General features: G+C 46.9%; 1 protein-coding gene across 1 annotated transcript; it reads right to left on the bottom strand.

Moving 5' to 3' along the window:
* Positions 1-384,477: 384,477 nt before the first annotated feature.
* Positions 384,478-935,412, bottom strand: FAM204A (family with sequence similarity 204 member A). The gene is made up of 7 exons (XM_069611905.1): positions 935,170-935,412; positions 851,291-851,381; positions 811,902-811,938; positions 759,544-759,643; positions 678,081-678,170; positions 437,953-438,059; positions 384,478-385,487 (listed from the first exon to the last, which is right to left on the bottom strand). The coding sequence occupies exons 1-7, from the start codon at positions 935,371-935,373 to the stop codon at positions 385,436-385,438; spliced, it is 681 nt and encodes a 226-aa protein (XP_069468006.1). The 5' UTR covers positions 935,374-935,412; the 3' UTR covers positions 384,478-385,435.
* Positions 935,413-947,328: the final 11,916 nt, after the last annotated feature.

Raw genomic sequence — 947,328 nt, 5'->3', positions numbered from 1 at the left:
GCCATGTCCACCCTGCCAGGGCCGGTCTTTGTGTCAGGCAGTGCAGACGGCTGCCTGACGTGTGAGCCTCTGGGGGGCACCGGCGCCACACCTGACAGTCCGAGAAACCACATCTCATACAGAAATTAAGTGCATACAACTTCAAGTAGACAGTGTCTGCAGTGCATTCCATTTCGGTGCTCCTGCAAAGACAGGCCGCACCACGTTGATTCTAATGTATTGCTCGTTCTCAGCTCAGGGCAGCAATAGCAACAGTGTTGCTTTCACTTCTCCCGGTCGGGTGGCGCCAGCCAGCCAGACCCCAGGCCTGGCCGCACATGCCCTCCTTCAGCATATGCGCTGACAGTCACACAGGGGTTAATTGATTGGGATCAGCCAGCCTGCCCTGCTGTGACCCTGTGTCAGTTGGTGTGAAAATTGATGGAGGAATAATCAAGGGAGGCCCATCCAGGCCAGCCAGGAGGAGCCCGAGCCCAGAGAAGCCACCCTTGTTATGCCAGCTACCGTGCCACTGCCAAGATTGAACTATGTTGTTGGTAAGTAACTGTAACTCTAGAAGAGTAAGACCAAATGTATATATAATTCAGCTATGCATTATCGACCGTTACCTTGATGAGGTGGTTGTCATGCTATTTTTCAAAGTATTGTAATTAATGTTCGAAGGCGCATGATGTGTGTTGCATGGTTTATGACTCTAAGATCAAGGGATCTGCATCTGCGAGAAGATAGCTCAATGGGTTAAGGCGCCTGCTGAAGAGAGATGTGTGCGTGCGTCATGTACGCAATCTGAAGTTCATAGGTTACAAATAATCCCTGTAGCGGCTGCTCTTTTCAGCTTTCCGTGGTGCAAGTCAAGAGGCAAATGCGCTCCCCCCTAACCCTGATAATGGTGACTTGGGCATGCTGCAAGCAGGTAGCAGTGGGGAGGCTAAGTTACTGTCGTGTTTGAGCCTGGGATTGGTGCATGGGTACTAAGGGCAGCGGACGGGGTGCTAGGGTTGGCACTATTGTGTCTGTGGGGGTTGGTAGAACGGGTCACCATCTAATCGAAACCATTGAAAAACCATTGTTTGTGATGTTCTGTCACATTTGTGCATCTCTCTGGCCTTTTGCAGGCACGTAGGTTTCCTCCCTGCAATACATCAGGCAAGATGTTAAACAACACACTATGTTCATGTTCCTGCCCATCAACCGTACACAACTTCGGGCTTCTAATTCATCCTCAGCTTTAGTTTACGCAAACCAGACAAAAAGAGAAACACAAATTTCACTTCAGAATCGTAAGACTGCAGAGCCTGATCAATGGAAAGAGTTTACTTACGAATATCGCGTAAGAACACAGCATGCTAATACAGAAACGGCAAGCGGAAATTGCAAACAGGTAAGTTTAGTAAATGGATAGCATAGCAACCAGTGAAAATGACACTCAATCCAGAACGACCTGCAGAGTGCACTGTAGTCATAGGTGAAAAGCATGCTAGGTGGAAATAGCTGAGTTGGTTAAGCTCATGCGACCCACAGCAACCTTCACATCAGTGGGTTCAATCAGACTTGTACTGATGTGCAGGGCAATGTCAGAAGTGCAGGTTCAACATGCTAGTGCAGCCATGTTTTTTTGGTCAAAGTGGGCCAGGTTGATAAATTACTTTGCTGTGCAGCTAGAGGTTTCGACCAGTGTTATGGATCAAATATACTTTAAAATACACAATGTGCAATACTACAACAGTCTCTCAAAAAAGGATCAAAATGACTTTATTGATTAAGGGAAACTTTTTCATTGTGGTCCAAACCAAGGCTCCAGTCCGATCCTGGGTTCAATCATTCTTTTAAGGAGGGCTCAGCATTTTCTCGTATTGAGATCATTACACGAGGTGCTTGGTAAGGGTTCAAATCCCAGAGAAGTCCATTCGTCCTTTCATCCCTCTGACGAGGGCAACTTGGAGTTAGAGAAAGTAAACACACGTGGGGTCAGATTACAGAACTTTTGCCCCAGTGCATGTGCAATTTTGCATGGTATTAGCACTAGGGCAAATATGGCTGTAAGCAAAACAAGTATTCATTCAATGAATCCTTGCACCAGGGCAAAGTTTGCACATGTTCTAATAAGCAATGTTATTATCTTAATGAAAACATATATTCTTTCAGTGCCTTTTTGCACCAGGACAAAGCTTGCCATAGTATTAGCACTAGGGCAAACTTTGCCCTGGTGCAAAAATGCATTGGAAGAATACTTTTTTTGCAGATGGCCAATTTTTGACTGAGTGCTAATATTGTGCAAAATTGCACTTGCATCGGTGCACCATTTCTGTAATGCGGGTCTGGGATTTACACCAAAACGAGGCTGTAATCATGTGATAGAACGTAAATAGTATATTCTCACAGTTATGCCATTTTGTTTCAGGAGCTCTTTACAGGCATTGCATTCGGACTAATGGAGGAACACAGGTACATCTGGTGCCCTTTTATTGACATTGGAAATGCTATTTACTCTTTAGTTTTTGAGCCAGAGCTGTCTATAAACTATTAAAAAATATTGGTTTTGAACCGAACATTGTTACATTCACTTACTGAACAATGCAAAATGGAACAATGCAAAACGCGTGAGTGGAAACACTGCTGACTGCTCTGGTCCGAAGAGCAGGTGTGCACTGAGCTCAGGTCTGGCCATTTGTTAGTTTTGTTAATATGGGGGTGCCAAAAGTAAGCTTCTTCAGCATGCTGTGCAGTTCTTTATCTCACTTATGAGAAAATGTGATAATTTATATGACTTTTGATAACTTCATGAAGACCTCTTTGTCATATGCTAACTGAGCACACATTGCAGTGCGTCACCACATAGCGCTCAAGCAACGCTTTTAAAGTTCAGAATGGGTGTTAACGGCTGTCCTCGTTTTCGAAGAGTAACAATGAGGAGACGAGTCCTGAGAGGGGGTCAATCACACTCGCAGGAGATATGCCCCAGGCCAGCCTAGGATAACTCGAACAAGGATTAGCAATGTCAATAGTTTGGGCTTTTGTGTGGTCATGGGAAAGGCACTTATCATTCACAGCCATAGTGGTATTAACTACCCATTTTTGGAAGCAGGTGCAAAATGGTGCAAGTACCTGGGCTTCTAATAGCAGTGCCTGGCAAATGCTTAAAACATATGCACAAGCCATAAATGTTGTCCTTTGCCAATGCTCCTTTTTAACAGGATCTCAGTGAAGGACACGCAGAGTGCTTATAAACTGAGTGGCTTTATTTCCATCTCATTCTTTATTGAGTGCCGCCATTTACAACATTTGTAATATCAAATGTTTGTTGTCATTTTTGAGGGGCGGGATGGGTGGGGGGCGCCAATGATGCTTCCTGCCTGGGGTGCAATCTGGTCTAAGACCGGCCCTGCACCCTGCACTAGCTCCCATTTTTGCGCCTTTGCTTTACTGGTCCATCAGCACTTGAAAGCTCTTCTGCCTGACATCAGGGCAGTCCAGTCACTTCAGGAATTTAAGGTGAAGCAGATGGTACACCTGCTAGCCAGAGAATGTGTGTCCTCTTCCCCTGCCCTTTCCAAATCTGATATACAAAATGTACACATGTAATCATGTAATTGTTGGCGTAATGCTTAAATGTATAAAATGTTTGAGTGAGAAACTATAAACATTTATATATCCTCACTGTGAATCAAATAGCCATTTGGTGTTGGTCTTCACTGCAGGGTGGCAATAAGATCTGCGATTGCATCTGCCTCTTAAAGAGAAGGGTTTTATCACGGCTCAGAACCTCAGGTTGTTAGGTGTAAGCCTAGGATTGTGGGGGGAGGGTGTTCCATTGCTCGGGCCCCAGATTGAGAAAGGTGCAGCCTCTTCGGGTCAAGCAGTGGGTCTTGGCAATGGTCATAGCCCAACTTGTTATGGACCTCAGCACTCTTGATGTGAGTTTCTTGAGGTGTTATTGTACACATAGATTGGGAGACATGCCCCAAAAGAAAGTTGTGAACATGGCATAGGAAATTAAATCATTACCTGAGCAATGCCTTGCCATTGCTAAGCTCTCCTGCCACATACGGCCAATAATAAACCTGGCAGATGCATTGTGGGTCCTTGGTAAATGAGATCATGGCTAGAAGGCCACTGTATGCAGAGCTGCAAAAGTCAATCAGGAACTTACCTTTGCCATTAAGACAATGACTCTGAGCTCTGCAGGGATGCAGGAACTCTCCAGCGCCTCGGTGCTCTGCATGAGCAGCACCCCCTCGCCTACCCCTACACAGGAGCAGAGGTAAGCTTGAGACTTATTACCAGCTGCCTCCAAGCCCCTCTGTGCCCCACCGCAGTTTGCACTGCTATTTCTTCATCTCTATCTACATAGCGAAATCCATCCAGATAATTATCTTACGCTCTCATATGGAGAGAGCGCCTCTTAAGCACCTTTATTTAGAAGCATCCGCTATTGGAACACACAAGATGCTCCTTACATAAAGATGGCCGCCGCAATGGAATCGTCCTGTCCTCTCTTGTGCCTGTCCTCACCAGGCTTGTAGGTGCGAGCTGATTGGTCACAGCTCCACACCTAAAGCCACTGTGATTCGCCGGCAGGCGAAAGCCGGCCCACGGAAGTAAGGCTAGGAAAGAAGGCTCTGACTGAGCTGACAGAGCGCAACCGACGCTTGGTGACGTCTTCCTGCCCAAATTGTATCACCAACATTACCTGTACTGCATTGCCTAACCACCTGTTCTACTCTGGTTTGCCGCTTCTTATGTACTACATGTTCTACTCAGACTTACTCTGATCTGGCAATCTACTTTATTAGCCTTGCCCTCCCTATGCTGCTGTCCCATATGTACCTCCATTGGATTGCCGCTCTCGTTGTACTGCATGCCCCTTCTCCGACGGGCCTCCTGTACGGCACAGCCCTGTTCTGCTCATCCTCGCGCCAGTCTCTAGACACTCTAGACACTCCCGAATTCCATTCTTTACCTCGCGCCCTTGCCCTGATGGGTCAGGTATTGCCTGCACTCCACCTGTGACCACGGCATCTACTGGCAACTACACCTTAAGCACCCGCTTCTCATCGCGCACCTACGCTCCAGGCTTAACCTGCATCTTGCATTTTGCCTACTTGAAACGTTACATTACTAGCCACGTACACCTCCTCGACCATAACTAGATGGCTTGCCCTGACTCTGTTTGAGATTGTAACTTTCAGCAAGTTCCCTCTGTCCCGCTACGCTGCACCGTGCTTGCCTCAATCCTGCCTGCTGCTCGCTGCATATTGTCATCCTCTCGCACTGCATCACACTTTGATACGCACTGCTCCGCTTTGCTCTGCTGCACATTCTGCTATGCTCTGCTCTGCACTCTTGTGCTGCCACATTGCCACTAGCACACAGTGTCCATCATTGCTCATTCCATGCTACAGGCGTCATAAATTATAAACACACCATCTGATTGCTGCATTCAGCCCCAGGTGGATCCCTTTTGATTGATAAATTTAGCCTATTTGCTGCTTTCTATTTGATTGCTGCATCTAGCCCTAGGTGGCACCCTTTGATTGATACATTTAGCCTATCTGCTGCGTACCATTTGATTGCATTTAGCCCACATGCTGTGTACTATTTGATTGCTGCATTTAGCCCTAGGTGGCTGCCTTTTGATTGATGCATTTAGCCTATCTGCTGCTTACCATTCAATTGCTGCATTTAGCCCTAGATGGCTCCCCACTAGATTGTAGCATCTACACCACATACTGCTCACCACCGTCTTACTACAAAGGCTTACCATTTGATTGCTGTATTTAGCCCTAGATGGCTCCCCATTTGATTATCGCCTTCATATTAAGTGTGGCTCGAGGCCCAAGTACTGACCTCACCTTTTAAGAGTTATCCTCTGCCTCTAACATCCATACCACTATTAGGTCACCATTCACCAATTACATATTCCATAGGAAGTCCATCTCCACTACTTACTAGCATGCTCCCCACGGTTACCAGCCAGACTGTCTACACCACAGTCCTTATACAAAGCTTTACGCTCTATTTCATGCTACTCCACACACCTACCCTTGGGTCTCCACCCACCATGACGCCCTCCACTATCTAGATTAATACTACAGCTAAATCATTCATAGAGATGAAAGATTCTAAAAATCCCATACCAAGTAATCCTGCCCAACTACGGCTAGGAATTTACGCCTTAGAACTAGGTTAGCCAAAATATACATACCTCTTGCCAGCTCTCTTCCTACCTTCATAGGAATAAGGACTCCTAAAACTCTGCCTAGCCAAACGACTACAAACATGAACCTAGTTCCCTTCTGCGGCCCCAGGTCAATAAACAGCACAGCCAAGCACAGTAAACCCAAACTTCCACAAGTCTCCCAACCGACAACAACTATCGCTATAAAACCTCATATCAAAGGAGCTCTAATAAATTACAGATCCTTAGTAGCACATGCCACGGAAATTGCCGACTTGATCCAGGAAGATGACCTAGATTTCCTTGCCATCACTGAGACTTGGTTACACCCGCTGCAGGTGCTATGCTTATGTCAGCAGTCCCTGACGGCTACTCTATCCTGAGACAAGACAGACTAAAATCTAGAGGAGGAGGTATCGCTATCATCTACAGGTGCAGCCTATCTATGAGAATAGCCACCCCGATCGACGTCCACTCATGTGAACTATTATCAGTTAAAGTACCACTTACCAATGCCCAAACTCTTAATATCCACCTGATATAGTGCCCCCAGACCCTCCTGGAACATTTGTGGATGATATTAACTCTTTCCTATCAAAGAATCTCAAAGGTGCAACACAAGTACTCCTACTTGGAGACTTTAATATGAGCTTTAATGACCCATCAGACCAGCTTGCCCTAACTACAGCCAACACCCTCTCAGAACTTGGATTCACCCAAAGAAGTAAAACTCCTACCCACAACAAAGGTAGAATACTTGACTGGGTGGCAGATCACAACTGTCAGGCTAACATCCTCTCCATCTCACCACTAGTTTGGACCGCCCACCACATTGTGTCATTTATGCTCTCTACTAACAGACCCCCACCGCCACCCGCCCTTAGGGCTCCACCCACACTAACTAGAAACAAAAAGAATATTACTGTGGACAGACTTATCCCGGCCTTACTTCCCACCCTCAACCTGCTCCCAGACAACACCAACCCAGAGAGCCTGGTCGAGGAATACAACAAAATTATGACCACCTCCCTGGACCAGATTGCTGCCATCAAACTGAGACCAAGTAAGCAGAAAACCAACTTGAATAAATACTTTACACCCTTCCTAAAAAACCTAAGGCAACAAAAAAGAAATTGTGAGGCTGCCTGGAAAAAACATCCTTCAGGAGCCAACAAACTTGAACTCACCAAAGTGTCTTCCCTCTATAAAAAAGAAATATGCCTAGCTAAACGAATATCCCTCGACACACGCATATCCCAAGCCAAGTCCAAATGAAGGAACTATTCTCTATTCTTAAAGAAATAGAGACCCCCATTCCATTACCTGACACATGCACCAAAGATAAAAAAATGGTGTTCAGATATCCAACATGCTCTAGCCAATAAAATATCCACTCTACAAAACAAAATTTCCTGTAAAAGAGCCTCCCTAAATGACCCTCCTCCATCTAAAATAATTAGGAAATACCAATGCTGATGAATCCACCCGATTCAACTTCACCAAAGTTTCTATTCCCGAAGTGGAAAGAATAATTCTGTCCCTCAAACCTTCTGTCAGGGTGATCTCTGCCCTGCGCAGCTCATTAAGGATGCAGCCCGCGGCCTATCACCCTTCATAACTAAACTTATCAATGCGTCCTTCTCAACTGGTATCATCCCTACCAACCTTAAACAATCCTGGGTACTCCCACTCTTAAAAAAAACCCACTCTCGACCCATCTATACCTACCAATTACAGGCCAATTACTACAGTGCCCTTCCTTCTAAACATTCTGGACAAGGTAGCTTATATACAAATCCAAAAGCACCTGGAACTACACCACCTACTAGGAGCCAGATAATCAGGCTTCTGCCCTCAACATGGAACAGAGACAGCCCTCATCAATCTCAAGACCCAAGTTGATGAGCTTAGAGATAATGGCAAATCAGCCCTACTCCTCCTCCTAGATCTTTCGACTGCGTTTGACTTGGTTGACCACACTATTCTATGTAACCACCTTGACACAGCAGCACACTTTTCTGATGATGCTGTTACCTGGATCAGATCCTTCTTAAATGGTAGAACAATGACGGTCTTCTCGCCTCTAGCAGCTGCCGACCCCATACCTATCACCTGTGGTATGCCTCAGGGATCTTGCGTCTCGCCCACACTCTACAACATTTTTACTAAGGCCCTTTTCGATGATCTGCATCATCTCAGTATCACCTACACTAACTATGTAGATGATACCCAGATTCTCCTCCCGCTTTCAGGGGATTATGAAAAGGATTTGGCCTTGGTGAATAGAGTGTATATCATCATCCAGGCATGGATGGCCACGCATGGTCTATGACTGAATGATGATAAAACTGAACTAATTATCCTGGGCACCCCTTCTGACCTAAAAAACTAGGACCTGACTACTCTTCATTCATAATCGATGGCAATTACATTAAGATGGAACACAAGGTAAAAACGCTAGGCTTTTATCTTGACTCAAACCTTTCATTTGCCAAACAGGTCAACTCTTTAGCGTCCTACACGGCCTACACGTGCAAACTTATTTGCACTGGCAAGCCTTTTCTCCCTGACAGTAGCTGCACCATCTTGGCCAGAGCCCTAGTCCTGTCTCGTCTGGACTATTGCAATGCCCTCTACTTAGGATCAACTAAAGCTACTATCAGAAGAATCCAAACTTTACAAAACAATGCCCTTAGAGCGGCATTAGGCAAATCCAGAAGATATCATATCTCCGAGAGCAGACGACAGAATAACTGGCTTCCAACTAATGACAAAATTCTTCTAAAAACCCTATTGCTCACCCACAAATCTCTCAACAATGCTGCCCCCATCTACCTGGTCGAGGGATTCCATAAACAGACCTCTCTGGGACCAACTAGATCAGCTAACAGTGATCGCCTCTCCATACCTAGTTTCAAACGCTCCACAATCGGAGACAACAGCTTCCCCGTGAAAGCAGCCAAATTGTGGAACTCCCTGCCTCCCACATTGAGATTAGACCAATCCTACCAAAATTTCTGATCCAACATCATTATGTGGCTGAAATCAAACGACCAGTAATGATAACTCTTGCTCAGCAAGCAGCCACTCACCCACTGATACGGTACCTTATGCCTGTATGGTGGGTATCCTTCCCGGCTCCTCTTCCTGCTACCCTGTGGTAACTACAACTGCCCCACTCACTGCCTGTATATTTGTACGTATCTCCGCCCACCCGGTTATTTTTACTAACACCTTAAACCCCGTAAATATTGCTTCTGTAAGATGTCTGCTTCATTTGCATATACCCCTCTTGTATCCTACACTGTAAATAGATTCCATCAGTATATACCATCTTGTAATTAATGACATGTATGTAGATTTTATACCTTTTCTCTGTAACTAAGCCTTGCATATTCTTGTAAATGCTGTGTCCTGTTAACCCCGGGTATGATGCGCATTATAAATAATAAAACAAACAAGCAAAATGCGTCTACGTTGTTTCAGTTGAAGGAAACAGTGCTTTTTAATGTTGTCAATACAGAGCATTAGAGTCACTGAGGAGTCCATCAATGTCCCCAAATTACGGATTGCACTCATGTTAGGGGAGATGGTGAAAAAAGAAAGTCAAGTGATAGGAGCATTATGGGATTGTTAATAGTACTTACGCCTAAACCAAGAATGTCCCTCTTGATTTAACTTGGAGACACCTTTTAGCCACCGATTTCTGGAAGTCTCCATGATTAAATCGAATACGAAATGTCAGAACGAGAAATAAACAAGTTATTTTATCGAAAATAACTTTCGGTTTTATCTCTGCCAGACATTTCTTGCAACCCACTCCCACCAACCCCCTTACTTACCTTCTGGCGGCACACAGGGAAGTGTGCCGCCGCCCCGCCATCCCTCTGCGACGCCGGCTCCGTTCACACACTTGTATGGGAACCGGCACTGCAGGTTCCTTTCCTTTTTGTTTTTATCTTGCTTGTCCCCCGCTTTCCTTTTTAAGGAAGTCGAGGACACCCCTGCACTCTTGACATCCCGGAATATCAATCCAGGGGGGCCGGGGACACCCCGTAACCCCTGCTCCCCTAGATCAACATTTTTGGTATTCGTTTTTTTGTTTCACTGCTGTATTCAGCATTTGCTTCTATTCGTTTTCTTTTTTCGACGTTTTATTCGGATTCCAATTCTGGGTGGTGTCAAGACAGAGGCCCATCTGAGGGAAATGGTACAGAGCGACAAAGAGATGTATGCTTTGAAAGTTGTACATCATCCGCATAAGAATGAAAAAAGATTTTGAATTGATGGATCAGGGAGCCCTGGGTAACACTACTAGTAATAGATAGGAATGGTGGTAGACTCATAGGGGCTGGATCCTTGGTGGGTCCTCCCTGTAAGGAACAAACACAGCCATTGCTGAGCAAGGGGGGCATATAGACTTGCTATACATTCATCGGAGTAGTCGGTTTTGATCAACCATGTCGAAAGCAGCTGAGAGGTTCATTATGGAGAATACAATAGACGTACCTGGATCTGCTGCCGCCAGGGCATCATCCCACCTGGTGAGGACAGATGATTGGGACCCTTATTTATGGTGTGGGCTAGATTGGAAGATATCAAGAATATTATGAGAGAGGATGAAGTTCTGCGATTGGGTGATTGCAATGCTTTCGGGCAATTTGGAGACCTGACGGAGGGTGGTAATAGGTATTTTATTGCCAGGTATGTATGTTGTCTAGTGATGCTTATTTTCCTGTAACAGCCATATCAGGGCCTGTTTAAGGCTAGAGGGACATATTCCTTCTGAGAAAGATGAAGGGATAATGGGACTGAGAGCAGTTCAAAAAGATCAGATCCGGAAATAATTGAATAAATGAGAAAGGGATAGCATCCATAATGGAATTAGCAGAATTAGATCTGATAGGAGAGTGAAGGGGAGAGTGTGATGGAATGATGGTTGTGGCCTTTCAACCTAGGTATGTGCTACGATGATGGATGCTCTTATATCAGTGATGTTTTTGTTGAAAGCTGCAAGTTTATTGGCAAATTCAGATCAGGGAGAAGTGGGAGCTGCTATGGCTCCAGGGTGACAAGTTATCTGTCGTTGTTGCATATGCGAAGAAAAGCAGACTTGATTAGCAAGAAAGATGAATTTGTGATGGGGAATTAGGCTGGTTTTACAAACCTACCAATTAGCAGAGAGTTAGTTTTTCCAAAGCTCTCGTGGATGATTTGAGTTTTGTAAGGGAATCATTACACCAAAGGCAGTGTTTGTCAGTCGTTAAATTATTTTATCATCCCCCACTCCAACGTATGTATGTCCTCCAACGTGAAGACACGGAATTAAATGTTAGGGGATGGAGGAGAAGGAAATCTGGTTTGTACGAATTAATTATTCCCTCCCAGCATTGAGCAGGTACCTGCCTTATTCCTTGATGACTCATACGGTCACCCGACTTCCCAAACTCCTTTCCAGCCTGTGACCAGCTCTCCCATCCCCTTTCTGTGAGTGAGTCACAAGAGGGTGACACAGTCCTTGCACAAGATGCAGCTGGTGTAACTCTTTATAGGTTGACATGACACCTTCCTAGGTCTCTAACAATGGACCCTGTTGTCTATGTAAATAGAATCACACATAAACAACTGATCTGCATGAATTTGGGGTCTTCATTTCTTCTTTGAGCTGCACAGGCCTCTTAGTCATTCCCTGTGACTGAATCCTGTTGGGCATTCTTCTGGATCCTTGCCGTTGTTTAGGTCCTTATCCTCCCGTAGTATGCCACTTGCCACGTCATGGTCTCACAGACTTTATATTTTCTGAGTAGGACACGTTTATAGTTACCACTGTTCTGGAGTTCTTAAAACTACGATTTGTCCTTTGATGTGTGATAGTCAGTGGGGACAAATCAATAATGGAATCTCATTTCCTCGTCTGCTTCAAACGAACCAGCACAGTGTCTCCTAACTTTAGCTGAGAAGATTTGCCACAACTCTGATGTTCGAAATATACCTCCATCTGGTTATTAAACCGACAATCTGTCTTTTACCATAGCATGCTGTCAGGCTTCTTTAAAGCTAGGCATGGTAGGCTCGTGCTTCTGCCTGGCAAGCTCCTGTAGGGCCATAAGGTGAGTTCCAAACTCCTCCTTATCCTGCCGCTAGCTATCCTATACCCTTTACGTGAGCCAATCACGAAACGGTGAGACCGTCCTTGCGGAAAATGCAGCTGACCTACCTCATGAAAGCACATAATGCTCATTTAGCCACACTTCTGCCCCAACAACCACTCTAGCACTACTGACATATTCATTTTAACACTGCAAATGCAACTAGTAGTGGGACTCCCCCTGCTACCTGCTTGTACAGCACTTCTGTTCAAATCACCTACCATAACATCCAAATAAATAGACTAATAGCACTTTGCAGCATTGAAATACATTTTTCAGATGATGGTCTGAAAACATTACACAAAATCTGTGAATTCCTCAATCCTGAAGGTTAAAGTAATTTTGTCTGAGTTGCTAGCTTACTTGCTGCTTGCCTCAAGTGTAATATTTAGAAGGTTTGTTTACATTCTAACTTTGTTTAGGATAAGGGATTTGGGTAATCTCCATTTGCTTCTTTATATTCTTCCAGAGGAATGGAAATGGCCACAGATCAGGCGGTATTCCAGAGTAGTTTGTGAGAGCCTTCGGCCAGGCTTGGTGTTCAATGGCATCACGGTTAGTATGCAGCTGGTCATTCAGGAAGTCCTGTACTTCTAAGCATGCCATGTCCCACTCGGTCCGTTTACTTGCCTCTCTTGGGCTCTTGTCTACGCAGATCTGGGATACATTCACCAAGACTCAATTCAACATTAGACAATTTTGCCTCAGTAAGGTCTGTTGCCTTGTCTAATTGGTCAAATCTTTCTTCATCTAATTGTCCTTTGAAAACATCAAATGCTGCAATAGCAGAGGTATAACAATTGCACACATTCCCTATGAAATCTCCTCGTTCTTGCAAATATCTAAACTCTGGATATGAGCTGGATTAATAGCAGCACCCTTTGAGTAATTAGGAAAATGAGAGGTTATGTGGATCCCTGACAAGGAGAGTGAAAACATGATCAGTCCCTGGGAAGCACCCAGTATGGTTCATCTATGCACCATTAAGTGGTCGTTGTCACATACCACAGCTGTGGTGTCGCTAATGTAACAAACCCCTGAAGGCGGGAAAGGGAACATCAGAAGAGTATGCAAGGGACATCAGAAACTTAAACCATTTCAGTGCATGGTTTGTAAGTGAACTGGAACCTATGCTTTCTGTTCAAATGCCATTGTGTATTAGGTAAGTTATCAACCAACTATAGGGTCCCTCTTCATCATCCATTTCACACAAATGTTGAAAGATGAACTTCTCTTGGCAGTGCTACATTGGTTGTTCGTTATACAGCTTTATTTCTACCTTACCATTTGTATCTCATTGGATTAACCTCAGATAATTCTTGCCCTGGTCCTCAAAACATAAAGTATTAGTACGATAATGTGTGAGGGCACTAAGCCATTTGTTCAATGTATTGCATTTCTCCTCCAGATTCCTCATATAATAGATATCCTCATCTAGCTCTGCTGCTTTGGAACTAATTCAACTGGGGGCGTAATAGACCTCGATGCAGCCTTCGATCGTCGATCTGTCTTACTCGGTGCTCAATCTTCAGGTGTGGTATATATATACCATGTCGCTATGCCTGACACCTCAGTTCCTTTTTTCTGTGCGCTCGACACGCTGCTTTAGAAACACGGTGATCGAGTCTTTTGCCTCTGCTTGACAGATTTTTGTCAGAATTCGATATTTTTCCTTGATCGTGAGATGTCCGTCGCCTGGGGTTCGGCTTTCCAGCAGTGTTCCGACTGCCACTCCAAAATGTCTGTGGCCGACCCACATGAGATATACCTCTGGTGCCTCGGAATGGGTCATGACACGGAGGGGTGTGCGTCATGCACTAACATGCACCCAAAATCGATGCACGAACGGGCAGCTAAACTCAGGTTAGTCTGACTGCCTTCAAAATCTCCAGCACGGTCGACCGTCCGGTCCTCGGATGCCGGGGGCCTACCCCCGATAAAGATAAGGAGAAAAATCGGCAGAAGAAGCTGTCCGATTCTGTGAGCCACTCTTCCTTGTCATCATCCCAAAAGAAAAAGAGGTGCCACCGACGAGATTACGATTAGTCCACGGAAAGAGGTAAGTAAGCCTTCGCCTGGGCCGACCACTCATCAAGAGTTGGAAGATTTCAAGGTCTCCATGCTTGAAATGTTTCAGAAACATGCAGGCGCAGGTGCCCCACCCCCAGCAGCAGGCCTCATAGGCGACAGAAGCGCTCGGTAATACCGACCCCTTACAAGCCCCAGTGCCAACACCATCGGCATCAGTGAAACCTTCGGGCTCGATGTACACAAGGTTTGAGTGTCTGGTTGCAACATCCTCAATGCCGACAGTCACCTTATTGGACAAGCCCTCGGCGCTGCCACTTGGCGGCACATCGTTTAACCCGCTTTCCTGGACCGATTTATTTGGCACTATATCATAATTTTCGGCGTCGATCCCATGTTCATGGGCACAGGGGCGTTCATTATTTCGATGATCAGACTCAGCTATGAGAGCTGGCACAGGGGCTTCATGATGTCAGCGGGCTGGACATGCCACCTGACCTGGAGTTTCAGCAATGCCAACCCTATACCAACACCAATGAAAAGTTTAGGGCACTGGAAGAGAGGTTGGTTGACACTTTGGGACTGCAGGCTTCATCAGTGCCAGTCCAAGGGTACAAACTTAAAGAGGTACTGGACAATGGTCTGGTTACAGAACGGAACATGCCTCTGAATCCAGTGATTGCCGACCCTATAGCCTCTCTGTGGCAACATCCCTGCTCCATTCTCCCTGTCAGTACCACCATGACCGTAAAGTATAGGCCGGCAAGAGGAGAACCCTAATTTCTGTCTCCTCACCCTTCCCCGGAAGGTCTTGTCGTACCAGCGGCCACATTCTCCACCATAGAGCATCTTCAACTTCAAATCTGCCGTCTGATAGTGAAGGCAAGAGAATTGACACACATCAGGCAGCATGGCTCTGAAAGCCACAAATGTGGCTAGTGTTTTTGCGAAGTACTCCTTCAGCCTCTGGAAGGCAGTGGAAAATGCTAAGCAGTGTATCCCTGAGGGGGAAATGCAAGACGGCTTCCAACAGCTGGTGGAGGATGGGAAAGAGGTGGCCAGGCAGTCTCTGCAAACGGGCCTGGACGTGGCAAACTGTGTGGGCCGTTCAATGGCCTCAGCTATTTGAGGTCTTCAGGCTTTTTGTCTAATGTCCAAAACAAACTGCTGAACATGCCCTTTGAGGGCGAACTTCTTTGCGCTCATAGGGCGGATGATTCCTTAGAGAAATTTAAGGAATCAAGATCCCTGTGAAAACATTGGGCCTAACTGCGCAGCTGGCCAAACCTGCCTTCGACTTCGCCTCCAGGCGCAGTGGCTAGAGGTGTTATGTGCCTTACGGTAGGAAGGTACAGCTCCCGCAGGCCAGGCAGGGGCAGAAGCATTTCTCGTGCCCAGGAGGGGATAGGGCGCTTCCAGACGCCAATAAGCAGCAATGATTTTCTCCTCCCACGACTTACCGGTTGGTGGACGGCTGGCAGAGGATTGGCCCCAGTGGCGGGAGATTACCTCTGACACCTGGGCCCTGGAGCTCGTACCATGGGGCTATTGTCTGCCCTTCTTAAGGAAACCTCTGGACAGACCCTCATCACCTCCAAGCCAAACAGGACAGGAGCGCCAGGAGGAACTGAGAGCCCTTTGTTGAAGGGTGTCGTGGAAGAGGTACCCCCTGAGCAGAGAGAATTGGACTGGTATTTCCAGTATTTCCTATTGCCCTATAAGGGAGGAGGTCTCTGTCCCATCTGGTACCTCAGGGCCTTGATCAAGTTCCTGTGGAAAGACAAGTTCAAGATGGTGACATTGAGAGAAATTCTTCATGCTCTTGAATTGCAGGACTGGCTGGTGTCTATAGATCTGCAGGACACTTATTTCCATGTGCCGATAAATTGAAAGCACAGGAAGTTCCTGAGGTTCCTCATAGGGTACAAGCACTATCAGTTCAAGGTGCTTCCCTTTGGGTTGACCTACACTCCAAGGGTCTTCACCAAGCTCATGGCAGTAGTCGCGGTACACCTCAGGAGATCTGGAGCCCACGTATTCCCGTACCTGGATGACTAGCTGATCGGCAGAGTGGGTTTTGTCTCACCTGGAGGACACCTACTCCATTGGCTGGGCTTCTCCCTGAACTTGAAGAAGTCCCACGTGATGCCAGTTCACAGGCTCCAATTCATCAGAGCAGTCCTAGACACTCGGGTGGGGGTCTGTCCCCCCAAGGTGAGAGCCAACAGCATTGCACAGATGGTGAACCAGTTCCAGAACCACACCACCTTACCAGCAGGTTCCTTCCTCTCCCTTTTAGGCCTCCTGGCCTCCTGTATCTTTCTAGTGCCAGAATCCAGGCTACGTAGGAGATCTCTTCAATGGCTCCTACGGGGGTCAGTGGTCCCAGTACCTCAGAACCCTTTCAGACTCCCTCGAGCTATCCAGGGCAGTGACCGAAGACCTTGGTTGGTGGGGCAACAGCAGCAATGTCATGGCAAGGGAGCCCTTCTGGCCTCCGTGGCCTCAGGCCTGAGTGTTCACGAATGCATCTTTGAAGGGTTGGGGTGCTCACTGCAAGGACTTGCAGGTGAATGGCCTTCGGTCAGCAATGGAAGAGAGGTGGCAAATCAGCAGGCTCGAGTTGCAAGCCATCAGGTTAGCCCTGAGAGCATTTGCTCCGTCTCTGAAGGGGATGCATTTCCTGATTCTGACAGATAATATGGTGGCCATGCACTATCTGAACAAGCAAGGTGGCGTGCGCACTCTCCCCCTCTGAAGAGAGGCGATGCAGCGATGGGTCTGGCTATTGGAGAACCCGAGCTCAGTCTCAGCAGTTCATCTGGCGGGGACAGAGAACAGTTTGGTGGATGCTCTGAGTAGGCAGAGCACGGTCTGACTCGAGTGGGAAGTGTGCCAGGAAGTCCTAGAGGAGGTCTTCTCTCGCTGTGGTACCCCATCAGTGCACCTGTTTGCCACGAAGTCCAATAGGAAGTGCAGACCGTTTTGCTCAAGGGAATTCCCAGTCAACGGTGTGCAAGGGGATTTCTTTCTGGTGAATTGGACCTCCCCTCGCCACTACGCCTTCCCTCCGATTCCCATCATTCCTTGGGTTCTCAGGAGGCTCTAGAGGTTTTTGAGCAACCATGATCTTGGTCACTCCAGACTAGGCAAGAAGGACATGGTACTTGGACTTTTTGGATCTGACCATCTGCCTACATCTCTGGTTGCTCGGTGCCTGGATCGCCTAACCCAGTTGGAAGGTTGGGTGCTTTACCTGAACCCGTAGTCCCTCAACCTACATGTGTGGCTCTTGAGAGGATGAGATATGACGACTGTGACCTCTCTGAGGAGGTGCTTGAGGTGTTGCTGGCTGCACGCAGATCTACAAGGTCTCTGTACGCATGCAGGTGGAGAAGATTTGGGGTGTGGCGCAGGCAATGCAGGATTGACCCTATCTCTTCCCTCAACACTGCAGTGATGGAGTTCCTTCGGTCACTGGCCTCAGCAGGCCTTCATGTTACCACAGTCAAAGGATATTTTCCGGCCTTTTCTGTGTTTAAAGGCCCTGGGATCAAGGTCCATATTTCACGATCCTGGTGATGGCTCAGTTGCTAAAGGGCCTTGTAAATACGTTTCCGCCAACTCCCCTTGTTGTCCCAGATTGGGATCTTCATCTGGTTCTAACCTTCCTGATGGCAGCTCCTTTTGAGCCCATGCATACCTGTTCCTTGCACCAGCTCTCTTTGAAGACAGCCTTAGTGGCAATGACATCCGCTAGGCAAATTAGTGAATTGCAGGCACTTTGTTGCAAACCGCCCTTCCTGCGGTTCTTTGTAAGAGAAGGTCTTGCTGAAAGTAAGGCCGGGATTTCTACCTAAAATGGTGTCCGAGTTTCATCTATCGCAGGCCATAGACCTGCCAGTCTTCTATCCACCTCTGCACCTTTCCAGGGAACAGGAGCGTTTCCATTGACTAGATCCCAAAAGGGCCCTGCGTTTCTATGTCGCAAGGACGCCTGAATTCTGGAAATCTGACCAACTCTTTGTGGCCTATTGTCTAGCGCATAAAGGCCTGGTAGTAACGAAACAAACACTAGCCCAGTGAATAATTTTGTGCATAGTGGAGTGTTATCAGTGTGCAGGCAGGGAGCTGCCTTCTGGCATCAGGGCACACTCGACTAGAGGGGTCTCTACTTCAACTGCCTTACAAAGGGGAGTCCCGGTTAGGGATATTTGTCATGCTTTGACATGGTACTCACTTCACACTTTCACTAGACATTACAGTCTAGATGTTGCCTGTGGGGCTGATATGCGTTTTGGCAGGGCAGTGCTGCAAAACCTATTAGTGTAACTTTCTACCAACCTCCTTTGCCTAATTGCTTGGGGAGTCTATCAGATGAGGAATCTGTGGGAGAAAGGCAATCAATTGAAGGAGAAATTACTTACCCTAATGTCCTTTCTCTAGATTTTTCTGCCACCAATTCCTCATCTCTCCATCCATCCATCCACGCTCAGAAAGTTTGGCGGCGGTTGGCGCGCATCTCTTCTTTAGTCGGTTGACACTTGGTGGTGATCCTCAGATGACCGATTTCTGTTCTTCATTATGCAGGTTTTTTCTCGCCATTAAAAAAAAAAACCTTTTCTGATGCTACAGTTTGTGGTGTCTTTCACAAAGTTTAACCTAGTTTGGGCTGGTTAGCCTGTTTTCCTATGCAGCGGTCGAGCTCGGACAAAAAGGGGGATTTTAGGTGTGGGCTGTAGTGAAGTCATATGTATACAATGCCTGACGTCACATCCTGAGCTGACGATTGAGCAATGAGCAAGACGGATCGATGATCAAAGGCCAAGTCGAGGTTCACTTTGCCCCCTGTTAAAGAAATTCCAAAGCAGCCAAGCTGGAAGAGGATACCTATCAGATAAGGAATCTGCGGTAGAAGAATCCATAGAAAGAACAATATGGTAAGTCATTTCTCCATTCCCTCTATATATACTATATCTGTTTAAGGAGTGGAAGTAAAGGGGACTGTAGGTGGGGCTGGCGCAGAGAGTTTAGGCATAGTTACAGAAAGTATTTCTCATACTCTCTATCAGAAACCTAGTGAGAAAGGGCATAGCATCCAAAAAGCACACCTAGCTGCACTGGGGGGAATCCCAAATAATACTGTGCACTGCAAGACCATGAGATAGTTCTATAGTTGTCCACTTGCCAAACAACAACTCCATGATACTTCCACCACAGCTGGTTTCTTACATCTGTTGATGTCACCCCCGTCTGTTGTTTTGACAGTATGTCAAATTCTTTTACATTGAGTCTTTGCTCTTTGTACCAATTGTCTTAAAACATTCACCTACTTATTTTACATTCAGGAACCTTGCCTGGCCCAATATTGAGCAATAGTAATGCAAACAGAACATTAGCAACCAGTATGAGGTGCAACATCCTTGGAAACCTTTGTCCTCTTGCAGTGTCATGCATGAATGAGGTGGGTAGCTTTTGGTTCTTAACCGAAGTGTCCATAGTTAGGGGACCCTTCAAGTATGGGTTTGGAGCAGTCTTTTGCTGATGTAGTTATACGTATACTCAGTGTGCAGGTTCGAGTGAGTGACACGCTTGTTCAGGTCTTTCGTTAGTGCCTTCTTGACCTGTGAATAGATAGATTTGCCTCATTCCATTAGTATCTAAAAATAGTTCAATGTCATATCATCATTTAGGTGATGTTCACTTGTGTTAACGCTAGTGGTGGGGAGCAAGGAAGCCGCATAGAACACCCCATAAGAATTGTATGTGGACTGACACCCATTTTTCAGTTAATAGCTAATTGAAGCACATCTGCCATTTCAGATATGACTCCATACATATTTCTTATTTGTTAGGTGCCCATTCTGTTGCTCCCCGACTGATTGTAAGTGATTACTGAAGTAGATCTTTTGCTGATTCTGTAACAATGTACAGAGTTCCTTAATACATGTGTCCTGTAATGTATTACTGCCATTTATGGGAACAGGCACTCAAAATCTTGGAGCAAAGACTTTAAGTATGTCCACCTCAGTCCTTGTATCTGCCTGCCTAGAAGAGTAAGCGTCCATCTATCTTGAAGAATGTATATAAGAACTAATACATACAACATTTCATCATCTGTATGAAATCAGTCTGAATACTTACAAAAGGTCTCCATATAAGGGGGTGTGCTTGTGTTACTGACAAATCATGCACAAACCACTACGGTTGAGCTACAGAAGAAAAATCAAACGCATACGAATTCCATTTAACAGCAGCAACCATCTCCCCCACCATCAGCCACATGCACGCTCTGTGGTGTTCACATGCAGAAAGAGCCAACAATATCATGGGTGCAACCAGGCAAATGCTGGGGGCATCAGAGGTGACTGGGATGTAAAAGGAAACTTGCAACATCCCTTGATCATTTTTCAATTTCCATTTTTTCCTCCTGTATTTTGGCAGGGTCCTGCAGGGATGCCAAGGGAGGCCACTGCATTCTGTCCGTTTGAAGATATACCTTATAGAAGGAAAAAGCCACATCGGTGGGCTTATGTATCAACCAAGGCATTTCCTTTTTATAACCTCATTATGAAGGGGTTGATAAGCAGCACAGTTAACAATTGCAATCACTTTGGATACCATTGCAGCATCAAGGAGCGTAGTGACATAAACAGCATTTTAATGGGTGATCCTGCCAAGGGCAGGAATATCTGCTGTTTCCATAAATGCCCGTAATCATGTGCAACTCTAAAAGCATGCTGAGTGTTTGTGTACATGGTTGACAGTATGTTTTTCCTTATGTACATGCTCCTGTTAGTGCTACGAGTTCAGCTATCTGGGCAGAGAACACATTGGAAAGTGCTTTCTATTACAGGTTGGGGGCAGCACAATCCATAGGAAGTAACCATCTTTCCTCTTGCACCACAGAGTCATGAGTCATCTACAGAGGAAAATGAGATCAGGATTTTGAAAAGGTACATTGATAAAGTCTTTCAAGAGATGTGTGGGGACAGATGTGACATAAATGCAGAATTAAGAACAGGGTAGGTAGTCAAAGTGATGTAAGAAGTTAACAGTATCAGTTCATACTGCGTAAGGCAGAAAGTGTAGACGTGCAGTGTTTTTGTATTAAACATCAAGGCTTACAGCACAAGGCAGTGCAACAGTCAATGGGGAACTGTGAGAAACCTGAGGGTATTCTCCTGATTAGAGCCCAGGAATCCCTTATACAGGTGGCGAGGACACGCACATCACTGTTGGATACAGTTCCGAGGAGTGGACCAATAGGGGAGGCTGGGGTTATGCTCAGGGAAATACCCCAGGTGAGACGCAGTACCATCACAGGGAGGATGGTGAGGGGAACAAAGTCCTTGAAGCTTTTTTTATAAGCTATTTCTGCTCATCATGCCTTCCACCCAGTGAATCTTCTTTACCCAAAGGTAAAGCCAACAACCCATTCACATCTGGTAAACTTGTTAAGAACCACAAATCCCAGAATCCCTGTTTTCCTGGTTCCTTGCCGAATACTCCCCATCACGCTTCTCCTTGCTCCTTTAATTATTTTCCGAACTCCCGGTCTGCTTTGACCAAACCCTCTTACTCATTCCACAGATCCTACCCGAATACCCCCAGTTATTCTCTTTCCCGTCCTTCTGATTATTATTTCCTGCATCCCCAACCGGCTCAGATATGATAAAAATCCTGGTCATTCCCATTTGTCTCACAAACCCCCTCCTACAAAGGTTCTAATTCCCTATAGAACCTGTCCCCTTTCCGACATAAACACTTCCTTACAATATGACAGTCAACAGATTAATGCAAGCCCCATTTACCTGACATGTCCCAACCCAAGGGTCAGGCAAAGTCCAGCAATTGACCAAAATCACACAGTTGACAGCCCTTTCCTTTTCCCACTGGGATAAAAGGCGGAGCAAGAGAGCACACGACGGGCAAGGTAGACAGCACAGTGTAAGAGCTAACACAGCACGGCAGTTCAAGAGGAGGAGAAAGATGGCACAGACATAGAGGGTGACAAGGAGAGAGTCGACCTTGCCCTTTCCGACCAAGGCCCTTGAAATCTCTGCAGAGGGAATGATAAGTCTGTGAACAATAGCCAACTTGTATTGCACCAGATGTCAACAGTACACGAGACCCTTCTCCACTGATTGTCAAGCTGAGGAGAGACGTTTGTCTCTGTGGTACCAAGCTTGACTCCGAAGCAAAAGAAAGCCAAGCAGTTCATCACAGCTGGGGAGTCGAGGGGAGTGTCGACAAGAAACCGAACTGTGCGGACTGAATGTAGCCGAAAGCTAGGTTGATCTTTGAAAAGCAACAGGATACTATTGACGGAGGGGGGGAAACCAGATACATAGTCCTGCACTACGTGGGTGCTCACGAAGGAAACTCTGCCCGATTACCCAACAGTAAAGACTACCATAACCAGAAGGCTTTGGGAAGAGGTGAAGAACAGCCAAAATGGTCATACATGGGTCTTGTTAAATCCTCTGTACTATTGAAAGTCTTTTTCGACAGAAAATTGTGAAAGCTAAGGGAAGTGAATCCCGTTCAGTGAAAATGAGCACATGAACTGTGTTTCGTGAAGATTATCAAGAGTGAACCCGGCCGGGGGATGCTAATGAAAGGGGTGAAGTCTAAAAGTCCCATGATGAATTGTTGTTAAAGGCTCACAAGAGTGAGCCCGGCAGACGGCAATCCAGAATAGTGTATGGAACGAATTGAACCCGACCAAGCGTTGTGTAGATGAATAGAGGGTCACAAAAGTCGATGAGTGGACCCGGCAGAGGGAAGCCAACAACTAAAAGTTGGCGTGAGTGAACCCGACAGAGGGAAGCCAACAACCAGGGGTAGAGGCCAAAAACCTGTTTCAAAAGGCATTAGGATTTGTGAAAGCGAGAAGTATTGCGAGACAAGGGAAAGGGATGTGTCCCCCTTGTCATTTTGGGTCTGAGCCCAGCCTAGGGAGAACCAGGGGTGGAAAGTTATCACCCAAAGTTCACTGCGAAAGGAACTGTTTTATTAATTTGCTGAATACGACAGCTGTGGGGTCTGCGCCCAGAAGAGGGGGACCCAGCAGTGAAGCCAAAGTGTTTGTAGAACAGAACTGAACTTTATGTTGTGTGTTGAGAGTGTCAGGCCTCGAAGGCAAGAGAATGTTCATTACAAAGAGACTTAACCATCGAAGAACCTGATAGCTGATACAAAGCTCATACGAAACTGTTGGCTCGTGCTGGGAAGGCTTGAGTGTGTGCTGTGCTCCAAAGTCCAACCTTGTCCTATGTTAAAAATTTGGGTACGGGATACCACAAGGTAATCACATCCTGACTTATTATTTGTGAACACTATTTCCTTTATCTGAATACCCTATCCCACACTCTTTCTGTAATTAGTTGTAAGGAATTGGCAAACTTTTTTTTGTATAGGCCTTTTCATTTTGACAGGACTGCACAAAGACTGCCTTATTTTTCACTTGATGGTCGACGCATGCTCCCATCTTAGATTTAGGTTTAGCTTAGGTGTTTTTCCACCCTGAATTTACCGTTTAATAAACACCCTTGAACTGTGATCACTTGTGTCTGGCTTTACTGTTGTCAGCATGAATTCCTTACAGAACCCAAAACTAAACATGCTCCTCCAGACAAGTTGCAGGACAGGCAGTGTTTATACCTGTGAATTTAAACTGATACAGCTAAAGCAAATCCATCCCATTCTTAAAGGAAGAGTGTAAATGTCTTTTTGTACTCATGCAGCCCTAATTTTGTTGTGCAAGAGAGGGCATGTTCGTTGACTGTAAATACCTTTTCAAAAGGATTGTGTCTTTATCTTTGATGTTATCCATTCCAGCTTGCTGGCCTCGGAAAATGTTTTCAGTAGAGGGCGCTGCACGTCGACGTCCTTCGAGTCGGTGTCCCTCGACAGCCTCCGTATCGGCGCAGATGTCATCATGAGTATAAATAGACTTGCGCAGCATCCGTTGCTCAGTTCCGTTTTTCCGCGCTTCGTGGGCCTCGGAAACGTAACGCTCGGTTCCTTTCTTCAGAAAAACCTTCTTATTCTTCGAAGATTATTACCATTACATGATGGCTTCTTATCCGAACCATCAACTCCACGGTCCGGTTTCAAGAAATGTCATGACTGTGGGAAGAAAATGTCATTAAAGGATCCTCAGAGGATCTGTTTGTGGTGCCTGGGATCGGAGCATCACTGTTCGTAATGCGAGGACTGTATGTCCATGACGGCGAAAGCCTTGAAGGAGTGTAAGGGGAAGTTAGAAAGAGGTAAGGACTTTAAAACTTCTACTCCCTCGAAAGTTTCTTCGGCTGAGCCGAGACATTCGTCTCCTCGTCGACAAAAGAAACATTCCCGTTCAAGATCTCGAAGCAGTTCTCATCAGTCTTCGAGATCAAAACACTCTAAGAAGAGGCGTTGTAGATCTCCCTTTTCTTATTCCTCTAATTCCCCAGAAAGGGTCACCTGCCCCACGAAACACAGCTCTCCGGCTAAGTGGGAGGAATTCCGTAAAAAAAATGCTTAGCATCTTTGAGAAAGCGGCCTCGACCCCCTCGGAGATGTCTAAAGGTGATACCCTGGGTAAAAGACCCGAAAAATCAAAACGCAGCGAGTCGTTGAACCCGGCGAGAGAAAGTACTCGAGAGCATCATGAACCCTCGAGTAAAAGCAATAAAACCGCGTCATAGACGCCGTCGTCGAAGATTCCTTCGACTCACAAATCTGCGTCATAGACACCTTTGTCGAAAGGCCCTTCGACGCATAAATCGGTTTACTCAACGCCGTCTTCGACGCTGCTGTCGACCCCGATAAAGGACAAACCTACAACTGTCAGTACATCACAGGCAGTAGAGGTGTCGAAAGCTCCGACCATGACGTCGAGGATGCCATCGACAATCTCGACAACGCTGAGTAGGATTCCGATCCTCTCTAGTGCATCAATGTCTTTTCAAACTTTTTCAATGCCTTTTTCAGGATTGTCGAAGCCTACGACATCCACGTCGACAACCTCGACATTTTCTCAGGCAGTGACAACAAATTTAGCTCCTTCTGCTCTAGAAATGGGTTTTAAACCATATCCTAGGTCAAACTACTTTAGAGCCTTGTCCTCTATATATGAGGAAGGGGAGGATTCTGACAATGAGAGACCCTTTGGTTTGCAAAGGACTACAATACCCAGGCCATAGGAATTAATCTCTGAGGAGAACAGGTTAAAAGACCTCAAGAGTCTCTACATGAGGCAAGTGGTTTAGATGCTTCTCCAGAAGTAGAGTTTGCTAAACCAGACCCTGGAGAGCATGCTGGGACTCCTTATAGGATTCTGATGGCCAGAATAATTTAATTCATGGGGTGGACTACACCTACACCTTCTTTTCAGCAGGATGACCTTATTGATATTTTAGATAAAGGTCCATAGGAGGATCCTGTTACTTTTCATACTGCTCTGCAAAGAAAAACACTGGCTAATTGGGAAACTCCTAAAGTTATCCCTGCAGTAAATAAAAAACTTTCTGCTAAATACAGAGTATCAGCTTCAGATCCTGAATATCTGAGCAAGCATCCAACTCCAGAGAGTTTAGTTGTACAAAGTCAGTGTAACGCTCACCTGATTCCCGTAGAGGCGCCGGTCTTGACTGGGCGTATACCGTATCTGCAAAGGTGATGTGTAACACACGGCTGGCTCTTTGGGCTGGACCTCTGTGCACTGTATGCCTGACTTGAAGGGTAAGATGTCTGCAGATAGAAAATATGGGATTAAGGAACTGGGTTATTGAATGTCTCTCTCTTCTTCCCTTTCTCTTCTCCTGTAGAACCCCATAGGTTAACGCTCTCACCTTAGGTAAGTGAACGCCGTGCTCTCCATCTGCCTCGGGGCAGGGTGCTGTAACCAGTTTCTTCACTGGATAAGGGGAGCAGGCCTCTTGACTTCAGAGGACTGCTGTCCGTCGTTTACTGCACGAACGGTAAGTTTCGAGTAATTCTAATGTCTTTAAAGTCTTTAGTAATGATGTTTCTTGTTTTGCAGGGTTCCGGCGATGGCGGATGACGGGCTGAAGTGAGTTGAAGATGGAGCCCGTGTGATGAATAGAAGCGCCTGGAAGCACGTAAGTAAGCGCTTGTTGCCTGCTTCACGATGCGCTCTAACTGTCTTTTTATTTTGCAGGTACAAGTTCGGAGCGGCTGCAGGGTGCCGGAATACCCACTGGGTTAGATGTGGAAAGGAGTAATGGCATGTGAGTATTAAAGTTCCCCAATGTCTTTAAACGCACCTTGTTTTGTCTTTCAGATGCAGGATGCAGCGCCGAAGGCCTCCGGAGCGTGCGAAGAGTTGGTAAGCTTTTGTCTTTCAGATGCCGGAATGCAGTGTGAAGACCTCCGGAGCGCACGAACAGTAGGTAAGCCTTTGTCTTTCAGATGCCGGAATGCAGCGTGAGGCGTTGGTGACAGCCGATGGACCAGGTAAGTGAAGAGCTGTCACTGAAGACCGTAATGCTAACCTGTTCTTTCTTGTCTTTATAGGTGTTGCTGAAGACTGGATTCAGGATGGTAAGCCTTTTTCCTTAGGCCCAGGATCAAATGCAGAAGACACGATGAGCGTTCTGCTGCAGAGGATGCAGAATAACGCAAAGCAAGATTCATCCATCGGGTGTGGTTTAAATAGCCTCCTGTAGTGCTTAGGTGTCTCCTTCCACAGCCACGCCTAGGTAAGAAAAGAGTTCCTGCTTTCCAGAAGAGTTCCAGTGTTCTGAATCTAGGGAGTGGCTCCTGCCCCACCCAACAGGAAAAGTAGTTCCAAACAGAAGAGGATCAGAGGCTCAACTGGCAGGCAAGTAAGCAGCATGGTCTGCTGCAGGTAAGTCCACCCAAGCATTATGAGCCCGGCGCTTCCAGCGCTGGGACTGGGCATATTTATGAGCCTGGTGCCACTGGCGCCAGGACTGGGTCCAAAAGGTCCCAATTGGGACTGGTTGGCACTCGGAACCTGGGTTATGGATCTGCTTCCAAGGGAGTTGGGAAAACCCTGACCTTTTGGAAGCAGAGATCATGACAGTACCCCCCCTCAAGGCCCCTCCCAAACCGGGCTTCTCCGGGGGTTTTGGCTTGTCAGGAAATGTTCGGTGAAATCTTTTGATTAGGCGAGGAGCGTGGACATATTCAGCAGGTTCCCAGGATCTCTCTTGGGGGCCGTAGCCTTTCCAGTCAATTAGGTAAAATAGTTTAGATTTGGAGATCTTGGAGTCCAGAATGCTTTTGACTTCAAACTCGAGTTCTCCATCAACTAGGATAGGTTTTGGAGATTTAGTTAGTCGGGTTTGCGGTTGCACGGGTTTTAATAGAGAGACGTGGAAGACCGGATGTATCTTCATGTGCGGGGGCAAGTCCAACTTGACCGCTACTGGGTTTACTATGGTAGTGATGGAATAGGGACCAAGGTATCTTGGGTTGAATGTGCGTGGCCCTTTTAGAGGTAGATATTTGGTGGATAACCAGACTTGATCCCCTACTTGATATTGAGGGGCTTCCTTCCGATGTTGATCTGCTCCTTTCTTGTATTGTTCTTTAGCCCTTTGAAGGTGAGAAACAGCTTCCTTAAAGGCTTGGGTGATTGTAGAATGCAGGTAGTCTACTGCTGGTGTTTCAAGATCTTGGAGGGGATCCAACTCCGAGGTTCGAGGGTGACTGCCGTACAAAAGAAAAAACGGGGTTTTCCCAGTTCCCGAATGGACAGAGTTATTGTAGGCATATTCGGCTATCCAAACGATGTCTTTCCAAGTTTTTTCAGTTTGTTGCAGCATGCAGCATAAATACTGTTCCAGAGTTTGATTGGTCCTCTCGGTTTGTCCGTCGGTCTGAGGGTGGTGACTGGTCGATAGTCTCACATCAATTTGAGCCGACCGACAGCAACTTCGCCAAAAATGAGAAATAAATTGACTACCTCGATCCGAAATTAGAACCGAAGGAAAACCGTGCAGTCGGACGATGTTTTCGAGAAATTCTCGGGCCAGAGTTGCTGCTGTTGGCAAGCCTTTGAGCGGAATGAAATGCGCCATCTTGGAGAATAAGTCCACGATTACTAGAATCGTATTGTATCCGGAGCATGGAGGTAGATCGGTGATGAAGTCCATAGAAAGCGTATGCCAAGGGCGAGGTGGGATGTCAATAGGGCGTAAGAGGCCTGCTGGTCTTTCCTTTTGACTCTTGTTTTGGGCGCATACTCCACAGGACATTATAAAGTCTCTGATATCTTTTTTCCAAGACGGCCACCAGAAGTAGCGCTTGATCTTTTCTGAGGTCTTGGCCATACCGGGATGTCCTTCCATTAAAGAATCGTGATAACAAGAGATTACTTTTTTCTGTAAATCTGTGCTGGGTAGGTATAATCGTTCTTGGAAATACAATAAGTTGTCCTTTACTGCAAAGTCCTTTCCCTGCAGATGCCAATTCTGTATGTCTGCTGGAGTTACAAGTTGCCTGGCCTTATCCTTAACTTCCTCTATGGATTCTGTGGCGATTACACCCAGAATTCTTTGTTCGGGAATGATTGGTACAGGTTTAGGGTTGATCAAGTGTTCTTCCACTCCCATCCGAGAAAGGGCATCAGCTTTACCGTTCTTTGTACCAGGTCGATAGGTAATTATGAAGTCAAACTCGGCAAAGAATAATGCCCAACGGAGTTGTCTAGAGGATTGGGCTTTTGCGGTTTTCAAATATTGCAGGTTTCGGTGATCCGTAATCACAGTAACGGTGTGTCGGGCCCCCAGCAGATAATGCCGCCAAGCCTTAAAGGCAGACTTGATAGCCAGAAGTTCCTTGTCAGTAATCGTGTAATTGATTTCAGGAGGCGAGAATTTGCGGGACCAAAATGCCACGGGATGCAACTGATTGGTTACCGGGTCCTTTTGTGATAGAACTGCCCCCATGGCAAGGCTTGAAGCATCAGTTTCCACGATGTAGGGGAGTTCGGGGCGAGGGTGTTTTAAGATTGGTGCAGAGATAAATTTAGTCTTCAAATCCTGGAAAGCTTGTTCCGCCTCGGTAGACCATTCAAAACGTTTGTTTTTCTTTAACAAGGCAGTGATGGGATGGACTATTCGAGAGAATTCGGGGATAAACCTGCGGTAAAAGTTAGCGAAGCCTAACATGCTTTGCACACCTTTTACGGAGAATGGTGATTGCCATTTGAGAACTGCATCGACCTTCTTTGAATTCATACTCACTCCGCCAGGTGATAATATGAATCCCAAGAATTCAACTTCAGTTACGTTGAAAACACATTTTTCCAACTTAGTGAAAAGTTTGTGTTGACGCAATCTTTCGAGGACCATTTTCACGTGTTTCCGATGTTCAGATTCCGATGAAGAATAAACGAGGATGTCGTCAATGTAAACAACAACACACACATCTATGAGCTCTCTGAGGACATCGTTCATAAAATATTGAAAGGCGGCCGGGGCATTGCAAAGTCCGAAGGGCATGACCTGATATTCAAATAGTCCATACTTGGTGCGGAAGGCCGTCTTCCATTCATCGCCCTCTTTTACTCGTACCAAGTGGTAAGCTCCTCTAAGATCCAGCTTTGTATATATGCATGCTTTTCTGACTTGGTCCAGGAGTTCAGGGATCAAAGGTAACGGATATCTATTCTTAACGGTGATCTGGTTCAGGGAGCGATAATCTATACAAGTTCTAAGGTCTCCTTCCTTTTTTGGAACGAAGAACAAAGCTGAAGAAGCAGGGGACTTGGAAGGACGAATAAACCCATTTGCCAGGTATTGATCCAGGTATTGTCGAAGGTGAAGGTTCTCAGGCTCGGTGAGGGCATAAATTCTACTACAAGGAGGAGTAGATCCAGGTATCAGGTCTATCTGGCAGTCATAAGACCTATGAGGAGGTAGAGAGTTAGCCTGATCCTTCCGGAAAACATCTTGGTATTCTAGGTATTCGGGAGGTAACTGGGGAGTCTCTGAAGAAATTGCTGCCAGTGCAACACCAGGTGGAGGGTGACAAGTAGAGACACATTCTGGAAACTGGACCGTTCTTGCTCGCCAATCGATCAGAGGATTGTGTTTCTCTAACCAAGGTATTCCTAGAATAATCTGAAACTGAGGGGCCTTGATCACATCGAACACGATCTTTGAGCTCTCCACGTAGACCTCTATAAAACAGCGTAATCCTTTTGTCCTCAGGCCATTGAGTTTCCACTATCAGTCTGTTGAAAGACGCAATATAAGCCAAAAGGTGTTGATTACCTTGTCGCAACGAAAGAAGCTCATTGTCCAAGGCCTGCCCCTGTGAATGTCTTGCGAACAGTTTTTCCATACTGAGCTGAAAAGCTTGAAAATCATGGAGGACCAGATCATCTTGATTTACTAGAGGGATCGACCACTCTGCCGCATTGCCACTAAGGTACGAAAGCACGAAAGCTACTTTAGCTTGATCAGTTGGAAAGGCTGCTGGCCGGCATAAGAAATGCAACCGGCACTGATTGATAAATACTGCAAACCTCTTTGGGTCACCAGAAAATCGTTCGGGCGGAGCCAGAGGTACATTCCCAGGTAGGTTGATCTGCACTGGATTCATAGAGGATGTAGAAGGAAGATTTCCCCCAGATGCGGGTAACGGGGTCTGTCCGGCTTGTGACTGTAGCAATTGTCTAGCGAGATCATCTGTTCGCTCCTAGGAAATAATCAGTTCCCTTCTTAGAGCGTTTGTTTCCTGACGGGCTGTATGCACTTCTGCCCTTAGTTCCCCAAGTAACTGGGCTAGCTGGTCGGTATCCGAGGTTTCCATAGCGCCTGGACGGGAGTTTTGTGGTAGGCTTTGCGTTCTGTAACGCTCACCTGATTCCCGTAGAGGCGCCGGTCTTGACTGGGCGTATACCGTATCTGCAAAGGTGATGTGTAACACACGGCTGGCTCTTTGGGCTGGACTTCTGTGCACTGTATGTCTGACTTGAAGGGTAAGATGTCTGCAGATAGAAAATATGGGATTAAGGAACTGGGTTATTGAATGTCTCTCTCTTCTTCCCTTTCTCTTCTCCTGTAGAACCCCATAGGTTAACGCTCTCACCTTAGGTAAGTGAACGCCGTGCTCTCCATCTGCCTCGGGGCAGGGTGCTGTAACCAGTTTCTTCACTGGATAAGGGGAGCAGGCCTCTTGACTTCAGAGGACTGCTGTCCGTCGTTTACTGCACGAACGGTAAGTTTCGAGTAATTCTAATGTCTTTAAAGTCTTTAGTAATGATGTTTCTTGTTTTGCAGGGTTCCGGCGATGGCGGATGACGGGCTGAAGTGAGTTGAAGATGGAGCCCGTGTGATGAATAGAAGCGCCTGGAAGCACGTAAGTAAGCGCTTGTTGCCTGCTTCACGATGCGCTCTAACTGTCTTTTTATTTTGCAGGTACAAGTTCGGAGCGGCTGCAGGGTGCCGGAATACCCACTGGGTTAGATGTGGAAAGGAGTAATGGCACGCGAGTATTAAAGTTCCCCAATGTCTTTAAACGCACCTTGTTTTGTCTTTCAGATGCGGGATGCAGCGCCGAAGGCCTCCGGAGCGTGCGAAGAGTTGGTAAGCTTTTGTCTTTCAGATGCCGGAATGCAGTGTGAAGACCTCCGGAGCGCACGAAGAGTAGGTAAGCCTTTGTCTTTCAGATGCCGGAATGCAGCGCGAGGCGTTGGTGACAGCCGATGGACCAGGTAAGTGAAGAGCTGTCACTGAAGACCGTAATGCTAACCTGTTCTTTCTTGTCTTTATAGGTGTTGCTGAAGACTGGATTCAGGATGGTAAGCCTTTTTCCTTAGGCCCAGGATCAGATGCAGAAGACACGATGAGCGTTCTGCTGCAGAGTATGCAGAATAACGCAAAGCAAGATTCATCCATCGGGTGTGGTTTAAATAGCCTCCTGTAGTGCTTAGGTGTCTCCTTCCACAGCCACGCCTAGGTAAGAAAAGAGTTCCTGCTTTCCAGAAGAGTTCCAGTGTTCTGAATCTAGGGAGTGGCTCCTGCCCCACCCAACAGGAAAAGTAGTTCCAAACAGAAGAGGATCAGAGGCTCAACTGGCAGGCAAGTAAGCAGCATGGTCTGCTGCAGGTAAGTCCACCCAAGCATTATGAGCCCGGCGCTTCCAGCGCTGGGACTGGGCATATTTATGAGCCTGGTGCCACTGGCACCAGGACTGGGTCCAAAAGGTCCCAATTGGGACTGGTTGGCACTCGGAACCTGGGTTATGGATCTGCTTCCAAGGGAGTTGGGAAAACCCTGACCTTTTGGAAGCAGAGATCATGACAGTCAGCATACCCTACTATTACACAGGACAGGGATGATAAAAGATTTGATGCCATGTCAATAAAAGTATTTTCGGCATGTAGCATGGCGCTTAAGTCTATCAATGCCACTTGCACGCTAGCAAGATTCAGCCACACACTTTGGGAGTGTGCTTCATCTGCGGCTGACTGTCTCCCAGAAGGGATGCATTCTTAAACATCTTCAGGGATGGAAAGGATGCAATGTGCGAGTCCCTCCAAACAGGCATTGATTCTGCTGACAGCATCCGCAGGGCCATGGCGGCAAGTACAACAATCTGCAGATTTGCGTGGTTGCGGAAGTCTGGTTTTGCTCCATATGTACAAGCCAGACTTCTGAACATGCCCTTTGACGGCACTTCTTTATTTGGAAAGAAGGCTGATGACAGCCTGGAGAGATTACAAACATCCAATGCAGCAGCAAAATCCCTTGGGGCTGCAATCCGGCAGACTCCGAATCGCCCCTCAGGAGCTTCCTTGAGGGGTAGGTCCTTTTGCTTTTACTCCGCATTCGGAAGAGGCAGAGGACAGCCAGCTCAAAGGGGCCAGAAACGATTCACCCATGGTGGACGGGTCAAAGGTACAAAAGCTGCAGCAGCAGGTGCCACTTTACCCTCAGCATCTGCGTCAGCCGCTTCTAAACTCCTCTGAGATCTCCCCTCACAAGACACCAGTAGGGGGCAGGTTAACTCAACATCTGGCAGAATGGCAGGCTATTACGTCAGATGCTTGGGCATTGGAGACAGTTGCCCAAGGTTAATGCCTGCCCTTCCTACACACTCCTCAGAGTCATCCACCGGGGAACAAGCTTCCAGACCCGCTCCTTATGCGGGAGATTTTGGACCTGCTAGAGAAGGGTGCCATAGAACCGGTACCTGTAATGAAGAGGAACAAGGGTTGGTATTCCCCCTACTTCCCAGTACCAAAGAAGGACGGAGGACTGAGACCCATCTTGGACTTGCGAGAATTGAACACATTCCTAAGGAAAGACAAGTTCAAGATGGTAGCCCTTTCTCAGATCCTTCAGGCCCTCCAGCTTCAGGACTGGTTGGTATCTCTAGACATTCAGGATGCTTACTTCCATGTGCCAATCCATCTCAAACACAGGAAATACCTGAAGTTCGCAATTGGCAACTCTCACTATCAATTTCGAGTTCTGCCATTTGGACTGACCTCCGCCCCGAGGGTCTTTACCAAGCTAATGTCGGTAGTGGCTGCAAGTCTAAGGGAAGGGATCCACGTCTACCTCTGCTGGACGATTGGTTGATCAGAGCAGTATCTCCGGAACAAGCTCAGATCCAGCTAGATTATGTCTGCCACTTCCTTCACAAGCTGGGCTTCTCCCTCATCTAAAAGAAGTCACAGATGATACCATCACAGAGACTCCAGTTCATTGGAGCAGTCCTGGACACTTCCCTGGGAAAAGCCTCGCCACCAAAGGTGAGGGCTCAAGATATTCTACAGATAGTCACCAAGTTTCAAAATGCCCAACGTCTACCAGCCTTCGACTTTTTGAGGTTGCTAGGCCTCATGGCATCCTGCATCTTCCTAGAGCCAGAGGCTCGCCTGAGAATAAGATCCCTCCAATGGGCACTAAGAACCCAGTGGTCGCAATTCTCAGGAAGAATGTCAGATCTCCTACAAGTCCTGGACAGAATAGCTCGAGACCTTCAGTGGTGGGCCTGTAGGGAAAACATCTTGAAAGGAGAACAGTTTTGGCAACCATGGCCAGAGAGAACAGTAGTCGCGGATGCCTCACTCACAGAGTGGGGAGCCCATGCCAATGACTTGACAATCAGCGGTCGTTGGTCTCCATCGGAATCCAGACTACACATCAACCTGTTGGAGCTGAGAGCAATCAGACTAGTGCTGAAAGCTTTTCTGCCATCAGTACAGGGAAAGAATGTCCTGATAATGATGGACAACACAGTGGCCATGCAATACCTCAACAAAAGAGGAGGCGTAGGGTCACTGCCACTGTGCAGAGAGGCAATGCATCTCTCTATCGGCAGTTCACCTAGCTGGAGAGAAGAATTTGACGGCGGATGCTCTGAGCAGGCAGAGCACAGTCTCCCACGAGTGGGAGCTAGCTCAGGAAGTCCTTCAAGAGATCTTCACCCTTTGGGAAACCCCTTAAGTGGATCTGTTCGCCACCAGCATCAACAGAAAGTGCAATCGGTTTTGTTCAAGGGAATTTCCCCCGAGAGGAGCTCTAAGGGATGCGTTCATAGTGGACTGGGAGTTTCCACTTCTGTATGCTTTTCCTCCAGTCCCTGTCATTCCTCAAATGATCAGGAGGTTGAGAAGATTCCGGAAAGCCATGATCCTAATTGCCCCAGATTGTGCCAGGAGAACGTGGTACACGGACCTTCTAGACATGTCCATCTGTCCTCCGATTCCTCTTCTGCTAAGAGAGGATCTTCTCTTGCGGAACGGAGAGAAGGTTCTCCATCCAGACATCCGAACTCTCAACCCTCATGCTTGGTTTCTGAAAGGTTGAGATACAAGGATTGGAATCTACCGGATGACGTCATGGAGGTGTTGCTTTCGGCAAGAAGGCCAGCAACAAAATCTTTATACCGCTGCCGTTGGAATAGATTTTCCAGCTGGTGTAGAGAAAAGAATATCGACCCCTTTTCATGTGGTACACCAATGGTTTTGTCCTTCCTACTTTATTTAGCGAATTCAGACCTTCAAGTTGGCACCATCAAGGGCTATCTCGCAGCGCTATCCGTCTTTAAGCGCACTGCGGAGGAACCATCCTATTTCAAGTTACCCTTGGTAATACAGTTTCTAAAGGGGTTAACTAACGTTTATCCCCCAAGACCATTCCAGGTTCCCCTATGGGATTTAAACTTAGTCCTAACTTTCCTGATGGGCACACCTTTCGAACCACTCCATTCTTGTTCGTTAAAATTTCTTACCCTTAAGACTGTTTTATTAGTAGCACTTACATCTGCTAGAAGGGTGAGCGAGTTACAAGCTCTTTCTTGTAAACCCCCTCATACAATCTTTCACAAAGACAAAGTTGTTCTGCAAGTGAAGCCTAATTTTCTCCCAAAGGTGGTTTCTGAATTCCACATCACTCAGAAAATAACTTTACCTTCATTCTATCCTCCTCCCCACCCAGGGAAAGAGGAAGAGAGGTTACACAGGTTGGATCCAAGGTGTGCCTTTAGTTTTTATATTAGCAGATTTGCTAGGATAAGGCAAGCAGACCAATTGTTTGTAGGATATGCAGGGCACACTTTGGATTGCCAATCACAAAACAGACCATTTCAAGATGGATCATTTTAACCATTCTAGAATGCTACAAATTGGCAGGAAAAGAACCCCCTCAACATTTTAGGGCTCATTCAACCAGGGGTATCACAGCTTTTTCGGCTCTCCAAAGAGGGGACCCAATTAAAGATATATGTGCGGCTGCCACATGGTCGTCCGCACATACTTTTACCAAATTTTACAGCCTGAATACGTCCTGTAGACAGGACACAAGATTTGGGAAAGCTGTGTTGCCTTCTGTACATCTTTAAAGGGACATATTTCATCTTTACTCCCACCTCCTCTTTACACTACTGCTATGGCAGTCTATCAAAGATAAGGAATACGTCGGAGGATACAATCCCTTCGAAGAACAAGTTACTTACCAAACTGGTAACGTTCTTTCGATGGGATGTTCCTCCGACGTATTCCTTATCGCCCCTCCCATCCATCCCCGCAGTAAAACTTCCCTTGTAGTTGCAGTTTACGATCCTTCAAGGTTACTAACCAATTAATGAAAAGCAAATCTGAACTTCAAAACGGAACTGAGCAACGGACGCTGCGCGAGTCTATTTATACTCATGATGACGTCGGCGCCGATACAGAGGCTGTCGAGGGACACCGACTCGAAGGACGTCGACGCGCAGCGCCCTCTACTGAAAAACGTTTCTGAGGCCAGCAAGCTGGAATGGATAGCATCAAAGATAAGGAATACGTCGGAGGAACATCCCATCGAAAGAACGTTACCAGTTTGGTAAGTAACTTGTTCTTCTAAGGGTTAATGAGTATGTAGACAAGTAAGAATCTGTAGTGGTTTGACTAAAGCCGCATAACCCAATATCCATTGTCGGCAATATCCTGCAATACCCAGGAAGGATTACATTTGAGTGATAGTGGTAGGTGTAGGTATTTGTATTATTGCAGCTACATGGATGCCTTTCAGATGACCATCTCCAGCAGCAATACTGTGACCCAAATAATGTACTTGTGCCTAAAGTAACTGTAGTGCCTGCTTGGAAGCTGTATGACTATTTGTGTTTAGGAGTGTTAAAAGCACAATAGTGTCCGGTTTACAGGCTTCATAAGAAGGCGAAATTAGAAGAAGAACATCCACATATTGCACAAGTACAGATTTTTCAAGGAACATAATGTCATCTAGGCCCTTTTTCAATATTTGGGAAAACAAGGAGTTAGACTGTTTCTATGTGGTAGCCTAGTCTACGTTTATTGCAAGCCTCAGTATGTGAATGCAAACAAATACTGGCAGACTGGGTAGATCGGAATAGAAAAACAAAGCAGAAATACAGATCTGAAACAGTAGAGTGGGAAGCTGAAGGTGGAATCCAAGATAAAATGTATGAAGGCATACAAGACCATCGAGAAATAAAGTAATGCTACAAACTTTACAGTATAGAGGTCCTGCACTAAAACATTAGGGAACTTTGCGTACAGTTCAAATGGGAGTAATACAAGAGCTGGTTGTTGGGACATTAATTCCTTGCTGCAATAGTCAGTAAATTAAAGGCACTAGTCCCTCCTATGATTTCGGATGCAGGGACTAGTGGGGAGGCTTCTGGGGGCTCTTTGAGGGATCTACTTAGATCCTAATGGCCGGTATGTTGCATAGGCTTTGTTGTTTCTGCTAGTACCAAGGTAAGGAGAAACTTGGGTCAGTAATTCAATAAGATTCTTGCTGAAATTTACATTTTCTTGGGGCGTGGGGTGGAAGTAATCCTTCTTTCAAAATTCTCAGCAAAATGGCTGTATTTTCATAGAGGACATCTAAAAACACTCCATCGGGTGTGCAATGAACTGCATGGTTTAATTTGCACAAAAGACCTCATCCTAAGAGGATAGCAAGAGAAGCAACACTCAACAGAAATGCATCTTAATCCGCTATATGAAAAAGGGAGACAGATGTAGGTTTAGTCATAGGATACAAAACAGGTTGATTAGAGACGCCTCATATTATCAATTACCCAGAGGATGTATTTATTGTTAGATTTCAAAAACATTTCACTTTCCTTAAGAAATCTGAATCAAGTACCCCAAACCTCTATTATAACCAAGGAGAGCATGCAGTGAAATGGCATATTTATTTTGCATTCGTACAAAACATATATATAAACTTTTTGGAACATCACCATTGGATCAAATTTGGTTTAACATGTAACCATGGTCTGTAGGGTATGTGCCCAAGATAAAGGGTTTCCTGCCCACTTGGACTACCAGAGAAGCAGGGTGATACAACATCTTAATGTTATTTCCAGTATCAGAAAACTCAGTTGTACAAGAGATTGGGTGATGCGGCTTCCTTATATTGTTAAAGGGGTAGTTTGGTCAGAAATGTTATTGGCCCAATGGATCTGGCATGTATTTTAGGACAAACATCGATTGTTCTTAAAAGAATTTCCAATGCAACTTACCCGAGTTTTTCTCACTTTAACACATGTGAAAACGATGGCTCGGGTACCGCCATCTTGTGCTATTCTTATCTGTTGATCTATCGCCCTAAGTTTGAAAGGCCCTTGTGGCAGTGATTAGGTTTGCTTGCCCCTAAGAACGACATCACTAGGTGCTCAGGATGAGCTCCACCTATTTCAATTAGACTGATCTGTATTTTATTTTTTATTTTATTTTTTTTCCTTTTATTTCTGCTCTTTGTATACCTACCTCTGCTTTAATTGTGAACTGCATAAACTGTATGCTTCCTGTAACTAAGTCTTCAAGTAACCTTGTACTGCTCTGCGCCCAGCTACCCGTGCGGGTTTGGTTCCGCGCTATATCAAATAAACAAACAAACAAACAACAAACAAACAAACAATGATGTTAGTGGACAGTGTAGCCAAACGTACCCTGTCATCGCCAACATCATGTCGTTATCTAACGCAGAATCAGGAATTTAAACACACACATCCACAACAAATGCAAAACTTTTGTTTCTTTTTACAAAAATGATTGAAACATTTTATTTTGAAGAAAACAGCACTAGTCAGGAGTGTAACAAGTAGTTTTTATTTTGACACAATGATGAAAATAGTATATTAAGTCCACGAAAACGCAGTAAATGTTTTCAAACACAGTTCATAGCTAGCGAACTTCACATCGTTCTCATTTTTGTGTAACTGTGAAGGGTGATCTTCCAATGCCGAATCCGCTCATCGATCGATTGATCCAAGTCTTTGCGTTCTTCACAGAAAGTTATCTTCCATGACCGACAAGTCTGTGCACATGGTGCTCCATTGCAGAAGAGAAATTGGTGCTTTAAAATTGAAATAAATGCAACACTTTCACATTTCGCACATTTCTAGAACCTATAGGCTGCCATGTTGCTCCTTGTTACTGCAACCGTGAAAGGACAGATTGTTGTCTGGTGATTGTCCCAGATGATCGTTATCACAGATGCGCTGTTGATGATTGTCCAAATACTGTTGAAGAAGCCATCGGCCGGTAGGCTGTACCCATGACAGGCGCACATTGGGATTATATAACTATGTAAAATCGAGAATGCAAAAACATATTTCATTACCCACTATATAATTAAATATACACAGTACAGTCTTATGTTGGCTATAAATGTAAGTTACAATTAACTAACACGTACAATGTCTATTCTTTGTGTCAAATTAAACATTCATCCATCACAACGTTCATCATGTAGCACACATGCACACTTTACATCCACACTTGCATAAACATTATTTAAAATCTTACTTACATTGGCCCTCATTACGACCCTGGCGGAGTTGGTTTACGCCAGCGGTATTCGCGGCGGACCCTTCCGCCCTACTACGAGTTCCCGTAGCGCCATGGAGCGGTTTCCGCCTGGTTTTTCCGGGCGGAGAAATCCATGGCGCTACGGGACCTTGTTGTTAATTACGCCACCGTATTTTACGGTGGCGTAATTAACGCCTTCCCCACTCCCATTATACCCTATGGGGCAAAAATGGGAATGGGGAAGGGTAAAATGGGGAATGGGGATTTACCGCCCCGCCAAGGTCGGAATGGGGCGGTAAATCCGCCAACCCCCATGGCGGTATCGGCAGCTTTCCGCCGTGCTCCATGGTGCATATTGCACCACGATCTCCGCCAGGGTCGTAATGAGGGCCATTGTGTTTTGAGAATCCATTCTTCCGATGTGGCGGGGGACCAACCTCATCGAAAGACAGTTTTCTGAAATAGAAACTTTACTTTCAGGCAAAAGCTTTCAATATAGTGAATCTTATCATTTCTTTGAGGATTTTTGACAAGTTTGGTCCTTCAAGTTCTTAGTGCAGTGTATTCAAGGACACATAAGAATGGGACCCTTCATCTAGCGTTCACAGAGTGCCCGAGTCAGTTTCATTTTTGGTAACACATGGAACAAAATGAACAATATTATTGGCGATCATTGTAATGAAAAACAGCAAAATATTTAAAGTAAACCACCTATGAAAATATTTAGTTCCATTTTAACGGTATCAATGTGCCTGCTCCCACTACATGTACGCTTTCTTTCAACGATTACCTGAGGCGCGGTGCACACAGACATGGATTACCCTATACGTCAATAGTGATCTGCCACCATCTCTTTGCGGAAGCGTTTGCCCAGCAGAGATTTGGAGTGAGAGGATCGAAGGTATTGTGAAGGAGAGTAGTTTGTGAGAGAGAGCTGCAGGTAGTGTGGTCCCAGGCCCCGCACAGCCTTGTGGATGATGCAAAGGATCTTGAATTTGATCCTTGAAGCAACCACAAAGGCATCAGAGTTTGTCCGGCATAATGGCTGGGGCCTCCTGGGATAGTAGTGAGGGAGAGAGGTGTACAGGGATCACAGAAGAGTGTAGAGGCATGAACAATGGACTAGAGGCTTACTAGCTTCTGTGTAGATCTATTCCCGCAATCATATCGATTGATGCAGGCACACCTGGTTGTCCTGCGCATGTGGGCCTCCACAGTAAAATGTAATTGTGCATAGTCTACAGGTGCATGTTCATAATACATATTAATTTGCAAGTTATTTCATTGTTGGCTATCACTGTGGCACATAAACCTTTGGTCTATTGCAATCTGTAGCCACTTATCATGGTTCCTACTGTCCAGCGTGTTCAGACTTCATTTACTTTCTTGATTTATTTCTTGGTTATTTGTGAAGCGTCTACACCAAACAATGGCGTTTCAAGTTGCCACAAGAGCAAAAAAGGATGGAGGGTCAGGCAAGAAAACAATTATATGATATGTCATTTATGACGAGCCTGTACACAGGTGTTTCTAGGCACAACAAGGCAAGGAAGGGGAACAGAACAAACAATCTTACTAGGCTTTATTTATTTATTTGTTTATATATATATATATATATATATATATATATATATATAGCGCTAAAGCTAAAAGGGGACAAGAATAGACACACAGAAGATCATATCATGGGGAGCTGAGAGAGGTCGCTAATCCAGTTTATTTAAAGAGTAGGGTCTTTAACTTCTTTCTGAAGAGTATGTAGTTGGTTTCTAATTTCAAGGATATGGGCAGTTCATTCCATTTATGGATGCTTCTGTTTGGAAAGGCCTTGCCCAGGCTGTTTTGCTTTTTAGCTGGGGTTGTCTGGAGAAGACCTTTGTTGGAGGATCTTAAATTTCTAGATGGTTCATGCCAATTGAAGTGTTTTTTCAAGTACGCTGGGGCTTTGCTATACAAGCATTGGTGAACCATTGCGAGGGATTTAAAAGTAATTCTCCCTTCCATGGCCAACCAGTGTAGATCTTTCCTATCGCCTGTGATGTGTTCCCTTCTTGGCCTACCTGTGATTGTCCTAACGGCATTATTCTGAATTACCTGGCATTGCTTCAGGCATTTCATATTAGCTCCCAGAAGCAAGGAGTTGCCGTAGTCCAGTCTTGACAGTATAGTTGCTCTGGCTATGGTAATGCTGTTTTTTTGGTTGAGCAAGGGTCTAATTTTTCTCAGGAGTTTTTGATGGTATTGACAGTTCCTTTTTTAAGTATGCTGTATGGGCCTCTGTAAGTGAGACTTGTAAGTAGACTCCCAGTGTCTTTACTTTCGGTTCCTATAGGAATTAGGGCATTTTTTATACTGAATGCGGAGTATGAAGGAGTTTGTTTCTTCCTGGCGTGTGTCATTCAGATGGTACAAGTGCAAGGTGAAGGTAGAGGAGAAGTGCCAGGAGGAGGGAAGATGAGAGTGCAATAAGCATGCTACAGTAAGTGCCGCCTGGGGGTGGGTGGCTCTAAGTAAGTGGAGGTAGACGTGGGAATGTAGGGTTGCAGATACAGTCCATACTGCGCGAAGGGCCAAGAGCCAGTGCATGGCGCTACTGGTCATGAGGGAGCCTGGTCCCCATAAGGTTCAGAGGGTGGCCAGGTAACCAGTTAGTGCAGCAGAACGAGAACAACAGCAGGGGAAAGGGAGAGAGAAGGCAGAAGCGTAAAGGAAGGTCTTCAGTTTCCTGCGAAACCTGAGGTGTTCCTGCTCAAGTTTGAGAGGGGCAGGGAGGCACTAGCCTCAGAGAGAGATCTACCCCCTCTCACTCTCTGCCTGGAGAAGCGTCTGAGCCTCAGAGAGTTGGAGGTGAATGTGCAGAGGACTCCAGAAGGAAAATACTTTTGAAGAGAGAGTTGGATGTAGTGTGTTCCCTGGCCCCAGAAAGCCTTGTGGACAATGCTGAGGGTCTTGGACTTGATCCTTGCAGCCACCGGGAGCAGTGGATAGATTTCAGGGCTGGAGAGATACGATCCCTTGGCTTGAGGCCAAGGAAAAGTCTTGCAGTCCTGTTCTGGAAAAGCTGCAGAGGGCGAAGAGTAGAGGCAGGAAGATTTAGAAAGAGGCTGTTGCAATAGTCTAGCCTAGAGAGAACTAGGGCTTTTGAGACAGTGAGCTTGTGGGGTAAAGTGAAAAAAGGAAGAATACCTCTGAGGATGTGCAGATAGTAGTCGGACTTCTTGGAGACATCCGTGATGTGAGGGGAGAAGGAGAGGGTGGAGTCGAAGATGACACCAAGGTTTTTTGCCTCACTGGAAGGTGCAGGTAGAGGGCCCAAGAGGGCATCCAGAGTGAAAGAGGGAAAGCGGTAGCAGCAATCCCAATGAGAAGGATCTCATTCTTACTGGCATTGAGGCAGAGATTGTTGGAGGCACACCATTCCTGAATTGTGGAAAGAGAGTCAGGAATATGTGAGAGAGGAGAGGAGGCAGCGCAAAGCTTGAAGGAGAGCTGAGGGTCACCCGCATAACACTGAAAGTTAGGAGAGAATGTAGATATGAGGCCGGCCAGAGGTGCCAAGTAAAGGTTGAAAAGCCAGGGTGAGATATGCGGACCCTGGTCTTGAGACCTAGGTTAAGTATTGCAGCACTATTTCAATTAGCTATAGGGGGCTGTGAGAGGAAGCGGGTAGATTAAGGAAGAGGCTGTTGCAGAATTACAGCCTAGAGAGTACCAGAGCTCTAGAAAAATTGAGCTTCCGGGTAAAAGTGACGAAAGGGAGGATACCTCTAAGGAGGTGAAGTTGGAAAATGGCCTTTTGGCAAGGTCCAGGATGTTATGAAGGAAAGAGAGAGAGGAGTTGAAGAGGACTACAAGGTTCTGGCTGGAGAGGAAGGGGAGGGAGGAGAGCTCAGTGAGGGTGGCCAGAGTGAGTTGAGGAAAGAACAAACAGCAGCCCTAATAGAAAGGACTCAGTCTTGGTGGCATTGAGACAGAGATGATTACAGTAAAATACTTGAAGTAATCATACCGGCATTTTTTGTTGAAAAATAAGTCATTTATTTTGATGGTTAAAAATAGAAAAAGCAACAAAAAGTAGACATTTTTATCCCTATCTAGTGACATTACTTCACAAATACTAATTTATTAAAAAGCACATGTTTTTAATCAATTACATCTCAAGTCACATACTATTTCATTTTTTTGTTACAATGAAAACAGTTTGCAGGCACTGCGCGAAACCTTGAAACTACATTTGTTAAACATTGTAAAGAGAGACACACATCATTGAAATCTCAAACTCAACCTTTCTTCAAGTTTGGAAGGGCAAACCTATTTTGCAATGTTACATGGCACAGCTTGTGCTCTAGAAACAAAATCTGGATCAATTCCATGCATTTGCATTGCCACATTCAATGTTAGATCTTTCACAAATTAAAAATACATTTGCTGGTAGATTGGCTTTGTCACCCACTGTTTGCTTCTGTTGGTAAACTCCTTGTTGTAACGAGGCATCCCAAAAAGTCCTGCAATTTTTGCTTTCCTTACAATATTCTTGTTGTGTGCAAGTACAGCAGGTCTTCTTCTGGCGACCATACCGTCTATGCGAAAATGTAACCTTTTAGACCTGTACGTTAGGCACATATTGTGGAACGCCTCCAAATCCCCGGTGTGGCAGAATTCGGTGAGTCCCCGCATGTCTCTTGAAAGCGTTTTTGTCAAAAACAATCTTCTCAAGTGCTGTGTGAGCAGGGGAGCCTTTAACCAACCACCTTTTCTTACGTTCCTGCTCCTTGCTCAATGGTCCATGTGCACATTCATGGAAATGTTTCTTTTCTTGCCAAGAATGTACGTCAAAATGCCATTTTTCAAGCATAATCTCAACAGATCCTTGACAAGTTTTTGAGCTCCACCAAAAAGGTAGTTTACAGACTGTGACCAATTTAAAATGTTTTCTGTGGTCTTTTTTTCCAGCAGCTGTATTCTTTTTCAAAATGGATTTTGCAACGTGCCATACATCATATTGATGCTTTGTCTGGGAATTGCTCTTGCATGGCCTTTGCAATTGAAACATGCCTGTCAGTGGCTATCAGGTCTACATGCATTCCTCTTGAGTGCAGAAGTTGAATGGATTTGATTAAACCATATTTTTCCATGGCAACAGAAGAGGTTCATTCAGTTACTTGCACAACCACCAAACTCACAATTTGTTTTGGTTTCCATGTCTTGGAAGTGGTATGTCCAGTATTTAGCAGAAAAGCCAGCACTGTTGCACTGTCCATCACCAGCAAGCCAAAACCTTTTGCCAGCAAGAGCATTGTCCATTTACAACTGTTAGTGTCCATGCCTGGCTAGTAGCGGGGAACAAGAAATCCTTTTGATATTTGTAATATTGGATTTTTGAAAGGAACTGGAGTCCCACAAAGTTAGAAATACTTGAAAGTGTACTGAACGTTGATCTGCTAAACAACAATGCAGATGAACAAAGTACGTTTCCAGCAGGCACTTTTCCAAGCATAGGTTGAGTAGTCCATGAAAATGAGTTATGGTGGTGTACACAGCGACCCTTGATCTCCATGTTGGTACCTTTAACTACATGAGTAAACTCCACCAATGGCTCCCCATAAATCTTCCCACGTTATTTATGATCACATTTAACCATTATCATAATCTCGATCAAGCAGCAGTCGACTACAATGTATTCTGGTTCCTTTAGTAGCCAATCGTCCAGAGCTACAGTGGATTGCGATTCCATTGAGGTGGATAAGTCCTCAAAAATAGGAAGCGTGAAGTCCTCATCACAAGCACAATCGTCAATTAGTGGTGAAAATACTTCAGTTATTTCAGATATGTCCACATGTATTGGGGAAACAGAACATTTTCAGGTTCCTAGAAATAATTTTTTTACAGGGTACTGATTGTGTGAGCGGTTCTGCAAGCAACTCGAACATCTGCTATGTCGTCTGTCTCTTCAGGGTGATGTTGTGTGGTATAACCATGATCCATGCATACTCTCCATGGGTCACTGCTGACATTTAATTCAGATTCGGGCCACCTGTCTGCTGCATCACGACACTGAATCTTTTGTGTACCATGCTCAGCCTCAACATGTATCTGCTCCCATGTCACCTCTGTTTGGCGTTGGTTAGTGTAGTTATCTCAGTCTTTTTGCTCCTCTTCATCCTAGGCCTCAAAATTAAGAGAAAAAAATGCTTAATTTTTAGCATACATACAGAATAGATCAATTACAACTTGAAGATGTAATATCAATGGAGTAAGTCATAAACAAATCATTTTTAAAAAAAACGTTATGTACCCTTGTTTTGCGGATTTCCCTTGAAACTGTCAAATTGGATTTTCCGACCACCAAACCAAGATGAAAAACAACATTTTTAAATGGTATAAAATGGATATTACTGTCAAATGGATGATAATTGATCAATCATTTACAATATGCTACGTATACCTCTTGTCCATGTGTCTCTTCAATTTTGACCACTTCATTAGCACAGTCTTGTACATAATAAATTCAAAGAACATTGAATACATTTTTAAACAATGTAATGTTAAAAGCTTTAAATGGGCCTCATCACGACTTTGGCGGTAACCCTTAAATCCGGCGGTAGCGCTATTACCGCCGGGTTTAAGGGTCCGCCAAATCAGGACTTTGGCGGATTTCGTCCCAGCTCTTAGCTGGGGGGAAATCCGCTGAAAATTTGCGCTCATACCGCCGACGGGAAATCCGCCGGCGGTATTAGTGCAAAATTTCCCCACTGAGCCCAATGGGGAATGGGGCATTCCCGAATGGGCTCAATGGGGAATGGGGATTAACATTACCGCCGAACTCGTGATCCGGCGCTATTAGCACCGGGGAGTTTGGCGGTAGGGCTAATACCGCCGGCGGTAATACCGCCAGCGTTACCGCTCAAGTCGTGATGAGGCCCAATGTTACAAAGTACATCTTGAGAAATTGGTTTTAATGATCGTCGACCTTGCAAAATGAGTAAAACTGTCTAAACAATTAAGTTTCATCCTCAGATTAACATTTTTAAATTAATAATAACAGTCGAACAATGTGTCTATGTGTAACATTTTAAAAAGACATATATGAAAACTACCTGATAACCTTCAGAGATGTCACAGGGAGTTGGTTCGAGTTCACCCTGGAAAACATATTGATTAAATTGTATCCCCTTTAATGCGTTGTAATGTTATTTTGTTTCACCTATTCAATTTTTTCGCTAAGCAGCTAAAGTTTATGAACTAAAACAAACACAATTAATATGGTGAAATGGTTTATGTTCTTCTGTGACAAAGTACATTTTTCTGAAGGTTTCCTTTCATTATTGCATGTGTTTCTGCGATAAATACATCAAGGCTGTTGATGTAATGCTTTGCAATTTGCTGAAAGTATTGCAAATCACACCAAATAAATGGCCACTTAAATGTAAAAAAATATATTGTTCATCTATAACCATTAGTGTCAATCAATACATTTTCTCTTCTCTTACCTCATCTTCTTGCCCGGTTAAAGTAGAAGAATAGTATGTTGTCGAAGTTTCAGGCTCCACCTATTTAATGGTAATTGTAATAAGAAAGATGTAAAAGAAAAAAATCAAAAAGGTCGGTATTGACAAAGAAGCCTAAAAGTTAACATTATACATAAAAATAATCAATATGTTTTAGGTGAAATTTAACAAATACATATTTTGTGTAGTTGCATCTGAAGGATTATTCTAACAGATGTACTTGAAAGGCAAGTGAGGTCGCTGTTGACTCAGGAATAGTGGTTGATGTAGCATTCTGGTCCTTTAATTGATGCAAATAGTCACAAAATTGTTAGTTCGAAAATGTACATTGGTATTATAACTTAGACCATGTCAAAAACAAAAAATAGAAGTTTGTGTGCAAGTCGCTTAGTCTCTCCATTAGGATGTTGGACGTGTCTGTGATTTCCTCCATGGTTACGGTCTGTACTTCCATCTGTGCAGTCTACGTAAAGACAATGGCCCTCATTACGACCCTGGCGGAGATCGTGGTGCAATATGCACCATGGAGCACGGCGGAAAGCTGCCGATACCGCCATGGGGGTTGGCGGATTTACCGCCCCATTCCGACCTTGGCGGGGCGGTAAATCCCCATTCCCCATTTTACCCTTCCCCATTCCCATTTTTGCCCCATAGGGTATAATGGGAGTGGGGAAGGCGTTAATTACGCCACCGTAAAATACGGTGGCGTAATTAACAACAAGGTCCCGTAGCGCCATGGATTTCTCCGCCCGGAAAAACCAGGCGGAAACCGCTCCATGGCGCTACGGGAACTCGTAGTAGGGCGGAAGGGTCCGCCACGAATACCGCTGGCGTAAACCCACTCCGCCAGGGTCGTAATGAGGGCCAATGTAATTTACCAAAAAACATGACATCATTTTTAGAAGACACGATGGGAGTGTGTTTGGTAAGGCTCCCGTTGCTCGTAGCTATTTGAGTATCTCACAAAGTAATCTAAAGTTAGAAATCTATAAACCAAAGAAGATTGTGTCAAGACGGAAAGACATGCAATGAAATATCAATGGAGTTATTACCCCAACAACTGAAAACCATTATGTATGGTACCTGCCCACATACTATTTCCATATGAGTGTTCACTTCAAAGAATTATTTATACATGCAAAGTTAGAAAATGGTAAAATATATTTAAACAACATTTAGCATCCACTACTCACCTGGGGCAGCGTGTGATGAAATTCAGTTGAACTGCATTGGGCAGTAGTATTTGAGGTACTCTAGGGAGATGCTTTTTGGTGTACTGTGAATGCTCGTACATATCTTCTGAGAGGTGCATACATCAAATGCGCAATCGATTGCCCCTCATGTCGTCGAAGACATCCTTGGCTCTGCTTTCATTTTCAGACACTGGAAATCCGCAGTTCAAGAGCCATTTTCTGATTAAATTTAAATCCTTTGCAAAAACAAGGAGGACTGTACTGTCACTTTTAGCGTAAATGGTATTACTGCAACTGAAAACGATACTAGAAGGCATTGTTTGATTGCCCTTATGATCTGTTTATCTGTTAAAGAAATATAAAAAATTATTAGTATTAAAATAGTATCACAGTAAACCAATCATCACATCCCTCTGATAATAAAAATAAATTGACTGTATTGAAAATGGATTCGAAAGCACATTGAAAACATGCACTGCTAAAAATTACATTTAGAAACAATACTCCTGTAATGTTATGTGCTAATTACAGAGATAAAAATGTGTACGCCGTTGATAATGGTGTAGACTTTTTAAATAAAATTAAACGAGAAAAGGGTGTATAAAGCAATAGAAAGTGTACTAGTGGCGCTCGATGACAATACAGAAAACTACATTAAAAGTTGAATAATCGTCACTTGGAACAACAGATGAGCCAATTCAGCGAGCAAGGTAAGAAGTGGAGGGATGACGATATTCGTTGTAAATTTGAAAGTTGTTCTGTTGGTAACTTCTAAAGTCTTTATAAAGGCTTACTGAAGTGGGTGTGTATGTGAATGGCTGACGTGTTCATTCACGCCCACCAGACCTCTATCACAATGTTTGACCTTCCCAATCCTGCCAGTGAGGCCATCTGCGGGCGAACGCCCACAGGTGCGAACTGCCATTGATACTGGAGGGGAGATGGATGAGGATGGGGTGAGCGTGATAGGCCTGGAGCAATGTTCAAGGGACACATAAATATATTGACTGCAGGGACGGGGTCGTCAAAGGGAAGTCTGGAGACACTGGGTCTGCGGTGGCCATGTGGACAATGGTCGCAGTGCGGAAGATGCCTTTGAGGTATGCGTGGTGTTTGGCACCTTGAGCCTTCCCATACACCCATCCGCCTTGCAAGTGCACGGTCACAGCTGCAAACCTTGTAAGGAACTCATGGCGACAACAGTAAAGACACACAAGAGTGATCACAGTTCAAGGGTGTTTATTAAACTGTATAAACCTACATCTAAGAGTAAGTTACAACCATCAAATAATAATAAGGCAATCCCATGGCGTCTTGTCAAAATAAAAGGGCCTATATTAAGGAAAACCTATTGCCAATCCTTACGCTAAATACAAACAGAGTGTGGGATAAGGTAAGAAAGAAAGAAGTGTTCACAAAGAATAAGTCAGGATGCGGTAGTTGGGGTCTCCCTTCCCCACTTTTTGAGCATGGGACAAGGCGAGACTCTGCAGCAAATTGACAAGGGGGGTCCTGGGAGTCTCTCTGCCAAACATTAGTCCTGGTTACGAGAGACTTACCCAGAGTCCTTAGCTCACTATGTCTCACAGAGAAGAAATATCCCAAACATATCAGTCTTTGTCCTGCCCTGGGGCAGTCCAGCACCGAAATGCTAGGCAATTCTCCTCTGAACAAGAGTACCAACAGCATCCCCAGACACGTGTTTCGGTCTGGTTGGACCTCATCAATAAGGAGCGGCTGTGCCTCTCAAAAATTAGTGAGCAAGGGGTCCACGTCTGGATTCCCCTAGTAACATAGGGTGAGACCCAAAGTTACTTGAATATGCAAATTGACAAGGGTGGTCCTGGGAGTCTCTCTGCCAGACATTAGTCCTGGTTACGAGAGACTTACCCAGAGTCTTTAGCTCACTATCTTTCACAGAGAAGAATATCCCAAACATATCAGTCTTTGTCCTGCCCTGGGGCAGTCCAGCACCGAATCCAGCAGCAAAGCACACGCTCAAGCTTTCCCAGCACGAACGAACAGTTCCGCTCTCAGCTATCGGGGCCTTTGGTGGTTAAGTCTCTTTTCTAGAAAAAGTCTCTTGCCACCGAGGACCTGATGTCTTCCAAAAATAATAAACAAAAGTTCCTTTCTGCGTGCACATTGGGTGATGCCTTTTCACCCTTGTATCTCCTCTTCCTGGCTGAGACCCTTCTCGAATCTTAATGTCTTTTTAAACAGTTCACTGTGGACATCCCTCTGTTGGGTTCCCTCTTGTCAACACACTATTCATTGGGACTTTTGGCTTCGCCCCTTCTTTATCGGCATGCCTCCATCGGTTTCACTTTAGCCAAATTTTCCTTTTCAAACAGTTTCTTGAACAGTTCTTACAATGCAGGATTTGCTTCCCTTAGCTTCACAATCATCTATCGGTCAAAGACTTTCGACTGTACAGTGGATTTTACTAGACCCCTGTATGACCACTTCAACCCCTTTCGCGCCTTTTCCCAAGGCCTTCTGGTAATGGTAGTTTTAAGAACAGGGTAGTCGCAGAGTTTCCGGAGTGAGCACCCACATGGTGCCTTACTCCTCTGTAGCCTGTTTTCCCTTTCGTATTAACAGTTCTTTAAACTTTCTTCAATTAGCAGTTTGCTACTTTTTGTTCAACACAGTTCAGTTTCATATCGGCTCTCCCCTCAACTCACCGGCTTTGATGAAAGGCTTGACATTTCTTGTCTCTGGAGTCAAGGCCGGTACCACAGTGGCAAGCGTCTCTTCCCCAGCTTGGTTTTCAGCAGAGTGGGCCCCTGTGTACCATTGACATCTGCTGCAACACATGCTGGCTATTGTTTGCAGTCTTACGATTCCTTCTGTGAAGGTTTCACAGGCCTGGCTCAGAAAGGGCAAGGTTGGTTCTCTCCTTGTCACCTTCTCGATTTGCGCCGTCTTTCCCCTCCTCTTGAACTGCCATGCTGAGTTAGCTCTCTCGTCGTGGGGTCTGCCTTTCTCGTTGTGTGCTCTCGTGCTCCACCTTTTATCCCTGTGGGGAAGGGAAAGGGCCGTCAGGTGTGTTTGATTCTGGTCAATTGCCTGACTTTGCCTGACCCTTGTCGTGGGACATGTCAAGTAAACGGCTCTGGTGTTTGTACGTCATCTTTTGTGGTGTGCGAAACTGTTTGTGTTGGAACAGGGCGATGCGGGGGTTGAGTGTTTGAGTATCCTGCAGGGTAGATTGGGAAAAGGGTGTTATAAGAAGGGGGATATTGCGTCTCACCCATAGTTGTCCCACTTCGACTCCCCGAGGACCCCCATGCAGGTGATCCTCCCCCACTGGTCCACCCACAGGAACTGGATGAATAGCGAGGGCTGTGTCCTGGCCACCTGGATGACAGATCCCCGGGGACTAGTCAGACACCTTCAGGTTTCTCACAACTGCCATTGATACTGGAAGGGGAGTGGATGACGACGGGGCGCGCACAATAGGCCAGGGCAATGCTCAAGGGACACATACATATGTTGATAAGGGTAATCTGGAGACACTGGGACTGGGGTGGCCATGTGGACAATGGTCGCCGTGCGGAAGATGCCTTTGAGGTGTGCATGGTGTTTGACACCTTGAACCTTCCCATCCACCCAGCCCTCTGGCGAGCGCATGGTCACTGGTGCGAACTGCCATTGATACCGGAGGGGGGTGAAAGATGATAGGGCGAGCGCGATAGGCCCGGAGCAATGTTCACAGGATACATACACATGTTGATTGCAGGGACAGGGTCTTCAAAGGGAAGTCTGGAGACACTGGGTCTAGGGTAGCCATGTGGACAATGGTTGCAGTGCAAAAGATGCCTTTGAGGTGTGCATGGTTTTGACACCTTAAGCCTTCCAATCTACTCAGCCCCCTTGCGAGCGGCCGGTCTCAGGTGCAAACTGCCATTGATACAGGAGGGGGGGGTGGATGAAGATGAGGGGAGCGTGATAGGCCAATACACGTGTTATTGCACACCAATATGTTACGATACTCTTATATGTTTGGACGTGTAGTGGACTTACAACAAATTTGTCACAACTGTTCAGCTTGAATTATTTTTGTATTTAGTTTGGTATGGTGGATGTCAATGACACTACAAATTATACTGCTTGCAATCGAGGTACTGGCTGCATGAATCCACGGTATTGTCCGCTGTCACTGGGGAATTCATCACGAATGGCTCGAACCACGCAGGCAGGTATTAATTACTCTTCGGACGCAAAAACCCAGTCTTCCATGAATCCACCATGTAAACGCACGATATACCACAAGCCTGTACCACCACTGTAAGAGATACAGGAATAGTTTACTGGAATTAACGCAATAATGGATTTTCTTTTTATTTGCACTATCTTGTCAAATGTACGGTATTGTTTCAATTTAAAAAGTACCTTTTCATACAATGTATTGATAGTACTTGTGATTTCAAGTATGGATCAGTTACAAATGTGAATGCACATTAAAGAAAAAAAAGTTTGGGAGATACGTTAAAGTGAAAAAAATGCAATAGTTCGGATGATAAATCTAAAGTGGAACACTTTGGCTTCATTTTACATTCTTGCGTCAGTGATCCGTTAACCTTATATTGATGTAGGGGACCAACATCTTATGTTACTCGTCTCTATTGTCAAACAAATAACATATATAGAGTGAACTTACTCGTTACTTGGATTACGAGGGCGAACTGTAGCCCAAAGCTCGTGCATAAGGACCATCATTATTCGCAGCACGGATCTTGTAAGGCAAGCGGCCCCAACGTCATGAAGCCCAGTAACACATAGCGGCGGTGTGTCTCCTTCGGAAATGTAGGCCAAGCAGCCAGAGGTTTCTCTGCAACAGCAGTTCTCCCCCAGAGTAGGCAAATGCTCACAACGATGGCAGGTACACCAGGTGGAAATGTCTTCCATGCAACTGGGTTCAGGCTCCGGCGATTGATCCTCGTGACTTTCATCTGATTCCACATCGTCTCGACTTTTTTCTCTTTCAAATCTCCTCTTCTGAGTATTCGGGCTTGAACATGTAGGGCTGAATTGTTGCCATAGTTCCTGCATATTGAAGAAGCACAAAATCAACTGAGAGGCAAATGAAAACCTTTTTGTGTGAGTAAAGCAATGAAAAGCGGTTTCCCATAACCATTGAATGTTAAAAAAAAACCAGCAAAGAAACAGCCAACGTCACAAAAGCACATCGCAAAAAGGCAAGATTAATAGTCTCAAACAGTCAAAATTCCCAGGGACACATGTTTAAATATGGTTTGTACATAACATAAGAAATGAAAAGCGACTACTGGGTGAATTCATTTTAGGCGGTATAAGTACCTGTTGTCAGTGTGTCGTACTTGGCAGAGAGCGGAACAGAACAGACACAAGTCAGGGAAGCTCAAAATGAAATACACTGACATGAAGGAAAGAGAAACTCCAATGTTGTGTGCTCAGAAAGGGTTTAGAAGAAACGAGGCAGCTTGGCATTTCCATGGAGACACGTCAATAGATTGCGCACCTAGGACATTGACATGAAAAGTGCATTGGTGTTGTGAAATGGGGCATGAGTGTCTAGTGATGTCAGCCTTATGGGCGAGTGGGCCCGGCGAACCTAATCAGTGCCACGAGATGCTTTGAATTTAGGGCGATAGATCAATGGATAAGAATAGCACAACATGGCGGTACCCAATCCATCGTTTTTCCATGTGTTAAAGTGAGAAAAACTCGGGTATATTGCATTGGAAATTTATTTAAGAAAGATCGATATTTGCTCTGAAATGCATGCCCGATCCATTGGACCAATAACATTTCAGAACCAACTACCCCTTTACGGTTTTGGCATATAAATATGAATGATGATGGAAACGTATGCTGTTGTAAGAAGGAAAGTAAAAGATATCAGCTTGCAGAGGGAAACGAATGACCGAATAAAGACACCACAGGAGAGTCTAGAGGAGGAAATATCATCTGACGGAAGAAAAACCTAGACATTTAAAAGAAAAAAGCAGATAATTGTTGTGAGGGGAAGGAGTCACAAGAGTTTGGATGTAAGTGGGTAAGGGAAAGAGGGACAACACCAAGAGAGGCAAAGGAGGGTTGAACATAGAGAGGGGTATCGACACAAACCCTCAGAGAAAGGTCAAAGAAAGAGAGGCCCATATCCTTGACAGAGAAGAAAGGGAGGTCCTAGAGGCCTTTGTTGGTCGAGGAGAAAGAGTACAGGTGGTAGAAGAACAAGATGGCACAACTATGCAGGAAGGCCAGCCCAAGAATAAACAATGTTGAACAGGGACCCCAAGTTAACCCAGAGGAAAACAAGAGGATAAAGGAAAGAAGGGACACACTTCTCTACCAACCTGCACCAGGGTGCACTAAATCCTCAGAAATGCCAGCCTGGGGGTCCTGCCTGGCGGGATATTGTGGCCGGTCTGCAAAACTGCCCTAAGGAAACCAGTTAGGATGTGACAGCCCCCACTGACGTGTACCTAGAAGGAGTGACAGCATCCTCCTTGAGAAGTAAACCTTTTTATTTGAACTGTTATCATTTGATTAAGAGCTTTGTAACTCTTTGTTTTACACTTTTCACTCATATGGAATTATTTGAGTTGTTTTAGAACTTTTTGCGGAAAACGTTTCTGGTCAAAGTGAAAATGAGTTGACTGCCACTAGTATTTATTTGTATTGTGTGGCAGTTTGTGGCAAAGGGTCGACAAAATCAGTGTCGATGGTGTCCCATAGAAAATCAAGGAGTGGTTAAGACGGTAGTTCAACCTTGAAATCTCTAAATGGTCTTGTTTTTTAGGCATGAGAAACATTGATCAGTATGAGCTCTAAGGTCGCTACCATCAATTTTCAAAAGGCCATGTTCAGTCTGCTTCATTTTACGGTATGCTTGGTGAACCAATTGCAGGAACATCTTTTCCAGCGGCAAAGAGAGAACCAATTGTGCATTTTCACTTCTTGCAGAAAACCTGTTGAGACTGGGGTGTCATTATTTATAGTGTCACTGAAACCCTTACTCATCTGAAAGCCACCAAAAGCTAGAAAGTATCTGCTGAATCTGTGTCTCCATTGGACATCCATACATTCCCATGTGGAGGAAAAGCACAAACAAGCTCTCTGCCATGTTCCAAATACAATAAGGTCATTAACCCCTAAGACCTGGAAAATGCACATGGCAGAGACACTACTGTAGTACTGCTTAAAAATAATACACGAACAGGGAAGAAGCGCATTCAACACACAAAGCGTTATGCAGAAACAAGAGAAGCGAGTAAACTCCCAGCGAGATAGAGCTCAATGGGAATGGGGAAGGAGCAAATAACGGTACCGCTGTTAGCGGGACCGTTATTTGCTCTGAAGTCCCTCAGCGGGTCCCGTCCTTAACGTGTGGTCTGACCACACGTTAAGGACGGGACCCGCTGAGGGACCTCGTAGTAGGGCGGTAAGGGATTACTGGCACCGGTGCCCTTACCGATACCGGTAATCCCTTACCGCATAACGTGTAATGAGGCCCAATGTGTGTTGGTCAAACAAAAGGGGCTAAGTCTTACAATAGTACATATAATTGAATGACAGGCACAGATATATTTGTAGTCTTTCATTTGCTTAAATCTTATCCAAATATGTGTCTAAACTGCAAGTCAGCGTCATAAATTACCCGATGTTTACATGCATATATTAGATCTGGGCCTGCAAAGGTCCAATGTGATGAATTCATGGTTTGATACATTCATACATTTCTGTATGTAAAGATTGCCATAACACTGCTGCATGTGTCCATAAATTAGAGTGAAGAGCAGCATCTTTTGACCTCCCCAGCTGTTTGCTCACTGGCTTCCCTGGATCCCATTTGACTTAGAAGGGTGAAGAGCGTGTCTTTACCCTGAATCTAGGATGTCAATTACAAAACAAAATTCAGGAATTCTGAGGTAAAACTGGTGGGTAGAGAATCCTGACCCTGGCTCAGTCTCTCAACATAATTTGCCTCATTTTAATGGAGGCGAAGAATCCAGTGGTGTGGATCCTGGCAGCAGCTCTGCCAGATTCTCCAGATTATCCATGTGGAGTGGAGCCTGCCAGCATCCTTTGCCTGTATCCACTTTGCAAGATTCTCCTAATTATTCATGTCGAATGCATCCTAGCAGCAGCTGTTGCCGATGTCGGCTCTGCTAGATTCTCCACGTTTTCCATGTTGAATGGTTCCTGGCAGCAGCCATTGCCGATGTCCATTTTGCTAGACTCTCCTAATTATTCATGTTGAATGCATCCTACCAGCAGCTGTTGCCGGTGTCCACTTTGCTAGAATCTGCAAATTATCCCCGTTGAATGGATCCTGTCAGCAGCCTTTACCGGTATCAGAGGTGCTAGATTGTCCAAGCTATCTATACCCAGTAAATCCTGTCAGCAGCCTTTGCCGGTATCAGCTCTGCTAGATTGTCCAAGCTATCTATACCCAGTAAATCCTGTCAGCAGCCTTTGCCGGTATCAGATCTGCTAGATTGTCCAAGCTATCTATACCCAGTAAATCCTGTCAGCAGCCTTTACCGGTATCAGATCTGCTAGATTGTCCATATTATGCATGTGGAGCTGGAATGCCAATGTTTGCAGATACGTGCATTTGGGTCCACTCCATGCAATTTTCCACAGATGCAATGTGTACTGTAAAAGAAAAGTGTTAAAACTGGTGAAATCGCCTTAACACCTTACTTTTCAGTTCGTTTTGCAAAAAGCATAAATGCCGTCTGAATTGTATGCATGCCAGAAAGCATTTACAATGGATTCCTATTGAATCCGACTGCTCCTACTAGGAGTAAAAACAGGTGGTTTCCATAGTAATCCATTGTTTTTATTATAGCATGAAAATGCTATGCTGGCAGAAATCCAGGTGGTTTTGCAGTCAGTGTGGACAAGGCATGGGAGAAATGGTCATCCAGCGCCCCCACTCTGCCTGTACAACTTAAGAAATCCCCAGAGTGTGACAAAAGGTGGTAGTCCTGGTGTAACTCTTTTACAGTGGGGTTTTTACACTTTTTACGCTCCGGAGAACTTGAAAATTAGCCGCAATAAGTTCATAAATGCTTGGGTTCTATATTGGACTGCCATCCCTAGAAATTCTTGCTGCGTCATTCTGCTCTTATTTTGTTTTTACAGAAAGGAACTCCCTTGGTCTTCCTTTACCCCCCCCCTTTCATCTCCATCCTTGCTCCTTAGCCCCTCTATTAGAGAGTGGACACCATGCCATGTAGTTTTGCTGCAGCATTCTAAAGCCAGCATCCTGACCTGGAGCAAGGCATCAGCATCATGAAGCTGTATCTTCTGTGTGGTATGCAGTGGTTTCACCTCCATAATATTGAACGGAGCAAGTTGGGTCATGACTTTTAGATCATTGGCATTTTATAAGCTGGCACTGTTCGATGTGTGACTTGGTTCAAATGTGTTATTTAAATTTCACATCTCAGGTGAACGTTTTTTCTCTCCAAGCCTCTTAAAACCCACCATAAGTTTGCTGGTGCCTGCTAAACATGTCCCAATGCTCCAACCACAAATCACAAGGCTGTCATGACTATACAGCACTGAGGATTCCTAATAAGGGTGAAACCAGTTGTGCAGTTGTGATAAAGCTTTACATAAAATAGCACTGCACTGTAAGAAAAAGACGCTTTTCGAGAGCAAAAGGCTTGCATTGCATACTGTGAGAAACCTGAAGGTGTCCTAACATTTTCTCCCACTGGGCCCTTTGCTCAGGTGACTAGGGAAGGGCCATTGCGCTCGGATCATGACCATGGGGGCGAACAAGCGAGGGAGGATCATTTGATTAGGGGGTTCCTTGGGGAGTGGGAAGAGGATTGCAGAGGGTAAGACCCAGTATCCCCCTTCCCAGTTATCCATACCCTATTCTCCCTCAACCTTCATGGTGAGACGCAGTATTCAAACGGGACGATACGCGAGGAGGAAGAAGTCCTGAAGCCTTCATGGGATATGCAGGTTCCACTGTCCCTGACCCAAGGGAGGATTGTCCCAGAACAAAAGACAGCCGTAAGGAAGATCCGATGGAATAAAGGTCTGGCTTCGACATCAACACCTATTTACCTTTCCCTGTTTTAGATCCTAGGGGATGCTGTCAAAAACAGTACCTTCATAACAGAATACCAGAGGCCGAGACTGACTTTAAAAAGGGAGAACTACCCCAGTTACAGAAAATCAAGGCAGGGGATTCCATTTTCTCCACAGAAAATCAAGGCAGGGGATTCCATTTTCTCCTCTTTCTACCACCCTATGTTTATTCGGACCACAGACAGTATTTTCAATCTCATCCCATCACCCCCTCCACATTTCCAACAAGTACTGGGAGGAGGAAGAGGCAACCAAGAGTAATAAAGATTACCCATAGGAATAAAACTGGGATGCAGGGAGAGGCCTGCTACATTTCACCACTCAGCTGTCTCACTAATAGTCAGGCAAGGTCAGGCACTTCACCTAAACCATGCACACCTGACTCCACATGACTGGGTATAAAAGGTGTGGCTCTGCCAAAGGAGATGAGCAAGCTGGGATTGCTGGTTGGAAAGTGGAAGCCAGGGAGCAGGAGAATGCAGTAAGAGAAGCCTGGGAGATCCGGACGAGAGTGGGATGCCAAGATGTTGACTCAGTGTGTCAGAGGGGTTGCAGCGTGGCGAGGGAGCAGTGTTACAGGGAGCCGGGGTGAGGCATGCTGCAAGCTGCTGGTCGTGTTCAGGGCAGTGCTCATTCTCCTGGGACGTGTGCCGGTGCCAGGGATGTCTGAGGGGTAGGTGGTAAGACCCTGACCTCAACCTACAGATCCGGATGACCTGCTCGCCAGCACCATGTTAACGGGTGAGTTGCGTAAAGAAAGAGAGAAACTCAGCAGCGTGCTGGTGACTGGAGCGGGAGCAAAAGTGATGAAAGAAGCAATCAGCATGTTAATCGAAAAGCAGAAAGAAAGTGAGGAAACCAGAGAGACAGTGCACTGGTAGCGCGAAGACAGAGAAAGACAAAGAGCGAATTTAAAGGGAGCGGAAAGCAAAGAGAGGGTGTAAGCGACCCGAAAGCAGGAAAGAGGGTACGGGCAACCTAAAAGTAGAAAAAGGATGTGCAAGGATGAACGGTCAAGTGAGAAGAGTGTGCCAGGGGCACAGCAAAGCAAGAAGAGGGGGTAAGAGGAACAGCAAAGTGGAAAGAAAGGTGAAAGGGAAAAAAAAGCAGAATGGAAAAAGGCACCAGAGGAAAGGGTGCCAGAAGAAAAATACCAAGTGTAAAGAGAGGGGTCAGAAGTCAGAGTGGTCGCGCAGGGGAGGAGCAAAAGCCCAGCTTCTACAAAAGTCTCTGACACTTCCCCATGAAAGAACTATGTGTTGAACGGTACATCCTGACAAGATGAACTTTTGTTTAAAACCAGAGGGGCCTAAGTTTGGGGAAGGGAACCATGAGAGGGCCACAGAAACATTTTGAACTTTGCAAGAGAGGCCTAGACTTGGGCAAGGGTACCCTGAGAGGCCTAAGCAGAAACTGTCTTTTTTTGTTTGCAACTGGAAGGATCGAAGATTGGGCAAGGGTCCCCCTAGAGACATTGGGAACTTTCTTGACTTGCTGAAAGAGCCCTACGTGGAAGGTTCCGAGGGAAATCCTTTTCAGGTGAACTATTTTTGAAACTGGCAGAACTACACTTGATGGTAAGGCTACCTCAAATCAGTCTTGGTTTGTATTTCTTTTTTTTGAGCCACCATTTTTTCTTTAAGAAGACCCCAGAACACATTTCGTCTAAGCGTGAGGGCAAGCATAGGTTGTGACACACACAGATATTGGTTTTGGACTTACAGACATTGACAGCCCTTAGAAACATCCCCCTTAGAGTTTGGGACAATTAGGCATTACACCAACCCAACAAAGTTTTCAATAAAGATTTTCAAACTGTTGCTTTTGAGTCTGTGTCTCTCTTGATACCATGCCTGTCTCACAATACCCACAATGCCTTCATCATGTGGCTCTGAACTGAAGGTGAACATCCGGAGATGTTTACTAGGTGGTGCTGTGGCATGTGTGACTTGGTTCAAATGTATCATTATATATTATAGGGTGGCATTAACCTGTAGTTAAGGTGAAACCTATCACCCATAGGAAAAGCGACGATTCCATGGTTAATACCTTTTTAGCCATAGGAGGGATCAGCACAGCATTTGATATTCCCATATTGGGGCCTGGGCCTCCCAGGACTGGAAAGTGATGTGCAAATCTGTGTTACGGTTCAAATGTTATGAAGGGTCAAAAAAAGGGTGTCTTTTTTATTTTTACATTTATTTTCCCGAAGGTAAAATGTCAAATTTTTGCTCACTCGGACAGCCCAAACCACTGGAGGGATGTGCGCCAAAAAAAGAAACCAGTTAGACACAAGCACTCGAAAGAAATCCTTTCTTGTTTTGGCACAAATCCATCCAGTATTTTTTTTTATTTGGCGCAAAGTGGTGTGCTCTTGTATCCAAAAGGTTAGCTGTATCTCCCATGATGCATTGCTGCTGCCATGTTTTTTCAGTTATGAAAGTCCACCATCACGCGGTTTGAGAATCAAGTTCCCAATTGGCATTGGGAAGTGCCCTAAAATGATATGAAGAGTGTAAATTAGTGAATTTAGAGGTATGGAGCATGTGGGCAGTGTGAGGAAGGATGATTGGTGAAGGTTTGGGGCTTGGAGCAGCATAGTATTTTTTTAAGAGTGGTTTGCTGAAATCGAGAAGCGACACGAAAGCAAAGTAAAAAAAAAAGAGTAAATGCTAAAACGCTATGAAACATTGGGATGTGGCAATCAGTGTGGTTGCTAGTTAGGGGAAGATGAGTATTTCAAGTTAATTTAGGAAGCTTGTTTTAAAAAATATATATAAAATGCTTTCTAAATCAACTTAAAGCGGGTGTGTGGTTTGTGTGTTTAGTGAGTTTTGGGTGTGTGTTGGACTTGAAAGGTATGCCGCATGGGTGGTTAATACAGTACAGTGGCAAACTTCAGAGTAAAGCTTGCTTTAAACACAGTGACAGGATTCGAAGGGCAGCCATACCATATTCAGCCAAGTGGCTATGCTCGAAATTGCACCTAGATTCTATACATTGGGTAAGCTTGAAATAGCACCTACATTCAATACATTGGCTATGCTCGAAATTGCACCTAGATTCAATACATTGTCTATTCTCAAGTTGCAGCTAAGTTACAACACTGAGGTTCTACATCGACTGCAACTAAATTCAAAACAAGAGTCACTAATAATTATGATTATATGTGGTTTTTTATAACGTGCTTAATACCAAAGAGGTTTCTAAGCGCGGACCTGGGATTCGAACCTGTGTTACTCTGCGTCATCTTGCTTCCAAGACAAGCACTTTGCCACTGTGCTATACTACTCAGCTAGGCACTAGTAGTACTGGGTAGGAAACCAGTTAGCCGTTGCCTCTTACTTGGGAGCTGCTGCAGTCAGTTTTGGAGGCCTGGCAGGGGCACTGAGGGCGAACAGACGATGGAGGTGTCAGGAGAGGTGCCCTTTTCCGTGGCCCTAAGCCGGCTGCCCGGGGCAAGGCTGACCTGGTCGAGCCTCTGAAGTTAGTGTTTCCGGACACCTGGCAATCCGGAGCACTGTGGGCGGGAGAGGGGATTGCGGAGAAGAGGGTCAGTGGAGGCTGCTGGATGCACAGTGCTAAGTATGGTGCCCCAGCACCGTGGAAACAAGAGATTCACTTGCTAGGGAACGTACCCTTCTGGCAGATGCAGGACCAGCAGAGGCGGCGAACAAAAGGACTGCGAAGGTTCTGAAGCACAGAGAAAATACCTCCCGTCCTCAAGTGTTCCGGTCAGGTGGTTGTTGCACTGGCCAATCAAGAGCACTCAGGGCGGAGGAGGGAGTGGGGAGAGGAGAGTCAGGGTAGGCTGTTGGGTGCACCGAGCTAAGGGTGGTGCCCAGCGCATGGGAAACAAGCGATTTACTTGCAAGGGAGCTTACCCTTCTGGTGGATGCAGGTCCAGCAGAGCCGCCGAACAAAAGGACTGCAGAGAGTCTGAAGCATGGAGACAACATCTCGGCTCTTTGAGTGCTCCTGTCACGTGGCTGTTGCATCGGCCAATCCAGAGCACTGTGGACGGTAGGGGGGATTGGGCAGAGGAGGTTCAGGGGAGGGTGCTGGGTACACCGAGTTAAGGATTGTGCCCCAGCAAGGGGGAAACAAGCGATTTACTTGCAAGGGAGCTTACCCTTCTGGTGGATGCAGGACCAGCAGAGGTGGCGAACAAAAGCATAAGTGTAATTACGTGGTTAGATTGCCATTTTGGTGCTACCAGTCTAGGTATGTCTCACTGTGGCATGTCATTCTTTTACTGTACATCATCAAGGCTACAGCAAACATAAGTGTTAATTCGTGTCTGGCCTACATTGTGCAGCCAGTTTTTACATGTTTTCTTATGGCGGCATTGCATTTTTAATAGCAAAGTGGTAAGATAACTCAGTCGGATGACCACTGGCTGCTGCGATCTATGTGTGATTTGCAGGTCGCAGGTTCCAATCCTGGCAGGGCCAACTTAGCCTTTCATTCTTCTGAGGTTGATTGAGTACCAACTTCGGTTGGGATTGTAATTGTAAATATGTGCTATGTACAGCGCTTTAGAGGAAACGCTTTATAAATAAATCATTATCAATTAAAGCATTAATGCTCCTATGCACCTTTGGTGACTTACATCTATTGGATTTTTGGATACTGCAATATCGCAGCAACTGGCAATGTAGGGCTCTACTTATCACATAATGACAATACCTGACATGCAGCTATAACTGGCATAAGGAAGTAACTGGCCATACAATACTGAAGTGGCATATCTATGGCTGTGCCTCTGCCTATTTTTTTGTGTGTATTAAAAACTTTTAACACATTTGTAATCACATACTTCAAAACTTTTAGTTCATTACAAATGACAATGCATTACTTAAGGCACAACATTCCAAGACAAACATTACAGACAAAAAGTCATTCAACACAATACAATACAATACAATACCATATACCCATCATGGTCTCTCTTTCTAACCCCCAAGATTACATTTTCCACCTATCCAACACAATAATCTCTTCCCTACTTCATTGTGGTAGACAAATCGAGAAAACATTTTTCCCCAACCTTTTTGTGTATCACTGTTAAAATATTCACTAAAGCAATGGTCATTGAGATAGAGTATCCTCTAATCTCCTTATGAACTTTCCCAACCACATTTTCCTCTACTCTAGTGTTGCCAATGTTTCAGCGTTTCTGTCTCCCCCGGCTTTTTACAGAACCAACAATTTATTTCTTGTCAATGGATTTGTTTTATGGGATCCCACCTTTGTTGGGGGCCTAGTAAGTTAAGACAAAAGCGCATATAAATATAACTATTTTTCAGCGCTGGGAATCTCATCATGGAGGACTGCATCTCCTTATATGTCCTCAGGTGTGTGGTTTGCTCCTTTTGAAGTTTATACAATGACATTCTCTGTATATCTTTCCCCATTTTACAATCTTAATTTTTTTGTACATCTTATCAGGGCTGTCCATCAAAGTAAGTTTGTCTTTGTCCATTTGAGGAAGAATCAGGTCAAAGCACTACCCGAAACTGGCCAATGCTTTGTCATAATTATTGCTTAAAGATATAGCGAACCTGATGGTGGAACTAATATTGCCTTGGCCTATGTTGTACTATTGGGTCTAACCCTATTATATCATTACCCCATCCAAGGCCTAGGAAGGTAGTGCCCTTGTTAAAATGTGGTTGGTATCCAACATATTCTTGTCTGCTTCAGTACGTATTTGGTATTTTTGAAATGTTTACGTTTATGTACTTTTTTGAATGCCTGCAGCCACTTCTGGTAATATCACCAGGGTTAAAGAGGAACTAATGCCATCCGGGTCAAAGGTTAAGTGACATTACTCCCTGTGATATCATCAGGTCTGTGATGTCACTTCTGTACCACTGGCATCTTGGTGAATCGACGTCCCTGTTCAATACCCCAGGGCGGGTGAAAAGGGAGGATTTTGTTTTGGGTTGGTGAGAGCCCATTGAAATGAATGTCGGGTAAGAGGCTCGGCGGGTGAATTAACCAGAGCAAGTCCCAGAAAGTCCTACTTGGCCACGGAAAATCCTGCTCCTGAATCTCCTGACTTTATTTCGCTTCACTTTTTTCTGCAAACTACCTTCCCCCTAAGGTGAACAAGGAATCTCCTTGCTAAGGACTTTATAATCATCCCATTGTGGTAAACGCTGTTATTTATAATGTGTTTTTGCTTTGTTTAGGCTGTGTGAACGCTGTAAAGGGGGAGTGCCTATATAATTGTGAACCTGCGTGCGCGCACCCGAGCAAGTCCCAGAAAGTCCTGCTTGGCCGCTTAGCCGTGGTGCTGCGTGCTGCGGGCTGGACTTATATTTGACTGCAATTACTACATTACCTTACCAACCGTGTTAACAACTTACCTCCGGCCTCTTTTGAATTCAGTTGGATCGTGTGGATTCTCTCTTTAGGCGTGTGACAACACAATCACATGTTACATCGCCTTTACACTTCAAAATCAAGCATGCCAGACTCTACAGGCGCGCTGACACATACACCATTATTGGCTGCTAAAGAAAAAACGTCCACCTCCCGAACCTCAAAAAATCCATCACCCTTACTCCAATCCTTAGAACACCACTCTCGAACAGAGACATCCGCTCCTTTTGTGCTAAACGAAAGGAATGTATGGCTGACGAACTACCTTTTGTAGAGGCACCATCGTCCGCGAGCACAAACAGTTTGCCACATCTACTTTTACCTTTGTCAACGACCGACACAGACAAAGAGATGATCTTGCCTAGTGTTTCCGACCTCACCATTTTGACAGTTGCTCCAACACCACATAAGCATGTAAGCAGAAACAAACAATTGTCACCTGTGAATGAAAGCACAGAAATTTTGCCAGATTTGTCAAATATATCTGTACATGCGAGTTTAGGTAAATTGAGCAGTACACATGGTGATCTCAGTAATAATGACGCTGTTGCGGTCTCAATGGATTCGTCCATTCATTCCATTGTTGACTCATTTCTACAACCCACACCATGGTGCCGTCTCACGATTAATAATTCTGATAATCCAACGGAAAATCTTGCACTCATAGAAATCACTCTAGCGGCTGTAAACACCACTGTAGCTAGTTTATTCAAACTGTTCGAGTGTCTTGATTCAAAAATCACTCAACAGTCCAGTCAGGTACAGCAAATACTTGACTGGATTGTTAAATTACCAGTGGAATCTTGTCCCCCCAAGAATGTTGACAATAGGGGCGCAAATGAAGGCGCACATGGATCATCATCTATAATGAGAGATTCCAGAAGTGGGAATCCAACCACTTTGGTGTTGCCCTCATTTGCGAACATTATTTGTCCTGTTGAACAACCAATAGCTGAAGTCATTAATTTAAATGACTCATGGATTAATCTTGACAGAAGTGTTAAAAACAAAAACTCGATCTAATGGTACCGCAGCCTCTGCTGAGGTTGACCCTCAAAACATGACTCTCACAATTAGTTTGAAACGAAGTGCGCCAAAGACAAAGGTAGTCCCGTGGAAGCGGCTGAGACCGTCTCGGCAAGATCAGTCGAACCCGCAATTCTTGCCCAGAATTCAATTAACTGAACAACCACGCCTATCAGTTCCGTCACAAGTACTTGTCCCGCCAACATCTATTCCATTGATACCCCAGGCATCAGCAGTAATAGTGGCGAGACCTCAAGTGGTGGAGGGAGCACCTGCTTATAAACAAACTTTGATAAACTATGCCCCCCCTTACTGAGATTGTGGATTTGATTGAGAACACAGCAGCTGAGATGCAAATATCAGTACGACCCAGTCAACATTCTGCTGCTGAACCCCAATCAACCAGACATCTGGAAGTGGCGGTGGGGCGTAATAATTTGAATGAAATTGCTGATGAGCATGCCTTACGAGATTGTATGTCCTCAATGAAAGCAGCGGTCGACACGTTTTTAATCCAACGTCCATTACAAGCCCCTATGACCAATCATCTATCTGCGAATGCGGTCGAAGATGCCACCAAAGCATTAAATGTTATCTGTCCGAAAACAAAAGTAGTAATGGAGGACTCTAAACAATCTAATGAGTTCCAACGACCTCTAAGTATATCCAGCTCTAGAGTCGAAACAAATCTATCTGCCCACCCAAATAAGCATGGAAACAAACACAATGCTGTTAGAGCAAGTCGTCAGGCGCACAGGAACACCTTTGCAAATTGTCACTCACTCATTGTTAAATGTACAGATGCGCCTATGACTTAAGCAGACCAAGTATACTAAACATATTTGGTGATGTAAACAATTTACAGGATATAGCAGCGAGTGATGTTGATCAGGTTGAATTTGTCTGTGACCAGAACTTATCCATTGTACGATTATGGATTAAGTCCGGGTTCGTTTTGAATTCAATTTTGAAATCGAAAAATTTAGTTGTTCAAGATGGGATTCCTGGTAGCTCAAGACCCTGAACTTTTAGTTGAAGAAAGAAAGTTATCTCTTGAGCACAAACAGAGTCCGATGCCAGAATCAGAATGCCATCCCGTTTGTTCATGTTCATACTGTGGTCCCATTGCCATACCTCAATATGAGAAAGTGAATGCTGTACAAGCATGGCCATTAACTGAAAATGTTCTAAATGTTTACTCGCTAGCTAGTTGGAATACCAGGGTTCATTCCCATTTGCAATGGGTTTCAAATCAGGCCATTAATCAATACGATATAGTGGCTCTTCAAGAGACCTGGTTACAGGTAATCCCCTTGTGGGATAATCATGATGTTATTTTACTACCAGCCCTGATGGCTTCAAGAGGGAGACCCACGTCAGGCCTGCTAGTGGCGGTAAAAACAAGTAAAGGGCTGCATATCAACAAGTAGTCTTCACCAAACAATGTTACTCAATTGGTTAAAATCACTCATTCTTCCCAATCCTTGGCTCTAATTACCTTACACCGAAATCTGATTGGCATTGCAGATGACACCTTCTATAAAGATCTATCAAGTGTCCTAGAACTTGTTTCCCAAGATCAGACCATTACAGCAATCAGGGTGGTGGGGGACCTGAATCTTGACTGCCTGCCCCCTAAAAAAGCATCACAAGCGCATGCCAGGGAGAGGTGGATCAGATTTGCCACAGATCATAATTTATGCATGGCAAATGGATCCTTAGCGGGAGACATCCCTCCTCACTACACGTGGGAAAGAGGATTGTCTAACTCAATTATTGATCACATATTTTTGTCCGAAACCCTCTTTTATAAGGCCTCCAGATTTGAAATAATAAAGCAGTCAGTCAGTGACCATCATATACTAACACTATTTTGCCAGTGGGATCATGAGCAGTCAACGTCTAATTTACAGTGGGCCCCTCAGACTTTATGGGTTAATAATGCAAAAACTTGTTTCAAATGGTCTGATAAATCACTTGATGCCTTGAATGAAGCTACGCAAAATTTGGGTGAGACGGAATTTGACTCCTATGTAGAGATTTTGACCTCCTTTCAGAATATGCAGCTTGTTAAAGGCTCACATCTCCTCCCACACAAGCACCGATTTGATCCATTTGTACAACAAACTAAAAGTGCCTATAGGAAAGAGCTGAGATTAATCTCTAGATTGTCACCGAGCAAACGTGATCAAGCTCGTAAAATGGCTAAATGTCGATATCGAAATTGGGTTTGTGCAAGGAAGGCTAAACTTTTCCAAATTGATAGCGAAGCCCTCATGCAAGCAATTTACAACAAAAACTCAGCTCAAGTGTGGCCCTTACTTAATAAAACCTCCAATCAAACACAAGCGAGTGTCCAACTGAGTGGAGTTTCGGAAGCCCAATGGTTTGATCATTTCTCACATCTTTATGCTGACGTGAGCTTTGACAATTACAGGTATGAGAATTCAGCCATAAAGGATTGGCAGTTGGATTGTTCCATGGAATTAATAGAAGAACTTATAAACAAATCGTCATCCTCACGTGCTGCAGGGCCAGATGGTTTGAGCAACTTCATGCTTAAGCAAAACCCAGTGAAATGGGCGACCATCCTTAACAAGGTTTTCCAACAAACACTAGGCTCCAAAAAATTCCGACCTCATGGAAATCATCCCTGATTGTTCCAATCTTCAAGAAGGGTGATCGGGGTGCCCCGTCAAGCTATCGACCAATTGCTCTGCTTGATGCCCAGGGAAAAGTCTTCTTTAGATTAGTCTTGAGAGACTTTTCCCCGTGGACACAAGCTTATAATCAACGCAATCCAAATCAAACAGGTTTTGTTGCTGGACTGGGAACTGCAGTCAATCTCCTAACTCTTAATGCTTTAAAATCTCGGGCCCAAGTGATCAAACAACCGATTTACTTCGCTTTTGTCAAATTGTCCAGGCACTTTATGCGACATCATTTATGCCTTGCACTCAGTGACCGCCATAAAGGTCAGGTTATCAATTATAGGCCTTATGTCGGCAGCAATTTCCATGTCAAGGGGGCTGAAGCAGGGATGTACCCTCGCTTCAGCCCTCTTCAATTTCTTCATACACAACGTGGTGCAAGCTTTTCTCCAGGTCTGTTTGAATTCACCGAAAATGAACGGTGTGATAATTAAATATCTATGGTATGCGGATGACTTGGTGTTAGTCTCTAAAACTCTGTCAGGTCTACAATTACTTCTGTATGCCCTAAGTGCCTATCTGGACGACAATGAATTGCTCATCAATCTAAAGAAAACACAGATAGTCATTTATGCTCCTAGACTCACAAATAGGACTTTAATGGATTGGAAGATCAAGGATGTGAGTGTGGAAGTTGTACCAACCTACCTTTACCATGGAATCTTATTTGATGGCATGCTGCAAGTTGAATCACATCTAAAGACGATAGATCACAAACTAACAACAGCCATAGCCTTTGTGCCTCCTTTAAACTTGAGGAGAACCATCTCCGGTTACGGAAGCACCTCAAATCCTTCCTCTTTGCTTCTGCTTTCTCTACCCCTCTCCCCTGCTAATTCTTGACTGAAACTGTACTGAATCTGCAACTGGGCCACTCTCACCGATCGCGGTCCTTGGCCCAGCCACTCTCCACTTGCACTGACAACCCCTGGACTGCGGGACTGTCTCTGTATCCCTACAGCCCCCTTCCCAGCACTTGTTCTGCACTTACCTTGCACTTGCCACCAGCTGGCCATATTATTTATTATTATTCTACTTACCATGTACTGCACTTTCCCCCCTCCCTTCCCCCTTGCACTTTTCCCTTCCCTCTACCCGTGCACTTGCGCGGTCTGAATGACACCTGGCCTAGTAGGATCGTTGTCTGTCTCCCCTTTTTTCCCCTCCCTGCCTCGTCGCGCCTTGAAACACTTGTGTATAGGCGCGTTACAAATGCCATATCATATCGCAGACCCGGTTAGTCCTATACAAATATGGCAAATTTACGATTAAACCAGCCATTATGTATTGGCAACTGAAAGTTTTACTAACGATTCTTTATGGTCTGGAAACCAAAAAATATAATCTTGTTCTCATTCCTAAATAAATTAGAGGTGGATGGAGGGGAGTTCTTCATCTTCCACAATGTGTGCCTGGTCCATGGCTGTGACATGAGTTGGGTCTTAGCTCTTTGGCTGCTGAATACAACTGGCGGTTATGTGCCTTGTTCCACAAATGTTTAAACTACACCAGAACTGAAAATATATTAGCAAACTTGCCAGTCTATATGCTGTCGTCATCGCGTGCCTTTGTTAGATCATGGTCAACTTGCACTCTTCAAATTTTGGCGAAGGCAGATGTAACCATGGATATTCTCATAATGAATCCAGACCGAGCAAAGGACAAAATATTTAGCCTCGACTGGATCGAAACACGAAGCATATGACTTACTTATAAAGATTTTCATGCCATTGCTTTTGAACAGAAAAAAACTCTCTAAGAACTAGAACCATATCTATGTAGAGCACCGTCTCCGCAGTTGAGATCATCAATCTTATGTTTGCGATTCAACTTGTTTCCAAAACGAGACATCTTGGCAAGGAGTTTTATTAATGCAGAAGAGAATTTTTGTAGATTCTGCGTGAATGTCCCCGTTAGAGAAACCCTTAAACACGTAATAGTAGAATGTCCAGCACTAATGGACCTGAGAGTTAAGTCCTTCTGGAGACATATGTCTTACTTTGGTCTGATGATGCCGGAAAACCGATGGCCAACCATTTTGTCATCTAAAGCTCTGAGCATCCGAATTGCAACTCACAGCTTTATTAATGCTTTAAACTTAGGTGTTGCATCTGCTCTTGCGGTACCATAGGGCCGCCTTGTTGTTATCCGACTTTGGGAAGACCTTGTGTGATAAGACATTGTATGCCATGCATTGTGGTTGATTGCGTGACCTCTCTATAATTACAGTGTCATGATAGTCTTCAGTAAGAGCACCTTGAATGTGTACACGTTATTATTGTATATCGAGTGGTTCTCATTTATGATCTTCATTTTATGTTTCACATGTTTATATGCTCAATTTGTTTTATAATAATTGTGTCGAGTCTTATGCTCATTTTACGACAGCCCATTCCAGTTCTTTTTAGATTACCTTGCTTATTTTATTTTTTTCCTTACATTTCGATGTGCTCGGTAATTACTGTGTAAACATTATTAAGTAGAGTTGTAAAAACTTAGAAATGCAATTGATCTGTTTTTGAAAAAGTTGTTTACTCAGCTAAATTCAATTAAAAAAAATGTATTCCCATGCCGGTGACAAGTGACAAAGGCCGTGAGTTGAGGTATGCCAACCTGTTCCTTGCCGCCACTTCTCCCCCTCCCAGCCTCGATATGGAAAAGACCCACGGGGTAAACAGACACTTGGCACGCTAATGGCAGCGTGGGTAAGACATGTCAGCAATTAAAGCATGAGTGCTGACATTTCTTGAAATATGGTTGGAGCTAGCAAAGCACTATCACATCTCCACAAACTCCGGCTCTAAGACGGGAAAAAATGGGCACTGTGGTATCGGATGTAAAGTTTCCTAACTGTTTTATGTTTGTTTATTTATGTGTTTGGTTTGCAAATGGCTTTCACTGCGAAGCAATACATGTGCCAGTTTTGGGGTGGGGGCAGGAGGGGATTTAGCAATACACTGTGCCAACCTCTTAAACTGGCGCCATTGTGGGAACTCGGCAGGAGCTGAAGTCATCTGGCTGGCCTGAGTCCCGGCTCTCCCGTCTCCCTTGTGTCTCGTGGTTCTCCTCTGACCCCCAGTGGATGGGCCCAGCGTTGCAAGGCAGCACCCAGGCTCCACGCCCCGCCTTCCAGCCCAGATCTAAGAGGCAGAGGGAAAATTAAGCCGCCTCTTTCTTTCCCATGCAGTTGAGCAGTACCTTGGCCCCCCGCCAGAGAACCCGGAGGTGACTGGGAAACACTAGGGCCTAATTACAGTGTGCTTTCTGCACGGTGCAACACACACTCCCACTATCTCTCCAACAAGTATTAACCAGACAGACGGTGACACGCCTTCAAAAATGAAACATCAATACCCGTCTCGAGAAAACGCCAGCGTTTGACGTTTTGAGAGGAGAGGAGAAATGAGCCATAATTTATTGCAAGTTGCACTCGGATGGGACGGTTTCAAATACGGCCCGCGGGCAGGCATGGTTCTGGCTGCACAAGCATCCAGCCAGCCATGTTCTTTCTGGAAGAGCTGCCCCATTCCTCCCCGAGGGCCTTCTTTTGATTTCTGGTGCCCGGGAATGTTATTACATCGGAAAACTGCGTTAATTGCACGAATCACAGGATGTTTTATCCAATAATCAGCCTTTAAATGAGACACATTTTATGAGTGGGCGCTGAGGCGGCCAAGAATCGCTCGCTCGGTTCTGGCGGGAAGTTGTCAGAGGCAGTGCACAGCAGCTGTCAGAAAGAACCGTGTTATCTATCTACTTCCTAGCTGCATTATCACGTGGAGGCAACCTGGAAACTAATGACGTGTTCCGTTTAGCTTGTCTTCATGTCTGCCTTACGTGGGAATTCGACCCTTCCTTGGCCCCTGGGCCTCCTTTCTTATAACAGTGGTGCTTTGTTCTTCACCAAAGCGGGTTCCCTCCTCTTTTGATGCTACCTTGTTTTAGGAGCTTTTGGCTCGGTGTAAGCCTAAGGCATGGGCCATTGAGTTGCGTAAGGATTTAGGTGATGAAGACGAGGCATTGTGACGGAGGACAACTCTCGCAACTAGCATGAGATGGCCACATGTCGTGTAATGGCCTAATGCATGGCGCACTCAGGCTGGGCGTGCCCAGCATACAACCACTCGTGGCATGCAGATTGGTTTTCCTTTGAGTGGCATAGACCCATCTGTTATGGGTTTCTGACACTGCTGCCTAACGAAACAAACCTTTTTGTGGCATATCTTTCGACAATGTTGTCTTCAAGCTGTTAGCATATTCCGGATCTGACTACACAGTGAGTCAGAAGACAAGAACTTCTCAATGTTTCCTGACAACAGAAGCAAATTGTTCAACTTATTTGGATCTCAAAAGAAGGGATCATGTATCGGAGGCAAGTAGGAGCATGCACTGGCTCCCAAGAGAAGCCAGAATTGACTTTAGTCTCCTCTGAATAACACATAAGTGCCTGACGGGACCGTCCCCAGTATACCTGTGTGAAGTGCTGGAAACAAAATCAGGTGTCTGCAATCTCAGATCCAATAACACTGATCAACTCAGAGCTCCAGCTCACAGGATGGCCCAGGTGAAGGAATGTGCGTTCTTTGTAGCAGCCACCACCGTTTGGAACGCTATTCCGTCAGACATTCAGGAAGAAAGATCAACTGCCCGGTTCAGGAACAGACTAAAGACCTTTCTGTTTAGATAGTCACCCTGCGAATGACAACTGTATTGTCCCATGACCAACTTGTCTATTGATTGGCTATTTGTATTGTCTCTAGACGTATTGTGGTGTTGGTTCCTCTCTGTATGTCCATTACGTTTTGCGCCCTTAAACCTCTGGGTCAGAGGTGCACGGTACAAATGTAATAAAGTAAAGTAAAGTTCCCATTGGATACGGTGCAAGTGCCTACAGAGGCCACACATTTTACCTGCAGGGATTTAAACACATCAATTTGCTTTTCAAGGGTCGTTCTGCAACATGCAAAGTACACGTTTCTGCCAATGGTCCAGCGATGGTAGGTCAGGATGACCAGAGACTACTAGAAATACATCTCGATCCCTGTTCGGAAGAACAAGCATCATTTACCCACAGGGTCGGATTGGCCCCTCTGCCTTTCGGCCAGTGGCCGGGCTGATATCTTCCCTAGGTAGTGGGGGCTGGTTTCTGGCCATGCCTGGGCCGGTTTGGAAGAAAAAAAAAAGTTTACATTTCTTTTTAAAATTTTGTCCTTTTTTTCTTCTTTTCTTTCAAAATGCGTTTCATCCTCCTTAGGTTAATAAAAGAGTACCAACACAGGTTGGGTGATATTGTATGCATATTTGTTCTATAAAAAAGAGCCTAAGCGTAAGTGCTATACAATAACATCGTTTGGCCTTGGACGTCTGCTTGGATTCACAGTAATTTAGTGTACTTAGGAACAATGCTATTTGATGCCACTTCCTGTTTTGTCAAGGGGTGAAAGGTCATGTTTCATCGCTTCCCGGGATGTCCCTTTGAGGTGGCCTCAAATGACATCACTTCTGGTGATGTAATCAGAGGTCAAGGGTCGTGAGGCGCAGGGTGGGCCACTTTTTTGAGGTGCAGGGTGGGTCACTTTTTTGGGTGACCGGGCCTATTTCTTGTCCCAGTCCGACCCTGTCTACCCAACATCAATATTTCTGCACAGAACTGCTCCATCGACACGCCAATATTTTTCGTAAAATGACGGGTACACTCAAGCAATACATTCGCCTGTGCGTTGACCTGCACGGCCTGAACAGCCACTTCATCGTAGAACCGACTTTCTTCAGAACATCACAGAGCTGCTCCTACTCCTAAAAGTAGAAAGAGTCTACTCTAAGTTTGACCTCAAAAGTGCATGCCACCCCGACTCAAAAGCATATACTGGCTTCATCAAGCCCGAGGGTGTACATCAACGCACCAGGATGCTTGCTCTTCAGCCTTTCAGCAGCGTCAGTTTTTCAAAGGCTAATCATGAATTTTCTATGCAGCATACTAAATGCCACCTTACAGGATGGCATCCCACTCTACCGCTGTGACAAACAATCAGACTGTCCGACCCTAGCCAAAGAACTGCATAAGATCGAAGAGCACGATGGTGCACTGCCACAAGAGAAGTGCACATTTGAATATCAGGAAGCAGAGTTGTTGGTCTTCACCTTCTCTGCAGATGATATCTGTACCATGAAACACTTTAGTAAATACAATTTCTAAAGCACCTTAGCCACAGCACAAGAAACAACTTTGTTCCTTCATGTGCCTTGCTGAGTACTACACCAATGTCACAGAAGAATTTACTCAGACGGATTCTCTCCAACCTCCTCTCAGTGAAGGAGTCACATGGCCAAACTGCAGATGACAGACTCAAAACAGACATTCTGGTTGCTGCAACCATTTAAAACTGACAAACCCTCCATCACAACAATGAATGCTCGTACATTAATGCAACAAAGCAAGGAGTGTGAATTCATTGTTGAGTTTGCCTGCAAAGCACTGTGTCACCGAATGGACATTTGGGACCAAGAAGTACACCAAGACAAGGTGCTTAAGTTGGCTCGTGCAACCGACTAGGGGTGGGCCAAATTAAATCAAAACAAGATCTTCCCCAAAGAAAGAACATAATGGAAGGGCTTCTTTCACAAATGTCCCTTATGCACTCTCTCATTCTCAGGGCGAGTGGTCTGGTTTTTGAGTGCCATCCGTCACTGTTCTAAAGTCCCAGATGAGGAACCTTGCTCCTCCATATTAATATGTACCAAGCTCCTCTTCCGCTCCTTTGTGCCTAGGTGCAGGCTCTCTGGAGTCTTGTACCCCAAGTCTAAGCCAGTCCTTGATGTTCTCTTATAGATGATATTGGGGTCAGAAAGGAGAGAGGCAGGAGGACCAATCCCTGCCAGCCTTCCTTCAGGACTCTGTTCTCCCCACCTCCTCTCTAACTTGTCACTAGGTTCCCTAACAACTGCTGGAACCTCCTACCACCTGTTAACCTGCCTAGGGCCTGACCTGACCCTCCAGAACCTCCTACCATTAGGTGACTAACCTGCTTCTGGATCTTCACCTTTCTTTTCAGTACCTTAATGAAGTCCCAATCTTTTTTCTTTATTGCTTTCTTTTTCCTCTTTCATTCCTTGACAACCCCTGACCAATCTTCTCCACTCTGCTCATGTGAAAATATCTTCAATCTCCTCACTCTTGCTTACCAACTCCTCCTCCATTTCCTTAGTCACTGTCTAGTGGCAGAGGCAGCTTTTGGTGCCATGAGGGGTGGATAATAGGGCACCAATGGGAGGTTGGGGGTTGGGGGTGCACTGGGCACCAGGGGGGCAGTGGCTCCCCCTGTCCCCTCCCTTGCTCTGCCATTGTTACTGTCGCCACCTTCAGCTCCACTCCGGGTCTTACTTCCCCCCCTCCAGCCTTCAAAGGTTTTATCCTTCCTTCAACTCCACTGCAGGTTTTAGTTCCTGCTTCCCCTCTGCTCTTGTCTCCTCCTGCCACTCCACTCCTGGTTTTACTTCCTCCCTCTTTCCCTCCTTCGTCTACCTTTAACTCTCACCAGTGTCTTGTCTTCTGCTGAGATCACCTCCTCCTCTCTCCTGTTGCTACTTCTCCATCCCCCCTTCCACACACTCTTATCTCTAGCCTTCTTCAAAGTCTCGGCAGCCCCTCTCCTCTCCAGCAGTCTTTTGTCTCCAGACTTCTCCAAACAGGCGTCACCTGCTCCTGTCAACCACCACAATGGACTGGGCTGCCTGGCTTATACAGTAACATGCCCCCTCCCCCTGATTGGAATTAGGGCTGATGATCTGCAGCTGTGAGCCTAAAGGGTGTAAGTGTTGACGACTGGCTACGCTCTCTCACTTCCTGATGGTCAGAATGAGGCTGAGAGGGCTGGGCTGACTCTATAAGAACTCTGGCGGGCATTTTGAAACTCTTGTGTGCATCAACTCGTTCAACAAGCTAATTGCGTTGAGAATATCCCGCTATGCTGCTGTTGTGAAGGCAAGTGTGTTAGGGGACAATTAGGGTTGTTTAGTTTTCCTTTAGGTTATTCCTGCCTTTGCAGAGGTTTCCTATGGTCTCCGGGTCCTTGAAGGGAATGTATTTTTTCCCTGATTCATTCTGGGTTTTCCAGTTGGGAGAGAAGGGAATTGTGGGGGATGTAGTGCATCTAAAGGTGGTTTAATTGTACAATTTCGGTGCTCGGGCCATGAGACAGGTTTCCTGATGTCTTCCCTGGCTTAACCGTCCAGACTGGGTATTTAGCCAGGTTTACCCTCTCCCTGGTTCCTAATTCTGCTTCCCGGATCAAGTCCAGGTTTTGTTTCTGTTCCTGTGGGGCATTATGGGAAATGTATTCTTTAACTGGCGTGGCTCGTGGTCAACAGACGAAGTTCCAGGCAGGGAACTTCATCACAACTGTTCGACTTTGAAAAAATGATTCACTTACAGAACACGAAAGGTTAGCACGTACCTAGACCACCAAAAATGTGCATGACTATATCTGAGGCAGAACATTTGGACTCCAGACCGATCATAAGCCTCTGGTGCATATTCTTACTCCTGGCAGCACAACAAAAATGTCCCCTCGCTTACCTTACCTGGCAGCCTAGTTATAGGAATTCTCCTTCCAGATAGAATACATGCCAGGATGGCAGCCCAATCAAGCAGATTGTCTATCAAGTCTGCCACTTCCCTCTGTGCAATATGGAATTAAACAGAAATGACAGTGTGGCAGCGACTGTCCAGAAAGCAACACAGGACACCACAAGGCACTCTGATGTTTATTTCCACACAGGAATGGAAGAACAGCACACATGAAGATGCTACTCTCTCAAAAAACAGACGCAGGAATACTTCTCTGGTGAGGATGGTTCATCACTACAAGATTGAACACAGACAAAATGAAGATACGATCCCCATGCATTTCCACAGTCTGCGCTCCCCAAAATGTTACTAACCTTTATACACTTTCAAGTTCATTTGTCTCAATGCAACGAATGGAAGATTTCATAACCACAACAGGGAGGATTTGAGTCTTTCTCAATTGACTCAACATCTGGCAGCGTAGAGCCAGACAAACGTAGACACTCAAGGTCAATTTTGAGTCTACATGAGATAATCCACACAGATGTGCACCTCAAATACAAAGACGTCTTAAAGTTTTTGTAACAACATTCATGTACAAAAACTTTATCAATGTACTCTAATGCATTTTTGGTAATGTAAGCATAATTCTAAATAATTTGCTAGTGAAGCAGATTACAAACATGAGTAAATACATTGGGCCTCATCACAATTCTGGCGGTAACCTTTAAAAGTGGCAGTTAAGGAATTAGCGCTGCCACTACCGCTCTGCTGGATCATGAGCCGGCGCAAATACCGCCGACTGTAAATCCAGCCTGCACTATTACAGCCAGCGCAATTACAGCTGGCCACATGAGGCACAAACAAAGCTGCATCACAAGTCGATGTACGGCGGTATTCGTGCCGAAAACTGGTGCTAATACTGCCAAAAATGTGTCGGAGTGCCGCAGGAGTGTTTTGTGTGTTTTTCTATCCTGTTGGAGGAGGTCTGTTGAGAGGAGGAGTTAACGACATAATGACTTGACGCCCCAGCGGAGCGTGGCAGAGTGCTGCAGGAGTATTTTCTGTGTCTTTCTATCCCGCTGGAGGAGGTCTGTCTTTGCTGCCTATTGTGAGGAGGAGGAGTGAACAACATAAAGATTTGGCCCCCGAGCAGAGTGTGGTGGAGGTCTGCAGGAGTATTTTCTGCGGTTCCGCGTGGGAAACCTTTCACCTCCCCACACATTTCTACCATTCCCATGTAGAAGCCCGTGTGAGCTAACGACTCTCACAAGTGGCATACTCAAGGAGGACAAGTCTTGACAAGTACCATTTTCCTGTTCAAAAACATTGTGTGTCCCTCATGTAGGTCGGAAAGTGCTGCAGTGTTGCTAACTGGACAGTACTGCTAGAACTACACGGCCAGCATTGATAAGTGTAATTCTGGCACATACTGTACGGAGTCAAGTCTGAAAAATAAAATGTGTTACCTGGGCAGCGGCTCTTTGCAGGATGACCTACAGACACCCGTGTTTGCGGAACCTTCTGCTTCAGGGAGTATGGATCATCATTATATAAAAACTCCACCTATTACTGGAGGTCATGTAGTTAGTGCCCAAGCACATGGAAATGGGCCAAATGCAGTTGCAGCTAAGGTAGTGAATTTAGATGGCAGTGGGATGATTTCAGTATATTTGGTCGAACATTTTTAACCTTTTCACATTTGACCGAATAGTTTTTGCTTGTATATTTGTCGAAAATGCAAGGGGAGACACCCCGTAAGCCCCTCTTATCCCCTTACCCCACCCCATATATATTTAATTAAATTTGACTGAATTTCGGCCAAGAAAACGATCCAAAAAATAAGATCAAATGTTTTTCCAACAAGTAGGCTTTTACCAGTGGAGGTTTAGGTCTGGCTGTTATCTCTTCTAAGGCATTGCACGATTTTAGGAATTTACTGTAACAGCAACATCAATGAAAAGGAACATAAATTATGTTTTCTCCAAAATAAAATGCTGGAGTATGAGCGATGTAGGCCAATTTGAGGGGATTGAGTGTGGTGACTTGTCTCGGACAAGTGAGGTGGGGCTCGGTGAGTCATGCCATTACTTTAGCTCATCAGGTAGAGAACTCTTTCCTCCCTTGTCACCAATACCTTCTTACTCAAGCCTTGTCTATTAGTCCTATTCTAGTTCCTATAAGACAGCCCCAATTGGAAATAAGCTCTTGTCAACTTCACTCAGAACACGGGTATCTTCAGAAGTCAACAATCAGAGAGATATTGAAATGAATTAAGTTACTCTGTCAGCTTTGAATTTTGCCCTAAACTCATCGGTCAATGTGTTCGAATCACTTAAGGGAGAAGTCCAGGTCCACTCAGGGATCCTGATGGAGATTACTAAAGAGGTTGGATCCTGTTATTCATCCCTGGCTGGTTTAAAAACTGTGTTCAATTGTGCGGTTATAGATGTATTATAAGAGCTTAAGGATGAAGTAAAAAGTCAAGCAGTGTGTCTAAATGACCGCCACAGACAATCCCTGGAATCCAGCCAAGAAATTGGAAAACTAAAGTGTGGCATCAGCACCATGATTGATAATATCCAGAAGAGTGCTACTGGGATGGATGTAGGCCCTGATCAGCGAACAGTGGAAAGTCTTAATTCATCGTTTGATGGCACACCACTGTCAGAATCAGTCCTGAAAGGATGTAGGCGCCTAGCCCAAGTGGCTGATATTGTAGAGTTGGTTGGAGAAGGGGAAGAGCTGAAAGAGGTGTTAGAACAAACAGAGAATGTAGAGGCTCTGAGGGAGAAGTTTCAAATCAAGGAAGAAGAAATCCAAAACCGGTTGGAGCGGAACCTAAATCGAAGAACCAAAAAGCACAGAAAATGAAGATTCAGTGGAATCAAATTTCCTTTGCGCACTATCCATGCCTGATATGGGACTACAGAGAAGTGGTGAACCACAGGCTCTGAAAGTGAATGATGTACAACAGCAAACTGGGTCTTTTTCTTCCTCTGCAGAACAGACTATTTCTAGTCTGTCTTTGAGTCAAAACAGTCTATGCATAAGATCTAATATGAATGAGAAAGTTGCTCATCCACCCCCAAATCCAATGCAGGGGTGCAAACTCCTAAGGCTCAAGCCCCGGAGAAACTGGAGCCTATTTTCTACCGGAGTAAAAAGCAAAAGACTGGGGTAGCCCTCAGTATCCAAATACCCTCAAGGTTTAACAATGAGATGCAAACTGATAATGTGCATGAATTAACAAAATGGGAGCCAATCTTCCAATGGAGAAGAATCATGGGCCGGGTTACGTCCTAAAAAATTCAAACAGTGACCGAAATTCAAGAAATAAGAGATGATCTCTCTGAAAGGGGCCCCATTCCATCAAGCCAGTCGGAAAGGGCACTATCAGATGTAGGATCTTTCAGTTTAGCCTGTCCTGTAGTTTTGGGAACTATGGTTGGTCCTGATGCAGATTCTGTGTGTATCCACAAGTTGGGCTCGGACCTGGAGGATTGACAGATCCATCCCTTTGCTATCCCAAGAGTATGTCTGAAGAGCACTGTGAAAGGACAAGAACAGAATGCCCCAAATCGCAGTGCTATTTTGGCCAACTTCAAAAGAATTCTGGAGCTATATCTTTTTTCTACCGAGGATATTGAATATATTCGGTTCCCACAGCATGACTGTGTATCTATAGTTGAAATGGGTATGAAAAGTAAACCAGGGTCTAAAGCGGTCCCTGCAGTTAGTGTTGGGCTGAGTTGTTTGGGCTATGAGATCTTCCCTGTAATTCTTATTAGAGCTGACCAGGGTGACCCCATGAGGAAGATCAGGGGTGGGGAAAGTAGCGTAATATTGCAGGATGGGGTCCCCCGACTGGCAAATCCATTAAACACCAGTATGTCTAATATTGGGTTTTGTGAACTTAAATCATTGAATGAGACAAAGACGCAGGTGTGGTCATTACTACCCAACATCTTGACCCACATTTTTGAGAAGCTGGGGTCTACTGAAGAGAACCTCTAGGAATTAGGGAACTGTGGCTATTGAGCTGGAACACGACAGGCTCCAACTCATTTCGGAATACCTCAATGAAAAAGGTCATATTTGGTGGATATGATTTAGTTCTCTTTCAGGAAACGTGGCTGATGGGCCACGTTTACCTGGGAGGTTTTTGCACTTTACATCAATCTGTAACCCATCAAAAGAATGGCTGTCCTGCTGAAGGTCTTATGGCAATTCGTAACTCACTAATTACAGGAATTGAATTGATTCCCTGCGACATGAAGGGCCCTTTGGCAGCTAAATTATCCATGAGAGTTAATATGATCCAAGAATTGCTGGTGGCAATAAATATTTATTGAAACCCTCCATGTTCGACTCTTCTGTCTTTTTGGAGTCTTTGTCAGACTTGTTACTGAGGATTAAGATCCTATATCCATCAGCTGGTCTGATTGTAGTGGGGATTTAAATTCTCAATGCATTTCTACATCTTCCCCTACATGTAAAATATCACAAAAAAGGCCAACAGCTAAGGGGAAGAAAAGGTCATCTTTCATGTCTGATTGGAATCTGATGTTGGCCAATGGGAAAGTGCAGGGGGGAAATTCCTCCTGCACTAACTTGGTAGAGAGGGTCGGCTGGCTCAACAATAGATTACTTCTTTCTTTCCCTAGAATTGCTTTCTAGGTGTAACAGTTTCCAGGTCTTAGAGGGTGGCAGTAGCAATCATAAACCATTGTTGGGGAAGTTTGCCTGTGAGCCACTTAAAGTAGTAAAGGGGCCCTGTTCTGTATTGTTGGTTAATAACTGAAAGAACAGAATTGTTAAATATAGAGGGGGCACTGATCATTTGAATGGAAGTCTGCAATGATCAGTAGAAAGTATGTCTGACATACAGTTCATAAAAGCTTGTGATCCGCTGAATTTTATGGAATGTTTGTGGGATTTGGATCCGCCACTATTTCCAGCTAGTCGAAGGCAGCCAAACCACAATAATCTTTTGATGAGGAAACCTGGCAGAGGAAAAGAGAACGGAGAAAAGCTGTCAGGATATTAAAACAGGAGTCAATTAATAAAGCGGACTATGGGCCTCATTACAAGGAATGCGGTAAGGGGTTAACGGCGCCGGTAAAGGTGCCAGAGCCATCAACTCCTTACCGCCCCATTATGAGGTCTGGGACTTTGCCACCTTTAGGTATTGTAGATTGCGGTGATCTGTGATTACCGTGATGGTGTATCTTGCTCCTAAGAGATAATGCCGGCAAGCTTTAAAAGCCGCCTTGATGGCTAAAAGGTCCTTGTCCGTCACAGCGTAATTTAATTCCGGTGCTGTGAATTTTCAGGGTCCTTTTGAGAGCGGACCGAACCCATTGCCAGGCTGGAAGCATCGGTTTCCACCACGTACGGGAGATCTGGGCGAGGGTGTTTCAGGATTGCTGCTGAGGTGAATTTCTGTTTCAAGTCCTGGAAGGCCTTTTCCGCCTCTTCCGACCATTGAAAGCGTTTATTCTTTTGCAGTAAGGATGTGATGGGATGTACTAGTTGAGAAAAGCCCGGAATGAATCGACGATAAAAGTTTGCAAACCCAAGCATACTCCTGACTCCTTTGATTGAAGTTGGAGAAGGCCAGTTGAGGATGGCATCTACCTTACGTGAATCCATACGAACACCTGGAGGGGTTAGGACAAATCCAAGAAACTTGACCTCGGTAACATGGAAGAAGCATTTTTCTAATTTAGCATATAGCATGTGTTGCCGGAGTTTTTCAAGGACAGCACAGACATGTTTCACATGATCTTGGTCAGCAGAGGTGTACATCAGAATGTCGTCGATGTATACTACGACACATACATCAATCAATTCTCGCAGGACATCGTTCATGAAATATTGAAATGCCGAAGGTCGATAAATAAGGTCGATCTGGAAGTCATATGGTCTATGGGGCGGAAGTGTATTGGCTTGATCCTTCTGGAAAACATTCTGATAGTCTTGGTATTCCTGGGGTAGCGGATTTGTTAGACTCATGATTGTTGCCACCTCTTTGGTCAAGGGTTCTTCTGCTTGATAGCATGTACAAGCACATTCAACTGAGAAGGTCAGTCTCTTAGCATGCCAGTCGATGCAAGGATTATGTGTCTCTAGCCATGGCATTCCCAACATTATTTGGAATTGTGGAGCCTTGATTAAGTCGAACACAATGGCTTCCCGATGCCCATCTTGGCACAACAGTGCCATCTCTGTCGTATAGTGTGTTACAGGACCTGAAGAAATCTCTGTTCCGTCGGCAGTGGTGACTTAATCAGTTGTTGCCTTCTCGCAAAGAGGAAGATTCATCCTTGAAGCCAATTCCTGATTCATGTAGTTACCAATGGCTCCGCTGTCGATGTAAGCTCTGACCGCGTGCATACGAGATGGTTGCTGGTGACTGATGAGAATCATTGGCAAGGCTAGGTGCGAGGTCTGGGAGTCTTCTTTTCGCTCTACAAACGGACCTCTACGCTTGTCGGGCATGGAAGTTTTCTGGCTCTGGTTCTGCCCCGACCTTGTCGGCAAACCCTACTTCCTTCCTGGGTGATTTCACCAGACACTCTCGGAGTAAGTGGCCGGCTGTTCCGCAATACAAGCACAACTGTTGTTGCCTTATTTTGTCTCTTTCAGCCTTGGATAGTGGCCCCTGCACTCCTCCAATCTGCATGGGTTCAGACGTGTCGGTGGTTTTGGAAGCATTTTCCCTTGGACGCACAAGCACCCAAGTTTCCATTCTAGCCCGGTCCGCTTTATGGTTCTGCAGTCTGTGGTCAGGCTGCACCACCAAGTCAATGTATTCCGCACAGTCTCTAGGTGTATTGACCACTTGAGCCAAAACATCCTTTAACTCGCCTCTCAACCCACAGCGTTGTTCTTTTGTCGTCTGGCCAACCAGTTTCCACTACCAGTCTGTTGAAGGTTGTGATATATGTTAACAGATCTTGTGTCCCTTGACGCAGAGACAGGAGTTTGTTATCTAACGCTTGGCCTTGGGAGTGCCGGGCAAACAACTTTTCCATGTCTTGTTGAAACCTATGAAAGTCTCGTAGGAGGGGGTCATCCCGATTGACTAGTGGTACCGACCAGTCCGCGGCACTGCCACTGAGATATGAAAACACAAAGGCCACCTTTGATTGGTCATTTGGAAAGGCTCCTGGCCTGCAAAGGAAATTAAGATGGCACTGGTTCATAAAAACCGCATACCTCTTTGGGTCTCCTGCAAAGCGTTCAGGGGGAGCCAAAGGTACGGCTCCCGGAAGGACCACCTGTACAGGGTTACTCAATGGAGCTGGGACTGATGACCCCATTCCAGGTAGCGGTGTTTGGCCGGTCTGTGATTGAAGCAATTGTCTGGCTAGGTCATCCGTGCAATCCTTGGCCACAATCAGTTCTCTCCCAAAGAATTAGTTTCTTGCCGAGTTGAATGCACTTCGGCCCTGAGTTCCCCCAAAAGTTGTGCTAACTGGTCAGTCTCTGAGGTGTTCATGACACCCAGGTAGAGAATTTTTGTAAGGCTTTGCGTTCTGTCACGCTCACCTGGTCTCCATGGGGGCGTTGCACGAAGCTGAGCGATGAATGCCTGCACGTGCGTCGCACGAAGCTGGGTGATGAATGCCTGCACGTGTCTTCTCTGTCTCACTACCTCTTCACAGGGGAGCGTTTGCCTGGAATGTTGAAACGAGATGTTAACCAGCCGTGAGGGGCGGGCTAGACTCCCAGCTCCCGTAACCTCCTAGTGCCCCTCTCTGTTTATGCCTCACCTTAGGCGTTTCAATGGCGGATTCTCCGTCCTGCAACTGAATGCAGGGCCACGGTAATGTTCCAGCCTCTCTTCTGGATCTAGTTGCGTCACTGATCCTGTGGGCTGTAGCGGAGTTCTGAGTAACTGTGACTCTGTAGTCTCTATGCCAATAGACTCTTGGTATAGTTTGCTTAAATGTTCTTAGTTGCCAAAGTTCTCAGTATTGTTCTTATTTCCTTTACAGGTGTGGTTTAGGAGGGTGCCAGATGAAGGATTGCCGTCTCCCCACGACACTGAGCAGAAATCCTGCATGTGAGTACTAACATGAGAGCGCGACGTCGAGATGTACAGTAAATGGTTATTTTCCTTTGCGCAACTAACCTGCTGTTCATTCTTTCCTGTTCTGCTGGTGCGGTGTGGCTCCGGAGCGGCGATGGCGTAACCGCTTCAATGAAATGCAGGAAGAGTGCAGCCTCCGGGTGAGTATTGGTTATCTATGCCTGTGTTTCCCTTTCAGCGGATGTAACGATCCTGAGAGCGGCAGAAGGAAAAGCCTTTCGGATGGACCGCTTCTCAGGTAAGGACTCAACCACTGGTCTAGTTCTTGTTCTCTCTTCCTTTCCTTTCTCCACAGGTGCTGATGGTTTGTGGTTCCCAAGACAGGCATGGCTGAAGACCAAGTAACTGGAGCTGAGCAGACACAGTGAGCGTTACGCTGCAGGAGTGCAAAATAACGCGATGTGTGTTCTGTCCTTAGGGTGTGCTTTATATAGCCTTGCACAAGTAGTCCCAGGTAAAGTAGTCCTTCCAGCCACACCCAAAGCTAGACTGTATGGCTCAGTTCTTTAAGGCTGGGCTGTGTGTGTGTCCATGCTCCCTGTAACATGATGAAATAACATGAGCCTGGCGCCAACAGCGCCAGGACGGACTCCAGGAAGTCCTAAGACAACCTGTTGGGGCCTTAAAGGTCCCCATGGGTGCCAGAAACTGGGGTAGGCTGATCTGCTCCTGATGTCTGGGGGCATGCACCATGACAACTGTCCCCTTTAAAAGAGATGACAGAACTCCCGGACATCATTCTTCAAGAGGAGTTCTCAGACACGGAAATGCTTGGTGAGCAACATTTCCTCATGCCTAAGGAAAACAGCCCTCCTTGGCAACCGGATTCAGAGGACATGGCTGATACTTATTACCCACTGCTCATGGCATCGATGCAAAGAATCATCGAGGAATTTGATAGGCGCCAAGAGCAAAAGAATAGGTCTTCTGTACCTAAGGAGCCAAGAACCCCCCTGAGGGATGCTTCACCTCGGCATAGCACGCCCAGCACTCCCCTTGCAGGAGTAGGCCACAGAAAAGAGCATGATCACCTGAACCTCCACGTAGATCGAGGAGCAGAACACTCAGTGCTTCACCGACAAGAGTCCCCTCTCCAGGATCACCTCATAGAGCTTGATCGCCAGTTCGGGATCCAACTACGGTACCTTCATCTGTGTCAGTATCTGATTGGCAAGAGGACCCGTTCAGGGATTTTAGGATCCTGAGGAATGGGAGATTATGCAGGAACCTAATGCCCCCAGTGAATGGGATGATTATATCGTCAAGAAATCCAGGAAGAAAGACTCCCCAGGTGATTTGTCACCCCCTGATGATTTGGTATCATTTCATACTATAATTGGTAAAGCCGCAGACTTGTTCAAAATACAAGTTTCCTTGGAAGAGAAAAAGTAGGTGCTTTACCAGCACAGAGACAAACGCAGAAGAACGGTTACCACCATTCCTCTTCTCGACACCATGTGGGAGTCTGGGTCGAAGATACTGGCTACACCTTTATCCACACCTGCGTTGGTGTCAAGACCTGAAAAGAAGTACAAGGAACCTGACTCGGCACCACTTTGTTTAAGGGGTTCATACTAAGCCAGACTTGGCCATCACAGTAGCGGTCAGAAAGAAGTTAGCCAACCCATCATCTCCACAGTCAGCACCGCCAGACAATGAAGGTCGTAAGCTGGAAGCCATGGGTAGAAAGGTGTCTTCCTCAGCATCTCTCACGAGCAGAGAGGGCAATGCCTTAGCCATGACAGCCAGGTTTGACCGCAAACTTTGGCTTTGTATGTCCAAGGTGACCAAACATCTACCAGCAGATTTACAGGAAGAAGCCAGGTCCAGCATTGCAGACGGAGAAGCTACTTCAGACCACATGATCGATGTTGCTGTCGTTGTGTCTGAGTCAGGTTTCAGACAAATGGCCCATGGCACAGTGCTAAGTAGACAGGCATGGATGAAGCCATGAATTTCAGGCCTGTGGTGCAGGCACACATTTTGGACATGCCCTTCGGTGGGCAAAAGAAAAGTAGATGACCACCTAAAAGGAATTAAAACGGACACGGATACAGCTCGAGCCATCAGTTCTTTGAAGGATAAATATAAAGACTGGAGGTCTTTCCAGCCCTTTCGAGGCGCAGCATCAAAAGACAGAGGATATACGCGTTCCTCCTATGGTCAAAAGTCACAAGGTAACACATTCCAAGCCAACAGGTGTCAATCCGCCAACAGGTATTCCAGAGAGCAAGCTACGGCTCTTCCCAAGGTAAAACCCAGAACAAACAAAATTTACCATTTGATTGTCCCCCCTGTATGCCAAACACCTGTGGGGGGAAGGGTAAGTACATTTTTTCAATGCTGGAATTCGATAACATCGGTCAAGTGGGTATTACAGGTGGTCCGCAAGGGTCACACGATAGAATTCCTAGACCATCCTCCATCCCTTGCCCCCACCCCTCGCAAAGTTCACATGCTGCGGAACGTTATGGCAGAAGTTCCAAAATTACTGCGCAAAGCAGCTATAGAGCCAGTTCCTGTGATGAACATTTCTAGCCACAATCCCATTCAGAGTAGGAATTACTACAAAAGGGGGAATCCACCTAAAATGGAGCCCTGGGTTGTACCTGTGAGCAGTCTAGTGGATCCAGCCCCGAGGAGCAAGTGGTGGACGACACCCACTTCCGGATTGGTATATCCGGACGAAGGTTCCGACACACCTTGCGTTGCTACTCTCCAAGGAGTCACGCTACGCTCCGTGAGTTCGCCTAGTGCAGGATCACGTTCCTTTTTCTGAAAACCTACTTCAATTCTACATTCATATTCTTTCTAACCCTAATCCTTTTGCTCCTTCTAAATAGAGATCACAGGTCTTTCTTACATTGAGAGACGTCCCGATCCCAGCTCTCGGGAACTGCTCTCCTTCCTGATTGCAAGCCACGCCCCCTCCTCGTGGTACGGTCCCTTTCTCTGATTCTTTCGGTGCCTGAAATAGGCACAGCGTCCCAGTCCACGTTAACAGCTCTCTCTATCCTTTTCATAGAATCACTACTCTGTCTTTGTATCCCAGTCTACGCAATTCCACAATTCAGAACGAATTGGATTGGAGCATTCGTCTTACTCCTTGGTAGGGATCTTAGGGTCTGTTTATTCTTTCTGTCTTGTACTATTAAAGCCCATTCATGGTTCCTACACTTTTTACTTCGATCAGAGTCAGCTCCTCTTCCAGACAGTGATCTCTTCATAACAGAGCCATAGCTGTTCTATAGGGGTAAGAAGGCTTAAAGGAGGTGGGGGAATCTTAGGGGACCGACGATTAGCCAGAAACAAGAAGCAGTTCTAATTACTGTACCTTTTATCTGCTATATTTAAACATCACCAGCAGAAACTACTACCGGATTTACCAGCCCGGGGCCTCGAGTCAATAGGGAACCACATCACCGATCCACAAACCCTAGCAGCTCTGCCCAGGGTTTTTTCCCTTCAGGGTTTCCCTGGGGTTCTTTCTGCATCCAAGCCTTGGGCTGGGGCGCAAAAGGAGGTTCAGGTAGATTCCACTATTCGGCTCTCTAAAGGACTTCCAGCCCTGTGAACCAGATTCTACGGGACACAGGTAGGTGATTTCCGGTGATTTATCTGACTTTGGGTATAAAATTGAATCCCAGTATAACAGAAAGGAAAACGTTTCTATTCCCGCTTCTTTCTAATTAAAAAGAAAAACGGTCAATGGAAGCTCATATTGGACTAAAGGGCACTCAGCAAATACATCAAACGCATCAAATTCAAAATGATATCCCTACAAGGCGTATTACCATGGCGGAACAGAAACGACTTCCTAGCCACTCTGGACTTAGAAGATGCATATTTCCACATTCCAATTGATCCTGCCCACGAGCAGTTCCTCAGGTTCGCTATAGGAGACCTACATTTCCAATTCAGCGTACTCCAGTTCGGGCTAAAGTCAGCACCAAGGGTATTTACCAAATGCCTGGTGCCTGTAGCAGCGAACCTCAGAAGGTTGGGAGCTGAGGTCTTTCCATATATGGATAACTGGTTGATAAGGGCAAGCTCCTACAGTCAAGCTCAATTGGCAGTATCGAAAACAATAAAACTCCTAAAAGGGTTAGGTTTTTCGATAAACAGCCTAAAATCCTTCCTGGTACCCAGCAAGACGGTTCTTTTTCTGGGGGCCGATTTTGACCTCACCATTCCAAGGGTAAGACCATCGGCGGACAGGGTAACAGCCATCCTCCACTCAACATTATTGTTCCTAGAAAAAGAGACGACTACGGTACGCTCTTTCAAATCCCTCCTGGGCATGATGTCCTCATGTATATTTCTCCTACCAAATTGTACATTTCGCATGAGACCAATCCAGGAGGCCCTGGACCACCAATGGAAACAAGTCAGGGGGTCATGGGAAGACGTAGTCCAGATATCGATGGCAGTGCACAAGGCACTTCGATGGTAGAATACTCCACGGAACCTGCTCCAAGGGATGGTATTCCAGGTACCAACATCTACTCTTCTCTTAAGGACAGATGCGTCTCTTTCGGGATGGGGAGCACACTTGGTGGACCTCCAGACAAAAGGGGCTTGGTCAGACCAGGAATCACAGCTCCACATCAATGTCCTAGAGCTCAGGGCAATACGGTGGGCTCTAAAAGCCTTTCTTCCAGTAGTGGCGGGTCAAGTCTTGACCATCCAGACAGACAATTCAACCTCCATGCACTACACAAACGAGCAAGGAGACACGAAGTCAGATATCCTATCACAGGAAGCTCAATTACTATGGTCATGGGCCTTGCACCACAAAGTCCAGATCAGGGTAGAACATCTTCCGGGAGTGGACAATGTCTTAGCGGACAAACTGAGCAGAGAGTACACGTCATCACACGAATGGGAGTTAGACAAAAAGGAAGTTCAATGGATTTAGTCTGTATGGGGTCATCCGCAGATCGACCTCTTTGCCACCAGGGTCAACAGGAAATATCAAATATTTGCCTCAAGGTACCCAGAACATCAGTCAGCAGGAGATGCATTCTCGGTGGACTGGACAGGGAAGTTACTTTACGCCTTTCCCCCCATTCCACTCATAGCCAGAGTTCTGCTCAGAATGAAGGAACAAGATTGCTCCATGATCCTAATAGCGCCGGACTGGGCGCGACAGATCTGGTACCCGACTCTGCAGCATCTATCCAGGTGGCCTCCAATTCACCTCCAGGCTCATCAATATCTCTTGACTCAGCAGAACCACAAGGTCCTCCACCATGACCCAGCGAGCCTCTCCCTCAAGGACTGGTTCCTGAGCAGCGCAAACTCATGAACTTGAACCTTCCGGCGGACTGTTGGGACATAATCAGGGCCTCTAGAGCCCCTTCGACAAGGATCACCTACGTGTGGAAATGGACCCACTTCTCTAAGTGGTGTGAAACATCTACGATTAACCCACTTACAGCTTCGGTAGAACAGATACTACCTTACTTATTACATTTGGCTAAGACAGACAGGTCTCTCCCTATTCTCCATGAAAGTTCACCGGTCAGCCATATCGGCATACACGACAACTCCGGAAGCACAGTCATTACTCTCCCTTCCAGCCATCAAGATCTTCCTGAAGTGGTTGATGCGTACTTACCCTCCTACGCCCTCATCAGTTCCTTCCTGGAGCCTAAACACTTTCAAACCCATTCACAGATGTGAAATAAAATTCTTATCTTGGAAAACGGCTTTTTTGATAGCCATGACTTCGGCCAGGAGGATCCGTGAATTACAAGCCTTGCCTTGAGAACCTCCTTTTACTTTGTTTCAGCAAGACTGCGTCATTTTGAGGACACACCCAAAGTTTCTGCCCATGGTTTTATCGGAAATGACACTTACAGAGCACATTGTTCTACCATCTTTCTTCCGGAACCATACCTCGAAGGCGGAAAGAGCTCTATATTCCCTAGATGTGACTAGGGTTTTGAAATTCTACTTGCAGAGAACTAAGGAGTTCCGCTTATCTAACAGACTGTTCATTGCCTTTGCGGGCCGCACAAAAGGACAACATATCTCCAAACAAAGTCTGGCAAGATGGGTCTCGTTATGCATTACCCATTGTCATTAATTGAAGGGCGACCCCCTCTCCAGACCGCCTACAGCACACTCCACCAGAGGGAGAGTGGCATTGGTAGCGTTTCACGCAGGGGTACCGTTGAAAAACATCTGCAGAGCCGCTACCTGGAGCACTCTGCACACGTTCGCTAAGCACTACTGCCTAGCAGAAGATGCCAGCAAAGAATCTGCAGTTGGACAGACAGTGCTCCGTAACCTTTTTGCAGAAGGCAGGACCAGCCTCCTTTCCCGCCTTTCCCCGAGTATGTAACCGTTGCGTTGCTGCATGGTAAAGATTTGTCAGAAATATTGTTTTTTCTGCATCTATGCTTATATATATATATTCAGTAAAACAATTTTGTTAAAGGGACATTATGGTTAAGTTGCGCTACTAAAAACCTATGAAATTCAGTAAAAAAACTTTGTTAAAGGGATGTTATGGTTCCAAGTAAAACCGAAAAACCCCTGAAATTCGCCAGTTATGGTAAGCTAAGCAACCATAACTCGCGCCACCACCGTGCACTGCTAAGACTAACACCCAGGACATCAAAGATGACATCACAAATGTCATTGATGACATCACATGTCTAGCTCCCTCTTTTTTTGTTGACTGACCTATGTAAGCCAGGTGGCTTTCTTCACTGTCAGTCAGGAATTAAAAAAGTTAAAAGTGCTATATTTGTAGTTCTTACCCTGCTCATATGTTCTTACAATACTTTTCTTTGGGTACAGTTACATCATATGATACATATGCACGGGAGTATAAGGAATCCTGAAACACAAGAATCTTTTCTGTGCATGAAGTTAATTAGTTCGGTTATGAAAACTTTCTGGTAGTACTGCAGTTTTTTTTCCTTACTTTACGTTCCCTGTATATGCTTCTATTTGTATGCATTGTGGTCTCTTTGTTTTGTGTGTAATACTACAATTATGCAGTAAGGGAAGCATTCGTAGATACTTATGTTTCACAGTATGCAAAATTCTGTAAAGGAAGCATTTATCAATTTAGTATCCGACATGGGAAGATTTAGAATATTGCACCTCTATAGCGCATGCTGCAGACAATGCCTACGTTTCTTCATGAGTTCGTTTATGTAATGAAAGAACTCACTAATGCAATGGAATTTTTTTGCAATGCATTGCTTAATGAACTATTTGGCATATGATAGTTCTTCAATGATCTCTGATACTTTTCTGCCAATATTATAATGACAATCCCTTGTGGAGGCTCTGCATGAAAACTAAATGCACATGTGATGTCATCATTACATTTGTGATGTCATCTTTGATGTCCTGGGTGTTAGTCTTAGCAGTGCACAGTGGTGGTGCGAGTTATGGTTGCTTAGCTTACCATAACTGGCGAATTTCCGGGTTTTTTTTGTTTTACTTGGTAGCATAACGTCCCTTTAACAACGTTTCTTTACTGAATTTCATAGGTTTTTAGTAGCGCAACATAACCATAACATCCCTTTAACAAAGTTTTTTTACTGAATTTCATAGGTTTTTAATAGCGCAAATAAACCATAACATCTCTTTAACAAAGTGTTTTTTACTGAATATACATTTTCATAGTGTAAATCTAATATATATGTACTAGGGTTCCCTTACTCTATATACAAGTAACTCAGAACATACCGAACACCCCGCTAATGATTTTGATGGGCGCGGACGGTCATGGACGACATCAACACTACCCAAGCATGCAGGGGGTATCCAAAATTGTTCTATCGTACCATATAAACAGTACGCAAGTTGAAAAAGCAGCATATATACACATTGTATATATTAATAAATAAGCAGTGGAACCTACATATTTAACACATCAACCAGCCATTGAAATACGATACGTAATAAAATGGATTATACCATAACAAAAAAGATATACCTCCAACATAATTACCTCACAGAAACTGCAGAGCTAGAAGCAAAGTAGACCTACAGTATACAACAAATACAATTTATCAGAAACTAGTAAGTAAACTTCATGTTTTGTATATATTGCTCTACTTTTTGTGTGAGGTACAGGATAACTAATATATTTTTGTTTTTCACACAGAAATGTGCAGTACTTTGGAGATTCTGGAAGAAAATGTTTCACATGAGGAAATGTCTGAAGACAGTGATAATAATGGTAGACACTTGTCTATACAAGGAAACTAATAATCATTACCTAATGTGTACTTCAAAAGACACAATGGAAAAGACTCTCAAACGCATTGAAAAGAAAGTAGACATTCTAAAGGAAAATTTCAATAGTTTGAAACAGTTAGTGGAGGACCACATCAAAGAAAAAATACCATTGTCCCACCTGTACCTGTGCCCACTCTCCATGTCCCAGTGAACTATCCCCAAACCGTGAACAACAAAATAAACATTTTGATGAGATTTCCATCCCTTCATCCCCTCCCATCCATCCTCTCCAAACGCCTAATTCCCCTATTTTTGTATCAGTTTCTGCTTCCCCCTCTCTTTCATAATGTGTATACATGTGTATAAATAAAAAAATGTTATGTTTCTTGTAATGACATTCTTTGTATCTAATTTTTAAAGCAGTTAAAATGTCGGCGGAGAGCGCGCCTGCCGGCCTGTCCGTAATTAACAAAATGTGGATGTCCTAAGGACATTACACCTCTCCGTACCATTCGCAACCAAGATAAAAATGTTCTTAGATCACACCAGCTGTCCGGGATGTCTGTAAATCAACAAAATGGAAGTGTCCTAAGGACACTATACCTCTGCTCACCGTTCGCAACCAAGATGGAACTGTCCGTAGAACAGGCGCAGTGTCCAGAATGTCCGTAGTCAAACAAAATGGAGTTGTCCTAAGGACACTATACCTGTCCGTACAGTCTGCAGAACATCTACGCCCATGCGCACCATACCCATAAGTCCTGCGAACATCGTGCCTGTCCGTAACTGTTCGTCTCATATGTGTCGCACTTTTAATTAGTTTCAGGACCAGAACACTGTCTGTAGAACACCGCATGCATGCGCACGACCGCTCCTGCGCATTTGCTGTCCTGCGGACACCCGTTCCCTTCGCGGACGTGTTCCCGACGTCATCATGTGACCGCACCCATGCTGAGTGTGTGTCCTAATTTGCGGACTCTGTCCGGATGCCCAACATTTTAAAAGAACTGATGCAGACAATCCAAATTATTTTCCAGTAAAAAATCACCATTTCACATGTCCCAGACAATGGCCCTGGCTTCCCACATATTTTTTGTAACTTTTTGAATGCTTTTGAGTGTTCGATATGTTCTCGAGGCGCACCCCTCCAACCCTATAAAAAGCCACACCGCAGAGCTGATCTTCATTGTACTTCTGGCTATTGCAGATTGACTTTTGCTGCCTTTAGTGCTCTAGCCGAGATTACCTCATCAACCCTAATGGCATCCATGGCTGCTGTTGCTACATCAGCCTCAGCACCACCCCCAAACCCTCCACCACCACCACCTCCCCAAGGGCATGCAGAGTGGAACACGCGTGAGGATGTAGAGAACGAGGATAAAGAGGATGAAGAGAATGAGGTGGAGGAACGCCCTACTACCAGCACTCACCGGGAGTCTTGGGTGTGGCGGTTGTGGCGGTTGTTTACTGTTTATGGTAACGTACCAAAAGCACGTGCAGACAAGGTCATCTGTAACCAGTGCAAATTAGTGCTGAGTCATGGGAGACGTGGTGCATACAGCTTTGGTACGACATCCATTAAGTGACACCTAACTTTGTTCCACGGTGGGGACATTCGCAAGGTTGTACCTTGTGATGAAAGTAGTAGGTTGAGTTCCTCCACAGCATCCTCCAATTGCTCTCCTCTCACCACAAGAGACACTCCTGTGTGAGAGCGCATCCCTCCAGCTGCTTCACAGGCCATTTGCAATGCTGTTGACCCTTACCTTTCGAGGGTCACAATATTGTGTATGTACTGTGATGCAGTATTCTGCAGGGGGGAGAGACTTCGAAGTGCTTTCGAGACTACGGTCACCGGAAGACCTGCTACCTACCTGCTACCTACCTAAATAAGGGCCACCCTACATCTTCCTCTCTCCACCTGCCCTTTTTTATCCCCATGGTCGGTGTCCCTTCCTTACCCTCTTTTCCCCTCCTCTACTAGTGTGTTGTGTGTAAAAAAGCCAAAAAAATATAAAACAACAAAAATCCCCCCCCAAAAAAAGGCTCTTTTCAGAGCTGCCTTCTCAGTTTAAAAATAGAACTATCAAATAAACAGTGCAGGGCCTTGCGCATTTTTTAAAAATCCGCTGACCGTCCTAGGACAGATAACATTTTGGGGTGCTGCCCTAGCAAAACCAATGCACTTTTCTCTGGGAGTAAGTGGTGGCTCTGAAAAGAGCCTTTTGGTGGTGTTTTGTGTGTTTCAAAAACCTGGATTTGTCAACATCTAATGCAAAATAGATGACTATAATTCCAAAAATGGTCGCAATGCATTTTGTACATTTCTTAGAAAAATCTGATTGCCAGTATATGTAAGATGGACTCCATCTCTGCGAAAAATGAATGTACTACGAAACATAATATTTTCATTGTGAAAAGAGGACATGCCAACATCTCTTAGAAAGGCACAAACAGCCTTATTGACATTGCGCCTCGCTTTCTCCATTTGTGGATCAAATGTAGAAGAACACAGCCACATTTTTCTTTGCGCAATACGAGAAAAAAAAATTACTTGAGAATTTGGAAACATGTCCATGACCTTCTCAAGTCCTTCTTTCATTGCAAATTGCAAAGAAATTCCAGACACATGTCTTAAACTGTTCCCTCCACAATGAATTATAATTATGTCAGGATGAAGCTCTGTCTGTAAAGTAGCACAGAGCGTTACCAAGTCCAGCCACTTCATTCCACGGTCTCCATGCCAGTACACTTCCACATGAGGGAATCCAAGATCTGCAGATACACCACAACGTTCTGCATGCACCTCCAACCAATGTATCCATGAGTCTCCCAAAATCCAGATAATCTGTTTTCGAAAACACATAGCCATAGCTATCTGTTCTTCTCTCAGGAAAAAGACGTCCTCACTAAATCTCTCCTTACACAACACACCCACTAAACTTTACTGACCAATCCCTAGCTCTGCTCATTCTCATTTGCATGCCTCTCCATTCCAGAATGCCCGTATGTAATACGCGCTGTCCGCAGACTACCGCCATGTACATTTAAATAGTGTTCCCCTTTCCCCCTTTAAGGTGGGCTCTGAAAACAGACGTTTTTTTAGTTTTTTTTGCAGATGCCTGACAGACACCTGTTATTTTGTATTTTTTGGGGCTTTTTTCTTCTTATTTTACAACTAAAATCTTCACATAACCTGTTCCAAAGCAACCCTTACATTCCAAAAGAACATGGCATTTCCCAAAAATTATAAAGAAACACCATCTGCTTCAAAATAAGCAGCATTACTCGAAACAATATTCTCGTTGTTACAGAAAAACATACCAGCTCTTAGCATGGAAGCACGCATGCCTGGATTGATTGCACAAATAGCAATGTTTTGTTGTTCACAAAAAATAGAACTGTCGTCCCATATTGCTCTAGGTATTAATCCAAAAAAAATTACTTTCGCATTTGGAAGGATGTTGATTACTGCTTGAACCAACTGTTCCAAATCTGCCAACAAAGTAGGGGAACTCACGTGGAACTCAAATGGAAAGCACCATAGTGCAAAACTACCACATGGGCACTGTTCATCCTACGCATATCTCTACAAAATTGGAGAATTGCCTCTACATTGCAGTCATTCACAGCGCTCCACACCACCTCCCCTCCTCTAACATCGAAATTGTTTGCCACATGCCTGCATTGAGAATACTGCTGTAAACCATGGACAAACATATCTTCGAGCACCAACACCCTGACTTTCTCCATCTCTGCCATCTTCACTACAGACACTCTCTTTCTACACAAATCAACAATGTGAACATCTGATTGGCTGATCCCTACAGTCCCCTTTCCATGCTGGATTTGCTGGAAAACCCCATATGTGGCACGCCCTACCCGCGGACAGCCGCGGTGTCCACGTGGCATGTAACTCTTACCCAGCACTTCTACCCTTTCCACATCGCTCTCGGTTCATTCCCTCATTGGATACAGCTAAGCAGTCACACAACCATCCACCAAACACATCCAAGACCTCTACATCTAACTCCATCATCAGAGTTCTGCACTTCAAATGTACTGTTGATCAGTCTGAATACAAGTCTCATATCATTGGAAAGCAACTACTACAAAAACTACTGTACAAGTCTCGAAGATCTCTACTTACAGCTCCATGCATATCCACATGCATGATTACAAAGTACAGGTATGCATATTTTATTCAGAGTACAACTCTTATGATTCCATATAAACAAAGTAATGCCACTAAATCTGCATAGCCAATACATACATGCCAACGCTCCCGATTTAAGCGTGAGACTCCCGATTTTTCATTGAAAAATCGCACTATTTTTTACTGTCTCCCGCATAACGTATACATACATGCCAACCCCCACCGATTTACGCGCGAGACTCGATTGTTCATTGAAAAATGTCGCAATTTTTTACTGTCTTCCGCCTAAATTAATGCTAATCCCAATGCAATTATATAATAAGAATAAATGTTCCCGATTGCTGTGGTGAAATCTCCCTCTCAGGTGCTCCCGATTGTTCGCATGTCTAGTTATAACATGAAATTATTCAAATTTTTCCCATCTACTATAATGAACTATCACTTCCAAACCTCTCTGCTATCTACAACACAGCTGTAAAAAAACAAGTGAATTTCATGAACTTAAAATTCTACTCATTTGCGAAGCATGTTGAACTAACATACTGTAAATAACATATAAAGGCTACACATATGAAATGAAATGCATGCATACACTATGTTTAGATACCAAACAATAATACTACCACAAAAACATAAAAATCAACGTGTACATTAACATCAGTGCTATAAACACACAAAATTACTAACTTCTTCCTTTTACAATTGCAGTGAAGACCACTCTCCTGAAAATCAGCAGCATCTAAACTACAAACAACATATCTGAAGAAACCTGCTCATTCCACAAAAAAAGTAAGTACAATACTACCTTTATATTCTCACTGTTCCTCAAAGACACTGTGTGGTTCATGCGTGTAATTTGCGCACCAAAACAAACATCGATTTCTGAACCATTCTGCCCACAAATCCCCATTTATGAAACGGAGATTAGTAGGCAGAATGGCACACAAACCCCCATTTTTTTTGGAACACAAATAACATACTCAACCCTTAGAACGTTAGTACTACAAAACAAAGAACTGTTTTAATTTTATACCATTACGTTTACTATTAATGCTTCTCCTCACCACTAGCTCACTTTCTACTCTCATCTGAACCACAGTGTAGTAACATACAAACAGAAGAATAGCCTTCCCAACTCATTGTAAATGCCCAATGCACATTCACACACCACCACATACATCTTTCCCATCAAACTCGTACACGCATGCACACAGCAAACATACATTGCAAAACAGACCAACCCATACCATGTTTTTTTTTCAACAGACCCCAAAGAATGCCTACCAAAAAGCAAGTCCGTAGAAAGCAACGCAGAAATAGAGCAAATGAAAATAAGTGTCCAAAATAAGCATCCATCTCTATCAGAGTTTGTAGAGAACGTTCAAACAAAACAGCTAATGCAGTCATTTAGCGAGACAAAAGAAGCTTCTAGTACAGAAACTTTGCCACCTCTATCAAAATGTAAAACAAAACAGAAAGTGATTAACAAGAATTCAGCTACCACTACTGCTAACACTGCTCCTATAAATCTTGATGTAGTGGCAAGTAACCATACCAAAAAAAGTATTTTAGCAAAAATGTTCCGCCACAGAGTCCTTCAGAATCTGATAAAAACAGGAGCGAAATCGTGTCCAAGCCTTAAAACCTACCATAGAAAAATAATCCTAGAAGCTCTCGTAGACAGTGCATTCCTTCTCAAAAGGAAGTTATTTATTTTAGTTTTAAACAGGATGAACCGTCTAACAAAACTAAGTACTACACTACAAAAAAACGTCTGAATAAATGCAATGTCAACAAAATTAACTTCTTAAATATCTGTGGAGGTGAATGGAGTCACACCACGACCACAGAACCATATTTTAATGAAGAAGCATACAAACAAAACCAAACAAACACAATTGCCATCCATAACAGTGGACGAGGTTATGAAAAAATGAATACCATCATGGAACAAGAAACACTGCTTACAAAAATATCCCCAGAAAACTCAGAATTACCTCTCCATTCAACTGAACCAGAACGTCCAGTATACAAATGGCCGTGCACGTCAATGTGTAACATTCCCAACAAATCTTTCAAATCTTTATGCCAGTTCCTCTATCAGTATGTGAAAGGTAAAGACAAAATGAAAATGAAAGTGCTGCAAAATATGGATACCTGTCCAGTGTGCAAATACACAGGACTACAAGGACATTCATTAGCCTGCATTTCAGGACCTATTTGCAAAAGCACCTTCCATGATATCAAAATGATATCAACATATCATTCAACTGTAAGAAATCTAGTCTATAAACTGTACTATGCTAAAAGTCCTGCTTTAGAACTAGCCAATTTAAATAACACTCTTCTACATGGTACACCCAAAGACCTACAAGAAGAAATCGACCGTATCCAGAGAAAATATTTTGGAAGTGAAAGCCACTTACAAAATACAATAGCTTTAGAACAGACTAGCAACAATTCTGCACATGGCAACCTTCTACTACACACATACAAAAAAGAAGTACTAAAATATAAAAGTACATCCGCTGAAGTACCAAACCATGTGTGTGTGTGTTGCCGCAGAACTTTTTACAAAAGTAACACAAAAACTATAGAGGTAACATACAAAATAGAAGACAATGAAGATTCCAAATGGTTTGAATTAGCTCTCTACCTTTTAGCAGAAAACAAATACGAAATAAGTGACCCTTTAATACTTTGCAGTTACTGCACTACAAAACTTGACAACAACCAAACTCCTTCACGTGCTAACACAAATAACTTGGAATAATTCCCACTACCAAAACCCCTGCAACAACTCAATTTACATGAGAGCATCATAATTCAAACAGTACACCCATTTCAAGCAATAATACACCTTCAACCAAAAACAGCAAAATTACCTCCCAATGAATTGGTGAAAGGCATTTGTGGCAAAGTAGTTTATTTACCATTAGATCTGTCAGAAAATGTGCACACTCTAGGAGTGCAACATCCAATAGAGCAATCTTTAATTGTCTTAGTAAATGATGTACCAACAAAAGACAAAAAAATTTGGCAACAACTCGTGGATTTACATAAAGTTAGACAAGCCTTGCAGTATCTAAAAGACAATAATGAATACTACAAAGAAATAAATATTGAAGACAACTTAAGGGAAACAACTGAAATAATTCAAGAGTCACCAGAAACTGGTCAATTTGAACTTCTGGATCCTGCTGCAGTATCCAATATTTTAGACCATTATACAATTCATCCATTGCACTCTAATGACACCATAGATGATGCACTAGAAACGTACCAAATGTGACAAACCAAAGGATCACCAATGAGCATATGGGAAAAAAGTATAGAAGCACATGCTTTTCCTCTACTATTTCCTACTGGTAAAGGAGGAAGGTACGATGATAGACCCACTCAGATAACAGCATCAGAATACCGCTCATTACGAATGTATTCTGAAGATCCCAGATTTAGACAAAATGTGAAATACATATTCCAAATACTCTTTGAAAGTGAACTAGCAACTCTATGTTACAGAGTTGCACACATATTGAAATCGGGAACCCACTTTCAAAATATATCAGCTACGCAATCAATACAAAAAGTGCAAGAAAAAGATGAGGTTTTACAATCAAGCATTACAAATCTTTTTGCAAACATGCGTGGTACGAAAGAATACTGGTTCCGACGTCGCGGAGATGTGCGTTGTATGATCAGAAACCTTGGATTTACATGATTTCCTACGCATATCAAATAAAAACAAAACAAATATAGATATACTAACACGTGGAGAACTTTGCTCTCTAGATCCTGTTACTGTTTCAAGATATTTCCACCATCGTTTTATTGCTATGCTACACTTTATTTGTAATAAAACTGTTCCTCCCCTCGGAGAAGTGCAACACTTCTTTTGGAGAAAAGAATACCAAGCCAGAGGAGCACCACATATCCAAAGGCTTTTATGAATTAAAGATGCTCCTAAATTTGGCCAGGACAGTGATGCCACTGTTTTGCAGTTCATCCAAAAATATGTCACTTGTGAAATCCCTTCACAAACGACACATAGGCCCTCATTACAACACCAGCGCTAAACCATGGCGCTATTAGCACCATGGTTGCTGCCGGTATTGTAACGAGTCCGCCATGGTGAAATGGGGAAGTACCACCCCATTCCAAGGTTGGCGGGGCGGTACTTCCCCATTTCACCATGGTCCTTCCCCATTCTCATTTTTGCCCCATAGGGCATAATGGGAATGGAGAAGGCAGTAATTACGGTACCGCAAATTGCGCTATCGTAATTGGCACCAAGGTAAAAACCAGCCGTTAAGGTGGGAACCCGCAAAGGGACCTCGTAATCAGGCGCTAAGGGATTACCGGTACCGGCACCCTTACCGGTACTGGTAATCCCTTAGCGCCAGGGTTGTAATGAGGCCCATAGTGACCTTCATGCACAAAGTGTACAATTTCAAAGACACAGATATGGCAAATATTGTTGTTGCAAATACAAAATCAAAGGGAAATACTACACCAAATGCTGCTTTGGTTTCCCTAGACCAGTTACAGAAACAGGTGAAGTCAACAACTTCATGTCTACAGTTAGACATAGTGTTAAAGGTAAATCACCTAAGAACACGTATTACATAAAAAGAACAGAAGAATCAAAATATATCAATGATTACAATGCAATCATTGCCCTCTAATGGAATGCAAATATAGATGTGCAGTACATTGCAGACAATTCCACTGCAGTTGCACGATATGTTATAGCCTACTTAACAAAAGCAGAAAAAACAGAGCTTCAAGACCTCTGGAATGACCTATCATCAGACAACACACTATCTCAGAAATTGTACAGTTTAGGCATAAAAATGCTCTCTCATAGAGAATGTGGCCCCTACGAAGCTGCAGATCGTTTAACCAGCACTGCTGTGTATGGGAAATCTGAAAATATAGTGTGGCTAAGTCTTGGTCCTGCTAAATCTAGAAAAAGAGTTCTGAAATCATATGAGGACATAGAAACAATAGCCAAACATGATCCCAACAGCCAAGACATTTTGAAAAACAATTTACTAGACACATACTACCCGAACAGGAGTACCACATTGGAAACCATGTGTCTATACCACATATCCCAACACTTTGCATACAAAAATAATATAAAACCCGATGAAAACAAAGGTAGATATAGAGTGACAGATTGTGAAGGCAGCTTAGTGAAACTTACCAAACGAAGCTTAATTAATCATATCAAATTGTCATTAAAAACGCCTCAACAGAAAGAACTATATTACATGTCCCTGCTACAACTTTTTAAACCATGGAGAAAAGAAGAAGAGATACTAGATAACTATGACTGCTATGAAGACGCTTTCAAAGCAAATGAAAGCACTATCACAGATGTGAACTTTACGCAGTACAAAACAATGTTGCACAATGAACAGCAACACGAAGAAGAACTCCAGGCCCAACTAGATAAGGACACTTCCGACAGTAGTCAACCTTCTGTAACAGGAAGCCAAGAACCACTGGGACAGCCAGTAATAGCAAATGAGGCAGAATTAGCTATGGCAGAAGTAGAAAACACCATGTGTCACAGCTGAACAACCCTCTTTTCTTTCTCCTGTGCCCTAAAACCCCTGGGTCCGGTGCGTACTATAAATTAAATAAACAAACAAACAAACAAAACATGAAGAAGATACAGAGGACTTAACTGTACTACAAGCAAAACTTAACAAAGACCAGTGCAACATTTTTGAAGAAGTAACAAAAGAAATTGCACATGGTGTACAACATGAAAATAAAGAATGTACCTGTCAAAATTACAAACCTATACTGCTATACGTCAGTGGTGAAGCTGGTTCAGGAAAAACATTCTTAATCAAAATCATCAGCAAGTTCCTTCAACAATTGACAAAGAACAAACTGTCAGCTGTTGTAACTGCCTCCACAGGTTTAGCTGCCTACAGCATAGGCGGTGTCACTTTACACCGATTACTACTCCTTCCAGTAGAACACCAAAACAAATGAGACTATTACAAACTTTCTACAGAAGCTGCAATGGAACTACGCAGAGTATTAAAACAAATGAAAATGCTACTAATAGATGAAGTGAGCATGGTCTCCAACCTAATGTTGGCTTTGATTCACCTCAGATTGCAAGAAGTACTTAAAACAAACTACGAAGAACTCTTTGGAGGAAAACACATTATTGTTTTTGGAGATCTTCTTCAATTGACACCAGTAAAAGGTGAACCTATTTTTAAAACCTTAGGACACAAACTCTGCCGTAAAACTGTTGGCAGCATAGGAAATGTCAACCTTTGGCAACATTTCCAATACAGAGAATTAACAGAAAACATGCGACAATCTGCAGACCTCACCTACGCCAACATTTTAAAAAGTATTAAAGTTGGTGTACTATTTCAAGAAGCACAAGCAATATTAAAAACCCAGCACATCCATGCACTTTATGGCGATAACTCATGTGCTACTGATGTTATGGAACAATTAGCGCACAAAAATGTCAATTGTATGGCCTTAAGCCAACTCTTGCAAGCTGTTTTAAATTCAATAAAACAATGTTGAAAAAAGAAATGCAACCAATAATTGAAATTTGCTCCAAAGACTAACTGGACGTACATGGTATGACACTACCCATGTGTCAACAAGCCACAACAAGACTAAATACCTTAGAAAATTCTATCTCCAACACAGCTGGGTTGGAGAAAATATAAAAATTATCCTAAAACTGTAGAGTAATGCTTAAACGTAACCTTGACGTTGAGCATGGACTAGTTAATGGAGCACTGGGTACAGTTGTTGGCTTTCAAACATACCCACGTGACAACAACATTCAGTTTGTCAATATTCTCTTCGAAAAACTTTCAGAAGTAAAAAGGATAGGGCGCTCAACAGCTCGATTCCTTCTCTTCAAAGACATGTATGTATGCAGAGAACAATTTTCTCTAACTCTTGCATATGTAGTCACCATTCATAAATCCCAAGGTCTTACCCTAGACAAAGCATTGATAGATATTGGTAACACAGTCTTTAAAGACGGCATGAGCTACATAGCACTATCACGCTTACGTACACTTGACGGTCTATTTCTAATCAACTTTGATGCAAGTAAAGTAAACGCTGATATTCCTCGCATAGTAGAATACAATAGACTACGTTCACTATACACCCCCACCTAAAATCATATCCTGTTCCACAAAAAGGAAAACTTTGTAAAGGAAAACTAATTCAAACTGAAATCCAACAGGATCTGACTGCAAATCCTCCAAAGAGAGTAAAAGAAGCTGATACTTCATCAATTACCACAACCAAAGAAGAACCTATTAGTCAAACTAGCTCAGGTACTTCTTCAAAGAAGCAACACACACTCCGAAAATATGACTTGGACACAAATTTAACTGGTGTAAGTTGCTACGCAAATGTAGCAATGAATATTCTATTTCAATTGCCACCAATTGTTGACAACATTTACTTACACAGTACAGACCAATTGTGTTTGCAAATGTTAGTCCTTGATAGAAATGCAACAAATAATCCTGACAACACTTATAGTGTTCACAGAATAAGACAAATAATTGGACTACTGTGCTGGAATAGTGAAATTCACTATAAACTCACAAGAAGATCCACAATAATTCTAATGTACTTACTACAAGTACTGGAAAACAAAAACATACCTATAAATGAAATCTTCCAGATTTCATACATGTGGAAACATACATGCACCCTCTGCAACAATATGACACAGGAAGAAATCCCTAATGAGCGCTTCGTGTATGTATCCATACCTAATTGTGAATCCATTCCATTTCAGCAACTGCAAACCATGGCAGATTATGTGCTACCTGCAATTCAGATAATCGCTCCACCTTACTAATACAAACACATAGTAACTACGTAATACTAATGCTTCTACGTTACAATGCAGACGGTACCAAAAACAACTGCAAGCTGACTGGATTCACACACGGTCAAGTATCACTTGGTAAGAAAACCTTCACAACAATAGGTATAATCTACCACGCAGGAGCCACAACCAATGCAGGTCACTACACTGCATACATTAAAAAGAAATGTGGATGGTTGGAATGTAATGATAGTACCATTACTCTAAAGCAGAGATTACCAGCAAATCTTACAAACACTTATTTAATCTTCTTAAAACCAAAATTTAATAACTAATTTGTACTTCAACATTAACAAAAATTCAATTAAAAAACTATAAACAGTTAGAATACGCCAACAGGTATCTAACTGGCCCAAGATTCTATAACAACCAAACAGATAAATGAATACCACTAAATTGTAACAAAAAATAGACAGTTAGAATACGCCAAAAGGTATCTAACTGCTTCAGAAATCTGCAACAAGCCAACAGATAGAACATTAACCAGAAACAACAAGTGAACACTGAAAGGAAACAAACAAATAGACTGTAGCATTACAAAAAAAGGGTTTTTTTAATCTGACAAGGATTTATTTTTCCCACAGACCCAATGATTTGAAAAACAAACACAGAAACTGAGCAAAATGCACAGTACAATGGTTTTTAAACCAAATATGAGGGTCAAAAAAAAAGCTGAAATGTCTATTATTCAATGTAATAAGTCTTTATAGAATACATACACCAACATGCTCTTTTCTTTTATCACAGAAATTGAAAAAGAATATTTCCTCCAGGTACCAAACTCATGTAAAAAATATATAGAATCTCAACAAATCAAACTAAGTATAATTTCAAACATTTGATAGATATTCAAATCTATAGGTGTGAGCTATGACTGTGATATGGTGCGGTGGTTGCGGCCACGGCCTAGAGTCTTGGGTGTATAGCCTACAGCCTACGGCCTGCACCATGCACCCAAGACTCTAAGCCCTGGCCACAACCACTGCAGCATATCACAACACAACCACGGCACCATATCGCACCCATGCTACCTTATAACTTCAGTACTTATAACTTCGGCCTTAGGTGCATGGCCTTTGGCCATGCATCCAAGACTCTACATCCTGCCCACAACCAGCACAGTATATGAAACCCATGGTGGCTTATAACTTCAGTGCTTATAACTTTGGTCTTGGGTGCATGGCCTTTGGCCATGCACCCAAGACTCTAGGTCCTGGCCACAACCACCACAGCATATCACACCCATTGTGGCTTATAACTTCAGTACTTATAACTTTGGTCTTGGGTGCATGGCCTTTGGCCATGCACCCAAGACTCTAGCCCTGCCCACAACCACCTGATAGATATTCAATTCTATGGGTGTATCTATGGCTGTGATATGCTGCAGTGGTTGTGGTCAGGGCCTAGAGTCTTGGGTATATGCCCTACGGCCTACGGCCATGCACCCAAGACTCTAGGCCCTGGCCACAACCACTGCAGCATATCACACCCATGGTGACTTATAACTCAGTATGACACCCATAGACTGAAAAATGTTAACTACTTCATATACTCAATTTTAAAGTCCGCTGACACCACGCGTGTCCTTAGAACAGTTTCAACTTGCCTGCGCACAGCACGGGCGGGAGTACTATCCTTAAGACACCCCTCATTTTCAGTAATTACGAACATCCCGGACAGCACGGGCATGGCTAATACATCAGTAGCACCTGCCACCTAAACAAATACAGTATTTCACCCATCTCTTCCTCCCTAAACCTCCCCAAGCACTCTTGCACACCAAAACACTCCCCAAAACAGCATTTCACCTCTGTTCGCCGCTGCGCTGTCGGCAGATTCTAGATGGCGGGCGCATCGGGACAATCTGACGCACATCACGCCTCACTCCAGCCAATCGACGGACACATTGCGTGTCCGCGGACATGACGCGAGCCCATTAGCCTATCGGTGTCCTGCCCGCAGAGCGAACAGGGAATGGTCTCGCGGAGCAGACATAGATATCACACATTTTTTTAGACCTACTTTTTGATCGTTTTAAACAGAACTACTGGACGGATTTTCACCAAATTTACAAAAACACGCTTTCGGGACCAAGCCCCTGCTCCTGCCGCAAATCTGTTGAAAATCCGTCCAGCGGTTTGGGCTGTAGGTATGCGCAAAGTTTTTCCCCCATTCAGTCTATGGGAAAAAAAGAAATTTTGGGACCCCCCCCTATAACTTTGTCCCCCCTGGACCAAACCTCACCAACTTTGCAAAACAATTCAGTGGGCCATATACCTAAAGTCTGGTGAGGATTCGTCCAGGGAGAGCAAAGTTATAAGCCGCCAAAAAGCGCTCTTCCTATGGAAACAGCAACTTAACTATAACTACACAACCACTAGCGTGGCTGTGTAATGATGATGGCATACTTTAACTGCTTGGTATTCTATTCAGGCATCTGAATCTATGAAAGATCCAATGCTGGAGAAGTCTTAGTTACTTATCTGCAATTGTATCTCTCCAGCATTGGTATCTTTCATAGATTCACATGCACCCTCCCGCCTCCCCCGAGAGGCTGCTCCTACGCTCAGCACCCATCATACTGTAGTTCCTACGGTTCAAAATCTGAAGATGGCTGCCTGGGGCGGAGCTTAAGCCCTGCCACCTCATTGGTTGGGGCCATAAAGGTCCAAAGTGAGCTGGAGGGACTACACAATGGAATCGATCATAAGCCACAATGGGGCATTTACATGCATGCTCTATGTATAATGTATGTATTTAAAACATTTTAATAATTATTTTTTATCACCGAGGATTCCCAGTCTGACGACGGGGAATATTCAAGCATGTGAATCTATGAAAGATACCAATGCTGGAGAAATACAGTTACAGGTAAGTAACTAAAACGTTTGCTCATCCCTCTAATAAGATTCTATACTGCAGAGGTGTTGCCTTCCTTGCTTTATGGAATGGATACAAGGCTCTTAGTCAGGAAATGTAATTGGACTAAGATCGAGGGATCGATTTGGAAGAGTGCGCTGAGGCTTCCGCAGAGTCGCCCAATGGTTGGCCTGTGATATGAGCTGGGCATCCAGTGCATGCAGATACATGTGGAATGGCGGCTCATCTCACTCTATAGGCTATTAATGGTTCCCCAGGAGAATTCCCTATACAAGGATATAGGTTTTATGTTGGAGAGGGAAAATAGTCAATTTCTGCTAAAAAGAACTATGTGCTTAAAGTCCTGATTAACTGTGGTCGATTGGAGGGTGATTTAATCATAAGCCCGTGGGTGTTAAGAAGGCACTTTGCAGAATGGACTGGATTTGCACCATAGATGGCATGTGAGGACTAGTGCTTGCAAAATCTCTCTCTCCATATGGCAAACCAAGACGTTTTCTGCTTCGGTATCTGAGGCACTTTCCAAATTCGAAATACAGACAGCAATTTTTAAGATTCCGTCTAAATTTAATCCATACGGATGATATCCAGTCCAGTCAGAATAAGAACTTAGAAAATGGCCACATTTGCTCTCTTTGTAAGGCGGTAGGAAAGCGGTCACTAATGCATGTAATGATTAGTTGTAGAGGCACATGCTATGATGAAATGAGAGTTGTTTTGTGTAATTTTATGTTTTGAATATCATTAAGATTGTTGTGTTTTATAAGTACTGTTTGTTTGTTTTGTGAAAAGTTGATTATTCAGCTAAACACAATAAATAAATACACAAATGAACACAGGTGCCTGAAATGAAGCCGCAGGTGAGCCCAATCCACCCCAGAGTGCTACATAAGGCACACCCCTACCCCAAACACTGTTCCCAAAACTATGCTGCCATTATTTGCTGCAAGCTGGGAAAAGCAGCTGCTCATGCTGCGCTGGGAAGTAGAGATGCAGGACAACCAGGCCAGGGCACAGGGAGGACGGGAGTGGGGGGGTGGAGGGGTAGAGAAGGAAGAGGAGAAGAGCCCAAGCAAGGTGTGCACCCATCCCCAGGGTAAGGCCCTCACCGTGGACCCTCACTGACACCTAGTTGGTGACCCTGTACCACCTCAACATGGAGATCAACACTGAGCACCTCAGTACAATACAGGAGGACATATGGAGCAGGATAAACATCCGCACAGCTCTGCCCCCACTGCTCAAGCTAGTGTCAGTATTGCAATTCCATGGTACTGGCACCTTCCAGCACTCTGTGGCCATGATCCATGGCATGGCACAGCCCACATTCTGTGCAGTTCTTGGCCAGTTGCTGGATGCCCTCCTGTGGCATGTGCAACAACACCACATCACACTGCCCACCACCCCAGCCCAGGTCAATGCCATGAAGGAAAAGATCTATGCCGTGGCCCAATTGCCTAATGTGATTGCATCCCTGGACTGCACCCATGTTGCATTGGTGGCCCCCCAGGACCACAAAGCAGTGTACCGAAATCACAAGCACTACCACTCCCTCAGTGTGCAGGTGACCTGCGACGCCAACCACATTATCACCCACTGCTGTGCCCGCTACCCAGGTTCCACCCACGACTCCATGGTCCTATGGAACAGCACACTGCCAGGATACTTGGAGAGGCAATGAGGACAACAGACCGGGATAGTGTGTGAGGAAAACTGGCAGCACGTATGCACCGTGAAGCACCTGACCCAATTGGAGGGATGTGAATAATGACACAAAGCATGGCATGACAAGTAAATGACAGACTACAGCCCAGGGAACATGCACATGTTGAACACACCTGGACGGACATGGAGATGAATACGTACAGCAGCAATTCATATCACACACATGACTACAGGTACCACAATGCTTCATGCATAATCCAAAGCAATAACAAAGTGCCACATTACAGCACACAACAGCAGCACTGCCAGTGCCACGCCCATATACCCATGTACACCACCTCACAATGCTGCTTCCTGAGGCCTAGGGAAGGCCGATGGGCAACCCAGCAAGCCACATGCACGAGAGCAATACACAGCCACCAGGCACATCTCACCGACAGACACATCAGAAAATATCTGCTGCAACATAACAGGGTCCATGTTATGCCGAAATAATGCATGACAATAGTGACACAGCATGGACAGACATTGTACGAGCACATGCCATGGGATGAAGTCCCATATGCATGCACAGGATGAACATTGCTATGATACCGTGTAAGTCCACCCCCACACAATTCATAGTGACTAATGTCTCTGCTTCTCCCCATGCAGGTGACTCTGGATACCCGCAGCTGGCTTGGCTAATGACCCCTGGGTGTGATCCACAAACACTGCATGACATAGCCTACATCCACGCACACAGCAGGACCCGTGTGTGCATTGAGCGCAACTTTGGACTCCTGAAGGAATATTTTCGCTGCCTAGATCGTACAGGTAGAGCCCTTATCTGTGCTCCAGAGTGAGTAGGAAAATAGTGCTTGTGTGTGCCATGCTTCACAACATCTACATAAGGAGGAATCTTCCCCTACCCCCTGACGTGGTTATGCCACCCCAGATGATGATGACGAAGTTCCTGAGGCAAGGACCCCAGCAGGCAACGTCAGAGATGACATGAGAGATGGGAGACAGCTCCCCAGGCACTGATTGACAATTTCTTTTAAGTAATTTCCCTGGCACAAGCCATGCACCACTGTGTGACTGTCACATTTGTAAATAAACTCCACAATGACACACACTGAATGTCCTCGCATTGATGTAATTCAACTGTTTTATTCTATGTGCCCTGACTATCTCCCTTGCCCCTCCCGCCACCAACTTCCCAGCACACTATTCCCGCTCCTGCCACCAACTCCCCAGCACACTAGCCTCTCCTCCCCCCACCAACTTCCAAGCATGGCCATTCGGGGCAATACGTGTCTCAATGTTGCCTACAACCGTGGCCTCTTTCCCCCCTGCCAGCCCCAGTGATCTTGGGTGCAAATGGCACTGGGACTGAAACCTTGGTGTACTCTGCTGTGATTCCTCTGTGGGAGTTGTAGAACTTGAAGGGAGGAGCCTGAAACCCAGATCTTTTGGCGTGTCAATTCGTTGTCCTGGTGGATGGCCTCCGTGAGTGCAGAGACACCTTCTGACATCTCCCTGACTCTCCACTCCGCCTGCGGACACATACTTTCCAAATGCATTTTTTCTTTAGCCACACGAGGCTGATTACTAATATTGAGGCCTAGTCTCCCTCAAATCAACATACTCTCTACAGTTGCATTGAACTCCCAATTACATTTCCCGTCAACAGTCTTTAAACATACATTTGCATTTTTCCCTGACACTTTTCTGCAACTCATTGGAGCATGCACAAAGAACGGATGGTCATCAGAAAGTCAACTCTCCTAGTTTACAACCCAACAGCAAAGTTCCATCAGCCATTAGCAAAAAAGACAAATTGCTTCTAACTGTTGAGATAGACATTGCTCACAAAATCCACTTTGGCACGCATCACCCCTCCCAAGTGCCGGCTGAGCAAAAAGTATTGGTGGCCAGGAATGGAGAGAGAGATGGAACGTTATATCACAGCATGTACTGCATGCCACTGATGCGACAAACGCCTTATAATACGCACACATCACATGACATTGGTCGAATGGACAGGTGTCACATGGGAAAAGTAGGAATCTATTTTATTGGTCCCATGGACAGTCGGCCTCTTGACCAACAATATGCATTGGTGCTAATGGACTACACCTCTAAATGGATCGAAGCCCATACATACCATCACCTCTATCATAACCAAAAACACTGTGACATTTTCTCTGCAGAGAAAGAAGTCTCAACACCATGGTCTCCGAGTTCAATGTATCTAGAGAGATGTATTTGCCAAGAGGAATGGAATACAACATTATGGGGCATCGTTGTACCATCCACAAGGAAAGGGCCAAGTGGAAAGGGGCAACAGGCTCATAAAAGACAACTTGCAGCAAGGAAGCAAGGCAGAGTAACCAATATCCATTACCTCCACGTCCACTCTTCCTCGTCCCAGTACTTAGCTCATGAGGCCCCTGCCTCCAACACAGGACCTTTTATTTCTTGTATTCCCTATAACTCCTCCCCCATAACCCTGTGACTCAATTTAATTTTTCCTGCCTCTGGCAGGTTGGGCTTTTTTCCCGGCGTGGGTCACTGGGGAGCAATGATTGCTGGCCCCCTGATGGGGCTGTGGGGTGGGGCCTTCAGCTCCCTCAGGTGCAGCGATACTCCTGGGTTCCCTGCTGGGCTCGGGACCGGGTTGAGTTGAATTGCCTCGCCTGTCCTCGGCGGGGCTATGGCCAGTGCAGGGCATTAAGGTCCAGACCCTGGAGAGTCCGGGTGCAGGTAAGGAGGTTTAGGGGCTCGGCGGATGGAGCATGAGTCTACCAACATTTTCAAATGCTTCCTCCTAATGCCTTTTCTTTCTCGAGGGGCTTTACGGAGACCCTGGTAGCTCGGGTTGAGAATTCCGCCTCTGGTGATATGAGAGAGGTTACCATAGGAATTGATTGATGTTGTTCCTATTGGTGGTTTTGTATTTTTGGCCTCTATTTAACATAACGGCTGGTTGGCGTTTTGTTTTATGTGCAAACTTGGTTCAGTATTGAGAGACTGAAGATCCTTTGGTCACCGGTGTTCTGAGAACACACCATGGGTAAACATTCCGCAAAAAGAAGGCATCTGGTCCTGTCTTCTTCTTCTTCCTCTTCCTCTTAACCTGAGGTATGCAGAAAGAGAAAGAAGAAGGCTAAGCGTGTCTCCCTGTCCAGGCAGGAGTTGAAGAGGTTGCTTAAACATCATGGAAAGGGGCGTGCACACGCTCATGGACACAAGCGCAGGCGGCAGTCTTCTTCATCCTCTTCATCCTCTGGCACTGAGTCTTCGGCCTCTTCTTATTCCTCTTTGGCTGATGCAGAAGGGAAGTACCGGGATAGAGAGGACGTGGAGGAGGTGCTGGCTCAAGTTGGGAATTGCATGGGGTTTACAGAGCCCCTGGTACCAGTGGAGGGGTCCGAACCTTCTATTCGCCAGTATAGGCATACCTCTAGGATGGGGTTGCCATTGGTTTCTGATATCCAGGACAAAATTCTTAGGGAATGGCATGACCCGGAGAAGATTGCAATGCCCCACTTCATGTCCAATCTATACCCATTGAAGGGCGAGACTTTACTGTCTGATCCAGTTGAAGTTGACGATATCCTCGCCAGGTGGGTCGCTCCTCTATGTCGGCCGAGGAGGCGGCTGTCCGGCATCCAGTGGACCAGCAAGTGAATTCCAGCCTTAAGAAAGTTCATGCAGGAGCACAGTTGGCCCTTAGGGCTAATGTCTACAGTTCCTACGTGGCTGAAATGGTGCTAAATGGTTTCAGAAAGTAGAAAAAGGCTGTCGATGGAGGTTCTGATTGTGACCCTTTGCTATCGGACATGCAGAGACAGGTGGAGTTTTTGTCCGATCTGGCTTTTGATGGAGTGTGTGGGTCGGCCATGGGGGCTGGTGTGTCTGCCCGGAGACATGTGCATCTGAGGGATTGGAAAACTGATGGTTCTCAGAAGGCTGCTGCCCTGAAACTTCCTTTCGTTGGGTCCAAACTGTTTGGGGATTCCCTTGAAAATAAGTTGCACAAAGTTTTTAGGGCGGACAAGCATGCAGACAAGCTTCAGCGCAAGCCTCCTTCAACGGCCAAGAAGTCTTCCTCTGGTGCGGGTGCAGTGTCCAGCAGGCCTTTCTCTGGCTCCTCATCACATTCCTTTAGGAGAGCTGGGGGGGTCGAAGTCCACCTCGCTCTTCACGTCCTGGGCCGGTGCCTAAGTCCTGACGGTTTGAACATGCCGGTAGGCGGGCGGCTCCGGCAGTTTTTTTCGGTGTGGGAAAGGTGGTGTTCTGACTCCTGGGTTCTGGAAGCAGTTTGGAGAGGTTATCAGGTACATTTCCTGTCTCCTCCTGTCCAGATTTGCATGGCCCGGACTGTGGTTCCCAGGTCGCAGATCAAGAGTTTGGCCATGGACGCCGCTGTCTCCGAACTGGTGTTGAAGGCGGCCATCATGCCCCTTCTTCTCCCTGTTCAGGGTCAGGGTTTCTACTCACGGGTGTTCCTGGTCCCCAAACCTTCTGGGAAGTATCGCCTAATTTTGGACCTCATAGCCCTGAACTGCTTCGTCCCAAAGGAACACTCCAAAATTGAGACTTTACAAAACATTCGTCCAATGTTGTTCAAAGTGGATTGGATGACATCTCTGGATCTCCAGGATGCTTATTACCATGTGGCTCTCTATCCCAGGCACATGCCGTTCTTCCGCTTTGCGGTGGGATCTCAGTATTTTCAGTTCAGAGTGCTCCCGTTCGAGCTGCGATCAGCCCACAGAGTGTTCACCAAACTGGTGGCTCCCCTGGTGGGTCCTTTACATCTGCAGGGCATTAAGATTTTTCCCTACCTGGACGATTGGTTGATCAAAGTGTCCTGCCGGCAGACTGTCTTGACTCATCTCTGATTGGTCTGCCAGGCATTGCAGGACTGGGGTTTCCTGGTGAACTGGCAGAAGTCTCAGCTGGAGCCTTCTCAGGATCTTGTTTTCATCGGGGCACAGATTTGCACCAGGATGGGGAGGGTGTTCCTGTCCCTAGAGCGGGTCCGTCGCTTGCTGGCTGTTCTGGGCAGGGTTCTCAGAAGGCAGTTTATCACAGCTCGCCTGTTGCTGAAGTTACAGGGGCACATGGCGTCTTGCGTGTTTCTAGTTCCTTGGGCCCGTCTTCATTTGCGCCCCCTGGTGTCTTGTCTTCTCTCCCACTGGCTCCCGACGTCTCAACCTTTTCAAAGCTTTAATTCCGGTGTCCCTGGAACTGCGGGTCTGCCTGCTGTGGTGGCTGGGGGTTCCAGATCTATGGGCTGTGGTATCCCTGCTCCGTCTTCCTGTGACCACTCTTACTACCGATGCCAGCGGAACGGTTTGGGGGGCTAAATTGGGGGTCCTCTCAGCTCAAGGGTTGTGGGATCCGCAGGAGAGCCGTCGATCATCCAATTGGCGAGAGTTGTGTGCCATTCTCTGAGCTCTGGTGTACTTCAAGAGGTTGCTGGAAGGCCGGGCGGTTTTGGTCCGGACGGACAATACAACGGCATTGGCATATGTCAACCGCCAAGGGGTGCCGGTCGCTCCTTGAATGCTCTGACAGCTCAGATAGGTGCCTGGGGGGAATTGCATCTGGTGTCCCTGGTGGCATCACATATCAAGGGGGTGGACAATGTTCGAGCAGATCTTCTCAGCTGCCGGTTTCCCTGCTCTGCGGAACTGATCCTGTCGGCCCAGGTCTTTGCGAGATCTGTGTCAGATTCGGCTCCCCAGTTCTAGACCTGTTTGCATCCCCGGCCTCAGCAAAAGTTCCCCTCTTCTGCTCTCGGTTTCAGGCCGAGGGGATTTGGGGGGTGGACGCCCTCTCTGTACAGTGGCCTCTGGGTCTCCTTCATGCTTTTCAGTCTAGTCCCCTTCTGCTCCGGGTGGTTCAGCGTATCAGAGTGTCCAGGGAGACTGTGTTGTTGTTAGCTCCGTTCTGGCCCCGCCGGAGTTGGTTCCCCTCTCTTTTGGAGCTTCAGTTCCAGGAACCTTGGCTGGTTCCGAAGTGGCTGTGTCCCCTTCAAGGGGATCTGCGGTTGGAAGTCCGTCGGATGCAATGGGCAGTGTGGCTATTGCACGGTCTAGGCTGATATCTCGGGGGTTCTCAGGTCCTGTAGTTGAGTCCATAATTAATGCTCTTAGACCCTCCACTCTGAAGGCCTACGACAGGCATTGGGGCCATTTACGAGACTGGTGTGGGCGGTCTGGGATCCCTCCCCTACTTTCTGGCATACCTGCTATCCTTCAATTCCTCCAGGAGGGGATTTACAAGGGCCTGGTGGTTTCCACGCTTCGCTCTCAGTGGGCCTCCATTAAATTCCTTTTGGGGGACTTTGATGGTCACTTGGATGGGGAGGTGTTGTTGGGGAAGTTGCTCCAGGGTTTTTCTTCTTCCCGTCCTTGTACTTATAAAGGGCTTCTCACTTGGGATATCCCTCTTGTTTTACGGCTCCTTCAAGGGCCTCCTTTTGAGCCCATTTCCAAGATTGATATCAAATATCTTACACTGAAGACTGCCTTTCTTATTGCCATCACTTCTGCCCATAGACTTGGGGAGATTGGGGCGCTGTTATGTCACCCTCCTTTCCTGAGGGTGCTGCCGGATTCGGTGGTGCTGAGGTGTGATTCGAAGTTTCTCCCTGAAGTTGTTTCTCGGTTTTACCCCTCTCAGGATCTGGTTCTCCCTGCCTTCTTCCAAGATCCACAAACGCCTGAGGAGGTGGCTTGGCATAACATTGATGTACAGAGGGCAGTGTTGAAATATTTGGCTAGGACTGCTCCTTTCCGCCAATCTGATAGTCTTCTAATTACTTTTGGCCTGGCTGGGGTTGGGCGTAAAGCATCTGTGGTTTCCATTAGCCGGTGGATCCGTGTTGTGGTCTCCATGGCCTATGTGGCTTCTGGCCTGCCTGTGCCTGTGCACCTTCAGGGGCAGTCCACCAGGGGTTTGGCGGATTCCTGGGCCGATGCAAGGGGGGTTTCTCTGCAGGAGATATGTAGGGCAGCCACCTGGGCTGATCAAAGCACTTTCATCAACCACTATAGGTTGAATGTCTCCCACTCTGGGTTGGTTCCTTCGGGGTTGGAGTTTTGTCTATGGGGATGTGAATTTTGAGTTATTAAAGGTGTGTGTTTTGCTGCACTGTTTTGGCTCTGTGTCTCATTGGGAACTTTTCCCCGTTGCTGCTTTGGTATGCCTCATGAGGTAAGTACTGGGACGAGGAAGAGTGGAGGTAATGCTCTGATTACTTACTGGTAATCTTCAAGTTTCCTAGTCCTACTCTTCCTCATCACAGTACTGACGACCCTCCTCACCCTCCCTGAGGGGAAGGTCCCATGCTCCGGCTTGGTAATATGAAACTGAGTGACAGGATTATGGGGGAGGAGGTATAGGGAATACAAGAAATAAAAGAAGGTCCTGTGTCGGAGACAGGAGCCTCATGAGGTAAGTCATGTGACGAGGAAGAATAGGACTAGGAGTAATGAAGATTACCGGTAAGTAATCAGAGCATTGCCTGTAAGCAGTTCAGCTTTTGTTGGTTGCCCACAGAGTAGTCATCAACTCCACCACAGGTGTGACCTCTTTCGAGCTTAAGGGGAGACACAAAGCGCACACGAAAACTCAACCCTGCCTAGATCAAGCAAAACAGCACCACGATGCAAGGACACTTGTCAGATATTCAACAATAGGTACAACATGCCTAAGTAAAGCAGGCCGAAGCATTCAACAAAGCCAACGCTGCCGCATCCAGATCTGTGGAAGTTGGTTCTCGGGTAAAAATCAGACTGCCTCAGAAGCAAAAATACACAACTTCCAATGTTGCAACCCCACCAAAGTAATGGAAGAGCTCGTCAATTCTACCATCACAGAAGGGGAAAAGCCAACATAGACCAACAAGCTCAATATAAAAAAGATTGGTGAGACCACAGCGGAGAGCGATAGTGCTGGAGATAAGCAGTCATCACACAAACTCTACTAAATGTCATGATACCCAAATTACCGACACAATCAGTGACACAGCCCCCCACAGTCAAATGAAATCACCATCCCAGTGCTAAGATCATTGAAGGCCATCTGGCACAGAGAAATGAACTACTCACATACAACCTTCTCTCCAACCAAAGGGAAGAAAAACATATGATGCCACCATCAGCAGAGAATCACCCTGTGAGGAAGAAGGTGGCTTGTGGAGGCAATAAGAACTTTATTAACCCAACACAGGAGGTGATATAGTATTCCACCCCTCCCCGCAACCCTCCTACTCCTTCCCAGCAGTTTATGTCACACAGTATGAGGAATTCAACCATATGCACAGTGGATGTGCGCTCACCAGGACTTTTCTGAAATTTTATATGAAATTGAATGATGGTAGATGAACCTCTGGAAAATGTGTGGAGCTAATCCTAACACATTTTCCTATGCTCACTGCACGACATACACATAGACCTGTCCTCCCTGTCATATTTAGTTGGGATCTCACAGGTGGAGTACACAATGCATCTCAGAAGGGGCAGGGCCACAACCTTCCTCCTGCCATGGCCAGCCTAACTAACTATCAAAGGCTCCATGGATCCACCTTGTCCGTTTATTTACCCACTGCAGATGGTGGCAACAATTAACATAATTGCCATACTAATAGAGTATACTTCAAACAGGCCCACATGGGGCCTAGCTGCAGATGCTAAAATAAAGGAGAAAGTAAACCCCAACAACCCTTTCATATGCGCTGTGTCAACCTGAAGCCAGCTCCCGCCCTAAAGTATCAATGACAGTGAGCTTTCATGTCTGGTACATGTGTTTACAGTAGGCAAACCCCGCAGCGGGACCCCATTCAGAAGGTAGAAGTATGTGATTTGATGGCGACAGAAAGTCTGTTCTCACCACAGCTTCAAGGGGGACCTGCCGCTTTAACCAGGAACCACAGAGAGCTCAATTAACCAGAGTAACCCTTTGATCCACAACAGACAGGAAGATGGGTGGGACTTAGTATTTTTTAGAATTTTATTTTTTGTTTATGACTCAATGAGTCTTTACAAAATTTTCATACAAATACAAAACAAATTATGTTTCTTGGATTAACACTTCTACATTAAAATATTTCACAGTTATTTTAAAACAAAGTCCGGCGTGGAGAAAAGGGCGGTGGCAAAGCCTGTTGTGAGTCTGTGGAGCTGTGTCTTACCTGCGCTTCCCTGTGCACCACTGACCTTCTTCTGGCTGTGGACTACGGAGTGTGAAAGGAGAGCGTCACTGTTGCTGCTCACTACGGAGCGTTATTGGACTCTGCCCCTTTAACAGTATCATCTGAACTTTTGGTCTTCGGCATGTCACGTGATTTATCACGTGATTTTAACCTGTGTTGAAAAGGCTTGCCGCGGCGCCCTTGTGGCGATAAGCCCGGCGTGGAGAAAAGGGTGGTGGCGAAACCTGTTTTGAGTCTGTTTGGAGCTGTGAGGAGCGGCGGACTTACTGCCAGTGAAAGCCTCATAGCAGAAGAAGTGGGCCAGAAAAAAAGCTGTGAGAGATCATCCGGCCCTTTATTGAGGAGCTCTTCCCTACGTTATCCTGGTCAATCGGCGGCCCCAGTCCGGAATTCAGCGGTGGTCAGAGGTGGTCCCTTGGGGCCCCAATCCTCTATCTGAGCTATACCAGGTAAGAAAACACGCTCCTCATCGTGCTTTACCATGTCTGCACTTTCTACTACAACCCAAAACTCCTTCCACGAACTGGGGATTAACACTATTGATAGCACAAAACTGACCTCATTCTTGGGAAGGCTGGGATCCGCTTCAATACCCCTAAACCAGCCCCATGAGTCACAACATCACCTCGAAGCGGATTTATGTACTCACAAACCTCCCAATGACCGGGTGCCTTTCGAGCCCCCGGCGGTTCCAACTACCACTGAAGTTTGTAGGGTATTGCAAGAAGAGTTAGACGATACCTGTGAAAAGCATCATATTACACCAACAGAAAGAGATGTGTTCTCTATGCAGGGTTTGCCGCCTCTTGGGGAGGAACAGAGAGTGAGTCTGATTCATGCAAATAAATTGACATTGCAGGCAGAGGTTCATGAGCCCTCACAGACAGTGTTTCTCCCTCTGTTTATGCCCAGAGACAACGCCCCTGCCTCTCTTACAGCCCCCTCTGGTGCCCTTTGTGAGTATGCACATGAAGACCCAGCACTTGCTGTGACTCTGCAAGATGCATTTACAATGGTTCGTCGCATTATAAACACAATAATTGACAAACTACCCTTGGATTCCTATGAAACCGAAACATCAGACTCATCTGACGCGGATTCCGAGCTTACAAAGCCTACGGAAAAAACCTTGTCGAAGTTACAAGAGAAGCAAGTTCATGCAACAAGAAAATCTTTTGCAAATAAGATGGGGAAATTAACAACAACCAGAAAGAGACAAGCTTTGAAAGGGACGGTCGACACCTACTCCGTAAAGAGGAAAAAATATCCTATAAATCAGTTCTCAACTACTTCAAAAAAAGAGGCCAATTACCGGGCGAAATCTCAGACGCCGAAATACTTGAAGGTTTAGGTGACCCGGTTGAAACCTCAGAGCCACAAAAAACAGCTGAAGGGTCCATAAAGGAACCTTTAGACCCCGTCGAAACACCTGAAGGTCTAGGCGAACCGGTGGTAACATTGGAGCCACTAAAAATAGCTGAAGAGCCCACAAAGGAACCTTCGGACCTCACGATATCAATATCCAAATCTACATCAAGTCAATTGTTGAGATGGCACTACAATAGTCCAAGACCGCCAACTGCGATGGGGGTAACTCAACCACATAACCAAACCAAGCCAGTATCAGTGTCTTTGAGTTTCCCGCCACTAGAAGACACATGCTTGGAGGACCGCCGTAATCCCCCAAGTTCCAACTTCAGCAATGAGATTATTCCCACAAGACCGATAGATACTGCACGAAACGACTCCTTCGATTCCATGGGAAAGTCATATTCTGAATCCATGCTGGCTCTTGGAGCCAAAGGCGGCCTACTTGATATTCTGCAAATATCACCTGGTGAGCTCCAAAGCGAAACTAGACCGCAATCACAGGAAAGGAGGGAGTATAGAAAAACTAACCACACTGAAGCAACCTCAAGAAAAGATCATATATACCTTAGCTCACCACAAAGGAGAAGATGATCAGATTTGCAAATACCTAAATTGGCAGACTCTCCAGGAAAAAAACCTGACCTATTAACAATTATGTCTGCAATCACAATCGCAATGGCCCCTTTTTGCAAACTGTATGAGGGAATAGCAGAAACTTTAAAGGATCATACAAACATAACTACTGCAATGTCCCCAAAACTCTCTGTGTTGGAAGGTTACATATTGGCTAAGAGCAGAGATGCATCATATGCAAAGAATCAGGCAATTGAAACCTGCCTTAAAGATCTTCAGCATCCACCCCCCATAATTGGCCAAAAAATCGCAAACCACTTAGGGGAGACATGTTCGTCCTCACAGGGTCCACAAATGGGGGACTGCCTTAAGGTCTCTGACACCTTAACTTCGGCCCAGAAAAATAGGCCCATTGACTTGACGGGAGGCGTGGTGATCCATGAAAAGCAAACATCAAAGAAGATCATAGTGACCAAAGAATCATCACATTGAGGGGCAGAAAACAAACCAAAAAGTGCAATAAAAGATTCACTTAAGGAAGGAACAGTCATAAATGGATGTATATCTCAAAACAACACCTTAGAGATAAGTGCAGAACCAACTACAGATAGACTTCCCCTAGCGGACGGCGAGCCAAAGGAAAAGATGGATGCGGTGGCATCCTTTGGAATATTTTCAAAAAATGCCCCAACAATCACTGATATAGTGTGGGCATCGGACACAAGGTCAAAAGCCAAGATAGACAAACATCCCCTGGAGAAACCGCCCAAAACAAACAATCGGCGAGTGGTGTTACTGAATATACAGAAATCAAGCTCTGTACATACATCCAAGGGACAGCCCATAGCCTCAACGACTCAACCAAAGAGTGCTCAGCCTTCATCAGATAGCAAAATCCTAAACGATTCCTTGGACTTATTAAATATGAGCGTACAATTAGAAGACAGCACAGAGTCGAACCACCAGCCAACAGCACTGAGGAAAAGGAAAGCAACAACGAGAATAAATGAGGAAAAGGACTTACCATCGCAAAAAACAAAGAAAACAACGAGAAATTCTCTGGCCCCAATGTTTCTCACGCTTGAAGAAAAAAGAAGATCTCAAACAAACAAAACACTGAAGGAAAGTTGCAAGAACGCAGAACCTGTGACTCCAATGTTTTATTGCACCACTGCTAGACTCAGAGAGAGGCAGGAAAATGAATACAAAAAAGTTTATTGGAAACAAGATACCATCAACGTAAAAGATTCTCAAAAAAGCCCGAAGCATAGGCATGCGGAACAAGGCGATCATAGAGCAAGAAGATCGCCTAATCAAATAAATACACCTTTATCAACAAATTATACGAAAGGCTTGGACTGACATTCAAATCAAACAAGACTGCAGGAGAAAAGGACCAGACTTGAAAAATCTTTTAAAACTCAAAGAGTAACAGTCAAAAGGGACAATCTGATATTAAACAGACGAACCTTGATGCAACTATTATCAAGAATACAAAGTATAAAACGATTAAGATCAAGTGATCTGAAAATCGTACAGCCAGGAATTGATGGGCGCAATGACTCAGCCTACTTGTTTATTGAATCTTCAGCAGTAAAAGACTGGATGCGAGAAGCAGCCGATGATATATATCATTGGGGTTACAGACTTGATGATCTGAACCAGAAGACTTGCGAACGACTTTCTGCCTACAGCCATTCTGCCAGATCACCTCATAGATCACTATCTCAAGATTCACAGTCAAGAGGCAGAAGACGCCTGCTCTCCAGTGAATCCAGCTCCTACCCGGTTACTAGGAATAATCCTGAGAAAGAAACAGCTAAGAGATTTATAAAAAGAAGTGACAATGTGCCGAAATTTCAATCTTACGAGGAAAGATCACAATACATATCCTCCAGAACGGACCAGTTCCGTGAGCTTGATCTTTCCAGTCCTAGTGACTGTGACTCAGTGATCGAACTCAAAGACCCGGACCAATTTCCGAAGGGCCCTATCCCAACGATGAAAATCACTTTTGATCAAAAATTTACATTGGACAAATCCAAAAGCTCAATCCAATCCGAACTAAATGGAGGAAAGGCCCTAGAAAAATGGTCCTGCATTGCGCCTGTACTAAATAACAAAAATGTTTAGCAATTATCAAAACTCACAAGAACACATCAATCACGCGAAATACTTAAGGAAAGCCCATTGAAAAACCTATCCATCAATTCGTGCAATACTAGGGGCTTTACCCATTTGACCAAAGAAAGCGATATCAACTTGGGACAACATGATATTATCATGTTACAGGAAACGTGGCTGCTAAACAAACCCTCCTTGGATGACTATGAACTTGATTTTTCCCCCGCACACAGAGACATCAAAGGCCATCCGATGTCTGGCCTGTTGACAGCCTTCCGCTCTAGTAGCGGTTTTCATCTGACCGCGTCGCTGCTATCAAAAACATTTTTACAAGCCTTGTTAGCCCTATGGAACTACCATGCTCCAAATTCAGAAGTGGTAAAAAGGAAGATGCTTTTTATAAATATCTACTGGAACCCAAGCGCAATTACTGATAAAGATTTGCTAAATGATTTAGAAAACATTTTGGAAACAACATCTGAGAACCATGACATTGACCATATCGTGATTGGCAGGGATTTACATAAACCTGCGAGGGGGCCGGTGAACAAAAAGCTATTTACCGAAATTACGATGATTCATCAGAAAGGACAAGATTGTGGGAGTCACTCATGAAGACAAACGACCTGCACAATCTCCATCTGATGTTTGAAACGCATATGGAAAAAATTCGCACTTGGGAGAGAGAAAATCAAGCTGGAACAATAGATCACATCAACGTTTCACGCAATTTGTTGACGGAAATAAAATCCTTCAACGTAGTAAGAACAACTCACAGTGATCATAACATGTTGCAGATGATTTGGACTCTTCCTAAACCTCGAACTGAGATGATTCGTCATGAATTAGAGGCTGATTGTAGCGCAGTAAGACTTAAGATAACAGAAGCAGGAATTGTGCAACTTACTAAACGATATTCCAACAGCGACACGGTTAGTAAAACAATAGACTACCGCCCGCTACTCATGGCCTTTAAGAAACAGGATGGAAAATCAACAATTAGTGCAAGACCCAAAACCCATACTTACGACCAAGATCTAGTCGCAAAACGCAGACTGAGGCGTAAATTAAAGAGACAAGCATTTGCGGGAGGAAAACAAGTACTTTCTGGCATTTAGTAAAATCCACCACAAGATCATCAAACGAGGTCTTACAGAATTGTGTGGGAGAAGCTAAGTGGATTAACAACTTTGAACAGCTGTATCAAGCAAGAAACATCGACCCTGAACAACCGCAAGTAGCATCCTCAGAGCCATGGATCATGCCGCATAACCCGGATATTGGCCAAAATAATCCCTCCAGAGCTCCGGGCCCAGATGGGGTGACTAATTTTGAATTGAAAAAACAAGCAAACGCCTGGTCTACATTTATCGGCAAAGTATTTGCAAAATGTCAGAAGACCAGATCAATTCCATCGTCATGGAAATGCGCAAACATCGTCCCAATATTTAAGAAGGGAGCAAGGGATAATCTGAAACATTACCGCCCATCCGAAAGATTTTCGCTTCCTTTACATTGGATCAATTTCAAACTTGGTCCAACAATAACAAAGTCAATGACCCTCTGCAGTCTGGATTCATTAAAGCTACAGGAACAACAGCAAATATCCTATTTCTGAGCATACTCAAGAATAAAGTTTTGGAAGGCAAACCAAGAGTATTAATGGGGTTTATAGACCTCGTACAGGCTTTCGATCAAGTCAATCGGTCCAAATTATGGAATAAACTTATCTCCTGGAAATGCCCAACGCAACTATTGGCCCCAAATCAGAGCACTTTATTCTGATACAACAATCCAAGTACGTCTCAGTAGAGCAGGCCAACTAACGAAACCTATTAACACGGCCCGAGGTTTTAAGCTAGGCTGTCCCCTGGCTCCGGTGTTATATAATACCTATATTGGCAATTACAAGATTAGTGAACTTGAAGTCCCAGCATTCCCCCTGACTTTCAGGGGTGAACCTTTACCGCAACTAATTTACGCAGATGACATTATCATCATCGACCAGACTCAAATAGGCCTCCAGAGAAAATTGGACAACTTGGCTTTGTACATTAAAACAAATGACCTGGAAATAAATAATTCTAAAACTAAGATAATGTCTTTTGAATCTGCAAAAAAGAAAAATGAAAACCCAAAGTGGCACATCTAGGGGAAAAAAACTAGACATAGTCACCAACTCTAAATATCTCGGAGTGACTCTCAGTTCAAACAGAAAGGACTTACCCATGCAAGAGGCCCTCCAAGAAAAATTGAAATCCTTGATCGCACAGACAAAAGCTGTAAACAGGAAATACGGGAGATTCTCATTTATACCGGTCATAAACTTCTATAAGGCCAAGATCATACCAAGCTTAACATATGGCTTGGAAGCAATGCCAAACCTTCCAGAAACTCTGTGGGACAAGCTAGAAGGAAAGTTTTGGCGAAGGGTCTTGTTAATCCCACAATCAACACCAATAGCATCGATCCAGAGGGAGCTAAGTCTACAATCTATCTCATCGAATCATGCTATATAGAAAAATAAATACCCTGGAAGTCCCCATATATTCGGCCTAATAAATAAGGAACTCCAGGAAAACAGCACTAAGATCATGTCAAGATGGGTCAAGGATATTCAGATGAGACTTGGTCAAATTAACTGCACAGAGGAGGATCTGCTAAAAAATCCGACAAAAATTTAAAAAAAGTTACTACTTCAGGACTGGACATTAACAGAAGATCAGGCTGATCAAAATAAACTGACAAAGAATATACCTCTGCTGATAAATAAAGTCAATCAACCTCCTAATTATATGCAAACATTTCCCAATAAAAACCTCAGGGAAAGTTTCATGAGAATAAGATTGAATTTATTAATAACCAAAGAGGTAGCAGCCATAAGGAGTAAACAAAGTGAAAATGCCTGCCGTTACTGTCAAGACAAGGACTCAATTGAAAAATTACAACATCTAGTATTAAACTGTCAAGCCCTCGATCAAAAACGAAAGACTTACTTTTGTCACATTCTCTTTGATCTCCACTTTTATGATGAAAATGAATGGTGGTCACGCCACTTGAGCAGAGAAAGAACAACGAGGATGATCGCTGTTACAAGATTTTTTGAGAGTTTGAAACTACAGACTATAAACTCATACTGAAAGCCGAGATGAAAAACTGCACAAGATATAGCGGGGGCCGGGGGGGAAGTCTCTTAAACTCTCTAGCAGAAACTGCATTTGGAAAAAGAAAGGAGAACCTTTTGGGGTTTTTGATCATCTGAAGTAACTAACTAGTTACTTGGATTACTGCATGTTTTTCATCATTATCTTCACTTCATCCTCCGCCCCTTCTTAGGACCTCGACTTTCTTTCTTTAAAGGTTTTTTATCAGACTACAGAAAATGACAAACTGTCAATCCATGTAAAAATTGATTTTCAATTAAAACAAGTAATAATAAAACATTTTAAAAAACCAAGTCCTGACAAAGCACCTGTGAGACCAGTCTTTTCTGGCCTACTAATTGTCCATAGTGTGAAGATAAAGACAGAATAATTCCTTTGACACTATGTTCCCAAACATTTTACATATTGATTACTCCATTTTCCAGCACCTGGACAGCTGCAGAAGTTATTGCAGCATTTGATCCTGCAGTTATTCTGTCCCAAAAAAGTACTGAGGTCAGGTTCTCCTCATAACGCACAAAATTCCAGAGTACTGAGCATTGGTTCCATGTCCCTTCACAGTCCATCAACAGGTGCCTTCATGACTGTTTTGTTGGATCGATGCAGATTGTGCATAACTGCTGTGCCTTGTCACCTTGCTTTCGTTTTTCAAGAACTTCTCCGCAATGGAACAGATTAAGTCTCATTCTAAGGAAGTTTTTTCGCAGCAATTTATTAGCAAATTTTTCGAGAAAGCTTGAAACGCAGCCGACTTATTTTCCCCTTCTTAAAAAGGGGTTTTCAGCAGAGACCATTCTTACTTTCTCAACTGTCTCTATCCAGTCAAATGTTTCCAGTTTTTTCTTTATCTTAAGCGGATTGGAAATAAGAGTCTCAACGTCGAGGTCAATCTTGGAGAGAGACTTCATTACTTTGTTCCCCAATGACGACAAGATTGCTGATTTAGAGTTCGACATATGACATCTTATGTCGCCATAGAGAGTGGTCTCTTTTCCAATAATGATCTCGCTATATAGAAAGATTCATTTCCTGTCCGCCATACATTTTAGGGATTTCAGGCCCAGTTCGGCTCTGATTAGGTGTACAGGTAGGAAGTGTTACGCTCACCTGGTATCCACAGGGATGCCACTCTAAGAGCGCTATGATGCGGTAAGTAAGCTCTATGCACAGCGCTGCAAAGTCTTGCCTTTGCTAACCTGTGTTTTCCTTCCTTGTAGGTCGCAGTGTTCTTCAGCGCGAGTGGAATGTCCGGAGTGGTGCCAGCCGAGAGGCGACCAGCGAGGTAAGCCTTTTGAGCAGTTCGTAATTTTTAAATATTTCTACAGCTTTCTTTAATGTTGCCTCTATCTTCCTCTTTCAGGTCGTTCTGTCCGGGAGGCGTGCAGATTCGAGGATGCTGTTCTCAGTAGCTGCGAGTGTTTAAAGATGAAGACTGCAGGTAAGATGCTGCTGCTAATGATGTTCCTTTTGTCTCCTTGCAGGTTCTGCTTCTCCGAGGTTCGAGGGAATAGCTGGACATGGTGAGCATCACGTTGCAAGCTGCAAAGTAACATGAAGCATGTTCTGCAGTCAGGGTGTGGTTTAAATAGCCCAGGTAAAGCAGTACCAGGGAAAGTAGTTCAAGGCCTGCCACACCCAAAACACTAGACTGCATAGCTTGGTTCTTAGGGAACCAAGCTATGTGGATGCCTCGATGTTGGCTGACTATACAATAAATTAGTTCTCAAGCACATTGTTGTTCATGGTGTATGAGCCTGGCGCCATAGGCGCCAGGACTGGCCGCATGAGGGCTTTTGAAGAGGATGCCAGGCTCTAGAGGCCCCGAGTCCTGACTCCACGTGGCCAATGGGTTTGCCAGAAGGGGCTTTGGGCTAGGGCCGTGACAGCACTCCCCCCTAAAACCCCTCCCATGGTGTTCCTTCTGTCTGGCCCAGGTTTGGTTGGGAAGTTCCAATGGAATTTCCTGATTAGACGTGGTGCATGGATATTCTCACTGGGCTCCCAGGATCTATCTTGTGGTCCAAATCCTTTCCAATCAACCAGATAATATAGCTTGGTCCTAGAGTATTTAGAGTCCAAGATAACTTTGACTTTGAATTCTGGTTCTCCGTATGGGCTTAGGTGGTGTCCCAATCCGTGTGCCGGGTTGCATTGGTTTCAGGGGACACACATGGAATACCGGGTGGATGTGTAGATTAGGTGGTAAATCCAGTTTCACGGCTGCTGGGTTGATAATTGCCTTAATTGTATAGGGTCCTAAGAATCTGGGATGAAAGGTCTGGGTTCCCTTGATGGGTACGAATTTAGCGGCTAACCAAACTTTGTCTCCTACTTGATAATCGGGGGCCTTTTTCCGGTGTTGGTCGGCAAATCTCTTTTGTTTTTCTTTGGCATTAATAAGGTGTTCCTTTGCCCTTTTGAAAGCCTGAGTAATGGTTGTGTTTAGAGTATTACTGGCTGGAAGGTCTAGTTCAGAGGTACGTGGATGTCTACCATGAAGGGTATAGAAGGGCGTTTGTCCTGTGCTTGAATGCAAAGAATTGTTATATGCATATTCGGCTATCCATAGTAGGTCTTTCCAATTCCTTTGTTCGTGGTGCAGCATGCACCGTAAATATTGCTCGAGTGTCTGATTGGTTCTCTCGGTTTGGCCATCCGTTTGGGGATGGTGACTGGTAGATAGCCGAACGTAGATCTGCGCCATTGCACAGCATTTTTTCCAGAAGTTTGAAACAAACTGGCTGCCTCGATCAGAGACCAGAACCGAAGGGAAGCCATGTAGCTTAACCACGCCCTCCAGGAACACTTTTGCTAAAGTGGCTGCGTCTGGGAGGCCTTTGAGAGGAATAAAATGGGCCATCTTCGAGAATAAGTCCACAACTACAAGGATGGTGTTGAACCCTTGGCTTGGAGGTAGATCAGTGATGAAGTTAATGGAAAGAGTGTGCCATGAAACTGGAGGAATGTCCAATGGTTGTAGGAGACCAGATGGTTCTTGTTTCTGTGATTTATTTTGTGTGCAGACACCGCAGGACTGAATATACTGAATGATGTCCTTACGCCAGGTAGGCCACCAAACGTTCTCTTTCACCTTAGCTAGGGTTTTGGCGATCCCAGGATGCCCTTCGATTAGTGAATCATGATAGTTTGAAATAATATGCTATTGTAATTCCTTTTTGGGTACATATAGGCGATCCCTAAAAAAGGGTAGGTGGTCCTTGATGGTATATTGTTCTCCTTGAGTTTGCCATGCGAGGTAGGCATCAGGATTCATTGTCCGTTGGATTTCTTTCCATAGTTCTGCTTGTGTTAAGGCTATCATGATACCCAAGAGTTTGTCTTCAGGTATAATAGGTACTGGGTCTGGAGTTGCATATACTATTTCATCTATGCCCATGCGAGACAAGGCATCCGCCTTTCCGTTTCTGACTCCTGGTCGAAATGTGATTACATAATCATATTCGGCGAAGAAAAGGGCCCACCGTAATTGGCGCGAGGACTGGGCCTTGGCTGTTTTGAGATATTGCAGGTTTTGGTGGTCTGTAATGACTGTAATGGTGTGTCTGGCCCCCAGAAGGTAGTGCCTCCAGGCTTTAAAGGCGGATTTGATAGCCAGGAGTTCCTTGTCCGTGATGGCATAATTAATCTCTGGAGGTGAGAACGTTTTTGACCAGAAGGCCACAGGATGTAGCTGGCCGGTTTCCGGGTCTCTCTGTGAAAGGACAGCCCCCATTGCGAGACTGGACGCATCAGTTTCAACGACATAAGGGAGGTATGGACGAGGATGTTGCAGGATTGGAGCAGAGGTAAACCTTGGTTTAAGTTCCTGAAAGGCTTCTTCTGCTTCTTCGGTCCAAGCAAACCTTTTATTGTTTTTTCGTAATAGTACTGTGATTGGGTGCACAACCTAAGAGAAGTCTGGGATGAACCGGCAGTAGAAGTTCGCAAAGCCCAGTATGCTTTGTACCCCTTTCAGAGACGTCGGTGAAGGCCATTTCAGAATGGCATCTACCTTGTGCACGTCCATTCTGATGCCTCTTGGAGTAAGGATAAAACCAAGAAATTCTACTTCGGTGACGTGAAAAAATCATTTTTCAAGCTTTGCAAACAAGCAATGTTGACGGAGCTTGGTGAGGACTGAACAAACGTACCTGACATGATCTTGTTCCGAGGCTGAGTATACCAAGATGTCGTCTATGTACACTAAGGCGCACACATCATTAAATCCCTTAAGACGTCATTCATGAAATATTGGAATACCACAGGAGCGTTGCATAACCCGAAGGGCATGACTTGATATTCAAACAAGCCGTACTTAGTATGGAAGGCGGTTTTCCATTCATCTCCTTTACTGACTCGGACCAGGTGGTACGCTCCTCGAAGGTCCAATTTGGTATAAATCTGGGCATCTTTAAATTGGTCTAGCATCTCAGGGATAAGTGGCAAGGGGTAGCGGTTCTTCACGGTGATCTGGTTCAATGCTCGGTAGTCAATACAGGTTCTCAAGTCTCCTACCTTTTTCGGTACGAAGAACAAAGGACTGGATGTGGGGGACTTCGAAGGACAGATAAATCCGTTTGCAAGGTACTGGTCTAAATAGGATTTCAAATGAAGGTTTTCTGGTTCTGTGAGAGCGTAGATCCTAACGCAAGGGATTTGTGCACCAGGAACAAGGTCGATCTGACAGTCATAGGGCCTCATTACACGGTATGCATTAAGGGTTTACCGGTACCGGTATTTTACCGGTACCGGTAAATCCTTACCGCCTTACTAGCAGGTCCCTTTGCGGGTTGGGGAATTTAACGCCTGCTTTTTGCAGGCGTTAAAAACCAACCCGCAAAGGGACCAGGGAGCTAATTATGGTACCGCAATTTGCGGTGCCGTAATTAGCACCTTCCCCATTCCCATTATGCCCTATGGGGCAAAAATGGGAATGGGGAAGGGCAATGGGGGAAGGGGGAATTACCGCCCCACCAACCTTGGAATAGGGCGGTAATTCCCCTTTCCACCAAGGCGGTGCCGGTATTTTACCAGCATGTACCAAGGTGCTAAGAGCACCTTGGTCCACCGCCATCCGTGCAATGAGGCCCATAGTCTCAGTCTAGAAAAATGGATACCTCTACTTTGTGACCACAAACGTATTTTGGTGGCTGTGGGCCAACCGTCTCATGCACGATATGACAGAATATAGGTTTTAAAGTTTGCCAATGAACGGCCATTTTGATGTAACAAGAATCGCCATTTTGTTTTCTAAACATTGCTTATTGCTTTCTGTTCCTATTGCTTCGCAGTATATTTTCTGCTTACACTGCTCGACTGTAAAACATTGTTGCCTGCACATAAAAAGGACAAGGCCGCAGGGCCGTGAGGATAACAAGAGTTTGTTGAAACACAACGTAGGCAGCGCGAGGAAGAATGCCCGGCTCCCTCCCGAATGTAGCCTTGAAGCAGAGCTGCAGGACATTTAATCATTTCACAGCTGCCAGCCAGTCTCATTATATGGTAGAATATGTTAGAATAATACAGTTAAAGGCTTGAATTATGCTTTTCTTATGGCCCCCCTTTGCTGAGCCCCGCTAGAGCATGTCGGCTCCCAGGACGCGAATAGCACCTGATAGATAGCAAGGTCCGGAATGCAACTCCCCCCCGGATGTAGTTCGCTTCCAAGAACAGAAGCGCTGTGTTCTATTCAATAACCGAAAGATGCCTTCGCACTCACAAATTACAAATTGTTACTAGAATAGATGTTTGAAGGTGTCATAGTGGTCGGAGATGTCCATCATCACACCAAGTTCAAAGAAACCCAATAAAAGGGGGGTGTTAAACATGTCATAGCTGATTGTTTGATATGCCTTTTGTATACATGTAACTGATGTACGTAATTCGCTCTCTTGCGTCCCTCGAGGTCTAGAGATACACGTCACGGGACGTGAGACCGAGTTGCCCAACTGAGACTTTTGCTTTGCAATAAACCCTAGCTTTGGGAATACAACCTCGTGTCTGGCGTATCTATCGTGTGTGGTGACTCGCCTTGTTTCCATAGACGTTAGGGACCCCTAGAGGCCCCTTTCAATAGGGCCTGTGCGGTGGCAATGTATTGGCTTGGTCCTTTCGGAAAACATCCTGGAAATCATGGTATTCCCTTGGCAAGGTAGTAGTTGCTCCCAGGGTTGATACTGTCGCTCCGGGAGTCAAGGGAATACAGACATCGGGTTTCTCCTCTTGGTAATAGCAGGCAGGGGAGCAGTCACCGGGGAAGGTTAATTTTCGTGCAACTGAGGTGCCTTGATGAGACCGAATGAAATAGACTCCCGGTGTCCATTCTGGCACAGCAAGGTTACCTTGGCTGTGCACTGGGTTACTGGTCTGGAAGCGATTTCTGTCCCATCCACGGTGGTTACCTTGTCCATAGTTGGCTTAGAACACAAAGGAAGCCCCATCTCTGCTGCCAGTTCTTGATCAATATAATTTCCAACTGCTCCGCTATCGATGTATGTTTCAACGGCATGCATTCTTGATGACTGTTGGTGGTTAATTAAGATCACTGGTATTGCAAAGTGCGAGGTCAGCAACTCTTTCTTCTCACTCGACAAACTGACCTACGTTTGTCGAGCTTGGTAGTTTCCCGATTCCTTAGCTTCATCCTTCTCTATGGCCTGACTGTTCTTCTTGGGGGTTTTACTGTACAGTCCTTCAGGAAATGTCCTGGTTTCCCACAATACAAACAAAGCTGTTGTTGTCTTCTTTTGTCCCACTCTTGTTTTGGTAATGGAGGCCGTATCCCCCCAATCTGCATGGGTTCTACAGCATTTTCAGGTACACAGGGTGTGTTTTCCCTTGGTCGAACAAACACGGTCCAAGGGTCCGTTTTAGACCGGTCTGCCTTTCGGTCCTGCAACCGGTGGTCTAGCTGCATGACCAGAGTTATGAATTCTGCACAATCTCTGGGTGGATCAACCACCTGGGCTAAGACGTCCTTTAATTCGCCTCGTAAGCCTCGATGGAATAACGTGGTCCTTTTGTTTTCTGGCCACCTAGCTTCGGCAACCAGTCTGTTTAAGGTAGCAATGTACGTTAACAAGTCTTGATTCCCCTGTCAGAGGGACAAAAGTTCATTGTCTACTGCTTGTTCCTGGGTATGGCGAGCAAAAATGTTTCCATTTCTCTCTGGAACCCCCCAAAGTCATGTAATAGAGGATAGTCATGGGTTACCAACGGCACCGACCAATCTGCTGCACTACCACTCAGGTATGATAAGACAAAAGCTACCCGAGCTTGGTCGTTTGGAAATGCTCCAGGCCTACAATAAAAGTGAAGGCGGCACTGATTGATGAATGCCGCATACTTCCGTGGGTCACCTGAGAACCTTTCTGGTGGTGCCAGGGGCACTGTTCCAGGTAACGTGATCTGTACCAGAGTGGGTGGTATGTCGGGGTTTTGCATCATTGGATTGCTTCAAGGTAGAGGCGTCTGTCCTGCCTGTGATTGCAAGTATTGCCTGCTAATCTCTTCAGTGCATTCTTTGGTCACTAGTAGGTCTCTCCGGAGGGCATTAGTCTCTTGTCAGGCAGAATGAACCTCAGCACGAAGCTCTCCTAGTAATTGGGCCAATTGGTCCATTTCTGATGTCTCCATGGCGCCTAGGTCGATTTGTTATGGTAGGCTTCGTGTTCTGTTACGCTCACCTGGTATCCACAGGGACGCCACCCAGCCGGGTTACTCGCTGATATATTTCCCAGCTATGCCCTGATGTGGTCCGCGGGGAAGGTTCTGCCTTGTGGGAGAATTAGGCATGCTCTCCATCCTGCCTTCTTTGCAGGGGCGCGTTGCCTTTCATTGACGAGTGCGGTCCAGTTACTTCACTGACACCGGCCCGTTTGTTATTGTTCAGGTAGGTTTTATTGCTGTTCTTTAGTTTTGTTGCTATCCTGCATACCTTTCTTTGTTTAAAATGTCTCTTTTTCCTCCATTAGGTATGCAGAGCTTCAGCGCGGCGAACTGGCTTGGTTGAGCCCCGCTGGTAAATGATAGCGCATTAAGAGTGCTATGATGCGTAAGTAAGCGCTATGCGCAGCGCTGCAAAGTCTTGCCTTTGCTAACCTGTGTTTTCCTTCCTTGTAGGTCGCGGTGTTATTCAGCGCGAGTGGAATGTCCGGAGTGGTGCCAGCTGAGAGACGGCCAGGCAGGTAAGCCTTTTGAGCAGTTCGTAATTTGTAAATGTCTCTACAGCTTTCTTTAATGTTGCCTCTATCTTCCTCTTTCAGGTCGTTCTGTCCGGGAGGCGTGCAGATTCGAGGAAGCTGTTCTCAGTAGCTGCGAGTGTTTAAAGATGAAGACTGCAGGTAAGATGCTGCTGCTAATCATGTTCCTTTTGTCTCCTTGCAGGTTCTGCTTCTCCGAGGTTCGAGGGAATAGCTGGACAATGTGAGCGTCACGTTGCAAGCTGCAAAGTAACACGAAGCATGTTCTGCAGTCAGGGTGTGGTTTATATAGCTCAGGTAAAGTAGTACCAGGGAAAGTAGTTCCAGGCCTGCCACACCCAAAACACTAGACCGCATAGCTTGGTTCTTAGGGAACCAAGCTATGTGGATGCCTCCATGTTGGCTGACAATACAATAAAGTAGTTCCCAAGCACATTGTTGTTCATGGTGTATGAACTTGGCGACATAGGCGCCAGGACTGACCCCATGAAGGCTTTTGAAGAGGATGCCAGGCTCTAGAGGCCTGAGTCCTGACTCCACCTGGACATTGGGCTTGCCAGAGGGGGTTTTGGGCGAGGGTTGTGACAGGAAGTCCTAGGACCTTTTTCCACAATCGACCTTCAAATGTCTCCCAATTTATAAACCAGAGTCAAGGTCATGCTTCCAATCCATAGAGGACAACTGGAACTATTTTGGCCAGATAATATCTGGTTAGTGGAGAGAATGAAAATTTACAAAATGTGTGATTCAGTTTAAGCATTTGTGATGCGCCCTGGTTTATCTTTACGGACACCTCGGCCTCAACTTTGGAAATAGATGGGGAAGCATAGATGTTATACCCCAAATACTTGACCATCTCTACCCTTTTGATCTTTTGACCACCTAGCTCCAAGCTTGTATATTAGATTTTTTTGAGGATGTTTAAAGACCATAATATATGATTAAGCAGGGTTAATTGAGAGTTTGTTGATTCCCGCATACTCATTCAGTTTTGTGAGAGATGTTGAAGCCCAACTGGTGTTCTATCTAGGAGCACTATATCGTCTACATAAGCCAGCCAATAGATTTATTTCCCGTTCAACATAGGTCTGGCCAATGCAGACGATTCCAGGGAGAAACCCATGTCTGCTAAGAAAAGTATAAAGAACAGGGGTCCCCCAAACACCCCTCTCTCACCCCCCTTTCTACCTCTATGAGTTCCAAGAGATGATCTGACTCGTCCAGACGAACTCTTAGTTTGATGTTTATATGTAGCTCCACCAATATTGCTAACGGTGCCTCTGGTAGGCACAATTACCTCTGTTTTTGCCAAAGTAGAACCCCATCAACTTGGTCAAGGGCCTTAGATAGATCAATCCAGGCTCCATATAAAGGGAGCAATCTGTTTTCCTCTGTCTGCTCGCTCGCTAGGTTCAAGATCAAGCCATTTAATGATGTCGACATGCCTTTTCTGAAACCTGTATGGAAGCGGGACAGGATGCTATGCTCTTCTAACCATTGTGTCATTCCGTTTAATATGAGCTTCATGAAGATCTTGCTTTCTATGTCGAGCAGAGCTATTGGTCTGTAGTTCGCCTCTGCTCGACAATCCCCGCTCTTAAAGAAAGGTATGACCAATGCGATCTTCCAGGATGCTGGAAACAGAAGTCTCTTAAGGATTTCTCTAAATAAGCAAGATAACAGGCTTGCCCACATTTCTGGTTCGTTTTTAAGCATTTGATATGTTAGGTCATTTGGCCCTGCTGCTTTTGACTTTGACGACTTGATTATGATCTCTTGGATATCTCTTTCATTAATGTTGAGCTGCCAGGGTGTGTCTGGGTTAACTGAAAATTGAGGCCCATTTGTGCTCTGGAAAGTTTCAGTTAGGTACATCACCCATCCCTTTTCAGAGACCAGATTACATAGAGAATTCCCTGCACCACCCTCAAATTGACTAATCGTTGCCCAGAAGTTTTTGCTGTTATTTTCTCTGAGCATTTTTAGTACCTGCTCTGTTTCAGATTTATATTCTTGCAGGGAGAGCCCAGCTGATCTAATTTCTCGCAAGGCCTTCCTGTGCCCTCTTTTTCCTTTGTGTCACCTCATTGTATGCGTGGACATGCTTTGTTTTAGTGTCCCTCCTGATTTACTAGGGGCTGAGGTAGTCCAGAGGAATTTAGTGAATTTTTGCGGATTGCATTCTGATTCCCAGATGTTTCTTGGGGTCTTCTTTAATTGCTTGTTTAGTTTTGCACCTTTGTATTTATATTTCACTGTTTTTATTTTCCCTTTTCTGCCATCTAATTGTTGCTTATTCATGCCTATGGAGGAGCTGAGAATATCAGGGAAGAACAGCTCCAATCTACTATGGTCACTCCCCCATCATGCTTTATTGTCAAGACTGAGGGGAGTGTATGCAGAGAGTGGGAGACGAAAATATAGTCGATGGTGGAAGCAGAGTCCCCTCTATACCATGTTGTCATGTTGTGGATACTCCCAACTCCCCTCCAGTGGTCCCATTTACCCTCCTAAGGTCCCAGTGCTCAATGAAGTCCAACTACATTCTCCCTTTCCTTGATTTGTTTGGCTGCAGAATAATTTGTTGAGTCCTCTTTTAACTGTAAGCAGTTTGTATTCAGATCCCCTGCTAAGATTATGTTGCTATAGACCGAGTCTAATTTCACTGCTTCCAGTAATAACCCTAGATTTTCAAAATAGGGTTGTAATTTTGAGCTGGCGGGGTTCCAATATACATTAATCATCACCCATGTTGTAACTTTCCCATCATAATGCATCTGGGCTCGACATGCCTGGATACCCAGGGCACTTTCCCAGATAGGAGTTACATTTTTAAATAGTGAGTTTTTTAATGCTGTAAGAAGGCGACTTTGCTTTCTGCAATGCTGTTAAACATAGCATGGTGTACCCTTGTATTGTCAACGGGTTCACCAACCATGTTTCCTGCAATAGGATAATTTCACTCTGATTGAATAGATGGTCCTGCATGCCTCTTGCCTTGATGGTACTTGAACCCTGTGAATTCTAGTTGATGACATTTAAACCCCTTTTTCTAAAGGTGCTGAGTACCTAGCCCCAATTTTTGCAGAACTTGCAAAAATATTTCCAGCAAAAGAAATTATGTATTTTCCTGTGAGTTCTGCTCTTTTATTCTTTTTTCCTCTGTATCTTCTTTGAGCTCTTGGGAAACTCTCCCTTTTATGGGATTTCTCTTAGTAGATTCTGTATTGGTGAAGCATTCACTGAGGTTGCCATCAGAGTCATTAATTGAGATTTCCAGACCATAAGATTCCAGTTCTCTTGATTCTTTCAGAATGGCACTTTGTGCACTAGCAGATGTAAAAACTATTTCCAACAAGAAAGGATCTTGGGACAAAGGAAATATTACACTTTCTATGTCTTCCGAAGAAAACCGATATACGTTTTTTACTTTTGTCACGATGCTCAAGATCACAGAGCGGCTCAATGATTTATGTTGCTTAAGTTTACTCTAGGGATGGCATAATCCTTTGGGCTTTTTATCATTGTCGGAGCAGGTGATTTAAACATGCCTGATTTACCGGACTAGCAATTTCAGGATTCTTTTCAGCACTTATCGACACAAATTTTTCATTCCCATTGTGTATGCAATCTGGTTCTGTTGGTTTCAGTTGTATTGGGTCCTGAGCTGTGCCAATTGTTATAGGTTCTTGGGTGGCCAGGCCCTCGTTGCTGCTTTTCATTCTTGTTGCTAAGAAGATAAGGGCTGGTTCCACTACATACCGGCAAAGGATCTTTAAGGAGAGCGACCTCCTTCAACGACAGGGCATTTTTTCGTACGAAGATAGGATCCCATTTTATTGTGCTCGATGTTCCATTTTTCTGAGGAGCCCCCAATGGTGAGTAGGTGGCCTGCAGATTCTGGCAATTTTAGAGTCTTTAACAGCATTTTCTTCTATGGTGCCCCTTGAGTTGCTACCCAGTCTTAGTTTCATGTCTGTTTAAATACCAATACTTATGTTCCGTGATTTTAGCAGTTTCTCCAGTTTTCTCATGTGGGGTGCTTTTAGTTTTTTTGCATTCTCCTTTGTAATTTTTTTAGGATGATTCTCTTATCTTTTGTTTCTGTAGTCTTCTCTAGTTGTTCCATCGAGTCTGGAGACTCGCCCACTGGGGTTGCCACGTCCTTTAACCTTTTGGGTGCTAATGGACTTGACTGGCCAGATAGTTTATCTGGCACATCCTTAGCTGAGGTGTTGTAGTTTTTTTATTTTCTTTCAGTTTCTCTTTGCTTTTGGCTGCACCATTTTTGATCTTTCTATGCCCGCTTGACGTTTTTTCATGTTTCTTCTGCTTTTTGACCTCTGGGAATATGCAGGTTGCCAATCAGCCACTACTTCTGTTTGATTTTCTATAACCATGTTAGATTGGATCCTTGACATCGCCTCAATGGTTTCCATCTCTCCTTCAACTGCATTTGCCAATCTCCTAAATTCCTCTAAGACTGACTCTGATAGAGGTGTATCATCAAAGAGCTGTTCTTGGGTATTAACCCCCTGGTCTTCTGATGGTTGTAGGACAGGATTTTCTTTCAGCAATTGAACAGATTCTCTCAGAAGTTTGCTGTTCTCCTCTTCTCTTTTGTTTTTATTACTCAACATTGTTTGTATAGATGAAATGTCAAGCCCTTGCTTTGCTACTTCTAAACGTATGTCTCTAAGTGGTAAGGTCATGTTGATGTTGATGGTTGAAACCATATATGATATGATATGGTATTTGTAACGCGCCTATACACAAGTGTTTCAGGGCACGAAAATAAGGTAGATTCACAAGATGCCACCTCGTTTGTCACTTCCAGAAGTGCACCCGCTTGTGTTTGCACTTCTGCTTTGAGCATTTCGAAGACTGACACTAAGGAGTTCAGAACAAAGTTTAGAACTGTTAAGGTATCTGTATTTGGCTCTGTCTTTTCTGTGCACGTGTCCTGTTGGGCAGTGTCTTTCAATACTCTTGAGTTGTAGTTTGAGCTTTCTAAAGAGCAGGTCATTGGATAAGATGGTATCACTCCATTTTCCTCTGGGTTTGGTGTGGATATTTATTTCCCCACATTTGATGACGGCAAATGGGTTTCTGTGCTTGAGGATGGAGTTTGGAAATTTCGTGCAACATCCCAATTGGCGACTGAGTCACTTTTGACATCACTGTGGCTTTTATGTTTTCTTCTGCCAAAGTGATTCTGTATTTTGTGATGTATTTTTTGGGTGGGTATAGTATACTCCAATCCCCGTTGCCATTGTTTCATTAGAGTAGTGTGGAGGTTTTGTTCTCTCCACCCATCTAATGGTGCTACAGATGTTTCTTTATGTATTTGAGCCTGAATTATTTCTGACGAGTTGGGTTTTTGGAGAGGTTAAAGGGTTAATAAAAGGACCAACCCCCGTGGTTTCCAAAAGGTATGATCCATCCCCTTCCCTTTCCCTTTCTTCATCCCTGGGCAACATACTGCGCAACTTCATTGTGCGGTCCGAGGGCCCTCTTCAATAGGCTGTAATGTGTTTACTTAATGTCAAACAAGAGCCCCCTGAATTTTCCACCCAGTACATTTCTGATGGTACACGCCTTTTTGAGTTCGGGGGGGTTAAGCTCCAGCCTGCTTCTATAATACAAATGCAGTGGGCTCCCCAGAGCACACTACCAGCTGGAATGCCCACTTTGTGAGGGATTTTGAAGGCTCAGCACCACTCCCCTGAATGTGATTAAAGTGGGGGTGATGCGAAAGCGCCACAATCTAACACGTGGCTTAAAGAGCGCAGGAGGCACACCAGATATTACCGGAGGTGAAGTGCGCCTGCATTCAGGATGGAAGGATGTGTGTCTGTTATCAATTTCACTCTATTTTTCTTCCGGCGCAGCGAGATCAAAGGACAATGATCCCGAGTCTCCCGCTGCACCACGAGTGTTGATTATAATTAAGGCACAGATTTGTGAATTGCCTACCGTCCCTTCTTTGTCTGTTTTTGCGCCTTGCCGAGGATTTGTAGGAACTGCGTCCCCGCGCCCCAGCAAAACAGCGGCACGAAACACTTCCGCCCTTGTCTCCTTCCGGGCTTCTCGCTGCAAGGGTCTGCTGATCAGGCTTTGAGCCGCACCTCCTGACGGGCGTGTCCCAAATGTAGAGTGAATTAAAGTTGCAGCGCGCCTGATACACAGCGTGCCTTATACACAGCAGTGAGCTGGACGCAGGGTTTGTTCTCCGCTGCCAATAGCTCACGGCTTCCCCGCCTCACAGCTTCACAGTCACAAAGCACCACTACAGCAAAGCAGCGGCACGAAAAACATCCGCCCTTGTCTCTTTCCGGGCTTATTTATTTTCTTGGCTTTTCATAACGTGCCTAATACCGCAACTGAGTTCAGTTTCTAAGCGCGGGATTCAATCTCTGTTGCTCTGCGTGTTCTTGCTTCTACATGTTTTCACCCCTTTACCTTTTCTGTTGCAAAGCACTCTGGTGATGACCACATGCATACAGGAGATTATTGCTGGGGATCAATGATTGGTTCATTAAGGCAGGCGTAGCCTACACTAATCACTGGGGCCCATTTGGCTTTGAAAGAGGGTCAAGCCCCTCTTTTGGGTAGGTCATATAAAGACATTGCAATGAGTAACTCATGTGGAACCTGGCTGAAGGTACAGTCTGCCTTACGGCTTCCGCCAGTGAAGGAAGGCCAGGATTTCCGAAGAGGGAAGGAAGAGCCCTCCCCTAAACATCTCCCAGGGAACAGAAGAAGATAATGAATCCAGAGGACCCTTCAACAGCACAGCATGCCGTGCTAGGCTCTTCAAGCAAGCTTCCTAGGTGGGAAGTGCCAGAGAGTCTCTGAACCAAACCAAGGACAAGGATGTTGCCTGTACCACTCTCCTCAGTTTCGGGCCGTCCGAGACAACCCCAGTGAAAAAGCTAGGAGGAGTGCATCAACAAGCATCAACCAGCGTCTGTCTTAAAGGACATTTCCAAGCCAGACAAGGCCCTCGAGCTGCAACCGACTGCACCGTTGACTGTTGTCACGCCACAGTCACAAACGTCATCCGAGCTGCCTCAACCAGTGCTTAAGACCCACCCACCAGCACTGAGATAATTCCTGACCCCAAGCCGCTGTGTAGCCCAGCCTGCAGCCGTCCGTTCAGCCTCGCTCACTGAACTGCCTGCCGCCTGATACCTGGTTGTAATATTTGAGATAAGTTTGGCTTAGTGAGCATTCAAAATGAAACGCATAATTATACAGAATTTTCAAAAAATGACAGTTAATGAGTTGTTCATCACTAAAATCTTCTGTTTATTCATGATGATGATACAGTGAGGGCCCAACGCGTTTTGAGTGTAAAATAGTCTTCATCAGGGGCATAAGTGATTCTATTGAAAAAGTACATATAGAAAATATTTTAGTTATCTTCATCTTGACAGCTGTTTTTCAATAATAATACATCATAGTCAAATTACTTGTAAATACAAAAAATAGCATCATGTTGCAGTTCAATAATCACGTTCATATCTGCATGTTCACATATCTATCTAAACCAGATAGTAAACATACCCCTTTAATGAAATAAATAGAGTTCCTTTTAGCCAACCAGTGCCTGTTCGTTTCTGAGTAATCAAAGCATTGTGTCATTTCATTCCTTTGTTGCTGATATGTAGGCAAATGTGGGGGTGCTAACCTTCTGATATGTGGAGATTATTCTTAAAGGGATTAGGGTTCTTTAGTTCTGGACATCAGACTGATGTCTCCAATCTTCAACTGATGTAAGTAACCAAATCACGACCCTCAATATCGACAAGTGCCGGTTCAGCAAAACCAAGCTGAAGTTCTTTGGACACATCTTCTCAGCAGATGGTATGACCCCGGACCCTGACAAGGCCTCTAACATTTTCAACCTCGGAGAGCCAGGCCAAGTGGCAGACGTACGGTCATTCCTAGGGATGGCAGGATATTGCACCAGGTATATCTCGCATTACGCTTCCATCACTGAACCGCTATGGAGACTGCTGCAGAAGGATGCCCTGTTTGCATGGTCAGCCGAATGTCAAGAGGCGTTGAAGACAATCAAATAGGCCCTGGCAGAGGCCCGAAGGCGTGCCTACTTTGATCCAGACTGGCACACAGATCATAGTGGACGCAAGCCCTGTGGGGTTGGGAGCTATACTAGCTCACACCAATGCAGTCGACGCGCACCTTAAACACATTGTGGCCTACGCCAGCCGAGCACTAGCCCCGCCTGAATCTGCCTACTCGCAGGCCGAAAAGGAGAGCCTGGCAGCAGTGTGGGCATGCAAACATTTCCACAACTTTGTGATAGGGAAGAAGTTCACTCTAATCATGGATCACCAGACCCTGTTGTTTTAATTTGGCAACCCCAGAACCAAGATGCCCCCTCGAATCGAACAGGGGGGCACCTGCTCCAAGAATATGACTTTGAAATCATCCACTGGCCTGGAGGAGAGAACAACCCGGCAGATTACCTGTCAAGACACCCAGCAGGCAAACCTACGCCAAGGTCGGAAAACACTGAGTACATTAACTAGGTAACGTTGAACGCCCTGCCCCCAGCTGTCTCCCTTGAAGCTGTTGCGTCAGCCTCGGCAGCCAACCGCTCGAAGGCTCTGGCGATCAGCCTGACTGAGAACAATATGTGGAAAGACTACAGGCGAGCCGTACTAAATCACCCGGGGGTGTGCTGGGATGAACTTGAGAGATTGGCCAAGGTGCACACCGAGCTGGCTGTAAAAGACAAGACGATACTGTTGAGAGGGTGCAGACTTGTCATCCCAGCGACCCTCTGGTCTGCAGTCATCAAGACGGCCACCGAGGGCCACCGAGGGGCGGACAACACGAAAAGGCAGCTCAGGTGTCACGTGTAGTTCCTGTTTTTGGATGCCATGTTTGACCGGTGGGAAAGAAACTTCCTGGCGTGTCAGTGCACAGCCCCAGTGCCGAGGCCCCCATCCCAATTCAACCAACAGAAATCCCCCTGTGGGAGAAAGTGAGCATGGATTTCTACTGTCCTCTTGAATCGGGAGAATATGTGCTACTCTTCATCGATGAACACTAGAGGTTTCCTATAGTGAAGAAGGCAACATCCACGGAGTTCGCACCGGTGGCAGCGCTCTTTGATGAAGTCATAAGCGAGTGGGGCATACCGAACATCATGAAGTCTGACAACGACCCGCCATTCAGAGGCCATGAGTTTTTGACCTTCGTGAAACACATGGGGTTTGTCCACCAGAAAATCACAACCCAGTTGCCACAAGCCAATGGAATGGCCGAGAGGTTCATGGCCTTGATCAAGAAAACTCTGCAGAGGGCCCGTCTCGGGGGTCCTGACTCTCATCAAGCGCTCTGGAGACTACTACAAGACTACCGCAACACACCCCATGAGGCGACCAACAAGACCCCCGCAGAGTTAATGGTGAAGTACCAAGTTCATACCCGCATTGTACGTCACCCGACAACTCAACCGGAACCGGACCCAGATGTTATCGTGAGAGACACGGAGCGAAACGAACGGACCAGTGAGGAAACTGACGAGAGGAGGGGAGCCAAGCTGAAAGAGTTGCAGGTCGGAGACGAGGTGTTGGTGCAGCAGCCGGTGTCCCGGAAAACAGAATCTTGGTTTGCCCCGATCCCACTCCAAGTCACCGCAGCCAAGGGAAATATGGTGACTGCTGCGAATTCTGGAAAAGAAGTTACAAGGAACAGTTTGTTGCTTAAACATTATGTTAAGAGAGAGGATGAAAGACCTCCACCTCCTGACCCCGGTCCGGAGCCCTGTGAGTCACGGGACGACCTGTGGAGCCCTGTGAGTCACGGGACGACCTGTGGAGCCCTCCGGATTCACCATATCATCGTGCAGCAGTGCCGTTACCCGGCCACATCGAACCATCAGGAGGCCGCTTCGTCCGGTGTTAAGAGGAAGCAAGGACATTTGCCTGGGGGTGTTGTTACGGTGCCCTGCCTCTTTAAGACAGAGGCAGGGCCATGTGGTCTCTGACGTGGGAGTGGGGAGGAGGAACAGAAAGGGAAGTCAGTATGCAGTTGTGCGGCGAATAAAGAAGATGTTGTTTAGATCCTCTGGCGTGTGTCCTTCTTTCCACGGGCATCCAGTCCGCTAACCTCCAACACTCATGTCCCTCTGTGTTGTTACTCCTGTTTGTCCCAATGTAGTTTGTGCCCTACCGTGCTTTTGATTCTGGGTGTCCAAGCCAGGTTCAGGCCCCCGCCGTGCTTTTCATCCTGGGGGTTACCAACGTGTTTCATTCCATACGAGCGCGCAGCAAGGTGTAGACTTGAAACACTTGTGCATAGGCGCGCTATAAATGCAATATCATATTATAGACATTGCGAGCTACATTGCGAGCTGTGGCGGGCTGTGGAGTCCTCTGCATGGCCGTGTTTCGATATATAGTTTCTTGATGTGGTGGAGTGGGGTGCGTTTGCTTCTGCTATCGAAGTGGGGTTGTCCCATGTGCCAGATGTACACATGCATGTGGGTCTCCAGGGATATTTCTGTGCAGTATGTTATGGTGGCGTGTTGGAGTTTTGGTGCAGGTGTCTCTGCCTTTCATCCACATGCACTTGGTGGAGTGGGCACCATTTGGTAGGGGTGAAAGGAACATCAAGGTTAGGTCGTAGTCCACTTTAGTTCGCGCAGGCTGATGGAGCCCAGATGTCGGCGTGGCAACGCTGACAACTGCCAACAAAAGAGGCAGAGATATAAGACCACCAACTGAAAAATAGATACCAACTTTCTTACAGAGAAGGTAGCCTTTTATTCATGGCATGAGTTTATGACATAGTTGCACATGCTACATGTTGTCAAATGCACTTTCTCGTAAGGACTTGCTGTGTCTTCTCTTGCACATCCTTATATGTAGTTGCTTATAACAAAGTCAGCATGGTCTGAACCTGGAACATACACCTAATTAATAACCTTTCACTGAGGCTGGCAATTAGGCTTATTTGATTGGACGGTGCTATTCCCACCCTGTCCTTCCTCTGTTCTTGACCACACCATACTCGACACTAGGGCTTGGCCGTCCCAGAATTAATAAACTGGAGTTTTCCGATGGCACACATTAAAGGTAGGCCAGACAAATAAGCCCCCAGAACTACCAGGATTTCCCCAGCATATCTCGAGACCCTCATGCCTTCAAGCATTATTAATTCTTTATTTTCCAGCTCATCTTTGAAAAACAGTGCACAGGATCCCTGACACTGTAAAACATGCGTCTGTGTCTTACAGCGCAAACCTATGGCGCACCTGGCAGTACTCACACACAATCTTTTCTTTACTTGCGGCCTCATTCCTTACCTTCTGCCTGCTGCTCATACTCCCCATTTCCCTTCCTCTTGCGGCCTCATTCCTTACCTTCTGCCTGCTGCTCATACTCCCTCTTTCCCTTCCTCTTGCGGCCTCATTCCTTACCTTCTGCCTGCTGCTCATACTCCCTCTTTCCCTTCCTCGCATCTTTCCTTTGCCCTTTTTTGACTGCATAGTCTAAGGTATGGATATACCTGGCAAAGGAAGCTTAAGCACTCCGGCTATAATGGTGGCGATTGGGCATATCGCAAAAGCCTCATGACACAAAATCGCTTAGAAATCTTGAATTTGTTGGTTGATAATACCTACCAATCGTACCCACTCTGCCCACTTCTGCCCACCCCTTGCGTCAATAGGGCACCTATATCTATAAACGAGACGAAGAGACTCCAAAACATTGTCCCTCTGCCTTGTCTGCTAACACCAACCATAAAAACACACAGTTGAGAAAGTATGGTAGAAGGACAGTACAGGTAAGTGACCCCATTTAGGTCTAGGAAAGGCCAAGGTTAATCTTATTAAACAAATATATACCGACTTTAGCAGTTTCAAATACACGATGTAATTCACTATTAGTTTGAAGTTTGAATTGTCTCTTACAAATAAATGGTGTGAGCTCAGTAGACAGTGCACTGCCATTAGTGGTAATTAATGCTTGTATTAGTGCCAAAAGAGTAAGGAGACAGTTGCTGATGTTTCGGTTTTGGAAAAGTAAAGGAAAAATGAATTTATATAAAAAATAATCTAAACTTGTATTCATAGTGCAAACAAGATTCGGTTGTGAAATTGACTTGACATCAAACAAAATGAAGTAGTGAACCCCAAGTATCCTCAGCAGAAGTAAGGGTACCTTCCTGTTCCAGTCACGCCTTTGGCAGCAATCGTTTCACTGAAAGAGGATGTGCTCAGGATTAATGCCAGGCAAGTCACACACTAAACTCTACTCTAGGCAGATTTCATGCGTGTTATCCTGTTAGATCCATATCTTTCAGGCCCTCCCCTGTCAGCGGGTATCTACATCTTAGGTACGATCATAGAGTCACAAAGTGAACTCTGGGAAATCAGAAGTATTGCCCCTCCCCTCAAACTGCTCTAGAGCACACTTTCATAGCTGGGAACTAACTCAATGTTCTAAGAATGGTGCGAACTATATGGTGATTCAAATGGTAACGGACCCCCAAAAAGTAATGACTTATAAGTTGGTAAATCTAGCTTTGGAATTGGATAGAGATTTCCCAGGGTGGCTAAATGAACCATAGTATCTTTATTTTATATACAGGAGGAGCAATGCTCTTTTGATCACAAAAGAATGTACAATAGATAAGAAATCAGATTTGATGGGAAGCAGTGAGCTTCTTACAATGGGGAGAGTTTGAGGGACATTCCGACCAGGCTGTGGTGGGGAGTAAATGGAACAGTCACCGGAGACAATACATAAGTGGACATGCATAGATTAAGGACAATGAGCCTTGGACATTTTTAAGTACAGGTAGGCCATACGGCCAGCTGTGCATGGGTTGTGACCATGATGGTTGAAGAGTGGAGGCAGAGGAAGTCAGGGACAGAGGCAGGTTAGAGGCAGGGAAATGTTTTTTTAGCTAGTAGGCAAATGAGAGGTAGGTTAAGAGGGTAACTTGTAGGTGAGACGGTAGGCTTTTAGTTTGCTTTTTAAACATATTTGTGTGGCCTGTTTCTCGGATGTCTGGAGGAAGAGAATTCCATGCAAGTGGAGCAAGAAGAGAGAAAGAGCAGAAGCAAAAGGAAGCACAGGGAGGACGAGGAGCCACAAGGGTAGTCGAGGAGGCAGAGTGGGGATTACGAGAAGTCTTGTTTTGTTGGATAGAGGAGGATAGATACAGTGGTGCTTTACCATGGATAGATTTGTGAAGCAGGAGAACATTTTTTAATCTGGCCCGTTTTGCATTGTCAGCCATCTAGCCTGGCAACAGTACAAAGAAGTAGGTGTGAAGTGCGGAAGTTCAAAGAGAGTCCTTGTAGCGAAGTTAATGATCTTGTCGAGAGGACAGAAAGAATAGTTGGGGAGACCAAAGAGGATGCTGGCACAGTAGTCCAGTTTAGGGAAGACCAGAGTGGTTAAGAGATGCTTGGCAGTGTTGAAAGAAAAGAAGTGCCTGATTTTCCTAATATTTAGGAGGTTGAGGTGAGCTGCTGTTCCAGTTTCAGAGATGAAAGTGTAGAATGTGTGAGTAGGGTCATAAATGACACAGTGGTTTCTATCTGAAGAAGAGTAGGGGAAAGTGTCAGGTGGGAATTGGACAGGCAGAGTAAGAGATGAGAGAGAGCTTTTGGCAGGGAAGTCGAGCACCTCTGATTTGGAAAAGATACGGCAGTCCTGGGTCTGCACAGGAGGAATGGGTGAAAACACTACATGCAGGAACACCTAGCAGAGTTGATCTCTCATTGAGGTTGCACCATCAGAAGACAGCCTACACAGCATACTCACCGTTCTCGGTACTTGGCCCAGCCTGGGCCACTCACCGTTCTCGGTACTTGGCCCAGCCACTCGCTTCTCCAAACAACGAGTTGGACGCAGATCTCTCTCATCTGCAGGGGCCTCCCTCTGGAACAGCCTTCCTGCCTCCCTGAAACTTGAGGAGAACCATCTCCGGTTCCGGAAGCACCTCAAAACCTTCCTCTTTGCCTCCACTTTCTCTCCCCCTCTCCCCTGCTAATACTACTGAAACTGCACTGAATCTGCAATCTGCAACTGGGCCACTCACCGTTCTCGGTCCTTGGCCCAGCCACTCTCCCCTGCACTGCCTCCCCGGCAACCCCTGCACTGCGGGACTGTGTCTGTATCCCTACAGCCCCCCTTCCCAGCACTTGTCTGCACTTACCTCGCACTTGCCACCAGCTGGCCCTTGTTATTTATCCTGTATGCTGTATGCTAATAACCCTGTACTGCACTTTCCCCTCTCCCTTTCCCCCATGCACTTTTCCCTTCCCCTCTACCCTTGCACTTGCGCGATCTGAATGACACCTGGCCTAGTAGGATCATTGTCTGTCTCCCCTTGCCCCCCCCCTGCCTCGTCGCGCCTTGAAACACTTGTGTATAGGCGCGTTACAAATGCCATATCATATCATACTGGACTTCAGCCTGGATACAAGCCTTAGAGCGTTTACGTTATGGTTACAAGTAAAATCGAAAACCCCCTGAAATTCGCCAGTTATATTTCTGTATGAGTAGGTTCCTGTACTAGAAAGAACACTGCAATGGAATGTTCTTTAGAACACTACATTGCGTAATGAAGTATGTAGTTTATTACACATCTCCCGATAATCCCTGATACTTTTTTGCCAACATTACATTCACAAACCCTTGTATGAAAAGTAAATGTGCATGTGATGTCATCAGTGATGTCATCAATGATATTTGTGATGTCATCTTTGATGTCCTGGGTGTTAGTCTTAGCAGCGCATGGTGGTGAATTTCAGGGGTTTTTCGATTTTACTTGTAACCATAACGTCCTTTTAACAATGTTTTTTTACTGAATTTCATAGGTTTTTAGTAGCACAACTTAACCATAATGTCCCTTTAAGAAAGTTTTTTCATTGAATTTCATAGGTTTTTATTAGTGCAACTTAACCATAACGTTTCTTTAACAAAGTTTTTTCATTGAATTTCATACGTTTTTATTAGTGCAACTTAACCATAATGTCCCCTTAAAGTTTTTTCATTGAATTTCATAGGTTTTTATGAGTGCAACTTAACCACAACGTCACTTTAACCAAGTTTTTTAATTGAATTTCTTGGGTTTTTACCAGTGCATGCTATTTTCCTACAACTTTCTAATATCATACTTACCCAATATAGAAATATTTGTGTCCAATTTACAAAGTGTCACCTTAAAACTCTGCCATTTCCCTCCTTCTAGAATCATTTTTAACACTTCTATACACTTTTTGCAACTATTTCAGCTAGTTTTGCATCCGTTGACGTCTACGAACATATGACTTCATAGCAGACCTTCCGGACAGTGCCACATGACCATACGCTGGCGTGCGGCATGATGACGTGTCCGAGAGCCCATCCGCACTTCACGATAAGATCTCTGCTTCGCGGACAGTTCAGAACTGCATTTTCTACTGATCTATGAACTTTCAACTTCAAAATTTCCCTTGCACAGCTCTAACACCTATTCCTACTCATTATCCATTAACAATCTAGTTCACAGTACATACTTTTAGAAAAACTGCTATTTATCTTAAAATGGCATCAGCTAATGCCATCCCTCCTCCCCAAGAGCCACCACCACTGCTGTAATCAAGGAGCATAAGAAACACTGCCCCCTACCTTAGAAATAACACACGTGCAACATTTTCCCTTGTCCACCTACCCCTCCATATTAGTGTTTGGTTCCTCTTCCCTCATTTCCCTCCCCACCTTTCGTTCTCAGATCTCCTGCCAAAAAAAATACATCCAAAAACAACAAAAGACATATTCCTTTAGGAACCACCTTTCACAGTTAAAAAATAGAACTGAAAAAACATGTATAGACTCCATCTACTTTATATTTCTCAGTAAAGTACATAGACTCAATAAGATTTTCCAATATTTCCATTTGCATTTTGTGTTATGCTATGTTAATGGTAATATTGTGGCGTTCATCCTACGCTCCAAGGACTGGAACGGTGGATACCGGCCCAGCAGCCCAAGTTATCAGTCCAAGCGTAGCGAGGGTGGATAACAAGGTCTCTGGACCATTATCCCCCATTCCAGCCCCTGAAATGGGGGATGAATGCCATTAGCACCCTGGGTTCCCAAAGCGGGAACCCGAGGTGCTAAAAAAGAAGATTTTTCTTCCTACACCGGGACGGCTGCTACCATGGAAAGGGAAGGCGAGGGTTCCATAGAGGGCCCCTCTTCACGAAAAAGAGAACCCTATGACCATATTACCACAAGCACATTTTTCTTCCCTTTCAGATCTATCCTAATTTCGAATAACTTTACCACAAAGCCAGTCCCAGGTAGACATGGCCACTTTAATCCTATGTTTTGTCCCTTGTGGTCATGGCCAATAGCCAGATTGTCCGGATCATGACCTTATTTCATGACCCGGGCAATCTGGCCACTGCCCATGGCCACAGGCTACCGCTGAGTCACTTAAGGTATACCGCTATTTTTTTGTAGCTACATTATGACACTTGTCAAATAATAAAACACTGGCACATTTGCAAAACCATGCTTGTAGGTCCTTGCCAATGTTCCTTAAGCAAGTTTGCTGAAAATCCACCCATGTTTTATTTTTTCAAAAGTGTCAAATGTATGCACAATCATCATATAACCTAGCCCCCACTTGACAAAATCCATTCAGACTTTACGAAAACATGTAAATCTAGATCTATAATCTTTTTGCAAACCTTTGTGTAGATTTGTTAAATGGCACCACATTTATAAGCCTTTACAATATTTTGGGACCTCCCTTCTAATTTTGCTCCTTCTTGACAGAATCCCACCAAACGTCGCAAAAACATGTATATCTTGATTTATTATCAGTTTGCCAAACGAAGTGTAGATTTGTCAAATGGCACCTCATTTATAAGCCTTTACATTATTTTGGGACCCCCCTCTAATTTTGCCCCCTCTTCACAAAATTCCACCAAACTTCGGAAAAACATTCATATCTAAATGTACTATCAGTTTCCCAAATTAAGTGTAGATTCGTCAAATGGCACCTCATTTATAAGCATTTAATTATTTTGGGAACCCCTCTCTAATTTTGCCCCCTGATGCCAGAATCCCACCAAACATTGCATACTCACTCAGAATCAGCTCAGAAATATACATGCAAAATTTCATGCAGTTCCATTAAGTGGCGCCAAAGGTATAAGCCATACAAGAACTTCATTTCACCAACCCTGTAACGCTGAGGTGTTCGCGAACTTCTCAGGACTGTTCGTGAACATCCGAACTGTTCGCGGTCTTTTGTGGCAAAAAAACACCTGTTTTTTGCATTTTGCAGCCATATCCCATCCCATCCTCATCACCCCTCAACTCCCCAGAGATTATTTGATAAGTTTGGCAAGTGCAATGTTGTGTTTTTTAACATGTTTTTACTGCGATGTTCGCGGACACTGGCAGATGTCAGCGAATCCAAGATGGCGGACGTTTCCAAAAATCTGACACACTTCATGCTCTTCACCATCCAATTAGCGAACACATTGCATGTCCACGGACATGACGTAAGCCGATTAGCCAATCTGGACACTGTCCGCAGAGCGAATAGGGAAGTGTGTCTGCGGAGCAGACCTAGATATCACTCATTTTTGGTGACCTACTTTTTGGTAATTTTTTAAAAAACTACTGGACGGATTTTCACCAGATTTACAATCTTTGATATCATGAGTGTTAGTCTTAGCAGTGCACGGTGGTGGTGCGAGTTATGGTTGCTTAGCTGACATAAAAGAAAGGGGCTAAAGATGTGATGGCGTCAGTGATGGCATCAATGACATGTGTTGTGGCATCTTTTATGTTTGGGGTGGTAGTGGTAGCCGTGGAGAGTGCTGATGGGAAAAATGGGCGATTAGCCTACCATAATTCGGAATTTCAGGGTTTTTTAGATGTTACTTGTAATCATAAGGTGTTTTTGTACAAAGTTTTTGTGCAGAATGTCATAGGTTTTTAATAGGGCAACTTAACCATAACGTCCCTTTAACAACGTTTTTTTTTGTAGTGAATTTTGGACGTTTTTAGTAGGGCAACGTAACCGTAATGTCCCTTTGAGAAATGTTTTTTAAATGATTTGCATAGATTGTCAGTACTGTAAGTGATCAATAACATTAGGTAACCAAAATTATTATTGAGTATTTACAAGGGTTCCAATGGTAACACATAAGCATACTGTAAAGCAACATTTGACTTCACTGCCCATCTTTCTACGAATTGCACAGTAGCATATGCAGTGCCTGGTGGACATGGAGACTGCAAATCAATGTTTTATCTCAACTAGTAAATGGCAGTATTTATCTCCCCGACATTGTGGTCAGTCAGCATACCTACAGCGTACCCTTCAGAGATGAAAGGCATACTGTTGATTTCTTATGTACATGACGACACTTAGGAAATATGAAAATAGTACCACATGCAAAACACAAAAGGTGTTTTTTCGTGCGCAGTGAACTGTACATAAATGTGTGGAATATACAGGGATTATGCTTGGCAAAAATACACTAATGGCAGAAATATTGCAATCAACACCATTACCACTGACCTGTGCACACATTTTTGTGTAAGTGTCACAAGGTGAAATGGGTGAAGGAACAAGTTACTTACCTGTAACTGTTGTTCTCCAACATGGGTCTGGCATGGATACACATGCTCATGAATATTCCCCGTCCTCAGGCCGGGAATCCTCAGTATAGAAAAAATCAGTATCAGTTTCGTTTCTGATCTGTCTTTCTCAGTAGTAACCAATCACTGGTCTCTGAGTCATACTGCCCCCAGCCAATGACTGCCCTCTCCCTAAGCCCCGCCCCTGGCAGCCATCCTCAGATTTGGTAGCACGTGAAGTGGCAGTATGACCAAGTGAAGAGCCGCAGAGGGGTAGGCGGGAGGGTTCGCATGTGAATCCATGCCAGACCCATGCTGGACAACAACAGTTACAGGTAAGTAACTTGTTCCTTCTCCAGCATGGGGTCTGGCATGGATTCACATGCTCATGAATATAAGAATACATAGCAGTATACACATGCACAACCACGGGAGGTGGCAAAAGGCTGAATATCAAGCAATACAACAACTCAACATTAAGCAACTCTTACCTCCTCACCAGGCTCACCTTAGGCGAACAGGTTGCGCAGCACTGCCTGGCCGACTCTGGACTCCTCCCTGGAATCCCGGTCGATGCAGTAGAATCTCATGAAGGTGTGCGTCGACCTCCACGTAGCAGCCCTGCAGATGTCGAGCAGGGGCACACCAGACAGGAACGCCGTAGTAGCAGCGATCGCTCTGGTCGAATGGGCCCTCGGATGGCCTGGCAACGGTCGGTTTGCCACCCGGTGACAGTGCATGATGCAGCCGGAGAGCCATCTGGAAATGGAAGTCTTCGAGAGAGCCTTCCCTTGATTCACAGGTCCAAAGTTCACAAACAGCTGTGATGTCTTCCGAAAACTCTTCGTGCGGTCCACGCAGAACTTCAGCGCTCTAGCTACATCCAGCGAGTGCAAAGTCCTCTCAGCCGGCGACGAAGGCGACGGGAAGAAAACTGGCAACACCAAGGGCTTGTTGAGGTGGAAGTCCGACGGCACCTTGGGCATGAAGGAGGGGTGCGTCCTCAGCACCACCCCCGTGTTGTGAAAAGTCAAGTATGGGGGCTTGCAAGACAGGGCCTGGATCTCTCCCACTCGTCGTGCAGAGGTGATGGCCACGAGGAATGCTGTTTTCCACGACAGAGACTTCAACGGCACTGAATGCATAGGCTCGAATGGGGCCCCCATGAGCCTAGTTAGCACCACGTTGAGCTCCCACGCCGGGGCAGGGACCTTCACCGGCGGGAATGATCGGAAACAGTACTTTCATAAATTCCTTCACCAGACAATGAGACCACAAGGACGCCCGTCCTGTAGTTCTGGTGTAATGTGAGACGGCAGCCAGATGTACCTTGATGGAAGCATGAGATAGGCCAGCCTTGGCCAAAGACAGTAGGTACGGCAATACTTGAGGGGCCGTAATCCGCAGAGGGTTAATCTTCTGTGCACGGCACCAGACAGAGAACCTCTTCCATTTATGTCCGTAGCACTTGAGAGTTGAGGATGCCCTGGCCTTTGCAAGAACCTCTCAGCAGTCGGCCGGGATGTCGTATCCTCCGAACTCTAGTGCTGTAGGAGCCAGGCCTGCAAGTTCAGCGACTCTGGGTCGTGATGAAGAATGGCGCCTCCTTCTCTGGAGAGAAGATCCGCGTCCGTCGGCAGCTTGACTGGTGTGGACGCTGACAAGTCCAGAAGGTCCGGGAACCAGATCTGCCTTGGCCACGCCGGTGCTGACGAGGATCATCCTGCACCGGGACCTCTTGAGCTGGTTGACGAGCCGGAGTAGCAACGGCAACGGCGGGAATGCATAAAGGAACAGGCCGTCCCAGGGGAACGAGAAAGCATCGCCCATGCTCCTCGGTTGGGGAAACCTGCTGGCGAACCTCCGGCACTTGGAGTTCGCTGCCGTCGCGAAGAGATCAATCTGGGGTTTGCCCCATCGTCGGAAGAGTCGGTCCACTTGATCCTGGCGCAGTTCCCACTCGTGGCACGAGCGCAGCTCTTTGCTGAGTGAGTCAGCGATGGTGTTTTTTATCCCTGCCAGATGAAAGGGTACCAGAAACATCCCTTGGGCGACGGCCCAATGCCACAGATCCTGGACTTCCTTGGATAGGGCAGGGGATCTGGTTCCGCCCTGCTTCCGAATGTAAAACATTGTGGTGGTGTTGTCGGTGAAGATCCTCACCACCTTGCCCTTGAGGGACGGAAGGAAGGGCCTGAGGGCCCAGAAAACTGCGCGGAGCTCCAAGATGTTGATGTGGAGAGTCTTCTCCTCCGGGAGCCAAAGGCCTCTCGCGTGGAGACCCCCGGTGTGCGCTCCCCAACATTCCAGGGAGGCATCCGTCATCACCGGGGCTAGGAAACCTGTTCCCGCTGTCAGATGAGCGCAGACACCCCACCCTCGTATCGCCTGACGGAACGCTTCGTCGAGCGGGATCCTGTCCTCGAAGCTACCCGTCGTCTGGATCCAGTGAGCGTCGAGGAATTCTTGCAAGGGCCGATCCGAAGTCTGCAGTGGGGCACCAGATAAATGCAGGAGGACATCATTCCGAGGAGGGACTTGATAGACCTCACTCTGGCCACGTCCGTGGCCAGCAGATGTTGCACCTTTCCTAGGATGGTCCTTATCCTTTCCTCCGACGGTGAGGCCCGCCGCGCCACTGTGTCGAGCTATGCTCCCAGAAACAGGGCGACTTGCGACGGGACCAGGTGGGATTTTGGAAATTTGATGGAGAACCCCAGGTCCGTGAGCAGCTGGACGGTCTTCGCAGTGTGTTCCACGGCGAGCTCCCTTGTCCTTGCCCGTATGAGCCAGTCGTCCAGGTAGGGTTAGACGTGGATCCCCTGCAGGCGCAGCCGCGCCGCCACCGGTGCTAGGCACTTGGTGAACACCCTGGGTGCCGATTTTAATCCGAACGGGAGGGCCTTGAACTGGTAGTGCCGCCCTTTGACCACGAACCTGAGGAACATTCGGTGTCTCTTTAGAATAGGGATGTAGAAGTAAGCATCCTCCAAGTCCAACGACGACAGGAAATCGCCCTCCTCCAGCTGTCCCAGCACGTGCTGGAGGGTGACCATCCGGAACTTCTGTGCCTTGATGTATTTGTTTAGTCGTCGCAGGTCCAGGATGGGACGCCATCCTCCTGTCTTCTTCTTCACAAGGAAGTATCTTGAGTAAACTCCGGAGCCCCGAAGCCTCTTCGGGACGAGCTCGATGGCCCCTTTCCTGAGCTTACTTCCAACAGCAGTTGAGGGACGTGATTTTCCTTCCTGGCCACGGGAGGAATGCGGGGGCACCTCTTCTGGAACTCGAGGGCGTGCCCCAGGGCCGGGGCGTCCAGCACCCAACGGTCGGTGGAGATGGACTCCCACACGCCGACGAACTCCGTCAGCCGGCCTCCCACCGGGCCGCTTTGCCTCCTTGACCACCTTGGCAACGACGGCGGGATCCACCTGACTTGCCGCGTCCCCTGTAGGCCTCCTGCGACGAAGACCTTGCCGCTTGACGGTACGTAGAGGAGCTGCTGCCGGCTCCCTTGGAGGCACCCTGTCTGCCTCCGGAGGTCCGAAAGGACGGCCGTCGCTGTTGGAGCACACCCAGTGCACGGGCCGTCTCCGTGTCCGTCTTGATCGCCTGAAGGGATTCATCAACCACCTTGCCAAAAAGGTTGCTCCCATCGAAAGGCATGTCCAAAACCTTGGTCTGAACGTCCTGGCGGAAATCCGTCGCCTTGAGCCATCCTCGTCGTCTCAGGCAAACGCTGTTGCCCAACTGACGGAAACCGGTGTCGGCGATGTCCGTAGCCACCGTAATGGCGTGGTCCGAGGCAATCTCACATTACTGCAAGATTTCCAGGGCCTCAGCCCTCTTGGCATCCGGAAGGAAGTCCAACAGAGGGACGATCTTGAACCACAACTCCCTGTCGTAGCGGGCTATGATGGCCAGGGCGTTGGCCGCCTTGATGGTCGTCGCTGCAGATGAGATGACCCGTCGTCCCATCGCATCCAGCTTCCTACCCCCGCCGTCCGGAGGGGAGGTTGAAGTCGAGGCCGATCCCCCCCCGCTTTCTTCTTGGCCGGAGGGGTAGAGCTGGAAGAGCTTGGATGCCCTGGAAATCATTGCATGGAAGGATCCAATCTCGTCGGGTGGGGACGCCTGGGCAGAGGGCGACGGGGGACACGTCCCGTCATCGCCTCCGTCGTCATCCGTACCCGTCGTAGTCGTGTCCATGCCTGTATCATCCCCATGGGTAGTGGACCGGGGGGGGAGGCAGAGAAGGCCGCAGAGGCGGGAGAGGAGGCCTAGGATGCGTCCTCCTCCTCTTAAGTGGTGGGCTCTCCGAAGGTCCTGGCTCCGGTTCTTCCGTCGGGTCTGGGGAAGGCACCTCCGTCTGGGGAAGGGGCAACCTAGTCCTTATCTCCGAGCATAAGGACTGGATGGCTGACAAAATGGCCGCCAAGGTGTCCTGCGGCGCCGGAAACGACGGGAGCGAGGGCTCTTGAGGAGCTTCATCTGTGTCACCGTTGCCCTCGTCGTCGCCCTCGTCGGGATCCCTCCCGATGGTCTGGGCCTCCTCCACGACTTGGATGAGCTCCTCTTCAGAGGTCGTGCCCGTATCTACGACGGCGACCAACCCCTCCCCCACCTTTTCCAACGAGGACTTTGTGGGGGTCTTCTCGATGGGCCAAAAAGACGACTCCCTCCGCGGTGGCAGGGAGACTCTGGTACCTGAGGGCGCCTCCACTGGTGTAGCCTCCACAGGCTGAGCCAGGGCCGCGGCGACATCCTCAATCGAGGTCTTAGCAGGGTAAATTAAGGCCAACGTCACCTTCTGTACGCCTGGGGCCTTCACCTTGGGGGGAGGGTCCGAGCCTCGCTCCCCCTCTGCCGGAATCTTCGAGATCGACCGGGGCCTCTCCAGAAGCTTCTCTGGGTTCTCGGACTTCCTCTTACACGAGCCAGAGCATTGGCTCATGGTCGATGGCGCCGGGGAGGATGCGCCCTGCCTGGCAGCCAAGAAGCCCGACCGTTCGGCCCTCCCGGTGCCCGCGGACTCGCAGTGCTTAGCCTTTTGTTGGGCCCCCGTCGCCGGAGCACCCTCACAGGATTTAGAAGACCACTCAGACTTCTTTTTCTTCTTCTCGCCTGGCGGGCTCTTACCTTCCAGCCAGTTGGCGAGACGGAGGTGGCGATCCTTCATGGTCCGCTCCGACATGTTCCCACAAAACACGCAGTCCTTTTCCTTGTGCGTCTTGTCCTCATGGAGACAGTAGAGGCATAACGAATGCTCGTCCTCCTTGAAGACGTTCTGAAGCTGGGATCCAGGGCAGGTCCTGAACAGCTTCCCGGGCGTCGAGCTCCCTTTCTCCTGGGCCATGTCCGGGGTAGGCCTCGGAACTTCTGGAATCATCCAAAAGCGTAACTCGACGAAATTCTCACCCTTGAGGGGCGTAGAAATTCCGAAACGGATCCCTGTTAATCGGAAGTAGAAACGGTGGAGCTTGAGGCTCTATTTAACCGAAAAAATGAGAAAATCTCCTGAAAAAAGCGCAAAAACGCAGCAAAAGCTCGAGAGCTAAGCACGAGGACTCCCAACACTTGAACGTGCGGTAAAAATCTGAGGATGGCTGCCAGGGGCGGGGCTTAGGGAGAGGGCAGTCATTGGCTGGGGGCAGTATGACCCAGAGACCAGTGATTGGTTACTACTGAGAAAGACAGATCAGAAACGAAACTGATACTGATTTTTTCTATACCGAAGATTCCCGGCCTGACGATGGGGAATATTCATGAGCATGTGAATCCATGCCAGAACCCACGCTGGAGAAGAAATGTGTACTGAGAAGTTATAAGGAAGCATTGCTTTTGAAATGTTTCTGTACAGCAAACACTTTCACTGCACCTGATCTCATTTTTCCACTTACAGAAAGATACGAAATCTGACAACATAGCGTCTTCATGCAGAACTGATGTCGGTAATTAGGGCATCTCTGTTTCAGAAAGTACCCTAACGGCACAAAAGCATTATAGATAGCCCTGAGCCTAACGTTGCCAAAGCAAGTGCTGTCCAATAGCGCTCTGGATAACGTATCTTGGCAGCGTAAAGAAATGATTCCATAAAGGCTCACATAGTGTCAAACGCCACTTATTAAAGAACATACTACAACCTGCAACGTTGCATGGCAGAATATGAAGGGGAACATGAAATGGTTAAAAAACACACTACCATGTGAGAAGTAGTAAGGGACTTTTATTTCACAATGCACAGTTTTAAATCATCACCCTGTTCTCAGTTGCAAAGAAATTGGAAGTTTGTGTCTCAGCAGCACAATTAAAATGTTACTTTTGACGGTCACGTAGATGTTTTCCCACACAGTCACCATGCGTTGGCGCCACAGTTTTTAACACACACACAGTATGCAGTGGTGACACAGTAGTCGGTTTCCTCTCACATTCATTGTCAAGACGACGTCAATTGCTGTGATGAAGTCCATCAGAAAGTATGGTATGCTACTTATAATGTTACTGCCAATGGTGATGTTGCTGTTTAACCACACTGAAATTATGCGTTGTTGACACAGAAGGCGTATTCCTGTCACACTGATTTAGAAGGCGACGTGAATGGCTACGAACTATGACACCAGAAAGGAATGTATGTTGCTTCTTAATGCTACAACCGTGTATGGACATATAGGTCCAATGCGGTCATCCCATTCAATGATGACGCACATACAATCGGTGACGAAAAGCTGCATTTGACGATTAAAAAAACTGTCAGTCGGACGCTGAAGGCCATGACATTCGCAGTACGGAAGGAAGTAGCTGCGGGTAAAATGAAAAAAAAATCTATCAATACAAATCCTTTGTGGAAATTTAAAGGGTAAGACATTACATTTCTATAAACAATTGTTTTTATATGGGGAAATGTATTGACTTCTTAAAAAAGGCGACAATGTACAATATACATAGTAGGCAAAAAAAATTGATTGTCACATAAATGTCATAGGTAATAATGGAAATTGTAGTGACATCGTACAGACAGCGCTAATGTGCAATATGAAATTTGAATGGCACACAAACTTCCAATAGCATTACTAGTAATACATTTGTTTTTTTTTCAGACTAAGTAAATAATGGCAGGTTGGTATACAGGCCTCTAAAATAAGCTTACATGATATGCACCGGCTCCATTTCGACCTCCGCAGTCACACAGTAGTTCTTTGCTAGAAGACTTCCACGGGAACTGCTATTTCATGTGCCTCACAAACCTTTTTGAAGCATAGGTTATCAAAGGGAATGTTTCTCAAACTGTGACTCCCTATATTCTTTCTGTCTCTGGTCCCTGTACGTCAAGGTCGAAAAACAATTGACCCTTATGAGGTTTGGTGCGTCCGCGGCCATACTGAGCGCCTACCGAAAAAATGAAATGAGATGAACTGACCTTCACTCCGAACGTAAATACATTCTCTTTTTGCAACTACAGATCAGCAGTCACTCATGAGAACCGTTTCTCCCGGCTACGTGCAGATGCGCTCTGTTTATGAAACTGTTCAGGTGGCTGCCTCACATTCCAAAATATAGGACGCCAGTCTAACCACAGTAATTTTGATGTTGGCTTCTTACATAGATGCAGTAAATAATTGTAGTACATCGTCTACCAAGTTGCAGTGCACGGTACGATACTAGTAACAAGATTAAAGTACTTTTCACTTTCTACTGCCACTTATAAGTAATGCTTACCGAATCGAATAATGAGCGCCTACCGAAAAAATGAAATGAGATGAACTGACCTTCACTCCGAACGTAAATACATTCTCTTTTTGCAACTACAGATCAGCAGTCACTCATGAGAACCGTTTCTCCCGGCTACGTGCAGATGCGCTCTGTTTATGAAACTGTTCAGGTGGCTGCCTCACATTCCAAAATATAGGACGCCAGTCTAGCCACAGTAATTTTGATGTTGGCTTCTTACATAGATGCAGTAAATAATTGTAGTACATCGTCTACCAAGTTGCAGTGCACGGTACGATACTAGTAACAAGATTAAAGTACTTTTCACTTTCTACTGCCACTTATAAGTAATGCTTACCTTTCAACACGAGGTTCCAAAAGGGTTTGTTTGCGGTGATTTCGGCGTACAACTCAAAAACTAAGTGACCATGGCGGTCGTATCAAAAAAATGCTACGCACTTGACGCTGCAGCAGACCCAATGGGTGAAGGCGCAACATCTTGACGTACAGCATGCCATGGATTAGCCAATAGAAATATTCTCCACTGAGCGAACAGGGAAGTGGGTTCGCGGAGCAGACATATATATCACTAATTTTTAGAGTGCTATTTTTTGATCATTTTAAAGGAAACTACAATAAGATTTATCACAAAATTTACTAAAGCACGCTTTGGGGAACAAGCCCCTGCCCCTGCCGCAAAATTGATGACAATCCGTCCAGTGGTTTGGCCTGCAGCCGTGCGCAAAGTTTTTGCCCCATTCAGTATATGAGAAAAAAGACGTTTTGGGACACCCCCATAACTTTGGCCCCCCTTTCCAAACTTTGGAAAACAATTCAGAGTGGCCCATATGCTTTTTTTGCAAACTTTGGTAAGGATTCGTCCAGGAGGAGCCGAGTTATAAGCCGCCCAAAAAGTGCTCTTCCTATGGAAACAGCAACTTAACCATAACTACATGGCCACTACTGTGGCCATGTAATATATATATATATATATATACTACAAAAAAACTTTGTTGAGGGGACGTTATGGTTAGGTTGCCCTACGAAAAACTTGTGCACTTCACTAAAAAAAAATTGTTCACCCTCCCTATTATGGTTCAAATTAAAACTGCAAAACCCCTGAAATGTGCCAGTTATGGTAGAAGACTGAGCCCACATACTTACCATCACCACTGTGCACTACTAACAGTCACACCCAGAACATGAAAGATGTATCTCAAATGTAACTGATGACATCACTGACCACATCACATGTTTAGCCCCTTTGTTTTCGTTCCCTGCTCTATGTATATATGTACATTCAGTAAAAAAACATTGTTAACGGGATGTTATACTTCACAGTGAAACCAAAAAACACTGCACATTCCCCCATTATGGTAAACTCAGCAACCATAACTCGCAGCATCTATGTGCATTGCTAAGACTAACACCCAGGACATCAAAGATGACATCACAAATATCATTGATGACATCACTGATGACATCACATGTGAAAATAATATTGGCGAAAAAGTCCCTACCTACAAGGAGTTCTTTCTATTATGTTGGTAGCAAGATGTCAGGGGTGATTGTGTAATGTTAAATATGTAATAACTAGCTAACAATTCAAGACTTAATACACACCTGTACTAATACAAACAATACATATGAAGACCCAATGCATACAAATCAAAGGAACATACAGGGAAACTCAAGTAAGGAAGAAAGAAACAGCATCATCAGAAAGTTTATCTTCCTGTATACAAATGAATTGTGAGTTTGAGGCCTGCTATTGCCCCATGCATATGCATCATGAGCTTAGACCAGACCCTAAGGAAAGTACTTTAAGAACACACGACAAGGTTACCATTTTGATATACAGCACCTTTTCAATTTTTATATTGTGATTGTCCGTGAATAAAACCACCTGGCCTAGATTTGTCAATCCACCAAAATAAGTGAGGCAGACATGTGATGTCATCAGTGATGTCATCAATGATATTTGTGATGTCATCTTTGATGTCCTGTGTGTTAGTCTTAGCAATGCACGTAGATGCTGCGAGTTAAGGTTGCTGAGCTTACCATAATGGGGGAATGTGCAGTGTGTTTTTTGGTTTCACTGTGAAGTATAACATCCCGTTAACAATGTTTTTTTACTGAATGTACATATATATATAGAGCAGGGAACGAAAACAAAGGGGCTAAAACTTTGATGTGGTCAGTGATGTCATCAGTTACATTTGAGATACATCTTTCATGTTCTGGGTGTGACTGTTAGCAGTGCACAGTGGTGATGGCAAGTATGGGGGCTCAGTCTGCCATAACTGGCGAATTTCAGGGTTTTTTCGGTTTTAATTTGAACCATAATGGGGAGGGTGAACATTTTTTTTTTAGTGAAGTGCACAGGTTTTTGGGAGGGCAACGTAACCATAACGTCCCATTAACAAAGTTTTTTTAACTGAATGCCATAGGTTTTTAGTAGTTTATTTAAATACATCATAACAGTACGTTGACAAAAATGGTGTACTACATTTATCAGGTTTCTAATAGTAACACATAAGCATGCTACTGTAAAGGAACATTTGAAGTAACTGCCCACCTTCCGAAGAATTTCACATTATCATATGCTAGCGCACTTCACTGACGCATTTCACAATGACATGTGTAACTGGGTGATAGTGCGGAAGTACATTGTATATTCTTGTACAAACTTGAAAATGGAAAATTTCCAGCACAGAACTCCACAAGGCAAGCGTGCAACACAATATAAGCAAGAGTGCATACCGACGCATCTGGATCATTAACCCCCGTTCCTCCCCAAAGAGTGGGGGATGAATGCCATAAGCAATCGAGATTTTACAGCAGTAACCAGTGGTACCAGGAAAGAGGATTTTTTGTCTTCAACCGGAACGCCTCTGGCGTTCCCGGCTGAAGAAAACAAATCCTTTTTCAAGATGGCCACCATAGAAAGGAAAGACGGGTGTTGGATAGAAACCCTTCTTCGCTTTCCATTGCAGGCTACAAAAAGCAAAAATGAAACTGTGTGACCGTAAAGGCAGCACCACATTTGTGTTCCTTGAGAAATGTATGGTTATAAGGAACACCTTTACCAGAAAGGCAGTCCCTGGTGGACATGGCAACCTCAATGCAATGTTTTGTCCCTTTCAGTAATAGCCAGTAGCCACATCCCCGACATTGTAGCCTCTAACCATACATTGAGGCTACCCCTCACAGACGGAAGCTGTACCGTTGATTTGTTATGTACATGAGTACACTTGTTAAATATCAAAACACTATCACATGCACAGCATAAACCTTTTCGGGTGTTGTCAATGACCTTTACATACATGTGCTGTACATGCAGTAATTTTTTTCTGTCAAAATGTGCTAAAAAAACGCAAAGGAGTAGTCTTTTTACGTTTACATAAAATCTGAAAAAAACTCTGTGATGGGAAGCGCAATGATGTTAGAAATATTGGAAGCAACACCATTACCACTCAACGTTCGACACATAATTTCGTAAGTGGCACAGGTCGAATGGTGTGAAGATATATGTATTGGGAGGGTGTAACCATGTATTATTTTACAAACATTTCTGTGCACAAACACTTTCAGTGCACCTTACCTCATTTTCCCGCTTTTAAGAAGATAGTAATTATTCTGAACTAATGTTGGTTAATAGGGCATCTCGGTGACATAAATTGGTCTGACGGTGACAGAAATTGACCTGACGGCACTAATGCATATGAGATGGGCCTGACCCTCCCGTAGCCAAAGTAAGTGGGGTATGCAGTACCTTTCTCCATAACGTTTCTTGGTAGCTTAAACAAATGCGTCCATATTGACGCACGTGCCGTGATGTAGCACCTACAAAAGAACACATTACAACATGCAACGTAGCATGCCACATTGTGAAAGCAGAGAGTAAATTTGTAAAAAACAACACTGACATTTAAACATTAGTACAGTAGTTTTATTTCACAATAAATTGAGCGAAATCATTGCCCTAAGCAATTAGTAAAGTAGTTGTGTTTCACAATGAACTGTGCGAAATGATTGCCCTATGCACATTTCCATAGAAGTAGTACGTTTCTGTCTTTCGTCGCCAATGAAAATGGTAATGGGCATGTTGGTTTCTTTCACACACAGAAAGTAAGCGTTGCTGCCACAGTAGTCGTTTTACTCCCACATTGATGTGCAAGACGACATCAACGGCTGTGATCTACACCACCAGAAAGGATGGAATGTTACTTCTTATTGCGACTGCTGCGTACGTACATAGAGGTCCAACACGATCATCCCACTGTATTATGACGCGCAGACAACCGGTAATGAACATTTGCATTTGACGGTTACAAAAGCCGTCACTCGGCAGCTATAATCCGTGACAATCACAATAGGGAAAGAAGTATCTGAGGGGAAAAACGTAAATAAAACATATGTCAATACGCAACCTCTGCACAAAACAAAGTTGTAACACATACTTTTATTACCAAATAATAATTTAATTTGGGAAATGTACTGGCACCTTACAAACGGCGACAATGTGCAATATGACGCACAGACAACTGGTAATGAACAGTTGCATTTGACGGGTAAAAAAAGGCATCACTCGGCAGCTGTAATCTGTGACAATCACAATAGGAAAGGAAGTATCTGAGGGGAGAAGCGTAAATAAAAGTATATCAATACGCAACCTCTGCACAAAACAAAGTTGTAACACATACTTTTATTACCAAATAATAATTTAATTTGGGAAATGTACTGGCACCTTACAAACGGCGACAATGTGCAATATGACGCACAGACAACCGGTAATGAACAGTTGCATTTGACGGGTTAAAAAAGGCATCACTCGGCAGCTGTAATCTGTGACAATCACAATAGGAAAGGAAGTATCTGAGGGGAGAAGCGTAAATAAAAGTATATCAATACGCAACCTCTGCACAAAACAAAGTTGTAACACATACTTTTATTACCAAATAATAATTTAATTTGGGTAATGTACTGGCACCCTACAAACGGCGACAATGTGCAATGTCCATAATGGGGTAAATAAATTCAACGGCACGTAAACCTTGTAATGCATTACGAAAAAATATATTTTTTCCCCCAAAGTAAAAATTTCATGTCAATTCGGTATATAGGCAGGAAAAATACACTTACATGATGTGGACCGGCTCCATTGTGTTAGCTGCAGTCAGACAGTAGTGTAACTAATATTTCATGGTTGGTGCAAACGTTTTTTAAACATAACCTTATCAAACAATATGTTTTTCTAATTGTTACTCCCTACATTCTTTCTGCTCTTTCCCTGCACCTCAAGGTTAAAAAACAACTGCCCCTTATGGCTGTCGACAAATATGCGGCCATACTGAGCTCGTATTTCAAACAGAAAATGAAGTGGCCATCACTGCGAATGCAAATACATTCTCATTTTACAACAACATGTCAGCGGCTATTCATGAGAACCGCTACTCCCGTACACGCGCGGAACTACTGTGTGTACGAAATAGAGCAGGTGGCTGCCTCAGATTCCCACCAGTCTGACCACAATAATGTTGTTTATGTATTGTACAATGGACGCAGTAAGTTCATTTTGTACAATGAGTAGCAAGTTTCACTGTACCATACGACAGTGCTAACAAGAATACTTCAATGTTTCACTTTCTACTACCAAGTCTTATTAACGCTGACCCTTCGAAACAGTGTTCCAGAAGTGTAACAAGTGCATTGGTGTCTTCTTCGTTTAGGTATATTAGCGGCGATGTCCGCGTTCAACAGAAAACGAAGTAAACATGGCGGACGTATCGAAATATTAAGACACACTTCACGCTGTGCCACAACCAATCGGTGAAAGCGCAACATGATTGCGGCCAGCACACCACGGAATAGCCAACAATTGCAATCTTCTCCACGGAGCGAACAGGGAAGTGTGACCGCGGAGCAGACAAGATATCACTAATTTGTAGAGACATACCTTTTTTTTATATAAAGTATTTTATTGTTATTAATATAATAGAATAATCACAATAAAGCAACAAACAAACAAATCAACTTAAAGACTGTCATAGTCATTCATAATCAGTGGAGATAGTACCCATAACATCAGAGGTCGAGCGGCTTCCTCAGTACGTGTAGTAATGTGTAATACAAAACACCCAGTGCACATTCCCCAGCTTGTAGGAGGGATTCTCAGGTCGCTCCTTCTTCCCATCTATCCCATATTTTCGAGGCTTTGTTGGGACAGCCTCGTGCTGAGTAAATCCTATGCTCCATCATAGCGCATATGTCCATATCTGATTTCCATTGGTCCAGTGTTGGGGAATCAGGGGCTCCCCATTTCTGCGCTATGTTGCGCTTGATCAGTCCAATCGCCGTGTGCAGGAGTAATCTCTCCCACTTGTTAGCCTCTATCTCGTCAGGCACACCCAGGAGTAAGGCCCTTGGGTCCAGTGGTATGGTGCGGGTCAGAACTCTGGAGAGTTCCCTACAGCATGCATTCCAAAAAGATTGTATCCGGGGACATGCCCACAAGATGTGAATGAAGGTTCCCTCCTCATCCCCGCATCGCAAACAGCTCAGGTTTGGGGCCCGTTTCCAGCCATATAGGCGCGTTCTAGGGTAATAAACCCGGTGCAGTATTTTCAGCTCCACAAGTCGAAGCCTAGAGGAAATAGCGATTTCTCGGGGGTGCATGAGGACTTGTATCCAGTCCTCTGGATCTATCTCCCCCACATCCGCTTCCCATTTCACCTTCAGCTCGTTCAGTTCAGGGGTAGCAAAGGAGGATATGGCATTGTAGAGGATGGAGGTGCATTTGGTGGGAATATACGCCGGGAGGATGTTACGCTCTATAGGGGTATAGTCTGGTAGCTGTGTATCTACTGTTAGGTAAGGTCTTAAGGCGTGGGTCAGGCGTATGTAGTGGTATCGTTCCGTGTTTGGGATCTGAAATTGCAGTTGCAGGTCATCAAATGAGGTCAATCTCCCCTCCGTGAGCATATCCCCAACCCTAATGACCCCCGCTTTCACCCACTTGGGCCATGGCTCAAACTTCCGGGTCTCAGCTAGGTTATTGTTTTACCAGAGGGGTTGTGCGGTAGTAACTTTGTTTTCCCACCCAATGAATCGTTGTGCTTGTCTCCATACCGTAATCATGTGTGTTGTGGTTGTGGGTGGGGGAGTTCTTGGGAGGGGTTGATAGAGGAGGCACAGCGGGTCGGTGTTCTGCATAGTGGCTATCTCAACACGTATATGGGGTAGGTCTCGGTTTCCATGAAGAAGATTATTAACCACTGCCAGTTGTGATGCCCAGTAGTACGTTTGGAGACGGGGAACTCCTATTCCTCCCTCCCAGATCGATCTTTGGAGTGTGGTTAACGCAATTCGTGGCTGGCCTCCCCCCCATATGAGATCTCTGAGAAGTGTCTCCACTTGGTGAAATTCCAGATCTGGGATTTTAAGTGGGGCATTCTGAAGAATGTAAAGGAATCTGGGAAGGGTCATCATTTTAAAGAGTGCCGCTCTTCCCATAAGTGTCAGGGGGAGGAGTTTCCAGTGTTGGACGTCAATAATGAAGCGGTCTGTGATCGGTCGGAGATTGTGTTCTATATAACTTGTTAGGTCCCCAGATATCCATATTCCCAGGTATCGAAAGCCCTGTCGTTCCACCCGGTACGGGCACTCCTGGGGAATTGCTTGTTCTCCACCCTTTACCGGAAAGAAAACTGATTTCTCCCAGTTGATTCTGAGTCCGCTGAATTCCCCAAAGCGGATGAGCAGTTGTGTTACAATGGGGGAAGACCTTGGCGGGTCACCCAGATATACAAGGAGGTCGTCTGCATACAGGGATGTACGATCCCCATGTCCCTCCGGCCATCTGAATCCTTTCCAGGCGGTGTTTTGGCGAAGCCAAAGAGCCAGTGGTTCGATTGCAAGGGCAAATAGGAAAGGGGACAGTGGGCATCCCTGTCGTGTACCCCGACCCAGGGGGAAAGACCTGGAGGACCAACCGTTTACTTTCACTTCAGCTTTGATGGTAGTATAAAGTAACTGCACCCATCCCAGAAAGGCCTCTCCGAATCCCATACGGCTCATGATCTCCCAGAGGCAGTCCCATCGAATGGAATCGAACGCCTTTTCGAAATCGATTGCCAACAGGGCCAAGGGTTTGTTTATAATCGGGGATCTCTCCAGTGCTAGATGGAGGCGGCGTAGATTCATCCGAGTCGATTTGCAAGGCATAAATCCACATTGGTCCGGATGGACCAGGGTGGGTGCAACTAATTGTAATCGGTTCGCTAGTAACTTAGCGAGGACCTTAGCCTCCCCGTTGATCAGTGATATAGGTCTATAGGAGGCACATTCATGTGTAGGTTTGCCAGGCTTGGGAATGACCACGATAGTCGCCTTGCAAAGATCTGGTGGGAGGGTCCCCTGTTCCCGGGCAGCAAGGAACATTCTATGCAGAGGAGCCGCCGTTTTATCTGCCCCTAGCTTTTGCCAGGTTTCAACAGGGAATCCATTCGGGCCTGGTGCCTTCCCTGATTGGAGTTGAGATAGCGCCTCTGAAATCTCAGCCTCCGATAAGGCAGAGTCCAGCTGGTTCCTCTGTTGCCCCGAGAGAGTCGGCAGCGTTACCGCATCTAAGAGGGAGGGGTTTAGCGATGAGGTCGGGGCTCGGTACAAGTCTGCGTAAAACTTTGCAAAGGCCCCAGCAATCCCAGCGTTTGAGTGATAGCTGTCACCCTGTGGTGTAACTATTTCCCGGACATGGCGTTGTCCTTCGTCCCTTCTCTGCAGCCAGGCGAGCAATTTACCCGCCTTGTCCCCTAGTTCGTACACCCTCGCTCTAGCCTGCCAATGGGCCTTCTTAGCGTCATCCATCGCTCTGTTCTGGAGGAACTCTTGGGCGCGTTGGAGGGATCGATGAGTCTCGGGCGTCGGGTCAGAGATATGCTTAGTCTCCCAGTTACTCACTTCCTCTTCGGCTTTTAGTATTTCCCGAAGCCGGGTGTTTCTTTTATGTGTCGTCCAGGAGAGAATCTCACCCCTGAGCACTGTTTTATATGCCTCCCATAGTATCACAGGGTTGTCCACCGACTCCTCGTTAATTTCTAAGTATTCGGCAGATACTTCCTCTAGGCGATCTATCAGTTCCGGGAACCATAGATAGTAGCTATTAAGTCTCCACGTTCTAGGGGGAAGGGGACCCTGCATACATATTTCAACTAAGAGAGGTGAGTGGTCCGAGATGCCCCGAGGGAGCAGATCTGCGGACATTGCCCTGTAAAGGTCGGTATGTGGTAGAAAGAGGTAATCCAGTCTGGACATGGAGCCGTGAGTGCCGGAGTGGAAAGAATACTCCCTAACATTCGGGTGTAACTCCCTCCATACATCTCGGAGCCCAAGAGCAGATGTAAAGTTGGCTAATCTAGTAGGAGTGTCTGGGTTGCGATTTCGGAGATGGGAACGGTCAATGTTATCATTCATGGTGTCATTGAAGTCTCCCCCCAGAACGAGTGTATCAGGGTGGTGTTTCCCTATAAGGGTAGTGAGGTCGTCCAGTAACTCCTGTCCCAGCCCAGGTGGAGAATAGATTGAGGCAATAGCCACCGTCTGACCCCAGATCATTCCCATGACGAACACGTATCGGCCCCTCGGGTCACGTTCAACAGTTTGTTGAATAAATGGGATGCGCTTGTGTATCAGAATGAGGGTGCCCCTTGAGCCCATTGTGTACCCCGCCTGAAAGGCAAGGTGGTAGTTAGTCCTCTGAAAAAAGGCACAGTTTGATCCGGCCAGGTGGGTTTCTGTCAGAAGGGCCACATCAGGGGAGTGTCTATTTAAAAATTGCCTGAGAAGACGCCGTTTAATTCCCGACCCCATCCCATTCACGTTCCAAATAAGGAATTTTAGAGATTTAGTATGTCGCATGGGTGTTTTGCTAGTCTGTGCGGAGGATACTTATTACACATGATGGGGTTTTCAAGGGTGTAGCGATCAGTGAGAGATGGCGATATGGTACCCGCCTGTATCAGAGGGGCGGGGGTGCTCTGTAAAGTGGTACAGAGCGTCATCAACCAGAGATAATGGTTCGTTTGACCTATGAGCATGTGACAGTCTTGAAATAACAAACAAGGTTTTGAACATTCCCAACTCACCCCCACCCTATACTCCACCCCAACACGAAGTGCCTGTCGCCCAAACATAGCTGAACCTTCAACTTAAGGTGTCAGCTCAAAAACCAGACCCCTGGGTAGGGTCTAGATAAGCAAGAAAGAGAGAGGGGGGGGAAGGGAAAGAAAAAGGGCTTGACTAGGGGAGGGATGAGAGCTTCCTCCAGAGTTCCCTCCCTTGCGCCCAATGTCAACATCTTCCATGGTGGACTACTTATGCGTCGGGCTCAGAGGTGCGAAAAGTGCACGCCCACATGTCAGAGCACTGCTCCTAGGCCCCCGGAGTAGGGGACAATAGTCCGTTTAGTGTTCTTCCTGTTCTGCCACTGGCTCCAGGATCTCCTGTCCTTCCCGGTCTGGGTTTCTCCTCGGGGAAGCTCGCCTAGGCCTCGGTCGGGGTCTTCCTCTCGGTCTCCTCAGTCTTGCAGTCCAATCGCCTTCTACGTGAGCCTCCGCCCATTTCCATGCCTCTTGTGGGTCATTGAAGTGAACAGTAGTTCCTTTATGGTATATCTTTAGTTGGGCCGGGAAGAGCAGGCCATATTTCACATTCAGTTGAGCCAGTTGTCTCTTGAGTGGTTCAAACGATTGTCGTGCCAGCTGCACTTCTCGGGTATAGTCCGGAAAGAAGGCGATTCGGGAGCCGTTATGGGTAATCGACCCTTGCGATCGTGACAGTTGCAGGAGGGCATCCCTGTCTCGGTAGTTGAGTAGGCGGGCAATGATAGTACGTGGCGGAGCACCCGGGAGTGGTTTGCGCGGTGGCATCCTATGAGCCCTCTCCACTGAAAAAAACTTTGAGAAGGATGTGGCCTCGAAGATGTCCACGAGCCACTGCTCCAAGAATAGTTCCATGCATTGTCCCTCCTCCCCCTCCGGCAGGCCCAGGATGCGGACGTTGTTGCGGCGGGATCTTCCCTCTCCATCATCCACTCTTGATTCAATGGTTTTAAGGCGGTTTAAGGCTTGGGACAGTTGACGATTGATCCCGCCAATGTTGTCTTCCACTTCAGAGATGCGGTGTTCCGCCTCTCCTGTTCTGGAAGTTAGTTTCTGCAGGTCGTGGCGCAGGAAGGAGACATCCGGCGCCATACTGTCTATTTTGGTCTCCATGGAGGATCGGGAGTTAGCAATGGCCGCCATTACGTCATGTAGGGAAAGAGAGCCGTCCCCCGTGGGGGAGTTCGGTCGTGTTGCTGGGCCCACCGGGGCCGGGGTAGTAGCGACGGCAAATTGGTCCATACTGCTTTGTGTGGATGTTTTTTTCTGCCTGTCCTTCCCCATAGCTCCGGAGGCCGTGGAGCGTCCGGCACAATGGGTCGAATGATATTATTTATACTCAGTTGGATCCTCTCCGGTGTGTGGTGTTGCAGCCCTGCAGCGGGTCAGATGGAGAGCCGCGGGTCCCCCAGAGCGTCCTCCAACAGGCTAATATGTACTTTGGGTGCCAGGGGCTCGGCGTCCTTTATTGGGGTTTCAGGGAGCCTCCAGAGACCGTGCAGGCCTCCGGTGTATCTAACAGTTCACCCGCTAAGTGGTGGTCCCCTTATGCCTCCTATGCGGCACCAGAGTTCGTTTTCTGTATGGAGCAGGGGGGGGGAACCCACCTACCTCTTGCGCGGTCGAGCCGAGCCGCTGCTGTCCTCCACCGCTCGGCGCTGAGTCGAGACGGCCCAAGAGCAGGAGCCGCCTGTCACCGGGATCGCAGGAGGGCTCGGGTCTGTCCGGGCGTCCTCCGGATGTCAGCAGGTTCAACTGGTGTCCGCCTCGTATACCGCACCACGTCAGGCCGCCCCAAGCCCCAGTCATGCGGAGGAGGTCTGCCCTCAGGCCCCGGCGGCCATCTTGGTTTCGCAGTTCGGACGGGGCCGCCGGCCTTCAGCAAACTGTAGATTTGGCCAGCCGTGTGGGCAGATAGGTGCCCAGATTTCAGTCGATCCCAGCCCACAGCTTCACGGGCACAATCGCGGCATTGGTGTCGCCCGAAATCCCCAGAAATCAGGATAAAAGTGCAGGATTGTATCGGCGCTTACGGGAGCTCACTCGGCTCACGTCCGCATCGTTCGTGCGCTAGCCACGCCCCCGAGACATACTTTTTGATCGTTTTTAAGGGAACTACTGGATGAATTGTCACAAAATTTACAAAAGCACGCTTTCGCGACCAAACCCCTGCCACTGCCGCAAATCTGGTTGAAATCCGTCCAGTGGTTTGGCCTGTAGCCGTGCGCAAAGTTTTCCCCCATTCAGTCTATGGGAAAAACAGAAGTTTTGGGCCCCCCCTATAACTTTGCCCCCTCGTACCAAACCTCACCAAACTTTACAAAAAAATTCAGAGTGGCGCTTATACTTTTTTTGCAAAGTTTGGTGAGGATTCGTCCAGGGGTAGCGAAATTATAAGCCACCCAAAAAGTGCTCTTCCTATGGAAACGGCAACTTAACCATAACTACACGGCCACTAGCGTGGCAAGAAGGTGGATTGGAAACCAATCCGAGTCACATCGGCACTCTGGCTGTATTCACGACGGAAGACTGAATATCTCCAAAAAATCCACAGGCAGTCTTAGTGTATCGTGCAGTTAAAGTGTCCTTTATTAGTTAAAATACATGGACAAGGAAGACAGCAGCAGTCTTTAATGCAAAGGAAGAACGACGCGTTTCACCCTACTCGGGCTTCGTCTGGTATATATATATATGTAGATGTTTTTCTTTTTCTACTTTTTAAATTCATCAGAGTTTTAGTTACTGATTGATAGCACCACAGACATCAATTTCCAAATGGTGCCATGTGCATGCTAGAGGTGTAAGGAGGTCAACTGCACTATGTAATGCATCCAAACATTCTGTGTTGCATGCATGTCCTCCTGCATTCAAAGAAGAGTGTTGCAATGCAAAAGGATAATGGCAGGGATCTATGTTCCTTTACCAAACCCCACTCACTGATTATTTCGTTCTCCAACCCCCGCCTGCCAAATCCTCATTGCTGATCCGCACTACCTTATGAGCAGTAGGTAGTTTCCCACCCACCAATTTGGCTCTTCCCTTTACTGTGCCAAACGTATTCCCTTGTAGATGGGAGACACCACACACCCCTCTTCTTCTGCCCTTTCCTCCAATCCCCCTCTTACCCCACATGGCCCATTCTTTCTTCCCTCTCACCATGTGGGGTTCATCCCCTATTCAACCCTCTATTTGTGCCGAATCCCACAGTACACCTCCCACTGCGCCAATGCCTGTTCTGCCATTCCACAATTCAGTATGTGGGTATTTGGTGGAAGGCAAGCAATCCAAATGCAGCAGGTAATACTGTGGGAGTGGGCCGTCCCCAAAGCAGAGTGAGAGCCGTGCTAGGTCAGAAGAAGCAGTCGGACAAAGGCGTGGCATTATTACCAGGTTTTATTGAAATAATATGGAAACAAAACCTATCTATCCCTAATAAAAGGGGTTACCACACTTAACACAAAACTAACTAGGATGCTCGTCGTCAATAGTGCAGTCCAAATCAACAGTCCATCCTCCATCCAAACTCTACCCTACGCTGACCCTACCACTATTCAAAACATCAAAAGAAAAGAGGTCCAAGAGCATGACGCCCTTCTCCTGGACAGGCTCTTCTAGCCACAATATTCTATCTTCAAATAGTTCTTTGTGATTACATGACCCAGTTCCTTCAGTTCCTCTAGGGGATGCTTCAACCTCCAAGGTCTCCTCTTTTCTTCCTTAGATACAGTTCTTAGGATTTTCCTGACAGGGTGTTTGCAGTGTCTCTTTAATACTTTACACACTTGGTTCAATTATCAACCTCTTCCTGGGCTGAGTGACCTGAACTTCAACCTGTCCTTTCCTATCGTTATGATGTTCACCCTCACCGGGATGAGTGTGCTGAGTGTTTCTATATTCTCCACTTTCTTTAAGGTATTCACAACCACTGGGACGAGTATGATGAATCCCTTGATACCCTTAACTCTCTTTAAGGTACTCACTACCACTGGTATAAGTATGATGAATCCCTTGGTACTCTTTACTTTCTTTAAGGTATTATTTATTTCTTATGAATTGTTCATTTGTAATGCGCCTATACCCAAGTGTTTTGAAGGGCAGCGAGGCTTGAGGGAGGAGAAGGGGGCAACAGGAAGGAGGAGACTAGTGATCCTTATAGGCCATGTGACATTCAGATTGTGCAAGTGCGGTAGCGAGAAGTGCAAGGGGGAAGGGAGGAGGGGAAGTGCAGGAACTGGGTAGAAGGGCCCATGAGAAGGAGAGTGCCAGGGAGGCCAGATGGATAGGGCCAGGGGGAAGAAGGAGGGGCGGCCCACAAATAAGTGCGAGTAGCTGGAGGGCTACAAAGGTGCACCAATCAGCTAAGAGTGGGTGGGCGGCCAGTGAGGGCAAGTGCAGGATATGAATTGGGAGTGGGGAGAGTAAGTGCAGCGGTAGACTGGTAAGGGGAGGGCCTGGCGCTCTGTGAGACTCTGAAGGAGCCAGGCCAACCAGGTAGAGGGGAACATTAGCAAGGGAAGAGGAGGGGGGAGGAAGAAGAGAAAATGAAGGTCTTGAGGAGCTTCCGGAACTTAAGGAGATCCATCTCAAGTCTGAGAGGGGCAGGGAGGCCATTCCAGAGGGAGGTACCTGCGAAGGAGTGATATCAACCCCCCACTCTCTGCTTGGAAAAACATCTGAGTTGCAGAGAGTTGGAGATAGACGAGCGGAGGACTTTAGTGGGGAGATATTTAGGGAGAGATGGATATATTGTGGTCCCAGGCCACAGAGACCCTTGTGGATTATGCACTATTATGCATTATTATGCATTATTCACAACCACTGGGACGAGTATAAGGAGTCTCTTGGTACTTTTCACTTGCATTAAGGTATTTAACACCACTAAGATGAGTATGATGAGTTCTGTAGTCTTCTTCCTAGCCTGCATCCCTCCCCGGTCACCTGCCGCACCCGTTACCTTCGTACTGCCAGGTCGATGTAACCGGGTCTTCCTGTGGGGTCAGGCTTCCTTGGATTTCCTGAATGCTTCTTGCGTTCGCTCGTTCGTGCCTCCTTCCTGCTTCAACACGTTGCTCCATGGAGCCTGTTATCTCACGGTCTCTGCGATTTTTGAGGAACTGATGGTCCACCTATTCTAGGTCACACCACCACCTGTACTTCTCTTGGGCATCCACAGATTGGGCTTCTGCTCTCTCCATGCTTCCTCTCCTTCTCGGTTGCCAGAGTCCTCTTGACTGAGGACCTCCTGGGCTCTCCTTGTTTCTCTGTCTTGACAGCTTTGAAACTCCCGGGCTCTACCAACGTGGTCCTTCTTTTCTTTTCATTGGAAAGTGCTGGGTACTCCCCAGCGTATACTTGAAGTCCTTCATCTCAGCGTTCTTTTAATACTTGCTCGATCTTCTTCTTCCCAGTATGTTTGGCTTCCAAACATTGAGCAATCTTCATGTCTTGCAAACGCTTATTCCTCCCACGTTTGTCTTCATATTGGTTGTATTCTGCGATGCTGCAATAACAAACTTTGACCTGGGTGGGATAGCTCTCAAGACGTCATGAAGATATTGTGGACTTTTTATTGAGGGGCTTAGGGAGTTCCTTGACAGAACGGGAGTCCTTGTCCCCAAGAGGAGAGTCTCTCCCTGTGAGGTCCTGCTTGCCACCACCCACAGAATGGTGCATAAAAGGCTCACCTCCCTAACCTCATAGGGAAGGCCTCCCCTGAAGGGAGAAGTGATGAGATCCTTTGAATCGTCTCAGAGCACAGTGTGCCCTTACAACGCATGGAGTGGAGACGCGTCACAGCTGTGAAGGCATTTTTTCACCTCCAACTCCATCTTTACAAAACCTGGCCAGTGATGGTAGAAAATGGGCATACAATGCCATCAGGTGGCATAGGGTGAACATCTGGCACATGGATATAAAAATCCTAAACCTAGGGCTATGCCAATGAGTTGTTTTGGAAATCAGTGTTATTTCAACAGGTTCACACTGCACTATGTCCAGGAGGGAGCCTGTGTCCACACACTATTCTAAGTGGTTGTGTGAGCAATCCGATGCCTTATGTGAGCGAGACCCATATCCAGAATAAACGACAAAGGCAGACCAGTGAAATTAATGTACTCTAAGAAATTATACAGGGTGTCGCATGTTGAAACATGTTCACGGGCAGCCCGCACCAGCCTGCTTTACTCGGTCTATTACATTGGCCCCAAAAGATGAACCCTCGTATACCTCTTTTAAAAGAGCATCAGGTAGGTGGGCAGGTGTTAGAATTAATTCCTGAATGTGAGATTAATACTACCGTTCAGCAACCTGGAAGGGTGGCACAGCCAATCAGGTGGCTCGGAAGGCCGGTATAGGCTTGGATTCTGAGCCAGCTGCTGGTCGTCCACCTCCATCCGCCATGTTGCTCGCTTCTTCCCCGCCAGACCAACACCAACCATATGCACGTACCCAGACATGCCTTACTTTTTTTTCATGTCTAATTAGCACTGACACTATATATCAATCTTAGCATGGGTAATAACAGCTATAACACCCACCAAGAGGGGCCCATCTGTGGGTAAAGGTAGAACGTTACATTGTTAAAGGGCCCCGTAGACTCGTTAAATGCCCTTACAATGCTTGTGCCCTACACTTGGGAAGGTGGGCCGTTAACAACAGGAACAGGCATTCGTGATGTGTGGTGTCATTTCAGTAAGAAATACTTCACAAGCCTTCAACAAACAGGGGATTGTATATTGGTTAAAAGTTAACTGGAACCGTTCAATGCATTCCCTTTAGTTGACTTGGAAAACGACTGGTATCCAATTTTCCTTCATGTGATGGGGCCAGAACTACGGTAGCAGGGGCAGACTCTCCTCACAGATTTGAGGTGCACAGGCATTTTAGATTTACGAAAGACGCTGCAATCAATAAACAGCCCAGTGCTTTGGTGAGATGCTTTTGAGGTCGAGTCTAAATGTTGTGGTGAACGCTTACCCCTCCTCCTGGCACACTGCTCATTGTGTCCGAGTTCGACAGTCCTCCATCAAGTTTTTGATGCTGCGCAGAACCAGAGTAAAGACAAAGTGACTGAGTGCCGCCCTTATGATCTATTACCAGTCAATTTCAAAGGAAAGTAGAGGTATAATTGAAGTAGCAGTCTTTATCGCTTGTTACCATGCAACACCTCCCCTTTACCCCTCCCCACCTTCTCTGAGGTTACTTTTTAATCCCTTTCCCTTTTTTTCTCTGCCCTCCTTCTGTGCCTTGACTTCCCACACCCAGTCACTCACATTCCCTTCCAGGCATCATTCTTTCACTTTTGTTCAATTCCTTTCTCTTGTTATTTTTTCGGTTCTTGGGGGGCAAACCCTCGTGGCCTCCCACTAACCCGCATCTTCCTCCCCACTTCTCTGCTACCCCTTCCCTATTTTGAGACTTGGTGTGCTTTTTCTGGTTTTCCTTGTCTCTTTCACTCTCTGCTTGCCATCTCCTTCCCCCCCCTCCTCCTGCGGCCCCACTAGTCTTGCTGCTGTACAGAATGTGCCCTTCTGCTTTCTTTCCTGATGCAGCTGTGTCTTTTGTCATCTTTGTTCATCCGGCCTAGAAAGTTGCTTTGAGAATTTTATTTCAATGATTTTTCTGCATGTGCGCCTTTGCTACGTGAAGCACTATTGGGATGTGGGCCTCCACTCTTGCTGCATTTAGCAACTCAGGCCGAACATCACAGATGAAGCCAAAATGGACAGCATGAGTGATCTGCAACGTGCAAATCACAAGGAACCGGCCAGAAAACTACCTGGGCGCAGGTGGGAATATATAAAATTGACAAAAAAAGAAAGGACCAGGAGAGAGCAAGAACAAATGATTGGAGATGTTTTGATGTCTTCTGAAAGGTGGACAAAGACTCCAGTTGATGCAATTCCAAAGGAAGCTGGTTCCACAATCTGGGACACATGGCCAAAAATCTTCTGCCTCCCGTAGTGACAACAGAAACTTGAGATCGGCCACAGATAAAGGATGGCTGAGCGCTATCATCATCAACGTGGTAGAGGCTAACCTTGCCATTGAGAAAGGCGGGCACCAAATCAGGCGCGTACCTAATGGTTAGGCATGAGCATGGACGCACTGGGCACTGGTGGAGGGCCAAACGAAAACTGGAGACATGAGAGCTCATAGCCTCAAGATGAGACTAATAGCCACCCTTTGAACCCCTTGGAGCCAGATTCCTGTCCGGGAGGCCAAAGTACAACGGGTTTGCATAATTTAATTGACAATTATGAGCACGCCCTCTACCGCTGCATGAGAATCTTTTGGGATAAAGCAGAGAGCCTTTCTCACAATCGGAGCCGGAAAAATGGGGATCTTACCTCTTCCTTTATAGGAGGGGTGAGTGCGATATCGGGCTCCCACAAATTCTTACTCTTGGTACAAGAGCACGAAGGTAAGCCGAAAACAATACAAGGAGGGGAACAAAGGGGATCATTAATCAAAGCTTTGGGTCCAACCAAGCTACCTCCGTTCTAGAAGGATGCCTCTCTAGCTTGATTTTTTAGATGAAGCAGCATGGCCAAGAAGTTCTGGTCAAACTGCCCTTTTGCTCTGGATCCAACCCATTTACATATGGTTCTTCAACTCTTGCAAGGACAGAGTCAAGTGGATAATACCAACTGAACAGGTTGCGGATGGCAAATCCTACAAGGATTGCCTTGTTTCTGAGGGAACACATAAGCAATATCCCAAAGGAAGTGGGTGTTATGGCCTGGGCCCAATTTACAGATGTGAATGAAGCAATGGTCTTATCCGTGGGCCAGTAACATCACCAGGTGATCTGCCCTCGCCCTCACAGGGGGGTTATGATGTGATATGATAGGTTATTTATAACACGCTTAATACCCAGTGGCATCTAAGCGTGGACCCTGGGATTGAACCTGTGTTGCTCTGGGTCATCTTGCTTCTAAGGCAAGCACGTTGTCCCTGAGCTATCCTCCCGAGACAAAAATTTGTATTTGTATTTATTTTATTTGTAAAGCGCATCCAGGCCCAGAGGCATACGGGCGCATAGGTTAGATCTGGTTACAGTTACAATTTGAAGTAGTCAATAATGGTTATGTTACAGTACAGTTACAGGTAGGTACAATCTTGGTGATGCAGATGCGTACATGCATAGTCTAGTATAAATACATTAATTACAAGAGTATGCCAGTGCCAGTCAATCATGGTGATGAGAGCAGGTGGTTAGGCTGTCAAAGAGTCCAGGTTGTGAAGCCAACACTTTGTGTTGCGTTTAAATAGGTTAAATGACGTTTCTGCTCGCAAGAGCGCAGGGATTGTGTTCCATAATTTAGAGGCTTGTACAGGGAAGCTGGTACCACCCGAGTTGTGAAGTTTGAATCTCGGTATGGACATGGTGTTAGCTTGTGCTGCTCTAAGTGGTCTTGAAGAGGTGTGAGGTGTGAGTTGGTTGGTGAGGTAGGCTGGTGCGAGGTTGGCCCGAGCTTTGTGAGTAAGGGCCAGAGATTTAAGGGAGATTCTGTGCTTGACCGGGAGCCAACGTAGTTTGCGTCTGGTCTCAGAGATGTGCAACTTTTTAGGGATGTTGAGGGCGGCCCTGATGGCATTGTTTTGTATTACTTGCAGTTTGTTTATATTTTTGTGGCTAGTGCCTAAATAAAGGGCATTACAATAGTCTACCTTGGATAGGACTAATGCTCTAGCAAGAGTAATGCAATTGGGTGAGGAGATAAATGGCCTACATGCAGTGATCAGCTTACAGGTGTAAGCGGCTGATGATGCTACTGCATTAGTTTGTTTGGTGAAGGATAAGGTGGCATCGATGTACACACCAAGGGTTTTGGTGTTATTTGACACGGGGATGAGATTGCCATCTATGGTGAAGGATTTAAATGCGGGATTGAGATTTTTGAGTTTTGCGTGAGTGCCAAGGATGATCAACTCGGTCTTTTCGTCATTGAGACAGAGTCCATGATGTGCCATCCATGCTTGGATTACTGAGTAGATTTCATTAAGAGTTTTGCTGTCTGTTTCATAGTTGCCCGAGATAGGAATGAGTATCTGGGTGTCGTCCGTGTAATTGGTATACGTGACACCAAGATAGTCAAGGATATCAAAGAGGGGCTTTGTGAATATATTATGGAGTGTCGGGGACACGCACGAGCCTTGCGGGACTCCACAGGGTACTGGTGAGGGTTCAGCAGAATCAGTGGGAGAGAAGACCCTCATGGTTCTGTTCGCCAAGAAGGAACTGATCCAAGCCGTGGCTGCGTCTGAAAAGTGTGCTGCAGTTTTCAGATGGTGACAGAGTGTTTGATGGTTGACCAAGTCAAAAGCTGCTGACAGGTCAAGCAGTAAGAGGAGTGCAAGTTTGCCATTGTCTTTCAGGATTTGGATCTGGGTAGTGAAATCAATTAATGCAGTTTCTGTGCCGTGTCTCGGTCGGAAACCTGATTGCCTAAGTCCTAGGAGATTGTTTGATTCTAAGTAGGCCTCTATTTGTAAATAGGCTGCTCTGTCCAGTATTTTTAAAAGGAAAGGAACCGTTGTTATCGGCCTATAATTAGACGGGCTGACTGGGTCAAGAGTCGGTTTTTTAAGGAGTGGGATGACCCACGCATCTTTTAGGTTATCAGGTACTGCTCCAGTTTTGAAGGAGGCATTGATGAGGTTGGTTATGAATGGCGCCAGATCGTGCGCAGCAGCTTTGATGATCGGTGCAGGGCAGGCATCACCTTGGCAATTTGAGGGTTTAAGTTTCCTGATGATGTTTTCTACTTCCCAGATTGAGAGGGCTGAAAGGTTTACAGGTTGATTTGAAAGTGGGTGATTTATTAGGCAGTTGTTTATAGTCCGGATCAGCTAGTAGTAGGGATTTTTTTGCATTGATTTTAGGTTGTAGGCGAGCTATTTTGTCAAGTAGAGCCTTCTGGATATTACTACATCATAGTGCATCTGTAACACATTTGTCTATGGGCGCAATGGGGGATTCTAGTTCTTTCAAAATCTTAAAAAGTTCCTTAGTATTGGATTCCGCTTGTGTAATCCTTTTATTGTATGTGTCTTTTTTAGCAAGAAAGATGGCTTCTTTGTAGCTAGAGGAGGCTATGGTTAGCTCAGTCTTATTGGATGTTGTAGGGTGTTTTTTCCAATGTGCCTCTGCGGTTCTCTTGGATTTGCGTAGTTCTCTTAACTACGGCGTGAACCAGGTGTTAAGGTGACGCTGTGGTTTGGGTTTCCGCAATTTTAGGGGGGCAATGGTGTTCAGTGCTTTGAGTATAGCCTGGTTGTAGATATCCACTAAGACTGTGGGGTTAGCATCTGAGTCGATATTGTTCAGGATGGGGAGTAATGTGGGTAAGAGGTGATGCCTATTAGGATCTTGAGACGGGCAGCAAGGATTGTGGTGGGCCTGGAGAACGTACACAGATCGGGGGTGGGGAGTGCCTGCAACTCACCAAAGCAGTGCCAGATTAACCATTAGGCGAAGTGGCACCGGCCTATGGGCCCCACTCCTTCTAGGGGCCCAGGGGCCCGTGCCACCGGTTCAAATTAAGCGGTCCAGAACATTAAAAACATATTACATCATTTGCGAGGGGGGATGACATTTCATCTGGCTAGGGGCCTCTGCAGGGTTTAATCGGGCACTGCACTGAAGACAGGCATTGGCTGATGGATAGCGTCCTGAGAACCACCAGGACCAGGAAGCGGTCAGGCATTGCCAGGAAAGAGGCTCAGAAGAAGAGTCATGAGTAGCAACATGGCCTGCGAGGGTAGGAAGTTGTGAAAATGTAAGGAGCAGATGGGGGCAGCCAGGACCATGGGGCAAGGATGTCATAGAAGCACAGAGAGGAATAATAATAATGTATTTCTTATATAGCGCTACACACCCATAGGTCTCAGAGCTCTCAAATAACAGATGACATTATTATCCCACAGAGTGGTACTCATTTTATCGACCTCGGAAAGATGAACGGCTGAGTTGACCCTGCCGGGATTCAAACCTGCCATAGCAGCCTGCACATAGATATCAGGGGCGAGCGCTTAGCTCGCTGTGCTATCTGACCACAAGCTGTACGTAAACCCCACCTCAGTGACAATCGTATTCTGAGTATACCAATAATGAAAACGTACTATAAAAAAAGGTCCATTTAATTGGACGAAGTTCAAGGATCCATTCTCATAGCTTTCAGTGTCCAGTTGAAGACCATCTGTGTATACAGTCCCACAATGCGGCGTTTAGCCTATTTAATACATCTCCTGCAGGTGGCAGATGTGGTAACTGTGGCACAGGAAGTTGCAAACACGTTCTCCGGACCGTACACTGGCCTCGATTCACAAAGCTGTACACAATCACTGCATTATAGAGGATTAACAGAAGCGAGTCTGCCCCTGCAAGTGGCTTTGAGTGAGCAGACCACCCACCCACACATTTTGAAGGGAGTGGCTGGTGCATAGCATTTACTGGGATTGGCCCTTGTGCTCTCGGGGCACACGTGAGAAGGAAACGTACCTGACACCCCCCATGTGGTGCAATTTCCTCACATGTTAAAGTGCCCAGCACTAAGACATCCTGGAGAGTCTGGCTGTGTGTGGCTTGCGCCTGCAGTGTTTCACACGCTGCATGCAAGTCCCTGATGTGAATAAAAGATGTGTGTGCAGAATGAGGGGGGCACTTTCACCCTCGCGTCGCGGCAGTAAGACCTTGTGAATTGCCACCATTGCGCCCGAGTTGTAAAGACAGCATTACCTCCCAGCCCGCCAAAGTCCGCAGCCAATAGCGGTCGCCGCCAGGCGCAGGCGCAGACATTCCAGTAGCAGCATGTGACTGCATTTCCAGATCTGCATGTACACATCTTGCTTTCTCCAGCCTGGGCCCTCCAAGCACCTCTCTGGGGGCAAAGTCTGTGCTCAGTGCTTCAAATTATTAATCCATCGCTGCTAGAGAGTAAATAGGTCACCCCAACACCTCACTTTGGCACCATATCTGATGGCCCATATCTAAAAATGCTATAATGTTAAAAGATAACATTGGGGTCTCCAACAATTCAAAGCAAGGAGTTAAAGGGGCATCAACACAGCGCATTTGCTTGCTTTTATAAATAATTGACAATAAAATATTTTTACGCTATAAAGTGAGTCCTCCCCAGGATTATAAAGCAGGCGTATCATCTATTCAAACCCACTGCAAAGGGGGACAAGTCAGGATCAAGTTTAGTCTCATTTGACACTAGTCTGAAAGATTAAGTGATTCACACACAAAAGTAGATCCCAAAATGTGCTCACCAAAATAATATTTGCTGATGTATGACTCAACAAGGTGCTGACTCATGAGGCCTTGTGCCACCATGAAACATTGGATGTTGGGGGGGCAAGGGTGGCATGGAAGGATAGCCTGGTCATCATAACATGGTCCCAGTCACAAGGCCGGGGCAATCACAGACCCATCACTAACCAAACCTGGGGCCCTTGATGTTCTCCGCACCACCAGCCTACTGGGCCCCCCTGACCCTAGTGAAGCAGACTCAGCCCAAGACTTGAAGGAGTCCCTGCAGGGAACACCTCCAGTACTGATAGCTTAAAGGAATAGTGCGCACAAAAATATTATTGTCCTGAGGGTTCGGGCACGTGTTTTTAAGCATACGTTGATCGATCGTACAAACATTTCCTTTGGACCTTACCGTAGTTTTCCTCATTTTTACACATGCGAAATCAGGCAGTAGGGCGCGGCCATCTTGTGCTAATCTTATCCGTTGCCGCATCGCCCTAAGGTGAACTGCCCTGGCGGCACTAAATCATATCCCCCACCCCTGAGGCTGAGATCACTAGACGCCTACCGCCATTTAACAACACCAATGAACGTCTTGTGTCAACTTTCTCTGCGCTTCAGCTAATGACGTGTCTCCATGGAAATGGCAGGACGCCTCTTTCCTCAATAAGTATAAACAGACTGCTTCTCGTCAGACAACATCAGATTTGCTTTTCCAATCGTTTCACTCTCTTTTTTTGTGTATCCTGTGCATCGGTTCTGTGCTCTGGTCAGCTACCGTTGATGCTCGTATTCCATGTGAACAGATACTAGTACTATCGTTACTCTCTATTTTTATTTTGTCGCATAATGGCAACAATACAGCCCTACCAGTACGAGCCGGAGTATCCCGAGGTGGAATTACTCGAAAGAGAAAGATGCAGAAACAATGGGGCTTTGGACGACAGTTGGGAGGACGAATCAACAGATCAAGAGCCTGAGCCTAGTCGCATGGACGACGTCTCCACCTGGTGTACCTGCAATCGGTACACTCTAATGCAAACAGAGGAGGAGAACTGCTGCTGCCAAGAAAACTCTGGATGCTTGTCCTACATATCGGAAGGCGAGACACGGCCGCAATGCGTTACCGAGCTGCATGACTTCAGGGCAACCTGCCTCACACGGTCTGTGTTGAGGATTATGATGGTGCTTATGTGCAAACTTTTTGCAACAGTTCGCCCTAGCAATCGAAGTAACAAGTAAGTGTACTCTAGTTGTGATGTCACTTATGCCACAAACATCTCATGGTTGTCTCCTATATTGTCGTAACTTTGCTCTATCACTGCCAAATGAATGTAGTCTTGCAATTCTAAACATCAATCATGATTTGGGGAAATCATAGTGGTCTTCTTATGTTTATTTCATGTACAACCATGAAGAAATATTTATTTTTGTCCCAAATGTAATGGAATGCATAGTCGTTCAATATTGTAATCTGTCTACACTTTAAAACCCAAGTGGATTGATCTGTGAAGTAACATTTATACTGGCAACAATGCCATTGGATACAAGATTGCATTTTCAACTAAGGTTTCATACACTTAACTTGTTCATTTAAATGCAGTTTGTATCTTTTCTTCCAAAGGTGGTACAGGCTGGCTTATCGTTAGTTGACATGGTGGCTTCATGGGAGGCTTGGACATTCGACGAGTAATACCCGTCTGTGTCGTTGGTGCCATTACAGACACATTCCCCAGTGACAGCTGTCAGTACAGAGGATTTTCCCACACTGTGCTACAACCCGACGTTTATAATGTGTAGTACATTTGTACCATTAAAATAAGCAACAAAATAAAATACAACTGAACTTTTATGAATGGTTGTTTCAATTTTTCAGTGAATCAAGTGTGTCTCCATTCAGCAGTGTTCCGGCCCTGTGCTGCATGCCTCATGCCCCTCCATCCCCCCTCCAGAATCAATGACTGTTAGCACCTGTGGCCGTGCCCTCCCAAGGTGGCTGGCTGGGTTGAAACGGCCAAGGTGTCACACACCATGTACACTTCAAATGTATTTTACGCGCCACTGCAATCCACATAAGTGTGTCTCCATTCAGCAGTGTTCTGCCCCTTTCCTGAATGCCTCTTGGCTGTCCACCCCCCACCCTACCAATGACTGTTAGCACATGTGGCCGTGCCCTCCCAAGGTAGCTGGCAGGGTGGGAGCGGCCAAGGTGCCACACACCATGTACACTTCAAAGGTATCTTACGGGCAGGGGCCATTGTTCACATGCCCTCCTCAGACCCAGTGCCCCAGGCCGGCTCCCCTGAAGCAGGCCGCACTCCTGCAATCCACATAAGTGTGTCTCCATTCAGCAATGTTCCGGCCCTTTCCTGCATGCCTCATGCAGCTCCATCCACCCCTCCAGAATCAATGACTGTTAGCACCTGTGGCCGTACCCTCCCAAGGGGGGCTGGCAGGGGTGGGAACGGCCAAGGTGCCAAACACCATCAAAGGTATCTTACATGCGGGGGCCATTGTACACATGGCCTAGCCAGACCCTGTGTCTCCAGACAGGCTCCCCTGAAGCAGGCCGTGCCCCTACAATCCGCATAAGTGTGTCTCTCCCTTCAGCGCTGTTGCGGGCCTTGTCTGCACGCCTCATGCCCATCCACCCCCCCTCCATTATCAACGGCAGTTCGCACCAGTGCATGTGTGCTGCCAAAGGGGGCTGGCAGGGGTGGGAACGGCCAAGGTGCCAAACACCATGTACACTTCAAAGGTATCTTACGCGCAGGGGCCATTGTTCACATGCCCTCAGCAGACCTTCCTCTTCGCCTCTTCCTTTGCCACTCTCCTCCCCTGTTGATCTGCTTTCTCTCTCGGCACTGCCTCACCTGCCTAACTGGGCCCTTTGGGTCCAGTTACCTGCCCACCCTGACACCCTCTTGCACTGCCTCCTGGCCATTCCTGCACTGGGGCCTGTACCCATACAGTTCCCTCCCACTCCTCTTCTGCACTTATCAGATTTACCCAATCTGACTTGCCCTGCACTTTACCCTCCACTGGCTGCACTAACACTGCTCTTGATCACCTTTATTTATTTATTTATCCACTAACTTATTATTTATCTTGTTTCTTCTATGCTCTGCACTTTCCAATTCCCCCTCCCTTGCACTTTCCCCCTTTCCCTTCCCCATGCACTTGCGTGTTCTCAATGTCACTGGGCCTAGTAAGATCGTTTGTTTTTGTTTTCTCCCCTGCTCCCCCTCCCCTTGACTGGTCGCGCTCTGAAACACCTGTGTATGAGCGCGATATAAATAAAATATCTCATATCATTGTTCACATGCCCTCCTCAGACCCAGTGTCTCCAGGCAAGCTCCCCTGAAGCAGGCCGTGCCCCTGCATTCCACATAATTGTGTCTCTCCCTTCTGCACTGTTCCGGGCCTTGTCTGCACGCCTCATGCCCATCCATCCCACCTCCATTAATAATGGCAGTTCGCACCAGTGGATGTGCGCTGCCAAAGGGAGCTGCAGGGGTGGGAACGGCCAGGGTGCCAAACACCATTTACGCTTCAAAGGTATCTTACGCGCAAGGGCCATTGTACACATGGCCTAGCCAGACCCAGTGTCTCCAGGCAGGTTCCTTTGAAGCAGGCTGCGCCCCTGCTATCCACATAAGACCACGCCATATACATGTCACTCATTCACATCCACTTTTCTAATTCTTTATAAACCCCTTGATATTTATCATGAGAACATTTTTGAACATTGCAAGTCAACTCGTGAACGTGCTACCTGAGAACTTCTGTGACCACTGAAAGTCAGCTCGTCATCGTGCTACCTGTGAACATCTCCCTGTTCTCCTGCTACTAACTACCCTTCTTGCGGAATCTAACTGTTTGTTGGTCAAGGTAAGGGCAGGTCACCCAATCATATCTCCTTGATCTTGAAATTTCTATCTATTTCGAACGAACGTACCCCATTGCCATTACCATTGACTTGAGTTTAATTTGTTCTGTTCTAGATATATAGCAATTGACATCAGTGTCAATTGGGATCGAATTGCATCGTTCGCAGACCGTGTCTATAAGAATGTTTCCTTTTGATGCATGATAGTACATTCATGGACCAGTAACATGTTACGATTTGTGTCACATCAATCAAATGTGTATGAAAGGTATCCTAGAATACAGTTGGCTACACTACACAGGTTTTGTTTCGGTGACCAAATCATAGATTGCATAGAAAAATGTATGATATTTTTTATTTATTTTTGCATTTTTAAAGCGCTCACACAGCCAACGGGCATCAAGGTGCAATTACAGGAAGTATTTGTTTTTTAGTTGCATAATAGTTTTTTTGTCTTAGTTGCGTAATTATAACGTGCTTAAATACCCAGAGGTTTCTAAGCATGGACCCAGGGATCAAACCTGTGTTGCTTTGTGTCGTCTTGCTTCCAAGGCGAACACGTTGCCGCTGAGCTATCCTCCCTTTCTCACGCTTTTATGCAAAATAATTTTTTTATGAAGTGGACCTTTTCTTTTACAGAATTTCTAACAATGCCAGCATGTATGGTTTACGGTTGCCGTTCTAAGACCCATAATAAACCTAAAGGCACAAAAATGCATTTATTACCGAGGAATATAGATCTAATAAGAGAATGGGTCAGATATTGTGGATTTGCGCCGGAAGAGCTTGAAAGTAGAGCCCAGGATGTCTAGGGGGACTTGAGGGGTGATCCGTTCCGCATCTGCAGCCTGCACTTTACCACAAATATGTACGACCAATCGCAGTACACAAAGAAGCCTCGACTCAGAAAATCTCATAAAATGCTTCCAAATGCAATTCCAACTCTATTCATGCACACGCTGCCTGAGGTGATTCACAGTTCATGATTTAGCTGTAGGTCTTGGGCTACTGAACGGGTAACTACATGGACGGATTGGTGTTTTAGGTGTAAATGTCCCTTATAATACTTTTCATATTTACAAGATTGTATTGCTTTATAACTAAACCCCATTTTGCTATACTTCTGTCCTTGGTTTTAGGAGCATCATAGAAAACTATTTATGAGCACAGATAACTATGCTTTAGTGCCCTTGGAAATAAGAAGAATAACTACGCGTCCCACAAAAGGAATGTGACCGAGGCTAAATAAGATACTCGGCATGCAAGAACTACTGACTGTAAGCAAAACAGCGCATCAAAGGGGGTTGTTGGTGAGAAATAGGTGCACTCTGACCTATATTACCATGGGGGCATGCATTGGGGGTCGTTGCTAATGTAAGGAAGGATTGGGTTGGTTGAGCCCCCACCCCCCATTCATTCTACATGAAAGGGACGCCTTGCTCTTGCACTCATGGGGGACACCTCCTTTGCCCTTCTGCAGCCATTGGGAAGAAGGGAGAGGTGTAATATCGTCAAAAATGATAAGGTTTACCATTCCAAAACTGGACAGAGGAACATGTAATTTCATTTTATGAAAATGTGTTGATCTGAACAGAGTCTCTGCGTTAAGCTGAGAGAATGGAAATGCCGAATATTATGTATGTTTTACTGTAGACGATTTTATAGAAGATTTCAGACCAAGCTTGATCGGTCTGATGTAATAGACAGCGAAGATACTGTTCAAGGGTCTGGTTAGTGCATTCTGTCTGGCCATCGGTTTGGGGATGATGGCTGGTTGACAATCAGATTTCAATCCTTGCCAGGGCGAAACATTTCTTCCAGAAGTAAGACACAAATTGACTTCCCCTGTCCGAAATGATCACCATGTTTTCTTACGAAGACCTGTGCTAATATTGATGCTGAAGGAATTCCCTTTAATGCTATAAAATGGGCCATTTTAGAAAAAAGGTCAACAACAACTAGTATGGTATTGTACCCAGAACTTGGAGGTAGATCCGCGGTGAAGTCCATCGAGATGGTATGCCAAGGTGCAGGTGGTATCGCCATGGGTTGCAATAGACTGGCTGGTTTTTGTCTGGATGACTTGTATTGAGAACAGACCCCACAAGAGTTCATGAATTCAACAACATCTTCTCGCCACGTCGGCCACCAGTAATGTTTCTTGATTTTCTCCAGGGTTTTGGCTATACCCGAAGGAGAGTTATGGTAACTGGCTAAAATGTCCTCTTGGAGAGCACGAGTTGGGAGATACAGATGATCTTGGTGGTAAGGTAGACCGTTGTGCATAATAAACAGTTTTCCTTTTTTACCCCAGGCCTGCTTTTCATCCTCTGATTGGTGATCTTTAACTGTTTGTTGGAGTCCATCCAGTGACATGGAAGATTTCCCACAAAGCCCCCGAATCTTGTGGGCAGGAATATCATCTACCGGGTCACGGGTCATGTAAGCGTCTTTGCCCTTACCAATGCGAGAGAGGGCGTTAGCTTTGCCATTCTTGATTCTGGGCTGGTAAGTAATCACAACGTCATATTCTGACAGGTACAGGGCCCAACTGAGTTGCCAGGATGACTGTGCTTTTGCAGAGCGTAAATACTGTAGGTTTTGGTGATCAGTTATAATGGTAATAGTGTATTTGGCACCGAGCAGGTAGTGTCTCCATTCGGTCAAGGCATCCTTAATCGCGAGCAGTTCTTTGTCAGTAAATGCATAATTGAGTTCTGCTGGAGTAATTTTCCTGGACCAAAAGGCCACGGGGTGTAAACACCCTGTCTCTGGATTTTGCTGAGATAGGACAGTCCCCATGGCAACGCTGGAGGCGTCTGTTTCCATGATTTATGGAAGATCTGGTTTTGGGTGTTGTAGCACCGGTGCAGAGATGAACTTGTCTTTCAAGACTCAAAACGCCTCTTCTGCTGCTGGTGTCCACTCAAATTTTCATTTTTTGTGTAACAAAGAAGTGATTGGATGTACTAGATGTGAAAACCCGGGTATAAAACTGTCGATAAAAATTCGCAAAACAGAGAAAGCTTCGTGCTCCCTTTACTGATGTCTGTGACAGCCACATAATGAGTGCCTCCACTTTTCTGTTGTCCCTCTTAATTCCACACGGTGATAGTACAAAACCCAAAAACTCAACTTTGGTGTTATGAAACAAGCACTTCTCAAGTTTGGCATATAGGTGGTTTTCCCTTCGTTTCTGAAGCACTGCTCGTACATGCGACATGTGTTCTTGCATATTAGCTGAATATATAAGGATGTTGTTGATGTATACGACTGCACAGACGTCCAGCAGTTCCCTGAGTACATCGTTCATGAAGTGTTGAAATGCTGCTGGCGCATTGCAGAGCCCAAAAGGCATCACCTAGTATTCAAATAGACCGAACTTGGTGCGGAAAGCGGTCTTCCATTCATCGCCCTCTTTGACGCGTACTAAATGGTAGGCATCGCGGAGATCCAATTTCGTAAAGATCTTAGCTCGTCGCACCTGGTCGAGTAGTACTGGGAACAGTGGTAACGGGTATCTGTTCTTTATCGTTACTTGGTTCAAGGCCCTGTAGTCGAAGCATGTTCGTACGCCGCCTTCTTTCTTGGGTACAAAGAAGAGCGGCGAGGCTGCGGAGAATTTAGAGGGTCTGATGAAACCATTTGCCAGATATTGGTCTAAATAAGTCTTCAAGTGAGCGTTCTCTTTTTCGGTCTAGGCGTAAATCCGACTACAGGTTATCTGCGCTCCAGGTATCAGGTCAATTTGGCAATCATAAACAGTGTGAGGAGGCAAGGTGTTGGCTTGTTCTTTGGCAAAAACAGCCTCGAATTATTGATACTCCATAGGTAATGTTCCTATCATACCCAAACCTGATGTCACCCTGTGGGATGCTGGTAATGGCTATTCTGATTCCCGGTTCTGACTGTAACAGTGGCTGCATTCCCTGGGGAAAGTTAGTGTTCATGCGCACCAATCAATAAGGGGATTGTGTAGATCCAGCCAGGGTATGCCAAGTATCACCTGGAACTGGGGGACAGTGATGAGATCAAATGAGATGTTTTCCCTATGGCCGTCTTGACAGATTAATCTGATATCGGCGGTGCATTGGGTTACTGGCCCTGAAAGCAATTTGGTTCCGTCCACTGCAGTGACAATTTCAACGTTCCTCTTCATGCAGATTGGTAACCCTATCCTGCCCACGGTCTCTATGTCCATGTAATTTCCGACAGCACCACTCTCCACAAACGCCTGAAGCGCATGCATCTTGTTTGGTTTTTGCTGGCATACTAAAACCACCGGAATTGCAAAATGGGAGGTCAAATGAATCTTTCTTGTGCTCGACAAACCAACCTCTAAGTCTGCCGGGCATCAGCGTGTCCCGTCTCATCTTCTCCTTTGGTACTGTCCATGGCTCCTACCATCTTTCGTGGAGGCTTTGCGGAACAATTTTGAAGAAAGTGACCTGATTGGCCACAATACAAACATAGTTGTTCCTGTGGTCTTCGTTTGCGTTCCGCCTTAGTAAGAGGACCCCGGAGGACCCCCAATTACATGGGTTCTGAATGTGGTTCCGCGTGCTGCCGGGTCGAGTTCTCCTTAGGTCGCACATAAATTGTCCAACCCTCCATAGGGGCCCGGTCTGCTTTGTGGTTCTGTAGGCGATGGTCTAGTTGCATAGCTAAATCTATATACTCAGCACAGTCATCCGGAGGGTTAACTACTTGGGCAAGGGCATCTTTTAATTCACCTCGTAAACCCCGGTAAAACAACATGATGCGTTTTTAATTTGGTCAGTTCAATTGTAATGCTCACCTGATTCCCGTAGAGGCGCCGGTCTTGACTGGGCATATACCGTATCTTCAAAGGTGATATGTAACACACGGCTGGCTCTTTGGGCTGGACCTCTGTGCACTCTATGGCTGACTCAAAGGGTAAGATGTCTTAGGTAAGTGAACGCCGTGCTCTCCATCTGCCTCGGGGCAGGGTGCTGTAACCAGTTTCTTCACTGGATAAGGGGAGCAGGCCTCTTGACTTCAGAGGACTGCTGTCCGTCGTTTACTGCACGAACGGTAAGTTTCGAGTAATTCTAATGTCTTTAAAGTCTTTAGTAATGATGTTTCTTGTTTTGCAGGGTTCCGGCGATGGCGGATGGCGGGCTGAAGTGAGTTGAAGATGGAGCCCGTGTGATGAATAGAAGCGCCTGGAAGCACGTAAGTAAGCGCTTGTTGCCTGCTTCACGATGCGCTCTAACTGTCTTTTTATTTTGCAGGTACAAGTTCGGAGCGGCTGCAGGGTGCCGGAATACCCACTGGGTTAGATGTGGAAAGGAGTAATGGCACGTGAGTATTAAAGTTCCCCAATGTCTTTAAACGCACCTTGTTTTGTCTTTCAGATGCGGGATGCAGCGCCGAAGGCCTCCGGAGCGTGCAAAGAGTTGGTAAGCTTTTGTCTTTCAGATGCCGGAATGCAGTGTGAAGACTTCCGGAGCGCACGAAGAGTAGGTAAGCCTTTGTCTTTCAGATGCCGGAATGCAGCGCGAGGCGTTGGTGATAGCCGATGGACCAGGTAAGTGAAGAGCTGTCACTGAAGACCGTAATGCTAACCTGTTCTTTCTTGTCTTTATAGGTGTTGCTGAAGACTGGATTCAGGATGGTAAGCCTTTTTCCTTAGGCCCAGGATCAGATGCAGAAGACACGATGAGCGTTCTGCTGCAGAGGATGCAGAATAACGCAAAGCAAGATTCATCCATCGGGTGTGGTTTAAATAGCCTCCTGTAGTGCTTAGGTGTCTCCTTCCACAGCCACGCCTAGGTAAGAAAAGAGTTCCTGCTTTCCAGAAGAGTTCAAGTGTTCTGAATCTAGGGAGTGGCTCCTGCCCCACCCAACAGGAAAAGTAGTTCAAAACAGAAGAGGATCAGAGGCTCAACTGGCAGGCAAGTAAGCAGCATGGTCTGCTGCAGGTAAGTCCACCCAAGCATTATGAGCCCGGCGCTTCCAGCGCTGGGACTGGGCATATTTATGAGCCTGTTGCCACTGGCGCCAGGACTGGGTCCAAAAGCTCCCAATTGGGACTGGTTGGCACTCAGAACCTGGGTTATGGATCTGCTTCCAAGGGAGTTGGGAAAACCCTGACCTTTTGGAAGCAGAGAGCATGACAGTACCCCCCCTCAAGGCCCCTCCCAAACCGGGCTTCTCCGGGGGTTTTGGCTTGTCAGGAAATGTTTGGTGAAATCTTTTGATTAGGCGAGGAGCGTGGACATATTCAGCAGGTTCCCAGGATCTCTCTTGGGGGCCGTAGCCTTTCCAGTCAATTAGGTAAAATAGTTTAGATTTGGAGATCTTGGAGTCCAGAATGCTTTTGACTTCAAACTCGAGTTCTCCATCAACTAGGTTTTGGAGATTTAGTTAGTCGGGTTTGAGGTTGCACAGGTTTTAATAGAGAGACGTGGAAGACCGGATGTATCTTCATGTGCGGGGGCAAGTCCAACTTGACCGCTACTGGGTTTACTATGGTAGTGATGGAATAGGGACCAAGGTATCTTGGGTTGAATGTGCATGGCCCTTTTAGAGGTAGATATTTGGTGGATAACCAGACTTGATCCCCTACTTGATATTGAGGGGCTTCCTTCCGATGTTGATCTGCTCCTTTCTTGTATTGTTCTTTAGCCCTTTGAAGGTGAGAAACAGCTTCCTTAAAGGCTTGGGTGATTGTAGAATGCAGGTAGTCTACTGCTGGTGTTTCAAGATCTTGGAGGGGATCCAACTCCGAGGTTCGAGGGTGACTGCCGTACAACAGAAAAAACGGGGTTTTCCCAGTTCCCGAATGGACAGAGTTATTGTAGGCATATTCGGCTATCCAAAGGATGTCTTTCCAAGTTTTTTCAGTTTGTTGCAGCATGCAGGTTAAATACTGTTCCAGAGTTTGATTGGTCCTCTCGGTTTGTCCGTCGGTCTGAGGGTGGTGACTGGTCGATAGTCTCACATCAATTTGAGCCGACCGACAGCAACTTCGCCAAAAATGAGAAATAAATTGACTACCTCGATCCGAAATTAGAACCGAAGGAAAACCGTGCAGTCGGACGAGGTTTTCGAGAAATTCTCGGGCCAGAGTTGCTGCTGTTGGCAAGCCTTTGAGCGGAATGAAATGCGCCATCTTGGAGAATAAGTCCACGATTACTAGAATCGTATTGTATCCGGAGCATGGAGGTAGATCGGTGATGAAGTCCATAGAAAGCGTATGCCAAGGGCGAGGTGGGATGTCAATAGGGCGTAAGAGGCCTGCTGGTCTTTCCTTTTGACTCTTGTTTTGGGCGCATACTCCACAGGACATTATAAAGTCTCTGATATCTTTTTTCCAAGACGGCCACCAGAAGTAGCGCTTGATCTTTTCTGAGGTCTTGGCCATACCGGGATGTCCTTCCATTAAAGAATTGTGATAACAAGAGATTACTTTTTTCTGTAAATCTGTGCTGGGTAGGTATAATCGTTCTTGGAAATACAATAAGTTGTCCTTTACTGCAAAGTCCTTTCCCTGCAGATGCCAATTCTGTATGTCTGCTGGAGTTACAAGTTGCCTGGCTTTATCCTTAACTTCCTCTATGGATTCTGTGGCGATTACACCCAGAATTCTTTGTTCAGGAATGATTGGTACAGGTTTAGGGTTGATCAAGTGTTCTTCCACTCCCATCCGCGAAAGGGCATCAGCTTTACCGTTCTTTGTACCAGGTCGATAGGTAATTATGAAGTCAAACTCGGCAAAGAATAATGCCCAACGGAGTTGTCTAGAGGATTGGGCTTTTGCGGTTTTCAAATATTGCAGGTTTCGGTGATCCGTAATCACAGTAACGGTGTGTCGGGCCCCCAGCAGATAATGCCGCCAAGCCTTAAAGGCAGACTTGATAGCCAGAAGTTCCTTGTCAGTAATCGTGTAATTGATTTCAGGAGGCGAGAATTTGCGGGACCAAAATGCCACGGGATGCAACTGATTGGTTACCGGGTCCTTTTGTGATAGAACTGCCCCCATGGCAAGGCTTGAAGCATCAGTTTCCACGATGTAGGGGAGTTCGGGGCGAGGGTGTTTTAAGATTGGTGCAGAGATAAATTTAGTCTTCAAATCCTGGAAAGCTTGTTCCGCCTCGGTAGACCATTCAAAACGTTTGTTTTTCTTTAACAAGGCAGTGATGGGCTGGACTATTCGAGAGAATTCGGGGATAAACCTGCGGTAAAAGTTAGCGAAGCCTAACATGCTTTGCACACCTTTTACGGAGGATGGTGATGGCCATTTGAGAACTGCATCGACCTTCTTTGAATCCATACGCACTCCGCCAGGTGATAATATGAATCCCAAGAATTCAACTTCAGTCACGTTGAAAACACATTTTTCCAATTTAGCGAAAAGTTTGTGTTGACGCAATCTTTCGAGGACCATTTTCACGTGTTTCCGATGTTCAGATTCCGATGAAGAATAAACGAGGATGTCGTCAATGTAAACAACAACACACATCTATGAGCTCTCTGAGGACATCGTTCATAAAATATTGAAAGGCGGCCGGGGCATTGCAAAGTCCGAAGGTCATGACCTGATATTCAAATAGCCCATACTTGGTGCGGAAGGCCGTCTTCCATTCATCGCCCTCTTTTACTCGTACCAAGTGGTAAGCTCCTCTAAGATCCAGCTTTGTATATATGCATGCTTTTCTGACTTGGTCCAGGAGTTCAGGGATCAAAGGTAACGGATATCTATTCTTAACGGTGATCTGGTTCAGGGAGCGATAATCTATACAAGTTCTAAGGTCTCCTTCCTTTTTTGGAACGAAGAACAAAGCTGAAGAAGCAGGGGACTTGGAAGGACGAATAAACCCATTTGCCAGGTATTGATCCAGGTATTGTCGAAGGTGAAGGTTCTCAGGCTCGTTGAGGGCATAAATTCTACTACAAGGAGGAGTAGATCCAGGTATCAGGTCTATCTGGCAGTCATAAGACCTATGAGGAGGTAGAGAGTTAGCCTGATCCTTCCGGAAAACATCTTGGTATTCTAGGTATTCGGGAGGTAACTGGGGAGTCTCTGAAGAAATTGCTGCCAGTGCAACACCAGGTGGAGGGTGACAAGTAGAGACACATTCTGGAAACTGGACCGTTCTTGCTCGCCAATCGATCAGAGGATTGTGTTTCTCTAACCAAGGTATTCCTAGAATAATCTGAAACTGAGGGGCCTTGATCACATCGAACACGATCTTCTCATGGTGTCCATCTTGACTTACTAGCGTCACCTCTTGAGTGGTATGCGTTACTGGCCCGGAGGCTATCTCCGTATCATCCACCGTAGTAATGACGTCCTTTACAGCCTTGGGACAAAGAGTTAGATTCATCCTCAAAACCATTTCATGATCCACATAATTGCCGATGGCACCGCGTCGACGTAAGCTTCAATTGCATGTAATCGATCCGGATTATCAGGGCTAATGAGGACCATAGGTATCACGAAATGCGAGGTCACGGAACTGGTTTTCACGCTCGGCAAGAGGACCTCTATTCTTGTCGGGCGAGGTCGTTTCCCTGCTCAGAGTTTGTAACTTTGGTAACTGCAGCTCCTACTGCCTTCTTGGCAGGTTTCACCGGACAGTCTCGAAGAAAGTGCCCTGAGTTTCCGCAATAGAGGCATAATTGAAACTGTTTTCTCCTTTCCCGCTCCTTTTGTGTTAGAGGACCTTTCAGACCCCCTATTTGCATGGGTTCCCTGGAGTCTACTCCTTTGGAAGGAGTTGGCGGTTTGGAAAATACTCGAGCATCAAATTTGGAACCATCGGCCTTCCTGTTCTGCAGTCTGTGATCTATTTGAACAACTAAGTCTATATAGTCCGAACAATCTTGTGGGGGATTCACTACTTGGGCTAACACATCTTTGAGCTCTCCACGTAGACCTCTATAAAACAGCGTAATCCTTTTGTCCTCAGGCCATTGAGTTTCCACTATCAGTCTGTTGAAAGACGCAATATAAGCCAAAAGGTCTTGATTACCTTGTTGCAACGAAAGAAGCTCATTGTCCAAGGCCTGCCCCTGTGAATGTCTTGCGAACAGTTTTTACATACTGAGCTGAAAAGCTTGAAAATCATGGAGGACCGGATCATCTTGATTTACTAGAGGGATCGACCAGTCTGCCGCATTGCCACTAAGGTACGAAAGCACGAAAGCTACTTTAGCTTGATCAGTTGGAAAGGCTGCTGGCCGGCATAAGAAATGCAACCAGCACTGATTGATAAATACTGCAAACCTCTTTGGGTCACCAGAAAATCGTTCGGGCGGAGCCAGAGGTACATTCCCAGGTAGGTTGATCTGCACTGGATTCATAGAGGATGTAGAAGGAAGATTTCCCCCAGATGCGGGTAACGGGGTCTGTCCAGCTTGTGACTGTAGCAATTGTCTAGCGAGATCATCTGTTCGCTCCTTGGAAATAATCAGTTCCCTTCTTAGAGCGTTCGTTTCCTGACGGGTTGCATGCACTTCTGCCCTTAGTTCCCCAAGTAACTGGGCTAGCTGGTCAGTATCCGAGGTTTCCATAGCGCCTGGACGGGAGTTTTGTGGTAGGCTTTGCGTTCTGTAACGCTCACCTGATTCCCGTAGAGGCGCCGGTCTTGACTGGGCGTATACCGTATCTTCAAAGGTGATGTGTAACACACGGCTGGCTCTTTGGGCTGGACCTCTGTGCACTGTATGGCTGACTCGAAGGGTAAGATGTCTTAGGTAAGTGAACGCCGTGCTCTCCATCTGCCTCGGGGCAGGGTGCTGTAACCAGTTTCTTCACTGGATAAGGGGAGCAGGCCTCTTGACTTCAGAGGACTGCTGTCCGTCGTTTACTGCACGAACGGTAAGTTTCGAGTAATTCTAATGTCTTTAAAGTCTTTAGTAATGATGTTTCTTGTTTTGCAGGGTTCCGGCGATGGCGGATGGCGGGCTGAAGTGAGTTGAAGATGGAGCCCGTGTGATGAATAGAAGCGCCTGGAAGCACGTAAGTAAGCGCTTGTTGCCTGCTTCACGATGCGCTCTAACTGTCTTTTTATTTTGCAGGTACAAGTTCGGAGCGGCTGCAGGGTGCCGGAATACCCACTGGATTAGATGTGTAAAGGAGTAATGGCACGTGAGTATTAAAGTTCCCCAATGTCTTTAAACGCACCTTGTTTTGTCTTTCAGATGCGGGATGCAGCGCCGAAGGCCTCCGGAGCGTGCGAAGAGTTGGTAAGCTTTTGTCTTTCAGATGCCGGAATGCAGTGTGAAGACCTCCGGAGCGCACGAAGAGTAGGTAAGCCTTTGTCTTTCAGATGCCGGAATGCAGCGCGAGGCGTTGGTGACAGCCGATGGACCAGGTAAGTGAAGAGCTGTCACTGAAGACCGTAATGCTAACCTGTTCTTTCTTGTCTTTATAGGTGTTGCTGAAGACTGGATTCAGGATGGTAAGCCTTTTTCCTTAGGCCCAGGATCAGATGCAGAAGACACGATGAGCGTTCTGCTGCAGAGGATGCAGAATAACGCAAAGCAAGATTCATCCATCGGGTGTGGTTTAAATAGCCTCCTGTAGTGCTTAGGTGTCTCCTTCCACAGCCACGCCTAGGTAAGAAAAGGGTTCCTGCTTTCCAGAAGAGTTCCAGTGTTCTGAATCTAGGGAGTGGCTCCTGCCCCACCCAACAGGAAAAGTAGTTCAAAACAGAAGAGGATCAGAGGCTCAACTGGCAGGCAAGTAAGCAGCATGGTCTGCTGCAGGTAAGTCCACCCAAGCATTATGAGCCCGGCGCTTCCAGCGCTGGGACTGGGCATATTTATGAGCCATGTGCCACTGGCACCAGGACTGGGTCCAAAAGGTCCCAATTGGGACTGGTTGGCACTCGGAACCTGGGTTATGGATCTGCTTCCAAGGGAGTTGGGAAAACCCTGACCTTTTGGAAGCAGAGATCATGACATCAATTCAGCAATCAGGCAGTTGAAAGAGGCTACATAAGCTATAAGTTCCTGGCTACCCTGCCGAAGGGACAGTAGTTCCTCATCAAGTGCTTGACCCTGTGTGCCGCGGGCAAAGAGCTTCTCCAACTTGCGTTGAAAGCCAGTATAGTTCCGTAGTAAGGGGTTGTCTCTACTGACCAACGGGACCGACCAATCCGTTGCATGACCCACCGAATACGAGAGCACAAAAGCTACCCGCGACTGGTCTGTAGGGAAGAGTCCTGAAAAAAAAGTGTAAGCTACACTGATTCAGTAAGGTTCCGAACCTTCTTGAATCTCCTCTGAACCGCTCAGGGGGTGCCAGGGGTACATTCCCTGGGATGACTACTTGTACGGGCGTCGCCGAAGAAGGTGTTGGGCTCGGCCCTCGAGGAACCCCACCCGGAAGAGGGGGCAAACCTGCCCGAGTCTGCAGTAACTGCCTTGCCAATTCCTCGGTCTTGTCTCTATTTACCACTAATTCCTGCCTCAATGAGTTGGTCTCTGGGGGGGGCCGCATGTACTTCAGCCCTCAACTCCCCTAACAACAGTGCTAACTGGTCAACCTCAGAAGTCTCCATCGCTCAGGCAGTGTTTTTCAGAATGGCTGTGTTCTGTCACACTCACCTGGGTCTTGCGTGAGAGATGAAGCCTTCTGGACCCCTTCCTCGGGACTAGTTTCATTTTGTTTAGTTTGTTTATTTATACCGCACGTCGAACCCTGAGGTAACTGGGCGCCGGAGACTTAGAGGCTGTTACAGGAGAGTAAATACATACAAGCAGAAATAAGACATACAAGATAATGACAATAAGTGCCGATGACTGGGTTACATGGTGGTCGATAGGCAGACATAGGATATGAGTACATTAGTTGGTGAGTCAGACAGAGGTGGAGTTCTTGTTGGAGAGCCAGGCCTTCGCTTTTGCTCTGAAGCTCCAAAAGGAGGGTTCTGCTCTAAGGTTCAGTGGTATGGCGGCTAGGACCGGGAAGCTGGATCCGCCTGCTTTTTTTAGTGAGAATTTGGGGATGGAAAGACAGTGAGAGTACAACATTCTGGTTGGTCTGGTTGAGGTGTGTTTGTTGAACTTGTCTGCCAGGTAGTTGGGGGTTTTGTTAAATAGGCATTTGTTGACAATGACGAGGGATCTAAGGGTGATTCTGTCTCGTACTGGGAGCCAATGGGAATCTTGTCTGAAGCTGGAGATGTGTGAATGCCGTGGGATGCTCAGAGCCGCTCTGAGGGCATTATTCTGCAGGACCTGCAATTCGTTCAAGTTACGTTCTGACGTGCCAAGAAAGAGGGTATTACAGTAGTCATTTTATGAGAGCACTAGCACTATGATGAGCTACCCCTGGTAGCGTTGGACTGTAGGTACCTGCTAAACAAAGAGGCAAGATGCTCAACCTACCAGGATTTGGACACAAAGCCCTTTTTCTCCCTCCCCTTGTAGTGGGCTGTGATGGTGGAATGCTAGGAGTTTGGCTCACCTAAGGGATTAATTAGGCAGACTCTCTATCCTGAACTAGGCAGGGGCGCTGTGTCTCTGGAACCCATGGATCGGTTGCTCCAATTGACCTTGGGTCTGGTGTTTCTGTTCTGCCACTCACTGTGGTTCTTCACCCAGCAGAGATGTTGCAGGTAAGTTCGGATCTCCAGTTGCTTCACTGGATCTGCGGCTGGTGCAGCTAAGTTCGGATCCCAATTGCTTCACTGGATTTAGTGCTGTTCTCAGCTTGTGAAGGGGTGAGTATCTGAAGGTAAGTTTTCTGTTTACTCCGAGCTGTCGCAGCGTTTTCTTTGGTCACGGCGAGGTGCGCGCATGAGGTAAATGTTGTCGATGCAATTTCTAATCCTTATTCTCTCTCCACAGGTTTCTTCTGAAGAGTTCGCTGAGAGAGGATGTTCGCGAGAACTCAGAATGCTTCTCGGGAGTTCACAAGAAGATCGGGTAAGTGGTGCTGAAGCTTGCGTGCCCGCTTGCATGAACGAGCCAGGACTCGGGTGTAAGCGCGAACACTTACAGGTATTGTTTTTATAGTATTTCCTTTTCTCTTAGATGCAGAGTTCAAGAACGTGCGTGCGGAGATTCCAGAGTTGAAGCCAATGTAGGTGAAGTTCGAGGATCGCGGTGAGCGTGTAGCTTGAAGCTACAGAGTGCAACACAAAGCATGGGCCTGCTTTGGGCATGGCTTATATAGCCAACCACACCCAGAGGCTAGAGCGTGCCTCTAGCTTCACTGAAAGACTACCAGGGGCCATCTTCGGTGAACAGGAGTGTGGCTGGACCAATCAGATTCCCCCAACGGGTCCAGGGCCAATTGTAATATGTCCCTGATGGTGGAAGAGTGTAAAAGAAGTGATGGATGTCTGCAAGGTGTGTCTAGCCTGCCAGGCTCTAACCCATCTTGCCCTGCCTGCTCTCCAGTATATATGACAATAGTCTAATGAACTCTGATCCCATGAGGTAGTACCTTAAGGGTCTCTTTAGGGAAATCTGCCCTCCGCTGCCTGCCCCAACAGTTCCTGTCACAGCGGCTGTCGCCCCGGCAGTAGCACCTCCTCTGCCTCCGGCCCTCCTCCGGCTCTTCCACCTTTGCCTCCCTTGTCACCAGTGGACAAGATTCCAGCAGATCGTGATGTCAATCTGAAGCTGGTCGCGTCGCAGCCGGGGGATCCGGATGCTCTAGACAACCCTTTGGCAGATCAGGACAGTGAGGACAAGCCCCGCTCTGTTCGAGCATTTCACGACCCGGTACTGGACATGTCACTCTTTGACATACCGGTGCCTGAGTAACCCGCTCTGCAGGAAGGGTGTTACACTCACCTGGTCTCTGCGGGGGCGTTGGGGTTGGAGCCCTCCCTCGGCTTGGCTCCTCTGGATCGCCTTCCTCTTCCGGTTGTTGCAGACCCTGCTGTTCTGGATACTGGCATTGACCCTGAGAGAAGATGAGAACTAATGAGAATGGCATGGGGGTGTCGTGACTTCCCTCGACCCTCTCGTGCCAAAATGAAGTATGCAAGCGTTTTCCCATGCAAGCTCACCTGTTGTGTTGTAACGTTGAGCTATCCGTGTAGAGCGGACCGAGTTGCTTCACTGGTCCGTGGAAGTTTTGATCCAGACTGGCTGCGACCAATCCACTTAGAAGGTAAGTCTTTTGGTTGTGATTATAGTTTGTTCATTATAATGTCTTTGTCTTGTTAAATAATAATTCTCGCAATGTCTAGTGTCATCCCTATAGGTATGAGGAAGCAGATCGGAGTCATGGAGCGAATCCGGGGAGTTCCTGGAGCCTGATGGAACTGGTAAGTTGGCCTTTCTAAAGGAACTCTAGGCATTGGTATGGCAACCAAGCGTTCGTTATTGTTATGAATTCTAACCTGTTGGTCTCTCTTTTTCTCTTGCAGGAGAAGGCGGACGGTGAAGAAAGAAGTCCGGATGCTCGAAGCAGCTCCGCGGTTGCAGGGTGAAGACGTTGCAAAGAAAAAGAACGAAGTAGAGCTCTGGTTAGCTGGACACCCAGATCAGGTGAGAAGGCGGCCCCGAATACAGTAGAGATGGGATGCAAGTAAGAGGCACACACAGAGATGGAGCGGCTGGGAGCAGGTAGGAGCGCCTTCACGATGGAGTAGCTGGTTCAGGAAAGAGGCGCTCACAGCGATGGAGTAGCTGGATTCAGGTAAGAGGCGCACACAGCGATGGAGTAGCTGGAATCAGGTAAGATGTGCGTACAGCGATGGAGCGGCTGAAAGCAGGTAAGAGCGCCAAACGCGGTGGAGATGCTGGAATCTGGTAAAATGTCTTCAGAGATGAAGCAGCTGGGATCAAGTGGATGCACAGGTAAGAACAGCGGTAAGCGTTATGCTGCAAAAGCAGAACAACGCAAAGCAGAGGCATGTGGATGGGTTGGCCTTTTATAGGCTGGCCCTGCCCCCTCCCTTTAGCCCCGACCTAGTAGCTCCACCTTGCCCCACCCAGGGACTCCTGCACATGCCTTCCAATGTTGTTCTATGGCTACGCCCGGCCCTGCTGCACGTGCCTTTTGCACAGAGTGTGCTAGGCACACTTTTACATGAGCCTGGCACCAGAGGCGCCAGGACTGGGTCCATTTGGACCCAGGGGATGAGGGAGGACTGGCCCTTAGTTCTGTGGCCATGACAAAGGAGTGCTTTCGGGGGCGTTAACTTTGTCTCCACAGGAGCGCACCGGCCTGTCCCTTCAGAGGGACGTCCTGGCCGAGGCCCGCAAGGACTGGGATAAACCCCACACCGGGCTGCACATAAATGAAAGGATTGATGTCTGTTACAGGCTTCACACCTCTGAGGAAGTGGCCTTGGCGTCATGCCCGCTCCCGTCCTCAACGGTGGTAGCGGCCACCACTCTGCAATCCAAGCCGGCCTCTGCGTCTTCCACAGCTGCAGCTCAAGTTCTGTCCAAGGAGGACAAAATGATCGATTCCTTGGGCAAGAAGATTTTTGCCAATTCTGCGCTGCAATTGCATCAGGCTAATGCAGAGCTCATTCTGGCGGCACGAATATGAAGTTGTGGAGAGATTTGGCTGACTTCCAAGAGTTCATTCCTGTTGACAGGCTAGAGGACTTGGCGCAGGATATGCTGGAGGCTGCTGCGCACCAATGTGACACCTCGGTTCGTGGCCTCACGCTGGGGGTGGACACCTCCCGTCAAGCTTGGCTTCATGCAACAAAGTTTTCGAAGGACGTCCAAGATAAAGTTCTGGACCTGCCTTTTGATGGCAAAGAGTTGTTGCATTCTTCAACGGATGATGAGCTTACCAAGACTAAGGCGAGCACGCAAACTGCCAAGTCTTTGTCACTGGCCCCAGTCAAAGGTCAGAGATCTGGGTCCCTATCTCGATCCTCTTCAGGCTTTAGAGGGTTCCAAGATTGCAGGTCACGCACGACTGATCCTTTGTTGGGTAACTCCTGCCGGAGACAGCAATGGGGATGGTTTTTCCCTCGGTCGTCAGCCTCTTCTTCAGGGACAGGTAGTATCTCTGCCGAAAAGTCTGCAAAATTATATTTTTTGGCGCTTGCCCGAGACTCCGGTGGGAGGACCAATCTCGTCTCATCTGGAGGCGTGGCAAACCATCACTGATGACCGGTGGGTTTTGTCCATCGCTCGGACGGACTTCCGCTTGCCCCTCCCCTTTGCCCCACCCCCCAATCCTCCTTTTCAGCAGTCGATGACGCCCTCCCTCAGAGCCGAGGTCCAGAAGCTTCTAGATCTCAGGGATGTAGAACCCGTTGCCCTAGTGGAACGAGGGGAGGGCTTCTACTCTCGTCTGTTTACGGTGCTAAAACCCAAACAGGCTGGCCTGCGCACCATTCTAGACCTTTCCCAGTTCAACCTTTCTCTTCCCCAAGAGAAATTCAAGATGATTACGCCCTGCCAAATAAAGTCCTCTCTTCAGAAGGGTGACTGGTTCAGCGGTGTGGACCTTCAGGATGCTTATATGCATATCCTGATTTGGAGCCCGCATCAGAAATATCTGCGATTCTCCCTGGGAGAGGAGCACTACCAGTTTCGAGTGCTCCCTTTTGGTCTCAGCTCAGCGTTGCGTGTCTTCACGAAGACGATGTCAGTCATCGCGGCTTTTTTAAGGCTACATGGTATTCATGTGTATCCATATTTGGACGACTTGCTTCTGCACAGTCCTGTTCTGGTGAAAGCCTCGAGCAATCTTCAATCTCTCTTCAGCTCCTGTTCAGTCTTGTGCTGTCGGTGAACTGGCAGAAATCCTCCATGACGATCTCTCAGGATATGATATTCCTGGGTTTCCGTTGGAACACAATCGACTGCAGAGTGTACGTGACGGTGGAAAGGATGGCAGATGTGTTAACCACGTGTCAAGTCTTCATTCAGTCGGAGAGCATGTCCGCCTGGTGGTTCCAGAGGCTTCTATGCCTCATGGCCTTGTGCGTGCTTGCTCTTCCCCACGCGCGTCTCAAGATGCGACTTAGGCAGTTGGCTCTTCGGAGCTCCTGGCTTCAGGCAGTGGACCTGGACACCAAGATAGTTCCGGATCCATCCTGCATGCTGACAGCTCTCTTATGGTGGTCTTCTTCCAGCAATCTGTTGGTGGGTGCGCCCTTTCAGGAGCCCGCCCCTCAGGTGACCATTACGATGGACTCCTCCCTTATCGGGTGGGATGCAACGATGGATCATCTTCAGGTTTTCAACCTATGGTCGCCGTAGGACAGACAATTTCACATAAATTATCTGGAGCTCCTGGCGATTTTCCTGGTGCTCAAAGCCTTCAAGCCAGGGATTGTAAACAAGATGGTCTACATCCGCACGGACAATGTGGTATCCATGTTTTACATCAACAAGCAGGGGGGGGTACCAGGTCTCCTCCCCTTGTAGATCTACCCATTCAGATTTGTAACGGCAGATTCTCTCAGCTGGTGAGCGGTGGTCAGCTACAAGTGGGAGCTGAACAGGGAAATCCTCTCTGACCTTTTTCACCATTGGGGCACTCCAGAAGTGGACCTCTTTGCAACATCATCAAACAGGAAACTTCCTCTTTACGCTTCCAGGAACAAGCTTGGAGCTTCTTCCCTAGGGGGATGCTCTTGAGATTCCATGGCACAATATGATGGCCTACTCCTTTCCGCCTCTTCCGCTGATTCACCGGGCGCTATGCAAGCTCAGGAACTTGTTGAATTGCACTCTTCTGTTCATAGCCCCGTGGTGGCCAGCCAGATTCTGGTTTTCGGAGCTTCAGCATCTGTCAGTCTGCTCACCGATCAGGCTTCCGCTGATTCCCGACCTGCTTCACCAGAGCTATCAGCAGATGTGGCACCCCTCCCTACAATCATTCAGCTTGGCGGCATGGTGCCTGAATTCTAATCGATAGAAAGCTTCAATTTGTCAGTGGATAATATGCGTATTATCCAAGCAGCTAGAAAACCTTCAACCAGGTCTCAGTATAGGAGCAAATGGCTCTGTTTCTGTCACTGCTGTATAGCAAAAAAGCTGGACCCCAGAGAAGCTGCCATCGACACAGTGCTGTCATGCATTTCTCATCTGGCAGCTTCAGGCATGCATGTTTTGTCTTGTTGGACTTATTTGTCGGCTATTGCCACTTACCTGTCCACGGACTCTTGCTCTTTTTCTTTGACAAACCCTGTCACTAAAAGGCACTTTACAGGTCTGTTGCATCTGTATCCACCTGTGTGTAACCCGCATCCTAAGTGGGATCTGAATGTGGTTCTTACTGCTTTATGTCATAAACCCTTTGACCCCATGGCTACGGTGGATTTGAAATTCTTTTCATGGAAAATGGCTTTTATAATTGCGGTGACTTCGGCAAGGCATGTGAGTGAGCTTCAGGCCATGTCGGAAGAACATCCATTCCTCACCTTTCACAAGGATAAGGTTGTCCTTCGGACCAATCCTTCCTTCCTTCCAAAGGTGGTATCCGATTTTCATCTCAACCAGTCTATTTCCTTACCAGTTTTCTTCCCAGAACCAGCCTGAGATGCAAAGAGGGTTCTGCATAATTTGGATGTAAGGCGAGCTCTTAAGTTTTATTTGGACAGAACATCTAATCTTCAGAGCTCTTCCCAGCTCTTGATGACCTTTGGTGACCCAAAAGGAAAGCCGGCCTCGAAAGCAACTATCTCCCGATGGATTGCTTCCTGTATTTCGGAGTCTTGTACAGTTCAGCCTCTGAAGGGAATTCATGCTCATCTGGTGCGGGGCAAGGCAGCTGCCATTGCCCTCCAAACATATGTTCCCTGAGAAACCATTGCCAAAGCAGCTATGTGGGCTTCCCCATCAGCTTTTGTAAAACATTACTGCTTAGACCTGAGCTTCATGGCTGATGCTCAGTTCATGCAAGCTGTTCTCAAAAACCTCTTTCAGTAAAGGAGTTCCATCCAGTGCTTGGTAATCTCCCAAAAGTATGGAGGAAAGGGCATGGGACGTAGGAGTATAACAAAGTTACTCACCGTAGTGACTACCTTACTCCTAGTCCATAGTTCCCTTTCCTCCATATGCCCGCCCGCCGTCCCCTCTAATAAGTATGCTCTATTATTGCTTAAATGGTCTAAGACATGGTGATAGAAAAGGACTGAAGGGCGATGCGCGAGGCGGAGCTAAGGAGGGCAGGGGTTACTGGCGCATGCAGTACCCCACGTAAAAAGAGAAGAACACATTTTTCAATTTGATGCTTTTTACAAAAATTGCTCTGGTCCCGTCCCACAGGACGGAATGTCCCCAAAAGTATGGAGGAAAGGGGACTATGGACTAGGAGTAAGGTAGTCACTATGGTGAGTAACTTTGCTATTAGCATATCTGCCATCCACAATTTTTCTCTGATGCACACAATTAATATGCCTATTTTAGACTTGGCTGGACACAACTATGAAAGTGCTCAACTCGTGGCAAGGACATTCTTCATGGGTCAATGTATGCACTTTATCTACTTCCTAAGGTTATGCCGAGTTTTCTGGTATACAACACCGTTGGAGAATATATGGGCCTCATTACAAGTTTGACGGTAAGCGCCACAGCGTTCCGGGATGTCAGGCGCCAGTAAATGTAAATCTCGATTCCCAATGGGAATGGGGACCACGGACGCACTGGCACCGTTCATAACGGTGCTGGTGCTTCCGTGAAACTTTGTGGGTGTGTGCCGTTCTGCCCGCCAGGTCAGACCCTGGCAGGCAGGATGGCACCTGCCCGCAAAATCGTACTGTGCCGGTCTGGAAACAACGGTGTTGGTAGGCCTACCGGCACCGTTGTTACCAGACCGGCACAGTCGTAATGATGCACTATATCCTCTTATTTTATGGTGCAAAATAATACAGCTGAGCTTTGAAACCAATTTAGATGACCCACTTTGTACCCTTCTGCACAGGAACTCAGGAACATAGATAAATGTGTCAGAAGTTTCTATTAATTGCCTAACCTTATCTCATTCTTGTCTGATTTCTATGCCAATTCCATTTTTAACCTAACACACCTCATTATCTCACTACGAGATGTTGCCAAAAACTGTCTCGAAGTGCGTAGGTCCTCTTGCTTATCTGAAAACCCTTGTTATGGTCTATAGGACTGGAAACCATTTGCACTTGAGTATCCATTTTAAAGTACACATTTTTGACACTGTCCTTTTCTTCTTATCAGGGAGTTATGTTCTGCATTTATTTAAGCATTTTCATTTTGTAAACACGTTATTCATAATATATCATTGTGCACTTATGGAGTGTGTGTAATATAAATGCACCCTACATTTCCCGTGCCAACTCAAACCAAGTGTGTGCAGTGTCTAATGTACTTTTTACTTTTAATAAAGGCAATCTAAGCCTGATTTCTACAATGATGGACAGGGGAGCAAACTATTTGACCTACCTACCATTTTATCTATATAACAGTTGAGGGGAGAGGGGTTGGCACACCCTGTACAGGAGCTAGCTAAAGGACAACACAAAGTCACCTCAAGGAGTTACCCCAAAACACAGGACCAGGGGGAGAATTCCCTTCTTGAGTGTATCTAAGTTTACTCTCCCCACACCCCCCGCACCAGGAGTATTATTAGTTTTCAGGTCTGACATGTACGGGCCCTGCTTAATGAAATACTTTGTAAAAGTCATGCCTGTCTTGGTATAATATGTGATCCTGGTCACCCTTGGGACAGTAGACAGATGTATGTATGGATAACTAAGCATAGAAGAAACATGCCAAGCAATCCTCACTTAATAATTGCAAATGACCATAGGTTGGCGCATATGGCCAATGTCTTTGGGTCTAGTTGATTCATGATAGTATGTCAGAGTGGTCTCACTTGGTTTGGGGTCTTGGTGATGATGGATAATGGGTCAGAGGGCCCTGCCATGGTTTTGGACTGAAGGGGCCTCATTATGGGTGGTATGGTGATAGTGGTAAAAATCTGTGATATTTCAGAAATACCAAATGTTTGCCATGAACTAGTGGCAGTAAATCATTTATACCAATAACATTGCATGCAGTAACGGCAATTACTGCACGCAGTATTTGTAGAAGAAATACATCAGTACTCCTAATAAGCCCATAGGTGACTGTGTATTTTAGGTCCGAGGGATTGCAGATGTTTTAGGGTTCAGGTAATGACTGACATTGCGTCAGGTATTTGGGTGAAGCTGATGATCGATATGAGGTCTGAGGGTTTTTTCATAGTTCCGCATCTAGTGGATGATTGATAATAGATCATAGTGGGGTTGCCCATAATTTTGGGGCGATATTGATGGCGGAGGTCAGTTTTTTTCTTCTAGTTTTGGGGTAATGATGTCTATTGGATTAGAGGAATCGTCTATTTTTGCGATCTAGAGGATGATTAATAACTTGTCAAAAGGCTCTTACATGGTTTTGGTGTTGGTGTGATGACTCATAAAACGAACAACAGATGGGTTGCCAATGGATTTCTGCCTTGGTTGATGACTGCTGGGAATGGTTTCCTTTTGTTTTGAAGGTCTTGTTGATGGTTAATAATTGGTAAGAGAATTCTCGTATGGTTTGTAATCAAGGTTATTATTGATATTAGGTAGGGTGTTCTCCTATAGTTTTGGCATCAAGGTGATGACTGATGACATGACAGATGGGCCTCCATTGGACTTGGGGCCTAGCTAATGATTGATAATAGGCCAGAGCGGTCTCCCTTGGTTCAGGACCACATGAGTGCACATGAGAGCTGACTCTTTGTTTTCCCAGGGAGGTGCCGGTGGACAGAGTTTTAGGCGGTCCCATTGATTGTAGAGGGACCTTTAGCACAGATGGCTTTTCCTAGGGGTGTCCGAGTCCCAGAGCACCTCCATACTGGGCGGCCCTGATGAGTGGTAATACCCTAGAAGGTTCTTCCATGGTTTTGGGGCCTATATATTTATTCATTTATTTTATTTACTTAGCGGCCACACCTGGAGGTACACAGCGCGTGTACATGGTTAATGCGGTGGTCAAACAGTCAAATAAAGAGATACAGGAGGAAAGTACCGTTTAAGCATATTTTTTGAAAAGCCAAATATTTTGAGCTTTTTTGAAGGCCAGGAGAGATTTTTCGCTTCTGATGTGGTCAGTGAGAGTGTTCCAAAGGGTGGGGGCGGTGACACAGAAGCTGGAGCCCCCTGCTCTTTTGCACTGGATTCTGGGAGTGAGAAGGGCGCAGCTGGCTGATGATTGGCGGAATCGAGTCTGTGGTTTTGCCGCAGTGGGGCGGGATGAGGTAAGATGGGGCATTAGGGTGGAGACATTGATGGCCGAGGACCAGGGGTTTTAAGTCTATTCAAGCTTTTATAGGGAACCAGTGCACTTCTCTTCTTGCTGTTGTGTGATATGGTCAGTGCGTTTCAGGCCGAGGGCTGCTCTTAGTGTCTTGTTTTGTAAGTGCTGAAGTTTTGTCGGGTTCTTGGAAGTGGTGCCGGAGCAAAGGATGTTGCAGTCGTGAAGCTTACTACCAATGATGGCTCGTGAGTTGGTGAGGCAATTGGTGGCCGAGATGAATTTCCTGCTCAATGAAATGAGCTTGTCTGTGTAAACTGAAGATTAGGCAAGCACATTGACTTGGCGGGTTATGTTGAGTTTTGCGTCGAAATAAACACCTAGGATCTTCATGTACTTGGAGACCTGGATGGTCGTCCTGTCAATGGGAAAGGAGGAATCAGAAGGGTCAATAGAGCTTAGTCGGTGGAGGGAGCCCACAATGAGAAGCTCAGACTTCTCGTCATTAAGACAGAGTTTAGTGGCTGCCATCCAGTTCTGTATGACACTATGAGCCTGAACCATTTTATAATGGTGCAATCCCATAGGAAAAGGCTCTGTGAATCAGTCCCTTAATGTCTGGTTGATCACTTTGACAATCTGGGCATAGTGCTCTCAGATTGGTAGGAGGACTTGCATGTCATCTGGAAAATTAATTTAGGGGATTTCCAGAGTGTCAAGGTGATCAAAGAGCGGTTTTGTGTAGGTGTTGTAGAGGGCTGGTGAGATGCATGATAGGGTCTGCGGAGTGGTCTCCTATGAAGATCTTGCATGTGCGCTCCTTAAGGAACGAATTGATCCGGAGGACTGCTTATAGGGAAAAGTGGAAGATGGGTAGCAGGGGCTGGCAGAGGATATCATGGTCATCGAGGTCAAATGCGGCTGACAGGTCAAGTAGGAGTAGGATGGCCAGGCTGCCTGAGTCGCGGGTGAGGTTGAGTTCAATTTTTAGGTCCTTGATGTTTCGGTGCTGTGTTTGGGTCTGAAGCCCGATTGTCTGGCACCAAGTAAGTGGTTTTGTTACAGGTAGTCTAGTTAATCACTGCTAATCAGCAAGAGCATCTTCCACGGTTTCAGGGTCTACTTTATGACTGATAATCCGTAAGGTTATTTCATGGTTTTGGTGCCTTCTTGGTGGCAGACAATATGTTAGAAGAGTCTTCCGTCGTTTCGGGGTCTGATGATTGAGAATAGGCAAGTGGTCTCAACCATAGTTTTGGAGTCTACTCATGGTTTTGGGGTAGGGTGACCAGATAAAAAAAAAAGACAGGACACTCCATAGACATAGACGTAGGACTAATGTAAACACAAATAAAACTGTAGTCCTAGTTCTATGTCGCTAGCCTGTTGCAGGGGGAGGCGAGGAAGGGGTGTGCTCACAGGCACATCCTCTCATTGGAGGAGAGTGGCCGGGAAGGGGGAGGAAATGGGGGCGTGAAAAGCATTCATGCCCCCATTAACGCGCAGGAAGAGTCTCGCCGGGCCCGATTTCGGGATTTCGAAATCGGGTCCCGGTAAAAAAACTGGACCATAGCCACCCACTCTTCTAATCCCGGGACAGGGTTTAGAAAATTAAAAAACTCCCGGGATGTAGGGCGACTTGCCGGGACACCGGGACGTCTGGTCGCCCTATTTTGGCGGTCCAAACTGACTCTGGACACTATTGCACTGATAGTAAGATGCATGAAAAACTGGTAATGTGTCTGTGCACTGGGACCAGTAAGCGGGGCTAAACTGTGGGAATCTGCCAGCAGCAACATAGTAGTGCAGCCTGCTCTCCTCAGTGCGCCTCGCTCTACTCCGGCCGCCAGTGCGCCATCAAGTCCATGAGGTGCCTGCTCTCCTCAGAACGCTTTGCTCTACTCCCTGCCAGCGCACCATCAAGTCCATGCGGTTCCTGCTCTCCTCAGAGCGCCTCGCTCTACTTCGGCCGCCAGTGCACCATCAAGTTCATGCAGTGCCTGCTCTCCTCAGAGCACCTTGCTCTACTCCCTACCAGCGCGCCATGAAGTCCATGCAGGGCCTGCGCCCCTCAGAGCACCTCGCTCTACTCCGGCTGCCAGCGCGCCCTCAAGTCTATGCGGAGCGTGCTCTCCTCAGAGCACCCTGCTCTACTATGGCCGCCAGCGCGCCCTCAAGTCCACGCGGTGCCTGCTCTCCTCAGAGCGCCTCACTACTCTATGCCAGCGTGCCATCAAGTGCATGCAGTGCCTGCTCTCATCAGAGCGCCTTGCTACTCTACGCCAGTGCACCATCAAGTCCATGCGATGGCTGCTCTCCTCAGAGCGCCCTGCTCTTTTCCCTGCCAGCGCACCATCAAATCCATGCGGTGTCTGCTCTCCTCAGTGTGCCCCGCTCTTCTCCCTGCCAGCGCGCCATCAAGACCATGCAGTGCCTTCTCCCCTCAGAGCACCTCGCTCTACTCCAACCGCCAGCGTGCCCGCAAGTCAATGCAGAGCGTGCTTTCCTCAGAGGGCCTTGCTCTACTCCGCCTGCCAGCGCATCCTCAAGTCCACGCGGTGCCTGCTCTCCTGAGAGTGCCTCGCTAATCTACGCCAGCGCGTCATCAAGTCTACGCAGTGCCTGCTCTCCTCAGAGCGCCTCGCTACTCTACGCCAGTGCGCCATCAAGTCCATGCGGTACCTGCTCTCATCAGAGCACTACGCTGCTCTACGCCAAAGCGCCTTCAAGTCCATGCGGTGCCTGCTCTCATCAGAGCCGCCATCAAGTCCACGCAGTGCCTGCTCTCCTCAGAGCGCCTCGCTACTCTACACCAGCGCGCCATCAAGTCCACGCGGTGCCTGCTCTCATCAGAGCGCCTCGCTACTCTACGCCAGCACGCCATCAAGTCCAATACGGTGCCTGCTCTCCTCAGAGCGCCTCGCTACTCTACACCAGCGTGCCATCAAGACCATGCGGTGCCTGCTCTCCTCAGAGCACCTGGCTACTCTATGCCAGCGTGCCATCGAGTCCATGCGGTGCCTGCTCTCATCAGAGCGCCTCACTACTCTACGCCAGCGCGCCATCGAGTACATGCGGTGCCTGCTCTCCTCAGAGCACCTCACTACTCTACACCAGCGCGCCATCAAGACCATGCGGTGCCCGCTCTCCTCAGAGCGCCTCGCTACTCTACGACGGCGTGCCATCAAGACCATGCGGTGCCTGCTCTCCTCAGAGCGCCTCACTACTCTACGCCAGTGCGCCATCAAGTCCATGCGGTACCTGCTCTCATCAGAGCACTACGCTGCTCTACGCCAAAGCGCCTTCAAGTCCATGCGGTGCCTGCTCTCATCAGAGCCGCCATCAAGTCCACGCAGTGCCTGCTCTCCTCAGAGCGCCTCGCTACTCTACGCCAGTGCGCCATCAAGTCCATGCGGTACCTGCTCTCATCAGAGCACTACGCTGCTCTACGCCAAAGCGCCTTCAAGTCCATGCGGTGCCTGCTCTCATCAGAGCCGCCATCAAGTCCACGCAGTGCCTGCTCTCCTCAGAGCGCCTCGCTACTCTACACCAGCGCGCCATCAAGTCCACGCGGTGCCTGCTCTCATCAGAGCGCCTCGCTACTCTACGCCAGCACGCCATCAAGTCCAATGCGGTGCCTGCTCTCCTCAGAGCGCCTCGCTACTCTACACCAGCGTGCCATCAAGACCATGCGGTGCCTGCTCTCCTCAGAGCACCTGGCTACTCTATGCCAGCGTGCCATCGAGTCCATGCGGTGCCTGCTCTCATCAGAGCGCCTCGCTACTCTACGCCAGCGCGCCATCGAGTACATGCGGTGCCTGCTCTCCTCAGAGCGCCTCGCTACTCTACGCCAGCGCGCCATCGAGTCCATGCGGTGCCTGCTCTCCTCAGAGCCGCCATCAAGTCCACGCAGTGCCTGCTCTCCTCAGAGCGCCTCGCTACTCTACACCAGCGCGCCATCAAGTCCACGCGGTGCCTGCTCTCATCAGAGCGCCTCGCTACTCTACGCCAGCACGCCATCAAGTCCAATGCGGTGCCTGCTCTCCTCAGAGCGCCTCGCTACTCTACACCAGCGTGCCATCAAGACCATGCGGTGCCTGCTCTCCTCAGAGCACCTGGCTACTCTATGCCAGCGTGCCATCGAGTCCATGCGGTGCCTGCTCTCATCAGAGTGCCTCGCTACTCTACGCCAGCGCGCCATAGAGTCCATGCGGTGCCTGCTCTCCTCAGAGCGCTTCGCTACTCTACGCCAGCGCGCCATAGAGTCCATGCGGTGCCTGTTCTCCTCAGAGCGCTTCGCTACTCTACGCCAGCGCGCCAGAGTCCATGCGGTGCCTGCTCTCCTCAGAGCGCTTCGCTACTCTACGCCAGCGCGCCATCGAGTCCATGCGGTGCCTGCTCTCCTCAGTGTGCCCCGCTCTTCTCCCTGCCAGCGCGCCATCAAGACCATGCAGTGCCTGCTCCCCTCAGAGCACCTCGCTCTACTCCAACCACCAGCGTGCCCTCAAGTCAATGCAGAGCGTGCTTTCCTCAGAGTGCCTTGCTCTACTCCGCCTGCCAGCGCATCCTCAAGTCCACGCGGTGCCTGCTCTCCTCAGAGCGCCTCGCTAATCTACGCCAGCGCGTCCTCAAGTCCACGCAGTGCCTGCTCTCCTCAGACCGCCTCGCTACTCTACGCCAGCGCGCCATCAAGTCCATGCGGTACCTGCTCTCATCAGAGCACTACGCTACTCTACGCCAACGCGCCTTCAAGTCCATGCGGTGCCTGCTCTCATCAGAGCCGCCATCAAGTCCACGCGGTGCCTGCTCTCCTCAGAGCGACTCGCTACTCTACACCAGCACGCCATCAAGTCCACGAGGTGCCTGCTCTCATCAGAGCACCTCGCTACTCTACGCCAACGCGCCATCAAGTCCATGCGGTGCCTGCTCTTATCAGAGCGCCTGGCTACTATACGCCAGCGCGCCATCAAGTCCATGCGGTGCCTGCTCTCATCAGAGCGCCTTGCTACTCTACGCCAGCGCGCCATCAAGTCCATGCGGTGCCTGCTTTCATCACAGCGCCTTGCTACTCTACGCCAGCACGCCATCAAGTCCAATGCGGTGCCTGGTCTCATCAGAGCGCCTCGCTACTCTACGCCAGCGTGCCATCAAGTCCATGCGGTGCCTGCTCTCATCACAGCGCCTTGCTACTCTACGCCAGCGCGCCATCAAGACCATGCGGTGCCTGCTCTCCTCAGAGCGCCTCGCTACTCTACACCAGCGTGCCATCAAGACCATGCCGTGCCTGCTCTCCTCAGAGTACCTGGCTACTCTATGCCAGCGTGCCATCGAGTCCATGCGGTGCCTGCTCTCCTCAGAGCGCCTCACTACTCTACACCAGCGCGCCATCAAGACCATGCGGTGCCTGCTCTCCTCAGAGCGCCTCGCTACTCTACGACAGCGTGCCATCAAGACCATGCGGTGCCTGCTCTCATCAGAGCGCCTCGCTACTCTACGCCAGCGCGCCATCAAGACCATGCGGTGCCTGCTCTCCTCAGAGCGCCTCGCTACTCTACACCAGCGCGCCATCAAGACCATGCGGTGCCTGCTCTCCTCAGAGCGCCTCGCTACTCTACGACAGCGTGCCATCAAGACCATGCGGTGCCTGCTCTCCTCAGAGCGCCTCGCTACTCTACGCCAGCACGCCATCGAGTCCATGCGGTGCCTGCTCTCATCAGAGCGCCTCGCTACTCTTCGCCAGCGCACCAGCCTCGCTACTCTACGCCAGTGCGCCATCGAGTCCATGCGGTGCCTGCTCTCCTCAGAGCGCCTCGCTACTCTACGACAGCGCGCCATCGAGTCCATGCGGTGCCTGCTCTCATCAGAGCGCCTCGCTACTCTACGCCAGCGCACCATCGAGTTCATGCGGTGCCTGCTCTCCTCAGAGCGCCTCGCTACTCTATGCCAGCGCACCAGCCTCGCTACTCTACGCCAGCGCGCCATCGAGTTCATGCGGTGCCTGCTCTCCTCAGAGTGCCTCGCTACTCTACACCAGCGTGCCATCAAGACCAGGCGGTGCCTGCTCTCCTCAGAGCGCCTCGCTACTCTACGCCAGCGCACTATCAAGTCCATGCGGTGCCTGCTCTCATCAGAGCGCCTCGCTACTCTACGCCAGCGCGCCATCGAGTCCATGCAGTGCCTGCTCTCCTCAGAGCGCCTCGCTACTCTACACCAGCGTGCCATCAAGACCATGCGGTGCCTGCTCTTCTCAGAGCGCCTCGCTACTCTATGCCAAGACCATGCGGTGCCTGCTCTCCTCAGAGCGCCTCGCTACTCTACGCCAGCACACCATCGAGTCCATGTGGTGCCTGCTCTCCTCAGAGCGCCTCGCTACTCTACACCAGCGTGCCTGCTCTCGTCAGAGCGCCTCGCTACTCTACGCCAGCGCGCCATCGAGTCCATGCGGTGCCTGCTCTCGTCAGAGCGCCTCGCTACTCTACGCCAGCGCGCCATCGAGTCCATGCGGTGCCTGCTCTCCTCAGAGCGCCTCGCTACTCTACGCCCGCGCGCCATAGAGTCCATGCGGTGCCTGTTCTCCTCAGAGCGCTTCGCTACTCTACGCCAGCGCGCCAGAGTCCATGCGGTGCCTGCTCTCCTCAGAGCGCCTCGCTACTCTACGCCAGCGCGCCATAGAGTCCATGCGGTGCCTGTTCTCCTCAGAGCGCTTCGCTACTCTACGCCAGCGCGCCAGAGTCCATGCGGTGCCTGCTCTCCTCAGAGCGCTTCGCTACTCTACGCCAGCGCGCCATAGAGTCCATGCGGTGCCTGTTCTCCTCAGAGCGCTTCGCTACTCTACGCCAGCGTGCCATCAAGACCATGCGGTGCCTGCTCTCATCAGAGCGCCTCGCTACTCTACGCCAGCACGCCATCAAGTCCAATGCGGTGCCTGCTCTCCTCAGAGCGCCTCGCTACTCTACACCAGCGTGCCATCAAGACCATGCGGTGCCTGCTCTCCTCAGAGCACCTGGCTACTCTACGCCAGCACGCCATCAAGTCCAATGCGGTGCCTGCTCTCCTCAGAGCGCCTCGCTACTCTACGCCAGCGCGCCATCAAGTCCATGCGGTGCCTGCTCTACTCAGAGTGCCTCGCTACTCTACGCCAGCGCACCAGCCTCGCTACTCTACGCCAGCGCACCAGCCTCGCTACTCTACGCCAGCGCACCTGTACTCTACGCCAGCGCGCCATCGAGTCCATGCGGTGCCTGTTCTCCTCAGAGCGCTTCGCTACTCTACGCCAGCGCGCCATCGAGTCCATGCGGTGCCTGTTCTCCTCAGAGCGCTTCGCTACTCTACGCCAGCGCGCCATCGAGTCCATGCGGTGCCTGCTCTCCTCAGAGCGCCTCGCTACTCTACGCCAGCGCGCCATCGAGTCCATGCGGTGCCTGCTCTCCTCAGAGCGCTTCGCTACTCTACGCCAGCGCGCCATCGAGTCCATGCGGTGCCTGTTCTCCTCAGAGCGCTTCGCTACTCTACGCCAGCGCGCCATCGAGTCCATGCGGTGCCTGCTCTCCTCAGAGCGCCTCGCTACTCTACGCCAGCGCGCCATCGAGTCCATGCGGTGCCTGCTCTCCTCAGAGCGCCTCGCTACTCTACGCCAGCGCGCCATCGAGTCCATGCGGTGCCTGTTCTCCTCAGAGCGCTTCGCTACTCTACGCCAGCGCGCCATCGAGTCCATGCGGTGCCTGTTCTCCTCAGAGCGCTTCGCTACTCTACGCCAGCGCGCCAGAGTCCATGCGGTGCCTGCTCTCCTCAGAGCGCTTCGCTACTCTACGCCAGCGCGCCATAGAGTCCATGCGGTGCCTGTTCTCCTCAGAGCGCTTCGCTACTCTACGCCAGCGTGCCATCAAGACCATGCGGTGCCTGCTCTCATCAGAGCGCCTCGCTACTCTACGCCAGCACGCCATCAAGTCCAATGCGGTGCCTGCTCTCCTCAGAGCGCCTCGCTACTCTACACCAGCGTGCCATCAAGACCATGCGGTGCCTGCTCTCCTCAGAGCACCTGGCTACTCTACGCCAGCACGCCATCAAGTCCAATGCGGTGCCTGCTCTCCTCAGAGCGCCTCGCTACTCTACGCCAGCGCGCCATCAAGTCCATGCGGTGCCTGCTCTACTCAGAGTGCCTCGCTACTCTACGCCAGCGCACCAGCCTCGCTACTCTACGCCAGCGCACCAGCCTCGCTACTCTACGCCAGCGCACCAGCCTCGCTACTCTACGCCAGCGCGCCATCGAGTCCATGCGGTGCCTGCTCTCCTCAGAGCGCCTCGCTACTCTACGCCAGCGCGCCATCGAGTCCATGCGGTGCCTGCTCTCCTCAGAGCGCCTCGCTACTCTACGCCAGCGCGCCATCGAGTCCATGCGGTGCCTGCTCTCCTCAGAGCGCCTCGCTACTCTACGCCAGCGCGCCATCGAGTCCATGCGGTGCCTGTTCTCCTCAGAGCGCTTCGCTACTCTACGCCAGCGCGCCATCGAGTCCATGCGGTGCCTGCTCTCCTCAGAGCGCCTCGCTACTCTACGCCAGCGCGCCATCGAGTCCATGCGGTGCCTGCTCTCCTCAGAGCGCCTCGCTACTCTACGCCAGCGCGCCATCGAGTCCATGCGGTGCCTGTTCTCCTCAGAGCGCTTCGCTACTCTACGCCAGCGCGCCATCGAGTCCATGCGGTGCCTGTTCTCCTCAGAGCGCTTCGCTACTCTACGCCAGCGCGCCATCGAGTCCATGCGGTGCCTGCTCTCCTCAGAGCGCCTCGCTACTCTACGCCAGCGCGCCATCGAGTCCATGCGGTGCCTGCTCTCCTCAGAGCGCCTCGCTACTCTACGCCAGCGCGCCATCGAGTCCATGCGGTGCCTGTTCTCCTCAGAGCGCTTCGCTACTCTACGCCAGCGCGCCATCGAGTCCATGCGGTGCCTGTTCTCCTCAGAGCGCTTCGCTACTCTACGCCAGCGCGCCAGAGTCCATGCGGTGCCTGCTCTCCTCAGAGCGCTTCGCTACTCTACGCCAGCGCGCCATCGAGTCCATGCGGTGCCTGCTCTCCTCAGAGCGCCTCGCTACTCTACGCCAGCGCGCCATCGAGTCCATGCGGTGCCTGTTCTCCTCAGAGCGCTTCGCTACTCTACGCCAGCGCGCCAGAGTCCATGCGGTGCCTGCTCTCCTCAGAGCGCTTCGCTACTCTACGCCAGCGCGCCATAGAGTCCATGCGGTGCCTGCTCTCCTCAGAGCGCCTCGCTACTCTACGCCAGCGCGCCATCGAGTCCATGCGGTGCCTGCTCTCCTCAGAGCGCCTCGCTACTCTACGCCAGCGCGCCATCGAGTCCATGCGGTGCCTGCTCTCCTCAGAGCGCCTCGCTACTCTACGCCAGCGCGCCATCGAGTCCATGCGGTGCCTGCTCTCCTCAGAGCGCTTCGCTACTCTACGCCAGCGTGCCATCGAGTCCATGCGGTGCCTGTTCTCCTCAGAGCGCTTCGCTACTCTACGCCAGCGCGCCAGAGTCCATGCGGTGCCTGCTCTCCTCAGAGCGCTTCGCTACTCTACGCCAGCGCGCCATCGAGTCCATGCGGTGCCTGCTCTCCTCAGAGCGCCTCGCTACTCTACGCCAGCGCGCCATCGAGTCCATGCGGTGCCTGTTCTCCTCAGAGCGCTTCGCTACTCTACGCCAGCGCGCCAGAGTCCATGCGGTGCCTGCTCTCCTCAGAGCGCTTCGCTACTCTACGCCAGCGCGCCATAGAGTCCATGCGGTGCCTGCTCTCCTCAGAGCGCCTCGCTACTCTACGCCAGCGCGCCATCGAGTCCATGCGGTGCCTGCTCTCCTCAGAGCGCCTCGCTACTCTACGCCAGCGCGCCATCGAGTCCATGCGGTGCCTGCTCTCCTCAGAGCGCCTCGCTACTCTACGCCAGCGCGCCATCGAGTCCATGCGGTGCCTGCTCTCCTCAGAGCGCTTCGCTACTCTACGCCAGCGCGCCATCGAGTCCATGCGGTGCCTGTTCTCCTCAGAGCGCTTCGCTACTCTACGCCAGCGCGCCAGAGTCCATGCGGTGCCTGCTCTCCTCAGAGCGCTTCGCTACTCTACGCCAGCGCGCCATCGAGTCCATGCGGTGCCTGCTCTCCTCAGAGCGCCTCGCTACTCTACGCCAGCGCGCCATCGAGTCCATGCGGTGCCTGTTCTCCTCAGAGAACTTCGCTACTCTACGCCAGCGCGCCAGAGTCCATGCGGTGCCTGCTCTCCTCAGAGCGCTTCGCTACTCTACGCCAGCGCGCCATAGAGTCCATGCGGTGCCTGCTCTCCTCAGAGCGCCTCGCTACTCTACGCCAGCGCGCCATCGAGTCCATGCGGTGCCTGCTCTCCTCAGAGCGCCTCGCTACTCTACGCCAGCGCGCCATCGAGTCCATGCGGTGCCTGCTCTCCTCAGAGCGCCTCGCTACTCTACGCCAGCGTGCCATCGAGTCCATGCGGTGCCTGCTCTCCTCAGAGCGCCTCGCTACTCTACGCCAGCGCGCCATCGAGTCCATGCGGTGCCTGCTCTCCTCAGAGCGCCTCGCGACTCTACGCCAGCGCGCCAGCCTCGCTACTCTACGCCAGCGCACCAGCCTCGCTACTCTACGCCAGCGCGCCATAGAGTCCATGCGGTGCCTGCTCTCCTCAGAGCGCCTCGCTACTCTACGCCAGCGCGCCATCGAGTCCATGCGGTGCCTGCTCTCCTCAGAGCGCCTCGCTACTCTACGCCAGCGCGCCATCGAGTCCATGCGGTGCCTGCTCTCCTCAGAGCGCCTCGCTACTCTACGCCAGCGCGCCATCGAGTCCATGCGGTGCCATCGAGTCCATGCGGTGCCATCGAGTCCATGCGGTGCCTGAGTAATTACGGAGGCATTTGTATTTCACACATCTTTTTTTTCTTCAACACATACATCCGTTTAAGAAATAAATAGAATTAATAGCACAGGAGTCTGCGATTGATGGCCTTCCGTTGTAGGAACCTGTTTGTGACGTTGATTTATCACCGAGTTGTCTTGTTTAACTCTTAGTCATCCGGGCTAATTACAGTTTAGGACCTGGTGGGTGATTATGCTCTAAGCTGTCACTCCTGCTGCGGGTTTAGGGGGCGGGGAGGAAGCATTACAGGGCTCACCCGATCATGAAGAAGTCAAATATCCCCGAGGTATTGTGCAGGTAAGGAAATGCAGCCTGGCGTGCCAGACTTGAGACGGGCGTTCTCTCATCTGGAGCTCCCAAGCCCTCAGAGTTGCCGCACTCGCCCCGCAGGGTGTGGGGTCATTAATCACAGGTGTGATCCTGACAGCTCTGAAATATGGACGAGTTTTGCTTATAATGGCGGGGTTCCGCCACTGCTGCACTACTGTTAAAAGATGCCAGCCCAAACGCTGGCGACCCACGCCCTGTACAGCGCCGCGCTGCTCTTGAGCTAGGCGCTGTAATCAAAAGAAATGCACGACCGCGGCGCAGGGGCAAAGGTGGGCCTTGGGCGCGGGGCAGTTGTGGCAGTGCGCCCTGGCCTTTTCTGCACACTGGCAAAGAGCTCAAATTGCAGGCAATGGCCCTGAATCCCCGTTCTGTCCAAGGTCTTAGAGGCGTGTCCAAGATACATGTCGCTGGCGTATTTCCTTTCGACACATTGTAAAACGCAATGTATACATTGTGTACTGGTCCCCTCTCTTGGCGTGCAATCAAAAATCGTCTTTAGGTGCCTGGCAATTGGTCAAGGATGCATGTGATGCTGAAAGTGTGCACATGCATGTATAAGCCTAATAAACGTAGCCTCCTTTTAAAGTTCCGTCCTGGCCGTCCGCTTATTTATTTTTTATTTTTCTTGCGCTTGGGCTTAGCCTGCAAAGAGAGGGGCTGTGGCCTAATGATAAGTCTTCGGTATTTTGTGAAGCTGTGCGACCTCAGCGGCCGAGCCTTGGGCATGTTCCCAGCTTGGAGCCATTGTCCTTACGTATTCACCATCTCGGAGGGTCCGCTTACAAGTCTTGCTCTGCCAAAGCGAGCCTTCCTTAGACGAGGAGATTTGAGTCGGGCTCAACAGTGCCAGGCGAAGCCCAGCTAACACTTGCAGGCAGAGCAGACTGGCTGAGTTTTTATTTAGTTTTAATATAGCACTTTCTTTCTGCGGTTTCTACACTCGCTGTTTTTTCCAGGAGGCACAGAGCAAGAAGTTGATTTGCCCAGGATCACACCATTTTACTCTTAATATAGTACGTGATAGTTATAGTGGTAATTTAATGCATTCCGAGTTTTTCCAGAAAACTGGGCGGAGGCAGAGAGAAAGATAAGGGGATTTGCATAAGATCACACAATTCTAGCGATGGGGAAAGAAGGAGAGTCTTGTGATTGCTAACGCCATGTTTCCTCCTGCAAGAGGTGCACACAAAATCATTTGTCAGAGCGCTACCTCAACACTCAGGAGCCTTCCAGCAAGATGCATTTATTATGCATCGGGAAAACAGTTGCTATGGCCAGGGGGGGGTAGTAGAATTAAACTTTGCCTGACATGTAAATATGTCTGGCAGGGTTTATTTGTTAATGTACACTTGGCTAACGTGCAAGTATGGTAGGCAGTGTGTAAAATGGATTAGTATGGGGTCAGGCTCCTTTATGCAGGTGTATAACACTGGCGGACCCCATAGGGCTCTCCAGCATCTGCACCAGCATGAAAATCCAGGCCAGCGCAAATGCTGGAGCATGTGTACTGCAGAGAGGGAGGTAGGCAACAGAAACGCAAGTTGTGTTCCGCCTCTCCTTCCTGCCATTACAGGGGAGTTGCTAAGTCTGGAAAAGACCCGGGGCTAAGCTGATGTTGGAACTGTTGGGACTGGGGGCTAGCTAGTCTTTTGGCTGTAGCTCCTGAGATTCTATCCGGGGCTACAACCAAAAGACCAGGGGCTATAGCCCCCTTAGCCCCCCCCTAGCAACGCCCCTGCGTGCCATACAAATGCTTGAAAATGAGCTGGGACGTTAATGAAAAGCCTTTCACTCCTTTCATTAACGTCACAGCTCTGATGAAAATGAGCCCCTCTATGTTTAACCTGAAAGCAGTATGCACATCTGTGTTTTTTGGGCGCAAAGTCCCCTTGGATATTGGCCCACTGTTGTAGCCTGCCATTTGTTTGACTTTTCTGTGAAAGAGCTATGGCTCACCATTGGCTCTGCTATGGATGCTGCCAAAGAACAAGGGGCCAACAGAGGACTCGTCTCCAGTGAGTGGAGCATACAAGAGGGATTATAATGCACAACACTGGGGTGCGAGCAAGGCTTAAAACAAGGGTCTCATATAACTGTCCAGAAGGTCCAAGGAAAATGAAGTCTACCGACAAGTTGTACAGAAGCTACTCACAGTGGACCTGGGTTTTCTGGGCTGCTGGAACCCCTCCTGGCGGTTGCTAGCGTGCATTGGCCCTCTTTGGCTGTGGTTGGGTGGCTTTCAAATGACAGTCGATTTCTTCTTCGTTTGCCCTGGGTGGATTTTTAGGCTGCAGCCACAGGGTATCCGTGAACCCACGGGCACTGCACAGATTAGACTTACTTTTCCTTGGCGGTCTTTGTGGCCTTACCAGAATCCAGGCTCCTGTGACTATTCCCACTTCAGCCTCGTTTTTGCTTATTTCTTTAGGCTTTGCCCCTACCGGTCTTTGGGTCCAGATCCCACAGGGCTCTCAACTCTCTTATCCCAAATTCCCTGGCTGCTCCCCAGCTTTGGTCAAACTGGCCTCATTTCTGCTCATCAGGAGTCAGACCCTTCTCAGCTGTTGGCCGTCTTGGCTTGGTTAATGCCTTTTAACTTTCACCTCCACTAACTTCCTCCATCTTCAACCCTTCTTCAAGGACTTCCTTCTGCCTCCTTCTCTTGCCCTAGTCCTCTTGCTGCGCCTTCCTTCGCTCTACTGGTCTTTCCCTCACCCTGCTCCTTCCTCAACTCTCATCTCTCGCTCGCTGCTTGCTACCTTCTCGACAAACTCCAGCAGTCTGGCTTAGCTCCAGTCCCCTCTTAGACTTCTCTCCTGCCAGTGATCAGGGGGGCAAAGGCCACAGTGGAGAACCTAGAACTGTTTATTGGCGTTGCTGAGGGATTGGGAGAAGGTCGCATGCCTCCCCCCTCTCCATATGCAGCCACTGGTGTTTGTATACCTATGGGGGCAGACGGGCATCCGCCATCTTGCCATCAGGCCACCTTTCATGGCAGACACCCGATTCTAGAAGGACTCCCTTGCTCTGTGGTGTGTGTCTCTCTTGTCTCCCAGACCTCAGCCAATGTCCATTGGCGATTCCCACATTTTCAATCTGTTCCAAAGGGCACGTGAGCATGCACCTGTGGCACGGATCACGATCCACACTCGTGTGCGTACTACGAGGCCACGGGCTGCGATCGTGACCTCCGCCTGTGGACAGATGGCACCATGGCCATTCTGAAGGAAGTACAAGACCTTGGCTGGAAATCCAGCAGTGAGGGTTGCACTCCCTTGCTCTAGCTACCCAAGCTAGGTGGCATACATACAGTGTTGGTGTGCCTGTAGCTGAATTACTTAATTCAAAAAGGTTATTCTCAACTCTTAGAAGATTGGAGAGGTCGAACATATTGTAATCAATCTGTGGTTGAGGCAATAGCCAGAATGCCATGGTAGTGTATTCTGGACTAAATCTCATTCATGACATTTGGGAGTGGTTGGACATGACGGAGGAGTCCTGTGGGGTCCCTGTATGGCACCTACAGGGTTGGCATCTCTTAGGAGGCCTCTCACTGCCCCAGGGTCCCTCTCACTCCACTTTTGGGCCTAACTAATGGTACTGTGTCACGGTGCACGAGGTGAATTAGCCCGGTATGTGCTCCGTACAGATGTTCAAGATTATTTAATATAGAGCAATAGTAGTCTATTAAACCATGCATTAGAGAAGTTTTATTGCACACTTAATCACTTCTGGATGGACCTATTTCTAGTAGCCAATGGAAAAAAGGCACAGTGAGGTATCAGAGAAGTTCTCAGTAGAGTTGGGTCCAGGGTTGATCCTCTCCCGCCTCTGCTTCTCTACGCTAAAATGGCCAGAGCGACCTTGATCTCCAGATCTGCCCAGTTTACCCATGACTTGACCATTCTGAACGCCGCCACTCACTACCCAGACACAAACGGAAACTGCGCCAAGAACTGATGTAGGTTGGCCTGTCACAGTGACTAGTTGTTGGCTCTGTGGTAAAGTGATTCAGGTTTTAATCCCAGCTTCACAACTTGTCCATGCTGTGTGATCCTCGGCAAGTCATCATACAATTCAGTTCTAGCTCAAAATAATATAAACAAACACTTAAGGGCTGATTCACGGAGTTATTTGCGCCGAAAAACTGGCATTTGTGCGCCATTCTGCCCGCAAATCCCTGTTTAACAAATGGGAATTTGCGGGCAGAAAGGTGCGCAAATCTGCATTTTCAGCGCAAATAATTCCAATCTATCAGGCAGATAATGTGTCCCTTCTGCTTCTTCAATGCATCAAGCCCTTCCTTGCCAATTTAACATCTGTACTTCACACAGGGTGTGCCATACAATATCCTATACACACAACACCGTAAAAATGTCTGTGCATGAGTGGCCACTTGCACAGTCCCAGCTAACATTCTCCAAGCCTGACACATGTCACTTTAATGTTAGGGTGAGTGATGTGGAAAATGAAATGAGCACAAACCTAAGTGTGCATTATGTACTTAGCGATTCAAGCGAACAACTCCTGTTACAGAAACATGTATTAAATATAACGATCTGTGGTCCTTCTGTTCCAGAGGTCGAAGTGGGCGGGAGCGGTGTTGTCATATTTTTTTTTTTTTTTAGTTTCACTGTTGGTATACTTTAAAAAGAAACCGTTCTGGAATGGTTTATTTTTAACATAAAAGTGTAGGAAGAAGTTGAAGCTTGCGCTTCAGTGCAGTGCACATTTCCATAAATAGCAGGTGTTTGTTTGGGGGTTTAGATTGTGTGTGGGAGGGGGCGCAGAGGTGGTGTTTGTGGGGAGCAGGGCAGACCAGAAGGGAACATAGTTCCACTACTTCTTTTCGTACACTTTGACCACTGTTCTGTCCCCAAAATATCTGATTGTATGCAAGGCAGCCAGCAACCCTCTTTAATGCTATTTGTCCCCCCATCCCGTTCTGAAAAGGGGTATTTTGAAAGCGGACACTAGTAGTGTACCAGTCTGTTCATTTTGGAACGATGAGCTACCATCAGAAAATAATTTATATGGGTATTTTAGATGTTGATGCTCAGTGAGAATGTAGTTATAGTGATTACAAAATATACTATAAGTGAGAATTACAAATGAACATTGTCAACTTTAAATCAGTTCACGTTAGCACATGTAAATAATGTTTTGTAGCAATCTTTCCCCATAATACACACTATTTTGGCCCGCAAACGGGAAGTTCAACATACATGATAAGAGTGCTCATTTTAGCTGTTTAAGGAAATGTATTTGGAACATTGCAAACGGTTTCCAAGAAAGAGTGCGAAGATTGGCCAAGAAAGTATTGTAGCAAACGTACTCCATGGTGGGGATGTGGAACCTACACATGCACAAACACTAATAATGAACCATAAACTCAACCACAGAAGACCGTGCAGCATGTTTCCCTGATCGCTTACAAGGTGGGTTAGAACCCCCTGCAGAGCTTATCGTGTCCCCCCACCCTCCCCATACAGACAACGTGCCCCAGTCTGATGAGGACAGTCCTGCAGGACACACGAAATGACAATGCATGTCTCCAAATACCTGGCCAGTCCCGTCCTCAGGGGATGCCTCTTTCACAGCTGCTCTCCTAATGATGTGCTATTTATATAGCGCCTTATATCTACATACAATATCACCCAACCGAGATTGGTACTGCCTTTGACCATAAAAAGCACACCACGTCCAGCACCCCCTCCTTCAAGGTATCCATTGATTTCTACTGGTTCCACTGGTGCAAGATACAGTTGGGTGGATCTAGAAACCACATGTATTACATCATCCCTCTCACCCACACAAAGAGAGGCAGAGACATAGTTCCTTATTCCGAGCTTGGCAGTCATGGTATTTGTAAACACTGTCCGTTTTATCGCTCTGCCTAATTAAGGTTTCTGGTGCCAAACCCCAGAAAAACCACCTGATTTTGTGAGGAAGTAATTAACTCTACAAAAATGCAGTAATGGTAGCAATATTACACATCTGGTTTTACGGCATGCTGTTCTACTGTATGTCCCCAACAGGGACCAACTATTGAGTTTCTAGGACTATATCCTGCAAACCATTGCCATTCCTGGTTTGTTCCCACACGTGGTAACCGTAATTGAGTTTGGCAGCATTACCAAATGCAATACTGCCAAATTCGAAATGACACCCATAGAGTGAGAAAAAGAGTTTGAAAAATAAAGAGCTGATTTGATCATATTACAGAGTCCTGCCCTCAGCTGCCTATGGCGAGATTTGGGGCCTGATTCATGCAATATTTGCCCGGTTCAAAGTGAATTTGTACTGCTGAAAAGTGACTTTTCACTTCCATGACTTTGCCCGCAGATTACATGTCAAAAATACACTTTGTATGGTTCCATGAATCAAGGTTTGTGTCGGCAGCGCAAAGTCACTGTTCAGCAGTGCAAAGTCACTTTGAACCGGGTAAATATTGCATGAATCTAGCCCTTAGTCTTTTACCAATCCAATTCAGATCAAAAAAAGCAGAAGGCAAGGGAATTCTTCTTGTGCCACTGCCCGCTCGTTGACTTATGTATTTCTGTCATGGAGGTCATTTACCCTGTGGGGTATACTTTCAGCTCCCAAGATACAAATGAACTGCCTCCTGCCGAGTTAAGCCGAAATCTCTTGAATATATGAGAACACATTATTGGCAGAAACAAGGCCAGCCTGTAATTCCACACTATCAAGTAACTGAATGTTGGTTTCAGAAAAAGGAAAAATAAAATTAACTGGGCCCTGAGTGTGAATGGCAAAGCCCAAACCCAGAAGGCCACTAAACCAGAGCTGCAAGGAGAAATGTGTGCATTCTGCAACTTGGAAACAATGAGCATTTTAAATAGGAAACTCCATCTACATAAATAACTCTAGGGCCCACTTTAATGAAGGTGGTGCCTTTTTAACCTATAAAAAAATACTGACGCAAGCAGCACAAGGAAAAATGAAGAGAAAGGTCTTGCATTTACACTAGCCCCCTCAAAGCCAGACACCACTCACCAGTCCCCCTCTCACCTGTTCCAATACCCCCAGGCAGCCTTCTCAAGGTCAGACACCACCCACCAGCCCCCCTCACCTCTGCCAATATCCCCCGGCAGTGCCCTCGAGCCCTGACACCACCCACCAGCCCCCCTCACCTCTGCCAATACCACTAGGCAGCCCCCTCAAGCTCAGACACCACCCACCAGCCCCCGCTCATGCCCAGACACCACCCACCAGCCCTCTCACCTCTGCCAATGCCCCCAGACAGCCCCCTCGAGCACAGACACCACCTACCAGCCTTCCTCACCTCTGCCAATACCCCCAGGCAACCCCCTCAAGCTCAAACACCACCCACCAGCCCCCACTCATGCCCAGACAACACCCACCAGCCCCTCTCACCTCTGCTAATCCCCCAGGCAGCCCCCTCAATCCCAGACCCACCCACCAGCCACCCTCTGGCCCAGACACCACCCACCAGCCCCCCTCACCTCTGCCAATACCACTAGGCAGCCCCCTCAAGCTCAGACACCACCCACCAGCCCCCGCTCATGCCCAGACACCACCCACCAGCCCTCTCACCCCTGCCAATGCCCCCAGACAGCCCCCTCGAGCACAGACACCACCTACCAGCCTTCCTCACCTCTGCCAATACCCCACAGGCAACCCCCTCAAGCTCAGACACCACCCACCAGCCCCCACTCATGCCCAGACAACACCCACCAGCCCCTCTCACCTCTGCTAATCCCCCAGGCAGCCCCCTCAAGCCCAGACCCACCCACCAGCCACCCTCTGGCCCAGACACCACCCACCAGCCCCCCTCACCTCCGCCAATACCCCCAGACAGCCACCTCGAGCCCATACACCACCCAGCAGCCCCCATCACCTCTGCCAATATCCCCAGGCAGTCCCCTCAAGCCCAGACACCAGCCTCCGCAAGCCCAGACATCAGCCCCCCTCACCTCTGCCAATCCCCCCAGGCAGGCCCCTCAAGCCCAGACACCAGCCCCCGCAAGCCCAGACACCAGCTCACCTCACCTATGCCAATACCCCCACGTAGCCCCCTTGAGCTCAGACACCACCCACCAGCCCCCTCACCTCCACCAATACCCCAGACATCCCCCTTCGAGACTTCGATCCCTGACACCACCCACCAGCCCCCCTCTCCTCTGCCAATACCACCAGACAGCCCCCTCAAGCTCAGACACCATCCACCAGCCCCCGCTCATGCCCCGACACCACCCACCAGCCCCCTCACCTCTACCAATGCCCCCAGGCAGCCCCTCGAGCACAGACACCACCCACCAGCCCCCCTCACTTCTGCCAATGCCCACAGGTAGCCCCCTCGAGCACAGGCACCACCTACCAGCCCTCCTCATCTCTGCCAATACCCCCCAGGCAACCCCCTCAAGCTCAGACACCACCCACCAGCCCCCGCTCATGCCCAGACAACACCCACCAGCCCCTCTCACCTCTGCTAATCCCCCAGGCAGCCCCCTCAAGCCAAAACCCACCCACCAGCCACCCTCTGGCCCAGACACCACCCACCAGCCCCCCTCACCTCCGACAATACCCCCAGACAGCCACCTCGAGCCCATACACCACCCAGCAGCCCCCCTCACATCTGCCAATATCCCCAGGCAGTGCCCCGAGCCAAGACACCACCCACCAGCCCCCTTCACCTCTGCCAGTACCCCCAGACAGCCACCTCGAGCCCATACACCACCCAGCAGCCCCCATCACCTCTGTCAATATCCCCAGACAGTCCCCTCAAGCCCAGACACCAGCCCCCGCAAGCCCAGACATCAGCCCCTCTCACCTCTGCCAATCCCCCCAGGCAGTCCCCTCAAGCCCAGACACCAGCCCCCGCAAGCCCAGACACCAGCTCACCTCACCTATGCCAATACCCACACGTAGCCCCCTTGAGCTCAGACACCACCCACCAGCCCCCTTCACCTCTGCCAGTACCCCCAGACAGCCACCTCGAGCCCATACACCACCCAGCAGCCCCCCTCACATCTGCCAATATCCCCAGGCAGTGCCCCGAGCCAAGACACCACCCACCAGCCCCCTTCACCTCTGCCAGTACCCCCAGACAGCCACCTCGAGCCCATACACCACCCAGCAGCCCCCCTCACATCTGCCAATATCCCCAGGCAGTGCCCCGAGCCAAGACACCACCCACCAGCCCCCTTCACCTCTGCCAGTACCACCAGACAGCCCCCTCAACCTCAGACACCACCCACCAGCCTCCGCTCATGCCGTGACACCACCCACCAGCCCCCTTCACCTCTGCCAATACCACCAGGCAGCCCCTTCAAGCTCAGTCACCCTCCACCAGCCCCCCTCAAGCCCAGACACCAGCCCCCCTCACCTCTGCCAATCCCCCCCCAGGTAGTCCCCTCAAGCCCAAACACCAGTCCCCGCAAGCCCAGACACCAGCTCACCTAACCTATGCCAATACCCCCACGTAGCCCCCTTGAGCTCAGACACCACCCACCAGCCCACTCACCTCCACCAATACCCCAGACATCCCCTTTTGAGACTTCACCCCAGACACCACCCACCAGCCCCTCTCACCTCTGTCAATACCCCCAGGAACAGGAAGCCCCCTTGAGCCCAGACACCACCCATCAGCCCTCCTCACCTCTACCAATACCCCCAGACAGCCCCTTCGAGCCCAGACACCACCCACCAGCCCCCTCACCTCTGCCAATACCCCCAGGCAGCCCCCTCAAGCCCAGACACCACCCACCACCCCCCCTCACCTCTGCCAATACCGCCAGGCAGCCCCCTCAAGCCCAGACACCACCCACCTGCCCCCTCACCTCTGCTAATCCCCCAGGCAGCCCCCTCAATCCCAGACCCACCCACCAGCCACCCTCTGGCCCAGACACCACCCACCAGCCCCCCTCACCTCTGCCAATACCACTAGGCAGCCCCCTCAAGCTCAGACACCACCCACCAGCCCCCGCTCATGCCCAGACACCACCCACCAGCCCTCTCACCTCTGCCAATGCCCCCAGACAGTCCCCTCGAGCACAGACACCACCTACCAGCCTTCCTCACCTCTGCCAATACCCCCCAGGCAACCCCCTCAAGCTCAGACACCACCCACCAGCCCCCACTCATGCCCAGACAACACCCACCAGCCCCAGGCAGCCCCCTCAAGCCCAGACCCACCCACCAGCCACCCTCTGGCCCAGACACCACCCACCAGCCCCCCTCACCTCCGCCAATACCCCCAGACAGCCACCTCGAGCCCATACACCACCCAGCAGCCCCCATCACCTCTGCCAATATCCCCAGGCAGTCCCCTCAAGCCCAGACACCAGCCTCCGCAAGCCTAGACATCAGCCCCCCTCACCTCTGCCAATCCCCCCAGGCAGGCCCCTCAAGCCCAGACACCAGCCCCCGCAAGCCCAGACACCAGCTCACCTCACCTATGCCAATACCCCCACGTAGCCCCCTTGAGCTCAGACACCACCCACTAGCCCCCTCACCTCCACCAATACCCCAGACATCCCCTTCGAGACTTCGATCCCTGACACCACCCACCAGCCCCCCTCTCCTCTGCCAATACCACCAGACAGCCCCCTCAAGCTCAGACACCATCCACCAGCCCCCGCTCATGCCCCGACACCACCCACCAGCCCCCTCACCTCTACCAATGCCCCCAGGCAGCCCCTCGAGCACAGACACCACCCACCAGCCCCCCTCACCTCTGCCAATGCCCACAGGTAGCCCCCTCGAGCACAGGCACCACCTACCAGCCCTCCTCATCTCTGCCAATACCCCCCAGGCAACCCCCTCAAGCTCAGACACCACCCACCAGCCCCCCGCTCAAGCCCAGACAACACCCACCAGCCCCTCTCACCTCTGCTAATCCCCAGGCAGCCCCCTCAAGCCCAAACCCACCCACCAGCCACCCTCTGGGCCAGACACCACCCACCAGCCCCCCTCACCTCCGCCAATACCCCCAGACAGCCACCTCGAGCCCATACACCACCCAGCAGCCCCCCTCACATCTGCCAATATCCCCAGGCAGTGCCCCGAGCCAAGACACCACCCACCAGCCCCCTTCACCTCTGCCAGTACCCCCAGGCAGCCACCTCGAGCCCATACACCACCCAGCAGCCCCCATCACCTCTGCCAATATCCCCAGGCAGTCCCCTCAAGCCCAGACACCAGCCCCCGCAAGCCCAGACATCAGCCCCCCTCACCTCTGCCAATCCCCCCAGGCAGTCCCCTCAAGCCCAGACACCAGCCCCCGCAAGCCCAGACACCAGCTCACCTCACCTATGCCAATACCCCCACGTAGCCCCCTTGAGCTCAGACACCACCCACCAGCCCCCTTCACCTCTGCCAGTACCCCCAGACAGCCACCTCGAGCCCATACACCACCCAGCAGCCCCCCTCACATCTGCCAACATCCCCAGGCAGTGCCCCGACCCAAGACACCACCCACCAGCCCCCTTCACCTCTGCCAGTACCACCAGACAGCCCCCTCAACCTCAGACACCACCCACCAGCCTCCGCTCATGCCGTGACACCACCCACCAGCCCCCTTCACCTCTGCCAATACCACCAGGCAGCCCCTTCAAGCTCAGTCACCCTCCACCAGCCCCCCTCAAGCCCAGACACCAGCCCCCCTCACCTCTGCCAATCCCCCCCCAGTCAGTCCCCTCAAGCCCAAACACCAGTCCCCGCAAGCCCAGACACCAGCTCACCTCACCTATGCCAATACCCCCACGTAGCCCCCTTGAGCTCAGACACCACCCACCAGCCCACTCACCTCCGCCAATACCCCAGACATCCCCTTTTGAGACTTCACCCCAGACACCACCCACCAGCCCCTCTCACCTCTGTCAATACCCCCAGGAACAGGAAGCTCCCTTGAGCCCAGACAACACCCATCAGTCCTCCTCACCTCTACCAATACCCCCAGACAGCCCCTTCGAGCCCAGACACCACCCACCAGCCCCCTCACCTCTGCCAATACCCCCAGGCAGCCCCCTCAAGCCCAGACACCACCCACCACCCCCCTCACCTCTGCCAATACCCCCAGGCAGCCCCCTCAAGCCCAGACACCACCCACCACCCCCCCTCACCTCTGCCAATACCGCCAGGCAGCCCCCTCAAGCCCAGACACCACCCACCTGCCCCCTCACCTCTGCTAATCCCCCAGGCAGCCCCCTCAATCCCAGACCCACCCACCAGCCACCCTCTGGCCCAGACACCACCCACCAGCCCCCCTCACCTCTGCCAATACCACTAGGCAGCCCCCTCAAGCTCAGACACCACCCACCAGCCCCCGCTCATGCCCAGACACCACCCACCAGCCCTCTCACCTCTGCCAATGCCCCCAGACAGTCCCCTCGAGCACAGACACCACCTACCAGCCTTCCTCACCTCTGCCAATACCCCACAGGCAACCCCCTCAAGCTCAGACACCACCCACCAGCCCCCACTCATGCCCAGACAACACCCACCAGCCCCTCTCACCTCTGCTAATCCCCCAGGCAGCCCCCTCAAGCCCAGACCCACCCACCAGCCACCCTCTGGCCCAGACACCACCCACCAGCCCCCCTCACCTCCGCCAATACCCCCAGACAGCCACCTCGAGCCCATACACCACCCAGCAGCCCCCATCACCTCTGCCAATATCCCCAGGCAGTCCCCTCAAGCCCAGACACCAGCCTCCGCAAGCCTAGACATCAGCCCCCCTCACCTCTGCCAATCCCCCCAGGCAGGCCCCTCAAGCCCAGACACCAGCCCCCGCAAGCCCAGACACCAGCTCACCTCACCTATGCCAATACCCCCACGTAGCCCCCTTGAGCTCAGACACCACCCACTAGCCCCCTCACCTCCACCAATACCCCAGACATCCCCCTTCGAGACTTCGATCCCTGACACCACCCACCAGCCCCCCTCTCCTCTGCCAATACCACCAGACAGCCCCCTCAAGCTCAGACACCATCCACCAGCCCCCGCTCATGCCCCGACACCACCCACCAGCCCCCTCACCTCTACCAATGCCCCCAGGCAGCCCCTCGAGCACAGACACCACCCACCAGCCCCCCTCACCTCTGCCAATGCCCACAGGTAGCCCCCTCGAGCACAGGCACCACCTACCAGCCCTCCTCATCTCTGCCAATACCCCCCAGGCAACCCCCTCAAGCTCAGACACCACCCACCAGCCCCCCGCTCATGCCCAGACAACACCCACCAGCCCCTCTCACCTCTGCTAATCCCCAGGCAGCCCCCTCAAGCCCAAACCCACCCACCAGCCACCCTCTGGCCCAGACACCACCCACCAGCCCCCTTCACCTCTGCCAGTACCCCCAGGCAGCCACCTCGAGCCCATACACCACCCAGCAGCCCCCATCACCTCTGCCAATATCCCCAGGCAGTCCCCTCAAGCCCAGACACCAGCCCCCGCAAGCCCAGACATCAGCCCCCCTCACCTCTGCCAATCCCCCCAGGCAGTCCCCTCAAGCCCAGACACCAGCCCCCGCAAGCCCAGACACCAGCTCACCTCACCTATGCCAATACCCCCACGTAGCCCCCTTGAGCTCAGACACCACCCACCAGCCCCCTTCACCTCTGCCAGTACCCCCAGACAGCCACCTCGAGCCCATACACCACCCAGCAGCCCCCCTCACATCTGCCAACATCCCCAGGCAGTGCCCCGAGCCAAGACACCACCCACCAGCCCCCTTCACCTCTGCCAGTACCACCAGACAGCCCCCTCAACCTCAGACACCACCCACCAGCCTCCGCTCATGCCGTGACACCACCCACCAGCCCCCTTCACCTCTGCCAATACCACCAGGCAGCCCCTTCAAGCTCAGTCACCCTCCACCAGCCCCCCTCAAGCCCAGACACCAGCCCCCCTCACCTCTGCCAATCCCCCCCAGGCAGTCCCCTCAAGCCCAAACACCAGTCCCCGCAAGCCCAGACACCAGCTCACCTCACCTATGCCAATACCCCCACGTAGCCCCCTTGAGCTCAGACACCACCCACCAGCCCACTCACCTCCGCCAATACCCCAGACATCCCCTTTTGAGACTTCACCCCAGACACCACCCACCAGCCCCTCTCACCTCTGTCAATACCCCCAGGAACAGGAAGCTCCCTTGAGCCCAGACACCACCCATCAGTCCTCCTCACCTCTACCAATACCCCCAGACAGCCCCTTCGAGCCCAGACACCACCCACCAGCCCCCTCACCTCTGCCAATACCCCCAGGCAGCCCCCTCAAGCCCAGACACCACCCACCACCCCCCTCACCTCTGCCAATACCGCCAGGCAGCCCCCTCAAGCCCAGACACCACCCACCTGCCCCCTCACCTCTGCCAATACCCCCAGGCAGCCCCCTCGAGCCCAGACACACACCACCCACCAGGCCCCCTTACCCCAAAACCATACCATCTTGGCCCTGCCACGTAACACCCCTACCAGTCCAATGTAGACCAACAGCTTACCTCAACTACAGTGGCCTGCCACCAACATGAAGCTGAATAACTGGGGGCATTGATGGAGAATCCATGTCCATAGGTCATCACAGTACTCCCTGGTACATCACAACCAGCAACACTGTGAACGCACCATGTACATGCAACATAGTAAAGCAATGGTCTCAAAGTGCTGATGGTGAATGACCTAAGAGGACACAAGTCCAAGACATCACGGATAGGACAGAGTCGTATGAAATGTCTGTGCATAGTAGCATGCAAAAATCAATGAATGAAGTGAGTCAGGTAGGAAAGCATAGGCCCTGCAACTAACACACATTAAACAGGCATGTGTTCAGGTGATGTGAAGGATGTCAGAGTGTGTGAGCCAAGGAGATGGATGATGTGCACAGCCAGACTAAAAAAACACACATGTGAAGATGAAGCATTTCAGTGGCGGATGTGCAGCATGACATGAGAGCATCCACTGGGTGATAGCTGAAGTGGGTGGGTGGCCATGCAACTGGAGGGACACACCTACTGAATTACGACTGCCAAGTGATGAGCATATCCCACACATCCACAGTGAGGCCCGCAACCCATGTGACAGCCACAGAAAAAACGCATACCAAAACCAAAGTAAACCAACTGCAGAACATGAACAAAGAGATGCCAACAAATATGTATTTGAAATATTTACACTATCAAAAAATGCTACATGGAAGGGGGACATGTCCAAGGGCACAAATTAACAAAAGTCCAAAAAGAAAATCTACATAATCAATTATATACATAGGCAGCAGGCTCAATAGTCTCTCATTGCCACCTCTAGGGCAGAGCCACATTCATTGTCCTCTACTTAGAGGCGGCCATCATCTTCGCGGGGTTGGCTTGCAGTCCCTTCAACAGCCTCCTCTCCACTTCCTCCTTCTCCTTGCAAGCCTCCTCCAGGAGGTCAACCCACCTCCATGTCCTCCTCTCCACCACCTCTGTCCTGGCCCTAGCAACCCGTGCCATCCTGGCCCGCTGCCTCTCTGTCATCAGCTGCATTTGAAAGTCCATTCGGACACACACCATCTGCCTGATTCTCCTATGTTCCTCCTGCCAGGTGACTGAACGGTGCTGCCTGTCTTGCCTCCTAGATGTTGATGGGCCCTGGGAGGATTGCCTCTGGACACTCCTAATCTGTTGCTGCCTGGCTGAGAGCACACTGCGCAGGTACCCCCACCACCTGGATGTTGCAAATCGGGGGCAATGGGGGCACAGTACCAGCACTGTCCTGAGGTGCCAGCTGTCCCACTGATGCCTGTTCCTGTGTTGTTGCCTGGGCAGGCACAGTGACCACCCCTTCTGTACTTGCCGGGACATTCACTGGAGGCAGGAACGTGCTTGCCACCAGACTGGTCGGTGTGGGTGGGATAGGAGTGGAGGGGGCCCTTATGGGAACTGGCAAGGAATACTCCTTTCAGGACGACTGGGCACAGAGGTGACAGTGGATGAGGGGGCAGATGAATTTTCCAGCGAACAGAGAACACCAGAGAGCAGCGCACATGCCAGCTGGCCCAGGTAGAGGCACATCGATTTGTGATGCTGAAAGAGCTCGATATGAATAGCTCCAACATCATCACAAACCATGGCCATTCGCCTTGCAATACCAGCCAGCAGAGCGTGCAGCATCTCATGGGTGATCTCCCTGGGCCCAAGGCGGGACTCGGTCTGGGTGGAGGCATCCACGAAGCTGGTCAGTGCTGTAGCAGATGGAGCAGGAACAGGAGGTTGGGAAGCTCGCTCCAAGCCGCACTGCACATCCGCCTGTCCCTGGCCCAGGGGTGTAGCCTGAACACCCTCCTGGATACCCCCACCAGACACTGTGTGCTGGCCTTCATTTGCTTCCTCTTCCACCACCACCTCCCTCTACCTGGATGACTCCAGATAGCCTTCCTCCCTGGATGGCCCCTCCATTTCCACACCCTTCCCCACAGCCACTGAGGAATCCCTCACCACAACAACCTCCTGGTATGTACCCACAGCAGCTATGCTCGATGTTCCTTGCACTCCCCCAGCCAACTCTCCCTCAGATGAGGTGGTCTCACCTGTGACTGGCCGGGGTATGTACTTTGGTCTGGTGGTTCGGTCCCTGCCCTTGTGCTCCACAGCGATGCCTCTACCCTCTTCATGAGCTGCAGCAACTGTGGAAAATGATACATAACACATTGACATTAGTAATCGTCATCAATGCATGTGTGTCATACACAGCATTAGCACCACCAAATATGCATCATGTTTCATACAGAAACTGACACACACACACATGTACGTGCCCATGCAAACTGCATGTCAACTGCTGCATGAGTATAGTGTTAAGGCTGAATCACAGTCATGCCACATGCACATGTCAACCAGAGTTGCGTGGCCACCAACACATCACCAAAAACCTGCAACGCCACCATATCAATGACCAACTGAAACAAGTATGACATTCACAGTCACCAACATGCATGCGACAGCATGATCTGCAAGTAAGCAACATGTACCGCAACACATATCAGGGAGCAAATTGCAAATATAATGTTGCCCAGCATACGTATATTGCATGTACACACATAGACCTGTGCTCCAAATGCATTTCAATGAGATGTCACATCCTTGTACCGATGATGTCAATGCATCAATGTGACATACACAGACATCCATGCACGTGTCACATTCAGCAGATGGGTATCCACGGATGCACTGTCAGGTGTGCCACAAATGGAGTAATCCATCATGCACGTAAATCACATTACCACAACATAGCATGTCTGCATCCGTACTGTCCCTGCACCTGTACCATGATTTCACACAGCAAGTGCCCAAGTACAAGTCAATGTTGAAAAATGTGCCCATACCATTGCAAATGGCAGTATACAATGTCTGGCGCCACATATGCTCAGCAATGGCATGAGGCAGAAAGCTGCTGCCACTCACACCACACACAAGCTGCAAACATGCATGCTACATATACGCTGTAGAGCATAGCTCCACATGGGTACTCACCAGCAGCCTCCAGGCGACTTCTCCAGACCAAGAACTGGGAGTGAAGGTCCGGATGGAATCTGGCAAGGACCGGCAGCTCAACCTGGGACAACCAGTGGCAGCCTGCATGTGACACCTCCACGGTGGGTTCTCTGGCGAGGGCTGCCGCCACCTTGGAATGGCTATGGGCCTTGAGGTCGTCCTAACGCTTCTGGACTGTGGTCTTCGTGCAGTCTGCCACCCCCTCCGCATTGATTGCAGCCGTGATGTCATCCCAGATCTTCAGTTTTGTGTCGTTGTCCAGCTGTTTTGCTGGATTGAACAGGGCATCATAGACGCCAATGACTCAATCCACCATGATGTCAACTTTGGTGGTGGTGAAGTTGGAAGCTTTCTGCCTCGAGGTGGGGGTGCTGCACTCCTCAGAGGATGTAGATGGGGCAGACTTGGCACCCCCAAGGCAGGTATGGCTTTCCTGGGTAGGTGCTGTGGGGCTGTGGTGGTGGTGGGAGGTGGAAGTCACAAGTACAGAAGGGGTGGTCACAGGTCTAACACAGGAGTACAGGCAAACGTGGGACAGCTGGCATTCCAAGACAGTGCTGGACACAAGCAGGCACTAGCATTCGATCAGGCCGCATCAGATTAGGAGTGAGTGAGGAAAAGCAGAGCGGTAGGAGGTAAGACGAGCAGTTTGCAGGCAGGAGAAACTGTGACTGGAGTCTCACATTTGCAGCAGCTGATAACAGAGGAGAGGCCCTCAATGCGTAACTTACATCCTACACGGGTGACATGGCATGCCTACATGTTCACGTCGACGACGGTGTAATATAAGGCACGGAACACACATCAGTGATTGTGCATGTTAAGGTTCGATTGGGACAAGTATCGCATTCGTATTTGGGGGTGCAATGCAAGCCTTTGCCTTCAGGTACTGTGTACTGCATTTTATTTTTGCGGGATTCCTCTGAGCATATGTGCATGGATATTTTTACTTTTTGAGGCCTACTGTGTGTTGCATACTTTTATTTGAGTTTGGGGGTGCCTCTGCGTATCACATCCATCATTTCATGCATTTTGGAAGCTTTCCGCTATTGTGTATGCATTTTTTGAGTTTAGGGGTGCTTCTTAGTATCACGTACTGTATTTTCTGACTTTGTGGTACTTTGGAGCCTTGCTGGAACACACATCTACGTTGCACATAACATAGACTGTTCCCTTCCTCATTTTGCCCAGAACAATATCTTGGTATGCCTTCCATTTATCCCTTACACCTGAAACATGAGTGGAAAGGCCTCAAGAGGGAAAGGGAGCAGACGGGGCCGGGGACATGGTGAGGCACATCTGCCCCAGCCCAGAGGGTTGGGGACATGGTGTGGACACATCTGCCCCAGCCCCAGGAGGATATTGCGACCACAGTCCACAGGTGACCCGGCACCTGGACGCCAATGTGATCACAGCCAGACAGGTGCAGTACCACCACCTCAGGCCCCAAGCTCAGTGTCAACCTGGCCTCTGCACTGACCACTGGAGGGGGGTCATTAGAGGAGGAGCATCTGACACCTCATGAAGAGGCCATGAGCCAATTCATCACCCTTGAGGAGGTGCAAGGCGTGGGAGGCCTGGAGAAATATGAGGACACATCTGGGGATTGGCATTTATTGTGCATCATATTATTTGCCAATCATGCATGACCCATCATATATGTGTAGTGGTACATCTGGCTGCAGTTGTAGAACATCCTTTGGAATTGCATGTTTGCTGACTTTTAGAGTCATGCCGCATGGCCTTCATTCTGGGAGTATCCTGTGTGGTGGACATGTGTCACACATGTACGTGTGACAGTATACATCACCCACAGGGTACTCCTCTGTTTCATGAGCAAATAATGACACACCTACAAGTACTGTTTGCTACATTCTTGCAGCGTGTGACTTTGCACTGCTCAACAGGTACATGCAATGGATGTTGACCACTCACTTCATTTCATGCTCAGTTGGTTATTCAATGTGTCACCTGTGCCTATGGGATGCCTTCTCATGATGCATATCAGAGCGGTCTCCGACCACACCCTATGATGGTGCATCAGTGCCCACAGACCACTGCCCCGAGTTGCAGGCATGAGGTTGGTGCAATAACACTTGCATGTTGTAAGGGGTTATGCCATTCACTACATGGTGAACAATAGCTGATGCTGGGTCTTCATGCAGAGGTTGCCAGCCTTGCAATCTGAAAAGGACATGCCCGTAGACGGCCCATGTGAAAGGTTACAGGCATCATGAATGGCAATGAGTGTGCCTCTCTGCATAGCATTCAATGTATGTGCATGGTAATTGTTCAAACATATCAACCAACTTCAAATTAGAAACACCTGTACGACGTTAAAGGCCTGTTTATATCCGTCAGTTGATACTTGACAGGCACATTCCTTGTCACTACCATCAGTGTGCTGTACAGTTTCATGGACATTGGCCTCTCTGTGTACTTGATACATGCATACTTGTCCATACTCATTTCATCTGTCTGATAAGGTAACACATGCCAGCTACATCACCCACTCAGATGTGGCATGATGGCACTGTTGCTCCTTGTCTAATGTGATTAGAATTGCAGCCATGCTGGTTCGCAGTCCGAGCATGTACAGTCATGAACAATGACCCATCATCGTGGGATGATTTTCATAGAGGGACTCCTTCGCAAACGAGAACACCTTTACCAGAGGAATCACTGTAGGGATTGAAAACTGCACCTACATGCTGCTGCTGGACCTCGTATGACCTTCATCACTATGTCCGACAAAGGTGTCTCAGGATGTGTTGAATTGGCTCCACATTTACACATACACAGCCTCCTCACAAGCATGGGCGGAGCATGAGCAAAAGGGCAGGGTCATGCTACTGTCATATGGATGACACGCAGCTCTCATTCAAGCCTCACTCCTCTGCCTTCCCCTCTTCCTCTCTTTCATTACTGCCCATCTGCTATACGGGTAGCTATACAGGCATGGTATACTGCTAATGATCTCTGCCTCAATGCCTGTAAGAAGAGAGAACCTTCTCATTGGAACCGCTCTTCCCTCTTTCCCTGCCACACTCCATGGGCCCACGCCCCTCACCATCTTGGGAATCAATAAACCTTGGTGTAATCTTTGAATCCCCTCTCCTTCTCTCTTCAGAAACATCACAAACCTCGCCTAGAAGGCCCACTTTCCGCTGCACCTCCTCGAGGCATTTCCCTTTTCTCACCTTCCCCTAGATGTCTCCAGTGCTCTGGTCCTCTCTAGGCTACACTACTGCAACAGCCTCTGCCTCAATATGCCGAATTCCCCCTTGGCCCCATTCAACTAATCCAGAACAGAACTGCAAGACTTTCCCTTGGCCTCAAGAGCAGGGACTGCATCTCTCCAGCCCTAACATCTCTCCACTGGATCCAGGTTGCTGCGAGGATCCAGATCAAGACCATCTGCATAATCTACAGAGGCTTCCTGGGGCCTGGGACCCCACTGCATCCAACTCTCTCTGCCTAAATACCTCCCTGCTAGAGCCCTTTAGTCATCTAGCTTTGACTCTCTGCAGTTCAGACTCTGCCTGGTTCTTTCAGAGTTTTACAGGGCACCAGCCCCACCCTACCCCAGTCTAGCCTTGCAATTGACCTCCCCTGACCACCCTCCCTTACCCTGCACTTGCGCTTCTGGGCCCCTTCCCCAACACTAGCTGGGTATGCACACTTGTGGCCCTTACATCCCCCTACCTTGCACTTGGCTCGTGTACCTTTCCTCCCCTGCACTCTCTGCTTTTCCTGGCTCTGTCTACCTGGCCTCCCCTGCCACTCCCTTTTTCTCTCTTTTGAGGAGGAATCCGTGATTGATGCATGCAAGTGTGTCCAGTATGCCACATTTCTGGTAGGTGCATATGTCAAAGTTCCCAGTCCACTATTTGTATCACTATTGGTGTGGTGCTGGTGCAAGGGGATACCAACTTGCTGGGCCACACAGGGCATGAACAAATATGGTGCTCAACATACAGCCATGATGTGCAGTAAGTAGCAGGTGGCATTGTTTGAGATGGCAGTGGCCGTAGCATGACCGTGTCATACATAACGACAGTCAATTACTGTTGGGCACTCAGTCATGGCCAGTCACCAACTGACACATCATATGACTATGTCATGTACATGACACTGTCATTACACACATTGTAAATGTATAATGCATATTCCTGACTTCCGCTAGGCATACAGTAGGGGACACACACCCACATGGAGACCCACACGCGGTGCAGGGAGGCTTTGTGTCATCACTGATGTGACACAGCAGACGGTAACAGTCATATGTGTGGTCAATTGTCTGCCAGACACAGGGAAACCACACAGAGGGTGTGATTCAGACAGTGCACACATCTATGCCGCACACATATCACATTGTTCATTGTACACAGAGTATGCTCTGCACAATTACTCGATGGACTGTGCTGTCCTGGTCAGGGAGCATGAGTGGAGTAAGGTGACATGTGGCAGTGTTTGTCATGTTGGGTGGATGGCGTGGATTTCAATGGTGATGGAATGCATGTATGCCGTGTCCCAATACATCCACGTTAGCACTTATGCAACAATGTCAGTGTTTGCCATCTCTGGCATGCAGATTTTTTTAATTTTTATTTATTTATTTATTTATTTGTATACTGCGCCGAAAGTCCGCAGGCATCAGGGCGTAACACTTAAACACTGAGAACAAATGTAAAGAGACAAGACCAAATGTGCCCCGTATGGTAGGGCCCGAAACTAATACATTTTAAGGAAAATGATTCCAAGCCGAGAACAATAAAAATGAATTGAAGAGACGAGTTTTTAAGGATTTCCAAAAATATTTCCAGTCAGCCTCTAATCTTAGGGCGAGGGACAGTGAATTCCAGAGTTTAGCCGCTCTTGCTGGGAAAGATCTTCCCAGGCCTCCTGATAATTTGAAGCTGGGCCAGAGCACCTGCTGTTGGTTCGAAGAGGGTCCAAAGTTTTAGGTATGATGGCGCCTCTCCAAAAATGCACCAGTGGATCAGGGTACAGGCTTTGAAATGTATGCGCTCCTGTATCGGGTGCCAGTAGAGGTCCCTCCGATGGTTAGAGACATTGGCCCTTCTTGTGATCTTTTTAACCACACGTACGGCGTCATTTTGAAGTACTTGGCATTTCTTCAGGTTAGAGGATGAGGCACCAATCAGTAGCGAGTTGCAATAGTCAAGCCTAGACAGAATGGTTGCTCGGGCGACGGTTGCACAGTTATTTTACGTGATGAAAGGATGGATGTTTCTAAGTAGCCATAGATAGCAGCTACAATTTCAGCTTAACTGATTGACATAGGCATCTGCATTCATAGATGCCTCCAACTGAAAACCCAGGTTTTTAACCTTGTTTTGCACTTCAGTGGCACTATTCCAAATTTGAGATTTTTTGTAATCCACACTCAGTTCAACCAGGAAGTTTAGTTTTGCTGCCATTTAAACAGAGCCAGTTGTTTGACATCGATGCCTCGATTTGATCGTAGACCCTCGCTAAAGTAGCCGAATCGTAAGTGTAGTCACTGCTGATTTCCAGGACTAATTGGGTGTTGTCAGCATAATTTGCGAACAGTAGACTCAGATCATCGAGGAGTGAGCAAAATTGCCGGATATATAGGTTGAACAAAATCAGTGAAAAGCATCAGTAGTGATGGTAAAAATGATAGTACAGTCTACATATGTGTATTGGCTGGACATGGTTCTCCATTTCCCTGTTCACATCATGAATTGTGTGTCATGTGTTGACCGTGGTAATATCTGTGGATTTGGGTGGCTGACTGATGCCATGTGATCTCCTTCTGCATTATAATGACCCATGTGCAGTACTTGTCCCTAGTATGTGTGCTGACATGACAGTTGCATGGCCCATCAGTAAATGTGTATGCCACTTTTGTACATTCATGTGTCTACTGACGGCATGGACAGGACCGGGGGGGAGGGGCCTTGTCAGTAAAAGCCATACATCAGTGGCATACAGCTCATAGTGTGGGAATTCATAATGTCAGATGCTTGTGTGTCCTGCCATTTTGTGTATGTGTGCACTTTGATGCACATGTGCATTTGTGTCTCGAGGCACATGACTCTAAATGTCGTTCTCTGTCCATGTGCAGGTGAGGATGCAACAGATGCGGAGGAGGAGGAAAAAGAGTTGGTGGTACATCAGACCACCAGTGGAGGGCGCGGTGTCGTACGCCATGAGAACCCACTGGTTCTAGACCATCATCAGTCGTGTTGCAGATACTTTGGATTCAGCTGGCTTTGCTGCTGAACCACATGTGTATGCCTCAAAGAGGGCGAAGGGGAGTTCCCCATCAGGCAGATCAGATGGGGCCATTGAGTCTGCGGCGGTGCAGCTGGCTTCACAAGGCCAGTCAGTAGTGGGCCCCCTGTCTGCGGTGGTGATGGCTGCAAGGCCACCCGCCCATGATTTGGCCTCAGGTTCTGGGACTGATGTCCAAGAGAGGGTTGCAGACCTGCAGCCAACGACAGGGGCACCACAGCAATGGGCATGGTCCCTTGCATCAGGCAGCTGTGGGCTCCGCACACGTGGTGTATGTGTGCAGGCTGGAGATACAGTGTGGGAGCAGCAGATGCTGCGTGCCACCATCCGACATGGCAACGTGTTGGAAAACATTTCAGAGGGCATGGATAAGATGGCCAAGACCATGACCCCACCAGTGGCCTCGGTAAAGCAACGGCTGCAGTTCATGCACATACTAAAGCCACTCCCAGCGACTGCGCATGGAGGCCAACATCAAGGGGCGATGGGCTGAGGTGGCTGCAGTACTCCCTGCATGCAGATGCTCAGGCACACAGAGAGGCACTGAGGCGTGAGATGGAGGCATCTCGTAGTTCGCATCACCATGAGATGGAGCGCTTGAGGACTGCCCTGCATGATCAACTCTCAGCCACAAGGACACTGCTCCACTAGGAGATGGATGTCTTGAGGCAGACACTGTTCCAGCAACTTGATGCATCACAAGTGAGTGCACATGCAGATTCTGTGGCCATTTGTGAGGAAGTGCATGGTGACCTCACCATCCTTGCTGTGCTGGTGCATGCAACCGTGCCACGGCTGACCCTGGCCAATGAAGACTAGGCCTTGGCACTGCGTGGTATGGATCCACCACCACCACACCCACCTGCAAATCAACCGCAGGATGGGGGTCCAGCACAGCAAAGTCTCTTGAACCACCATTGCTGTGATGTCCATGAGCCCATGGAGGGGATTTGTGCCCTGCCCCTCCCCCTCTGGGATGGACTGCTAAGTACCCCCTCCAAGTCCAGGATGTTTTTTTTTTCCGTGACCAGTGTTATTTTATTGATCTCTGGATCAGCATGGACCCTTTGTTCTTATTTTTCAATACCTATGTCCAGGATGGCGGCATGCGTTGTTTTTTAGCCCATTCCGAGATGGACTCATTGGGCCTCATTCCGACCTTGGCACAAAGGGATACCGGGCACTGGTAAGGTCACCGGTGCCGGTAATCCTTTTGCGCCCTATTCTGAGGTCCCCCAACGGGACCCGTAACCTACATTTGGTTGGACCAAGCATACCTTACAGTTCCCGTTAGGGGACCAGGGCACAAATAACGGCCTTGGCATGCTCCCGGCCGTTATTTGCGCCCACCCCATTCCCATTGAGCCCTATGGGGGCTCAAATGGGAATGAGGATTGCCATTTTCAATGGGGAATTACCGGTCCCGCAAAGGTCAAAATAGACCGGTAAATCCCCATTGAACCAGGGTAGACTCGGTACCGTTATTGGAGGCAGTCAAGGCGCTAATAGCGCCATGACTGCCTCTAATCTCAGAATGAGGCCCATTATCTTTTATTTATTTTCCTTGAGATGTGCGGTTGACCGCTCAAAGGCATGATGAGTGCAGTGGTGGACATGCAGCCATGAACAGTGGTGTCAACTGCAATTGTTGCCTTGAGGTCGTCAGGATGGCATGTGCAGGTAAAAATAGGTTGACAGAATATTTACACATATGTGCTGTATGCATGATTAGCGACTATGGCTAGTGAAATGCAATGTCCCATGTTTTTACAGTGATCCTGATTCATCCAGTGATTGCACACCATGGGAGGTGCACCCTGCACCCTTTGACGTCCCTCGTCCCTATAGTTCCGGGTGGAGGTGATGAGGGAACCACATCATGCCAGATCCATCAGCAGGTGAGCATGCACACTGTCCCTCGTGTTATGTCTGTACTATTGGTCACCATCTACTTTGCATGCATGCCACATATTTGCTTGCTGGGGGTGTAATCCATGAGTCGCAGTAAATGTCAGTGCAGATGTGTGTCTGTCCATATGCATGTGTGTGTATGTAGAGTTACACTTTGACCGAAACAAGAAGAAGTCCCAAAAGGCTACCCTTAGTTGTTGCATCAACTAGGGACTTACAGTGAACAAACAGAGTGAGATACTATCTTTCTAAACAAATATCAAAGATGGAAAAGGTCGGGTATATAGAAAAATATATGAGATTTATTCAAAAATACATGTTATAAAACTCTGACAACCTGGTCAAGAGAACAGACAATAATAAAACTGAAAAATCAAGGATACATTTCATGTGAAAACATCAATTTGGCCTGACATAGTAATTTGAGAGAAGATCAACTAATAACGTCTCTAAATCCACGTAGCTGTGACGCAAAAAAATGAGGCAATGTTAGTAACCTATGGGTGACTTATTTTAATGCATTTGTTTTAACTTCATATACACAAGGTGCCTCGTTAGACGAAAAGAAGTTGTATCTTGATTCAAATTTGCTGAATACACAATTCTAAAAATAAACATAAAAAAATATATCAACATGCTATTGTAACCGACCGTTTTTATACATACATAAGACAGATGACTATATAGACACACTCTATTGGTTCGTAAGTTCACCCAGCGTCATTATTATGTATGCAGCAAATTTGAATCAAGATACAACCTCTTTTTCCTCTAACGAGGCACTTTGTGTCCTGAAGAAAGCCATTTATCATTGCCTATATTTGTACTATTGACAAAAAGGCCCTTCCCTTTTGTGTTCAATTACAAGGCTGGAAACAGATCTAAACGGTCAACACCTTTTGTCTGTGGTAGTTGATGCATATATGAAGGTGAAACAAATGCATTAAAATAAGTCACCCATAGGTTGCTAACATCACCTCCTTTTTTTGTGTCACAGCTAAGTGAATTTAGAGAAGTTATTAAAGGGTATCCTTTTGGGACTTCTTCTTGTTTCGATTACTGACACTTATGTCCTCTCCCAAATTGGCCCTCAGAAAAAGAGGACTTGGCTTATATGCTTGCTGAGTATATAACCGAGTTACACTTTGATGCATGTGCATTGCTTTGGGGGGATGCACTTTAACAATTGATGCGATACATGGAAGTGATTGTGCAGCACTTGTCGCACTTAAGGCATTGGCAGTATTTCCATAATTCTGAATGTACATACTAATTGACAGTATGCATTCTCTGTGCATCTGCACTCTGTGTATTTTGATTCTCCAACACTTGCCTCACTGACCGTGATGATGTCTCCTTACTGCCACCATTCTACTCCCCCTGTCCCATGTTTCCTATGGGGCCCTGCAGGTGTACTCCCTGTCCACACTACTCTTTGACCTGTGCCTCTGACCACTCCACTCCCTTTTCTGCTGACATGACCTGCCCTGTCCGTCCACTGTCAGGTCTACTCATCCTCAACTGCTCCGTTTCATGGCGCAGCCTCTGGTGACACAGTTTTAGGCATTTGTGTACGTTGACTCCACAGGCCAGGTTTGTCACACTTGCTGCATGTAGAGTTGTACTGATATGTGCATGCGTACCCCTAATGGAATGCTCCTATGTTACCCAATCAGGTCACTTGTTGTACATTGTTTGTTTCTGTATGTTCTCTACGCAAAACAAAAGAGGTGATGGCTGGAAGGTTTGAAATTAAAGGATAGTTCCGGGACTTTTTTTTTATTGTCCCTACGGGTCGGCCATGTGTTTGTAAGCATAAATCGGTAGATCGTAGGAAACTTTCCTATGGACCTTACCCGACTTTTCGCCCATTATCGCACTCGAAATCAGCCTCCATTTTGTGATAATCCTATCATTCCGCCGCATCGACCTGGCTCACCTGCCTTTGCGGCACTAAATCAAATCCCCCGCCCCTGAAACAGACTTTATCAAAACATTCATATTCCCCGCCTCTATCCGTGACGTGACTGAGCTGCGTAGGCAAACGCGCCCAGACGTCTTCTACGCGACTCCACACAGACCCCGGAAATCAACACAGATCAGCTCACAATACAGCGCACCACAATTCGGAATATGAAACTGTACTTTGAAATCAAACCGCAAGATTGTAAATGTGGTAAAGTACATTTATTTGACATCAAATGTTTAGAGAATATTCAGCGATTTGCATTTTTATTTGCTCATGTTCCAAAAAGTTCGTATTGAGGAACGCGATGGTCCTTTGCTGTACACAGGGTCTTAGAGCATCTCACAATACAGCACCACAATTCGGAATGTGAAACCGTGGTTTAAAAGCAAATGGCAAGATTGTACATTTGGCAAAGTACGTTTATTGGACATCAAATGTTTAGAGAATATTCAGCGATTTGCATTTTTCTTTGCTCTCGATCCAAATTAGTTCGTCTTGAGGGAAGCGATGTTCGTGTGCAGTACACAGGGTGTTGGTTTACGATAAAAATAAGCTCTTCTGTCGCACTGATAATCGCATGGCTGTTCCAACAACGAGGCACTAGGCCACCACAACGGTAGGTATGTTGCATCTAACCGTTAGTACCGCGTAAGGGCATACTTGTACTTGGCGATCGTCCCATAAAATGGTCAGGGTGGTAACGTTGTTCACGCGGAGAAGCAACTGGCGGCTGTAGAAGCCGTCCGCCGGTGTCTGGTACTCGTGACACAGACAGTAGTGAATGATGTACCTAAAAACATAAAAAATGAAATTAGTCTCACCATCAGATCCTTATTAAAATTATTCATTTCATAGCGAGGACAGCGCTACTGGGTGTACACAAGTGTTTAAAGGCGTGGCTAGGCATGGAGGGGGGGGGGAGTGGAGTACAAGGTAAGTAGCATAAAATAATAAATAAATAGGGCCAGCTGGTGGCAAGTGCAAGGTAAGTGCAGAACAAGTGCTGGGAAGGGGGGGCTGTAGGATACTGAGACAGTCCCCCAGTGCAGGGGTTGACAGGGAGGCAGTGCAGGTGGAGAGTGGAAGGGCCCAGGACCGAGGTCGCAGACAGTGGACCAGTTGTAGCAGGGGAGAGGGAGAGAGAAAGCAGAAGCAAAGAGGAAGGTTTTGAGGTGCTTCAGTAAAAGCAGATGTTTCTCCTCCAGATAGTGCGCGGTAGAAAACACTATGCCACATAGAACGAACAAGTACAACTGAACCCGTCTTTAAAGCCACTGTATAGTAATGAAATTGCGGTATAAACTCATCAAAAGTTACTTACATTATATTTGCATTTTCCATTGTGTCTCTGTGTAGGGCAGACCCGAAACACCACTCCTTCTTTGCCGACGTTACTTCTTCTAATGAACGTGGCTCATCGTTTCGTTTCTGAAATTTTATTCATTATCTTTTCTTAGTCTTTCAGGATGGTCCCGGCCTGTCAAGGTCAAATCACAATAGAACCTTATATTGGGTCGTGGGCCGTTCCGCCACCCGAGCAAAACATCAAAGCAGCTGACCTTCACTTTGAGCGAGCACACATTTCTAGTTAGCTCCAGTTAGTGTAAGGGCATCTTGTCTGCGTGCCTTTTTTTTTTATTGTCCCTATGGGTCGGCCATGTGTTTGTAATACGGAAACATTCTATAATTTTTGTAAAAATGATTTATATTACTGTTTGGTTTAATTGCAATGGGCCTGCAACATGAGGAGACTCGAGAGAACAGACAATCGAATTACAATCATTTAAACCGTGATGTGTATTTCTCAATGAGCTCTGCTTTAGGTGGACATGGAACAGAGGCAATGTTGGGTGGCAATGCAGTTGTCCCCTGCATAGGTTCGTTCACCACTCCATGTATGTGCCTATCGAGGACATCTACGATAAGTCTCTCAATAAACTCATATTGCATATCCTCAAACACTGGTTTGATCACCCATTGTTTACTTCTTTTAGTGAAGGCCTTATTGTAGCGAAGCGTCCCTAAAGTTCCGGTCGTCCTACTTTGTTGACGGCCAACATTATGGTTATGTGCCAAGACCGCTAGAAGAGTCCGATTTATCATGCCTTCCATGCCAAAATGCAATCTTTTGGGCCTGTACTTTAGGCACATATTGTGGAACACCTCCAAATCTCCTGTGTGGCAGAATTCCGTGAGTCCCCTCAAATCTCTTGTTATAGTTTTATCAAATACAATCTTTTCAATGGCCTTGTGAGTGGGTGATGAAGGAATCAACCACTTCTTCTTCCGTGCCTCCTCTGTGGACAAATGGCCATGTTCACATTTGTGGAAATGCTCATTTGTCGACCATCGATGTACGTTGCTACAGTGCAACATTACTGACCGCCATTTTTCCAGTAGAATTTCCAACGACCCTTCACATGTTTTTGAGCTCCACCAAAGATGGTTGCTGATTGACTTGGACCACTGTGAAATACCTTGCATATCTTTTTTTTTTCCTGCAGCCGACAATTTTTTATTGATTGATTTTGCAAGATGCCAAACGTCAAATTGGTGATTTATATTTTTGTACTGTTCTCTCATTGTCTTGGCAATTGAAACGTGTCTGTCCGTGGCTATCAGGTCGATCACCATTCCCCGCGATTGTAGTTCTTGCAATGATGCTACAAAGCCAACTTTCTCCATGGCCACTGAGGATGTACTTTGTGACACCTGCACGACCAACGAACTCACAATTTTCTTACTTTCCATGTCCTGAAAGTGGTAGGTGCAGTACTTGGCTGAAAATCCTGGACTGTCGCATTGTCCATCACCGGCTAGCCTGAAGCGTTTGCCCGCGAATGTACTTTCCATTGACATTTTTTCCATTCTCCAAGCTTCGCTGATGGCTGGAAATAGATAATCGGTTTGGTATTTGTAGAACTGACTTTTCGCAATGAAATGGATTCCCACAAACTGAAAGAAATACTGTAACTTTTTAAAACTTGAACCACTAAAAAGTGCGGCCGCTGCACAAAGTAGATTGCCTGCTGGCAGTTGCCCCAGCATGGGTTGTGCAGACCATGCGAACGGATGATATTGTGTACAGGTGGCATGTATTTTAAGGTTAGTGCCTCGAATTGCACGAGTCACATTAATCAATGGCTCCCCACATACTTCCCCACCAACCCAATGCCCACATTTCATCATCATAATAATATCCATCAAACAGCTATCGAATACAATGAATTTGGCCTCTTTCCTTATACTGTCACTCTGCATCCCAGCTGGTTCGGCCTGTAACGTTGAGGACATGTCACTCGCATGAAAGGTACAATCTCTGATATCGTCTTCCGCTATGCTGAGTGATATTGATGGTGTTTCATTGTCGTCCACTTCATTCTCTTCCATTGCAACATCTGTTCCTTGTCCGGAGATGGGAGAAAAAAACAATGTCTTCAACTTTCGCGTGCTCTTATTTTTTGCGGGTGTGGATTCTGTGAATTGATCTACGACTGCATCCAAACTACCAGGAGGACATTCACTATCAATGGCTGGTGGTGGTATAGCTCCGTTGTCAATCACTTCATATTCTTCCCATTGGCACGATGCATCTCCAGTCTCAAGTCCCTGCCAAAAGGTTTGACAAGCAACATCTCTCGTTCGCTTCACTGTCTGTGTAGATCTAGTTCTTACACCCACTCGCAACTAGAGGACAGATTAGAAAAGGGATGTTCAGTTTAAACACAACTTACAGTATTGAACTATTGACAGTGAAAGACAACATAATATAGTGAACAGGACACTAACCTTCTTTTGCTTTCTTTTCTTTGAAACTTTCTTTCCTCGAACTTCAACATCTGGACGCTGTTGCTCCGACTCGTGTGTGCATGTCTCCACTTCCTCTCGCGCTGCAACGACTATACTTTCATGATAAGCACATCCATCACTCACTGAGGCTCCATCGACTCGCTGAAACATAGAACTTTCATTAGTATGTATAATAATATTGAAAACACAAAATGTACTTGGGGACCAATACCCATACGTACATCTCAATAGCAAAACACGAATGAACGCATTGTGTAGAACATTCAAACGACAATAGTTCACGCATTGTTGATCTAGTTAGATTGAACTGTCAAGATCCATACCTCGGGCTCCGCATAGACTTCCATTGATGATATTATTGAAGATGAGGCTTCAGCAACTCCCTGAAACACAGTAATTGCATTAGTATGGTTTTGTATTTTGTTTAAAAGAACATAAACTTTCTGCAGGCGTCAACGGCTCATCTAAATAGACCTGCACAAATGATCAGTTGTCTAAAATAAATAATGGATATCTAAATATGATTCGATTTGCTCCATCGTTGGAAGTGTCACCACCCAGAGATCTGCATCAACTACTAGGGGTGATGTTCTTGTTGAAGAAGCTCCGTCAGCTCCCTGAAACATAGTACTTGCGTTAATAAAGAAGGAAGTATAGCGGATGTAATCACGTCATTTGATCTCGCATGATTGATCTGTCAGTATCCATACCTCGAAATGCATAAGAACATCAAGGGACGCTGTAACTGCGGTGCACACTTCTGCAAGCTGTTGCGCCGACCCGTAACTGCATGCTCCCCCTTCCTCTTGGACTAATGCTCCATCGACTCCCTGAAATATAGGACTTTCATTAGTAATGAACACAATATTGAAAAAAGAAGACACATAGGAGGGCGACGACAGAAGGACATACCAATGGCTAAAAACGAAAGAAACATTGTGTGTAACAATCACGCTACAAGAATGCAAGATCTGATGATCTCCATCGATGGAACTGTCCGGAAACGTACCTCGAGCATCTGAGTGACATCTACGGTTGTCGTCAATGCGTTGGACTCCTCAGCATCTCCCTGAAAGACAGTACTTGCATTATTTTGGATAACAATAATTATAACTGAAAACAAAGACTAGAGGACGAGTACTGTGGTGTACCATTAGGTAAAATAATTACACGATCAATTAAAACTATTGATTTACATGCCTAAAACAAGTCAGTGTCAGAATAGCTAAGTAAGATTACCCGATAGGCGCTTGAAGTGGCTGATGACTGCAATAACGACACGGATGGAGAATCTTCAGCCTTCATATTGAGTGGATACATAAATGGGGAAATTATTGTTAGCTAATGCTACACACTACCGCAATGCCGAGAGATAAATACGTAAACTTGACTCACCAGTGGAGGGATGTGGACGAATAGAGTGGGAATAGCGGTTGAGAGCAATTTTCGCCTCGCTCGCGGTGTTTTCGTCCTTATTAGCAATGATGTGGAGTACATGTCTGGGCTAAAGTGCCTGCTGCAGATGCGGTATCGATCACCCCTCTTGTCCGCAAAGACTTCTAGGACTCTACTTTCTATCTCAGAGGCTGGATATCCGCAATATCGGACCCATTCTCTTATCTGATCTATTGTCTTAGGGAAAACATGCATTATAGTACCTTCAGATTTGTTATGGGTCTTCGAAGGGCAACCGCCAATGGAACAGGCAGGCATTATGGAAAGTTCTGAAAAGTAAAGATCAACAATTCTCTATGAATACCAATGTGTTAAAACATTAAATGACACATAAAAGGTTCAATGCAAGGTCCGTTTTGGTTCTTGGAACTATACACGTTATTCACATGCGGATAAGTATTTCAATAACTTTCAAAAAATAGAAAAAGTAATTTGACTAAACTCAGAACATGTGACTAGTTCCTTGCATGTACTGTCGTGAACGAAAAGAAAACATGGATGCAATTTGATGACTACTAGCAAATAGATATAAATTAAAAAATTGGACGCAAAATGATTATGGTACATGGACTTACCTTGACGAACAAACAGTTAGATGCAGGGATCAGAGTAGTTTCTTGTCGTAGAACAGGGAGCAGTTCACAGGTTGCAAACTGACGAGTTTGCTCAAAGTGGTCACGGAAGTTCACAGAGACGAAGAGCAGATAACCAGCACCTTCACGGGTTGACTAGCAAAGCGCAAAGAAGTTCTCATTAGAAATATGAAGTGGGTTATAAAGAATTCGAAACAGGGGTGTGTTTGTGAATGAATGACGTGTATATGTCGTGGCATTATGCGGTCTGCAGGGGGCCGTCCAGCGTGAGGGGGGATGCTTGGCAGGAGACACGGGGTCTGTAGGTAGACATGGGAACAACAACCCATGCTCTATAGACCACTTTGAAGTGTACATGGTCTTTGGCACCTCTTGGCCTTTATCGCTCCCTGACAGCTCCACTTGCCAGCACAAGTACCCCGGTGCGAACTGCCTTTGATAGGGCGGGGGGTGGATCGGGGCGGTGGTCGTGCAGACAAGACACAGGAAGACTCGTGAATGGAGACACACTTATGTGGATTGCAGGGGGCCGTCCAGCGTGAGGGGGGATGCTTGGCAGGAGACACGGGGTCTGTAGGTAGACATGGGAACAACAACCCATGCTCTATAGACCACTTTGAAGTGTACATGGTCTTTGGCACCTCTTGGCCTTTATCGCTCCCTGACAGCTCCACTTGCCAGCACAAGTACCCCGGTGCGAACTGCCTTTGATAGGGCGGGGGGTGGATCGGGGCGGTGGTCGTGCAGACAAGACACAGGAAGACTCGTGAATGGAGACACACTTATGTGGATTGCAGGGGGCCGTCCAGCGTGAGGGGGGATGCTTGGCAGGAGACACGGGGTCTGTAGGTAGACATGGGAACAACAACCCATGCTCTATAGACCACTTTGAAGTGTACATGGTCTTTGGCACCTCTTGGCCTTTATCGCTCCCTGACAGCTCCACTTGCCAGCACAAGTACCCCGGTGCGAACTGCCTTTGATAGGGCGGGGGGTGGATCGGGGCGGTGGTCGTGCAGACAAGACACAGGAAGACTCGTGAATGGAGACACACTTATGTGGATTGCAGGGGGCCGTCCAGCGTGAGGGGGGATGCTTGGCAGGAGACACGGGGTCTGTAGGTAGACATGGGAACAACAACCCATGCTCTATAGACCACTTTGAAGTGTACATGGTCTTTGGCACCTCTTGGCCTTTATCGCTCCCTGACAGCTCCACTTGCCAGCACAAGTACCCCGGTGCGAACTGCCTTTGATAGGGCGGGGGGTGGATCGGGGCGGTGGTCGTGCAGACAAGACCAGTTTGCCGCAGGGCCTCACCAAGGAGAGGCCATCTAACTGAATGTAAGAGGATGGCTGCAGGATCTATCTACTACATGGAATGCAGGGGGGTGAGTTTATAAATACCTCACCCTCCCAGGAGAATATACACTAGATTCATTTAAAAAATCAAAACAACCATTGTTAAAATATATGTTGGGCTTTATTTTAGATTTTAATTAAACATAAATAATAAACATTACACATTGTAAAGTTGAGGTTGCAGCACATCGAGGGAAAATCCGCGGTATTGTCCACTGTCACTGGGGAAATGTTGTCTAATGGCAAGTACCGCACAGGCAGGTATTACTCTCCGAACGCGGTGTCCGAGCCTCCCGTGAAGCCACCAAGTGAAGCAACGATAGGCCACCAGCCTGTACCACCTGTGAAAAAAAAAGATGCAAACTGTATTAAACTGACCAAACTTTCTTATCAATGTCGATTCAGGTAACACATGTCATTTTTCTTAGAAAAAAATTATATCTAGAAAATGCACTATATGGAACAAATTTACATGCGTTCGAATGATATGTAAATGTAATTTTATATGTGGGAGACGACCATGAAATAGTGGTGGCATCACTGACATCACAAACAGAGTATACTTACTCGTTACTCGGATTACGCGGACGAACAGTGCCGCGAAGTTCGTGCATAAGCACCATCATCATCCTCAACACGGTCCGTGAGAGGCAGGCTTCCCTGAACTCTGGCAGCTCGGTGATGCATTGCGGACTTTGCTCGCCTTCCTGCAGACTTTGCTCGCTTTCCGAAATGTAGGCCAAGCACCCGGAATTTTCACGGCAGCAGCAGTTCTCCTCCTCAGTTGGCATTAGCTCGCACCGATTGCACGTGCACCAGGTGGAGACGCCGTCCATGCGACATGGTCCAGGCTCTTCATCCGTTGACTGGTCCTCCCAACTGCCGTCCGAATCCCCATCGTTTTCGCGTGCTTGACTTTCCAGTAGTTCTTCCTCGGTGTACTCGGGCTCGTACATATACGGCATTATTGTGGCCATTGTGCGGTAAAGATAGTAAAATAATTTACAGAGATGGTACAGGTGTTCACACGGGCTACAAGCGGCGAAGGTAGCTGACCAGAGCACTGAAACGAGTCACAGAATACTCAAAGTAACACAGAGAGAGGAATGGAATCGAAAATCTGCTGCTGTGTGTTGTGAAACGGTCTGTTTATACTTATTGGGGAAAGAGGCGTCCTGCCATTTCCATGGCAACACGTCAATAGCTGAGGCGCAGCGATTGTTGACACGAGACGTGCTTGAAATGGGCAGTACGCGTCTGCTGATGTCAGGCTCAGGGGCGGGGGATTTGATTTAGTGCCGCAAAGGCAGGTGAGCCAGGTCGATGCGGCGGAATGATAGGATTATCACAAAATGGAGGCTGATTTCGAGTGCGATAATGGGCGAAAAGTCGGGTAAGGTCCATAGGAAAGTTTCCTACGATCTACCGATTTATGCTTACAAACACATGGCCGACCCGTAGGGACAATAAAAAAAAAGTCCCGGAACTATCCTTTAATCCTCACCTCTGGCATTGCTTTGGGTAACCCTCCAGACCATAATTCCTCAGCCTGCCAAGCCATTACAGGAGGGGGAAGACCATATGCAAGTGTGGCTTGATCCCACTCCAAAAGAGGCCGTCCAGCCCAAATTGTTAGGTCACATCCCCTCGCATGAGACCACAAGCTTACCCAGACATGTTTTGGCCTCATCGGGCATCATCAGTGAGGAGTGGCTTGGGTCTCTAGGGCCAGCAGGCTCGGGAGCCACGCCTGGGCATACACGTCCCACTCTGGGTGATTTATGCAAAATAAAAGAGGTGATGGCTGGAGGGTTTGGAATTAATCTGTACCTCTGGGCAACCCTCCAGATCATATGCAAATCAGACGTAGGTGCCTTGCCGCTGCAGCATAGGGAACCAAGCTGCACCTTACTGAGGAGACCCAACAAGGCCAAAATATGTCTGTGGTTACTTGTGTTTCCATGCAGAGGGGACCTGTCCTAGCAGTTTGGGCAGGGCTGCTCCCATTGGTGACAGTACCTGACTGATTAGCATATGGCTCGACCCCTTTTGCAATGGTGCAGACGGGCTGATCAGCAGTGGTGAAGAAGGTTGCCCAGAGCAATACCAGTTGTTCATATTAATTTGAAACCTTTCACCCATAACTTTTTTGGTTTTAGTGTGCATTATCTACACCAGGATGTATTGCATGATTCTTTGTTTAAATTACTTGGTCATCTCATCTGGCATGTATGTGCACACTGTGGGCCCGTGCATGTGTTACATTGTCTACTCCCCACAGCTTGTCTTCATCTGTTGTACCTGTGGGAGTTGCCAGTTCACCCTGGGATCCATGCACACTTACTGGGAGGGTCTCACACAGGGTGTGTGGTCTGTTGGAGGGTAAGTGAATAGCTGCATGTTGTCCTGAGGTCCATTTACAGTGGTGTCCAACGGGGTGTGGAGGGGGGGAGTGTAGGTTGGTGCAGGGTATGGGTATGTGGTTTTAGGCACTTCTTTGCGGTGATGTTGGGTACATGAGTCTCTTTCTGCTTTGATTTGCATTCCATGGTGGGTTGTGTATGTTGTTTCTTTAATGTACAGCTGCTGATTGAACATTCATAGTTAGCCATTCTTTGCCAGTCTGCCCTTCTCCTCCATCCACTTGTATCCATCATTGTCCACCACGTGTTACTTTTCCATCTATGTACCTTCCATGCTCTCTGACCAGGCTGCTTCTTGCACAAGTGTTCATGTCTCTGTCTTCCTCTCTTGGTGAACTCCTCTCTGCCCTCACTCACTGTGATGTCAGACATATCCATCCACATCTCCCCATCAGCCAGTCTCCTCCTTGCACTGCTGCGCTTTTTTTTTTCTTCTTCTCTCTCTCTCTCTCTCTCTCTCTCTCTCTCTCTCTCTCTCTCTCTCTCTCTCTCATCACTCTGTGTCCTGTCTCCCTCCTGCACTTTGTCATCCTTCAACACTGGGTGGTCAATGGCTATTTCTGTGTTCCATACAGGAGGGTGGGACCCTCGGCCTGTTAGCATAGTCGTGGTGTGTTCTAGAATTGTTGTGGTTGCTAGAAGCCAGGTTGTTCGGTCTCCTCTGATCAGTCTTGGCCACCATATTTCTTCATCCCACCCTCGACCGTCCACGATTAGATGTTTGAGATAGGCCAATCTCAAGTCTGAAGTTTTCGGGCATGACAAAAGCAGATGTCTGATTGATTCGGTCTCGGACTCGCACAAGCGACAAGTACTTCAGTCTGAAAGGCCTCTGATGTTACGGATTTCGTTGGTCTCAAGCAGGTTGCGCCTGATCCTTAGGAGAGCATTTCGCAGCCCCCTGCTCAGAAATTTTTGGAGGTACTTCATCGGCTCATTGAGTTTGCAGAACGATGGGGGCAGGTGAAGGAGGAGTTTGTTGTTAGTTGCTGACTCTTGTGTTTGGATCCAGTCTAAATCTTTCAGTTTCTTGTAAACTCTAGTCGGATTTGCGCTGAGGTGATCTTCCGAGCACGTAACTGACTCAAGAAAAGCCCTGTTTGTGTCTTTCCAAGCTGTTAACATTTTCACCTTGCCAGAATGGAGTTCTTTGTTAAGCAGTCCATAAATTTGTTCGCTGTCGTCCATGATGCATTTTCTGTATAACCTGAGGGCATTGATGTTTACAGTTGCCTTTAATGACACTAGACTCAGCTCACGACGAATTGCAGCAAAGGATGTAGGTTTTGGGAGAGAAAGAACCGCCTTCCAAAACATGCTGTCTAGTTTCTGCCAGATTTTGGTTGGGATCGACGGCATGGCTTCAGCGCCGTAGGTGATAGAGGGGACACATTTTTTCCTGTAGAATTCTATCACAGGGAAGCATGAGAATTTTCCAAATTTTGTATCCATTGCCTTTCCTTGGGATGCCAGTTTCTTGATTTTGTTTTGGAGGGTTGCCTGCATGAAAGTCTCGTGTTTCGAGCTGTCTATCGAAACGCCCAAGTATTTGTATTCGGTGACCCTCTCGATCACATTTTTCTCTAGGCACCATTTAAATTTGTCTGAACTTTTTTTCGGTCCGGCTTCCAATATCATGATTTTCTCTTTGTTTATTTTTAAGTTGTTTTCCGCAGTATAGGTGAGTAGATTAGATAACTGTCTCTGGAGGCCGATCTGAGTCTGATCCAGTAAGATGAGATCATCTACATACAGCAGGTGGCTTATTTTGAAGGTCGCGACTGACGGTGGAAAGGTGCGTGCCAGATCTTCTGAGGCCCCGTAATCGCCGATATAGGCAAGGAACAGTGCTGGTGCTAGGGGGCATCCTTGTTTTACCCCCCGCCCAGTCTGAATTTCGCCTGATAAGTTGCCTCTGTGTGACAGATGGACCCTGAGGGTGGTGTCCGAATGTAAGGCTTTGATTGGCTGCAGAATCTCCTGAGGGCAGCTCCACCCCTCTAGTTTTTGCCACAGGCGGTGCCTATCGACTAGGTCAAAAGGCTGGGAGAGGTCGATGAAAGCAACGAAAATCTGTGATTTTCCCTCCCACACCTTGCTTTTCAGGGTGCTGATGGTTAAAATGTTTGCCGCCGTGCCCCTATTTTTTTTAAGCCCGTTTGAAACTTGTCGTTACACGGAGCCGACTCTGCCCAGGATTGGAATAGTTTCAGAAGCAGACTCCCGCCGAAGACTTTACCAATGCAGTCCAAGAGGGCTATTGGACGATAGTTTAGTGGATCTGTGATATCGCCCTTTTTATAAATCGGGACAATGGTGGATTTTGTCCATGAGGGTGGCAGGGATTTCTGGTCCAAACATTTCTTGAAGATAGACGCGATCAGCAAGGCCCATTCTACTTGGTTTGCTTTCAAGTCTATGTTGGAGATTCCATCCGGGCCCGCTGCTCTAGAAGACTTCAGTGTTTTGATGTGATCTCTGATTTCTACTTGATCGTCCAGTTTTAGCCAATCTGCCTCAGCGGTTTCTTTCCGAATGGGGCGTTTGGTTCGGGGGCTTGAAAGACAGAAGTAAAGTGGATTATCCATTTTTGCTCAGCCATGGCGTTGATAGTCGAGTTGTTGTGTGAGGTCACCGAGGATTTTAACAAGGACCAAAACTCTTTTGCTTTGTTTCCACATATGGCTTTAAGCATGTTTTCCGCGTCCTGCTGATAAAAACTTGATCGTCCAGTTTTAGCCAATCTGCCTCCGGCGGTTTCTTTCCGAATGGGGCGTTTGGTTCGGGGGCTTGAAAGACAGAAGTAAAGTGGATTATCCATTTTTGCTCAGCCATGGCGTTGATAGTCGAGTTGTTGTGTGAGGTCACCGAGGATTTTAACAAAGACCAAAACTCTTTTGCTTTGTTTCCACATATGGCTTTAAGCATGTTTTCCGCGTCCTGCTGATAAAGTTGGTGTCGATGGTGTTTCACCCAGTTTTTGTAAGTTAATATTGCCAGCTTTAGTTGTACTTTGTTTTGCGGAAGGTTTCCCAGCTGCCTCTTCAGTCTGCAGAGTTTGCGTCTTTTTGCTACCAGTGTAGCATCAAAGGTGTGTCTGGGTGGAATAAATGTGGAAGCTGACTGTTTTGGTTTCACCCTGTGTTGGACCAATAGAGGAATGTAATCCAAGGTTTCAGTTCCCTCGTCGCTCCCATCACATGCATATTTTGCCAACAGAGTTGTGACTGCTTGCGCTGTCAAGTTCAAACGGTTTCCACGAGAATTTGATTCCACCCCCATGACTTACTGTGCAGGCTGTTTGAAGTGGTTGTCCAAGGACATTGTGAGCTGGTTGTGGTCGCTGGCTGTTGTCTTGCGGACTTCAAAGTCTTTCACCTTTCCCAGAAGGTGTCGGGATGCGTAGATGTAATTGATGGTAGCGTGGAGCGATCCTTGTTCCCAAGTTGGAAGGCGATGGTCATTAGGGAAGACTGAGTTCAAGTTCTCCAATTTTCTTGAAGACATTATAGGGGACCAAAGGCACCCACTTTTCGCAGCTGGTGTCGTATTTAAGGTTGGGTCCGGCTTTGCAGATCCGTCGAGGCATTGGGCGTTCAAGTCCCCACAAATTATAATAGAGGACCTGGTGTGAAGCTTGAATTTCACCTACCAGGTTTTCCATCATAGATAGGCAGGTCTGTTGATTTATGGCTGCTGGGTTCCAGTAGGTGTTGACAATCGCTATTTGCTAAGTTCTGGAATGAGGTTTTTCGACCCAGTCGAGTAACACTGCCAGGATTGAGAGGCCTGCTATCATGTAGCGGATGGATCTCAGGGTTTGCGTGTGCCTTTTGCCGATGCAAGGTTGTACGTTGTAATCCATGAATACATTTGGGTTTGCGTGGAAATGGACGTGCAATTGCTTACCCATGGACCATCCCTCAAAATGCCCACATTTTGCCTTGTTCTTCCTCATGCTGCATGTTCTGCTCCCTATGTGGGTCTCAGCGTAGGCTCGGCCCTCTGCGAGGAGTCTCACGCAAGGCGCTCAACCTCTCCCAGAGACGTGCCGAGCCTGCATGAACTCCCAACAAGTCCCAGAAAAGTCCTGCTTGGTTGATTTGATAATCGCCGAACAGGGTTTTCCATGCAGAATGGCGCACAAAATCCAATTTTTCTCGCTGCAATAAATTCCATGAATCAAGGCCTAAGGGTATTTTGTGAGTGACCCAATTATATGAAGTATTCTATAGACCTTTGTTTCTCTTCGTTGCTAACCTGGGTGGAAAAGAAACCAAAAAGGAAAAGTGTACATGTTGTTGGGTTAGAGAGTCTGTGATCTGTTGTTCCTAAACAAAGTTGTGTTTTCAATTGTGTAAAAAGTGAATCGTCAGGAAAGAAACGCATTTGGGCCACAGAGTGTGGTGGCATGTCTAGTGATCATTCTTGTGCAATACTGATTTTGTCTACTAAATATATATCCTTTCTGCACACCGGCGCAATTATTGGCTTGCCTACTGCAATGGAGTGAGGGATAAGATTAGTGTTAAATGAGTCAAAAACAGTGTTAGTGAAGAACCCAGAAATATTTTTCTTTTAGTGTGGCGCTTTTGATTTGGCAGGGGACGGGGGCGAACTGCCTGCATTAAAGGAATGGTTCGGTCAAAAATGTTTATTGTCCCTACGGGTCGGCCATGTGTTTTTAAGCCTAAGTCGCTCGATTTTAGAACAATTTCCTATGGACCTTACCCGGGTTTTCGTCCATTAAACGCACACGAAAGCAGGCACCAGGGCGCTGCCATTTTGTGATAATCCTATCACTTGCCGCATCGCCCTGGCTGACCTGCTTTTGCGGCACTAAATCATATCCCCCACCCCTGAGCCTGACATTACCAAAACATTCTTATTCCCCGTCTATCGCCGTGACGTTACTGTGCTGCGTAGGCAAACGCGCCCAGTCGTCTTCTACGCGACTTCACACAGAACCCGGAAACCAACACAGATCAACTCACAACACAGCGCGCCACAATTCGGAATATGAAACTGTACTTAAAAATCAAACAGCAATACGGTACATTTGGTAAAGTACATTTATTTGACATTAAATGTTTAGACAATATTCAGCAATTGGCATATTAAATCGGAATGGAATTTTTATTCTTTTCTCTTGATCCGCAAATCCGTAAAAGTTTATCGTGAGTCACTCGCTGTTCCTTTATGGTACACAGGGTGTTGGTTTTCGTTAAGAGAAGCACTTTGGACGCACAGTGAACCGCAAGGCTGTTCCATCAACTAGGCACTAGGCCACCGTAAAGGTCGATATGTTGCTTCTAGCCGCTAGTACCGCGTAAGGGCATATGGCTCCTTGGCGATCGTCCCATAAGATGGTCAATGTAGTGCAGTTGTTTACAAGAAGCTGCAGCTGGCGGTTGAAGAAGCCGTCTGCCGGGGTCTGGAATAGGTGGCATTGGCAATATGGTAGGATGTACCTGTTTAGAAAACATAAAAATTGAAATTAGTCTCACCAGCCGATCTTTATTACTATTATTCATTTTATTTATTACGGGTGAAACTATTTGCTTGCGAGGATAGTGCAATGGAGTATGTTCGGCTCTAAAAGCAATGCGAAAACTAACGAAATAAATTGAGGGAAACACAAACGAATGTTTTTTTTTTACCGTTGAACCACCACTGAGAAACAACCGTTTGTCTACATGCGTGGCGAATGGGCACATGCATGCCCATGTGCCCGGTAGAAAGACGACCCCACAAATGTTGTGCTTGCTTTTCATTCATTCATTCATTCATTCATTCATTCATTCATTCATTCATTCATTCATTCATTCCGGTATAAAAGCCCGCGAACATAAAATCAAAGCCGCTGACCTTCACACATGAGCGGACATTCTTACTTTGCAACATCCCGTGTAAAGCCATCTGTGAGAACTTGAATTTTCGATCCATGTTTGTACTAGGCCTCAACGTGCAAATGCAAACTGGCTTCTCTCCCATCTGCAACGCCTCGCTTGGCGCGTTCTAAGGCCCCCAATTTTGTCCTCGTTCTCTGCGAGCTTTGCAGCAGTAGCGAACCATATCTATGGAGACATTGACTTTTTGGGGGAAGGTCAGGGAAAGTATAAAGTACATGAGGAGTTGAGTTGAAAGTGAGATTTATTGTTCATTTCTTTTATTATTTGCAATACGCAAGCCTCCCCTCGGTTAACAGTGCGCAGCATTTACATGAGATTGCGGAATTTAGTTACAGCAACAAAAATATATACATACACATATTCACAAGGTCAGCGATATGAGGTGAATAGAGAGAGAAGTCAAAGATGACACCCATGTTGTTCGCCACCCAGGATGGTGAATGGAGGGTTTAGGTTTGTATGCACACTGTACAATAACATTATTTTCAAAAATACAATCAGATTACAATGATTTATTTAAACCGGGATTTGAACTTCTCAACGAGCTCTGCTTTGGGTGGACATGGCAATGTTTGGTGGCAATGCATCAGTGCTCTGCACAGAAACGCTCTAAATTCCATATCTGTGCTTCTCTAGTACACTAACAATAAGGCCTTTAACAAAGTCGAACTTCATTTCCTCATATACTGGTATCACCACCCATTTCTTACTTCTTTTTCCAAAGGTCGTAGTGTAGCGAGGCATCCCTACATTTCCCGTAGTCCTAGACTGTTTACGGCCCACATTCTCGTTATGGGCCAAGTCCGCTAGTAGAGTCCTATCTTTCATGCCCTGTATGCCGAAATGCAATCGCTTTGGCCTGTACTTTAGGCGCATATTGTGGAACACCTCCAATTCTCCTGTGTGACAGAATTCTGCCAGTCCCCTCAAATCACTTGCTATAGTTTTATCGAAAACAATCTTCTCAATGGCTTTGTGTGTAGGTGAAGATGCAATCAACCACTTTTTCCGTGCCTCCTCTGTGGACAAAGGGCCATGTTCACATTGGTGGAAATGTTGGTTTTCTGTCCAGCGGTAAACATTGGTACAGTGGTGCATCAGTGACCGCCATTTTTCAAGTAGGATTTCCACGGACTCTTCACAAGTTTTGGAGCTCCACCAAAGATGGTTGCTGTTGGACTGGGACCACTGTGAAATACTTTCAAAACCTTTTTTTCCCCTGCAGCCGAGATTTTCTTATTGATTGATTTAGCAAGATGCCATACGTCAAATTGATGTTTAATATGTGGGAACTGCTCTCGCATTGTCTTGGCAATTGAAACGTGTCTGTCCGTGGCTATGAGGTCGATGTGCATTCTCCTCGATTGTAGATATTCCACTGATTTTATAAATCATAGTTTCTCCATGGCCACTGAGGATTTACATTGGGACCCCTGCACGACCACCAAACTCACAATTTTCTTACTATCCATGTCCTGAAAGTGGTAGGTGCAGTACTTGGCAGAAAATCCAGGGCTGTCGCACTGTCCATCGCCGGCTAGCCTGAATCGTTTCCCTTCAAATGTACTTGCTAGAGACAATTGTTAAATTTTCCAAGCATCACTAATGGCCGTAAACAGATAATCATGTTGGTATTTGTAGTACTGCATTTTAGAAATGAAATGGAGTCCCACAAACTGAAAGAAAGACTAACTTTCTAAAACCGGACCCACTAAAAAGCGAGGCAGCTGCACACGGTAGATTGCTTGCTGGCAGTTTCCCCAGCATCGGTTGTGTAGACCATGAGAACGTATGATTTAATCTACAGACGGCATGTATTTTGAAGTTACTGCCTTGTTTTTGGCGAGTCACATGAATCAATGGCTCCCCACATACTTCCCCCCCCCAACTGAATGCCCACATTTCAGCATACTTATAATATCCATCAAACAACTGTCGAATACTATGTATTTGCCCTCTTTCATTAGACTGTCATCCGGCGTGAAAGTTGTTTCAGACTGTGCCATTGAGGACATATCAAGAAATTCGAAATATCACTGATATCAAGTTCTGATGCGTCATTGGGTGCTGCTGCTGTTTCATTCTCTGTCATTTCAACATCTGTTACTTCAGCATTGATGGGAGAACACAACATTGTTGACAGCTTTTTGGGTGGCATTTCTTTGGCGGGTGTAGATTGTGTGAATTGATCTGCGACTACTTCAGAGCTATCTTCAATACATTCAGTATCATCTTCTTTTGGTGGTGCAGTCGAACTGTAGCAATGGTCCAATACAACTTTACCGGATTCTCCGGAAACATTCAATTCATGTTCTGGCCATTGGACATGAGCATCCCGTGTCTCAACATGCCGCATCTGAATTAATAGTTCCTCCATAGTCTAAATGGTCTGGCAAGCAACATCTTGCATTTGCTTCACTGTCTGCGTATGTATAGTTCGTACACCCACGGGTAACTAGAGGACAGATTGGAAAAGGGATGTTCATTTTAAACACAATATAAAGTATAGTACAATTGACAGGAAAAAAACATAATATAGTCCCCAACACAAAACAATTCCTAAAATTATGAACTGTTTGTAACTAACCTTATTTTTGTTTCTTTTCTTTGCAACTTTCTTGACTCGAACTTCAACATCTGCCCGCTGTTGCTCCGATTCGCAACGACTATATTCTCTGGATCCGCATAGACAGCACAGAATGACGTTCCATCGACTCCCTGAAACATAGTACTTTCATAACTATGTATCACAATATTGAAAACATAAAACACACGTGTGGACGAACACACAGGTACATCTCAATAGCTAAACACAAATTAAATATTAATATTCTGTAGAACAATCAAACCACAAGTATTCGAGCTCTGATGATCTAGTTCGATGGAACTGTCAGTATCCATACCTCTGGCTTCGCATGGACTGCCATGAATGGTTGTATTGGAGAGGAGGCATCAGCACTCCCTGAAACACAGTATTTGCATTAGTATGGTTTTCAATATTGTAAACATAACACAAACTTGGGGTCGATGGCACAGGTACATATAAAGAGATAACCACAAAGGATGCATTGTCTAAAATAATCAAGGAATATCTAAATATGATCAGATTTCATCGACTTATTTCTCTGATTTATTTACATCTGCATCATCTAAATGGGATGTTGTTATTGTAGTGGAAGCTTCGTCGTCTCCCTGAAACACAGTACTTGCGTTAATAGGGAAGAAAGTATAGCAAATGGAATCACGTTATATGATGACGCTCGATGGAGCTGTCAGTCTCCATACCTCGTGCTGCCGAAGAATATGTAGGGATGTTGTAAATGTAGTGCACACTTCCGAAAGCTGTTGCGCATTCCGTATACGCAAGGTCCCGCTTCCACTTCCCCTGGAATTACTTGAATATCAGGCTCCGCAACAAGTGCAGGGGTTGACGCTCCATCAACTGCCTGAAAGATAGTACTTGCATTAGTAAGGATTACAATATTGAAAACATAAGACACACTTGGGGTCGACCGCACAGGTACATATCAATGGCTAACCACGAATGAAACATTGTGTAGAACAATCAAACGACAAGTATTACAGCTCTGATGATCTAGTTTGATGGAGCTGTCAGTATCCATACCTCGTGCTGCTGAAGAACATCTAGGGATGTGGTGGACACTTCAGCATCTCACTGAAAGACAGTACTTGCATTACTATGGATAACACTAACAAACACCAGTGGACGATAACTAAGGTGTATATCAATTGGAAAGCACTAACCAAACATTCGGTAAAATAATTACACAATACAATAAAAATATTACTTGACATGCATAAAACAAGTCTGTAGCGGAATAGCCAAGTAAGATTACCTGATACGCGCTAGAAGTGGTTGATGACTGCGAGCACATCACGGATGTAGAAGGTTCTTTCTTCAGATTCAAGGGATAGTCAAGCAGTTGTAAAGGTAAATTATTGATTGATAATGAAATGCCAATATTAAAAATTGCCATGTAAGGAGACAGAATACTTCAGAGTAATGCTATTGAAAATGCGCAATATAGCACAGTTCCCTGTGCCCATATATCGATTTCGTTTGTGATTTATGAAATCGAAAAAGAATATATTGATAAATGGCATTATTCAAAAAGCTATACACTCATATCAATGTCGAAAGTATTACAAGGGACACAACACATAAAATATCAATGAATCCATTCGGCTACCTACACACTACCGCAAGGCCTAAAGCTAAATCCGGACACTTGACTCACCAGTGGCGGAATGTGGACAAAGAGAGTCGGAATAGCATTCGCGAGCAATTTTCGTGTCGTTCGCCGTTTATTCTTCTTTGTTACCCAAGATGTTGTGTACATGTCCGAGGAAAAGTACCGGCTGCAGATGCGGTATCGATCACTCCTCTTGTCCTCTAAGACTTGTTGGACTCTATTTTCCAGCTCATCCAGTGGATATCCGCAATGTCTGACCCATTCTCTTATTCGATCAACAGTTTTCGGAATACATGCATTGTAGTGCCATCAGATTTAGCATGGGTCTTCGAAGGGCAACGGCTAATCAAACAGGCAGGCATTGTTGAAAATTCTGAAAAGTAAATATCGACATTATTATACAATCTTGATGAATAAAAATGTGATACAAAAGTAAATGAACCATACAGTGTTCAATGCAAGGTTTGTTTTGGTCGCAGGAACCATAACAGTTCATCATGTGCGGCTTAGCATTTGCATGAATTGCAGAAATGTATAAATGATGTGACCAAACTCTGAACATGTGACTCGTCCCTTGGATGTTCTGTCTTGCAGAGAAGGAAACATGCTTACATTATAGACTGGACCCCCGAAGGATGCAATTCGATGACAATTGACACAGATGAAAATAAATAGATCTATTGATAGCATAACAATGAAACTCAAGTCAATATCAATGAGACCAATGAACATAGCACTATTGAGTACTCTACTCGCAAATAAATAGAAATTTAAAAATCAGCGAAATATGACTAGGATACATGGCCTTACCTTGGCCAACAAACAGTTGGATTCAGCAAGCAGAGCAGTATGTTGCAGGAGAACAGGTAGATGGCCACAGGTAGCACACTGACGAGTTTGCTCGAAGCGTTCACTGAAGTTCACGGATAGCACATCGACGAGTAGATTAGCATAGATCTCAGTGGATCTCAGGTAGCACGTTCAGGAGTTGACTTGCAAAGCACAAAGATGTTCTCATGAGACATATCAAGTGGTTTATAAAGTATTACAAACAGGGGTGTGTTTGTGAATGAATGACGTGTGTATGTGGTGGTATTATGTGGTTTGCCGGGGGCCGGCCAGCGTGAGGGGGGGGTCCTGGCCGGACACACGGAGTCTGAGGAGGCCATGTGAGCAATGGGCCCTTGGCGTGGAATAACTTTTGAAGTGTACATGCTGTTTGGCACCTTGGCCGTTCGCGCCCCTGACAGCCCCCCATGGCAGCACGCACCCACTGGCCGAACCGCCTTTGATAGACGGGGGTGGGATGGAAGCGCCTGGGGCGTGCAGATAAGGCACAGGAAGACTGCTGAATGGAGACACACTTATGTGGATTGCAGGGGGGCGGCCTGCTTCAAGGGGGAGCCCTGCCTGGAGACACGGAGTCTGAGGAGGCCACGTGAGCGATGGGCCCTTGGCGTGGGATACCTTTTGAAGTGTGCATGCTGTTTGGCACCTTGGCCGTTTGCGCCCTTGACAGCCCCCATGGCAGCGCGCATCCACTGGCGTGAACCGCCTTTGATAGAGGGGGGGTGGGATGGATGGGCCTGGGGCGTGCAGATAAGGCACAGGAAGACTGCTGAATGGAGACACACTTATGTGGATTGCAGGGGGGCAGCCTGCTTCAAGGGGGAGCCCTGCCTGGAGACACAGAGTCTGAGGAGGCCATGTGAGCGATGGGCCCCTGGCGTGGGATACCTTTTGAAGTGTACATGCTGTTTGGCACCTTGGCCGTTCGCGCCCCGGACAGCCCCCCATGGCAGCGCGCATCCACTGGCCGAACCGCCTTTGATAGACGGGGGTGGGATGGAAGCGCCTGGGGCGTGCAGATAAGGCACAGGAAGACTGCTGAATGGAGACACACTTGATTCATTTAAAAAATCGAAACAACCTTTGTTAAAATATATGTGGTGTTTTATTTTGTTTCTTTTTTTGATGGCACAAAAATACAAAACTTTACACATTGTACAGGTCAGGTTGCAGCACAGCGAGGGAAAATCCCCTGTACTGACCACTGTCACTCGGGAAAGTTTCTCTTATGGCACGAACGGCACAGGCGGGTATTACTCTTCGAACGCGGTGTCCAAGCCTCCCGTGAAGCCACCATGTAAAGGAACGAGAGGCCACCAGCCGGTACCACCTGTGAAAAATAATGATACAAACTGTTTTTAAATGGCAAAGATAAGTTGATTAAACGTTTGTTGTCAATGACAATTCTTGTAACTAATGGCATTCTGCTCGGACAAATGCTATCTAGACACTGCACACTATTGAACGACTTTCATGCGTTACAATGATATGTAGATGTAATTTTGGATATAGGAGACGACCATGAAATAGTAGTGGCATCACAAGCAGATTATACTTACTCGTTACTCGGATTATGAGGACGAACAGTTGCGCGAAGTTCGTGCATAAGCACCATCATTATCCTCAACACGGACCGTGTGAGGCAGGCTGCCCTGAAGTCTGGCAGCTCGGTGATGCATTGCGGACGTGGCTCGCCTTCCGAAATGTAGGCCACGCATCCTGAGTTGTCACAGCAGCAGCAGTTCTCCTCCTCGGTTGGCATTAGCTCGCACAGATTGCATGTGCACCAGGTGGAAACACCGTCCATGCGACTAGGTCCAGTGTCTTCATCCGTTGATTCGTCCTGCCAACTGCCGTCCGAAGCCCCATCGTTTTCGATTGTTTCCCTTTCCAGTAGTTCCTCCTTGGTATACTAGGGCTCGTATATGTAGGGCTTTATTGTAGCCATTGTGTGGTAAACAAACTAAAATAATTTATAGCGATGGTACAGGTGTTCACACGGGCTACAAGTGGCAAAGGTAGCTGACCAGAGCACAGAAACGAGTCACAGAATACTCAAAGTAACACAGAGAGAGGAATTGAATCGAAAATCTGCTGCTGTGTGTTGTGAAACTGTCTGTTTATACTTATTGAGGAAAGAGGCGTCTTGCCATTTCCATGGCGACATGTCATTAGCTGAAGCGCAGCGATTGTTGACACGAGACGTGCTTTGGCGTTGTGAAATGGGCGGTACGCGTCTGCTGATGATAGGCTCAGGGGCGGGGGATATGATTTTGTGCCGCAAAAGCAGGTCAGCCAGGGCGATGCGGCAAGTGATAGGATTATTACAAAATGGCAGCGCCCTGGTGCCTGTTTTCACGTGCGTTTAATGGACGAAAACTCAGGTAAGGTCCATAGGAAATTTTTCTAAAATCGAGCGACTAAGGCTTAAAAACACATGGCTGACCCGTAGGGACAATAACATTTTTTGACCAAACCATTCCTTTAATTATTCCCCCATAAATATTTATTTATTTATTTATTATATTGTTTGGTAGCACCCATACCCGGAGGTATCACAGCGCTAAATAGGTGGTACATACTGCGTTACAGGATAGTAAGATTAAATTACATTTCCACACAGATAGTGGTCTTGTTTAGCATAGACAAAATACTGTAATAGTTACACATATTTGTTGAACAGTGAAGTCTTTACTTTCTTTCGGAAGAATGTGTAAGCAGGTTCGTCTTGGATGAGCTGAGAGAGGGCATTCCAAAGGGTGGGAGCGATGGTGGTAAAGCAGGAGCCCCCGGCTTTCTTTCTGGCAAATCTAAGTATGCACAAGGCTGATGTGGTAGAGGAGCAGAGATTGCGCGTATTGTGTTTCTTTGTGATACGGTTCGTGAGGTATGGTGGCGGTGTTGTGTAGGCAGCGGTAGGTGATAGTAACGAGTTTGAATTCTTTGATGGGGAGCCAGTGAGCCTCCCATCTGATTTATGAGATGTGATCGGAGCATTTCATGCACACCTTACACACCCCAGTTAATCACTGCATAGTTAATCACACTTGGGATCTCCAGTTGAGATTACTGGATGGTGACCAGACAATATTATTTAAGCCTTGAGCCCATCCAAGTAGGGCACTGAGACAGGGAGCTTTGGAACCATCTCAGGGTTGGGAGATGTTAACTGGGAAATACCTTGCATGCATTCTGATGAACAATATTGCATTTGTGCACAAGGCCATGAGATCCAGGAGCCTGTCAAGTGACCCTTTGGTCTCACTAAGAAGAGGGACTGAATGACATGTAGAGTTGCCCTGAGGAGTTGCATTTTCTGAAAGGGAAGCGGCAAGCCCTTGAGGTGGTTAACTAGGCCTTCTAAATTAAACCGAGTCTGAAACCAGAGTGAGGGTTGTCTGACTCTTGACATGTCAAGATTTGCAGCTCAGCCACTCATTCAGATAAAGGAAGCCATGGACCCTTAGTGACCAAGTCACCGCTGTATCTGTGAAACTGGTGAAAACCCTTGCCACTAGTTTCAAGTCGAACAATAGCTCTACAATCGCTCTACAAATATTATACACTGCACGTGGGAAGGGAATAGTTTCTTACCTGTAACTCCATTTCTCCAGCATGGGTATCTTTCATGGATTCACATGCTTAGAATATTCCCCGTCGACAGACTGGGAACCCTCGGTATGCTTATAAAGCAGTTTCCCATAGGAAAACTTTTGACACTTTTGTGTCCTATCTATGTCGTTTCGGGGCCGCGCACGCCTGCCCCGCTATGACGTAGCGGTATAAATGTCCCGCCCCTGCGGCTCCCTTTTTGACCCCTCCAAAGCAGAATGGGGTGACACCTAAATATACAAGACGATTGCATTCCGGGGAGTGCATTCCGGGGAGGCTGGCGGGCGCATGTGAATCCATGAAAGATACTAATGCTGGAGAAATGGAGTTACAGGTAAGAAACTATTCCCTTCTCCAGCATTGGATCTTTCATGGATTCACATGCTTAGAATAGAATACGCAGCAGTGATCCTGAAAAAGAGGAGGTGTGAATGCAATCCCGCACCCTCCTAAGCATATTGTCATGATCACTGCTTCCAAGGAGTCAGGAACAGCCCAACATCCTTGGAAGCAGGCCCCTAACCGTCATCTTAGGCACCAGCCGGTCCCCACTGGGACCTTTTGGACCTTGTCCTGGCGCCGGTGGCACCAGGCTCATCAAAGTCATCGGTCCCGGCACTGGAAGCGCCAGGCTCATATTATGTATGAAGATGCTTGGGTGGACTTACCTGCAGCAGACCATGCTGCTTACTTACCAGCCTCTTAGAAGTCCTCTGTGAACAGGAACTACTTTCTTACCTGGGTGGGGCAAGCTCCACTCCCTGGATACAGCACTGGAACTCTTCTGGAATATGGAACTCTTTTCTTACCAGGCGGGGCCGTGGAGGAAGACGCCTCATCACTCCAAGGCTATTTAAACCACACCCGATAGATGAAACGTGCTTTGCGTTATTCTGCATCTGCAGCAGAACGCTCACCGAGTCTGTTCCAGCCTTTCTTCTTTCGATCCTGAACCTGCAAGAATTATACTTACCATTCCTGTATCCAGTCAACAACAGCACCTGCAAAGACAAGAAACAACAGGTTAGCAAGGCAACCTTTACACGCAGTGCTTACTCACCTGATCCATCGGCTGCGGCCATTTCTTCACGCTGCACCTCCGCCTGGGAAGACAAAGCATTGTTATTACTTACCGACACTCTGCGAATTCCGGATTTCTTCACGCTGCACCTCCGCCTGTGAAGACGAAAGCATTGTTATTACTTACCGGCACTCCGCGAATTCCGGATTTCTTCACGCTGCATCGCCGCCTGTGAAAACAAACGAAGAGACATTAGACAGGTATTTACTTACGCCCATCGCGCTCGTCACAATAGAACGCCTGCAAGTACTCCGGCGTCTCTTCAGCACGAACTAAGCAGCAAGGGAAAAAGGCATTTTGGGCGCTTGCATTTACTTACTCATTTCCAGGCGCTTCACTCCATCTTCCATCTCCAGAGTCCTGCAAGACAAAAAGGGAAAAGCATTATACAGAGTCCTGTTCAATATTAACGTGCCACGCACCTAAAGACTATAAAGACTAAAAAGGTGTCCGGAAACTCACCGCTCGTGCAGTTAACGACGGTAACGATCCTCTGAGTTCAAGAGGCCTATGTTTCACCAGTGAAGGAACTGGCAACGGCACCCTGCACCAGACGCAGATGGAGAGTCCAGCATTCACCTATCTAAGGTGAGCACGTTGACCTGGGGGCTCTACGGAGAAGCTAGGAAGAGAGGGAGACAGAGAGGGACATTCAACAACCCAGACCCTTAACCCCCATATTCTTTCACCTGCAGAAACCTCACCCTTCGAGGTCGACACACAGTGAGAAGAGGTTCGACCCCAGAAGCCAATCGAGTCCTGCACATCACTTTTCGAGTCGCAGACACCTTCCTGCCAAGACCAGCGCTCCGTGGGAATCAGGTGAGCGTTACAGAACGCGAAGCCCACCACAAACCTCCTACCCAGGCGCAATGGACACCTCAGACACTGATCAATTAGCCCAGTTGCTCGAGGAATTAAGAGCAGAAGTACATGCAGCTCGTCAGGAAACAAACTCTCTAAGAAGAGAGCTGATAATTTCCAAGGAGCGAACAGAGGACCTCGCTAGGCAATTGCTACAAACGCAGGCAGGACAGACACCTTTGCCCGCTCCAGGAGGAAGTTATCCTTCTGCATCATCTTTAAATCCAGTGCAAATCAATCTACCCGGTAATGTGCCATTGGCTCCGCCCGAGCGCTTTTCTGGTGACCCAAAGAAATTTGCAGTGTTAATCAACCAGTGCCGCCTACACTTCTTATGTCGACCAGCTGCATTCCCAACAGATCAGACCAAGGTGGCTTTCGTGCTTTCTTATCTCAGTGGCAGCGCAGCAGATTGGTCGATCCCTTTAGTCACCCAGGATGATCCGGTTTTACATGATTTCCAGGCCTTCCAGTCCAGCATGGAGAAACTGTTCGCAAGACATGCACAAGGGCAGGCCTTGGACAATGAACCTCTTGACTTATATAGCCTCATTCAACAGACTTATAGTGGAAACTCAATGGCCCGAGGATAAGAGAATAACGCTTTTCTACCGAGGCTTGCGTGGAGAGCTCAAGGATGTGTTAGCTCAAGTTGTGAATCCTCCACAAGAATGCTCAGACTATATTGACTTAGTTGTCCAATTGGACCACAGATTACAGAACAGGAAGGCTGATCGTTCCAAATTTGATACCCGAGTGTTTTCTAAACCACAGACCTCTACTAGGGGAGCTGACACTGTGGAACCCATGCAAATAGGGGGCATGAAAGGACCTTTAACCCAAAAGGAGCGGGAAAGAAGAAGACAGCTGCAATTATGCCTCTATTGCGGAAACTCAGGGCACTTTCTTCGAGACTGTCCAGTGAAACCAGCTAAGAAGGCTGTAGGAGCCGCAGATACCTGTACCACAAATTCTGAGCAGGCAAACGACCTAGCCCGACAAGTGTAGAGGTCCTCTTGCCGAGCGTTAAGATCTGTCCCGTGACCATTTCGTGGTGCCCATGGTCCTCATTAGTCCTGATCGTCCGGATCGTTTGCATGCAATTGAAGCTTACATCGACAGCGGAGCAATCGGTAATTATGTGGACCGTGAAATGGTATCAAGGATGAACCTACCCCTTGTCCCTAAGGCAGTAAAAGACGTCATTACTACAGTGGATGGCACGGAGATAGCCTCCGGACCAGTAATGCACGCCACCCAAGAAGTGACGCTAGTGAGCCAAGATGGACACCGGGAGAAAATTGTGTTCGATGTGATCAAGGCCCCTCAGTTCCAGATCATTCTGGGAATCCCTTGGTTAGAGAAGCACAATCCTCAGATCGATTGGCGAGCAAAGACGGTTCAGTTTCCAGAATGTTTTACCACTTGTTATCCTCGGCCTGATGTTTCACTGGCGGGAATCTCTTCTGAGGTTCCCAAATTACCTCCCGAATACCAGGAATTCCAAGATGTCTTTCGGAAGGATCAAGCTAACACCCTGCCTCCTCATAGGTCTTACGACTGTCAAATAGATCTGATACCCGGAACAACTCCTCCTTGCAGTAGGATTTATGCCCTCACCGAGCCAGAGAATCTTCACCTCAGACAATATCTGGACCAATACCTAGCCAACGGGTTATCCGTCCTTCAAAATCTCCAGCTTCCTCGGCTTAATTCTTCGTTCCGAAAAAGGAAGGAGACCTTAGGACTTGTATAGATTACCGCACCCTGAATCAAATCACCGTTAAAAACAGATACCCGTTACCTTTGATCCCTGAACTCCTGGACCAAGTCAAAGACGCATGTATATATACAAAGTTGGATCTCAGGGGAGCCTACCACTTGGTACGAATAAAAGAGGGCGATGAATGGAAGACGGCCTTCCGCACCAAGTATGGGCTGTTTGAATATCAAGTGATGCCCTTTGGACTTTGCAACGCGCCTGCCGCCTTCCAGTATTTTATGAATGATGTCCTTAGAGAACTCATAGATGTGTGTGTTGTTGTCTACATTGATGACATCCTCGTCTATTCATCATCTAAAGAAGAACATCGGAAACATGTTAGAGAAGTCCTCAAGAGACTACGTCAACATAACCTTTTTGCTAAACTCGAAAAATGCGTTTTTAATGTAACTGAAGTTGAGTACTGGGATTCATATTGTCACCCAACGGAGTGCATATGGATTCAAAGAAAGTAGATGCAATTATCAAGTGGCCTTCACCAACCTCTATAAAGGGAGTCCAAAGCATGTTAGGCTTCGCTAATTTTTACCGCAGATTCATTCCTGAATTCTCTCGAATAGTCCAGCCCATCACTGCTCTGTTAAAGAAAAACAAACGTTTTGAGTGGTCTACTGAGGCGGAACAAGTCTTTCAGGACTTAAAAACTAAATTAATTTCTGCACCTGTTCTAAAACATCCTCGTCCAGAACTCCCCTACATCGTAGAAACAGATGCTTCAAGTCTTGCTATGGGCGCAGTTTTATCACAAAGAGATCCGGTCACACATCAATTACATCCTGTAGCCTTTTGGTCCCGCAAATTCTCGGCTCCCGAGATCAACTATTCAATTACAGACAAGGAACTCTTAGCTATCAGATCGGCCTTTAAAGCCTGGCGGCATTATCTTTTGGGAGCCAGACACACAGTCACCGTAATGACTGATCACCGCAACTTACAGTATCTGAAGACGGCCAAAGCTCAGTCTTTCAGGCAGCTTCGCTGGGCTCTGTTTTTGGCGGAATTTGATTTTATAATTACTTATCGACCTGGCAGTAAAAATGGAAAAGCAGATGCCCTTTCCCGGATGGGAATAGATGAACATTTGACCAACCCAGAACCAATACCCATAATCCCTGAACAAAGGATTTTGGGTTTGGTCAGCGCACTTCTAACTCCGGCCGACTTACAGGACTGGCAATTAAGGGGAAAAGAATTTTCAGTGGATCAAGACCTACCTTTTTTCCGAGGACGATTGTACTTGCCCAGTGAGAAGATACAAAGACAGGTAATCTCCTGTTATCACGATTCACTAATGGAGGGTCACCCTGGCATAACCAAAACCATGGAAAAGGTCAAAAGTGTCATGAACACTGCCTCCAAGGAGTCAGACCCAACCCAACATCCTTGGAAGCAGGGTCACAACTTCCATTCCAGGCACCAGCCGGTCCCCACAGGGGCCTTTTGGACCTTGTCCTGGCGCCAGTGGCGCCAGGCTCATAAGGGAACCCAGTCCCGGCACAGGAAGCGCCGGGCTCATATTGAGAGGAGTGGTGCTTGGGTGGACCTACCTGCTGCAGACCATGCTGCTCACTTACCTGTAGGATGATATCCTCATCCATTCCTGGCTGGAACTACTTTACCTTCTGGGTGTGGCCAGCACCACTCCCTGGGACTGGATACTGGACCTGTTCTGGAAGCTGGAACTTCTTTCTTGTCTGGGCGAGGCTGTGGAAGGAGACACCTAAGCACTCCAGTGGCCTATTTAAACCACACCCGATCAGTGCAACGTGCTTCGTGTTATTCTGCACTAGCAGCAGGACGCTCACCGTGTCAGCTCCAGAGAATCTTCAGCTTCTGCATCTGTGAATAAGAAATCTTCAGTCTTACCTCCCGGAAGATCAGTCTTCAGTCTTCAGCAGCGTCTGAAAGAGAACAAGGACACCAGGTTAGGACAAGACAAAACCAGCGCAGCACTTACCTCGTCCATCGGAGCATCCCGAGGCCGCGTGCCGCACTCTTCACACTTCCGGCAATCCTGCGGAAACAAAGGACATTGGTTAGTGAACCTCCGTGATTATTCTGCTTACCTGTGCCACGTACGCCTCGATCTTCGTCAGGCGCTGTTTGTCCGCACCTGCTAAAACAAGAAGGACATCATTAGGGGCACAGTACGCCATCACTGCTCACGTGCCTTCTAGCTGTCATCGGCTTGCCCATTCTCCGGCACGTACCTCGGCGTCCATTTCCACGCCGACTGCTACGGCTACCTGAAAAAGGGAAAAGAGACATTAAGAAGTGCATTTAACTTCGAAAGGGAAAAGAGACATTAAGAAGTGCATTTAACTTCGAAAGGGAAAAGAGACATTAAGAAGTGCATTTAACTTCGAATAACATTCTTTTACTTACGTGCCTTCACGAGCTCCGGCATTCTTCTCGCTTACCTTATCTACATACCGGACCTGCAATGGCGAGAGACATTTAAGGGGTCATATAAATAAAACTCCATATTCAAGCAATCACCGTTCGTGCAGCTTACGACGGCCTTGCTCCCTGACTTCATCCTCTGCAATCAAGAGGCTGGGCAATTAACCAGTGAAGCAACTGGCATCAGCACCCCTGCACAGACGCAGGATGGAGAGCTCCGCTTTCACCTATATAAGGTGAGCACATTCAGCCTACGAGTAACGTGGGGAGTCCAGAAAAGGGGAAGGTCAGATTGGCCAACCAGACATACATTAACCCCTTGTTCTCCTGCTTGCATACACCTCACCCTCCAGGTCAAAATTACGGTGAGGAGAGGGTCTATCCAGGGTGTTACCAGAGGCCTGCGCGTGACCCTAGAAGACACTGAAATCTCCAAGCCCGGACCTGCGCCTCCGAGGGATTCAGGTGAGCGTTACAGAACGCGAAGCCTACCGCAAAATTCCCACCCAGGCGCAATGGAAACCTCGGACACAGATCAGTCGGCCCAATTGCTTGGGGCACTGAGAGCTGAAGTACAGGCATCCCGCCAAGAGACAAATGCTTTACGAAGGGAGTTGATCGTTTCAAAAGAACGAACGGATGATCTGGCCAGACAGTTGTTACACACACAAGCGGGACAGACGCCTCTGCCTGCCTCGGGAGGGAGCTACACTCCTACAACCTCAAATAATCCGGTGCAAATTAATCTGCCAGGGAATGTGCCTTTGGCCCCGCCCGAACGTTTTTCAGGTGATCCAAAACGGTTTGCAGTATTCATCAATCAATGCCGCTTGCACTTTCTGTGTAGACCTGCCGCATACCCAACTGACCAAACCAAAGTAGCGTTCATACTTTCCTATCTTAGCGGTAGTGCTGCAGATTGGTCCGTTCGTCTTGTGACACAAGATGATCCGATCCTCCATAACTTTCAAGATTTCCAGACCAGTATGGAAAAGTTGTTCGCAAGACACTCACAGGGGCAGGCCTTGGACAATGAACTCCTATCACTAAGACAAGGGAATCAGGATCTCCTAGCATACATAGAATCTTTTTACAGACTGGTGGTTGAGACTAGGTGGCCTGAGGATAAGAGAATCACGCTTTTCTACAGAGGGCTGCGTGGAGAACTTAAAGATGTCTTAGCACAGGTGGTGAATCCCCCGCAAGATTGTTCCGATTATATCGACCTAGTAGTCCAATTAGATCACCGGCTACAGAACAGGAAGACCGATCGTTCCAGATTTGAAACCCAAAAATTTTCAATACCTCAGAGCTCCGCTAAAGGAACTGATTCCGTGGAGCCCATGCAGATAGGGGTTGTTAAAGGACCATTAACCCAAAAGGAACGGGAAAGGAGAAGACAATTACAGCTGTGCCTCTACTGTGAGAATTCCGGACATTTCCTTCGTGATTGTTCAGTGAAACCGGTCAAGAAGGCTGTAGGAGCTTCCGATAAGAATGCTGAAAAACTAGAATCGGGAAACGACCTTGCCCGACAAGTGTAGAGGTCTGCTTGCCGAGCGTTAAAACCAGTTCCTCGACCTCGCATTTGGTAATGCCTATGGTCCTCATAAGTCCAGATCGACCAGATCGCATGCATGCAATTAAAGCATACATTGATAGCGGAGCGATCGGTAACTATGTAGATCAAGATATGGCAACCAGGATGAATCTTCCTCTATGTTCTAAGATGGTTAAAGACATAATCACTACAGTGGATGGTACAGAAATAGCTTCCGGACCGGTTTCTCACACCACCATGGAAGTGATGTTGCTATGCCAAGATGGACATCGGGAAAAGATCGTGTTTGATGTAATCAAGGCCCCGCAGTTTCAAGTAATCCTGGGTATTCCTTGGTTGGAAAAGCACAATCCTCAGATAGACTGGCGAGCCAAGGTAATCCGGTTTCCAGAATGCGCCCCAACTTGCTACCCTCGACCCGATATCAGGCTAGCAGCCATCGCTTCCGAGAGCCCCCAATTGCCTCCAGAATACCAAGAGTTCCGCGACGTCTTCCAGAAACATCAGGCCAATACCTTGCCCCTGCATCGGTCATACGACTGCCAGATAGACCTAATACCTGGATCTACTCCTCTGTGCAGTAGAATATATGCTCTCACTGAGCCAGAAAATCTCCATCTCAGGCAATACCTGGACCAGTACCTGGCTAACGGATTCATTCGTCCCTCGAAATCTCCAGTTTCTTCAGCTTTGTTCTTCGTTCCGAAAAAAGAAGGTGACCTGAGAACATGTATCGATTATCGCGCCCTGAACCAGATTACAGTCAAAAATAGATATCCTTTGCCTCTGATTCCCGAATTATTGGACCAAGTTAAGGAGCCTGCATATACACAAAGCTAGATCTCAGAGGAGCTTACCACTTGGTACGCATTAAGGAGGGTGACGAATGGAAGACGGCCTTTCGCACTAAATACGGATTGTTTGAGTATCAAGTAATGCCCTTTGGACTATGTAACGCACCGGCCGCCTTTCAGTTCTTTATGAATGACGTTTTCCGAGAACTTATTGATGTATGCGTAATTGTTTATATCGATGATATCCTGGTATACTCATCCTCAGAAGCTGAGCACCGAAGACATGTCACAGCGGTTCTACAGAGACTTCGCCAACACCGTTTGTTTGCTAAATTGGAGAAGTGTACTTTTCATGTAAAGGAAGTCGAATTCTTGGGGTTCATCTTGTCACCCAATGGAGTTCACATGGACTCAAGAAAGGTGGACGCTATCACCAAATGGCCGTCCCCAACTTCCGTGAAAGGAGTACAGAGCATGTTGGGCTTCGCTAATTTTTACCGGAGATTCATTACAGAATTTTCTCGAGTAGTTCAACCCATCACGGCCCTTCTGAAAAAGAATAAAAAATTCGAGTGGACTCCAGAGGCCGAACAAGCCTTCCAAGAATTGAAAGCTAAATTTGTCTCCGCTCCAGTCTTAAAGCATCCTCGTCCAGAACTTCCGTATATCGTCGAGACAGACGCATCCAGCCTCGCAATGGGGGCTGTGCTATCACAAAGAGATCCCGAAACACACCAATTACACCCTGTGGCATTTTGGTCCCACAAATTTTCGGCCCCCGAAATCAACTATACAATTACGGACAAAGAACTTCTGGCAATTAAGTCCGACTTTAAGGCCTGGCGGCATTATCTCCTGGGAGCCCGGCACACTGTCACTGTAATCACTGATCATCGCAACCTCCAGTATCTGAAGTCAGCCAAGGCCCAATCTTCGAGACAACTCCGCTGGGCATTATTCTTCGCGGAATTTGATTTTGTGATCACGTATCGGCCAGGCAATAAGAACGGAAAAGCAGATGCCCTTTCCCGAATAGGGGTAGACGAACACACAGCTAATTCAGAGCCGGTACCAATAATCCCCGAACAAAAGATACTGGGAGTGATCAACACGCTATCCCTTGAAGATATCGAAGCAAAAGTCAGTCAACTAATAACTCCTGAAGATTCATTGAATTGGCAACTGAAAGGGAAAGATTTTACAATAGATCAGAATCTATTGTATTTCCAAGGAAGACTATATTTGCCATGTGTTGACTTACAGAAGCAGGTCATACCCTGCTACCATGATTCTCTAATAGAAGGACATCCTGGGGTGGGCAAAACCCTAGAGAAAATCAAAAGACATTTTTGGTGGCCGACTTGGAGAAAAGACATTAAAGATTTTGTGGCTTCTTGCGGCATCTGCACACAAAACAAGAGTCAAAAGGAAAGACCAGCAGGTCTGCTACATCCAATAGACATTCCACCATGCCCTTGGCATACTCTCTCAATGGATTTTATCACGGATTTACCCTCCTGCTCCGGATACAACACAATTCTAGTAATCGTGGACCTTTTTTCAAAAATGGCTCATTTTATTCCACTGAAAGGTTTACCCACAGCTCCCGTTTTGGCCCGAGAATTCCTTGAAAACATCGTCCGGTTGCACAGTTTCCCTTCAGTGTTAATCTCTGATCGAGGGAGCCAATTTATTTCCCATTTTTGGCGAAGTTGTTGTCGTTTAGCGCAAATTGATGTACGACTTTCCACCAGCCATCACCCCCAAAATGACGGGCAGACTGAGAGGACTAACCAAACTCTGAAACAATATCTACGCTGTATGTTGCAACAATCGGAGGGCACTTGGAAGGATGTCCTTTGGATTGCTGAATACGCCTACAACAATTCAATCCATTCAGGAACTGGAAAAACCCCTTTCTTTCTGCTGTATGGAAGTCATCCTCGAACCTCTAATTTGGATCCACCTCAAGCTCTCGGAACGCCCGCTGTAGACCATCTGCATGCGACAATAACTCAAGCATTTAAGGAAGCCACAGCTCACCTTCAACGAGCCAAGGAAATGTATAAGAAAGGAGCGGATCAACATCGAAAAGAGGCCCCTCAATACCAAGTAGGAGATCAAGTCTGGCTGTCCGCGAAGCATTTATCCCTAAAAGGACCACGCACCTTCAACCCAAGATATTTAGGACCCTACACGATCACGGCTGTGATAAATCCGGTGGCTGTGAAATTGTAGCTACCTACTCGGATGAAGATACATCCCGTTTTCCATGTTTCTCTCCTTAAACCTATGCAACCCGGAACCCGTTTGACTAATCCTCCAGAGCCAATCCAGGTGGATGGAGAACTCGAATTTGAAATTCGAAACATCTTGGATTCCAAAATTTCCAAATCGAAACTGTACTACCTGATTGATTGGAAGGGATTTGGCCCCCAGGAGAGATCTTGGGAGCCTTCAGAATATGTCCATGCACCTCGTCTAGTCAGGAAGTTTCATGGGACTTTTCCCAACAAGCCAAGGCCTCCGGAGAAGACAAGCTTGGGAGGGGCCTTGAAGGGGGGTGCTGTCATGACCGCTGCCTCCAAGGAGTCAGACCCAGCCCAACATCCTTGGAAGCAGGGTCACAACTTCCATTCCAGGCACCAGCCGGTCCCCACAGGGGCCTTTTGGACCTTGTCCACCCAGTCCCGGCACAGGAAGCGCCGGGCTCATATTGAGAGGAGTGGTGCTTGGGTGGACCTACCTGCTGCAGACCATGCTGCTCACTTACCTGTAGGATGATATCCTCATCCATTCCTGGCTGGAACTACTTTACCTTCTGGGTGTGGCCAGCACCACTCCCTGGGACTGGATACTGGAACTGTTCTGGAAGCTGGAACTTCTTTCTTGTCTGGGCGAGGCTGTGGAAGGAGACACCTAAGCACTCCAGTGGCCTATTTAAACCACACCCGATCAGTGCAACGTGCTTCGCGTTATTCTGCACTAGCAGCAGGACGCTCACCGTGTCAGCTCCAGAGAATCTTCAGCTTCTGCATCTGTGAATAAGAAATCTTCAGTCTTACCTCCCGGAAGATCAGTCTTCAGTAGCGTCTGAAAGAGAACAAGGACACCAGGTTAGGACAAGACAAAACCAGCGCAGCACTTACCTCGTCAAATCGGAGCTTCCCGAGGCCGCGTGCCGCACTCTTCATACTCCGGCAATCCTGCGGAAACAAAGGACATTGGTTAGTGAACCTCTGTGATGATTCTGCTTACCTGTGCCACGTACGCCTCGATCTTCGTCAGGCGCTGTTTGTCCGCACCTGCTAAAACAAGAAGGACATCATTAGGGGCACAGTACGCCATCACTGCTCACGTGCCTTCTAGCTGTCATCGGCTTGCCCATTCTCCGGCACGTACCTCAGCGTCCATCTCCACGCCGACTGCTACGGCTACCTGAAAAAGGGAAAAGAGACATTAAGAAGTGCATTTAACTTCGAAAGGGAAAAGAGACATTAAGAAGTGCATTTAACTTCGAATAACATTCTTTTACCTACGTGCCTTCACGAGCTCCGGCATTCTTCTCGCTTACCTTATCTACATACCGGACCTGCAATGGCGAGAGACATTTAAGGGGTCATATAAATAAAACTCCATATTCAAGCAATCACCGTTCGTGCAGCTAATGACGGCCTTGCTCCCTGACTTCATCCTCTGCAATCAAGAGGCTGGGCAATTAACCAGTGAAGCAACTGGCATCAGCACCCCTGCACAGACGCAGGATGGAGAGCTCCGCTTTCACCTATATAAGGTGAGCACATTCAGCCTACGAGTAACGTGGGGAGTCCAGAAAAGGGGAAGGTCAGATTGGCCAACCAGACATACATTAACCCCTTGTTCTCCTGCTTGCAGACACCTCACCCTCCAGGTCAAAATTACGGTGAGTAGAGGGTCTATCCAGGGTGTTACCAGAGGCCTGCGCGTGACCCTAGAAGACACTGAAATCTCCAAGCCCGGACCTGCGCCTCCGAGGGATTCAGGTGAGCGTTACAAAAAGACATTTCTGGTGGCCATCATGGAAAAAGGATATTAGAGACTTTGTAATCTCTTGCGGTGTATGCGCCCAAAATAAAAGTCTGAAGGAGAAACCAGCCGGCCTCTTACACCCACTAGACATCCCTCCCTGTCCATGGATTTCATCACGGACTTACCTCCATGCTCAGGGTATAATACCATTTTAGTAGTCGTGGATCTATTCTCCAAGATGGCTCACTTCATTCCCCTGAAGGGCCTACCTTCAGCTTCAGTATTGGCCCGAGAATTCTTAGAAAACATCGTTCGGTTACACGGTTTTCCCTCGGTTTTGGTTTCCGATAGGGGAAGTCAATTCATCTCCCACTTTTGGCGAAGTTGCTGTCGTTTAGCCCAAATAGATGTGAGACTTTCTACCAGTCACCATCCCCAGACTGACGGACAAACCGAGAGGACAAATCAAACTCTAGAGCAATATCTACGTTGCATGCTCCAACAAACTGAAAACCCTTGGAAGGACATTCTTTGGATTGCTGAATACGCTTATAACAATTCGACTCATTCTGGAACCGGAAAGACTCCCTTCTTCTTATTATACGGACACCATCCTAGAACCTCTAACCTGGATCCTACCCAAGAATTCGAGGCACCTGCTGTGGATCACTTGCACTCGGAGATCACTCGTGCTTTTAAGGAAGCCACTGACCATCTGCAAAGAGCTAAAGCTCAATTCAAGAAAGGAGCAGATCAGCACTGTAAAGAGGCCCCTCACTACGCAGTGGGAGATCAGGTCTGGTTATCCACTAAGCACCTACCTCTAAAAGGACCCCACACTTTTATCCCGAAATACCTTGGACCCTATCTTATCTCTGCCATAATTAATCCAGTGGCTGTTAAATTGGAATTGCCTTCGCATATGAAAATACATCCAGTATTCCATGTCTCCTTACTAAAACCAGTACAACCAGGAACCCGATTGACCGAACTCCCAGAACCTGTTTTAGTAGATGGAGAAATTGAGTTCGAAGTTAAGAACATCCTAGACTCCAAAATCTCCAAATCTAAATTATATTACCTGGTTGATTGGAAAGGATACGGCCCCCAGGAAAGGTCTTGGGAACCCTCAGAATATGTCCAAGCACCTCGTCTGGTCAAGAAATTCCATTTGAATCACCCCGACAAGCCAAAACCCCCGGAGAAGACACGCTTGGGAGGGGCCTTGAGGGGGGGTGCTGTCATGATCACTGCTTCCAAGGAGTCAGGAACAGCCCAACATCCTTGGAAGCAGGCCTCTAACCGTCATCTTAGGCACCAGCCGGTCCCCACTGGGACCTTTTGGACCTTGTCCTGGCGCCGGTGGCACCAGGCTCATCAAAGTCATCGGTCCCGGCACTGGAAGCGCCAGGCTCATATTATGTATGAAGATGCTTAGGTGGACTTACCTGCAGCAGACCATGCTGCTTACTTACCAGCCACTTAGAAGTCCTCTGTGAACAGGAACTACTTTCTTACCTGGGTGGGGCAAGCTCCACTCCCTGGATACAGCACTGGAACTCTTCTGGAACTCTTTTCTTACCAGGCGGGGCCGTGGAGGAAGATGCCTCATCACTCCAAGGCTATTTAAACCACACCCGATAGATGAAACGTGCTTTGCGTTATTCTGCATCTGCAGCAGAACGCTCACCGAGTCTGTTCCAGCCTTTCTTCTTTCGATCCTGAACCTGCAAGAATTATACTTACCATTCCTGTATCCAGTCAACAACAGCACCTGCAAAGACAAGAAACAACAGGTTAGCAAGGCAACCTTTACACGCAGTGCTTACTCACCTGATCCATCGGCTGCGGCCATTTCTTCACGCTGCACCTCCGCCTGTGAAGACAAAAGCATTGTTATTACTTACCGATACTCTGCGAATTCCGGATTTCTTCACGCTGCACCTCCGCCTGTGAAGACGAAAGCATTGTTATTACTTACCGGCACTCCGCGAATTCCGGATTTCTTCACGCTGCATCGCCGCCTGTGAAAACAAACGAAGAGACATTAGACAGGTATTTACTTACGCCCATTGCGCTCGTCACAATAGAACGCCTGCAAGTACTCCGGCATCTCTTCAGCACGAACTAAGCAGCAAGGGAAAAAGACAGTTTGAGCGCTTGCATTTACTTACTCATTTCCAGGCGCTTCACTCCATCTTCCATCTCCAGAGTCCTGCAAGACAAAAAGGGAAAAGCATTATACAGAGTCCTGTTCAATATTAACGTGCCACGCACCTAAAGACTATAAAGACTAAAAAGGTGTCCGGAAACTCACCGCTCGTGCAGTTAACGACGGTAACGATCCTCTGAGTTCAAGAGGCCTATGTTTCACCAGTGAAGGAACTGGCAACGGCACCCTGCACCAGACGCAGATGGAGAGTCCAGCATTCACCTATCTAAGGTGAGCACGTTGACCTGGGGGCTCTACGGAGAAGCTAGGAAGAGAGGGAGAGAGAGAGGGACATTCAACAACCCAGACCCTTAACCCCCATATTCTTTCACCTGCAGAAACCTCACCCTTCGAGTTCGACACACAGTGAGAAGAGGTTCGACCCCAGAAGCCAATCGAGTCCTGCACATCACTTTTCGAGTCGCAGACACCTTCCTGCCAAGACCAGCGCCTCCGTGGGAATCAGGTGAGCGTTACACATATGTATAGTGAACCACGCTTACGTAGGATGCCAATTTAAAATACGCAACAGTACATGCACAGATCAATACCTATATACACATAAATAAATATATATATATACACCCTTATATACATCCATATATAAATATGTCAAAATAAGCACAGACCCTTCTTGAAAAGGGCTTACCTTATTGAAACAGATGGCGCAAGACTGCTCTTCCCATTTGTATTTCGTCCGCATGCTGCCGTTCGAGGCAGTAATGGCGGGTAAACGTGTGAGGCACTGACCATGCCGCCGCCTGGCAAATGTCTATTAGCGGGATTCCTGCCCACAACACCGTCGATGACAAAGTTGCCCTTGTTGAATGAGCTCTCGGACGCCCTTGTAGCGGTTTTCCCACTTTGGAATGACAGAAGGCAATCGACGACGAGACCCATCGGGCCAGTCCCTGCTTTGAAATTGCTTTTCCTTTCGCCGAAGGACCATATGCAACGAAGAGTTGTTGCGTAGATCTAAGTTGCTGAGTCCGATGAAGGTAAAATTTTAGAGCTCTCTTTACGTCCAAGGTATGTAGGACTTTTTCCGCAGCCGATGAGGGGGTCGCGAAAAAGGTGGGCAGGACAATGGATGAGTGCTTATGATAAGCCGTAGGAACTTTTGGAATAAAACGAGGATTCGTTGACAGAACCACTTTGTCCTTAAAAAACCTTATGTACGGAGGGTCTATGATCAACGCTTGCAACTCCGAGATCCGCCTGGCTGATGTTATAGCTATTAGAAAGGCCACTTTCCATGACAAGAACTTCATCGACAATGTGGCCATTGGTTCAAAGGGTGGTTTCATTAACCCTGCTAGCACCATATTAAGGCTCCACGTTGGTGGAAAACGTTTAACCGGAGGGAACATCTGGAACAAATCCCTCATGAAGTGTTTCACCAACCTGTCACTAAACAAGGGAGATGACTTCCTTCTCCTCGTGAATCTAGAGATGGCCGCCAGGTGTACCTTTATTGATGAAAAAGATAATCCACTCTTCGCTAGGTGTAGCAGATACAGCAGAAGCTGTTCCGGAGTGACCCTTAGAGGTTGCACTCCCATCTGTCCTTGACACCACGTACAGAACCTTCTCCACTTACACTTGTACGACTTGTTGGTGGCAGGGGCTCGCGCTGCTTGCAGGATCCTCCGACAGTCTGACGAAATGCTCAAGGCACCAAATTCTGAAAAGTCAGGAGCCAAGCTGTGAGATTGAGACTGTCTGGATTGTGATGCCACACTGTTCCCTCGTCCCGGGACAGGAGATTGGGAACCTTCAGGAAGGTTATTGGTTGATCCACTGACAGGTGAAGCAGGTCGGAAAACCACGGCTGCCTCGGCCAACACGGTGCCACTAGGATGACCCGGCACCTGTACCTGCGTATCCACTGCAGAGTTCTCCGTATTAGAGGGAACGGAGGGAAGGCGTAAAGGAACTTGTCCGTCCACGGGAAGGAGAACGCTTCCCCCAGAGAGCCTTCCTGTGGCCACCTGCTGACATACATTTCGCACTTCTTGTTCCTCTTCGTAGCGAAGAGATCCAGCGGAGGCCATCCCCATTTATCGAAGACCTTCGACAACTGAACGATGTCTATCTCCCATTCGTGAATTTGGTCCATATTTCTGCTGAGTGAGTCCGCTTGCTCGTTCTGTACACCCGGAAGATGATGAGCTACGATGGATATATCGTGTTTCAGAGCCCAATGCCACACCTTCTGAGCCTCAGTGGAAAGGGTTCTGGATCGCGTGCCCCCTTGCTTCCTCAAGTAAAACATCGCCGTCGTGTTGTCTGTCAATATTCTCTCTATGGACCCTCTGATGTGTGGCAGGAACGACTTCAGGGCCCAGCGCACGGCTCTTAGTTCCAGAACGTTGATGTGCAGGAGAGATTCCCTCCGAGACCAATGACCTTGCGTTTGTAGAGTGCCCATGTGTGTTCCCCAGCCTGTCAGGGACGTGTCCGTCACTATGGTTAGCCGAAACTCCAGCTCCTGTAGGGGTACTCCTCTGGATAGATTCTGGAAGCTTTGCCACCACTGAAGAGCTAGTAGGAGCCCGTCGTCATCGACGGTCAGTTTGTCTGACCATAGCCCTTGGGCCTGCGTCCACCGGTCCGCCAGAAACTCTTGAACTGGCCTCATGAAAAGGCGGCAGTTGCCCACCAGAGGAATGCAGGGCGCCATAGCGCCCAGAATTGACATATATTTTCTCACTGACAGTCTGGTATTGATTTTCAGCTAACCTGCCAATCGATTGGGTTTGGTGATTCTGTCGAAGGATGGCTTCACTAACCCTGACTGGGTCTCGAACTGTGCACCCAGGAACACCAAGCTTCTCGACGGCGTTAACGAGGATTTCTCGAAGTTTACCGCAAACCCCAGCCTTTGTAAGAGGTGCATAGTGGCTTGCAAACTTGTGTGAGTCGACATAGGAGAGGACTCCCTCACCAACCAGTCGTCGAGATACGGGTATACATGATGACCTTGCCTTCTCAGCCAGGCCGCCACCGGGGCCAAACATTTCGTGAACGTTCTGGGAGAAGATTTCAGCCCAAAAAGGAAGTACTGTGAACTGGTAGTGAGCCCGCCCTACCACAAACCTTAGGAACTTTTTGTGTCGCCGAAACATCCGTATGTGGAAGTACACGTCCTGCAGGTCCAGAGACGGCAGAAAGTCCCCTTCTTAAACTGACCGGATCACTTCTTGAAGCGTGAGCATCTTAAATTTTAGGCTTTTCGACGTTTTGTTTAGATCGCGCAGGTCTAGAATGGGACGCCACTTTCCGTTTGGTTTTTTCACCACAAAGTATCGGGAATAAACCCCTTGACCCCTCTGTGACGAAGGAACCAATTCTAAAGCACCTTTTTGCAGCATAAGTGCTACTTCCTGCTGCCACACGCTCAGATGGGGTTTTGCTACAAACGCTGGTGGAATGTGCGGAGGGTTGCTTTTGAATTGCAGGGAATGTCTGTATCTTACAGTGTCCAACACCCATTGATCCGTTGTTATTTGCTCCCATTCGTTGACGTAGCACGATACCCTGCCTCCCAGAACGTTCCGATGCCCGTCATTGCTGGTCCTTGGTCTGCTTATCCCTCGTCGACGACGAGTAACCTGTTCTCTCCTTGGGGGCCTGGTAGTCCCGATGTCGTTTTGCCGCTTGAGAAGCCCGTCTGTATCCCTGGGAGGGGTATGCTGGCCCACTGAAGGATCTGTCTCTCGATGCCGAGAATCTGGAATTTCCCGATGCTCCCCTGAAGGGACAAAAAGACTGGAAACTTCGGCTACTTTGGAGGGCCCTCAAAGAACGCGCTGTGTCCGAGTCCTCTTTTATGCCCTTCAGGGCCTCGTCCACCTTCTCGCCGAACAGAAGATCTCCCTCAAAAGGCATATCCAGCACCTTGTATTGCACCTCTGGTCGGAAGTTGGTGCATTTCAGCCATGCTTGCCGTCGGAGAACCACACCGTTATTCACCTGCTTAAACCCAGATTCCGCGAGGTCCAACGCCGCCTTACGATGTTCTTCCGGAAGATGCTCCAGCATAGTAGACAGTCAGTGCCACATCTCCCCGTCGTATCTGGCTACTATGGCCAGAGAATTGAACGCTTTCACTGTGGTAGCACCTACCGACCGCACTTTTTTGCCGAAAGCATCATGTCTTCTGGCATCACTTTCCGGGGGGGGTTGTGCACTTGTGCTGGGCCCTCGCCTTTCTCGCCGCCGACACCACTGAGTCAGGAGTTGGTTGGGAGGAGAGACACTTGGGGGTAGCCTCTGGGCCCTTACATTTTTTCTCCAGACGACCTTTTAATCGCCGGTTAAAGAAAGGGTGGCGCATGCTCTGTAACCCCTCCTGCCACACATGATCCAGGATGGGTACTGAAAACACCGACCTTCTCCTCTTTCCCATGTGGTCGAAAAGAAAACAGTCCTTTTCCTCCTCTTCCTGGGCCAGCCCGAATTCTGTACAAGCCTTGGCCATCATGGTGTGAAATGACCCAATGTCATCCGGGGGAGACGGCTGAGCCGGGCTTCTCGGGGTTTCTAATTCTGCTTCAGACTCCCAGGTTGGATCCCTGGAGGGGGAAAGCGAGACATCCGATAAGGCTCTACTGTCCGAGTTCGAATCTATCAGCTCTCCTTCCTCATGGCGTGGAGCTGAGAGGTCTCCACCTGCTGGCACTGCCGTGGGGGTTGACGGAGGTGGCCGACGAGACAGGCCTGGGTCGTCGATGGCTGACCTAGCCGGAGTTGCTTGAGGTAGTCTCTTGTCCAGTGTCTTCAGCAACGTTTGCAACGTGGATAAGACCTCCAGCGACAAGAGTGACTGCGGATTGAGAAGAGGGGTAGACCCCGGAACGCTCCTGGAGAGAGGCCTGGCAATCCCTCGTAACCCGAGGTCTGCAGGGCCAGCTACTCTCACATCCTCATCTCCCGAGGACACCGACAAGGCCTCTTGCTGCAGTAGTGTCTCCGGCAAAACTGGGTCGTATACCTCTGGTCGCCAGGCCTCTTGCGGGATCTCCGTCGATGAAGCTAAAGCTGGGCCCGTCATCGACGTCGTCGTTACTGTCTGCGGTCCAAGAACGGTTGAGACCAATTGTGTCAGTGGCAGAGAAGTGGTCGACGACTGCCATGCCGTCGACGACGGTGGTGGTCGTGCAGGTCCTTGAGGCGTTCCCGCCTTTTCCGAACTCGACCTACGCTTCTCTGTATCTCGCCTCGAGGTCGATCTATGATGATCGCCCGAGGAGGATTTTGATTTTTCTTTTCTGTCTTTCTTCGTCGAAGATGAGGATGACGAGGCTTTCTTCGACGAAGACTCCTTAGAATGGCTTCTCGATGATTCCTTCTCCACCGGTCGTAATTTCTTCAACAGGGGTTCCGACGATGTCAAGCGGCGCGGGGCCCCTGAAGATTTTGACACTGAGGCCACGCTGCACGTGGAGCCCACCTCCGAAGGCGGGTATGCCCCCGCTCCATCGTTTAACCATGCCACAAGTCTTCGACTTAGATCTTTAAGAGTTTTCTGGGAGAAGCCCTTACATATGTCGCACTTGTCTGCCGAATGATGAGGGTGTAGACAATATATGCAATCCATATGTCTGTCCCCCTCGTACACCTTCTTCAACCCGCACGTAGCGCACAGGCGGAACAGCACTTTCCCTGACATCAGGAGAAACTCCAACAGCACAACCTAGACAAAATAGTAGACTACACGAGGTGCTCCCACTACTTTGGAGACAGTTGAAATCTGAAGGGAGCCGCAGGGGCGGGGCATTTATACCGCTACGTCCTAGTGGGGCAGGTGTGCGCGGCCCCAAAACGACATAGATAGGACACAAAAGTGTTGAAAGTTTTCCTATGGGAAACGGCTTTATAAACGTACCGAAGTTTCCCAATCTGTCGACTGGGAATATTCTAAGCATGTGAATCCATGAAAGATCCAATGCTGGAGAATCCAAAATTCAAAGAGCGCCCAAATCTCCATAATTCATGCTATTTTAAAAGTTACAGGTGGAGGATGTGACAGAGCTTTCCTGCCCTTTTGTCTCTGGTGTATTCCTCGCTGCGGAAAGTCTCTGGGACAGGTTCCAGAGCTCCCAGGGGAAGTAACTACTGCACAGCCAGGAGCTGCTCTGCAAATCTTCTCTGGTGTTCTGGCATCCATGAAAGCGGACACTGGTTTGAGTGAAGGGGGTTTCAGCTTTTTACAACATGAGGGAGTCAGATGTCTTTGGCAAGGAGTGCCTGTAGCAAAACAACCAACGGATGCCGCTCTGTTCCCGTGCGGATCCTCACCGCCCCCGGGGATCACGGTACATGAAATAAGCCAAGTTGACTTCTACTCGCAGTAGAGACAGCGGAAGCTTGACATGCATTCGAAGAAGAGGCGTTATCTCAGAACTTGTATCAGCCAAGTGACTTTGTCTTAGACATGCTGGAAGCTCGAATGGAATTGAAAGAGCATTTGAGCTTTCCAAGATGTGCCTGTGCCACCCCTGTTCTACACTGATGCAAAACCTCCTCCTTTGAAATGCAGAAGAGAGATGTTTCCAGTAAACTTCAGATGTATAACCCTGTACATCTGGCTTAAAGGAAAAGGGGCACCTGGCGAATGCAGGGAATATGGCCATAGGTCACATCCTTGAGAAGCTTCTGATCCACCAATACTTTGCCTTTGCCCAAGTTTTACTTGTAGGCTGGACTGCCTGCTCATGGCACGCGTTCCCCCCTGCCCCGCCCCCACGAGGTGGATACTTGGATATCTTTCCAGGTTTTCCAATAGGAAGAGTATACACTACATAATTGAAGCTCCATGAAAGGAAGGTCAGCGCTTCAACCTGACAAAGCTTTTTAACCTTGTGCCAACCACTTCTTGGCATCTTTTTAAAGGCACGGGAGGAAACCGGACCTTTTGATTGGCTGAGGCCTACTATCGTATTTGGAGTCTGAACTCATTATCCAAGACACATTTTCTAGTGATTAGGTCAAGCCTTCTTACAAGTCTCCAGGTCATGTTCCGGCACCAGGAAGCCCAAGTGCAAGGACCCTTAGCCGACACCATCCCACCAGTAGTTCTCATGAGAGTGTTGAGAACGTGCAAATGGATGCCCACCCTACCCTATGAGAGAATGACGGGGCCAGTGCCCTCTGGCAAGGTGCCTCTCTTTTTCCTTCTGCGTTCCGGGGTTCTGCTTCACGGGTTCACCTTCACGTGTATGCTTCAGGTTCTCATAGCTGAGGCATTAACAGAGGGTGGAGGCGCAGGATCGAGGCACACATAGGTCCAAGCTTTCGAAGGCCTGTTAGGATGAGGGTGGACATCAACAGTGCTGCCCCTGAGATTTCAGACTTGGGCATCTCCCGAAACCTGACAAAGGAGGAATTTAACACTGTCTGTATAACTGGTAAGAGACTGGCTACTGCTGAAAAGGGGTCAAACACATGACCGGAGCGAGGCTTGCAGTGCCGCAGTCCAAGGGGCTGCCAGTGGTCACGTGGTAAACCAATGCTCACCGCCCCAAAGAGGGAGGGAAGACCAAAAAACCTTCCGCTGTGGGCCAATGGCAGGAAGAATACAGAAGGGGGATCTTAACACATCACGTGTTGCAGGGTTTGTTTGTTCGATTCTTTCATCTTTGTGTGCACATACACAAGCGAGGACACGAGGCACGTTTTTGTCTGGGTTTTAAACTGCTGGAAAGTACGATCTTTGAACCCATGTTGTTAGCACACATTAATTCCTTTATGCATTGTGCAAGCGGATCCGTACACAATTTTTTTTGTTTTAAAGAGTGCTTTATGGGTCCAGACCAGGGCCACGAACGCAACTCTGCCTTTGATGGGAATCCCCACTGGACTGTAAGCGCTTTTTTAAATGCGCCTTGATAGACAAGCCGCACAGCATTATGGGTAGATCGAGCCAAGGCTAACCTCGCCCACCTGAAGACTCCATGCACCAACTACTTTCGCCCAGGAAGCTCACTGGACGACTCTGGTTCGGAGAAACTAGAGATCCGTCTTATTAATGAAATCATGAATTAATCAATTTAACCTCCCAACCCCTCAAAAATAAAATATAAAAGGTTTGCGGCCGAAGAAAGCACAGGAAAAAAGGTCAGAGTCTGCTATGCCGGAGCCATAACGTGACAGCGGAGAAAGCACATTTATGATAAGAAAGACAGGGGAATTGTGCTTTTCCTGTTAATGCTCCTGTCGTGTCTATACGGGCACACACAGGTGGCACTGTTTTGGCATTCTGCCAGCAGGCAGGCAGGTGAGCGACATCACTATTTCAAAGCTGGTCAATAGGACAGCCTGACTATAATGCAAAGCGAAATTAGCAATCTAATATTTCAGCTCTGCCCTTGCGTTTATTACACGGATTTACATATAACAAGCCTTAACGGAGAGTTCGCCGTGACACAAGTTAACACCCTCTGCCCGGGCAATGTTCTAATTTATCAGCTCATATGGCATTCTCATTACCTCAAGATGGTGTTCTCACATATCCCGGATGCACGATAATTACCAACAACGTCCGCTGGTGTTCAGCGCTTAATTTCCTCCTTTCTGTCTCACCAGCCAGTCTGACCCGGGCCTTCCCCAAAGAAATCTGCCCTTTACATCTCTGCAAAATGTGCACCTTTCATCAGACGCCCCAAGAAGAGATTGAAACAACCTTCTTGCATCTCAGACCAGAGAGCGATGCACCTTAAACACATCTGTCATGTGACTATATGTACACATGTGAATTCTCTATAGGAACAGATGCATCAAGCAGAACCAGACTGGCCAAGACTGTTCCCTCTCCCGGATACATAATAAGAAATGAAGGGCATCCACCCTAAAAACATCTGTCAGGTGACTATATATACACCTGTGATTTCTCTATAAGGAACAGATGCTTCGAGCTGAACTAGAGTGGCCAAGACTGTGCCCTCTCCTGGATACATAATAAGAAATGAAGGGATACCAGAGAGCGATCCACCCTAAAAACATCTGTCAGGTGACTATATACACACCTGTGATTTCTCTATAAGGAACAGATGCTTCGAGCTGAACTAGAGTGGCCAAGACTGTTCCCTCTCCCGGATACATAATAAGAAATGAAGGGATACCAGAGAGCGATCCACCCTAAAAACATCTGTCAGGTGACTATATACACACCTGTGATTTCTCTATAAGGAACAGATGATTCGAGCTGAACTAGAGTGGCCAAGACTGTTCCCTCTCCCGGATACATAATAAGAAATGAAGGGATACCAGAGAGCGATCCACCCTAAAAACATCTGTCAGGTGACTATATACAACCTGTGATTTCTCTATAAGGAACAGATGCTTCGAGCTGAACTAGAGTGGCCAAGACTGTTCCCTCTCCCGGATACATAATAAGAAATGAAGGGATACCAGAGAGCGATCCACCCTAAAAACATCTGTCAGGTGACTATATACACACCTGTGATTTCTCTATACGAACAGATGCTTCGAGCAAAACCAGACTGGCCAATACTGTTCCCTCTCCCCGATACATAATAAGAAATGAAGGGGTACCAGAGAGCGATCCACCTTAAAAATATCTGTCATCTGACTATAAATATACCTGCAATTTCTCTATATGAACAGATGCTTCAGGCAGAACCAGACTGGACAAGACTGTTCCCTCTTCTGGATCCATAATAAGAAATTAAGAGACACCAGGTCGCAGTGGTTGTTTCCAGGCATTCTTTCATGGAAAGATTAACGCTCTCTGCTGACATTGCATCCGAAAGCCTTACGCACTATAATGTGTTTGTGTTAACCTTTACTGCCCAAGGAGATGATTGGATAACAAACATACCTGGGTTGTCCAGGTACTCTGCACTGTGTAAAGAGTATTGGCATAGTATAAAGCAGGGATGTGCAACCTTAGGCTCTGCATGAGTTTTGGACTAAAGTTCCCATCATCCTTCAGGAACATTGAATGATGATTGTCAACCTCGTCTGTCTCCTCCCCACTCCCCTTATTGTTTTTTCCTCCCCACACCCCATCCTGCACTATCTGAAATGTCGTCAGGCCTAGTATGATAGTCGCTTGTTTTTTTCCTACCTTTCTGCACCCCTCTCCATAACCTCTCATTTTACTCCGGCTCTACCAGAAATGTCGTCAGGCCTAGTACTGTAGTCGCCTGTCTGTTTCCATTTCCTTCCCACTGCCCCCCCCCCCTTCCTTATCTATGTCTTAGCTCTTGCACTATCTGAAATGTCGTCAGGCCTAGTACTGTAGTCGCCTGTCTGTTTCCATTTCCTTCCCACTGCCCCCCCCTTCCTTATCTATGTCTTAGCTCTTGCACTATCTGAAATGTCATCAGGCCGAGTACGATAGTTAATTTCACATCCTTACTGTTCATGGCCTGTAAGAATGTCATTGTATTTTACCTTGTTCCCTCCCTTGCTGTGAAGCGCTTTGAAACACATTGTGTATAGGTGCTATATAAATAAACAATCATATCATATCATTCTCCGTGGGACGCTGAAAGGGGTGCTCACAGCCAGTTCAGACAAGGGCAGCAAAGAAAAGGCTGTTCCATTGTCCATTGGATGCTGAAAGGGGTGCTCACAGCCAGCTCAGAAAAGGCAGCAAAAAAAGGCTGTTCCATTGTCCGTGGGATGCTGAAAGGGGTCCTCACATCCAGCTCAGACAAGGCCAGCAAAGAAAAGGCTGTTCCATTCTGTGTCGGACGCTGAAAGGCGTGCTCACAGCCAGCTCATAGAAGGCAGCAAAGAAAAGGCTGTTCCATTTTCCATGGGATACCGAAAGGGGTGCTCACAGGATTCCCATCTTTCTTATTTTATGAATGAAAACACCCTTACCACAACTATGTGGGATCAGCATGCATTACAAACGACTGTGGATTGAAATAGGGTGCAGCCACTTAAGGTAGAAACACACGAGAACTTGAATCGGTAGCCATCTCAGGATGAGGTGCCGTGAGTACCATCCTTCTAGCACTACGCCTTATAAAGAGTACCTCCTACTGTTGAGAAACATACCTCTGTTATGGTTAAGCATGCATCCTATGAGGCTTGCAAGTACTGGGCCTTTGGCACTGCAAATGTAACTATTTCATGAAAATTACAGGGGAAACAATGCATTTTTGGCACACTATTAAATATTGATTTAGTGAGCGGAGGATCAGTGTCCTTAACAATGGTTCAGAGGATGTGGATATAAGATCAGATGATGCAGGGGAGGTAGAAACATGAACCAGGGACAAGGACAGTGGCGCATGATATAGGAATGGGAGAGTGAAGGAAGTGCTATATTTTAGGATGAAGGGGTGGGGAATGCATGCAGTGGGGTGTTCGTGGAGACTTGGGGGAGAGGAGAACAGGGAGATGTGGTGGCATATAATGCTATGCAAGTCGTTCTTAAGAAAGGAGGAGAGCTAAGAGGTTGGATTTATATACAGGTAGAGTGGAAGTAGTGCAGCGAGGGAGAGGAAGAGCGTTCCAGAGTAAGGGAGCGAAGAGAGTACGAGAGCAGAAACGAGAGGCAGTGAAAGGGGCACAAGGAGGTGAGTCACGGATGATCGTAGGGAGCGAAGGGGAGAGTAGGGAGTGAGATGTGCCAATAGGTAGGGTGGGGCAAGTCTGTGTATAGTTCTGAAGATGATGAGAATGGGTTTATACTTTGGCCTATGTCTCAAAGATAGCCAGCCTAACTGACGACAGGCTGAGGAGGTGGAGGTGAGGCATGGAAGGTTGAAGAGCGTACAGAGGCAAAGTGGAGGACTTTGTTGAGAGGTGGAAAAGCATAGTTGGGGAGGTCAGAGTAGACTGGCACAGTAATCAGAGCGAGAGAGTACTAAAAAGGAGATTACGTGATTAGCAGTGTTAAAGGGAAAAATATGTCTTATTTTTCTGAAGTTGAGATTGCCTGACTGCAGGGGCAGCTGTGGAGATGAAGAGCGAAAAGTTGTGATTTGGGTCAAAGATGACACCAATTTTGCGAGCACAGTAGGGAAGGTAGGCAGGAGAGAAGAACAGAAGCGGGGGAGAGGAAGCGATAGCCTGTTTGGATGGGAAGTAGAGAACTTTAGTCTTAGTGGAGTTGAGCATGAGCAAGTGAGACGCATTCCAGTATTTGATGGCAGAGAGACAGTTAGATATTTTTGACCATAGCTTGTCAGATGAGGGAAATGAGAAGATCTGAGCATCATCAGCAAAGAGTTGATTGGAGAAGCCATAGGAGGAGATCAAGGTGTGAAGAGCAGAAGTATAGAGAATGAAAAGAAGTGGACCAAGGACTGACCATTGGTCAACACCAACACGTACGGGGAGTCAGTGGGGAGGTAAGGCTTTTCCAGGACACCTTGAAGTGTCTTTGGCAGGTTATGAAGCAAACCAAGTGAAGGCCCTGTCCATGATGGGTAGGGGAGGTAGTGTTGAAGAAGGTCAGAATGGTTGATGGTATCAAAGGCAGCAGAGAGGCCAAGAAGAATAAGAATAGATGAAGGTTTTTTTTTTATTGTTTTAGCTGATCAAACTACTTTACAATTACTTTACTTTAACTTAAAAAAGAGAGAAAAATAGAAAATTCAATTCACTGTAAAATTACACAAAACAAAACAAGATTTTCTTATTAAAACTAACATGTTCAACCCTGTTTAAAAAAAATACTCCATTTACATTTCACTTTTGGATCTAGACTATATCTACACACTGCTTTATACAAAATCATAAAACAAATCAACTTGTTTGGGACATGAAAATCCAAGTAATTCTTTAAAAAAATTCACCACCGCAATACAGATAGACATTCCGTGTGCCTGAAGGAAAAAATCCCACATTTCATTGTCATTCAATGTGGTGAAATTCTTGGAATATTTACATAAAGGTAGTTTTCGACTGCTTGCCACCGCTGGGTATTCTAATATTAAATGCCATAAAGTCTCTTTCTGATTGGCATTCTCACAAAATCTACAGGCATTACATATTTCACTGATAAGTTTTCGTTTTGCTAACACTTCTTTAGTTGGCCATAAGTCTAGTCTAAAAAGTAAGAAATCCAATCTTACAGAGACTGACGGAGACAAAAGCAAATATGGCTCACATATTCCAAGTTTTTTAAAATATGCATTGATTATTCCCATAGCATTTGTATGCCCGACACTGCTCCAAAGTATGGATCCACTCCCCCAAATACACTTTTTTCTTAGCTCTCTCTGGATCATCCAAAAGAGTGGTCAACAAGAGGTCAGCCAAGGTCATGATATCAAATACCTGATCACTCCATTGCGCGGCTAACGATGAAGGTGAAGGGTTAACATGACAAATAGAAGAAATGTAGTTGCTGACATTGAGGAGAGCTGACTCAGTAGAGGGCAGAAGTCAGAAGTCAGACTGAAGAGGATCCCGGAGGTTGTGTGTGTCAAGGAACTCAGTGAGTCGGTTGAAAACTACACCCTCTAGGATTTTGGAATAGTGAGATAGAAGAGGGGCAGGATGACAGTTGGCAGGATAGTTAGGATCTAGGCTGGGTTTCTTAAGGATAGGGAGAACAGAAGCCGACTTGTAAGATGATGTTAAAGTGGCACTGTCAAGAGAAGAATTGAAGGAAGTAAGATGTGGAGCAACGCTGGGAAGTATGAGTTTCACCATGTGTGAGGATTAAGGGTCGATGGGGACCATAAACGTTAGCCATGAGCAGAAGGTCAAGAATCTAATCAGCGTTAGTGGGGTAAAGGAAAATATTGCCACAGGAGAGGAGGGCAGAGGTGGCAGAGAAAAGTGAGCAAGTGGAGGATAGAAGATACATTGTAAGGGTATTTTGAATGTTGGAAATGTTTGAAGTTGAGAGCTAGACCATTAGCAGAAAGAGTAGAGAAGGAGGGTTTAGGAGAAGAGAGAATTGAGTTGAGAGATTTTTTGGAGGTTTCTAGGTTAACAGGATTGAGACAAAATGAAAGAGATAGAAATCATGTTTGGCAGAGTAGAGGGAAGAGGAGCAGTTTTGAAGAGCAGTTGGGTAGAGTTGGAGATCCGAGGAGTGTTTTTACCAAGTGTGAAGGTTTCCCTTGTTGTTTACAGGGTGTTGATAGTAGGTGTAATCCAAGGCTGTCGAGGGGAGAGTGTAGGAGTGAATGTAGTAAGAGGAAAGCATGAGGAGAAGGGAGCGTTAAAGTTATGGAATGCTTTATCAGAGGATAGAACAGTGAATTTTGCACTGGAGGAGAGAGTGGTGTAGGCCAAAAAGGTAGATAGGGAATTTGAAGCAGGGAAACTTGTGCTTTGTAATGGAAATGATAGATGGAGAGAGTGGAGTAGAAACAGGAGTGGAGATTGAGGCAAAGACGATGGACTGATCAGAGGGAGATAAAGCAGTGTAGATTCTCGAGGCAGAGAGTTGAGAGGAGAGGAGAATAAAGTCAAGACAGTTATTATTTGAATGGGTGGGCAGAGAGCGGACGGAAGAGAGTAAGTGGGTAAGGAGAAGAGAGCTAAAGTCAGTGAATAGAGTGGAGAGAGGGGAGGTTAAAATCACCAGTGACAATGAGGTAACGTGGAGTAAGTGAGTCCATTAGTTGGGAGAGGTGGTCATTAAATTGACCAGCGGGACTAGGTGGCCGATAGAGAGCTACAATATGAATGTCATAGGGAGCTGTTATTGTTTAGATAGTGTATTCAAAAGAGGAATAACTAGAGGGAGATAGGGAAGTAGGATAGATATGGAGAGAAAGGAAGTTTGTAGGATGCAAATAGTCCTAAAACGGTCCCGAGTTAGGTGGGGAGAGTGGGTGAAGGTGTAGGCAGGGTTGTGAAGGGCAGCAAGGGTAGCAGAGTCTAAGGGAGAAATCCAGGTTTCCAAATGGGTAATGAGGTGAAGAGAGGGAGAATGCAAAAGAAGGATGTCAGAGGTGAAGGAAGTCTTGTTCCAAAGAGCAATAAAAAGAGTGTGATATAAAGAAGCATACTGATGTTGAGTCTGCAAGGTGGAGAGGCACTGGGGGTAGATGTGAGAAGAGGAAGTGTGATGAAAGTTAGGATTGGAGATTTTGTGAATAGAGAGAGTAGGTGAACGAGAAGAGGGTTGGCATCGTGGAAAAAGATGATAGGGATGGTAAGGGAGTTGAAATGGCTTTGAGCAGAAGAGAGAAGTCGAAGATAAAGAAATAGATAGTAAGAGCAGTGCATGGTGAGGGCGGGTCTGAGCCAAGATGTAATTGGTTTGAGCAAAGCAACCACGACCCCTGGCAGGGATCTCACACTGGCGACGAGGAGGGATCCCCAGCTGCCACTCAGGCACCTCACAAGAGCGTTCCCTGGTGCATCAGCATATCCCTGAGGAGGCGGTGTCCCTCCAAAAAAGTGGCGGGACTCAGCGAGAGACCGTTCGGCCCACCCGCTCTGCTCCACACTGAAACAAACAGGAGATTACAAGCTTTAAGCGACCCCCCCACCACGACAGCAGACGAGAAATAACATTTCTAGCTGCAGCATGTGGGAGCCACAGAGAACATATTGCCAGAGAGAATCAGGCCCAGTTGACCAAGAGAAGCACATACACATGCAGGAAGGTACAGTGAGAGCCCTGAAAGTGACGAGCATGCATAAACTCATAAAGGCCCAGACACTGCATCCATACAACAAGCCCAATATAAGAAATGAAACAGTAGGGGAAAAGAGCATTCTGGCCAGGCACCAGCCTTTACGACACAAAGGGGAACCCCGTCAAGGAAAAGAAGAGCCCTCAAAATCACCTCAGGTGGCTAATATGGGGTAGGTTGCCCCAATTTTCCCTTCCGGCAGCATATCCAATAGGGCACAAGCTCAAAATCCTGCGCCAGCACCCGAACCATGAAACAAGGGAGCAATGCATTCCCACTGCCATCCCCACTTCCGTTTGACACCAGTGAAACTACCAGTCTTGGGCCAAGATGGACCAGATGGATGAAGGAATTTGGTCTGCAAGATGACAAACACATCATTGGACTACTCACTGTCACTGCAGGCCCTGAGGTACAGGATTTTATTTTTTAATTACCAGAGGATGTTGAATACAAATATCAGGACCTCAAACAAATAATGAACATTTTGCAATTCATAGGAACAGACTACGAGGGACATGTGTTCCACACCACGATGCAACTCCCAGGTAAGAGCATGGACAAATTAGTCACACGCCTGAAGTCCAAGGTAAAGCACTGGGAATTTCATCTATATAACAATGATTAGGCCATCAAGTTGCAAATAATAGCAGGGTGTGAATCGGTGCCTTTGAGTCGAAATGTACTGAGCAAGCTAAATGCAAACATTTAATTTACAGAAAAGGGTATGGGGTGCTCAACTCCGGGCGTGTATTCCGCCAGGGTGGCAGCCATCATGCAGGCCATAAATGCTCACAGCACATTGAGAGGACGACCGATGTACCCAGAGTTATTCCGCTATGGGGTCCAGATCCTACTAGGGTGGGTACTGGGAAAAAAAAGGGAAACAATTTCGACTCGCTACAGAATTCCAGTTCATGCCCCAGTGCAGTAAGGAGATTGCCCCAGACAGACAAATATTGTTGCACCTAGAAGAAGTGATTACCCGAAAAGACATGGTGGTAATATGCGGAACAGATGAGGACAACTTAGAATGGTGTACAGTACTCTGTATAGACCCCACACGGACAATAACAGAAGTGACTGAAGTGCAGCATTTTGCAGATGGGGAAGAAGAGGAAGAGGAAATAGTCTCTCAACTGCACATCCTAAGCCCCATACGAGTGATAGAAAGACTAGTACCACAGCTGACACAGAAAGTTAAAAATGAGGCTAGCTACACGTAGGCAGATTTGTAAAAAGAATTTCCTGAGAAACTGTGGAAACCAGGGCCCCATGTTGTGGGAGTGCTAAAAGGAGTTGGGGCAGTCAGAATAAAATTGAAAGAGAGAGCATTGCTGCCCAGAACAAAGAAATATCCCCTGTACTGCGAAGCAGATGAGGGCATATATGGCAACCAGGCATAATGCAGACTTCCATGTCCCCAAGCAACATAGCCATATACCCCATCAAGAAAGCAAAGGAAGGATCATGGCGATTCATACAGGAGCTCTGCCCCCTAAACGTGTTAGAGGCCGAATTCCTGTGTGTGCTGAATCCGACCACAATACTGTGCAACATCCTGTTGAAGGCAAAATATTTCACAGTAGTTGACCTCAAGAATGCCTTCTTCGCCATACCACTACACTCTGACTCCAGGCATCTCACAATGTTCACCTATAGGCGGGTCCGATTTGAGCACACAAGATTACCATAAGGGTACTGCGAATCACAGAGTATATTCAACCAGGTGATACAAATGTATTTGAGCAATTGTTCAGCACAGTGATACAGCATGTGGACAATGTATTGGTCTGCAGTAAAACAGAATAGCAGTGCAGGGTAGACTTCCTCCTTCTTTTAACATTGCTAGCAGACAAAGGGTACAAGGTGGACAATGGAAAGTTATAGTATTGCCAGGAAGAAGTGGAATACCTGGGAAAGTTAATATCCACGGAAGGGTGGAAAATAACAACACAAAGAGTTGCGGTAAAACACAGGACCCCACCGCCCTGCACAGCAAAAGAGATGCAGTAATTCCTGGGGTCGTGCAACTACTGCAGAGCATGGGTGTTCCACTACTCCACCTTTACCAAGCCTCTCCTTCAAGCACTCAAAGAAGCTCAGAAAGTAAAGCATCACATAAAATGGACCTCAGAGATGAATGACAATTTTGCCAAACTCAAAGAGGCACTGACCCACGTGCCATTTTTGGCAATCCCCAATTACAAGAAGAAGTTTTATCTGGTCTCCCGTTCAGACGGCTTGGTGATGACGGCTGTACTCGCACTGAAGAAGCCACAGGAGCACAAACCTCTGGCCTACTACAGCAGTCGCTTAGACCCAGTGATGCAGCGTCACTTCCCCTGTGAGTAAGCGGATGCAGCTGCAGTGTTTGCCATATAAAATGCAGCAACGATCACAATGGGGTGTCCAATTGTTTTGTACGTAGAGCACTCAATTTTTGCAATATTGGAGAAGTCGAAATCGACTCTGACAACACAGAGGGCCTCAGGTTATGAGATTTTACTGACAAATCCAGCTACTGAGGTTGTCCGGTATTGTGTGGTAAACCCAGCCACCTTCATAGCAGAACCTGCTGCGCTAGGAGAGTATGTCCATGACTGTGCATCTTATATAGACAGAATGGAGGGGAACATAAAGGTTAAGGAAGAGGAAATAGGGGGAGGAGATATGGTCTTTGCTGACGGTTCTTCAAAAATAGATTCCAACACGGGAAATAGGCACACTGGTGCCACAGTGGTATGCCACATGCATGGGGAATTCCATATTACCTCCCAAATGCGGTTGCCATCACACTATTCAGCACAAATATTTTTGGCAGGACACACATTAAAAACAATGAAAGGAACCCTACCGTTACCGGAGCGGCCTTCCTGCACATGCATATTCACTATGTCGATATGTAAGATAGATGTGCTTCTTACAGGTATATGATTGTCATCTGTCCTTTCTCACGTCGTCTTGAAGCGGGAGCCTGTGCTCATAATGATTCAAAGTCGGCTACAACATTCTTGGCGCGGGAGGTGTACTCAAATGGGGAATATATGACAAACTGAGGTCAACACTTTGACAATTATCTGTTGAAGGAGGTTACAAACCTCCCAGGGATAAAGGACCACCTATGTGTCGGGGGGGAAATTCTGCCGGGGTCGGCCGGGCCGTCCGCAGACCTCCGGGCAGGGAGGCCCCAACTCCTCCCGTATATCCCAGAAGAGATAGAGTATGAGACACACGCAAGAAGCAAGGTGACTCTGCTGTTTATTAGACAAAAACGGCAGGGATGGGTCAAGGATCGTACGCGTCCGTCCTGACACACACACAATCGTGGGGCTCGCAGGCCCTTTTTACCTTAGTATGACGCGCTACTTGCGTCACCTTGGAAAGTTAGCAAAAAACCTATCGCCACTCTTAATTGGTTGCTCGAGTGGTAGGGTTAGTATAGCATACGTATAGAGAACAATATTAGTGGACAAGGGTTAGTCAGGTGATATATCTGGGTTGTCCCTACAATTAGATACATGAGAATTGTTACATGAAGACCCCTGATGATTGGTTAATGTTAATGGCGTCAGTGATAAGAGCCCCATGTTCTGATTGGTGCGCCCGCGAGCTTCCCAGCTTGGGACCATCGCTGTTCCCAGCTCTCGGTGTACCTGTCATTTGCAACAATGTTTCACTATGAGTACGTGCAGACAATGTGAGGACTTATTCATGAGCTGGAAGGCCGACTACTCCCACTGTCGCAGATGTCCATTGAGCCTTTTAATTGTATCTGCCTGTGTCTTGTAACGAGGGATCCAGACGCCTTCTTCCTCCTGGGTTTGGCATCCTGTCAGGTTCGGCTTGGTCACGTGAGGTGGGACCGTGTTTGAGGCAGAATTCTGCACAATTAATATTGTTTTTCCACTGTGTGCCTGGTTTAATTTGCAGGTGTGGTTTTATCGTTGGTGTGCGGCGTGCGAGGTTGCAACATCGTGCCCTTGATGGTCTGCTTTCGGAATGTGGGTTTGCAACATTGCGACCTTGGCTGTTTGCTTTCGCCGGGCTCATTCTGCAGGATCAGCAACCTGACTCTTGTTCTTTTAACGTCCATGGAAGCTCTTGTTTGCGGCCTACTTAGGCCTGGTGTATAGATAGAACCGTTTGGTGCACAGGCGCTTTAGGTTATAGTATCATATTGTCTTATGACCAGTATCGTGTCTTCGTTATATTTATCATTATGGCACCTGGGTTTAGGAGAAGCGTAAGCAAGCTCTTTAGATGAGTTCATGATGCGTCTTGCGTTTCTGCATTTTGAGAGCCTATGTGGAAAATAATAAAGATGCACGTCCGTGAGTATGTCTGTCGCCTACGTCATAGCACTGAGTATATTCTTCGTGTAGATTGGTGCGGGAGTGTCCAGTGTGTATATTTGCACAGGTGTGCTGACCGTTGGCTAGGTCGTCATGGCATCTCTAACGACGTGTAGGTTTTAGTCTAGTTGATCCGTGCCGCAAGTGTCGGCATGGGCAGGGCGGGCTGCTGGGCAGGCAGATGGACACATCCGTATGTTCCTGTACCAAGGTATTTGGTCGTCTGGTAGATGGGCAAACTCTTCTCGTGGCGGGTGCCTGGGCCGTGATCCTTTAGGCCAGGCGCGAGAGGGGAAGGACGGGAGCCTGTTTTTCCATTCTCCCACTTCAGTCCCCCCTCTGGTCGACTTGTCGACCACAAACATATCCTTTTCGTTATCTCCTCTTACTCTCCATATCTTAGTTATTCCTCCTAAATGTCCATAGTGGTTAACATGATCCTCAAATGACCAATACATATATTCACAGGTTCCTCCAGGAGTACAGTATACCCATTTCCCTATGTAACTCCTGGGGTTTCTTGGGTTCTCGATCTTCACCGATGGTGGGTCCAGGTGATTGGTGATGATCTGGTTGCGCAATTTCTCTCTTTCTTGTATTATTATGCCTGTGTGTTGGCCGTCATCTGCTGGCATCAAGGGGTGCATACCGACCATTTCAAGCAACTCGTCAGTGGTGCGTGCCTTCCGGGCCTTCCAAAATCTCATTATGATCAGTGTAGCTCCAGCCAAAATAGTACAACCAACTATAATTTTCAGTCCATCTGACAGCCAAGATGGCATCCATGACCATAATAGCGAAAACCAGCTCTCATCCTTTTTCACACCTTTACTTTCATCCATCATTTTGGAGTGCATCTGGGCCAATTGTGAAACTGCTTCTGTCAGTGTACCGTTGTCAGCATCGTTGGCAGGAATGAACGTTCAGCATGATTGTCCTATCTTTGCGCAGACTTCTCCTTCCATGGCTGTGAGGAGGTCCAATACATATCTGTTCTGAAGTGCTACCATCCTTATAGCTCGCAGCTCCTCTTTTATTGCGTTGAATCCATTTACTGTAGAATTGATGGTCATCATTAGTTCCCATCTAGTTATCTGGAGCCATTTTGCGTTTGCGTAAGCCTGCAGTCCCGGATGGATTATTGAGGAGAAGAACATTGCTGCTCTGCTGAATAGTCTGTGTTCTGGCGGAATTGAAGTGAGTGCCGTTTCCGACCTTCCCCATAGGTAATTTCCTGTCAGAGGTTCTCCTTGTCTTTTCCTTCTATTTAGGACAGTATTATTGCCGTTGGTCCTGTTCCCTGGCTCCTCCTGAGGTGGTGCAGATCTCTTCTTTCTCTTGTCCCCTTCATCCATTTTGGGAAAGTTCGCCACATTCACATGCTTCTGGGGTACCACTAGTGATGGTACATTGACGTGCACCATCGTGCATACACCATTCCACAGAGGGGGCAGTGTGTGGTATGCCTTTTCTCCACAGGCCCAGTAATGGTCCATTATCACTGCTGTTCCTGCTCCCCCCTCAGGTAACTCCATCACGCTTGCACAGTTGGTGTTGTATCCTACGTCCACCTCTCCTTTATGTTGGTAGCATACCTTAGGCGCAGTCAGCAGCAGTATTGTTATTGGGTCTTCATCCGTCTCTATCCACGTGAGCATGGGTACGTACTTGATCCAAGTCGTCCAACATCTGTGGTTGTGTGCATCGATAGTTGAAATAGTCTCTTTTGTTACCATGTTGCTGCCAATCACTCCTATCTCCCATTTGTTGTCCAGGTACACCTTCCCTGTTATCGTCACCAATGGCCTCTCCCAACATCCTGGTTTACCAGGAACTTCAGTGGCGTACCAATCACATGGTAAATACTGCAGTGTTACTTTCTTTGTTTCCCCTTTTGCAGGACCACTTGTTATGTATCTGAATGCTTCAGCATGTAAACTGCTCTTGTGGTAACTCAAATAAGTCTTGAGGAAGTTGTTTTCGTATGGGTATGAGTCTCGTGTTTTCCACACCATATGCACCACTGTCCCTTGAAATCTTCCTTTCGTTTGGAACAGTGCCAAGTATATTATGCATCGTGCTGTCTTTTCATCTATTTCTGTGGCAACAAATGTTCGGGAAGCGCTCATGGCGTATGGTATTAATGAGCAAACGTAGCAGCTGTCTTCTGTTGTCTGCTTACCAATGCGGGTCATGTGTTGGTACCATATGTTGTTTGAGACGTGTGCTGAATCTTGTATATAATTGTCAATACCTTTATTATCTGAGTATGTGCTGCGTTGAACTCTATTTAGCTTGTGCGCAATTTTACTAGTATCACCTGACGTAACACCTGTTGCAGCTGGGGATGGGGGTGGATTAGGTTTGGGTACAGCAATAATATTGATAGCACAGCTGTACTGCCATACAGAGGCAGCCAAGAACCCGGTGATCATCAAAATCCCTATTATTTTTATTACACATGCTAATTTCACCGGCATTTTGCTCTTACCTTGCTGCAGTCCGGCAGCGTATTCTTGCGACGTTAGAGTTGCCCGCCTGAAAATTCTCAATATGCTGGTTATTAAATGTTAGTCGTTGTTTTTTAAGCTCTCCCTATCAAATAGTCATTCAGTGCCCAGGCGAAGAGCTGTTCCCACGCTAATCTAAGCGATCTATCTCTTAGAACAGGCAAGTATGGGTGGAGGTGGGGCATTGAGTATTCTATGGCCAAGAGGAATGCTGTGTAGTAGACACGTACCCTTCTCCTTTTCAGGTACGTTGGCCTTTTTATTTCATATACAAATTGGTGTGACAATTCTTCTGGGTAGTTATCGTCTGAGGGTACCATCTACTCCTGGGCAGTGAATTTGTTAGTTATCTATTTTCTTAGCAGTACAATAAAATACGCAGTTCCTGCATGTGCGAGAGAAAAGAAAAGAGAGCATTCACGTGTTTACATGTGTACGTGTGCAAGATAATGTCCTTCAGTTCAGTTATTACTGCAGTGGGGGTAGGGGTCAATGGGCAGGGGGTTTGGGGCTCAACTGGCAGAAGTATCTTTACTCTTTGAGCGTGTGACCATGGGGTGGGCAGTATGGGGATCACCCCTTTCTTCTTCAGTTATTGTCTCTGGGGAGTCTGGGGAGTGACAGGGTATGGGAACACTTGGGCCGTTGGCTGTGGTAGAACTTTCTTCCTCCGTTGGTGATGTTGTTGCTGTTCTCCCAATGGACCTGTCGGTGGCGCTGGGGCGGGTCTGGAGTTTGTAGATCTTTACATCGTGGAGGTGGTTCCAGGCACGCTTGTCCTGTAGCTTTACTGCTCTTGTTGATACCTCCTCTACCAGATGGGGGCCAGTGAATCGTGGACTATTCCATTTCCTGTTGAAATTGCGAAGTAGTACGTGGTCACCTTTAGCAATTTTACACAGTCTTTCCTTTTCCAATTCTTTATCCGCGTCTTCTTGTTGATTGCTGTTAGACCCGCCCCGTGTGCGCTCGAGCTGTTGAGACACAAACACTACACTAGTAATCAAAGAAGACACATATTGGTACATTTCATCACCAAGAACACTCGCTGTACTTTCGTGGTCGGTAAATGCTCTTGATGTTGGCGTTAGGGGAAGGCGCATTTGACGTCCGGTAACCACCTCGTGAGGGGTGAGGTGGTGGTCAGACCCTGGTCTATTCCTTAGCTCAAATAGGGCTAATGGAAGGCAATATAACCAACTCTTCTTTGTTGTTTGCTGTATCTTTGCAATTGCCTCCTTTAATAGGCCATTCAGGCTTTCACATAAACCGTTGGCCTGTGGGTGGTATGCACATGCAAATTTATGCTTGATGTTCAGCAAGGATGTGATGTGCTGGAACATTTCGTTTGCGAAATGTGGGCCATTGTCTGACCTTAACACCTCGCACACTCCCCACCTGGGGAAGACCTCCCTCACTAGGAATTTAGCTGCTCTAAATGCATCTGGGTGTGAACAGGGCCCTGCCTCAATCCACCTAGAGAATGGGCATACTACTACAATCATATACCTATTTCCTTGACATATGTTGATCATATCAACATAGTCAATATGGAGATGCCGGAAAGGTCCCTCTGGCCGGGGTATAGTACCTCTTATCACCTTTAGAGTATGGCCGGCCGTAAACTGTTGACATGTGAGACAATTACTGATAAAGTTTGACACATGAGAATTTAACTCGGGGCAGAACCAGTCTTCCCTAATTCGTGCTGCAATTACTTCCTTGCCTGTGTGGGCTGGATAATGTAGTTGGCTCAGGGCGGTGTTCAAAAGTGCCAATGGTATTACAACCTTTCCAGTGCCACCCTGGCGCCATAGTGCGTCGGTTGGTGACATTGTGCATCCTCTTTTTACCCTTTTTTTCTTTTTCGGCCATTGGTGCAGCCGCTTGTAGCTCCATAATCTGTGTGGCTAGGGGATGGGTGTACCCTTCTCTTATCAACATCTCCTTAGCCATTCCCCTCCCTCTCCCTCTCTGTGACTCTGGGGGGTTCCATATCTCACCAAAGTATGCAGCATACTTCGCATGTGCGTCTGCTGCTGCATTCCCCTTCGAGACGTGGTCTTCACCATTGGTGTGTGCGGTGCATTTTACTAAAGCTAATTCTTGGGGGTCATTTATTACTTCAATTAGTTCAGCCAATAAGAGAGCATGTTGCACTGGAGTGCCATCAGCTCTCCTAAACCCTCTTCTTCTCCATTTCGACAGCCCTGAGTGGACAGTGGATGTAACATATGCGCTGTCGGAGTATATGGTCACCCGTTTGTCAAAGCTTTCCTTTAACGCCAAGATCAGTGCAACTAATTCCGCTGCTTGAGCGGAGTAATGCTGTGGTAATTGTACACATTTCATTGCCACACACCGGTACCTCCATCATTTTTACCACTGCTGCCCCAGTCCTCCTTATCCCATCCCTTTGATCGATAGTTGATGACCCATCAATAAACAAGAGCTCACCTCCCTCTAGTGCGTTTTCTTCAACCTTTCTAGTACATGAGTACATTTCAGTTATTCGCGTACAGTCAAGGGCATAATCTCCCTCCTCAATTACTTCTGCTAGGAACCTTGCAGGGTTGACCGTGCTACATCTAACAATTGATAGTTCAGCTCTGGATAAAATGATCTCATAACCTGATGCTCTTTGCGTGGTTAGGGTGGATTTAGGTTTATTCAATATCGCAAATAGTGCATGTTCCACAAACTGTGTAGTTGGGCACCCCATGGTGATTGCTGATGCTTTTTCCACCGCAAAAGCAGCTGCGGCGAGGCCTTGTTCGCAAGGGAAGTGACCTAACATCACAGGATCTAAGTGGCCGCTGTAAAATGCTACTGGTTTGTAGCCCATGCTTGTTTTTTGAGCCAACACTGCTTTCATTACTGCTGAGTCGCAATGTGAAAATATAAAAAATTGTCGCTCATAGTCTGGGGATGCCAGTACCGGAGCAGTTGATATCGCATCTTTCAATTCATCAAAAGCCTCTTTCATTTCCATCGTCCACCCCAGCTTTTTCTCCCCTTTATTAGCTTCCCTTAACGCCTCAAGCAGGGTTCCTATGTACGAACTGTAATCAAATACCCATGCTCTACAGTAGTTGCACAGCCCCAGGAACTGCTGCAGTTCCCTCACAGTTTGTGGCATTGGAGTGTTTGAAATGGCCTGTGCTCTTTGTGGTGCAATCTTTCTCCCATGTTGGGATATAAGTTGACCAATGTAAAGTACCTGTTCTTGACAGTACTGTATCTTTTCCATGTCTACCTTGTAACCTTTTTCAGCCAATATTGTCAACATCTTTAAGGAGTCCTCTCTGCATGTTCTTTCGTTTGTACTGCAAATTATTATGTCATCCACATACTGCAACACTGTGCTTTCCACTTCAATGTTACCCAAATCCATCTGTATTACTCTATTGAAAATTGAGGGTGATTCGCAATACCCTTGTGGCAATCTGGTGTACTTCCACTTTGTGTTTCTGTAAGTGAAGCTCGTCAGATCTTGTGAGTCTGGGTGTAATGGTATTGAGAAAAAAGCATTTTTAAGGTCGATCACTGTAAATCGTGATGCTTCTGCTGGAATGCCACACAATATTGTGGCCGGGTTTGCTGCTACGGGATATTCTGCTTCTACTATGTTGTTCAAGGGCCTGAGATCCTGTATGAAGCGCCAAGACCCCCCTTTAGCCTTGCGCACTGGGTACACAGCCGTGTTACATGGTGATTCTGAGGGGACCAATATGCCATTATTTATAAGGGCCGTTATGGTTTCATATATGCCCTCATCTGCCTCTTTTGATAGTGGGTACTGTTTTACTCTGGGGAGTATTGCACCTTTTTTCAATTTTATCCTTACTCCTCCTATACTTTTTATGCACCCCACGTCATAGGGGCTAGTAGTCCACAATGATTTGGGTACCTTTGACATATCCTCCTTAAAGAAGGGGACTGGGGTGCATGTGGGTGCCTCAATTGCCATTGCAATTTTCTGTGCTACTTGTTTGTAAGCCACTCTTAGCCATATTTCCACACTCATCATAAACACCATTTCACCTTCCTCCTTTTCATCTGAGAACAGCTCCTCATCTGACACCTGGATGAGCCTACATCCTTCTGCTAATGCTATCACGGCCCTCCATGCTCTTCCTTCTCTGTCTTGGGCATGTACAGCAATGTAATCAGCTGTTGCAATAATGCTCTCAATGTCCATTAGAACCACCTTTCCTTCTGGTTCATTAACAGGTGTTTCTGGTCTGAACAGATAGGCTGCTGGCCTCCTCCATATTTTCCCTTCTATCCCTGGCATCCATGCAATTGCCATATCTGTTCCATACTGGAATAGTTCGCCATCTACTGGCTCCGCCCTAATCGCTGTCTGTCCGCAGTATGCTTGCATAATCTGTCGTGCTGTGAGCATGTTAATCCCTTGAGTAGAGCAAATTATGCCGTCCTCAGTAAAGGAGATCGTCATATTCAACCTGTTCATTATGTCTCTCCCCAGTATATTTACTGGTGAGGCACTATAATATAGAAGTGGAACTGACAGATCATAATCTCCAATAGATAAGGGAATGTTATCAGTAAAGGGAACCAACCCTCTAGCCCCAGAGAATCCTTGGGTGTTCATGGCTTCGCCTGACATCTTAAATTTACCTTCCCTTATGCAAGACCGGGTCGCCACGGTGTCAACAAGGAATGATAATTTTTTGTCACCTATCGTTACCTCTATGCGTGGTTCCTCCGCACTATTAGGTGTTACTGACAGGATGGGACACACCAAGGCCGTCTGTGGGCTGTCCTATTGAGGGTACAACGACTGGCCAGTTCCTGTGTAAGGGTTGTGTCCCAAAACCGTCACCCTACCCAGTTGTGTTTGTTGTGCTTGGGGTTGTTGTGTCATCGCTACCTGTTGTTGTGGCAGTGAATATGTTTGTGGCTGTTGTTGTGTTATTTGTTGTTGTTGTTCATTTCCCTGTTGCAACGTCTGCTGTTGTTGTAGGCCCTGCTGTTCCTGTGAGGGCCTTGGTTGTCCCTGTTCACTCCATGATGGTGTTCCTGGTCTAACTCTACACGTGCGTGACATGTGGCCTAATAGTCCACAACTCCAACACACCGGTGGTTCCCTACTCTGCCATGGAAAGCTCCCTGTGTTGTCCTGGTATACTGGTTGCCCTGTGGGGTAGGAATTTCTAAGTCCTCCCACCTGCTGTTGGGTGTTATATCCGTATCCTCTCCCTCTCATAATTCCTCCTCTCCCCCTGTTATAATTATAATACCCAGCTCCTGCCATTGGATGTCCTCCTCCCATGTTATTCGTGTATGGTTGGATTGGCGGCGCCTGTTGTGTTATAGTCTGTGAAGGTGGTATTTGGGAGGAATCTTGTGCAGCCACTACTTGTGTGGGGCTTTGGGTCATTGTTGTAGGCGTAGTTATTAGTGCCCCTTCCATTGTGTATTTAGTAAGCTTTTTCTGTACTAGTTTAGCCTCTTCCGTTTTCCTGTCCTCTTCCTTTTGTTTCATTTTTCCTTGCCATGTCCTGCAATGATGTACTATAGTCAGTTGTATTTCTGGCCATGGTTTTGCTTCCATTCCCACTACTTTCTTCAGTTGTTTCTGAACTCCTTCTGGGAGCCCTTGTACTAGTATATGGTAAAATATTGCTGGTGTTTTATCCCATTGTTCTCTAGTTTCCATGCGCCACTTCTCTTGGATTTCCTGGATATAATCAACAGGATCTTCGTTCTCACGCATCTTGCGGGAGGTAATTGCTCCTATGTCTGATGTGTCTGGGTACTGTACCCTCAGTGCCTGCCATAGTGCATGTCTGCAGTTTGCGAATGGTGCCCCATCATGCGATGTGTTTGTTATTGTTACCCCATGGAATCCCGCTCTCTTCCAAATGTCATCCGCTCTATCCCCTAATATTGATATTAAAAGGCCCTTTACATCTCCTACTGCCAGTTTCTGTCCTGCGGTGTGTTTTTCCATTTCATATATCCACTTACCCGCACCTCCACTTAATGATGGGAGCCTGCATTTTATATTTTCTTTATCGGTATGCTTCCAAGGGACATACTGTGGTCTAACCCCTCCTCTCTCCAAAAGTGGCATTAAGTTATGTCTCGTTTCACCCTTTGTGTTCCATAAAATCGAGTCCTCACACCCTTCCTCCTCTTCCCTTTCTTCTACATCTTCAATTTCGTCCGTATTTCCCCTGCTCGTAACTCTTTCTTCTCCATCTTTTCCCCTTCTTCCATCATTTCCTGTATTTAATGTGGGCATGTGTATTCGTCTTTCCTGCCTGCGACTAGGGAGGTCTCTAAGCCGACATGCATAGGGTGTCAGTTCGTCTGTGAAGGGCGCGAGTTTCATTTTGCGTAACGAGCGTGAGGTGGTTGAGCAGGTAGGGTGCGATGGGGGAGGGCGTGATGGGGATGGTGCGGCCTCATGTGTCTGTCTTTCCGCTATTCCTTGCTCCCCCTCCTCACTTCTCTCCAGCTCATCCTTTCTCCTACTGATCCATGGTGAGTCTGTGTTGGTCCGGGTGATGTATAGTTTATCTAAGCTTTCCCTTTCACTGTTTCTTCCTTCCTTCTCCACTCCTTCTTCCTCACTACAAAAGTCAGTCATAAACGGCACCCCCCACTCGGTCTTTTTCCCCTTGATCGTTACTGTTTGCAAGTCTATTAGGTCCAGTTCTCCTTTTTCTCCTTCATCAACCGCTCCCCTTTGTGCTGATGTTGTTGCTACTTCTGTGTTTCTATATACATCCCCCCATGCTCCACTCTCCCTTCTCCTATCTTCTCTTTCTCCTTCATTTCTCTCCTCCATCTCCCTACTATTTTCCTCCCTTTTCCTTTTTAATTCCTCCATCACTTCACTGCTCATCTGTTCCAATATTCTTTCATCCTCTTTCTTCCTTTCCCATTTCACCCTTTCTCTTTCTACTATACTCTCTATCACCCTCCCTTCTTCGTATTTCTTAGCTGTTTCTGATAGTAACCTCCTCTTCCACATTGCCATTTCCTTTTCTTTTTCTTCTTCTTCCCTTTTCTTTTCTCGCAGCACTACTCTTGATACCCTTTCTGCTGCTGCTTTTACCCTTTCAGCTTCTCTCCTTTGCTCCTCATTTCGTTCCCTTATTTTTTCCAATTCGTTCTTACCTTCTTTCCTTTTCCTTGCTCTCTCTCTCTCCTCCCTCTCGAGCTGCTTGATCAATTCATTCTGCTCATCCCTTAATTTTGCTAGTCGTTCCTCCAAAATCTCTTCCTTTAGTCGTAACAGCTCTTCCCCCCTCATTTCACTCTCCCTGGCATTATCCTCGTCTGTTTTCTTTACTACCTCCTTCTCTTCTCCTGCTAATGAACCTCGTAATTTTAATAATATCTGTGCAGCTACCCACTCATCATTTCCTATTTCCACAGTCTGGTCTTCTCCAGTCCTCCCCTCCCCTGCAGGCATCTTCCTATGAGCCACATATGGTGGAGGGCTGTATGCCGGGTTCGGGTATCCCTCAGCCGCCCTTAACTGTCCTCTTTCTATTTCTCCTAATTCTATTAAAGGGTACAACCCCCCTCCCTCTGTTTTCACTCCCTTTGCTAGGGGTACATCGTTGCTCGGTTCCTTTTTTATTTCATCAGATGTATTATTCTTTTCTCCTCCCTCTCCTCTGTTCCCCGTGTTCTTTGGGTCCTCACTCCCCTTTTTCCCATCCTCTCCTTCCTCCTTAATCTCTTTTTCTTCCGGTATTTCCCCCATAGTGAACATTCCATTTGGTCCTGGTCGGGACCCTTGGAACATCCTCCATAAGTTAAACACCTCCACGTGGTTTGCCAACTTCTTCCCTTTATATGTATTGTGCAGATGGTTTAATAGTGAATGTTGGGCATATGGATCGAAGCTACCATTAGGCGGCCACGGTGTTAGCATTTTGTTGTCCGTCCCCTGTGTCCATTCTATGCTATACTTAATCAGTTTTTCCCTATGGGGTGGCAGTGTTGTGCATATGTGTTGTAGTGGGGTAGTGAGGGTGTTCCCCCACCCTCCCGATCCTGTCCCGTATGACATAGTAGCGCTCCACTTGTTACCCTTCCCCTATCTGGTAGCAGTTTATCTCACTAGCAGTTTACAATATACAGCCTTATATCGTTACCTGGCCCCGTAAGTTTGGGGACTTACGATAGTCCACTAAGGAAAATTATAAAAAATATAGTATTTTACATTTGTATATTTTCTTCTGTCTTTCTTTCTTTATACAACACCCTTACGGCCCCCTGCGGCCGAGGCGCACATAGCCCCCTGCGGCTGCGTACCCCTTATGACGTTCTTATACAGTCGTCCTATTTTCACGTGCTCCTCCCCCTTCTACACTTGCCGTGGCCGGCGTTCTCCATGCGCAGCCACGTTCCCCGTTTCGCCTTTCCCCGATCAACTCATTTACCGTTTATCTCCGTTTCCACTCCCTTACCACACTTCTCTTCCCCACCACTCTCAGAACTAAGATGCCTTGTGCTCGCGATATCCTATGAAAGCCCTACTGGTGACGTCACCGATCTCTTCGAGCTACTGGTAAGTTCTTCATATATTCTTTAAGGTCAAAATACACTTGCAATCTACCCCCGTTAACCTTACAGCTGTCTTCCTGTCACTCCTGGAACAAGGTAATCAAATCAATAATATAATCGGACTGCGCACGCTGCGTCGCCTCGCGTGTGATACGCCCCTCGACAGGAGGGCTTAACCAGCCAATTATCTTCCGTATTGGGCAACTAACTAGCTACCGCCTACAGGGAAACGTCATCTACCTATCGAGTGTCTTGCTCGAACAATAGGGATCCTCATCTACTCATTGATCAATAAATGCCAAATCGTAGGAAACCACACACACCCACCCTTGCACGTAGTCGCGACCTAGGCCAATCAGTTTCTACGAGCGGCCGCACGTGATGGTTTCGTGCTCCGCCCCCCTCTCTCGCGTAACGTAGCCGACTGCTCTCGCACTTGTTCGGCTACCATTCATTCCATTGCCAACACTAAATTGTCAAACCTTCGCCACGCACCTGTGCAACACCTCCCCCTCCTGTATTTAATTCCTCCCCCCTCCCTCACAATTTCACATTGCTTGTTGTGCGTGGCATGCTCACCAAGTTCTCTTGATGCGGGGCCGCTCGACTGCGTGCACCCCTCCAAGCGGCTCGTCGCCTCCCCTCGTCTGGACCACGTCTGGACACTCGCCAACCGCGGGCGGGATACTTCTCAACCGGCTCCCGAGGGCCAATATCCGGATTGCGCTGTCCGGTCTTCTCGCAGCTCCGCGATGGTCCTGTAGTCCTCAGAAGGGGGCAACGGTTGAGGTGGCCGCGCCGCCGGGCCTCCTCGCAACGGGAGTGCCTGGAAAAAGTAAAAATAAAAAGGTGGATCTTAAACAGATCTCAGCAGTGCCTCCAACTTGTCGGGGGGGAAATTCTGCCGGGGTCGGCCAGGCCGTCCGCAGACCTCCGGGCAGGGAGGCCCCAACTCCTCCCGTATATCCCAGAAGAGATAGAGTATGAGACACACGCAAGAAGCAAGGTGACTCTGCTGTTTATTAGACAAAAACGGCAGGGATGGGTCAAGGATCGTACGCGTCCGTCCTGACACACACACAATCGTGGGGCTCGCAGGCCCTTTTTACCTTAGTATGACGCGCTACTTGCGTCACCTTGGAAAGTTAGCAAAAAACCTATCGCCACTCTTAATTGGTTGCTCGAGTGGTAGGGTTAGTATAGCATACGTATAGAGAACAATATTAGTGGACAAGGGTTAGTCAGGTGATATATCTGGGTTGTCCCTACAATTAGATACATGAGAATTGTTACATGAAGACCCCTGATGATTGGTTAATGTTAATGGCGTCAGTGATAAGAGCCCCATGTTCTGATTGGTGCGCCCGCGAGCTTCCCAGCTTGGGACCATCGCTGTTCCCAGCTCTCGGTGTACCTGTCATTTGCAACAATGTTTCACTATGAGTACGTGCAGACAATGTGAGGACTTATTCATGAGCTGGAAGGCCGACTACTCCCACTGTCGCAGATGTCCATTGAGCCTTTTAATTGTATCTGCCTGTGTCTTGTAACGAGGGATCCAGACGCCTTCTTCCTCCTGGGTTTGGCATCCTGTCAGGTTCGGCTTGGTCACGTGAGGTGGGACCGTGTTTGAGGCAGAATTCTGCACAATTAATATTGTTTTTCCACTGTGTGCCTGGTTTAATTTGCAGGTGTGATTTTATCGTTGGTGTGCGGCGTGCGAGGTTGCAACATCGTGCCCTTGATGGTCTGCTTTCGGAATGTGGGTTTGCAACATTGCGACCTTGGCTGTTTGCTTTCGCCGGGCTCATTCTGCAGGATCAGCAACCTGACTCTTGTTCTTTTAACGTCCATGGAAGCTCTTGTTTGCGGCCTACTTAGGCCTGGTGTATAGATAGAACCGTTTGGTGCACAGGCGCTTTAGGTTATAGTATCATATTGTCTTATGACCAGTATCGTGTCTTCGTTATATTTATCATTATGGCACCTGGGTTTAGGAGAAGCGTAAGCAAGCTCTTTAGATGAGTTCATGATGCGTCTTGCGTTTCTGCATTTTGAGAGCCTATGTGGAAAATAATAAAGATGCACGTCCGTGAGTATGTCTGTCGCCTACGTCATAGCACTGATTATATTCTTCGTGTAGATTGGTGCGGGAGTGTCCAGTGTGTATATTTGCACAGGTGTGCTGACCGTTGGCTAGGTCGTCATGGCATCTCTAACGACGTGTAGGTTTTAGTCTAGTTGATCCGTGCCGCAAGTGTCGGCATGGGCAGGGCGGGCTGCTGGGCAGGCAGATGGACACATCCGTATGTTCCTGTACCAAGGTATTTGGTCATCTGGTAGATGGGCAAACTCTTCTCGTGGCGGGTGCCTGGGCCGTGATCCTTTAGGCCAGGGGCGAGAGGGGAAGGACGGGAGCCTGTTTTTCCATTCTCCCACTTCATATGCATAGTGTACAGCCCACAAGCAAACAACGTAGTGGAATGACAAAATGGCCTACTTACGGAACGCCTAGCAGAGCTAACAACTTTGATGAAAAATTGGCTTTATTGCCTCCCTTTAGCGTTTTTTGCATTACGCAGCTCATCCGGCACGGAACATTTGACTCTGCATCAAATTGTTACTGGCAGGCGAATGCATGTGCCATCCTCTCCTGCACATACCATTTTGGATGCTAATGAACCTGCACAGGTATTGGGGGAGGAATTCAACGCATATCTGACTGAACTCACTAAAGCTGTAAAATACATATCTCGTCAGGTGCATCCACGATCAAGCCGGCCAACGAAACAACGCCCACAAGTGCACCCACAGAGGAAACATTTCCACAAGCTGCACCCCTCTATCCAGAAGAGAAAATAGTACTCTGTAATTTCATCTGAAGGTGGAGAGAGGCCAGGTTCACTGGGCCCCACGAAGTATACACAACACCTATAGGAGTGAAAGTGAAAGACAGGCGTGCATGGATCCACCTTTCAGACGTCCGCAGATACAACAGAGTCGGCCACTCCGGAGATGAGGAGAAGGTCCCAACATTATGGGGAGTATTAGTCAAATATCATTAACTTTTTTCTCTGAAATCCGACTTTGCAGGAGGCCCGTGGAGGAGGAGAGAACTGTGATTGGCAACACTGGGGGAAATGGGAGAAAGTATAAAAATGATGTACTTTGGATAGGTGTAGGACTATTTTGCCTATTTCTGTTTCTTTTTCTTCTTTGATTTTTCCTGCATAAAGAGTCAGACAGCACGCTAAACGATAATGATATAAATACATAAGCTAAAAGAAGTAGCTTTAACATAGAAACTTTTCATGACACAATTGGGGAAGGCCAGGACACAGCATCTGGGAACGTGTGATACGAGGAAATGAAATATGTGGGGTGAGAGAGGGCTAACGGCACCTGCTATGTGTGCTCTCTAATCCCACATGTTATAGGGACACTCAAACAATTCTTGTCCCAAGAGCTAACAGCAGGGGAGGAGGGATGCATAATGCACCTGTCGTGTAAAATATGTGGACTTTTCCAAGGTCGGATGGTATCTGTTCCCTGGATAGATGAAGAGGAGGGTGTGTACATGGACAATCTTAGATTTATGGTATCCATTCGTTTTGCACTAGTTACCGGACTGACTGCCATACAAACTGCCATATAGACAGCACGGAACGTTAAGATACAACACAAATCTCGCACCGCGCTCCAAACAGAATTCATGCAACACTGACGTAAGGAAAGCGTCTAGTTCTGACACCGAATATTGACAGTATGTAATGAGAATATTTAAAATGCAATTTTGAATTCCCTAGCGCTATTGAAATCAGTGTGATCAAATTGAAGACAACAATAAGGTAACAGGAATCTAAGTTTTTTAATTTATTCATTTCTTTATTCTTTTACACACATCAAGAATGTTCAAGACACTTACTGAATACGTTGGTATTTTTGTCTCCCCTATGTTCTACGTTAAACTTTGTGATACATGGAACAATGATGGTATGTGCAAATCATTTTCACATTTCTAATTGCAATTGTATAATTATTTGAAATATGATGTCCAAATGTGTAATTTAAACAATGAATACCAAGGTTTGCCCTGAAGAAGGAGAATCTTCTCCGAAATGCATTGGCATATGAACCATGACTGATTTACATGTGATATGCTGACCTCTGTTCACATAAGAAGTTATTATTGAACAAGTACAATATACATTTTTGATTACTTGGACAACTCCAATGTGCTTATTCCTAATGAGCTTAAGTATATTTCGCCATTACTGAATGAAAAAGCGTGGTCAAAAGACTACTAAGAAGACATCTAGTAACCCATATGGGGACATTTTGAGAGTGACTGATTAGCCAGGTATTTTCTCCTAGCTTCCTGCACTACTGTACTGTAGGAGGATCACATGGGGAAAATCAGACCGGAAATACTGGGAGGAACCCCTTTCTTAACTTTCCCTGTAATCCCTCCCGTTTGATGTCCCTTTGCCAATTTAAAGAAGTGGAAAAACCTAATTTCATCGAAATTAACTACGTGTCCCAGAATCCCATAGGGACTGAGACAAAGAAGAGGGATGAGGAGGCATGTAGAAGTAAAGACCAGGCATGTAGGCCTAACAGCCTTTGCCAGGGTCAGGCAATTAACATTAAGGGCCTGCAACTGAGGAAAAGTACCCCACCTGAGAGGCATAAAAGGCTGCCCAGGAAGGTGCTGAAGGAAGAAGCTGGAGCAGGAGCTGGAAGGCTGGCAGTAGTAGCAGAAGGAGAAGAGCACAAGGCTGGCAGTTCATGAGGAAGTGTGATCACTTAAGGGATACCGGGATGAGAGAACAGCAGATTTCACCTGCAGTTTGTGTGTTGGTTCTGTGTTCACAAAACTTGCCTTTCCATGGCTGCACTGAGAGAGACATGCTTAAGTCGGTCTTCGCAGGTGTGCCTAGTGGCTGCAATTGCAGAGCTGAGATTGTGCTGCAACCTGAGACCCATGTGCAGAAGCAAGCAGAAGGACAGAGGAGTGAAGGAGATTCCCCGGGTCGAGGCCGGACTGGAGACACCCATGCTCGAGAGGGGTGTGTGTCCCAAGAGTGCCTAAAGAAGTAGAAGGAAAGAAAGTTGGGAAGTGGAAGCAGCCCACAATCACAGTGTTTCTGGAGCTGGTGAGTGAAGCTCTGTATTCAGATTCACTGGAAAACCCTTGCCAGTAACTGTAATCAGCTCAATTATAACTCACCTGGAAGTGAGGGTGAGTAGACATTGTTTGTTGCTGTGAAAAGTCCTAACAACAAAGGAAAGGTATTGCACGCACATTTATTGAAAGATAGAGTGCTCGCTTAAATGAAAAACTTTCCTTTTTCCATTGTTGAACTAAATATATTTACCGGAGTGGTCACGTGTCTCCAATTGAGAGGGAGAACGCTGTTCGAAATCACTTGGAAAGGTTAAAGCCGACTTTCACAAATTATTATCACATCAATGAGAGGTCACGTATGTGCAATTGTGATTCCCGATCACAGTCAAAGTATCACTCTGTAAGAATGAAAGGGAATGCAAGTCCTTATAGTTCTTTGAAGCTAAACATCTTCATCAAAGAGTGGTCGTGTATACCTAAATCTGATTCTCTTGTGAAGCTTGAACCTTGCAACATCCAGAACAAGCATTCTATAATTGTAGAAGTTGCTGAAGTAAAGAGAACAAGCATTACCCGAGCCAGTAGGCAAATCCTTTCTACAGTGAAACCAGCTATTAAAATCTAACCACCGGTATTTTGAACTTCTTAAAGTCTTAAAGGTCCAGTGTCCTCTGATACAAGGGTAATAAGCTTATCCAAAGCTGAAAGAGTGGTGAAAATATCTGGGCGACCGTGAGGAGGCTGAATCGCAGGTACGTGGACAGGTTTATTTGATACCACATGGAGAGCGCAGCAGATACCCTCCAAACCAGGCAACCGTCGCTCCCTTCAGAAACAAGCAGTTCCAGTACTCACTTCAAACTCTGGAACTGGAATACATCATAACATATCTTCCCCTTTATGAGGAGAACAAGAAAAAAGAAATCCATGAAGGGGAGGAAGGAGAGGAGGAACAGGAATACAATGAGGAAGAGGGTGCAAATGGAAAACAACATAATGCACCAAACTGGAGCAAGAGTAATAATACAAGCGAATTAAGCCGTTAATACTAAACTATTAGAGCAGGCACCAAACACTGCGGGCAATGTAGAAAACCTACATGATCTGTGAAAACAGTAAGAGTCATGTTACCCACACACAAATTCATTCAACTTGGTGTACCCACCTCATCATCTCACTCAATCTGGACCCTTGAGCATGCCCAGCCACTGTACCAGTAGTCTTCTCCATGGTCCCACTCTCAGCAGCACCCCCATAACTCACAGTACTACCAGCACTGCTGATACTTCCACCACTTCCCCAATCAGCAGAATCATTATCACTCATGGTGCTATCAGAATCAACAACGCTAACACATACATGAGAAGCATTACCAACCACGGTGCCACCAGCATCACCAACCATACCCAAGTCAACAGTAGCATCAATTACTCCCGATTTACCCCAGAACATGGCCAGTCTGCCTTTCAAGCGCACCTCACCTCCTTCCACGATCACCACACTGTCCCTCACAGCCGAAATCTTCTTGGGACCCAGAAACTTGATTTCCAAACACTTCAGACCAAATCTGGAGTTCTTAATTAAGACCAAATCTCCAACAGCCCACTCTCAGTCCTACACCCTATGATTCTCATCGAACAACCTCTTATATTGTCTCTGAGCCTCCTCCCCTACCCTCATAACTTCTTTCCAGGCCAATGCCACAGTACAAGCCAGACCCATCCAACCTGGACAAAACCTAGTGCCAGGTTGGCGACCCTTCAAAGAGACAAACAGAGATACCTCTGTAACAGAGTTGGGAGTGATACAGTAACTCTGCACCATCAGCCTCAAGACCATTCTCCAACACGAACCTGAGCACATTGCCAACTGAACGTCTCCCATAAGGAACCTGTTGACATTCTCTACCAGACCCTTCACCCAAGGGTGATACATGGCAGTGCAAGTATGCCTAATGGAACACTGCAACAAAAACATTCACATGACTTTGGAGCAAAATTGGACACCATTATCAGTGACTAGTTTGGTGGGAAAACCCTCACGGAAAAATACATCTTAAAGAAATCTGCCCAGCTGCACTGTTTCTTCCCTCATAGCCTTCCATTCTATCCATTTGGAATGGTAATCAATCATGACAAACATGTATTTAAAACCCTCACCTAGACCCTGAATGGGCCCCATTACATTAACAGCAACATTCTACCATGCCTGATCAGGAACTCAGACGGGAAGAAGCAGTGTCATCCACACCACTTTGTTCTTGTTACTGGATTAACATTCACTACAGTTCCTAACTTCCCTCTCAACACACCCATCCAACATTGGCCACAAGTAACCCTGTCGTAACAATCTCTTGGTGCCATACACACCCAAGTGCCCTTGATGAGTGATCTTCACCGACTTTCCTCTAATGCCTTTGGGGGGAATCAGCTTGATACCTCTCCTGAGTCTCCCTCCAGCCCCCCAACAAGGACAACTCGTCCTTCACTTCAAAGAAACGATCAAATATCCTCTCCAACACATTTCTACTGGGCCAGCCCACCACAGTCCATTCCACTACCATACGAAAGACATCCTCCTCGGCACCAGAGAGTTCCCACTCTTCTTCACTTAGAGCACCCTGTTCGACACTAGCCACAACAATTTCCTCCGATGTCCCTCCTTGATCCTCACTATTGGCATTCGCCATGGGAAGACACGATAAGCATTAGCAGCTACATTCTTAACACCTGCAATATAGCAAACCCGGAAGTCATACTGTTGTAAACCCAACAACCATTTAGAGATCCTGGGTGACCCCTTTGACCAAAAACCCACACGATAACATCTGGACAAGGTGGTCTGTGATCAGTTCTTACAATAATGTGCTGACCCCACAAAAAGGACAATGGGCCAAAACACAACTAACGCCTCTATTTCAATGACAGAGTAGTTCACCACAGCACCCCAAGTGGTCTGAAAGCAAATGCCACCAAATGCTCTTCCTTCTTACTGACACACTGTGACAGTGATGCTGCCAATCCCAACAAACTAACGTCTATGGTGAGATAGAGCTTGCTCCTACTTACGAACTTCCCCAAAGAGGGGGCATGGGCTATACCATGTTTAATTTCATCAAATGCACTCTTGCACTCCTCCGACCACACACACCTGACGCCTTTCTTGAGTAATGACCTTAGAGGCAAAGTTATGAACAAATGTATGATAAAACTCTGCCATACCCAGAAATTATCTTGATTGATCTTTGTCCCTCGGTTCTGGAGCGCTGCTGATTGCCTTCACCAAGTTATTATTGGGAGACACACCCTGCGCTGATATCTTATGACCAAGATACCCTACACTGCGCACCACAATCTTACAATTGCTGCGTTGCAGTCAACCCTGCTTCACTCAACCTTCTCACAACCTCTCTCAGCACCCTGTCATGTTGCTCAAGAGAATCTGTAATTATTACGATATTATTGACACCCTCCAACAGCTTTTCCATGATGCGCTAGAATACAGACGCTGTAGAAGCCAAGCCAAACTGCATCCTGCAGAAGAGCGCTCTGCCAAACATTAAACGGGCAGCACATTATAGTTCAAAATCGCATCACTGGCAACGCCACACTATAGGCACACAACTCTGCAATACAATTGGTGAGACACAACGGTAGATTATGTATCCATACAGGGTGACCACTTTGGATTGGCTTGGGTTTCGATCCCGCAGCACATGGGTCAGCTGGGCTCAGCTCCGTGAGGTGAAGGTCGTGTCGACAAAGTGCTACATTACTGTCTAATCTACAATAACAGGATCTGAGGGCATGAGAAAAATGGCAAGCATAAAAGTTTGACAAGAATGGGGTGCTTTCAGAGTTCACCGACAGGTTATATGGGCATTCTACCCTGTGCACCCAGGCACCTAGGCACCCATAAACACCGTTCCCGAGACCCAGGTGCCTGTCTTGGGGGTTTTTCTATACCTGATGCCTCATAATACGGACAGACATGGGTTATTTTTATGGAGGATATATTGGTGTGGGGGATCAGTGCTATGGCGGGTGCCCTCGTATGGTCACTGCAAGGGGTCAGATGTGTATCTGTATCAAAGAGCAGAGGGGCATGGTTCCAGTGGACTGTGGCTTGGCGGGGTGGGTGTCGATGGAGCATAGGCGGGTTAGTGGAGATGGATGGGTTCTTCGGCTGGGGCCTGCTCCGATCTCACACAGTGCAGTCAGCTCATCTTCCCCTGGGCGATACCAACAACAATGAATGGCTGGACTTCCGTGAGAACAGGACTTGTGCAGAGCTTGCAGGAGGCGGGGGTGGCCTGGGCTGTTTGTGCGAGGCGCTGGGCAGGCGAGAGACAGGTTTCTAGAGATCATTTTCGGGCCTAGTAAAAGATGGCGCCTGGTGTGTTGCAAGGTGGAGTCTTTGGTCTTCAATAAGGCTTGGTTACGTGTTAGTCATCGTTAGTGGTTAGAGGGTGATTAGAACATATTACGCATGGGAGAGATGGGGGCATCTCCCCCTTTAGCATACGTGGAATGTATCCAGTGCAGGAATGGTTAAGGGGGGCCACCTCTCCCCAACAAACTCCACTGGATATATGATCTGCCCAACTGTGCTAGTTGTGAAGCATAGAAATAAAGTTTCACATTTGGGCAATGAAGGATACTTTTCATTTGGTCTTCAGTTTAATCTTAGGTTTTCCCCCATGCCAGAGATGTGTGAGACACATGCCACTCGTTTTCTTGAAACGTAAAGCTGGAAGAGGAAGCATTCTGCATACATAGAACATCCAAGGGGATGAGACGATTGTAAACAGAGATACTTCCGATTAAAGAAAGTAGTAGGCTTCCAAAGTCTTGTCTTTCTTTCTCTCTCTCTCTCTCTAGGTGGACCACAATCTACCAATAATGATATTTACTATCTTTAAAAGAGACCTCTGAAATGTACCCCGATTGGTCACTGTATCTGTGATCTGCATCGAAGGAAGCAGTAGCCGCTCCTGTGAAAAGCCTTGGGTTTAGAACACGAATCCCAGCATTCCCCAAGTGTATCTTGTAATCCGAAATATACCCAAATTCATTAATCGTGATAGCCTGCCTAAAAAGGATCCCCACCTCACCCATGAGAATTAATATAAAAGCATGCCAAATCTTCCATGACCATGGTTGTAGGGCGAGAGGGTACATCCTTGTCTAGTGTCTGTTAAAGAGTGAAGAAAATAATTGTTAACAAGTGCCACAGACACATTCAGGTAGTAGTAGTGAGCAACAATACACAGCAGGTAGTTCTTGCTGAATCCAAATGCTGATCGGGTCCACTGATGATAGGGTCACTGCATCATATCAAAAGTCTTTTCAGCGCTCACTTAAAATAAAGAGGTTGGATGTTTAACTGCTGCAACTATAATATGGGATGCATGTCTCATGTGATTTGTTGAAGATCTGGAAACTAAAAAGCCCACCTGGTCTGATTTCATTAAATCCTGGATGTGCGACTGGTTCTGGTCTGGATCAGTTTTCATGACGGTATTTAGATCAAGGTTGAAGGCTGAGAACTGCAACACTCCTGTGGGGGTTTCCCTTGTTTGTGGATTATGACCATAGTTTTCAGTTTTCATAGTCTAGTGCCTGGTGAGTGTTTTGTGTTCACTGAGAGCTACATTGTTTCCAGCTTGGGAAGTCTTTTCTTGCTGTTCACAGCGAAGACAGAGCTTTTGAAACAAATATTGAGAACCTCAGCAGAGTGTCTGCTGAGTGTTTTGGGTTCACTGAGAGCTACATTGTTTCCAGATTGGGATGTCTTTTCTTGTTGTTCACGGCGTTGTTCACAGTGAAGGCAGAGCTTTTGAAACAAATCCTGAGAACCTCAGCGAAGCGCAGCCGAGTACCTGCTAAGTGTTTTGTGTTCTGTGACAGCAAGGCTTCTCCACTAACTCCCCACTGCCACATGATACGTGCTTGATTGAAATTCCAGCAGAATCCTGCCCACGACACTACGTGTTAATGCGATGCGAGGTAGGATTGTAGCCAATTCTCTTGGTAATGGAAACTTAATGGGAGTAAGGAGAGAGCTGCTACAATTTGAACTCAATTACACAAACTATAGCGACAGAATTCTCTTTTTCTTTTCTACTCAGATTGCCTGATTCTATTAATCTAGCAAACCCAGCGAACATTTTGCATTCCCTGTGTACAGACCTTGTAACAGTTTGGATACTTCATACAGTTTTGACAATTTGTACGGATTTTGATGACTGCAGGGCTTTTCTTTCCTTACCCTTTGAGTCAATAATCCACGAAATTTACAAAACAATTGTTCTGCTTAAATTGATGCTTTTATTGATACTGCTAACTGTTTGAAAGGATGTTGGCGACTGCAGGGTATTTACCCTTTGAGCCATCAACCTGCTTGTATTTTCCTCCTTAAATTAGCTCTTTATACAAGCACTTGACCATTGCAGATTTTGGCAACTGCAGGGTCCTTTCTTTAGCCTTTGAGCAAAGAATTGAGGAAAATTACAAATATTGGTCCTGTGCAATTTGGTGTTTTTTATTGCAACAGTAAATTGTTTTTGGCAACTGTGGGACACGCTCCCTTTGAGCCAAGAACCAGTCTGCACTTCGCCCCTTAAATCTGCTGCTTTGTAGGATCACTGGACTACTGCGGTCAGGTTTCTGCTGCAAACTCTCATGCAGGCTTGAGGAGCCAATCCGTCTAACCTCTCTCCCTGGCTGTTCAACCAATACCTGGCACTCCTTGCCCACTGCATCGCCGCTCTCTGCCCTAACTTTCAGTTTTATGCGGATGACACCCAGCTCATTTTCAGTCTACACTCTGCCACCTCTTCTCCTTCCCTCATCTCTGACTGTCTGTCTTCTATCCAGGAGTGGTGTGCTGCCAATGACCTCTGCCTTAATGCCATTAAGACTGAGATTATAATCGGCACACCTGCTCCAGCCTTCCCTGTAGCTCTCTGGCCGGCCTCTCTTGGCCCTCTTCCTGCTCCCACCTGCAAGGCTAAAAACCTCGGGGTAATCTTCGACTCCACACTCTCCTCTCCTCACATCTTTGAAGTCTCTAAGAAGTCACACTACCAGCTGCACCTCCTCAGAGGTATTCTTCCTTTCCTCTCCTTCCCCCAGAAGCTCACTGTATCCAGAGCTCTGGTTCTCTCTAGGCTGGACTATTGTAACAGCCTCTTTCTAAATCTGCCTGCTTCTACTCTCCACCCTCTGCAACTTATCCAGAACAGGACGGCGAGACTTGTCCTCGGCCTCAAGCCCAGGGATTGTATCTCTCCAGGACTGAAATCTCTGCACTGGCTCCGAGGATTAAGTTCAAAACCCTCTGCATCGTTCACAAGGCCTTCTGGGTCCTGAGGCCTCAATACCTTCAACACTCTCTTCCTTAATATCTTCCCTCTCCGCTCATCCACCTCTAACTCCCTCAGGGTCAATTGCTTCTCCAAGCAACGAGTTTGTGGTAGATCTCTTCTTCGGCTGGTGCCTCCCTCTGGAACAGCCTCCCTGCCGCCTTTAAACTTGAGGAGAACCATCTCTGGTTCAGGAAGCACCTCAAAACCTTTCTCTTTGCTTCAGCTTTTTCACCTCCTCTCCTCTGCTGACCTCCTGGCTGTAACCAGAACTGCACTGGCTACCTCAACACCCGCTGATCTCAGGCCCAGGTCCTTCCCACACCAGCGTCACACAACTGCACTGCCCACTTGGCAACCCCCGCACTTGGGGACTGTTTCTGTAGCCCAACATTCCCCCGACCAGCCATTGACACCTGATGCCCGAACTTACCCATATTTTTGCCACATGCTGGCCGTTTACTTAATTATTGTGATCTTCTTTCCCATGTACTTCACTGTCCCAGCCCCCTTCCCACGCACTAGCGCAATCTAAATGACACCTGGCCTAGTAGGATCGTTGTCCGCCCTCCCTTTGTTCCCCTCCCTTGCCTCGTCGCACCTTGAAACACTTGTGTATAGGCACGTTATAAATGCCATATCATATCATATACTACATTCTCGGTTTGTCCGTTTATCACAATTCCTTAGTCCCTGTAAACATCTCCTCAATCTTATGCACAACTTGTGGTATATTTGCTTCTTTTTTTCCATTGCTACCAACAGTGTTTTTTCTCATGTTAAATATGGGTGCCCAGTGTGTGTATCCTGATGCACAATTGCCCCATTACATTTAGTGACTAACATATGCATCATCTTTGACCATAACATCCATCTTTCATACTAGATACTTTCTTGTTGTCCACAAATGAGGGGCAAGTTCTTAGTAAAGTTTCTGGGGCGGGGGATTGCACAACTTCATTACCCCGATAGTGAAGGGGGTCTTCAAACCATGTTCTTTGGTTAGCTCTAGTTGAAGAGCTAGAAAGGGGTCCATTGAGCAGGTCGGCCAAACTTAGCAATTCTACTCTTCTCCCCCTCTAAACTGACCATATCCTCCCTGACTCAGTTTTATTGCTCCTCCCATCATCTGGGCCTGTCTAGGAATGACGGCTGACTTAGCCCACCAGAACCTTACTAGTCTGGCTGGCTAAGCCCTGTTCTTCCTTGTGGTCTTTCTTACATATAGGTATTCTTTGCCACTCCTCGCCTCCTCTGTGCTACTCTCCCCTTGTGCTAATACTAGTTCTGCATCAATCCTGAACTCAGGAGTTTTCCTTTCTTCTTTGCCAGAGAGTCTTGTCACTTCAGCCCGATACTTATCATTGTAAGGCTAGCTTTTACGCTCACCTGATATCCCCTGGGGCATCTGGAAGGCTCTGAGATGTGGAACCCTGGATGCATAGTTGCCCAGTGCTGAAATATGAATCTTAGTTATTTGTAGGGTGAGCTATCAGTCCTGCATTTCTTGTGTGGGGGCGCTTGATGTTAGTTGGCGAGCTGCCAGAGTTGCTTCACCGGTGCAGTATGCCTTCCTTGGGCCCAGGCCTGCTGTGACCCCGAATCTGCTGGTAGGCAGGTAGGTTTGTTAATTGTAAGTCTTTGTTCTGTTTATGGTGGGAATTTGTTAATGTCTTTATCTCCTTCTTTTCAGGTGCGCAGATCTTGATGCTGGCGTGCCGGATGGAGAGACACGTTTCTAGGTAAGAGAAAGCGCAAAGCGCAGCGTCTTTATTGTCTTTTAAAGCTAACCTGTGTTTTCTTCTTCTTCTCCTCCTCACAGGCCGCTGTGGTGCTGCGAGTGGATGAGAGCGCAATGAAAAACAGGCCCCGGATGTCACAACCTTATCCCCACCGAGTGTTCACGGGGCCCTAAAGAGTATTTGGTCCCCCTCGGATCCCTTGGAGCCAGTCCTGGCGCTGTTGGCATCGGAGGCACATGCTAGGACGGGGTTTCAATGGGCAATGGACAAGCATGGCCGCCCCCATGAGGAACGTTGGGGAACTGCATTCGGCGGTCTAGCATCCAGGGAGGGGCTCGCCCCGAAGGCACCTGGGATACCTGCTGGCTATTTAAACCACGCCCGATTAGAGGCACGCACTTTGCGTTATTCTGCTCTAGCAGAGTGACGTTCACCGGGTCCTGCTCAGCATCCTGACCTGCAAGGGCGAGAAAAGGCAAGAAGCATTGCCATCCTTACCTCAGCGGCATCCTCCAGCAACCGAAATCGTCCAACGCTCACCAACTTCCTCCAGCACCATCTCTGACATCGTGTGAGCTTCTTACCAGTCCGTCAGGAAGGCCATCTTCTCCAAGACATTTTCCCACCTCCTTGGGTTGTGGAGAACCACTCATCTTCTATTCTTCTCGAACTGCAAGACAACAATAGCACATGTTAGCCATTTGCAAGGACGCTCTCAGCGCCGCTTGGCATTTCATCTTACCTTCTCGAACCCAGCTTCAGCATCCACCTCAGCCTTCAACATCTGCAAGAAAAGGGGAGAAGGTTATTTGTGCTTAAACCACTAAAGACATTGCTCTCATCTTCATCTTCAAAGACTTAACTGAAAAAACGGAGTCGCAGCCGGTCTGGACTCTAGCCCTCGCCAGTGAAGAAACTTGGCGGAACGGTGCCATTGACGACGCGCCCCTGCCCAGCGTGGCAGGATGGAGAGCGCATTCTTAATGAAATCAAGGTGAGAGACGTCCCTGGGGAACCGCAAGGGGAACGGAAACCCGGGAGGTGGGTCGCCAGGGAAGGAACAGCAGTTAAACTTCACCTCCTGTCTTCTAGAGCCAATCCTCGACAGCAGGAACTCCAGTATTGCCACCTGCTCAACTACCACACCATCCGTATGCTCACTCACCTCCAATGTTGCCACTTCGTTCTTTTGACCAACGGGTATTATTGCCTCCCTTCCTCTCCACTCCAGATATTTCAACCTACTTCCTCTCCAATCAAGAGATGACCACCTACTTTATCTCAACTTTTAGTATCACTCCTTTCAATGTGCTCCTTATCTTACCACCTCCTTCCAAATCCACTCCAGGTCTTTTCACCTCCTTCCAATCCACTCCTGGTAATCGCCACTTCTGTTTCCTATTCTGTTACAGCTTTCTTCCACTCCACTCACTTCAAGATTTGACCTCCTTTCTAATCTCCTCAACTTCAGCACTCACAATCTCATCCTGCTCTCCTCTGCTGCTACAGCTTTAGTCTCCTTCACTCCTCTAGACTCTGGGTCTTCTTCCTTTTAACCTTCCCCAAATATGAAATCCTCAGCCAGAGCATGTTGTCTTATATGTGCACTTCTCGTTCTCGCACTTGCACTGTCCGAATGACAGAAGGCCTAGAAAGATAGTTTGTCTTGTCCTGTCTTCCCTCCATTGTCTTGTCATGCCTAGAAACGTGTGTACAGGTGCGTTATAAATGACTTATCATATATCAAACTGTAAAATCTATTGACGGGAGGGATTGGTTAGGGGAACATATAATACTGATATTAGCAGACAAAATGGCAGCACATTGGTCTATGCAACATTGTATAGCAGGTTACCCAATAGACCCACTGATTGGGTGGCATTCCCACCCAACCTTGGACCTTCGGCTCGGCTATCAGCACGTAAGTGAAACAAAACCCAGGCTTGAGTCACGTCAGAACTCCCCACCTTCCCAATTAGTCCATCTCTCAACAGTCTGACCATTAGCCAATATTACCTGTCTGTAGTTGACCTTGTAGCTTTCTCTCTGTTCTGGGACATTAAAGGGAGTGCAAGCACATCACTAGCATCATCCACAGCTTAATGAATAGCCCTTGTTTTCGACTTCTGAATCACGTATGATTAGACCACAAACATGTCCATTTCGACCTCTGATTTACTGCATTTGATTCAATTATGCTGGGTGTCATTGCTCCTCTTGCCCTCTAGAGACCTGCTCACTCCATCTTGTATAGACTTTATACACTTTTAATTGTCAATATATCTCAAGTCCATGGCTTATCTGTCTGCTTCCCTCTGTGCCTTGCAGCTATGCTTTAAAAACAGCATCCTTGTTCCCAGGCCAACAGACTCCTCTTCATTTTGCACACAAAGCTGTTTTCCAGCATCTCCTGTCTCTGCAACCCTGGTCTGTCTCTGAGGTAGCTGGATTGAATCTTAACACGAGCCAGCATCCGTCTTCCAAATATGGCCGTCGTAGCCACGTTACATATTCCTCTATAGCACGCTTCTATGTCTTATCTACCTTGCTATATAGTATCACTTTCATTTTGTACAGTTACGTCATCACTCTTTCGTTTCAATGTGTCTTCGCACATGTTCCTCATGACATCACTCTTCTTTCATCAGATTTGACTCAGCGCTTCATGATGTCCAAGTGTGCATGCCGACATACTTCCATGCGTTATCCTTCCACTCTCTCAGTGTGACGATACATTCAATACGGTTTTCTGAGTGCATATCCCCTTCTGTACACTCAATGCATTATAGGGACAACATATGGAGTCCCATTTAGGGCTCTTCTCCTACTGTTCCAATATGACGGCGGTGAGGGGGCAGAGTTGGGGAAAATGCATCCACCTGCTCCTCTACATTCCCCCCATTCGTCAAGTCCTCTACCACATTCTCCTCTTTATTCACCTTAATCTACTCTTCATACCGTTGTTTCTTTGGTATCCTGATCTTTGTCACCCACCTGAGGCGCCCTGCACTCGTTATATGTGCATCCGCACTCCAGGTCATGTGACATCATTCTCGGACAGAATATCCAAGGTCCTACATATTTATGATCTATGGGGTAGTAGAACATTGTTCCTGGAGGTGCAAGGGTGCTTTTCTTTATATTCTCATGGGTAGTTTCCTCATTTTGCATCTGCTCACCAGTTACAGCATCTATATCATCATTATCTTCATCCCAATAGCTTTCTTGGCTGTGTTGAGCACCGTCCCAAGATGATCCTTACGAGACAAAATCCTAGCAATACCAACACTAGTATTGCACCAAGTATTTTGAAAGCATTCGCCAACCAGGTTGGAATCCATGGCAATATAAATGAGAACCAGTCATCTCCTGCTGTCTCATCACCTTCATCTTCCATCTTTGTATGCAGAGTTGTCAGCATAGTTATTGCTTTTGTCAGAGTTCCAATTCCTTCATCGTGAGCTGATATAAATGGACAGCAAGAAGGCCTGACCTTGAGCACACACCTCCTTCCATTGCTGTAATTAAGTCCAGAACATACCTGTTATGGAGAGTCATAAGCCTGATGGCTCTCAATTTTTCTCCGATTGCATTGAATCCTTTTATTTTTGCATTAATTGTCTGTAAACGCTCCCATCTGGCATTTACTGCAGTCCTTGCATAAATATGGATGTCATTGCCGTCTTGCTGAACAGTTTATGCTCATCTGGAATATCTCATAGGCCTTTATTGATTTTGATGAAAAATAATTCTCCCTCTTCAGCGGCGGAGGTTGAGCGACCTCTTCCTCCTCTGATGTTCATTCATTTTTGGAAATCCATAAATGTTGAGATTACTTTGAGGAATCACTAATGCTGGAACAGGTATTACTGCAATAGAGCATATTCCTCCCCAATTGTTAGGCAGCTGCATGTAAGCTCTGGATCTACAGGCCCAATATCGGTCTAGCCGCACAGCAGTGCTTCCATTTATTCCTGGGACCTTGATTATCTGCCCACATCCTTTGCTTTCTCCAACCAGAATCAAGCCTTCATTCTTGAAGCATGTTGTTAGATTCTTTAGTGGCATTATAGATACTGGCCCTGCTTCGTCGTCGACCCATGTTAGTAACTTGACATCTGTCATTTACTATGCTTACTGGTTCTTTCTTCAATATGTGTGCAGGGCAAGAGAATAGTCCTTCCATCCAGTGCTGGTGGCAACACACCCATATACCAATAGCTGAGGTCTCACCCAGCATCCTGGTTCTCCTGATCTCTCAGCCATATCTGAGCAGTCCATCCTCTTCATCTCAACAATTTCTATTCATTCTCCAATCTGGGATCAATGCATACATTTTTTTGCTTGTCCATCCCATTCCACTTTCTATCTTCCTTGTTTTCACATAGGTATCTTCATATGGAAATGTTCCTCTTAATCGCCATCGTAAAGTTGCCAATTTTCCTTCAAATTACCCCCTGTCTGTACATGCTACTAGATGACAACGAAATAGTATACCATGTGCAGGCATTTCTTTGGCTATAAATGTGCTTGCAGCATAGACTGCATATGGTATTTAGGAACAGACATAGCAGCTTTCATCTGACATCCTCTCTCCCACCTCCTTCATGTGCCGACACTATAAATTATTTTTTAAATGAGCCGAATTATGAAGATCAGTATTTATATCTTCATGGTCTTCCGCACACACCTTTTATATCGAAATAGGTGCCTAGTAAGATTATAAAGAATATTGTTTGTGCTTTCATCTGTGACAATAATAAATGTTTCATTCTCACCCACCATGTCTGTAATATTTCTTATAACATGGCTAAATGCCATAATAACCAAGAGGAAAACACAAATCATAATACAAAATGAATTAACAATTATTATTCCATGAACACTCATTAGCCGCATTACAATGTTGCCGGTCTGGAAACAAGGGTACCAGTAAGCTAACTGGCACCCTAGTTTCCGGACCGGCAAACTACATGCTTGCCTGCCATGGCCGCTGTGCCCAACAGGTCTGACTCTACAGGGCACAGCAGTTACGGTAGGCAAACCCTTCACAGAAGCACCGGCACCGTTACAAACGGTGCCAGTGCTTCCGTGTCCTCACTCCCATAGAGTCTCATGGGAATGGCGACTTACAATTTACCGGTACCTGACTTCCCGGTCCGCCGGACTCATAATGACTCAGTGGCACGGGGAATCAGGCGCCGGTAAATTATTACAGGTCCAGCAGCAACCCGCCGGTAGCACTGGCAGGGTTACCACCAGACCCGTAATGAGGCCCATTGCCTTTCTTGATGGCAATGAGCCCCTTATATTCGGAAACCGCCTCATCTTTGCTTAGACTTTTAATATATAACTCTGTAATTCTATATGAAGCTCAACTTTATATCAAGAACTGTAAGTTAATTGCTATGATTATCCAGAAAATAATATGGTGGTGGTGTTTTTTTTTTTATAATGCGCCAAATACCAGAGTTTGGTTTCTAAGCGCGGATCCGGGATTCAAACCTCTGTTGCTTTGTGTGGTTTTGCTTCGCAGACCAGCGTGTTGCACCTGTGCTATCCTTCGTTTAGGTTGTTCTTAGGATTCCCCCAAAATGTCGCGATATTCACACGTCTTCCTACTAAAGTAGGATATGACTGTAATATGTAAGTAAACACCGCATACAACAATGTGTGTATTGTTATTATAATGAGTAACAAGGATGAAATGTGCTTCTCTTCTTTCAGCTCCGTTATTTTAAAGCATTGTCTCTTGAGCCTATGTAAAAAAAAGTTCCAGGATAACTGCAAGTCTATTTATTCCTTATCTACTGTTGAAAGACATTGATCCTCAATTCAAAGTGCTGATGCGCTCTTGATTTTCCTTGTCTTTGCTCTTGGCCATTGAATGAGTATGCATGCATGGAACTTCTTCTCTTGCCTCACCATCGGTAGTTGAAGGAGAGGGTCAAGGTTTCTCCTTTATATGGTATGATGTGCAAATGCATTCAGGCTCTTCTTCCCATTAACCTGGCAGCTGTAGGGTTCTTCCACCTCATATGGTCCTTCAAAATGGGGTGTACTTCAACTGTGTACAAACTTTCATACCAGCCTCCTGGTCCCCTATAGACTGGGCTGTTTTAACAAATCCTCTGCTTCAATGGATTGATCGTCAGTCGCTTCTCTTTGACACATACCATTTGTTCTTGGCCTGTTGAGATATGAAAGAAACACTTGCAGTCAGTGTTGTTAAGTAATCATGCATCTCGTTACCTAGTGTCCTCGCTACACTATGGGTATCAGTTTTTACCCAAGTTGGAGGAACAAGGAGGGGGTTCTCATACGGCGTACAGTCACCAATTCATGAGGTGGTAGATGGTGATCTAAGCCAAGCTGATTTCTTAGGTCATATAAGGCACGGGATAGGGAATGTAGACATCCCTCCTTTAGAATCATTTTTATTTTTGCAATTCTCTACTTTAGTAGTCCATTTAATCTCTCACAGACACCATTCGCCTGTGGTCGGTACGCAGAGGAAAACCTGTGCTTGATGCCCGATAGAAGAACTATTTGTTCAAACGGTTCATTTACAAAATGCAGTCCATTGTCAGACAGCAAAATCTAGCATACACACCATCTTGGAAACACCTCATGTACAAGGAACCTACCTCGATCCATCTAGAAAAGAGACGTACAACGTCCAGCATATATCTGTAGCCATTGCATGTCAGCAGCATATCCACATAATCTATATGTAGGTGTTGCAACGGGCCACTGTGTCTAGGAATTGCTCCTCTCACTGTTCGCAAGTGGCACACAATGCAATTTACAATAAACTGTGCCACAGGCTCTGGCAGATTTGGCGAGAGCCACTCTTCTGCAATTGTAGCAGCAGGACTCTCTCGAGTCACATGCGTGGGGTAGTGGAGCTGCTCCAGTGCTACCCTCAATAATGCAAGAGGCATAACTGGCTTTCCAGTGCTATCCTGTCTCCAAATTGCCTCAGTGGGAGATAAAAAACACACCCGCTTTTTCCATAAATCCTTTTCTTGTGGTGCTCAACCTTATATCTCAGTTAACTGGACAATAGACAGCATGTTAAAGACCTCCTTTACCAACATGCAACGTCCTGTCATCTGTTTAACACATTCTATTTCAAAATTAGAAATAGTCGTGAAATAGGCTGCCTTTTTGGCTTCTAAGTCTGTGGCTTTGTTTCCGTGGGAAACTACGCCTTCCCTTTTAGTATGTGCTGCGCATTGTAGGACAGCTAGAGTCATGGGAGTGCTAGTCCTTCAATAAGGGCCTCATGTTACACTGGGGTGCTGTCTGCATGGAGGAAACCCCTCCTTTTCCAGCATGACAAACCTTCATGTATGGTTGACGTCACATACGCAGAGTCAGAGTACACCGTCACTTCCTCATTTTCAAATCTCTGAAGCCTAGCGAGAAGCACCACTCATTCTGCAGCCTGTGCCGAGTAATGCAAAGGCAATTTCGTGCTCATCACTACCTCAAATTCACCCTCTCGTTCAGCTTTACTACGCTGATCCAGTATGCCTTTCGCCAGTTGTTTGGTCAATTCTTAAAGAACCATCAATAAAGAGAACTTCTGCCCTCCTGATAGCATTTTCTCTGGCTTGGGAATATCATCATAGTGTTTACTATTCATTGTGCAGTCATGTAAATAATCATCCTCCCCTACTGGTGCAATAAAAGTTGATGGGTTTACCGTCTTACATTTGACTATTTTAATCGCAGGATTCGATATAATTACCTCGTATCTTGATGCCCTTTGTGTGGCCAACGTACCTTTAGGTTTCTCTAAAATCGCAAATATTGCATGTGAAAGCGAGCGCCCCCCTCCAGGCAGTAGCCCCCCTCAGTGAGGGGCAATAAAGGACACACCCCAGGAGGGAATGAGACCAGGAAGTAAAGTAAAAGGGTTTTTATATAAATTGGTATAGGGCATGCAAAAGACTATGCAAGCTCTGAGAGCGCTCTGTCTGACAATAGCAAAGACAGTCATATTTATTACAAAAATACGTCATGCATTCTGTAACCTATAGGGGGTACAGAGTCTCGGGGATTGGGTGGCGTTGACTAAACTATAGGCGATGTATCGAAGAGCTGCTCCAGGATTGGTGGACATCTGCGTGGTGCCAACGTGGGGTGGACGGGTCAGCTGGGCTCGTCGGGGTGGAGCTGCCAGGCCGGACGCGGTCTGTGCCGATGATTGGTGGCTGCACTAACACTTTGCCCTTGTAGCCACACACACACACACACACACACTCATCACTTTATACAATTCCAGTTGTCCTGCAAATCCTACAATCCGTTAATCTAGGTCAAGTGGGAGACAAGAAAGACAGCATGCAATGTGAAGCTTCACCAATACATCAGTATACAATTACTCTTGGCCTAATGACCCGGTCTCATAAGTCCAGGTGTCTTGTCAGAGGGCACGGGGTAAGCTGCCTTGTCATTCTATTCTGTTAGATGTGGTGAGGGATTGTTTTATGACATGTTAGTACAGGGGTGAATAACTGTCTCTATGGCCCGTTAACTTGGGGTGAACTGGAGTACTATTGGATCAGAAAGGGCACATATCTGGCCCCTCAAAGGAGGTGGGATTTAGGACCAGGTAGCACATAATTCACTTGGCCAAGCCATGCCGGCCTATACTTGAATACTTGAAGTGGGTCCAGCAGAAATGTGGGGAGGCGAGGCTGTGCTGTTCGAACACCAGCAAGCCCTGGCGGGCCTTGGCAGGAGGAGGGGGAGATGGCCTTGTAACTCCAAGCGATTGTCTTTTCACTGGGCTGCACAATATACCATAAGAGGGGATAGATGTTACATTAATAGCATTAGGATGATTACACGTTTCTATCATTGATAAATTCATATATTTCTTCATAACAATGGAGGTTGGCAGTTGCACACACGATACATAACGTTAGTTGAACACATACTGATAATTCAAAGGACAGACAGACGAATAACAAACGTGAGGTAGCGTCAGGTTGGATTGTGTACTCAGGAGCATGGAAGCAATATGTTTGTTTACATTTTTGTTTATAGCAAAAACTAGCTCAACATCCTTGAGGACCGTCATCCACTTTTAAAAAGTATTTCACTACATTATACACAAGCATTCCATGTATTGCTTTTCACTTTATCCTTTGTACATTAGCTGCAATCATTAGTTAGCACAAGGTGGGACCTATCGAGAGCTTACATTAGACCTTCAGGGCATATGGTGTCTTGCGGCGGTTGGGGGTCATCCTCGCTTTAATAACTTTATAAGTTTTATCCCTTTCCAACACCCATTTTAGCATTTGTATTTTGTTTTATTTGTATAGCGCAAACCAGGCCCGGAGGCTACCGGGCGCATATCTTAGCAACAGTGGTTACATAATATTACGACATTTCAGGTTACATTTAAATTGACATAGTAATCAAACACATTGGTAGTTTGTACAGAGATACATATGTAATCAAGTATTCAGAGTGCAGCTTGGTCATCAGATGTGACTAGCCAATGTTTGGCTTTGTGTTTGAACAGATTCAGAGAAGGAAGGTTTCTGATGGTAGGGGGGACAGAGTTCCACAATTTGGCTGCCAAAACTGGGAAGCTGGATCCACCGGCTGTTTGGAGCTTGTATCTAGGGATCATTAGGCTCTGGTGGAGGGTAGATCTTAGAGATCGAGATGGGGTATACTGCGTGAACCGTGAGGAGAGGTAGATGGGGGGCCAGGTTATTCATGCATTTGTAGGTCAGGGCAAGCGATTTTAGAGATATCTTTTGGGTGACTGACAGCCAGTGAAGGTTCTTCCTGGTTTCCGAGATGTGGGCCGATCTCGGCATATTAAGGGCTGCTCTGATGGTGTTGTTTTGTATGACCTGGAGTTTGTCTAAGTTGCCTTGATTAGTTTGTTTGTTTGTTTGTTTGTTTATTTATTTATATAGCGCTCTTGACCCGGGGGTATATATGCGCTTTGAACATCAGGTTACAGGTAAAAGACAATAGTACAGTATTGATAGGGCATAGATAATAGTATTCAAACAATATACATAAAATTGGACAATCGGAGTGCATACATATGTGGTAGGACAGTTATTTGTTGGTTAACCAGGAAATGACCTTAGTTCTGAAGGGTTGGAAAGTAGGTGTAGATTTAATATCCAGTGGGATGGAATTCCAGAGTTGTGATGCCAAAGTTGGGAAGCTGGATCCTCCAGCTCTTTTGAGGGAGTATTTGGGAACTGTTAGTTGTAATGAGTTGGACGATCTGGTGGTTCTAGTGTTCTGTCTTAGTGTAAATTTGTTCGAGAGGTAGGGTGGGGCAAGATGATTGAGGGCTTTGTAAGTAAGGCATAAGGTTTTCAAGTCAATTTTCTGTTGGATGGACAACCATTTGCAGGCAGTTCTGGTGGCGGAGATGTGTTCCCTTCTAGGAATATTGAGGGCGGCACGGAGTGCGTTATTTTGTAAAACTTGCAATTTATTGATTACTGTTTTGTTGGCACCTACATAGAGGCTATTACAGTAATCCAGTTTAGATTGAATGAGTGCTCTGGCTAGGATGAGACAGTTGCTAGGGGAGATCAGTGGTCTGCAGGCCCTGATTAGTTTACCGGTGTAGGCAGTGGCTGAGGCGGTCATGTTGATTTGTTTAGCTAGGTTGATGTTCGTGTCTAGGTAGAAACCGAGGGTTTTTACGCTCTTGGCAGTGGGTATGGTGTTACCGTCAATAGTGAAGCTAGTGTAGCCGGGACAGAGTTTACTGATAGTGTTCGGTGAGCCGACAAGAAGCAATTCAGTCTTGTCATCATTCAGGCATAGGCCATGTGTGGCCATCCATGCCTGAATGATGGAAAAGACTTCATTGATCCATTTGGCGTCCTTGTTGTAGTTGCCTGATAGGGTGAGGAGTATCTGGGTGTCATCTGCGTAGTTAGTATAGGTGACACCCAGATTGTCTAGCTTGTCGAATAAGGGCTTGGTGAAAATATTGTAAAGGGTAGGTGAGACACAGGATCCTTGTGGGACACCGCAGGTGATGGGGATGGGGTCAGCCGCTGCTAGGGGGGAGAAGACCCGCATGGTTCTGTTGTCCAGGAAAGATTGGATCCATGTGACTGCAGAGTGGGAGAAGTGTGCTGCCAGAGACAAATGGTTGCACAGGATTTTATGGTCGACCAGGTCAAAGGCAGCGGAGAGGTCAAGGAGTAGAAGGATGGCAGCCTTGTTTTTGTCTTTGAGTTCGTCTATCTGGCATTTGAGATCAACAAGGGCCGTTTCTGTCCCGTGTTGTGGTCGAAAGCCAGATTGGCGAGTTCCTAGTAGGTGATTGGCCTCAAGGTAGTCCTGGATTTGTAAATAAGCCACTCTATCCAAGATTTTTAGTAGGAATGGGACGGTGGTAATGGGTCTGTAATTCGTGGGGATGTCAGGGTTGAGAGTAGTTTTTTTTAGTAGCGGTAGGACCCAGGACTGTTTCAGATTGCTGGGGACCATGTTGTTGGCGAAGGACAGGTTTATTAATTTGGTGATAAATGGGGAGAGATCCCTAGCTGCATCTTTTATGATCTGTGCAGGGCAGCTGTCCCCCTTGCAATTCGATGGTTTAAGGGATGCTATAATTTTCTGAACCTCCAATATGGATACCTTTTTGAAGGTGAAGCCTGAACTAGTGGCAGTAGGTGGAGGGGGCGTGGGGAAGGAGGTGGGATCGAGAGTGAGTTGTTGTCGTTTGTTGTTGATTTTAGTTTGGAGCCCTGAGATTTTGTTAGCTAGGGCATTCTGGATCCCTGTGCACCAGGGTTTATCCTTAGTGCAAGAGTCAGTGGGGGTAATGGGGTTTTCTAATTCCTTTAGTATGTTAAAGAGCTCCTTAGTACTGGAGCTTGCCTGGGAGATCCTAGTGTTGAGAGATTCTTTCTTGGCCCGTATAATCTCATTTTTGTAGAGGGTGGAGATGTTGGTGAGATTGGTTCTGTTATTTATAGAAGGCACTGATTTCCAGAGTGCTTCAAGTTTGTTTTTTTGTTGACGCAGGGTTTTCAGCTCCGGGGTGAACCATGTGTTCAGGTGCGCTTTGGGTATTCCTTTGCGCAGTTTCAGTGGGGCAATGATGTCAATGGCTTTGGCCATGGACTCATTGTAGGCGTTGACCAGTTGGTTCAAGTCCGTTGTGGCGGGTAGTGCGTTTAAAGTAGGGATCACCAGAGGTATTAGGGCTTCCGCTGTGATATTGCTCTTTTTCCTAGTAGGGCAGGCAGGTGCCATGATAGGCCTTTTATGTGCTGAGTTGCTGGTAAGAATGTCAAACGGGAGGAGGTGGTGGTCAGTCCAGATAAGTTGTGTGGGATCTTTCGTAGTAATGTTGCAGTTAAGGGTAGTTATCCAGTCAAGGATTCTGCCTTTCGAGTGGGTGGGTTTGGAGCAAAGTTGTTGGAGGCCATGCTCCTCTAATGCCATGGCCAGGGCAGTGGCTGGGGTGTCTAGGGGGTCGTTAAACCCAAGGTTAAAGTCTCCGAGTATAATCAATTGTGCTGATGGTTTGGAGCTTTCAGCAACTAGTGAAGTGATGTCTTCCTCAAATGAGCCAGGAGGGCCCGGGGGTCGGTAAATTAAGTGCAGCGTAATAGTACTTTTAGGGGAGGTTTGAAATTTGACTGTAATGTGTTCACAGGATTTGAGTGGAGGAGCAGAGGATAGTCTGATGTCAAGCGTGGACTTAAAGATGATAGCTACGCCGCCACCTCGAGCGTTCGGTCTATCTGCTCTAAGGATGGTGTAGTTATCAGGTATAGCTAGGGTAAGAGATGGACCTGCAGCATCGTGCAGCCATGTTTCGGTTACCGCAAGGAAGTCCAGGTTGTTTGTTAGAATAATGTCAGCGACTTCTGAGGCATGGGCGACTAATGATCTGACATTTAGGAGAGCTCCTTTAAGACTGGGATGGATAGTGTTGATGGGTGTTACAGTGTGAGGGTTGATCTTATTGAGTGATTTGGTAGGGCCTTTGCTAGGTCTGTGGTGGGTTCTGGCGCCAAGTCTAGAATTCCGATCGGAGGGGATGAGGGTAGTGTTACGGGAGTTGGTTGGGTTAGCTAATGTAGAGGTGTTGTAGTCAATGGTAGGGCAAGATGCTCTCGTGTTGATGGGGTTCTGCTTATAGACAGCTAGGTGTGTGTTAGCTGCGACATGCGGAACGTGTGCATGTCTATGGGTGGGAAGGGCGGACTTGGTATCCGGGGGGAAGGCTGGTGTGGTGGGCAGGAATGGTGTAGGGCAGGTGATCGGGTGGTGTCTTGGGCAGGCGGGTCTGACTAAACCATTATTATAGGCTAGGTAACTGTTGCCAGTGCAGGGTATGTTACTTTGCATGACACAGAAAGGGAACATGATCGCAGTCAGGCAGAGTAGCATGCTGGGACTAAGGTAATGTACAGGGGAGTGGCGTGAAGGGGGCATAGGCGTTATAGGTAGGGCAGTGGTACAGTGCATTACAGTAGTCCAGTTTGGACATGACCAAAGTTCTTGCAAGGATAGTACAGTTATGAGTGGAAAGAAAAGGGCGGCATGCTGTGATCAGCTTGCAGGTGTAAGCAGCGGCAGCCGCAACTGCATTTGTTTGTCTGTGGAGGGAGAGAGTGGAATCGAGGTAGATTCCGAGCGTTTTGGTGTCTTTGGAAACTTTTATGGCGTTTCCGTCGATATTAAAAGGAGCTGAACAATGGGTTCAGCTTGTTAAGTCTTTGCTGTGTGCCTAGGATGAGGAGCTCTGTCTTGTCGTCATTGAGACAGAGCTCATGTTGAGCCATCCAGGTTTGGATGACGAAGTATATGTCATTTAAAGATTTCGAGTCTACCGTGTAATCGCCCATGAGGGGGATGAGTATCTGGGTGTCATCGGCATAGTTAGTGTAAGTGACACCCAGATAGTCAAGCACATCAAACAGGGGTTTAGTGAAAACATTGTAGAGGGTAGGGGATACGCACGATCCTTGGGGGACCCCGCAAGGGACTGGCGCAGGGTCGGCAGAGGCGGTAGGGGAGAATACCCTCATCTGTCTGTTATCCAGGAAGGATTGAATCCAGTTAGTGGCCTTGTCGGAGAAGTGGGCGGCCGTTTTCAAGTGGTGACAGAGGATTTGGTGGTTGACCAAATCGAAGGCTGCAGATAAGTCTAATAGTAATAGCAAGGCTAGTTTGCCTTTGTCTTTAAAGTCCTCAATTTGGGTTTTGAGATCTAGGAGGGCTGTCTCCGCACCGTGCTTAGGTCTGAAGCAGGATTGTCTCGTGCCTAGTAGATTGTTCGTTTCCAGGTAGTTCTGTATCTGAAGATACGCTGCTCTATCTAAGATTTTTAGCAGAAAAGGGACCGTCGTGATGGGCCGGTAGTTGGTTGGGACCTCCGGATCTAAGGTAGGTTTTTTTAGGAGGGGGATGACCCATGCATCCTTCAAGTTGTTAGGGACCACTCCCAATTGAAAGGAGACATTGATAAACATGGTAATAAAAGGTGCGAGGTCATGAGCCGATTCCTTAATGATCTGGGCTGGACATGCGTCCCCTTGGCAATTGGATGGTTTTAAGTTGCAGATAATTTTTTCAACCTCCAGAGCGGTGAGCGGAGTGAAGCTGAATGGCACCAGGGAGTCTAGGGTGGTTATTTTGGGTGGCAGGATATTGCTAGAAATAGGAGTGTGGAGGGAGTTTTGTTTGGCGTTGATTTTGGATTGCAACGTGGTTATTTTGTTGAGAAGTGCGTTTTGTATATTATTGCAACAGGTGCTGTCTTTGGTGCACACGTCAGGGGCAGGTGAGGGGGATTCTAATTCTTTGAGAATTTTAAATAAATCTCTTGTGTTGGATTCTGCTTGGGATATGCGTGAATTATAGGTCTCTTTTTTGGCTTGTAGGATGGCTTCCTTATAGTTGAGAGAGGTGATCAGTAAGGAGGCTTTATTAGCTGAGCTGGGCTGACTTTTCCAGAGGGCTTCGGCCTTGCGCTTTTCTTTGCGCAAAGCGTTAAGCCGCGGAGTGAACCAGGAGTTTAGGTGGGACTGTTGTTTGGCTTTGCGAATTTTTAGTGGGGCTATGCTCTCAATGGCTTTGATCATCAGGCTGTTGAAGGCGTCTACTAGAACAGTGGGGTCCTTATCCTTATGCTGCGAAGCGAAAGTGTTCAAGCAAGGGAGGATGAGGGGAAGCAGTTTCTCCCTGGTGATATCCTTTTTATTTCTGGTGGGTATAGCGGGGGCTATGGTAGGTGTGGGCTGGGGTTAGTGGCTGGCAGGAGGAAGGTAATGACATGATGGTCAGACCAAGCGCAAGCAGCGTTGGAGATGACAGTGGTATTACAATTTAGGTCAGCTAACCAGTCGAGCGTTCTACCCTTGTTGTGTGTAGGATCACGAATGCGCTGCTGGAAGCCTAGGTTGGAAAGGGTAGTGTCAACTTCAGAGGCCATGTGGTCCTTGGGATCGGAAAGGCCGAGGTTGAAGTCGCCTAATAGCAGTATCTGGGAGTTAGGCTTGGTATTAGCCAACATGGTGGAGGCAACATCATCAATAAATGATCCCAGTGGACCTGGGGGTCTGTATACAAGATGGATGGGAGAGAGGGAAAGTTTCACTGATAGTGATTCTGCAGAGCTGAATTGTGTGTTGTCTGCAGCTCTCATAGTGATCTTGTCCCTATGTATGAAAGCGACTCCTCCTCCTTTAGACAGGTTGGAGTGATGGTCATTTCTAATAATGGTATAGCCCTTGGGTAGGGATAAGGCGAGGGGTGGGCCAGAGGCATCATGTAGCCAGGTTTCGGTAATGGCTAAGAAGTCAAGGTTATGGGCAGTGATGAGGTCTGCAATATCAAGGGCATGGGCCGTGAGAGATCTTGCATTAATAAGGGCTCCCTTTAGCGCTGAGGTAGGTGGGGTGGACTGGGGGGGGCTGGGTGCTGTGGGTAGGTTGTATTGTGTAGGAGCGGTGTGATTGCGCTGAATACAGGGTGGTCTGGGCAGTCTAAGTCTGATATTCCTATGTTGTAGTGTACATGGGCGGTTTGGTGTAGGTTTGGTTGCAAAGTGCTTGAGCCACAGGGCTGGGTCGTTTAGGTAGGGATTCGATGGAGGGTTAGAGCAGTAGAGCATGGTGGAGGGACGAGTGAGTTGGCGGTCGTGGTGTCTTAGGGATGCTGACAGGGGTAGCTGCTTGCACTGAAGGATAGAGATCCTAAAATGACTATGTGGCTGAGCTAGAAGCTGGTAGAGGACATCGACTGCATGTCGTGACTAGTTGGTTCTCAAGTATCTTGAGGTGTGGTGGCAGGTGAGGAGTTGCAATTAATGTAGCAATGTCTCGGTACTTATCAGGCTACAGCAAAACAGGCATAGGCTAGATTCGAATTTTATAATAAGGTGCAGAAATGGGCACTTTCAATCAGGCTACAGCAAAACAGGTAAAAAACATGTTGCTAATATGAGGCAAGAGTGGGCTGGATACTTATGCAGACGCAGTGTGAGAGCCTGACGCAATGGATATTAATAAGGGTTGCACAGGAGTAGTGGTAGGTAGGTGGTTAAGTAGATGCAGGTTAAGCATTATGTGGCAGTTCGTGAGCACAGCGGTGCAAGGGGGACCTCGGACGTGGCAATGTTAGGAGGTGCATGTGCACCAGGTCCGTGATGGCTGGGGAGCAGTTCAAGTCACTGGCTGCAGGGTTAGGAAGAGTTGTGAAGGAGAGCAGTATGCTTACCCTATAAGATGGAGGGCAGGGGTTGTGGCCCTGGGCTTGACGGCATAGACAGGCGAGAGACAGGCACTGCGCCTTCGATGAGTGCCTTGGATGTGGGCCGGCTCCAAGCCTGCCGGCTTGTGGTTGGCTGTAAATCCAGGATTTCGGCCAATCACAGCGCGCGCAGTGCACAGGGGCCGGGTAGGTGGCTGTGAGAATGGCGGTCGGCCATCTTTGAAGGTGGCAAGCCTCGTGGCTTGTAATGGTGGTATATGCACTCACAGTGCAGATCGGGGGCAAAACCAGGTGATGGTGGGGCAGCTAGGAAAATCCAAAGGCGGCGCTGATATAATTAATTATATCGCCGTACTTTTGTGCAGAAAAACACATTCACGCTGCTGGCATCAGAAAAGCAGCTGAGGAGGCATATGGCCTACCTTTCATCTGGCAGGCAACGAACCTGTAGCCTGCTGCTCCTGCAGTGGATGGAGGGAGCTCCTGCTCCTCCAGGCTTCGAGACTAGTTGCAAACAACCCTGTGAACCGTTGGGGTTTGGTATGTGTAGTTAGCACTTCATCTGGGGGATCTAGGTAGGGGTTCATGGAGGGAGGTCATGGACACCATATATTTTAAATGTTGGGGGTTAGATGCAGTGTCGGGGCTTGTTTGATTGGGATGGTTCTTGTTATTTTCCAGACTCCGGCTACAAGTCAGGTCACTTCTAGGGCAGTGATGTATTGCGGAAGGTAAACGATACAGTGTTTGTTCTGATACTTGTTCGTGTCTGGTTGCTCGTGAGAACGGGCCTTCAGCGGATCTGCCATGGGGTGGAGGCACGGGGAAGTGCATGGCTCTCTGTGCACGGTTAGCGGGGGTCAAGCTACAGCTTTCGCATGCAGGCTATTCCGCTTGGGCTTTGGTTAGTACGTCTAAAATGGAGTCTTAATGTTTTCAAAATGGCGTCTACGGGGCGCGTGGCCTTACATGTCAATCAGCAGACACCCTGCCTCCCGGACCCAGGTGCATCGGGGGGCCGCTGACACGCCATAAGCCTCACAAAGGTGGGCAATGTGGGGGAGGGGGTCCTACAAACCTATCCTCCCATACATTTCCCCCCCCTTTCGTTACTTAAGTAACGAATACTGTAACTCACCCAAACTCTGGCGTTCCTTCTCATTGGCAACCGCTTCATCCCAGGCCGGTGTTCCCTTTATTGGCATCCAGGCTCTACACACCCCTCAAAGACTCTCCCCCCTCCTAGCATATTCATCCGGTGTGCAAGTCATATATATGATACATTACTCACCGTAATCGTATTTCTGATGCTTGTATCTGCTTAGATTCACATGCTGTGCATAGGCCGACATCTAGTGGAAGCTGCCGAGTATAACAGTTTGTTTTTCGAAACTCAAAAATGGGCGTCAACACAGGGCGTGCCAGTAATACTATCCCTAGTGTGACGTCCACTGTACCCAAGATCCCTCACGCGTCTAGGATCCTCAGATTGTATTTTTTCTGACATGAGGTAGCATGAGGAGTAGCGGGAGTACAGATAATCCAAGCAGATAGACAGAAAGGTAAGACTACAGGCAATCATGCGCCTTCTCTCAGAGGGGAGGAAGGGTGGGTCGCATGTGAATCTAAGCAGATACAAGCATCAGAAATACGATTACGGTGAGTAATGTATCCCTTCTGAGGCTTGTGGAATCTGCTTAGTTCACATGCTGTGCATAGATTAGCGAGCAGTACCTGAAGAAGGAGGTGGGATGTGAGAAGGGTCAAGAGCAAATAAGTGTCTTAGAACCGCTTGTCCCACTTGTGTATCTGCCTTGGAATGGGTGTCAATGCAGTAATGCTGAGTAAAAGTGTGAGTAGAGCTCCAAGTAGCTGCTTTGCAAATGGTGTCAAGGGGTACATTTGCAATGAAAGCCAGAGTGGCCCCAATGCCTCTAGTAGAGTGGGCTCTTGGCGTGAAAGGCAGAGTTCTTTCAGAGAGTGAGTAACACAGCTGGATACAGTTAATAATCCACTTCGAGATGGCACCTTTAGAGACGCAATCCCCCTCTCTGCCTGTAGCTATGGAGACAAACAGTTGATCTGTTTTTCTTAGCGGTCTGGTCTTATTTACATACTAGAGGACCGCCCTACGCACATCTAGGGTGTGTAGTTTCACCTCAGCCGAGCTTTGTGGGTCCTGGAAGAAAGCCGGAAGCTCGATGGACTGGTTTACATGGAATTTAGATATAAATTTAGGTGAGAACCTAGGGTGTGTGCGTAAAACCAGTTTGTCTTTATGGACAGTAAAGAAGGGATCCTGCACTGACAGAGTCTGAATTTCACTGACCCTTCTTATAGAAGTAATAGCTACTAAGAAGGCCGTTTTATAAGTCAGGTGTTTGAGACTGCTTTTATGCATGGGTTTGAAAGGGGGGCCCATGAGCTTGGCTAGCACCACATTAAGGTCCCACCCTGGTGGTGGGTTTGAAATAGGAGGGTGAAGTCTCTTTACTCCTTCCATGAATGCTTTAACTACTGGTACTTTCCACCACTAAACCTTGCTATGGGAAGTGGTGTAAGCCGACAGGGCTGCCAGGTGTACTTTCAGTGAGTTAAAAACCAATCCTGCATCCAGCAGGTGGAGCATGTATGTAACAATAGTGGAAGGAGTGCAATCCACCGGGTTGATTGATCTACTCTGGCACCAGATAACAAACCTCTTCCATTTGTCAAAGTAACAGTGCCTTGTGTTTGGTTTCCTAGATTCCTTTAGGATGTCCATACACCTCTGTGGCAAATTGAGATGTCCAAACTCTATGACCTCAGGAGCCATGCTGCCAGGTTCATTGAGTTGGGTTGTTGGTGCACTGTTTGACCTTGGTGCTGGGACAGTAGGTTGTACCAGGCTGGAAGTTTGATGGGCTCGCACACCGCCATCCTGCGTAGGTGTGGGAACCACGGTTGTCTTGCCCACATGGGAGCAACTAGGACGAGCGTCATCGACTCTCTGTTCATCTTGTTCACCACTTTCCTGATGAGGAGTTGGTGGAAAAGCGTACGCAAACATCCCTGACCAGTTCATCAACAGGGCGTTCCCCTGGGAGTCTGGTTGGGGGAACCTGGATGGAAATCCTGGGCATTGTCTGTTTTCGCTTGTGGCGAATAAGACTATAGTGGGGAAACCCCACTGAGAGAAGATATCTTCTATGACCTCTCTGTGTAGAACCCATTCGTGTTCCTCTGGGAGGGAGTCTCTGCTCAGAGCATCCGCTAGGGAATTGAGCTCCCCTGGAACATGTTGTGATGAAAGGAAGATGTTCCGTCTGAGTGCCCATATCCAGATTTTCTGGGCAAGCTTGGACAGATTTGGCGAGCGAGTCCCTCCTTGCTTGTTCAGGTAGAACATGGCTGTTGTGCTGTCCGTCCGGATTTGCACTGACAGGTTTAGTAGGTGGGGCTCGAAGGCCTGAAGTGCTCTGAATATTGCCAGAAGCTCTAGCAGGTTGTTGTGGTTCTTGGCCACTGAGTGAGACCAGAGACCCTGAACTGTGTGGTGGAGATGGTGAGCTCCCCACCCCGTCAGACATGCATCTGTAGTGACTATTGCCTGTACCTCGGGATCGTAAAAGGGTTTCCCCTGTGCGAGATTCTCTCTTGTCCACCAGTGAAGGCTTTGTACCAGTGTTGGTGAAACGACCAATAGATCGTCCCACTGACCACTTGCCTGAGACCACTGTTTCGCCAACCATTCCTGCATGGGACACATGCGCAGGCGCGCGTGGGGGACCAGGTAAATACATGACGCCATCATGCCCAGTAGACGCATTGCTTTGCGTACCGTTATTTGTTGACCGGACTGATAATGCGGAATTTGCAGTAGTATATTCCGAATTCTTTCTTCTGAAGGAAAGGTCAACCCCTCTTGGGTATCTAGGATTGCTCCTAGGAATTGTTTTGAGGTGCTTGGCACCAGGCTTGACTTTTTCTCGTTGATTGAGAAGCCTAACTCGTGACGGAGGTCGATAGTCCTTTGAATGTTTGTCCTGCAAATTTCTGGGGTTTCCCCCGTTATGAGCCAGTCGTCCAGATAAGGGTACACTGGGATTGCCTCCCTGCGTAGGTGTGCAGCCACCACCGCCAGTACCTTGGTGAATACCCTTGGTACTGAAGCTATCCCGAAGGGCAGTACCTTGAATTGGTAGCGTCGACTGTCCACCTTGAAGCGCAAATACTTTGTGCGCTGGGAACATGGAAATATGAAAATAAGCATCTTTCATATCCATGGTTGCCATGTAATCCCCCTTTTTTAGGAGGGGGATTACCTCTTGTAGCGTGGTCATACGAAATTTTTGGGGCTTGACATACTTGTTGGCAGGCCGTAAGTCCAATACTGGGCGCATTGTCAAATCTTTCTTTGGCACAAGGAAGTAAGTTGAATAAATACCCTTATTTACCTGGTGTCCCGGGACGAGTTCTATCACGTTCTTTTCTAGCAGAATGGCGATCTCCTCGAGGAGAATCTTCTGATGTTCTAAAGAATGTACTCTTTGTCGTGGAGGATGGTTCCGGGGATGCTGCAGTAGTTCTATACAATATCCTGTGGCTACTATTGACAGCACCCATCTGTCTGATGTGATCCCTTCCCAAGCCTGGGTGAAGTTGGAAATGCGTCCCCCTACTGGGGTTGCGTGAGAAGGGACCCTGAACTGAGCGTCACTGCTTTGGTGGAGGCGTGCCGCCTCCCTTGTTGGGGCTGCCTCTGCCTTTACCACGACCTCTCCTATTACCTCTGCCGTAACCCTGGGTAGACTGTTGGTTGTTGTTCCACTGTGTACCCTGCCCCTGGGAATAGGTAGATCCTCTCTGGGAATTTTGGCCGCGTGGGTGACGAAAATTACTATTCCCTCTCTGGTTAGGGGGTTTATTTGTTAACTGGCCAAGGGACTTGAGTGTTTCGTATTCGTCCTTGGCATTCTTCAGTGCGTCTTCGACCGCCTTACCAAACAACAGATCGGTTTCCACCAGTTTGTCCAATAATGATGCCTGGGTTTCTGCCTTAAAACCAGACTGCAGTAACCACGCATGTCTTTTGATAACAGTGCCTTCCGCTATCAATCTGCCTGCGTTGTCCGCGGCGTCGCAGGTTGCTTTCAAAATGCAACCAGACACGGCTCTACCCTCTGCGGAAATCCGAGCTAACTGGCCCTTTAAAGGTTCAGGAGCAGAGGCTATGAGTGCCGCGACTTCTTCCCACTGATGGCAGTTGTAGCTGGCCAACAGGGTGGTGGAGTTTGCAATCCTTGCTTGATAGGCGGACGTTGAGGCTACTTTCCTGCCGAAACCGTATAGTTTTTTGCTCTCCTTGTCGGGAGGAGCTTTGGACTATGACAAGGGTGTTCCAGCCCTCTTACGAGTGTTGGTGACAACTAGGGAGTCTGGCTTCAGATGTCCTCTTATATAGAGAGGGTCAGACTGGGCCGCCCTGAAAAGTTTTTCAACCTTGGGATTGACTGCTATGGTGAGGTTTGGGTTCACCAGGGACGGATCTATTCTCCGCTGAATGGACTTAAGGATAGGGATGGTCTGGGCAACAGGCCTCCTTTCTCCCACTAACTCTTCTGCAAAGTCCCTTTCCTCCTGGACACCGTGGGTGTCAATGTGGAAATGTTCTGCTGCGCGTGCGAGAACCTCGTTTAGGAGGGGTTGGTTATCGACCGGGGAGTCGGTAACCGGGGCTTGGTTCTCTACCGGGGAATCTACTCTGTATGTTTCCGGGTCCTCCTCTTCTTCTTCCTGGTCCTCATCATCCCCATAGTAGCCCGTCCCGGTTTGCTCTTCTACCATACCAAATTCTTGGTCCTCACCAAAGGAAGCCTCTCCTTGATACAGTGAGTATGGTCTTGCGTATGGTTGTACCTCGAAGGGTTCTGACGTCATCGGAGTTTCAAACTGGGGCTTTTTACTCGGGGGGGATAGGATCAGTAGAGCCTGAGGGTGTCGCCCCTTGTGGATCATACGAGAGGAAATGTTCTGGATTTTTATCATAAAAATCAGCCAAAGAAGACATTCTTGACATGACCCTATCTATGTCTTCACTGGACCATTTTTTGGAACTGGGAATGACTCTCTCAGCAAGTCTATGGGATTTATCTTGAGTAGCTTTGCTGGTTTTAGACATATCAGCAGACCTGGTTTTGTCTGTCTGTTTAGGGGGAGTGGTGTGTTTCACAGGTGTGGAAGAGTGCAAAGGTTGTTTCTTCTGCTGTTTTCCCCCCTCCCCGTGCGTGGAAAAATGTTTTCCCTGTCCTTTAGTGGCTCCGGAGGTTTTCGATGCCTGGCGTCGAGGATCGGGGGTGGTGTTCCTGTCCTTCGAGCGTGGGGCCTCGCTGGCTTTAACTGCGGGCTCCGACTCCTGGAGCGCGGCCTGGGGGTGGAAGTCATCTTCGTCCTCCGACGATCGAACTTCTGTTAGCCTAGGGAGCGAGGCACTCTTGGCAAGAGTGGATGATTGCCTGGAGTCATGCGGCGATCTTGACCGAGAGCGCCCAGAGGACACCGAATCGGACCGTTCTGTTTGTGCCTCTTTCCGAGAACTCGACGTCGTCGAGTCTCGGTTGGACTTAGTGTGTTTAGTGTGTGTAGTATGTGAAGCGCTTGTGTCGCCGGGGGTCTTCCCCATAGCCGCCCTGCCGGACGACCTTCCGAGGTCGGGGACCTGCGCTCGGCTGTCTTTCGACTCCGTAATGCCCTCGCCGTCCGAAAGTACAGCGTCGCTGCCGTCGCTGAAGGTGCCCTCCGCTGCCATGGCCGCCTGCCTGGCGTGGTGGGCCCAACACTTCGTCGAACGATCCTTAAGTGTCTTAGGTTTAAACCTACTACACGCTCTGCAGTTCGCTTCGGGGTGGTCCCTCGGCAAGCAAAGATTGCACGTGGCGTGCCTGTCGACCCAAGGGTATTTGCAATTGCACTTGGGGCAGAATTGAAAAGGGGTACCCTCCATACGCACCTTGAGGCAGCGGGCTGTTAAGTGTAGGAAATGTATAAGGTGTACCTATATACCAAGAGTGTAGAATATGTACCACCCCCCACTCTCCCTACTTGCAGGGCCGAGGCCAGAGGCCTTCCAAGGCCCGGGCCGAGGCCAGCGGCCTTCCGAGGCCCAAATCCGTCGTGCAGCAGCCGACGGTCGATTTCTTCTCCACCCGGCGTCGAGGTTCGACGTTGGGGTGGGGAAGGATGTCAATAGATTATTATTTTAAATTTTTAGCAAAAGTATGGCTAAGGCCAGGAGACTCTGCAAAATGCTTCCGACCAGTATGGCGGAAAAAAACAATCTGAGGATCCTAGACGCGTGAGGGATCTTGGGTACAGTGGACGTCACACTAGGGATAGTATTACTGGCACGCCCTGTGTCGGCGCCCATTTTCGAGTTTTGAAAAACTGTAATACTCTGCAGCTTCCACTAGATGTCGGCCTATGCACAGCATGTGATCTAAGCAGATTCCACAAGCCTCAGAAATATATATATATATATCCCCCCATCTCCTTCAAGATCTACCCGTACCTCTGTGTACCATTCTCGTTCTCGGGGCTCCTTTATTGTGGTATGGTACAATCTGTCCACTATGTCCCCATCATAGTATAATGGCACTATTCTATACTTGGGTTCAGGGTCCTCACCCGTCTGTACTTGTGCTTCTTGCATGATCTGTGCTGCTCCTCTAGCGTTGCCCATTGTCACCATCATCATTGCACCGTTAGGTACTGCATTTGCGCAGCATCGAAGACCTAACTGGCACACCCAAAAAATCAGGAGTAAAAATACCACGATGGGCATCAACATTTTGATGGTCAGCCCTAGCCAGGATGGTACCCAGGAAAACAATGTTGTCAAACCAAGTGCTTGCGTCCGCTCCACTTTCGTTCCTCATTCATTCCCCCAGATTGTGCACCGCCTCAATAACGTGTGATAGGGTCCCATTATCTGCGTCTTCAGAGGTTACAAATGTGCAGCACGCGCTCCCGATTTTTCAGCAAACACCTCCATCCATCGCCGTTAACAGGTCTAGGACATACCTGTTCTGCATGGTCATCAACCTTAGGGCCCTTAGCTCCACCTTGATCACGTTGAACCCTTCTTCTGTGTCGTTGGCCTGTTGGATCAACTCTCAGCACGTGATCTGGAGACATTGTCTGTTGGCTTGCGCCTGGATACTCGGGATGAGGGAGGCGAAGAACGTTTCGGCGGAATTAAACAGCCGGTACTTATCAGGAATCTGTGCCAACAGGTCTGAGGAGGCTTGGATATGGACGATCTCTGCTGCCTTGATATCACGTCTTGCGCGTTGCCCGAGGACAGGGCATAGAGTGGCGGTTCTTCTGTTGGTTGTGTTTTCTGTGGCCGATAGGCGGCTGGCACTCCTTTTCCTCCGTCGATGTGACTCTCCGGGATCACCATCAAGGCCGAATGCAGTGTTGCCAGAGAGCGTGTGCCCCTCCAGGATTGTGGGAGGTGCAAGTATGCCTGTTTACCGCAGACCCAGTAAGTGTCCATAAGTGCTGCTGTCCCTTTCTTCATGTCTGGGATAATGAGTGTTCAATTGCAGTTCTTATTCACACCCATGTTGTTTTTTCCCTCACCATGGAAGCATAGTTCGTATAATATTTCTTTCTGCACCTTGAATGGTTTTTCTATTGCTGTAACTCAGTTTAGCTTTGTGATATGCTCCTTCCAGACTGACTGGTGTACAGGTTTTCTCGATACATTGCAGTTTTTCTTCCTGCAGTCCTCGTAGCGCTTCAGCTTTGCATGTTATTACTTCATCTTTCCACTTATTGTCCAAAAACAATGTCCCTTTAATCACAAAAAAAGGTTCTTTTAAACATATCACTACTTTTGTTCTCGAATAGAAGGTTTTCTCGTTTTGCAGCATTTCAAAAGATACTGCGTGTGCCTGGAAGGTGTTCTTAATTCTGCATAGGGTGAGATGAAGGAGACACTGGGCATCTGTAAGAGGCAGTTCTTTAGGCAACAAGACCTTAGGTGTGCCTGAGGCGTGGGGAATCAGGGAACAGACATAACTTATTAGTTGTATGTTTCACAGTGGAGCTCATATCCGAATACCATTTATTTGACTGATGTGGATGTCTAGGGTCTTCTATTGTGTCTAGGCCCAGGCCAGAATATTCTTCATATTTTTTCCTCCCCGCCTCCCTCTTTCTTCTGCTGCTTTTAAGATAGCTCTTTGCATCTCTCGCTGCTTGTGGTATCAAGCCCCCTTTTCCTGCGCCCCCCTTTTCCCATTCATCATATAGGGCCAAAAACCTTTCTGCAATCTCTGCATTTTCTTCCTTCCTATTTGCGGGGGGTCCTGTTTCTGCGGATGGGTGAACTTCTGGTGTGGGCATTGTGGCAGTAGTGTCATATAACCATGATATAACAGAAGGGTTACGATAATTTAAACCATAGACATTGTATTGTGAGGCATTATCGGGGGGAGCTGGACTTGTAGTTGGCCTGTTGTTGGTATCATTTGGGGACTGTACATGAGTAGGGTCCGTATCATAGCCCCATATAAGCTTGAAATCCAACCCAAATTAAATAGGCCCCCTCCTTAACCATTCGGGTTCCATTCCCCATGTTGTTTCCATTCCTTCCCCCCTCATTCATCTCGATAGAGATGAATGCAACAACCCAGTAAATGACAAGACCAAAAATCATTGTAAAAAATAAAACAGCACACACAAATAGTCCACATTCATACGAATATCTGCGCAGATCAAAGTTCTCATTTGTATTTCTAACTGCCCTAACATTATTCGTTGCGGGCTGCCCGTTTGTTGCCATGGTTACTCCTATATGTTAAAACATAAAGGTGCATTAAGCATACTGAAACAATTGTATGTATCATTTTCATCATAGTACGAAAGAAAGGGAGAGAGGGAAAGAGACAAAGTTTTCAATATTTATAGTTCAACACTATTTACAGTTTTCATGCCCCAGAAAACCATTTCAGTACACTTTCTCTTTATCATGCTTTATCGTGTACACACGTAGAATAAAGTTATCCTCGCTTCTCTTCTTCTATTGTGACCCTTCTGCTGTGCTTTGTACTTCTTCGTCGTGTTCTCGTGTGACACTATCATAGGCTTTTCGTACATCTGTTAAATGTATGCAATATCTCAGGCCCTTTACTTTTACAGCCGTCGGCGTACAATAGACCACCTCATATGGGCCATGAAATCTTGGGGCATTCCACCTACACACAAAACTCCTGACATACACCATTTTCCCTGGCATGAGCTGACCTGTTGGGTTGTCTTCTGTTAGTTTTATTGCCTCGTTTCCCTCCTCCCGTGTAAAAGGGGGTGCAAGTTTTCTTGCTATCATGCGGGCTGCTCTGGTGAGTTTTGTTATGTATTCATTGAATTCCTCACCTAATACAGTGGTGCTTCTGTGGGCGTCTGAATGTCCACGGAGCGGGGAGTGTGCTGTGTGCATGCGCCTCCCTGTCACTATTTCATGCAGTGACAGGTGGTGGTCCTTGCTGGGCTGATTTCTCAACTCAAACAAAGCCAGGGGCAGACAGTGTACCCAATTCTTTTTTAATGAGAAGCACAATTTTGACAACCTCCCTTTCAGGTGGCCGTTGATTCGCTCAACCACGCCGTGCCTTTGCAGATGATAAATTGAGCATAGTTTGTGTGTGATGCCTAGCAGTGCTGTCACTTCTTTGAAGAGATCATTGACAAAATGTGTGCCATTATCAGAGCGAATCACATCGCAAGTTCCCACACCATGAACTTTGCAGCGCATTTGGCATCTGGCTGTGCACATGGCCCTGCCTCGACCCACCATGAAAATGGGCACACTACCACTATCATATACCATGCTCCATTGCACCTCTCCCCCATATCTGCGTAATCAATATGCAGTTCTCGGAAAGGGCATGTTGGTTTTGGTATTGTCCCCCGCAGTGTTCTCAATATCATTCCTGAATTGTATATCTGGCATGTTGTACACTCCATCGCCAACTTTGATAGCTGCTCCTGTAGCCCTGGAACAAACCAATCTTCTTGTATCTCTGCGGCGATATGTTGCTTTGCATTGTGTCCCGGAAAGTGTAATTGTTGGAAGGCTATTTCCAGTAGTTTGACTGGCATCACCACCTTTCCGGTGTTGCTTTGATGCCATAAGAGATCTGTTGCTGACTGGCTACATCCCCTCTTCTCCCACAGTTCCTTTTCCTCTTTTGTTGCTTCTTCTTGTAACTCTAGTATTTGTGACACAGGCATGGCATTATAGCCATCCGGGAGATCTTCCTCTACCTGTTTGTGTATTAAGTACTCACCTGTCCTTTCTTTCACTAGATAAGAGGCTTCCTTGGCCGCAGCGTCCGCCGCCGCGTTTCCCAAAGAGATAACATCTGTGTTGGCTGTGTGGGCCTGGCACTTCACTATGGCTACCATGGTGGGGTCCTTTAGGGCCTCACTAAATTCCTTCAGGAGCTCTGCATGTTGTACAGGTGACCCATCGGCCCTGTGGAATCCCCTCCGTCCCCACCTTGCCAACCCACCATGTACAGTAGTGGTCATATAAACTGAATCCGTGTAGATTGTGACTGCACACCCTTTTGCTGCGTGCAATGTTTCAATGAGTGCTATCAGTTCTGCTGCTTGAGCTGAGTAATGGGCGGGCAGGCGCTGCTGTATGATCACTTCGTACTCACCTTCTTCTAATCTTACAACAGCTATTCCTACGTGCTTTTCACCTGTGTCTGGGTTTATGGATGCTGACCAGTCTATAAAGAATACCTCTCCTTCATTTAATGCATTTTCACTTACCACAGTGCTTTTTCCCTCCTCACCCTTGTATGTTGCACAATTGTGTGCCTGCATGTCTTCCAATGTGCCTGGTTCTGTGATGAATCTTGCAGGATTCATTGTTTTGCATCTCACTATGTGTATGTTTGGACTAGATAGTATTTCATATGCAGTGGCTCTTTGTGTTGTGAGTGTGCTTTTTGATCTTTCCAGGATTGCGAATAGGGAGTGTTCCACGAACAGGGTCACGGAGCACCCCATCACTATCGTGGCACTTTTTTCGATGGCGATCGCTGCAGCTGCGAGAGAAATGCTCACAAGCGATGTGTCCTTGCATGACTGCGTCCAACGTGCCACTTTAATATGCTAGGGGCTTGTGTCCCAGGGATGTATTTTGTGTCAATACTGCTGTCATGAGGGACCCTTTACAATGTGAGAACAGGTACAATTTGCACTCGTAATCAAGGTTCGTGAGTACTGGCGCGCTTGAAATTAGCCCCTTGAGTGATGTGAAAGCGTCCTCAAGTTCTACGGACCACTCAATTTCTGTATTTTCTCGTTGTGCTTCTTTGAGTCCCTGCAATAAGGGTCTTGTATATGCTGCGTAATCCAATATCCATGCTCGGCAGTAATTACACATGCCAAGAAATTTTTGCATCTCCTTCACTGTTTTCGGTCTTCCCACTGCTGTGATGGCAGCTACTCTGTCTGGTATTATTTTTTTGCCATCTTTTGATATCAATTGTCCCAGGTACAACACTTCTCATTGGCAGTATTGCAATTTCCCTCTGTCAACTTTGTAGCCTTTGTGGGCCAACAATTCCCAAACCCTATCCGCTTAGTCACCCACTGCCGATACTAATAAACTTGATGTCACCCACTGCTAGTGGCACCCCTGCAGTATGCTTCTTGAACGCATATATCCACTTACTAGCTCCTCCCGATAGCGGGGGCAGTGATTTTAGTAAGTTTGCCTTGTCCATCTGAGCCCAGGGTATGTAGTTTGGCCTTCCACCTCCTCTATGTATTAAGGGGAGCTGTAGTTTACCCTTACTTCCTTTTCCACTACTCACCTTCGACCCTTTCCTCCCTAATGTGGCCATTCTTCCCATTCTGTTCCTTAATCTTCCTGTCCACTCCTCTTCCATGGCTCTCCCCAGTGGGGTGTTATCCAACCTGTCTAATCTTCCTCCTACCGCTGCCCCTAGTCTTCCATTTTCTTGCTCATCGTCCTCTATATCACACCACAGCTCTTCCATTCCCCCAGTGGCCATTCCTTCATCTCCTGTGTTTTCTCCAAGATCATGTGATTCCAACTCTATTATTCTAGTCGGTTCTTCCTGTATTCTGAATAGTATTGCTCCCTTCTTCCATCCTTCCTCCGAGGACCTGTTGAGTCTTTGTGCACCAGATGTTTGTTCTGTTCTTGACATGCTAGTCCCATTCTGTTCACATAAATTTCGTATTCTAGATAGCTCATCTCTGGCCATTGAGAGCCTGGAATGTAAGTCTTCTGTTAGTTTTTCAATGTCTACTGCAGGGGTACTTACCTGTCCACTAAATCTGGGGCACTCATAGGGTGGAGGTGCAGTTGGTCGTGGGGCAGCTGTAGGGGCTGTGGTAGGCACATATGTGGGATTACTATATCCTTCAGCAGGCACTGGTTTATTTAGGAAGGGGTATATCTGTGTTACCTCTTCTGACCCTTCAACTTCACTTTCGCTCGCCATCACTGGGGTTGCGGTAGTGGTGGGCTGGTCGAGCACTATATCTTTCCTTTTGAGTGGGGGCACCTCTTCAAACAGTCTCCACAGATCCAATATTTCTCTTCTATTATGAAACTGTTTTCCCTTGTATTTTATGAATATACATGTTGCTACCATATCCAAGACACTAAATGACCCTCCTTGCGCCCATACCAGGGGCAGCCCCTCTCCTTTTAGTTCCGTGACCCACTGGTCATGGTACTTGGTTATACGTTTTGCATAACCGGGTAGATTTTTACAGATATGAGCCAGGGGTGTTTTCGCTCCCATGTTATGCTTTTCGTCACTCACCTTCCTGCGTTGTCTGTGACTATTACTGTGACTCTCGTGTATATCTTTTATCACTATCAATTATAGAGTGTTGAAAATGTGCACTTACAATATTAATGCCTTAAATCTTACCTGGTTACATTTACAATGACTATACCACGAAACCCCCTAGTACCATTAATTTAACACCATTTCTTTACAATGCAATTTTGGAACACAAATAGCATAGCATATGCGACACAAGACAAATATTCAACAACTTTTAACATACAACACATAACAATGACCCTCCCTTTTCGTGCCCTGCAATTTTTCTTTAACAAGGCCTTTTGACCCTCCCCCAATTCTCCCCTTTGACCCTTAGGAGGTTGTATCGGTTTCCCCTAGTATTTAGTCACCCCGAGTAAAGAAGAGAACAAGCAGTTTCTAATGTATACACCGTGTCTCCCTTTTTCCAGACACCCTCGCTTTTATTTTCCAGTATTCAACTTATTCCCAGTACTAGTCAAGATAGCACTATGCAGCGCCGCCTTCTACCCCCTTGCAGAGCTAGGTTCCCGTCTTTATCTTCCCTTTTTCACCTTATTATCCTAATGGCCATATGCAGAGAAAGAATAGTATTGATAGTTGAGAGTACCCGTAGGTTTACCTCTGACTGACCTCGTATAATCTGGCTCCCTCCCCCCTTCTCCTTTTATTGTCACTCGCACTTAATACTCATGTGCCCACCTTGATCCGAGAGTCTCCGGACTGGGTCCGTCCAGGCGGCGCTGCCTCACACTCAGCCGGCTCCAGCGAGCGGTACTAAAGGGTTTTTTGGAGCGGGACCCGTACCCTTTCGGCCTACTGCGTGCGCACGTCTAAGCGTACCAGTTGCCGTAGGCGAGCAGCTCTTTGAGCGGGCGCACCGTGCGTCTCCACTGCGGCCCGGAACATCTCGTGCCAAAAGGGGACAATAAAAAATCAAAAAATCACGCCTTCGGGGTCACCACTGAAAGTGAGCGTCCCCCACCAGGCAGTAGCTCCCCTCAGTGAGAGGCAATAAAGGACACACCCCAGGAGGGAATGAGACCAGGAACAAGTGCGGGTGAAGTAAAAGGGTTTCTTATATAAATTGGTATAGGGCATGCAAAGGACTCTGCAAGCTCCAAGAGCGCTCTGTCTGACAATAGCAAAGACAGACATATTTATTACAAAAATATGTCATGCATTCTATAAGCTATAGGGGGCACAGAGTCTCGGGGATTGGGTGGCGTTGACTAAACTATAGGCGATGTATCGAAGAGCTGCTCCAGGATTGGTGGACATCTGCAAGGTGCCTACGTGGGGTGGACAGGTCAGCTGGGCTCGTCGGGGTGGAGCTACCAGGCCAGATGCGGTCTGTGTCGATGATTGGTGGCTGCACTAACACACACACACACACACACACACACACACTCATCACTTTATACAATTCCAGTTGTCCTGCAAATCCAACAATACGTTAATCTAGGTCAAGTGGGAGACAAGAAGGACAGCATGCAATGTGAAGCTTCACCAATACATCAGTATACAATTACTCTTGGCCTAATGACCCAGTCTCATAAGTCCAGGTGTCTTGTCAGAGGGCACGGGGTAAGCTGCCTTGTCATTCTATTCTGTTAGATGTGGTGAGGGCTTGTTTCACGACATGTCAGTACAGGGGTGAATAACTGTCTCTATGGCCCGTTAACTTGGGGTGAACTGGAGTACTATTGGATCAGAAAGGGCACATATCTGGCCCCTCAAAGGGGTATGTTAGGGTTAGGACCAGGTAGCACATAATTCACTTGGCCAAGCCATGGTGGCCTCTGACATGGGGGAGGTAAATACTTGAAGCGGGTCCGGCAAAAATGTGGGGAGGCGAGGCTGTGCTGTTCGAACACAAGCAAGCCCTGGCGGGCCTTGGCGGGAGGAGGGGGAGATGGCCTTGTAACTCCAAGCTATTCTCTATTCACTGGGCTGCACAATATACCATAGGAGGGGATAGATGTTACATTAATAGCATTAGGATAATTACACGTTTCTATCGTTTATAAATTCATATACTTCTTCATTCATAACAATGGAGGTTGGCAGTAGCACACGCGATACATAACGTTAGTTGAACACATACTGATAATTCATAGGACAGACAGACGAATAACAAACGTGAGGTAGCGTCAGGTTGGATTGTGTACTCAGGAGCACAGAAGCAATATGTTAGTTTACATTTTTGTTTATAGCAAAAACTAGCTCAACATCCTTGAGGACCGTCATCCACTTTTAAAATGTATTTCACTACATTATACACAAGCTTTCCATGTATTGCTTTTCGCTTTATCCTTTGTACATTAGCAGCAATCGGTTAGCACAAGGTGGGACCTATCGAGAGCTTACATTAGACCTTCAGGGCACATGGTGTCTTGCGGCGGGCGGGGGTCATCCTCGCTTTCATAACTTTATAAGTTTTATCCCTTTCCAACACCCATTTTAGCATTTGCAAACAACCCTGTGAACCGTTGGGGTTTGGTATGTGTAGTTAGCACTTCATCTGGGGGATCTGGGCAGGGGATCATGGAGGGAGGTCATGGACACCATATATTATAAATGTTGGGGGTTAGATGCAGGGTCGGGGCTTGTTTGATTGGGATGGTTCTTGTTATTTTCCAGACTCCGGCTACAAGTCAGGTCACTTCTAGGGCAGTGATGTACTGCGGAAGGTAAACGATACAGTGTTTGTTCTGATACTTGTTCGTGTCTGGTTGCTCTGCCATGGGGTGGAGGCGCGGGGGAAATGCATGGCTCTCTGTGCGTGGTTAGCGGGGGCAAAGCTACAGCTTTCGCATGCAGACTATTTCGCTTGGGCTTTGGTCAGTACGTCTAAAATGGAGTCTCAATGTTTTCAAAATGGCGTCTATAGTACGTTACACTACGGGGCGCATGGCCTTACATGTCGATCAGCAGCCACCCTGCCTCCCGGACCCTGGTGCATGGGGGGCCGCTGATGCGCTATAATCCTCACGAAGGTGGGCAATGTGGGGTAGGGGGTCCTACAGACCTATCCTCCTATACACATGCTCTACAAATAATGTTAGTGAACACCCCATTGTTATACTTGGAAGTTTCTTCGATTGCGAATGCAGCAGCAAAAGATTGTTCAGAAGGATAATGCCCTTTCATAACTGGATCTAAAATCCCACTATAGTAAACCAATGATTTGTGTCCATGTCCTAATGTCGTTTTCTGTTTAAGCACTGCCATCATGACTTCTTCGTTTTAATGAGAAAATGAGTAAACTTCTTCATGATAATCTAGAATTCCCAAAACAAGGGCTGTCCATATTATTTTGCTCTCGTCCACCTTTGCTTCTTTAAGCCTCTTTAAAAGTGGTTGAATATAGGTACTGTAATCAAAAACCCAAGCCCTACAATAGTTACATGAGCCTAAAAATTATTCCATTTCCATCACGGTTTTAGGTTCTGAGGTCTTCATAATTGCCTCTGCTCTCTCAGGTGTCACTTTCCTGCCCTCATAAAAAATCAACTGACCTATATACAAGATCTCTTTCTGATAATATTGTAGCATCTCTTTGTCCACTGTATATCCTTTCTCTGAGAGTATAGTCCTGAGCTTAACAATGTTCTCTGCATCTTTCTTCTGTCTCAATACACACCAAAATGTCATCCATGTATTGAACTATTTCCCTTTTGAGCTGAACATTGCCTAGGTCCACCTGGAGTTAGAGATTGAAAGGGACTCGCAGTACCATTGGGGCAAACTAGTATGTTTCAGGTATTTATATACAAAAAGGAAGTAAAATCCTGTGAGTCTTTGTGGAGGGGAGTTGAAAAGAATGAATTTTTGAAATCTAGAACTGTGAAATATTTGGCCTTAGATGAGACGTTGCACAATATTGTTGCAGGGTTTGGAACTAAGGTAAACTCAGCTCTGACTACATTGTTTAGGAGGCGAAGGTCCTGTATGAATCCCCATGACCCAGACGTTGATTTTCTCACTGGGTACACTGATATGTTACATGGAGAATCGGATGGTATCAATATTTGTTGCTTCAATAAAGCAGAGATTGTCTCAAATATACCTTCATCCACCTATCTGGACATGGGGTATTGCTTTGCATGTGGCAAAAGGGCTGCTGGTTTAATCTTGATTTTAACTGCTCCTACTCCTTTCAATAGGCCCACGTCATATGGACTTGTAGCCTATAATATCTTTAGCACTTTCTCTAAATCTGCCTGAAAAAATATTTTTTTTTTTACCAACGCCATTCTCTGCGGTATTTCTCAATTCTCTACTTTAATCCAATAAGTGAGACTTATGAAAAATAATAATTCGTCTTCTGAGTACTCATCCTTAAACAGCTCATCTGTCAGCCTTTATCCTTCACTAAGGGCTATCAATGTTCGCCATCCTCTTCCTTCATCATCTGTCCCATGAAGAACCACCCTTTCTTCTCTGACCACTGCTGCTTCTAACTCCAAGAGGATAATCTGCCCTTCTTCATCATCCATAGGGATTTCTGGTATGAACAAAGAGGTATTTTGAATAGTTTACCTATCAATCTGGGTAACTACGATAATAAAACAGTCACTCCATACAAGAATACTTCTGTATCTAAAGGAACTCCTCGTAAAGCCTTCTTGCCTGTAAAGGCAAATATAAACACTCTCATTCATATAATGTATCCCTGGGGTGGAGCACACTATTCCTTTTTCAGTAAAAGATATCGAGGGTCATTACGAGTTTGGAGGCAGCCATGGCACTATTAGCGCCATGGCTGCCTCCAAACCCGGGTCCGGTCTGACTGAATGGGGACTTAGCAGGTCATTCCGACCTTGGAGGACCCGGTAAGTCCCCATTCAGTAAACCAATCCCCATTCCCATTGAGCCCCTATAGGGCTCAATGGGAATGGGGAAGGCGCTAATAACGGGCCCGCAAATTGCGGGCCCATTATTAGCTCCAAGGCCCCTTAACGGGACCCGCATAGAATGGCTAGTCAGACCAGCCTTTCCTGCTGCGACCCGCTAGGGGGCCTCGGAATAGGGCGGTAACGGTTTACCGGCACCGGCATCCTTACCGGTGCACGTGAACCCTTACCGCCTAACTCGGAATGACCCCCATCGTCATTAAGTCACACCCTAATATGTTAACCGACATATGCCTAGAATATAATGGCATTGACATATCGTGCTCTCCTATAGAGATTGGTAATTTGTCTGTAAAAGTAACTAAACTCATTGTCCCAGAGAATCCCTGCGCATTCATGGCAATACCTGGCATGGATATTTTTCCTCACAGACCCAGGAACGAGTTGCTCCAGTGTCAACAAGAAATGATAATATCTTGCCTCCTACCGCCACCTTGACCATTGGTTCCTCTTGGGGGTCTGGTGTCACAGATAGTAGTAAACACATGAGGTCGCTCTATGGTCTGCTCTATAGTGTATATAAATTCATCCCTGTACCTGTGAAATGATTTCCTCCTACCACGACCACACTACCTGGTTTGGGTGTGGATGCTTGCTGGACTCCTGTAGTCATATTCCATTCTGGTACCATGGCCTGTTGTGTTTGCGCTTGCTGAGTTTGAACCGGTTGTGTTTGCACGGGTACTTGCTGACATTGTCCTTGTGGTGATTGCATTTGTAATGGTGCTTTCTGTATTTGCTGTGGTTTCAGTGCATATGTCTGAATCTGCGTATGATTTTGGGCATAGTATGCCTGCAATTCAATATTATATTGCAGAACATAGCCCATCCCCCCTCTTGGAGCTTGCCAGTTTTGCTGCATGCCTCCTCTGCTTCTACATGTTCTGGCTTTGTGCCCTATACTTCCACAATTCCAGAATTGTTGTGGCTATCCGCCATTAAATCCTTCTCTTCCCCAAGGGTTTTGAAATTCACCTTGTCGTCCTCTAGGCCCATTTCCACTTCTCCTTGGCCAAATATTTTACCCACTCTGATCCGTGGGATACACTATGTTGTTTTGTTGTACTGATTGCATCACCTTCATTAATCGTCAATACTGTTACCATTATGGCTATTTTTGACAATCTTTTCTGGACTAACTTTGCCTCCACCTGCTTCCTACTCTTGGTTTTCTTCTTATTTTTCTCCTGCAAGAATTGGCAGTGATGCATGATTGTCAATTGTGTTCCTGCCCATGGTTTTGCTTCCATTCTCACCTGTTTCTTCATCTCCCGTTGCAATGGCTCAGGCAGTCCCTGACACAAAATGTGGTTTGTTTGTTTGTTTGTTTGTTTATTTATTTGTATAGCGCACCTGACCCAGAGGTATATGGGCGCTTGAGCATCAAGTTACAGGCATAGGTAGGAACATTTGTACAATTGTGCAATGTAAGTATAGTTACAACATCGGTTATGACAGCAGTTATAGTAGAATGAGTGACATACATACATACGGTGCTAGTTAATTGTTAAGTAACCAGGTGATGATCTTAGTTCTGAAAGGTTGAAATGTAGGGGTAGATTTGATGTCCGATGGGATAGTCTTCCATAATTGTGCAGCTAGAACTGGGAAACTGGATCCGCCGGCTCTTTTGAGGGAGTATTTGGGCACTGTCAGTTGTAGTGTATTAGAGGATCTGGTGGTTCTAATATTCTGTCTTAAGATGAATTTATCGGTTAAATAAGGTGGGGCCAGGTGGTTAAGAGCTTTGTAGGTGAGGCAGATAGTTTTTAGGTTTATTTTTTGTTGGATGGAGAGCCATTTGCATGTGATTCTGGTGGCTGAGATGTGTTCTCTTCTGGGAATATTAAGGGCGGCACGGAGTGCATTATTTTGTAGAACTTGTAGTTTGTTAACAACCGTTTTATTGGCACCTACATACAGGCTGTTGCAATAATCCAGTTTGGATTGTATAAGTGCTCTGGCTAGAGTAAGGCAATTGTTGGGGGATATCAGAGGTCTGCAGGCTCTGATTAGTTTCCCAGTGTAAGCAGTGGCTGAGGCGGTCATATTGATTTGTTTGGCGAGGTTGGTGTTAGTGTCGAGATAGAAACCAAGAGTTTTTACACTTTTGGCAGTGGGAATGGTGTTGCCGTCAATGATGAAACTAGAGTAGCTCGGGCTGAGATTCCGGATAGTGTTGGGTGAGCCGACAAGGAGCAGTTCGGTCTTGTCATCGTTCAGGCAGAGGCCATGTGTGGCCATCCATGCCTGAATGATGGAGAAGACTTCACCGATCCTGTTGGCGTCCGTGTTGTGGTTGCCTGATAAAGTGAGGAGTATCTGGGTGTCATCTGCGTAGTTAGTGTAGGTGACACCCAGATGGTCCAGTTTATCGAATAGGGGCTTTGTGAATATATTATACAAGGTGGGTGAAACACACGATCCTTGTGGGACACCGCAGGTAATGGGAATAGGGTCGGCTGCTGCAATGGGTGAGAAGACTCGCATGGTCCTATTGTCCAGGAAGGATTGGATCCATGTGACCGCCGAGTGGGAGAAGTGTGCTGCCGATGATAGGTGGTTGCACAGGATTTTGTGGTCAACCAGGTCAAAGGCAGCGGAGAGGTCGAGGAGAATCAGGATAGCAGCCCTCCCTTTATCTTTGATTTCGTCTATCTGGCTCTTGAGATCAACAAGGGCCGTTTCCGTCCCATGTTGGGGACGAAAGCCAGATTGGCGAGTACCTAGTAATCGGTTAGTTTCAAGGTAATCCTGAATTTGTAAATAGGCCACTCTGTCAAGGATCTTTAGTAAGAATGGGACAGTGGTAATGGGTCTATAATTTGTGGGTATGTTTGGGTCGAGGGTCTGTTTTTTTAGCAAGGGTAGGACCCAGGATTGTTTCAGATTACTTGGGACCATATTGTTAGAAAAAGACAAGTTTATTAATTTGGTGATGAAGGGGGAGAGATCCCTGGCAGCATCCTTGATTATCTGTGCGGGGCAGCTATCCCCCTTGCAGTTCGAAGGTTTCAAGGATGCTATAATTTTTTGTACTTCAAGTGTGTTAACCTTTTTGAAGGTGAAGCCTGAACTAGGGGCGGTGAGTGGGGGATGGGTGGGTCTGGAGGAGGGGTCGTGAGTGAGCTGTTGCCGTTTGTTTTCAATTTTAGTTTGGAGCCCTGAGATTTTGTTGGCAAGGGCGTTCTGGATCCCTGTGCACCAAGGTTTATCCTTTGTGCAGGTATCTTCAGGAGGAGTGGGGTTTTCTAATTCCTTTAAGATGTTAAAGAGCTCTTTTGTGCTGGAGCCTGCCTGTGAGATCCTGGAATTAAGAGATTCTTTCTTAGCACGCGTGATCTCATTTTTGTAGTGGGTGGAGAAGTTGGTGAGGTTAGTTCTATTGTCTGCTGAAGGCACCGATTTCCATAGTGATTCCAGTTTGCTTTTTTGTAGTCGGAGAAGTTTGAGCTCTGGGGTGTACCATGTATTCAGGTGCGCTTTAGGTTTCCCTTTACGCATTTTTAGTGGGGCAATGGTGTCGATAGCTTTAGCCATGGAGTCATTATAGGCGTTGACCATCAAGTTTAAGTCAATTGTGGTTGGTAGGGCGTTCAGAATGGGGGTCACCAGAGGCATTAAGGCTTCAGCTGTAATGTTGCTCTTTTTCCTAGTTTGGCAGGCCGGAGCAATAATAGGCTTTTTGTGCACTAAGTTGTTTATATTAATGTCAAGGGGGAGGAAGTGGTGATCCGTCCAGATGAGTTGTACAGGGTCCTTTAGGGTAATGTTGCAATTGAGGGCGGTAACCCAGTCAAGGATTCTGCCTTTCGAGTGGGTGGGTTTAGAGCAGAGTTGAAGGAGGCCATGCTCCTCTAATGCCGCGGCCAGGGCAGTGGCGGGGGAGTCATGAGGGTCATTAAACCCAAGATTGAAGTCTCCCAGTATAATTATTTGAGCTGAAGGTTTGGAGCTTTCGGCTACTAGGGAGGTGATGTCTTCCTCAAAAGAGCCAGGTGGGCCCGGGGGTCTGTAGATTATGTGTATAGTGATCGTACTCTTCGGGGAGGTTTGTAGTTTAACTGTAAGGTGTTCACACGATTTGAGTGGAGGAGAGGAGCCTAGTCTGATATCGAGTGAGGACTTGAAGATGAGGGCTACACCACCTCCTCGAGCGTTGGGTCTGTCTACTCTGAGGATAGTATAGTTGTCAGGGATGGCTAGGGTAAGGGATGGTCCCGCAGCCTCATGTAGCCAAGTTTCTGTCGTAGCAAGGAAGTCTAGGTTGTTGGTCAGAATGATGTCGGCGACTTCTGTAGAATGGGCGACCAGGGATCTAACATTTAGAAGAGCTCCTTTTAGTGTATGGAGGGTCGGGATGATGGGGGTTATAGTGTATTTGTTGGTTTTGTTGAGTGGTTTAGGTGGGCGTTTGCTCGTTTTGTGGTGGATTCTGGCACCAAGTCTATTGTTGCGATCGGTAGGGATAAGGGTGGTTGTTTGAGAGACAGTAAGGTCAGTCATCGTGGAGGGGCTGTGATGATGGGTGGGGCAGGGTGCTCTAGTGTCTGTTGGGCTCTGCTTGGATCTATCTGCACTCTTGTTGTTTAGGACATCGTAAAATTGTGCATGGTCATAGGTAGGATAGGCAGATTGTGGGACCGGGAGGAAGGCTGGAGTAGTGGGCAGGAATGGTGTGGGGCAGACGATAGGGTAGTGTCTTGGGCAGGCGGGTCTAGCTAGTCCATTTTTATGGGTTAAGTAGCTGTTACCGTTGCAGAGTATATTGCTTTGCATGACACAGAAGGGGAACATGATCACGGTAAGGCAAAGTAGCATAATGTGTGTGCTAGGGGCAATGCGCCGTGCAGAGGATAGGCAGATGAGGGACATCGGTGCGGCCATAAGGCACAACACAATAGTATGGTTTAAATACGACCATAGGGCACGACACAGTAGCGTGGTCGCTATGCGACCATAGGGCACGACACAGTAGCGTGGTCTAAATACGACCATAGGGCACAACACAGTAGCGTGGTCTAAATACGACCATAGGGCACAACACAGTAGTGTGGTCACTATGCGACCATAGGGCACAACACAGTAGAGTGGTCACTATGCGACCATAGGGCACAACACAGTAGAGTGGTCACTATGCGACCATAGGGCACAACACAGTAGTGTGGTCACTATGCGACCATAGGGCACAGCACAATAGCGTGGTCTAAATACGACCATAGGGCACAACACAGTAGCGTGGTCTAAATACGACCATAGGGCACAACACAGTAGTGTGGTCACTATGCGACCATAGGGCACAACACAGTAGAGTGGTCACTATGCGACCATAGGGCACAACACAGTAGCGTGGTCGAAATACGACCATAGGGCACAACACAGTAGTGTGGTCACTATGCGACCATAGGGCACAACACAGTAGTGTGGTCACTATGCGACCATAGGGCATGTGAGTGGTACTAGAGACCATATACCCAACTGAGTGGGGGTGGCTAAGAGTCCATACATACAGTAATGTCCCGGTACTTGCAAGTACTTACAATGCGTTCTCCTTATACGGGAAGGTTCTGGTAGTGGGTAGGTTGCAAGTTGCTCCGAGTTGATGGCCACTCCGCGCTCTCATGCGCGTAACAGGCGCAGAACAGGCCTTTGTATGGCCTTAGGAGTGGCCGCCGGCGATTCCGCCTGCCGGCGGTTTTTTCGTATCAAATCGAGGTTCAGCCTCGATATCGTGCCGCGATGCGCCCGGCATGGGCGAGTCAGGCACCTCTTGTAGACAGGGTCAGGCAGGCCCTGCTCAGTTAGCGCGCTCCGTGCCTGGGTATAGTTGTGGCTCCTCTGCTGGGCTGGGGGGGCTCCTGCCCTCACCCCTCTGGGTGGATGGAAAGAAGTGGGGGACCTGGGCGCAGAACAGGCCTTTGTATGGCCTAAGGAGTGGCCGCCGGCGATTCCGCCTGCCGGCGGTTTTTTCGTATCAAATCGAGGTTCAGCCTCGATATCGTGCCGCGATGCGCCCGGCATGGGCGAGTCAGGCACCTCTTGTGGACAGGGTCAGGCAGGCCCTGCTCAGTTAGCGCGCTCCGTGCCTGGGTATAGTTGTGGCTCCTCTGCTGGGCTGGGGGGGCTCCTGCCCTCACCCCTCTGGGTGGATGGAAAGAAGTGGGGGACCTGGGCGCAGAATAATAATGTAAAAAAAATAATGTAAAGTTTTATGCCATGGTTCATGCGTCTCAAGGCACCAACCCTCTTGAATGTCTTGAATGTAGGCAACAGGGTCTTCATCCTCCCCCATTTTCCGACTCATAATCGCACCGATACATCTGTCCTGCAATTATTAAATGGCACTCCATCATGTGTCGTGTTTTGTGCAGTCACACCTGCGTATCTTGCTCGCTTCCAAATGTCATCAGCTCACTCTCCTATAATGGCTGCTAGAAAGCCTTTTATGTTACCTATGGCTAACGTCATTCCTGATGTCATTCCCTCTAGTTCATTAATCCATTTTCCTGCACAGGAAATTACACTTAGTAATTTACATCTTAAATTGTCCTTATCCATTTGTGGCCATGGTATATATTGTGGCCGTCCTCCCCTTTCTCTAATAATGGGAACTGTGAAAATCCTGGTGCATAATCATACCTGCCTACACTTCTTTTTTCCCCATGCAGGGCTAGTCTCGCCTGTTTGTCTCCGTCCTGGTAATGCCCTTAATATACTTACATAAGGCGGGGATACATCCCCTGTACTGCACGATTGTGCTTGTGGTGGTACAGTGTATTGTGTTGATACTGGTGTTTTTTTCTTTAGAGTCCTCTAGATCTAACAATTTTAACAATTTGTCTACACTCGATTCTTTGGAAAAACCGCATGCGCCCTCCCTTTGCGTGTTCCCTTTTCTTCCCGGTCTTCGTCCGACATTATTATGCCCTAGCTTGTATGACTGTTATCCTTTTCTGCATCATCAAAATCTAGTCTACTTAAAGACAGCGTTCCGTGCTCGTCTGTTATGGCATCATCTAGCCTTCATCCAATTTCCCTCGATAGGGATCCTTCTTCTACGTTCTCTTGGTTTTATATCCCTTTATCCCTCATTTGCCTATATAAATCCCCAATTCTTTTCCCCAAGTCTTCTGTATCTCGCTCATCAGCCAATATTGGTATTCTTGGTATTCCATGCAGCTCCCTGCGGGGCAGTTGTGACCCTCTCTCTTCCTCAAATCGTTCTTATGCTTAGATCGACACTATGTCTCTATGACAAATGTTGTCATCTTTTAGTTCCTTACTTCTGCTCATTTCTTCTTCCCTTATCCTCCCTCATCACCCTCAATTCATCTTCCTCTCGCCTTCTTTGCAACCTATGTACTTTCATTATTTGCACTTCTATCTTCTCTCGTCTCTTCTCTTATAGTCTATCCTTTTCTTTCCTTGCACCTTCTTAGTTCTTCCATTCGCTTGCATTCTCTTTCTTTCTCCTGTTTATATGCTCTCTTCTTCCTTTTTTCTTTTCCAGCTCTTCTCTTGCTTCCTTCTTGAACCCCATCAATGCCCTTATCATCCAGTCAAAGTAATATTTGTCCTCCCATCCGTTAATTGTGTACTATTCTTATTCCCTTAACTTTATCCTTTATTTCTTTCTGCTTCTTTCTCTATCGCCATCTGTCTATCCTTTCTCTCATCATGCTGTTTACTTTAATTGCATGTCAAGATATATTCACGTTCTCCGCTTTGCTCTCTTCCGTGTTATCCTCACTTTTATAAGTGAGGGGAAGGGGGGTCTCATATGTCGGATTAACGTACCCCGCTGCTGTTGTCAATTCCTTTAAAGGATCAAATATCTTCTCCTCTGTATCTATGCTCTTGTTTTTAGGCAGGGAAAGAGGAGCCAAAGGTGTTATATATATCCTGCCCTTTATGCCGATTAAGCATCCACTCGTTCTCGGCTGGATCTCCTTTGTCACTCTGGTACATTTTCCATAACTCTAAAACAGACAACCTTTTCTGTAATTTCTTTCCCTTATATGTGGCATGCATTTATGTTGTCATATGTTGTAATATTCTTTTTGACAACAAACCCTCTTGACAAACCGTGACGCCAAGGCATAAGGGTCTTATTAGTCATGCCTCAAACCCACTCTGAATGATATTTCCTTATATTAGCAGTGTATTTTGGCAATGTCCTAAATAGGCGTAGAAGAGGAGTGTCCTCCACAAGGACAAGTTGATCTCGACTGTCTATACTTGCCTCACCTTGTATTCTTCTCTTTATTTTATCAAATATACCACACAGATCAATTTGAGCGGGCACCAGCAATCACCGCTCACTTATCTGACAAATAAACTATATATAGATATTTGTGAAAGGATGCTGCATAGACTTCCAATTGTAGCAATGATGCTTTATTTCCAAGTAAAATGTACAGGAACAAGATCCCCAACCTCCACTCAAGGCTGCCTACTCCAACTGCCCACAACAAGCTACACATTCCCTTGAAGAACACTGGCAGAGCATCCGAACCAGAAAGTTCTATTGCTTTTCTCTCCCATCACCCCAAGCACCACACAACAATTTGTTTTTAACCACTCTTAAAATCTATGCAACAGTGCTCTTTTTGTTCCTTTATTTGCACTTTCTATCAATTGTTAGTATCTCAATGTCCCATCATTGATATATTTAGTCTCCCCTTTATTTGTTTGCTTTGATTTTCATCCTCCTGATTGACGTCAATCTCTTGATTAAAAAATTTAATAATCACCTTAATTTTTTACTATTGTTTTATATCCACTAGTTAAAGCACAACCAAAGCGTTACACTGACATATTTATAACCCCATATTTATAACGCCTTCCTTTACTACCTTCAGGCATTGCTCCTGCTACTCAATCTGTCCGCCGCTTTCGACCTGGTGAACAACGAGATGATTGCAGACAGATTGGTTGATATCTGTAAATGCTTGGATGCAGCAGCTAAGTGGTTCATGTCCTACCTCGGGCTAAGGTTGGCAAGAGTGGCTATGGATGACTATCAATCACAGCAGGTGCTCCTTGATTGTGGTGTTCCGTAGGGCTCATGCTTGTCTCTGCTTTTATTTAATATTTACTCATGACCATAATGCAATCTCCTGGACGACCTAGGTGTGCAGTTTGCACATTTTGCAGATGACACCGAGATTGTCCTGGAGTTGTCAGGGTCATATGAAAAGGATCTGGCAAGGGTAAATTAGGTCTTTGGGGACATAAAGATATGGATGGCCAGGAAGTCATTGGCTCTGAACGATAAAAAAAAAAAAAAAAAAATGTTCTTGATTATTGGTACGGGTGCTAAGCTTAAAAAATTAGACACTCAATATAATGCCTTCATGATTGAGGGCAATATGATTTCGGCCTGAGATTATGTAAAAACTTCAGGGGTCATTTTTGATCCCCAATTGACCTTTAAGAAGCATGTTTCACATTTAAGCTCTTCCTGTGCATACATGACACACTTACTTTGGCAGACCCACCCATACCTTTCAGAAAGAAATAGAGCCTTGATAGCAGCAGTAATGATTAACACAAAGCTAGGCTATTGTAATAGCCTATTGATGGGAAGCACTCTGAGTGATATTGGAAGGCTTCAAGTAATCCAGAATGGAGCTGTCCGGGCCGTTAGTGGTATGTATCGTAGGGCTCACATTTCTCAGGCCCGTAGGAAACTACATTGGCTTTCTGTGCAACATAGAATACACTTATGGCATCTTCCATTGTGTATAAATGCTTGGCTGGAGAAGCTCCGATTGACTTATCCTCACAAATCAAAACAGCGCCTATTAGACGCAGGTTGCGTTCAAATAAGGATTACTTACTGACCAAACCATGTTGTACACTGAATTGAGGATCCAGTTAATGTATGGGCACCTGCTACATGAAATGTCTTGCCAAGCTTACTTAGACTTACTTCATCTATTGCACAATTCAAAAAGAATTAGAAAACCATCCTTTTTGATAAAGGGGTCGATTAAGATCTTGAGACTCCTGTTTCTCTGGTTTGATGCTTCAATCTGACTTTCCCTTCTTTCATTTTGTCTTGTTGTACGTTTTGTGAGCGCTCCGAGGCCTTAGGGCATGTTAGCGCAATATTAAGATTCTATGGATGGATTCAGTAAATGTATCACATCTAATTTTTATTCCATCTTGGAGTTTGAAATGCACTCTTAATGTTTCCTGAGGCAGGGCCAACAATAACACCTTTATTTAGAGTCTTTTTAGTGGGTACCCTTCCGTCCCCTTGGAAGCAGGAATCAAGGAATCTACTTCTCTTCTTTATAATCCCCCAAAATCCTGTTATATATATATATATATATATATAAGTATGTATTAATTACAACACAGTCCCTTCCCCCTATTTTTGCCACTTTCAATGTTCTACTTATGTCTGCGGCTCAGCTTGAGTCCCTCTGCATCGACTCTCCCTCAGCAGACCAGTTCGCCTTCCATCCACGTGGAACCTGCTGGGACCAGAGAGGAATTTCATCAAAGGGGGACCTGTCAACCATATCTTCTTACATGTATTTCTTGCGCACCATTCTCCGCAGGAAGATCGCTGTCTTCTGGCTAATGGCGGGAGCAGACAAGCGTCCAGAGGTCTGGATCTGGGCCTAGGTCGATTAGCCCTGAACCATCCGCACTGCTACCAAAACATGCTCTAGCACCTTGAAGCGTCTCTTGTGCTAGATGGGATTCCCAATAAAAATCTCAGACCAAATAACCGGACAGACTCAAAGAATATGGCAAAGTACTACTTTATTCTTAATGTAATAAAGCAGGGAAAACCAGCAGACATTGGACTGATGCTTGCACATTCACACACAAACTTGATTACACAGAGGTTTTATACCCCAGTATGTGTCATCTATGATGTCATCCTATGTGGCAAACTGTAAAACCTACTGACGGAAGGGTTTGGTTAGGGAAACATATCTACTTATAGAACACAAAGGGATTAGTGCACCATTGGCTGCCTCTTATCTGTACCTCGAACTACCTCTAAATACTTATAATACTGATTATAGCGGACAAAATTGCAGCGGATTGTTCTATGCAACATTGTATAGCAGGTTACCCCATAGACCCACTGATTGGTTGGCATTCCTACCCAACCTTGGACTTTCAGCTCGGCTAGCAGCACGTAAGTGAAACCAAACCCAGGTGCTTGAGTCATGTCAGATTACTCCCCTCTTTCCCAATTATGTTATGAAAATGTGTCCCGCGCACGTTCACCCTACAGGGCACCTTGGCATTAGGGTCCAACAGTGATTGAGCACACTAAACCTAAAATAACAGTGTTTTGAGAGACCGCCAAAACTGGAAGTGATTCTTGACTCACCCAAGACTGACTGGCAGGCCATTCCAAAGTTTGCCGACAGCGAAGGAAAATGCATTGCCACCTTTTCTGGACAGCCGAAATTTAGAAATGTCCAATAGGCAACTACTCCCTGAGCAAAGAGTCTGCAAAGGAGTACAGGCAGAAATGTGTGCTGCAAAACAAATCAGCCCCCTGGTGGTAGTACGCCTGGTGGACGAAACATAAGGATTTACACCTAATCCTTTTGGCCACCAGGAGCCAGTGCAGGGATCGCAGAACCGGACTAATGTGGCAGTCATACAGGGTGGAAGTGGCTACCGAGCTGCCAAATTCTGAAGCAACCGTTATCGGTGTATAAGCTCCACTGGTTGTGCCCGATATAATGCATTGCAGTAGTCGATACGACTGGTGATTATAGAGGCTACCACCAAGGGACGCAGGTGCAAAGGAAGAAATGGCAGCACCTTGCGAAATATCTTGAGAAAGAAATGGCCTGTTTTGCAAATTGTGCTAACCTGAGGGGACATGGATAGTGACAAAGAAATATATACTCCTAGGTTTTTAACCACCATCACTGGAGTAGGTAGAACACCCAAACCCAGCGGCCAGAAAGAAGAAATCAAAAGACCAGGGACTGGGGGAGAACCCACCACCAGAATCTCCGTCTTGTCCCCATTGAGTTTGTGCCAATTATAATTCATACAACCCCTCACAGCATCTAGACAATCGCAGATGCGTGATGACATCTTGGCCTGGTCAAGATCTAAACAGACCAGGATTTGAGTGTCACCAGCATACGAGCAACAGAATTCATGGGAATGGATGAGACTCACCAAAGGTGGAACATAGATATTGAATAACATTAGGGACAAAGCCGAGCCTTGAGGCACACCACAAGAAAGTGAATGAGAAGAGAAAAAAGGAGGGAGAAAGAGTGTTTGTCCCCCATTAGTCAGAAAAGATGCAAACCACTTCAGAATGGTCCATCATCTCTGATCAGTCTGGCCATGAGCCAATGTTTCCTGTGTGTAGTTGGCCTTGTAGATTGCTCTCTGTTCTGGGACATTCAAGAGTGTAAGCACATCACTATCCTCAATCACATGTGAAGAGACCAGAACTCTGTCCATTTCGGCCTCTTATTTGCTGCTATTTGATTCAATTATGTTGGGAGTCATTGCTCTTCTTGGCCTCTAGAGATTTGCTCACTCTATCTTGTATAGACTTTATACACCATTAATTGTCCAATACTTGGCTCTTGCAAATGTTTTATTCTTCTTTAACCTAAGAGAAATATGTCTAATGTCCATGGCTTATCCGTCTGCCTCCCTTTGTGCCTTGTATCTATTCTTTCAAAATAGCATCCTTGATCCCAGGCCAACACATACTCCTCTTCGTTTTGCACAAAAAGCTGTTTTCCTGCATCTCCTTACTCTGTAACCCTTGTCTGTCTCTGAGGTAGCTGGATTGAATCTTAACACGAGCCGGTATCCATCTTCCAATTATGGCCGTCCTAGCCACGTTATATATTCCTCTATAGCACGCTTATATATGCCTTATCTACCTTGCGTTGCTGTATATTTACACTTATTGGTCAACAAGTTACTTTATCTTATTTTGCATATATGATTACTTTATCATTTCATAAATGTTTCTCTTGTCACTTCGATTACATCACCACTTAGGTATTTTCATATTGTTTCAGTAGGTCTTCGCACATCTTCTTTATGACATCACTCTGCCTTCATCAGATTTAACTCAGCACTTCATGATGTCCAATGGTGCGTGCCGACATCCTCCACACAATATCCTCCCACTCTCTCAGTGCAAGGAGACATTCGATACGGTTGCCTGAGTGCATATCGCCTTTTGTACACTCGATGCAATATAGAGACAACACATGGCATCCCTTATAGGGCTCTTCTACTGTTCCAATATGACGGTGGTGAGGGGGCAGGAGTTAGGGAAAATAAGTCCACCTGCTCCTCTACAACTGTAATTCAGATTACTTGTGTTCCATTTTTGGAGCAAAGAGAAAGATGCTGCCATTATACTCCACAGCCTCCGCCCCACCACGGTTTAAGCAATTATAAAGGTCATTGTTGCTATTATGTGTGTCACAGAATATTCACTATAACAGGATATTGATTCTAATATATCTAGCTTCTAATCTAATCAAAACGAACGTTTTTTCACAACCGCGATTTAATTTGTACAAACTGTCTCTATGATATGGATTGACACCAAGATGATCTATATAACTAACTAATGTTTTGCATTGTCTCTTCTCTTTGCATTTTGATTATTCTGTTCACCCTAAATTATCCTCCCTTTTCCCCCCTCCCTTCACGTCTACACATCTTTTTTGGTCAAATGTCTACTTATGTTTATCATAACTCATTGTTTCCACAATGATGCTTATGTGTATGTGTTATTCCAATGATGGGAATTAATATGGCTGAACACAAATTATAGCCCTGATTTGAAAAAGACAGTGTGATCCGTCGAAACACGTGTCATCACAAAGGGCAACTGAAAAATATATTAACTACCATTACAAATAAATCGAGTTGAGTCTCATTCTTTTTGTTTCTTGGCACATGAACATAACAAAGTGTAACCAAAACTCTAATATAATCAAGACACCTTCAAATCTTAAATTCTGTAGATCTTCGCTACCATTAAGTCAGATACCAAACATACTGCCCTATAACAAAACTTGTGTCACTTCCCATTCACACTATGGTGTTGGACACATGGCTGCACTGGTTCTTGTGTGAATTGCAGTTTTAAAAAAATAGAGAATATACTACAATGTAGGTAAAAGCAGATTTGTTCTCAAATGAGAGAGCAGTAGGAATTTAACTTGTGGTCTTTTTTAAAATAAGATGTATTCTTATAGTTCTGTGATGGAAAATAGAGCTTGTACAATAGTTGTACATACTGAAAGCAAAACATAAATTACAATGTCATGGTTAAAATGTCATTTTATTAAGCATATACCTCTGAAAAAGATTTGTACTAATCAAGTTTACACATTGATTGAGTTTATCCACAACAAAAGCATAAACACACTCTGGGGAAAGGTATGACAGCAGAAAAAGACAGGGAAACAATGAGAGTAAAGGAGTTGTTTCTTAGATAGACATCCAGCACATCACATAAGTGAAAGGGCTTTAACGCACAGGGCTCGGTGGCAAAGCACAGTGGGACCCATGACACCACGAGCAGGAGACAGGCTAATGAGCAGCTTAATGATGGTCTTCTTGAAAAGGAGGTAGGAGTCCCAGGACGCTGCTAGCGGGCGTGATACAACAACTGATGATGGTATTTGCTTGGAAGGGAGTTAACACTCCTCTAATTCCTATTTCTTTTTAATATGACCCTAAAATGAATCCTGAGCATTCAAGCACTGTATATAACAAGCCTTATTATCACCATACTCGAAGTTTCTTATTTTACCACTTTCAAACAGACGGGGTTCAGTTAGCCCTGCCAGGGTTGAAACCGGTAACCAATAAGTTGTACACAGGGCTCCATGGCAGCCTTTTTAATCCACAAAGTTATCTTACCAATTGCAGTAATAGAAGGAGTGATGCATGAATTACATAATGAGGCGCTGGCAAAGAGTAGTGTCCCAGGGCTGTGAAAGTAGGTTTGAAACGATAGAAATAAAATATCAATATCACTGTTGTACTGAACTTTATAACATCTGCACTTCTGATCGGAACCAACAAATTAGCATTTCTATTTACAATCATCCAACATGGAAACATCAGGACCGGGAAGTCTTGTTTAAACGCCTCACTTGGACCCATCTCTATCGCCTTAAAACAAGACAGGTAGCCTTTTTTCTTTCATCACCACGAGCAGGGGACCAAATAACATCATGCCCTCTGTTGCATGAAGTATGGGTGGCTCTCCATGTCACATGTATCCCATGTTGCTCTTCGTTTCCCATCTCTGTTTGGCTTCAAATCTGAAACAGAATTAATGGCATGTTCATGTCAAGGTATATATAGTAGGTAATTCCCAATATTTTTTGTTTTTGGGGGGATCCGTGTTATAGTAGAGCGGAAACAATGTACGAAAAATATGAAACACAGGCTACCCATGTCTCCTGTTTTTTAACCAAGTGGAGACCACATACTATGACATGTAAGTGACTTATATCATTGTGAAATACCAAGAATCGGAACTCTTATACTTATATCAAGTACACATGTTGGTTAATTTATTTTTCAACAATGGTTTTCTTGTTATAACTTTTCCTATAAAAAATTAATAGATAACATAAAAATCATGGTACAAAACAAAAAATGTTCAAGGGTTAGACATAGACTTTCTTGATATGCCATCTGATCACAAATTATACAATTGTTTAAGGGACATTTTTCCACAGATTTTCTAAGGTATAGAACAGTTTTTCAAATTAACGTGTCTTCAGGATATGTCAACGCCTTTCGGCCTATTTTCTTGGAATAAACCCTATCCCTAGGTAGGTTCCTTCGTGTTGTTCAAAAGTCCTTCGTCCGGACAGATGATGTTACTTATTTAGTATGGCTAATTAGTCTTCTAACCCTCAATATATTGTGCTCTTTTTTGGTAGACTTGACAGGGATCACTTTCTTATACAGGTCTCATTTGATGGGGCCAGTTATTTAGCTTACTCAAACGACGAGCTTTCACTTGTAGCAAAACGTGTCGTAGTGGCTAACTTCGCTCCGAGTGGAATACCTCGTTTTCACTCCATAGTGCAGATCTCATTTCCCCGGTATTGTTTACCAAAATGTGTAAGCTTGAGCTTACTAGAGACGCCGTATCGCATTGAGGCTCTGTTCATGTCAATCAATGATGTTACAATAGATCAGTTGAGTTCTCAACCCTAATGGGTACAATTCAACACATGGTGCACAATAACACATGATCAAGATTACATTTTTGAATCCCTACAACTAGGCGACAGATTAGCACCAGTGATATAACAAGTAAATGACTCCCTTATGGACATAGAAAGACACAGCTGTGGGGATCATTTCTGACCTGGTAGTGCCAGCACCCTAGATGTTTTGGGGTTATTTAGGTCCATCTAGAGCCTTCTTTACCTCACAGCCAGAGCTCTTGCATGCACATATTAAACAAGCCCTGGCATCAATCAGCTGCTTTGTGATGCACAAAGCATCTTGATGTTTTCAGTTCTTGCATCTCTGTAACTGTCGTATTGTCCAATTTATTTCCACTAGCCCCCCCCCCCCCTCTACACGGCCACTCCTATATTTCCTTACCCAAGTCAGCGTAGAGGCTGCTGCTACTTCCACCCCATGATAACCTACTTGCCACAATGAGAGCAGCGTTGCCCCGTCATGCACCAATAATGAGCTACCACAGCATGCAAGCAAGCATACCCTCACATGCATCTCTCTTCACCCTTACCTTTTTAGGACTCCCTGCCGCTATCCTCCACCAATTTACTGCTGAAGAACACTGCATAGTTCATTGTTGACACAGTCAATAGGAAGCCTCCGTTTGTGCTGAGACACCATATGGTTAATTATTGCCAGACATGGTACAGTTCATTATTGTCTGTCAATAGTTAACTATAGCGTGCCTGTGCTCCTTTATAGTTGTGGTGTCCGGAGACACTGTCATTATTTTTGTGTTCACTGTACACTACAGTAGAACAGGAGGCCCTGTGTATGTGTGATGCAGGGATGCCCAGCCACTGATGCTGCACATTGTGAAGATGAAGCAGGATTTTCCTCAGTGTGGCTTGCGGCTGGTGTCTAATGCATCTCTGAAGACCACAGACAGGATTCCTTGGAGTTTTAGCTTTCTTTTCTCAAACCATGTGCAGATAAATCCTTCTTATCCAGATGTTGAGTCTTTCCTGAGGAACAGGCTCCATTGACCTGTGAAGTACCAGCCAAGGGTGGGGAGTAGCATGATCTCCATTCCCACAGACTCCACTTAGTAAACAGATCCAGGACTTCTGGGAGGATTCAGACTGTTTTTTTGCCAAACTGCTGTCTCTGCGAGAGCAGTCATGAGGGCATTTTGGTCTACATGGTTAGGAAGTGTCCCAGCCACTCCCTGTACAGCCGCCCCTGGTTTACAACCCCCTTCTCACTCATGCCACCTGTTGGATAGGAAATAAATCAACTATTCCTGGTTTTTAAGCTCACATCATATTGTATTCTCATACTTGCAGTCCTGCTTTTATAATGTGTATCAAAATGCAAAATGACATGCAGCAACACTACAGGACATACAGAAGATGCTTTTAGAGCTCAGTTTCAGTATATGAGAAATGTGCTGTGCCACGTTTGCCTGTCCTGCTGGCCATGTTGACTAAAGTGAACAATGTTGGTGAATGGTGTGTGCATGAGAGCTCAGCAAATGTTAAGGGCTTGGACTTGACTGCATGGTTCATGTAGGAGTCAGTTGGGGACTGAGCCTGGACAACTGACATGGCTGCTGGCGCGTCTCCTGCTTCATTTGACACACAAGCCTGCCTTCTGCTTTCATCCAATGGAACTCTGATTAAAGTAGAACACATGTGACAAGCTGCTTTTTGTGAGCAGCGGCCAGCTGTGATGTTACCCTTTAAAGAGGCTTAAATGTGGAGGAAACACCCACCGTCCCTCTAGTGTGGTGCCCATCCAAATGTGTTTTCCAAATTGTATGTTCTCTCTGCTGTCTGTGGACTACTGGGGTGTCTGCGGACTGGGCAGCACCCGCACCCACTTTTTTCACCTAGAATAACAGCTACATATAATCTTTATTCCACACGCCATCCCCACCAGCACCTGTTTCGACCACCAAATAACCGCAAATGTGTTACTTTTTCCCAACCGCACCCTCCGCAAACATCGGCGGCTGCCCGCGGATCCAACATGGTGACCATTTAAAAAAATATGATGCACCTCACTATTTTCACCATCCAATTGGCGGTGTGCTTCATGTCTGCGGATATCACGCTGGACCGCAATTCGTCCAGGGGTGTGTCCGTGGACCAAATGGGGAAGCGAGTCCACTGACCGGACCCAGATATCACATTTTTTTACCTACTTTTTGGCCGTTTTGTTAAAAACTACTGAATGGATTTCCACCAGGTTTACAAAAGCACGCTTTCGGGACCAAGCTGCCACTCCTGGCGCACATTTGGTGAAAATCTGTCCAGCGGTTTGGGCTATAGGTGAGAACAATTTTTTTTTTTACCAGAGAAGGCGGTAGATCAATGGATTGGTTTACGTGGAATTTGGAAATTAATTGAGGAGAGAACCTAGGATGGGTACGTACGTAAAACCAATTTGTCCTTATAAATGATAAAGAAAGGATCCTGCACTGACAATGCTTGTAATTCACTAACTCTTCTTATGAAAGTAATAGCCACTAAGAAGGCAGTCTTGTATGTCAGGTGTTTAAGACTTGACTTGTGCATAGGCTCGAATGGGGGCCCCATGAGCTTAGCGAGTACAACATTGCGATCCCAGCCTGGCGGTGGATTAGAAATTGGAGGGTGGAGTCTCTTTACCCCTTCCATGAAAGCTTTAATGACTGCAATCTTCCACCATAGTGCCTTACTCTGAGTGGTGGTGTACGTTGATAGAGCTACCAGGTGGACCTTTATGGAGTTGAATACTAACCCTGGGTCTAAAAAGTGGAGCATATAGTTTAAAATGTGGGAAGGAGTACATTCTATGGGGTTTATTTGTTTAGACTGGCACCAGATTACAAATCTTCTCCACTTGTCGAAATAACAGTGTCTAGTGTTAGGTTTTCGATCCTCCCTGAGGATATTCATACGCCGGTGAGGCAGATTAAGGTGTCCGAACTCTATGACCTCAGGAGCCAAACTGGCAGGTTTATTGATTGCGGTTGAGGGTGTACTGTCATTCCCCCGTGTTGGGTCAATAGGTTTGTCTGACACGGGAGTTTGATGGGATTGCACATCGCCAGTTTGCGCAGATGTCGATACCATGGCTGTCTTGCCCACATTGGAGCAACTAGGATGAGCGTCATCTGTTCTCTGTGAATCTTGTTCAATACCCTGCTCATTAAAGGAGCTGGTGGAAAAACGTAAGCAAATATCCCTGACCAGTTCATCCATAGGACGTTCCACTTGGAGCCTGTTTGGGGGAACCTGGACGCGAAGTCTGGGCACTGCTTGATTTCTCCTGTAGCAAACAAGTCTAGCGTGGGGTATCCCACTGGGAGAAGATGTGGTCTACTACATCTGGGTCTAGTTGCCACTCGTGTTCTTCTGGTAGGGGATCTCTGCTCAAAGAGTCTGCTAGGGTGTTGAGTTCCCCTGGAACATGTTGGGATGACAGGAACATCCCCCATTTGAGTGCCCAACTCTATATTCTCTGTGCCAGCTTGGACAGATTTGGAAAGAGTGGGTCCCCCCCTGTTTGTTTATATAGAACATTGCAGTGGTGCGGTCTGTTAACATTTGAACCTTCTGGTTCGTCAGCTGAGCTTTCGAATGCTTGAAGAGCTTTGAATACTGCTAGCAGTTCCAACAGGTTGATGTGGTTCTGTGCCGTGATGCGAGTCCACAGACCATGTGCTGTGTGGTGAAGGTAGTGAGCCCCCCAAACGGATAGAGATGTGTCTGTAGTAATGATCGCTTGCGCCTCCGGATCTTGGAAGGGTTTTCCCTTTAACAGATTTTCCCTTGTCCTCCAGTGCAGGTTTTTAACTAGTGTTGGTGAAACGACCACTAGATCGTCCCACTGACAGCTTGCCTGAGACCACTGTTTCGCCAACCACTCCTGCATGGGGCGCATGCGCAGACGTGCGTGTGGGACCAGGTATATGCATGATGCCATCATGCCTAGAAAATGCATTCCTTTGCGTATGCCTATCTGGTGACTGGCTTGATACTGGGGTATTTACCGAAGCATGTTTTGAAGTCTTTCCCTGGATGGAAAGGCCAAGCCTGTTCTTGTGTCTAAAACAGCTCTTAAGAACTGTTTTGTCGTGTTTGGTAGAAGACTTGACTTTTTCTTGTTTATTGAGAAACCTAATTGGAAGAGGTTTATGGTTCTTGGCGTGTCTAGCTTGCAAAGATGGGGCGATTCTCCCGTGATCAGCCAGTCGTCCAGGTAGGGGTACACTGCGATTGCCTCCATGCGCAGGTGCGCTGCCACCACCGCCAGTACCTTGGTGAATACCCTTGGAGTCAAAGCGATACCGAATAGTAGCACCTTAAATTCGTAGTGCTTGTTTGATATTTTGAAACACAAGTCTTCTGTGCGCTGGGAACATTGAAATATGAAAATAGGCATCCTTCATATCCAGTGTTGCCATGTAATCTCCCCATTTTAGCAGGGGGATTACTTCTGGTAGCATTGTCATGCAGAAGTTTTGTGGCTTTACATAAGTGTTTGCAGGGCGTAAGTCTAACACACGCGCATAGATCTTTCTTTGGCACAACGAAGTAGGTTGAATAAATATCCTTGTTTACCTCGTTGGACGGCACAATCTCTATGGCGTCCTTGAGAAGCAACGCGTTGACATCTTCGAGAAGGATGAGCTGTTCTTCTCTTGTGGTCTTTCTTTGGCGCGGGGATGGTTCTATGGTTTTTGGTGGAGTACCACACAATACCCTCCCGCTACTGTTGAAAGCACCCACTTGTCCGTGGTTATTCCCTCCCATGCGTGGGTGAAGTGTGAAATCCATTCCCCTACTGGGAAGGCATGGGAGGGGACCTGTAGCGGGCTGTCATTTCTTGGGAGGTGTTCCTCCACCTCTAGATGAGGAAGACCTCCACCGGCCGTGTGATTTGCGCTGGCCTTTCTGGTAACCTTGTGACGCCTGACCTTGATTGTTATTCAAGGAGGAATTTTGACTTTGTCCGTACCCGCAGCGTCTTTGGGAATTTTGGCTACGAAAGCGGCAAAAATAGTTTGTGCCTCTCGGGCCAGGAGGTTTAGTAGTAAGTTGCCGAAGGGACTTGAGGGTGTCATATTCCTCCTTGGCGGACTTCAGGGCGTACTCCACTGCTTTGCTGAATAACACGGTCGGTTCCACTGGCATGTTAAGTAACGTTGCCTGGGTCTCCAGCTTAAAGCCAGACTGGCGAAGCCAAGCGTGGCGCTTGATTATGGTTCCTTCAGTGGTGAAACGGCCTGCATTTTCTGCATCGTTGAGGTTATTCTTGAGAATGCAGCTGGCCGTAGCTTTGCCTTCAGCTGCTACTAATGCAAGTTGAGACTTTAAAGGCTCGGGTGCAGAATCTATTAGAGTTGTTATTTCATCCCATTTATGGCAATCGTAACTTGACAACAGTGTGGATATTCTAGCTTGAAACGCTGTCGAAGTCGCTACCTTCCTTCCCATGTTATAGAGCTTCTTGCTCTCCTTGTCTGGGGGAGCCTCTGAAGAGGCTAGTGGTGTTCCTGCCCTTTTAACGGGTAGTTGTGACCACGAGCAAATCCGGCTTAAGTTGGCCCCTGATATAGAGCGGGTCAGACGGCGCTGGGCGAAAAGGTTTCTCTACCTGCAGGTTTACTGCCTGTGTTTGAATGGGTGTCTCCAGTGAAGGTTGGATTCTTCTCTGGACAGATTTTAAAATCGGGATGAATTGGGTGGCAACCTTCTTGTCGCCCAAAATGTCCTCCACAAAGTCTTTGTCTTGCTGAGTTTCCAGTGTCTGAATGCCAAAGTGCTCAGCTGCTTTGATTAATATGTCGTTGTGGAGGGGCTGAGGAGAAGCAGGCACTGGGGAATCTTGTTGAATTGGTGAGGCCATGGTATACACCTCTGCCTCCTCCTCATCATCATCATCACCATCATAGTAATGGTCAGATTGCTGGTTTTCCTCATTATCCCCTTCAGTATCTGTATTAACATCATAAAGATCAGCTGCTAATGTACGAGACCGTTTTGCTGGGAGCTGGGTAGAAGCCAGAGGCTGAAAGCTGGAAGGCAGTGGCTATGAGCTGGAAGACTGAGTAGTAGGAGGTGTAACATGAAGGTTTTTGAAAGCCTGAGGGATTTTTTCAAAACAATTGGCAAAGGTGGTCATTCTTGACATTAGCCTATGTCTTCTGCTGAACTGTGGATGACCCCAGGGTACTGAAAGGTAAGGACTTGTACTAAGGGTGTAGGTGTGGCTAGACCCTTATTCTGTAAAGCTTCAGTCAAAGAACCCACTTTTTGTGGGGCAGGTATAGTCTCCTTAGAAAGATATGGTATGATATGATATGGCATTTATAACGCGCCTATACACAAGTGTTTCAAGGTGCGACGAGGCAAGGGAGGGGGAACAGAGGGAAGACAGACAGCGATCCTACTGGGCCAGGTGTCATTCAGATCGCGCAAGTGCATGGGAAGGTGAAAGGGGGACTGTGCGGGGGAAGGGACAGTGCAGTACATGGGATAAAAGAATAAATAACAATAAGTAAAAGTACAGCCAGCAGGTGGCAAGGCTAAGTGCAGACAGCATGTGTCAAGTGCTGGTAGTGGGACTGTAGGGATACAGAAAACAGTCCCCAAGTGCAGAGTTTGCCAGGAAGGCAGTGCAGGTGTGCGACTGGCGGGGGAGGGGTCCTGGGCCCGAGATCATAGGGTGGCCAGGTAAACAGTGCAGTTTCGGTTTCAGCCAGGAAGTCAGCAGGGGAGAGGAGGAGAAAAAGCAGAAGCAAAGAGAAAGGTTTTGAGGTCCTTCCGGAGCCGGAGATGATTCTCCTCAAGTTTCAGGGAGGCAGTTCCAGAGGGAGGCCCCAGCCGAAGAAAGAGATCTACCACCAACTCGTTGCTTGGAGAAGTAACTGACCCTGAGGGAGTTGAAGGCGGATGAGCAAAGAGCTCGAGAAGGAAGATATTTAGGAAGAGAGAGTTGAGGGTATTGAGGCCCGAGGCCCCAGAAGGCTTTGTGGACAATGCAGAGGGTTTTGAACTTAATCCTCGTAGCCACTGGGAGCCAGTGCAGAGATTTCAGTCCTGGAGAGATACGATCCCTGGGCTTGAGGCCAAGGACAAGTCTTGCAGGGTAAACTTGTCCTTGTGAGACCTGTCTTTAGTCTTTTCTTTATGTTTTTTGGAATGAGTAGCCTTTAACAGACTCTCAGGGACATGTTTCTTAACCAGGTGTGACAACCCAGTGTTTTTTGTCAATTTAGACGGGGGATGTTGACTCTCGGTAGTGGGATGGACCTCCCCCTAGTCTGCTGACGATCGGTCGATGTTGTTTTACGGGCGGTGTCTTTTGGTTTCTGGGGCTTGTCATGGCGCGATCGGGACATCGAGTGCCCAGAGGACAGGGAATCTACAGATCTCCTAGACGCTGTATCTGGGCGTTTGGTTGACAGCGCTGACTCATCGCTCCGGGATGTGTGTTTAGTGGCATGTGTAGTAGTGGGAGTGCTTTTGCCGCCGGGTATTGTTCCTCATAACAGAGCAGCTGGTCTGCCTCTTAGGGTCGGGGGCCTGCACTTGGGAAGTTGGCTGTTCCCCGTCGCCCTCACGTCCGAAAAGACGGCAACGCTGCCGTCACTGGAAGCATCCTCCACATCAATGGCGGTCCCTGCATTGCGTGATGAGCCCACTGCTTGGTTCTGCGATCTTTAACGGTCTTAGGTATAAAGATCTTGCAGGCTCGACAATACCCTTCGTCGTGGTCGCAGTTTAGACACCGGTTGCACACTCTGCGTTTGTGGATCAACAGAAATCTTTTATTACACGTGGGGCAGAATTTGAAAGGTGTTCTATCCATGTTTGGGAAAGGCAGCCAGGCGAGAAAGGGAAAGGGTGTGTCATGATCTCTGCTTCCAAAAGGTCAGGGTTTTCCCAACTCCCTTGGAAGCAGATCCATAACACAGGTTCCGAGTGCCAACCAGTCCCAATTGGGACCTTTTGGACCCAGTCCTGGCGCCAGTGGCACCAGGCTCATAAATATGCCCAGTCCCAGCGCTGGAAGCACCGGGCTCATAATGCTTGGGTGGACTTACCTGCAGCAGACCATGCTGCTTACTTGCCTGCCAGTTGAGCCTCTGATCCTCTTCTGTTTGGAACTACTTTTCCTGTTGGGTGGGGCAGGAGCCACTCCCTAGATTCAGAACACTGGAACTCTTCTGGAAAGCAGGAACTCTTTTCTTACCTAAGCGTGGCTGTGGAAGGAGACACCTAAGCACTACAGGAGGCTATTTAAACCACACCCGATGGATGAATCTTGCTTTGCGTTATTCTGCATCCTCTGCAGCAGAACGCTCATCGTGTCTTCTGCATCTGATCCTGGGCCTAAGGAAAAAGGCTTACCATCCTGAATCCAGTCTTCAGCAACACCTATAAAGACAAGAAAGAACAGGTTAGCATTACGGTCTTCAGTGACAGCTCTTCACTTACCTGGTCCATCGGCTGTCACCAACGCCTCGCGGTGCATTCCGGCATCTGAAAGACAAAGGCTTACCTACTCTTCGTGCGCTCCGGAGGTCTTCACACTGCATTCCGGCATCTGAAAGACAAAAGCTTACCAACTCTTCGCACGCTCCGGAGGCCTTCGGCGCTGCATCCCGCATCTGAAAGACAAAACAAGGTGCGTTTAAAGACATTGGGGAACTTTAATACTCACGTGCCATTACTCCTTTCCACATCCAACCCAGTGGGTATTCCGGCACCCTGCAGCCGCTCCGAACTTGTACCTGCAAAATAAAAAGACAGTTAGAGCGCATCGTGAAGCAGGCAACAAGCGCTTACTTACGTGCTTCCAGGCGCTTCTATTCATCACACGGGCTCCATCTTCAACTCACTTCAGCCAGTCATCCGCCATCGCCGGAACCCTGCAAAACAAGAGACATCATTCCTAAAGACTTTTAAAGACATTAGAATTACTCGAAACTTACCGTTCGTGCAGTAAACGACGGACAGCAGTCCTCTGAAGTCAAGAGGCCTGCTCCCCTTATCCAGTGAAGAAACTGGTTACAGCACCCTGCCCCGAGGCAGATGGAGAGCACGGCGTTCACTTACCTAAGGTGAGAGCGTTAACCTTTGGGTTCTACAGGAGAAGAGAAAGGGAAGAAGAGAGAGATATTCAATAACCCAGTTCATTAATCCCATATTTTCTATCTGCAGACATCTTACCCTTCGAGTCAGACATACAGTGCACAGAGGTCCAGCCCAAAGAGCCAGCCGTGTGTTACACATCACCTTTGAAGATACGGTATACGCCCAGTCAAGACCGGCGCCTCTACGGGAATCAGGTGAGCGTTACAGAACGCAAAGCCTACCGCAAAACTCCCGTCCAGGCGCTATGGAAACCTCGGATACTGACCAGCTAGCCCAGTTACTTGGGGAACTAAGGGCAGAAGTGCATGCAGCCCGTCAGGAAACGAACGCTCTAAGAAGGGAACTGATTATTTCCAAGGAGCGAACAGATGATCTCGCTAGACAATTGCTACAGTCACAAGCCTGACAGACCCCATTACCCGCATCTGGGGGAAATCTTCCTTCTACATCCTCTATGAATCCAGTGCAGATCAACCTACCTGGGAATGTACCTCTGGCTCCGCCCGAACGATTTTCTGGTGACCCAAAGAGGTTTGCAGTATTTATCAATCAGTGCCGGTTGCATTTCTTATGCCGGCCAGCAGCCTTTCCAACTGATCAAGCTAAAGTAGCTTTCGTGCTTTCGTACCTTAGTGGCAATGCGGCAGACTGGTCGATCCCTCTAGTAAATCAAGATGATCCGGTCCTCCATGATTTTCAAGCTTTTCAGCTCAGTATGGAAAAACTGTTCGCAAGACATTCACAGGGGCAGGCCTTGGACAATGAGCTTCTTTCGTTGCGAAAAGGTAATCAAGACCTTTTGGCTTATATTGCGTCTTTCAACAGACTGATAGTGGAAACTCAATGGCCTGAGGACAAAAGGATTACGCTGTTTTATAGAGGTCTACGTGGAGAGCTCAAAGATGTGTTAGCCCAAGTAGTGAATCCCCCACAAGATTGTTCGGACTATATAGACTTAGTTGTTCAAATAGATCACAGACTGCAGAACAGGAAGGCCGATCGTTCCAAGTTTGATGCTCGAGTATTTTCCAAACCGCCAACTCCTTCCAAAGGAGTAGACTCCGGGGAACCCATGCAAATAGGGGGCCTGAAAGGTCCTCTAACACAAAAGGAGCGGGAAAGGAGAAAACAGTTGCAATTATGCCTCTATTGCGGAAACTCAGGGCACTTTCTTCGAGACTGTCCGGTGAAACCTGCCAAGAAGGCAGTAGGAGCTGCAGTTACCAAAGTTACAAACTCTGAGCAGGGAAACGACCTCGCCCGACAAGAATAGAGGTCCTCTTGCCGAGCGTGAAAACCAGTTCCGTGACCTCGCATTTCGTGATACCTATGGTCCTCATTAGCCCTGATAATCCGGATCGATTACATGCAATTGAAGCTTACGTCGACAGCGGTGCCATCGGCAATTATGTGGATCATGAAATGGTTTTGAGGATGAATCTAACTCTTTGTCCCAAGGCTGTAAAGGACGTCATTACTACGGTGGATGGTACGGAGATAGCCTCCGGGCCAGTAACGCATACCACTCAAGAGGTGACGCTAGTAAGTCAAGATGGACACCATGAGAAGATCGTGTTCGATGTGATCAAGGCCCCTCAGTTTCAGATTATTCTAGGAATACCTTGGTTAGAGAAACACAATCCTCTGATCGATTGGCGAGCAAGAACGGTCCAGTTTCCAGAATGTGTCTCTACTTGTCACCCTCCACCTGGCGTTGCACTGGCAGCAATTTCTTCAGAGACTCCCCAGTTACCTCCCGAATACCTAGAATACCAAGATGTTTTCCGGAAGGATCAGGCTAACTCTCTACCTCCTCATAGGTCTTATGACTGCCAGATAGACCTGATACCTGGATCTACTCCCCCTTGTAGTAGAATTTATGCCCTCACCGAGCCTGAGAACCTTCATCTTCGACAATACCTGGATCAATACCTGGCAAATGGGTTTATTCGTCCTTCCAAGTCCCCTGCTTCTTCAGCTTTGTTCTTCGTTCCAAAAAAGGAAGGAGACCTTAGAACTTGTATAGATTATCGCTCCCTGAACCAGATCACCGTTAAGAATAGATATCCGTTACCTTTGATCCCTGAACTCCTGGACCAAGTCAGAAAAGCATGCATATATACAAAGCTGGATCTTAGAGGAGCTTACCACTTGGTGCGAGTAAAAGAGGGCGATGAATGGAAGACGGCCTTCCGCACCAAGTATGGGCTATTTGAATATCAGGTCATGCCCTTCGGACTTTGCAATGCCCCGGCCGCCTTTCAATATTTTATGAACGATGTCCTCAGAGAGCTCATAGATGTGTGTGTTGTTGTTTACATTGACGACATCCTCGTTTATTCTTCATCGGAATCTGAACATCGGAAACACGTGAAAATGGTCCTCGAAAGATTGCGTCAACCCAAACTTTTCGCTAAGTTGGAAAAATGTGTTTTCAACGTGACTGAAGTTGAATTCTTGGGATTCATATTATCACCTGGCGGAGTGCGTATGGATTCAAAGAAGGTCGATGCAGTTCTCAAATGGCCATCACCATCCTCCGTAAAAGGTGTGCAAAGCATGTTAGGCTTCGCTAACTTTTACCACAGGTTTATCCCCGAATTCTCTCGAATAGTCCAGCCCATCACTGCCTTGTTAAAGAAAAACAAACGTTTTGAATGGTCTACCGAGGCGGAACAAGCTTTCCAGGATTTGAAGACTAAATTTATCTCTGCACCAATCTTAAAACACCCTCGCCCCGAACTCCCCTACATCGTGGAAACTGATGCTTCAAGCCTTGCCATGGGGGCAGTTCTATCACAAAAGGACCCGGTAACCAATCAGTTGCATCCCGTGGCATTTTGGTCCCGCAAATTCTCGCCTCCTGAAATCCATTAGACGATTACTGACAAGGAACTTCTGGCTATCAAGTCTGCCTTTAAGGCTTGGCGGCATTATCTGCTGGGGGCCCGACACACCGTTACTGTGATTACGGATCACCGAAACCTGCAATATTTGAAAACCGCAAAAGCCCAATCCTCTAGACAACTCCGTTGGGCATTATTCTTTGCCGAGTTTGACTTCATAATTACCTATCGACCTGGTACAAAGAACGGTAAATCTGATGCCCTTTCTCGGATGGGAGTGGAAGAACACTTGATCAACCCTAAACCTGTACCAATCATTCCCGAACAAAGAATTCTGGGTGTAATCGCCACAGAATCCATAGAGGAAGTTAAGGATAAAGCCAGGCAACTTGTAACTCCAGCAGACATACAGAATTGGCATCTGCAGGGAAAGGACTTTGGAGTAAAGGACAACTTATTGTATTTCCAAGAACGATTATACCTACCCAGCACAGATTTACAGAAAAAAGTAATCTCTTGTTATCACGATTCTTTAATGGAAGGACATCCCGGTATGGCCAAGACCTCAGAAAAGATCAAGCGCTACTTCTGGTGGCCGTCTTGGAAAAAAGATATCAGAGACTTTATAATGTCCTGTGGAGTATGCGCCCAAAACAAGAGTCAAAAGGAAAGACCAGCAGGCCTCTTACGCCCTATTGACATCCCACCTCGCCCTTGGCATACGCTTTCTATGGACTTCATCACCGATCTACCTCCATGCTCCGGATACAATACGATTCTAGTAATCGTGGACTTATTCTCCAAGATGGCGCATTTCATTCCGCTCAAAGGCTTGCCAACAGCAGCAACTCTGGCCCGAGAATTTCTCGAAAACATCGTCCGACTGCACGGTTTTCCTTCGGTTCTAATTTCGGATCGAGGTAGTCAATTTATTTCTCATTTTTGGCCAAGTTGCTGTCGGTCGGCTCAAATTGATGTGAGACTATCGACCAGTCACCACCCTCAGACCGACGGACAAACCGAGAGGACCAATCAAACTCTGGAACAGTATTTACGCTGCATGCTGCAACAAACTGAAAAAACTTGGAAAGACATCCTTTGGATAGCCGAATATGCCTACAATAACTCTGTCCATTCGGGAACTGGGAAAACCCCGTTTTTTCTTTTGTACGGCAGTCACCCTCGAACCTCGGAGTTGGATCCCCTCCAAGATCTTGAAACACCAGCAGTTGTAACGCTCACCTGATTCCCGTAGAGGCGCCGGTCTTGACTAGGCGTATACCGTATCTTCAAAGGTGATGTGTAACACACGGCTGGCTCTTTGGGCTGGACCTCTGTGCACTGTATGTCTGACTTGAAGGGTAAGATGTCTGCAGATAGAAAATATGGGATTAATGAACTGGGTTATTGAATGTCTCTCTCTTCTTCCCTTTCTCTTCTCCTGTAGAACCCCAAAGGTTAACGCTCTCACCTTAGGTAAGTGAACGCTGTGCTCTCCATCTGCCTCGGGGCAGGGTGCTGTAACCAGTTTCTTCACTGGATAAGAGGAGCAGGCCTCTTGACTTCAGAGGACTGCTGTCCGTCGTTTACTGCACGAACGGTAAATTTTGAGTAATTCTAATGTCTTTAAAAGTCTTTAGTAATGATGTCTCTTGTTTTGCAGGGTTCCGGCGATGGCGGATGACGGGCTGAAGTGAGTTGAAGATGGAGCCCGTGTGATGAATAGAAGCGCCTGGAAGCACGTAAGTAAGCGCTTGTTGCCTGCTTCACGATGCGCTCTAACTGTCTTTTTATTTTGCAGGTACAAGTTCGGAGCGGCTGCAGGGTGCCGGAATACCCACTGGGTTAGATGTGGAAAGGAGTAATGGCACGTGAGTATTAAAGTTCCCCAATGTCTTTAAACGCACCTTGTTTTGTCTTTCAGATGCGGGATGCAGCGCCGAAGGCCTCCGGAGCGTGCGAAGAGTTGGTAAGCTTTTGTCTTTCAGATGCCGGAATGCAGCGCGAGGCGTTGGTGACAGCCGATGGACCAGGTAAGTGAAGCGCTGTCACTGAAGACCGTAATGCTAACCTGTTCTTTCTTGTCTTTTTGGTGTTGCTGAAGACTGGATTCAGGATGGTAAGCCTTTTTCCTTAGGCCCAGGATCAGATGCAGAAGACACGATGAGCGTTCTGCTGCAGAGGATGCAGAATAACGCAAAGCAAGATTCATCCATCGGGTGTGGTTTAAATAGCCTCCTGTAGTGCTTAGGTGTCTCATTCCACAGCCACGCCTAGATAAGAAAAGAGTTCCTGCTTTCCAGAAGAGTTCCAGTGTTCTGAACCTAGGGAGTGGCTCCTGCCCAACCCAACAGGAAAAGTAGTTCCAAACAGAAGAGGATCAGAGGCTCAACTGGCAGGCAAGTAAGCAGCATGGTCTGCTGCAGGTAAGTCCACCCAAGCATTATGAGCCCGGCACTTCCAGCGCTGGGACTGGGCATATTTATGAGCCTGGTGCCACTGGCGCCAGGACTGGGTCCAAAAGGTCCCAATTGGGACTGGTTGGCACTCGGAACCTGGGTTATGGATCTGCTTCCAAGGGAGTTGGGAAAACCCTGACCTTTTGGAAGCAGAGATCATGACAGTACCCCCCCCTCAAGGCCCCTCCCAAACCGGGCTTCTCCGGGGGTTTTGGCTTGTCAGGAAATGTTCGGTGAAATCTTTTGATTAGGCGAGGAGCGTGGACATATTCAGCAGGTTCCCAGGATCTCTCTTGGGGGCCGTAGCCTTTCCAGTCAATTATGTAAAATAGTTTAGATTTGGAGATCTTGGAGTCCAGAATGCTTTTGACTTCAAACTCGAGTTCTCCATCAACTAGGATGGGTTTTGGAGATTTAGTTAGTCGGGTTTGAGGTTGCACGGGTTTTAATAGAGAGACGTGGAAGACCGGATGTATCTTCATGTGCGGGGGCAAATCCAACTTGACCGCTACTGGGTTTACTATGGTAGTGATGGAATAGGGACCAAGGTATCTTGGGTTGAATGTGCGTGGCCCTTTTAGAGGTAGATATTTGGTGGATAACCAGACTTGATCCCCTACTTGATATTGAGGGGCTTCCTTCCGATGTTGATCTGCTCCTTTCTTGTATTGTTCTTTAGCCCTTTGAAGGTGAGAAACAGCTTCCTTAAAGGCTTGGGTGATTGTAGAATGCAGGTAGTCTACTGCTGGTGTTTCAAGATCTTGGAGGGGATCCAACTCCGAGGTTCGAGGGTGACTGCCGTATGAAAGAAAAAACGGGGTTTTCCCAGTTCCCGAATGGACAGAGTTATTGTAGGCATATTCGGCTATCCAAAGGATATCTTTCCAAGTCTTTTCAGTTTGTTGCAGCATGCAGCGTAAATACTGTTCCAGAGTTTGATTGGTCCTCTCGGTTTGTCCGTCGGTCTGAGGGTGGTGACTGGTCGATAGTCTCACATCAATTTGAGCCGACCGACAGCAACTTGGCCAAAAATGAGAAATAAATTGACTACCTCGATCCGAAATTAGAACCGAAGGAAAACCGTGCAGTCGGACGATGTTTTCGAGAAATTCTCGGGCCAGAGTTGCTGCTGTTGGCAAGCCTTTGAGCGGAATGAAATGCGCCATCTTGGAGAATAAGTCCACGATTACTAGAATCGTATTGTATCCGGAGCATGGAGGTAGATCGGTGATGAAGTCCATAGAAAGCGTATGCCAAGGGCGAGGTGGGATGTCAATAGGGCGTAAGAGGCCTGCTGGTCTTTCCTTTTGACTCTTGTTTTGGGCGCATACTCCACAGGACATTATAAAGTCTCTGATATCTTTTTTCCAAGACGGCCACCAGAAGTAGCGCTTGATCTTTTCTGAGGTCTTGGCCATACCGGGATGTCCTTCCATTAAAGAATCGTGATAACAAGAGATTACTTTTTTCTGTAAATCTGTGCTGGGCAGGTATAATCGTTCTTGGAAATACAATAAGTTGTCCTTTACTGCAAAGTCCTTTCCCTGCAGATGCCAATTCTGTATGTCTGCTGGAGTTACAAGTTACCTGGCTTTATCCTTAACTTCCTCTATGGATTGTGTGGCGATTACACCCAGAATTCTTTGTTCGGGAATGATTGGTACAGGTTTAGGGTTGATCAAGTGTTCTTCCACTCCCATCCGAGAAAGGGCATCAGCTTTACCGTTTTTTGTACCAGGTCGATAGGTAATTATGAAGTCAAACTCGGCAAAGAATAATGCCCAACGGAGTTGTCTAGAGGATTGGGCTTTTGCGGTTTTCAAATATTGCAGGTTTCGGTGATCCGTAATCACAGTAACGGTGTGTCGGGCCCCCAGCAGATAATGCCGCCAAGCCTTAAAGGCAGACTTGAGAGCCAGAAGTTCCTTGTCAGTAATCGTGTAATTGATTTCAGGAGGCGAGAATTTGCGGGACCAAAATGCCACGGGATGCAACTGATTGGTTACCGGGTCCTTTTGTGATAGAACTGCCCCCATGGCAAGGCTTGAAGCATCGGTTTCCACGATGTAGGGGAGTTCGGGGCGAGGGTGTTTTAAGATTGGTGCAGAGATAAATGTAGTCTTCAAATCCTGGAAAGCTTGTTCCGCCTCGGTAGACCATTCAAAACGTTTGTTTTTCTTTAACAAGGCAGTGATGGGCTGGACTATTCGAGAAAATTCGGGGATAAACCTGCGGTAAAAGTTAGCGAAGCCTAACATGCTTTGCACACCTTTTACGGAGGATGGTGATGGCCATTTGAGAACTGCATCGACCTTCTTTGAATCCATACGCACTCTGCTAGGTGATAATATGAATCCCAAGAATTCAACTTCAGTCACGTTGAAAACACATTTTTCCAACTTAGCGAAAAGTTTGTGTTGACGCAATCTTTCGAGGACCATTTTCACGCGTTTCCGATGTTCAGATTCCGATGAAGAATAAACGAGGATGTCGTCAATGTAAACAACAACACACACATCTATGAGCTCTCTGAGGACATCGTTCATAAACTATTGAAAGGCGGTCGGGGCATTGCAAAGTCCGAAGGGCATGACCTGATATTCAAATAGCCCATATTTGGTGCGGAAGGCCGTCTTCCATTCATCGCCCTCTTTTACTCGTACCAAGTGGTAGGCTCCTCTAAGATCCAGCTTTGTATATATGCATGCTTTTCTGACTTGGTCCAGGAGTTCAGGGATCAAAGGTAACGGATATCTATTCTTGACGGTGATCTGGTTCAGGGAGCGATAATCTATACAAGTTCTAAGGTCTCCTTCCTTTTTTGGAACGAAGAACAAAGCTGAAGAAGCAGGGGACTTGGAAGGGCGAATAAACCCATTTGCCAGGTATTGATCCAGGTATTGTCGAAGGTGAAGGTTCTCAGGCTCGGTGAGGGCATAAATTCTACTACAAGGAGGAGTAGATCCAGGTATCAGGTCTATCTGGCAGTCATAAGACCTATGAGGAGGTAGAGAGTTAGCCTGATCCTTCCGGAAAACATCTTGGTATTCTAGGTATTCGGGAGGTAACTGGGGAGTCTCTGAAGAAATTGCTGCCAGTGCACCACCAGGTGGAGGGTGACAAGTAGAGACACATTCTGGAAACTGGACCGTTCTTGCTCGCCAATCGATCAGAGGATTGTGTTTCTCTAACCAAGGTATTCCTAGAATAATCTGAAACTGAGGAGCCTTGATCACATCGAACACGATCTTCTCATGGTGTCCATCTTGACTTACTAGCGTCACTTCTTGAGTGGTATGCGTTACTGGTCCGGAGGCTATCTCCGTTCCATCCACCGTAGTAATGACGTCCTTTACAGCCTTGGGACAAAGAGTTAGATTCATCCTCAAAACCATTTCATGATCCACATAATTGCCGATGGCACCGCTGTCGACGTAAGCTTCAATTGCATGTAATCGATCCGGATTATCAGGGCTAATGAGGACCATAGGTATCACGAAATGCGAGGTCACGGAACTGGTTTTCACGCTCGGCAAGAGGACCTCTATTCTTGTCGGGCGAGGTCGTTTCCCTGCTCAGAGTTTGTAACTTTGGTAACTGCAGCTCCTACTGCCTTCTTGGCAGGTTTCACCGGACAGTCTCGAAGAAAGTGCCCTGAGTTTCCGCAATAGAGGCATAATTGCAACTGTTTTCTCCTTTCCCGCTCCTTTTGTGTTAGAGGACCTTTCAGGCCCCCTATTTGCATGGGTTCCCCGGAGTCTACTCCTTTGGAAGGAGTTGGAGGTTTGGAAAATACTCGAGCATCAAACTTGGAACGATCGGCCTTCCTGTTCTGCAGTCTGTGATCTATTTGAACAACTAAGTCTATATAGTCCGAACAATCTTGTGGGGGATTCACTACTTGGGCTAACACATCTTTGAGCTCTCCACGTAGACCTATATAAAACAGCGTAATCCTTTTGTCCTCAGGCCATTGAGTTTCCACTATCAGTCTGTTGAAAGACGCAATATAAGCCAAAAGGTCTTGATTACCTTGTCGCAACGAAAGAAGCTCATTGTCCAAGGCCTGCCCCTGTGAATGTCTTGCGAACAGTTTTTCCATACTGAGCTGAAAAGCTTGAAAATCATGGAGGACCGGATCATCTTGATTTACTAGAGGGATCGACCAGTCTGCCGCATTGCCACTAAGGTACGAAAGCACGAAAGCTACTTTAGCTTGATCAGTTGGAAAGGCTGCTGGCCGGCATAAGAAATGCAACCGGCACTGATTGATAAATACTGCAAACCTCTTTGGGTCACCAGAAAATCGTTCGGGCGGAGCCAGAGGTACATTCCCAGGTAGGTTGATCTGCACTGGATTCATAGAGGATGTAGAAGGAAGATTTCCCCCAGATGCGGGTAACGGGGTCTGTCCGGCTTGTGACTGTAGCAATTGTCTAGCGAGATCATCTGTTCGCTCCTTGGAAATAATCAGTTCCCTTCTTAGAGCGTTCGTTTCCTGACGGGCTGCATGCACTTCTGCCCTTAGTTCCCCAAGTAACTGGGCTAGCTGGTCGGTATCCGAGGTTTCCATAGCGCCTGGACGGGAGTTTTGCGGTAGGCTTTGCGTTCTGTAACGCTCACCTGATTCCCGTAGAGGCGCCGGTCTTGACTGGGCGTATACCGTATCTTCAAAGGTGATGTGTAACACACGGCTGGCTCTTTGGGCTGGACCTCTGTGCACTGTATGTCTGACTTGAAGGGTAAGATGTCTGCAGATAGAAAATATGGGATTAATGAACTGGGTTATTGAATGTCTCTCTCTTCTTCCCTTTCTCTTCTCCTGTAGAACCCCAAAGGTTAACGCTCTCACCTTAGGTAAGTGAACGCCGTGCTCTCCATCTGCCTCGGGGCAGGGTGCTGTAACCAGTTTCTTCACTGGATAAGAGGAGCAGGCCTCTTGACTTCAGAGGACTGCTGTCTGTCGTTTACTGCACGAACGGTAAGTTTTGAGTAATTCTAATGTCTTTAAAAGTCTTTAGTAATGATGTCTCTTGTTTTGCAGGGTTCCGGCGATGGCGGAGGACGGGCTGAAGTGAGTTGAAGATGGAGCCTGTGTGATGAATAGAAGCGCCTGGAAGCACGTAAGTAAGCGCTTGTTTCCTGCTTCACGATGCGCTCTGTCTTTTTATTTTGCAGGTACAAGTTCGGAGCGGCTGCAGGGTGCCGGAATACCCACTGGGTTAGATGTGGAAAGGAGTAATGGCACGTGAGTATTAAAGTTCCCCAATGTCTTTAAACGCACCTTGTTTTGTCTTTCAGATGCGGGATGCAGCGCCGAAGGCCTCCGGAGCATGCGAAGAGTTGGTAAGCTTTTGTCTTTCAGATGCCGGAATGCAGTGCGAAGACCTCCGGAGCGCACGAAGAGTAGGTAAGCCTTTGTCTTTCAGATGCCGGAATGCAGCGCGAGGCGTTGGTGACAGCCAATGGACAAGGTAAGTGAAGCGCTGTCACTGAAGACCGTAATGCTAACCTGTTCTTTCTTGTCTTTATAGGTGTTGCTGAAGACTGGATTCAGGATGGTAAGCCTTTTTCCTTAGGCCCAGGATCAGATGCAGAAGACACGATGAGCGTTCTGCTGCAGAGGATGCAGAATAACGCAAAGCAAGATTCATCCATCGGGTGTGGTTTAAATAGCCTCCTGTAGTGCTTAGATGTCTCATTCCACAGCCACGCCTAGGTAAGAAAAGAGTTCCTGCTTTCCAGAAGAGTTCCAGTGTTCTGAACCTAGGGAGTGGCTCCTGCCCCACCCAACAGGAAAAGTAGTTCCAAACAGAAGAGGATCAGAGGCTCAACTGGCAGGCAAGTAAGCAGCATGGTCTGCTGCAGGTAAGTCCACCCAAGCATTATGAGCCCGGCGCTTCCAGCGCTGGGACTGGGCATATTTATGAGCCTGGTGCCACTGGCGCCAGGACTGGGTCCAAAAGGTCCCAATTGGGACTGGTTGGCACTCGGAACCTGGGTTATGGATCTGCTTCCAAGGGAGTTGGGAAAACCCTGACCTTTTGGAAGCAGAGATCATGACAGCAGTAGACTACCTGCATTCTACAATCACCCAAGCCTTTAAGGAAGCTGTTTCTCACCTTCAAAGGGCTAAAGAACAATACAAGAAAGGAGCAGATCAACATCGGAAGGAAGCCCCTCAATATCAAGTAGGGGTTCAAGTCTGGTTATCCACCAAATATCTACCTCTAAAAGGGCCACGCACATTCAACCCAAGATACCTTGGTCCCTATTCCATCACTACCATAGTAAACCCAGTAGCGGTCAAGTTGGACTTGCCCCCGCACATGAAGATACATCCGGTCTTCCACGTCTCTCTATTAAAACCCGTGCAACCTCAAACCCGACTAACTAAATCTCCAAAGCCTATCCTAGTTGATGGAGAACTCGAGTTTGAAGTCAAAAGCATTCTGGACTCCAAGATCTCCAAATCTAAACTATTTTACATAATTGACTGGAAAGGCTACGGCCCCCAAGAGAGATCCTGGGAACCTGCTGAATATGTCCACGCTCCTCGCCTAATCAAAAGATTTCCCCGAACATTTCCTGACAAGCCAAAACCCCCGGAGAAGCCCGGTTTGGGAGGGGCCTTGAGGGGGGGTACTGTCATGATCTCTGCTTCCAAAAGGTCAGGGTTTTCCCAACTCCCTTGGAAGCAGATCCATAACCCAGGTTCCGAGTGCCAACCAGTCCCAATTGGGACCTTTTGGACCCAGTCCTGGCGCCAGTGGCACCAGGCTCATAAATATGCCCAGTCCCAGCGCTGGAAGCGCCGGGCTCATAATGCTTGGGTGGACTTACCTGCAGCAGACCATGCTGCTTACTTGCCTGCCAGTTGAGCCTCTGATCCTCTTCTGTTTGGAACTACTTTTCCTGTTGGGTGGGGCAGGAGCCACTCCCTAGATTCAGAACACTGGAACTCTTCTGGAAAGCAGGAACTCTTTTCTTACCTAGGCGTGGCTGTGGAAGGAGACACCTAAGCACTACAGGAGGCTATTTAAACCACACCCGATGGATGAATCTTGCTTTGCGTTATTCTGCATCCTCTGTATTAAAGCAGATATATATCAGATAAAGCCAATCTAAATATCTATGCACCTTCTACTCCGAGGGGAGGAAGGGTGGGCGCATGCAAATTTAAGCAGATACAAGCATCAGAAATACGATTACGGTGTGTAATGTATCCCTTCTGAGGCTTGTGGAATCTGCTTAGATCACATGCTATGCATAGATTAGCGAGCAGTGTTAGGAGAAAGTGGAGGGTTGTGAGAAGGTCAAGCTGCAAATATATGTTTTAGAACCACTTGTCCCACCTGAGTATCTGTTTTAGAGTGTGTGTCAATGCAGTAGTGCTGAGTGAAAGTGTGTACTGAGCTCCATGTAGCTGCTTTGCAAATGGCATCCAGAGGGACGCTTGCTATAAAGGCCAGAGTAGCTCTTGTACTCCCTTGTGGAGTGAGCTCTCGCTGTGAAAGGCAGTGTTTTGCTTGATAATGAGTAGCAGAGCTGTATGCATCTGACTATCCATCTGGAGATGGCATTGTTTGAAATGTGGTCTCCTTTTCTGCCTGGTGCTAAGGAGACAGACAGTTGGTCTGTTTTCCTGAGCAGTCTGGTCATGTTTACATAGTAAAGGACCGTCCTCCATAAATCTAGTGTATGGAGTTCTCAGCTGAGCTAGTTGGGTTCTGGAAGAAGGCCGGTAGTTCCATGGATCGGTTTACGTGGAATTTTGACATTAACTTAGATGAATACCTAGATTGTGTTCTTAAAACCAATTTGTCTTTGTGGATAGAAAAGAAAGGGACTTGCACTGACAATGCTTGAAGCTCGCTGACTCATGGAGGCGATTGCCACCAAGAAAGTCATTTTATACATAACATGTTTAAGGCTTGATTTATGCATACGCTCAAAGGGGGCTGCCATGAGTTTTGCGAGTACTACATTGAGGTCCAAGCCTGGTGGCAGGTTTGATATAGGAGGGTGGAGTCTCTTTACTCCCTTCATGAATGCCTTAATGACCGGTACCTTCCACCATGATACTTTACTCTGAGAGGTGGTGTATGCGGATCGCGCCGCCAGGTGAACCTTGATTGAGTTAAATACTAACCCTGAGTCTAACAAGTGTAGCATGTAGTGAAGAATGTGAGTGGGAGTACATTCTATCAGCTTTATTTATTTTGAATGGCACCAAATTACAAATCTTCTTCACTTGTCAAAGTAACAGTGTCTGGTGTTTGGTTTGGTTTGTTTGTTTATTTATTTGGTAATGTGCGCCAAACCCTTGGGTAGCCGGGCGCAACAGTGTACAAGAAATCTTACGCTTATTACAATATTTGGCATGAGTATAAAGAGCACATAGGCAAAAAAATATATGCAAGAATATATACAAACATATGTACAAGTACACGTTTACGTGCCTCCTTGAGGATATCCATACACCTTTGAGGTAAATAAGGATGTTCAAACTCTATGACCTCAAGTGCCATGCTGCCAGTTCAGTGAGTGAGGTTGGGGGTGTAATGTTGTTCCCTCGTGCTGGGACAGCAAGTTGGGCTGGCACGGGAGCTTCATTGGGTCGCACATCGTCAGTTTGCGCAGATGTGGATACCATGGTTGTCTCGCAAACATAGGAACAACTAGGATAAATGTCACTTGTTCCCTAGAAATCTTGTACACCACCCTGTTCATTGATGGAGTTGGGAGAAAAGCATAGATGAATTTCCCCGACCAACTCCAACTCATCCATAGGGTGTTCACCTTGGAGTCTGGTTGGGGAAACCTCTGCAACAAGTCTAGCGTGAGGTAGCCCCACTGGGAGCAAATGCGATCTACGACATCTTTGTCGAGTTGCCACTCATGATCATCTGGAAGCGGATCTCTGCTTAGCGAGTCCGCTAGTGTTTTGAGTTCCCCTGGTACATGTTGAGAGGTTAGGAACATCCCCGTTTGAGTGCCCATTTCCATATTTTCAGTGCTAGCCTGGACAAATTTGGAGGATGTGGCCCCCCTGCTTGTTGATATAGAACATTGCAGTGGCGCTGTATGTTAGGATTTGTATCGACTGATTTGTCAGGTGCGTCTCAAAGGCTTGGAACGTTTTGAATACTGCCAGAAGTTCCAGTAGGTTTATGCGGTTCTGTGCAATGATGCAAGTCCACAGCCCTGTGTTGTGAGATGAAGGTGATGGGCCCCCCACTCGAATAGTGATGCATCTGTTGTAACTACCGCTTGCACTGCCGGGTCGTGGAAAGGTTTTCCCCTCAACAGATTTTCCTTTGTCCACCAGCGTAGGGCCTGTACTAGCATTGGCGAAACAACCACTAGATCGTCCCACTGACCGCTTGCCTTAGACCACTTCGCCAACCACTCCTGCATTGGGAGCATTTGCAAACGTGCGTGTGGGACTAGGTAAATGCAAGATGCCATCATGCCGTCCAAACGCATTGCTTAGCGTACGCTTATCTGGTGACCGGCTTGATACTGAGGCATTTGCAGCAGTATGTTTCTGATTCTTTCGTTTGATGGAAAAACCAACCCTTCCTCTGTTTTTATAACAGCTCCTAAGTACTGTTTGCTCTTGTTTGGTACGAGTCTTGACTTTTTCTGGTTTATTGAGTAGCCCAATTGGAAAAGAAGGTTGATCGTTCTTTGTGTATTTTGCTTGCAAACTAGGGGTGTTTCCCCCATGATCAGCCAGTCGTCCAGGTAGGGGTACACTGGGATTGTCTTCCTGCCACCAAAGTGTAGCACCTTGAATTGGTAGTGCTGGTTTTCTATCTTGAAACGCAAGAATTTTACGTGCGCTGGGAACATAGAAATATGAAAATTGCTTTAGCAGTGCGATTACTTCTTGTAGCATAGTCATGCAGATTTTTTGTGGCTTGACATAGGTGTTTGCAGGGCGCAGATCTAATACTGGGCCGATTATTTGATCTTTTTTGGGCACAAGTAAGTACGTTGAATAGATACCATTGTTTACCAGATTCGACGGGACGATTTCGACAGCATCCTTTAACAGCAGCGCTTCCAGCTCTTCCAGAAGTATGCGCTGTTTCCTCCTTCATGGTGGTCCTTTGTCGCGAGGGGTGGAATTAGGGTTTATATAGTAACTCTGCAATAAACGCCTGGCATGGTAGAAAGCACCCACTTGTCCGAGGTGATTCCCTCCCATGCGTGGGTGAAGTGTGTTATACGTCCTCCTACTGGAGTGGCATGGGAGGGGACCTGAAGCGGGTGGTCATTGCTTTGGAGATGTTGATCCACCTCTGGAGGAGGACGAGCTTCCCCCGCCGCGAGATCTTCGCTGGTCCCTCTGGAAACCCTGAGAAGATTGGCCTTGATTCGAACCCCAGGATGAACCCTAACCCTGGTTGTAACTACTTCCTCTTTGCGACGTTTGTCCCTTGAAACAATGAAAATTATGAGTTCCCCTTTGGCCTGAGGGTTTGTTTGTGAGCTGATCCAGCGACTTTAAGGTGTCATATTCTTCCTTTGCAGTTTTGACAGCATCCTCTACTGCTTTGCTGAAGAGGACATTAGGCTAGATCAGCATATTGAGGAGGGTTGCATGTGTCTATAATTTAAAACCTGACTGGCGCAGCTATCCGTTGCTTTTTATAAGTGTGCCCTCTGCGATGATTCTGCCAGTATTATCTGCTGCATCAAAATTATGATGCAGCTAGACACAGCCTTCCCTTCCGCTACTGCAAGGGAGAGTGGAGATTTTAGTGGCTCTGGAGCCAAGGCATTAATGTGGACATTTCCTCCCATGTGTGGCGTGTAACTGGCCAGCAGAGTGGTATTATTGGCAATCCTTGCCTGATATGCCGCCGAGGTGGCTACTTTCCTTCCGAAAGTGTATATTTTTTTGCTCTTTGCCCGGAGGTGCCTCTACGATGGGGAGGTGGTCCCGCCCTTTTTCTTGTGGTGGTAAGAACCAGAGAATCTGGCTTTTAATTGACCGCAGATGTAGAGGGGGTCAGAAGGAGCTGGACGGAACATTTTCTCAATGCAGGGATTTACTGCCCGCGTTAGGTTTGGTGTCATTAGAGAGGGTTGTATTCTTCTCTACACAGACTGCAATATGGGAATAAATTGAGTTGCTGCCTTTTTGTCACCGAATATATCCTCGACAAAGTCCTTGTCGACTAGTGTCTCTCGTGTCTGGATTTGAAAATGATCAACTGGCTTAAGGAGCATGTCATTAAATTGTAGCTGGTTATGAACCGGGGAGTCAGCCACAGGCGGGTCAGCATGATCTGGAGACGGTAAGACATAAAAGTCATCCTCGTCATCATCATAATAATGATGATCTACCTCTTCTAAGTTCTCTTGAACCTCAGAGTCTGAAAATGCTCCAGTGTCCTGGAGGCTTTGGTTGGGGTCATCAAGTTGAAACGGGTCTGGGTCATGTTGAGGGGTGTCTGCTAGAAGGCTTTCTGTTTGTGCCTTTTTGAGGGGGGGTAGTTGCAGTGCTGGCCCATTAGCTGGTGGTGTATTCTGTAAGTTGTGAAGAGCCTGAGTATTTTTTTCGAACAAAGAAATTGCCAACAATAGAAATACATCTCATGACACAGTCCATGTGTTCAGCAGACCACTGTGAAGAACTTGGGATGACTGCAGGAGGGATAACTGTAAAAGCGAGAGGTAGTTCAGGAGTGGGCTGCCTCTTGTACTTCATAGATTTAGACATATTTCCCTCCACCTGGCTAACTCTCTCCAGTTCCCTATGTGAAGTGTGGGACTTCGAAGTATGGTGTTTCGAAGCCTGGCTTTTCAGCAGTGTCTCAGGGATGTGTTTCTTAATAAGATGAGACCGTTTTGACGTCTGCGGGAATCTAGCCGACTTCGACGTGTCTATGGACAGTTGTTTTTCAGCGGACGATGAAGCTGGCGCTGTGTCTTTTGACGTTTGGTTACCAGCTGTATTATTTGACACAGCGTCTGAAACGGATTTGTCTCTCAACTTTGGGGGACTGTCGTGAGACGAACGCGATCGCAAATGCCCAGAGGACAGCGAACTGGTGGATCTTCCCCTCAACGCCATGTGTGGCTGTGTAGTCGGTGCAATAGACTTATGACCTTGGGTTGTGTGCTTTGTGTGGGGTGATTTGTATGTGCTGATGCCGCCGGGTGTTGTACCTGTAACAGTGCTGCAGGCCTGTCAGGTGGGATCGGGGGCATGCACATGGGAATCTGATGGTTCCCTTTCGCCGTCACTGAAGACGCTGATGCTGCGGTCGCCCGGAGCACCTTGCACATCTATGGCACCCTCTGCCTGCATGGCATGGTGGGCCCAGCGCTTTTTCTTGCAGTCCTTTTATGTTTTAGGCTTAAAAAGCTTGCAAGCTTTACAGCGGCCCTCGTCGTGATCCCTCAGAAGACAGAGGTTGCACACCTGGTGCGAGTCCTTCCAGGGAAATCATTTGTTACAATTTGGGCAAACTTTAAAAGGTGTATTTTCCATGTCTAATTGGAAGGGCAGCTTGGCGATTAGAAAGGGGAGTAAGGGAAATATGCATTCTCTAACTAAGATATGTAACCCCCCCCCCTCTCACTACTGTTTGGCCGAGGCCCAGAGCGGCTTTCAAAGACCGCGAAGATCATCGAAGCAAGTTATGTAGTCGACGAAGTTTGTCCTCGAAACCATTGTCGAAGAAATGGCTATGAAAGGACAGAAAAGAGTAACCAACTCTAATTTTTCATAATAAAATGGCATTAGCCAGAAAGGAACTCTGCTTTCAGCGTCCGACAATGGTGGCGGAAAAAAACAATCTGAGGGACCTCGACGCGTGAAGGACCATGGGTACGGTGGACATCACACTAGGGATTGTATTACTGGCACGCCGTGTCCATGTCCCTTTTTGAGTTTCGAAAACAACAACTGTAATACTAGACAACTGTAATCTTCCACTAGATGTCGGCCTATGCATAGCATGTGATCTAAGCAGATTCCACAAGCCTCAGAAATATATACACACACATACATATGGGATACATTGCTCATCATAATCATATTTCTGATGCTTGTATTTGCTTAGATTCACATGCTTTGCATAGGCCGACATCTAGTGGAAATTGCAGAGTATTGCCATGATGTTTTCGAAGCTCTAAAAGGGACGTCGACAGGGTGCGACAGTAATACTATCCCTAGTGTGATGTAACCTGTACCATTGATCCCTCACACGTCGAGGTCCCTCAGAATATTTGTTTCTGACAAGAGGGAGTCTAAGTTGTAAGCGTGAAGTGTAGGTAGAGACCATGAGGTGTGAAAGATCTATGCTTCTTTCCCAGGCACTGTCTACTCCAAGAGGGGAGGAAGGGCGATTGCATGTGAATCTAAGCAGATACAAGCATCAGAAATACGATTACGGTGTGTAGTGTATCCCTTGTGAGGCTTGTGGATCTACTTAGAATCACATACTTTGCATAGATAAGAGAGAAGAACTAGTAGAAGGTGGTGGGTTATTAGAAGGGAGTGCTGCAAAGAGATGTTTCATCACCGCTTGTTGCACCTGTGTATCACCCCCTAGAATGTGCCCAGACAGTAATGTTGGGTGAAGGGGTGTATTGAACTCCAGGTGGCAGCCTTGCAAATGGCATCTAGAGGCATGTTTACTATGAAGGCTAAAGTTCCCCAGTGCTTCGAGTTGAGTGTGCTTTGAGCTTAAAAGGCAATGTTCTCTTGGCAAGAGAGTACAGAGTTTGATGCAGTTGACAATCCATTTAGAAATCACTGCTTTAGAGATAGGGTCCCCTTTTCTTCCAGCTGCTACTGATACAAAGAAACGCTCTGTCTTTCTAATCGTCTTTGTCTTTTGAAGGTAGAACATGACAGCGCTGCGTACATCCAGACTTCTTTCTGTTGTGTTTGTTGGGTTTTGGAAAAACTCAGGAAGCTCTGTACTTTGATTGACATGAAATTTTGATATGAATTTGGGTGAGAAGCAGGGATGTGTGCATAGCAACCACTTGTCCTTGTGTATAACTACAAAGGGGTCTTGTACTGACAGAGCTTGTAGTTCACTAACCCTTCTGATAGAGGTAATGGCCATTAGGAAGGCCGTCTTGTATGTAAGGTGTTTAAGACTGGCTTTGTGCATAGGCTCGAAGGGGGCCCCCATGAGCCTTGTGAGTACAACATTGAGGTCCCAGCCGGGAGTAAGATCAGAGATCAGAGCGTACCGTTTTTGGACGCCCTCCATGAAGGCCTTAACTACAGGGCACCTTCCACCACAAGACTTTGTTCTGAGATGTGGTGTAAGCAGAGAGCCACTAAGTGTATTTTGAGTGAGTTAAAGACTAATCCTGAGTCGAGTAGGTAGAGCAGGCAATTGACTAGATTAGTGAATTAAAGACTAGCCCTGAATCTAAAAGGTAAAGTAGGCATAGAACAATGTGAAGGGGGGGTGCAGTCAATAGGATTGATGCTCCATGATCCACACCAAATGACAAAGCATTTTCACTTATTGAACTGCCAGTGTCTGGTATTAGGTTTACGTACTTCTTTAAGAATATCCATACATCTTTGAGGAATGGCCAAACATTATGAATTCAGGAGCCAAGCTTTTAACTTCAGTTGGAGGACATGGGTACAATGTTATTCCCCGATTTTTTCTAACAGCATGTTGAATGGGCAGGTAAGCTTGGCGGAGTGTAGGTAACCTCCCTAACCAATTCATCCACAGGGCGCTCACCTTGGATTTGTCCGGGGATACCTGGGGCGAAGTCTGGACACTGCGTGTTCTCCAGTGTTGCGAATAGATTTATATGTGGATGACCCCATTCTGTGAAGATGTGTAAAATGTCTGTGTGCAACTGCCATTCGTGCTCTATGGGAAGTTGTAAGTTTCTGCTGAGGACATCTGCTCGAAGATTGTGTTCCCCTGGAACATATTGGGACAGGAGGAACATGTGTTTCAGCAGTGATTCCATTTGTTTTGGGCTAGTCTGGTCTGCCCTGGAGTGTTCTGCCACCCCCGGGCCCCTTGTTTGTTTATATAAAAGATGGCTGTAGTGCTGTCTGTTAGGACTAGAACTGTTTTCCCTTGTAAATGGACTTGAAAGGTTTTGAGAGCTTTGAACACTGCCAAAAGCTTCAACAGGTTGATGTGCTTGTTCGCTAGTATCTGAGCCTGCACGCTGTGCGCTGTATGATGTATATAATGGGGCTCGACACCATGATAGGGGAGCGTCTGGGGTAAGAGTGGCATTTATTGCTGGTGTGGTGCATGATTTCCCTTTGAGAAGGTTCTCCCTTGACCACCATTGCAGAGACAGAAATGGAGACTGCGAGATAACTACAAGATCGTCCCGATGACCGCTTGCCTGAGACCATTGTCTTGTGAGTCACTCTTGCATTGGATGCATGTGTAGGCAGGCATGAGGCACTCGGTAGATGCAGGAAGCCATCAATCCAAGCAGGAGCTTGGCATTGCGTATGGTTATCTGATGACCGGCTATACATTGTGGAATTTGGAATAGCATGTTTTGAACACTTTCATTGGAGGGCAAGACAAGACTGTCTTCTCTCTGAATGAAGGCTTCCAGAAATTGTTTGATTTGACTAGGCACGAAACATATGTTTTCTGGTTGATGGAGAACCTTAGCTGAAACAGTAGGTTCATGGTTTCTTGTGTGTTCTTGACACACTTCAGGTGGGTCTCCTGTAATTAGCCAGTCATCTAGATAAGTATACAAGGGAATAGAGGTTTTGTGGGCGTCACCACTGCTAGAACTTTGGTAAACACTCTTGGTGCGGAGGCTATGTCGAATGGCAGTACTTTGAACTGATAATGAGGATTTCCCACTTGGAATCTTAGGAACGATCTGATCTGTGTGCAGTGTAAGGAAGGCGTGGTATCAAAGTAAGACAGACACAAGGGACCACAGTTCAAGGGTGTTTATTGAACTTTATCATGAACACCTATCTAAACCTAAATCGAAGATAGGAGTGAGCTACGACCATCAAATAATAATAATGCAGTCCTAGTGGAGTCTCGTCAAAATAAAAGCGCCTATACTAAAAAACCTATTGCCAATCCTTAACGGTAAATTACAAACAATGTGGGGTAATGTTCATGAAAAAGAAAGAAGTGTTCACAAAACGATAAGTTAGGATGTTCAGTCCCTACGTTTTCAGCACGGGACAAGGCGGTTCACTCGCAAATAGGTCGCTCTTGGACTTCTTTAGCGCGAATACACAGTCCCATTACAAACATCAAGGCCTTCTATGCCCAAGTCTCTTAAGTTATCAGAAATCTCTTGATTCAGAGGGCCTGATGTAAACGAAAAGTACCTTTCCAAGTATTCAAGTAGGGTGATTCACTCTTCACTCTGGATCCCCCTCAACCGGGCTCGGATACCTTTTCCACCACAATCCTTTCTCGGATGACTCACGGTTCACCCCGGATCCCCCTCAGTCGGTGCCCAGATCCCTTTTACACAATTAGTCTCCCTCAGCCAGGCTCCGATCAATTACAGTTTGTATTTGCTATTGAAGACTTTTGAATGAGCACAGGGTTTGGCTTGACCCGTTGCAGGACCACTTTGATTTCACAGTTCACAATTTTTCACTCCCAGTTGGATACCTAACGGAGGGTATCTGGTCATTGCAGCTAATGCCATTCCATCGAATTTTTTCCATCTAAAAAAAATGTGCATCAAATGCATGTTTTTGGGCGGTAAAGGGTTCATTTGTTTTCAGGAGGATTTTAAAAGGGCAAAAAACAGGGGTTTGGGGGAAAAAAGAGAACAAATGCATTCAATGCAAATTTCTTAGATGGAAAAAATTTGATGCCAATGCATTTAGATGCAAGGAATTTGATGCAATGACCATAAACCCTAACAGAGAACAGGTATCTTCGGTTGCCTCCCAAAGTTCAATCACAAAGTTCAATTACTTCTTTGGTTCCAATAATACTTGCTTCGCTCATCGCCAACGCCTCACACACGATAGTTGCCTCTTGCAACCCTGGTCCTAACACAGACCAGTCTGCTATCAGTCTCTCCGACTCACCAGCTGGGATGACTTTACTGGTGCTGCTTTGGTGTGGAAGCCAAGGACTGTACCACAGCGCCAATCGCTCCTCCCCGCCTCTGCTATCGAAGCAGGAGAGCCCTGGGTATCTTCGGCACACAATGAACATTTCTTCAGCTTTAATTCCCGGTCTTATGTTTCTTATTCTTTAGGGCTCGCTAAAGTAGCAGTGTTCTGCCGAAAAGGCGAAGGACAATTTCCTCCTTGCAACTCTTTCTAGTCCTGCAGTCTACTCATATTAAACTGCCATCTCAGAACTGCTGCTTCCTCGTGTGTTTTGCCTTGCTTTGAGTGTGCTTTTGTGTTTCGCCTTTTATCCGTGTGGGGAAGTGTGTGTAATTATCAGTAAGTGCCTGAATCTGCCAGACCCGTGTTGGGACATGTCCGGTATACAGCTCGGGTGTTAGTCCGTTTTCTCTCACATTGAGCTGTTCATGAGAAAGTGTTTGTGTCGAGAAGGGGGGGGGGATCGAAATTGAACTCCTAGGTATCCTACCAGGTAGGGTGGGGAACAGGTGTTATAAGGAAGGGGGATACCGCGTCTCACTCTCCGGTGTCCCACTTCCACTCCCCAAGGTTCCCTCATCCAGGTGATCCTCCCGCACTGTTCCACCCCCAGGAACTGGATCCAAAAGCGATGGCGGTGTCCTGGCCACCTCGATGGGGACTAGCGGGTGAGACACCTTCTGGTTTCTCACAGCTGGCACATTGAAATTTGAAAGTATGCATCTTTCATGTCCAATGTTGCCATGTAGTTCCCCTTTTTGAGAAGAGGGATTACCTCCTGGTGGGTAGTCATTCTGAATGTTTGTGGCTTGACATACTTGTTTGCAGGATGCAGATCTAATACGGGGCACATGGTTAAGTCCTTTTTGGGTACAAGGAAGTACACTAAATAAATACCCTTTCTTAGCTCTAGAAAGGGGACGAGTTTTATGGCTCCTTTCTGAAGTAATGTCTCCACTTCCGCTTGCTGGATGAGCTGATGTTCTCACAGCATCCTTCTGTGCCTTGGTGGATGGTAACGGGGTTTTAGTAAAAATGTGATGGAATATATGTCTACGACGGTAGACAGCACCCACTGGTCTGAGGGGATCTCCTCCCATGTGTGTGTGAATGAGGGAACCTCGCTGGAAAAGTCACTTGTTGGCAGGGATAGGGGAGACTCTAGAAGCTGCACTCCTACCTCTTCCTTTGCTTCATCTGAAACTACAGGTTGAGAGGTTTGGTAGGTAGAGTGTTGTGTACCCTGTGGGGTGTATCAGGGAGAGGACCCAGATGAGAACACTGAATGCGTGGGTCTGGAGCAAAAGGAACAGCAGGTGCATTGGACAAATGGCTTGTTAGAAATTTGTTAGAAATTTGACTTAGGGTCTTAACGATCTCTAAAGATTCATCGGCAGCTTTGCCAAACACAACTGATTCCTCAATAGGGTTGTTTATTAACGTGGCCTGAGTTTCTGGTTTGAACCCAGAATTACACAGCTAAGAGTGCCTTTTTAATAGGGTTCTTTTGCCTGCTGTTTCAGCAGAGTCTAAGGTGTTCTTTAAAATGTCATGGGTGACCCGTCTACCCTCTTGAATGATGTTGAGTAGTTGGGACTTGGTTGGCTTGGAGCCATCAGCCAAGTTACTCTGGAGCAACCCCCACTGGACATCCATGAAGTTTTCTAACAGCGTAGTATTGTTGGCAATATGTGCCCAATAGGCTGCTGAAGCAGTGACCCTCTTGCCTAAAGCGTAAAGCTTTTTGCCTTCTTTGTCAGGAGGTGCCTCTGTATTGGACAGTGGCCATCCAGCACACTTTCAAGCAATAGTGACCACTAGTGAGTAAAGTGTTACATGACCCCGAATATATAGGAGGTCAGTTGGTGCCGGCTGTTAGGGAGAATTCTCTGTTTAGGCTGAATTTCCTAAGCTAGTGAGTCCCCCCACTGGTTTTTTTTTTTTCTCCTGCCAAGAGTGAGACTCTTTTTACCCTCACTCTTGGACATGATTTGGGAGTGTTTCTTTGAATCTAGATGTGTTTAATGGGCTATGGGGTCTTTTACTCCATAGGGCTTCATGTGTTTTTGTGATGTGCTTTACACAGCACCCTCAGTGCAGTAACACAGGGGCGTCATAGTGACCCCCCAGTATAGACTCCATACCCTGGGACTGACTACTGTCTCCCAGGGCATGTAAAGTCACCATTGACTTTACTAGTCTTAAATTCAGAACAGAACCAGTACAAACCATCATATTGTGGACGTACTGGCTGGGGCAATTCAACTGCCCCAGGGCCTGTTAGTCGAGGGGGCATGTCTCCGTCCCACCTGATCGAGTTTTGGCTGGTGGCAGTGGATACTACTTTTTATATTCAACCGCGATTATTTTCCTATGGGATTTCCCATTGTTTTAGGCTACTATCTTTATTTAATTATTTACGGTAGCCTCGAACATACCGCCGGTTTATTTAATTAATATTAATTCTCCGGTTGGTATTTTTGCCAAAACTTGATTCTAAAATGGCGTTTGTGTTCTCTTTTGTGACTCCAACCCAAGTTGAGCCCTTTGTTCCACTTTTTGGCGGGCTTCTCCACAGAAGCCCTCCAAAGTGGTGCCACTCTGTCTGGGGTACTTAGGAGGGGTGGAGGGGAATTTAGGGACCCTGGACTGAGTTGCCTAGGCAACTCAAGTCGCACTCCATCCGGCCGGCTCACCACTTAGCATGTTTGAGTGACAGCTAGGCTGAGTGAATGGGGGTTTGCTGCATAAAAGCAGGGCTTTGAGGACTGTAACTTCAGAAGTCGCCACAGGACCTAAGAATCCGACGAGGGAGAAGCTGAGCCGACCTGCCACACCACCACCACCGGTGGAGCCCTGCTGGACCGTCTCACCACTTTTTCCCAACGACAGAGGAGATCTCCCGCCGGAGAGTCTTCTTCCTTTGACTGGTGGGGATAACCAGTTTCACCGTCTTTTCGCCTTCCCGACGTATCTCGTGGCCGCCTTGCCTGTGCCAAGCACCCCGGCAACCGGGATACCACGTTTTACCACGACCGCAAAACCAAGGTACACACTTTAACCGGAAAACTCTGCGGCTGGTTTCTGCCCTGTAGTGCAACGACCTTCATCTTTCCTCCAAGTCGAGATCTTCTCTTCCCCTGGACGACGACGCAACTTGCACCCACTACCATGAACAACTGCCACCGCTGAAGGATCCTTCCCACTTAGGTACCGTGTCCCGCCTGGCTTCCCTTGCTACCGACTGTACGGGGTAGATTTAGCCCCCGGCTTTCGAACCTGGGTTAGCCTGGGACACCCTGGCTAAACTTTCCTAAGCCTCTCTAAACTCTTTTTGAACCCTCTGCAAGACTTTCTAAGCCTAGTGCAACTGTGTGATCTTGGGCGCATTTGTGCTCTGCTCTCTCTAAGAGTGGGCCCAGCCTTTGGACTTTGGCTCACCAGTGACTTTTGCTCTTCTGCCTTGCTAACAGTGTTCCTGAATCTTAGAGTGGTGTACCTTTCCATATTCTGTCTTTTTCCCTCCCTTTCTCACAAACTTATTCGAGTGCCACCTAGTTAAGCGCTCACCTCTGTATGAAAATAAGTGGTGTTTTACAGTGACTTATCTGATAAGGAAAAAGGGGTGTATATATTATAATAGTAACTGCGTTTAGAATATTTTACAATAAGAGTGCTGGAGTGTTTTCAACAGTGTGTTTTTAAATAAATAATTATATACTTTGATACCAAAGCTCTGGTCAGTGTTTGCTTGTATTGTTGTATCTGAGTGCCTATTGTGTATACTTTGCATACTGCCTAACTCTTCTTGAGGGAAGTCTGACTGCTCAGCCACAGCTGCCAGGTAAATCTGGGTGGTACAGACTGCTACCAAGTGGGTTTACTGCCAACACCTGTAGTCTTAAATCTTTTGCAGTGGTCCCTAAGGGAACTGCACAGGTTTCTGCCTAACACCGGCTTGAACATTTTCTCCACCCGAGGGTTTACTGCCTATGTCAGTCATGGTGTGAGAAGAGAAGGCGCAATTCTCTTTAAAACAGAGTTCAAGAGGGGGATATATTGGCTAATAGCCCTTTTCTCCTTTAGGATGCCCTCGACAAAATCAGGGTCTGAAGTACTCTATTGTATTTGGATCGGAAAATGCTCTGCTGCTCTTTTAAGCAGATTATTTTAAAAAGGAGTTTATCGTCAATGGGCGACGAGTCCCTCCACTCGAAGCGGTCTATCGAAATTATTCGCCCCCACCACCAGGTACTGGACAGGGGTGCGCGCAGGGGCTAACATGTGCGGCCTGATATTACAATGTTTTAACCATGTTAAAGAATACGCTTACAGTGCCTAGCAAAGGGAAATATTTTCCCTTCAGGGAACAGACACTTTTTACTTCAGTGGAGCAGGAGGTATGTTTAGAAAGGGCTGCAGACACTCACCGTTGGGGAGGGTACGGAACAAGTTACTTACCTGTAACTGTTGTTCTCCAGCATGGGTCTGGCATGGATTCACATGCTCATGAATATTCCCCGTCGTCAGGCTGGGAATCCTCGGTAAAGAAAAAACCAGTATCAGTTTCGTTTCTGATCTGTCTTTCGTAGTAGTAACCAATCACTGATCTCTGCGTCATACTGACCACAGCCAATGACTGCCCTCTACCTAAGCCCCACCTCTGGCAGCCAGTGAAGTGGCAGTATGACCAAGTGAAGAGCCGCAGAGGGGTAGGCGGGAGGGTTCGCATGTGAATCCATGCCAGACCCATGCTGGAGAACAACAGTTACAGGTAAGTAACTTGTTCCTTCTCCAGCATGGGGTCTGGAATGGATTCACATGCTCATGAATAAAGAATACATAGCAGTACACACATGCACAACCACGGGAGGTGGCAAAGGCTCAACATTAAGCATTACATCAAACTCAACATTAAGCAAATCTTACCTCCTCACCAGGCTCACCTTAGGCGAACAGGTTGCGCAGCACTGCTTGGCCGACCCTGGACTCCTCCCTGGAATCCCGATCGACGCAGTAGAATTTCGTGAAGGTGTGCGTCGACCTCCACGTAGCAGCCCTGCAGATGTCCAGCAAGGGCACACCAGATAGGAACGCCGTGGTAGCTGCGATCGCTCTGGTGGAATGGGCTCTCGGACGGCCAGGCAGCGGTCGGTTTGCCAACCGATGACAGTACATGATACAGCCGGAGAGCCATCTGGAAATGGAAGCCTTCGAGAGAGCCTTCCCCTGATTGACAGGTCCAAAGTTCACAAAGAGTTGTGACGTCTTCCGAAAACACTTTGTGCGGTCCATGTAGAACTTCAGCGCTCTAGCCACATCCAGCGAGTCCAAAGTCCTTTCAGCCGGCGACAAAGGCGACGGGAAGAAAACAGGCAACACCAAGGGTTCGTTGAGGTGGAAGTCCGACGGCACCTTGGGCATGAAGGAGGGGTGCGTCCTAAGCACTACCCTCGTGTCGTGAAAAGTCAAGTACGGGGCCTTGCAGGAAAGGGCCTGGATCTCTCCCACCCGTCGTGCGGAGGTGATGGCCACAAGAAACGCTGTTTTCCACGACAAGAACTTCAACGGAGCCGAGTGCAGAGGCTCTAACGGAGGTCCCATGAGCTTGGTCAGCACCACGTTGAGCTCCCACGCCGGGGCCAGAGCCTTCACCGGCGGGAACGATCTGATCAGTCCCTTCATGAACTCTTTCACCAGACGATGAGACCACAAAGACGTCCGCCCCATGGTTCTGGTGTATCGGGAGATCGCAGCAAGATGAATCTTGATGGACGCGTGCGCCAGTCCAGCCTTGGCCAGCGTCAGTAGGTACGGCAGTACTTGGGGAGCCGTAATCCGTAGAGGGTTAATCTTCTGTGCGTGGCACCAGACAGAGAACCTCTTCCATTTGTGTCCGTAGCATTTAAGAGTTGAGGACGCCCTGGCCTTTGCAAGAACCTCTCTGCAGTCGGCCGGTATGTCGTATCCTCCAAACTCTAACGCTGCAGGAGCCAGGCCTGCAAGTTCAGCGACTTCGGGTCGTGATGGAGGATGGCGCCTCCTTCCCTGGAGAGAAGATCCGCGTCCACTGGCAGCTTGATTGACGGGGACGCTGACAAGTCCAGAAGGGCCGGGAACCATATCTGCCTCGGCCACGCAGGTGAGACGAGGATCATCCTGCACCGTGACCTCTTGAGCTGGTTGATGAGCCAGATCAGCAATGGCAATGGAGGGAATGCGTATAGAAACAGGCCCTCCCAGGGGAACGAGAAAGCATCGCCCATGCTCCTCGGCTGGGGAAACCTGCTGGCGAACCTCCGGCACTTGGAGTTCGTCGCCGTCGCGAACAGATCGATCTGGGGTGTGCCCCACCGTCGGAAGAGGCGGTCCACTAGATCCTGTCGTAGTTCCCACTCGTGGCACGAGCGCAGCTCCCTGCTGAGTGAGTCGGCGATGGTGTTTTTTATCCCTGCCAGATGAAACGGCACCAGAAACATCACTTGGGCGACGGCCCAATGCCACAGATACTGCGCCTCCCTGGACAGGGCTGGGGACCTGGTTCCGCCCTGTTTCCTGATGTAGAACATGGTGGTGTTGTCGGTGAAGATCCTCACCACCTTGCCCTTGAGGGACGGAAGGAAGGACCTGAGGGCCCAAAACACTGCACGGAGCTCCAGGACGTTGATATGGAGGGACTTCTCCGTCGGGAGCCAAAGGCCTCTCGCGTGCAGTTTTTCGGTGTACGCTGCCCACCCTTCCAGGGAGGCATCCGTGGTCACTGTCTCCTGGTGGCCGGGGGTCTGGAAGTCCATTCCCGCCGTCAGATGCGTGCGGGTGCCCCACCACCGGATCGCTCGTCGGAAACTCTCGTCGAGTGTGATCCTCTCCTCGAAGCTGCCTGTCGTTTGGATCCAGCGCGCGTCCAGGAACTCCTGCAACGGGCGCATCCGGAGCCTGCACAGGGGGATGAGGTAGATGCAAGAAGACATCATTCCGAGGAGGGACTTGATGGACCTCACTCTGGCCGCGTCCGCAACCAGCATCCGCTGCACCTTGCCCAAAATGGCCCTCGTCCTTTCCTCCGACAGATAGGCCAGAAGCGACACTGTGTCGAACTTCGCTCCCAGAAACAGTGCGTCTTGCGCGGGCACCAGGTGGGACTTGGCGTAGTTTATGGAGAATCCCAGGTCCGTGAGAAGTTGGACGGTCCTTGCCGTGTGCTCCACGGCGAGCTCCTTTGTCTTCGCTCGGATGAGCCAGTCGTCCAGGTAGGGGTAGACGTGGATCCCCTCTCGGCGCAGCTGCGCCGCCACCGGTGCGAGGCACTTGGTGAACACCCTGGGTGCCGACCTCAGTCCGAAGGGAAGGGCTCTGAACTGATAGTGACGCACTTGGACCACGAACCTGAGAAACTTTCGGTGTCCCTTTAGGATGGGAGTATGGAAGTAGGCATCCTCCAAATCCAACGACGACAGGAAATCGCCCTCCTCCAGCTGACCCAGGACGTGTTGGAGGGTGACCATCCGGAACTTCTGTGCCTTGATGAATTTGTTCAGTCGTCGTAGGTCCAGGATGGGACGCAATCCTCCCGTCTTCTTCTTCACGAGGAAGTATCTTGAGTAAACTCCGGAGCCCCGAAGCCTCTTTGGGACGAGCTCGATGGCGCCCTTCCTGAGCACTGCCTTTACCTCCAAGAGAAGTTGAGGGACGTGATGTTCTTTCCTGGCCACAGGGGGGACGCGCGGGCACCTCTTTAGAAACTCGAGCGCGTGACCCTGGGCTAGGGCGTCCAGCACCCAACGGTCGGTGGAGATGGACTCCCACACGCTGACGAAGCTCGCCAGCCGGCCTCCCACCGGGGTGCTTCGGTGGGGGCCCGACCCCACAGCCGGTTCAGTCCTGCTTCGACGAGGCTTTGCCGCCTTGACCTCCTTGGCGACGACGGCGGGGTCCGCCTGACTTGCCTCGTCCCCTGTAAGCTTCCTGCGACGACGAACGGGCCGCTTGACGGTAGGTGGAAAATCCCCCGCCGGAACCTTTGGAGGCACCCTGTTTGCCTCCGCCGCTCCGAAAGGGCGGCTGCCGTTGCTGGAGAACCCCAAGAGCCTGGGCCGTCTCCGTGTCTGCCTTGATGGCTTGAAGGGAATCGTCCACTGTTTTCCCAAACAGGTTGTTTCCGTCGAACGGCATGTCCAAGACTCTGGTCTGCACGTTCTGACGGAATTAAGTAGCCTTGAGCCATCCACGCCGCCTAAGGCACACGCCGTTGCCCAACTGGCGAAATCCAGTGTCAGCGATGTCCGTCGCAATCGTAATGGCGTGGTCCGACGCTACCTCTCCTTCCTGCAAGATCTCTAGGGCATCCGCCCTCTTGTCGTCCGGTACGAAGTCCAGCAAGGGGGCCAGTTTGTACCACAACTCGCTGTCGTAGCGGGCTACGATAGCCAAGGCGTCGGCCGCCGTAATCGTCGTTGCTGCAGACGAGATGACCCTGCGTCCCATCGTATCCAATTTCTTTCCCTCGCCGTCCGGCGGGGAGGTCGACGTAGAATCCAGTTCAGTTTAGTTCCCCAGCCGCACATGCTCACTGAGCCATGTAAGTGCTGGGGCGTTTTGCTTCGTTAACATTGCATAGCTCATTGGAAATGCTGGCTGGGGCACTGCATGTCTGTATGTCTGAGGGGGAGCTCCTGCGCCTCCTCGCACATACGGACAGAGCAGCCTGGAGCAGGGCATTTCAGCACCCACACGCAGGCCAATGCAGAAGGTACGTTTATGTTCATTGTTTTTATTTAAACATGTGTATGGATGCATGTATGCTTATGTTATGAGTGAGAGTTTGGTGATGGATGCTCGAGTGAATGATAGAGAGATTGCTGTATGAATGTGCAGCGCCTTGCATACACACATCATTTTCCAAATAAAATACATTTCCACTTGCGACTTTCCAGTTTTCAGTTTTTATATTTTCTTGAGTGCCAAAATAAATTTCCTTCACACTACGTGTCTTTTTCAAAATAAAAATATATTTATTTCATATATTTCTCATGTTTTTGTTCCATTCACTGATTTAACTATCATTTTCAAGTTTTATTCTCACAAGTTCTTTTCTCTCTACATGTGTTTCACCTTAGTTACTATCACTAAGGATCTTCAGGAGAGGTTCAATTTCAATACTGTAGATTTAGTTTTTGCCACAGTTCAATCATTTATTTTTGGGCGCTTCCTTTGATTTTACTTCTATTTCCTTTTGGTGTATTAACCCTTAATTTTTGAGTGGTGATCCGCTTGTCACTTTTTGAAGTGATCTGCTTGTCACTTTCAATCTTCTACACTGGCGCCCCAGGGGACAGGGATGGTATCTTTTTACTGGACATCAGTAAACAGTGTTTCCCTTTGACAGTTCAGCCAGCCCAGGAGCACTCCATCTGGAAAAAGCAGCTGAGGGGCTGCTCACTGTTTCACTGGGCTGGCTCCTTAGCTCCTCCATAATGGGTGAGGGGCCACTGGGCGGGCGCCCCCTCGCCATTATGGATGAGCCGCCAGGCTCGGACTGGCCTATAGGGCAATGCCTGTACCAAAAATGTAAAATACTAGTGTGGGCCAGTCAAAATGGGCCACCATTTTGGCCAATGTGGACCAGTTTGATGAGTTACTTAACTATGCAGTTAGTAATTCTGAACATTGTTGCTGAATATATCACAATTTTTTTACATTTTAGTGGGCCTCATTACACCTCTGGCGGTAGCTGTGCCGGTAAAACCGGCACGGCTGCCGCCGGAGTTGCATCCGGGTCTGGCACCCGCGAATGGGCAATTACCGGGTAATGCTGAATTAGGCGGACCTGATAATTGCCCTTTCGCGGGTGCCGGTACCGGTACCGGTAAATCCCCATTCCCACTTGAGCCCCATAGGGCTCAATGGGAATGGGGAGCTCGGATACACTGGCACCGTTAATAACGGTGCCGGTGCATCCAACGAGCTGTGCTCGCGCGTGCCGCACGACCTGCCAGGTCAGACCTGGCGGGCTGACAGGCACCCGCGAGCACAACTCGTACTATGGCGGTGCGGTAGCAACGGCGCCGGTAGTTTACCGGCACCGTTGTTACCGTAACGCCATAGTTGTAATGAGGCCCAGTCTGTGACTAAAGGAATGAATATCCATTTACAACTGCGGGCAACTTTATCATTGTTGCCCGAGACAGTTTCATGCTTCAGCCCGACCATGTGAGCCACCCCTGCCCATTTCTTCCAATCTAAAAAAAAAAATTAAAAAAAAAATATATATATATTTTTTATATTTCATGCTGAGCTCTCAGGGCCCCCCAGGGATGCTCCCGCGGACCCCTGGGGGGTCGCGACCCACAGTTTGAATACCGCTGATGTAAAGGGTAGGATGCTAGGTCTGGCACCACAATCCAGTAGATTTTCTATTGTTGCGCCTTTGTGGCCATACATAGGTTACCCACATCTCCTACCTGAATTTTAGTCAGGCAAGCTGCACTGTTCCTGAGAAGGTGAAGCTGGAGTTCGTATGGACCACAATTTAAATGTCATCAGAGGAGATTTGGAAGGGGAAGCTACTTATTAGTGATAGAGGTCTAATGTAGCTTAGACATAAAAAAGGAGAGTTCTTGTTACACCAGAAGACATGGGGGAACAACTGAATATACATCAAAACAAGCCTCCTTCTGGAATTAGTTATATCACAATTAGAATTTAAGAAAGTGAATCAATCACTTATGTTTTCCATTCTCTAGGTCATAAAAAGACCTGTCTACAAGCAATTACGCAATAAATACGTTCCCAGACTACCACAGACTATTAGAGACACAATACATCAAAAAAGATTTGAAATGATACAGTCATGAAACAAATACAAGTTTTCTCATGAGTAAAGTCCGAATTCGAAACAGCATGTCAGGGAGCATGCTGGTCTTTGAGCTTTCACATTAACCAAAACAGTCCACTTCAGGTTTCCCAAATAAATTCAGTATTTTGTTTACACTGACCATCTGATTAGTGAACAGCCTGTCATGGACAAGATCAGAGAAAAATCCAATTGTTGCTTCCTGCACTTATCAATTAGGGGTCTAGCATCTTGGTCAAGAATTGTTGTACTAAAATGGGCCGTCAGGGCATAAGTCTCCCATAATAATTATTTTGACCTCCACTGTTTATGCTGCAATATACGGTTTGAGCCACAGGGACTGTGCTGTAGTTGTGGCACAATAGTCAACCAGTATTGGAACATCCATGGCATTGATAATATATTTGTTCAAATGATAAGCATGGGTCTGTGGTGTTTCTTGGCAGCACATGTATTCAGGGTAATGTTACAAATCCCACGGTCTCTTCACTGCTTCTGATGGGGTTCCCTTCCCCAAGTTTCAAAACATAATTCCAAACACAATATCTTGAGACTCTGTCCTCAAATCAATAAGCAGGTTAAACCTCAGGGTTCCCAAGATTCACTGTCACTATGTAGCAATATTTTACAGCTTTCTTAAAAGTCTGCGCCACACTTGCGCCCTCTAGATATGGTTGCTCTTAGCACAAGAATGTATTTACTGAAAATTGCAGTATATACATTTGTTAAGGTTTACCTCCAAAGTTACATTCATTCGGGAGTCCAATGTATATTTGGTAAAGTTCTCATTTTCAAAGTTCAGTGAGGATTGATTAAATTCAAAGCTTTATTTATCGGCAAATTAAACATATAAGATTTTATTTGTATTTTAATTTGCATTCACTTTTGAACTTGGCACACAATGAATTCAAAAGTTTAATTCATTTATAATCTTCATAGGTAAGTTTTCTTTCAGTTCGGTATTTCAAGTAATTAAATAAGTGTAAAAGCTCTTTACTCAATTTACTTCGTTGTTAGAAAAGGCTTCATTCATTTAATTTTGTTGTTACAAGTCTTTGTATATTGCCTTTGTAACGTGCCCCGCACTAGGAGACTTTCATAACCATTGAAAAAGGTTTAATTCCGTTGTAATAAGTCTTTGTAATGTGCCCAGACTTTCAAAAATGTGTCTTTATATCACGCAACCACTCCACTACAAAGTATTCTTACTTATTCAAAAGTTAGTGATGGTTCCACTCAGAGATCTTCGAAAACGTAGTTCAACATGCACGTGACCACTCCGATACAAAGTAATCCTCTGCGCAATATTTAAACACTCGCATACTGGGTTTCCTTTCAAATTGCAACTCACCAGTTGCGCCTTTTGTTGCTCCTGCAGCGCAGTTTTCTCGGCCTCTGATTCTCCGCCTCTGGGCTTCACCTTCTGCCCCTCAGGCACTCCTGGGTCAACTTCTGTCCTCAGGCGAACAAGCACTGTGAACTCCACAAAAAGGGATAGGCACAGCTCCCCTTATAGAGTGCTTGGTTCCATGGAGCCTCTGCTCCCTGGCTGCACTCCTTTCAAACACTGGCGTACCTCCTACCGCCAGCTCATCACTGCTTCCTTGGCCTCTCTGCTGCTGCTCCTCCATCAACGCCACAGCTTTTCTTGCCACTGCTCTCCCTTCTCTTGCTTTCGGCTGGGTCTTTTATGCACCTGTAGCCATTCAACAGGCTGCCAGTGTGAAAGCACAATTAGGCCTGCCTGGCCATCATTAAGGAGATATGCCTGACCTCTACTACCCAGCAGGCTTCTTCCTCGTTTATAGAGGTAAAAACACCTAGTCTTCATTACTGCCAGTTGCCTCTTCCTCGTCTCATTACTGTAAGTAGTTATATATGAGGAAGTTAAGGGAGTTGGCTTATAATACCCCATGAAGGAGGCAGAAGGGTTGGGTTGGTCATTAGTAGGAAAAGGGGGATACCATGTCTCTCCCAAGGGCATCCCACTCTCAGTACCCACCCCCAGGGTCAGGATTCAAAGGCGGAGGCCTTTCCCTGGCCACCTGCGTAGAGGACCCATGGGGAATAGGTGTGAGGATACCCTCAGGTTTCTGACAGGCCGCTTCCCGATGGATCACCTGGGGGTGGAACTCAGCGGGAGGATCTCATGGGAAGGGAGGACCCCACTGAGAGTAGTGACTATCTCGGGAGAGAGCAGTATCCCTTTAACCATCCCACCTTTCCCCCAAACCCTTCCAATTCAACACTACCCAATGTTCTTACGTGTTTTTGCAATATGTCTCAGGCAAGAACTACTTGGGACGACAAAGAGGCCGCGAGTAATGGAGGTCACTGAAAAGAACAAATATACGCGTTATAACCTTTGGAATAATCCTATTGGTCAGTTGTCATTCAAAGACAGCGAGAGAAGAGAAGGATGGCGTCTTTGTTGTCGGCTCGGCATGAGCCGGGAAAGTTCCCAAGTACGCGCAGGACAGCAAAGCAGAGAGGCCGACTTGTCCGAGGGAGAAATGCACTCTCAGAAGGCCTGTGACGAAGAAGGCAGAGCAGAGAAGTGAAACGTAGCCACCTGTGACCGAGGTCGCTAGAGTTCAAGGAAATTGCTGCCGAACTGCAGAAGAGACACATGGAAGACCGGGAAGATCTCAGTGAACCAGAAAAGCTGGTGAAGCTCCTGGCAAACCTGCTAACAGCTGGATGGTGATGGCCAACGCCCTCCAGGTACATGGGGGGCTGGTCCCAGGGATGGTGAGATCCAGAGAGTACTGGAGGCCGAAGCAGAGAACAGAGGAAATACTCACTGGTGCAGAGTGACCTAGTGAAAGGGGTCTGGGACCTATATTAGGAAGACATACCCCAACCAGTAACAAAGGGGAATACAAACTTTGCAGATGTAAGTGGCAATCACAGACCTTGGCAGTAGAGCAACCCAAGGATGTGGAATGTAGAGAGATTAGACAAAGAGAACGCTGTGAATGACAAAGTGAAAGGGGTCTGGGACCCACGCTGGGACAACACACCCCAACAGTAATAAAGAGGAATACAAACTTTACATATACAAGTGGTACTCACTGACCTTGGCAGGGGAGTAAACCAAGGCTGTTGGGTGAAGAGAACTATAGGATCAACCAGGTGAAGAGGGTCTAGGCTCCACGGGCAAGATCTGATGGCCCTGAACCGTATTGTTTGTTTGGAGCCTCTGCTCCTTTTCAAGATGGTGACCCTTATTGCAGCGACCTTGCTGAGGCTGCTTCAGTCACCCGACAAGCCTCCATCTGTGCTGGATACGCTCCCGCTGATTTAAATGACAATTATCAGCGGGCGTCGGCAGGCAAAGACGGCCCCCTGCAAGGCCCACTTTAAGGCTGTCGTCCTCCGTCTGGCTCTGTCCGGCTATGGAAGGCTCGAAAAAACTCTCACATCGGACTTATCTCGCCATCCATCTGATCCACTTTTACACACTGCAATTGAAACAGAAACCCTATATCGCTGCTTCTGGAAGCTGCTTTGTAAGTCCATCCCTACATTGCTAAACACTGCTAAACTGAATATCTGCATGGGTTCCAACTACGTCCTTTGAATCTCTATCGCTCGTTCCCCCAAGTTGCTCCTCCGGCCACACCAAATATATCGACCTTTGAACTGACCCACGTCGCCTGTCTCCACTTCCTATGAGCACTTCCGCGACATGATCTATTATATGTCTAGCCCCTGACATCACATTATGTGGCACTAAAATGTAATGTACCTACCCATCTTGATATCTCTTCCCTGCTCAAGCCCCCTGTAACAGGAGGCGCAGCTTCATTCGTAATAGGATGTTTCCTACCTGATTTGGCTTCATTATTTGCTTAAGCCCCTTACAACTTGAGACGCGGCTTTGTAATGTGATGCTCCTACCCGACTTGCCTTCATTAATTGCTTAAGCCCCCTGAAACATGAGGCACAGCTTTGTAATGTGATGCTCCTACCTGACTTGCCTTCATTAATTGCTTAAGCCCCCCTGAAACATGAGGCACAGCTTTCTAATGTGATGCCCCTACCTGACTTGCCTTCATTAATTGCTTAAGCCCCCGTAACATGAGGCGCAGCTTTGTAATGTGATGCTCCTACCTGACTTGCCTTCATTAATTGCTTAAGCCCCCGTAACATGAGGCACAGCTTTGTAATGTGATGCTCCTACCTGACTTGCCTTCATTAATTGCTTAAGCCCCCTGAAACATGAGGCGCAGCTTTGTAATGTGATGTTTCCCATCTGACTTGCCTTCATTAATTGCCTAAAGCCCCTGAAACATGAGGCACAACTTTGTAATGTGTGCTCCTTCCTGACTTGCGGTCATTAATTGCTCAAGCCCCCGGAAATAAGAGACGCAGCTTTGTAATGTGATGTTTCCCACCTGACTTGCCTTCATTAATTGCTTACGCCCCACGTAACATGAGGCACAGCTTTGTAATGTGATGTTTCCCACCCGATTTCCTACCACTGCACATGTTCCCCAATATGTTTCTTTTGGACTCACTATGTGGCCGTGGCCAATATACATCTTTTAGGCCCACTAGCCAGGGCCTTGGCCACTGGGCAGTGAGCACGGCCTTTGGCAGTGCCCACTGGATACTTTAAAACACTAACTTTCTTTCTAACTCACTTGCCATGGCCTCTGCGCAGGACCATTGGCCCCGGCCATTGGCTGTTTTTCCTTTAAAGGTCACCCCAATAGATTTCTTCCGCTCCCACTAGCCATGGCCTTCGTCTGTGGCCACTCTACATTGGACCCTGTGCAGAAAAGCCATCGCAGGGTAAGGCTGTGGTGTTGTTCAACGCAGAAGATGCTGCTAGTCGACATGTAATATGTTGCACCTATGTACACCTATGTACATGCATCCAGTTCTTTAAGAACCGAGGATCGGACTTGCTGCGACAAAGTCCTCGCAGTACAAGGCCCTGGTGTTGTGCGACGCAAGTATTAGGGGGCGAAGGGGCGCGCGCAGCACAGAGTGAGATAGTGCAGTGCAACCGTCGACCTCCAGTGTGAAACGTAAGAAAGGTGCGGAGAGGGGGAGCAGCCACTACTGCTCTCTACTAAACTTCACGGCCTTTGCACGCACTCCCACCTAACAGCCCGACATAACGTACTCCCTGTGCAATCCTAGGCTCTCCCCTTTCAGTGGTTAGCTGTACTTTGTGTTCTCTGTCTTTCTCTAGGTCCATCATTTGCAAATACTATTGCACTGTGATCTTGTGTTGTTTTAGGCCCCCCTCCCTCTCTCTAGGACCCCCCCTTAACTGTGGTTACTGTGATCCGTTTCTTTAATGCTCTCTCCCTCTCTCCAGGACCCCACACCCCCCTTACTGTGGTTACTGCTGTACTGTTCATCTGTGTCTTTTTTAGGTTCTCTTCCATTCTCTAGGACCCCACCCCATCGGGTGTACCATTTGCACTATTGGTGTTTACCTGCCTGCCCCTTCTGGGTGTTCCCTTCTATGTGACCCCCGGCCCACACCAATGTGCATCCTGCGCTGTGCAGCACGGACTGTGCTGCTCTTCCTCTCTCTCTCTCCTTCGCTCCCTCCTCCTACTTCTTCCTTGCACCCTCTATGGTGTTCTCCGTCTCCCCATCTTCTCTAACTGCTACTCCATCTGCGATCCTATCCTCACTAAGTCAGGAAGGAAGAAGTTGAAGAGGGACATCCTGCTCTCCAACCCAGCACTCCCTATCACAGATACCTACATCAGTGCTTCCTCCAGACAGACTCTTACCGACATCCTCTGTCGTTCCCTCTCCTTTCTCCTCCTCTCCCATTAATGGTGGCACTTGGTGGGAGGTCCTTCAACTCCTCCAAGACCATCATTAATGTCTATCTGAATGGCACCATCTTGGTCCAGGGCCCTCAGCCCAATGTCCTCCTTTTTGATAGGTGTCTCCTGCATCTTATTAACTTCCTTTCTTCTTCTGCTACTCCTACCAGCACCTCTCTGGCTGCTGTGCCACCACCTTCTGCCGCCACCTCACTGGCACCCTCCTCATCCTCTCTGGCTACCTTGCCATCTACTACCTCATCTGCCCACTCTGGGGCCCCTCTACCACCTCCGCAGGGCGTACCTCAAGCCTGTACTCCTCCACGGTCGTCTTTCAAATGTGGCACCCTGCTCCAAGTCGCTACTCTCAACTCTCGCTCTGCTGTCAAACACTCCTCTGACACTTGCTACATCCTTGAAGAAGTTGACCTGGATGTCCTCGTTCTCACCGAGACGTGGTTTACGGCCAGCTTGGTCACAAGTTTTGACACTGTCTTCCTGACAGCTACAATATTCTCTCTGAACCCAGAACCAACTGCCCCGGAGGAGGAGTACCGCTTATCTTTACGGAGTGGGTCCCTCCCTCTGTCATTCCTACGCAGGCCTACTCCTCCTTTGAATGCCTGTTCTTCAGGCTCTCTATCGCCCCTGGGCTCTCTCCAACTGTGGCCACCATCTACAGGCCACCTGGCCAGGTCGCCCTCTTCCTCTCAGAGTACGCTGACCTCTCCTCTTCTCTCCTTGCCTCTACCTCTCAACTTCTCCTTCTCAGAGACCTCAACATCAATCTGGATGCTTCTAATCCCTCCTCGGGGCTCTTCCTCAACCTCTGCGACACACTCTCTCTTTCCATTCTACCCCCTGGTCCGACACACTCTGCCGGGCACACCTTGGATGTTCTCATCCCCCTCTCGAACCCTCTGACCACTCCTCTCTCTTGGACTGACCACTTTCTGCTTTCCTCTCACCTGAAGCTCTCTGTTCCCCAGGCGAAGCCCACCCGAAGACTGCCAACTACCTTCTCGGTCATCTGGCCCATGAAGCATGTGTCAGTGGATGCCTTTGCCGCTACTTTCTCTGCTCCTCCCACACCTGTGGATGACTCACACTCTGACACAGCCTTCTCTAACCTGCATCTTTCTATCTCCAACACTCTGGATGTCCTTTCCCCTGTCATGAGAATCCGCCTGAAGCCTACCTCCAAATGCAACTCTTGGTATGGCTCCTATCTCACCATCCTGAAGCGCAAGTGTAGGGTGGCTGAGAGGAAGTGGAGGGCATCGGGCGCATCCTCTGACAAACTGGCCTGCTGCCTACTCCAAAGGCAATACAGACTCTCTGTCCAAGAAGAGAGCCCACATTCAAGCCTGCGTCTCTGCTGCCTCTAACGACACAGCCAAACTCTTTACAATTTGCAAGGAACTGGCCAAACCTTCTGCAATCTCCACCTCTCCTGTTCCCTCCCAGTCCCTCTGCACGGCTCTGGCTTCTGACTTCAACAATAAAACTCAGGAGATCCTGTCGTCTCTCTCCTCTTCCCCTCCCTCTTCTTCTCTGTCCCCCCCTCTGGCCACCTCTCCCTCTCCTCCTCAATGCTCCTCGTCCTCTCTGACCACTCCTGACCATGTTTCCAGACAAGTTCAATCTACGAATGTGTGGTCCAATTAGGTCCTCCTCTGCTCCTCCAGAATCATCAAGGACCACATTCACACCCTTGATCCAGCCTTGGCCAATTTCTGCAAACACTCTTTTGGCCCTGGAACTTTCGCCTCCCCCCTCAAGCACTCTCTTGTGCACCCCCTCTAGAAAAAGCCTTCGGCCAATCCTTCCTGTCCGGAAAACTACTGCAAAATCTCTGTCACTCCTTACTGGGCAAACTCCTAGAAAAGATGGCCTTACTCTCCACACTGAATCTGTTGGTTGTCTCCATGACCATCAGTTTGGCTTCAGAGCAGTCAGACGCACGGAAACTGCTCTCCTGAACGCCTGTGAAGATCTGATCACTAATCGTGATTCTAGTTTTCTATCTGTCCTCATCCTTCTTGAGCTTTCCTCTGCTTTTGACGCGGTCAATCATGCCATCCTTATCGATCGTCTCCTTGAGAACCTGGGCCCTGGCCTGGTTGACCCTCCGAGGTCCAACTTGTGTCCTTTCTCTCCACCACCACTCTCCCCTCATCTGGTGTTCCCCAGGGCTGTAACCTCTCATCCTGGCGCTTCAAGGTCTACTTGGGCCCTTTGGCCCACCTTATCTCTACCTTCTCCCCTAACTTTCAGTGTTATACGGATGATACTCCGCTCTCCTTCAGGCTCCCCTCAGCCTCCTCTCCTCTCTCGCATTCCTGACTGTCTATTCGCGATTCAGGAGTGGTGCGCCACCAATGATCTCGGTCATAATGTCAGTAAGACTGAGAACCTTCTCATTGGGACACCTGCACCCCGTGACATGTTGCCCCAGTAGGTTTTGTGGGGGTCCACTAGCCATGGCCTTTGAACTGAATAATACCTCGATGGGTCAGAACAGCAAGATCTCTTTTAGGCATTCCGTCACTTGGCACTAATGGATTAAAGGGAAACACGGACAAGGCACTTGCAGAATAAACATTAGAGTTGCTTTTTCATTTTAATTCTCTTACATTATACCACTCGTAAGATTGTTTTAGGGTAATATATAGCCTATTTTTATTTAAAACAGAATTTGGGCGACCAAAGTTGCCATGTGATTATAATCTGATCCTATGATAGTTGGCTGAATATTACAAGATGGACAAAGTCCCAAATGACCGATCAGGACATGGTGTGTGGGCATGCCAAGACTTTACATGATATATGACAATGTCTTCACTGACTCAACTAATTGGTGGTACAAACAAAACAAAAAAAAGAGACTGCACCTAGTAATATCTTTAGGATTAATCAAAAGAAACAACATCCCTTTGAAACGGTTAATGACTGGGCCTATTGTTAAGTATCCAGCTAAAGATTACTGGCATGCATACGCTAATGTGGAACTTTAAACACTGTATGTACTGAATGAAACCAGATTGAGCATTTGCGTAATGGATTCTCAAAATTATAAACGATGCAGAGTAGACTGGAACGTCTGGATCTATGAGAGCTGGAGGACTCAGAAACCTGAGCTGATGAATGTTCAACAATCTCGCATGTGCTCACTGAGCACATGCGAGATTGTTGAACATTCATCAGACCTCTGCCACATACTGAACTGGACAAAAGCCTACTTAAAGCTCAAGCGTTTCCCCTAAACATTGACAATTTCCTACTTTCATCTTGTTCAGCTCCACAACCAGCAGAACATGTAGGCTTTTACTAAAGAATAATGGTTCAAATTAAACAAGCAATTGATATGCAGGTAAACTCACCCCCAGGCCAGCTTTTTCTTCTTCCGAGCTTCTTGAGAGGCCAGGTCCTCTTGCTTCTTTATAACAAAATTCCGACAGGCAACAGCTTTGGTGATTTTCACACCCATCTGGAAACAGAAGATTAGCTTATCTCATAAAAGGTATGCATAACTTGCATAAGAAAAAGTGGCAAGGTGGAACAGACATCAGGGTGTCGAAATTGTAATCCGAAAAAAGGATTCTGCAGATTCTTTGCGACATAGAATGAAAATAGCATCTCACTTAGCTTGCAACTTCCACATTTTGCAGGTCATTATAGGTGTCGCTCACCTGTAGCTCTTTCCGCTCAAATCATGATAACTAGCTACTGATGAATGACACAACTCATCAATCACCATCAAAAAATATTAGGAGCCTAGCTATTATCATGCAGGTGTGTCTAACCAAGCGCGTCAAGTGACAGACACATTCTTCGTGGCCGTTTCTTATTTCACATGATATGATAGAGTGTGATAAGAGTTTGATTCAGCCCTTTGACTGATGCTTCAGCTTGCATGAATCCTTCAGCATGAAGGAGCAGTCTTACGAATTGAGCACGGTTTATTATTTCATAACAATCGAGTATAGCGATATGAGAAGTTGAACCTGTAAAATAATCTGAAAATCTCAACTGTGAAAAAAAACAAATGAAATGCATCACAGAAGTTTGTAGAAACCTTCAGAATCAATGAGTGCTTAAAAAAAATAATAACTGAACAGACCCTCCAACCAAGCATGTGAAACAGACCTACTGTACAGAAAAAACTGAACAGACCCCCCCCAGCCAAGCATGTGAAACTGACCTACTGTACAAAAAAAACTAAACAGACCCTCCCAGCCAAGCATGTTAAACAGACCTACTGTACAAAAAAAACTGAACAGATCCTCCAGCCAAGCATGTGAAACAGACCTACTGTACAGAAAAAACTGAACAGACCCTCCAACCAAGCATGTGAAACAGACCTACTGTACAGAAAAAACTGAACAGATCCTCCAGCCAAGCATGTGAAACTGACTTACTGTACAAAAAAAACTGAACAGACCCTCCAGCCAAGCATGTGAAACTGACCTACTGTACAAAAAAAACTGTACAGACCCTCCCAGCCAAGCATGTTAAACAGACCTACTGTACAAAAAAAACTAAACAGACCCTCCCAGCCAAGCATGTTAAACAGACCTACTGTACAAAAAAAATCTGAACAGACCCTTGAGCCAAGCATGTGAAGCAGACCTACTGTACAGAGATATATATATAGATATATAGATATATATATATATAGATATATATAGATATATGGGATACATTACTCACCGTAATCGTATTTCTGATGCTTGTATCTGCTTAGATTCACATGCTGTGCATAGGCCGACATCTAGTGGAAGCTGCGGAGTATTACAGTTTATTTTTCGAAGTCGAAAAATGGGCGTCGACACAGGGCGTGCCAGTAATACTATCCCTAGTGTGACGTCCCCTGTACCCATGATCCCTCACGCGTCTAGGATCCCCAGATTGTGTTTTTCCTGACATGAGGTAGCATGAGGAGTAGCGTGAGTACAGATAGTCCAAGCAGATAGACAGAAAGGTAAGACTACAAGCAACCATGCGCCTTCTCTCGGAGGGGAGGAAGGGTGGGTCGCATGTGAATCTAAGCAGATACAAGCATCAGAAATACGATTACGGTGAGTAATGTATCCCTTCTGAGGCTTGTGGAATCTGCTTAGATCACATGCTGTGCATAGATTAGCGAGCAGTACCAGAAGAAGGAGGTGGGATGTGAGAAGGGTCATGAGCAAACAGGTGTCTTAGAACCGCTTGTCCCACTTGTGTATCTGCCTTGGAATGAGTGTCAATGCAGTAATGCTGAGTAAAAGTGTGAATAGAGCTCCAAGTAGCTGCTTTGCAAATGGTGTCAAGGGGAACATTTGCAATGAAAGCCAGAGTGGCCCCAATGCCTCTGGTAGAGTGGGCCCTTGGCGTAAAAGGCAGAGTTTTTTCAGAAAGAGAGTAACACAGCTGTATACAGTTGATAATCCACTTTGAGATAGCGCCCTTAGAGACGCGATCCCCCTCTCTGCCTGTAGCTACGGAGACAAACAGTTGATCTGTTTTCCTTAGCGGTCTGGTTTTATTTACATAGTATAAGACCGCCCTACGCACATCTAGGGTGTGTAGTTTCACCTCAGCTGAGCTCTGTGGGTTTTGGAAGAAAGCCGGAAGCTCGATGGACTGGTTTACATGGAACTTGGATATGAATTTTGGTGAGAATCTAGGGTGTGTGCGTAAAACCAGTTTGTCCTTGTGGATAGTAAAGAAAGGATCTTGCACTGACAGAGCCTGAATTTCACTGACCCTTCTTATGGAGGTAATGGCTACTAAGAAGGCCGTTTTATAAGTCAGGTGTTTGAGACTACTTTTATGCATGGGTTTGAAGGGGGGCCCCATGAGCTTAGATAGCACCACATTGAGATCCCATCCTGGCGGTGGGTTCGAGATAGGAGGGTGAAGTCTCTTTACTCCTTCCATGAAGGCTTTAACCACTGGTACTTTCCACCACGAAACCTTGTTATGGGATGTGAGGTAGGCTGAGAGGGCTGCCAGGTGTACTTTCAGAGAGTTAAAAACCAACCCTGCATCCAGCAGGTGGAGCATGTATGTTACAACGTTGGAAGGAGTGCAATCAACCGGGTTGATTTGTTTACTCTGGCACCAGATAACGAATCTTTTCCACTTGTCAAAGTAACAGTGCCTTGTATTTGGTTTCCTAGACTCTTTTAGAATGTCCATACACCTCTGTGGTAATTTGAGATGTCCAAACTCTATGACTTCAGGAGCCATGCTGCTAGGTTCATAGAGTTGGGTTCCTGATGCACTGTTTGACCTTGTTGCTGGGACAGAAGGTTGTACCAGGCTGGGAGTCTGATGGGCTCGCATACCGCCATCCTGCGTAGGTGTGGAAACCATGGTTGTCTCGCCCACATGGGAGCAACTAGGATGAGCGTCATCGATTCCTTGTTCATCTTGTACACCACCTTCCTGATGAGGGGAGTTGGTGGGAAAGCGTACGCAAACATCCCTGACCAGTTTATCCACAGGGCATTCCCCTGGGAGTCCGGTTGTGGGAACCTGGATGCAAATCCTGGGCATTGTTTGTTTTCGCTTGTGGCGAATAGGTCTATAGTGGGGAAACCCCACTGAGAGAAGAGATCTTCTACTACGTCTTTGTGAAGGACCCACTCGTGTTCTTCTGGGAGGGAGTCTCTGCTTAGAGCATCCGCTAGGGAATTGAGCTCCCCTGGAACATGTTGCGATGACAGGAAGATGTTCCGTCTGAGTGCCCATATCCATATTTTCTGGGCAAGCTTGGACAGATTTGGCGAACGAGTCCCTCCTTGCTTGTTCAGATAGAACATGGCTGTCGTGCTGTCCGTCCTGATCTGCACCGACAAGTTTAGTAGATGGGGCTCGAACGCCTGCAGCGCTCGGAATACTGCCAGAAGCTCTAGCAGATTGATGTGGTTCTTGGCTACTGAGTGAGACCAGAGACCCTGAGCTGTGTGGTGGAGATGGTGAGCTCCCCACCCCGTCAGGCATGCATCTGTAGTCACCACTGCCTGTACTTCGGGATCGTAAAAGGGTTTCCCCTTTGCGAGATTCTCTCTTGTCCACCAGTGTAGGTTCTGTACGAGTGTTGGCGAAACGACCACTAGATCGTCCCACTGACCACTTGCCTGAGACCACTGTTTCGCCAACCATTCCTGCATGGGACGCATGCGCAGACGCGCGTGGGGGACCAGGTAAATGCATGACGCCATCATGCCGAGTAACCGCATAGCTTTGCGTACTGTTATCTGTTGACCTGACTGATAATGCGGAATTTGCAGAAGTATGTTCCGAATTCTTTCTTCCGAAGGGAAGGTCAATCCTTTCTGAGTATCTAGGATAGCTCCTAGAAACTGTTTTGAGGTGCTTGGCACCAGACTTGACTTTTTCTCGTTGATGGAGAAGCCTAATTCGTGGAGGAGGTCGATGGTCCTCTGAATGTTTGACCTGCAGATTCCTGGGGTTTCCCCCGTTATGAGCCAGTCGTCCAGATAAGGGTACACTGGGATTGCCTCCCTGCGTAGGTGTGCAGCTGCCACCGCCAGTACCTTGGTGAATACCCTTGGTGCAGAAGCTATCCCGAAGGGCAGTACCTTGAATTGGTAGTGGCGACTGTCCACCTTGAAGCGCAAGTATTTTCTGTGCGCCGGGAGCATGGAAATATGAAAATAGGCATCTTTCATATCCAAGGTTGCCATGTAATCCCCCTTTTTTAGGAGTGGGATTACCTCTTGTAGTGTGGTCATACGGAATTTTTGGGGCTTGACATACTTGTTGGCAGGCCGTAAGTCTAAAACTGGGCGCATTGTTAAATCTTTCTTTGGCGCAAGGAAGTAAGTTGAATAGATACCCTTGTTTACCTGGTGTCCCGGGACGAGTTCTATCGCGTCCTTTTCTAGCAGAATGGCGATCTCCTCGAGGAGGATCTTCTGATGTTGTAAAGAGTGGACTTTTTGTCTTGGAGGATGGTTTAGGGGACGTTGCAGTAGTTCTATGCAGTACCCATTGGATACTGTTGACAGCACCCATCTGTCGGATGTTATCCCTTCCCATGCCTGGGTGAAACTTGATATTCGTCCCCCTACTGGGGTTGCATGGGAAGGGACCCTGAACTGAGCGTCACTGCTTTGGTGGAGGCGTGCCTCCTCCTTTACTGGGGCTGCCTCTGCCTCTACCCCGTCCTCTTTTACTACCCCTACCATACGCCTGGGTAGACTGTTGTGAGCTGGTGTTCCACTGTGTACCCTGGGTGTGGGAGTAGCTATTTCCTCTATTGGAATTTTGGCCGCGGGGGCGACGAAAATTGCCATTCCCTCTTTGGTTAGGTGGTTTGGTAGTTAACTGGCCAAGGGATTTGAGGGTGTCGAATTCTTCCTTAGCGTTTTTTAGAGCGTCCTCGACTGCCTTCCCAAACAGGAGATCACTTTCCACTGGTTTGTCTAAGAGCGCAGCTTGTGTTTCTGCTTTGAATCCCGACTGCCTCAACCAAGCATGCCTTTTGATGACAGTCCCCTCTGCTATAAGTCTACCCGCATTGTCAGCGGCGTCCAGAGTTGCTTTTACAGTGCAGCCTGACACGTTCCTTCCTTCCGCACAAATGCGAGCTAGCTGGCTTTTAAGGGGTTCGGGAGCAGAGTCTATTAGTGCTGCCACTTCTTCCCACTGGTGACAGTTGTAGCTAGCCAACAGTGTGGTGGAATTCGCGATTCTGGCTTGGTAGGCTGCCGTGGAAGCTACTTTCCTGCCAAAACCATAAAGTTTTTTACTTTCTTTGTCGGGGGGAGCCTCAGAGGAAGATAATGGTGTACCAGCTCTTTTGCGGGTGTTGGTTACTACTAGAGAGTCTGGCTTAAGTTGACCTCTAATATATAGGGGGTCCGACTGGGCTGCTTTAAACAGCTTCTCCACTCTCGGATTTACAGGTCTTGTCAGGTTTGGGTTGACAAGGGATGGTGCTATTCTGCGTTGAACAGATTTTAGGATGGGAATGGTCTGGGCTACTGGCTTCCTTTCCCCTATTAGTTCTTCCGCAAAGTCCCTTTCTTCCTGGACACCTTGTGTGTCTATGTGGAAGTGGTTAGCTGCCCGAAAGAGCAGTTCATTCAGGAGGGGCTGATTATCTATTGGGGAGTCAGACACTGGGGCTTCCCTTTCGACTGGTGAGTCCATTCTGAAAATATCTGGGCTATTTTCTGGCTCATCCTCGTCTTCGTCTTCGCCGTAATAATCTGATCCTGCAGGATCTTCTGGCGTGTCAATTTCCTGACCTTCTATAAGGGAAGAGTTTCCTTGGTCTGTAGGGAAGAGGTAAGAATAGGGTTGGACCTCGATGGGGTCTAAAGGCCTAAATGGTGTCTCGACCCGGGGTCTTTTATTTGAGGGGATAGGGTCCCTAGACCCTGAGGGAGAATCTTCCTGAGGGTTTAAAGCTAGGAGTTGTTCAGGGTGTCTTTCGAAAAAATTCGCCAAGGAAGACATCCTTGACATTACTCTGTCAATGTCCTCGCATGACCAGAGTTTTGAGCTTGGGGTGACCTTGCTGGGACTTTCTATGGATTGGCCCTGAGAAGACTTGGTCAGTTCTTTTGTAGTGGAGGACTGCAAGGGTTGTTTCCTTTGCTGTTTACCCCCTTCCCCGTGGGTGGAAGTGTGTTTCCCCTTTCCCTTATCTTTCGACGCCTGGCGTCGAGGATCGGAGGTGGAATCCCTGTCTTTCGAACTAGCCTTCGAAACTGGCCCCTCTTTACTCCCAAGTGATGTACCCTTTTCCTGGGGTGCAGGCTGGGGGTGGAAGTCGTGTTCGTCTTCGGACGATTGATCTTCCGGGATATTAATGGTCGAGGCACTCTGTGCAAGTGTGGAGGCTTGCCTGACGTCGTGCGGCGACCTCGACCGGGACCGCCCAGAGGACGTCCTTTCGGACCGCTCCTTCTGTGCCTCTTTCCGAGGTTTCGACGACGTCGAATCTCGGGTGGATTTTTTGTGTTTAGCGTGTGTATGTGTAACGCTTTTGTCGCCGGGGGACTTCCCCATAGTCGCCGGGACGGACGACCTTCCGAGGCCGGGGACGTGCGTTCGGCTGTCCTTCCACGCCTTGGTGCCCTCGCCGTCCGAAAGTTCGGCGTCGCTGCCGTCGCTGAAGGTACCCTCCGCCTCCATAGCTGCTAGCTTGGCGTGGTGGGCCCAACGCTTGGTGGAGCGGTCCTTAAGAGTTTTTGCCTTAAACCTGCTACAGGCCCTGCAACCCGTCTCGGGGTGGTCTCTGGGTAGGCAAAGGTTGCACGTAGCGTGCTTATCTACCCAAGGGTATTTCTTATTACACTTGGGGCAAAACTGAAAGGGCGTACCCTCCATACGCGCCTGTGGGCAGCGGGCAAGTGTGTGTAGGTAATAAGGTGTCGAGTGTGGAAGTGTACCACCCCCACTCTCCCTACTTGTAGGGCCGAGGCCAGCGGCCCAGGCCCGAGCCGAGGCGGAAGCCTCAAGGCCCAATCCGTCGGGTATTCGACGTTGATCTCCTCCCCGGTTCGGCGTCGAGATGTTGATCGACGAAAGGTTGGCCAAACGGGGCAAATTAGAATTAGTTTAGAGTGAAACTATGGCAAAGCCAGGGAACTCCGATGAAGTGCTTCCGACCAGAATGGCGGAAAAAAACAATCTGGGGATCCTAGACGCGTGAGGGATCATGGGTACAGGGGACGTCACACTAGGGATAGTATTACTGGCACGCCCTGTGTCGACGCCCATTTTTCGACTTCGAAAAATAAACTGTAATACTCCGCAGCTTCCACTAGATGTCGGCCTATGCACAGCATGTGATCTAAGCAGATTCCACAAGCCTCAGAAATATATATAGATATATAAATAATATTCCAGTTCCCAGGCAGCATCAGCAGGACCTTCACTTATGAAGAGGCAATTCTGTGAGTGAGGCTCAACTCTCACCGAGTGATCAGTGAAATTAGTAAGGAGATAAATGTATATATATATATCAGTAAAGGCACAAGAAACCCAAGTCTCCCCTAGCAACTAGTTCTTATTATGCATTGCATCATACATAAAGAATCTACATTCCAACTAACCAGACCTTAAAATGTTCATTCGCCACAAGCCATTTGCTAGTGATAATTGGCTCTGAGCGAGTAAGAAATGGTGTGCTGTAGGAAATGTGTGCTGTGTGTATGTGGAGATTTGAGGTGGGCAAATAAATTTTTAGGCCTGGCTAGTAGCGCGCGACTTGACGTTTTTATCCGTGAACCAACTAATACTATGGAGATACATGGAATTAATTCTCATCCAGGTAGTTAGTCTCACAAATGACCATATACAGGTGTAAACTCAATTGAGCAACCTATGTGTTCCACTTTTGGGCTTCGCAGGGAGGCAGTCCCAGTCATACAGGCTTCTTACTTTGGAAGTATTAGGCGGCCACGTTTAATCCTTTCACATTACTAAGCATAATCAACAATTCACATTTTAAACACAGCCCTAAAGATCTATGCATGCGTAACCAAAACAGTAAATTCTTCCACAAATCCAAATCCACACTATTTACAGTAGTTCCTCCTTGTGACAGGCAGTCCAGGTGTAACTGGCCATTCTACCCTTTTTTTTTTTTTCTTTACACTGCAGTGAGGTACCCCCTATGCCATTGCAGGCTTCCCCTCTGCATCCTATGTTGGGGGGTGATCCGAGGACGCACCCTTCTCTTGTCCAGTACCTTCCGCCTCCTGGCCCCACCCCCCTTCTCTGTCCACTGTAGGGGAGGATTGGTCCAAAAAGACCCCCCTTGCCTACATCCTCCTCCCCCGGTGAGGGCCATGGCTCATCGGGCGTCCCCTCCTTACCACCAGGGCCCAGGTGGTGGATGGCTCACCTGCTGAAGACATTGCCCAAACATATCGAATTTAGCTAGGCCTCAGGAACCATTTTGTCTAATAAAGATGGTGTGAGCTCAGCGCACTGCAGCGCGGCCCCCACCTTTGGAGAGTTTCAATTATCCCTGTGGCCACAGCTCCCTGGCAGATCCGCTGTGAGCCCGTTCCCACGAACAAGACGGACATGAGCTAGTGTAAGATACCAACACTGTAACATTTCACCTTCCGCAGTGTATCACTGCTCCCAACATGACCCGGCCAGTAGAGCCTGGGTGGAAAAAGAACTGTAAAATGGCCCTCGGATAAAAGCAAAAGTTCCCAAATACTAATGCCAAAACTACCTGCGATGGGCGTATTTTCTCCGCAAACCTCTTTGATTAGAAAAGCTGTAAAGCGTATAGATATGACAGAATGCATGTTCACATGGCATTAGCAATGAAGCACCCACACCACTGCAGTTATGTACAAATAGTAGAAGCGTCCCGGGGGGTTATTTGCTATGCGTATCATTGAAAGGTTTACACCCCACGGTCCCGCGCCATAACCAAACTAATGCTGCTAGAGTGCAAAGAAAGACAAATGCAACCATACTGAGGGCTCGTGTGAAGGACGTGCGAGAATGCACCCTTCATGTGTGTATGTCCAAGCCCCTTATGTGCCACTACCGTCACGTACGGTGGCGAGTCGTTTTCTATGTGCTCCACCAACCTCACTACTACCTCACTTACTGTAAATGTATATGCATATACTAAAATGTTGTAGTTGTTAAAACATAGTGTACAAATTATGTGCTCGGACTGGCTATATTTGAGAGGCATTTAGCAAAGTTAAAATGTAAGCTTTGGAATGATTCAATGAATATTGTATAGTATTCGAATGTTTATGATGCTTTCACCTAAAATCGGCAACACATGAGGAAGATACCTTTGTGAATATGTGCAAGGCCATTCCCCCTCCCTCCCTGAGAAGCCTGCCAGACGAAAGAGCAGAGGCCCGCGCCGCACATCTCCACCTCCCCCAACTAGGCTGCAGCCGCTTCAAAGATTTGTAGCTCCCTCTGCAGCACCCAAGGCCACGACCCGCCACCTGCATTATTTACAGCCCAGCAGTAAACCTCCGCCTGAATACACAACTCCAGAGGCGCCCTTACACCCCACAACCCACCGGATCACCTTAGGTTAATGGCCCCTGTAAAATTAGGACACCCAATATTATGGCAACATTACAGCAACACATTCATAACGACTTCAAACAAGACAGGAGGACATGTACCGTCTGTCCCATGCCCTGAGACCCAGCCCCACGACCTATGGTACCCGGTCAACAGGACACTGGTAACCATGTACTGATGAATCGCCATCAAACCCCTCTCAAGGTGCATTCCTCCTGTGTTGCATTAACCTGTAGTACAACCTATTGGGAGATTTACTAAAAAGAATAATATTGCAAATGACTGAATGACTGCAGTGTGCATGGCCTAGGGCAAAGAAGTCAGGAAAAGACATTCATCTCCGACACTGGCCACAGTGGCACAACAACACTGCCCGGATGGACCCAGCTGACCCGCCAGACCCAGCCCAACCCACGAGGTTGACCAGTGACGTCCTCCAGCCAAGACCAACCACATCACAGCAGCACATATAGCTAGTCGTCGCCACCCAATCCCATTGAACTTGTGCCCCCTATAGTGTGTAGGTTTTTGATGACATTTTTTGTAAATATATAAGCCTGTCTTTGCTATTGTCAGGCAGAGCGCTCTCGGAGTTTACAGAGTTCTTTGCATGCCCTATTCTGATTGATAAACTCCCATTACGCATCACCTGCACTTTGTCTTGGCCTTATTCCCACTCTGGGAGAGTCTATCACTGTCTCTCATTGCGGGGAGGATCATGCTGGTTGGGGACGCTTGCCTTCAGTGGTGACCCCGAAAGCGTGATTATTATTTTTTCCCAACATATCCCTACCGTCCCCTTTTGGCACGAAAATCTCTGGTCGAAAAGGGATACGCACGGTGCGCCGGCTCCGGGAGGCTGCCCGCCAACGGCGACCGGTACGCTCAGAAGTGCGCACTCAACAAAGAGAGGGTACGGGATCCCGTTTGAAAAATCCCCTTTGAGTACTGCTCGCCGGAGCCGGGGCTGACTATTGAGCGTACGGCAACACTGCCTGGACGGACCCAGTTTTCGGAGACTCTCGGTTCAAGACGGGCACGTGAGTATTGAGTGCGAGCGACCATAAAGGGAGTAGAGGAGGAAATTTAAGACAGGGAACGAGGCGGGGTAAAAAGAGGCACGTTGGGTCTACTAAAGACAATCTTAAACTTTCTTTGCTTTTTCTTTGCATATGGCCATTAGGATTAAGAGGTGATTAAGAGATAAAAGTAACGGGAACCTAGCTCCGAGAGGGGGTGGAAGGCGGCGCCGCATAGTGCTATCTTGACTAGTACTGGGAATATATGAAGAAGTGGAAAATAAGATAAAAGTGTCTGGCAAAGGGAGACACGGAGAATATATTAGTGACTGCTATTCTTTCTATTCTTTTCTTTATGGCTACGGGAAAAATAAAAGGGGGTCAGTACAAAACCAAAGAGATAAAGTAAAGAGACAGAGAGTTTTACTCTAAAAATTGAAGATCAAACCTATATACATATATATACAGATATCTGAATAAGAAGGACAGGGACAGCCGGCCAGGGAGGAAAGGGAGGGCAAATTGAACTGTGAATAGAGTGTTACAGAGGGGTGTGTGCACATCGTATGTGTCAGGAGATAATTTGGTGTAATGGTTGTGTAAAAATGGTCAGAAATGTATAGAGTGGTCATGGTAAGTGTGACCAGACAAAGCATTATAAAGACAAGAGTAATAAGGTGAAGTGAGTGTGTACCTTTCTGATTTTTGGGTTAACATTGTTGAGATTACTGATGGTTTGCTCTTGTACATGCCCCCCAAAGAGAATAGAATAGAGGCTGGGCGCAGCCAATCTCATGGTGTGCAGGCGGAGGGAGGAACACGAAGGCCCCCACGATTCAGTAAGACATAAAATACGCGAACTTACATGGTGATAAGTTTATATTGAGATATCGAGATACATAGAGGTACATAAGTACCAGGTAGGCGCAAGGTATGGGGGCAGAAACACCCTTATCACATATTTGCAAGAACCTACCTGGGTACGCGGAACGGATTAAGAAATACCATGACCAATGGATCACAGAGTTGAAAGGGGAGGGGTTGCCTCAGATATGGCCCGAAGGGGGTTCATTTGACAAGAGTGTCCTAGATATGGTAGCCACATGCATTTGTTTGAAATACAAGGGGAAGCAGCTGCATAATAGGAGAGAAATATTAGACCTCTGGAGACTGTTTGAAGAAATACCGCCGCCTAAGGTAAGGGAATTAGATCCTGATCTACCATCTATCACTGACAATCCGTTAATGATACAAAAAGATGATAAGGTATTGCCAGAGGAAGAGCCTCCGATAGAAGTAACCAGGTTGTACCCAATACTAAACAAGCCAGTGCCCGCAGAGGGATACAGTGACCCGACTTATGTGCCCCCACAGACAACTATCACAACGCAAGGGCCAACAGCACTCCCTCCATACGAGAGTCATAGGGAGCGAGCTCAGGTGAGTACACCAAGGGTGGACATAGAAAAACTAACAGACGATCTAGAATCAAGGCTCTCCATAGCGAAAGACAAGCTCTCGAGGATAAAAAGCATATGTGAGCGGACCGTACTTAATACAGCCAGATCAGAGCACGCGTCTAGAGCACAGAGCGAGGGTAGAACATTTGAAGAAGGGTGGAAAAAAGGCGAGATACTGTTCAGAATCCAGGAAGAACCAACCTGAATAATTGAACTAGAGGCAAGAGAGGGATGTACTGACAATGAAGAGAGGCCTACAAGAGACAGGGAGGAGCTACTATGTGATATAATGGATGATTTGGAAGAAAGCGACAGGTTGAGTATGGCAATGGGAGGGGGAAGTGAAGGGTTGGATGGTGCCTGCTCAATGAGGACACTGGATGATGAGTGGATGGGGCGATTAAGGAACCGAGTGGGGAAAATGGCATCATTAGGAAAATCAGGAGTGAAGACGGGTACAGATACGACAACGAAGGGAAAGTTGCAGCTCCCGCTAATACATAGGGGAGGAGGGAGGCTGAATTACATACCCTGGGCTCAGATGGATAAGGCCAACTTACTAAAGTTATTGCCCCCGTTATCCGGAGGGGCGAGCAAGTGGATATACGCCTTTGAGAAACACACTGCCGGGGTACCCCTAGCAATAGGGGATGTGAAGAGCTTGCTTGTATCTGTCACGATTGTCGGTTATGTCTTCTTCTTCTGATGAGATGACAAGTTCTCCCCCTTCCCCCAACTCCTCACCTTCCTCTTTCTGCTTAATCCTTCCGTCCTTATGTCGTGGAGGCTTCTCTTTTTTCTTGTGAAGATAAGGACGCCCTCGATAGGATGCCACCGTGCCACTAAGATAGGGGCAACGGGGGTTATCCTACCGAGAACGCCTCACAGGGGGAAAAAAGCCGGAAGGCACAAAAAAACCCTAAACGTAGTATTGCAGGTGGAGGATCCCAGAAGATGAGTTAGCTGAAGAGAGTGCAATCCGATGAGCAGGCACCGAATCTGGAATAAGGTAGATCCAACGGACTCAGGGGATAATCACAGGCAGTCCAGTAGGCAGGCAAAAGGTCTGGCAACAGGTAAGTTCAATGAGATACTAAGGATAATCACAGGCAGTCCAGTAGGCAGGCAAAAGGTCTGGCAACAGGTAGAATCAAGTAGATACCGGGGATAATCACAGGCAGTCCGGTAGGCAGGCAGGGGTCTGGCAACCGGTAGATTCAATTTGAAAAAAGGGGAAAAAATGAGCAAGGAGAAAAGGAAGGAAAAGGAAAATAAGGAGATAAAGGCTAGACAAGGACGAGACCAAGCACTGGGCAGGGTGGAAAACAGCTGAGTGGAAAACAGCGAAACTAAATGCAGAAAGTCAAGAATATCACCGGGAGATGGAGCGGCAGCAACACAGGAGGAAACCCGGAAACGTTGCAACGCGTATGCGACCCGGAAGTGAGGATTTTTATACTTCCGGGTCACGGACGCGTACAACGACTAGAGCGGAAAACGGAAGACGAGGAGCGGAATGCTACGGCGGACAGAACCGCCAGCGATTCCACTTCCGCCAACCCTGTCGCGGCATGACAGTATCAGCAGTGGGGGATCAGGCCGACAGAGTATGGGTCAAGGCTGGTTTCCCGGGAGTAACATTAGACTGCGATCGCCATGATGGGGCCTCCTTTAACACAGTGCGTGCAAGGGTGTGGGATGCTTTGCGGGAAACATTTGCAGATACCCCAGACTTACAGTCAGTAATGCAGTGTACAATGAATGACGGGGAAGATGCTATGGACTACATTTTTCGGGTCCAAGAGATGTGGAGGGCAGAAAGGGGCACGCCCTGGTATCAATCGACATCGTTATTTTACTTCATTATAAAGAAGGGGCTCCCAAAAGAGGTGCAAAAGGCGCTCGACAAGATAGCAGGTATTGAGGCGAAAGGATGGCCTGAAATTCAGAGCATAATAGTGCACCACTGTAAGCGAATAAAAGAAAGGGAGAAGGAGGTGGCGCAGAAAAGATTGGCAGACGAAGCGAAACTAGTGCAAACAAAGTTGGTGAAGGTCGCAGCAGCAGTAGCCGCGCTCCCACACAGCAAGGAGGGAGATGAGGAAGAGGAGGGGCTGGTAGCAATACAAGGAAGGATGGCAACTAATTGGGCAGGAGCAGGACAGCGGCAGTGGAACGAGCAGGAGCAGGGCGGAGGTCCGCAGTGGCAAGAGTGGGCCCCCTGAGGGGGACGAGGTGGGTACAGGGGCCGAAGAGGAGGGGGACAAGGATACGGGGGAATGGGAGGAAATGGATGGCAGGGTCCCAGAGGCGCGCAAGGGAGTTGTTGGAACTGCGGGAGGTGGGGACATTACTCTAGGGAGTGCAGAAGCAGACCAAACAGCGGATTTCTGGATATGGTCTCCCAATGGGACAACAACAAAGAAACGCAGGGCAGGGGTACAATGAGCAACAACAGGGACATCAATGCAGAACACAGAATCACCCACAAAACAATGACACCATGCACTACACGCCAGGCAACCCTTTCGCGACAACAGCCAACGGAGCCCCAGCACCCTATAATGGCGTGTCAGTGGTTTCAGTGAGCGTGTTCAACCAAGGGGGGTCAATGAGACAGCCCGCATAGGACAGCCCACAGAGAACACTTGCGTGTCCAGTTCTATCTACCACCTACGATGCAGCAGAGGAACCATTGGTAGGGGCGCAGATAGGAGACAAGCAGTTCATATTCATGGTGGATTCGGGAGCGGAGAAATCATGTATTAGGGAGGGCCGGTTCCCGTTATCTAACCGGAAGTTAGAGACGCAGGGGTTCTCTGGGGCTGTAATCGAAGTTCCTTATACAGAAGCATTGGATGTAACGGTAGGGGGTAAAACTGTAAAAACACCCTTACTGTATTATGAACATTCGCCAATAAATTTACTAGGAAGGGATCTTCTTAGCAAACTCAATATGACGATATCATTCACTGAGAGAGGTATAGTGTGTTCAACACCAGGAATATGCCCATTACGTGTAATGCTGGTAGTACAGGCTCACACAACCGCACCAGAAATACGTGGTTTGCCAGTGGACGAGAGAATGTTTATTGAAGGACTAAAGACGCTGGCCCTCATAGTTCCTGAGCTCAAAAGAATGGATTGGAGAATACCAGCGGAGTTCCTCTTCCGCCCAATAGTGCACCCTGACATAGCACCAGGATCAGTGGTATCATTAGACTTGCACGCTGTACAGGTATCTGCGAAAAGGATCTCGGTGATTGGAATGGATATAGAAGGGTGTGAGTGGCGTACAGTACTGTGTACCAATGCCAATATTGCCCTGAGAGACTTAACTGATGAGGATCTCTTTTCAGATTCAGAAGGGGATGGTGAAATAGTAATGGAAATAGCAATGCCCTGTGACATTTTAATTCAGGCTAGAGAAATCCCTGTCCAGCTGATGGCAGTGGTGGGAGCACCACCGTCATTCTTCGATGATGATATGAGGCTAGTACCAAATAATTTGTGGACAACAGGCCCCCATGACGTAGGGTTATTGCATGGAGTGCAACCAGTGATAATAAAGCTCAAACAAGGAGCGATTCTACCCCGAGTGAAACAATATCCATTGTCCTGTGAAGCTGAAGAAGGGATAAAAGAGACAATAAATGCACTACTAGCACAAGGGATAATAGTGCCTTCAAACTCCCCATGTAACACATGCATTTACCCAATTAAAAAAGCAATGGGAGGGTCTTGGAGGATGATCCTGGATTTTCGCCCCCTAAATGATGTAATACAGAAAGAGTTCCCTCTGGTCCCGAACCCTGCATCAATATTATGCAGCATCCCAAAAACGGCATCACATTTCACGGTGGTCGATTTGAAAAACGCATTTTTCTCCATCCCCTTGGCCGAAGAGAGCAGATACCTGACAGCATTTACACTAAGGGGGAAGAGATATGAACATTGTAGATTACCACAGGGATACTGTGAGAGCCCGAGCATATTCAACCGCATACTACATGAAGACTTAGGAAACCTATCAGTTGAAAGCACAATCATTCAGTTCGTAGACGATTTACTGGTCTGTGCACAGGATGAAGAAACATGCAGAAAAGATTCAATAACACTCCTGACCCTGTTGGCCAATAAGGGGTACAAAGTAGACAAACAAAAGCTACAATATTGTCTGACAGAAGTTCTATACTTGGGACAGCTAATATCAAAAGATGGAAAAAGAATAATCCCCGACAGGGTAGAAGCAATAAGATCAGTAAGAGAACCCACAACAGTGAAGGAGATGCAGAAATTCTTGGGAATGTGCAACTATTGCCGAGCATGGATATTAGATTATGCAGCATACACCAGACCCTTACTGCAAGCGCTCAAGGAGGCCCAACAGGAGAACAAGAAAATAGAATGGTCAGAAGAAATGAGCACCTCCTTCAAATCATTAAAAGAGTTGATTTCAAGCGCTCCCGTGCTCGCAAATCCTGATTATGGGCGCAAATTTTACCTGTTCTCACACTGCAAGGGGACACTCATGACAGCTGTGCTGACACAAAAGACGTCCCTAGGACACAAACCGTTGGCTTACTATAGTGGGACTTTGGATGCCGTGATGCAAAGACACTTCGCGTGCGAGCAATCGCTCGCTGCAGCCGCGTTCGCAATTGAGAAAAGTGCCACAATAGTAATGGGATGCCCTGTGACATTGTTTGTGGAGCATTCATTATTTGCAATATTGGAAAGGTCAAAGAGTACACTGACCACACAGCGGGCAACCGCCTATGAAATAATATTGTCCAGCGCCAATATCCATGTGGTACGATGCAGGACAGTGACAACGTTCATTACAGAAGCATGCACACTAGAGGACATGCAGGAACACGATTGTGCAACTTACACAGGAGAAAGAGGGGAGGACACAGTGGTGTGCGAGAATGCCCTAGACGGATCAGAATCAATTGACGTGGACACAGGAGAAAAACATGTGGGTATGGCAGTGGTGAGATTAGAAGACGGTGAGTATGAGACACTAGTGCAGTACCGCCTTCCATCACATTTCTCAGCACAAGCAGCAGAACTCATCGCCCTAATAGAAGCATTGCACGCAGCCAAAGGGTGCATGGTGACAATTTACACGGATTCAGCTTATATGACGACAACAGTACATGGAGGTCTGGCAAGATGGGGACGGAGGGGGTTTCGACGAGCAGATGGGACTCCAGTGCAACATGCAGAATTATTGAAGGAGTTAATTGAAGCCCTACGAGATCCCACCATGGTAGCAATAGTGAAGTGCCAAGCACATACGTCCAACACAGACGTTGTGTCTTTGGGAAACGCGGCAGCGGACGCGGCTGCCAAAGAAGCCTCATACTTTGAGAAATGTGAAGCAGGTGAGTACATGCTACAGCAGAAGACAAACGAGGAGCTTCCAGAAGGGTACAATGCGATGCCTATATCACAAATACTAGAGTTACAGGAAGGAGCAAGTGCAGATGAAAAGGCGATGTGGGTGAAACGAGGGTGCAGCCAATCAGCAACGGACTTACTGTGGCTACAAAATAATTCAGGAAAAGTGGTAATGCCAATAAAATTATTAGAAATAGCGTTTCAACAACTACACTTCCCAGCACACAACACGAAACAACACATTGCAGCAAAGATACAGGAAGAGTGGTTCGTGCCCAGTCTTCAGGAGCACTTATCTAGATTGACATTGGAGTGCACAACATGCCAGATATACAGTTCAGGAATGACATTACGTACACTAAGAGGAACAATTCCAAAACCGATTGGGCCATTCAGAGAGCTACATATTGACTATGCGGACATGGGAGAGAGGTGTAATGGGGCACGTTACATGATTGTGGTTGTGTGCCCATTTTCAAGATGGGTGGAAGCAGGGCCATGTGCACGACCTGATGCTAAAAGCGCTGCGAAATTCCTAGTGAGAGAAGTATTTCCGCGCTGGGGAATTTGTGACGTGATTCGCTCAGACAACGGCACTCACTTTGTAAACGAACTCTTCAAGGAAGTAATGACGCTATTGGGAATAAAGCATAAGTTGTGCTCTATTTATCATCCTCAAAGTAATGGCGTGGTAGAAAAGATGAACGGCCTGTTAAAAGGAAGATTATTGAAACTATGCTTTTCATTAAAAAAGAACTGGATTTACTGTTTACCCCTTGCACTGTTTGAGCTGAGAAATCAGCCAAGCAAGGACCACGATTTGTCCCCGCACGAAATTGTGACCGGGAGACGAATGCACACAGCACACTCCCCACTGCCCGAACACTCAGATGCACAGAGAAGCGCTGCGATATTGGGAGATGAGTTCACGGACTACTTGAAAAAATTAACAAGGGCAGCGCACGCAATATCAAAACAGCTTTCACCACCGTTCACGAGAGAAGAGGGGAACACAACAGGGTCAGTTACGGAGCCTGAAGCCCAGGTACAACTGATACCGGGTGAATTCATTTATGTCCGGAGCTTTGTGCGCCGGTGGAATGCACCACGGTTCCATGGCCCATACGAAGTGGTGTTTTGCACCCCTACGGCTGTAAAAGTAAAGGGCCTCAAGTATTGGATACATTTGACGGATGTACAAAGAGCATATAATAGTGTGCAGGAAGAGGTGGATGAGGGGGCACAGACAACAGCAAACAATGCAAATGAAAAGAATGTGTGAATATGAACTTGTGTGTGACAGAAATGCACCAGATTGAGAAAGTTTCTGACAAGTATAATTACATTTAAGGGTATTTTAAAAAAAAAAAAATGTTATGAACTTATATGTAAATAATGATGTGATAAAAGTACGTAGCGTCGACTCCCTTTGTCTGTGCATCCCCAACCCTACTGCCCTACCCGCTTCCATTCCCTTTCAGTATATATTGGCACTGCTAGTGCCAACAAAATGTTTACATTCATGCACTTAATGCACTTTAATATCTCAAACAGGAGCTACCATGGCATCTAACGGGCAGCCTGCAACGGGTAGATTTATTAGATATAGAGAATTGTTAGCTGAGAGATGCAGATATTCGTATGAGTGTGGATTGTCTGTGTGCATTACATTGTTTTTCACAATAATGTTTGGCCTGGTTACATATTGGTTCATAGTGTTCATCTCTATCGAGATGAACGAGGGGGGAGGGATTAACAGCACTAATGTGACCAATGCAACAGCAAGTGTAAATACTAAAGAAGGTGATTTTTTGGTATGGGACGGAACTAAACTTGTATGGGGATATTACACCACACCATCCAATGCTGTCATCTCGAAAAATGAAGGGCTACAGGGAGAAATGCAAAACAACACAGTGTCTCCGCCAAAAATATCTAATTACAATGCCCGCAGTTTAAATGACCGAAACCCCTCCGCCATATCCTGGTTGTATAACACCCCACCAGCCAGCCTGCCCCCATAGCCAAAAACACACTGTCAGATAACATGAAGGAAGAAAATGAAAGAATGACAGCAACACATGAAATATTATATGATGATTGGGCAAAGGGGGGCGGGAAGGAGAAAGGGGGGCCCACTTTGTCCATCGCCCATGAAGCTGGGAAGTACATTAGGAACAAAAATAACAGACGAAAAAGGGAGACGGGAAGGTGGAAGTATGATGAGTATTATGGGTTAGGACTAGATAAAAATGGAAGACCCGCGACACCCCCACCAGACAAATAAATGTTATGCGGACATGAGTGCAGCAGCTTCACAAACAACAAATGAAAGCTGTTATGTCTGCTCCCTCATTCCCCATGTTTCAGGCACGCCCAAAGTATTGTTACCCAAAGAGTTGCCTATTGTAGATGCCCAATGTCTCCTTCATCTCACGTTGTGCAGAATTAAGAACATCTTCCAGGCACATGAAGTTACTTTTAGGATGCTGCAGAACGAGAAAACTTGCTATCCAAAGACAGTAGGAGTGGTGTGTCTGGAAGAACCATTTTTTATAATACAAGGGACACTTTTTTCAGACAACAAATGGAAGGACGAAGAAGTAATGTGTAAGGCTGAAGCACTGAGGGGTGTGGCACCAGAGAAATTGCAATGGATAGAAGAAACGTGCACACCAGTATGGAAGGAACACATTTCAAAACTAACTTGGGTAACAGCCATTGAAAATCCCTTCAAGCTGCAGAAAGAAATAGACTACGAACTATGTTTTAAAGGAGAGGGGAAAGCCTCCATGGGGACAAACAAGAACTGTAATAAGACCCTCACCATCCCAGACTTACGAAAAGGGACAGCGGCCCTGATGGACACTTATTGGGTATGTGGCAATCGGGCATACCTGCACCTCCCACAATCATGGAGTGGCAGCTGCTCAATGGCCACTCTGCACTCGGCGCTAATGGTCATCCCAGAAAGCCACATTGATGGGAGCAAAAGGACGCGAGAAAACACCCAACAGAGTGCGGCCCAGCCAACTGGAGAGTCACAAATCTATGTCCTGTCCTCCGGAAACAAGGAAGAGGTGCTGTCCCGAAACAGACGAGCATCAAACTAAATATCTAAGGCATCGTCAGAGTTACTGGCACAGATCCCAGCCAGATATCGATTATTCAGCTCGGCAGAAACATTCTTCGCCTCACTCATCCCAAGTATCCAGGCAAGAGCAAACGCAAAATGGCTCCAGATAACACGTTGGGAGCTGATCCAGCTGGCAAATGACACTGAAGAAGGGTTCAACGTAATAAAAGTGGAACTAAGAGCATTACAGCTGATGACCATGCAAAACAGGTATGTCTTGGACCTGTTGACAGCGATGGATGGAGGTGTTTGCCGAAAAATCGGAAGTGCCTGCTGCACTTTCGTACCTTCCAAAGACGCAGACAACGGCTCCCTGTCCCATGTGATCGAAGCAGTACATAATCTAGGAGAAAGAATGAGAATGGAAGGTGGAGCGGAAGAAAGCACTTGGTTCGACAATATTTTCTCCTGGGTTCCATCATGGCTGGGAATGACTGAAATTTTTGATGCCGGCTGTGGTGTTCCTCCTCTTTATTTATTGCCTATGCCAGGTGGGTCTTCGATGTTGTGCTAACGCAGTACCGAATGGTGCAATGATGATGGTGACAATGGGCAACACCCGTGGTACAATACAAGCTATGCAGGAAGTGCAGGTACAAACAGGAACATATGACACACCAAGATATCAGCTAGTCCCTAGGTATCACGACAAGGATATAGTAGATAAATTATGGCATACTGTCATTAGAGAGCCCCGTATACTAGAATGGTACAAGGAGGTATGGGTAGACTTGGAAGGAGAGAGCGGATGTATATACCTCACTTGTACCCCAGATGAATATGCTAGGAGAGGTGAGAGCTTAAGGGGGGTGTGCAGAGCATGGATGCCCATAAAAGGCACCCCTGCATGGGATGACGCAATAATGGACGAGGAAGAGTGCAGGAGATTGGAGGATCTAAAGAATTCGTTACTTAAGTAACGAAAGGGGGGAAATGTAGGGGAGGATTGGTCCAAAAAGACCCCCCTTGCCTACATCCCCTCCCCCGGTGAGGGCCATGGCTCATCGGGCATCCCCTCCCTACCACCAGGGCCCAGGTGGTGGATGGCTCACCTGCTGAAGACATTGCCCAAACATATCGAATTTAGCTAGGCCTCAGGAACCATTTTGTCTAATGAAGATGGTGTGAGCTCTGCGTACTGCAGCGCGGCCCCCACCTTTGGAGAGTTTCAATTATCCCTGTGGCCACAGCTCCCTGGCAGATCCGCTGTGAGCCCTTCCCACGAACAAGACGGACATGAGCTAGTGTAAGATACCAACACTGTAACATTTCACCTTCCGCAGTGTATCACTTCTCCCAACATGACCCGGTCAGCAGAGCCTGGGTGGAAAAAGAACTGTAAAATGGCCCTCGGATAAAAGCAAAAGTTCCCAAATACTAATGCCAAAACTACCTGCGATGGGCGCATTTTCTCCGCAAACCTCTTTGATTAGAAAACCTGTAAAGCGTATAGATATGACAGAATGCATGTTCACATGGCATTAGCAATGAAGCACCCACACCACTGCAGTTATGTACAAATAGTAGAAGCGTCCCGGGGGGTTATTTGCTATGCGTATCATTGAAAGGTTTACACCCCACAGTCCCGCGCCATAACCAAACTAATGCTGCTAGAGTGCAAAGAAAGACAAATGCAACCATACTGAGGGCTCGTGTGAAGGACGTGCGAGAATGCACCCTTCATGTGTGTATGTCCAAGCCCCTTATGTGCCTCTACCGTCACGTACGGTGGCGAGTCGTTTTCTATGTGCTCCACCAACCTGTTAGGCGATCATCAGCACATCAGGCCTCCCCACATCAGAACACTGCTCACATTCCCCAAACATCTCCACCCCAGCTTCGAGGCTCAAGGGATTCGGTGAACCCACAGAACCGAAGACACCGTACCTTCTTTGGTGTACGGGCTCGTTTACAGCCTTTCCTGCACTGGCAACTGCCTTGGAGGATGTATCGCAGAAGGGACGGCGTTACGTCATCACGTCGGTCACGTGATACAGTGTGGCGTTCCTCACGTGATCTTGGTGGACGTCACATGGCCCAGAGACGTCACATGACCCAGGGACACACAGTATAAAGAGCTGAGAGGCAGGACGATCATTGCTTCTCAGCTGGCTTCGGACCCTGTTTGGCGTTATTACTTGCTCCTTGCTACCTCGACCACGGAACTCTATCTTGGACTCTCTTGGACACCCCTTTGTACCTTTGCCTGGAACTGTTTACCTGTTGCCGGATTTTTGGACTGCACATCGACTTGTCTTTTGGATCATCCCTGAGTATCTTGCTGTACTTCTACGCCCAAGTCAAGCCCTATCTTACAGGTGGCCGACCTGGATCCACGCTTACCTGCGGTTCTACCACTCCAGGGACCGCTGTATCTTGTTGAGCCTCGAACCTCCCTACTAGGTTACCTGGGTCTCCCTTACACCAGATAGGTAAGACACTTTAGATTCTTTTGTTTACCTGCCTGTATTGTGATTGCCTGGTGCTTAACCTCATTCCTTCTTGACAGCAGCATCGGTGTTCCAGAGGCTCCGTGGATCTGGGAAGACATCTCTCACCTGTGGCCTCAAGGGTCGCACAGCGGGTTTCTATTTTGTTCCCCTGTGCGTCACTTGGGGACGGAGGTCTCATCGGTCTACACGACACTCAAGTCAGAACACAACCTCACTACTACCTCACTTACTGTAAATGTATATGCATATACTAAAATGTTGTAGTTGTTAAAACATAGTGTACAAATAATGTGCTCGGACTGGCTATATTTGAGAGGCATTTAGCAAAGTTAAAATGTAAGCTTTGGAATGATTCAATGAGTATTGTATAGTATTCGAATGTTTATGATGCTTTCACCTAAAATCGGCAACACACGAGGAAGATAGCTTTGTGAATATGTGCAAGGCCATTCCCCCTCCCTCCCTGAGAAGCCTGCCAGACGAAAGAGCAGAGGCCCGCACCGCAAATCTCCGCCTCCCCCAACTAGGCTGGAGCCGCTTCAAAGATTTGTAGCTCCCTCTGCAGCACCCAAGGCCACGACCCGCCACCTGCATTATTTACAGCCCAGCAGTAAACCTCCGCCTGAATACACAACTCCAGAAGCACCCTCCCTTACACCCCACAACCCACCGGATCACCTTAGGTTAATGGCCCCTGTAAAATTAGGACACCCAATATTATGGCAACATTACAGCAACACATTCATAACGACTTCTAACAAGACAGGAGGACATGTACCGTCTGTCCCATGCCCTGAGACCCTGGTAACCATGTACTAATGAATCGCCATCAAACCCCTCTCAAGGTGCATTCCTCCTGTGTTGCATTAACCTGTAGTATAACCTATTGGGAGATTTACTAAAAAGAATAATATTGCAAATGACTGAATGACTGCAGTGTGCATGGCCTAGGGCAAAGAAGTCAGGAAAAGACATTCATCTCTGACAATGGCCACAGTGGCACAACAACACCGCCCGGATGGACCCAGCTGACCCGCCAGGCCCAGCCCAACCCACGAGGTTGACCAGTGACGTCCTCCAGCCAAGACCAACCACATCACAGCAGCACCTATAGCTAGTCGTCGCCACCCAATCCCATTGAACTTGTGCCCCCTATAGTGTGTAGGTTTTTGATGACGTTTTTTGTAAATATATACGCCTGTCTTTGCTATTGTCAGGCAGAGCGCTCTCGGAGTTTGCAGAGTTCTTTGCATGCCCTATTCTGATTGATAAACTCCCATTTACGCTCACCCGCACTTTGTCTTGGCCTTATTCCCACTCTTGGAGAGTCTATCACTGTCTCTCATTGCGGGGAGGATCGTGCTGGTTGGGGACGCTTGCCTTCACCACCTTCCCATCGGACCCTCCTGCCGGGACAAAGCCATCCCAGTGAGAGGCAGACTGTGACCTCATCGCTGCAACTAACCGGCCTCAGGGTGCCCCAGGAGGGGTAAATCACTGACCACCTACCTGGTCCACCCCCCACCTGCTGCTCTACCCCTCTGCCTACTCTCAAAAATGGGGGAAGGTGGGATGGAAACTTGTCTTGAGAGTGCGTCAGAGGTACTCCCCGGCTATATCAGCGGTACAGCCAGTACATGGGCCAGTACACTTTTATTTTAAAACTAAACCATTACAGAACGGTTTATTTTTAAAATAAAAGTATAGGAACAGTGAACGTTAAAAATAAAAAGTATAGGAGCACTGCTCCTGACCGCTCCCGCTCACTTCGACCTCTGGTCCTAAACATGATGCAACTTCCTCTTTATTTGCTGCTCACAGCAAGAGATAAGTACATTCATGTTTAGCACTGTTTATGACATGTGATTTCATTATAGCGTTATTACAGTTATTTGCTTTAAATTAGCATATTTCATTGATACATTTTAAATTGTGCGCATGCCTTTTCTGTTCATTTATCCTCATTTGAGGAGATCTGTGCCTTTCGTTATTCGCTCCGACGCCAGCTGCTTCCTGCTGGCGTTGGAGACAGTGTAACACAAAGCTTTATTTTCTTATTTCGTTACAGCTGATCAGCTGTTTTTGGATACGCACAAACGGATCCCTCGGAGGGCTCGCCCCTGCTTCCCCAGCCCTTCGGCGCTCTTCTCGGGCACGGAGAGGCCTGCGCGGCCTTGCTGGGGACCACAGAGCCGCCACCACCAGTGGAGCTCCAGCTCTCCCTGGTCCTTTCCTCAGTACTCCGGCGCTCGAGTGCGCATGACCGTTAGTACTATAACGGTCTTCGCGAGCTCGAGCGCCGGAATCCTTCCTGTGTTGGCATACTGTATTTAAATTGCGGTTTTCCTCGCAATACAACGCGGATACTCACACGAGTGAATCTTACATATTTAAATTCGAATTAGCATATTTTCAACAAAAAAAAGGGGGAGAAATAAATCTCCTGTTCAGCTATCCTTAAAGGATAATAACAAAAGCTGAACTGATACTACTGGGCTAGAGAGAAGGCGTTCTAGAAGCCCATAAAAAAAAAAAAAGTGTTTCAAGGTGCTTTAAAAGACCATGGAACCGCAGTACTCCCCTCAGTCAGATCAGGCCTGGTCTGAGTGTGAGGAAGATACCTGCTTTATTGATGAGGCGGCAATGGCAAACAGCCTGCAAAAATTGCTGGAATCTTTGGTTGAGAATAGCATTAAAAAGGCAGTGACTGACAAGCTCCTACCTATTCAACACCGCCTAGACACAATGGAGGAGCACCTAAGAGAAACATCTCCACCAGGTAGGAAAAAGACTCAAAAGGGAAAGCTCCTTACTGAAGGGGGATGTATCCTGGCTCGCAAGAGCAGAAGCTCACTCCCCCCCCAATAACGCCCCCCCCACCCGAGCCAACCAGAACCTGCCATAGCTGCTGTAACGAACGCCTTCTCCAGGCTAAAGAAAGCCTTTATGGATAGGAAGGTAACCACTTCCCATGATGGACCCTCTTACCCCGAGGAGGATAAAAGGGGTAATAGAACCTCAAGCCCGGAGGGAGACAGACGGGGCACTGAAGACGATCAGAGCAAAAGCGTGTACGACGCTGATCTTTCCCACACCTCCTCCGATGAGGACTTTCAAACAGAAGGTCCGAAACCCTCAAGCTCGGGGATTGCGGCAGCCCCCATCCCCAAGAAGACACCTGGGAACAAGTCTCCTGCAGAGGGGATGTTCACACCAGAGGATCTCATACATCCCAGATCCACTGACTGGGAACCGTCTTCCAGGACAGCTAAATACATTTATTCCAGGCTTTGTAAACCTCTAGATAAGGAGGTTAGAGCTAGACTCTGTGCTGAATGCCCCCGTCCAGATATTGCGGACAAAGTAACCCTAACACCGGAGCTGGATTCAAAAATGATTACCTTCTTAGGACAAAATGTGAAACACCCTAGGAAAGGCATAGACCGTGCCTGGAAGTCCTGTCAGGACAAAGTACTGGACATTGCAGTTCCACCGGCGAAGATTTCAGATTTTGCAGAAACAGCCATCAGCTCCTCTGATCCCATCGACCCGGTGATCCTCTGTGGCTGGGTTCAGCGAGCTATCTGCTGTTAGGAAATGCTAGTTGTGCCATTTCAACTGAGCGTCGGAAGGAAATTCTGTATAAGACATATGCCAAACTGAGTGAATTGGCAGACAGAGTCAGGTCCTACTGCACAAGGTCTGCTCTTTGGGCATCCTTTCATGAAGGACATGTCAAAGTTTGTCGGGACCTTTACAGCATTAGCTAAAGCTCAGGCCTCCATCAAGAGAGTCTTTGCTTCCAAAATTTTCTCCAGGGCCAGACAGGGTAGAGGTTGCTCCTCCGGCCGTTATTTTTTCGACAAAAGACCTCAGCACTCCAGAGATCAGCATAATGCCTGGCAAGAACGCACCAGCACATTCTTCCCTTCAAGAGGTCGTGGAAGAGGGCATCCCTGGAGAAGAGCAGCTAGACATCCAGCCCAACAACAATCCTCAGGTCAGTGTACTTATAGCAGCGCCAACGCCACAGATGCCTGTGGGAGGGAGGCTAAATATGTTTACAAGAGCTTGGGATACCTTATCGGGAGATGCTTGGGTCAGGGACACAGTTCGTGGTCTGCGCCTAGAGTTTTTCGCGCAGCCCATTCAAACCTGTCGCCCCATCCCTATAGTAATGTCCCAAACAGACCAAATAGCCTTAGACGACGAAATACACAGTCTATTTCAGAAACAAGCGATGCCCCCCTTGTCATATGCATTTTGCAATTTCCAGAGGGCTACCCTGCTCCTCATCCCATGCCAGAGGAGCTCCCTACACATGCTGTGCACCTTGTCAAAGAATCATCTTGGTATCAGGTATGGTATAATCCCAAAATAATGGAATAATCTGGTTAGGACCACCATTTTCAGCATTGCCCCTCTTCCCATCATCGCCAGAGGGAGCTTTACCTAAAACTTCATACTATTTTTCTATACCTTTGACCGCCTTCTCGGTATTATGCTGGTGCTCTGCCTCAACCGAATGGTAGATGTCTATCCCAAGGTATCTAAATGTATTAATCTACCACAGTATTTGTAGAACTGGCAATTTCTCTCGTGGAATACCGACATATCTACCCATGGGGAATATGCATGATTTTCTGGGGTTCACCGCTATGCCCGACAGCTCCGCAAATCGTTCCATTACTTCCAGAACATATTGGAGGTTTTCTTCTGGGTATTGTAAATACAACAACAACATATCGTCAGCATATAAAGAAATCAAGTGCGATTCTCCATTTATGTTTATCCCTATCGTATCATACTGTTGCCTTAGATATATCGCCAGGGGCTCTAATGCTAAGATATACAGGATGGGGGACCACGGGCATCCTTGTCTTGTACCCCTGCTTAGTTGCCACCTTTCCGATATGATCGCTCCAGTTTTAACCCTGGACAACGGTGCACTGTACAGCAATCTGACACATTTGAGGTACCCAGGTCCTATCCTATAACTGGACAGGGCTGCTATCAGCCATGGCCATTTCACCGAGTCAAATGCTTTTATTGCGTCTAGCGATACAATTGCAATTTCCGAAGTTTCCTCTTTTGTGTGTTCTATAACTCGGTGTAGTCGCCTGAGATTATTAGTTATATTCCTGTGTGGGACGTACCCAGTCTGGTCAGAGTGTATTAGTTTGTCTATAATCCGTTTCGTGTTTGACAGTACCGCCGTGAGCATTTTACTATCTTGATTAAGCACTGACAACTGTCTAAATGATACGCAATCTTTGCCCAGCTTATTAGGTTTTGGGAGTGGTATGATAATCGCCTCTCTCAAGGACTCTGGCAATCTTCCTATTTCGTATGCCTTATTCAACAATGTACAATTTATAGAATTCACTAGGGAGACCGTTGGCCCCTGGGGTCTTGCAAGTGGGTAGCTGCACCACCACCTCCTCGAGTTCTTCTAGGGTTATCGGGGCGTCTAGGTCCTTTCTCTCCTCCACACTAATTTGTGGCGTACCTATATCTTCCAGTGTTTGCTTTATGTCCCTATGGTCACTTCCCCCTTCATCCCCATACAGAGGTTGGTATTACTTTAGGAATTCTCTATTCACGTCCTCTTTGGTGTCCACTACCTGCCCATCCTCCTTCTCTATTGCCCAGATAGTTGGTCTTGGGTTCTCACTTTTATATAACCATGCTAGTACCCTTCCCAGTTTATCTCCTCCCGCATGTTGTCTTTCTACATATTTCTTATAATTTAAGTTGCACAGTCTCTCCCGGTGTCCCACACATTCTTGTTGCAGCCTGCTTATGGTTTCAGCGTCCTCTATAGTATTGCTTCCGCCTCTCATCCTTTTCTCCAGCTCCCTTTCCGCTTCCTGCAGTGCTGTTAGTATCCCTCCTTGTAGTCCTTTAGTCTTAGCTATGGCTATCCACCTCATTACCACTTTAAAGGCTTCCCAAAGCGTACCCGCCGACTCAACACTGCCAGTGTTAGTCTCAAAGTAGTTGACTATTTCTTCTCTCAAATCCTCCCTAAACATCACGTCTTAACGCTTCAGCTCTGAGGCGCCATGTCAGTATCCTTGCTCTTGGGGGTCTATATTGCCATGTGAGGGCCAGTGGCAAGTGGTCTGACAAGACCTTTGCCTTGTATTCTATCTGTACTATTTCTGCCATCAGCTCTTGCGTGACAAACATGTAATCTAGCCTAGTATGCAAGTTTTGTGGTGCCGAGAAATGTGAGTACTGTCTGTCTTGCAGGTGGCGCATCCTCCAAGCGTCCTCAAACCCAAAGTCCTTTAACATTGTCTGCAGTACACTAGCAGCCGGGGCAGGTCTGTCTATTTTGTTATCCGATCTGTCTATTCTCGAGTTTAGCGTACAGTTAAACCCCCCCCCAAATCACTGCCTCCCCCAAGTAGGTGCTCAGTTTGGTATACAAGGTCCTAAAGTATGCCACTGTGTCCTGATTTGGGGCCTAAGTATTTATAATATTAATTTCTTTATTTTCTACCATCCCTCTTACTGCGACCATCCTCCCGTCTGCTTCCACTGTGGATTGTAATAGCTGGAACGGAACATGCAGAGCCACCATCCTCTGGCATAAACCGAATATGTCGCGCCAACCACCGTCCCCTTCCATTTACTCTGGATAACTTCTAGTTTCTCTTTCGTAAGGTGTGTCTCTTGTATCAGGGCTATGTCTATTTTTTGTCTATGCAGGTACATCATAACCTTATTCCTTTTCAGATAACTATTGAGCCCCCTAACATTCCAAGTTAATACCTTTAGGTCCCCCATTATCCAATGCCTTCCCGCGCCTCCTTGTGTGGGTCTGCAGATTCTATTTGTAGGCCGTCGCTCATGTCTGTAGGCTCTTTCTCAAACTTTACCTCCTCCTCTCCCCCCTCCTTTCCCAACCCCAAACCTACTTCCCAACTTTCCCTCCCCCCTTCTACAAACACCCCAACACCACCCCTTCACCTTCCCCTACCCCCCTTCCCAGCCCCAACTGATGCCCAGCTCCATCCCTGGATCTCAGGCCTACCTGCATTTAGTACCTCTTCGGCAATGCCGATACTAGGTCTCAGCGGGGGTTGCTTCCCTAACGGCAACCTCACTATACGATCTATTGGGGTTTAAGAGTGCATCCTTCGCGTCTCCGGTTATCTGCCACATTATATCGTACACCTTCCGTGTTATATTCTCAATCCGTCGCCCCTTAATTTCAACACAGTCCTACTCTATCTTATAATCAAGTCCCAAAGTCACAATATATACAGCACCTCGGTATCGGGGTCAGGCTTCACTTGTCCGTACCGTCCTCTTTCCGGCTGTCCACTCACTCCGGACAATTTTGGGCGTCCAACCATTCTGTTGCATCTTCCGGAGTCTGAAAGAACAGCGCTTTGTTGTTGTGGAACACTTTCAGCTTTGCTGGGTACATCAACATATATCGCAGGCCCGCATCTCGCAATCTTCTCTTCACTGACCCATAATTCAGTCGCCGCCTCTGCACTGGAGTGTATAGTCAGGATATGCAGAGATGTTAGCAGATGCCCTCTGTATGGTGCCCCCTTTCCGGAAATATTCCAATATCTTCTCTCTATCTTGGTAGTTCAATAACTTGGCAATGATTGACCTTGGGGGGGCTCTTGGGGGAGGTCTCCTTGTGAGCGCTATATGCGCCCTCTCCACCGCAAATCCTTGCGTAAGGGCCCCGCCTCCTATTGCCTGCAGCAACATGTTTTCAACGTAGTCCGTCGGGTTAGGGCCTTCTTCCCCTCCCGGAAGACCTACTATGCGTACATTGTTCCTCCGGGCGCGCCCTTCAGCTTCCTCTGCTGTTTTCTAGATTGCTGACCTGTTGCTTCAGGATGTGGATCTCCGAGGCATGAGATGTTCGGGCTGTCGTGTTTGTGGTCACTTCGTTTTCCAGTTCATCTGCGAATTTTGCTGTACAGCGCCCACTTTGAGCTCCAGCGCTGCTTTAAGTTCAGCTGTGGCTGCCTCCAGCTTGCTCTCCCACGTGGCCTTCAGGTCCGCAATTGCTTCCAGGATCTGACGGTCATCGCGCATTGGGGTCGTGTCCTCCTGTGGGTTCTTGTCTTTAGGTCTTGCCCCCTCTATCTGTTGTGGGGTTTTGGTGAAGTCCTCCAATGTGGACTGCTTCCCCCTGGACTTGGGAAGTTTGGATGTCATCTCGGTGCCAGTATTCACCCAAGCTCTAAACACCAGGACCACACCGTCCCCCAAGTGCACAGCAGAGGTTCGCCGGTCCCTTGTGTCGTTGTCTTAGACCGCAGGGGCAATCGTGTCCATCACTGGGGTTCGGACGTTCTGGTGTTGTGCCTTGGCTAGGTGCCTCATTCCTGGAGCTGTGATGCTTCTGGATCTCTTCTCCAGGGAGCTGGGAATCTCAGGTTTTAGCCCATTCAGGATGAGCATGGCCGGTATGCGAATGGGTTGTGTCCTCCCACGTCTTTGGCCGCCGCTCTTTCTATTCGCCTTGTTATCCCGGCTCTGGTCAGGATATCCAGCTCATCTGCGCATCCCAGTGCCTGTGGGTCTAACGTGGTGCTATAGTGGGTCGTTGCACAGCCTGTTGTGTGGAGGCATGATGTGTGGTTGCCCGCTTGCAGTGGCATGCACTTGTGTGTCTTGTCCTGGGGTATTGTGCCTCCAGTCAAGATCCGATAGTGTGCTCCCACTACCTCCATCCGCCTCCTGGCGTTATTTGGTGGTTTGGTGTCGTGGGCCCCAGCGCTTTCCAAATGTCATTCATCATAGGCGCTATGAGTCCAATCCTGTCTGGCCATCCAGTGATCAGTCACTTTTGGCTGTCAGCGCCGCTTCCTTGTCGCTGGTAGTGCTCGTCATCTAGATATCGTGGTATCTCAGTCTGTGCTGCCCCTCACTCCTGCACCCGCCCCGTGGGAGCTTTAATGTCAAGTGAGCGCACCATACTCTGTGTTCTGTGTCTGAGAAGCCTACCACTGTGTGCTCACCCAAATTAGTGGTCCAGAGTCTTGTCACCTCCTTAGAGTTAGGGCTCTAGATTCTCATAGGTGTGCTGTTCACTGTGCGTGCTGTGCATGTGAGTTGTTTCCTGGCAGTTTGTGCGTGCTTGGGGTTGTGCTGTTTACAGTCCCTTAGGCGTGCTAGCCTGATTTCAGTGCTCATAAGGATCACCCGGACCGCTCTGCAGTCCCTGTGTACCTGCGCGAGTACGATGTGCCCGTGGCTCTTCGTTTAGTCCCTTATGCTGGACCGGAGTGCTACAGTGGAAGAGGCAAGGTCTCTGCTGCTATGCGTTATCCCGTTGGTGCACGGCGCGTACCTCAGGCGATTACGCAGAGGCACACCTCTTCTGTTGACAATGCCGACACTTTGTAACACCCAGGCCCGGTGGGGGAAGCTCGATGGGCTACTGTTATTGAGACAAGCAGCCGTCCGGCGTGGGCATTCGGTCTGCAGCTTGTCCTCTTCGTTCCTCTCGCTCATCCAGGCTTCCCCCACACATCCCCCGTCGCGACTCTGTGGGGGCTCTCCACACCGGTCCCCAGCTTCCGCACTAAAGGGTACCGTATCGATTACTTGCACGCCTCCAGCTGCACCATTTTAAACTTCTTGGGCGCACTCCCGTGTTTGGTGCCCATCTCGCTTGCATGTCCCTTTGTTCTCGGGATCCGCCATCTTGGGACCGCCAGGCCCGCTCCGTCCCGAGTTTCACCAGCTGATTTCACATGGGGTCCGAGTGTTCCGCCTGCGCAAAGTACTTCCAGCTTTGCTCGAATGATTCACATGCACACCGGTATGATTATATGACTACATGGTCACGTAATGCCGCATTTTCTTCGGATCAATGTAGGATCTGCAGGAGACACTTCGGAATCCTGTCTCGTTACATGGCTTCCAAGCCACGCCCCCAAGGTGAATAGTTAATGTCTGGGAGTTGGTTAGAGGGAGTTTAGCTGTGAGGGTTTCACAGGAAAGAGTATTCTGGGTAGTGGCTAGTCTCATCGAGAGGCTAGATTTAGAAATGGCAATTCCGCCACCTCGTGCATTTTCTATAAGTGGATTGATTTTCTAAGTGGTTTGTGATTAGGAAATTGCTGTAAAATGTAACCTGGCTGAGGTCTGTTTCAACACCTACTTTTTAGTTTAATAGCTACATGATAAGTTGGTGCAGAAGGATCGATTCCCTTAAATGAGGAACAGAAACATTGAGGCTGTGCCTGCCTGTCATTCCTGCGGCAAATTCCTGGAACTCCTGAAACCCTTATATCACTTTCAAGGATGCCGAGTTTTGATGCAGACCCTGTCCATTCTCTATTTCTATGTTCTAGTCCTCCCACTTGTAAAGCACAACTATCACCAATACTGGTATCTTTACACTAGAGCACTGATCCGTGGAGACTGGAATACAGCAAACTAAATGCCCATTAAAAGAGCCAGATCTTTAGAGCTTTCTGAAAGCCAGAGGTCTAGGATTAGTAGGAGGTGAATGATAACGAAATCCACAAGCAAACAAAGTGAAGGAAGAAAAGGTGTTTGCCAAGACAAACAGATTTTAAATAACACAAGAAGGTTTTCAAGCAGCATTGCATAATAATTGGGGGTAGAAACGCATGTCTCGAAGTTGACAGACTACAATGTAGGGCGATTAGATTGGAGAGTTGTAAAGAGGAGACAGAGATTTAAATTGAATCCGTTTAGCAATTGCAGAACCAATAAAGAGAGTGAATCACAAGTGAGAAGTTCCTAAAGTTTTTGGCCACATAATCTGCAGCAGCACACTGACCCCCTCACCCCTGCCCCCAACAGAACCGCTATAGAGGAGGCTAGGAGTAGAGCATTACCACAATCAAGCCGACTTGAAATAAAACTATTTACAAAAGTAACCCTACCGGGAAAGGCGAAAATCAGAACGATTTTTCTCAAGCCGCAAAGGTGGCAAAAGCACGCTTTAGAGCTAGCATTGATGTGCGGAATCACAGAAAACAAGGTGTCAATTTACACACCCCGATATTGGACTACAGAAACAGCTGAGGGAGCATCAATCAAAGCGTGCCCACCAACACAGCAACGTGGAGCAAGAGCGTCAGTTTTAGATCAGTTTAGCTTAACACAATCTAAAATGTAACAGAAGATCGGGTTAAAGGGATAAGCCAATATCAAAATTATATCGCAATGCTCTAGCTTCATTTTCTGAAGGTCTCTGGAGAACATTGAAATTGGAAGAAAAGTGTAAACAAAGTTATCTGAGCAGGGAATCAGGAGTATTTCCCCCAGACTGTGCGCCGTGTGAATCCTACTGGTGAAGGGCACGCCAACGGGTTTCTACTGTGGTTTCCCAGCAGAGTCCCTTTCATATAGCATATGGTCAAAATGTTTACCGTCATAATCCTAGAATGCCCAGAAGGTGAGGATATATTGGGCCCATCTCCATAGAATTTCCTATGACAATACTACTGATCTTGTGCCACCTCGTTTTCAGATGTAGAACGCAGTGGTTGTTATGGTCGACAGTCAACACTCTGAACACTTCCCCTAAAGACTTGATAATATCTTATAAACCCAGCACTCCCCCAGATGGGACCTCTGGTCCATCGTAGGTTCTTGATGAAGCATTCCTTGGCGGTATTATTTTCTCGGGATTTCCACTGTGACTGCACTGTCTGAAACTGAGCATTTCATTCCTTCATCACCTTCAGAATGAGAAACTTCTTTTTGCATCCGGCAGCAAAGTAATGTGGCACAGGTCTCATTTGAAGCCTGCAACTTGGGGACGTTTTCTACCCACACCTGGGCTTTTTTAATGAGAAAGTTCATCTTGTTTGTCAATGTTTGAATGCTTTCAAAGCAAGGGTCCCACAAGTGCTGCTGCTGTGTTGAAACATGTGAGAAAGGAGCTCCATCTCCTGAGAAGAGCACACATTTGACTTGTGGGAGTTCACAGGGAATCCAAGAGAAGGTAAGGGGTGTACCTCATCCCGAAGGGATTCTTGTTTCGCTCCACCTAAGGAGCCACACTAACTAGTCGCCCCCATTAAGAGAGATGTGATGACACCGCCTCCAGATGTGGGCTGCTACAAGAACGAAACTTTCTATGAAAATCATTTGGTAAATTTCAGTCGAAACGGCGGATCTCTGAATTGGTAATGCCGGGCCTTCCAACAGAAATATTAGGTTGTTCTGCGCTTCGTGTGTCTTGCAATCGGGAACTATGCATCTTCCAGGTCATCTATAAAAAGGGCATTTCCCTTCAGAAAGAACACAATGATTCTATAACAATTAAGAATGTTTGTTTGGTAATTTCTTGAGAAACTTTAACCCAAAAATGAGCTTTCAGCTTTCTGACAGACCATGACTTAACTATAACAAACACCTGGATTTATATGACCTTTCGCTAATGCTCTCCATTACAGTAGATCCTCTTGGTCTCTTTTTAGCCTCACTAGGTGCCCATCGTTTTGTGTCTTTAGAGGTTTTCGGGGACTTGTATGTGATTTCAAACACATGGTCGTACTGTAGGATACACAGCACTCCTGTCTTTTGAAATTTCTGCCTAGCAGTGGTAATGCCAGGTCATAACCTATCGCCCCAACTACTGTGACAAAAAACAACGAAGGCCTGACCTACAAATCAGGCTTGGTTTGTGGACTGTTTTTTGCTTTGGCACACTTCCTATTACATGGTTGAGCAATACCTTTGTTTCTTGCTGCGATAGCCTTGATACAACTGACCTGCCTTGTATTGCAGAGAAGGCCAAGCCAGAACCCCACTGCCTCAAAGAAAATGTGCCTCTAAGCCCTCAAAAGGATGGTAAGAATCCTATGGATCACACCTTGTCTGTTACTGTCTAAAGAGCCTTCTCAACCTTTTTGTCAAAGAGTTATTTACCATTGAAGGTCAGATTGAAGATTTGTGCCTGGAAACCTGGACTGAAAATGGTGCTTTTGCCATTACCAGTGCTTCCAAAGAAAAGCCCTGTTTGCCACCTGCTTGAAGTATAGCCTCCTTTATTTTGATAGTATAGCAAGGCTCAATTTCTATCTCGTTTGGAAGGACTGCTTGTGACACTGTTGGGCACCTAAAACCATCCAAAAATGGGTTCTGATATACATTAGCCAGCGTAGATTAAGCCACTCTTTAGCCTCAAGGTTTACACTGAGTTAACACCACCCAAAATATATTTAACAAGCATTTATCACCCTTCATCAGAGTTGTTCTTCCCACAAAAAATTCTTACAAACCAAGACTATGGGCTTGGCTGAGCCCTTCCTCGCATGGTGTTCTTCCTTTCTTCATATTCGAACAGTTTGTGCACACAGGAGTCAACCAGGTCAGATCCCTTGCCTATGTGGTGTGTACTTTCACAGGGGTCATTCCTATCATACATATCATTAAACACCTAGATCAGGGGTCTGCAACCTTTGTCTTTTTCACATGATTTTGGCTACAACTACCTAGCCAGCACAGTCAATGGTGAGGGACCATGGGAGTCATAGTCCAACATATCTGGAGAGCCGCAGGTTGCAGACACCTGATCTCAGTGGTCAAAGTGGGCGGAAGCAGTTCTCTACTTTAAGTTTTTTAAAGTTTTACTGTTCCTATACATTTATTTTAGAAAGAACCCGCTCTGGAATGGTTTCATTTTAAAGTAAAAGTGTAAGAAGAAGTTGAAACTTGCTCTTCAGTGCACTACACTGAACATTCCCTTAAACAGCAGCTGTGTTTGGGGGTTTGGATTGCGTGTGGGAGGGGGCTTGTGGGGAGCGGGGGCAGGCCAGCAGGGAACATTGTTCCAATACTTCTTTTCGTACACTTGGACCACTGCCTGATCTAGATGGAGCCTTAGAGATCGGGTTCTGGCATTGGGCACTAGTTTGCAGAAAACACCCAGGTTTATCCCAAGATATCATCTCTAGCCGACTCCCTCTGCCTTGAGCAATGCTGCATTGCAATGGAGGACTGAATGTCTTAGCTCTCTTAAAATGTAACCCCTCTAAAACAGAGGTGTTTTAGTTTTTTTTTTTAAATACACTAAGTCAAGCATGGCACAAGCCAGTCTCTTCTCTTGATCTCGCTCCAGCTGGTGTCCTCTGAAATCTCTGGGTTTTACTATGAATTGGATTCTGAACTTTAAACCTCATACTTCCTGCTAGTCTCAATACCGTTTTTTTTGCGCTCTTCCAAAGTAGATGAAATATTTTATTCTTCTCTCATATTTTCAGACCGTCGCTTGGACATTGGCCATTCGATCTTTATGGGAATACTGTGACAAGCCCACTAATGTAAATTCAGAGCTCCTTTCCTTTCCTGACTGAGTCATCCTCTGCATCTATGACTGACATGCCATTATGGTCCATCTACAAATTTGCAGCCTCCAGAGTTTCAAAGAAAATCACCTTTCCTTTATACAACACCTTCAGCATGGAAGGATAAATTAGCATTTACTTAAGTCCCAACCGTCGGAGCCTCTTTTGTAGCAGCAAACATGTTCCTTCTTTTTTGAATCAGGGGCATATAGTCCTGGTATATGGCAATTTTGGAATTACCCCTCTGTATAGTGCCACCCTCCCTGGAGAACTGCAGTATCACCTCACGCTCTCTAAAGTTAGGAATCCTGGCAATTGCTGGCTGTAGATTGGATCCCGCTGTCGGTCGTCTCATCCCAAACCAACTCAACCACTGATCCGAACCTGTAGGACCCTTCAAACAGCATTGCATCTAATGCAGACTCAAACAGAGCCCCGCTTCTATTCCGACTCATTGTCTGAACCAACGCAATCCCCCCACAAGGTCAGCTGATACAATCTAACCACCCAGGACCAAGAATAAGATACTTTTGAGAGGCCCTGGTCCACTTTCTGGGAACATAGTGACTCTTAAACCCCCTTTTCAATCCTATTCTTGAAAGGCGTATCCTTTTGAACAGTGACATTACTGCAATTGCCTGCCTGATTATCCCCTGCCTGCGTACACAGAGTGCTATTCTTTACCATCTATTCTAGTTCTGCATTTACTGTGTTCTTTACACACGGCTGTTTATTTGCATTTTTATTTTGTTGATTAAATTTTTGATTAAAGTATACCTTTATAGAACTTTTATTGGACATTTACTTTGGATTCTTTGTACTATTGTGGTTTGGGTTGCTATTTTTATCAGCACAGATTCCTGACAGTGTAGCCTGCCCGTGGCCCACAAAGATCAAAGGAGGTATAACCGTCGGGCTGTTTCCGGTCTACCTTTATGGTTGGTCCACTGCTGGTTTAGTGGTAATATGATGTTGATTAGAGGTTCTAGCCGCTACTCTGTCTTTTACTGCAGCAGAGCAGGAGTCATTTTGTCACAATGCCTTAGTTAAATCTACATTAATTCTGGGATTTTTAAGCATTTGCATACCTTACATTTTATAGACCTTGTATCTTCATCCCTGAACACCACACATCATGCCTCTTGCTGTCTTCTAACAAAGAAACAACATTTCCAAACTGCATAGATCTCAGGTACAAACGTCTAGGACTTCAGCTCTGCTCTCTCCACAGACTGGATCCTTTTGGGCTGTTCTGTGCCCCCTTCCTCTCGCAATGACCTCTCTCCTTCCCCTCCCCCTTGCCTGCTTCTGGTGCAAGAGTTCACTCCCCATACAGCCCTCTCACTATGTTCCCTCACTCCTTCTGCCCCCGCGTCTCTGCCCTCTTCTATGTTAACACCCCCCCCCATTGCTCCTATATTTAGCTGGTGATTTTGTTGCTAGCCCACTGTTCCCATGGTCTCTGGTTTGCCCCCCCCCCCCCCCCCAACACACATCCCCCTTCATCTCAATCCCTTCTCTTATGCTATTACTCTCGTCAATTGCTCCTCCAATCATGTCACTTTCCCAATTAATCCATAAAGCATTCTGTTGCTTTCGAAGCTAGGTTTGTGCTCAAATACCCAACAATTGAACACAGAAGAAAAGTTCTACACCAGATTCTTCCGTGTTGATTGGAAATGCCAACTGAAAATTGAAATATTTGACTACTTTTCTTCCATCCGTAAGAACATATGTATATATGACCCACCTACCATTTCTTTCTAAGGAGGCTGGGCGCTTTAATCAGGGCCTTTTGGTGACATACGCATTACCTTGACTCATTGGGACAAGGCATGCACCCAGCTGTGCTTAAGGCCTGGATTGGGACCACACTCTCCGGTTTTCCAAAATCCGGACTTCACGCCTGGGATGAACACCAGCGCTTTGACTTCTTGGGAAGCCTAAGGCACACTGGGCTGGGAGACTTTATGTAGGAAGACATTCTCATCAAATTCACAAAATGTAAGAAGAACCATCTTTGGGATGCGGAACGGTTCCGATACTCACAGATACACTGGGTAACCAATACAGGGTAAAACAGGTGGGGATCAGGCCTCCAAACGGACTGGAGCTTTTGGTGCATGATGGGCAAGAATGCCGGAAGATATCCATTTGCTATCGCTTACTGGAGAATGCACCTAAGGGAGAAAAGCTTCCATACATGCTTAAGTGGGAGCGGAACTGGGATTAGACATCTCGGAGGTATCAAGGAAACGTATCTGGTCGAGGGCCCATACAAGTTCACAATGCACTCTGATCAAGGAGGGTGCACTGAAGTTGTGCTTCTGTTGGTACATGACCCCACAAAGGCTTCATAAGATCTATTCAGAGATTTTGGACCGTTGTTGGCACAGATGTGGCCAACTGGGTGATTTGGCCCATATGTGGTGGCTTTGCCCGATCATTCAGACTTATTAGGAAGAAATGTGTTCGAAAATGAAGGATATAACTGGCCGGTTGCTCCTGATGTATCTATTGACATTATTCCTGGGTGATGCCTTCGATGACGATACCTACCCTATGTCGGGCCCTAAAGCAGAGGTAATATCACATCTGCAAATGGCAGCCAGAATAAATCGAGCCAGATCCTGGAAAACTCCTGAAAGGCCACATATTGCATACTGGTGGATTAAAATATGGGAAATAATGGCCTTAGGGAGAATCTCTGCGCTTGTTATTCATAGAATGATGAAATGTGCACGAACCTGGGGTGCCTACCTAGATTTCGTTCGGGAGAGAGAACACATGTTCTTTAGGCCACACGACTGATGAAGAGTATCTTTGGAATAGGACATGTGGAAAAGACAAGGGGCCTCATTACGAGTAGCGCGGTAAAAACGGGGTTATTACCGGCATGGAGGTAAGAGCGGGTCCGTGCTCGTATGACGCCGCTAACAGCGGCGTGATTGCGAATGCGCGAGCACGCGCAAACCCCCATGCCGGTAATGGCCATACCGGCATACCGGTAAAGGCCCCCCAACCCCCCGATAGCGCCATCATGGGACCCGCCGATACCGCCTCCGCCTAGGAGGAACCCCTTAATACCGACCCGGTAATAACAACATGCTAATACCGGGCTCGTAATACCGGATTCGGAAGTAACGTCATTGCGTCGGAACGGGAAATGTGCCGGCGGCCATCTTTAAAAACACAATCCATTGCAATCCTCCCAAACCAACAGTTGTTTACAGGAGAGACCAGTGGCAATACATACACCATGTCGAAGGCAACCCAGAAGACTACCCCCCTGCCTGCGGAAAAATCGCTTTTCTGATGCCGAATTGAACATGCTTGCGGACACCCTTGCCGCACATGCTGAAGTGATAAAAGACCAGAACCTGAAGCGTGAGGTGCAGCAGCGCAAGAAGGAGATCTGGCAGGAGGTCGCCCGCAAGGGCTCCGCTGTTGGAACCACCCCACTGACAGTGAGGGATTGCAAGAAGAGGTGGGATGACCACTGCCTCAGGGTCCGCAATATCCTTGCAAGCAACAGGAGGGAGGCCATGGCTACAGGCGGTGGTCCCCACTCTCCTGCTAAACTGACCACCTGGGAGGAGACGGCAAGCACCTTAATCAATCTGGAGACCATCGAGGAATATGGGAAGATTGAGACGGGTGCGGCAACATCAGCAGATGGAGGTGAGTGACCCTGCAGATCCCTGTAGGGTAAACCATGACGTAGCACAAGTTATGTGGAAGAGAGTCTAGGCAAGGCAATGCATATCCCAACACACACCTGAACATATTCTTGTACAGATGGAGGGGCAAACCTTGCCACATTGAAATGCATGCTGAGTGCCAATCGCATTGCCAACACACACGGACCTTGCCCATGTAATACATCACACAAACCCAAATACAACGGCATGCCACCTGCCATGCAGCAAATGCAAAAATGCCCCCTCATACTACCCTGTGTGACACACCTTTAAGACATGAATGCATGATTAATGAGATACTCCACAGCACCACATAATGCATCTGGCGTTTAACACCATCACTGATGCCCTGCATCTCTTCTACCCCCCCCCCCTCAGGCACCGATGGAGAAGATGCCAGCCAGGATACCACCACAAGGGCATCCAAGTCCCGGCCACAGAAAATGGCAACCGACGCCACCACCTCCGGGGTAGCCTCGCAGCCCACAGCTACACCCAGTGCGCCTGACACTGTGGACACCCAGCTGCCCACACCTACACCAGTGGAAGGCGAGACCCTACCACCACTGGCCACCACCGAAGATGACGTGGATGAAAAAGGAGTCACGCATGTGGGATGTCCACACTCCCCAAACCCTGTTTCCACCCCCCTGCCCCAAACTCAGCCCTCACCCACCTACAGCAGTGCCGATCCCTGCCTGCACGATTCCGACCTGAGCCCCATCCACGAGGACAGCACTGATAATGCAGGCCCCGTGACAGCACGCTCGACCAATGCTGCACCCACCAACAGCCTTGAGGTACAGCTGGCGAGGGTGGAGGCCAGACAGGAGTCAATGTTGGACCTGCTGCGCCAATACATCGCGGATGGCGAGGACACCAGGCGGGAGATAGCCACAGCCATATCGGGGCCACATCCGCCATAACGGCCAACACAGCCGCAGTCAATGCCTCGGCACTGCTGATGAGACAGTCTGGTCCTGACATCCATCCTGCTGCACATGCAGCGGCCACGACTTGCAGCAGGCGTGGAAATCCCAAACGACTCCTCACCAGCCACCCCACATGCTTCCACTGTCCCCACTTCCTCTGGACCCCCCAGCCCTGTGCGTCCTACGAGAAGGAGTGCGAGACACACTGAAATGCTGCCCCCGGACAGCAAGAAGTCCCGCAAATAGTGTGTGAGAACTATGGGAGGGGCTCAGATGGTGTTGGGGGTGAATGGGAGCATTAGGTGGAGTTCACTGGGGGGTTAAGGGAGTTTACTGGGGGGGTTGGGAGTTTACTGAGGGTTTTCGGGGGGGGGTTGTCACATTTTTGCAGTTTGAATCAATACACCCGTTGTGTGAAAAAAACATTCAATGCCTGGACATTGTTCATTTCATGTGTATCCATTTAATGTATGACCGTGTTCCGTGCCCAACTCCCAACATTCCCTGTGTGCATGTCCACATGGACCCAGTGTGTCACTGACACTTATCTATCAAAGTCCCTGGGGTTCAGAAGTATATGTGAATCAGTGATTGGCGTACTACATGGCCATCCTGTGCATCACGTACTGGCAGGGGTGCTGCTTCACCTCTGTCTCCATCCTCATCATCCTCACCGAGTGCATGCATGTCAATGTCAGTTGGCAGAGGTACATTTCACCGGACGCACATGTTGTGCAGCATGACACAGGCCATGGTGATCTTTGCCACCTTCTCAGGCCTATAAAGGAGTGCTCCACCAGACCTGCTTAGGCAGCGGAACCGCGCCTTCAACAGGCCAAAGTCTGTTCAATCACAACACAGGTACGGGTGTGAACCCGATTGTACTCCTCTTCATGGCTGTTTCGAGGGTTCCGCACAGGGGTAAGTAGCCACGGCTTCAAGGGATATCCTCCATCACCTGCAGACAAATACAAATAGGTCTGTGTCACTCTGAGCTGCCACATTCAGGATTCACAGTCATGCCCGCAGCTATTTGGTGTGGACATGCAAATGTCCCTGTACGTATGGACAAATATTATCTAGATGAATTCCATACTGCTATGAGGCGTGGTAGTCTGGGTGGCATTGAATAGATGATGCTGGGTGAAATCATGCATGCTGAGGCGGATGTACTGTGGTTGTACGACAATGTTTCACCTCCCATTTTTGCTGTGTATACTACATTGTGCATGGTCACACTAGCCACATTGGCACAGTTGCGATCCTGTTTAGTCATGCATTGCTTGACATACACATGGTGGCCAGGTTGTGCGTCTTACATGTGGTCATTTATATACGTTAATGGTCAGATGTGTGCCAATGATGTGCCATGTTGGGGTTGGGGGGTTCAGGTCAGGAGTCATTAGCTCTGCGTGCATTCTCCACTCACCGTCCATTCCCACCCAGGTGGAGTATGCACCACCCCCCCCCCATTCCCACCCATGTGGAGTATGTATCCCAACACATCACTACCCCGATGCACTGCCATGGGCCAGTCAGGCAACTCACCAAGCAGCCAGGCACGTGGTCCAGCATGTCGCTCCATGTGACGGGGTAGCATGGAGTTACGCAGCACCATGGCATCATGTGTTGATCCGGGAAATCGGGCGCAGCAATGTGTGATGATCTTGCTGGAGTCACATACCATCTGCACATTGATGGAGTGGTATTTCTTGCGATTGCGGTACACCGACTCTACGGCATGGGGGACTACCAATTCTACATGGGTGCAGTCCAGGGCACCAACACAATTGGGCATGTCTGCCAGTGCATGGAAGCCTACTTTGGTGTCGGCTATCTCCTGCCCAGTCCGTGGTAGGGATATGTAGGTGCTAGCGTGCTTCAGGAGGGCATTCAGCACTTGGGTCAGCATGCGTGAAAATAGTGGTCATGAAATGCCATGCAGCTGGCCAACTGTGTGCTGGTAGGTGCCTGTGGCCAGGAAGTGGAGCACAGACCCCACCTTTAGTAGCGGGTGGATGGCAGTGCGTATTTCTAGGAGGCTGGCAATGTTGTTGCCTATCATGTCCACTATGGTGGTGATGGTGTCCCGGTCCAACCGGTACAGGGTGTGGATCTGGTCAGGGTTTAGATTGAATGGGCTGGGTCTGATGCGAGGGATTGGTGGCCATCTACGAGGTACTACTGGCTGCGCTGGTGGTAATTGCTGGGCCTGTCTCACCCTCCTTCTCTTCCTGCGTCTCCTCTGTGCTGCCTGTTGTTGCTGCTGTAGTTGTTGTTGTAGTTGCTGTAGTTGTAGTAGTATAGGCATGTGCTCCAGCGCCATGAATGCAACAGCTAGTGGTAGCATTTTGGTGTAGGAAGGGGTGTGGTGTGTGGGTGTACTCCTTTTATACTGGGCCAGACTCCATTGAGTCCACCTGTGGTGATTGTGCGCACCTGGGGCAGTTGGCTTGATTGCTGTTTACGGGTGGTCCGCGATGCCTGTATGGCCGCCATCATGCAGGCCCTGATTACCGGCTTCGGGATGCCGGTATTGCATGGCCGCGTGGGTTGTGATGTCCTCCTATTACCGGCATACCAGTATTTACTGCCCGAAGGGGCCGGTATGAGGGGGCACGGTACGGGCGGTGCCGGTATTGGCGGGTTGGAATGCCCCAGACCCGTTAACGATGTCGCTATTACCATTCCGCCTTCCTTTTTTCATTACCTCCATTCTCGTAATGAGGCCCAAGGTCAACCAAGTAGCCATGTGACTAGGTGGGATAATGCATGCACAAAACAATGAGTTAAGCATAATATAGTAGCGATAGATATGGAAGATGTAGAGCCCCATTTTTTCCTCTCTTTTACACAGGGAGGGAAGTTTGGGGAGGGAATGTTGTAGTAATTGCCAAAATGGAATTTCAACAAAGCCATCCGGTCATTACATTTTGTCTTGTTATTTTTGAAGCTTATGCTGTTTGTCGAGATTTCGATAAAAATACAAGTTACAAAAAGAACATATGCATATGTAAGGATTACATATTTGGAGGAGGCATCCAAGTACCGTAAGGGACCATACAGTCCGAGTTTCATTGTTGGGTTCGCGCAGCAGCCCTCAGAATAGGAACCTCAGTTGCAACTGGGCTGCCAGCTTTGTTTCCAGAACTGGAAGACTTGATAACGTCCAGAAGTTGGTTGCCCTGCACCTTCACAGGGCTAAGCTCCTCTGAGAGGAGCTAGAGGACAGGGTCGACCTCCTGCATAAGCAGGACAAGCAAGCCAAGGCACTGAGGAGGAAGGGTTCCTCCCATGCCATATGGCAAGGTTGGAATAGCCTAACAAACCCAGGTACAGCACGTCTGCAAGGACAAGGGAGGCCAGACTGTAAGGGTAGACATGTAAGGGTAGACACCCAACCAAAGCCAGGTTTGATCCTGCCCCTCTAAAGAATCAGCACTCCAAACTGAGCCAAGATTCCTTCTGTGGGAGCCATAATGCTGCAGTTTTCCATTGTGTGGAATTGGTTGTCGCATCCTGGAATTTGGCAATCATTCAGAATGGTTACTGGATAGAGTTCTAAGTCACCCCTGGCGATAGGCCCTCTGCCAAGGAGTGCGTCGAAGAGGTCTTCCCGTCTGGAAAGTTAGACCTCACTGTAAAAAGGTGGCATTCAGAGCGTGCCTCCCTCGGCGGAGGGGCGTTAATCATATTCCTGGTTCCCAAGGGCACACAGGGAGTCTAATCGGCCTGAAAGGGGTCATGGTTTTTGTAGAAAAGATAGGTTTCAAGACGGAAACCCATCAACGGGTAATTCCTCTCATTTTACAAGGAGTTGGATCACCATTACTGGACCTGCTGACCAATTATCGTCACGTCACTGTTCATCAATCTCACCTCTACTTCCTTCAGTAAGCAGTGGAACCCAATCACTTCCAATTTTCAGTCATCCCCCTTCCGCTTCTGCTCTGCCTTTGCATGGTTACAAAGATTCTGGCTCCCCTGGTGGACCAAATGCACCAGTAGGGAGTGAGGGTTTACCCCTACCTGGAAGATTGGCTGGTGTAGGGATCTTCACAACCAGCGGTGGAGAGGAGTGCTAGCAAAACTTGTAACCTCCTATGGTCCCACAGGTTTCGGATCAACCAGTAGAAGTCTCATTTATATTCCGACACAGATGCTTCAGTAAAGAGGCACTGTCTTCTTCTAAGGGAAAGGGTTAGCTCGACTTCCAGAGGACTAAGTCTGAATCTTGCCTAGGGAGGACCAGAGACTTTGGCTCCCCCACTCCAATCACCAGTCCAAACCTAGCTACGATTCCAGGAGCTGTTAGCAGCAGTCTTCATAATGCCTTGGGTCAGTCTTCGCAGATTCTGGGAACAGAGTTCTCAGGATTTCAAGAAGTTTGTCCCAATGACTGGCGCCCTCTTGTATTCTCTGCCTAATCTGGAGATCTCCCCAGTGCTATCATCTTGTTCTGTGATCCCGCGTTCAGGCCAAAGGTGGTCTCCTTTCACAAGAAATTGTCATCCCATCTTTCCCAGATGGTCTGTCGGAGTCGCCGCACCAGGACATTTCTCACTTGTATGGGAGGAAGGTCCTCTCGTATACCTGGAAAGAACTGCAGCCTTTAGGTCCTCTGGCAGCTTATCTGTGACCTTTAGCAGGAGTCTGGTAGGGGTAGGAAGGCATCAGCACCGGCCATTAGCCAATGGCTGAAGGATACTATAATGTTGGCCTTTCCTACATTCCAAGGTTGCTCTACCAGGATATATCTGCTCCCTGGGATGAGGGAAAGAGTGTATCTATTGCCCAAAGATTAGTCAGGCAGCAACTTTGGCTTCCCCCTGACGTCCACTCAGCCCTACTGGACAGGAGTCTCAGGCCTTTGCCCATGCAGTCCACCAGGACATTTTGCACTAAGTTATGTGCAGTTATTTATAGTTATAGCTGGTAAGATAGCTCAGCGGGTTGAGCGCTCACTGCTGCAAACCGAGTGTGATCTGCAGGTCGCAGGTTCGAATCCCGGCAAGGCCAACTCAGCCTTTCACCCTTCTGAGGTCGATAAAGGAGTACCAATTTCGGTTGGGTGATATTGTGTGTAAATATTTGCTCTGTAAAAGCGCTTTGGATTAAGGCGCTATATATAAATAACACATCATTATCATTATTTAACGCCTGGTTCCTTCTTGGGTCAAGCCAACATGGATTTTGGATATACTTCATGCATAAGGACTGACAAACGGAAGAGGGATTACTTTCTGGTAATCGTCGTTACTCTTCCTCATCATAGCTCTTACGTCCACCCTTCCGTGGGACTGGGTTGCTTCCACTTCTTGGGGAATTTACAGGTGGGTTATGGGTACGTGTCCTCTCTTTATAGGGAGGAGGGAGTGGAGATGGAATCTATTTGGGAACTGCTGCTGGGAAGGTGGCAAGCTCTTTTGGTGACAGACCCACCAGCAGGCGCCTCACTTCTGCCATAATGTATAAGCCTTCCCTGCCTCACTTCCCGGATTCTGAACCTACAAACCTTCCCCCACATAAATGAGGCGTTTTCCTAATATTATGCCATATTCTGGCTGTTGGATACGTCTTTCTCCGTTGCACGATGGTGCTGACACTGGTTAGTAATCGGGGCATTAGCGCCGTCGTGTAATGGATGGAAACCTAGCCCGCAGCCAGAACATGGCATTATATTAAAGGAAAAGGCCTCACATACATGGGGAAGAGTTAGAAGGACCAGAATCTTGGAAGGGAGGCAGGGAGGGCTCATACAAATGGATAAGAAGCGTGCTCCTGCTGGTGGGGGTGTGCCCCGAAAAAAACACCCATCAATGTTAAAGGGGTCACACTGGACGCAGACAAATCAAGGGCTAATTCTGTAGCTGGTACGGAAGCTTGTGTGTGATTGGAATAACGGGAACACAACAGAAATACATCCCTGGAACTGGCATCTAAGCTGGAGGATTAAGAGGTCAACATTTGACCTTCAAGCCAAAAGGAGCACCTGCCACCTGGGCCAAATAAATGCCACTATGTTATGTGACGTTTCAAAAGCAAGCTCCAGCGCGTGCGCCCTTGCCAGGTGCGGCCATCAGTATTGCCAATGAGTCCATGCTCTCAGAGACCCAGAGACAGGGGGGAGGGCACCAAGAGGAGGGGCTGGGAGGGAATTGAAACTTGGATATGAAAACCCCCCTAAATGAATAATGTCATATTACTAAAAAGATGAGGGGCTAATTTGTGCCGACTTCTTTGCTAATTTTGCTCAAGCCCCCGAATGAGAATCTGTCACCCATTCTCTGGCACGCCAACGTGAGTGCCAACGATCCGTGAAATAGGAAGCCGCTGGCATTGTTCTGATAAGAAAGAGCAAATCAGCACAAGACACACTGCGCCCGGAATCTCATTTTCATACTTGCATGCAGGCTAAAAGGAATAAGCTGTTTGCAGGCTTGATTAATCAGACATTTGAAGGGAGGGCTTTCGCCGCTTTGATCTTTTCCCCCGTCTCCTAGGTAACTTGCTTGACATTAATTGCCCGCCATAAACTAAAGACAATCAGGAATTGGAGACCAAACTGATATGAAGAAAGAAAAAATGAAGGACCTTAACACTTTAAGTGCTCCCAGTGACGGTTCCGCTTAACTTCAGAAAACACTGCTTTCCTTTTAATTAACGGGGACCTCAGCAAATATTTCCCTATTAACAGCAATGAAGAAAATATTAAAGTGTGATAATTGCTAGGCCTTTTTTTTTTTTTACCACCTCTTCAACTAGAGTCTCGAAACTGTCGCCAGTGCAAAAAAAGAAAAAAAAAGAAAAAAAAAGAAAAATGCTACGCACGTAAAAAGACCATATTTCCAAGCGCCTTTCTCGTTAATAAGGATAACCGAGACAGGCGCAGTGACAAATTGGCCTACTCTGCACATGCAAGATTTAAGGGATCGATAACACCAAAAAGATTTAACGACGTTGGAAAAGAAGGAAGAAAAAAACACTCAGCAAATCCTGCTACGGCTGCTGGACAAAATTGATTAAAACAAGTTTGGAATTTCATATAAAGAACAGAAAAAATATGAAAGTGCAATATATTAAAAGGCGGAGTGATTGTGTCTGTTGAAAAACCACCAATGTGATTTACACACTTTAAACCTGTAAAATTCAAAGGAATTTTTGTGAGGTGGAAAATTGTCGCAGTGCACATATGCTCGGGGCTTCGCAAAGCTTCCAAGAGGCTGAAAGATGAATGCCTTGGGGGCCTGGCCATGGCCCTGGCTTCCCAACCAGCTAAAGCCCTTATCTGAAATCCAAGCAAAGTAGCATTAATCTTTCTGAAAGACCTTTTATGGCTTTTAATATATCCCAAATTAGAACATTTTACACCCTTGGTTCCTGAAATATGGCGATAAAAAGCCTTTAAAGCTTAATTTCCTCCCACTGCGTGCGCCAACCGGCTAGCTCGTCTTTGTGAGGGCGCGGAGAGACCGGCATTAAAATGCAGCAATGCCTCGCCTGGACTGCGTGCAAAAAGCCTGATACTTTGGGCAACAATAGAATGTTTTTGTATGCTTTTTCATAAATATATTATAATCATTCATTCTTGTTTCCATATTTTGTGGTGTGTTGCATTTGAGAGACGGGCAGGAAGCAGAATTTGGTCTAAGGGAGCGGTCCAATAAACGTGACTATTAGGTGTGCCTGTGCGGTGAAGCCGATGAACGCACCCAGAACACATTTGGAGAAAGATGTTAAGCCTCAATAACAATGGTAACATTGTAGCGCAAGTCCATTATTAAAGAGGAGGCAGATCCTCCAGCACGCTCCGTGCTCCCTTTTTAAATCATCAAAGGACGGCCTTTGCTCCCCCGGGCTCCCCTTCACGCTGGAAAGCCCTTGTTCGGAGATACAGAGTTGGCAATTTTTATCTATTTTACGCCTTTGCCACTTGAACAAATCCCAAGGCATTTCTATAGGCAGATGGATGATCTCCACCAGCTCACTTAGCATATTTGTACAGCTAACTAGCGTAACTGCGCATGGTCTTTTTCTCTGTGCTTGGTCATGTGACTATTTTAACAGCTCCAAACAGAATTAGCCTGCCCTCTGGTGGCTGGGACTTTACAAGGCAGCTTCACATGTGTTCTTTGTAAGGCACAAGGAATGATGAACTGCTAGAGTGAGACATTGGAGGATTAGGAGAGAGACAATGCCATGCTGGAGGTCTGGTACCAACGTGGACAACTGCTAAGGAACCTTTTTCTGTCAGAAACATGGGTTAGTGAGAAACGACAACTTCTGCAGAGCTTGTACTTAAGAAAGTGTGAATCTCTGTGGGAGAAACTCATCCTTGCTCAGGCTTACTTACATGCTACAGGTAGGCAGATGACCCTCAAATCATCTATCAAATTCATATTAGCAAGGACATAGACCAAACCCTTGTCAATTGGCTCTCACAAATGGATGGTCAACAACAACCTTAAACTCAACCCGGATAGAGCAAATCATGATCTTGCTCCACCATCCTTCGATCTAACCGTCCATAGCATGGCCCACGGAAATGAGAACCAGATCAAAAATCTCAGAATATGGATGGACCTCGAGCCAACAGTAGAGCCTCAAGTTATAAACGTAGTAAAGAAATGCTTCTTCAACCTACGATCTACCAGACAGATCTCAATTTTCCACAAAAAAACACTCGCCATTATCGCACTTGTCATCTCAGAAATAGACAATGCCACCAACATCCACCTTAGCATGCCTGACTACCTCGCAAAAAAACAACAACGAATCCAGAACGCAAAATTCCTTCCAAGACTGACGAAGATAACACATCACACCAGGTCTACACTAGTTAGCAGTCAAGAAAAGAACAAGTTACTCTCTTACCTGGTAACGTTCTTTCGATGGGATGGTCCGACAACGTATTTCATATCTATGTCAGTAATCAGCACAGCTGTGGTGATTACTGTCATAGATGTGGAATACATCGGAGGACCCAATCCCCTCGAAAGATAGATTTCAAAACTTTGATTTTTCACAGAGCAATTCATGGCCAAAAAGCAGAATTTCTGCGAGCAAAAATCTCCATCTACGAACCAAACAGACCTCTGTGGTCTAGCATTGACATGCACTGTGAACCCAAACGTTATTCTAACATGAAAAATGGTAATAGAGGAACACCTATCCTTCAGGAAACGAGTAATCCATGGCTGTTCAATATGCTGAGGTAACTCGCAATCCAGGGGCCATTGTCGAATAGACTTAACCTTGCTGACCACAGCATGTTGGGTTTCAATTACCCAACAAGCTACATGTGCAACTGTGACCTAACCCAATGCCATAACAATCCCCCACTGTAATCTCTCACTAACCCATACTAAAACCCTCCATACTCATACTCCAGAAAACATACCAGACACTAACCAACTCTGTCACACGCACAAGACACCTAGAAACCTCCTCACGCTGAAACGAAACAGCAGAACTGCACAACTCCCACAATATCAACACGGCCAATGCATCCTTACGCCACAGGCACACAAGGTCATCCATATGGACGCAAAACGCCTTGCACGACCATCAACCCAGACCACCTGCTTATTTTCAGATCTGCCAGAGCGCCCGGAGGCCATAAAAAAGGCAGTAGTGCACACTATCAATCCCATTAACTTAACATAACCTCAGACTTTGGTATAATTGACAGCTATTCTTTATGGAGCAATGAAATGGTCAAGGTTCTGGTGAATTATATAAATAAAACTAGTTACAAATATTAGGACTTGATCAAGCATATGCGTTTTTAATTGTAGAGTCTGGTATACTCGGAAAGGCTGACTGTTGGGAAAGACAGGAATTGGTACACGCAAGGATGGGTATTAACTTCACTGTATGCAAAAAGTAGTCAACCCAAAAGTGTTCAGACGGATGTTCCCATGGCCACAAAGCCTAATGCAAAATGCTTTCTCGAGTACTCAAAAGCAGGCTGCCCAGCCTTAGCCGATAAGATCCTACCTCAACACTCTGGCTTTGAAGGAGCTCCACTAGTCCCCAAATGAAGCGATGAAAACACAAACATTTTGCTATGCCTACAAACACGTATGTTAGAGAGGCACGGGTTCTCTCTGGAATCTATGCATCCTCTACATCCCATTCAGAACCTCCCGTCGGGAACAAGGAGATGGATTTCCAAACAAGATCCAACTTGTAAAAGCATGCGAGGTCTAGTATCTGGACTCCTTGAACCTCACATTTGATGGCACCACATAACCTCTCTGTATCGCAGAGCACCTTGGCCACACACATTAAACATCTCTGCTGTTGGAGCAACCATCCCCCCCCCAAAGGTGGACTGTGCATAGTCTGATCTTATTAGGCCTCCTGTAGGCACTGAATGTGCTGAAAAAGAATGGGCAGACCCATGAAGAAGACATACCGCCTTGAGTTCCAGCACCACAATTCACATCAACAGAGTAAAGAACACTCAGATTCTCCAGCCACAAAGTAGTGCATTAGTAACAAATAATTACTATTGTGCACTGTGGACAGTGGTGTTTGACATATTACAAAAAGTCTAAGAAATACTGAAAGCCTGAACCAGGAAGACCCAGAAAGAGTAAAAAAAGAGAGTGGCCAGGAATCTGCAGTGGGTAAAGTGTGCTTGTTAAATGTATTGCAAATAAATCAATCCAAATAGTGGCATTCCAGTGCCCACAAATAGCAACAAAATATCACAATTCGATCACCAAATTGAAATGTCCTTGTATAGTCACACATGGCCACAAGAGCAAACCAACGCGTGTAGACAGTTCAAGGGTTTTATTAGATGCTTTAATAGGGTCTCACTAAAAGCTGTGTCTCTCTCTCGTCTCCCTCCACCCTATGCCGTAGTTGCCTGAATCCCCAGGGAGTAACTAGAGATCATTAGCCCCTGCTAACCATAGTAGGGCTAGTTACCGTTGAGGGCCTAGAGGCAATGTATAGAGAGCGAAAAAAACTAAGGCCCAAAGGCATCTAGGCGGTATTAAGGAGGCAACCCACAACAGCCAATACGCCACACTCCTACTAGAGGAAAATAGAGCAAAATGAAAACAGTTGGGTTTTCAATGCTCTTCTGAAGGGGAGACACCCAGCAAGTGTTTTCAGAGATAATGGAATAGCATTCCACAAGCTGGGGACAAAACTGAAAAAGATCGACCACACAATTGCTTTTGCTGATATTTGGGGATCTTAAAGGATAGTTCCGGGACTTTTTTTTTATTGTCCCTACGGTTCGGCCATGTGTTTTTAAGCATAAATCGGTAGATCGTAGAAAACTTTCATATGGACCTTACCCGACTTTTCGTCCATTAATGCACTCTAAATCAGCCGCCATTTTCTAATAATCCTATCATTTCCCCCCCATCGCCCTGGCTCACCTGCTTTTGCGGCACTAGATCAAATCCCCCGCCCCTGAGCCTGACATCAGCAGACGCGTACCGCCCATTTGCCAACGCCAAAGCACGTTTCGTGTCAACAATCGCTGCGCCTCAGCTAATGAAGTGTCGCCATGGAAATGGCAGGACGCCTCTTTCCTCTATAAGTATAAACACACCGTTTCACAACACACAGCAGCAGATTTTCGATTCCATTACTCTCTCTGTGTTACTTTGAGTATTCTGTGACTCGTTTCTGTGCTCTGGTCAGCTACCTTCGCCGCTTCTAGGCCTTGTGAACACCTGTACCATCTCTGTAAATTATTTTACTTTCTTTACCACACAATGGCTACAATAATGCCGTATATGTACGAGCCCGAGTACACCGAGGAAGAACTACTGGAAAGGCAAGCACGCGAAAACGATGGGGATTCGGACGGCAGTTGAGAGGACCAGTCAACGGATGAAGAGCCTGGACCATGTCGCATGGACGGCGTCTCCACCTGGTGCACGTGCAATCGGTGCGAGCTAATGCCAACTGAGGAGGAGAACTGCTGCTGCCGTGAAAATTCCGGGTGCTTGGCCTACATTTCGGAAGGCGAGCCAAGTCCGCAATGCATCACCGAGCTGCCAGAGTTCAGGGAAGCCTGCCTCTCACGGACCGTGTTGAGGATGATGATGGTGCTTATGCACGAACTTCGCGGCACTGTTCGTCCGTGTAATCCGAGTAACAAGTAAGTATACTCTGGTTGTGATGTCAGTGATGCCACTACTATTTCATGGTCGTCTCCCACATATAAAATTACATCTACATATCATTCGAATGCATGTAAATTGGTTCCATATTGTGCATTTTCTAGATAGAATTTTTTTCAAAGCAGAATGACATTTTTTACCTGAATCGACAGTGATAAGAAAGTTTTGTCATTTTAATACAGTTTGCATCTTTCATTTTCACAGGTGGTACAGGCTGGTGGCCTATCGTTGCTTCACTTGGTGGCTTCACGGGAGGCTCGGACACCGCGTTCGGAGAGTAATACCAGCCTGTGCGGTACTTGCCATTAGACAACATTTCCCCAGCGACAGTGGACAATACAGCAGATTTTCCCTGGATGTGCTGCAACCGGAACTTTACAATGTGTAATGTTTATTATTTATGTTCAATTGAAATTAAGATCTAAAATAAAACCCAACATATATTTTAACAATGGTTGTTTTGATTTTTTAAACGAATCTAGTGTGTCTCCATTGAATAGTCTTCCTGTGCCTTGTCTTGTCACACCACATGTCTCCGGCCAGCATCCTCCCTCACGCTGGCCGCCCACCTTCAATCCACATAACCGTTGAACCCATATGCAGCAGACATACATATGTTATTTTGCGGGTTGGCATCAAGCCTCCCGGCCTTGCCTCCTCCCCCAAAAATACTTACCACACCACTTTGTTCAAGCGTTGGCAATAAAAGGAAGGCCGTTGGATTTTATTGATACAAAACATGGTTATAGGTAAATAATCCATATGGTTGATCATAATAAATCATCCTTTTGGGCACCGGGTACAGAGATGACCCGCTCTGGCCCGTGCCGCCTTGCCACCACAGGCCAGCCTGCTGCTGACTAACTGCCTAGGCATCCAGGGTCTCCAGGGTGAACTGCACCCATATATTCTCCTGGGAGGGTGAGGTATTTATAAACTCACCCCCCTGCCTTCCATGTACTAGATCCTGCAGCCTGCCTATTACATGCAGTTAGATGGCCTCTCCTTGGTGAGGCCCTGCGGCAAACGAGTCTTGTTTGCACGACCACCGCCCCAATCCACCCCCCCCCCCACCCTATCAAAGGCAGTTCGCACCGGGGTACTTGTGCTGGCAAGTGGAGCTGTCAGGGAGCGATACAGGCCAAGAGGTGCCAAAGACCATGTACACTTCAAAGTGGTCTATAGAGCATGGGTTGTTGTTCCCATGTCTACCTCCAGACCCCGTGTCTCCTGCCAAGCATCCCCCCTCACGCTGGATGGCCCCCTGCAATCCACATAAGTGTGTCTCCATTCACGAGTCTTCCTGTGTCTTGTCTGCACGACCACCGCCCCAATCCACCCCCCCACCCCCACTCTATCAAAGGCAGTTCGCATCGGGGTACTTGTGCTGGCAAGTGGAGCTGTCAGGGAGCGATAAAGGCCAAGAGGTGCCAAAGACCATGTACACTTCAAAGTGGTCTATAGAGCATGGGTTGTTGTTCCCATGTCTACTTCCATACCCCGTGTCTCCTGCCAAGCATCCCCCCTCACGCTGGACGGCCCCCTGCAAACCGTATAATGCCACGACATATACACGTCATTCATTCACAAACACACCCCTGTTTCGAATTCTTTATAACCCACTTCATATTCTAATGAGAACTTCTTTGCGCTTTGCTAGTCAACCCGTGAAGGTGCTGGTTATCTGCTCTTCGTCTCTGTGAACTTCCGTGACCACTTCGAGGAAACTCGTTAGTTTGCAACCTGTGAACTGCTCCCTGTTCTACGACAAGAAACTACTCTGATCCCTGCATCTAACTGTTTGTTCGTCAAGGTAAGGCCATGTACCAAAATCATTTTGCGTCCAATTTCTTTTCGTTCAAGGCAGTACATGCAAGGAACTAGTCACATGTTCTGAGTTTAGTCAAATTATCTTTCTATTTTTTTAAAGTTATTCAAATACTTATATGCATGTGAATAACGTGTATAGTTCCAAGAACCAAAACGAACCTTGCATTGAACCTTTTATGTGTCATTTAATTTTTTAACACATTGGTATTCATAGAGAATTGTTGATCTTTACTTTTCAGAACTTTCCACAATGCCTGCCTGTTCCATTGGCGGTTGCCCTTCGAAGACCCATAATAAATCTGAAGGTACTATAATGCATGTTTTCCCTAAGACAATAGATCAGATAAGAGAATGGGTCCGATATTGCGGATATCCACCGTCTGAGCTTGAAAGTAGAGTCCAAGAAGTCTTTGCGGACAAGAGGGGTGATCGATACCGCATCTGCAGCAGGCACTTTAGCTCAGACATGTACTCCACATCATTGCTAATAAAGAAGAACACACCGCGAGCGAGGCGAAAATTGCTCTCAACCGCTATTCCCACTCTATTCGTCCACATCCCTCCACTGGTGAGTCAAGTTTACGTATTTATCTCTCGGCCTTGCGGTAGTGTGTAGCATTAGCTAACAATAATTTCCCCATTTATGTATCCACTCAATATGAAGGCGGAAGATTCTCCATCCGTGTCGTTATTGCAGTCATCAGCCACTTCAAGCGCCTATCGGGTAATCTTACTTAGCTATTCTGCCACTGACTTGTTTTAGGCATGTAAATCAATAGTTTTAATAGATCGTGTGATTATTTTACCTAATGGTACACCCTTGTACTCGTCCTCTAGTCTTTGTTTTCAGTTATAATTATTGTTATCCAAAATAATGCAAGTACTGTCTTTCAGGGAGATGCTGAGGAGTCCAACGTATTGACGACAACCGTTGATGTCACTCAGATGCTCGAGGTACGTTTCCGGACAGTTCCATCGATGGAGATCATCAGATCTTGCATTCTTGTAGCGTCATTGTTACACACAATGTTTCTTTCGTTTTTAGCCATTGATATGTCCTTCTGTCGTCGCCCTCCTATGGGTCTTCTTTTTTCAATATTGTGTTCATTACTAATGAAAGTCCTATGTTTCAGGGAGTCGATGGAGCATTAGTCCAAGAAGAAGGGGAAGCATGCAGTTACGGGTCGGCGCAACAGCTTGCAGAAGTGTGCACCGCAGTTACATCGTCCCTTGATGTTCTTATGCATTTCGAGGTATGGATACTGACAGTTCGATCAAGCGAAATCATATGACGTGATTACATCCGCTATACTTCCTTCTTTATTAACGCAAGTACTATGTTTCAGGGAGACATCACCCCTAGTAGTTGATGCAGATATCTGGGTGGTGACACTTCCAACGATCGAGCAAATCGAATCATATTTAGATATCCATTATTTATTTTAGACAACTGATCATTTGTGCAGGTCTATTCAGATGAGCCGTTGACGCCTGCACAAAGTGTATGTTCTTCTTAACAAAATAGAAAACCATACTAATGCAATTACTGTGTTTCAGGGAGTTACTGAAGCATCATCTTCAATAATATCATCAATGGAAGTCTATGAGGAGCCCGAGGTATGGATCTTGACAGTTCCATCTAACTAGATCAACAATGCGTGAATAATTGTCGTTTGAATGTTCTACACAAAGCGTTCATTCGTGTTTTGCTATTGAGATGTACGTGGGTATTGGTCCCCAAGTACATTTTGTGTTTTCAATATTATTATACATACTAATGAAAGTTCTATGTTTCAGGGTGTCGATGGAGCGTCAGTGCGTGATGGATGTGCTTATCATGAAAATATAGTTGTTGCAGCGCAAGAGGAAGTGGAGACATGCACACACAAGTCGGAGCAACAGCGTCCCGATGTTGAAGTTCGAGGCAAGAAAGTTTCAAAGAAAAGAAAGCAAAAGAAGGTTAGTGTCCTGGTCACTATATTATGTTGTTTTTCACTGTTAATAGTTCAATACTGTAAGTTGTGTTTAAACTGAACATCCCTTTTCCAATCTGTCCTCTAGTTGCGAGTGGGTGTACGAACTAGATCTACAGACAGTGAAGCGAACGAGAGATGTTGCTTGTCAAACCTTTTGGCAGGGACTTGAGACTGGGGATGCATCGTGCCAATGGGAAGAATATGAAGTGATTGACAACGCAGCTATACCACATCCAGCCATTGATAGTGAATGTCCTCCTGGTAGTTCGGATGCAGTCGGAGATCAATTCACAGAATCCACACCCGCAAAAACTAAGACCGCGAGAAAGTTGAAGAAATTGTTTTATTCACCCATCGCCGGAGAAGGAACAGATGTTGCAATGGAAGAGAATGAAGTGGACGACAATGAAACACCATCAATATCACTGATCATAGCAGAAGACGATAGCAGAGATTCTACCTTTCATGTGAGTGACATGTCCTCAACGTTACAGGCCGAACCAGCTGGGATGCAGAGTGACAGTATAAGGAAAGAGGCCAAATTCATTGTATTCGATAGTTGTTTGATTGATATTATTATTCGGATGAAATGTAGGCATTCGGTTGGTGGGGAAGTATGTGGGGAGCCATTGATTAATGTGACTCGTGCAATTCGAGGCACTAACCTTAAAATACATGCCACCTGTACAAAATATCATCCTTTCTCATGGTCTGCACAACCCATGCTGGGGCAACTGCCAGCAGGCAATCTACTTTGTGCAGCGGCTGCACTTTTTAGTGGTTCAAGTTTTAAAAAGTTAGTCTTTCTTTCAGTTTGTGGGAATCCATTTCATTGCGAAAACTCAGTTCTACAAATACCAAACCGATTATCTATTTCCAGCCATTAGCGAAGCTTGGAGAATGGAAAAAATGTCTATTGATAGTACATTCGCGGGCAAACGGTTCAGGCTAGCCGGTGATGGACAGTGCGACAGCCCAGGATTTTCAGCCAAGTACTGCACCTACCACTTTCAGGACATGCAAAGTAAGAAAATTGTGAGTTTGGTGGTCGTGCAGGTGTCACAAAGTACATCCTCAGTGGCCATGGAGAAAGTTGGCTTTGTAGCATCATTGCAAGAACTACAATCGCGGGGAATGGTGATCGACCTGATAGCCACGGACAGACACGTTTCAATTGCCAAGACAATGAGAGAAGAGTACAAAAATATAAATCACCAATTTGACGTTTGGCATCTTGCAAAAACAATCAATAAAAAAATGTCAGCTGTAGGTAAAAAAAAAGATATGCAAGGTATTTCACAGTGGTCCAAGTCAATCAGCAACCATCTTTGGTGGAGCTCAAAAACATGTGGAGGGTCGTTGGAAATTCTACTGGAAAAATGGCGGTCAGTAATGCTACACTGTAGCAACGTTCACCGCTGGACCACAAACCAACATTTCCACAATTGTGAACATGGCCATTTGTCCACAGAGGAGGCACGGAAGAAGAAGTGGTTGATTCCTTCATCACCCACTCACAAGGCCATTGAAAAGATTGTATTTGATAAAACTATAACAAGAGATTTGAGGGGACTCACGGAATTCTGCCACACAGGAGATTTGGAGGTGTTCCACAATATGTGCCTAAAGTACAGGCCAAAACGATTGCATTTTGGCATGGAGGGCATGATAAATCGGACTCTTCTAGCGGTCTTGGCACATAACCATAATGTTGGCCGTCAACAAAGTAGGACGACCGGAACTTTAGGGACGCTTCGCTACAATAAGGCCTTCACAAAAAGAAGTAAACAATGGGTTATCAAACCAGTGTTTGAGGATATGCAATATGACTTTATTGAGAGACTTATTGTTGATGTCCTATATAGGCACATACATGAAGTTGTGAACGAACCTGTGCAGGGGACAACTGCATTGCCACCCAACATTGCCTTTGTTCCATGTCCACCTAAAGAAGAGCTCATTGAGAAATACACATCACGGTTTAAATGATTGTAATTTGATTGTCTGTTCTCTCGAGTCTCCTCATGTCGCAGGCCCATTGAATATGTGTAGCTATGTATTGTGTAAATAAAAGTGATTGCTCTGTGAGTCCTGTGAGATGGCCTTACACTGAATGTAGCTAACTAGGAATGTGTGCTCGTTCAAAGTGAAGGTCAGCTGCTTTGATTTGTTTCTCGGGTGCCGGAATGGCCCACGACTCAGTATAAGGTTCTATTGTTATTTGACCTTGACACGCCGGGACCATCCCGAAAGACTTCTTTTTGGGGGTGTGGGGCAATAACGTAAGAAACGATAATAAATATAATTTCAGAAACGAAAGCCATTTAATGTTCGTTCATTAGAAGAAAAATCGTCGGCATAGAAGGAGTGGTATTTCGGGGCTGCCCTACGCACAGACACAATGGAAAATGCAAATATAATGTAAGTAACTCTTTAGATGAGTTTATACCGCAATTTAATTACTATACAGTAGCTTTAAAGAAGGGTTAAGTTGTACTTGTTCGTTCTATGTGGCATATTGTTTTGTACCGCGCACTATCTTGAGGAGAACCATCTCCTTTTACGGAAGCACCTCAAAACCTTCCTCTTTGCTTCTGCTTTCTCTCTCCCTCTCCCCTGCTACAACTTGTCCACTGTCTGCGATCTCGGTCCTGGGCCCTTCCACTCTCCACCTGCACTGCCTCCCTGTCAACCCCTGCACTGGGGGACTGTCTCAGTATCCTACAGCCCCCCCTTGACGTATAATACCCAGTTGCACTGTCCTAGCTACGAAATAATTTCCCGACCTAATATATAAAATGAATAATTTTAATAAAGATCTGATGGTGAGACTAATTTCATTTTTTATGTTTTTAAAACAGGTACATCCTTCATTATTGTATGTGTCACGAGTACCAGACACCGGCGGATGGCTTTTATAACCGCCAGTTGCTTCTCTGCGTGAACAACGTTAGCACCCTGACCATTTTATGGGACGATCGCCAAGTACAAGTATGCCCTTACGCGGTACTAACGGCTAGATGCAACATACAGACCGTTGTGGTGGCCTAGTGCCTCGTTGTTGGAACAGCCATGCGATTATCAGTGCGACCGAAGAGCTTATTTTATCGTAAACCAACACCCTGTGTACTGCACACGAACATCGCTTGCCTCAAGACGAACTATTTTGGATTGAGAGCAAAGAAAAATGCAAATCGCTGAATATTCTCTAAACATTTGATGTCCAATAAATGTACTTTGCCAAATGTACAATCTTGCCGTTTGCTTTTAAACCACAGTTTCATATTCCGAATTGTGGCGCTGTATTGTGAGATGATCTAAGACCCCGTGTACAGCAAAGGAACATCGCGTGCCTCAAAACGAACTTTTTGGAACGTGAGCAAATAAAAATGCAAATCGCTGAATATTCTCTAAACATTTGATGTCAAATAAATGTACTTTACCAAATTTACAATCTTGCGGTTTGATTTAAAAGTACAGTTTCATATTCCGAATTGTGGCGCGCTGTGTTGTGAGCTAATCTGTGTTGGTTTCCGGGTTCTGTGTGTAGTCGCGTAGAAGACGCCTGGGCGCGTTTGCCTACGCAGCACAGTCACGTCACGGATAGAGGCGGGGAATATGAATGTTTTGATAAAGTCTGTTTCAGGGGCGGGGGATTTGATTTAGTGCCGCAAAAGCAGGTGAGCCAGGGCGATGGGGGGAAATGATAGGATTATCAGAAAATGGCGGCTGATTTCGAGTGCGTTAATGAACGAAAAGTCGGGTAAGGTCCATAGGAAAGTTTTCTACGATCTACCGATTTATGCTTAAAAACACATGGCCGAACCGTACGGACAATAAAAAAAAAGTCCTGGAACTATCCTTTAAGAAGCAGATGGGACACAGAGCGTAATTGTCTAGCTAGACAATACCGCTCTAATTTCACTTTAAGATATTGGGGACCAGCATTATACACAGCCTGATGGACAACACAAAGAATCTTAAACTCAATCCGGGCAGCCACCGGCACTAGTGCAAGCAGTGCAGGAGCGTTAGTGAGGGGGTCAGACCAGGCACCATAAGTGGCAGTTTCGCTGCCCAATTTTGTAATACCTGCATCCTCTGGATCTGATACTTCGCTGTCCCAAGTAAATGCCATTGCAAAAATCTAATGATCCCATTATAGAGGATGTCACCAGTGTTTTTCAGTTGGCTGGATGAAGCAAGGGAAGGATCTTCCTCAAAGCCTTTAGTCTCCCAAACCCAGCATTACAAATTGCGGAGATCTGGGCCTCACGCGAGCCATTGGGTAAAAGCCTCACCCCCGGCTTTTTACTGAGGCGCATGGAACCGGACAAGGGCACAGTGTTTCGTGCCAATATTACGAGTTCCACAAATGATCCATCCCATGAGGGCCAACAACTAAAACTTCTGTTTTGCTTCCATTCAGTTTCAACCAGGCTTGGGGGGGGTGGGGGGGGCGGTCCAGCTGAAAAACCAACTGTGTGTCATCGGCATATGAATAAAAAAGGACTCCACATTCAGCAATAAGGTCAGCCAGTAGTCGAACGTACAGGTTGAAAAGAAAGGGGGACAGAGCTGACCCCTGCAGAACTCCGCAAGATAGTTCTACTGAAGAGGAGAAACAATTGTGAAAAGGAACAGTTTGAGAACAGCCCTCAAGGAAAGATTCAAACCACGCTAAAATAGGTCCAGTGACTCCTGCTGTTCCAGCCTGGTAAGTAAGATCGCATGGTCCACCGTATCAAAAGCCGCAGAGAGATCTAGAAGGATAAGTACTCCAGTCTCTCCGCAATCCTGAAGTAGTACAAGATCGTCCAGCAGTGATATCATTACAGACTCTGTACCCATTTTATGTTGGAAACCAGATTGAAACTAGTGCAGACAATGATTTTCTTCCAGAAATATTGAAAGTTGCAGTGTGATCACTGCTTCCATCAACTTCATCATTGGAAGAAGCGAAATAGGCCTATAATTGGCTGGCACCTAAGGGTCAGCTTTAGGTTTTTTCAAAAGGGGCAAGACCACTGCATTTTTGAGCACGGTCAGGTCTTTGCCCAAGGAAAAGAAGTACTGCAATGCATCTGTAAGCATTACAGTGGCCCTCTCAGGCAGAGCTTTCAGGATGCGGAGGGGCAACGCATCCAGGGGCAAAGCTGATTTGAAGCCATGAAGAGCTTTCCAAATAGTCTAATTATTGGCTCTATACTAAAAGTATTAGTCAAAAGCGAAGAGGAAAGTCCTCTTCTGTGCAAATCCCGGGTCTGTTGCACCTCCTCAGAAATGTGGATATCGCTGATAGCTTTGAGAATATCTTACGTCACAACTGGGCATCTAACGGTTCAACTGAGTTACCTGAAGGGCAGACTGTTAACTCTTTGCTACTAAAAATAATTCTCTGATGCCTCAGTTATTCGGTTAGCATAATATTTAGATTTGGTAACCTGGATCATTTTATGATAACAGAGCACAGCCTGCTTGTAGCTATTCTGTGTATCAGCACCATATTTCGTCCGCCATTTCCTCTCAAGACTGCGACATAGCTGCTTTTGGGATCTCAGTTCTGGAGTAAACCAGGCCTCAGTAGGTTTAGTTCTACCAAAGTGAGGAAGGGTATGAGCCAATTTGTCTGCTACTCTCTCCAAAGAACTAAGGAGAGAGGAACACGGATCAACACCTTTCTCACTGAGCCTCCTGTTGGCCTCAAGTAATGAATCAGTCATTTCTGTCAAGTCCACTTTGTGCCACAGTCTACGAGTTTGCACACCACGAGACACCTTTGAAAGAAAGAGTGGCATCCGGACCAAAAAATGACCGGACCAGATGACCGGACAGGGGTAAAACCTGAAACCAGTCCAGTCCAGCATCAGCAAAGATAAGGTCCAACATATTTCCACTCTTATGAGTGGGGAGGTGATTACACAGACCTAAGGAAAGGTCTTGTAGACTGGTCACCAAATTATTAGCATAGTGATCCGATGGGTCATTAGAATGAAAATTGAAGTCACCCAGCACAACTAAATTTGGGTGTCAGGCTCAGGTTGGCAACCAACTGAGCAAAATTAATTGCAAAGTTGGTGTGGCTAGATGATGGAGGTCTATAAACCAGTAGAAAATGCAACATCATATTTAGATTAACCTGTATTCTAATCAAAAGGAATACACAGGATAGAAAATGTTCCATCGGAATGTGTTTACACTGATAAGATACGCAGTAAATTAGTGCCAACCCACCGCCTCTACTCGGAAGGGCGAGGGGCCTGCGGACACAAATCAGGAATGAAGCTGTCAGAGAACCAAGTCTCTGTAATACACATAAAATCTGTCAATAATGCATGCAGATGATATCTGTGAGCTCCTGCTCTTCTCGCATTGATCAACAGCCATTTCAAATGATAAGTGGGATTGCAGGACTTCATTCCCTTCAAAGCCCCTTCTCTAAGAGTGCAAGCCCCAGGTGCCTTCCCTTCAAGGTTCATGTGCTGGGCACCCTTAAAAAGCAGAGTCCCTTCAGGGGCCAGCTCAATGTTATGTTATCTTATGTATATTTGTAGAGCGCACAAACACCCGAAGGCGCTAGAGAAGTGAACAAAAACCTAACAGCCAGAACTTAGAATACAGAGTCTTTAGTAGGCGACGAACAACAAGGTGATCCGCAGTCTTGCGCAGTAGCAAGGGGAGATCGTTCCAAGCCTTAGCGGCGGCAACTGAGAAAGCACGACCACCAGTGCACATCAATCTGAAACGGAGTACCACAATGAGAAAAGCGGATTGTGAGCAGAGACAGCGAGTGGTAGTGTAGTGCAAGAATTTGTCCTGAATGTATTCCGGTCCCACGCCGTTCAATGCCCGGTGTACCAGACACAGAGATTTAAACAAGATCCGCTTTTCTACTGAGAGCCAATGGAGCTGCCACAGAAGAGGGGTCATGTGGGTGCCGAAAGAGGGCCATAAGATAGTTCTAGCAGCAGCGTTCTGCAGCAGTTGAAGTCGGGTAATCCGATAACGTGGCTGAGCGAAATACAATGAGTTGCAGTAGTCTAAGTCACTCATGACAAGCGCAGTAACCACCGGAGCCTGGCATTTTTCAGGCACAAAGGGAAGAACTTTCCTAAGTATGCAAAGTTTAAAATGACCGCTTTTGCATACTGCTGCCACCTGACCATCCATGGTAAGAGATGAGGAGGTAGTCACCCCCAACTGTTTCACAGATATCTCAGGTACCGCAGGGGGCCAAGTACTGTGGGCCAACATTCATTTGTCCAGTAAAGGAGGGGGTGGTGGTACCAACCACCAGCACCTCAGTCTTACTGCCGTTAAGTTTCAACCAATTGGATGTCATCCATTCCCCGACCTCCTGAAGACAACATCTAAACCGAGTGGCCGTCTCAGCTTGATTTAAGTCAAGCCGCACCAGGATTTGTGTGTCGTCAGCATAAGAATAATAACGGAAGCCATGGTGCAGAATGAGGGACAAAAGGTGCCTAATGTAAAGATTGAACAAGATAGGGGAAAGAGCAGATCCCTGTCGGTCACCACAAGAAAATAGGACTGGGCTCGAGCGAAAAGGTGGAAGGGAAAGAGATTGAGAGCGATCGGCGAGGAAGGATACGAACCAGTCAAGAACTTTCCCAGATAGCCTGGAGATCAGGGTGAGATGGTCAACTGTGTAGAACGCGGCTGACAGATCTAACAAAAAAATCGCGCCGACACCCCCCTGATCCACAAGATGAGCCAGGGCGTCCATCACCGAGTTAAGGACAAATTCAGTGCCCCTACCTGGCCTAAAGCTCGAGTAAAAATAGGCAGAAGATTCAAGAAATGTAGACAGTAAGGGAGAAACCAAGGCTTCCAGCAATTTCACGAGGAAGGGAAGCAATGACATAGGTCAGTAATTGGCCAGTACTTCAGGATCTAGCGACAGTTTTTTCAATAGGGGAATCACAAGAGCATGTTTAAGTGAGGAGGGAATCACAGCATCCGTAAATGAGGCATTTACTGCAGTAGTAATATGCGAAAAAATGGACTGATTTTTCCTTCAACAGAGCCAGGGGAATGGCATCCATCTGCGAGGCAGATTTCAGATGTTGAATAGCTGTCTGAATGTCATATTCCGTGAAGGTAGAAAACAACGACCAGGACCCCCGAGTGAGGGGGGGGGGGGGGCTCAGTAGGGCCATAGGCAGCCAACAGAGATGTAGCTCCGGTTTTAATGTTAGTACGAATAGAGGAGATCTTAGATACAAAGAAAGCAGAGAGGGAATCACAAAGAGCTTGAGACGGGGTAGGCTGAGAACAGGACATTGTTGGAGTGGAGAGTGATTGGACAAGCCTAAGTAGAGCACTAGGCTGGTTAAGGGCACCTTCAACCATGGAGGCAAAGAAAACTTTCTTTGCCTCGATGACCAGCTTGTGATAAATGGTAAGAGTACGACGAAAGGCAGATTTAGCCTCAGCGGAGTAGTTGACACCCCATTTTCGCTCGGCTTGTCTACACCGCAACTTCTCAGCCTTAAGCTGATCGGTGTACCATGGTTCAGAAGGATGAGTTTTCTGATTACACATCCTAAAAGGAGCCAGCAAATCTGCAGTGGCAGTGAAGGTGGACTCAAGCACAGGGAGAGATCGCTGGGCAGATTGACCGCACCAAGTTAATAGGGTAGTGGTTATTAGAGGGATGAGTGCCCTATGCCAACTATGTTTCAGAATCGCTGGCCTAGGTTGCAGACAGATAGAAATGGCCAGAATGATGGAAAAAGGTACCAAACCGTGATCGTACCAGGTAATGGGAAAAGGAGGAGACATGGTGATAGGTTTTTCAGACGCGAAACCTAGATCCAGGATATTGCCCTGTTCATGGGTAGGTTTAGCAACCCATTGAATAAGGCCTAAGTCCCACATCATATACAGGAATGTTTCCACCTGATCTCTAGTGGCAGGGTTGTTGGGGAGATTAAAATCGCTCATAACTATAAGATTGGGGTATTGGAGCTGCAATTCCAGTGCTAGCACTGGAAAATCGGCACAGAACGAGCTGTCCACCCCAGGAGGCTGGTAAACAGCAGCACTGAGATTGTAGATGTAGGAGAGACCCGAATACAGGCAAGAAGACATTCCATTTTGAGAGTATGATTGGGGATAGGTAACTTAATATTTAGTGTTATAAATGATTGCCAGGCCACCCCCAGGGTGAGTAGCCTTCCGATTGGCATGTATCAGATCATAATTAGGGGGAAAAGACTGTACAATGGCCGGGCCGGATGCCTCATTCAGCCAGGTCTCAGTAAGAAATAGCAGATCCAGTTCCAAGTTGGATAGGTCGTGGCATTTCATAGGATGTGCAACGAGAGAGCGAGTATTTAGTAGGCCACAGTGGAGTATGTTGCCAGTTATTTTCTTGGAGTTAAAACATTTAAGAAATCCCTTAGGCCACTTGGTGGAGCTAGGGGCCAGAGCTATCAACGAATTCCATGACAAAATGATGTCCTTACTGGCAGGGTGGTGCAGGGGCAGGTTTAGGCTTTCCTGCGCTGTCTGACCACAGATGGGCATGTCTTAAGCGCGCTGGCGGCGTGCCCGTTGTGCCCGTCCGCTGCGCGGGCAAGAGCCCCATCACATTAATGGGCCGGATGAATCAGGAAGTGAGGCAGAGAATCCGCCCACTTCAGAGCTAGAGAGAGGACTTGACCGCAATGCGGCAACTAATTGAAAATCAAACACACATTGTGGCGACTAAATAAAATCTAACACACCAATGGCACCAGAAGTTAAAACAAGTACATCAGCATTAGCACCCAGTTATTAGCAGCAGGTAAAATATTCACAAGCAAAGGCTTTAAAATGGTAGTCCGAGGGAAAGCCTCACCTTAGCTCAATTAAGTCAGAGCATGAGTATCTGAGTCTATTACCCTTATTACTAATTTTGGGGAGAGGGTGTCCACATTATATTGGCATATGGACATGACCCAGAGCCCAACAGACACCCGGACGCGCTTGCCTTTGGCGCGCCCACTGGGCGCATCCGCTCCAGGCTCTGTTAATCCCTGCAGGGTTTTGTAGATGGATCCTAGCCTGGGGTCCCATGGAAGGACTTCAAGAAGTGGTGCCAATCATCCAGGACTCACTCTATCTTTACCTCTTATGTGCTAGTACTCCTTGCCCTGATGTTCATTCCTTCCTTCCACTCTCCTCTTTCTCTCCCTCTATACCTCTCTCTGTCCCTCTGATGTTCTTCCGTCTCATGTCTACTCTATTCACCCTCAACTATACTACTCTCCCCTCTCTCCCGCTCCACTCTCCTCCCATTGTTTTTTAATGCACTCTCGTCCCACTACTCTCCATTGCACCCCACGTCATCTTCTCTCACAGTTGCCCCCGTTTTATTCTTCCAATCACCTTTCTTACTCACCCTGGCTTGCACCCCCTACTCTTACCTTTAACCTCAGTCACTCTACATTTACCATGTAAACACGCTCACACCCAAGAACCACTTCGCTCACCAATCAATAACTTACCATGCACAGGCTGCCTGTAATTCTCATCCATGCTCCGCTGCACCACCCGGGTGGTGCGCTTCCTCAGTCCTCACCCTGCTCAAAGCATTGTGATGGATGAGGGTGACTATGGCTGTCTCGGTCCCCTGTTGCCTATGGGTCACCTGCGCATGTCAGGCTGTCTACATGTCAGGTGGAGGTGGATCGGCCCAGTCTCCAGCTTCCACCCTTCACGCAGACAGAAACGGGAAGCTCTCCCTGTTCCTTTCTGCATCTAGGGTGGGAGCCTAAGGCCAGGAGAAGTAGCATTGTGGCAGACCCAAAACAGCAAACAGCTAAGAAAGTGTTTTTGTGTATGTCTGTAATGATTGTATTTATTTATTTATTTGAATTTATAAAGAGCGCATCAGCCCTGAGGCATTGAGGCGCTGTTACAGAGGGCTCACTTGGATACAGATTCTTAAGGTGGATAGGGTACAATCATTTACATGGTTGCTTTCAATCAGAAAAGAACAGAGGCATACGTAAGTTCCATAGTTACAGGGGAACTATATAACATACAGTCTAGTTAAAGAGTATGATGACTGTGTCAGATGTATATTGTGAGAAACCTAGAGGTATTCTCCCATTAAGACTTCGAGAACACTCTATTGAGGTGGCCAGGGGAGCGCCATCGATCTTTGATCCCAACCTGGAGCGTGGACGAGCGAGGGAGGATCACCTGGGTAGGGGAATCCAGGGTTGCCTTTGTGGGAATACCCCAGGTGAGACGCTGAATTCTGACGGGGCGACAAAAGAGGAGGACGACGTCCCGGATGCCTTCATGGGATACGCCGATTCCCATCACATTAATTCAGGTTCCATTTTCCCTAATTCCAATCCTGTCATCCATGACCCATGGGGGAGGGAAGGAGGAAGGAAAGAGTCAATTGCCCAAGGTAGGGAAGCAAGAAAAACCAACTAAAACAAAGCCAGGAGTCTGATGTTAATATCCATTCATCCTCTATCAAAATAAATCAGAGGGAATACCAGCAGAACTCATGTTTCCATCAGGAATAAGGAAGGGTGTGTGAGAAACCTGAAGGTGTCTCACCAGCTAGTCCCTGGGGGTCTGTCATCCAGGCTGCCAGCACACGGCCATCACTTTTGGACCTAGTTCCTGCGGGTGGACAAGTGCGGGAGGATCACCTGGATGAGGTATCCTCGGGGAGTGGAAGTGGGACACCAGAGGGTGAGACGCGGTATCCCCTTCACAATAACACCTCTTCACCATCCTACCAGGTAATATATCTAGGAGTTCAACCGCCTCCCCTTTTCCAATACAAACACTTTCTCACAGACAGTTCACCATGAGCGACAATGGACTAACACCAGAGCCGTATACCCGACATGTCCCAAACCCATGGACAGGTAAGGTCAGGCAATTACGGATTGTTACACAGAGCTGATTTCCATCACACTTCCACAAACAGATAAAAGGCAGGGCACAAAAGCACACTCTGAGCGAGGCAAACCAGAGGAAGCAGTTCAAAGATGGCAGTTTAGTACAAGGAGAAAGATGGCGAAGCCAGAGAGAGTCGCAAGGAGAGAAGTACCCGTGACCTCTAAAGACCATTATTTACGTGGAAAGAATCCGAAGACCAGGAACTAAGGCTGATCAAACCTGCACAGTGTGTCAGAGGTACCCGGGGCTCTCCCGCGTCATTAACCAAGGTGGAGGAGGAGCAACTGCCGCCATCGCACGTTCCTTGGATCCTACAACAGAGCAGGATAGCATAGTCGGTGAGTATGAGAGACCGAGACAAAACCAGCTTGTGTTTTGAACCCAGGTTACAAGCTGCAACATTGTACAAAGAGAACAGTGTGTGAGACATTTGGAAAGAGCGATGCAAGTATAATTGGAACCAAAGAAGTAATTGAACTTTGCGATTGAATTTTGGGAAGCAACCCAAGACAACATACACAGAGTGGTCCGGTGCTACGTGGGCGCTCAGTCAAAGGTCTCTGTTAGGTATCCAAGTGATGCAGAGTGCGAGAAAAGGAATACTGAGATCTAAGTGGTCATGCAACAGGTCTTGCTAAATCCTGTGCACATTCAACAGTCTTCGATAGTTTAAAGTACACCATAATTGGTCCGAGCCCTGCCGAGGGGGGATCCAATGTTGAACGTTTTGTTTTGAAAAGGATCTGAGCCCAAATTGAGTACTGGAAAAGGAAAATAATGTTTTTGTGTTGTTTTTGTATAAGGCGCCCTCTGAGTCAAGAGACTTGCATAAGGTAAAGAGGGTTGAACACAAAAGTTCTTGAACTGTGAAAATGGAACTGTATCTTCGTGCCGCAGAAGCCAGAGTGTGTGCTTTGCTCGAGTGAACCGCCTTGTCCCGCGCTGAAAACATGGGGAAGGGAGGCCAATGGCCCGAACATCCTGATTTATCATTTTGTGAACACGTCTTTCTTTTTCATGACCATCACCCCACCTTATTTTGTAAATTAGTGGTATGGATTGCCAATAATTCTTTTTAGTATAGGCCCTTTTTAATTTGACAAGACTCCACTAGGACTGCATTACTATTATTTGATGGTCGTAGCTTCCTACCATCTGTAGATTTAGGTTTAGATGGGCATTTATCTCACATTTGTGAAAGTTCAATAAATACCCTTGAACTGTGGTCACTTGTGCGTGTCTTACTGTTGATGCCATGGCTTCCTTACAGTGGGAATCATCCCCTTGAGGGAAACCCAGGCTACAGGATTTCCCTATGTCCACTGTCGATTCCCTGATAGAAGAGCAGGAAATAGATCTATCGTCCAAAACCATTCCATCACCCCCTCCCCATTTCCAACCAATACTGAGATGAGGAAGAGGCAACTGGGAGCAGTAAAGATTACCCATAGAAACAACATGGGGAATGTTAAGGGAAACCTACTGTAGAAAGAACTCAAGTTGCCCCACTAATAGAGCCAGGCAGGATCAGGCATTTAATAATGGCCACTCACACCTGACTCCACTTGACTTTTTTCAACTATAAAAGATTTTCACAAGGAAGAGAGCGAGTTGGGGATGCTGTCAGGATCTGAGAAGCCAAGCAACAGGAGTAAAAGCCTGGAGGAGAACAGTGTGCCAAGACGCTGGCCCGGTGTTCGTGAGGGGCTGCATCGCGGCTAGGGAGTCGTGCCTCCAAAAAGCTTGATTAAGGCAGCCTGTATCCTGCTGGTGGCGTTTTAAAAATGCTCGTTCCCTTGGGACTTGTGCCGTTCCCAATGGTGGTGAGACCCTGACCTCAACCCTGTGCATCCAGATGAACCACTTGTCACCACAACGCTACCCGGTAAGAGAGAGAGACATGGGAGCGTGCATTTGACTGAAGTGCAGCAGGAGAAAGACACACTTTTAAAGAGGCAGAGAGCAGAAAGGTTTGAAAGTGCGTGAAGGACAGAAAGCATAAGAAACAAACAGACAAAGCGAAATGGAAGAAAAGGGGTGCAGAAGAAAATAAAAGGTAAAAGAAGGAACTAGTTAATTACCTGTAACTGTTGTTCTCCAGCGTGGGTCTGGCATGGATTCACATGCTCATGAATATTCCCCGTCGACAGGCTGGGAATCCTCGGTAAAGAAAAAACAGTATCAGTTTCGTTTCTGATCTGTCTTTCGTAGTAGTAACCAATCACTGATCTCTGCGTCAGACTGACCAGAGCCAATGACTGCCATCTCCCTAAGCCTCGCCTCTGGCAGCCATCTTCAGATTTGGTAGCACGTGAAGTGGCAGTATGACCAAGTGAAGAGCCGCAGAGGGGCAGGCGGGAGGGTTCGCATGTGAATCCATGTCAGACCCACGCTGGAGAACAACAGTTACAGGTAAGTAACTTGTTCCTTCTCCAGCATGGGGTCTGGCATGGATTCACATGCTCATGAATAAAAGAATACATATCAGTACACACATGCACAACCACGGGAGGTGGCAAAGGCTCAAAATTAAGCATTACATCCAAAACTCAACATTAAGCAATTCTTACCTCCTCACCAGGCTCACCTTAGGCGAACAGGTTGCGCAGCACTGCTTGGCCGACCCTGGACTCCTCCCTGGAATCCCGATCGACGCAGTAGAATTTAGTGAAGGTGTGCGTCGACCTCCACGTAGCAGCCCTGCAGATGTCCAGCAAGGGCACACCAGATAGGAACGCCGTGGTAGCTGCGATCGCTCTGGTGGAATGGGCTCTCGGACGGCCAGGCAGCGGTCGGTTTGCAAACCGATGACAGTACATGATACAGCCGGAGAGCCATCTGGAAATGGAAGCCTTCGAGAGAGCCTTCCCCTGATTGACAGGTCCAAAGTTCACAAAAAGTTGTGACGTCTTCCGAAAACTCTTCGTGCGGTCCACGTAGAACTTCAGCGCTCTAGCCACATCCAGCGAGTGCAAAGTCCTTTCAGCCGGCGACGAAGGCGACGGGAAGAAAACAGGCAACACCAAGGGTTCGTTCAGGTGGAAGTCCGACGGCACCTTGGGCATGAAGGAGGGGTGCGTCCTGAGCACTACCCTTGTGTCGTGAAAAGTCAAGTACAGGGGCTTGCAGGAAAGGGCCTGGATCTCTCCCACCCGTCGTGCGGAGGTGATGGCCACAAGAAACGCTGTTTTCCACGACAAGAACTTCAACGGAGCCGAGTGCAGAGGCTCGAACGGAGGTCCCATGCGCTTGGTCAGCACCACGTTGAGCTCCCACGCCGGGGCCGGGGCCTTCACCGGCGGGAACGATCTGAACAGTCCCTTCATGAATTCCTTCACCAGACGATGAGACCACAAAGACGTCCGTCCCGTGGTTCTGGTGTATCAGGAGATCGCAGCAAGATGAATCTTGATGGAAGCGTGCGCCAGTCCAGCCTTGGCCAGCGTCAGCAGGTACGGCAGTACTTGAGGAGCCGTAATCCGTAGAGGGTTAATCCTCTGTGCGTGGCACCAGACAGAGAACCTCTTCCATTTGTGTCCGTAGCATTTAAGAGTGGAGGACGCCCTGGCCTTTGCAAGAACCTCTCTGCAGTCGGCCGGTATGTCGTAACCTCCAAACTCCAACGCTGCAGGAGCCAGGCCTGCAAGTTCAGCGACTTCGGGTCGTGATGGAGGATGGCGCCTCCTTCCCTGGAGAGAAGATTCGCGTCCACTGGCAGTTTGATTGACGGGGACGCTGACAAGTCCAGAAGTTCCGGGAACCATATCTGCCTCGGCCACGCAGGTGCGACGAGGATCATCCTGCACCTTGACCTCTTGAGCTGGTTGATGAGCCGGATCAGCAGCGGCAATGGAGGGAACGCATATAGGAACAGGCCCTCCCAGGGGAACGAGAAAGCATCGCCCATGCTACTCAGCTGGGGAAACCTGCTGGCGAACCTCCGGCACTTGGAGTTCGTCGCCGTCGCGAACAGGTCGATCTGGGGTGTGCCCCACCGTCGGAAGAGGCGGTCCACTAGATCCTGTCGTAGTTCCCACTCGTGGCACGAGCGCAGCTCTCTGCTGAGCGAGTCGGCGATGGTGTTCTTTATTCCTGCCAGATGAAACGGCACCAGAAACATCCCTTGGGCGACGGCCCAATGCCACAGATCCTGTGCCTCATTGGACAGGGCTGGGGATCTGGTACCGCCCTGCTTCCTGATGTAGAACATGGTGGTGGGGTTGTCGGTGAAGATCCTCACCACCTTGCCCTTGAGGGGCGGAAGAAAGGACCTGAGGGCCCAAAACACTGCACGGAGTTCCAGGACGTTGATATGGAGGGACCTCTCTGCCGGCAGCCAAAGACCCCTCGCGTGAAGGTTTTCGGTGTGCGCTCCCCACCCTTCCAGGGAGGCATCCGTGGTCACTGTCTTCTAGTGGTCCGGGGTCTGGAAGTCCATGCCCGCCGTCAGATGCGCGCGGGTGCCCCACCACCGGATCGCTCGTCGGAAACTCTCGTCGAGTGTGATCCTGTCCTCGAAGCCGCCCGTCGTCTGGATCCAGCGCGCGTCCAGGAACTCCTGCAACGGGCGCATCCGAAGCCTGCACAGGCGGATGAGATAAATGCAAGAAGACATCATTCCGAGGAGGGACTTGATGGACCTCACCCTGGCCGCGTCCGCAACCAGCATCCGCTGCACCTTGCCCAAGATGGCCGTCGTCCTTTCCTCCGACGGAGAGGCCAGAAGCGACACTGTGTCGAGCTTCGCTCCCAGAAACAGTGCGTCTTGTGCGGGCACCAGGTGGGACTTGGCATCGTTTATGGAGAATCCCTGGTCCGTGAGTAGTTGGACGGTCCTTGCCGTGTGCTCCGGGGCAAGCTCCTTCGTCTTTGCTTGGATGAGCCAGTCGTCCAGGTAGGGGTAGACGTGGATCCCCTCTCGGCGCAGCTGCGCCGCCACCGGTGCGAGGCACTTGGTGAACACCCTGGGTGCCTGCCTCAATCCGAAGGGAAGGGCTCTGAACTGGTAGTGACGCCCTTGGACCACGAATCTGAAAAACTTTCGCTGTCCCTTTAGGATGGGGATATGGAAGTAGACATCCTCCAAATCCAACGATGACAGGAAATCGCCCTCCTCCAGTTGACCTAGGACGTGTTGGAGGGTGACCATCTGGAACTTCTGTGCCTTGATGAATTTGTTCAGTCGTCGTAGGTCCAGGATGGGACGCCATCCTCCCGTCTTCTTCTTCACGAGGAAGTATCTTGAGTAAACTCCAGAGCTCCGAAGCCTCTTTGGGACGAGCTTGATGGTGCCCTTCTTGAGCATCGCCTTTACCTCCAAGAGAAGTTGATGGACGTGATGTTCCTTCCTGCCCACAGGGGGGACGCGCGGGCAACTCTTTAGAAACTCGAGTGCGTGACCCTGAGCCAGGGCGTCCAGCACCCAACGGTCGGTGGAGATGGACTCCCACACGCTGACGAAGCTCGCCAGCCGGCCTCCCACCGGGATGCTTCGGTGGGGGCCCGACCCCACGGCCGGTTCAGTCCTGCTTCGACGAGGCTTTGCCGCCTTGTCCTCCTTGGCGACGACGGCGGGGTCCGCCTGACTTGCCTCGTCCCCTGTAGGCTTCCTGTGACGACGAACGGGCCGCTTGACGATAGGTGGAAAATCCGCCACTGGAAACTTTGGAGGCACCCTGTTTGCCTCCGCCGCTCCGAAAGGGCGGCCGCCGTTGCTGGAGAACACCAAGAGCCCGGGCCGTCTCCGTGTCCGCCTTGATGGCTTGTAGGGAATCGTCCAAAGTTTTCCCAAACAGGTTGTTCCCGTCGAACGGCATGTCCAAGACTCTGGTCTGCACGTCCTGACGGAAGTCAGTAGCCTTGAGCCATCCACGCCGCCTAAGGCGCACGCCGTTGCCCAACTGGCGAAATCCAGTGTCAGCGATGTCCGTCGCTATCGTAATGGCATGGTCCGACGCCACTTCTCCTTCCTGCAAGATCTCTAGGGCTTCCGCCGTCTTGGCGTCTGGTAGGTAGTCCAGCAGGGGGGCGAGTTTGTACCACAACTCCCTGTCGTAGCGGGCTACGATAGCCAAGGCGTTGGCAGCCTTAATCATCGTCGCTGCCGATGAGATGACTCTGCGTCCCATCGTGTCCAGGCCGTAGAGGCCGAGCCCCCCCCCGCCCTGCTTTCTTCCTGGCCGCCGCAGAGACGACCGAGTCCGGGGTCGGCTGTGCCCGAAGGCACAAGGGGGCCGCGTCCGGGACCCGGTACTTCTTCTCGTACCGATCCCTTCACGCCGGCGTTGTGGATGGGTTCTTGAGGAGGGAGAGACCCTTATCCCAGATATCGTCTAGTAGAGGTACAGCGAGGACCGTCTTCCTCTTGGCCTCGCGCTGTTGATAAAGGAAACCTTCCTTCTTCTCTTCCGGGCAGAGCAGGAAAAGCTTGGATGCCCTGGCGATCATGGCGTGAAACGATCCAATCTCGTCGGGCGGGAAACCCAGGGGGGAGGTGACGACGGGAGATCCTCGTCGTAAACCTCGTCGTCTGTACCCATCGCGGCCGTGTCAGTCCCCGTATCATCCCCACGTGTCGTGGACGGGGAGGAGGGCTGAGCAGGGCGCGATGGTTGAAAAGGAGGTGGCGGATGAATCCTTCTTCTCTTAAGGGGAGGGCTCCAAGAAGGGCCTGGCTCCGGGTCCCCCATCGGGAGCGGTTCCTCCGTTGGTGGTAACGGCAGTCTCGTCCTTATCTCCGAGCATAAGGACTATATAGCCAACAAAATGGCCGCCGAGTTGTCTTGTGGCACTGGTTGAGGGGGTTCCGATGGGCTGTCAGGAGCCCTGTCGGCACCCTCGACGTTCTCGTTGTCTCCTGCGTCGGGGTCCCTCCCGACAGGATGGTCTTCTTCCACGCCAGCGCCGTGGCCTAAGACTTCGATCAGTTCCTCCTCAGAGGTTGAGGCCGAATCCACAACGACCTCCTGCCCCCCCTTTTTCTTCTCCGTCGGAGGTTTCACGGGGTCCTGTCGATGGGCATGAAAGAGGACTCCCTCCGCGGTGGCAGGGAGATTCTGGGCCCCGAGGTCGCCACCACTGGTGTAGCCTCCACAGGCTGAGCCAGGGCCGCCGCGACTGTCTCGATAGAGGCCTTGGCCGGATGGATCAAGGCTTTCACCACCTTAGGTGCGCTCACCGCCTTCTCCTTGGGGGGGGGGGTCACCACCTTGCTCCCCCTCCGATGGGGCCTTCGAGCACGACCGGGGTCTCTCCAGGAGCTTCGCCGGGTGCTCGGCCTTCCTCTTACCCGAGCCAGAGCGTTGGCTCGTGGTTGATGGCGGAGGGGAGGATGCGCCCTGCCTGGCGCCCGTAGAGCCCGACCGTTCGGCGCTCCCGATGCCAGGGGACTCGCGGTGCTTGGCCTTCTGTTGGACCCCCGTCGACGGGGCGCCCTCAAAGGTCTTAGAAGACCGCTCGGACTTCTTCTTCTTCTTCTCGCCTGACGGGCTCTTCCCTTCCAGCCAGTTGGCGAGACGCAGATGGCGGTCCTTCATGGTCCGCTCCGACATATTGCCGCAAAACACACAGTCCTTCTCCAGGTGCGTCTTGTCCTCATGCAGGCAGTAGAGGCAAAGGGAGTGTTCGTCCTCCTTAAAGGCATTCTGAAGCTGGCATCCAGGGCAGACCCTGAACAGCTTTCCGGGTGTCGAGCTTCCCTTCTCCTGGGCCATGATCGAGATGGGCCTGAGAAACTTCTGGAGTCCTCCAAAAGCGTCGCTTGACGAAATCTTCACCCTTGAGGGACGTAGAAGAATCCGACACGGGTCCCCGTTGATCGGATAAAGAAACGGTGGAGCTTGAGGCTCTTTTGACCGAAAAAGAGAAAAATGTTCCTAAGAAAAAGCGCGAAAAAAGCACTAAAGCTCGAAAGCAATAGCACGAGGATCCCAACACTTGAACGTGCGGTAAAAATCTGAAGATGGCTGCCAGAGGCGGGGCTTAGGGAGATGGCAGTCATTGGCTGTGGTCAGTATGACGCAGAGATCAGTGATTGGTTACTACTACGGAAGACAGATCAGAAACAAAACTGATACTGATTTTTCTTTACCGAGGATTCCCAGCCTGACGACGGGGAATATTCATGAGCATGTGAATCCATGCCAGACCCCATGCTGGAGAAAAGCATGTGAAGAGTTTAAAGAGTGCAAAGTGTGTACTATGAAGAGAAGTGCAAAGCGTGCACAGTAAAGAGGACATTGTGTTAAGAATGCAGGGAGCACGAGAAAGAAACGGACAAGTGCAAGAGTGCACAGTGAAACCAAAAGGATGTGAGGTGTGCAAGAGGCACCTATAAGAAAGTAAAAGAAAGTGCAAGAGTGCACAGTGGAACAAAAGGAACAGCAAAGGGAAGGTGCAAGTGAGCACGAGCCTGAAGCTAAGGAAAACAAGAAGGGCTGCAGGAAGCACCTGAAGGTGAAAGGTTTAAAAAGATCAGAGTGGTCACGTCTGGGAGGAGCAAAGAACCAGGCGGTTTCGAAAGTCTCCAATTGTGCCCCTCAAGCGAAGTGTGTGTGAAAGAAGGGAATAGTTTCTTACCTGTAACTCCATTTCTCCAGCATTGGTATCTTTCATGGATTCACATGCTTTGAATATTCCCCGTCGTCAGGCTGGGAATCCCCGGTACATTATATAGACCCTTTCCCGTAGGAAAACTTTTTCGACGCTTATGCGTCCTATCCACCTCGTTTTGTATCATGCGTGCCCGTGCCGTCAGGACGTCATGATATAAATACAGGCCCCGCCCCCGCGCTCCCTCAGATTTCAACCGTCTTTCAAAGCAGTGGGATCTTCGTGTTACTACTAGTGATAACTAGATTGTTCTTTTGTCTGTTTCGCGTAAGCGAAGTTCAAATCTGGAGAATTATGTCTGGAAAGGCGTTATTTCGCCCATGTGCAACCTGTGGCCTCAAAAAGGTTTATGAAGGAGACGGCCACATGGACTGTATCTACTGTCTCCACCCGCACCACACGGCGGATACATGTGAGATATGCCAGGGTTTCTCCCAAAAAACCCTTAAGGACCGTAAAAGAAGGCTGGTCGACTGGCTTAATGACGGAGCGGGTGCCTACCCGGCTTCGGAAGTTGGCTCCACGGCCTCCAGGAGCAAGTCGGAGCCTCCATCGAAGAAGGTGCGGCCAGCAGAAATTCGCCCTGAGGACAAGCATAAGGGGAAACATGCTGGATCCTCCTCATCTCATAAAAAGCCCTCCTCCTCCTCATCATCTAAGACGGAGAGGCTGGCGCTGTCTAAATCCTCCTCAGGGGACCGTCCCAGGTCTTCCGTGAGTCGAGAAGCTTCAGCCGGGAAGTCGGCATCAAAATCGACAACGAAGTCTAAAGGCTCGACGACGACGACTTCCTCGTCGACCTCGGTGTCATTGACGATGCCTATTACCGTTCAAGCAGCAGCGGTTGGGATTCCTTCGTCGACGGAAACTCAGTCTATGGCTTGGCTGCCTGAGGTCTATGACCCGATCCCCCCTGAGGTCTTACTGCAGCCAGACACGGCCTGCTCGGCGGAAGGGGAAGGTGACATGGTTCTGCAGCCATTGGATTTAGGCTTACGGCCTTCCACGTCGACGACGACGGCGACGAGTGCGAGCGGGGGTATGGTACCTATATCATCCACGTTGCTGAACCCCCAGACAGTTTTGTCTCTGGATGTGCTTAATACTCTTCAGAAGCTACTACAGCGGCTGGATACCCAGTTCCCTCAACCTGGGACGTCATCGTCACTTCTGTCTGTACCTTCCGTCGACGAGCAAACTTGTACGGCTCGCTCGTCGACGAATCACCCATCGGCTCCCCAGGCGGTAAAAGATCGTCCTCGAGCTCAGGAGGAGGGTGAGTTGTCGGAGTCCGACTCTATACATGCAATGATGGGGAAAGCGTGTTCCGAATTCGGCTTGATTCCTGAGGAGCAGAGGAAAGACTGTTTCCTTTTTGACCATATGGGTCAAAGGAGAAAATCGGTATTTGCCATCCCAATCCTTGACCACGTGTGGCAAGAAGGTCTCAAAACGATGCGCCATCCGTTCTCGGAACCAGCCATAAAGGGACGGATCGAGAAAAAGTTTAAAGCTCCGGAGTCCACTCCAAAATGTCTAACATCACAGCCTTTGTCTGACTCGGTGGTGTCGGCGGCAGCAGCTAGGAAGGCCAGGGTCCAGCAAAAATGTTCAACGCCACCGGAAAGCGAGGCTAGGAGGCAGGACGCATTTGGAAAGAAGGTGCTCTCGGTCGGAGCGACGACAGTAAGAGCAGCCAATTCCTTAGTGATCGTGTCACGATATGATAGGGAAATGTGGCACAAATTAGCCCCTATCCTAGAACACCTGCCAGACGAACACCGAAAAGCAGCTATGTTACTGGTGCGGGACGGCGAGGAGGCCTCGAACCACGCTATTAATATCGCAGTGGACCTAGCAGAGTCTGGTTTCAAACAAATCAACCATGGAGTAGTGCTTCGTCGACAAGCGTGGCTCAAATGTACTACTTTCCGTCCTGAAGTACAGTACAAAGTCCTGGACATGCCATGCGAAGGGGAGCACCTGTTTGGCGAAAAGGTTGATGAAGCGCTGAAAGGGATGAAAGAAGACACGGATACTGCTAGGTCCCTCGGCGCCCTTCAAACGGGTAGAAATTTTCGCTCTTTTCGCCCTTTCAGAGGTGCTTCTGGAAACTCCCGCTTTCCCCATCATTGCATGGAAGGCTCCCACATCATCAGGGGGAGATGGCTGTGTCTGGCTCCTCGTAGACTCCAATTCTACATCCGAATTCCATGTCGGGTCCCTCGACGGTGACAGGGAGATGTCTGACCCAGAGTCATCATGTATAGAGTCGGACTCCGACAACTCACCCTCCTCCTGAGCTCGAGGACGATCTTTTACCGCCTGGGGAGCCGATGGGTGATTCGTCGACGAGCGAGCCGTACAAGTTTGCTCGTCGACGGAAGGTACAGACAGAAGTGACGATGACGTCCCAGGTTGAGGGAACTGGGTATCCAGCCGCTGTAGTAGCTTCTGAAGAGTATTAAGCACATCCAGAGACAAAACTGTCTGGGGGTTCAGCAACGTGGATGATATAGGTACCATACCCCCGCTCGCACTCGTCGCCGTCGTCGTCGACGTGGAAGGCCGTAAGCCTAAATCCAATGGCTGCAGAACCATGTCACCTTCCCCTTCCGCCGAGCAGGCCGTGTCTGGCTGCAGTAAGACCTCAGGGGGGATCGGGTCATAGACCTCAGGCAGCCAAGCCATAGACTGAGTTTCCGTCGACGAAGGAATCCCAACCGCTGCTGCTTGAACGGTAATAGGCATCGTCAATGACACCGAGGTCGACGAGGAAGTCGTCGTCGTCGAGCCTTTAGACTTCGTTGTCGATTTTGATGCCGACTTCCCGGCTGAAGCTTCTCGACTCACGGAAGACCTGGGACGGTCCCCTGAGGAGGATTTAGACAGCGCCAGCCTCTCCGTCTTAGATGATGAGGAGGAGGAGGGCTTTTTATGAGATGAGGAGGATCCAGCATGTTTCCCCTCATGCTTGTCCTCAGGGCGAATTTCTGCTGGCCGCACCTTCTTCGATGGAGGCTCCGACTTGCTCCTGGAGGCCGTGGAGCCAACTTCCGAAGCCGGGTAGGCACCCGCTCCGTCATTAAGCCAGTCGACCAGCCTTCTTTTACGGTCCTTAAGGGTTTTTTGGGAGAAACCCTGGCATATCTCACATGTATCCGCCGTGTGGTGCGGGTGGAGACAGTAGATACAGTCCATGTGGCCGTCTCCTTCATAAACCTTTTTGAGGCCACAGGTTGCACATGGGCGAAATAACGCCTTTCCAGACATAATTCTCCAGATTTGAACTTCGCTTACGCGAAACAGACAAAAGAACAATCTAGTTATCACTAGTAGTAACACGAAGATCCCACTGCTTTGAAAGACGGTTGAAATCTGAGGGAGCGCGGGGGCGGGGCCTGTATTTATATCATGACGTCCTGACGGCACGGGCACGCATGATACAAAACGAGGTGGATAGGACGCATAAGCGTCGAAAAAGTTTTCCTACGGGAAAGGGTCTATATAATGTACCGGGGATTCCCAGCCTGACGACGGGGAATATTCAAAGCATGTGAATCCATGAAAGATCCAATGCTGGAGAACTGTGTTTAAAAGGAAAGGTACATACTGACAAGATTAACTTGTATGTGAAACCAGAATGGGACCCTAGCTTGGGGAAGAGTCCTAACCAAGTTGGAAATATATTGTTTTGTAGTGTTGAAAGGATTGAAACTCGTGGAATGGGAAACCTGAGGAATTTAAGAAAAACTGTTATATTTCTTTTGTGGTTTTTGGAACTTGAACAAGTTGAAACTTGGGGAAGTGAACCCCAAGGAATCCAAAGACACTAAGGTATTTGAAAATATTCCAAGGGCTCTGTGGAGAAGGTCTTAAGAACAGCCCTTTTTGATTGGACTCATTTTTGTGAGATTGACTAAACTACCCCTGGTGAGAAGACCACCTGAAACCAACTTTGGTTTCCTATTTTCTTTTGAACGACTATCTTCCTTTTTAAAGACTTCCTATTACAGTTTTATAAAGAGTGAGGGCAGGCATAGCTTTAGACACAAACAGACTTTATTTTGCACTACTGGACATTGACAGCCTTTAGAAACATCAGTTCAGGGAACCATCCCTTTAGAGTTCGAGCCAGTCAGGCATTACACCAACCCTTGAGTCTGTGTCTCTTTTGATACCATGCCTGTCTCACATAATGTGTGCATACATGCGCATGTGAATGGCATGTATGTATGCAATTTGTGAAAGGTGCAGTGAGCCAAAGTATGGCTTTAGACTCTCGAGTGGGTACCTTCCCAAAGAACAGGTCATTTAGCCGTGTTCGTTCTCGCAGAGGGGCGCCTATGACTATTTTATGATTGTTTAAGGGACTTAGGTTTAGCCACCCAAAGTTTCCTAGCGTCATCCAGACAAGGACCCCTTGCTCACTGTGCTCAGAGGGGCACAGCTCCACTTCACTGATGAGGCCCAACAAGGGATTGCTGTTGGTACTCTTGTTCAGAAGAGAATTGCCATCGCATTTCGGTGCTGGACTGCCCATGTGGGCGGGACAAAGACTGATATGCAAATGGATATTTCCCTTTTGTGAAAGGCACAGTGAGCTAAAGTATGGCTGCGGACTCTCGTATGGCTTGCTCGCTGCCGCTTGCCCTGCACCGCTGCATCGTCAGATACGTCCCTCTAACGCAGGTTGGATCGGACGCTGCAGTGTCCCTTTTTCTTTTTTTGGTCCCCCGTCTCCAATGTTGAGGAAGTGGGGGACACCGCTGCAACCCTCCAAGGACATAAATACTGAACATGGGGAGCGGGAGACTCCCCCACTCCACATGTTCGGTATTTAAAAATAAACAAATAAATAAATAAATAAATAAAAATCGATCGAATGGTACTGGACAAATTTGGTCCTGACTGTACCATTCGATCGATTTTTAACCATCAAATGCAATAATTCCACATATAGCCCAGCCCTAGTGTCCATGTAGAGTATGCAGTGTGTGGAAATGTAAGAGGAGGCATATGGGTGAGTGACTGGTGAATGGGTAAGAATGTGATTATGTGCATGTGCGAGGTGCTCAGGGGCAGGAAGCATTGGAACATTGTTGACATTTCCTTAAAGTGACATGGCATGTTTTAATGGCATTTATGGGCATATCCAACTTGATAAGTGTTATTAAGTGCTAGACTGGCATTCTGGTGCACCTGTCAAGCCATTTCTAACTGTCATGACATTTTTTATTGGGCATCTATGGTAAAGCAAGTGTACTTACATGTGTAGCTTGGTCTACACATTGAAGCAAGTTTGGACAGGTTTTCTTACTGTGGCATTGCATTATAATGGCAAAGCCAAAGGAGTATGTTCATAAATGGGGGTACTAGCATATATTGGCAGAGCCAGCTTGGACATGTTTTCTTATAGTAACATTACTGACATTATGCCCAAAGCAAACTGGAGTATGTTCTTATATGGGACTACTGGCATATATTGGAGCAGCCAGCACGAAATGCATGGGCACTGTCAGCGTGAAAATGCTTTTTATATAATTTTATATTGTGGGGAAAGGCATGAATATGCATTGGGAAATGCTTCTGTGAACTGTTGGTGACTTGCATCGATTGAATTTGCAAATTGGCTTTTTACTAATTTTTCCACAGAAAGTGTGCAGTATAATGAATGTTACAAAGACAGACCAACCCGAGTGCGATCTAACGTAACTGTGGTTGTGCCTGCCAATAGCCGCGGTGCTAGAAACCAGTGAGTGACCCTGGTCCAAGGGTCGGACAAAGGAATACAAGAGGGGGTTTCTATTCCCAACACCTGTGCTCCTTGCAGCATTAAAACGTGGAACAATTGAATGCAGTTGTGCACGATGGACCCCAGCCGGTCCATAGGACTGGGGGTTTCCAAACAGCCCTTTAAGATGAGTAGCAGCACCGTCGAGATAGATGGGGATGCAGATTCGTAGATTTGTACTCTTGCATCAAATAACTGACAACTCAACAGTTTGGCAAAGGGAGTCCGTTTAATGACGAGTACACAAAACGGTCAGTTAAAGGAATATCAGCACGGAGGTCGAAACACGTGTTGGCTGATCAAATCTCTTTCCAAGCTCTCATGAAGTTACATGTTTAATATCTACTTCTTTATTGGTGTTTGTTTCTGAAATGGGAAGTTTTGAGTTTCATGTACTAAGTATATTTATGTACTGACTTGGCATCACTGCACTGAAATGTTCCGACTTTTAACGATGCCATGAGCCCAGGTGCTAGGAACAGAAACCCCCTTCTGCTGTATAATGATGCACCATTTTAACCCATTATTCAAAACATTGTATCTGTGGGAGGGGGTGTGTGGGGCGGTGTTGTGGGAGAACCCTCCCGAATCCTGTTTCACTGGTTCGGATACCCTCGCTATGTTCAGTAACTATTGTATACTTGTCGCAAATATTTACGCCTCTCCACTTAAAGAATTCACCAACCACCACTCGTGGCTGGTACATTTGGGTGCCTGCCCCCCCCTGTTTGTAAGCTAGGTGAAAGATTTAAGCTCATCTTTCGCGTAGCACATTGTGTGCGCAACCTTGCAGTGCCATGATGACCATGGGCATTGCGTATATGCGGTGGTCTAGGCCGGCACGGTGAGTGGTATGTCCAGTGCTTTGATGAGGAGTTTGGGTGGTCTCAGTATGGCTCTCAGTGGGTCCCCAAATGTTATGTTACGCCAGTACTCCCTCATCCCATCCCTGGGGCAGGACTGGCTTGGGCAAACACACTGGTAGTCCTCCTACCCCAGGCTGAGAGGTGTCCTCACACCCCCCATGACGGAGGACAGAATCGTGAGCCTGTCATAATATGCAAATCAAAAAGCTGGGGACAAAAGGAAGGATGTAATGAGTATGGAGTTGTTTTAACTATGCATAAAAGGAGACAGTAATTTTAAATGTGGTCGAAATGTTACATAATTGTGCAAAAGGTTACAATAAATGCATGACGTATTTGTCACTTCAATGTGTCCAACAAAGTTTTTTTATTAAAACAAAAAAAAACAGTAAATGTTTAGATGATAGCCACGTTCATAATGGTTTGTAAAAACAGTTAAACTAACTTGCACATTTTACAACATTCTGGAGCGCACTGCTATCTATTGTGGCTAACTACTTCCCACAAGCACCATTCCTCAATTCAACTGTGGTGTATTCTACAGCACTGGTTTGCTGCAGGCAAGAATGTTTTATGGTGGTGGCAACACACAAGAAAGCGGCCAGACTCTCTCCCTCTCCAAACCCCTCCCATCCCCAAACACTGGGATTGAGGATGATCTTTAAATGCTCAAAACATTTGAACTATTGAATTTTACCATTTTACACACACGGGTATAATCCATTATCACCCGAAAGAGCCCAAACCATCTCTTGGCTTGAAATCACCAGGAGCAAGGCCATCACACCATTAAGACAGAAAATGACACGAGGAAGGACGTCTGTTGCAGACACTGAAAGAGAAGCCCATGAGATGAATGGGAGGGGCAGCTACAGCCATGACCTTCTGTCCAAAAGCAACTTCCAATGTTCTCACCGCAGGGGGTCTCACTGCTCCATCTTTCATTAAAGAAGGAGTTTGCAAAAATCATAACCAGTAAACAATTGCACAGGTTGAATTTCGTACCTATTTTGCTAATTAAAATGATACCCTGGCTTCTCCTGGAAACTGAGAGAACTGGAAGTATGAAAGACTGAAATACTTCTCCCCTACAATTCTTGGGACAAAGAAATGTCAAGGCAGGCCATCAGCTTGTCAGGAAGCAATGGAAGTTCAGAAATTAAATGGCTTGCTTCATGATGTCAAATTATTCTGACAGACCACTAGGTGGGTCAACCCTTCCTGGACCAAAGCAGAACAATCATGGCTCGGTCTAGAGAACTAAGAGCTTTTATCAACTGTGGATAACGTTGCTTTCTATTGATGGATCTAGCAGCTCGTCTATTTATGCCAGTCAGATAGCTCAGTGAGCTAAATGCTTGCCCGTGATATCTGTGTGCAACCTGCTGTAGCAGGTTCGAATCCGAGGTGGATAAAGTGAGTGCCACTCTGTGGGATAATTTTCAGTGCCCGCAGACATATGGGTGTGTAGCGCTATTTAAGAAATACATCATTATTAGTCTTGCTAAAAGTTTAATTTTGTCATCTTTCCTGTTTTGATCGCTTTCTGTTCTGCCTCAGCCAGTATAGGTTGGGGGTTTCAAGTTAGTAATTCATTTTTCCACTGACACGATCATGGTGTTCTTGTTTCTAAAATCCAGAATAAACTATTTGACTTTTTTCCTCCAGAAAATTTAGAGAGAATACCTGTAATGGAGCAAAAGGTGGATACGTTCAATAGTAGTGGCAGAGCTGCTCACGTGCCCTGTATTACCTTTGTTGCAAATCAAGACAAATTTGTAAGTCAGTCGTTTTGTAAAAACAGCTGAAAGGTCACTTCCAGTCTTTTCTATACTAGATAATTCATAGATAATTCATAACAACTGAAACAAACAGTGACAAAGCCAATAGTGTGGGCTTTTGTGTACTGAAATGCGTTTGTGTTCCCATGTTTGACCCTCATTAGGCTATATAGGTAAGACCCCCAACATGTATGAAAAGGTCACCTTCTCCCCACCTGAGTAGCCCATTTTATTTATGAATGAATGTGTTGGTATTCATCCAGCACAAACCTAGAAAGCAGCAATGTTATGTACAAGGAGGGGGCGGGTGATGTAATATCATGCAGAAGGGCATGGGATGAGGGGTCATAGTCCACATTTGGGAAATGTGATGCTTTTCAGATGATCTGGAGGTTGACTTAAAAAGTCAGGCAAGAATGGGCATCCCTGATTGTAGGTCAGGATCTGCCCCACAGACTGGGTGAGTACCTTGAGAACGCTCCGGAACCTGGATGTGTAGTATGACAAATTGTTTGAAATGATACACAAAGAAGAATTCTACTTTAAAGGGCTTTATGTGTTTTGTCAGGATGGCTGTTAGTTTCTCTGGGATTTTCAGAGTGCACCAGTGCAACCACACTCTGAACTATTCTCTCCAGGGTTACTTTCCAATCTGGTCTTTTCCCTTTGTTTGTGCCCATGTGGTTGCTTCTACCCAGCTTTGGGTAATAGTGACTGGCACACTCGCTTTCCAAGGCCACTAATATACTTTATGTGCCACTTGCTTGGCTAGGGCCTTAGCTTTCCCTTTTTCTTCCTTTACCTTGGTCGGGGCATTGTTATTTTCAGTCTTTAATTTTTCTTTGACCAGGGCTTCTATCTTTTCTTTCTCTGCTCACTTTGGACACTGCTTCAGGCTTTTCGCTCTCTTCCTTCTCCTTAACCCCAGTCTTGTCTTCACACTTGCTTCCTTTTCACAGGCCATAGACCCTGGATTTTCGTTTAACGCTGCCAGTTCACATTCTACTCTTCCTATTTGGTATTCTCCTATTCCTCCTCTCGCTAGGGTTTCTCTTTCCTGTGACCTTCCTCCAATCTCTGCACTCTCTTTCCCTCCAACTTCTTCCACTCTCTGGGTTTTCTCTATCTCTCTCCCTCCTTCTACAGTCTAGCATTTCTCTTTGTCACCCTTTTCCCCCCACTTTCCAGCCGATTCTCTTTCTCCCCCTTTTCACATTCTGGGTTCCTCTTTCTCTCGAGCTTCTACCCCTTTGTTTCTTTTCTTCTGCTCGTCGTTCTTCCTCTATCCAGGCTTCCTCTTGCCATCTTCTTCCCTTCCAATCTAAAGGCCACCTCCACCACTCCAGAGTCATTATCCAGTATTAGAACTCACCAACTCTGCACTCCAACATTCTTTTCTACTGCTGTACTACAAGCTCACACTTATATAGGGCTTCTGCTTAATAGTTTCTCCTTGAATGGCCAGACAGGCCAGGGGTTCTGTTCGAGCTTGCCCAGTCGCTAGAATGCTTTGTAGTCCCAACTATGAGACATAAGTCCTTAAATTGGTCAGCTGACCTGTTGGATTTTTTTTCTGTGTAGAGCCATAAGGTGCTGTGATGATAATGGTGTCTTGGCTCTAGCCTATGCCCCCTCAACGCAGCAAGTTAGTTTGATTGTGTTTGTGCTTTGTCCTTTTGTTAGACTGAGAGTCCTTAAATTTTGCGTTGTGTGGGAGTTTCTCCAATTGATTTCTACCAGGGTGCTGCTCCCAGGAAGCTCTTTCTACTGGGTTGAAAACAGATCTACAGTTAAGATTCTCTTTGATCTGTAGTTAAGATTCCCACTCCCATATCACTCAGTGAGAGTGAAATTCTGAGAAATGTGATCCTTCTTTGTTTGGTCCCTCAGAATGGTCTGCAAACCCTGTCCTTGGCAGAGGTTTGTAAATGTACTTCTTTGGGATGGGGGGCAGAGCTAGAAGTGCGCAAGATGGCTGCCCTTCTACCGGGCCTCATGGTAAGGCTCCCAGGAACATCCTTCTACTGGTTTGAAAATGGATCTATAGTTAAGATTCTCTGGATCTGTAGTTAAGATTCCCACTCCAATATCACTCAGTGAGAGTGAAATTCTGAGAAATGTGATCCTTCTTTGTTTGGTGCTTCAGAATGGTCTGCAAAACCTGTCCTTGGTATAGGCTTGTAAAGGTCCTTCCTTGGTATGGGGGGCAGAGCTAGCAGTGTTCACGATGGCTGCCCTTCTACTGGGCCTCATGATAAGGCTCCCCTTAAAATCCTTCTGTCTTGGATCGAATGCAGTATTGTCACCTGAGATCTCTCAGCTCGGTGTCTTCTCCTTCTGCAAAGAGACAACAAGGCCTCTCTCAGTGCAAAGTGTCATGGCGGGACACATACTGTAGCCTGGAGTTTGAAACCAGGATGACATTTAAGGGGGTGTTTGAGGACCGGATATAACAGCTGGACAAAGTTGAGAACCGGGAGGGCTGTGGAGGTAGCCATGGAAACATTATACCTTCACAAAGGATGCTCTGGCCACCAGCTCAGGTGGGGAGTTCAGTGCCACTCAATGGCTTTGGTGATAGAAGACATTCTCTGATGCTCCCGGCATGATCCCTGGAGGCAGCGGACAGGTGTACAGCACATTCTCTCCATTCCCAGGATACATCCCAGCATTTGGATGACCTGGTGAAATTAAATAGGCAGCCATCTTGGAGTGGGGCAATCAGAATGGCAGACACATTAGGTTAGAACCAAAGGAGATACAATTTGAAGAACCTGAGAATGAAGACTACAGCGAGAGGGCTCTTCTCAGATAGATTACTGCTCTGCAAGTGAACCTACATTTCTGTGCTAATAATAAGAAATGGCTGTGAAAATAAACTCTAAGGGGGGGGCCTTGAGTCTGTTTGGCAGAACGGCTATAGCACAGAAAGCTAAAGATCTTCAAAAGAGACTTTCTCGAAAACAGAAATATTCAGTTTCTTCTGCTGTTCTAGGCATGATGGTGGAGTTTAAACAATGTGCAATTATTATTATTCTGAAACTGGACACTGAAATGAAGATCCTTGACACCGTGCCGCGTGGATCTCTTTAGAGTTCTAGCCGAGCTGTGTGAAGTGCCGTCACAGGAATTTGCAAGTTAAGGTGGAGCAAATGTTTTCCACCCTGCTTCGATCTGAACTGTACAAATGCTTACCTGCATAAGATCTGTGAGATTTTGGTGGCTAGAAAGCAAGAGGAGGTAACCTTTGAGAGCCATTGTTTATTACTATACCCACATTTGAATCCTGAGACTTTTGCCCAGAAGAGGACAGTTCTTCACATCAAGAGTTGGACCATAAGGAAGTAACTCCTTTGTTTGGCTTTGCAGTTAAGCTACAATTTGGTTTTAAGGGCAAGTGAGTTTAAGCCAATAATCTAGAATGTCTCTTCTATCAGGCCTTCTATTGTGAAGGCTTCCTATGTTAAGTGACATGTGCACACACGTTTACCTATATTTTGAGGTTCATGTTTAAGAATCATTACATTATAAGTTATTTTTCCCAGCTGTCTTTCATAGGTTTATTGTTCATCAATGTTTTCCACATCTTTTTGTATAAATTGACATTTGAGGCTTACATTTTTGAGATTAGGGCTCTCCCCTGAAGCAGGTCATCTGCACGCAACCCGCAGTGTCACAAATAAAAGGACCATTTGGTTGACTGTTGGACTTTTTCAATTATGTTTTTTTCACATCATTATTGATAGCAATGTAATGTCATGACATATCACCATCATTTTTGGAACCACAGCATGTTTTAAATTGCCATATTGTTTGTGACTTGGCAAGACTTCATGTGTTAGTTAGCAAGTTTGTTCTGTAATTAATCTCTTAGAATGCTATGTTTGGTGTACTATAAATCAATGTGTCTAGTAGATCCATTGAGGTTTCCTTATAGTTTAATTTTTAAATCGTGTTAAAAAGAAATTACACTTACTTTTTTATGTCATTAATTGACTAGTCCACGTTTTGAGTGGGCACGCCTGAAGCATGTCTGGGGGGCAGCCATTGATGGTGGTCTCTGGCATTTATATCATGGAATGAGTGCCAGAGGGGGTCCTCTTCACATGAGACAATACAGCAGCATAGCTGGAATCCACTGTGCATGTTGGCACACAAAAAGTGCACTTTTGTGCGGTCCAGGAAAATCCAGAGTGCAGACTCTTGGGTGTCAACTGTGGTGCAAGGCTATGAGTTTTGACATACCATTGTGCAGGAGGTTCCCCCACTCCGGTCACCCCCAAATGTGGGTGCAAGCACGTCTTGTGAGCGCAATGCAGGCCATGTTGTTTGGCAAAGGCGGCCATTACAGAAGTTATCTATCGGTCCCTGGAATCTTTGAGCTCCAAATATTTAGTGGAGCAGAAGCGAAAGCCGAAAATTAGGCATGTGATACATCTCCAGGCCTTGAACTCTTGGCTCATGAAGCACAACTTCAAGATGAATGGGAACATATGTTCTTGAAGGATACGCTGTAGCAGCAAAACTGGCTGATGTGTCTGGGTCTAAAGGATGCTTATCTAACTGTTCTGAGTGTGTACACAATCAACTGCCTCGGTTTCAGGTGGGGAAAGGGACAAGTACGTTCACCTCAATCCCATTTGGCCTTTCCTTCACTCGCCGCTACTTCACTGAGATTATGTGCACTGTCACGCCCTAGCTGTATCTGAGGGGCAGAAACATGATCATCTATTTAGATGATTTGCTGGTTCTCATTGCATGGCGAAAGGTGTTGGAACATTGGCAGATGCAAAAGGTGGTTATCTTCTGGAAGCCCTGGGCTTCATGGTCAATCTTGCAAAAGTAGCCTTTCATCCCAGCTGAGGGCCCTAGTTCCTGAGCCTTCCTTGACAGCCATTAAGTTCTACCTGGGTTGCTAGGGGCTGCAGAGGTTTTAAACATCTACCTGAATCTATCTCTCAGTCATGTGTCTTGGGGCCTCTTTGGGCTTCTGTCCTCAACAATCAATGCCATTTTTCTGTGCTTGCTCCGTTATCAGGATCTTCAGCAGCTTAAGACATTAATTATGACATTTACTATGAGGCATGGTTCTGCACACTTGTGGGATGTTCTAAAGGAATATGTTGTTCATTAAAATTCAATTTTGTAGTGTATTAATATCACACTAATGATTTTCCAATCGCACACTTCATGCAGATGAAATTCATTATGAAGAGGGGGAAGACAATTGATAGGAGTTGCTCTACGGAGGTTCAATGATTAATATTTTGTACGAAGTTCGTTTTAAACAAATGGTATATAACAACACATTTTTGAGAAATCATTTGAATTTAACCGTTTTTACTGTGTTAAGTGACTCCAATCAAGCACTCCCACTAAGTCAGTGCCTTGTCTGGGATTGCTCAAGGGAAGCCCTTATTTATATATTTTTATAGCAAGTTATAGCCTGGATGATAAACCCTTGTATAAAACACCCCTCTCTATGAATCCCCCTGATCTCACTGAGCCAAGAAGTAGGTTTGTTTTGCAATTTAAAAGATTTATTGGAAAAATTAAACAATATATACATATATATATCACACTTTTATAATAAATTCATATTTGATATCACACTTATGAATATAATGTTGATCAACAATAGATAATCTGACACTAGCACACTTCTTTACAATCAATGGGGAGTTAGTATAGGAAGGATAAGGTAGCAGAAAATACTTTTATGGTTTCAAGGAAAAGCAATGAGGGAAAAATGCAGCACAGAAATAAACTTGGTATGATTTCAACAAAAGATAATATGATCACTTTTTCAGTATGATTTTAATGCAGGCAAGATCCTTTTAAATGTGGTGGCAATGAAGTGAAAAATATGCTGAAAATGCTTTCCATTCCCTCTAGAGGTTCAGGGTGAGTGAGAGATACTTTAAATCAGTTCAGGTGAGCCCTACCAATGATTCAGGGATGGTTATCAGGTTGAAAACGGGATTCAGTAATGGAAGCAAAAGACAGATATTTTTACACGTAGTTGAAATGAAGCAAACTGTCAATTCGCGGCACTTTTTTCAGAGTGCATCGATCGCGATTACGGAGGAACTATAGGGAGTAGCAAGTCGTTAAACCACGTTCCAAGCACACGCGGTTCAAAAGATACGGACGATTTAATGGAGGTAGATTCTCAAAATAAAAGTAAAGCTCAGAATGACAGATGACAGTTTTGCAGAATGGACACACGATTTCTTATGATGCAGTTCTAAATAGGTTAAAATAGTTTGAATTGGATTATTTAAACTGAGAGATTGGTTTTGCACAGTTCTGGCTGAGTACTCACACTATGAATTTGAAAGAGGCCGTCGGGGTCTGGTCAGCAGGTTTGGACTGGACTCCGGCGGATGGTTCTGAAGTCACAGCTCAGCCAGTTTTATTATGAACCTTATTTTAGGCTCTTTCTTTTCCCAAATTTTGTATGCACACAAGACTTCATTCTGCCAAATGTGTGCTGGTGTTCAGTGAGATTTTTGAATATTTTGCAATGTTTGAAATAGGCATTTTGAGCTTGCATTCAGAGAAACAAAGGTGATTTCAAAGTGTTTTTGAGCTAACAGGCACTGCTGTTTTTCCTTTGGCACACATTCCACTCATGGCACTCCTGGCCCATCACGCTCGCACTGGTGGGTGGCAGGTTAGGCGACCATTTTGGTGTGCGCAAAAACTGCACGTTTTTCCTGGATTCTGGCGCAATGTGGGCTTTTTCGGCCATCTTGGATTTTCTGAGCCCACAGCCCCAAATGTTGCAGCATAATAACTCGAACATGGGTCAAAACCCCTGACAACTGTATTTGGAATATACTATCACTAATCGGGCAGAAATCTTGTGTTAATATTCTGTGTTGTGCAGACTCGTATTTAAAATTCCAGTGTTATACCATATACAACAAAAGAGTTCACAAAACCTATTTTATACATGCCAACACTAGTCTATAAATCAACACAAGTGAAGAACTCCTGGGAAGGCAGTAATCATGATGTTGACCTCTCTCCCAACACTTAGGGCTCATGCTCTGGTCTTTCTATGACCTCTTTGCTTTTTATCTTCACTTTAAGGTTACCCGAAGGCCTCTTGACTACCTTCTGGACAGGCCTTTTAATTTATAGTTGGACATCTCAATTCCCTGCGTTTTCAGATAGGTCTCTCCTTGGCCTCATGATCTCAGTATTCCCAAATGGGCCTTTTCCAAGTTTCTTGGTATTTACAGGTAGGCCGCTTCACAGCCACCAGACCTGTGGGCTCACCTACCAAGGTGTCGCCCTGGCCTCTTGATTCCCAGTATTCACCAGCACATCTCTTCAAGGACCAATCACCCATAGCAATTTCAAACAACTTTTTCTGTTTTTTCTCAGTTTTCACAAAAGAAAGGTCCATCAAGAACCTGATTCTTTTTCTAAACAGGCCTCTTAGGAATCTGTTAATTCTCAGTTTTGATAAAGCAACCTCCTGTGGATGATTCTCAACACTGATGAACAGCTCCATTCGGTACAAGTCGATCCTCAATATATGCAAGCGGGCCTCTCTAGGACCAGTGGACTCAGTGTTGATGCCCAGGCCTCTCCATGGCTAGTGAATACTCAGCAGTGGTGTACTGACCTCTTGAGGTCCTCTAGATGATTAGCATTGATGAGCAGGCTCTCTTCAGGAACAGGGGATCCTGACCAAATGTAAACAGGCCTCTCCAGGAGATCTGAAAGGGATTACTTTATTGTCTCATGGTCAATCTTTACTGGAAATATTTTAGCAGAATGTCCTCCTTGTCTCAGATAATCTCCCTGTCACCGCAATGAGCGCAGGCCATCATGTTGGTCTCCTCCCAGTTTGCTCACTGTACTTGTCTTGCCTAGCTTCTATTAAAGATCTCGGGTGGTTGGTGTGTTTGCGATGTGCGTTGTCGTTGGGTGGGCCTCTGAGTGACTTTCATCAGCTTTTTCGATTGCTCCATTCTATTTGGTTTCCATAACTGTCTGTAAATTGGATTATAGATTGCTTCTCTGCAGTGCTTAATTCCTAAAGACTCCTTAGTGGTTACATCTGTGGCTTTAAACATGGCACGGAAGGAACAAGTTACTTACCTGTAACTGTTGTTCTCCAGCATGGGTCTGGCATGGATTCACATGCTCATGAATATTCCCCGTCGTCAGGGTGGGCATCCTCGGTAAAGAAAAAATCAGTATCAGTTTTGTTTCTGATCTGTCTTTCTTAGTAGTAACCAATCGCTGATCTCTGGGTCATACTGCCCCCAGCCAAAGACTGCCTTCTCCCTAAGCCCCGCCTCTGGCTGCCATCCTCAGATTTGGTAGCACGCCAAGTGGCAGTATGACCAAGTGAAGAGCCGCAGAGGGGTAGTTGGGAGGGTTCGCATGTGAATCCATGCCAGACCCATGCTGGAGAACAACAGTTACAGGTAAGTAACTTGTTCCTTCTCCAGCATGGGGTCTGGCATGGATTCACATGCTCATGAATAAAAGAATACATAGCAGTATACACATGCACAACCACGGGAGGTGGCAACTAGCACAACATTAAGCAATACAACAACTCAACATTAAGCATATCTTACCTCCTCACCAGGCTCACCTTAAGCGAACAGTTTGCGCAGCACTGCTTGGCCGACCCTGGACTCCTCCCTGGAGTCCCGATCGACGCAGTAGAATCTTGTGAGGTGTGCGTCAACCTCCACGTAGCAGCCCTGCAGATATCCAGCAGGGGCACACCAGACAGGAGCGCCGTGGTAGCAGCGATCGCTCTGGTCGAATAGGCTCTCAGACAGCCAGGCAGCGGTCGGTTTGCCAACCGGTGACAATGCATGATGCAGCCGGAGAGCCATCTGGAAATGGAAGTCTTCGAGAGAGCCTTCCCTTGATTCACAGACCCAAAGTTCACAAACAGTTGTGACGTCTTCCGAAAACTCTTTGTGCGGTCCACGTAGAACTTCAGCGCTCTAGCTACATCCAGCGAGTGCAAAGTCCTCTCGGCCGGCGTCAAAGGCGACGGGAAGAAAACTGGTAACACCAAGGGCTCGTTGAGGTGGAAGTCCGACGGCACCTTGGGCATGAAGGAGGGGTGCGTCCTCACTACTACCCTCGTGTCATGAAAAATCAAGTATGGAGGCTTGCAAGATGGGGCCTGAATCTCTCCCACTTGTCGTGCAGAGGTGATGGCAACGAGGAACGCTGTCTTCCATGACAGGAACTTCAAAGGCGCCGAATGCATAGGCTCGAATGGGGCTCCCATGAGCCTGGTCAGCACCACATTAAGCTCCCACGCCAGGGAAGGGGCCTTCTCCGGCGGGAATGATCGGAATAGTCCCTTTATAAATTCCTTTACCAGGCGATGAGACCACAAGGACGCCCGTCCCGTAATCCTGGTATATCGGGAGATGGCAGCCAGATGTATTTTTATGGAGGAGTGAGCCAGTCCACCTTTGGCCAGCGACAGTAGGTATGGCAGAGGGTTAATCTTCTGTGCACGGCACCAGACAGAGAACCTCTTCCACTTATGACCTTAACACTTGAGAGTCGAGGACGCCCTGGCCTTTGCAAGAACCTCTCTACAATCAGCTGGGATATCGTACCCTCCAAACTCTAGTACTGCAGGAGACAGGCCTGCAAGTTCAGCGACTGTGGGTCGTGATGGAGAATGGCGCCTCCTTCTCTGGAGAGAAGATCCGCGTCTGCCGGCAGCTTGACTGGTGGGGACGTTGACAATTCCAGAAGGCCCGGGAACCAGATCTGCCTCGGCCACGCCGGTGCGACGAGGATCATCCTGCACCTGGACTTCTTGAGCTGGTTGATGAGGCGAAGCAGCAACGGCAACGGAGGGAACGCGTATAGAAACAGGCCGTCCCAAGGGAACGAGAAAGCATCGCCCAGGCTCCTCGGCTGTGGGAACCTGCTGGCGAACCTCTAGCACTTGGAGTTCGTCGCCGTCGCGAATAGGTCGATCTGGGGTTTGCCCCATCGTTGGAAGAGTCGATCCACTTGGTCCTGGCGCAGTTCCCACTCGTGGCACCAGCGCAGCTCCCTGCTGAGTGAGTCCGCAATGGTGTTTTTTATTCCTGCCAGGTGGAAGGGAACCAGAAACATCCCCTGGGCGACGGCCCAGTGCCACAGATCCTGGGCCTCCTTGGATAGGGCTGGGGATCTGGTGCCTCCTTGCTTCCGTATATAGAACATTGTGGTGGTGTTGTCGGTGACGATCCTCGCCACTTTGCCCGTGAGGGACGGAAGGAACGACTTGAGAGCCCAGAACACTGCTCGGAGCTCCAGAATGTTGATGTGGAGGGACCTCTCCTCTGGGACCCAAAGGCCTCTTGCGTGGAGGTCTCCAGTGTGGGCCCCCCAACCCTCCAGAGAGGCGTCTGTCGTCACCGTCTCCTGAAACACCGGGATTTGAAATCCCGTGCCTGTTGTGAGGTGAGCACGGATGCCCCACCATAAGATCGCCCGACGGAACTCCTCGTCGAGAGGGATCCTATCCTCGAAATAGCCCATCGCCTGAAGCCAGCGGGCGTCGAGGAACTCCTGTAGCGGACACATCCGAAGTCTGCAAAGAGGTACAAGATAGATGCATGAGGACATCATCCCGAGGAGGTACTAGATGGACCTCACCCTGGCCACGTCCGTGGCTTGCAGGCGCCGCACCTTGCCCAGGATGGTCTTGGTCCTCTCCTCTGAAGGCCAATTGCCCCACTGTATCGAGCTTCGCTCCCAGAAACAGTGCTATCTGCGATGGAACCAGGTGGGATTTTGGGTAGTTGATGGCGAACCCCAGCTCAGTGAGCAACGGGACGGTCCTCGCCGTGTGTTTGACGGCGAGTTCCCTTGTCCTTGCCCGGATTAGCCAGTCGTCCAGGTAGGGGTAAACGTGGATCCCCTGCAGACGCAGCGGCGCCGCCACTGGTGCCAGGCACTTGGTGTAAACCCTGGGTGCTGACTTTAATCCGAACGGTAGGGCCCCGAATTGGTAGCAGCGTCCCCGAACCACGAACCTGAGGAACTTCCTGTGCCTTTTTAGGATAGGGATGTGGAAGTAAGCATACTCCAGGTCCAAAGACGATAGGAAGTTGCCTTCCTCCAGCTGTCCCAGCACGTGCTGGAGGGTGACCATCCTGAATTTCTGCGCCTTGATGTACTTGTTTAAGTGACACAGGTCCAGGATGGGGCGCCAACCGCCTGTCTTCTTCTTGACGAGGAAGTACCTTGAGTACACTCCGGAGGCCCGGAGCCCTCTGGGGACGAGCTCGATGGCCCCTTTCTTGAGCATTGCCTTTACCTCCAACAGTAGTTGAGGGACGTGATTCTCCTTCCTGGCCACGGGAGGAATGCGAGGGCACTTCTTTTGGAATTCCAGCGAGTGCACGTTGGCCAGGGTGTCCAACATCCAACGGTCAGTGGCGATGGACTCCCACACGCTGACCAACTTTGTCAGCCGGCCTCCCACCGGGGTGCTTCGGTGGGTGCCCGACAACCCGACCGGGTCGGTCTTGCTTGGAGGCGGCCTTGCCGCCTTGGCCTCCTTGGCTACGGCGGCGGGAACCCCCTTGCTTGCCACGAACTCTGTAGGCCTCCTGGGAAGTGGAGCGGGCCACCTGGCGGTAAGTGGAAGAGCCACCGCTGGAACCTTTGGAGGCACCCCGTCTGCCTCCGGAGCTCCGAAAGGGCCGTCACGGTTGAAGCACCCCCAGGGCCCGGGCCGTCTCTGAGTCGGTCTTGATGACCTGTAGGGACTCATCCACCGCCTTACCAAAAAGGTTGTTGCCGTCTAACGGCATGTCCAACACCCTGGTCTGGACGTCCTGGCGAAAGTCTGTTGCCTTGAGCCATTCTCGCGGTCGGAGGCAAACTCAGTTGCCCAGTTGGCGAAATCCGGTATCGGCAATGTCCGTTGCCACTGTTATGGCGTGATCCGACGCCGCCTCGCCTTCCTGTAGAATTTCTAGGGCCTCCGCCCTTTTGTCATCAGGCAGGAAGTCTAGTAGGGGAGCTATCTTGAACCAGAGCTCCCTGTCGTAGCGGGCCACGATCGCTAAGGCATTGGCCACCTTAATCGTCGTCACCGCCGACGAGATGACTCGTCGTCCCATAGAGTCCAACTTCTTGCCCTCGCTGTCCGGCGGGGAAGTGGAAGTTGAAGCCGCCGCACCCGCTGCCTTCTTCATAGCCGCTGCCGAGACGACAGAGTCCAGTGTGGGCTGGGCCCTGAGGCAAAGGGGGCGGCATCGGGGACTCGGTACTTCTTCTCGTACCTGTCCCTCCTGGCTGGTGTCGTGGAAGGGTTCTTGAGGACAGCAAGCCCCTCGTCCCAGATGTCGTCGAGTAAAGGCACCGCGAGGACAGTCTTCCTCTTGGCCTCTCGTCGTTGGTACAGAAACCCCTCCTTTTTCTGTTCTTCAGGGCAGAGCTGGAAGAGCTCGGATGCCCTGGTTCTCATGGTGTGGAAAGAGCCTATTTCGTCGGCTGGAGACGCCCGCGGGGTGTGAATACGGGATGTCCGCTGTGTCATCGCCGCCGTCATCGTCCGTCCCCGTCGCTATATCCGTCGCCGTATCCTCTCGACGATCTTGTTTGGTCCGTTCCGAAAGGTTCTTGCAGAACGCACAGTCTTTCTGCACGTGCGTCTTGTCCTCATGAAGGCAGTAGAGACATCGCAAATGCTCGTCCTCCTTGAAAATGTTCTGTAATCCGCATCCAGGGCAGCACCTGAACAGCTTGGATCTGGGCGCCGAGCTTCCCTTGTCCTGGGCCATGTTCGTTGAGGTAGGCCGCAGATCTTCCGGAATCCTCCAAGAAGTATAAACTCGACGAACACTTCACCCTTGAGGGGCGTGGAAGAATTCCGAAACGGGTCCCCGTTATCGGAAGTAGAAACGGTGGAGCTTGAGGCTCGATTAAACCGAAGAAATGAGAAAATCTGAAAAAAACGTGAAAACGCAGCAAAAAAAAACTTGAGAGCTAAACACGAGGACTCCCAACACTTGAGCGTGCAGTAAAAATCTGAGGATGGCTGCCAGAGGCGGGGATTAGGGAGAGGGCAGTCACTGGCTGGGGGCAGTATGACCCAGAGATCAGTGCTTGGTTACTACTAAGAAAGACAGATCAGAAACGAAACCGATACTGATTTTTTCTTTACCGAGGATTCCCAGCCTGACGATGGGGAATATTCATGAGCATGTGAATCCATGCCAGACCCCATGCTGGAGAATGTTGGCACCATATTGGACAGTGGTTTGTCTCTGTTCACCTCTATGCAGAGTTTCTGTTCACCTCTATGCCCCCTCATAATTCTGGAGCAAACTGTGGTGGCATCTCAGCTGGGCTTGGCAATCCGTGGTTGCTCTGCCACCTCTCTGCTTCCAGTGGGGAAGTGTCTCCTACACTGTTATCATGGTCCGTAAACAGATTTGTTGCACATGATTGCATATGCAGTTCTTGAAGTTGTTTCTTAATTGAAGTCTCCACAGGCAGTCAGAGACATATAGGTCTCCGTTAGGTTGTTTCGACATCTCAGGGAGGTTTGGCAAACCTCTGAGACCCCGCTCCATCAGACTCTCTGAGGCACATAGGAAAGCAGCTGGACCATGCCAGTCTCTTGTGGCTCGGCCCCCTAGCAAAAGAGGATGGGGAGTTCTGCTAACTCACCATAATTGCTAGTCACTATGAAGAACCAGTAATTGGAATGTTCTAAAAATGTAATTCTCTCCACTGAATGTTCCAGGCTTTAAGACCTAGGCGCCAACCACCACCACACCCTAACCTCTAGCAATCGCCCTGTAGGTATGCCACGCCAGGGTGGAAAGATGTGTTAATGAATCCGGGCTCAAGGATGGACATCCTTGTAATCATGCTTAACAGTCTATTCATGGTCAACTTTCTCCAATATGGACTTCATACCAATATCAACAGTATATGAATCCTTCAGGTGTTTGTTTGTACTCCTACGTACTATCAGTATACTTGTTTTATAATGGAATAAATAAACAGAAAGGCTTTTACTGATTTCCCTAATCACCGTGAAGATATCAAGTTGCATCCTTGGAGGGTGGGGTATAAAAAGCCCACCATAGAAATACCTATGTGTGTGGCACAGGTTGGCCAATAGGGCTGTTAAGCCCAGATAACATTGCTATTGGACTATTTGGAGCCTTGCCAGTAGGGCAGGGTTAAGGTTAAGATTAAGCTTTTTGCCCTCCACTGTGAAGTGCATGGGACTTCCCTGAACCATAAGAAACAATATTTCAAATTCGCTCTCCAGCAGTTCACAGATTCGTAAATAAAGTGAAAATAACAGCAGAGGAAATGCAAAACAATGCAGAACTTAATATATCAGTGTGGTTGAATAACCTTGGAGAACATCTAGCCTCTTGGAGAAATTCCTCAGATTTGGAAAAAAAAAGCTTTTTTGGGAAACAATTCTTCATTATAGAGAAGGACACAGTATTTTGGATTGTACGCGTATGTTGCCCACAGCTATGCCAGTGCTCATTGTGCCCCTTGCTCACAGTTCTACTTGAATATCTACTGTAGCATTTTTGTCTAAAGAGTAGTGTTAGCAGAACACTTTTGAGATCATCAAGGTCTCAGTTTTTAGGATTTCCTAAATGGTGTAATTTGCCAAGAGTACTATAGAATGTGCTTCCGGTTTTCAGTGTTCTTTTGTTAAATCCCAGTGCTGTTTGTCCAGTGCTTTGAAAGAGATGTGGAATAACTATTTGCCAGTGTCTACAATTTGTGTTACGGTGAAAATGAGATGACAACTGTGCTTCCAGTGTATACAATGTTGCCTTCATTTCTGCATGTGTGATATGTTAAACAAGCAAAGTCACAGGGTATACAATGTTCTTTGCGACAAATATTTTCTGCAGAATGGAAACTTTTTTTTTTTTTAAACTTCATTTGGCACGAATGTCACAAACTGATTTGGTTCTTATGCTCTTCATATAATTTAGAAATGCTAAGAAAGCCCCAGATCGGCAAAACTGCAAGTTTAAGGAAAAGCTGGACTCAAATTGCTTTTGTTCTGCAGGAATACCGAAACTGCAGAAAAAAACAACTATTGGGCGCTGTACAAAGTACGAGGTGTGTGGTACAAGAATCTGGGTGGGTGCAACGCATGGGGTTTTGGCTGGAAAAAGTGCATGCAAATGTTTGCTAAAATGTAAGCAAGTTGCCAGAATCAATGAAAGACAAAAGAAAAACATCAAGGCCGATCTCTGCAAAAAGTAGGCGTGTCCGCAAACCTGACCAACTTAAAAAATGGATATACAACAGCAATCAATCAGGGTGTGATCCCCCAAATGCTGATTGTGCCTTAGGCCCAAGAGGGGCTAGTCATCTTGCTGTGGAGCTTTAGAGGCTTTGTCTGCAGGCAACACACTGGTAAGTGCATTTTCCAGCGCCTGCCACCTCCACCCAGCCCTTGGCTCAATTTGCCTTTTTTTCACTTTAAAGTGAAAAATGCCAGTTTGTCTGCTCCCCTGCCTCCCGGACGCTTTTTGTGACCCTTGCCACTTCCCACCGCCCAAACGCTGATTGGGCCTTATTCCCCACTTAAGACACCCAATCAGGGCAGCCCCTCTGCCCGGGCAGCCCTTGGCCAAGGGCTCAGAGGGAAAAGGGCAGCTCCCAAAGAAGCAGCTTCAGCCCGTGTTCGCATGTGGAGCCTGCACCGCAGCCGCCAACCAGCAGTAACAGACAAGGTAAGCGAGGTGCGGACAGGGGGACCATCAATTACTGCTCCCCATTAAACTATTACCTAAAAGCTTGTAGTCTGTTGCACGTTGCCCACAGTTGTACGTTAGCCATTTCTGACATTTAGGCCAATTGTGTTAGTTAGCCATATCTGGCATTTAGCCATGCATCAGACTTAGATAGAATTATGAGGTTTAGCCATGCACCAGACTTGCGAAGATTAGCCACGCGTCACACTTAGATAGAATTGTGAAGTTGAACAATGCGTCACTTTTTGATAGTTATGAGGATTAACCATGCATCACACACACACAGAGTGAATTGTAGTTTAGCCATGCACCAGACGTAGATAGAATTGTAAAGTTTAGCCAGAGCTGTGAAGATTAACCATGCATCACCCATAGATAATTATGAAGTGTAGCCATAGATAGAATTGTGAAGTTTAGCCACGCCTCCCTTTCAGATAGAACTGGGAAGATTAACCATGCGTCACACTTAGAATTGTGGAGATTAGTCATGTGTCACAACAGATAGGACTGTTTAGATTAGCCACTATGCGAAACCTGAGGGCATCCTCACATCTACTCCTCTTTGGTCCTATCATCAGGTGGCCAAAGAAAGGTCATCACTTTTAGATCATGACCCTAGGGGTGGAGAAATTAAGGGGAATCACCTGGGTGGCAGGTCGTTATGGGTTGGGGCCGAAACATCCTCAGGTGAGACGCGGCATTCCGCATTTTCCTTCCATGAAGAATCCTCCATCCCAGAGGCAGTTGTGGGGCATTGATGATGATGGGTTATTTATAACGTGCTTAATACCCAGAGGTTTCTGGGAGGTTTCAGTAATCAAACCTGTGGTGTTCCGTGTCGTCTTGCTTCCAAAGCGAGCATGCTGTCCCTGAGCTATCCTCCCGAGACAAAGGATTGTTATCCACATTCCATTGACCAAGGAAATCACGGGAGGCATCATCAGTCCAGAAGCATCAGAAAGAAGGTTATAGGGGCTAAGGGTAAGGTGGATGAGACGTGGTATCCCCCTTTTCCTATTGAGGACCACACTAACCCTCCCCCGACCTCTATGGGTTACTATAAAGCTGTTCCCCTAATTTCCCCACATGACACTTGACATTACTGGGATAAGGAAAAGGTGACTTAGAGTAATGAACACCACACTATTTCACCACTTTAGTACTGAGACGGGGAAGATGCCTGCAAAGTACTGTGAGGGTCAGGCATGTACCTTTAATTATGGTCAGGCAAGTCTAATTAAGCATCTACACCTGCAGCCTGTCAAGGGGCTGCAGGTGTATAAAGGAAGACCGGTGGAGCAGAGAGAGGACCGGAGAAGGAGTCAGGACACCGGCAGATATCCCAGAGAACTTGCAGGGTTCAAAGTAAGTGGACCATGTACTGGCCTCAGGTCTGGGATTCTGCGTAACAGAGTGAGCAGCAGGAGCTGCAAGAGAGACCAAAAAATATAGGACGAAGCCCACGTCAGTAAACAGGCATTAAGATTACAGTTGTGGAGAGGAAGACACCGGGCAGGCGAGTGGGGCTCGAAAAGGTGGACTTCCAGATATCAGAAGCAGAGAAGAAGTAGCAGGAGCCACCGCAGGGAAGTGCATAGAGCCGGTGAATGTTGGGAGGATGCTTGAACACCGGGGCACTCCTAGCAGACCGCAAATAAGTAGCTGTACTTGAAAGTAAGCAAAACAAGTGCCTATTGAAAACCGAACTGAATGGAAACTTAAAATTAAGCAACATGAATGCACATTGAACACCAAATTGAATGGAACCCTGAAGTTAAGCATATTAAATACTGAATGGAATAAAACTTTATGGGCCAAACAAATAAAGAGGACAGCCGAGGTGCCCATGTGAAAGAAAATTATGGTAAAGGGTGCAAATGTGACGGTGTCATAGAAAAGTGGAGTGCATACGGACCACCTCAAAGTGAACTTTTATGAGTGAATGCAGTGCAGCAAGGCCAAAGACAGGCAAGAGGTGTAGGACATGTGATGGCAGAGCCAAGAGGCTGACGAGGAAAAGCCAGAGGAGTATAAATCTACACAAAGCCAAGAGACCAACAAAGACAAGCAAAGTAAAGGTGACTTGGTACACAGGGGCAAGTGCTAAAGAACCTGTGTGGGCTGCGGAACCTAGGGATCCTGGTTGCGCGACCTGTGATGGGTGGACCGTGTGATCTGTCAACTGCGCCTAGGCCAGTGATCTCTGAATGAGGAAAACCAAAGACATTGTGAACTAAACAAAGGAGATGCACTATATGTGAACTGGTGAGGTAAGACAGAAGGAGGGTCAGGTTGCCCTTGAGTTATGTTGAACTAAAGTGTGAAACAAGTAAAAGTGTGTGAAGTTAAAGTCTTGGGGAAGGGAACCCTGGGACTTGAGGAACTGCATGTGCTGTCTTGACAAAGGAGCCTAAAGACCTTTTTGTTTTGTACTGTGTTGCTTGGAACTTGGGGAAGGGAACCCCCCTGAGGATTGTTTGGAAATGTATCACCTTGAACTTGAGAAAGGTTATCTTGAGACTTTTGTGGAACTTTCCTATACTTGGGGAAGAGGAGCTGAAAGAGAGCCGAGAGCCGTTTGAAGCTCAGAATGTTGAGTTAAACACCATTTTGTATTATTTTTTTATTTAATCTGGTTTATTTAAACTTTTTACATTTTTGATTGGCACATCATTTTATTATCATGCCTATCACATCTGGTAAAATGCCCATTTCTACTTGTACAGCAACCTGAGTTTGCTGCTGTTGTCCAGAGTTTTTTTCCAAAAACGTCATCGCTGCCAAGGTTAGAATTACATTTCTCCCACTCACAATCATGCTCTACCATTCCTCTTCGGATAACTAGGTTATTTTGCAGAAGAATTTGTCAAGGTATATTGTCCTTAGGTTTGTCAGTGCAAGGCAGGCGATTAGTATATGGTGCGAAGGATTCCCGAACTTGATCTCTTTGGCAAAATCTACACCATGGGTTAGCATTTGGATCTTTTCTCCAGGTGTGTAGTAGTTCTCCTGTCGGCCGCGTGTTGAGATTAAACCTTAGAAAGATGCCTCGATAGTGTCTCTAGGGAAGTTTTACAAGGTACTCAGGCATGTCGTTTAATGCTCTTCTCTCAGATGGGTTTGGAATATTCATTCGGTTAGTGGACTTCTCCTTCAGTGTTTGAATCTAGTCATATTCTTTTAACCTCTTTTTCACCATTTTAGGATTTGTTGTCAGCATTTCCGTTGTTGCTCCTATTTCTTTGAGCCAAGTCAAATATTTGTCTTCCAATTGTCAAACAATTCTTCTTCTGTTCCGTTTCTCTTGGTTCTAATGATTTCAAAAGGCAGAGTATGATCTTCCAATATGCATTTCCTTACTAGAGCTAAGGATTTCCACAGTACTTGAGATTCCATTGATTGTAATCCTAACTCGTATCTAATGGCACTGATCGACAGGCCATTCGGTAGTTGTAGGGCCTGCCTCGGGAACAGGCCTTCCAGCACTGGCCAAGTTTTCCATGATAAATTTAGTAGCGTTCCGCTCCGTATGTTAACACTGTAAACCACCTGCTTATAAAATATAAGGACCGGTACCAATGTGTATGTTCAATAGCAGTTTAGTACGGCTTTTGCTTGGGCAGACAGTCTTCTTGTTTTGGCATGAAGTGTGTCGTACCACTCTCTCATTAATGCTAAAGTTGAAGAGGATGCCTAAATAATAATAATAATAATAATAATAATAATAATTAGGCTTTTATATAGCGCTACAAACCCTCAGGTATCCGAGCGCTGCTTATTATTACCCACGGTGTGTGGTGCTCATTTATCGACCTCGGAAGGATGAAAGGCTGAGTTTGGCCCCGCCGGGATTCGAACCTGCGTTAACAGGCTCTGCACGGGTGTCAAAGCGAGCGCTCTACTCGCTGTGCCACTTGACCGGCAAATAGACAATACATTTTACTTGCCGTAGCCAATGACGTCCAATTCGCAAGTTCAAGGTGGTCTTTGTTTGCCAGGGGTCTCCCATCTTCTTCCTAGTTCCAACACACACGTTTTCATTATGTTTATTCTTAGGTTGTCGGCAGTGGTGTATTCAACAAAGGCAGCCAGCCTTCGCTGCAGCCCAATTTGAGTCTGTTCAATAATGACCATGTCATCTGCGTATAGCATCCAAGCAATTTCTTGGTTTGCCAGTTTCGGGGGGGCTGCAACAGATTTCTGAGATTTCTAGAAATCTGATAGGCATAGATTGAATGGGGTGGAAGCAAGGGGACATCATTGGTTTAGGCCCCTATAGGTGTGGGGATTTTGTTTGTGACTTGCCCTTGCTTACTTAGTCTTATCTGGATTGTCGTGTTGGAGTATAATGTCACAATAGCCTCTAATAAACCTTGTGGACATTGCCACTCATGTAATTTCCTGCACAGTCTTCCCCGGTCCACACTGTCCAAGGCCTGCTCAAAATCATAATGGCCCTTTGTGATAACACGTGTTTCGGCACTTGACCGTGTTTTTCTCAAATCAGGGCATATCTACTCAATCAAAATAAATAAGAATAATATTCCATTATACTAATTCAAAGTAAAATAAAAAAATCATACATTTTATTATGTACAAGTCATACATATGATAAACAATATAAAGAAAACAACAGACCAAATGCGCATTTGCAAAAGATATCCAAAATTAGCAGAAGCAGTTAAATGAGAATACCATAAGCAATGCAAATAAAGAAGACCGAGATTCGGGATGGGGGATCAGGAAGGTTTGAAGAGGTTGGAAGAACAATTTGAAACACAATAGAGAAGAAAAAGAAAAGGAAAAAACGAAGAAAAAAAACGTAAATGGATTGTGCAAACTGGTAATTGGTTCCACACTATCAATCATCTACAACGCTATGCATATTTTGGGAGGGTGTGGCTATCCAGCCATGGAGTAGGACACGGTTTCCAGGGGAGCTCCTGCAGATCCGGAATCGATCTGTATCAAAACATGTCAAATGCCGTCTGAGAACACCAAAAGTGAAGGCATGTGTGTCGGAAGGTGGGCTGCACATTAGCTGAAGCTTGCGAGTGAATCAGAACGTGGGTTCGCGAGAAACTGAGCCTTATGAGATGCGGCCGCACACAGATCAAGGAAACAAGATGGCGGACCCGACAACAAAGGGACCGAACAACATAACTGCTGACACAGAGGACTTCTGCTTAGGTCTGCGCAGCAGATGAGCTGATGCAGAGGGCCACACACGAAGCTCACTCATGGAACATTGAATTCAGATCCGCCTCACCGGAATAAAGCGGAGGTCTGCCGCAGAGAACCGTAGCGGCGGCACCCGAGGACAAGACGCACACGTTGGAAGAGCAGCCAGGAGAGACCTAGGGCCTCATTACAAATCAGGCGGTCCGGAAATAACGGTGGCGGAAAACCCGGACCGCCTGATCCCGACTCCTGCATGCGGAAGGTGATGTTCCCGCCAGGTTTGACCTGGCGGGTTTAACACCGCCCGCCTGCAGGCGGACGAGGAAACACTGGCAGCATTACGAGATGCTGATAGTTCCCCATTCCCATTGAGTCCTGTGGGACTGTGGGACTCAATGGGAATGGGGATTAACACCATTCCGCATCCGTGATTCCCGGAAAACCGGGGTTGTAATGCCCCGGTAATTCCGGGAATCACGGAGGCGGAATGGTAATACGAGTCCGGCGGTAACCAGGTGGTTTTACCGCCTGGTTACCGCCGGACTCGTAATGAGGCCCCTAGTGTCAAATCGTGGACCCGAACAGGAAGAAACACAGATCTGCGGCCAGCAAGGGCTACTGCTAGCAGGAGCCGGGTGTGCGCACCGGAGAGGGGCACACAGAACTAAAAAGGTCTACATTGGAAGTAGCTGCATGTGGAGGCAGGCGGCGCGGATGCGAATGCACAGCGCTAGCTGGCCACCGTACGGAGCGTAAGACAAGAGTCACACTGCAAAGACCATATGCGTAGACCCGAACGAACGGACTGCGCTCCATAAAAACAACAGATATTAGAAGAGGCTAGTCAGAGAATGAAACGGACCAGCCACTTCGCAGAACACATTGTAGAAACCACGCGAGAGCGACATAAGAGCGGAAGGCAAGGTGGATGTGCCTGCATAAGTTGCAATGTGGCTGACAATACCGGGGAGACCCACATGAGTGGGCAGCGCTCCACGGATACGAGCGGGGGCTGTAATGTGAAATGAAATTGACGAGATACAGAGAGATACATTGTAGCAAACACGAGAGTGCAGTGAAAGAGCTGGATGGGAGGCAGATACGCTCAAATAAATTGTAACGGAGGCAAACAAGACCAGGGTGACACAAAAGGTAAACAAAGGCCTGCAGTGGGAGGTGAGTCAAGCATGGCCACTGGCAATATGGAGATGGAGCCTGTGTAGTACAGAGGCACACCGAAAGTGGTGCCGGCTGGTGATGAAGCTATATGCTACAAGGACTGAGAAACCTGCACAGTCACAACACTGAACCCTAATACTGGAGCACAAGTTGCAACGGGATATACACCAGCCAGAGTTGGGCCTGGCAGACACCGGGGTCTGCATGTATCCCTGAGGGCCTCTGGGTCAAGGTGGAGTAGAGGTACTCCAGAACAATCAAGAGAGAGGACAGGCAGGGGCGGACGTCCCCCCCAACAGGGCGAAGGGCCTCAAGAACAAGGAGTGCCAAGTTCTAAGGAGTAATCTGACTTGGGGCCCCTTTACAAGTGGAAATGGCTACCAAATTGACCAAAGTCAAAGGGAAACAATCCACCATCGAGGAGTTTGACAAATCACTGCAAGTGACAGAAGGGGCCAGCGGGAAAGGACAAGGCACTCGAGAAAGTGATAAGATGGCACTTAACAACCAACAGATATTAGACGCCATAGCAGAACTGAAAGTATCGTGGGAGAGTAAGATGGACACAGCCATATTGAACTTGAGGACCGCGCTGGAGACTAAAATTGATGCAGTGAGTATAGACGTGAACTTACTGCTACACGATGTACAAGCATTGGCCGAGCGCACAGGAACCCTGGAGAAGGAGGTGAAAGGGAACACTAGCATATGTAAGACTAACGCAATGGACGTCCACGTGTTGCAACAACAGATGCGCAATCTAGAAAACAGAGCCGAAGAAGCAGAAGGGCGTCTCGCAGGAACAACGTGTGCATACTGGGGCTTGAGGAGGGAACAGACCCGACAAACTATGCGGAAAAACCTGCAGCTGCAGGAGATATCCGGCGGTGTGCTAAGCCAAGGATTTGCAGTGGAAAGAGCGCACAGAGCCCAGTCAAAGAGACCGCCACCGGGCGCCCCACCGCGGCATATTAGTGCAAAGATCTTGAACTATAAAGACAGGGAGAAGATCCTGGAGCACTTCCGTAAAGGGGAAACGATAAGCAGAGCGTCAGCAACTATCAGCGTATAACCGGACTACACACTCATGGCACAGAGGCAATGCTTGAATTATGTGGCAGTGAAGAGGAGGTTGAGTGAAGCAGGCTACAGATAAATGCTGCTGTACCCGGCAAAAACGAAGGTGCTCCTAAAGAATAAAGCCCTATTCTTCGAGTCACCGGAGGATGTTGCTACATGGCTGGACTCGAGGAATTGTCAGACAGGAGAGGAAGGTCAAAAGGAGTGTGCTACAGAGAAATGAACCGGAACCTTGTAATCGCTGTGCTGATGCATAAGATGTCGTTCTGAGAGATAAGTTCGACACATATAATGACACTGGGACTAGATTATAGCAGACTGCATATGGGATAGAGTTGATTATATGGACATATACAACGAAGCGCTATTAGCAGATAGCAGGAGGCAACACCAGGAGAGACACTACCATCCCCCCCGGAGGTAGTTTATTTGGGATACTGTAAGAGCGGTATCCCCCTGCTGAGTAGCGAGTATTGGTGTACAGAGAAAAGGGCTATATGTGGGGTAGCCTGAGATCCAGGGATGGAGCTGGGCAAGAGTTTTGGGAAATTGGAGGGGGGCTGGGGTGAGGGCAACAGTTGGGGTCGAGAAGGGGGGAGGGAAAGGGGATGGGGAATTTGAAGGGTTGTTAACTGAACGGGCTTACACCTATATGCCATTACACATGGAGCAAAGGACAAGAGAGGTAAAGGGAGGGACATGATACGGATAGGATGGGAGACCTGAAGATAATTACCTGGAATGTCAGTGGGCTCAATAGTTATTTGAAAAGGAATACAGTAATGCTGTATTTGAGACGACAGAGAATAGATATCACCCTACTACAGGAAACCCACCTAACGAAAGAGAAGCGGGAAATAGTGGGTAGGAAGTGGAGAAGCACCACCATCGGAGCGACGTACTCAGTGTACGCCAAAGGGGTCATCACATGGATAGCACCACATTTCCCCTTTAAGCTGTTACAGACCACCATAGAACCTGATGGGAGGATGGTACTGATTAAAGGCCTGGTAGAAAATAGAGTTAAGTATTATCAACACGTATATCCCAAACCAAGACACAGTGGGCTACTTTAAGACCTTGTATAGCAAGATTAGCCCTTACATGGGAGGGGAAGTTATGTGGGGGGGGACATTAGTTGTATGCTGGATCCCAATGTGGACAGATCAGATAGTAAGATGGTAAAGCCTGCCCCACAGCCAAGGCCCTTGGAGCCCTATTGAGGGACTTTCACCTAGTGGGTATGCACCACCCACGAGATAGGCAACAGTCTCACTACGCGAGACCACAGGACCTGCACACACGGCTGGACTATATATTTGGCACAACAGACCTGACAGGAGAACTAGTGAGCTCAGAATATAAGGCAAGAGTCCTATCGGACTACTCGCCATTGATCGTAGAGTACTCTCCACCCAGAGCATGGATACAGATATGGAGACTTAGGGCGGAGGCCTTGAAAGATACAGGGTTTAGGGAAGACCTGAAAAAGGAGATAGTAGAATACTTCGAACATAATACAGGAAGCGTGGAATCAGCCGGCACACTATGGGAGGCATTTAAAGTGGTTGTGAGGGGAGCGGCAATATTCAAATCCAAAGGGCTACAGGACAAGATCACTAGAGAGTTGCACGCAGCGGAGGAGAAACTGGAAGAAACCATGCTCAGGGGAGGGCACTCTCCGGAAGAGATTAAGGGATTTAGCAGGTTGAAACAAGATTGTGAGGAACTCTGGGGAAGATTGTGCAACTTGAATTATAAGAAATATGTAGAAAGACAGCATGCGGGGGGAGACAAGCCGGGCAGGCTGCTGGCCTGGTTGTAAAAATCTGAGATGCCTAGGCAACCAATTAGAGCAAGAAAAAGCAAAAATGGGCAAACACTAGACACTCAAAGAGAAGTGAACGAATGCTTCGTAGAGTTTTATCAGCAACTGTATGCCAATACGGGCGGAGAGGGAGTGGAGGACATATTAGAAACACTGGAAGATATTGGCCTTCCCAAACTGGAGACATTTGAAAGGGAGGACCTGGAGGTTCCAATCACCCTAGAGGAAGTAGTGGAGGTGATCAAGCTCTTACCCACTAGCAAGGCTTCGGAGGCAGATGGAAACATATAGGGCGGAACTGCCCCCCCCCCCCCCCCGAGGCTGGCAATGCTAAATGAAGCACTCAATAATGGAGTATTGCCAGAATCTCTGAGGGAGGCGATCATTATCCCACTCCTTAAACCCAACAAGCCCAGCACAGATTGTGGATTGTACAGACTGCTATCCTTGCTGAACCAAGACAGCATGATATTAACGGCAGTGCTGGCGAACAGGTTGAGGCCGGTCATCCATAAACTCATACATCCTGATCAGACATAGTATGTCCCGCACAGGAACATATCCTTAACATCAGGAGGCTTCATCGTATCATAGAACAAACGGAGGAGGACCCACAGGAAATGGCAATAATATCATTAGAAATGAGGGTGTTGTGGCGATGTCATGGTTGTTACTTCTTTCACTTGTGGCAGCAGAGGTGGGCTCAAGCTGGTTTTAAGTGTTCTGGCTCTTCTGTAAATTACAAATGGGCAATCATGGATGACTTTGCCTATATGTGGAACAAGTTTAAGCAGATGCCAATTTTTTCGGAGGATCTTCCCGATTCCTAATGACTGGTTCATAGTGGCAACTTGTGACAAACAAAGTCAGGTTGACTTCAGTCTCTTTGTGAAAAGTTTTAGTCTTTAAATGGTTGCCCGATACATAAATTGTTAAAACAAAGAACCAGTCATTAGGAATATCCCTAAAGGGGAATTTATAAGAGCACGACGAAACTGTGGGGATACAAATAATTTCACTGCAGAATGGAATTTACTATCCACACGGTTCAGAACTAGAGGTTACTCCAATGAATGCATCCGAGCAGCACGAAAAAAAAAACATAACGGACAACACGATTACAAACTCTGACACCAAAAACTAAGCAGCATAAACGACGTACTGTGCCAATGACCAATTAATCAGGAAGATTGCAAGGAAAAAATTGGCAGCGTGAGCCCATCTCTACTACCAGAAGTGAAAGAAGTAACAACCATGACATGGCTACAACACCCTAATTTCGGATTCAGAAAATGCAGCACTTGTTCAGTGTGCCAGTACGCAATGGCAAGTACGGATAATTTCAAAGACCTGAACGGTTTTCAGATCAAAATCAAGGAACAAATCAATTGTCACTCTAAATTTGTAATATATGCCATCATATGCACTTGTAAATTAGTCTACATTGGCAGTACAATTAGGGAACTCCGAATTCGGATTAGAGAACACCTATCTACAATTGGTAGCCAAGACAACAACGTACGTTTAGTGGATCACCGGCAAACTAAACACCAACTCAATGAGAAGAAGGAAATTAAATTCATTGGAATTAAGAAAGTGTCCCTGGGTCGAAGAGGATGAAATCAAGAATTGCTTCTGCGACAAGAAGAAGCTAAACTTATCTGTCATTTCAGAACAGTAGACTTGGGTCCGAACTCGGATAACGAGAGGACATCTTTTCTTTAAAGGAGCCCTTATACTATCCATATGACGCACTCAGCACTTCTTTAAACAAACTATGCTGAACTGGTTATTGTTGATATACTGTATAATTATTTACAAGTGAACTAGGCTTTCAACTAGCAGCATGTTACTGAGTACATTTATTAACAATTCAATTTATGATGCAAAGAGTGTATATTTGACATAATATGCTGAATTGACTATGTTTGTCAAACTGTGTAATCTTCCACAAGTGAACTAGAACTGGATCACCAGTATTTTACTGTGTATTTTGAAAAATTGACAACTGCTATTGGTATTCAGGGTTTTGACACAACACGTGATTATGAGGGTTGGGTGTTTAAATAAACTGCGGCACTAAATTCCCCGTTTAGAAATATGATGCAGACAACATTAGCTGTGGAATTTTATGAAACATGATGAGGAATTGACCATACCTATGTGGTTACTTATACATTTATTATATCACAGGTGGGATTGTAACCCATGATTATTATTTCTGTTTGCAACTATGCAGTGAGACCACGTATGTGAACAACCTTGGGTAAGACCATTTACACTACAATCTTACGGTAACATGAATGGAGATTCACCAAATAAGACTAAATAGGTTTAATTGTTGCCCTAATCACTTTTCTCGCCTTTGGAAACGTATGCGGCAGCATACACACAGTGGGTGAAACGGGAGAGTCCAGGGCTACAGTTTTGGATTAACAAACAAGATGTGGCTAAAATATGTATATAAATGACTTATACCGAATATTGGTTGCACACAAAATATGCATTGAGTTGTAGATGTACCGAACGGGTTAACGAAAAGCGAAAGGGCATCGATAGTGTGGAACCAATTACCAATTTGCACAATCCATTTACGTTTTTTTTCTCGTTTTTTCCTTTTCTTTTTCCTATCTACTGTGTTTCAAATTGTTCCTCCAACCTCTTCAAATCTCCCTAATCCCCCATCCCGAATCTCGGTCTTCTTTGTTTGCATTGCTTGAGGTATTCTCATTTCACTGCTTCTGCTAATTTTGGATATATTTCGCAAATGCGCATTTGGTCTGTTTTGTTTATATCGTTTATAATGTGTATGACTTGTACATAATACAATGTATGATTTTTTATTTTACTTTGAATTGGTATAATGGAATATTATTTTTAATTATTTTGATTGAGTACAAATGCCCTGATTTGAGAAAGGCACGGTCAAGTGCCGAAACACAGGTTATCTTAAAGGGCCATTATTAAACAAACTCGTGGACCACCTGAAACAAGTTCTTTGACTTATGTATACAGTATTTTTGAACTTATTTGTATTTTTTATGGTGCAGTAAGTGGTGTGGGGGAAACACCCTTTACTTTCCTGATATGAATATATACAACAAATTTCATTTTTGTATATGGTTTAGTACTTGCAAAAACATAAGGATTGTCAATATGGGAGTGGTTACTCCGTTGGAGTACACATGTAGTGCACTGCCGTTGTATGAGAGTAAAATTGAAAAATATCACGGACAGTGGGTGGCAGAGACGCAGGGGAGTATGCACTGCCCAGGGCCAGAGCAGGGAGCAAACAATAGGGGGATATTGAAATACATGTCCAGGTTCTTAGCAGCCAAATACAAAGGTAAAAGGCTTCAGAAGAAATTTTAGAGTTGTGGAAAATGGTAGAGGACAATGATGACTGCAAGCCCTAGTGGGGTGACAGCCCCGCCCTGAGTGTAGTTCAACCAACCGCCCCAGAAGGTACACAACCGCCCGCCTGGCGGAGGGCTCTACCCACTCACCACCCTCCCAACCATGGGATACACTAGCCAAACCTATGTGCCTTCACCTGCCACAGCACCACCCCCATATCAAACAACACCTAGCACTACAATGTCGCTGGATAGCAAACCACAGAAAGACTTAGAGGAGGCATTAGAAGCATCACAAGCAAATTGGCACAGTTGAGAGCCCTTAGGGAAGGGGGAGCCTGGACGAGTGGAGGCCGGCGATATTTTGTTAACATTGAACAGCACTGCAATAAAGGCCGAGCACACTGAAAAAGGGAAGGGTAGTGACAGAGAAGCAGAGAGTGTAGGTTATGGGACAGTGAGGTCGGACAGGGATGCAGACCGAGAGATGCAGGAAGGAGAACGGGACACAATGGGTGAGTTAGAGGATGAAGAAGAGGCGCTGGAGGCACCAGAAACTACCCCAAGGGTAGAGAGTTTGTGGCCTCTGCAGTCAAGGAACAGATTTGGGCGGGTGGCAATGGCCAGGAAAAACGAAGCAGTGGACGGAAAGCAAGGCGTGGAGTGGGTATGCAGTTGCCATTTGTGCATAAAGGCCGTGAGAGGGCGTATTATGTACCCTGGGCCCAGATGGGTATGAACAATTTGATTAAGGCTCTCTCCTTACAGCCGGGGCTGGCAAGTGGATATATGCGTTCAAGAGACAGACTGCCGGGATCTCCTTAGCTATGGCAGACATAAAAAGCTTGCTTGTAGAAACGGTGGGAGACCAGGCTGAAGAGGTGTGGGTCGAGGCAGGATATCCAGGAGTTAAGCTAGAAGATGATACACATGACGGGGCACCCTTTAATAATATTAGAGCACAGGTGTGGGACACCTTGCAGCGAGCATACCCGGACACGCCGGATTTTGCAGTCCATAATACAGTACACCTTGGGGGATGAGGAAGACCCTGTTCAGTACATCTTAAAGTTGCAGGAGATGTGGAGAGCGGAGACGGGAGACCAGTGGGACCGGTAAATTCCTCTTTTTTATTTTGTTATCAAGCAGGGTTTGCCCAAGGAGGTACAAAGGGCACTTGGGAAGATAGTGGGCATTGAGGAGAAGGGGTGGCCCGAAATACAGACTATAATTATACACTACTGTAAACAAATTCAAGTGAGAGAGAAGGAATCAGTGCAGGCGGAGGAAGCAAAACTGGTACAGAAAAAGCTAGCAAAAATAGCACTTGAAGGGGCGGTAACACCAGTCACACAAACAGTGTTGGTAGAGCAGATGGCAGCGCAGACAGATGTAAGATTAGCAGTATTTTGGCCAGGCAGAGGGCAAGGGCAGTGGTACTGTGGACCGCAACAGTATTATCCTGAGTGGTATCAAGGAGGTCAGCAGCGCAGAGTAGGAGGGGTCAGAAGGGTCAGAGCAGGATTTGGAGGAATCAGACAGAGAGGGGAGTGGCCCAGTCCAGTGTTGGGGGTGTGGGAAGTGGGGTAATTTTGTGAGGGAATGCAGAAGCAGGATGGGAGCAGGATATATTCCATATGCCCAGACTGGCCCGGTGCAGCAACAGCAACACTTCCCTGCACCCCCCCCCCATGGCCAGGTCCATATCATACGAAATACACCAGGCATACACACAGTTACCTCCGCAGCCCCCACAGCTGCCTGCCCCTGACAATGTTCAATTAAAAATTGCCCCGCAAAACCAATCATACGGATGGTCCGCACCTCCAAATACTGCTGTCCTGAATGGCATAGTGGCACCGTATCAGGGGATGAGTGTCGTGGGAGGGAATCCTTTCACGTTCCCAGGTCCAACACATATCCTGATTAGGATAGCCCGCAGAAAGCCTTGCATACCTAGTCCTGTCCATGACTACCCGCCCTGACTAGGAACCCTTGGTGGGTGCTGAGATAACAAGCAATTCATCTTCATGGTTGACATAGGTGCCACTAAATCATGCATCAGTGAGGGAAATTTCCCACTATCAGGTGAAACCCTTGACAAGCAAAGCTTCTCTGGGGCACCACGGTTCCATACACAGAAGAAGCAGCCATCAAAATAGGAGGCAAAGTGGTGCGTGCACCCATACTATATTCAGAGACCTCGCCAGAAAATTTGCCTGGGCATGATCTCCTGAGCAAATTGAACATGACCATCTCCTTTACAGATCTGGGGATAGTATATGCGACTCCAGGGATTGTGTGCAATGAGAGCAATGGTGATCATTCAGGCCAGGGGAGGAGAGGTAGTGGTCCGCGGCATCCCTGTTGACCTTGACATGTTTGTTTACGGGATCACAGTTTGCATGATGCAGTGCTCCAAATTTGTAAAGGATGTTGGTGGGTTCCATTTGATTTTATCTTCAGGCCCGTTGTGATCCTAGAACTTGTGGCAGGGACTATACTCTCATTGGATTCGCAGGACTTGGTGGTATCAGCTAAAAGGATTGTTGTGGTGGGAACAGATTCAGCTGGGTGCGAAGGGCACACAGTGTTGCGTATTGACCCAACAGTACCCCTAAAAGAAGTAACAGATACAGAATTGTTTGAGGACTGGGTTGACAATGGTGAAATAGTACTGGCTATCTGCCTCACCTGTGAGATTATGGTGCAATATCGTAAGGTGCCATGTTCCTTGATGGCCCTTGTCGCGCCATCGTCCTTCACTGACAAAGGTCTAGAGCAGGCCCCTGAGCAACTATGGACAACCAACGCCCATGATGAAGGCTCTTGCAGGGAGTTACTCACATGAGAAGAACACTCAAATCAGGCGCAGTACTGCCTGTAGCAAAGCAATATCCCCTGTCTAAAGAAGCAGAGGAGGGAATATGAGACACCATTACTGCACTCCTTAACCAAGGTATTATTGTGCCCTCCACTTCCCTCCACTTCCCCACATAACCCAATAAAAAAGGCAAAGGTGGAAGATGGAGAATAATCCAGGATCTCTGCCCCCTAAATGGCAGTGTTCAGGAAGAATTTCCTGTAGTTCCTAACCCTGCAATCATTTTGTGCAGCATTCCCAAGCAAGCAACACATTTCACTGTGGTGGATTTGAAGAATGCCTTCTTTTCCATATGCCTGCATCCGCATTCAATACCTCACTAGGTTTGCACACAGCAGAATATGGTTCGAACATACAAGACTGCCCCAAGCGTACTGCGAATCCCCTAGCATCTATATTAGAATCTTACACGCTGATCTAGGAAACATCCAAGTGCCCAGTACTATCATTCAATACGTGGACAATCTGCTAGTGTGCAGAGACAGTGAACAGCAGTGCCAGAGAGACTTCACTCTCTTGCAGCTGTAAGAATTAAAAGGGTACAAAGTAAAGCTACAGTACTCTCTCCAGGAAGTACTCTATCTGGGACAATTGATATCTGTCCATTGGAAGAATATCATACCGAGCGCGCCCCATCAGTGGGCAGTCCCGCCCCCCAGCCACAACGGTTAAAGAAATACAGAAATTGCTCAGGCTGTGTAACTTTTGCAGGGCATGGAGTTTAGATTATGCTGCATACACCAGACCCCTGTTGCAGAGCTTCAAGGAAGCGCAAAAGGAAGATAAAACGATAGTATGGATAGAGGATATGCTTACCAGTTGCAATGACCTAAAAGAGGTTACCTATGCTGCACCAGTGCTGGAAACCCCGTACTACACCCAAGAGTTCTATCTGTTTTCCCATTCTAATGGTCAAATGAGGACTGTGGTGCTCACGCCGGAAAGCACTACTGGCCACAAGCCATTGGCCTATTGCAGCCTTTGCAATTGGGAAAAGCTTGAAATGGATAATCTCCAAACAGCCCTTTAAGATGAGTAGCAGTACCCTTGGGATAGATGGGGACGCAGATTCATACTCGTGCATCAAATAATCAAGACAACTCAATAGTTTGGCAAAGTGAGTCCGTTTAATGACAAGTTCATAAAACAGGGAGTACAACGAACATCAGCAATCGCTCGATCTTCTCACTATTTTTACTTTTAGAAAAAACACAATATTTATAGCAAAAACTCCTCTTTCGCACGTACTAACATCATTCTACGTGTCAACCTTAAAATCCTAACATGCAACGTGATTGGTTATAGGAAGGTAACTTAATAAAGGTACTATATCTGTATATGGTAACGGGGAGAGGGGATTGGATAATCAATATCAGGTGGGGCAACTGAGCCGTCTGTTCAAAATGGGCACTGTGAACATCACTAAAAGTACACCATCCCATTGGCTCTACTCACTCTGGACCCTAGATTACATGGTCCGCTATGATTGGGTTGGCATCAACCCCACTCATACTTTTCATCTAGCAGCACGCAGAAAGAACATCCAGGTGCAAAGAAGCTACTCTGTACCCCAGCTTCCCACCAATTATGCTACAATCAATCATCACCTTAGTAGTCATGTGTCAATTACTTCTTTGTAGTTTGGCCTTGAGTCTGCTCTGTGCTCTGAGAACTTTTAAGGAGTATGGGCATGGTGGGGATCCATGCGTAGGTGTGAAAGTCTTACTCTTCCAGCCTGTCTTTGTCACATGACTTGACACTGTGAAATCGGCTTTTCTCTGAGTCTTTTCATATATTTGATTTAATTCTATCAGTTCTCTGACGTCTGTGGCTTATCTTGACCTTTCTCAACAGGATCCTCTGTTCTCTTCTCTCCTTAATTGTATCCAATGTCGGCTTATTCCAGCCAGATAAGACCTTAGCTTCTTGGCATGGTCATCCTTAGCTGAGTTTTGCTCCGTCTCGATTCTCAATTTTCTTGCTGCGACAAACTCCATTTGAGGTCCTTTGGAACCTTTGTTCAATTCTGCTCATGTGCGTAGTGGACTTGCATTCATACATAAAGTGCTTCTTGAGGTACATACTTTTAAATGTTGGCGCTTGCCGCAATCTATTGACTATTAAGCATAAACTAGCTTCACGATTTCTTTGCCTCTTGCAGTTGCTTGCATCTGTACATATTTAAACTAACTAAATATCTTCATCATGTATGTGGCATAAGTTTCTTCATCTTGAGCCGAAGCGGTCACTTATCCGTGGTATCTCCTTTATCCTTCGTCTCTTGTCAGTATTCTTAGGTCATTATATCTTCTATGGGTGCGTCAGTCCGATTTCTTATGACGTCCCCATTCATCTTCCTTCATTATCTTCTTTGTTTCTTCGGGTATTTCATTAAAACAACCATCATATTGTCTAGGATGTAGATATGGCTTTCTCAATGGATACCTTACTGTCCAGGTTTTCTTAAGTGTCGGTATATCAATAGGTGCTGTGATACTGATAGGTACTGGGCAGAGCCCATGTGCTGCTCTCTGCTGATTTAACTGTTCTTCATACGTCACATACTTTGGTGTGAACTCAATAGGCAATGGGAGGGGGGCGATACTCAACACTTCCTCTTCACTCGCCCCTCTGGGCGATTCATCGACCACTCTCACTTCTTTCTTTGCATCCCCCTTTTTCTTCATCCTGCACTTTTATTTCGTCCTCTGGATCCAGACATTCTGGTCTGACGAAATGCTTTCTTGGGGTCCATATCTTTTTGACTCCCTTCAAGCATCCTGCTATTCTCAAGTGTTCATCCTTGTTCCAGGTCATCAGTTGGCATTCTCCACTTGGACTGCAATAGATCCATCTTCCCACATATTTTCTATGATCCCTGGGATACAGGAGCTTTGTTCCTTCTGGTGCATAAATGCTGGCCTTCACAAAGTCTCTTATTACTTCACCAGTCAGGTCGTTGGGCTTTCATCCTGAATCGACATCAATCATGATCTTCATCCCTATGGCTTTCTTTGCAGTCTTCTGACATTGAGAGATTATTAATTTTGTCACACAAAATCCAGGTAATATCACCAACAGGGCTCCTAGGAACTTGATCTGCCATCCATTGTGGAACCCATGAAAACGGTGCTCCAAACCAACTAACTTCGTCAACTTCACCTATCATCTGATTCTGTCTTTTTTTCAGCATATCTATGGCCTCTGTTAAGGTCCCATTCTCGTCATCGTATGAAGGTACAAATGTGCAACATGATTCTCAAATTTTGGAAAAACACCTTCATCCATATCTGTGATCAGGTCCATGACATATCTGTTCTGGAGTGTCATCATTGCTCTCAACTCTTCTCTGATTGCATTTAATCCTTTTATGGTTGTATTGATGGTCTGTAGTAACCCCCAACTGGTTATCTGGAAAAATTTAGTATTTGCTCCAACCTGAACTCTTGGCATTAGGATCAAGGTGAATACTGAAGAAGTCAGGCTGAACAGCACGTTTTCATATGGGATAGCATCAAAAGTTTCTATGGATTTTGCAGAGAAATAATTTCCCCTCTTTGTTCGCTTCATAATCTCCAAGGATCTCTTCTTTGTCAGGTGAGCATCTGCTTTCGGGAAACTGTCAATGTTCACGTCACTTTTCGGAATCACCAAAGCTGGAACATGGACATTCACCAATGTGCATATACCTCCCCAATTTTTCAGCAATCTTATGTATGCCTGGGATCCACACGCCCAATAGTGACCCACGATTACAGCAGTACCATGCATCATTTCTGGAGCATCAAACATTTGGTCACAATCGTGGTTCTCTCCCATTTTTCCTTGTGCCATTATTTCTGTAACAGAATTTAGGGCTCTCCAATGGTACTATCTGCAAGGGTCCTCCTCTGTCCTTGACCCATGTCAGTAGTTTAGCAAGCTTTGGCCATAGTGGCTTGCATCTATTCTGCACTATGTCAATGGTAGCCTGGTAACAACCGATGACTACCCATGCTCTGCAGATCACTACTCCTTTCTCCCATCCGTCCGGTGAAAGCACTGTTCCCCAGATTGCATTTGACCTCTGTTCTTCAATCTGCTAGATTCTTCTGAAGTTTATCCTGCCGTCTCCAATTTCTTGTTCACTTCTCTTCTGATCTCTGCACCTTTTACTCCAGGTTTCTCTTATCTGATCACAATATTCTTGGTTTTGGCATTGTTTCTTGTCTTTATGTCTTGGCCATATTCATCTTCATTTGGATCTGTTTCTTCAGTTGCCCATTTGAGAGAAGCATCACTTCCCATGAACTGACCTCTGGTCTTGCACACTGCTATTTGTGACAGACAGTGTGCTGTCTGAACATCTATCTCGATAGCTACAAAGATTTTTGACTTTCCCATGCTGTAGGGCATAAGTGCACATACAAAGCATTCCTCATCCAAAGTTCGCCTTCCAATTTCCTTCATATGTTGGTACCATATACTGTTTCCCAAATGTGCTGTGCTATCCAGGTAATCATTCAATTTTTTATTGTCTTCTTGTGTGCTTCTTCTGGCTCTTATTCTTTTGATATGAGCTTCCACAAGCATGTCACACAGTATGTCTGCATAGCTCCTTCTTTCTGGAAGATTCCAGGCATCTCCATCAATGATCTGGGTGTTTCCATTTGTACTGTTTGAGTAGGAGGAAGTGCAATAAGCTTCATCCTTTCAACATACCAACTAGGCATGAAAATGTCTCTCAAAATTAATTATTGTGTGACACCATAAGTAAGTCCAAACAAAGACTCTGCACTGAATGACTCAGGATACTGTATTCTCTTCCAGTTTATATGTCCTCGATCAAAATCCAGCATAGCTTTTCTTATCAAGGCTTCAGTGTGTCTCAGTCCAAAGTCAACAACCTACTTGTGGCCCAATGAATGCAATTCTCTTCTTTTACCCTGCAACTAGGATGCACAGAGTGTTCGTACTTGTGTCCTTCTTCCCTTATTTTGCTCAAGGGGAATGTCTAAAACTGAGCCACAACCTAACACAAAAGTTCCTTGCTTTTTCACTTGACTGGTCATGCGTCCTTTCTCTTCATAGATCTGCACATGCTGTGGTACTTCCCCGTTGTCTGTAGTCTCTTCGAGTTGGGGTGGGGGCAGAGGGGGTCTCTCTGATATATGGCTTGGTGTCACCAAGGAAGATCCAAACTCTTCTTCCTTGTAACTTAACTGCAGATGGCGTCATGTCCTCCACAATAAAAGAGCTGTGGAACCTTCGCTCATCCCACCTTTTCCTTGTGTGATTCCGAACTAAGACGGTATCCCAGGGTATAGTTGAGGTACACATAACTCCAGAACCTTGCCTGTTGTAGTATCTCCTTCTGTGTTCTGTACTGCCCTACACCCTCCTCGTCGCTGGAGCTGTCCTGAAATTACAGAAAAACTAGATGTCATGCAGTTCAAGTAGTTTTGCATTTCCAATCCTAACACTTCTCCTGTTGGCTGAGCATCACATCTAGCTCTAGTTTGAGACGTCAAAGGCGTCCACATTCTTCTGCCAATCACAATTTCATGTGGCGTAAGTTAACGGTCAGAACCAGGCTGGTTTCTGAGTGCATACAATGCCAGTGGAAGATAGTGCAACAATCCTTTCTTCAGACTAAGCGTCAACTTGGCTAGCCTTTCCTTTAACAAGCCGTTGAGCTTCTCGCATATTGCATTTCCTTGCGGATGATACGCTGACGAAAACTTGTGCTTTATACCGAGCAACAAGCTGATCTGTTCAAATAATGCATTAACAAAATGAGGACCGTTGTTTGACCTCATCACTTCACAAACTCCCCATCTGGGAAACACTTCCCTCACCAGGAATTTGGCCGCACAGGTAGAGCCTGGGTGTGTACATGAACCAGCCTCTATCCATCTAGAGAATGGACACACCACACCAAAAAATTAAATACCTGTACCCGTTACATACTTGAATCATATCGACATAGTCGATGAGCAAGTGCTGAAAAAACCATTAGGCTTTGGGATGACTCCTCTGATCACACGTAGTGTATGCCCAGCCGTACATTTCTGACAGACTATGCAATTTATCATAAAAAAATGCAATATGCTCTGCTAGGTTTGGTACAAACCAGTCTTTGGCAATGGTTGCTGCTAGATTCTCTCTTGGTGCATGCGCTGGATAGTGTAACTGCTCCAGTGCTATTTTCAGTAGGGCTGTAGGCATTACTGGCTTACCAGTGCTGTCTTGTTGCCAAAAAGCCTCAGACGGGTTTAAAGAACACCCTCTCCGCTTCCAAAGGTTCTTTTCTTCCTGCAGAGTATTTGGCATATTACTGTAGCCTTCCGGCTCACTCCTCACAACAATAATATTCTCATCCAGATCAGACATTTCCACATTCATCATTATTTCATCTTCAGTTGCCACACGCTTGGCTTCAGCGCCTGCTGCTGGATTTCCACGCAAGATACAATCTGTCCCTTTCGTGTGGGCTGCGCACTTCACGACTGCAATGCCCACTGGGAGTTGTAGTGCCTTAATGAACCTGTCCAATAAGGTGGCGTGCTGTACTGGCGTGCCGTCCGCTCAGAGGTAGCCCCTCCTTTTCCACCGTGCTAAGCCTGCGTGCACTGTCGACGTCACACAGGCAGAGTCACTGTACACCGTTACTTCCTGGTCTGCATGATTCTCGAGCGCGAGTATCAACGCCAATAATTCTGCAGCCTGTGCTGAATAATGAGAGGGTAAACATGCACCAATAAGTACTCGAAATTCCCCATTTGCCGTGTGCTTCACCAAAGCGGCACCTGTATATCTCCGTCCATCATTTTGATAGATCCTGGAAGAACCATCAATGAAGACGATTTCTCCTTCTGCCAATGTATTTTCTTTCACTCTGGGGATCTCATCATAGAATTCTTCACAGTTCGTGCAATCATGTATTGGCTCTCCTTTAGTAACTGGCTGTGCTATAAACATAGCTGGGTTCACTAGTCTGCATGGAACTATTTTAATCGCTGGATTTGATACGACCAATTCATAGGCAGAAGCTCTTTGTGATATCAATGTACCTTTTGGTTTCTCTAAAATGGCAAATAATGCATGCTCAACGAATAACGTCATTGGGCACCCCTTTACAATGGTTGTAGCTTTCTTTATGGCGTACGCGGCGACAGCCAAACTTTGTTTGCACAGGAAATGTCTTCTCATTGCTGGGTCTAAAATCCCACTGTAGTATGCCAGGGGCTTGTACCCCAACATGGTTTTCTGTGTAAGGACTGCTGTCATAATAGTACCATCCGTGTGTGAAAACAGGTAGAATTCCTCTGCATATTTGGGAATCCCTACAACTGTTGCTGTGCAAATGGCCTTTTTTAGTTATTCAAACTCTTCTTCCATGGTCTTAGTCCACACAAATTTTTCTTTTTTTGCCTGTGCTTTCTTTAAGGCTTGTAATAAGGGCCTGGTATAAGAGCTGTAGTCAAAGACCCTTGCATAATCCTAGAAAACTCTGCATCTGTTTTATCATGTGAGGCTTAGCTGTTTTCAAAATAGCTTCAGCTATTTCAGGGGTAACCTTCTTTCCTTCATGTGAAATTAGTTGGCCTATGCACAACACCTCTTGTTGACAATACTGTAACTTCTCTGTCAAATGTATATCCTTTCTCAGCAAGTATAGTCAATAACTCAATGGAATCACATCTGCACTCTTCCTCTGTTGTGTGGCTAACTAAAATGTCATCCACATATTGCAAAACAACACTCTCTAATGCAATGTTGCTAAAGTCCATCTGCAGGACTCTTTTGAAAATCGAAGGGGACTCACAATACCCTTGAGGCAGCCTTGTACTTTTCAGACGAACTTATCTTAACGTAAAAGATGTCAAATCCTGCAAATCTTTATGCAATGGGATTGAGAAGAATGCATTTTTCAAATCAATCACCATGAAAATACGTGCCCCAACAGGTATGTTACATAGAATTGTAGACGGGTTAGGGACCAGAGGGAACTCGGCCTCTACTATCTGGTTTATCGGGCGAAGATCTTGTATTAGCCTCCAAGACTATCTCTTTGATTTTTTAATCAGATAAACCGAAGTATTGCATGACGACTCTGACGTCACCAAGAGCCCTGATCCATCATGGCAGAAATTGTCTTGAAAATCCCTTCATCCACCTCCCTAGACATGGGATACTATTGTGCTTTTGGTAAAATTGCTCCTGGTTTCAATTTAATCGTCACTTCTCAGACTCCTTTCAGTAAGCCTACGTCATAAGGGCCTGTAGTCCATACTGCGACAGGCACCTTTGCCATGTCGTCATCAAAATATTCAGGACGTTTTCACCCACTAAATGAGGTTTATCTCAAATGTCATCGCATCCTCACCTAGTTGTTCTTTAAACAGATCGTCATCAGTGATGTCAGTCAATCTGTAACCTTCCCCAATGGCAATTATTGCACACCATTGTCTGACTTCATCATCACAACCATCAAGCAAAGCCATATCTCCTCGCACTATGGCTGCTTGTATTGTTAAGGGAAACACTCATACCTTTTCCTCGTGCATAGGTATTCTTGGTCGGAACAGAAATTAATCTGGGGTTCTCATTGGTCTGTCTGCCAGGCCTGTAGCCACGACATTAATATGCGTACTCCATATGTGAATATCTCAGGTTCTAATGGAATAGCTCTCATAGCCATTCGTCCTGCGTATGCTCTGATCATTTTGCATATGTTTAAATAGAGCATTCCTGGAGTTGAACACACTCTTCCTTCCACAGGAAACGAGATTGTCATATTTAGCTTTGTCATCAAATCTCGCCCCAATATATTGACAGGCATCTGTCTCGAATACAGCAGTGGCACCTCCATGTCACATTCTCCTATAGAAACTGGAAGTTCTTTTGTGAACGGAAAACGACTTGTAGCTCCTGTAAAACCTTTAGTATTCATGGCGTTGTCAGACAAGTAAATCTTGCCTCCACGTATTCACGAACGCGTCACACCCGTGCCAACTAAAACTTAATATTCCTTACCCCCTATAGCGACATCTACCCTTGTTTCCTCATGAGGGTTTGGCATCACTGATGGAATGCAACACATCAGGTCTCCCAGTGAGCTGTTCTAGTCCATATATAATCTTGTCCCACCGTTTGTGAATAGATTCCCTCCATCACCAGTGGCATTTCCTGCTCTAGAGTTCGATACCTGTCCTGTGCCTGTAGTCTGTTTAAATTGCATCAGGGACTGTTGAGACTGCCCTTGCGGGAAATTGGTCACAGTCTGGTGTGGCTGTAAGCTTTGCTGCACTTGCGGCACTTGCTGCTGTACAGTTTGATTCTACGCAAATCCATCTCCACCCTGCTGCGAAATCGCAGGTGGATTCATCATCCCCCCTCTTGTAAATTGGTCATTTTGCACCATCCCTTGACTCCTGCACATACGCGCTAGATGCCCGGTCATCCCACACATCCAACATGCGGTCATTTGCCCATTTTGCACATTCTGATTTCTGCCCTGCATATTCTGAAAGCCTCCCTGATTATTTTGCCATCCCCTTCCTTGGGAGCCTCTTCCTCGTGGACTAAACCCATTATTACTTTGATCGAACTGCCGTTGGTTATTGACCTGTTGCGCATTGGACCCATCTGTGCTAGTTAACATTGCCCCTTGAATGGCATATTTTGACAATTTTTTCTGCACTCATTTGCCTCTTTGCCTTTCCTTGCATCATTCTTTTTGCAATTTTTCTCTTGCAGCAGCCGGCAATAATGCGCAATGGTCAGTTGTATTTCTGACCATGGATTAGCTTAAAATAAATGGTAAAATACAGGTACAGATTTCCCCCAAGATTCAGGAGTTTCCAGTACCCATGCATCTTGAAACGTCTGAATGTAAAGCAACGGATCGTCTCCTTCTTTCATTTTACGCGTCATTATAGCTCCCATATCAGAAGTGTCCGAGTATAGCACTCGAAGGGCTTTCCATACCGTGGTTCTGCAACTGTTTAAACAGCGCTCCGTCATGCGGGGTATTGACTGTAATCACACCAGGGTAACCTGCACGCGTTCAAACATTGTCAGCTCTATCACCAAGTATGGCGATCAAAAGATCCTTGATATCCCCCATAGCCAACGTATTACCTCCGGTAATCTTTTCTAACTTGTGTGTCCATTTCCCAGCTCCAGATGTCAACATTGGGAGCTTGTTATTTGGATTCTCTCTTTCCATCTGTGGCCATAGTATATACTTTGGCCTTGTCCCTTCCTTCTCTAATAAGGGAAACTGTGATGCACCAAACTCCTTTTCTTTTCTCATTATTTGTCTGTCTACCGCAGGGGTAATATTCCCACATCGTACATCGTCGTCTGCCTGGCTATGTCCTTAACCTGCTTACATATGGTGGGGGAAGACAACCCCTCTGACCATGTGGCAGTCCTTCATGCGGAACTGACTGTGTCACTAACTCTGGTACTTTAGATGCAGACACAGTTGAATCCGACCATCTTATTTCTTTACCCATAGAGATGTCTCTCACGATCTCGCTCTGTGTCTTTTTCTTCTCTTTCACAGGCTTCCCTTTCTTCGTCTGATATTGCCTGTGCCCAACTTGTGCAGCTTCTCTCATCTTCATTTCTATTTAGTGTCAGCCTAACAAACAACAGCTCGCTATATCTGCTGCTGCGTGAAGCGTCCTCAGTATCCTACAACTGTGTGCTTTCAAGGAGCTCATCCTTTCCCTTTCCTTGGGATACATTTTCTATTTCCATCTCATATATTTTATCGATTGTCTCTCCAATACTTCTGGTGTCGAAGTAATCTTTTAGATTTACTCAAGATGTGCCTGGTATTGAATCGTACTTGGGAAAGAATTCTATATATTCCAATTCTACCACTGGATCGGGTTTTCTAACCTCCCTTTCCAGATACTCGAGATCACGCGTTCTCTGTCTTTGCTTGCGTTCTATGTCATCATCAAATTCTCTACGCTTCCTTGCTTCCTCTAATTCTTTTTTCCTCATATTTCTTTGTTCATTTGCCCTTCGTATTTCCTAATCTCTCCATCTTTTTATTCTCTTCTCTCATATCTTTTGCTCTTCTTCTACTATTCCCCTTTGTTCTATTCTTTGCTGATCGTCAGCCGTTCTGTGCTTATTGTCACGTTTTTCTTTGTTCTTCCGCCTTTTCCTGTTTTCTGACCTGTTCATCATAATATAACTGCTCTCGTTTCTGCCTATCCTTTTTTCTTGACCCTTCTTCTCTTAATCGTCCTTTGTTTTCCTTATCCCTTCGTCCCGATTCGTCTCGTTCTCCCCTTTGTCTCATGTCATCAATGCTTTTACCATTGAGTTTCAATAAAATCTGACCACCCATCCATTTGTTCTGTGTGAGTGCCATCTCATCAGTTCTATCCTCATCTCCTTTCCACCCCTGTACCTCTTTTTCTGTACCTAGAGATGTACTTGCGTGTGTTTGATCACCCTTTTCCTTTTTGCATCTCTCCTTGTCCCTCAGGACTTTGGAGGCAATATTTCTTTCCCTGTCCTTCTCTGGGCTTTCGTCACTGCTTTGCATAGGTGACTCATATGACAGGTTGCTATATCCCGTTGCTGCTTTAAGTTCCCTCAATAGGTACAATCCTTCATCTTTACTAGCTTTGTTTTTATTTCAGATGTGGCGGGTGGTGCAGAAGGCTCTTCGCCCCCCTATTTGCAGATATTCAGTATCCAATCCAACGGCGGCTCCTCCTCCCTTTCTTCCTGGTACATCTTCCAAAGTTCTAAACTAGCCACGCACTTGTCTAACTTTCTACCAGTGTACGTGGCATGTAAATATGTCGTCATGTGCTGCAGAACCATTAGGAGAGCGATCCGCGTTGGGGCCATGGCATAAACATTTTGTCTGCGGTCCCTTTAACCCATTCCGCACTGCACTGTTTAACCTTAGGTGCGTGTTTCAGCAACTATTTGCACAGGTGTATTAACGGAGTGATGTCTTCCATGCTTAACTCGTCTACCCCTTATTCATATAAGACTTGCTTATTTTTTCACTTCACATTTTATTAAAATTGCGTCTCAAAAATCAATATGAGCGAGCACCAATCGTCACAAGCTCCAATCCCATTTTTTCAACAATATTTTTTTTACTTTGATCTTGCTAAAAACAACTATCAATCCATGCCATGCAATAATTTCATTCTACAATCGTGCACATTTCATACTTTTTTTTCACATAAAAACTTTTTGCAACTATGATGTCACAATTTTACTCAACCATATAAAACAAACAGACAAACTCTGGCCGGCCACATGAATCTTACGGCGTCTGCTCTGTCAGACGCATCTTACCCCTAATGTCTGTTCCGATATGGAACTTAAGCCTATCTCTTTCGGATTGTCTTTAATCAATCCGGTCTTCTTATTTACAGGACTTTAGATAAAGGCTTCTGCTAGCATTCTTTAAAATCTAGGAACTGGACGTATACTCTTATCGCGGCCACACTCACGATAATTTTATATTGCTTGGCCACACTCGAGTCAATAGCTTTCCCCTTATATATACATTACACTCTTACTCTAACGAACAAGTTACTTTCTTACCTGCTAACGTTCTTTCGATGAGATGGTCCGACGACGTATTCCATATCTATGACAGGTAATGTCCACAGCAGTGCTGCTTCGGAAAATCTTTGGCGTCTGCGTCCTGCGTCGATGACGTTGATGCGCCGTCCCCGAGGACCTCCTCCGACGGCCGACGTCACCCGATGTGATAAGTAGGACGCACAACGCCCATAGCCTCAGTTATAGTTTTTTCTCAGAACGTGTGCCACCAGTTTTCTGCCAGTCAGACACACAAGGCCTTGCGGAACGCAAGCTGCAATCGCAAAAGAAATTCTGCAGCGGGGAAGGCAGGGAGGGAGCGATATGGAATACGTCGTCGGACCATCCCATCGAAAGAACGTTGCCAGGTAAGAAAGTAACTTGTTCTTCGAGGGGATTGGGTCCTCCGACGTATTCCATATCTATGACAGACTCCCAAAGCAGTACCAAGCAAGGAGGTGGGAAAGAATTTAGAATACAAATTTAGCATGCCCAATCAAATTGCGGAATAGAGAACTGCCTTGCCAAAGGCCAGATCTTGCCCTCTGATGGAATCGAGGGAATAGTGATGTACAAAAGTATGTACTGAAGCCCAGGTGGCTGCATCACAGATGTGACGAATAGGAACTCCCCTCTGCAGGGCAGTGGACGCAGCCACTCCTCTGGTAGAATGGGCCCGCAAGCCAGCCGGAGGGTCCTTACCCGCCAAGCGGTAACACTCGGAGATAGCTAAAATAATCCAACGAGACAAAGTCTGTTTCGTCACAGCTTGTCCCAAACGCTTTCCACCGTAACCAATGAAAAGTTGATCGTCCACTCTGACCCGGGACATGCGCGAGTTATAAAAGCTCAATGCTCTCCTAGGATCAAGCCTATGGAGCCTCTCCTCTTCCTTACCAGGATGTGGAAGAGGATAGAACGCTGGAGGAACAACCTTCTGGCTAAAATGAAATTCCGAAACCACCTTCGGAAGAAAAGAAGGACGAACTCCAAGGACAACCCTGTCCTTGTGAAACACAGTGTAGGGTGGCTTAACTGAAAGTGCCTGTAACTCACTCACTCTGCGAGCGGAAGTAACCGCAACTAAAAACACAGTTTTCAGAGTTAACAGCCTCAAAAGGCAAGAATGTAAAGGCTCAAACGGAGCACCCATAAGAAACTTAAGAACAAGGTTCAAATACCAACCTGGCACCAAAAAAGGTGACGGGGGGAACACATTATTGAGCCCTTTCAAAAACTGCGAAATTAAAGGAATCTTAAAATAGGAACACTCTTCAGACGAGCGCTTAAATATGGACAGCGCCGCCAGGTAACCTTTAATGGTCCCCACTTGCAAGCCCCTGTGGGCCAAAGAAAGCAAAAAAGACAAAACCATGGGAATGTCACATTCAAAAGGATCCGCATTCTGAAAGTCGCAGAACTTTCTCCAACTGCAACGGTACAGAGACTTTGTTGCCGGCCGCCTGGCCGAGAGCAACACCTCCATCACGTCTTCAGGGTGGTCCCAATCCTTATACCTCAACCTTTCAGAAGCCAAGCGTGAAGATTGAGGGATCTGACCTCTGGATGGAGAACCTGACCCCCCTTCCGTGAGAGCAGATCGTCTCGGTAGGGAAGACGACGTGGAGGGCAGATGGACAAGTCTAGAAAGTCCGGGTACCACGTCCTCCGGGCCCACGCCGGAGCAATGAGGATCATCCGGGAACCGAACCTCCGTAACCTCCGCAACACTTGCGGGATGACGGGGACTGGAGGAAACGCCTACAGCAGTGGGAATGACCACTCCACCACGAATGCGTCTCCTAAGGCTCCTTTTGGAGGAAATTCCCGCGAGCAAAACCTTTCGCACTTCCGGTTGACACTGGAGGCGAAGAGATCCACTTGAGGGGTCCCCCAAAGGGAGAAGATCTCCAGGAGAATCTCCTGAGCCAGCTCCCACTCGTGAGAGATCGTGCTCTGCCTGCTCAGAGCGTCCGCCGTCTCGTTGTCGTCTCCGGCCAGATGAACTGCCGAGATCGAAACTTCCTGCTGGATGGCCCAGAACTCGAGCTGCATCGCCTCCCTGCACAGAGGAAGTGACCCTGCCCCCCCCTTTTTGTTGAGGTAGTGCATGGCCACCGTGTTGTCCGTCAGAATCAGAACACTCTTCCCGCGCACAGTCGGCAGAAAAGCCTTCAGGGCAAGCCTGACGGACCTCAGCTCCAACAGATTGATATGGAGTCTGGACTCCGACAGAGACCAACGACCGCTGACTGTCAGCTCGTTGGCATGAGCTCCCCATCCCGTGAGGGATGCGTCCGTCACGATCGTCACCTCTGGCCAGGGCAGCCAAAATGGGGCACCCTTCATCAGATTGCCATCGACGGCCCACCACAGAAGGTCCCGGGCTACCGAGGGCGGCACCTGAACAGGGTCCGACAGCCTGCCGGAGGACTGAGACCACTGGAGCTTGAGTGCCCACTGCAAAGATCTCATCCGCAGACGAGCCTCTGGCACCAGTGAAATGCAGGATGCCATGATGCCGAGCGGTCTCAAGAACTCGGACGCTGGGAGAGTCTTGGCAACTGAAACTTGTGCACCATCTGCTGAATGTGAAGAGCCCTCACCTGAGGAGGAAAACACTGCCCCAGGGACGTGTCCAGCACTGCTCTGATGTACTGGAGCCGCTGCGTTGGTGTCAAATGGGACTTCTTTAAATTGAGGGAGAGCCCAGCCTGTGAAGGGAGTGGCAGGTGACGGACAGATGATCCAGGACTTGCTCGGGAGAGCTCCCCCTGATCAACCAATCATCCAGGTAGGGGTAGACGTGAATCCCCCCTTTCCTGAGATGCGCTTCCACCACCACCATGAGCTTGGTGAAAACCCTCGGGCGGCGGTCAATCCGAACGGCAGGACCCGAAACTGAAAGTGCAAGTCGCCAACTGCGAACCTCAGGTACTTCTTGTGCTTGGGATGGATCAGCACATGGAAGTAGGCATCCTTGAGGTCGAGAGATACCAACCAGTCCTGAAGTTGAAGGGCCTGGAGGACTTGAGAAAGAGTCACCATCTTGAACTTGTCCTTCCTGAGGAGTTTGTTCAGACCGCGCAAGTCCATGATGGGTCTCAATCCCCCGTCTTTCTTTGAAATCAAAAAATAAGGGGAATACCATCCCTTGTTCCTCTCCGCTACAGGCACCAGTTCTATGGCGTCTTTCTCCAGCAGGGCTTGAATTTCCTGCACAAGGAGCGGATCTGGACTCTTCAAAGAGAGGTTCCCTGGTGGATTGTCGTGAGGCCTCTGCCGAAAAGGAAGACAGTAGCCGTGGGTTATGATCTCCAGAACCCACACATCCGAAGTAATGGCTTGCCACTCTACAAGATGCTGTGCCAGCCTTCCCCCAACCGGCGAACCATGGGACCTGGCCTCATGACTGAGTGGTAGCGGCTGCAGCGTTGCCTGAGGGCAAAGAGGCAACTGCCCGAGCGGCCTTGGCACCTCGAGTACCTTTGTTTCCACCTCTGGTACTCTTACGATAGCCTCTTTGACTGCTAGCTCCTCTCGCTTTACTGAAGGACGAGTAATACCGAAAGGAACCTCCCCTCCATTGCTGTCCCTTAGGACGAAAAGGCGGAGGTTGGCGAACTGCAACGCCCAACGACTTCGCTGCAGCTTTGGAGGTCTGCAACCTCTCAAGGCTCTCGTCAGCCTTGCTGCCAAAAAGGTGTTCACCGTCAAAGGGCATGTTGAGGAGCCAGGACTGCACATCAGGAGTGAACCCAGACTTCCTCAACCACGCAAACCTGCGCATTACGGTGCTCGCCGCCATGGACCGGCTGACACAATCCGCCAAGTCCAAACCCGACTGAACGGCCTCACACATGGCATCCTTGCCATCCTGAACCATAGCAAGGAAACCATCCCGTTCGTCCCCTTCGGGAATATGATCAGCCGCTAATGCAACACAGTTCCACAGAGTGTGTGTGAAACGAGACAAGGCACATATGGAGTTGGCCGCCTGAAGCGACATACCCCCAGAAGAAAACACTTTCTTCGCCCAGCCGTCAAAACGTTTGTCGTCCCTATCCGGAGGGATGGTAGGATAAGACGCCTGCTTTGCTGGGGCCGTAGCCGCCTGCACCACCAAACTCTCCGGGGTGGGGTGCCTAGACAAGTAGCAGGGGTCGCTACTGGCTGGACGGTATTTTCGCGACAAAGACTTGCTCACTGCCGGGAGACTCTCCGGACCAGTCCAAGCCGCCGCCGCCACCCTTCTCTGCAAAGCCATATGAAAAGGCAAAACCGGGTCAGTGCGTGGACCGAGATCAAGGATGTCCGTGAGATCATCCTGAACGAACTCCCCTGGGGGAGCTGACCAACCCAAGTACTCGGTAACCCGAGACATAAGGCGCCGATATGACGAATCGGCATGAGTGCCAGGCTCCGGCCGACAAAACTCCACCTCCGGAGAGGTGTCCAGTCCACTGGCATCATGCAGTGACTGTCTCAGGTCATCAAACTGACTATGGCCCGAGATAAGGTCATCCGGACCCGTACCCGGAACCAGGCCACCATCAGAGCCTTCATCACCCTCTGAAATGTACTCCAGGCGGGGAGAGGAAGATCTCTGCGGACCAAAGCAGTGCCAGACCTTAACCATAGCCTTTTTAGGGGCAAACCCCGCGCCACGGGGCCCATCCGACACCACCGCCTCGAAAGGCATCGAGGGCATCGAGCGAGTCGGCATCGACAGAAAAGGCGTCGACGTCGAGCGAATCGGCGTCAACGTCAGCTGCAACGCCTCCAGCATCTGCGGCGTCGACAGTCCTCAAAGCCGGAGCTCCGAGCGTGTCTCTCGACAACCTGGGCGCCGACGACCCCCTCGAAGACGGAACCTCGAGAGAAATCGTCGACGACTTCAGCGTCACTGGCGTCGACGTCTTCTTCAAAGATGGATCAGGATCACGCGGTCTCGAGCGTGTCGAGGACCGGGACCTGGAACGGGCATGGCGAGAACGGCTACCCTTGTCCGAGCGGGACCTCTCCCGCGAGCCGTGCCGACCACCCGAGCCCGGAGGCGTACGGGCGGTGTCTCTCGACCGGTGCCGACCGACCCCACTCGGAGACGCAGACAGACCGCTGCCCTGCAATTCCAGAATCGCTAGCATCTGCTTCCCGAAGGAAGCCCATTCCTCCGGTGTCGCTTGCATGGAGGGATAAGCGACCCGCCGACGGGCGGAGTCCTTGGAAGAGGACGGGGAAGGCGACCTATGCCGGCGCTTCCTGGAATGCCTAGAAGAGGCGGAGGGGTGGCGAGACCGACTCCTGGAAGGAGACCCACCGGACTTCCGACGACGACGCAGAGAGTCACCCCTCGAGTCATCGGTCGAAAGCCCCACAGACCTCGACTTACAGGGGTTAGAAACCCGACCTACCGACAGTTTCTTCTTGCGTTCTCGCAAGGCCTTCGCAGTGAGCGACTGGCAGTCGACACAGTCGTCTGTATCGTGAGCCTCCCCGAGGCACCAGAGACAGGCGTCGTGCAAGTCCGTGACCGACATCTTGGACCCACAGTCCCCGCAGTTCTTGAAGCCCGGACGCGGGGTCGAAGATGAAAAAGACAACGCCACGAACAGGTCTTCACACCAACCGAACAGGTTCAACAAACCGAGAAAGAAAATAGCTACTCCAACGAGTCGAGGCGTACCGAGATTCACGAAGCGAACACGTTCGCGGGAAAAACGGAACTGAGGCTATGGGCGTTGTGCGTCCTACTCATCACATCGGGTGACGTCGGCCGTCGGAGGAGGTCCTCGGGGACGGCGCATCGGCGTCATCGACGCAGGACGCAGACGCCAAAGATTTTCCGAAGCAGCACAGCTGTGGACATTACCTGTCAATGATATGGAATACGTCGGAGGACCCAATCCCCCCGAAGTTATATTTTATCCCGCCTCCCTCGGTTACCTTCTCTTACTTGTTTTTTAAGAATGCATGCTTTGCCAAAACATTCAGTCTTTTTTACTCACCGTTTGCATGTTTTTCATCTACGGACACTCGGGATCACCACCTTCGTCACTGCCTCTCTGTGGCGCTCGACCGATCCGCTACTCGTAGATGTGGGAGGGGATTTTGGGAGAAAGCAAGGGACCAGTCACACCTAACCTGCAGGGTTTTTCAATTAACCTATCCACTATTTACGGGGAGCTTCTCGTTCTATCAGCCGGATGGCAAAGGGCGTGCGATATTGCGGAGAACCTGAAGTTACTTATGTCGACGTCGATTGGTATCTTTATCTAATCTAACCATCTAACTCTGCTACCAAGTGAACTGGATGATCTCCAAACAGCCCTTTAAGATGAGTAGCAGTACCCTCGAGATAGATGAGGATGCAGATTCATACTCATGCATCAAATAATCAAGATAACTCAATAGTTTGGCAAAGTGAGTCCGTTTAATGACAAGTTCATAAAACGAGGAGTACAACGAACATCAGCAATTGCTCGAACTTCTCGCTCTCTTTAATTAAAAAACACAATATTTATAGCAAAAACTTGTCATTGCTGACGTACAAACTGCGCACGTACTAGCGTCATTCTACGTGACAACCTTAAAAACCTAACATGCAACGTGATTGGTTATAGGAAGTTAACTTAATATAGGCACTTTATCTGTATATGGTAACGGGGAGATGGGATAGGATAATCAATATCAGGTGGGGCAACTAAGCCCTCCGTCAAAATGGCCACTGTGAACATCACTAAAAGTATGACATCCCATTGGCTCTACTCACTATAGGACCCTAGATTACATGGTCCACTATGATTGGGTTGGTATCAACCCCATTCATACTTTTCCACCTATGTCTAGCAGCACGCAGAAAGAACATCCACCTGTCTGCACCCCAGCTTCCTAACAATTATGCTACAATCAATCAACACCTCAGTAGTTATGTGTCAATTACTTCTTTGTAGTCTGGCCTTGAGTCTGCTCTGTGCTCTGAGAACTTTCAAGCAGTATGGGCATGGCGGGGATCCAATCGTAGGTGTGAAAGTCTCACTCTTCCAGTCTGTCTTTGTCACGTGACCGGACACCGTGAAATCGGCTTTTCTCTGTGTCTTTTCGTAGATTTGATTTAATTCTACGAGTTCTCTGACATCTGTGGTTTATCTTGACCTTTCTGAACAGGATCATCTTCTCTCCTTAATTGTATCCAATGTCGGCTTATTCCAGCCAGATCAGACCTTGGCTTCTTGGCATGGTCATCCTTAGCTGAGTTTTGCTCCGTCTCGATTTTCTTGCTGTAACACACTCCATTTGAGACCTTTTGTAACATTTGTTCAATTCTGTTCATATGCGTAGTGGACTTGCATTCATACATAAAGTGCTTCGTGAGGTACATGCTTGAAAACGTTTGCGCTTGCCGCAATCTATTGACTATTAAGCATAAGCTAGCTTCACAATTTCTTTGAATCTTGCAGTTGCTTGCATCTGTACACGTTTAAAGTAACTAAATATCTTCATCATGCATGTGGCATAAGTTTCTTCATCTTGAGCCCAAGCTGTCACTTATCCGTGGAATCAACTTTATCTTTCGTCTCTTGTCAGTATTCTTAGGTCATTATATCTTCTATATGTGCGTCAGTTTGATTTCTTATGACGTCACCATTCATCTTCCTTCATTATCTTCTTTGTTTCTTCAGGTATTTCATTCAAACAACCATCATATTGTCTAGGATGTAGATATGACTTTCCCAATGGATACATTACTGTCCAGATTTCTTAGGTGTCAGTAGATTAATAGGTGCTGTTACACTGATAGGTACTGGGCAGACCCCATGTGCTGCTCTCTGCTGATTTAACTGTACTTAATACGTCACATACTTTGGTGTGAACTCAATAGGCAATGGGAGGGGGGCAACTGGAGTGGGGGCGATACTCGACACTTCATCTTCAAGCTCCACGATTGTCATGTGATGGTCAGTAGCACTGTATGTGGAGCATGCTGTTTTTCCCATTCTTGAGCGATCGAAATCAACCTTCACCACACAGCGAGCATCGGCATGCAAGGTCATTTTGTCTAGCCCACACATGCATTGTATGATGTAAGACTGTAGACCCTGCAACCTTTCTCACAGAACTGTGCACCGACAAAGTTATTGCAAAGCATGACTGTGTGACATTCGAAAGGAAAGAAGAGGACATACCAAAAGCAAAAGGCAGCCCGCTGTAGAGGGTTCGCAAGGGGTCCTTTTCGTTGACGGGTCAGCAACTATAGACCAGGGGACTGGCTTGAGGCATACTGGTGCAGCGGTTGTCTGCCAAGTGGGCAGAGAATATGAAGTGATTGTGCAAAAGAGACTACCCATGCATTATTCGGCCCAAGCGGCTCAGCTCATCGCACTCGTTGTGGCGAGGCGGCAAACAAGTAGCATATCTCCCTGTGCCCAGCGTCTCAGAACATCCAGGGATAGCACAGGGATGAGTGCAACTACCTGATTCTTACAACTTGTTACCAACTGCCCAGATTATTGAATTGCAAGGTCGTACCCCACAGGAAGAGAATAACCTGTGGCAAAAAAGAGGATGTAAACAGATGCTGACCGATTTCATGTGGCGGCAGGAAATAACGGGCAAAGTGGTCATGCCACATGAGCTGCTACTGGTGCTTTCGACCAGCTGCATCAACCATCCCACGTATCAAAGCACCATATTGCCACAGATGTACAGGAGGATTGGTTTGTCCCCAACCTGCAAGAGATACTGACTAAAATGCAAATTAAGTCCACTACTTGTCAATCTTACAATACCAGCCACACATTGAGAACTATTTGAGGTACCCTGCCCCGCCCAACTGGACCATTCCGAGAGTTGCACATCGACTATGCGGACATGGGTGAAAAATGTAATGGTTATCGCTATATCATTGTGATTGTGTGTCCCTTCTGCCGATGGGTGGAGGTAGGTCTTTGTGCACATCCTGATGTCAACTGTGTGGCCACATTTTCTTTTTATCAGGGAGGTTGTCCCTCGCTGGGGAGTGTGCTATGTATTGAGATCCGATACCCACTTATTTAATGAGTTGTTCAAGGAGATAACAGCATTATTGGGAATCAAGCATTGGATGTGCACAATTTACAACCCCCGGGCCACAGGATTGTATGACGATCAACTGTCGGTTGAAAAGCAAATTGTCAAACCTTTGCACAAGGTTAAATAAAAATGGGTGCACTGATTGCCCCTGGCTTTGTTTAGCTTGCCCACTTCTTTAATGAGTTGTTCAAGGAGATAACAGCATTATTGGGAATCAAGCATTGGATGTGCACAATTTACAACCCCCGGGCCACAGGATTGTAGGACGATCAACTGTCTGTTGAAAAGCAAATTGTCAAAACCTTTGCACAACGTTAAATACAAATGGGTGCACTGATTGCCCCTGGCTTTGTTTAGCTTGCACACGCAGCCCTGCAAGGATCACCATTTATCACCACATGAGGTGGTTACTGGACGGTGAATGCACATACCCCTATCTCCCATCAGGAGAGTTTCAGATACTCCCAGGGTTGCACCCGTTTTAGGCGACGAGTTTCGAGATTGCCTTTCTGCCTTAACAAAAGAAATAAAATGTATTTCTAAACAGATAGCAGAACAGTCCCAAGATTCAACCAGCGCTGCATCTACCTCAGTGTCATCACTGCCACTCCAGCTCTTGTGAGGCAAACTGATCTATGTGAAAACTTTTGTATGCTGATGGAGTGAACCTAGGTACAACGGTCCATACACTGTTGTCTATCCCACTCCTCTGGTGGTTAAAGTTAGGGAGCTGTGGAATTGGATACATCTTTCCAACGTCCGGAGAGCACCTCATGCCACACCCCCGCACAGGTGGAATACAAATTAAATGTGAGACAACTGTAACATTGACTGGTTTTTCTAATATGTGCAGTTTCTGAGCTCCTATGCACCACAAGTTGCAACTCCCAATTGATGATGCTGCTAGGCACAATTTGTACCTCTCTCTCTCATGCAATGTGTCACAGGAAAGTTTTCTTTATCTATGATTGGATTGGGGATATATTTAGGATGTCGTTTTATATGAGGAGGGCATATGAAAGGGGGGGGCAGGGATGGTCTAATGCTACTGATATTTTTTCGTCACGTTTTTACTGCTAATGTTTCTTCAACATATGGGAATGATAGCACAGCTGGTGTACAAACTAACTTTTTTAACACAAATTCTACCTGGGACCAAATGGGGAAGTTCACTAACTGGGCTATGTCATTATTATTTCCTAAAGGGTTTCTTAACTTTATTTGCAAACCTGTTTACAAAAGGCAATTGAAAAGAGCCAAGTATGAGGAGTATAGGGGGTTAGGTTCAGACGTGATAGAAGATGTGCACCACCCAGAATTGAGTAACAGTCCGTACGCAGACATGAGCTTGGTGGGGAAAAAGAGAGGGTTGATGGGAGTTGTTACATTTGTTCTTTGATACCACATGCGTTGGGGCCCCCAAGGTATTAATGATGCAAGAGACTCTGCTTTTGTAGGCTCAATGTTTGGTCCATCTGACATTATGCAGGTTGGGAAGCACTTTTGCAGGCACCGAGCATACAACTTGTGATGGACTCAGACGAACTGCAGTGTTTCCGGAACCCCAGAAGCACACAGTGTTTACAGAGATCTTACCTTAGCTAGAGGGGGTGAGATTTGTAGTAAACCAATGGCAAGAGACTACAATGAGTTGCATTGCGGAAGGCCTCATGGGCAGGAACGGCTCGTCTATTAGGGCGGAGGGGGCAGAGGCCCCCGCTCCCTCTCCCTCTCTGACTGTAGCTGGGACTATAGTCTGTATATTTATGTAGTGAGGGGCTGGGGGTCTACTGTAGCCCCGATGTGCTTGCTCTCTAGTTTTGATTGTTTAGGTGCGGAGACCTATCTTCGCTAGTAAGCTGGCTCTGTGGGTTAAAGTACTCGCGCCATACAGACGAGTGTATCAGGTCACAGGGTAGAATCCCACCAACCCCCATTGCTTAGTCTAACTTGCCAAGCAATGTTGGTGGGATTCCCTACCTTATTAGTGGTTTAATGTATGTACCCACGTGCAGTGTGCAGTGCTGTAGAAATCTGTCTGGCTATGGGAGCAGCGTGAGCGTTATGACACAGGAAAGTAGATAATTGTTCCCATCCTTTTTGTCACAAGATCACAGACATGAACTCTTAAGACTGTGCAGATACATTGCTGTGTCATTTTACTTAAAAACAGAGCATTGGTTTTTGACAACATCCTATCATATGACACTCACTCACTGTGTTCTCACTTCCTTGAAAGTTCAAACTCTGGTGTGTTAAGGGAGGACACTGTCCATCTGCCCCTTATGTACGAGCTGCCCCTGGCTTTCACTTCAGTGCTTGAAAGACTTCAATTTTTATATGAAACCGTTTTATTTTTTAATAAAAACTGACAATCGTATTATTTCCTTCAAAAAATGGCATTGACACTCACACACATATGTACTATGCCATCCACTGCATCAGTAACCTACAATCAGAAATTGTGGTGACTCTTGTTTTATTTTCTGAAAGCTATCCTTTAGAAATAAGTTTCTTTGCCAATTGTGCAATTGGATTTCTTTTAGTAGCATGTGAAGAACACTACTCTTTCCTACCGTGGCACACGTTTTTATTCCCGGTCGCCTGCTTGCCCATTGCACAACTGGCTTGCTCCCCCTTTTCTCCTCCTAAATAAGCCAATTAATGTGTACACGGAATTACCTTTTCATTTAACGAAGTAGGGTGTGCTCTTCGATTAACAGCTATAGGTACCTGGCAATTTCATGCTGAAAGCACCTTATGTCACAAACAGCAGCCATAGAGTGAGTGACTGTTGCAACTCACATCCCGCCCGATCATCTGTCTGTTGCATCTTTTAATCTGTTCTGACGGCTGCGCTCTGTGACTGGTAGTCAGAGTATGTATTTGGTTTTAATCAGGGTGGAGCATGAAGCGTAACATTCAGTGATCGTCTTGGTAATATGCCGCTGCTTGCGTGGAGATGCTGAGACCCAAGTGGTGTTCGTGCCATTCAGGTAAACCCACGCCTAGTCTACATTATTAGTGAAAGATTGAGCGCGGACTGCAATTGGAAATAATACTGAATGAGCCTACGATGGCAAAGAAATCTGACAAAGGGCACTTGTGCTCCAATTAGACTCCCTAGTTATGAGCAGCAAATGCGTGGTACAAATCACTGTTTCATATGTGCAATATGCTTCGAATTACATTTATAACTGTTTAATTCTGGCAATGAATATTGAATTATAAAATAAAACCGGTGTATTGACTAACATCAGATGGCCAAAAGGTGTGCATGCTTTCATACTTTTACATGAGTGTGCCCGGGTTGGAGCGTGGGTGCTATTAGCACCAGCCCCCATTGACCCCCTTCCCCGGCCTGACACGATGTTGCTTTATACCTTGCTCACCATTTCAGGCCATGGCCTAGCAGCACCAGCTGGGACTGAAAGAGAACCATTCACTCCCGAATCACGTTCTTGCGGTTTCCCTGTTAAGAACTACAAAGGGAGTTTTTATTTTGAAAACACCACTTAACTGCCTAAAATACGTGCCTTCCTCGTGGACAATTAAACATATTATCACACAAAACGGTTTCAAACTACTTATTTTCACATGTACATATTTACCAAAACAAAAAGGTTTATTTCAGGTAGAAGGTACTCTATTCCTCACATTATATAGGAAGCATCATGCCTTTGTCAAACATTCAAACAGGTGCCCTTTCCCCACATTACCCTTTCTTATGAGTGTTTGTCTTGAACGTACATTTTCAAAATTCACAGGCCATTTTTTTTGCCTTCTGCTGAACTGAATTCGGGTGTTTGTGGTCTTCCAATCAAGGTGGGGGGAATAATGCCACAATTGGAAACGTTTTGCTTAGCATATTTCTCTAAGGAGTTATATCTTTTTATGAGTACTTTACCATGCTTCGTTTACTTTTCACATTCTCTTTGCAAAACAAAGTATTTCACTTGCCCTCTCATCCTTACCCTTCTCACCCCCATGTTTGATTGGATTCAAACTGTATTGTTGAAAGCCAAACTTGGGTGTGAGAAGTGTAAAGATGAGAGGGCAAGTGAGACTATAGGCCCAGGATGTGGCAGGAGAGAAGGCTTCAGTCCTAGAGACTGGAGGGGTTATCTTCTCTGGTTCTGGCCCTGTGCTGCTTTTCAGGGCAAACGTCGAGGCTACATGTGGGTGGACAGCATCCGTCCACTTTTTTCAGGAGCCGAACGCAACCCTTTTTAGGTGTTTTTGAGGCCAGGATTAAAAAAATGTTTGATCGATGAAGTGTTCGGCTACTAATATTTCACCCCAGGTTGTCATGTTTCCAGTGCAGACGCTTACCCACAACTTGTGGACATAAAGGTGTCATGTCAGAGCAGGGAATGGCCCTGGTAGTCGGGCAGGTTGCGTCTACTGCAGGATTGCCCTTATAGTGTGATAGAGCGAGCGCATTTACCTGGGATGTCTTGAGCATTTTTTCAAGTCTTCAAAATGTTAACAAAATATAGATTTATTTATTGTGCATTTGTTAGGCGCTTATACATTAAGTCAATTCTGTTTCAAAGCGCCCACAGGCCAGCAGGGAGGGAACATGGTATTGAAAAACAAGGAATACAGTGGAAGATAAAGGCGAGCCTACTATGCCTTGTGATTATTCAGAACATGCAAGTGCTGTAAGAAGAGGGGGGGCTGGGGGTTGAGGACAAGTGTTGGAATGTCCCTGCTAGTGGGTGAGCAGCCGATAAAATGCATAGTAAGGTAAGTGCTATCTGGCCCGGGGTCGCATTGGGTAGAAAGTACAAGCCTACAGGATAGTGGCCGATCAGTGCCGAGGCAAGTTCTGAGAGGTGGACAGAGGCTGGGGCGATTGGGTATGGGAGGCCAGGTTCCTGAGGGATACATAAGGGTCCTGCCCACTAATCACAGCGACTGTGAGATTAGCAGAGGAGGGACAAAGGGAAGGAGAGGTGAAGAGGAAAGTCTTGAGGAGCTTCCGGAATTTTAGGAAGTCCCGCTCAAAATGAAGAGGGAGGTGGGAGGCTGTTCTATATGAGGGAGCCAGCTGAAGAAAGTGATCGGCCTCCGGCCCTCTGTTTAGCGAAACGCTTAACACACGGAGTTGTTGCCAGAGGACCACAGAGGTCTAAAGAGAGAGAATTTACTAAGAGAATGTTGCAGATATTGTGGTCCCAGGCACCGGGCAGCCTTGTGGATGATGCAGAGGTATTTGAATTTAATCAGTGACGCAATCGGCAGGCAGTGAAGAGTTTTTAGGTCAGGAGATATGCAGTCCCTTGGGTTAAGGCCAAGGATAAATCTTGCTGCCCTATTCTGGATTAGCTGGAGGGTTCGTAGAGTGGAAGAAGGTAGATTCAGGAGAAGGCTATTGCAGTAGTCAAGCCTATAGCGAACCAGGGCTCGGGTAACATTGAGCTTCTGGGGGAAAGTGAGAAAAGGGAGAATTCCTTTGAGAAGGAAGAGTTGAAAGTGGGACTTCTTGGCAATGTCCTAAGTGTGAGAGAGGAAGGAGAGAGGAGTCAAAGATGACTCCAAGGTTTCTGGCTTCAGAAGGAGCAGGGTGAAAGCCCATATGGGATGGCCAGAGTGAGGGGACAAAAGAGGGAGCAGGGGTCCCACTGGGAATGATCTCAGTCTTACTGGCATTGAGGCAGAGAATGTTGGAAGTACACTAGTACTGGATGGCAGATAGGCAGTCAGGGATAGGGATGATGGAAGATGCAAGAGCGTCAGCAGGGAGTTTGAAAAAGAGTTGTGCGTAGCACTGGAGTTTGGCAGAGAAGGAGGAAATGCGGAGTGCTAGCTGAGCAAGTTAAGTGTTGAAGAGCCAGGGGGAGAGGTTTGAGCCCTGGGGGACACAACAGGTGAAGAAGGAAGCAGGTGAGAAGGGGCCTCAAATGACTTGGGACGAATGGTCAGTTAGAAAGGAGGTAAGCCAGTACAGTGCCCGCTCTGAGAAACCAAGGGTGTCATGGAGCTGTTTTAGGAGTATGGAATGGTTAACCGCATCTAAGGCAGAGAAAAGATCGAGTAGGATGAGGACAGCTGGAGAGCTAGAGTCCAGAGAATCAAGCAGTTCTTCATAGGTGTTCAGAAGAGCGGTTTCTGTGCCTTTGGATGCTCAAAATCCAGATTGATAGTCATACAGACCACCAACAAGTTCAGTGTGTGAGGTAAGTTGTGGAAAGACCAGCTTCTCCAGCAGTTTCCCAAGGAAGGGGGTGATAGAAATAGGGTGGTAGTTGGCTGGACAGGTAGGGTCTGCTGAAGGTTTTTTCAGGAGGGGGCGCACAAGGGAGTGCTTGAGGGAGGATGGGAACGATTCAGTGGCAAAATAGTGGTTGCAGAGATCAGCGAGTGCAGGGGCAAGAGAGCCAATGTTGTCCTTGATGGCTCAGGAGGAGCAAGAGGTAACCTGTTTGGAAGAGACCTTCATGGAGCGGACAACTCTGATGACTTCTTCAGGTGTGATAGGGGAGGAGGAGGAGGAGGAGAGAGAGGAAGAAAGAGGGTGAGAAGCTGAAGGAGGCAAGGGAGTGAGGGAGGGTAGCAAGGGTGCTAAGGATGTCCAGAGTTTTAGTGGTAAAGTGTGTGGCCAGTGAGATGCAGAGGGCCTGGGATGAAAGAGGGGAGGAGGAGAATGCGTAAGGGTTGGCTAGTTCCCTGCAGATTTTAAAGAGTTCAGCCGTGCTGTTGGCTGCACCTGATACCTGTGTCTGGATGTGGGCCCTTTCCTTGGCACGGATGGAGAGATTGTATTGCTTTTGGAGCAGGTGGCAGGCCAGTTTGTCAGAGGGTGTTCCTGAGGTTTGCCACTTCCATTTCACAGCTCTGCACTTGCATTTCAGGGCTGCAGGTTCATAGTTGTACCAGGTGTTACGTTTGGAGGCGGGTCTCAGGCGGATCCTCATGACTGGGGCAAGAATGCCTAGGGTGTTGGTAATGGCCAAATGGTGGTTACTGAGTGCGGAGCTGGTGGTAGAGTTAGGGGGTTGGGCAGAGGGGTTGGGATTGAAGGTCGGTGCGAAGGCAGCAGCTGACACTCGTTTCATCGGATGGACGTCCGTGAACAAGGTTGGCATGGCTTTTGGATGTGCGGTCAAAGGGCAGAGGGGATCCAGTTTCAAGGAGAGGAGAGAATGGTCTGATCAAGAGAGTGGAGTGACCGGGGGGGTGGGTGGAGAGGTCAGAATGGATGAAGGCATCCAGAGTGTGTCCAGCCGAGTGGGTAGAGCCAGAAGTGACTATGGAGAGGGACAGTGATGATCAGAGGTCAAGGAAGAGAGTGGATGCTGTGACCGGGGAGTCGAATTGGATTTTGAAATCGCCCATGAGGAGGAGATTAGAGGTGGTTGAGAACAGGGAGGAACAGAAATCAGCCCATTCAAAGAAGAACAGGGTGATAGTGCCAGGAGGCCTGTAGATGGTAGCAATGGTCAGAGAGGAGGGGGAGAGATGACCACCTTGCAGACCAGGCTCTCAAAGGAAGAGTAGAGCTGTGCAGGTATGAAGGAACCCACTTATTTCTTTATTTGGCATGCAATAGTTAAACATGAAAACAGAAAAACCTTTGCCAAAATTCAGAATCATTTGCTTCAGTTAACAGAAAACAATACCAAAAAAGAAAGATTCACCATTCAACGCTTGAGTAATTCCAGTACATCATTTGGCAGCTTTTCCAGCCATATTGCATCCTTAGAAATAAGTCTTTTAAAAGCTTCAATCACAAGTTATATCAGACCTACAATCAACCGGGTTCTTTCACCCTCCAACAGTCTTGGCCACCAATCTTCTTCCGATCTGCTCGAATACTCATCACCTAGGAATCTTAGGTACATCGTCTCCGTGTAGAACATAACCAAATGCTTTGTTGACTCAACTGAATTTGGTCCTTTGCATAATCTGCAAGAGATTACTCAATTTTCTGAACAGGGTTTTAGTATTTCTTGCGTGGGAAGAAGATTTAAGCGTAGCCTCATGAATTGATCCCTAAGGAACCAATTTGGAAACAGCCTTAAGTACTTAGGTTTAGTTTCCTTGATTCCTGCAGGGGTTTTCCATAAAGTTCATATCATTGTCTTTCGTCCTGCGTGGTGATCCAATCTTTCATAAACAATTTCTTTTTTACTCTTTCTTGGTTCTCCAGCAGGACTTTCTCATTTAGACCCATATCTTCTAGAATCGCAAGGCAAATAACTTTCCAGTCCGAAAGCATTAATTCGAGATTGCGGTCTAAGGCTTTCTTTAATACCACAAAAACAGCTCTTGGGGGATCCTCAATACACTTGGTAGAAGGCCAACGATTTCCACGTGGCGATCGCACTGAGTGATGAAAGTCCCATCTCCATTCAAATGGCTTGTATGGGTGTGCCCATTGGAAGACTTAGAACTTTCTTTCAGAAAGCACCCTCTAATTTTGGCCAATTCGTGCTATCGAAAAGAGAAAAAAGTTTCTACTCTGAAGGTAAGACTAGGTTGCACCTTCATGCGATAAAATGTGATAAGTGGCATTAATGAGAATCCGCAGTATCTTGTGAGCAAGATTCTTCCCTGCCCCGCTAGGTCATGAGCATTTCTTTTCAGTGAGTCTAGTCTAGGGGCCTCTGATTTTGAAGTGTTTAAACAGACTCCAAGATGGGTAAAAGATGTTACTGCCAGTATCTTCTCACCCGATAGATATAATGCCTTAGGTTGTTTTTTTCTGGCCACGCCCAGGTTGATCACCAAAGACCATAATCCTCGATTTACTAGGATTTATCATTAGGCCATTGATTTTGATGTAATTCTGCAATGCATTCAATTGTCTTTGTAGGCCTATTCGAGTCTTATCCATGAGAACCACATCGTCTGCATACAGTAGACGGCCCACCTTAGTGTCTGCAATTTTTAGGGGGAAGCAATGAGTACATGTAAAAGCCTCCTCAATATCAGAAATAAACAGATTGAAAAGTTGAGGTGCCAAGGGTAACCCTTGTTTAAGCCCCTTGTTAGTTGGAATCTCTCTGGTTAATAAACATGCGCCGTTCAAGCGTATTCCGATTGTCGTGTCAGAGTAGAGATCCGTGATAGGTTCCAGGATCTCAGCTGGGCAACCCCATTTTGACAGTTTGTTCCAAAGTTTTGGTCATTTCACTGTATCGGAACGCCTGGGTGAGGTCTATAAAGGTGTGTATAATTTCGGCCCCTTCTTCCGGTCTATCCGTGCCTTAAGAATGTTTATGATGAAAGGGTTGAGGGATGTACCAACTCCCTTCACAAAGCCGGCTTGCCATAAAACCCGGTGACCAGAAGCATCCTTCCATTTCAACAGATTTTGCAAGATCAAAGTCGCAAAAATCTTCCCCGCTACATCAAGTAATGCAATAGGTTGATAATTGCTGGAGTCATCCCTTGCCCCTTTTTTGGAGATAGGGATGATTATTGATTTTTTTCCAGGTAGCGGGGACTTTTCTTGATGTCATAATATGTTCAAACAACTTGAGCAGAAAAACGGATCATTCAGCCAGGGCATGTTTCAACATGATGTTGCTCATACCATCTGGCCCTGGAACCCTCAAGTTACTGGCCTTTTTGATGATTATTAGAATGTCAGTATGGTCAATACCTAAATGGTTCCATGATTTGTTGTTAAACAGGGGTAAAGTGATTTCCGATGTCCTGGATCAAAGAACTTACCAGAGTACGTCACCCAATTCTCCTCTGGATTAGGTTCAGCAACAGGGCCTCCTGTGGTGTATCCAGAACATTTATTGTTGACCATATTTCACCTATATTTTTTCGTGCGGCTCAGCTGTAACATTTTTTCTGCATCTTTCCAGAGAAGATTTTTTTTGTGGAATTTTTTCCAATTGCGGTAATGTTGCCTCAATTTTTGAATTTCGGCCTTGTACCCAGTTGTACGTCTACTCATGTGAAATTGGATTTGTTTATTCATCAATTTCTTTTTTAAGGCCACTAGTTGATCAAAAACATGTAAATGCTTAAGGTTCGGTCTGTTGCCCCAACCACTTGTTATCATAAATGCTTTGAAGAGGCCTGGATAATCAATTCTCTGTTCTCCCCCGAGATCAGCAAGCTGGTATATTTGTGCATTCAGACCTTCCGTCAGGCCGGGGATTGCCCTGATGTCGATCTTCAGTCTATTTCTTTGTGAAGTGATGCCCAGCGTATAGCTGTAGGCATCACCTAGTTTCCTATTTGGGGAAACATAGGTCAGAATGACCAGGTTGCTGTCACCCATGTCTAGTTGGTTTTCCCAGCATATCTCCCTTTGTGGAGCCATTGAAGATTATTCTGTCCCTCGGACATATGATCTTCATCCATTGTTGTTCTCGATTTTAGGTCTCACTTCATGCTACCAAACACACTTCAATTGCTTGCCCTTTTTTGTCTAGACAAGTACAATTGAGATCCCCACAGTATAATCCATGGATCTTTCCATTTTGCTCTCGATTTATCAATAAGGTCAGCCACCTGTTAGGGGAAATGGTTCATCACATCACTTGCCGGGTTCCAATTTAAATTAAATAGGACGAAAATGTTTTCAGTTTTTGCTGATGTTCTAGTTTGAACCTTATCTGCTAGCATTTCAATAAAAGGGTTCGGATTTATCTGTTCCAAGATCTTGAAATGGAGATCTTCCTTAATTGCTATCAGCAGACCTGACATAGGCCGACCTCTTGGACCTTTCATGGCCGGATTTAGGTATCTTGTGTAGCAGTCTAGGACTGGCGGCTCCCTCAGCCATGTCTCTTGGAGACAAATTATATCAAATTGGACATTCGTTCGATCTTGATTAGAAAAAAGTTGGGCAAAACCCCTGGAATTCCAGCATACCAGCTTACGAGGTTTGTCGTCCGGAGTACGTTTGCATTATTGGGGGTCGTTCTTGATCGCCAGTAGGCGTGCTAGCCACTTCCAATTTTCTTCCGTTCTCTCGTGTTCCTTTGGTCTTCTATAAGATTCTTTGTCATTTGCTTTTTGCAAGTCATCGTCCTTTTTCCGATCCTTGTCTCTGTAATTTCTTAAAGATCTATCCTGGTCTTTACCTTTAACACTATTAGGGAAGATTATGGCAAACCCACGGCCAGCACGGTGAGGTTGTGGCTTCGAGATGATCTTGAAGCCATCAGGGTGAATGGAGCCAGTGACTGAGCTGGAATTGAACCATGTCTTGGTAAGAGCGAGAATGTTGAGGTCAGTGTCTTCAGGAAGGAGGCAGGTGTCGGTTGAGTGTTTGTTGCGTGAGCGGGCGTTAAAGAGTAGACAGTTGAAGAAGGTCTGTGCCTTTGAAGGTTTTCTGAGGTGGAGTACAGGGACGTGGTTCACCAGTCAGAGGGGGAGGGACAGACTGAGTGGTAGGGGGAGAGGCAGGTGAAGGAAGGAAGTTAATGAGGGACGGCAGGCGCCGGTCAAAGGAGGAGGTTGGGTTGAGGACCCTGAGCCAAGATAATGCGTGTGTGGCAGACGTTAACGATGCAGCGTGATGATGAGAAGTCTGCCAAGAGGACTTCCCACTTGGTGCCACTGTTAATGGCAGAGGATGTGAAAGGGAGGAGAAGGCGATGAGCCGAGGAGCCCATAGGTCTGGAGAAGGGGTAGAGATAAGGATATTAGTAAAGACCTGTCTGGAGGTTGGGCTGATGTAGGTGTCTGTGGTAGGTAGGCCAGGGTTCGTGGACAGGATGTCTTTTTTGTGCTTTCTCCTTCAAGACTTCGTGACAGAGGGAGGACAGGTGATCGTGTAGCAGTTAGAGAAGATGGGTGAGACTGTGAGAGCCATAGGGGCAGCAGAGGTAAGTTGAGGGATGCGAGAAGATGGGCTGCACAGCACAGTTCCAGCTAAACTCACCAGGTGGCCTAGTAGTCACAAGAGGCACAAATGCAATCCAAAAGGAAATTTGAATATCATAGAGCAGGGGCATCAATACAAAGCAGAGAGGCGCAGAGATGTAAAAAGGGAACACACCTAAATTCGAATTTCAAAAATAGTGGCACAAATGCAATGCAAAGAGGGCGCAGAGATGTAAAAACACATACACCTAAAATATGCTGGTAAAGTATAAAAGGTGCACACCTTCTAATCCTAACAATTTAAATTGAAATATTCCAAGGAAAACAAAATCCAAATAGGAGACGTGCTTTGATGACACTTTTAATACCTTTTTTCACAATTTTCTTGGTCATTAGAACTCCCCCCTCTGCAAACCGCCCACCCCCTCGCCATAGTGTGGTTTGGTATAATATACTTTGTGTATTATAACACAAGCAGCACTTTTTATTTGATTTATTTTTCCTTGGTAAAGCACAGTTTCAAAAAGTTACAAACGAAGAAAACAAAAGCAATTTTAACCTTGGGTGGTGGCTTTAGCAAACTGAGTTCACGCTGTATTCTGACCCTGGAATTTTAGGGAGTACCAAGTGCGATAGCATATTCTTATGAAGGGGACCAGATAATGGCTATTTTGTTACTAAAATACCACAAAGACTGAAATCAAATTATAATTTCACACTTGCTCGAGTAGGAGAAACAACACCATTACAGTTCCACAATGGACGCATTGAATCTGATGTCAGTATAATGTTTCGTATTTTAATAGAGCAACGCCATTTTTAGTATGACGCATAACGTAAATGATTAATAGTTTGATGGTGGGCTTGTATTGTATGAAAAAGATTTTAAATATTGGGGGAACAGAAATCTTCACACACCAACAACAGAGAAACACTTGCAGAACAAGCATGGGGCCCGATTAACAGAATCCTTTCCTAATGGCATAATCCCCCTGAAAAAAACTGGGAATTAAGCACATCAAGTCTACCTGCAGAATCTATCCGAAATCATGTATACTTTAAAAGTAGCAAAACCACGAAGTCAAAGATAAAAAAAATATTTCTTGAGAGGTAATCAAGACCTTAAATCTATTCAATGGGGACAAATCCTGAATTATGTACTATGGAACGAGTAGGAAATTATCGTACATTTCTCGACCATGGCAAAATACTAAAGTAATTTGGTCTTGATTCCTAGCTGCGTCACAATAAGGTGCGTTTGCCACGGATGCCATATTTCCTTGGATGGTGTTTATTAACAGCACTGGAGCATCAGCATTACCAATGGATCAATAGTGTTGATAATTTGGGATGACAGTGCAGCTCACGTTTGCGGTACCCGTGGTAAGAACCAATATGCCTGTCATACAAGATGTGAATCAAACTGAAAAATAGACAATTTTATCAGATGTTGAACGATCCTTTTTTCTACACAAGAGAACACTGTTTCGTGATAACCAGGATTCAAGAGGTATAAAAACACAAATGTTTTCACAATATGGATTTTGATGCGAGTCAATGGAACATTCCAATTTCCAAATAAAAAACTCGGAATAAAAAATTGAAGAATATTAAAAGAAGCAATTTATTTGGGGACGTTTGTCCATACAAATAAAACAATATGGCTATGTCTAGAATTAGGAAAGGGATTGTTATAACATGCTTCCTACTGCTTTGACTACTGATGTCTAGAATTGGGAAAAGGATTGTTATAACATGCTTCCCACTGCTTTGACTACCGAAAATCCTACTGATGAATGAATGATCTGTTATTTCAATGGTTATGGCCGTAAACAATTTGAATGGCTCTGATCAATGTATTTAAAATGTTTTATTCAATACAAAACATACAGATATGCTACATTTTCAACTTGTTGCAGTTATTGAAAATTAACAAATGTTACGTTGTTTTGTAGGACAGGACTAAACAAACTAAGTGCGAGTACATAGAATGAGTGTTTCACAATTTGAGTGTGGAAAGCTGATTTCGTAGTTGCTGACAGCAGACATATGGCTAGGCTGAGCACTAACGTCATGAAAAGGGGCAGAGCGGTCTGACATGAAGATGTCACATGGGGGACGTAGGATATGATGTATTGCCCCCAGGGCACTTGAATTTAGGGTGATCGATCAACTGATTAGATTATCACAAGATGACTGTTCAGACCCGTGCAGTCTGCATGTGCAAATGTTTGGAGATCGAAGGTAAGACGCATTGAAAGAAAACATGCAATCGATCCATATACTCAAAAATGTATTCCTAGTCTATTAAAACTTCGAAGAGAACCTCTCCTTTAAAGGTACTTGCTGGCTAGAAGATGGCAACAGCTGGCAAACGGTTTCATTGCCTGGGCAACTTACTACAGCACCTGGCAAATGAAATGTCTATACAAGAGCCAAAACAGTTTGCTTTCCCAATGCTTGTTTTTAACAAAAAATGAAGGGCAAGGGACAGATACAAAGTATATATAATGCTTAAAAATCAAATGGCTGAAAGCACACATGGTTAATTTATACCAGGAACTGGTGTGCAGCTGAAAATAAGCCCTTACCGTTCAGAAGACTGCTTAGATATAACATTGGCATTGCCTTGACAGCACAGCTAGGTCAAAGACATCCCAGGCTTGTGTGTTTTGGATGGGGAGGGGCTGGTTGAAGAGTGGGAATGGCAATATGGTCTAGAATGGCAACTGGGGGGCGGGAAATGGCTGGGTAAAAAAGGCAAACCGGAGCCACAAGCTTTGGGGCTCTCCACACATCGCATCTTTGTACTATCTCTCTTCCCATGACAATAGTTTCGGCTTGTAGGCATCACATACGGCGCCACCAAATAGCCAATACTAAAAACAGAGCTGGGTCAGATACCCTATCTGCCATGGCATAGGACAGCCTAAAGTCTCAGGTTGGCACACGGCTCGCTTCATGCCCCAGGAGGATGCTATGGTTCAGCGTGTACACCTACAGGCTTGCTATTCTGCATGACAAGTGCGCTTTTCAGGTAAAAAAGTAACATGAATATATTATTTGAGGAAGAATCAAAATGCATTTCCAAGCTTTACATCCTGAGAGATTCTGATCACTTTCAAGAAGGGCAGCCCAACATACACTAGCAAGGAACCAAGGCAAGGATTAAGCCGCGAGATTCCTTTCCCCGAGTCCCCGGGTAGGAGACAGTTTAAAAATAAATAAGCGCCGTTCTGTTTTCAGCAGTTTCATTATCTCCCTTCTTCTAAGTAAGAAAGCTTATTAACACGCTTTGAACTTAAAATCACATTTACAATAATGTGCCATCAACAGTTTTATAAGCTAATTAGAAAAAAATAGATTAATTAATGACTGGCTGCTAATAAAATGGCAATCACGAAGAAAGAAATCAAGGGTGCTAAGCTTCAACTACCACCAATTAAGGGCTAATTACAAACAAATTATATATGTGTTTTGCTGTGGGCTTTAATTTACTAAAATGGTTTTAATTAAGAGAGAAAACATGCTGATTAAATGAACGGGAGAGGGAGAAAAATCAGCAGTATAAACTGCGCTTTGTCTGTGTTTAATTAGACTTGTAACAGCTGCAATCTTGGGCTGGGCGGCGGAGTCACCGGCGGTGCCCGCTGTTCTTGCGCTCTGCGGCGCTGCGCGGCACGGCGCTCATTCCCACCGCATCCAGCCCGCCGCTTCCCTTCTGTTCGGCCCCATTGGTGGACTACAAACGAGGCTGAAACCGGTACATCTGTCCCGGGTCACAGGCGAGCAGCGCCTGGGCACCACAGCACTGGGGCGGCCCAGAAGAAAACACGGCGAGCCATGCACATATTCTGAACACCCAGCGGGGCAATGGACCTCATTGTGGAGAGGCGTGCCATGCGAACTTGGCGCCAAGGTCCTGGTAATGTATACACTGGTTACATCCGGCACATTTCTTCGACCTAAACTGGGTCAGAAAAGTCCAGTGCCGTGTTCGCACGTGCTACAAGTACGGTGCCAGTGTCTGAAAATTAAAATGCAAATTGCTTCTCAGCAAGAAAGATGCCCGTGGGAGAAGGCTGTGTGTCTTGGTTTCCTGCCTCTCACTGCTGGCCCTGTGTCCGAGGAACGCAGCCTTACCAAAGCCAGGCCGCACTGCACATATATTAAGGGCACCCCCCGGCTGGGTGGAGGACACCCGAAGAGTAAGCGTGCACTCTGACAGAGGACAGCTTGCGTTTCCTAGTTAGAAATGGGACCCCGTCCTCCTAGGACGATGAGCACTTTGTGGAACGCCACGTGGAGGACATGGCCAGCGTGGAGGGCAGACTGTCATGAGTGCTGCCCTCGCACACTCAGTCACTTTCGCGGTCTCTCTCACACGGAAAAGTGTGTGTGCGTGTGGTGTGCCCCGCTACTACTGAAGCAGCAGTGACTGCAATCGGAAAGGTGAACAAGGCGCAGCCCAACAGCTATTCCTCCTTGCTTCTTTCGGTAGCACAATCTCGAGGGCAGGCTTTATCTTCAGGAGGGCAGGCTTTATCTTCAGGAGGACGCGAGCCAATAAGGTCCAACACAAACAAGGGTCTAGAAAAATGTGTACTTCAAGAAAAATAATCGGTGCACCCAATTAATCAAAAGCACGAACGATCCAACCTTGTAAAGGAACCCCAGAGAATGCAGACTGCAAGAAAGTGCACTATAAGTTGATAACCAGGCGTGCTCAGGATAAATATGTCAGCAGCAATGTCAATGTCCAAGGTTATGTCTTAAAAGACAAAGAAGAAGGAAAAGCACAGGTTCTCATCAAATGCCATTCCATTCTTTGACTTGGATTCTTTTAGTGTGAGACAGATTTTTGGGTGCTTTACGCAGTGAAGACAGTCAAGTTGCGTTGTTCTAATGGCAAGTCAGCTGTGAAAGGGGCTCTCTGTGGCTCAAATTGGCGCTTGAGACGGTTCGGGTCGATGGGTCCCAACAGATTAAGTCGGCGGTTGAGTTGGGTCGAAACAATGCATCCGGTAGGTCAAGTCGGTGTTCGAGAAGGGAGAGTCAATTACTTCCAGTGGGCAGAGTCCGTTTTTGAATGGGGAGGAGTGTGAGGAATTCGACCATCTGCACAATGGGTGTGCGCTCGCATGGGCTTTTTTGAAATTTTAAATAAAATTGAATGATGGAAGATGAACCGTCGGAAAATGTGTGGGGCTAATCCGCACACGTTTTCCTATGCTCACTAGACCACATTTGCATAGACCAGTGTACTCTGGGTGGACACAGCCTAGAGACACAGTTCCCCAGTCATATTTAGTTGGGATATGACAGCCAGGAGTACACCAGGTCATCTTAGAAGAGAGTAGGCAAAACCTTTCCCCTGCCATGGCAAGCCGAATTAAATATTAAAGGCTCCATGAATCCACTGTGTTGAGCCCTGTAGCTGGTGGCAGCATTCACATACTAATCAGAGTTTAATTCAAATAGGCCCATATGGGGCCTGGCTGCAGAGGCTAACAAAGGAGACAGGAAATCCCAACACCCTTACACATCCACTGTGTCAACCTGATGCCAGCTTCCGCCCTCAGTATTGACTGACGGTGACATGTCATGTCTGGAACTGCATGTTTACAGTAGTCATCACTGCAGGGAGACCACATTCAGAAGGTACGAGTATGTAGATTTACAGAGCCAGAAAGCCTGGTATCGCTGCAGCTTCATGGGCGGAACCACGGTGAGCTCCACTAACCAGAGGAACCCTTTGATCCAGAACAGACAGGAAGATGGGTGGGACTCAGCATTACATGTTTTCACCCCTTTACCTTTTCTGTTGCAAGGCACTCTGGTTATGACCTCACGCATACAGGAGATTGTTGGTGGGGATCCAGCATTGGTTTGTTAAGGTAAGCTTATCCTACACCAATTCCTGTTGTGTCCATTTGGCTTTAAAATAGGGCAGAGCCCCTCTTTTGGCAGATGACCAGAAGTAGACAAAACACATCATTGGACCCTGGCAGAAGGTACAGTCTGCCATACATCTTCCGCCAGTGAAGGAAGGCCAGGACCTCCAAGTGGGAAGCAAGATCCTTCCCCTAAACATCTCCCAGGGAACAGAGGGAGCTACCGAATCCAAAGTACCCTCCAGCAGCTCCAGAACCGGTACCCAGCCAGCACACAGTGTGCCCTGCTAGGCTCTGCAGCAGGCTTCATAGGTGGGAAGTGCCAGAGAGTCACTGAACCCAACCAAGGACAAGGCTGCTGCCTGCAACACTCCTCAGCTTTGGGCCATCCGCCTTAAAGGACAACACAAGCATCTACCAATGTCCGCCTTAAAGAAAATGTTCAAGCCAGTTGAGCACCTCGAGCTGCAACTGACTGCACAGCTGACTGTTATGCCGCAGTCGCTAAAGCTATCCGAGACACCTCGACCAGTGCTTCTGAACCGCCGACCAGCACTGAGACGATTCCTAACCCAGAGCTGCCGTGTAGGCCAGCCTGAAGCTGTCTGTCCAGCTTCACTCGCCGAACTGCCTGCCGCCTGATACCTGCAGCTGTCTTGAACTCTATCGCAGAAGCTGCAAAACGCCCTGAAACCGACTCGACCCAGTCAAGCACAAAGGAGTCTTACAGCACAAGGTACATTGTGGTCCTGTCTAGGGGTGTCACGGTATTAGTTTTATGACGGTACAATAACCTTCTTGCCAAATGACGGTATATCATGGTTATCGCGGTATAGCAGGTGGAGTTAACTAATCTTAACAAATATTTTCTAAAAGGTCATACATTGTCAGATTTATCATCACAAACAAAACCAGGCACACAGGGCCAGAATTGGGCTTTTCAATATACTTTCCACTGAAATGCCACTCCTTGCTTCCACCAAACTCAAACACATGTGTGGAGAGGAGGAGGGGCGGGGGGAGCCCTGCTGCGACTGGCAAAGCAAACTGAATGGCTTTTCTTAAGTGGTCATTTAGGCTTTTAGCCCCCCCACTGGCTACTGGTGAAGATGAACATGTTGCCATTTTGATAACCTGCATGCCACAGATCAATGGAGTCTGATGGTAGTATACGCTTGTGCGCATACACATGAACACGCACTCTCTCTTTACGTTACAGCCTTTAGTTTACTTGCGGGCCAATTGGTGTTCAGTAATCACGGACATGTTACACCTTGGTATGGCAGCAGGGAATACCCACAGAGATGAGTAAATTTTGCAGTGTGACTTATTATATGTAAATTCAATGATGGAACCAGGGAAATCCCCCCTTGTCATACGTTTAGAAAACTTTAGCCTTTATAAATATATAAACCTCAAAGCCGCCAACCCAAAATAAACCCTTTTCCTTCTTGGCACTTTATTTATTCTTCCTATTGCTAACATATTGATTTTGTGTCAGGCACGTGTGGTTTATGGAATGGCATTTAAAAATTGCTCCAACTGAAACTACTTGGCAGACGGCACATCCAACACTGCAAGACCAAGACTGCGCAGCACTTGCTTACTGCACCCTTTCCAAATCAGATTGAAAAGCACACTTAACGGTATGAACGGTATACCAGTATAAACAATGTGACGGTTATTATTGTTCAATTAAGTGGTTCACGGTATCTTTATCGGTATACCGTAATTCCATTACATCCCTAGTCCTGTAGCCCTGGTCCTTCTCCGAAGGCCCCTAGTGAAATTTTACAACCCATTTCTCCCTTTGTGTTGAAACCAAGTATCCTTGAACTATTGCGATCATTTACTATATCGACTACCCTCCAGTCAGTATCCAGAGTGCAGCCCTTTTTCTTCTTTGAAACTGTCCGTCCTCTTCATTCCTGCTAAAACTGTCTGTTGTGATAATAATAAAGTAGATATTTGCATACAATATTGACTGGACAGTCCCTTTTATCATTGGGTAATAATTGTATTTTCACTGTGTTGCAACTAACCAACGATTCATGACCTTTCAGAGACAAACCTGCCGTTCCTTCCATTTTAACAAAATTGGACAAGGAGGTTTATAGTTTGCTTGTATTTCTAATCTGTTTGGATCCCTACTGGTGTACTAGAGGTGCAGGGCTTATTGATGATTTAGAAACCGATATTAATCCCTGGACCACTGGTGCCCCAGAAGGTGATTCGTCACAAGACGACAATGCATCTGTTGGGTCAAGTCGGCACTCTGGATGCTTTCAACTACCAGCAGCCCCCACCGGATATCAGAGGAAGCTTTTTTAACACCCTACCAAACGACATGCAACTTTCAAGAATTGAAAGCGCATTGAATTTCAAAGATAGTACTAGTCTCCCATTACGTGTTGCAAATGCAAACTTGCCGTCTGCAACACATTTTGGCTACACCACCAAACAAGACAATCTGCCGTCTGTCCAAGCAGCCACGGTTGGGTCATTATTACAGAGACGTTTTCAAAATTGGACTCTCAGCTGAAATTCAAAGGAGCGCTTCAAACACATCTTACTAAACTAAACATTCTGCTGTTCCAGAAACGGCTCATATACCTAGAGGCAATTCAAAGCACTATTTGTGTAAATATTTGACAAATATGAACACAACTCAAAAATTGCTACTTTGTGCAGGCATGTCTTTCCCAGAGTTGGAACTTAAAAAATAGGCTGCTCTGTAACGGTGCAAAACATGCCCTCCTATGCCAATATGCGGGATTGCCACAACCCACATATGCCATGTCATGATCACACAGAGGTATGCAGTGTACAAGAGCCATGCTGCCATAAGATAAACCCAGGTGTAGTAGGACAAAACTTTATGGGGTGAGACTAACTCTTCAAATAGTGGAGGAGGTGATATCTTCAAAGAATGTCTGGGGGAGGGACAAACGTGTGTAGGGGGGCTTTCTCCACCAAAGAATGTCTGTAAAAACTAGTGTTAAATTAGCAGCACTTGATGCAGTCACATGCACTTACTTCATGCCACTAACTCTGCCCGTAAACATGACGGATTGAAGCACAGCATGCACACTTCTACTGGCACTTGCCAGCATGGCCATGCTGTGTTTGTGATGTTGTGTGGGATTGGCTTTGTCAGCTGCTAGTTTATTGTGAATGGCAAGCTGCATTATGCCATAATGCTATTTCACGTAGTGTCCCTACCTTTGGCACGTATTTGTCGTGCCATAGGTGAGGCCACGGGCTACTGACCACAAATTGAGAGCCCTGATGTAGGGCCATGACATGGTGTAACGTGACATAGCATGACTTAACCAAACATAACATAATATTGCATTACAAGGCCTAACGCCTGGAGAAAGAATGTTGTGAATGGATAGAAACACATGTGACCAACTGTGATGTTTCCAAATAGAAAAGGTGTTTCCAGTTGTTATTGGGGTGTCTGCTAAGCAAAGTATAGTAACAACAAACCCCTCAAAATCATTCTACCCCGACCCTAACCAACAACATCTCGACACTTAACTCCAACACTGAAACAGCTCTGGTACATCTGAAGAACCATGCGTCTACACCGAATTTCCCTTCTCTTCTCCACACTCTTCAGAACCACTACTCTGCCACACACACAATTAACATTATCAACCTGCACTGGAGCAAAGCAACCATGCTCCGATGCTCACTTCCTTACGCCTGTCTCTTGAAGATCATGAAGCGCTAAAAAACCATGGAAATGGCACGAGTTGTGCTGTACAAGATTCAATAACATGGCAACAAAATGCTTTCAAGGGGATTGGATGAAAAATATTACTGAATGCAAAACTTATCATGACTTCAGTGAAAATCCATTTCAGGAGAAGAAATATAGTTCACCGGAACTATAAATAGCAAAACACCCTTCAATTGCACATAGAGTGGATTTCATGCGGTCGCGATTTGACCTATGGCCTACAAAAGATGACCTTGCAAAACGTAAGTTAATATCTCAAACGGAGAATGTTTGTCGATTCTGGAAGACTACCTCAGAAAGAAACGCAGAGACATTTATTGGTTGAGTATTCTGCTCTAATTGACTTAAGATTGAAATACTTAAAATATGTCACGGAAGGAAGTGACAGATGAATTTCTCTGGAAAATGATTCACTGTGGTCATCTGACGCAAATGAGAATTGGAGCCATTGGCTTCCTGCAAACACTAAAGCTAGAAGAAAGTTAAGTTGATATCAGTAAGCTAATCGAATTGTCTAATATTGATCATTAGAATACTAAATTGAAATAGAATGCATGGCGTTTTACTTTTGGGAAAGTATTTTAGCACAAAGCTTTGGCTTTATTTATGTAAATGTGTAATATTTATATGCTGAATCATGAATTGCAAAATTGTAATTTGATATTTTTACTGTCTAATGTGTTCGAGTTGTATACATATTGTAAAGTTGAGTTAGGTCAGCTAAATCACTAGAAAATAAAAAAATAACATGGCATTATTGACCTTCACGCATTCTACTGTGAGACAGAGCTCTGGCGGTTGGCAGCAGGAGGGGAGGACGTTAATATTGTTTCTGCTGCAGTCAGTCTGATGCACTGGAATCTTATCTTATTAAAACATATAGAGCGCGACGTTCACCCGAAGGCATCTTGGACTCTTTGAATAACGGGGAACGAATGCAGCTGTCGCAAGGTGGGAGAAATGTGCATGGAAAAATGTGTTACCAATCTAGCTGCTGCGTTTCGCAAGATCTGGAGGCGGCATACCAAGTAGAGTGGCTGGGCTAGATGAAGGGAATTGCAGTAATCAGTTACACTGAGCACCAAAGAGGCAACCGCCAGTGTATGTAACCAAGATGGAATAAGGACAGCAACCTTACGCAGGATCCTGAGTTTATAGTGCCCAGATTGGCAGACAGACGCTATCTTTCCCTCAAGAGGGACAGGCTGACAGCTTATCATCTAGATCCCTCACCACCGACACCGGTGCAGTAGGGGGTTCAAGAGAAGGCGGCCAGAAAGAAGGTGTCCAGAGAGAGAGCAGAAGGGGGGGCGCACCACCAGGACTTCTGTCTTCTCCCCATTAAAATTTAACCATTTATCACTCAACCAACACCCCACGGCCTCGATGCAACCACGCAGCCGAGACGCTGGACCAAGCTGAGACAGGTCAAGCCACAGAATTATCTGCGTGTCATCAGCATACGAGTAGCACTGGAGTCCGTGAGAGTGGATGAGCTTCACCAATGGTTGGATGTATATATTGAATAGAGTCAGGGACAAGGCAGACCCCTGGGGGACCCCGCAAGAGAAGAAAAAAAAGAAGAAAGAGACTGAGCTCAATCTGACAGAAAAGACTTGAGCCAGAGCAGCACCTGCCCGGCTATCCCGGCAAGTCGATCAAGCAAGATGGAGTGGCCGATGGTATCAAAGGCAGCTGACAGATCTAATAATGAGTGCCCCTTCTCTACCCTGATCGAAGAGACATGCTAGGTCATCTACAACAGACACCAGCATGCTCTCCATGCCACGGCGGGAAGCCAGATTGAAAAGGGTTGAAGAAATGAGAGGATTCAAAAAATAGACTGAGAAGTGGAGAGATTAAGGACTCCAGCTGTTTCATGAGGAAAGGCAGTAAGGAGATGAGACGAAAATCAGCCAGACAGGAGGGGTCAGGTCAAGTGAGAGTTTCAAGAGAGGAATAACCAATGCATGTTTAAGATCAGAAGGGATGACACCTGATTGGCATGAATGGTTGAATGCCTGAGTCACCCACAATAAAATAGATGGCAAAATATCTTTACAGATTGCCAATGGAATAGAATCAAGCAGGGATGCAGATTTTTATTTGGCAGTAGCCACCAGCATATCCTCGGAGGAAAAAGAGCAAAAAGATGACCAGAAACTAGCTGGGACAGACATGGAAAAGGCAGAGCTGTACCTGCCTGATATGACATAATTTGATCACGAACAGATGCGATCTTGCTGTTAAATAAAGAAGATAAAGAATCACATAAATCCAGAGACAGAGTGGTCCCAAACTGATCAGTGTGCGCAGAAGGTACCAAAATAATCAATCACCTCAAATAATTCTCTGGGCTGAATAAGGCCTGATTCCACTTTACCCGAGTAGAACCTGCTTTTTGCTGCATTTATAACCTTATGGTATGCCCCATTGGCAGAGCACAGTAGAGTGTGATCGCCCCGAAAGTAGGACATCCTCCACTTCCGCTCTGCCTGTACCAGTTTTAACCTCAATAATTTCAGTTCCTCGTCAAACCAGGGTTCCAAGTGGTGAACTTGTTGTTTACACATTTTAAGAGGTGCCTGACAATCAGTGGTTCAGGAAAATACTTGAGCAAGGGATTGTGGCTCCATGGACTGCAGGGTCGTGCAGCCGATGGCAATCCCCTCCACCATATCAGCTGTAGAAACCGGGCACCAATTTAACTCCACTGTCAATCCAATCCACTGGCTAGCTACTGCCAGTGCATATACTACTGTCAAATCAACTAGTGTGGGATTGAGGGAAGCCCAGTACAACAAAAAATCTAATTCTAAGCGAAAGCCTCAAGGGCCATCGAAAGAGGATCATGAGCAGACACAATCTTGTCTATACAGTCATTATATCTGCCCATTGTGGGTTTATCTTTAGGATATAAGCAGTATTAATCCACTTCTGACAATCCAAAACTCTACACAAATGACAAATGGTGAATTAAATCATCACACCCACCAATGTAATACTATCAGCTTGGGGCAACCAACTTAACTGCAAGCTACCCAAAAGAAAAACACCCAAAGCTCTGCAAGACACTGGTAACTCGTCAGACACCGGTAACTCGTCTGCACCACACACCTTCAAGTAAGCCAACCTCAATAACCACACTGACATGCCTTGCCAGAGAAGAATTATCCTTAATGGTGCAAGCACCAGCAAAGAAAACCAAACCACACAACCAACTACCTCACAGAACCAACTACCGCTGCAAAACCAAGCACAAGGACCCCTCAAAGAAGAGAGCCCTTTTGCAGCATCTAGACCAAAATCTATGTATATCTTGCGATAAATGTACCCCTATAAATCCTCACAACTGGCCATCTGAAGAAACTTCACCCACACCACTGGGAGAGAAGAAACAACCACCACCAACTGACAAATTAATTAATCTTTTATGTCATGATTACTACTAAAAACCAGTCTCTAAGTGCAGGATCGGGATTCAAACCTGTGTTGCTCGGTGTTCTCTTGCTTCCAAGACAAACGCATTGCCCCTGAGCTTTCAGTCATACTAATAAATGATCAAAGAACACGAAAAGAACAACCCATTTGAGCACACCATTCACCACCAAGGACTGGCGAAACCACAGAAAACAAACAAATAAATTCATAACCCCCCCCCCCCAGATAGCGACACCGACCATACCCGCAACCTACTCAAAATCCCCAATGAAAAGGCTGAAGCAACAAAGTTCCTCATCCACTCTACGCTCACACCAAAGTCAATCCCTGGTTCAAAAAACAAAAGGAACCAATGTTTAATTGTTATACAGACAAAAAACCCAATGACTAAAAAAACACTGAAAAAAAGAAGATTCACTGCAATTTGGTCAACGTTTTTGCACAGCAATACGTGAAATCATCATCCAAGGGGTAGGGGACATGCTTTCCTCACATACATCTGGCTAATGGATGACTAAGGCAGTAGTGCCCAAATCCCCCTCAAACAACTTCATACATTGGAAGGGCCAATCGTGGAGTAAAAAGACGAGGGGGCCTATCAGCAGCTTAAGGAGTACACCTAAACGGTCACCATCACTGAACATTCCAGACATTAAATCACTCTTCCTCCACCTACCACTGGACTATCAAACTAATCTATCATTCTCACTCATTTGCAGGCCACCCACATACAATCCAACCATCACAGAGAAATTTGATGACACTATAACCAGCATTGCAATAAAACACAAGCACCTGATCATACAAGAATACTAACGTCGGGTTGAAGAGGAGAATAACAATCCCTCCAAATCACGGAACTCCCACCTAGGCAGCATGCACTTACAAAGAAATGGTGAAGAGGACAGGCGGACACACACTGGATGCAATCTTCTGCAAAAAAAGCCTAACCTCAACAGCATCCACAGTGCACATTCTCTGGAGAGGCTGCCTTATGATACAATTAATGGTACACGCTCCAATGTGGGTACGAACCTCACACAGAAATCGTACCCCAATATAGAAAAGACATTGGAAATCCCTCAACATCATGGAACTCAACAGCATAATGGAAAAACCAAAACCACTCCCTCCTGGGCATACTTCCACCAGAAGAAAGAATTGGGACACTCCAAAATGTATCACAAAAGCTCTAGACTCCATAGCACCAAAGAAAATATTCACCCCCTCCCAAAAGAAAATAGCCACAAGATGGTTGACCTCCGAGCCCTAAGGAATATGAGCAAACATGCAGGAAACAATATAACCAATGGAAATTACGCCGCTATGAAGCAGAAATCCTGAAAGCAAAGAAACAACACTTTACAGAACAAAGTAATACACAAAATGAGATGTTCAACATCATCAATTTGACCACACCACCCCAACCTTCATTGCACTGTACTGGCTGCCGCTCAAGCCTGTATCATTTTCAAATCCTGTTCCATCACATACAAGGCTTTCAACCTGAAGTCTCCAAGCCTGCTAGCTGAGAAACACAGAACTCCGGAGGCCTACGACACACCAGAAGTAAAGACATGAGCAAAATTGAACTCTGCCAGTGCAGGAAGAAAAATATCAGAAGACAGGCCTTCTCTGTCTAAGCCCCAAGACTCTGGAACCTCCTTGCCATCAACATCTGACTCTCCCCCCTCGCTTCTATAGTTCAGGAAGGAGCTCAAGACCCTACTTTTCAAGGAATGGCTCCTACCCAAGACCTACCTCCATCCACCACCCCCGTTACCATAGACTGGATGATGTGATCCCTGTCGTTTTCTACCCTGGTTACTTGTAGATCTATTGCTGACTATTGCCCTCCCTCCCCTTGTTGTTAGATCCCCACTTCTTGTTTCTATGCTCCCCAACCTCTATGATTGTAAAGCACTCTGTTGCTTCCCAGAGCAAAGGCAGAGCTAATAAAATACCTGTATAGTAACAATCAATGAGATAAGAAACCAGACACCTTGCAATAACATCCCCACTCCCTCGCATGACCTCTGTGATGACCTTACAAACCACTTCAAAACAAAGTCAAACATCCCACAAGTCATCAACACTATGCCAAAGGACATGAGCGACAATATCACAAATGACGCAACCCCGAAAGCAACCACAATAATAAACTACTTCACACTGATCTTGACAGAAGACGTCACTAAACTAGTGAAGGAAAGCCACAAAGCCGGTTTTCCGGCAGAACCTTGCCCACCAGACACCTATACGAACATCCTCAGCAAAGAGTCACCTGTAGAATCCTTTTGGAACTGTCATGGCCACTTGTCCAGGATCACAGGAGCTGCACCATCAGGTTGTGGCAGAAAGGGGTAGAATGGTTCACGCATGGCCCTTTGGGACAATTATACACAGGGGCCCAGTTGGACTCAGTTCCAGCACCCTTTGCGCCAGGCTCATGGAGAAACATACGCAAGACTCTTTATTATGGGCAGGAGTGCTTTTCAGGAACTTTCCACATGTGTACAGTCAATCCAGGTGTGGCTTTCCATCTTGAGCTGCACGTGCAACTTCAAGGAGTTGCAGGGTGTGGCAAGCAGAACAGAACTAGCGAGCGTGGCCTTAAGAGCTCAGCTATAAAAGCCAACCCAACCCCAAGGCGCACGCTTTGCGTTAATCTGCATTCGCATGCAGCGTAACGCTCACCGCCGCCTGGGATCAAGCAGCACTTATCTTTGGGAATTCAGTCTCCTGCCCATACGCTTACCTCCTGGAGTCAGCATTCACCTGCATTCTTCACCGCTGAGCCCGGCATCCATTCTTCATCCTCCGGAACGCAGGACTTCAGCTCTGGGCACCGCAGAACGACATCATCTTCATCCTCCGGCACCCATCACATGGAACACTAAATACGCTACCATATCACACTACTCAAACATAGTAGTGTAATAGCAGAATACATTTAAAATTACAGTTTAAAACTAGCTCAGACCCTAGAGCAGTATTTAAGATGCATGTTACTACAATCCAAAGACTCCTGGAAAGACATCCTCTGGTTGGCGGAGTACGCATAGAACAATTCCATTCACACCAGTACAGGGCATAGTCTGTTTTATACTGTGTATGGACGGCATCCATGAGCATCTGATTTCGATCCACTCGAGACATTAGAAATGCCAGCAATAGCAAACCTGCACAAAACCATCACCCAGGTTTTTAAAGAAGCAGCCAAGAGCCAAGGAGAGACAGAAAAGGTTTGCAGATCAACATCGAAGAGAAGCTCCCAGTTACCAAATCAGAGACAAGGTCTGGTTGGCATCAAAAAACATCCCTCTGAAAGGACCAAGAGCTTTCCGCCCCAGATACTTGGGACCCTACACAATCAAAGCCATAATCAATCCTGCCGCCATGAAATTGGAGTTGCCATCCAACATGCGTATTCATCCGGTGTTTCACGTTTCACTTCTAAAACCAATGAAACCGGGTACACGTGTCGGCATTCCACCAGACCCTGAGATAATTGAGGGGGAGCCGGAGTTCGAAGTCAAAACGATCCTAGGCACTAAGGTGGTCTGATCCAAATTATACTACCTCAGACTGGAAAGGATATGGACCTCAAGACCGAACCTGGGAACCCAGCGAACATGTCCATGCTCCTCGATTGGTTAGGCGGTTCCATCGTGACAACCCAGGACCAGGAGGAGGACCGCCCTTGAGGGAGAGTGCTGTCATGGCCACTTGCCCAGGATCACAGGAGCTGCACCATCAGGTTGTGGGAGCAAGGGGTAGCATGGTTCATGCACGTCCCTTTGGGACGTTTATACACAGGGGGCCCGGTTGGACTCAGTCCTGGCGCTTTTGGCGCCAGGCTCATGGAGAAACATCAGCTCTGGGCACCACAGCACGACATCATCTTCATCCTCCGGAACGTAGTACTTCAGCTCTGGACACCGCAGCACGACATCTTCTTCATCCTCCGGAACGTAGTACTTCAGCTCTGGACACCGCAGCACGACATCTTCTTCATCCACGAAGGTGGACCCTGTAAACAGAAAAAAAAAGGTTAGACATTACAAACTTTCATTTTGAGGTTGCAATTGCTAAATTTTTTGCGCTCATCCTTAAAAGGTCACTTACCAGCTGCCGTACCGCTGCGGGATCCTCGGCTCCTCATCTGGAGCCGCTTCGTGCTTTGTAGCTCTACTGGGCCTCAATCACACCTATTTGGGAGAAAGATAGACATTATTGCAGAGCTGACAACAGGCTGTGAGAAAGGCAATACAAATACTTCAAGACATAGAGAAAACTAAAAAACACTTACCAGAAAGGCATGGAATAGTTGCAGCTGGACTGGACACCACGTAGGAAGGACCAGTGAAGGAACTCGGTCCTCATCCTAAATGCGCCCCTGCCAGAAGTAGCAGGACCGAGAGCTCACCATTAATAATCTACAGGTAAGCCTTAATGGGTCAAAGAATGCTCACGGAAACCACGCTATGGGAAGAAGGGTTTGAGAGGGAATTCACTCACAGGCCAGCAAACTTACATCCTCTCATAGCTACGCAGAAGCAGTGTTCCAATTGATCGCAGCAGCCCACAACCTATTTGCAGTGGGAGAAAGCAGACAGGGGGGGGTTCTACTTCCTGGGAGGGCTGCAGCCGTGCCCCAACGTCCCCGCAGAAACCAGGTGAGCGTAACAGGAACCTCATGAACCATTTGCTGGAAAGAGGAACAATAGAACCTAGAGTTTCAAAGCTATCTACATTAAAGCATTTCTCAAAGATCCCTCAGGAAGCACAAACACCACCAACTACCGATCTATATAAAATATCCCTTATCCAACCAAACTACAAGAAACCTACATACATGGACAAATCCTGACATACATGGAAACCAACCACATACTGGACCAGGCACAAGTCAGCTTCGGGCCTATGAGAGGAACAGTATCTGCACTACTCTCCGTCAGGGACAACCTAAAAATTAACTCAAGACTCCAACATTACTTACGTCCTAATACTACTTGACATTTGAGCAGCTTTTGACACAGTCATCCATGCAACCCTCATCAAAAGAATACAAGTACAAGAAGCAGGGATAAGCAACATTGCACTTTATTGGATTAAATCCTTCTGGATAGAAAGAACAAAAATCATCTGGCTACCTCCCTTCAGCTCAACATTACGCACACTCACTTGTAGGGTTCCACGAGGCTCATCCCTCTCACCACTACCTTTCAACCCTTAAATGACACCACTCATGAAACTCATCAAGGGACACAGACTCACATGATAGAGCTATGCAAGTGATACTAAAATCTACAAAACTGACGCAAGCAAGGGCATAGACCAAACCCTGGCCAACTTCCTCTCACAAATCAATGCATGGATGAGAGATAAACAAACACAACCTGGACAAAACTGAAGATCATGATCACGCTCAACAACCACTCAATATACCCCAACATAGCATAGCCTACTGAAATGGGAACCAGATCTGAAGACTCCAACGTAGTCAAAACTTTCAAAATGTTGATGGACAATGACCTAATATGCTAGAACCTAACTTCAACACAGTAGTAAAGAAAGGCTTCGTACAACTATGTGCTATCAAGTGATATTACCCTTTCTCATGTTCCCACACAGAACACTCACCATCATCTCACTAGTCACATCAAGAAAAGACTATGCAAACAGTATTTACCTTGGAATTCCCGACTACCTCCCCAGAAAACTGCAACGGATCACTCCCCCTAAAACGCAGCAAGAGTGAAAACATCACACCAGCACTAATATCCCTAAACTGGCTGCCAGTCAAGAAAATAATTAATTTCTAAACACTTTGCATTGTTCACAGAGTAATTCACAGCTATTGAGTAGAATCTCTGCAAGAAATAACCTCCATCTACAGACCAAAAAAAGAACGCAGGGGATTCCAAAATAGTCACCAACGAGTAATGACTTATTGTCCAGTGCTCTGCTCCTGGCCGACCAAAGCAAGGCACGCGGATCCCTCAGTCTGGTGCAGCCCCTCATTAAAGCAGTGGATACTGCCACTACAGTGAAGGGGAGAGAACAGTGTAGTGCCTCAGTGACTATTGAGGTCCCCACCAAGAAGGAACTGGAGAGCTGGCGAGGAGAGTCGAGGCTGGTGTGAGCGGCGGAGGGAGCGAGAGCTGGGATGGGCCTGGCCCTCCCACCCCGTCGATGCAGGGATCCCGGGGAACGGAGGAGCACTGGTGCAGCCCCCCAGCCTCCCCAGCACGACAGAGGTCTAAGAAGAGCATCAGGTGAGGAGAGTGCAAAAACACCCTGGGTTTGCCGTAGAGGACATCAGGGATGGGAGGAAAGGGGGAACGGGAAGAGGCCTGAAGGAGAAGCTGAATAGGACTGCCAGGGCTATGCCCCCACCCTGTGAGGGTATTCAAGAGCTTGTTACTTATAGCAATCCCTAATGTGAACACAGACAAGGCCTGACGGGGGAGTCAGAGGTGCAGGAGGACCATCTAGAAGTGTAGCTGGGAGGATTAAAGGAATGAGGTGTGCCCAGGGTTGCAGCAGAGGCGTGTACACGGACACTTATACCATGGCTACTGATGGTCCAGGAGCGGTCTGGCGACGAGGGACAAGTCAGGGGGCTTTGGGGATAGTGCTGGGGGTAGAGAGCAGACCCCTGGGCCTCAATGGATGCTGAAGGGTCAGGCAGCAGACAGAGTACCACCCCAATTTGTGTGTCCAAGCCCTAACGAGGGACATCTCAAGAGGACTACGGCCTAGAAGGGACACCCATATACTTGAGAGATAGCCACCCCCACAGCCCTGGAGTTGTGGAGGATTGAAGATCGGGCCTGGGAAGGGGTAGCGGAATAGGTGCGGCGGGATAAGGCCACTAGTCGAGGTGACGAAGTGGCAGAAAACCACACACAGAGCACAGCTTCAGGGAAAAAACATGCTCTACGACTGGTATGTTCCATGTGATGACTTACAGGATATTCTTTCTGTAGGTGGGCTAATATAGAAACCCCTTTGGATTCGGGATACAGTGAAAGAATTCTACTCAAACCCAAGATCCTGATTGATGGGAGTCCCTATAGCTGGATTAGGTAAGATGTAGTTTTAAAATCTATCCTTTGTTGAGAAACGGTGGGACATGTTCTTAATGGCACTCTCCCCTGTTTTCTCTTTCTCCCATACCCTATCTTTTAGGGCGACCTCCTACTCCTGGATACTAGGGATTGAGCTCTCTCAAACAAGAAGTAATTAGACCGCACAATCAAACTGGTGCGTGTCTCCAGCCCTGAAGAAAGTGGTGACATTCATCTTCATACCACTGAAACCGGTCGGCTTCTCTTGTGACCTGAGTAGTCTAATACGGATCAGGACGATCCCTACATCAGATTGCATTTTGATCCCGGTACCTAAAAGGGATCATCTCTTCCATCTATTTACCGAGGAACGGAGTTTATACACGAAAGAAATAGACCACCGTGTTCCTCCTGAAATAGGAGTCGCCTTTGATGATTAATCATTCTTTGACTATCATCAATGTAGGTCCGATATTCTATCTCTATTTTTAATCAGTTGTAAAATCCAAAAAACAAATAAAAAAATGTATGTTTATTTGGAAAGCATCATAGAAAAGAAATTAAACTTATGGAACCCTGAAGCCAAAACTCACGAACTCAGTAGCATGGATTAATTCGAAAGGTAAAGTTATTTTTGAATAAATTTGACTCGGATTCGAGTGTGATATAACGAATGGGAAAATTCGTGGTCTTGATTCCCAATTCCGGTTCCAGTTTTGTGGATAGCAGAACAGGGACTGACAGATTTATCAGAGAAGGTGAAACAAAACTGCAGACTACTTGAGCAAATAGCTATGGCTAATAATCTAGAACTGCAAGCATATGATTTAGAAAACCGCTCTCGTAGATCAATCATCTGTGGGAAAGACATCAATTAATCAATCCTTGATGCAGACCTGAAAGGGACATCCAGCAATGTTTTGGGGACTTATTGCCAAACACATAACCGGAAGATGTAAGGATTGACAGGATTCACAGAGTGGGCCCCAAGAGGGCAGGTCCTGAACTGCATCCAAGAGATGTTCGCGTCGCTTTAACCTCGTAAGAAATTAAAGAGAATATTCTGCTAGCAGCAAGGGGTCACGAGAGCTTAACAGTGAATGGGCCTCATTACGAAGTAGGAGGTAATGGATTACCTCCATATTCCGAGGTCCCTTAGCGGGTCCCTTCCTTAACGCCTGGTCTGACCCGCTAAGGGACTTCAGAGCTAATAACGGTACCGCAAATTGCGGTACCGTTATTAGCTACTTCCCCAATCCCATTCCCCATTCCCATTGAGACCTATGGGGGCTCAAATGGGAAATGGGGAATGGTTCTCAGAATGGGGATTTACCGGGTCCTCCAAGGTTGGAATGACCCGGTAAGTAGCCATTCCGAGAACCCGGACCCGGTATGCGGTAAGGGGGTAGCCATGGTGCTAACAGCACCATGGCTACCTCCTACCTCGTAATGAGGCCCAATGTCTCACAGGTCCAACAATTTCAGGATCTAGCGCTCTCCACGCTACAAAAAAGGAGGGCGATGGGCCCGGTGACTAAGGCGCTGGTGGCCAACGCATTTCATACAAGTGGATTTTTCCCTTTGGTCTTCTTTTCACTTTCAAGGGCAAACAGCCTCAAGTTACTATGTGTGCAGAAGGCCTGTCGCTCCTGAACCTGGCAGAGGAAGATGCAGTCTCGACGGGTCGGAATAGACCCTCCTCTGCAGGGGGGAGCAGGCCTTGCGAGTGGGAGTGATCCAGGGGGTGGGGGAATAGAGGGGCACAACTAAAAGCCCCTGTGGAAACCTGAACGAGGAACGATAAGGAGGGGGCCAGATGTAAACAGTTAAGATAGGGTCCCACTCCCAAGACTAGGGGCTATGGGGTTGTGAGTAGAGATAAAGGTACAGGTGGGTAGAAAAGGGGCAGGGAGGCGATTAGGAGGTTGGGGGAGGTCTAAGGGGCCTGGAAGAGGCAGGATAGCTGGGAAGCAATGATGGAATCCACTTGGGGTGTAGGTCGCCCCGAGGGGTTAGTACTGAGGATACACATACCAGAGCCCCGGGTGACCTCCGGGGAAATTTTAGGCACTCTGGTCAGACCCAGGCGCACGGGGGGAGCAGGCCTTGGGGAGGTGGATAAATGGAGGGGGGATTTGGAAGAGAAGAAGAGGGATGGGTGAACAGAGGGGAGAGGGGGGAGGGGGGAGGGGGGAGGGATAGGGGGATAAACAGGGACTAAACATTCCAGTAAAATGTAAAAAGGTGGAGATGCAGATTAGACGCAGTCATGCCGATATTATAAATCTTACAGGAGACACGTATACGGAAAGTGGACCGGTTACGAATTAGATTTCGTCAGTTCTCGCAGATACATCAAGCAAATGCACAAGGCAAAACAGCTTGTGTCTGAAATTGGTTTAGAGATTCACTTAAGGTCGTAATGCTCCGAGTGCAGGCTGACACATTAGGGAGGTACCTTTTTGTGCAAGTATGAATAGGCCATAGGACAGTGACTCTGACATCGATTTACGCACCAAATGTAGGACAGGATAGCTTCTTAAGGGGGGGTGGTGTCTATGTCAGAAACATTCGCAAATGGAGTGATAATACTAGCACAGGACTTTAATATAGCGTGTGACCTGGATAAATACAGAAGCAATGGGGCGAGATCGGGAGGACTGGCTCCCACTACTGCCCTTCGAGAGGGCTTTGTAGACTTAGCCCTCAGGGACGTCTGGAGGGCCATAAAAGTGGGGTGAGTGGGTTCATGTGCTTCTCAAATGTCTACGGACCCAATCTAGAATAGATTCTGTGTGGGTTGCGGTCAGCATATGGGGATCAGTGAAGGACGTGGAAATAGGCTATATCTCTATATTAGAGCACGCCCCTCTAATAGTGACAATGCAGGGATGGGGGCCACGCGGGTGACTAGGGGCATGGACCTTTCCCAGAGAGATATTATATGACCTGGTTATGGTGGATTCTTTAGGGAACATAATTGATGAATATTTCACGAATTATGAAGGTCAGGGGGTCACAAAGGAGGCTCTATGGGATGCTTTCAAAGCAGTGATACAGGGGGGGGCTTATTGCACTCCAAGCCCAAAAAGAACACAGAGAGGGAGGATAGAAAAAGATCTCAAATCCCAATTGCAGAGAATAAGGAAGGCTATGATAGGGAGGAAGAGTAAGGCTTTATACAAGGAATTAAAGGATATCAGAGGGCAGTAAGACCGAATACGTACTCATAGGTGGAAAGATCCCTTCTGGGCTGAGGCAGAGATATTACATTAGAGCAAATAAAGCTGGCAGGCTATTAGCTAAACAGCTGTGAAGGAAGGAGGCCAGCGGCACCATAGAATGCATAGAACAGCCGGATCGGTCGATAGTAACGGAATCAGAGGCTGTTGTGTCGGTCTTTGGGAATTATTATAAAGCTCTGTATTCTTTGGAAAATCCGGATAGATTAGGTTTGAGCAATACCTTTGGGGAATGCTTGGAGGTGGATAGAAGGGTGGAAGAGGTCGAAACGACAATCAAATCCCTACCGTTGAATAAAGCAATGGGGCCGGACGGCTATACGGCAACTAAACCCTAGACTGGCAACTCTTTTCAACTCAATGGGACGCAAAGAGGTGTGATGCCGACAATGACGGAAGCACGAGTAGTGGTATTTGAAGATAAAATGAGGTGTGGGCCGTATCGGCCCATATCACTGTCGAATATAGATGCAAAGATTTACATAAGCAGTCTAGCGGCAAAGCTGGCGTCCCTACTTCCGACTCTAATAGGGACGGATCATTCAGGATTCATAAAGGGCCAACAGACGTGAGATAACATAAGACGCATAATCCACCTAGTATAGAAGGCAGTCCAGCGCCAGGTCCCCTCGGTGCCGATCTCGCTTGACGCCAAAAAAGGCCTTTGACCGGGTGGAATGGCATTTCCATTTTGCAGCTCTGGAGTACATGGGCGTAGGCACAATATTTATGCAGATGGTTAGGGCCAACTACAGCGGGCTTCGATGCGCCTATCCATCAACTCCTTGGTATCCCCGACCATCTCGATAGGACAAGGTACGATACTGGGATGCCCTCTAACCCCGCTCCTGAACTCAATTTATCTGGAACCATTACTTATTTCACTAAGGCATAATCCAAGTATACGGGATATTCCATTCAGCGGCGAGGAACATACATTAGGAGCTTTCACCGATGATATGTTAACTGTTGAGCCTGGGACTGTCTACTGCTCAAGTGGAGACGTTACAAACGTACTCCCCATTCTCGATAGCAAAGGATAGTATTAGATACCTAGGGGTCAATATAGCCACTACAACCCACAAGATGTATGAAGAAAATTACTCGTTGTTGCTTCATCAGGTTAAGGCAGACCTGGGGAAGTGGTCGCCTCTACGAATCTCATGGTTAGGTCGGATTGCTACGATTAAAATGGTAACACTTCCTAGGATGTTATATCACTTCCAAGTGCTCCCCATTCGGATGCCGCCATCTTATTTTAATGCCCTTGGAAGAATTGTTTTGAGTTTCATATGGCAGAATAAGCGACCATGGGTGGCAATTGGGATGCTAATGGCTACTAGACATAAAGGAGGTGTAGGCCTCCCAAATCTTGTCAAATATTATGAGACAGCACAAGAGTAATACGGGAATGGTTCAAGGGAGATCTGACTAAACCATGGGTAAGAACGGATAGGGCAGTGGCTGGGACCCCAGTTGAGGGACTCTTATGGTTGAATAAGCAGGACAGACCACAGAACACTCGCCTCAGCCAAGTTCTAACGGTAACGTGTGATATCTGGGACAGACTGGTGGAGCGGGAGGTCTTACAACAAGTCCTCCCCCCCCCTTTACGCCACTTTTGGGAACCCACAGTTCGATCAGGGAATGGTGCAGGGCTATTTCAAACAATGTAGGAAGGTGGGGGCTATGATGTCGGCTGGGAACATCAGATCATTTGAAGAGTTTAAACAAGAACGTGGGATAACCAAGAAGGATACAATGGAATTTAATCAATTGATACATTGGCTAATGCACCCTGAATTAAAGAAAGCGGTCACTCAGGAATTGACAAACTTTGAGAAATGTATCACTACACACACGGGGAACACACACATGGTTTCTAACCTCTATTCGATTCTGGTAGACTTGGAGCCAGATCAAGTTTGGGGGTACATGAAGAAATTGAGTTTACATTACGGGAGGAGATTCCAAGAGAACATTGGGAGAACCTGTGGCGGAACATACCAAAGCTAACCAGGTTGATACAGCTTAGGGAGGCCTGGTATAAGATTATGATCCAATGGCACTACACGCCAGAAAGGTGCCTTAAAATTTACTCTACCACCTTGCAGGAGTGTTGGAGGGGGTGTACGGGGAGAGGGGTCTGGAGACATATATGGTGGAACTGCCCGCAATTGGGAAGCTTTTGGACGGAGGTTGGGGCGCAAGTACAATCAATGGTCTGGTGCCCCTCGACACTTACCCCAAGGGAATGGATGAGTGGGCCATTTAAACCAGAGATTGTCTGCCCCTATAAAAACCCACAGGGGAAAGCTTTTATGGTAATGCTCATAGCGGCTTGGTTGGTGTTAGCAAGAAAATGGAAGCAGAGAGGGCCCCCAACATTTGTGGAATGGCTTAATAACGTCTGGGGAATTTTGGCAATGGAGTGAGTAACTCATAGAATTCAAGGCGACGAAGCGAGATTCAGACATGATTGGGGTTTGGTCCTGGACTACCTTCACAGGGACTATATGAAACAGTGGTGCCCTCAGAATTTACAGATACTGGATTTAATGTGAAGGGAGAGGTGTCTCACTGGGAGGCTATAGACTTCGGTGAATCTTGGAATATGCAAATGTGGGTGGAGGGAGGTTGGTTATTGTTGATATTATAAATGACAATAAACATACATTAAAAAAAGAACAATGAGGTATAGCAGGAACATATGTTGTGAATCCAAACAATATTCAAAAACGAAATATGGTGGATGAGACTTTTCAAACATCTCATTGAAATTTTGGAGCTTCCTCCCGAAAAGAATACACACAACAGAACACCCAACCTTCAGGAAAGCACCAAAAACATGGCTCTTCAATTTACCGACTTAACTCCCCTAACAATGGCCCTTAGATAAGGAGAAGCACACAACTCTAATGCAGAGAGGTACAGTAGAGAGTATCAGTTCTCGGCTCAGGATTTCATGGTCAAGTGATCCAAGTGGATTCACCTACTAGTGAAACAGAAACCACAGCACAGTGGATTCCATTTTACTCAACAGCCAGCCTGTGCAGCAATAATTGAAACCTATGCCACGTGGAACACCCCCTGTTCCGATTAACCCTACTGAAACTCTCCCTATTCCTGAAAACAAACCACACAGTAACCAACTACACCACCCACACACAGCAATAACAACACCCCACACTGACACCAAACAAAACTCCACACCTCCTCCAATGATACACACAAACGCAAAACACAATCAATGCACTCATACATCACAGTCATACAAGGCCGGCCTTATGGACGCCAGCGCCTGCACGCCCAACGACCCATAACAGCTAGACGCAAACCCACTCACAGTGACAGTTTTTCCCAAACTGAAACTACCAACACAACAGCAAAAGTGCGCTCTCCCTAGCTGCCCACTAACAAACCCACCCCCATCCTCTTATTTTTACATCTGCCAAAGTACATGCAAACCATTGTGCAAGGAATAAATCCCATTAATATAGATCAACAAATAGTGCAAATCACTTCTAAGGCCTCCAATGTATTTACTTAAGGAACATTGAGATTAAATTATTTGCTCAGGATCACAGTGAGGCCAGAGTTGAAAACCGCTCTGCAATTTAGGCACCTGACGGTATATACCTTCTGAGCTCTAGTTAGTACAAACATTTGTTTTGGCTTTCAAGAACTAAAATAGTATGGTCTTAAAGAGTTTACTTGAAAAGTACAGAAAGCACCTAAAGCAACCCAACAATATGCAACGTCTTATATAGACATGTTAAGCAAAGGAGTATCATTGTAGCTTTATTTTCCAGACCCTGAAAGGAAGACAAGTCCCAGAAAGAAAACCAAGCACTCCTCTGACATGCAAGTGCAGGTATTTTGATTACTCGGTGCAGGTATTCTGATTACTTAAGACTGTACTTCTTGCCATCAATAATGTTTTATATGGTTTTATCTTCTTCACTCCTAAAGTGTGTGCACTTTGTTTAAAAATAAGCTAAATGTGACTCACCGATTGTCTTGCAAGCAGGCACAGATGTGTAGGTTATTGCAGCTGTGTAGGAATTTTCAATTGGATATTTCCCATAAAGCTTTCAATTGCCTTTAATATTTATGCATAAGAAAAGAACTGCTGCTAACAACAAAATGTTATTTCCAGGCCTTTTTTAAGGGAACTTAGCCCCAGAGACTATATATCAATTGCTTCTGGTCCTGCTCAGTACTGGAAGTGACGTAGTCACCCGGATGTAAAGTAAAACCGAAGTGATGGCTTGGCAAACCCAAGAATGGCAGAAGTGGAAGCCCACTCAGGGATTATTTTGGGGGCCTGGTTCAATAGGAGCCTGTGCATTGCTGGGATCACCCGTAAATGGACTCTTGAATAAAGTGGCCTGTGTGTAGGCTATTTAAGGTATGCTATGCAATGTGAGCGGGGTGGGCACAGTAGGGGCTAGCCTCGCTATGTAGGTGAGAGAGGTGAAGCCGCAAATCAGGGGTGGTAGAGAAGTGGAGCAGAAGCCCCATTAGCCCAAAGGTCACCACTCACCATTGAATTTGTATTTATTTATAATGCGCACCTAACCCAGGGGTAGCCAGGCGCAAAGGCAGCAAGAGGGTTGCAAAACTTAGTTACATACAGTAGGGTGAGGTCCAGCTGCGGTTACAGTGCCGGATGTATCACGCCGAATAGGAAGGGTAGAACATATACACTATAGGCAATACTATGTACATATTTACAATCATTTACATTCAATGAGGTGAGAAGCCACATGGTTTTGGCGCATCCGGGCTTCGGAAGGTCGTTATGAGTCGAGAGATTTTAGCCAGTGGATAGTCCTGGCTCTGAACTGGTGGTAGGGTAGGTCCTCCCTGCAGGTAGGAGGAAGGGAATTCCAGAATTGCGCTGCTTTTACTGGAAAGCTGTTGCCTCCAGACATTGTACGTTTGAACCTGGGCACCAGAAGAAGGTTGGAATTGGCCGTTCTCGAGGGGCGAGAGAGGGTGGGTGAGATGAGGTATTGAGGGGCTGCTTGGTGGAGGCATTTATGAATCAGAGACACCGATTTAAGGAATATCTTGTCCTTGGTGGATAGCCAGTTGACAGATCTTCTGGAGTCAGAGATATGGGCTTTCTTCGGGATACTGAGGGCCGCTCTAAGGGCATTATTTTGGAGGATTTGGATTTTGTTTGAGATATATTTGTTACAACCTACATATAGAGCGTTGCAATAGTCCAACCTGGACAGGATCAGCGCCCTGGCCAAGGTGGTACAGTTGGTGGGGGAGAGAAAGGGTTTGGCTGCCCTAATGAGTTTGCAAGTGTAGGAGGTGGCGGAAGCCATTGCATTCACTTGTTTGTTGAAGGTAAGGGTGGAATCTAGATAGAAGCCGAGGGTTTTAACCTCCTTAGCTACCTTGATCTTGTTGTTGTCAATTATGAACGATGAGTATTTATGGTCCAGCTTGTTGAGGTAGTGTGTAGAGCCTAGAATAAGGAGTTCCGTCTTGTCATCATTCAGGCATAGACCTTGTGAGGCCATCCATGCCGGGATGATGAGGTACACTTTATTAACGAATGTCAAATCCTTGTCATAATCCCCCGACAACGGGATGAGGATCTGGGTGTCATCGGCGTAATTAGTGTAGGTGATACCCAGATCGTCTAGATCATCAAAAAGGGGCTTCGTGAAGATCGTGCGGTTATTAAGGAAGGATTTGATCCAATTGGTTGCTTCTTGAGAGAAGTGGGCAGCTTTTTGTAGGTGGTTGCACAAGATCTCATGGTCGACCAGATCGAAGGCCGCCGAGAGATCAAGGAGTAGCAAAAGTGCTGTCTTACCCTGGTCTCTCAGCTCGTCTATCTGTGCCTTGAGATCTATAAGTGCAGTTTCGGTTCCATGTTGTGGCCTTAAACCCTATTGTCGGACGCCTAGGAGATGGAAGTGCTCAAGGGGGTGTTGGATCTGTTGGTATGCTATTTTGTCGAGGATTTTAAGAAGGAACGGTACTGTGGTAATGGGGCGGTAGTTGGTAGGAGTGGATGGGTCTAAATTCGGTTTTTTAAGCAGAGGGAGGACCCAGGACTGTTTTTAGTTATTAGGTACGGTGCCTGATGTGAAAGACGCATTTATTAGTTTGGTAATAAATGGTGCGAGATCACGAGCTGCATCCTTAATCAGTTGAGCGGGGCATTGGTCTCCGTGGCAGTTTGAAGGTTTGAGGGTGAGAATAGTATTTTCTACCTCTTTGGTGGATACTTTATGGAAATTAAAAGGGGGGGTTGTGCGCTGGGGGGATGATGGATTCAGGTGAGCCTTTTAATGGGTGACGGTACTTGGCTTAGTAGAGGAGAGCAGAGATTATTTTTTAATGCTCATCTTTGTCTTAAGGGAGGAGATTTTGTTCGCTAGGGATTTTGTATGCCTGTGAACCAGTTTTTATCTTTGATACATGAATCGGGCACTTGGATCGGGGATTCAACCTCTTTAAGTATTGTGAAAAGCTCTCTAGTGTTAGATTTAGCTTGTGAGATTCGGGTACTATAAGACGTTTGTTTGGCCAATATAATTTCTTTTTTATATTGGGAAGCTAGACTGCTCAAATTATTTTTGTTATTTTCTGAGGGGTGAGCTCGCCAGATTTTTTCACAGCGTCGCTTTTCCTGTCTAAGGGCTTTAAGATGAGGCGAAAACCAGGAGTTGATGTGTTTCCGGGGCTTACTCTTTTTTTAGCTTCAAAGGGGCTATGGCATCAAGGGATGATAGCATAATTTTATTGTAGATGTCCACCATCGTGAATGGATCTGTGTGATCCGGGATGGCGTTCAGGGTTGGTGTGATTAGTGGGATCAAGTTTTCAGGGGTGATATTTTTTTTATTTCGGGATTGGACAGCTGGAGCTATGGTGTTAGCTTGTGCTGGGGTTGCCTCTAGGGTGAACGCGATCAAGTAATGGTCATTCCAGGGCTGCGGGAGTATGGCAGAGACCAGGACTGTGCAGTTGTGCACAGCTAGCCAGTCCAAAGTTCTCCCTTCGATATGGGTGGGCTCAGTGATCTTCTGGGTGCAGCCCAGTTCCTCTAGGGTATTGTTGATTGTACTGGCATTGGCGTCTGCGGGGTCGCTAAATCCAAGGTTAAAGTCTCCTAGTAAGATGCGTTGTGAGGAGTTTTTAAGATTATTTGATAAGATGTCTGTGAGGTCTTCTTCAAATGACCCTAATGGGCCCGGTGGTCGGTAGATAAGGTGAATGGAGATGGAATGAGTATTAGATAGTGATAGCTTGGCGGTTAGGTATTCACAGGAGCCAACATTGGTGGGTGATTCAATTGTCATAGGGAATTTAGTTTTGGCTATGATGGCAAGACCTCCGCCTCTAGAGGTGGTACGATCAAGTCTTAATAGTGTGTAGTTATCTGGTACCGCTAGCATAATTGCAGGGCCTGCCGTGGGGTGAAGCCAAGATTCAGTGACCGCTAAGAAGTCCAGGTCTTCGTTGTGTAGCAGGTCGGCAATGTCTGATGCATGGGCTACCATGGAGCGGGCATTTATTAGTGCACCCTTGGTCCCGAGATCTACTGGGTTTAGTGGTGTGGCACAGATTTGTGCGTACTTTTCTGGTCACGGATAGGCTCGCGGTGGAATCTACTGTTCAGTTGAAGAGGGTGTAGGGATGGTTTCCTAGTCACCTTGTTGTGGGCTGGTTTAGATGGAGGGTCATAGAGCCTTGGGAGCCTGGCACATAGTCTAAGGTTCCTCATGAGAACAGGGCAAGGTGTAGAGGTCATTTCAGTTAGTGTGTATGGGTTATGTGCGGGCTCGAGTGCTGGTAAATTGGGTGGCATGGTTGGGTATTGGCTATTCAAAATGTGCAGTATTGATCTCAGTAACACTGTATAAAGTGCATGGAGATACATTCTAATATTGGGCAAGAGAGGGCTAGTACAATGTAGTTGTTATAGGGTAGCGTAAGGTCTAGTACCATCTAGGTGGTGGGTCACTGCAGTGTAAGGGATGGTAATTCAAATGCAAGGTATTAATTCCCTAAGTTCAATGTTGGCACTAGGTCTACCGGAGACAGTTTGGTACAGTGATGTCCCACAGTATGTTATTTGCAACACTGGTTTAACATCATATAACGTTGCTAGGATTAAACATAGCTAGGCGTGATCTCCACAATAGGTAGTGACTATGCGGCGCACAATGCGAGAATTGCAAGAGGTCAGGTGCACACGGTTGAGGTCTCGCAGGAGGTCAGGTTCACACGGTTAAAGTCAAGGGTGTAGGAAGTAGCCTATCAGCTGGGTTCAGCATTGATTAACAGAGCTGGAAGCATATGAATAGCAGCTGGCAGCAATCAACAGTGTTAGCACATGAGTACTAGGTAATAGCATTGGCTAGGCGGCGCACAGTGCATGAGATGCACAGGTACGTACGTGAATTACAACACTGGATTAAAGTCGCATGACGTCGCTAGGATTAAACAACGCTAGGCGTGATCACAACAATAGGTAATGACTAGGCGGAGCACAGTATGAGAATTGCAGGAGGTCAGGTGCACACGGTTAGAGTCAAGGGTGTAGTAAATAGCCTATCACCTAGGTTCAGCATTAATTAACTGGAAGCATATGAATAGCAGCTGGCAGCAATCAACAGTGTTAGCACATGAGTACTAGGTAACAGCGTAGGCTAGGCGGCACACAATGCATGAGATGCATTGGGTCTGGGATTGGACGAGGCTAGGAGTAATCACAACAAGTCTTGATTGTACATTGTCGGCAGATTAAAGCAGTTGGAGAGTTTGTGTGGGTGTGCTAAGCACGTATCCACAAGTGGGCTAACTATGTAGACCACTGATTATGTGGCCTCGAGATACATTTCAATAGCTCTGCTTGAGTGATAGCGTAGCGGGGGTGTACAGTACCATAAAGATCCGATCTGGCCTCGGGTTGAGCATAGATTCCTGGCGACGACGAGGTTAGGCGTGGACAGGCAGGGACAGGCATACAGCCTTGTATCAGGCGGCCTTCGAGCAGGCGCCGGCTCACGCCTCCCGGTCTGCTACTGGCCGGGATATCGTGGTGGGTGACCAATAGGAACGTAGGCAGGTCGAGGCACAAAGAGAGTGGTGCCTAAGGGTGCAGGGCGGCCATCTTGAAATGGCGCTCCGCACGCATACAATGCTGGTGTGATATGGTATTCACAAAGTAAATCCAGCGATGGTGGTGCACTCTGCGGTGGACACGGGCGCAGGTGTGGGTCTTCAAGGATCATTCACACAGTGCCACAAATGCGGAGCTAAAAGCAAAGAAATGCAAAATCCTGAGAAGACCATTTGCACACTTAGTGAGTTCAGACTGCAAGATCACCAAATGTCTCTGGGGATCTCGGATCACGAGAAATCTATTGGCTATTAGGTGGCGCTGAAAGCGCTACCTATAAAGCCGAAACTATTGTCATCAAAATAAGAGCTTTAACATGGGAGCTTGAAATAGTGGCTTTGGATGCAGGTTTGTTGTAATGCCTTTCAATGCATGTTGGCATTTGAGGATGGATATGTGTCGTTTGGCCTATGTGTCCCACCCATTTATGCCCATCTCCAAGTTAAAGCTATAGGATTTTCCTCCCATGTCCACCCATCTGTGGGCAAAACACCCCTTTTTTCACTATTTGGCTGATTTTCTACTGTATGGTGAAGTTGTCAGCCTCGTTTACTTGCAACATGGTGGCCGCTATTTGTTAATTACTTGTGCTGGTTTGGTTTTGTTTGGGCTGTTTTGGGCTACTTTTCACAAGTCATCCAGAGGGTGCTTGGTTCTTAATGTTTTTTGCCCTAACCAACTACCATCACCCACCCACCTACACTCTCTAACCCACCCATCCTACCCCCACTCTCTCTACCCCCAAACATCCACCATATTCTTTCTACCCCATCCACCCAGCCTACTGTCGCTTTCTCTACCCCCCACCCACCCGCTCTCTCTCGCCCCACTGATCCTTCTTCACTCACTCTACCCCCACACCCACCCTACCTCCACTCTCTATACGCACCCTACACCCAATGTACTCCCACTCTTTACCCCTGCACTCTTTCCCCAATCACCCACCCACCAGCACCCCACACGCTCTACCTACACCCACCCTACCCCCACTCTCCACCCCACCCATTCTACCCCAAACATCCACCTTCCCTCCATTATCTCTGCACCTATTTACCCACCCTACCACCACTCTTGCTACCCTCACTCATCCTCCCAAACCCCATCTACCTCCCCACTCTCTACACCCACTATACACCCACTATTTTCCCAATCTTCCCTGTACCTCCAGAGAACCCACCCACCCACACCCCTTCTCTCTACCTACACTCACCCTACCCCCACTCCCTCTACCTCTACCTCACCTATCTTACCCCCAACTCTCTCTACCCCCAAACGTCCATCCTACCTCCACTTTCTACCCCACCCACGCAACCCTCTCTACAACCCACCCACGCACGCACCACAGCCGTATTCATCCTCCTCACACTCTTGCTTTATTTCTTACTCTCTCACTCTCTAACATGCGCGTTCATATTTCCTCTTAGTCCTCACCGCTGGCACCTTCTCTCAATCGCTTCCTCCCTTGCTCTATTCTCCTTCCTTCTCATTCTCTTGCACACCTGTGCCCCTATCGCATCCTCCTTTGAAACTTTGCACCCGGTTGCCTATAAATGCTAAATGCAAAGAACAGCAGTAAACGCCAAAGCTTTGCCATTGCTTGGTCACGTTAATGCGTTCGGACCATGAGTGTCTGATCGGGATGCCTTTGAATTCACTTTTTTTATACTTTGCCTGCAACATAGGAAACGCTTCCCTCTAGGGTTATTTTCCAGGTGTTCTCGACTCATCTTCGGAGGCAAATGTTTATGGGGGTAGGGGTGGGAAACATCATCACCTCTCGGATGACATAATACACCCTTTCCACTTGCAGCCCTGCCCCCCCCACTCGGACAGGCCGAGCTGTGGAAAGCCGGCGGCCGCAGACCCTGCGCCGCAGTAACTTGGCGCACTCCATTACAGTTGATTTTTATTGACGCTCGAGTCAACAGCTCCAGGGCGGTGGCGGCTTAGACACAGTGGCACGCCTGCACCGGGGAATGCAAACACGGGCAGGCTTGGCACGCGAGGAGCGCCGTGGCGACACCGCAGCCTGCCCTCCTCCGTGACACGCCAGGCAGCAGCCAACTACGCACACCCCATGATCCGGCTTCCAGAGACTCTGCACGGGTGAGGAATGTAGAATACATGTCGGGAAAACACGAGTTTCCTATTTGAATTCAAACAACTGAGACATAACCTCCAGGCCAGGCCACATGATGCTTTCTGTCCCAGAGGATATCAGAGCAGGTGGGCTGAAGTAGCCGAGCCTAGATGCACGTGGGTCTACGAGGGGAGCAGGCCCCCTTCAGGGTCAAGGAAGCGGGCGCATGTATGTATATATTGATTATCGAAGTATCTTAAAATGATCAAATAAATAAAAAAGCTGCGAGTTCCCCACTAGCAAGGCCATGATCTGTTGCACGTGCCTGTTTGTTTGTTGGCCGTCTGGGAACTATGGTGTATGCGCCCACTTACAGACCTGTACATTACCAGTAGGTCGATTCTCAAAGTAATTGCCTCTGGTTTTAGCAATACTGAGGCATTTTTTCATGCATAAATTGGTTATGAAAAGGCCACACGTGTCTTGTTTCTGCTCCGGTACTTGGCTAGGGATGAACCCCCTCGATTCGTCACAGTACCCAGATTGATCAGTTGCTCTACAGATCGTATGCCTTGCAGCGACACAGGAGAGTGAAGTGTGTTAGTGCTGGGGGCGGCCCCCGTACCAAAAACCATGCCGACACGGTTTGTGGTGGTACAACTCGACTGGACCCAGAAGGGTGGATCCCTTTTATGGACTCCCCACATCATGTCCGACGGCCACCTCCACGCAGTGCGGCCAGGGCTGTCAGAAGATGTGGTGAGGCCCGGGGCAAAACATTTAGTGAGGCCCCCTTACAATTGGTTGCACTCGACCAGAGGCGGCACCTCCGCAAACAGGAGACTCGAGAAATCTCCCCTTGAGTTTGTGTGCAGGATCCCAAATATGGTTTATTACTACAACTCCAAATCAACTACAGCAAAGTTAGATTTCTCTACTGAAGAAAGGTTTATGCCAGACTAACTTTTGTATCATATGCAAAAATTTATATAGGATGGCATGAGCTCTCCACTGCGCCACCTCCAACTCTCTGAGGGTCAGTCACTTTTCCAAGCAAAGAGTTGAGGGCAGATCGCTTTCTTCGGCTGGGGTCTCCCTCTTAAAACAGCCTCCTTTCCTCTCTGAAACTTGAGCAGAACCATCACTGGTTCTGGAAGCAACTCAAGACCTGTCTCTTTGCTTCTGCCTTCTCTATTCCTCTCCCTTGCTGATCACCTGCCTGATACATGCACTGGTCACCTGGTCAAGCTCTGAATTCGGGCCCAGGTCCCTGCCTTTCCTGTTGCAATCCCGCACTGCCTCTCGGCTCCCCTGCACTTGTGGTCTGTATTTGTAACCCTACAGTCCCCGCACTTGCTCTTATTCTCCACCCGTTGGCTGCACTTATGAGTACCCAAACTTTCCACCTGTTGGTTGCACTCTTGTTTCTCCTTTGTTTCAGCACTTCTGCATCCTACCCCACCCTTGGCACTTCTCCCCTCCCCCCCTTCCCTGCTCTTGCGCGATCTGAATGACACAAGGCCTAGAAAGATCTGTGTTTTGTCCTACTCTTTTGTTTCTCCCTCCTTGCTTTGTCGTGCCTAGAAACACTTGTGTTAGGCACGTTATAAATGCCTTATCATATCATTAAGGAGCACTCTGCCCCTGTGTGCGCATTAAAAAACACATCATACACAGTGACAAATGATGTACAGTGGAGGCTGGTACATTTCTGAACTTAAGAGGCTTAAATGTTTGTGCCAATTAGCCAGGATCAACAGAGCACAGTGAGGGAGCCCAAACCAAACAAGGGTTGCTTGAAGGGGGTTCTCCCTCCCAAGAAAATGTTTGAAACATTGGGTTAAAAGTATGAATTTTACAGCACTTGTTTGTAAAATTGGGTAGAAATCCATACAGTTTGCAATTGGTTTTGTATGGAAGCACATGGAAATTCCCAATAGTTGCAAACCACAAATTGTGCATAGGAACATTTTCCAATACATTTTGTGCCGCCTTTCCAAGGGAGATATGCGAGTATAAAAATATATTCATGCTGGTTGTTCTAATTATGTCGATGCAGGCTGCATCAATATATGCCATTACCACCATGTACGGACTCCGAGCTAGTAAAAATGTCATGCCACAGAAAGTATATCCAGGCTGACTGTGTACCATAAGTGTTATTACTGGCTAGATTGGCCTACATTCAATGTGGGCCAATTTAGCCAAGTAGTATGTTTTCTTTAACCTTGATGCACAGTACTGTGCATCAAGGGTAAAGCAAAAAGAGCACTGGCAATGCTAACAGTTTGGGCATTCGTGTAGGCATGGGAAAGGCACTTCTGTATTGGTATTAGCTGGCCATTGATAGTGTCAGTGCAAAATGGTTTGAGTACCTGAGCAACTAATAGCAGTGCCTGGTAAATGCCTAATACTTATACACAAGCCGAAACTGTTGGCTTCGCCAGTGCTTATTTTTAAAAGAACTTCAGCGAAAGACATGCATGGTGTTTTTAAATTGAGTGGCCAAAGGCAGACCTGATTAAGACATTTTTATTACACCAGTTCCATGTTTACAACTCCAATGGAGTCATGAACTCTCAGAAGACTCCTTTGAGGAAACACTTGCTGGCACATTGAGGGCAAAGTTTGATGGCAAGGCATGTTTAAAGCAAGCTCAAAGAGTTCCAGTGAGGAGGTGTTTTGGGTGAGGAGGGCAGGAACTGGGTGAGAATTGCCATAGGGATTCGCATGACCATGGGAAGTCATTTCTCTGTTAGCACCTGCATTCAAAGCCATACGTTTTTAGGTAATTGAAATTGTGATGTGGGGTTAGAACTTGCATGCTAGGTGAGTAATTAGAAGGGAAGTGGTGACATGAGACATCTCATTCTCACAGCAGTCCTTAAGTGTGACGTTTCAGAAATGAAGGCAAGCAGTAGCTGCTTGTAACGTTGAAGCTTCACGAGATTAGACTCATTCGAAATGTGGAAAGATGTTAGGTGCCCCCACACAAGGAAGTTTGCCCCTTCCTCACAGCCTCTGACGTTAGCGGCTCTCCCAACATTTGCAGTGTTAGTCCCCTCTCCCCCCTGACATTTTAGCCTAGGTGCACCTCTGATGCCATGAACCCACCCCTTAATGAAGTGGCCCCCAGGGCGGCTACATTTAGGCGTGCTGCTGAACACGCACAAAAAACATTTTCACCCATGCATTCATCCACCAGTTACACAACTCCATACATGTATGTATACATAAAACCAAACACAGCATTGACACAAACACCAACATGCACGCATGCATTCATACATACACATATACATACGAATTTAATTTAAATACACATATACACTTTTAAATCCATGCACCCTTAAAAAGCATAAACGCAGCCGACACGTAGACATGCTGCCTGACAAGAGAGAACTCCTCTCTCAGCGTGATCATGCTGACAACATGAACACAATGACTGACAGGAGAGGAGTCCTCTCCTATCAGTCAGCATGGTCATGCTGCGCAACGTGAACACACTGACTGACAAGAGAGAACTCCTCTCCCATCAGTCAGCGTGGTCACGCTGACAACATGAACACACTGACTGACAGGAGAGGAGTTCTCTTCCGTCAGTCAGCGTGGTCATGCTGAGCAACGTCAACACACTGACTGACAAGAGAGAACTCCTCTCCCATCAGTCAGCATGGTCACGCTGAGCAACGTGAACACACTAACTGACAAGAGAGAACTCCTCTCCCATCAGTCAGCGTAAATCACGCTGACAACATGTACACACTGACAAGAGAAAACTCCTCTCCCGTCAGTCAGCATGGTCATGCTGAGCAACGTGAACACACCGACTGACAAGAGAGAACTCCTCTCCCATCAGTCAGCGTGATCACGCTGACAACATGAACACACTGACTGACAGGAGAGGAGTTCTCTCCTGTCAGTCAGCGTGGTCATGCTGAGCAACGTCAACACACTGACTGACAAGAGAGAACTCCTCTCCCATCAGTCAGCGTGATCACGCTGACAACATGAACACACTGACTGACAAGAGAGAACTCCTCTCCTGTCAGTCAGTGTGGTCACGTTGAGCAACGTGAACACACTGACATGTCCACGTTGTCAGCTGAATGAGGGAGGCAGCAGAGCTCACTTCTGAGCCCTGCTGTCTCCCATTATTTTGCTGTTTGTTGCGGAGCCAAATGGCTTCGCAACAAACAGCAAAATCATTGCAGGGGCAGACAGCAGACAGCACAGTCCCCCGTGTGAAAAAAGGACACGGGAGACTGTGCTGCCTTCCACTTAGGAGAGGGGGCCGCGAGGCCGCCAGCAAGTGCGAGGCCCGGGGCAGTTTGCCCCCCCTGCACTCCCCTCGTGACGGCCCTGCGTGCGGCATGATCTTTCAACATCCCTGCTTCACCATGAAACAAAATTTAAACATGAACAATGTTTAACAGTCAAAACTGCAAGAGTGGTTCAGGTTATCGATGCGTCTCTATCCATGGAATCCAGGCTGCCCGTCTGTCAGGGGTGCTTCCTCACTCTCGCTGAGAATAGGCGGTGCCTCGCCGCTGCCTGTCATGGCAGCCGCACCGTCTTCCTGGTTGTCAATTGGATCATCATGCGTGCAGCACGCTCAAAGCAGCATTAACCTGCACAGTTCAGCACAGACTTCTATGTACTGCTTTACACATTTTCAAAATAGTGAAGCTTCTTTGAAGGCTGCAGCTACTGCTTTCCCCTGGCCGATTGAGCATTTGGCGTGTCTAGAAGTGCCTCATTAACCTTCCCGTAACACAGAATATTGAACGAAACTATCCATCTGGCAACACAATATTTTGCCTGTGGGTAACCAGTCTAAACAGCTTCATAGTTTAGAAAACAAATATGATTTTTTAATGCCCTTAGTCCTTTTGGGGTAATACCAGCCTGCTATATTTATATCTAGAGTGTGAACGGACAGTTTGGCAGGTGGGGAGTGATTAGTATGGTTCAGGGGTCCCCAAGTATGGTCCTCAAGAGTCCCAATGACACCAAGTTTTAAGGATATCCAATGACTGTGTAAATAGATTAGCTTCTATTTAGTGTGACAAGGTGGTCCACAAATCCCACAACCACCAACGGTTTCAACTTTTATTCTTAAAATAGATGCACACGACAATTGGGGTGCCCAGTCTAAGGGGGTATATATGTACTTTTTCCCCTTTTTCACGCAGGGGCTCCCACCTCCTTACTCCACTGCTCATTGTTCTAAGATTGCTGGACTACAGCCATGGTTCCTTTACAGTCTAATTCTCTCCCTAAGAAGTCATAAAGGGAGAAGGCTCATCTAGCCGACTACCTCAGGGACTTCTTACGGGAGCTGCAGGGTAGTCCCGTTTTCTGGTATTCTTCTCTCGATGGCTGTCCCTAAACCTTCTCCACTCTTGCCTATTTCCTCTCACCCCACGCCTCTCTCTCCAAACTCGGTCTCCCGTTCTTACTGTTCTCTGCCCACTTCTCCAGTCTCCACCACCCAAATGTTCTCGCCCTCTTCCTTCTCTCTAGAGACAGAGGTAATGTTGAGAGGTGGAGTTTTGGAGAAGGGGGAGACCAGAAGGGAGTTGCAAGGCAGATGAGTGAGGGCCTGCTCATCTCTGCCCACCAACCCCTTTCTATCCCCCTTCTTCAAAACTCCACCCTTTAACACTACCTCTGCCTCCACTCTCCTGCCTGCCCTCTCTCTCCTTCTTCCACACCTACTCTCTCCCTCCCCCTTTCTACTCTCACTACAAAACTCCCTTCAGCCAGTGACTCACTCACTCGCATACAAACTAATACCACCCCCTCAGTCCCAACACCTTACCTTTACTTGCCCAAACCCCTCAAACAATATCCTCCACCCCCCCTCCACCTGCTATACCCTCTTTATTGGTCTGTTGGAGCAACTCCTCCTCCTCTTCCAACCTCACCCATGCACCTTCCACTGGCAGCTGAATCTGCTGGCTTGTCACAGCATTGCCATTCCTGCTTAGGAGCTCTGCCCAGCTGCCGTTGGGTTCCCTGGATCCATACACCTTCCACTGGCAGCTGAATCTGCTGGCTTTTCATAGCATTGCCATTCCTGCTTAGGAGCTCTGCCCAGCTGTCATTGGGTTCCCTGGATCCATACACCTTCCACTGGCAGCTGAATCTGCTAGCTTGTCATAGCATGGACCAGTCTCTATCGGAGCGATACACTGGAGTGCCGGACTTCCCCTGCAAGTTTACTTTGCTTTGTGTTGCATGAAATGAAGTGGCAGTAGCACCCATAGGGATCTGGCCACTTGGGCGGTCCAAGAAAACATGCAAGAGCCATATTAAAGAGCAGGGCTAGAAAGCAAACCAGCTAAATAGGAAAGGTTTGAATCCTTTTCCTAAATGGAAGATGGTTTGAAATATCCTGAATATCAATAGGAAGGGTGCCGGAGAGCTGTGCTACATCTACCTAACATCCTACTCTTCTGAAATTTGGTAACGATAACGGTGGAACGCAAGCTCGAGCATAAAGGTCACAGAGAGATGTGCGCCAGCTACAATATTTGATGTACAGGGTGGTGCAGGACCATAAAGTAAAAAAGGGAAAAAACAGGCAGGAGGCCATGGCCATAATTTTAGGGGGGGGAACGGGTGTTTGTAGTCCCCCCAACTTTCGTGGCACACCATTTTGTCCCCTCATTTGGCAGGGGCCCCTTTCCTTTAGAGGTCATGTGCCCCTCCGCACACCCAACATTTTCATCAAAGTTGCTCCACTGTAGGAGGCTGCAGGAGGCACCCAAGGTGCTTGGAAGAGTTCTAGAGGGTGTGGGGGGAGGGGCTGAGGAGAGCCGTAAATCTAATTACAGGCAGCATTTCCAAATCTGCAGGATGAAAGAAGTTCACTTTTAAATGTTTGTCTGCTGGTGCCTAACAATAACCTTCCCCTGCATGCTGCAAGTGCAGCTAAAGACAGAAGACGTCGAGTGAAGTCGGAATTTTTGGATTTTGACTGGAGTGGAAACCACGTATAATGTTTCAGGTTTGCGCAGAGATCCTTACTTCTTAGAGTGGAAGCATGCCCTGCGTCTCACAACTGTGGCCACGCTGCATGATGGAAGACCGAATTAGCCGAATGCCCTAGCAGTGTTCGTTTTCTCTTTTAATATGCTTGCGCTTATAGGGTTTCCTTGCTCGGTTTTCATATGGCACACCAACATGTGCACGTCCGCGTAAAAGCAGAAAAATGCTTTCTCACAGTGCATCACTGTAAAAGGAAACAAAATGTAAATCGGACAGGATATTTCACTACCAAACAGTGTCAGTGGTAAGGTACGAGATGCAGTAGTATGGAGTGAGTGTTTATACTTCAAATTTCACAGTTGAATTAGGAGTGGCATCGAATGCGTGTTCGTCATTGTTATTTCTACTCTTTCCCTTTTGTCAAAGTAACCGTACAGTGGACAAGTTGCTCAGGAGAGAACAAAAACAACTACGCGTTTCACCCTTACGGGCTTTGTCTGGTTGTAAACATAAATGACAGGCTTCTCATTTAAACACTTGTGCATACGAGAAAAGAGTCCTTCTTTACTTTCCCTTGAGTCTACCTCTCAAACCTAATGCTTGTTTCTCTGAGTGACATCTTGGAATGGTAAACAGTACATACATATATATATTCTCATAAATGCAAGTAAAGCCCAATACTTTCTTGTTTTGCATCAAGTGTGTTGCTTTCAAAGATGTTACAACATACCAACCAAGATACTCATAGGCTAGTACATTTTCCCCATATCGATCGTATTTGCATTGTTGTGCATTATTTTACACTATTTAGCGTTTTGTGTTTTTTCCATTTTGACAACAAACATTGCACTCCCCAAATTGTCCATAATGACCCATATTTTTAGAAAGATACTTTCTTATGTTCTGCCCCTACTGCACTTTCCATATACCTAAAGTGCCTCGCGCTTTCAATAAAGTGCACTTTGCATTATGACAATATGTATTTCCACAGCTTCTCAAAAAATTGGTGCTGTTATAGGTCCTGTGTTGACAAAATATCAAAATATGACCAACATTCTTTTGGAAAAATGATCACTTCCATTTAAGTTACCATATTGTAAAGTATCAAGTACTATTACTAAAGTGCAGTGTGCATTATAGCTGCCCATGTTTCCAAATTTGTCAAAGTTTTCTATTACCTTGAATAAAGTGCATAGTGCATGATAGCATCGATTAAAATACTTATGGCAACAACATATCTCTCAATATTTCAAGGAGTAAAAACAATCATTTCTCACCCTTAAAAATAGAATGAAGTGTGCATCATAATAGTCAATATTTCACAGCCTCCACTGTTTCTCAAATACTGGGTAAAGTGCATTATCTATAATAGCAGCAGATATTCTGTATCTTACAAGTAACTAGTGCTACAGGTAAAGTGCATAGTGTAATACAATAATCTTGCAAAGGTCTTCACCAATTATAAAAGAGTTTTTGTCAAAATAAAGTGCTTAGTGCATTCAGTATATCACTTGACTAGGCTGATTATAAGTACCATGTGTGATAGATCACAATATTCATGCCACAGTTTTCCCTAGTTAATAAAACCTTTTTGCTCAAAATAAGGTACTTGATGCTTTCACTATATATGGTCACTCCTTTCGGTCTCGCATCATCTCAATTTTCAGATGTAGATTATTCACGTAAAAGGATCAAATCAAAAACGAACAGACCAGAACAGCCAAAAAGGGGGGAAAGGGATGAGAGGAAATAAGGGGAATAACATATTTACCAAGTGTTTAAAAAACCTGTAACAAGTTGAGAAAATGCAACCATGTTCAAACAAATGTGTATATGATAATTTTAAAAAGCCTCCTACATGTTAAGAAATGTAAGGACTGTTGTGTAAAACAGTGTGTTAAAAGAAAGTATATGACAAAGAAAAGCAAACCTACAGTGGCCTGATGTTCTTAGACAAAGCATTCATAGTCTTATTTCTCTTCTCTTGTTTTGCTTTATGTGTGTCTTATATATAAGCATGTATCAGATAAACCAAAAAAAATCCAAAAAACACTTAGTTTCCCACAAATGTATAGAGCTCCTCGTCCTTGTTGTGGCCACCTGGGTGTTTTGTTTGGTAATCGACAATATATTTACATTCAGTTTGTCTCAGCCTCAGTTCTCGATTACCCCCTCTTGGGTTTGGTAAGATTTTGTCTATGCCATGATATCTGAATGATGAGATATCTCCATTATGTTTTTCCTCAAAATGCTTGGCTAGGGGGTAAGTTGGATCTTTGTTTTTAATAGCATGAAGATGTTGCAAGATCCGCAGTTTTACTTCTAATTTCGTGCTATCTATATACCATAGATTACAACCACATGTTATCACATAAACCACATAAATTGTTACACAGGTAATATGTTTCTCGATAGTCACTTCCCTTTTAGTTTGAGGATGTATATAGTTTTTCAAAGACACCCCATATTTACAGGCCTTGCATTTGGTGCATTTGTAGAAACCCCCCTGATTGCTTAATAGCCATTGATTTGGTGTCTGTGTCGGGGTCGAGAAGAGACTTGGTGACAGTTCTGATTGTAGCGATTTCGCTTTCCTGAAGGTCACACTGGCATTTTTCTGAATGTGTCCTGCAATATCTGGATCCCTCTGTAATAGCGCCCATCGTTTGGCCAGAATTTTTTAAATGTCTTTAGCCTCATTATTGTAAGTTGTGATGAAACGTAGATTGTCAGATTTAGTTTCCAGTAGCTTCAATTCATTTTTCTCCTTATTTCTTCTGAAAATGTCAGCTCGTGTCCGTTTGATACATTGATTAAACGCACTATTGATAGTCGATTTCTTGTAGCCTCTTGCCATAAAGTTAATTGCTGTTGTTTTGGCATTTCTTTCAAAAGTTTTGTTTTCGCTAAAGTTCCTTTCCATTCTTAAGAATTCACCGTAGGGTATACTTTAGACATTTTGGGTGTGCACTCTTGGCATGAAGCAGTGAATTGGTACTTGTTGGTTTCCTATAAGTTTCAGTCGTCAGTGCTTCATTCTTTACCAAGATCTTAATGTCCAAAAATACCACCTCAAATAGATCGTGATGTTCGGTGAATTTCAGATTGGTATCATGTGCGTTCAAGATGTTAAAGAAAGCCATCCATTCTTGTTCTCTGCCATCCCACAATATAAACAAGTCGTCAATGTAAAGGTGCCAAAGGACCACCTTATTTGTGTGTATTGATAGTGTTTCTTCGGACAACAATTTCGCTTCCCAAGCCCCCATAAATAGGTTCGCATATGTTGGTGCTACCGTCGTGCCCATTGCTGTACCACATATATATGGGATACATTACTCACCGTAATCGTATTTCTGATGCTTGTATCTGCTTAGATTCACATGCTGTGCATAGGCCGACATCTAGTGGAAGCTGCGGAGTATTACAGTTTGTTTTTCGAAAATCGAAAAAGGGCGTCGACACAGGGCGTGCCAGTAATACTATCCCTAGTGTGACGTCCACTGTACCCATGATCCCTCACGCGTCTAGGATCCCCAGATTGTGTTTTTCCTGACATGAGGTAGCATGAGGAGTAGCGTGAGTACAGATAGTCCAAGCAGATAGACAGAAAGGTAAGACTACAAGCAACCATGCGCCTTCTCTCGGAGGGGAGGAAGGGTGGGTCGCATGTGAATCTAAGCAGATACAAGCATCAGAAATACGATTACGGTGAGTAATGTATCCCTTCTGAGGCTTGTGGAATCTGCTTAGATCACATGCTGTGCATAGATTAGCGAGCAGTACCAGAAGAAGGAGGTGGGATGTGAGAAGGGTCATGAGCAAACAGGTGTCTTAGAACCGCTTGTCCCACTTGTGTATCAGTCTTGGAATGAGTGTCAATGCAGTAATGCTGAGTAAAAGTGTGAATAGAGCTCCAAGTAGCTGCTTTGCAAATGGTGTCGAGGGGAACATTTGCAATGAAAGCCAGAGTGGCCCCAATGCCTCTAGTAGAGTGGGCCCTTGGTGTAAACGGCAGAGTCTTTTTAGAAAGAGAGTAACACAGCTGTATACAGTTGATAATCCACTTAGAGATAGCGCCCTTAGAGACGCGATCCCCCTCTCTGCCTGTAGCTACGGAGACAAACAGTTGATCTGTTTTCCTTAGCGGTCTGGTTTTATTTACATAGTATAAGACCGCCCTACGCACATCTAGGGTGTGTAGTTTCACCTCAGCCGAGCTTTGTGGGTTTTGGAAGAAAGCCGGAAGCTCGATGGACTGGTTTACATGGAACTTGGATATGAATTTTGGTGAGAACCTAGGGTGTGTGCGTAAAACCAGTTTGTCCTTGTGGATAGTAAAGAAAGGATCTTGCACTGACAGAGCCTGAATTTCACTGACCCTTCTTATGGAGGTAATGGCTACTAAGAAGGCAGTTTTATAAGTCAGGTGTTTGAGACTACTTTTATGCATGGGTTCGAAGGGGGGCCCCATGAGCTTAGCTAGCACCACGTTGAGGTCCCATCCTGGCGGTGGGTTCGAAATAGGAGGGTGAAGTCTCTTTACTCCTTCCATGAAGGCTTTAACCACTGGTACTTTCCACCACGAGACCCTGTTATGGGATGTGGTGTAAGCCGAGAGGGCTGCCAGGTGTACTTTCAGAGAGTTAAAAACCAACCCTGCATCCAGCAGGTGGAGCATGTATGTTACAACGTTGGAAGGAGTGCAATCAACCGGGTTGATTTGTTTATTCTGGCACCAGATAACGAATCTTTTCCACTTGTCAAAGTAAAAGTGTCTTGTATTTGGTTTCCTGGACTCTTTTAGAATGTCCATACACCTCTGTGGTAATTTGAGATGTCCAAACTCTATGACTTCAGGAGCCATGCTGCTAGGTTCATAGAGTTGGGTTCCTGATGCAGTGTTTGACCTTGTTGCTGGGACAGAAGGTTGTACCAGGCTGGGAGTCTGATGGGCTCGCACACCGCCATCCTGCGTAGGTGTGGAAACCATGGTTGTCTCGCCCACATGGGAGCAAGTAGGATGAGCGTCATTGATTCCTTGTTCATCTTGTACACCACCTTCCTGATGAGGAGTTGGTGGAAAAGCGTACGCAAACATCCCTGACCAGTTCATCCACAGGGCATTCCCCTGGGAGTCCGTTTGGGGGAACCTGGATGCAAATCCTGGGCATTGTTTGTTTTCGCTTGTGGCGAATAGGTCTATAGTGGGGAAACCCCACTGAGAGAAGAGATCTTCTACTACGTCTCTGTGAAGGACCCATTCGTGTTCTTCTGGGAGGGGGTCTCTGCTTAGAGCATCCGCTAGGGAATTGAGCTCCCCTGGAACATGTTGCGATGACAGGAAGATGTTCCGTCTGAGTGCCCATATCCATATTTTCTGGGCAAGCTTGGACAGATTTGGCGAACGAGTCCCTCCTTGCTTGTTCAGATAGAACATGGCTGTCGTGCTGTCCGTCCTGATCTGCACCGACAAGTTCAGTAGATGGGGCTCGAACGCCTGCAGCGCTCGGAATACTGCCAGAAGCTCTAGCAGATTGATGTGGTTCTTGGCTACTGAGTGAGACCAGAGACCCTGAGCTGTGTGGTGGAGATGGTGAGCTCCCCACCCAGTCAGGCATGCATCTGTAGTAACCACTGCCTGTACTTCGGGATCGTAAAAGGGTTTCCCCTTTGCGAGATTCTCTCTTGTCCACCAGTGTAGGCTCTGTACGAGTGTTGGCGAAACGACCACTAGATCGTCCCACTGATCACTTGCCTGAGACCACTGTTTCGCCAACCATTCCTGCATGGGACGCATGCGCAGACGCGCGTGGGGGACCAGGTAAATGCATGACGCCATCATGCCCAGTAACCGCATAGCTTTGCGTACTGTTATCTGTTGACCTGACTGATAATGCGGAATTTGCAGAAGTATATTCCGAATTCTTTCTTCCGAAGGGAAGGTCAATTCTCTCTGAGTATCTAGGATAGCTCCTAGAAACTGTTTTGAGGTGCTTGGCACCAGACTTGACTTCTTCTCGTTGATAGAGAAGCCTAATTCGTGGAGGAGGTCGATAGTCCTCTGAATGTTTGATCTGCAGATTCCTGGGGTTTCCCCCGTTATGAGCCAGTCGTCTAGATATGGGTACACTGGGATTGCCTCCCTGCGTAGGTGTGCAGCTGCCACCGCCAGTACCTTGGTGAATACCTTTGGTGCTGAAGCTATCCCGAAGGGCAGTACCTTGAATTGGTAGTGGCGACTGTCCACCTTGAAGCGCAAGTATTTTCTGTGCGCCGGGAGCATGGAAATATGAAAATAGGCATCTTTCATATCCAAGGTTGCCATGTAATCCCCCTTTTTTAGGAGTGGGATTACCTCTTGTAGCGTGGTCATACGGAATTTTTGGGGCTTGACATACTTGTTGGCAGGCCGTAAGTCCAATACTGGGCGCATTGTTAAATCTTTCTTTGGCACAAGGAAGTAAGTTGAATAGATACCCTTGTTTACCTGGTGTCCTGGGACGAGTTCTATCGCGTCCTTTAGGAGCAGATTGTAGATTTCCTCGAGGAGGATCTTTTGATGTTCTAAAGAGTGGACTTTTTGTCTTGGAGGGTGGTTTCGGGGACGTTGCAGTAGTTCTATACAGTACCCCTTGGATACCGTCGACAGCACCCATCTGTCGGATGTTATCCCTTCCCATGCCTGGGTGAAGCTGGATATTCGTCCCCCTACTGGGGTTGCATGGGAAGGGACCCTGAAATGAGCGTCACTGCTTTGGTGGAGGCGTGCCGCCTCCTTTACTGGGGCTGCCTCTGCCTCTACCACGTCCTCTTCTACTAGCCCTACCATACCCCTGGGTAGACTGTTGTGAGTTGGTGTTCCACTGTGTACCCTGGGTGTGGGAATAGCTATTTCCTCTATTGGAATTTTGGCCGCGGGGGCGACGAAAATTGCCGTTCCCTCTTTGGTTAGGTGGTTTTGTAGTTAACTGGCCAAGGGATTTGAGGGTGTCAAATTCCTCCTTAGCGTTTTTTAGTGCGTCCTCGACTGCCTTTCCAAACAGGAGATCACTTTCCACTGGTTTGTCTAAGAGTGCAGCTTGTGTTTCTGCTCTGAATCCCGACTGCCTCAACCAAGCATGTCTTTTGATGACAGTCCCCTCTGCTATAATTCTACCCGCATTGTCTGCGGCGTCTAAAGTTGCTTTTAAAATGCAGCCTGAGACGTTTCTTCCCTCTGCACAAATGCGAGATAGCTGGCTCTTAAGGGGTTCGGGAGCGGAATCTATTAGTGCTGCCACTTCTTCCCACTGATGGCAGTTGTAGCTGGCCAACAGTGTGGTGGAATTCGCGATTCTGGTTTGGTAGGCTGCCGTGGAAGCTACTTTTCTACCAAAACCATAGAGTTTCTTACTTTCCTTGTCGGGGGGAGCCTCTGAGGAAGATAATGGGGTTCCAGCTCTCTTGCGGGTGTTAGTTACGACTAGAGAGTCTGGCTTAAGTTGGCCTCTAATATATAGAGGGTCCGACTGGGCTGCTTTAAACAGCTTCTCTACTCTCGGGTTTACAGGTCTTGTCAGGTTTGGGTTGACAAGGGATGGTGCTATTCTGCGTTGAATAGATTTCAGGATGGGAATGGTCTGGGCTACTGTCTTCCTTTCCCCTATTAGTTCCTCCGCGAAGTCCCTCTCTTCTTGGACACCTTGTGTGTCTATGTGGAAGTGGTTAGCTGCCCGAGAGAGCAGTTCATTCAGGAGGGGCTGATTATCTATTGGGGAATCAGACACTGGGGCTTCCCTTTCGACTGGTGAGTCCATTCTGAAAATATCTGGGCTATTTTCTGGCTCATCCTCGTCTTCGTCCTCCCCGTAATAATCTGACACTGCGAGATCTTCTGGTGTCTCAAAATCCTGGCCCTCTATAAGGGAAGAGTCTCCTTGGCCTGTAGGGAAAAGGCAAGAATAGGGTTGGACCTCGAAGGGGTCTGAAGCCTTTAATGGTGTCTCGACCCGGGGCCTTTTATTTGAAGGGATAGGGTCCCTTGAACCTGAGGGAGAAGATTCCTGAGGGTTTAAAGCTAGTAGTTGGTCAGGGTGTCTTTCGAAGAAATTTGCTAAGGAGGACATCCTTGACATTACTCTGTCAATGTCCTCGCATGACCAGAGTTTTGAGCTTGGGGTGACCTTGCTGGACTGTCCCTGAGAAGACTTGGACGGGGAAGTCAGTTCTATTGTTGTGGGGGATTGCAAGGGTTGTTTCCTTTGTTGCTTACCCCCTTCCCCGTGGGTGGAAGTGTGTTTACCCTTTCCCTTATCTTTCGACGCCTGGCGTCGAGGATCGGAGGTGGAATCCCTGTGTTTCGAACTAGGCTTCGAAACTGGGCCCTCCTCACTCCCAAGTGATGTACCCTTTCCCTGGGGTGCAGGCTGGGGATGGAAGCCGTGTTAGTCTCCGGACGAGTGATCTTCCGTGATGTTAATGGGCGAGGCACTATGTGCAAGTGTGGAGGCTTGCCTGACGTCGTGCGTGACCTCAACCGCCCAGAGGACGTCCTTTCGGACCGCTCCTTCTGTGCCTCTTTCCGAGGTTTCGACGACGTCGAATCTCGGGTGGCTTTTTTGTGTTTAGCGTGTGTATGTGTAACGCTCTTGTCGCCGGGGGACTTCCCCATAGTCGCCGGGACGGACGACCTTCCGAGGCCGGGGACGTGCGTTAGGCTGTCTTTCGACGCCTTGGTGCCCTCGCCGTCCGAAAGTCCGGCGTCGCTGAAGGTACCCTCCGCCTCCATAGCTGCTAGCTTGGCGTGGTGGGCCCAACGCTTGGTGGAGCGGTCCTTAAGAGTTTTGGTCTTAAACCTGCTACAGGCCCTGCAACCCGCCTCGGGGTGTTCTCTGGGCAGGCAAAGGTTGCACGTAGCGTGCTTATCTACCCAAGGGTATTTCTTATTACACTTGGGGCAAAACTGAAAGGGCGTACCCTCCATACGCGCCTGTGGGCAGCGGGCAAGTGTGTGTAGGTAAGAAGGTGTCTATAACCGAGTGTGGAAGTGTACCACCCCCCACTCTCCCTACTTGTAGGGCCGAGGCCAGCGGCCCAGGCCCGAGCCGAGGCGGAAGCCTCAAGGCCCAATCCGTCGGGTTTCGACGTTGATCTCCTCCCCGGTTCGGCGTCGAGATGCTGATCGACGTAAGGGTGACAAAACAGGGCAAATTAGAATTAGTTTTAAGTTTAAATATGGCAAAGCCAGGGAACTCCGATGAAGTGCTTCCGACCAGAATGGCGGAAAAAAACAATCTGGGGATCCTAGACGCGTGAGGGATCATGGGTACAGTGGACGTCACACTAGGGATAGTATTACTGGCACGCCCTGTGTCGACGCCCTTTTTCGATTTTCGAAAAACAAACTGTAATACTCCGCAGCTTCCACTAGATGTCGGCCTATGCACAGCATGTGATCTAAGCAGATTCCACAAGCCTCAGAAATACATATATATATGATACATTACTCACCATAATCATATTTCCCATGCTTGTATCTGCTTAGATTCACATGCTGTGCATAGAGCGACATCTAGTGGAAGCTGTGGAGTATTACAGTTTGTTTTTCGAAACTCCAAAATGGGTGTTGACATAAGCCGTGCCAGTAATACTATCCCTAGTGTGACGTCCACTGTACCCATGATCCCTCACGCGTGTAGGACCCTCAGATTGTATTCTTTCTGACATGAGGTAGCATGAGGAGTAGCGTGAGTACAGAGTATCCAAGCAGATAAGATAGATAAGACTACAAGCATCCATGCGCCTTCCCTCAGAGGGGGAGGAAGGGCGGGCACATGTGAATTCAAGCAGATACAAGCATCAGAAATACGATTACGGTGAGTAATGTATCCCTTCTGAGGCTTGTGGAATCTGCTTAGATCACATGCTGTGCATAGATTAGCGAACAGTGTTAGAAGAAGGAGGTGGGATGTGAGAAGGGTCATGAGCAAATAAATGTCTTAGAATAGCTTGTCCCACTTGAGTATCTGTCTTGGAATTAGTGTCAATGCAGTAGTGCTGAGTAAAGGTGTGAATAGAGCTCCATGTAGCTGCTTTGCAAATGGTGTCAGGGGGTACATTTGCAATGAAAGCCAGAGTGGCCCCAATGCCTCTTGTAGAGTGGGCTCTTGGCGTAAAAGGCAGTGTTTTTTCTGAAAGGGAGTAACACAGCTGGATACATTTGACTATCCATTTAGAGATGGCACCTTTAGAGACGCAATCTTCTTCTCTGCCTGTAGCAATGGAGACGGACAGTTGATCTGTCTTTCTTAGCGGTCTGGTCTTGTCTACGTAGTAGAGGACCGCTCTTCGCACATCTAGTGTGTGTGTAGTTTCACCTCAGCAGAGCTTTTGGGTTCTAGAAAGAAGGCCGGTAGCTCAATGGACTGGTTAACATGGAATTTTGAAATGAACTTAGGTGAGAACCTAAGAACCTAGGCTGAGTTCGTAGAACCAGTTTATCCTTATGAACAGTAAAGAAAGGATCCTGCACTGACAGAGCCTGAATTTCACTGACCCTTCTTCTGGATGTAATGGCTACTAAGAAGGCAGTCTTATAAGTCAGGTGTTTGAGACTAGCTTTGAGCGTGGGGTCAAAGGGGGGGCCCATGAGTTTAGCAAGCACCACATTTAGGTCCCATCCTGGTGGTGGGTTCGAAATTGGAGGGTGGAGTCTCTTTACCCCTTCCATAAAGGCTTTAACCACTGCCACTTTCCACCACGACACCTTGTTATGGGAGGTGGTGTAGGCTGACAGCGCCGTCAGGTGTACCTTGAGTGAATTAAATACCAACCCTGCATCCAGCAGGTGGAGCATGTAGGTGACATTATTGGAAGGAGTGCACTCAATCGGGTTGATTTGTTTATTCTGGCACCAAATAACAAATCTTTTCCATTTATCAAAGTAACAGTGTCTTGTATTCGGTTTCCTTGATTCTTTTAGGATATCCATGCATCTCTGTGGTAGATTGAGATGGCCAAACTCTGACTTCAGGAGCCATGCTGCCAAGTTCATCGAGCTGGGTTGAGGATGCACCGTTTGTCCTTCGTGCTGGGATAGTAGGTTGTGCCAGCACGGGAGTCTGATGGGGTCGCACACTGCCAGTTTGCGCAGGTGCGGGAACCACAGTTGTCTCTCCCACATGGGAGCAACTAGGATGAACGTCATTGATTCCCTGTGCATCTTGTTGACCACCTTCCTCAACAGAGGTTTATCCATAGAGCGTTCCCCATGGAGCCTGGCTGGGGGAACCTGGATGCGAATCCTGGGCATTGTCCGTTTTCACTTGTGGCGAATAGGTCTATAGTGGGGAAACCCCACTGTGAGAAGAGATCGCCTACGACTTCTTCGTGTAGACACCATTCGTGTTCTTCCGGGAGCGGGTCTCTGCTCAAAGCGTCTGCTAGTGATGAGATCCCCTGGAACATGTTGAGATGACAGGTAAATGTTCCGTCTGAGTGCCCATATCCACATTTTCTGGGCAACTTGGACAGATTTGGCGAACGAGTGCCCTCCTGTTTGTTTATGTAAACATTGCTGTTGTGCTGTCCGTTAGGATCTGCACTGACATGTTCGATAGGTGGGGTTCGAACGCTCGAGGCGCTCTGAAGACTGCCAGAAGCTCTAGCAGGTTGATGTGATTCTTGGCCACTGTGTGAGAACAGAGGCCCTGCGCTGTGTGGTGAAGGAGGTGTGCTCCCCATCCTGAGAGGGACGCGTCTGTAGTGACTACAGCCTGTATTTCTGGATCGTAAAATGGTTTCCCCTTTGAAAACTTCTCTTTTGTCCACCAGCGAAGACTCCCGTACTAGCGTTGGCGAAACGACCACTAGATCGTCCCACTGACCACTTGCCCAAGACCACTGTTTCACCAACCATTCCTGCATGGGTCAAATGCGCAGGCTCGCGTGGGAAACCAGGAAAATACATGACGCCATCATGCCTAGCAAACACATCGCTTTGCGAACCCTTATCTGATGACCGGACTGATTGAGGAATTTGCAGTAATAGATTCCAAATTCTTTCCTCTGATGGAAAGGCCAACCCCTCTTGAGTGTTTAGGACAGCTCCTAGGAACTGTTTGGAGGTGCTTGGCACCAGGCTTGAGTTTTTCTCGTTGATTGAGAAGTCCAATTCGAAGAGGGGGTTGTTTGTTCTTTGGATGTTGGATCTGCAAATTACTGGGGTCTCCCCCGTGATGAGCCAGTCCTCCAGGTAAGGGTACACTGGGATTGCCTATTGCCTCCCTGCGAAGGTGCGCCGCCACCACCGCCAGTACCTTGGTGAATAGCCTTGGAGCCAAGGCTATACCGAAGGACAGCACCTTGAACTGGTAGTGCTGACTGTCCACCTTGAAGCGCAACAATCTTCTGTGCGCTGGGAACATGAAAATATGAAAATAGGCATCTTTCATGTCCGATGTTGCCATGTAATCACCCTTTTTTTAGTAGGGGGGATTACTTCTTGGAGGAAAGTCATGCGAAATGTTTGAGGCTTGACATACTTGTTTGCAGGGCGTAAGTCTAATACTGGGCGTTAGATCTTTTTTTGGCACAAGGAAGTAAGTTGAATAAATACCCTTGTTTACCTGGTTGCCCGGGACGAGTTCTATCGCGTCCTTTGCAAGAAGAATGACGATCTCCTCGAGGAGTATTATTTGGAGCTCCAAGGAGTGTATTTTCTGTCTTGGAGGATGGTCGCGGGGGCGCTCCAACAGTTCGATGCAGTATCCTGCGGACACTGTGGACAGCACCCATTTGTCCGATGTGATCCCTTCCCATGCGTGGGTGAAGCTGGAAATGCGCCCCCCTATTGGGGATGCATGGGAAGGGACCCTGAGCGGAGCGTCATTGTTTGTTGGGAGGCGTACCGCCTCTACCACGGCCCCTTTTCTGACCTCTGGCGAAATTCTGGGTAGCCTGTGGGTTGTTACCCCACGATGTACCTTGCCCTTGGGAGTAATTGGACCCTCTCTGGGAATTTTGGCCGCAGGAGCGACGAAAATTATTATTCCCTCGTTGGTTCGTGGGTTTAATGGTTAGCTGTCCAAGGGACTTAAGGGTCTCATATTCGTCTTTTGCTGTTTTGAGCGCCTCTTCCACCGCTTTCCCAAACGAGACATTTGGTTCCACTGGCATGTGGATCAGAGTGGCTTGTGTCTCGGGTTTGAACCCTGACTGCCTTAGCCAAGCGTGTCTCTTGATGACTGTGCTCTCTGCGATGAGCCGGCCTGAATTGTCTGCTGCGTCAAAAGTTACCTTGAGAATGCATCCGGACACCGATCTCCCTTCTGACGCAATCTGGACCAACTGGCCTAGAGGTTCAGGAGCGGAGGCAATGAGGGCAGCTACCTGCTCCCGTTGGTGACAATTGTAACTTGCCAGTAGAGTGGTGGTATTAGTAATTCTTGCCTGGTAAGTGGAGGTGGAAGCCACTTTCCTTCCTAGCCCATATATCCTTTTGCTCTCCTTGTCTGGGGGAGCTTCCGAGGATGCTAGAGGTGTACCCACCTGTTTTCTGGTGGTTGTGACCACCAATGAGTCGGGTTTAAGCTGACCCCTTATATAAAGTGGGTCGGAGGGGGCAGCCCTGAATAATTTCTCCATTCTTGGGTTGACTTGCCCGGGTCAGGTTAGGGGGGAGGAGGGAGGGATCAATTCTGCGTTGAATGGATTTCATAATTGGAATGGCTTGGGCAATGGATTTCCTATCCCCCATAATTTCGTCTGCAAAGTCCCTCTCTTCTTGAGCCCCTTGAGTGTCTATCTGAAAGTGCTCTGCAGCTTTAGCTAAAACCTCATTTAGTAATGGCTGATTATCCACAGGTGAGTCATTCACTGGTGGGTCCTTGGGAATAGGGGAGTCGAGACTATAGGCCTCCGTCTTCCTCCTCCTCCTCATCCTGGTCCTCAACGTCCCCATAATATTCGACTCCTGCCTGGTCGTCCAGTTTTTGTATGTCTGGATCTTCAGCATACTGGTGGTAAGGTTGAATAGTGAGTGGGTCTGAAATCAGGCCCTGAACTGGAGTCTCAGTACGAGGTCTCTTACTAGGAGGCTGAGGGTCTTTGGATCCAGAAGGAGTAGAGTTAGTAGGGGTATTCTGATAGCTCAAAAAGTGATCAGGATTCTTCTCGTAAAAGTTAGCCAAAAAAGGCATTCTCCTCATCACTCTATCGATGTCTTCAGAGCTCCATTCCTTGGAACTGGTAATGACCACCTCCTGTTGAGGTTCATCTTCCATTCCCATATCCTCTGGAGTGGGAAGGACAACATTAGGCCTAGTGACAGGATCAGGGGTCTTGGTTTTATCAGAAGATCTATGTTTGTCCTTCTGAACCTGGTGTTCAGATGGTTTTGTTCTGTTGTTTGTCCCCCTTACCATGTGTGGAGGCATGTTTCCTTGACTCCTTGGTCTTCCCTGAATCTTTCAACGCCTGGCGTTGAGGTTTCGGAGGTGGGCTCCGTAAGGTCTAGAGATTTAGAGGGGGGACGTCGAGACTCGGAGGCAGACGTAGAACGAACTGCCGGAGCCGACTTTGAACGTGCTGCTTGGGGGTGGAGGTCTGTTTCGTCTTCTGACGACCATACCTCCGTGACTTTAGGAAGGGTGGCACCTTTAGCAATTGTAGACGGTTGCTGTGTGTCGTGAGGCGATCGAGACCTGGAACGGCCAGAGGACACCGATTCTGCAGACCGCTCTCTTTGTGCCTTTTTCTGCTGATCGCTCGACACGCGTGTCGAGTCTCGGGAGGGGTTAGTGTGTTTAGATGTAGGTGTATGGGTAGCGCTCATGCTGCCGGGTGTGGTCCCCATAACTGCCCCGCCGGACAGTCCTCCGAGGTCAGGGGCTCGTGCTTGGGTGTCTAACGACACTCCAGTACCCTCGCCGTCCGAAACGGCGGCATTGCTGCGATCACTGAAGGAACCCACAGCGTCCATGGCCTCGAGTTGCCTGGCGTAATGCGCCCATCGTTTGGTGGAGCGGTCCTTAAGTGTTTTATCTTTAAAGAGCTTACACGCTCTGCAATTGGCTTCGGGGTGGTCCCTAGGCAAACAGATATTACAGGTGTTATGCTCATCTACCCAAGGGAACTTACGGTTGCACTTGGGGCAGAATTTCAATGGGGTACTCTCCATATGTTATTATATGGCAGCGGGCGAGTATATGCAGGAAATAAACGAGTGCGCGCAAGTCCACCTCCCCCACTCTCCCTACTTGCAGGGCCGAGGCCAGAGGCCTTCCGAGGCCCAAAGTCCATCGTGCAGTCTCGACCGCTCTTGGTTCTTCAGTACCGGTGTCAATCTTCGAAGTCTTGACGTGGGATAAGAGGAACAGGGAATTTTAGAATAATTAATGAACAAATGGCTGAAAGCTAGGGAACTCCGCAACTATGCTTCCAACAAGTATGGCGGAAAAAAACAATCTGAGGGTCCTACAGGCGTGAGGGATCATGGGTACAGTGCACGTCACACTAGGGATAGTATTACTGGCACGCGCTATGTCGACGCCCATTTTCGAAAAACAAACTGTAATACTCTGCAGCTTCAACTAGATGTCGGCCATTGCGCAGCATCTGATCTAAGCAGATTCCACAAGCCTCAGAAATATATATACACATACATACATGTTGTGTCTTTATAAAAAAAAAAAAACTCTCATTGAATGCATCAGTGGCAGATCTGCTGAGCAACGCGACGAAGTCCAAGAACGGGTTCTGACCTGTTTGTTGGTGTGGTTTGCTGCCAACAGTTCACACGTCACATCAATTGTTTGGTTTTGCTGTAGCGACCACCTGCTGTGGATGGTTAGCAACTGGCAGCGACTCCCCACATCTGTACTAATGGATTCACAAATTAATGTCCACCAGAACAGAGCTTGTACAATCTTTTGTGATAGAACCACTAGACCATCCCAATAGCCTGCAGCTTGTGACCATTGAGCTGTGCGGCATTCTTGCATTGGAGGCATATGTAGGCGTGCATAGAGAAGGATATCGATGCATGGTAGCTTCATGATGTGGCTTACTGCGATGGACTGCATAAACGGATATAAAGGAGCTTGTGTCTGTGGAGCCTGTACCCTCTCCTTTGATGGGAAGACCATGGCTATTCTAGTGCTTAGCAGTGCTCCTCGGAACCTATTGTTCTGTCTGTGACCTAGACTTGATTTTTATTTACATTTACTGAAAAACCCAACTGGTGTAGTATGAAGACCGTCATGGGAGTTTTGAGAGGACACAGTTTTGTGCTGTGCCCTGTGATGAACCAGCTATGTACATGTACACCCGACTGAATTGCCTGCAAAGACTGGCGCCCACCGTGGCAAGGACATTTGGAAACACATGCGGTGATGATGTCATCCCAAATACCCGCTTTCCTCTCATAAGGTGGTACTTCTTTCATGGCCTCCCAGTAGGCTGGTGACTTCTTCACTAAGGAGCTGCACATGTCTTTTGAGGAGATGATTTTGATTAAAGTCCAATGCTGCGACAGTCTTGAGAAATAGGTTCTCCTTTTCCCTACCAAGGTAGCATCGGAGAACATTTGAAAAACAAGGTAAATATTTACAGGTAGCACCCTTGGTTGCTGTCCCAAGACCGTGGGCTCTTTGAGGGTACGGGCCTCTATAATGGGGCTGTTGGAATGTGTTGTGAAGACTGACCCCATGTGTTGTGGGCAAATTGAACCGAAAACACGTGTCTGGGGATGCTGTTGGTACTCTTGTTCAGAGGGGAATTGCCTAGCATTTCGGTGCTGGACTGCCCCAGGGCAGGACAAAGACTGATATGTTTGGGATATTTCTTCTCTGTGAAAGATAGTGAGCTAAAGACTCTGGGTAAGTCTCTCGCAACCAGGTCTAATGTCTGGCAGAGGGACTCCCAGGACCCCCCTTGTTAATTTGCATATTTGAGTAACTTTGGGTCTCACCCTAAGTTACTAGGGGAATCCAGACGTGGATCCCTTGCTCACTATTCTTAGAGAGCCACAGCTCCTCCCTACTGATGAGGTCCAACCAGACCGAAACACGTGTCTGGGGATGCTGTTGGTACTCTTGTTCAGAGGGGAATTGCCTAGCATTTCGGTGCTGGACTGCCCCAGGGCAGGACAAAGACTGATATGTTTGGGATATTTCTTCTCTGTGAAAGATAGTGAGCTAAAGACTCTGGGAAAGTCTCTCGCAACCAGGACCAATGTCTGGCAGAGGGACTCCCAGGACCCCCCTTGTTAATTTGCAAGTGGGCAAATTGAACACCATGGTGAAGAAGCAGATGTGGACCCGTGTCTGAAAAAGGCAACTCGACATCTAGCCTAGTGGCTTGAGATGATCAAACTCATCCTTTGCTTGCTCTGGAGTCTCATCTACATGCTTACTAAACAACCCCTTTGCATCTAGAGGTTTGTTGAGTAAAGGTCCTTGTATCACTGGTCTGAAACTCATGCAGCACAACCAAGCAAGGCTACCAATCGGTCTGCTCATATTTACTGCAGTGTTGAAAGAACCCTTTATAAAAGCATTTGCCGCCATTTGACCCTCCCCGATAACAGCCTGCACCTGGTTGAGAATGGTTTGAGGCATGTCTTTACCAGTAACTGGACCTTATTCACTGAGCCCCGTCATACTGTGCAACAAGGCCCATGGAGTATGCAATTCATAGGCTGTCATTTTGTGTACGATACGGAGCAGTTTCTTGCTTTCCTTGTGAGGGGAGCTTTCAAACATAGAAACTATTGTGTCACACCATGCCAGGGAGTAGAAACAACCAAGGAACCTGGCGTACATTTGTCCCCCCGCCCTATCATAAATTGAATCACCAAGCAATGCTTTGTACTTTTTTCTCTGTGTATGTTGGAAGGCCAGGGGCTACACCATTCAAGTCACCCTGTGCACCCATCCAGCAACCCCCCTGATGCTGCATCCAGCAGGAGATGGAGTGCCCACTATCTCACAAGCACGCCAGCGCAATTCCAACATGGCCGCCGGGGCACCTCCTGATCCTGCATCGTCTTGACAAAGCTGCTTTGCAGCTGGCTGCCAAGTCCTCTCTTAAGTGGCACCGGATTGGCCCGTGAGTTTTGCTATGGACTCCTACACAAACCGCCGGCAGACAGAGCCGGCCTCATTGAAAGGCCTGCTTGCAAGGCCTACACAGCTTGTCTGGGCCTGTCCGGGCATGGCCGGCAGCCCAGCCCATCCATGACGACCCAGTAGCATCTTTGCCCCACTACTGGATCCTGTGCCTCCCGCTGCCATAATATGCGAGCACAGAGTGATTTGTTGCAGTAGCCCGGACACGCTTGAGGTTCTCCAAGACTGTCCACTAGATAAGAGCCAAGACCATCCACAAGGTAAGAGCTATGCGAACATGCGAGGCATGCCTTCACACCTTAACCACTGCATCTTTGCTAAGTGTGGCACAATTCTCAGCCGCCTCTCTTTGCCTTCACTGTCCTTCCCGCCAGCTCTCCCTGGGTCACCTGTGCCATCAGCTCCCCTGAGCTCCACCCACCAAGCAAACCAACAACGCCACGCGGACCCCCACTTTCCACCCAGATTTGCCACTATCCCACCCCATTTTTACCTCCGGCTCTCCCTTACCAGGCCCCTACTAGCTCACGGCTGCAACATGCCTCATTCCATGCCACCAGATAGCGACCTTCTGCCCCTTGGCAGTTCCTGCATCCTCCCCCTCACCTGACTCCACTCTCCTGCCATTCCTAAACCTATACCCTTCCTACACACACTCTTCCCTGCACCCTATCCATGCAGATCTGCAGATCAGACACTCAAATCAGTAATTGCTTGCCCAAGTGGCCTCACCCTACACCAGCCCCATCTAGATCCGGCACACTAGCTAGTATCCGCCTGCCCAAGCGGCCTCCCTATACACACGGCCCTCCAACCTTAGGCCTCCTCACCACCAACCACAATCTTCCCCACGCACTGCGCATAACTGGCCCCACACCCTTGTGTGGGTGTCCCCCGATCAATTAGGCTCTGTGCCAGAACCATACACATGTTACCAATGTTACCTGATCTCTTTCTTCCCTCAGTTGGCGATTCCAGACGTGTCAGACTCTGCTCCGAATCCCCCACCCCCTTACCACCTACCAGTGAGGCCTATCACACACCCGCCATCACTGTCCACCGACTGCCAGTAAAACAGGTGACAACACTGAACTGTGCCTTACTAAACATATGCTCATTGGGAGAACATGCCATTGGGGTATACAATATCATACTCGGCCACCACCTTGACATCCTTGCCACCACGGAATCCTATCTCCATAGTGCCTAAATCTTCCCTAGAGATCAAACCCATTCCAATCCCTCCCATTCCCAGATATTAAATAGTGCTACTCTAACTCACTACCAATCCACAGTCCACCTTCAATTTGCTCCTCCTGTACCGGTAGCACAACTATTCAGCCGTCAGACCTAGACTTTTGATTACCCCGCTCATCAAACCAAATGCCAAGTTCATCATTCTGGGTGACTTCAACCTAGGTTTCAATGACCCAACAGATCCCAAAGCTGCTGCTCTCGCTCGAGTGCTAGAAGACCTGAACTTCTCCCAATGGATCTCTTCCCCCACTTACACTAAACAGCGCATCCTGGACGATATAATCTCCACCAATGCTATTATTGGCATCTCCACCATCAGTACGGTACCATGGTCTGACCACTCCCTGATAGAGTTTGGTCTCTCCCTCGCCAAACCCTCTATCACACCCCCACCCCCTTTGTGTCCAGTACTGGTACGAAGAACCTGTAAGCGTACACATGATATGCGCAAGCCTACTCTCCCGACTATGCTCAATAAGACCGCGATGCCAAGCAACAAGAGTCCCCTAGACCTAGCCAACACCCAAACTGAACAAACCCACCAATATCTGGTTTACAGAGGAACTCGTCACTCTACGTAGAAATAAAAGAGCCCTTGAGCACCTCTGCAGAAAACACGCCACACCAAGTAACTGCAAATCACTCTACAATGCCATCAAGACTTACAAGAAAGCAGTAGTCATGCATAAAGCAAACTCCTATGTTGACAGAATTTCCAAAGCAGGTTCCAGCACCAAAGAGCTCTTTGCCATTCTGAGAGAATTGGAAAACCCAATTCCCTTGAGCTCCCCCATCTAAGCAGATAATGCATGGTGCACCACCATACAATATGCTCTCACCCACAAAATGGACTCACTACATGCTAAAATCACAACAAAAAAGGCCCTACTTACCGCCAGAGCCCCCACACTCACTGAACCGAGGTACCCACTAGTGGACTCTCCCCACTCGTTCCCTCCATTCACATTCTCCCAAGTCACGCACAAGAAGGTTTTGGAAACCATCCAGTCCCTGAAACCTAACTGTAAGGGAGATACCTGTCTGGTACTCATAGTCAAGCTCTGCGCTCCCACCTTGACGCCCGTTATCGCAGACTTTGTTAATGCATCCTTCCTGTCCAATGAAGTCTGTACCAAAATAAAATCAGTCTGGATCACACCTCTACTCAAGAAACCATTGTTCGACCCATCTCTCCTCACCAACTATCGTCACATCACCGCAGTCCCTTCTTACTCAAAATACTGGACCGTCTGGCCTATTCACAAGTTCAATCATTCCTAGAACAGAACCACTTGTTAGGAGTCAGACAATCTGGCTTCCGCCCAAAACAGCACTCAAACAGCCTTGCTCGACCTGTAAATCCAAATGGCCCACATCCATGACACAGGTAACCGAGCCATCCTCCTCCTGTTAGATCTGTCTGCAGCGTTTGACCTAATAGACCATGACACCCTCTGCCAACACCTTAGCTTGCATTTCCACTTCTCGCTTGAGGCCACAACTTGGATCAAATCCTTCCTCAGTGAATGCACTAGGTATTAAATGGAGATGCGGCTGCTGATCCCATTTTGTATCTCCTGGGGGTCTGTCAAGGCTGCTGCCTCTCTCATACACTCTACAAGGTAATTTGACCTTCTGGACTCCATTGGTATTATCTACACCAACTTCGCAGACGACACCCAAATCCCATTGTGGGCCCCCCACTGGCTCAAGAGTCTGGACACAGCCTTCTACAACTTCTGCATCAATGGATCTGTCATTTCGGTCCTAAAGCATACCAAAATCCTGGTTGTCCACCTGGAAGCTGATCTGTTTATGACCAGACAAATCCATGCACTTTCGTCAGCCACGGCCCGGCTCATCTCCCCAAGTAGACAGTTCCTTTACCCAAACTGCCTTACGCTCGCGAGAGCTATTATCCGCAAACTGGACTACTGTAATGTCCTCCTCATGGGCACCTCAGCAACAAACCTTGCCAAAATACAACTTCTACAGAACAAAGCTCTGTGTACTGCCCTGGGTTTACGCCAATCTGACCACATTACAGCATTACAGCAACCAGGCAAGAGGTGCGCTGGCCACTCACCAAAGCACGCACTGACTTCAAAACCCTAACTATTTCACACTGCTCCATCTACCTTATATAACTGAACAACATTACCCTGGAACATCATGTGCGATTGCTAAGATCCTCCACGAGCATTTCACCGTTCACTCCTCGATACAAAAACAAGAGTGCGGTTGGCATACGTTTTTGTGTCACAGCACCCAGCCTCTGGAACACCGTACCATCGAACATCAGAAATAAACACTCCTACCCAGTCTTAAAAAAACGTGTAAAAACCTGGCTGTTTAACAAATATGATGAACGTCGCACTTGATGCACAAATATGACTAATGTCCCATCTAAAGTACCCTCTGCCATCTATCAATGTACAAAACGCTGTGATACCCCACGGTCTGGGCATTACATAAATGTAATAAATAAAGAAAATGAATGCTGAACAGCTGTTGGATTTACCGCTTTGTGGATTTTGAAAGGGCAATCTAATGTCCTGGTTGCGGCTTCTCCATGGGACCTTTTAAGAAGTCCTTTTCCTCTTCCTGGTCGTGAGTCACTGGTTCACATTTTGCCACAGTCCTTTAGGAAAGGGCTGCGTAGGTGCCCTGGTCAAATAACAGGGAATTAGAGGTAGGAGGTTCTGCATCATCTGAGGGGTCCACTGGGCATTATAGGCACCTCTCCCATCTTCTCCTGCAGTTGTTCTTCGCCCTCAATGTCATCTGTGAGATCATGGTGTACAAAGTCTGCGAGATCAGGGTGTACAAAGTCTGCGAGATCAGGGTGTACAAAGTCTGCCTTTGGGGACTTAGTGGAAGACATCCCTTCCAATGCTAGTCTTATTTTTTTTGGAAGCCTATTTCCTAGTAAGTAGATGCATGTTCATCTTTTTCAGGGTAGCCTGAAAGTATCGCCTAGTGAGGAGTGTAGTAGGTATAGGGTGTGAGGTGGTGGATGCCGCCTCTTCCACTTCATACTCCTCTTCCTCCTATAGGTCTTTCTCTAAGGATTCTGTGACATGGCCGGTCTTGTAATGCAAAGAAACAGAGAGTGATGTTGGTGCTGTCGAGTAATGGGTTTGATTTGTGTTTAGCGGCCAAAGAAGTCTGAGAGTACACCTCTCTTCCTATGGGCTTTGAACATGTAGAAATTAGATCTGTTACGGTCGAAGTGACTGCAGTTGTGTGCATGGCCGTGCTTCTTGGTCATGCAAGTTTTCTTTTCTTATTTGTCAATAACTACCCTAACATTTTTTGGCATCAGACTCTATATCACATGTGTGTTTTCTTCCATGGTTTCGGCAGCTGCTTCGAGGCATTTGGCTCACTGGTGCCATGCTTCGATGGGGCCTTGATCCAGCTTGCGCAATCTTTGGGTGTTGACTTTGAGAATCCAGCTCCATGTTTGTGGGCCATTCCATAAGTGCAATGAGTTGGGTTTTCCACTGTAGGCCTCAAAGCTTTAGCAGGATCATCGTGCTTAGTCAGGGTCTTTCTGTGTTTTTGAGGAGCAGCCTCATGGTCACAATGGTAGGTTGCCTGGGGTCGTTTTTGTATCCTGCAGTGCTCAGGGATCGACCGGGTGCGAGGTAGCCATAGACAGTGCCTCATGCAGTAGCTTTTTGTGATATGAAGCATCCCCCTCCCCTGAGCTATTATGATCGGCCACCACTTTGGTGCCTCATGCCAGAGGTTGGTCTGAGGCATGCACCTCCATGGCATATGGTGGCCAGTGCGTTTCTCTCTGTGCCTTGAGAGTTTTCAGATTGAATTGACAACATACTGGGCACCTATCCGCAGAATAGACTCGAGGCAAGAATTATTGCACACCCTATGTGTGCCCTGGGCTGAGAACTTAATCTTGCAGTCTGGCCAAAACTTAAATGAGTAATCAGCATTCATGAAACTGAAACCAGGAAAGCAAGAGAAAAATGTCAGTATAAGGGAAGGAAGACATTTATAAATGAGGATTAATTCCCCTTCTGTTCCCATAGTGCGCTACGATCAATCTCTGGTCGCTGAGCCCACTACAAAATCTGCCAATCTGTGTCAATAGTCTTGGAGTCTGTATTGAAAAAAGGAGTCTATTTTATGGGAACTGAGTAGTCAGTTTCAAAGGTCAACAAACAATTGGAGGACATGGACGCGTGGAGCATCATGGAAGCATCTGTAGGTTAGGGATAACGTTACAGCACTGCCCATGTCAATGTCTTTTTACTTTTAAAGTAAACTTCTTGTAATACTCTGCACCAACCACTAGATGGCAGCAAGCTTGTGAGTCTATACAGATTCTATACATATATCTCATACATTACTTACCGTAATCAGGGCCATCTTAAGCACTTTTGGGGCCATGGGCACGGACATCTTTGGGGCCCCCTCCACCAAACTGAAGGAATTAAGTGACGAAGAATATCTGTAACCCCCTCCGCCCCATAGGTTGATATGCTGCTCACAGCATTAAAAATACAGATGTTTATTCCCTTTAAGTCCGCTTACTCTCTTCATTCTTGCTCCAATCAGAATGATAAACAAGTAGCATTTGAAGGCCAACATTATTAGTCTACGAAGAGGTTACTTCTGTTCTAGTATAGATACAGGAGACTTTTTTATCATTAGAATCCAGGAAGGTATGCAGCCTGTAGTATTAATGCAGGACTGTATGTAAAAGGTACACGTAACCCAGAATAGAGACAGAACTCACATTTGCTGCCTCACAGAATGCAAACCTGCTCAAGCATGGCTAGAGGAGACTGATTGGAAGGAAGGAGAAAGCTACACATACCATAGCATGGATAGTGGATGCGGATTAGCAGCCACCAGGAAGGTGTCTGTATCCAGACAGATTGAGATTATAAGCGTGACATGATTTTCAAACAGTGTTGCCATTAGAGATCAAAAAATAAAGTGCCTGTGGTGTGCATTATATCAAGGCTCACTATTATAGTGGAAGCCTCACCATAGCCAGTGAAACCATGAGTGAGGCTGTTTTGAAGATTATAGCCTGAGAAGGAAATCTCCCTGAAGGGCTGACCATTTTGAAAGGTTTAGGGACTGGCAATTTCGAGAGGTTAGGCAATTCAAGATTAAATTAGATGCCCAGCATTACACACACTGGTTAATGGGTGAATCTGGGATGTGTGCATTTGAACACTTTCAATACCAGTTCTTACCAGGAATTAAAAATAATCAAAATATATAAAAACTGACTTGGAAAGTACACCAAGCACATTACCAAACATGACAATTTTTAAAAACAAAATATTATAGAAGGGGGTAACACGAAATGCTTTTACCTTCATTCTCTCCATCATCAAGAGAAGTATATAAGTACTAGCATACCAATCAGTGTGATTTAACAGATTTAATCTGGGTTGGTCTTTTTTATTTTAAAGCTTTCCAAAACACTGTCTTGTGAAATCGTTTATAAATGTGCAGAAAAACCTTTGACTTTTATAAAAATGCAAAGCGTTTTTTTGTGTCAAACAAGCAGACTTTAAAATATGCTTGCCCGAGTCCTGCACCATCTGGTCCGCTCCCTTCTGTCTACCACCCCTTCCACTCAAATGGCCTACATAAGAAGAAAGATCAAGTAATGGGCTAAACGATGCCACCAGCATGCGAGGAGGCAAACTTCACAGAAGACAGTACAGTAATGTACGCGGTATTAGATGATTTGACCAGGATCACTGTATTGTCTGCTGGCAAAGCCAGGATATAAGCATAAATGCTTTGGTTCCAAATTTGGATTCTTATTCATCTCGTGGACTAACAGTTTATGATTATCGTTGGAGGTGACTGCCTAGGTTTTACAACACCCCATCTGAACAAACCAATGTCTAGACCTTCACCATAAGGATGAAATGTTCGTTTTTATAGCAACCCCCATCTGGTGCAGGTACACTGCTGATAATAGCACATGTTGTGCTGCTAGACCAACGGCATATGCAGGCAGGTTTATAAACTTCAGATATAGGAAAGGCTCAGCCAGCCTTACAGGAATGTGCTTTTCTAATCTTGCATAGGAACACATATCTCTGCAATGAGTGCTTAAAACGCTTAGCTAACTTCTGAACCATTGTGGCACTCAATTTAGCAATATGCATTTCACATTTGGCTATTGCACATAATCAACATAATTCCCACAGGCAGGAAAGAGTGCTGCAGGAGTTGTGCCGGAAGGAACACACAAACTATATCTACCACAGTGAACACAGAAAGCATTACATGATGAATTGATCAAGGCAGAATGTACTTGCCAAAACAGACAGGCAATAGGTTTAGAGCCTACGGACCATGCCATACAATATTCTGATGTGTGCTATTTAAGTCTGGTGAACAAAGGAATCTTACTTCTTTAGATCAGGCAGCCTTGTGGGGCCCCCTCCAAGGTGGGGGCCCTGGGCAAGTGCCCCTTTTGCCCTCCCATAAAAACGTCTCTGACCGTAATCGCAATGCTGATGCTTGTATCTTCTTAGATTCACATGCTGTGCACAGACCGACATACTAGTGGTAGTGGCAGAGTATTGCATTCTTTTTTCGAAATTCAAAAAGGGACGTTGACTGGGTGGGTTTGTAATACTATCTCTTGTGTGATGTGTACCCATGGTGCATCATGCATTGCGGTCCTTCAGATTGTTTTGTTTCTGACATGTGGGGGCATAAAGTGTTTGAGTGAGTACAAGAAAGTCAAGGTAAAAAAAATAAAGGTGAAAAAGATGTATGCACCTTCAACTCCAAGAGGGGAGGAAAGGTGGGTGCTTTTCGAATGTAAGCAGATACAAGCATCAGAAGACATACAATCATCAGAAATACAATTACGGTGAGTAATGTATGTCTTCTGATGCTTGTATCTGCTTACATTCGAAAAGCACCCACCTTTCCTCCCCTCTTGGAGTTGAAGGTGCATACATCTTTTTCACCTTTATTTTTTTTACCTTGACTTTCTTGTACTCACTCAAACACTTTATGCCCCCACATGTCAGAAACAAAACAATCTGAAGGACCGCAATGCATGATGCACCATGGGTACACATCACACAAGAGATAGTATTACAAACCCACCCAGTCAACGTCCCTTTTTGAATTTCGAAAAAAGAATGCAATACTCTGCCACTACCACTAGAATGTCGGTCTGTGCACAGCATGTGAATCTAAGAAGATACAAGCATCAGAAATACAATTACGGTGAGTAATGGATCTGCTTAGATTCACATGCTGTCCCTATAGTCCAACATCTAGTGGTAATCGCAGAGTATTGCATCTTTTTACAAAGATCGAAAGGGACGTAACACTATCCCTAACGCGACGTGTAGTGTACCCAAAATCCCTCATGCTTCGAGGTCCCACTGGTAGTTTTTCTTCTGCCACAAGGGAGCCTTGCAGAATGCGTGAATGAGTACAGAGAGAGAAGATGTCTATTTTGCTTCTATGCCAAGAAACGAGGAAGGGTGGGCACATGTGAATCATCAGAAATACGAGTACGGTGAGTAATGCATGTCTTCTGATGCTTGTGAATCTGCTCAGAATCACATGCTGTGCATAGACTAACGAGCGGTACCCGGAGATGGTGGTGGGATGTATGAAGGAACGGTAGCAAAGAGATGTCTTGGCACCGTTTGTGCCACCTGACAATCAGAGTTAGTGTCTCTCTAAGCTGAAGTGTTGGCTGAAAGTGTGAACAGAACTCCAGCTGCTGCTTTGCAAATGGAATCTAGAGGAACATTTGCAATGAATGCTATGGTAGCCCCTGTGCCTCGAGTAGTGAGCTCTAGGCGTAAAGGGTAGATCTCTCTTGGCAAGAGTGTAACACAGTGTGATGCAATGTTCAATCCACTTGGAAATAGCTGATTTAGAGACAGGGTCGCCCTCTCTACCAGCTGCCACAGAGACAAAGAATTGGTTTGTCTTTCTCAGTGGCATCGTCTTCTCAAGGTAGTAAATTACTGCTCTCCTCACATCCAGTGTATGGAGGCTTCTTTCTGTCACGTTTGTGGGGTTTTGGAAGAAAGCGGGAAGTTCGATTGATCAATTCACATGGAACTTCAAGAAGAATTTAGGCACAAAACGTGGGTGTGCGAGCAAAACCACCTTGCCTTTGTGAATAGTCACAAAGGGGTCTTGAAATGAAAGGTCCTACAGTTCACTAACCATCCTTATTGAAGTAATGGGCACTAGGAAGGCAGTCTTATATGTCAGGGCCTTAAGGTTAGCCTTGTGCATGGGCTCAAAGGGAGGTACCGTTAATCTGGTAAGGACAACATTCAAGTCCCATCCGGGAGTTGGTTTGGAAATAGGGCGATGAAGTCTCTTTACCTCTTCATTGAAGGCCTTAATGACGACAGGAATCTTCCACAATGAAACCTTGCTCTCGGATTTGGGATACACAGAGAGAGTGGCGAGGTGGACCTGTAGGGAATTGAAAACAAGTCCTGAGTCTAAAAGTCCTGAGTTAGATAAAGGACAATGGGCCTCATTACGAGCATGCCGGTCTGGTAACAAGTCACACTCCCAAGTCTGCACGCGGCTGCTGTCCTGCCCACGGAAAAGGCAGCCACTTGCAGACTTTCACGGAGGCACCAGCACCGTTCTTTACAGGGCCGGTGCCTCGGTGTTCCCCATTCCCATTGAATCCTATGGGACTTGAATGGTAATGTGGAATACCATTTCTGGCACCTGACTTCCCAGACCGGTGGGGTTAGAATCCCCGCTGTTGCCGGCAAGCCAGGAGCCAGAAAAATTCACGGGTCCGGCGGCAGCCTGACGGTTTTACCGGCACGGCTACCGCCAGACTCGTAATGAGGCCCAATATCTTTAGGGGAGCAGCCATTGGGATTGATGTTCTTGGTATTTCCCCAGATAACAAAGCGCTTCCACTTGTTGGAATAGCAGTGTCTGGTGTTCTCTTTTCGTGCTTCCCCAAGTAGGTCCATGCATCTTCAAGGGAGTTGAAGGTGCCCATACTCTCTGACTTCAGGAGCCAAGCTGCTAAGTTAAGTTAAGTGTTTGGGGGCAAGGATGCAGTATCTCTCCCGGGTCTTTAGACAGCATTTTGTATGGACATGGCAGCTTCCTGGGAGGGGAGAATGACATTGCCAGGAGATGGGAGAACCAAGGCTGCCAGGCCCACATTGGGGCCACTGGGATCATTGTGACTTGTTCCTGATGCATCTTGTGCCCTATCCTGTTGAGAAGGGTAATCTGGGTAAAAGCATAGGCAAATCTCCCGAACCATGTTATCTAGAAACCATTCCCTTTGGAGTGATTCTGTGGGTACCTGGAGGCGTAATCTGGGCATTGGGCGTTCTCCAGAGTTGCCCAATGCAACAAGCCGATCTCTGGGAAGCCCCATTATGCAAAGACGTTTAGTAGAATGTGTTCGTGTAACTGGCCCTCGTGCTCTACGGGTAAGGGAAAGTCTCTCCTGAGCACATCTGCCAGAAGACTGAGTTCCCCTGGAACATGTCGTGAGAGGTGAAACATGTCGCGTTCAAGTGCCCATTTCTGGATGTTCTGGGACAGTCTGGATAGCCCTAGAGAGTGAGTGCCCCTCTGTTTGTTCAGGTAGTACATGGCCGTGGTACTGTCTGTGAGGACCAGAACCTTCTTTCCCTGAAGATGTGCCTGGAAGTCTTTCAGGGCTTTGAACACTGCAAGCAATTCCAACAAGTTGATGTGATTGGACGGTACTGATGGGGACCACACAATGTGCGCAGTCTGTTGAAGGAGGTGAGCCCCCACCCTGACAAAGATGTGTCTGTGGTGGGAGCGGCCTCTACTGCAGGGGTGGTAAAGGGTTTCCCCTGCAGAAGGTTTTCCCTTCACCACCACTGCAGAGACTGAACAAGAGCTGTCGAGGCAACCACTAGATCATCCCACTGCCCGCGGGCCTGTCACCATTAGCCCGAGAGCCACTCCTATATGGGGCGCAGACGAGCGTGAGGAACTGGGAACTAGGAAGATGCAGGAACCCATCATCCCCAGCAGTCAAATGGCCTAGCAAATGGTTACCCAGTGACTGGCTACATAGTGAGGGATCTGGGACAGCATATTTTGGGCCCCCTCGTTGGAGGGGAAGACAAGCCCGTCTTCTGTCTGAATCAGGGACTCTGGAAATGTTTGACTTAGCTAGGGACCAGACTTGATTTCTTCTCATTGATCGAATCCTAGGTTGAATGGGCTATCCACTGTCTTCTGGGTATTCTCCAGGCATGTTCCATACGGGTCTCCTCTTATGGGCCAGTCGTTGAGGTAGGGATAAATGGGGGTGGACAGCCTGCGCAGGTGAGCTGACGCTACCGCTAGTACCTTTGTAAACACCCTTGGGGCTGAGGCAATGCCGAAGGGTAGAACCTTGAACTGACAGTGCGTTTCCTCGATTATGAACCTGAGGCACTTTCTGTGTGCTGGCAACATTGAAATATGAAAGTATGCATCTTTTATGTCCAATGTGACCATGTAATCCCCCTGCCACAGCAGCGGGATTAATTACTGAAGAGTTGTCATCCCGATCATTTGTGGCTTGACATACTTGATCTAAGGATGCAGATCTAAAAAACAGGGCACATGGTTAGATCATTTTTGGGTACAGGGAAGTACACTGAATAAATACCCTTGTTTACCTGAAGAAGAGGGACGAATTTGATGCTCCCTTTTCCAGAAGGGCCTGAACTTCTTCCAACAGGATGCACAGATGGTCTGATGACAGTCGCCTGCTTCTGGGTGGATGGTAGCAGGGTGGTTGGAGGAACTCGATGCAGTACCCGTGGCCGACGGTCTTGAGTACCCACTGATCTGACGTGATCCGCTCCCATGCGTGGGCAAATGATGTTAGACGTCCCGCGACTGGGGAAGAGTGGGAGGGGACCCGTACCGACAAGTCACTTTGAGGCGGAGGCCGGGGATCCTCTGGAAGCAGAATTTCTGCCCCTGCCCATTCCCCGACGAAATCCTCTGTTGGAATTGGAAGTTACCGGAGGAGCCCTGTCCGGATGCCCAGTTGGATCCTCCCGAGCAATACTGTGCATGGGAAGAGCGGGAGAAGGACTGCCCTCGAAAGGACCAGCGGGCGTTGGAGTTGCAACACTTGACAAAGGGTTTAGCCGAAATCTGGCTTATCGACTTCAGGGTCTCGTGCCCCTTTTTAGCTGTCTCCAGAGCATCATCACCCACTTTCCCAAAGAGGTTGGTTTCCTAAACTGGCTTGTTGATCAAAGAAGCCCAAGTCTCTGGTTTGAACCCTGAATTCCTCAACCAGGCGTGGCGTTTGAGCAGGGTTCCCTGGACGAGGACACACCGCAGTTAGGGCAGAGTCCAAGGTGTTCTTTAGGATATTCTGGGTGACTTGTCTGGCCTCTGTGACCACCACCAAAAGGCGGGTGCGAGTAGGTTTGGGTCACCCTGAAGGCCATTTTGGATGCGTCCCCATTGAACGTCACTATAGCTCACAAGGGGCGTGGTGTTGTTGGCAATCCTGGTGGAAAATGCTGCAGAGGTGGTAACACGCTTGCCAAGGGTGTACAAATTGTTGCAGTCCTTGGCAGGAGGGGATTCTGAGGAGGACAGCGGCGTGCCCCTGATGTAGAGTGGGTCTGAGGGAGCTAGGTGGAACATCATCTTCACTTGGTGGTTCACCACACGTGTGAGTAATGAAGGGGCCAGGTGCTTCTTGAGGAGTTCAACAAAGGAATGGCTTGCCTGACCGGGGTCTTTTCCTTAAGAATATCTTCCAAGAAGTGTGAATCAAGGGCATCTTTGTGTGTGGTAATCTTGAAGTGATCAGCAGCTTTCTTCAGAAGATTGTTGAACATCATCTGGTCGTCTATAGGTGAGGAGTCTCTAAACTGGGAGGCGGCAGGCGCATGCAGAAAGATGTCAGCGTCATGTGGCAGTGTGTGCCAAGTGACCTAGTCATCGACCGGGTTCTAGTCTGGGTCCAGGTAGGTGGGATCCTGGCAGCCCTGGCATAGGAAACATCCTGGCTAGGATAATGTGGGTCATCCGCCAAAGACATCACCTTGGGGGTCCTGATGGGATTCCTCCAAGGAGAGGAATTGGGCACCAGAAGAGTGGGACCTCTGGGACTTGGGAGGTATCGGGCACCAGCCCACATCCCTATGCCTCTTCCAAATGTCCTCAAATTGGCCTGAAAAATTAATAAAGTCAGCCATTTGGTTCATGCAAGCCTCAAGCCTATCCCCGGTCCATTCAGAACAGTCTGAAGGATCTGAAGGGAGGAAAGACCTGGCAGGAGTAGCTAGGTCATGATGTCGGGCCCTAGAAAGATGAGGGGAGGCCTGGAGAATAGCCCTCAGGCGAGGGGGAGGGGTGGCCTTCCTGGGGTCCAAAAGGGGAGAATTAGTCTTACAGAGCTTCTTCCGAAGCTTCGGGAGTGTTTTCGCCAAGTGGACTTGTTTCAGCGTTGAAGATTTAGAGGGATTTAACACCATGCATAGTCCGTGGAGGCGGTTGCAAAGAGGGCGTCGAACTGTGGGGTTCGGAAGGCTTAGTCGAATACTTCGACTGACCTGCAGACATGGAAACCTTCGACGGGTCAGCCGGGGAGAATTTGGTGGTTGTGTGCTTAGCAGTATGTGGTACAGGCGTGTCCTTGCCGCCGGGATGCGACTTACCCATAGCACTGCCGGCAGCATGCCTGCCAGGGACGGACACTTTGGATAGCGAATGCCCCAAAGTAAGGTCAACGGCCTCCGAATCAGAGCTGCAGCTGCCTACCGATTCCTCCTCTGAGGCGACGGCACCGGTGGGGGAGTGACTCTAGGACTGCATGGCGTGGATTGCCAACAGTTTTGTATGCCTGTTTTGCAGGGTCTTGGCCCGAAAGAGCTTACAGGCTTTACACGAGCGCTCGTCGTGGTAACAAGGGAGACATCAATTGCATCGGCGATGGGTGTCCTTCCACAGGAATTTCCTGTTGCAAGACGGGCAAAATTTAAAGGGAGTCCTCTCCATAGTAGAGGGAAGCGGCAGCCAGACCAAGAGAAAAGAAAGAGATTGGGCAAAAGAAAGGCTTTCTCAAGAGGATAAAGTACGAACAGGGTGCCACTCTCCCTACTGCAAAGGCCAGGCGTAGGTCGCCGAGCAGCCCAGGATGGAGCGTCGGTAGACAGGACCAGGTGTCACGAGTCCTTGAGGACCACAAACCACAGAAAAACAGTGGAATTATTGAAAAATGGAAATATCAATATAAACTCGTACGAGCTCCGCAGTATGTGAAATCAACTAGATAGGCAGAAAAAAAAACAATGTGGTGGGACGTTGACGCAGGAGGGATTTTGGGTACACTACACTTCACGTTAGGGATAGTGCTACAGTCACACCCATGTCGATGTCCCCTTCGATCTCTGATAAAAAGATGCAATAGTCTGCGATTACCACTAGATATCAGACTATATGCACAGCTTGTGATTCTAAGCAGATTCACAAGCATCAGAAAAAAAGATTACGGTAAGTAATGTATGCCTTCTGAGGCTTGTGGATCCGCTTAGATTCACATGCTGTGCATAGATTAGCGAGTAGTACCTGGAGAAGGAGGTGGGATGTTTGAAGGAACAGCGGAAAATAGATGTCTTAATACCGCTTGAACTACCTGTGAATCTGCTTCTGAGTGTGAATCTAAGCAGTAGTGTCGTGTAAACGTGTGAATGGAAGTCAGGTTAGCTGCCTTGCAATTGCATCTAATGAAACATTTGCAATGAAAGCTAGAGTAGCCCCTGACTCCACCCTTTCCTTCTCTGCCCACATCTCTGATGTCACTAAAAAGTCAAACTTCCTACTACACCTCCTCAGACCTATTCTGCTTTTCCTCTCCTTCCCCCAGAAGCTTACTGTCTCTCGAGCCCTGGTTCTCTCTAGGTGGGATTATTTCAACAGCCTCTTTCTAAATCTACCTGCTTTTACTCTCCGCCCTTTGCAACTTATCCAGAACGGGACTGCGAGCCGTGTCCTTGGCCTCAAGCCCTGGGATCATATCTCTCTAGACCTGAAATCTCTCCACTGGCTCCCAGTGGCTGCAAGGATTCAATTCAAGACTCTTTGCATTGTCCACAAGGCTTTCTGGGGCTTGGGTCCAAAATACCTTCAGCTATCCCTCAGTAAATACCTTCCCTCCCGAGCTCTTCACTCCTCCACCTCCAACTCCCTCAGGGTCAGTCGTTTTTCAAAGACAGCCTCCCTGCCACTCTGAAACTTGAGGAGAACCAACTCTGGTTCCGGAAGCACCTCAAGACCTTCCTCTTTGCTTCTGCCTTCGCTTCTCCTCTCCCCTGCTGATCTGTTCTATCTCAGCATCGTGCACCTGGTTACCCTTAAACTTTAAGGGCCAGGTACCTGCTCACCCTGCAACCCACCTGCACTGCCTCCCTGCAATGCCTTTTACTGGGGTCTGTATCTGTAACCCTACAGCCCCCCACCCTTTTTGTTCCCTGCACTTATCAGACACACCCTGTCAGTTGCAATTGCCACCTGTCTGGCTGCATTACCACTGTTTGTTGCTTTTTATTATTTATTATTTATGATTTCTTTATTTGTATTCCTCTTCTCAGAACTTTCCGCTTCTCCCTCCTCCCATGCACTTGAACGTTCTTAATGTCACTGGGCCTAGTAAGATTGTTGTTTTTGTTCTCCCTTGTTCCCCTCCCTTGCCTCGTTGCGCTCTGAAACACTTGTGTACGAGCGCGATACAAATGAAACATCAATATCAATTTTGAATAGCAAACATGGATGCATCGGACTATCCACTTTGAGATTGCAGAATTAGAGACTGGATCGCTTTTTCTACCAGCTGCAATGGAATCAGAGTTGATCTGTTTTCCGCATTGGCTTCGTTTTGTCTCTGTAGTACATGACAGCTCTCCTTAAATCTACGGTATGGAGGCTTTTTTCTGCAGATTTTGAACTCTTAGATGAATGCAGCTGAAAAATGAGGACACCTTCCAAGACCCACCTTGTCTTTGTGAATAGTAATGAAGGGGCCTTGTATTGAGAGGGCTTGTAGTTTACTGATCCACCAAACTGCACCAAATTTTGCATAGTTACCCGTGATGACCCTCTGGGTGTCACTAGCTGCATTGCATGTAGACACCCCAACCCGTTCCCTGGATTTCAGCCCCTGCACACCCGAGACGGTTGCCTGTATGCGGCGAGATATCAAGGTCAATGTCATTTTAAGCATCTTGATGCGAGAAACATAACTTGAGAAAACCAAGTTTCAAGGCCCTAGGATGGACCGTTTACGAGATATTTGCACTGTAACGACTGCACTGCGCCAGGATGAGGCAACAGGGGGCGAGAGCGCACAAAAGGTCCAAGTATGCTGCAGCACGCCAACTCTCGGCTCCCCTGCACATCTGCTCCCGGGTATGTAAGCCAGCCACGTGCTCATTCTCAGTGCAGTTTACTACAGAGTGCAAAGCCCATCAAACGATAAGCGACTCAAACGTGGACCTACAGGATCATTGATGTTCAACAATCAATGACAGTGTTATCGTGTCCGTCTAATGGCTACATGATATTTGCACATACCCACCCCTTCCCCAGGATTTCATTACCTCAATACATGACACGGTGGCCTGAAATCGGCGAAACATCAATGTGGTCGTAGAAGGACTGGACAAAGCTCCTTTCAAGTGTCTTGGCACGAGAAACAAAACTCAAATGTTCCCTATGGGTCCTTGAAAATTATGTTTCAAGGCCCTAGGATGCACAATTTGAGACATTTGCAACACATCGCAATACACAGCTCTGCGTCAGGGTGACGGGACAGGTGAGACAGCGTCTCGACGCAAGAAACAAAACCCAGAAGGTCAAAAAACGTTTCAAGGCCCTAGGCTGCACCGTTTCCCAAGGTATTTGCAACGCAATGCACCACAACACACAGCACTGGGCCAGAGTGAAGCGATGGGTGGGGAGAGCACACAGAAGGTTCCAGTAAGATGTAGCATGGCAACTGTCAACTCCCCTTCAAGTCTAGCCACACATGCCCATTCTTAGTGCAAAGCACTTCAAGCGATAAGGGCCCCAGAACAGCGATTTATAGGATGATAGATTTTTTAAAAAAATTATGAGAAGGTTGAAAACAATGAGTGGATACCTTGGTTAGGCTAACAACTTCATTTATTTTGTAGATTTGTAAGCTTTCGTGGAATTCCTCCACTTCCTCAGGCAGAGATGAATGAAGCCTTTGAAAAACCTTATAGCTTACATTGCCCCTCCTGGAAATACCCAGTTATCTGTCCCTGTCTGTGTACCGTATAAGAAGTTGCACTCCCCCAAACATTGCAATCTTCAATGTCTAAATGTTACACTGTGTTATGTGGGGCAAGGGTCAGTCTAACTGAAGCACAGGGAAATAAGAAACAGCCCACCCTGCTAGTGCTGTGTTAAGTGGGGCAAGGGTCCGTCCAACTGAAGAACAGGGAAAGAAGAAACAGCCCACCCTGCTAGTGCTATCGGTCAGACAGGACAGATTACGTTAGTGTCAGCCATCTAATACATGCTTCTCTGAGCAAACCTACAATTCAGGTTCACAGACAGGCACAGATAACAGGGTATTTCCGGGAGGGCCTATGCAAGCTGTAAAGTTTTTCAAAGGCTTCATTCATCTGTGTCTGAGGAGGTAGAGGAATTCCACAAAAGCTCGCAAATATGCAAAATAAATGTTAGCCTAACTATGGCATCAACTTGTTTTCTTTTGGATCGACATTCTATTCAACCCTTGGCTAACACAAATATTCAGTGAAAAAACTCTAGTTAAGAGAATCAAGGTGATCAGATTTAACACAAGAAAAGCCTTGAAATTCACTGCATGAGGGTAATGATGACCATCTTAACTCAACGGCTCTCATTCTATATGCTGTCAGGGCTCATCCATGTTGTTCACAGACTACATGTTTGCTACTGAAAGTATTTATGAGTAATGCAATACGTTTTAAGTTCTCAGGGCCTATAAGAGCGACCATTTACCACTTTTAGCCGAATAAGAGACTGTTAACTGCTGCCACCAGTAGTCACCCTTTGCTTGAAATTAATGCAGGAGCAAATCGACTAAGGTGGAATCCTCATTTTGCGAGAGTTGTCAACTCGCACTTCTATTTCACAGTTAAAAATTGGTTCTCAGAAGAATTCTATGAAGCGTGCTCTCCTGAGAATTTCCAGATTAATTTTGTTAGCTTCAACACTATATTTAAAACTAATTCAAGGGAAGTGCCCAAACAGACACACATTTGATATCAAAATCAGTGAAAAGAAAAAGGAACGTATACATGGAGCCTCGTCTAATGCTCCCTCTGCCAGAACTAAGCTTACAACTGCAAAATTAAAATGTAGATATATATATTCGGCGATTATGAGATTGGGTTGGGGTACAACCATAAATTGGGTGCGCTCTGGCTGTGAGTGTGTCAGGTGAGTGTGTCAGGTGGGCTGGTGCAATGTCAACACAGAGGGACCCGCCGCCTTGCCTCTCTTCATGAAAACTACAAAAGATGGGTTAGTGCTGGAGATTTGCGCTCAACCTAATAGTTAGTTATGGTTCTCTTGGATCAAGCAGATCATTGAAAAGCCCATATTTTGCAGTTGCAATTTATTATATTGGAAATTCACAGCCGACACATGTTTCGACAATCTGTCGTCTTCAAGGCAGCTATATCAGGGTATAGGTACCCTTGTTAGTTGCAAAACTCCAAGCGTCGGAGCACCAGGCCATGCCCCCTTCAACATAACTTCTGCCTCCAGGCCCGCCAGGGCCGAAGCCAGCGGGGAAGCAAGGGCGCGGGGTGTTGAGCTCCCGCAGGGCGTGTTAAGCGATCTATAGGGGGCCTGCTCAGAAGCTGCCTGCACACCAAAGAGAAACGCAAGTGGCAAGAAATCAGAGCAAAGTGAGGAGCGAGAGAAGAGGGGGAACTGTTCAAACTGCTGCTCAGCCCTGGCTTCTTCCTTTGATGCGATCACACTGCTCCAACTGCTTTCTTCTCTTCAGCTACAATTTTGCTAGGTCATGGCCATCAAGGCTGATATGGCTGACATGGCCACGATAGCGGTAGACACTGATGTTGCTTCGTCCCCCTCCCCCTTCACCACCAAGATGGCTCCTCAAGCCAGTCCCACCCAAGAGAAGAACTTTAACTGTGAAGCGGAGGCTAAAGAACCCTCTACCCTAAGTCCCTGACGCAGATGTTATTAAAACCAGGATCCACGGCCCCACTATGCTAACAGGGGATGTATATAATTTAATCAAAGATATCAATTGTTTTTTGGGAGATACCCCAATCCTTGAGGGGATCAATGGACATAATCACTCCGGAGAGGGCAGCCCTGTATGCGATGGTAAATGTAACATCAATGCAACACTTAGGGTTGGCGCATGTACTAGTGTCCTGTATCAACCAGTGGGTACCACTTCACCTACTGCTGCTCCTTTGAACCAAGGAGGGTCCATCCCGGGTATGGCTTCCCTGGGAAGCTATGAACTATCTGCTCTGACACCTATGGAGGCATTTGACTCTCTCTCTGCTATTGCCTTCACTCCAACTCCTATGCTTAGATGTCGATCCCAGAAGAATCATATTGAGACCCCTGTGAATAAAGGGTAGGGGATGTATACCAGTGACCCCGCTTTCGCCACGTACCAATCACCCTTAAGCTTCATCACTGAGGGATCCAATGCCCCATATCTCTAAATGCAACCCGAGGCCCCCTAACCCATCCGTCAAATGGCACACAGGAGCTGTGGCCCCTGCCACCTATGAGCGGACAACCAACATCACCGAGGGCCCACGTACAATACGCCAATGATGCAAAAGAAGTGGGAGCCTTGTTTCCTGTGGATGTAGTGCAGGGTTGTAGTCGCTGCCAGGTTCTAGCTGAGTTGGTGGCCCTGAAAAAGATGGTTCTGTTGATTTTTGAAAAGCAAGTCGTAGGAAGTGGCACACCAGGGGAGTACCCTCAAAGTGACCAGGCTGAGTCTAAGAGCATAGGACCTGAAATAAAAGTGGAAAATTCTAGTAGTGTCCCCACGATGGATGGAACATTGCCCGTAGAGGGGTCTAAAAAGGGTCCAGGGGCCATGCAGTTGCTGACACTAGCCTGCCCATTCAGCCTGCCGTGGGGTACAACAGAGGGCTCTGGGGTCATAGTGATGCTGGCACTAGCTCTGAAGTACTAGTCGCCAGGCTAATCCCAGGAAACTTTACAGGGGGGAGTGCCTGTGGGGTGCAGAATCTAGGGGGCCCCCAAACCTAGCAGGGAAGGGATGAAGAAATCAGCCACAGAGTACCCCCACATTTGGCTATCCGAATCACATCCAATCCACACGTCTACCCAATGCTAAGGTATGGAGCGTGTACATATAACAAGGCCACGACAAATGTCAGAAACTAGAGCCTCTCTTGCAAATAAGTGCATTCATGGGCTGAGATCATTTTTCGGTTGCTGCTCCTTAATCAGGGAGGACATTATAAGCTGTAAGACTATGCTCTAGCATGGACTGAAGTCACGATTCTATTCGTATAGACCCAAGATAAAATTTGTAGGCATGGCAAAGGTATCTTTACCACAGCGTGGAGGTAATCTCACTCTCAAAATGAGACAATTGGAAGCACGGCTTATTTGTCAATATCGAACTGTCTCCAATGGCCTCAACAGTGATCATGAATTATCTGTGTTTCTTTGAAGTCATTGCTTACTAATTGCATTAGACTAGTATGGGGCTCCATACATGTCAGCTTATATACTGTGATGGGAACCGTCTTGTGCAGCCAACACTGGTAGTCACTACTGTGCCACGGCACAATTATTACATATCTTTTTTAATTGGTCCGCATGCACACGTCACTGAGAACTGAGGGACACAGGGTTTCCTTTTATGGTAGGTTATTCACTTACATTAACCTTTAGTGTTGGCCCGCAACAGCCCACCTTCTTCCGCCCCCTATGTCCCTGGGAACAGGACTCTGGAGCGGATCTCGTTATTTGATGCATCAATTGCTCTACAATTATGGCTCTCCCCCGAATTGCCAATATTGGTGTTCCAATTGGCCGTTTATTTACATTTTAACATGGAAATCAGACCGTATGTATTTGTTGAGCACATCCTTAGTGAAGTTCCGTTCCTATTGGCTATTAATTTAATTAGCTGTGTCTGTTAAATTTCAATTTTTTAATTTCCTTCTTCTCATTTTTCTTCACCCGTCAACCCGGGTGTATAGAATATATTGTGGGTTTCATATCCAATATGGCCGCCGTGAGACAACGGTTGAGGTCTAGTTGCTCACACAACGCTGGCTTCACTGTAAATAGGAGCCTAGCCATCACGCGCGCGGCTCCATTCTCTCAGTACGGGCGAACACGCCGGTAGGTTCAGGTCTTTCGCGCAGACCCCTGCAGACAACAGGGCCTGGGGGCTTGCGCATGTGACCGTCTTGCACTCGCGAGCCTTAATTTCCTTCACTAATTAGTTTCTTCCCCTTCTGTCTTCCATTTCACCCGGCTTCGCGTGCATGCTGATCCACATCCTTAATCTCCTTTTGCATACCTGCTGGACAACTTCAGGTTCAATACGCACTTGCGTCTATATAGGTATGTCAACTTTAATTATATATAATTCTTCATGCACTGCATTAATTGATATAACTCATGCATTGTGACTAATTTAGAATTTTTCCGCTTGCAGCGGAGTCACAATTCTACTCAGATTGGACATATAATTTACAAACATATAGGTAAGCACTTTCCAGACTTTTAATTTGTGAAGTAATACATACGGGCATTACTCTAAACCACCCAAGTTGGTTGGTTCTAATATTTATTCTGTCCACAAATCGTTTCTCTTCTTCTGTACTGCCAAGTCTCCCAAGGTAAAAACTGATTCCCTAATTTTTTCAATCATATGGACAAAAATGTAACCAGTTTTGTATTCGCGGGACTGTTCCCATCATTGCTCTAATTGTATATATTTTTCTTTTTCCCCTTTTTCTTCCCACACATGGCATTTGATTCGTCTGTCAAACGAACATCAATGCACAATTGATTGTATATCCTTTTTATGCTAATTATATCACTGCCATGACATGTTACTGTTTTTTAATTTAAAAAAAATGTTTGTTGGGAAATGTTGTGACCCTAATATAATGCGCCACTTCTATGTTGGCTCTATATCTTCTGGACAGGCTGATGCACAACTGTTGGTAATCCAAACCTATGATTATGATTGTCATAAATGTACATATTTGTTATTAATCTTGCAGCCTTGGAAGAAGAGCCTTTGCTCGAAACACGTGTCGGCTGTTTTTGTTTTGAATTAAATCACGCTTAAACTGAGCACTATAAATTTTGGCTGTGTGTGCATTTCTTGGGAGCAACCAACCTTCATCATATTCAACTTATGTGCACACTTTAGGCAGGGTGTTCACACACTGCTCCCATTTGCTGCCCGCCTACCCCCTCATCGTCGGTCAATGCGCCGAAACCTCATTTATCCTTTTCTGCCCAATCTTCTTTTAGACCCAAGGGACCCTAGGATGGCCATCGATCTATTGGGACTGGGTTTGTGCCGCCACCCTATCACCGCCAAAACGATTTCAATCAACGCGTCCCCTCCTTCTAAGATCGATCATCCTCATGGAACAATGCCGCCCATCGGCAGTGGGCTCCAGTTCCCTCTACTCTCTGGTGTCAATAGGGTCCCATTGGGAAAAGGACAGGCAGCGTCCACTAACAGTCACTGAAGCTTCCCTCAGGGCCAAACTAGTAACGCACCATCTTAAGATGCAATGGCTACCTAAACTGGCCCAATGTTTGCACAATGGTAGCTGAGATTATATGATTGAGGGTGTAAATATATATGTCTTAATATAATTTTTCCGTTGGTTATATGTGGATATGCTTTATAGGTGCAATTTTGACGGCCTCAGGCCGAATAAAGTTAAATGATAAGTGCTGTATTCTTAACTGCGGCTCGTGCTAAAAACATGTCTTGATGGCCGACGTTTCTTCCACCACCTGTCCCTCTATCATGGAAGAGACCTTCACTAACAAAGTCTGTGATTAAACGAGTGATCCTTCCTTTGCAGAAGAGCCTGTCCCCTTCGTTATCATGTGTACTTTAGAAGGCATTCATGGACATAAACAGGGTCTTTGTGGACAATCACAGGAAAAAGTCAATTTCTCCCATGCAGACATGTTAGAACATCCATGGCTGTCTCGTTGTGGCTGTTATTGAGTGGCTGTTGACGAAGGGGAAGTATTGGCACTAGTGGATGGCCCATCAGTGTCAACCTTCGTCACATGCCAGCCTTGGATCTGCGTTTCGCCTTGCCTTTATGGTGCAACGATTAGGTTTTTGTTCAAGACTTATTCTTCAGAGTGTGCTCTCGTGTGAAATATTTTCTTACTTTTACAAGAGGTCGTTGGTACGGTTCTAATCGAGCAAACGCCGGAAGAGCAGAAGCCTCCTGTGTCTGTCCTTCAGGGTTTTCTGCAAGAAAGATCTGCAGATATCGCGTTGGGCTGCTATCCAGTGATTACAGAGATAACTATTACAGAGGGGATTTATAACGAAACAAAAACATTGGGGAAAAAACTGAATTTTTGGGGACCATAGATGGGGTTGGGGTAAGGGGATGTAACTGCTGGGGAGGGGATTGGGATGGGCTTAGAGCACATAGGGAAAAAGGGAGTATGGCCCCCCCCCACAAACAGAAAATAAAATACAACAAAAAAGATTAATAAATCAATATTTATTTAGCTGTTTTTGTTTTAGGTGAAACATCCCTCTCTGCAATGTATTGGTTATAATCACTTAGAAGCGGTTGGGCTATAGAAGCGCTCCATGTGCTGGTACTTTAGAAAGATGCTCTTCTTGCCACACGTGTTGCCGTCCTTGAACCAGGACTGTTCAGACCTAGTGAGAGGCATGTTTGCTTTCAGGGTATGTCTCAGAAGTCGAGAAGCGAGAACCCGCGCGGATAAGCGCAATTAAGAAATGCTGTCCAGTAGATTGTCAAAGAAAATAATGTAAAATAAAAGAAAAAAAAAACAGCAAAAATGCATCAGAGGAGGAAATGATTCTTTATATCAAAAGCGTGGGAGAAAAATTCGAGGAGGCCATGAGAGAAGAGATTATAGCACTGCCCTCATTGGTGGTAATATGCTCAAATACAAAAAGGGGAACAGGTGATTGAAAGTCTCCCTTTTGCTGTACGGTCACGTTACACATGCACATACTGAGGAGTCTCAGCCTGGATACTGGGGATATTCTAAGTATGGGCATTTGTGAAAGCTCCAATACTGAAGAACACAGTGTTCATACTCATGGGTTTACAGCACAAGGACTTTTTAGATTTCCATCTTCAACTTATAATTTGATATTGAAGTGATCAATCTCACAACCGTTCACCTTAGAAATGAAATTTGAGTTAAAATCATTAATATTCAGGGCACACATGTATTTATGAATTTTGCCTTCTGGGCCCTTCCAAGTGATCATCAGGTCATCAATAAACACACCCGAAAATACACCGTGTTCCTTGTTTTGTTCATTTACGTTCATCAAGTCTGCCACATAATACATGTGTATATATGACTCATCACTGCTCACATTTATTTTGCATAATCAACACATACATAAAGGACTTGAGGACTTGTCCTTTGCCTTTCGGACATCCTACCTACCCAGTTCTTAAAAAACAAAGTCATCCTGGTCCTCTATATAGTTCGGACAATTCAAGCTCATTACGAGCCCAGCGCATACATATACATTTACTATACTTCAACCCCAACTTTCTTCGTTTCTTATAAACTAATCAGGTGAAAGCATCCACAGTACATAAGCACCACTGGTGGAGGTAAAACTCTGCACTGCAATGTACTAGGACCTCTCAGGACTTCAACCACAACTCCACTTTGAAATCAGCCACATGCAATCGCCAGGCATTTCCCCGAAGGCTGCTTCAGCAATCCTTGCTCACTCCAACCTACTCCCCTGCAAAGCCTTACAGCTTCAACAGATCAAGAAAAAGAACCAAGCGATAGATGGGTCACTCTCCTGGGCCTTTACTCCAGCATCATCACACGATTCTTGAAATATTAATATTATTGTATCATACTTTGCATTAGTCGGCATATCATGCTGCATGCAAAGTGTAGCTGAGCCCTCACATGCAAACAGTTCCCCCCTGGGTTCTTAGACCTTCCATTCCTACAAGCTTTCCTCCTATAGCCCGATCCCCCATGGCATTCAGATGGGCCCCACGACATATGGGATCCAGCTACAGTTGCAATACACTCAGCACCTCTTCTCGATACACCCTTCAGCTTCCAGTGTCTACACTAGATATTGCTTCTATTCAGAACAGCGCCTTAAGCTATTACTGCTGCATGCTTTGCGATGCTCCTTTCTCTCGTCTTTGCTAAAGGGCCATCATACCTACAATGCTTCAACGCCATAACAAAAGTGCAGGGACATTATAAAAATATGATGACATAACATAAGTACCAGCTGGGCACTCATGAGTACACCTTGGGATTGAGTGGGCCTACCTCTTATCCATTTCTGCTCCCCAAATAGTAACCTGTCAATCCCCGGGAGCTCATCAGCTATCAAGAGCTACAAAGTCCTCTTTTTAGGGGCTGGGTGGGTGAGGACGGTTAGACACAAAATCTACAAAATCCCACAAACCAGCTTCCTTTCCCTTCTGCTAAGGGTGAGTGTTTCAGATGCATTTGAACTTAGTCATGTTCACCCCTTAACCAAAAACGGGCGAATAACCATGTAATTACCAAAATATACATAAATTGGAGTTCTTCCGATGTTTTGGTTGTTTTTATTGGCATCCCATCTTGTGGACGCCGCGTCTCACTGCTTTCCAGTGGCCGAATTCGGAGAACGCGTGTCTTCCACCTCCGCCCGTTCGGCTGGGTCTTTCAACATGCATTTCTTCCCGATATCATGTGCGTTGGATCTATTGCAGTCGATTAGGCTACTTTCAATTTCGTCACAGAGCTTTCCTTGTGAGTGCTGTTCATGTCTCCAGTCTCTCACTGTTACGGCGCCTTGTCACCAGATCTTGCTGAACGGCCCTGCAAGATCAGGTGACAAGGCACCGTAACAGCGAGAGAACCCCAACTTGGGAGTTCATAGTCGAGCTACCCTGATAATAGTGAAGGCAACACAACCAGAACAAAATAATGAGATACGTGCAATACCTGATAAGGCTCTGAGCAACGACAGAGAATATTGTGAATATGTCAACTAGCACGTGATGACATACGTGCAAACGAGAATATATAACAAAGATTAAGTGCCCTGAAGACAGCACCAACAGGATATGCAATGTGGATTTATCTCGTGTTTATTCTTTAGATTGAGATTCATGTTGGTTCTAGAAACACATTCTGTAAGTGTTGGCACAGCCTCTTGCCCATATGAATTAAGAAAGGGCAGTATTAACAACTGTGGTGGTAAAGATATAGACATACTCCCCATTTAGGCATAGGAAGGGTTTGAAGTGTCAGCTTCTCTGCCATACGTGTGAAATGTATACATATAGATGTGATTTTTAGAATGACTTCTGATCATGATGTTGATTTTATAGAAATATATTGTAAAGTGTAATGTTTTTTGATAAATATTAAAATATGTATATTTTTGGTAATTACATGGTTATTCGCCCGTTTTTGGTTGAGGGGTGAACATGACTAAGTTCATATGCATCTGAAACACTCACCCTTGGCGGAAGGGAAAGGAAGCTGGTTTGTGGGATTTTGTAGATTTTGAATCCCCGGGAGCTGCCACCTCACCAGCAATATCCATCTCTAGAAGTAACAATTTCCTGGCTCGCTGTTTCGGCAATTCAAGATCTCATAATGTGACATTATAACTGATGCGGAACTCACACGGCTATACATCATTTGCATTATAACTACTCTCTAACCCTATTCCTGCTCACATTTAATTTGCTCAAACGGGTTTACCTGAATATATAGAAACTCTGCTGGTAACTGACATTGTTGACAGCTCCCAAGAATATCCATCGCCTGACAGAATGAGTGCAATGCACTGGTCCTGCAGTGTGTTCGGGAGTTGCCCACCCGCCCTGGATGCCAGTGAACTCCTTACACTTCGTATCAGAAGTTCTGGGCATTGCAGGCCCTAACATCTAGATTTTGGGCTGTCCTCTACACATGCATTTCGGGTGTTTGTTTCCATTCTCTGCAGGGAGGATGGACAGGTTGGACCCGATAACTGCACAAGTTGTTTAAAGGGTTTAATTTTGGTGTATACCTCAGTCTGACAAGTGGGAGTTAGCATGGTTTAGGATATTGCATAGACACGTATGGCATATGGAATATTGGTATCTCTCCATTGGCTGTGCTGGAGATTTGTAAATATGTCAACTTGTCTAAAATATTAGACTGGCCTAACACAGGGAGTGACCATGGGGAACAACTGGACATACAGATTATGACTTTATGACACCCAAGAGCCAAAGAAAGTTGAGACTTTCAAGCATTTTCGGGTGGGTTATCAAGACATTGCAATCCTTCTCTACCGAGATCAGCCACCTCAACGTTATGGTGAACTATTCACATCTAAATAACGTTATTATTGGACTCAATGTTGTCCCTCCTTCTTCCCCTCCCTATCACTGCCTTGCTGGTTTCCCCACGCATTCATCTATACATGCCCACATTTAGGCAGTGACAACGGTCAGCTGGCTTGGAAATCCCAGTTCTCTCCATTGTTACAGGGAGTGTTTGTTACAAAGCAAACCGGTTAAAACCTCCACACTACTAGGACCTCAAGTCCATCACGCAACCCCGCCCACCCCAAACCTTTCTTTTATATCCAACGACCAAGGTCTAATCACACCCTGACAGGGTCACAATGTGCCACAGAGGGACAAGGTCAGGCGCCGTAAGACCACTACGGTGGTGACAGGTGCAGTATAAATACTTAACATTTCTTTTCCACTGTACATTGCTAAAATAGTTGTCACCATTTACTTTACGTTCGGATCGTTCAAACATTAATGTGGCAGAAAGACAAGCCACACCCAGTATCTCATGCCCAGGAGATAAATGTGAGTTCATCTGGACCATTAAATATAGTATCTGTATGCATGCCATTGATTTTGAGCACAACATTGCAATAAGGGATTCGTATCCCAATGTGACGCCAATACGGTGAGATGTACAGAATTCAAAGTGAGCTTGGCAGTAAATAAATAAGACAGGCACTGAGATGAAAGGGAGACCGGTAAGCATAATGTTCACCTACCTCCCGAGTAGCCAACTTGTCACTCAGTTCCTCGGCTTTCGCTATGTCCCCTTCATTCACGGCTCGCTCTATGCTGCTTTCCAGTCCAGACTGCAAAACAAGACAACACAACGTCTTCAGCACAAATCACAAACGCACACATTTGTTTAGAAATCATCTTTTTCGACGTCCCTTCATTCCTCAGCATTGCGATCCCTGTAACTAGCATTAGTGATGACTGCAGTGCGAGTTCCAACAGGGGAAGGATGGCTAATCCTGCCTGAGGAAGTCATCCCTGCCACCAACGCCTCTTAAGGCACAAGTATTGTTCTCTCCCCCTTGCCAACCTGGTGAAAGAATGCCCCAGCAGATGAACAGGACATCAGTATCTGTCTACAGCATCAAAGATGAATGCTTCATTTGAATTGTTTCAATGTCAAATAAAAACGCACCAGAGGTTCAGCACAGGAATAGAATGCAACAGAAAAGAGAGTAATGCAGGTTTTATGTTAAGAGTACCACTGCCATGTGGAAATGCTGTGGTGGATCTCAATTTCTGTGAAATTAAGATGCATATCACCTTATCCTACAAACCCAAAACTGAGTAAGGGAAAGTAACATACTTGCAGTCCTAGTTCTCGTACCATCATTAAATACAGAAACATGGTCTGATCTTTTAACACTTCAACAGAGAGAGACACTTCTCAAAATGATCAAAATGTGTGCGACTATTGTTTTTTGAAAAACAATTGCTAACCAATTTTTTAAAAACGCACCTCATTGTTTTAGATATACATGATGACCTTTGGTTAAAAAGTCTATGCTGGATGCGCAAAAAGACAGTCGCCTGTATACAGCCAAGCTGCTAGCACTCGCAGTGCTATACAATCATTTTTATCCGGTATCACATAGCAGGAGGAACGAAACACTCTGGATCATAATTGTTGTTCTCCCTTTGTTTATCAACACAACAAGCAACATAACGTGACGAATCTCAGGGTATTGTCACTGCTCCTATGGGGTGTGTGGGCCCTTCCCATGATGCAAGGGAGGTGAGCCGTTACCCGATAGTCCCCCTGGGGGAGGTACCCAGCGGCTGGGTCTCATGAGAGGGAAACCCTCCATGGGACCAGTGATGATAGCCTTGGGAGAATGCAGTATTCACCCCCTCCATTATTGTCCCCATTGTCCTTGCACCCCGCTCAGTACCCTCTGGTCCCCCACACCTCTATGCATTTCAGTAGAGCAAATTACTTCATTAATAAAACTGGTATAAGGAAGAGTGAGGCTTACACAGGTATAATACAAATCGCCACTGACACGAAGAAGATCGGGAAAGCAGTCAAACGTCCTCCACAGAACCAGTATACGTGGTATAGCTTACTAGAACCAGCCTCAATGATAAAAAGAAAGGACTGCATACAGCATGAAGCCAGCCCTGGAGAGCGAGGAACCAGACACCAGTTCTGTGGCAAGTGACCCGAAGGAAAGAAACAGAGAAGCTGTCAAGGAGGGTAGAGTCTCTCCAGGAGGTCCATGTAATAGGGACCTGGCCGGTGCCGTAGAGAAGGGAAGGGAAATCCGACTGGCGAAAGCAAAGCGAGGAGAACGTGCGCAGCTGAGGATGTGGGGGAGAGCCTAATGCTTCGGAGCCGCCAACGACAGAACGCTGGACGCAGCAACATAGAAGCCCACTCTGCGTCCAGGACAGACCAGAGACCCCACAAACACTTTCCAAAGGTAGGGAAAGGGTTGGGCCGACTACTGGGTCAAGAAGGCAGTTAAGCGAATTACAAAGGCACATTAATGCATCCCAGAAAGCGAAAAGAGATAATGGAAGAGTTATCCAGTTTCAGACAAACTTTGTGGAACAGTACCTGGCAGGAGTACACCAGGTCTGTTCAATTGGACATTATGTGAAAAAGGGACAGAGGTCCCACAGAAACAGAATATCAGGGTCTGGGGCCAATATGAAAACGGGGAAGCCCTGCCAGTGTACATCAGGGACTGGGACGCACGCAGAAGCGGGCAAAGCCCACAAGAGAAGCCTACAGGTGTCAACAATCCACACAAGCATGAGGAAGTATATAACCAAATCGGCTGGGGCCCAGACTCGGGGAGACCCAGAGAGAATACAGATGGGTCTGGAACCCAGAGAAAGGAGAAACAAGCAACTGAATGAACCAGGAAGATCTCAAAACAACCTAAAAGGATCCGTGGCCAACGCAACAGAGGACAAGAGGCCATAACAAGGGGTCAGAGAGAGACTTTTTGGTACTCGAAAATATACAATCAAGTCTGGCAGGATAGTGCACCAGATTTCATACTACATGGAGATATATGAAAATTGTGTTTTGTCGAAGAGGAAGTTGAAGGCACGCCCACAAACGCTCAAGTCAGAAGAAATACAACCTGCTAGGGAAAAAAGGCCAGGAGATTCTTGCAAGGATAACATGTTTTAATCACACACAAAAAAGGTAGGCCAGCAAAGAACTCTGCTGCTCAAGAACGTTCTGCCCAAAAATAGTACAAGCAGAATGTTATAATGAAACATATCGTCACCAATGACGTCACATATACAGTAAAAACCTGTGTGGCTGGTTGGTGAGACCCTATACATGGGCGGCCTGCTCCTTAGGGGATACCAGGCTGGGTTCCATGTCATTTCGCTATCACACCTTTTTGCGAAAAACCTCATTGAAATGTCTTTTTAAATTATTTTTGTGGGGTTCCCTCACCAAGCCCCCCCCCTTCATTTTACTATTTTTTTTGTTTCCCTTCCCCCCCAACCCTTTATTTGCCCTTTGCCACCCCCAAAAAAATGTAGATGGAATTTTTCATAAAAACTCCTGCAGCAAAACAATAGTCTTAAAAACGGGTGTCGGCGAAGGGACGCAATACCCCAGGCTGCTATTTGTCCCGGCCCCGTCCATCTTCCATCACGGGGGCAGTGAGCTGGGTTCATTTCCAGGGAACCAAGGTCAAATTTGCAAATAGTTACTTTGTAAGACAATGCTACTCGATCATTATGGCGTGCACCTGGGAAACTCGGGGACTGGCACAGGCGGAGGGTTAGGATATGCTGACCCACACATTCTTCACTCAGTGCATATCGCACTCTCCGCATCCAGGGCTTCCACACTTGCTTTGGACTATCATTTATTCCACCCTGTACCTCGCATTACAAAGTTTGTCACTATGAATGGCCGTTCTTTTAGATAGGGCGCATTCCTTCTTGGGATAACAGGCATTAGCAACAGTTAACAAACAAAGGAACGTTTCTATGGGCGCTAGCAGCATGGGTCTCTCTATCATTAGCGCTTGGACCTGTTCAGATTTCTTTGTTGGGTATGTGTTTGCCACGCAGCCATGCAGGGCCAAACGTTTTTACCATAGCTACAAAAATGGCGCTTCCTTATATGTGCGCACTAAGACTACACGTTTGTATTTCATGTACTATTGTGTTTGTGCAGGTTTCTTTAGCACGCCCCCTGCCCATTGGAATATCGCAAGTGTAGTTATGGGACTAGCCTTACTCTAAAGTGCCTAGGGGGGTGGAAGAGGTTCATTTCCTTCCCAAAGTCCACAGTCAAGTCTGGTAGGATAGTGAACCAGACCTGATACTATGTTTATGAGTTGGAGAGAAGACGGGAAGAAGCTCCACTCTGATGTCTGGGACCTGCAATTTGCACACATTTGAAGGAACATGTAAGACAGAACTTTTAAGATAAAGATTCATTCACAAGATTTCTTCATCAGAGTTGAACCTTTAAGTCTTTATCCGGAAAGAGAGGGACCTCCTTCTGGATTAAGACGACATACAGTTGTCCTTAGTTAGTCTAAAGTGTAAGGAACGGAAATAGGTTTGGACACAGGACGGCAACATTTTACTTTGCTGGACATCCTGATAGAGTCCTTTGTATTTTTGTTGAGGTAGGGCAACCCCCCCCATAGAAATAGGGCAATCCCTCATAGAAATAGAGCAAGATAGGTTATTGCTTTTATATTATTTCATAAATAAAAGTCTTTGCCAACAAACAAGCCACCACTGTGTCAGACTGTTATATCTGCGGTTTATAGTGATAATTTCGACAACAAAAATGTCGAAAGTCAAAATTTCGAAAAAAAAATGTCGAAAAAAAAAACGTCGACTTTTTTTTTCAATGCATTTTTTTTTTAAATGGGGGGTTCCCCCAACCCCCCTTTTTTACATTTCTTTTTTAATTTTTCCCTTTTTTTTAACTCCCGAACCCCTAAAATAAATATATAATTAAAAAAAACGAAAGTCGACATTTTTTTTTCGACATTTTTGTCTGTCGACTTTTTTTTTCGAAATTATGACTGCCCACCTATATCTGCACCCTTACAGTAATCACTGGGAAATAACTTTGCAGGATACATTCTGGCCGGTGGGTTGGTAGAGCAGAAAATGCAAAGGCTGCTTCCGTCCCCGGTCTCCCTGCATGGTTTCTGTTTGCAGGTTTCCTGTGGGCCCTAAAACCCAAACATTAAGGAGAACCCCAGAGTTTGACGAACCCAGTTTCTATTCTGGATCTTTGGGCCTTGAACTTTTCCCTCTATGGGGTATCAGGAATGGGGTGAGTGATCTCCTATGGGTTTCTCTGCCCATTCTAGAGGAATCACACCAAAGGCAAGGTCAATCACAGGCTTATGAAATGTCCAGCACACTTCTCCTTGGTGGGGTCTCAACCAACGTTCAAGGTTGCAGCCTTGGCCGCATTTTTACTAGGACAGGGAGATGGCCTCCAGCGATGGTTGGGCCCTTTTCCCCTGGAAGCCTCTTGAGTGGGCCAGGTATGTTGTTACAACTCCTGCCCTAGTGGCCTCTCATAGATGGTAGCCTCTGTGTATAATATAAAGTAGATAATCCCCCTCCAGGAAGGCATTTTCACCCCCCTACTGAGGTGTTACCTGCAGGGTCCTTGCAGTCTTGCTGATGGGCGCCTCACTGCCAACCTAATCTGAAACCCCAACCCTTTCTTTATGATCTGGTGATTCAGTGATATACTGCCCATGTCGCTCTGCCAATTTAGGGGGTATATCAACAATGAATCTGGTTCCGCAACTTTAAGGAGACAGGGTGCCCATGACTAATTTTTCCACCTCCTTGTGGCCTCTGCTAGCTTCTGTGCACATCTTCAAAATGTTGCAAGGCTCTAGCCTTTTGTCTTCAACTAGCACCATTGCTGCTGGGACTCCCTGGAGAAAGCCAGCCCCAGCTACCTCATACTCCTTTCAGATGACCCTCCTGGTCTAACCACCAAAACCACAAACTCCTCCCTCCTCCTCCTCCTCCTCCCACCCTCTGCCTCTCCTACTCCTTCTTATGCTCCTCCTTCTGCTGCACCTATCACACTCTCACTAAACACAAACACTGTCCTCTACCCACACACAGCTAGATCTATCACTCAGTTTATATTTTGGATAACAGAGTGAATGGGGTAATGAAGGCACTGGTAGGAAAGATTTCTCTTTACTGCACCTTTCATCCCATTTCTATGGACCCTCAAACATTTTGCTTTTATTTTTGATTCTAACCTGCTCTTTTTGCAGTGCAGTGAAGACTTAAGCTTCACTACACTGGCTTTTGTTCACTGGTCATGGTGAAACTGACCTGTCAGTCAGTATTCGGCTGTAAGTACAAACAACATCATCAGATTAATACCTTGCAAATACAATCAAATAGCCTATGGCCGTTAGATAATTCAATAAGTCCTGCCACCATTGATGGCTATAATAACAGAGGCTCTTGGTACCTCCAGGAATTCCTCATAGACCGATTCCCTAATGGTAGTGCATTCACTCCTGATAAAACGTTAGTGTGGGGTCCCACTGCGACAAGATCATCAGTATTTTGGTTTGTGGCAGGGGCCAGCTGAGATGGTACCGTTGGGGAATATAGAGCTCCTCGAGAGGAAACCCAGGATGCACTTATATGTACTCCGATCCCCGAGTCCTACCCAAATTGAGTCATAACCCTCCCCTCTGTGGAGAACCCAGGTGAAGTGAAATACTGAATCCCGGGAAACAAATAGACAGCAACGTGTAATATGTAGCCAATAAAGAGTATTATTTGACAGGGCCTCCCTAGGCTCGTACTGGGTTTGGGATAACTTTGGGATCTGGTGCAAATAAACATAAGGGTCCATTGGATCTCACCCGGAACGCACTCTATGTGCCTTAGGGCGAGCGCTGACTCTTATGTGGTTCTTCACTGCATGAGTGGCCCTAAGCGTTGGCTTATCATTTAGCCATTTGGTTCCTTAGGTATGTTCTGCCCCCCCCTAGATGAGACCCTATCCGGGGGTAAACAGCTTGATTTGAGGGGCTTGGCATTAGCTCATACTGGCAAAAGGGGCGACATGCACCTCGGCCGTCCCTGACACTATAGGCCCTTTTTGATCTCCACCAGCACCGGGGTTCTCAATCTCCTCAGGTCTCATGTTAATTCCATTTAAAATAGTGTCTGTCGCAGCACAAGCCAGCTCCTCAGATCTATACTTCACACCTGTGTCACCTACTATTTCCGTTTGGGGTCGCCCCTGTTCTCTCCCCCTCCCCAGAGTCTCAAGGAAGACCAATAAAAGTCTCTTCACGTCCCCGAGTTCTGCCAGACAAGGCATTTGCAGTCACAGGGTGGAGTTATTCCCACATCAGGAGGGACATTAGCTGGGGCAGCGATATGGTCGATTTGAGGGTCGGACGGTGACTCATTCCTGGGAATTATTTGTTCTCCAAGGTGTGGTTAGTTTGGTTAATGTCTGGAGGGGAGGATAACAGAATGGCAGGCATAGTATTATGGCAATCCGTTTTTATCATTTGTATAGGTATTCCCTTCTGGTCCAGGGGAAGGTCAAGCAGGTTTGACTTAAGCTTGGGTTCCTGTGACGGAAAATTCCTCGGGTATGCTTCGCCCCTCAGGGACATAATGGGGGTCGGGAAGGTGTCCATGTGGGAGGGCGTGGTTCTAGAATTAGAAATAGCAGTGACAGTAGAGGCAGTGATGGCAGTAGAACGGGATATGGACTGCTGATTTGAGGACACCTCCCCGGCCAGAGTGGAATCACTGCCATTATTGCCGCCCCCACTCATATCGTACTTCGGAATTGGGAGGGTTTTAATAGTAGAGACAGTATCATTGCGCCAAAATCGGTACCATAGATGACAATGCCTACCCCCTCCTGAGGCAAGTTGTTAGGTACATCAGGGCCCCAATGAACTGCTTAATTGCGCTGATTAGTAGATAGGCGTTCCAAAAAGAGTCATCGGCAACAAGTGAGCTGGGCGCCCAGAGGTCAACATCATTCTCAGGTGCTGGGTTAGTGTTCAGGTTTCGCTTAAACCTCTTAAAACAGGATTTGTCATTTGGCTCCCGGCTCATACTCTGGCCCTGGTGCAAACCCAGGGCCAAACACTGAAGGATTAGTGGGGTTAATGGAGTGGTGCGTTCCACCTGCAGGGGGGCTGAGGACGCCAGAGAAACTGGCATACTGATTACAAATTGGATGATGAGCAAGGCACGGAATTGCAGCCAAGGGCTAAGACAAGGAACACAAACTGCTTCCAGCATTACCTGCCTTACTGGTCCTTGGTAATCCCACGTTGTTGGGTGAAGTCAAAGACAGGTCGCCAAATAAGATGAGGCAGGAGAAAGGCACCCACAGGCTTGCGAACAGCCCCAGCAGGACGCCAACACCCCACACCCTTGCCGCCCCACGGGCTTCACCCTCGCAGGGCGTGCCAGAAGTCTTTATGCCGGCAGCAGGTGGGAGGGTCCAGGAGAAACAGTATGCCGGGACACCAGCACCCCGCGCCATTGCCTCCCCGTGCCAAATCCTTCAGGCTGTCAGTACTGGGAAACATTGTTTCCCTTCGCCGTGTTACTTTGTTACTACTTTTGGTAACTTATCACGTTGCTAACTTTTTTTATCATTGTACAATGCATTTTACAATGCAATACAATGGGGTACACTTTTTGTTATGCCCTATACTAACATTCAGAGGATTTTTTGTTACTCTAGGTGTGCTAAAGGAACAGGCTGGTGGCAGCAGTTCATTTTTGCATGTTTTGGGTGTATTTCTGTTTAGCCATACCGCATTTACCACGTTTGGCTACTAACTGTGGCTAGTGGTCAAACATTGCCATGCCACAAGGTTTTTCGCTTGTCCTTTGGCCATCTTGTGTTTTACCCTTCTTCCCAGCCTGTGAGGCCAGGAAAATTCTTATATTGACTTCTAGTGCCCAGGTACACAGTGGCTTTTGGCAGGCTCCTGGAGGACTATGGGTGTTTGCTCATAGGACGTGGGCTGGGACTGTCTGGTCCCAATCCACAAACTGGTTTCTGGGTGTCTGAGTGGTAAGCATGAGATTTACCGCCAGTGGTCCCGATTGGACCACTGCTGGGGTGTGTGTGGGCCAGATCGGTCATTGGCTAGAGGAAGTTTCCCTTAGCTTTTTGGATGAGAAGTGGACCCCTGTACCCATTCTAGAGAGATCCTGGAAGAAACTGAAGGAGCCAAGAATCATGCCCAGCAGCAAGAGCGTGAGGAGACCGGAGACCCATTGGAAGGCCTGGTCCCGCCCTTCTGCTGCTGTCCTGTTAAGAGCCCTGTCTTGTGGAAGATCTCCAGCAGTCCTGCAAAGGAGCTGTGATCCTTGGAGTGGAGAGAACATCCATTCTCTACGTCAGGCTGAAATCCTACAAAGAAGAGCCTTTGAAGTGCCCCTGGACCGCCCAGTGGCTGATCAGCTAAGAGGTTGGGCTACTGTGCTGCAGAAGTCGCTGTTCCAAGTTGAGGCCTGGAGCCTGGGGGATATCCAGCTTGTGAAATAATACTTACCTCTACGAAATGTCATGGTCATAGCATCAAGGGGAACCGAGATAGGAGCCGAAATCATCTGAGAGCGGCAAGTGAATCCCTTTGCGTCGCTGTGCATCGTTGACTGTCGTCTGAAACTACTTACCTGTGTCCAGTCCTGTCCTGTGAGGGGCCCTGCATCAAGTTCTTTTGCGTTTCTTAACTGGAAGACCTTGCACCAGCATTAGTATCCGACCGGAGTAGTGCTCAAACCTACAGCCCTTGGGGATCAAGGAATGAGGCCGACGGTGGGAAAAGCGACCTAGGACTCTCTTCAGCAGACCTGCCAAGTCCTACGAAGAATTGGAGTATGGGGAATGAGTTGTTACGATACTTACCTGAACCCCTTACTTCCTTTTAAAAGTTTTGTTTTACAAATTGAATTTTATTGAGACTCAATGCAGGGTTCACACAGCTTCAACATAAGCAAAGAAACATCATCTGTTACTTTCACGGTATAGAAATGTCCACGTCTGGTTGCAGCTTAAAGGCTTAGAACAATGAACTTGCACATGCTTCCTAAATATGTGTGAGAAAGAAACAACAAAAAAAACATTGGACCCCCTCTGATCCCTTGTAAACACCCACCTAAGCCCTCATTCATCCCCCCTAAAACCTCCCCTCTCCTCATTCCCTCCCCTTCCTGTACAATGGCGAAATCATAGTTAAACCCTACGGACAATTGCTCAATGCTTCTCAACCAGAGACATTTTGCTTTTGTCCACCCAAGAACACATAGAAAAACACCAGTTGCTAGACCAAGCACAAGTCGGTTTCAGAACAGAATCGGCACCCCTATCCATCTGGGACGACCTAAAAACAAACGCCGACTCCAACACAACCTCAGCCCTGATTCTGCTCGTCCTCTCTGCAGCATTCGACACAGTAAGCCATGACACTCAGATCAAGAGATGAGAAGATATAGATATAACAGACATGGCACTACTCTGGATCAAATCCCCACAAGGATTCTCACTATCACCACTTTACTTCAACATCTACCAGACTCCGCTAATCCAGATTTTAAAAAAAATACAACCTTGCATGCTACAACTACGCAGACAACACTCAAATCATCTACAAAATCGAAGATACACAAGCAGATCAATCAACTCTAGGAGAATGTCTAAGAGAAATCTATTACTGGATCAACGCCAACAACCTAAAAAGCAACCCAAGAAAGACAGAAATCATGATAATATCCAAAAAACCAAGAGAACAGCACCTACATACCCTGGCCGAAAGAACTGGGAACCGCACTCACACCATCAAAGGTAGTCAAAAACCTGGGAGTCCTAATGGACAACGCACTAACCTTAGAACCGCAAGTAAACGCTATAATTAAGAAATGCTTCTTCCTCCTTCACTCAACAAAAATAATCTTACCATTCCTGTCCTTCACCCACAAAAAACGGACAATTGTCGCCTGCATCATTTCAAGAATCTACTATGCAAACAGCCTCTACCTTAGGATGCCGGAACACCTCCTGAAGAAATTACAACGCATCCAAAGTGCAGCAGCTAGACCCCTCCTCAAACTATCTAGAAGAGATCACATCACACCAGTGCTAAAAATGCTACATTGGCTTCCAATCAAACAATGTATCACGTTCAAAAAACAATGTGCAAAACACATAGGGCAATAAGCGGACAGGGAGCAGAATTCCTACAAAAGAAAATAATCTACAAGCCAACAAGACTCCTCAAATCAAGCAATGAAATACTCCTGGAACCTAAGCCATACGCCAAGAAATAACTAGGGGGCACCTCTTTGATATGATATGGCATTTATAACACGCCTATACTAAGTGTTTCAATGCATGAAGAGGCAAGGGAGGGGGAACAGCGGGAGGACAGACAACGATCCTACTGGGCCAGGTGTAAATCAGACCACCTAAAATTTAGAAAGCTACTAAAAACCTGGCTCTTCAACACCTCGGAACCAAAGACAAACAATGAAACAAAAAAACAGAAAATGCAAAGGAACAGGCTGACCGAACCCATGACGGCTCAGACAACACCTAAAACCAACAAAGGGGAAACTCCCACAAGAACTAGAAAAACAATGCTAGGTGGAACAGACTACGAGCGACACCCCTATCAGGACGCCAGCGCCACATTTAGGTAGAATTGTGAATAGTAGCTTGCGTCGGTTCTAGACACGAGTATGAACTTTAGCCCGGGCCACCTCTAGATAAAATTATGAATATTAGCTTGCGTCACTTCTAGACAAGATTGTGATTGTTAGCCAGTGCCACATTTAGATAGAATTTTGAATATTGGCTGGCGTCACATCAAGACAGGATTGTAAATGCTAGCCAGTGCCATATTTAGATAGAATTGTGATTATTGGCTTGCGTCATTTCTTGACAGAATTATGAATGTTAGCCAGGGCCACATTTAGATAGAACTGTGAATATAAGCCAGCGTCACATCTACACAGGATGGTAAATGTTTTGCTCGAGTCGCCTCTAGACAGGATTGTGAATGTTAGCCAAGGCCACATTTAGACATAATCATGAATATCAACTTGCGTCACACCTAGACAGGAATGTGAATATTACCCAATGTTGCATCCAGCTAGAAATGTGGAGATACTCACTCGCCACAACTACAAAGAAATTGACAGTAGCATGTAGCACATCCAGACAGCAATGCCAATAACCAACCCACTAACAATCTCTCTCTTCTCCATACACCTCTTAAACTCTAACCAAACACAACCACAACCCTAAAGCACAGCAAATCCCCACAAACTTCACTACACTGCAACAACAAAACAAATCACAACAAAACAAACCTTCTCACAACAGAACACGATGGCTACCAACCGAAAAGCACACCCAAGCTCAGCGAAAGGTACTAACCCGAACTGAAGCTGCCAACAGTACATCACTGCTTGCTTGCACTTTTTCCCGCTCGACCCCACTAACTCACCCCACCCCTTTTTCCCAGTGCCAGGGGACCACTTCAGTGGTGACAGTGAGCGGTACAAATATCCTTTAACATTAACATGAACTTCTTTCACACAAGACCACACAGTTCTGTAATGTCCACTGACTCCTCTTCAAACCCTTTCCTCTATGTTCTGGGGCAGTTTTCGCCTATTCCCCAAACCCTGTCTCTGGCCTCAAGGATCCTGGCCTCTCCGCTATGTAGCATTCCAGAAACGGAAGCCATTCCATGTCGATGTGTGCATGGGACTTCAGAACGGCTGCAGTGAGGCTTTCCATTTTGTAAATTTCATAGGCCTTATCCAACCACTCCACCTTAGTGGGGCGATAGGTTCCTTGGCACGTGTGACAGCAACAAATAGTCCCCGGCGTCTTTCTCAAACCCAAATAGCAACAGGGTCCTGGCAGTGCACCCACTCTAAAACCTCTTTCCAGTACAACTGTGTTTTCGGACAACTCCACCACTGGTGCCAATAGTCGCTTACAACTGTGCAGACCCTCCAACAATGGGGACGAACCCCTGTGTACATTCACGCTAACCTCTATGGAGTGAGATGCCAGCAGAACAGCAACCTACTATTATGCATTTTATACTGCATTTCTATAGTGGAGGACCAGACTTCCCTGTAAATGGTGGGCGAGACTTCTGTTTCATCCTGAAGCCCCAGGTCAGCCTCCCACCTTTCTTGTGTATTGGGTGCAGTGATATGCCCTCTGCTAAGCACTTATACATGTAATTGTGATTTAAGCCCCCTTGAACTCCTGTGCGAGTCTAGAACCTGCTCTAGGGTGTTCAGGAGTGCTGCAATTGTCCTTCCAATCGCCGGTCCAACAGCACCGCACGAAGCTGCAGGTATAGCAGCGGCTTTATGTCTCCTCATTGCAGGGCTCCTTCCAACTCTCCTTTTGTTAGCGGGATCTCTTTTTTCCACAACTGCACCACTCTCACGAGGCCAGCCCCATATAGTAATTGAAAACGGCTGGGGTCTACTAGTAAGCCTTTGATCGGTGGAGCACATATGCAACTAAGTGGATCGGGCCATGATATGACACTGGTCATATCCCTCGATATCCGCCAGATGAACCAAAAGATGACAAGCACAGGGTGATTGTGTATCCTGTGCGGTAGTCTTTCCTGCGGGACCCACAGCCTTTCCCCTAATGTTATTGGCGCAAAGAGACAGTTTTCTAACGCCACCCACGGCCTTTCCTTGTTTTCCCTTAGGTGGTCAGGTATGATTCTCAGCTGTGCTGCCCTGAAGTATTCCTGCAGGTCAGGATAGCCCATGCTGCCCATAATATCTGGAAGGACCATTGATTTGTATGCTATTCTGGCTCTTTGATTTGCCCACAAGAATGAGAGGAGTTCTCTTTTCATCTCTAAATGGAAAGCAGCCAGGATGGTGACCGGCAGTGACTGAAACAGGAAGAGCAATCTCTGCAAGATGTTCCTTTTCATTGTGGTAAATCTACCTGCCCACAAGAGGCCGAGCTTTGACCACCGTCCAATAGCTTTGACTATTTTCCACCATATCGGCACGTAGTTCGCTCTGTTGAGCTTAGTGAGCCGCCTGGTGACAGCCATCCCTAAATATTTGACACAGACTGTTTGGATTTCATACCCTGCCATGAATTGGGTGATACAGGTGCCATCATCGGCAAACAGTAGTGCTACAGTTCTGTGTCGGTTTATGCTATCCCTGAATATGTGCCATACTCTTTAATGGTCGCTAGGAGGGTTGGAACAAAAGTTTCTCGGTGAGTGACATAAGTTAGTATGTCATCAGCAAGCAAGGCGAGTTTGTATTCCCTCCCATATCTCTTGAAACCATGTATGTCGCTATTTTGGCGAATCGCCTGCGCAAGGGGTTCTATTACCAAGGTGCAAAGCAGAAGGGATAGTGGGCACCCCTGGCGGGTACCCACGCTGAGTGTAAACACTTCTGAGGCTATGATACAATATGGTATTTGTAACGCGCCTATACACAAGTGTTTCAAGTTGTGACGAGGAGAGGGAGGACAAAGACAATGATCTTACTAAGCATAGTGACATTGAGATTGCGCAAGTGCAGAGGAGAGGGGATGGGAAAAGTGCCGGAAATGGGATCAAAAACAACAAGTAGTGCGGCCAACAGGTGACCAGTCACTTTGACTAGAGACGCCCGATGTAACTAGGGCCACTTCTGGGGAGCTCCCGGGGGCTCCTTGCCCGGAAACACAATAAACCTATAAAACAACAACCGTAACTGGAGAGACGACCTCTTGTGTGGGCTCAATTCCATCTTGCCCTCCTTTCGTACTCACAGGCTTAAGCAACAAAGAGTTCATCATTGCCCACATTTTTGTCCGGCAGCATGTTGCTTCCATTGCTGCTTCTAACAGCCCCGTTTCGTACGTCTTCCTCAGGTTATGTCGTACTATTACCATCATCCAAACGGTTTTGCACTATCTGGCCGGCTGTCATGGGGTGTTAAATCTTCGATACTTCCTGGATCCTGCTGCTCAGCCGCGTTTTGGCTGGGGTCTGAAATTTGCTTCCTTGGGCGCCTGCGTGTTCCTGAGCTCTCCCAATTCAGCACCCCTGTCCTCTGATTTCAGGCGCTGGAGTACAGTGGACGCTTCCATTGCAGCTGTGACTCTGTAGTCTTCCCCACATTGTTTAAAGTTCAGTGAGGATAGAAATCCCCACGTATATGTGATAGTTTGCTCTTGCAGCCAAGATGTTAACTGTCTCCAATCTTGGTTGTCGCTGACAGGTCTTGGTAAATGCGAACACATGACCCTTCATATTCTATCACTTCTCGCTCCCTCGCTTTTTTCACTATCTCCACCCTATGCCTGTAGCAGTGGTATTTCGCGGATGGATGTGATTATTGCGACCCTCAAAATTGCAACGGCAGAAAATGCCGACTTTTTTTATTTTTCTAAACCCCTTTACACCACATATATATGCGGGGGAAGACACCCCGCATCCCTCCATATTAATATTGTATTCTATACCCCTCACATATATATGTGGTGTAAGGGAGGGGGGCTGGGAGGAGTCTAAAAAAAAAATCTGCATTTTCGGCCATCGTAATTGTGAGGGCGACATTTTGGTACGATTCCGTATTTCGCCAAAACTGATCGTGGCACATTCGGAGGGCCCCCACCTGTGTGCATCCTGTCAAACTCTAGTTCGGGAACTGGAAGTTCAATGAAAAGTGAGTTTATGAGAGGTATGACCTGCCGCTCCAATGACAGTGGCGTCTCCCCCAGCGATTCTTTCAGACCCATGATTCGAATATTTGAGCGTCTCTATCCGTTCTGGAGGCCATCGATTGTTAGCTGCCAAATCCACCTCTCTTTGTTCAAGATCGAGAAAGCGGCCCTCCATTTTCATCTAAGCGAACACTGTGGACTGTTGATTATTTTCCAACTCTGAGTTTGTCCTCCACTTTGTTGATCCTCGATTGCTTAACAGTCATTGTCGCCGAGATGCTGATCTTCATTGATCGTATTGCTTCAAGCAGGAGGCGTACATCTGCCTTGATCAACGTTTCATGGTCCTCTCCCGGGATGCTTGTGCGCTCACTTGCGGTGGGGTCCCTCATTGTAGTTTCTTTCCTTCGGAAGGACTGCAGGGTTGCCTTGGTGCCTCGGTCCAGCTCGATTCCCCCTGCAGTGATGACAGGTGCTTGGGAGGGAGTTTCTGTTACACTCTCTGATTCGCTTACTCTTTGGCTGTTGCGCAAGTCTGTCTCAGTGGTGGGTTACTGCCCAGGTCTCTCAGCCCAGCTGTGCTTGCTGGGTCACGGTCACCCTCGTTCACTATATATATATATATATATATATGAGAAAGAAAAAAGAGGAAAAGTGAACTGCACTCTCCGCGGCTGATTGAAAGGCCATGGTAATGGAAAAAAGAAGCACAGCTAGCAGCAAAATGGAGGTCTGAAAGTTGTTTTAATATGTCATATAAACAAAAAAAGCATCAATAAAAAATACGGCTGGAAGGCAGTAGAAAAAAAGGAGGCAGGACGCCCATGAGCACACACAACGCGTTTCACACTCAACTGAGTGCTTGATCATATATATTCACTGCAGGATGCAGGGCAAGCTGGCTCCCTATGTGCTCTCTAAGCTTGCTTGTGGAGTTTGGCGTCCGGGTTGCTGCTGCAGAGCCTTTGTGGATTATCGTGCTCAACTGGGGTGTCACAGCAACCCAGACCCCGCTGGTGTTTATCTACACTTTAATGGGCTTGTGACATAAACTAAGCCTCCTTCACCAATCAGGAACACCAGAAGGTAAGTAGTTTACATGTAGGTTTTATTCTCTTAGTTGATACGTAGAGAAAGCACTGGGACATCCATCTGGTCCAGTATCTTAGGTCCCACTGCCCTCAGTAGAACATTGCAATCAAACCTACACCAACATTCCACCTAGAGTCCCAGTGACATCCCCACACCAACATTCCACCTAGAATGTTAGTGACATCACCGCCCTTCACCACCACACTCATAGCCATAATCAATCCCACACAGATTATGACATATGTCCTTCTCTTCAACCAATACAACACACCTAGCACTAACCCATCCCACACAGATTATGACATATATATGTCCCTCTCTAAACCAACCCAATACTAATAACCATAATCGGGCCCAGAACAGGTCATGACATATGTCTCCCTCCCTTGGACTGACACATCACAACCCCATGACATCACCCACCATGAGGATGGATGAACACCACCAATAAATGTTCCGAACTAAATGGCTTATAACATCTCCGAACAGCTCCCAGCCGAGCCCTTATACCACACCACACTTCTAACCCATAATCTGTAATTTTTTTTTTTTTTTTGACAACGCACAGCTGGAACCCAAAAATAAAACTTATGACCAAACATCATATGGCTGCCCCTTAACCTAGAAACAGGCTCTGGCAGCCCCTTGAATGACCAGACAGCACCTCACTGCCCTTACCCAAAACATAGATATAATCTAAAAACCCCTTAGTACCGCCATAACAACACTAACTATTCCTAACCAGGCCCTATACAGCACCTAAATAAACCTTAAATCAACAACAGCACCTCGCTGCCCAACCGACAACCAACAGCACCTGACTGTCCCTAAAAGCACCAAACAGCGCCTAACTGCCTAATGGACAGCACCTAACTACCCCCTCTACACCCAGGCAGCACCTCACTGCCCCTAAAACAACCCACAACACCTCACTATCCCCAAAATACCAGCAGTTCCTCACTGCCCCTAACACCACCAGACCGCACCTCACTGTCCCCAGAAATGACCCAGACAGCACCTCACTGTCCCAAACACACCAACTGCACCCCACAGTCCCTTAAAACACCAGACTTCACCTCAATAACCTAAAGCCAACACACCTCGCTACCCCACCTACCAGCATGTGGACAGCATCCAGAAAGCACCTCACTATCCCTACAAACACTGGACAGCACCTCACTGCCCCAAAAACAACCAGACTGCACCGCACAGTCCCCAACAACACCAGACAGCTCCAACTGCCCCTACAACAACCAGACAGCACCTGACTGCCCCTGAAACAACCAGAAAGCACCTGACTGTCCCTAACACACCAGAACACACCCAGACCGCACCTCACGGTCCCAACAAACACCACCTCAGTGCCCTAAAACCCCCCAAACACACCCGAAACCCACCAGACAGCTAGAAACAGGCTCTGGCAGCCCCTTGAATGACCAGACAGCACCTAACTGCCCTTACCCAAAAACATAGATATCATCTAAAAACCCCTTAGTACCGCCATAACAACACTAACTATTCCTAACCAGGCCCTATACAGCACCTAAATAAACCTTAAATCAACAACAGCACCTCGCTGCCCAATCGACAACCAACAGCACCTGACTGTCCCTAAAAGCACCAGACAGCGCCTGACTGCCTGATGGACAGCACCTCACTGCCCCCTCTACACCCAGGCAGCACCTCACTGCCCCTAAAACAACCCACAACACCTCACTATCCCCAAAACACCAGCAGCTCCTCACTGCCCCCGAAAATGACCGAACAGCACCTTACTGCCCCTAAAACAACCAGACAGCACATCACTGTCCCCAAAAATGACCCAGACAGCACCTCACTGTCCCAAACACACCAACTGCACCCCACAGTCCCTTAAAACACCAGACTGCACCTCAATAACCTAAAGCCAACACAACACTTCGCTACCCCACCTACCAGCATGTGGACAGCATCCAGAAAACACCTCACTATCCCTATTACAAACACTAGACAGCACCTCACTGCCCCTAAAACAACCAGACTGCATCTCACAGTCCCAACAACACCAGACAGCTCCCAACTGCCCCTACAACAACCAGACAGCACCTTACTGCCCCTAAAATAACCAAACAGCACCTGACTGTCCCTAACACACCAGAACACAACCAGACCGCACCTCACGGTCCCAACAAACACCACCTCAGTGCCCTAAAACCCCCAAAACCCACCAGAAACCAACCAGCCAGCACCACACTGCCCCCAAAATGACACGGACAGCACCTAACTGCCCGCTAAACAGCACCCCACTGTCCCCGAAACAACCAGAAAGCACTGTCCCCAAAAACAACAGCACCTAACTAACTCTAAAACACCCAGGGCGCACTCGAATGTGCCCCTCAAACAACCCAACACCACTGCACTGTCCCTAAATACACCCGAAAACAACACCTCACTATCCCTACAAGCACTCGAATGTGCCCCTCAAACAACCAAACAACACCTGACTCCCCAAAAACAACAAACATCACCTAACTGCACTTCACAGTCCCTACCAACAACCAGACAGCACCTCACTGTCCCCCAAAAGCGACCCAGACAACACCTCGCTGCACCCATAAACACAGAAATCATGCATACATAACCAGGGGACATGCCCCTACGAACATGATAAACAAAACACAGCAGGACAACATGTAAACCCCACAGTAAGCGACAGCCATATCCACAGCATGGCGCTAAAGTCCCTGCGCCCAACCCCAACATGTCCCTGAAATGCAAAACACCAAATGCATGACAAGCAATTGTAAATGCAAAAGTAAAATTGATGGAAGTGACATGGCGCTAAAGTCCCAGCGCCATACCCCCACCCACATGTCCACTTCAGTCAACCTGCAAAGCAAACATTGCATAAACAAACATTACAATGTCCCATGGACCCCACACCCACAAGTCCATACTGAAAACCCAAGGATATGTCTTGACAGCAGGCCACCTACATAAACACGACATAATGAATTACAGGCCATCACTACTAACATTAACCCAGGACCAAACCATAGTTGTACTAAACCCAGAGGCCACCACATAAACACAACAGCATTATGATTACACAGGCCTCCCCCACACCTACCACATAAAAAGGTCTGGACCTGACAGATCCTCCACGCCATGCGAGCCCCAGAGGTCTGGATCCAGCGCTCGCCACTTTGCCATGCTTGATGTCAAAACACCCACTTGTTGCTTCCTCCGTTTTACAGCATAAACATTGTAAACTCCCGTTAGAGCAAACACGATCCACGCATTTCTCACCAGCTCCATTGACAACCGTCTTCCTGCAGGCATAACCTCAGCACCCTCCATTTGTGCGAGACAATCATGAACACCCGGACAATCCAGACAAGGCATGTGTCCATCCATGGCATGTGTCCCAATATTATTCCTGTGCACCTCGGAACAATATCTTCCTAATCCAGCGCCGGCAAGACACTCACCAACAACGTCGCGTTCCAAGGGGACGTTGCGTTCCAACAGGTAGTTGCGCTCCAGCTGGGCCTGCTGTAATGCCAGTCCTCCGCCCACTGATGCTGGCCCAGCCCTTGCCGACGTCACCCTATCGGCACCCGACATCCTGAGGAAAATAAATCTTTGAAGCATTCCAGGTGCTCTGCGTCCCCTGATGGCCGCGCACCACAGCGCCACCTAGCGCTTGCAGGGGAAGTTAACACCCTGACGAAACCAATTCCACAACATACGACCTCCGGCTCCGGACCAAGGACCCTGCAGTCCAACGGCTGCAACCTCTGGCCACCTCGATCTGGGCCTCCTGCCAGTAGGCTCCACAGCAACCCCTCGGCCCGACAACCTTACCGGGCTTGGCGGAACCCCCAGTTCAACCGCCTCCGACAACTCCAGGCACAATAGAGAGGAACTCCCAATCCGCTCTCCCGTCCTGCGCACCCCAACTGCCTCAACCCAAGACAGCCCACCAGGACCAAGGACACCGAACACAGCCAGCCACCGCTCACTCTCCACGTATCAGGGGCAATGGATACCTCACTGCAGTCACGGGACACTTCTTCACCGCCAACATACCGGACGCCGCCGAATATCCGGTCAGCAACGCACCGGGCGGGATGTCATCGCTGGGGGGCGATGTCACAGTCCTTCAGCTGCCCCCTCCACAGCAGCACCATCCGTATCCACTCTAGCCCCGGCGCCACCTGGACTCTGGACCCTCCATGCACCGGGCCCTTCAGCCCGGGCGCCGCCTGGATTCTGGACCCCCCAGGCACTGGGCCACCTCAGCCCGGGCGCCGGCTGGAATCTGGACCTTCCAGGTGCTGGGCCGCCACCCCTGGCACCGCCTGGACTCTGGGCCACCTCAGCCCGGTCGCCGGCAGGAATCTGGACCTTCCAGGCGCTGGGCCACCTCCCCTGGCACCGCCTGGACTCTGGACCTTCCGGGTCCCCGAGCTGGACCACTGTATTGGACCCCACTGCACCGCCCGGCCTGCAGCTCCTTGTTGCTGGATGGATGTCACCCTGGAAGGCAGTGCTCCTCACCTACTGCCCCTTCCCAGCAATCCCATCCTCGTCGCCAGTGACATAAACTAAGCCTCCTTCACCAATCAGGAACACCAGAAGGTAAGTAGTTTACATGTAGGTTTTATTCTCTTAGTTGATACGTAGAGAAAGCACTGGGACATCCATCTGGTCCAGTATCTTAGGTCCCACTGCCCTCAGTAGAACATTGCAATCAAACCTACACCAACATTCCACCTAGAGTCCCAGTGACATCCCCACACCAACATTCCACCTAGAATGTTAGTGACATCACCGCCCTTCACCACCACACTCATAGCCATAATCAATCCCACACAGATTATGACAGCTTGCTGCTCCATGAGGCCTCTTTTCAACGTGGTGCACAGCACCCTGTTGTGATTTGTCTTGAACTTCCATATTGTCACAGCGTGCAAGCTAAGGCATACCTAGGAAGTCGCTAGTCGTTTCCCCCTTGTTGTTTTTCTGTTGTCTTATTTTACTTTTTCCTACCCTTTTTCACAGGGGTACATTTGCATCCCACTTTGCTTTTGCGCAGTAGAGTCTCCTGTTCAGGGCACACAGTAGGGCTTTACCTTTGCATGTTTTAATTCAGGGCTGAGAGCTTTTGTTGTGCGGTGCTTCTGTTGTCCACTCTGCTTAATATAGCACTGAGCCACTCCAGCGCCATATGTTATCTTGCTTCCCGGGCCGGTAGTAGTGAGCAGTCCCTGGTGGCCTAGTGCTGCGCTGTGTGATCGCGCATGCAGCAGGCCTTCATGTCCCTCTTCACACGATGTCCATGAGCGTACACTGCTAGCACGGCAGCATTCCCCACCTCTTGATATTTGATGCGGTTCTTTGCCGTGGCAGCCTGGCTCTTGGTTATATTTCAGCCTTACAAGGTGGGCTGCTCCAACACCACAGCCCGCCACGATGCATGCCAGTCTGAGCTCTGTTTGCTGCTTTGCGTGTAGCGAGCACCTCTTACCCACGCCACCTGTTGGGCCACTTCACCAGCCTTCTGCTCGCCAAACACCAAGACTTGGGGAGCTGCCACTTCCGGGCGCCGCAGGCTTCAAAAACGCTCCCCTACGGCTCCCTGAGGTTTCAGATTGCCTTTGATGTCGTTACGTCTACCGCAGATTACTTGTAGTGGTCGCCTCTCGCCATGCTTCTGCTCCGGGCAAGGGAGGTTGATGGTTAGACGGGCATTTCGCCAGTGCCTCTTGCGGTCTCCTCCCTTACAAAAGTTTTGATAACTTTTATAAACTTTTGTAATAGTTTGGCTTTGCCATTGCTTGTTCACACAAGCACTCCTAAAGTTGGGGACACGTTAGCTTCATTTTTTCCAGCTTCACAAAACTGTATTGAACTTTGCTGAAATTTTGGGCACAACGCTTCATACATCTTAGGGATGGACTTCTGAAGCTAGTATTGTAACTCTGTGGACCTGTAGTACTTATACTAATCTGTGCCTTTGTTTTCAAGGGTTTGATATGTATTTTTCCCTACTCCAGTGATTGTGTATATGTATATATCATTAGTGTTGGGTGATATTATTACTTACTTTCCTTACTTTGACATTTATACCGCGCATCCAGGTACCCGTGGGCTTAAGGTCACACATGCAACAAATTAGATACACCAACAATACAAATGTGGGACGGATATTGCTCAGAGAGTATTACCTCTTCATAGTCCTGTGTTATATGGACATAAGTAAAGAAGTATTTGTATACCTGATTGTATATGTGTGTTCCTTAACAGTTTCACTGTGTGTGCTCATTGTGGACCCCTTAGAAGCTCACCACCTCTTGAGAGGTAGCCTAGACCACTCGTCCACCTACCCTGAACTGGTTTGGATACAGCTCCCAGAGTTGTCCCTGTCACAATACTAGGTTGGCCTTCTATAAATCTGTCCACCAGGCCAGAGTATAGAAAATCAGTTTTAACAGGCACTGATTAGTGTTGGGATGCACGTACAGTGGTCCCAGCCAGGCAAAATGTTTCAGGTTGAGAAAAACCTATGAGCACGTACCATTGTGTGAGCAGGATGAGTTTGTGAGGCAGAGGATGCATGGATCGTTTGTAGTTAGTTTTGACACATATTAGATATCCACCTATAGCAACCGAGAAGGAGCAACAAATATATTAAAGTTGTGGTTGCAGAGGGAGAAGAGGCCGGGATACCCATGAGTGACGGGATGTGGGAACGGGCCCAACGGTACCATAAAAAAGTGTCTAGGAACGAGAGGATACAACAAATACAGCATACATAACCCACAGGGCATATATGACACCCCAGAGGATATCCAAATTTAAAAATGCAGAGGGACAAACATGCCCCAAATGTGTGGAGGAAAATGTGAGGATGACGCATATGTTCTGGGCATGCCCCAAAATTGGGAAGTTCTGGCAAGAAGTAGCCCACAGGCTTGAAGAGAAAGGGATCAAGATAGATGTTGAAACAGTGTGGGCATGCTTGATCGGGGGATTCCCTAGGCCACGTAAACTAAAACACGTAAGCAAATTAAAGGATCTAGCATATATACTCGCCAAGCGTAGAATAGCCATGGGATGGAAGGCATGTAACAGACCTAGCATCGAAGTCTGGTGGAATGACCTCCAAAAATGGACCGAAGCTGAGGCAGGAGTATGGCAAGAAATGAGCAATAGAGGAGGGGAGGAAGAGACAGAAACCCTGACAGCCTGGAGATATTTAGTGGCCACACTGAACGGGTCTACCCAGGACTGGCCGAGCGACCTGGACTAAGTTGGAGACACGGGAAGAGGAACCCCTGTGGAAGACGTAGACGCGGAAGGCGAAGTTTAGCAGGCTCATAAGGGGGGGAGGGATAAGGGTAAGCAGCATACACTGAAGGATATGTGTAAATTCTGAAACGTCAAGACTTTTACTGAAAGGTTTGGTTGTATGTTGATTGGTTATGATAAAATTAATAAAATTGTTTTAGAAAAAAGTTTTGGTTGCAGAGGTTATAGATAAGCACAGGTGTTTTTGCAATTGCATACAAAAGCTAAACTCTTTAGTGAGGTGCGAGGAAAGAGCTGAAGAACGAGGAAAATGGAGTCAGAAAGGTATGGTGCTAGCAGCGAGGTCAGAGTGCTAACATGGCAGGAGTGTCACTATGTTGGATTTTAAGGCCTGGTACATAATTAACAGCATGGAACGCAGGCCTAGATGATGAGCTGCGGCTCCGTTTAGCTCAGTACCAAGACAAATCCCTTTTCCGTCCCCCCGGAGAGAAGCCTAGGTCAAAGGCACCCATCGTGCACAGATCAACACTAATTGATTGTAACCAACTGCAGCGCCTGAACGGTTTTGTGATGCCAATAGGGACGGCAACCTTTTAGAGCACTACTGCCCTTCCCAACGAGCGGTCATCCCATATGAATTACAAGAACACTTTACAACAGAGGGAATACTCTTCTCCACAGTGATAGATATGTGCCTGTCTGGTGTAGACACAACCAGAGCAAATCCCTGAAATTCAGACTCAAGAGTGGTGCTGTGGTCACATCATTACTGGGCATATGGTATCTAAAGGAGTTAAGGGGAAGCCGTGTCTGGAACGTTCTGTGATTTAGGATAGGAGGAGCAGAAGTAATGCCAATAAATTCAATACAAGGTCGAGGGTGCAGCTTGGGTACGCTGCAGTGTCTGGGTTAATGAGAAGGCCTATTGTCTTGTTAAAGCAGAGTTTACTGTGCACGTGTCTGTATAGGAGGCGTGCAAATCACATAACAGTCGCAATTTATTATTGTAACAATTTACTTATTAGCCAATCCCGTAACTGGATTTAGTAGCAACAATGTAGTGGGACATGTGAAAATGGGAATGGGTTTAGATAAGGTGTGGTCAATCGGTGCAGGGACTATAGGCGGGCATAGCATGTTCTATAGGTGGTAACTAATGAGGGTGGTGGAATAACATTGTAACCATGTATGATGATTTTTGCAGTTTTCCACTATATAACCTGTAACTTCCCGGGACGGGATGAGCTGTGTGTCAGTTCGGTTCTATGGCACATTAGGAGACCTTTTTGCATGTAATAAACCTTGTTGTCCCCTGAACAGAGGTGCAGTGATTATTTGATTTTTGGATTCTTTTATTGTTTAGGTTTTGGGTTACTATTCTCCTTACATTAGCTGGCCTATTTAACAGATTACTGAGATTTAAATGAATCTGAAATGTTCAAGGGAGAGAAAAAAAAAAGTCATTTGAATGAAAAATGGCCTTCGGTTTTCACTCCCCCGAACATTTATGACAACCCACTGCCCCCCACGCCCTTACCTACCTCTCGCCGGCACACAAGGAGGTATCATGCCGTGCCCTGCATCCGTCTGCAGCGCTGGTTCCCTTCACTTGCCACTCCCGCAGCCATTGTCCGATATAATGACACTGAATGGGGTATTTACTCAAAATGTTCATCTGTAGACATTTTTGTTTAGCTGAATTTCGAATAAATCTCGCATTCGTTTTCTTTTCCCGAAATAATGTACCGATAACCCATTTAACACTGGGTATTCTTTGGTCCCGATAGGCCTTGGCTCTGTGGACACACCTTCTACCCCTTCATTCCTCCCTAACGGCAGGTGATGGAATTTGACTAAAGTCAGACATGATAATCATTGTAGTGTCTTGTGCTGCTATTCCGTCTGCCTGTCTGATAGGAAATGTTCTCTTCTCTCCCTGGGCCTGCGTAGGTGAGCAGTTTTCATGATCACGTGATGAGCACGAGCGCTCGAGTTCAGCCCCTGCAACTTTATCCCTAGAATCTGGTTTGTGACAGTGTGCCAAAAAGAGTTCTGCATGTCTTTACTTATAATTTCACCTCTGAGACCCAATTTGCAATTCAAGAGGGGGGAAGGGGCTATGTACCTGTAGCATGGAATTGAGGCTCCCGCTCTGCTCTTGGATCCGCAGACCAAGTTCAGTTTAGACAGCTAGTGTTTCTTTCGCTCAATGTCTGTAATTTTCAAGGTCCGAGTGTCCCTGAGTTTGTAACACCAGCTATTGGATCCTTGCCAGATATCAATATGATGCATATGTTCTCTGGCCTTTCTCTGCCAGCTGTGGGGGGAGTGCAGGAGCTCTGTGGGAAGTTTCTATGGGACATATCACAGAGCGGGCGGCTCTCACAAGCCCAACGAGTGCCCCAATATCCCCTTCTGGCACTTGATAAGGGACTTTGTCACACCAGACAGGCATATATCTATCACTGTGGAGAAGAGGATTGGAAAGTGTTCTGAGATTCGTACCTAAGCGGAGGTATTCAGAGTTTAACACAAATGAAGATCCCATCATGAATAAATTGAGTTAGTGAAGCTTTAATTTGAATGTAGGGACCATGCAAAGATCATCCTGCCAAATGTTTTCCTGATCCCTTGGGGAATGAGGGTGTTTTTTATTAAAATGGAAATCTTAGGGGGGGCGTGGCTGACATGCAAGCTCAGTGGACGTGAGTCTCAGGAGCTCCTCCAGCCGCCGACAGTCTCTTGTATAAAATATCCTTTTCGGCAGTGCAGATTCGCCTACAACCACTGCAGCAGATGGAAGAAAATATGCAGCCACACAGCAGAAACTTTCTGCCCTAAACTCAATCTTTTGTGGGAGATAGACGAAGAAATCCTCTGTGCGCATATGGCGCGAAAAACGACACTGCAAGATGGCCGCGACGTCCGGACGGAGCGCTAGGTGAGGACTGCTCGGTGCGCGAGGTGTACAGTGGCGCCTATACCACTAAAGAACTGATACCTCTGTGCCACCAACACGAACCTGAAATGGCTCCCTGCTACACCCTCGGAGCCGTCCGAGGCTCGTGACAGCGAGAACTGGAGGTCTGCCCGCCAGCCCTGCGACCACTGCTGCCTGTGCCGGAGCGTGGGACAGGTGCGCGGCCTCCTGCGTTCCCTACGGCTGGACTGACAAGGACTACATCACACTGCGGCAGTAAGTGACGCGTGCACACAGACCAGCGGCCGTCCAGGACCCTGGGCGGAGGGGTTCGTCGCTGAGGCCCCATGAAGTGGGGGGCGGGCCGCACAGCCCCACTCCGATGTGAGCAGGTGATGAAGCTGAATTCCCCCTCCTCCTCTCCGCTGCATGACTATTTGGGCCGTGCCGCGCCGGCTCTGAACCCTAACCCCAGTGCAGTCCATAGTTTACTTGGAGCAACTAACTGGGTGATCAGGAAAGGAGCACGTGCCCTCTTCTTAAGCCCTGTGACCTGCCAAGCCCGAGCACAAGATTTCGAAATGCGACAGGCTTTGGAAGACAGTGGTCCTGCCCGTGGTACTGCCCGTAGCTGACACAGAGACACCCTGACATTTGGGACTCCGCGGGCGGCAGAAGCGAATATCCTGAGTGCACTACCAAACGCTAGCTGGTCGAGCGCCGGTGGGGGAGCACAGAGAACACTCGGGAAAGAGCAACCACCTTCCCACAAACTTAGAGGCTGAACCAGCCCACGGACCTTGGCACCTGATCCGGCCCTCATTCAGTAATCCCAAAAGGGGAGCCGGTCCGAACAAATCGGCACTGTGACGATTGTGCCCGCCTGCCTCCCGGCGTCAGAACCTACACTAATTACTCCCTCCTCTGGACCCCAGAATCCCATCTCCCCAGCACAACCGCCTCCCGCCCTATGGAAGCGGCAGACATCCTGTAACTCTGACGCAATGGAAGTGTCGGTGTTGGTTCCGAAGGGGAGACCCGGGATCATATAGGGTCCTTCCCTCACACGTAAAACACCCTGGTTACTGGCACATATTAATTAACGCCACCAGTGGCCATTCTCCTTGCCCCTGAGGAGACAGAGCTCAGAACACAGGCACTTTTCAGAACCCCCGCAGGCGAATGAAGCTGCTGGACTGAACTGACTGCCGCAAGGTTCACACACTCCTCCAGGAACCGGCCCTACTAACAGCTCAGCCAGGAGAACACTGCAACTAATACACTCCTCATCCACCCATGTGGGTGAGGAGGATGATGGGTGGTGCATGTAAGCTGGGAGGGCTAGATAGGAGAGCAGTCAGTGCATCCCCAATTATGCCAATTTTAAAAGAAGAGTATGGAGCAAAGTAAGAGAAGAAGAAAAGTAGATAGCATGGGATAGGGTGAGAGCAGCATGGTATTGAGGGGTGAGAATAACTTTGGAGGAGAGCGATGCTATAAGAGGTTTAGTGAAGTAGCTAGATGTAGTAGCATTCAAAGCACTGGAGAGATCCAAGCGAGATCATTTCACTGAGACTGGGATAGTGCAACAGCAGGGCCTCTGCCAGCTACTGGATGGTAAGGCGCGTGGATTTCACAACCTGGCAGATTTGTAATTTGATCAAGTTTGGTGGTGGGAAGAGAAGGAGAAAAGGAGCAAGCAGAATAGTGGTGTGCAAAGGGAGACCCTAGTACGGAATTAAATTCCATTAAGGCCTGTCTCTGAAGTTGGGGTGGGAAGAAGCAAGAGCTTAGAGACATCACAAGACTTAAACAAGGCAGGTTGCAAGACAATCGGCTTTGAAATTGCAATCGGTGATGGAGGAGGGTTCAGTCAAAGAGAAAGACATAAGTGCAGAAGGATCTGAGTGGAGCGAGATGTTTGATGGAGGAAGAGTAAAACAGTGACGGCAGAGATACAAAACTAAAGTCAAGAGAATTACGTACACACTGCCAGGTGAGTAGAGATTAAACAGGAAATATTCAAGCTGTAGACAGCTTGAATAAGCTTGGCAGACTGAAAAAGCACACGAGCATCAGGGGGTAAGGAATCCACTAGAAGGTCAAGATCAGATAAACAGGATTTGAGAGTGCCAGGGGGCAGTACATGAGAAATCCCACCATAGTCAGATGGGAAGAGTGGGAGAAGGTTGCACATTCAGTGCAATGAGCTGCAGGAGTGACTGTATCATGATGGGTCATACAAGCTTCGGTGAGAGCCATAGTGGCTAGGTGGGGATTGTGGACATCCAAGTGGTTGATTAGAAAAGAGACTTTTTTTTAAAAAGGAAGCAGGCGCCCCTCTCTAGAAAGAACATGGCATGATAACCTGTTCTGTGGTTTCTTCCCACTTTGAGAGTCCGCAGCCATCGCTTTTTGCTCACTGTACCTTTCACAGATGGGAACTGCCCACATGGGCAGTCTAGCACTGACTCAACAGCGTATCGTTCATGTGTTTATGCAGTACAAGAACAAACCTTGTAACGTTCTTTTGATGGGATGTTCCTCTGACGTATTCCTTATCTTAAATATCTCTTTCCAGCTTTGCTGGCCTGGGAAAGTTTTTCTCTCTAGAGGGCGCTGCGCGTCGACGTTCGCCGAGTCGATGTCCCTCGACAGCCGCCGTATCGACGTCGACGTCATCCTGCCTATAAAGGCCGCGCGCAGCGTCCGTTGCTCAGTTCCGTTTTGTAGCCCACAATAATTCTTTCTGGACTCAACTAATCACCCTGAAGGAGCATAAGCTGCAACAACAAAGGAAGTAGTACTGCGGGGATGGATGGGAGGGTCGATAAGGAATACGTCGGAGGAACATCCCATCGAAAGAACGTTACAAGGTAAGAAGAAACTTGTTCTTTGAAGGGATTGTGTCCTCAGACGTATTCCTTATCTTAGATAGGCTCCCATAGCAGTATTCTGTTATTGGAGGTGGGAGTACTGACTTCATGCTTCCTCTTATTGATGAATAGAGTGCAATACTGCCCTTCCAAACCTAGTTTCCTGACTGGAGGAGGAATCCAAGTTGTAAAACTGTGTAAAGGTATGGACGGATGACCATGTGGCAGCCGCACAAATGTCTCGAACCGGCACTCCTCTTTTGAGGGCCAATGAAGCTGCGATACCTCTGGTCGAATGAGCCCTAAGATTTTGCGGGGGCTCTTTTCCTGCCAGTTTATAACATTCCAAAATGGCTAAAATAATCCATCTGGAAATGGTCTGCTTAGTTATCGGTAGCCCCAGCTTGTGACCTGCGTAGCCTACAAACAGCTGGTCTGCTTGTCTTATCCTAGCCAGTCTACTAATGTAAAAACATAAAGCCCTTCTTGGGTCCAGCCTGTGTAACCTCTCTTCCTCTTTCCCCGGATGGGGAGGAGGATAGAAAGATGGAAGGGTAATCTTCTGTGTGATATGAAATTCAGAAACCACCTTTGGGAGGAGATTAGGCTTCACTTGCAGAACAACTTTGTCTTTGTGAAAGATTGTATGAGGGGGTTTACAAGAAAGAGCTTGTAACTCGCTCACCCTTCTAGCAGATGTAAGTGCTACTAATAAAACAGTCTTAAGGGTAAGAAATCTTAACGAACAAGAATGGAGTGGTTTGAAAGGTGTGCCCATCAGGAAAGTTAAGACTAAATTTAAATCCCATAGGGGAACCTGGAGTGGTCTTGGGGGATAAACGTTAGTTAACCCCTTTAGAAACTGTATTACCAAGGGTAACTTGAAATAGGATGGTTCTTCCGCAGTGCGCTTAAAGATGGATAGCGCTGCGAGATAGCCCTTGATGGTGCCAACTTGAAGGCCTGAATTCGCTAAATAAAGTAGGACGGCCAAAACCATTGGTGTACCACATGAAAAGGGATCGATATTCTTTTCCCTACACCAGCTGCAAAATCTGTTCCAACGGCAGCGGTATAAAGATTTTGTTGCTGGCCTTCTTGCCGAAAGCAACACCTCCATAACGTCATCAGGGAGGTCCCAATCCTTGTACCTCAGCCTTTCAGAAGCCAAGCGTGAAGGTTGAGGGTTTTGATGTCTGGATGGAGAACCTGACCTCCCTTCTGTGAGAGCAGATTCTCTCTGAGTGGAAGTCGAATTGGAGGGCAGATGGACAAGTCTAGAAGGTCCGGGTACAACGTTCACCTGGCCCAATCCGGGGCAATTAGGATCATGGTTTTCCGGAATCTTCTCAACCTCCTGATCATTTGAGGAATGACAGGGACCGGTGAAACGCGTACAGGAGTGGAAACTCCCAGTCCACTATGAACGCGTCTCCCAGAGCTCCTCTCGGGGGAAATTCCCTTGAACAGAACAGATCGCACTTCCTGTTCACACTGGTGGCGAACAGATCCACCTGAGGGGTTCCCCAAAGGGTGAAGATCTCTTGAAGGACTTCCTCAGCTAGTTCCCACTCGTGGGAGACTGTGCTCTGCCTGCTCAGAGCGTCCGCTGTCAAGTTCTTCTCTCCGGCTAGGTGAACTGCCGATAGAGAGATTCCTTCTTGGATTGCCCAAAACCAGAGCTGCATCGCCTCTCTGCACAGAGGTAGTGATCCTACGCCTCCTCTTTTTTTGAGGTAATGCATGGCCACTGTGTTGTCCGTCATTATCAGGACATTCTTTCCTTGTACAGATGGCAGAAAAGCCTTCAGCGCAAGTCTGATGGCCCTCAGCTCTAACAGGTTGATATGTAGTCTGGACTCCTATGGAGACCAACGACCGCTGATGGTCAAGTCATTGGCATGGGCTCCCCACCCCGTGAGCGAGGCATCCGTGACTACTGTTATCTCCGGCCAAGGTTGCCAAAACTGCTCTCCTTTCAGAATGTTCTCCTGACAGGCCCACCACTGAAGGTCTCGAGCCACCCTGTCGGGAACCTGAAGAAGATCTGTCATTCTCCCTGAGAATTGTGACCACTGAGTTCTCAGTGCCCACTGGAGAGATCTCATTCTCAGGCGAGCCTCTGGCACTAGGAAAATGCAGGATGCCATGAGGCCTAGCAACCTCAAAAAGTCGAAGGACGGGAGACGTTGGGCATTTTGAAACTTGGTGACCATCTGTAGAATATCTTGAGCCCTCACCTCTGGTGGCGAGGCTTTTCCCAGGGAAGTGTCCATGATCGCTCCGATGAACTGGAGTCTCTGCGATGGTATCATTTGTGACTTCTTTAAATTGAGGGAGAAGCCCAGTCTGTGAAGGGAGGGGCAAACATGATCTAGCTGGATCTGAGCTTGTTCCAAAGATACAGCTCTGATCAACCAATCGTCCAGGTAGGGGTAGACGTGAATCCCTTCCCTCCTTAGACTTGCAGCCACTACCGACATTAACTTGGTGAAGACCCTCGGGCGGAGGTCAGCCTAAATGGCAGCACTCGAAATTGATAATGAGAGTTGCCAATTGCGAACCTCAGGTATTTCCTGTGTTTGAGATGGATTGGCACATGGAAATAAGCGTCCTGAAGGTCCAGAGATACCAACCAGTCCCGGAACTGAAGGGCCTGAAGGTTCTGAGAGAGAGTTACCATCTTGAATTTGTCTTTCCTGAGGAATTTGTTCAATTCTCACAAGTCCAAGATGGGTCTCAGTCCTCCGTCTTTCTTTGGTATGAGAAAGTAAGGGGAGAACCAGCCCTTGTTCCTCTCCGCTACAGGTACCGGTTCTATGGCACCTTTCTCTAGCAGGTCTAAAATTTCCTGCAAGAGGAGCGGATCTGGAGCTTTTTGAGAGCTGATCCCCAGTGGATGACTCTGAGGTATGCGTAGGATAGGCAGGCAGTAACCTTGTGCAACTGTCTCCAATGCCCAAGCATCTGACGTGATAGCCTGCCATTCCGCCAGATGTTGAGTTAACCTGCCTCCTACAGGTGTCTTGTGAGGGAAGTCCTCAGAGTGGTTTTGGGGCGGCTGATGCAGATGCCGATGGTAAAGAGGCACCTGCTGTTGCTGCAGCTTTTGAATATCTACCCCGTCCACCTCGGATAGTTCTTCTTTGTCCCCTTTGAGCCGGTCATCCTCTACCTCTTCCGAATGCGGAGTAGAAGCGAAAGGACTTGCCTCTTGCAGAGGTTCCTGTGGGACGAAAAGGTGTCTGACGGATTGCAGCGCCTAGGGATTTTGCTGCTGCCTTTGATGTTTGCAGTTTTTCTAAACTGTCATCCGCCTTTTTCCCAAACAAAGAAGAGCCATCAAATGGCATGTTCAAGAGCCTGGCTTGCACATCTGGGGCAAAACCAGACTTTCTCAACCAAGCAAATCTCCTGGTTGTTGTACTTGCCGCCATTGCTCTGCTGATACTGTCAGCCGAATCAATGCCCGTCTGGAGGGATTCGCACATAGCGTCTTTACCGTCCTTTATGATATTTAGGAACGCCTCCCTTTCTTCTCCCTCCGGGATGCAGTCAGCCGCTGTAGAAGCACACTCCCAAAGTGTATGGCTAAATCTAGCAAGGGTGCAAGTAGCATTAATAGATTTTAACGCCATGCTACATGCCGAAAAGACTTTCTTAGCCATAGCATCGTATCTTTTATCGTCCCTGTCCTGTGGAACGGTAGGGTAAGCAGTCTTGATGTCAGTAGAAGATGCTGCCTGTACCACCAGACTTTCTGGGGATGGGTGTTTGGACAAAAACTCAGGGTCTGCAGAAGATACCCTGTATTTAGTAGACAGTTTTTTATTTACTGCCGGGACGACATCTGGGGTTTCCCAGTTCGTCATTACTTTTCTTTGAAGTGCTTTATGAAAAGGTACTACAGGATCCTCCTGTGGACCTTTATCAAGAATATCCGTGAGGTCATCCTGTTGGAAAGCCTGTGAAGGTGTTGACCACCCCATACATTCTGTAATCCTGGCCATTAAGGCCCTATAAGGGGTTTCAGCATGCTCCCCCGGGTCTGGCCTAGCAAACTCCACCTCTGGGGAAGTGTCTAAACCACTTGCCTCATGTAAGGAATCATGGAGTTCCTTTAGTCCGCGTTCCTCTGAGGATAACTCCTCTTGAACTGGGGTTGCAGATCCCTGCAACTCAAATGTCTCTTCTTAGTCAGACAGTTCTCCCTCTTCCATAATTGAGGACATTGTTCTCAATTGGTCTGAACTCACAAAGGGTGTGAAACCCATCTCCAAGGCAGAGGGTGCCAAACTTGTCATAATCGGCTTCGAAAACGTCGATGTCGTCGACGTCGAAGGCTTCGAACGTGGCGTCGAAAACAAAGGTGGAGGCCTCGAGGTCCTCGATAGAATCGGAATTCTGCTCGAGGATATCGACAATCTAGACGACATCGTCATCGAAGACCTGGGAATAGCCACTGGGTGCGCCGCAACCGTGACTTTCCTTGGCGTCGACGCCGGTGTTGAGGATGGCGTCGAGTCGACAAACCCGTGTGTCGAAGGTCCCTTCGACAACGGCGTCGAAGACACCGACCTCGGCGTCGACGGAACCTTCGAAGAAGGATTCAAGGTCTTTGCTTTACTCGAGGGTTCGTGACACGCTCGAGAAGCTTCCTTCGCCGGGTGCTGCGACTCGCAGCGTTTTGGACCTTCGGGTCTTTCGACCAGAGCATCGCTCTCGGCAGTCTTCGAGCGGGTCGAGGCCGCTTTCTCGAAGACGCTCATCATATTTTTTCGGAATTCCTCCCATTCAGCCCGGGAACTATGTTTCGTGGGGCAAGGGATTCTGTTAGGTGAAACAGAGGAAGAGGAGGACGAAGAAGGGGTCTTCGGCATCTCCTTTTCGAGTGCTTCGATCTCGAGGAGTGATGGGACCCGCTTCGAGACCTGGAGCGCGAATGGTGACGAGGAGACGAATGTCTCGACTTCGTCGAGGAAGAAGAAGCTTTAGAAGTCTTACCTTTTTCCAGCTTCCCCCTACGCTCCTTCAGGGCCTTAGCTGTCATGGACATACAGTCCTCGCACTCCGAACAATGGTGTTCAGCTCCCAAACACCACAGACAGACCCTGTGAGGGTCCGTCAGCGACATCTTTTTTCCACAGTCTCGGCATTTATTAAAGCCGGACCGAGGGGTCGTCGGTTCAGACGAGGAAGCCATCGAGTATGGGTCGAATATCTCGAGGAAAATGGAATAATTCTCTACGCAACTGAGCAACGATATTCCGAGGCACTGAGTAAGTGCGGAAAAACGGAACTGAGCAACGGACGCTGGCGCGGCCTTTATAGGCAGGATGACGTCGACGTCGATACGGCGGACGTCGAGGGACATCGACTCGGCGGACGTCGACGCGCAGCGCCCTCTAGAGAGAAAAAATTTCCGAGGCCAGCAAAGCTGGAAAGAGATATCTAAGATAAGGAATACGTCGGAGGACACAATCCCTTCGAAGTGCAGATTCTGTAAAAACAAAGATCAAGTGTGTTGGGAGAATTCTCAGAAATGTGCTAATTCCTCTCTACCTTAGAGACCCCCAGCACTTTTGCTGGACTCTAGGACTTTTTCCAACTCTTTAATGTATTTTACTGTGATTTAAACTCTGTTTATTTTGGTTATGGACTCTGACAAACTCCATAGGGATTATCTTTTTACATTGTGACACATAGCACCTTCAGTGCAGTACCACAGGGAAGTCTTTCAGATTCCCCAAAGGTTTAATTACCTTCTCTTGGATAAACTACTGTTTCCAAGAGCAGTGAAGTGAAATTGACTATTTACATTTGTAACTTTCTAGACCCAGCACACACCATTGGTCTAGTTTCTCATGTAACATTTTTATGTTACCCTTTCTACAATTAATGGCTTGTGGCAGTGGTTTACTTTTAACTACCATTGGGAGTTTGTACCGCGGGCTGCGTTCGCAGCTGCAGTAAAGCAGCCATGGATGCCCATTCTGTCAAAATGGCCCAGTTTTCTTTTTTCATCCTTTCTAGTTGGAAAGGTCCTTCTTGAGATTTTCTTGCACGCCAAACCAGCTTTGGTCCCTTTGTTTGTTTTGTCTTTGGCAGGATTCACGAGTAAAGCCCGCCTCTGGCTCCAGTATGTCCGGCAGGGCAGGAAGTGAGGGAGGTGCCCGGAACTCCCTGTGCTTAATCCCCTTGGTTATAGGAATGCACCCAAAGGAGATTGGCCGGCTGGCTGTCCAGCAAGGACAGCCACCCTGCTGTGTGATTGACAGCTAGGCTGGAATGAATGGGAGAAACCTGCATAAAAGGCGAGGCTTTTTGGCTTGGAAGGCAGAGTCGACCACTGGATGAAGGAATCCTGAAGAAGAACTTGGAAGAGATGCCTGCTGCAACTCCTGGACCGTTGGTTTGCCCAGAGAAGCCCTGCTGCTGTGCTGAAGCTCCAAATTCACCTCGACTAGAGAAGCCCTGCAAGGACGACTTCTCCCCTTCATTTGGTGGGACCAATCAACTCCAAAGTGAACTCGTTTGGACATCCTCTCGAAGCTGGCTGTACTTCCACTGCTGCTGCTGGAACCGAAGTGCCAGGGAGAGGAACACCAAATCGAGTGGATCGCTTTTAAGTCAGACCCGAGCGGTAGGAAGATCCTCCAGACTTCCTTGATGCAAGCCTGAACCACCTCAACAGAGTGCTGGACCCCAGAAGCAAGGAAAGTCTGAAGTGGTATCCAAGAACCATGGTGTTCCTATTTGCTGTCAGACGCGAGGAGCTGAAATGCCACTGAATTGGAGTTTGCCCATTGCTGCCGCCGACAGTTCCGTTGCGTTGCAGGTGTCCCCAGACGTCCTCCCTCTTATCCCCACGACTTAGGCCCAGGAACAAAAGGTTCTGCAGAGCCACACGGGAACAGAAGCCAGCTGGATAACCATTTCTTCTAACCAAAGGTACTGTACAGTCTAAGAGAACTTACTTCTTTTATTGTAGCCTTACTTTTTCTCAGTTGAGACTTCTCTTTGTTGCTTCCGTAGAGTTGCTTTCATCTTCTACAACTCACAAGCCTCCGAGCTTGTGGCCCTACTTTATTCTACTTTTTCTACAAAGGCTTCTAAAACATTGTGCAAGACTTTTTCTTACCTGCTCAAAGTGCTTCAGCTCACCTAGACTTTTGCCCAATTGGCATTGGCTGGCCTGGCTCCCTGAATTACTCTTCTCTCCTCTGGTTGTGTGTTTTTACCATCCTTGCAGAAAAGGGTTAACTTACTTTGCATTTGGGGGTTCAAAAGTACTTACCTGCTTATATTCAGAATATTTGTGTGATCTCTTGTCTTATTCTGAAACCTCTTTTCTTTGACGCCAACTTCAATATTGCTCTAAATGTACCAGTGATATATTAATGTCCAGGGTGTCCTAGCTATTTAAGTCACATGAGGGTGTAGGAAGTGTCTGTATGCCGTCCCAAATGGGTATTTACTGATTTAGAGAAACTAAGAGTGTATATTTTGGAGTGTATCTGTGTGTTACTATTATATTGCCCCCTTCTGAAGAAGGCTTATTCTAACAGACTGATAAATAGATTAATAATTGTTTTACTCAAGAAACCTTGTAAGAGTTTGAATACTTGTCCCTGCGAATCTGCGTAACTCCCCTACCGCTCACATTGACCCATCTTGAGTTAAGCCTGGCTGCTCAGCCACACTACCAACCTGTGTAGTACAGCCTTATACCAAAGGTTAGGTTCCTATTACCAGGAGGTCAAGGTTGTTGTAGTGCACCCAAAGGGTACTGCATACATTATTTGCCTAACAAAGTGGAAACGGTTAACCATCTATTACTGCAATGCAGCGGATTAAATCTGCAGAGAAGGGCCTTCCCGAAGAGATGGTTTTACTTAATAGAATGGCACGATGAGGAGAACATGTGGAGACTATGGCCCTCATTACGACCCTGGCGGTAAGTGAAAAACGATGCCGGTAAACAATTACCGGCATCGCTTACCGCTAGGTCCTATTATGATCCGAGTAACTGCAATTAGCGGCACCGTAGTTAACGGTGCCGCTAACAGAACAAAGGGCGCGGGCACGCGACCCCCCATGCCAGAAATAGCAGAATGGCGCAAATTGGGGAACATGACGAGTCGAGCGGACATGCTCTTAACGCCCTTGCGAAGGCCGTAAAGTACCTTACCGCCATGGTGCTAATACTGCCATCGCGGACCAACCATAAATGGCCATGTGCAGTGTTCCCAGCTGTCACAGCTGCACACAATCAGCACAGGTGGAGGCAATACAGACTGGCCAAGTACAAAAGGAGCACACCCCACCCCTTCCCACACCCAGTCACACTCCACAATGATTCCAATACGACTAGCAATGTTGGGGCTTGAGGACCTGATTGCAATGGAAGCGCTACAGCAACAACAACTACTACAACATGCAGCACAGAGGAGACGCAGGAGGAGAAGGAGGGCAAGGCAGGGCCAGCAAGCCCCACCAGCACAGCCAGTGCTACCACGCAGGCAGCCCCCAATCCCACGCATCAGAGCCAGTCCATTTAACCTCACCGCTGAGCAGATCCACACCCTGTACCGTTTGGACCGGGACGCCATCACCACCATCGTGGACATGATACACAACGATATCGTCAGCATGATTGAAACACCCACCGCCACCCCACCCCCCCAACTGAAGGTAGTGTCCGTGCTCCACTTCCTGGCCACAGGCACCTACCAGCACACAGTGGGGCACTTGCATGGCATTTCACAACCATTATTCTCGCGTACGCTGAACCAAGTGCTCAATGCCCTCCTCAAGCACACAAGACGACTACATTTCCTTACCACGGTCTGCCCAGGAGATCGCAAACACCAAAGTGGGTTTCCATGCACTGGCCGGCATACCTGGTTGCATTGGTGCCATCGACTGCACCCATGTGGAATTGGTGGTCCCACATGCCATGGAGGTAGCGTACCGCAACCGTAAGCAATACCACTCAATCAACGTACAAATGGTATGTGACTCAAACAGGATCATCAACATTGTTGTGCCAGATACCCCGGATCAACCCATGATTCAATGGTCCTGCGGAACTCCACAATACCACGCTACATGGAGCGACATGCAGGGCCGAGATCCTGGCTACTTGGTGAGTCTCATGTCATGGCCATGGAATTGTGAAGTGGATAGGTGATTGACGTACCAATGCATTCTTTACCTGGCTGACAGGGGGGGTGGGGGGGGAAGGGGGGAATGCATACTTCATCTGGCTGACAGGGGGGGGTGCATACTTTACCAGCTCATACCCTTAAACAGTGCAGACTTTAGCTGACACCTGACCACATAATGCCAGATGTAGGCAGCCCTACCATATGAATGAAGATGTGTCCCAACCATGACCCAACCAAATGCATGTGCACTCTACAAAATCAGACCGCATCCAGCTCAAAGAAATGCACCTACATGCAATGACTTCAGCCAATACACGGCACCAAACACCAACTGAAAGGCCAGTCCACCATAACTGCGCACAAAGGAGCCACATGACGGACATGAACATCAAAACACCAATACATGGACATAGAGGCCCAAATGAATTGCATGACAACATTTTTAGTGCTCAGTGAGGTCATCAAGAGGCTGACAGCAATGGTGCCATGATGAGAGCATTGATAACGCATGGACATCGGCCAGATCACCAAAACAACCGCTATGTACTAACACAGTGAATGGGCACTCATAAGGTACTGGACCCCCTGCATACAGTGGTTGAAGGCATGCAAAACAGTCCATAAGAGGAATACACATATAGCGGTCACATCGTGTGACTGCATTCGTGCATGGAAATGGGGTTCAAAGGAAGGGAAGAATGCATGCCATGGTGTTACGTCATGATTTGAAATCTGATGTCATGATTGACACACACATTGTTGCCCACATACAGGTGATGCAGGCTATCCCTTGAAGAGGTGGCTCCTTACCCCAGTCCGGAACCCACAGAACCGGCACGAGGAGGACTTTAATCGTGCACAAACCCGTACCCGTGTGGTGATTGAGCAGACATTTGGCCTCTTGAAGGCACGGTTTCGCTGCCTCAGCAGGTCTGGTGGGGCACTCCTGTACCGTCATGAGAAGGTGGCAAAGATCGTCATGGCATGTGTAATGCTACACAATATATGCATCAGACGGAATGTGCCCGTGCCCCCTGACGCTGAACTGCAACCACCTGACGATGAGGATGAGGAGGTTGGGGATGGGGCAGCACTTCAGGGCGGAAGCAATGCACAGGAAGGACGTGCCATGCGTCAGACTCTAATTAACCAATGCTTCTAGCACACATGGACGGTGGGTGTCACATGGAGATGGCACTTGGGGCACTGTGTGTGTCTGGGACATGCACACGGTGGACCGTTCACAAATAAAGCACACGTACACAATGATCAATGTCCACACATGTGATTTGTGCATAACCATAAACTGTATTGATTAGGTGATTTGACTGAACACACCCCACCCCCCCCTCAACTCCCCAACACACCCCATCCCCCTCCCCCTTCAACTTCCCAACACACCCCATCCCCCCTCAACTTCCCAACACACCCCATCCCCCCTCTCCCCTCAACTTCCCAATACACCCCATCCCTCCTCCCCCCTCAACTTCCCAACACACCCCATCCCCCCTCCCCCCTCAACTTCCCAATACACCCCATCCCTCCTCCCCCCTCAACTTCCCACTGATTCTGTACATATGTCCTTGGATGTGGATACTATTGCTGCCTTCACTGTCTCTGCACATTGTTGCATTTCGGCCCTAGCACTCCCACATTCGGCCACATGCTGGTTCATTAGTGAGGACAGTTGTTGTTGGCGCTGGATTATTTGTTCCATTGACTCCTGGTTTGTCTGGGCTGACAATAATGCCAGTGGGGCGTCGAATGTGCTGCTCCCCTCCTGCACATTTTCAACTGGGGATGGAGTGGCTGGCCAAGAGTATTCAGGGGATTGCCCCTGTATGCCTTCATCATGCTGGCTGCATGGGGACAGGTAGGGGGAATTAAAGTGGCCAGTGGAGGGACCTATAACTACATCTGCATTCCCTGCATCATCGTCCGAGCCACCTGCGGTGGCAGCAGTCTCGCCTACTGTGCTGCTTCTGGCAGACCCAGTGCTTTCGGTTGGCAACACTTGCTGGGTGTGTGATGCTGGTGCTACCATGGTGCTTGGCCTGGTGCACATCTGTGCCCTGGCCTGTGTTGTGGTCGTTGATTTCGGCTGCAGAGGGATTTTGGTTTTTCCAGCAGAGGTGGCGGGTTGCTGTGTGGGGACATCGGGCCTGGCCTTCTTTGCAGGTGTGGTGGCAGTGTCTTCATCGTCACCGTCCGAATGAGAGCCTGTGGTGGAGCAAAGGGGGCAAAGGGTTAGTGATGCCTCTGTGGACATTGAGCAGGCATTGTGATGGCTGCATTCATTTTGATTGGTACATGTTGCACATTGGAGGCAGTGACATACTTTTAGGTGGTAGAAGCATGGAGGCATGTGGGTGGCTACGGAAAGGGTGTGCATACTGCATGTGTACAAGGTGGAGGTCAGAACTGCCTGTATGCAGTATTATGCAGATGTGTTGTGTTAACCCTGTCGGGCATCATTGCAATTCCCATCAATCTGGACTTCAGTGACTTTGGCATGGCGAGATTAGAGGCACCTACCTGCGTCACATGAAGTTGGGGCTCCTCTCTCCATGTCTCCGACCCCCTCGATGCTTACGGTGCCAATGAGTGTGGCACATGTCTCCTCCCACGGCTGCATTTTTATTGGTGACTGTGCTCCTCCACCAGTTTCCATGGCCAGGTTTCTGTTGGCAGAAAGAAAACTCCTTACGCAGAGCCGTAGGTCATCCCACCTCATCCTGCACTGTTGTGCATTGCGGGATGTAGTGCCAACTGCACTGAGCCTCTGTGCGACCATGGCCCATACGGCCTTCTTACAGGCTATTGCCGGTCTTGTCATCTCGGTCGAGAACACCACGTCGGCATGTTCCTGCAGTGTGTCTGCCAACATGTTAAGCTCCTCCTTAGAGAAGCGCTCCTGCCGCAGCCGCTCTCCACTTTTTTTCACAACTGTTGGCATTGTGAAGATGGATTAATGTAGATGAAGCTTTGCAGAGGTTGTGGGGGTCAGGTGTCCACTGGTTGAGGCGGATGGCAATGGATTGTGTTTTTGAAGATGGCCGCCGTGCTCTTTCCCGTTCCTGTGCGTTGACGCAACTTCCGGATCCGCTTATTTGCGGTCACCGCTAATAGCGGTTCCCGCTATTTGCGGTCACCGCTAATGGCGGTGATCGTTGATATCGATGGCTGAGGTGGCGGACGCGCTATTTGCACGGCATATGATGCCGGTAAGTGGCGTTTTTGGTACTTTTCCGCCATTGCGGTTGTTACAATGCTCGTGCCCGAGAGGTCGTAATGTGCCGCTTTTAGCGGTATCTGGCCAGCACGGACACGTTAATTGCGCCATGCCGGTAATGTCAGCAAATTACCGCCAGGGTCGTAATGAGGGCCTATGTTTGGGTACCCTGAATACCAAGAATGTTTTGGCTGTGGCAGCATTTTTGAAAACTTTACATTTGACTATCTAATTGCCTCCATTTAATTCTCTTTTATCTGTTTTTAAAGTGGGGAGTGTAAGGGACTCAAGGTGGCAACAGTAAAGACAGACACACGTGATCACAGTTCAAGGGCGTTTATTAAACTGTAAATGCAGGGTGGAAAAACACCTAATCTAAACCTAAATCTAAGATGGGAGCAAGCGTCGACGATAAAATGAAAAATAAGGCAGTCCATGTGGCGTCTTGTCAAAGTAAAAAGGCTTATACCAAAAATAAACTATTGCCAAATCCTTACAACTAATTATAGAAAGTGTGGGATAGAGTTCTCAATAAATAAAAAAGTGTTCACAAATAATAAGTCACGATGTGATTGCCTGGGGTCTCTCTTCCCCATGGTTTGAGCACGGGGCAAGGTGGATCTCTTGAGCACAGCACACACTCTGGCTTTCCAAGCACAAGCCAACAGTTTCGTTCCAGCTATCAGGTTTTTCGATGGTTAAGTCTCTTTTAACAAAAGTCCCTTGCCTCGAGAGCCTGAGGTTTTCAACAAACACAAAGTTCTGCCCCACGTATACTTTAGGTGAAGGTTTCACCTCTGGGTCCCCACTAAGCTTCTTGCCTTCACAAATCTTAATGTCTTTTTAAACAGTTCAGGCTTCACCCCTTTTTGGTCAGTCTCCCTCTGCTGGGTTCACTCTTGCCAACTTTTGCTCAAACAGTTTACTGTGGGCATCCCTTGGTCGGGTTCACTTCTGTCATCACACTGTTCATAGGGACTTCTGGCCTCGCCCGTTTTTGTTGGCATACCTCCGCCGGGTTCACTTCTGTCAACATTTGCTAAACAGTTCACTGTGTTTTGGGACTTCAGACTTTGCCCCTTCTCGTTAGCATCAGTCCATCGGGTTCACTCTTGCCAACCTTTGCAACGCACTATTCGTGTACTAATTTCACCATGCGGGATTCATTTCCCTTATCTTTCACAATCATTTGTCGGTCAAAGACTTTCGACGGTACAGAGGATTTTACAAGACCTCTGTATGACCACTTGGACCTCTTCGCCTTTTCTCAAGACCTTCTGGATACGGTAGTCTATACCATTGGATAATCGCCCAGAGTTTCCTACGTGAGCACCCACATGGTGCCCGGCGCCTCTGTTGCTGGTTTCCCCCCTCTTTTATCAATTGTTTCTTTAAACCTTTCAAAGTTCAAAAATAGCTGTTTGCTATCTTTCGTTCAACACCATTCGGTTTCTTATCTACTCTCCTCTCGACTCACCGGCTGTAATTAACCGATTGGCTTTCTTCCTCTTTGGAGTCAAGGTTGGTACCTCCGAGAATAGCGTCTCTCCCGGGCTTGGTAATCAGCAGTGGATGTCTTGTGTACCGCTGACACCTGCTGCAACACACGCTGGCTATTTCTTGCGGTCTTATGCTTCCGCCTGCGGAGGTTTCACAGGCCTTGATCAGAAAGGGCAAGGTTGCTTCTCTCCTCGTCACCCTCTCGTTATGCACCGTCTTTCGTCTCCTCTTGGACTGCCGTTCTGGGTAAGCTCTCACATCGTGCGGTCTGCCTTGCTCGTCCTGTGCTTTCATGCTCCACATTTTATCCCTGTGAGAAGCATAAAGGGCGGTCAGGTGTGTGTGATTCTGGTTAATTGCCGGACTCTGCCCGACCCTTGTGTCTGGACATGTCAGGTAAACAGTTTTAACATTAGCCCATTGTTTGTCACCGTGTAAGCAAGTGTTCATGTTGCAAAAAGAGAGTGGTAGGATTTTTGAGTATCCTACGGGGTAGGATGGAGAAAAGGTGCCATACAGGATTATAGTTCTCGTGCTAGGTGTTTGGGTGAGTTCGGAAGGGTGAGATTAGTAGGGGTTGTGGAATGAACGAAGACGACCAGCATTTCTATTGTAACCTGAACAGGGGGAATTGTGGGAATGGTAGTGTGGTGTTAATGCGGTATAAAGGGGTTTCGGTATAGTACAATCAGATAGACGTGAAAAAGAAGGACCAGGAGTATTCGGGGAGGTAACAGAAAAACCAGTATTCTGGGAGTTGTGGTTTTTGATTGTAACAGGGTGGTTGGATTTTATTAAGGGAGCTTCTTTGGTTGGAAGGGAGGTGGATGCAGAATAACCAAAAAAAGCTTCAGGGACTTTGTCCCTGTTAGAATACTGCGTCTTTCCTAGGGTATTTCTCCAAGCATAACCCCAGGCTCCCGCTACCCAGGTGATCCTCCCTCGCTCGTCCGCCCCCCAGTGTTCAGATCTGAGAGCGCCAGTCCTTCCCTGGCCACCCGAATAAGGGATTCTTGAGATCTACCTGGAAGAATACCCTCAGGTTTCTTACAGAAGTACTTACACTAATAGTTTTAATAATTAAATGTGATGGTTTTATGTGTGTAACTGGGAAGGATAACAATGTGTATATGTGGATGTATTGTTCTTTTATTCTTATGTATAATCAAATTATTGTTTACTCCTGTATTGCTCTTTACTGTATTTTGTAAAGGTTCTTTTTGAACCATATACAGATAAATAATAATTTTAAATAAATAGGATATAGTACAGAAAAAAAAGCTCAAGCAGCGAAAAAAAACTATGCATCCAAATCCTTCACTAGTTCAACTGGAAGCAGTAACATGCTGACGTGTCTTGAACACTGAAACTACATACTGTGATGTGCAGTGTCCTTATAAAACAGGGCTGAATCCGATGGGCTATCATGAGTGGGCCCTTCAAATAGAAGCAGAAGTACGATTATAAGAACAAACACACTCTCGAAAAAAGGTTCAAGGGTTCTTATTATGATTTTGGAGAAGGGGCTCACTATGGTCTGCCACTCTCTAGTCTCATGTGGGATTTTCACTCCCTAGTCCAGGCATCCCTGAACCTCAAGATAGCCACTAGAGCCTGGTAACCTCTATTGCTCACAGCAGACTAGCTATCTGTGTTGACCTAAAGGCAAACAACCTATCTAGCTGTCTCCCGAAGGGAATTCCTAAGTGGATCCGATCCAGACTTCCCACACATCAACAATTATTTTTACAATTGGAATAGGGGCCTGCCAACTACCCAGACTCCACTTGTCCATCCCTCATCCCTCTCACACCCTTGTACTCCTCTCCCTGGTCTTCGATCACAGGTCTCTTCTTCCAACTCTTCTCCCGGTACTTCCTCCTACTATATATCTCCTGTACCTCTGATGTTCCAATCCCTCTGACCTCTACCCTCTGATCTACTCTCTAATATTCTTTCCTCCCACCACCCTCCACTACTCTCTCCTCCTAGTACACTCTACTACGCCCTCCTACACTCCCTTATTCCCCAGTACTCACTCCTCCCACTACTCTCTCCTTCCACTAATCTCCCACTATTCTCCACTCCACCCTCCCTTCTTCCGCAGTCACCCTTTCACTCCCTCATTCACCTTAATCACTCACTTCCACTTACTCCCCTACATTCTCACTAAGTCTCACTCACCTTACATGCACTCTCACACCCAAGTATCACTTCCTCTCACCAACTTATACCTCACCTTGCACAAGCTCCTTCCAAGTCTCTACCATGCTCCACCGCAATGTCCTTCCTCCATCTGGTCTCACTGTCTGCTATCTCCTTTGATATCACCCAACAAGCCACACTGACCTGTCCCCTCTACTCCCTTTCATCCTTCCCCTTCCCTCCTTATTGTTGCTCTGTGTAAGCTGGGTCCCCCAGCCAACCACTGCCTTCTTTCTCGTCCTGGGCTGGGTTACAAGTTTCAGAACGCATAAAATTAGTTTAAGCCCTGCCACATTGTCATATGCGGCCCCACCGGCTCTTTGCAATTGCTACCTGCCAGGAGTATACCTGCCATGAGTAAAGCCACTGCGAGAGATTGTGCCCATGTTGGATGGATCTTACAAATTGCTGCCAGTTTAAATGACCGACTTTAGGTTGCTTCCTTGCTCTCCTTCACCTCTCACCCACATTCGCTGAATGGACTCATGGTAGCAGAAGTGAAAAGACTAGCCAGCATGGTGCACAACAGATATGGGGTGATTTCCAGTAGTACTTGACATTTGCATCCAGGCACAGGTAGAAGGGACAGAGACTCCCAATTCCCACAGCCAGCCTTTCGGGCAGGAGTGGCTCTAATAAATAACCTGGCAGGCCTTCTGTCGCAGGATGAGAGGGATCCCCACAGCCCCTTGACAGGGTCAGATCGCTGACCCTGTCACACATCTCCACCTTTTCTTCGAATTCTTCTTCTCCCAGGACAACTAGCGACCTCTGCATACTGGAAGAGGAAATCAACTTTGGACTGGTATGAATCAGCTCTGTGTTCCACAGAAAGTGAGTATAGTTTGAGGGACAAGAACCATCTTAAAATGCCAAGATTGGTATCGTTGGTCCTGGCCATTCACACCAAGGGGGTATGTCTCGTTACTAATTTGACTCTGCTCCCAGTTAGATAATATCAAAGGCCGATTAGCAGGTGGGTGCAGTGGGAGTTGTGTGGAAGAATGAATTGTAAAAGGGAGGCAGGAGTGGTAGTTGTGCGGATGAGGGATTTGTAGGAGGAGGGAGTGGTAGTAGTGTGGAGGAGTGAGTTTTAGTAGTATGGATGAGGAAATTGTGGTAGGATGGAGGGAGTTGTAGTATGGAGGCCGGAATAAATGTTCAAAGGAGGGTACAGAAGGAGGTAGGAGGAGCAAAGGGTGGAGGAAAGGCATAGAGGGCATGAGAGACATGGGAGGGACAGAGGAGAGGACGAGGAGGCAGGTGGAGAGTAATACGAGGTATGGGGAGGGAGAAGAGAGCGTGGTAGATAAAAGAGCAAATCAAGCAGGGTGTCTGAAAGGCACATTCCCTACTCCTGTAGAACACTAATCAAAGTCCCTGAGGGAGTCTAGTTATAAAAGGCATCCTGTCTTTAGGTCATCACTACCAGTGCCAATTACAGATTTAAATGATCGGTGTTAATATTCAATATCTACTGACCTGCGGCCAGGGCCACCTGGTTTAGGGTGAGCATCTAATTTCAATAAAAGCCCTTGAACCGTCTGAGGCTTGGAGCACTTCTTCTGCAATCTGTGACACTTGGGTGTCCCCGACACAGGCCATGCCAAAGGAAAATGGACGAGAAGTCGTAAACATGCAACTCGTAGGTAAACGACTGTTCTGAGCTCTGGGAAAGAGAAGTCTGGGAGATAGGAGTGGAGTTGGAATTCCTAAGTCTCGATCCAGTACCAGAAGAAGTCTAAGGTCCCTCAGAGATGGCAGAGTTGGAAAACTACATAAAACCAGTCAGCCAGCTCAAAGGAAATATCACCCTAGTGAAAAAGGGAAAAGACTTTTGCACCAAATAGGAGAAGCCAGAGAGACCTGTCAACAAATACATGCCTTTCAATTCTTAAATCCAGAAGGGAGAATTCCAGATAAATATGTGAAGAGAGGTACAAGCCTGGGAACATTACTGCCTTCGGCCTTCGTCACCTAAGTCTGTTTTAAAGTGAGACTCCTCGACAGTTGTTCTATCGAGTGAGGGATCTATTCAATAAACGGCTGGCAGATTAGACATATGAAGAAGTAAAGGACATGTTTGTATTGGAACAGTTTATAGATTTACTGCCCCCATATATATATATATATATAGAAGCTTTATTGCTCTCGAAATGTTTCTTGATCTCTTCCAAGAGAGAGGGTGACCCAATCTGAACCTAGGGAGGGTAAGAGAGAGTCCCAGGACAGCCAAAGTGGGACGCACAAATGTGGCAGACATAGGACAATAGTTTGTAAACTTCAGGTTTATTTGTAACCTGGGATGAATCTAGCAATGTCACCACTGTCTCCCCAGGAGACAAACCTCATGGGAGGAAAGTGAGCTCGCTAGATGGAACGCAGTATTCCCACCAGTCAAGGGACCCTGGACCCCTTCCTACAATCCTGGGAACAGCCCCTTCCCTAATAGGTTCAGAAGTTGTACTTATCCTACCATTCCTGACCAAAGTACTGCGATGAGGAAGAGTAGGAGTCAACTAAATAAAGATCCCTTTCCCAGTACTGTGACGAGAAAGATCCCCAATGACTCACAAGGGAATTATAAGATCAATACTGTGACAAGGGAGAAGTATGGAGGAATGATGATCACTCCTAAAGAAAACTACCGTCAACAGTTTAGCCTTTCCCGAAATCCTATTGACCAGAGCCAGTATAAAAGCAAGGAAAGACTCAGGAAGTGTGAGCGAGACCCTCCGTGGAGGACCTGGTTGCAGGATGTGTTTGTTTCCGAAGAAGGGAACTTGGACTGCTGTTCCAGAGAGGTAAAGGGCGAACACTTGCACCAAACCAGCTGAAAACAGGAGAGTGCTGGGGAAACCCAAGAACTGCTGTGACCCCAAAAAGTGGGAGAACCCCAGGGCACCAGCAGGGTGCCAGTGGGAGGCTGGAGGTTCCCTCACGGGGGTAGTGCACCCGAAAGTGTAAAGTGTAAAGCTGCTGCTGCAGCAGCGGAACAGAAAATCCAGGAGACAGAATGTCAAGAGAAGGGACGCTCACCAAGCCGAAACACAGAGGGGAGAAGGACCAGTGAAGCAGAGGAAACACTCCAAGCAACAAACGACTTACCGGGTTGCCGAATGGAGTGCGCCACTTTGAGAAAGTGAAACGCGAGACACCGAATGAAGCCTGTGAAGAGGGTGAAACAATTAGAATCCATTTGCTGAACAGGTTGTTGAACAGTAAATTAAACCAAGAGGGTCTTGGGAGTGGGGAAGGAACCCGGTACATAAAAGACCCAAGAAACACTGACTCCAACGCTGTGGAACAAGGTTTATTAAGTCAACCATACAAGGACATTATTTCTTGGATAAAAGAAAAAGTGGCAAGATAGAAGTCCTGGCAGGGGAGTACAACAGGCAAAGTATGTTACAAGTAAATAGGAATATCTCAAGGGAGCCCTGAGATCCTTGAGAGTGTTAAAACTGTGCAAAGGTCCTGGCAGGGGAGTACAGCAGGCAACGTGTGTTACAAGTAAAGAATAGTATCTCAAGGAAGCCCATACCCTTGAGAATGTTAAAAGGGTGCAAAAGGCCTCCTGGCAGGAGAGTACACCAGGCAAAGTCAAGTGTGTGAAACACTGAAGAGCGTACAAAGAATCTCAAGGAAGAATCATACCTTTGAAATAGTAAATTATTGTCAAGAAAGAAACCTGGCAGGGGAGTAAGCCAGGTAACCTATGAATCTGGAACTGACAACTAAAATTGTGAGTACAGTAAAAAAGAGAAACCAAAAGGGAACACACATGCCTGGGAGTGTTTTCTTCAAACTATCCTAAATATAAAGAGGAACCTGGGAAGGGAGGCATTCCCCAGAACTGTGAAATTACCAAGAGGATGGAGTTCCCCTCTTGGGTTGAAAGGAACCTGATCATACTTGGGTTGAACATTTTCATTTTGAGAAAAAGAAATTTGGAGAAGGGAATCATTCCCTGGAACTGTTAACATTGTCTGCTTGGAACTTTTTGGTTGTATTGGAATATTTGTGCACTTTAAAGACCTAAAACATTATCCTTTGCACCTTAGAATCCGTTTTAGAGTGCGAGGGCCAGAATAGGATTAGGGACACAGGACATATACTTACTTTTGGACACCTTGTCAAAGGACAGATCATTTGTTTTGTTGAGGTAGGGAAACCTCTTCTCCATTAGGCATAGTGAGGTATTTTCCCAACCCCTTTTATTTTACAATAAAAGGTTTATAGCCAAAACATGAGTCCTCTGTGTCAGAATCTTATTCCTGGCTCCTTACAGACCAAAACAAAGCAAAAAGAAAACATGGTCACAAACATCCTTGGATCAGGCACGTCCTGGCCATAGTTTATGATTCATAGTTGTAATACACATCTTTCTCTTCGGATAGAAGGGTATGTCGTTCCATGCTATCAATGGTATCCACAGACTGCCCCACCTACAAGAGCTCCAAGTGATGCAGCAAGTGTTCAGGTTAGTTCAGGTGGGCCAGGCTACTTTGGATGCCCTCCCCGTTTAGGGTGTTGGATCGTGGGACACCCTCCTCAAGCCCCATCCTGCTGCAGCCTCCATGACCTTCGGTGAGGATGCACAGACTTGTACTCACATCCTGCACTAACATCCAGCCCACTAGACTGGCCACTGGAACATTCCTCTCCTCTCCCTAACTGTATGTAGGTGGCTCTCCCCTCTAGCCTGTGTCCTCTGCCAGCTGTGCAAGGAAATGATTGTTCTTTCCCAATCTCCACTACCAGGACTCCTCCTTGCTGGGACACCCCCTTCCCTGGCCCAAACCTCTTGGTTCTATGATGGTAATACTCCTTCGACTCCAACTATACTTCTCAGCTAGTAACCCTCCTCTTAGATGTACCCCTCTTCCAATCCTTTGTCAAATTACCTCAATTCAGCTTTCCCCTACTTTTGCAATCATCAAAGCAAAGCACTTTAAAATCATTCAAAATCACATTTCATGTCAATAAAATCTAGCACACTAACTGATTAAGTTGGACGTTTATGTTTTTATAAAACCCAATAATTCTAGCACCCTTATAATGCACATGGTAAGTTGGACTTCATGCACCACCATGAGCCACTCCCAAAACATCTCTGAAGATAAGCAATCTTTCCGATCCACAAAATGCCTCAAATTCTTTAGTCTCATCTCCAATGAGCTTTTACACTGAACCATTATGTGCTCAAGAGCTTGTTTACCATCCACCTCGCACAGACAACAGATTGTAAGTTCTTATTGCGGCTACACAGAATCTCTCCCATATTGATTAAAAGTAATGCCAACACATTTTAGTAGTAAGCACAAACGCATCGCAGGGCACACACCACAATTAAAGAGAGAGCATGATAACATAAACATCTGAGGGTGATAGTTCGAGCACCTACTCGTGTGATGTGGGTGAGGTACACTGCTCATTTCAGCCATAGGCAACTTACGTAAGATTAAGACTATTAAGATTGAACCAACTCTTATCATGACAATCTTTGTTATTTTTTCCGTTTCTGGGCTACCCACCTGCTGATGCAATTTGAATGGGTATGTAACCATTTCACCTATCATTACAATATTTTTCAAAATCTGTCATGTGAATGCATATACTAAGTTGTTTGCAATTGGTATACAACAAATACGTATATTGATGGCTTATCCTGGTAACAAATAGATTGTGATACTTTATGTTTTGTTATGTGATTACATATATATTCATGGTCTGTTATGTCAGCCTTGAAGACGACAAAAGTCAAAACAAGTGTCGGCCGACCATCCTTGAGAATAAATTGTCTATTGGAAGACTTGAGGATATCAAGAACTCATTATTGTACCCAATATATGCTTACCAATAGTGCAAGAGGCAGAGCGCGATATACCAATTCCCAACATCTTGTTACACTAGCGCATATCTTAGGCTGGCCATTGGCAGGCTCTGAGGAGTCTCAGCACCCTCTTCCAGATTGACCCCTTAATCTTAGTTCAATTAACTTTCCCAGACAACGGCCTTACATCAACGCCATATAGCACCTTTATGGAATAAAATATTATTGGTGGGCAGAGCAAACATTTACAGTATGTACTTATTAACTTAGACATCTGGCATGATAATTGAAGCGCTTTACCACTCAAGTCAGGTCAAGCTGTGGCAATGTCGGAAACAAATACAATCTAAGACCCAAATAGATCACTTCATTATCCACTGGCATCACATGCTCTTCTAATGACCAAAGTGTGAAACACGCTTACCAGGTCTTTTAAAGGGCACAATGTTAGATTTCCTTGGATGAATTTGAAGATCTTTTATTCTAGCGTAGTCTCCCAAAGATTTTAAAAGGTGCTGCAGGCCGACTACAGTATAGTCCATGAGGACTAAATCGTTGGCATACGCTAGCCACATCATTGACCGATCCCCAAACTTGGGGCTTCCCAATGTTTGGGGAGCCCAGTATGCATCTAAATCTGCCAACTCCCCATGCTTGCCAACCACCTCGAAACTCCTTCCTCTAATTCCTCCTTAAACATACCACATAACTGGTATGAAAAAAGTTTTTTTTTATAGCTTGCATCGATAGTCATGTGGTTTGATGTGGTCTGCGCTAAAGGATATTTGTGGGGCCACCCGACTTTTTGTATTGAATATGGTCATAAGCTTGTGGAAAGCCTTCCTCAAACACTCTGCAGGGTTTTCTAGGTTATGTGCTGCCTGGTCTTGTTTCCCCCGCCACCTCTGCCTATATGGTGTGCCTTGGGAAGTCCTCCCTAAGTAATTTAAGTACATGGGGCTTCAGTAAAAGTAAAGTGAGGGCTCCAGCTTTCCCGCTTTGCAAGAACCAGCTAACACATACTACTGTTCAGAGTGTTTGTCCTTGTGCACATTGAGAGCCCACATCTTTGTTGCAGGCCAGCGAGCAAACTACCGGATTTCCTCGTATTCTGTGGTGCTCGCATACCTGAACAAGGGGTTCTTTCGCCCGTGGTACCGAGCGCCATATCACTATACCAGTCTTCATAATGCATTCTTGTAATCACCGTTATTTCCTTAAGGGAGAAGTGCTGAGCAAGTCGAGAGGCAAGTAAGTATATCATGATTCCTGATGAAGGTCATGCATAAAAGAGTAAGGGATATGGAAATAAACATTCATAAAAGGCTGATGCACAGAGCTTATGTTATTTTTTTTTAGAGAAGTCAATCAATGAACAAATATGCCAAGGGCCTGCAAAAGATACTATCTGTGCTCAAACATTTTGAACACAAGCAACGAGAGTACCATGGCATGGAAAGCCTAGCTCAAAGCATAGTGGTAAAGCAGTACAGGGCTTTAGGAAAGAGTGTAGAGAGAAACTAGAAGCAGTGGATGACTCTCCTAGAAGCAGAGGGGCACACATAGGAAGCATGAGAACATACTCTGAAATAAAGCGCTGCTCTACCCCCTCAAACAAACAACTTGAGGACAAACAAGAGGATACCAAGGTCAGAATCCATACAAAGAGCGTGCAGTTAGTCCTCATTAAGGAATGAAAATAGAGAAGCTAACCAATGGACATTTTCACTGAACAAAGTAATCAAAGAGCAGAACCTACGAGCAGAAACAAAGGTGCACGCTGTGAGATATGGGTCCCACACCCTCCAAAAAAGGGCTTGATCCACCAAGAATAATTCTGGTGAAATTCCTGGATTTTTGAACAAAATGAATTGTACTGAGCAATTCCCAGATCAGGGGTATGCAATCATTGGCTCCTCAGATGTTTCAGACTACAATTCCCATAATATCTGACTATTGACTGTGCTGGTTATTGATGATGGGAGTTGTAGTCCAAAACATCTGGAGAGCCAAAGGTTGTAGACCCCAGGCCTAGAGAATGGGAACCAAATTACAATTATAAAAAAGAGAAAAGCATCATCGGTACGCTACCTACTCCAAAGTTGACCTGAAGTGTGGGTCACATTTCAAGGCAATGCAGTAACAGTTAAGCGCAAAAAGAACAGATACTCTACCACATAAATACTGAAATTCCACCTTATGCTGGAAGAAGCAATTGAAGAGTTTGGCCTGGACCAACAGCAGACTTCTTCACTCACTCACCCCTCTACCGTACTCCCATGTGAAGAATCCCATACCAGACCCTGTATCACTTATGATGGCAGGAAGAGTCATGCATGCAATTACCAAACATCACATAGCTGTCCCTTGAAAAAAGATGCCAAACCTATCCTCCACCACCCCTTCTTCCGCTCCTCCTACACTGGAATGCTCTACCTCAGACATTAAAGCAATACATTCAATTGAACTGTTTACATTCTGGCTTGCGATGCCCTCCCCATATGATCCCCCAGCCTACCTTTTCCAGTAATGTGAAATATGTATATAGTTATGTAAATTGCATGTGTAAATACTGGTACAAGGTCTGTATACAATATTCTTGTTTGTTCCCTGATCCGTGTCCCCTGTTTAGGTCTTTAGGCATTACCCATTCCCCGCCCCATCAACTGCATTTTGTTCATCCATACAATCATTGTACCTTGCAATGGCACCCTAATCAAGGATGGTCTCTGGTATCTGTTCTGTATCCTATGCACAACATGTCTTGCAGATCTATCCCAGGTCTCACAAATTCTTAAAGATCCCACTCGACCTGCAGAGTTAGTTCCTTAGTGTACACACTCAACCTAAGAGAAATGCATCGCCCCAGGGTGATGGCTGACTAAATATTTACCAGTGCTTTCTGTAAAATGGTGCATGTCACCATAAGCGCATGTCATACTTGGTGCAATGCTGCCTCCCTAAGGCCAGCCATGCACAGTGAAACCTTATTTGCCATTTACTGCAAACAAAGTTTGCTGCTAGGAAAATAGCAAATAAAAGTTTCCCATACTCACCAGCAAGTTCAAATCAAATCTACTGGCCAATGCATGTGGGCTAATAGATTTTGAAAGCCCTGTGTCCCCCTACATAACAACTAAATACAAATACTAAATTAATTATTATTAAAAACCATGTAAAAATGGCAAAATGTTTGCGCCTTTTAAGAAGAGGTGAAGTGACTTTGTGCTCCTGAAGGAGGTGCTCCTTGATATAGCTCTCCATCAGAACATGAGATGCTTAAGAGGGGACAGGTCCTAAACATGTCCGCTCTGTGGAGGGGATAGTCCAGGCCCCCAAACGGGTTGCCCTATTATTCCAGAATAGGGCGTATTTCTGAAAAATCTAACTCCGATCAGATCCCAAAAGCTGATATCAGGATGGCCTGGATATTCCTGGTCACCACCCATGTCCCAACAAGAGCACCAAAATATTGACCTGAATAGCCAGCGTCACCTAGTTTTACCTGTGGACTACAATGATAACCGAGGAGAGCTCTTAAGCATGATGTTATAACCGGGATTAGAGAAAAGTTATACGGCCAATATCAGCAACTAAGAAAGCATCACAAACCTTGGAGCACATACTACACGAACTCGGCCTTGCAGGCATATGGAGAGCAACACATGCAAATACCGAAAATTACACTGACTGCTAGACACCATGTTCCTAAAATTGACTGCCCTTGCAATGGCGAAACAATGTTACAACCTCATGAGGGAACCGACAGCTGTTCAGCAGCTGTTCGGCAACTACCTTCTAGTTATCAAGCCCTGCTCTAGAAAGTGAAAAAGACTACAGACAAATTTCGCAAAACAAGTGACAGGGGTTGGCTCCAACCTCTTCTACTTTGGGACAACCGACGGTCATGAGGGGCACAGAAATCAGAATATTGATGAAGCAACCCACAACTGTGAAACAATAAGTGAACAAGTCACGCTAATACCAGGAAACAATTGAACACGGCAGAGAGAAACTTGGTAGTTTCAGAATTGCTTCAAATAAGGAAAAGAATGCCTTTCATGAAAGGGATCTACCATGAGACATGCCATGAAACACACTATGAGAATGACATACTATGAGCATACATAAATAAAACCAGTAGACTTCTTTTTTTCAGATCAAGAAACAAGCACAAAACACAATCATCAAACTAAGAGGCTCCAGATGAACAAACTCCCAAACAAAGTAAAGTAGAAGAGATGCTGAAGAGACCCGATGGTTATACCCCAAAATTCAGCATGAGACGTAGGACGATAACTGGATTACACAAAGGGATCAATGAGATCTGGAAAATAGACATACTTTCCAGTTAACAAATACACCAAACGAGGAAAAACCCTCAATAAAGTGCTTGAGGACCCATGGATCACTCCAGAACTTAGAATAATGAATAAAACACTAGCAAACCGCCTACACCAGATCTTCCCGCATTATTCCATACTGACAAAGTGGGCTTCATGAGAAGTAGGATGTGAGAGGCAACATCAGACACTGATGAACATGAGGAGGCATAGTTATGGCCATGATGCTAAAGAGTGAGGCCAAACAGGATATTATCATAATCATGCAAGACAAAATTAGGCATGCATCAATAATCCCCTTCCATACCAATTATCTGTGCCCATAGACAATTAAATGAACCTTTTGTCCAAAGTTTCAGACGGTATAAAATCATCAGGAGACTGACGATTTGGGTTGTTCAACAATCATTTCTCACTATTTGGGAATGAAGTCCTCATCTGCACTGCCAATCCTAGACAAAACAATTGAGCACTACAGTCACCCATTGAAATACTAGGAAAACGCAGACAAAAGAGTAATCATACCGCTACAGCTGAACCCTGGTTTTGTCGACACACAAACGATAACCCCCAATCCACTTTATAAAACAAAAATGGGATATAGAAACCATCATGCCCACTTTATTGCTCACAATTCCGCCATAAAGAGGGGTGGTTCCCTTCTTTCGAAACAGTACAAAGGGATTACCATGTCTCCACCATACACATTTTCAGTACTTACAGATCTGGTACTGTTGGCATCACACAGCAAAAGGGGAAAAGAGGCACAAAGGGCATTTATTTCACTCTTGGACAATGTCCACCAAGTTAACCATCATATTGAAATCTGTTTTGGGATACTGGAGAGCAGTCAGAGTAAAGCAGGATGGACCACAAGGATATGTGGTAGAACGAAGGCGGGTTTTTATGCACACAGCAGAAAACACTAATGCTATTCTGGAATGAATTTGAATGGAATGTGATTCATTAATTTTTGGGCGTCCTCAGACATCATAGGCAAGGAGGGACCCAATGACATGTGAGCATACACCAAGATTGAATGATGCAAAGACAGCATTGGTGTGTAAATGAACAAACCATTTTCTATGCGGACGATATACAAAAATCCTACAGCCTCCCCTTGCACATTGGTCAATGCAGAAATAAACAAAGTGGGCTTGACGGTCTGCATGTGTAATTCTGTTATTGCATCTCTTGAACATAATTCCCAGCAGGACAGGAAATAGTAAAATCATGAGATTTTAAGAAAAATCCAATGTTGGAGAAGACCAGATTGTAAACAGCGGGTGGCAGGATTTACAATATGTGCATCTAACAAGAGCTTTCTATGCACACTACCTGATTCAGAAGGACCATTCAGAACTTAAGTGGGGGCAATGCATAGTTCCTTCAAACAGAGGAAGACCAGATGTGATAATACAATACCAGTCTCGTTGATACCCACACTGACCCTGTATATTTGACTGCCCACTGCGCACACAATACAAGACCACACCAACCTGTTTATTAACCCTCGATTGTTTACACCACCAAGGAGGTTAAGCATGTCATGGCCCAAATAAAAGGTTTTAACTTAAGATAGTTAGTTTTGGTTGGAACCTTGTCAGCCTCCTTTACCCCACTACCAATCCTGTGCCCTAGTGTTAAACCATATTCGTATAATACCACCTTGTTATGAATATTGGCCTAAGCCCATTCGCATTACAGAGAATGTTCTGCTTTTCGATCAACTTCGCCGCCATTTTAAGAATCATCCGCCATTTTGATTTCAACTCTTGTTTCTGTGTTCTAAGATGGTGGACTGTGTTTTCAACTTGCAGCCGAGCCGGAACGACCTTCGAGTTCTGTTAATGTTTAGGCTGACCGAGAGCAGGCTGTTTGTCAGATGCAAAGAAACCTTGTGACTCACATGAACTGCAATCCAAGTGTTGTCTGCACTCACAAGCCTCATCCTCATATAAACAACAAGACAATGAAGAACAAACTCAGATCGTGTGTTTTTGCTGGACTGCATTGTGGCGATTCTTGAAACAAGGCTTATTGTGGATCAGAGAGCCTACGCCACCACTTCATGGACATGCAAACTTGTTTAATCCTTTGTACAATATTGTACTAATTTGACATGTGAACTGGGAACGAACCCTAGCATGTAACTTATTAGTTTGGAGAGGGGCTGGACAATGTTTCAAAAACAGTATAAATGTGTCTGTGTTTAGATGTCCAGCACTCTCGCCCCTCACTGTCTGCTAGAACACACGCAAGGTGTTCGGAGCCAGATAGCTATCTGTTTTGCGTTGATACTGTACAGTAATAAAAGATACTTGTATCTTTTGAACCCGTGATTGGTGTATTTCATTTGTGGTACTAAGCCTTGATATTTCTTTGGTCTTTCACTAGGACCCCACCAGTCCCTTCAATTTGGAACAATAAATAGGTCTAAAGCTATACATTTTAATGGCAAAACTGGACTATGTATATATATATATATATATATATAAGCCACCCCAAAAGTGCTCTTCCTATGGAAACAGCAACTTAACCATAACTACATGGCCACTACCGTGGCCATGTAATTAATATATATATATATATATATATATATCTGCTTAGATTCACATGCTGTGCATAGGCCGACATCTAGTGGAAGCTGCAGAGTATTACAGTTTGTTTTTCGAAACTCGAAAATGGGCGTCGAAACAGGGCGTGCAAGTAATACTATCACTAGTGTGACGTCCACTGTACCCATGATCCCTCACGCATCTAGGACCCTCAGATTGTTTTTTTCCGCCATACTAGTCGGAAGCATTCCGCTGAGTTCCCTGGCTTTAGCCATAATTTTGCAAATAATATAATACTTCCCCGTTTCTTCCATTCTCACGTTGAGTCACCGAATTTCGAAGCTCGACGCTGGCCCGGAGAAGAAAACAACCGTCGAGAGCTGCACGACGAACTTTGGGCCTTGGAAGGCCCCTGGCCTCGGCCCTTAAAGTAGGGAGAGTGGGCGTTGGTACATACTCTACACTCACATATATTTATATATATATTCCTACACACACTAGCACACTGCCACAGGGTGTGTATGGAGGGTACCCATTTCCAATTTTGCCCCAAGTGCAACCGCAAGTACCCTTGGGTTGACAGACACGCCACCTGTAACCTCTGTTTGCCGAGGAACCACCCCGAGGCGAACTGCAGAGCGTGTAGCCGGTTCAAGGCTAAGACTCTAAAGGACCGTTCGACCAAACGTTGGGCACGCCACACCAGGCAACGAGAGGCCATGGAAGCGGAGGGCACCTTCAGTGATGGCAGCAATGCCGTACTATCGGCGAGGGCAACGTGGCGTCGAAAGACAGCCAAGCGCAAGTCCCCGACCTCGGAAGGTTGTCTGGCAGGGCAGCTATGGGGAGCACACCCGGTGACACGAGCGTTACCCACATCACTTCCACTAAACACTCAAAGTCCAATCGAGACTCGCCGTGTGTGTCGAGTTCTCGGAAAGAGGCACACAAAGAACGGTCCACCGAATCAGTGTCCTCTGGGCGCTCTCGGTCAAGATCGCCGCATGACACCAGGCAACCATCCACTGTTGCCAAGAGTGCCTCACTCACCAAAGTTATGGAGGTACGATCGTCGGAAGACGAAGACGACCTCCATCCCCAGACCGCACTCCAGGAGTCGGCGTCAGCAGACCGCTCAACGCCTGCTCCCGTATCCTGACGTCCTCACTCTAAGGAAGGGACTCTACCCAGGAATCTCGGCGCCAGATGTCGAAAAGCTCAGAGAAGGTGAAAACACCAGGGAAGCACTCTTCCACTCATGGGGAGGGGGGAAAACAGAAAAAGAAAACATCTCAGCCTTCTTCTACACCTCTGCTACATAAAGACAGTGCTAAGTCTTTTGATAAACAGCTAGCCAAGACCCCTGCACAAACCCATAGGTCCAGTCAGGTCACAGCAGGGAAACCCTCCCAGGAAAGGGTAATCCCCAGCTCCAAAGAATGGTCCAGTGAGGCTATAGACAGAGTTATGTCTAGAATGTCATCCCTAGCAGACTTCTATGCAAAGAACCCAGATCATTTCCTCTCCTATACCCCTGACGGGGCTACTCCCTCAGGGTCTAGGGACCCACAATCCCCTGGTAAGAAACCTCGAGTTGAGGCACCAAGGCAAAGTCGGTCTTCTGACCCTTTCTACGTACAGCCATACACTCAGTATAGTGAGGATCCACTACAATAGGAGGATCCAGAATTGGTAACGTTGGCCAACCAAACTGGGGTGGACTACTATGGGGATGACGAGGACCAAGAGGAGGAGGAAGATGACCTAGAGGTCTACAGAATAGACTCCCCGGTAGGCAAAGAACCTCAGGTTACCGACTCTCCAGTCGACAACAACCTCTCCTAAATGAGGTTTTGTCTAGAGCGGCAGAACACTTCCACATAGACACTCAGGGAGCACAGGAGGAGAGGGACTTTGCAGAGGTTTAGTAGGAGAAAAGAAACTCATTGCCCAAGCCATCCCTATTCTCAAGTCTATACAAAAGAGAATTGATCCTTCCCTTCTCAATCCTAACCTCACCCGGGCAGTAAACCCTAGAGTCGGAAAAACTGTTCAGGATAGCCCAATAAGACCCGCTTTACATAAAAGGGCAACTGAAAACGGACTCCCTGGTAGTTACTAATACCCGGAAGAGGGCGGGCACATCCCCATCTTCGTCTGCGGCTCCCCCTGACAAGGAGAGCAAAAAGATCTACGGGTTGGGAAGGAAGGTAGCCTCCACTTCCGCCTACCAGGCAAGGATTGCCAACTCTGCCACCCTGTTGGCTAGTTAAAACTGCCACCAGTGGGAGCAAGTTGCTGCACTTATGGACTCCGCACCGGAACCTTTAAAGGGCCAGTTGGCACAGGTTGCGTCAGAGGGGAGAGCCGTGTCTGGTTGCATCCTTAAGGCAACCTTTGATTCCGTGGATAACGCCGGTAGGCTGATAGCAGAGAGCACGGTCATTAAGAGGCATGCTTGGTTAAGTCATTGAGGGTTTAAACCCATTTTCATATTTCCATGTTCCCAGCGCACAGAAGATTCTTGCGCTTCAAGGTGGACGGTCAGGAATACTATCAAGGTGCTGCCCTTCGGTATAGCCTCGGCTCCAAGGGTATTCACCAAGGTTCTGGCGGTGGTGGCGGCACACCTACGCAGGGAGGCAATCCCAGTGTACCCTTACCTGGACGACTGGATCATCACAGGGGAGACCCCAGTAATTTGCAGTTCAAACATTCAGAGAACGATTGACCTCTTCGAATTGGGTTTCTCCATAAACGAGAAAAAATCAAGACTGGTGCCAAGCATCTCCAAACAGTTCCTAGGAGCTGTACTAAACACTCAAGAGGGTTTCTTTCCATCGGAGGAAAGAATTCGGAATCTACTACTGCAAATTCCTCTATATCTGGCCGGTCGCCAGATAACGGTGCGCAAAGCGGTGCGTTTGTTAGGCATGATGGCGTCATGTATTTACCTGATTCCCCACGCGCTCCTGCGCATGCGTCCCATGCAAGAATGGTTGGCCAACACTGGTACAAAGTCTTCACTGGTGGACAAGAGAGAACCTGTCAAAGGGGAAACCCTTTTACGATCCAGAAGTACAAGCTGTAGTCACTACAGACGCATCCCTGTCAGGGTGGGGAGCACACCTCCTCCACCACACAGCTCAGGGTCTCTGGTCTCACACAGTAGCCAAGAATCATATCAATCTGCTAGAGCTTCTGGCAGTATTCAGAGCGCTTCGAGCGTTCGAGCCCCACCTGTTGAACCTGTCAGTGCATATCTTAACAGACAGCACGACAGCGATGTTCTACCTAAACAAGCAGGGAGGGACTCGTTCCCCAACACAAGCTTGCCCAGAAAATTGGATTTTGGCACTCAGACGGAACATTTACCTGTCATCTCAACATGTTCCAGAGGATCTCAATTCTCTAGCAGATGCCTTGAGCAGAGATACTCTCCCAAGAGAACACGAGTGGTCTCTACACAGAGAAGTCATAGAAGACATCTCACAGTGGGGCTTCCCCACTATAGACCTATTCGCCACAAGCGAAAACAGACAATGCCCAGATTTCGCATCCAGGTTTCCCCAGCCAGGCTCCAAGGGGAATGCCCTGTGGACGAACTGTTCAGGGATGTTTGCTTACGCTTTTCCACCAACTCCTCTAATGAGGAAGGTGGTCAACAAGATGCACAGAGAATCAATGATGCTCATCCTAGTTGCTCCCATGTGCTAGCAGCGTGCAAACCTATCAGACTCCCGTGCTGGTACAACCTACTATCCGAGCACCAAGGTCAAACAAACAGTGCATCCTCAACCCAGCTCAATTAACTTGGCAGCATGGCTCCTGAAGTCAGAGTTTGGACACCTCAACTTACCACAGAGGTGCATGGACATCCTAAAGGAGTCTAGGAAGCCCAACACTGTTATTTTGACAAATGGAAAAGATTTGTTATCTGGTGCCAGAATAAGCAAATCAACCCAGTTGATTGCACTCCTTCCACTACATGCTCCACCTACTGGACGCAGGGTTGGTATTTAATTCACTAAATGTACACCTGGTAGCTCTGTCAGCATACACCACCTCTCAGAACAAGGTATTGTGGTGGAAAGTACCAGTGGAAGGGGTAAAGAGACTCCACCCTCCAATTTCTAACCCACCACCAGGATGGGACCTTAATGTGGTGCTGGCTAAACTCACGGGCCCCCCATTCGAGCCCATGCATAAAAGCAGTCTCAAACACCCGACATATAAAACTGCCTTCTTAGTAGCCATTACATCCATAAGTTTTTACCCAAGTTTATTTCTAAATCCACGTTAACCAGTCCACTGAGCTTCCAGCTTTCTTCCAAGAACCCCAAAGCTCTGCTGAGGTGAATCTACACACCCTAGTAGGGCGGTCCTATACTATCTAGACAAGACCAGGCCGCTAAGGAAAACAGACCAACTGTTTGTCTCCGTAGCTACAGGCAGAGAGGGAGATTGTGTCTATAAGGGTGCCATCTCTAAGTGGATTATAAACTGTATCCAGCTGTGTTACTCCCTTTCTGAAAAAACTCTGCCTTTCACGCCAAGAGCCCACTCTACAAGAGGCATTGGGGCCACTTTGGCTTTCATTGCAAATGTACCCCTTGACACCATTTGCAAAGCAGCTACTTGGAGCTCTATTCACACTTTTACTCAGCACTACTGCATTGACACTCATTCCAAGACAGATACTCAAGTGAGACAAGCGGTTCTAAGACATTTATTTGCTCATGATCCTTCTCACATCCCACCTCCTTCTTCTAACACTGCTCGCTAATCTATGCACAGCATGTGATCTAAGCAGATTCCACAAGCCTCAGAAGGGATACATTACTCACCGTAATCGTATTTCTGATGCTTGTATCTGCTTAGATTCACATGCGGTCCACCCTTCCTCCCCTCTGAGAGAAGGCGCATGGATGCTTGTAGTCTTATGTTATCTTTCTATCTATCTGGTTGGATAATCTGTACTCGCGCTACTCCTCATGCTACCTCATGTCAGAAAAAATATGTATACACACGTTTGGACTACTCTGTTGAATATATCTTTGATGCTTTCCTAAATCGAATGTGTTAATAGTGCAGTACTTTCAAGAACATACTGTATGAGAAAAACAAGGGATCATAGATACTTTGAGTTAAGTTCATGTGGGGGAAAGGAGGTGATTTATTAACCAAGGAATGGTTAATATTAAACATTAAAGAGTACAGTGAACATTCTACTGAAAGGCAACTGACACTCCTTACTTTTCATACTATTGCACATCTGTAAATGTATAAAGGCAAACCCTTAAAGGTTAATATACAAGAAACACAGACACAATATAAAAATACACCCCTTTACCTATGCATCCCAGCACCCCCATTCTGTCCTCTTCAAACTTATTTCAAAATAAATCTGAGCTTTCCATCATTCTATTCAGCAACAGGTACTATAGCTATTCGCTGCATCTCGGCAGTTCATTCTGTTACAAAAAACTCTGACCGCTCTTGTTCAATCGCACGTCACCTCCTCAGTGCCACAGTACGACCATGGGATCGGTACCACCTCCATTTTAGCAAGCCCATCACACTTGAACATAGCTCCTTCTTTACTATGCAGTACCAAATAGTTTCCACTTCATCTACAGCCTCCCTTCCCAGGGAAGCATCAAAAACAATTGTGCAAACCATCAATTTCAGTCCTGCTTTGAAGACAGAAATGTCCTTGATAACTACTTGGCTGGATTTTCAGCGGTTGTAAAGTACTGAGTCAGTGGCCATCTCTGTTCTGGGTCGTATGGGAATGTTCCCTGACAAGAGTGGACTTCGCACCCTCGTCCTCCTTTACCTTTCAGCAGTCTTCAACACTGCAGATGACCACTTCCCAATCTTACAACTGATTTGTAATGTCATTAGAGTTAGACGCTCTTCCATCTTCTCCAAAATAAATCAGACCGATATGCAAATGGTCACGTTTCCTCCAGTAGGTCAGAAAGAGCTCAAACGTGATTGTAAAACCTACAGAGCGATCAACTTCCAAAGAACAGTTTAATTTGCCCTGATTGTTCTCGGTAGAAGGGATCTCATACTTTTGGCACAATACCTCACTCCCTCAAATCCAATCTAAATCCCAAACATCAAAATCTCACCTGCAACGCAGACCAAGACTATTCTCTTTCAACCTTCCATTTATCATTTACCTGTATCCCTCTATAACCACTCATTTAGGCCGATTTTCGATTGCTATATCAAAGACACCAAGATTCTGGTCACAGTAGATATAAACCCATACTCCATGTGCTTCACCCGCCATGAATGCCTGATGAAAATCTTCTTTTTGAATGCACAGCAACTGGCTAAAGCTAAACAGCAACAAAACCCAAGGACCTGGTCAGCAGGTTGAGACTTCAGCACTGGCAGGTTTCCATCTGGCTGGTTGACCTCAGTTACTTCCCCAAACCTTTTGACATGGTCAAACCTTAGACTTCTTCCTTTTTGCTGCCTTCTTTCTACTCCCAATCTCAACTCTGTGAAGAGCTCCTGGGTTACGGGACTGCAATACCTTAAAATAATTCTTACCAACCTGATTTTTCGCCATAAAGTAAACAGTAGCACCATGTGGTTTTTGAAGTACCTCCTATTTTTAAAACACTAACAGTGTATGAGTTGGAACTTCCTAATTCATCAATTCCCCAAAATCTAGCCTTTTGTAAGCCTCGCGAAACAGGCCTTTCCTCCAATAACTTTGCTCTAAAGGCTATGCCCACCACTGTTTAAAGGATTTTCCCAGACACTTTGGGTTCAGGGAACTCGCCCCCACCCAGGTTGCAGCACTGCTCAGTATAGAACCGTCTCCCCAGGGGTAGACAGAGTAGTCAAGGCTACAATCTCAAGTGGGAAGTAGGGTGGTAAAAAGATACAGGGTAAAATACAACCAGGGTCCTCATTTTAGTAAAACTGTATTCCTGTTATAGAATGGTGCAAGAGAGAAAGTACAAATGTGTAGTCACTGAAACTACTGCAGTGCAAAAAAATGCAGGAACTAGTTTAAGCCTGCGGACAGAACATGTTTCAAACTTTAGTAGAGTTTATTCTGTCAAGCGTGCCTTTCGATGTGAAAGATGAAGTTCACGCTCCTAGTGATTACACTGTCCATATGGAGCAATCAGATCTTAACACAATCGGAAACACAGGTTTGGCACCATGCTTCTGTGCTGCACTAGCTGTCAGCAAGACATATCTCAGCAGGTGCTGCTGTTAAAAACGGCAGCTAGAGAACAGGTTATGTTCCAGGATGCCTCCTTACCCGGGGAAGATAATCTGAAGCAAGTAGCTCCACAAACAAGGTTATGAAATTTCCAGGGTCAAAATGAACTTCAACACTACGCCCCTGCAGCCAGGTTACGGTGTGTTCAATGAGTGAAGGATAACACAGAAGAAAAAGTTACTTACACCTGGTAACGTTCTTTCAATTGGATGTTCCTCCCATGTATTCCTCATCTTTTGATATATCCATATTCAGCTTTAGCTGCCGCGGGAGACATTTTCAACCGGGTGTGCTGCGCATTAATGCCGGTCGACTCAATGTCCCTCGTGGGACTCCGTCCCGATGCCGACGTCATGGTATTACCCAAATTGTTCAAACACAATTGTTCGAATGACCGAATGTCAAGGGTCCGAATTGACCTTTGCACAATTGATATGGGATCCATTACTCACCGCAATCGTATTTCTGATGCTTGTATCTGCTTAGATTCACATGCTGTGCATAGGCCGACATCTAGTGGAAGCTGCGGAGTATTACAGTTTGTTTTTCGAAACTCGAAAATGGGCGTCGACACAGGGCGTGCCAGTAATACCATCCCTAGTGTGACGTCCACTGTACCCAAGATCCCTCACGCGTCTAGGATCCTCAGGTTGTATTTTTTCTGACATGAGGTAGCATGAGGAGTAGCATGAGGAGTAGCGTGAGTACAGATAATCCAAGCAGATAGACAGAAAGGTAAGACTACAAGCCATCATGCGCCTTCTCTCAGAGGGGAGGAAGGGTGGGTCGCATGTGAATCTAAGCAGATACAAGCATCAGAAATACGATTACGGAGAGTAATGTATCCCTTCTGAGGCTTGTGGAATCTGCTTAGATCACATGCTGTGCATAGATTAGCGAGCAGTACCTGAAGAAGGAGGTGGGATGTGAGAAGGGTCATGAGCAAATAAGTGTCTTAGAACCGCTTGTCCCACCTGTGTATCTGCCTTGGAATGGGTGTCAATGCAGTAATGCTGAGTAAAAGTGTGAATAGAGCTCCAAGTAGCTGCTTTGCAAATGGTGTCAAGGGGTACATTTGCAATGAAAGCCAGAGTGGCCCCAATGCCTCTAGTAGAGTGGGCTCTTGGCGTGAAAGGCAGAGTTCTTTCAGAAAGTGAGTAACACAGCTGGATACAGTTAATAATCCACTTCGAGATGGCACCTTTAGAGATGCGATCCCCCTCTCTACCTGTAGCTACGGAGACAAACAGTTGATCTGATTTCTTAGCGGTCTGGTCTTATTTACATAGTAGAGGACCGCCCTACGCACATCTAGGGTGTGTAGTTTCACCTCAGCCGAGCTTTGCGGGTCCTGGAAGAAAGCCGGAAGCTCGATGGACTGGTTTACATGGAATTTAGATATCAATTTAGGTGAGAACCTATGGTGTGTGCGTAAAACCAGTTTGTCTTTATGGACAGTAAAGAAGGGATCCTGCACTGACAGAGCCTGAATTTCACTGACCCTTCTTATAGAAGTAATAGCTACTAAGAAGGCCGTTTTATAAGTCAGGTGTTTGAGACTGCTTTTATGCATGGGTTCGAAAGGGGGGCCCATGAGCTTGGCTAGCACCACATTAAGGTCCCACGCTGGTGGTGTGTTTGAAATAGGAGGGTGAAGTCTCTTTACTCCTTCCATGAAGGCTTTAACTACTGGTACTGTCCACCACGAAACCTTGCTATGGGAAGTGGTGTAAGCTGACAGGGCTGCCAGGTGTACTTTCAGTGAGTTAAAAACCAATCCTGCATCCAGCAGGTGGAGCATGTATGTAACAATAGTGGAAGGAGTGCAATCAACGGGGTTGATTGATCTACTCTGGCACCAGATAACAAACCTCTTCCACTTGTCAAAGTAACAGTGCCTTGTGTTTGGTTTCCTAGATTCCTTTAGGATGTCCATACACCTCAGTGGCAAATTGAGATGTCCAAACTCTATGACCTCAGGAGCCATGCTGCCAGGTTCATTGAGTTGGGTTGCTGGTGCACTGTTTGACCTTGGTGCTGGGACAATAGGTTGTACCAGGCTGGAAGTTTGATGGGCTCGCACACCGCCATCCTGCGTAGGTGTGGGAACCACGGTTGTCTTGCCCACATGGGAGCAACTAGGACGAGCGTCATCGACTCTCTGTTCATCTTGTTCATCACTTTCCTGGAGAGGAGTTGGTGGAAAAGCGTACGCAAACATCCCTGACCAGTTCATCCACAGGGCGTTCCCCTGGGAGTCCAGTTGGGGGAACCTGGATGCAAATCCTGGGCATTGTCTGTTTTCGCTTGTGGCGAATAGGTCTATAGTGGGGAAACCCCACTGAGAGAAGATATCTTCTACGACCTCTCTGTGTAGAACCCATTTGTGTTCCTCTGGGAGGGAGTCTCTGCTCAGAGCATCCGCTAGGGAATTGAGCTCCCCTGGAACATGTTGCGATGACAGGAAGATGTTCCGTCTGCGTGCCCATATCCAGATTTTCTGTGCAAGCTTGGACAGATTTGGCAAGCGAGTCTTGCTTGTTCAGGTAGAACATGGCTGTTGTGCTGTCCGTCCGGATTTGCACTGACAGGTTTAGTAGGTGGGGCTCGAACGCCTGAAGCGCTCTGAATATTGCCAGAAGCTCTAGCAGGTTGATGTGGTTCTAGGCCACTGAGTGAGACCAGAGACCCTGTGCTGTGTGGTGGAGATGGTGAGCTCCCCACCCAGTCAGGCATGCATCTGTAGTGACTATTGCCTGTACCTCGGGATCGTAAAAGGGTTTCCCCTGTGCGAGATTCTCTCTTGTCCACCAGTGAAGGCTTTGTACCAGTGTTGGTGAAACGACCACTAGATCGTCCCACTGAACACTTGCCTGAGACCACTGTTTCGCCAACCATTCCTGCATGGGACGCATGCGCAGGCGCGCGTGGGGGACCAGGTAAATACATGACGCCATCATGCCCAGTAAACGCATTGCTTTGCATACCGTTATTTGTTGACCGGACTGATAATGCGGAATTTGCAGTAGTATATTCCGAATTCTTTCTTCTGAAGGAAAGGTCAACCCCTCTTGGGTATCTAGGATTGCTCCTAGTAATTGTTTTGAGGTGCTTGGCACTAGGCTTGACTTTTTCTCGTTGATTGAGAAGCCTAACTCGTGAAGGAGGTCGATAGTCCTTTGAATGTTTGTCCTGCAAATTCCTGGGGTTTCCCCCGTTATGAGCCAGTCGTCCAGATAAGGGTACACTGGGATTGCCTCCCTGCGTAGGAGTGCAGCCGCCACCGCCAGTACCTTGGTGAATACCCTTGGTGCTGAAGCTATCCCGAAGGGCAGTACCTTGAATTGGTAGTGTCGACTGTCCACCTTGAAGCGCAAATACTTTCTGTGCGGTGGGAACATGGAAATATGAAAATAAGCATCTTTCATATCCTAGGTTGCCATGTAATCCCCCTTTTTTAGGAGGGGGATTACCTCTTGTAGCGTGGTCATACGAAATTTTTGGGGCTTGACATACTTGTTGGCAGGCCGTAAGTCCAATACTGGGCGCATTGTCAAATCTTTCTTTGGCACAAGGAAGTAAATTGAATAAATACCCTTGTTTACCTGGTGTCCCGGGACGAGTTCTATCGCATCCTTTTCTAGCAGAATGGCGATCTCCTTGAGGAGAATCTTCTGATGTTCCAAAGAGTGTACTCTTTGTCGTGGAGGATGGTTCCGGGGACGCTGCAGTAGTTCTATACAATATCCTGTGGATACTGTTGACAGCACCCATCTGTCTGATGTGATCCCTTCCCAAGCCTGGGTGAAGTTGGAAATGCGTCCCCCTACTGGAGTTGCGTGAGAAGGGACCCTGAACTGAGCGTCACTGCTTTGGTGGAGGTGTGCCGCCTCCCTTGTTGGGGCTGCCTCTGCCTTTACCACGACCTCTCCTATTACCCCTGCCGTAACCCTGGGTAGTCTGTTGGTTGTTGTTCCACTGTGTACCCTGTCCCTGGGAATAGGTAGATCCTCTCTGGGAATTTTGGCCGCCTGGGCGACGAAAATTACTATTCCCTCTCTGGTTAGGGGGTTTATCGGTTAACTGGCCAAGGGACTTGAGTGTTTCGTATTCGTCCTTGGCATTCTTCAGTGCGTCTTCGACCGCCTTACCAAACAACAGATCGGTTTCCACCGGTTTGTCCAACAATGATGCCTGGGTTTCTGCCTTAAAACCAGACTGCCGTAACCACGCATGTCTTTTGATAACAGTGCCTTCCGCTATCAATCTGCCTGCGTTGTCCGCGGCGTCGAACGTTGCTTTCAAAATGCAACCATACACGGCTCTAACCTCTGCGGAAATCTGAGCTAACTGGCCCTTTAAAGATTCAGTAGCAGAGGCTACGAGTGCCGCGACTTCTTCCCACTGATGGCAGTTGTAGCTGGCCAACAGGGTGGTGGAGTTTGCAATCCTTGCTTGATAGGCGGACGTTGAGGCTACTTTCCTGCTGAAACCGTATAGTTTTTTGCTCTCCTTGTCGGGAGGAGCTTCGGACGATGACAAGGGTGTTCCAGCCCTCTTACGAGTGTTGGTGACAACTAGGGAGTCTGGCTTCAGATGTCCTCTTATATAGAGAGGGTCAGACTGGGCCGCCCTGAAAAGTTTTTCAACCCTGGGATTGACTGCTCTGGTGAGGTTCGGGTTCACCAGGGACGGATCTATTCTCTGCTGAATGGACTTAAGGATAGGGATGGTCTGGGCAACAGGCCTCCTTTCTCCATCTAACTCTTCTGCGAAGTCCCTTTCCTCCTGGACACCATGGGTGTCAATGTGGAAAAGTTCTGCTGCGTGTGCGAGAACCTCGTTTAGGAGGGGTTGGTTATCGACCGGGGAGTTGGTAACCGGGGCTTCGTTCTCTACCGGGGAATCTACTCTGTATGTTTCCGGGTCCTCCTCTTCCTCTTCCGGGTCCTCATCATCCCCATAGTAGCCCGTCCCAGTTTGCTCTTCTATCATACCAAATTCTTGGTCCTCACAAAAGGAAGCCTCTCCTTGATACAGTGAGTATGGTCTTGCGTATGATTGTACCTCGAGGGGTTCTGACCTCATCGGAGTTTCAAACCGGGGCTTCTTACTCGGGGGGATAGGATCAGTAGAGCCTGAGGTTGTCGCCCCCTGTGGATCATACCAGAGGAAATGTTCTGGATTTTTATCATAAAAATCTTCCCAAGAAGACATTCTTGACACGACCCTATCTATGTCTTCACTGGACCATTTTTTGGAACTTGGGATGACCCTCTCAGCAAGTCTATGGGATTTATCTTGAGTAGCTTTGCTGGTTTTAGACATATCAGCAGACCTGGTTTTGTCTGTCTGTTTAGGGGGAGTGGTGTGTTTCACAGGTGTGGAAGAGTGCAAAGGTTGTTTCTTCTGCTGTTTTCCCCCCTCCCCGTGAGTGGAAAAATGTTTTCCCTGTCCTTTAGTCGCTCCGGAGGTTTCCGACGCCTGGCGTCGAGGATCGGGGTGGTGTCCTGTCCTTCGAGCGTGGGGCCTCGCTGGTTTTAACTGCGGGCTCCGACTCCTGGAGCGCGACCTAGGGGTGGAAGTCGTCTTCGTCTTCCGACGATCGAACCTCTGTTAGCCTAGGGTTCGAGGCACTCTTGGCAAGAGTGGATGATTGCCTGGAGTCATGCGGTGATCTTGATCGAGAGCGCCCAGAGGACACCGAATCGGACCGTTCCGTTTGTGCCTCTTTCCGAGAACTCGACGTCGTCGAGTCTCGGTTGGACTTAGTGTGTTTAGTGTGTGTAGTATGTGAAGCGCTTGTGTCGCCGGGAGTCTTCCCCATAGCCGCCCTGCCGGACGACCTTCCGAGGTCGGGGACCTGCGCTCGGCTGTCTTTCGACGCCATAATGCCCTCGTCGTCTGAAAGTACGGCATCGCTGCCGTCGCTGAAGGCGCCCTCCGCTGCCATGGCCGCCTGTCTGGCGTGGCTGACCCAACGCTTCGAACGGTCCTTAAGTGTCTTAGGTTTAAACCTACTACACGCTCTGCAGTTCGCTTCGGGGTGGTCCCTCGGCAAGCAGAGATTGCACGTGCGTGCCTGTCGACACAAGGGTATTTGCGATTGCACTTGGAGCAGAATTGAAAAGGGGTACCCTCCATACGCACCTTGAGGCAGCGGGCTGTTAAGTGTAGGAAATGTATAAGGTGTACCTATATACCAAGAGTGTAGAGTATGTACCACCCCCCACTCTCCCTACTTGCAGGGCCGAGGCCAGAGGCCTTCCAGGCCAGCGGCCTTCCGAGGCCCAAATCCGTCGTGCAGCAGCCGACGGTCGATTTCTTCTCCAGCCGGCGTCGGGGTGGGGAAGGATGTCAATAGAATATTATTTTAAATTTTTAGCAAAAGTATGGCTAAGGCCAGGGGACTCCGCAAAATGCTTCCGACAAGTATGGCGGAAAAAAACAATCTGAGGATCCTAGACACGTGAGGGATCTTGGGTACAGTGGACGTCTCACTAGGGATAGTATTACTGGCACGCCCTGTGTCGACGCCCATTTTCGAGTTTCAAAAAACAAACTGTAATACTCTGCAGCTTCCACTAGATGTCGGCCTATGCACAGCATGTGATCTAAGCAAATTCCACAAGCCTCAAATATATATATAAAAATGGCGGGCAGCCGGGGGTTTCCCCCCTCATATATGTAACAATTGACCTTCACAATTCGGTCAATTGTGCAAAGGTCAATTGTAATTCGAACAATTGTAGTTCGAACAATTCGTATACAACCGACTTCACCAATGGTACATATAGCGTGTGCAGCGATCGTTAGCTTCAGTTCTGTTTTGATGCGTTTCCTCAATACTTTATGGTGTTACTTTGCATAAGACAGTATTCTGCCCTGAAAGAACAAAGTGTAACAACACAGAAATTCTACAGCAGGGTAGGTTGGGAGGGGCGATGAGGAATACGTGGGAGGAACATCCAATTGGAAGAACGTTACCAGGGATAAGTAACTACCTCTTTGAATGGATTGTGTCCTCCCACGTATTCCTCATCTTTTGATAGACTCCCGAAGCAGTATTTATTTTGAAGGAGGGAGTAAGAATTTAGGAGTGCCTTGTGGGTTTGTATGAACAGAATGTAACACTGCCTTCCCAAATCGTCCTTCCTGGGCTGAGGAAGAGTCCAGACAATAATGCTTTGTAAAAGTATGAACGATGGACCATGTGGCCGCTGCACAAATATCGTGAATTGGGCCTGCTCTCTGTAAAGCAGAGCATGTAGCCATGCCCCTGGTCGAATGATCCCATAGACCCGCAGGAGTATCTTTTCCAGCTAGTCTAAAAAACTCAGAAATGTCCAAGATAATCCACCAAGATTTGTCACTGCCATCCCCAATTTATGGCCTGTATAACCAACAAACAGTTGATAATCCTGTCGCAATTTCGACATTCTAGAAATATTAAAGCTAAGTGCTCGCCTTGGGTCAAGCCTGTGCAATCTCTCCTTCTCCTTTCCAGAATGAGGAGGTGGAAAAAAAGAAGGTAGTGCAATTGTCTGTGTTAAATGAACTACATGTCTGTTTTGATATATTTGTGAAAAGGACTTTGAACTGAAACACACTAATAGAAAAAATGAACATTAGGCACAGTTTTGGGCAAACATGTGGGTTTAAATTGTATAAGGAGGCTTGCAAGACAAGGCTTGAAGTTCACTCACCCTACGGGCTGATGTAAGAGCAGCTAAACAAATTATTTTGAAGGTCAACAACCTTAATGGACAAGAATTAATTGATTCAAAGGGAGTAAGGGTTCGGAGGGAACACATTTGTCAGTCCTTTCAGAAATTGCATCACTAGTGGCATTTTGAAGAAAGATACCTCTTCAGATGAGTGCTTGAAAATTGACAGCGTTGCCAAATATCCTTTAATAGTGCTAACCTGGAACCCCAAATTAGCCATGATAAAACCATATGTGTACTGCACAGAAAAGGGTCCACATTCTTGTCTCTGCACCAGCTGCAGGACTTGTACCAACGGAAGGTCCTAATCCAACTTCTGAGACTCCAGGCGTGAAGGTTGAGTGTCTTGACCTCTGGATGGAGAATCCAATCTTCCTCCCACTTGAGAAGATCCTGTCTTTGCAGGAGATGTATTTGAGGGCAGATGGACATGTCCAGAAGGTCTGAGTACTACGTCTTCCTGGCCCAATCCACAGCTATTAGGATTATGGGATTCCCGAACTATCTCAACCTTCTGCCCACATGAGGAATGACAGGGACTGAAGAAAACGCATGCCGGAGTGATAACTCCCAGTCTAATACAAACGCGTCCCCTAGAGCTCCTCTTAGGGAAAATTCCCTGGAGCAGAACAGCTCGCATTTCTGGTTGCCACTGGTCGCAAACAGATCTACTTGAGGGGTTCCCCAAAGGGTGACAATATCTTGAAGGGATTCCTGAGCTAGTTCCCTGTCGTGGGAGACTGATCTGCCTGCTCAGAGCATCCGTCGCTGCGTTCTCTCTAGCTAGGTGAACCGCTGCTGGGGAGATTCCTACTTGAATTGCGCAGGCCCAGAAGCTGCATTGCATCTATGCACAGTGGTAGTGACCCTACACCTCCTCTTGTTGAGGTAATACATGGCCACCGTGTTGTCTGTCATTATCAGGACATTCTTTCCCCGTACAGAGGGAAGAAAGGCCTTCCGTGCCAGTCCGATTGCCCTCAGCTCTAAAAGATTGATGTGTAGTTTGGACTCCAATGGAAACCAGGACTGCTGATTGTCAGATCATTGGTGTGGGCTCCCCACCCTGTAAGTGAGGCGTCCATTACTACTGTTATTTCCGGCTCTGGTTGCCAAAAGGGTTCTCCCTTCAGAATGTTGTCCTCGCAGGCCCACCACAGGAGATCCTATACGACTCTACTCTGAACCTGAAGAAGGTCTGACATCTTGCCTGGGAATTGACACCACTGAGACATGAGAACCCATTGGAAAATGTTGCCCTCTGGCACCAGGAAAATGCAGGATACCATGAGGCCGGCAACCTTAGAAAGACAAAGCCCGGAAGACTTGAGTACTCTGGAATTTAGTGACCATCTGCAGAATGTGCCGAGCTCTCACCTCGGGTGGCAAGATTTTTCCCCAAGGAGTCCTCCAGTACTGCACCAATGAATTGGAGTCTTTGAGATGGTATCATGTGGCACTTCTTGTAATTGAGGGAGAAGCCCATTCTGTGAAGAGAGTGGCATTTTATGCTGAGATGTCCCAGAGCCTGTTTAGAAGAACGGGCCCAGATCAATCAATTGTCCAGGTAGGGATAGATGTGAATCCCTCCTCTCCCAAGACTCGCTGCCACCACTGCCATTAACTTGGTGAAAACCCTCAGGCCAAGGGTCATTTCAAAAGGCAGAACTGAAATTTGATCATGAGAACCACCAAAGGCGAATCTCGGGTACTTTCTGTGCTTGTGATGGATTGGCAAGTGAAAGTAAGAATCCTGAAAATCCAATGACACCGTTCAGTCCTGGAGCTGGAGAGCCTGAAGGATCGGAGAAAGTGTGACCATCTTGAACTTGACCTTCCTGAGTAACTTGTTCTCAATCCAAATCCACCTCTTTCTTGGGGATTAGGAAGTAAGGGGAGTACCAATCCATGTTCTTCTCCACTACAAGCACGGATTTTAAAGCACCTTTCTCTAGCAGGGTACACATTTCCAGCACAAGGAGCAGATCTGGAATTTTGAAAGAGTTCCTCCGAGGTGGATGATCCCAAGGACTTTTTAGAAAGGGAAGGCAGTAACTCTGGCTACTGTTCCCAATGCCCTAGCAGCTGAAGTAATACCCCGCCATTCTTGCAGATGCTGTGAGAGTCTTCCTCTCAACAGGGTTTTCTGGACTAAGGCCTCAGAAAGGTTTTGAGGCTGCTGAGTGTAAAGCAGCCATTGCCTGGGTGGTGTTAGCACATCTACCCCGTCCAGCAGAGGGGAATCTTCTTGGACCCCTCTGACTCACCAGTCCTCTCACTATTCCAGCTGAGTAATAGAAATGAAAGGACCTGCCCCTCCAAGCTGTTCCACTGAGTTTGTGGCTGTCTGATGGCAGCACCAAGGGATTTGGCTGCCGCTTTCAGCCTTGCTACCAAATAAGTCTGTGCCGTCAAAGGGCATGTTAAGAAGTCTGGATTGCACATCATAAGCAAACCCAGACTTTCTTAACCACGCAAACTTACTATCAAAGAGCTAGCCGCCACTGCTCTACTGATCCTGTCCACAGGGTCGAGACCAGTTTGAAGGGACTCGCAGATAGCCCCCTTCCCATCTTTAATAATGTTCAAAAATCTGTCTTGCTCTTCCCCTTCGGGAATATGATCAGCCGCCATTGCTATACAGTCCCATACGGTAAATATGAATTTCGCAAGTGCGCATGGGGCGTTCGCCGACTTAAGGGCCACACTCCCAGGCGAGAAGACTTTTTTTTCCAAGGCATCATAGCGTTTGTCATCCCTGTCTGGGGGAATCGTCTGGTAGGCAGTCTGTTTTGAAGTAGATGTGGAGGCCTGTAGCACCAGGCTTTCTGGAGTGGGATGTTTTGATGAATCATAAGGATCGCTAATGGGAGGTCCTGTATTTACTTGGCAATTTTTATTCACCGCCAGAATTCGCTCTAGCGCATCCTAGTTTTCACTGATCCGCATTAGTAAGGCTGTATGTAAGGGAAGAATAGGGTCCCCTTGGGGTCCTTTATCTAAAATGTCTGCCAAGTCATCTTGCTCAAAAGGTGGTGCAGGCCTGCCTTGTTCTAAAAATGTAATGGCTCTAGCCATTAATTGCCTACATGACCCATCTGCGTGACCCGAGGGGTCTGGTCTGCCAAATTAAATCTGTAGAGAAGTGTCTATCCCAATCCTACTTGCTGTCTGTAATGTTTTATACAGATCCTTCTTCCTCGACTCTTCCGATAATCGAGCCTTTGGAACACCTTGTGTCCCATACTCCAAGCCAAAAGGCTGAGCTTGATCGTCTGATGGTTCATGCTCCTCATATACTGCAGAAAGAGACTTGAAAAAGTCCTGTCTCGGAAGTGGAATGAAGGATTCTCTAGTTTTCGCGACCTCCTTTGACAATTACGGCATTTTTGTCAACGATGGCGTCGAAGTTCTCGACGACAATGGCAACCAAGATTTAGCTGGTAAGGGCGTTGAACCCTTCGATGACGACGAAGTCGAAGGTTTTTATCTTCGAAGGCGTTGGTTCTCGACTCGAAAGGATCTTTGAAGGTTCTCAAGGTGTTTTGCCATGGACACCCACTTGGTTGAGTTTTCCCTCGACAGGGGCATGATTCCTACTCTTCTGCTTTGAGCAGGTAGTGCCGCATTCTCCAAGACTTGGAGCATTTTCTGTCGGAATGTCTCCCATTCAACCAGTGACGCCGATTTCATCGGGCATGTTACCCGAAGAGGATGGCGACCTGTGACGCCTTGTCCTCATTCATTGTGAAGACAAAGATGAGTGGTGACATCCACTCCTGGATCAGGAACGTCTTTTAGCTTTCTTCCGACAAGGAGAGTCGCCCCTCGATTCGTCTGAGGATTGCTTGGTTGACAGAGTCGACAAAGGGGATTTATGTGGCCTACCTACAGCCAACTTCCCTTTATCTTCATTCAGGGCTTTCACTGTCATCAAAAGGCTGGATCCACACTCCAATGTTTTATGATCGGATCGCAAAACTACACACACCCCATGGGGGTCTGTAGGGGACATCTTCGCCCTGCAGTCATGGCATTTTTTAAACCCCGATTTTGGAGTCGATGACAGCGATGAAGATGCCATTATTTACTAGCGAGTTTTCTGTAAGGAAGCCGAAGCGCACCGATCTTCCGAAGCAATAGCTCTCACAGAAAAACGGAATTGAAGTTAACTGTCACTGCGTGCGATATACGTCAAAGTGGTGAAATCGACATCAGGACAGAGGGCCTCGAGGGACATTGAGTCGACCGGCATCGACCCGCAGCGCCCCCTGGTTAATTTTTTATCCGAGGCAGCTGAAGCGGAATATGGTTATATCAAAAGATAAAAGACTACGTGGATGGACACAATCCAAAAAAAGGTAGTGTCTCCGTCCTTAAGAATGAATGGAGGCTATAGCCTTTGTAGCGGTTTGCGGCGCAAGAAGAGGAAAGATATTGTGTAACAATGACTCAGTGGGGCAGATCGGAGTATGGCATTGGCTCAGGTCTCGGGGGTACCAGCAATCAGTCTATTGGCCAAAAGGTCAGTATAAACCATGTGCCACTGAGAGGTAAGATCGGGGCATGACTAGAGAGTGACAGCTGACATAGTAACCCTTTACAGAGGCAATGCAATGGGACTTGGAAGGTTTACTTGGACTTCTTTAGAAAAGTACGGAATACGATTGTGGCGGGGTTGAAATGGTGAGGAGTGGTAAATACAAATGAACAGACAAATAGTTGGCGGTGCAGAGGGTGGAGGGGAGTTCCTCTTTTGCTCGAGCAGCCTACTTCACTTAGTAGCAGTGTTCTCCCCAGACTTGTACGCTGGCAGCTTCTTATACTAAGTGACCGGGCACACAAGAGGGTTGCCCCTAGTCAGTCTTGGAAAGAGAATAAAGTGGAAACATATCTAGCCTGTATATAACTATATACAATTAGCTGAATACACTCAACAAATAGTTCTTGCATTGTATTAAAGTATGCCTGCCTGGTACCTCTTCAAAGTCTGACTGATGTGCATCACAAAGTTAAATTAACAACATCACAGTAACCATCACCAACCCTAACTTATTATATTCTATATTCGGCTATAACCTTTTTAAGGAGAAACCTAAAAAAGGGTAGATAGACAGCCACTATTTACAACTGACATACACAAGGAATAAATATCACTCCCACATACCGTTGTCAGTGCTCGGCAGCTGTATAAATGGGATGCTCAAAATCTTACTGGGTCCTTGACACAACCCCAAATCTTAATACATTTTATAGATCTGCCTTAGGAATAAGTAACCATTTGCTTATGATTTGGGTAGATTTTTTGTTGACGACTCGTATAGGACTTTCTAATACTGGTCTGACATTAGTGGTAATGGTAATGTTTATTTGTAAAGCGCCTATACATAAAGCAAGTGTTTCAAAGTGCTCAACGAGCGCGAGGACAAGGGCAAACAAACAACAGTCATTCAGAAACCCTTGAATTTCTTAACGGTACAAATCTGCACAGGCAGAGTAAGTGCATATAATACAATTAGCTGTGTAGATAACAGCAGATAGGTCTGACATCAATTCTGCAGTTTTTTCCAAGTGCATTGAGGTGCCACCATACAAGGAGGGGGGGGGGGACAAGGGTAGACAGATAGACGAATCTTCAAGGCATGGTACATTGAGATCGTGCAAGTGCAAAACGGTACAGGAGAGGGGAGGCGGTGCAAGTGCGGCGGAAGAGGGACAGTGGGGGGGGGGTCCAAGTGCACCCAGTCAGTAAGAAAACTGGGGTGCAAGCAACATACATTATCAACTAGGAAAATCAGCCTAAAACTACACAGCAGTCCTGTATTTTTGGGCAGGAATTTGAAGATTGGTGCACAGGCCATTGTCATTTACTGAAGTTTTTACTATATTTGGTGACATGGTCACATTTTCATAACTTGTCAATACATATTTGAGAAACATTTTCATATATACATTTCTGCTGTACTAAATTGAGACATTCAGTCATGAATGCACAGGCCTGTGAAGTAGGACCGTGAAGGATTTCTAGCCCTTTAAACGTTCACGCGGTCATCAAACTACAGTACGTTTTCACAGAATGATTATATGCAATGCACTGCCTGAATGACGAGAAGACTGAACTTCTCATTGTTGGTTCGCAAAACAACCTGCAAAAACTAAGCCCCAACTAGTCTAACATCATAATTGATGGCAATACCATCCCAGTCGCCAAAAATGTGAAAATATTGGGCTTCTATCTCGATGCCAATCTTAACCTCACCAAGCAAGTTAATTCAACCGCATCAGCTACCGCCTACACAGGAAAACTAATTAGAGCTTGTAGACCATTTCTTTCTTCTAACAGTTGCCTCACGCTAGCCAGAGCTCTTATACAATCTAAGTTAGACTACTGTAACAGCCTCTACCTAGGGGCTAACCGAGCGATAATCAGTAAACTCCAAGTCCTTCAAAACAATGCGTTACGCGCAGCGCTAAACATTCCCAGGCATGAACATATCTCGGTCACTAGAACTTCATGTAAATGGCTCTCTATCCAACATAAAATTGATTTGAAAATCCTCTGCCTCACTTACAAAGCCCTCAACCATCTAGCCCCTCCCTACCTTACGAATAAACTCACCTTGAAATCCTCCATCAGAACCACGAGATCTTCCAACACCTTATGTCTCACAGTACCTAGATTTACCTCTAAAAGATCCGGAGGCTCGAGCTTCACTGTCCTCGCCTCCCAACTCTGGAACTCCCTGCCACTGAACATTAAGTCATGCAAATCCTTCCTGTCGTTCAGGAAACTTGCCATTGGATGGCTTCTGACTAAAAGTCAACCTCTAAGCTAGACTTAGCTAGAAAATGTACAAACTGCACATGTCTCATTTTTGTTATGACTACTCCCTATTACCGCCACTTTCTGTATATTTTGCATATAACTGTTGTCTAGTACCACTGCCTACTACCATGTACTGTGCCTTGTAATTTGTACTAAGCGCCCTTTTACTCCCGGGTCCGGAGCGCTATAGAAATAAAATAAACAAACAAACAAAATGTGGTTATCTGAATCGTGGAAGCACAAGAAATTATGCAGGTCAACAAACAAGTTTACACTCATTATCTGTGACAGTAAGAAAGTGAGAGAAAAAAATATTTAGAGTATCTCCTGACGGTCAAGTTTGGCTCCTCTCAGAACATTCTGAAATTATAGTCAAATAAATGTTCGGTTTTAAAGGGAGTTGAGCTACCCAGCTGTTAGCTGATGCAATTTACGCAAGTGGACATTCTCCAGGTAGTGAGTGTTCTCCATTTGCTGGAGAGAAACCTATTTAAACCATATTAACATAATTAGGATTATGGCATACAACATTAGTTTGTACTAAAATGTCAGCTATTCCAGAATTCGTGAGACAAGACAAAAAAGAAAAAAACATTTGAAAAATTAGGTGCAGTGGTTCGGATTGAATTGTCATGATTTACAGGCACAAAACATGGTCTTTGCTCTTGTGTAATGTAGAGTAATGTAAAGGTTCCAGAGTTGTGGATCTACACAACTGAACAAGGATTTGTATTATTTTACCCCATTTTAACTGGTTACCCGTACCTTCTGCATCAAATTAAAGCTGGGCATACAGGCCTTTAATGACTGATAAAGCTCTGGAAGGCGCCAGTATCAGATATTCAGAGGGTGTGTGCTGGATGATACCAAGTGTACCACACCAGACTGGTGCGACGGGCATTCGACACCGCTGGCAGGGGTCACTCCTACATGGCCTGTGATGGAGAGGAATGTCGCACTTTTACCATCACACGCAAATAACTACTACTTAATACCTTTGGCTTTCTCTTGATTACTTACAAATCCTGTTTTTATCTTATTCATGTACAGTAGGCCAATGGATGTGTTTTACTGCAGATATCAAAAAACAATAAGATTTATGGTTTAACCCATTTCTAAAGTGCAGTACTCCAGATAAGATTCTGAAGTGGGAGTGCTTTACTCGCTTTTTATTTTCAACGTTTGGAGTAAGTTATTTATGAAATTTAAAAAAAGTAAGTCCCATTCAAAAATGGCAGTAAGCGAGTATAAATATGTTCAACTCCAAAACAAATGTTTTTGCAACAAACATTTAATTGCACTTAGTTATTCCTGCTGCTTTAGGTTTAGTACTGAACTGAACAGAGCTGTGCAGCTGTCTGGGTGAAAGCAAGGGGCATGCTCCTATGACAGTTTCCAAATTTTTTTTTGGGGGGGGGAGGGGCATTTGCCTATTTTTAGGAAGTAAAAGCGGCAGATAATCTGTAAGAGCTGATTAAGTCATATAACGTTGCTAAATTAACTGATCAGATGTAATCCGGAAAGCACCAGTCACTTGCGCCCAAAGTGATGTGGAGCGATGTCCAACAATGAGAAATAAATGCGAACAATCGCAACTACATTTTTACCTTTTGAAGAATTTTGTTGGACACAGGTGGCTTAAATCGATCATTTATTCCAAAGAATTGCTTGAGCTCTTCCAAGGGGGCATCATCTGTTGATGGCTGGCTGCAAGGAGAAGAAGTCAAAACTGGAATTACAGACATGACAAAGCAGACCGAAATGTGGATTAAAGGACTGGCACAGAGAGCACGATACATTGTCTCAGCTCTATGACTTGATGGCTTTGAGGACAGGCCCAGCCACCAAACCTCCTGTGATAGGACAGCAGCCTCTGTGGATTAGTGCAGCCACAGACACTTGAATCCCCTAGCAGCAGGAGGCTCGAAGGATCAGCACAGGGAGACCTGGTATTTCACCTTGACGTACGACAGCTCAGAAAACGGTCAAAAAACAATGGCCAGTCTGTCTGCCTGGGACAGAGGTTCACTAGCTACTGTCTTGCAACTGGATGCCCTGCAGAAAGGGCACAAGGGCTGAGGACCTGTCACTTTACGGACACACAGGGTACAAAGTCACTGAAAGCTAGATGGGGATGCCTATGGGATAGAAGTGGGTATGGTATACAGAGCATCTCCCTCATGCATCAAAGGCAGCTGGGTTTAGAGTATGGCAATGTGTATTTGTAGAGGGCATGTTCACCTACAGGGCGCCTGCCTCTTGGCTCCATAGATAGACAATAGATGTTTACTCTTCACAGATGAGACAGGGATGCACAGCCATTCATCTGGAAGGTTCAGAGGTTGGGACAGTAACAACGCTTTCCAAGCCTGCGACTGGGTGGGTGAAGGTCTAACACAGGGATACAACTTGGCCTTTACTCTACAGGTATAGCTGGCACTGGAGCTTCGTAAAGGGGTGCACTGCAGTTCCCTTTTAGCAAGGGCTGGCTCGAAGGATTAGGGCACAGAGCCATTCACCTATAGAGCTGAAAGGCTCAACGGGCGAGCAAAGGAGCTCGGAGCACTGCACCTCTAGGACTAGGCGGCACAAGGGACTAACGAAGGGGCACGATGCATTAACTGCAATAGCAGAATGCTCGGGGATGCAGTGCATCTTCCCAACAAGGCAGGATCGCTTGAAAGGACACAAGCCATCTACCTTTGAACTGGCTGGCAAGCTCAGGTCATTTCGATACAAAGCTTTCACTTTTAGAAGAGATTACCACTCCCAGACCCTATCAACTGCTCCCATCCCTTTCTTCATCCATACAGAGTTAAAACTATTGACAATACATGCAAGGGCTTTATGGAAAAGTTGCACTGCAGTTCCCCATCATGGATATCATTCTTATATTCTATGGGCCTCATTACGCGGTAGGCGAAGGGATTACCGGCACCGGTAAGGGCACCAGTGCCGGTAATCCCTTACCGCCCTACTACGAGGTCCCTTAGCGGGTCCCTGTTAGGCAGAAACCTGTGCAGTTCCCTTGGGGAACACTGCAAAAGATTTAAGACTACAGGTAGAGCAGTAAACCCCTTTGGTAGCAGTCTGCACCACCCAGATTTACCTGGTAGCTGTGGCTGAGCAGTCAGACTTCTCTCAAGAAGAGTTAGGCAGTATGTAAAGTATACACAATATGTACCAAAACACAATAGCACAAGCAAACACTGACCAGAGCTTGGTTTCAAAAGTATATAGTTATTTATTTAAAATACACATAAGTTAAAAACACTCTAGCAAAAATATAGTAAAAGCACTTCAACACAGTTATACTGAAAGTAAATTCAATCCTTTCTCCTATCTAGACAACTCTAGGTTAACACCACTTAATTAAAACAGAGGTGAGTGCTTAACGTTAGATGACACTCTAGTAGTTTCCAAGAAAGGGAGAGAAAAAGCAGAAATAGGTTAGACACACCACTCTAAGGTCCAGAACACTTGCAATAGGCTTAAAGAAGAATAAAGTCACAGGTGAGCAAAAGTCACTAGGCAGGGCCCACTCTTAGAGTAGCCGGAGCGAAAATGTGCCCAAGATCACACTGTTAGTTAGAGATTCAAAGTCTTGCAAAGAGTCAAAAAGAGTTTAGAGTGGCTCAGAAAGTTTAGCCAAAGTGTCCCAGGCACTCCCAGGTTCGAAAGCCGGGGACTAAATCTACCCCGTACAGTCGGTAGCAAGGGAAGCCAGGCGGAACACAGTACCTTAAGCGGAAAGGATCCTCCAGCGGGGGCAGTTGTTCCAGGCAGCGACAGCAAGGCTCGACGTCGGTCAGGGGAGAAGAATATCTCGCTGAAGAGCAGAAGAGAAAGGTCGTAGCACTGCCCGGGAAGAAACCAGCCGCGGAGTCCTCCGGTTAAAGGGTTGGTACCGACTTTCGCGGTATGGGGGTAAAGTGTGGTATTCCGGATGCCGGGGTGCTTGGCACAGGCAAGGCGGCCACGAGATACCTCAAAAGGACGGAAAGAAGGCGAAAACTGGTTGTCCCCACCAGTCAAGGGAAGGAGCCACTCCGTTAAGAGTTCTCCTCGGTCGTCGGGAAAAAGTGGTGAGACGGTTCAGCAGGGCTCCACCGGGTGGTGTCGTCGAAGCAGGTCGGCTCAGCTCTTCCCTCGTCGGATTCTTGGTCCTGTGGCGACTTCTGAAGTCCCAGTCCCCAAAGCCCTGCTTTTATGCAGCAAACCCCCATTCACCCAGCCTAGCTGTCACTCAAACATGCTAAGTGGTGAGCCGGGCGGCTCACCACTTGGGCCAATCAGGACGGAGTGCGACTTGAGTTACCAAGGTAACTCAGTCCAGGGTGCCTAAATCCCCCTCCACCCCTCCTAAGTACCCCAGACAGAGTGGCACCACTTTGGAGGGCTTCTGTGGAGAAGCCCGCCAAAAGTGGAACAAAGGGCTCCACTTTGGGTCAGAGTTACAGAGGCGAACACCAACGCCATTTTAGAATCAAGTTTTGGCAAAAAGTCCCAACCGGAGTTATAAAAATAAATATATAAACCGGCGGTATGTTTAAGGCTACCGTAAATAAATAATTAAATGTGTTAGCCTAAAACAATGGGAAATCCCATAGGGAAATATTCGCGGTCGAATATAAAAAGTAGTTTCCACTGCCACCAGCCAAAACTCGATCAGGGGGGACGGAGACGTGCCCCCTCGACTAACAGACCCTGGGGCAATCGAATTGCCCCAGCCAGTACGTCCACAATATGATGGTTTGTACTGGTTCTGTTCAGGATTCAAGACTAGCAAAGTCTTTGGTGACTTTACATGCCCTGGGAGACAGTAGTCAGTCCCAGGGTATGGAGTCTATGTTGGGGAGTCCCTAGGACACCCCTGGGTCACGGCACAGAGGGTGCTGTGTGACCCACATCACAAAAATACATGAGGCCCTATGGAGTAAAAGACCCCATAGCCCATTCAACACAAGGTTTAACCAAGAAAACACACTTCAACATGTCCAAGAGTGAGGGTAAAAGAGTCTCACTCTTGGCAGGAGAAAAAAAATTAAACCCCAGAAATCCAGCAAAGCTGCTGGGGGACTCACTAGGTAGGGAAATTCAGCCTAACCAGAGAATTCTCCCTAACACTCGCCCCCCCCAGACTAAGGGACAGGAGGATTTAATCCACTCCTGGATGAACCTCATACCTCTAGTCGATGATATACATCCTAGAGAGTCCATCAGCATTTTGATGGTGACACCCTGACCTGTGCTCAATGGTGAAATCAAACCCTTGCAGGCAGATTGACCATCTCAATAGTTTTGGATTTTCCCCTTTCATTTGCATTAACCATCTCAAGGGTTGGTGGTCAGTCTGAATAACAAAAGTAGAACCATACAAGTATGGCCTAAACTTCTTCAGTGCCCACACAATAGCAAAGCATTCTCTTTCGATAGTTGCCCACCTTGTCTCAGGATCCTTCAGTTTCCTACTGATGAAGCAAATGGGGTGCTCCCTACCCTTCTCATCCAGTTGGCTTAGAACTGCACCTATACCTACATTGGAAGCATCAGTTTGTACAATGAAAGGTTGGTGGTAGTCAGGAGCTCTCAATACTGGAGCCTGGCAAAGAGCTCTCTTCAGTTTCTCAAAGGCCTGATTGCACTCCTCATTCCATTTTACCTTCTTAGGGAATTTGGGAGAGGAGATTACATTCAGTGGAGAAGCTATGGTCCCATAGTTCTCAATGAAATTCCTGTAATACCCAGTGAGGCCTAGAAAAGCTCTCACTTGGGTTTGAGTAGTTGGTGTTGTCCAATTTTGCACAGCTTCAATCTTGCTGGGCAAAGGCCTTATTTCTCCACCCCCTACCTCATGTCCAAGGTAGACCACTTTACTTTGACCAATCTGGCACTTACTGGCTTTGATTGTCAAATGGGCCTGTTTCAGAGCCTGCAACACATGTCCTAGGTGGTTCACATGTTCTTCCCAGGAGTGGCTGAAGACTGCAATGCCATCCAAGTATGCCATGCAGAAATCTTCCATCCCAGCCAGAACCTGGTTCACCATCCTTTGGAATGTGGCAGGTGCATTTTTTAGTCCAAAAGGCATGACCTTAAACTGGTACAAGCCAACTGGGGTCGAAAATGCAGTTTTCTCCTTGGCATGGTCTGTCAGGGCTATTTGCCAATAGCCTGACGTCAGGTCAAATGTGCTGAGGTACTTGGCTGCACCAAGTTTATCCACCAACTCATCTGTCCTGGGCAAAGGGTGGGCATCAGTCTTGGTGACTGCATTTAGAGCTCTATAGTCCACACAGAATCTCAAGTCTTTGGATCCTGCCTTTGGTACTAACACAACTGGGCTAGACCATGGACTAGTAGAGGGCTCTATTACCCCGAGATCAAGCATCTTCTTGACCTCTCCTTTGATGTGGGCTCTGATATGTTCCGACATTCTGTATCCTCTGCTTTTGACTGGCAGACAGTCACCAGTGAGTATCTCATGCTGGCCCCAAGGGGTCAAGCCTGGTGACAGTGAGAACAGGGAGGCAAACTGATTTAACATAGATTTGCACTCCTCTTGTTGCTCAGGTGTCAGGTCTGAAGAGAGATTGACTCCTTCAACTTTTTCATCTAAAGGTACACCTCTGAGGAGATCAGGGAGAGATTCACTCTCTTCCTCCTCTGCAGCTGAAGCTAGGAGCAAGGCTCCTACATCAGGTCTGGAGATGTAGGCTTTTAGTCGGTTGGTGTGGAAGACTCTAGGAGCTTCCCTGGGTCTGCCCAGATCCACCAGATAGTTGACCTCTCCAAGTTTTCCCACAACCTTGAAGGGTCCCATCCATTTGTCTTGCAAGGCCCTCTGCCTTGTTGGGAGCATAACTAGAACTAGCTGGTCTTGAGTAAACTCAACCATGTTAGCCTTCTGGTCGTGCCAATGTTTGACCAGGGCTTGACCAGCTTTCAAGTTGTCACTTGCTTCTGCCATCATGTGTGACATTCTCCTCCGGAGACCTATCACATAGTCAGTCACTCTGACTGGCTTGAGGGGAGGAGCACCTTCCAACCCCTCCTTAATCAGGGCCAATGGACCTCTGACTGGATGGCCATAGAGAAGCTCAAAGGGAGAATAACCTACTCCCTCCTGAGGGACTTCTCTATAAGCAAAGAGAAGGCATGGCAGTAGAAGGTCCCACTTTTTCTTAAGGGGTTCTTCTAAAGCACCTATCATGCTCTTCATGGTTCTGTTAAACCTTTCAACCAACCCGTTTGTCTGAGGGTGGTAGGCGGTTGAGAACTTGTAGGTAACTCCACAGGTTTTCCACATGGCCTTCATGTAGTGGGACATAAAGTTTGACCCCCTGTCAGAGATTACCTCCTTAGGAAACCCAACCCTGGTAAAAATACCAAGGAGGGCCTTAGCCACAGCCGGAGCTGTAACAGTCCTCATAGGAATGGCCTCAGGGTATCTAGTAGCATGGTCTACTACAACAAGGATAAACCTGTTGCCTGAGGAGGTTGGAGGATCAAGGGGACCAACAATGTCAATCCCTACCCTCTCAAATGGGACTCCCACAACTGGGAGAGGCACTAAAGGTGCCACATTCTTGGAACCAACCTTACCAGAAGTCTGGCAGGTATGGCAGCTCTTACAATATCTATCTACTTCAGCCCCCATCTTTGGCCAATAAAAGTAGAGTGAGAGCCTTTCCTTGGTCTTCTTGAAACTCAAGTGGCCAGCCAAAGGTATCTCATGGGCTAGTTGTAAGAACTGTTGTCTGTTTTCTTGTGGGACTACAAGGCGTTTGTAGTCTCCAGGTTCAGACTCAGTGGGTTCACTGTAGAAGAGGCCATCTTCCCAGTGCAACCTATACTTCCCAGGCTCTTGCCCATCAGCTTGAGAAGCTGCCTGGTGGCGGAGACCCTCCAGAGTTGGACATTCTCTTTGCCCCTTACGAAAAGCTGCCCTGCTAGGCCCACCTTCTGCCAGTAAAGACTGCAGCTCAGGATGGTCCTCAGGGTCCAAATCTCCAATAAGGTTGGGGCCTCCTTCTAGCTCTTCCTCAGAGTCTAGCTCAACCACACAGGGTTGTACCTCTCTCTCAGCCTCAGCTGGAGGGGGAGTTACAGGTGTAACTTTGGACAACCTAGGGGAAGTCCTTGTTGGAAGCACTGGAGTGCTTGCTGCTGGCTTTTTCCTAGGAGTCTTGGGTTGCCCCTTTGCTCCTGATCTGGTAGTTACTGCAGTAAGTTGCTCCAGTGGTAGAGGAGTGATTTCTGTCATCATCTCCTGAGATAACCCTCTCAGGGTTTTCTCCCTTGCAGGTTTTGTGAGTTCCTGAAACCTTTTGCTAGGAGGTCTGGGGGTATGAGATACAACTCCAAGAGCTTTGAGGTCATTACCCAACAGAACCCTACCTGGCACTTCACATTGTACACTGACAGGTATTTTTACAGCCATATCATTACATTGGATGAGAACTGGTAACTGGGGACACATCTGCACAGGCCCACCAGCTAACTTGGTGAGGCATTTGGGTGCCTTAGCAACATCCTCTGCCTTGAAAAATGATTCATCCACCACAGTTATGCTGGCTCCAGTGTCCCTAATGGCAGGAGTCTCCTGACCATTCACCTGGACACTGTCCTTATAATACTCTTTAGTATTATCTGGGATAGAGTTATAGACATCTAAATTCTGTTGCTCCCACAACCCCAGAGAGACTAAAGAAACACTAGCTGAGACTCCAGTGGGTTCATCAGCTAGTAATAGAAAGTTTCCACTTGCCATATGTACTTCCTCTTCTGGAGCGAAGGCTAAGGAGGCAAGCTGGACCCCTGAAGGTTTACCCTTACATCTGGGATCTCCTTTCACATGGTCAGTAGCCTTACAAACAAAGCATGAGCCAAAGGCTCGCTGGAATGGAGGCTTGTTCTGACCTCCTTCTGGTCTGGGACCAGAAGGTACACTAGCCTGATTTGGTTTCCCTTGTGGCTTACCCTTATAGTTTTGTTTGGGGCCCTCTTTGGAATTTGTAGTATTAGAATTCTCTTTGGAGTCCTTCTTAGACTGTTTTTCCCCATCCTTCTTCTGAGTTACCCCAGAATCCTTGTGAGTGGCCCTGTTGGCAACCCACAAGTCAGCAGCCTTAGCTAGCTTCCGGGAATCTAATTCCCTGGAATCAGCCAAGTGTTGTCTGAGCTCAGGAGAGCAGGCATCATAAATAGTCTCCAACATAAACAAATTCTTCATACCTTCATAAGTGTTCACCTTGTAACCCTTAATCCATCCCTCTAAGTTTTTCAAACATTCATTCACCCAGGTAGCCCAAGGGGTACCATCATGCTTTTTGAGGCTCCTAAACCTCTTAAGATACTGGGAAGGGGTCTTCCCAAACCTAGCTATCAAAGCTAGTTTCACACATTCATAGTCCTTCCTATCCTCCTCCCCCATCTCCATTACCACATCAGTTGCAACAGGGGGAAGCCTAGAGAACAACCAGGTGAGTAAGTCATTTCCTGTGATGTTCTGGAGCCCATGATTATATTCAAACAGAGACAACCAATCCAACACATCCAACTTAGGCTCATACATACCAACCAATTCTTTAGGCATCCGGGGTCTTTTAGGACTGGAACTTCTAGAGGAGCCAGAGAGAGAAACATTCTCAACAGATAATTTCTTCATTTCTAAGTCATACTTGAGCTCCATTTCCCTTAGCCTTAGTTCTTTGTCAGTTTGAGCATTAAGTTTCTTATACTCCAATTCTAGCTTCATTTTCTCCAGTTCAAAGTACTGAGGACTAAATGTGGGACCTGGTAAAGGTCCAGTAGGCACAGCAGGTAGAGCAGGCAGAGGCCTAGGGGGGACAGTTACAACAGCCTCACCCTCCTCTTCTGACTCTTCCTCAGAAACATCAACATTTTGCTCCATGTTAACTTCAATACTGTCATCTACAGTTGCTGGAGTGGTAGGCTCCTCTGAACCATCACCCAGACTTTGGTTAGCTAACAATCTTTCAATCAGCTCCATTTTCTTGCCCTTAGTCAGGAGATCCTTATGTTTACAGAGCACTCTTAAACAATCAGCAGTTTTGGCTGCAAGGGACTCTTGACTATAGCTTTCTATAACTGACATGTTAGAGGTTTTACTTTTTCAGTGCTAAGCTTTGTGGTTAGTTGCACTAAGGTATCTAAAGCACAATAAAATGTATACTCAATACAAATCCCACCGCTGTACACCAGTGTTAGGCAGAAACCTGTGCAGTTCCCTTGGGGAACACTGCAAAAGATTTAAGACTACAGGTAGAGCAGTAAACCCCTTTGGTAGCAGTCTGCACCACCCAGATTTACCTGGTAGCTGTGGCTGAGCAGTCAGACTTCTCTCAAGAAGAGTTAGGCAGTATGTAAAGTATACACAATATGTACCAAAACACAATAGCACAAGCAAACACTGACCAGAGCTTGGTTTCAAAAGTATATAGTTATTTATTTAAAATACACATAAGTTAAAAACACTCTAGCAAAAATATAGTAAAAGCACTTCAACACAGTTATACTGAAAGTAAATTCAATCCTTTCTCCTATCTAGACAACTCTAGGTTAACACCACTTAATTAAAACAGAGGTGAGTGCTTAACGTTAGATGACACTCTAGTAGTTTCCAAGAAAGGGAGAGAAAAAGCAGAAATAGGTTAGACACACCACTCTAAGGTCCAGAACACTTGCAATAGGCTTAAAGAAGAATAAAGTCACAGGTGAGCAAAAGTCACTAGGCAGGGCCCACTCTTAGAGTAGCCGGAGCGAAAATGTGCCCAAGATCACACTGTTAGTTAGAGATTCAAAGTCTTGCAAAGAGTCAAAAAGAGTTTAGAGTGGCTCAGAAAGTTTAGCCAAAGTGTCCCAGGCACTCCCAGGTTCGAAAGCCGGGGACTAAATCTACCCCGTACAGTCGGTAGCAAGGGAAGCCAGGCGGAACACAGTACCTTAAGCGGAAAGGATCCTCCAGCGGGGGCAGTTGTTCCAGGCAGCGACAGCAAGGCTCGACGTCGGTCAGGGGAGAAGAATATCTCGCTGAAGAGCAGAAGAGAAAGGTCGTAGCACTGCCCGGGAAGAAACCAGCCGCGGAGTCCTCCGGTTAAAGGGTTGGTACCGACTTTCGCGGTATGGGGGTAAAGTGTGGTATTCCGGATGCCGGGGTGCTTGGCACAGGCAAGGCGGCCACGAGATACCTCAAAAGGACGGAAAGAAGGCGAAAACTGGTTGTCCCCACCAGTCAAGGGAAGGAGCCACTCCGTTAAGAGTTCTCCTCGGTCGTCGGGAAAAAGTGGTGAGACGGTTCAGCAGGGCTCCACCGGGTGGTGTCGTCGAAGCAGGTCGGCTCAGCTCTTCCCTCGTCGGATTCTTGGTCCTGTGGCGACTTCTGAAGTCCCAGTCCCCAAAGCCCTGCTTTTATGCAGCAAACCCCCATTCACCCAGCCTAGCTGTCACTCAAACATGCTAAGTGGTGAGCCGGGCGGCTCACCACTTGGGCCAATCAGGACGGAGTGCGACTTGAGTTACCAAGGTAACTCAGTCCAGGGTGCCTAAATCCCCCTCCACCCCTCCTAAGTACCCCAGACAGAGTGGCACCACTTTGGAGGGCTTCTGTGGAGAAGCCCGCCAAAAGTGGAACAAAGGGCTCCACTTTGGGTCAGAGTTACAGAGGCGAACACCAACGCCATTTTAGAATCAAGTTTTGGCAAAAAGTCCCAACCGGAGTTATAAAAATAAATATATAAACCGGCGGTATGTTTAAGGCTACCGTAAATAAATAATTAAATGTGTTAGCCTAAAACAATGGGAAATCCCATAGGGAAATATTCGCGGTCGAATATAAAAAGTAGTTTCCACTGCCACCAGCCAAAACTCGATCAGGGGGGACGGAGACGTGCCCCCTCGACTAACAGACCCTGGGGCAATCGAATTGCCCCAGCCAGTACGTCCACAATATGATGGTTTGTACTGGTTCTGTTCAGGATTCAAGACTAGCAAAGTCTTTGGTGACTTTACATGCCCTGGGAGACAGTAGTCAGTCCCAGGGTATGGAGTCTATGTTGGGGAGTCCCTAGGACACCCCTGGGTCACGGCACAGAGGGTGCTGTGTGACCCACATCACAAAAATACATGAGGCCCTATGGAGTAAAAGACCCCATAGCCCATTCAACACAAGGTTTAACCAAGAAAACACACTTCAACATGTCCAAGAGTGAGGGTAAAAGAGTCTCACTCTTGGCAGGAGAAAAAAAATTAAACCCCAGAAATCCAGCAAAGCTGCTGGGGGACTCACTAGGTAGGGAAATTCAGCCTAACCAGAGAATTCTCCCTAACAGTCCCTTCCATAGCGCCTGGTTATACCAGGCGTTATGGAAGGGACCCGTTGAGTGACTTCAGAGCTAATAACGGGCCCGCTGTTATTAGCTCCATCCCCATTCCCTTTGAGCCCAATGGGGGCTCAAATGGGAATGGGGAATGGTTCGCGGAATGGGAACTTACCGGGTCCTCCAAGGTCGGAATGACCCGGTAAGTCTCTATTCTGCGAACACGGACCCGGAATGTGGTAAGGAGGTAGCCATGGTGCTAATAGTGCCATGGCTACCACCTACCACGTAATGAGGCCCAATGTCAAGACGAGAGGTGACCATTATGCTTTTCTTCCCATATAACAAGCAAATGAAGCCTGAGCAGCACCAAAATAACTTCCTACATGTCCCAGCAGACTTGGGGTGAGGGGGGTGCGGGGGGGGGGGGAAGAGTCTCTAAACCCAGGTCACGTGACTCGACTGCACCAATGTCAATGCATCAGCCACCTTAACCCCAGCTTCCAATACTGCCCTCTTCTCATTCTTTGCTGCTCAAGAAGCAGTGCAGATAATTTGTTTTGTTGTCCTTGAGCTTGGGGATTTCTGGTGCTGTTACTGGGAGCCCTGGCACACAATCGCTAGTGAGGACCACACAAGCAGGTTCAGGAGGAGAAACTGATGCTCATCAAGAGGGCAAAGCAGATGATGCCTTTGATCCTAAAAGGACTGGTGAACTCAATCCCCAGAATGGGGCCATAACCTTGGGCGGGCGAATATCTGAAGGTACGCCTGAGAAAACCACTGGACAAAGAAGTGAGAGCAAAGCTGAGAGCAGCATGTCCAAGGCAGGTGATAGAGGAAAAAGTTGCAGCAACGCTAGAGCTTGACCCCAAAAAACAAGCCTTCTTGGGGAAGTCGCTAAAGGACATGAAAAAAAGGGCACAGACCGGACCAGATGCTTGCGTCACGACAAACCTCATCTACTCTATGTAATTGCGCCACTAGCAAAAACGTTGGATTTGTTGCAACGGGCCAAGGAAATGGGCTCATGTGGATAGAGCCACGCTGACCAACAAAGACCACCATATCACTGCTGGCCACATGGGTCCTATGAAATTAGATAGCTGGCTCAGAGTGTTGGCGGCCTCTGACGGGGGAGCTGTGGCACAAGGCCTCCAATTTGGGGAACAATTTACAAAAAGCTCTTCAAATTCCTACGTGCATGTACGACTTCGGAGAAAGCCCAATCCTCTATGAAACGCCTTTTCTCATCGAACATTTTGGAACGCAGGGCATGGAACGGTCGCTCATCCAGCCAGTATCATTTGGACTAAAAGGTTCCAAAGTTATGGAGTGCTCCAAATTCCAATACTGACAGGGTCAGCAGTCAAGCTCATTCTTCCCTTCCTGCAGGCATCGAGCAAGAGGCGGACTTTTTTATTTATTTATATATAGCAAAGAACAGTGCTCTTGATCACAAAAAATCGTACAATAGATAAGAAATCAGACTTAACGGGAAGCAATGAGCTTCTTACAATGGGGAGAGTTTGAATGACATTCTGACCAGGTTGTGGAGGGGAGTAAATAGAACAGTCACGGCAGACAATACATAGGTTGACTTACAAAGATTAAAGACAGTCAACATTTTTAAGTGCAGGTGGGCGGTACAGCCAGCTGAGTTAGGGATGTGACAATGATGGACGAACTGCTAGAGTGGAGCCAGAGAAAAGTGAGGGACAGAGGCAGGTTGGAGCCAAGGAAAAACGTTAGGTAGAAGACAGATGAAAGGTAGGTTAAATGGGTAACTCGGAGACGAAGAGGTAGGCTTTTAGTTTGGTTTGAACACATCTGACAGTTTTTTTCAGATGTCCGGGGAAGAGAATTTCATGCAAGTGGTGCAAGAAGAGAGAAAGAGTGGAAGCAAGAGGAAGCAGAGGGAGGGTGAGGCACCACAAGTGTAATCAAAGAAGCAGAGCCGAGATAACAAGAAGGCTTGTGAGTTGGATAGAGGAGGATACAGTAGTGCCTTACCGTGGATAGATTTGTGACCCAGTAGAAGAAATATGAATCTGCCATGCATCGTCAGCCTTCCAGCCTGATGACGGAAGTAGATGTGAACTAAGGGAGTTCAAGGAGAGACTTGGTAGCAAAGTTAATGATCTTGTCAATATGACAGAAAGCATAGTTGGGAAAACCAAAGAGGATGCTGGCACAGTAGTCCAGTTTAGAGAAGAAAAGAGTGAAGAGATGCTTGGCAGTGTTCAAAGAAAGGAGGTGCCTCATTTCCTTAATATTTAGGAGGTTGAGGTGAGCCGCCGCTGAAGTTTTACAGATGAAGGTAGATAGAGAAGGTGTTGGAAGGGTCATAGATGATGCTGAGGTGGCTAACTGATGAAGTGTAGCAGAGAGTGTCAGATGGAAACAGGATAAGCAGGGGGGAGGTGAAAGGATTTGGCTGGCAAGAAGAGCACTCTGTTTTGGTAGAGGTTAACATTAGAGAGTATAAAACCATCCAATATTTAATGGCTGAGAGGCAGTTCGACATTTTGATGAAGAGATCAGATGAGAGTTCAGGAAAAGAGCAGATCATTTGGGTGTCATCTGTCAAGAGTTTGTACGAGAAACCAAAGGAGGATATTAGTGTCCCAAGAGCAGAGGTGTCGAGTATAAAGAAGAGGGGACCCAAGACAGAACCTTGTAGAACACCAACAAGGGGTAAGTGGGGTAAGTGCAGGAATGTCCATTCTCGTGGGTGAGCAGCAGATGAAGTGCATAGTATGGTTAGTGCTATTGGGTAAAGAGTGCAAGTCTACAGAAATTAGGCCGCAGGGTGCAAGGCAAGTGCTGAGCAGTAGGCAAAAGTTGGGGCGATTGGGCATGGGAGGTCAGGTCCCCGAGGCATGCATAAGGACCCCGGCCACCAGTCAAAGCGACTCTGAGTTTAGTAGAGGAGGGGCGAAGGGAAGGAGGCAGCGAATAGGAAAGTCTTGTGGAGTCGTTAAGTGGAAGAAGGTAGAGAAGGCTATTGTAGTAGTTAAGCCTCGAAAGAACAGGGCTCGGGTAACATTGAGCTTCTTGGGGAAAGTGAGAAAAGGGAGAATCCTTTTGAGAAGGAAGAGTTGAAAGTGGGACTTCTTAGCAATGTCCTAGGTGTGAGGGAGGAAGGAGAGAGGAGTCGAAGAGGACTCAAAGGTTTCTGGCTTCAGAGGAAGGTGCATGGGGAGATCCCATAAAGGATGGCAAGAGTGTTAAGGGGGGAAACGAGGGAGCAGGGGTCCCAATAGGAATGATCTCAGTCTTGATGGCATTGAGGCAGAGATCGTTAGAAGTACACCAGGACTGGATGATGGAAGATGCAAGAGGGTCAGCAGAAAGTTTGAAAAAGAGTTGTGCGTCATCTGCATAGCACTGGAAGTTGGCAGAGAAGGAGGAAATGAAGAGTGCTTGCTGAGCAAAGTAAGTGTTGCAGAGCCAGGAGAGAGGTATGAGCCCTGGGGGACACCATAGGTGGAGAAGGAAGTAGGTGCCCAAAATTACTTGGGATAAATAGTCTGTTAGGAAGGAGGTAAGCCAGTCCAGTGCCTGCTCCGAGATACCAAGGGTATCTTGGAGCTGTTTTATGAGGATGGAGTGGTTAACCATATCGAAGGCAGAGGAGAGATCAAGTAGGATGAGGACAGCTGGAGAGTTAAGAGTCCACATATGCGGGCAGTTCTTCACGGGTGTTCAGAAAAGCAGTTTCCATGCCTCCAGCTGCTTGGAATCCAGATTGATGGTCATGGACACCACCAACAAGGTCAGTGTGTGAGTAAGTTGTGGAAAGGCCAGCTTCTCCAGCAGTTTCCCAAGGAAGGGGGGTGATCAAAATAGGGTGGTAGTTAGCTGGACACGTAGGGTCCGCTGAAGACTTTTTTCAGGAGGGGGCGCACAAGGGAGGATGGAAAAATCCTATGGCAAAAGAGTAGTTGCAAAGATCAGCGAGTGCAAGGGCAAGAGAGCCAATATTGTCCTTGATGGTTCTGGAGGAGCAAGGGGAGAGCTGTTTGGAAGATACCTTCATGGAGCGGACAACTCTGGTGACTTCTTCAGGTGAGACAGGGGAGGAGGAGGAGGAGGAGGAGACAGAGAGGGTGGAGGACGACACAGAGAGAACAAAGGAGGGTGAGAAGCCATAGGAGGCAGGGCAGTGCGGGAGGGGTTGGGTGTGCTGGTGGCAAGGGTGCTCAGGATGTCCTGAGTTTTCGTGGCGAGGTGTGTGGCCAGTGCGTTGCAGAGGGCCGGGGAGGAGGAGATTGCTGAAGGGTTGGCTAGCTCCCTACAGGCAGTTCAGCCATGTTGTTGGATGCACCCGATACTGGCGCCTGGATGTGGGTCCTCTTCTTTGCACGGATGGAGAGTCTGTATTGCTCTTGGGGCAGGCGGCAGGCCAGTTTGTCAGAGGGTGAGCCTGTTTGCCACTTCTGTTTCACAGCTATGCACTTGCGTTTCAGGGCTGCAAGTTCCAAGTCGTACCAGGTGTTACGTTTGGAGGCGGGTTTCAGGCGGTTCATCATGACTCAGGCAAGAATGTAAAGGGTGTTGGAAATGGCTAAATGAAGGTTGCTGAGAGCATAGTCGGTGGAAAAGTCTGGAGGCGGGGAGGGTGAAGGTGGATGCGAAGGCAGCAGATGACAATCATTTCATCGGACGGATGTCCGTGAACATGGTTGGCAGGGCTTTTGAAGGGCTGAGGGGACCCAAGCACGAGGAGAGGAGAGAATGGTCTGACAAAGAGAATGGAGTGAAAAGAGGGGAGAGAGAGGTTGGAATGGATGAGGGTGTCCAGCTGAGTGGGTTGGGTCGGAAGGGAGAATGTAGAGGGATAGTTATGTGCAGAGGTCAAGGAAGAGAGTGGATGCAGTGACAGGGGAGTCCAATTGGATGTTGAAATCGCCCATGAGGAGGAGGTTGGAGATGGTTAAGAGTAGGGAGGAACAGAAATCAGCCCATTCATAGAGGAACAGGGTGGTAGTGGCAGGAGGCCTGTAGATAGAGGAGGAGAAGGGAGAGATGACCAGCTTGCATACCTGGCTCTCAAAGGAGAGTAGAGCTGAGTGGGTATGACGGAAGAAGGAACCCACTCAGGGAAGTTCAAGGAAACCCCACCGGCAGCACGGTGAGTTTGCGCCTTGGAGATGTTCTCGAAGCCATCAGGGAGAAGGGATTTAAAAACAGGCACTGAACCATGTCTCGTGAGAGTGAGAATGTCGAGGTCAGTGTCTTTAAGAAGGAGGCAGATGTCAGTGCAGTGTTTGTTGGCTGAGCAGGTGTTAAGAGTAGCCAGGTGAATGAGGTCTCTGCCTTTGAAGGTTTTCTGAGGTGGAGTACAAGGACGTGGTACACCAGTCATAGGGGGAGGGACAGAGAGAGTGGTAAGGGGAGAGGTAGGTGAAGGAAGTTAATGAGCGACTGCAGGCACCAGTCGGAGAAGAGGAGGTTGAGTTGAGGACCCTGAACCAAGATAATGCGTGTGTGGTAGATGTTAACGATGCAGCATGATGATGAGAAGCCATCCAAGAGGGCTTCCCACGTGGTTCCACTGTTAATGGCAGAGGAAGTGAAAGGGAGGAGAAGGCGATGAGCTGAGGAGCCCATAGGTCTGGAGAAGGGATAGAGATGAGGATATTAGTAAAGACCTGTCTGGAGGTTGCGCTGATGTAGGTGTCTGTGGTAGGTAGGCCAGGGTTCGTGGACAGGATGTCTTTTTTGTGCTTTTTCCTTCAAGACTTCGTGACAGAGGGAGGACAGGTGATCGTGTAGCAGTTAGAGAAGACGAGTGAGACTGTGAGAGCCATAGGGGCAGCAGAGGTAAGTTGAGGGATGCGAGAAGAGTGGCTGCACAGCACAGTTCCAGCTAAACTCACCAGGTGGCCACAAGAGGCACAAATGCAATCCAAAAGGAAATTTGAATATCAAAGAGCAGGGGCATCAATACAAAGCAGAGAGGGCGCAGAGATGTAAAAAGGGAACACACCTAAATTCGAATTTGAAAAACAGAGACAGAAATGCAGCGAGAAGAAGTTGGGGCAAGGTAGGCAGAGAAAATAGGCACAGCAATTGGTTCAGAAAGTTAGGTGAGGAGGCAATGGGAGATTTCAGCCATCACTTACTGCTAGATATTCAGAGAGCGCAGAGGTCCAGGTTCATAGGGTAACAGTATGTAGGTACGGAGGTGGTTTCATAGTTCGAGGAGGGGGACAAAGGTGGAAGACCTCCCAGTCTGGATAGGGTGAGACAGGGGCCTTACAAATGGGGTCTTAGGAGCAGGGGCCGGCTTCAGCTTGCCAGCGAACGCGATTGGCTCTAGATGTAGTGGGCGAGCCAATCACAATGGAGCAGCATCAAGATGGTTTGCTGCTCGCCGAGAGGAAATGGTGTCGGCCATTGTGGAATATGCTTGCATCACGCACAATGAATGGAGCTCCCGGTAACTTCAGGTGATGTGCACACTTTCACAGGCAAAACCACCAATTTTTGCAATGTGTGCATTCCCCCATCCAAACATATCACAAAGTGTGTTGCGCACCCTCTCTCCTCAATATTTCCTGAAGTTAATGAGTTCTCTGCCAGCAAAAACCTTGAAAGGCCACATGGCTTACCTTTTTGGCATGGAAGTGGGAGCGCTGCGCCTGCATCATCGGTTGAGAAGAGATTAATCTGCCCTCCCGTTGTGCTTGCAGCCGGGCCAGCTGATCTCACAATCGCATGCTCTCCAATCAGCTCAGTCAGGGTCTCCAAACCGCTAGTTCTTGGTTCCAACTGCACTATCGTGCTCTCTTGGGGCAAGGTGCGGCACTCTTCTCAGGGTGTTAGTGTATTGAATCCTTCTCCCTAATGCCTGCTTAGCCACATGCCTGGAGTCGCTTATGACTTATGAGGACCACTTATGAAACATTAGCCTCAGCATATGCACATTAAATATCCCCTGAATGGGTTGAGGCTCTGGAATGAACGTCTAAGTTATGGCCCCTGCTTCAGGCCATGCACTGCTTGATTATCTCCCACTTGGAGGGAGCTCCAAAAAGACGATTCTCCCTGCTGGTGGGCCAGAGGTCCTTCACCACCTCTATTGCAGGCCAATGCAGTTAGATTCCAAGCTATAGTATGGCCTGCGTTTTGTCTGCCTGCTCCCCGCAGTCACCAGGAGGCCTGCTCTGGTCCTGTTGAACATTTCTCCCGGAAGGAAACAGCATGCGCGGCCAAGCAGATCGCCCACCACCCCCCTCTACTCTCCACGGGATGGCGTGGGACTGATCCGCTTGTAGATGCTCAATGGAGAGGCATCAGTCGTCAGAACGTTTCTAGAGTAGGCGAAGTGTAGAATGTAGGAGGAGGGAATGTGAGGAAGGTCAGGAGAGAGGCTCTAATTTTGTAAAGGTTTTCAGCAAATAATTCAACTATGCCGTTCTCCGTTAGAGTGTATCTGATAGTAATAGGTTTAAGAGGTGTGAGGAGTGAGTTTAGGGTGCCCCGCCCTCTGCCAGTCAGACAAGGAGAGTGAATGAAGGATAGTTTTGAGTGGTGTAGGGCCTCCAGGGTGGTAGTGTGACATGGAGTAAATCAGGTTTCAGTGATAGCAAGAAGGTCTAAGGTAGGAGATCTGGTGTAAAAGTAGTCTTTGATGAAGGACGTTTTGTTGCATATAGACTGAGCATTCCAGAGTGCAGTGTTTAGTTGATGAGGTAAGGAAGAGTAGAGAAGTTGAGTCTCAGAGGAAGAGGGGCGAGGTGATTAAATGTTACGGGGGCTGTTGTAGCAGAGCGGCCAGACAGCCGGCTGTGGCAGAAGGTGGGTCCTCCCTGTGCAGTGCTAGCACCAATGGGCAAGTGTACAGCATTATTTCGGTGTAAATCAAAGCAATACCATGAAATGCTTGGGGCTGCAGACAGAGGCCTCCAGCTCCTATACGTTGTTCCATAGAAGAGCAGAGGCATATGGACGAAGGGATTAAAGGACCTGCTTCAGAAAGAGGCCATAGTACATCTCACAGAAACCCACAGGGTATTCTCAAACCTTTTTCTAGGAAATTAAGGCTTGCTTATGGATCCAAGACCATTCAAACAATGAGTATTGTACCAGCATTTCAAGATGGAAGTCATTCACATGCTAAAAGACATCCTCCAAGGAGGACACTGGCTAGAAAGCCTGGTCCTTCAGGACAGGTATTTAACTATTTCAATTCACGTACTAGACAGGCATTATCAAAGTTTTCATTGGGCAGGCCAATGCTGGGAGTTAATCACCCTGCTATTTGTATTATCCTCAGAGTCTTGGGCATTCATGAAAGTAGTAGGAGGTTGGTAGCAGCGTTCTTCAGAAAACAAGTGTGCAGGTTCACCAACTACTTGGATGACATGATCTTCATGTTGCAGGACAAAGCGGTTCTGCAAGTCCTGACTCGTACAACGACAAACCTTCTGCAGAATCTGGGGTTCATCATAAACTGGGACATGGCAGAGTTAATGTCGGCACAAGAGAGTCATTCTCAAGCTACCTGTGGCGAAAGTGCTGAACATAAGCAGAAAAGTGTGCATTCATCTCATCAGAAGGAGATCCTGCCTTTGGGAGTTGGCACAAGTGATAGGTCTATCAGCAACCTCGTTCCAGGAGATCGTTGGGGTGCTCTTGGACTACCAGCCATTACCGAGATTAAAGATCACACATCTGAAATGCAGAATACCATACAACAGATAGGGCCTCCATGAGAAGAAGTCAAAGCAATTGCAAGCATGTAGTGGTTTTGAACAGCAGGGCCATGTTCATATCTACAAAAGACCTAGTAATAAAATTGGATGCAAGCAGGTGCGGCTGGGATGCCTGCTGCGGGGTAGTGGCCACTAGAAAAACTGTCCTTACACATCAACAGCATAGAACTACTAGCATTTCTATTTCCTATCAAGGCCTTAGCTGAGGGCAAGGTTCATTGCTGTATCCTCTTAAAGAGGCGAAACATGTAAACTGTACAATACATTAACTGCCTGGGGAGTATGAGGTTCAGATTGCTGGCAGAAATCTGAAAGATTTGTGGCATAATTGCCCGTAGAGAACCTGAATGGTCACACCAGAACACATTCCATGGCTGTCGAATGTAGGCACACGTTGGAATTTGAGGTATTTGCAGGACACCAATGAATGGAGGTTATCTCCTGATCTGTTTCAGAGGCTAAACCTCATGTTGGGACCACTGGAGATAGATCTCTTTGTGCCTCATCTACATTCTCAACTTAGTTTTTTCAGCTGAAGACCAGATCCCAGTGCCGCTGTGGAGCAAACGTTTCTCCAGATTTGGACTTTAGGGTTGCACTATGCATTTCCTCTATTTGCTATGAAAGCGAGAGTGCTGGAGAAGGTCCATTATAGAGGAGGCAGAACTGGCGATCACCATGTTGCTGACCTCACAAGCTTGGTTTCCAGTGACTCTGGAAGTTTAAGGATTTTCCAATCTGACCTCCCCACAAACGTAGTCGTCTGACAGTTCTGCTAGGGAACCTTCACCCATTAGTAAATGCAGGCTCTTGTTGGGTACTCCCTGGACTGTTGGGTACCCAGGACATGAAAGAAAGGCTGAATAAATTATTAAAGAGTTGTGGGTTCCTTTTAATTCACACTGCTATTGGGCAGCCTGGACTGTGTGGCAAAACGGGTGCTTGGAGACAGTTTGCAATCCAGTTTCGGTGCCTTTACATTGTGTTTTGAATTTCCTAGCAGGGCTGTTAGAAGATACTGACGATAAATACCTATAGGTCAACCATCTCGGCTGGACACGCTCCAGTAGGGGAAGCTCCTGGGGGCAAACATCAGCTAGTGTGTCGCTTACTCAAAGGATGAAGACTAATGTCTCCTCCTCTAGCCCATTATTCTACGCTTTAGGATGTGAACGTGATATTGAACTTGTTTCACTTCTGAGAAGTCCTAATCCAGAATTTCTCTAGCATGTAAATTACCCCCCTTGCTATGTGGTGTGTCCTCTGCGAGAGTTTCTAATGTGAGGTCTCTGGATGTAACAGGGTATTTTCACTGGATGGTGTAGTGTTCCACATTTGGAGGCATACAAAGCGCAATTATAGAGTGATTTTGTATCTGGTCTTCCTGGAGGATCCAAAGTTATGCGCAGTGCACTGTTCGAGTATGAGAGGGTCACAGCATCTATGCTTATGAGAGGCAAAGGACAACTACTTATTGTGCACCATAATCCTTACAACCCAGTCTCCTCTCCAATGTCCGCTACATGAATTTGCAGAGTTTTGGCAAAGACTGGGGTAGATGCAGCCACTTCGGGACCTACTTCAGAAGAAGCTACGGCTTCAAAGCTACATCTCACTGATGATGCCCAATCAGGCCAAAACATGTCTGGGGGTTGTTTTTAGTCTTGTGCAGAAGGGATTTGACCAAGTAGTTTTTGCTGGACTGTCACATTTGGAGTCTGACCAAACGTGATTTGCATATGGGCTTTCCGCTTTCTGTAATGGATTGGCAGGCTGAAGAATGATGGTCTGGAGGGCTGCCCAGAGCAATTGGCAGAGTTTAAGATTAATTATAAACCTTAATGTCCCCCGCCTCCTCCCCTTGTGTTGCTCAAAGGTGTTTAAGGATTATGATTAGAATGCATCATGAAGTCTAACAAGCCTATATCAAACCTGCATTGTTGGTCGTAAGCTTTAAGCAAGCTTGCTGCTGGACTTGACATAAAATGGAGATTTTTCTAATTCTTTGTGTAGGAAAGTCTTGATTTATTAAAGACGTGGTGAGCATTATTCCTACAACGTAAAGAACAAACCTGATAAGCATTTCTTTTTTAGGGTGCAGCACCAGTGAGGCTAGGTTTGTAATGAAGGAACAAGCACTGCAATGCTGGGTATCCCTTATGGCAACTTGTTTTATATTAAGATGCATTTAAATTTTGAAGATGGCGTGAGCGCATTGACAGCTGCACATTTTATAGGCTAATTCACAATCATAACTGTTAAAGAAGAACTATGCATACTTGTCTTTACACTGCTCTCCTGATGAGTTTATAATGGGGTTTGTTTTTTGTGCAGGGGAGGAGGTGAATACATCTTGAAAAGCAAGCGATATACGACAGGAGTTAACAGAAATGTTTTCTGGTGACCCAGTGCTAGACGATATTGTTGCAAGTTTATGGCTAGTGTTTTCAGCAGTTAAGGCAGTGGAGCAGGGTTTCACTGGACAAATCACTGGCTGAGCTGCTGGTCAACTGCAGAAGTCGTCCTCAGGGCTTCAATGGGCTGCTCTTTGTCAAAGGATTATTGGCTCCAATGTAAGTCTGATGAATGGCTGTAGGAGGAGTCATCTTATCCAAAACTGGAGCTCAAAGCAAGTCCAAGCCACCAATGGAAAGGATCTGCATCATTCAAACAGCCAGTAGTCGTCCAATCAGGGACCCCAGCAACAGACTAAGACACCAAGGATGTGGACTGGGACTAGACAGTCCCATCACCCTTCCTGTGGCTGACACATTGACGCACACAGTGACACACACACACGGGTGGGTTCCCAACATGTTGTAAGGAACTCATGGTGGCAACAGTAAAGACAGACACACGTGATGACAGTTCCAGGGTGTTTATTAAACTGTAAATGCAGGGAGGAAAAACGCCTAATCTAAACCTAAATCTAAGATGGGAACAAGCGTCGACCATCAAATGAAAATAAGGCATCCTCATGGCGTGGTGTCAAAATAAAAAGGCCTATACTAAAAAAAAGAAAGAAAAAAAACTATTGTCAATTCCTTACAACTAATTACAGAAATAGTGTGCAATAGGGTTTTCAATAAAGAAAGAAGTGCCCACAAATAATAAGTCAGGATGTGATTGCTACGGGTCTCCCTTCCCCACAAAATCAGCACGGGACAAGGTGGGACCTTGGCGCACAGGACACACTCGAGTCTCCTCAGCACGAGCCAACAGTTCTGTATCAGACACCAGGTTCTTCGACGGTTAAGTCTCCTTTCAAAAAAAGTCTCTTGCCCTCGAGGGCCTGATGCATTCGACAACAAACACCAAGTTCCTTTTCTCAATGAACTTTGGGTGATGACTTTTCACCCTTGGATCTCCCTCGGTCGGGCTCAAACCCAACTGAAAAGGGGGACAATTCACTTCCCCTGGTCTTGCATTCACAAATCTTCAATGTCATTTGAAACAGTTCATCAGGCTTTGCCCTTGGTGGTCGGCTTCCCTCGGCCGGGTTCACTCTCGCCATCTTTCACCAAATAGTTCACTATGGGACTTTAGACTTTGTCCCTTCTCGTTAGCATCCATCCGCTGGGTTCACTCTAGACAATTTTAACGAAACACAATTCATTACTTATTTCACCATGCAGGATTCACTTCCCTTCTTCACAGTCATCTGTCGGTCAAAGACTTTCGACGGTACAGGGGATTTTACAAGGCCCCTGTATGACCACTTTGACCTCTCTTCGCCTCTTCCTAAGGCATTCTGGTTACGGTAGTTTCTACCTTTGGGTAATCACCCAGAGTTTCCTACGTGAGCACCCACGTGGTGCCGGACACCTCTGTTGCAGGCTTTTCCCCCACTTTCTAAATAGTTCTTTTACACTTTCCAAAGTTCTAATTATCGGTTTGCTACTTTTCATTCAATACAGCCCGGTTTCTCATCGACTCTCCCCTCCACTCACCACCTGTCATGAACTGCTTGGCTTTCTTCTCCTTAAAGTCAAGGTTGGTACCGCTGAAACAAGCGTCTCTCCTCGGCTTGGTTATCAGCGGAGGAGGGTCTCGTGTACCATTGATATCTGCTGCAACACACACTAGCCTTTGTTTGCGGTCTTATGTTTACGATTGCAGAGGTTTCATGGACCTGGATCGGAAAGGACAAGGTCACAGGTCTCCTCGTCACCCTCTCGGTATTTGCTGTCTTTTCGCCTCCTCTTGAACTGCCGGCCTGAGTTAGCTCTCACGTCGTTGCGGCCTGCCTTGCTCGTAGGGTGCTGTCGTGCTCCACATTTTATCCCTGTGCGGAAGGGAAAGGGCCGTCAGGTGTGTGTGATTCTGGTGCATTGCCTGACTTTGCCTGACCCTTGTATTGGGACATGTCAGGTAAACGGTCTTGTGTTAGTCCGTTGTCTTTTGTGTTGTGCGAAAGTGTTTGTGTGGAAGGGAAGCAGGGGCAGTGTTTTGGGATATCCTACATGGTAGGATGCGGAAAAAGTGCCAAAAGGGGGATCCTGTGTCTCGCCCGTCAGTGTCCCTCTCCCACAGGACCTCCCCATCCAGGTGATCCTCCCTGGCTGGTCCACCCCCAGGAACTAGAACTGGATCTAATAGCGATGACCGTGTCCTGGCCACCTGGATGACAGATCCCCAGGGACTAGTTAGGAAGACACCTTTGGGTTTCTCACAACGTGTACACACAATCTCAAAACAAAACTATACCTTACTGTATGTGTATATTTAGGACCACTATTATTAACAAATGGGTCCAAAAATTGGGGAATACCTATTTCCCCCAAAACAAATCACATTCAAAATCACACCTTCATCTTCCTCAAATTGACCAATACATCAGATTAGAAAAATATATGTTGTATTATTATTGTGCCTGTGTGCTAACACTAACACACAGTTAATATCTAAATCACAAAAAAATCATAATTAGAGAGCATAGCGATAGCGGTGTTGTGAACAATAAAAGTATTTCAAATAAAGAAAACAATTTCAACACACATCATAAAATGTTCATAACATTTAGCATTTTATCAGATTTCTTCAAATACAAACTCATTCACGAAATTCTTTTTTTTCTACTTTTCGAAAGGTCATTTCTTTTTTGCAGGTCTATGTCTAAACTTAAATATAGAGGACTTGGGTATGTGCCCCTAAAGCAGGAGGGCAGGGCGGGACCCTAACTGCCAGACATTTCGGCACCTTGTCATTGACTTTGTTGTTGCCTTCTTCGGGACCAGTGATTCTAGGTGAAACCCTGCATGTAAACACAATAAATGAATTATTTGTTTTACTAATTACTATTTCTTGAACGTAAAGCTTGAGGGGGGGTAGATGGAAGGACTAACTTCTGAAGACTGTAACTTCTGTGACTCAATCAAATGAGAATACATCATCATTAGAGATAGCTTTGAGTATTCGTGGTTACGGAACCTGAATCTGGGGGTGACATGGTGTGTGAACTTAGTTGGTATAATTTCATGAAGTTTTCTCTATCAATGTACAGCTGATGACTGTGGAAGAAGCAGCTTTCCCAGGAAAGTGCATGGCCTTATATGGGATTTCCTGGCGAGAGAAGGTAGGAAGAAGGCCAAAGTACAATATGGCCAAAGAACAAGCGGAAATCTCATGATGCTGTCATTTTAGGGAACTAGCCACGTTCGGTAGCCATACGTGGTCAACGTGAATGCTCACATATAAAATAAAGAAAGAACAGTCAAAATGTAACTGCTGCCACCAGCTTCTGTTTAGGAACATATAAAAGTAACCAAAAATCCCAAAGGTAAAATGTTAGGGAGATACAAAAATGTCCCCTTTGCACTGCACGCTACGGTGCTGTGCGTGTAGTAAAAATACATGAATTCAAAAGAGAAACAAAGTTTCTCAGCACTGACACTCTGAAGGACTAGTCTATTTCTCCATAACAAATGAACAAAAAGGCAAAAGTGAAGCTGCAGGCTTTACTTCCCTCCACAAAGTCAGGTCAGGATCAAAGACAAAGCAAAGAGAATGGGGCTTCATAGAAAACTACGGAGGGAAAGTTGCAAAAAGAAAATCTTGCCTAACAATCGCCAATCAAAATGACCCTGGTGTCCTCATTGAGCCGCAATTATCGAACACTGCATTGAACTGCCCGAATTGAACTGTGCATCCAGTCATCAGCCTCTTGGCCATCGAGCCGACCCGGTTGGTTCTCACTATCGCACTTCCTAAAGCACCTCAAAGAGACAATTTAGGAAACCGCATCCAGTCTCCAGCATCAGCACAGTCAAATTGACTGTCAAACTGATCCTGGTGCCCTCACGTTCCACCCTTCTTTGAACGCTGATTCGAACCATAATGAACTTCAATTCGACCCCAACACAACACCGCTCCCCATCTGGAACGAAACCACTGCATTCAGGCCTCGTTCAAACCATACAAATAGCACCTACAAGCCTGGTTCCGTGTTGTCAAATCGCCAAGACCAGCAACATTGATTATTGACTGGTGCCCCTTTAGTGCATCTTTGGGCCCTAGAGACTGGCTAAGTCAACTTTAATCCCTTTTTACACAAGAACATATCCTTTTAAGACTATTGTGGTTATTTATTGCCTAGTATAATTACTAGTGCTAAATCTTATCTTTGCATATTCTCTGTTCGCTCCACAGGGTCGGGTTGTGTAGTGTCTTTCTCAATTTAGTTATTATTGCAGATGGTGTATTTAATTAAAGTATATGTATTTTTTAATAGGACCTTGATTGGTCATTCCCTTTATTTTGGACTGTTATTCTTGGTTTACTGTTTGGGTTGCTACTGGACCACATTCAAGCCCCTCGAGAGTATAGCCTTCCCTCGGCCCATGTCATCACATAATGAGAAGGAGGTATATGTCTTAACTGTACATTTTCAGATGGATTTCTTAAATGTGGCCTGGTGGACAGATTTCATGAGGCCACACTTCTTATAGTGACCAGGGGAAGTCTGAGAGGTTAGCCAAACCCAGTCAAGGTAAGTGATCGGTCAATGCTTAGTCTCAGGAGTGGTGAGTAGGGCCAGTGATCCACAATGAGTACAAACAGTGAAACAAACAATCATTCTACTTAGACAGGCAAGTACAAAAATACTATATTTATTCTAGGCCCAAAAAACATGAAGCAGGTAATATCACACAACAATCTAAATATAAAATATATATATATATAGTCAGCTTGGTAATCGAAATGCACACAATTCACCTATACACCTGAAAGGGAGGTAAGTAGGTATACAATTGGAGAACCAGTTCATAAGAGTAGAGTAGAAGCCCTAACTTTAGGAGTCCAATCCCTAAGTTGAATGGGGCGCCTTGTGCCCAAAAGTCACAAAGTTCCTTTAGGAGAGGGGACAAAGGCAGGAAGAGTGCTTGTGGCGGTGAGAAATGTTAAAAAAAGACTTCATAAGGATTTTACTGGCAATATGCATTTACTCTAATTTATAATAGCTTTTTAAGCAAATATTTAAAAAGCGAGATAACGGAATAAACTAAAGTTTATTCTAACGTTTATTGCATGGGAGACAGGGGTGGCTGAAACAATTTCAGTTACTCACCACCCTTGCTCTGATTTTCCCAAATGACTGGGAGTCGCTAAGGGGTAGGTTTTACAAGCGCTGGATCCAGTAGAAGATGTCCAGGAGCTGCGGGTGCAATGCTTTTTTGACAAAGTAATGCAGCAGGATCCAATGCAGGCCTCTTAAGGACACTCTACCAGATGGAGGGGAGCCGGTTCCAGTGACAATCCCCACACAAGGACGACAGCAGGCGTCTCTGCAGTCATGAACACAGACGGTCTTCCAGTGTAGGATCCCTTGATGCTGGGATGCAGAAACTAGGCTGGAAGGAGACTTGTAGGACGAGCGGGCAACAACCAAAGTTCCAGGCGAAAATGCTTCTGGCACGGTAGCCCAATTCAGAGCTGGTCAGTCCACCACTTCTGAAGGCTCCAGGGACACTTCCTAAGGCTACAGGCTGTAGGATCATGAGAAGGCATCCAGACTGGTCGGTCCCACCAGTCCAAAGGGCAAAGCGCCATCAAGGGCCTTCAAAGATCAGAAAATCCAGCAGGGCTTCACCGGGACAGTTGCAGGAAAGGTCGCCAGGCCTCTACAGAAGGCGTCCTCGGGTCGTCAGCCGGCTGCACAGCTACACAGAATACTTGGCTCTGTTTCTGATCTGCTGTAATGGCTGCAGGACTTTTTTTTCCCTACCCTAAATTCAGATGAGTGATCTGCACCACTCACTCAGCCAGCAGTAGTCCAATCAGGGACCACTGTGGGTTTCTTTCATGCATGCACACTAGACTCACTGCCACCAGTTTGTGGATTGCGACCAGACAGACGCAACTCACTTCCTTGGTCACACACAAATGGCATGCACATGCCTGCGAAAGCGGCAGCTTTCCCTGGGGAAATGCATGACCATATTATGGACTTCCTGAGAAGAGATGGCAGGAACAATGCCAAACAACAAAACTACCAAAGAACAAGCGAAACATCATGTAGAACGACCATCTTTCGGCACTAGCCACTGTTAGTAGCCAAATATAGTAAATGCAAAAGTGCAAACCAAAAATATAGCAAAAACTGTAAATATATGCCACCAGCTTGTCTTTAGGCACATTCAAAAGTAACCAAAAATCCCATAAGTAAGAGTCTAGGATGACAAAAGTATCCCCATTTTAAGATGCTGTGTACAATGTTAAAAAGTTACTAAAGAAGGTGAAAAGTAGAGAGACAAAAGGGAAATAGTTTTCCGGTACCGATAGTCTGAAGGACTAATTCGTTTCCCCATGACAAATGAGCAAAGGGCCAGGGAAGTGACTTCTCTGTAAAACATCAGGACAGTTCAAAAACAAGAGCAAAACTTTTGGAGGTCGATCGATATGGAGGGGAAGTTGCCTAAAAGAGCAATGTTTCCTAACAGTGGTTTCCTATACAGGAGTGGGATCACTCATGTTTTGTTGAAGTGTCAGGGCTGCGTAGGGGCCAAAGTCATTTTGCCACAGCTTGGTGCAGTACCACAGTACATTCAATCCTCTGCGCCTAACACACTGAGGGGGCCTGGCCTAGCAGGGTATGCCCAGACGTGGGACCATTCTCGCTGTGCCGTAGGGAACCAAGCAGCAACTCACAGAGGAGGCCCAACAAGGCCGAAACATGTCTGGGGTTGCTTGAGTTTCCATGCAGAGGGGACTTGGCCTAGCAGTTCGGGCAGTATCTGACTGATTTGCATATGGCTAGAACCCTTTTGCAATGGCGCAGACAGGCTAAAAACATTGGTGTGGAAGTTTGCCCAGAGCAATGCCAGTGATTCCAATTCATTCGAAACATTACACCCATCACTTTATTTGGTTTTAGCTTTCCACTAGTTAGATAATCAAATGAATTGACCAAAGTAGTGAGAGGGATGTCACTGTCACACACATACACCATAGGTATTATACTTATAAGGCACTCGGCACCATTTACCTAGACTTCACAAGTCCAACCATAGCCTACACAGTCTCTGGGAATCTTTAGGTGCCCTACAAAGGTCTTTGAAAGTCAAGGTGGGTAGTCTAGGAGAGCTCACTCAGCTAGGGAGGTAAAACTGAGGCTTACGTCAGTTTGTAGAGTTCAGAGAAGCAGCGACCACCACTTTAGCGCCCAATGCAAACCCAAAGGGGTGGAGGGAGGGAACAAGAGATAAAGATCTTAGGCCTGCAAACCCGTAGAAAGGTAGGAACAGTGCCAAGCGACAACAAATAACTGGGAAAGACCTGCCTCATCGTCATGGTCATAATGCAGGGTCTTGGAGTCCAATGGTGATCGTCCCGGGTTGTCTTTCAGGTTTGGTAGAGAACTCGAACGGTTGGGCGAAGGGACGCCGCGATTCCGTTTCACGATGAAGAGCCCTTCAAGGGAGATTCGACAGATGCACGGCTTGCATAGACCCCGGACAGGGTGAGGAGGCACACAACAGCTCAGCTGTGAATCTTTGGGCCCCTGAGTGGCTCCTCCACTGGTGGAGGGCAGCACAACTGGTTTTCAGCACCCCAGCAGAGCACTGAGGATGCCCATGTTGAGTTAAAGTAATTTGGTCAGAAGAAAGTTGTTGCAAGGAAGCACAACTGGAATTGGGCCTTGCAGAGAAAATGCAACGGTGCACGCTATGACAACTGAAAACAGGTGATGGATCTTGAGCAGGACAGCTGACCCACCAGTCAAAGGGAGGAAGGCACCTCACAGCACTCTTCCATGTCAAGCAGAAGGTCGAGAATCAGGACGATATAGTAGTAGATGAGCCAATGCTGGTTTCTGCAGCAGTCTTCTGGCTTCACAGAGTAGTTTTTTTCTTTGGGTCGTCTTAGCTCCATTGGTCATTTTGATTCCTGGGTCCAGCTCGTTTCCTTATTCCAGATTAGGGCTGAGGACATCCCTCGCCCTCCAAATAAGGGCATTTGCAATATTCAAACTTGGAGGTGGCCTTTTGATATTGGCCAGCCAGCCTCCCAGAATCTGCCCAGCAACAACTATGACCCTGGAGGAATGTGGATTGGGGGAGAACCTTTGCTGGCTTTCTGCAAGAAGCCTGCCATGATGCATGAAGAAAGTGGACCCTCACCAACATGGCAAGGTAGGAGGACTGCCAACTAAGGACAGGTCATCTTGAACAGAACTTAAAATAGGCAGAGAAGCCTTTTAGAGTATATGGTCCGCTTAATGCATTCTCGCGGCTAAAAAGACAGCGCGTAATAATACACCAGCAAAGAGGATGAAAATGTATCGACGGCTATTGGCCTGTTCAGAGGATATTCAGAGGATACCTGAAAGTAACAAAATGTTTACTTTAGAACAGAGCAAAGGGGTCACAAAGTGTCCCCACAGCACTCCTTTTAAGATGGTTTGTGCGCTAAAGTAAAGACACACGTCATAAAAGGAGAGGACTACCCCTGCACTCATAGAAACATGGACTGCCCAGTGCACCCAAAATGACAATGCAAAAGGGGCCCCCAAAGGCTCCTGGCAGCACCTAACACAGGGCGGGGGCGTTGTAATAGTAAAACATGGATGCCAATACAAAGGGGTGAGGTCTAGATATGTGGTGTGCTTCTCCAATCTGGGCGTACTTGGCTATTGGAGTTTTGCTTGAATCTGCCTGGGACCACCTAGGCATTTGCCTTTTGTAGCCCAGCCAGAGCTACGCCCCACTTGATGGGCCGAAAAAGTTGCCCGAGCCTCTGCCAGAAAGGCGACCTTTCCTCAGTGGCACAGGTCAGACACTAGATGACGTCTGAAAATAGTGTCAGTCCTGGGGATCCTGCTGTGCCTATGCTTCCGTGCATTGTTTGTGCATGCTAGTAGTCCGGTGTTGAAGAGATCATCCTCTGCGCACTCAAAATTATTCTTCCTGCATCTACATCATTTACACACACCCTCCACAGCCAGGCATCACCCACGCATTTACCATCTCCAGCAACACATCACCACCTTCTGCAGCCTCATATCACATCGCCCAGAGCAGTCACAAGTAGCAACACCCTCCACAAACACCTCACCCATCACCCACTGCAGCCACATACCAACCTGCAGCTCCACATGACCACACAACCTCACTTCACTCTTTAACTTATTTAATAAATGCATTTTAGTATGTAGCAGACCTTCACATACATATTCAAAATATGTACACCTATAATTTAACAAAGACTTGGCAAGAAGTATTTAGAGAATTTAAAATATTATACTAGTCCCAAAGAACCAAAATCATTGATTGACTACTACATGACATCAAGCGATTCTAGAATTCATTTGTTTGAAAAATGTTTGTATTACATACAAATCATTTGAAGCAATATTTCTCTGCTCCCTCAGAGCAGGACATTGCATACAAAATATATGTTAGTCATATTGAATACTTATCCATGCATAAATCGGCACACTCGCATAGGGATTTCAATATCCAATCCAATCTTGCACCTATCATTTCATGAGTTTCTAAAAGATTCAACGGAAACCGCATAAATACATTTGTATACAATAAACTCCGGACTGTTTTCACATAAGGTTGGGCAGTCTGACATACTGGGAAGTGTCTCACGTATTCAACCATAAAATGTTTGATGCTCAAATGTTTGTAATTATTCTCCCAATCCTATTGGATGGCCTTTTGTTTAAGTCTTGAACGTAAAAATCTCATTTAGTAAAATTGAAGCCAATCTGTCATGACAAATTCATATCCCCCCATAAAATTAAACATTGTTCAACAATTATTTTTAGCAGTTTCTTTTATGATCTAAAATAACTATGTATCTCGGCAAACCTGATATTTAAATAAAAGTGTGGTCTTCTTAGCAGGCATCATTGTATGTATATAAAGAGGTTAGGCCGAATTCTATTCTTTCCACTTGTAGGTGTAGAACGTTTGTTCAACTCAGCAACTTGGGTCTACCTGACCCGGTTTACTTGACCTTTGCAGTGATTTAACTAGGTCATGGATAAAAACCATGTTTCTACACCATATAAAACAATGAGTACGACGTTTTGATTTTTACAGTATCAAAGATTTGCCTGTCCATGTTTCAAATAAAATAATTTGTGCTACCATAGGCGGGACTTTATAAAGCAAAATCATGAAGAGCTACTTCTGATTGTAATTGTAATTGACAATAAATCCCAAATACTAGGACACCATTCGGTATAACTGTTCTGATACCAACATTCCGCCGCTTACTCCACAACACTCTATGTAAAACACTGCTGGTTTCACACCCCCAGCCAGGCGTTTTCCTCAGGCCTAACGCAGCCACATCCGTTCCGGATAAATCCCGTCAGAACAAACACATTCTCCTGATCTCTCAACCACCACACCTACCGTTAAGAAGCAGCTATTACACGAGTACCCACGAGCTGCACACATACCCGGTGCTCACACGCACCTTTTGACTCTCCCTACTCTCTCTACTGATCTGAACTTCGGTTCCCAAGGGCGTTCAACCTACCAGCGCCTTCAGACCATACCAATGGTATATAAGGCCCTATATAAGTGCAAAATAACATAACATATATTTTTTTTCAAAGTGCACTTCAGTCATATACCATCAGAAATTCACTTTTGAACAGATATCCTTGAAAACAGCAAGATGTTTGATTTTGCAGTATTAATCACCAAGCCATTTATGTTGGAATAACTGCAAATCGCATTTAAACTGTGCTGAAATCCAACAAGTGTACAGTTAAAAAATTAAGTAATTCACTAAATTATAAGCATATGCCAACCATAAAATATTATTTTTACCCATCTTTGGTGGAAAGTTATTACCTTCTCTTAAACATTGTCAATGCCTGCTAAATATAATTTAAATAGGCAGAGGGGATGTGGGGGGGGGAATGATTGCCCTGATCAAGTCCCTGAGTTGTAAGGATAGACTCTCAATAAATGTCATTTGAATTCAATCCAACTTAAATTGCTATATTGCTATGAAACAAAATCAATAGCTTGAGTAGAGCTCATTGTGATAATTTAGACCAAAACCGATTTCTTTCGACCTTCACAAAGGCCACAGTACAGTTTAAAAATGGCACATAACTTGATGTATATTAGAGAGTGCTTCCCCACCAAATTCAAACACAACTTCCATAACCAAGTACGCTGAGATCAGCAAAGTACAACACATATCTAGACAGCAAAATCCAGGACCTGCTCAACATAAGACGTGGTCCAGGGAGGCCCAACAGGAGCTCCTGTGGACACAGCAAAGACAGCAGGGAGGCCTGGAAATGTGCCTTTCCTAAAACCCGATTAAGGGAAGTTCTGCTTTTCGTTCACTCACCTAAGCTGCTCTGTCCAATTTGCATGACTCACCCAGAAGCCATAACAAAAATACATTTCTGGCTGCCCCAAAAATTCATGAGGCTTGGGGGTGGCTGCCAGCTGAAGATGGCTTCCTTCAAATGGTACAGCCTTTTATAGCCAGCAGGCCACAAGGAGGGGTACTGCCCCGTACCACTTGTTTTGCCCCTTTCTAATTTGGCTTGGCTGTCGAGTGTGTCAAAAACATGCATCTAATCTTTTTTTTTCAATATTTAATTTAATTTATTATTAATGTGTTATAGCTTAGTATAAGCTTTTCACATGACATAAGTAATTACATTTTACAAAGCAGTTAATCATTAAAAACAGATAACATATTAAATTAATAAAGGAAATAGGATAAAAAGAAGGAGTAAGGAGAAAAGAAAAAGGAAAGTAAGAATAAAAAGAAAAACGAAAGATAAAATTAGTAGATAGGATCTTAACTTAAAAAAAAAATTCAAAATTCAAAATTGAAAGTGTATATGTCGAGAAAATATGTGAATAAGTCCTTAAGACCACCGATTGATGAATGTTAGTTCTTTTACATAATCAAAACTTCAGGTCCAGAAAGCGATTGCTAATGGTAGATTAGTAAACTATTTTTTCCTAAATATAACATTCCCATAGAAGACATTCCTAAATTGGCAGTTTGTTATATGTTTATGCCCAATGATTTCTCAACATTCGTCCAAACATTATACATTGCAATGTATAGTTTCATTCCTTTTCCCGTTGCATTAACGGCTCGTTGCCAGAATTCGTTGCTGCCATCATATTCCAAGTTCTGGACAAAATCTGCGTAAAATATTGTATAGACCTTTATCATAGCAACACATCTATTAAGGACATGTTTGCCCGTTTCAGATTCCGTTCTGTCCTTGCACAACCTGCAGTAGCGTTCGGGTAGGGGGGAGATTGTTCTTGATCCCACTTATGGCCAGTACAGGTAGCTGATCGATCCTTAGCAGAAGAATGAATCGTCGAAATTTATAGCGCTTTAGATCTTCCAAATGCGCAAAATTGCTGATCCAATCGTGTAGTTCAGTTTTCTTGGCTAGCGCTCTCAGCAAAGGAGTGGAGACTAATTGTTGTTTTTGGGTCCAGCCAATCGCTTCAAGGTAGTTGATGATGTTCTTTTTCATAAGAGAATATGAAGACGCTTTGTTGATTTTGCAGTGAATCGCTGCTAACAATAGATTGGCTGTATCTGGTGTTGCTTTTAGATATAATTCAGCTCTTTTCCTGAGTACTAGGGACTTCCAGGAGATAAGGCCCAGCTCTAATCTAAGGATGGCCATTGGAATACAGCCCGGGAGACTGAGTATTTTTTTCCAGAATTTTCCTTCGAGGATTTGAAGCCAGTCAAGGTCTATCAATTGCAGTGCCTCAAGGCCATAGATTATCATTGGCGTTAACACCTGAAGGTAAAGTTGGCGTGCTGCCCAGATGGTATAACCACCGTGGGATGTAGAAAAACGATGGATAAGTGCTGTGACTTGGGCCGCTCTTGTAGTTCTGGTTTGTTTGCAGATAGTGTAGTGCCCCTTGGGCTCAACCTCGACACCCAAGTATCTGTAATATGGGATATAGTTAATTGCCGTCCCATGTATGTTTAAACTGACTCGTGCTGTCTTCTTGGAACTGAACATTACCATCTGAGTTTTGTTCAGATTAATAGCCAATCCATTCAATTGAGTATAGGACCATAGTGCCTCTGCTGATCTTCGGATACCGCTAATAGTGTGGTCCAGGATGACTAAGTCATCAGCATATGCTAGTACCACACAGTGAGCAGATCCAATCTTGGGGGGCAGTTATTTTCCAATAATAGCACTTTGGGTATATCATGGACAAACAGGTTGTACAGTATCGGTGCCGTAACACATCCTTGTTTCACGCCACAATTTTGATTGATCTTGTTGGTCATGTTCCCTTTAGCGTCTAACTTCAGGAAAACTGTGGTGTTGTGGTGCAATAACTTGAGATAGTGTAGTATTCCTTTAGGACATCCCAAGTTTTCAAGTTTGGCCCACAGTAATTCCCTGGGAACTAGATCAAAAGCGGACTTAAAATCTATGAACAGGGCGTATAGAGGTGGATTGCCTGGTTCTGGCCTTGTTACAGCGAATATCCATTACTACCAGGTTATGTGTAGTAGAATATCCGCTCCGCATCTTTTCTCTGTCTGCCCATGTTTGGAGTTCTTGTAGTAGGTATGTTGCAAATAACTTGCCCGTGCAGTCCAGCATAGAAAGTAGACGATAATTACCAGGGTCTGTACGGTCACCTCTCTTGTATACAGGAATCAAGATTGCTGTCTGCAAGGATTCCGGGATTTGACCCTCCTTCAGGATCTTTTCAAAAATGATCTCAAGTACCTCTGCCCAGTACTCCGGATTGCTCTTTAATACGGCGTTTGCTAGGCCATTGGGTCCCGGAGCTCTTGATGATTTGAGCTTTTTTATCCTAGTTGTCAAAGATTCAGCTGACACTTTAAAAGGGGTCGTAGGTCGATCCCGGGAGATCCTCTCCTGTGGCTTTGCCTGATCCGTGCCGTTCCGGGTTTTCAGGAATTCCTCCCATTGGTTAATACCGATTGAGTTGGTTAAGGGGATACTGGTGTCACCACAGGCCGTGCTCAGTAATCCCCATATAGTTCGGGAGTTCCCGGTACATAGTGTTTGGACTGTTGTTTGCCATTTGAGCAATTTTATTGCATAGCGTTTCTGTTTAAGCCATGTTCTATAGGCGTTTTTCAGCTTCTTGCTTAAAGTCAAATAGTTGTACGATGTAATGGAAGCTTTACATAGTTTTCTCAGGTCTGCTCTTAGGGTTCGTTTAGCATCTCTAATTTCAATGTCGAATATGTTAGTGGTCTTAGCCTCAGGGGCCCGCATATTTGTTTTAACTGCTGCATAGGAGTTTGAGAATGCTGTAATCCATTCTTCGATCTCCTTGCTGGTCATGGCTAAGAGCTCTGTACGACACATGTTGGGATTGTTGATTGTATATTCTGTGGCTCGTTTGATGCTGTTATCAGACCACCGAATCTTGGAGAGACCATGATTCGTCTTCAACTCTCCAATAGATCTATGCGGTGTATACTGTGTAATATAATTGAGAGAGTGTAAGAGTAGCGTGGTCGTTCCAATCATTATCCTTGATCTTCATATCTGTGACCCAGGTGGTCATGGTGGGGTTTACGTAAATGTAGTCCAATGTGCTACTGGTTATAAAGTTTCCCCATGTTGGTTTTCCCGGATAATCACTGGTGGTTCTGCCATTTAATATTTCGAAGTTCCATGACTTAAAGAAGTTAAGCCATAGCAGTCCCTCCGTATTTGCACTTCCATGTTTCAGTTTACCTATTTTCTTCAGCAAGGGGTTGTTGCTTGTGCTCGTCTCACTGATTAAGTGGCAATTAAAGTCACCAACAAAAATTACCATATTTTTCTTCGGCTCCGTCAACCAATTAATCAACAAATCGTGGCAAGCTTCCTGGATATACTCACTCTGAGAAAATTTAGGTGGGTTATATATATTGACCAGGAGAACATGTTCCGTTTTATCTTTGCCAGGGAGCTCCAATTCTACTGCTAACACAAATTCGTCCATATTCGTGTAGATGCGGGTGGATCTTAGCGGATGCAAAATGCAGGTTACTAGGCCTCCATATGGTCTTCCCCTTTGTCCCTTTTTTGCCAGTTCCTGGTGTATGGTGTATCCATTTAGCAGGGTTCGGGAGGTAAGCCACGTCTCTTGTAAGCATATACAGGTATGGCCTGTTAATAAGGGGATAGAGCCATCGTGCGTATTAGCATTAATGAGTTCCGGCTCGGACTCCTTTGGAATGTTTTTTTCCGTATCGCTTGTTGCGATTGCAAGGGTGACGTCTAGTATCTTCCCACACATCTTCAGTAATATGTTTAATGCAAATTGTAAAGATGCAACAGAAGCTTGCAAATCACCCAGGCTCGTACTGCCTTCTCCGTGGTTGCTGTTATTTTCTGGTTCCAGTGAATCTAAACGGACATCAAGATTAGGGGAAGCGGATAGTCTGTCTAGCGCTTCCCTTTGTGAGGTTCTCGTCTGGTGTTGGTAACTATTGAATCGGTTGCTCGTGTTGCTTCCCGGCAGCAGAGTCATAGCTCTCTGCATGGACAGGCAGAGGTCTAGCAGTGAGTTATTGTCAATTACACTCTCCCCTAGACCCACTGAATTATTCGTCCTACTGTGACTGCTCGGCTCCTTCTCCTCACTTGGCAATGGACTTGTGGGATTTGGGGTGGTCGGAGGTGGAAAAAAGTCAGTAATAGCACCTCTTTCCTTCGGAGCAGGTTTCGTACCCTTACCCTTGTTCAGCCCTGTGGTAGAGGTCCTGCCCTTCTGGTTCCGAAGGTTGTACCTCGTGGCAGAGCACTTCTGAACAGTTAGCATAGTGAGTCTATTCCTTCGCTTCTGTGACGGATCGGGGCAAGTGGGGAATGTACCGTGGGAAGAATCTCCAGCAAGTTCGCCTTTTGCTGGTAATGTATAATGCTCCCTTCAGCACTTTCAAGCGTTGGAAATCACGAACAGGGTATCTTCGGGGTGATTTTGAACAAATCCTCAGGTAATTAGCGCAGTTGGTGCAAGGGCACAGATAGTACTTTCAATCAGTGGACACAACAATTGTGTCCTAGGCTCAGTAAAATAGCCTAAGATTTCCCTGATCCAAAGTACGTAGGAGTGACTGAGACCCACGTTTATAAATTATGCCTTCCCTTACCTCTGACTAACATGCCATGTGTTCCGAGCACGTGGACAGAAAACAGGTGAGGGAGCATTGGGGGTGAAAAAAGGTTCCAGGCAGCTGTGCTAAATGCAATGGCACAGCGCATGTGCCAGATAGCAGGAGTGGAAACCAAAAGGCAGAGGGGAAGGGGGAAGGAAGGGGGAGGGAGAGGGAACACTGTAGCCCGGGCTCACTTGGCAAAAGGGGCAGGGCGAGAGGGGAAGGGGGCGAGGGGAATCTTAGCTCAATCCCCCAAGTCGCCACTCGCTGTGCCTCACCTTTGCCGCGTACGTCCGTGTTCCTGCGAGATAGCTGCGAGATAGCTGTGGGCAGTTTGCAGGAGCACCACCGCGGAGACACCGCACATCGAGCCTCGACTCGGCTCGGTTCCGCTCCGCTCCTCAGCTTTCCCAGCTCTCTGCAGCTTTCACACTTAGCCAGCGTTCACCTTGCACAGCTTGCACAGCTTCGCCTTGCCTCGTCTCGTCACACGTCTCTGGGTCGCAGCCTCCGGCTCCTCGCCACTAGAGGAAAGCACCCAAAGGACCCAGCATCCACGTCAAGCCGCACCTACGAACACACGCTCACTCTCCAAACGCCTCACAGTGTGACGTGGCCGCTTCCGACACTGAATAATGAATCAATCTAATCTTTTTAAATATTTTTTTTTTTTTTTTTTTACAACAACCTATGCACATTCAGTTCCAATAACCAGTACAAAGTGTTGAAGTCATAATAAAATATTTTGGATGGATTGCATCTTCCCACGGATTCCTCATCTTGGATATAATTTCCTGCTTTGAAGAACTCTCATAAACTTTTAAAATGGCACGCACGCGCCTCGGAACCTCAATTCCTTTTTTCTGCATGCCCAGCACGCTACTCGGGAACACGTTTATTCACCACAGAGAAATTATCTGATGCATTTCTTGGAAAATTATTTGAATTCCTTCGAATTTCTCTCTTTATTTGACCAAGTTGACTGAAACCTTCTGGTATCAATAAGTGCCATGATTCTGCAGTAACATATTGTTAACCAATCCTAACAGAAATTGTCTGGTGCCTTGGTGCCGACCAGTTAGTGGCAGATTGTGGCTCATGTCAAAACATGACTCCAAAAGCCCTAAAGTAGAGAGCCTCCAAATTGATCCTGTGTCATTCGACATCAAAGTCACCACGTTCCATGCCGTTGAAACAAAAACCAGAAGACAAGGGCTCCATGTTCGAGAAATTGCCAGAGAGGGAGAACAAACAGTCAAAGAAAGGAGGCACTCCAGTCATTCGTCGTCTTCTTCATCCAAGAAGAAGAGAAGGAGGAGGCATTCATCCACAGACCTGTCACCTGATAGGCAGGTATGCTTTCCCTTGAAAACCACTTTGGCAGATGCAGCTACTGCTGGCACTAAGGCAAGCTCCTATCCCTCTTTGCCCCAGACAGGGACGCTAAAATGTATCATCTTCGCCACGGGCAGCTTGGCACTTAAAGCAGTAAACGCTTCTTATGCACTTGCCAAATACACACACACCTTATGGTCTGTTATTGCGGAGGCAGCTGAGCACATCCCTGAGGGGGAAATGAGGGACAGGTTCTTTAATATTGTGGAGGATGGAAAGGAGGCTATGCACCAAGCCCTACAATATGGACTTGACACAGCTGACTGTGTTGGAAGGGCTATGGCAGCGAGTTCTGTGATGAGATGTTTTGCCTAGCAACTTAAATCTGGTTTTGCCTAGGCTGAGCAAGCAAAATTACTCAATATGCCTTTTGATGGGTCACATTTATTCAGACTAAATGTAGACAATAGCCTGAAGAAATTGCAGGCATCCGAGGCTGCAGCAAAGTCCCTTGTGGCTGGGGTAAGGCAGCCTGCTCAAAATCCTTCGCAGTGGAAGGGCAAGCCATTTCAATTTACAGTTATGGCCAAAAGGGAAGACAAGTCACTGCCAGTCAAGATCAGAGGCGGTAAAACAACATAGACCACTTCCACATCTGTCCCCTCCAGTGTGGACACAGCCGCAAAAGCTCTTTGAGAACTTCTGCCATGCAAGGTGGGTAACGGGCGTCTGTCACACCATTTTCAAGAATGGAGCAATGCTACCACAGGCACAAGGGCTCAGCAGATGGTTTCTCACGGTGCCTCCCCTTTTTGAAAGCGCCCACCAGACTGCTCCCCTGCTTCCAGTCCACCTCCTGTTACAGACCAACTACTCCTGAAAGAGGTTTTCTCTCTTCCTGAGAAGAGAGCGACAGAATTGGCAGTACAGGAGTGGAACAGGGGGTGGTATACTCTTTACTTCTTGGTCCCAAAAAAGGGCAAAGGTCTGTGACCCATCTTGGACCAGAGAGACTTTAACAAGTTCCTCAGGAGAGACAAATTCAAGATGGTAATACTCTCGCAGATCCTCCAGGCCCTGGACATTCGGGATTGTTTGGTGTCATTCTACCTATAGGACGCTTACTTTCATGTGCCAATCCACTCAAAGCAAAGAAGTACCTGAGGTTTGTCATAAGCAATACTCACAACCAAGTTCGAGTTCTGCCTTTCAGGCTTGCCTTTCAGGCTTGCCTCTGCCCAGAGGATTTTCACCAAGCTGTTGGAGGTAGTTACAGCTTGTCTCGTGCCTACCTGGATGATTAGTTAATCAGGGCGCGGTCTCCGGAGCAAGGCCTGGATCATCTCAATCGCACCTGCCACCTCCTTAACAGGCGGGGTCTCTCCCACAATTTAAAGAAGTTGCAATTGACACATTTTCAAATGCTCCAATTCATCAGAGCCTTCTGGATTCTCCCTCGGGCAAGGACAGGACAGGGCTCATCACATCCAGCAGATGGTCACCAGATTACAGAACGCCCAATATCTGCGAGCCGTAGCACTACCATCCTAACTCCACATATAATCTTCCAAAGGCAGAGGCTTCCACCTTCTTTCATATGTATGCGGATTGCTGGTCCTTTCGAGAGGAAGACCTTGCTATGGTAAAATAGCAGCTTCAGAGCGGCCTCCAGAGCTGGTGTTCTACCTGCCAAATTTGTGGGGCAGTGGCTATCCCGAGCTGGCACTCCACGTCAGGTTGACAAGGAACCTACTCCCCTCCGTCCGCGTTCAGGTGAAGACTGTGGATGGCCATTGCAGTTCCTTGCTTTCTGCAAAAACTGGGATTGGATTCTGGCATTCGGCCTGTTGTCCTGTGCTAGTTTTGTCCTACTGGCGAGTGTTGCTCCATCGCTGGGCAAGCGACTGAGGAGAACCCCTATAAGAAGTTTCCGAAGCGTATTTTCACACCTTTTCTGCCACTGGCTGCTCGGCCTCACGGCATCCTGCATTTTCCTGAGACTCGAGGCCCGGTTAAGGATGAGATTGCTCCAATGAGCCCTCAGATCTCAATTGTCGCAGTTCTCTGGCAGTATGACAGACTTGATTCAAGTACCGAGCAGAGTCGTTCAGGATCTCCTGTGGTGGACTTGCAAACGTGATGGTGGGAGAATAGTTCTGGCAACTGTGGCCAGAGACAACTGTAGTAACCAACGCATTTCAGAAAGGCTGGGGAGCTCACCTGAACAACTTGCCGGTGAGCGGGCTGTGGTCCCTGGCAGAGACAAAGCTTCATAAACACTTGTTACGGCTGATGGTGATCAGACCTACGCAGGTGGCCTTTTTGCCCTCTATAAATGTGAGGACTATCCTGATCATGACAGACAACACAGGGCCATGCACTATTTCACCAAGAGACGCAGTGTAGGGTCACTCCCCTCTTTGTAGAGAGGCAATGCAGCTCTGGTTGGTACAGAACAAGATCTCCTTGTCAACAATTCATCACGCTGGGAAAGAGAATAAGAAGGTGGACACCATGAGCAGGCAGGGCTCGGTCTCCCATGAGTGGGAGAGTTGCCAGGAAGTCCTTCTAGAAATCTTCACCTTCTGGGGAACCCCCCCAGGTGAATCTCTTAGTATCCAGTGTGAACAGGAAGTTTGAACTTTTCTGCTCCAGGGAATATCGCCCCCTAGAGGAGAATTGGGGGATGCATTTGTGGTGGACTGAATTTCCAGCTCCTGTCTGCGTTCCCACGATTCCAGTCATTCCTCAAGTGATCAGGAGGCTGAAGAGGTACAGAGCAAACATGATCCCAATTGCCCCGGTCTGGGCCAGGATGACTTAGTACCCGGACCTTCTGGATATGGCCACCTGTCCTCCACATCATCTTACCTGGAGGCCAGACCTTCCTTCTAAGGAGAAGGATCTGTTTCTTCACCAGAGTGTACAAACGCTCAACCTACATGCCTGGTTTCTGAAAGACTAAGTACAGGGATTGAAAACTTCTTGAAGACGAGATGGAGGTGTTGCTTTCGGCCAGGTGGCCAGCAACAAAAGCTTTGTACCACTGCCATTGGAAAACGTTCTGCAGCTGGTGCAGAGCACAGGATGTTTATATCTTTCTAGGTAACATCTCAAAAGGTGTTGTCTTTTCTACTTCATTTGGAAAAACATGGTCTTTAGGTCACCACCCTCGAGGGCTATTTAGTGGCGCCTGATTTTATTTTTTTTTAAATGTAAGTTTTATTAATTTTAACATAAGGGTGAAACATACATATAGTACGTAAATTACGCGTGCATTGTTGCTTGAATGGTACATGAACGTGCAGCCAAGGTAACAATATAATAACAAATAACTTTCCCCCTAAGGGGTTCTGCTCTAGTTTGGTGGTCGACGGGACGATTTCCATTGTTGGTCAGTTTGCGATCAGAGTTTGTGACTAGGTTTGCGACAGGCGAAGTTGGCGTGGAATTGACCAAGTGGTGCTGAGTCGCGTTGGAGCATGCCGTTTTCTAGGAATCTTGATGTGATGGGTTGCCCCCGTGTGTGCGTGTAATGTACTGGCTGGCAAAGTCGCACCAGACTTCCTCATGTCGAGCGGCCCTGTCGTGGCGGGCTGCGGTGATTCTTTCCATTGTGTAAATGTTTATTGCATTCTTTGTCCAGTCCTTTTGGCTTGGGATGTGAGGGGATTTCCACTTAATAACCAAGCCGGCTCACGCTGCCAGCAGCAATGGGGATACCAATCCTTTTATCCTGATCATTTCCTCATCCTCTTGCTCCAAGCCGAAAAGGGACAGGAGAGGGGATGGTACCCGATCAATATCGTCTATCTGTTTGATCCATCCCAGGACCTCTTGCCAGTATGTACAGACTTTGGGACAGCCCCACCACATGTGCCAGTAGTTGGCTTCCATACCGCATAGTCGCCAGCATCTCGGGCTGGAGGTCTGGTACATTTTGGAAAGTCTATATGGGTCATACTGCCATCTGTGGAGTAAATGTATTGCATGTAGCTTGTATTGGGCCACAATGAATACTCGGGAGGGTGTCTCACAGATTCTGTCCCATGCTTGCTGATCAAATTCTCTGCCAAAGTCCTTTTCCCATCTTTCTTTGAGGCAGAGGCTCAGGGCTTGTTCTTTGCAGATCAAGGCGTTGTACACGCTTGCTATCAGGTCCTTGTTTGCAGTGGATGCGTCCAGAATTGTTTCGAAGGGCATGAGCTCTCTTCGTGTCTTAGCTTTCCATTCTTTTTTGGATAGGACACCCTTTAAGCGCAAATACAGGAAGACTGGCATCGGGTGCAGTTGGAGGGCTTCTTCTAGATCGGCTATTGGTATGAATTTATCATTTCTCCACAGCTGGCCGACCCTTTCAAGTATGGCATCAAACCAGGTTTGGTATCTGGCGTGTTCAGGGATTTCTTCTCGGATTCCAGGGGACCAGAGATGGCTCAGGGGGGAAGGCCATGTAGTGACGCCAGTCATTCCTTTCCCTTCCTTCCATATGTTCCATATCGTCCCCAGTATTGGGTGGTTGCGCAGTCTTCTCGTAAGCTTTGGTCTGGGAACCCACAGCCATTTGGCTAGAGTTGCGGGAGTAAGGTTGTTGTTGTCCAATTGGACCCATTGTAAGTCCTTTCTGTCTCGAAGGTGTGGGATAAGGATTCTCAGTTGCGCCGCTTGGTAGTAACGCTCGATATCCAGAAGGCCTACCCCCCTCCTTGTTCTTTTGGTAATATCAGGGTGTCGTACGGTATTCTTGGCTTCTTTCCTTCCCATAAAAATTAAATTATTGCCTTTTTCACTTGTTTGAAGAATTGTTCTGGAACTGGGACGGGGAGTACCTGAAAGGGATATAGGAAGCGTGGGAGGCTTACCATCTTGATGGCATTCAGACGACCCATCTAGGAAATCGTGAGGGGCTTCCATTTGGCAAGGTCCGCTTTGATGGCAGCTAGAAGTTGCGGAAAGTTGGCCTCATATAGGTGTGAGACGTCTCTCGTTAGGTTGACCCCCAGATACCTCTACGTGGGGCCGCTGAGGATTAGACCCATATGCTTGAGGTTCATTCGTTGGTCCAAGTTGGGTTTGTGGAGTGGGAAGAGGATGGACTTAGCTCTATTCATTTTGAAGCCCGACAGAGCTCCATATTCTTCTATCAAATGGATCGCTTGGGGAATCCATGAAAGCGGGTTCATCACATGGAGCAGGATGTCGTCGGAGTACAGCGCTAACTTGTATTCTCTGCCATTCACTCATCCCCTCGACGCCGTTGTCCATCCTAAGCGTTTGGGCTAGCGGTTCCAGTGACAACGCAAAAAGTATTGCGGACAGGGGGCAAACCTGTCTAGCCCCAGCGAGAGTACTGTGATTTCACTGCCACCGAAGCTCGTGGTGCCGTGTAAACAGCCTTTATTCCTCATCGGAGGGTTGGGCCCAGGCCTATTTTCTATAGTGTGGTTCCAGGAAGTGCCATTTGACTCTGTCGAACGCCTTTTCAGCGTCAATCGAGAACAAAGCTGGCGAGTGCGGCATTTTCTTGGCCTCATGTATTAAGTGAAGGGTCTTCCGGGTGGAGTCTGCCCCCTGTCTGCCGAGGATGAATCCCACTTGATCGTTGTGGATTATGGCGGGCATGTGTGACTTGAGTCGGGCGGTGATGTAACGCTCACCTGGTTCCCCCGGAGGCGCAGGTCTTGATCTGGCAAGGATACTGTCTTCAGTGTTAGGCGCAGGGTTCGTTTTGCTCCCGGACTGGGCCCCCTTCCCACCGACAGTTTAAGCTGAAGAGTGAGATGTCTGCAAGGGTAAACCAAGGTATTAGTGTTTGGAAGGATCGGAAAGTTCCTAGCCCCTCTCGCCCTTTCTTTCCCCGTGGAACTGGGTTGATATTGCGCTTACCTTATATAGGTAAATGCCGGGCTCTCCATCCTGCGTCTTGTGCAGGGGCGCTGGATCCAGTTGCTTCACTGGATGCGAGCTCTGCCTCTTGATAGCAGAGGATTTGCTGAGAGCGAAGACGCCGTTAATGCACGAGCGTGCCTTGTAAGTATTAAAGTTCCTTTTGCATTGTTCTCTTCTCTTTCAAAAGTCTTAAGTCTGTAAAGTCTATGTCTTTCCCTTGTCAGATGCTGTGACGATGAAGATTATCCTTCTAATGGCACGTAAGTAGAAAGACTGCACTAGCGCTGGAGAATGCTCCGTAATGTCTCTTTTGTCTTTGCAGGTGCTGAGGTGCAGCGCGAACAGATTGAAAGCGACGGGTAAGCAGTCTTGTAACTAAGCGTTACTAACCGATGTATCTTGCCTTGGAGGTGCCGGAATGCAGCGCGAGCTGAGTTGGAACGGGCGTAACACAGGTAAGCAGAACTTGTAGTTGAATATTACTGACCGATGTTCTCTCTCTTTGCAGATGTCGGATGCCGGAAGAGAAAGGCAGAAAAAGGCGCCTTGGATGCTGCCGTTGGATTAGGTAAGTAGATTCGCTGCCTTTACTTTAGCCTAACCTGTGCCTTTGTTTTGCAGGAGCTGCAGAAGACTGAAGAAGACTGAAGATTGGATTCCAGCAGGTTATTTCGTGTTCACAGGATCTGGAGCTGGAGGTTTCCTGGAGCTGACACGGTGAGCGTCCTGCTGCAGATGCAGAATAACGTGAAGCACGTGAAACCAATCGGGTGTGGTTTAAATAGCCTTCTGTAGTGCTTAGGCGTCTCCTTCCACGGCCCCACCCAGGTAAGAAAAGAGTTCCAGATTTCTAGAAGAGTTCCTGTGTTCTGCTTCCAGGGAGTGGCTCCTGCTCCACCCAGACAGAAAAAGTAGTTCCAGGCAGAGAAGGATCAGGAGACCAGTTAGCTGGTAAGTAAGCAGCATGGTCTGCTACAGGTAGGTCCACCAAGCACTCTTATCTAATATGAGCCCGGCGCTTCCTGTGCCGGGACCAGTCACCATCATGAGCCTGGCGCCACTGGCGCCAGGACAAGGTCCAGAGGGTCCCTATAGGGACTGGCTGGTTCCTGGGATCAGAGTCATGGGCCTGCTTCCAAGGTCGTGGGGCAAGTCCTGACCCCTTGGAAGCAGGGATCATGACAGGTGATGACTCTCGTGTACATTTTGGCATCTGTGTTCAGGAGGGAAATCGGGCGATATGAAGCACAAAGTTGGGGTTCCTTGCCTTCTTGGGTATGACTGTTATGAGCACCTCTGAGAAGGATTCGGGGGCGGAGCCCATTTGGAGGATGTTGTTGAAGAGCTCGACCATGAATGGGACGAGAGCGCACATAAAGGTCTTATAGAACCCTGCCGTGTATCCATCATTTCCAGGAGCTTTCCCTGTTGGGAGTCTTTTAATCGCCTCTTCTATTTCCTCTTCTGTGATGGAGGCGTCGAGGGCTTGTGCTACGTCTAGGGGGAGGCTTGGGAGGGATATCATGTCCATGTTTTCCGTTATCGCTTCTTGAGGTGGGGTGGCGTTTGAGGTGTATAGTTTCTTGTAGTAGCTGACAAAGGCTTCTGGTATGTCGGTGGGACTGGGTCCCTGGGATTACTTCTTCATTTCGTATCGTCGGTACCCATCACTCTCTGCAGAACCCTCGGAGCCTTGCGGCAAGTAGGGCATCGGCCTCATCTCCTTTTTCATATTGCTTTTTGCTTTAGATATTGTAGTTTACGCACGGCGGAATCGGTTTCCAATCTCCACAGTTCATCTCTCTCGTCATTAGCTTCCTCGATCCTTTGCGGTCTCTCAGGTCGAGCCGATTGAGCGATGTGGTCCAACTGGGTTATTTCTTTTCGGAGCCTGTTTTCCACTAGTAGGCGTTCTCTTTTCTTTGCTGCTCCTTCTTTAATGAATATCCCTCTCCATGTGGCTTTAAGGGCTTCCCATACTGTATTCAGGGGAATCTCGCCTGTGTTATTGAATTCAAAATATTGGGCAATTTTTAGCCTGAGTTGTTCTTGAAATGCTGAGTCCTTCCATAGTGTATCGTTGCATCGCCACTTAGAATTTCTCAGGGGGAGTACCAAATGACTGATGATGGTCGTCACCATGTCGTGGTCCGACCAAGTTACGGGAGATATATTCGATTCGGACATCACCTCGATGAGATCTGGTGTGAGATGTATGTAGTCTATTCTGGTGAACGTCGCGTGGGGTGCAGAATAGAACGTGAAGCCTGTTTGTCTCTGGTTTATATGTCGCCACGCGTCTAAGTTTGTAGGCTTCTATCATGTTTGCGACCTGTGTGCGCCCCGATTCAGGTGGAGTGGCCGCTAGAGGGTTGCCTGCCTGTCTGTCCCATTCTGGATCCATCCATATATTGAGGTCTCCCACCAGGATCACTTCGCCTTCTGCTTCCATCATAACTTTGGGGACTGTATGCTGTAAGAACCTGGACTGTCCAGAATTGGGGGCGTATATGGATGCAAGTGTGATGATAGTGCCCTGTATTTTGCCAACCAGCATCAGCCACTTACGTCGGCCCAGGTTTTAAGGGTTTCAAACCGGAGTTCTTTGTTTATTAAGATGCCGACTCCGGCTTTCTTGAGTGGACTTGACCCCCAGTGTTCGGAGCCAACGTTGGCATATAGGACCTTCCTCTCCTCACCCCTACTGTATCTTGTTTCCTGTAGAAAAAGGATATCGAGCTTCGTTCTCTGGACACTAGAGACCTCTTGGTGTGGGAATTAAGCCCCTTAACGTTCAATGTGCCAACTTTAATTGTGCCATGCCTGTCGCTTTTTGTGTCATATCTGTCGACCACTTTTAGGTTGTCTTGATGGTGTCGAGTCCCGTCGACCGTCTCTGGGTGCCCCCGCCGTGGAAGTTGTCTGGCAGAAGCACATGGTTAGCTGAAGCTGTGGTATTGCAAACTGCCCTTCCCCCACCCTCCCTCCCTCTAGAGGTATTCATTGTGATACCCCTTGCTCTATGTTCACTTTCTCCCTCTTTCCCCTTGTTGCTGAGGGTCATCGTCTTGGTTCAGTGGAGTCCGGATTGGACCTGTGTTAAACAGTCAGTCCAATATCAGACCACCAGTGGGGACCGTTCCTTCACGGTCCCCGTCTCAACTATTGCCTTTATAATGTTTTTGAGCCCCCGCCCCTCCTGCCCCACAACATTTAAATTCCGAACAATAACTTGTACTAGCAGTGAATACTGATACATGCGGTTTCATGGTTCCTTGTCAACAGACTGTTCCCTCCTGCACTTTCTGGCGGAGGTCCCGTGAGAGTCAAGCCCCGCATCAGGGACGCACAAGATGCCGAAGTGTTAACAGATGTCTGCGCAGTGTCATCCAATCAACTGTTGCAGTGGTTCGAGATGGAGTGGGATATTATCCTTCGTTTCCCTCTGGTGTGTCATTGGGCTGCCTGAACTTCCTTGATCCCTTAACTCTTTTGCTCCTTGGGCCCTGGAGTTCAAATCTCGCTTTAGTCTGGTCTGGCTCCTCTCTTGCTCCTTCTCTTAGGCCTGGTCCGAGAAGGTCTGCAATGCAGTCTTTGCTCTCATCTTTGGATCGCAGCTGTATCTTTCTGCTTCCGTGCTCGAACGTGAGGGAGAAGGGGTAACCCCACCTGTATCTCGTGCCCTGTTCCTTGAGCCATTTTGTTAGCGGGCTGCAGAGACGTCTGAGGGCCAGGGTGAGTGAGGACAAATCCTGAAAAATGGTCATCTCCGCCCCCCCAGCGTGAGCGGGCCCTCCGACCTGGCTTTCGTGAGTATCCTTGTTCTGTCCTGGTATTGGTGAAATCTGGCGAGGACGGACCTTGGGCTGCCTGGGGGGCCACCCGCTCTATGTATTCTCTCGGTTGTGGGTTCGTCTATGTCCTCATCTGCTGTCAGGATTTGAATGATATCGTGTATCGTTTGATTGAGGTCCTCTTCTGTTTCCCCATCGCGTTCCGGTATTCCAAAGAACCGTAAATTGTTTCTTCTTTCCCTATTTTCCAAATTTCCTCCTCCCTCTTCTCTATGTTGCATACCCTAAGATCCATTTGGGTTTCAAGGGTATCTATTGAGGCTTGATTGGTCTCAACACCCTCCAGTCTCTCTTCGATGTTATCCACTCTCTGGGTCATCCTATCAATTTTGCCGCAGAGACTGGCCCCAATGTTTTTGATTTCGCTCAAGAGGGCAGCTATGTCTCCCTTGGTGGCAGCCGCTCTCGTTTCTGAGGCTTCGGTGGACATCGTAATTTTGTGTTCGGAGCTCGGGAGGAGCGCAGCATATGCATATTTGGCTAACTTGCTTGTAGTGGTCAGGAAGCAATTGTCGGGGCAGAGGAGGCACACGCCCCTGTTTTGGGGGCCTTACCCTCTGTGCTAACCCGTTGTGAGGTGCGTGGGCTGTTACCTTTTCTGCAGACAGGGGCTGACTTTGGCATTGAGTTGAGGCCTCGAAGACGCACTGCGGGGATGATGGTGGCGGCGTCTCTATACCCTGTGGGGTATGCTTATTGTCCATGGGGTGGGAGGAGGCACTCGCCCCATTTCCAGGGGCCCTACCCTCCGCCTGGCCTGGCTTCTATTGGCGGACCGAGTGCGCCTCAGGGGGCGTCTCGGTGTTCAGGATGGCCTGTGCGTGGTCTCTGGGGGGCCAGGGCTTTATCTGTCTCTTTATTTGGAGTCCGGGGCACCTACATCCATGCCGGCACAGTCGGGATCCGGCCGACGGGTCATGCGTGCTGCAGAGAGTCCAACACTGCAACCCATTTGGAGGAGGGCACAACCCCCCGAACAGCCTTTGGTGTAGCGATGAACCCCCTGTCTTCTTCGGCGTGTGCAAGGATGATATGTTTCACAGGGGTTATATGGCTGAACCACTGGTCTCACCTGTTGGGTTCCAGGTTACCAGTTGTGACGTTCTGGGTGGGTAAGCGCTCTGATACACTGAGGAGCTTCATAGACGTCGGATGACTGCTGTCGCTTTGTGCCAGAGCCTGGGAGGGGGGGGGGCTTCTTTGTTGTGGTCGTTGGTATGGGGGTATTGCTGGGTATTGTTCCACCCCCCCTCTAGTATATGAGGGTCTGGGGCTCTTTGTGGTCTGCTGGCCTTCACTTTTTCCACTTGGTTATGAGGGCTTTCCAGGAGTCGGGGCCGTTTTGGAGTGCCCAAAAGGTCTACTGGTCCCTTCGAAGGGCTCAGTTTATGAGGTTGCCGGGTGTAGGGGTGTGAGGCTGTAGACTGGAGCGGTTGGCTCCGTGTCTCTGGAAGCTGTGTGAACTGTCCGCTTCCGAGGTGAGACAGAGCGTGAGGCGTGGCCTCCCTACACCCGGGTTACACGCGTCCCGCCGGGAGGATGTTGCGTGAGATGGGGCCTCCCTGCCGGTCCACGCGGAGCTCTCAGCTCTGCCGCTGCACTGTTTGTTATCCGGAGCTCGGATACGCTGGGCCTTGACACACCACCAGGGGGAGGGCCTGCGGACCCACCCCGATGCGGCCTGGGCCAGACGGAGTGCGGAGGTTCGCCCCTGCATCGCCTCTCAAATGATTCGATCTCTTGCTCCTCTGGGGCTGTGGGAAGGCGAACAGAGGATCCTGAGCCAGCTGTGCTGGTGCGCGGCCCGCTGCGTGCACTCCCGCGGCTGGGCCTCTCGGTGCTCCCTCTGGGACTACTGTTCTTCTCTTTCCCGTGTGTGCCATCGTGGGGGGGGGGAGGCACAGAACGGCGGGATTTTCTCAGGGAAGGTCTGTCCGTTTTTTTTTTAAATTCCGCTCAGCGGGTGGGGGGCCGTGTCATGCTGCCGTACACCGGTTGTTACGCCCTGGGGGGGGGGGGGGGGGGGCTCAAACCACTTCTTGGGACCGGGAGCTCACACGGAGGTGTTCTGCATCCGTGCACCCCCTGGTGGCCAGTCCGCGCCTGATTTTTAAGCACCCCCTCGAGCATGGGTCGTATTTCTCGATCCCTTTGGTGGTCCAATTTCAAAAAGGTCTGACAAACACATTTACTCCGACCTCCTTTGTGGTGCCAGCATGGGTCTTGAACCTTGTACGGACATTCTTTATGGCTTCTCCTTTCAATCCAATGCATTTGTTCCCCCGGAGACTCCTTACATGGAAGACAGCCTTGTTGGTCGCTGTATCCTCAGCTCAAAGGGTGAGCGAATTGCAGGCCGTCTTACAAGGCATTTTTCACTAAAGACAAGGTGACTCTTTGGGTACGTCCTTCGTAACTAGTTTCATTTGTTGCAAACAGTTTTTTTTGCCAGCCTTCTACCTACCTCCTAACCCATCTAAGGAGTCAGGGCTCCCTCTGAGCTTCTAGATTGCTAGGACGAACCACTTAAGACTGGAAGACCAACTTTTCATTGGTTACACTGGCTCAAAAACGGGCAAAGGAGTAACAAAACAAACCATTTCCAGATGGATTTTGCTTTGTGTCTCTGAATTTTCTAATACAGTGGGTAAGAAAATCCCTAACAGCTTCAGGGCACACTCTACTAGAGGTGTGACAGCTACCTCAGCTCTTCAAAACAGGAGTGCTGGTGATGGATATTTGTCAGGCTGTAATGTGGGTTTCCATTCATACGTTTTCAAAACACTATTGCCTGGATACCCTATCCGCAAAAGAGTCCTGTTTGGCAGAACCGCCCTTCAACAGGTGATGACAATATTGTAGTGGAGTTCGCTCCTTCCCTCCTCCGTGATATCTTGCTGCTGTGGGAGTCTATCAAAGATGAGGAATCCATTGGAGGACACAATCCATTACAATAACATTACCAGGGGTAAGTAATATATTCTTCAGAGTTCCCCCAACATTTACCTTGGCCTCGTGGTATGTGCCCAGCTGAAATGTGCTTCTAAAAATGGTCGCCAGCCTTGGCACAGCCATATTAAAAGCAGTGCTTTTTCCACCCCACCAACCCAGCCTGCTTCCTCTACAACCTGCAATTGAATACAGTGCATCAGGAAAGGAATATGACAAAACAATCGAAAATATACATAGTTTGTACCTCTCACTCTCTCCTCTCTGGACTCCTTGAGATTTAGCTGAAATAACAAAAGAGAAGCCATTTATTGGAGAATTACAATGCAAATACAGTCTTAAAAGTGTCACAGTACTTTAGTACAGGTCTTCCACCAAGAAAAATATAATTCCAAAAATGCCCAGCAGAACCTAGTATTGACAACTCTTAACAGGGTTCAAGACGTTTCCAAACTTGGCTACAGGCATTCCGCAGGTTCCAATGTAAAAAAAAAAAAAAAGTATGAAAGAAATCAGTTATCTTTAAACATCCATTGCACATTTCTCCCACAAAAGCAGCACTAGGCATGTGAAATATTAAATACAAAGGGTTAACCAACAAGAGTCTAAGATTTAATGTATCATAGTAAGGGTCTAAAACAAATTTGAAAATTAGTTTGTGAGAACTTGTGACTCAGTATAAATGATCCATAATTGCAAGATGTATGGATCAATCATGTTGCCAGATGATGCATATTAAAGTTGAAGGCCACTGTAACACGGTTTGTTATTATTCATTCTGTGAATAGTCTGTTTCTGTGACACAGAAGACATCCAACCAAAGAAATATATGCATGGATAAGATATGGGGTCTCTATGCTTGAGAGCACCAACCCTACACGCCCTAAACACGGACTATGTAAATAACTTTAACTTTAATTTAGATTCACTAAATGGAGGTTATTGATAACAGGAGTGGAGTGGATATCATGATAACATGAGAACCATGGATTAGAGAGTCTCTCCCCACACTGTACCCACTCTCCTACCCCTATCCCTATTCCCAAAAGGTCCAACCGAAATTGTAATAAAAGAAGCAGTTCCTCTCTTTGTGGGAGGATATAAACCCCTTCACTCTCTAACACAACATTTGGGAAATAGCAAGCAGTACCCACCTGTGAGTGATAACTAGATCACAGAACAAGACAGGGACCAGGCTTGTGATGTCAAAGAGTAGCTGTCCATGTTATGAAAATTAACAGCGAACACTCTAGCATCATCAGTATTGCCCTCTCCTAGTTCCTATATTATGGAGGATATAGTCCTGCACATATTGATCAAACTATCCACACATAGCCAGTGTAATTCATATCAGGGAACTTGAATGCAGAGCATAAGGATCACTTTGGCATAACCAAAGAAAATGACAGATCCCCACATTCAGTTTGTAGTGGGATACAATAGATTCAAAGAATCCTGCGTAGCTGTCCTGCAGACATCCAAGATCTACATACTGCTTTAGCCGCTACCCAATAGGCTGCAATATCCTTTGTGCTGTGTCCCTGAACATCTTAACAAAAAGGAACCTTTGCTAATTCGTAGGCTATGGAGATTGCCCATTGGACCGATCTAAGGGACGCATTTTCCTTCTGTCCAGCACCAACACAAACAATCAGTAGAGGGGGGTGGAAGAAGCCTGGGCCAGAAACACAACTATTTGGCTTATATCCAGCGGGTGGACCTTGGAAAACCTCTGATCGCCCTGATGCAAAGGTGCGAAGAATGACGTCTTCATTTAAATGGAAGTCTGATAGCACCTTCTGTCTAAAGGAGTGAATTGTGTAGGAGCAACTCTTCAAGATGAAACCTCATAAAAAGAGGGAAGAGAAGAAAAGCTTGTAATTACACCCCAATGCCTACACTCAAGGTAACAGGCAACAAAGAACAACTTCCCAGGGAGTATCATCAGAAAAATGGGGTGAGTAGGATATCAATTCACTTTGTAGAGCAAATACTTGCTTTTATGAAACCACTCTCCTCCACTTGACAATCTGTCAGTCAAGTACACCAAAGCAAGTGACAGCTTCTGAAGAATAAGCAATATTCCATCCAAGAATAGAGACCATCTGCAGAAACCTAGTAAAACGTGGTTTCCTTTTCCATGAGGGATACACAAACATTATCTAAACATTCTCCTTCCCAATCCTGTAGAGGACCTAGAGGATAAAGGGAAATTGAGGGAAGGCAAAATGGAGGTCCTTGAGCCAAGGAAGGGAGAGTGATCATGACTTATTTTTTAAACTTTATTTTTAATTTTCCTCTCAAACTGTTACATAACAACCACACCCACATTAGGGCGTAACAACCATGCGCCATCCATAATCCCCCCCACACGCTCATTCCCTCTTCCAGTCCTCGAGATCGTTAATATGTAATCTCCTCCTCCGTGCGAATCAGTGAATATGTTAGCTCCCTTGTTTGGGTGAGTTAGATATCGATGTCTTGTGTACTTTGGCTTCCCGACGAGAATGAGGCGGCCTCTTCTGCCAAATTGATTAAGTATGTCACAAGTGGACCCCAAATATCAGGGGGTCGTGCATATTGGTGTAAGGTCTTAATGAAGTCTGACTCCACATCTTGGCAGTAAAGAATGTCTTTGCACCAGTTTGCCACTGTCGGGACTGGTCCCAGCCCCAGGACATGGTGACTCTCCTGCGAGCTAGAGTCATCAGAACTCTTGCAGTTTCCTTATTGCCGGTGAAAGTTGCTTGGTCATCCCGAGCAATGCCACCATCGGGATGGGTTGCAACTCTTCTCCCACTATCGCTGATGCAGTCCGCAGGACCTGTGTCCAGAAAGGGGTCAGCATGGGACAGTCCCATGCGAGGTGGAAAGAAAAAAAAAAGAAATCGGCTGTTGAGTTTCCGCATCTCTCACACATCGCTGCTGATTCCGGTTGCTGTTTGCACTTTTTGGCGGGAGTGAAGTACGTCTGGTGCAGAACGTTGAAGTGGATTTTCTTGAGTCGTGAGTTCAGAGCAATTTTTTGCGTTTGCCTTAGGATATATGTCCATTCCTCATCTGGGATTAATACTTGAGGGACCTCTCCCATCTTGTTTTCATGCGTGTGTTGACAGGTACGGTGTCGGTTAATAAAGATTTGTAGATAGCTGAGACTAATCTGCCTTTACCCTGTGCCTGGATCACATTATGTAATAGTTGCCATGTTGGTGGTTGTTGTGGGAATGTGGGGAAAATTGCTTGGAGGGTATATCTGGTACTAAAATAAAGGAAAGTGTCTAGGGAGGTGTTGCTCCCTCTCTCAGTTGCTTGTTCGGGTGTTATAAAAGTTCCTTTGTTGAATAGATCCCCCAAAGTGTTTAACCGAAGTTTCTCCACCCATTGATGAAAAACCCTGGTATGAATTTGATCGGAAGGAGGGGCGAGAATCTCACTTGAACGTTGTATTTTTGTGCGATCCTCTTCCAGATCCCAAAGGTCACTAGAACCACGTTCATAGTGGTGTGGGGGTACTGGGAGCTGACTAATAATAACTGCTCTCAATAAATTGGGAGTCGCCAGGGCACGTTCTATTTGAATGTGTGGTCTGACGAAGTGCGTGGAATACCAATAGCTGAGAAATTGCGCCTGAGCTGCCCAGAAATATCACTCCAAATCGGGGAAAGCTATGCCTCCACTGGATACCGGTACTATTAGCATTGAATGAGCCACCCTCGCCGGTTTGCCCGCCCAGAGTAATTCCAGGACTAGACTTTTAATTCTCTTTGAGAAGGGTTGTGGTATTAAAATAGGTATGTTGGCAAATAGATATAGAAGTTCCGGGAGGATCACCATTTTGACCAGCGAGGCCCTCCCTCAAAGGGTTAATGGGAGTGACTTCCTACAGTTTACTTTCTCCTGCAATGTCTTTACTACAGCCTCATAATTATCTTGCAATATGTCTTGGTAATTTAGTGACATCAATATCCCCAGGTAGCGTACCCCTGAGGTTTCCCATGCAAAGTGATAGTCGTCTGAATGCCCTGGGGGCTGGGGTCAATGGGAATATAATCGATTAAGTGGGATTGATTTTCAGGCCAGATACTGCACCAAATTTAATTATTTCCCTCATGGCTGGGTTTAGATTTTCGATGGGGTCACGAATAAATAACGCTACATCCTCCGCATAGAGGGATATTATCAGCTTGTGTGGACCAATGTTAAGATCTCTATGGAGTTGATGGGATCGCAGGTTCGACGCGAAGGGTTCCATTATCAATGCAAATATTAGCGCTGACAGCGGGCACCCCTGTCTGGTGCCCCATTGGGGCTTAATAGGGGAAGACCTCGCTGATCCCAAGACGATGGTGGCTTGGAGGTTGGTGTATAAATGGGCTCACAAGCCTAGCTGGGTAAGCACCGCGAAGAGGAAGGGCCACTTCACAGAGTCGAAGGCCTTCTCGGTGTCAAGCAGGACTGCGACGGCCTGGTGTGCGGGGTCGAGCGCCTCGATGATTCCAAACAGCTTTCTGATGCCGAATGTTGTGCTGCGTCCGAGCACAAATCCTGCTTGTCTGCGAGCACCAGACCCGGCATCAATGGTAGCAGCCTGTTCGTTAGTATCTTCGCCAGTATCTTATTATCAAGACTGAGTAAAGAAATAGGTCTATACGAAGCACATTCTTCGGGGGGGTTTGCCTGTTTTGTGTAATAGGATTATATTGGCTTCACAGAGGGACTGTGAGAGGGACCCGATTTTTAATGCCTCATCGTACACTTCTACAAGAAGGGGAGCCAGGGTACTTGCAAAGGCTTTGTAAAATTCCCGGGCCGAGGGGCTTTGGTGTTTGGAAGGGTTTTGAGGGCTTTTATTATCTCATCTGTCGTGATGGGTTTGTTAAAGGGTTCACATATTTATCTCTCTACCCAATAAAGTTCTGTGTCTTCCAGGTATCTGCGTAAGGAGTCAGAGTCTGAGTTGTGTTTTGAGGTGTACAAGTCTTGGTGAAAAGTTCTGAATTCTTCCACAATTTCCTCATCTGTGTGTACAATCGTGCCTCGTTTAGTGCGTACCCTTTCCACCATCGTCGGTTTCTTATCAGCATTTATCAGTTTCGCGAGGAGGGCTCCTGGTTTTTGGCCTTCTCCGTATTGACGGATCTGTCGAACACGGCCTAGGAATTTTAGTTCACATTCTGCCGCGGCTCTGAACGTCTGTAGTTCCTCTTTGAGTGCTGCTTGGGTACGTGGATCATTTGTGGTGGAGCACTGGAGCTCGAGACTTTTTAATCGTGCCTCACTGGGGGCTAGTTCACGTCTAATCAGTTTAAGGATGCCGTTCTCCTTAGCCAGGCAGACGCCTCTGACGAAACACTTTAGCGCTTCCCAGATTGTGCTCATCGAGGAAACTGTGCCCAGGTTTGTTTCTATAAACACAGAGATTTCGTCTCGCAGCTTGGATGCAAACACCTGGTCTTGCATCGATCCTGGCTTAAATCGCCAATGTAGCAGGTGTGATTTGGTGACGGACGGATTGCAGTTGAGGGTTACAGGAGAGTGATCGGAGAAAGTTTCAGGGAGAATTTGACAGGGTCCCCAGTGGAGAGGACCTCTCGCGGAGACCCAAAAGTAGTCGTCGATCCCGGAGCTTGTGCTGTGCACTGCCGAGTGAAAGGTGTAGTCGCGCTATTCCCAATTACTGTATCTCCACACGTCCACAAGATCGTAGGCTCTGCAAATTTCCTGCACCTGGAGGCTGGCTTTGGATATTGGTATTGCTGTGTTCCGTGATCTGTCCTTCGAGAGGTCTAGGGTGGTGTTCAGATCGCACCCATATGATCGTCGCAATGTCTTTTTTTGAAAGGTGTGTGAGAACCCAGTCGAAATTATTTGCTCCATCTACATTGGGACCGTAGGAGTTGGTGAAAATGACTTCTTTGCCTGCCACGATTCCTCTCACCAAAAGTGATCTACCTTCGGTATCTCTTATGGTATTTATCAGACGAAAGCCGGCCCTCCGACTGATCAGGATAGCAACCCCTTGGGCGTATGACGAGTAAGAGGAGAAGTACCTATGGCAGCCCCAGTTTCGGCCCAGTGATGTTCTTTTCCTGGGAGGAGATGCGTTTCTTGGATCATGGCCACATCTACCTCATGTCTCTTCAAGTATTGTAGGATTTTCCTTGTTTTAGAAGGGAGATTGCCTCCTCTAATGTTGCATGTGGCGACTTTGAATTGTACATCTGGGTTTCTTATTTCAGCTGATTTTGTAAGATACGCCTGTGGGGTCGCAAGGTATTGTGGATGATACATACGGGTGGCTGCTGGTTGTCTAGTCCACTTAATGTTCTGAAGAGGTGGTATGGCGCTTTTCCCACTCCATTCTCCAACTTCCTTCCTTACACAGACAACCTCCAACTCACCCGTTTGCTTACTTAATCGGGAGTGAACCGCATTGTTGCGTGTCTGTCACCCGATTCCCCACCCTTTAACAATGAACTAGTGAAATAACTTTTGATGTGCAAAGGGCACTAGGGACTTCCCAAGCTGCACGACCCGGAGTGCTTAACTCCAGTGTTGGTTTCGGTTAGGTTGTCTTTCTTTGTAAATGGGTTTTTCGCCGTTGACCTTGTTTGGCTATGTTGGGTTCCTTTGATTTCTTTCTCTCTGTGTTCGTGCATGGCTGGGATTCAATCCGGGACATCCCGCTCGGTCTAGGTATGCATTTGTTTCTTCCGACGTCTGGAAGAAATTGACTTTTCCACCATGTTGTACTCTGAGCCATGCCGGGAAGAGCACTGAGTAAACGATTTGGTTGTCTCTGAGCCTTTGCCTGATGGTAGAGAAGGATCTCCTTTGTGTTTGGACCGCTGGGGAGAAGTCTGGATAGAAATGGATTTTGTCGCCGTTGTGATGTAACTCTCCTTTTTCCCTGGCAAGTTGGAGAATTGTGTCGAGGTCCTTGTAGTTGAGCAATTTTGCAATTATTGGCCTGGGAGGAGCACCCGGAATGGGTTTGGTTGCCGCGATTCTGTGTGCTCTCTCAACAACAAACAGGTGAGAGAGGACCTCACGGCTGAAAAGAGTGGTGCATAGTGCTTCTACAAAGTGTTCCATTTTCGATTGTAGCTGGTGTTCCCCAACTCCGACAATTCTGATATTATTTCTCCGGGAGCGACCCTCCAAATCTTCACTTCGGGCGTTGGCCGCCTTCATTTGGGTCTCAAGTTGAGACACTCTGGCCGCTAGGGTCACCACGCCTTCATCCAGATTGGACACGCGTTGCTCTACCTCGTTCAGGCGTTCAGTATGGGTGTCTAGACGATGTTGTAGGAGATCAACTTTGGAGGAGAGGCCATCCATCTTGTTATTTAGACTACCTATGCCTGCCTTCAGGTCTAGGAGGAGTTCCTTAATGTCTGTAGAGCATGTCCCCTCGTCCCTTTGGTGCGTGCTGTCCGACGGGGGGGTTCTGGCTCTTCCAGCAGTCTGGGTGTTTTGGGGGCTGTTCCAGTTTCGAAGTTTCGCTTCCTCTGTGATCTGTCAGTTTTCCCCATTTGCCCGTGTGGTAATTGGTGTTTGTGAACGGCAGTCGTGGCTCCAGCTGGTATTTAGAGAGGAGCCATAATACGCGTAGTATAGTGGCAGGTAATGGTAAAAGTGTGACACTTGGCACAATGATGATGGTTGTGGCGACTGGTTTTGGATGAGCTTGCTATTATGCACTGCCTGTTATGGCTCGTAAGCGCACTGGAGGGTGGGGGGGATGAGCGCTGCCAAAGAGGCAGTGTTGCACAAAGTCCTCTTCTTCAAGTGGTGTAGTTGGGCCCCAGGGGCTGTATTCACTCTTCTTCCTCGCCTTACTGAAGGTTGGGGATCAGAATTACCGGATCTGCTTCGGGATGGTGTGTTCCGTCAGCGGTTTGGCTCTTGAGGTTGCCTGGGCGTGCGTGTGTGGACTCTAGCAGATGGGTATGAAATATTAACGCTTGCTCCCTCAGCGTGCACCGTACCTGTATTGCTTTGTAGGTCGTAAGATACTCGACACAGGACTCTGCCAGTCCCTCCGAAGCTTGTACTGCTGGCGTGCTGCAAAGGGAGCTCCTGCCCGAGGCCTCCGGATCTCTCCTCCAGGCTCAGCTCTTCACGCCGGGCACAGGGGTGAGGGAGTGTTGTTTGTCGCGTTGGGCTCGGCAGCGCTGCACTCCGCTGTCACGGGAGAGGTGGGGGCGTGGGGGAATGGTGCGCTCCTGCACCCGGTCTGCCACCTTCACTGCTCGTGGCAGCCCAGACCGAGCCATCCCCCCAGTGTGCGTCGTCGCCTCCGGGTGTCTGCGACCGCTGCTGTTGCAGGGCTGCGTAGCGGATCAGCTGTGCTACGCGGGTGAGTCCCTGCTCCGGCTCCAGGCTGCAGATTGCTGACATGCGTCTCTGCCTCTTCAGGATGGGGAGGGCCGGGCTGCTTCCCCCACCTGGTCTTCACGCGGCCTCGAGCTTGTCTCCTGGCACTCGGCGACCTGCAGGGCTCCCACTGGCCGCTTCGGGTCCTAGGATCGTGGGGTAGTGTTCGTGGTCGCTGGATTGCCAATTTCACCTCAGATTTCACAGATAGGCAGGGCGGCACTTTGCTAACGGAGATAGTGTTAGGTCAGGGCGGCAGTATTCCGAAATGTGCAGGATGAATCAGGATTTATTCGGTGCCGTGCGAGAGCTCACATAAATGCGGCCATCTTGGATGGCTCTCTAGCGCCCTCTTGAGAGTGATCATGCCTGACCCAACCAGTAGGATTTCAATTTCCTCAAGCAGAACTGGGGATGCAATCCATTGACTTCTGAAGCTAGACTTTATCTCAAGAAAACTGAATACGATGAATGTCAGGGCAAGTCTCCTGTAAGCTGCTTGCGATTCTACTATATCTGAAGAGAAGTGTACACAAGGGACTGGGCTCTATTTTGTAGGGAGGAGGGGGATGCTGTACAGAGAGATGAATGATACCAAAAGGAATGGGTAGATATCAGTTGATGGTGGTCTCAGCTTTATGAAATGCCTTTATTGATCTGGCCCAATCCCATCTTTCTGGAGGAAACCAAGGCATGTCCAAGACCCAGGAACATGTCCTGAGTTAACTCTTTTGACACAGGATTCATCAGCAAATTCCTAGACACTTTCTTGAATGTCCAGTGAGTCAAAAGAGCTCTAGGGATGATGTGGGTAAGGTGCCCTTAAAATCCCTACCCATCATGGACATTCCATTTTCTAGGATTGCACTGAAAGTGCTGACTCCCATCAATCCAACTAAGGCCGGGAATCGTTATAGATTGGTTGAAGCTGAAAAACGTACAGCTCATTTTTAAACATTTAGCGTACCATACATTACACTGGTGTGATTTGCGAAGGAAATTCTCATGGACTGAGGTACCCATTTATGTCCAAACGTCTAAATGATCTAAAGAAACAACCTGCTGACCTCAACCTATCATCCTCTAACCGATTGCCTAATGAAGTGTTCCAATCAAACCCATAGGGAACTTAGAACTTGCTTTAGAGGATTCAAGTTATTGGGACATGCTGCAACCTTGGGACCTCTCGGCTGCACGAAAATATCTGCAAGCATTCTCCAGCATTTCTGAATTTGAGATGGGAGAGAATGCCAAGATGTCCTTGGTATCTTGATGGAAGGGAGAGAAGAGTATACTCTGAATGAGGTACACTAAAGTTTGTGACGACTATAAGGAGAGACCAGGATCAATATGCAATTTTGCACAATTATGTCAGAGAAGCCTACTTCTGACCTCTGAGAATAAGCTTGTGCTCAAGTGGCATGGACCTCATCGAATCACCCAAGTTCTTAGTGACTTTTACAGAGTTCAGTAGGATGACTGTTGGAAATCCAAAGTAGCCATTTAAACTGGCTCAAGGCCTATTGGATAACAGAAGAATCAACACTGTGGCAGAGAAATTCTCAGCAACATTAACAGCCTCATAGTGAAGGGCCTGACACCTAACTAGATAAACATTTATAGATACAGTCTGAGCCCAGGATGGAGTTGTCCTTAATACGAGATTGGAGATGGCCACAGACTCTCCTTGCAAATAGTTTGGCAGGGAAAGGTCGATTACAGATAGACCTGTGGTTTGAGAGAGGTCAATGTGGTTGATGCTGGCTTTCATCAGGAGAGAGATGAACACAGCTTCCTTTGAGAGTTGCATCCGTCATCTTGGAATAAGATAGTGTACGTCTGCACGTGCTAAACCCCAGGAGCGGAGCAGTGTGTTATTCTATGCCAGCTTTCCGAATTCCTGGGCCAGCATCTATTGCAATAGGTGGCTAAGGCAAGGCACTCAAGTCCAATAGCGGTTTAGGTCTTTTTGCGAGAATGAAGCTTTTGGTTGATGAAGAATATGGGTTGTTTGACACCCTATCAGACTTGGGAAAACATTGCCCCCAAACACAGGAGGCAGCTATAAGCAGATCACTAAATGGGACTCTGGTTGGGAGTCTCTATGTGAGCATGTTAATGTTGCTGAGCTTTTCTCATACTATCGATTTTTGGGATAAATGTATCATGTGGGCTTTATAAAAAAGGGGTACGACAAAGGGAGTCCTTCAACATTTTGAAAGGTCTTCTCTACACTTTGGCTTCATTGGCTAGGATTACATGTTGATACTGTAAGCTGATCAGTTTGTGGCCTAGATATGGTTGAAAAGTTTGGAATAAAGCAATAGTAGTACCCGAGAAAGCCCAGGAAAAGTTACAGCTCTTTATCTAGTTCTGGATGTTTTCAACATTCTTTCCTTGGGATTGAACTGTCCACCTTTTTTACATGAAATAGGTATTTGATCGAGGGCTAAGCTAGGAGATACTTTGCTGAACTGGCCTCAAGTCATGCCTTCTGGCAGTTTTCTAATTCTTGGTTTAGGGTAGGTAGCATATGTGATGAATCTGGCACCATCGTGCCTGATTCTCTGGAGGGAAGCTTCCCTCACGTGGTCAGGGAAAGGTAGAAGCTACCCGACTTTGACCCTGTTGGTGGCTGAGGGAGGACCACGTAGGGGAAAACAATCACCAGAGGGTCAGAGGAATACTAGATCAAAACAGTCTTGCAGTCACAATTCCCAATGACATATATATATATATATATATATATATATATACACACACACATACACACACACCTTTGTATCATACATATAGGTCTTATTGTGGTATAGATGAATAAATCCCACCTTACTGCCATATGTGCGTCCGCCCCACCCCCCTTTTCAGTACTAAGACGAGGCAGAGGGATGGAGTAAGGAAGAGGACCAGAAGTGGAAAGCGAATGCCGCTTTCTAGTCTTTGGAAGGAGTTGCACCGTGACACATCTGAGAGAACACCAGAATGCAGAGAGAGGCAGAGGCTGGCTGTCGGTGACTTGTTCTGATGCTGGTCAGAACGCTGAGGACAAGCAGACCATCAGAAGCAGCGCAGGGCCCGACACGAACACCGAAGGAAGCTTACCGCTTGAGGGACTGAAGCAGCGAGAGCCCTGCGTAGCATAGGTGGGCAAAGCAAAAGCTTACCAGCACATGGGAAGCATACAGAGTCAGCAAACCGAAGACGACGGAAAAGGGAGGACACTATGAACACTGAAGCCTCCCGATAAGCCCAGAGAAAGCGAACGGGTTACTGGAGCACGTGTTGGTGAATTCCGTGCTGTGTTAAGTAACATCATTGAAGAAGATGATGCAGATGCAAGCAATATTAGAAAAGGGTCGATGACCCAACGTTTCAAAACAGGAATTGATGGGAGTGCAAACAGTACTGGAAAATGGTTGAGTACCCCATATCTGGAGGAAGAAGTGAAGCAGAAACAAGCTATAATGAGAAAATGTCAGTGACCCAATATTTAGAAAAGATTGTTTTGTGGATGACAAAGAAGTTGGAGAATGGAAAAGTCCTGGCAGGTTATAGCGAACTAGGCAAATAGGGAGTCTGGGTCGCAAACCCTCAGAATAAGTGAACTTTGTGCAACAGTGTAACATCCTGGTATGAGTGTAAAACAGAAGTGAGAAGGGAAGTTAACCTGAAGTTGTGAAAAGTTTCAAACCAATACATAAAAGGGAATAGTTATACCTCTTTTTGGAATCAGTGAGAAAGGAGTAAAATACCCTGGCAGGAGAGTACAGCAGGGACATAGAGAGGAGCAATCAGTAGAGAAGGGTAGAGCGATACCCCCAAAAAGCAAGTGGAAAATACAGAGTGTGATGAACTGGAGATGCAAGGGAAGCCCAATACCCTTGAAATTGTAAAGTAAAGAGCACCATATGTGTAAGAGAAACTCATCGAAAAGATTCATATTATTTAAGATTAGTTATACTTAAAGTAAAGCATTGAAGGAATGTGCTTTATCTTGGCTTTCCCTGCACACTGCTCTGTATGCATGGAATGCTGTGAGTTACTGACATGGAATGCTGTGACAGAGAATGTTATGTTATGAATGGTTCTGTGGATGTTAGTTGAGAAAATAGGTAGAGCTGTGAGGGGCAGCCCAATCAAGGTGACAACCTCCAGGTGTGAGCGGCAAACAAATAGCCCTGGAAGATATGTACATGGCCCATAAGGTGTCTACAATATGAACCTGAGGGCAATGATGTCTTACCAGCTACGTGTGGCCTCTGGGCTGGTGAGTGAAGTGCTGCAGCGTTGATCACCCTGGCACCCATGTTTGTTTTCTTGGCAAGGTGATTGCGCTCATGAGGGGCATCTGTGGCTGTGTCCACTTCAAGGAGCTGCGTGCTGCCAGGATTAGGAGGGTGCGCAAGATTGGAGCTGTGGAACAGTGCTGAGGGAGGTCTCATTGGTCACAGGGACCGTTGGAGTGGTTTCCTATCAGAAGCTCCATCAATCTCGGAGTCACTAGTCCTTTGATGACGTCAGCCTGAGTGTCTGAGGGAATGGCAAAAACAATTACTTGAGAATATTCTCGTGTAGGTGTTCTACAGCATCACGCTGTGCGTTTGCAGATCGAAGAAGGGCACTTTAACATGCTACAGCAGTGTGATGACGTGAGGTGCAAATATTGGAGTATGCGCGCGGGGAACGAGAGGGAGTTTCGTTCCGTGATGACAGTTGTATATCATTAAGAGACCTTGCAGAGGAGGTCACAGCTTTTAAGGAGCGACTACAGGATGTGTTGTGGCAAAGGAGGTTTTGCAGCAACCTGAATTTTGTTTGCTCAAGAACACTAGATTAAAGGTACTGCTGTGTCAGGTAGAGTGGGAAAACGGATGGATGGTTTTCATTTGGAAGGGAAGTCGAGTGGAAGGTTAGGCACTCCTGTGACTTCTCGGCAGTCAGGATGAGAAAAGCCTGATGGTTAAAGTGACTATACATATTTTTTTTTTACGGACCTGTTCATGTAAGCTTGCCCACAGCATGTGCAAACGGTAGAAGGCGCTGGTGGGGTTGCCGCATACAAGGAAATCTTTCTGATTTTTTTCTCTCGAAATGCTGACTGTAATTAGTATTCATGCAGCAGATTCCAGGCATGTCGAAGTGGAGGAAAATGTTAAATAACCTGGTTTTCCTTCTGGAGAGAGGTAGATGTGGAGAAAGGGTTGTATGACATGCATTACTCACAGTAATAGCATTTCTGATGATTGACTATGCATATAGTCTGACATCCAGTGGTAGCCACGGAGCATTGCATCTGGTCTTTCGGGGACCGAAAAGGGACGTCGGCATAGGCGTGTCTGTAACACTATCCCTATCGTGACGTGTAGTGTACCCAAAATACCTCATGCGCCGAGGTCCCTCCGATTGTATTTTTTCTGCCATGAGGGAGCCAAAGGCTACTGTGAGAGACTACACAAAGAGAAGTAGTAAGACGTCTATGTTTCTTCCACCCAAGCGGGGAGGCAGGTTGGGCGCATGGGACTCTATGCAGATACAATCATCAGAAATGCTATTACAGTGAGTAATGCATGTCTTCTGATGCTTGTTAATCTGCTAAGAATCACATGCTGTGCAGAGATTAGCGAGCAGTACCCGGAGTTGGAGGGGAGTTGTTTGAAGGAACAGTAGTGAAAAGAGGTCTTAAAGGAATGGTTCGCCCAAAATGTTTTATTTCAAAAATAGATAGCCAATATTTAAAAAAAAACGATTGGCATTTTTTTTTTCAAAGTCCCTATGTAAATTTTGAGCAATTCAAGCTCAAAGATAGCACATGGGGGCATCCATTTTGTGAAATGGATGCCCGCCGCTGTGCTCGCTTTGGCTTTTGCGGCACTAATGAAGGAAAAGCCAGCCAGCTGTAGTAAACAAAAGCTACCACTGGGTGGCTTTTCCTTCATTGGTGCCGGGACTGGGAGGACGCGGACCGGAGACCACAGGCAGAAAAGCTGCAGCTGCAGCTGCATCTCGGTAAGAGCTATTTTTTTAATTTTTTAAAAAAGCACTAGCTGTGGATTTTTTTCTATGTTTTCCGGGCTGGAGGAGCCCGGAAAACTTAGAAATAAAACAGCAGCTTTAAAAACGTTGTATTTATGTTTGCGGTAGCTTTTGAAGCGACCGCAAACATAAATACAACGTTATTGTGTTTGAAAACGCTGCGTTTTTTCTTTCTAAGTTTCTCAGGCTCCTCCGAGCCTGAGAAACTTAGAAAGAAAAACCGCAACATTTTCAAACACAACCGCGCTGTGTTTCTGGCTAAATCTGCTTTCCCATTTGGGGCTTTAGGGCATAGAGAGAACGAGGGCTGGCGAGACAACTATCAGATCCTCCCGTTGTCCACTGGCCTGACACCACTGGCTGTTGAGCCACTCTTGCATGGGACACATGCACAGCCGCGTGTGAGGAACTAAATAAATGCATACATAGTGAGAGATCTGAAACAGCATGTTCTGAACCCTCTCATTGGAGGGGACAACGAGGCCGTCTTTGGTCCGAATTAGAGCCGCTAGAAACTGTTTGACCTGACTGAAATCTAAACTGGATTTCTTCTCGTTGATGGAGAATCCCAGACTGAACAAGAGGTCTATTGTCTTCTGAGTTTTCAATAAGCATGTTTCATAGGAGTCCCCTGTTATGAGCCAGTCATCGAGGTAAGGGTAAACCGGGACGGATAGTCTGCGCAGGTGTGCTGCAGCTACTGCCAGAACCTTTGTAAACACCCTTGGCGCAAAGGCAATGCCGAAGGGGAGTACTTTGAATTGATAGTGCATGTCCTCTAACATGAACCTTAGATATTTTCTGTGTGCTGGAAACATTGAAATATGAAAGTATGCAGCTTTCATGTCCAGTGTCACCATGTTTCCATATGAAACTTTTGAGGTTTGACAAATTTGTTCGCTGGGCGCAAGTCTAGTTCAGTGCGCATAGTGAGGTCCTTTTTGGGTACAAAGAGGTACACTGAATAAATACCCTTGTTTACCTGAAGCATAGGAACGGCTTCTATGGCGTCCATTTCCATAAGTGTTTCCACCTCTTGTATCAGGATTCGCAGATGGTCTGGCGTCAGGTGTCGTGCTTTGGGCGGTCTGAATTGTGGTGGTCGGGCGAATTCCACGTAGTACCCGTGGGCGACCGTCTTGAGAACCCACTGGTCTGACGTTATCCCCTCTCGTGCCGAAAGAAAAGATGTTATGCACCCCTGACCAGTGTGACATGGGAGGGGACCTGGATCCGTAGGTCATTTCTGACCAGAGGCTGTGGTACCCCTGGAGTTGGAGCCTCTGCCTCTGGCTTTCCCATGCCGCTGTCCCCTAGATGGATAGTTGGCAGGGGTGCTGGATGCCTGACCTGAGTTCCAGGCATTTCCCGTATTATATATGTTTTGAGTGGAACGGGATTGGCCCTGAAAGGACCTGCGAGAGCCACTTCCCCTCTGGGGGGGGCGGCTTTTGGGTGATTTGCTGAAGAGACTTGAGCGTCTCATGCTCCTTTTTGGCAGTCTCGAGGGCATTGGCGACTGCTTTACAAAAGAGATTTGTCTCCCCAACAGGCTTATTAATAAGAGCTGCCTGGGTTTCCGGCTTGAAACCAGAGTTCCTAAGCCAAGCATGCCGTTTGAGCAGGGTGCCTTGAGCTAGTGGTCTTCCCGCCATCTCCGCAGCATCCAGCGTGTTCTTCAGTATGTTTTGGTTGACCTGCCTGCCCTCTGTCACGATGGCAAGTGACTTGATTCTAGCTGGCTCAGGTACCTCTTGGAGGCCTTCCTGCAGTAGGTTCCACTGTGCTTCAGCATAACTAGCAAGCAATGTAGTGTTGTTTGCTATGCACGTGGAAAAGGCAACTGCCGTGGTGATCCATTTTCCCAAGGCATACAGCCTCTTTGACTCCTTATCAGGAGGTTCCTCTCCCGTAGCAAGGGGGACCCCTGCCCGTTTACGGGTGGTGGTAACCACTAGGGAGTCGGGGATGGCATGGCCCTTAATATATGTAGGGTCAGTAGGCGATGAGCGAAATCATTTATCCACCCTCTGATTTACTGCCCTAGTCTGGGCTGGCGTGATCAAGGAAGGAACCAGTCTCATCTTGATAGAATTGAGAAGAGGTATGGCCTGGCTGGAGGGGGGCTTCTCTTTGAGGATATCTTCCACAAAGTCTGGTTCAGGCAAAGCCTCCTGGGTGGCTATTTGAAAGTATTCAGCTACCTTCCTCAATATGGCGTTGAACGCCATCTGATCGTCCACTGGGGAAGCCTGGCGGGCCGGAGTGGAGGGAGGGGAATCCAAACATAGGACATCAGGGTCCTGGTCGTGAGTGGGGAGTGCCCATGGTTCCGTCTCACCCTGGTGACTGTCCTCCCAGTCTCTTGTGGGATCTGCCTGGTCATACACAGTGTAGTTCTGTAGGAAGTTAGTATCCTCCTCCTCATCATAAATGTCCTGATAAGTGTCCATCTGGATCTCGTCTTCGGGGTGGATGGAAGTCCAATCATCCTGAGAAGGTCCGAATTTTCCTAGAAAATTTTAAGCAGGCACAGAGGGAGGGTCCTCCCGAGGTATCTTGGGGGTAGGTTGCTCTGAAAACGAGACAAACTTCGCCAACCTGTCCATACACCCTTCAAATTTTTTTCTGGTCCATCTAGATGAACCAGAAGGGTGTTAGGGTGGAAAATTTTAATTTTCCTCCCTATTGCGCCAAAATTTGTCTCCAATAGCTCTAGACAAAAGGCACAGAACTATCTTCGTAGTCCTCGCGAGCATTGGGGCGTAGCGGCGTGGCTGCCCCTTGCGCTTAGTCGTCTCCTTAGACCTCTCCTTCAGCCGCACTGCTGAAGCAATCCTAGCGATGCTTTCGGAGATGTTCAGCGAATCGGGGCGATATGCCGTTGACTAGGAGGCCTAGCGGTAGATTTTTCTCCTATCGGGGCATTCAGGGGCGTCGGAGCATCAACTATGCGCGCTTCGAGGGCCGGATGTGTTTTGGAAGTAGCGCCCTTTTGGTTTAGAAGGCCCGGTCGCAAGATGATGCTGCAGATGCTGGGTAGGCTGTTGATCTTGAACATCAGAGGATTCCATCGAAATTTTCGGCAGTCCTGTTGGCTCTTTCACCCGTTTCGACGGTACCATCGAAACCAGGGTTGGGGTTTAGTGTGGTTTCGATCGTGTATGCCCCTGTCGCCAGCTGTTATCCCCATAGGGTGACTCACGTCAGGCCTAGCGGGGTTGTGGATGGGCATGGCGGACCTAGGAGTGTCCGTCGTGAGGTCGATGGCATCCGACACGGATGCCTGGTCATCACTAGTACCCCCCTCACTTTCAGCGGGTGGGGCAGTGGGGGAAGAAGATCCAGCCAGCGACATGCCGTAGGCCACCCACCGCTTAACGCGGCGCTCCTCAAGCTTTACAGGCAGCGCACCGTGCTTCGTTGTGGTCAAGGGGTAGACAATTATTGCACTTAGAGTGCTCGTCCTTCCAAGGATATCTAGCCCTGCAAGACGGGCAAAACCTAAATGGTGTCCTTTCCATAGCGAAAGGCAATAAATGCGATGACCAGACCTAGAGGGCAAAGTGGAGAGACATAGCTGAAAGGATATGGCCACCCCGACCCCACTCTCCCTACTGTGTAGGCCGGCCAGAGGGCCCGGCCACATGGACGACTCTGCCGCGGGATCTTGGGCATTGAAAGTCCACTGCAGTGTTCGGCGAAGGGCAGGAACCAGAGTCAAAATGACTTACTGGGATAATCGGTAGACAAAGTGATAACAAAGTCTCTTAAGAAAAAGCTCTGCAATAGGGTGACCAGTAATCTGGGTGGAAAAAAACGATCTGAGGGACCTCGGCACGTGAGGGATTTTGGGTACACTACACGTCACGATAGGAACAGTGTTACAGACATGACTATGCCGATATCCCCTTTCAGTCCCCGAAAGACAAGATACAATACTCAGCGGCTACCACTGGATGTCAGACTATATGCACAGCATGTGATTCTAAGCAGATTGACACGCATCAGAAATTATAAGTGCAATTGGTTGTGGGGTTTAGTTGTCTTGAGGCCTGCTGTTGAAGAACTGTTGGAGATGCAGTGCTGTGTCTGGGTGTGCAGTGGATGGGCAAGTGGTTTGTCGTGGCCTCTGTTTAGTGGGATTTAGAGCTGCGAGTGTTGTTGAATTAGTGCACCATGTTTAGTTTTGCCGTTTAACCGTTTCTTCCCAGAGCTGGACTTTGAGCATAATGGTAGTTAGGGTATGGACTGTCTAAGTTTCGTAGGGCAGGAAGTATACTCTTACCTTTTGTTTTCACAGGTTGGACTTTATGAACAACATGAGTTGAGCACGAACTGTTAAGGTGCAGAGTTCAATGCATTATTTTAGAAAATAAGTAAGAAATGTTTTTGTGGTTATAGAACGGTTTAGAACAAAATGTGTTGCCTATGTCTGCTGTGGTGGTTATGGATGTGGTGGTTTGAGGGGCCTTATACTTTGGAGTGGTGGTGTGTGGTCCACTAGCACAGGTTTGTGATGGCTTCTGTGGGGTGCTGGATGCCAGGAGCACGTGGAGTGCTCTATCCTGTGGTTATTGGATGCCTGCTATGGTGTGGCCAGCGAGTCGCGGCTAATCCATTTGGAAAGCATGAGTGTGTGTGGATGTCGGTGCTGGGAGATCATTTCTCTGTACACCTGAGATAATTGTATGGCACAGTGTGGCCAGAGCCATGTGGTTTGAGGCTGGAAGCCTGATGTTGTCTGAGAGATATGATGAGGTATCCTTTCTTAAGTTGATGGTGTCTCCCTCTTACTTAGTAGAAAAAGGCATAGGCATTATATGGTGCAGATTTGTCCTACTAGGTGAGGACGGTGTGGGTGCCTTGTTGAGAGGTTGTGTGCTGGAGGTTGAGGGATGTACATGTGTTGGGATTTTGTATGTATGCCTCTTCCTTCGTGGGTGTTGTCTTGTGCTGTCGAAGGGGGAAGATGTGTTGTATCTTGGCTTTCCCTGCACCCTGCTCTGTATGCATGGAATGCTGTAAGTGACTGACATGGAATGCTGTGACAGAGAATGTTTTGTTATGAATGGTTCTGTGGATGTTAGTTGAGAGGATGGGCTGACAGAGAGGATGCCGGTGGATGTTCTGTCCTTATGTACTTACCTGATATTCCCTGTACCTTGTACCCGAGACTGGAACATGAGTAAAGAGCTTTCCTGTTCCTACACTGGTGTCAGTGTCATGCTTGGCCAGGAACCCAACTTAACAGAATACAAGGGAAAAGGTACATTTGTCCTTACAAAGCGTGAAAGCCTAAAGAAAGAGAAGATCAAGGGAGAAACCGGTCTCGTTGAACCTGTAAAGCAAAGCCTTAAATGGGAAGAGAAACACAGGGAAGAAGCCCCACTTTTGTTGATTTGTGGAACTTTATCCGGAGGCACCGGATAGATACAGAAGGATAAGAAGAACTGTAGTGGAAGGGAGAATCCCTTTCCTGGTGGAATTTTTTCTGCACCTTAAACTTTATATTTGTGGAACTCTGAAAGAAGGCTACAAATGCATACCCTTTGTGCACATTATATTAAGTTTAGAGTGCAAAGGTCAGATTAGGGTTTCTGGACACAGGACATTGGATGCTGTTTTGCTTAACATCCCAACACAGATGTTCCTTAGTTTGTTGAGGCAGAGAAACCCTGCTCAGGTTAGAGATAGATGGGATTTCTCCCAACCCGCTTATCATGCTGAGAAAAAAACATCTATGGTGAACAACAAAACATGCCACTGTCTCCGAGTCTTACTCTTGATCCCTTACACAAAAATCAAGGGATGTAATTTCCCTTTATGAAATCTATGCAAAACCACCAACTGCAATCTGCCTTGGGCACAAGAATGATCAGAGAAGACCAATGTCTTGGGGAGGGTTCTATGACCTCCATGTCCAACATCATCTTCGCCTCCTACGGCACAGTCATCCAACGTGCCTCGGGTAGTCGATAGGCTTGCAATAAGAATTATTGTTCAGTCTGGTGCACAAAGTTATTAGCGCGGCTGGCCGATGTAAAAAGACGCCGGTAAAGTATTTAACATTTTTTTTTTTAATTTGTTTAGGACTCAATGAGTCTTTACAAAACATACCAAAACAAACCAACCAACACATTTACATACATTTAAATATACAATAAATCCAGCCCAAATTGGCCATTAAAATGTTCCAGCCAGTAAGATTGCTCAACAAGAGTGCTTGTCTTTCCAGTCCCGCTTTGCTCCCCAGCCCTTTTACTGGTCAGATTGAACCAAATTTCCCATTCACAATGCGATCCCTCTAAACATCAATTTCACAATTTATTATCACCTGAATTGCAGCTGCAGTGAGCATAACGTTTGAGCCTGAAGTGATTCTGTCCCATAGAAATTCTGAAGTGATGTCATTTTCTTTTCGTACAAAATTTCTAAAGAGTCTGCGGCGGTATTTCCATGAACCTTCGCAGTCCATTAACAGGTGCCTTAGTGTCTGTTTGTCTGGATTTATACAGATCAAACATAACCACTTGGCCCTATATCCCTGATTTCATTTCTCCAGCACTTCCCCCCAACAAACTAAATTTAGTCTCATTCTGAGAATATTTGTGCGAAGTTTCCTGTCTGGAGATTTCATCAAATATTTTGAGAGACACCCAAGTTTCTTTTCTCCCCTTAGAAATGGGTTTGCTGCTGGAACCTTTCTTACTTTTTCTATTGTCTCTATCCAGTCTAGAATTTCGAGTTCTTTTTTGACTTTTAGTGGGTTTGAGACCAATGTAGTTCAGTTTTAGCAAATGCTTTAATTACATTTTCCCTTAGGGCCGAGAGGATATCTGATTTGCAGTTTATCATATGCTTTCTCATGTCACTGTACAGACTGGTTTCTTTTCCTATGATTATCTCTCTGTATAAGGTGGTTAGTTTCCAGTTAGCCATACATTTTAAGGACTTGAGTCCTAGTTCAAATCTCAGACTGCAGAGCTTGTGGTTTAATTTAATCATTTGTGATGCTGCTTGAATTACCTTGGCCCGCACCTCACCCTCTACCTTGTATATAGCAGTATTAGCGTGTATGTTGTAGCCCAGATACTTTACCCTTTCTACCACTTTAACTTGCTCTCCACCTAGTTTCCAACTGGTAAATTTCACTTTTTTCTGTGGATATTCAAAGATAAAAATATTTGTTTAGGCTGGGTTAATTGAGAGTGTGTTGATTTTAGCATACTCATTCATTCTCGTTAGCAATCGCTGAAGTCCTATTGGTGCTCTGTCTAAGAGTACTATATCATCAGCACAGATCTTCCTCCTGTTCAGAACGGGGCTGGGCAGTGCTGATGATTCTATAAAGGGTCCTATATCGGACAGAAAGATTAAAAAAGAAGCAGTGCTCCCAGACAACCCTGTCTTACTCCTATTTACCTCTATGAGTTCCGACAAATGGCCTATTTCATCCAAACGAACTCTGAGATTGGTGTTTTTGTGCAGTTCCACCAGTATGGATAACAGCGTTTCCGGTATGCCCCAACTTTGGAGTTTTTGCCATAGTAAAACTCTTTCAACTTGGTCAAAAGCTTTTGACAAGTCAATCCATGCTCCATATAAAGGGGGAGAGTTGTCTCTCTTTTGTCTGTTCGTTTGGTTTAGAGTCAAACCATTTACGGTTGTCGACATTCCCTTTCTGAAGCCTGTTTGATAATGTGAGAGTATTTCATGTTCTTCTACCCAATGTAGAATACGGTTTAGGAGGAGCTTCATGAAAATGTTGCTCTCTATGTCGAGCAGGGCTATTGGTCTATAATTGGCCGCTGCTCGAAGATCTCCCTTTCTGAAAAGTGGTATCAGCAACGCGGTTTTCCAAGATATTGGAACTGCTCGCTTCCTCCGAATTTCTCCGAAAAGACATAATAATTGTGACCATAGTTCTGGTTAATTCTTAAGTGTGTGATAGGTTAGGCCATTCAGGCCTGCTGCTTTAGAGATTGAGGCATTAATTATGCTCTCCTGAACTTCTTTTACCTCAAAACCTAGTTTCCAGGGTGTTTCTGGATTTAGCAGAAATTGTTGGGTATTTTGACTTCTAAAGGTTTCTGTCAAGTATTTCACCCAGCCCTCTTCCGATACCAGATTGCATAAAGAGTTGCCTGTTCCTCTTCTAAGTGACTGTAACGCTCACCTGATTCCCGTAGAGGCGCCGGTCTTGACTGGGCGTATACCGTATCTTCAAAGGTGATGTGTAACACACGGCTGGCTCTTTGGGCTGGACCTCTGTGCACTGTATGTCTGGCTCGAAGGGTAAGATGTCTGCAGATAGAAAATGTGGGATTAATGAACTGGGTTATTGAATGTCTCTCTCTTCTTCCCTTTCTCTTCTCCTGTAGAACCCCAAAGGTTAACGCTCTCACCTTAGGTAAGTGAACGCCGTGCTCTCCATCTGCCTCGAGGCAGGGTGCTGTAACCAGTTTCTTCACTGGATAAGGGGAGCAGGCCTCTTGACTTCAGAGGACTGCTGTCCGTCGTTTACTGCACGAACGGTAAGTTTCGAGTAATTCTAATGTCTTTAAAGTCTTTAGTAATGATGTCTCTTGTTTTGCAGGGTTCCGGCGATGGCGGATGGCGGGCTGAAGTGAGTTGAAGATGGAGCCCGTGTGATGAATAGAAGCGCCTGGAAGCACGTAAGTAAGCGCTTGTTGCCTGCTTCACGATGCGCTCCAACTGTCTTTTTATTTTGCAGGTACAAGTTCGGGGCGGCTGCAGGGTGCCGGAATACCCACTGGGTTAGATGTGGAAAGGAGTAATGGCACGTGAGTATTAAAGTTCCCCAATGTCTTTAAACGCACCTTGTTTTGTCTTTCAGATGCGGGATGCAGCGCCGAAGGCCTCCAGAGCGTGCGAAGAGTTGGTAAGCTTTTGTCTTTCAGATGCCGGAATGCAGTGTGAAGACCTCCGGAGCGCACGAAGAGTAGGTAAGCCTTTGTCTTTCAGATGCCGGAATGCAGCGCGAGGCGTTGGTGACAGCCGATGGACCAGGTAAGTGAAGAGCTGTCACTGAAGACCGTAATGCTAACCTGTTCTTTCTTGTCTTTATAGGTGTTGCTGAAGACTGGATTCAGAATGGTAAGCCTTTTTCCTTAGGCCCAGGATCAGATGCAGAAGACACGATGAGCGTTCTGCTGCTGAGGATGCAGAATAACGCAAAGCAAGATTCATCCATCGGGTGTGGTTTAAATAGCCTCCTGTAGTGCTTAGGTGTCTCCTTCCACAGCCACGCCTAGGTAAGAAAAGAGTTCCTGCTTTCCAGAAGAGTTCCAGTGTTCTGAATCTAGGGAGTGGCTCCTGCCCCACCCAACAGGAAAAGTAGTTCCAAACAGAAGAGGATCAGAGACTCAACTGGCAGGCAAGTAAGCAGCATGGTCTGCTGCAGGTAAGTCCACCCAAGCATTATGAGCCCGGCGCTTCCAGCGCTGGGACTGGGCATATTTATGAGCCTGGTGCCACTGGCGCCAGGACTGGGTCCAAAAGGTCCCAATTGGGACTGGTTGGCATTCGGAACCTGGGTTATGGATCTGCTTCCAAGGGAGTTGGGAAAACCCTGACCTTTTGGAAGCAGAGATCATGACAGTAACTGATCGTTGCCCAACATTTTTTGAGCTATGTTCTGTGAGGGATTTTAAGACATACTCCCCATCTTTTTGCATTCGGGCTTCTTTCTGCAGGTATGACCAAGATCTATAGTTGGTTTTCTCTTTTTTTTTAATTCTATTTTATATACCTCATCCGAAAACCATGATGCTCTGATTTCTCTTATGGCTTTCCTATGTTCCCTTTTATTCTTTGCTTCATCGAATGTGTGTAGATGTTTTTGCTTCTCTACACCTGTTAATTCACTTGGGGGTAGGGTTTCCCAGAGAAAATTAGTAAATCTCTGTGGGTTGCATTCTGATTCCCAGATGTAGTTTGGATTTTTTTTTTTATTGTTTATAGAGCTTTATTCCTCCGCTTTTATATTTCACAACCCTCACCTTCCCTTTCATAGGCTGGAGGTTCCGATTATTTACATTTAATGTAGAGCTAAGAATATTGGGAAATGTAAGCTCCAATCTACTATGATCACTACCCCCGTCTTGCTTTATTCCGAGGACTAAGGAAGATGTAATAAGTCTTTGAGAAACAAAGATGTAGTCCAGGGTGGAAGCGGAGTTTCCTCTATGCCATGTCGTAGCTAATTCTTGGTCTACTCCTATGGATCCATTTACCATTTTCAGGTCCCAGTGTTTCATAAATTCTAGCCACATTCTTCCCCTTCTTGATTTTTCGTTTATGGGAAATTTCAAGGTACTGTCTTTTTGCTGAATACAATTTGCATTGAAATCTCCAGCTAGAATTATATGACTACAGGTCGATTCTATTTTTATTCTTTCAAGGAGGCGGCCTAGATTTTCGAAGAAGTTGATCAGTTTTGAGCTGGCAGGGTTCCAGTAGATCTTAATCAAATTCCATATTGAGGGCTTACCCTCTAGGACTGTATGTGCTTTGCATGCTTGAATACCTATGGGAGTTTCCCATATTGGGACTATATTTTTAAATATTTGATTTTTAAGGCCATGAGAAGGCCACCTGAGGGTCTTCCCTGTGCCTTTTGAGATGCTGAAAGGCACTATACTGTGTACCCTTCGATGTTAAGTGGATTTACTAACCACGTTTCTTGTAATAGGATAATATCTCCATGAGTAATCAGATGTGCCCGCATACTTTTGGATTTAATGTTACTGGGACCCCGCGAGTTCCAACTGATCACATTTAGGCTCTCTTTTCTAAAGTTGCTGCGAGCCTAGACCTAGTTTCTGAAATACTTGGGAGAGGATCTCTGGGAGATTGGAGAGTACATTTTCCTGTGTTTTCACTTCTTGTTCTACGGTTCCCCCTTACTAAATTTCAGTACATTTGAGATCTTCTCTTTCTCCTGGTTTAAAACAGAGAGTTTTCATAGAAATGACGTTCTTAATAGTGGCATTTTCAGAGCCACTGACTGAAATTTCAAGTCCGTGGGTTTCTAGTTCTCTTGATTCTTTGAGCAGAGCTTTCTTTGCATTGAATGAACTGAAAACTAGTTCTACAAAAAAGGGGTCATGTGACATTGGGAATTACACTGTCTATATCTTCCGATGAAAAGGAATAGAGGTTTCTTACTTTCTTTGTTATACTTGGTATAACAGAGCGGCTTAGAGATTTGTGCTGTTCGGTATTTGAGCAGAGTCTAAGCCAGATTCTGGGAATTGCGTAATCCTTGGAGTTGTTTACGTTTGAACTCTCCATATTTTTTGACAAGGCTTTTACTGCCAGATTAGAAGTCTCTTGTTTGTCCTGATCATTTAGAGACACAAATTTTCCTTGTCCATTTTGTACCGTATCCGTTTCCAGTTGGCTTGTTTTCATAGGATCCGTAATTATGTCCAACATGCGTGTTTTATCTATAGCCATATCTTTTTTCCCCCCTTTACTCTTTGCTGCTAGGAAGATCGGGGCTATTTTTACCTTTAGGTCATCATGTACCGGTAGGGGGTGAGAGGATATGTTGTTTTTATCCTTTGATTTTGGGCCTTTTTATAAAAAAATTGGAGCCCATTTAATTGCAGTTGGTACAGCGTTTTTTGGGATAGCTTTTATGGCTTTCTTTGGGCTCTCCGAGTTGTTTGGGTTGTTTGGGTCCTCCAAAATGCTCTGTTCTATATCACTTCTCTATTTGCTTCTGCATCTTGGTTTACCATCAGTTTGAAGTCCGATGCTAATTTTCTGCTGTGTGATGGTTCCTCCTGATTCCTTGGTGATATCTGTGTTGCTTTTTCCACTGTTCTTTGTGTTTTTTTTATTTTTCTTGTCTTCACTTTCACATTTTTCTTTGGAGTATTTGTTACTTCTCGAGATTCATTAGTTAACTTTCCCATAGCCTCATTTTTTTTAGTAGTTTTAGGAATCGGTGATTTTTTGGTTTTCCCATCATGTTTATATTGTTTGTGTTTCTTTGTTCCCTTTTTTTTCGTGATCTTTCTTATTCTGGAATGCGCTTTTTTTGTCCTTTCTTTTTTCCGCCTGGCGTTTTCTCAATTTACTCCTTCCTCTAGAGGTTTGACTGTGTCGGGGTAGCCATTCGAGGGGTGGATCTTATTGCTTTTCTATAAAGGTTTCACGATTGCTTTTGGCTGTCACCTCAAAGATTTCCACTTCTTCATCCACTACATTGGCTAGCCTCCTACATTCCTCTGTCATGAACCATGGACATAGCCCCTTATGGTCTTCCTGGTCCTGGTCCAGACGGAGAGTGTGCTCCTTGATACTTCCAACATGGCCGTGCCCAGTGCCGTGTTCCGTACTAGCCTGTACGTCGGACACGGCACGTTCTATAAATGGGCCACGCCCCCGCGCCTCCGCGCGTCTCAATGCTATCTCTAGGTAGTGTCTCGACGTGTGTGTGCTGCTCGGCGTTACCCTTCCAAGTTCCTGGCCAACTCCCTTATTCTTTCTTCCCTTTTCCCCTGTTTCCAGTATCTCTTACCTTTCTTCGATCCTCTTCCTGGACGTCATGGAACACGCGACTTCTTGGAACTTTGAACGCTCGCGCTGGAGTCAGACTCGACTCGCGCGCACTTATACAAGTCCCGGTCCGGCCGGGAGAAGGAGTCCTCCGCGGAACTCCACAAGAAGAGAACTCAGGTGAGCCGGGGGGAATCCTTTGACAGATTGAGACGCCAAACGATCAACACTGATACCGCTATGGAGAAAGCGATCCAGGACCTCATGCGCGGCATGCAGGAGCTAACAACCGAGGTACAGAACTTAAAGGCAGAGAACGCAGCCTTGAAACAATTAGTGCTGTCACGTGACTCTGCCAATAAGGAAAGCGTGATACTGGATGGAGTGGTAGACAAATACGATGGCTCGCCAAAATCCTTACGTGGATTTCTGGATTCCTGCTTGGTGCATTTTACATTCAAGCCCTATGATTTCAAGGTGGGCTTCATAATCTCCCATCTTACAGGGAATGCGTTATCTTGGGCCACTCCCCTAGTGAACTCTGGAGACGTCCTCCTGGACGATTATGATGCATTTATCCAGGCGCTCAAGTCTATGTTTGACCGCCCCGAACAAGTGTTCAGCGCCCAGGAACGCCTACTTGATTTTCGGCAAGGATCCCAGGATATGCTAACGTTCGTTACCAGATTCAAACAGCTGGTAAAGGAGGCTGATTGGGGCCCTGAAGCGTGTTTCACCTTATTTTGCAGGGGTCTAAATGACGATATCAAGGATGAATTAGCCAGAGTGGCTCGCCCCAGTTCGTTTCAGGCTTTGGTAGATCTAGCCTTACAAATAGACTTTCGTATCCAGGAAAGAAGGGCTGAAAGGAAAAAGGCTAAGACTGCCTTTTAACGAACCCCTCCGGAGTCGAATGTGAAATCCGATCCTGTCTCAACCCCTGATAACGACTCCGAACCAATGCAAATAGGCGCCTTTCGTGGGCCAATTACTCCACAAGAAAGGATGAGAAGAATTCACACAGGCCCGTGTATGTATTGTGCCTCAGACAAGCATCTCGTTAGAGAATGTCCTTTAGGCCCTCCACGTCATTCGGGAAATGCCAGCTCCCGGCCCTAGATGGAGCGAGGTTTCGGGAGAAAGATGTCTGCTCCACATCAGTCACATCCTTGAACTCTCCTGGACAGAATAACCTGGTGGTGCTACAGGCCTTTCTATCGCCCTCCAAGCACAAGACCTATCCCATACTGGCCCTGGTGGAATGTAGAGCTATGGGAATTTTCATTGATCAAGACTGGGTTATCAGACATAAAATACCATATGAGTCACGGAACATTAAACAGCCGGTAAAAGCAATTGATGGGAGACCTCTCTCTTCAGGACCCATAACCCTACAGACAAAAGAGGTCCGTCTCTCCATAAACCACCACCAAGAGCAGATTACATTCGACATCATCAAATCAGCCCATTACCCAATGGTTCTGGGTATGCCCTGGCTTCAAAGACATAATCCGTACATTAATTGGACAGCAGGGTCATTGTTTCTGGGCTCTGAGATTTGTATGTCCCACTGTTTATCCCTGGATCTCTCCTTAACACCAGCTATTGAACATTCAGGAGAGCAAAAAACCTCACTCATGGTTTCCAACATTGTACAAGTCCCAGAGGTCTACCAAGGATATACTGATGTCTTTTCGACTGCCATAGTTCAGGCTTTACCCCCTCACAGACCCGAAGATTGTGCCATTGAGACAGATCCCTCGGCAGTAATTCCCTTTGGCAGAATGTTTATCCTTTCAGAACCTGAGAAAAAAGGCCATCTGAGAATACCTGGACATCAATTTGGAAAATGGCACTATAAAATTCTCAAAATCTCCAGCGGGTGCCTCATTGTTCTTCGTTCCTAAGAAGGATTCCAAGGAACTCAGACCCTGCCTCGACTACCGTGGTCTAAATCAATGCACCCTCAAAGATCGGTACCCTCTGCCTCTGATTTCAGATATTCTGGAAGCTGTCAGAGGTGCCGTAATATTCACGAAGTTGGACCTCCGGGGTGCCTATCACTTAATCCGTATCCGGGAAGGGGACGAATGGAAGACTGCCTTTAGAACGCCCTTTGGTCACTTTGAATATCTAGTCATGTCCTTTGGATTAGCTAATGCCCCTGCAGTTTTTCAACGTTTCATGGATAGGGTGTTTTCTGACATGCTTTTTCTCTTTGTCATTGTCTATCTAGACAACATTTTGATTTATTCCAAGGATCCCTTGAAACATGAAGAACATGTCATGGCGGTACTACAACGGCTCAGTGAAAACAAGCTCGTGGTCAAACCTGAGAAATGTCTTTTTCACGTGACTTCAGTTCATTACCTTGGATTCATCCTCAGCCCAGAAGGAGTTGGAATGGACTCTTCAAAAGGTAAAGGCCATACTGGCCTGGCCTGCTCCTACATCGGTGAAACAGGTTCAGTCTTTCTTGGGACTTGCTATCTTTTATCGAAAGTTCATTCCTACCTTTTCTGAGCTCGTCCAACCGATCGTTGCTCGGCTGAAGAAGGATGCTCCCTTCATCTGGTCTTTCTCGCAAGAGAAGGCTTTTCAACGCTTGAAGACAAGATTCACGCAAGCCCCCGTCCTGGCTCAGCCTGACTTAGATCGCCCTTTCATAGTGGAAACGGATGCCTCCAACCATGCCATAGGAGCAGTCTTGAAACAGGTGCTTGAGGACAAGATGGACCACCCAGTGGCTTACCTCTCTAGAACCCTAACACAACCAGCGAAACCCATTACTCCGTCCTGGAAAAGCAGCTGTTGGTAATCCACCAAGCCTTCACAGAATGGCGACATTTACTCCTGGGTGCTAGATATCCAGTCCAGGTCCGTACGGACCATCGAAATCTACAAATCTTCCAATCTATGGAGTGCAGGAACAGCTGTCGGGCGCGTTGGGCCTACTTCTTCGCCCAGTACCAATTCCAAATCACTCATGTTCCTGGATCACAAAACGTGATTGCGGACGCCTTGTCCCGACGTCCTGACTATTTAACCACTGAAGATAGGACCTATCCTACAATGTTTCCCAACACAATCTTTATAGCTCAAGCGATCAACCTCTTGGAAGAGATTCGAGCCAAAACCCAGTCCTCTGACCTCTGGAAGGACGTCTCTAGGAAGAATCCCTGGAACTTAAGAATCAAGCTAGGATACTTATTAAAGGACAATGCCTTGGTCATTCCAACACCGAAACTTCAACATAAAATAATAACTCTCTGCCATGATACTTTTCATTCTGGACATCGTGGTGTAACCAACACGCTCCGTCTTATACAAAGACAGTTTTGGTGGCCGGAAATGAAATGCAAGGTACAAGAGTACATCAAGACCTGTACTGTCTGCAGTCAGAATAAGCACGACAATAAGAGACCGGCGGGCCTTCTATTGCAACCTACACTGCCAACAAGACCATGGGAATGTATAGCTACAGACTTCATCGTGGAATTACCACCTTCCCGGGGTTACACGACCATCATGGTAACCATAGACTTGTTTACTCATATGGCACATTTCACGCCTCTCTATAAACTTCCTTCCTCTTCAGAGCTCGCAGGAATTTTCCTAGAACACATTTTCCGTCTTCATGGACTCCCTTCCAAGATCATATCGGACCGAGGACCGCAATATATTTCACAATTCTGGAAACATCTCTGTCGTGTTCTAGGGATTCAACACGCTCTTTCATCTGGATATCACCCACAGACCAACGGGGCCACAGAACGTGTTAATCAAACCCTGGAGCAATATCTTTGTTGTTTCGCAACCAAGGTACAGGATGATTGGTCCCTTCTTATACCCTTGGCCGAATTTGCCTATAACAATTCAGATCACTCAGCGATCAACGTTAGCCCCTTCTATTGCAGTCAAGGTTTTCATCCCTCTGTGTTACCTTCAGTTCTACCACATCCAACTCCAGTACCTTCACTTGATTCCTGGATTGAAACTCTCCTCAACATCCACAAGGAAGCCAAGGAACAATTGGGAAAGGCCCAGATTCGCACTAAGCGATATGCTGATTCAAAAAGAAGACCAGCACCCTCCTATTGTATTGGTGACCAGGTCTGGTTGTCCTCGAAACTATTACCACGACATCTACGCCCTAACAAGTTAGCCCCCCGATATTATGGTCCATTTTCCATAAAAGAAATCATCAATCCTGTTTCTTATCGGCTCAAGCTACCAGACTCCTGGAAGAGAATACATCCAGTTTTTCACACTTCTCTACTCAAACCCTACATCCACTCCACCCGGAAAACTGGCAGACCCAGTCCTGTGATTGTGGACCATCAGCTGGAATATGAAGTATCCAGAATATGTGACTCCAGGTACAAACGGGGTCGGCTTCAATACTTGGTCAAGTGGAAAGGCTATCCTCCTAGCGAGAGAACATGGGAACCACTATCCAACCTAAACACCCCTCGATTGCTGAGAAGATTCCATCTCATACACCCTGGCAAGCCTGGTGGGACAGGGTTTCGGAGGAGGCAGGCTTTCATGAACCATGGACATAGCCCCTTCTGGTCTTCCTGGTCCTGGTCCAGACGGAGAGTGTGCTCCTTGATACTTCCAACATGGCCGTGCCCAGTGCCGTGTTTCGTACTAGCCTGTACGTCGGACACGGCACGTTCTATAAATGGGCCACGCCCCCGTGCGTCTCAACGCTATCGCTAGGTAGTGTCTCGACGTGTGTGTGTGCTGCTCGGCGTTACCCTTCCAAGTTCCTGGCCAACTCCGTTATTCTTTCTTCCCTTTTCCCCTGTTTCCAGTATCTCTTACCTTTCTTCGATCCTCTTCCTGGACGTCCTGGAACACGTGACTTCCTGGAACTTTGAACGCTCGCGCTGGAGTCAGACTCGACTCGCGCGCACTTATACAAGTCCCGGTCCGGCCGGGAGAAGGAGTCCTCCGCGGAACGCCACAAGAAGAGAACTCAGGTGAGCTGGGGGGAAACCTTTGACATCCTCTAATACAGAGAGTATTACTGACAGTGGTGTATCATCAAAGAATCCGGAGTATTTTCATTTCCTCAATTTGGTGCATCTGCCATTAGATTTCCTCTCAGAAGGTTTAGAGTCTCTTCCGATAGCTTGCTATTCTGTTCTTCTGATTGACTTTTGTTGAGGACACACTGTATAGAGGAGATGTCAAGACCATGTTTTGTCATTTCCAATTTCAGATCCCGAAGAGGCAGAGTCATATTGGTATTAATGGCAGACACTAATCCCACCAATGTTGATTCACACGATGTTACTTCTTTTGTGACTTCTAACAGTGTACCGGTTTGTGTCTGTACCACCATCTTGAGCATTTCAAAAACTGATACTAATGAGTTCAATACGAAGTTCAGTGCTTTTAGTGTATCTGTTTTTGGATCTATCTTTTCCATGGAGTGTTCACTCGCTACTTAGTTCTCTTGCGTTTTCGTTTGGGTTTGGGGATTACATTATTTCTTCCTCTGCGTCTATCAGGCAGAGACCAATCCCTGTCTTTTCAAGCAAGAGGGGAATTTATGTGCTTGATAATGGGACGTGGGGGGATCGTGGGTTTTCCCAGCATATGAGTGATTCTCCTTCCGCATCATTATGGCTCTTTGTCTTTTTTTGCCAAAATGGTTCTTGATTTTTTGCTGAATCTTCTTTGTTGTTATGGTGTATTCTAATCCACGTTTCCATTCATTTGTCAGTATAGTACATGGATTTTTCTCTGTACTCGTGAGTGCCATGTTTTCATTTGCTTCTTCAGCATGTATTTGAACCTGAATTCGTTCTGGTGTATTTAAGTATACAGTATTTAGAATTGGCTGCTTGATGGTTACATTGTCAACTTGGTCCTCTGCCAAATATGACCCGTCTTTCTCTCCCTCTATTCCCTTTTGTGCTTCGCAGTCTCATTTCTGTCATCCAAGGGGATTACCTCTTTAAATGGACGAGGTCTAGACAGTGGTCACAGCAGCAGAAACTAAACACAATAGTTATTTCTCCCCACTCTCTCGTTGGCTGTTATTGGGTTCTGATGCTGTCTTCAGCTGATGTAAAGGAGGTGTACCATCCGTACCCAACCTGCTGGGTTTCGTGTTGTGGAGCACTTGCTCTGATCTGAGTTTTATTTCAAGTAAACACCTCTTATGTTATTATTCCCTTACGATACAAAGGGAAGAGAAAAAAATGAAGGGAGAGGGAGGGAATAGACGTTTATCGTTCACGAGGCCAGTCACTGTAATGATACAAGCTTTTAACAGCTTCTGTTCCAATCTATTCTGTTATAATCGTGCAGCGGGATCAAAGGAGTAACCTCCCGCAGTCTCCCGCTTACACCGCGATCTGTTTTGGTAGGAATATGTTAAAATCCTACCTTCTCGGGCCGTGCTTGTTTTGGTCCGGCAGTCACAATTCAGCATCTCAGCACGACACGGCAGTTGAACAGAACTTTTGAATTCTAGGCTTGAACTGAGGCTTTTTGTAGAGGCGGCGGGGAGTATACAAGCGGAACACACGCTACTCTGCTTGGAGTTTCTGAAGTGCGCCGGCCCTCACGTAAAACACAGATTTGTTTCACTTGTTTCTGCAGTGTTAATCCGTACCCCCCTTCGCCAACCAGAGCCAAACAGCGGCTCAAACAGCGCAGAAAAAACGAAAACCACCGCCCTTTACTCCACACTCGGGCTTCATGCCGCAAGGGTGCTGGGCTCTGCTTTTTATATCCGGGTCCGAGGTCCAGGGGGGCGTGGCTAGGCACTCTGTACACCTTAAAGCCAAAAGCACTGGTTTTCCTGGTTTCCCTGGTAAAATGTCTGTAGTGCACGACAGTGAGCGTTGTTCCACACATTATTCCATAAGTCAGCAGCAGCGTGTTGAAATGTAGTTGCAGTTGTCAAAGTATCCAAAGATTCCCACCAGAGCCACAGCGGGTCAAACAGCACAGAAAAAACGAAAAGCACCGCCCTTTACTCCGCACTCGGGCTAAAGTATAATTCTCCTGGCTCTTACTGTCCAGAGCTGGGTGAGCACATCTGGAAATTCCATAGGCAAAGTATTTTACAGCGTGCAAAGCTTGGTGGCATTTTGCTGGATTGGCCTGAAGTCCTTTCTCCAGGTGGCTTTCGGCCACTGAATATGGATTTATCATGTGGTCAGCAAAAATCCCAGCAACGATGCACTAGGAACGGTGCTAAACTCCAACTGGAAATGGCCAAGAGGATCTTCCTTCTCCCTCCTAGTAACCAAACTTTGGAACTGTATGCCCAAACACCTTTGCACAGAAGAACACCACCTGACCTTCAGGACACAATTAAACAATACTCCAGCAATAATATCCTGATGGATGACACACCCAAAATTCTATAAACACACAAGGAACTCACACACACCATGCCAACTAAGACTACTGAAAAACACACACCTCCAGGTCGGAAGCCACAAAACAAAAACACTTGAATGAGTACTACCACAAACGTACATGCCCATCAGATTTGCCTAGAAGTCACCAATTGCTTTAACGCCAAACAGCACTCAATGCCTCCCTCATGTATAAGTACCCCTTTCTTTGCTTACCTACTCGCACTTCCGACTTGCACCCATTAACGCCACTAGTTTCATATCTGCTTCTCCAGCTACCCCACCAGCTCTTCTTTTATGGAGCCATCCGTAAGGGGGGGCAATAAAAAAATGGCAAAATGGGGCCATATAAAAAGGACCTTCAATGAGACAGGGGCTGAGGGGATACGTCTGCCCCCTTCTTGAAGACACCGACCTCAACATTCTCGCTCTCACGAGACATGGTTCAATGTCAGCTTCGTCACTGCTTTTGAATACTTCCACCCTGACGGCTTCAAAAAAAATTCCAAGCCTCGACCTCACTGTGCTAGTGGGTGGGTTGCCGTAATCTTCCCTGAGTGGGTTCCCTCTTCCATCTTACCCACCCAGCCTTATGCTTCTTTTGAGAGCCTAGCATGCAAGTTGGTCATGTCTCCCTCCTCCACTCTGATCATTTACCGGCCTCCAGGAGTTACCACCTTGTTCCTCTCCGAATTCTGCTCTTCCTTACTTTCAACCAACTCTAACAACCTCTTCTTGGGCGATTTCAACATCCAATTGGACCCTCCCGTCTCAGCATCCTCTCTTTTTATTGACATCTGCACCTCTCTAGCCCTCTGCATTCTCCCCTCTGGTCCAACCCACTCGGCTGGACACACTCTGGATGCCCTTATCCACTCTGTCCTCTCTCTCCCCTCCTGGTCACCCCTCTCTCTTGGTCAGACCATACTCTCCTCCCACCTGGGTCCTTTCGGCCCTCCTACTGAACTCTCAAAAGCCCTGCCAACCATGTTCACAAACATCCACCCAATGAAACTAGTGTCAGCTGCTGCCTTCACTTCTACCTTCATCTATCCTTGCCCCCCTACCTCTGACTCTACCACCGACTCTGCTCTCAGCAACCTTCACTCGGCCATCACCAATACTTTTGACATTCTTGCCCAAGTCACAAGGATCCGCCTGAAACCAGCCTCTAGGCGTAACACCTGGTATGACTCTGAACTTGAAGCCCAAGTGCAGAGCAGCGAACGGAAGTGGCAAACCTCAGGTTCACCCAAACTGGCCTGCAACCTACTCCAAAGGCAATACAGACTGTTCATCCGTGCCAAAAAAGGTTCCACATTCAGGGATGGGTATCTGGTGCATCCAATAACTTTTCAAAATCTGCAGGGAGCTAGTCAACTCTTCTGCAATCTCCTTCTACCCTCTTCCTCCCCAGGCCCTCTGCAATGCACTGGCCACACACTTTACCACCAAAACTAAGGACATCCTAAACACCCTCGTTACTCACCCGCCAAACCCTTAACACAACCACTTGTCTTCCTTGGCCACTCACCCTCCTCCTTCCGCCCTCTCCTCCTTCGCCACTGTCGCACCTGAAGAAGTTACCAGAGTTGTCCGCTCCATGAAGGTCTCTTCCAAACAGGTTCACCCTTGCTCATCCAGAACCATCAAGGACAACATTGGCTCTCTTGCCCCCACACTCGCTTACTTCTGCAACCACTCTTTCGCCACTGGAACTTTCCCCTGGGCCCCCAAGCATGCCCTCGTGCGCACAGTCCTGAAAAAACCTTCAGCAGACACTACCTGTCCAGTCAACTACCGCCCTATTTCATTCGCCACCTTCCTGGGGAAACTGATGGAGAATGTGGCTTTGCCCCAACTCAACTTGCACACTGAACTGGTTGGTTGTCTCCAGGACCATCAATCTGGATTCCGAGCATCCAGAGGCACAGAAACTGCTCTTCTGAACACCTGCGAACTTCTCGCATCTCTGGACTCAAACTCCCCAGCTGTCCTCATCCTACTCGATCTCTCCTCTGCCTTTGACACGGCCAACTACTCCATCCTCATACAAAGGCTCCATGATACCCTTAGTATCTCGGAATGGGCACTGGACTAGCTAACCTCTTTCCTAACTGACCGCCCTTCCCAAGTCATCCTGAGCACCTTCTCTCCTACTTTCTTCTCCACCTATGGTGTCCCCCAGGATTCTATCCTCTCCCCATGGTTCTTTAACATCTACCTTGCTCAGCTGGCACTCCTCATCTCCTTCTCCCCCAACTTCCAGTTATGCAGACGACAATCAACTCTTTTTCAAACTTCCTGCTGACCTTCATACACCTTCCTTCATCCCTCACTGCATATCTGCCATCCAGGCCTGGTGCACCTCCAACGGTCTCTGCCTCAATGCCAGAAAAATTGAGATCCTTCCCATTGGGACCCCTGCTCCCTCCTTGTTCCCTTCTCTCTGGCTTTCCTCCATGGACTCTCCCCTGCTCCTTGTTCTGAAGCCAGAAACCTTGGAGTCATCTTCCACTCCTCTCTCTCCTACCTCCCTCACACTCAGGACATTGCCATCCTCCCTCACACTCAGAACATTGCCAAGAAGTCCCACTTTCAACTCTTCCTTCTCAAAGGAATTCTCCCTTTCCTCATTTTCCCCGAGAAGCTCAATGTTACCCGAGCCCTGGTTCTCTCTAGGATTTCTTCTTCCACTCTGTGACCTCTACAGCTAATCCAGAATAGGGCAGCAAGACGTATCCTGGGCCTTAAGCCCAGAGATGATCCGGAGATGTGAGAAGTAGGGTGCAGGGAGGGAGGAGATGTGTTAATGAGAAAGAATTAGGCAGAGGCAGAAGAGGGGAAGATGAGTGGGTAGAGGTAAGATAAAGATTGAAGTCACCAAGCAGAAAGAAGGTTGTAGATGAAGGAGAAAGCGAAGTCAAGATCGTAGAATTAGGAAGGTAAATGGTAAGAAAGGTTAAGGGATATGGTTTAGAAAAGGCAGCAATCCTGGTTGCCGCTGTTTTTCCCCACTTTGCAAGCCACGCCCACCTGGTGCATTCTTGGTTGCTCTTTTTCCCTATTTTTCTGCAGATGGGGAGCAGGTGAAAGTGTATCTAGGTCACCTGGCCCAAGCACCACACACCTTCTTAGCCCTGCCTCTTCCTTCCTGCTCTTAACTCTTAGATCAAGGGTGTCTCTTGCCTGCGCGTCCGAAACGAAGGGCAGACGAAGAAAGGGGCAATTCCTGTTTGGACCTGTTCGGACCAGGAGGACCCAGGGCCCGACGTCCTGCTCAGACAGCAGGTAAGCATGCATCAACATGTGTTTACTCCCTCTGTCCCCACAGGCCATCCCCGCCACCTCTTATCCCCCCGGGATGTTCTCTTGTGCCCACCACCCTTCTCGCCTGTTTTGCTTGATTCTTCTACCCTGCTTCCCATCCCCTCCCTCCAGCCTTCCTCTGCAGGAGTCTGTCCTGATACATTCTGGTTTCACCATCACCGTCCTGCGGCCAATGCTTGATTTGACTTTTATGGACTTCATTGATTCACAGTGTGTCACTCTTTCTCAACTCTCATGCTGGACTTCCTTTGCATCTTATATTCAAGGAGGCCCTGAATCATGCTGTTCCCATCTTCATCTTGTATCCTGCCTTGCAACATTATTTGTTACTACTGACTTCTACAAATATATTCGCTCTCCCCTCTTGCTTCTCCACTCTTTTTGACTGCTTACCCTCTGTTCTCTCCTCCTCTCACTTTCTTTTTTTTCCCATCTCCTCCCCTTACTTTCTTCTATGCACCTACTCTATCAGAATTGTCTCTGGACCTAGTATGATAGCAACCTCGTCTGTCCCCCACCACTTACTTATTTTCTCCCTCTCCAGCACTATTTGAAATGTCATCAGGCCTAGTACGATAGTCGCTTGTTTTGTTCCTCCCCTCCCTTTCTGCACCACTCTCCCTCACCTTTTGTTTTTCTCTGGCTCTACCAGAAATGTCATCAGGCCTAGTACGGTAGTCACCTGTCTGTTTCCATTTCCTTCCTACTCTTCCCCCTCCCTTTCTTATCTATGTCTTAGCTCTTGCACTATCTGAAATGTCGTCAGGCCGAGTATGATAGTTAATTTCATATCCTTACTGTCAAGGCCTGTAAGAATGTCATTGTATTTTCCCTTGTTGCCTCCCTTGCCTTGAAGCGCTTTGGAACACATTGCGTATAGGTGCTATATAAATAAACTATCAGATTATATCATATCATGCTCAAATGAGAAGAAGACAGAGACTTGAAGGAGTAGATGCAGAATGCGAGGAGGAATGAAAGAGAATAGCAGTACCACCTCCCCCGTCCGGTGGATCGAGGCGGGTGGCTGAATCAGGTCTGAGAAGAGGAGAGCAGGAATAGAAGAGTTACATGTAGTAAGCCATGTTTCTGTTAAACACAACAACTCAAGGTTTAGACAGAAGAATAGGAGGAGGATAGAGTAGGGTTTTTTTAACGATAGATCAAGGCCAACAGTGATAACATGAGATGGTGCAGGCGAGATAAGGGGGTAGGTAAAGTTTAACGGAGAGAGCGGGGGGACAGTGGCTGAGAACAGATGGTGTGATGAGGGGATAAGGAAAAAGAAATGGCGAGTGCAACAGAAATCTGAGTGACAGTAAGAGAGGGAGATAGAAGCATGGAAGCCTAGGAGACGAGTACAAGGTGTAGACAACAGATGCAGTAAGAAAGTAATGGTAGCAGCGGGCGCACAGGGCGCAAACAGGAGAAAACAGGGATGAGGTATGACCCTTAAATTTGTCGCCCTTTTGAAGGGTCACGTGAAGGGCCGCGGTGGTGTGACGGCATCAACGGCAACTCCTCCAGGAGCTGAAGCTCAGGTACGGGGAGCAGAGGAGGGCCAGGTGCGGAGGACTGCACAGGTGAATGGTGGTGCCTCAGGCAGCAGCCCGACCTAGTGATGGAAAAGGAGGCAGAGCATTGCAGAGTCCCGGAATACATGAGCCATTATGCTTTAAATGCCTTCTATATGTGTCCTACAGCTTCTTTACACACATTCCCAAACACCCAGAGACAACATCACATAAATTTGTTTGTAGCTCACCAGCGGGCCAGGGGAGTCAAAAGTAGCTCCTGGTTGGTGTCAAGCTAACAAGGATCTTATAGGCTAATAGTAGAAGCTAAATAGCTCCCTGTTCCTCCCAATTTTTAACTCTGTATAATGTCTGTTACCTGTCATAACTTTCCAACATATAGAGCATCAGAAACAAAATGCATTATACACACAACACTTTAAATCCACTTGCAGCACCTTTTCTCCGATGTTTCCTTCTTCTGGGTCGGTCTCGAAGATTAGTCTGGGTTTTCATTTCAATGTTTTTCTTCTGTAGCTCTTGAAATTTCTGAGAATGAAAAGAGGCCAACAATAACCATTACGATCATGAAAAATAAAACAAATCAGAAATGCTACCAATCATTTTACAAGTAATATGCAGCACATTTTATTTTTAGTTTACTTTTAAACAGTATTAAAACACCAACAGAACAGCATCCAGTGACTCATGGCAAAGAACCATGGGCCAACAGAGCTTGAGATAATTCTGAACAACCACAAGTGATTGTTGAAGGGGATTCTCCAGTGAAGGACACAAGAGAACCAATGGTCAGGACACAGAGTTCTCCTATTTGCAGGACTGTAAGGTTGCCATAACATAAATGGGCCCCAGGCAGCCCTACAGAACTAAAAACAAAATAGGTAGTAAAAATACTCCCAACAAAAGAATTAGAAACAGACATGTAGAACCATGTCCCCACTGCCTTCACACACACACACAAAGCTTCATAGATATGTTTGGACCACTAGTGCACATAATACTACAGGAAGTCACTTCTATTAATACCTGATCAGTAGAAGTAAACATATCTTCTAATGTACATGAATAACTGGGTGCAAAGAAATAATTATTTAAAAAACAATTTACATTTTGCAGTTAAAACTTATTTCTAACCCACTTATAAAATAATCCCATTGGCAATTGGACTTACATTTCTACTCCTTAAAAATCATTTTACTCCCAACTTCAAAAAATAAGGAGTGAAATACTCCCATCTCCAAACCTTATCTGGAGCACTGACCCCAAGAGCCCCATGTAATTGACGGGAGATGCCAGACCAGTGACCTACATTGAAGGGTTTGAGCCATATCAGTGTCTGTGGTCTGCCAAATAAAATCGACCACACACAGTAGTTGCAGTCCCATTCATGGCTCAAAGGCAATCAGTTTAGTATAGAAGGTGTGTCAATGGTTGCCAGGGTTAGCTAAGAAGAGACTAACATATTTAAATTATTTCCAACATGGAGGACACTACGCAGGAGTTAAAAGCCAACCAAAAACTCAGCATCTATTGTGCCATGACAACGTTTCTATCTTTACAACTCCTAAATGGGTTTTCAGGCATCAGCTTTATTAAACCTTTTAATTCCTAGGAGTCAATGTGGACTCTTGTGCCATGGATATAATGTACTGATTGCCCCTCAGTCAAAGGGACTTGTGGGGCACAGAGCATGTGTCCATCCTCCTCACCTCCCATATCATGGTTTCCCTGTAGCTGTGAAAACGGAAGAGACTCTTCCTTAGGCTCTCCCCTCAGTCTGCTCCCCAGTCACCAGGTGAGTCTCCAGCTTTGCAGATGGAGTGGAGTGGCTTGGAATTGGGAGATCGCTCTTTGAAATCAAAAGAGGCAGAAGGCCTTCCTCCATTAAGTGCTATGCCAAGCATTGGTCTGTATTACAAAAACAGTACAACGGTATAGAGACCCTTCCCTATCCTCCGGTCCTCCCTCGATTCTGCAATTTTTGCAGGAGACACTTTTCCCATAGGTTTGTCTATGCCTTCTCTTAGGTTGCAGTGGGTCATGAAGGCATGATCCATGGACAGGCTCCTGGAAGCAATAGCTTAGCCGAGCATACATACATGTTTCTCCATAGTAAAGCCTACTGTCAAGTCTTTATTTCCTTCTTGTTATTTGTCTTCGATTCTTAGAGTTGTTCACCCACATGAACCAACACCTTCAGTTGACATAAAATTGAATTGACCAAAGAGTTTGGGTTGATCCAAGTCACTTCTCTCAAACTTTTCCCAGAGAAACTCCCATGGCCTCCACTCACAATGCTGCTACGCTGCTCCAGCTAGTCGATTATTTCTCCACGACCACAAATAACTGCTATACTGTCTGAATTACACAAAACATATTCCCTGTTTAAATACAGGTCGAAACATTGTTTTCAGTTCAGAGTGTACCGATGCTCCCCAAAGTCGGCCAAAAACAGCTTTTGGGAGTGATTGAAATCTTGCAAGACAATACGCTCAAAAGCTAGGTCACAGTTATGGATTAATGAATTTGGTGCAACAGTCATTTAGGGATCCAGCAATTAGGCTCAAAAGCTGGGTCACAGCTATGGATTGGTGAATTTGGTGTGACAGTCATTTAGGGATCCAGAGATTAGGCTCAAAAGCTGGATCACAGCTATGGATTAGTGAATTTGGTGTAACAGTCATTTAGGGATCCAGACATTAGGCTCAAAAGCTGGATCACAGCTATGGATTAGTGAATTTGGTGTGACAGTCATTTAGGGATCCAGACATTAGGATCAAAAGCTGGGTCACAGCTATGGATTGGTGAATTTGGTGCGACAGTCATTTAGGGATCCAGAGATTAGGCTCAAAAGCTGGGTCACAGCTATGGATTGATGAATTTGGTGCGACAGTCATTTAGGGATCCAGACATCAGCCGCAAAAGCTGGGTCACAGCTATGGATGAATGAATTTGCTGCGACAGTCATTTAGGGATCCAGACATCAGGCTCAAAAGCTGGGTCACAGCTATGGATTGATGAATTTGGTGCGACAGTCCTTTAGGGATCCAGACATCAGGCTCAAAAGCTGGGTCACAGCTATGGATTGGTGAATTTGGTGCGACAGTCATTTAGGGATCCAGACATTAGGCTCAAAAGCTGGGTCACAGCTATGGATTGATGAATTTGGTTCGACAGTCATTTAGGGATCCAGACATCAGGCTCAAAAGCTGGGTCACAGCTATGGATGAATGAATTTGCTGTCATTTAGGGATCCTTCAATAGCGGAGCATTTACCTCACCAAACATTCTACCTGAAGAAACGGTCCAGAAACAGGCAGCGTAGGAATCCAGACATTAGGCTCAAAAGCTGGGTCATATTTAATAGTAGCTGGGTCATATTTTGCGCACGGAAACACTTGTGTATCGGCGCATTATAAATGCCATATCATAGCATGATTTTGGGGAACATTAAAAAAAAAACTAAGATTTATCACAATCATATGAAATACAAATGCTGTCCACACCTAAACATAGCTTACACAGAATATAAAATTATTCATGCATACAAGTATAAAAAAAGAATGTTAGATATTTTTCAACCTCACTAACTTGGGGGCCCTGGTTAGTCCTTAAGGCTACAAGTGCAGGGTGACTGTGTACCCCACTGCTGTCTATTTGCGTAGCAGTACTACATCCCTTAAGGGTAGTAGCCCATCGGAACCATGTTCCCTCTTTCTGTTGACTTTAAGGACATTTCTCCTTTCATGTACTCCAGACAGGCTTGTGTCAGTGTTACCTTATTTTTACACATTCACAGTACCCTCTTATTCACCTTTACTTTAACATGAGGTGGCCATGTGATCGTTGTAGTGGCCAAAATGGCTAAACAGTGTTGGTCAAGTCCTGTCTTCGACTATCTGTGTTGGCCATCTTCCTCCCAGAAGAAGGGAATCGAACAATAGTGTCGTACTTTTTCAATGGCTCTAGCCAGAGCCCATGAAGCAACCTTTGTGAGCTTTGAACAAGTTTTGACTGTACAGGGAGTCAGACAGCCTAATCCACATCCTAACCAGAGCGATGTCATGACTGTATCTGAGCTGGCTATGCATGAATGGATAGACAAGCAGCGTTTGCCTGTTGCAGGTTCTGCAATAAGTGGGCTGCGATCACCCCGAGCCCAGGTTTCTGTATATTGGGGGGGATGGAGGAGGGGCAGGGGATGTGGAGCCATTCAGGAGGGTAGATCACTGTACTCGGACTCCGAAGAAGCCACAGAGGGATGCTTTGAAGCTAATGCTGAAACAAAGGGCCATCAAAGCCAACTTCTGCATGGTGAACCTCTCCTCTCTACTGACCAGGGAGACCTAGATGGTGTCTCCCTACATTAAGCCAACTGATCGTAAAAGCCATTGTCTGAATCAACCAGCGTGAGGACTCCTCTGTAGTGGGACTTTGTGCAGCCTCCCGTGCTGTGCAACTTTCTTGATGACTGTCGAGGGATACAGAATCTGCATCTCTACTTCTGCTGCTCTCGACCAGGTAGCATGTCATTGCTAGAGCTGAAGTCCTTCATTCATCCTCACTGTCACATGCAGACCCTGGCTCGGTTACCAAGGCTGTTTCTCTGGTGTGCTGCATGAGTGAGGGCCTTCTCTGTCGTGGCTACTGAAGCAGAGATTCTTTGTTATTTATTTTTATCATTGTGCAGTAGCCAACATTTGACTTATAACAATTTCACAATAATACATACAAATGAAAAAACTGAAACACTTCAATTTACAAACTCGTTTCACTAAAATCTTCAATAAAAAAAAACAGTGAAACTATATCACAAGCACTGAAACAGGTTATGAGAAACATGGATAATATAAACACAGGAAGCAGCAGAGAGCATATTTCAAGATAGGCAAGGAATTAGGTCTCCAAAAAATTGACTGTAAACAACAACAGCTCCATTAAACAAAACCAGGAGAAAAGAAACACAGTGGCTCAGACCTAGATGACTCTAGTTACTAATCACTTCGTTCACTCCACATCAGGACTCAGTCACTGATTAAATTAAGTTCCCTCAGGGCTCTGACGAGTTCCATTGAGAGAGCTGACTCCTGACCTGAGGATATTCTCCCCCTGAATTTATCGGAGTTTAGCCAGGATACATGATGAACAAACCTGCCAAATCTTCTCACCCTCATACTACAAGTGCCCGACAATTAGATAGTAGGTGTTTAGATGTTTGCAAATCCTTGTTACAACACTTGTCACAGTGCGGTTCTGTTTTCCCTTCTCTATCTCTAGTGGCCAAAATCTCTAGAGTAGGAAGTAGGTTTAAACGAAAGGGATAATCCAAAACACGGATCAGGTGTTTTTGTTATATAGGAGGGGACCATAGATTAAGGCTTATCAACCACAATGGAAGAGGCAGATCTCTTCGCCCTCCTCATACTGTCTTTAGTATCTAACCAGTCCCTTTGTTTCATTTTTTCCTTTTACCTTATCTGGATTCTGAAGGAGTAGATTAGAATCACAGTCCGCTCCCTCTAAAATTTCCAAGCATCTTTGCTGGAATTTAGACAGAAACCCATTTTTACCAAAATGCATCTCTCGAGCAATTTCCTCAAATAGTGAGTTCTTGGGAGAGTCTAATACTGATCTGTACAATGTCAGCCACTTCCATTTCAGCCATGATCTAAGGGACAACAGACCCAGTTCATAGCGAAGAGAGACTATTGGCACACAATCCGGTAGTCCTATTGTGTGTGTCCACAACCTGGCATCCCAGGAGTCCCACTCAATGTCCATGGCTAATGAGTTGTAGTCCAAACCAAATAGGAGCATCAGAATTACATTCCCTATATAAAATTTCACCAAAGGGAGAATAGAGAATTTTCAAAATTGGGATCTGATTTTTTTCATTTGTGCTCCCAATTCTACCACTTTTAACTCAATTGAGCGCAAAAAGCTGCATTTAGTTGGAAAAGAACTGATTGATGCTCCCAAATAGGTAAATTCTGAGTCAACCTCAATCAGTAGTTTGGTCCAAATTCCAGACATAGTGCTTTACTATCTTTCTTGGTTGTTTAAATCTTATCATCTTGGACTTCACTGGATTGATGGTAAGGTTATTATTTCGGGCATAATTTTCTACTGCGGACAGAAGATGCTGCAGCCCTACTTGGGAATGATCTAGGACTACAACGTCATCTGTGTATTCCAACCAATTGATTTTTGTTTTTCCAAGTACCGGAGATATTAAACCTATGCCCTTCAGCACTCAGCAAGGTCTGCCATGAACAAAATGAACAAAAAAGGAGCCAACAGGCATCCCTGGCGGACCCCTCTCTCTATTGACAGAAGGCCTGATTTATAAAGCCTGACCTGCATGGAGTTGTTGTAATGTAATTCTCTCAAGACTGACAATAGACTCAGAGAGATACCCCAATCATCCGGTTTTTTCAATAGGAGATTCCTGTGAATAGTGTCAAACGTTTAGGAGAGGTCTAACCAAGCCCCAAAAAGGGGAGGACCTCCTCCTTGGACAGACGGCGCAATCAGGCAGCTCAAAACCAGCCCAATAAGATAATAAAGGATAAACCCTTTCTAAAGCCCGATTGCTGCCTTGAAATTACGCCCTTCTTTTTTGCCCATGCTACCAATTCCCCTAGGATGAGACCTGTAAAGATTTTGCCGTCTGCATCTAAAAGGGAAATTGGACGGTAATTAGCTGCTAGCAGTCTATTGGTATAACTATGGAATTTTTCCACGAGTCAGGGAAGCTCTTCTGATGGATTAGGTTATCAGAAAGATTTTTTAATGTCCTTGCCCAGAGGGGAGGATCCATTTTTAAAATTGAATTACTCAACCCATTGGGACCCACAGCTCTGGAAGCTGATTATTTCCTTATCAGCAATTCCAGATCTGCGGCAGAAAAGTCCAGGGACCACTTGACCAGAGTATTTCTATCTCCGACTATTGCATTCGTCAAGTCATAGACTCTCAAAGTGCTCACACCAGACCTGTTCTTGGATAACAGCATCCTATTTTTTGGTTCCGACTTACCTCATTTAAACCTACCATTACCCAGAAATTTCTTGAGTTTCCCCGCGAGAGAGCAGATAACATTCTCTCTCCATCCTGCTGCCACAGAAAGTATCTGTGCGCTCTAAACCAATTTCTATAGTCGTTACTGAGGATTCTCAGGCCTTCCTTGAGCTGCTCCAAATCTATACAAGATATTTTTAACCTCCCTCTTGGCAGTCTAAGTTGCTTCTTCCATTCAGTTATTTCAACATTAAAAGTATGTTTGTGAATCCTATGTGGTTTGTGCGTGTTGGAATCAGCAGGTGCCAAGTTAGAAAGAAAAAAGAGAGAAATCACCAGGGTTACAAAGGTTCGAAAGGTGTTGGTCTGAGAGTTGATGCACCAGACCCCTCAATTCGCCATTTAAGACTTTACCCCCCCTTTGTGAAATCTCCTTACAACAGTTCCGGCTCTATTCATAAAAAGCTCCTGGTCGGAACTAAATACATTGTGATCCCCTTCAAACCACAGGAGTGCCTTTAGGATTACATGATCATCAGTATTCCCCTCCCCCAGTTCAAAACCTGAACAAGATTCAAAAATTCATTTTGAGGCAAAGAGATAATCAATAGTTGAAAAAGCAGGTCCTCTACGCCACGATGGGGCGTTTGGGATGTCCCCCCTAATGTTACCATTAAACATTTGGAGGCTTCATTCTTGCATGAAGTCTACCTAAATTTTCCCGTTGGTGGTCTTCTGACGGGATTTAACCGAGATTGGGTCCTCTGTGGGGATACATTGAGAGTTTAGATCACCCACAATAATAAGATCATCTAATGGAAAGTGCTGAGAACATTCTACTAGGCCAGCCAAAAGATTAAGGAGAAAATCTGACAATGATAACATTGGGGTTCCAGTAAACATTTACAATGAGCCAGCTTTTACCCCTGGTAACCCCTCTCCTTGTCGCACTCACCATAAGAATGCCTTCACTAACATTCAGTACACTTTTCGAAGTCTCAAAGATCTCATTACTGCATGCCACCAACAAACCCCCCCCCCCCCCCCGTTGGCCTTACCCCTCTGATCCCAGAGCCAATTGCTGGAAGATAGAGAAAGCATCAAACCCAACTGAACATGTTAACCAAGTCTCTTGAAATAATATTAGATCAGAAGACTTAAATATTTGTGTTTTCCTTGGTTCTTGGGAGAAAGATGTATAACCTCTGGTGTTCCATGATAGTACATTTATGTGATTCTTCCCTAGAGTCTCTGTTGGGGCATGCCCATTTTAAGGAAAACCTGTGAGATTATCTCCGGAACCATTTCCCACATATTTGTTGGATTAGAAGAATTTCTCTCTTTGTTATTGATTTCTGTCTTCTGCTTTAGGGTCTCTGAAAACCCCTAGTTCGGAGTTATTGATGTTGGACATATCTGGGAGACCCTCAGACCTCTCTGGTCCCATGCCTCACCCAAGATTAAATCCACACCCAATCTTGATTTCAGATTAACTTCCGCAGTGTTTGGGTCGGGTCCAAAAGGAAAGCTCACCACATCAATGTCAGCTATTGTAAAATATTTTAGGGCGGGAATCATCTCCATTTCCCGCAGAATTGCAGATTGATTTACCGACATAGTGTTTTGGTAATGGGAAGGGGACGTTTTCTCGAGAGAAAGACTGCGATCCTTTACTTGATTGCAGGAATTGCCTCCTTAGTAATCTCAGACGTACCTTCTAAGGGGTTGCTTCTGTTACCCTTTGCTGACTTCTCCATCCCCTGAGTGCCATGGGAATTTATTTCAGAATTTTTGTTCGGGAGCCTTCTGCCCGCTGAGTTTATTGCTGTGCTCATGATTATTGCACCCCCTTCATTGTTCGTACCCTGGGACCCCCCCTGGGTTTGCGGAGGCATCACTTTTTGCGTTTTTCAAAAACATGGGTGCAATTTCTACCGACGGATTGATACGTTTATTTTTTCGTTTTGCCAAAAGAAATATTGGAGCAATTTTCTTTGGCGGCTCAATTTCATCCGTTTTTTCCATCAAGTCCTGATTTTCGTGACTATTTGATTTAATTGTCGTCTTTGACTTTTTTCCATGACCCCTTTTTGGCGAAATTTCATTCTGTTTAATTTCAACCTTTTTCATACCCTCTTAACTTTTTCAAGAAATGGTTGGACTCTGATGACTGGCGTTTCTTTTTACGCTTGCCTTGAATAATAATAATTGGCTGCCCTGGGGCTTCAGATGTTTCTCTTGCCCTCCTTTTTCTTTTCCTTTTCGTTCTTCCATTCACTTTCTTTCTCCGAGGAGCAGCACGATCGGAGTCTCCTGAAGATTTATAAATCGGCCGCTCCTAGCCAGCTTGCAAGAGGTAATTGTCAACCACTAATGCCATCCTCAAGAACTCTTCCATTACCGAGGCTGAAAGTGGAGTATCTAGTGTAAAAGATTCTGTGCTCATTTTTTTGGGGGGGCCCTTTCTCTTGGTTCTCGGATCTTCTATCGATGTGCTTGAGTTTCTCTGAGATGGTCATCGACATTTTTAATAGGTCTCCACATACAGCTGTCACATGATACATTTCTACTGATTGATCCTGGACTTCTTTTTTGGAGTTCCTTCACAACTACCCCCATTGATTCATTGATGGCAGATTTCAGAGCAATCATAGTGGATTCATTTATCTCCAGTTTTTTTGTAACCTCCAATAATATGCCCGTATGTTGCTGAACTTCCATCTTTAGATTTTTAAAAAACTTTTACCAGTGATGTTAGGACAAAATTTAAAGCCGTTATTGTGGGCGGAGCCAGTTCCTGCTGCAGGATTAATGGACTTATATGCGCAATAATCTTTGCCACAAGAACGCTCTTTACCATCGTCAACAGCATTTTGTTCAAAGGGCCCATTGAATGGTTCCACCACTTCTAACTCAAAGAGATCTTCGTCTCTTAGTTCACGGAGGTCAATAATTGATTGCAAGTGAGGGTCCCCAGACTCGACCCGGCCCTCTTCTTGGATGGATGGAACATTCATAGTGCAATTCATAGATAGCTCTGTAGATTTTGCAAGATGGTTAGAAATCACCTTTTTCATCGTGTTTACTCTTAAGGTAAAGTCCAGATTGCCTTGGGAAAGGGCCCGAATAGGATGATTTATCGGGTTGATTCAGTTCCTTTATGACTCGATTATTTTTGGAAACCTGATCCTGTAGGCGACTGATTGCCGGCTCGGTAGATACTAGGGTGGGGGGCAAAAATACCTCCACCTGTCTTATAGGGTTTGAAAAAACTTGAACCACCCTTTTCGGGGCACTGTGACTTCTTTGAGACTTCAATAGTCTTAGTCTGATTATCCCGACTAGTTTGGGTTCCTTGGACTGAGCTGCGTAAATCATACATTGCAACTCTATCTCCACAATCCCCTAGACAGGATATGGATTAAGAGCTCCAAGTATGAGACCAAGAACTGATAGCATATTATTTGCCCACTAGGTACCAAAATACAATCTTGCGGTAAGATTCAGTACACCGCTGCAATAGCAGACAACAGCAACAATTGAAAAACCTGAAGCGTGGCTCAAAGGACTAAGTCCCGCAGTCACCACTACCTAAGGCTCGCCCTATAGGTTGGCAACGCCAAGCGACTCCTTTCAGTTAGAAGCTAGATTGCCAATGGTAAGTTCCACCCCAGACTCGCTGGTTTGCTGCATTCACAACGCACAAACACAACATAAAGAGAAAGCCGCGTCTGAAACCGCCAAGTACAGGGGGATTGCAGGTTCTATAAAGAAAACCCACACAAGATGTAGTACCAGTAGAAAAGGCTCACCAAATGGTAGAGCAAAACTTACCCCTTTTGTGGGGGTCACCATGTTCGGTCCAAGCCACCGGCACCCCTTAAGCTCATTGGCGCCTACTACGTAATCCACTCGTATGGGAACCTAAATGGACAGTAATGGTCCGCCGTCAAACGTCCAGCGCACAGCAAACAGCGAAACAGTGTTACAAGCGTGCCCTTACCTCGCGCGGGCTTCACGCCACAAGGGCGGCTTTGATGTCAATAAACAGCCCACACTTCCTGAGTGGGCGAAGCTACCAGCAGCGAGGCTCCTCGATTCTTAAAGCAACAAAGCCTTTCTTTTCCTTTTCCTTTGGAGTTTGAGAGTTTTGAGTACTTGGAAAAGGTTTCAAAACACTTCAGAACCGCAAGTGTCCTCCCAAGGAATCCACACAGGGAGACACGTAAGTGGTAGATAGCAGCAACACAACGGAAGATGCAGGAATCACAATGGGAAACAAAATTGTAGCTACAAGCGTGCCCTTTCCTCGTGCGGGCTTCACCTTTCTTTGTTATTGAAAGACGGATATCCTAAACCAAATGGTCACAAACAGACAACAGAACATATGACTGGATGGCCGAGCTGTCAAACCAAAGCCACAGCTGCACCGTGACCTCTGCCTTCCCCCCAATGCTGCAACCAATTGTCAAAGTAGTTGTCCCCAAGTCACCTTACCTGGAGTCACTGATCATCCTGGTTAGGGGAGTTAGGCTGTATACCTGTGTTATTGTGCCCTGGCCCCAATGAATCCAATAGTGTGCAATGTCTCCTAGCCTGCAGCTACAATGGCCTTACCGTTGGTGAGGCTACCGGGATGTAGGAATATTGTCTGAAGTCACCCCTAGACCAGGGAGGTTAGAAACCTATGGCTCTTCAGATCTTTTGGACTTCCTCTCCCACAATACTTCACCGTTGACTTTGCTGTCTTTGGCTGATGGGTGTTGCAGTCCAAAACACCTGAAGATTCAAAGGTTGCAGACACCTAGCTTGGTAACTAAGTTCTTAATTAAAAGGATATCTGTGCACTGTCTTCCAAATTGTCACTATCCAACCACGGTTGATTATTTAATTGCATTGAGCCCCACTGATTACTCTGGGAGAACATAAATAATGGTTCGAAACTCATTCCAAGAATCCAAAACGTGCTCATTACATGAATCAATTATTGGACAACTGCTCCAATAATAGGATTGAACTGTTTACACTAGTTTTCCGTGTGTTGTGTGTCTTATAATTGTATAAAGCTGATGAAACACTCTAACCTCTTCACACCACTTTAGCCTGCCCAAAAATATAAAGTCTTATAAATGTGTTCAAACTAAAGAAGGGGCGTGGTTTTCTCAAAAATTGGAAGCTGACAAAAAGAGAACAATAGATCGTTTAAACGTAGTGACGGCCGAAAAGATTCATTTAAAGATTAGGAGATATTACAATATGTACACTGGTGCCGAGCATTTAAGACATTTTCAAGACTTATAAAGGCAAGGATTTTATAAGTCCTGAGGAAGACCTGAAATGGAAAAGGTCAAAACAAGTGTACAAAAGATGAATATGAAGAATCAATTGTTCAACTGATTATTGTTTTTCCTGTATTAAATACAACTACGTAGTTTTGGTTATAGATTTGAAATTTAAAAAAAGATCAGTTACAACTTAATGGACGAGATCAGGCGCATGAGTAATATTCAAACTATCGAAGTTGTGGTGACATCAGACTTGGGATCACTTTCTGAACAACACTTATGCAGCCAATTTATCTTGCATAACTAAGTGGCAACATTAATGATTTAGGAAAGAGAGCGCAGGGAAGTACCAAGCCACGATTTTGATTATATTGTACAATCTAAAGAGGGGTTTAAGTTTCAATTGAACACCAATGTTGTGCTAATGCAGATATATATTTGAAAAACAATTGTACAAAAGAGTTCAGATTAAACCAACAAAAAGTTAAAGTCTACAACCATCAGAAATATTTACGTTAAAAAGGTAGCTACATAATAAACTTGAATACATTTAAAACATTTATTACAATAAAATTGCAGTACAACGGTTCTCCCATTGTTGAATGTGCCAGGTCGCCAGTGTCTCACTCCGGCATTCAGCTGCTCTTCAAAGTTTCGGTAATCATATCAAGATTATGGTAATCATGTTTTAGTTTTTGCTCTCAAATTCTTTATAGTGAAGTTAATGTATTGTGTGAATATTTGCTTTTAATAAAAATGTTAACCTGTTTTTAATGTATATTACATTTGTGCTGCTTTTGTTAGTATTTACAGTTTTCATAAATAGTTAGCTTTTTTTATGGATAGTTAATGACTATAAATGCTGTGTATATGTAATTTGTACAAGTAAATGTTACTAAGCTTTTACTCTGGATATTCTATGTTTTTTAGTTTAGTGTACATTTTCTTTGGATAACGTTAGGCTTATTGTTTAGTAAATTATATGCATTTACAATGATGACATTTACCTTGTCAATTCATATTGTATATGTAAAGTTTGACACTGGAATGCTTATGGATATGTTGTTATTGTAGATTTATTTTCTTTAAATATCTTGTGTATTTTGTATTGCATTTTTATTTTAAGTTTATTATGTAGTAATTTTGTATACTTTATTTTACCATATTATAGGTCTACATGTACTGAACTTTAAAATGATGTTACTGTTTACAAAAACTTGTTTGTATGTGTGAAATTGTTATAATTGAACTGGTACTGTTGTATGCTTTTAAGTGTGTGGGTGAGTTAAGGTTAACGTGATGTTTGATAATATAACATTTGTAATATATTAATAAAGTTTAATATGTTGTTACCTTAACATTATTATTTCTGACTGTTTTTTGCTTTAACCATAACTATTTTGTAAAAAAAAAACAAAACAGAAAAAAAAAGAAATCAACAAAGAAGGAAAAAAAGTCCATAGGACGGAGCACGAAGACGAAAACTCCAGAAACGGAAACCGAAAAGAAGCCACAAAGGACAACAAAGTTGGAAATGCAGCAAGCTCTTTGAGGAAGCAATACAAGAGGCGGGACAGATCGTCCCGCGGTCAGATAACACCAAAAAGACACAAAACACCGGCAAAGGCAAGGCCAGCACATGACGAGCCTCTTAAATTCCATCATGTCTCAAAAACAGAAAAGTACAATAAAGCTCAAGTCCAAAGAGAGATGACAAGATGGATAATGAAATTAGAACAGATTGAGGGAAATGACGACGAAATCACCTTAAATCGAGGGGGTGTACTCGCTTTGTTTAGCTACATTCCGTCATTAGCCCAAATAAGATCCGAAGACTTATTAATAGTGGACCCGAGTCATAGACGGAAAAAGGCAGTGGCTCATCTGTATATTGCCTCAAGGACCACTAAACGTCAACTGGAAAGAGATTCTACCAACCTGCTCAAAATGGGATACGATCTAACGGAATCAACGAGAGAAATCACCTCAAAGGCCGGTGCAGTCTTGCCCCGGCAAAAGCCAGCTCGGAGCCAGAACCGAGACAAAGAGGACATAAACCACCTACAAAATCAAAGGGGGAAAGACGAGGTCCTTGGTAAGGAAGCAAAAAAACGGAGCAGTACTGAAAACACTTGCCCTCGGAAACCTTTAATCCATCCATTGGAAGACTACTACGACAGGTCACCAGTAAGGAACAGAAAGTACTGTGAAAGTGACCACTCGTCCTCAAACAGACTCGTTACTAAAGCCCACCCGGACAAATTGAGGCCCAACCCCCGTGGACTAGACGCTAAACCAGCAAAGAAGATGGCTTCTCCCAGCAAACTTCCGGCAAGAAAATTGTGGGACTGGTTCCCGAAAATGCTGCAAAAACAACACAAAAGCTAGCAATCGCTTATCCCGGAGCATGTCGACCAACAGCAACGCGGCGGAAAACCAGCTCCAGACGGCCTAAAACTCTGCTCCTGGAATACAAGAGGCCACGGACACCTTACGGCACCTAGTGACGTAAAATTATCAGAATTCGACGTCCTCTGTTTCCAGGAGACCTGGCTAATGGAGCCGCCTTCCCTTGATGGGCACAACATCTTTTTGGCCCCAGCAAAAAAGGGCTCGAAAGGGCGTCCGACATCAGGAATCCTGACTGCGATTCGACATAACTGTGGCCTGTCTGAAGCAAAAGTTTTGAGAAGTAATCAATCTTTACTTATGATCAGCACAAAACTGAGTGAGCACAAAACAAACAAAGGTAAAAACGCAAAATCGACATTAGTCATAATGAACATTTACTGGAACCCAGCGACTGTTGAGGCCAGCAACTTTCTGAAAATGATTGAACAAGCCATCGACTCGGCCACATCCACGCACGCGGCATTACACCTACTGCTGTGCGGGGACATCAACGCCTCCTGTGACAAAAATAACAGTAAAGAACACCCGGCCCAAAAAACTTCATCCTCAGTCTCAAGAGGAAGGGCATGGTCAAAACTGATGACATCTAGGGACCTACATAACATGAGTGAGGTCCTAGCTAAAGAAACCTTCCTCCCAACTTGGGAAAATGGCCGATGTAACGGAACAATTGATTACATCTACGTCTCCGACAGCCTGGCGAGGCTAACTACGGAATTTGGGGTTACTAGGACCAGTAAAAGCGATCACAACATACTACACGTTACCTGGCAGACAAACCAGATCCAAAACCCAAAGACTTTACCTCAACTGGAAACAAATGTCAGAGGAACAAAAATAAAATTGTCAGCGAATGCAATAACCAGCCTTAAACGGAAGTACTGTGCTCAAAACATTACTACTCAAGCAAACGAGACAGATTACCTACCACTCTTAGAGATCTATAAAAAGAAGAGGGGCCCGAGAAACAACGAAGAACCCAGGAAGCACGTGTACGACAAACTCTTGGTTGAAAAGAAGAGAGTCCTTAGAAAAGTGAAGAGAGAAGCCCTTGCTAGAGGCCTCACAAAAACAGACAAGACAGTCACAGAGGCCACCAGGGTGTACAGATCATGGCTCAAACAGTATCGGGCGAAATTGTTTCAGCAAGACGCCGAGGAAATCCTAACAGCTATACGAGGGAACAAAAGCCGAGAATTCTGGTCGCTAATAAATTCAGCCACACCACAAGAAAAATCAACTATAATCAACAACGTAGGTGAACCCGAATGGGCGAATTTCTTCAAAACCCTCTTTGCATTACCAGAAACAACTAGGACTCCCAAGCAGAACTCCAAATCTGCACAATGGATAACCTTGGACAACGCCGAAGACATAAGTTGTCAGATCAAGACACTTAAGAACTCCAGAGCGCCCGGCCCTGATGGGATCACCAACATGGATCTAAAGGCACATCCAGAAGAATGGACGGCCTTCTTGCGTGAAATCTTCCGGAGATGCGCCATAACAAAATCAATCCCTCCATCATGGAAATCAGCGACGGTGGTGCCCATCTTCAAAAAAGGCAATAAAAGCGATCCGGCAAACTACCGCCCAATCGCCTTGCTGGATTGCATAGGCAAGGTGTTCGGGTCCCTCTTGCTAAAGGAATTTAAGGCGTGGGCTAAAACGGCTCCTTGTGAAGACCGTTTACAATCAGGATTCAAGAAAAACCTTGGCACATCTGCAAATATCTTGATAATGAACATCATGAAACAAAGTCCTCGAGGGAGGCCCTAGGATTTTCACTGTCTTCGTGGACCTCACTCAGGCCTTTGATCGTATAGACCGAGGCCTGTTATGGGACAAGCTAGAGGCATGGAATTGCCCGCCATCCATCTTAGAACCCATCAAAGCGCTGTATTCGGAGACAAACATGAGGGTGCGCCTGGATCAACAGGGTCTCCTATCCGCCTTGATTCCAACAAAAAGGGGCGTAAAACAAGGCTGCCCTTTGGCTCCGGCACTGTTCTTGGCATTCCTGGGAGACATCAAGATATCGGAAGAAATGGTGCGCTGCTTCGCCCCAAAAATCGGGAAGGAGCATGTGGGAAGGCTTCTGTACGCAGATGACGTCATACTCCTCGACCACACACAAATTGGACTGCAACGTCAGCTGAGTAACCTCCAGCAATACATGGAAAGAAATAACTTGGAGATAAACGACAAAAAGACCAAACTAATGTCTCCGTCCAAAAATACTAAAACTATTGGAAAGACGAACCTAGTTTTGAATAAAAACCTGATCGAAAATGTGACAGAATTTAAGTATCTGGGAGTCATCTTGGACAACTCCAAAAAAGAGACTGGTATGCAAAATCTCCTAAAAGAAAAAAACAGAAAACTCATAGCACAAGCGAAAGCCATCGACAGGAAATTTGGTCGATTTTCCTTGATCCCGGTGATCAACTTCTATAAAATGAAGGTGGTCCCAACCTTAGCTTACGGAGCAGATGCGTTGCCTAACATTCCCACATCCATCTGGTCTATCCTGGAGGCAACGTTCTGGCGGTCAATCTTGGGGCTTCCAAAATGCGTGCCTATAGCGTGCATAAGACAAGAACTCAGTCTTCTTTCCCTCGAGGGATCAGTAAATTGCAAATCCATAATGCTTTTCTGGAAATGTCAAACAGCTGTTAGTCCTTCTGTCTACTACCTGATTCTCCAAGAAATAAATGAACAAAAATGTCGGATGCTAAACGAATGGTCAGATCGAATCAAAAAAATCCTGCAAGAAGTTGCACTCGACATGGAGACTCTCAACACCAATCCAGTAAAAGTATTGACCAGAGTGAAGGAACTTGACTGGATCAAAACAATTGAAAAAGCGGCTTCAAACAAGCTAACGAGTCACCTGCCGGTGAATATTCGTAAATTAAACGAGCTACAACCACTTGTAAAACAGTTCCCGTCTAAGCAAGCAAGGTCTCTGTTACTAAGAGCTAGACTGAACTTGCTATACACAAACGAGATCTTATTCATACGGGGCCTCGCGACTACAAACTCCTGTAGATTTTGTGGCCAAACAAAAGAAACAGAAACCATCCGTCACTTGTTGCTTTCTTGTCCCGAAACCGCGAAGTTAAGAGCCCTGTATCTGAGACACATCTTCTCGGACTTCGCGCTGCAGGATGAAGCACTCTGTTGGTCAAGACTAATAGCGGGCGACAAGACCTCATGGTTGATAGCATCCTACAACATTTTACGCAACTTACAGGAAATCCTGCAGGCTCCTCCAAACGTAGTGGTGTCCTGTTCTCCACAAACGTCTTCTCCATATTAAAATAAAAGTGTCTACGCTGATAGTCTCAGAGAGACTCAGGACATGAAGCTAGCAACGAAGAATTATTCCTTCCTTTGTAAAAATCTTAAAGATTAAAAACAAAAAAACAAAAAAAAAAAAAAAAAAAAAAAGAAATCTAATTAATTGCAACTTTTTTATTTACAGTTCAATGATGAAGGATTCTGTGCGTTGTAATACTAGCATGTGTTGTAAGAGCATGTAGTATAAGTGTGCGTGTGGCATAAAAGCATGTTGCACAACAGAACATGGCATAGGTATGTGTCAAAAGTGCGTGTATTGTACGTTTTTGTGTTGTAAGAGCGTGTTTAGTAAGATTGTGCACAATGTGTTGAAGGAGTGAGTACGTGTTGAAGGAGCGTATGTCAAAATAGTGTGGGTTATAAGTGTGTGAGTAACGTGACGAATTAAAGGTATTTGTCCCTTCTCCCCAAGGGGGAGCCTCCCCCTTTGAGGCTAGGGAGGTGAGACCACTCTGCAAGACCCTCTCTAGGGGTTTGGTCAAGTGGGACCTCACTTGAAGAGACTTCCTCTTAGGGGACAAGAACTCCTGTTCCTGTGAGGCACTCCCTAAGCACCCCAGTCTTGTAGCATACATGGGACAAATTGCTACAAAGACTAATTTACTGTATAACCGTTTGGATGAATTTGATGCTGGAAACTACCAGCATGAAGAAAGAAATTACAATATCTCTAAGATGTCATGCATACTTAACTTGGACGCGTGGAGGAAGTTGGAGAAGCAGAAAGTATCCTATGCCAGTGAAGCTGATATATGTGAACATGCCTGGAGGAGGCAGACCAGAGAACCGTTGGAGAGCCTGCAACTTTGAAGAGCAGCTGAATTCCGGAGTGACACTGGAGACCTGGCGCATTCAACAATGGGAGAACCGTTGTACTGCAGGAAATGAGAGTACTGTGGAGCTGGTGGTGAGACCATGGGCCTCATTCCGAGATTGGAGGTAGCCATGACACTATTTGCGCCATGGCTGCCTCCAATACCGGGTCCGGCACCGGTCTGGTTCAATGGGGACTTACCGGTGCATTCGGACCCTGGAGGGACCGGTATGTCCCCACTGAACCAACCATTCCCCATTCCCATTTGAGCCCCCATAGGGGGGCTGCTAATAGCAGGCCCGTAATTAGCGCCCTGGTCCCCTAAGGGACCCGTAAAGGACGTGTGATCTGACCACACGTCCCTTGTGGTTCCCGCTCAGGGACCTCGGAATTGGGCGGTAAGGGATTACGGGCACAGGTCTCCTTACCGGTGCCCGGTATCCCTTACCGCCCAACTTGTAATGACCCAGCATGTCTCTACTGTAGTGGGCAGGGCACCCAACCAAACACGCCGAAACCTTCCGAGAAGGTCATTGGAAGCGTGAGCAGCTTCCAAACGGCAAAGCCTGTGTACAACGTAAGGGAAGTTGAAAATGGGAGACCAACGAGCATGCAGAATGAAAGTCATTGGGAACGGGAGCAGTTTCCAAATTGCCTACTCCGCATATGGCAGAAGGACAGCTGGAGATAAGGGCACGATGAAGAGAAGGAAGGAGAAACCCAGTACCGGAAAAGAGCACCCAAGCGAATGCAAGACCCCAGGGAGAACAGAAGTGGGAGGTCAACAGAAGACGAGAAGAGGAACTCATCCCAGTACTCACAAAGAGTTACTTAAGATAAGCCTATGTAATTGAAACTGTATAAAGCTGAGAAGGAGGGAATTGGATAATCCTGAATGGAAAGTTTATGAAGGTTCCAAACCAGAACCAAATAACAAAGGGAAAATACTATGTGAACAACAAGCTGCAAAGATGGAAACTGACAACTGCCTTCAGCCATTGCCAGTGGCCATGGCCTTCTCCCTTGCCCACTGTACATGTTCCCACATTAGGTTTCTTTTCGTCCCACTAGATGGTAACAGCTGTTTGGACTCACTAGCCAGAGCTTTCGGCCCTAGCCAGTGAGCATGGCCTTCGGTGTGCCCACTGTATATTTTATAACAATTCCAGCCCACTAGCCATGGCCATTGGCCATGTCCACTTTCCACCCCCCTCTTTCACTGTAGCAGCCTAAATACTTTTTCCTTTTGATCTTTGTTTTACTTTTCCCCATAACCGCGATGATAATAGCAAAGTACTACCAGTGGTCATCTGTAGACATCTGATAACAGCGGTTATTGGGAAAAAGAAGAAGTTACTTTCTTACCTGGTAACGTTCTTTCGATGGGATGGTCCGATGACGTATTCCATATCTATGACAGGTAATCACCACAGCTGTGCTGCTTCGGAAACTTTTTTCGGCGTCTGCGTCCTGCGTCGATGACGTCGATGTGCCGCCATTGAGGACCTCCTCCGACGTCCGACGTCATCCGATGTGATAAGTAGGACGCACGACGCCCGTAGCCTCAGTTGTAGTTTTTTCCCCCAGAACGTGACACATCAGTCTACTGCCAGTCAGACACAAAGCCTTGCGGAACGTAAGCTGCAATCGCAAAAGAAATTCTGCAGCGGGGAAGGTAGGGAGGGTGCGATATGGAATACGTCGTCGGACCATCCCATCGAAAGAACGTTACCAGGTAAGAAAGTAACTTGTTCTTCGAGGGGATTGGGTCCTCCGACGTATTCCATATCTATGACAGACTCCCAAAGCAGTACCAGAGCAAGGAGGAGGGAAAGAATTTAGACTCAAAATTTAGAATTGCCAATCAAATAGCAGAGCAAAGGACCGCCTTGCCAAAGGCCAGATCCTGTCCTCGGATGGAATCGAGGGAATAGTGACGTACAAATGTATGTACTGAAGCCCAGGTGGCTGCATCACCAATGTTGCGAATAGGAACACCCCTCTGCAGGGCAGTAGATGCAGCCATACCCCTGGTAGAATGGGCCCGCAAGCCAGCGGTGGGCCCTTACCCGCCAAGCGGTAACACTCCGAGATGGCCAAAATAATCCAGCGAGACAAAGTCTGTTTCGTCACAGCTTGTCCCAAACGCTTACCAGCGTAACCAATAAAGAGTTGATCGTCCACTCTGACCCGGGACATGCATGAAACATGAAAGCTTAAAGCTCTCCTAGGATCAAGCCTATAGAGCCTCTCCTCTTCCTTACCAGGATGTGGAGGAGGATAGAACGCCAGAAGAACAACCTTCTGGCTCAAATGAAATTCCGAAACCACCTTCGGAAGAAAAGAAGGACGAACTCTAAGGACAACCCTGTCCTTGTGAAATACAGTGAAGGGTGGCTTAACTGAAAGTGCCTGTAACTCACTAACTCTTGAGAGCGAAAGTAACCGCAACTAAAAATACAGTTTTCAGAGTTAACAGCCTCAAAGGGCAAGAATGTAAAGGCTCAAACGGAGCACCCATAAGAAACTTAAGAACAAGATTTAAATCCCAACCGGGCACCAGGAAAGGTGACGGATGGAACACATTAGTGAGCCCTTTCAGAAACTGTGAAATCAAATGGATTTTAAAGTAGGAACACTCTTCAGACGAGCGCTTAAAGATGGACAGCGCCGCCAAGTAACCTTTAATGGTACCCACTTGCAAGCCCCTGTGGGCCAAAGAAAGTAAAAAGGACAGAACCATGGGGATATCACATGCAAAAGGATCCACATTCTGAACTCTGCACCAGTCGCAGAACTTACGCCAACGGCAACGGTACAGAGACTTTGTTGCTGGCCGTCGGGCCGAGAGAAACACCTCCATCACGTCTTCAGGGAGGTCCCAATCCTTATAACTCAACCTTTCAGAAGCCAAGCATGAAGGTTGAGGGATCTGACCTCTGGATGGAGAACCTGACCCCCCTCCCGTGAGAGCAGAGCGTCTTGGTAGGGAAGACGATGTCGAGGACAGATGGACAAGTCGAGAAGGTCCGGGTACCACGTCCTCCGAGCCCACGCCGGAACAATGAGGATCATCCGGGAACCGAACTTCCGTAGCCTCCGCAGCACTTGCGGGATGACGGGGACTGGAGGAAACGCATACAGCAGTGGGAATGACCACTCCACCACAAACGCGTCTCCTAAGGCTCCTTTTGGAGGAAATTCCCGCGAGCAGAACCTCTCGCACTTCTGGTTGACACTGGAGGCGAAGAGATCCACTTGAGGGGTCCCCCAAAGGGCGAAGATCTCCAGGAGAATCTCCTGAGCCAACTCCCACTCGTGAGAGATCGTGCTCTGCCTGCTCAGATCATCCGCCGTCACGTTTTCGTCTCGGCCAGATGAACTGCCGAGATCGAAACTTCCTGCTGGATGGCACAGAACTCGAGCTGCATCGCCTCCCTGCACAAAGGAAGTGACCCTGCCCCCCCTTTTTGTTGAGGTAGTGCATGGCCACTGTGTTGTCCATCAGGATCAGGACATTCTTTCCTCGCACAGTCGGCAGAAAAGCCTTCAGGGCTAGCCTGACGGCCCTTAGCTCCAACAGATTGATATGGAGTCTGGACTCCGACGGAGACCAACGACCGCTGACTGTCAGCTCGTTGGCATGAGCTCCCCATCCCGTGAGGGATGCATCCGTCACGATCGTCACCTCCGGCCAGGGAAGCCAAAACAGAGCCCCCTTCATCAAATTGCCTTCGACGGCCCACCACAGAAGGGCCCGGGCGACCGAGGGCGGCACCTGAACCGGGTCCAACATCCTGCCGGAGGACTGCGACCATTGCATCTTGAGTGCCCACTGCAAAGATCTCATCCGCAGGCGAGCCTCTGGCACCAGAAGAATGCAGGATGCCATGAGGCCGAGCAACCTCAAGAACTCGAATGATGGGAGAGTCTGGGCATGCCGAAACTTGTGCACCATCTGCTGAATGTGAAGAGCCCTCACCTGGGGGGGAAAACATTGCCCCAGGGAAGTGTCGAGCACTGCACCGATGTACTGGAGCCGCTGTGTTGGCGTCAAATGGGACTTCTTTAAATTGAGGGAGAAGCCCAGCCTGTGAAGGGAGTGGCAGGTGACGGACAGATGATCCAGGACTTGCTCGGGAGATCTCCCCCTGATCAACCAATCGTCCAGGTAGGGGTAGACGTGAATGCCCCCTTGCCTGAGATGCGCTGCCACCACCACCATGAGCTTGGTGAAAACCCTCGGGGCGGAGGTCAATCCGAACGGCAGGACCCGAAACTGAAAGTGCGAGTCGCCAACCGCGAACCTCAGGTACTTCTTATGCTTGGGATGGATCGGCACATGGAAGTAAGCATCCTTGAGGTCGAGAGACACCAACCAGTCCTGAAGCTGATGAGCCTGGAGGACTTGAGAGAGAGTAACCATCTTGAACTTGTCCTTCCTGAGGAGTTTGTTCAAACCGCGCAAGTCCATGATGGGTCTCAATCCCCCGTCTTTCTTCGAAATCAAAAAAAAAGTGGAATACCATCCCTTGTTCCTCTCCGCTACAGGCACCAGTTCTATGGCGCCTTTCTCCAGCAGGGCTTGAATTTCCTGCGCAAGGAGCAGATCCGGACTCTTCAAAGGGAGGTTCCCTGGTGGATTGTCGTGAGGCCTCTGCCGAAAGGGAAGACAGTAGCCGTGGGTTATGATCTCCAGAACCCACACATTTGAAGTAATGGCACGCCACTCTACAAGCTGCTGCGCCAGCCTTCCCCCAACCGGCGAACCATGGGACATGGCCTCATGACTGAGTGGTAGCGGCTGCGGCGCTACCTGAGGGCAAAGAGGCAACTGCCCGAGCGGCCTTGGCACCACGGGTACCCTGTCGTCCATCTCTGGTTCCCCTGCGTTGGCCTCTTTGACTGCTAGCTCCTCTCGCTTTACTGAAGGACGAGCAATAGCGAAAGGAACCACCCCTCCATTGCTGTCCCCTAGGACGAAAAGGCGAGGTTGGCGAACTGCAGCTCCCAACGACTTCCCTGCAGCTTTGTTGGTCTGCAACCTCTCAAGGCTCTCGTCAGCCTTGCTGCCAAAAAGGTGTTCACCGTCAAAGGGCATGTTGAGGAGCCGGGACTGCACATCAGGAGCAAACCCCGACTTCTGCAACCACGCAAACCTGCGTATCACGGTGCTCGCCGCCATGGACCTGCTGACGCATTCAGCCATGTCCAAACCCGACTGAACGGACTCACACATGGCATCCTTACCATCCTGGACTATAGCAAGGAAACCATCCCATTTGTCCCCTTCGGGAATATGTTCAGCCGCTAACACAACACAGTTCCACAGAGTGTGAGTGAAACGCGACAAGGCACATATGGAGTTGGCCGCCTGAAGCGCCATACCCCCAGAAGAAAACACTTTCTTCGCCCAGCCATCAAAACGTTTGTCGTCCCTATCAGGAGGGATGGTAGGGTACGACGCCTGCTTTGCCGGGGCCGTGGCCGCCTGCACCACCAAACTCTCCGGAGTGGGGTGCCTGGTCAAGTAGCAGGGGTCGCTACTGGCTGGACGTAATTTTCGCGACAAGGACCTGCCTACCGCCGGGAGACTCTCCGGAGCAGTCCAAGCCGCCGCCACCCTTCTCTGTAGAGCCATATGAAACGGCAGTACCGGGTCAGTTGGGGGACCAACATCAAGGATGTCCGTGAGATCATCCTGCACAAACTCCCCTAGGGGAGCAGACCATCCCAAGTACTCGGAGACCCTAGCCATAAGGCGCCGGTACGAGGAATCGGCATGAGAGCCAGGCTCAGGCCTACAAAACTCCACCTCCGGAGAGGTGTCCAGTCGACTGGCATCATGCAGTGACTGCCTCAAATCGTCAAATTGACTATGGCCCGAGACCATCTCATCTGGAACCTGACTATGAACCAGGCCATCAGAATCCTCATCCACCTCCGAAATATATTCCAGGTGGTGAAAAGAAGGCACCCGAGAGTGCTTGCTCTTAACCAGAGCCTTTCTAGGGGGTTCCCCCTTGCCACGGGGTACCTCCGACACCCCGGCCTCGAAAGGCGTCGATGGCGCCGGCGTCGAGAGGATCGGCGTCGACGTCGACATAAATCGGCGTCGACGTCAGTGCAGCGCCGCCAGCATCAACGGCGTCGACACAGTCCTCGAAGCCGGAGCTATGAGCGTGTCCCTCGACAACCTGAGCGTCGACGGCTTCCTCGGAGCCGGAGCCTCGAGAAAGCCTGTCGACGCCCTCGACGCCACAGGCGTCGATGTCTTCCTCGAAGACATCACAGGTGCACACGGTCTCGAACGTGTCGAGGACCGGGACCTGGAACGGGTACATCGAGAACGAGTCCCCTTGTCTGAACGATTCGTGCCGACCACTCTTGCAAGCGGTGTCTCTCGACCTCTCACGGCCGACCCCACTCGGGGGCGCGGACGGCTTTGTACCCTACGACTCGAGAATCGCCAGCATTTTCTTCGTCGCACGGCTGGTGGGGTAAGCGACGTGCCGGGCAGAGTCCTCAGAAGAGGACCTGGAAGACTACCGCTGTCGGCGCTTCCAAGAATGCCTCAAAGAGGCCGAGGAGTGGCGAGACCGACTCCTAGAAGGAGACCCACGAGACTTCCGACGATGATGCGGAGAGCACCTCTCGAATCATCCGTCAAAAGCCCCGCAGACTTCGACTTCCGGGGCTTGGACACCCACCTACCGACAACTTCTTCTTACGTTCCCGTAAGGCTTTGGACGTGAGCGACTGGCAGTCGATACAGTCATCCGTGTCGTGGGCCTCCCCGAGGCACCAGAGGCAGGCGTTGTGCGAGTCCGTCACTGACATCTTGGACCCACACTCCCTGCAGTTCTTGAAGCCCGGACACGGGGTCGAAGACGAAGTAGAAGACATCTTCTTACGAAGGATTTTCGCACAAAATACGAACAGGTTCGAAAAACCGAGAAGAACAGAACTCCAAAGAGTTGAGGCGTAACCGAGATTCACGAAGCAACACGTTCACGGAAAAAACGAACTGAGGCTACGGGCGTCGTGCGTCCTACTTATCACATCGGATGACGTCGGACGTGGGAGGAGGTCCTCGACGGCGGTGCATTGACCTCATCGACGCAGGCGCCGAAAAAAGTTTCCGAAGCAGCACAGCTGTGGTGATTACCTGTCATAGATATGGAATACGTCAGAGGACCCAATCGTCTCGAAACAACTGACATTTGTTTTCCCTTCCCTCCCAGTCACTCACCAGGTGCCCCTCTCCTTCTGACATGCTGCCTGCACTCCTCTAAACTCATGCAAGTACATTTGTGTTGGCGAAATTTCAGCCAAATCTGTCAAATGTTTTTAGTAATTCATTTTTTGGTTTTCTTATGGTACTTGAAACACAACTAAATTATGATGTGCTGGTCGTTGCATATTATATATATACATATACATGCACATACATACATATACCGTGGCCGTGTAGTTATGGTTAAGTTGCTGTTTCCATAGGAAGAACACTTTTTGGGTGGCCTATAACTCTGCTCCCCCTGGACGAATCCTCACCAAACTTTGCAGAAAAAGTATATGGGCCACTCTGACTTTTTTTTGCAAAGTTTGGTGATGTTTGGTCCAGGGGGGGGTGGAGGGGGAGAGTTATAGGGGAGGTCCCAAAACATCTTTTTTTCCCATAGACTGAATGGGGGAAATAACTTTGCACATGCCTAGAGGTCAAACCGTTGGGTGGATTTTCACCAAATTTGTGGCAGGGGCAGGGGCTTGGTCCCAAAAGCGTGCTTTAGTAAATTTGGTGACAATCCGTCCAGTACTTTCTTTTAGAACGACCAAAAATTATGCCTCAATAAATTAGTGATATCTATGTCCGCTTCGCAGTCAGATTTCCCTGTTCGCTCCGCGGACATGATACCAATTGGCAGGGGGGGTGGCGTCTTCACCGCAGAAACGCGACGTCTTCGCCGATTGGTGTCAGCGAGCCGTGATGTGCATCAGAATGTGTGGATTCACCCGACATGTTGGATCCAAAGACAGCGTGCAACCTACCAGAGGCGAAATGCTGTTTTGGAAACTGTTTTGCTCTCTCACAGTGCGTGGGGGGGGATCACAGAGTAAGAGATGGGTTAAATACTGTACTTATTTGGGCGGCAGCTGTCAATTATGTATTCTGCATTGGCGCCTTCTTCAGGATGTTTGTACGTGCAGAAAATGAGGGATCTAATAAGGGTACTATTTGTGTCCGTGCTGTGTACAGGCACCTTGAAAATGTTTGCAGGACACGCGTGGTGTTAGTGACCACTGATTTTGAGTACATGTCACTATTGTATTACATTTTGCTATGGATGTGTTATTGGTTAGTACGCTGTAACCTTTCCCGCCTAGGTATACATTGCGCCTCACTGTGCGTGCCATGGTTTTCAAATCCCGAGTGAGGGCTTCTTCAGACGGCAAATAAAACTGCTGGTGAGCGGTTGCCTGTCCATAACAATAATGTGGAATGAGACTGTAAGCCTGCTTTGTCCGTACGCTGAACCCGCTATTCGGAGCAATGTGACATCATTTATGGTGCTGTAGCCTCAAGGTCATGACTTCTGGGAAATCACTGTGGAAACAAAGCGACTGCTTCAAGAAAGTCCCCAAAATGTTTGCATGAGGAAAAAAAACTGCCTCCTCATCCTGAACATTTGCAATGCCTCCCTTACAAGCATTGTAATCATTGCATTGATTATGGGACTATTCCGAGGGTCTCTTCAAATTTGTTGTTAAATAAACATACTTTGTAACCTGTAAAATGTTCGCCTGTTCTTTTACATTCCACTGTATTATTTCCAAATGTAAGTTATTAGGTTATATGTCGCTGAATGTTTATTTACAGGTTCTGCGTCACGCCAAATACTTGTGTTTTTTGCAACCTACCGTGGAAAGGGAAGAGGGGCTATGTGTGCAATAACCGCGTTCCCTTTCTATGGCGGCCATCTTGAAAGAAAATTTTGTTTTGTGATCCGCACTGCCAAAGTCGCCTCGGATTACAAGTGAACGTCCTTTTTAGTAGCACACGTTACTGCTTTACTAATTTAGACTACTAGTGGCAAAGATTATTGCGTCTATGTACTTTACTGAGAAATATGGAGTACGTGGAGTGTATGCAAATTCTTTTTTATTTTTCTTTATATTGTGAAAGTTCTTTATTAACGCATTGTTAGCTTTGTTTACGGGTGGCTCTACTTTTTGGCACGGCAGGCAACAAGGCAATATGAGAACGGCATTGAGCAAAAAGGCATCAAACAGTAATGTGAGTGGGTGTATGTATGGCAACAAATTTTGTCTGTGTGTTATGTGCAAGGTAGCGACACAGTTTCTTATGCTTTTACATTACACCACTGCTGCTGTTTCTTAGGGAGGAAGGATGCCTTTACTTGATGTCTTTTTCAGATAAGTTCAACTTTCACTACCAATATATAATGTGTAGTGCATTGGCAATCGCTGCATACCAATAGGTGTTGGCGGTGTGTAAGGCAAATGTTGAAGGTGCACGTTCCTACATGAATATAAACTCTATTTGCACATTGCACACCAGGCATAGTTTGTTCAGGTAAGTGTGCACTGATTCCAGGACATGTCACGCTGCTGTACGACAGTATACTTTCATGTGGCAATCTTCGCAAGGTGTATACTGTTTAGCGAACAAGCCTTCTTAAAAGTGACGTTTTGGTTATGTTGCCCTACTGAAAATATGTGACATGTAGTACAACATTTTTTTCTTACCTACACCTTATACTTAGATTGTTCTACTCAAAACCTGTACAATTCACTAAAAAAAAAAAACTTTGTTGAGGGGACCTTATGGTTAGGTTGCGCAACTACAAACCTGTGAAATTAACTAAAAAAACTTGACAAACGCGACATAATACAAACGTGCCATTATGGTTTACAGCAAAACCGAAAAACTCTGTAAATTCACCAGTTATGCTAAGCTAAGCAACCATAACTTGTGCCACCACCGTGCACTGCTAAGACTAACACCCAGGACATCAAAGATGACATCACAAATATATTTGATGACATCACTGATGATATCACATGTCTAGCCCCTTCTTTTTTGTTCACTGCCATATCTAGGCCAGATGGTTTTATTTACTGACAGTCAGAAACTTAACATTCAAAAGGTATTACATTTATAGATGTTCCTATTCTCACATGTTCTTACACTACTTTCCTTAGAATTTAATTGCATCTTATGATGTACATATATAGGGGTAGAAGCAGGCCTGAAACAAAGCAATCATTTTTGTGTGTGAATACAATCATATAGATTATACACAGTTGCTAATGGTACTGTGTCTTCTTTCCTTACTTTACTATCCATATGCAGCAAGCCCCATATTTGTATGCATTGCAGTCTATTTATGTTTTATGTGTATTAGTAGAAATATGTAGTAAGTGATGCATTATTAGCTACTTAATACATGTTTCACACTATGGAAAAGTCTGATACAGAAGCATGCAACGTTTTATTATAGAACTGTGGAAAATTAGAAATATAGCACCTCTGTGGTGTATGCTGCAGCCAATACCTACATTTCTGTATGAGTAGTTTCCTGTAGTAGAAAGAACACTGCAATGGAATGTTCTTTAGAACACTACATTGCGTAATGAAGTATGTAGTTTATTACACATCGCCCGATAATCCCCGTTACTTTTTAGCGAACATTACATTCACAACCCCTTGTATGTAAAGGAAATGCACATGTGATGTCATCAGTGATGTCATCAATATTTGTGATGTCATCTTTGATGTCCTGGGTGTTAGTCTTAGCAGTGCACGGTGATGGCACGAGTTATGGTTGCTTAGCTTACCATAACTGGCGAATTTCAGGGGTTTTTCGGTTTTACTGTGAACCATAATGGCACGTTTGTATTATGTCGCGTTTGTCAAGTTTTTTTAGTTAATTTCACAGGTTTGTAGTAGCGTAACTTAACCATAACGCCCCTTAATAAAGTTTTTTTAGTGAACAAAAAAAATATATATATATATATAAAACAAGCAATCAAAGGTAAATGGGTATCATCAGTGAGGTACAGCTTGATTCCATTGGAACTTACTCAGACGCATGTGTGGGCAACCTCCTTTCAATTAGGAAAACTTACAAGTGATCAATAGAGACATTTACATTTTTATATTTAACCAGGTCTTCCTCCGCAGACTAAGTTTTGGATATCGCAGTGGGGCGCAATAAGACAGTCTCCAGACAGATGCTCCGAGACCATTACAATCGAGATTTGGCACAGTAAAAAAGCCTTGTAACATAACATACAAACTATAACCACTACCATTGCTCTGGGTAGTGTTTAATATAAATCAAGTGTTGAGAGGACATGCTACTACTCCATTAATAGAAAAATGATGATTGCCAGCAAGAACAATATTCTTTTAATGGGCCAGTACTAAAAATTCAGGGGTGCTTTTTCCTTTTCATTTTTGTACACCGATTAGTTTTCTCAAAAAGGATGAATGAGCCATTTACAACGAAACACAGTAACAAACAGTTCATGGCTTGCAGGCATTGGACACAAAGCTCGGAACCCAGCAAGAGAAAGAGAAAAATCTCCCATTTCCACTCAAAACAAGGCATCAATCTATTAGACATTATGGATAGGCTTGCTTAATCTCCCATGCCCAACTTTACCCCATGTCACACGTGAACATTGCATACCTCAATAGAACAGTAAAAGCAAAAAAAGACAATACGAGTCAAACTAAATTAGGAGAAAGTTGTTATACAACAGTGGCTTGATTGCAAGTTGTAGACGCTTTCAAACTTTGTGCATGGGTGACCAGACCTAGAGAAATTTGGGAAAACGACCTAAGAAGATAGCTGTCATTTTTGTTACATCTCCCAGATCTTATACCACCATAGATTGAACAGGGCGCCTGTGGGATTCTCCAGCATCCAGCCAGGGCTATCGTGGCTGCAATTAGGAGGCAAGTGATTAAATATGATAAAGCCCCACAACCCGTGTTTAGGTTCTTCATCTTGTTACCCATTACCCAGTAGTATTGCCAGAGCCCAACAGCAAACCCACTCCACTAATTTCTTTAATTTGGGCCAGCACTTCCTTCCAGTAGGCCAGTTATTTTGGGCATAACCACCACGTAAGTATTAGGCACCTCGTTCTGCCATAGTGTGTCCAGCAAAGGGGAGGGCGTAGAAGAGTTGTTTTATGGATTTGGGCCAGATATAGTAACTATTTAAATGCAGTCTATGTGCATTCCATAACGAGCTGTGTGCTCTCAAAGTTTTATTAGGGATAGATGTATGAAGCTCCCTTCCCCTACTTATCATGTAGGAGTGTTTTTGATGGGGTAAAGCGGGTCTAGGACTTGGTATAACTTGGAGCTCTTACCCTTTACCATCCAGTCCCTCAGTGTGAGCTCTAATACGGTGGGCACACACAAATAGGCCTTTCGAACCATCGGGATTGAGCACCAATATCATTTTGGGAGAAATAAAATTCTTTTTTACATTCCACGAATATAAGAGGATGCCATCTTAATAAAGTTAAGATGCCCGAGAGAGACCCCCATCCAGAAATGAATGGAACCCTTTTTTGCAAGACTGGAGAAAAGCTTGGGTTGCCCAGTACTGGTAATAGGGAACCCAAGACGCTCTGCAATCCCTACAAATGAATGGCCTTATTCCAATATGTTAAAGATGAGCGTGCGGGGGTAGAAGGACATTCCATTGGGTCACAGCAGCTAGGTTACTAACAGATTGTTCAATATCTATCCAGCAAGCTCGGCGCTCACTCCCCCCAGCTAAGTCTAATATGTGAGAAAGTAGGGGGGCTAGAGTTTATCTGCGATCGCAGAACCCAAAGCCTCTGCCAAATCTATTACCGGTTAAGACGGATCTATTTACGCTTGGTTTCCACAGTGCCCAAGCAAATTTTAACATTGTGTTCAGTAATGTTACAAGAATAGCTGTGGGGATCTTAACCAGTAGACCCAATAGAGCAGCCCTGGGGATTATATTTATTCTTAGAGTGGAGTTCCTCCCCAACTAGGAGATTTCCTTATTCTCCCATTTTGCCGTATCCTTCTCTAGCATCTTAAATAATGGAGGGAGGAGGTTTGAGGAGGATGTTTTGGAAGTTTTTAGGAATTATGGAGGTAGTTCCCATTGAGCAGTGCGCATAATTATGTCCATGTACCGGGTAGCATTATGAACCTCAAGTCCTATTGCGATAACATTTATACAACTGGTAAAATGTATCCTCCTAACGTGGGGCTCCATAAACACAGAAAAAAGAAACAGAGAGAGGGGCCCCCCCTGGCTGGTCCCCAACAAGATTGCAATGTAAGGGGAGTAAGTGCTATTGACTGAGAGTCTAGTCCATGGGAAATGGAGATCGATGGACTGTGGCTCGTGAAATTAGGTCCAAATCCAAAAGCCCATAGGGTCAACGATAAGAAAACTCCAATTCACTCTATCGAAAGCCTTGTTGGTGTCCAAAGCCAAAAGAGATATTGCTGCAGCAGTGCGTTTTCGAAGCTCACTTTGGTTAATGATTCCCCTAATGCCTTCTTGGGTATTTCCAGTTAATAATAAAGCCCGTCTTGTCTTGCCCTATCAGGGGCGGTAGCACCCACATTAGTCTAGTAGAAAGTCAAGGAGGCTTCTACCAGTTTAGTAAGACAGTACGGGTATGTCTCAGCAGGTCAGCTATTCGTTCAATGGGTTAACACAGGACATTTTTAGTAGGGCGCTGTACACTGAAGAGGGCACATGAGCAGTTCTGTGGACCTGGTGACAGAAGTCAGCAGTGACAAAGTCACACTTCTTCAAACCCCAACCCACCTATCTGAGGGTGAAGCTGTATATGCCAACATGATGTATGTCGTGTGTGAGATGCTCAACCAAGCCAGGCTTGTCCTTTACATTATGGGATTTGCAGTTTTGCTGTTACCGTTATAAATCTAGGACTACAAGTTACAGAACACAAACACTGGAACTGGATTAGCATCTCCTGTGTATAGTTGCATTCTATTGTTTGTTGGTGCAGAGGCAAGCGTTAGCACAGTGGTGTGTTAGGCAGAATCATGTGCAGTACCTTTTGAGACCACTACACACAATTAAGACTACAAGTGTAAGTACAATTTCACCTTTGGTACAAGCCTGTACTACACAGTACAGTGGTAGCGATGGCTGAGCAGCCAGACTTACCTCAAGAGTAAAGTGAGCAGTACAAGAAGTTACACAAAGGACAGCAATTATTATGGTTCAAACAAACACTGATTCAAGGTTTCTGAGTAAAAGAATATACATTTATTTACACAATCACTTATAAAAAATGTTCACTATTACAAAGCGGCAGAAAATCACAGTCTTAATATACTACAATAACACCAAATCAATTCTGGACAAGTTAAGCTCAAAATGAAGTGTGAGCAAAATGGCACTCCAGCAATTTAAAAGGGAGAAAGGACAAGGTTATTCAAAATCAACACCACCAACAAGTTATAGGCAGGGCAATCTAGAAAAGACTACTACAACTAGGATTGAAGTCAATAGGCCTGGGCCAATGTTAATGGTTCAGAGTCTTTTCAGAGGATCACACAGTTCAGAGTAGTTTGCAGTTAAGTCTGTGCCAAGAGTTCAAAACGAAGTTTGTCAGAGGAAAAGTTATTTAAAGGATAAGAGAAGGACAAGCCTTCGGAGAGGCGAAAGATTTCAAGCACTTTCACCGCGGTCAGATGGAAAGAACGACCGGATTTGCACAGTACCTTAAAAGAAGGAGAATGCTGTAGCTGAGGCAGTTGTTCCTGGCAGTTCCTGTAGGATTGTGGTTCCTGAAGCTTCAGTCGTGGTGACAAGAAGGACGACGGCTGGAGGGTCCTACACTGCCCAGGGGAGAAGCCAGCAGCGTAGCAAAACGTCGAATAAAAGGTGGGCTCCTTAAAACCCAAACTGCTTCTGTTCCCACAGGCTATCCGATCTACTGCAGGGATGTAGCTATCCGATCTACTGCAGCGATGTACAGAAAATTCGACCAGGATGAGGTCCGGCGTCTGGCATTTGGCAAGCTGGTTGCTCCCACCAAGCTCAAGGGACGAAGATTCCTTGCAGATCTCCTCTGTCGTCGAAGTTTCAGGCAATTCGGACATGCAGCAGGGCTTCCCGGGTGTCCAGTAGTTGAAGCAGTCGTCTTCCTTCAGCTCCTCTTTGGTTCTCTCGTTCCAGTGGCGACTCTGCCTTCCAGTCCCAGAGACTGGCTTTTTATGCACCAAATCCCCCATTCACACAGCCTGGCTGTCCATCACACAGCAGGGTGGCTGTCCTGGCAGGACAGCCACCTAGCCAATCAAAAAAACCCTCCCTCACATCCTGCCCACTCAGACACTCAGGCGCCTAAGGAGGGCTTCTGTGCAGAAGCCCGCCAAAGGACGGCGAACAAAGGAATCAAACCTGGTTTGGCGCAAAGAGTAAAACACTAGAAAGACCTTTATTAAAAGATATGGCAAAAGAACTCGACCGGAACCAAGGTAGAATAAACGTGGATTACAGTGTTTCGTTCAAGGCTACCACCATAGCCTCTAACGGTACCGAGGCTATTTTCATAGTCCGCGGTAGAATAAAAATTGTAGATACCACTGCCACCAGCCACATAGAAGAGAAAGGGGAACATAATAATGATCCATGAGAATCAGACAAAAGGGATAACTATTAACCCCTCCAGTACTCTATTGGAAGATAGGGTGTACTGGGCCTGTACATTTAAAAAGACTAATAAAGTCAATGGTAACTTTACATGTTCTGGGAGACAGTAGTCAGTCCCAGAAAATGGAGTTTAAAGTGGGAAGTCGGAAAAGACAACCCTATGTCACTGCACTGAAGGTGCTGGGTGACACACAGTAAAAAGATGATGCCTATGAAGTGGGTGAGACTCCATAGTCCATGAGCAAAAAAATGTAAAACACATTGAAAATGAAAAGTTCAAAGCCCAAAAATAGAGCAAAAGAGTTGGAGGGCTCTACGGTAGAGAGAATTAAGCACTTGTGTGAGCATTCTCCCTAACATGGTGGGTTTGAGTGTCTGTGTGTTGTCCAGGGGGATCTTGTTCCAGTTGAACTTCCAGTGCCTGTTGAGGGGGCTGGTAACTCCCTGTTCCTTATTGGGTCAGATTGTTTCGGCAAAGTTACTGCATAGATGCTAGCGATGTACTCGGTCGGCAGTTCTGCTAAATGGAATCCCCGATAGGTAGTTCTACTAGGACATTACCAGATAGCTGGGATTAACAAAGAATACATGCTAGAACATTCCTTGCTATACAATTCTCCTCAGGAAATTCCAGATGTGTTGGATTAGCAAGAAAAGCATTTCCTGGACTGACACTGTAGTACATAATGGCAGGCAATGATCCAGTTCAGAAGTGCTATCAGTGCTTGGGGTGCCAGTTCAGCTAGATAGATTGGCTCTTCTCAAGAAACCCTCAACCGTCCCCTCCATTCTAGCAAATTATTGCCCGATCTCGATCACTCCTTTCCTGGGCAAACTCCTGGAAAAGCTGGCCATCTCCCAGCTTAATCTTCACACTGAATCTGTCGGTTTTCTCCTTGACCATCAGTCTGGCTTCAGAGCAGCCAGAAGCACGGAAACTGCTCTCCTGAACATCCATGAAGACCTGCTCTCTAATCTTGATTCTAATCTCCCCTCTGTCCTCATCCTAATTGATCTCTCGCCTGCCTTTGACACAGTCAGCCATGCCATCCTGCTCAACCGGCTCTGTGATAACCTGGGCATCACTGATCAGGCTCTGGCCTGGCTGACTTCCTTCCTCTCTGATCGACCCTCACAGGTCCAACTTGGATCCTTCCTCTCCTCTATCTCTTTCTCTCTCCACAACCAGTGTTCCCCAGGGGTACAACCTTTCTCCCGGGATGTTCAACCAATACCTGCCACCTCTCACCCACTGAATTGCTGCTCTCTGCTCTAACTTCCAGTGCTATGCGGATGACACCCAGCTCGCTTTCAGGCTCCCCACTGCTGCCTCTTCTCTCATCCCAGATTGTCTGCCTGCAATCCAAGAGTGGTGTGCAGCCAATGATCTCTGTCTGAATGCCAGCAAGACGGAGATACTCCTCATCAGCACACCTGCACCCCTCTTTCCCATCACTCTCTGGCCGGGCTCCCTTGCCCCTCCTCCTGCTCCCACCTGTGAGTCTAAGAACCTCTGGGTTATCTTCAACTCCACACTGTCCTTCTCTCCTCACATCTCCGACATCTCTAATGATATGATATGATAAGGCATTTATAACGTTCCTATACACAAGTGTTTCAAGGCACGACGAGGCAATGGAGGTGAAGAGAGGGAAGACCGACAACGATCTTACTAGGCCAGGTGAAATTGAGATCGCGCAAGTGCAGCAGAGGGGTGAAGGGAAAAGTGTGAGAGGGTTTGGGGAGGGGAAGTGCAGTACATAAGATAAACAGTAAATAATAAAAAAACAATAAAAATAAATAAGAAGTGCGGCCAGCTGGTGGCAGGTGCAAGGGAGTCAAACTACGAACTGCACTTCCTCAGAGGTATTCTTCCTTTCCTCTCCTTCCCCCAGAAGCTCACATTTCTAGAGCTCTGGTTCTCTCTAGGGTTGACTACTGCAACAGCCTCTTTTTCAATCTGCCCTCCTCTACGCTCTGTCCGCTGCAACTCATCCAGAATAGGACTGAAAGACTTGTCCTTGGCCTCAAGCCCAGGGATCATATCTCTCCAAAAGTGAAATCCCTCCATTGGCTCCCAGTGGCTGCAACAATCAAGTTCAAACCCCTTTGCATTGTCCACAAGGCCTTCTGGGGCTTGAGACCAAAATATATCCAGCTTTCTCTTCTGAAGGATCTTCCTACTCGAGCTCTTCACTCCTTCACCTCCAACTCCTTGAGGGTCAGTCGCTTTTCCAAGCAACGAGCTGGGGGCAGATCTCTCTCTTCGGCTGGCACCTCCCTCTGGAACAGCCTCCTTGCCTCTCTGAAACTTGAGCGGAACCATCTCTGGTTCCGGAAGCAGCTCAAGACTTTCCTCTTTGCTTCTGCCTTCTCTTCCTCGTCCCTGCTGATCTCCTGTCTGATACTGCGTTGGTTACCTGGCTACCCTCTGAACTACAGGTCCAGGTCCCTGCCCTCCCCCAGTTGCACATCTGCACTGCCTCCTAGCAACTCTGCACTTGGGGCTGTATCTGTAACTGTAAAGTCCCCCTACCTGCTTTTCTGCACTTAACCTTGCACTGCCTCCTGTTGGCTGCACTTCTTTTCTTTCGATGTTAAATCCTATGTCCTGCAGTTGCTCCTCCTACTCTTCTCCAGGCACTTTTCCCCTTTCCTAACCCATGCCCATGTGTGATCTCAATGTCACTGGGCCTAGTACGATCGTTGTCCTGTTCCCCTCTCCCCCGTTCTCCTCCCCTGCCGCGCCTTGAAACACTTGTGTATAGGCGCGCTATAAATAAAATATCATAGCATATATAAATTGTGTGATTAGCAGAAAAACACTAGAAGAATGCTAGACGGACCCCTTTATGCAAAGCAGGTTTGGGCAGCCAGTCCCAGGCACACAAAGCCCTCCTTCACTGAAAACCATGCAATAGGCAGTGCACAGCCCCCTGAACAACGCAATAGGCTGATCAAGAGAGCACAGCTTTACCACCTCAGTGCTCCACTGACTTTCCTGTGCAATATGTCCTACCCTACCTCGCTCCTGCAGGCAGCCAGAAGTAGCATGGTGAATTACAAAACCAGTTGTCAATAGAGACACTGCTTGAATATGTGCTTGCCTAGTTCATTAGACACCTGGCAACCTTACAGGCAACATGCCATTTAATGGAGAGTGCTTTTAATATGAAACAGTCCTGTGCTTTTGGTGGAGTCTGCAGCCAAGCACAGGTCCACTCAGGGATTGTGCCAGGGCGCTCAGAAGTAGCATTTGACGGTTAGCATAGAGTGATCTCAGACTGTTTTAAGGTGAGAGGGCAGGTGATTGGGTGAAGTGGTGGGATTTGGTGGGGTTACATCCCCCAAAAAGTGATATATGACGAATATTGAGGGCCGCACCAAATCAATAGTCGACATTATCACTTAGAACCTAATTGACGGACCGGGACCTGCCTCCTGCAAGTACCCTGTTCAGGACGGGCAAAAGTCCCACTTTTCCTTCGGGCCGGGACTAATTTATGCCTTTCCAGGGTTTACACTGTCATGTGAAAGTTGGAGCCGCGAACAACAGAGCAGCTCCCCCAGGGTCTGTGAAGCATGTTAACACATCGTTCTGTGTCAAAAGAGCCTTATAATGAGAGCAATTAGGCACTGATTGCGGGGGGGGGGGCATTAGAAATAGTTTGTTAAGTCTGTCCGTTAAGAAATGTGAACGGGGGTGATGAGAAATGGGAGGGGTGCATAAAGCTATATGCTCTGTGAAATAATAAGGTTCAAAAACCAAGGGAGATTTGCACAGGCTCACATTACTTTGCATGGTATTATTGTGACCTTCCATGCAGGATGCGGAGTCACTCTGTTTTTGCTCAGCATGTTTCTATGATGTGATATGATAGTTTATTTATATAGCGCCTGTACACAATGTGATTCAAAGCGCTTCAAGGCAAGGGAGGGAACAAGGGAAAATACAACCAAATTCTTACAGGCCATGAACAGTAAGGATGTGAAATTAACTATCTTACTCGGCCTGACGACATTTCAGATAGTGCAAGAGCTAAGACATAGATAAGGAAGGGAGGGGAAGAGTGGGAAGGAAATGGAAACAGACAGGCGACTACCGTACTAGGCCTGACGACATTTCTGGTAGAGCCGGAGAAAACAAAAGGTGAGGTAGAGGACTGCAGAAAGGGAGGGGAGGAGCAAAACAAGCAGCTATCATACTAGGCATTTTGACATTTCAGATAGTGCTGGTGGGGGTGTAGGGAGGAAAAACACAGTAATGGGAGGTTGGAGGAAACAGACGCGGTTGCCATCAGATTGGGTCCAGGGACAATTCTGCAAAGTGCAGAGAAGAAAGTAAGGGGAGGAGATAGGAAAAGGGTGGGCGGGGCTTGCCAAGTGGTGAAAAAGAGCGGCAGGCACAAGGCACCAGGTGGGCGGGGCTTAGGCCAGGTGACCTAGATCCACTTGCACCTGCTCCCCATCTGCAAAGGAAAAGAGGCTGGAGGACTCCTTAAATAGGAAAAAGAGCGGCAAGCAGGGAGGCACCAGGTGAGCGGGCCTTGCTCAGTGGTGAAAAAGAGCGACAAGCAGGAAGGCACCAGGTGGGTGGGGCTTAGGCCAGGTGACCTAGATCCACTTGCACCTGCTCCCCATCTATGACAATTTATATAGTGTAATGTTCCATTATGGTAGTTATGTAATGCAATGTGGATTCTTTTAAAAAGGTACTACTATAAACAAAGAATAATTTCAGCACACGAAACCCAAAGCAAAACCTGAAATATATATATGGGATACATTACTCACCGTAATCGCATTTCTGATGCTTGTATCTGCCTAGATTCACATGCTGTGCATAGGCCGACATCTAGTGGAAGCTGCAGAGTATTACAGGTTGTTTTTCGAAACTCGAAAATGGGCGTCGACACATGGCGTGCCAGTAATACTATCCCTAGTGTGACGTCCACTGTACCCATGATCCCTTACGCGTGTAGGACCATCAAATTGTATTTTTTCTGAAATGAGGTAGCATGAGGAGTAGCGCGAGTACAGATTATCCAAGCAGATGGATAGGAAGATAAGACAACAAGCATCCATGCGCCTTCTCTCAGAGGGGAGGAAGGGCGGGTCGCATGTGAATCTAAGCAGATACAAGCATCAGAAATACGATTACGATGAGTAATGTATCCCTTCTGAGGCTTGTGGAATCTGCTTAGATCACATGCTATGCATAGATTAGCAAACAGTGTTAGAAGAAGGAGGTGGGATGTGAGAAGGGTCCTGAGCAAACAGATGTCTTAGAACCGCTTGTCCCACTTGAGTATCTTTCTTGGAATGAATGTCAATGCAGTAGTGCTGAGTAAAAGTGTGAATAGAGCTCCAGATAGCTGCTTTCCAAATGGTGTCAAGGGGTACATTTGCAATGAAAGCCAGAGTGGCCCCAATGCCTCTTGTAGAGTGGGCTCTTGGCGTAAAAGGCAGAGTCTTTTCTGAAAGGGAGTAACATAGTTGGATACAATTGACTATCCATTCGGAGATGGCACCTTTAGAGACGCAATCTCCTTCTCTGCCTGTAGCTACGGAGACAAACAGTTGGTCTGTTTTCCTTAGCGGTCTGGTCTTGTCTACATAGTAGAGGACCGCTCTTCGCACATCTAGAGTGTGTAGTTTCACCTCAGCAGAGCTTTTGGGTTCTTGGAAGAAGGCAGGAAGCTCAATGGACTGGTTAACGTGGAATTTAGAAATAAACTAGAACCTAGGGTGTGTTCATAGAACCAGTTTATCCTTATGAACAGTAAAGAAAGGATCCTACACTGACAGAGCCTGAATTTCACTGACCCTTCTTATGGATGCAACGGCTACTAAGAAGGCAGTTTTATAGGTCAGGTGTTTGAGACTGGCTTTATGCATGGGTTCAAATGGTGGGCCCATGAGCTTAGCAAGTACCACATTAAGGTCCCAACCAGGTGGTGGGTTTGAAATTGGAGGGTGGGGTCTCTTCACCCCTTCCATGAAGGCTTTAACCACTGGTACTTTCCACCACAAAATATTGTTGTGGGAAGTGGTGTAGGCTGACAGCGCTGCCAGATGTACCTTTAGTGAGTTAAATACCAGGCCTGCATCCAGCAGGTGGAGCATGTAAGTGACAATATTGGAAGGAGTGTAATCAACTGGGTTGATTTGCTTATTCTGGCACCAGATAATGAATCTTTTCCATTTATCAAAGTAACAGTGCCTCGTGTTAGGTTTCCTAGATTCCTTTAGGATGTCCATACATCTCTGTGGTAAGTTGAGATGTCCAAACTCTATGACTTCAGGAGCCATGCTGCCAGGTTCATTGAGCTGGGTTAAGGATGTACTGTTTGACCTTGGTGCTGGGACAGTAGGTTGTACCAGCACGGTAGTCTGATGGGTTCGCACACTGCTAGTCGGCATAGGTGTGGGAACCACTGTGGCCTCGCCCACATGGGAGCAACTAGGATGAGCGTCATCGAATCCCTGTGCATATTGTTGACCACCTTCCTCATGAGGGGTTGATGGAAAAGCGTAGGCAAACTTCCCTGACCAGTTCATCCACAGGGCGTTCCCCTTGGAGTCTGGCTGGGGGAACCTGGATACGAATCCTGGGCATTGCCTGTTTTCGCTTGTGGTGAATAGGTCTGTAGTGGGGAAACCCCACTGTGAGAAGATGTCTTCTATGACTTCTCTGAGTAGACACCATTTGTGTTCTCTTGGAAGGGGATCTCTGCTCAGAGCGTCCGCTAGTGAATTGAGATCCCCTGGAACATGTTGAGATGACAGGTAAATGTTCCGTCTGAGTGCCCATTTCCAAATTTTCTGGGCAAGCTTGGACAGATTTGGCGAACGAGTCCCTCCCTGTTTGTTTAGGTAAAACATTGCTGTTGTGCTGTCCGTAAGGATCTGCACTGACAGGTTCAACAGGTGGGGCTCGAACGCCAAAAGCGCTCTGAATACTGCCAGAAGCTCTAGCAGATTGATATGATTCTTGGCTACTGTGTGAGACCAGAGACCCTGAGCTGTGTGGTGGAGGAGGTGTGCTTCCCACCCTGACAGGGATGCGTCTGTAGTGACTACAGCCTGTACTTCTGGATCGTAAAAGGGTTTCCCCTTTGACAGGTTCTCTCTTGTCCACCAGTGAAGACTTTGTACAAGTGTTGGCGAAACGACCACTAGATCGTCCCACTGACCACTTGCCTGAGACCACTGTTTCGCCAACCATTCTTGCATGGGTCGCATGCACAGGCACGCGTCGGAGACCAGGTAAATACATGACGCCATCATGCCTAGCAAACGCATCGCTTTGCGCACCCTTATCTGGCGACCAGGCTGACAGAGGAATTTGCAGTAGTAGATTCCGAGTTCTTTCCTCTGTTGGAAAGACCAACCCCTCTTGAGTGTTTAGGACAGCTCCTAGGAACTGTTTGGAGGAGCTTGGCACCAGGCTTGATTTTTCCTCGTTTATGGAGAAACCCAATTCGAAGAGGAGGTCGATCGTTCTCTGAATGCTTGATCTGCAAATTACCGGGGTCTCCCCTGTGATGAGCCAGTAGTCCAGGTAAGGGTACACTGGGATTGCCTCCCTGCGTAGGTGTGCAGCCGCCACCGCCAGCACCTTGGTGAATACCCCTGGAGCCAAGGCTATACCGAAGGGCAGCACCTTGAACTGGTAGTGCTGACTGTTCACCTTGAAACGCAAGAATCTTCTGTCCGCTGGGAACATATGAAAATAGGCATCTTTCATGTCCAATGTCGCCATGTAATCCCCCTTTTTTAGGAGGGGGATTACCTCTTGGAGAGTAGTCATGCGAAATTTCTGGGGCTTGACATACTTGTTTGCAGGGCGTAAATCTAACACTGGGCGCATTGTCAGATCTTTTTTTGGCACAAGGAAGTAAGTTGAATAAATACCCTTGTTTACCTGGTTGCCCAGGACGAGTTCTATCGCGTCCTTTGCTAGAAGATTGACGATCTCCTTTAGAAGGATCTTCTGGTGGTCTGAGGAATGTATTTTTTTACGTGGAGGGTGGTTTCGGGGACGCTCGAGTAGTTCTATGCAGTATCCTGCGGACACTGTGGACAGCACCTATCTGTCTGATGTGATCCCTTCCCAAGCTTGGGTGAAGTTGGTAATGCGTCCCCCTACTGGGGATGCGTGAGAAGGGACCCTGAACGCGGCACCACTGTTTTGCAGGAGGCGTGCCGCCTCTATTGGGGCTGCCTCTACCCTTACCACGGCCCCTCTCGTTTCCCCTGGTGTAACTCTGGGTAGACTGCTGGTTGTTACCCCATGATGTACGCTGCCCCTGTGAATAGTTGGAGCCTCTCTGTGAATTTTGGCCGCGTGGACGACAAAAATTACTATTGCCTCTTTGATTAGGGGGTTTGTTGCTCAACTGTCCCAGGGATTTCAGAGTCTCATACTCATCTTTGGCATTCTTTAATGCGTTCTCTACCGCTTTACCAAACAGTAGATTAGGCTCCACCAGCATGTCGATTAGGGATGCTTGTGTCTCGGGTTTAAACCCTGACTGTCTTAACCAAGCATGCCTCTTAATGACAGTGCTATCTGCTATTAGCCTGCCAGCGTTATCTGCGGCATCAAAGGTTGCCTTAAGGATGCACCCGGACACAGCTCTCCCCTCTGACGCAACCTGGGTCAACTGGCCCTTCAAGGGTTCCGGTGCAGAGTCGATGAGGGCAGCTACTTGCTCCCATTGGTGGCAGTTGTTAACTCGCCAGCAGAGTGGTGGAGTTGGCAATCCTTGCCTGGTAAGCGGAAGTGGAGGCTACCTTCCTTCCCAACCCTTAGATCTTCTTGCTCTCTTTATCGGGGGGAGCCTCAGATGATCATAGAGGCGTTCCCGCCCTCTTCCGGGTGTTAGTAACTACCAGGGAGTCCGGCTTCAGTTGCCCCCTTATGTAAAGCGGGTCCGATTGGGCTGCCCTGAACAGTTTTTCCGACTCTAGGGTTTACTGCCCTGGTGAGGTTAGGATTGAGAAGGGAAGGATCAATTCTCTGTTGAATGGACTTGAGAATTGGAATGGCCTGGGCAATGGGTTTCTTCTCCCCTACTAGTTCCTCAGCAAAGTCCCTCTCCTCATGTGCCCCTTGAGTGTCTATGCGGAAGTGTTGTGCCGCTTTACTCAAGACCTCATTTAGGAGGAGTTGGTCGTCGATTGGAGAGTCGGTGATTTGAGGATCTTTGTCGACCGGGGAGTCTATTCTGTAGACTTCTGGGTTATCTTCCTCCTCCTCTTAGTCCTCTTCATCCCCATAATAGGCCACCCCAGTTTGGTCATCCAACATTACCAAGTCTGGATCCTCATCCTGTAGTGGATCCTCACTATACTGGGTGTAAGGCTGAATATAAAAAGGGTCTGAAGAACGACCTTGCGTTGGGGTCTCGAACCGAGGTTTCTTACCGGGGGCTGGGGTCCCTAGACCCCGAGGGAGTAGCCCCATTCGGGGTATAGGAGAGGAAGTGTTCTGGGTTTTTGGAGTAGAAGTCTGCTAGGGAGGACATTTGCGACATAACCCTGTCTATATCGTCACTGGTCCATTTTTTGGAGCTGGGAATGACCCTTTCTTGAGAGGGTTCCCCTTCCATGACTTGACTGGACCTATGGGCTTGTGCAGGGGTCTTGGCTAGCTGTTTCTCAGAAGACTTAGCACTGTCTTTATGTACCTGTGATGCAGAAGAATGATGGGATGGTTTCTTCTGCCGTTTCTCCCCTTCCCCCTCAGTGGAAGAGTGTTTCCCTGGCGTTTTGACCCTCTCAGGGCTTTTGACGCCTGGTGTCGAGATTCGGGGTAGTGTCCCTTTCCTTAGTGAGGGCGTCGGGATTCGGAAGCAGCCGCCGAACGGTCTGCTGACGCCGACTCTATGGTGAGCGGCCTGGGGCTGGCGGTCGGCTTCAACCTCGGACGAGCCTACCTCCATAACTTTGGTGAGTGAGGCACTCTTGGCACCTGTGGATGGTTGCCTGGTGTCGTGAGGCAATCTTGACAGAGAACACCGATTCGGTGGACCGCTCTTTGTGTGCCTCTTTCCGAGAACCCGACACGCACATCGAGTCTCGGTTGGACTTCGAGTACTTAGGTGTGGGAGTGGTGTGGGTAGCGCTTGTGTCGCCGGGTGTGTTCCCCATAACTGCCCTGCCGGGTAGCCTTCCGAGGTCGGGGATGTGCGCTTGGGTGTCTTTCGACGCCTGGTTGCCCTTGCCGCCCGACAGTTAGGCATCGCTGCCATCACTGAAGGTGCCCTCCGCTTTCATGGCCTTGCGTTGCCTGGCGTGGTGGGCCCAATGTTTGGTTGAGCAGTCCTTAAGTGTCTTAGCCTTGAACCGGCTACACGCTCTGCAGTTCGCCTCGGGGTCGTCCCTCGGCAAGCAGAGGTTACAGGTGGCGTGTTTGTCAACCCAAGGATACATGCGGTTGCACTTGGGGCAGTACCCTCCATACGCACCCTGTGGCAGCGGGCTAGTGTGTGTAGGAAAATGTATATGAGTGTAGAGTATGTTACCACCCCCCACTCTCCCTACTTGCAGGGCCGAGGCCAGAGGCCTTCCAAGGCCCGGGCCGAGGCCAGCGGCTTTCGGAGGCGCAAAGTCCGTCGTGCAAATCTCGACAGTCATTTCTTCTCAGGACCGGCGTCGAACTTCGAACCTCGATGATTCGACGTGGGAGTGGAAGAAACAGGGAAATATTATCGATTTTTTGCAAAATATGGCTGAAAGCCAGGGAACTCCGCGGAATGCTTCCGTCAAGTATAGTGGAAAAAAACAATCTAAGGGTCCTACACACGTGACGGATGATGGGTACAGTGGACGTCACACTAGGGATAGTATTACTGGCACGCCCTGTGTCGACGCCCATTTTCGAGTTTCGAAAAACAAACTAATACTCCGCCGCTTCCACTAACTGTCAGCCTATGCACAGCATGTGATCTAAGCAGATTCCACAAGCCTCAGAAATATATATATCTCAACTGGGAAGATACCTGGTCAATTGCTCACATTCCATTTTCATCACTTAACCAAAAGTGTGTGATCGTGGGAATTCATTTAATCTCACTGTGTCTTATCTGGAGACCCTGTAAGGGATTCAGTTCATCACTTACATTAATAGATCATGCTATTTTTTTTTTAAATAAGCCTCATGACTAGAGAGTCGCTACATATATAATAATAGTGCCATTCATGTATTTGACCTCAAGAAGTTATTCGCCACTCTGCTTGCTTATGGCAACTTCTTGTAATGTCACCTCCCAGGGTGCCCCTAGGTATCCAAGGCTGATGATGTCCCTTGCAATGCCCTTGTCTGTGAAGTCAACGCATATTAAAATTAGGAGGTTAGCATGACTTTAGCCCACAGGGCCAGGAAAGTGCACTAATGGTCCTACAGTTTTGTTATTTTTTTGAGTATGCGTTAAAATGCCATCTGCCACAAATGTTAACTAAAATGTGGACGGAGGCATTGTGTTGTTTCTGGGGGGTGCACCACGCTTGCTCGGGCTGGCACCTCGGGATACCAAGAACACACACTCAGGTGTTCCATTGCTGGGCTCCACTCGTGCACCGCTTTGCATTCCAAGTCTGACACCCTTTTATTTAACAATGCGGTGAGGTGCTACGTCGCTGCTTTCTTAAAGTGGCCACACCACACTCCTCCTTTTTCATAGATTTTCTTTAACCCTTTAACTGCCATGGGTATTTCCTCCCAGTGCCAGGGCCTTTTTTGGTGATTTCGGTATGTGGCCATTCAATGGCTTGTAACTTTTTTGTTACATGAGATATCTCGGCCAAATTTGGCTCCTTTTTTTCCCCACATGTAGGCGGTCGTAATGCCACCCAGGAATCCTAGGTTGCAGAAGGGGGGTGAGAGAAAATGAGCAAAAAGGGCGAACATGTTGGGTTTTTTCAAAAAATTCCAATAAAATGATGTACAAAGAAGCCTGTGGTTTTTTCCTTGTAAGAGCTAGGAACAAATGGTTTGCTGTGCTGAATTCCCCAATTTCCTGGCTTTCAAGAACAGGTTGAGTGGAAACGGCAAAACATTATTTTGATGTGGTTATCAACTGTTTTGTAAGAGGTAGGCGATTTTTGACAATTGGACATGCATGGACTGAATGGGAGAAAAGGGTAGGAAAGCCGAATTGGAGGACAGAAAGGCATATATTTCTGAAAAGTAGACAAAATTCCAAGTTCAGGAAGGAGTGATTTGCTTAGGTCAGGCAAACACTAGGTAGGTGAAAATGCCATAGATTGGGGGGAAAGCGGGAAAATGACCAAAAAAAAAAATGTGTTGGACATGGTTAGCTTGATACGGCAATGGCTTCTATGAATTTTGAGAAAAGCAATGCTCCGCTACATTCCACCGACTCTTGCAGTTAGGAAAGCACACATTTTTTGTAGTGTTTTACAAAACAAGCAATACCACAAGCCAAACACTGAGCCATGGTACACAGGAGTTTTACGCTCACGGCCTGAACAGATGCACTTTGCATGTGTAAATCGGGAAAACCAATGTGGTGAGGAACGGCAAGAACACATTTTCTGAAAGAGCACAGGCAGACCTTTTCAAGGGTAGGTGACTTGTGCAGGTTACAAATGTGTATGGTGCCTAAAGCAGCAACTAAATGTAGCTCACATTTGGGAAATGAAAGGGTTGTGCGACAAAGGCCACCAGCAAATGGGTCAAAACGTTATGGAAACCACACAAACACAACAAATGTTATACCTTCCTGCATTCCCACAGGTGTGCCGATGAAAACGGTACCTCACATGTGTGGGTGAACCTACCTGGGCACCAAGGGGAAAGCCTAAAACACAGGTCAAGTCTGTTTTCACACCTGAATTTGACAGTTTCTCCAGACAAGTGCAACATACAGATATGGGCCTCGGGTGTCAAGCCACCACAGAAAACAGGGAACCCCATGCATTTCCGAAAAGAGGACACACTTGGGAACCCACAGACGCATGATTTGCGCAAATCGGCCCAGAATTTATTACCCAGACAACCCAGCAAAGTCTGAAATGTGGGGGAAAAAAACTATTTTCTGCACATTTCACTCGGCTCACCCATCGAAACACGCCGCCAACAACACATGGCCTACCATCCCGCGTTCCCACAGGTGTCCCGATCAAAATGGTACCTCACATGTGTGGGTGCGCCTACCTGGGCGCCAATGGGAAAGCCTAAAACACAGGTAACCCCAAGTCTGTTTCGACACCTGTATTTGACACTTTCTCCAGACAAGCGCAACGTACAGATATGGGCCTCGGGTGTCCAAGCCCCCAAGGAAAACAGGGAACCCCATGCATTTCCAAAAAGATGACATCCGTGGGAATCCGGAGAGGTATCATTTGCGCACATCGGCCCAGGATTTATTACCCAGAACCCCAGGCAAAGTGAACATTGTGTTTTTTCCCCACCAAATATCACACTTTGTCAGGGATTGTGGCTTATAATAACTGGGGCAATTTGCGCAAGTCAGACCTCTATGGATTCCCACGGGTGTCCTCTTTTGGGAAATGCATGGGGTTCCCTGTTTTCCTTGCTGGCTTCGACACCCTAGGCCCAAATCTGTAGGTTGCCCACATTAACAAATTGTGCTGTGGCGAAAGGCTTGGGGTTACCAGCGGGTTACCCTTTTCCTTTTGCGCCCCCGGTAGGTGCACCTACACATGTGAGGTACCTTTTTCATTGGGACACCTGTGAGAGCTATCTCGTCCTTGGCACTGTAGGGTTAAAGAATACAAACTCAAACAATGTTATAACATGTTTGTTCATCACTGTCCAAATATCTCCTGCACCATACATTTCAGTCATCTACCACGTTATCTTGTGGGTATGCTGGGCTGCATCTGGATTCTCTCATGGGATATCTCCTTTCTACCCCGGCTACTGGATACTCTCTGTCTTGCTCATCCACCTCCGCCTTGGTCACCTGGACCCTCCTCATCAGCCTGCGTTATCCATGTCCTCATCAAGACCACAGAGAAAAGCATTCATCCAGCTGCACGTTTCTCTCGGTCTTCCTCTGGCGAGCCTGTCAGCTTTCTAAAGAAACTGGAGTTTCTTGTTACAGTGTCCTGCCCATCCAACACAGTTACCATTGATCCTTTTACATCCAGAGCCTGGAATGGGCGGGGTTCATGTGGGAGGGTCGGGTTTTCACTGGGACGCCTTGAACGCACCAACACTGTGGGTATTCCTGCAGCCCCCTCCTGCTACTCTCACCAGCAATTCTTTTTATTCCTTTATTATTTCGCTTTAATCTAAAGCACTTTAAATAGGACATATTTACATACATTACAATTATTACCCATCGCCACCCTCCTCTGCTCATGGACCATCCGATTATCAATCATTCCTGAGGTGCAGGGTAGGGGTTCTGGAATACGTCTCAGTGGCCATCTCCAGAATAGCACTTCAGCTAGAACAATGAGGTGTGGTGTGGTACTCCAGCAGGAATTGGTATAGTGCTCTTCTTTCACACATACCTTGCCCATGAGCGATTCTAAAGACCTTGTTCTTAGTCCGCATGAGTCTTTCAGCCTCCCCATTGATCCTCGGCCAGACAAGGGTAATCTTCTGATAGCGAATCCCACAGGTTTGCAGAAACGCAGAAAATCTTTCACTCTGAAATGGGGGGGCCCCATTGTCAGAGCACACTTCAGCAGGAAGCCCACGAGTTACAAACATTTTCTCCATACCAGGGATGACTTTGGGGAAAGACGTGGATGTCACAAATTCCACTTCAGTGTATTGGGACCAATGGTCCACCATCACAAGGAAATGGGTGTCCCCGTTTGTGGACCCAAAATCCAGGTGTACAATTTCTCACAGCTGGCATTCTGTCAATGGATTCAATACAAGGTTTTTTATATAAAGGAGCCGCTGCCTGACACCAGACACAGGCGTTAAGGAACTCATCTACTTTGCTTTCCAGAACAGGGAACCAGAATTTAAGTCTGAGGTAGGCTTTGCCATTCCTTGATGTCCATGATGTGCTACCTCTGTCACCCTGGGTATGAGCCTGGTGGGGACCACCTACCTGGATCCTTGCAATAGCAGTTAATCAGTGGCAAGTTAGTTCCGTGTTTGCCATAGCTGTTCTAGTGCAAGTCGTGCCTCGCAAGTGCACTGGTCCAATTTTGCAAGCACTCCTTTCCAGTCTCCTCTCGTGACTGCTTCTTTCATTATTTGAAAATATATCCTCTCTCGATTGAGTTTTCAGGTCGTTCAGAGACAGTGAGTTGGGAGTTGTTGCTTCTATTCTTCAGTACCACCCTCTCCACTGCCTAAGTCTGTCATGGGAGGTAGGTATGTTATGAATTACAAACAATTTAAGACAGTTAGTCACAGATCAGTCAACATCAGTAATGGCAACAGCAAAAGACCACTACTGTGCGGTGAATACAAAGTACAAAGCTGCACATAAGGCAAGAGCTAGTGGCAACAGACAGAAGCAGACACCTGCTGTAGAAAAATATAATGCACGTGGGTTTAGCACCACCACAGTAAGAGGTTACAAATGTTTGTTGAGCAGAATAGACATGCTTACACATAATGCAGGAGCTGCTTTCAAAACATGGACACATGCTGTAGATAAGTTCCATTTAATACAAAGGAATGCGTGGCCAGCAAAGCATACGCATAGCCGGTTGCTTGATGTTAGCAGGAGGCGACGAACAGACATGATACCTTCCTCTTTCTAACCACAGAATAGCAGCTCCCTGTCTCAAATGGCTCAACTGAAGGGATGCCTTTTTCGCTCCAGTCAGATCAGATAAGCCATGGACATGGAGCACAATACCAAAAATACACACGGATGGTTGAACGTGTGCACAGACAAGTATCGCTCTCCAGCTCTTCAAAAACGGCTTCATTATAATGGGGTTTTAACATGGGCTAGGAGAGAACAACGTGCTTCGCTTGTTCCCCTAGCAGAAGCACATTCACTCTAAGGGAAATATCCAAGAAGCAAAGACAGTAGCTGTCTCTTGATTTTGCACATAGGTACATCATGTGTGAAACGCAAAGCACAGGAGCAGATTCAAGCTCTAGACCAACTTTCCAGGCCAAGGAAATGACGCACACATTTTTAGGCAGAGTCCCGCTTTAATATAAAAAGCACAACAGGCTGACGGGACACACACACACACATACTGCGCAGCTGAAGAAATTGTGGGGGTTGGGAAGAGACATCCATTGCAGGTCCCCGAGCAGAAGGCACGAAAGAAGGCTTGAGCAGTCCCAATCGATAGGATCGCATGCAGCCCAGCAAAGCCTGAAAGCGTGAGTTTGAATGTGGAAGTCGAACTGTTTGCATTTATTCTGAGACTAAAGGTGTGCTTTATAATGTTACACCACTCCTGATCATACCATAGCTTAGCATAAACCAACATAACAAACTCCATGTTGCTCAAGCTGGTATCTTAAAATGATGAATTGTGCTAGATCTTTATAAAATGTAAATCATGCTTTTACCTCATGCAATAACGCTCTTCCCATGTTTTGCAATATGTTACGTTATCATTGCTGCTTCCTTAGCAGATGTAATAAGAATCAGAGCTGGTAGAGGACAGAAGTATTATTAAATGTATTGACTTGCTACCTTCAAGTGTCAGCTTCATATTTCTGAGTAATGCTCCATAATGAGGTCCCTGAGTCCAAACAAACTACACAAAAATGTTTCCTGGCTGTATTATGTCAAGTATGTGAAGGGGTGCGAACACTCAAGGAAACAGTGCTAGCACTAGACTAAATCCCATGGGGCATCTCTTGCCATAGAACACGATGTTTGATTCCCTGCCCACTTCACACAGCCCTATTCTGGATGGAGTAAGGGGGGCAGAAAATCACACCCTATAGGGGCAATTCTGTCAGGGAGTCTGGGCAGATAATCTGCTGCATTATCACTACCAGGGGGTTTAATTACGTTCACATTGTATTCTTGAAGGGCCAGCATCCATTTATCAATCCGTGTCAGGGGCTTCAACAAAGAGCCTGCCAGGATGGGAAGCCACCGTTTGTGATCAGTGATCACGGTCACTGGTTTACCATAAATGTATAGGTAGAAGTGTTTATAACCCCACAGTACAGCAAGGGCCTCGCCTTCAATTTGCAAATACCTTTGTTCTATAGCAGACAGCGCTTTTCTTGCATACGCCACCGGCCTTACCACTCCTGTTTGATCCGATTGCGTCAAGACAGCCCGAAAAGAAAAGGGCTTGGATCTATTATGATTTGTCTTCTTCCTGGTGTCAAAGAAAGCCATTGGGCTGTCCACCGCGAGTGCCTTTCTGATGTCTTCAAACGCGGCTTGCACCATCTGTGTCTATTGCCATGGGCGTTCCTTCTTTGTCAGGTTATAAAGGGGTTCGGAAATGGTTGCTAGGTTTTTTATAAACGTTCCACAGTAGGTGACCATCTTGAGGAAGCTTCTTACTTCTGACACATTATCGGGAGAAGGGGACATTGTAAATCCTTTACCATGGCAGGATCTGCCGAGATTCCACCTTCTTGGAACATAAACCTGAAGAACTCAAGTCTGCCCTGTAGAAAAGCACTTTTCTTTGTGTAGGATCAGACCAAGTGGCCGTATCATCTCCAGGACCTTCTCCAGTCTCTCAGGGTGTTCAACCTCGGACCTGGAAAACACCAAAAGTAGTTTACAGAACCCTGTTCACGAGGAATAGCGCTGCAGGTGAAATATGTGCGTTAGTCAGGCCTCCTGTGTGACATGCCGTCTGCACGTACAGTGCGGCGAGAGCCTGTGTGCAGGTTTGGGGGACAAATGATAACATGCGGCAGTTTCGGAGGAGGCACATCCTACATGCAGGGTTGGGGGCCATGCGCTTCCCTCGGGCACCAATGAAAGAGTGGCCCAAAGTTGCAAAGGACAATTAATTACTAATGGGGCAGATGGCTGGAGTGTGGCCCAAGAGGGTGCAGTTTATTTTTGTACAATGTGATGGAAATTGTGCAATTTCAAGAATAAGTATTATTTAAAATTGATCAAGGCTTCACTTTGTTGTGGCCCCCACCTACAGGTCGGGCAGGGAGCATTGAGCATTGAGTGCTGCGGGATCGAGGTGCAGATGAGATGTGGGGATGAGGACAGTCGCCCAGGAGATGGGACCCCACCACGAGGCGCAGGTCGGCGGCACCTCAGACAGGGTTACCGCACTGGAGCATGTTTTTGGCTGTGGTTCTATTTCTGTGCTCTTTTTCGGCAAATGCGATGCAAATGGTGCATTTTAAAGAAGAATGAATAACTAGCCGCAAAGTGGAATGGCCCAGCGTTTAAGGGCAGGTTTGGTGGCGTTACTTGGCAAGGCATGCCAGAATTTTTATAAATGCCAAATATTCTTTTGTCTTGTTTGGCGTTTTTGGTCATCGGACATGGGGTTTACTGTAATTGAGTACTGTGCCTGGGTTTCTAGCGCATGCGAAAGGGTGAATTTAGTATGTCTTTTGCACGGTGTTCTGCAATTGTGTTATGCGACACAGATGGCAAAAGTTGTCAGTGACGAAGTAAAGGGATTTTGTGCACATTAATGGGATGCAGTTTTCCGTGCACATACGTGGAATGCAGTTCAGTTGCATATGGAGCGTGGGGCCTGGGGTTGAGCGCCGGGAGCATTGGCAGAATGAAAGAGGCAGGCGCTGCACGGTTTGCATGTTGGGCGGTCATGATTGCAGGACAGTGTGGCAACAAGAGTCATACAGGAGTGGAGTACACTAAGGGATGGACAGTTTATTTCAATTAAAGCGGCACCTTCGCTGCAAGCTTGCAAAAGAATTGGCGTACATATTTGATTCCATCATTTGGTACAATAGAAAGGCGCATTACAACACAGTATAGCAAGTCACAACTAAGTGAATGGATGGCCATTTCCTGTGTTTCATGAGGGTTTATTCAGCGTAATAGTCAACTGGGGCTGGTTTATGGTGCCAACCATCAACCTAAATCCTGCAGGGCCGCTTCTTCATCTTCCAGGGTGACAATGGCTGGCTGTTTGCTAAAATACCACCTACCCATGGAGGAGGGAGATGGGTAGGGGCGCTAAGGGGGAGGGAGAAAATCCCTGGTGTATGATAATACAACATATTTGGGGGAATCACAATCCACCTAAGCACAATGTGCTGTAAAGGTATAGGGGGAGGATTTAGTTATTTGTTGTAGATTTACAATGCTCACACACACAACGTGTGCCAAAGGGAGGAGCCAGGTGGAGTCCCGGTGGGGGGACACGGATCGCAAGCCGGCTGTTCCCTTTTGCGATAGCATAAATTTAAGGCTTTACCCGGATGGACGGTTTATTTATGTGGTTTGTACTAATAGGGTGACTATTGCCAGGAGGATTGCTAAACCATCCGTGTGGGGGGGTTAACACCCGCACTGGTCTTCATGGTGCATATGCTCCCCCGAGCATAGCACACCATTTACCTTGGAAAGTGGGCGGGTACTGCAGAAGAAAGAGTTGTAAACAGCTACACACGCAGCTTGGGGCATAAGCATTGCGTGAAACACATTGATATGACCGGTGTGTACTATATGCTGGGGTGTGCCTGGTGCTTGGGAATGCACACTAATGAACATGCAATATTTTCAAGCAAAGCCAGGACAAGGCTGCAAAGATTGTAAGCAGCGAGGGGATTAAAAGGCAAATGCAAAGATGAGGCCCAAGGAGTGCGGGGGGTACTACGACCCGCTTTGTGTTAGTAATTAAGTTTATTTTGTGCAAACACAGGTTCAAGGAGACCCTAAAGAAGAGAAAGGAGGATTTGGCACGCTGTTCATGGTACTAGTGAAGAGCTGAAAGGGGTGGTAAGGATGGACGAGCGTGCCGTTCGATTTATTTGTGACTTTATTTAAGGCGCATGGACACAACGTGCGACAAATAGAGGAGCAAGGCGGAGTCCCCGGCTGGGGGATACAGAACGCGGCCTGTTTAAGTTTAAAGGAATTGCCTGGAAGGCCGGTTTATTTATGCACCATGTAGAATAAGGCAGCTATTGCCCCACTGGGTCTTCATGGTGCAGAGGCTCCCCTGAGGGAACGTAACTTACCATTTCCCCGAGAAATGGGCAGGTATTAAAGAGTCGTCGTAACCAGCCTAGGGCATTTGCGTTGCGTAGCACGCATTCATAGGTCCCGGGTGAAGGTAAGTGCACATTTATTATGCCATGGTGGGCCTGACGGCTGGGCATGCACTCTGATTAACACACAGGCCATGTACGTGGGGAGGGCGCGCCCAACCTAACCCTGGAAGCTAGTAGGGTGTGTCCCAGGAAGTGTGGAAGAAAGACTTCATAGGAATGTATGGGAAGTCTTATACTTGCGTTTAATGGTACTAATTTATTAGGTATGGCATGGCTTAATTACTCCTGGTTGGAGTGCTTGTTCGCTCGGGTGTTTTAAACCGAGATACAGGTATGTTCTTTGGCATAACAATAGCTACCAGGAGCCGCTTCGGTCTCCACGCACCAATGGGGACCGAACGGAATGTTGGGACAGAGCTATAAAACGTTTAAAGGGGAAATTGCAAGGATTGCTGGACACAGAGATGGGTTTGCATCCAAGGTGATCTTTGGAGGTACGGAACACTATGTACGAGCGCAGAGTTCCTCGTGGGTTCCCCTGGTCATGGATGGGGGTAAGTGTAATCAGACTAGCTTGAGGTATAACCCCCCCAACATTGGTGCACATGTGAGGTGGGGGACGCAAGGGGCTTTGGCACGGTTGGAAGGGTGCAGACGAGGGAATTACAGTTAACGATATGCATAGATCTACACTATTGTAGAAGAAAAGAAGTTACCAAGGGTGGACAAAGTGGGGGTGGTGGGGATGTCACAGGTGGAAATTGGATTTAGATACTGATATGTGAGCATGGGCTACATACAGCAGGAGGGTGCTGTAGAGCAAATAAGTAGCAAGGTTGCAGCATTCACTGACGCTTTACTGCTTCCCGAGCACCAAGCAGCCTGCGATTTTGTGGGGCAGGGATGTCTAAACTACTAATTTTTGGTTTTGTGTCACAGGAACAAAGGACCAGGCAGAAGGTTGCCAGGAAAGTGATACAGTGTGGCAACAGCTCAGAGTGGTTGGTGGAGCAACACTGGTAAAGTGGGCTCATGCAAGTGAGGTAGAAAACACGGTTTGCAAGGGGAACTCCTGGAAAAGTAAGCCATAGTGTCGTGGAGACAAGGATGGGTGCTTGGACCCAACGCTCTGGCCGGTGCCAGGAGCGGGTCCAGGTGGCAGATAGTGTTTCATGATGTTTCAGTAGGAGGTGCCGAAAGGAAAATGGCGGGTAACAACCGCCAATGGCCGGCTTGTGCGGATGAGCGTTAAGGGCCGCGGATACCCGGGATGCACTGGGAAGGCCGTGGGTCACCCTGAAGTAGATAAGGGTGAATATCTACGTACCTGCGGGCCGCTCACCCGAAGGTTAAGATGGCTCAACGCAGAGTTTGCAAGTTGCTTCCTGTATATATCAATGGGCCTCTCTCCCAGTGTGGGAATAAAATGGAGAAACAGGTCCCTGGCTCTAGGAAGGAGAGTCTGACGCACTTGGAATGTTGGTTTGCCTCAGGAATAGGAGATTGGGCATGGGAGACCCACTAGATCTCGGTAAGGTTGGTGTCTTGAGAGGATGACAATGACAAGTAGGGGTGGGGGCACCCACAAGTAGGTAGGGGAGAATATTTAAGTACCGGCTGAGTACTCCGGGCTAGGCTCCACACAGGGTTTGAGAGTTATTTCCAGGAAATAGCAATGGGCCACCTGGGAATGGGGATAACGTGGAGAAACAGGTCCCTGGTGGGGGTGAAGGAGAGGATGACGCGCTTGGAGTGTTGGTTTGCTTCAGGAATAGGAAATTGGGCAAGGAAGAACCATTAGATCTCGCTAAGGTCAGTGTTTCACTAGGATGGCAAGGACAACTAGGGGTTTCTGAAGGGTAGGTTCGGAGCTCTGAGAAGGTAGGTGGGCTCATGATACCTAAGGGAGCAGGGCGACAGGTTCCTATTTGATGGGGGCATTGGGGTTGCGGGGGGGCCACCCCAAAGCGTGGCAGAGTTACGGGGGCGGTCCCAGAGAAGGAGGCACGCTGCAGTCTGGTCCGTGAGCTACCGTTTGCTCCATTGTCCAAATCGGAGTGACTGAACTGGCAGTCGGATACCAGGGTGGGCCGTTCTCGCAAGAACAGAATTGGTGTGAGAAGGCTCACAGGTTTTGGACATCAGACTTTGTGAGACGGGACTGGCGGAGCCACCCGGGAAAGGGTGTTGGGCCAGGCATGCATAAGACCTGAGCGGTGCTGGGGCTGCCCGATAGGATGACTCTACTAGTGCGACCAATAAATATAGTCCAATAAAATGTATTTTATGTTTCCAACTTTCAGAAAGTCTCTGACTTATCATTGGGGGTAAGCAGAGAATGGAAATGTATACACGTTATTGGTAGTATGCAAAAGGGGGGCATGGTAGGGGTTAGTCCCGCTAAGCAGCTGCACCAGCCTATGCAGGGGGCGCTAGAGGTGCAGCTCACATAGTGGGCCGCCCCTCTGGCCACCCCCTCCGTGGACTTGCCCCATCCTCGAGGTGGGCAGAGTGCACGTGCCCTCGGGGGTCCGGCCGGTAATGGTCGGCCCCCCAAAGGGGCATAAATAGCCTGGGCGGAGAGAGCAAGTTCTCTTTTCCAGCCCAGGCAGCATTATACCAGGAAAGTGTTTATCATTTTAACTTACTCTCTTGTGTTATTCAATGTCAATAGAATATAGATCGAAAGCAGGGGGTCCAGTTTTCAGCACCTCGCACCAAAATACTGGAATGCCTTGCCCACCACACTAAGAAACGAAAGCTCCTACTACACCTTCCGCAAAACGCTAAAAACCCTACTGTTCTCTTAAATGTCACAAACAAACTTGCATATACATGTTGTTTCCTTGTAACCCTAATAACAGCCCAATGTATGTTTTTTTTCTGTACCTAACTCTTACATATGTTTTATCCTATGTACTCACGACTGTTATGTTACCTATGTAAGCCAAGCAATCTGTAACAACGCCACGATGCCCCAGGGCTACTTGTGCGTTTTATAAATGCAAATAAATAAAATAAATAAGCCCACCTACCTTCTCAGAGCTCCGAACCTACCCTTCACAAACCCCTAGTTGTCCTTGCCATCCTAGTGAAACACTGACCTTAGATTCGCCCAGACATTTGAAAGAGAATCTTAAATGCAAATTGTAAGGATGCCATAGATGATTGTATCTCCGCTATTTCATTTGCCCCAGAATAGGGACAATCTAACTCCTCTGCCGCCCCATCAGGGACATCCTCCATTGAGGCCATAGTTACAGTTGGGGAGGCTGACAATCGGCCGTAGCTGCCAGTGGGATTAGATAATCCAGAGGGGATGTTCATGGGCTTTCACTCCAGGCCGCCCCACTACTTCCCACCGTCATCGGTATTTGTGGCGTCATCCCCCTCTGTATGTTCAAACATAACTTCAGCAATGAGTTATTATCGATGTTGGCGAAATTAGTTGAACTCATTAAGCCACTATGTAAAGAATATAGGATGCCGCAGGTAGGATGAAGATAGTTTATTCAAACGAGTCCCCACGGAGAAAGAACCAGCCTCTCACTGTGCCTCCCAACCGCCTCTGCTGTCACGCGGCGTCCTTGCTTACAACCAAAACAAGGGGTTGCGTGACAGCAGCGAGGCCGTAAACATATCTAACTCTACACATCTCCTCCTCCAAAGAAGAAAAAGTAAAACTTTACAAAACAATAACAACAATTCATAAAGGAAACACAAATCTTACATCCTAAGAAATAAACTTACCCCAAACAACTACAAAGATGAACAGAACACAATACGACAAAAGTACAATTAGAAATAACATTTGCATTCCCAGAATTGATCTCATTAAATTCAATTAAATGAAGTTGTCATGTATGACTATTTTCTGACATACATAATCCCTCAACCAAACAGGCGTTGACCTTATCCTTTGAGAACTCTCTACATTCATGTCCTCTTCTACAACAGTTTTCACACTTCCTTTATCAGCTAGCAGGGCTCCATCCCCACTCTCATCATTCGAATTAAAAGCCCTTGCGATTCTTCCTTTTGACCACACTTCTCCTCCTTCCAAGATGACCACGCTCTTTCTCACTGCACATATCTTCTTCGGACCAAGAAACTTACTTTCTATACATTTATTCACCAACCTAGGATTTTTGACATAGACTATCGCCCTTTACTCCCGATCTTTCACACTTCCTCTGGCGTCAAACAATTTTTTGTTTTTCTCCTGACTTATGTTGATAAGTCTCATAATCTGATCCCTATCTACTTGAACAACTCTGGCCATCCCTAGCCACCCTGGACAAAGTCTTGTCCCAGGTTCTCTACCTTTAATGGACACAAACAGAGAGACCCCAGTCACCGAATGTGGCGTAGTTACATAGTTCCAAGTTAACAGATTCAACATTTCCCTCCATGGCTGTCTCAATCTCATGGCCATTTGCAAACCCCCTTTCAATTATCTGTTGACTCTTTCTACAAGGTCATTAGCCCTAGGATGGTACAACGCAGTTCGTGTGTGCTTTATACCATAACTTCTCAGAAATCTCCTCATAGCTTCTGAAACAAATTGTACCCGTTATCTGACACTAATTCCGTGGGCACTCCTTTTTTAAGAAAGACTTTCTCTAGAAACACAATCAATTCCTTAGCCGTGACTTCTTCATTGACAGCTTCCCACTCAATCCATTTAGAGTGAAAGTCCACCACAACAAAAAAAAATCTCAAACCCTCACCTAATCCCGCAATCGGACCCATAATGTCCACCGCTAACTTGATCCATGGCTGGTCTGGTATAACATTAGGAACCAATGGAGCTTCTCTTACGACCCTGCTCTTATCACTCATCTGACATGCCATACAATCCTTCACATGCCTCTCCGCCATTTTGTCAATCCTTGGCCAGCAGTAACTCTGCCGAAGTTTCATTTTCATGGCCCCTTCCCCTGGGTGCCCCTGATGCGCAAGTTCTACTAAAGTGGATCTGAGCGTTTCCGGAACCACCACACAACGTCCCCTCCTTAACCTGCCCTCATAAATATTCAAATCTTCCTTAATCTACCACCACACACTGAACCTCCTATCTAACCCCTTCCTTTCTGGCCATCCTGTTACAGTCCGCTCTTTGATCAATTTAAGGTCATCATCCAAATCTTCTTCCTGCACCAACCTTTCCTGACCAACAGCACCTTCCACCTCTGCTACAAACGACTCATCCACCTCCACATTCTTGCATTCTACTTCTTCTCCAACCGGAAGCCTGCACAGGCAATCCACCACCACATTCCTTTTCCCAGGTAGGTAACTCAATCAAAATTATAATTTTGGAGTCCTAAACCCCACCTACTTATCCTAGGGGATCCCAAGGCCCATCTTCCACTTTCAAATAGTTGCACCATATGTATATGGTCCGCTCTAACAATGAACCTTCTCCCCCACAAAAAATATTTAAAGTGGACAATGGCCCAAAACATTGCTAACGTTTCTCTCTCAATAATGGAGTACTTACACTCTGCACCTCTCAGCACCCTAGAGGCAAACGCAATGACTCTCTCTATGTTGTCATTGTCATATTGTACCAAAGTCGCATCAACCACCAAAACACTCCTGTCCTTGGGTTCAAACCTTCCAATCGAGGACGCCTTGCTCACAGCCTCTTTAATACAATCAAAGGCCTCACCACACTCTGGAGTCCATTCAAACTTTGAGCCCTTTTTGAGTAGCATTCTCAGGGGTGTGGACACCCTGGCAAAGTCCTTTACAAATCTATGATAGTATTCGGCCAACCCTAAAAAGGCTCTCACTTGGTCTTTATCTATTGGCACCGACGCACACTTAATCGCCTCTACCAAACATTTCTTAGGTCTCACCCCCTGCTTGTCAATCTCGTGCCCCAGATACTCCACCCTGTCGACCGCAATCTTACATTTGCTTCTTCTCACCGTCAAGCCATCTTCACTCAATCTGCTCAACACTTGTGTTCAGAATTTCATCTTGTTCCCTCATGGAGTTAGCATCGTCTTGAAACACAATAATATTTTTTTACTCCATCCATTACAGTCTCCATCACCCTTTGGAATACAGCCGCCACCGAGGCAAGGCCGAACGGCATGCTACAATATTTAAATGTTCCAAACGTTGTTATGAACGCCGTTAGATGTTGACAGTCTTCCTTTAGGGGAATTTGATGATAAGCCTGAGAGAGATCAATCACTGAAAATATCTTGGCATCATTGAGCATCGACAACTTGTCACCAATGATCGCCAAAGGTTGTCTATCTATTAAGATGTTCCTGTTGATGTCTCTTAAATCTACACAAAGCCTTATGCCTCCATTCGATTTCGCAGCAACCACCACTGGTGTCAACCATTCTGAACTCTCACTCTTCTCCATTATCCCTTTCTGCAATAATGATTCAATTTCTAGTTTCAGACTATCACTTAGATCGGGAGGCACTGGCCTCACCTTGTGCACTTTAGGAATAGCCCCAGCCTTCAAACGAATCTCATGTTCAAATCTTTCAGCATCCCCAATTCCTCTTGAAACACCATCGGAAATTCCTTGTCCCATTTGTCTCTGAGCTCAGAAACTGGAACCGGTTCATCAGCACTTCCTTGTATTCCAATTCCCAGTTTACTCTATTCGCCCCATCCTAAGCGAGACAAACCCTCTTGAGTGACATACACTTCCAATTCACAACTTCTACCTTTGTATTTTACGGACGCTTGGAATTTTCCTAAAACTTCAATTCTCACATTACCATAAGCATATGGTTCTATTTTGTGTTCCTTTAATTAGCTCACATCACCTTGCATACAACCGTCAAATGTTCCTCTTGACATTAAAGTCCATGGTGAACAACTGTCCACCTTCATTGTAATCACTCTACCGTTGATCATAAACACCTCCGTTGGCACACTTCCCTTATGCGAAACCTCTTATACTTCCAGCAAATGCTTGGCCTGACTGCTTTGCAGAATCACCAAATTCTCCTCTGTTCTGGCACTCTCCCGCTGGGCTCAATGCTTTGTACCTGACCAGATTCACGACAGACCCTCGCGAAGTGTCCTTTTTTCTTGCACTTCAAACAGGAAATGTTCCTCGCAGGACAAAATAGACTGGTGGATATATGGCGGTTGCTCCCGCACTTATAACATTAGACTTCCTTACTAGGGTTTGTTCTTCAGAAACCTCTCAATGCAACTACTTCTCCTTCCTGTTTCTCACTCTTCATAGTTGACATATACCTGTGGGTCTATTCCATGTTTCTAGCTGTTTCTACAGACGTCTACAGTGACACATCTTTTGATAACATGAAAATACAGGAAAGACTGTTATTAGTACATCGAACTGGTTGGTCACGTATGAGTGAGTCGGTTAGCGGGCCGAACTCACACGTATGGCTGAGGGATCTCAAAGCTGCAAGAAAATTATCTACCGGCTCTTGCGGATCCTGTGACCTTTGGAAAAATCTGTGTCTCTCAAATGTGATGTTCTTTTTTGCTTCAAAGTGGATTTCAAATTTTTTCTCCGCCACAGTGTATTAGTCTAAGTCCCCTTGACCTTTTGTGTAGGTTCTGGTAATCCATCAAACACTACGACCTTCCGTACCCAGATTGTGGAGTAATATCGCCTCTTTTCTTGCAGGGGCAAACTTTTCCCCACCTATTGCAACCAGATAGGTGTCAAACAACCTCTTCCATCTGTCCCACCTTATAGCCGGTGTGCCCAGCTCTGACAAGAAAGGTGGAGGTGGGGACATACTTGCTGCAGCCATACTTATTGTGAGTTGTGCTTGTGCTCTGTGGTGAATACTAGTACCACCGGTGTCTGTTCTTGTACTGATACTGGATTGGAATTAATGGTCTATATTCTGTAGATTATCCTTGTACAAAATTCCTGATTTCTGCAAAGTCTGAGTGTGCCTGTACTTTACTTAGTCTCTTTCTGTTCATTGCACCTTCGCAGGGATCTTTTTCTTGTCCTGTTGTGTGTCCTTTGTCAGTGCTGTGTGGCGATTGGGATTGTTTTGTAAATCTCCATGCAAAAACCACTGGCCAATGAGTGTGACTGTTCCCCTGTGCTATTGGACCTGAAGTCGAACACTCTGCAACTTTAAGATGAGTGGACCGCCCTTATTGGGTGTGCCCTCTTGCACCCCCCCCTTTCCTCCTCATCTTGGTAGCCAATGGAGTTTGGGGTGGGTGTGTCCAAAACACAATCACCGGTCTGCAGCAGTGCAACGACTGCTGGGAGCTCAATGCGGGGCCAGGGAGACCGTCCCCCTGCAGCACAACACTGTGCACTTGGCGGTGGCACCCCGATCGGTTGTGGTCCGATTCAGGTTGTGACAGGAAGGCTGCTGCTGCCGGATCAGCCGCGGTTGCAATGGGAAGCTGCTAGACAGCGGGCCGCCCTGCTGCCCAGCTGCTTCTGCTCCGTGGCAGGCTCGCCGTTCACCTCGTCGCCACTAAAGAATATAGGATGCCGCAGGTAGGTTGAAGAAACAACCAGCCTCTCACCGTGCTTCCCAACCGCCTCTGCTGTCACGCTGCGTCCTTGATTAGGACCAAAACAAGGGCTCACATGACAGCAGCGAGGCCGTAAACATATCTAACTCTCTACACACTACCACTAGGGCCTGGGATCACAATTTCCTCAAGGATTGTCGAGTTAATTTCAGGGAGAGGGCTCAGAGGAAAAACCCCAGTGATCACACCTTGATCAGCAGGGATCAAGTTCTTTACTCTCTTTTTTTTACTTCGTTTTCGCCCCCACAGGCTCCTCAATTTCGGGTTTCTCCATATTGGATTGCTTCTCGATTTTCTGCAAATTGTATTTGGTCTGAGTAGACCTTTTCCCAGGTGGCATTTCAGTCCCAGCTGTAAGTGTAAGGATAAAGTTGGTACTACTTTATATCCTAATGAACCACCTTTCCGCCAGATCTTTAATGTCTGGTAAATGGGCTACAGTTAGGATAATATAATTTTTTTTGTTTTTAGAGCAGGATCAAAAGCAATTAAGCCTGCAGTCTCCTGCTAGTCGCCTGCTAGTCTTACTTACATCACAGATCTTAAATGACTGATACAGCGACTGCTGTTAGGATAGAATGAATTTCACCGTTCAGAACAGAATCAAAGGCAATTAAGCCCGCAGTCTCCTGCTAATCTTACTTATATCCCTACTTGCAGCAGCCACGTATTACACTTTTACATAAGCGGCCACTGTGAGCTCAAAAAGGTTCAACTCCTACCCCTCAAGTGGATTAGCAGCGGGATAGATCTTAACTTTGGTCATGCCCTGAATACCTCCGAGCTTCACCCATCGTATTTTCCTTGTGCTTCGCTGCTCGCTCTTCTAGCCACAGGGCATGGAGAGACAGCCCTTATCAGCGCAATAAATGCCCAGGACTATCTGTCCCAAGCACACTGTGACACTCTTATCACCGCACACAGACTAGCACAGCACACAGAATCTGCACCGGGGCTAAGGCAAATTAAAACAAAACACAGTCACCATACGTTAGTTTCATCGTGCCCTGCCCTGCATAGAGCAGATCCTACCGGGTCCAATCATATAGGGAGCACCGCAAGATGTTCCAAGCAAAGTATGGCTTTGCAGCACTTGGAATATGTGCTGAGGTGCATGCTCCGTGGCTTCGTTGTTGAGTGAGGAGGTCAGCGGGGGAAATCACTCAATCCGTTCGATCCACTCACAGCCTCGGCCCCAGTCAGCAGCACACGGCCCACAGCCCACAGCTCCCGCTCACCGCTCGAAGTCACCACACCCGCCAAGCAAAGACTAGAGAAAGGCCATAGGACCGCCAGGCCGTCAAGCCGCACCAGTACTGGAAGCCGCTGAGAGAAACGCCTCACTCTCAGTATCCCAGCTGGCCGCTTCCGATAAAACACATTACTCAAGGAGAAGACAGCCTTTTTTCAAACTCACACGTAATATGAAACTAAAATTGTTCTTTGACTCCAGTGACCTATCTGAAAATACACAACCGAAAGACCTCCTTGAGATGAAACTGAAAAGTATATTTTCCCCACCAGTTCAAAATTCAGTTTTAGATGCTTTTCAAAAGTTGGTTCTGAAAGACATGCAGAAGATTAAATTCCAGAATAGATATCGAGGTAATCTCACTAAACAGGGAAAAACAAGTCCTGGATAAATTGTGGCAGAATCCCGAAATAATCATAAAACCGGCTGATAAAAGGGCCGCCCTAGTGAAACTGGATACCATCAAATAAAAAACCGAAGTGGAAAAACAACTCAGTGACCAAGATACCTACCTGGAACTATTTAATGACCCCACTGAGCAGGTTCGAGAGATCATCAAAAAAGTATTAGATGAAGTGAAATCTGAAGAAACCATCGCACATAAAACTAAAGCATTCTTGAAGAATCTACATCCTATGATGCCTGTCATATACACATTACCTAAGAGTCACAAAAACTTGTCCCAATCATAGCGGCTAAAAACACCTGCAAGAGTCGATAGCACAATACATTGACAAAATCATCCAACCTCTTACACACAAATGTACTACGTACATCAAGGACACCAATCACTTCTTGAGATTAGATGGCATAATTTTCGATGCAAACACAGACATCCTATTCACAATGGATGTTACCATTCTGTATACGAATATCACCCATCAGGCAAGACTTGAGACGATGAAATAGATGCTACTCAATACCGAGGAAATGGTGAGAGGAGATTGCTTACTAATTTTGAAACTTTTGAGCATTGTTCTAAACAATCGTTTCTTTGCCTTTGAGGACCGCCACTACATAAAAATATCTGGAACCTCGATGGGTGCAGCCATGGCCCCGAGCTATGCAAACATTTATATGGCGTATTTGGAGGAGACTCAAGTAATCAATAATCCAAGATGGAACAAGAAATTGAAGTGTTTCGTTAGGTTTATTGATTACCTATTTGGAGTTTGGCACTGAAGAGGAATTGCAGGAGTTCTTTCCCCTTTATGAATAACCTAGAACCTAGGATTAAAATCACGCACACACACAACAAGACATCAATTGAATTCCGGGGACGTCTAGTATATCTCAAATGCAACAACCTGGAGACAACGATTTTCACCAAACCAACTGACAGGAACGGTTTATACTTTTGGCATCCAGCTTTCATCCAAAGAAAACAACAATCTGAAGAAGACAAATATGAGATTAAATCTATGGAACTAAGCAACAAATTCCCAAGGAGAGGTTATGACAAAGACATTGTATCCCAACATGCAACAACATTAAGGAACATTTCTAGAATTGAAGCCTTGAAACCAAAGGGGAAGACCACATATTGTGACCTAGTCTATGCCACACCTTACTCCGAACAGAGCAGTAGAGTTAAACAAATTGTGAATAAAAACTGGAAAATGCTGTCTCTTGATCCCACATTAGCCAGTCTATTCCCGAATCCACCATTATTTGCTGATAGCAAGAGCAGATCTCTTTGAGATCATTTAATTAAATCAGACTGCAATCACAAAAGAATACAATAAAAATCGTTTAAGGATAAAGAACATGTCAAACTGCGAAGAAGAGGGGGCGATTTGAACAAGTTGCTCCAGCAAAGAGAAATATTCTGGATTGAAAGACTTGATGCAATGCATCCGCATGGGATGAATATCGATTGGGACTTAAATTGCCATCTTTAAATTGCTAGCATATTTTGAAAACTCTGACCAGCCAAATGTGTCATGTGTATTAAGTAACATACATTAATGTGCCCAGTAATTATCCAATTGTGAAATGATTAATAGCCACTATAGAAAGATGGACCGACTTAGTCAATAGATTGATAACCTGTATGTACACTAGGTATTGTCAATACATGTGTCCTTCAATTATTTGATCATGAATACTGCACTCTTTTTGTATCATGTCAAGAAGAATTGTATCCTTAAAGATATCCTCGCTTCTCCGGTGTCAGCATAGGATTAGCAGTTAGATCTAAACACTAGTATTACCCTTATACACTTAAATACTTAATCACCTATTCCAATGCTAGGACAATTCTGTACCTTCTTTAAGCTTTTTTTTCCTGCTAATACTTTTCTAACAAATGTAAAATATACCACCGTAGATTTAAAAGATAAGACGTCCTTATTCTATCTTTTACTTTATCTGTCACCTAGAGCCAATTGGTGACAGAAGGTCACATCGAACTCACTTGTAACAATTTACTTAAAATGTTGGCAAGCATTTACTCAACCAACATGCAGCTTCTACATAGAAACTACTATCAGACTTAGCTGTTCATATTAGTCTACACTACCAAGATGGTGCCCAAGTTACCACGTCCTGTGAACTAGAACGGATACACTAATAAATAGCTAGAGTGAGGCTGCTTAGCAACGACCGAATGCCACACCGTACCGAGGCAGATTCCAGCATCAGACAGACGTGTCTCTAGAGGCTACACGATCCCAAGGTACGCGTTAGTCTCGCTTAATATTTTAACAATCACGACTCAGCGCAAGCAATCGTATATACTGATTACATTGTTTATGAAGGAGACGCCATTCTCCTCCCCTTGACAACATGTCTTTGCTACTGAGAAATTCAATCCCCTTCACGGGGTAAAAGGTAGGCAATTCTTTTCGCACAAATTAGGTTAATATCATGAATGAGCAGTTACAGTCGCTCACATTGAGGATGTTTTCTGTATTCGTAGGAACAGATTGCAAGGCAATCTTTGAGGCATGTTATGTCTCACACAACTTTTTGCAAAATCTATGTGGGAGACGCTGTTTCCATCCCCAAAGCTGGTTGTTGGATGGATGTAAGAAGGCTGCAGCACGAACATTAAGAAACACTATCAGCATTATGAGGCCCAAGGAAGGCAATTATTTATATGAATTACTGTCTTTTGCACAGTAGGCTTGAATAATATTATAAATCCATCGGGTAGCAATCTACTCATAGGCACCAATGATTATAATTTTTCCAGACACAAAGTTATTGGCCAAGTCCAAAATTGAATAAGAATACTTACCACCTACAAAAGGAATGACCTAGAGGTGAGGACTGATCTAGAGGTGAGTGTATTTGGACTATATTTAAAAAGGCACACAATATGCAATGAACATCTGGGGTCCGACTGAGGGACCCTGCACTGTTTTTTGAGCGCTTTGTCCCTCCACAGACCCCCTTCTTTAATCATGACATTAGGCTAATGTTATGTAATTTTATCGACAGTGAATGAACTCATCTGAATTGTATGAGAAACATTTTCTCCTACCTTCCTTATCGGAAGATACCAATTGACAGGTTAGAGCTCCATGGAATCTTTAATAGAGCCAACATTTAGTTAATTATGATAAACCTTTTCATTTTCTAAGGAAATATTTTTATTTATCTTTTCTAGATAAAACCATTGAAACGGCTGATATCTAAAACCTGAAGAAGGGCATTAAATTCCCGAAACGCGTAGTGTGCGTAGGAGAGACTGCTCCGAGTAATGTCTGCATATATAAGCACCAGACTCCTATCAGGATATTGGGACAGAGTCACAAAAGTCATAAGGAAATGTCACATGAAAGTTCATATGAACTTAATATGTGTGATACAGTGTCCATTTGTCAAGAGTTTGTTTGAAAACACTGTATAAATGACCATGTACTGATGTTATACCGTCATTTGAATATCAACAGAAGTATATGTTGAATTGCTTAATCAATTCTGATTTTATAATGATAGAAAAACTTATTAACTAAGAAACCAGCATGGAGTCATTTTGATTATACTGAATTTTTCCAATTATTTTGTTATTTGAGTGCCCTAGTTTGTCCCCCGATGACCTTCGAAGGATCTTCTTCACTGCTCTTTTTGTATTCTGCCATTCGCCGTGCTCTGGGTGGTCTCGTTTGTCATTTCTATTCTTCCCTTTGTCAGTGCCAATTTCTTAGTATTGCTCTCTTTGGATTGCTCCACGACAGTTTTCGTCAAGACATTTTAATAGTCTTGTGTGCTTTGTCTTTATTCGTCGTTGTTGGATGGATGTAAGAAGGCTGCAAAGGTTGATCAGTCACTTTGTTGCTCAGATGAACGTCCAATAGAGTCTCACTTGTTACCATAGTTGGTAGATCTTTCTTCCTTGTCTTGGCATTCAATGTTGCCAGTATTGCGCTGGTCATCTGTGCTTTTCCAGCGCAATCGCTTCGGGCAATCTCAAATAGACGGGTCTGCCACATGTCACTCGCCTCAGCTTCTATATTGATCCAATCCTGAATTCTGACTATGAATGTCTCAAAATATATTTGTTTAGAATGGATTAATGCTAATAATGTTGCCTGATCCTTCATTGCCTCTATATTGGCTTCATAGAATTTCAGGAATGGAATCAATGCTTGTGATGTTATGGTTAGGAGCATATTCTGTAAATCGACCATTGATGTTGCTAATGGGTCTCTTGGGCAACCTCTTGGTAAAAATGCAATGGCATTCATCATCTGATCTCTCATTGTTATTGGTAACCGCTTCGGTTGCATATTCGAGCTCTCCGAATATCTGAATTCCGGCATCACTGACTTATCTTCTTGAGCATCTATGGGAGAATATACGAACCGCTGTGGCTGTAATGGAGAACATCCAGGTCCAGGTGTTGAGGTCGGCTGTGTGTTCATATTCTTTGAGTCACATATTTCTCTAAATACTTCTTTCCTTTTCTCGCGATTGCTCATCAGCATCTCAATTCAATAATGTCTATTGACAGTCAGGTGGGTCGCCTGATGGGTGTCTCATTATTTAGGAGTGAATTGTCTACTGGTTTTAATTTTTGAGCCGGTTATTGTTGCCAACGCTGTTTAGGCAGGATAGCTTTATTTTTTTGAGTCATTTCCAGCTTTATAGGTGGTAGATGCCGTCTATATTCACTGGCTTGTTCTGTTGTACTACGTGGTGGAGAAATCAGAGATCCATGCATCAGTGCCGTAAGATCAGTATTTTGAACTATTATAGGTTTCATGTCACGTAAAAGCATTCCGTTCTTACTTTTATTGTGCTTTTGGTTTTCTTTGATGAGCTCCGTTGGCAACATGTCCACATCAGCTAGTGGTGGTGCGAGAATCTCTCGTTGTAGAAATTCTGCTTTGTGGATCTTATTCCACAGATCACTTTTATCTGCCGGTAGAAGCGCACTCTCATTCTCTCTCACCTCACCTTTTCTCCATGCTTTCATCAGGCCTCCTACGGCGGAATATTTCTTCTTCTCATGATTTGGGTCAGGATATTTTTCCACCCATTCTGAAACTCTCATGGACGTCTCTGCACCTTCTACGTCCTGCAGTCTCTGATCCGAGTGGTCCTGCCGTAAGGTTTCATTAATCTGCGGGGGATTAGAGTCTTGTATCAGTGTTATTGTACGGATATGTCCATCAAGCGTAACTGTTCCCGAAACAACAGGATCATTAAGATCTCATCTGACATCACAGTCTTAGAATGCAATGGAGGGGAAACGTCCGGATCGGAAATAGTTTTAGTTCAGTGTCGTGTTACAGGCCCGACGGGAGCTACCATGTTATTAGTTGTAATGTAAGCGCATGCAGCAAAAAAGCAAAACCAAAAGTCGCGTGCTGTAGCGAACAGGGGACAGAGTTTCACTCCCCAGGTTGAGTGAATTCAGCCGTAACTTACGGCGGGGTGACTTTCAACAGCCTTTCGAACAGACTATCGGCCCCTCTTAAAGAACGTCACCAGGAGCCTTTTCACACATGCCTCAAATCCTACAGCCTGCTTTCTTCTGTCATCAGGTCCACCCCCACAACCATGGTAACACTAGAAACACTGGTAACACTCCACATCACTAAGAGGCTAATGGCCATGGCTCAAAGGGCAGACCCGGCAGTCAAAGTGGACAAAAGGGCATGGGGAACTAGTGCTTGAATATTGAATAAGGGCTAGTGAGCTTCTAGGCGCTCACTATGTAATACAAGCCCCTCCGATAGCACCTCGCCATACATATCCTCTCAAATCGTGCAAGAGAGAATCTTCCTCCAGAGGTTACCACCCCTCAGATGCACCACTCAGACGCACAAAACCCTACAGAAGCTAGGAGAGGAGGGAAGCAAGAATAGAGGGAGGTACAAACAAAGACAGAACAGGAGGGCAAGGTGCCCAGAGCCAACGCGTCCGTGGGCGCACTAGTACGGGAGGGAGAGCAGGAGGAGTCCACGTTGGCTGGTAATCCGGGTTAACTGAGGGTTCCAATGAGGGGGTCCAATGTAAGACGCCAATGTCAGACGCATCTATCACGGGCAAGGATTACCTACAAGTCGCTTGCACTCGCACGCTGCTAACACCACAGCTACGGTCTCAGCTCCGTCCACAGCTCTAGTCTCAGCTCTCCTGGACACCAGCCCGAGAGATTAGAGGAAAGAACCTCCAAGAAAGTAGAATTGCTTAGCTACTGTGTCAAGCCAAACCAAGCCATGCAACAATAGAGCAAGGCAGCTTCCGACACTCACTTCTGGTGTCAAAATGTATTTCTAAGCATTCAGTCCATAAGTACCAATGGGGGCCCAGACTCTAGGAGGAGCACGGAATATCAAATTCGACTAGGGGAGAGGGATCCCCATTACTGTGGCATTCTGCCTACCACAGAAGCATCATCTGCCTCTTCTGCCATTGTGTTCAGTGAATGAAAGCCTTCCCCTTATGCTATGCTGCCACGGGTCTCTGAATAGGCAATGATGCTGGACAGACCACAGGGTCCACAGGCAGCCTTGCGATAAGAGCACACTCTGGACTTGGATAAAGGGCCTTCCCCTCTTGAGTTCGAGTATTTTGTTGCCATGAGATCAGGGGCTGTGTGTCACAATGCTGCTCCTCCTCCAGGGGCGCTTAAGCACTCAGTTAGGAGCCGCTACCCCAGCACCCGCTCGCACAAAAACACACGTGCCGATCCCCCAGTGATTGGCCACATGAACGGTGCAAACCAGATGTACTCTAGTGAATCTTAATGTTCAACTCTTAGCGCGGAGTAATTAATTATTATTTATTCGCTTTCCCCCATAACCCACCCCTCACGAGCACGGAAGAAACCCAATCACTGCAAACGTGTCCCGGGTCCAACCAGCTATGGTATGCATCAGCATGAACTGCCGCATAGCCGCAGAGGCTCCTGCTGGGGCAGAAGCACAGTGCCCTGAGACACGGTGTGCGCCGCTCTCAGTAAGCAGAACGCAGCACACACAAGTCCAGTAAACAGACCCTTGTCGCCATTGTTGTGTTCTCGGGGGCTGCACCATATTTGCTTTGGCTGGTACCTCATCTAAAGTATCCTGCAAGACCATTTTGTATAGTTAACCACTGTTGGGACAAGGGTCTTGGGAGATGCCGTTTTTGCAAGACTCGGCACAGAGCTGAGGCGTCAGAGAATGCACCCAGCAAGTTGAAGCTTGGGCTGTGCAGCAAGCGGCAGCACCCCGATGCTCCACCTGGCAAAGAGGCCATGCAGTCTACGGACCTGCAGACAGCTAAGAACACTCAAGAGACTAAAGGGAACATTCAGGGCAGTGAAGAAACGGTCGTATGTATATAGTTACTGCTAGTGCAATTGGTGATTAAACACGTTACGCTTATACCGTTTAGTTTTATGTTAAGTCACAACGTAATTGGCAACGAGGAGTGAACTTAATGTTATCACGGTGCAAGGGGCGGCGCCACCTCCAGCATTCCTGCAGTCATCAGATAGGCCTGTGGCCCCAGTTGGATCCTCCAATTGCCATGTACTTAATTGCAGAGAGAGCCAAAGATTATCCCAAGGAAGGAAGAGGGCCATGCTACTCAACGCTATGGGGGTCGAAGGCCAGAGGATCTTTGCAGGATTGAAGCCAGAACCAGCTGAGGACAACACTGACAATGTGTGTAAAGAGGTCATCAGGCAGACAGTAAAAAGATTCTCAAACAAGGAGAATACCGTGTTGGACAGAATAAGGTTGTACACCAGGAAGCAGGAAAGTGCACAGCTAGTGGATGATTACGGCACAAGACTGAGGGAGGTGGCTTTGATTTGCAAATTTGGTGGCAACACAGAAAACATGATTTGCGACATGCTGATAGTGCGTATAGACATTAAGAAGGTGCCAGACAAATTCATAAAATCAAAAAGAAACTGCAGTTGCAAAAGGCAGTTCAGATTGCAAGAGCGGCCGAAGAAAGCTTGCTCAGACATAAAGAATGGGTGGGATGCCTACAGACTAGTGAAGTGGAAGCGGTTCAGTATAGAGGAAGCAGAGAGACATCCAAGAATTAGGTCAGCGGTGAAAGAGGGTGGAAGAAGGGACCCCTAAAATGCCATAGGTGCATCAGTACTCGACATCTGGCTAACAACAAGGAATGTCCAGTCAAGAGCAAAGAATGCTTCAAATGCAAAAGATTAGGGCACATTGCGGTTGCTTGCAAGTGGTGAAGAAAGAAAATAACACCCATAGATGCTAATGGGGACATGGGAGGCAACAGATCCTCCGAAGACAGACACACTGTCATCATGGTAAATAGCTTGACGGCTTGGCGAGAGAAGCTGCACTGCATAATTAAAGTGGATGGCAACAAGACCAGAGAGATGGCTGACTTTGAGTCAGACCTGACCATATTGCCAATTCATACCTACAAAGACATGGTGCAGCAAGACAAAGTTGAGGTGAGAAGATCGAAACACAGGTTTCTAAGCGCGGACCCGGGGATCGAACCTGTGTTGCTCCGTGTCGTCTTGCTTCCAAGGCGAGCGCGTTGCCGCTGAGCTATCCTCCCGAGACAATGGGTACAATCAAGAATTATGTACACAAGATCGGATTGAGGCAAAGTGCAGTCCCAGTCAAAAAGAGGGTGAGACCAGCGCCAGCGACAACTAGAGGTGCGCTGCAGATCCAACTTAAAAATATGGTCAAAAAGGGCACGATCAAAACGGTAGAGTCATCGGAATGGTTAAACCCGGAGCGCCCAATAAAAAAGCAGCACTCAAATTACAAGAATTTGCATCGCCCTGCGCAGCCTAAACATGATAGTGACAACCGCTGCAGAGTATAAATGAACTGATTCAGATGATGAAGAAGGCCAAGTACTTTTCGAAATTGGACATGAGAGATGCATACCATCAAATTAGTTTGTACAAATAGTCTAGAGCTCTCACGGCGTTCATCACTCCATTTGGCACGCATCAATTCACCAGAATGCCATTTGGTCTGTCCCCAGCTGCTTTGGCTTACAATTTCGCAACATTGGAAACATATCGTATTTCCAGGACAACATTCTCATATATGCAGAGGATGTAGAGACCTATGATGATTGCTAAGGGAAGTACTCGCAAAACTGAAAGAGGCTGGAGTGGAGTTGCAAAATTAAAAATGCGTGATAAAAAGCGAGTGAAGTAGAGTACCTGGGATACAAGATTTCAAGAGAAGGTATTAGTCCATAGCAAAACCCGTTACAAGTGATTGTCAAAGCCCCAGGGTCCACCAACAAGGAAGAACTACGATCCTTCCTAGGACTCACAGAATACTATGTGAAATGTGTACCCAGTAACTCCAAAATGACAGCGTTTATGAGGGAATTATTACAAAAAAAGGGAAGAGTATGAATGGTGGCCGCAGCAAAAGAGCCTTTGATGAGGTAAAGACGAGGATAATAGTAGCCCATGCCTACGACCATTCAAACTGATGTGGAAAACATACATCTGCACGGGTGTGAGCGCATATGGACTGGAGGCAACGCTGACCCAGAAAAGAGGAGATACAAAGCATACTTTGGCGTTTGAGTCCAAAGCATTGTCAGAGGCCGAGATGAACTACTCCACTGCAGAGAAACATATGTTTAGTGTGCCTGGGCAGTGGGGTATCTCAGGACATATGTATGGGGCACAAAATTTAATCTGGTCACCAACCACAAACCATTGGTAGATGTGCTGAGCCTGGGAGGAACAGAAAAGTCAACCTCAAGATTGGCACGCATAGCGGAAAAACTGCAAGAATATACCTACGAGATAATGCATATAGCAGGGTGGAAGAATGCCCAAGCTGACTGCATGTCGTGTTTGCTCGAAAGAGGCTGTGCTACAACCACTTTCATTGAAAATGAATGAGTTATGGGCTCAGAAGGTAACTTAAGAAGCAAGGAGTTCATGGAGATGAGTGAGAGCCATTGTAGAGAAGAAGCAGCCAATGATGAGACTAGAGTTAAAGTGGCTGGATGGGTCAAGAACAGATGGCCTAGAGAAAGAGCTCTACCGGTAGGTTTGAGGCCGTACTGGAAGGTAGATGATGAAATTTATGAGGCCGATGGGCTGGTGATCAAGTCATTCAACCCATGGGAATGAGAAAAATAGTTCTGTGCAGAGCTCACTTAGGGAGCAACATTATAGGTCGCAGAGTGAGGGAGCCTTACTGGTGGCCATGTATGGACCAAGACATATGAACGATGATGAAAGGTTCCATGAGTGCAGAAACAGCGGCAAGAGATTAAAAGTGAGGCAGACTCCATTGATCACCTTGTAAATTCCTGGAAAGAGTGTGGCACAAGCTGGGCTTGCACTTTATTGGATGCAATGCCAGGTATGCAGTGGTAATGATTGACCTATCAAATGGGCTTGTGGAGAGAATCAATAGATTTCACAAAGGTGCCATGCAGTTGGCCGCAGCCTCAGGCATGGACCCCCACAAGACAGTAAAGGAAGCAGTGGCTGCCCGTCTCATGCCTAATGGCACCACAAATGTTTCCCTGTTCCACATGCTAAGGGGGAGAAGGGCTGCATCCACGTTGGTACCACCATGGCTATTCAAAGTGAGGGAAGACGACTCCATAGACATGGAAGACGTGGTCTGGAGAACCAAAAGGAGCAAGCAACAGACGAAGAATTGGAGGGGCCAAGTGAAGCACAGCCCACAGAACTGAGATTGAAGAAGGTGATATTGTAGAAATGTGTCTGCCTTACAAGGACCAAAGCACAGGGTCAAAGTACAGTAAACATGTCCAGGTAGTGCAAAGAGGCACACTTATGCACTCAAGACAGGAAACAATGTAACCTCGAAAGGGTGGCAATGTTTGAGAAAAGGCTCAAGGAAGTACACAAGCAATCCGCACTTGTTCGAGCCCCTCAGATGAAGGGTGTGGTGGAAGAGAAGGAAGAAACCAGAGAAGAAAATACACCAGAACTGATCGATGAGACAATAAGAGAAAAAGAAGACCTCAAGAGATGAACAAGATCTGCAATGTGAATGGGACGTAGCAACGTCCATTAGAGGCAAAGGAGAAGATGAAACACCACGTGCACTGAGTGGAGGAGGCCACAGCGCGAGAGTCGTTTGTGGTACGAGGACTTTATAATGGAGTAGGACCAAGTTGCTCTACAAAAAGGAGGTATGTGGGGACATGGGTCTCGGGGGATGCGGTCTCGGCTGTATCCTCACAAGACTCGGCACGGATCTTGGGCGTGAGAGAGCGCACCCAGCAAGTTGAAGCAGCGTCAAGGTGAGGCACAAGGCAGCACCCCGACGCTCCTCCTGCAGGGAGGCCCTGCAGGCTGAGAACACCCAGAGACTAAAAGGAACATTGAGGGCAGTGAAGAAACTGTCCTATGTTTATAGTTACTACTTGTGCAATTGGTGATTAAACAAGTTACCCTCACAACAGTGTGACATTGTATGTTGAGCCACTACAACCACTGTATTTCCAAACCAAAAAACAGAACTAAGTAAATATAAAACACACACAAATGACACACCAAATGCAGAGCACTAACAATATATCGGTAAAAAATTGGGAGAGCATCTACACAATGGCTTAGTTAAAAGCACTTACAGAAGTACATTCTGGATTTGGTTGCTGATTTGGGGAGAGAAAGTAATCCCTGTGGATACACATATAAATCCCAAAGCATGTATGCGCTATTATGATCAGGATAGAGCAGTGGTGGGAATTGAAAAATGTAAAGTGGGATCCCACAAGGGCCGAGTTCGGGGCAGAGTTTGGAGGAGGGGCGCAGATCCGAAGGGGCGGAGCTGGCAGTTGAACTCCACTCAAAGGAAATGTTTAAAATCTTTGTTCAGAGGCAGTTGCTGTGAGGTTATATATGAATACTGGGTCCTAGCGTATGACTTTCTGCAATTCCTTATAAATAAACAAGTGCTATAAAATGTGTTTGACCAGGGGATGGGTTGGCCTGGTCGCTTGTCTATATATTCAGAGCAGAGGTGGGGGTATTTGTGCCTCTGTAGTGAAAATCAAAAAGTTGGCAACCATGAACTCACAGTTTAATTTCCTAATAACTGCTGTCAGCACAACAGAAGCATGTATTTGTGAATAAGCAGTTTGGCAAGCATATAACATATAATCTGTGATAAAACTCAAAGGAAAGTGTAGTCCGAAAAAAGAAACATTTCAAATAGAAAGTTTAAGCAGCATTTTTGAATTTGGTAATGAATTCTTTTTTTCTATGAAAGTGTAAAATGCACATTTGGAAACCAATAGTGCGCCCAGTGGCCACTTTTAGAGAAAAAATAATGTACTGTCTTTCTGGTGCAAATTATACCTTATACAAACAATTTAATAACATTGATGGAAAAGAGGAAAGGAAGAACAATTAAACAAGAAAAAAGATCAAACACAAATCATAAAAATCCATACATAAAATAAAAAATTCATTTGTTCTACTGCACGTACCTAAAATGGTGATGTTTAATCATAAATATATAAAAGTCCAATCTAATCTTTAGAAGGACCGCACATTACACAATCAAACCACATGTTACTCCATTCCATGAAAACAGGAGAATAAAATCGAGGAACCTGACGAAGAAAGTTCTAGTTTGTTCACTGGACATTTCCACATATTAGTTATACATTTCCGCCCTTTCACTCAAGGCGGATTTCAATTTATAAAAAATAACCATTAAAAATCTCACCAAAGCAAGTACTAAAAATAGCTGTGTTGCATTCATTAGTCTTTTCTAGAGATCAGGTATAATAACTCTGGAAATACAGTTGACAAAGGAACCCAAGTGCTTTATTCTTTCGGCAACTAGTGTCTCACATTTCATTACCATATGGAAGTGCAGAATCCACAGGTTCTTAATTCACTGGGAATGTTCCAACGAGGAACCATGACATCTAATGCTGGCAGGCAAATTAAACAACATTTCATAAACCATGTTCTATATACCTGTGATGGAAATTTCATTAAATATAGTTTTGTATTGGGCTTGGTGATGTTCCACAGAGATCGATTACTGTAACATTTCAATATTAGTAAGTCTTCACTATCTACAATGTTATCCCACCTAGCAATTTATTGTTCATTACCCAATGCGAGTCATCATCGTTCACCCCTGTGATTTCCATAAACCTTTTGCAACGTTTGGTGTACTTCCTGATGTACAGATTGGTGCCTTTCCTCAGCATTTCACATAACATGAAGCCTAAACCAGGACTTTCCATACCCGTCACCTTCCCATACAAAATAAGGCATGTTTTCACATATGTGACCACCACGATAGTAGCTCAGGCTCGACCCTTATGGCACTAATTGGTACTGAATTGGGAAAGCTAAGGACATGTCTCGATACGAGGCCTTCAATAATGTCAAAATGTCTTCTCCTACCAAACGGAACTAACTCCGCTCCATATAAAACCATCATTGACAAATTCCCTCCAGAAAAATTCAACCACTGTCACTAAAGAAAAGGCACACAATCTGTAATTAAATCGACTTCATCAGTGAAATACACACTCTTGCCTTATCTCTCATTCTACTTCTCTGTTTCACCAAGGCCTTTGTCACTGATCCCAGCGAACACAAAGAATCAACCTATTTGATTCGCTCGTTGTCAATTGTCCAAAATAATGTTTCTTGCACCTTTTACCAGTTATGGTCATTGTCAAGGATTTAGAAGTGTTGATAACTAGGATATTCAGACTTAAACAAGAGGCAACACCCTCAAGGATGCGTTGAAGACTGGCAAGAGTAAAGTCTAGTAAGATGAGATCATCCGCATAGGCTATGCAGTTCACTCCGAGACCTTCAAATCTGGGTGGATAACCGCCCCATCCAAGACTGTTCTCCCAAAGGTTGGCAATGTACAGTTTGAAAAAAGTAGGGGCAACAACACAGCCCTGACGAACCCCCGTTTACCTTAACGCTCCCTGAGAGATCTCCACCCGTGTTCAATCTCACTCTAACTTCATTGCCAGAGTATAATTGCTGCAGCATATGCAGCAAGCCTGGATCAATCCCTCGACCACTACCTTATTCCAAGGGTCACAATCTATCCACAGAATCAAAGGCAGATTTGCGACAGTCCTAATAGCTGCCCCACCATCCTGAGCTAAGCAGGAGTGCTAACCCACTCATCACTGTCCCCATCCCCTTCCTGCACCCTGTCTGCAGTGGGCTAAACCTTTGTATGGCATTTGCCCGATTCATAAGGTCTTTCAACACAAAATTGGGCAATATATTAGATGTTGTGTCGATAAGTGCAATGGGTCGGTAACTAGTAGGTAGCTCCCCCACCCACTTTTTATAAATAGGGACTACAATTGCTTGCTTCCATGTTACTTGAATAGTCACACTAGATCGTTATGTCGGCCTACAGATCAATATTGTTTTTAAATAGGCAGATTGATATACCATGAGGACCACATGAGAGACAGCTCTTTGGTTTTTCAATGATCATTTTTATATACTATCAAACTGAAATGTCCACTGTTCAACCTGGCTGTGCACTTTCTCAGATTCTGAATTGGCCGCACTGGTACAAAACCCCTCGAGAGATGTGCCACCCAGACACTTTCTAAGACACAGGAAGACTGAGATTTACAATGTAGCTCATCCTTTCTATTTAGTTTCCAATAGATACTTCTAGCATCTTTACTTTTTTTTTATGTTTGCACTTAAAAGTCTTGGTTCACTTAATAAATTCCTGGACTTTATAATTCTTTAACCAATTTTTGTGCATTTGATTCAAGACGTGTATTTGTACTTTCTTTTTTACGGTCCTAATATCCCTTTTAATGGTTTGTTTTCTGATATTTACCGTTTTATCAAATGGTTTCCCTTTGTCCTCTGGAAACATTTGCTGGTTCCACTTAGGCTCTGTTTTAACCATCTCTTCAAATGGTTGTAGTGAACTCTTTTGGTGAACGGGGGAAACTTCTTTCCTTCGAGTGGTACTCCCACCACCTAATCAGTTCCCTATTCACTATGGCACAGTTTTTACTAATCAGAATTAACCTATTCCCTACACTGTTGGTGACTATGTTGACGCATGCAGATTTTACATTAGCACGTTTTATACAATATCGAAGAAATTAAGTCAATTTTTAATGAGGCAGACATGCCAAACCACGTTGGTTGAGGGCTTGACTGAGTGTTAAAGTGTGTATTAAGCTGTGTGAATCCCAAAGAGCCAGAAACATTGCCCAAATCCATCCATATTTCATTGTATTCCTCATATTCTTGTTTAATTGCATCACACTGAATATTGCTACCATTGTCTAGCTCATTAAATGATATTTCTATACATGGACATGTGCAATTAAAGTCCCCTGCTGTTATTATCGCAAAACATCTTGCTTACACCATTCGATCAGTATGGACTCTAGCTCGTTGATTACCTCATTATTCTGTTCTCTTACCGGATTGTAATACATATTACCGATTAGAGTCTTGATCACTGTGTTGCCACAGCGATCACAAACGCTAGTTACCAACAGTGCCTCCGAAAGAACGTTGATCCTTTGAAACAATCTTCCTTGGCAATTTTCCACTGCAGTCAAAAGCCCTCCAAAGGCCTTCCCTTTTGAACTCTTTTTGCAGCTTTTGACTGAAGTGCAAAATCATCTAAAATTGGCACCATATTTAACAATGTTTCCTGAATCAACACTATGTCATAATCAGTCAAGTAATTACCAACCTTGTTATTCCGAAAACTACTGTGCCCACATGAGTTCCAACTTAATACACTAATTTCTTCTTTTTCCAAAGCCAGGTCTATTCCCCACTGAAGTTGTGAATGGTGAGGCAAGCCAAGACTAACTTGTTGGTTCTTGATCAAACCAAACATGCCTACGACTGTCATTTTCAATAGTGTATACTATATTATCTTTCTTTTTCAAAGCACCACTATATACATCGTGATGATCATTTGACATGGTCTAGGAACATATATTTCAAAGCCTCGAAGTAAGAAAGGCCGCCTGGCTAGCCAACACCATACGTTTTGAATGGAAGTGAACAGCAGATTTACCCAGCGATGATCAGTAAAATAAATGCACAAACTTTAAATTAGAGCTCGAAAATTGTCCTAATTTTGGTATAATTGACAATAGCTTCAGTACCCTAGCTAGATTTAGAGAAACCTCACGATCTTCCTCAAAAACAGATTCAAATATCAATGTAAGTGAATCATCAGTGGGAATCAGACGACTCCATAAATCGGGGCCGAGACCCTTCTCTCTCACAGACAGTACAATTTGCTTTCTTTCTCGGTCCAGGTGTGTTTAACTTATTTTCAACCATCATTACCATGGTGTGATTGTTTGCCTCCATTAAGTCATTCTCACCAACATGCCTGCTCCCATTTAGCTCAACATTGCCAATACTTTCCACCCTTGATCGTGCACATTCCCCGTGCTCCTCAATAGCACAGTTAACATTCAATGGGCGAGAAAAGCTCATGTCCCTCTTGGGATGCCCCATTCTCTTTTTCCTCTTCTTTCTTTTATTCACACACCCAGTGTTAGTGGTAGCTTTGGGTCCTTCTACAATTGCTAGATTAGTAGATTTGGCTTATTTGTTTCCATCTGTACTTCTTCATTCTCTGCTCAACATAGAGTTTTGCTGACTATCTTTAAATCACAATGATCTCAGCATTAGTTTCATTACTTTTGTTTAGATATTGTTCTCTATGTTGCGGAGAACTCAAAAGGTTCCTTACGAATTTTCTTAAGCCTTTATTTGCACTTTTAGCCAATCCTTTCATGTTTTTCGACTTTTTCAGATTGCTCATCCTTGTTCATAATTTGCTGAGATGGGACGTAGGCAGGGCTAAGTCTGTAACTTTGTATTGAACTTTCTGTATGCTAGAATTAGCCTCGGGGACTGCGATCATATTTCCATCTGCCAGCTTCTTATTTGGGGCCACTTGGGCAACGTTATTGCTCATTTATTTACAACTTTTGTCAAGCAAAATCATCATCTCCCTCAGCTTGATTAAAGTGGTGGGGTTAGACCTCACCTCCAAACCACAGTGTCGTATAGTCTTATGAATGACTGGAGGACTACATTTAATGCAGCCAGCGAGCTACCCCCCCCCAATTCAGAATGCTCTTGCTGCAAGGTGTCCTTCCCTGAGAATGGCAGGGAGGAATGATCTCCAACAATAGTGTGTGCACGGAAATAATCTTCGCCATATACCTCATCCACTGCCACCTCCTCTTGCTCCGGGGACTCAAACATCTTTGGCGAGATACTTAGAGGAGTGGATGCCGCTCATTACTCCTAGCATAGCCGTTATCAAGTATGGACTGAGGTATAGTACCTTCTGTGCTTTCTGCTCCTGTTCCAACATCAGATATGGCCTGTGCCACTTTATTATAAGTCTTTATGGTGGATTGCTGAAAGAAGGACGTGATCTTTTCCAGCTCGACATGGTTAGTAACCAACTTAAGATTCTTTCCTTTTTTGTCTAGCAGGGTTGCTTCCATGCTTCTTAAGTGATACCTGTTGGTTTTTCCACGCATGCTAATTAGTGATCACCCCCTTAACTGTGTAAGGCGCTTTGGTTCCAAGGGACTTAACCCAAAGTCACCACAGCGCTGTAAAACGACTATCACAGTGAGGTTGTCTTCCTAGAGTACAGCGACTCTTTAGTTATTCTCCTTGACTACAGGCTACTATCGCTGTTCAAACAAATAGAAACGCATGGCAGCTCAAAGGGAATCCATGCAGTTGCTGCCACGCTACTTGTACATGCAAGTATAAAGACCGTACACACAGGCTTTAAAACATGCTTGAACAGTAAAGTAATAGAACGGGAGCATATATATATAATGCTACATCTCGTCTATCAGCGTGCAATACCTAAAGTATGTTTGTGTCAAACTACGAACAGCTACGAGAAACAGGACGGCATCATAGCTTAGCACTGAGTAACTTTGCTACGACTCCCCCCCCAAACCTAAGTGCTCCCACTGGGACAAACCCAGAATTCATGCAAAGGCCCACTAACCCACCAATACCTTGCTTGAGCACCAAAGCGAAACCAGAGTTCAGCCTGACTACCACGTCTCTGCGACGCGTGACTCCCGAGAGGCCGCCTCAAACACCCCCAGGACTTCCAAGGTTCCAGGGCTCCCAGGCGCCAAGTACACCAGAATGCAGATGAGACCGGGACCGAGTAACCCGCTAGGAGCCTCGAGTGGGAGCCAGGCAGCGACACGAGACATTAGACTAGAGTAAGGAACCTCACAGCACCCAACGTCTGGCTATGTACTACACTGATCGTCAAGCCGCACTGGCAAGCGTAGAAGCATAGAATGGACCACCAGCCACTTCCAACAATCAATCCTTGCAATGTCTGGCTCTCCTCAGGTACACTTTTTTTATCCATCAGCAATGATTATTTGACACCAAGGCTTGAGCCTTATTACTCCATGCTCTAGGATTGAGTGTGTTGTTGTGGGATGGATTTTGTCATGGTCTGTGTGGACTTGCCACAGTAAGGCCTTTTTCAGAGGGTCTTTGCCGTGATGGGCCGTGGGTAGTGGTCAAAAGCGTTTGCAGTGGTGGCAGTAAGTCTCCTGATCACAGGGTTCGAGTTCTGATCCAGTCCTTGGCAGAAGTTTGTGCTTGGAACTCGGACCCAGCAAGAGCCGGCCCATTGACCAGCGTTCAGATAGAGTTAGGCAGGGTCTGAGATATTGTTGTACATTTTGAGTCAGGGGCGAGGGGGTTTGGCGGGGGGCGGGGGGGAGTTCTTCTAGGCTTGATGTACCAAATTGAACCTTTTTTCTTGGGATTTCTTGACTTACTTATTACAGGGGTCCATTGAGGGCTGTATGAATGGAATAGTCGTAAATACACACCCCAACACCACCCCCCACGATTACAACGACTCACAAAGATGTTTCAAGTTCTGCCTAAAACTGTAATGTCTTTGTGTATGCTGAAGTGTTGAAATGTCTCACAACATTCTGCGTGTCTTCTTTTGCATTTCAAACTGTAAATAAAAATTACATTTTAAAAACCAGGACAAAAGAATAAAAAGATTCGAAGGAATGGCAGCTGCGTGATTCGATGGGGTGGAGATTTGATTCAAAATATAGGGTCCTACGCGGTACACCGAGATCTTCCCATGAGTGGAGATTCCTTTTCCAATAGACCTTAAAGAAACCCTCTTTACATATGAGGGAGGAGTTTGGTTTCAATGGGGGCGGGCTTTCACGAGTGGGCTGTGCGGCGATTGGTTACGCATACTCTGAGGGGCGTGGTCTAAATGGTAGGGGCGTGTGTTTGTTATGTCGGAGCATTGCGTATGTCTCTGGCCCTGTTCTGCTACTCACAGCCCACATATTTGCAGAGACGCCGCTGGGGCAGGCTCCAGGATCTGCCGGGGGTCCTTCGTACGCCACAGCAGGTTGGACCTCTGCCTCCTCGTGGGGGGCCACATTTTGAAAGCTAGGCCCTGGCTCCTCCTCCTCCTCTTCGTCATCGCTTTCCCTCACCCCCTCTGGCAACAGACCGCTCCACATAGTCTCAGCACGCATGCGTAGAGCAAACTAAAGGACGATCTGCGCAATCGCACCAGCAGAGCACGACTAAAGAAACGTCATCACGCAATTTTGAGAAGGAGCACGCTACGTCATATTTTGGTTGGCGTCGCTATGGCGTCAGCGAACGAAGATTTGTTTACACTACCAGGCAAACGAGACAGGCTACAACCCTAATTCCACATGCCAAAAAAACACTGGCTAACGTTTCCGTGATAACAAGGATTCTGGTCACCATAATAGCAGACAAATATTTTTCGATGCATTTTGTAGCTTCGAGCCTTGCGACAGAGGGGCTGCATTGATCTGCCGCCCTGGCACCATATAAAAAACTGTAATTGGCAATGCCAACAGTTTGGGCTTTTGTCTAGGCATGGGAAAGGCGCTTGCCAGGTACTGCTTTAGTGGCATTAACGGTTCCATGTAATAATGTGCCACAAAAATATCGTCCTGCAAAAATATCGCCGAAAAATGGTCGTTTTTTGTGGCGACATTATTGCATGGAACATGCGGGGGCCAGGTCCCCGCAACCCCCACATTTATATATATATTTTTTTTTTAAAACATTTTTTATTTTTTTTGCCCCTGTCGCCATATATATGGTCACCCAAATAATATCGCCACGACATTTTCCCGGCGATATTATTTACGGCGACCATATATGTGGCGATATTGTTACCTGATACCGTATTAACTGGCCATTCATGGTAGCAGGTGCAACATGGTGCAGGTGCATGGACATCTAATAGCAGTGCCTGGAAAATACAACTACAACTGTTCTCTGCTACCATGCATGAACCTACATTGTCTCAAATGTACTGTCTGTAAAGCAATTCTAGCTCCGTGATACCTCTGGATCCTAGGAGCTAACAATAAATGTAATAAATAATACCTATACATAAGCCAAAACTGTTGGCTTTACCAGTGCTTGTTTGTGACAGGACTTCAGTGAAGGACAAGTATATGGTGCTTATAAATTAAGTCCTTAACTCTTGGAAGACTGCTTTGAAAAAACACTGTGGCAGGCACTTTCAGTGCAAAGTTTGACATTAAGGCTTGATTAAAGCGAGCTGAAAGAGTTCCAATGAGGAGGTGTTTTGGACAGAGGGGGCAAGAACTGTGTGGGAATGGACATAGGGATTAGTACGGCCATGGGCAGTCAATGGGTTGGCAAATAATCAAACAACACCTACACGCTGTAGGTGCCATTTCTCCCTATCTGTACTCTAATGCAATCATTTTGGCTTATAGGTGGCTATAGCCCAAACTAAACAATCATTGGCAATGCCAAAAGTTTGAGCGTGTGTGGGGCATCTAATAACAGTGCCTGCCTGTTAACCAGTGCCGAAGGAGCAGGTGCGCCGCATGCACAGTACAGACCACCACCTGTGGGGGGATGCTTTGTGGGGTGGACAGACAAGCACCAAGGTTTCAGAGGGAGGAGAGGCGCACCCAGGGGAAGAGGGTATGGACATCAAATGCAGCAAGGACAAGTGGGGCTTCAGGGGGCCTATCAGAGACAAATGGGGGGCTACCGCAGTACTTCGTGTGTGGACAGATAGGGCACATTTCACAGCATGGGGAAATGCAGCACCAACCCACATACCAGGCAGAACAGATGGACTATTATGCCGAGCACCAAACACAGCGACAGGCACAGACCCAAGACGTGTACATGCAAGCATATCAACCTATGACACAGGCAACACAACTGCAGGGACACATACAGCAATACCCATATGCACCAACAGCACAGCAAATGCAGAGACACATACAGCCACCAAAAGCAGCACAACAGGATGCAGAGACACCCGCAGACTCTATGGGATCAACTCCCATTCGGAAGTTGGAGGGGGGTGCATGTTGTGGGGGGAAACCATTCACGGGGACATGGATTTCACTATACCCATAATAGGACAGCCCACAGACAGACCTGATGTGTTCAATCCTATTGGTTACACCCAACCCGGCAGAGGAACCATGTATAGGGATGACGATAGGTGACAATAGTTTTTCCTAGCTCGTGGTTACCAGGGCGACTAGATCCTGCATCAGGGAATGGAGATACACAATGTCAGGATTGCCATAAATGCGCAGGGATTCTCTGGGGCGACATACTTGGCTCCTTTTACAGACAAACTCACTCTCTATAGGAGAGCATGACTTAGCTTTGCCACTATTGTATTCCAGACAGACACCAGTGAACATAATGGGAAGAGACATAATGAGTATGCTCAAAATGACCTCTCATTTACAGACCAAGGAATAGTGTGTTCAACACCAGGGATTCATTACATAAATTTAAGGGAGATCATCCCGGCATATTGTGGGCACACAGTACAGAGGGGGGGTACCAGCAAATATCAAACTGTTCCAATGTGGGGTGGAGGTATAGATAGCATGGCTTCCAGGGATTCAGGGAAAGCTATAGCGATTATCCAACGAGTATATATTCAGGCCAGAAGTTTCATTAATGATCCCAATAGAACTAGAGGCAGTGATAGTGGGAGAAGATAGGATAACATTGTATTGTGCAGATGACACAGGACGATCCTGGAGGACAGTGATTGCAGTGGGGCAGGGATACAGGTTGACTGACGTGACTGACAAAGAACTGTTTCAGGACGATTGATCAGATCATGTGGTATTGTTTGACATTAGCATTACATATTGGGTGAGAATACACTACAGAGAAGAACCACGGAGAACGGCAATGTTGCAGAAAGCACCATTGCCATTTCTCGAGGAAGACTTGGGAAAGGTACCCAGCGCCTTATGGACCACAGTCCCTATGACGTGGGGCTATTGAAACTAATAGGGGCAGTGAAAATAAAGCTTAAACCAGGAGCAATTTTATCAAGATCCAAACAGTATCCCTTATCAAGAGAGGCAGAGCAGGACATCTATGAGACAATTGCAGAATTAGTGAAACAGCATTCTGGTACCATCAGAATCACTAGTGCCATACTGCAATGTACCCTGTGAAAAAGGCAACAGGGGGACATGGTATTGTATACAGGATGTGTGCCCTTTGAACCAGATTGTAGAGGCAGAATTTCTGTTAGTTCCAAATCCAGCTACAATTTTGTGTAGCATTCTTATGGAAGCTACCCACTTCACGGTAATAGATTTGAAGAATGCCTTCTTGTCTATACCACTTCACATAGAGTCACAGGACCTGACCTCCTTTCTATATAGAAACCGGAAGTGGAAACATAGTAGGATCCCACAAGGGTACTGTGAGTAACCTTCCATATTTGACAGAGTCCTCTAGATGGATCTAGGCAATGTACAATTGGAAAGCACCATCATACAGTACATTTACGACATTCTGATTTCCAGCAAGTCAGAAATACACTGCAGAAATGACTCAGTCCACATGTTGAGAGGATTAGCAGAGAAAGGGTACAAGGTAGAAATTACTGTATTGCCAAACAGAGGTGCTGTACATTGGACAGCTGATCTTGCAGGAGGGGCAGAGAGTGACACCGGAAAGGGCGGAGGCACTGCATAGGACGCCGATACCTACAGCAGTGAGACAGATGCAGCATGTTTTTAGGTCTCTGTAACTATTGCAGACCTTGGGTATTTGACTACAGCACTTACACGAGACCGTCATTAAGTGCACACAAAGAAGCACAAAGAGGGGAGGGCACACTACAATGGACAGAAGAGATGACGGATGCATTAGAGGAGCTGAAGTAAGCAATATGCACAGCTCTCATGTTAGGGATCCCAGATTATCAGGACAAATTCGATTTGTTCTCATACTCCAATAGAGTAAGGATGACCGCAGTACTGTCACAGAAGACTACTTTAGGACACAAACCATTGGCTTACTATAGTGGGAAATTAGACTCAGTAATGGGAGGTGTAAGGAACTCATGGTGGCAACAGTAAAGACAGACACAAGTGATCACGGTTGAGGGGTGTTTAATAAACTGTTTGAACGGCTGAGAAAAATGCCAAATCTAAACCTTAAAAAGATTGGAGCAAGCTACAACCATCAAATAATAATACGGCCTTCCTAGTAGCGTCTTGTCAAATAAAAAGGGTCCATACTAAAAATGAATATTGCCAATCCTTACCACTAAGTTACAAAAGATGGTGGGATAATGTTTAGCAGAAAAAGAAAGTGTTCACAAAATGATAAGTCAGGAGGGTATGGCTGGGTCCCCCTTCCCCATGTTTTAAGCACAGGACAAGGCAGAACATTTGAGCACAGCACACTCCTTGGCCTCTTCAGCACAAGATTCGCAATTCCTTTCAACAATGCCAGAAGCTTCAAGGGTCAAGCCTCTTTTCTGCAAAGTCTCTTGCCTTAGAAGGCCTGCTGGATCAAAATAGTAAACAAACAAACAAAAGTTGCCTCAGTGGTCTTGCACCTTGGGCGATTTCTCTTCGCACCTAGGATCTCCCTCCCCCGAACTCGGATCCTTCCTACAAAGTGGGCCTCCCTCCGTCGGGTTCACTATGGCCTTTCAAATATAGCTTGTAACATTTAAGAGCCTTCATGTCGTTTTAAACAAATTCCTACTGCGGACAAACCTCGGCTGGGTTCACTCTTGTCGCACAATGTTCACGGGTATATTACTCTTCATCCCAACTTGCAGGCATCCCTCAGCTGGGTTCACGTTTGCCAAATACACAATTCACTTTGTTTTATCAAAATGCGGGATTCATTCTCATTAGCTTTCCCCTCGGCATCCCTCCATTGGGTTCACATAGCCATTTTTAACACCGTTCATGATTTGCTCATCTCATCTGAAAGCTGGGTCCCCCTTTTCTAGCTTTCCTTCAGCATCCCTCTGTCAGTTTCACACTTGCCTTATTTCACAATACGTTCTCTTCAGACAGTGTGGTTTCCCATCCCTTAGCTTTTTCTTGATATTGGGTCAGAGAGTTTCAAATTTACAATGGATTTGATGCAACCCTTGTATAACCAATCCAACACCTCACGCTGCCCTTTCCTAGGTCCTTCTGGTACTTGCAATTTCAATACATGAGGGTCAGTGAGAGTCCTTCGACTGAGCACTCCTATGGTGCCTGACCACTCTGCAGCTGGCCCTTCTCTGGGCTTCCCCAAAAGTTCAAACACACAAGTTTTTCATTATCAAGTTCTTGTGTAAATCTAATGTTGCCACTTGCAACCTTGGGCTCAAACACAGTTCAGTTTCCTATCAGCTTCCTCATCCGACTCACCAACTGTCTTGAGTCCATTTTGTTTGGCTTTCTGCTGGTGTCAAGTATGGTACCACGGTAGCCATCATGCCTCCCCCCCTGTGTTATCAATTCGAGAGGCCCCCGTGCACCATTGACATCTGCTGCTTCACACGTCAGCTATGTTTCCCGGTCTTGTAATTCCCTTTCCGGAGGCTTTGTGGGTCTTAGTTAAAAAAAGCAAGGGCAAGTCCCCCTTTGTCGTCCCTCCTGGTCTCGCCACCTTTCTTCTCCGTTTGAACTGCCGGTTCAGTGTAGCTGTTTCCTCGTGCTTTCGGGATTGCCCGTAGTGTGCTCTCGTGCTCTGACTTTTTTTCCCCTTTGGGGAAGGTAAAGGGCCGTCAGGTGTGCGTGTTTATTGTCGATTGCCTGACTTTGCCTGACCCGTGTGTTGGGACATGTCAGGTTAATGGCTCTGGTGTTTGTCCGTTGTCTGTTACGGTGTAAGAAAGTGTTTGTGTCGAAAAAAAGGGGGTGGAGCTTCTAAATATCCTACAGGGTAGGATGGAGAAAAGGTGTTACAGACAATGGGGTACTGCGTCTCACCCGCCGGTTTCATCCAGGTGATCCTCCTGTGATGCTGGAAATGCATTGGAGGGACAGGGCCTCCATGTCCTTGTCCTGTTCTCCTTTTTATCATGTGTGATCTGTGTTATTTTCTGCACAGTACTCCAATGTGGGACTCCTGGCAGTGCAGCTCTTCCTCTTTTTGGTTTGGTGAACAGAACCTTGGGATATCCTTATGGGTGGGGGTACAACCCTGTACTTCTAATGTATGTTTTTGGGCACCTGTGTGTGGCCCACAGAGCAGGGTATGGGCTGGTAGCAGCTCCATGCTGAATTTGACAGGTGGTCTGAGTAACCTCCATTTTGGGATACCCAGGCCCTGCCATTGGAATCAGTTGATTCTCGATAGGAGACAAGATGGCCCCTGTGGCCTCTTGCTTTCTATTGCCTGTTACCTTGTTTTCCCAAACTCCTGGGAAGCCCTGACTCTTCCAAATATGGTATTGTGGGGAAGTCCTGGGGTGGGACCTGGGCGAATGGAGTCTGTGACCAATATGCACTGCATATGATGGGTGTCTGGTTTCTGGTATGTAACATAATGACTGAGACAGACCTGCCCGAAACTGGCATGAATGCAGTGTGGAGTGCCAAAAGGCTGGGTACTTGTCCCAATACACATTCCTTGTTGTGAGTGTCTGGAGGGAATTGAATGGCCTGAATTAACTGTGAGCTTTATTGCTGCCTGCCTGCATGAATGCCCTTCTGAATGATTGGTTCCCTGAGTGTGACCCAGCAGAGTGAATGAGAGACCAAACAGTATATCTGGGGACCTCTCACTGATGGAAATCGTTCAGAAGCCGAAGTAGAAACTTGATGCTTACCTTGAAGCCCAGCTGGAAGAAGAAGGTCCTGCTGCTGCGTTCCTTTGACGCAATACTGAAGCTATTGTGTCTCCAAGAACTGATCTAAGAGAGGACCTGGCTAGGAGACATCTTCCCAAGCTACAAGGGACCATTGTGCACCAGGTAACCTTCGCTAAGGCTCCCTTGGAAGTCAGTCCTCGAAAGGCTGGCGACCGGAGACAGGGACCGCCGAAGAAACTGAAGAGAGGCACCTGGACATTCCGTCCACCGTCATCAACCAGGGTTCGGAGGACTGCTGTAACGACTGGAAGTCCGTCGAAGCCGTGTTGCCCAGAAGCAGGGACAGCTTGATGCCCTGCTGCTGACGACTGGAGCCGCAATGCTCCATTGCCTAAGAACACTTTGAATCAAGGACTCCCTCGCTCATCACCAATGACCGCTTTGTCCCGCCGGAGAAAGTCAAGGCCACCGACAAACTGAGGAGAATCCACCAGTGGGTTTCCCGGCACCCAAAGACCACAAAGACGCTGATGACCCGACGCTCTCGTCTGGCCAAAGTTCTTAATTGACTATTTACAACAACAAGCTATCATCGTCGAGGTGCACCGCATGCCTCATCTTCGCAGGACGTCCACGACCGATCGTCGTCGAGCACCGCCAGGACCGAAGCTGCTGCCTCAATGCCTTTGTTCACCTTTTCTTCGAGGGATCTCACATGAACCTTATTTACCTAAAGAGCTGTGTTATCACTAGCATAGTGTGTGGACATGGGTGCTTGGGAACTAAACTGTACTTAAGAACCAGCCTGCATCACCTCCTGAGAGCTTAAGCCTTGATTGCTCGTCCAACGTTACCAAATAGAGAATCTTGGCTGGGGTGCTCTGTGCTTTTACTCTGTCATATAGGGAGCGGGAGTACATATATCCCTCTCCAGTCATTACACCTCCCCCACTGGTCCACCCTCAGGAACTGGATCCAATAGCGATGGCCATGTCCTGGCCACCTGGACGACAGATCCCAGGGGACTAGTAAGTGAGACACCTTCAGGTTTCTCCCAGAGGATGTTACCCTTGTGAGCAAGCACTGGCTGCTGCTGCATTCACAGTAGAGAAGTCAGTGAGTATTACAATGGGGTGCAGTACCACCCTTTTTATGGAGCATGCTCTCTTTGCAATACTCAAATGGCCCAAGAGTACTTTGACCACACAGAGGGCTTAAGGGTACGAGCTAATACTCTCAAATCCAGCCATAAATGTAGCAAGATGCAGGACTGTAAACCCAGTGACATTTGCAGAACCAACAGAGGAGAGAGACTACATGCACAACTGTAACACATACATGGAGCATTATGACAATCTTCCAAAAGTAATAGAAAAGCCATGTTTTACATTGATGGTTCTTCAACGATAGACCAGACCCCGGGAGAAGGGCACACTGGGACGGCAGTAGTAACAATAAACACAGACGGGACAGCTGAAGTAGTAGCAAGAACATGGTTACCATCACACTTTGCAGCACAGGTAGCAGAATTAGTGGCTCTTATATTGACATTAGAGCAGAGCAAGGACCAGAAAATGACAGTCTATTCGGACTCCGTCTATGTGAAGCATACAATTACTGTGAATTGTCATAATGGCACAAGGGGGGCTCCCGACTTGCTGACGGCATGCCAGTGCAGCATGCGCCCCTATTGGGCACGCTCAAAGAGGCACTTCAACTCCCAGCAGACATAGCAGTCATGAAGTGCAAAGCCCACACAAGGGGGGAGGACCCCGTCTCCCGGGGCAACGAAGCAGCAGACCCAGAAGTGAAGCGCGCAGCATATTTTGTTGACATTTCAGATTTTGATACTCTAGTCCCACACACATATTCGTATGCGCATGATGGTATTACAAAAAAGGTACAGCGCATTACCAGTGACACAGATAATGGAGTTACAGGCCCTTCCAGCAAACTATGGCCATGCTGCATCGCATGTCCAATCCCACTTTTTCACTTGTCCTCTGGCAGGTTCTAGAGACATTCCTGTGCCATGCATCCCAGCACATCTCCCATCCACCACCCTGGCACAGATAAATGCCACAAAGGCATGCATCTATGCAGCAGCCCACATGTCAAACTTTATTGCCACTCTTATCTGCATCCATGTCGCACAGACCATCCCCCAGGTATCTGAAGAGGTGTAAAGCACACAGAAGCAGCCCCACCACAGAAATGTGCAGGTTAAGTGCATCCCTGACCTGACAAGAACACACTGCTGCACCTGCTTCTCTGGATCCACCCACAATACCATGATCCTCCATAACCACAACCTGCCTACATACATTGACAGTCACAGAGGGCAACAGACATGGATGCTGGGTGAGTACACAATACAATCTCGTTGAATGCCATGTGAAGGGGGAGTGGTGGAACATTACTACTTTTGATAAATGCTTGGTCTGTCAAGGCCCTGTACATGCTGGACCTGCCCTCTGAAGCCACACATGACAACCACCAACCCAAAGACTAGGCCCAGAGGGACTATGCAGTATTATGACATCCATGCATGATGCCCCAACACGTAACTCCTACTCAAACAGATGACTTCAGGAACCACAATGCGTAGGGCACACATACCGACACAGCACATGCAACAGTTCAACACTGCACAATGACACAGCAACACTGAAGACACTGATGGCATGTACACTGCAAACCATGTGGAACCATTGTGGCAGAAATGCACAGAGCACAAACATGTACAGGAACAACAAATAACCCAGCAGGGCATTACTTGACAACACAGCCGCGCCTAGTAGAACTGTTACCAAAATGATTATCACTCTCCTCCATCACCTGGTAGTTGCTGGGATGAGTATGAGAGTTCCAGTAACAATTCTCACTTCTATCTGTCTCCTCCACCAGTTGGTAATTACAGGGACGAGTATCATGGTTCCAGTAATGATTTCCACTTCTTTCCAACTCTTTGGTTTTACGGGAACTTTCGTTTTTACTGTTTCAAAATTGATTCTCACTCTTCACTGCTACTGCAGTCTTATTGGGACGAGACTGAGTGTTCCACTAATGAGTCTCATTGTTCTCCACCTATTTACACTGGCAAGAGTCTGTATATCCCAGGAACGATTCTTGGTTTTACAGGGATAAATATTAATGTTCCAGTAATAATGCTTAACTTTCTCCAATTCTTTGGTTCTGCTGGAATGAGTATGAATGTTCCAGTAATGATTCTTAGGTTTCTCTAATTATTTTCTCCTATTGGGACGAATATAGGTGTTCCAACAAAGATGCTCAACTTTCTCTTTTACATCTTTACTGAGATGAACATGTATGTTCAAATAATGATTCTTAACTTGCTTTGTTATTTATAAGACGAGTATGAATGCCCTCATATAGTTGTTCACTGTTCTCCGGCAACTTTAAAATAAAGTCCTCACTGGGACAAGTAGAATGCCTCTCTTCATTATTCTCAGAATCCCTTCAGGGTCTCCCGCCTTCCCCATTACTCTGAGGGTTAGCGTCACTAGGTTGGCTTCTCGCTTGTCGGTTTCCTTTTCCTCTCCATAGTACCCCCTTTGTGCTGCAGTCGGGTAAGTGGTCTTAGTGTAGTTGTTGGAATGTTAGTCCACCGACTCTCGGTCACGTCACTACCTTGAAGTCTGTTGTTTGTCTCTGGCTTCTATGTTTCTATTTCTTCCGGTTCGGGATTCACCAGTGTAGACTGTACACGCCAGCTTTTCAACCAGCTTGGGAACAGGGTGTTCCTCTCCACTTCAGCATTGCTTGCACAGGTGATTTGAAACTCCTGGGTGTCTCTCACTCTCTGGATGGCTCCTTCTTCTTGATTTATGACGCGATGCCGGGTATTCCCTAGCGAAGCGTCAGAGTCCTTCTTTTCTGTTGGAGGAGTGCTTTGTATTACTCGCACAATCTGCTTCTCAGTATCAAACAAGTATTTCCTATGAGGTTGAATTACGCTCTCTGCATAACAATATGAAACATCTGCTTGCTCCTCTGTCAGTGATGATTTATAGAAGAGTGATTTAGGGAGTTCCTCTTTGGACTGGGATTCCATGTGCCGTAGGGGGGAGTCTCTCCTGGTGAGGTCCTGCTTGCCTCTACCCCTAGGGAGGGTATTGCATAGTGGGCTCCCCTCCCTAGCCTCACAGGGAAAGGACCCCCTGGGGAGAAGTGACAGAATCCCATGATTCCTCACAATTTCCTATCACAGGTCATGTCTGGCGCAACTTGCTTGTTAGTTGTGTGCACAGTGTATCTCTAAGTGACAATACACATGCACCCCCATAGTATATCACACATCACTGAATAACTGGGAATGAAACGCATGTATCACAAATGCAACATAACTGCATCAAGAGAGCGTCTTTCAACAAGATATGTAACATGATACACATCCCAATGCACTGTGACTGACATATGTGTCCTATGCTATTGCATGTGACTCTGGCTACCCTAAGCTCCCATGGCTGATGACACCTGTGCGCAATCCACTTACACCACAGGAGGTTGCATCCAATGAGGCACACGCCAGGACCAGGCTCTGCATTGATCAGACCTTTGGTCTGCTGAAGACACCTTTCCGGTACCTGGACTGTACCGGAGTGGCCCTGATGTACAGGCCAGAGAAGTTTGCCCTGGTATTTGTTGCTTGTGCCATGCTGCACAATATCTGCCTCGGGCAAAATGTCACCTTGCCCCCTGATCTGGACATGCCAAACACAGCAGACAATGATGCACTTTCCGCAGATGCAGCAGTGACATGCATTGAGCATGATTAAGGCCGGAATGGACGTCTGGTGCGGCAAAAACGAATAGATCATTTTTTATAGACACATTACTTTCCACATGCATCACATTTTTGTATATATGTACATTTTGAACACTAAAAGTATTGTCCTTGCATTTCTCATAGTGAACTTTAAAAAAATTATCAACAGTGGTGAGAACCCATCCCCAACACCCATTGCCTTCAACTTCCCCAACCCCCAACAGCCTTTGCCACCCCCAAACACCCCCCACCCATCCCCAACAGCCCTTACCACCCACCTTCCTGAATCACATGCAGTACCCTTTGGGAACACTACACACAATTAAGACTACACGTGTCAGTACAATTTCACCTTTGGTACAAGCCTGTACTACACAGTAATGTGGTAGCAGTGGCTGAGCAGCCAGACTTATCTCAAGAGTAAAGTGAGCAGTACAAGGGGTTACACAAAGGACTAGCAATCACAGTGATTCAAACAAACACTTACTCAAGGTTTCTTGGTAAAAGAATATACATTTATTTACACAGTCAGTTGGAAAACATTCCACTAGCAAGAGCAGCTGAATAACACAA

The sequence above is a fragment of the Ambystoma mexicanum genome, chromosome 8 (assembly GCF_040938575.1).
Source record: "Ambystoma mexicanum isolate Mex_15411 chromosome 8, UKY_AmexF1_1, whole genome shotgun sequence".
NCBI classification, from domain to species: domain Eukaryota; kingdom Metazoa; phylum Chordata; class Amphibia; order Caudata; family Ambystomatidae; genus Ambystoma; species Ambystoma mexicanum.
Note: the sequence above shows the minus strand (reverse complement) of the source record. Positions and strands in the feature narration are given on the sequence as shown.

Coding starts and splice junctions, on each gene's coding strand:
- FAM204A (XM_069611905.1), bottom strand. CDS start 935,373: ATGCGTGCTGAGACTATGTGGAGCGGTCTGTTGCCAGAGGGGGTGAGG. Junction 851,382..935,169: donor TCTCTGCAAATATGTGGGCT/GTGAGTAGCAGA, acceptor TTTCATTCTCAG/AAATTTCAAGAGCTACAGAA. Junction 759,644..811,901: donor CAGAGAGGAGAGAGTGAGAG/GTACAAACTATG, acceptor TTCTCCTTGCAG/CCAGCCATCAACAGATGATG.